The sequence below is a fragment of the Diorhabda carinulata genome, chromosome 11 (genome assembly GCF_026250575.1).
Source record: "Diorhabda carinulata isolate Delta chromosome 11, icDioCari1.1, whole genome shotgun sequence".
NCBI lineage: Eukaryota > Metazoa > Arthropoda > Insecta > Coleoptera > Chrysomelidae > Diorhabda > Diorhabda carinulata.
Window position 1 is genome coordinate 8,169,238 of NC_079470.1, and position 821,483 is coordinate 8,990,720.

General features: G+C 31.6%; 18 protein-coding genes, 1 long non-coding RNA gene and 6 other non-coding genes across 53 annotated transcripts; 11 read left to right on the forward strand and 14 right to left on the reverse strand.

Moving 5' to 3' along the window:
• Window positions 1-40,880: 40,880 nt before the first annotated feature.
• Trnal-caa (transfer RNA leucine (anticodon CAA)) lies at window positions 40,881-40,999 on the reverse strand. The gene is made up of 2 exons: window positions 40,962-40,999; window positions 40,881-40,925 (listed from the first exon to the last, which is right to left on the reverse strand). It is a non-coding gene; the product is annotated as a tRNA-Leu (tRNA).
• An 18,267-nt stretch (window positions 41,000-59,266) lies between these two features.
• On the reverse strand, window positions 59,267-69,530 carry LOC130899644 (barH-like 2 homeobox protein). Its single transcript, XM_057809721.1, has 3 exons — window positions 69,301-69,530; window positions 63,484-63,826; window positions 59,267-63,416 (listed from the first exon to the last, which is right to left on the reverse strand). The coding sequence occupies exons 1-3, from the start codon at window positions 69,371-69,373 to the stop codon at window positions 63,182-63,184; spliced, it is 651 nt and encodes a 216-aa protein (XP_057665704.1). The 5' UTR covers window positions 69,374-69,530; the 3' UTR covers window positions 59,267-63,181.
• Window positions 69,531-75,930: 6,400 nt separating this feature from the next.
• Window positions 75,931-104,970, forward strand: LOC130899636 (neurexin-4). 2 transcript variants are annotated; one of them, XM_057809706.1, is made up of 20 exons: window positions 75,931-76,207; window positions 76,497-76,601; window positions 83,618-83,814; window positions 90,625-90,766; window positions 91,173-91,376; window positions 91,500-91,666; window positions 92,551-92,727; window positions 92,805-92,966; window positions 93,046-93,343; window positions 93,513-93,673; window positions 93,763-93,990; window positions 94,130-94,240; window positions 95,959-96,172; window positions 96,757-97,014; window positions 97,135-97,419; window positions 97,484-97,801; window positions 97,916-98,157; window positions 98,230-98,398; window positions 98,455-98,592; window positions 100,245-104,970. In XM_057809706.1, exons 1-20 carry the CDS (start codon window positions 76,150-76,152, stop codon window positions 100,433-100,435), a joined length of 3,825 nt encoding a protein of 1,274 aa, XP_057665689.1. In that variant the 5' UTR covers window positions 75,931-76,149; the 3' UTR covers window positions 100,436-104,970. The 2 variants fall into 2 exon arrangements, with proteins under 2 accessions (XP_057665689.1, XP_057665691.1); XM_057809708.1 differs by lacking the exon at window positions 100,245-104,970 and having other exon boundaries at window positions 98,455-98,690.
• Window positions 104,971-106,146: 1,176 nt separating this feature from the next.
• Window positions 106,147-110,496, reverse strand: LOC130899643 (thiamin pyrophosphokinase 1). Its single transcript, XM_057809719.1, has 4 exons — window positions 109,990-110,496; window positions 109,529-109,782; window positions 108,626-108,890; window positions 106,147-108,084 (listed from the first exon to the last, which is right to left on the reverse strand). The coding sequence occupies exons 1-4, from the start codon at window positions 110,135-110,137 to the stop codon at window positions 107,960-107,962; spliced, it is 792 nt and encodes a 263-aa protein (XP_057665702.1). The 5' UTR covers window positions 110,138-110,496; the 3' UTR covers window positions 106,147-107,959.
• A 1,755-nt stretch (window positions 110,497-112,251) lies between these two features.
• On the reverse strand, window positions 112,252-146,382 carry LOC130899639 (aminopeptidase N). Of its 2 annotated transcripts, none has more exons than XM_057809713.1 (15): window positions 146,167-146,382; window positions 127,034-127,091; window positions 126,339-126,607; window positions 123,135-123,362; window positions 122,854-123,006; window positions 122,633-122,754; window positions 121,768-121,963; window positions 120,187-120,337; window positions 119,922-120,130; window positions 118,574-118,757; window positions 117,281-117,482; window positions 116,032-116,309; window positions 114,653-114,852; window positions 112,839-113,153; window positions 112,252-112,756 (listed from the first exon to the last, which is right to left on the reverse strand). In XM_057809713.1, exons 2-15 carry the CDS (start codon window positions 127,076-127,078, stop codon window positions 112,456-112,458), a joined length of 2,853 nt encoding a protein of 950 aa, XP_057665696.1. In that variant the 5' UTR covers window positions 127,079-127,091; window positions 146,167-146,382; the 3' UTR covers window positions 112,252-112,455. The 2 variants fall into 2 exon arrangements, with proteins under 2 accessions (XP_057665696.1, XP_057665697.1); XM_057809714.1 differs by having other exon boundaries at window positions 146,206-146,308.
• On the forward strand, window positions 129,910-143,248 carry LOC130899638 (uncharacterized). Its single transcript, XM_057809712.1, has 2 exons — window positions 129,910-134,235; window positions 137,340-143,248. Exons 1-2 carry the CDS (start codon window positions 134,128-134,130, stop codon window positions 140,721-140,723), a joined length of 3,492 nt encoding a protein of 1,163 aa, XP_057665695.1. The 5' UTR covers window positions 129,910-134,127; the 3' UTR covers window positions 140,724-143,248.
• A 5,464-nt stretch (window positions 146,383-151,846) lies between the features above and the next one.
• LOC130899645 (aminopeptidase N-like) lies at window positions 151,847-186,008 on the forward strand. 4 transcript variants are annotated; one of them, XM_057809725.1, is made up of 15 exons: window positions 151,987-152,233; window positions 164,732-164,784; window positions 166,268-166,467; window positions 175,170-175,445; window positions 175,781-176,196; window positions 177,631-177,786; window positions 177,842-178,147; window positions 180,217-180,400; window positions 180,492-180,730; window positions 180,787-181,151; window positions 181,768-181,987; window positions 182,041-182,298; window positions 182,484-182,654; window positions 184,044-184,260; window positions 184,330-186,008. In XM_057809725.1, exons 3-15 carry the CDS (start codon window positions 166,276-166,278, stop codon window positions 184,477-184,479), a joined length of 3,150 nt encoding a protein of 1,049 aa, XP_057665708.1. In that variant the 5' UTR covers window positions 151,987-152,233; window positions 164,732-164,784; window positions 166,268-166,275; the 3' UTR covers window positions 184,480-186,008. The 4 variants fall into 4 exon arrangements, with proteins under 4 accessions (XP_057665707.1, XP_057665708.1, XP_057665706.1 ...); XM_057809723.1 differs by lacking the exon at window positions 151,987-152,233 and adding an exon at window positions 162,731-162,985; XM_057809724.1 differs by lacking the exon at window positions 164,732-164,784 and having other exon boundaries at window positions 151,847-152,233.
• LOC130899646 (uncharacterized) lies at window positions 154,462-158,282 on the reverse strand. The gene is made up of 3 exons (XR_009060048.1): window positions 158,156-158,282; window positions 154,925-155,073; window positions 154,462-154,801 (listed from the first exon to the last, which is right to left on the reverse strand). It is a non-coding gene; the product is annotated as an uncharacterized LOC130899646 (long non-coding RNA).
• Window positions 186,009-187,210: 1,202 nt separating the features above from the next.
• LOC130899647 (coatomer subunit beta) lies at window positions 187,211-194,568 on the forward strand. The gene is made up of 9 exons (XM_057809726.1): window positions 187,211-187,626; window positions 187,857-188,408; window positions 188,470-188,611; window positions 188,680-188,888; window positions 188,970-189,295; window positions 189,764-190,038; window positions 190,124-190,320; window positions 191,962-192,965; window positions 194,372-194,568. The coding sequence occupies exons 1-9, from the start codon at window positions 187,536-187,538 to the stop codon at window positions 194,444-194,446; spliced, it is 2,871 nt and encodes a 956-aa protein (XP_057665709.1). The 5' UTR covers window positions 187,211-187,535; the 3' UTR covers window positions 194,447-194,568.
• Window positions 194,569-196,437: 1,869 nt separating this feature from the next.
• Window positions 196,438-435,801, reverse strand: LOC130899652 (troponin T). Of its 7 annotated transcripts, none has more exons than XM_057809748.1 (12): window positions 218,871-219,135; window positions 210,264-210,312; window positions 209,821-209,853; window positions 207,612-207,638; window positions 204,032-204,233; window positions 203,798-203,971; window positions 201,429-201,647; window positions 201,160-201,252; window positions 198,779-198,859; window positions 197,730-197,808; window positions 196,981-197,205; window positions 196,438-196,679 (listed from the first exon to the last, which is right to left on the reverse strand). In XM_057809748.1, the coding sequence occupies exons 2-11, from the start codon at window positions 210,287-210,289 to the stop codon at window positions 196,994-196,996; spliced, it is 1,146 nt and encodes a 381-aa protein (XP_057665731.1). In that variant the 5' UTR covers window positions 210,290-210,312; window positions 218,871-219,135; the 3' UTR covers window positions 196,438-196,679; window positions 196,981-196,993. The 7 variants fall into 7 exon arrangements, with proteins under 7 accessions (XP_057665731.1, XP_057665729.1, XP_057665733.1 ...); XM_057809746.1 differs by lacking the exon at window positions 197,730-197,808 and adding an exon at window positions 198,494-198,572 and having other exon boundaries at window positions 218,871-219,087; XM_057809750.1 differs by lacking the exons at window positions 197,730-197,808; window positions 207,612-207,638 and adding an exon at window positions 198,494-198,572 and having other exon boundaries at window positions 218,871-219,087.
• On the forward strand, window positions 226,693-235,728 carry LOC130899653 (uncharacterized). Of its 2 annotated transcripts, XM_057809754.1 has the most exons (8): window positions 226,693-226,757; window positions 227,373-227,518; window positions 229,933-230,046; window positions 232,337-232,550; window positions 232,608-232,681; window positions 232,999-233,312; window positions 234,194-234,278; window positions 235,445-235,728. In XM_057809754.1, exons 2-8 carry the CDS (start codon window positions 227,378-227,380, stop codon window positions 235,601-235,603), a joined length of 1,101 nt encoding a protein of 366 aa, XP_057665737.1. In that variant the 5' UTR covers window positions 226,693-226,757; window positions 227,373-227,377; the 3' UTR covers window positions 235,604-235,728. The 2 variants fall into 2 exon arrangements, with proteins under 2 accessions (XP_057665737.1, XP_057665738.1); XM_057809755.1 differs by lacking the exons at window positions 226,693-226,757; window positions 227,373-227,518; window positions 229,933-230,046 and adding an exon at window positions 231,758-232,109.
• Window positions 237,216-367,995, reverse strand: LOC130899650 (muscarinic acetylcholine receptor M2). Of its 7 annotated transcripts, none has more exons than XM_057809739.1 (10): window positions 367,766-367,995; window positions 287,646-287,801; window positions 250,306-250,715; window positions 249,170-249,369; window positions 244,894-245,098; window positions 243,988-244,270; window positions 243,569-243,896; window positions 243,202-243,288; window positions 242,808-242,943; window positions 237,222-242,753 (listed from the first exon to the last, which is right to left on the reverse strand). In XM_057809739.1, the coding sequence occupies exons 2-10, from the start codon at window positions 287,744-287,746 to the stop codon at window positions 242,383-242,385; spliced, it is 2,121 nt and encodes a 706-aa protein (XP_057665722.1). In that variant the 5' UTR covers window positions 287,747-287,801; window positions 367,766-367,995; the 3' UTR covers window positions 237,222-242,382. The 7 variants fall into 7 exon arrangements, with proteins under 7 accessions (XP_057665716.1, XP_057665722.1, XP_057665721.1 ...); XM_057809738.1 differs by having other exon boundaries at window positions 243,569-243,899; XM_057809736.1 differs by having other exon boundaries at window positions 237,222-242,943.
• Window positions 388,013-389,485, reverse strand: LOC130899656 (peptidyl-prolyl cis-trans isomerase-like 3). The gene is made up of 4 exons (XM_057809759.1): window positions 389,332-389,485; window positions 389,037-389,273; window positions 388,854-388,972; window positions 388,013-388,157 (listed from the first exon to the last, which is right to left on the reverse strand). The coding sequence occupies exons 1-4, from the start codon at window positions 389,332-389,334 to the stop codon at window positions 388,031-388,033; spliced, it is 486 nt and encodes a 161-aa protein (XP_057665742.1). The 5' UTR covers window positions 389,335-389,485; the 3' UTR covers window positions 388,013-388,030.
• Window positions 390,765-408,074, forward strand: LOC130899648 (uncharacterized). Of its 5 annotated transcripts, none has more exons than XM_057809728.1 (17): window positions 390,765-391,075; window positions 391,483-391,648; window positions 393,226-393,312; window positions 393,508-393,671; window positions 394,114-394,651; window positions 394,750-394,905; window positions 395,929-396,242; window positions 397,805-398,005; window positions 398,063-398,290; window positions 399,876-400,461; window positions 402,790-403,036; window positions 403,219-403,411; window positions 404,057-404,217; window positions 404,511-404,619; window positions 404,679-404,855; window positions 405,518-405,738; window positions 407,206-408,074. In XM_057809728.1, exons 1-17 carry the CDS (start codon window positions 390,928-390,930, stop codon window positions 407,530-407,532), a joined length of 4,023 nt encoding a protein of 1,340 aa, XP_057665711.1. In that variant the 5' UTR covers window positions 390,765-390,927; the 3' UTR covers window positions 407,533-408,074. The 5 variants fall into 5 exon arrangements, with proteins under 5 accessions (XP_057665711.1, XP_057665712.1, XP_057665710.1 ...); XM_057809729.1 differs by having other exon boundaries at window positions 390,773-391,075; window positions 402,835-403,036; XM_057809727.1 differs by having other exon boundaries at window positions 390,773-391,075; window positions 394,144-394,651.
• On the forward strand, window positions 419,456-680,034 carry LOC130899651 (chondroitin sulfate N-acetylgalactosaminyltransferase 2). Of its 6 annotated transcripts, XM_057809742.1 has the most exons (9): window positions 419,456-419,727; window positions 519,690-519,764; window positions 549,406-549,468; window positions 570,383-570,621; window positions 639,068-639,244; window positions 657,581-657,911; window positions 661,389-662,111; window positions 665,233-665,380; window positions 671,836-680,034. In XM_057809742.1, the coding sequence occupies exons 3-9, from the start codon at window positions 549,434-549,436 to the stop codon at window positions 672,046-672,048; spliced, it is 1,866 nt and encodes a 621-aa protein (XP_057665725.1). In that variant the 5' UTR covers window positions 419,456-419,727; window positions 519,690-519,764; window positions 549,406-549,433; the 3' UTR covers window positions 672,049-680,034. The 6 variants fall into 6 exon arrangements, with proteins under 6 accessions (XP_057665725.1, XP_057665727.1, XP_057665726.1 ...); XM_057809744.1 differs by lacking the exon at window positions 519,690-519,764 and having other exon boundaries at window positions 419,478-419,727; XM_057809743.1 differs by lacking the exons at window positions 419,456-419,727; window positions 519,690-519,764 and adding an exon at window positions 453,325-453,330.
• Window positions 609,239-611,772, reverse strand: LOC130899654 (uncharacterized). The gene is made up of 4 exons (XM_057809756.1): window positions 611,602-611,772; window positions 609,993-610,230; window positions 609,698-609,936; window positions 609,239-609,488 (listed from the first exon to the last, which is right to left on the reverse strand). The coding sequence occupies exons 1-4, from the start codon at window positions 611,647-611,649 to the stop codon at window positions 609,300-609,302; spliced, it is 714 nt and encodes a 237-aa protein (XP_057665739.1). The 5' UTR covers window positions 611,650-611,772; the 3' UTR covers window positions 609,239-609,299.
• LOC130899655 (uncharacterized) lies at window positions 613,744-624,771 on the reverse strand. Its single transcript, XM_057809758.1, has 4 exons — window positions 624,590-624,771; window positions 619,985-620,159; window positions 618,580-618,857; window positions 613,744-614,021 (listed from the first exon to the last, which is right to left on the reverse strand). The coding sequence occupies exons 1-4, from the start codon at window positions 624,629-624,631 to the stop codon at window positions 613,833-613,835; spliced, it is 684 nt and encodes a 227-aa protein (XP_057665741.1). The 5' UTR covers window positions 624,632-624,771; the 3' UTR covers window positions 613,744-613,832.
• Window positions 631,049-631,120, forward strand: Trnag-ucc (transfer RNA glycine (anticodon UCC)). Its single transcript has one exon. It is a non-coding gene; the product is annotated as a tRNA-Gly (tRNA).
• On the reverse strand, window positions 633,244-633,315 carry Trnag-ucc (transfer RNA glycine (anticodon UCC)). The gene has a single exon. It is a non-coding gene; the product is annotated as a tRNA-Gly (tRNA).
• Window positions 636,948-637,019, reverse strand: Trnag-ucc (transfer RNA glycine (anticodon UCC)). The gene has a single exon. It is a non-coding gene; the product is annotated as a tRNA-Gly (tRNA).
• A 3,222-nt stretch (window positions 680,035-683,256) lies between the features above and the next one.
• Window positions 683,257-713,043, reverse strand: LOC130899519 (eukaryotic translation initiation factor 4B). Of its 2 annotated transcripts, none has more exons than XM_057809516.1 (4): window positions 712,794-713,043; window positions 705,257-705,615; window positions 702,800-703,135; window positions 683,257-684,975 (listed from the first exon to the last, which is right to left on the reverse strand). In XM_057809516.1, exons 1-4 carry the CDS (start codon window positions 712,812-712,814, stop codon window positions 684,813-684,815), a joined length of 879 nt encoding a protein of 292 aa, XP_057665499.1. In that variant the 5' UTR covers window positions 712,815-713,043; the 3' UTR covers window positions 683,257-684,812. The 2 variants fall into 2 exon arrangements, with proteins under 2 accessions (XP_057665499.1, XP_057665498.1); XM_057809515.1 differs by having other exon boundaries at window positions 705,209-705,615.
• LOC130899520 (uncharacterized) lies at window positions 698,948-700,214 on the reverse strand. Its single transcript, XM_057809517.1, has 2 exons — window positions 699,924-700,214; window positions 698,948-699,641 (listed from the first exon to the last, which is right to left on the reverse strand). Exons 1-2 carry the CDS (start codon window positions 700,147-700,149, stop codon window positions 699,007-699,009), a joined length of 861 nt encoding a protein of 286 aa, XP_057665500.1. The 5' UTR covers window positions 700,150-700,214; the 3' UTR covers window positions 698,948-699,006.
• A 21,103-nt stretch (window positions 713,044-734,146) lies between the features above and the next one.
• Trnag-ucc (transfer RNA glycine (anticodon UCC)) lies at window positions 734,147-734,218 on the forward strand. The gene has a single exon. It is a non-coding gene; the product is annotated as a tRNA-Gly (tRNA).
• A 19,653-nt stretch (window positions 734,219-753,871) lies between these two features.
• Trnag-ucc (transfer RNA glycine (anticodon UCC)) lies at window positions 753,872-753,943 on the forward strand. Its single transcript has one exon. It is a non-coding gene; the product is annotated as a tRNA-Gly (tRNA).
• A 64,943-nt stretch (window positions 753,944-818,886) lies between these two features.
• LOC130899521 (myosin regulatory light chain sqh) lies at window positions 818,887-820,394 on the forward strand. The gene is made up of 3 exons (XM_057809518.1): window positions 818,887-819,094; window positions 819,357-819,550; window positions 819,660-820,394. The coding sequence occupies exons 2-3, from the start codon at window positions 819,361-819,363 to the stop codon at window positions 819,992-819,994; spliced, it is 525 nt and encodes a 174-aa protein (XP_057665501.1). The 5' UTR covers window positions 818,887-819,094; window positions 819,357-819,360; the 3' UTR covers window positions 819,995-820,394.
• The last annotated feature ends 1,089 nt before the right edge of the window (window positions 820,395-821,483 follow it).

Below are 821,483 nucleotides of genomic sequence, written 5' to 3' on the forward strand. Positions count from 1 at the left end.
GAGCACTCTATTAAAATGATCCACAAACATAGTCGAGTTAGTTCAGACGCTGGACCCAATAATAGCCCTAATGTGTGGAGCAGGCTATATCCTGATCATGATGCTCCAAATGTTTGCTTTTCATAGGTGATTTCAGACGTGGTAACAAAAAAGAGTGAGGAGATATGCCTATACTGTTCAGGGACAGAGAAATCACTGCCACCTCTGCTTTAACCAGGTATTCAGATATAATAAAGGCAGCGAGGGTCGGAGCGTCATCTTGATGCAACCTCCAGTGGTCAGAGATGTCTCTCCGGACGCATTGAACACTGTGTATTATTTACTTGAGGGTTTCCAGATAAATAAAACTCGTAATTAATCAATCCGCGCATTTCAAAATGGGCAATAAACGTGGATTTCATCATCACGGTTTTCTTTGAGCAAAGGGACACTGGACTGTGCTACTCCGAGGATTGCCGAGGATACGTTTTCGGAGCATAATATATTCAAATACTTTTGTATGGTCAAGTTGTATATCCTGAGATTTTCTTGGTACATTTCAACGAGGTGGAAATTTTGGTCTACAGTGGAACCTTTTAATGCAAATTTGCCGCTAGCCGATATGGCGATATCATAAACTTGAATTTTCGAGGTAACAAATCGGCCAATCAAAAGAACACTTCGTCGTCGATATGAGCGCAACAGTTCCTTCACATCCATCACATTGTCACCTGTGGTGGTTGTGCTACCAAAATACTTACTGATCTTGTTTTTAAGCTGACTCGATCATAGAAATAATGTTTGTTCCAAAGAGAACTGCATTTTCAATTGTATAAGGTCAAAAGCAAATCTTACGGATCGTAATCAATATCCGGATATTTGGAGCACATTGATGCACGATGTGCTTTCTACCTGACGTTACAACCAACAGTTTCAACTGGTTCAATTGCGGTACGACGTCGGTTGAATGAAAATAAAGTCACTTACATTACTTTTAGAACACCCTACGTATATAAAGACCTCTAGTACGCAAATATACAGGATATGAATAAACCCTTTTACCAAACTTATCTACTAGATATGATTCTAACCTAATTTACCTCACATCGCTAGCGCGATTTAGAGATGACACTATCAAATCAATTTTCAAAATATTCCGCTATAAACAGACTTCAATCAAGATACAATTATAAGACTAGTTTTAAATTGTTACTATATTAGTCCAGTCATTTTAGGCATTTTAAACCCCAATCTGCGGAACAATACTTTGTGAACTGAATTTTTATATACCCTTTACGACGGTAAAGGGTATATAACACGTTATTTTAGCTGTTTTATGCGTGATATATACACACAAATACTTGATCAACCTACATTAATTTTTGAAAAAACTGGTTGATCCAGAACAGCCAACAATTACTTTGTTACCACTAGCACCCGATGATCTAGTGAACGCTATCTTTTGTAATTGTTCGAAAGGTTGTGGCGGCATATGTGGATGCAAAAAAATTTGATAGAAGTGTTAAAAAGTTTGTGATCATTGCCGTGGCCAGTCATCATTAAATTCAGGGCCCACAAATGATGGAAATGACGAAGTTGTAGATGTAAATCTAGAAATGAGTCCACTCGACGTTTTGTCAGCAATTATTACTGATTGAGAAACTGGAGGTATCGGTAATGAATAAAAAAATAATATACTATTATTTTTTTGTATTTCACTTAATTTCAATAAAAAATTATTTATTCTTGAATAAAAAAAACCTTTTATTGAATATGATGGATTATGCCTATGGGGGAAACCATGTAAAAAAACGTCTACCTCGTAGGTGATGACGAATTTTCGTGACTTTTGAGCTTTATAAATTTTCTAGCCGGCGTTTTATCAATGTCGATTTTTCACATCTTCATTACAACATCGTAATGAAGGTGTATATAAAAATTCAAATCACTAGGAATTTTTCCGCAGATGAAACCTATAATTACTGGACTATATAAACAGAATTATTTATTTCTATTACGAACGAGTAAATTTGGGTAAATTCGCCTACTAAATCTTAGTCTGACAACATTTTTGAAAAGTAACCTCATATTCGCTCAACGACATGTTTTAAAAATAATCATATCAAAAGTTTTTACTAACTTATTTTTTATTTTTTTAAAAAACGATTGTCTAACTAATTCTGCTTAAAGATAAGTTTGAAGATGAAGTGATCAGCTGATCAACTACATTTATTAGAATGTCTAGGTGCTCTAAAATGATTTTCCATAAAGCAATTTTTTAATTTTCGCAATAGGGAAAAGGGAGGTGAATAATGAGGATGTCAATAACTATTTTAGCACAGATCTTGAAGACCTATCGCTTTGTGGTAAATTTTGGAATCAACATGGTATGTCTGCTGAATTTTCACAAACAAAAGAAAAAAATATTACGGTGCAATCATATCAGGGTTACTTAAGTTACGGTTTAAATTTGCAAGGGAATAGAATCTCCAAATATAATAAACGTAGTTTCATTCTAAATGAGATATAAAAATATTTCCAATTTGATTGAGCTAAAATTATTATTCGGATGCTGAATAAAATATATGAGGTTCACGCCACTGACTTTTACTGTTGTATCTTTGATAGAATAGAAAAAAAAATGTTATTTATTACCTCAAACACGACACATTTTTGAATACATTCTAACATTCCATGATAAAAGATGGTAGCTACTTGACCAAGCTATATAAGACGTTTATTATTTAGTTTTATCTTGAATTACCAGTTATTCACTTTCTTTGCTAGTAACAAGTTCCGTAAATATTATGGTTGTCCTGTGATACAACAGTTAACTACGTGAAACTTTCGAAATATTTTTATATTAAGAAAATACGTGTGGTGCTACAGTTTATCGATTAAAAATCAAAGGACGGGAAATAACGTATTTTGAGCTTTATTTCATTATCAGATAGCTTGTAAAATGATTATCTTTGAATGGATGACTGTGGAATTATTTTTGTAATAATCCCCAATTCTTAGTTCTAAATGGACATGCGTCCAATACCAAAAAGAGATCGATGTAGCTCGTGAAAATGATCTTATTTTATTGTACTTCTAATCGCACTATTTACACAAATTCCAGCTTCTATATGTTGCGTTTATAAAACCTTCAAGTCTCTATTACCAAGATGAAGTGTGATAACGATTGCAATCAACCGAAAACTGCATTAAAAGATTTCGAGAAAACGGGTATTCAGTCAAGAAACGATGATGACTCCTTATCCAGTTGATGCGTTTGAACCTCAAGCTTCTCCAGCAATCGACCAGCCTAACTCAACCCTAAGTCACGATAAAAATTAGACCTTATTCTGAAAACAATAATCGACCTAAATATTCGTATGTCTGACTCTCATAGTGCTTCGATAAAAAAACGCCTAGCAGTCCCAGTATTCCGATACTTTCTCTTGAAATTAGTATCAAAACTAAAGATTACCGAGTAGAAAATAATAGGTAAAACTGTTATTCCTTATAAAAAGAACTGACCAAAGCAATAAAGAGAACGAATCATGTTAAGGAAGCAAACAACCAAAGCTAAAAAGAATCTGTCTGATTAGGAACAGAATAAAGAATAGAGGAATCTGAAGAAGAGGATGAAGCATTATGTCTGTAGTGAATTGATCAATATTCAACTTGATCTGAAAGTTATGATTATTGTTTTAACTATAAATACTGAACTCACAACTCTTGTATAGGGGTAGACAATGACGATGAGCTCTGTCAGCCCGATGATAGCAAGTGAAGAGGTGGTGTGCGAGAAGCGCACGTGCATCGAGCGCACAGGCTCATTTAGAAAACATTTCTTGCATCTAGCGCACACCACGACCTGTGTCGAATCCGAAATATCGTTCGACGAGCGCACAAGAAAATTTGATCTGCCAAAGTGAGTCCCAGAGATGGGCAAACATCTTTTGAACTTTTGAATAATTATTATCATAATAATCGAAAAACCATTTTCCAAAATGAGCAAATGTTCAATATTATATAAAATATTGAACAAAAAGTAATAGAAAAAATTATTTTTTCTAAGAATGAGTGCATTTTTGGTATTAGATTCAAAATAATTAAAATCTTATTCACGGTAATAAACATTTCAAGCTAAATACAGGAATTGAAGATACCGTCTTTAAACCTGCAAATGTGCGCTCGATGCATCTTCCTATATAAGCAGTGCGCTCGAACCATGCTCGATGCGCGCATTCAGTGAAGGACTGTTTTTTAAGGACAATACTAAAACAAACAATGATGTGTCTTCATTAGTTGCCACATCTTTTTGAGAATCAAATTTATTGATATAGTTTAAACTAATATTTTATGTTTATTACGATAATTTGGTTGTTCTATTTTTTTCTTTCTTATATAATTTATGTAAATAGTGATTTTTGAATTTTATATTTAGGAGGCAACGGGGCTTAAAAAATGTGGTAGATACCACAGAAGGTAAAGAAGAATTTTTCCTAGGATGCTTCTATGAATCTAATCAGTCAGATTAAAAAATTTTAAAACCGAAATAGATGTTTTGCAAGAAAAATTAACTGTTGCTTACAAATTAAATATATAAATATAAAGTGGATACAAATTACAAACTGAATCAAGAGTAAAAAAATTCGTTCATTCTGAATCCATTAGTTATAAGATTGTGAATCAATATCACACGCCAGTAGCTTTGACGCCACACAAAAAAACCGACTTCACTCGATGTGACGCCTATTACAACTGACGACGTTCTGCCGGCGATTATTGATGCAATAATGCATAAAAGATCTAAGGTAGAATGTGAATGCACTCCCTAAGAAAGCAGTATCGGTGTTGCCGGATTATCAACAAAAAATAAAACATTAAGACATACAGTTAAGCCGCGAGATTGATAGGAATACAGACGCGCAGATGAAAATTTTTGGAGCGTATTTATATAAAAAAAAAATGTCTAGTACATCGTGAATCTAAAGCAAGTATTTTCGTGGCACAGAGCATTCAGTAAAGGTGGCAGTTACCGAAAACTTTAAAGTCACCGTTATCAACGACTATCTGAGACATAGCTGACGCTCTTATTATCTCTTATAAATCAACTTAACAATGTAGCTGAGGATACTCATTTATCAAACGCTTCGGTATTCGTGACAAGACGCGAGTTTGTAAATATGAGGCTGCATCTAGCAATATACCAAAAGGCGCTCCAAAAATGAGCAGAAACCTAAAAACAAATTCAAATGGTTGATAAGGATTATCACCGTATGGAGGCTTCTAAGAGAAGCAATTCGTCGGTAACGCTTTCATTGGGTAGACAAGTCATGGATTATTTCCCACGATAGTGTCCCGTCACTTTTCAACTTGATTGTGACTGATTTTTTTGGCCAAATACGAAACAAGAGACATAGCTTTTAACCGTTTTCGCTAGTTTTGGCTCACTGTGATTTTTCTTCGAGGAACGCATCATTGAAGCCACAAGTAATTCGTTAAAGGTACTGAAGACTATCACAATCGAGACTTACAACATGTGTATGAAAAATTTAATTAATCGTTGTTATGCTTGTATTAGCCTATTTTGAAGGTTCTAATAAAGATATTATTTTGGTCAGTCCGTAACCATAACTTAACGTTGGTATGGGAATATACAGAAAATATGAGATTAATTTATTTCTGTGTAGGTGTTAAAAACCTGAGAAAGTTGGAGAACGTATTTCTATTATCCTTCATTAAGAAGTATTTTATTACCTAAATCTCAAGTTTATATCTCTTCATGGGATTAGTGTATTTCGAAGAAAATAGAAGATATGGCAGCGCTGTGAAATAATCGCAGAGAAATTTCATGCCTTTTCGTCCATGCTGAAGCACATGGTGCGTAGTATGGGACGATTTCATCGGCGCGGTCATTCTCCGATTTGTTCGAGTTTGTATAGGTCGTTGACACTTTTTCTTGGGGACTCCGTCTATTATATGATGCTATCTGATTAATAATACGCTTAAAAAGTAAAAGTGATTTTTTCTCTGATTATGTACAAACAAAATTGTTTGAATTGGGTTTGTGTAGATGAATATCTGAGTTTCGAACTATCGATTACTTATTTTAGTTTTATTCTTACACTGATAAAAATGTTTTGATAATATATTAATACTCAATTTTTAAATGCAATTGGCTGGAAAACGGTACTAATTAATATAAATCCCTTTAGATAATCTACAGTGGTTATTACCTTCATAATTCTTGTCAGCTGCTTTACCAAAATAGAGCTGTTGATATAGTTTAATCCCGTTCATTATTATCTCATTTTTTATAGATAAAGCATTTTTGTCAAAAATAACTAGGAGCCAATATGAATTTTGCACCAGAAATACCCTTTTTGTTCAAACGTGATGTTACAAAAAAAACCATGCCAGTGATATAATCCAATAATGAACATCTAGCAGTTCCAGTTTTCCTATGCTTTCTCCAGACGGTTATTTTTACCAGTATCGAAAGTAAAGACCACCGTTAAAGCGTCTCTTCATATACTTATAAAAAACTGACTAAAGCAATAAAGAGAACGAATCATGTTAAGGAAGCAACCAACCAAAGCTAGAAGGAATCTATCTGGTGAGGAACCGAAAAAAAGAATAGAGGAATCTGAAGAAGAGGAAGAAGCATTATGTCTGTAGTGAAATGATCAATATTAAATCTGAAAGTTTAATTAGTATTTTAACCGTGGCTCAAAACTCTTTTGCAGGGGTAGACAGTGATGATGATGGGTCTGTACTGATCCCTGAATTCTCTCAGCCCGATAATAGCGAGTAAAAGACTGTTTTTTATGACAATACTAAAACAAAAAATGATGTTTTCATATTTATTTCTTCCGTGAATTTGATTTGAAATAATTTAGTAAATCATTAAACTTTTTTCAAGTATATCATGATTTATCCCCTGTAAATAAATGTTAGTTCCACTATTCCACCCTGATGTTAAACGGTTATTCTCACAGTGTCTTTATAAAAAAAACTGTCTAAAGCAATGGAGAAAACGAATGATAGAGGGGATACAAAAAAGCCATAATATTTGAAATATATTCTTTTCGCTTAGATGCAAACAATTGTCGTACTGCATTTTAATTAGATATCTTATTGGATTGAAATTTTTTACCAAACAACTATTTCGCTATGGATCTGAAAAATGGTAATCTGAAGGTAAAAGATGCGGACTAAATGCTGGATGTGGTAGAAGTTCAATACCACCAATCCTATGCAGCGTCGCTTCCGTAGTATATGGTTTAGCATTGTATTGTTGTAAGAGAATCTTCGGTTAACTAAATTTGGATATTTCTCCGATAAAGTCTCATACGTTCGCATCAGCTGTCCACTATATACCTCGGCATTGATAGATCAATCATCTGCAATTGTTTCGAAATAGACTGAAACTTCATAATTCTACCAAACACAAAAGATTTTCCGCTCGAATCGGCAAGATCTTTATCTAATCACTGATTTTCTATGTTCGAATTGTTGTTCACAAACATTTATTCACCGTTTCGCTTGAATCTTGGTTAATTCGGTGGCACTATTCCAAAACTTTTATAGATCTTAGCTAATGATTTTAAATAGTGATGCATGATATCTCTAGAATACCCAAGGAAGTCCAATAATCGGCGATTACTGGTACCAAGTTGGTTATCTTCTGCTTGCTTTTTTACCTTGAAATCCCTATTTAACATATTTTCCGTCACGGCTATTTCGAACTATTGTTTCCAATAAAATAACAAAACGTAACAATAAACGATTTTCATATTTATCGCACTCCATACTATTTATTATGCGAGTATGAAAGTACTGCGTTGTCAATAAAAAAAAAGAAATAATGATGAAAAGAAAATGAAACAATTATACTCTTTATAGACTTAGAGACTGGTCTTAAAAAGTTAACAAGTAGGATTCGCAAATGAAAACCATCATTACTTGTGAGAAACCCCTGTATGTATTTATTGAAGATCAAATTACCTGGAAGCCAATATGATTTATGTTTATGTGAAAAATTCTTATTCAGAAAACTTAACGATACAATGGAAAACCACGCCAGTGATGTAATTCCATAATAACAAACATTTTCACGTTTCCATTTATGTAATTGCCAAATATTACCAAAATTGGTTTTAAAATTTTACAATTACTTGACGATGAATAGTTAATTTGACTAGTGTGAATCAGACCGTGTCTTTGGAAAGCGATAAAGATGATTATTTTTGGCCATAAAATTAGTTTAGAAGTTCAATTAGCCCGATTTTTCATTGGCCAATTATAATGTCTTTAACCGTCAATAACAAAACATATGAATTAATAAAAGATATGAAAATAACAAATCGACTTAGGTATTCTTACCCACGGACTGTTCGCAATATGCTTACACTGGACATGAAAATAGTTTTTCTTATGCAACAACTATATTGGCGATAGCGGTAGTACATTCATTCTTCTTTTTCTCATTCCTATTACGAAAGAAGAAAAGGAAAAAGAAGCGGCGGTTTGAGATTAGCTTTTACCTTAAGGTGTGTCCTGTTCTCTCATTCCGTTCCACTATCGACTCCTTTAGAATACCTTCCTACCATGCTGCTGTCCTACTGCTCATTTTATCTGAAACTTATCTAGTTTTATCTAGTTGAAAAAGATAGATCAGGTGGATGGTGCACGATAGCGCCTACGGTTTCGTCATGCTTCGTTTTGTTTTTATAAAAAAATATTTGTAATGAATATTCCAAATTTTATTACAATGAATAACTATGAATAAGTAGATAAGTAGAGCTGAGTAACAAAATGGAAAACAATGTTATTTCAATTTGTCATTTTAGCTATTTAGGAACATATGTCAGTGACAACATACCTTCTTGGAAGTAGGTTAATGTGCTAAATTTTCTTAATAAACCCCAATACTGTCCCAAAAGCTCGACAAATCTGTCCAATCTTCTCGGCTTGTGCCAGTAGGATCAGACGTGTAGCTTTGTTACGAATATCCTGTCTTCCAGTCCCTTTTAAGTATTTCTCATTTAAATTTAGGAGTATAACTATAGCTGATTTCTTTAAAAATATTTGATTTTTTCGATTCTATTATTTATACACCAATTGTAAAATGTTTTACTTAATTTATTGTGCAAAATTATTGGAAAGCGTCATTGGCTTTGGTGTAAAACAAAAAATGCCTTTCTCATTTAAAAAATCCCGTTCACTGTAAATCAAACAAAATAAGCGGTCTCAAGAAAATATTTTACTAAGAAAGAAAAGTCAAAAAATATAGTATAGTTTTGTAATTTGGAGCGAATGTTTCACTGTAGTATTCAAACATTTTATTTTAAAAACTTTTTGTAGTTAATCTTTATGGATAAATTCAAATAAGATGGTTTCGTCGCTCTAACTGGAACGATTTTAGAAAAGATCCTTGTTACTTTTCAAAAAGAAACTTTTTCATACATTTTGAACATTCCTTTGTTCACGTATTGTGGCACAGTAGGCACTTTATTTATTCTAACATTTGAAGAAATTAATTTGTTACTCCATTCGAGAAATTCAATAAAAACTTGTTAATTTGTAGTGATTTTATTTTTTATATTCGCTGGTGAATTTTTCTTTACTTTTTACTATTGTGCCCAAAAAAATTATTTATATATAGTTATTTTTATGGATTTCCTTTTGTTTTAAGCAAATTTTATATAATAGTTTCCGTGTATTTAAAAAAAATAAAGTCAGTTTTTTTCTGTATGTTAGAGCATAAGCTTCTTTTTATTCAAATCTTTTCTTTTTACTCGATCCTTCTTTAGTAATTTCCATTTATGTTCCCGTTCCTTTCCTCATTTTCATTTTTTTTAATTGCAAACCTAAACTGGATTCCCAAACGTTGGAGTTATATTGGTTCATTTTATTTTTTCCTGCAGTTCTACAACTGCCTGGTTGGGAGCTAAACCAAGGATTAAGCCGATACACCACAAAAAAACCAACCATTACATTTCCAACCTTTGGGAATCCAGCTGAGGGCTACAAATATAAAAAAAATGAAAATGAGAAACGGGAACATTGATGGAAATTACTAAAGAAGGAACGAGTAAAAAGAACAGATTTGAATAAAAAGGAGCTTATGCTCTAACATATATAAAAACCGAATTTATATATTTTTTAAATATATCCAAAAAGGAAACTGTACTACTCTATTCGTTCTGATACTCAAATAAATATAAAATATAAATTTACACGGAAAGTACTACACAAAAGATAACCGGAATTTTTGTGAAAACAATAATAAAATAAAGCAAAGAAAAACTTTCCAGTGAATATAAAGAATAGAATCACCACAAATATACTATGATTTAAGGTGTAGATAGGTAGAGGAAGAATTAGATTACATTCCGAGGTTTTATTGAATTTTTCGATTAAAGTGGAAGGTCCATAATAAATTAATTTCTTCAAAAACTCGAATGTTAGAATAAATAAATCAGAAGGCATATTCAAAATGTTTGCCGATGGCATGTTACAATGGCTTGGACGACCTTTACAAATTCTTGTTGTTAGCGTATCTGTAACAATTATAACCAGCTTTGGATATTCAGATATTCAATCAGTAGAGGTTTGAAAAAAGAAATATCGAACTATTGTAATGGCCCTCGTGTTCCAAGAGCATTTGATGCATTTTAGAAGATAAAAAGAATTTAGTGCCGTTTTATAATTGTAGATGTGACTTGGGCCTATTATTATGAGTATGACACAAAACAAGAGGCTTAGGAGTGGTGCTAGCCTTGTACGTCGGCTGTAAAGCGAGCAAGAGTCTAGATACCTGAAAACATCATTTTTTCTGGATACAAAAAAATTATCTCCTTCTCACATAGCTCATAATCAAAGTTCAAACATTTTGATCATACACACTATTTGCCAGACATGGCTCCTTCCAACTGCTGACTTTTCTCAAATTTCATCTTTATGCGTGCGATTTCCATCGAACGAAGGGGAATAATAGCAATGAAAGCGTATTTCTAGAATCCCGACAAATTTTCATATTATCTATGATGATACTCTACTTTTTGAAAAAATAAAACATGAAATACGGATGGGTGAATAAATATTGATATTCTCTGATTACTCGACAAAATTTTAATCTAAATTTTGAGGTAATCAATTCCTTAAACCCTTTTCAAATTTGACTAACTCAAAACCGATGTATTTTTTGATCATTATATACTATTTTGATAAAAAAATGCACTTCAGCCACAATAATTCACCAAAATAATCACTATAATTTCGACGTGAGAATGCTGTTTACTCTAATATATACTTTTGATGCTTTATGTAAGGCTTTTTTCAGTTGACACTTAATATATATCACATTTTCAGGATAAATTGTACTTTAAAGCTAATTTAATTTATATACTTGAGGTATTGAAAGAAGAAAACTGGAAAATTAAATTTTTTATGATGTAAATTCAATTAAGGGAAAATGGTTGTAAAAAAAATTTGTGGATTTCGTAAATTTTTAGTATAAGATATAACTTTATTCAACAAAATAAAAGTAAAGGTCTTCAAGAAACAAGTTTTCTTCTACATTTAACATTCATGAATAAAAGCGAACGTTGTCTCATCAGCAACAGCAAAAACAAACTTTATTTCAACATTTTCCCATATTTTTCCATAGAAGAATTGAATTCAAACAACTAAAGAAATTACACTGCAAATTCCCCTGTGCTTAATATTAATTAATATGTCCTATAGCGAAAATATTCTCAGCCATAATAAACACTCCTAGACAAGATAAATTGCAAATGAACTCCTGAAAGATTAGACTAGCATTTTTCACAAAGAAAATAAGCAGGAGCCCAATCTCTTACCCGTGGCTATATCTAAGAGACTTCAACATAAAAATTAAGTTTTTGAAGCTTATAAACGCGGCTGCATCTAAGCGAACTATGAGATGGGTTTGCAAGCACGCCCATCGCCTATCACAACCAAGTGGCCATTGACCGGGCATGCAAACATGCCCTAAGATATCGTATCGTCGATTATGACTTAAGTTATAAAAGGTACTATTCTATAATTTACGAAAATCAGTAAAATTAATTGTATAACGGTATATAATCTAAACTAACAGTGATAAACTGTTTTTGGAGCTTACTCATATTTTCCTTGAATTATGAAAGTCCGTTAAGTAAAATAGTTTTATTCATTACATTATATTCAATCAATTTGTATAATTATATTTAACATTTGATTTTTTTTAAAAATTCATGACAATATCAGCTTGGATAGCGTTGAAAACGTTCTGTCTTTATAAATGCACTATTAAGGCATTTTTCCATCACTTAACGACGTTCCATGAAATTTGAATATTACATTTATCGAAGCAATTGAAAATATCGATGACATTACGATAACAACAGACTCCAAAAGCGGATCCAATTAAAGAGAAGCAGGATTTACAAAATTTTGAAAAAGAAATACAAAAAAGTCGTAATTTTCACATGAGATATCGCTATCAGTTCTAAAAGAATGACGAATTGATAGTATCTATCAAACAAAAATGGAGAAGCATTGGAAGTTTGCGATACTATTTTTTAAAAATATAAAGGTTCTCTTTTAGTGGACAAAGTGGAATAGAACTTATAGAGATGTTTCTGCTGCCGTTTCGTTTTTATCTTCGTTTTTTGATGACTAAACTTGCATTAATTTACAAGACACACTGGAGCTCATACAAATTTAGTCACCTATGTCGACATCAAAGGTGGAACGCTGTTTCTCAATGTGAAAAAAGATTAAAACTTTTTTGAGAGAATGGATGAAAGGAGAAAAATTGTCTCCTTTTTCCCAAAAATATTGTCGCCTTTCGGTAAAAGACCCATAGCCCCTGTGGACTAGACATGACGATAACAAAAAAATACGCACATATTGAATCTTGAATCAGTTTTTGGGCACTTAAACTAAAAGTTACGGGCTGCCACTGAGCAGCATAAATAGACATCATTTGAAAAGAAGATAATAAATGAGATAGAGAAGAAGAGAACCCAGATAATGTAAATGTAATGTAAAAATGGACGAGGTAAAAGACATATACACCGAATTGATGGAAAAAATGAAGTGAATAATATATATCTTAAAATAATGAAGAGATAAATGGAGGGATCTTGAAAGAAAGAGGAATTTAAGTCGAAAAATAAGCTATCGATGTAGAAACAATGTGGCCTGTATTTCGAAATTTACGACCCTGGGCAGTGATAATGAATTGATGACATACTCTTCTTGGCCACCTCGTTGAAAGGACTTTGATCGGGTTAAACCAATCATGATCTGAATGTTCGGAAACTATCCTGATGGAATTATTCGAGTTATAGTCATATGTTATGATCCTTGCTACGGGTTGTTTCTTTTGTATATGGTTTTTTGAACTTTGAAAGTTACTTACTCCCCGTAAATGGCTGTCTACTATTAATTTTCATGAGCAGCGTCATTAATAGGTTACTGAGGTTTGATGTTTTCATAATTACGGCATTTCAGCACAAAAATAGCTGAGTAGTATTAAACTTAATAACAATTAGAATTAGAATCTATTATACAACTAAATAAAAACGTGGAAGAATTGAAAAAAGTTGTTACAAATCTGTAATTCATATAAATCATATTTTAAATTTTCTCCTAAAATTGAACGCGACGTTCGGAAACTGTGATCTATACCTCGTTCTAGGTTAAGATTCGCAATCAGCTGATAGGCGATTTACCTTAACCCAGGTTGGGTTTTCCAAAGTCCTGGTATCATATATTTCTGCCATATTAAAAATAAGTTTAGTGTTGCTTTATATTCATGTAGTGACGTTTTTGAAGCATAATTTGACTCATCTAATAGTTCTAATGATATATTTTTGATCATTCTACAAACGACAAAATTTTAAAAATCCCAATTGTTACCCGGCGCAATAGTAAATTCATATACGAGTGTGATTTGATAAGTATTTAGCTTAAAATGGAAAAACGAAAATTTTGAGAAAGTAATGATTCATTTTGTTATACAGTATTTTTATAGTTCAATACACCAAACGCAGCGATGGTACAATTTCTTCAACCCATCTGAAAAATACGTACGCCAAAAAGACCTATGAGGCGGCTGCAACTTTCTCATTCGACTCAAATCTCTGCCTGGAGACTAACTTTATCAATTTGAAACAAAAGAACTCATACGGAGACAAAACATGTGTTATCATATTAATGGAGCATTTTTTGGGTCGTTTATTTTCTAATCCACCAACAAATCGGTCAACAATTCGGAATAGTACAAACGAGTGACTGTTTTGCCTCTCTCCAATTAATCGATTGGTGGCCATTACATTTCCGGCAGATAGGACACTCTTTGCCTCCTTTGAAGCACGTCCGCCGGTTGGAGCTCACTTTTTCTATTGTTCCTTAGTCTCTGGTGTGTAACAGCAGATCCATATGAAATAATGGAAACCGTCCAAGAGAAAGTTTACCATGTAGTCCTAAAATTAAATTGAATAACAGTGCACACTACGTTGGAAAAATACTTTATTCATTATGCACATAGAAGATAATATTTGGACACCTTTACATTAATTCATATGTCGTACGCAATGTTAAAATCGTTCTATGATGATAATATACTAACTTTGAAGACTGGTTGGAAGGGGAGCTGGACACTTGGAACCGGAAATGAGTAAGTTAAAAGTTAAGTTAAATTGAATAACAGTGCACACTACGTTGGAAAAATACTTTATTCATTATGCACATAGAAAATAATATTTGGACACCTTTACATTAATTCATATGTCGTACGCAATGTTAAAATCGTTCTATGATGATAATATACTAACTTTGAAGACTGGTTGGAAGGGGAGCTGGACACTTGGAACCGGAAATGAGTAAGTTAAAAGTTAAGTTAAATTGAATAACAGTGCACACTACGTTGGAAAAATACTTTATTCATTATGCACATAGAAAATAATATTTGGACACCTTTACATTAATTCATATGTCGTACGCAATGTTAAAATCGTTCTATGATGATAATATACTAACTTTGAAGACTGGTTGGAAGGGGAGCTGGACACTTGGAACCGGAAATGAGTAAGTTAAAAGTTAAGTTAAATTGAATAACAGTGCACACTACGTTGGAAAAATACTTTATTCATTATGCACATAGAAAATAATATTTGGACACCTTTACATTAATTCATATGTCGTACGCAATGTTAAAATCGTTCTATGATGATAATATACTAACTTTGAAGACTGGTTGGAAGGGGAGCTGGACACTTGGAACCGGAAATGAGTAAGTTAAAAGTTAAGTTAAATTGAATAACAGTGCACACTACGTTGGAAAAATACTTTATTCATTATGCACATAGAAAATAATATTTGGACACCTTTACATTAATTCATATGTCGTACGCAATGTTAAAATCGTTCTATGATGATAATATACTAACTTTGAAGACTGGTTGGAAGGGGAGCTGGACACTTGGAACCGGAAATGAGTAAGTTAAAAGTTAAGTTAAATTGAATAACAGTGCACACTACGTTGGAAAAATACTTTATTCATTATGCACATAGAAAATAATATTTGGACACCTTTACATTAATTCATATGTCGTACGCAATGTTAAAATCGTTCTATGATGATAATATACTAACTTTGAAGACTGGTTGGAAGGGGAGCTGGACACTTGGAACCGGAAATGAGTAAGTTAAAAGTTAAGTTAAAAAAATGGACTAAATTATCATTATAATATTATAATTATAACTAGTGTTAAAAGAATGAAATAAGTGCAAAGATTCATCACGATAATTTTTTGAAATATTGAAATTGAATGTATTTGTATAAATATTACAATTGTAACAAATTGCTTAAGCTCTGTTATGAGGCATATAAATAATCTTACTTGGGCTAAATAATCAGAAAGTATAGACTATAAAACCTTGAATATGAAACGCTTGTGAAGAAGCGACTACAAGATAAAATGAGAAATTATAAAAATTGTACAACTATGCGGGTACCTATGCATGCAGGAAAATGCATTATACATAACTCTATATGCATTTTATTTTCATGATAAATTCTTGAAATAAAAAACTAGAAGGAAGTAAGTATTCCTGTTAAAACTGAAATATAGAAATTGAAGCTTAAACTGAAGAATGCTAAAGCATAGTAAATACAGAAAAATCATTTATATTACGAGAGGGTATATCAATAAATATGAGACATTTTGTGTTTCTCTTCATTAACATTCAACAACATATGTCAAAATAAACAAGCTATGTTATTTAGTTTGTGTTTGACAGTCATTCATAGCGAACTACCAAGAAGAGAGATTAGAATAATGTGGCATCCACAATCACTCAAACTAGGGCTAAGCTTGAAATATATTCTAGGATAGGATGGTTTAGTCTAGTTGTGCCCGTACAAGCAGAGAAGGTACCCAACTTTCTGAACGCCCAGTTGAGGTCTCTACACCCGAAACAATTGAATTTATTCACGAAATGATGTTGGCCTGTCGGTGATTGAACATCTCAGACATTGTGAAGTCATAGGGACAGTGACATAGCGTAGTGGGAGAGGCAACATTACTTCATTTCGTATTTTTGACGTACCTATTATTGGGACTGATTGAAACAAGCACGGAGTTTTGGTATTATTGTGAAAGAAAATTACCTTCCATTGAGTAGGTAGTTGTATAATTAATTTTCACTTTGAACACCCTGTCGGTAGTGGTAGTAGTAAAAAATGTATTGAGTGGAAGTTTTTGGGATAAATCTGATAAAAATTAATTTTTGCAGTTTCAGAAACGTTAGTTTGGGATAATACGGGTACCCTCTATCTAGAGTGGTCGTGGTTTGAAGCCCATTAATTAATCCTTTATATTTCACGATTTGAAAACTCAGTTAAATAACTAACCAACCTTCGACTATCTGCATGCATAATTTGGTTGATTTTGGTCACTGTTTCCGGAGTTGAAACAGTCACAGGCCGACCTGGGAGCTGGTCATCTTCAGTACTCTCTCGGTCCGCACTAAAGCGCGCACGCGATAGAAATTTGTCTTCATAGTCCTCTGGCAACAATTTATAGCACTTATAGCTAATTTTCAATTTGAAGAGCTAACTTTTTTACCTAACTTAGGATTATTATATAAACATGTTAGTTTAAGGTTTTCGAAGTTAGGTTTACCGTAGCTTCGATTATGTTAGGCTTACTTAAGTTTATGTTATGTTATTCAATTGGCCGATATCTCTGTGAAAAAAAATATTTTCTATAAAATATGTTTATAATCAAGAAGAACTACCGTGCCGTATAATTTATAAATAAAAAAGTCGAACCGGAAGTCATTCAATTCAATTATTGGTAAAAGCAGAAGTACTAATTTCCGACTTTTGCAACCTTGAAAACTCCAAGCGTGTTTTTATTATAATTATAAACAAATCTAGAAGTATTTCCAAAAATAACAATTTAAATAAAAAATTTCAATGAATTTTTACCGTATTTTTTATGCGCGCACGTGGCAACACAGGCAAATACCAGAGAAATGCAAGTTGCATAATATAAATAAAGCAAAGCAAGCCACTCGATGCAAATTTTATCTGTGATCTACAGGTTAAACTCTTCTTGAATCCCAGATGTGGTGGATGAACTGATTTTATTTATAAATAGATACAAAGTTGCGTTCAAAGATTCTTATAACAAAAGGGAACTATTGGATTGTTTATATAGAGTACCTAAAATCGATAATAAATAGTTTAATAACAAAACTTTGTTTTAACTGATTCCATTTATGTAAAATGGCTTCTAAAATATGTATTGTGATAATTTATAAAGAATTGAATAAATAATTGTATAAATTTTGGAACATTTTACTTCATAAACAATTCATATTTAATATAGAAATGATAAATTTTAATATTCACAGCAAATCAACTTTTAAACTTAAAATCTCACGATTCGATCCAGGTCAATATCTTATAAATTAGTAATTGTGTGATGTACTCTTAGATAATTTCTGTATTGAAAAGTTCGAATTTAAAAAAGAAACAGCCTTTGGTTTAAAGTAGAGCTATCTTTGTTCCACTGTGCGGTGATTGATGAAATAAGATAAGGGAGTAGAGAAATATAACGGAGAAAGGAGTACGATACAAAAAATTAAAGGAACACTTGACAGATAAAGCTCTACCGTAAATTTCTTTGTATCTCATTCTGATATTGGAGCGCGAATTTTATTAAAAGTACAGTCTAGTATTACTTTGTCTATGGGAATACCACTCTCTATCACTCTGTATTATATTGGATCGCCATGACGTCGAAGTTTTGAGTGGAGGTAACCTCAAGGAGGGAAAATCTTTGTAGTGCGAAAAAAAAGTGGTGAACTTTCTTTCCAATGGTACAATTCCATTTTTATGCGGCTCTATCTATCTTTAATATTAATTCTATGGAAAATATACTTTTATTTTTTTATTTTCAACCCAAAAAAATTTAGTCTTATTTTTCAACTGTTTCTAACCTTCTTTGTTACACTGTCAGAAAAGTAGGTATTTCATAAAAATACTCAATTCTGTTACCTTATTTTTTATTACATTTATTCATTAACAAAAATTTAAGTCGATCACATATTTAATACATAAAGTATTTTCACTGGCCTTTTAGCTAAGACCATATTTTCGCTCCAATTATAGATTTTAATTTTTAAAATGTTTTTTTTCTTTAGCTGTCATATTCTATAATAACTAGTAGGTATCAAATAAATTATTATTATAATAATAACATTATTAATATAATAAATTATTATTATATCAAATTATTATTAAATCTAAAAAAGAGCATAGAATCGACAATGTATCTGATCAGGGAGAAGTATTCTTAATTGTTTTAAGTAAATCAAGTCTACATACTTGTAAATAAACTTTTAAATGCGAGGATAGTGCCAGACATACTTAGGCTGACCTAGAGATGGCGGCAGTTGCTTGAAAAATACCGCTGTATTAGAAAGTACTCAATCTATACAGCATATGTTTCAAGTTTGAAGACGCCACGTTGTTTAGTATTTGTTTGGCAAGCATCAATAGCGAACGTTTTCAGAGAATTTGTAAAAATAGAAAAAATTGGTCGTCGTTTATTTGAAAGGCGTTAGCGCAACCAAAATAAAGGCTAAACTAGATTCTGCTCTGGGTGAGACTGCTCCTTTGTTATCAATAGTAAAATATTGGGTAGCAGAGTTTGAACGAAGCCGTTTGACCTGCAAAGACCAGCATCGCAGTGGTCGACCAAATGAGGTGACGACTTGTTGAAAAAAATCCAGAATGTGGTGCTGGATGATCGTAGACTGAAGTGCGCGGGCTAGCAGACATAGTTGGCATTTCAAAAAGTGCGGTACGTCGCATATTTATTGAAAATTTGAACACGAGAAACTGTGCGCACAAAAATAGCGTCGTGAAGATGTTTCCACAGTAATAAATCAGAATTTTTGCGTCGTTTTAATACCATGGATGAAACGTGGGTCCTTAACTTTATACCCGAAATAAAAGAACAATCAAAACAATGGACGAAAAAGGGAAAACCGGCTCCAACGAAAACAAAGACCATTCCATCTGCAGGCAAGGCCATGGCGTCCATTTTTTGGGATTCGTGTAGGATAATTTTCATTGAAAAAGTAAAAACTGTCAACGGCGAGTATTATGCGAACTTATTGCAACGTTTGAGTGACGAAATTAAGTGAAAACGGCAGCATTTGGCTAAGAAGAAAGTATTCTTTTATGATGACAATATACCAGCTTACACATCTGTTACCGCAATGGCCAAAATTAATCAATTAAAGCTTGAATTGCTATCTCTTGCACCTTATTTCCGAGATTTAGCTCACTCTGATTATCTTCTGTTCCCAGACTCGAATAAATGGCTCGGTAGTGGTGATGTTAATGGCTATTTTGAGGAGCTTAATGATTCTTATAATAAAAAGGGTTTGGAGTTGAAAGAAGATTCTATTGAAAAATAAATATATTCATATATTCAAAAGACTTTTGTTTTCTTTAATGGGCCAGGTACTTCTGGGACCATATTTGGAGATTAACTATACTGTGTTTCATAGGAGATTACTAAATAATCAATTATCGGAAGAACATCATAAAAAATATGTAGAACAATCTGTATTATTTCTGCCACATGAATTCACCAACCAATTACTTATTATAGTGATCCCTTATGATCAACGTATTGAGACTTGAGATTATGGATGAATGAAATTTGGAATTAAAGAATCTATGTTCCTAAATATATATACACTTTTTTTTTTAATTTTATATTTCAAATAATAACTATATCGCTAGGAATAATAATGTTTACAGAATGGTACCACCATAACTGTGCTTGATAAACATTTTTATCGCAGTAACTGACCTCGGCAATGAAGGATTGAAGGTCCCATTGGCTAATAAAAAAACATAAAAAGAAAAAATCGACGAGGTCGATTCGCTAGTATTTTAAGGCCACTTCCTATGTGTAATTCATAGTTGTTGACGTTTCTAGTCATTAGCATTCAAAGGAAAATAATATAGATGATAACTAGGTGATTAGAAAACACCTGAATGAGCTGATTTGTATAATTAAAATTACTTCTTGATATTGATTTGAATCAATAAAACTGAAAAAAATAAAATTGATGGATTCACATAACAATATCTTTAACAGTGATTGATTCAAATAAAATTTCATCGAACTGAGTCTTAAGAAATATAATTTAAATATTAACACATTCACCATAAAAAAAGTTTTCTGTTTACGTGAACCAATCAGACAAATGTGCGACCATAAAATGGACGTTACGTACCTGCTACCCTTTAATTACACCCTCAAATTGGACTCTAGAAAAATGATTAACATTATCATCCAATTTTACGTGTACCCATGTAATACCACTATTTCACTGAGGCCCCCATATTTAGATAAATTTTTCAAATTTGACGCCACATTTTGTCAAATTTATGGTTACTTTTTTCTGGCATTTGTACATATTAACTTAAATTTATGAATATTCATAATATTTCCTAGTCTACATTTGTTTTTCAACATGAGAGCTTATTGCATCGTTTTAAAAATTAGTAGTTCGTGATTCCTGAAATCTCATTCCATTACCTGCTATACTTTATTTCAGAAGGGTATAGAGTAATAAAATCTCATTAGGTATGGAAAGGGACCACAGAGTGACCCAACGAATACTTAAGCCACTTTCATAGTTTGGCATTGATGTCATTGTAAATTTTTCTTTATCAAGGGCAGGTGTACCACCCGAGTTGGGATCAATAAATCGGTTTAGCATATTGTTATCCATTCACAAACACTGAAAAATATTGTGCCAAAGGCGTGCCGGTAGGATACTCGTAAAAAGGAAAAAATTTTATTCTAACAAAATAAAAATTAGGCATTATGTACATAGTATTAGTTACACTTATTTTTTATTGAACATTATACAAAAAATACAGTATACAGGAAATAAATTATAAAAAATCATAATATTCTTCGTCATCTGAGGAACTGTCATCTTCCCTTGACGTTATAATTAACGGGTCGACGGTCCGATCGATCAAGTAGTCAAGATCCCACGTTTTCTCCTTTTCTTTAATGACATGCTGGACTGCTTTTCGCCAGTTCTCTGGTGTCATCTCCTTAATGGCTTGATCAAACAGTAGCTTAACGTCTTGCTATAGCTAATAGTTCTTTTTTTATCAAAATATCTTCAAATTCAATATTTTTGGTGGTTAACCAGTCAATAATTTCTTGTTTTCTCCAAGATGAAGTTGGAGTCTTCTCTATTCATCGAGAATGATAACTTGCGTTATCCATAACAACTACCGAATCAGCTGGAAGATATCTTATCATTTCACCAAAATAATCTTCAAAAACATCCGAATCCATGTCCTCGTGGTAATTTCCCGTATAGTATGACTGAAAGGTTAGCAAACCTTCTTTTAAAAATTTCTTCTGCTCTGTTCTGTACTGCTTCAAACTTCTTATTTTCGTCGCCAGAAAACAATTTCATCGCTTTCCAGTAAAAATGCTTTACGGTTATGCTTTTACCAGGCAAAATCCATATTTCTCAAAGTGGTCCATAAAATTTTCTTAGTAATCAACGAAATACTGTCATCCTGGCCAAGCTCCATTAAAATCTTATCTAGGGTGGTTATTTCTTTTTCTAAATAAAAAGAGTGAACTTGTCTTTTGGTGTCTTCATCAAGGACTTTTACTGGTCTGCCTGGACTTTTCTTGGGAGGTTCCACTTTGCCTGCTATCTTTCTCCCCCGCAATAATTTAAAAACGAAGGATTTTCCAACTCCAGTCATTCGGGAGCATCGGTCGACAGTTTCTTGTACAGTTTTATAAAAATTTTGAAAAAAAAAATATATATATATTTTTCAACGTAATCTCCTTCGAGCTCCATACACTTTTCCCAGTGATGTTCAATAAGTTCGATACCCTTTTTATAATGAGTCGTCAAGCCATTAATTGCCGACATCAACTCTTCAATGTTGGGAAATCTTTGACCACCGAGCCATATTTTCAAGTCTGGGTATAAAAAATATCCGAGGGGCTAAATCTAGCGAATAAAGTGCATGAGGTAGCGATTCAAACTTTAATCCATTAATTTTGGTCATTGCAGTAGCGGATGTGTGAGATGGTGCATTGAGTTGATGAAACAACACTTTCTTTTTAGCCAAAATTGGTCGTTTTTGCTTGATTTCTTCGCTCAAACGTTGCAATAAGTTCGCATAATACTCGCCGTTAATAGTTTTTCCTTTTTCAAGATAGTCCATGAAAATTATCCCACGCGCATCCAAAAAAACCGATGCTATGACTTTGCCTGCAGATGGAGCAGGTTCTCCCTTTTTAGTCCATTGATTTGATTGTTCTTTTGTTTCGGGTGTGAAAATATGAATCCACGTTTCAACCATGGTTATGGAACGGCGCAAAAATTCGGCTATATTTCTGTGAAACATTGCCAAAGAATCGATGGAAACATCTTCACGAGCAAATGCGGCACTCAGATTGCGAACAGCTCTCTCATGTTCAAAATTTCAGTTAATATGCGATGTACCGCATTTTGAAATGCCTACTACTATGTCTGCTAGCTCGCGCACTTCAGTCGACGATCATCCAGTACCACTTTGTGGATTTTCTTCAACATTTTTGGAGTCTTCACCTCATTAGGTCGACCACTGCGATGCTGGTTGGTAATGTTGTTATGTTGGTAATGGAGGAGCAGTCTCATCCAGAGTAGAATCGAGTTCAGCTTTTATTTTGGTTGGGCTAACACCTTTCAAATAAAAGTATTGTATCACATAACGATGACCAGTTTTTTCCATGTTTACAAATTAACTGAAAACGTTCACTATTGATGGCTGCCAAACAAATAAAACGACGTGGCATTTTCAATCTTGAAATGGATTGTGTACTTTCTAATATAGTATTATTTTTAAAGCAACTACCGCCATCCCTAGGTTAGGCCAGGTACCTCTGAGACCATCCTCATAAGTTGGATGTGACCTGTATGTTTATCTACGATATTTTCAAGTTGTTAGAGGAGATGAAAGAATCTTTTTGTTTTCAATAGTTTTGCAAAACGATCATTCACAATAAGAGGTTTTTTACATACATATCTGTGAACAAGAATGAGTGTTGGAGTTCGAAATGTATACAAAAATATTGAAAAGGATTCGATCCTATCCATAAACTTTCCGTAAATGGTGAATTCGGTTTTTGTAAATCCTTCGGTAAAGTGGTAAGCATTTTTCACTAAATAAAAAATATCATTTTTCATATTTGAAATAAAATAACAATTTAATAGATATAGGTTCTAGTAGATTTCAAGGAAGTGATAGAATTCCTACCAAGAAGAAGAAGAAGAAGATAAATCACCCATTATAAAGGTCAATGAAATCTTAATGTTTACAGATGGCTCGTTAACAAAAAGTGGTACAGAAGCCGGTGTGTTTTAAAAGAGTCATACAGACTAAAAACTAGATTTATATCCTTTAAGCAGAAATCTATGTTATAGAGAAAGCTGTGGGTAGTGGCGAATCAAACAAAAATACTTACCCATATAACTAGGTAGTCTTAGAAACAATATCATCAAAAATGACGAAATCAAAAGTAGTGATAAGCAGTCGCAAGGCACTCTTCTGGATACGTGACAGTAAAGTAAGCCTCTACTGGGTACCTGGCACTATGAAGTGGAAGGGAACTCTAAGACAGATGGACTTGCTAAACGTGGGATGAGACGAGAAAATGACGAAGAGAAAGTAGCAGTGTTTCTACCAATGGAATTGTTAAAAGATGCTATTGACTCTGGAACCAAAGCCAAACATCAGAATATATGGTCAAACAGAAATTATTGCAAAATATCTAGAACGATTTGACCAAGAGACAGTTGATCAAGTTGTTGACATTAGTTATACTCCGCCTAAGTGTTCAAGGTGGACACCAGAATGTGGAATATGGAGATTCTCATCGATGTGCCAGTTGAGCCTCTTATCATAAATGTTGACGGAAGCTCAATGTCATCTGATGGAATGAAAGAAAAAGTGTTTATTGAAGTAGAAAATGAAAATTCTATCTAACGTTTCAATACACATATTATCTTTCCATTTCTGTATTCGGCGTTAGCAGTAAGAGGCTATATTTAATCATTGAAAAAAATAAAAATTCGAATATTATTAATATCTGATTTTTAAATGTTTGTGTTCCATATTTTGGCCGATCATTTCATATCTATTTCAAACTTCACGTTCACATGTATATTTTTATAATAATAATTGTGCATAATCATTTTAATTTAAATTATTAATCTGCTGTATGAAACCTCAAATTATTTCTTAAGTGTGCGGAGTGCGGTCCTGTTACATGCTCGGCTTTGGCGTTTTCAACCCTGATCACGTGCACAATGTGTGAATATGTTTTGGTTTACTATTATTTTTCGATAAATAGACTTCAATTTCTTTTTTTATCGGAAGTAATTTATTTATTCCTATTAAATCACGGATTATTTTTCCTATAGAGAAAAGTAGTCGATAATTTTTTAACTATCAATTAATCTGTTTGGGTATGCCTCAGAAAAATAACATTTAATTCTTCCGGGTATCTCAATGAACAATTCTGATTAATTTTCGAAGACCTTCAGGTGAGGATTTGAGTAGATGTTGTAAATAACATATGATGAGAATATATTTCTTTTAATAGAAATGTGTTAACTTCAATCAGTAAATTGTGTTTTCGTGTTATAAATCAATGTATATCAAATCCAACCAGCAAAAGTACAAATTAAAAATGATGTTGATTTGTTTGCGTTTATTATATAATAATACAAATTGTATATTATCGCTTCTGTGACATGTTACAACAATACTCACTTTTCATCTAACTCAATGATAAAATGGTTAATGTTGTTTTGTGTATTAAGACTCTGATAAACATTTTTATATAAAGGATATTGAAATTAAAAAATATTCCATGTCTATCTAAGAAATCTTGTGTTACTTGGAAGTAAGCAAAAATGATTTGTCATAAAATAAACACCAAGAAAGCCCCACATCAATCATTCTATCGACCTTAAAGAGCTAGAATAATTTTAGAATCTTTCCCTTTTATTCATATCTCCTTTCTTTCATTTTCTCATCATTTTCTACTTTTCTAGTAGTTCCTTCATCAATTGTTTTTATTGTTTGAATAATTTCGATTTAAACGATATGGCACCAGGTTCTCCCTTTGCAACATTCATTTATATCATCAATAGAGAAATTTACAGATATTGAAAATTTTAAAATACATGACTTCATTAAAAGAAGAATTTGCAGATAGTAGTCAGGATTTTGATGAACATGGTTACATGTTTTCCTTTTTAAAAAAACTTTCGCATAGATGGAAATTCAAAATTTTGGATTCAACATATAAAATTTAGGCATTTGGAGTGATGGAAGATAAAATTTGTAGAACTATGGAGAGTTTGCTTTCCCCATTCGAATTATCCTATATGTGAGAGCAAGTATTCCTCATATGAAAATTATTTTGAGTCCATATCAAAGCCAGCTAACAACATAAAATTCAGATGCTTGTGTAATACGAGGATTGTTACTCAAGTTTTCACATATGGCAACACTTATTTAAATATGTCAAATTTGACATTGCCATAAAAAATTTTGACATTTTTAAGGGTGAACGTACGTAACATGTTATACGAGTGTTATTTGAAATGTTTACATATACTTGAACATTCATCTTGGTGCGATGATTTTCTATAACTTTCGACGTGAATTTAACCAACAGCAGTATGCCGATCAACTCGCTTCGACTTCTTTTCGATGCTGTATGTGAACTGATATTACAGGAAACGATTGGTCAAAAAAATCAAAAAAGTATCGTCTCGATTGGGGCAAAGAAATTCTGAATGGTTCCTTAGCAATTTGCTTGCCATAAGTGTTCAAAAATATCAGGGAAACCAATACCACAAGGCGAATCATTCTCCACCACTACAATGCAAGCTCTAACACATCAGTTTAAACAAAAATGTTTTTGAACAGTGAAAACATCGAATTAATGGGTCATCCGTCGTACAGTCCTTGTTTGACAGCCAATGATTTCGTCTTATTTCCGCAAATCTAACATAAATTGCGAGGTCAACGTTTTTCTATGCCTGATGAAGCAGTTGATAGGTTCAAACCACATGTTTTGGAGGTACCTCAATCGAAATGAAAAAATGCTACGACAATGGGTTCAAACGCATGCAAAAGTGTATTCATCTTAATGAGGAGTCTTTTGAAAAACAATAAAGCCATATCCAATTATTAATATTATTTGTTTTTATTTGTCTATATCAAAATTTAAGTAGCGTAACTAGAGTAACTAGACATAAATCAGAAACAGAATAGCTTTCGAAAGAAACACAAGGATAAGGATCATATTAAAAACGTTCCCAATATAAACAAAATATTGCCTTATATAAATACATATATTTAGTTTAACAATATATGTTAGGTTTTCTTTTAAATAAAATTTTATAAAAATATTGTTAATAATTGGTTGTCGACCCTTGATCTAAACAAACATTCTAAAAGTGATGTTACTATTAAAAGTAAATGTGGACTAAGTTGACGTGCGCCAAATGCAATTTTTTTTTATATTCAACGACATGTTTTTTTCATTTACTTAGTGAATACGTTTCCTTCTTTTTTGTTCAACTTCTACCCTAATCTTTGCGAGCAATCTACTAGTATTATTTTTTAAAAAAACTATACCAACAGAAGTGCATTATTATTTGAAGTACAGTCGAAAAAAGTTAGCTGTCTTTAATCTGGAGTCTGTATTGAACACTAAAATGTACCCCAATTATTTGATTGTATAAATAATATTTTTGTCTATATCAAATCTTGTTACGATCGCCCAGGAATTTTGGTTGAAATAAAATAAAATGAATTTCCAACAATATATATGAAAATAACTGAGAAACTGTTTTATAATAATAATGAATAAAATAATTAAAAAACCATCTGTAAATAATAGCTTATAAGGAAAATCTCATTTTTGGTGTATATTAAACAGAAAAATTTTTGTTTTTATATTAAACGATATTAAATAAAAAACTGCATCTAACATAAAGTTATTTAATGCCAAAGATAGGCAAAAGTTTATTGATTTTGACAGAAAAGCTGTTAGTTATAATTAATAAATTTATATTTCATTTTAGTCTAGTCATTTTAGGCTAAATTGATTTTTGGCATCCTAAAACTATTTTTTGCAAATATCTCGTTTTTTTATGAGTTTTACGCTATTGTATTTGTTATCAAAATTGTAGAGAATTCAATTCTTTGCTACTTTTGTTTTCCACATTTTTTAAAAGTTGAACTGTTTTCGAGATAGAGGGCGTAGGGTGTACGGTCAGAGAATAATTTGAGGTCAACTGGTAGTCCCGATCAAAAACTCGTAATTTTAAGACTAAATGTATAATTATCATTTTTTATTAACTTTTAGATTGAATTCTTCATTCAATTACATAAGTGTCAATTTATTTAATAACATTTACCTGGCCATGTAATTAAGAAATTGTTGAGGAAAATACTTTATTATTTATTTATTATTATCAAAATTGATAAAAACGTCGAAAACAAATTCTAATTTAAATTCTCTTCTTCTCCGTCTTCTTTTTCTTCATCTTCATCATCGTCGTCGTTATCCCTCTGTTGCAGAATTTCAAATACCTCTTCATTACCCTCTTCAACGACATTTGTCGCCAAGTCATTCATGATTTCTGGGTCAAAGGTTCTATCATCATTAATATCGATCTGATATGGTACAGCATTGAAACAAGCTTGTCTATTACATTGGCCGCAAGCTAAAGAGTAATTCATCTGGAGCAGATGGTCAAATAGCCATTGTCCAACCCCATCCCTGGGGTTACAGATCATGCCCTAACCAAGTTTGAATTTGCTAATAAACGCGATTGAAATGTTGGTGAACTGCTCCTCCCGTTGGTAGAATATCTGATAGCTGCACAGGTTTATTCGATTTTGTTGACTTGATGTATAGTGCATGTCAGAGATGATCGATAATATCCACAGATTTCGGAGCATTATAAACTACTAATGATGTTTAAATTCCACTCTCAAATAATTTCTGAACGGAATAGTTTTCTTCTTCAAATGCTGCAGCAGGTTAATCCAAATTAGTCAGTTTCTCAAATGTTCTTAAAAACGTTTTCTTTCCAGAAGTTCTGTCACATCCACTTAATGCGTACAGAAACAAAATGTGTCGTTCGGAACGAGGATATTTATCAAAACTTTTGAAGTTTATTTGAATTTTTACATTTGGTTCGCCAACTTGTTTATTAGATAATATAGGCCCAATTAGAATCACAAGTAAATCTATATCTTTACCTATTGTAACTACTGCTATTAGAATTATTAGAAAAGAAGATTGAATTTAATGAAAGTTTAAGCTAATAAAAAATGATAATTATATATTTAATAATCAATCTTAATATAAAGAGTATTTAATCGGAACTACCAATTAACTTCAGATAATTTTCTGACCGCGCGCTTTGCGTCCTCTATTTCGACAACAGTTCAAGATATAAAAAATTTTACTTACAAAAGTTGTGCAGAATTGAAGCTTCTACAATATTGATAATTGAAACAAATAGCTTGAATCACATAGAAAACGAGATATTCGCAAAAAATGTAAAAATAATCGATTTTTGTGATCGGACTTTAAAACTTGAGACCATTCAATTATATGTGAATTTTGAGAATAGTTCTAGGATGTCAAAATACAAATTTTTACGTGGTAATATACTGGGTATGTCGATTTTCCGAGGTTAACCCCCTATAATGACTGGACTATTTATATAGTATATATTTAAAAAAAAAGTAATATCAAAATATTATAAAAATACTCAATTATACAAATGAAAGAATAAGGAATATGATATCTTTGCTTACCTCATAACCCAATCTCGCTAGACATCACATAAGTAAACACTCCACAATATCACAAGTTCACTCACATATTATCCCACATAGATTTTGCTGAATAAAACTTTCCCCGAATATCACGGCCACCTTCGTAACATTCAGAAAACATACTCATACAATTTGATAGGAAAGTTGTGAGGGGATCGAACGCGCCAGAAAAGAGCACTGAACTTTTTTACGCAAAACGTGAATGGGAAAGGAAGAAGGACAAGAGGAAAGAAAACGAGGAAACAAAAATCGTCGGGAAATCCGATTTTCCGTATCGCGCGTCGGAGACAACCTTCAGTTCTGCGTAGATGTTTATATTGGAAAAAGCTGTGCGTAAAATGAAGAGAGTTCATTGCCATTTATCACAGATTTATCTGAATGGAAATAGCAAACGCCGTGAAGTGATATGTCAATATTAAAAATATAATTAGCCAGTTTATCTATTTTTTACTGTTTCCAGCAAATTACAATTACCCATTTGTGGTATCATCTATAGAAAACACCAGAAAAGTAGGTAGGTAGGAGTAAAACCAGTTACTTCAATAATCTACAGTGTTTGGGACAGGTAAAGATACTCCTGGGAAATTTTAACCAGGGAAGATATGTTAAATGTGTCCACCTAGGCAAGAAAAATTTACGATACTAAAAGGGCTGGTATTCTTAACTCTCTCCTCTCACAAGTGAGCGATTACCAACGGGAGTGATTTGATGTTTTATCAAAATAGTTTCTAGTTCTGTACTTGTGATGTCAAACGCAAAGATTTTTATTCTAACCTAAAACCATTATTTAATAGTAACAGTATAGAAATAAAGCTTGAAATAGAGAGTGAAATAAAGCAGCATGAGTTCAATGCATTCAATTATCCCAAGTCATGAGAAATTTTCTACTTACTTTTTCCAATATCATTTAACTGGAATTGTTTGGGAAAATTTTATGGATGCATCCATTATTTCCTGTCTATTGATAACTCAATAATTTTGTGAATGCATCGACTCGCTGATGACAATAATTACATACATCTTTCTGGTAACTACAGGTTCGTCCACATATATTCTTATTGCCTCAAAATATATCTGAAAATTTCTTCAGTTAGCTGAAATATTTTTTTTAATTGGTCATGACTGAGTTGTATTAGAGGGTCTCTTAAAACAAATCAATAGGGCTGTGCAACAATTTCTTCAGCTTCTTCCAGCAGTCCAATATACAGAAAATCATTACTACAATCCTTTATATATGACTGCAAATTATAAGTGATTTATATACAATTATAATTTTTGAAACACTGTTTCAATAAAAATGATAGGTTATAATTGTCTATTTACATGTGAATGCGAGTGAAATAAAGCACTCCTCTTTGGAGGTAGGGCTCTTATTGCGAGAATCGAGACAATAATGAATTTCGATCCCTTCGCATTCGACTACATCGATATCACTCCAGGCGAGGACCTGAGAATGTCGGTCTAGGAGTCTTGTCGGGGCATCGCCCCACCTGAAGTTACTAGGCTAGCTCAACCCAACGTTTTCTCGAAGTGTAAGAGTCTACGAAGCCCCAGAGAATTACATCTTGGAGCGCATGAAATCGAAGACAAATAACCTAGACTTTTTAAAAGGAGTATGATTAGAAGATCAGCTGTAAACACTGATCCTCAGCGCAAGAATAGGGGATAGAATAGATCCTTTGGATCGTATGGATATGGACTGCTACTCCTCCTATTTTCCACAATAAAAGGAAACTTCAATCATTCAGGATTTTCTATTTGCTTTCTTTAAAACGAGAAACCAATTTTTATTCTGTTTGTTCAATTATCAAAATAGTATAGAAGCGCTAGTTTTTTTATTTTTTTTTTAGAAATTAATTTCGATTTCGTTCCTTGGAAATAATAGAAATCATTTCTGATTGTTCTGAAACAGTTAAAATTGATTTTTTACCAGAATTGAAATCCATTTGTATGCCATACAAGCGTTGAAACGCTTTTCTTTGCTTTTGGAGTCAAAAAGCAGTCAATAGAATCGTGCATAATCGTAGTCTTTCAGATGTTTTGCTACTTTCTAGCGTAAAGTAACTATAAGATTTAACCGAAAGAGAAATTACAGAAACAGTTCACACATCTAAAAACAAAATTTGAAAGAAAATCAGATTTTACGTGTTGTAGTATAAATATTTGAAATTTCTAACTAAATTTTCCCATTATATTCTAAAAAATTTCTGCATACCTTAAAAATATGTTTTTTACCAGATAGATATAGTTAGCAAATGATCGATTCAATGGTTATCGGCCTGGTAGTTATGTGCGTGGGAAAATTAAAAACTTTTTACATCCGAGAAAATTTCCCGGCGTGGCAAGGCCCACGTAAGATCGCAAGTGTTATCGTGGAAACGTGGAAAACAGCTGAGTGACTGCTGCTGCGGACTTCAACCTCGCGGGGTGAATGACTGAACTCTACGAGAGATGAGGTAGAGAATGCGGCGTTGACAAATCTATACACATATAGAGATTTCCAAGACTTTATTATTTTCTATGAAATTAAAAGTCATAATATGACTCGTAATATTATAATTATTGACAGAGGAGGCAGTGCATAATCTTTACTATTTATATGAACGAAAGAAAAATGCTAGGACTTCACAGTGGCCTTGTCATATTTTGATAAACAATTGCTGGGAAACGACTTTCAGTTCTACCAGTTGAATAATGCGCCTACCTTTCAAAAAACGCTGTTGTAGTTTAAACTACTTGGTCTCCGAAAAATATGAGGTAAAAACCAGTAAAAGAATTTTTACTGTCATATAAACTTTAACTCAGCTAGCAAACTGACTGAACAAAATTATCATGAATCAGCACTGAAGAGTGAACAACATGAAGTAGTTCAAACATTCATTTGAAATAAGTATACTTTTGCAGAAAACCTGAAATTTTTACCACGAGCTACTAATGATTATTGATACTATGATCGAGTATATACAATATATAATATTCTCGTATCAGTGTTTGTTGCCAAATCCTCCGAAAGGACTTGACCGACTGTTGTGAAAATTTTTGTATATATTTGATAGGTTAAGAGGCGGTCTTAAGCTCCTAAGCGATAAAACTGGCCCACCTCAAAATATTTATTTTCATTTGTTTGTTATTTTACTATGATTTAGAATACAAACATATATACAACCCTTCATTTTTAGCCTTCTACCACCAACCTCTACATGTAATAGCGATTTTAGCTTTGTTTCTTTTCACCTACAGATTAGCAATGAGGTTGCAAGAAAAATTTTTATGTATAGTTTTTAATCTCAATAATCTTAAGATGGTGCACATGAAAACACTCGCAAAATACTTTATCAACCACATATTTCACAAATACAATACAAAAATCTTGATTGGCTGGCAGAAATAGGAGGTATTTCCAAGATACAATAGTTGTTACCAGGAAATTCGGTCTAATACAAATATATCGATACAGTTTGCGATGTCAACAAAGATGTACGAGGATGTATTGATATCTAGTTAGCATAGACTACGAACGAGTTCATCATATAGTTCACGTCACTTTGGACATGAGAAAAATTACTGCAAAATGGATCCTCAAATGTTTGAATGTTGACCAAAAGCGTGTAAGGGTAGAAGCATCGCGTTCGATCTGTGTTCGATTTGAAAACGATGTAGACTTCTTAAGCCGAATTGTTACTATGGATGAGACTTGGGTACATTTCTACGATCCGGAAACAAAGCAACAATCGATGGAATGGCGACACTCTGGTTCTCCAATGCCTAAAAAGTCTCGTGTCCAAAAAACTGCTGGAAAAGTTCTTGCTTCAGATTTTTGGGATTGCCATGGAGTAATTATGATTTATTTTTGGATAAAGGTAGAAAAATAGATTACTATTCTGTATGTTTTGTTTTTGCAGGACAACGCATCTGCACACAAATGTTGCCATGCAAAAAATTCGTGATTTAGGTAATGAAAGCTGTGGAGGTCTGGTTTGCAGAGCAGGAAGAAACATTTTTTTTGATAGGGTAGAGACGTTGCAGGTTCGCTGTAATAAATCCAATTAAGAGGAGAATATGTTGAGGAATAAAATATTTTGACATTGAAATTCATTCATTGGATTTACCAGCAAGCCACCGCGTTATTTTGCTTTATTATTTTAACCGACCCCTCCTGTTCAATGGCATACGAATAAAAATTGGTGAAAAACATTGTCGAAATCAGCATTTTGAATGGTAAGTTCCAAGCCGAAAATGTATTGCTTCCACGATTCCCTACAACTCTCACATTTTGCCAAATGAATTGATAAACGTCCAATTTCCAATTAGATTGGTATTCGGTATGACAGTTAATACGTCGCAAAGACAAACTAGGTTTATTTATGGTATAGATTTGAGTACACCATGGCTTTCCCATGTAAAACTACGAGGGTCATCTGAAAAGTTTCCGAACTCAATCTGAACGACAACGCCAATGCAAATCAGAGATAAGACACTGTTTACAGGGACTCTGCACCATCAGTTACAACCGTAAAAGTTTGGACACCTGAATTACAGCCTAGCCATATCAGCTATCGGGGCCGCTAAAAACTGCGATAACCAACGAAATCAGCGAATTATGCATGCCTAAGCTATTCTTCGCTCGTTGCTTAATATGGACATAAAATAAACAATTCCAAGACCTAATTGACACAAATTGAACAATATCAACCGAGATTACTATTATATTCCTGGAAACAGTCAAAACAGTAAAATACCAAGTGCGAAATTGCTCTATATAGGCAAAGACTGTTTCATCGGCCGTAAAAGTGAAGGCGACAGTTTTGGGATAGTCATGGAATTGTGTTGAACGACTATTTTCCTTTATAAAAGGTAAATAATAGCATAAGAATATTACACATAATTGCTTGATAAAGTAAAGATAGAAATTGCTTAAATACAACCGCATTTGAAGAAAAGGGGAGTGCTTTTCCATCAAAACAACGTATCTTATAACACTTTGGTTATTGCTTTGAGAGAATTGAGAGGATTCACTATTTGCCATTCGAATTGGTTGATTAACTATTATATTAACCAGATCGCGACTTTTCTCGTTTCCCAGCCTCAAAGTTCTATTAGCGGATTATATATTGCACACGTAAACACCTAATTTGATTAGAAATATGGCAATTATTATTTGGAAAAAGGCTTGTATTGGAAAATAAAAATGGTAATGGAGAAAAATTCTTTCTATGTTATTATTAAACTACAATTATCAATTCGCTCAATCAAGTTAATACGGTTGATCAACAAACCGTTTCCTAAAATTTAAATAGAAGATATTGATTTTTTTTTCGACGAACAATGACCTTGTCTTTTTTGGAAGTATCAATAAATTTGTGATGTGATGCAAGGGCAATACCTGCTTATTATTTATTTCAACTTGTTTAACGGAATAATTAAAGATCGATTAAATAATCAAGATCGAAAATATCTCGACACGTTGCGATCTTGACCATTTTTAACGATAAATTGGGTCAATGTTAAATTCGTATTCAACAATTATTTTCAGTGGGTTCGAAATAAGAGATACGAGAGTGTTATGTATGTGTACGAGCCATGACGATTGCTGAGATTCTCAATGTCTTTTTCTTCATAAAATTCTCCCAATGAATTATACAAATAGTGATAAAATTGAAATAAATCAAATAAAAACAATATTATACGTGCCAGGTCTCAGTGAAAAGGCCTCTAAAACATGATATTTGTGAATTTATTTGAAAGCAAGTTGAAATTTAATTCGTAATATATAATATTTTTGGTTTTTTCAATAGTCCAGGCACAAACGGTGAAAATAGGTATTATCTCTCAATTTTTTGAATGAATAAATATTCCTTGATGAAAATTAGAATTTTTTTCAACAAATTAACCCTTAGACAGTAAAATATAGCATATCGCAATTGATAGAAAATTATTATATATAAATTGCTCCTAGTTCTCCAAATATCCTGTTTTTTGGTCCATATAATTTTTTTAACAATTTAACCTTGCCGTCTCAAATTGGAGACAAGCAGTCAAATAATAATGAATTTAGAATGGTCTTCCAATGATTGAAACATTTTGGCGTAATATAAAGAAAAAGATCATATAAAATCTCACAAGATTTTCTTTTTCAAGATGTTAACTTCTCAAATGTATCTCATTTGAGACCATTATAATGATATATTAGGATATTAAAAGGTCCATGAAGGTGAAAACGGTTTTAATAGTTTTAGAGAAGAAAACTCGATGAAATTCATACTGTTTGAAACCAAGAATTCCTATCTAAACGATAACAACATCTAATTATGAATAATAAATATAATTTCGTACTCGAGGAAGTTATTAAACATTATATTAATATTCTATAACCATACAGTAAGTCTGAAGCTCATCTATTCGTGGAAAAATTGAATTAATAAGCGGTCATTGATGTATTGTACTAAAGCAATAGGTATCTAAAGAAACTTTGTTATATTAGTTACAGTTAGGAAATATTATTGCGCGTCTTCAGTATATTTGTTTACTTGATTTACTTAATACATACAAAGAACGATAGAAAAATATTTATACCTCTCCTAAAATTAATATACGAATTAAAAAAAAAAACACTAGCTAAATGTACACGTAAAAAACAAAGCCAATTATGATTCTACGCTTGAATGTTGTGCTATTAGACCGTCGTTATCATCCTTAACCGAGCTGTTTACATGGAGCGCTAAGAGAAGGATGTCTTTGTAAAGGTTCTTAAAAGCACACCGAATAACTTAGGCCTTGCCGTTACCAAACTCTCGTTACAAGTAGGAAATAATAGAAAACAACTAGTTTTCAGTGAATTGCTGTGAATAATGCTCAGGTGTATAGTGTTAAGAAGTGCTCCATTTGGGAGTTTTTAATTTATGAAGATTTGCACTTTCCGGGGCGGTTTTTTATTTATCATTTACAAGAATTTCCTGAAATTTTGGCCAAAACTTTTCCTTGATTAGAAAAGATAATCTCTAAAAGGATTCTAAGCGACAAAGCCTAAAAAATTCCAAAAATATTGATTTTAAAGGAAAAAGTTTTTCAAATAAAAAATTGAGCTCATAAAAAGTTCTACAAAAAAGTTTTATATATTTATAATCTCCAAGTGTGTAAGCGAATGGTAGCGAACATTAGATATATGGGTGATTCCGTTCTAACTGTGATTTTTTGTATTCAAAATTTCAAGATTTTAAAATTTAACTTTTCTAACTTTTTTATGCATATTATTCATCTATTTTACTGTAAAAATAAAACTCTAAGAGGAATTTACTACAACTTCAAAGTATCACGAGCAAGACACAAATGTCGGATTTTGAGTTCCACGGTACTGACTCATTTATCCACGGTACTGACATGGTAACTTAAGATATTAAACAACAAGTGCATCAATTTTCCTCAGTTTGATCATAAACATTAGAATTTATAAGGTAATTAGTTTAAATCATTTGTTACGACAAAAAAAATTAATAATTTATCGGTAAATTCTAGGAATGGACATGACACGGTACTGACATTCAAGTGATGTAGTATAAGTTTTCTTTAAGTGGCAAGTTATATTGTATAAAAATAATGTTTAAATATCTTAAGAATTATTCAATTAACACAAAATTTTTATTAATTGATTATTAATTAATGACTAGTACAAAAAAACAATACAGGACATTGAATATCACAGTTAGAACGGAATCACCCATATCCCCTTTAGTCAAGGTTCGCGTCAAAAATGTATTCAACCTTTTTTTAGCTTCATTTTTGTTTGAAACTTTTTGCTCTTAAATAAATATTATCGGAAATAGTGAAATTGTTATAATTCTGAAGGAGGCTGCTGGCAAAACGCAGTTTTGTCGGTAAAAATCTTTTTCTCTAATCAAAGATAAGTTTGGCAAAATTTTCAGCTATTCGGGTGATTAATCTTTTCGGAACTACACCTTTGTGAATATTTGTAAATAGGTATAAATATTATATAGATAAATAAAAATGACTTCGTTCCTTTTACGTTGTTGAATATTTCGAAATTTTATTTCCATTTTTTGTTTCTTTTCTTTGAGCCACTCAAATATCGCTATCGTTGTCTTGAAAATGAATATTTGGAGCTATGTCAGGCTTTTATAAGAAGAAATATACGATTGATCTACGTTGATGATGCTTTCCATACTGTTAGGAGCAAGCCTGCTATATGAATCTTGGAGCCGGTCCTGTCCAATTGCAGGCGGTTTATTTACTTTGTTTTTTTTTTTGAATAATTTCTAGGAAGGTCTATTCATTTGTTTTGCTTCTTAATTTTCTAGAAGTTTTGAGATTTCCTTTGGGATTTATATATATATATATATATATATATATATATATATATATATATATATATATACAATACGATTTGAAAATTTAATGCATTATTACAAATTAGTATTAACTTTTTTTCCGTAAAAAATTTTGTGAATTATAATTTTTGTGTGGGTTTAAATGTAGCATTGAGGTTGTCTTAGATAGTTATTTTGCTGTCACATATCCTTGGATTGTCACTTAAATTCAGTCGTCAAACATTTGAATTTTTCATGCCAACCGAATAAACTAGTGTAAAGTTTCATAATAAAAATAAACTTGTCAGTGCATTTACATTCGGATATTTTTTTGTATAGAACCTATTTTTCAATTTGATCAGCTCCTTCTTTTTCTTGTAATTCCTTAGGTTTACATTTCTTAAAAATATTTGTTGATCAAATTCTCTGTGTCAGATCTTTTTGTTTGTGCTGTACTGATGAGCCTTTTCGACAGATATATTATCAATAGTTACAAATAAAATTCGTTTTATCAACAAAAAGAAAATAACTGTGAATAATACGAATGAATTTTATTTCAAAAATTAACAATCAAGGAAATGACGTTCATAAAATAAAATCAGTTAATTATAAACATAAACAACAAAACTTGAGAAAAATTTATTATAATTTAATTAATTAATGTTTTAGTCATAGCTTGTGTTAAATGTCTAAGGTATGTAGACTGAATATGTAATATTGTTTATCTCAGTCACATTATGCGACATTAATTTCAAAATTTTGAAAAAATAATTCTAGCATATATTTTTAATTCTTGTTTTATTTATTTCGTACCATATTTTTAAATAATTTTAATTATAATTCTGTGCTCTAGTGAAATTCAAATAAAAAATCAACTAACAAACTCAAGTTTCAATAAACAAAAATACTCATATGGTTGAAAAAAACAAATGAATTTAAATAAATCAGTTTAAATTATGTAAACTGTCCGACTCTACCAATAAAAAAATTTTTAAATGGATTTGTAACCACAAGATTATATAGCTATTCCGGAATAACAATGAAATATTTCTACAAGTTGCTCCGGGACTTGATGCAAAAAATTCGGGAGTGAGTAGATGACGTGAAAATAATGCTGTGACATAAAAAATTTTCGCATTTGACCCGTTTTTATTTAACTCTACAAAATTAATTGTTTAGATTTATGTAGATTTTAGATCGTTCTATATACCAAGGAAACCGATCGCTATAAAGAGACATTTTGAAAAAAAATTATCATAAATTGTTATTATTTATTGAAAAACAAAAAAACTATTGAAGTTTACGGAGGATATTTCTTTGAACTTGAAAGATCATTCCAAGATTCTGCCTTATAGCGTCACAAGGAAAGTTTATTCTATCGATCATTTCGTTCCCTGTACTTACCGGTGTACCAAGATTTTAAGATATCCCCCAAAAAATTAATCCATTGTATTTAATTCAGGGGAACGTGGTAGCCATGCAAATGGACCTCCCTGACCAATCCGCCTATCAGGAAAAATGTTATTAAGATAATTTCTTACATCATTTAGGAAGTGGGAAATCATTTTGGAGAAATTCTTACTATCGCTGATCAGGTTATTATCAAAAATTTGGACCTACTAAGTTATTACCTACTATTGCTGAGCACACAGTAACACAAAATCGATGTTGATTCTTTGTTTGAATTGTACCGTGAGGATTTTCATCTGCCCATATATGTAAATTAGTAAATTATCAGAATTAATAAAACCGTATCGTGTGGAACCAGCTTCATCAGCAAAGAGTACTTTTCCAACAAATGTATTATCATCTCGTTGTTTATCTAAAAACCAACTAGTGTAGTCTTGTTGGATAATCCTCCATCCTGCATTGCATGCATTTTGTGGATGTGAAAGAGGTTAAGAAGTTACTATTGGAGAATCCTGGTGTTTTAATATCTCCTGGAAGTATTTTCAATAAATAATAACAATTTATGATAATTTTCTTCAGAATGTCTCTTTATGGAGAACGGTTTCCTTCTTATGTACAACGACCTAAAAACCTACATAAACAAAGAGTACCTTTTCCGTTGTACAGGTTACCCCTGTTACAGAATGTTAACCATTGGGCATGAGCCGCCCCTGACCTTCAGAGAGTAGTGTAGAATTATTTATTCCGCCGAATTCACTACATAGACATACGTAATTATGCATTAAAAATGCATAATGTTCAATTGTATAATTTAGAAAATATACTTAGGTAAATTATAAGTTCTGATTTTTCCTCTTTAGAGAAACTCGTATGAGAAGTTTTTATGTCGCAGCATTATTTTCATGTCATCTTCTCACAAACGAATTTTTTGCATCAAATCCCGGAAGAACCATATCCCTTACACAGGGTGGTACCATGGAACTAACAGAACTACTAAACGGTACTTGCGACGTTGACGCAAGTCATTGTCGAAATATCGGCCGTTGTTACCTTCGTTCATATAAACAACTCCACATGAATCAGTTGCAATCAAAAGTGACATGAGTATAATTGTATCACAGTTACTCAAATACAAATTTTGACAAAAACCTTGGTTCGCTTTCTATTGATTTCACAACGAAAATTTTATGAAATTGTTAAAAGAAGTAAGGCAGCTGGTCAAGAATAAAGAAGAGTTTCAAAAGAAACATTCACGTATCTGCATTTAGGGATTAAAATTAGAGTGATTGAATCTTAATCGTTGGAAAACGGAAGTATATATTCTACATGCTCCCAATTTCTTTCTGTAAATTACCCCCTTCCCAATTATACGTTTTATAAATCTGGAAATCGTTTTTTTACTTTCCTGGTAAATGGAAGTATTTGCATCAATTGCATCCTTTCAAAACGTCGATATATTCCTATACACTCTTGCAACGCGTGTCTTGTTTTCAACGAAGAAATCTCTGAATTTATAATGCTTTACCTAAAAATTCCTCTTCCCTACTCATCGAATGTCTTGATCAAACTGTTCTATTCGGTTTGATTAATATAAAAGTGTATCAAATTTTATTTATTAATATAATCTTCAAAAATTTTTTGAGAAAAAAGCCTGTCAGAAGTGGGATTCGAACCCACGCCCACAGAGTGGACCAGAACGCTCGTATAACCTGTGTTCAACAGGCAAGGTGAACCTTGAGTCTGGCCCCTTAGACCGCTCGGCCATCCTGACATATTAGTTAAGTGCGATAATAGTTAATAGAAATTGTTCATAGCAATAATATTTTTGAAAAATGTCCAAATCTCCAAATATGAGTGGAAATAACTATATGATAGTTTTTGTACAATGATGCGACTTGAAAATAAGGTTAATAATAATAATAATATAATATAAAATATTTTTTTATATGAGCATTTTTTATTCTTAAACATAATTAAAACATTTTTACTTCTATCTCTATTACAACTTAGCTTAAACAATAGGGAGATCAAATTTTCGTTTTAGTTACATTACTTGTTTACTACATAAATCCACGTCATTAATTTCTTACTTTTAATTGACAAAATTATGAGTTCTTATAATTTTTTCTTATCCTGAAAGTTTCTCGTAGTCATTCTGGTAGAAATTAAAAAGAATCAGTTATTAAATTTACTTTGGTTAATTTATTACTACTACTACCGACATCTATGCATATACGGTCAAATTAGATTTGGATCAGGCTATTTTTGTTACAGGTTTCTACTAAGCATATTTTAGAATAAATAAGAGAGGACGCTTCATGTCGTTGAGAAAAGGCAATTTTTTTTATTTTAAACAATGGTAACCACGTATGCCCCTTGAATTACGTCTTTTTCAAAATGATACAATTCAGTTTTATGCCTGACGGAAAAGTGGAGAAGAAGCTTCATCAAAATTTGTTACGTGAATGAAGACCAGTTCCAAATTCTTAGTAATAAGATTCTGTTGTATTAGATACATATAAAATGATGATAAAATATAACTAGCTCGAGCTCCTTCTAAGGATACAGGATCAAAACCCCAAAAAGTACACTCATAGAGCACTTCTACGTTTGATCCAATTGAAGGACAGGTCTAACAACTTTTGTTAAAAACATAAGGGGATTGATCAATTACACCGCAATATAATGACAAGCTACACAAGCTATATTAATCAAATTCTATCACAATACCTTCAGAAGACTTCGGATGAGGATTTAAATAAAATACGTCAAGTAAACACGACGCATCCTACCTACCACCTAATTTTTTACAAAATCCCAATGGAACAAAGAATTATCTACAAGGAGCCTTCCCATTATATATTAAAAGACTCGACGCACAACTTCGAACTGCCCTTCCCTTCTGAAGTACGTGTGGTGAGACTCAATTTGAGCGAATCTTCAAACTACAAAAGAGAGCTGTTAGATATTCACTCGGACTACACAGCAGGTCTCACTGTAGGCACTTTTTTAAGAAAACATTAATAATTCTGACTCTTCCTTCCTAATTCATCTTTGAATCCGTTTGCCTAAATCGTAAGCACGCTTCTCCAATTTCAGAAAGGTCGTTGCACGGCTATTCGCTTAGGAACGCGGAGCACGACCTTTACCTTCATACTCCACGTTCAAAATTAGTTAAGGGCTCAATATTTTACGATGTAAAAAATGCATAATCACTTGCCAATTGAAATCGAATCAACATCATCGTTTCCCGGAATAATTTGAGGGCATAATTACTGTAAAGTGCCTTCTACTTTGTAAACGACTATTCTAATAATATTATTTAATTACAGGCATGCTACATACTGGTTTAATTTTTGTTATGGATTTACATACTAATTATTATCTATTATTATGCTACTCAATGTGGTTTTTTTCTGTATATTGAAATTTTATTTTATTTGTATCTTTATTTAGTTAGTTTTATGTTTGTTTTTTAGTTTTTACAAGGTTTTTTCTACAAATTATAACAATTTTTTGGCAATAAACATTTCTCTCTCTCTTTCTTTGCTAACGCCGATGTGCAGTCTTTATTTATATGTGAGCAATAATACTCTCAAAATAAATACTACCTTGATATGCTCAATTTGTTATAAACTAGTACCGAAAACCCTTGAACGTATAGTGTGTCCAAGAAATTATTAACAACGTCAACAATCGCACTGTCAACATTCCATGTAAATGACATTTAACAATAGCATGCACCTGATGAGATCTCATACCATACACCTAACCAGTCTCGTTATTTAATAGCCAGACCTCGTATACATTACTTAAAAATTACATTGTAGTCATTCAGTACTGGTTCACTACATTATGCTTAATCCAATATTTTATACAAAACCACTGGCCCTCTTGAACGTAATGTATACCAAGGAACAATATTATTATTATTATTATTATTATTATTATTATTATTTTCCACTTAGTGCTTATGCTAAGATTGCTTTGGTCTTGTAACACCGAGTGCACATCAACCCAGTGTTGCTCCTATGATAGGTATAACTTTCGTTTTAAGATTCCACAATCTCTTTCTTTCGATTTGCAGTTGCTTATATTTCAGTAACTTCTCTACTTCTTTTTGTGTTATACTGTAGTCGGATAGGGTCGCTACGTTTATCAATAGGTATTGTCTTCTTTTCTTATCCTTTATTATTAGGTCTAGTATTATGTCTTTGTAAATATGCTCGTTTAGCTAAGATACCCTGGTACAATATGACGAATCGCTTCGCTAAATGACAGAGTCTCCATTTTTGGTCTGTGTTAGTTTCCATTATTTCAGCTTCAGTTTCGGCCTTGAGGTTTGCATATATGAACCATGCCCATGGCTGCTTTTGGTTTACTGCTTCTTTTTCAAATTATTTTGCAATTAGTCCATGCAGCGATTTGGACCTCCTTGTTTGTTCCTTTCCGATTTTATTGTCTGTTTTAATTTCTTTACTATTTTTGTTTCTGGTTCTGCCGGATCATCTTCTTCTATTAGTTCTTCGTGTATCTTGTCTTCTTCATTTATGGTCATTTAGTTTTGCTTACGGTACACTATTCCCATATATATATATATATGTCATGTTGTTTCAATTTCAATTAATTGGCGAATCCTTTGTTGTCGATTTTATAGGTTGTTTCAAAGCTAACTATTACTCTACTTCCTTCTTTTCTCTCAATTATTATTAATAATATTAAAAAATCAGTCGACGAATCCGGTTTCTGGGCTCTAGAATCTGGGGATTTCACATATCTTGTTTTGTTAAGCAAATTTTATTGAGGGCAAAATTTGTCGCGATTTTAATTGATTAATCTTCTGATTTCACATACCAAATTCTGCAACAATAAGTAATTTTATAAATTATTGTTTTCTCTTTTAGTCTTGTTATTATTAATTGAAAATGAATTTATCATGACGTATTTCTACACCATGTTGTTTTTCCGTAAATACTCCATTTAACCCAATTTTTTTATTATGATGGTGCGTAGATACTCAAATGATCGCCATAACAAAACAACTGATAATAATCCAGTTCCTATAACCCTGAATATCCAAAACAAACAGAGTCATCATCCTCGAAAACAAATAATTACAAGTTTCCAACCACCTAAATTAGTTGATGCAGTCCGTTTATAAAAGATTTTATACTGAAATTGCAGACACTTAGGGGTTGTTGTTGTTTGAAAAGCAGCCTTATTTCCTACACAATTGCTGCGCTGATTGGCTCTAATTTGTCACAGAGTCGCTTCTTTACATCAATTTGCACGGATTATCAGTTTACAGTATCGGACTTACTTTTCCTAAAATTCTTAAATCATATCTTCAGGATGTAGAAAGATGGATAGATGTCGAGTTAAACATTTCAAATTTTCTCGTTTTTGTACATTTATGTTTTTCTTTTCGTCTTTTGTTCTTTAACTCAAAGTGTAAGTACTCAAATTGTTTTGGGTACTTTCGAGGATATGAAAAGAATAAGAAGAAATCTTTCATGCTTCTATTAAAACCAACAATTATTAAAACCAAATGATCTATAATCAGGACGATGCATATATAATCTTTATAGATACATTATGACCGAAATAAAAAATATATAGGAAGTATTACATCCAAGTTCTTATTTTAGCTTGTTTGTACTGAATACACTGTTCACACCACCACTACACCAACACAATTACACTGTCTGGCTCGCGTTTCGATAACCAAGTTATCGTCTTCAGAGACTGTGACGGGAGTTTACCTGACTGTAGGTAAACAACAGTGTATTTAGTATAAATATCGCCAACGATAACAGAAATTTCAATTTGGTTAGCTTGTTTGTGCTTATTTCACTTTTTGAATAACCTACCTATTAGAATCGAAATCGATTAGTATTAAAAAACAGCATCGAGGGTAATCCAGGGTGACATGGCAGGTCGTTTAAGATGGCCAGTTAAAAAAATCGCACATAGTGCAGTTTGTTGTGCCGAAAAAAATTAAAAGGCAAGTATTTTATTGGTTTTATGTTAAACCTCACTTAAAAATTGTTAGCACATGTTAGTTTCAACGTTGTGAACGTGATTTCATAATCGATTTTGTATTAATTTTATTTTGTATTAATTTACTAGGTGCTACATTTGGCTTTAAAAATGAAAGAAAACTCTGTCGTCATATACAGAAAATGTAGCCTGTGGGATTTCCCTTAACCAGGAGCGTTCTGCGGACAATCGTGTTTGAATTTGCATAGTAATTAAATTATGAAATTAAAAATTATGAAATTCGTAAATCGGAGGGAATATCTATAGCTCGCTTAAAAGGTATGGATCGAAATGATGTAGGATCATATTTCAACATTTTGAAGACCGTTTTGAAGGATAACGAATTGTTTATTAGGCCTTCCAACATCTTTAATATGGATTAAACTGGTCTCCAACTGAACAATCGTCCTAGAGTAGTTCTAGTGAAGATAGGAATAAAGCCGTAGCCACAATAACGTCGACGGAAAAGGGAGAAACTGTGACAGTGATAGCCTACTGCAGTGCCGAAGGAGTAGTTTCACCTCCCGCTTGCATCATAAAGGGCAAAAATAAAAAAAATTGACATAAAAATCGGCCTACATAACTGCGGATATCTTTACAGCTTGGCTTAAAGACCATTTTATTCTTCGAAAACCAACCTGTAAGGTCCTACTGATTGTTGTTGGACATGCATCGCATTGATCGGTTCTAGTTATTGAGTTACCCAAAGCAAATAATATTATTCTTTTTCGTTTACCAAGTCATACTACTCATTTTCTCCAACCCTTAGATAGAGCTTTTTTCAAATCCTTAAAATCGTATTTTTATGAACAATGTCTTGATTGGTTTAACATTTATCCAGGTCGAAGAATTATCCTTTCATATCCTATCACAATTTAGCACTCTTTTGTCTGTATCTTGGGGAAAATCTACGTCTTAAAGAAATGTTTCTTCTGGGTTCAGCTCTTCTGGAATATATCCATATAGCTCATCCATTATTTATCATTATGATTGAGTATCGGTAACTATGAAGAATAAAATAAAGGACCTTACCTAAGGTTTCTAATAAAAGTCAAGTCGCAGAACCATTGGGTCATGATTTGAAGTCACCCCAACCAGGAACCTCAAAATCTGTTACAGATCACGACACTATCGAAACTCCTTCTTACTTTCTTTGTGAATTAAGTCAAATCACGGAAATGTGGAAAAAAAGCAAAGAAAAAGACTGAAGACAAGGAAAATCAAAGCAAGGGAAAAAAGAAAAGGAAGAAGATATAATATAGCCCTCTTCTATTACTTGCTTTGCAAAACTTGTAAATAAAAAACGTAAAAAAGTCTCGCAACTAGTTTAGATTAGATAGATTAGCTAATTACGTAATAACAGAAGGTCCCTTAAGTAGGGACTCAATGAATCAACTTAATTAAATAGTCTCGAGTCGAAATTTATCCAATTATGAAAGTCGGTGAAAAATTGTAGGCAGTGACAGGTAGATATAAATTTAAAAAGTCACTTTGTAATAATTCATTGTTTTGAATTATTTTTCGTTCAAATTTATTAATAAGCTATTTCTTGACTGAAGCATTAATATTTTTAGATTTAGGTCAAGAAAATATTGTATCAGAAAATTCATATCTTTGAATGTGGAAACGAAAATCTGCTGTCGAAATGTTCTGTCAGATAATACAATCAGATTTGTGTAAGGAGGCACGTGCCACATAACAAACCCAATCGTTCGACTATTGAAAAGCAATCAAACGTCGTCAATGCTCTAATGGCCCTCCAATGGAGATCCCTGCGGACCACCTCTTATTCTTCTATCCAAGATGCATGGTCTCACTTTAATGGCCTTGTGTCCGACATCCACTTGACATCATATTGGTCTCCCGCAGTGTTTCATTTTGTTTATTTCTCATTATTCTTTGGTAATAGGGAGAATAAATTTTTATATAGCGATGAGTGTTGGAATATTGTCGTTATATCAATGTTATAAAACTTTCAAAATAAATTAGAACGTCAGCATAAAAAGTATCGTGTGATAATAAATCTATCCCATTTGGTTATATAAAAATAAAGGTATACAATTGGAAAAAAGCATTTTCACGTTTTGCTTGAAATAATAATAGATAGAGCGATTCATAAGGAAAATTTTGATATATAATAAGTTAAGGTGTCGTGGGAATTAGTGAAAATAAAACACACAACAATAAACTATATCTGTGATGCTTCTGCTGTTATGTTTATACGTGAATAAGTTGGAAAGCATTGAACGGATTTTCACGCAGTTTTGCTGGTAGATGAAGTGATTCATAAGAAAGATTTTGATTTATGATAAATTAGAGTTTCGTGGGAATTATTGAAAATAAACACACAATAATAAACATACATCTATGCTGCTTCTGCTGTTTTATTTATACTTGAATAAGTTGAAAACCATTGAACGGATTTTCACGCAGTTCTCACCAATAGATGAAGTGATTCATGAAGAAGATTGGATTTATAATAATCAGAGTTTAATGGGAATTAGTGAACATAAACACACAATAATAAACTAGATATATGCTGCTTCTGCTCTTTTGTATATTCGTGAATAACTCAAACGGATTTTCATGCAGTTTTCACCAGTAGATACTATATTATGCATATGGAACCATTTCTGGAAATTCTCTTTCCTTTTATTTGATACTGTTTCACGGATGTCGTTATAAATGTTATAATCAAATGTTGGTCATTTGAAATTTCATGGTTTTACTTCTTTCATCGAATTGATTTCTCCTTAATCTATTTTCTAAATATTAAGATGTCTGTCCTACGTAAATATCATCACAATTGTGTTATTCATAATTTTTTTCAATGGGATAGTATGATATAAATTTTTGTTCAAAAAACTCCAGTACTAGGTAGGTTTTTGATACCATTCTATTTTTAAGTTGTTCTCAATAGTATGCAGAGTTTATCATAACATCGATTATAAAATAAATAACTGTACTTGATTCCAATTATTTTACCAGGTGGCTCGATTAGATTTTTTTTGTACGTCCCTAGATAATTGGAGTTTAATCATAGTCGACGTGGGAAGGTAACTATATAATGGTAACCATAGAATTTTGAATTCTGAATAGTTCATATACGTCCTGTGCTGAAGGATATTTGGTAAATACATTTGCACCGTTATGTATACTATAAGAAGAAATTTTGTGTTTTACACTCCAGCTTTTCATTTCAAAACATTCATGAAGAGAATCATGCTATACTATTCAACAATTCAAGGGAAGAAAAGGAAATATTGTTGATTTGTATCTTTTTTGTTTATTGAGAACAAAAAAGACCAAATTTAGATTTATTTTCAACTAGGACGGTCTGTCGGAGAGGCTGGTTTTGTTTGGAATAAATTTATAGGTTTACTGTATCGATGTATCGATAGCCTGGACCATCTTATATATTTAGGATATCGTTGTACTCATAATACTCCCCACAGAGAGGATCCACAGGGATTTATAATCAATATCTGTTGATTATATAAATATAACAATAACTAGCACGGTAAGAAAGTTATGACGTTCCACAATGTTTCTAATAAAACTTATCTTATAGAAAGTTTATCGTCTTTTCCATTAATTTCCTCGGCTTCCGTGCTGAAATGACGGATTGTTGGAGAAAGAAAAATATGAATCAATGTACACTACTCTAAAGCTGAAATCCGGTAATAAAATCTGCGTATTATATCTTAATTGAAGATCAGTTCATTAAGTGTACGGCGAATAAAGGCGTCTGCATTACAGAATCAAGTTTTGTTGTAGAAATCTTCTCTTATTTCATGCATAAACTCAATTAGATATGTCCTGTTTTCGTACACAACATTAATGGTCCTCATGTGAAAATTCTAATGGGTTGTGAGGAATTGTTGACAATTTAAGGCTTCCAAGCATCAGAGCTATTTATTAACAAAGCCAGGAATATATTTTGAATTTACAAAAAGTACACATACTTGTGAATTTGTAGAAGTGAGTTTAGATTTAATCAAATTTCATAGCAATACGTGAGTGAGCAGAATGATATATACATATATACAAGCCTATACATTCTATTGATCCTATATTTTTTGAGGGTGGTCTGCCCACATTTTACTCTATTGAATTACAGCTTATCACATATTTTTGCAGCTTCGACTATTGTTCTCCATTTTTCACAGTCGTGCATCTGTTTGTTCCAGTCACATACTCCCAGATTTTACATATCTTGCACAATCTGATCTTCCCATCTACCAGGCAATCTTTTCTCACTCGGTCTCCATTTTGTGATTTTCGTTGTACCCTGCCGTTTCTCCATTCTTTTAATGTGCCTGTACTAGTGTCTTTTTGCTGTAATTGTATTTGCCATATCCTCATTTTCTAATATATACTTAATTTCATAGTTCATAAGTCATTATTTCCAACTTTTAATGGTGAGCAGAATGATACTTTTTTTAACTAATGCTCAAAAGCCTGTATGATAGCCGCTCATTACTACTGCTCCATCATAACTTTGTGCATTCAATTTGATAGATGAATTTTGTATCAAAGGATCTCTATAACAGTTACAATTATTTTACAAAGTGTGTCTGCATCACACATTTCAGGAAGTGAATAGTTCTAGAAAGTTTCATTTGACTCAATATCGCGAACAAATTCAAAACTAACTTCTTTGAAATTTTGCCATAATATCTGTAATTTCATCCACCATGATCCCCCGTTCCAAAAAGTATTACTAATTTGCTTAATTTTTTGTTTGTGATAGACGTCAAGCACGCACTGATACAAATCGTGCTGTATTTCTTTGGAGGTTTCTTTAGTTCCATTAGTTGAATCTAATTTAGCCTTAAAATTATATATATAAGCCCTAGAAATATTCTAAGATTATCTTGTACATCAAGTCTGCGCATAGACAATTCCAATACCCCCCAAAATTTGATTCAATTCACAATTTTGGACAATATAATTCTATTCTTCAGCATATTTTTATTAGGTTTTTGTATGTTTAACTAATAAACAGATTATTATTGATATTATTGGTCAATCCTAATAATGCATATTCCATCCAATGAAGAAGATTTTGTGTCTTTTTATCTTCAAACTTAAGTGCTCTATTTCCCTATTTTCGTTCAGCTTTATTGCCACCAAAAAGTGCTCAAGCAAGGAAAACAATAAAATGCTTTTTTTGGTTATAATAACAATAAAAATAATTTTTTTATATTCATTTTGAGTAAATTAAAAATAAAGTTTTGTCTAAAATTTTTTTATGGAAATTTTCCCCCTACTTACAACAGTTTTGTCTATAATATTTTTTCCGTATAATGCACAAATTTTTGAGAATTGACGAATTTTACTAACTTCCGGTGTTAATAACTTTTGACCAACTGAACATTTTTTAAAATTGAAAAATCGTATTTGTTCTTTGAGCCTTACTCTACAAATTGGTATACTTCGATATTAGTGCAGGTCTGGCGTTTAGCATTTTTCGCGATTGACAATTAAGCGCTTTCTCAACGCTGCAGCGTGTGGCGGCATGCCTCGAACAACGCGCGCCGATAGCTGGCGGTTCTGTTCTGGCGCGCAATTTATGTAGCCAATTTACTATCTGTATTAAAAAACAAATCAACAACAAAACTTTGACATTAACATTAAAAATATCATTCCATTATATAAGCTCTCCCATTACACGACCAAATAAATTACAATCTGAATGATTGTAACTGAACGCATTTAAACTAAATGTGATAATTTTTTTCATAAAATGAACTACTAGTGTCATATCTATTTTCAATAACTTTTAGTTGTTACATTACAAGTTGATTTTATTGTTATTACTTTATAAATTCTTTAAGCCAATCGAGAAAATTAAATGGAAACGTTTGTTGTTCGATTTATATTAGTGATTAATATGAAGTAATGAAAATTCGATATCAACTTTAGTAAATGAAAACATAGAAGTGTGTGCGAAGACCTGTAATACTGACTATGATATAAAATTACGATGTAGATTAAATATTTATTCAAAAAGATTAATTATTAAGAAAAATTCGAAAAATATATTCTTTCCCATGATTTTTAAGGCAGATAGTAAGTTAACGACATAAAATGCGCGCTAGAACAGAGCCACCTGCGTTCAGCGCGCGGTGATCTAGGCATGTCACCACGAGCTACAACATTGAGAAAGCGCTTAATTGTCAATCGCAATAAGTGCCAAAAGCCGAACTTGCACTAATATCGAAGTATACCAATTTGTAAGTAAGGCTCAAAGATCAAATAAGATTTTGCAATTTTAAAAAATGTTCAGTTGGTCAAAAGTTATTAGCATCGATTTTTCGACTTTCAAAAATTTACATATACGGAAAAATTACAAGAGACCTTAAAATGGGCTATATTTGCACAAAAAAAATTGTCCGCTCCGAAAAAACCATTTGTTCACAATTTGTTTAAGCAATTGCGATTTGAACAAAACGTACCAGTTTTTAGCAAAAACGCCGAACAAATTTGGATTCAGCAGTTCAAAATACATAAGAATACCACTGTTTTATCCTTGGCCCCATGATTGCACACGGAAGCATTGACCGTTCCCGGACTATACTGGTCCACATTTTGTTTTTTTTTTTGGTTGAATCTTTTCTTCTCATGAATATTTACAAAATCTCTTGGTATTTATATATAAAGTCAACAAACAAATTGTTCTCACATAATTCTAAATAATTGATTTAATAGAGTTATATTGTACATAAAATCATTCCAGGTTTTCAGCTTTTACTTCCCAATTTCAGAATTTCCATATAAAAGCACAACTGAAAATTTCCATCATAAGCTAGCAAATCGTGAATCTCTCCAATTTACATTTACATCGAGGAGAATTCGTGCCTTTTCACCAACAGATTCAAAATAAACATAATTGAAAGGTTTTTCTATTTCCCAGGGTATTTTCACGGGGGTTAAAGTTAGAGTTAGAGGGAAGTGGAAGCGGGGAGATTTATATACCAATCAGTAGCCATTATGCGGTCTCAGTGGGGGGCCAATAACGAGCCAGTACTTCAATGATATGATAATTGGTCGCTAACTCGGAGAATGCAACGGTTCAGAGGGTGAAATTTTACAGAAAATAATACAGTAGCGTATGAATTAAGTACAATTTAACAGTACAGGAAATTGAACAATTTTATTTTAATATAAAGAACCTACTAATATTATTTTAATTTATTATTAAATGAAATTTAGGTTAACTGTATATATTCAAGCTTAGTATTCTAATTGAACAATATTTCGTACATTCTTATATATTTAAAAAGCCAAACGCTCATAATAAGTGATAAAATATTCCTATTGGCAGAAACAAGAGGGTAAACCCTTTTACACTCAAGTGCTGCCTGCCTTATGGAGATGTCTGTGTATAATGATCTTGAAGGTGTGGTCCACGTAGTAGCTCATTTCACAGGCTTGCACTTCAATGAGTCCTGAAAATTAAAGTTTTGTGCGTCTGCAGGCGAACTCGGTGTTGATAAGCCACGTCTGCCTGCCGAGTAGGTCTTGCAAAAACTAGTGTGCCCACGACTCTATTTTTTTTCATATGTACAACCAATAGATAAAAAGTGTAGGTGCTAAATAATTGAAAACAATATTTTTAGATATTTTTCTCACAATATGCAAGTTTCACAAAAAACACGTGGCTAGTTTTTATATGATAAGAATTGTGTATGAAGTAAGATTAGGTTAAGTTAAGTTATGAATATAAGTATAATATCTAACCTATCATAATCGGTCAAAAAATAATAACCTCAGTCTTATTTCCACATCCAAAGAATCCTACTTTAACTTTTGATTAGAAATACATTTTTTTTTTCATTAATTAATGCCAAAAAGTAATCGATATCCTATACTTATATGAAAACTTCGCTGCACTTCTGTTTTGTTTAGCAAATTTTGGTTTCATTACTTCACGCTATAATGGGTTCAAGTCTTATAAATCTTTCAAAGGGATCCATAAAAATTTTAATATCTATAGATGACCTCTTTCAATTTGTATGGATGCGAATATAGTTTCTTCATAATACGGCTTTCCTTATTTTTTATATTCCTGCTATTTTTGATTCACTTGTTTTGTGACTTTTGAGAAGATTTTATTCAGGAATATCCATGTCAATGGAGAAACAACAATACTTTCTACATTTCTACATATAAGAATTAATAGAGGCGTCTCTAAGGAAAAATATGTAGTGTTACTTCAGCCAAATTTCTATTCGAATGTTATAATAAAAACAGTGTGGGGATTAGGACATGTGCTGTCGTATTCCAAAATACATAATATAGGTACATTTTCATTCACGACAACTTCATCAATAAAACAATAATTCCTAGAGCCGGCGAGCCTGGTTAGCGAACCAGCGCAGCTGAGTTTATCTACGCCGGCGTTTCGACTTCCTAGGATCAAACCTTGCGACATGACACACGTACACCGTTAGTCTATAGTCACAACAAAATACGTTTTTCTACATCACGACGGTGTAAAAAAACTCGTTGGGCATGCTTTACGACGGACCTAACGAAATAATTTAACGAGGGGAAAAACTTTCATCATCAAAGTTCGCGGAAAAGAAAAAAGCGTAACGATCGACCAACTGAAATCGGCTTATATGCTAAACAAGACTTCACCAGACGACAATGGCGTGACTATCCACCTACGAAATCGACAGGTACCAGCAGCAGCTCAAAATCCGGAACAGTAAACCGTCGATAACCAAACATAACCGATGGATTTTCCTGCAGAGGACGACCTACTAGTATGGCCTACGCGAACATCCTCCTGAACAGAAAAATGTGAAACGATTACTTCTTAAACAGCCGTCCAAAATTGTGATAGATAGTAATAGGAGCGGTTTTTATATAGAAGAAATATACCCTAAAATAAGTTACCGAAAGATGAAAGAGGGTATTTCGTTGAACGTACAATCAAAGAGATTATAAAACATCTAGAATTTACTGTTGAAAGTTAAAAATGTGCCATCCAGAAGCTAAATTTGCCAGAAATCATGAAACGTGAATTCATAATAGAAATTATTTACGTTCTCGGTCAATAATTTTTTTAGTAAATATATTTATCAAGTAATCATTACATTCAGCAGTAGTCAACCAACATAGCAATTTAACCCGTAAAAAAATTAATAACTTGGATTGAGTTACCAAAGTCTGTGATGTAGATCTCAATGTGGAACGTATATTGACTGAGTGTAGACAATATGAAGTCATAACAAAGAAGTACGATATTTTAGTGAATGAAGCGGAGACTCTATGGTGAAAAATTTTCAGTAAATATGCATCTCGCTTTATTCTACGGCAATGGAATTGCCGGAAGGTTCAGAGAGATCATAACATAATAGCAGAGATTCAGAGAGAACTGAAAATTATAGCAACTTGCAAAGGCACGTTCAGAATAACATGAATGGCAAATTGCTTCATTTACATGCTAATGGGCGCCCTTATAACAACTTCAAATTTCAAATTTTAGAGTTTGACATTGCACAGTCACGGCTCTAAGCGTCTTTGAATAAATTGAATATTTTTGAAATTTGCATACATTTTTAGCATCATTTTCGTAAAGATTTCATTGATAAATAGAATGTTGTTTGTTATTTTTTTTCTCTAGGTTGCACAAATGCAAATGTCCATACATAAGTGTTTGTTCAAAAAAATACGTTTTATATAATGGTTATTGCCCACGCAACTTTTTACGTAAACATTGAAAAACTAAAAAAAAGTTTGTCGCGTTCTTAGAAACCGATTTGTGAAAAGTAATGATAAAATATGGGGATGAAAACCGTGGTGAATATGTAAAAATAATAATAACACTTTTGATAGAAGAGAGAAATGTTTGAGTTAATATAAGAAAAAGCAAAAACACAACATTAGAACGATTCACCGAAGAAAAATAGTGAAGCAAAACATATTCACGCATTGTGCACGTGATCATAGTTGAAAACGCCAAAGCCGAGCATGTAACAGGACCGCACTTAAGAAATCATTTGCGGTTTCATACAGCAGATTAATAATATAAATTATAAAATTGTTTTTTGCCATTTCATTTAATAATGTTTTAGTTATATTTATTTTTATGCTCTTTAACAATTTTTAAACTCTGCTTTCCTCGTTGCCATTGTTTGAATTTCCTCAAATTTCTTCGTGTGATACGAAGCATTGACTAATACGACAAAACAATTCTCTTCAAGCTTCGGTAGAGTTTTCGAAAGCCAAGAGTCTCTGTCCATTTCCACTTGATAGTCTCCACGTTTTTTCGATTCAAATATCCATGAAGCATCTGGCAGAAAACCATCTTCTTTACCGATGTGACAAATTATTAGTCTCTGTCCCTTTCCCAAAATTAAATTTTCCCTTTAAAACCAGGTACGTATACAACCAAACATAAAATGTGCTATTAATTGAAATATCTTGAATTGTAATGAATATGCAATAACAAATTAATTACTTTATAAACAACCTTTTATTTGAATGAAATATTAGAGGACTCAAAATAAGGCTTGAAAAATGGAAGAAGCTCAGAGAAATTATAAATAAAGATAAGGAAATTCATTTATGTTTTATAATTTTGGAGATAGTTTTTGATCAAATAAGAAGAGAAGATATATTGATATAAGTAGATGTTAATCATAATGAACTTCTTAGATTTGATTACACACATACATACAGTCAGGTGTCACTGAATAAAAACTTGTAAAATAGTTTTATGAAATATTACCTACCTTATGAACTTTTTAATTCGGTTTATCCAAGAATGCTTGTCTTGAGTTCACCTAAATATTATTCTTGTATGCCTAGCGTTTACCTAGGCTTGATCCAGGTAGTACATTTTTCTTTTTTAGAAATTTCTTAATTTTTCTTAGTACTTTCGCCTACGCACAATTATTTCTGATTTTTCTAATAATAAACTGTTAACTACTCTTAGAACTTTATCCACTGAAGGTAACTCATTTTGGAAGAAAAAATTGTGCACAATTCTTCTGATGGCGCTCCTGTGGAAATCATGAATTGAATGGTTAATTTTTTTCTTGATGAATACCTTTTTGGGTCGGACACTGAATGATTAGCTCTGTACTCACTACCGATTTGGTGGAAACTTCAGAAATACTCCCGAAATATTTGCCGTTTTGGAAATAACGTCATCAACAGTCTTGTTATCAATTGTATCCGTGTTAGATATGCTTAAAAAAATGCAACAGACAACAATCTCACTGCAGTACAATAATACGATGCCACATGCCGTCCCTAATCTAGCGACTTTTGCAGCAATGCGGCACAGGCCCCTCCTACGTGACTTTTTATCTTTGTTATTGTATGGTACCTCTGATGTGGACCAATAACGATGCCGCGCCCCATTTCGCCCAAGATGCTCACGTGATGATAATGCACTGATCATTGTTTTGGTATTTATTTTTCTTCGATAAATTATTACTATTGCTTCTATTTTACCACTTTTCCTTCCACGTATCGGGTCCTCCCTTGTATTTAGCGGCCTCTCGATAATTTGAAACCCCTCTCAACGTAACTGCTAATGTTTCTCTTAATGGAATTGCATCTCAATATTGTTTCCTTCATGTCTATTTTACAGTCGATTCTATTGATAAAGTATGCAAAATTCGAACTTCTTTTGAAGTTTTTAAAACTTATATCACGTTCAATGACTTCTTGTTGTAACCTACTCTTTCGAGGTCTCTTCTTATTATAATTTTGTTATCTATTTCCGTGTGCATGTCTGCGAAACATTGTAATTCATATTTAAAAAATTGAACTCCCGTTTTTAAGATAACCAATCGATCATCCCCATTGCTTCACTTTAGTCCTAATAGATGTTTTCTCCTTTTTATGTATAAAATAGTAGGTCCAGTCCATGTAACTGTATAGTCTAAATTTGAACTTTATTTTTGCTAATCATATTATATACCCTTGATATTGACTAAATTACTAAGTTATTTTAAAAATTAATAATGCTTCGATTTACTAAATCGAATTTTAGCCCCTGTAGTATCTCGAAAAAAGATCGACATTTTCGCATACATTATTTGCCAAGTTCCATCTAACTTCTGCCGCTATATTTCATTTTCTATGAAAAGAAAAGTCGAGTAAAAGCGGACTAAGCAACAAAAATATCCATATCATTAAATTTTTCCGGTATGTTTCAACTAACACAACGTTAAAATTTTAAAGGTTTTCCTTTCAAAATCTGGAAAAACTGCATAGCAGAACCCTCGACGAACAAAAGCTTAGAAATGCTTTCCAATTAAATGTATTTTAGCATCATTAATGTCGAGTTTGCTTCCATTTACCGAGATTTCTCAAAACGAATGTAATAGAAAGAGATATCTATATAGGGTGCATTATTTACGCTACTAGAAGTAACTAACCTCATTGTCGAGAAGAAATTGGGATTTATTCTACAATACAATATAAATGCAAATAATAAGTTTAGAGGCGATTTATTTGGAAAATTATGATGTAAACTTATGTTTAAATATTTTTCCAACGATATCCTATGAAATTTAATGATCCCAGAAGTACCTGGCCCAACTAAGAAATATTTATTTTTCCTTCTTGCTCCTTATATAACTTCGATACACTTTGTGTAATAAAAATCGTCAAGCTCTTTAAAATAGCCGTTAACTGCCGACATCACCTCTTCGTTGCTGGAAAATCTTTTACCACCAAGCTATTTTTTCAAGTCTGGAAACATAATGTAATCCGAGGAGCTAAATCTGGCGAATAGGGTGCAAAAGGTAGGAATTCAAACTTTCTTCTAAGCCAAATGCGGCCGCTTGATTTTTGTGTTCAAAAGTAACAATAAATTCACGTAGTGCTCTTTTTTTCCTTTTTCAAGATAGACAATGAAAATTATTCCACGCGCATCTCAAAAAACCGACTACATAACCTTGTCTGCAGATGTGTTGTGTTAGGTGTGAAGTGATGGACACACATTTCATACATGGCTTTTTTGCTGTGAAATATTGCCAAAAACTCGATGGAAACATCTTCACGACGCTGTTTTTGTTCTATTGCGAGCAAACGCAGCACCCATCTTGCACACAGCTTTCTCATCTAGAAATTTTCAATTAATATGCGATGTAAAGCACTTTTTGAAATTGCTACAGTATATTGCCTGGTAGCTCGCGCACTTTCAGTCGACGATCATCCAGTTCCGCTTTGTGGATTTTCTTCAACATTTCTGGAGTCTTCCCCTCATTTGGTCGACCACTGCGATGCTGGTCTCCGCAGTTCGTATGGCCTTTGCTACTCAATATTTTAATGTTGTTATGTTGGTTATGAAGAAGCAGTCTCACCCAGAGTAGAATCTAATGCAGCTTTCATATTGGTCGTGCTAACGCCTTTCAAATAAAATTATTGTATCACAAAACGATAACCAGTTTTTTCCATGCTTACAAATTCACTGAAAACTTTCACTATTGATGGCTTACAAACAAATACTAAACAACGTAGCGTCTTCAAATTTGAAACATATGCTATATAGATTATATACTTTCTAATACAGTGATATTTTTCAAGCAGCTACCGCCATCTCTAGGTCAGGTACTTCTGGGACCATCCTCAGTAGAGTGCGCTCGCGAAAATCTTTATGCACGCGTTAGTGATAAGTGTCAAGAAACTTTACATGAAATTTCAGCTTACTGCTTCGATCCGTTTTATTATGGAAGATCTCGAACGACAACTCAGTCAATTTGTTTTAAAAAATGTCTCAAATTGAAATTGGCCTGTTATAAAGTTTATGACTAAAGAAGCATTAACACCAACACTGATCAAAACCAAAATGAAAGCTGTTTTCGGTTACTTCAGAACAATATTTCTAGTTAGGTGACTAGGTAAGGAGCTTCATATATCAAATACATAAATAATTGTTTTAAAGTTTCTGAATACGAGAATCAAATGTTGAAATGATAGACAATGATAGATTTTGCAAATGAACTTCGACAAAAAAAACAAATTGTTATTTCATTATTTTTATTAAAAAGTATTTACAAGGATAACAGGTACATATCTTGCTACAAATCTATACAAATAATCTATAATTACGTACATGGTCGGTCAGAAATACCGTCCTCGAGTGGGAACGAAATTTTGATTGTACAAGACCACGGGACGCAATTTTTTACTTCTGTTCAAGCAATAAACATATTAGTACAGTGCTGTATTTATCTTGTGATATAGTTAAAAAGTAAACTGTTTTATTTTAACTAATATGACATGTCCAGCCAAATACCAGAAGGGCAAGCATATGCGACATTGGGTGCTTTGTTAGTTTCGAAAAGTAGTAACCGAACAGTTGCACGTTTTTGAGCCCACCAAAAGCCAACCAATCCAACATATGCAAGGTATTGCTACAACGTCACCATACAGAACCGTTTTTTGATGTTGATCATTGTAAATGGAAAATGGATTTTACATAATAATCCAAAACGGATTGTATCTCTCAAAAGCCGGGCTTACATTCCAAAAAGGCGCTTCATGTGTTTGGTGAAGTATACACAGAATTTTTCATTTTGAAGTACTGAAACCTGGCATATCTTTATCGAGTGAAACAATATTCAATAGAAAGTGAAAAGTCGTTGATCACACTGAAAAAGACGAACCCTGGAAAAAATTAATAAATTGAATTGTGAGGTACTGCTTCACTCCCGATATTCCAAACTCGGATTTTTATCGATTCTGACCGCTACAGCTTTTTATAAAAGGCAAAAAATTTGAAAATTCGGATGATATCAAAAATCCATCTTGAGATATTTTTCTCAAAAATCAATTGATTTTGATTGTTCCGACTTTGAAACTTTGTACTCTAGATGGCAAAATGTTGTTTATAAGGAAGGTGATTAGATTATTCAAGCAGAATAACAAATTGTTAAGAATTTATTGGCTTGAAACTAATTAAAGAAAGTGACATTACTCTCTGGATCCCTTTTGTATGGAGGAATAAGAAGAAAGAAGATTAAAGCTGACATGGTCGTTGCCGATAGAGGTCTATCACGGAGAATAATAATAAATACATTCACTACTGAGAAAGTTGTGGAAACAATGCAAAAAATTATAAGCAAAAAAAGTAACGGGAAACACGGGAAGAACAAATTTTATTAGAGAAAAACAAAAACTTATATTTATAATATAAAAAACATAAGTTATTAAAGGCTACTATCCTAACTATAACAAGTTAAAAAATTGTTAAGGATACAAACTAACAACTTGTCAATATATACTTATATTTTAAAAAAACTGAGAAATATCCTTAGAAAATCTAGCTAATTAAGAAATAAGGAAGAAAATGATATAAACTAACATAAAATCAAAAATTTGGATACAATATAACTTGAATTTAATAGTATGGCAATAAAATAAATACCATATAGTGTGTTCCAGCCCGATTGTTATTAAAAATAAACGTTTACTGGTTTAATTTTCAAAGTAACAACCTTATAATGATCATATTAGGCTACCTAAAACCATAATTCGTGAATATTGAAATCAGTAAAATAACCTGCCGGAATACCATGTAAGTTGATACTAGTGAAAGCCACACTAACGAAGACAATAGCTTATGTAAATACGGTTATGGTCTAGCACTCATACTATTCAATATAGTAATAGAATTCATCATAAAAAAATTGAAACTAATTATAGATATATACCAATACAACAGGGAGATTACCACCAAAGGTTAAAGACATTTAAAAAGAACTGCACCATGAAGGTGAGAAGTTGGGGCTAAGAGACGTAGGATAAATGTATTAACACAACCCTGTACAATATAAATTGAAAATCTGTAAGGAGTAACAGATTTCACTTATCGGATTGTACAGATTACCAAGGATGAAAATGAAAACACAGAGATCAGAAGAAGAATCATCCATGCACATATTTAGATATAAACAATAAAGTCAAAATATACAAGAGCATTATATGACTTATAATAACGGTTGTGAAACGTGGCACAAAAATAGCAGCACCTTTAAAAAACAGATATAGAGGGAAATATACAGTCCTACATGTGAAAATGCAGCATAGAGATTAAGATATAATCATGAGTTATATCAAAAATACAAGGATATACCTATCGGAGTTTATCAGAGTACAGAGATTGCGATGGGCTTACCATAGAGTATGAATAGAAAACCCGAGAAAGCCGAGGAGAGTACTTTAATTTTGAAGAGCGTAGGACAATTGGAAGACCTCGGAAAGCTGACAGGTAGAAGTCGCAATCAGTCTTTTAAAGATACGTAATTGCAAGGGGGCATATTTGTATATGAATAACTGGGGAGAAAAACTAGTCCCGCAGTCCCGCAGTAAGTTGTAGCACAACGGAAGAAGACGAAGCTGCTCTGTGATATTCAAATGGACATTCATGATTGTCAGATAGATCCAATCTACCAGAGTAAAATTTTTGGATTTTTTATTTCTGAAGAACGTACTTTCTGTAAACGTTATCACCGTTTAGAAGTGCTTTTTGTTCTTGAGCAAATTAAAAACGAGAAATCGAATGGCGAGCACTTCACTGGAATCGAGCATGAGACTTTGCTTTACTGAACTTACAGTGGACATACACTGTTTTCATGAAAGCATTGATAATCACTGTAATGATCAGGGGTGGCTAATAATCATAATTATAATAATCTTAACTGATACAACATGTTCTATCACCTATAATTTCTTAATGAAAAACTTGAAAGGAAACGCCAGCGTTAACTAAAGTCGATTAGTTGAATAATCCACCTATCTTCGAATTGACACTGTTGTAGTATTATTATTCATCTGGGATACACAAACGGTCCCTGCGCGCTCTTTCAATGACCTTTATTACCCTGGGCTAGGACCCGAGTAAAATCTTTTTTCCACAATATTCCGAAATGTCCAGGATTTGAGATGAGTAACAAAGTACTGAATAGAGTTTGTGTGATTTTATGCAGCATGGAAATTTAACTTGATAAATATTAAGAGATATTAAAAAAAATTAAAAACGGCCATTACTAAATATTACGATAAAAAATAAGTGAGTAACTACAAATTTTCAGAAGAATAAGTGTACCTACATTGTCAAAAAATATTAATTATATTTGTGGGGCATTTGAATGGGTTCTCTACGGATATGATGAGAGCCATATTTCCATTAATCCATATTTCTCAATCTTATGAATTTTTCGGCTGAATTAGATTTAAATCTGTGCAAGTCCTGAAGTATATTTTAATTTAATGAACAATCTGTCAACATGGTTAAGTTACTGGACGTGTTAAATATGAAGCAAGTATACTTGATGACTGATTTTGTTCGTGTGTGGCAACCATACCGACTATCATTTCAGCATCTGTACAAAGTAAGTTATCTGTAAACATTGCACAACACCACAAAACCGATCCGCTACTGACATCGATTCCTCGACTGTAAAATGAAGTAGTATACCAAACCAGTAACATTGAAGCTCTTTTAATATAATACTCAATGAGTATCTTTGATTGAAATATGTTATACGGTTCCATTCTGACTGCTCATTTTGTTATACTAAAGTTTGATTAGCCCCCTGGTAACTAAAAGTTCGATAACCCTGATATAGTCTCAATAAATAGACTTTTTCTATTTCACAATCTGAAAAAAATATCTTCATAACAATTTTCGATATTATAAAAAATGAAGGTACTTTTCTTCTTTGATTAACAAAATCATATACGACTGAATTCTGATGGTTCCAAATTAGGTTTTGCACTAAGTAATATTATTAAAAAAAGAGTTTCCCATAAGCGACTAAGTAAAAACAGAACAAAATTTTCAATATTCTAAACAGAAGCTACCCTCAAACTAACTACAGTTTTGCTGTACCTCAGAAACAAATAACTTTGTGGTTCTAAACAATTGAAGTATCTACAGTTGACACCCATGTACATAGGTGACATTATGAAAAATAGCTGCAGCTGCAGTGCTCAGAAAACTACAAGGTGATTGAGTTGTATATCTTGGAATGCCTGTAGGAGGACAACATCTAGGAGATTCTCCATTATCTTTACGGATTGCAGCAGTATTGAGAAGCTCTTTTTCTACGGAAGCTTGGTGTCGGAGTTGTTCTAATCTCAACTGATTTTGTCTTTTCCACTTTGTCCTATGAATTTGTACTGTATTTTTATCTCATTATATATAATTAACAATTTAAATAATTCATACTTTACCTTCTATTCTGATACCATGTTTTCACTTGGGTCTCACTCAAATTCAGAGTATCTGCAACGTCACTTCTATCAGCTACAGAGAGATACTTCTGACACCGAAACTTCCTCTCTAAATACGCTAACTGAGCATGTGTAAAAGCCGTTCTTCTTCTCCTTGGTTTTCTACCTTTGGAACTTTCAGCTGCTCCTGTTTGAGTAACATCGCTTTCGCTCAGGAAATAGATTCCTTTTGAAGGTAAGGCCTCGTTGGTAGATGTTGAAGAAGGGGGCGTTTCGACCTCGATATCTATATCGGCATCATGAGACAATGTCTCGGAATCTTGATCAGAGTCGTGCGGGTGATCTGATAATGAAAGGAATAAAATCAAATTGGAGTTATAATAATGAAAAACATAAATTGGAGATGAGAATTAATACACTTGTATTTTGTTCAACTTTATTTAAAATAACTACATTTCATACTAACGAAGTTTGGGTAGATAATCGTACAAATGACGATTTTTTAAGATGTCGCTGTAACTTTAAACCCTCTGGCGTAGTCCACCAAACACAAAACACATAAAAGAATAAGTCATCTGAATCAACCAGACTTTTATCACTTCAAAACAAAAACATAGCGATGAGCATCAGCCTAAGGCCATTCAATCTCTTGAACACAAAGCGGTGGTTCATTCATTAAAGCGAGAGGTAAACTGCTCAAAAACGCATTGAGTCTCTAATTGGAGAATCTCAGCTCGCAAATCAGGAGTTGAGGAACAGGGATATAGTGAAGAGTTGACTGCTGGCTTAATTATGACTTTAGGGGAGAGAATCATCTTGGTAAAGTTCATAATATGAAAAATTTTATTCTCACAAATTTCCAAAAACTTGTATATACCGGTTGTTTGAAAAGCTCCGTTTTTCGTTAAGAGCTACACGATTTTATAATTTGATAATGGTATGATTATTCAATAATTACTTGTTCTAATGATACATTATAGACTTAAACTTTGTGAGAGACTGAAAGACTGATATTTCTAATGTTGACATCGATTCAAAACGGATTGTTAAACATTGTGAAAATTGTTAATTGGATCACTCTAAATATCGAAACTTTATTGAGATATTTAGCATTTAATGTATTAATTAATTATTTTTATCTATTTTCATCGATTCGTATATTAATTATTCAACTTCTTTTGAGTTATGAACAACATTTATTACTACCTTAAACCAAAAAATAGGAGTGAGAGTACTGGAATTGACACCCAGATCAATAGGATGACACCATTAGTAGGATCCTGAATACCTGAGTAAAAATCCCAAAAACAGGTTTTTTGCGATTTTATGTTCGTTTAAGATATCACTATTTAAAAAGTTGAAATCTTCATAATACAAGGTATGCCCTGAAAGTCATGCGTCGAGGCCTGGATTTGATGAACGAAATGATACAACTTGTCAATATTCTTCGAAATACAACCATCTTACACCAATTCGCGACCACGTAGTTACGGATCTAATGCTGTCCAGGGTCTCCAAATGTTATACTTTCAGCGATCTCTTGAGCCGAGGACGAAAAAGTTGAGGGACAATTTATCCAACATTCATTTTAAGAATTTAGCCACTTTTCCCATCGTATATTCATTTTGCCATGTTTACGAGTGTCCTGAGCGGTCTTCGTCTCTTAGAGAAAATTTTAGAGATAGATAGAGTGGTATATGAATGAAATTGTACTATTGGACGAGAGAGAAAGAGTATCGGTTTACCACTCTGTATCTCTCTCTACTCGTCAATGAATTCAAAACTTGTTATTCTTCTGTTTTATCATTCCTACCACAGAAACCTCGATATCATTTCAATCCAATCAGAATAGAGTAGAGAGAAATAGAAAGGGATATGCCGATGTTCTTTCTCTCTCGTTCGGACCCACTTGAACTAGCTCCCACTCCAATCTCTCTATATCTTTATTATTTTCTCCATGAATGAATAATATTGGCGATAGTTGAAAATGATAAAAGCGGTGTGAGTTGAAAGAGGAAAAGAAATATATAATACTTCTGCTTCCTCTTGCACGCGTTCTCCTATGTTCTTCATTTTCACCCTAGGTTCAAATAAATTATCTCAATAGTGACTCCTCACATGTTTCTGGTATCAAACACGAATCCTCAAATGCTGGTGATTCAACGTTTTTGCAAAAATATTTAGCATTATATCTCTTTTTACATTTGAAGTAATTTCAATGGTAGTAATTTTCTAGTTTCATGCGGACAAAACTGCACTCACAAATCACGAAAGAAATGAAATTGATAGAGTCAGTCAAGTTAACGAAGAAAGCCAAATGGACAAAGAAATTAACATATAAAATGAAAACCAAGTTCTTGGAGCAAACGAGGATGAGAAAATAAATGAAATTTAATTCGAAATCACGAACATACTCTGTTAAAGATCCTAAGTCATGATCTTCAAAGACCGAAGAAGAACAGTTGATCTTCAGTCCTTAAAGATGATAACTTGGTTATTGAAACGCGCGTCAGCCAGTGTAATTGTGAGTGTTGGTGTAGTGGTGGTGTAATAGTGTATTCAGTATGAATATCACCAATGGTTCCAGAAATTACAACTTAATAGTACCGTAAATGTTCTAGTTGCTAATGCTGTCCTAATGGCTGACAATATATCGCAATTATAAGAGACCAACAATATCAAATAGTTATTTTAGATGTAGGATCTTTTTCAAGCTTCTACAATACCTTTGATCTAACTGCATTCCCTAAATTATCTATACAAAAAAACGGGAACAGTGTTTAATGTCAAGGCAGGAGTGTATTCGCTGATCCAATGTGAAACGTGTGTCAGATATAGAAGCTTTGAAAACTTTGCCTACCCCGAAACTTAGAGAAGGTCAACCTTAATTGATTTTTGGTATTGTCACCTTTAGAGACGTCAGCTTCAGGGGAAAGTCATATTTCAGGCATTTTAAACATAAAAAACGGTTTAATTGGTTGACAATCATTGTTAATATTTGGGTTCCTTTTTTTATTAGTATGGATACTCTGAATATGACATGCGGAAAGCATTAGAAACAGTTCGTAGTGGCATTTGGGTATCAACCGTCGAAAAAATGTACATGGTACCAAGGACAACCTTATTGTACAAACATATAGGAAATTATCCAGTAAAACCTAAAATGTTATAAAAGTAGAATTTCCTTTTGGATAGTGTGCAATTATTCAAGTAACAAAAAAGCTAAATCCTTTTCAAAATGACTGACCCGAGAGGAATTAGTTCGAAAATTTTCTACAAAGGCATATTGAAATTACCATGAGGACTATTTTACTTATTCGACTGGTTCGAGGAAGTCAAAGTATTTTTGAAAAGCGGAGGACTTTTTGATATTGTTAATGATGGCACAAGAGCCTATAATATGGATAAGTCAACTTTCCTTTTATGTTCTAAAGAGGACAAAGTTACAGTCCACAGAGGGCAAAAATACTTTTATAATTTTAGTCTGTGAAAAGTAATGCGTGATAGCGCTAATGGTGATGCTGCTGGAATGCAAACACCTCGATGGCCATCTTTTCATATGATTTAAAGATTTATAATTACGTTATTGGAGAATACGACGAAAATTTTTAGAAAGGTGTATATCAGTGCAATGAGTAAAAGGAAAACGTTTCGAAACGGTCAAATCTCACTGATAGAGTGTGGTATAAACTTGAAGAAAATGTTATAGATATTATCAGTAAACTAAAGAATGTGGGCCCTCGAGGCTTTTACTCTGTATTTGTTAAACTTAACCCTCCAGGCCTAAGACAATCCAAAATATTCCTAACCATATAGGCTAAGAAGTCTAAAGAGCTCTTCCTTATAACCAGAAATGACATAAAACTGGTGGTCGTTCTTTTGATAAGTCATTACCCCGTCAAATACCATATTGAGACGGAGGCCATGACAGAGGACGACAATAGCAGATTCTGTTAGCAAGCCATGTAAATAGCAGAGCATCTTCTTTGCGAATGTCCTACCTATTTCGCTCAAAGATGAAATGTAGAGTTTTCTACAAAATATCTCTTAAGTACCGGTGCAGAGTGGCTGTAAATCCACAACAACTACCCAAACAATCTACCTTTTTTTGAGAATATATTTTTTGTTTTCGATATTTCCGGTTACTTATCTAAATATATATTTTTATTCTTCATAATTTTATTTTTAAAATACACCTTGAACACTTTTTTTACCCTGGAATATTAAATCTTCGTCGGTTCGACTACTTGTGCCGAACAATTTATAGTATAACCTTTGTGGGTAAATTTAGAAAATTCAGGCTATAGCAGCGCTTTCCCCAACTCAGTGCCCTTTGAACCAAGTAGGAGCAAGGACCGTTGAACTCTAAGGATTTTAACCAGGTAAGTCTAAATAAAACTTACATCGTCTGTTCGACGAAGCTTTAGTATTACAAGTAAAATGTGTTCGTCATTTTGACGAACAGATTGGCTTGAAACTCAGGAAGTCGCTGAAATAATCGAGCAAATTGAAATCGGAGAGGAAAAAAAAACAAGATTCTGTGAAGAAGAGAAAGCGAAAGTCTCCGAGAACATCACAAGTACAAGAGAGAGGTTCAAATAAATATATGCTTCAATCAGGTCTTGAAAAAATAGAGGGTAAAAACGGAAAGAAATGGAATGGAAGTCTAGCTTGGTGAAATCTGGAAAAACGCGAGTATTGATATTGTCCATATAAGACAAGCCCCTCAAACTGGACACAGTGACGACATCCTGGAAAACTATTTTTTATCAATTCATTTATGGAAGTAGCTCTTCGTTTCTCCAATATAGAGATATTAATTCAGCAGAATTAAATTCATATATTATTTACTGCCATAATTTTTATAAAAATAAGCGGAAAGGAAAGCCATTGACAAGGATTGATTATGTGTAAATTGTCGGACAAACTGACTGATGTTTGGTCGAGAAAAAGAAAGGATCTACCTGGACAACACCGAAGTGTCAAGGATAGGATTGACACAGCAATTGGAACTACAACTTCAGTTCTTCGGGTAGCACCTGCAGCAGTAACACAAGAGAATAAACGACGCATATACTCTAAATGCGACTACAAACTCCGAAGAATGACAAAAACTTCTTGTAGGAGTTGTTTCTTAGGAGAACATCAAGTGATATTGTGTAAAAATTGTTTCGAAGAAAGAAAGTAAATGTGAATTGAAAAAGATATTGACTTTCATATAATTTTTGTGTTTTCTAAGCCATTTTTATTTGAATTTTTTATGTAACAGTTTGTGTAAGCATTTATTTACATATTTACTTTTGTAATATTCGGCACAAAATGTGCATGTTTTTAATATTCCATCAATAAAAATGTTAAATGGATAATTATTTGTTCTTCTTGTTTCCTTCACAACTCTCTTAATTGATTTTTAAATACTGTTAGTCACAATGACGAAGGTTTAGTAATAAGGTACCTAAATTGAGGTTTAGTACTCCAGGGTTAAATTACCTATATTGCTGGAACCTCAGCTATTGGGACATTTACGTTAGCAAATGAATTTTAGTTCAGTCCATAGAATTTATAATTGCCCAACTATGTTATTACTGAATACATAATAAAAAAATCTTTCAAATGAGATATTACAAGAAACGAGAATCTTCTAAATCGTAAAAAATATCAAAAATTGTTCAAAATTATTATTATTTTCAATTGAATGTCATTGTAATAAATCTTAATATTTTAACAGGTTACCATCAAATAAAACTTTTTACAGTAATTTGAAAATGTAGCTTTTACGTCAGTTATACAATAAATTGTATTAAAACCATCACTTACTTCCATTTGTATTCACATTGTTTATAACATCTCCTAGTAAGTCTTTTATTAAGAAGGATTTGTGCTCCTGCATTTCAAAATTAAAATAATTCACATACCAACTAATCACAGCTTAACCGAAAACCAAACTTCAAACCAATCGGATTTTAATCTATTATATCTATATATTTCTTTGAGATAAACGGTTCTCTAAAGATAACTGATGACATTAAACATAAATCAGGAAAGTTAAAGATATAAGTTGTCGAAACCGCAGCATCCCTTGCATAGTTCAACCCTCTTTTCCGTAAACTCCTCCTACTTTGTTATTAAGCGCCACCCACACACGCTTCATAAAAGGGCATTGGGATATACGTATAAAGTAATTTCTTTTGACATCCGAAAATTGCCGAAAAATGGTTTGTAAAAACAGATTACTTTGATTTTGTAATCACTTATCTTTTGAGCTATTCTAGAATAAATCAGTCTTAAATTGGGGTCGTGCGAAACCATGACTATCCTTTGGATTACTAAGCCAGAAATTTGGCAGTCTAGCCGGTTTCATAGTCCTTGATTTGTTATTTTCTATTTATTTCTACTAAACTGTTTATATCCTTCAACGAACGAGATATTTGATTTATTTATAAAGGGACAAGCCACATGTTACGTTAATCAGTTATTCCTTATATTTCTTTATATAACCTTCATCATAACCTTAACCTCGAGAAAAACCCAAAACGAATAGAATGTTGAGATACGTTTTTATTAGAAGAACATATTTTCAATAAATATTTGTAATAGTTTATTAGGAAAAAGTTAATCTTTTTTTTCTAATTTTTATGTTCCGTTTCCAATCTCTTTATTAATATTGAAAAATAAACGCGATTTTGACATGCAAGCTAATTTTAAATATCACATCAAATAATTTCAAATTTAGAAGTGTAGCAATCAACTTATCACTTTTGCGTCTTGGTATTTTGGTGTAAAAATTGTTTGCGGTTTTTTGTTCCGCAATTTTTTGGACACTGGCCTCATTTCCGTATTCTAAATATGATATCAATTTAAGCCATAAAGAACATAATACATTATCCAAATATTTCAATAAACTATAATCTAAAAGTATCTCATATTATATATCAAGTACCTTGTAATGTTCGTATATATAATGTTTACATGGGACCGACATTTCAGTTTTTAGAATATAGATTAATAGGTCATAAATACGATAGAAAAAATAAAACCGCAATAACAAACTATGATATATCAAAAAAAGCCGTGAGCAGCAGAGCTCCATCAAGAAAGTCGAATTTTTTCTACTGAATACCGGTGGTCACGAACCCTCTTGTTCAATTCCAATTGACAACAAAGAAAAAATTGTCATAATGACAAGAAATTTCGAAAATGGGAAGTAAAAAAAATCACCCTGGCAACGATCATACTCGTATTATTCATTAAATAGGAGGCGGTCCAGTTCAACAATTACAACGATCAAAATGATTTCGGGCGTTTTGTGCTAGAAGAACTGAAGAAGAAAACTTTGAACTTGAGAAAGACAATTCTTCAACATCACCCCTACTTGCATGCGAAGTTCGAACCCTCTAGTTAAACTTTTTCTGGACAAAAAATAAGAAAATATAACAAAAATGACCATAAAATGGAGAGGGGTGGAGATAGAAAGTTTCGACCTTAGACAGGAAATCATCTCGCAACTAATTGAATCTACATGTGAAATTTCATTTTTCAGTCGCTTTTCGTTTGACCTGCAGAGGTGAGTAAAGGTCAAAAACCACTTTTTTTGCACTGCGATCCCTCGAAATATTCATTTGTTTTCAACCAAACTCTAATAACATCAATCCGCCGCCAAAAAAGCCATGTATGTTAATTTTGAACCAAATCGGACCCATAGCAATTGCTCGGGAGACGAAAATAAGAATTGTAGCAGCTTAAACAGATATATATATATAGACATTCGAAAAACCATCATAATCGTGTTCAGGAGGTCTCAAAACATGGGAAAAATGATGTGCCCCCCATTTTTCTTCTAGTCATGCCTATCGTAATAATCTAATTTTTCTTTGAAAAATTCGACTAAAAAACATACATTCAGTTATAAAAATTCAAAAATTCTTAAAACGGAATCAAATACAAAAAAAAGAGAGTTTTCAGAAATGTTCAAATATCCTATATATTTGAACAAGAACATAAGAAAACTGTCAATTATAAAAAAGACATAAACTTAAATTCATAGTTCTATTTTATTTTTTTGTTTTGTTTTCCGTCTTCTTATTGTCATAAACTTTAATGAACTTTTTTTATCCATGAGTTCAAGTGTGTGTGGTGTGTTCTCTGGTGCTAATACAGAGGAAGAAGAAACTAAAGTTGGGTATAGTTGAGTCTTCAAATATGAAATAAATTAGTGGGACTCACATGCTTAACGAAATATTGAAGTATTTTAAATACCCTTGTTCTACTATGATTTCAAAGTAGACTTAAGTGAATGACGGAGTCCTCAAAGGTTACAACGCTCATTTAGTGATGAAAGTCCTTGACGAGTAACCGTGATTCGCTGGTACGGAAAGTTTTAGAGAGAACGAATATCGCTTACTGGTAAGGCACGTGTGGTTCAGTTACTTTCGGAAACATTGATAGAGTGAAGATCCAAAATGCAACTATAAAGCGATTGAGACAACTATTGGTGTTAGATCCGCAAACGGTAAATTCAATTTGACATGATCATTTTCATATGAAGAAAATTGTTTTATAGTTGTAGAATCGCGCGGAAAACATTAGAAAAGTTAAATAATGGACATCATATTTTTTTAAAATAGTAACAGAAGATGAAACAAACATACCATTTTATGATAGTCCTACCCGAAACTAATGTAACACTCATTGAACTTCCACGCTTTTTGCTTGATTTAGCCACGTGTGATTTATGATTATTCTTTAACCTAAAGAAACATTTACGTAGTCGACGTTTCACGACGCACGATGAGATAAATGAAGCAATTCATCATTTTTTAGAACATTTCTAAAAATGATTGGCTTCAAGCTTTTAAGTGGTAGAAGCTTCGGTCACAAAAGTGCATTGATGTAGCTGGTGATTATTTGAAGTATAACTAAAACCATTTTGTTTAAAAGACTCGTTGCTTTCTTGTCTCTTGTCTTCAGGCAACAATATCAAATGTTCAAATGTTCAAAATCTTTGCTGTATCTAGGTACATATCAGGTCACATCAGCTGATTGCTCGGAGCCATTTTGTATTACTAACTTTCTCCTCTTCTATGGTCAATACAACCTTCTTTGGGCTCGTGATTTTTGTTGTTGGCATTCAATTACTCACTAAAGAGAGAAGGTTAGGGGCCTACATAACGTAATAGCAGAAGTCTTGCATATTATCAAACATTTCATCATATACAATATTTGTCACGCTACATATCGAGCGTTCTTATAAGATAAACGAATGAAAAGGTTTCCACATAAGTTTCTTTATATTTCAAATTAAATTACAAATTCTGGTTACTTCTTTTATTATATTGACTTGTATTGATATTTTACCTGAATCTTTTAGGATACAGCGTTAATAATATAGAGGTCGACATAAGTCAGGCAAAGCTCTTGAAAAGTCGAAACTTGATAACGCTGTCAAAAAAGATTAAAATGAAGCATTCTTGTGCTTCAGACAGTTGTGTCTGTATCATGATAACACGTGCTCGTCGAGTAGACGAGTTTTTAGAATGAATAACCGATACAAGCTCACGCTTTTTTGTTACGTCGTATTGGCGTACAAACGAAGATTACAAAACTATGTTTGCCGAACTTCAACAACAGTTTCCGAACTCACCGCTTACACAGTGTGGACGATAAATTCTTAAAAACGGGCTTTGTTGCCGACGCGCCGCATTCTGGACAACCGGTATCTGTAACAACTAACGAAAATATGGAAACGGTGGCGCTAGTGTTATTTGAGCAGCCGAACCCATTTGCAGTATAACTATCTCGAACAAGCTCTCAGTCCACGTCTCCTCCACGCACTTCACGAGGATGATGTCGATCATAGATTGGAATTTTGCGAGTGCTACCTCAGATGCAATCAGGATGATCTGCAATTCTAGCAATCCATTTTATGGTCGGATGAATAAAACTTTAAGCTGAACGGTATATCTGCGTGTTCTGGAATGACCAGAATCATCATGTCTTCTTTGAAGAAGAATTAAACCTGTCTGGGGTGTGTTTTGTGTGTGTGGGCAGATATCTCGCGAGAGTTCTCGTGGGTCCATACTTTTTGGGAGTCACGTGATGGGACAAAGTTATCTGGAAATGCTCGAAGATTTACTAAGGCAATGGTCAACGATCCAACAACTCGCAAACATCCGTCATTTCATGCAGGATGGAGCATGCGTTATGTGTGCGAGAGTACCTTAATGGTTATGTTGGAAAATGGATAGGCAGACGAAGATACGTTGAATGGCCCGCACGGTGGTTCCTTCCTGTGGGGCTTTTTTAAGGACCGCGATTTTGCAAGAGGACCACGCGACCTTCTCGTCCGTCGAATAAAATTTAAGAATTTGAAACTCGAAAAACGATGTCGTAATTGCATTGATCAAGATGGGGATCAAACACTCACAGTAACCCTTTTTCGAATCCTTTTAATTTCTTTCAATAAATTCATTTTGACGCTGCATTTTTTTCTCTCAATACAAATTTGTTGCCTGACTTATGCCGACCTCTGTAGTTTTAGAAAGTACTTAAAACTATTTTAACCGATTCAAATATTTATACAGTCGAACTCCGATAATTCGAACACCGATAATTCGAATTCCTCGTTAATTCGAACTTTTGCGTCGGTCCCTTGACATTCCTATTACTAACACATGTAAAAAAACCTCGATAATTCGAACTTTTGAAGTTCGAATTATCAAAAAAATTCGTATTTTCTGTGTTAATTACCGAAAAATTCGAATTTTTGGCGTTAAAATAATTGAAAAGTTCGAATTTTTGATGTTCGAATAATTGAAAAATTCGAATTTTTCTTGTATAAATTATGTATGTACAAAGGTATTAAAAAATTCGAACTGTTAGTGTTGAAAAAAATTGAAAAATTCGAATCTTCAGATTCTAGGTAAGACGACGATATTTTGTCGAATCACTCGATTTGCTTCAAAGGAAAAAATCGTCAGCATGAAGCAATCTAGCATAGCTGATTTCTTTACAAAAAAATAAATATATGTATTTTTTTTTATTTTAAGATAAATAATCGGTCCTTTTTAGGACCAAAAATTGTTCAAACGTATACAAATTATTATTTTAAATAAATAAATAAATAAATAAACATGTTATATACCCATAACATATTTATTTATTTATAAAATGGAAAGATGCATCGAAATGCATACATATATGTATGTAAATGTGCACAACTCCGATAATTCGAACACCTCGATAATTCGAACTTTTGCTACGGTCCCTTGCAGTTCGAATTATTGGAGTTCGACTGTATAATAAGAAGTATGTATTTTCCTAAATTAACTATTTTCGATAAGTACAAAAATTCGTTGTGAATAGAAGTTGAATTTTTGCAATAAATCGATCTTAAAATGTTTGTAATTTGATGTGATAAGTTTTTTATGATTTTTCTCCTATTGATTGGATGTAAATAAAAATGCATATTTTGTGAAAAATTATTTTAATTTATATATTTTCCAAACAATTTATATACGTTTTGCTCAATATAGGGATAAATTAATATTTCTTTTGGCAATGTATTCAACTAATTCAGATATCCAAAATTGACCATCTGCATTCTGAGATTATCCCTAGGCACGTGTCAATCACATACAAATTAAGGGATAATTGGCCAAAACTAACCCTCCTACACTTACATATCCCACTAATTTGCACAGATACATTGTAACGTACCCTTAGACGATTGTAAATACAGATGTAAATAAGTTGATGAATAGGCGTAGGGTCCTAAGGACCTTTCAATTCAAACAGAAATTGACTGGAAGCGAAACTAATGAATAAATCAGTAATATAAAGATCGAAAAAAGTGATGGGTATAGTTTATGGTTCATGAATATGTTCCACCATTATTAAGGAATTAAATAATTTTTTTGTGTGTGAATCCTTCATTTGATTAAAAGAATCAGTCATAGAAAATAAGTTTTTTAACATAAAAAAAGAGTCTTTACAATTCAAATACTTTTTTAATTACATTTTTACGCCGTAGATTAACATTTTCTCAAAATCATTACATATTATATAGGTATGTGGTTGATCTGTGTGTGTATCCTCAATTCATGTAATGTATATTGTATAATTAGTAGGATTTCCCGAGAAAAAAAATTAATAATTTTAGTTGAAATAAAGAATATAAATGCAGGAAGGAATTCGTAGAGAAATAAGAGTAATAGCAATTAAAATAATATAAATAAAATTCAAAACTGCATGTTATGCTACTATCGTTATTTAATTATTATAAAATACGTCTTTTGATGAAAATATGAATCATTTAATGTGTGTTGCCACCTACAGCGGTGGCAACACGTAATACACTTAGCTGAAATTAGTGTGGCCTATACATCAATTGAATCTAGTTTAATGTTAAAATAACATCTCAATTTTTTTCATATCAAAACTAAACTTTACGTTCACATAAAATGAAGATGTTATTTGAAGAAATCATTAAACGGCTTTGTTAATTTCAATTTGGTCTAAACAAAAAGTATGTTGACATTAGTCATGTTGACAGAAGTTGTGTCATAAACGCAGGATTTGATGACAATAAATATCAAACATGGTGAATTCTGTTAGTTGATGGACAGGTCTTTAAAGAATCCGCTGTTTAGAAAGTGATATGAATCGGAGATGGTGCTCCTAAATATTTGTTTATTTTCGTTAATTTATGCAAAATTAGTTTTAGCAGGTAAGAATACTCAATATCTTTTCTTAATAAGTTGTATCAAAAATTTCATGGTTTAAACAACCCCGCCTAGTTAAAGAGCATAACTTAATAGAAAGTTTAAAATAGAAACTTTTATGTTAATATAAAATGAAACACAGCTAACCCATATTCCTATTCCTATTCCTATAACCTATTCAGACATTAATTCTTTTTTTTATGTAATGAACGTTTAAGATTGTGATATAGACAAACCTTAAATATGACTCATGATTTAATTGTTATTAATTAATAATTTTATGATTTGTTTCAGAATACTACAGTGATTATGAATGTAATATACCTTTATTCACAAGGGCTGTAGTGACTGCAACATCATCTATGAATGAGAGGGGCCCAAAAAATGCAGTTTTATATGGTGAGTCACTAAATTTGTGGTTTGTTAATTAGGTTTAGATTGTTGTGTTATGAATTATTTGTGGATTGAATTAAAGCTGAAAAGTGTAACTGTAGTAATTGAATTTGCCATATATGTTAACAAACTTAACTTGCTTAAGACTGCAGCTGTGTGTACTAATTTAATTGGGAATTTAAATATTTAGATGTTTTCATATAAGAAAAGTACAAAAAAGCTTCAGGTAAGATATGCTTTAGTCATAAGTATCAAATGTTGCATGCCAATATATTTATTTTAAAACGAAAGTTTGGTTTGTCAGTGTTTTTACTTATCTATATGTATTTCTATACAAGTAAAATTAACTGTCGTATATACAATATATTTCCTTTTCATACAGGTGTCAACTGAAAGATCAAGATAAGTGAATAAACATTTTTTAGTGCAAAAACATTTTTCTTCTTAAAATGAGTAACAAAAGTGTTCGTTGGGCTTTTAATATATCTAAGTGGAACCCTACTATATCAGAAATTCGACTAGCTTCTTCATGTATACAAAATGATCAAAAAGATCGCTTGAATAAATTTGTTTTTAAAAAAGATTTGAAATACTCACTAATTGGTGATTTAATGTTAAGAAAATATGTAACGGAGGCTTCTAATCAAAGCTATAATTCAATAAAATTTATACGCGATAATAAAGGAAAACCTCTGCTTGAAACCAACGTGGCCAATTTATGTTTTAATATATCTCATCATGGAAATTACACTGTGTGTGTGGGTGAGAGTGCAGAACATTTGCTATTGGGGGTTGATGTCATGAAGTTTGAATATTCTGGTGGGAAATCTCTTGGAGAGTTTTTTAGAATAATGAATAGACAATTTTCTGCGGAAGAATGGGTTAATATAAGGTGTGCAGGAGGGGAAAGGGAACAGATTATGATGTTTTGTAGGTGAGTACTGTCTCAAACCCGAAATACTCATTCTACCTTTATTCAGATGAATTAAAGCAAAATGGTTTGTGCCAAAATAAAGATTGATTCAAAAAAGTTAAAACTTGATGGGCTATAATTAATAATAGTAACCCTCAATCTAAAACTTCTTAAATAGCCCAAGAATCTTATTAATCTAAAAGAAATCCCATAAAATAATCATCACTGCAATTTTTCATAATTTTGCATTATAAATTTTGTTCTATGATTTATTGAAAATACTCATGGTAACTTCAATGGACAATTATTAGGAGTTTTAATCTTAAATTTGAATCTTGTATTCTTTTGAAATACATCATCAGTTCAGTGACTATCAAATTTCACCATCAATTTATTCTCAAGTTTTTTTGGGGGACTACTTTTATTGTCATTTTTAGGCATTGGGCTCTAAAAGAAAGCTATGTTAAAGCCATCGGGGTTGGAATATCAGTAAATCTCCAAGAAATAAGTTTCAGAATAAACACAGAACACCTCCTTGAAAACAAAGTAGTAAATAATACTGAGCTGTATGTAAAAGGAGAAAAAATGAATTGGAGTTTTCAAGAAACTTTATTGGATGAGAACCACTGTGTTTCTGTGGCTTCAAATAAACCTGAACATGTAGTAGATGATGGAACTTTCAAATTTATTACATTTGAAGAACTGGTTAAGAATTGCATTCCACTTGGTGATGTTGATGAAGCTTTTTGTGAGGGTTATTTCAAAAAACTTGACAAATAATGGTGATTAAAGGGAATCTATAGCTAAATAAGCGTGTGTGAATTTTGAATAAAATACTTTGATCTTTTTCTTTTTTTCTTTTTCCTTGCAATCAATCAAATATATCAACAAAAAAATTAAATGATTTATAATTAACTTAAATAGGAATTGTTACGTACATAGTAAGTTTTAGTGATCATATGTCGTGTTTAGTTTAAAAGAGCATCATTTCTATTTTTTTTTTTACAAAAATTAATGCTTTGACGAGGAAAGGATAACTGAAACAAATTTGTTTTTCCAAAATGATGCTTTGAAATTATTAGATTTTTCAAAAAATGCACAAAATATATGGTAATGGGAAGCAAACAGTACTCTCCTAGAAATTAGCCAAGCCTTTGAGACGATCTCAAATTCAATATACAAAATTGAAAAGCATTTCCTTTTCACTAACCTAAAATTGTTAAAATTGTATGTGAGAACTATTTTTACAAGTGAAAATCAGATTGTAAATGACTTTCACCTACGAAAAGAATAAGGAATAATCCACATCATATACTAATACTGAAGTTGTAAAAAATATGTATTCCATTTAAGCTGTCATAAAACCTATTGAAGTTATGGCATTCAACTTTAAAATTTTAAGCAAGATAAATTTTCTGTTGGGATTTTTATTTGATATTCAATTAATGACATTAGGAGAGTTTCTTCAATATCATCATAATAAAACAAATAATTGCAAAATGTGACTATCAAAACATCAAGAAGTATTGTACTGCGGGAATTGGTAATTAGTTTACCAATTGTTGGTTTTTTTTTTTTGTATAAAAGAAAAGCGCCAGGTACTTTTTATGCATAGTTCTAGAGAACGGATTTTCCGTTTCCGAAGGCTTCATGATGGCTATCTAGGATCAAGTGATAAATACGAATAACTACAGGAAAAATGTTATTAAGGAACCGACAAATGGAGAAAGTGCCAACAAACATCAGAGACCATTCAACATATAACATCTGCTTGTAGTATGTTAGCTAATACTGAGTATCTATACCTGCATAACCAAATGTGCAACATCATCCACCAGAAACTGGCCAACAAGTTCGGTCTTCTCAATACGTATACACGGTATTACAAGTGCCAGCCGCAAATGGCAATTTTAGACTCTACTATGATAGGTCCGTTATCACCGATAGACATCTGACAAATAATAAACCTGACATCGTGGTGGTTAATAGAAGAGTCAATTCAATCCTTGTCGAAATCACCAAACTGGGATTACCAAAAAACCAATAAACAGAAGGCTGTAATATTGAATGCTTGCCACACAGTGGCCAGTTCATTATGTGAACCTAATCCTTTTGATACTTTGTATCCGGGATAGGTAAATAATACCGGCTCTAAGCTGAGTAGTGCATAAGTCTGTCGCATAATAATAATAATTATCGTTATGAGGTGTAAAAACCGTTAGGATTTATACCTCAATACTGCTGGAATGTTAAGAGCGAGAAATTCCTAAAGACCCGAAATATATACTACAAATTATAGGCGCATGATTGAATCTACATTATTATAATCTCTTGGATATTTTGCGTTCACTTGACATAAACAGCGTTACAGCTCCTAAACTATAATTAAAAACCTATGTGTTATACACAAAAAAGTTTCAAATAAAAATGATGGCAAAAATGATTATCTATAGAAATTATCTCGACTATTTTTATCTACGATGTGCGGTATGCGAAATATTCGAAAAAAACTTGTATGACAGCTTAAAATTACGATATTTTGTATGTACGAAAAACTGGAGATGAAGTTTTTGTTATGCGCTTAAAGGAAGTTGAATCTTTCAATAATTTGAAACTTCATATTGTTAAGTTAATGTTACAAATTTCATTTTATTCAATCCACAAAGATATTAGATCACCATATTAAATTGTGTATGTTTGCTATAAGCAGTTTAAATGCCTCTATGTCGTTGTACCACCCAGTAGTGTGACACTGTATTTTAAATGTGCACGAAACATTTTTGTGTTTATTTATTTTCCAGGCCCTATCAGGAATTAGTAATCTGGAAGAATTCCACCACAACAAAGTTTATAACAAAATAAAATATTAAGAAGATAATTGACTGTGTAGAAAAGATTTTTCATTTTGGTGGAAATTTTTGGGGTTACTGACAATTCCTGGGAAGGTACTTATTTATAGATTTGCATGATTTTCTGTAGTATATCTTATGCTGTATCAATATTAAGTTTGATCAATACCAAAAGAAAAAATAAAGAAATCCTTCGTTAAAGATGTTATTGAAAAAAATGAAACCGTTATATTCGAAAAAACTAAAATATAATCTAAAAATTTGTGTATACATAAACAAAATACAGTGTTACTTCATTCAGTGTTATTAGGCTCCATGATATACATATGAAAAGTTGCTTGGCAACATTGCATTTCCAAAGGTAACTGAACTACAACAATATAGGTTATCTGATCCTACCACTCATCGCATATCCTGAATGGATTATCGATGGGTGGTTATACTCTGAAATATAATACATAGCTAAGCATCGACATTTTAAGGGGTGCCCTTTTAAATATGTATCACTTTATTTAATACAAAAATGTGTTTAAAGATTTATAAAAGAGTAAATATAGCTGTAGGAGGTTAAATCAAAATTAGGGCTGATAAAGGATATTTTTCACATAAATGGATAACATTATTCGGCTAATTTTTTTTATAATGCAGTTTAATTAAAATATGAATATATATCTAAATAATATAGAGTATACTATTGCATTTTTAAGCTTTGGGGAACTGTCATTTATGAGTTTCTTTGAGGATGGTTCCAGAGGTACCTGGCCTGACCTAGAGTGGAGGTAGAAGCTTGAAAATTACCGCAAGATTTTACTCTGGTTGAGACTGTTCCTTCGATGGATAGCAAAGTTTGAACGAGGCCGTACGACCTGCGGAGACCAGCATCGCAGAGGTCAACCAAATGAGATGACTCCACAAATTTTGAAGAAAATTTACAAAGCGTTACTGGATGATTGTCTACTGACATTGCGGGAGCTAGCAGGCATTTCAAAAAGTGCAGTACATCGCATATTAATTGAAAATTTTTACATAAGAAACCTATGCGCAATATGGGTCCGCGTTATCGCACAATGGAACAAAAACAGCGTCGTGAAAATGTAAATATGGATGAAACGTGAGTCCATCACTTCACACTTGAGCAACAGAACAATGAAAACAATGGACTGTAAAGTGAGAAACGACTCCAAAGAAGGCAAACACCATTACATCTGCAAGCAAGGTCATGGCGTCAGTTTTTTGTGATGCGTGTTGGATAATTTTCATTCACTATCTTGAATAAGAAAAAACTATCAACGGCGAATATTATGCTAACTTATTGCAACGTTTTAGCGAAGTAATCAAGCGAAAACGGCCTCATTTGAATAAGAAAAAAGTGTTGTTTCATCAAGACAATGCACCAGCCCACAAATCCGTTATTGCATTGGCCAAAAATAATGAATTAAAGCTTCAATTGCTATCTCATACATCCTATTCCCTAGATTTAGCCACCTCGGATTATTTTCTGTTCCAAGACTTGAAAAAATGGCTCTGTGGTCAAAAATTTTCCAACAATGAAGAATTGATGTTGGTAGTTAACAGCTATTTTCAGAAGCTTGACGATTTTTATAATACAAATGGTATTGAACTTGTGTGTAAGAAGCTAAAAGGAGATTACGTTGAAATATATATATATATTTTTTCCAAAAATTTTGTGTTCTCTTTTTTGGGCCATGTACTTCTGGGACCACCTTCGATTGTGTATTTATAGAATCCTGAGCAACAAAAATTTTAGATTCAACCTCTTATTTCTAAGGAGAAGTTCTGTAGGTTAAGAATAGAAAATAACTGAAACTACTAACTCAAAGGCATTATTTAACTTTGTAACATTTGCCAAATTTTATTACTAGACAAATAGAAATCAACTTATATGGAAATAGTATAGTCAGTTTGTTTTTAGAGCCATTTTTATATTTTTTATGCGATTAGAATTATTATTTACTCATTTACGAAAACCATTTCAAAAATGGTAAATGAACTTTTCAGCTATCTGCATTTGATAAAGAAGTGAGAAATTAAAAAATAATTGGTTATATATGTATATTCCTGAGATGCGGTAGTTACGGAGCCGTAATTATCTTGCAGCAAAATTGCAAACTATTTTACTATATATACAATTAAACTACCAACTTTAATTGATGAATACTATACATTTGCACTACTGTCAAAAAGTTTGGAAGCACAAAATAAAATGAATTTATTTTTATTGATATCGCAATAAACAAAAAGTTGAAAAATATTAAAATTTAATTTTTCCTTTTATTATTTTCTCCTATTACATTAATTCATTTTTAAAAATATTTTGATTTTTCAATCACTTAATGATTGTCTCAAATAATTTCATCTATTCCTTCTTTTTGGAAATATTTTCCTGTTGCTACGACCTCCAAATCATGACATTACGATCATGTTTCCTGGTAACCACTCCCAAAGCAGAATGTTCTTGGTCTTTCTGCGACAGACCCAAAATACCTTAAAAACTTTCTGCAGGAATTATATTATTGTTTGTGCATTATTTGTGGATTTTCATCGTTTCCCCGAATTTTAAAGGTATTTAAAAGTAATATTTACCTAGCATAAAACAAATACTTGAAGTATGGTCTTAGCCTACATAGGAGTTGGAATGTAACAAAACATTTTAAATAGATTAAGTTAGATTATGACGCAAACTATGAAAAACATGGCACCATATACATTGCTTGCTCTAGTAGCACTGCCCTTCTTCCTCAATTTGTTTTTATTATTCGGTTTCCTGCAGTATATTAAATATATTCTGCAAGTAAGCTTATATTGTCGTTGTTTTCTTAATAACACGCGAAATTTCGTTTTTTCGAGCTGCAACTTAATTTTACATAGGATCAATCTTTCTACAGCCTCTTCCTCGTTCTGCGACCACGTCGCACTTTCGCTCGTTCTGCTTTGGGGTAACCACTACATGTGCCTTTCTCCTTCAACCACGCTTCACTTCAGTTAACAAAGAGTTTTTCCTTCTATTTGTTATGAATATTGTCTCAACCGACATTTTTCCATCTAAATTTTTCCGGTTACTTGTTTTTAGAGCATATTTCAAATATAAAACTCAATTTTATTGCCAATTTTTATCGTATATGGTACACAATGGTTTTGTTAATAAGCATGTAAGCAATAAGCCCGAATTTTCAAACTTTCGGATGGTAGTGTGAACGTTAATACATAAAAAAACATCATAAAACGTTTTAAAAATAAAGGTGGCAATGCCTGGAGTGCCCAGGAAAGTGACTTTGATCAATACCTCGTCTTTGACTTGGGACAAGTGATGAACATAACCAGGATATGGACACAAGGAAGACCACATAGCAACGAATATGTTATGGAATATCGAATCAGTTATGGATCCAACGGTTTAGATTATGCCGATTACAAGGAACCAGGGGGAGATACTATGGTAATAATAAAAATTCAAAACAAAATAGTTATGAATACAATAGGCTAAAATTGAAGAACTGATTTTTTTGGAATCTAATAATATCAGTGTTGTCGTTTATTCTTATGGGAACATTTCTTATTTTTCCTTAAGCACTGAAAATTTACGAAGAATATCCATTCTGTCCGTTATATAGTATGATCATAATCATAACGTAACTTGCTAATATTTCTATTTCTGTTAAACAAAAAAAAAACAATGTTGATTCAAAGCTTTTCTCAAATAAGTCTACTAGAAGTATACAAGTACCGCTACCCCAAAATAGTTATTGTATAAAAAATATATAATAATATTTCTTCAAACTGTACACCATTTGTATCTTTCCAATTTTTCAAAATCTGTAATTACAAATATAAGGTTATTAAGAAATTATTTCTGCCAAAAAAGTAGAAGGTATTTCTATCATTAACTGTGTTTAAATGAATTATTTCTTATTTTTATTAGGAACAGGTGTTCATTTCAATCAGGCACTAAAATCTTTATGTTGTTCTCATGAAAAATCAATGGCTAAAATGTATATCATTGTAGACACAAACATTCTATTCGAAGTGGTAATCAATGACTACCAATCATGCGTCAATAAAGATCTTCCTTAAGCTCAAAATGTATCTCTCTGATTTGAAGTTAGCGCAACGAGTTTGATTGGGGATTTTTGCTCAGGAATGTTTGAATAGAAACCTGACTTACATTTAGATTCTCTCCAATATCCAAGCGGACTTGAAGGCTATTGAATGCACGTCCAACAACTATAAAAGCAGTAGCTAACAAAAACAAAATGACCCTAATGTGGCTACTAGGCCACCCGGGTATACCATGCAAAGGGCAAGTATAAATCCCTGTACCACAGCCCTACTGTGATCTCATGAATGTCACATGTACAACAAACTGAATGGATGGCTGAAGGATCAGATTGAGTCTTACTGTACAACATTCCAAGCCTAGGAGATCCAAAAGATTCATAACTACATCAGCTAAGAAGTCTGAGGTACTTCTTAAGATGTTCAAAAATGACTTTCAATTGGTGGGCTGTCAAATACTACCTTAAAAGGATAGGCATGGTAGGGGAATGCAAATACGGAGATTGCGATTAAATTATATAGATAGTAGAGGATCTACTTTACGAATGTCTTGCCCATTTCAGCAAAAGGCTTAGGTACGTCGCAGAATTTATGCTAATACATTAAAAAGTAGGTCAAAAAACCTCCAGAAAAAGAGATTCCTTTTGGGAGGAGGCTACGTATATATAGTTAGAACCAGCGTCGGATTTAGAACGGATCTATGGGGACTGAAGCCACAAGCTCCGAGCAGGTAGGGGCCCTGCAGAGTGACTATCTCGATCATTTATTTTGAAAACAATATTGGATTTATTTTCAAGACCACAACTAAATCGAGAAAAAAGTTTTTTAAATAGAAACTTTATATAATTGATGATGAAATAAGATTTTAATTTATTTTGACGTATAATTTATTTTTATTTAAATTTAATATATTACATTTAAGTAATTATATATTTTTACATTAAGCTGCTTTTGATTTCCTTCGGTAGGCCCCGGATCGATTTTAGCTCCAGGCCCACTACTTTTTAATCCAACGCTGGTTAGAACAATGAGATGCGGAGTGAGTTGCACACAAAATACTTTTTTGGAATCAACTGCAGAGCGGCTTTAAAGCTAAAACGATTTCTTAAACAATCTACTTATTTAATGTCACCAAATCGCAACCAAATTACAGAAACAGCAGTTCGGAGAATTGTAAGGCATTTTGAAGAAGTTTTCGAGTAATAGTGTACCCTGTATACTTCTTATCGATTTATGTAATTGGCCTGAATTATTTGAGAAAACATTTGTTCGACATTTTCATTGTAAACTTTTTAGAAATCGAAATATTTTATATATTGCTGCTTATTCAAATCTTGATAAATTAATAAAAGATTATAATTTACAAAAAGATCGTTCTTTGAATACAGCCTATATGTATCTGTATAAAAAATCATATATATAAAAGCGTTTTTCACCTATTGACAAACTAACTTTTCATCCAAGATGCAATGGAAAATTTATTATTATTTAATATACTGTTACGGTTTTTCAGTGCCTACTATCTTTAATGTAAATTTTTGTTTATAACATTTTATGCATGACCTTTCTGCATTAACACAATATCTTTAGCTTTTGACCTGCATGTATTAATAAGTAAATTTTGGGTTAGTTAGATCACGGTATATTGAAGTTAATCATATTTGAAATAAATTTATTATATTCTGTTTATGTAATTTAATGTCAGCCCTTATACTTTTCACAATTTGCAAAGCATTGTGTAGCTATTATTTAATATTTTCTTCAATTTAATCAGAGAAATAAATAAATAATTTATTAAAGTAAGCTATCATAAAAATTGATGCATATTATCAGTAACATATTCGTCTTCTATATTAATACCAACAAGACCACAATCAACTGTGCGTTTTAAATAATTTCGAATAAAATAATATCAGTTAGTTCGTCATATTTTAAATGATTTAATATATCATAATTTCTATATTAATAAAAAACCTTACGAATATCATAGGTTCATAAAAAGTTTCATAAATATACAAAGTTTCAGTTTGATTAAGATTTGATATCTAGTTAATTCGATAAGTTCATAAGACTTACCTAGCAGTTGATAGTTGGATACATGCCCGTAAGACTTTGATAAATTGGCATTATTCATAATTTAGATTCTGCCTCTGGTTTTGCCTATATTATTACTAAGAAACCGTTCTTCTCATATTTACCCCATCTAATTCAAGACACATGTGATAACACATTTCTCCTACTTTTTTAAATTTTCATTTTACTTTGAAAACAATTTTACAATTTTACAATGAAAACGATTGCCTTGCAGACACTGCTTCTATATCTTCATAAAAGAATATCTAAATCTGTATAGGGTTCAAATCTAACATGTGGCATGAAGATAGGGACGAAAATAATAGGGCTCTACCTAACTCAAAATAACACCATTCAACATTCAACGATTCTCCACATATGAAATGGTCATAATAAGAAATTGAAGATTAACTAAACATGTTTAACATATGATCAACCCCTTCATCTGAATATCCAATATTGCAATAAACAACTCCATGTCAAATATCCACTGCCCACTGTTAGCTGTCGAAAGACGTCATTTTGATCTGAATCCACGGTCTTACATATAGATCTGGAAACTAGGGTAGTGGGGTGGGTTCATTTAACGGGCGCTAAATTATCTCACTCCATGGCCGCCAGGTAGGCGTTGTAATCAAGAGTTTGTGTCAAATTGTGTTAATCTAATAATAATATTGGGTTGACGACAAAGTAATTTCGGTTTTGTAGTATAAAATAAAACAGTTTTCCTTAACAAAGAATAGTTTTTAATCAATTTTATACTCTCCGTTTTGCTCAATGACCTTTTGCCATCTTCCTTTCAGCTTGATAATTATGCGGTCATGAAATTTCTAGTCCTTATCAGCTAAAATCTGAACCAGGTGAGATTAAGGGTCATTGTCATTTTTGAAAGTTTTACCATTCAAATAATTCTGAAATTTTGGAATGCCAGATCAGGGCCATATGGGAGATTTGGCATCACTTCCTAGCGAAGCTCCAATAGTTTCCCACGAGTTGTCAAAGATATGCGAGACCTTGCATTATCATGGTGGAACACTAAACCTTTCCGATTTGACAATTCTGGCCGTTTTTCTTTGATGGCTTCATCCAGTTTTATCAATTGTTTACAGTAAACATCAGAATTCATCGTTTTGTTCTTTGGAAGTAGCTCAAAAAACACAACACTTTCCTAATTCCACCAAACTAATAGCAAGAGGTTTTTTCAGCTTTCGATGTAGTTTGTGCCCGTTCATCGTGTTTGCTCCATGATCGTTTTCGAACTATGTTACTGTACAAGACCCATTTTTCATCACCAGTGAAGATTCTTTTCCAGAGAGCCTCGGTTTCTTTCCATTTAAGATGCATATTGCAAAAGTTGATTCTTTGTGTTGAATTATTTTTTTTCAATTGTTGCGTGCCATACATGTAGCCTATTCGCAACCTGTTATATGACGCTTCAATTATGACTTTGATTTGGTCATCATCAACTTCAGTTGGCCGACGAAAACGTTGCTCATCTTTGAGGGAAAGATCTCCAGAACGGAATTTTGTATACCAATTCTGATTGGTTTCCAGACCTGTATATAAGAGCGTGTGTAAAACCCAACCTGAGAGGCATAGTGAAATGTGAAAGGACTAAATAAACCGAGTTGTGCGTTTTGTGCACAGCTATAGAATAAATTGAACATCTAATGTTAACCTTCAAGTTACTAACATTTATATCATACAATGTATTTTTTATTGCTGTACCCCGTATGATGTAAATTTCATCAAAACTCAGACTGTTAAATGTATATGGACATGGTGTCAAACATAAGGTGACCCAAATACTTTTCTCCAAACCTGTAAGAGTTATCAAAAAACTTCAATTCCAAAAGTTCTTTTTATTTAAAGGAATTTTTAGATTATTGACTTTTGGTTTATACAGGGTGTCCTAATTCTTCAGTTTCGACATCAACTTCGGAATATTAAATTAAACACCCTATATTTTATTGTGTTTTTTGATTTAGTGGTAAAAACAAAGGTAACTTTCATAAGACCTATTTGATTTTTGCACGGTTTAGGAAAAATTTAAGGATATTTGAATTTTTATTGAAAAGTCATCATATTTGGAAAATTCCGCAAAATAAAAATGAAGCTAACTGGCATCATTTACAAAATGATTTTTAAACACAAAACTTACATTGATTGAATTTTCGTGATTTTCTAGATTAGAATCATACTGGGTGTATTTTTTCACTGTATTAGTTTAGAATTTAGTAAATAACAAAATCTCATTTTTTTAATGGCACACCCTGTATATTATAACTTTAATAGAACGGTCAAAAAATAAGAATCATTTCATACATACATGTCCTATACCTGTATATAATGGTTGTGGAATTATTTTTTTGTATGTAACACACTGAGTGTTTAGTTTTTTTCAAAAATGCAATTCTTATTGAGTTACATTATTTTCAATATAGAACGAAAAAAATGGTTAAAAGTCAAATAATACCACAACCATCATACCTATATAGGTATAAATCATAAATGTATGAAATGATTCTTATTTTTTGCGCGTTCTATTAAAGGTATAATATACAGGGTGTGCCATTTAAAAATAAATGAAATTCTGTTTACAAAATTCGAAACTCATACAGTAAAAAAACAACCAGTATGATTCTAGACTCGAAAATCATGAAAATTCAATAAACCTAAGTTTTGTGTTTAAAAATTTATTTTGAAAATGATGCCTCATTTTTATTTTGGGAAATTTTCCAAATATAATGATTCTTCAGTAAATTTCAAATAGCCTTAAATATTTCCTAAACCGTGCGGAAATCAAATAGGTCGGTCTTATGAAAGTTACCACTAAATCAAAAAACACAATAAAATTGTAAAGTTGATGTCGATACTGAAGATTGGAAAACCCTGTTAAACTTTTTAAATTAAACTTTTTTGATAACTCTTACAGGTTTGGAGAAACGTATATGGCTGGCTCACTTTATGTTTGACAACCTGTACGTTAGTGAATCAAAAATCATAAAATGAATCTTTACAATAATTGTGCCAAAATATGCTACAACAACTGAACTTGTTTTTAGATAAAATTGATATTGTTTAGCTGAAAATTTTTCATGTATCATTTAAAGCTCCCCATTTTCCTACTACTTTCAAATACTGAAAATGTTGGGAACATACGTTTTTTCTATGACATGCATCAATTTTTATAACAGAAATTGTCTTCATTATGATTAATTTATTTTTTGGTATGACCATTGTATTGTTTTCAATTTTTTCCAAGTAATTAAACTCAAAACAATCAATTATAACCGTAACTCTAACACTTTTCTCTCCCTTCTTTGGATTTTTGGAAAAAGGTGGATCGGCTTGGAGTCCAAAACACAGTACTTATTTTGAAAAATTAACCCTCGATTTGGGATACAGACACGACATCAGATCCATAGCTACTCAAGGACGTGGCGAATCGCACGAATTTGTCACTGAGTATATTATTGAGTATTCAGATGATGGCGAAGGTTGGAAGACTTTCCATGATTCTGAGGGAGAGACTGAGGTGGATATTAACAAAAATTTTTTTCTGGCGATATGATTATTCAATGCAGTTAGTGTAATGTGATTTTTTTAATTTTTACAAAAATAGAACATCGTTTACATAATATCTTCCCATTACCTTATCTGCTTTGGATGGTCATTACTATTTTCTTGCTTTCATTTTTTATCATTATTTTAACTTTACTTTTTCCTGTAAATAACACCGTTTTGTACCAATGATAAAGTTATAAATTTTGAAGTGTTTCTACAACGGTTTTTTTATAAGAAAAAATAATAAAAATAATTCATAAAATACTTTCCATATATTTAATTAAAACTAAAATAGCTTGTTTTTTTATAATTAAGGTATATTATTTCTAGTTCTCATAAACCTTGAATCTAGAAAAAAAAGGCTAGTTTTATCTATGGGAAAGAGATTTTAAAATTTTTCAATAAACTTCGGTAGTTGATATAGATAATTACATTTTCAAAAATTATAATTTTATATAACCGGCACTAATCATTCTTTTTATTTATCATAATGTTTATGTACAAATATTTTTGTTATTTGTGTGCACCAAGCAAACACCACAGTATGTTTTAGATGTTCCAAGGTAACGTGGATGGTGAAACGGTTCACAAAAATGAATTTGAAGTACCGATAATTGCCCAATGGATTAGAATAAACCCCACCAGATGGAGGGACAGAATATCTCTTAGGGTCGAATTATTTGGCTGTGAATATGGTAGGTTATTAATTGTTGAACCATCTTCTGATTAAAATTTTAAGAATTTGTATTATATATTTTTTTATCATAGCTGTTCATAACTGGTGTGAAAAAGTTATCTAGAAAAATTCCACTGTAAATCTAGTTTCTTTTTAGACCTAGATGAGTATCAATGTCATATTTCTTTTTTACGAAATTCTGTTTTTCGAGGTGTAATTCTCCCTTATATATAAGGTGTATATTTTTTTTTCGTCATCTTGAACAACAATTTCGTAGTATGTAAAAAAGTGAAAGTTTTTTTTTGGCCCACCCTACTCTCAGTACATTCAACTAATCGAAAAATCCAACTTAAAACATATGTAATTAGGAAATTATTTTTTATATATAATTTTTAATTATTTATTTGTATTTTGTTCAATTTCAGAGGCTGAAAACATGTATTTCAATGGTAGTTCGTTAGTAAAATATGATTTATTCAGGGAACAAGTATCGGCTCTTAAAGAAAGCATTAAATTCCGATTTAAAACTACCTCACCAAATGGTGTCCTTTTATATAGTAGAGGAACTCAAGGAGATTACATAGCCCTACAACTTAGAGATAATAGAATGCTGTTAAATATCGATTTAGGTAAGTAATTTCTCATATCAAGCCATTATGAATGGGTTAAGTTGTATATAATAAACTAATAAAGTAGAATTTTTACTTGAACTTAAAAATAAGTTAATTATTTAAAACAACAAATCTCTTTAGGTTCTGGTGTTGTTACAAGCCTCTCAGTTGGCAGTTTATTGGATGATAATATTTGGCACGATGTGGTGATTTCAAGGAATAGAAGAGACATTTTATTTTCTGTCGATAGAGTGGTTGTAAACACAAAGATTAAAGGAGAGTTTCAAAGGTTAAATCTCAATAGAGGGGTAAGTATATTTGAAAAATGACAGTAGCCTAGGGAATTCAAGAAGTTTCTTGGTTATCTGCTAGAGCATAGAAGAAAAAACAAAATCTTTGTATGTATGGATGGATGTTGGGGTATCGTATACAACGCGACCCAAAGCTTCTATTGTGTCCCCCTTTCTTGCTTCGATACTAGGGAACTCTTTACAGATGATTTGTAAATGTCATTCCTTTTAGATAGTGGGATTGTTGTAGCTACCAAATATCTTCGTCTTCTATTTCATAAGCTCCCAGGTGTAGTGCCCTGTAGTTTTTAACATTTGGAGAGAATGTAGATATTTCCCTTCAGTCTGGTGTGTCCCGGAATCCGTTGTAAGATAACTTTATTTTTTTCGTCTAGCTCGTTATTAAGCAATCTCAAACAAGTTTGGATTTTATGATATTGGAGCCTAGAGCTCTAATGACTGCTTGGCTATCGGACAGGATGATGATCTCCAGTTTGTGATAGTACCCCTCTAGATTGAATTGGACACATTTTTCAATTTCATAAATTTCTGATTGAAAATGCTTGGTGTGTTGCCTAGGCTTTTAGGCTGTTTGGTTCTGGGCCCATATACTCTTCCTATTCCAGTTCTGTCTGCTGCTTTAGATCCGTACATACACCATTTAATGGCATTTCTGTTCATTTCTTGTATTGTACTTATTTCTACAGCTTAGTATTAAGGTAATTTTTTGCTCAAAGCTAAACTCTATTCATTATTCTACGGCAAGTCCCAGGTTTGGTCTTATTTAGGGACTGTTTTGGCCCTGGTTGCACATAAACAATCCAGTCTTTGTACCTTTGAGATATTGTTCCTCGAGGTATTTAGTTGTACCACAAACTAATATATTATGATACAAATTTTAGTTTTACATTGGTGGAGTCCCTAATGTGCAAGAAGGTCTAGTAGTTATACAAAATTACACAGGGTGCATGGAGAACTTACACTTGAATTCAACAAATATCTTCAAAGAAGTTAAAGAAGCCTACAGTTATGGTGAAAGTTTTAAGTACGAAAAAATTAATGTTCTGTACAATTGTCCAGTGAGTATATGTTTAAATTGGAATCGAGTCTTATTAATTAATAGAACGAATGTTATATATATTTTTTCATATTTTAGGAGCCACAAATTGTTCCAGTAACTTTTAAAACACCACACTCTTTTGCGAAATTGAAAGGTTACGAAGGAATGTCTTCTATGAATTCTTCTTTTGCCTTTAGAACATATGAAGATAATGGACTTATGCTCTATCATTCTTTCTCTACAAGTGGCTATGTAGCTGTAAGTGAATATTTTGAAAATTTAATGAAATGTTTAAAGTAATTCTTCGGTTACTGTATGATGGATTTTTTCTTCTTAGATATATTTAGATGCTGGTAAATTGAAGGTAGAACTAGTATCACCGAATAATCCCAAGGTGATATTCGACAATTATGCCGAACAGTTTAATGATGGCAGATGGCATACTGTGGTTCTCACCATATCAACCAATAAAATTGTATTTAGCGTAGATTATAGACCAATGATTACAACCCGTGTTCTAAGAATTGTCACAGGAGGATTGTATTTTATAGCTGGTGGAGTTAGTGCTGCGTTAGGATATACTAATTATATTTTCCCAGGTTTTGTGGGATGTATGAGAAATATAAGAATAGATGGTAAGTACATTAATACAATATTTGAATGTTTTTTAACAATTTCTATGTAAACTTTAGGAAGAAGAAAAGTTTGTAAATTTAAAGTATCTAGTATATTTTGAATCATATATTTTCAATTACATTGATTATAATAAAATCGTCATAATTTTTTTCCTGATTCATAATATAGGTAATAGTAAACTTCCCACCGATTGGACTCAAGAAGAATATTGTTGTGGAGAAGAAGTGGTATTTGATTCCTGTCACATGACGGACAGATGTAACCCAAATCCATGTCAACACGGTGGAATTTGTAAGCAAAATTCCATGGAATTCTTCTGTATTTGCAAGGTAAGACTTTAAAGATTATTAGTTACTGTAAAATAAGTACTTTCAATATTCTACAAGATGAAAATAATAAAATTTTTTTTGTATTCTAGGATACAGGTTACGGGGGAGCAGTCTGCCACAGTTCTATCAATTCTCTTTCATGTGTAGCTTACAAAAACGTACAATCGGTAGGTCAACGTGCTGAAATAAAAATTGATGTCGATGGTAGTGGACCGTTAGCTCCTTTTCCAGTTACGTGCGAATTTTATGCAGATGGTCGGGTTGGTACTGTTCTACATCATAGTAATGAAGAAACAACACCTGTTGATGGATTTCAGGTAATACTTGATTACATTTAACAGTATTGGAATCAAGCAGCTTAATATTACTATTGTTTTATATCTTTTAAATAACATTATTACTAAACACTTGTATATTCTCAAACTGATCACATATATATTTATATATAACTAATAGGAACCAGGAAGTTTTATACAAGACATTCATTATGAGGCAAATGATGACCAAATAGCAGCCTTGATAAACAGAAGTATATCGTGTCGACAACATATTCAGTATGCTTGCAAGGTAAGACAAAATCGACAATAGTCTAAGGTCAGTGATTTTTTGCGTAAAGGAAATAATCTTTGCACGATTTTCTAAGCATTGCTGAATGAAAGCTTCTTCGACCAAATAATTAACAAGAGAATATAATTGGAGAGAAACTTTAATCTACCCACCAATTATATTTATTATTATATTTAATCCAGATCTCACTTCATATTTCAAAACCGATTTTAGCCGAAAAATGTTTACAAAGAGAAATAAACCTCTAGAATAATTTTGGATCGTCTTGTAAAAATATTTTTTTTATTAATGCATCTAAAGGTTCTTGATTTTAGGTGTCTTCTGTTTCAAAATTAGTTTTTTTTTATTGTTTTGAAAAGAAAGATAAATTTGATAAAGACATAAAGAAAAGTCGAAACGTCAAGATTTATCTTTCTTTTAAAAACTATAAAAAAACTAATTTTGAAACAGAAGAGACCTAAAATCAAGAACATTTAGATGCATTAATATATCAAAAGGTCTAAGAAATAAGAAATTGAAGAATTTTAGTTTTTTTATTAATTATATTAACTTCTTCTAATGTTCTACCTCCTTAAGTTTTCTTCCTCAATTTTTTCTGTTCAGAGCTACCCCCTTCCAATTGTGTACATTTAGAAGACTGATTGCTTTTTCTGCCAACTCTTCCGAGGTCTTCCAATTGGACTCTGCAGGCGAACTCGGTGTTCATGAGCCACGTCTGCCTGTTGTGTAGGTCTTGCAGATACTGCTCTAGATGAGATTATATTGAACTCGGAAGAGCATCTGCCGTGGTAATATTGGTGAAATAAAAACAGATCAGGGACCTCTCTTCTATGCCCTATCACCTAAAAGGCGAATTGATCACTAACTTGGGAACCGAGCTCCGAATCTGCGACCAAACTCCAAAGAGTCTGGGCCATTTAGAGGATTAGAAGCTGTTGTTGAGTATATAGATTTTTGGTCTTTAAGGGGGCTCCAAGTTTTCATAAAGCTGTCGTAGCTAATTCGGCCACGTGGCTATGCCAGAACATGTTGCTTCCAACTGCGAATTCGCTGTTATAGTGATATTTTATGTCCAGGCAGGACCAAATCCTGCCTGGATTGCCAGCTTTTTTTGTATCAACAGCAGCCTGGATCTTTACTGCATGAAACGCAATCACATTGCTTCCACTACATTCCAGATTGTTTTCAATATTGGTATTGTTGGTGGTGATTGGTTTATTGCGGCGGTTAATTTGTACGACGACATCAGTGTGCTATCGTCGTTAAAGCTATAGATCGGATTTGCAGTTTTTTCGAGTACATCTTTGATGTACAGTAGAAAGAGAGTAAGTGACAAGAAGCATGTCAAAAGCTTTCGGCATGTCCAGTACGATTGCTCGCGATTGCCCATATTTCTCTATGTTGGTTACATAGACTATGTGACACCCGGTTGATCTATGGTTACGATATCTCATCGAATTAAAATTTTAACTAAACTAAATCTAAAAACCTACTTAAAAATCTTTGTATTTACACCTAAAAAAAATTAAATTCCAAAAACAAAAATAACTATCCTTTTTATTTAATGGGACTTGCTTTTCACCAATCGACCGTTCTTCTTCTGTATCCTATTTAAAATTTCTTACTTTTATTAATTCAATTATTTCATTTCCTAATAAAAGTTTTTTTGATTAAAAAACTGTTAGGTAAGGTGATAATAACTTTTTTTTATTCATTAGGGTGCTCGTTTAATGAATTCACCATCTGAAGAAAACGCTTTCTCGCCTTTCTCTTGGTGGGTATCCAGACAGAATCAGAAAATGGATTACTGGGGAGGCGGTTTACCAGGTTCTAGAAAATGCGAATGTGGTATTTTAAGTACTTGTTCGGATGCGACCAAATGGTGTAATTGTGACACTGAAATGAATTTCGATGTTTGGCAAGTTGATGCAGGTACAAACTTTATTCCAACTTTTCTTGTATACTAATATTATCCAAAACTCTCATGATTTTCGCACAGGTTTTTAATGAATTAATTAATTCTGATGAATAAATAGTTTTTATGACCTATACTAAATAATGGAGCCACCTGTTACACAGATAGCTTCGGGATGTATGGCTTGGCCTAAGATTACCCCATAATAATCTTTCTCGTTTGAGATATATACTACTGTCTTCCAAGCCGAAGTATTCACTGTGAATTTCTAGGCTTCTGCTGGAGTGCGCTCCTCTTATTGGGATCGGCAAATCCACCAATGAGCCCAGAGCCCATTCTTAGTGTTGTCAAAGTTGTTACTATCACGTCTTTTAACGATTTGTTTGCAAGACAGCCTCTGCGGAGATGGATAGAGGCAGGTAAGGCAGAAATAGAAGGGGCTGTCTGCGTCTCTTACCAAACAATAACTAATATAGGAAGGAGTTGTGATGATTAAAGTTATAGTAAAATAGGAGAATATTTTGATGATTAAAGTTGCAGTAATATAGGAGAATTTTTTGATAAATTGGTTGAGAAATTTCTATGTATTATCTATTTTTAGGTGATTTGACAGATAAAGATACACTGCCCGTTAAACAATTACGGTTCGGAGATACAGGTAGCGCCTTAGATGAGAAACAAGGTCGTTACACTTTAGGTCCATTAATTTGTGAAGGCGATGATCTATTTAGCAACGTTGTCACATTCCGAGTAGCTGACGCAACTATTAACCTACCCACGTTTGACATGGGCCACAGTGGGGATATTTACTTTGAATTTAGGACTGCTTCCGCAAATGCTGTACTTTTCCATTCCACAGGTATAATATAATATTTTCAATACCAACTGATATGATTTTTTCAACACTGGGCTACAATTTATTTAGACTATTGTTTTATGTTTTATCAGTTAATTATTGCCTAATTCTGTTTGATTTTAGGTCCAACGGATTATATAAAACTCAGTATAGTTGGAGGAAACCAATTACAATTCCAATATCAAGCTGGATCTGGCCCAATAGCTGTTATAAGAGAAGTTTCTTACAGATTAAATGACGACGAATGGCATTCGGTGTCAGTAGAACGTAATAGAAAGGAAGCGATGCTTGTAATAGACGGTGCTCTTAAGGCGGAAGTTAGAGAACCGCCGGGACCTGTAAGAGCACTACATTTGACTTCTGAACTTGTTATTGGTGCTTCTACTGATTATAGAGATGGATTCACAGGTAAATTCTATTTTTTTTAAACATGTTTGTTGACGTTTCTATTCATTAATTTAACTTTTATTAGGTTGTATTCGTGCACTTTTGATCAACGGTCTCCACATTGATCTTGGTCAATATGCTAGAATGGGTCTTTATGGTATAGTCGAAGGTTGTATGGGCAAATGCTTGAGTAGTCCTTGCTTGAACAACGGTACGTGTCACGAAAAATATGATAGTTATGTATGTGATTGCCGTTGGACTGCATTTAAAGGACCGATTTGTGCTGATGAAATTGGTGTTAATATGAGACAGAGTTCTATGATTAAGTACGATTTTGAAGGATCATTCAGAAGCACAATTGCAGAACATATCAGAGTTGGATTTACTACTACTAATCCCAAAGGTAAAGTTATCATTTTTACCATAAACCAATTGAATTGAAACATTAAAACATTTTTAATGATTTGTAATACAACAAAGACCTTCCTAATTTTTAATGTTGGGCTTTGTATTATAGGTTTTCTTTTGGGCTTAAAGTCAAATATAACCGGCGAATATATGACAATAATGGTATCTAATTCTGGACATTTACGAATAATCTTTGATTTTGGTTTTGAACGGCAAGAAGTAATTTATCCAGATAAACATTTTGGCTTAGGCCAATATCACGATTTAACAGTTTCCAGAAAAAATGGAGGAGCTACACTGGTTATGCAAGTTGATGGATATGAACCGAAAGAATTCCATTTTAACATAAAGGTAAATTATAGATTTCACAAATATATAATACCAAGAAAGATATTTCATTTAAATATTATTTATTTCTTGTAGGCTTCTGCAGATGCTCAGTTTAACAATATCCAATATTTATACATTGGGAAAAACGAATCAATAACAGAAGGATTCATCGGTTGTATTTCTAGGGTGGAGTTTGATGATATTTTCCCGTTAAAATTATTATTCCAACAACAAGGCCCTGGAAATGTTAGATCTTTAGGAAGTATGAAATTTATATACATTCACTATTTTCACTACTGAGATTTATTGTAATTGTAGCTAATTTAACTGAAGATTTTTGTGGTGTGGAACCCATAACTCATCCGCCTGATATCATACAAACAAGACCACCCCCGATTTTAGATGAAGATAAATTGAGGAGAGCATATAATCAAGTGGATTCTGCTGTTTTGGGAAGTAAGTGTTCGATTGTTTCATTAATTGTAAATATGGTAATCGCATTGTATTTTGCCAATTGAAAAGGAGTTATTGTGTAATAAAATGAATGTAAAAAGTTTATATCTTTATTATGACAACCATCAATAGGCAAGTGAACTAGGGTACAACTCTTTTATCAAAATTCATTTATCAAGATAGTCTATACTATTTTGATGACTAGGATACTATCCTTCCAACCCTTTTCTCATGTTTCTGTACTATTTTTGTAGAATTATTTTTAATTATCTTTAAATTAGACTTCTATGTCATTTTTTTGTAAACAGCATACACATGTGCGCGTGAGAAAACCCGTCCCTCCAAGCATCCCCCGAATAAATCCATGGATGGGTTTGAAGAACATTCCACCAACCCCCTGTCATTTCGACAGGTCCTCATCCTCATTCATGTCACTCTTTCTCCCCTCAGTTCTATGGGAGATTATAGGAAATCTTTTTGTTAAGAGTTAGCCTGTTGGCTATACACTCTTAGATTCTTTTATGGACGTCTTGTGGGTTGACTCGGAAAATCTATGTTCTAACTTAACCTATTGATCCAGTTGTCTTCTCGGCTTTCCGTGTTTCCTGTAATCCTTTCTGCTGTACCTGATGAGTTCCCTTAATTCCTCGTTGGGATGAGTTGCCTGGTCTTTGAATAGCTTTTCTGCTCTGTCGTACATGATTTCCAATACTTTTTGCGGCGCTGTTTTTTCGTATATTTATTCGCTTCTTGTTGTCCAGTAGACATTTAGTGCTTGTTTCAGCGTTATGTTATGTTGGACGTGTTTTTTCCTGTTTGATTTGCATGTTTGTCCCCATTCCACTGAGGCGTATGTCATAATCGGTATTTTTATACTTCTAATAAAACTGAATTTTGTTTCCGTCTTTAGCATGCTTTTTCTACCGATTAATCCGTGTAGTCTTAATCTCGCCTGTCTCACTTTGTTTTTTATGTGTTCGTTGAAAGTGAGATCATGATCCAACGTTACGCCTAGGTATTTGGCCTTTTTTGTTCTTTCTTTTCTTGTAGAGAACGGCTTGGCTTTTCTCGCAGTTAATTTTTTTTCGCTGTCATGATCGTCTGCGCATTGCCATGTAGCGTTGTGGTTGTTCTGGAAGATCCATAACAAGTTATCGCGGTTGAAAACGGCCGCCGGACGTTCTCGGTCGTGACAAATACACTGTATGTACTTACTTTACTGTCTCTAGACGTTCAATTCTTCATTCTTGTGGGTACAAATTAAACACAACAACTTCAGATTTTTATTTTACAAACATTTCTCTATAAAATGTATCACTACATGTCAACAATGATAAATCGGCTTTTTTGGATTCAGTTTCTTCTTCCTACCGATTAAACTTTTTTTACACTGTATGAACATATGAAATTTTGAAATAGATTTGAATACATATAATGATTTATATTACTTACATGTTGCATTGAGACATCAAATTAAAATTATTCCATCACTTGTTTTTGTAATTTTGAAACTAACGATAACCTTACGACCACTATTAAAATTTATATTGTCTACTCATCATATATTTAGCAGTATTATACAGCGTATTATCAAAAATTTCGTTATCAGTTTTTGGGTATAAACCACCAAATGAATATTTTTGTTTTTTCTTCAGGTGTTTTGGCATTAATCTTCATAGCTCTTGTAATCCTTCTGATAGTAATCGGTAGGTATTTGCACAGACACAAAGGAGAGTATTTAACACAAGAGGACGCGGGTGCTGATACTGCATTAGATCCCGATACTGCGGTAGTACACGGTACCACCGGCCATCACGTTCAGAAGAAGAAAGAATGGTTTATTTAGTACTATTAGTTGTTCATCTGAAGTTGTTTTTTTTTAAATTGAAAATTGGCCTAAATAGTACAAGTACTGCTGTAATATAATTATTGTATTAATTTTAAGTGTACAATCAAGTACTGCGATTTTACTAAAAAATTGAAATACCTTTATTTTCAAAATAGTTAATTGAGACAATTAGATATTTCAAAATAAATTTTGTAATGTTAAATTCGGTATTTTAGTAAAATACTGTACTGGATATTAACAAAAATTTATTTTTTCACGACGTAGGTTATCGTCAATAACAAAGATAAATTCTGTCATAAACTACATGAAATGTAATCAAACACAGCTTGTTAATTATTTCAAAAAAAAAGGTAAGATATGAATAACATTCCACTAAGTTGACGTGATAACGAGAACTATTGTTAAAACCAGATTTTTTATGCACACAAAGAAATAATCGATTCTAATGTCATATTTGATATTATTGTCCTTCCTAGTATGTCATTTCGAATGATTTTGTGGATTGAGTACTCAAAATAAAACTGCCCAAGAGTTTTTTTTAATACCAACGTTTTGATCTTTATCAAGGTTAAAAATATATTGTACATTACAACTCAAACGTTGATGAAGATAAACAAGTAAACAAAAAATTGTGAAATTACAAGTAAAACAATCATCAGTTAGTGTAAGAATATAAATATCTATACATATATAAATATATTTAAGGAACATAAACAAATAAGAACATTGTTGTTTAAAACAGTGTCTTCTCCGTCCTCCTCTTTCTCTCCTACTTCCTGATTATCTTTTTTCATCTGTTCATAATTTTTTCATCAGAAAGAACCTGATTACCACGTACAGAGATCCAAGCATTCGCCGCCATGTAGACGGCGTCTTTTAAATTCAATTTTTTGTAACTGCTTAGCACAGACTCTTCACCATTCTCCATATCTAGAAGCAGCATTTGAGGCAATTAATTTCAGTAGAAACGTTTAAATTTTTCTATCACACTCTGGTCCATTGGTTGTAGGACTGACGTCTCCTTTGGCGGAAGAAACAACACATTGAACTTGAACCTAACCATCTGAGCTCAAAACAACATCTGATAGGTGAGTTGGTGCATTATCTATGAGTAACAGCACTTTACCGGTTAAATCTGTTTTTTTGGTGTTTTTCACATGTGGGATAAAAACGTTCGCAAACCAGTCACCAAAAATCTCTGTTCCCACCCAGGAATTTTCTTGATTTTGTATACAACGGGCTTGCTTATGCCATCTAGGCTGCTTTGCTTTCCCAATAATAAACAGTGGGAGTCTGTGATCGCCAGTAGAGTAAGCGTAAACCATAGCTGTAATGCGGTCTTTGTACCCAGGCGTTGCAGTTTCCTTTTGGAAACAAGGGACTTGGTTGGCAGCTTTTTCTAGTTGAGACCTGTTGCGCTCGCATTGTAAATTTTCTGTGGTTCAAAACCAACAGCTTTGCAAAATTCATTAAATGTCTTCTTAAAATTTTCGTCAGATACTACACCAGCTAACAGTCTTTCACGTTGTATGTCTAGCTTCGAGAATTGTGATTTTATTATTATCAGTATAGAATTCAGAGCTATTTAGACATTGGACCATGTGTGTAAGCCTTTTTATTGTCTCTAATTTATGTCTTCAAGGATGGTTCGTAAAAAAAAGTCTTGGACAGTTTTATTTTGAGTCTTCAACTCGCAACACCATTCAAAAACAATTTTAATCCTAATATGTGCATATAGACCATAAAAGGGCTCAAAGTGGTGGGTAGGCATTGCGAATTTACTGATAGCATACTTATAATTTTTGCATAGAACTTTTTATTTAAAAATTGAAGTATTCAAGGAAATTAATTTTTCTATGCTGTAGTAAACATTTTTTTATATACATATATTATCGCCTCAAGGAAATTTGTCAAAAATAAAAAAAAAAAAAATATTTTTAATAATATACTCTAAATTCTGAACCTATCTTGCATTTTCATATTTTTTATTTGAATTAACTTCTCGACAACTGAGATCATTGACATGTACTAGAATCATTAATTTACAATTTAAATAAGACACCTAAAAGTTAATATTAACATCAAGTTATATCTCATTAATATCTGTCAAATAATTGTGTGGCGTGTGACTGGAATATTTAAAATTTCTTTTAATTTGTAAGTATATGCATGATTGTGAGTGGTATTTTGCAGTACTGACATTTGGAAGTGTCACAAACCCTCATTATATATCCACACTCAGTCGAGTAGTGCCCAATATGAAGCCTGCAATAACTGTGTCTCATAGGAAGTAGATCATTGAGTTTCATCTAATTTAAAGTTGCAATTTATCCATCAGTTGTCAATGGAATATCTTATACTAATTGTCAGGTCCTATCAGTCACAGAAAGATGGCTGTTGAAATATTTTTTGCAGGTGGATCCCCATGTTTATTCTCAGATATTCCAGTGTAAGACGGTATCTATATTAACGTAGTTGTAACACCACAGCTTGCAAGACTGTCTGTGATGTCATGAATATCCTGGATATTAGCATGTACGTGATATATTTGTCTCGAGTTTACTGATGAAAGATCTTTATCATTCTATATTAAGCTTTTGACAAAGCGCCATCTACTTGAAAACAAAATGATATATTTTTATCTCAGTGAAATATGAAATTCGCTCAGATTCTTTTTGTAAAATATTTAGTTTTTGTTTTGACATGGAAATTAAAGTAAGAAAGTCAAAGTCAAAAAAAATTGTGGGCTTAGTTTAAATAGGACACCCTAAACTTCTAATCACCTTCGTTCTATTTCAATTAGCTCATAATTTTGTTTAAAACATGTTTTTATACAACTTTTTAAAATAAATTACATGTGGTAATAATATCAATAGAACTCCAGTGAAACTGAAAAGTGGTAATTTTATTTTTCTAATTTTGAGATAAAACTAAAAAAAAAGTTTATATATGGACATCTGTATTAAGTCGATATCTAACACTGATTTTTTGACAAGTTTCTGTGAAAAGTTTCACTTTTTATGCATGCAATTATTATAGAGTGTATTTTAACTAAATTTTTTATTTTTAATCTATTCAAGGTAAATTTTTTATTTTATTGTTTTTAGATTACATTGTGCTTTTCACATCATTCTAGTTATACAATGAGATTAGTTTATAATAAAGCCTTAATCATTTTAGATAGCTAGTACTGAGAAAGGCTTGTTGGATATCATTATATTATAGAATCTCTGTAAACATGACGCAACTTTGTTCAATTATTACTTAAAACGCGATTGAGAATTTTTTACTTTTATATTTCATTTTTTGTAGGTTTTTTTACAGAAAACAAATATGGTAATTGCCTTTATCATGCAAGGTATTCTAGCAAAGCATCCATCCATTTTACTTGACATGAATATCCATTAATATCAGTGATATTTTTAGAGTAAATATAGTTTATGAAATAATAATTTCAATCGTTAAACATTTGATAATCATTCAAATCATAGGATCTGCTGTTGGTACACAGTCATTTCTATCTTAATAATTAGCCTTTCCACAGATGTTTATCCACACTATCATCTTTTTTATCATATAATTCTTTATAAGAAATATAATATCTAAGCTAATCATATGATTAAGTTAAAAGTACATCAAAAGCTTTATACTACACAATAATAAAAAAATGTAGTATTTGTTTGGAATCCGATTAATATATAAAGAAAAGGTAATAAAATGACATTCAGTTGTATCAAAGAATCTGCTGCTAGTAAAATTACCAAATAAGCATATACCTAGTGCAATAACATTCTTTTAACTAACACCAATACTACCAACTAAAAATCTTTATAAAACTTAAAACCGAATCTTCTCCATTATACACGTAGCGTTATTGAAAGGCAACTAGTCTGTTGTAATAAAAAAAAATAGTTTAGTAAGTGACCCGTTGATGAAACTGGTCTACACTCGGTGATATTACTTAAGTATGAATCCAACAATGGACCGTCAAGTCTAGTGCTAGATTCAAGAACTCTATGATTTTTATGTGTGCACTAGTCTCGGGATTGACGAGATTATAAGTATGGTTCACCATGTAACCTAACCCAATAAATACTGTTTTTTATGATCTCCACTCGTCTAATGATATAATAGTTGTCTAAAGACGAATATACTCCTTTATAATGGACAACTGAGCAGCAGCACTTTCTGCGACGGCATTTACATTACATATAAATCCTAAATGCAACTACATTTATTTAAACGCAAATAGAATACCTTGTAAACTTACTTTCTAGTATTATTTTCCGTCCATTTTAAGTTTTATTTATTTTTTTATATATTTTTTTATGAAATTAATCGTCTAGTTGTAATTTGTGAATGTTCAGTTCTTGTAAGAAAAGTGCCTTCGGCATTTAGTTTGATGTAACTAAGAAATAAAGGTTTTGCTACATTTATATTTTGACCTCCATTTTAGTATATGATAAACAATTTAGATATTCATGTATAATATAAACTTTTTTACAAATAAAGTGTTATTGTAAAGTTGAAAATGTTTTTTTTAATATTTATGCTCTTATGAAACCATTAGTGATATTCATACTGAATACTCAAAGAGGTAAACTGCTATTTTGCAGGGGGCTGAAGATAAAGTAAATGTAACTACATTATCTTCAGGTGCCATCTCCATTTAATGAAGGTTGGCGACAATTTGGGCATATTTATTTCGGTCCTGAATGGTGCGAATTAAAGATGATGTATTCATACCAGTCCAATCGCGTATGTTTTTTAACCATGAATGTTGTCTGCGACCAGGTCCACGTTTCCCTTCTATTATTAATTTCAGTATATCATACTTGTTATGGGATATGTGGCCCAATTAAGCGGTTTTTTCTTTCCTTTCCTATACGTCTAAGCACTTCAGCGTTAGGTATATGTTGAATCTATGATAGTCTACAGAAGATCCACATTTCAAAAGCCTCGAGTCTGTTCATGGTGTCGATGTTTCTGCTCCATACAAGAGATCTGAATGCACGTACGCCTTTACAAAACGTTATTTAAGTTTAAGTTCCAGGTTGCGTTACATAATAGATTTTTTATCTTTGGGCTGGAGTTGTCTACATTATACAAAGTATTAAAGCGTTAACAAATATCATACAATTGAAGACGTAGTAGTTGTATTAGGTCATCCTTGTAAATGAATATAATTTACAGGTTTCAAACTTATTATATTTGTATAAAATTTATATTCTTAGAAAAAATTTCTTACGCGTTTTGGGGGGGCCAAAGCCCGAAATCCCTCTCTCGTAGATCTGCCACTGCTGGCTAACCACATATTTTAACTATGGAACCACATCAAATTCTTAGAATGTAATAAAGAATTGATAAATATCTCAATTCAACCAAAAGTGGTCATTTTAGAATTGATTTAATATAGTCTCATGATATTCTTGCATGTTAGAGCAAAACTACTTTTGATTATAGTTAAAATTATCTAAAATTTGCGCAAAATTATCAACCCCCTAATCCCAAGGCTCTCGTAATAGTACTGGTCAAAATACGAAGAATGAGACCATATAATTTTTACATCAAACAATAGTTAATGTCGTTCAAATAGCTAGATTTACTTGCAACGTGGGAGGAGGAAGTTAAATAATTTTTTAGTGGAAAATTTTAGATACGAATTATGGAAATTATTCTTAATTATTCAACACTTCAAATAAAATAAATTTTCATGAACAAAGGTTTTATTTATAAATTTATAATTAAAAATCTAACCATAACTAATCACAGATTTTTTTAAGATACTTTATGCACCTACCAATATGAACAAAAACGTCAACAACAAAATTTTCATACTCTTATATTTACCTTGACCAGATTTTATAATATAGTTCGCAAAAATGTGTTGATAAAGAATCTATTTACTGATTTATAATAAAGTAAAGAGCATGCCAACTAGGAAGAAGTTGCAGAGAATACGAAACCATAGTGGAAAAAGCTTTGGAGCAAGAGAAATAAGTAAAGTAACAACTAATAATAATATTTATAGGAATAAATTGAAAAATATGAATATGATTATATTAGTTTCGAAAGATTATATTTAATTATCAAACACTCCAAATAACAGAAATTTCCAAGGATAAAGGTTTTATTTAAAAATTTATAATTAAAATATCTCACCATAACTAATCACAGATTTTTTAAGGTATTTCATGCACCTACCATTAGGAACAAAAATGTCTAAACAACAAAATTTTCATACTATTATATTTACCTTGACTAGATTTTATAATATTGTTTGCAGAAATGGATTAATGAAGAATCTATTTACTGATTCATGATAAAGTAAAGCAAACGCCAACTACGAAGAAGTTGCAGAGAATACAAAACATGAGTGGAAAAAAGCTTGGAAGCAAGGGAAATAATATTGAACACGTTTAATTACCTCGAAACTAATAAAGGACACTTTTTTATCAGTCAAGAATTTTGGTGTGACATATGGAGCAAGAGTACTACAGCACCATACAACATCCACCCATCTACTTCTCACCTGCTCCTTAACTTTTTAAGTATGAGATAATTACGAATTTCTGTGTCCTTAGGAGGTTTATTCCTCTTTCGTCTTGTTTTGCTATCTTCATGTATTTGGTTTATTTCTAGACCGATTTTTCCTGCTCCTGTTTCCAATTTGTTGATTGCCTTTATTAGTTCTTCTCTTGTATTAGATAGTGGAAATTATGTCTATAGATCATTCCATATCGCAAGCAAATTTGAAGCTTGCAAATATATGAAAAATAGCCCTATGGTAGATGTGCATAAGTTCTTTATAGATACATAAGTTTGAGATAACTAGAGCATGTTCTGTTAGCTATTAATTGGAAAAGGTGTTGAAGTACCGCCCAATGACCAATGCATATCATCAAAAACTAAAGGCATATTTTTATTCCCAATTTTATTGTTCCAAGTAGATATGAAACAACATTATTGTGCTCAATAACAAAAACCACGAAGAATCTACTAATAAGAAACTTATTTATCTTTCTAAAACTATATAAACTAAACATTTTTTCAGAAGTGATGGTTTCGATATGTAAATCATGCAGATTTGCCCAAAGCCAAGGAGTAAAAGAAATTTGGTTGTGAATATTTTGTCAAGGCCACTTGAAGAAGTTAATAAATATATTTTTACAATTCTTTAGTAGGAATGTTAAAATGTGTTCTTATATAACAAACTATCAAAATATCAACTTAAGATCTCCTGTCAAAAAATATGAAAAATAGTTTTGAAAGTTAGTTACTATTACAATAAATTTGTAAATTTTTGTAAAATAGGAATGAAATTTTTATTGTGTAATTAGTTACCGATTCTACAAAGATCATTTTCATTTAACTAAAAATTATATAGAATATCTCTCTACATAAATATACCATAATTTTTTCTAATTGTCATATTCTCTTTGGCATTTGTCTACAAAAGTCTTCTTATTAACCAGTATATACTATTACACATAAAAATATGCTAAATAAAAGTACTTTGTGCTATAATAGAGATTCTATACTCATAGACCATATTAACGGAGAATTGTTTTTAATAGATATTGTTGTAGAACCACCATATGTATTTGAAGTACTAATTAAACCACCAAATTCAAGAGCCGTGTTGTCTAAAATAAAATCAGTATTAATAAAACATACAAAATTTACTTCTTTAAGAGGACTACCTCTTTTATTCGCTACTAGAGGCACTGTCGCAGGGTGAGGTCTTAGAAATCAGTTATCAGTAAAGGATTTTAACTCAAACATTTGAATTCAGGGGCCTAGTACCAGATATAAGGGTAAAAAATGACGTATAATTAAATATTTTTTCTCGTTTTCGTTATTATAATTCCACATGAAACTTTTTGTTCACAATTTTTTGTGTTACAAATTCACACTAATGTAAAAGGTACAACTTTGTCTTCCCGTTCATAAGTATTTTGGGTAGATCATGTACAGCAAGTGAAGAAACAGGATATTTTAGCTGCTGCTTATAGTTTATCAGTTGCAAAATATACTATTTCAATTACTGACAAACTGACCAAAATTTTGTATAATTATTGTAATAGATATAGACATATCACAAAATAAAGATGATTATAATATTTTTTTCAAATTCCACTCTCATTCTATCAATTTGTATTATATAAAAATATTATCCATTCTTACCTAGGTTCCATTTTAACCCTGTTGTGGTAACGATACTGGGTGTTCCAATTGGTAAAAGAGCACACCAATCTTCACTATTTATTAAATCTTGAGGTAAATGTATTTCATGAATTCCTTCATCTAATAACCAGCTTAAAGATGAAGATGCTATTTGGAAAATATCAACATCATTCCAAAAATATTTGGCTTTGTATAGTACATTAAGATTTGCCATTACTTGATCTAATCTACCACAAGTATCAGCAAGCACATAGATTGTATCCAACTGAAATAATTTATTTATTTCTTTTTCAAATACATTCTATTGCTACTACTCAAGAGACTGCTCAAATGTTTTAGAAACAGTTGTTTTTAATTCCAAAATTTATATAATAATCAAACAAGTGAAATTGGTATACATTTTTTTATATTCTTGAGCAAAGCAATATATTAGTAAGGAAATCCATAACTTTTTAATTCTTAGACCTTCTAATATGTTTTTCGTGATAATTTTTATTTATTTTTAGTTTCTTTTCTATGAAAATCAGTTGAAAATAATATGTAAAGAATTTTACATATTCTAAAATCAAGAAAAATTATCACAAAAAGACCCAGAACTGAACCCAGATCCTATGTTGGTAAGAAAAAGTGAACAAGACTAATATTCCTTGTGTATTAATGTAACAATTTTCCAATTAAATTAGATGGAAATATATATGATGACAATAATTAACTAATATGGGACAAACATACTATTTTTTAATTCCCGTTTAACAAATAACTCAAAAGTTTGACTTAGTTTAGGAATGTATTCATCTTGTATCTATATTAGTAATATTATATACTTACAAATACTCTATTATTATACTCTCAAAATTTGTGAGATTGTTTCTGTAATTTTATTTATCATTTATTTCTAATTACCTTCATTGAGTGTGCACTGCAGTAGGTCAATAGCTCTTTCAAAGCCTTCAAAAAATCTATTTCATTTTGATCTGGAGTAGTAACTATTTCTGTTGTTTTTATCTGTTTAAAATAGTCCAATACCACTGGATTTATTGAATCCATATCTCCAGTGATTAGGTCTGGATGTGGTATGTCTTTGAACTCTTCTTTATTCATTGTCAACCATGTTAACCACCTTTCTGTTCCACCGTCTACTGTAACTCTAACTTTAGCTGATAAATATATTAAATATTAGATATTCTATAGATTGCTGGAAATAAAACTAAGACTAAGTATGTTAAAAGAAATACAAATATTCTATCTGTAATTTCCTAACTGATTTGTCATAGAATTCCATCCAATCTAATAACTTTTCAGGACATTATTAGTAAAGTGAATGAATGTTTATAGTTCATAATAGTTTAAAATAATCACCTTACCTTGTTTCCATAATCTAACCACAAAACTTGGGTTAAAGCTAAAGTTAATTGGTGTATTTAATATAAGAATAGCATAGTTATTCGCCTTCGATTCTGAAAAAAGGTTCGCACATGGAGCCCAATTTTTAAGTTTTGGTTCAAAACTCATTCCTCTGAACAGCTGTGAGTATAACTAAATTACTCAAATTTGAGACAACTCAAGAAATCAAACTTTATTGCTTGATAATTAGACGTTTCGTAGCAGTGTTTCTATTAGACAATTAAAACTAATGTATTCTTATCTCAATAAATCAGAGTCGCATTTTTAAAATTGTAAAATTTTTATTTATAAGAGACCTTACGCCATAGAAGTTGTATACACGTTAATGTAAACATAACCACAGAACATAGGGTATGCTTCGTGACATACTCTAAGAAGAAATAGAAACTTAGTTGTTATTCCAGGGTGCATTCCATTAAGCGTTCACAGCGTCTGAATTACTCTTTTAGGCGTTCCACATAGCGACTACGATCGTTGTGGTCGCGGATAGGAAGTAAAGGTTTTGTGCCAGAAGGTATTTTTTTACAGAACTTATCAAATAAAATACGGAAAAATCAGAAATCACTCAACACATAAACGATCGTTAACGTAGTAAAAACTTTATTTAGAAAGTGATCCCTAACCTGTGAGTGACGTCAACATTTCCGTAGTCTATTGACATTGAACATACCTATCATAATTGGTCTAAGGTTGATTCACATATATTTAATACTAGTATTACATATATGAATCATAACATATGACTACGAACCGATAATTTGATGTTGAGCATTGAATATTTCAAAACTCTTCTCATTTAGAACACACATCAGGAAAGCGTTTTGACAATTGACATTGAACATACCTTTCATCTGTGGTTTAAGGTTGATTCATATTCACATATATTTTATACTAGTATTAGACATTTGAGTCTTAATATATGACTACGATGATTCGGCTTAGTTTCCGAACATTCAGATTATGATGTTAATGGGGTCCTAGGTATATGCTATGATCCTTTCTACCCTGGTAGACCGGTAGGTAAATGCGATCAGCTGAAGGGTTGTATTCTTTGTCTACGGTTTTTTGAACCTTAAAAGTTATATATTCCCCTTAAATGGATGTCTACAATTAGTTTTAAACTTTAGTGCAAAATTATACAACTAAATAAGTGTCATGGAAGAATTAACGCACAAAAATTAATACTTAAACATCAAAAGTTCTTGTAGAACTGGAATGTTTTAACTTTGAAATTTCCAACGCAAATTGAACGTGACGATCAGAAACCGCAATCAGACCTGCTAGAAATATAAGTTTTCCGAGAATTTAAATCTGTACCTGGTGAAACTGCAGGCATATTATCAAGTCATTTGATAACAGTCATCAAGGAAATTAAACTTGAAAAGAAAGTAGTGGGATTTTGTAGGAACAAGTGATAATTGCAATACAAACTTTGGTGGATTGATTCCGAACAACAATGCACGTTATCCGGATGACTCTCCGAATTTTCAGCTCATGATCACGTTAAGCCGTATAAAGAATTCTATCACATGGTTATGACCTGATTACTTTGTTCAGTTTCTGATATAGAAATAGGGGGAGCAGCATGAAATTGTACTATTGGGAGAGATCATTGATTTACAAATCTTTATCTCTCCCAACTCGTTATTAAAATTAAAGCTCATTATACTCCTTTGCCATATAGGGTCATTCGTATATTAATCACACGTTAACGGTTAAATATATTTTTTAATGTAACAATGCGTCAAATAGCAACGGGGGACGAAAGTTTCGTGGAATCACATTTTAAAATTTGAAATACTGGAACGCGAAATTTAGACGCGAATAAATAACTATAAAAAATCTACGAAAAGCCCAATCCCACCACCCGAATCTTCGACGTCACGGCGATCCAATCAGAATAGAGTAAAAAGAGTTATAGAGTGGTATTATGTTGTACTTTCTCTATTAGCAGTTCGGGCTCCATACCTCTCTCCCTTTATATTTTCAAAATTAAATCAATTCTATGGTTTCCGAACGACAGTGACCTTGATATGAACTACTTTCCGGAAAGGTCATGATCGGAATACTACAATAGTAGTGAACCTATAGGCTTAGGATCAAAATGTTTCACGCTGGATATGATCGGTGTAAGGTTGTGAACCTATTTTTTGTAAACATTTCGTTCTGTTACGTTTACATTTCCTACGGTTACCGCTTGTTGTGGCAAATAATGAAACAAGTTATTAAAATAATTTTTCTTTACTTCTATTGAATCCCATAATAATTACATTTGATTATAAATAAATTGAATTTTTCAAATATATACACTATTATTAATCAATTCTATATTGATGACTTATAAAAAACTAACTAATAAATAACGAAGGAAAATGTTCCGAAAAAATCGTGTGACATTGAATGTGGTATATTTGTTGATCTTAATTTTAAAATACATTTGTAGAATTGTTATCCTTATTAAAGTTTAACGTTTTTTGTGTGTCATTAACTCCATTAACTTTCATATAATTATCCAACCAAGTTTCAATGACAGGCAAATTCTCATTACTCCATTTTGTTTCTTCCTTAATGTTCTTTAATGCTCTTTCCACAACAAAATCTGCCGTACCAAATTCACTTTGTTTTTCAACATAAAGCTCAGAAACCATATCTAAGCCTTTTTGTGTTTTAAAAACTGTTGTAGCAGAAGTTACGAGGCTGTTCCATAGTTGAGGCTTCTCCTCGAATCTAAAATTTCCCAAGACATGAAGACACATTACAAATTTTGTTGTGATAATGTGAACATACATATTTTTAAATACTACCTCACCTTACTTTAATAGCATCCCAATGTTTTCTCAAAAAGTTGAACAAATTAGTGTATCCATTGGCTCCTCCAGTTAACATACTAAAGATCAAATACATGTCATTATCTGTAAAGTTGCCATTTTTTTCCAAAATCGTTATGTTGAGTAAACGTTCAATTTTTCGAGCATCATTAGGGCAACCAGCTAATGTTTTCAATAAGTAGGTACGTTCACTTGGTATTCTTGTTGAAGGGAACTTGATCACTCTTTCTAATCCAAATTCCCATTCCTCCATTGTTCCCCATTTAAAAACAGGACAAATATATTGATTCGCAACCCTAAAATTAGATATTTACTATTTTTTGTATTGAAATTTCAATTGTTCCATTCAAAATCTATAAACTTTATGATTAACTATATAATGCAACAGGAAGCTCAAGAATATTTCTATCCCAGGGGATCTATAATGAAGTAGAAAACATGAAATGTTAAGGTCTCACGGATTTAGAACATCGAAGCCTTTCTAAAGAAGTGTGAAGAAGTATTAGAAGTTCATGAAAACTTAAGTTCAGTTGGAAGGAGACTAGGCTAGATAAATGTTTTTCTGTGTGGAAAACCGATTTATCTTCAATAGTCAGGAAAATATATTGGATATCTTGGAAAATTTGAGCCTCAGATTTGGTGTCTTCTGGTATCATATCCCAAAAAAGGTATTCATTTCTTATTTCTTAGACCTTTTGATATTTTTATGTTTCTAAATCGCCAGGTAAAAATTTTATGTTTCGACCTGATGTCGTTTTTATTAAAATATGACTTGTCAGTGACAATTAATCAATAGATCACCTACATCATGAATACCAAAATAAAATCCAAATACAAATCTGTTTTAACACAAAAAAATATTTTTCCTTAGTTTTCACATTATGTAGCAGCCACCAATTAAAACTTTACTTAAATTGTTTACGTGTTTTTTATTCTTCATTGACAACTTTCTCGTTCTTATGAATGTGAACCATTTTTAAAAATTCTCTTTTTCGTTCATTAGATTGCGTTACAAGAATTGCATTTATGTATTTTTGATATTTCGTGGTTCGTTAATGCAGTTTTATTTTTTTATCGTATTGATCTTTTAGTCTATTTTCTAAATACTGAGATGTATGCCTTACGTAGACAGGGCAGCGTCACAATAAGTACAAGGGACTTGATATACAATATTACTTCTTTTGTTTTTGGGAGTTTTACATTTTAGTCTTTGCTTTTTGAATAGCTAAGCATCTAAGTTCAGGATCTGATTGTTGGTTAGATCTATCAGCGAAACTTATTATCACCAGTTTTTTGTGGCATAAGACCAAGTTGTTGTTTGTGAATTGTGAGGTTTTTTATGATATGAATTGAATTTATCATTTATGTTTTCAATTTGATTTTTGATCATCTACCAAACGGAAAAAGTTATACAGATATAGAACTATCAATTAAAGATAAAGCAAGAGTGTGTTTTTAGACTTTCAACCAAATATGTGACGTAGAATAATTTCAAGAATGGAATAACATAGATTTAAATTGATTTCAAAGCATTAACGTTTTGATTGAGTCGATTGAATGAACAAATTGGCCCATATTGAATTTTCTCAGGGAAAAATTTTTTAATAAATGAATTTGAATTGAATTGCATTGAAAATTATTGAGTAAGGTAGTACCAACATAAAATTATATATTAAAAAAATTAGGTATATATTAAAAATGATCTAATAAGGAAGCAGCGAGCGTGAATAACACAAATAAACCACGTACAATGAAAAGCTATATCCCTAATTCATTCTAATAGAATAATACTTACGGATTTCCTTCATCTGGATCTGCAGATTCCATCCATACTTTAAATGCAGCTTGTGCTTCATCAATACAAGGCTTGTAGCCAGCTCGACATAAAAACACTTTTGACGAACTTCTTAAATGAGATTTGTCTTCAGCTTCTTCTTCCTGGGTTTCGTTTCCTAATTCTTTGTACAAAGGTGTTAGAAGCAACTTTACGTAAGTCTACAATAGTTGGAATTATAAATGTTATCTTTTGCCAGTTACGCTTCCTAACATTTCTTATTATTAAAAACAGATATTCTAGAAAGTTAGTTATTATATGAGCATTTTAAATTGTATAGCACATTAGAACATATTTTGAAAACTTTTCTTTATGTAGCTTGCAAGACATTTGTATATGTATAACTTTAGCATAAGAGAGATTGAAATGGTCCAAGAAAAAAAAACAGATTGGAGAAGGAAATGCTGCAAAGAAAGTTTACTTATATCTTGTTTTTCATTAGAATTGACCAAATCATATTATACTAATACTATTATGTCTTCACTTAGCAATAGATATTCTGGAGAAAAAAATTATTTGGATGGCCATCAATCCTGGACTTACCCTAATCGTTATGTCTATTTACCCTTATGGGTGTAATATGTGGGGTTGAGTTTTTTTCCATCTTTTTCGGGTCTTTTATTTGAAGTAGTACTGCATGTAGCTTATTTCCTCTGTTCTCAGTTGATTTGTTGATTTCGTTCATCCAGGTCTTTCTTGGTCTCCCTCTATATCTTGCTCTTATTATTCTGACTCCTAATATTCTTCTTGTAATCCTCCCCTTTATCCTGTTTATCTTAATTGATTTTCTCCCATGTATTGCTTTGTAGGTTTTGTATTTAATATCTGTTTGTATGTTTCGTTTCTGATGTGATGTAATCAGGTCTTGGTTTAAATTTTTCGGAGAAATCTCCTTTCCGTTGTGTATATATTTTTTTGTGTCACCCGGTCGTTATCCATACTTCGGTGACATTTGTACTCTTATTTCTAATTTTCCTTTTATCATTGAGCCGATGTATTTGAAGAGTTCTATTTGCCGTATTTGTCTATTTCTTTTTTTATGTCGTGTGTCTTTATTTCTGTGTTTACGATCATCGTCTTGTTTTTATCTATCTTTGTATTCATACTGCATTTTTTGAGTGTTTGGTTGTACAGTTTGAGATATTGGTTTCGGGTTTTTGAGTGCCCTACTTTATAGCTTTTCAAACTGGTTTTAATCTCTTTTATATAATATAAAAGGAATATTATTAGTGATCACTTATAAATATCAACAAATATTAGTATACTTAATTTGATTCATATATTAGTTCTGAAGTTTATCTATGATAAATGAAGGAAAGTTAAACAGATATTTTACTCACTTGAAATTTTTTATGTGCTGATGTGCTATCGATGTGTCTTCCAATATGATCTATAAAAGTAAAAACAGGGTCCCATACTAAATATTCTCGTTCGTTTTTTAAGAATAACGTCATATTTAAAGCTGTAGCAAAATTAAGTTCACCGGCATATGCTAGATTCCAAGCATCGTGTAAAAGTTTTGCTCTAGTGTATACGGGAATTTTTTGGCGATTTTCAGAACACAGAAAATCGGCTAACATGTTCCAATTTTTCTCATCGTAATTTACAGGGAAGGGCCCTATAAAATTACAACAAAATATAATTAACTCCACTTAAAACACATTCTATTATGAATTTCAATGATCATTGACAACGATTTTAATGATGATGACCTATGTCTCTAATGACGATTTCTATGAACTTGAGGTGAGAATTTAGGGTAAGATGAAGCTTTAATTCGAGTCAAATAACTTAATTTACAACTCTGTAAAAACTATTTATGAATGAAAAAAATAATTAATTAAATTTTAATTATCCGATAAGCGTACGCGACGAATGTCGAACTATTAAAAACCCAGTACCCGTGTACAAGCTGCTTTAAATAGTAAATGTTATCGTTTATAAAAACTATAATTAATTATAAAAATTGTATTTTAGAGTTACATCAATATAAACTAGTAATTTGTTAATGTAACTTTAAGTATCCAAGGGATAGTTGACTATATAGTTAACAGATCATAACGGTTCCCATGAGGAGTGATCAGTGTACACCTGGCTTAAGTAATAAATCTTTCCGAATACAATAAAAACTATGGATTTTGGTGGTCAAGGGACATTTATGATCCAGTCACATTAATAAAAGACAAAAATTAGGTAAGCCGAGACGATACGTTAATGGAGGGTAAAATAAGGGACACTTTGTATTACTTAACTATATGATTAACAGACAAATGGTTCCCATCAGGAGTAGTGAAATAATTTAGGCGTAATTCACTGAGGAAGTCATCCGTAGATACAACAAAGTCTTAAGCTACGTTAGATTTCCCTAATTAAAAGTAACTTCTGCTGTTTCCTTATCCGTTTTAGAATTTGATAAGAAAAAATCAACATTAACTGACCCGAAAGTGTTATTTTTTTCACGAATTTAAAAAAAGTAGAAATATGGATTCCATGGAAAATATGCACGAAATGTGATAAATAATGAAATCATGCTGCTTAAAATAAGTACAAAAAAGAAGATTCATTTATTTACAAATCAAAAGCACTTACCAATCTCTTCTGGGTTCACAATTATAAAATAATCTTTTCCGGGTAAATCTTTTAGTTGGATATCTCTTTCTCTTTTCATCCACGTTATGGGAGTCGAATTTCTGAAATCTAAATGATTTTGGGTAACTAAAATAATTGGAATCCACCATAAAAATTTTTCTTGGTCCGGAACATCATGAGGTCGCTCTCTCAAGTAGACTTTCTACAAAATTATATGAATAAATAGATTTTTCAACTATACATATATATGGTGAAATCGATTTTCAAATTTCATCTCACTACTTAAGTTGAAACTATGTGGCAAACTTTTTTATTTTTGGTTTTACTAAAACATTTCTGATAAAGCGTTCTGCGTAATATAAAGCCTAAAATGCAACAATCAAATATCAAGCCTAGTCTTATACAAAATACGAATTTTACTCAATAGTAGAGTGAACGGAAGAATTATATTGAGTTCCTTTGAATAAAAGATTATTTCAATGTAACTACAACTGTTTAGTATGAAAATTCAGATTCAGAAATTATCTACTCATCTTACTAATTATTCTACCTTGACGTAACATGATGTTCGACAATATGTAGTTCAATTAGAAATGTTTGATTGTGTTTTAATACCTCCTGTCAGTATTTTCAATAAATAATTACAATGTCTTCGTTGGCATGTAAACCGATCTAAAAATCTACATATCTCCATATATTTTATCGAGATAAACAAAGAGTACCTTTTTGTTTGAAAATGGATTGAAAAATTCATTTTTGCTATCTTTAGATTGTACAGGTTGTCCATGTAAAAGTTACGTATTGTTAACCGTAGGGCACGAGCCGCCCCTGGGCATCAGATAGTAGCGTAGAATGATTTATTCTGTCAAACACTCTACATGGACATACGTAATCATCCATTGAGAATTCATAATGTTCGAATATATAATTTAGAAAATATACTTGAATATATTAAATATGAGTTCTGATTAGCAGCTTTAAAGGCATATAACTCAGAAAAGAGGGGTCGTATAAGAATTTTTTTTCATGTCACATCATTATTTTCACGTCATCTATTCACTCCCGAATTTTTTTGTTTCGGAACATTTTGTAGATGATCATAAACGCGAATCATATAACAGTACTTATTCGATTATCCAATATTTAATATTTTAGCGCTATGCTCATATCTTTTCTTCTAAATTTCTACATTTTTTGTTGTTATTTGTTATGATATTTGACAAGTATATAATAATTATTACTTCATTAGATCTGTAAACTTTTATTTTAATTGTAAATCTAACCTAATCTGACCTGACTTAAATTAGCAGTGTTATCTTCATAATTTCTGGTCACTGATACAACTGGCAATCTGTCTTTTGTTATCCAAGAAGCTGCTATTTCATTTATTGTTATTGGTTGAGGAAGTTTTTCATCGAATCTTGCTTGTTCAGTCAAACTCAACCAAACATCATCCCCAAAAAATGTTTTGTACTGTCTGTAACCCAATAAAAATACTAAAATGAAATTATACATAAGCAAGGAAAATATTTCAAGTATCAACTTATCGAAAAAGCTCGCAATAGACAATAAAAGCTGAATCTAAAAGACTACAGATATAATATGAAAGAAATTTGAAACAAGTATCTATCTAGAGTTGTCAGATGCAAAGATCAAAATATTGGTGCAAAATTCGAAAATTTCAAGGTTATTGTCGAGACAAATAAATATTCATTGTTAATATTAAAAAGCACAAAACTTGATATTAACGGTTTTTATGATTTATATCGTGCCTGATAGAAATGTATGTGACGCCCGATCTCATTGAAAATACCTGCCTCACACGTCTTGCGCGAAATTACCCCACAGGTGAATAAAATGTGACTAGATTCTTGAGCTTGAACAAAAAGTACAACACGAGGAACAAAAAATTGAAACGAATGTCAACTCGAAAGATTGAAAAATTGGATTGTATGGGGTTAATGAAAATAGAACGCCCTGTTCTTTGTGGAAGTCTCAATTTTATATTTCTGTATTATTACAAAACTTCACAAAAAAAAATGTATGTGCTATCCAGTGTGGGAAAATATTTCCAAATTTAGGAATGTCTGTGCATGCATATCAACTTTATTTCAATCCACCGGTTTAAATTTCAATACATAAATTATAATAAAATTAACTGGACTCCTACTCTAATTATTAGAATCGAAATAAAGTAGTGTCATGACAAGATCGGAGATGTTTACGTCGAAAACTACTGGGAATGATGTATGGAAATATATGACATTAGAAAGGTCTTCTGACTGTCAATCAAAAAACTATTCCACTTAAACAGACACAAAAAAATGCCTGGAAATTAGTCTTTTACGTGGAAATGGTTATCTAAGACGTAATCATGGACAAATCGTGTCTTTCATACATGAAGAGTGAAGCAGCTATTTCTATAGATACGAGATTCAAACAGATGGATAAGCCTGTTTGCCGAGTGTCGTTGAAAGATTCAAGCCAAGATAAGCATATCCAAGGATATCGGCCTATAAAGAGGCGTATGTGCGCAACAGTGGAACTGCAGTGTTTTAAATTTGTTTTAATTGTTCTATAGAACACAAATTTTTAATTCATATAATCCAAATAAATATTTTTAAAAAATGTTTAAAATTACCTGTCCATCATAAATCTCTGCATTCCATGGACGAATGTAGTTTCTCCCAGAGTATAGTTGAGCATCCTGAAAATCAATTCTGTTTTTGATGATGAAGAATCTTGCTTGATAGCCGAACTTTTTCCATATGGATATCTCTTACTAAATTCGTAATAATTGGAATACAACATTGTCATTGGCCAATTGTAGAAAGTGTCGCATTCATGCATCTAAACTTTCAAAATTATTTTTTTAAAAAACTGAAGAACAAAGAAGTATAATTTACCTTTAAACTAGTATGAGCAGCGACGTATAGTACTAAAGCATTATTAATGTGAGCATCACTCCACCAGAAAGGAGTAGCTAGAGCTCCTAACCATTGATATACTAACTCATGTATTATTTGCCACGAGCATCTACTCCCTAATTCACTTTCTCTAAAAATTAAGCAATAATGTTATATAATCTCATTTAACCTTGTATTGCATAATCGATAGAGGCAGTTATGATATAAAACTTTTGTTAATTGAATTACAGTTGCATAATGCGACGGGGACAAAACCGTACGTCTGATGGCACCGGTTCTAAGTTAATGAATTGATATTTACGAAATTGTTAATAGAGTTATAATCAGTGATACAGTCATGGTTTGATAAAGTTTTAAGTGTTGATTAATTAACTAGTAACGAGTGATTTTTTTTGCTGGTATCTTTTTGGAAACACTGTTTTTGACAGATCACGCGTGAATCGTGTCTTGTGTCATTATCAAACTTGTTCAGTTTAGTCTATAATTTAATCATGAATCGACTTACGGACGAACAACGCTTGTAAATTATTGAATTTTACTATCAAAATAAATGCTCGGTTTAGAGAACTGGATTACGCAGTTCTTCCAATTTATGAGCAGTTTGGTCGGCTTACTGAGGGAACTATTCGGAAGGTTTTGACTAAATTTCGAACTCAGTTTACACTGTGGATATTATACTATTAACACGCAAACGTACAGTGAGGACCGAAGAAAATATTGCGGCTGTATCCGCCAGTGTTACCGATGACCGTGAAATGTCGATTTGCCGCCGTTCGCAGCAAGTAGGCCTCTGTTACTCCACTACGTGGAAAATTTTGTAAAAGGATTTGAGGTTATAAGATACGGCTGGTGCAAGAATTGAAGCCACACGATTTCCCACGGCGTCTAACATTTGGTAAATGGGCGCTGGCAAATTTGGAGGGAGATCCAATTTTTGTCGAAAAATTGTGTTCAGCGACGGAGCTCATTTCTGGTTGAATGGATACGTCAACAAGCAAAATAGCCCCCCTTGGAGTGAAGACCAATCATAAGCATTGCAAGAGCTACCAATGCATCCCGAAAAAGTCACTGTTTGGTGTGGATTACGGGCCGGTGGCATCATCGGGCCGTTCTTCTTCAATAGCGACGATAGCCGGAACGTTGGCCGCCCTCGGTGAACAGTTCATCACACGTTTGAGGCCCATCAATTGGCCGCCTATATTGTGTAAATTAACGCATTTGGACTATTTCTTTTGAGGCCATGTTAATGTCTACAGGGATAAACCAGCAACGATTCACGCAATTCAAAACTAATATTGAAGCATTTACTCGTGAAATATCGGCCTATATGTTGGAGAGATTGTGACAAAATTGGACCTTGCGCATAAGCGAAGCCGCGGTCAACATTTGCATGAAAGAATCTTCAAACATTTAATTATACTGATCGTTCTATCGAATCCAATGAAGATTTTATCAATTTTTTCAAATTTTTTGTGGTTTTTTTCAAAATCAAATCCAAAACTTCTTAAAAAATCACTGATTACAACATTTTTACAAAACTTATAATATTGATATACTTACTTAAATAAGAGTACTCCCCAACTATCGGCTGGTCTAGTGGATTGGTAATTTGGTAGCGCAAAAATATCCAATTTTGGTAGTGGATACGGTGTTTGCCAAAATTCCTCCAAAACCTTTATAGCATCTATCACTTTTGCAGAGATATTCTGAATAGCGTTTATAAAATCTGGTCTTGCCCATATAGTAAGACGAAAATCTAAAGAAAACAATATATTTAACTTTTCAAATTTTATTTTGAATACAGTTATCGTCTTCAGAGATTGAAGACGATAACTTGGTCGTCGAAACGCGCGCTAGACAGTGTAATCGTGAGTGTAGGTGTAGTGGTAGTGTAAAACGTATGCTCAGTACTTAAATTATGTGCATGCAACCGTATTCTGACAGTTTGACTAGAAATAAGCCTTCCAGTAGCTTTCTCAAAGAAGCTGTTAATTCTTGACGAGGTGTATGTTCTGTTTCTTCTTGCAGTCAAGCTCGACTTATCAATACTTTTAGTCCAATCCGGCCAAAAAAGTGTAAGCTGTGGATTTATTCAATACAGGACCGATTTGTATGAAAATTTGGATTTAGGTTCTACTTATACTCTATTTGAAAATTTACCCTAAGCGAAAATCGGTAATTAACTAATTATAAGCAAATTTTGTTCTATAAAGTTTTTTCTGAAAGTGAATGCTTTTCGACTTATTCGCGATTGAAATTGTCGGTATATAACATTAGCTGTAAATTTATATTCATGCATCTACTCGTATTCACTGTAATATTTTTAGGAATATTTTTAGTTCCAAATTTTAGAAGAATCAAAAATATCCACTTCAACTGCTGTTTAGTGTATTGATTTACATCGAAGTAAAAACTCAATATCTACCTTTATCTGCTGTTACATTGAAAGTGATGTTGCTAAATTCTGAAACTACTATTCCTATGGAAAAAGTAGCCATTACAGGCGATTTCTTAAAAGTATCCCAATACCAATCCCTCAAACTCTCACTAAAAACATATACATATAAAATATTGGTGAAATGAAGTTATTAGAATTAGTACCTAATTTAACATTTTTCGCTTAACTACAAATGCATTTATACTCACTGGGGTACAGTAGATTCTAATGGCATATTAGAAACAGCAATCATTTTCTTATGTCTCGCCACTGATATTATTATTGGTACTTTAAAAGCTGGTTCATCGTAACAAGGGAAAACGCTCCTAGCCATATTGGGTCTCATGTGGGTGGAAACAAACCTACCACAATAGATTCAAAATTTATATTATATCGGAGACGAATTATAGCTCAAATAATAGTATATCATACAGACGTTATTATGGGTTCAACTATTTATAATTATATTCAGTCTGCTTTTGGTACGTACCATTTTGTTTCTTTTGTCATCGGATCAACATAACTGCTCCTGAATAAACCTTCCGAGGAATCATTGAAAAGTTTACCGGTAAATTGAAGATATACTTCCAACAAAGCTCCTGATTTAATGGGACTCTGTAATACTATGTTATAGAGAGGTTTGTTTCTTACTCTTTCAGCTGATTCTATAACTACAGGTACTGGACCTAAATCTCTTTCAAGCGGATCGCTTAGATTTCTGAAAGAAATTATGAGAAAGTACCTATAGATTTAATATTATAACATTTCTATCGAAATAACTAGATAACTAACAATATCAAAATTATTACCAACTATTCAATCAGTCCTTTTGATTTCAAGAAAAAATGTTTGTGGTTCTAAAAGTCAGCGATTTTCAACCTGTGGTATATATACCACTGGTTTTAGCACCACGTAAAATAAAATAGACAAAAAAACTCGAAAAAATCAATAAATACATTGAGAAAACGGAAATACAGAAGATTAGGCAACATTGGGAACCTTGCAGAATGCCTTCCAAGCAGCACTGGATACACTTTTTGCAATTTAGGAGATCTCATATCGCAAGGAATGATTTATTTGTTATTTGTACGGTACTTTTATTGCAGTATTTGCTTCATTTGGTAAGTGATTATTCAGAAATATCTTTACGTTAGTCATGCGCTCCTTTTATAAAAAATATGGATAAATGGTTAAAAAGACCCGTAGACGATATAGAAGAGCCTTCTGTTCAAGTGTACAAGTGATTCGCCATTTACTTCAAGCAAGATAATAAAATTTGATTATAACCTAATTTGTGAAAAACGTTAAACAATTACCCGGCGTTAGGATTCCAATCAGTGGGAACTTACAGATTTGCCCCCTCTACTGACCTCTGATATTTTTTAACTTAACTTAACTTAATTTTAGAAGAATAATGGTGTTTATTTTAAGTCAATAGGATTAGTATTAACAAACTTAAAGTTCAGAAGTCTGGATTTGTTTTATACCGCTCGAGATCCTTTCCAAATAAGTATTACGTTATCAGCGTCGATTGAGGTCGGCCTGTTTGACAAAATGCTACAGGCTAGAGTGACTAGTCGCTATTTTGACGACAAAGAGTTGATTGGCGAGATAAAATGTTGATCCATTGATCGAAGCAGTGCTGGAAGTTTTCTTTGGTGAGTGCCTTTAGGAGCTCTGCCGTTTTTTTCTTTACCGCTTCCATCGACTCAAATCGGTCAATTCGGTCAAGATTCAGATTTTTTGGTACCAACTTCGCACAGACTTTTGTCTTCTTTATCGGCGTTTACAGCCTTGGCAATCATCCGGATGGTCATTCGACGATCTGCAACCACAATTTGGTTGATTTTGGTCACTGTTTCCGGAGTTGAATAAGTCATAAAGCGACCCGGCGCTGGTCATCTTCAGTGCTTTCTCAGATGAAGCCGCAATTGCTGAAGCGCCAGCTTAATTAGAAGTATAAAACCTTAGAAATCCACTAGATCCTATTTAAAAGAGAGAAGTGGAGCTTAAAAAGATAACAGGGAATAGCAACCTTTTCTTCAAGTAACAAGCATGTTGTAAAAGCTTCATTTTTTGGCCAGCTTAAGAATAGCCTCATACTATTCTGTTATTTATGTTCTTAGTTTTGTTTCTAATCTTCTTTTCGTGATTTCATGCTTAATAATTCTGATCATTACTTTATACCAGCATCAATTATTTATCCATAATTTTCGAATACAAATATTTTGAAAACGGTACGGTAATAGTTTTACCAAGAGTTGAATTGTCAGGAATTGACGGTATCCATTAAGAATGTGAACAAAAGCTCATTGAAGGAGTGCGAACATATAGTATATTTATGATGCAAGTGACGCAAAATATACACTGACTCTATGAGCAAACATGGAATTATATTGTCTGCATACGAGAGTATCTCTGGATCTGCCAAAATTCTTCTCCTGCACATCTCATTCTCCAGAACATCTCATGCACGCAAACTCATCGTCTATTATTTCTTGATCTTCTACCTTCATCGTCAAGTACAATAGCAATAATAGAAACTGATCACGAATTGTACCTAGAACGAAAAGCGGAAGATACCAACACATAAATAGCTAAGTATCTGCTAGCTTTCACCAAGATTTTGAACTTGAGTAATATAATTTTTTAAGAAAGGTCTTATGTTTCACTGTAGTCCTTTTGTAATGATTTGTAATTAATTTTTGTAGTTTCTATTCAAAGAATCACTAAACCAAACAATCGTTCCTGTTTTGTAAGAAGTTTTTGATAATTCTTAACTCGCGATGCCACTTTGAGTAAATGGCAATGGGCGACGGCTAATCACGCCCATTCCTTACTACACCAGTCACCAGTGCAGATCTATATATGTGCATATTAGGGTGTCATATACACTGCGACGTGAAGGATCTATTGTGTCCTTCCTTCCTTGCTGCGATATTGAGAAACCCAGTGCTTACTACTGATTTGTTAATCACTCTCCTTTTAGAGAATGTGATTGCTGAAACTGCCATTTCATATTCTCAACAAAATCTGCACGACAAATTATCTGCCAAGTCTAGCGTTTTCAGGTGTTGTTGTATTCGTAGGTTGTTCTTATTTATGTTGATACATCCAGCAGATCTCTGATTATAGTTTCGCAGAAGAGTGTTTGCCTGTCTCAGTCCCTGTAGGCCGTCCCAATAATTGGTTTTGCTCCGATCTACCTTCTTCTCCAAGTGCAAACCTAGTGAAGGGGATTGTGATTGTTATCAATAATTTGACTCTGATTATTATTAGAACAGACTAAATAAAAATAGTGGTAGCATATCAACAAGCCAAAGCTGTAAGAAGTGTGCCTATGAATTACTTGCTAGCTTTACTGCACTCCTAAAAATACGATGGCCACAAACGGCGAACGAAAGACTCATGTAGGCATAGCCTCATGGGCGACATAAAAAATAAAGACAATGATGTGTATTTGGAAAACAAAATGATATTCGATAGACAAGACAAGGTGTGGAAATCTAGATTGTATAGAAAAGCCGAAAAAATGGATGGACTATATCATAGAGCCAGCGGGTTGTGAATAGTATAATTTTATATTCAAAAGTTAATTTTGGAACTATTTTTTTTCGAACTCGATTACAACATGAATCGATTCTGAAATGATTACTAAAATATCTAATATTTAACGATATATTTTTAGACTCACGCTTGTTTTAGTTCCTCATCCGATGGTATCAATTGGGTGATATTGCAGTGCAATATAACTAAATCCGGATGGGCGTGTAAGACTATCTCGTGGGTCTTATGTTGTATGGTTACATTTATTTTGACTTTTCCTTCGAAGTAGCCATCGTTAGGAAACGGTTGTAAGAGCAGATGGTAGCCGGATGGAGAGGTATCGTGTGGTAGTCTCTCTTGAGATATCAATCCGTGGGCTGCTATTAAGTCTATACTTCTTTTCTCTCTACCATTGATCTAAAATATAATGAAAAGGTGAGAGAGAACCAGTTTGTTGTGATGAGAAAGATAAATTACAAAGGGTTACTACTGAAAGTACTAGTCAAAAGTTAAATTTTTGAATAAAAATTGTGTTAAGATCAAAAACTAAAAACTAGATTCTGGACTGATTATAAATGCATAAATAGTGACCTAAGCCCTTGAAATAATCATTTATGTTTACAATTCTTCCTATAACTTTCGTCATATATTTATATGTTTCTAATTTGTTATTATGTACGTAAAAATTTCATACGTTAAAAAGTAATTGAAATGTCAATTTTGCGCAAAGTGTTTCAAACTAAAGACGTTATGCAATATAACCGCTTTAATATCTCAGTGTTTTTTTCACAAGTTAACATTAAGTTATTAATTTTTATACTTTGACCATGCATTGATACTTACTAAAGGTATTGATGCTAATAGTAATGTAACGTACAGCCTCCACATAATTAAGAAGTATCTGGAAGATATGAAACTAATTATATGCACATTCTGGATCAGAAATATTATCGGATATTTTGAAACATAAAAAAACAAAACAAGTTATTTTTACAAGATCCTAGGTTCACCGAGACAAGAGGACACCCCCGACACGGTAAATCCGCATTTCATAAGCGGATTACAACTATTCTTGCCGAGGAAGGTTGGAAAAGATTTATCTAAACACACACAGACATTAAAACGTCCAGAACAAGAAGCCAAGAATGTATAGCCAACAGGCTCATCTCTTAAAAAAAAAGATATCTCAGAATTTCCTAAAGAACTCAGGGGAGAGGACGGAGCCTACGCGCTACAAACCAAAACCACCCTTTTCCATACAAGAGGAGTGGTACCATTCAATTCATAATAAAAGAACACGAACGAAATCCATAAAAAATTTAATTCGAAATATTATAATTAGTTACTTCTACTTATTTCTATTCAATTTTATTCAATGCGAACAAATCTTTCGAAAGTTTTAGCCCACGTTCTTTTTCTTAGGAATATTTTCGAGTCCAAGGTCGTGAATTTGTTGTCCATATGCCCGGTCGTGATCTTTGAAACATATATCTTTATTGACTTTCATGTTTTCATAATTCATGAGGATTAAAGAAAATGATAAGTTCATGAAATATAAAAAAACATTCGAAACAAAGAAACTGGAATTTATGGGGACAAAATTTCAAAAAAAGTACGAGCTAAAAGGAAAAATTGGCATGAACCCACAGGTAATCATTTATATATAAACTATAAACCTAGTTAATTTCTGTGGACGTATGTTTTTCAGTATATTAAAATTTAAAGTTACATTTTCAAAATAAAGACGATTCATTAATTTTGGTTCGTAAAAATAGTTGTGGTTTTATTTTAAAGAAAAGGCATTTTCCATGGACGGTTTAATGAAATATCTTAGGTGGAAATTTTTAATTAAAAGAAGCTGACGGCGGACAATGGTAATAGAACCTAAGAAGAACAGCTTAACAAAAAAAATATGGGGAAATTCGAAATTTCAGATATTAGTCCTACGTCCACCAAACGCATTAGTTTGCCCAATTGTGCATCCGTATCTTGATGACAACGAATATTGGTAGCATTTCGAGCGAATCCATATATGTGCTTTTGCAATTTATCATCTCAGCTTGATATTGGCAAGGATAGACATACGGATCGTGAAAAGCTGACGTGACATACTTTAAGACTGAGCAATAAGAGATAAGACTATTGCTAATGATTCCAAAGATGATTATTTGTACATTTTTTTATTATTTCTACAATTATTATTATTATTAAAACATTGAAAATATATTTTATGTCGTATATTTTTACCTAAATTGTGACTAATTAATACTTTTCAAGGTAAATTTCAAATTATTTATCGACCCGTAAAGCCCGAGTATAAATTTCAGTTGATTTCAGTGAGGCCATTAGAGTTAGAGTAGGTATATCTATCTATCTAATTCTACTTTTGGTACAATATTGATTCACGCACTATCTGGTTCTAAATAAACACGCTGTGATTTATATATTATTCATAGGAAACCACTTAATTGGATGACAAATATATGACATAACTAGGTTGGTTGTTCTTCTAAGTACACATTCTCTCTAATGGTATGTTAATGTTAAATTATCTATTTAATCAATTATGTAAATAGACAGCGAAGTAGATTAAAATAGAAGGTATAAGAATGTTAATAACTGGAAAGGGGACTAAAGTAGTCCCATTATATAAATAAATAACAATTCAAAAATCAAGCATACTGATTGAATTCAATTTTGAAAACTAGAACTAAGAAATTAAATAGTTTTTCTTACAAGGGTATATTGTTAATTATTCAATTTCTAAAACAGATTATAAAATCTTTTTTTCTTCATTTCAAACACTGAAAACTATGTGTTTATATAGAATAATAAAACGAAATAATTTATCAAGGAATTTAATCAAATACAATGAAGGCCCCCCTTTTTCACGTACCACAGTAGTATGCTTTCAACCAAGTTGCTTAATAAATATAATAAGATATCTGTCCAAAGTTCTGGAAGATATATTCTTGAATGGTATCTGGCCGCGTATATTGACTACCTTTGATACCTATACACCTGCTCTTTTTACCATCCACTACAAGCAACTCAATGCAGCGTCGAAACAATTTCCTCCTCGACCATAATTTTTAATATGTTCGTGACTTGGATTTTTCTATTTATACTTGTCATTAATAGAATATAATGAAGTAAATTGTGACACTTGACTGTTATTTTGTTGCTTTCTTCTATTTCTTTCTGATCTACATCGCCTATTAACTTGCGCATGAAATAACAGCGGCGCCTATATTCAAAGGCGCTAACAATAATTGAGACTCCAGGAACGGAATACCTTAGTCAGGCTGATGATGCAAAGATGTCAATTGATGACTCCATATACCTATTCGTCTATTTTCTGATAATAATCTATAACGAGGTTCATCTGTGGAGCTTCTGATCCCTCAACCGCTATTTTTGTTTGCCTATACATACTCAATAGTCACCTGAACCTAAAATTAATATCACAGATTCTTCTCCCAATTATTGAAATGAATATAAAAATGTCTAGCATTCAATAATCTGCAGGTATTAAAATTTTAACGTGCCGTAATTTCCAGGTAACAATCATCATTTGCATTTTTTTATTCTGAGTCTATTTTTTTCTTAGCTTTATTAAAATTAACAAAACTCATCAAAAATTTTGTGAAACCGTTCAATATTTATATACAAAAAAAAAATTGCGATTCTAAATTCAGACTACTTATCACTGATCTAGAAATCATTAAAATTTTTCCCAAAAAGTAGTAACAAAATATATTCTTTTTTCTGGATGGGTATATCTTTATTTCTTCATTTCGTGGGATTGGACGTAATGCGAAATTGTAAACAATAACCTAGCAATTACAAGTAGTCAGTTACCGATTAGTCAGAAATATTGTTTTAGTCTAACATGTAAATATGTATAGAATGATACCATATGATGTAAGTCACTAATTTAAGCGAGATAAGATCTTGTTTGTTAGCTTAAAAGATCTTAAAAACTGTACAGTATGTTTTTTCATTAGAGATGATAGGAAGTTGTTATTCACATTGTTTTGATTATATTATTCATATTATTATTCCACAAATCAAAACTAAATATTTCAATAAAATAGAAAAACTGATTTAACAAATCGGCAAATAGCCAGTTTCTATAAAATACTTTTGTAGTATGTAGTACTTTATACTCTGCTTAATCTGTGTTATGAAAACAACGTTTTGAATTAGAACTATAACAATACTTATTGCACCAAATAATAAGATAATACATGTGACACATCATGGATGGAAGAAGATCACACTGGTCAAGAAAGTTAATATTGAGATAAGTAATTTTGTGAAAAGAGGCGATGAATATTATTTGGTACGGATAAAAAGGTTAGAGCAATTCAGTGTATAGACTATATTGGAAAATGAAAATGGATATAGAAAAAAATGTCTGGTTACGTCGGAAACTTTCCAGAAAATCCCTCGTATATTGTTCAGTTGATAAGAATTGGATTAACATGATAGTTTTTGGTGTTGGTTAAATTTAGTTGTTTATCATCTTTTGTAGTATTATGGATTGCGATCATTAACAAGTAACGTTTCAGCAAGTATCTTCGCACAATATTAAATTTAACAGCTCAGCAAGTGGTTTTGACAATAATTCCTTTTATATGTTAATATTCCGATATTATGTACAGAATTTATTTGAAATTACAGCGGCAATTGTACTTAGGGTATAAAAATGAATTAACAGAGTGAAGTTCCGAAAACAGAAATTCACCGATTGGCCTCAAATTTTTACCAGATACTTTATCTGATAGAGTCTATCGTACACTAGATTATTGTACCTAAAAGGATTTTTGGCATCTCGTAAGGAAAGGGAATGTAAAAATTTTCCTATCCTAACCTAATCTAACCTAACCACGTAGAGTACTTTGACGATTTGAAGCTAATAGGTAGGTTCCGGTTTTTGGAAATCCAGCCAAAATACAAATTGACACTTTAAATAAATATTAAGTTTGTTGATTTCAGAACACCACAGTTCTCAATTAATTAATGTAAGTGATTTTTATTATTGTTATACTTTTATACAAATCCATTGAATCCATAACACCTAGAATGAAAAGTCATGGGAAGGGTATCTCCATCTTACCAAGCTGGGTAGCCTATATCTGCGATGATAATTCTTATGCTGATCTCAATCACATTTTCTTTTAATGCATCAATCACATTAATAAAATAGACAATTTATTACAATCTCTACCTTTAAACTTCACACACCTTTTAAGCTGAGATAATCGACATCCTTTAGATTTATAAGTAAATTTTATCAAAAACATTGAAATTAATATTTAGGTAAAATCATGTGGCTGATGGACTTGCTTCCAAGCAATTTTCTTTCACACACACACATACTTTTATACATATTTTGACATTATACTGTAACCACATTTTCAATCCCCGATGATAATTACATAAGTATTCGAAGGCTCAGATTATAAATATACTTTGGTGTTTGATTGCCACAACTAAAATATTCATAAACTAGTTGGCAATTCATATACAGATCTTCTTCTTCCTTTGGTTCTTTGCTACTTCTGTCCATTTAATCCTTGCTTGACTTTTTGTAGCTGTAGCTTTTTCTTTGTTCACCCTTTTTTTCTTTCACCTCTCTCTCTCTCTCTCCTCCCTTCAATACAATTCTCATAATTCTCTGCTGTGGTAATCTTGCTGTGTGTTCTAACCATCATTAGTTCCTATTACTTTGTAACCTTTCAGATTCCTCTTTCCAGTTCAATTTCTTCAAGGTTTGTATATCTACTATATACTATACTATGATACTCCTAGAAGTCCTAGATAATCAAATTGATCTTCAACGTTACAAGTTGTTATTTAATTTGTATTGTTGCTATCAACTGGGTTTTCAAAGCAGGTTTCCACGCATTTATTTATTTGTGAGCCAAACCTTTTTGTTTTATCCACAAATTTACTAAAAACCTTTTCTATTTGTCTGTTGGACTTTGTTATTGAGACAGATGAAGCGCCTGTTGATTGTATGTTACTTTGTCTTAATAGTATTACTAATATAATTAATATTTAATAGGTTCGTAGAGAGAAGATTGCCTTGCCTGAGTTTTTGGTTCACTAACTTTATTCGATAAATAGTGTACCATTAAAATTCAGGCCAATTGATGAATTTGTGAAAGATGCTTATTATCTTTATTTCAAAATTAAAAATCGAAAACTTTGAAACATATTTTGTATTCAAACAATATTATATAAGCTATAATACTAGTTCCTATTAGTGTTGATGGATAGTGATTTCGAACCATAAACATCAGATCAAAACCGGCCCCAACTGTTTTCTCCAGTCGAACTGAATGATTTAGTAAGAGATGTGGGACCTCCAAAATATCTTTTTGAATTACTGGCGTCTAAATTGAAGCCAAAAACTCTGTTCCAGATACACCTTGTCTTAATATATAAATTATGATAGAGATTATGAGGCTGAATTTTTGAAATATTCTTCTTCAAACGGTTCCGTTGTGCACGGCCAAGCAAATGTAGGTAAAGTTACTCGCCTACGAGCTCCAAAAAACACTTCGTTCTTCCTTTCACATAATGGCAATGCTTCTATTGCGGTCGGTCATTCAATTAAGATCATGGAAAACTATGCAAATTTAGAGGAATTACTTCTAAGAATACAATGTGAAGTGTGGGGAGATCTAAATATTCTATGTTCTCTCTTGGTCAGTAGGTTGAATTTACAAAATTTTAATGATTTTTGAATGAGTGGGATAATAGGAACCTAAACAACATTGGATACGAAGAGACAAACAGCAAATTTAACACCTGGAAGCAAATTTATATTTTGTGAAAGTTTTATTGTCTCAATTCCATCAATCCACATGTGAAACAATGTGTAAAATATTTCAGGTACTATCAGAGGTAATCTTTTTAGGGCTGCAGATAAAGAGCTTGTGAAAGAAATAGAATTTGCAAATGTGATAGAAAATATGGAGAACAATGTATGGAGTGCTTTCAAAGCAGTTCAACATACATTCATTGGAAATTATTAAGATTATTAAAATTATTATCCAAATTGAAAATGTGTTGAAAAAATTCAGGAGTCGTCGTTGTAATATCATAAAAATTCAATTTTCACATTCCCAGTTGGACTATTTTGCAGAAAATCTTGGTGATGGGCGTGAAGAGCAAGATGGAAGATTTTACCAAGACATTTAAGAAATGGAAATAAGGGCACTGGGACACAAAAAATATTACAATTACAGTTGAAAATTAGCGAGACAGATTCTTTCAGCTGAATATGATAAAAAAATAACTAAAAAAAGGTTTTCTTCCACAAAGAAATAACTTTTTTTTATATTTTGGGATTTTATTGTTTTGAAAGGTAACCTTAAGTGGTATGAAAAAAATTTGTAATAAGGATAAGGATAATCGTTAGAAAACAGTTGAAATTTGAATCAACTTACAGACCTGGGTTATGCTCATGTAACAAAATAATCATTTAATTTTCCAATCAAAATGGTTTGCTTTCATATTTTCGTGAAAATGCAATTAGAATGAATCTAATTAATTTGGTAAGACGAATTATACAATTATGACGTATAAAAGTATCAATATAAAAGTTAAAAGGAGTAGTTTTCTTCCAAATGGAGAAAAAGTACTACATATTTTTTGAAATTTTGTGTTTTTTGTTTGATTTCTGTAGGCAGGTAGGTTTGCCCCTTCCTTTCTACGCTCCTGTTATTGAATATTGGAAACAATAATGTGTCTGATAGTATCACACTTTCCATTATCATCCCACCATTTTCACCTCTGATATATTGTGTAATTACAAATTTTTAAGTACACATAAAAAACTCTAATTTAACTGTATAAACAAACGACAAACGACAAACAAATGGTATTTGTCGCGATTCCATGTTGAAATAGTAGAATTTAAGATGTGTGTTTTGCGACAAGGTTTCACTGAAAGATATGTATTAATAAAACTTGTGATTTTAGTTAGTTTTTGCTTAAAATATGGATATTGTGATGACGATAATAGTAAGGTAAGCTACCATATAGATAAAGCATAAATAATTTACAATATATGTATGTATTTAAATATCGAATCATTATTCTTGTTAATTTCGTAATATTGCTTAATTAGTACGGTAATACGTGATAAATCCCTTGTTAAAAATAAAAATATATATTCACGTCAATTTATGAGTCAATTAAAACTTGCTAATAACAAAAATAGAAAATTGGTTAGAAAAGGCAAAGTATAGAATGGTATAGATTTTGTTTGGAGTCTCAAACTGTGTTTAGGAGTCTAACAATTCATAAAAATAGGCTCAGAAGGTGAGTCTGGGTGACTGTAAGGGTATATACAAAGTATAAGAGTCCATTAATCATCATAATAAAGTAATTAAGTTTCCTTAGTAGTGTATGAATAAATATTTATCCATTATTGTTTGTTTTTTTATCTGTTTAGATGTAATTCTCTAATAAAATGTTCACTAGCTTCAAATCAAACTACTTACTTTTGTATACTTTCTCTTTTTTCATAATTATAAATGATTCGATAAAAAAAATGTCAAATAATATCGCATTCTATACTGTATATCTGTTATTCTATAACATATTCTTAAATTATAGAACAGATTTCTTGCAAAAATTATCATTTGTGAGGCTTGGATATCTCACTGGTCTTTAACGTGGCTTAAAATAATTTCGTTGGAATGTAAAAAAAGTCACTTTTCCTTGTAAATTTTTACTTCCAAACAATTTCTAGACTCTTTCTGAAAACCACACTTCATTCAATCAAGATCGTAATAGAGAACATTTGGAAAGAGGTATTTTTAAAAAATAATTCTCGTTTCATATATATATATATAATCCACATAAAAAAGCCATACTGTGCATAGCTTTATTTAATTATTTTTTGGGTTTAAAGAACTTATAGGACCCTTTGTAAAATCCATTGTATTACACAAGGTCGGAAGGTTTCTTCACTCTTCTCTTTTTGTACTGTTGATTGAAAACTTAAAGCATCATAACTTTATAGTCTATTCTACATTCCTGCTTTTGAGTATAACGCTTAATTTTTTTCGTAGCAGCTACTACGTCGAGGTTTCCATGCAAATTTGCATTTCGAATGTAGTAATGAGCATCCTCAATAGTAAGAAGTACAGTTTTCTCTTTCGGTCGGTTGATTGAGTAGCTGAAGCAGCGATACGACCCAAGCACTCAACAGTACTGTTTAGTAAATGTTTAGTTGTAAATGTATAGCGTTTTTAAACATCTAATTCAATAATTAATCATATTCTTTATCATATGAATCTCTGAAAATCCTAGGTTTTGATTAGCCATTTTTGTTGATTTGAATTTTGTTCCAATTTTTATTTTTATGTTTCTAGCAATAAAGACGCAGATAATAATGGTAATATCGCAGGTAAAAATAGAAAATTGGTAAATCTAATTAAATTTAAGAAAAATGATCATTTTTCAGATGAATTTATGTGACGATGTGGGGACAAATGTTTTAAAATTAGTTTTTTTTATAATTTTTGAAAGATTGATAAAAAAATGAAGTTTCGACTTAACTTCTTTATCAAAATATAAATAAATAAATACTGACGTTAAGTCGAAACTTCAATTTTTTATCAATCTCTCTAAAATTATAAAAAAAAACTAATTTTGAAACTAATTTATAGCATGTGTTGCAGCATCGATAATTGTTCTGTATTTCTTTTGTTCTACATTTGTCTTTATTTTCGTGACAGTCCTTTCTCGCTCATTCGCTATTTTATAAATTTTCTTATCCCCTACTTATCCGCATTTTCAAATTTTTCATTTACCATATCATCATTTTCTAGTATATTCTCAATGTCATAGTTTTTAAGTCTTCGATACTCATTATTTCCAAATTTCAATTTTCTATTTCCGTCTATCTTTAGTTGGTCCAAATCCATTCCTTATGTTAGTAAGGTAGTTTTCGAGTCCATCACCTTGCCTTACCACAGATTTTGTTTCCAACTCTTAGGATGGTCCGTTTTTATCATTATTCTTCCTCTAGTATTTTACAAAGTAACTTTTACTGATACTTATAACTTTTGTGGTACTTTCAGTTATTCCATGTTCTTGTCCTTCTTTTCACATTGTCGAATGCTTGTTTGCAGTCTATAAATCGATCAGATGTGCATACCAATATTGTGCTCATAGTATTTTTCGATCATTTGGTTTATAATATCAATAGTATTTATTCATTGTTGGTTGTCCTTGTTGGAAGCCTTTTTTTTGCTACTCTTCTATTTGTGGTCCCACTAACTTTTTCTTCGATCTATTATCGTTGTTAGTATATTATATACGATGCTAAGTAAACTGAATTCTATATAATTGGACCTTGAACTATCTTCTCGTATTTTATTAGGTTATTCATTATTCTGTCCGACCCTTTTGCTTTGTTTCGTTGTGCTCCAATTTGTTGATTGTATTATCACATTCCCTCTCTGCCTTCATCGCTTATATCATCTTCATGCTTCACTTTATTTTTACGTAAAGAAATTTTTGAATTAATCTTTTTCTTTAATATTGGTTGTAGTTCGTTTCTTTAGATATTGACATAATTTCAAATTATGTTCATTATCATTTTCCAAGGTGTCCATACTATCATCAAGCCGTTTTATTCTCATTGTTTTTATTTCTTTTTTTTTTCATAGTTTTTAGTCATTTTAACCTAACTACTTTTTAATTTTTGTTATACATTACTATTCAAACCATTAATTTTCTTATAGTATCTTTTATACCAACACTTTCTGCTGAAGTTATTACGCGTTTCTTAATATTTTTCCATTGTTCGTCAATATTGTCTTTGCTCTTTTGTGGATGCTTTTCTATTTTTCTTTATCTATTCTATTCTATACATTTGTCCTCATTCCTGAATTTTATCGTTTTTTCTCTATTGACCATTGACCATATATATATACCCATATATATATATATATATATATATATATATATATATATATATATATATATATATATATATATATATATATATACCCATGGGCGAATTACGGACCCTCAGACCAGTAGCTTTGTAAGAATGTCATCTACCTATTACCCTTTAAACACAAATAACTGTGATCAATTTTTTTGGTTGTTTCAGCGTTGCCCGAGGGAAATAACTATAGTCAACAATTCAACTCAAGTATATTGGAATTCAAAAGGAATTGATAATGAAATCGTCTTATCTTCCCCACCTTGTACGGACAAATATGGAAATTTAGTAACAAGAGTTTGCACCAATAATACGTGGATTCCCGCAAATTCCACTAATCTTTGTTCAAAGCTCACACGGTATGGAAAACGATGTCCTGTTCAATTTTCAGAAACGTCTGATAGTTGCATTTTTTTCGCCGCTGCTCAACCATGGGGTAATATATGTAGCTTTGAAGCATTAACCGAAGATTCCAACAATGTACCGTTGAAAAACGAACTACTTTGGCTGCCATACAAGAGATTACACGAATACGGACCTTTTGAATCACTAACTTTTGGAGAAAATTTTGGTATTCCTATTAAGAAACCTATAAAGGGAGCTTTAACTGATGTAGATTTTTTTAATAAGAATTGTTTGGTAGTGAATACGTCGTCAGAAGAATACTACCCTGAATTTTGTGACCGATATCATCGATACGTTTGCCAGTTTTCTAAAGAAGAAGTTTACGCTAGGTGCCCCCATGATTGCGTTAGTGTGGATATACTTTCGGACGCATGTTACTGCAAGCAGAAACAAACTTGTTCCGAATTGGCAAAAGTAAACACTATGTATGATTTCACAATGTTGTCGGACTTAGCCGATGATGATGAATCTATAGTTGGAACTATCACTTATCCAGATTTACCATTTTATGAATTCAATCAATCTCTTAGTGAACATTCTTGGTATTATACAAAGAAAAATTTGTCTTATTCTCTTTGTATTACTCAACATCCGAAACAAAATTCTGTTGAAGAAGCTCAGTTGACACTGAATTTTGACGACAAAGAAAGGAAATTGTATTTGACTATATACTCGCCTGAAGGTCTTTTCGAAAACGCAAACGAAAAAACAATTTATTGTTTTACTAATGCAGCTCCTTATACTATTAAAACGAGAAAAGATGTCGAACAAATAATCGAAAATAGAGAAAATGTTCGATCGTACAACGTATACGAGGTTGATTTAGAAGATAAAATTGGTATTTATTATTGCGAAGTTTTCAAAAGTACATATTATGTAGACGATAAAATCAAATCGAATCCTGTATTGGCCTATAAAACTAAATCTGGTACCGAATTTTCGGCACGATTAAAAATCAGTAATGTATGTCAGTTATTTAACTGCAACCAAACGAATTTAATCGATTTTAAAAGAATTTTGAACAAATCTCTGAATTTTTTCAAAGAAGAAACAAGAGTTATGGATATTTACAATTTCGATTTGAAATCTGTAGATATATTAATTCATATATCAAATGAAGACACAAACGATGCTCTAGAAGATTTCAAATATATCAAAGATAACCTAGAAAGTAGAGAGGACATAAATGTTATATATATAAGAAATAGTGAATATTGTTTACCTGAAACTTTACATAATTTAAGTTGGCCGTTAACGCCAATAAGTCAAAGTGCGGTATCTGACCAAAATTGTCTACAACCAAATGGTTTACCTGTTATACGAATATGTAGAGGTGATTTTTTAACAGGTGCTGAATGGGGAGATGTTATAGGAGAATGTTCTAGCGATGTGGAATTACCAGAGAGTACTAAATATATTTATTCCGCGTTACAACAAAATTTAACTACAGAAACTGTTAACAACGTTACTAATGTTATAGAAAACGATCCTAATTTACCAGTTCTCTCAATATATTACGCCTCAAAATTTTTGAATAAGATTTTTGACGATATCAACAGCAATATATTAGTAGACACTACTAACAACGAAAACAATTCAGTGGACAGTACCATGAAGATAATTGACAATTTGTTGAATGTAAATAGGGAACTTTTGGCGTCTTCACAAGATCTTTTAAACGTCACCGACGATTTAATAGATGTAGTAGAAAATATATTGATTGAAACAACATCAAATTTAACTACGTTTCTACTCCAGGAACAAAATGTTATTGTACATGTCACTAATCCAATTTCAAGTGATATTTACGGCGTGGTAATTTACCAGGAACAAGGTAAAGAACCAATCGTGGCTGATCTTCACAGTAATAGTTCTTTGTACGATCTTGGTCCTAACGCACTTTTCGCTTTATTAATACCCGAAGAAATTTTAAATCATAAAAACAGTTCTAATATAACAATTATTACTACGATTTATTTCAAAGATGCTTTTTTTGAAAGTAACCATACAACAAGGCCCTCAGGTCCTGTTGTGAGTGTCACTATTCCAGAATTTGGTGGGTACCTACCGAGTAGTATACCTATAATGTTCAAAGAATCTAATTATAGTGAAATACCAGAATGTGGATTTTGGGATTATGGGAAGAAAACAGTTAGAAAAAAAGGGCATTGGTCTACATCCGGAGGAGTTTATATGGGAGAATTTGATATAGAAAATCATTATCATATTTGTATGTATTCACATTTAACTCATTTATCTATGTTGAGAATAACCATGGAAAAATTCTTGAGTAGTACGGATGATGTTATTTTAGATGTTATAGCTATAATAGGAGATATAATGACTTTGATAGGTATAACAGGAATCTTTTTAACAGCATTTCTTTTTAAAATATGGAGAAGGAAGCAGGGTACGATAATTTTACTAAATCTATCAATATCGATCCTTTTAGAAACGTTCATTATGCAAATAAGTGATTCAAAGTTCTTTGTAACAGTACACAGTTGTACAATTTTGGGTATCTTACTGCATTACTTTGTAATAAGCAAATTTTGTTGGATGTTGGTATATTCTTTTTTACAGTACATGAGATTTGTGAAGGTTTTAACTATACTACCAGAAAACATAGTACTGAAATCAATCATTTTTGGCTGGGGATTCGCTATTTTACCGGTAGGCATTGTTAATATTATCAATTCAACAACGTATACAAAAAGAAAATACAACTACTGTTACCCAGTGGGAGCTAATTTATATTACGGGGTATTATTGCCAGTGAGTATAATAGTATTTGTTAATACTTTCGTATTTTTTGCTGTAATGAGAAGAATCACATCGAACACCGTTGAATCTCACGGAAGTAAAGAAAATATTCAAAAACTACAAATACAATTAGCTTGCCTTTTATTTTTTGTACTAGGTGTTCCTTGGATGTTTTGGGTGTTTGCTAATTTCATTTATATACAATGGTTGAAATTAACTTTGATTTATTTATTTGCTGTAACTTCGAACATACAAGGTTTCATACTCTTCTTGTTCTACGTTATTTTAAATAACGAAACCAAAGCTGCCTGGGCGAAATATTTTCGTAAAAATAGGCCCAAATCGTTTTCTAGTAGCATCAAAACGTCTAGTAAATCGAACTAGTATCTTACGTTTTTAAAAAATGTACTAATTGTTTCTTTTATTGTCTCTTTAAATTGATTGTATTTCCGTATCTGCCTAAATTAGGAACATAATAAAACCGTGTTAGTTTAGCATTTTCGAAATCGTAGAATGAATTAATTTATCGAGGTTTTCTAGACGACATAAATCGATACTTCCGATTTTACTAATGATTGGTTTTTGAACTGGGGAACTAAATGAAATGTTTTGTTTAGGAGGGCCTATATTTAGGCGATTTAGGCAAGATAAGACATGCAGTAAGAAAAAAGTGAAAAATAATTGTTGTTCACCTTTTTATTTATTTATATTCGATTTGTGTATTCTCTCTTGATGTTGTTAAGAAAACTGAGGAACGAATCCATTTTCCGGTTAGGTTAGATGAGTTAATTTTACTTAAGCTTAGGTTAGGTTGACTAAATTAACCGATAACACAGAAAAATGTTTTTATATGAAATGCGATATGTTTTGTAATCGAGAGGAACTGCTGTTTCGAGTAATTCATAAATCCAGTTAAAAATGCCGAACTGGAAGTCAACTAACCGGAAGTACTAATTTCCAACATCTGGGACATCGATAAATGAAATCTGTGACCTCTTAATGCCGTCAAATTTTCATTATCATTTTGAACTGATACAAAAGTACTTCTTTCAATTTTTTCTTAATGTACTGAATTTTTTTACTTGTCGGTCTTATTCTTGTAATTTATAAATTGCAGGGCCTGCTTTACTTTAACTATCTTTATAAGCCCTTGAATTGTTTTAATTCTTATGAAATATCGTGGGTTTACAACTAATACTGACCATGTGAAAAACTAGCTTTTTAAAAAATAACACGACCAAGTTGACCAAATCTACCGATGCTGCATATAATACTCTACGAGTTTATTGTAGAGATATATCGCCCAGTTGATTAGTTTTTGTTGTATGACTACGATATACAAATAAAAATTTACAAATAACAATTGATTGAATTATTATATATATTGTAATACATTATTATTGTTCAAAATTTCTGTAACTAAATTTCAGTGTATTTTTCGCAGATCAAAAAAAGATCTATTGGATCTAATGGAATCTCCTCAATTTCCTTTGAAAGTCATTTGATATTTTAGTAACCATAAAAGCTTCTCGGAAATTATCTATATAACAACAAAATAAATACTTATAAACAAAGAAAAACTTGTTCAAAATAAACGCAGGAAACCGCATTAATGAAAACGATTTTTGTAGATTGAGTTTTAAATTTGATAATTCCACGAACGTGAAGGTAGAAAACTTTAATAAATATCGACCCAATATTTAGTGAAATCAGGCTTTTGATTGCAGTTATTGCGAGCTCTACAGAATATATCTACTCTTTTATCACAACCCAGAAGCAACAGTTTTGGAATCTGGTTATTAGGGTCGGCAGAAATTAGGCCCTTTTCTACTTTAACGAAGTCTGTTTGTTGAGATTTTGTTTTTGTTCTGTTTATATATCTGCTTTATAGATTAGGATCACAAATGATGTCGTTTTTCTCCATCTCCATCCAATAGCAAAATCATATTTTTTCCAACCCAACTATAGGTACACGGCTTTGGTTCCAAACCATTAAAAGTTGATCATAAGGCAAATTGAAAGCTGAATCTCTATTTAACAATTCTAATTTATAGTATTAACTATTTTTGATACGGCATATTTAAAAGTATGAGCTAGAAATGAACATATGTTTGAATTGTCTTTTGTACTGCTTGCAATCTGTTCCACGCATTAGGGTGCAATCGTAGTTGCTCATTATGCCTTCATCCCAAAATTATTGGTTTACTCGGAGAAGCCTCTCTGCTCGTTCATCGCTCAAGTGTTGGCAAGAAAATTGATGTTTTGAACATTCGAGCTAAAATCTTGTTGTAATTTTTTAAACATTTCAAACTTTGCTTCAGCTATTAGTTTTCGAATATCAAGCCCAACAAATATTGCTTCTTTGATTTTTGTGTATAATCAAATACTACAGAAATGGTCTTCCAAAAAAATTCTTAATAAGACTAAATATAATGGGAGATTGGGATATCATAGTTTCATGCGTTAATTTTTCCATAATTCAGCTGTATAATATATTTTAGATGTTTAATAATTGATAATCATGAGTTATTAGCGACTACTAACACGGATAGCGAAATCAAAAAGTTATTTTTATTTCGAGAAACTAAACAATGAAAAAATCCAGTCAGTTTCGGAGCTACAAATTGTGCAATTTAAGAAATTACTTCCACCGATTGGGAAAATATATTCCGGAGTATAAGCTAAATGTAAAGTTGACAAATCTGCATACTTTTCTTAATGTTCACTTATTGCTTGTAGAAAAATCTCATTGTGTTTGAAATATAGTTCAAAACATATGTTCAAATAATTAATATGGTACCATAGTTTTTTTGACAGTATTTGTTATTTTGGTTATTATGCCTATTATGTACCAAATAAATCATTTTATATGATAAATACGCAAATAAATTATTAAAGCCTCGTATAAATAGTTATTTCATACACCTTTTTCGATAAGTTATATCTGATAGGATAAACTAAATGAAATAATCCACTTTTCAAATAATCTGGTTGGCTTTTAGCAGAAAGATAGATACCAGTGATTTTCGTAAAAACAATATAAAATAATTACCCACGCTTTCATCTTTTAGTTAAAATGTGGCAGTGGCATCGTAAAGGGGTTATTTTCTTATTAATAATTTTTTAAATAGATAAAAATGTGAATTTCTTTGTGTGCGTGTTTATTTTGGAATCATTTATAGTAAAAATAGATCCATTTTGATACTAAAATAGCATCCACGAGAAACCTATTGACGTAAAATTTCGCCTAATTTCTAATTTTTGAGGATAATACATTATTGACGTCTTGATTAATAATTTCACCAATAGAAGACGCTACTAATTTATTGAAAAAATTCAAACGTTGAAAAAATTAATTATATCAATACCAATGCCACGATTTGAATTTTTATTGACTGTTGAATAATATTATTTCAATCAACTATAATTTTAATCAGCCTCTTGTCTAATGAGCTTTCAAATGTAAAATAGCCTGAATAGCTTCATAGTTCATAAACGGAGCTTACAATCGTATTGTAGGTAGATCAAATCTCATTAGAGATGTCAAAAAGTCAATACATTTTTAAAAGAACTATTTTTTCACAATTGGTAAAAAAATTCCGCGTGCCGTACCCGATTTAAAACGTGAAATATATATAAGTTGGTATAGTTCCTTTTTAAAATAATTCCACATTACAGTGAACGTTACAATAATGAAATCTCTACGTCACCGGTAATTTTGAAAATTTCAAAAGAAAAATCTATTAATTTATCACATGAAAAAGCAAAGAAACTCTAAAATCTAACTTATATGGCTTTTATAGAACCGAGAAATATCACTGAAATAACTTCATTTCCAAAAAAAAAAACGATCTTTTCGTCTAGCTTACAAAAGTTTCCGTAAACTATAAATCTTCGTCGAAAATATAATCAATTAAGGAGGACTTAAGCTTAAATTAAAAAATGATATAAATATAGACGAATATTCGAAACTGCGTGCATCTCTCAAACTAAAAGCAGATAGCTATAAACCGAATAAATCCAAAACATTTTTTTTAGAAGAAATAAATGAATCATCGCAGAAGTTCCACATCATATTTACCTCCCAACAACTACATATTACATAAGAATTTTTGATGAAGAAGAATTATTGAATTTTGCGCTGCACTAAAAGATTTTTTCAAAAGTTGCATCGATCATGGTCAAAATGGGTGCTTGTCGTAGTAACGAAATGCACTGGGAAGACATTCAAGATCTTGAACCAGCACTCCTGAATACCATACGTAACACTCCAACTAAAACTGTTAGACAATTTATTTTGATTGGTACAAATAAGTATACTGATCTTCATCCAACTAATGCAATAACGCCACAATTTTTCTTGAATTGTTATTTGAGAAAATTGGTATTAACAAATTTGGATATATGATAAAACAAATCAAAGTTATTGAATGCAAATCTATACACCGACCAGAGCATTCGTAGGTTTGCTGCTACCTTGCTGGTAAGCTCCATGAAAGCTGGCAGAGCAAGAGGCTACGTGGCTATGACGAATCTATGATGAATAGAATGAATACGGCAGATAAAATACTTCAGTCGGCGGAGAAGAATTTAAAAATTCTTAATAATATCCAGCAAAAATCATAAAATACTCATACTTGTCAATGTTGATCAAGAGCCAACACCATCATGATTAATTTTCCGTCGACTTTGATAAAAATAATAATTTCCATTGAATCTTATATTACCAAGTCATAAATACCTGTTTATAATAGATAATACCGATACTGACAGTAGTGATGATTTTAATAATACTCTGCCAATGATATTGAAACAAGCTGCAAAATTAACTTCAAATTTGTTACCAGAAATTTTAAGAAAACAGTTTCAATTGGCTTACGGAAAATTTATGGAATGGCCAAGAAGTATAAAAATTAATGAGGTTCCCACGCGAAATGTGGCGAAACAAGATATATATTTGATAGTTTCAAATATAACGAATATAAAGGTATCCTTCTTCATATGTGTTATCAATCAAGATCCAAAGAAATTCGAGTTACAAGTTAGCTTCTTTAACATGAGCTCTTATGGATGAAATAGTTAAATTACAAATTTAATCAGAATTCCCCGATGTATGAGTTTAAATTTCTTCAATTTCTTAGACTTAACTTCAAATGACAATAGCATTTTCTTATTTGCCATGAAAAACGATGAGTCAATAATTTCTGAAACCTTATCATTTTTTAAATCAGATATTGTTATTCAAATTGTACCCAAATTTTGAATACACTGACATGTCATTAACCTTAGGAGAGTGTTTAGGAAACTCTAGTGCAGCTGGTTTGATACAATAAAATGAGCGACTGTTTATTTTCAATAAAATGTGAACGTTTAATTTAGAAGCTTTTATGCATTGTTTAAATTCATAATTTATTAATTTAAGTATAAATATGTGTGGAATAAAAATGAATAAATGTTTATTTCAATATGACCAGTTTGGTAGACGCGGGAGCCTCCTTAAATTTTTTTCCGAAAGTGTTCTCTTGGTGTAATTTGATTAATTTTGAAAAGAACTTTTTATATATAATATACAAAACATTTATTCATTACTGCCTCGTTATTTCTACTTTCTGGAAAAAAATCAATTAATGTAAAAAGTATAATTAATAAAATTAGTTTTAATTTCAATTAATGTTCTCCAAAATCATGAAATTATTTTAAAGTGCTTAAATGATTAGGTTTAAGTTTATTTCAAAAGTTTGTTGTTCAAATTTATGTTCCAAATCTAGTTATATTCTGATGACATGTTCTCATGAGTCGATATATTCTTATATTCTAGTGTACTTACAAATAAAAATTTTAACAAAAACAAAATGTTTCACTTAACCTTGTCTCATATTATGAATTAACAAATGCACTAGCAAATTTTTATTCTTCAGTATCTAAACACACATTAGAGTTGGTTCATATATTCAAATGAATCCTTTGTCGTTAACTATTAGCTAATTTAGTTGAGAAGAGTTTGTACTCAGGCACTACTCAATTCGACTAGTGTTAATTTTATAAATGCAAGAATAATTTAGACGATAAATTACCTTCTACAATATGTTTCAGATGGACAAAGACGATTTGCTGGCTTTATTTCAACTACTATGAATTTCTACGAGATTGAAAAACCTGAGATGAAGGTTCATTTTAATAACGTTAGCAACATATATAAGAGACTAACGTTAATAAGAAATCAGTTGGCTTTGCAACCAAACAAAAACTTCTTGGTAATCTTTGGACGATTGCATTTGGCTCAAGTTACAAGTCAACTAAGATGTTAAAACTAAATTATGACGAAATAGTCTACACCTGCACAACCATGGTCTATATATTACTGAACCAAGCCTCAGTAAGTAAAATAAAGCTTCTCATATTCATTCATTAATCATAATTTCACCAGCCCGTTGTGAACATCGACTTTCTCGAGCTTTTTATTTTTTTTTAAAAAGCTTTATGAACGATCTAACTATTCCAAAAAAGTCTCAAGAAAATTACAGTCGAACATATAAAACAAAGGTAAAGGCAAATCAAAGAATATCAAAATGTTTCTAGACCAACGTAGGACTAAAACAGGGAGATCCTCTATCCACCACGCTGTTCAATATAGTATTAGAATGGATATTATGTGAAATCGGTTTCAACAGAACAGGGATACTAATAAACTTGCAGAGTCTTCGTAGAAATGGCAGAGTCAATGAAAATAAATTGAAGCATCAAATAGCAATGATCAGTTTGTCAAAACAACTGAATGAAGGAAAGGCAATGAGCTTTGCACAAGTTCAAAGTTATGTATATATTGGGGTGGTTATTAAGGACGACGGTAACGAGGAAGATATTCTGGAAGTGAAGACGACGAGGCGAAGTAAACAATTGAGAGCATGATTCCAAAAAATCTCCAGAAAGGCGAGGCTACATCTATACAAAACAATAATAAGACCAACAGGGAGCTAAGGAGGCGAAACGTGAATTCTTAACACAGCAGAAGAAGAGATCCTAGAAATATGGGAAAGAAATGTTACTACGCGGTAGAAAAGGGGAGATTTATGGCTGAGGAGAACAAATAATGAAATAAAGAATCTATTTGGAGAAGCAGAACACAGCAAAATAAAAATATCCAAAAGAATAGTGTCTCGGTCACATACAGAGAATGCCAGATTTTAGAACAACAAAAAAAATGATAGATATAGAAGAAGGAGGAACAAGAAACAAAGGAAGACCAAGAAGGAAGAAGGAAAAATAGGAAGGAGTAGAAGGGAATCACTTCCATGCTATGAGCCTAAAGCATCTGCGTGGAATACCTATATATATATATAATACCGAAAAAAGGCAACGTGAGTGTTGTCGAGAATAGAAGAAATGGTCCCAAGAAGAATACGGGGTTGACGCAAGACCAATAATCGCTTAAAGAAATATTTGTTATAGTTTGGAGACGATTTTTGACGAGAACAAAATTTTGAGTGTGGAGAACAAATAGTGAGTCGAATTGAACTACATCCTTGATTTTTGCGTCTGACACATGACCATTATTCAGTTGAAGTCAACAAGAAAATTAGCTTAACTAATAAATTAGCCGCTACCGGTTTTTAACTTATTATATTCGAATCTATATATGCACGTTTTAATTCATATGAAGAATGACGAAGGTGATGAATAAATTGATCTGTTTTTTCATAAATAATTTGTCATACTAATATCATCTTTCACTGACATGATGTTTTATTTCATTTTAAACAATTAATCTTCAAATATCTGATGAAGAAACCAATAAACAGCCCAGGGCTTGTTTCTGAACTTGTTGAATTTTTTGTTAGTTATACACGGCTTAGACCAGCTTTTGCATATTGATATAAGCTTTCACTAATTATTAAATTCACTAAAACTCAACAAAATATGTCAAATATTCTAAAATGTCTTGAAATATACCAAAAGATGAGAAACTGACAAGGCCTATGGCTTTTTAGATTTCATTTCTGCATTTTTTCTTTTATTTGATATTCCCACTCTGATTGTCCAAATTAAGTTCTCTCATCACCTTCATCTAACTTTATATTGTCATAAATACATTTTTTTGTTTTCCAATCTACTCTATCTAATTCAATCTATACTGGTCAATTCCTGGTCGCTAGAAATATAATATTAGAAATTCTTAATGAAACTGATGAGCGCCCATGAACAAGCGTAAAAAAATGTTATCAAAACCCTAAAAGATATTAACCACAATTCCATGAGTTGAGTTTTCAAAGAACCACAATTATACCATCACTATACCAAATGTATCCAAGCTCTTTTACCTCAACATTTTCCACAAAAAGTTTTATTTTGAATGAATTACAGACGAATACATATTATTCTATTGCACTTAGGTTAGAATTATAGGAGACATCAGCCTTAGATATTGAACACTCGTAAGGGATCTTGAACTACTTGAGGATACATAAATATGTGTTCCAGGACTTGATGCAAAAAATTCGAAAGGAAGTAGATGACGTTTCTGTGTTATAGGCCTTGAAAATTGCGAAATCAGAACTTATATTGAAATATATTTTTTAAATTATAGATCCGAAGATTATGAATTTTTAATTGATGCTTACGTATGTCCATGTAGTGTTTTTGACTGAATAAATAATTCTACAATACTATATGAAGGCCAGGCTCATGCCCAATGGTTAACAATCCATAACTCTTACAGAAATATTTCAATCGATTTCTATTTGTTCAGCACGAAAAAATTTATGGTATAGGAGATATTTAGATTTTTAGATCAAATACTAACAGGAGATATTACGAGTGAAACACAATCAATTATTCCTAATTGAATAATATATTTACGAACGAGTTCATAAAAAATTGTACGGTGAAGGAAACAGCTATTCTTTTCTTAGCTAATGACGATACCGCACTGGTTGCTGAGAATGAAGACGATACAACAATTTAATTGCACAGTTGGAAAAAATTGTGTTCAACAGTTATTCCGGCGCAGGTGGGAGTGAAGTTTCAACGGGTTATGATGTATTGTTTACCAACTTCCAACCCCAGTCTGTAGAGTCTAGTTGATAACCAAGCCGCACTTGAACTGAATATACCCGAAGAAGATGTTGATGAACAGCAATTGAGGTTAGAGGAAAATAAGCCAATTGAACTTATTTTTTACTTTTAGTATTTTTAACGAAACATATATATCGATACTTATCTTAGCAGGTAGTTCCAGTAAGCATATTAGTCCGGGAGCCAGCGACCGTTTTTGATGACCAAAACCACAAAAGCTGAAAACTTGTCCTAAGCTTTATTTGGTATCACTATTGAACGAATGGACCTCCAGCTCGCGGACTCCCGGGGGGTGTAGCAGCGGCAGCCTCCCAACATGCAAAAGCTGAAGCTTTGTTAACATTCACAATATGTTACAAAGTAAAGAAAAAACGTATCCAGCCGAATGTAGAGTGGGGGATTATGCCCTAGCTTTTCACGTAAAGCAGTGAAAAATGCGCACTGAGTAATCTTATACCGCAGAAGCTGAAATTTGGTAATAACTTGAACGAAAAAAATCATCCAGCTTCATATTTAGTGGGGAAAAGTGTCCAGCCGATGCAATTAAAGACGCTGCGCATCGGCATTCGCTCGGGCGCGTTGTTTCTTTGAATGCATCAGCTGGACACTTTTCCCCCACTAAATAGAAAGCTGGATATTTTTTTCAATTAACTCATTTACTTAACTATTATATTACAGAATTTCAGCTCTTGTGGTATAATATATCTATACTTTTCTCATTAAACACAGCGCGCCCATGTAGTTATTACACTGTCTCACAAGTTTTTGAATCTAAAGGCTATTAATAAATATTTACACATTTGAATATACATAATAAACCGTACAATACATAACATAAACAATATGTAGACATCAAAATAAGAAAAGTGAATATTTACATAAAAGTGCAAATAGTCTATTAATAATATATAGATAGACACTTTGTATAATACGGAGCCACGATCTAGTAGTAATTGCCGTTTTATGATATACCAAATTTGATTTCGATACCTACATTTCGAAATTTCTAGAGACGAACCAACTGCTGTGCGGAAATTTCGGCCTTCTCTTTACTCTAACAGCCCGGCATAAAATGCGTACAGCAGAGCAGCTACTAACCGGTCCGGTCCCCTCTCCTACTCAAATGTTGCATTTTTGGACGCGCAATATTTTGCGAAACGACGACATCTTCCGTTTACCGACAAATAACATCGACGGATCAGCTCTGCCTCCCTGCAAAATTGTGCAACTCAATTTTTTGGCTGGGAAGAGAAAGACACGAAATTGTATCGTGTATTGTATCTTATTTTATTCCACTCTTAATTAGCAGTCTAGGCTAAAAATGATGATGTCGTAAGTATTTTTGGTTATAGAAAGAGATTCGACATTAAGAAATGTTCTTGATCGAACAGAAGAAGAGAGGGTTAATAATTCCACTTTCTTGCAGGAGTGATGTCTAAAGGGATAAGGAAATGTTGTTATAGAGGAGACCCCTCATAATTTTCTTATGGTATTCATTTTAACCTATTTGAGGTAAAATTCCTTTTTAATTTCATGTGACATGTTATTTTCAATAGAGAAACTCTAAAGTGTATATATGAAACATTCATTGTGATAATCACAGAAATGGAAAATGTACAAAACAGTCCGTGGGAGTAAATAAATTTAGCACCATGGCAAAAGATATAGCGAGATTTTTGCAATCACCGATTTCAGTTTTATATACAGGCCACTGTTTTCGAGGATCATTTCCGACTATTTCAATTAATGCAGGAGCAGATGTTTCAAGCCTAAAACGCCATGAGGGTCATTAATCCTGATATGTGTTGAAGCGAAACTTCCCTAAATTTTCAAATCTAGCTGTTAATTACAATGTTAAGTGAAATATGAAAATAAGTTAAGGTAATACGTAATTTAATTCCGTTTCTAGTTTTGAATGTAATAGGAAGAATTGAGATGAGAAAGTACCAATCGAATCATCTTGATCAAAGAAGAAAGGATAAGAAGAAGTACTCAAAGAATGTGTGATACCTCAATGCCTAGAACATTTGAATGTGTGCAATAATAAGATGAGACTAGACTACGTTCATGCATTTGTTTTATTCGTTGTACAATAAATAATTGTTCTGAAACTTTAAATGTTACCTAATTATGGATCCAAGAACAAACACAGCTCAATTCTCGATTCAAATTTTCAGACAAAAGTAAAATATCTCAAATTATCGACATTTAGAAAAAAGCTTTTCAATGTGCTTGTTATTATTCTGAAGTAATTATCCTGTATAACCAGTAGAACTTCCTTTGAAAATAATTGCGCATATTCAACTTATTTTGGTTAGAACGATGTGACAAAATATGTATAGTTTGTCACACTTAACTGCTTTCCATGGTGATTGTTAATTATCGAAACCCTGTCAGCAATCAAAACTACAAATTAAAATATCAACCAATTATTTATCGTGAAATAGTCGACCAGTATGTGTACCTGATCTAATAGTTAGAGACTCTCAAGGATTTTTTTTCAATGCGTTGGTTCTTATATAACATTTATATGCTAAGCTGGTATCGCATCATTCTATACTGAATCCATATTTCATTATTGTTGATCTACCACTGGTGTGTGTGTTAGTAAATGTTAGATAGCACTTAACTTTGATCAAATACTCAACAATAGTGGTCTTTCAAAAAGTTGTTGTTTCTTGGTATAAAAACATTGAACGGTTCGTTGAATGTTATTTGCGGTTTATTGTAAATTGAAATTTATCGAAGTGGGGATTTTATCGAGTGATATTTTATTTTTTTTAAACTCAATCATGTGGTGATTATGTTTGTGTAGATAACAGGTACCTAGTTTTTTTGTCTATTTACGTATATCATTTTTTCAGCACGAATTTTTGGCCACTATCATTAGAATTGATGAAAAATTAATCTACTGAAATCTTAAATTTTTTCTATTATTCGTATAGATTTTAAGATAGTTGTAATTGTAATCAACAAATCATATCCATATTTTCATTTTCAAAATTAATCTGGCATCAGAACAAATATGTTTTCAAAATTTTTCGAAACAATAATTGGTTTATTAAAATTTTATGAAAAAAAAAGGTTTTTAATAGAAAAAGTTTCTAAAATTTTGCTTTCCAATTTAGTGTTAACACTGGACACAACAATTTTTCTTATTCCTTCCTTTTCTTCTTTCACCTTCTTCTATCACTAATTTTGCATGTCTAGTTTTTGGCATCCTCTTATTATTTCTCCAAAATCCTTCATTTGTTTTTATTCACTCAAAAATTCTTCTCAACACCTGTCTTTTCCATAAAACCCATGTTACTATTGTTCGATATATGCTGATCCAGATAACTCCTGTGACCTTATTAACTTACTTAAAAATTCCACGATTAACTTACTCTCGCTATTCTCTTATTTATTTCAGTCTGTCTAGTTTACAGAATGCTCTTTTCATTGCATCATTTGCTCTAGATTCCAGACTAAAATTTTCTGTTTATGCAATTATTTGCTGTTTATGGTGATTAATGAACCCCATTTTTCGTATCTTACTGTATCGTACATTTTGTTTCCAACAGTAAACTAAAAGCTACTGTACAAGTGGGATATCGTCTTTAAGCCCTTTGGAACCCTAAATTTCTATGATACTTTACGAGTATCCTAATATTTCGCTCATAGCTTTTTCCAATTATCATCTTCAGGTGAATATCTGACCCATCTTCCTTTCTTGAAACCTCCTTCCACATTTTTTTTTTCGGTACTCGTTTAATCTGTTTCTCACAACTCTAGTCAAATCTTTTCACATAACACATCCAGAATAATTTCCACACTCACTTTCATCTTCGTTGTTGTATATTGGATTATTGAATTATTCCACTTCTAACGCATTTGTTTTTTCCGTATTATTGTACCAATTTATATCTGCATATATTCCTCGCCGTTTTTAACTGGAATCTTATTCTCTCCTGCACTATTATAGTTTTCAAATTTTCTATCTGTCCTAAGATTTCTTTTTCTGTTGGTTTCTCCACTAGATCCACATTTTCTATTTCCCTCCCTATATATTTCTTCCTGTTCCAGTTCTTCATCCTGTCCTAACAACACATCTTCGTAGTTTCTTTTTAGTTTATTAGGCAAGAATATTTGATATGATTTTTCGGATTTCTGTGTATTTTCTCTTGGTTTCTTTAATTGATAAATTATTAAACACTGATCATCTAAATCCATTAGTTTTTTTTTTAATAAATAGTGAAGCTTCCTGTCCAACGAATACCATTGACGCAGTTTGTTTTGAGAATGGAATCGAGTCTGATAAATGGTCAGTCCTTGGACCAAACAAAAGATCTTAGTAAAAATGCGATAAGGTTGATTGGACACATTCTTCATTCGATTAATTATATTTAGGAGATCTAATTTCTTTTAAAAGTAGGGTGCTACAAAGTTTTATAGTAAGAGATGTACATATGTGAGGCATTATTGTCATGATAATGATAATTTAGGTTATATTAAGGAAACTATGTCACTCAGTAAACTATCGGAAATGTCGTATCAGAATTTGACTAATATTAGTAAAGAAAGGTTATTGAATATTTGATTGCTAGCTTCATTAAAGTACGAAGATTCGCATCAATAAACCCTGGAAAATATTCATCCGGATGCGCTTTTGGTCCAAGGTGAAAATACTCAGTCTAGTCTATATTGATCCGATAAATCTATTTTGGCGTTAATCCATCGTGAGAAATCAACTTTTTTGATCTAGCTCATTCATTAGTGTGGTTTATTGCATTCACTAAAGTGAGTCAGGAGCCATCCATTGACGGTATTCTGAGAGTATTTATGGTGGGAGATTTTCTGGCCATTTTCTCCACAATTTTCTCTTTTCTAGTGACTGGTTCAATAAATTAGTTACTAAATAACTGTTGTGGCCATTGGATCGATTCTTGGATCTTGTGGAATAGTTCTTTATTAAATCTTTGATTAGTAGTATGCTCAAATTGTTATGAATTGTGTATGTGTGTGTATATGAAACAGAGAGAGAGAGAAATGTTTTATTTGTTAAAATTGTTACAATTTAGAGACAAATGTATAAAAACTAAAAAAACAAACATAAAAACAACTAAATAAAGATACAAACAAAATAAAACATTCTAAAATTAAACCAGTATGCAGCATGTCGTGAATTAAATATTATTATTAGAATAAAAGTCGTTTACAGTGTAGAAGGCACTTTCCAGTAAATATGCCCTCAAATTATTATGGAATACGGGAAAGGATGATATAGATTTTATTTCAATTGGCAAGTGATTGTGCATTTTGTTACATTGTAAAATATTGAGCCTTTAACTAATTCTGAACATGGAGTAGGTGCTCCACGTTCCTAAGTGGATAGCCGTGCGACGACCATTCTGAAATTAGAGAAGGAAGAGTCAGAAGTCCCAGTAGTGAGCCCTGCTGTTTATTCCGAGTAAATATTTAACAGCTCTCTTTTGTAGTCAAATTGAGTAAAATTTAGTTGGTTAGTAACGTACCTGGGGCTCTACTTAACATACGGAGTGTTTTGGATTGAAATGTTTGGAGAATCTTCGTATTTGATGGCTTACTGCAGCCCCATAGTTAAATTCTTTACGACAAAATTATCTTTGTATACGAGCAATTTATTTTCGAGTCTTATACGATTCTAGAACAGAAAGTAAGCGTATAAACTCGCTGAAATTTTAGAGAGATTCTCTCACCTCATGCACAAATTTATAACTAAACTTATATGAGATTGCAAATATTTCAAACTATCCTCTTATAAAATCGTCATTGTGATAAGTGCCAGAGGTGTATAGAGATATTGACATACATTTTCATACAAACCAGTGAAAATATGATGGTATGATATAAATATAAAAACTGAGAAGAGATAGCCTCGTATTACAATGTATAATTTCCAAATTTAGTGACCAAACAACAAATTAAACTTAATTAATTGTTAAATAAGTTGTCTTGTTGGAATAGTTTACTAGAAATGTTATCGTCAATTAGCTTGAAATTGGGTAAGCGTCCTTCAAAAAATTATAATTCAAGACTCGCGCGAATTTGAATTATATTGCGTGTATATAGATACAATAAAACTTATTTACATTTTAATCACTACTCGTCGAGGTATAAAAACTTTATACAAATCATAAGGCACTATTTAAATTTTCCAAACAATAACTATAAAAAAGCTCGTTACAACTAATGAAGTGTCTATATCAAGAGTTAGATTTCTCCAAATGTCTTTCTCAGCAAACACTTATTGATTAAAGTAATATCTTTTTATCGAGGTTGTATATTTCAAAATTGAACATTCATCTACAAACTAAAATTATAAAATTAAAATAAAATGAAGTTTTAATAAGGTTTCGTGCACCTAAGTTTTGACGTTATTGAGATGTTCCATTTTTTGTCGAAATGAATAGCATGAGTTTAAACTTGATTAACCCATTTAATTTTGACAAGTCAAGTTAATCACGTTATCGTGATGTTTGATGTTCCATTATCTTATGATAGAGTGTTCAAAATATTGTACATCAGTACTTCAAATAGAGTCCCTTATATATTATCAACGAATTGACGAGCTTACTCATTTTTCTATTATACGAGGATGGTTTCAGAGTCCCCATTTTACCTATAGATGGCGGTAGCTGCTTGAAAATAACACTGTATTAGAAAGTAGATGCCACGTTCTTTAGTATTTGTTTTGCAGACATCAATAGTGAACGTTTCCAGTGAATTTGTAAACATGGAAAAATTGGTCTTCGTATGATGCAATACTTTGAAAGTCATTAGTGTCTAACCAATATAAAAGTTGAACTATATTCTACTCTGAGTGAGACTTTTTCTTCGTTATCAATAATAAAATATTGGACAGCAAAGTTTTAACGAGGCCGTACTACCTGCGAAGACCAGCATCGTAGTAGTCGACCAAATGAGGTGACGACACCATCAAGTTTCTGGCATTATTTCATAGAAAAAAAAAGCCGAATTTTTGCGCCGTTCCATAACCATGGATGAAACGTGGGTCCATCACATCACCGAAACAAAAGAATAATCAAAACAATTAACTGAAAAGGGAGAACCGGCTCCAAAGAAGGCAAAGACCGTTTCATCTCCAGGAAAGGTCAAGGTATCGCTTATTGGTTGCGCCTGTGATAATTTTTATTGACTATCTTAAAGGAAAAACTATCAACGGCGAGTATTATGCGAATTTATTGCAAGGTTTGATCAAATCAACAAAAACCACCGCATTTGGCTTAGAAGAAAGTGATTTATTAAGACAATACACCAGTTCACACATCCGTTATTGCAATGGCCAAAATAAATTAAAATTTGAATTGCTACTTCATGCACCCTATTTGATAGATTTTGCCCCCTTGGATGATTTTCCGTTCCCAGACTTGGCTATTTTGAGGAGTTTGACGATTCTTATTATAACAAGGGTATCGAGCTTATTGAAAATCGCTGGTAAAAGTGTTTGGGGCTAAAAGGAGATTACATTGAAAAATGAATATATTTTTTGTGTTTTCTTTGTTGGATCAAGTACTTCTATGATCATCCTCATAACTCATAAATATTCCCAATACCTATCTATAGCCTTTCTGAAGTCATCACACTTTATTAAAATTAATATATTCTTCTCAATAGTATTTTTCTCAAAACACAAAAACCAAAAACCAGAAACATTGGCTCTTAAAAGAGAAATAAAAGAGCGGAAATTATCATCAAACGTTTCAAATGAAATAGAAAGAAATCCTGTTCTTTCTTTCCGAATCGATTACTGCTTTACCAAGGATTGTACTTTGAAGTTTTTTTAAGGCCTGAATTAAGATAGCGGTAACACTTTGCGTTAGACAACTTCATATCACGTTTGAAATGTTCTGCAAACAAATGTGACCGCTACACAACCGTCATTATCTATCTTTCATTATGAGTTTCGTCATCAAATTCTAAATACACTGTACAATACGATATAAATCACATTCGTCAAATAAGCTCTTAAGATACAGTTGCAATAATCATTTTGTTGAAGGAAGCTACCAGCGAATTTTAATAATATTATTTTTACGACGCATATATCACTCAGAGAAACAAACACTTCGGGTAATATTGCACTGTATATTGCAGTTTGTAAATTACAATAATTCATTATAAACGGTACGTGCAAAAATGGATGTAGATAGTTCAAAATTGTTTACAGAAGTCCCTGTATATGCCGTTGTGAATAGCATCCGTTTTTTTAATCTATAATTCTATAATCAAACTGGGTCGTTGAGTATTATTATCGTCTTAATATCTGCTCTTCACTATCGTTTTTTTGACAAACTGTGGATCGAATTTTCCTGCTTGTTTGGTGAGGTGTTTAGGTAGAAATCCTTGGGGTTTTTTGATAAATAAGATGAAGCCCTATTGGGTTGCATTATCAATTTAAATTCAAATATATTTGAATAAAACAAGTTATTTATTGAAATAATATCACTGATTTTCTATTCATATTTATTGTGATGATATCATAGAATTCGAATTAGCAATAAATAATAAACATTTTGATGTTTTTAATGTTAAAAACCACACTCATTAAAACACATCAAGCTGTCTCTAAACATTTTCAGTCGTAATAATACTATATACGCAGTTTGTTTTCATAATGAAACTTTTTTTACTAAGTGACACTGTCCAATAATAAATTAATTGAATATAAAACAAAATATTCTACTTCATGCAAATATACTTACTTAAGATATATCAGACACTTTTCAAAATAAGAACATGATTTCATTAGAGTTGATTATAGAACCTAACCATTCAATGTTCTAATATAAAAAAACAAAAGATTATATTTTGTGTATATCACTAAAGGACATTTTCAGTTGAAATCAGATCACGTGGTTAAATTGGGTCATGTAACTCGAGCTAATGAGTGATTTCCCTACAAATCATGTTATCACTAACCGTTAATTTATTACAAGAGATATTTTCAATAAATATTAACACTTGTATGTCAATTGCTTGTGTTACAATTATTTATATTTCTTCCACAATAATCCTTATATTGAACTGGACAGAGGATGTTGAATTAGGTATCGTTTATTTGTTTAAACAATCAACATAATTATCTATAATTGAATATTCTTTTACATTACTATCTCTAATCGTTTGCGTGTGTTATGCTATTTTTTGTTGACTTACTGTTATGTGTTAATAAAACTTCTTTGTAATTTGTTCCTATTCTGAAATTATATCAATATTGTTGTTGATCTACACTCAAAGCCGTCAGTATAAGATAGTTTTGTTCGCGGATCAAATTCCAAATCGAAAAAATGCTTATGAACCTGTGATTGATATAGATTCGACAGTTGATACCGGAATTTGATTTTCTACACGGCGTGGAAAACGTTTGATTTCTTTGATTCAAAACTTTACTTACTGATGTATAGTGGGTCCAGCACAGTTAAAAAAATTGATTATAATAAGGCAAAGCAGTTAACAAAATTGAGGTTAATGAAATTATAGCATCAGTTAATACTATATTATTCCAAGTTACTACCGGAAGTATAAGACGTATTAGAAGTTGGTGGATGTTGTATGTATGTGATTAGAGTGCCATGTACACTACGTCCCAAAAGGTCTATTATGTCTCTTTTACTTGCTGTGGCCCTGGGAATCCTCAGCTTACAGCTGATTTATTAATCCCACTCCTTTTAGAAAGTTCAGAATGTAGGATAGCTCTAGCTGCCAGAGATCATCTTCTATTTCATACTCTCCCAGGTGTAATGCTCCGGAGTCTTTCACACTTCGAGAAAATATGGATATAAGTTTCGTCCTCCTCACAACAGTATTTGCACAAGACATCGTAGAATATTCTTTCTTTCGATGGTACATACAGATCTTACCTGGTTATAGTTTTCCAGAAGTATCTTTGCCTCTCTGCCTGTCTCAATTCCTGTAAATTATTCCAGTAACTGATTTCACTATTTACTTTCTTTTCTCTATTATTCTATAGCTGAAGCGATTTTAGCCATTTACTTTGCCTCCACTCAAGTGCTTTCCTGAAGCCAGGGGACGATAATTATTTTTGACTTCTTTTGTTTGCTTAATAAGAAACTCAATTTTGCCATACGGGGATGGTCCCAGAATTACCTGGCCCAACAAAGAAAACACAAAATTTTTGGAAAAAATATATTTATTTTCCAACGTAATCTCCTTCTAGCTCTATACACTTTTTTCAGCGATGATCAATAAGTTTATATAAAAGTTTATAAAAAGAATTGTCAAGCTCCTCAAAATAGTCATTAACTGCCGACATCACCTGTTCATTATTTGAAAAAATTTTTGACCGAGCCATTTTTTTAAGACTGGGAACAGAAAATCATACGAGGGGGTTAAATCTAGCGTATGAGATGCATGATGTAGCAATTCAAACTTTAATTCATTAATTTTGGCTGTGTGAGCTGGTGCATTTTATTGATGGAACAACACTTTCTTCTTAGCCAAATGCGGCCGTTTTTGTTTGATTTCTTCGCTCAAACGTTGCAATCAGTTCACATAATACTTACCATCGATAGTTTTTCCTTTTTCAAGATAGTGAATTAGAATTATCCCATGTGCATCCCAAAAAACAGACGACATGACCTTGTCTGCAGATGGAACGATCTATGCCTTCTTTGGAGCCGGTCCTCCCTATTCAGTCCATTGTTTTGATTGATTTTTATTTCGGGTGTGAAGTGATGGTTAGGTTAGGTTATGGAATGGCGCAAACCTAACATAACCATGCTCATATTGTTAAATATTCTTGATTTTCGGTGTATTTTGAGAATTTAGATAACCCCTGTATGTATAACTAAATTCTTACTCACTTAGTAATCGAAGTAAAATTCTTAACATGCTTTTGCTAAATCATCATTGGCAATTAGTTTGGAATTTGGTATTTTTAAATATGCTAATACCTGATAGCAACAAATTAATTGTGTAAAAAATGTACAGAGTCGGTTTCATTAATATCTTATGACTTTTATTTAATTATTAGTATTGTGAAAATATTCTTTGACTTATAAAACTGGGTACGTCAAAAATATTCCAATACATTCGAATTCAAGAAGAAAAATGAATATGATAAAAAATAGTTAGCAAACTTTCAACGTGGCAACTTTAACCAAAATTAATTACAAATATGTTTTAGTATACTCATGTTTATACTGAACATATTTACAAACCAAATCAAAAGATTATGTAGAGATGAATTATGAAAACAAAATTATACGATAATTTAGATGAAGAAAAAAATTATAAGCTTAGCTTAATCCTGACGCTTTTCAGGTGTATGCCTTGTTACAGTTGAGTCATTGGGTGGACTCATTTTCCACAGCTATTTCTATTCTGTCTTATTCGGTGTCTTTTGTTTTATTACCTTCCATATCATACATCTTTTTCTGTCATTTTTATTTCTTCTGTCCAGCTCCACCTTGGTCTTACTTTATTGTTTTTGTATGTTCGTGCTTCTCACATCTTCGTTATTAATCTTTCTTCGTCCTGTTTTCTCTTATAATGATATTCCTCATTTTGTCGTATCATGTTTCATTTTCCATTTATTTAGATACGTACTTCATATTTTGCTTTTATGTTTCCGTGTAAGAGTTTATGTTTTTGATCTGAGTAATAATATGGATACGGCTACATCTATTATATATTTCTATTTTTATTTATTTTGGCGGATACTTTTTGGCTAATCTTAATTGCGTTTATCTCTTGTTTCAGTCTTTTATGTTGTGTTAATTTCATGCCAATAATATTTACAATTTCTGACTCTATTTTTGATGTATTTAGTTTTAACTTATGAGTCTTCTCCCTTCGTTTTACTATCATCTTGAGTTCTCTCATCTTCTGTCATTATTACTATGTCATCTGCATATAGCATGCCCGAAATTTTTATGTCTTCCATTTTCCAGTTGCTTTAACACTAAAGAAATTGATAAAAGGCTTATTATACATTCTTGCTTCACTCCTTTTGTTGCTTCGAACATATTTGATACCTCTTACCTAACTCTGACTAATTTTTTCTGTTTATATAAGGCTCTGACTGCGTCTATTAGTTTTTTCTATTAGTGTGTATTCTAGAATTTTTCATATTTCATTTCTATTGAGTCTGTCGAATGCTTTTTCGAGATCTATAGAACATAGGTGTATCCAAAAGAAACTTAAATTTCACATAAATAAGTTTGTATATGGTTTTAATAATTATATGAAGTTGTGGAAAATGATGTATTTTCTATTTTTTCATTTTGATTAAGAGATTTTGTTTTATTTTTTTTTTGTTTTTCATTTGTTTGGTTGACAATAATCTACTATGAAGCCACACGATTTCTGCTGCTGACCTTGATGCGTCTATTTCAGTTCTGAAGAGATCTATATTCCTTATTTCTTCCATTCAGAGTCACTCTAGAGTTCCTGACTGAGAATTCTTCTTTACGAAGTGCTGTTAGACTTTACATAAACTATTTATAACTGGTACTAGGTTAATTAACTTGTATCCAATCATCGGAATCAAGGAAAAAATAAAAAAGTTAGAAACACTTTATTTTTATAATTTATACTTTTTATAGCAGTACTGGCCTCCTACGTATTTTTTAGTACAAAAGCTCGGTTTTGATACTTGTCAAGCTAGCTCTTCGAAATTTTCTAATACATAAACTCAGCTCTCAAGTGCTGTTCCTTCATCTGCTGTATAGTTCGTATAGATCCATGTGACTATTTTTTGTTTTTATAGCTGAAGAAATGGCTCGGTTCGGCTCGCTATGGCTAAAATTCATGAATTGATTTTCCACCCAGTGAATTTACCAGATCTGGCCCACAGTGACTTGTTAAATTTTCCCGTTATCACACGCGCCATTTGTAGAGGAACTATTTGGACGGTTACAGTATTGCTGGAAAAAGTGTATTAACTTAAAAGAAGTTATACTTGAAAGTAAAAGAATTATGGAAAAAGAGGTATTGTTCCTTTGTTAGGTCGGAAACTTCTCAGACAATCCTCGTATTTATGAAAACAACTAAAATTGTAAATTGTTATTCTACCATGTTTTTATTGTACATATTATGAGAAAATTAGTTCTATTAATTAACAGCTTTTCTTCCAATTCCTGTACTCATAGAATTATGAATTATAAAACCTGGATTAGAAAAATTCAAGAAATGTTTCCGTATCAATTGTTTGTTTCTACTAGGTATGCATATTTTTAATGTGAACTAGTTTTATTGCGAAATGTTTACATAATTTCAATTCTACTTGATTATTAAAATATTATTTTCAACGGCATTCACTCTTAATTCTTAATACTAACCTGTTATTAGCCTTGTTTACAATCATCAACCACAGGTAGTTTCGACTAAATTCGCCATGAGGCATTCGTTACATGCATCTATACACAACAAGGTTATTCTAGTGTTTGAATTTATCAGAATATTGTTATTATTGTTAACAAAATAAATTAGTGATGTAAACTTAAACAATTGCTTTTTAAATGTCTAATAAGAATAGTTATTTTGATTGTTAATGTTGTTAAAAATTACTTGTAAGTATTTATTTACTTTTACTTTCAGTTTCATATTTTTTTACACTTGTTAGTTTTTTAAATAGCATATATTTAAAATCCAGAACCGATAATTATTTCTTATTGAATTTAATTTGTCATTTTGTAACTTTTTTAAAAGTCTGCAATTAAATATTGAATTATTTATTATAGAATTATTTCTAACTAATTTCTTGAATATTATTATGATATAGTGAATAATTTTACTACAATCGAAAGTCAAATTCAATTTATATTCGACATTCTTCATCGGGAAAAGACGGTCGCTACTTTTAGCCCCCTTCGAATGGCAGGTTGAATTTTTTAAATGGGAAAAGTATACGCTTGCGATACATCGTTGCGTTGGAAAGATTTCATTCTCTACTCAGAAATATTTTTATTTTAAAGTATATTACAGAAATTCGAATACAATAAAATAAAATCATATGACTCGCTACAATGAAAAATGTGAAACACTGAAAATAACTATGAACGTCAATGTGGATGGTAAAAACTTCTACTTAATTTCAATGGTAAAACTAATTGTTTTGTTATTATAAATATGTTCTTATTTCATTGAATAAACAATCTGGTTTATTTATTTTAATGAATAACGAAGTTTATTATGGATATCCAGCATAACGACCTTAAATCAGCCAAAATAATAGATTAACTAGCACGTGAATATTAAAAAATATCTGTAGACATTTTGTGTTATGCAATATACGTAAAAGACACAATTGTTAATTATTAAAGATTACATTGAAATTTATAGAAGAAATAAAAAATGCCGTTATTATTACATACGCGTATATCTACCATTTACAAAGCTTGTCTTTTTTATTGAACTCTGTTTTAAAGATTTTATTAATTAAATGTTTGTTTTTGGATTTTTCATGATTATTTTATCGTGTCGATGACTTTTTAATCTATATTCTAAATATTGAAAAATCTGCCCTAGATAAACAGCATGTCTCAATTAATTTATTATTAATTAAAAATTAAAAAGAATCCACATATATAATTTGGTGTTATAAATTTTTGACTACTAACATATTTTGATAATGAATTATGACATTAGTGACTTATATTTTCATATTTATTTAAATTGTAAAACTGTACTAAATACACTGTTTACACCACCACTACACCTACACTCACGATTACATTGTGTGACGCGCGTTTCGATAACCAAGTTATCGTCTTCAGATTTGACGCGTGGTGTAAACAGTGAATTCATTATGAATACCAACAACGGTTTCAGAAATTTCAACTGGGTGTTTTACATTTTAATGTTTATGATCTATTTTGCTTATCAATTCTTTATAAAATGTATTTATATCTGTGCCTCAACACAATTTTTGATTGCCCAATGCCAGAATCTGATAGTTGTATTAGCCATACTAATAATCACTAATCTCTTTTTAAAGGTAGGATGGTATAGATTGAATATCGTAGGACCAACTTAATTTCTGATACCAACCTTTTTCATAGTGTTATTGATTCTATACAGTGTGACATAAAGAAATTTTATTATTCTGTTCAATCTCTATCGTGAAAAATTTTTAAGATACTAATTGAATATTTTGCTTCTTGTATTTTCAATTTCATTTTTCGGTTCAGCAGTAATGCAATCATTTACTTAATGTTAAATTTTCTTCAGATAGTTTTTCCGAGATTTTCCATTTCTAATCGTTTTATAAGAATTGATATTACATTGATCAATTTCTTTATAAATTTCTTCTTCAGATTTGAAGTACGCTGCAGTGAATATTAGTTCTATAGCTTCAATACATTTTAAAGTAAGTCTATATGTTTTTGAATTTCGTTCACTGCACTTGAATGAACGAATACATATTCACAAGAAATATTTCGTACTTAGATTTAGATATTTTGTAAAATTTTTGAAATAAGTATACTAAATTCATGTAATTGGGTAGCCCAAAACATTTCATAAGGTATGACATAATGGATTTATAATCGTTTATCATTTGCAAATGAAATAAAAAGTTTGATGATACGATTTTGTAGGGCCCTGTTTAATGTAATAATACTGGTAAATACTATTTTTGTCACACGAACGTTGTGATGATTTTTATTTGTTTTGAGGTACGCTCATTAAAAAAAGTATTATTTTGTTTCAGTCACGTCCAGTTTTTTGTGACAGTTATATATTCTTTTCTGACCTTATTTACTTTATTTAGTTTGAATAACTTAATTTAAGCGACTCTACATCGATTGCATTTATCTAAGTTAAGTTTGTTATATTGTAAATATGCCGCAAAAGTGTTCTAATATCCTGGACAGTTTTTATTTGTGTGGAGAATTAACTTCTACAGCGTCGAAAATTTACGCCATTGATTGAAAGGTGCTATTTAGACTATTTTTTTTCCTGTGCGCCACCTAGATAAATCCTGAGTTCCACATATATGTTGTGTAACGTGTGTGAGACTCCTATTAGGTTGGGCTAAACAAAAATCTAGACATTTGCCTTTTGGTATACCAATGATTTGGACGGAACCAAAAGATCATGTAAGTGATTGTTATTTTTATTTGGTTCAAACAAAAGGCGTCACAATCAGACCAAACACACTGTCTAGTACCCAAAAATTATCAATTTTTTCCACTAATATATTATTATTTGGTGGTCATACTACATTCAAAATTTGGTATGAGTTTTCGTGTGACACAAAAAAGTTTAAGTTGACCAGTGTTATAAGTCTTATCAGTTCACTATATCGTTATTCAATCTTCTATTTTCAGTGTTATATACTGTTTTTGTTCCTTAATTTAATTATAATTTGGGATAATATTGCAAGAATAAGATCTGATTTTATTTCTAGTTTTGTTATTTAGATTAATGGTGTCATATTTCCTACCAAAATGAAGCTTATCATATACGCTTACTTTGCTTGGTTTCTGAAGTCTTAACAATTTTTATACTGAATATTTACACAGATGAAGCATTTTTGTTTATTATTCAAGACAGTCTAATTAAGAAAATTGAGATATACAATCAGTCGATGCAATAATCTTTAGCACTACTAAGAGAAAATAGGTCAAAACAAATTTTTCACCTGTACTAATTTTCAATCAGAAGAAGCTTAAAATAAAAACAATTTAGTAACAAAAACACATAAAAAGGAAATAAACAAATAAGAAATTAAAGAAATTTATTGTATTATCTTTATCGTAAATTCAACAATATGATAATTCTAGACATTTCAAATTCAGATAAAAGACTTTTCTTGAATATATTTAATGCAAATACATATCTTGTTTCAGGTTAGGACATGGGTCGAGGTAGTTACCACTCCAACAGAGCGGAGTTTCTTTCTGACGAAGCCATCCTTAAGTACAGCAGAAATGGCGGTTGTTTTGTCACAACTAAAAAGGCCATTGGTTTTGTGGTTTTTGCTTTAATATCACTATTGATAGTCATTTTGATAATGTATTATTATGGACCGACAAAAACGAACGAAACGGTAAGTTATCAGTTTTATTTTACTTTAAAGTGTTTTATCAACGTTTATTGATTTATATGATAGTTATTCAACTGCTTTTGAGTTGTCTATAGTATCTATAAATAAGCCAAAATAATTATAATATAATATACTGTACAAGTCAATTGACCAAAGGAAAACACTTCATTATCAATACCAAAAGGAGTAATGTCACTTGTATAATGTGTCAGTCAATAACTATTAAACTCAAATAGTTTTGTAGGAACATTTCAAATGCATATTTTGAGATTAAAATGTTCTAACAAGCCAACGAGGACGGTCCCAAAAGTACATGGCCTATCAAAGAAAAAAAAAATTTATTTTTCAATGTAATTTCCTTGTAGCATCATTCACTTTTCCCATGTTCAATAAGTTCGATATCCTTTTATAAAAAAATAATCGTCAAGCTTCTCAAAATAGCCATTAACTGCCGACATCACCTCTTTATTGTTGTAAAATCTTTGACCGAACCATTTATTCAAGACTGGGATCATAAAATATCCGAGAGGGCTAAATCTGGCGAATAGGGTGCATGAGGTAGCAATTTAAACTTTAATTAATAACACTTTCTTCTTAGCCAAATGCGTCCGTTTTTGCTTGATATTTTCATTTCCATTCCTTTTTCAAGATAGTCAATGGAAACGCGCATCACAAAAATCAACGCCACGACCTTGCCTTCTTTGGAAGCGGTTCTCCCTTTCCAATCCATTGTTTTGATTGTCCTTTTGTTTCGGGTGTGAAGTGATGAGTATGGAACGGTGCAAAAATTCGGCTTTATTTCTGACAAACAACATTCCTGGAGTCGTCACCTCATTTATTTAGCCACTGTGATGCTGTTCTTTGCAGGTCTGGTTTAAACTCTGCTACCCAATATTTTACTGTTGATAACGAAGAAGCAACCAAATTAGATTCCAGTTCAGCTCCTATATTGGATGGGCTACTGCCTTTGAGATAAGTATCGTATCACATAACGATGACCAATTTTCCCATGCTTACAAATTCACTGAAAACATTCACTATTGATGGTTGCCGAACAAATACTAAACAACGTGATGTCTTCAAACTTGAAACATATGCTGTATAGATTGTGTACTTTCTAATACAGTGATAATTTTCAAGCAGCTACCATCATCTCCAGACCAGGCCAGGTACTTCTGGGACCATATTCGTACTCAAAGGTCCAAGAAGTATAACAGTGTACTGCATCAATTTGTGATATCATTTTAATAACTGAACAATGGTGAGTTTTTAAAAAAAGAAAATTCTGAATACATTAACAACAACAATATTCAGATGTTAGGATTTTGCTATAAAAGAAATCAACAGTATGAAATCGCACACAAAAAAAAGTTTCTAACACGGTTGATGGAAAATGGGAATAGTGATAAGCCAACTGTGATTGTGTTAAAAAACACTTTATTTGATAGAGAAAGAAAAAAACACTTAAGAAGGTGTTTCAATAGATTGTAGATTATTTGGAGCTTCGTTTTGGCTTTTCGGCTATTCTGTACCTATACCTAGAAGATATTTTGTACACGACTCTAAATATCATTATTCTGCTTCCAAAATACCTACAATACCCAAAATTCCTCCCAAAAACCGACCTCTAGTTTGAAGTCGTTTTTGGTGATCACGAGAAGTTCCTTAGACTTCTTAGTTGAATGGTTATAAATCTTTTGGATTCAGGTGTTTCAATCAATAAATTATTTCAAAATTCTTCAATAAAATACTTTGAAGAATCATCATCGATTATTATAGACAATGCTCCGTATAAAAACATTTATATAATATATCTAACAGTTCTTTGAAACAGGCGAATTGTAATCCAAATTCTAATGATTGGTAAATAATTACAATGCGAATGGCCTACATAATTCAAAAAATGATTTTTAAAAAATGTTAATACCTTCCAAATAATGAATATTTCTATAGTTAAAAAAATTTTTTAAAGGAAAAATTAGCCCCTCAATTGCAATCAAATGTCTTTTATATTTGGGGAGAAATTATTGTGTAAGTAACAAGACAGACAATTATCTGCAAAGACTTATTTAATGTATTTTGGTGTTGTAATCAGAGATCAAAACAGAAAGTCCGCTCCTCATCTGTGCTGTGTAAACTGTCTTTGGTGTCATTGATTCAGTGGATGAAAGGAAAGAAAATAAGTATGCGCTTTGGATTTTCAATGATATAGCGAGAAACCACCATCAATATTAATGAATACTTTTTTTTGTACCCAAAAAAGAAAACTTTGTAATCTGCAGTAATATCAGTTTCTCACAATACATTAATTGCCAACGCTAAGATATTATTTTGGGAAGTAATAGTGATAATAAAGGTACTTCGAGAAGCAGTTTACCTCGCCTGGTTTCAGTTCTGGCGAGTCACAATTGATTGTGTGAAAAAATTTGATTATTTAGTGCGTGATTTGAGGTTGTCAGAGTAACAGTCAGAACTTGATTTCCTTCTTGAAGAGTGGAGCTTACCAAAAAACGAAAACTACAAGTTTTCGAAAAAGAAACGTTACGTTCCAGACATTTTACAATATGGAAAATTATGTGGTGTTATTTGCCTGCACAAACTGTCGATGGTCGCAAGGCAAGAAGTCGATATCAAACATTCTCCTTATGAATGGTGCTCGTTCATAGATTTATAAGGATGTAGTTTGATTTGTGATGATTTAAAAGTAGAGTTATCGTAGTTTTAGTAGAACTTCAGGGAGGGTTTACGAAATATTGCTGTTATCTTGATATGTGGAACAAACATATAGAGGATGAGCACTATGGAAGGCAAATTTTTACAGAAAAGTCCTAATTTCACTCAGACTTCTTGTAGACTCAAAAAATATCATTTTGACTTAGCTTCGAATTAAATTTGAAATGATGGAAACCTTTGTTAAGGTTATGACTAAAGAGAATGGAGGATTTGAATTTTAAATACAAGTTAAGTTAAGCCACAAATTGGGCAATATTGATTTTAGAGGAAAACTTACCAACCTGAAATTCGTGAGGGGAGTGTGCATCAATATAGATGCAAACTATGAACAGCTAGTTATAAGCAATTTATTTTCTCCATTAACATTTATCAATTTATGCTAAGGATAGTTTAACCAAGAAATCAGAACAATGGAAATTAGGCTCAATGGGAATCAGCAATGATGGATATTTACTAAACCATCATAAATGTAAAGAATAAAATAAATATTTCAAATTGTTTATGTGGTTATTTTTAATTCAATATCAATTTTACAAATAATGGAGATAGACAACGTTAAAAAAATTGTAAATTCATTTTTCAAAAAAATATTAAACGTAACTTTATAATTAGAATCCCATAAACGAATTTCCTATGAGATATATGTCCATTTCAGAAAATGGTAATAATTTATGAAGTGTGCCCATTTATATAGTTTCTTTTTTCTTTTGAAAATGCTCCCGAAGAAAAGCGAAACGTTGAGTTATGTGTAATAAATTTAAAAATGTGAAATTTAATCGATGTTTGATTATATCATTTCATCCAAATAACCTATGAGCCCAAGAAATTAAGGAATGAAAAATTAATATTATAGTCAACTGGTTGGAGAAATTTAGTGAATTTATTCATATTTTTATAAACATTAATACAGGGCACAGTGCCAGTGAGTTGATGTAAAAGCTTGTGGTAAAGACACACATAGAATTTATTAACAGAAAACAAGATCATGAGAATGATTACGTTTGAAATCAAATCGCGTAGTGCGGTTGTATAATGAATAAAATCTGTTCTAATGCATCACCTAAATGTCAATGGAAATAGCTACATTCACCCAATGAGGTACCACACTTCGTATTTTTCATTATCTTTAATAATGGAGTATGATGTTTTAACTTTTTTGGTTAATTAACATAGTCGTAGATTTATCTTCACCTACATATTTTGTGATTTGTTAACTAACACATTTATATAGGAATGCTTTTTCTCTTATTAAAATTACTCTCATATCTTTTTGTTCCATTTTTTAAATTATTCTACAGCTTTTGTATACACTAGATATATTTTTAATACAATAAATAAAGAAAATATGCGTAATATAATGCCAAATTTTAACTGTGCACTTCAAACTTTTCAAAGAAAATTTTATAATTTATAACTTTTGAAATTACACAAATATTCAAGTCACACACAAACACAAATTCTTACATATGATTCTGATTAATAAAAAAAGAAAATGACAAGATTCATCAGGATTTATATTACGAGGTATATCCATAATGTTTTTCGTTTCTATCACCGGCAGCACTGCAGTTCCGAATATGCGCTGCAGTTACTCCATCTCAAGTAGAAGAAATGTACGCCATTGCCAGATCGCTGCTGCCTACTACTTTTTTATGATGTCAGACTTAATTGAAAATTAAGTCCTCATTAGTGTAATTATATCTGTGATTCGTTTTCAAAAATGAATCGGCAAATCTGCGACAAAATGCTTTTGAGTGATTCAATGATCAAAAGATAGGATATACAGTTCAATGAAAAACGTGATCAAGTGCACGATGAAGAACGATGTAGACGCCCGTCTTCGGTAACTGATGAACTGGTCCACGCAATTAAAGAAAAGTTGAGCAGAGGCGTAAGTTTACAATTAGTGCTTTTGCTAAAGAATTTCTGCAAATCTCACAATCACTAATTCATGAAATTGTTACTAAAACACTGAAATTTCGAATACGCTGCTCTCGTTTATCTCAGCTTTAATTTTTGATTTATGATGATCTTCTTCCTCGGATAGTCACTGTGGATTTCTTACAACGCCACAGAAACTAAATGACAATCAATGGAATGGAGGCATATTTTGTCGCCAACGATGACTGTCAGATGGTGTTTTTTTTTAAACCCCACATCATACTATAAACGTGACAAACAAACTTCTACAGGAATCTGGCCAGAATGTGTTTGATCATCCTTCATACAAGCCGTTGACCACATACGCAGCAACCTTTTATAAAGAATGACCTACTTGTGCCGCGCTATAGCATGTGACTACAAAATTTCGAAAGCGATGTAGAAATATAGTTTAATATTTGTAGATTTTTGTACAACAAATATTTTTTCTGTAATTGTACACGTTTTCTTCATATAACCAAACGGAACTTACTTTGTGGATATACCTAGTAATTTTCTGTATGACATATCTACATAAATATTTTTATATGTTTATTAAAAGTGTCTACGTATTTATTCTATGAAACTACCTGTTTAGTAATTATGCCATAATTAATTCTAATAGTATTTTGCGTATAATTAAGTGAGCTGCTAATTAAGTTTCCCCAATAACACATAACCAAACTTATATGACATCAATTACGTCTAAAATGGTTTTTATCGGAAAATTATAATTATGAGGTACAGAAAAATTGAGCATGCACATCTTTCAAATTCTTCATTTGATAGTAATTAGTTGTAAGTATCGATTTATATAGAATAATAAAGCATTATTGTGGACTAGATACTTAGATACTTAGATACTTAGACACTTAGATACTTAGACACTTAGATACTTAGATACTTAGATACTTAGACACTTAGATACTTAGATACTTAGATACTTAGATACTTAGATATTTTAGATACTTAGATACTTAGATACTTAGATACTTAGATACTTAGATACTTTAGATACTTAGATACTTAGATACTTAGATACTTAGATACTTAGACACTTAGATACTTAGACACTTAGATACTTAGATACTTAGATACTTAGATAATTAGACACTTAGATACTTAGACACTTAGATACTTAGATACTTGATACTTGATACTTAGATACTTAGATACTTAGATACTTAGACACTTAGATACTTAGATACTTAGATACTTAGATACTTAGATACTTAGACACTTAGATACTTAGATACTTAGATACTTGCCGAACTGTCTAGTTCTTTAGAACGATTTGAAGTGAGTAGCAATATACTACATTAGATTTTAGTATGGAAGTTTAAGTATTTTAAGTAATATGGAAGTTGTTTTCAACTTTAAAAACTGGTATAACTACGTAGGCATGATGAAAACGTGTCGAGGAATAGGTATATATTCTCAATTTTATCAAATTTTGTTGGGCACTATAAAAGAGATACCTGCAATAATTGTAGCTTATTTCTTGGACTTCTTACAAATATTGCAGAACCGTCACTGAGAAGAGGTACGATTAGAGTTAATATTATCTTTTTGGTGAGTTTCTTTTCTGATATACAACAACTTCAAAACGATCTGCATGTTCACTGGACTCGAACCTCATCACAAACCAGTGCAAACAGCTCAAACGAAATATACAGGGCTATCATGGTATCAGATTCCAACCTGGTTGGTCTGGATCGTTCTTCGAACAGTTATTGGAAGCGTTCAAATGATATTTTCTGCGCAATTTCCAGCTATGAATGGTTCTTGTAACAGTACTACTATTTTATCAGTCAAGTCTTTCAGATCGAATAACTACACTAACTAAATTAAAATATTTGGTAGAAAACGAATTTCGATGATAAATTTTAAAAAAATAATATTTCTTTAATATTATAAAATAATAGGCTATTCCAAGTTTATTTATGTATAAACATGTATGTTCTCACCATTAACATATAAATAATGCAAAAAATACGATACAGAGCTGGTTTTAATAAAAAAAAAACACATAATGTTGATGATGGTATTGAATAAGTGGGTCAATACGTAAATACATTAGTCTAAATTTTGATTCCAAATAACTTCACCCAAGCGTATACTAAACTAATTTTTAAATGTACAAAATCGATAAATAAATTCTTGACTAAAACATTAAACTTATAACAGAAAATTTGGGTATCCGGATCGATAATTTGGCAGCTTCTTTTTAGAATAAAAATTTGGATTTGTGCTTGCCCTCTGCTTTCTCAAATATATAATGAAACCTTATTCAACTTGCGTGTACCTAGAGTGGAATTAACACAAGTACTTCCGACTTACGTTCAAATATCCCAAGAAGCCTCTTCAGAACTGAAGGATCCTCTGGGCGTTGTTGGCTTGATAGCAAGGCTCTTCCAATAGATCATATCCTAGGTAAACTACCACGGGTGTTAATAAGATCTTGACAGTTGCTGACCAGACCGAGAAGTCTTAGATATTGCATACCAATGAAAATCTCCAGCTTCCAAACAAATGTAGGCGGGATTCTCAATAGGTGGTTGGATTTAAAAATCATGTTAAATTATATAGACTCGATTGAATGCTTCCATAAGGGCTTCTGACATCTACAGCTACTCGACGCGCTAAACGTTGCCCGTCGGGCGGAGGTGACATAATTTGAAAACAGTATATTAAAAACATGCATAGTACATTCTTAATTAATATTCTATTATTTCTTCATTTATTGATTATCCGGCCCTGGATTGGTTCGTATGTTAATTTTTCACATGATGTAACAACTATTTTTTTAGTTATATAATCAAACTCAAATACCGTGACTTTTGGTTCAAGTCATTCAAGTATTGCAATAAACCATTATGAGATTCAATTGTTAAACTTGTATGAATCATTTTTCCGAATAATTTTCAGACATTTTAGAATTATCTAGTATAATAATAGAACTGTTTATAATTTAATTAACACGATTACGTGGAAGCCCTAATTATACATATTTCTATGCACAAAAACTATCCTGTACAGGTGTTCGCAGTATGTTTTTTCATCTTTTTCTTATCTGGCATTTTCCTTCATGAATTCGCCGCTCTGGTCCTCCAAAATTCCCTTTGAATGCATACCTACTCTCAGGTCTACAATACAACTATCATCGCAATTCCAATGTTTGTTTTCCATCTTAGAATTAGTCGTCCTCTTCTCGCTGTAGGCTCTTCCTATATTCGTTATGACCACCTGTCTTCTAGTAATTTTTGTACATGGTCATACCATTGCAGCTCTCTGTTTTCTTGTTATATACTTACATAATCCTAAGCTTCCTTGTGGTGTGGAGCTGTGTTACAGTACAGTCACTTCTCCAAAGTATCTTCCAATCTTCTCTATTCATTACTTTCCTTCTCATCCCAGTCCATTTCATTTCTTTTTTCTTCCGCTATCTTAACTTACTCATTCCATGTTTTTTTGGTCTTACTTTTTGTCTCTATTTTGCTCTTCTTTCTTGGTGTAGTATCTAATAATTTTATCTTCTACTATTCTTGTATCCTGTCCAAATCAAGTTAACTCAGCTTCCTTTATTTTAATATCTATCAGTTTGGTTCCTAGATTTTCCGTGTATGTATTATTGTTGTCTTTGTGTTATGGTTCATATTTCTCTGACAAAGGTGATCGTAGAATCGACCACTCTTTGCCAGGAAGGTAACCAAAGAGTTTTCTTGCTACTCATTTTTTCTTTGTAATTTTATTCTTGAATCTCTCTTCCATCTACTATTATTTTTGATCCAAGTATGTGAAGCTGTTCACCTTCATCAGTTTTGTTCTGTTATCACTGTTTTTTTCTTCATTATATCAGTCTATTAAGTCATTGCTTTTAGCACGTCCACTTTTATGAAGTTTTTTTAGTGCTTTTGTAGCTGAATTAATCTAATCATTTTTCTCTGTGATATTTTGAAAGCAGTTTAAACATGCAATATATTTAAAAGAATGACTATTCATTTTAATATTTACAATGCAAACGAATTATCCATTTTGCTTTTTTGTTACAGATAATCAAAGAATCAAATGACATTGAAAAATTAATTAATGACACCATAAACGAAGAAAAAAGTAAAGAGACTATTAGGTTACCGAAATCCTTATATCCCCAGTTTTATAGACTGTGGATACATCCCATTTTAGATGAAAACAGCGATAGAAATTTCACGTTTTCCGGTCGAGTTATAATCGAAATTAACTGCGTTGAAGATACAAACAAAATCATACTTCACATGGATGATCTCGATATCAGTGAATCTGATATTCAAGTCTATACAACAAGACAGGTGAAAATTTGTTTATTTTTGAAAGGTTGTCATTTTAATTTCACATTTTTGAATTGATTTAAATCAAATATACTTTCATTGTTTCACATTTGTAGCCATCGAGCAATTTGACATAATATTAACGTTCTAAAGTTAAAGTTAAAGTAAAATGTTTGGATTCTATTCATATTTACAATTTGTTCACTAAAGTTTACATTGTATGGGTTATTTTTTTTATATTAATATTATAATTAATGTTTAATTCCTTGACATGTAAGTGTGTAAAACTTGATGTTATTGCTCAAATTCAGTGATAAAATAAACCACTATTTATATAGTATTACTCATTGTTATAGGTAGAAATAACCACAGAATCGCAAATTTCAAACAATCCTCCAAATCACAACGTTTCTCGGAGAGAAGTCGACGACGTAGAAACCGTCGAAGAAACATTAACAACAACAGAAATTATACAAACCACGATATTAGAAGAAACAGAATCTCTTCTCCCATCGACTACACTTCCACCAGATCCAACAACCAATTCAACTGAACCATCAACAGAAAAAATCACTTACAGAACTGAAAATATTCCATTACATATAATAACAGTTGAAAAAGATGATGTAAATTTTAAACTCAAGATACATTTAGCTCAAGTGATGGAAAATGGTAAAACATATATGGTCGAAATTAAATTCAGTGGACAAATTCTAGAGAATTTGATTGGGTTGTATAAAACTAGTTATGTAGATACAGAAGGAAATATAAGGTGATTAATTCAATTATCGGTGTAAATGAAAGTGTTTATCATTATATAGATTATTTATAATAATCCATAAAGCTTAAGAGGGAAATATAATGATGGTATTTTTAAACTGGTTGGGTACAATTCTTCAATATTTGGCTTCTGCTTCGGTAATACGGATTGTCCTACTAACAATCTGATAATCTACGACTGTTAATTTGTTATGATAGTGCTACAGAAGACATAACATAACATAATTTTAATGCTATTTATTCTAACATAATCTTGTGAAATATAAATATAAGACAAATAAGCAGAGAAGAGTGATAAAACTGCTAGAAATCGAAAGGTTTATACTGTGATATTTACTAAGCCCTTTTTTATTTCTCTTAAGAAAAATAGATCTCCACGTGTTTGGTTCCGGTTTTTTGCCCATCTGTTAACAGATATTCAACTCAAGCTCTCCAACCTTGTATACGTTCTCACCCATCTCACCAGATTCCTAGTTGTTCTCTAATATCCTGACTCTCATTATATTTCTGAAGTTCACTTCCTTAATTGTTGTTAGTTTTTTTTATTTCATTCGTCCCCATTATTCACTTTGTTGTTGATGCTTCAACTTATTTTTATTGCTCATATGAAAATCAGTTTTACACATGCTTTGTTAATTCACATTTTCCTTTGTGTCCTTATCCTTCTGTTTTTTCATAATATTTCTGTCATATATCTGCTGCCTTAAGCTCTTATCGTTTGTGTTTGTGTTTCCTCTATTAAATTCTTCACTCTTGATATCCAAAGAAGTTGAATTTCATTATTTATGGAATTATGTTGCTGTCTACAGTAAGTTTCCATCCACAACCATTGATTGAGCCTTCTTGGTTGAGTTGTTCATATTATATTCGTCTTTATCGTACTTAGTAGGTGTTGTAGATTATCTTTATCCTTTACCACTAGTTCTTCTTTAGATTATTAGATTCTTCTCTCAATCGTACTTTAACAAAGGTTTTAGTGAGATCAAATATTTCTTCTATTAATTAACGTATTAAGAGTATCGCGTCCATCGTCGATATGTTCTGTATTAACCCATGTTGTTCTTCGGACGTGTGTTTTTAGCACATTTCTTATTTTAGAGAAGGGTCTGAAGTTGCCATTGTGCCAAAGGCAGATGTAAGCATTTCAGCAGTCCAAAACTTGCGAATCAAAAACAAATTGTGCCGTGGCACATGATTTTGATGAAGAAAAAAGTGGTTGACCAATTTTTCAGGACTTAATATATAGGGAAATTAGTCAATAGTTTTACATTAAGAGTTCTTGTTCCATGATCAAATTGTTATTATTTGTCTCAAAACATGAGATATATTAATTGAATTGAATGCACCGAAATACATTGCTGCTATAAAACTTTATTCCCTGTATTACTTTAATAGTATTCTGTTTTGTATAAATTTCAATTTTTAGATGGTTAGCTACGACACATCTACAACCAATATATGCAAGACGAGTTTTTCCATGTTTTGACGAACCGTACTTCAAAGCACCATTTGCAATTAGTGTTGCTAGAAGAACTAATCTGACTGTTTTGTCCAATATGCCGTTACAACAAACGGAACCAATGTAAGCGTATGGAAATTATTATATACTTCAACAATTTGATATATATATTTTTTAGGGAAGATCCAGGTTGGGTCTGGGATCATTTCCAAAAAACTCCTCCGATGTCTACCTACCTAGTGGCTTTTACCATAAGCGACATGAAGAGTATATCAGCTAACGTGACGGTAGGCCCCCCAGTAAAGATTTGGGCTATTAAGAGTGATTTGACTCAAGCTCAATACGCCCTTGATGTTACTATGGAGCTTTTACCATTTTTGGAGACATTTTTCGATATGAAGTATCCATTACCAAAACTGGATATGCTAGCTGTACCTAATTTCGGAAAAGCTGCAATGGAGAATTGGGGTATTATTTCATTCAGGTGAATTTTTATATAACATTTAAAAAAAGTATAATATTAGAAAGGGATAAATTATATCATATTGCTGAGAAATCTAAGCATTTATAATCTTAATAGATATTGTTTATTATGAATAATTATTTATAGGAAAAATAATGAAACTAATATAGTCAACAATAGCCACTTAAACTTATTTATAACTGCACATATTTAAACAATGTATGTATTCAGCCTGTTTAGTTGAAAAAATATATATATAATTATCGTTTGAAATAACGATGATTAGCAATTTTAATTCTATACCTGAGTCGGAAAGGAAACTACTACAATTAAAGTTGTTACGTTTTTGGAATGTTATTAACAATAACGCTCTTAATAATATGTTTTATCTATTTAGTGCGTCCATAAAGTAGCATTTATTATTACTAGGGGACGTGAATGAAACACAGGTTTTTGAATAAAATAGTTATTTATATGCTTAGATCGCGAAATACCTTTTTAATCTAACGAAAAAACAGTTATCGCCGATGCCGCTGGCGGCCGAGGCAAGATAATCTTGAGGACGTTAAAAAGTTTCGCGGCCATGGCATACACACTATTTTTCGTGCAATCGTTGAAATTATTGAAATATATAATTGTATATAAATATATTATTGCTCTATCAGCAGTTCAATTCATTTAACAATGTCACCGTATGCTGTGGAAATGATATGTTTCAATATGAACAAAATATTTTAACAGTTCTTGACAAAACGAAAAATGTCTGATACTGGAAGCGATATTTCAGTACCTTCCACTCTCCTAAATTCGGCGCTTTCCGTTTTAATACCCGAAAAATCTAAACGGCAGTACGAAAAATGTTACGGCATGTTTAAAGGTTGGTGTGATAAACAGAATGTTAAGACGATGTCCGAAAACATTGTTTTGGCTTATTTGATGCAGAAATCAAATGTTGTGAATAGTTCAACTTCATGGAGCATTTATTCCATGCGGAAGTGCATGCTGAACATACAAGACAATATCTACATCGAGCAGTTTCCAAAATTAGTACCATTTCTGAAAAGAAAATCAGTAGGTTATTGAGCAAAAAAGTCCAAAGTGTTACATGTGAGCAAATTGATACATTCCTGAGAGAAGCTAAAGATGAAAAACACTTTTTGTTGAAGGTAAGTGCTAAGAGATATCATTTACATTTTTTTTATTTATAGTATTGATTGAAGGTAGTTAGAATAATGGGAATATCTGGTGCCTTGCGATGTGATGAGTTAGTAAAAATGGTCATTGAAGATATTCAGGAAGAGAATGTTGTATTAATAGTAACTATTCCTGATACCAAGACGGATAAGAAGCGTGTTTTCACTGTTACTAATTTTAATTTCGTAAAAATGTATCTCTTCGACCAAAACATTGGGAAAATTCCTAGTATGATTGCCAAGTTTCTCAGATTATCAAATCCTGGAATATACACGGGTCACTGTTTTTGGAGAAGTTCTGTCACGCTGCTTGCCAATAATGGGGCAGATATGTCAATTCTTAAACGTCACGGTGTCCACGACAATAGCGGAAGGATATATAGAAGAATCTATCGAAAATAAGAAGCAAATTTTCTACTCATTTTCTAGCGATATAGTATCTGGTTTGAATGTAGGCAGTAACCATTATTCAGAAACACTAGATGTAGATGTAGCCTCAACTTCTGGAGTAAATATAAATAATAATACAAACTGTACAATTAATGTTAATATTCATCTTAAATAATATAAGTACTTATGTATTTGTTAGTATTCAATAAAAAATAAAATTAAATTTCGCGGACTGTGCTGAGAACGCGAAATAATGAATTCGCGTTAAATTGCAGGAAAAATTATTCGGCGAATTTTCCTTTAAGCTTTATACCCTTTGTCCAAAGCTCCTCAATTTTTTTTATCCTTTCCAAAACAGTATTAGTCATGTCAATCAAAATCAGTACGAGGGTTTTCTCAAAAGTTTGCGACGAACCATAAATTTTTATACTTCTGCAGCTTAAACGGACGCTAGTCATTCTTGTTGGCGTTCCGTTCATAATATTATTTATTGTATTTATTTTTTAGAAAATCATCACTTTTATTTGACCCCGATTCTACAAGTATCAAAACAAGAAGTTACATTTTAGCAAAAATAGCACATGAATTAGTTCATCAATGGTTCGGAAATCTTGTAACTATGGAATGGTGGTCCGATTTATGGTTAAATGAAGGGCTAGCGACATTTATAGCTGAAATAGCAATAACAACAGTAAGTAATAAACATTGAAAAAATATTTGGTTTTAGTCTCCAAACTTAAAAACTGTTTTTGTAAACTATATATTAAATAAATTTATTGTAGTTAAGACCTAAATGGCACGCTTATAGCAGCGTGAAAGTGAGAGATACGTACAATACTTTAAACTATGATAGTTTAAAATCTGCAAGAAGTATACAAAGTGAAATTCTAACTAACGCACAAATTGAACAAACATTCGACAGTATAGTTTATAGAAAAGGTAGTAGTGTCTTGAAGATGTTAAACTCGACTTTGTCTTACGAAATATTCCAAAAAGGCTTGCAGGAATTTGTGAAAAAATAGTGAGTAATACTAGAAAAAATAATGAAATTGCCCTAACTCATAATTTATTTTCAAGTGCTTACAAAGCTGTAACTCAAGATCATCTTTGGTCGCTTTATACAACGTCAGCTCAAAATAAGAGTCTCATTCCTTCTACAGTCACCGTTAAAGATCTTATGAATTCATGGTCCATGCAAAGCGGATATCCGTACGTTACCATTACAAGAGATTACGCAACAGGTATTGCTAAAATTAATCAAACAAAAATGACAGAAAACACCAATACTACATCCGATGCTCTCTGGTATATTCCAATAACCTACATCACGACGACAAATAGTAATGTTGAAATCATTTGGCTAGAAAATGTTAGAGAAACAACTCTAAATATGACCGGAATCAGTAATGGATCATGGATCTTATTGAATATAGATGAAACAGGTAACAATATGATATTGTGTAATTTCTGCAGAGCTTTCTTTATTATGATATCATTGAATCAGTCTAAAAGTACTACCCTTAGCTACCCTTATCCCTTATCCTAATGTTAAAACCCGCTAAGAACATTTCTTTTACCTTCGGGAAGAGCCAGAATTCATATAGTACTAAATCTGGTAAGTATGGCGGACGTGAGCAGACAGGAGAACTTTTAACGGGCAATACGAAATTCAGCAGCTCCCAACTTGATCTGTTAACTATTCTTCCCATAATCGGAAATTCTAATGCGTTAGATCTGAGTACTCAAATTAAAACCAAATCTTACTTTCCCGGCTGGAGACTCTTCCTAGGGAAGTAGTATTGGACCTCAGTTAAAGTAAATACTAATAACTGGTATTTAGATGGGGTGAACAAATAATATTAAATTGGATACCACCAGCTTTCTAACGAACAACTTTAAAAGTGAAAAAAAAAATGTAAATAAGCCTGAAATACCTTATATATATCAACTGTGTATCCAAAAGAGTACAACGAATAAAAGCAGTTATAAATTGATACCTTTTTTGCTCGTAGGAGCCTCTTATATGAAACACGAAATTCAAACATCTTGTTTTTATAGGATTTTACAGAGTAAACTATGACACTCATAACTGGAAACTACTCATCTACCAGCTAAGGACGGGTCGCATTCAAATTCCAGTAACTACAAGAGGACAACTTATCGACGACTCTTTCGCATTAGCAGAATCAGGAATTATAAATTACACTATAGCTTTCGACCTTGTTAAGTATCTTTACATTACTGAGCCAAATTACATACCATGGTACAGTGCTTTGAGGTGAACATCTTTATTTATGTTACTTATTTGCATTTTTATTATCACAATTTTAGAAATATGGAAGAGCTGAGAACAATCATTAGTAATTATGAATACTCTGGAATGTACGATAGTTTTCTTTTGAAACTCGTGAAACCTATGTATAATGAACTGGGAACAGAGACCAGAGTCTACGACACACAAAATGAGAAACTTCTGAGACTACATATTGTTACATCAGCTTGTAAACTCAGATATGGAAAATGCATAATGTGGGCACGAACTAAATTTTATGATTGGATTCAAATGAAAGACCCTGATTCAGAAAATCCGTAAGTAATTTTGACTATTTCAGTTATGATTTCATAAGACAGACTTTCATACTACTTGTTCAGATATTCTTTATCGGTCTTAAAGACACAATTTGAACAATTAACAATAGAATAAATGACTGATGCAAAAAAATGTTATACCAACGTGTATAGAATTTTATATAAAAATTTCCGTTTTTTTATAGAATAAAAGTAGACTATCGATATATAGCTCAATGTACAGCAATAAAATCAGGTGGGCCTTTCGAATGGGACTTTTTATGGAACAGAACACGTAATCCTGCCATAGCCCCTGTTGATTTACAAACTGCTTATCAAAGTTTAGGATGCACTTACGACCCTTGGCTTATCAACAGGTATGTAAAATATTTTATTTGAAAACTCTTACTACCCAAAGTATATTTATAAACTGTTTCTCCTACTCATTTCGGGAGTGAGTCAGTCAGACAGCAAAAAAATTTGCCATACGACTCTTCATTTCTGATTTACAGGCCTTTAAAGTTGTGAAATCAGAACTTAAATTTGAGTATATTTCCTAAATTACATCAATTGTAATTATTTATTGAAAATACGTATTAAAAAACTATCAAACATATCTATTTGAACTGTATACTGTCGAACATAGTGTTACTTACGTAAGGGAAAAATTGAAATGTAGAAAAGTTTAGTTGGTTAGGCTACGATAAAAATGGAAAAAAAATATATAATAAATGTTCGAAGTGTGCACCTTGCAGTTCTACACACCACCATTTTCGGAGCCTACGGAGGATATTTTTTTGAACTTGCAAGACTCTGGAAGTATGCAAGATGCACACTTCGAACATTTATTATAGTTTTTTTGTTTTTATTTGATAAGTTATAGGCTAAACAACTAAATTTTTCTACATATTAATTGTTTCTTCATGTAAGTAGTACGATGTTCGACAGTATGCAGTTCAATTATAAATATTCTTGAATACCTGTATTTTCAATAAATAATTACAATTTATGATAATAATTGTCTTCAGTATGTCTCTTTATGGCGAACGGTTTTCTTGGCAAGTTCAACGATCTAAAAATCTATATATCTCCCAAACCATAAATTTTAAGGAGTTAAACAAAGAGTACCTTTTGGTTAAAGAATCGTTTGAAAAATTCACTTTTGATACCTTGAGATTGTAGAATTATTTATTCCATCACACACTCTACATGGTCATACGTAATCACCCATTAAAAATTCATAATGTTGGTATGTATAATGTAGAAACTACACTTAAATATAAGTTCTGATTTCGCAAATTTAAATGCCTATAACTCAAGTCTCGGAGCACCCTGTACATCAGTTCAAATATCAATAAAAATATAAGAATCGATGTTATAATATCAAAAAAATTCTTGAATCCGTTTGTATATTCCGTTTTCAAATGTTCATAATAACCATTTTTTAGTTTTAAATTATCCTGAGCGTATTCTTACGATTCTTTATTACTTTTTACATATACAAAAGCAAAAACTTCATTCTAGTTATGATACGAGGGTGAGATTCATTAACTTTCATCACTATATAATTGAGATCCCTTTGCCGCTGAAGTTTTTATGTACCAATAATATAGCTGCCTAATTTCATGTTTAGTTTATTAGTTAGAAGAAACGAATTGAAGTCATAAACGACAAAAATCACTTTTTACTGAAGGCATTATTCCTGTGTGAAAAATCATAATGACATATTTTCCTAAAAATAATTTTCCAACTATTCTAAAATTCAGATATTTGGAATACTCATTGAGTGGGAATATTAGCTTGGAATTCATCCCTTATGTGTGGCAGTCCATAAACCATCCTGTGGGGATAAGAACTGGTTTCCAATTTTTAAGATTGAATTGGGATAGAATTTATAAAAGTTATGAGGAAGTCTACTTAGTTTTTAATACTATTTTCCATGATTTTCTTGGTCAGTTTTCCACCGAAGCTGATTTGGAAGACGTAAGTGCTATTATTTCATTCTACTCAAACTGACAGGAAAAATTAAGAAAATTCGTTTATTTTTTTCAGCTAACAACGTTTTACAAAATCCATCAAACTGATTTGAAAACTGTATCAGGAGTTCTTCAGAGCACAGTTGACCGTATAAAAGTTAGAATAAATTGGAAGACGAAACATTTGGAGTCTGTAGTAAATTGGTTGAAGAAAAATATTTATTGAGATTTTCACATATTTTAAAATTCTACTAGCCTCTGAGCATAAAGTCGACTCGAAACCAAAGTTATATTATTAGCAATAAATATAGATATACAGCATCATACTGAAAATAATTTTAAACTTTTCTTATCTCACTTTATAAATTCGTTATTTATATTAAATTTATTGTTAAATTATCTTATTAAAAAAATAAATACCCAAGTGAATGCGATACCGATCTAATTCAAAATATTATTTAATCGATACTATATTTTGCTGACAATCTACAGAAAATACTTTGTTGAAAGTTGTGCATTCCTCCCTACTGCTAGTTCGTTGGGATATTAAATATTTCATGTCGTCAGAAAAGTGTGGAAACTGTACTTTTCGTACTTACACAAGTTACTTATCATACCTACTTTTCGCACTAGCTGCACAATATACTATCAAATCTTTAGTTGACACCAATAATGCAGACTGCAAGACCTGAGAAGTCTGAAGCATAATTGCAACTTTAACATTAGTGCTGGCAATTGGCCATATAAATGATTAATTTTGATATAGGAATACGATCCCTTACGTAGCCTAGTTGCTGAGATATAGGGTGCGTAAAATTTTAAATGAAAATAAAAAATTTGGCGTAAACATGAACGCCTTTAAATTTTTTTTAATATAATAATAATATTTAATAAACTAATAAAAATATGATAGGTGCCTACTAGATTATAATTTAGAAATATTGAGTCGTATTCAATTTACTGCAGACTTTTGTTTAGAGGCAATTTTCAACAACACCGTTCATTTTAGCTCCATAAAAAGTAATTAGTTTATTAACTAAAAAGAATCAGACAATTTAAAAAAGAATTTGCTCCAGTGGCGTAAAAAATAGGGGGAAAAAAGTGACAACTAACCCAGACAGCGCGCCACTGATTAAATGTTTCCAAAGTTTGTTAATGTCAAAATATTTTGAACACCCTACATATCAGCAACTAGGCCTCGTAATGCTTCGTATTCCTATATCAAAATGAATCGTTTTTAGAGATCTCTGTGTGGTAGAGCATTATTTGTGCATGTTTGGTAATTGAAAGTCTTGGAGTATAAATGTGAATAATTAAAGTTTTTTAGATGACATTTTCATTCTGTTTCATAAAATATAGGTACAATGAATTGATCCTGGCAATATTTTCTCAATCTAAATGTATTATTTCATGTATATTCTTATATTCCCATGTATATAATAAAAATATTGTAAATAACCCCTCCATCCACACAACACAATTGTTCTATTTTGAATATATCAGTGGAGGAAGATGGTATAATGTAATAAAATACTCTTTACAATTCAAAACACTTATACCACTATAAACGCCTACGTGATGATATATTTTTAAGCAAGTAATAAGAACATATTTTGATCATTCAATTTGGGATATTATTCAGTTTATTATTACTTAATATTGTTGTAACACTGATGTAAATACGTATTTATTATTGTTTAAGCTTTGTGTTTTGTTTTAAATATAAATTTTCAACAATATAATCCATTATTTACCTCCTTATTTATTTAATTTGACAATGGTCGCATTCAGCGGATGAAACTGTTGTGAAATCCTAGCGGAATCGTTCACTGACGCATACGCTACAAATTCAACACGTTCTAGAGCAGACTCCATGTTTTGGATCGCGGTATATTCGAGATGAAAGTTTTTCGTGTTCTGATTAATGGAAAATTATTTTTGATGACTCCATTCAAAATATCTGTTTAAGCTACCCGAAATTTAAAAAAAATCATCGGGATACGATGAAAACTCGCTGAATTATAATCATTTTTTATGCAGCAACGCAAAAAACGGGCTTCTATTTTTTTTAATTCATTTACTGCGCCGATTATAAATTGATTTTGATCAATTTTTTTTATATAAAACCGCTCTTAGTTGAGACTCCAAAAACCTAATATAAAATTTTCATTCGCGCACGTTATTAAGTTTTTCAGATGAGTTATCCGGTACTTTCGATCACTTCTTACGAGGGTTTTCCGGTTTGCAAAACTTCTTGCGTTATTACACCGCTCTTATTTGAGGTGCAAATCCCACATTACAAAAGGTTTCACGTGCGCACCTTATGAGGTTTTTCACCCAATTTTTCCGTTCGGGAAAACCGACTGGCATTTTCATATCCGACCTGTGCTGTTCTCAAGAAGTGACTCAAAATATACAGGATTATATCTTGTAATCATGATTATAAAATCAGTTTTTTATATACCATTGTATCTACCATGTACAAACAGAAACATTTTTTAAACACGCCAACATCTCACTGTTGACAGTCCTAAGTTTGCTAAAGTGTGAAGGAAAATTTTTTGTTTGTGGATATAGTTATAAAATATCAAAAAAAAATAAAAATTATAATAATTATATTGTGTTCCATCTACCTATATCTTATATAAACCATTTAATTGTGAAATTTAGGTGGTCGGACCTGGTTGTCACATAAATTGTAAATGAAACCAAAATATTTTACAAAATACTTCATTTAAAATCAATTTTGATTCTTGTGATAACACTGCAATACAATGTTTCCCCATATTATGTACGTAGCTGGTAGCAACTGCTGCTTTATGTATTAGCACTCATTATTCAATACACAAATAGTACACTGAACATCAAAATTCAAAATACAAACTAAACGATGTGACGTTTGGCATTTTCATGACGCATTCGTTCTGGAAGAGCGCTGGATGCGGAATTGAGCCCGACAGCACGATTGTCATATAAGTATTACACATATGATAATTTCATCGTTGCTCTATGTATTCAGATCATATATGTAATATTACTAAGTATTACATATATGATTCAGATAGTTATCCATAAAACTTAATCCCTTTCGGTGTAGTAAGCAAAACACATCTAATCTAAAAACGTCAAAATTGTCATAACGTCAACAAATTGACACGTAATAAGTGTGTGAGTTGACGTTGTTTTTTTTTAAAAACCCAAAATAAAATAGAAAGATCTCGATATAATTTATCCTATCTCAAATTTTATCATAATATTTCGACTAGTCGTTTTTAAAGTAAAATGACATCAGTAGAACAGCCTTGTTACACTATCATTAATTTACCAACAGATTATGAGCCTTACAATGAAATGCAGCTCAAGACGGACTTAGGTATGCATAGATTTACTTATTTGATCAATATTATAAAACATAAACAGTTCTTTTTATATCCAAAGTATAAAGTTTACTTCTTAGAATATATCAATGTATGATTGATACATATTACATAGATGTTATAAGTATTTTCTTCAATTTTACGTTAAATATACTTTCCATTAATTATTGTGTTATATGTAACTGTAACTTTGCACATTGCACAGATAGTGTTTTTTGCTTTATAGAAAAAGGAGAAGTGAAGGTAAAGATACGGGCCCTTGAAAAGATTATTCATATGATCCTAGCTGGCGATAGACTACCAAATGGATTTCTTATGACCATAATTAGAAATGTTTTGCCACTTCAGGATCATTTAGCTAAAAAGTTGTTGCTGATATTTTGGGAAATAGTTCCAAAAACTTCACCAGATGGGAAATTGCTGCAAGAGATGATTTTGGTATGTGATGCTTATAGAAAAGATCTACAGCATCCTAATGAATTTCTAAGAGGCTCAACTTTGAGATTTTTATGCAAATTGAAAGAACCGGAACTTCTAGAACCTCTCATGCCAAGTATTAGATCATGTTTAGAACACAGGCACAGTTATGTAAGAAGAAATGCAGTCCTGGCCATTTTTACGATTTATAGAAATTTCGAATTCTTAATACCAGATGCTCCAGAGTTGATTTCTAATTATTTAGATGGAGAAAATGATATGTCATGTAAAAGAAATGCTTTTTTGATGCTTCTTCATGCTGACCAAAAACGGGCATTATCTTACTTGGCTTCATGTTTAGGTAACATATATTATTATATTATTATTTAATTTTTAACTAATAAATTTATTTTTGTTTTTAGATCAGGTTACTTCATTCGGAGACATTCTTCAGTTAGTAATTGTTGAACTTATTTACAAAGTATGTCATTCCAATCCTTCTGAGAGATCAAGATTTATAAGATGTATCTACAATTTGTTAAATTCGAGCAGTCCAGCAGTCAGGTATATATTCAAATGGAATAAGAATTTATTTCATGGTACTATTGGAAATACTTTAATTTTTTTGATAGATATGAAGCAGCTGGAACTTTGGTAACCCTTTCTAATGCACCCACCGCAGTTAAAGCTGCAGCAAGTTGTTACATTGAATTGATCATCAAAGAAAGTGACAATAATGTTAAACTTATTGTACTGGATAGATTAATTGCACTTAAAGAACATCCAAACCATGAGAGGATATTACAAGATCTGGTTATGGACATTCTTAGAGTCTTAGCTGGTAAGGTTATTATATATTATTATTAGATATAAAAAAAACATATCTTTGTTAATATTTTAAAATAATTCAATGCACTTTTAGCACCTGATCTTGAAGTTCGAAAGAAAACATTGAACTTAGCATTGGAGCTTGTATCATCAAGAAACATAGAAGAAATGGTATTAGTTCTTACTAAAGAAGTATCAAAAACTGTTGATAATGAGCATGAAGATACTGGAAAGTACAGGCAGTTATTGGTTCGAACTTTACATACTTGTTGCATCAAATTCCCAATTGTTGCCAGAAGTGTTATACCTGTATTAATGGAATTTTTATCTGATAATAATGAGTTGGTAGCCACTGATGTTTTGTTGTTCTTGAGGGAAGCTATACAGAAATATAATGACCTGCAACCTTTGATCCTTGAAGTAAGTGACAAAATAATTGTTGCATAATTACATTTATAAATTTAATTACCTATATACACCTTCAAATTATTAAGGCATATATAATAATTATTTTTTGGAAACTTTAATAGCAATTGTTATATTAGTCAATTAATATCCCACTGCCATCTTAATTTAGCAGAACATATATAGGACAACTCATATAATAGAGATTTCTCAAAATTGAGATCAGTTCTATATAAAAGAACTCGCAGCTTTATGTTGTTCTAGAACAAACCTAGATCAACATTCAAAAATTTATTTAGTAAATACAAAGTGTGGTGTCAACTTCATGGGGGTTCTTCTTTCTCCCCTTCATAAATAGAACTAAAAACAAAAATGATTAATAATTTTATTAGAATCTATTTTTTTCTGTAATACAAAAACTAGTTATAAAAGTTTTTTTATATACTTCTATCCCAATACAATGACTGGAATTTTAATTTGTAGACACTGATAAAAAGTTTTAAAGATATAAAATTAGTTAAAGTCCACCGAGCAGCCTTATGGATTTTGGGTGAATATGCACATCATATTCATGATCTTCAAAGTATTGTCGAGGAAATAGAAAGATTACTTGGCGAAGGGTCTCTAGTAGAAGCTGAACAAAAATTGATATCTGGAGAAGAAGAAGAGGAAACTACTCCTGTTGTTCAAAAAGGAGCTACCACTCTAGTAACTTCAGATGGAACATATGCTACTCAATCGGCTTTTAACACCATAAGGTATTTGTTTACTGAAACAAAAATTTGATGACTGTAACTAATGTTATCAATATTTTATTTTATATGATTCTAATAAATCTTTTAGTAAATCTATGAAAGAAAAGAGACCCACTTTAAGGCAATATCTCATGGATGGTGATTTCTTCATATCCGCTTCATTGGCCTCAACTTTAACAAAAATTTCTTTAAGATATGATAATGTAGCATCACCAGCAGAAAGTAGTGCTTTCAATGCTAAAATTATGCTTATTATGGCAGGGATTTTACATTTGGGAAAATCTGGTAAGTTTCATTCAACAGATATATGATTTCATCATACATACATCATCTTACATACATACATCACACAATTTGGGAGATAAACAACAATGTTTAAACTATACTAAATTTATTATACTTTAAATTCTACATCATTTATTCACAATTGTTGGGTTGACAACGTGATGCAAAAGTGTGAAGAGATTTTTTTTATTTTTCATCTTTTTACCAGAAGATCTGAGAAATAATTTTGCAAATATTAAAAATGGGGTAAATAAAATACTCTTAAAATAAAATAGTTAAGAAAACTTGTGAAAAGTGTTTATTTTTGCAATTGCAGGTATTAAAAGGTTATCAAGTGTCAAGCTAATAGCAATTAAGGACTTACAACAAAATAAATTACGGCTTGTGCTCAAATTCTTAAAACATAATGTGAAAACCATAATTTACCAACCTCTGATGTATTGGACTTGATGACACCTTTATCATTGTGTATAACTAAAATGGAAAAAATAGGGGAATTATGTACCAGGATATAAATCAAAAGTATGATAAATTAGAAAACCTAGTACAATAAGTAGATGAGAAAGAAGGAAAAAACAAGATGTTACAGGATAAAATGATGAAACAAGTAAAAAGGATTTAAAAGCTAGAGATACAGATACAAACACTGAAACCGAGATTATTACCCAAGACAAAATAATAAGAATATTAGAATAGATGTTAGTTAGCTTGAATAAAACTGAATTGGAAGATGTTAGGACAATTAGAAAGTATATAGGGAAAGAAACCAGATTTTGTTGAAGTTAGTGAAATTTACAAAAAAAATTCTACGAAATACAAAATATTTAAATGGAACTGATATTTGGGTTGAGGAGGAATATTCTAAGGAAATCTTGGAAGAAAGAATATAATACTGCCAAATCTGTTTGACTTTTATAACTCATATTGGATTCGCAACATTTGGTCTTATACTTCTGGAATTTCTTCATTATTTTTTTATATTTCAATTAATTGTTAAGAAAACTTCAATCACTATATAAAACTTCGGATTTTTCTCTTTTTGTTCACTTCTCCTAACTCCCCGTTTGGTTTTCTGGTTAAATAAAGATAATACTTGGAACACTAAAAATATCAATGGAAAAGAAATAGAGCTGAAGAATGCGAACAGAAACAAAGTAAAAAGGATTAGGAAAAATCAAACCGAACAATGGACATAAAAATACTTCGTAGTGATGTACAAGGGGCAGTTGCAGGTGTGCTTTGTTTAATATACATCTAGTGTTGTACCATATGGGTCAGTGAAGATGATATTAAAATGACAAGAATGACTTGATAAAAACAATAGAAGATGCAAAAGAAAAAATATATCTAGTAGGGGAAGATGAGGAAAATAAGTCGAAAAATTTGAGGGAATAATTGTAAATTTGGAGAAATTTGATAAAGGCCACAATAGGTCAAAAGTCAATATTTTTAACTGTTATATGTTTATTTGTAAAAGATCTAAAATCAAGACAATTTAATTAACAAAACCGTATAAAAAGTCTATAAGTAAGAAACTGAAGAAATATATTCATATTTGCAGTTGTTTCCAAAATTTCTTGTTTCAATTGAAGAACAGTTTCCAGTTTATATGTTGCTCTCACATACCATTTACTGTTTCAGGTTTGCCAACAAAAGCGATAACAAATGATGATAAAGACCACATTCTCTTCTGCTTGCGAGTTTTATCAGAACGTACGCCAATTGTCGTGGATATTTTTGAAAACTTATGTAGATCGGCGTTGCAGAATATGTTAGCTGCTAAAGAAACTGAGGAGGCCACCAACCAAAAAAGTAAAGAAAAAAAGAAACACACTGTGCAAACAGACGACGCTATTAGTTTCGTGCAATTAGAAACTGATAAAACTGGAGAACTCGGTGAAAACGTCTTTGAAATGTCTCTGTCGCAAGCACTAGTTGGAGGTCGACCAGCAGGTGGTGAATCAGTATTAAATTCTTGCAAATTAGATAAAATCACACAATTAACAGGATTTTCTGATCCTGTATATGCGGAGGCTTATGTTCATGTGAATCAGTATGATATCATCCTTGATGTATTAATTGTTAATCAAACTAATGATACTTTACAAAATTGCACTTTAGAATTGGCAACGCTCGGAGATTTAAAATTGGTGGAAAAACCTCAACCAGTTGTATTAGCACCTAAAGATTTTTGCAACATAAAAGCAAACGTCAAAGTAGCATCTACTGAAAATGGTATAATATTCGGTAATATCGTATATGATGTAACAGGAGCGGCATCCGACAGGAACGTTGTAGTATTAAACGATATTCACATAGATATTATGGATTATATAGTGCCGGCTAGTTGTACCGACACCGATTTTATGAGAATGTGGGCGGAATTCGAATGGGAAAATAAGGTTACCGTTAATACGCCTCTCACGGATTTATCTGAATATTTAGATCATTTACTGAAAAGTACAAACATGAAATGTTTAACTCCGGAGAAAGCTCTAAGTGGTCAATGCGGCTTTATGGCAGCCAATATGTATGCCAGATCTATTTTTGGTGAAGATGCTTTGGCTAATTTAAGTATAGAGAAGTCTTTTAGCAAACCAGATGCACCAGTGAGTGGTCATATTAGAATCAGGGCAAAGAGTCAGGTAAGTGTTATAACTTATTTAAGTTTACGGCTGGTTTCATACTACACTTAAAGGTAGCTTTAAATTTAAAGTTACTTGTAAATTAAGTTGAGCATTTCATAATTGCCATTTAGCCTAAATGTTCTTTTAATTTGAACTTTAAGGTTAAGTCTGAAATGTTTCACTTTAGCAGATTAGCTTTAGCGGCAAACGTCAAATGCCAACTTAGGTTATCTTTATGTTTGAATTCTAAGCTGGCCGAGGTATCTTTTGAAAAATAAAAGGTTTACGGCCCAACGGCTAGATATCTTCTACATTAATTTGGAGCTGAAGCTCGTCCGAAGACGAAAAATATATCGTCATCGAAAAAATTATTTGGAAACATGCGACGACATGAATTTTTTCGTAAGATTTCGAATAATTAAGTCCACATTTACAGCAATATTGAGACAAATTTGGGAAGAGTCGTCATTTTTTAAGATATTATACTTTTCATATTTTTAGTTCACTATAATTTGGAAGCGAAAGTTTTCTATTTGAATAACAGTTGATGAACACATTGTTTTGTAAAAGAATTTATTTTAGTATTTCTTAAAAGTAAAGATAAGGGTTTTTGAGTTACAATTCATAAAATCAGGTATAATTTTAAATATATAACATACAGGCCCAAAGTATTAAATTATTGTAAGTAGTTGGTTCTTTCTGCTCCTTAATATTGTAAAGACATACTTCCAAAGCTCTAGATTAAATATAAGTCAATCTTTTAATTATTAACATCTTTAATTATTTTCAAAGAACACCCTTACCTAATCCAGATTCTTTTTTATCATTAATAGCTTTGTTGTTTGATTGATAGCTGCTATAAATTTTTGAAATATAAAAACTAAGAAAAAATGAATTTTTTATGTTAAAACAGATTTGTATTTTGATTTCATATTTATTTTGACATTCATAATGTAGGTGATATTGATTGATATAATTATGCAAATTGACAGAAGTAGGTCGAAATGTCAATTTTAAAATGTTATTACAAGTTTTTTTATTTCAAAGCTATTGTTTGTCATGGTTTCTCAAATTTGTCGCTGTTTTTATTTCAGTACTATTGTGAGGCAGGTAATTTCGCTATAGACATGAATATTACCATGCCAATAAATTTCTCCATTTCTGGTTTAGTTATGTTATGATTTTAAATTAGATTGATTTGTATCAGATTCTGCAAGCAATGACGTTAGACTATGGACAATAAAAAATATTTTCGTATTGCCAACATAACAATTAAAATGTCCACCATACGTATAGTTATTGCTTGTGCAACATAACATAAAAAAATATTAATACTGGTGAACCATATATGGGTTTATATGCGGTAGAAAGTTATTTTAGGTAACTTATAAATATGCTAATTACAGTTCTTTTGTTTGTTTCAGGGTATGGCCTTAAGTTTAGGAGACAAAATCAATATGACACAAAAAGGTACACAAACAAAAGTTGTAGCAGCATAAGTAGAAAAAGAAGAGAATCCTTTTTACTATTATTTTTCATTGCTTCTGTATTTATATTCAACTTCAGTTTATCAATTATTATATTGTAGTTATATAAAAATAAAATATTTTGCACATGTGCAGTTGGCGTTTCATTGTAATTGTATTAATAGACTACAAAGTTAGAAGACTGTTTGGTTCAGTTCTAAGACACGCAGTACACTGTTAAAAACGACGTATTCCATTTTTGCATGAAATAATTAACATTCTAGTTGATTTTCATTGTATATTGATAGTTCATTTTCAAATGATGAAGCATTTATAAAACATTTTTCATTTGCATCTGAATGTCAATAAGTAGCAATGAATCTCACAAAGGTTTGCCTTCATAATGCTATAGTATTCTTTTACAGGTCTATTATTCAAATCAAATTAATAAGTAAGAGGAGACATAATATACTATAGTCAAATAATTTTTAGTTAGTTTCGTGTTTCCATCTATTCAAGTTGGCAAGTTATTTTCCTATACATACTGAATCAATACCAATACATTTGTATGGAATTCTATTAGGAATACAAAATTTGAAAACTTATATTTCGCAAAATGAGAATAAAAGCGAACTGATTCGAAATTTGAAAAAATTGAGTTGTATACATTATGGATTTAAACATTAATATTTCACCAACTACAAATTCAAAAACCGACTTATTCTCACTACAAAAGGCTCCGAGTCATCTGCCTCCTTTGTCACATGTTTTTAGTACTAAAATTCCTGTTGCTAGAAATTTTCTGAAAGTTTTACTATAGGTCACTATATAGTGATAAATTGACTCATCATGACCGTGAGCACTATCAGAAAAAAGTTCATGAGTGTGGTAGTGACCCGTTTGAGCTGCGGTACGAAAATAGGACCACTGGCCACGCGTTACTTAATTAGACAGACTGGAGTACCTAGCTTTAGACCAAACAAGCTATGAAGAATCACAAGAGTTTAAAAGCTCAGAATTTCCTCACCTCTAACCATGTATATCGTCCTGGTGTGAAAGTGCTGTCAGGGGAACGTCTGATAGAGCTCGGCAAGGTTTGTATTCCACTTTTTGTGCATGTGGCACCATAGTGTTCTGGAATAAAGATTTCATTATGATCATATTTTGTCTTAATGTCCGAATAACTTCTTCTCACTTTTCATTGCATAAATCATTTTATGTGAGTCCCTATATATTTCCATTCGATGAAACAATATACAACTGAATAGTGTTTCTTTCTTTCCACTTGATTTCAATTTCCCTGCTGAAATTTAAGTCTTGCGCCCCTGGAAGTAATTGAGGATTTTTGAGATATTTAGATATCATACTAATAAATTCAGGGTCTCAGAACATCTTTGGCATTTCGATATTTCCGGTCTCTCATAATGTTTTGTTCAGTCTCATTATTTCCCGTGCGAAAACTCCATAACTTTCTATTGTATTCATGTCGAACGTTTTTCTCTTTCTTTCCATCAATCTAGGTTTTGAAATTTACCGTAATGTAATAGAAGTTAATATATATGAGCCGTTCAATTTTTGATAGAAATTATAAGCAATCCACGACTTATTTTTTAGTCTATCAAGGTATTTATCAACCATGTGAATATAGAATTACTCGGAGTTCACCATCTTTCAGTAATTGAAAGTATGGTGCTATGCTCATCCTAGTTTTTTACGAAAACGCATCAACAATATGACCGACGCCCAGTTGTGGTATTTGACCGCTAGATGGCGATCGCGTCACAAGTGCAAAAAATATAGCCCGCATGACTGAACCCCAAGAATTATGAGCTTCTAATTTTGTGCTAGTCAAAATTTCATACATGTATTGCACCAATTGAAAATGTTTTGTCCATTTATTTGGTGATTTTTTAAAATAAATTACTAGATTATGGTGTTATATTCAAAGAACACTTTGTAGGAAGTATTCACAGAACATCTGAAATGAATTTCTGGTGGGCAAATCAAATAAATAGATATCGTGGTTAATTATTCAAATGGTTTATTTTTGGCTTAAACCTAACATACAAATAAAACACCATTATAATATAACCTTGCTTTAAGATTACATATACAACTTTTTATATAATAAATATAAATAAACATTTTAAACAACTTGGAACAAAAAATAAAACAAAATTTGAAATGTTATGTATGTTGAAGTAACTGGTTTTTATTTCTTATATGAGAATCTGATGTTACATTATATTATTTTCCTACATAAATTCTGAAACAAAAAAATGATCATTAGTTTTTGATGATAGTTCACTTCCATCATTTAGTAAATATTTCAAGAACCTTGAGGGTACTGTTATTTTTCAATGATTATTATATACACAAGCTCAAGTTGATAGAAGTAAATTATCCCGAAGAAGAAGTATTCACATCTTTATTTTTCCTCACAGAAAACATGTATACATATGATCTGATTCTGACTCAATCTATTAGGAGACTCTACAACTCTACAACTACATTAACTAGGTGATGTAATAGATCTTTGTACTTGAAAATTATACGCAACTACTTACTTTATTTTGGCACTTATTCTTCCTCTTCTTCCTCATCGTCCTCCTCTTCTTCATCAACTTCTACTTCCTCTTCTTCCTCCTCTTCTTCTGGTTCTGGTTCAATTACAGGTTCTTTAAGATCGTCATCATCATCAGCAGCTTGTTTACCTTCTTCTTCACCTTCAGGTGAATCTGGGTCTCCAGCTTTTTTGCCTGGTCTTTCACCGAACCATTTGGGAAGTTTTGCTAAATAAAAAAAAGGTCAATTAATTTTTACCCTATGGTGTAGTGTGAAAAATATTTTTATTACTTAATTAGTGGGGTGTAAAAAATTAGTTAAAACGAGAAAGGTGCTTAGGGATGTTTTTATGATGATGTTATTTGTTTGTAATAAATGTATTTATATATAATCAGTTGCGGTTTGTTCAAAATTATATGCATAGAAGTTCTATGGTCAAAGTAAGATTTTCTAATAGTAAAATAACAATCAAAGGTTTGTGGTTAATTTGATTGTAAATATTCGACTTATAATAATAATATTAGAAACATGACAGCAAGTGGAACTTTAGAAAATCATATTGTTTTGTTTTTCAATCATATGATTTTAGTTTCATCATATGATTCGAATGATTATTGTGTATGTATAAAATTGGCCCGTTGATACTTTTTAAATATATATTTTTAAAATTTCAGTTAGTAAAGGACATGCAAAAGCCTATAACATGCAAATACTCTCAAGTAATTTTTAAACAGGTATTAAAGCAAATTACTTTTTTGTCTGCCGTCAAATTGTCCATATTTTTCTTTCCAGCTCTTTTCATTAAATTCTTTAATGATTTCTTCAAAACCCTGTTAAAACAAACAAAAACACATTCAAACAAAACAACAATACTTAACGAAAAATCAGAAATATAGTGATTTCAACAAATATTTATCCTCCTGATTCTAGTTATCTAAAGTATAGATTTTAGGCGTGTGTTTGTGAGAATTTCTTTTATAAAATTAATATTTAAGTAGCAAATGTGTATAAAAACAAATTTCATTTATCTCAGATTCTAGTTAGGGAGGTTTTTTTGATGATATTTAGGTAAACTTGGTGTTTATGGAACTCAAGTATTTTTAATATGTCTTCACGACTGCCGACTTGTCTGAAAGTCATAATAATAAAGGAATGTTGAAAATTTTATAACTTTCATGTTACATAATTTTATTTAAATTACCAAGAATGATTAATTTTAACTGTATACATCTAAAAGAACATATTGATAACTTGCAATGCTAAAAATACTATACTTTACTCCTTTTTATCTATGGCTGATGCATTTACTCCTTTTGTGTATCAGAAGGATATTATTAGTTTGTTTTAGATATATTTTTAAACATTTTTTTGATGTTAATACCTCATTCATCACAATATTTCAAGATGAAATAACAAAAAATGAAATTTAAAAAATAGGACGAGGGACAACAGTACATTAATTGACATTACTCCAAACTTTCAATATGGACTGTGGACATTTTCAAAAAAACGTACCACGCGGTCTGTTCATAAATTCTTCAATTTTGTTCTTCCAAACTTTTTCCAAGAAATCCAAATAGAGCATATCAAAGCCCTAGCAAAACGTATAATTGTATTCAAAATAATATTATTTATTAACATTTGTGTAATAAGTGAAGTCTAAAATTCGCCTTTAGAAAAATATATCAAACTGTTCTTGTTTTGTGACTATAGTGTCAATTTAAATTGTTGTTGTTGGTTGAATTTTAGTTGTATTGATAATTTTTTTGTTGATATTGAATATCTAATAAATATACTTACACCTTCAAATAGATGTTTCTTATCACTGTATGACCTGGTGTCAACACGACGTTCATATTTGGACGCTACTTGAATTTTAGGCTGAAATTAAAAATCATGATTATCACTATGATAAAAGTTCATGTATTCATGTAAACAAATAGTATACTCGTATATATTGTAATGAAATACGGAATTCTTTTATAATAATGGTAAATAAACATGATGTAGTCGAAACGAAAAGTCGAAACTATCAAAAAAAAATACTTTTGAAACAGAAGAGACCTAAAATCAAGAACTTTTAGATGCGTTAAAAACATAATATAGAGAAGAAATTAGGAGAGTTTACTCTCAGTGTTTTGCAAAAAACACATCGTAAAAGTACATAATAAAAAATTGACAATCGTTGAAAAAGACTATAGGAGGCGGAAAAAAGAAGGCTGCAGTTAGATAACAAAAGTAAATAAGAAACTTTGACGTATAAGTGGTCACTGAATAATCCTAACGGAGCGTTACGGGAGTAAGTGAATAAAGAAAAATCCGAAAGTGTATATGGTGATTGAAAGATTCTAAGCGGTTAATTAAATAAAAATAAAACATCCTGAAGTGTGCCTAAGATCCAGTACGAGTTGTCACAGATAAACAGATTTCTGAGCGCATAGTGAAAAACATATTGGACTGAACTTTTAGATCGTCATAATAATTAACATAGTTTGACTAGGCATAGATAGGATATAAATATTTAAAACTTAATTTGCATATTTGTCAAAATTTAATTATATTTTTCAACATCTGTCATAAATGACAGAACTCGAATAACGACAATTTATAATAAATTTCTTTGACTTAGAATCAATACAAATGTTCAGGCTAATTAATCAAAATTTTATGATAGTTTTACACATTATTATAAAATCCAGGGAGAGAAAGTGTTCTTCATGTATAATTCCAAGTATCGCAAACGTAGGTGAATATTTTAGATTTTTCTTTTTATTTGTATCGTGTTCGATATCGTCACAATTGGCGCCCAACGTTTTTTCAATTAATAGACGCCTTCGTCGTCGTCGAACATAATAATATATTTTTATGAAATTTTTGGTATTTAATTGAAGTAAGTTGGGTTACTCTCATGTATTCTTTTTCATTTAGTACAATCAGTAATTAGAATCACAATATTCTGTAAGTTGATCTGATGACAAGAGAGCTACCTACCCTTCCACTAATGAGCCAGTTGACCATTTCTTTTGAGGTTTTCTACTGTTGTTTGGTTCACATAGTGGTTGAATAGTTTATTTGGGCTATTTTCTGTTCTATTGTTATGCTTGGAATTTAGATGACTGTTATTTACTTGTTAATGTGGGGCTTATTAGAAACTATGATCGGATCAGCCCGATAACGATCTATCAAACAGAAGTAATTGGCCCGTAATCATATGATAACATATTTTTTACTCTAGAATATTGTTACGAACTCCTTCACTGGTATAGATTATGTTAATATAATCTAAAGATTGGGGGATTTCGCCGGGTACATTATGTTTTTTCCTATTCGGCGGAAATTCTTTGTATTGTTTTTATAAGCTGTTTACATTATGTTGTAATTGTTTTTGTAGATACAATTTTTAGAAAGGCTTTTTTTACGACATTCTAGAATCCAAATAATAAAGTAAACACATCAGAATAGGAAAAACTAATCTGTGTATTTAAATACATTAGATAAGTGTTTTTTTTTTTAAATTTTAAATTGGGCACCACAAGGAAGAAGAAAGAGAGGAAGACCAAGATTAAACTGGAGAGAAGGTATCGAGAAGGATATTCGAGAGAGAGGATTGGAAGAAGATCTGTGGGAAGATCGAGAAAAATGGAAACTGGGAATCGGAAGACGGTGAAGAACGTTTTAACCCGATTAATATAAAAAAAAGATAAGTGTTCACTAGTATGTGTTAGTGGATAGTGAATAATTTAGTGTGTAAATCAATTCCGTAAGTGAAATACACCGTTTGTATAAATAAGAGCATTGCGATATCGTATTTAAGGGTCATCGTTTTTTGTATTCCTTCAACTTTGAAAGTTATTACTTTCCTTTCTATGAGCAGCGTAATTGACAGGTTAAAGAGCCTTGGGATTTTTGTACTTTTTTTTGAAATGATCATAGTTATTGAGAAGCCCTGATGATTACCATATAAATGTCATGTGTAATTTTCGTTTCATCTTGGGGCTTATTATTTGACATAACAACATTGTAAGGTTGCGACAAACAACTTGGGACATCCTGTATATCTTTATCTGCTTCTTCTCCACACGAACAACGTAATTCCACCAGTAATTACAGTAACGAAAAATACAATAATGATTGTAGAAATGGAATAAAACGATCTAATGTAGAAAATGTTTCATACTTACTGGGTACTTGCCGGTAAGGGCTTCAGGGTCTAGACCCTTCTTCAAAGCTTTGTGTCTCAATTGTTGTTTTTGTCTTTCTTTTAATTCTTTAAGCTGAAATGGAATAATTCTTAGATGAATATATTAATTTACTTGTATTACCTGCATTGACTTATTAGTTCAATGTCCAATTTTTTATTTATATTTTAGTTCATCCATTTCTTATAATGTGATACAATAAAATATTACAATTTTATTACACCCATCGTTTAATAATGAATTATACTTACATCATAATCTTGACGTTTCTGCCTTTCTTCCAAGTCATATTTCTCAGTTTCCAATTTAACGATGCAATCCCAAAGCTCTTGTGCCTTTTCACGGAGTTTGTCTACGCTAAGACCGTCGAGAACTAAGGGTTTGATGCGGATAGATAAGGAGATTTTCTTTTCTTCTTCCAATTGTTCCTTAGTCTTGTTCCTTTCAAGTTGAGCGGCAGAGAGGTTAGACTAAAACAGAGAACATTTATTGAAATAATATCATTGTAACATTGGTTTTTTTTTCGATACTTATTAGTTACCACTTATTAGTGTGAGTTAAATCAAGCAAAATACGATTTTAAGAAAAGTGGAAGGGCCAATCACTTATTGCAGCCATTCCGAGAAAAAATGGAAAAGGAAATCATTAATTCTACTGGTCTATTGTGGTGTATTAGATAATCCATGATGAGCTGTTTTGTAGTACAGTCTTTAAAATTTTATATCATATTTTAGCAATGACAAAATAAAGCTGTTGATATTTATATTTTTTACATTTTCTTTAACTGACGGGCTCGAAATAACTAGAAACTATAGTAGTTCGAACTACCATAATTTTTGCTTATAAATATTCCCAGTATCTTCTAGCTTTTGCATGAAATTTTCAATAATTATAGTTTTTTTTTTATATTTATACTTTTGCTTCTTTTTGAGTAAATTTTTGAAATAATTTCCTACATTTTTCTTCCGTTCCTTCTATAATTCGACAAAATCAGCAAAAAAAATTTTAAAATTCAAACAGTATCATGGATGAACTCTATATTAAATATTTTATTAAGTATACGTATTCAAAAAAATCGGTTGATGTTTTGATAAATTACGTAATAATCCAATAATATTTTCTGTACCTAGTTAGGGTGATATGAGGTAAATGGTTGTCGAGTCAAATGAAAATAGAACCCCACCCACAATATGAACAGTATTCGAGGCCACACTACACTTTAAATACGGTTTTTTCTGTAATCAACAATAACATTTTAAAGATCATGTGTTTTTTGTCTATCTCAACCTAATAGATCATAAAATCAAGATCTATGTTAATAATCTATATGATTAATGAATATGGTAACGTTGCTTTCCCTTTCAGGTGATTTATATTTCATGACCAGAGCAGTTCAATGAAATTCGTGTTCCAATATTAGAAGGAAATCCAAAACAAGTTAGACATAGTTATCCTTATCAAATTTTAGAAATGTTCCTTCTAAATTCTTGTATCCTATCCATTTATCGACTCCCTTATATATTTTCACCATTTAACGCAAAATGGAATACATACAGCTCTGACTTAGACTAGAGGCAGTTTTCTGAAGTTTTAACAACTTTTGAATAAAGAAAGTATATGAATGTAGTATAGTATTCCTAAATCTATGTCTGTGACCTTTAGAACTGCTAATTCGTTCCGAATCGTTACGCGCAACTTCCTAAGCATGTTGGCGAGTAAATCTCGACCACTACGTGGAAACTTCGGCTCGCACGTGTGTCGCACGAGTCGATATACTAGGTACGCCAGTTTAGCTAGCAACTCAGAGCGAGTACACGTTTTAAAGGAAATAGAGCTGCAACATTTTGATATTGAATTGTTTATAGGCAAAGTAGAGAAAAGACTGGCGAAATGGGATTTGGAATCACCACAGAATTTTGGAACGCAGAGCTCGGAAAGAATTCAATGCAATATTTTCTGATAAAGATGAATCCTAATAGAAAAAGAAAGATATTGATGAGTTATTATATTTATTGATTAGTAACAAACCAATAAAATTAGATCATTTTGTCCTGAATCTGTCATCAAATTCTCGCTCGTTGGTACACTTTTTCTGGACCCAATGTACGTACAAAATTTGCCCAAATAGTACGATTTCTTTGGAATTATATTCGATTCAAATGTATCCGTCGTAGATCGTAAATCGGTCATATCGTTATAATCTGTTTATATAAATAGAAATTCTGCTTTAATTCATTTAGGAGTGATTTATAATGATGTACCCCGAATTTAAATTAATTTAAAAACTCAACTAAATTATGATTTTGAAAACAATTGGAGGATGAATTATTTTTAGTTGATGCAATGCGAAACGTAATACTAATTCTAGGAGCAACTGGTAAATACATAAAATACATAGAAAACGTAACAAAAGGAGTTAAACATAACAAATGGACTGCCACAAAATAATATAATAAGATGAATTAAACACTTTATTTAACAACCGCTACTAACTAAATAAAATCAAAATCATTGAGCTAAATATTGCCATCGTATATAAAGTAGGCAATTACCTATCATACGTTTAACCCCTCTATTACTCTTTACTTCTATAAATAGTGTAAAGAACTTTATTGCTTACTGCGGCATCCCTTTTGGTAATGGTAAAGTTGGGTCCTTTGTTTTTGTTTTGGTCTTTAAGAGCCTGCATCATAGCTTGACGTTTCTTCTCGGCTTCCTCAAGACGTTGTCTCTTTTCTTCAATGTCTCTCTGTTTCTTTTCTTCAATTTCACGGATGCGGCGCTCTTCTTCAGCCTGTAAACAAATATTGGAATATAAAAAAATGCATTCGAGATTTCGTTGCGTATTTATTACCTTCTTGCGTTCCGCCATTTTCCTTTCTTCATCTGCACGTGTAATCTTACGTTTAGCTTGTTTTTCCTTAAGTTTTTTTAAGTCTTCCTCTTCCTTAGCACGTTGCTTACGCCATTCTGCAATATATTCGCGAAGTTGTTCATCAAGATCTGATCTTTTTTGGTCTTGACGCTTGATGAATTCTGGATCTCCCGCACCTTCTCTATATGAATGAAATATAGGAATTAAAATATTGTAAGCCTTTAGTAACACGATCAACTGTCTTTATTTTTATCAAATTTTGAGAAAATATTTCTCCTGTTTATTATATCTAATATCTGTAGTAAGTTCTGTTTTTAAGATATGTATAAAGTTCGTTTCAATAACTCCAATAGATGACTCTATTAGTGATATTTGAGCGCCATAAATTAGTGTTGTGACCATTGTTAGTTTTTTATTGTTGTGTTTGTTAGTCATAATTTGTGGACTGTACTTGAGAATTATTATGAAAATTTGTATAAAAACTTAAATAAAAGTAATAATTCTGCCGGTATGTCTTGAAAATGTTAGGATTGATAGCGATGACGATAAATGATTCCTTGCTGTTGCTGTTGGCATACAAAACAGGTCGGATTTTAAATTTGAAACAGTTATTGTGAAGAAGTACGGAGAAAGTGAATATCATCTAATTGGAAAATTTATTCTACTACTTTACAAATCGAAAATTGTAATAGATTCGTAGAAAAAAGCTCTTTAAGAAATTTCTGATGATAAATGGACAGAATTTTCAAGCACATTGACAAAACAAAGAAAAATATTTAGTGCCAACAAGGAGTAATTCATGGAATGTATCCACACGACTGATAAGCTAGTGGATGAAAAGTATCAAAAGAAATAAAATTTTATTTACACAATTAAAATATTTTGCAATGAAAATGCTTATAGATTCTTTTGGAGTCAGCCAAACCAAGGAAATATAAAATTGTGCATAGTAGAGAAGATCATTTTCTTGGTCAAAGTAGCAACCTACGGAGAGCCTAAGAAACACGGGTACATTACAATAAGTGAAGATCAGCTTATGAATATGCACAACAATTATCAGAATGAAATATGAAATATGAATATGAAATTCGTTTGATGTGGAAAATGAAGACAATCACATTATTTTGTAACCCAAAAAGCCCCAAAGTAGGTTTTCTATTTTATAATAGACTCTGTGCTGGTTGAACAAGAAACGCAGAAATTCGTAGTAGTAATTACTTTCGCTGTATTGTATTATTTCATTGTAAAGTAAGCAATGATAACTTGAAGCTCAAATATCTTTTTGTGAACTAGAAATTCGTAAATTCCTTCGCGCTTATCTATTTATTTTTTTTTTCAACATTAAATCTTTAGTTGATCGTGCTACAAGCAAAGAATATATTTCACCTTTTTGGAAATAGTATAAATTTAAATTGCGGTATTGATTTATTGGGGAAATATATTCCAAATTTTCGAAAATCCTTTAGCATGTTTCTTAAATTCTGAAAATGTATTTTTTTACTCACGTTTTTAAACAAAAACGATTATTCTGAATAATTACGTAAACGTAAGCGAACTCATACATTTTTCCAAAAAAAAAAAAAGAAGCAATTATCGTTCGCTTCGTAAAATGTATTAGTAAAAACAAAATGCTGTGACCAAAAATTTTTTGTTAAAATATTTGTAGTTCGTTGAAGCTTTTTGCCATGTAAAAAACTGAAAAACTTTAATGCAGGCTCGTATATGGGTAGCTGGAAATGCGTATAATGCATACGTATAACATTTCGTACATATATTTATTTAATGTATCATAAATCCCGTTATTCATTCTTTTATTATTGTACCGAGAAGTGTTTGAAATCTGCTTTAAAGATATACATACCACTATTGGGATCTTATAACAAGAGATACGTTAACTGAGATTAGAAATTTCAGCAAGTGGAAACTAGTACATTTGTGTTATAAACATGGAATTGTATAGCAACACCCACACGGTGAATCATAGATAAACAATTAGATTGTGAATCATACAAAACGACAGATTGATTGAAGTAACTCGGTAGACATAGGAACATCAACAAGTGTAGATTTCAATAAGGTCTCTAAGTGAAATTTGTAAAGAGAAACCTTGCTTCACCATTAACCTTTCATTGAGCATAAGAAATAGAATGAATTCATTAGAAAAGTCACCTGTACAGCGATTAAACATTGTTTTGTAAGATATCAGCAAACAATACTGACAATTATGAAAATTTCTTTAACATCATATTTATTCTGCATGAAGAAAGTCGATGAAAGATCTTATAACCTCTTGAGAGATTAGCCTTAACCAAAATTTGGTGGTTAATCGTCAGTAACATTAGTGTCAACATTGGTAATAGTTTCGGTCCTCATGACTGCATTTACAAGATCAAAACAAGAACGATTGAGTCATAATACACCATTAAGACTTCTAGTCTTCACTCCACATTACGTGATTGGAGCTCGGATTTCAGAATATATGGAAATCCGCTTGTCAATTAATCATTATACCAGTCTTCAACTTACACCTTCAACTGAAATATAAATCTTCGCTTTGAGAGTCATTCCAAATGATAGCTTAAGATCCGCCTAAGATATTTTGGGCACGTTCAGTTCATTTACGAGATTTGTTACTTTATTTTTTGTGAATGGTATTTGGGATATTCATTATTCGATTTGTACTTCGTTTTTTTTCTCAAGTGCTATTTTGGCCACTTACTTTCTATCACAATTCATTTTAATATCATATTTTGCTGTTTTCAATGTTATAATCAAGGAAGATTGTCATTTTCCCATTAAAAATGAAAGTTGGATTTTAAAATTGGAGACTACGAGTTTCTGCACATACACCAATGAAACTTGTTCGTCTAGAGCTAAGAAATATCAATTTAGGATGATATGAAAATGATATATGTTGTGTGAAACTGAAAACTTTCAAGCTGTTCATTGGATGTTGGGAATTACAAAGTAATTGTATTTCTACAGAATTGTGATTTTAATGTACAGGTAGACATCTTTATAATTTTAACCAGTTCATTACCTGGATTGCACCAGTGTGTTCAAATTTCAAATTTGAGTAGTTCCCAATAGTCATATTTTGATTGATATAAAGTTTGATTAGTTCAAGTTTCATAATTAGTCCAAAAATTGTGATGTAGAATGTTTGAGTAAAACTTGAATCTAGAGGAGTTGACTTCAAAAAGCAAAAATAAAACTATTACATATCATTTGCAACATTAGATTTGTCATACTATAATTTGATAGTCCGTAGAAGAATATTCACAGAATTGCCAAAAAGTTGTAGAAGGGACTTTTAATCAAATCAACTATTTAAATGAACTTTCCACAAAAGCTTATTTTTGATATATGAACAAATGTATAACAACTGTCTGTCTACTTTTTTTCAAAATAAATACTGTGTAGAGAATTTAAAAACATATTAAATATCTTAGAAAGTTTTTATATATTTTTTATTTTTTGATATGTACGAAAATATTATGCTTCTGGATCGGCTTGAAAGCTGAGAAGCTACGAACATTAATTTCTACAAAAAACTTACTCGACTTTGGTGGTAGTGGTGGTAGTCCTATTGCGAACGTCACAAGGGGTCAGGGTGGGGTTGGCGTTGGAAAAAAAAGGAAAAAATGAAAAAATATCGAACAATATTGAAAAATTCGATACAAAAAACATATATTTAGGTGAGAACAGAAAACACTAAAACTACAGTTAAAAATAATTAAAAAAAAAAAACAAAATAATGAACAAATTATACTACTCTACTAATTTTTACTGAACACATACGATTCTACCAGGTGTATCTTATTTGAAGTACTAGACGAAAAACTTACGTTTTTCTGTAAAATAAAAAGAAAACACAAACTATTAAAACAAGACTAAGTGACTACAAATTTGTGCAGTTCTACAATAATACTTGTCTTATAAAGTTTTCATTTCAACCATACTTTTTGCAAGAATTTCTTTTCTATAATTCCAGGGAGATTTTTATTATAAATTAGTGTAATTTTATGTCTACTATTTCTATTTGGAACAAAGTATGAGACTATGAGATAACGCGTTCTGAAAATTTCATTCTGATTATCACAAAGTTTTAAGCATTTTTCTTCTCATCTTCACTCCAAGTACTTTCCTATAAGTATCTTATTTATTTTCTTCAGATTGTTGCAATAATTTTTGAGAAGTCTGTTTGGTCGTTTTAATTCTGATTACTCTAGTATTTGGTTATTCGCTATTCAATAAGCTCACTCCTTTTCCCTCTAGCTTACCAAATATTTTTTCAGCCCTTTTTTATCATTAATAGATTTTTGGTTTTAAAATATATAAACCTTTTCCAAACATTTTTTTTTTCAAATATTCCATAGAATAATTTGAAACATATTTCCATCAAAATCAAATTTAATATCTAGAAAAAATTGAGCATATAGATATTCTTTATGAATTTTTAGTTATTCATGAGTCAAGTATTATAGCAAAATTATGAGTGAAAAGATTGGAAGGAGTCTTGTATTTGTATTTTACACTCGAGTTCTTCGAATAGTGTGGAGATGCCTGTGGATCTTGATCTTGAACTTCTGTTGGTTGTAGTGCTCGGGAAAGACGTGCATTGGTAGCTGATTCCACAGGCTTGTACTTCTCCAAAGCAATGGGTCCCGATAAATTGAAATTCTGAGCGTCTGCAGGCGGACTCGGTGTCCATGAGCCTCGTCTGCCTGTCGTGTAGCTCGGAAGAGCATTTGCCGTAGTAGTATCGGTAAAATAGAGTCAGTATGTCAGTAAAGTCGACATTCCTGTTCCGCAAAACATGACCAAGTCGATTTGGTATTTAAGGAAGCTATACTTTACTAACAAGGCAATTTATCCAAGAGAAATCCAAAAGATAACAGTTATGCGAATTTTAAGCTTACATGGCCTTCAAAATTTACACAAAGGCTCAGAAAACTCTAAAAATTAACTTGGTTGCATTGTTTTGAAATAAAATTATACTGTTATAATGCTCTACGAGTTTATAGTAAAGACATATCAGCTGATATTCTTTAAAAATTTTTCACCAGTATATTCCAGAGGGTTGTCAATACAAGTGAAAAATATAAACAGCCTTTTGAGGTTATGCTCAGCTAACGTGGACTTCCAACGGTGAAAGTGATTCGGACTTGAATTCCAATAGTTCAGTTTTGATAACATTATAGTCAAGTGTGTCTTCTTTTTTTATATAAGAGGAAGTAACCAAGTCATATTTTTTCGGAAAGTAAAAATAATTAAGGTTTCTGAGCATATTAATTTGAAACGATTTTGTTTTCTATATTTATGAAGAAAAAGGCGTTTATGAAGGAATAGTGTCTGTGTCTAAACTTTAATCTTAACTTGTGGGAAATCCTAATTTTTGACTTAGTCAACGATATTAAAGTGGTCAATTCAGATATTTTGATGAAGATTTCAGGTCAGATAAAGTTATTATAACTCTATACTTTGTTCCTCAACAGAAATAAAAATATACACAGGAATTCGTGGATTTCGTTGTCGTATAATTTTTTAAACAATTATTTCTTACTTAGAACTGCACTTTTAGTTTAAACAAATATAGGTATCTACAATTTTTACACATCAAAATATTAGACTACTATTTCGAATTATTATTATAAATACGGGTAGCTTACAAAAAGTCGACAGTTATGTCTATCTTTGTTTAGGCATCCCGTAAAGTAACTACTAATATTTTTCTGTTTATTGTTAAAGTGTTTATAGCTACTTACGTTTCAACGACTTCCTCCTCCTCCTCCTCTTCGCTGAAAATATCGAGATAAAACATTGAAGACAAGAACAAAAGATTTTTCGCTGCTGTTAGCAACAAAGCTCAAGGGACTCAAAAATAAAAACCTTTTATATGACATGTCGTGAATATTTGTTGTTTCCACAATTTGGTTCAAATAGAGGTTTAAATCTGATCTTGGTTGTTGATAAATGTGGATAAAGTTACTTGTAAAAACTTGAAAGATTCGAAATTCATCTAAAAATATAATGGTTACTCAAATTAAATAGAATATTATCGTTTTAATGATAATATTTAAAAAATATATCACATGTCATATAAAAAGTATATAATACAAATTTAACCAAAACAAATAGGAAATAGGGAGTTATTGCTTCAAGCTCCTATGGCGTTTTCGTTAACTTTCAACAAGTTTTATGTACTTACGAGTAAACTTCTTCTTCGTCAGACATGGTTAAGGAGATTTAAAAAAACTCTGGAACAAAAATTATTAATTAAGAACTGGGAGCTTCGAGAAAAACTACTAGTTGTTCGTATGGTAAACTCGTCAAATAACAAATCGGGGTAGCATAAAAATAAATTGTTCTAGAAAGCTTTTAAAATCTTGGATCCTAGCTAACAATAAGATATATTTTTAGCTTCACTTATGCCTAATTATATTGTCTGGCCAACATTCTATTGTGGTCATTAATTAACGTTAGATTGTATAAAGGACAATTCTAACTAATACTTACGAATGAATTTTTAATAAAATCAATATTATCACCAACCAATAAATTTATTAAATTCCTTATATAAATTGTGTCGAAAAATATATTGGTCAATCTAAATGGTGAATCAATAAACGCGCAATGCATCTCAAATTAGTGATAGAAAATTATATCCTGACAGATTTTCACTTACTGAACGCCATTTATGGATAATAAATCTACCAAAGTATTGATAACAGAAAATATCCACAAAAAACGTTTGTTTTTAGAAACAACATATATTGCTGAATATTAATTATCAATGTGTTACATTTTGACAACAAATTATAATAAAATCAACGTCATTCGTAACAACCTAACCTAATTCAATCCATGCAAATTTTCAAATTTAAAAGCCATAGCATATCGACAAAGATTAACAGACTTAATATTTATGTCTTTTGTCATTTTGATGTTACTGGCTTTATATATATAAGACAGTTTGCTGCAAGCCTATGAAAATATTTTCTCAATTATTTCACTAACAATTATTAATATAGTAATCATATAATTATTTATGAGTCATTGAATTTTTTAGTGAAGTGTTTAACTAATTTTCATTAAAGTAAAATCAAAATGTCTTCTGCGGCGATAGTAAGATTTGGTTATGCGTCACAAGAACGCTTCAAAATGACTTATAATATGTATTACACACCGCATCAAATAATGAGATAGATTCTCATGTTTGAATTCTTGTTGCTTTCAGTTTTCTTTCAACGCCCACCTCTTGATATTGTTCGTCGTGAGCGTTATCTTCTTAGCCGGAAAGAGTATTTCATGTGAACACTCAGTGGAATACACCAAATAAGTCAATTTGGAAAATGCGTTTGAAACATTCCTACGCATGTACTCCTTTGAGTGCTCAAGTTATGCAATTGGAAAGCAACAACAGTAGATTGCGACTCTCTATATCAACAACTGAGATCCGTTCCTTTTCTTACAATTATATTCTTCTTTTAGTTTTGACAGTACCCAACAAATATTAGTCCCTAAGCTTCTATACTCAATGAAATTGAGGCGAGGATTAATTTTGTATTTTATTTCAATATTAAAAAAACAATTTCGAAAACCAAGGACAAGTTACATGAATATGTCCACCATTGAGACAAGCTTGCTATCACTAGCGATATTTTTAGTCTCAACAACACATTTATTTGGTTTTATAACGGCAAAATTTGGATTTTGTTTTCGTATTGGTATATAAAATAATAATAATAACTTTCACCTTTCTATTATCAACAGATATTTTCTTTTGCAGCTTTCTACCAACAACATTATTTGCAACATGCGGTTTGAACATTGCTTACGCATGAGCTCAATTGAGTGCTCAAGTTGTACAATTGGAAAGAAACAGAAGAAGAATACGTTTCTCTATACTAACAAGTGACATCCATTCTATAGTTTTTTATTACAATTATATTCTTCTTTTATTTTTGAAACCAAAAATAGACAATACCTAGCACGTATTGGTCTCTAGAACCACATGCCACTTCAATAATCAATAAAATTGAGGCAAGGACTAGCTTTGTACTTTATTTTAGAATTAAAAAAAAAATTACAGAAACCAAGGAAAAGTCTACCTCTAAGACAAAGTTGCAATCTTTTTAGTCTCAAGAACATATTTATTTGGTTTTATAACTGAAAAATTTGTATTTTGTTTTCCAGCTAAAGGAAATAACTTCCACGTTCCTAGTGCCAACAGATATTTTCTTTAGCAGTTTTTCACCAACGAAATTATTTTTAACAAGGTAAATCTTTCCGTGTCGTGTTGAATAGAAGGTAATCTCGGTTGACAGCATAAATAAATATCTGTAATTAGTAGTAGGTACACGTCAGGACGATCTTGTGTTTATTTGTACGCTTGTGGTGAACTTACATAAATATTTTTAGCCACTGAACTGAAAATAGCTAATTAAAAATTCACGTGTTAAATAATTTTGTTTCCAACATTCTCTTTTCAGATACAAACCAGATAAAAATTTGAACAATGATGTGAAAGTGACTTAAAAATGAATATATTTTAAAGTTTCTGTTGACGAAAATAAGTGAAATAAATTTGAGTTTGGACGAGGCAAAATGAGCAACGTGGGTGCCCCAAAAGATAGTTGAGACCCTAAGGCCTCAACCAAAGCTCGGTGTAAAGGTTGAATAGATTTTCGTGCAGAGCATTGTAATCAGTTGGAATCTTATAACACTATGGATGGTCATTGACAATGAGAGTTCTCAAAACCTAGAAGATAATGAGCTAGCTCTTAAACAATTTATTGAACTGTATGAAGTTTTACATATCGCGTATATGTCAACTAAATGATAAGAAACTCATTATACTTCAATAAGAATTGCGATTATGCTTATTGGAGCTGGTGAATTTACAGCTGAAAATTTCAAATCCTTAAACCTTATACCGGAGGCCAGATATCTTATGGTTACAACCAATCGTTCATGTACGGATAAACAATTATTTCATTCATCCATTTATAAATAATTTTTGTAATCATCTGTTTCATTACCACTAATTTCTTCGATTAAAGTGACATATGAATACATCTTTTCTACCAATCCTTCGTCCAACATCGATATTTTGTCAGCCAAAATACAAGCAAGAATAGCTAGATAAAGAGCAAGACTACTAAAATAAGATCCTTCGCAGTCATGATATTAACCTTGATCTGTGTATGAGGATGGCACGATGAAATGTCTTTCTTATGCTGTTATACGGTGCAGAGGCATGGGGGCTTACAGAAAAGACACAGATAACTTGTGTCGTTAGAGTTACAGTCACCGAAGTTCTTGAATGCATGAACAAAGCTAGTACTTTGGTCATGTTACGCGCAACCTTGCAAATACGATCTTCTTCACTTGGTTCTCCAAGGTAAAATAATGAGTAAAAGAATCGTGGTTGAAAAATCTTCGTTAATAGTTCGGGAAATCAATAACTGAGCTATTTCGCGTAGCAGTAAATACATCAATAATAGTCAATATTATAGCTAATATAGGAGCCAAAGAGCCAGCACGCGAAGAAGAATAATGAACACCTTCAAGGCTAAAATTCAAGCCAGTTATGCGTTAGAAATTCGAAATCATTTCATCTCTTTATGACCAAAGCAATTTATGGATGAAAATACATTCCTGTTGCCTAAATCGCGTTTCTTTTATATGGGTTGTTCAAATGAAAGATTTGATTCCAGTCCCATGGTGACTTTCAAATTAAAAGTAAAATTGTTTATTGATATCAACGATCAGAAAATTGAAACCTAATAAACGGTTTCTTAGGCTCACTTACCAATTATAACACCATAGATAGTTTATCAGTTAGACAAACGGTTGTTGGTATTATTCATTTCGATACTAATAATTATTTTATTTTTCATATTTTTATCATTCACCTATTATTTATTGCTGGAATAATATTCAACTAACCATATCTTACTGTAAATACCATTACAATATAAAATGTAGTGACAAGTTTCGTGAAATATTTTTTAGAATATATTTCGGCGGTTTCAATGCATTGAAAATTGTTATTTTTGGAATCGGTGTTGAGAATAACAGACGCACGGTTGATCCAAGAATAAACCGAAACTGAGGACGTTGCCAAATACAGTCCGGTTAGACGTGACTGGTGTGTGTGGTGTAATTTTCATTTATAGCTTTTCTAAAGTTATGTGTACGAGAACAGTATATGCAACAACCTCCCACATCCATCCGTAACATTTTATTGCAAAAAATAATTTTTTATAAAGAAAATTTTTTGTCAAAGTATTTGCATTTATACAGATTTGATACTTATACATCACTACATCACGTACTAATTAGAGTATTTAACGTTTTTTAAGACAAATCTATATTTGATATAATCACTTTTGTTTATTGAAATAGCTTGTGGTAGATTTTTGCAATTTCTTAGCTCTGCAAATATACTTCATATTTGTTGTCAATGTTACCAATATAAAGTTAACTGGTAAGTATTTAAAGAAAAATCGTCTTTATTCTGTAATTGATGACCCTTTCTGACCAGCCATTTTCAAATTTTCACTTAACTGAGGAGGCTTCAAGTTCACTTTTACTTCAACTAAACTCAAATTAATTATTGAATTATCTGCCACTGACAATGACAGTGAAATTAGACAGAGACAGATATAAATCATTAGTAGACAAATTATGATCCATATTCGATTAAAAATTATACACGGTTTTACCTTTATGGTTCTTTCAAATGAAGATTCATGGGCGTCAGCTGGTAGTTGACAGAAATAAGTTAGTTTACGTTTTAAAATTAATTTCAACTCTATTCGTTCAATCTTTCTCACAATTCCACTCAAAAACTATTCTATTTGTGTGCAAATATGTTAATACAATAAAAGAGTCGCCGGAAAGTATTATTAATTCACTGTTTTGTACGTGAAGTATTTGATCTTTACTATCCCTAAGTGCAGTATAAGAGGTGATTTCAAATATGAAAACTTCAATGATATTCAGTCATTTATAAGATTGTTATTTATTTGAAGTGTAACTTTTAGATCAAATCATAAAATGTTCTTAACACAAACATTTTATCAAAATTATAAGTACTCAAAATTCAGAGGCGATACCTATATAATGATGACCATATAAATCCCTCATTGGTTCCGCATTCAGCTTTTCAAACATATTTCTGATAAAAAATTGTTTATTATGATTGTAATATGGTTATATTTGGATTTATGTGGGCTCTCTTTGATGCCCAAGCATTACTAAAGCCATTTAAAGGAGGAAAGGAGCTAGAAGCACGACATACGGTATCCGCATACTATATCCACCGAAAAGCCTGAAATATGTATTTACAACAATTTTTGGAAATACTAATGGGGCGGTGCTAATGAGTAATAGATATGGACACCTTAGAGGTCAAGGTTCACATCACTTTGAGTTCAGTTGTTACGTTACTGCAGCCTATTTTAATATATTGGGACCACAAATATGGGCATATTTATCTATTGTGATTAATAGCTAAACCTTTTGGAAGAATATTTATTTATTAAATGATCAATATAACCTCGTATTTTGGTTCAAGTTTTATCAATTCTTACTCGCTCTATAAAATGTATAAATTTTTATTCTGTATAAACTGTACAATTAATTTGCACAGCTTGTACAAATTTTTTTAGGAAAAAAAATCAAGTATAACCTATACTGTTTTGCACTATATTTACTTATACGAGTATAATAAACTGAAGGAAGGACAAGCATGTTTTTCAACTGGATACTGTATTATCCTATATTAAGGAGAGTCCAATATGAGCATTTTAAAAACTAATTTTCAATCAAAGTAGATCTAAAATTAAAACAATTTAGTAGCAAAAGAAATTAAAGAAACAGAAACAATTCGTTTTAAAGTATTCCTAAAAATTAGAATCTATTATATTGCGGTTAAGCCATTACAACTTTTTATAATGGAAGCTAATTGTCAGGATTTTTTTACTTAATACCTTCAGCCATAAGTAATTATGATTCCACACTATATAGCATCGAATTCTAAGTGACAACTAAATTTGATTTTTTTGGGAACATTTAATTCAATGTAATTTCGAATATTTCGACTTATTTGTTTGACTAGTTTATAAAAGGGATTATTATTAACAGTATAAAGAGTGGTATTCAATTTGAATATTTGTTTCGTTTTTTTTATCAATATAACATTTTTTGTAAGTGCCTCATATCTTTCAAACTATTCATATTGGTTAAATTTTTTTAATTCTCATTTTTACTTCATTTTATGGAATTGTCAGAACTATCTTCTCTAATTGTTCGTTTGTAAGTTGGCGCGATTTGGGTTTACCAAAGTGATTCCTACAGTAAAAGAATTGGAAAATCAAAAGCTTGGAATAGAATATGCAATATTTAGTCAAAACAACTAACCGACTTTATTAAAAACTGGAAAAGTTTCTTCAAGATAATGATCAGTTTATGATATAGGGAATGTCATGGACAATGGGATAGAAGCAGAAGTTACAACGCTTGTTCTTATACATTAATTATGTTATTGACTAAATTTTGTAGTCGAGATAATAACCAAAAATCCTTGTATCGAAATGTTGATGATATCGCAGGTAGCAAGAGTCAATTACAAAGGTTGAGTCTGTTAACAATGGTTTATTTGTATTGTTTCAATTTTTGTGTGCTTTGTGTCTCTGTTATTTTTGGAAGTATCTGAAATAAGGCATTATTATTAGCTAGAGAGCTGAAGCTTTAATCATAATTATTATAAGATAGTTCATAAATTTTTTATACTTAGTATAAAGATATGGTTGATTTGATATAGGTTTTAATCAATTCAAATAGGTAAGGTAGATATCAGAGTCTCGAGGGCACAAAAAGGTTAAAGAACTTTTGAAAAGAGTTCTAAGTAGTATTCGAAATCAAATAAAAAAAATAAGCCCTAGGGTTGTCCACAAATGACTATTTGGAAAACAATTCCAGAATATAGCAGATAAAATCTTTATATTTAAAGAGATACAGTTGAGACTAGTGTCTAATATAACCTAATAATTTAAAAGTAATTAATGAAAAATTCATCTGCAAGATACGTATAATAGATTAGAAAATTTTTGAATTTTCGTATGAGAAAATACAAAGAGTTACATGTGCTTAATAAAGAATGGCTCAATGTTTCGAGTAGACAAAAACGTTAAAGAACTTTTGAAAAGAGTTCTAAGTATTATTCGGAATCAAATAAAAAAAGTAAGTCTTAGGGTTGTCTACAATTGACTATTTGGAAAACAATTCCAGAATATAGCAGATAAAATCTTTATACTCAAAGAGAGACAGTTGAGACCAGTGTCTGATATGACCTAATAAATAAAAGTAATCAATAAAAAATTCATCTACAAGATATGTATAATAGATTAGGGAATTTTTTGAGTTATTTTATGAGAAAATACAAAGAGCTACATGTGCTTTATAAAGATTGGCTCAATGTAAGATATACTGTTCTGTGCTAGATTGTTTTCGTCAAAAATGATGTAATTCAACACATTATTTACAATGAGATATATGTTAAATTCATACATTATTTTTAGAAGTATCAAATTTCAATAAAATATCCACAATATTAATATCATTCTTTTTGAGAATAACAAAAATAAAGATTCTTATTGATTAAGCAATCTGGAACTGCTGCCTTAAGTTCTATAATTAGACAAAGCTATACGCTAAAATCGGCAATACAATGAGAAAAAATATTTCACATTTACAGGATTTATAAATAAAATTCTGTAATTTCGGTGCCAGGATTACGTAAGGATATATGGTTATTCTCTCTAAATAAATATTAAAGCTTAAATTTTCAACCTGTATAGATTCAGGTCAGATATAAGTGGGGTTAGATGTTTTCAGGAAAATTAATGGATAGATTTGACTTTTTGAATAATACTGAATTTACTCACATCATTTGTCAGCGTCTATTATATTTAATTGGAACACTATTTTCATAAATTAATTAATGAATTTTGATAGATAGATAATGAAAGCTACGCAAAGTTTGGAATAAATTTAATAGAAGAAGCATTACGATTTACGTCTTACGTACTCAACAGTAACATTTTGGATTTTTTTTATAGTAGAGGTAATGTTACTGCTCATATACCACTTAATCTACGGGGTTTTAATATATAATTTATAAACGTACAAATAATTCTCGTTGTATTTGAAAATTGAGTGAATATAATATTATACAAGGAGTAGAAGGAACAAGTATAGTATTGAATTACACTTAACTTTGTTATCCGCCGGTTGAGTTCGTATCTAACAAAGAATTTGCAATTAATTCACTGGTTAATTTCACAGTAATCTCGAAACATACCTCTTAGGAAACCTTGTTGGAGATATATGGTGAAAATGTATGTTTCAACCCAGTGGAAACCTATTTAATAATTCCCATATTAGGCGCTTCCTAACTGTTGTCAGTTAATATTAACATGTACGAATAAAAGATTTTATAATATGGTGAAAAGAATGTGGATTAATTGAGTTCACTGATTTTTCAAACGTTTGAACATGAGATAAAAATAGATTAGTTGCGTTTATTATTAGAACATCAGAATTTGAAAAGCGTTATTTATATTTAGATATAGTTTTATATCATCTATGGTTAGATCCGCTTACAACTATAAACGTTCGAAGTGACAATGATCACTGGTTCACCTAAAAGCACATTTAGCACAAAAATTGGAGTAACTTATAATAAAAACATTTTTGTAGTGTGAATTAAAAGTGGTTTGAACGGTTTAAAGGTTTCGCTACTTACTTTTGATGACAAAGAGGTCCAGGAGCACCACACAACTCAGGGAGTCCGCAGTGACTGTCTATTTTCTAGCTCGGATTCCCAGTGAAAAGCTAAATATGCGCGCGCATACTCCTACATCGACATTTTCTGGCAACGATTTTTATTTAGAAAATACTAGTTTTACGTTTCTAAATAGTTTATATCTACTTTTGCAGATATATTGTGCGAGAGAAAAGTATACGAGAATTGTGAAGCTTGAGACGATGTAATTAAATCATATATGTATGGGTGGACTTTTAAATTGTACAAGGCGTCTCAAATTGTTACGTTAGACAATGTAACACTTCATTAGATTCTACTTCAAGCATCAGTTTTAATTAAAATGTTTTGACACTTTTGGTGTATAGATAGATTGGAAATTGACGGTCGATTAAATGGAGGAGTGAAATTAGGGCATAATGAGTCGATAGTATACAAAATCATTATACTGAAAATGTAAATAACAATAATTTTAATAACTTTGTGTTGATAATTAACAATTACCATTAGAAGAATGTGAAACAAATCACACATACGTAGAGGAGTAAATGCAATATCACCTTGAACTTTGAGAGACAATTTTCAAAAATTTGAAACCGCTGATGGAATAATTTGATTGTTAGCTACGAGCAGTAGTAGTATAGACCAAGAAAATAAGTCTTCATATGTGATTTCTACGTAACTTCTTGCATTTTCATATAAGTTACTTTGAAGTATCCGAAATAGGTACGTCGGATATTTTTTTGCGTATGGGTGAAAAGAATTGATAGAAAAGTATTTCATATTTTGAAAAAACAGTGATACTAAGAAACGTCTAAAGAAAGCTGTAGATCTTTTAATTTTATACAAAAATAATCCTCTGACGTTTTTCGTATTTATTCCTATTTACAGAGCTAGTGTGAAAAGTTATTGGTTTAAAGAAATGTAGATAATTTTATATTTTCGTGATCCCCTCGTTTTTTGTCTTTAAAAAATCGAAAAATCATGCGCTTTCAATGAATTTTTTTAAAATCTTCGTTTTTACGGCGGATTTACGAAAAAAAAATATGGAAAAAAAAACTGAAAACTTATATTGTTTCAGGGCTTTAATTGTTTATGAAAATGCACTCATCCACGTATAATTGTTGATAACTTTTTTTCAAATAATCAAATGAACTTGTTATATTTTTTTTCGTAATCTACACAAAAAATGAACAAATTGAAAAAAAATCTATACATAAATGTTGATTTATTATGTTTTTACAATTAAAAATAATAACAGTTTCTCTTAAAATTGACCTTTTCTCACATATAATCGTTTGCAAAAATGGTATCTTACAAGGTTGACTGTTAAAGATAATTGGGAGTGGGGCGAGGGGGGATGCTTGATACGCAGACCAAATGTGAACAATTGTTCTGAATTTTTAGCACACCCCCCCTAACCTAACCTAACCAATATAAGTTTTAATTTTTTTTATTCCCATATTTTTTCATAAATCCGTCGTAAAAACGAAGATTTAAAAAAAAATCATCGAAACCGGCCGATTTTTCGATTTTCTAGAGCCAAAAAACGAGAGGAGCGCGAAAGTATAAAATGTATATCCGGACGGTGTTTGCAGTCTGCATTATAGACGTTTGGCATTTGCGGTGATTGTTGAAGGCATGGATTATCAACAAAGTTTTGTTTAAAATTTGTCTATGGTGATGATTCACTAACTTTAGAGATTGTTAACCACCAATATGAGCGATTCAAGAGTGCAAATGAATCAATTAGAGACCAGGAACGGCCGAGATACAATAATTTAGTTATTTATCATACCTCGTATTCTTGGATAATTGTACAATTGTAAGAATTGAGATTAATAGAAATACTAATGGTTAAACTCATTGGAAAACGACTTAATGATTCAACTAATTTCATTTTATTCTATATTCCATCAGGTACCTTCACGCGTTTGTAGTTTCATTTGAAAATTTCTAGTTTTAACTTATATTGACCTCCATTCTTGAGTGTACTGAAAAAAATTCAACATTATCACCGTCAACCGGCCACCAAAGTGACACATAGACGCTACATCAAAATTCACTATTAATAGTACAGTGGTAAAAAATTTTCAGTTATTTTTAAGCGCATCGACAAAACTAGCGCAGAGAAATGGCTGAATTGTATATTTATCTACTATCATTGTTATTGCATATTTGCCTTAATTTAAGCAATTTACGATTCATTTATGTATACTACTTATATAAGAAGTTCTCGTTAAATTTTGTGCATGTATAAAAGAGCATTGAGGGGAATCAAACGGACATTAAGGCTGGATCCACACTATAAGGTCGATTACAGTTCGTTTGCGATCCGATCTCGGTCTGGTGAAATCCAATCACATTTATAATAGACAATTCGACTTCGTTCACGATTTAGTTTTGAACCGTCAATAATCGAAGTCGGATGTATAAGTATTTGATATCATTCATGCTTCCAAATGTTCTTGGTTTTAGGTCTCTTCTGTTATAAAATTAGTTTTTCTTAATAATTTTTTATCAATCTCTCAAAAATTATTAAACAAAACTAATTTGAAAACAGAAGAAATTTTTATGTGATATTATTAAAAAATCTAAAATCCTAAAATTAATTTGACAAACAATTCCATTGCTATTTAATATAATATTAATAGGGGATATGTACAAAATAGAAAAAATATGCTAGATATTATTACTGGGTGATGATAGGTTTGTTATGGAAACGGTTAAAGGAAGGAATATTAATTAAGTTCGGTTTGGTAGACGCTGGAGAGTAAGTTACAAACAAAAATATGGATGTAAAGGTAATCCCTTTACCAGTATTTTGAAAAAGGTCGCAAACAATTTAACTTAACCAAAATAATGATCAGTGGGTGATCAGCACGTGAGCATCCTGGAAGAAACACCTCGTGGCATGGTTATTGGTCCAAATCAGTTGCACCATAATATAATAAAAATAAAAAGCGACGTGGGAAAGGCGTGTTTGGCATGGAGACAGATGATGAAGTTGGCATTAGGTTTACTCCGCCTAAGAAGAGAGTTAAAAAGCTTCATTTAACACTAGCAAATGATTGTGAATATTTATAAAAATGAAATGCAAGAAAATTATGACAAGTTTGTGACGTAATTTCCAAAATAACAAATATTTGGGGAGTGGGAGCTGATCATTCAGTGGCCGACCCAAAAAAGTATCCAAGAAGAAAAAAAATTAAAACAATTCAATTGTTGATTTCGACAGGAGCTCCATCAGAAGAATTGTGTACAATTTTCTCTTTCAAAATGAGATACCTACAGTGGATAAAGTTCTGGGAGTAGTTGACGAATATAAGCACTTGCCGGATTTTAAAAGATCATATTTTATAATTTATTAAAAGAATTTCGATACAAAAAACAAAGAAGGAACAGTTTATTATTAGAAAAAGCAAAAATAATTGTGCGGAGGCGAGAATACCTTGGAAAAATTGAGAAATTTCGTGAGGAATACAAAAATTACTACCTATCTAAAATGAATATACTAAGGATAAGGTTTGGATAGACTCTTCCATACAATCCACAAGGCAAGCATTCTTGCTATAAATAATCATTAAAAAAATTCGAATATTATTAATGCCTTGTTTTAAAATAAATATGTACCATATTTTGGCCGTTCACTTTATATCTATGTCAATCTTCACGGTAACATTGTATATTTCTGTAATATTAATGGTGCATAATTATTTATAATTCATATTATTAATCTGCGAATTATTTCTTAAGTGCGGAGTGCGGCTCTGTTACATGTTTTGCTTTGGCTTTTTCAACCCTGATGACGTGTACTATGCTTGAATATGTTTTGGTTTACTATTTTTCTTCGATAACTAGAGTTTAATTGAGAATAAATGAACGAATTCCTGCGATAAATTTCAATCTCTGAATATTGGAACGGGTAATAGCATAAAATGTCTGCCAAGACAGTTTTGAAAGCGTTATAATTTGTTTATTTAATATAATCAATCTTGATTGGTTCTAATATTGTTTTTATTATCTTGATTTCCATTATTGTTAACTTCACTTCCTCTCTTTTTGTCATTATAATTGTTTCTGCGTTAATATTTTTGTTTTATTTTTATATATTTCAACCCCACTTTTTCTCTGTCTAATTTTTCTTTCACACATACTTTCTATTGTTTTTTTTTGTGATTAGGGCTCTGCTTATGCGTTTACTCAACTTCCGTTGCTTCTTAATTGTTTCTCAAATTTCAATTACATTTCTCATTATATATTCAAGCGATAGAATAAATAAAAGTTTGCAGATAGTTATAATCATTCATATAATAATAAAAAATAACAAAAACGTAACTATAACATTTATTTTTCATTAACTTTCAAACTATGAACAATATAAACTGAAATATCATGGTTTAGACCTGTGTGGATAAAAAGCAGTTCATCTCAATTTGATTAAAATTACTAGTCCTATTGGAAGTAGTTAAATAACAAAGCTGTACTCACACTTTTCTCACAAAACCTCAAAATTTATGGGAAAAACTCAATTAACCAAGTTGTTGGACAGTTGGTATGGGAAAAGCGTTCCTACGTTGCGATGCCGACAAGACAATATTCATTTTATTTCTCGTTCTAGACACTATCTATACTGCGCATGTTTCATGCGCGTAAAAGATGCGCAGAACTAATTGAAGCGCTTAGAGGAGGGAGAGAACGTTTGTTTCACTGAGTCGGAACACCTTTCACTTATAGGAACTGTATATATAGAACTATTACATATATGGTTAAAATAAGATAAAAAACTGAATATTTAAAATAAAAAATCAAAGAGTGTTCAGGACACAAATAGTTTTCATCAAATTTTGTAAAAAAATAATGTAATGTGATAATTTCTTTTTGAAAACGGCAGTTAAGTGATAGTCGATAGAAATCGGTAGTGAAATCGCTTTTTAGTGTCTAGGCACTGAAGTAACTGAACTGTCACCCGCTCCATGTTTGACAGCAGTCAATCAGCTTTTTAAAATTACGATATGAAAAGAAATAAGAATTTCATAATTTAAAGAAATAATCACATTATTCATTTGTGTAAGTAAACGCCGCATTCATAACGTATTCTACTCGCCTCGATAACAAATATTTTCGCAAGTATTTTTAAATCTGGTCAATTTCTGAAAAAAGTCTCGTTTTCTGATTCGGCAACTAATCTTCAGCTTGATGAAAAAAAGTATGACGTTAGTGCCTTGATACATATATAGATGGAAATAAAAATACCAAAAACTGAGTTACTTGAATTTTGCACATAAATTTTTAGGTTAGGTAAAAAAAATTGTGAAAGTTGTGGCTCTTTTTATCACTTACACATTTGCTACTCAACTTTCTTCCATAGGACTTGTAGTTTTACAGCAAATCGACATAAATCCCTTTTCACTACTCGATCAGATACTCTTGACTTATGTTTTCATCGATTTTTCTTAGATTCTCTTCCTCTTCCAACTTTAGCTTCTTGAGCATTTCTATAAGTTCCTTCTTCTCAAGGAATATTTTCTCTGTGTAATAAAACCGTCTGTTACAACGGCAAACAGGTCCACATTTTTGGGAACGGCAATGAGGACATGGATAGAAGCATCCAGGGCAATCAACCTCCAAACAATCGCACGGATCTAGTCCAGTACTAATGAATACTCCATTTCCCGTAAATAGACTATTCTTTGATTTTTTATGTTTTTTCTCATACATATCCATTTCAATAAATATCTGCGAATTGTTAATAAACTTGTAAAGATGATTTACTATTATTTGAATATTGACATTGACGTTTATACAGAATGTTTTGATGGCAATTGCTATCAAAGTAATCATTGAAATATTGATTGGAGATGATGTAATTATGACAGTTCACCAGGGATAGTAACGATATATTTTTTTCTTTTGAAATTATTCTTTTACATTTAAACATAAACATTAATTAATCTTTTATTCTATAATAATTCATGTCATTTGATGTTACTTTGATAATTGAATCCAAATAAATATATGTCTTTTTTTGTACGTCGCCCATGTTGACACCTCTAATTTCTTTTTGTGATTTAATTACAATATGATCTTTCAACGCCTACACGGAACGAACAAAGTGTCAAGTGTCATTGTGAGTCCGCCATCTTTAGTCCATTTTAAATATATAACGAAATAATAAATTATTTAAGAGTGAGAATTGATTGAAAAAAGTATATAAATCAAAAACTTCGTCTATAATATCCGTGTGAATTTTCGTAGGTAGATTTTCAAATGGTTATAAATGTAATAAAGGAAGATTGAACAGTAAACTCCGTATATAAAGTTTATCTATGATCTTACGTCACACTTTTCTCACCAGTAACCTACACAATCCAATTTGGTGACTCAAAAGTTGAGGATAGCATTTTACTACAATAGGTATTTTTCTGTGTTATTGGATACTTATTCTAATCATTTGGTGATTTCTTAAAACTCAGTTGGATGCAAATTCATCTATTGGAACAAGAAATCTCCCAACAGTCTTTGAGAGACAAACATATGATTCAATTCATGTAAAGTTGTGACCGCCATATTACTACCATGTTTCCAGACAGTTAAATATCCAAAAGCTCTTCCTGTGACCCAGCTAAATATTCTCATTTACTTTTTTTTGGCATCGATTAATACTTTTGAGATAAATTAAGTGATACAATTTCAAAATAAGAAATTTTTTTCTTGGGTTTTGATGAAAGTGTTAACAAAATCACCCAGTAAGATAAATTCGATATCGGCCTCAGATTTTGGAATCACAAAAGCCTAAAAAGGCTGATGATTTAGTGGAAGCTTTGGAAAAATGTAGAAGAAAATTGATTTCACCTATTTCAGTGATGGACCAAATGTTGAAAATTACACTTTCTAATAAATTAGCTTAAAGCTGACAAGAATATTTAGATATTAACATTGATAACAGGGTTATTTATCAAAATAAATGAAATTGTACAATTAATATCATTCATTCTCTTTTTCTTAATCAAATATTGGAAGATATGTGAAAATATTTAAATATTGGATATAATTAAAATCTTGTTATTATCCGATTCCTCATAATTGGAAATGTCTTAACAACATTTAAATTATATTTATTAATAAGTGTACCAATAAAGTAATTAATTTAAATGTAATAAACCGGAATTTTCGTTAGTTCGAAAGTGTCCTGATGATTCCGTCCTGGACTTTTTTTTTTTGAAAAACCCTATATATAATCCCTCGGAAAATCTTAATATATCAGTGTGCCGTTTGTGAATAACTAGCATTAATAATTATTATAGAGGAGGGTATTTCATAATTTTGTACTCCAAGTATAATGATGATAATCATTAAATTTTTATTGGAACAGAATCTAGCTCTAAATAGTCACCAAATGGTGATAGGAATTCATTTTACGTCCACTTTGTCAGACGTAGACAACGGAAGGTGTAAAGTTATTCAACCGAGAACAGACAGTTGAATTTAGATTAAATTGAGTCTCATATATTAGAACGTACTAACGATATTCTTAAAAGATTAGCATGCAAAAATTATTGATTCAACCCACTTTATACTGTCGTATATCACATATTTTCTCAGATAAATTTATATATATCCTTTTGCATATTGGATGTCATCACGAAAGTTAAACCAATAGGACAAAATGTAAGGGGGTCGTGGGAGTAATAGTGCACCTCATTTGTTATTATCCCTGGTAGTGTCTGACACCGATAGAACGTATTATTAGGTTACTGAAACTGAAGGAATTTTTGCCATTTTGAATAGATCGTTGTACAGTATTAGTTCATTGATAAAGTTCAACACCTTTACGATTTGTTTGGGTGTGAATAGATATACAGTAGGGTACGTAGATCATATTTAAGATAATATTTGTTATAAAATTAAATAATTCTTTTGATGCTGAAGTTTAGCTTCTTATCAGTTATTATTCTTCTATTATTTTACAAATCAAATCAAAATTGAACGATATTATACAGTGTGGATCATGTGCTACCTATTAAATTTGACTACCTATCAATATTCCATATTAAATTAAAATTTGCAGATGTTGCCAGCTGAAATGATGATATTTGTGCTAAGTATTGAAGAAATACGAGGTTTGGCAATTAACACTTTAGTCTTTGATTCGAATCTCTGACGGCATTTTCGTCTCAGTTGTTTGGATATTCTTGATCCAATCAAAACACGTTTCTGTTGCAATATTTGAATTTCTGAAAGAGAAAGAATAACAAGGTAGTAGATTCGACAAAGAGGGTGGCTATGGTAGCACTGGAATCTTTTTGGATGCTAAAATCTGAGTCATATTTCACTTTATATTTGCTCATGTGAGCTTTGGTTGTTCTTAGATCATTTTTGTTAAAATATTTCTCTCTGAAGTCGAAATTGAATACTTTCTAAACATAACTGTATAGAAATTTATTCATTATTTTTCTGCGTATTTCGCCAATTATTTTTTAGTTATCATGATGGTAAATGAATCAGTACAGACAAGTAGAAAGATGGAACAGAAAGCATTTGAAGAACGTATCATCAAAGAAGGATTAGATTTATGGAAAAAACAGAAGGAATTTGAATTAAGAAGAAAGATACAAGAACAAAAAGAGGTATAAATAATGACGACCAAATATCAGTTAAAAGTAATACTCAATTCAATGTGTCCCTTACTAGAATATAAATCAGTGAAATCATTTGAAGTAGGTGTTGATTTCTTAATATTCGCAAAATTTGTAAATCTTTATAATGAGTGTTCTTTAGTGCCATTTTTTTTCGTACATTGACACTCAAATACTGCTAAAACTAAATGGAATAAAATCTGTTTCAAGCTGCTTGAAAAACTTTCATTAATCATTTAGAATTTTTTCATTAGTACGAAGGTTTCGAAAGCATCGTTTAAAGATAACGAATTATCAAATCATCTGAATATCTTTCAGGTTTAACAACGGTTGTTTCACTATATATTGGATAAATCAGAATAATCAATGATTTCGTTGTTTGCGAATTGAGCAGATTATTTAGCTTTGTCTCAATTACAAATAGATAATCATTTTTTGTGTATGAACTGAGCAGTTGAATAATTAGTCGTTTAATATAAAAAGAAAGCGAATGAAACAAACAGGTTGTCGTTTACAATATTGTAGTCTCGTAATGAAAATTTGTAATTGAAATGATTAGAATAGAAATTCTCGGTATAATCGGCTCCTGATAAGTGCTCGGTGGGTTAGGTCTTCTAAATATTACTATGTCAAAAATATTCTGTATGCACTCAATCGGATTTATATTCGGTAAGTTTACTGGCCAAAGTATTTTGTGCGAAGTGTTCGACTATAATCGTCCAAAAAAATCAAATTTTTCCTACGCATTTCTTTAATAGATGGACTAGTTCTTGGCGACGTCTGTGGTATATAAATTGTACTTAAAATGTCTCATTTCCTTTATGGTCTACGCTGTACGTCTTCGTCCTCTCCGTACATTTAAATGTCTCGTTAATACAATCAATTACTTACTAGTAAAAAAGATATTCTCTGCTCTACTCTGCGGAATATGCTTACTTATGTTGCTTCTAGCCTACTAAGTGGGCAGCTATGTAGTTTCTAGTGATGTGGTACAGCAAATCTTCGATGCAGTATACGTCTTGTTGTGTTGTATGTTCTTGGTTGTCTATTTTACGAGTGGAATTAATAATAATTCAATGATGAATATATTTATTAAATCACAATAACTGATGCCAATAATAACAAATGTCCACTACACTACTCGCTCTGACTCTTTGATGATGGTCTCGACGAAGTTCTAAGCGCAAGTTCGTGATCGTGCAATATCGTAAGGAGCTCAGTCTCTTAGACTGACAGCTACTGTTGCATCGTGCAATCTTGCTTATTATAACACAACTAAGCAAACTGACCTGAGCCGAGTAGTATAGTCTTCGTATTCGGACTTCGTCTCATTCCAAGTCCTTTGATTCGGGCATCAAACCGACAAGCCATATGTTTAAGTGTGGTGAATAAATCGGAGAGAGTTAGATCAGGTTAAAATGGAGGTTGAGAATAATGTTAACAGTAGAGTATCAATGAGCAGGTGTATTGTCTAGATGGAAAAAAGGTTGGCACCCAATTGTATAAGCAAAATCAAAATAATATTGACCAGTTATCATTATTTCTTTTTCAAAATAATTGAAAAAGATTAATTTTTAGAAATCACAAAAAACTGTGGCTGTGATAGTGATAAAACGGATGTAGCTTGAAACCACGTTCCTTGGGCGAAGATCATTGTTTTGACTGTATATTCGTTATTTGGTTATAATTGTGAAACAAAGCCTTAAAGTTCTTCAACTGATTTTTCAATTATTCTGCACACTTTGCGAGTCTGTACTTTTGCTCTCCAATTGCATGTTCCAACCAACTACATCCAACCATTTTTTGTTTGGTCTTCCTCTTCTTCTTGTACCTCCTACTCTATTATCAATGGCCTTTTCTGCAAATTGGTTTATCGGCATCCTTTTAGTACTCCTAATAATCTTAAACTTTGAGCTATTATGTATCTATCATCTACTGTCACATATTGACGGAAAATTTTCTTGTTATCTAAGAGATATCCAAGCCTTAAATTGAATTTTTAATGTGGGCGATATTTTGATCAGTATTAACGAAACACAGCACCCACCTTGCAGATAGCTTTTTCATGTGTAATCTTTCATCAAAATTCTGATTAGGAATCATATTGAGAAATATTAACGGGTCGATTTTCTACGAATATATGCAAATGGGGGCTTTTAAAACTACTGTTTGTTTAAAAATAAAAATTTATTCTGTAGTATATTGAAATATTGATAAGTAAATAAATGAATTCAATCCACCTACTACAGTTATACATATATATTTAGGTTTTATAAATTTATTGTTGTTAACCGTTCTATTTGAACCCATGACTTAGTGATTTATTGAAATAAAGGAGTAAACTACTCTAGAAATAAATCTTATGTAACTATAATTAGAGTTTAAGAAAAAACAAAAAATTTTAGATCCGTAATATGATGGATACTTACTGGCCGTGGGGTAAAGGTACTGATGCTAGACCGAGAGGTTTAAGAAATATTAGACTAGATGAATTATTTCCGAATAAAGAATATATGAATGTAAGTAATCCTAATTAATCAACGCATTTTGACACAATCATAGTGAAAAATAAGTGATATCGTTTTTTGTGTGAAAATAATTTGCTGTAGATAATTTGTTAAATTGAAATTTAATACCTTTTTTGTAATGTTTCCACAATTATTTTATATTTTCTACTTGTATTAGCGATTAGATTTTGTCTAGATTTATTAATATAAGAATTTTTAGAATCAGTATTTGGGAGAAAAGTTATGCTCACTAAATGACATTTTTTCAAACAAAACTCTATTAGGTAGCTGAGTAAGTGCAAATCACTCGGTGATAACTTTGAATGGTGGGTGGTATGTGTGTTCCGATCCAAAAGATTTGATCAGATTTTGGGTGAACATGGCTCGCGTTCTCACGTAGCAACAAAACTCCAGACGTCAAGAGACCACATCGTTTATTCAGTTTTGCAAGATTAAGTTTTGTTAGAGTAGCGCCGTGAACAGCTGCTTATTGTTACCTCTTGCAGCATAAACTCGACCAACAATATCTTGCCTGTTGAAATTGTATGCGTGACCTTAAGAGGGTGATTGCATTCCATTGAGTGACGTTTATTTTCTTAGGTATTATGAGAAATCCATTCTGCACTTTGTGCTCCGCAGCCTGGAATCTCAATGTGCAAACAATTTGCGAAATTACATTTCGGGAACCATTCTTTGTAATTTTTCTACTCACTCGGAAATTCAAATGTTAAATTGAGAATTGTGAATCGCTGATCTTCAGGAATCTTCGGTATTGACCAAATCATCTATGACCACCGATGGTCGATGTGATTCATCAATCATCAAGTCGTCCTTGAAATAGGTCATTTACTTACAGATTTTACCACTATTTTAGTCAAACACGTCGCTTATTTGTCTGTGAATTTCTACTGCTGAAGCGAGCTGATCGATTGCTTTAAACATTTTGAAATAGCTCATACGATATTGAATTAGCTACGAATATTTGGAACTTTTTTGAAGCTAAAAACAGCATCAGTACCCAATTGATGGCGAAGTCTGGGCACAGTTAGCTCACCTTTTTCAAAGTCTATCAAATAGTCTCTCGAATAGTTCACCACTGCTGACTATCGGAGTCTTACTGATGAAACTTTCATCACCCGTAATAATACTATCAAGCTGGGTGGGATCACTTTCTGCTTGTTGCAAACAGTCTTCTGCGAACAAATGTTTTATTTTATCGAAAAGTTTTCAAATTTGCAATGAAATAAAATTTTAAGTTAAAGTCTCACTGACAGTTTTGTGCGCTATCATTCGAACTGTACGTTAGATCTTCTTCTCTTCTACTAGAATATCTTCTGCTATCGAATTCGCGATCTTTCATTCTAACTCCTTGATTTTCTTATCCATTATCATTTTGCTGTCGATATCCGATTTGAAAGACAACATTTTGTTTGCGACGTCGGTTTTCGATGATAAAATTTCGGCAGAAATGTCGCTCTTCGTGATCGAAACCTTCTCGTCGATATTAGCCGTAATATCGTTCGCAATAGTCGAAATATCGTCCTTCATGGTGGAAATCTTGTCGTCAATATTGGTCGAAATATCATTCTTTCGGAGTTGAAATATTTTCGTCCATATCGGCCTAAATATCATTTTTCATCGTTGAAATATCGTCCTTCATGTTCGATATATTGACATAAATATTGTTTTTGAGTCGAAATTGTCGTGATCAAGATGGAGGACTCGTTTTTGAATATATAAGTTTCTGGATCAAATCCGTCACTTGCCAGTGCCACTTTCATTCTTTCTATCAATTCATTCTTCCCACCGGACGTTTCTAACTCGCGATTCTCCATTTCGGCTTTCAGTTACGTCACTTTCCGGTTACTTAGTCTCTTGGCCATGTTTATGTCACTATTTAAATCCCACTTCTGAGACCAAGGTAACGTTTTTTGTGTCTCTCACGCTCATACAATCGTTACCAAACACTTTTAATACTTTATCGTCGCCCAGTTTTGCACAAAATTAATTGCCTAGCCGTACTGGAGATGTATAATGTATGTATAAAACATGTAGCTGAGAGAGAACTAATAATGGTACGTAACTGAAAAAAATATACATGAATCAAGCAGATCTACCAAATCACGTAACAGAAATTTTGTCATTCCAGGATAACCACAAGCGCTGCAAAAATCTTCAGTTATATTCATAAACATAACTAGGAATTTCGAAAAATTTCAATTTTTTGACACACTTTTGACACTTTCTATTTATTATCGTTCTAAACCACCGTACAAATTTGAAAATGTGAAATCAATTTAAGGCAAAACGTTATGTTGGTGGAAGTTCAGATATTAATAGACCAATTGGAGGCGGGGGTGCACCGATTTTTAGTAACGGAAAGAAAATTACAAGAACATGCGAAGATCCAGTTCTTAGATTTCAATTCGGAAGTAAAGATCTCAGGAGATGCGTAGATAATACTCTTAGATATAAAACTAACAAAGAACAGCAGCAAGAATATAAGAAAGAATTAGGTAAGACTCACATACAATAACTTAATCTACTGAATAAGAATGGGAATTTATTCGCAGATAAATTAGTAGCAGAGAAAAAGCAAAAAGAAAAACAGGAGAAAACCGATGATATACGTTTTCACCAGGAACAAGTAAGTGGGATACTAAAGGAAGAGATAGATATTGTGTATGTAAAACATTTTTTAAAGTTTTTAAAAGCTTCTCCTTGGGGAAGACCTGGACCTGGTGGAAAGCTTTGGAGAAAACCTAATAGAATAGGTCAACAATTTTTGAAATCAATGGTATGCTACACTTTTTGTGTAGCTCCATTTATAATTTGAAACAATTTTGAATAGATTTCATAAATTTATTTTTCCGCATTAATTTTAATATATATTTAATCCTAATTTTTTTGTTTTGTGAAATTTTTTAAGCAAACAGAATCGGTAAAATGACATTTATTTTTTAGGGTTGGTCTGATGAAACTACACTGAAAAATCTTGGAAAGGAATCCACGAAACCCAATTTCAAAAAAATAAATGGCAATAAACCGAATTACATTTGTAATATAACATCTTGCAAACCTTCTTTGAGGTTGGATCCCATAGCATATCCTAGAAGAAATTTCATTCCTGTTGGAAGAAACAGAAAACTCTCTCCCTTATCTGAAAATAAGGACGAAGGTGTAGAGTTGGTAACACTGTTAGCAAAAGACAGAAATTATCCACCAAAAATTCCATTGTGTAGTTCGGATATTACTTCAGAGAAGAAAATGGGCAATATGTAATAATTTTTTTGTTAATAATTATAAAATCGGTCAATAAGTCACAGGTTTGATGGAGAGAGGTCATCACAGTTTTATATGTTTTTCTTGAAGTAACATCTTTCAAATGACATCTGTCAAATTTTGGACTACAATTTTAGACTAGTTACTTTGGCTGATTTTATACTCCCGTAGATACAGTTCACGACACCAAAAAATCGAACAGCGTTTTTGATGCTGTTACGGATTCAGAATGGTTTGTTGTTAAGGATTGGATTGGAGTCGTTGATGGTTCAAAAGAAAGAAAACTATTAACAGTGTCTATTACTGTACCTTACCGTTTGAAGTAGTGAGGAACGACTTAAAAAATTTTCTATCCTCACGACAATAAGGGTCAAATTGATTGAACTGAATTCGAAATTGCTTTTTCACCTTCTATATTCGCCAGATCTGGCTCCATAGTGATTCCTTGCCTTTGAATAACGCTGCAAATATCAATCAAATAGGGAATTTATCTTTGAAATGGAAGCCAAATATAAATCGTTGCAGAAAACTGATCTAGAAAAATTGAATGAGAGTTAGATTGATTGCATCACTCTCAAGGAAGACACGAATGTAGGAAGTAGTGATTGGGTTCAAAATTTTGTTAGATTTAGACATTTTTAAAGATTAATGTTGTAGAATTATTCATCTCTGCAGTACTTATTGATCGATCTGTTGACAAAGAATTAATTTTTAAGACAGATTAAACAATTTTGTAGATATAATCTGAAATTAACAAGTCATACACATAAAATAATACGTTCCAGGAAATAGAAATTTTCTCCTTGATCTACCGTACTTATTTCTATACTCTCAATTCATCTTCTAATTATAAATCACGTTATATATATTTTTGTAGGAACCCAGGTATATGGAGTAGGGAAGGGTCTGCCTATTTGAAAGTTTTGGCAGAGCAAATGATGTACAAAAAACAAAAGATGCAGGTAATATTATTTATTAATCTAAAAGCAAATGGTGGTATTAAGATTATGTACTTATTGAATCTTTTGATCTTTATTTTTTATATTCTTTGCGTTGACAATACCGTTGCTCTCATTTATAATGAATCAAACGAAAAACAACTAATCATGTTTTAAGTATGTAAGTAAGCAGTATGCATGAATCCAGGCCAGACTTGGACTATTACGCAAATGATGAAAAGTAACTCATTGGGGTGTTAATCAGCAGAAACTTATGAATTGAGACCAACGATACTAAAGCCAACTTGAAGTGAATGTTCTACAAAACGCTATCTTGAAATTTAGCAAGAAATTGCAGCCATTATGGAATGGGAGTATGTATGTTCAGGGTGTGGAAAATGCTTCATCAGCTTTGAAACATCACCTCTTACTTGATCTATTTTGCTTTTATTTTTTTAACTATTGATATTTTATTACAAGTTTAACATACCTAATAATAACATACCTATAAAAATCTCTATTCGACCGTTGACACAAATCAATTTATATTATGTGTTTTTATCCAGCATACATGGTCAATATGAATGTTTTGACACTTCCCAAAAATGAATAATTACGAAGAAAAATACAAATATTTCTATGCCAGTTCATAGGGTGATTGAGAGACAATTGCACCGACGTTGTTATAGAGTCCCTTAGCGATATGAAGACCCTAAGTAGTGTATTTTGTTTGCTTAAGAACACTTATTCTGCTTCTGAGTTATATTTGAAGGTGTAAAAGCAGCACACCTCTTTTTACTATCCATAAGCGCAATAACGTCAATTAAATACCTTTGTCACTTAAAAAAAATGTTTTTTTATTTTCAAAATATTAATTATCAAAATTCGATTATGTTTAGGTTAGATTTATCTTTAGTAAATAGTTGCTTGTTTGAAATGCAATTATGTCAGATCTCTAAATTCTACATTAGAGGCTTATTACGTAAGTGAAATGCCGTTGTTTAGCGGATGCCAAAAATATTCAGTTCATTTAAGCTAGTGTAACTAGTACTAGTATGAATAATTCCTTCATTGGTTGCACAATATTAATCAGGTATATTGATAATACAAAAAATACCATCAATACTTGCGTTTCCATAACCAAACTACACCTTTAGATACCAAGGGTTAACCAGTTTATTATTTCTTAGGAAATGAAAAACAAGGAATATGAAATTTGTAAGAAACACTTCTCAACTTGGACTGGATTTTGGGGTAGACCTGGAAATGGAGCACCACTACCAGAGATCAGGAAACAATGTTTGGACAATATGCTTTATCCAAAAATGACACCTATACCTGTCCACTGATAGTAATAAACGATGCTAGGAATATTTTGAAAACAACAATAAACTGATTACAGCATTTTGATTTGATGCATGCTCACAATACATTATATATAATATGTTAGAAATATATCAATTCGCAAGCTTAATTTGTGTTTTTATTAGGGAGCACTAACTCTCAATGTTAAGTGTGTTTTGTATAATTTCAATCCTATTTTCATATCATATATTTTCAAACACCACCCCTTATATACCCACCTATGGTGTATATTTTCGATAGCCAAGTCTCTGGGGTTAACGGGACTGAAGCTTGACATCTAGTATAAGGAAGAGGTAGTAAACAGGAAGTATAAATGTGTACGAGGGTTGCTATTTCAGTTTTGAGATAAACAAATGAAAAAAAAATATTTATAAATGGATATAATTTTACGGTTTTTGAAAATATTCTCCCTTGTATGCGTTTGAACCAATTGTCGAAGCCCTTTTTCCATTCCGATTGAAGTACTTCCAAGATTTGAACGCATCAAACGCTTCTTCAGATATAGGAAAACGTTAATCCTACAATTTATTTTTGATCTGGGGAATAAGGAGAAATCATTAGGCGAAAAACAAGGACTCTAAGGCAGATAACTCATCAATTCCATGTTTCGCCTGTTCAAAAACTTTTTTGTTTGATTTGATTTGTGAGAACTCGCATTATCGTGATGGAGAATGATTCGACATTTGCGATTGGATTCTCTGATATTTGGCAAAAAATGCTTGTTATAGACGTCTTTTGAAGTACCGCTATTGAATTTTTCCAGTATTTCTTTGCGACAATCGACACGAGCTTTTTTAAGCGATTGTTAATCTATGCAGTATTCAACGCGAAAAAAACTTTTTGACAGTATGCCTCAAACTCATAGTATGTCACATGATCTTGCCATATCAGTTCTCTTACAGCATCGATGTTTTCTGCTGATTTTGGGCGATCTTCACGAAATTGATCCTGTAGCGGAGTGCGACCACGATTGAATTCGGAAAATCAGCGAAGCACGGTAACTTGGGATGGTGTTTCATACCAAAAGTCAAAGCTGTTGGTTTAATTTACATTGAAAATAATAGAAAATCATCGCACGAGAATATTCGTGATTTAGTTCCATTTTTTGACCAAGAGGAATGTTTCAAGTATCTGTAAACAAAGCAAGCACTCGTATGAAAACACGTTTTGATACATGATGCTGCACACAGTGTTCACACCACCATTACACCAACACTCCCAATTATACTGTCTGACGCGCTTTTCGATAACCAAGTTAGCATCTTCAGAGACTGAAGGTAAACTGTGTCTGAAAACGATAACTTGGTTATCGAAACGCGCGTCAGACAGTGTAATTGTGAGCGTGGGTATAGTGATGGTGTAAACAGTATATGCAGTATGGATATCACTAACGGTTCCAGAAATTCCAACATAGATAAAACTTCATGATAACAATGTCAGAATTTAAGTAGCACCCCTCATAGAAGGAAAATAAATTTGAGTTATCGCATTCGTTCAGTTCTACTCATATAAATAGATCAATCAATCAATCATAATACATCACAGCAACAAACAAAACACTGGGTGACCGGAGGAAGATTTAGAATAAAAAGAAGATATGAAAAATCATTTTTATTTTTAATTTATTTACATAAGTCGACGTTATCGTGCTTTAGGGCTCAAATACAGCAGGCTAACATCACTTTTTTGTAAACTAAATGGTTCTTATAATCTAATTTACAGTTTACACTTATTATACAATACAAATATACATACAATTCTTATATAAATCAATCGTGAGTATCAATTGTTTGGAAAAAGATAATTTCTAGTTGAAAGCACGAAGCATTTTGAATATTTTAGAGGATAACAAAAATAAATCAAAATAATGCGATTTAACGCTCATCCACCTTGTCCACACAAAGAATAGACGACAATGTATCAGTGATTATGTAAATGTCATTAGATAAAAAGTTTTCAGCATACTATATTAAATTGTATTAATAGAAAGGTGTAAAAATGTCTGTACAAAATTTGAAAATTTGTGAAGAAGTTCACAATTGTGTAGTTTAGTTAAAACGAAAGTATAAATTTACCTTAAGATTATTTAAAACATGTAAACACTTGTTATGATAAGTTGTATTCGTTTGTACTTCTCTGAAACTGATTTTCTGAAAGAGTTTGTAGTAACAGCTGATAAATATCTATTTATATACATTGAACAAAAGGGTGGTTGCTTAAATAAAATTTTTGCGTTGCCCTCTAAAGCTTGTTTTGAATGAATAACAGAGAGTACAAGGATTTGATAAAAAAGATGAAGGACAGAAACAATTCCTCATTCAAATCTTAGATGATTATAGAAGAGAAGTCATTGACAACACGAAAGAAAGTGAGGTTTTGAGTGAAAAGATCTAAATATTAAAATAACATTTGTTCTAACGTAATTTCAAAATAAAAACATCAATTTGAATATATTTGTTTTTTTAATCTAATAGACTGAATCAACTGGGAAAATTTTTTAATTTAGATTTTTGTTTATTGTTATTTTAATCAAATATTGTTGTTTTTATTGATTTCAGTGGTCAACTTTTTTATATTTGGTATAAAATTATATTTTCCCCGATAAATTCCCATAAAAAATGATTATACCGAAAAACTAAGTTAGATTTTGTAGAGGTACGTGTTGTTTTGAAGTAAAAAAAATTCCCAGTGTTTTTTTTTATTTAAAAAGGAGCTTTTTGGAAGGCGTCAAAACAACCAACCTTTTAAACAAGCTTCATTTGTTTTAAGAGTTGGGGTAGTAAAAACAGTACATTAAATCGTTATAATACGGTTTGAGTTAATCTATTCTTTCACATTCGTAGAAATACCATAACCATTGTATTGAGAAAATGATAAGAAAAAATTATTAACTGTTGAATCTATTTTTGAGACAAAATACTATTAAATATTTTATATGAGTGGATGTTGAAATGATAATTAATTCAAAATGCTTCCTAGAATTACTTCTTCATAAAAAACCGCCATAATTTCAAAATTTATATCACTTATTGATATAAGTTTCTAATTCGGAATTATCTATTATTGTCTGCTTACTATTACTAATTTTATTGATTTATTCTTCACTAACTATATTTTTTCTTATAATTATCGCCGTTTTATCAAGAAAATTGCAGTGCTTGGGTTTTGATATCGATAAAAAATATTGCATATATATTCAACTTGACTACAAAATTTAACATATTTCTTTTCAGGCAGTGCTTTTGTTTTTTATAACTTACCAAAATTTATATGAAAATAAAAGCATTTTTCATAGTTAAACACAGCCTCACAAATTATCTTAAACTGGGTTTAAACAGAAATAAAAATAACAGAAAATCAAAAATTAGAGTTTACTTTAATGGGGCTTTCATATATGACTGGAAAGCAGCATAGCTCAAGAAGAAGATAATAAACTTTTATCTTTTTAGTTTGTTGTGAAAATGCATTCCGCGACTAGCTTTGATGTCTTAGCTCTAATAGATTTTTCTCATACATTCCATACAAAATCACTTGTCCGTGGTTGAAAACTAAAGTTGCTTTTGTAGATGTAACCTAAAAAAGTTTATTTTCTTGATGTTTTTTGGTATTATTTGAGTATTTTTGGAAAAGGTCAGCATGTAAAAATTTCCCTATTAAATACTACTTCGTATTTAGGTTCAGAAAAATATCGGGACAAAGTGACATTTAAATTTGCACGCACAAAATTTGATTAAGTGGAGCTTATACCTTAGATTATGTTATTTCTTTGTGTTAACTCCATGTTATTTTCATTTTCTCTTCTCTTTTTTTTCTGAACTCACCTTTACCGTCCTATTTATATGAAGATTTTTATAATCACAATCACTAGTTGACATTTCTTAACTGACAATATGCATTATTTATTGTCTGATCGAACCTTAACATGCAAATTTTACTTACACCCCCTATCCAATTAAAGGAAAGTAGAAACATGATGTGTAAATGACCATTCAAAACCTATATAATATAAATTCTTGACAAACATTTGTTAAAAGAAAAATCATCTATACCACTCATTGCACCGTTGAGATAGGTAGTAGATTTCTGTAAAAAATTAAGAAGTAGCGAAATAATGTGTGACAAAAAACTAAAAGGAAAGTGATACTAGTTTCAGAAATTTAAAATCACTGATACAGATTCATTTTTTGTAAAAAGATTATTACTATTCAGTAAATTAGTAACTTTTGTGTTATTTAGAAAAGTTTGCATACGATAAAATGAACTACTGTTAATTTCTCGTTCTCGTTCCAATAATAGCAACAACTTATAACACTCCCATTTTAAAGAATTCATTGCTAGAATTAGGGATGACGTTGACTCAGAAAGACATGTTTCACCAAACTCTATTCTTCTATCATAATCATTCTAAATCAAAGTTCCATTTGAAATGAAACGAAAACATTGACGATTAATCTAAAGTCTATTTATCGATGAAAAATGGTAAATCAAAACAATGATCAGTGCGTTATCAGCACGTGAACATCCCAGATAAACTCATTGCGGCAATGTTGTTTGTCCAGATCAGTGGCACCACAATATACCACAAGGTATATTGAGGCAAGCGCCTTAAGATCAAGTGTAGTACAGAGACGGCCTCGTATTATTGTATTGCAATGAGATTGTTTATATGTGTCTGGTGCTTAATTTTCTTAAATATGACACGGAGACAGATGACAAAGTTGTTGACATCATGTATACTCCGCCTGAGCTAGCGAAAACAAATGATTGTGAATATTTATAAAAATGAAATGCAAGAAAATGATTCTGCACAATTTTTTCCTGCAAAATGAGTTATCTACCAGTGAATAAAGTTCTAAGAGTTGTTAAAGAAGCCAAGGACTTTATTTATTGAATGAAATGGGATTTTAAACCAAAAAACAAGAAAGGAACAGATTATTACCAGAAAAAGCAGAAATAATTGTGTGAAACCGATAATACCTTAGAATAATTAACAAATTTCGTGAAAACAATAGAAAAATTTACTACCTGGATGAAACTGGGTAAACGCTGGACATACTAAGGATAAGTTTTGGGTGGAATCCACCACACAATCCTCACTGCAGTCTTGGTGTTAGCAATAAGATGCTATGTATGTGTGTTTTGGTTGTTCACTTTATATATATCCCAAACTGCACGTTTACATTGTATATTTTTTTAATAATAATAATTGTGCTCAATTATTTATAATATATGTTATTAGATAGTCTGCTGTATGAAATCGCAAATTATTTCTTAAGTGCGGAGTGCGGTCCTGTTACATGCTCGGCTTTGGCGTTTTTAACTTTGATCACTTGCATTATGCATGATTATGTTTTGATTTACTATTTTTTTTTTCAATAAATAGACTTTAATATACACCGATAACATATTGAAAAAAAAAGTTTTAGTTATTTATATAACAATAGACTCGGAAAGAGCTAATGTCGACAATAATCTCTCTTTTTGTTAATGTGAGTAGATTATCAACAAACGGCAGTTGTTTAATAAATAAAATCTCTACTTATGTTTTGACTGAATTAATTCAAATTGACCGTAGGTTGAAAACTGTCATACTAGAAATTTTTAATACTGTTTTTTCTGTTTACTATGTCTTTCGATCTATTAAATTTATTCTAATCTACAGATTCTATGTATATTTATATTGTCAGTCAGCTCACGAAAATCCTTTATATCCTAAAAATAGTGTTTTGTTTGAATTTCATTCGAAATGAAATAAATAAAAACTAATTTTTTAATCAAGTGTAAATCGGCTACTGACATGTCATCCACCGTTATCTGTGCGACTGAAATTTATATGATTTTTTCTATTATCCAAACAATCACTCCACAAATTATTAAGCGACCACAACAAGTTTTTGTATTGTTTTGTTTTTACATAATCAAAATTTTGTATCCCTCCGTCTACCTTGGATGTGCCTGCAGAACCATCGATTATATAAACTATCCATAAAATCGATTAGCCTGAAATTACCATTAAAAATACAACGCCATCTTTAGGACTATTTCTCACCTTCGCTTATAGTAGTACAAAAAGGGCAGGACCGGCGTGACCCTAAATGATAGGTGCGAATATATTTGTCAGAATCAGTTTTTTCAACCATATCTACAGAGTGATACTGTGCACACATTTTTTGTTTCTAATATAATACGTCATAAGAGCTACTATAATTTATTTATCATACATAAAGTGGAAGGACGAGAAAATTTTTAAAAGCTCAGTTACTTCATTTCGTGTTTTATACATTTCTTGATCATTTCTATTGTCAATTATGTAGTATTTCATTAACATAATATATTTGAATATATGCAATATTTTTCAATTAGGTACTAGGCTATATCCAACCATACAAGTGAGTTACAGCCAATTTTTTATACAAATATATAGATGGTTATTGATATGGCACTCTAGTACCTTGTTCTATTTCTATAAACTCACTATTTTCTATTTATCTATTTAATAACAAACTTTAGAGTTGATTTTACAGAAAAAATATATTGGAATCGACAAGGAAAAGAAGGACCTCATTAAATATTTTTTATTATTGAAGCTGAATCCATTTTTATATGTATTAGCTACAAATAAATGGATATGTATATCATTGAGTGAAACTAAACTTTTATGATATGTTTTATTTTCTGTTTTGTATTTGGAATTGTTTATATTACATTTAATTTCTTGGGAATATTTGTTTGGAAGGAACAACTCTAAAGTTGTTATATTTATCTAAGTTAAATGGAAGTCCCCCTTTAAAATCCTTGTAAAAGTTTTTTTAAACTGCTGATTAGCTAAAGCATAACAAAATGGATTTAGAGGACTGTTGGCGTAGCACAAAAAATATGAAAACATGTAAATGTGACTGTTGATACAAGGGGGATCTGTGCAAAACCCTTCCACCAACGCAAATATGTGATACGGCGTCCAGCAAACAACAAATGCTCCCAGAATAAAGGATATAGTTCTCAGAGCCTTTCTAGCTCGATTTTCGGATTTAGACTTCTGTCTTCCGAAGCCTAGAGGGCCGATAGTTTTCTTTTTGGCCTTCAGTTTCTTTCCTATCGATTTAACAAATACCCTCTTAGGATTATCTATGGATTCTGAACAAAATTTAGGTTTATTATTGTAGGACGTGTTGAAAGGACCGTTTTTACCTGTTTGACTAATAGCTGAAATTCCCCCCAATGGTGAGCTTTCCTCAGTCTCTCCTGCACGCTCCTCCTCATTGACTACTGATGTTATTGGCCGATCAGCGGTAATCGTTACTTCCGTCTGAAGTTTCTGCTCGCCCTGTACAAGACGAGGAGAGCTAGTATTACTCATAGGAGGAGGGTTTTCTAATGTAGGGGAAGGTACAACTATAGAACTTTCGTCCATGAAACGTAAATCAGCACCATCTAAGCCAAGCAACAAATCATAAGTGGATTTGGTTTTTAATAAACTATTAGAGGACTTTTTACTATCTACAGAGGGCTGCAAAGTACTGTCGCAACTTTTACTATTTACAATTGTAACAGGGCAGTCAGGTTGAGAGGGCTTTGCACTTACTGTGTAGTTTTTTGATTTTGATGAATCGACTAAAGGTTCATGTTCGGTGATCTGAAGGAAGGTGGGCTTCTCTGGTTTGGGCTGGTGCTAAAAAAATGGAAGAAATAAATATGAAAACTATATTAAATACACTAGAATAGTTGTTCAATTTTTGTTTGAAGAAGCAACCGGTAAAAAGAAAAACTAGCAAAAAAGTCCAACTTTTTCAGCGGAGTAAATTGTTAAAATAACTAACTTGTTATAAGAGTTGATAGAGTTGTTGATAAAGAGATAGGAATTTTTATATGATATTTGCCTTATTTATAAATCAGTAACAATTCATTTTATATCACTCTATTAATGATTCTCTTGTTGTTGGAGTACTTACAATGTTTTCATGATGTCGACCCATCGTTTTAGCAGGAGATATATCCCCATTGATTCTGGTATGAGTGAAAACATGCAACGGTGCACTGGATTGCATAATCAACCCAACTACCGACGTTCTCTTCTTCGAAGCCAAATGTTTCTCCTTTTCCTTACATTTCTCCTTTTCTTGTACTGGAGCTGTGCTGTCTTCGTCAGATTCGAAGGCAGGACTACTCGATCTTTCTGATTTGTCAGCGTTTTCTTGTACCGGTTTACCTTTAGGTGGACAAAGATTCTTCTTTTCGTAAGAAGTTGCTGTAGTTGTGGTTGTTGTAGTCGTAGTTGCACTACTTCATACAATTAAATTATTATATGATTATAATTCGAAAACAGACAAGAATTTTGGATCTTCTTGTGTATATGTATGTTGATAATTACCTAGTGGTAGTGCTTGAATTGGAATCAGCTGATCCTCCAGCTTGGTAGGATTCTAAAACAGTCAAAGTATTTTTGTCCTGGTTTTCTTTGACAACGGAAGCATTGTTAATAGGAAGAGGCTTATCAACATTTTCCGAGTTACTTTGAGTTTTGGAAAGACCTATTCCTGCTGCTCGTCCCGCCATACCACTCATTGCACCTGCGCTTAATGCCACCATAGACTGCATTTTCCGTTGCTTCGCTTCGCTTTTTTTCTGCATATCAAAAGCCGTTTTGTAAATACCTGGAAATTTTATTTTTGTTATTTAAACAAAGAATTCCAGAAAAAACTGTGGAATTAATATTTTTATGATATTGTTAGAGCACATTTTTAGAATTGAATTCATATATTTATATGTGTAGCCTTGAAGAGAAATTTTTGACATACATCTCCACAATTGTAGCAAACAGATAGACAACATCCAAATAGTAACAATGATACTTCAATGATTATAGAAATGTCTCATTAAGCGTACTATGCAGATTGGATTTTATGCTACTTCTTTTAGTTTCCAAACCTGAAAAAGTCACTTGTAGAAAGTTGAGACGAATGAGGTCATAGCCTTCATGGAAGTCTACTTTGCAGACCCAAAGAAACGTATTTTTCAGACAGGTAACAGAAGTTGGTCCATCGCTGACTATCAAAATAAAAGGAAATGTAATGAAAAATCAATGTTTTTTTTCTGAAATTTTCATTTCTCCTATAGACTAAATACTTATTTGATTGCCCTCCTAAGTGAGTTATGCTGTTTATAAGACTTCCATTTTCAGTGACAAATAATAATAATTTGAAGAAATATTCGATTACCAAAGAAAGGTGAAAACAGTGTTTAAAACAGTTGATATGAAACTTTTTTATGATCTTACCTCCATACAGAATGAATAAAACAATGAGCGTAGTCCAATAGTAGCTGATAATTAAAGCGGTATTGAAAACCGGTTCCTTTAAAAATTGCACCGCACATTCTCCTGGTTGTAGATCTCTATATCCAGTAAAATATTCCCAACCAAAAATACTTATGAAGAATAATAAAGCTGGTATGATCCAGGTTATGGTGACCATCCATATCACCTAAATAAATAACGTAAATAATTTTATTTAACATGTATTTCCAGGGCCAGATTTAAGAGTATGGAGACCTTGAGGCAACATAGGAACGGATTTCTCCTCACGTAGTTGTCCACATAAAACGAACACGTAAACTGGAACAGTTTTTTTATGATCATTTGCGATTTTGATATTTTACTGATTGCCTGATTGAGGTGAATGATTATAAATGAATCAATTTTTTTTATTCAAGGAAAATATGATTCTTTAGGGTCTTCGAGTACATAAGTGCTGCAGCTTTGCAGAATTCGTGATTTATCCGAAGAAGTTCACTGCATTTAGTCCATCGCAACTCGTAATACACACCGCGGGTAAGGTCCCAAGCCTAGTTGTTTGGAAAATATAGAATTAAAAAGCCAAAACCATTGCCGATTATTATTATAGAAAAGAATGTTAAAAGTAGGGGAAAAAGCTACACACGAAAACTTACTTAAGATATTTATGCTAAATAAAATGGATACATTTGTAGTTGTTGCCAAGAATTGCATTATATTGTTCTCCCTGTTTACTGATAAAATTTGGACGGGAATAGAGGTCAGTGATCTAGAGTACAAGTCATTTGTATAATTGCATGGAATCAACCAATTTATAACCAATAAGATACTACTTATTGGTTTAATATACAGGGGCATAATGAAAACGTGTCGTTGCATTGGGGTATATTGTCAACATTTATTAAATTTTGTAGAGCTTTTGAATTAGTTGGATGCGATTTTAAGTCCATAAGCATATCTAAACAATCTTTTAACAAGGTTGATGATATTTTTGCCTGGCACCCGTTTCATCCTCATTTCAGTACGGAAATTTGACAAAGAGGAAAAAATTCTTTTGAAAACAATTCAGAATAGTTAAAATTTTTTACCATGAGCCGCCACTGCACGAAGTTTGTAATACATGCCAAGCTGACACAGCGAAAAAAATGTGGAAAGAAATTTGTTCACTGGTGTTTGAATTTTCTCCCAAATCACCATTTTGGAGCCCCTCCCGTAAATCCGGTCATGAACATTTCGAACCAATTTGAATAGTTGAATGGAAATTGCTATTAAAAATTTTTGAGAATTCAAATGTTCAATATTTGAACTATTTTATTATTGATATAAATTGAAGAAATAAAAGTTATTTTACTTTGTGCTGTGTAGTAAACCTACAACATGTTTTATTTAACGGGAGTGTTTTATTGTCGTAACCAAAGAGGGTGGCTGAACTTGAGGAAACTGATGGAAAAAAGTGAGTCGAAAACCACTCCTTAAACATACAATGAGAAAGTTGATGAGTAATTTGTTTGAAATCAGGACTTAAGTGGGTTTTATAATTTCATTATTAACCAAAGTGGTATAAATATAGTTCTTCGCTGAGAAATTTCCAACTTGAAGCAAGGTAGAAATGCGAAAAAATAACATTTCATGGACTGAAAAATTAAAATAAAAGCAAAATATTAAATACACTCTTTTATAAGAAGGTACAAAGTTTTTAGGAACAAACTTTGGAATATCAAACATAATACGAGTGTTATTCAGAATATAACAAAGTTTCGGAAATAGAAAATACGAAGTTAAGATCATTTATAGTGCATAATTATTGTAGTAAGCGGTCAAGAATCCACATAGAGTCTCACTTAATGCTATTCTTGTAAAAGCCCATCAGGCACCTTGGCTTGAACATCTTTTGGTAAACTGTAAGGTGTGTCCATGTGTTTCAACCTTGCACGTGTGAATCGTGGGTAATCACCGATGACTGGATCAGCAGTTTCTTGATCCACCAACGGCATTCCGAATCGTCCGTGATGCATATAGTATGGAGATGGCGTCTTAGATGACAATGTCCGGTTGAAAGACCAGTTATCAGTTGTACCTACTGCTTGACTAGTAAGACAAGCAGTAGGTCCCTCTATGTGTGTCTTACCTTGTCTTATGCCAGATATTTCTATCTGTCTTGAGAGCATACTTCTCGGCGACGTGATTGCTCCATTTTTGTTTACACCAAGAATGGACTGTAAGCCCAAGTAAAAGGAATTCTTTAATATTAACAATGTCATAGATAATAAACCATCCCAAAATGGAATAATCTAGAATCTCAATTTCCACATACATTTTGCAGTAGTGTTTCAGCAGTCATTCGTCAAATGTTGGATTCCAAGTGGTAAAGTGTTCCTGTTTTATCTGCGTAATTTTACATTTCGTGAAATCAATCGTTGGTTAAATTTCCTGTGGTAAATTAATCGATTCGTGCAATATGTGGTAACATGTGCAACATTAACGTCTTCCAACTGAAACAGTCCCTGTTATCCGTCTCTTAAGAAACTATCACAAGAAAAAAATGTTCATTCATTAATCTGACCGAGGGATTCAAATTGCTATTTTCCATATAGTTATCAAATAATTGAACTTTACATAGAACAAGGTTCGAAATTTCTTCGTCAAAAATTACCATTGCTTTCCATCTTAGTTCGCAATTCCAGTCTAAATTTATAAAACAAAAATGAAAATCACCTAGTGAAATATCTGGACTAAAAGACGGAGGTAAAGCTATTTATTTGAAGGAGGTAAACCATTCGTGAGTCATTATACACTGCAAATGAATAATTCCGTCGAAATTAATTTGGATGAGTTGGAGGCCATTGATAATAATGAGTTTTAAACGCTAGCTAAGTTCGCACACTGAAAACTATGTCTCTAATATACAGAGTGTTCCGGGACTTAATGTAAAACATACATTTGGGAGTGAATAGATGACGGGAAAATGATGCTGTGGCATAAAAAACTTTCTCATACGACTGCTCGTTTCTGAGTTATAGGCCTTACGAAATGAGAACTTACATTTAAGTATATTTTCTAAATTATACATTGGAATATTATGGGCGGTTCATGTCCAATGATTGACAATCCGTAACTTTTACAGGGATAACCTATACAATCGTTGATCGTTTTTGATCGTTGTACATGCCAAGGAAACCGTTCACCAAAAAGAGACATTCTGAATAAAATTATCATAAATTGTAATTATTGTAATGAGAAATTGGGCTTCAGCTGGCTCATTGTATGGATCTCTCTTAAGTATTTCTGTGTAAGATAGGAAAAAAGAAACAGACGCAAAAGTCTTACAAAATATTTGCTTTTTGAGGATATCAAAAAGTAGTGCAAATAAACATCAACGCCTATTTTCGAGAGAACTTTTGAAGTGCTTCTTTTTGTTTTCAATTTGTTGTTTCTGTGTGTTAAGCATAGTTTTAAGACTGCAATATGAGTATTTATTTCATTGATATAAAGGCAGAGAACCTTGAGATTGAGAAACAAAAAAATGTGGAAAAATAGATCTTTTAAGTTTCAGTAATTCAGTTGAATTTCCAAAAATTACAAATATGAATATAACCTAACCTAACGAAAAGTTACCATACGTACCAATACCTGAACGCATATAGTTTAATGCTTCTCAGTATTACAGTGCAAGATTTGTCAGTGATTCTAGAAATTAGAAAGCGGACCACATTATTTAAGCTCTTTTTATTTTGTAATTGAGAACTCTAGAAACTATTGAAAATTTATTTCTTACATTTTATAGCGTAGCAAAGGACCATCTCAAATTAATTCCCATTGTACCAAAATAACTGATTTCGAGATTAACTTGACATAGTGTTGAAATTGCCTATTAAGAAAAAACAAACGCATTCGTTGAAGATAAGAGTTTTGCTCAATCACGATAAACGCCATTCTTGCAGGAAAATTAGCCGAACTGCGCTATGATTTTTTGCCTTCTTCGCCATATTCACCTGATCTGATTTTCTCAAATTACTTTCTGTTCTCAAACTTAAAATAATGGTAGGTAATAAGCTATTGAGGATTGGAATCTCTCTGGACTAAGTGTGTAGAGTTAAAAGAAATTAAGGATGGAGAGAAATATTATTCTTTCAACTAATTAAATTTTCATTGTACACTCCCGTCGAACCTCCTTCGGAAAATAGTTTTTAGGAATCCAATACATTTTTACTTTTCTCAACAACATGCTGTTGAAATATAATTATACTATTTTTATACTAACCCTTTGTTTAGTTCTCCAACTTCTATATTTCGCAGCTATTTTCACAGAACAAAATCTGTCAATTGTAATGAGAAGTACTGTATATTGAGACACTAGACAGACGGTATAATCTACCGATAGCCAAAGATCGCATAATAATGGACCGAGGTTCCAATAACCCATGAGAACGTACACTGTATAGAAAGGCATTGACACGGTACCTAAAATGGAAAGAATAAGAATACTTAGTGGAAACACTGTCATGTTACATTTAATTCTTTTCTTATTAATTTTCTTATTCATTTAAATTTATATATTTTGATAATTTATTTAAAATCCACTGTGAAATAAAATTTCTGTTTCTGTATTAGAACATTCTTAAACGACTTTTGGTAACCTTTTGTAATGGGTTGGTACCTCTAAATAACAGTTTCATTTTGACAGCTGGACTGGACGATGCATTATTCGGTCATGTGTGGGGTGGTGTGAGGTTATTTCAATTTCAATATATTATTGACAATAAATTATGAGTTCTTAGAAAAAGTGAATAAAGTAAAAAAATATGGACAAAACATACAAATCTAGAGTGACGAATTTTCAATTCTGGGGTTGTAAATTGAGGTTCTTCACCCGCTTACAGGATTTGTTTTTTTCTTGTGAAGCAAGCAAACTTTTAAATTCAAATAATATTTCCAAAGTCAACTGTCAAACATGAATCAGTGCTACCAACCGACCAATTTCTCCATTTTTCTATAAATAATGTGAATATTCCTAAACAGAAACAAAAGTATAAAACACTCGTAACAGAAGGCCATTACAGAATTCGTCCCTTAGAACTAACTCTTGCTGGATTGACACACTTTCTGTTACTTAAATTTTAATAAACTATTTTAACATGGATCTTAGTACAATTGGTCCTCAAGAATAATTCAGATAATACTGCTGGAGACGAGACACGAGGAAAATGAATCCTGTTACTATTTTAACTATTTATCACTCTCCTTTTCTCTTCTAAATATAAATTCAAGCCCACGCACATATATGAGTATGTAACACCTTCTCCAGCATTCCATTCATTTAAGCCCCTTCTCTCATTATCTCTAATAAACGCAGTTTCCGTACACGTTGAGAACGTATCCAAATTAAAATCAACTTACCAATTAACATATCTGTAGCTGCTAAGGAAGCTATGAAATAATTGCTGGGCTGACGGATGTTCCTGTCGACGATGAAAGCCAATAAAACTAATATATTTCCAGCTACCGTTAGTATAATACAAATTCCCAAACTAATTGCGATTAATATAGTTTGCCATAAATTGAATGGTGCTAGAACGGGAGTTAATATATTGTCGAAGTTTCCAGTACCGGTACCATTATAATCTGTAGTACTATTTTGTAATTTGTATTTACCACCACTCCAGTCGGTGTTGCTAAATAGGTTGAGCGGGTCGTCTGTATCCCAAGGGATGTTTTGGGATACATTAAACGACTCGTAGCATTCAGTGAGAGTTAGGACGCCGCTGTAGATTGTTTTGCAGATTTTGTCCCGCTGTTTTTGACGTTTCCTGAAACAACGAATATACAGAGATCATGGTTGGTTTATAAATAGGATACAGATATATTTCATGAACCACCAGATATCTGCGTAACGTTAGAATTTGGATGTGTAGTAATTAAGAATCAAGTATTCACAATTAAATAATCAATAGAGAAAAACTGAACAAAAGATATATATCTTTCCTACACCTACAAAAAGCTTTTGACAATGTAAAACAAACAGTTCTGGATAGTCTGAGCAAGAAAAATGTACTTTAAATACTGATAAAGACAACAATAAGGGTTATGTAAAGAGAAGCAACTTAAAATTTCATAATAAAAGTTGGACTAAGTTAGAAATGTGTAGTAAGCCCTCTGTAGTTTATAATAATTATGGATGTTATAATTGAAGAAACAAGAAAATAATAGATAAAAGTAAGAAGTGAATATTGAATATTGAACCCAATAGAATTGCCGCAAGACGGTTTTGCTGATGACTTCATAAATTGTACATCTACCGAAAAGGATTTAATAAATAAGATGAAATATGGAAAATATAACTACAGAAGAGAATTGGGGAAATTAATGTTTGGGAATCAAAAGTAGCATACATAGAAAAAGGGAAATAAATAGATGAGTATTGCGATAGAAAAGGGATGATTGAATATTAAGGAGCGATAATGCAGAGCAAGATGACTGTATACCGGCCAAAATCAACATATGGAAGTGATAGCATCAAACAGAAAACAAACAATGGAGATGAAGTACTTAAAGAGAGGGATTAGGGCAGAATTAGAAACAAGTAGCAAGGGAAGGAATAGAGTATTGAATCAATAGCTGAAACGGTAGAAAACAACCAGCTAAAATGATTGGGACACATGTCTATAATGGTCAAATAAGAGACACACGATCAATAACAAACGGAATAGAAGTAGACCCATATAAAGGACTCTTTCACAAGGAAAAATACTTTCATTACCAAACTGTGAGAAGATACTCACGTTCTATTCACCTTATGAAGTGAGGTTCACATGAAAGGAGCCACATTATGTATTTTCATGTTGTTTGCTCATATTTTACTATGAATTGAGTGATGTGTCGCCAGAAGACAGTTTGACAGTTTTGGTTAGGTACACCGTCAAATTCTTTGTGAAAGAATCGTTGGACCTATATATGATTTTTAATTATGAACTAACTCTCGCTGCTAAACAAGCTCGAATATATATATCAGAAAGGAATGTCTAGAATTCTAGAAAGTAAACAAACAATCTAACAAATGAATAAAAACCTTTGCTAGAAATCACATGAAAAAACAATATAAGCAAATCGATGCTACGATAAAAACATAACATCAAACGAATTCCCCGAACCGGCGTATTCGCCAATGTTTAGACTTCTATTATAACTGATCAAGACTGGCTTCTCGGTCCATGTCGTGGTCGAGCTCGTAACATTAATATCAATATGTGAACTGAGATATTTGAAAACTGAGAGGTGTTTAGTGCAGCAAATTATTGTAGATTTATTTATGATGCTATGAATCTGGAAGCTATCTATACCGTTGCGTCTTCTAGGCATATATTATTCAAAAAATTACAAAATGTCTTGTCATACAGGGACTCATGGGAAAAAATAGCATTTAGTATGAGCCGAAATAATATTAGCGCTTCGTATAAATTTCTCCATAGAGGCCCTCGTTTCCGAATTATAGGTCTCTAGAATATTGATTTAGTTTTTCATTTATAGTTCCCATACTGCTCATTTGATCTTGATAACATTTTCAGCATGTTTATGATGTATATGAATGGTGCAAAGATTGCCTTGAATCCAGGGACGAAGTACTCGTAAAGGTTATTGATTCAAATTGATTTGCAAATTTAATGAAAAATAATTTAACAATTCGAGAATTAAAAATAAAAAGACTGGCGCTCCTGACTTTTTCCCATTATTCCCTACACACTCCGTGAAAATAATCTACATGGTTAAATTACTGCATTGGTTGGTATATACTATTTATAAATTGAATTTACGATTATCATTTTAGCCACGATATAACAAAATGTATCAAAACTATTGTGGAGGTGAGTATAGTTGCATATTTTTTTGACGTAGGTACGCCAATGTAAAAATTTTCGACAAAGCTGCCAACATGAACATCTTTACAATCGGAAGTAATAAAACGTTTGATTGAGTCGCTTCCTATAGAGAAACGGAAAAACGATAAACCCCAAAATAGAAAAAAATCAATGAGCATTACAGGTTAGATTCAGATTTTGTTTTGGTTTTGTGTGACACACTTCATTGCAGGAAAGGTAGAAGGTGAATTGAAGTACGTGTATTTGATTATACGAGGGTTACTTTGAATCATTAAACAAAAGCTGTGGGCTCATATTTATTTTATATTTGAGGATATTCTATTCACATGGATTTAATAATTGGGTCCGGAGACTATTGAAACGTGTGTGATTTTTGGATATATTTATGTGGAGTTTTAAATTTTATATTGAATAAAGAAAAATCTATATCAAAGAATGATTCCAAATCACTAAGTAAACACCAATGTCTTATGAGCAAAACAAAATATTGATAATCAGACACTGCTTTAGATATATATGTTCTTTTGTCTTTTGTCCTGCTAAGCATATGAATAGAATAGAGAATTCAAAAAATAAACATATCAAGCATAGTAAAGAATTTTCTAGAAAATAACAAGCTATAAAACATATTCGGAAATATTATACAAAATATTCCCAAAAACTAATTTGAATGTCAAATTGCAGCCTTTAGATGAATTTCATAACGAATTAGAAAATCACAATGAGGAATATTCAAACATAATAACCACACAGAATAAATATCAAGGCTAATAAAATCGCTATTGAAAACTACAACTACATTCTATCCTTATAAATTTGCGTAAATGGTTTTTTTAACAGTTATAAATGATGAACGAGACAATTTGAGGATAACAATTTTTCGATCATTGTTACCATTGTTCAAGAAGACAAGGGAACTTTATTCCTAAGTCAAAGTGAACGAACCGACATATCTGACTAGTATGAATATATGAAAATAGATTATGATAACTATAGATCGTTTTCTAAAATTCCCACGGTACATTATTATTCTGGAAAACGTATTCTACTCTGTAATCTATTGATCTAGATGATAAATTACCTGTATAACAAATTTCACCTAAATCTGTTTAGCAGTTTTCACGTGATTCTTCAATAAACATCCAAATTTTCCATTTTCTTTGAGATAAACGAGCCCAAAAACTATTCGACTTGCTATGTTTATGTTTCCATAACAAACAGCCATGATTGAAAATTTTGTCCCACATAATTTTCCACAACATATACGCGTGAAAAGGAGACCCTAAAATTGACTAAAAGTCCCCTTCTCTTCACAATCCCACTTAGAAACAAACAAACGAGCCGAGTGTATAATCAATTGAAGCCTAAACAATGGAGAAGCGACAGGTAATGTCAGTTGAGAAGATAACGATGATGGTGGTTGTTTGTTTCGTCGTTAATACCCGTTTATCCCGCATCTGATACTATGTATGTTTGTGTACTGTGCGAGAGGATGTGTAAGAATAATACTTCATACAGTTTACACACGATGATGAAACAGAAGACTTTCCCTGATGAATTGTCTGATTATTATCTTTGTTTCTTGAAGGACTGAAATTTTGTGTTTATTTGTTTGAAAGAAAGGTAGTTGTTTGAATAAACGAATAAATATTCGAAAACGTAATTTGTTCCTAAACATACAGTATAAAATAATGATAATAATAATGGTAACTACAAGAAAAATGTTGTTAAGGATACGAACACTCAATGCGACAAACGCAGAAGGTGCCAACAAATATCAGAGACCAATCAACCATTCAACCATATAACACCGGTATAACCTAGTTTACAACATCATCCACCAGAAACTGGCCCACAAGTTCCGACTTCTCAAAACTTATATATCGTATTACAAGTACCAGCCACAGAAGGTGCTCGAAAATGAAAATTTTGGACTACGACTACGATAGTTAGAAGTCTTGTCGACGTAGTTATACCGAACACTCATAACGTTCTCAACAAACACCAGGAGAAACTGGCCAAATACGCGGATTTCGCAATTGAAATTAAAGGTTGTAATATTGACACTTTTCATACTTTGTATCCAGGATGGTTAAGATCTAAGCTGAATAGTGCATAAGTATTTTCCATAATAATAAATCTAAATCATACATTGTGGGTCACCCCTTGTGTGGAATCACCCCTTTCTTCATCAAAGCACCTTTATAAACTTAGTTTTCATAATTTAAAAGCTTGAACCCAGTCAACTTTTAGATTGCTCTAAAAAAATTGATGAATTTCTTGATCTATCTGATCGTCCGTTGTGAAACGTCGACCAAGTAAATGTTACTTTGGGTTGAAGATTAACTAGAAATTATTTATCACCCATAATCGCCCAAAGATATCCGTCTTTTTTAAATTCGCTACTGAACTACAGTTGCTTTTAAAGACTTGAAATCATGGTAGATCATACGATGGTGATATCTTTGAATACATTTTTGCGGGATCTGACTTCTCTGATTTCATGGCAGCTCAAAATATACAGATGGCGCTCGTAGTTATAAATACTTCTCCGCCGTTTACTGGTCTGTCTAATCTTTAATATATTGTTTTTTGGTTGTTGTTTTTTGAACTAAATATAAGTAGATAAGCATAGTTCATAGTCACTAATAAAATAATTTCATTATCTCATTTTGATTGCTGTTGATCCGTGATAAATATAAATTTTGTTGGTAATTTCTCAATACTTGGTAATTTGCCAACATTTCGCTAGTAATTATTCTGAATTGTTATGGAATTTTGTAGCTCTATACGTAGTTTTTATTCCATGTAATAGTTCAACTAGGTTTTGTTCATACTGGCAATACTAACTGCTTCTGTCTATCACTGACATTTCCAGTGTTTTTTTGAGTATAACCTCAACTACAACAACATTTTTTTGGTTAATGTTGCAGTTGAAGATTACTATTATTAAACAAGTAAAAAAGGAGAGCCGAGAGACGTATTTTTTAACATTAGCAATTAGTAAATATTAAGAAAAATCTTTTATACGTTTCCATGAAAAATGAAACAAGAGAAATATCAATATTTTTATTTATTTAATACTTGTATTTTGTATTTCTTGACAACTATCATGATAATTGCTTTATGAAATGAAAAATGACATGAATTGACGTCCATTGCAGTAATTGACATCTATTGTCATTTGATGTTGATCGATGTCTTAAGATGTCTATTGACATCAATTCATGTAGATTCACGTCAATTCATATCATTTGAGGTTGTTTGGCTAATGGGATCACATTTTGGTCATTTTGATTAATTTTTTCTTGATAATGTCCAAAATTTCTTTTGTTTCTGTACATCTACAGTTATACAGGAAATAAACAGACAAGACGCTAGTAATTTTTTAGAAGAAAATTGCTCTGAAAAGTGACTCCTGGTCACATTCTTATTAATTATTTCATATAGCTATAAAGCTATGGTTATAATGATTGAACAAGATCTAGGCATTATTATGTCAACAATAAGGTACATGATTACCGATCGATCCCGCACAATCTGTACAAAGCATTTTGAACCAAATATTGGCAAGTCTGGAAGTCGAGATAATGGATCATCCATCATTTAGTCCTGATTTGACATAATTTAATATTGTTCCCATTCAAAAACAAACTATGCGGTTAATAATTTTCAATACCCGGATAAGCTGTTTTAAAGTTGAAAAGCATATTTTGGACATCTTCAATCAGAATGGAAAGCTGCTATGAAAATTGGTTTAAAGGTATCGAAAAGTATATTAAACTTGATGGAGAATTTTCTAAAAAGTAATAAAATAAATTCTAGTTGATAATAATTGAAAACCGCGTTGTTAGCAATGACTTGAAAGTAAAAAATGATTCTTGTCATAAACATATAATAACTGATGAGAAAATTGATGTCACTATTATAAACGTGTGGGGTGCTTTTCATGACATTTTTCATAGATTTGAGTTAGATTTCCAGTCTTATATTTGTCCGAATGATGCTCTCGATTACTGGAAATTGAAAATGTAGGTAGCCCTTGACAAGTTAACAAACACCCAGACATGTTATGCCAGAAACTACGTACATCTACCTTATTTAGTTTGATTGATGTGTTAAAGTCGAGGGACAATAAGCAAGATGAGAAAAGCCACGGTTGTCAAGGACTTATAATCTCTCTATTTAGTAACCACACTCATATGCTTTGCAAAATAGTGAAAATTAGGTATTTATTTTAGATTTTGTTTGTTAAGGCCGCTTGACATGACGCAAGACAACGTGCAATGGAATGCAAGACGCAATATTTCTCGATGAAAAGTATACGTAGGCGAAGATCAGCTGATTGTTTCATGCAAGATTTCCCACTTGCAAATGTTTCTTCATCTATTATCAAATGTAATTTTGTATGTTTTCTCGACTAATTCTATAGCTGAACTCCCTTATTCTATCTGGCTAGGGCTTGGCCTACCATCGCCTAGGTGCTCTTTTCTGTCACAAATATCAAATAAAATTTGAGGTTAGGTGATTGTTTACTTTTTCTTATGGAATTTTCATTAATGGCCATCAAGATGTAATGAGAAGAGACTGGCGTAATGTTAAGCAGCGAGTAATATTTTTCTATGCAATATTTTGATCTTCCAAGAAATTGCATGCAATGTTTTGCACGTTGTCTTGCCTCATGTGTCAAGCGGCCTTTAGTTTGAGTGCCTAAGAGCCTAGATCATACACCAGAACTAAAAACTAATAAAAGTTAACGTTACAAACAAAGAAGTTATTCGACGAATAATGTATGACTTTTTTAAAAGACACTTCGGTGTGTTTCAATTATCAATTTCCACTTTTTCACTACCTCTAATGACTATTATTTACTATTATTATCGCTAAATATTTGGTTGAATTGAATGTTAAGCTCATATGAATAAGCTGAAACTGAAATTTAATTCGAGAATCACATACTCTCTGGAATACGTGTCTAATCACCTTATCTCCCAGAAGGTACAACTTTAGCCAAACCCCGCAGACAAAAATTAAACATGTAACAGAGAACGCGTACTAACTGCCGCTCTTTTACACGATAACAAACTCGGATTCAGCATAACTATGAAAATAAACATCTAGTTATCGTTTAAAATTTAACTTTGAACAATTCTCGGTGGAATAGTAATTATTGTATCAATTAAATCCGTAATTCTCGTTAATACTTTCCATATAGGATAACAATTAAATTCTACCCACTCTGGAATTAATATTGTATGAATATTTGTGAAAGTATACTCATTATAACTTTTAATACACTACCTTTACATGCTTCCTGACTTGAATGCAAAATATTTCTCAACAGGAATTAGGACAGGCGAGCGCAAAGTAAAACTGCTCTGAAACACCCACTAAAGTTGTTGTAAACAATAAGTTGAGTTGCTACGGAAACTCATTGTTGTACTGTCTCAAGTTTTAGATTTATCTTTGTGGTATGACGGAAGCAAATGAGTAACGATCAAATAATTATTTGGATAATTTATTCGGTACATGATAACCAAGAAATTGAACATAATGTTATATTTGGAAATTTTTGCAGCTCACAAAGTTGTCTGTGGTTTTCTATTCATTTCTGGAAGATGCACGTCATAGATAATGATGTCACGTTTGAACGTTGCCAGAATTTGAAAGTAGTTGGACATCGAAGAAAACTAAATCAATGGTTAGGTCGCATGCAGTGGACGAAACCGTTGTGCAATTAGCGAAATCTTTCGGTGACACATATGCTACGAACCCAATAAGTCCTGGAGTGGACGCCATGTTTCGGAACGCTTTTAATTTGTGTTAGGTAGCGGTAGCGGAACTGAAACGTGAGAAAAGTGAAGAAAATTCTATTCTGTAATAAAACGTTAAGTTGTAGCCTCCTTACAAGAATTAAAATGAATAAAAAAACAAAAAGCAACCAATTTAGCTTCTGTATAAAAATACAGATAACAATTGGCATAAATAAAAAACGATTTACCAGCGAACGATCAACACGTTCCCGATCACTACTACTATCGGTAGTGATGAGCGATGAATATTTGAGGTATTGATATAACAAGAATATCCCACATTTTATGAACAAACTTCATCGGATACAAAGGATTCATAATTGAAAAATGTTATATATAATAATATCCCTTAAAGATATAGTATTATTAATCCATTATTTTCTTACTCAAAATAGTGATTTAGTTATGCACTGGAAGTATTATTCAGTTGTTCTGTTCAGAAAATTATTACCTACTAAATCTAGCAGAAACTTCATTTTGGAAAATAAAACAGTTTTATAAGCAAATTTGAACAGAGAATATGAAATCAATGACAATTTCACAACGTCTTGAATGTGTATAACCTTTACTGAAATATATACAGAGTTCGGTAGTAAAATGGAAACTCTAAAGGTTTACGTTTTTCCCGTAGAAGAAAATACCAAGGGTCCCAGCTTGGCGCTGGCTTGGCCTTCATATGTAGAGCTGCAGTTTTTCCCATTTTTGGTGGATGTCTGGAATGATAACGATAAGTTATTCTTTATTGATAATACTGGGCCATGTTCAATTGCCAAGACTGGACTATGTTTGATTCTCAGGACTGGGCCATCTACTAGTTGATTTACATGGATGACATAATAACAACAAGGGTTACTTGGGAACTTATCATGAAAAATAACCCTCAAGCTCGAATTGACCTATCACGTATCGAATAAGTATACCTGGCGATGGGGCTATGATCGAAAATATTCCAATCACGTGGTATGTAACCGAAAGCTTGAGTCCCCATTGAAAGGCAATAGCTGGGCTTTCTGGTCCTGGCTCAAGCTTGGGTGATATTTGTTACGACCAAGACTGACTAGGTGAAGCAGTATTGATCCAAGCTTAGATGACCATTAGCATGGCCAAGGCTGTTTTAATCATTCTGGAACGAAGCTTTGGTAATAATTGGTATAGCCAAGGTTGGGTCAATTAGTCTTTTTCAAAGCTTAGATGATCATTAGCATGGCCAAGGCTGAGTTAATCATGCTGAACCGAAGCTTCGGTAATAATTGGTATAGCCAAGGCTGGGTAAATTCGTCTTTTTCAAAGCTTAGCCTGGCCAAGGCTGTGTTAATTAGTCTTGTCCTAAGCTTTGGTAATCACTGATATGGATAAGGTTAAGTCAGAAAAAATCAGTATCGTTATGTCTGGTAATCAGGCATTATTATGATTAGTAGCATGACAACCTAGCGTCAGCCAAGGCTTTCCTCTGGGTGACAGTTGTTCAGTTCATAACTTTTAAAACTACTACATCAAGGTTCCAATAAAAAAAGTTCTTTTACTGAGTTTAGATTATTAATTCTCTAAAAAATTCTCACTCAGATGAATCTACCAATTTTAATAAACTTCCAACACTATGGTGAATAATAATAGGCTTGGTATAAATCGTTGCTTAACTACTTTTTCATACCTTTTACATAATTCTGAGATATTTTTCTTACTCCGTTCATTACTTCTATTTCTTTGAATCCTAGAATTTTACATACATCATTTTTTTTTTATTCTGTTGAATGATTTTTCAAGGTGTAACTCTCTGTTTTCGTTCATTGTTTTTCCAGCTGTGTGCCTAGTTGTGAAGTTTGCATCTGTTGTTCATCCGTTTGCTCTTAATCTTTATTGGAAATCTTCTATGGTTTTTTCTAGTTCATCTTTCAGTTTTGCATTTCTCGCATATATTTTTTTCTTCGTGATTTTTGATGATTCTTTTATTCATTTCTGTCGATTCTACTATCTTGTTAGTTGGTTTATTTGTGGGGTGCTATAGTTTTTGTATTTATTTCATTATTTCATGTTTTGTTGTTTGGGATATTACTACGTACTCTTACTTGTCCTCAAGTCTTTTCATTCTCCGCCTCTTTTATCTACTCTCCTTCCAAAATATCGCTGAAATATTGTTTCCATTTTCCCATGACATCATCTTCATTTGTTGTTATATGTTCTTTTAAGTGTTTTTTTCACATTTCCTGTCTGCAAAAAATAGTTTTCGATTTTTCTTAAAGACATTCTCATCTTCTCTCCAAATTCTCACCATGACTGTTTTTGTCCTTTAACTAATCTTTTAATTTCTGTCTTTTCTGTTGGTACTGTAGTCAGGTATTTTTTCAACTTTTTTCTTTTTAATTTCATTTGTTCTCTTGTGTAGCATTATTTATGTATATTATTATATTCCAAAATTTAATCAGCATATCTTCCACTGTGACTTTGATTATCCTTTTGAATTCGTAATTTTTCTAATTCTAATTTTTTCATTTACTGTTTTCCTTATTTTAATTATTGTAACACAAATACTGTATGAATGTAACATTATGTACAAATCAGAAGTTTTGACTAAAAAGTATTATTTGTAACCCGTTGCGGTTGAAAAAATATTATACATCTACTACAGAATACGTAAATTTGTAATGTCTCAATTCTCCTCAATTAAATTAAGTTAAAAGTTAAAAAAGTAATAATAAGTTATCCAGAAACATTTCAGATTTCCAACATTTATTAAACTTCTCAAGATATTATAAAGTATATCTACAGAAAGCCTGGTCAAAGGAAACACCCTGACGACTTCAAGGATATTATTAGATAAGCAGCTTTAACATCGGACACACGCAAAAAAGTTTATTTCTGTTGTTCTATATTATTAGCTTCTTATTTAGGGGTGGTGGATAGTATGGTTTCTTCCTTCTACCGGCAAATACCGTAGTTGATATCCATAATCGGGTTTAGTTACAAATTTTGAGTTGTGTTTACTGTTTACCAGACATATAAATGTTCTTGATCTACCGAATGTAGAGTAAATACTGAATCTGTGTCGTATCAATAAATCTGTCACAGCTTATCTACGAGTGATCCCAGAAGTACCTGTTCCAACAAAAAAAAAACACAAAAATTTTGGAAAAAGATATATTTTTTGTTCAACGTAATTTCCTTTTAGTACCACACACTTTCCCAGAGATGTTCAATACCCAATACAAGTTCGATACACTTTTAATAATAAGATTCGTCAAACTCCTCAAAATTTCCATTAACTATTGACGTCGCCTCTTCTTTGTTCGAAAATCTTTAACCACCGATCCATTTTTGCAAGTTTGGGATCAGAAAATAACCGAGGAGGCTAAATCTGACGAATAGGGGGCATGAAGTAGCAATTCAAATTTTAATTCATTAATTTTTGCCATTGCAATAACGGATGTGTGAGTTGGTGCATTGTCTTGATACAACACTTTATTTTTAGCCAAATGCGGCAATTTTTGCAAGATTTCTTGTCTCAAATACGCAATATTCGACGTTGATAGTTTTTCTTTTTCAAAATAGTCAATGAAAATTATCCCATGCGCAGATTAAAAAACGGTACAATGTAAGCTATACACCAAGGATACTATTATTATTAGGAAATGTCTTAAAGTAAGTTGTAGTATTAGTTAAATACAAAAAAGATAAAAACAAACATTTTATACACAATTCGAAAGCTTGCAACTTTACAAGGCAGCAACTAATTCCCTCGCAAAATTTATTACTATTTGTTACAACAGGTACAGCATTTCGAGAAACTGTATACAGCAAACATACTCAATGCCTATCATACTAAAGAGAATCTTTTATTTGAAACGTAATACTGTTGGCCACACACCTGGATCATCTTGGGAAATCCTAATATTTGGTCTCGGCGGAAACGATTATGTTTGTGGTGGGATGTCAATTTTACCCTTGTACATTCCAAGTCTGTAGCTATGATTTGTGTTGAATTTCTATCTCATATCTCCTCCTTTCTTTTTTTTTCTTGTAAGTTTTTGATAACTAGATAATTGCAGTAATTTTTTAAATTTTAGTTAAGCAATTAGAATTAGGGATCTTTATGATAATTACGTACATGTAGATTAAGCATCAAATACATATTCCTATACTTACGGAGAGCTGCCGAAATATCCGGCAATAACATTCGGTAGCTCTCAGATCATTCTTAGTTGCTTTTTTCTTTTTTCGATAAATATGAAACAAAAATAGAAATATCCGGATATGATATTGTCCATCACTCTCAAATATTGTAAGTGGAGATCAACCTGGATCTTGATATTAACTATAAATGAAGTCCAGTTTGAGAAACATAAGTTCTCCTTTCTCCTTCGGTTTATCAAATTTTATCTCATAATTATCTTAATAAACGCTTTCGAACATTTTCAAACCTTCCAAAATACACAGCAGAATTAACTCGCTTCAAATGACATACAGCAGTTTGTTTTTAGTGATACATAAGAATACACGTATATTTGTTCACCGATATTGCCGCTCTAATTACCGTGGCACGTGGAGGTTCACAGTAGCGTGAGTAGCGAATTGCTGGAACAAGACCGAAAAGAGAATACATTTGTGAACTTGAATCCTATGGGTATATGTGTATTGACTTTAATTTTCCATTTTTTTCGTCTCGATAGATATCAAATTAATTGAGGTGAATCCGAAACAGATTGTAGTTCATTTTCCCAGATTCTGAGTTTATATACTATATTATCCGCCATGCCTGTAGCTCTAAAAGTTTATCCATCAACTCCGGAATTCTGGTAGATGATGGTATTAGGAAATGATCAAATATTCATATTTTACGTCTCGGCATATATTTGTGATTGTTCGGACGTATCCACACACCACGCTTCGTTTAACTTACTCTGTTAGTTTTTCTATTTATTTGTTTGTTTGCTTATTTAGATAGAATCTTCCAATCAAATCGTGGATGTGAAATTCTCTCTCATAATATTAAAAACACTTTCTTGATTTCCGATTACATTATTTTGTTTGCGTTGCTTCCCTATTTTTTTGAGACTGAATTTGCAATATCGTGACATAATTTCGATACATAAACACCTCATCTCAAACCTTAATGTTGAACGTACTGTCATATGATTATATTGTAGTTGTCAAGAGTTACTTGAAACATTTATCTTCATAAAAAAATGGAATTGAATCGCGGACATTTTCGTGTGATGATTTTCTATGATTTTCTATGATTTTCTATGATTTTCTATGATTTTCTATGATTTTCTATGATTTTCTATGATTTTCTATGATTTTCTATGATTTTCTATGATTTTCTATGATTTTCTATGATTTTCTATGATTTTCTATGGTTTTCTATGATTTTCTATGCTTTTCTATGCTTTTCTATGATTTTCTATGATTTTCTATGATTTTCTATGATTTTCTATGATTTTCTATGATTTTCTATGATTTTCTATGATTTTCTATGGTTTTCTATGATTTTCTATGATTTTCTATGGTTTTCTATGATTTTCTATGATTTTCTATGATTTTCTATGGTTTTCTATGATTTTCTATGATTTTCTATGATTTTCTATGGTTTTCTATGGTTTTCTATGATTTTCTATGATTTTCTATGACTTTCGACGTGGATTAAACTAACAGCAGTGTACCGATCAACTTGTTTCAACTTTTGGTGATGGAGCACCATCTGTAGGTACTAAGATTCGCTGTTTTTGCAAGATCGTGTGACATAACATGAGATTTATACATAATTGTTCATCACTCCCACTTGCATACATTCAATACCGCATAATTTGACGAATGCTCAAAAAAAGCTCGATTGATGTGTAGAAATGTTAACAATAATCGAAAAATGCCGGATTTTTTTCAAAAGTTTGCTGAATCACGAAAGTCAGCCAAGGTAGATATCGTGTACATTCAGTTCAACAAGTAGAAGTAGGTATCAGTATAGATTAGTGAAAATTTTTGGAATTATAATAATAATCATCAAGAAATTTTTTAACAATGTGAATTATGTTAATGAAGTATTAAAATGAAAAAATATTTGGAAATTTTTTAAGGTGGGTAAACAATAGAATAAACCGAAGAAGAATTACGTAAAATTTATCCCGAAGTCCTATGGAATGATTTGTAAATAGATCTCTACTTTTAAAAGTGACTGTTTGAACTTGGATGATGCGAGACGTTCGGAAGCTCAATCATGGCTCAATCTTTTCATCCCTACAAGTCAAAAAGGAACCATATAATGGAAACACCCTCGTGGTTCAATAATAAATGCAGTTTCAATCATTCTAAAATCAAATTAAAATAATTGAATTGAATTTCCATAAAAAATATCACATATTACCAAGCTGCAGTGCAATTAACACATACTAAAAATCCCTCACTGCTGGTCTGCTCGTCTTCCGCATTAGAAGAAGAAATTTCGCTGTTTCATGTTTCAGAATGTTGAGACTCTAATCTTGTTGCTTCTATATAAGGAGCCTCCAGCAACAAAATAACTTTAGTATACACATTTGATTACTTGCGGGTTGGCCAAAGTCTCCAACAAGAAATTAGTGGGTCTGAAGTTATTAGTAGTCTGTTCAGCAAATATTGATTTCCTTTTGCACGAGAAGTTTTTCTGGTATGCATCTCCCTAAATTTTTTTAAGTCTTTATTTCTTGATTCTTGAGCTTCCTCAGACAACTGGTCTATAAGGAGAATAGCGTCTTTGACTATTATAGCTCCAGGAAGTAATAATTTATGCAGGATAGCTGGCATGTAACACCATGGATGTAATTTTTCTGTTTCCAAAGCGTAGTCCTCAAATGCTTACACATTCATTGTATAACCATAAGATAATGTGTGTAATATAACAGAAAATCGCTTGATGAGCTCTTCATCTATGCCCGTAATCTCACTAGAGAAAGAGATGAGTCATCAAAACAACATCGAGCTGTATTGTCGTCATTATTGGTTCTACTCCTACCACTCTTAGCTACATCGACGCGCAATCCCATTCGTTCTCTCAACACTTTAAGGTCAAATCTGTCCGAAATGTGCAGGAAGCATACAAAGAACCTTATCCGTGTTGGTTTGTCAATCCAAATTTCAAATTTTGCTGGGTTACTGATTTCTCTAATAATATTTAGATGTCATTCATATCTTTAGGACTGGCCTTACATATGTAGCATATTTGCAAAGAAGAAGTTTCCCTAATAGCATAACAAACTGCCATTTATCATTGTCATTACGCAATTATAGGTAACTGCAATAATTTCATTACCTAGCAAATTGGTAGTAGGTTCAAGTTTCGAAATTTCATCTTCCACGTATGTTGTTTTCCTGACCAAAAATAATTTTATTTTTCCTAGGTTAATCCACATAGAGTTGTAATGGAACTAAAGACGTTAAAAACATATCGTCTTCACCAAGACCAGCCTCGACAAACATTTTTTTCGGAGACTGAATATACCCTTCAGATAGGAATTTGGTTTATAAAAAGACCGGTTGATTAAGTTGGTTCTGCAAATTATGCCTCTTAACTAAGTTTCGGATTTCCCATTTATTGTTAATAAATTTTTGTTTTATCATCTTTATTTTTTTATCGCTCCTCGTATATAAACATGATTAGTTGTGTAATCATAACTATATATTATAGTTGCAATCATCGCACTACGGATACGTCACTTTCTATTCACTTGATTTATTATTTATTGTTTTCAAATTAGGTATTGAAACTGGAAAATATGTAGAAATATTCATCATTAATTTTTTTATTACTTGTAAAATAATTCGAGACACTGATATTTACACTAGGAAAATTATTGTTTTGAGAGAATTAGGAGATCAGTGTCTTGTTAACTTTGAACTGTTTTTCATTATAGTTCTTACGAGACAGTTTTATCATGGTTTAACTTCAACAACAGGATCTTTTTTCACTTTGAGATAGTATAAAACTAATTAAATTCTTCACAATTTCTTTGAAGTCAACTTTTTTTCACAGAGGAAAATACTTTGAGTTGTAGGAACAATGTAAAAGACGAGAATCAAGTGAATCATTTTTCAATATGTATTTTCATGATAACTTCGACACAAAATACATATACAAGGTCTGCTGAAGATAAGACATTTTTTCTCATATTCTGAATAAATTGGAAATTAACTGAAGTTCATGTTGATGTTTTGACAGTTTTCATCAATTTTCCGGTTACTAAAATGATTTATTCGAGGAAATGGAAACTTATATTGGCATACATGAAATAATGACTACCTACAAATATTTTGCCCGATATACGTCCAAACGTCCATTTGTTTCTTTAAAAATAAATTAGAAAAATAATACGATTCAAAAATCTATATTCAAATTGACATATTGAGTTTATTGATTCTTAAGAACAACCTGTAACCTGCTGAAGTTAATATTTAATCCAACCATTGAATTCAGTTATTTTCAAAGGTTTCATCCTATTAATTTTAATATTATAAATTTAATATTTTATTTCATATTTGTTTCTCTATAATATTTCTAAATTTCTTTAATTTTCCTCTTTCAAGACCGTATGTTTTTGTTGCCAAATCTTTTTTTATTATATATATATATATATATATATATATATATATATATATATATATCAAGTAATGAATGTGATGCTGTTTACATTGGACAAGCATCTCAATATTTAGAAAATAGATTACAAATTCATCAACTCCAAAAAAAACCTCTATCAACAAACCGTGAAATATCTAAAACATATAAATTCAAATATAAAAGTAAAAAAAAATTTTAATTGGAATCAAAAACAAGAAAATATGAATTTTTGAAAATTGTTTATCTACATTTATCTATTTGAGTAAACTTTATAGTTCTATTCTTGTAATGCAGCTACGAATTATTTAATATAGTTATTTTTAAAATATGATGACCAAGGAAAAATTATAAATTGTGTTTAACAAAGATTTTTTTTAATACTTATGTTGTATGATATATTGATATTACATTATAGAACAAAATGCAGTAGTTTCTAAAGGCCAAAGAAAGTAAGAAAATACCGTGAAGGTTTCACACGAGAATTTTTCCGGAAACAGACTATGGAAGATTTTTTAAATGATTTTTCATAATATTAGATACTCACTAGTCTAAAAAAAAGAAACTAAGTCCTATCCTCAACATGTAGTAAATATTCCAAAATAACCATAAACATCTTTATTAAAATTGAATTTCTTAACTCTCTCATTTTTTATATATTTATAAAAATATTTACATCAATCAAAGAAAGTGCCAATGAAGTATTATGTTCCCAAAGTATCTTTAATCTATGTTTATACTAGATCCGACAAACATTGGGCAACTTTTGAAGAAATTTCACTTGAGTACTTTGCATTCTTTGATTCATAAATTAGCTCTACATAAAAATGTAGAATAGTCATCGATAAATAAATGTGAGTAGCCTTTGCATACATGATGCATTTTTTAAGTCGATTAACATACCATCTGATTTATCAAGTTAACTTTTCATCAGCTTAAGTAGATTTATTCGATATATTTAAGAGATTTAAGGGGGCTTAACATCAAGTATTCCAGTAGTATTTCTGTGTTCTGAATCCTTTATTTTGTTTTTTAACCAAGATATTCCATTTTATTAGAGGTAAATAAAATAATTGTAATAACTCCAATATATCCTATAAACTACATTTCGCATACTCTTGTAGCTAAAGTCAACGGACATTTTTACTGTCTTGTATAATTAAATAAATTTTTATCGATTCCTCGACGAACTCATTGTCTATCTCCCTCGACTCTACATTATTACTGGCTAATCATGAAAAAATGTTCGCTACATTTCTTCCTGAAAACCTCCAGACTCTTTTTATTCTCAGTACAACTGCTGATGCAGAAATTGGCTTTTAAAAAATGTTTGCGAACCCTCGACAAATGGACCTACTTCAGGATACAATTTGAATTTTAAAAGCTCATTAAATGCAAATTTTCTTAGTTCAACTATACTGTCGAGTAGCTATAATAACAGAAATATTCGGATCATTTTTTATTCTTTTCCATCACAGGGTCATGATCTAAATTGAAATTTGTTACTAGACTGAAGGGAAGTTTTGAATTTTAAAAATATTGATACCGTGTAATTAGAGAAAACTATGGATTCCACAAGAATTTTAAGTTTCTAATCGTAATTTCTTCAGCTAATTATTGATATATTAATGTTTCTACATCGTCTGATGGAAAATTAGTTTTCTAAAGACAAATAAAATTTTAACGTTTCGACATTGTATCAAAGATCAAACTTTTTTGTATTTAAAAAGCTAATTTTCAATCAAAAGACATCTAAATTCAAGACGATTTAGAAATATAAATATATTAAAAGAAATTAAAGAAATTATCGATATATTCATCAATACATACAAAGTAAACTCAAAATTTGACTCAGTTTTATACTTAATCGGATTCTTATTCACATTGAGATTCGAGCTATGACTGACCCTGAATTTATTGAATTGGTTTGAAATTTTGGAAATGTGTCGTATCAATTTGACATTTTACAATTCAGGGCTGATATAAATTATATTTATATGTATATACCTATAAAAATTTGACGTTTCGACCTGTTGCAGTCTTTCGATATGTTTATGTTTCTGATTTGGTATCTTTCTTAGAATTAGAACGCAGAATATATTTCCGAAACATTGAATTTAGAAATTATTTAAGAGGTGAATAGAAGGAATCGTTTATTTGGGTATATTTTACACACCTCATTTACCATCCAAATCAGCGACTAAGCTAGATTTCCACCTGACCAATGATTCGCAGTTGGAAGTGAGGATGGTGCCAGTTAGCATTCGTTGGGGAATGCTTAACTACATGAACCAAATAGCGACGCTCTTCGTCACTCGTCGTCAGTTCGAGTCTCAAATCTGGTCCCTTTCAGAGCAGATCTTTTTCTGACCTTCCAAGGAAATCTGAGCAGACCCGTTAACGCAAGAGCTTTTGGTCGGGAGTACGATTTTCGCACAGACTTTTGTCATGTGTAATTCCCCGTGTTAAACTTTTCTAACTGACGATCTGTACGCACAATTCGGTTGATTTTGGTCACTGTTTTCGTTTAGTTTAGTTTTCAGAACTATTTTTGACGTATGGTTTTTGTTTCAGGTGAAAAGCCTCACAAATGTACAGTGTGCGGAAAAGCATTTAGTCAATCATCGAACCTAATAACCCATTCCCGAAAGCACACCGGCTTCAAACCGTTCGCTTGCGACCTCTGCGGACGAGCATTCCAACGAATGATGAGTCGTAATAACGTGGAAACTAGTCATTGGTTACAAACTCCTCCTTGCAGCTGCGAGCCATTGGGGATGTTAATATCGAGAAAAATGTCGATTGATATCAAGCTCTTCAGAGGAAATGTAATTCAATATTCGTCGAGGCATTAGCCAGAAAAGTAGTTTCCTCCTCTGAAGAAAATATTTTCGAAATATTAAATTGCGAAATTATTTCACAGATGAATAGTAGAAATCATTTATTATGATATATTTGTAGTTGAAAAATGTTGCGTGATGTGTAATAAGGTCAGAGCATAGTGTTAATTCAGATAAAAACGCGTATTTTGCAGAGATGGTCAATTAAACAGATAGTAAACTATCATGTTTCCATTAAAGATAAATTTTAATTGTATAAAAGTATTCAACACTAATGTAAAAGGGAAGAAACTTTTGTTATTGGTAAATAAGGTCGTAAAAGTCGATATTTTGAAAATATTTGTCTACAAGTTTCAAAAAAAAAAAACTATTATCTTGAAAGTATTTGGAAAGTTGAATCACAAACAAAATCATTCTATTTTAACTTGTTTAACCACTTATAGAACTTTTTATCCTTCAATAAACATGTATTATTAATAAATTTTGTTTTGAATACGAAGCATTTCCTCTGAAAAGGAAATTAATGAATTTTATGTATCACCACCTCTTCAATCAAACTGTTGGATTTGTTTATGACTAATTAATCACTTAAATTATGAAGATTTAACTCAATCTGCGAATTTAAATTACTTAGCTTTGTTATTCCGGCACTTCCTTAATAATTCCATCAGATAATTATCTGATTTTGATTACATCTATTAGCGATTAATAGTTAATTGCAAAATATGGAGAGCCGATGTACAAGCATTAATTGGCTTTTATTGGCTTTGGGCTCGTTTGCCGATAGATCGCCGGATTATCTGGAAGCGTTGATAGATGCCATTTATTTAGTATGATTCAATTAAAATTGAAAAGAGACGAATATATTCGGATGGAGCATGAGTCAATCTGAGGATTAGTTTTGCTGCATAAAATAAAAAAAAATAGATTGCGCAAAGAACAAGCTAGTTTTACGTTGATATTAAAGAAGCATTTGATAAAAGGGTTCGTAACTAAGAATCAAATAATATCCACCTATCCTGCTAGTACATTTTTGATAAAAGATCGTTCATTCAGAGTCAAATGAGAAAATGAGTTTGCATGTTCTGTACTAACTCATGGTCGTGGTTGCCAAAAAGATTAGCCAACTCGTGACAGAAGATTATGCAGCTAGGGATTTCAATTATGGAGTGAAAAACAAAAATAAAATATATATTCACAGGGTATTTCAGTAAAAAATATTTTCATTTAAACAACATTTTGTATCTGTGAGAGACCTGTTTCACGAATTCATATTCTGGTATTTTATTGGACTAACCTAACCTAACCTAACCAATTGCATAATGTGTTAAATTGAATTTTACAAATCACGGTTTCCGCAAATTTTTCTATTGTATATTGTTTAGTACCCACCTAATGTTGAAATGCAATTTAATGGATTTAGAAATTCTAGGTTTCAATTTTTGGATTTTCCAGCTTTACGAAGTGGATTAGGTACTGAATTCCACCAAATATGTTTACGTGAAATATCCCCGTCCCTTATCTCAACGGATTAAATGTCGTCACGAGTTGTAACGCACCCCTGTAACTATTAAATATTTGTGACATCCCTGTTACCAAAAATCTGTAACTAGCCACATTCGCAAGCGACACTGCACTGTAATTCCAGTTGCTGAAGAAGAAATTAAAGATGTGGTCAACAGTCTTCAAAATTCAGTGAAGAAAATAGATGGACTGGACTGGACTAATAAATGGTGTATTCAAATTAACAAAGGAAAATCTACCCATATCAATTTTATTTACCTAAAGCACACGTTTACCAATTATCAAACTAAAAAGTAAATAATAATTCTGGGCAGAAGCATACTAATTAGAAAATTAATGTCACTATTATAAAAACGATGGGTGCTTTCTATTTTTAAACTAACTTTGCGTTTTGTAATCGATAGATCTGTGTCAGTCCCGTGTTTGTCCGAATGATATTTTCGGTAACTGAATTCTTTCCTTCGGTCGTTCTTGTTTCGTCTCTTCTCTCAATCTTGTACAAAGGATCCTAAAGAGTCACTCTTTATACAAAAAGTCAAAGAACAATAATGAAGTTCATGAATAACTACTCCAGAATCCCATAAACAATGAAGTATTGGATGTTCTCAAACCATTGGGATTAGAGTAATATAAACTCCAGTTCAGGTAGCCAAAATAGTGAAGTGCGAATTACCTCTAAATCTTGAAGGGAACATTTAAGATCTGTTAACCATATATTAAGTCATACAATGTGTCCCTTTTTTATTCTCCATTAACGATGGTCTCGGATTACCTTATTTCTTTCTTATATTAATGTGACTGTGAAAAATCATAAATCTGCCTATGTACTCCTACTAACTATTGGATTTGTTAAGATTTATTGAAAACTGACCATTCCCTGATGGGAATCAACGTCTTACTCAGGCAATTCCATAAGTCCTTTAGACACTTGAAGTTCCATTAATTTGTCGAGTTAATTTACCCCTATTTTGTATTGATGTGACTCTAACTATATGAATAGTGTGTTCTTAATGGCTTTCATATCCAACGAGAAAATTAAACAGTAAATTATTGAATAGATTAGGTTAAAATTAAAATATAGATTGAGTTCAAGGATAAGTTTTATTTCAAAATATCAAAGAAACGCAAGACAAGAAAGAAATCAAGTTTAAAACACACCATTTATTTTCTTCCTAACTAGAATCCCATTAACAATTTTGTATTCTATTAAAGCTATAAGAATGTTTAGAGCCTTCAATAAATGTGTTCTCAGAGCAGTTATTGAGCTAAAACGAGCATATATTTGTACATCGTTTTCGTTATATAGCCAGCTCTATAGAATACATTTATGTAACACTTCTAAAGTCGTTTATAAAAGCTTTATACAGCAAAAAGAATATTATATAAAGTCTACAAATACAGTTATGATATTGTTATATAATCGTTAACAGGATTATAAAATATGGAAACAAAGCATTCTAAAAAGTATGAATAAATCTATAAAATAAAATATTTTGTGAAAGAAACTTCCGTCGCGTTTTGTATCAAATTTTTGATTAGCTGAAATTGTGTACAGCTTTTCGAGGCTCAAAATTTCGAGGTAAATAATATATTTTGAGCAAAAAAAATTTTAAGAAGCACGATCTGACTGCAGATATCGAGAGCCGTTATTTTCGCAAAATTCCGGGAGTTACGCGAATTCGTAGCAAACCTATGATTTTTCTTAGGTTTATTTGAAATGCGTAGTGATTATTGTTGTGTTTTAAAGCAGAAAATTCTTTAAAAAGCATAATAAATTCAGAGCTGATACGTCTGTAATTTCTCATAATAGGACTGTTCGAATAGGTATATTATAATATATAAAATTTTTTTTATTCATTCTTATACAAAATATTAACAAAGAAAACAGAAATTATTAATCAGAAAACATTACATATTGGCAGAAATATTTTTTTATATGAAATTCAGATTTACATTACATCATATTTTGACATGGGAATAACAAAACTGAAAATGTCAAAATTATGTACAACATCAGTAATATTATAAATAGAACATTTTTAATCCAGATAGACTGAATATTTATAGCAAGGAAGGAAAAAACAAAATTATTACTACATAATATTTTTGCAATTTATGCAGTTCCACATATCTTCATTAGGTTAGGTTGTTTTTTCGAAAACTGATTGAGCTAATCCTTTCTACCCTGGTAGAACAGTTGATAAATGCGATCATCTGAGTGGTTGTTTCATTTGTCTATGGTTTTTTGAACTGTGAAATTTTTTTATTCCCCTTAAATGGCCGTTTACTATCAATTCCCGTGAGAGGCATCATTGATAGATTACTGAGGTTTACTTTTATACTTTTCGGCATGTAAAAATAGTGGTACATTGTTTTTAAATGCCCAATAAAAAGACAGAATCTATTACACAACTGAATAAATATCATGGAAGAATTAACGCACAAAAAAGTAATAAATATCAAAATTTCTTGTAGAACTGAAATGTTTTAACTTTGAAATATCTACTGAAAATTGGAAGCGATATTCGGTAACTTTTTTTCAAACTGATTTTCCCCGGACTAAACCTACAAAATCATGATTTACCTTCATAGTTCTTGGTTGTTCGCCGGATATCGGAAGCTTGCACGGCATTTGTTATTTTATTTCAAGGTCATGTTTAACAATAAGGGCACGTTTTCACGAAATCTTATAATAATAAAACGTTATACGCATTGAATGTTCAATGTTAGTAGGTTAAACAGATGATTTTAACAATTTATGTTCTATAGAATAAAAGGAATCAATAAAAGATAAATGTAAATATTGTTGTTATTACTTTTTGATGATTTAATGAAATCAGTTTCTTTGCTTTGATAATAATTTCAGCATGTAAATTTTGATGTAAATGGAAAAGTGTATCATATACTGGGTAGTTACAATATATTAAAAACTCATTGTAATATAACATGAATTAACTAATCTCCTTGTAAGTACTACCCTTGATTGAATTATCCCAACGTCGCGTGTCTGGAAGGCTTCATTTGTAATGGCTTTCATTTGCTTTGCCATGACCTTGTCAAAGTCAAGACGAGTTAGAAGTTACATGGTGCTTATGAATAATACGGATGTAAATGTAAACGTCTTCTCTTCGTTGGTATGAGCTCAAACGTTATTAAAAGGTCAACCTGGCAGCAGCTACTCAATTATTCATTGTCATCAGGACATCCATACATTTTTCTTGTACTAAAAACTATCTTTTTGATGGTGTAGGATAATTCTCCACCTTGAAACGTATATATCTGTTTACCGGAAAATGTGTAGGTGGAAATCAATTCACGTGAAACTTATTTTATTATTCCAGTCGATATGCTATTACCTGACGGAGAGGCATTTCAAAACACGTCGGTAGTATTAACGAGCATGAGTTCAACAAAAAACTGGATATCCTAAGTCATAAAATTCCAAACGATGTTGACAAATCAAAATAAAAGTTTCAACTGTCACTGATTTCTCTTTATTTACAATTGTATGGATATTTGCAGTATTTTGAATTCGTATTTCTTAATAACACTCTACGAGGATGGTCCCTGTTCCATAAAAGACAACACAAAAATTTTGGAAAAAAATATATTTATTTTTCAACGTAATCACCTTTTCGCTCCATACACTTTTCCCAGCGTTGTTCAATTAATTAGATACCCTCAAAATATCCATCAACTGCTGAGATCACCTCTTCATTGTTGAGAAATCTTTGACCACCGAGCCATTTTTCAAGTCTAGAAACAGAAAATAGTCCGAGTAGGCTAAAACTGGCGAATAGGGTGCGTGAGGTAGAAATTCAAATTTTAATTCATTGATTTTGGCCGTGGAAATAACGATGTATGAGCTGGTTCATTGTCTTGATGAATTAACACTTTCTTCTTAACCGAATGCGGCCGTTTTTGCTTGATTCAAATGTTGCAATAAGTTCACATAATAGTTGCCATGGGTAGTTCTTTCCTTTTCAATATAGTCAATGAAAATTATTGCAAGCACAGAGCAGAATCTACTTCAGCTTTTATATTTGTTGTGCTGAATCTTATCAAATAAAAGTATTGTTTCACATAATGATGACCAATTATTATTATTTACTGAAAACGTTCACTATTGATGGCTGCCAAATATTAAACAAAGTGTCGTCTTCAAACTTGAAACATATGCTGTGTCGATTGTGTACTTTCTAATATTGTGGTATTTTTCAAACAACTATCGCCATCTTTATGTCAGATCAGATACTTCTGGGACCATCCTCGTACCAGTCTAATAGACCGTGGCAAAATATGATAATAAACTTCCACTTTTTGGGTACAATACTTATTGTACAATACTTATTGTATAAGTCGGAATATTTTTTATGATTACAGTGATATAATGTGTAAAATGTGAATAAATAGCAACTAGGCATCCCGATTTTCCTGCATCAATACTTCTAATTGCATTTATGCCTCTAGTAAAGTATTCCAAAATAATAAAGTCTAATTAACTTGAAGTGAACACTAAAGGAAAGTGATTGAAAGCGCAAATAAAATCTTAAGTCAGGTGATTTGGTTAACAACATTATCCACCACATACTTTCAGAAAATGAGTGGAAAAAGCCTAACTCTCAATCGGGTTAATAAGCTATAAATTTGCTGAAATACTTTAAACTGAAAAAAAGGCTTTGAAAGACATTTTTAACCCAATTCATATTTCGTACAGATATTAGCAGTTGCCCTTAAAATTTCAACAAGAATTGTTTAAATATGTAAGCAGAGTCCAAGTCAAAGCTTAACTCAACTATTTTTATGGAGAATCTGTATTTTGGTAAAACATGATTTGTGTAAACATACAATCAAATGAAAATTATGTCCTAACTTAAATCTATAACTACTAAAAGGTTAAAATTTGTACACTGTGTTTCTAGTATCAATTCCACACGATTTTCATTTAGCCCTAACCTTTAAAAGACACATGTATAAATTTTACAGTTGTCACACTATTTATTTGTAAGTTATAGAATTTTGAGCAAAGCAATTTTTGTTAGCTTGGAAAAATGTATGGAAAATAATTTCGTGTGTTAACAAAGCATCGCAACAAAGTACTATTGAAGGAAAGGCCCCAGGAAAATCAATCAACCAGTGGTTTGCTGAGGCGAAATGAGCACAGAGGATACTGTGCGTAGCAGATGGCCCAAAGAGATTGATATCGATCAAAACATCAGCAAAGTCCACAAAGTTTTGTATAAACGTAAAGTGGAGTTGCTTGGAATAACTGAGAATTTAAAGATATCAAAGAATCGTGCTGGACATATCGGCAACAACGAATTGATGAATCTGAACAATGTTTTGAACTGTTCAGTCTTAATAAACCCGAGTTTTTACAATTGATATGTGATACTGGATGGAACATGGATCTATACTGATGAACTGACTTCAAAGCGTGATAAGACACAAAAGTCGAATGGCAAAGTTATGGCATTAGTATATTGGGATGAGCATGGTATAATATTCTATCTTAAAAAGAGAAGGACAAAATCGCACAAAACGGCCCCATTTGAAGGAATTGAAAGTACGGTTTCATTAAGACAATGCACCGTATCAAAAATCTAAGTGTGCTTGAATTACATCGGCATTCACCGCTTTCTCTAGCGGTACCCATCGACTTTTTCCTGTTCTAAGGCTTAAAGAGGATACTCGCAGGACAGATATTTTGCGCCGATGAACAGGGGATCACCAAAACTGAAGACTAAATTGAGGTTAAAGACAAATCGGTATCGAAAAATGGTACGTCCGCTCTAATCGTTGTATCACACACTCGAAGGTGATTCTTGAGAAAACATATGGTAGTTTACAAACATGTTAGCCCTCCTGTTAGTTGCTTTTGTAATAATAAAATAGAAAATACCTTCAAAATACAGATAAATGATCAATCAAAGATAGTAAGTGTGTTATTTACTTCGAATTATAAATATCCGAATTGACTCGTTTTTGAATGATCGATAAACATCAAAATTTGATGGACCGATAAGTTGGCGTATTATAAATTGATGTCAATTTAGTAGCTGTAGAAATAAAATTATTGTGTGTTGAGAGGCTTACGTCGAGTTACAATGGAAATTATAATCAATTATTTCTCTAGAGGAATTTGTTACGATTATATCATAAATGAATTAAAGATCTTGAAATCCACCTAAAGCCGTAGTGATTATTAATATATTCGTAATTTCTGTTGGCTAATTTTATCATAAGAAAAAAAAATGAAAACCAACGCGTGGCATCGTTGTTGTAATATTTCTGGCACGATACATTTAAAAGCTTTGTATAGATTAAGGCGCTTCTCTATTTTCTCTATTTATTGATTAAGGTCTGTGAAGTGGGAAGCTTCGTTCCATGCTTCGTTCGGAACATACCAAAAATAAACATGAGTATTCAATAAATGAGGAGAAGAGATGTGAAATTATATGAGAATTAAATTGTACATAAATAATTCACAAACGGATCATAAGAGATCATGAGAATATAAGGATATATTCTGATATAGAGAATATATAGACAAGCAGTATATTTGACGTAACTTCATTCTTGATAGCTTCACATGGAAATATTAATACTAAAACTAGCCTGCTCAGGTTCCTTTCTTTAACTTGTAAAAGATAAATAGTACTTCTTTAGTGAAAACAGCGAACTTAGTGAATAATATTCCCTTTTAACTTCATCATTATTATGTACAATCGAAATTACCCTAGATAAATTTCTGAATTGAGTTTGGCGCTACGTAATCATAGTTTATTAGACTTTCATCCTTTATACAATAATGAATCAGACATTCGAGCCAATATGGAATCATTTTACTATAAGAACGGTTACTCCTAATATAATTAATCTGATCAATTTTAACCCAAACTGAAAAGCGCGTGAATCGAGTCACTAACATTTTTTTGCTTTAGTATTTCTAATGAAATTACGGCTTAAAAATTATTAAATATCTCACATAAATGCTTTTAGAAGTATTTTTTTATCGTAAAAACGAGAATTTAAATGGCCCAAAGTATTCAGTCAAGGTCGTGGTCATCAAAAACTTGCTTCATACGTATCACCTATCCCTAGGTTGTACTTAAAAATCGTTACCTCGCCGTCCGAGAGATAGTAGAAGCTCTAAATGTTTCTTATGAATCCATTCAACATGTTTTGGTTAATGATTTGGCATCAATCGTGTCAATCGAAAGACTTGAATCTTTTGCAAGAACAACGTGAAATAGAGTTCGCAAAAGAGATGCTACGTAGTTGAGAACTCTATATTTGTCAAATGCATCATTACTGGTGGGTACTCCAAAAATGAGCCGAAGCCGAAAAAGCCACGTCGAATTCGGTCGAAAATCAAGGTGACGTCCATAGTTTTCTTCGATTACCGTGGTGTGGTTTGACATGACAATCCGTTCCAGAGTCGGTAGTACTGCATCCATATGGAGCAATTTGTCGTGTATGACCGAATTTGTAAAGACAATTTATAGATTTTCTATGACGATAATGCTCCGATATATTCCAGTAGGTTTGTGACTGATTTTTGGCCAAACACGGTATACTCGGCCACCATTTATACCAGATTTAGCTCCCTGCGTGTATTTCTTCTCTTCGAAAATTCGCTTCAGGGTGTAATGAAAAAAGATTGGATTAAGCATCTGCATATTTGTTCAAAATGAGATTATTATGAAGTAGACAATGAAGATTTTAATAAAAACATTATTTTTTTGTAAGTCCGGGACAAATCTGTTCAGATGATAGTTGAAAAAATAATATCCAATTAACGTAATTTTGTAAAAATTACAGCTAAATCCGTGATTCACCCATATTATAAAGAAGACAATAAGAGACAATTATACGATGTCGTCCATTAAAAGGCTTTCGAATATGTACAAACATGCATTCTCTCCTGCATCGTTGATATTGAATCTAGGCACTCAGGGATTTTAGTTCAGATGCGATGCATGCATGTATGTCATATTGTGTTAAATGCCGAGACCGTGAAACGCTTATCCATGTTTCTGGAAAACCTAATCCGGCACTAGAAATATTAACTAGAATTAGTTTAGTTAGATAACGAAAGTAATTTTTCCTAACTATAATGTTAGTAATTGTGGTTAAAAATACACTGGAAATAATATTTGGATACAAAACGATGACTTACAATACAAAAATGTCTATTAATTGGTTTGAAATCGTTTTCCACTAAGTCAGTCGGCAATCTTTGAACAGAGGAGTGACTAAGTGCCACTAGAAAAAAATTTATATTTTTATACGAAAAAATGAGATATCAAATTTATAATCAAATGATCCACAACAGCACAGACTTTATTGTTTTCAATGCAATCATTGTCCTTGTGTTAGCTTTTCTATTTATGATTCATGTCTATATCTCTATTTAAAATCAATATGATGAAGTTCAAAATCTTGAATTCTTATCCGTGTGAAAAGAAAATCATTAGACGGAATGCCAGTAGAATTCATAAAGTTTGGTTTTATTAAAAAGGAGACCATGTGACGGGTTTATCAAAATCTTGACCTCTTTCTCCAAATTCGTTTTCCATTATTATATGAAGCATTATTAAAAATAGGAGAGTTTGATGAATATGTTTTAAGAATTGGAATGTATTTATATGTATAGTAGGTAATATCACCAATAATCTGTTTTCATGTAAAAAAACAACAGGAACCTACAAATTTACAAGATTTTGAATTAGTAGAACTTGAGGTTTAATTCGTCGAGATGATTTGCATCATTAGTCAATCTACAAATTTTCAGGAGAGCAAATAACTGTGCTTTTTTATTTATCGTGATCACAATACACATATTTTTTCTGAAAATTTATAAACATAGATCGATTTCAAGATTTTCCTATCAGTTACCTAGAGGTGCATCTTTCGATTCTCTATCGAATGACATTATGAAATTAAGAAATTAATAAAATATATTTTGGACTTATACTGTATTAGAACTCAAGCGACGATTATTTTGTTTAAGAAGCCCTGGTTTCCTTGCAACACAAATGATTTAATTTCTTCAGCAATGACCAGAAATATAGTTGACAACTTTTACAACAATATCCATCACGGATCGAGATCTTCGCGCAGAACTTCCTTAAAACGTTAAGAAAATTTGGAAGTAATCAAGAAATGTGTGCAGAGATAAGAGATACGAGTACAACTCCCTTATGTGTTCAGATCATAACTACGCAATAATCTCATCTGAGTCTAGTCCCTGTTTGTCACAATGTTTACACAATTCTGATGTACATCTATCCTTGTCGTTCCTCTGAATAATAGGAGACATATCAGTACTTGATACACACGGTTATTGTTAAAATATCGTGCAACAATTGACAACTGGGAAATGACATTACGATACCTATCCAACGAAAAACCGTTACTTTGATCTGTTGTTTCTGAATATTTTCTGTCATATCATTAACTTGACTTTCAATAGTTCGCGTATATGATGGTATAGTCGTAATGCAGTTAGCAAATCAGCATAGTATACAAATCAACAAATATCACACCTAGATTTCGAAAACTTTGTTGCCATGATATTATTGGCCAATAAAACGATATTCGAATTCTTAGATTAATTTTAAAGATATCCTTATATTCTTTACAACTCTCAAAGCAAGTGAGGTTAGGTTTTAATCCGCATATGCCATTGAAGTTACAATAAATGATGGTCCAGGATGTTCAGAATCATACGTGGCTATATTTAAAGCAAAGAAATACTTACAAATCAATCCATAGGACAGAGACAAGATAATATTTCACGTACCTTTTCTTCAGTTTTGTTCATCTGTCTTTCCACATCAAAAATAATTTCTGTCGATCGTTCTAGAGAAATCAATTAATGTTGAAATAGGGAGTATCTATTTGCCAACCACATTTACTGTGGTAATATCAGAATATCTCTATTGAAAATTTTTCTTTCAGTAAAAAATGCCGCAAGAGAAAAAAGTTCAGAAAATTTGTGAGAATTAGCAAAGTGTGAACGGCTATTGAATCTTGAGGTAATGAATTCTTAAGAAAATTGTGGTAATATGGAGGTATTTTTTCTTTCCAGTATTCTGAAAAATGTGTTTAGCTCAATCAGTGCGTATTCAAATGAAATACATATCAAAATTTCATTTTATGAATCAACAGATTCCAGAAAGAAAGAATTTTATTCAAACCCTTGAATTGCAGAGTTTCAAATCACTCTGATAATGAATTTTTACGTAATAACTTCTTTATTCTTCATTAACTTTTAAAAGAATTAATGAAATTGGTAAATAATTTAGTTATTTTTCATCACCGGCAACAAAATGAAAAGTTCAAATTCCAATAAATGTGAGATTGAGTGCATAATACCCTAATACGTATAAAAGTCAGTTGATTTAGCAGAAATTGAGAAAACAAATTGAGAAATGTTTTTCGAACGTCTGCAAAAAATTGAAATTTAGTTTGAATAAATATCAATTAGCAGATCCTTAGGAAGTCAAATACTGAAAAAGAAATTGATATAAAAAATAACTGAGAAACGTAATAAAAATGATTCGAAATATTAAAATCTGAACCACTTATACTTGCCATCGGTAAAAAGAAAATTATTGTCAAATTATTTTCAGGAATATGAAATTAGGATAAAACTTCATAAGTTACCAAGAAATAAAAGTAGTCATATATTTGTATATATTCTAGATAATTTTTTAGACAAGACAAACATCTTAGTATCCAGAAAATAGATCAAATGCATTAACGTATCATGAAACAAGAAAAGACATAAATTTAAATATAAAGTCAGAAATCCTTGAAACATATTCAAAAACTATGATTTACCAAAATTACAATTTTAATTTGACAATTGAGTACAGAAGATCTTCGTATGATTAAAATGTCTTTTTGGTATTCATATATGAGGGTTGTTTGAAAAGTTTACGTATATGATAACGTTATCGTCGAAGAGAAATCCCTCTCCTGCAAGTGAAACTTTGAGGGTAGCAAAACAGGAAATAGTTTCTGGTTGCTAGATTTTGTGAATATAGAGGGTGATCAGCCAATTCGAAGTGATATTCCTGAATTTTATCTATGGCGGTCAGGGAAGTATAAGAAGGTGCTTTGTCCAGATGGAAAAACTTTTTTCTCTTCAAATGCTGTCACTTTGTTGCGATATCTTTCATCACCTTATCAAGCAATGATGTGTAATACTCTCTTGTTATTGTTCACACTTTTTGGAAGATAGTCGATGATCACAATCCTGTGACTATTCCAAAAAACGGCTACTATTACTTATTGGGCCCTCTTTACTTTCTTCGGAACCAGTTTGGCCTTTGCAATCCACTGTCTTGGCTGTTTTTCTTTCAGGAGTGTAGTTGTGGATCCAAAAGTTTAAATGGTTTTGCTTAAACTGTGTCAACAGCTCAGGAAATGTTCATTTGAATAAACTTCTGGTCCAAAGCTAGTAATCACGACACCAAAAGCGCGAATAGCTTACAAATGGATCATTCTACAATCAATATGAGGTAGTTTTGTTCATTTGATATATCGATAGTCTCTTACTCGTATATTATGTCTCTAACCTTAATCCGACTACCATCCAGTACCATTTTGTGTACTTTTTTCATGGTATCGCTAGTTGTCGCAAATGTTGGCCGTCCTAAATGTTCGTCGTCAGTCAAGTCAGTTTGAATTCAGTTGCATAAATTTTATGACTTACGAATGATAGTGTCTAACTTCTCTTCTATTTGCGTAGACTTATTGCCATTCCAGAACAAATATTTAGTGGCAGATCGATCCTCTATTTTTTCCATAGCGCCTAGAACGGTTGAAACTTTAGTGAGAAAAGATATGCGTGAATATACATATTCCTCAAATTATATTGATAAGTATCGACATCTTCAGGTTGGGGTCGGAAACTTTTCAGACCACCCTGGTATGAGTTGAAAATTCGATGAAGGCAGAAAAAATGTCGAAACGATAAAACTGTTTATATAATCCATGCTTGGAACAGTGGTGTCATTTGAATAAAATATTTAGGATATAATGGGCAAAGTCCGGATCATTATTATCATTACCATCACTCTACGTTTATCTGAGAGATACCTGAAACGAGGAAAGCAGAAATATTCATGAAAATGATTTCGTTTTCATGTCAAACCCAGTGGAAAATCGTCTGGCACCCTTCGAAGCAACGGGAAATTATCTGTATTCTATTTTCAGGCTATATAGCGGTAGCGTTGTGGTTACGACTCGTTTCATACGTCCTAGTCGCAATCCGACATTGCTACAGAATATGCGGTTTCTGCAGCCGGAATATACTGGGTAAGGTAGAGCTAGATTACATCAACATTAGATCTATTATGTTTACGAAAAATGGATAGATTTGAGTTATTGCAATGAAGTAAACAGTGATTATGAAGATGGGTTAAGTTGTTAAAAGTTGTTTTATTGCTTTCCTTAAAAAATAACTAGATAATATTTATTGATGGAAATAAAGTATATTCGCAAATTGTAAAAACCGTGATAGGACTGGGTCCCGAAGTAATCATACTTACCACTTTCAAGCCTTTCAAGCAGAAATACTTGTTATTTAGGGGTGAGGTGAGTTGAACTCTATAAAAACTGCTAACAAAGCAATAAGCTCCTATGTCATCAGCTCAAAACTGATCTTGAAGTACCAATTAAAACTAATAGGCTAGGTAAAAGTCTTTTTGGCTTGGGGTTCTCGTTCATTCGGAAGTTGAGGGTAATGAGGAAGTCAATACAGTTCCCAAGAAAGTAGCATAGAATCATTTCACTGGTCTGGAGATTTTCAGATAGGGAAGTGCATGTAAAAGAAAGAATTTCAGAAAAAGGAATAATGCTATACCTTTTTACTGACTTTTTAAAAGGACAATGTTGTCTAAGGAAACACCTGGTGAATGTGGATCGAACAGAAATTGGCGAGACCATATTTTGTGAGAAGAGCAAAAATCGACCTCACCTGGAACAGAATGGTTTGTTATCACAAACCAAAGCAGAAAATGTTCAAGTTTTAAGAGTTTTACTGGGGAGATTGTGGTATCCTACCAGCGAAAATATTAGAGTTCATAAGGAATGTAACAAGAGAAAGAGGTGTAAATGACAAAATCAGCTCTGAAGATAGGATACAACGAACATGAAGGTCGTAATCTAATATTACTTCTTATATCAACCACATTATACAAAGTTATCATATTTATGACAGATCTATTATCACTTGATATGTATAACGAAACTTAAAGTAAAGTAGCAAAAAATGTAGAGAGCTACCACCAAATGAAAATAAATTGGAAAGAAACCCCGGAGAAGCAATCAATCATACAGCAAGTTTTGAATTCATTTCTTTATAAATATGAAATCTATTATTCTATTGTGGTTTATTGGAGAATTATTTATAGTATATAGCTATCATGGATTTTAGAAATTTAGAAATAAATCTCTTTCAATAAAAACATTTTAATTTCTTTTAGCCCTAAATAAAAACGGTAGCTTTTAATAAAGAGCTTATAGGTAGAAGAACATTGTAGACACATCGTTTATGCAATAAATGATGAAACATATCAAATTAAATAAAGGAAAAAATCAATCGGAAACGCTGCGATCTCATATTTTATTCAGTAAATCTGAGATTCAGGAGAGCAAGTGTGGAACTAATATAAGAGAAATCCGCGTTAGGCGGACAGCAAACACGGCCTCCGCTTGATGAGGGACATATCCTTTGGTCCTTTTTCCCCTTTAGTCCATTCACCATCAATACAGTGACAGAGAAAAACGTCTTTCTCTTCAGAAAATTGTTTGCTCAAAGTAAACATTTTGTACGTTGTGTGTAGAACTTTTTCAGAGGTTTATTTTTGTGGCTTTTCTCTTCTTTCGGTTAATTCTGAAGTATTTGTTTATATACATTTAAGGAATTGTTCTATGTAAGTTTAATTCAAAAGATTTTTCTTTTGTGTAACTTTGTAGAAACACCATAACTTTTGTTGGAGACTTCTAGGTATGTTTATCTTTATTTAATGGCTGAATGGATCCTCAAATTTCTAGTATTTGATTACACTATAGATTTATATACTAGTACATCCTTTTAATTTGGAGCCAATGTTATGGTATCTTTACTAATTTAGCAAAAATTTTGTGAATATCTTTCATGACAGCGTTCGAGGAATTTCTTAATTTCCGCTCAGTCTGAAATTATGGGTGAATTCGAGTTTACGTTTATCTTACTGTTGTTTTGGAAACTGTGTTTCCGTAGAGTTTCGTAAGTTTACCGCCATTACTTTGCAAATTTGTTTGATATTAACTTTTGGTAACTTAATTGAAGTGATGAAGAAAATTTTGGCTGATTCTTAGTGTGATTTTACTACATAAAACGAAAAAGTATTGAGGAATCGATTGGATGTATTTTAATTCAATTAAACCAAAAGTTTTTTTAAGAGACCTCATTTAAAATGCGTGAATTATTTAAATAATGAATTTTTTACCGTACAATTGCTCTTTAAGGATGATATAAATAATAGATGCTAATGATGCAGATGTTGAAAAGTATATAGTATAGTACAGAAATATAAAAGAAACAACAAGTTAAAATTTATTTTCATGGAAAGCAAAATTATTAGTTGTAATGTGTAAAAAAATAGTAAAAGAGTACATCTGATCAAATTTGACCAGGGATTAAAAAAAAGTCAAATTTTTACTACCGTAAAAATTTAAAATTTTCAATACACTTGAAATAGATCTTGGCTGGAATAGTCTCCAGTACCTTAATTTTTTTTGATTCAATGAATTCATAGCGCATTACCAAAACGTATCTTAGAGTTTCCAAAAGAGGAAAAAGTCGAATGGAACTAAATATGATAATTGCGATGGTTGAACTATGAATATCGTGTTTGTCTTGCTACTAGTAATAATTAAAATAGTAAATAGTTTCTAGGCTACCATAGAAACATGGAAAAAGCTTCTGTTTTATGGAATTTGATTTTCTTCTTTAAAATAGTTACCTTCATTGGCGCGAAATTTCTGTCTAGCGAGCCATCTCTTGGGGTTAACAAACAAGAAAAAGTCTGCTTTTCGCGAATTCTCTCTCCAAATTCTACATAATAGTCATTGTTTATGGTTTTCCCTTTTTAAGATAATCGATGAATATTATACAAGGCACATTGCAAAATGATACGATAAACTTGCCAGTCGACTTTTGCGTCTTGGACGTTTTTGAGTCACTTCATCATGTATAGTCCACTCGGTGGTCTATAGATTGGATTTCAGGGTCTCAAGTGTATTAATGAAAACATTTGAGTTTATCACGATTGAACAGCTTCCAATACTGCTAAGAATCATAAATAAGTTATTGTTTTTGATAGAATGTGAGTATTCACCTGGAAGACAACTTTCTCATACTCAAATATTCATTTGGTTTATACAAATTGCTAGCTCAGAAACTAATAGTAGCACAATTATCAAATTTATGCAAGCTACATTTGAAGGTTTGGACTAAGTAAAAATTTTCGACGGACTTCACGACTTCCACTTAATGCTTCTTTCCACTTAATAAATCAGATTTCTCAAAATTGGTAATTTCATTAGAAATACAGAAATTCAAACTCAATAATGGCGTACAAACTTCATACGATCAAAAAAGAAGTTGTACCAATTTACAGATTTGATTTACGAGTACAGTTAATATGTACCACATTGTTCAAAGCATTGTGATTAGCTGCTTTATTTACTTAGAATAAAATCGATAAACAAAGCAATTAAATAAAGTTTTAGAAATCAAATGAATATCAACTAAGGAGGTAATTGTGGTCTTTGAGAGAACACGGATATGCAAATTCACAAAAAAAGTTATTTTGATACTATATTTAGTTTTTCAAACAAATTATTTTGATGTTCTAATCCAAACTTTGAACATAATGCAGGGCAGAGTAGAGGGAAAGAAAAGGATCGACAGGAAGAAGAAATCCTGGCTTCGCAACATAAGAGAATGGGCAAATGTCAGCGTAGGAGAATTGTTTCATGTTGCATGGGACAGAGACGCATTCAATGAGAAGACGGCATGAAAAGAAGAAGAATCCAAACTTACCATTGAGCAAAAAATTCTGGTCCGAGAGTATAAATTGGTGTAGTACGATTAGTTTCCAAAGTACTGAGTAAAGAGAACTCTGTAGTGGTGTGATTTTCCATCTTGGTTCACCTGTAGCCGGTGATCGGAATGTAGTCATTGCTTCTTTCTCTCGGTCTGCAAAAAAATTGCTCAATATACTATAATTTCAACAATTTTTTATTGAAAATATGTTCAGGATGTCTGGGGATATTATAATCGAAGCCTAATTTTTGTTATTCATTATAATCCATTATAATTTCACTACTTTATTAATACTAATGTTTGTAAGAAATTTTCAACGAAATTAAAACCTTACAATGATACAAATTGTTAGTATAATGATAATTAAAAATTAAAAAGGAATGATCAAGTGAAATGGGTTTTTTAAAATATAGTATTATAAATAATATCTATACTTATATTGATGTTTGTAAAATAGTTGCTGCCTCTTAATATATGGCAACACTGAAGTAAAAATGTTAGATTCCAAAAAAAAAAAAAACATTTCCGTGTGATGATTTTCGAAATCAATCATGATCGGAAGAATTACGTGTGTAAACTTATATTGCAAGATCGTCATGTGACATACCGTGAGATTGAGACATACTTGGGCATTAGTTCCACTTGGATACATCCAATATTGCATTAACATTTAGCTGTATAATGTATATATCAACTAACTAACTGTCAAAACATTGAATTGATGGGTTATCTGCCAAAGTACACCTCAAATAATGCAGGTTATCTTCTTTTGTCTTTCAAGTATTTAAATCTGCTCTGGCACATCTGCCAAAAAAGTCATAACGTTTAAAACAGTGTACTCCAGATGAACTGTTGAGTGATGATTGCAATGTCCTGTTTGTTTGGGTGCTCAACTGGGACCAGCGAAAACACCAGTGGTATCAAATGCTATTTTTGGTGTAGCTCTACTACACAGGTATGAAATCGAGCAAGTTACTGGTTTTTCGATCACAAAAAGTCATCTACAAAGTCATCTTTATGCTATAGGTATCACGGATAATGTGGTATCCAAACGGAGCATATAAAGGGAAACCCTGGCATAGAAATTTGTTATGTATGTAATATAGTGTAGCATACGTAAATAAATAAAAATGGGTGACATATGAAAAAATTCAACCAAGAACTCATGTCTTCCGCTCTCCTGCCTCTAACCGGAAATAAATTTAAATGAGTTTTCTGTATCTCTTCACTATCTCTAGTATATTTAGAGATACATTTATTACACCTGATAGCGTGTGGAATCGTACATTTTGTGACAAACTGTCTCCGGAAACGTTAAGGCATGACCCTGAATCCCTGTCCCTATCTCTGACCAACCTTGCATGAAAATATCCTTGCAGATATACGAGGCCACGTTTCTGAGTTACTTCAAGATGAATATTGACATAATAGTGTAATATTTAAAACATAAAGGAATATATTGGAAAATTGATTTTTTAAAAACATGAAATGAAGGAACTGTACAAACGTTGGAATAATTTGTAAGAATGACTCTCTTTGATCAGTCGAACCAATATTTCCAGTATACACCATATAATTATTAAATATTTCGTCATTTTCTATTTAATCTTCAGTAATAAATTCTTATCCTTATGTAAGGACGTAGACATCTTTTATCTGTCTGGTGCTTTACTTAATAAAGGTAATTTTGAACTACCGTTGAACATATATGTTATAAATTTATACAAGACATAGGTAGTAGAATGGATGTGGTAGTAGAAGCAATAGATGTTAAAAAAATATAGGGTGGGCCGTACATTTTTGTACTTTTTCAACCGTTTTAGTGTAGAAACCTTGCGTGGGAAAGAGTTGGGTATATTCTCATGCAATTCCCAGCATTTTCGGAATTTATTTACGATGGATTGGATAATGGGAGAATAGCTCGAATTCTGTATACATCATTTTTACAAAAATTAATTAATTTCGATATTATTAGAATTACACTATATTAATCAGTGTAGAAGTATGAATGTTATTAAATCAAAGGTTAAAAACTTGGAAACAATCGGTAATAAGATCAATAAAAAGCAAGCAGCGCAGCTATAGAGCAGAAGAAGCGAAGAGACCGTGGCCTAAGTACACAAGTCTGCTCGTGACCATCCAAGGTTTTCTAAGCTCAAGCGTTCAGTTGTTTTGGCGATACCTTGAATAACTATGCTCCGGGTATTGAACCGCATACTTCAAGATAAGATTAGTGCCAAAATTTAGAGAAAATGATTTAATGAAAAATTTTACAATAGACTGAACCCTAAATTAGAACACCCAAGATCTTTCTATTATCTAAAAGTGATTTGGCTGGTAATATATTTAAAATTTAATAACTGTGTGAAACTGTGTGTTTACTTTGAGACTTACAATGGAATATGGGTGCAACTAGCTGGCGCAATCTGTCAAAGATCTCAACAGTGTTTACTAATGGTTAAAGAAATACTCCCAAACAATTATCATGGCCTTCCCGCAACCCAGACTTATCACCAGCTGATTTTTTATGGGGTTCTCTTAAAAATCTACATGAAAAAAACAAGAATAATCCTCTTGCTGATGAGAAATATTCGTTAAGAAAAAGGTATGTGTAGAAGAATTTTAGAAAATTTAGGACAGCTTTCAGGAATACCATCCACGAGATGGTATTCACTTTATTAATTGCCAGAGTTTTATCAATTTATCCATACAACATCACAGATAATATTTACAATGACATAGTTTTTTAAATAGCCCATCGTAACACCATAAATCTGCAGAGGGTATTTTATTCCTCTGTGCAGGTTTGGAATAATAAAAGGGTTAAAAAAAAGGAAAGTATATATTTATTTGATCCTAAACTGATAATGATTTGTGTGTGCGGTGCAGTCCAGTCGTCCACACTATCAAAAATTAGCCGTACTACTCATTCTTATTGTACTAATAGTAAGTATCGTCATCGAACTACCAGATGGGTAAGACTTACTAACTTACATATTCACATACATTGGTTAGGTTAATACAAAATGATTTTCAGTGATTCTACTACTTGTATTCTTGTTAAAAAACAAAAAAAATATTTGAACAATTGTTTTTCAGTCTAAATGGAAGAAGATGTTTTCTTTTTTTTTCACGAAAAATTCAAAAGTACAAAAAGGTATAGCTCAACATGTATTTAGATTTGTTACAAATACTTTATCAGATCAGACGTTTTGTTGAACAATCTGAAAATTCAATTATAAAAGCAAAATAATTCACATTTGCATATTTTAAATTTGTAAAGGTGTACTATTCAAATCGATATAATTACTTATTAGTTTGAAAAGAAGATGAATAAATAAAAACGCTAGAATTGTGTCGATGATTTGGCATTTCGGTTTGATTTTTCACTATTTTATTCGTAGAGGCAAGCAGATGATTTTCGTATTTATTTAGAATTAAAATAAATCTGTAGTTTACTTGTAATTTTATTGTATTCTGTGATCAAAACCTTTTCATTGTACCTGGGTGTAGCCCACCTCTACTTTTACTTCCTATTTTCCCATCTCCATCATCGATTGAATCGGGAGTAAGTGAAGGGTGTTTGCTTAATCAAGTATATATCAAATTTTGAATATTACGAAATTTTCAATCAATAAAGTTATCCACACAATTTAAGAGGTTGAGCAGTTAGTTTTTCAATACATCACTACACTATATAATGATTTTTCCATCTCTTTTCGTTTATTTCTGAGAGGTGTTACATTAAAAATTGATTTTTCATGATAAATTGATTCAATCCCCAATTTTTTTGGCATTAGAGATGTGTTCCAAACGTAAGCTACTGGATTATCTTCTTCTTTCTATATTATGGTTTCAAAAAAATTATTACTGATAATACAAATACTTCAATTTCAGATTAAACGAAATCTAAGGAGTTGCATGTACACTGGAATCTAACAAAATTCCTTGTGTCTCCTATTATAATAGCTAGACATTTGCACTGAAATCTTCATAGAGTTTTAAACCTTTGGTGAATGCTATTATTCAAGACGGCTTCAGATAAGTGGATTTTCCGCTCTAGAAGTGGGTCGTTGCGAATACTTGGACACACGTGATTGTTGTTTCGGTAAATTTAGAAATTGTAATCCGGTCTTTTTGTTCAATTTTCCAATATTGTCAATGCAAGAATGCGAAGGCACTACTTAAGTCGATGTATTTTTAATACTGTCGATATAGTTTCCGAGGAGCAGATACGAATGCGTGAGATAGGAAGTAGAAAGCTCGACTGAGATTTTCTATTTTTTAAGGTCTGTTTTTAAGTAATCACCCTTTGAAACGACAATCGTCCTGATCCGATGTATACCTTTAGTAAATAGTTCAGGTAATCTTTCCCTAGTTCATTTAGTAACTCGAGATATTTTATGAGCAACTTGTATTTGTGAGTTGACAGTCTCATGTCTTCTGAACTATCCGAATACGATTTATATGTTTCGTCTCTAAAAGTTCTTGTCTAAATTGAATCAAGCACAACTTTCAATGACTATAACTTTCGCATAGAATGTGCTTGTTTCGGAATATGTGGTTCTTGACGATATATTACTAACGCCTCCTATCAGCATACCATATCATGGTATGTTTTCTGAGGAAGATGTGCTCTTCCATTTCTTTGTATCACTCGCAGTACTTGTTTCAAGTAAATATATACTTAGATTCGTTAGTCATGTAATGCAATTCAGGGTAATGTTCTATTGCTCAGATGTTTCCCTGTTACCTGATGTTTGAGATTTCTCTACCAAGCAATACCTTTATACATTATCTTTGTCCTTTTTATCGTGGTGCTCATCCAAGGGACTATGGGCTCTCTTCTCTCACCTTCCATAATTTTGTACATAATTTTGCGGTTATACTCAAATATTTGTTTTGGAATAATTCCTTTGTAGATGATGTACATTTGTATCCAGTTAGATTGAAACCATGGAGTCTGCTTAACTTAGTTACATAATAACAACTACAAAATGTCTATTAAATTTAGTGAACCTTTGATACCATAAATTTGAAATAGCACCAAGTGGTAAGAACTTACATAATTTTTTATCATCTTCATTTCGTGAGATATAAATTTTCTAATATTTCTATCAAAGTATTAATGTAATATATAACCTATAACTTTTCTTGTACTATACACGACTATCCTCTAGTTTATAGATTAGTGCAATAGTTAACATCTTACCTAAATCGATTTAGTGAAACCACTGACAGCTAGTAGATATTTTAACTCTACACGGAATACGTACAATCCCTTTGTATGTGGTATTTCTCAACCGACAACTACCCATTTTCCAGTTTTAGTCGATTATCTTTTTCCTATTCTGTTCTCATCTCTTCGACTTTGTGGAATAGTGAAATCAACATAAGGATTTCTTCGTATTGAAGGATAGATTTATCAGACAATTACAGTAGACGGACCAGTTTAAGGATATACAAAGAAAATAGCTTACAAAAATACATAAAAGTAAAAAAAGCACTTTTGTTCTATATCATTTCAGGAATTTCCTGATTACAATGGGGTCATTGAACGAATTTTTTGTACATTCATATACAGATTGAGTTATAAGTATGGAACATTACAATTATCTCACAAACGGCTAGCACATTTTTATCTCTAATAATTTATTTCCTAAGCGAAATCACTCAACAAGATTTAGTTTGCGAAAAAGTTTAATTAATATTTTGCTGCGAAAGACGTTACCAAATCGGGGCGAAAAATATGTGAAAACAATTTTTGTAGATCCACGCCAGATATTTTGAGATACGATAAAACTCTAAGTCTATGTATTTTAATAATGAAAGCATTCAAAACTTTAAAGACAGTGATCTATCCTAATGCTCTCAAAAAATTAATTAACTGTTCCATTTATCTCATCTTGAGTGATATATCGACCACGTAAATGTTTTTTTAGATTGAAAAATAACCAGAAATCACTCTTGGCCAAATCAGGCAAATAGGAGGGTTTTGCAATGATTCCAGCAGTAACTAAAGAGTAGGACTTACTAACTCGTGTCTCATCACAAATGGTTATCGGCCTTTTTTTAAATTCGCTTTACCAAATGAATTCAAGACATTTAAACCATCTGTCATTCGAACATACTACAAGGATAGTGATATTTGTAAATGCAGTGTTTTCAATTCTAGTTTCTCTAGTAGTTAGCATCTCATGCTATAGAGAGTGACCTTCGTAAATTGTTCAATGGAATAATTCCACATTCAATATCAATAATTATGAACAATATAATAATCAAATTCAATCTTAAATAATACTACACTTAAGTTGGTGAACTTATTTCCAAAGTGAGTGTTTTCAATTGCTTCTCAATTCAAAAATTTTATTGTAAGAAAATAGATAAAATTCGGCTGTAACAAGATGGAGGCCCGCAACTATATGTGTCTGGTATAAGGAAATAACTAAAGAATGTATTCCTAAAAGAGTTAGAAGGTGTAGGTTCAATTCATGGCCATGTGATTTGTTTGAACCAGAGCTTGTATGTCCAAAATATTCACACATAACATACACAAATACACATCTACCCAGTATTATGGTTCATCTTCCACATTTTTTTGAATATATAAAATTAGTTAGAGTGTATATTTATTGTTTATGATATCCAGTAAATTTCCGAAATTTTTAAAGGAAATACCAGACTTATTTGATGATTATCAAAAATAACAGTCCAGTGTGTATCTCTCACTCCAAATAATGTCATGGGTTACACTTAAATAAAAAGGGATTTTTTCGAATTGTAAATATTTTTGATGGTGAACAGAACTTGATCGATACGAAGACAAATCGAATGTGACATCTAGAATAAACCAAAGTTATTTAATACTAAACCGAAGAGAAACTCACTTGATATCTCTATAAATTTTTCGTGAGATACGAAACAGTTGATATGTTGAAAAGCCACAGGCCACAAAAAGCAATTCCAACTGATTTCGATATTCAAGTGAATGGTTATTTTTCGTCTAAACTACACAAGGTAATGGAAAATGGAAGAAAAAATGTCACGGAATGTTTACTGTATAAAGTTTGCTGTTTTGCATAGTATTTTCCATTTTTAAATTTGGTCGGAGAGCTTAAACAAATTCTTATAGATATATTGATATATACCTAGAAGTTTGTATTCTTTCGAATTGGGAAAAAGTTGCTGAGAGAAACTGCTGGGAATTCATACTCTTCGTTAAAAGGTGAATTCAATTATAGTGAAACAAAAAATATTATAACATTAATAGTACCAAAAAATTTCGATTCCGATAATATTACTTAGCGACTGAAGTTTTACATATGGACTACTTGGGGAAGCTGGCTCAATAAAATAGTTATAACTTTTGTGTCGCTTCTTAAATTCCATTCAGTATCATTTGAAAGGAAATTCAATAGTCAAAAAGATATTTTATCAAATTTTCTTCGTACAATCCCTAGGGGACGTTATTTCAACAATTGACAGTTTTCCTTTCTTGGAATTCACTCGTTCAATTGCATATGTTTAGGGAATAATAATTTTTTACCTATAAACAATAAAATTTACACACTTTAAGGTTAGTGGCTATAAGAACATATAAACGTAATTTGGTTCTGATGCATTTCAAGTTTCAACCTTGCACTTTATAAAATGAAACCATTATACCAAAGAAGATCTCAAAATTAAAAGCAGCTCCGATTTAAACTTCCAGAAATTCCAGAATCAGAATTTACGGAACAATAATGAGGAAAATTGGAGAAAAGCAATGAATCAGAATCTGTATAAATACCAAAAAATAACATGATTTCTAACAGTACAAAGTGATTGGGTCGTAAAACTGATATCTGAAGGTATATTTCCAAAAACAGGGCGAAAGAGGAAAAAAGAAGGGGGAAAACACATAAGTTATAGTTAAAAGCAGTACTGGAAGATATCAAAGACATTGAATCGGATAGCAATGGAAAAGTAGATGATGTTATCCCAGAGAAGAATAGTGAAAGCAGTATAAGCAAGATGAAAGGAAGTCTCCTCCACTTGTTTGATTCAAAGGAGAAAAGAATACAAAAAGGATGAATCCAAGTACAGTATTCACAAAAATATTATTACTTATTACAGCTTTTTCAGCATATCAGCAAAAGAGAACTATGTATCATGAAATGTATCAAAATCAACATGGTTAAAAACTGATTTGAAGGCTTTTCAGCAACTATGATATGGAACTTAGATAATATTTGAGGGCAATAAAGTTGGTATCAGAAATTTTGATATCTTTTATAATACATACTGGAATATTCAATTTGATAAGACTCGTAATCTCCTTGGAATCAATAAGATTATTAAAAAGTTTGTATTCAAATTCAACATCATTCATTTGACGTTTATCTTCAAGGCAAATCAAATTCAAATTCCGCCAAACTGAAACGATATTATTAAGAAATACTTTTTTTGTACTAATTTATGAATTCATTTGCAGTCAAGTCTGAAAGTAATGACCGCAATGAACGTAAAGTTTGAAAGTCAATGACAAATTCTGATTATAAAGTCCAACGTCTCATTAGCTTTTTTGATATATAATTGATGCGTTGGGCGATAAAAGTTTTTATTTTTATCTCTGTAATATCTATTCAATTGAGTGATTTCCAAAAAAATACTGGAAATGAACTATGCATATTTAAATCCGAAATAAGCAACATGTCATAAGCAATTATAAAATTATCCGCATTTTTTGTATTTACAAAACATTCAGATATATCATTGATTTATATATTAAATAAAGGCTTTATCAAAGGCCATTCCGAAGTTAGTATATAACGCAGCTAGTTGAAATCCTTTAGAAATATATCATCCTCATAAATAATGTGCTTATCATGTGTAATTAAAAATAAATGACTCGAATAATTTGGAGATAATAGACAGTTTAGATATTGGACGATAATTTCTCACCAAATATTCACTACCGGATTAAAACATAGGGAACGATTAAGGCCGTTTTTTCATGTACTAGGGAAAAAACCTTCTGATATTGATTTAATAAATAATAAGTACAATGATGCGGCTATTTCGTTTACGTACGTTTTAGATAAGATATAAGCTTCATTGTCATTAGAAAATTTTATAATTCCAATCACAAAGCGACACAAGACATTAAATAATATAAAATAAAAATTTGGCTTGATAATAATTGTAAGAAAATATGAATATCCCACTTTATACTGAATTGCATTATGCCAGTCTATGGGAGATTGCAGAATTCTGCTACAGAAAATAAGGTCTTTCAAGCAGAAATGCCTCGGTCAATCTCCAGAACTTATTGAATGTATTTACAATTGGACAGGTAGCTGAGTGAATAATTTTTTGGCATTGAAGATGATGGAATTTTTTATCGGGTCATAGGTGTGTATTGTTGAGTAAATGATAAAATTTTTTTTAGGAGGGTAACTATTAATGGGTCTCTCATTGTAGTTGTGAAAGTGTTTGCGAATTAAACAAACGGATTTCAACATAAAAAGAGCGGGGAGAGTCGAAATTTTGTATTTTTCAAAATAGAATTCGCAATGAGTTTTACTACTTGAACCATAAATGTAACAAAGACCTCCACAAATCATAGCGAAGATACGATTCGAACAATGAGTTATAAGTTGTTAAAGCAGTTCAAGAATAGAGCCTTTCAGACACAAATTCAATGGAAAAACAAGAAGAAGAAGATAATTTTTCCCCAAGGTTTCTACATGTACAGACTAAAGGTACCGTCAATATATAGACTAAGAAACTTAATCGAATTTTAGAGTAATATTTAGTCATTTTCGAGTTTAAGTGGTTTCAAAATCCTTTGTAGGATAAAACTACATGTTCAAATAGAGCCTGTTTGCACGTCGGACCAGGGTTTAAGAGTAGCGAGATCTTTGCTAATGATAGAATGTAAAGCTTGTATATCTATACCATTCCAGGTTACACTGGTGTCAATCCGCAAATAGAGTGAATTCGTAAATTTGTGACATCACTATTGAATATAAAATTGGACCTAAAACTGAGCCATTGCCAACTGGTAAATCAATCGAAACTTTACCATTAGCTCCTACCAATAGTTTTCTACATCCAATGTACCTGGTATGCCATAATATTCTAGTTTGTTAATCAGAATTTCATGATAAACACCGAAGTCGTAGAAAATTTATTATCAAGTGAAATATACATTTCATTAAGAACATCAAGGACAGAAGCTAATTAGTAAAGCTTTCAAAATTTTATGTTTAAAAGTTTAGTCTTTCAATAATCTTCGATAGGATTGGTAATAGTGCAATAGGACGATAGTTACTAGTGTTATTTGTCTCGCCACCCTTGTGCAGGAGAACAATTATAGCTATTTTTGACAACTAAGGAAAATCCCTTTTCAATGGATTCGTTAATTAGAGAGCATAAAAAGTTAATCATCACTTTTGGCAAATTTAAAAATAACTGGTAACCCATCTATGCCTCAGGAAGTATTGTTTTGTAAGCTGAGTATGCTTTGCTCTAGCACAAATCTATCTACAGTTCTAAGAGAAAAATTATAATTTTTCGATACAATACAATTATATAATTGAGTATGTGAACTTTTTAATATACAAGAGTGATCTCATATTCTTGGATAAAGTACGTGTTCCTTTCGTAGTCCATGATTTGAAATAATTAGTTTTACGAGGGCGAAAAGGAAATGCTGTATTGAAGCACCTGATAGTTTTATCGAGGAAGTCCGAAAATTTAGAGTCAATATCAATCCAATCATTTGCTAAATATGAGATGAAATTTGATGAATTTTTCTTTAGAGAAAATCCTCACCAACTGAGTGTTTTTCTTAAGAGATTTACAAGGTATTACAAATTCGGCGAAAACTGCTTTATGTTCTAAGAGACCTTTAATTAATGGAGTTAGAATTTTATCTACACCAGCTGGTTAAACCGGAAGGTATTGGATTTTATCGACAATTTGGTTTAAGGGGATATGATATATAATTGATAGTATTATTTAAAGTAGTATTGCTGGTGCTTGGATTAGGAGAGCTGAAGACAGAACTGGACTTATTTTAGAATTTCACGTTTTGTGTGGGAGCTAAAAATAATATCGATTATAATAATTTTCAAAAACTAACCTGGATCACGTTAATTTGGAAACTGATCAAGTTAATCGGTTCGTCATCGTATGAAGATTCTTTTTACTCCGGTAGACCAGTGATTGAATACGATCAGCTGTTAGGTTGCTTTATTTGTCCATGATTTTTTGAACATTAATAAATTAATTCACACAAGCAGCGTAATTGATAGATTACTCAAGACTATGGTTCATTTCAGCATAAAAATAGCTTATTGGCATTAAAATTTAGTGCAAAATCACTGAGAAGGTAAATCGTTCTGCACAATAACAATAATAATAACAATAACAATATCAGAGAAGAATAAACGCAAAAAGAAGTGATGAAAATCAAAAGTTCTTGTAGAACTGGAATGTTTTAAATTTGAAATTTTCACCAAAAAACACAACGTTGGGAAACTGTGATCTTAATCTCCTTCTGAGCTAGGTTTCCGATGATAGGTGATCTACTTGAACCAGGGTTATAGTTTTCGAAAACCCTATTGGTCATTTGTCTCATACTCCTCTGTGGATCCGCGTCGATATAACCTAAAACATTTATGCATGTTTCTCTCCAACGATCCTCCAAATAACCAAAATTCACTCTTAGTATGTATTACTCTCCACTATTTCTGTAAGGTAAGTATTTTCAGATTCAAATATACAAATTTTTTCGTACAACTCTTTCTCGTGAATGAAACTCCATATACTTCGATATTATATGATATGTTGTTATGTATCCAAGAGCTGGTCACTCATTATTGTTTGCTGTTTCTAATAATCCACTCATAGAGATATTATTATGCTGTATATTCTACCATCAATTCTCCGTTTGCCAGCTAACCCGACGTTAGATTTCCATCAATACCGCAACGCACTCACGTACTCTGTACACTCACGTTCAAAAAACCAAAACAGAAGCACTATTGGGTTTCATTTCAAAGTCTAAATAACACGCGAGATTTTTAATATTCGATAAATGCCACGATAAACGACGGAATATGTTGCCCTAACAATGCTCATTATTTCTGTAAACACTGCTCACTAGAGTGGAGTATGATTATTTTGATTTCAATTAATAAGTTTATCTATTACGTTGAAAATAATTTGGTAGTTACGAGTTTTTCATTTCAATTTAAAATAATTGATGCCGTTACCATCAATTTAAGAAATATTTGATATTTTCATAAAAGTATTCTAAGAAGTAATCAATCAATGATATTATTAGAAATAATAGGTGAGACTCCTATTTTGAACATGAGACCTGCAATTAATCGTGATACGTATTTCACAAAGGCAATTAGTGATTGTTGTCAAGTTTAGAAAATCTTGGTGATTGGAAAGATGCAGTTAAGTTGCAACTTCTTAACTTTTCCGGGAAACATAGAAAACCTTTTCAATCAATGTAGAAATTGAACTTTTCCTTCTATTATAAACTTTTAACATGCATTGATATGTACAGGAATTGCTACAATATCAAACAAAATGATGGGGAGTGTTGTTGTATCAATTTGTAATACTCAATTATAAAAATTGTGAGTTTCATTGAAACTTCATTGCAACAATTTGAATTTGATTTTAGGTCTTTTCTGATTTTAAATTCATTTTTTTTATAATTTTTGAAAGACAGATAAGATATTTATAAGCCGACACTTTTTTCTTCGAATTTTTTTTCTTCACTTTTCGTTTTTCTCCTTATTACACTTATAGAAAAAAGTTTTTTGCTGTAATATAAAGCTGAATAGCATATTATAGTAGAATGGCCTATTTAAATATGAAAATTGCCAGGAAAAGCTATAACACTCGCATTTAAAAAACCTTATACAGAACGCAAATGAAAATGAAGAAAATAAATAATTAATTCATTAATTAGCTCTTCGTGTCTTGTATCCATTCGTTACCAAAAAATACCCTCCTTTGTCTTGACGAAAGACTATTCTCAGATATGTCTGGCAATACCATTGGAACTGCAAAAGACCTATTTCTTCTCATTCTTTTTAACTACTGAAGCTATCGCTCACTCATCACACATGAGGAGCCCAATTTTTGTCTTAATCTCCGATTGAAATACCAAAACACACGATATAAATCTTTTCACATTTTCAAAAAATGGTCTGGTTTGTCAATTCACCATAAATTCTCCACAAGTCAGCTTGTCAGAAGAAATTTTGCAGCTGTGGCATGTTCAACTTTCAATTTTTGTAGTTGAACATTTTCTCAATTACTAGATACCATTCACATTAGAACGCAAATATAAATTATTAATATAAGAAAATAAATAATCAACTCTATAGAATCTTTCTACTATTGAGAAGTGGTACGTACGTATTTCATACATCTACTAACTTTCACATTTTATTCTTGTAATCTATTATTCTTCTTTTTTCTTTTGCATTTAGAGTCGCATAGAGAGATCATAATAGTTGATTGTTATCTGTTCATAAATTAAAACATCAAAAGTTATTTACTATTTCGTTTAGTTTAACATATTTCTGATCGTGAAACTTTTGACCTTAACTGAGATCGATGAAAAAAACAAGTAAATTGAAAGGTGGATTGAAAGCATTTACTAAAAATTTCCTTTAAGTGATAACTAGTTAAGTACTTTGCTGATGGTGTTTGTATTCGCGAACGGCTTCCAGGATATTATCTGTAAATTATCTAAATATTGCAGAAACCACCAACTTTCGTTTTGTAATTAAAAGTTTTCCACTGCTCGAGCTTTCAATTTGAAGTTAATATTTCGATTCCTTCGTTCGATCACTGTTTTTTTTAATTACCGTTATCGTAAGACTCAAAATGATATAATAGTAAATTTTATAGCAAGTGAGAAAAATTATATATTTTTTCCAATTTTCATTATACCATGTGTCGTACCAACAGTTTCCAAAATAGCAACAGGGATAATAATATTATATACCACTCATGAGGAGAAACAAATGTGAAGTATATCGTCGACGAAACCAATGAATTAGAATCGATCACGTGACTTAAATAATAAATAAAAACACAAGAAGACCTGAAGTTAATAGACTCCCAAAGAGGCTGGAACGACTATGCCGACCCCTCCATGTGACCTTGCATTTAAAAATACTTAATACAGGTATACATATCGCCTAACAAACCGCAATAAAACGATAATTCGTCCACACCTGACTGACCGATACCTAACCCAGGAAATTCCCAGTAATCTCCTTAATGTTCCTTCCCGATATACCTGACTGGGGAAAACCAATACCTTCTACCTATATGGTATTGTTGACATATTATAGTAAGTTCAAGTTATCAAACTTTGTTTATTGTACTACCTCTCCACTACGCTCGACACTAAGACCAGCACCTATAACTAATGACTCCGATTAGATGTCAGCGACGCAACATGACTGATGATAGAATTGACAGAATCTCAAGAAGAAAGATATGATAAATATTTCCTTTTTTATTATCATATTGAGGTTTAGTTTTCACGTAATATAAAAAGTGACACAAGTGAATTCTTCGCAAGTGATTGTTGTACAAGAAATCAACAAACATGGAGAAGATTATCTTATTTCTTTGAGTGTTTCCTCCAAAATTCTCTCCATTTCTATCGATCTATTCTTTATGGTAATGTCATGATGGTTATTTCCTCTATTCTCAGAAGCTTTGTTGATTTAGTTCATCCAGATCTTCCATTACTTCTGTCTCTTATTATTCTAGCTTCGAATATTAGTTCCTAGTAATTCGTTTCCTACTCATTATTCACATATATCCGAACAACTTAAGATGATCTATGTATACAGATTTTTCGTCTCATGATCAGATCTTGTTCTCAATTTTTAGGAAAAATCTCAGATCCATTGTTTTTCGGCTGTTTTCCAAACTTCAGAACAATATTTTAGCTATTGGTTATCTCTCTAAGAGATTACCAGTCTTTGTTCAAAATTTCTCATCTTTCTTTTCTACCTTTTAATAAAGCTTGCAACTTAAGTGGACTGCGTCACCACGGATGTTAGTTTTCAATTGTATTGGAAATGCTGACATTCTTTCTCGTATGCCAAACATGTGTTTCCACTTCGCCCGCCTGTATTGGGAATGTTTGAAAAGACTCGACTTGTTAATTTGTTGGAAACTTGAATCACTTGCCTCTCAAGGGTTTCAATGGCAAAGAAGACAACACAAATTTTCCACTTCAACATTGTAGTAATTCGTTCTAGTTAAATTACTGTCTTCATTTTATTTATTTTTTATGTTTGTTTCTTGGAACTACAGACGGGGCAACTGGTTACCAACTAGTCTGCAACCTGTTGGCAACCGGTTCGAACAAGCTTGACTTGTTGTTTTGTTGGCAAATCACCTGCCTTTCAAGGGTTTCAATTGACGAAGGTTATTTTGTTTTCAGTCTGATCACGACAACGACAAAATTACTGTCTTCATTTCATTTATTTTCTGATGTTTGTTTCTTGGAACTACATTTGTTATTTTTTAAAAAAAAAAACAAGAACTAGATGGTAAACTCTATTACACTCAAGTAGTACAAGTGGAGCCTGCCGTGTAAAGATATGCCTGTTTATATTGACCTTGAACTTCTGTAGGTTGTAGCGTTCGAGAAAGACATGCTTCCACAGGCTTGTATTTCTCCAGAAGTCTTGATGTTCATGAAGCACTTCTGCCTGTCGAATACGTCTTTCGAATACTAGTCTAGGTGGGATTATGTTGGACAGCATCTGCTGTGGTTGTATCGATAAAACAGAGTCAGGCAGCGACCTTCCTCATATGCTTTATGCTGTCCTCTGGTCAACTTTGGATTGTCTATAAGTCGAATTGCTGTCTTCTGTGGTGAGTTGAGCATCTTCAGGGGACTAAGCTCCAAATGTGGCAGCAAAGGACGAATATGATAGTTTGTATATTTGCAAAAGAAGTTTGGACTGTATTGATTGGTTCGACGTAGGGTAATTTATTAATTTTATAGTTGAACTTGAAAAAGGGATGTGGAATAGTTCCTGACACATTGTTAAAATGAGGAAAAGATATACATGAATCAATTGACAGTTCTTCATCTAAAAGAAACTGAAAACTTATTTATACAATAATGATTTTATGTTATATGAAATAACTCTTTTACTTCACTTTTTGTTTCATATCTTATATGTTACAGTTATCTAAGATTAGTTTAAGAATAAGATTTAGTTTTATATATTTATGTAGTTTTGATTTGATGAAATATTCCACCACGTAAAAACTATCGTAGAGATAGTTTCTGTGGTTATTTATGTGTTTTTTGAAGTGAATATGTTTCAACTCAATGTAATTATATCATATATTCTTCTGTCAATAAACAATATATATATATTGAAAAAAGTGAACTTGAGTCAATTTTGAGTTTATTTTCTTCTAAGTTGCTGAAAACAAAAAGCAATGTTTATCACAGTTATATGTGTACCAGCATACCTCTCTTATTTTAATGACGTTCCAAAAAATTCAATCCTTAGCACTCAATTTTCGTTCAAAACTTTTTTCTTACGACGATTATAATAAATAATTCATTACAAATAAATCCGCGCCCTTGTGCATGGAAAGTGAGCGAGGAAAAAAGATCATGTTGTAACAAAAACGTTTCGAGGCTCAAATATATTCGACCGTAGAAATAACTTAATTTTGAAACGTGGTTAGATACTCATATTAGGTATTAAATCTTTATTAGCGTTGGGAATACGATTATCGACAGCCGAATACATCCACTACATGTATATTGATTAGTGTAACATTATACTGACAGCCTTTGACCATACGATAAAGCCATCATTCAGTGAATATTGATAGAAGACTATGTAAATTTGGTGCTACCAATAAACTGTTGTATCCACGATGTAGTTGACTCTTAATTAGTATAGCTTCCTCAGAATGCTTAATAAGATAAACAGTTATGGATGAAGGACTGCATGATTTAAAAAACCCTCATCGACATTTTAAAGATGAGTTTAAGATTAATGTTTGAGTCGTTCTTATCGATCATTATTTGATTGGTGTACAAATTCATAGACTACTATTGACTTTTTTCTAACATGTCTTTGATCATTAGACTTTTCCTTAAATATAAATTGAATTATCCATGGTAGGGAAATGAAGTTTTTTATATCAACTGACAGAAAAAAACCTGAAATTTTAATGTTAGGTGACCCCTAATTAACCTCTCATAATGGTTCTATTCTATAATTTAATCAACAGATTCATACAATGCACCAAATTTGTTATTTTTAAATTGAAGTTGCAGAGAAATTAATTTTTTTCGAAATTCTGAGCCCACAATCTACATATTTGAGCCCCGGTTCTTGTGCGTGACATCCTGTATTTTTGTGGAGTAGTTTCCGTCGTCGCTTTGTTGAAAACACCAGAAGCAAAAATCTCTCGTATAAAATTATGCTTATTTTCACAGAAAAAGAATTACGTTTCACAATTTCTCAACAATTCGAGGTCTGGCTATTAAATAACTGGACTGGTTACCAAAAAGGTTTTTATTGTAAAAATTATTCTACATTTAAATGCTCCCCTTCAATATACTCCCCTCCCCTTGCCATACACCTTTTCATACTTTTTTTTAATTGATCGAAGCAGTGATGGAAATCTTCTTTGGTGAGTACCTTTAGGAGCTCTGCCGTTTTTTGCTTTGCCTCTTCCATCGACTCAAATTGAATCCCTTTCAAGGCAGAACTTTTTCTAACGTTTCAAGGAAATCTCAGCAGACCCGTTGATTGACTTTTGTCATGTGTAATACCTCTTGTAAAATTTTTCTAACCGTTTCTTTATCGGCGTTTACAGTCTCGACAATCATCCGGATGCTCATTCGACGATGTGCGCGCACAATTTGGTTGATTTTGGTCACTGTTTCCGGAGTTGAAACAGTCACAGGGCGACCTGGGCGCTGATCATCTTCAGTACTCTCTCGGTTCTCACTAAAGCGCTTATACCACTCAAAAACACGCGCACGAGATAGAGAATTGTCCCCATAGACCACTTACAACAATTCATAGCACTCACACAATTTTTTTAACGAGAAATTTGAAATTGATACATTGCTCTTGTTGTCTCGCTACTTCACAAATACTATAATAGTGACGGAAACGTGTTTTAGAACGTGCATAGACGAGATATCAATATACCCAACAAATTACTCGTGTTTAATCCCCCCTTCTAGGGCGCCCTCTAGGCGCGCAGACTCGTTATTTAATAGCCAGACCTCGTATTTTTAACGATACTCAGAGTCAAAAAAAATTTACTTTGACTCTAATGTCGAAATTTCAGGTCGTAAGCATAAAAAAAAGTATATATGACATGCTTTTGTATTTAGGAGACCGATAGAATGATTTTTTTCAAAACATCGTTTGAATTTTTAATTGAAAATGAAACCATTCAAACAAATGCTTAATATTTCAATTGAGCTTTAGTTACAAAGAAGAGGAAATCAATTAACTTTTCATTTTATGTTACTAAGTACTTTCACTCAATAACATTATGTTTTCATCGTTTTGGCATTGATAACGTTGTTAAAAGCTCATAATATCTTGATCAAAACGTTCTCCTGTTTTTTCTGAATACTGTGAATGTAATCCTGCAGCCCGCGGTATCATTTCCTCAACTAACTTTTCGCCGTGTTTAACTTTGTTATTTCTTAAAAATCCAGAAACTACTTCTTTGAAATGACTCTAACTCGAACTTTTATTACAATTCAACAATGTTGTGAAAATTGCAGAACTACAAAAACCAAAGCTTCAACTTTCACTTCTAATAAATAATTAACTGTATTAAGTATCCAGAAGCTTTTAAATGTACACAGGTAGCATAAACGTTTTGTTCGCTTCAACAATCGGCTCAAACTTTACGATTTGTTTCCGATACAACGTTTTCTTCTTACAGGCCACGACTGTTGAATACCGTGCTTAGTATCCGCTCTGCTATCCCTTGAGCACAGATAAATCGGATCCTTTTTATAACCGCTTAAGTGCCATGTCATTAAAAATTCCACTATTTTCAAATCTCCAATCAGCTGTCAATTGTATTCGCTATACTCCACAAATTCAAGCACGATTTTAACACTATAATCATTTTCTTTCAGATATACCTACCAAATGAGTGATTGACAAAGATGAGGATTTACTTCCTTTTTGTGATAAAACAGCTTTTTGTAATCAATGTGAATAAATAAACGTTATTGGCTAGGACCACTGGATATGCTAATTTCTTCGAAACTGCCTTTCATTTTATTTCAATGTCCATATTCTTGAACATTGAGATTGTTCCTTGTCTAGTCTGCTTTCTCTGTTTTCATCCTAAAAGCTCTGCTTCATATTTGGCAGAATTTAAACCTCTAACCAAGTCATTCAAATCTTCTATAGTAGTAAAATGGTGTCTTGCTGTAGATACACACCTCATAAAAAATTATTTTTACCAAAATTAAGCGATGAGCTACTTTTATACAAAAATTTTTTGAATGGCTTTGGTGTTGGAAATGTACAAGTGCTGCAAAAGAAAATCCAAGGTTAGCATTTTCGATAGGTTTTGTATTTTTATCTTTAGGTGTTCTACTCTGATTCACAATGCAACACTAATAGTCATTGATTTGGTATTTTGGTTAAGTTGGAATTTCTGGAACCGTTGGTGATATTCATAATGAGATAAACTTGGTTATCGAAACGCGCGTCAGACAGTGTATGTGAGTGTTGGTGTAGTAGTGGTGTAAACAGTGTGTTCATTTTGGTGTTTAGGCTCTTCCAACAACATGTAGAGTCTATGGCGGGTCTCGATGCTGAACAAGTCAATCAAAATATTCTTCGTAAGCTTCAAAGAGAACGTGAGATTTTATAGCAGACTGCAAATTTGTATATTCGATCTTACGCTTTACTTTTGTTAAATATACTTCAGTTTTTGTCACACAAAAATTATCAATCAATCAAGAACAACAAATAAATTATGGATAGATTATTGAAACGTTTGAATTATTATGAGAACCACCACCTTTGTGTGGACAGAAGTAGGGGAAAGTAGTCATAATTCGCAAGTGGGGTACATTAGTACATACAATATAACAGAAGAACTAAATGCCACACAAATACACCTTTGCTTGTGTGGATAGATATGCCGGCCACCACATTGACATTAAATTGTCGCGCTAGTCGCACCAAGATGTATCATCTGACAAGACAGAACGTATTTTCGCGTGCTGTGAATAAATTATTTATCTAAGTTTAGTTCGTAATTGTAAGTAGAAGTGCCATGTTTTGACAAAATGGTGAATTATTATGTTCAAATTGTTTATTTTGAGTTTTACTCAATTTCTCAAACTAATTTAGAATTTGTATATAGTTGTATTTTGAGTTTATGCAAAGGAAAGGGATGCATTCGAACAGTTAGACAAGGGGCACATTCACACGCGCACGGTTGCTCCCCTAAGATTATTTTTTATGAAATAAAATGCACAATAACATAGTTTTTTATTTATAACGTATTCCGATTCGAACAAAATGAAATATTTTTGTTAAGTCAATCTGATAATTAAAATTTTATTGCAGAATCATGGTGCGAAAATTTTAAAAAAAGATACGCGGATAAGTAGATGAAGAGTCCATGAGTTTAGCAATTGATACTGTAATATGTGTTGTCGTATAGAAAAACCGTTGAAATACAACATCAAAACCTCAAAGTTAGAGAGCAGAGTCAAGAAATTTAAAGATGGCTCTAACGCCGATTGACCCTCACGAACTTTTCATTCTAAAGTCACAGTCTACAAGTCTTCTTGAAAAAAGAGGCACGCTGTCAAACGTGTATTACTTAGTGACAGATGCAATTTGTTGATTCACAATTGTTCACCAACCATGATATTGTATTTAATATGCTGGTCGCCCTGTGTATATTTCATTTTGCGAAATCATTCATGATTCACATTACATATTAAAAACCTTTCAAAGCTACACAGTAATACGTCACTGTTCATAATAAATGAAATTATTGAAATTTGGTATCTGGCGAAACCAATCGATCATATTTGATTTTATATTTCGAGATTTATTCTCTATTTTAGACAAAAAATATGCCTCATAATTCAATGTTCTATTTCAATAGACTGAAGTTTCCAAAATATGAAATATATTCGCGTAATTTCATATTCAACAAGACTATTCAAATTTATTATTAGACACTTACGTACATAATATTCCTTTGAAGTAGTAACTCTCAAATCGATTTCACAACTGAACTTTATCCATCAATGTTATCATTAAGAATACACTAGAAACACCATCAAAGTTTACGTATATGAATAATAAATTCAGTCGATAATCAAAAATAAAACTACTAATATTTCTTTCCAACTTAACTTTTGTAACAGGAGGTCATTTTTTATGATAAATCAATAGGTTCAAGTACGTTTTGAGTCGTGCAAGAACAAGTCTGTTAGTAGGTAGAAACTATTTTATGGGGAACATAATTTGTGATAACATTCGAATTGCATGAGTTATTTCAGCTTTGCCTAATGATTATTAAATAAACATAAAAATCCGTGAGTAGGAGGGGCGTTGAGAGGTACATTTTGACATTAGTATTCAAACGGCACTCTACTACCCACTAAATTTTTCAAAACAATGGTAATCATTCAATAAGCTTGGACTTAAAAATAATGGCAACTAAAAACCATATTTTACATTTTTTTCTTAAGTTAACATATTTTAATCGACAGTTATAAAATTTTTACCTTAATTTCAATAGTTTATTAGAAATTCTTAAAGTGATTATATGTCGTTGAGTATAATGCTAGGTTCAAATGAAAGAAATTTTGAATGGGGTGAGTTTATAATCATCGCATCATTTTATATAAGCAATTTAGCATAACAAAGCTTTTATTTTAAAGAGGTTCCTTACAATGGTGATTTAGATTCAAATTTGGAGCTCCTTAGGCGAAATAATACCATGCGTGAAACACGACTCTATCATTAGATACACTCTTCTGAGTGGACAAATTCAATGAAAACTGCTCATATCGAGAAAACTTAACTGTAACCCATGCAAAGTTGTAACCGCTGTAATTTGTGATACACACGGCAGCTGTTTGGAAAGGAAGAAAAATTGCAAGTGACAAATACTGTATATTATTGAGCCGATTTGAAGAAATAGTCTATAAACAGAAAATCTTTTCCATTAAAAGAACTGAGTCGATAAAAATGATGGCCTTCGCATTGCTTACAAACAAACCATATTATTCAAATTATTCAGTTCCCAGAGATTGTTTCCAAACCTAAAAAAATATCCAAGGAGATAAATATCTTTCAATGAGGAATTTATCGTTGAATCACAAGCTTATTTTAAGATCCAAGGAAATTATTCTATGAAATGGCATTGACATAATGGAAAATCGTTACACTGATTATATCATTGGTGAAGATGTATTATGCGAAATTTGTTTGAAAAACGTGTTTTTTGGTCATTAGACCAGTGATTTATCGATCAATGTTCAGTTGTGTGATAACAGTTTCGAAATGGAGTGTCCAATATAAAGAATTTAACGCTTACTTGGTATACCGGATGAGAATAATAAAAAATTACGTATTTTTAGAGTCTATTGAGGTGAAATTCAATATTACAACTCATATGCTTCTTTAAGCACTTGATGAGAAATAACCTATTTTTGAGAGTGTCTCAAGAGATTGGAACCTATCATAAATGCTTTGTATAGCAGAGACGAGCCGATATAAGTAGTATTAAGCCGGTAACACACGATGCGTCCAATGATTCCAGCGGCTGGCATGTCATTCGACGAATCTTTCGCTTTTAACGTTTGCACTGGAACATTGAGCATGGAGAGTCGGTTCTTTGATCTGCGTTAAAGGGGTAACCACACAGTTCTTGTTCCCTTACTGTTCATCACTTTTTTGCCACGTTTTCACTACTTTAGATAAGTATAAGAAAGGTTCCAGCTTTCTTCGAATGTGCAGCCATATATCGGAACACAAATGTTCGCGCAAACGTTGGACGTATCGTGTAGTACAGGCTTTGGCTCTATCGCTCGATGTTACTGTGATAGATATCAGAAAATTCTGAAATAAATCAGTAATAGACCATGTGAATTGAAAACATTGTACGGTCCGAAAGCTGAATAAATTTTGACGATTGGGAATTCATCCAAAACTAAACCAAAATACCAATGATTTTCGACATCAAGGAGACGTGTTTTGGGATTTTGAATCTGAATAAACAGTTAGGGTATAAAAACCGTGTAAAATTGTTGATGACTTAAGCTATTCGAGTTTCTTTAAGGATTATTTCAAAAATAAATATTAATATTTTTATTTTAAGTTTGTACAAAGAAGCACAAAAAATAAGAAATTAGTAAAAATCTTAATTAATCAGAATATATAATTAGTGTAATTATAAGACGAAACCATCTGTATACAGTCAACCTATTGAGTATATATATTCGATTTCCGCTGATTGTACTAATAGAATCATATAGAAAATGAACCAGTTATTATTAATGATATGAAATTGATCGAGGCCTATTCCAATGTTGACTAACACGATCTATCTAGTAAAATTAGCTTACCCTAATCCAAGGTAATTCATATATAACCTGATTAATGATGCAAAATCAATCAATGGACAACCCGTAAATAACGACCCTCCCACTTGTTCTCACCACCCTCTTATAGTAGCTGTTGGCACCTGCCGCCTAATGTCTATTAAAATGATTATTTTTTTTTAAAACCTTTTTAATATCGTTTCTCTCGTTCTTCTTAATAATTAAAATGTCTTTCAATGTCTTTCAATAGTAACGTGAGTGAACTTTGTGAGTAAATCACTTGCAATAATATTATTGGATGTGACATAAAATATGAGAGTTTTGAAGATGTCTATCATTCTTTATCTTTTAGTCCTTCTCTCATTATTTTTGTTCTCAAACTCTTCAAAGAAACAATTCTAATTGATATTCCAATCGAACCACAAACGGGACACTGTTTTCTTCAATTACCAAATTGGCAAATGTACAAAACAGCCCGTGGGGATGCATAAATTTCGCAACATGGAAATATATATAGCGAAATGTTTGCAATTACCAAATCCGGTCTTATATATAGACCACGGATTTCGAAGGTTGCGATTATCGTATTTAATGTAGGAGCAAATCTCTTAACTTTGAAAAGTCATGGCGGTTGTGAATCCAGCGATGAAGCTGAATCCTATATTGCTAATTCGATGGCTAACAAAATGAAAATATCAAAAAGTGTATATACGCGTAACTACCTACTACTAATTGCTTAAACTGTTAATTACATTATTAACACGCATGCGTTTTTTAAATATACCTCAATACAAGTTTTGTATCTGAAAGAAACACTATTAATCACTCTAGTTCAAATGAATAATTCTATTCATTTGTAAGTAAGTATTCTTGGTATTGTTCGTTGTTTTATAATTTTAGAACCTAGAGTGGAAAATTGGAACAATTTAGTATAAAATTAGCTTTAAGCACTTCTAGATAAAGAATCAGTTTCTGTGTGAAGAAACTTAAAATTGAAATTCAAACCATTAGATTTAAGTAAGATACAAGAAATGCAAGGATAAGTATTAAAGATAAGTTGATCTATATACAATAAATATAAAGTGAAACTGAAAACCTGAACGTGAATACAGAAATACATGTCGTGCTCTGTACTCGAACATTCAGTGTCATTAATGTTTCAACCACCTGGACAACAAAATTTCGAATTTTAATTTGAAATCATCACAGAGCTTGACAAGGTGTAGCTGCTCCGAAATCTAGCACATCACTCAATAAGTCGTGTGACGAACTAAGAAACACACATTTTTAGCCAAAAATCGATCTTTCTTATAACCTTCTTCAAGATCAATACAATCATTACTGCTCTTAAAAGAGATTAAATTGATGAATAAAAATGGTATTTGGCTTTTCGATGCCATGTTTCTAGAAGGATTTGTCTTTTGCCCCAAAATAGGCTCTAGTCTCAGCAATTGCTTCTTCATTTCAGCTGAATTTCTTACCAGCGAGCATTTTTTTAAAGATAAGCGAATAGCTAGTAGTAACTGGGGACCAGATCTGGACTATACGGTGGATGAGGAAGCAAGTCGTAGTGTAATTCTTTCAATTTAACCATCGTTACCATCGACTTGTGAATCGATGCATTGTCTTGGTGGTTTTTTTGATATTTTTCTACATGTGGTATTCGCTATTGAGATTGTCTCTCCCTTTTGGAGATAGTCGATGAACAATATGCCATGCGCATCTCAATAAACCTTCCCTGCTGATTGATGGGCATTTGGTTGCTTTGCACGTGGTTTACCGGCTGCAGTTCACTCAGATGATGAACGTTATTATTCCGGAGTAAAGTTATGGATATCCATTGCCACATATCGATTCAAAATTCAAAAAATCTGATTCTTTTCGTGTAAACATAACCAAATAGTGCTCTATATCATCAAGTTTTTGATCGACTATGACTAAACGCGACAGTAACTTTGAAAATAGCTTTCTCATAATCAAATATTCATGCACTGCCTTCTGATAACTTCACGGTCTCAGCTATCTCACAGAATTTCAATTTACGATTAAATAGAATCAATTCGTGGACATTTTTGATGTTTTTATGGAGTAACCACCTCAATTGGACGACCAGAGCGTTCACTATCATCGGTTTCTGTACGACTATGTTTAAATTCAGCAAACACTTTTGAAGCCATTGCTGAGCTAGTACATTATATTTTTTTCATAATTAAGCAACGAAATTGTTTTGAATCCTTTGTCTTGAAACTTATAAAAGTAGCTTCACTTAAATGGCTGTCACTTATTATTGACTGATCAAAATGTCATGAAATTTTACGCATAATCTTTTGAAAGCTGGTACTTCATAAACGTCATATGGATTTAACAATGGCAGATCCATCTGTGTGTCAGTTATACGATTTATAAGACCAAGATTCTGATTATTCATTTAATTTTTAATCTTCGGAATTTGCAAGTAAATATATGGGTAGTATGGGTAGTCGCCCCACCGCGTCCTAATTTAACTCCGCTACTGGTAACTCACATAAAAAGGCTAATTTGTATTTTTAGATCGAATTTCTTAGACATAATTTTTTTTCTATAATTGCGGTTATCTCTAACAATCTAGTTAAACTAAATATTGATTTTGGAAGAATGCGCCGGATTATTTTAATCGATTAATCATATTCCAGTTAATCCTTTTTCCTAATCCTTGAGCCTATTTAAATATTTGATTTCCAGCAGAACGCAAATAAGTGTATTTTACCCTAGCGCGGTCGTATCTGAGATCATATCGAGTAATTATATATTAAGTGAAAGCTCGAATTCAACTCTTACAATAAAAAAGAGAAGTTGAATATAATTGAGCCCTTTTTGTCGGAATTACGAAATTTTTGTTGTTGTTGTTTCTCGTGGCACCGAAGTTTTTTCATTCTTAGAGTTGAATATCATGTAGCTTCCACAAACGATTGCTAAAAATTTCAAATTTGAGTTAGTGCTCACAAACGATATAATGTTGTTGATTAGTTAAACAAATTGACCCAAAAAAGCTTCTCGTTTAATAATAATATAATTCTATATTCTATATAATTCTAATTTTCCAAAGTTCCAATTCCACTATTTTTACTTCCTCAATTTTACATTATATACACAAAAGACCACCATTCTCAATATCCTAGTAATCATATCTATTGAGAAGGAGCTACTACTCGACTTTCTTCTGTTGAATCTATCACATATAGATTGATGCACAAATTACGAAAGTGCAGAGGATAGCAGCACTGTTAACCTCCGGAGTACAAGCAGCACTAGAAGCAATACTGTAGCTTATAGAATTGTTTATAAAAGGGGTAACCTCAATAGGTGTAACCCCCAAATGTGTAACTTCAAAAGGTGCTCTACAGTTGAAAGTGAACAACATTTGAAGACAAAAGGACATATGCATAAAGGTAAAAGGATCTGATGTATTTCTAAACGAAAATGAACGTCCAGAAGTCGTAGAGACTGAAAACTGGATTTATCAAAAAGAAATTTGCACAGTAATTCTGTTAAATTGATGAAAGAAAGTCGTGAATCAAACAGAAATACATCGATATACACATCTACACAAAAGACTATTGGTATGATTACTGGATTTCCTATGTACTGGAACTCCAGATATGGAGAGTAACAATGAACAACTAGCAGTGATCTGTCTGATAAAATGCTGGCAGACGGTACAGTAGATTGCATCGAAGAAATAGCAGAAAAAGTAGGAAACTTCCATTTGAGTTGTAAATGTTTGAAAATCAGCAATAAAAAAGAAAAATATGGAAAGTTGGTTAGGCAGTTAACAAGTTGCAAATGTATGCAAAATAAGTAATAATACAATGCGCCTTTGAGTGAACCATTTAGGTCGAGATTGCCCGTATCATCGAACAAACCTACTAGCAGTTTTGATATGGCGACAACAAAACTGCAAGAACACATCCTAACAGAATTGAATTAATTCTAAACAAAAGTATCAACTTTTAAAATCGTATTTATTTATTCCCCATTTCGCAAAGACATCGGTCAGAAATCATCACAAAAGCAGCAATTCGGTGTTCTTCTATGATTATTATATCTTATGAAAATATTTAAATTATTATACGTTTCAATAGAGTAGAGTAACTTCGAAGAACTGTCATGATGAATTGTCATGAACACATAACACAAACATCTCTTTTAATTATTTGATTTAAACTTTGTTGGCACTACAGAGTATTAATTAAATTTTAACAAACTCGGAATAGTTAGTTACCTCTTCGTTGACTTTGTACTATTTAAATATTGCTAAATTCGGTTTTGTCTAATGAATAATTCATTCGGTTTGATATATGATACAAATCATGACAAACTCGGATGGTTTCAAAATTCAATATTCATAAACTATATTAGTTTTAATGATAAAATCTAATTTGTTATAATCAAATTTTGGTATGCTAGTATTCAATTCAGAACATAATACATTTTATGATATACAAAAGCGGACATATTTACTATGTATCAATCAATTATGCAATGCGACTTTCAACATTATTCATATAACAAAATACCGATATTTTTTAGAAAAGTATTTTACAATTATTTCCAGCCAAACGATAACTTTGTTTTCAGTTTTTCTCTAAGTGGTTGATGTACAAGCCATTCATGTATTATTTGGTAGTAATATCCATCTTGTTTTTGAGCTTCTATATATAAGAGGTTCTTAGAAAGTGAAGAAAATGTTGTATAGACGCACGCGAACGACATATGATTTTTTGTTGTTAAAAATCAATTAGTTTTAATAACAATGACGTTTAGACCTATTTTGGTATTTACCAATTTAATAACAAAAACATATGAAAGGGCCCGGGGCATAAAAAATTGAAGAAAATTACGTATATTTTGGTGTTTGTTTAAGTTGCTTCTTATTGTCCATCACAACGGAAACAATCCCACGCTGCCCGTTGTTTCGGTTTCAAGATCTTTCGCTATTTCTTCTTATTTTTGTTTGACCCATTTTACCAGTGCCTCGCTGCCACTGTTCTCTTCTAGCCTCCTCCAACTATTTGTTCCTTATTCTTTCTCATCTCTTCTTTCCATCTTTTCTATCTTTTAGTACTTGTTTTACCCATGTATCTACTGAGATTCACTCTATATGTCCCATCATCATTTCTGTGCTTCAATTATATGGGTTATACTTGGATGCTTATACAGTTCGATAGTTCAATATTTTTGATATCATTTCTGCAATTAGCTACCTTTTGTCTTTCTTTCTCATATTTTCTTTCCTTCATCGTCATCATTTGTTGTTGTAATGACACTTTTTCTATTCTATAACCAATTTCTTCACAATTATCTAGGATCGATTTTCCAATTTCTCTTATTTTAATGTATTCTCTAACCTTCTCTTTCAGTAACTCAACTACGCTTTGATGTTCTATATCGTCCGCATATGCTGGGCATTGATGTTTACTTCAATAAATTAAGCCTCGGGTTTTTATACATATAATTTTTTGAACTACACAGAAGAGGATTGTTAATGATGGGTCTCGTTATTTGAGACCTTTCTCTATGTTAAATTCAATTCAATTCAATTCAAAGTTTCTTCAAATCGTCATTTCCACTTGTTTCCTCAATTTATCTGGTGTACTCAACTTTCTCATTACCTTATACATTTTTTTCTTACTGATTTCATAGACCCTTCTGTAATCTATAAATAGCATAAAAAGCATAAGCATGAAGACTGGTCAATTGTCGATGTATCTGTTTCAAAGCTTTCTTAGTCTTTTCCTATATTCTCTTTGTGGTATTTGTCTAATATATTTTCAAGTATATTTACCAGGGCTTTATGTTACTAATTGTGCTTGGACTAATATTTGGAATATTCTTCTTGTTGCTAATAGTTTCTTAAACGTAACCAGTTGCCTCAGTCATATTCTGTATAATATCTAGGATCATCCAATTAACATAGTGTCAATATGCAAGGATCTGCTCCAAATTTTTGATAACAACTTTTTGATTGGTATACTCATTATTTTGGGGACATAAAAATAAATACGGCTACAACTAACGTTAGCTCACACTGTCCAATAAGCTTCCTCCCACCTTTTTCGAAAGCCAAAAGTACCTTAAAAGGTCTAGGTCATCAAAGCAGAACTTCTACTTGAATAGTACATAAGTAATCCCTGTATCTATCTCTAACTGTTTTGAAGTTATCAAAATCCTAATAGAAATGTTTCATAAAGCTGCTAGTATCAATTCTTGACAGATTTGCTAAATATGATAAACGGAATCGTTGTCAACCTGTTATTTTAGTTGAAATTTTGTCTAGCTTAGCTAGATGATTCCAGTTTTCTTTGTTTTGTAAGCAAAAATATCCCGAAGATTTCATACTACAGGTAAAAACGAAGCAAAAGAAGACAATGGTATCAACTACGGTATTATGACTAATAGTTGAAAAATGCCAGATAAACAGGTGGAAGTTAATCCAGTGCTATTAGGATTCTTAGAAAAAACAAATATCATCCATCCATATTCATCATTTATTTTGTTATAAACTTTAGTTTATAAACTCTTGATCTTTTTTGGCAGAGGAAGAAGACTTTTCTAAATTTTTGTTATACACAAATTTACATAAAAACGTTGTAGTAATTAGCCGACTATTATGACCAATGGAGAATAAACGTGTTTAAAAGGATTTGCTCACTAGATTTGACTCACACTGCTTAAGAATTCTTCAAATAAATTATTTCCACTTGCAAACTGTAGGATTCTCAGTTTGATACCATCGGAACTAAAATTATTGGTAAGGTTTTTGTTAAAATTATGGCGAACGCGCATCTATGATACGCCAAATTACAAATGAAATATACAATTATTTCATATGCGGTTTCAAAATATTTTTAATGTAGAAATAATGTGGTTAGGGCTTTAACTTATTGAGTTGTATTTATATTAGTACAAAAATATTGTGGTCAATAGTTTTGATCAAAATAAAAAAGTACTTTCTATATTCAAATGCTTGGACTAACTAGAAATATGAACTAGAGAATATAATTTCGTTTTTCAATTGAAAAATGTCAAATTCAATTCATTTCGAGCAATGTGAAAAGTTCATAGACAGATTTTTAACAAGCTTTCATTAGTTTCTCCTGTATGTTCGTAGGTTTGTAACTGAGCCTCTAATTTGTTCTACTTTGGGGGATTACACTTAATTTAAACTTTGCACCCTTGTCAAGATTGATGGTAAAGTAACAATTCGATTTAAATATCTGTTTATCCTGATATGATTCGTCAGGATTCTCAAAATTCTTTTTGTATCCTTTGCATAAGAGTGAGAAATAAGTAGAAAAGTTTAAAGTACAGTTTAAAAAAAGTAAAAAAAAACACGCTTTTGGCGATAATAGAATTGAAAAGAAAGAAAAAATTTATGTCACTATTATGAAAGCGTGAAGTGCTTTGCATAACATTTTTAACTATTTCTTTGTTACGGAAAGAAACTAGTGAGAATTATAGCAAAAAACAGCGATCCTGATATTCGATATGACAATTTCCAACGAATTAGTTAAATGGAGAAGTGTAGAATGAAGAAATAAAGAGACCTACTTAGTCAATCATTTTCAGTAATCGAAAAAATAATTCGAAGAAATCAGATTCAGTTACAATACGAAAAGTTAGTTTCAAAATGTTTTAACAAGCATACCACGCTTCATGTACTCGTAGGATAATCAATTATATATTATAACTAGGACAATTATAATATTGAGGTACCTATGTGTACGATATCACTGACTGTATTTACTAAATTGACTTTAAATGTGCTCAATGTATATGAATGGCGTCAATAAACCATCTTCTAGCTAACATAATAGTGACATTTTTATCGTATCAGTAAGTTTATTCCTATGACAAGGATCAATTCTCACTTTTTCATTTGATAATTGCTAAATGTGTATGTTTTGATTTTTGTTTTATTTTACACTACAATTTGTTATCATTATAAGTTCTAGCTACTGGATCTACTCAAGAATGAGCTGTTTTGAGGATTCTTAAAATATATGCGTCATTACTAGTATCAATTATGAACTCCTAAGGATTTGTACTATAATTTGTGAGTAATTTTCTAAAATCTGTACAAAATATTCACAAATCATCTATACGTAGTTACTAAATTTAAATATTGTATGTAGAAGTACAGCTTCATCCATTTCCTATTTCAAATTATATATTCAACCTAGTTGTCCCATGTAATTTTTCCGGTTCATCAAATGGCCTAAAAAACCAAAAAAACTCTAGAAGAGAAATTGGCTTGACTTGTCTTTCATTATAATATAAAAAGACAACAGAGCCGATAGAAATATGTGCTACTGGAGACTTTAGAATTGTTGTGTCTATTCTCAAAAAGCTTTGAATATTTAAAGCATCGTCTTGGACTGATCTTGACTGATAACTGCAGTATCAGAACAGATACGAGGATGACTTCAGAAGTATCTGGCCCAACAAAGAAAAAATACAAATTTTGGATAAAAAAATATTTATATTTCAACGTAATCTCCTTTTAGCTCCATTTCCCAGCTCTTTTTCCGATCGATGTTCAATAAGTTCGATTTCCTTATGTTTAAGAATTGTCTAGCTGCCGACATCACCTCTTCATTGCTGCAAATATATGACCACTTAGCCCTTTTCAAAGTTAGAAAATTATCCGAATGGGCTAAATCTGGCGAATAAAGTGCTTGGGGTAACAATTCAAACTTCGATTCATTAATTTTGGCCATTACAATAATGGATGTGTGAGCTGGTGCATTTTCTTGATGAAACAACAATTTCTTCTTAGCCAAATGCGAACTTTTTTGCTTGATTTCTTCGCTGAACCGTTCAATAATTTCGCGTAATATTGGTTGATGATAGTTTTTCCTTTTCCAAGATAGTCAATGGAAATTATCTCACGCGCATACCAAAAAACGTCTCCATGACCTTGCCTTCAGATGGAACAGTCTTTGCCTTATTTGGAGCTGGTTGTCCGTTTTCAGTCCATCCACGTTCCATCCATAGTTATGAAACAGCAGTTTTTTTCTGAGTAACATTGCCAAACACTCGATGGAAACATCTTCACGACGCTGTTTTTGTTCCATTGTGAGCAAACGCGACACCCATCTTGTGCATAACTTTCTCATGTCCAAGTTTTCAGTTAATATGTGATATCCCATACTTTTTGGGATAGCCTACTATGTCTGCTAGCTCGCGCACTTTTAGTCGACGATCATCCGCTTTGTGTATTTTCTTCAACATTTCTGAGTTGTCACCTCATTTGGTCGATCACTGCGATGCTGGTCTTCGCAGATCGTACGGCTTCGTTTAAACTCTGCTACCCAATATTTCACTGTTGATAACGAAGGAGCAGTTTTACTTAGATTAGAATCTTGACTAACTTTTATATTGGTTGGGCTTAAGCCTTTCAAATAAAAGTATTGTTTTACATAAAGATACTTCTACTCCTCGTACATCAATACAAGTACAAGAAAAATTTTCTCTACTTTAAACTTTATAGACTTCTTGGTTTAAAATCAGAATCCATTTCTTATGGGAGTTATAATTTTCAAATATTTCTCCATACTCAATATATAAAGTTACTTTTATTCTAATGAAGAAGGATATTGATAATAGGCCATTTTTAATATCATGGATCGCTGTTATAGCTTTGGAGAGGAGGCCAGGCTCACAAAGTTCACTATGGATCTCAAAACAAAACTAAGAGAAAAATATATTGATTTTACGGCTGCTATCTTTATAATGTGATAAACTGAAAATATAATAAACGATAAGTAAAACAATACCTCATACATTTATTTATCAGGTTCTTGAATAGTACAGATCTTTCTTCGAAAAAATTTTTCAGGCTTTCCATTTTCTTAGTCCAAAAAAGAATGAATTTGTTTTGAAACATTTCATTTTGGAATACTTCTCCTTACTCCAGGAATGAAGACACCTCTTTATATCAAAAAACCGAAATATTGATGGGCCATTCCTGATACCATTCATTACTACCATTGAAAGTAACTTTCAAATTAACTACCAATCTTAAAAGAAAGAAGAGAAGAAAATATATCGTTTTCACGGCTGCTATCGCCCTATTGAGATTAACCAGAAGTATAAGCGATAAGAAAGACCTTATGTATTTATTCTTCCTGAGTTCCTGAAGAGATCTTCTTCGTGCTTATTTTACATGAAGGAAAAAGAAAGAAACGGATATTTCAATAGTTCTACATTAATAGTTTTTGACTTGTACATTTTCTTTTAATGACTACAATACATATTTCTATTCCTAATTTTTGTATAGAATCCCAACCATTATAGCGCACATTCTAAAGCCACAAATTATTTTATAAAAAAATAAAACTATGAAAAGTACAATTTAACTTACAGGGTACATATTTACTTTATTTTTTTCCATATTTTTATCATCTTAATTCCATTACAACTCATCAGAGTTTGGAAGTGTTTTATTTGTAGTCCGCTATTGACAAGTATTTTAATATAAAACCTATGGTTCCAATTAGAATTTCTTTGTTTGGTAATTATATTTAATTGGCATGAAAAGTGGAATTTTCTGTACGAGGTATATTATAACAGTTTAATCAATAAGTGCCTATCAGAGACGTCAATCTAAATCTAAAGTGGTGAAATTATTGAAAAACTGTCAGAAGCAATCGACTTATTTCTTCTACGCCTATTCAATAGAATAGTCCAGTGTACAGAATCAAATATTCATACGTCAATTTTGAATTACGCAATTTTTCTTTTAGTATTTTGTATAAATTTTCAATGTGAAGATATGTCGGGTAATTCGAAATTACTGGATCGTACCATTTTTAAATGACTAGAGCCTGATTTGGTAATTTTCATCAAATAACAATACATATAAAGACGAAAATGAAATATTTTGTGATTTTTACTAATGAGATTCGTTTATTTGATATGAATCTCTAAACATAAATATGAAATTATATGAATAATGTTTATTCATTGTGACGCTGCAGTTGTTTCGGGATTATCGATTTTCTCTATGTGAAATAAAAAATTTATTGCTTACTGTAACATCTTGTTATAGTGACTTCAGAAATATCCTTCCAATGTTTGATATAAAATTCATTGTTTTCTTTTCCTTGACGTTACTTGATTTTATTTACGTGGAATTTCAAACAGCTATTCACTTTCAAAAGTTTTCGAATGAAACCACTACTAGGATCTCCAGTATTCTACGCTAAGTACTAATGAAGTTTTTAATAGCTATGCTCTTGTAATATTTCATCAAAAATAGCACAGGAAAAGTATCTATGAGTGAAATAATATATCACATTTTCTAATTGTATCTTAATCACGAGTGTATAATAACTCACTGAGTGAATAATAACTCATTATACTTTATCCACAACTACTAAATATTTTTGTTGAAGTATTTTTGTTGGAAAATTTTGTTACTGCATAAGAAACAATATATATATATATATATAACAAATATTTCATACAATATATTATAATAATTAACACAAAAATCCATGTATTCAGCTTAAAAATATTACGTTTCTAATCTTAGAAAATAGTTAAGTTAATTGATAGTTAATCTTAGTTAATAATAATACTTTTGGTTAAATTGAAAATGAAATTTTGTTGTCCGTATAGATTTTATTCTGAAAGAGTCGTTTATGTAGTTTTCTGCAACGGTAGTAGACTTCCAACCAACGAGTCTTTTAAGGGCAGTAATATCGACGCCAGCACCAACCAGTGATGTTGTAGAAGATCTGCGGAATCTATGCCCGGAATATTCTTCTGGACTCGCTAATTTCAGTAAAGCAGCTATCAGCATCTATCAGCAGTAATTAATGATTTATTAATCACTACCGTGAGTAGTGGGTATTATTACTGTCGAGAAAGCAGACGTGTAATGGGTACATTATACAACAGTAGTGGATAAAAATAAAAAAAAAATGAATAAAAAGATTTTCCCCGATGAAGTAGTGATCAGATCACATATTTTAATAAAAATCATCTTCAAACTACGCTCGTTTCGAGCAAATCCAGCAAAGCTTAATCCATTTTTCCATAAAATTGTTCTCCTAGCATGGAAATTATTTCAATTGGCTCATGAAGCAATGCTAGAAGATTTTTTAGATTCGAAAAACAGGAAGAAGTCACAATGTGCCAAATCAGGCGAATGATACAATTATTTGTATCAAGATGTCGAGTTAATGTCCAAAACATGAGGTGAAAACCGTTAAACTAAGAGTTGATGAAAATCTTATTTTAGAACAGAGCTGTTAGGGATAGCGTGAGGGTGAAGGACGTTTTGAAGCATGTTCTTTCGAATGAAGTATAAAACATCTCAAAATTCGCAAATGTAAATAAAATATTCGCAACGATTTCTATACGAGGATGGTCCCAGAAATACCAGGCCTCACCTAGAGATGGCGGTAGTTGCTGGTAATATATCGCTGTATTGGAAAATACATAATCCACACAGCATATGTTTCAAGTTTGAAGACGCCATCAATAGAGAACGCTTTTAGTGAATTTATAAACAAAATGTGTCATCGTTATGTGATATGATACTTTTATTTTAATGTTATGAGACCAACCCATCTAAACGAGGCCGTAGGATCTGCGAAGACCAGCATCACATAGGTCGACTAAATGGGGTGACGAATCCAGAAAATTCACGAAATGGTACTGGATGATCGAGCTAGCAGACATAGTAGGCATTTCAAGAAGTGTGGTACATCTCAAAATAACTGAAAATTTGAACATGAGAAAGCTATGTGCTTGCTTACAATGGAACAAAAACAGCTCCGTGAAGATACTTCCATCAAGTGTTTTACAGAAATAAAGCCGAATTTTTGCACCCTTTCATAACCATGTATGGATCGTGGGTGTATCACTTTACATCCGAAACAAACGAGCAAACAAAACAACTCTACAGAAAGCAAAAACCGTTCCATATGCAGGCAAAATCATGATGTCAGTTTTCTGGAATGTGCGTGGAATAATTTTCATGGACTATCTTGGAAACGGAAAAACTATCAACGGCGAGTATTATGCCAGCTTATTGCAATGTTTGATCGAAAACATTTGACTTAGAAGAAAGTTTGAATTGCTACCTCATGAACCCTATTCGCCAGATATAGCCCACTCGGATCAGTTTCTGTTCCCAGACTTGAAAAAATGACTCGGTGGTGAAAGATTTTCCAGCAATGAAGATTTGATGTCAATTGATGGCTATTTTGAGGAGTTTGATTATTCTTATCATAAAAAGGGTATCGAACTTATTGAACATTGCTGAAAATAGTGTATGGAGCTAAGATTTTTGTGTTTTCTTTGTTGGGCCATATACTTCTGGGATAAACCTCGTGGATGCTTCCTCTCTTTACAAGTAGATTAGTTTGGCAGCAAAATAAATGAATGAGTTTACTCCACTTCCTTTATACATTTCAAATGCAACAGTTTTGTCTGGAAAAATATTCTAAAAACATTTATTTCCTATATAAGTTAATTCGTTATTTTGAAAAATAAATTACCTGCCATTAGGGGTTTTATTTATTTCATCTATAAAAGGCAGTCTTCTGAATTGAAATATATGGAAAAACTTCTTGAAATAATAGCAAGTGTATATATAGTAAACCACACAATAAATACGTCGAATGTTTTGTTGTGGCATGAAAATATACGGTTCAGTTACATCCAATCAACAATAAATTAACCTTTTTTTCTTTCTAATTTGAGTGTATCATGAATATGAAGCTCCATACAATGATATTTTAAGCTTAGTTTTTTTTCCATTTTGTGCTCGTCTGTTGCAATTAGTCTATAGAAATGATTGATTGCCGTAAAATGAAGTACTATACACTGAAGGTTTAAATATATACACAGGTGTATGCTAAAAGTAATCACCAACTACTTCAATACCTCACTTCTTTAATCGAAGCTTCTATAACTTAAAAGCTTGAACCCAATCGTTTTTTAGAAAGTTGATGAATTGCTTCATCTATCTCATCCATCGTAGGGGAAACATCGACCACGTTAATACTGAGAAATAACCAGAAATTAAATATAAACAAACCAGGAGAATAAATTGTATTTTCAATAATGGTTCAATAGTTGCATTATTTCCACGTAAAAATTCAACTCTCTGTCACAAATCCATATTTATTTTGCTCTGCCAAGAATCATATTAGTGTCCCTTCTTTTCTTTTCACTCAAAACCTCGCGATTCGTGGCTCTTCCAAGATTCATACGGATGAGATTGATTACGAAAGTCTAAAAAAATAATTTGTTGTTACGAAAAGAGATAAAATACCCTGTGCACAGTTTGACATCTAAATACAAAAAGATGTAGTTTGAATACGAATCGATACATTTTTGACATATTCGTACGAGATAGTTTTTACCAACGAGTAGATAAATAGATGGAAAGGGAAAGGAGAGAATTTGTGGTGATCTGCATCATCTACAAACGAAATTTTATCTGTAGCTTAACAATAAAATCAAAGGACTTTCTCACCTGAATAATTATTCTTTGGCTTTGGTTAAAAGTAATGAGATTTTTCAAATCATTATATTGATAATTTTTGACAGACTCAAGTTGAGATCGGAGATTTTCCAGAATACACTCGTAGATACTGGAGTTATAACTCTCCTAAAACGCCATGACGGCTGGCATCAACTACTATGACTGAGAAATACGTTGAATATTTCAAAAATAATGAGACATATATTGGAAATAAAATATAAAGTGTGAGTTTTATGTATGGAGCAGAAAAAAAATAAACTTTGTTATTTCAAATAGATTACTCTATATATATTGTGTTTCTAAAAATCCTTAAAAAATTATTTTTCATGTAATATTCTCCATACCTAAATGCCATAATTTCGGAGGTATAGCTACATTTACAGTATCTCCACCTTAGATGGCTAAGATTGAATAAACTCGTTTAATTTAAATATTTCTTAATAATTTATGTGCTAATACAAATCTCGTAACAAGCTCTAGTGTCAGTAAGTAGTATAGTATAGTCAGTAAGTTTAACAAAACTGGTGCAGTAAAATATTTGAGAATCATGGTACAGAAAATCTACAATAACTGAAGACAAATCTTTAAATGGTTGTCATGTTAGAAGTAGATCTACAATTGTGAAGAAGAATTGAAGACAAGAATTTTCGAAAACATACGGTAAAGGCGCTTACATCAGATGCTCAAAATGTTGTTCATTCACTTCAATACAACAAGCCATGGGAATTTTAAAACTTTGCAATACATTTTGCAACATCCCTGACTGCTCAATTCTTTTTATGTGGTAAGATATGTTTATAAGGGATGTTTTTTAAATGACCCCATAAGAAATAGTCCGATTCATGTCGGGTGATCGCGGGTGCCATTCGATAAAACCACGCGACCAGTATCTACAATTATGTCGATTCTCGTTTCCATTAATAAAAAAAGGAGCCTCATCGCAAAACATAACATTTCTTAAAAAATTTGGATCGTTTGGATTTTTCCATCATTAAGTCAGCAAACTCTTCAGGTCTATCAAAATCGTCATCAGACAACTCTTGAACTAACGTCTCTTTGTATAGATGGAATTTATTATCACGTGAAAGTTTCATTACGGCTGCTTGCGAAATATCAAGTTCCCTGCATATTTGTCTAGTAGTCAAGTGTGTATCGTCTTCTAACGGGACAGAACCATCTAAAGATTTGATTCAGTGGATGCAGTTTTTCTGCGCCCTTATTTGGAAAAATTTTACTGAACCAGCTCCGTTAAACTTTTTTACTAATTTACTCATAGTAGATTTTGTTATGGGATTTCGATCAGGATATAAATTATCAAATATATTACATGTTTTAAACCTCTTCTACGCCTATCACCATATCCTAATATCATTAAAATATCAATTCGTTCTTTGTCAAATAAACGATTCATTGTGACTTTCAATAAACTTTAACAATAATAATTTATTAAAACGTCAAATTTGTTATTGTAGAAGTCATAGCAATCTAAATGTATTATTTTAACTTTGATGGAGACAGTAAATGTAGCTATAACCCCGAAATTATGGCATTTAGGTATAGGAAACATCAGATGAAAAATAAAAAGTATTTCTTAAGGATTTCGAAAAGCGAAAAATATACCTATTTGAAACAACAAATTTCATTATTTTTCCGGGAAAAGGAAAGATCTAACAGCAATGTAAATACCACTATAATACCGGCCGTATCAAAAGACCCTTGACATGAATCATAAAAAGACCCAATAATCTAATGTTCAGTCCCACATATTTAGTTTACTACTAGGTCAAACTTAACAATCAATTTAATTGATAAACAAGATGTGTAATTAGAACTAAAATTTCCATAGCGTTTTTATAGTTAATTATCAAAATTTATGAATAAACTACTTTTTATTTAAATTTATTTTAAAGTAACAGATACATCATATAATAATATAGGTACAACTTGATAGATGCCAATTTGATCGGCCTGTGATATACTATTTCTCACGTTATTTCTGATTTTCTCGTAATTATATCAAATAAAAAACGTACTTCAAATTATTGTTCTCAATTTTCTTGTACTATAAAATGTAAGGACCAAGTTGAAGGATATAAACCCGAGTAGTTGGTAGCAGTGGTATATGAAACATTCGAGTTGAGTCTAGTAAAGATGAATATAAAAGCGTTTTACAGAACCGATGCTTCGAACAATGGAACAAATCAGATAAAATTCCTTTATATGAGGAAATGCATAGAGAAACTCTTTTTTTAGTCTCTGCAGATAAAAATAGAAAAGCTGCAGATGTATACTCAAGTAAGAATGCCCAATTTCGTTACTTTAATATTGATGCTTGCAATAAAAGAAAGGGTATATATAGAATTTATGAAATACCCTCAAATGTAGACAAAAAATTTATACAGATCTGAACTGGTGGAACATCATTTGTTGAATACTATTTTTAATACAAAATCTGCAACTTCAACCCAATTACTAAATTAAGTTGGAATTTCCTGAACCGATGGCGATATTCATACTAAATGCACTGTTTACACTAACCACTACACCAACACTCACAATTAGACTGTCTGACACGCGTTTCGATAACCAAGTTATCGTCTTCAGAGACTGGAAGTAAACTGTTTAACTTCGGCCTCTGAAGACGATAACTTGGTTATCGAAATGCGCGTCAGACAGTCTAATTGTAAGTGTTGGTGTAATGGTGGTGTATTCTTTACCAATTACTAAATATTGATCTCCATATAACAATTATTATAACCTCACCCACTTTTCAATATAGTAGATTTTCAAATTTTATATTGCAATTGGATTTTTCTGATTTAAAAATATTTCTAATGCAATTTTGCGATGGGACCTCGTGCGCCAACAGAATTGGTTAATAATAGATCATTTGCAAAAAAATTCACGATATATACATCCAGTAAGAAATTGCCTATCAACGAATTTATTGATGAAGTTTCGCGGAAACCACAATTAGAATAAAAAAGATGCATATGCATACTTTGGGATATTGCTCCAATTTTCAAATATATATCGAGAAATCAACACAACTATTTTCAACAGTTAGTGAAAAAATCGTGTATAAGATAATAAGAAAGTAAATGCAGTAGAAACACTTTGTTAGCCTAGAACTTATCAAATAAAAACAAACAAAACTATAATAAATGTTCAAAGTGGGCACCTTGTACTTCTACACACTTACAGAGTCTACGGAGGATATTTTTTTTTAAATTGGACGAGCATTCCAAGAATCTACCTTAAAGCGTCATAATGGAAGTTTATTATATCCATCATTTCATTCTTTGTGTATTTCGTATTGCATATACTAAGGTTGTAACTTATCCCCCAAAACAAAAAATTAATCCATTGTATTTAATTAAATATAAAATCAACCTATACCATCGAAACCGACATTGGAAAAGTATTGGTCCTCATTGTGGTCAACTCCCAAAATCTACAAGAGAAATACCAACTGGATAGTAGCCGAAGAGATGCGATTAAATATTACTCCGATGCAGTTTGATGATTTCACACTGATAGAAAAATACTGACGTAATCCAAAATACTAACAACTGGAAAGCACAGGGAGTTGATAATATCCAAAACTTCTGGTATAAGAATTTCCCCAGCGTACACAGGGAATTAGCGAAGCAATTTTCTGACCTCCTACATAACCCAGAAGATATTCCAACGTTTTTAGCACTGAGTTCCACTTATTTGCTTCCAAATGGCTCCCAGAGGGATGACCCCACTCAGTACAAACCTATCACGTGCCTACCCACTTTATATCAAATAGTTACAGCTTGTGTCACTAACAGAATTTATAAGCTCGTCGAGGAAAATAACATTTTAGCAGAGGAACAGAAAGGTTCCAGACGAGATCATCAAGTATGCAAAAAACAGCTTATCATGGACTCTGTGATACTTCGGCAAGCACAGAAAGATCACCGGAAATTACACACTGCTTTCGTAGACTATAAGAAAGCATTTGATAGTGTACCTCATTCCTGGCTTGTGGAGGTCTTTCGGATTTACAAAGTTCACCCAACTATTGTTAGCTTCCTTTCAACAACGATGAGGAAATGGTGAACGAATCTACATCTTCAAATCGGTCCAAATTCCCTCAATACTAACTAAATACCCATCCGTAAGGAAATTTACCAGGGCGACTCCCTGAGTCCTTTGTGGTTCTGCCATGCAATGAATCCGATATCTACCATGCTCTACAAAGTACGGATTCAACATTAAAGCGAACAGAGACACCAACTGTACCATCAATATCAAGCTATACGCAACAAATAAGCATCAAATCAATCATCTTCTCGGTATAACACAAGACTCTACATATCGAGAAAGGTATTATCATGTGCAACTTCCCAACGGAGATATCGTACGGGCAATGGAAAACGGAAAAACCTACAAATACCTAGGATTTCAACAGGCTAAGCTGCTGGACCACAATCAGGCAGAAGCTAGAATCCAGGATCAATACATCAAAAGAGTGAAGTCACTTATGCAATCCGGACTAAATGTAGGCAACTTAGTCCAGGCAATCAAGACCTATGCCATACCTGTTTTAACGTACTCTTTTGGAATCCTGAAGTAGACGGAAACAACCACCACCCGAAGTCGTCCACTATTAGATCAACATTACCCCGAAAAGAGGGTGGAAGAGGCTTGATCGACCTTATCAACCTGCACTCTCGACAGGTAATTCTTTCATATTAAATCGGAAGTCTTAACTCTGCACCGGATTATATCCAAAGCAGATAAGTATTATTCACCTTTCAACCTCGCATCTCCAGAATCGGACTTAAATATAGTATTGGACACCGAAAATGGAACAGTAGTCACGAAAGGCACTACTGAAAGCTTCATGATTGCTATCCAGGATCGAGTTATTAACATAAATAACTACAAGAAAAATATTATTAAGGATCCGAACACTCAATCTGATAAATGCATGCAGAAAGTGCCAACAAACATCAGAGACCATCCAACATATAACATCTACTTGTAGTGTGTTAATTAATACCGACTATCTACACCGGCATAACCAAGTGTACAACATCATCCACCAGAAAATGGCCAACAAGTTCGGCTCTATGCTGAGTAGTGCATAAGCCTTTCCCATAATCATAATAATACCGCCTTGAGTTAGCCATATTATAAATAATTTTTGTATTGCACTTTTCGAATTTAAAAATATTTAATTATCCACAAAACAAAGTCCATTGCCATATCACACAGAGCTTTTATATCATCATTACAAAATTCATAAGTTCATATCGCGCTTTTTGCATAATGTCTTGTAATAAGAGATGATATAAACAAAAATTGTACTTGAAGAAATAAATAACCAAGTCTAATAGTCTTATTGATATAATCAGATCAGTAGCCTGTATCAAAATATTGACACAGGTTCCTTCTTAACCCGCATAAAAGTGTATCAAACCCGAATGCCACTAGGTAAATAAAATTAGAAAGTAATTGTTCCTTCGGCGTTAGTCCCATCAGAATGTAATCACGAGTCCAAATCCAAATTTAACCCAACTTTCAACCCCTCGTCTCGTAATTCTCCTTTCGAGAAGATAATTCCCAACAGATAAGTTTGATATTAGTAACAGGCAACATAGGGGCGCACAGAGTGCTAAAAAAGGACTGAACGTCAGTTTCGGATCATTTCCAACTGATTGTTATGTCAAATACATAATCTTGAAATTTGTAGCAATTCATAACATTTTTATTGGACAATAAATTCAAGAAAATATTTTCTGCGTTACTGTCTCTCAAATTTAGACATCATTATCATTATCTTTTAGCTTTTTAGCGAACAAATATCAATTCAATTCTATTCACTTGTTTCTAACCAAAATTTTCAAACTCTGTATTAACTAACAAATAACTATAAATTCTATTCTTCAATTGCTCACACCTTCCCTCAAAAATATAAATGTTCCTTCGACCTCCACGCTAACTTTATTATCTCCTTGAATAAAAAAATATTCTAATTCTTATTGTGAAGTGTTTGAATTGTCGTAATTTGGAGAATTCTTCATGGTTTCAAACATGAAATATAGTGCCCTATGTACTGATTTCTTTTATTCCATTCGCTTGTGAAGTAATTTCACAATGGAATTAAAATGACAGCTCCCCATTGGGAAGGATCATAAAGATCATCCAACCAAATTCAACGAGCAAAGTATTTTAAACTCATATTATACAATGTTAGAGCCCTGACGCGATGGTAGTACTAACTTTTAATATGGAAGATGATCTACGATAATGAGAACATAATTAGCCTCATAAACTATACACATAATTGTCTGAAGTCTGCTGGGAATTGGTCTGTATGTTCAAGCGCGTACTCACTGACATCATGTATCACTTAAACACAGATTAACAATTCAATTCAAAGCCTAATTTCAGAAAACAGTTAGCTACTCCAAGGAATAGAAGGTAGTTTAGGAGATCCTCAAAGCTAGCAACTTCTACCACATATGAATGTAGTTAATTCCAAAACAAATGAAATGAAGAATACTTTTTTATCAATCACAGTGGTAAACCTGTGTGTTTATTGTGCAATGGAACAATTTCTTTTTTAAAAGAATACAAAATGAAGCTGCATTACTTCGGTAAGATTGTTGCTCAACATGATTTACTCATGGACCAGTTGAAAAAATATAAAATTGAAAAACCAATTACCGATTACAAAGAAATAGCAACAAATGGTCTATTCACAAAAATCGAGTGTTATTGAAGCTAGTTTTATAATTTTTGAGGAACACTTTGTTAAAAATTGCCTAATGGACGTTTTGTGTCCGCAAAAAAAGTAGGCGTTCGAGAAATTGGGCTTGTAGCTATGACTGTTGTTCGACACAAAGATGTTATGACTGTTGATGAAGAAGTGACGAAGGAATTAGTAGCTTTACGGCCGCTAAAAGGGCCATTACTGTAGAAGCTTTTTTGCCAAGTTGTAGAATACTTTTGATTAAAGAATGTTATGGTTAAAGAATTTTATGGTTAAAGTATTTATAGTTAAAGAATGTTATGGTTAAAGAATGTTGTGGATGGATAAAGAATGTTATGAATTAATTGTATCTGTAGTAGATTCAATTAATTTAATTGAATCCCGCAGTCTTAACCATTATTATTTTAGAGTATTTTTTGATTAACTCTATTGAGAACACGATGATATGACATATTATTGCGAAGTAAGATGGATAAGCCAAGGTAAAATGCTGAAAATAATTATTTTAAAAAACAAATATATGAGAAGGAAAGAGAAAACATTGCCGCAAATTCGTGATCCAGCTTGGCTTTGTGACTTTGCGTTCCTAGTAGTCATTACAGGACACTTGAACAATCTGAATTTGAAGATTAAAATACGAGTGCAATTGATAGATCAGCTGTAAAGTCATAGCTTTTCAAAATAAAGCTTTCATGTAGAAATCAATTTTTTTTTATACTTCAACATTATTCAGTCAACAAAATATTGAAAACGGTCATAATAATGAAGAATTGAAATTACTGTTAAAGCAATTTTCCACTTTCAATATATGGATTGACAATTCAAATGAATTTTGCATTCAGTAATGCAAAATAACTGCGAGAGATTGAAGAGGCTCTCGGTGTATTAAGGCCATATAGGGATTAAAGAATTATGCATGCGCCAGCTTTATGCGCGTTGAATGTCGTGATGACTTTGGGCCAAAGTATATTCGAATGAAGATTTTCTGGGCTTTATTGACGCTGTTTAAGCAAAAATAGTTGTATTTTGCGTCTATATAGATGGAAATAAGATTCATTCCTGGAATTCTCTATTAAATATAAAAAACAATCAATACAGTGGATTGCAAAGAGCTAACCTACTTCGAAAAAGGCAAAGGATTCATAGGATTGTGTTCATCGACTATCTTGAAAAAGGTAAACCTATAACAGGAAATAATTATGCATAATTATTTGATAATATATAGGCAGAAATTGCAAATAAAAGACCGCATTTGAAGAAAAAGGAAGTGCTTGACCATTAGGACAAAGCATTCAGTAATTGACATAGCTAAAATTCACGGAATGTACTTCGAATTGGTTGACCACTTTCTGTTTCCAACCGATCTGGTGCCTAGTGATTTTTATATATAGCTTTTACTAGTAGATGCGCAATGTAGTGTTGTCGATTGAGAAAAAATGTGTTAAATCGAAATTTTTCAAAGTCAAGTTTTCAAAATGAATCAAATATTGTCACTGTTTAATTCATGTAGTAGTCGTACCATCACCTACCAGAAATTACCTACTTCTGCCTTCTGCATTGCAGTGTGATTGCTCATTTCCTATTGCGGCAGATGCATCGAAATTTCCGCGAAATACCGAAGACTTGACACAATTTCCGCTATTTTGTAAACATTGGTTAAATAGGGAAGAGAAGGATATTAGAAATTTGATGGCTTCGTTACTTTCAAATTATTGTTAACATTATAGATTCTCTTCCATTACTAATTGATCCAGCGAAGGAATAATTGAATCAAAGACTTGAAATTGAAATATTTATTCAAATTCATAACGCCGTTTTGGTTATACCACAACAATAGATTGTTCTGTTGATATTTTCGAAACATTTATGATGATTAGTTGGTTGACTGAAAGTTTTAGGAGCTAAAAATTCATGAAAAACAGATATTTCAGTTCGTTTATGCATTTTCGTGTTTGATTCCTAGATTTCTATCTTCAGTATTTCTTTCCCATAGTCTAGTCTCTAGTCTAACAAACTAAAAAAATTAAATAAGTCATATATGTTAAGGGTACATTTGAAATTAAGTTTTAGTGGAGAGATATTTTTTAATATTACATCCAGTTTTTGGTTTGTAGGAGTTGGATGTTGAATTCCTTTGAAAGTACATCAACTTCTGTTTGATTACATCGAAGATTGAGATTTCTTCATTCTTTATCATGTATTATTAATCCCTTTCTTCTCTTGGGGCTGTGATGATGTTTTTCAATCAAAGAAGACTATTAATAATAAAAAAATGAATGAATGTTTCAATTTTGAGTAGGATTTGAGGTATTCAATTACTTCATAATTCAAATCGAAACATGTGGCACCTTCCTAATTCCCGAACAAACAAACCATCTATAAGACAAAGTAAATAAACGTTATTATTCATAAGAACCATTTCATTTCAGTGCATCGTACAAAAACTTTCAAGAAAACTGTGGAAAAACAAAAACCATTATTTGTTTATTTCAAAAAAACTTCATTTCGTAGCTTGGCGATTCAGATATTCATTTTAATTTTCATACAATAAAAAGTAGAAACCAAGTTCATTGTTGGTTACCAATGACCAAATTGAGTTTGATAAATAAAGTCAAAAAATTAAAAAACAAACAAAAAAAAATAAATGAAGATACAAATAAAATGAAATTTCAATATACAGTAGAAAACCACAATGAATAACAAAATTATAGATAATTGTAAAGATTAGTTCCATACCAAAAATTAAACCAGTATGAAGCATGCCCGGAATTTAATATTATTATTAGAATATATGTCGTTTACAGAGTAGAAGTCACTTTCTAGTAAATATATCCTCATATTATTGCAAAATGCGGAAAAAGATGATATCGAGTTGATTCCAATTGGCAAGTGATTGTGCGTTTTTTTGCATTGTGAAATATTGAGTCCTCAACTAATTCTGAATATGGAGTAGGAAGGCAAAGGTCGTGCTCCGCGTTCCTAAATGGATACCCATGCAACAATCTTTCTGAAATTTGAGAAGCGTGCTTATGAAGTAGGCAAACGGATTAAAGATGAATAAGGAAGGAAGAGTCAGCTGTTAAGTCCGAGTAAATATCTATCAATCTCCTCTTTTGTAGTTTGAAGATTCGCTCACATTGAGTCGCACCACACGAACCCCAGAAAGAAAGGGCAAATCGGAGATGCGACTCAATAAGTGCATTATAAACTGTTAAGGAGGTGGATGAGTTCAGTTGTTTGGAAACTGACCGCAGTGCAAAACAGAAGCAACTTAATTTTTTAGATAAGGCTGCATTATGTAACTCTTATTTCAAGGAATTGTCCAATAATGGTACTAATAACCCATATTACTATAGAAAATATTTTCCCCCAAGGAAAATTAATTTTTTAAATATAATTTCATCATAGTTTCTATAAATAAAACTATTCTTCTGAGAGCCTGAGCTTTGTCAATGAAAAGTGTGGATGGAAATATTATTAATAATGACCCATTTTTTTCCCATTTCCCTCCAGCTTAATTCAATATAAGTGGAAATATCTACTACTTTGCACTGGATCATTATTTATGAATTTTCTCTCAAAAAAACTCAGTTGGAAAATCAAATGGAAGTTGACGGTTTTTAATGATGCCTATTGCATTCTTCCGCCTTTAATCTGCAGATAACATCTTTTGTATATCCATTTCCTTTTTTTAGATATAGTTAACATACTTGATATCTTTCTGTATTCTGCTTCACTGCCTCTAATTGCACTCCTAATATTTTCAATTCACTTTATAAAGCATTTCTTTGAAAGAACATTATCGTGGCTGCCACTTCACCTAAAAATAACTATACAAAGAAATTGAAACTTTTGTGGTTTCAGAAGATATATTATACTCCAATCAATTTTCAAAAGGAAACTCAAGAATCAATTACAATGGATGCGACAAAATCTACTGAATCGAACCGAATTATACGTCTGTCATTCTTGAAGTTGAGTACGCCGATAACAGCGACTTTTTTTAGACCAAATAGAATGAATGCTGGATTGTATTAAATTCTAATCTTCAAATTTTGGATTATATCTGATTCAGCTCAATGTTTTACATGGGGGAGAGCTTATACAGAGATTGTGTCTGCCTATCAGCCTTAATAATAAGTTGTAGAAACAAAACAATATTATATTTGCAATAGGCACAAAAAATTGGGTCAAGGAAAAATAATTTTTAAGGGGACAGATCAAATGATTGATATTGATAATCAACTAACATTTAACGAATCAAAAATTTTTGTCCTTTTATTTTATAAGGGTGAAATGGAAAATGTGGAAATGAATTGTTGATGACATTCAACAACCAAGCGATGTATAGGAAGTTCAGCAACTAATTTTCGTAGCTTGTCTCCATATTGTTGCTCAAAAAGCCACACACGACTCTCACGTTATTGTTACAAAAATGTAATTAAAACTAATTCATAATCTTCGAAACATGGATTTTTTAAGGAGGAAAACACAAAGCAATCTCAATTTTTTTTTGTAGGAAGTGAAATGAAAGCTTTAAGACAATTCTGTGAAAGGTTTGCTTATGAACAAATCAAAAGAATAACTGTTGATGAAAGTACATGCTGGAACAAAATTATGTATATTCGTAATAAGCACAATAAACTGCTGCTGGAAAAAATAAGTTTTGGGTCGAAGGATCAAATGTTCAAGGACTATATTTCATTGGAGAGTTGAGTTGCTTTCTAAGCAGAAATCAAACAATACACCACAGTAATATTCCAAATTGTTGCATCGTACGCAAACACTTTTCTACATAGTACATAACTAGCTCACTGATATATACCAAGAAGTTGGTTCAATTCTATTATGTTAATCGATTGTAAAGTTTGGCGAAAGCGCTTCTATATTTCTTATTATGGTTTTTCATGTATACACACCATCGTAATCTTTTTGATTCAACTATATTCACGTTATCCTCATCTTTTAATATATTCCCAATTACATGATTCATAAATCCTCAAATATTCATTATTTCTATTTTTACTGGTCCAATCATTTCACTAATTATTCTTCTCTTATATATCCTTGGTTATTCTTTGTCCATATTAGTTCCTTCTCATAGTTTATTTCCTATATGTAACATCGAGTTTCATCGTAATCTTGAAGAATCTTAATTTGGTTACTCGGCTGATTGTCATTACGATTTTGTACTTAATATATACGCTATATCCGACGTAAATTCTTTATCCTATCTCGACTTCACTATTTCTGATTTGTGGATTTCGTTTTTTCTTTTAATCAATTAAATCTATCTTTCCTTGATTTATTCTAAATCGTTTTGACTGTTTTTATGAAGAAAATTTCTAAGAAGACCTCTTAGTGATATAGATGTGAAAATGGCTAAGAGATCTGAAACTGAAAATTGAAGAATTTCTATGCGAAAACGAGGATCCCACCTCAAACTCGTTGATTTTTGGTAATAGACAAGAAGATTTCGACTATGAAGAACGATATGTCAATCATGAAAAACGATAAAATATCTTCCTTTGACATCTTATGCCATACTTCAGAGAGACAATTTTTTTTATGATAAATTGGTATAATTTCATGAAATTTTTATATTTTATTCATATATCTACTGCTGTTATTCACAAGAATATATTTTTCTATTATGAGCGTTATGAAACTCTTCTTCGAAATTCTAATTATTTTAATATTCATACCGTAACATCTGTTTGTAAATGTCTCGCAATTCTTGTATTTTCCAACACCAGATTCTCCATATCTTAAGAAATTCTATGGATAACTCATTTTTCAGTCTCTCGCTGATATTGCGAAATTTCCAATTTCAACTCACAAAAACTCGTTTTATATAAACGATCGAACCAAGACGACGAGTCCTTAAACTATTTTCGAGCCAGAAAATTGTCCCCGTAAAATTGATAAGGGCCTATCTGCGAGGTATTAAAATACATTAACATGAATGGGGTGAATCAGTTTCTCAAATGTGTTCATAACCACGTGGACCCCAAGAGATATTTGTCAGAAAGATACGTTGAAAAGTGAAAAAACGTAGATAAAAGAGTACACAGAATGGGCCACACAAAAAAGGCTGACCCGATAATATCGATTATATTCGTTATTTTTCTCACTCTAACATAAAGTTAAATAGCAGGATATATTAGAATTAACTTATCTCAATACAAAAATGGGCAAAAAAGCGGTAACATACAAGGTTTTTATGCTTCGTTAAAAAACCACACACATGTTTTTAACATTGTATTGTATACTGTATTGATAATTCACTAACATGTGAGGAATCAAAAATATTTGTCCTCTTTTTTCATAAGGGTCATATCTTCGTTCTCCAAAAACCAGCAGTAATCGCTCATCATGGGTGGATCCCATCTCTCTTGGTACCGATTTTCCATGTTCTATTATTTTGAAGCAGCCTTTCACCTTTCTATTGATGATAAATGGAAATTGAGAGGAATATGAAAGTTAATTAACTAACTGTTCGTAGCTTGTATCATTATGTTGCCCAAAAAAACCCTTACGACACTCACGAAAGAAATCCAACCTCTAAGTTCTCTCATGGAAAGCTTTTCTGTGAAATAAATATCATTCAGCAACTTTCTAATTTGTAGCCCAATAATGTGGTTATGGAAAGAAAAACAAGATTGAGAAAAATTATATTGAACTTAATTATTTCAACAATAATGAGGGAGAACTTAATTTGAAATTCCAACTTTCTGGAAGCCTGGAAAATATTACCTCTCATAAAAAATATAATCTTAGAATAGAAATGAAATTTGTTAAAGGTGTTTCAATAAGCTACATTTGAAGAAAAATTTCAGAAGAGCGACATTTACTCAATACATGTGGTGAACTAAACTTTTCGCCGTTTAAAAAACTAGTCTCTATTCTAATAACATATCAGAGATATTCGAAAAATGGTATACGATTTCCATAAAACAGAAAACTGTTTGTTTTGTTTTACAAAAATAGAACTGAAACTATTTTATAATCTTAGAAATATGGATTTTCTATAAAGGAGGACACAAAACAATTGAAATTTTTGATTGAAGGAAGTGAAATGAGAGTTTTGAGACAATTCCATGAAAGGTTTGCTTATGAATAAGTCAAAAGAACAACTAATGATAATAGTTCATACTGGACCTTAGAGGGGATTCATTCCAAATGCTTGGTTGATATTTAAGCCAGGTACCAAAATAGAATATCATCATATGATGGATTTAGGGAATTACGGCAAATGACTACAAGAAAAACTGATAGAAAAATGTATCTGCTTACTCCATTGTAGATGAAATGATTTTATGTTTAACAGAAATATGTATATAAAAGTTTTCTTCTAACCTGGCGGTCTGGACCGTTCTTGGAACGGTTATGGAAGCGTTTAAATGATATTTTCTGCGCAATCTCTAGCTATACATGGTTCTTGAAATAGTACTTGCTATCAAACAAGTATCAAAATGACCGTTCAGGACACAAACAATACCTAAGTCGATTGGAACACAAAACAGAATCGATCGTATAACGGTACTGCCCGGCTGTAATCTCGTAATCTCTATTGCTCAGAATCGTCGCCGTACCAAGGGTGGTTTTTTGATGGGTTGGAACGAACCCAAAGCATCAGTTTGATAATCTTATACGTGAGTATGGTAAACCTTGTTGTTAAAGTAAAAAATCCAACCAGTCATTATGAATTTAGAGAACGATTCGGACGACAGTGAATTTGAGTTGTCTGGATTTTGGTCGTTGATCCTTTCTACCCTGATAGACCATGATAAGCTGAGTGGTTGTTCCGTTTGTTAATAGTTTTTTGAACTTTTTTCATTTCAACATAAAATTGCTTATTGGTAATAAGATTGGTGCAAAATCTGGGTAATAACAATTATCAAACAACTAGCGAGACCAATTAAATTAATTTATATTGAGGACTTAATTTTCAGCAAGCTTAAAATCATTTTAAAACCACTATTTGTTCCTAAAAATGTGTAATCTGAGTTTGCACCAACCCAGGTGGTGGGCTTAACTTTTACTAGCCAAAAAACCGCTAAAATATTGCACTATTTCAAGTTTTTTGCTTGTAACTGGTGCGTCTGATGGAAAATGTCATTCTATTTAAAAATACAGAGAACTAAATCTGCGTCAATTGACAAAAAAAGTTGTATTTCAGTGCAAACTTACACTTTGCGTCTTTTCAAGACCACATATTAAAAAAACACAGAATGATGCAAATAAAAAGTTGATTATACTTGAAATAAAGTATTATAATGTCGTATTCTGTTGTTTCCGATATTATACGGCGTGTTCAAACTCTACAAACATGAATTACCCGAAATTTTTAATTAGCTATTACATGAGTCAACTACTGAAAAATAAAGGGGAATAATTAGCTATTACATGATGAGGCCTCAACTACTGGAAAAGAAAGGGGAATAGAAACATGAATTAAGAGAAGCAAGGAAAGATGAGAAGCATCTTCTACTTCAAGGTCTTGCTTCAGTTGGGATTCACGCAGTAAAATATAAGAAGGAGGAAAGATATGATGAAAAAAACACCAAGAGGCGTCGAGAGACTTTTGATTTAAAAAAATTTGTCATATGTGGGGAGGACACATCACAGGAATTTGTAGAAGTAAAAGCTTCTAAATAGGCGAGTTACCGTATAGTATAGTATAGGTACTTGGTACCTGTATATAGTATAGGTACATATATAGGTACTTGAAAGAATTCGTTTTGAAGTTGATCTGGTTACGGTAGAGACCAGGTACCACAGATTCTGCAGTATCAATTTCCTGGAAAAAGATGCAATATCCATATTGTCAGTTAGCCGACCACTATATTTGCACAAAGATGGAAGAAAATGAAGACCAATGCCAATTTACTTTGTCATGAATGGAAGACTTCGAAAACTTTGTCCCAACTCATAAATTCCTGATGGAAAATCTGGAAACAAAACTCGCATACTGAAAGCCGCAGCTGTCATTTGCCGCGGGTCAGTGATTTAACCCTTTGATATTTACCTCAAAGTAGACGAATTTCTGAAGGACTATCACTACGTGGAATGTTGGAAACCCAGATTATACGGATGTAGGACCCAATAGATGTTTTAAAATGATTTCCAGCTTGATGGAAAAATTTTTCGACTTATTTTTAATGGCCTATAGAATCTATCATACAAATGAATAAATATCATGGAAGAATTAACGCACAAAAAAGTAATATGCGACGAAAGTTATTGTAGATCCAGTTTTAAATATGAAAATTGAACGCGATGTTTGGAAACTGTGAATAAAATTTCGTTCTGGCTTAAGATCCACAATCAGCTGACCTGATCAAAGATCGTAATTTCCTAAAACCCTTTCAATATTTCTATACTCTTTATATGAAAATAGTTATTCATAATTCATCCTAGTTAGCAAATATTATATTTTTTTCTACAAACCATTTCATCATTTGCTCTTTAGGCAATATCTAATAAAAATTAGCGTAAATCCAAAAACACATACGTCGTCACTTATTTATGTTATCGATCAATTGGTTTTGTTGCTTCTTTTTTTGTCAGAATAATATGTAAACTCCTCCAGCTGGGCCTTACATTGCACTGTTTATTTTCAGTAATCATGTAAAATCTGGAGATAATAAAACATAAAACCACGTAAAGATGTTGAGTTAAAATTTTAATCAGTCCTGTTATGAATATTCCTAGCGGAAAACACAGTGTTTACAGTACGAAGACAATTTATATCCGTTCTCGAGACCTGGGTATGGAATAATACTCTTAACTGGTTATTGTGGTTGCATATGATCGTGTTTCTTGTTACGGGAATTTTGCGGCGACGTATTTTGGTGAACAAGTTAAATAAAGCAGACGTTTTGAATTTCAAATTAATGCATCTTCATTAAAATTATAATATAAATTCTATCAGCATTTTCTCATTTGATAGGGAATTTTATTTTACTCTATGAACGCGTTCCTTTCACTTATTAGAAACATTGTGAGCATCATTTCAAACTGTCAATTCAAAATGTAATAAAATTAATAACTTTTCTTTTATATATGATGAGAGACTATGATATAATCAAGTATATATGACATATATACATTTTTTCGATACGAAGCTGTATTATCAGTATTATTACAAAAGAAAGAGGAGTCGAGCAAATTTGATGTACCTTTTAGAGTTTTTTATTTTCAAATTGGTTTGCTATTAAATCCTGTTTTTAGTTTTTTAATCTATTATTTATTAATATAGAGGGTGTTTTATAAATAAAATCGGTTTTCAATGTTCACTTTGTTTATTAAACAATCATACAAATAGGAAGCCTTGATATTAGAAATATATCCCTTCGTATTCTATGACTTCAACCCAACGTTAAGAAAGATCTTCAAGACCTTGGTAAAACCATTTCACCATGGATCTGAATAAATCTGGATAAAATAATCCGCAAGATCCGAACTAAGTGCTGTATGTGGTAGGAGTTCAATACCACCAGGTTCCTGGACCTTATTCCACGTAACTTTCGTGGTTTAACATTGTCTTTCGGTTTAAATAGTTTCAATATTCGTTATTGAGTGAATTTGGATTTTGATTTAACATTATATTTCACATGGAAAAACAATTGTGTTCCAGTGAATTATTTGCAACTGGTTATATATTTTTAAATATAAAATATGAACATTCATCATCTACTATAACTGGGTACTCCATAAATGATAGATAAAATTAAAATTGGCGATCGTCAAATGAAAATTTGTGGCGGATATGGAATAATTTGATTAAAAAATTACTTATGAAATATTTTTTGCCGGTGAGTGCCGCGATTGTTTAATACTAATCAAAAGCTAGCTTGTTTTAAAATTATATCATCATTAGATATAATTTACCTGATTTTACCCTGATATGTGACGATAGGTGAAATTTGTATATATCATTATATCACAGGTTCAAAACTTTCGTCGAAACAATGAATAATATTATGGCCATGGGATTTAAAAGGCTCAATATTTAGCAATTATTGAGAAAAGGGAAAACCAGTAAGTAACAAATATTGAGCCTGGGACGTTTTGATGACGAGCTTAAGTTTTAGTCACAACAAACGCCTTTTATTATTGCAGAAAAATGTATAGAACTGCGTTACGATTTGGCGAATGAATACTTTTTTCCTCCCTCGTGTAGATACAAAAATTGGGACATTTCCCTCCTCTTGAGAAAGTATCAATTCTCTGTATCACAGAAAAAGTTTTCTTTTATATATTGTTGTAATAATAATTGTGCATAATTATTCATAATTCATATCCTTAATGCGGTCCTATTACATGCTTTGCTTTGGCGTTTTCAACCCTGATCACTGTGCACTATGCGTGAATATGTTTTGGTTCACTATTTTTTGTTTTTTTTTTTTCGATAAATAGACTTTAACACCGAATACATAAATCGATAGTATGTATATTGAAACAATAAAATTAAATCTTCATTTTTTCCACATTTTGGTTTGAGCCTCGAACATTTCAAAAAGATACTCCCGAAATATTTGCCATTTTGGAAATAACGTCATCAACAGTCTTGTCATCAATTTCTTGCATTCCATTTTTATAAGTATTCACAATGATTTGTTTTTATCTAGCGTTAAAATGAAGCTTTTTAGTTCTCTTCTTCATCATACGTGTTCGTGTCAGAAATATTTAAGGAAATTATAACACAGACAAACAATCTTACTGCAGTATGATAATGCGATGCCGTCCCTTTACTACATCTGATCTAACGGCGTCTCCATCGATGTGGGGCTCACCCCTCCCACGCGTATATTTATTTGTGGTATATTATGGAGTACTGATTTGAACCCATAATGATGCCGTGCCGCGTTTCGCCCGGAATGTTCACGTGCTGATCACGCACTGATCATTTTTTTGGTTTGCTATTTTTCTATGACTAATAGACTTTAGTTTCCTATGTTTTTCTATTTGGTTATGGAATTTCGTTTCAGAAAATCCAATTCGTATGCGGAAAATATTCTACGCCTCTGACGATTGTGATTTTGATACCACTGTGAAATTTTGATATCGATTAATCTTAATTGGACCAATTAGACTTTTTTATTTGTGGACATGGAATAATAATGGTATTGGTAGTACGCGGAAAACTGATGATGATAATATCGATAAAAAAAGACGGAAACGTGAAACGTGCCTCTGCATCAGTTATTAGGCGGTAAGATATATTTTATTGAAGGGAGAAAACAAGGTCTTTCCACTAAACGAAAATGTATTTTAAAAAGGTGAGTGCTCATTAGGAGCTAGTGTTAGTCCGAGAAAATGAGTCCTCAAATGAAAATTCTCGACCTATTAATATAAGTTGATAGTTCGAAGCAAAGTTATGAATACATTGTATCACATGATTTAAAATTTATATAGGGTGTTCAGAAAATGGTGCCGAATTTCGCTATCTAAAAACTTCGAAAACTTAATTTCTTCATATAGCAACACCCATTTTTCTCTTTACCATTGGATTCTACGCTTTCAATTAAGGGGACTTCGTTAGAAAATTCATATATCTCAAATTAGCGGTTTTTGTAGAAACTTGAAAAAACTGAAATCTTCATGGTTTTCATGGAAGTTGTCCGCCTTCTGCATTTGTTACCCAATTCATGGGCCACATCTTGTACCCACTTTGATCTTGAGATAAGTACATTATCATAATTGTAAATCACATACAGTCCAAACAATAATATTCAGAATTTTATTGACTTCTTTTGTGCTTTATAACAGAATAGGATTAATATCAACTTCATATCCAAATCAAGCTTCTTTTCATTAGAATTTCCATTTATTAATATTTACATGCACAGCAGAGTATTTAATTCTAACTCCAACCGAAATTTTAAAACTGAATTAATTGCTGGTAGGGACAGCATTGTAAATAAGTAAAGGCAAAATTAAGAAAAGATAAGACTCTTAACTTTAAATCTAACCAGGGTTTGACATCAAGAATACTCAGATGGTGAATCACACTGAGGAACAAAATTTGTAATTTGTCGTTCCACATGAATTAAACTTTTACTTTGATTCATTATTGTTAGTGAAAATAACTGACAAGATATTTTTCATCAATGTAATTGAAATATTTCAAACAATAATAACCGATACACGTGAAAAAGTTTTATTATTATAATTATATTATAAATTTAAGATTTAGGATTTCCTGGCAAATTTAGCTCCTGAATAGTAGTGATAACGTCCAATAGTAATCGGCCAACATCCTTGGGTTCCATTTGCTCTGATAATAGGTTTATGAAAACTTTCCCGGGGCTCATCATTCACAGCTCCAAAATCTCAGATAGAAAATCCAATATCTAAGAGATTTATCTTAAGTGACAATTTAATGATGATTAGCAAACAAACATTCTCTAACAAAATCTTTGTACTTCTCACTCTTATGGTTAAAAAACTTGTATCAAAGTTTTTAAAACATATTTATGCTCGTTTCTCCAGATCGTTAAATTTTCCTTCACATACTGGATCTTTTATCAACTTTTTTTATTCAATATACAATGAAAATACCCTCGTTTATCAAAGCGTCTATTAGTTTATGGCATTTTACTACCACGTAGTTTGGTTATTCGTTCATTGGCAAGAATTGATCCGCTCACTCCACGTAAAGAATCACCTTTTTTTGGTGATTTCTGATTCAATACTCCATAAAAACCTTAAAATAATTTTTTATGGAAACTCATATCATTCATATCTTTTGAAACACATTTTGTGTAACACATAATAGCCTGAATTTAACATCGTACCGATATCATCTTCGAACGTCAAACGACATTTCTATCTCACCCATTTAGACACCTCCACCATTTACGAATTTATTCCTAAACTTTCTAGAATCTTTAAGGAACATAATATTAAGATAGCATACAGTCAAACCCTCTCAGTGTATTTTTACTAAAATAAAAGATAAAACACCAATCAATAAATTGACAAATATAATGTATGTTAGGCATACCTTGTTAAATTGAGACGTTGGTCAGTCAAAGAGGTCAATCTCCAATTAGATAACCTCCCACAAAAGCAAATTATATTCTGACAGGTGCTCATTAGCAACACATGTTTACCATCAAGGACATAATATGAATTATTAATCTGTTTTCAGGACTGAGAAAACTACAACACACTTCTACTTTTAGAAACAAAATATATTGCACAAAATGATCAATGCATTAATAAGAAAACTTATTCAAATAACCTTGACGTGTAATCTATGCATATCTTTAATATTTCGAAAAAACAGATTCTATAAAATAAATTCAACGTCATTGACAATCTTCATAATCGAACAAATGAAAACTTATTCTATAGTAACCAGAATCAATACGCTTAATATTTCTAACAAGCGTCAATTTGAATGGAGCAATTCTTAACTAATTGATGTAAGTAATTGTCATTATTGTTTTAGTTTTAAACATTTAAACATATTTTTATATTGTACTTGATCATAATTTTAGTCCCAGATGATGAATACATAAGTATTCGAAAGCTGGGAATATATCAGAGTTAGTACACCTTGGTGTTTTGGTGTTTATTTTTGCCACAATCCCATTACCATAATCTAGCTGGCAAAGAAAGACTTTTGAAAAAGACTGAAATAAGTTGAAATTTTTATCTTTCTTTTAAAAAATTATTGAAATAAAACAGAAGAGACCTAAAATCAAGTAAATTTAGAAGAATAATCATATATAATATCGTTCACATGCAAATACTTTATTAGTTATTATTGATTAGGCAGCAATATTGATACCAAAATAAAAGTACTATTTCCTACTTTTTCAATGATTATTGAAGTAAATTGAATCAATCACAAAGTTTCTTTAATGAATTTTCAGAGTTGATTTTATCCGGGGTAGTCTGTTTAAATTCACAGTATAACAACCACAACATACGATAAAATCGATGCACATAAATCTTATATATGAAATAATCGTAAACACATTAGTTCTACGAATGGACATTTGATATAAAACGAATTAGAGAGATATCGTTGACATTGTACAATAATTACTTGTGTATTTAGAGCACAATTTTTTTCTACGCGCATTACTCGCACTTTCAATAATTAAAACATTTACTTATATTATCTTAGCTACTTTGTTATTTTACCTGTCAAATAATTTGTTGAATGTTAGATAACTGTTACAATTATTTATTGCAATTTTTTATTCAGAAGAAATTTCTTCCATTACTGAAGATTGAAAATTGGAATGAACAACAGATGTTTATCACTAAAAGCGTATTCTATATATGCTTCTGCGACACTTGAACTCCTCCAGCCTCCATATCGTTTTAATTGGATCAAATTAGCGTCTAAATTATGTAAAAGAGTATCTGGTGTTCGCTTGAAGAAATGACCAGTGAAGAATTCAGGGTTTTTTAATTTAAGAAATTATGAAGCAATATCCACGGGAATTTTGGGAATAGGCTTCATCCCAACAAGGACAACATCCTTCTACATTTTTCAAATAAAATTAACGTTAGGTCGAATTCAATGGCAGTAAGTTACAATATCTCGTATAGTTCGACAATTATGCATCAAGTCTTTATCCTAAATAGCGTCTTCAACCATTTTAATAGTTCGCTTCGTCGTCACTCTCCAGCAATTCCAAAAATTAAAATATTGAGGGATGTTTAAAATGCAGTGTAACAAAGTTTTGCCTCTAAGCTCGTTGTACTCAGATCTGAAAGAGCTTTCTTAACTCTTGGGAGGCATTGAGAATGCAATGCAACAATTTTTGGCATCCAAGCCCAAAAAATGATGTTATTAAGGTTTAAAAGAGTTTGCTGAACATTGGCATATGTTGAGAATACAGTGCAAGAATGTTTTGCACCCAAGCCCAAAGAATGGTTTTACCAAGATATAAAAGAGCTTGATGAACGTTGGGAGATGTTGAGAATGCAAAGCAACAATGTTTCGCATCTAAATCTGAAAAAATGGTTTCACCAAGATCTAAAAAACCTTGCTGAGCGTTGAATATTGAGGCTTTCTTTATGTATAATTATTCAATAAACAGAATAAAGTAACATAAATTTCTACAATTTCATTTGAATGTAGTAGCTAGTCATTTCAGGTGTGATTGTATAGGAATTTAACTTTATTGGAAATAACTGTCAAGAATCTAGTTTTCGGAATAGAATTTGAAAGGATCGTCCTAACTACTACTACTTAAAATATTGTATTAAGAATATTGTATTAAGTTTTTATAGAGAAGAAAAAATAATGGATATTAAATTCTAACATTGTTTTCTAATATAATGTGGCATCTTAGCATACCGACCTTTTTCTCATAAACATTGTTGTTGAATGTACACTTATAATTTGAATACACTGTTGTGAATATAAATTAAGCTACTCAGCTTTCTTTTTTGCGTGAAAAACAATAGAAAATTAAATGAAACAATTCGTGACTTTGAATTTGAAGATGTGTATTAAGCGGCATTAACTGTAGCAAAAAATCTGGAAAAACGATAGAACAAAAGATAAGTTTCATTATTAATTACACATGGAGGATTTGTACGAACATCGTATACAATACTGACTCAAACAAAACAGTTTGTTCAACTGTATAACACAGAGTTGTACTGACTGAAATTTTAGTTTTAATTAAAAAAATGCTTGAATGTTGTCTCGCTAAAGTTTTAAGTTCAATTTTTGTGTATAAAATTTACCCATCACATATTTATTAGGTTCTAAAATTGTGTTTATTACAATATTTATAGTACAAATGAAAGCGGAGAAGCAGTGATGGGAGTACCCTGGTAAAGGCAGGGGAAATATATACTTTCCCTCTAAATGGGTATAAAGTACTAAAATAGTATTGAAAGGTAAATATGTGACTCAGGAATATACTGAAACTGAAAGGGTTTCAGGTAACTGTTCGATAAAATTTCTTTGTTTATGTTTAGATAAAATTCTGGAAACAGTACAGCGAGAAACAACACACTGGACACATCGACAATTTGTGATAAATTCTTGTAACATAAGCATATTATTCTTATAGTGTACACCTAGTATTTCAATTCTTCCGTGCAAGTTATGTACAGTTTTCATGGTATACACACTAGATACTGATTGTCATTATAACAATACATATTTGACGCTTTGTTAAAAAAGCATTAAATTTTCACTTACAAGTAGAAAAAATTAATGAAGCACACTTCATTTAAAATGCACTAAGTATAATAAAGTATAAAGATTTGATTTCTTACACCTTTTGATATGTTCATATTTCTAAATCGTCTTGATTTGAGGTCTGTTCTGAGTTAAAATTAGTTTTATTTTGAAGACAGATAAAAATTTGATTGTTCTGTTGACGTCTTTTCAAAATATGACTTGACACTGACAATTTGCGTATTTATATTAATCAATAGAACACAATAGAATTCAAATAAAATCAAAATAGAAATCTGTTTCAACTAAATTTATTTTTTCTTATTTCTTAGTTCTTACGTCTCAGAAATATTTAGCAACTATCAGTCCAATTCTTCGTATTGTATTAAAATTTACAAAATAGAGCTATAAATTTTACTTAAATTATTTAGGCCTTTCGACTTTATGTTTTTCTGATATTTCGTGATTCGTTGATACAGTTTTATTTTTTTTTATCGTATTGATGACTCTTTAGTCTATTTTCCGAATACTGAAATGTCTGCCCTATGTAGGCAGCGTCGCAATCATTACAAGGTACATGATATATAATATTAATTCTTTTGTTTTTGGATGTTTTATATTTCAGTTTACTGAAATATTTAGATAATGTATTATGTCCCTGATAGCTGCTACATATTTTTGAGATATAGAAGGGAAGTAAAAATTAATTTTTCAAGTTAAGACAAATTTCTATTTTGATTTTCATCAATTGAAAAATGGACGCTGCTAAACCTGCCTCCTCCCCAGCTGATAGTGAGAAAATAGGCATTTAGCATGCCCACAGACTAATACAGACGTAAAAATTGATGCCACGGAATCTAAAAAGGATTCCAAAAAGATAAAGCTAGAAATCAATGACATAACAATGAACCAAATGGATAGCATGATTGACACAAATATCCCATTTGAATAATTCACTATTTTTCATGCAGAGCTATGAGCAATAAACATATATGCACATCAATATTTGAACAGAAACCTCGCTAGACAGCACATTTACATTTTCTCCTATAGCTTTGAAGGCCTTTTGAGTGCACTCTTTTATGGCTACCAGGCCTCCAGGGTACATCACGCAATGAGAGAGCAAACAACGACTCCATATTTTGGGCCAGAGCTCTAATGTGGCCTCATGAGATGTCTCATCAACAACTAGCTAAATGGATGGCAAAAGTAGCTAAAGTAAATTTGATCATGTAAGAACTAATACTGTTGAGTGAAGTTTAAATTTATTGTCATGGATACTAACGTTCAAGGTGGTGAATTAAAAAAAATACAATATGGTTGTAATGTGAGAATACAATAACACAAAGCGAGGGAATTTCGAATATCATCCCATTGATCCTGATCTAGTTATACCTGTAACACCCGATCCAACATTCTGTTTCATATGAAAATTTATTCACGTGATATTATTCTATATTTAAAGAGTTTTTCACTGAATCATGTATTATTATGAAGAGCGAGAGATTATGAATAATTCATATCAATAGGTTGGTTAAAAATTAGTATAAATTTTATTAGAGTTTCATATAAAGAAAGGAGTAAAGTCAAAATCCTCGAAGGATCTATGTGTAATTCGAAAAAATTTTTTAGAATTTTATTGGGTCTAAAATAATTACAATTTTTAGAAAGAGCGAATCGTATACACTCTAATTCTAATGTTCTCCAAATGTTTCATGCAATCAGTCCAATTTTCCTTCTATTATGGATCGAATATAGTGTAGATTCAAAATAGATTAGCTATTGTTCCAATGTGCCATTCAAGTTTGAGGGCCTACCGTGTATTTTCTGCTGGCCAATTCAGTGTCACTATCATTTGTTTTGGAATTTCTTTGACTCCTTTTGTTACAGAATTCAATTAAATACGTGAATAGAAAACTACACACGTAATGAGGACGACGAGACGTGAAGAGTATTTTAATTCCTTATAACAGTTTACGTAAATTTTTAAAAGTATTGTATTAATGAAATGGAATTGAGGGTTTCTCACGTACTGTTTATTCTGGAGTCGATATGCTACTGAAAGTATCAACGAATTACTAAGAATCAAAATTTTCCGCACAATCGATGTACTATTTTTATATTTTAAAACAGTAAGAGTGAGATTTTTTATGTTTCTTTGTAACAATTCCTTATTTAAACCTCTCCTCACACAGTATACTCATGATTAGTTTACATAATGCTGATATGAGAGCTTTAATCCTGAGTTGACGCTATTGAAACCAGTAGATTCTCAGCATGAGCTCGTTCAATCCAATTCCACAATCTTCCCCAGCCTTTTTTCCAGTCTTGACAATAGATTTGAAACCACAGAAATACGTTGCGGATAATACTTAAATGGGATACATGGCAAATTGTGGTCTACCAGCTTCTCTGTATTAATATTTGTAAGACTATTGTACGTCTTTTGAGTGGTAGCTTTTTTTCAGGGATGGCTTAACAGAAGAATCCTCTTTCGCTTATTACATTATAATATTCAAAATGATCATAATAAACAAACTTTTACAATACAAAATTATTTTTTCTGTAACTAATTGAAGTTATATACAAGATGTCGCAAATACACTACGCGGGTTCCTACTTCAGTTTTGAGATAGACAAATAAAAACAAATATTTATAATTGGATATGGCTTCATTATTTTTCAAAATATTCTCCATTAAGATAAATACACTTTTGTGTACGTTTGAACCAATTGTCGACGCATTTTTTCCATTCCGATTGAGGTATCTCCAAAACATGTGATTGATACGCATCAACCACTTCTGCAGGAGCAGAAAAACGTTGATCTCGTAGTTTATTTTTGGTCTGCGGGAATAAGAAGAAAACATTGGATACCATACAAGAGCAGTAAAGCAGATGACCCATCAAATCGATGTTTTGATCAAAAAACGTTTTTGTTTCAATGTAAGAGCTCGAACATTTCTGCCAAACAAATGCTGTTGTACCATTCAGAATTGATCAATCTACATTGCCCTAATGGAACGGTGATGACATGTCCAGTTATTCCGAAAATACAGGGAACCATTTGATTCGAAGTGTTTCGTGTGCGAACAACTTTTGATGGAATTTGCTCGTCTTTGAAGACCCATAAATTTTCTATGCAAGTGGAACTAATGACCAAGTATGTCTCAATCTCACGGTATGTCATATGTGATCACGCAATATCAGTTTATGCACCGATCGATGTTTTCTGGTCCATTTTAAATGAACTTCACGAAATTTATCCTGTAGTGAAGTGCGACCACGATTGAATTCGAAAAATCAGCGGAACACAGATGGTGCTTCATTACGAAAAGTCGGAGCGAGTTTATCAGCACTATGCTGTTGGTTTAATCTACATCAAAAGAGATAGGAAATTATCGCACGAAAATGTTCGCGATTTGATTCCATTTTTTGACCAAGATGAATGTTTCAACTTTAATGCTTTCGAAGTGGTCTGATATTATCATTACTATGTGAATAAAACATTTATTCTCATGAATTTAGAGAAATTAAATTTAAATTTCAAAACATAACAGCCTTCGTCCATTTCTAGAATGTTTCTTAGGATCTAATACGAGAGTATCCTGGATCTCAACCATTTTCCTGGCTGATTTAACTATATAGCAGATGTTCAATTTTAAATTAAATTTATTTTAAACAATTTGTAAATTGTTCGAATTCGTTCATAATAATTTTACCATATCAATAATTCTGTGAAGCTTATTTCTCCTCCTGAATGATGGTAATTTGAGACTTGAAATTTGAAGCTTTATATAAAGATTTCCACGATAACTGCATGGATAATTTGAAAAAAATTAATATTGTATCTACTTTCTTGTTGCAATATTATGCAAAAAGTGCATGTGTTATTCTTGCATAAAATTCATATTTCACAGTTTTTATATTATTTCCGTAGTTTCTCTCAACGGACAATAATAAGTATTTTATGAAGATATAACACCCATCTCACTCCATCATTATTCAAATTAAACCTCCACATTGTATCTAACACCATTGTATTCTACAATATAATTATTTTGTGAGCCGGTCCTGATTCCAAGTGATATATTACACATTCCAAGAGATTCTCTGCTCAGTTCTAAGCTTTCTCCTTAGGCACAATAAAATGTGAAATCAACAGTTTACTGAATATTGAAGTTAACAATTTGAAAAGTTTCATAGTTAATTCAAGGTTTTCGTCTCTCTGGCTAACAGGGATTTGTTTTTTCTCGCTATTTTGTATGGGTAAACACTTCAATTTAAAATATTGCTGAATAACTAAATTTACGTGTAAATATTTGTGACTTTAATGTAATAATTCAAGTTAAATAAATTAAATGTATATGAATATTACATTATTATTATCGTCAACGAAAAAAAGGTTTAAGTGTTTTACAATGTTTCAACAAAACATACCTTTTAGAAGGTTTGGCATCTTCGTCAAATCTGCATTGATTTCGTCAGCTTTCGTGCTAAACTGATGGATTGTTGTAACATTTAACACACAATAAAAATATGAATTTGACTTTAGCAAAGTCTTTACTTTAATATTTTACTTTTATTGTCTTCAAAGAAAATAAGCAATTTTCAGAAATGCTAAAAATAACTTAGCAACTCTCCCAGTAACTTAATCATGTTGAGAGTAATCTTCGTTACAATGTTACAATTTATTTCTTATCAATCTTATCTTTCGGATCGTAAATTTCGCAATTACTTTGTCATTAAAATTATCTATTTCGGATATGAACTTTTTCTCAATGGATAGCATGGAAAGAAGTGTTAAACGATCTTCTGTCAGTGAATTTATAAGAAACTTTATGAATCGAGTTAGCGTTGAGAAACATCTTTTCGCCTCTGATAATATCATGGAAGCTGTTACCAGAATTTCTGATAATATTCAGTTTCATTTTAGAACCGACATTCAATGCTTCCAATTATTAATTCAATAAATAACGGTCAGTTTTCTAAGATTTAATAAAACATGAGAAAATCACATGCATTTTTAAAATTATAATTTTAAACACATCGTTGAGACATTTTTGGGCTTTTATTTTTTTGCAAGAAAAAGATAATCACTCTATTTTCACTATAACTATGTTAATTTTTCTGCAAAAGACTTCTCATTTTAAATAGTTTCTAACTTTTCAAGAGATTTTTATTTGTTTTAATTGTTCTTGTGATCTTTAGAATATTATTTTCTTCAATTAACCGATTTCCCGTTATCTAATCTTGAACTTTTCAACTGTGAATTCAAATTTTTCTTTAAAGTAGAAAAACTCGATGAATATTGTAGCTATAAAAATTTTTAGAAAACCAAACTATTAGCTTACTCATATATTTCAATTTTTTCTTGGTAATTTTTTCCATAAGTGTATAGATCTTCCTTTATTATTGAAAATAGGTTCAAAAAGGCATTTTTTACGAACCAGGCAGGTTTAATCGTTAACCCATTAAGTACCATGAGTTTTTCCCTACTGCAGATTCGTTTTGTTGATTTTTCTGTCTACGTTGTATCGTTCGCACTGTTAATTTGTTCCTCAATTCTAGAGATAGAAATCTAAACTTGAATTCCTGAATTCTGTGTTTTTAAACAAAAAGAGTGAGAGCAGTGGACTAAAATCAGCCTGAGTTACTAAACTCTTCGTTGTAATTTATTTTTGAAGTTATGTTCGAACATATTTCTGATTTTAACATGATAGGGTGAAAATTTGTTATGTTCTTGTTGTTCTGACTCTGATATGTCATCAATATGTCCCTCCGTATATTTATACGATTTTTTTAATTAATCCACATTTGGGGATCGTGATACATATCATGTTATTCTCTTCTTAGTTGAATACGTTTCTCACAGGAATGGCCTATTGTGAATGTCTGTCTGTAAGAGACCTTGAACCAATATTAAATGATCTTTTTAGGATAATGATGACGTCAATACCAATAATATAGTTGAATTACCACCAAAAGATGTAGATGAAGTCACAGATTGTGAGGATTTTCACGAAAATCTATTGGAAGCTTAATATCCCACAGAAGTTTCTGAGACACTGAAAATTCACAGTATTCATGCAGAAAATACTGACGATGATGGTCCGAGTATTTCGAGTTACCAGCCAATTAGAAAAAAAATGTTGCCTAGGGCAAAGACATCTCGTAATCTTGAAATACATAATGTCCATTCAGAACATGATTCTGGTGAGAATTCGAATACATCCACTCCTTGTCAAAGTAAGAAAAGGAAGTCAACAATCCCTGATAATACTGAAACACAACCAGCTAGGAATACAAAAAAGGATAGAGAAAAGGTAGTTTCTAAATGGGGAAAAAATAGATCCATCATTTTCTCACACAGCAATATAAAAATGGAAATTAAGGAAAAATGCCTCATGAAATTTTTGAATTATTTTTTGACGACGTAATTTTGGATTACGTCTTTAGTGAAAGTTCAAAGTTTGCTGCTCAAAATAACAACCATCAATTTTTTCGTAACCACCAACTGTTTGAAAAAATTGGGTATTCCTAATGACCAAAGAGACAAAGATTCGTCCGTTGATTGAACATCTAAATAAGAAATTCATGACCTTTGGAGTGTTCAACCAGGACCTAAGTATTGATGAGCAAATGGTAAGATACTTCGGACGCCACTACCTCAAACAATTCATAAGAAGAAAACCTATAAGATCCGGGTTCAAAATGTAGGCTCTATGTTGTTCAGTTAGTGGTTATTCTTACCATTTTGAGGTTTATGAAGGAAAAAGAACGAGAAAACCTGAAGTATCATATGGACTAGTAGGAGACGTTGTAATAAGGTTGTTTTCAAAAGTTGAAAATCCTCAACTAAATAGCTTTTATTTTGACAACTTCTTTACAAGTTTTTCATTGGTCCAGCAACGTCTAGAAATGAAGATACGCGCAAAAGGCACATGTAGATTTGATAGAATAAAGTCTGAGTAATACATGAAAAAAAAGTAGGTTTGACACCAAAAATAAAGTCTTAGGGGTAATATGGAAAGACAATAATTGTGTAACAATGCTTTCCAACCATGAAAGCATATTACCTCTTTCAAAAGCTTATAGATGGCCCAATAAACATAATGAAAGCAATAATTCTAAAAAAACTACACAATGAAATAAAATTACTAAACCCGAAAAAAGGGGTAGTTATACTAACATACATTTACAACGCAATCCTAAGACTTGAATACTGGCCAAAATCATATAAAGCTGCACAAATCATATTGATTGGTGAACTAGGCAAAGACCAAATCAGCGTGTCATCTTACCGTCCAATAAGCCTGCTACCAAGAATAGCTGAAGACCTACCTTTACAGGAATGGATCCAATTCCACCGACTCACGCAAAAAATAAACAAAGTCCTGGAGAACACAAAATACTGCTCTGTTGTTTTCCTCAATATCGGACAGGCTTTTGACAGAGTGTGGCATAAAGGACTGCTATACGAAATTGAAAGAACTCTTCGCGCAAACTACTACCTACTTCTGAAATCTTACCTAATCAACAGAACCTTCCAAATAAAAGTGAACGAGGAAAAGACCGAACTTTTAACTATAGCAGTAGGGGTTCCAAGGGGTAGCGTACCACAACTTAGCATACTGTAGACATCAGATGTAACAGAGACACAGTATACAACGACATGAACTTTTGCTGACGACACTTCTTCTAACCAAGAACCACAAATAGCAACAAAAAATGTTCAGCTTCATCCAAGAATGGCTACAAAAAGGAGAGTTTAAGTAAATGAGACCAAATCAACAAATGTAAAATTCGTTCTACGTAAGGATACATGTTCTCCAGTCAAGTAAATAATACAGATAGTGCTAAATACGAAGGAATCCACCTGGACAAAAAACTTAACTGGAAACATCACATCATAAAAGAAGAAAACTTGATATAAAAACATTAGTTGATATAGAAAAAATCCAAAGTCTCACTTGAAAACAAATTCCTTATATACAAGTCTGTCATCAAGCCTATATGAACATATGGAATTGAGATGTGGGGTTGCGCTTCCAAATCTAATATAAATAAGTAGATGCTATGGTATGTATCAAACCACGTGGACCTGCGAGTGCCCACTGTACAGAAAGTTATGCAATAAAGGATCATCAAACATCACAAAACTATAAAAACCCACCCAATTCCACTACTAGACGAATTGTTAAGACCAAGCAACGCGAAAAGAGTGAAAAAAGTTGGCGAATAGACCTAGTACTAGGTATAAGAGGTTACATCACTAGATCATCAAGACATTATAGATGTTAGATTATATAACACTAGCGAGTAAATTAACCCAAAAATGTAAATTAATATTAGGATTGTTAATAAAAATTTGTTGTCCGAAAGAATTGCTAGCCAAAAACAGGGTTGATGACTGTACTATTTTCAAAAAATACATAATATACATCGATCCAAATTTTATATCAAATAATTTTATGTGAAATTTCATGTTTTATGATGTGAAACACGATAGAAACAAATTCAATTATTTAAACAGAAAAGAACGCTTCAGTAACAAAACAATTTGGATACTTCTTGTATATTCGTCATATTCTATTCAGATGTTGTATTTGGCGTGAGTGAATGTTTTACTAGTAAATGTATTTTTCCAATAATCCAATTTGTGTTGTCGATACGAGTATTCTTGGTAGTCGAAAGCCGTCTCTGAGAAATATGTAATAACTCTTGAAAATTGAGGAGAGGTGAGAAAGAACGTGAATTAAAGATAATCACAAATAGGATACGAAATTGAGAGAAGATGAGATGTATGCTATGGTTCGATAGATTTCATATCAGAAATTCAGATTTGCAAAAATAATTTGAATTGGAAATAAGGCAATACTAACGGTGTGTATTTAACTCAACGAAGCCTATTCAGATAAAATTATTGGCATTTATTTGAGGGAAAAAGAGCCTATTTAGCATACAAGAAAGTAGATTAATCAAAAGGGATGTGATGGATAAATGGGATGAATAATAATTGCAATCCAAAAATGTCTTCAGGAAGATTTCAAATTGAGTAATTTTTTTCTAATTGAGACATATTTACATATTCAGTATAATGAAATAAGGTTGAATGAAGCAAGCATGCCACTCACGTCAAAACCGAAGCATCCCTTTACTCTAAGTTGTAATTTCTGGAACCGTTGACGATATTCATACTGAACACACTGTTTACACTACCACTACACCAACACTCTCAATTACACTGCCTGACGCGCGTTTCGATAATCAAGTTATCGTCTTCAGAGTCTGAAGGTAAACTCAGTTTACACAGTGTAATTTTCCACGTCAATATGACCGGAATTTTGAGGGTGTAAAACAACTTGGAAGATTTACATCGGTTGAGAGAGGAAAAATATTAACTTTCAGGAACCAATCCCAGAGTTCAAAAAAAACAACCCAGTTTATTATGAGCTCCTTCCGGGTACTAATTCTCATCCTATTCTTCTTCTACTCGATGGGCTATAAATATATGCCGCGAGAAATCGAATTGGGTAAACAATCCCATCTCACACCAGAAATAGACTACAACCGCTAGATGTAGTCGTACCTATTTGAACCATTTACTATATATATTTCCAAAGAAATGGACAAATATATGAGGATTCGGCTAGCTGGAAGAAGCTTATTAGAAGTCTACTATGAGTCCTTCTACTCAAGCGTAGATGAGAATTGTCTTACCCTGTTACAAAAAAGACTAATTATTTCGAAAAGAGCAATAGAGCTAAGATACAAAAAAACCAACTCTATCGTAGCAGATTCTGAATAAGCTGGACCTAGATATTTCAATGAAAAACTACCTTCGATATCACCTATAGTTAGCAGCTAGTGGAGGTCAGCAAATAAAAAAGGCAGTGGTAAATGACAGATAAATGGCGACGGCTGTAAACCAAAAAAGCCACAATTGTAAATAATGAGGAAGAAACTTTTTTTCAATAGATTTTATATAGAAAGACTGGATACATTTCAATGTATGTTTACAATAGACACGAAAAGATTAAAGACGAAGATTATATTATTACAGAATTTTTTATTTTCCTCTCCTATTGAAGAGAAATCAGTTTGAGGAACATATATTTGATATTCTTTGATTAAAATCAGTGTGAGAAATATTTTAGTCTTCTTTGGTAAGTTATGTCAACAAAAAACACTATATTTTTATGTTAAATGTGGAGTTGGACCTACCAATTCAAAATTATTCATTTTTCTGTTTTATGATCTCCAACTCACATATTTTTTAAAATTGTTGTTGAAGTTGACAATATTATTATAATTAATAAGCGATGAACGTGATGATATTCCTCCTCTCTTAACAATAAAGGAAGTGAGACCAAAATTCAAAACATGTTTAGTGCTTTCATAAACTAAATAAACCCAAGATTTCATGAATAAATTACGTGTTCCCTTCAATCTGTTCGACGAATATGAATACTTTAAGTTGACATCATCCTGCGACTAATCTATTTTTTCCAGAAACAAGCCTAATCCCAGAGCTTACAAGAAGGTTCATTATTGGTTGTTTTTGCTTCAATAGAATAAAAAAAACTATGAATTATGATATGAAATAGAAAGTTTCAGTTTTTTAATAGTGATTTCAATGTGTTGAACTGGAAGTTTTATCCCAAAATTGAATGGTTCAAAGGACTTTTTACAAATAAATATTCAATTTTGACAGCGTTATGTTCAAATTTTAAAAATGACAAGAAAAATTAAGCTTTTATCAACAGCATTAATATAAATAAATTTTTAATGTATAAAAATTGCAATGCAAGACGATATTGGAGACAATATGGAGAACTGGGAAAACATTATCCATAGATCAAGCAGGTAACGGCTAAGAGAAGCCTTCTACGTTTTACACAGATTTGCCATGAAAATATTCGAAGAATAAGTGCTGTTGAATTAATGTAAATTTAAAGAAATTATAACCATACACGTAAAGATTGGTAAATACTAAAATAAGACATTGATCAATGTAGTTCTATAATTCATAATACAAAGAAATTTTAAACAAAAATGCAAGACAATTCAGTTAATACCAATGATATTTCAATGTTGTTCAATTTTTGAAAAACCTAGGAAAAAGTGTAGGAACAAAAACATTTCCCAATGTGTCTTTATTTGGGCACTACCATTGCCTTCAATATTCCCCTATACGCCTCTGCTAAGGCTAAGGTAATTTTTGGGGACACCTTGTATATCTTCCAATATACAAGAACACAGTCTTTTCGGAAAAAACTCTATGATGATTAGAAATACAATTGAACTTTATTTTCATCACGCTAATTTCGTAAAGTTTCTTTGAAACGTGTATACTGAGAGACGCTACAAAGAAATTTTTTATGATACTTGCTTGGCTGTAGCCACGCATATATTTTACGTGAGCTTTTTGCATTCGGAGATCTTCACAAGATTTTGTATCTTTGATATCTAAATAACACCACCCTCGAGAATATTAACTATTTCCTTTGTTGGCGTAGGTTGATTCTTCAACAATTCGTTTGTTGGCGTCCTATGTCGTGCGCAAGCGATTTTAAGTTGTCGGTTTTTTCACGGAATGTCACTGCTGTAGAAAGTTATCATAACTTGCTCGCCCGAGCTACTTAACTCATAACTTCTTCTGACTATCATGAAGCGAACCGAACGATAGTCAAACATTTATGTATTGAACTAATTGCCGTCAAGCGGAAACTATCTCTCAAAATGGGTCCTTAGGCCGCCATTCTCCAGCTACAACGGAATTTTAAAATTCGGCGAATTCGTGCGGCGCCTTTGTTTGGTTTTTTACGAATGGCGGATGCGCCTTTGATGAATTTTTTATTTCAGACGGTTTATTATAATATTTCGTTTAAATAATTTCTAGAAAAGTCTGTTTATCTATTTCTTGTGTTTCTTTTTGTTCTAGAGCTTTGTAGAATTCTATAAGTGGTATATAAATAAGTTTATGTAGTGCAGTAAGTTAGTTTTAAATGAATAGTCTTTACGAAAAGAACGAATTAGTAAAAGTAATAGCAGAAATTGTTTAAGTGATATTTATAAATAAATTATTATAAGTTAAATGTATTGTAGTATAGTGTGAAAATAAATTAAGAATATAAGAGACAGTGTTTATTAATTCACCCCACAAATATAAAGAGTGTAAATAAATACATAAAATGTTACATTCAAGTTATTGCACCGACTTGATTTTCTTAGTTTCAACAGAAATTTGTATTCAATTATCTGTAACAATACTAATAATACGTGCAACTCGTTCATTATCCATTATCATACTCTGATTAACCGCATTCACACTATTATGACATGCGTAAGTCGTCGCTGAATTGTAGAGCTCTGTGCTCGTTTGGCCGACTAAAGGCCGTAACAGACCTATCATGTATTCTTCCGATCAGACTACGATTATACAGTTGGACGGGTATCTGAGAGGAAAATTATACTAAAGTTTGAACAGCGTAGTTCATACCATTCACTCCGATCGTGCAGTCTATTCGTTTAATGGCTACAGGACCTACAGGACACCTGTCGGTTCGAATCTGTTATAATATTTTCGAGTTTTTTCAGTGTTTTCTCTACTAAATTAGCAATAATGTCGGGTATAAAACCGGAAGACGTTATTGAAGAAGTGAGGAAGTATTCAGACAAACGAGCAGTACCGAAATGCCAACTACAAAGATATGATCTGGAAAAAAGTTGCAGAAGGAATTAAATGTCAAAGGTACACTACAAATTAAAATATTAGCCTTACTCTGCGTTTTCTTCTGTTTTCCATGAAATGTTTCTGGTTTTCTTCATTTTCCTCTTCTAAATAAAGTTGGAGCATGCCTGAATAGTAGTTGCTACAATTTTTGACCATTTGCGCACAAAACCTTCCGCCATTTTAATTGGATCAAGATGGTCTAGAGTGGCGAAGGTATCGAGCTGGAGATATGTGCTCAACCCTTCTGATCTTGCACCGATCCGTTCTTAAGAACGGATAGGAGTGGTGTATGACAAGTGTGTCCTGGCCTTAACGCTGAACAACAATCGGTAGCCAATATATGACGCCAACTAGTGACTTATTTTATAGTCAGCCTTAGTTTGACCTCATGCTATTAGACAGTCTTGTTATAATCTAATTTTGGTAAAAGTCATAATGTGATATTATTTATTGTACTAAAATACAGTTACCAAAAAAAATAAGTTTTATTTTTTTCGTTTGCTAATATTAGTAATGTGAAATGTTAACTATTAGAATAAGGTTTAGGTGATAAATAACTTAAATTTATCAATGCGGTTGGCCTATCTGTACCCACGAAGTGGAAATCCAAACTCGGGGATCGCTTTTGTGCGATATTAAACTAGCTCGAAGTTGATTGATAATTTTTCACTACAGAAATGGAAAGTTAACTTATAAGGGTCCATTAACTTGACTACTATCAATTTATAATTAGGAATCTCACTGGAAATACGAGAAGTATAGTTTTGATTCATAAGAGTAGAAATTAATTAACTTCATTATCTGTTCTACCAGTTCAGTAATAAACATCACGGGATAATGGATGTAAATAAGAACTTATTTTATAGTGAATTATTGACTTTGAAACTCGAATTCATGAATACTGGTAATTTACAAACAGATGAGTTGAATTTTATTGAAAGTTCATGCCATTGATTTAAAAGTGAGTTTTTCAAAACTAGGATTGTTTACGTTTGTAGTAGTGTATATAATCATTATCGTTTTTGGTTGAAAATCTATTATATCCAATAATTTATGATATTTCTTTGAAAATATCACTTCTATGAGGTAGGTAGGTTTATTAGAAAAGATTTTTTTGAATCATTCTTCCTTCAACCATTCCCTAGTTTACGTTGATCAGACGGATTCTTTTTAGAATAATGAATATTGTCAAATAATATGTTTCACGCAAGGATATTTTTTTGAAAGAATATTTGGTTACAAGCTAACAAATATGTTATCATTTCAACTGCAAATTATAATTTGAAGCGTCTCCATTCAGTTAACATAATATGAAAATATATCAACAGTTTGGTTATCTCAATTACTCAGATTAAATGTAGAATATATCTTTTAGCAGATTATTTTTGAAATGTCTATCTAAATGGCCTCCTCACCTAAATATTGTAGAGAAAAACAAAATTTTTTAAAATATCTTGAGGGTCTTAACTGCTTTAACTAATCTAGAGCTTATGGAGGATGGTGCACACTGAACAGTCTCCTTCCTTAAAAATTCTAGAGTAAAACTAATCTTTTTAAAAAACCTATCTGAAAGATCTTTTTCAAATAAGCAATACATTCATATTCAAGTCGTTGCTTGCTGGTATGTTTGCAGGATATAGATGTAAGCAATTTTATTTGAGCCGAGCTTGTGGAGGATGTTGCAAACTGAGCAGTCTCCTACTCTAAAGCCGTACTAAGAAAATTCTCATTTTGGTTTCATTGACAAGAAGAATGGTCATATTTCCCACTCGAGAATTCAAGGTAGCTTGGTATCTTTAGTCTCTTATTGGATATTTTTTCCGAATCATTTGATTAAGCTTCCAGTGAGATTGTATTCATCATGTTCCTTGAGTACAGTATTTAATTTTTAGGGACTGTTTCTAAATTCACTTCGTCAAGCTAGGTTTACCAAAAAGAAACCACAATATTAATTATTGTTTGCTGTTACCATTTTACTATAAAGTGAGGTGTGTAATTTGTGACAGCAGACATTCTGAAAGATTTGGTTAGGTAGACCATCCTATTCTTTGTGAAAGAGTTCTTGGGTATGAACTTCTATATTATCCATTCATTTGGCGGCTGCATAAGTTTCACAAACTTATTGTTAAGGTATAGTAAAAACAATTGGCACAAGTATGATAAGCCACCCCACAACAATCATCATGAAATTCTATACATATACTATTGATATTACGAGTAATCGATTTATCATATCTATTTACTTCAGGAGGTACCGGAAGTGGCCTTTATCTCATGAAGGCTTACAGATATTGAGGCATGGATAACTTTTTTCGATAGATCTCATTAAGATATGTGTAAAAAGTCGTGATGATTGACGCATGCGCAGAAAAGTTTCTGTGGAAAAAGTATGCAAATGCATTATTTTCACGAAAAATTAATCAATAGTATATGTATAATTTCATGATGATCGTCGTGGGATGGCTTATCATACTCTTACAAAAAAATTTTATACATACTTCAAGACGAAAATGCATATTAAACTATCAACAGGAGGTAACGCATCATTTTTATATGCAAATAGCTATTTTACCGATAAACGTGTTAAATAATATTAATCTTGACATTTTAAAAATGATTTTTGGTCCTACTAGATCTAATTCTGTCTTTAATTAGTCGGGAAACAATTAATTTACTTCGACACATTGCAGATGAAGCGGAGAAACGGTAGATAATAAATTATTGTCGATCTGGTTACGAAATTAATACAGAATTTGTGATAAATCACAGAAAAAAAATGCTTACACATAAATACGCATAAATACGTTCAATTACTACGTATGTTATCATCGATTGAAACATTTTCTCTCAAGTTTATTCATGAATATTTAGAGGCAATGGAATGACTTTCACAAAACCAACTGAGTTATTTCCTAGCTGTTAGGTTCCAATTCTGTTGAAATTCACTATTAAAAATAAATCATAGTTGAAAAAACTAAAAAAACACGCTTTAGCAACAATCAAACTAAAAAGTGAGAAATAAATAGCAATTTAAATCCAACTTTGCGTTTTGTAACCAATAGATCTTAGTCTGATTTCCAGTTTGGGAACTGTCCGAATGATAGGATTTCCCTTTCCATTTTTGGCTTTATTTTTCCATTGCTTTAATAAGCTCGAAAATAGCACTATACGGCTCTATTCGCAGTGTTTTTAAACTGTATATTATTGTTTACTTTTTATTTCAATTTGCTATTTCAATCCCAATAATATGTACGGATAAGTTATACAGATGGTTGCATCTCGATTTTTTTTTAGTTCTGGGACTCCACGCTTGCGTATAACATCCACTAGTCATATATTTTTTACTCTCATGCAAAAGATATAGAAAGAAATTTATGAATCCTAACGAATCTAATCGGTATAATCGAATAATTTAATTGAATTATTGCATTTTCGTCAGTCTTTGAAAAGTGTGTAAAGTTTAAACTAAATGTGATCGTTCGACAAAATAGCGGTCAAAAAGTCAGTTACAAACATAAAAGTGAAACTATTAAAAGCGTGTTAATAACATTCAATCATTACTTTTCATATTTTAGAAGTCTCTAAAAAACAGTTATATAATGTAGATTAAATGAAAACAATAAAAAAAATTCCATCACGTGAGATTTGTAGAAATCTTCAAACATGCTGTCCTGGTACAAATATAATATGAAAAGAATTATTATTATCGATTGTTAATTTAGTTTTTAGTAGTTGATAAGTAAATAATTTTGTAGCATCAGTCATCTCCCTGGCCTTGAAGGCTCAGTTTAGTCCGGGACTAGTCGTATTGTGAGCATTTTGCCAGAACAGTCGATTGGTTGACACTCGAACGTGACAAAATTATTTTTCTTCATTAATAAGAAATTCTTTGAAATTCATTTCAAACAGTACACTGGTTGATTCATACCAACATTCCTGTTACTTTGGTACTTTTATTACGCAACAGAATAATCCATTCAAAAATTCTGCTAAAGCTGCTTGGAAAAATTGCGCTAGTGGTTTAATGGAAAAAACTTGGATGGATGGAATCACTGAATCGCTGTAATGACTGTTACTTTTGCTGTACCAATATAAAAGAATTCAATTGAAAAAAGAAGAAAGAAATTCAGTGTCCTCTAGGTGAGCCTGCAATTAACCCCATACCTCAAGATCCTTCAGTTGCCGTATTTGTACCTCCTAGAGATGTTCTGGAACTGATACTACTGATACATTATCTAAATAAATAACATATGAAGATTTCTTTATCGATAATTTCGAGCCATGACTATTTACACAACAATTTGGTGTGTGAATTAGATTAGTATATTATAAAGATATAAACAAGATAATGAAAATTGTTTAAAATCCTCTCAGTGGAGACTTTCCATTGACTAGTCGAATAGAAACCTGAAAGCGGTACTTTTACACAATGGAAATAAAATGTTTCTGTAGGTCTTTCTGTAAATCTAGTAGAGAGTTACGAAAATTCAGTTCTGGTTCTTGAAAAGATCTGATACCAAAATCACAGATGGGTTGTAAGAATATATGATCTATATAAGCAAGTATTTCTTATATCTATGTGATAAATTGCCCTTACTCACATAAGCCAAACTTAAAGAATAGAATTTATTGGTCCAAACATTCTCAACTGACGAAATTAACTTTAAAGAGAAGGAAGCATGAGTTTACTTTAAAAAAAGTTTTTGAAAATTTTCTGGGCAAATGAGAAAATTTCAGTCTACGTTCATTTCATAGAAAAAATGATAGAAAATTTCAGGAAATTGGGATTCAGAGAATTTTATCGGAAAATTTCGGGTATTTCAGTGAAAAAAAATTGGAGAGATCTAGAGGCTATTGTAGAACATTATAAAGGGAGTTGAAATAATTGAAGGATATTACTGGATGTTGGAGATTAGAGGATTGAACGACAGCGAAATTTTTCAAAAAGAAGCTTCGGTAATGAGCGAACAAAGTATTACACAGATTTTTTTTGGATCTGTGTTATATTAAGTCTTAACATCTGAAGCGCTGTAAAAAATCCAATGGCATATCAAATTCAGCGCATCAAAATTACTTAATACCTTAGAAACAATTTTAAAAAGGTCAAATTTGCATACCCATGTCATTATTTTTCATTAAATTGAAAAAACCGCTTCAATGGTTCATATTTGGTATAAAAGTTTTAGTCCGGTTCATACAGTCAATTTGGTATCAACTTTATATATTGTTATGCGAAAAAATAATACGAAATTTGTTTACTTACATCATGTCGCACGATTTTCATAGTTTCCAAAGTTTTCGCAAAAATTGACGAGTCCATCCTCAGTACATGAAAGCCGGAATTCCCGCGCAAAAACTTGGAAACTTCATAATGACGACACAGTCAGTATTACCGTTAAACCAAAGCATACATGATTGGCCAGAAAGAGCGGTTGGAGCGGTGTCGGACAACAAGTGAATAACGACGCGGTGCTATTCCACAGTTACAGAAACGACGCTTATAGCGGCGTCGCGAGAAGAACATGGGAATATGCATGCGCAATGTATCTCTTTTCAGCATAATATTTTCAAATTTTATGAGTGGAAGTTGATTATTAATTTTAATTATAGAATATAGAGGAGGTTCTAAATATTATCATATAAAAAGTGGTATAAACTATAACAAATATGAGGGCACTTTAGACGAAAAGTGGCTTTTCAATGTAAAAGTTACTTCACTATTAAAAAAATATTTCATATAACATACAACATAATATCGTTGGTCAAATGCCTATTTTTTGTCTGAAATCACCTTCCAATCATACACTTTTTAGGTTAGGGATGAGAAAGAAGATAGAAAGAACCAGATCATGATATGGTAAATAAGGCAATAATTCGTAGCACAGCTCTCATAATTCTTCTATGACAACAGCAAATAAACAGCCAGACGTGATAGATCAAAATAAATTCTTTTCCTAATCATAATATTCACTTGGATTAACGTTTGAAAATGATATAGTTTTTAAAGAGAACAGGTTTTTGATAAGAATTACCAATCACGGCACCCATCTAGAGATAGATTTTTTATATGTATATGCAGAATATTGTATACCTTGAATAACTTGACAATCGGTCTGTTACGTTTTTTCCTCAAATACTTGGTTTATTCCATTAAGGAATGATTGTAACATAGCGTTTACTTCTGTTTTTTAGCCTCTTTCAGGAAGTAATTAATTTGTTGCCAACCTTTCACCCCAATCGAAAAATAAGAAAGTATCAGTCTCGAGCTCAAAACATCCTTTTCTAGAGTATTTTCTATTTATTCGAGACACAATTAATAGAATAGATTTCGGTCTAGCTCTTAGCTTTTCTATGTGTTAGAGCATAATATACTTTTATCCAGATCTCGAGTTACTGAATTTATAGTAAATCAATTATATTAAATATATTTATGGAAGAGAAATAATGAACCAAAACAATGATCAGTTCATGATCATCAAGTGAACATCTCGGGCGAAACGGAGCGCGGCATCGTTATTGGTTCATATCAGAGGCACCATAATATACCACAAAAGCCGCTATATCAGGTGTGACACTTGGACGGCATTAGGTATAGTATTATCGTACTGCAGTGAGATTGTTTATTTTTGTCTGTTCTGTAATTTTTTTAAGCATGTCTGACACGGATATGGCTGATGGAATTGTTGACATTAGTTATACTCCGCCAAAGAAAAGAGATGAAAAACAAATGATTGTGATTATTTATAAAAATAAAATGCAAGAAAATTATGACAAGACTGTTGAAGACTTTATTATCAGAACGGCAACTATCTTCTTCAAGATTTAAACCAAAAAGCAGAATGTAAACAGTCTCATTTATGTGCAAGTTGAGCCTCTCATAAATGTTGACAACAGAGGAATGCTCAATCTCATTTGATTGAGAATAAGAAATAGCTAATCATTTATTGGCCGACCCAAGGAAACCTTAGAAAACACTACTGAAGTTTGAAGAGAATTGTGTTGTCGTATTAGACAATGCTTCGTATCGATTTTGATGAAACGATTAAGGCAAAGCTTTTAGAGCTTGAAAATAAGTATACTCAAACATTATTGATGAAATGGCCAAAAACAAACTAAGATACCGCCCTACCATTGTGAACTCAATCCCATTGAGTTGATATGGGCAGATGTGAAATATGTTGCATAAATGGAACGATTGTATTCAACGTGTCCAGAAAAAGGTTGAAACAAAAATGTGGAATATAGTCATTGTCATTGATTTGCAAGTTGTGCCCCTTATTATAAACGTTGACGATAGTGGAAGCTCAATGCCATGTTATGGGGAATTAGAAAGTGTGTTTGTTGAGGTAAAAAATTAAGATTCCGTTTTATTGTTTCAATACACATATTTTTAAATTTTTAAATGAATGTGTTCCATATTTTGGCTGTTCACTGTGTACATATTTCAAACTTCACGTTTACATTGTATATTTTTGTAATAATAATTGTGCATGATAATTCATAATTTATATTATTAAACTGCTGTATGAGACGGCAAATCATTTCTCAAGTGCGGTCCTGATACATGCTCGGCTTTGCTGTTTTCAACTCTGATCACGTGCATTATGCGTGAATATGTTTTGATTACTATTTTTCTTCGTTAAATAGAGTATAGTAAGCAACAACCAATATTTTACCATAAATTTCGTTTAAACGCAAAAGTCAGCTAAGTTAGCTTTGGTTTCAATATTAATCAACGAGAAGAGGTAAAAATATCAGTGTAGATTAGTGAAAATGAAATTTTTATGATACAGAATTATCAATGTAAAAGGCATATTTATTTCATGTTTATTTGTTAAAAAAATAATAGTCCATGTTGCATTAAAAGGAATTAGGAAGATAAAGTAAATTTAAACTTTGAATTCACTCGTCTATTAAATGATATTAAACGGACATGAGAAAAGTTTGTGTGCTGTATTCAAGTCTTTTCAATCTATTTCAATTTGTTCGTAATTCTATCATTTTGGCTGTTGCAGAGCTTTTATCTATTTTATGGCTATTTCCAAGTATTAAAAAGATATTAAAAATCTAACCAGCGACCATGAAGAATAATATCACGAACAAGTCCGAGACATAGGCCGTGTCTGGTTATAATGGAATTCTAAAATTTGGTGAAATCGCTGCACGTTTAATATAGTTTTTATAAACAGCGGCTAGTTATTTATATTGTTTTGTTTTAGAACTTGTGACTTTTTAAGAAAGTCTTTTCATTTATTTGTTTTCTTTGTTGATTTTCTAGAATTTTTGAAAGCTTTTGGGTGTATAAGCGAGTTTGTTTAGCAGAGATACTTTAGATTAAAATAAATAGTCATCGTGAACGGAACGGTGAATTGAAATAAATTATAAAACTCAATTAAGTATTAGTGAATGACTAATTATTGCAAGTTAAGTCTAGTGTTAGAGTTTAAATAAATTAAATAAGTAAGAGACAGTGCTTATGGATTCACCCCACCGATAGAAATTATATAAATAAATAAGAAAAATATTACAATATCATCACAAATATACTAAATTTTACTTTTAAGTACCTCTGATAGGCAAATATAGAGGCCGTTTTAAAATCTAGACTCATAATTTATTGAACTTTTTTAATTAAGTGTGAGGACGACAACAAATATTTTTTTAATTTTAATCCGTCCCATATTATCCGCTTTTAAAAGTAATAATATATAGATGGATGTTGCTGAACGTCAGATTTCTTAATTAAACAATGGCACATTAAGTGAAATTATCCTACCAAGTCCCTATAGGTTTTGTTATATTTTCAGAAGCGATCAATTAGGTGTTTGCGGCTATTGTCGTGGGCGGTTGTTTCCTTCGTATCATCTATCCATTGAACAATGACTGAAATTCTTGTTTGATGTTTGATTGTTGCTACGGAGTTGAAATTTGAGAAATAGGGAGGGTTTACTGACGTATAATATGGTTATATATAAACTAGTGAAATTTAGAAAGTGAATATTAGTCGAGCAGAAGAGATAACGGACTTTATACAATTTGAAAATACTATAGATTTATAAGAGACAAGACCTGTTGTGGTATTTGTCTTATGAAGAGAAGAAAAGAAAGCCATAGAATATCCAAAAAAATACTCAGGAAGATTATTAGGGCAAGACAAAATGGATGAATAAGGAACTGAGAGAGATAATTGAAGGATAAGAAATCTATAATATCCCAGAGGCTTAAATGATATGAACACGAAGAGAAACGGTAGCTGGAGTCTGTAATGAGAGAAGTAAAAAAAAGAAACCAATAAGGTGTGAAGATCAAGTAGAAGAAAAAGCAGCCTAACGCAATGACATTCATTTCACATTTCTTAGTATTGTCTTCCATGTATCCACATTTGAAATTAGTTGCTAACCACAATATTTATTTGAAACGTTATTCAAACTTATTAAATAACGCTGCTTATTATTTATTGGTATGCATTTATTAATTATATTATTAATTCAACCGTCTTATACAGAGTGAGTTTTATGTATGGAACGCCTCAATTATCTCGGAAGTAGCTTGTACGATTTTTATGAATTTTTGTGCGCAATAGTTTTGTGATATGGCGGTATTATGATGGTATCTACATTGTTGTCAGATCTTTCCTTTTTTTCGGAAAAATAATGAACTTTGTTATGCAAATAAAATCATAAGAGATGAATAAATCATTGTTGCACCGAGTTTATAAACTATTAGTTAGGGTATTCTTGCAGAATTTACTAAGACGGAGAATTGTCAAATATTTGAGTATCGACAATGTCACAAAATGAAGCAAGCGGAAATTTACTGTGCGAGATTAACATAATAAAGCATCTAGTAAGGGCTTACTCTTCCGTTAAGAACAATAAAAGACAAATGATGTCGACATATTAAAATGATAAATGAATACAAAGTAGAATGTAAAAAATGTAAATTTGATTTGAAAGCGTAATGAAAATGACACAATTAAAAAATGTGATTACCTCTTGCAGATTGATTTGATGTGTTTCGTGTACGCCCCAAATTACAATAAATTTGCATCAAATCTTAAATTATTACGCGTTCTAAAATAGGTTTCATTAATAATGGAAAAATTCCACGTGACAAGGTTGAAACCAATTACTACCATAAAAAATACGTATAATACTTCAATAAACTTGAATCAGAACGCAATTGTGTAGTTAATAACATCTTTCAGCTACAATTGATTGCTTTTACTATTCATTGTTGTAAAAATATCTAGCTTCATTTTTTAAAAGATATATTGTATAATAGAAGCAAACACAAAGAAAACAGATTAAGTACTTACTCAAAGAAAATAAAATAAATGTACACTTTGGTGTAAAAAATTCTATTCTAAATTTCCCATTAATTATTAGATTTAAAACTTGTTTTATGATTTATATAAATCGTAAAAGTATAATTGTGTAAGGTTTAGCCAACTTTTGCGGAAACTGCCTGTTGCGTCGACTGATTCTGACTGACTCCTTTCAATTATCTAGCAATCGAGTTTTCACTCATTTTTTTCTAAACTCAACTTATATGAATAATTCAATCAAAGGAAGAACACAGCTTCATAAATGTTGATATTTTTAATAAAATCAACTTTAAACGTGAAATCTGTGTTTTTACATTATCGAACAGGATAGATATCAATCTAATGGATTTGAGACTGCTGTTATAACTTATCGTAAATCTCCTTCGAAATATAAATTACCTAACTTAAGCTCTGTACAAACAGCAGACATATGTGCTATCCCACAAACTTTGGTTATCATTTAATGATCAAACCTACAAAAAACTGTAATTATAACAAACTCCTTAAATACCTTCAGTTCTTAAAAAAAATCTTTACAAACAACCCTCTCAAACTACAAATCAAGATTTAATTGCATTTACTTTAAAACAACAACTTAGATATTAGATTTTTGTGGTTTCCCTCTCATCAAGGAATACAAGGGAATGAAGATACTGACAAACTCGCAAGAGACCCTACGGTATGTAGTGATGTACTACATATAATAAATAGTGCGGTTTATAGTGACGTGAAAGCATATAGTCCGGTCAATTTAGACATAAAAATACTGGTCAAATAACAAAAATTCCCGGAAAAGCAAATATTCCTGAAATTATATGCACCAATAAGCCACTTGGCACTTAAGACAAGTATAAAAACCTCAAAATGACTCAGATGTCCTCATAATTGAAAGAAAGGCGCGCAGACTCGTTATTTAATAGCCAGACCTCGTATACTTTTAGAATGTACATTATACACATCGCAAAATCAACAATGTAATTTTCTACTTGAAAAGAATTGCGACGTGGATTATATCTGTTGTATACATCTTTAATTAATAAGTTGTGATTATATTACCAAATTCATCTCAAACAACCAACTTAGTTGATGCGAGAAACTTGAGAAAAATTCAATTTTTAATTTTAGCAAAATATTAATATTATCAATTACTTACAGCTTATTATAATATGAAATAGTAGGTTAAAAAATTCTATGTAATCATCATCACATTATCACAATTGTATCGGTTTGTCATACAAAATTTACTTGAAATTGAAATTCCCACATATTCTCTTCAATTAGGAGACGAATCATGAAGTTCCATCAAGCTTTTAGGTTGAACACATATACATTAAACTAGCTATCAGGATCCCCGTTTCCCAAGATTGGATTAGCATCTACCACATGAGAGCTTATTCGATTACATTTACAAAAATATCTCAAGAACTTTCATATTCTTCAGATAATTCATAATAGTTTATACTGTAGTATAACAAACTAAAAATAAAATTACAATATTGGTGCAAAAAAAATTAATATTGTAAACTCATGTTATTTGTACGTCTTTAATTTTTGTCGTGTGGTTTACATTTTTTAAATTTAAAAATTAGTATCTAGTACTAAATTTAGGACAACCAGTATACGGTCTTGATGATACGCTATTGCTACGTGCCTACTTAAACTTTAATAGATCATTTGAGAGGTAAAAATACCGAATGAATTCCTATTTTGAGTGAATAGTCTGGCCTGAGGCCACAAAGGACAGCAATTAGTAGAAGTTGTGCGCTTGGAACATGGACGAGGAGGTTTCTATGTCCCGCCCTAGACTCGTATTCAAGCCCTTTGATACACAACAAACACTACGGCGGACTGAGTGAAATTTGCCCGACTTACTGGGTATTATGCGAGAAAAAGTCGGTCACAGCTATAGTGAAAGGCAAAAGATTTGATCGTTATGTTTTTTTTTTTTATTTGAAGAGGAAGAAATCGAAAGTTTTTTTTTCTCCGTAAGATTGTGCATTGTCTACATTTTACTATCTCACTTAGTTCTGAAAGTTATACAGTTTGGATCCAATTTAAATAAGTTGCCTATTTCAGACTATTTATTGAAATAATTGTATTTAATTTGAGGAATTCACTTCTAGTTAGGGTTAAGTATGTTGACACGAACTCTTAAAATAAAAATTTAGATTTGGAGATCTTTTTCTTATTTACAACCTTTCAGTTCTACTATTGCTTTTGTATCTTTTAATACAAGATATGACTATATTCTGGGGTTGATGCATAATGTGATAAAGTAGTAACTAGTGGTATGACTGATTTTAAAGTGTGAAGGAGTCAGTTAAGGATGAGGAAATGTTAAGGTATTCATCGATCTTGGAAAAAAATGGGAACGAAATTAAAGTTGACAAAATTTAATTCATAATATGTTGTTAACAAAGTGTCAGATGTGGTAAAAAAATTTTTCTAGACGTCATACACAATCACTTCTGATTAACATCTTCATTCAGCAGAGATTTTCATCGTATTGATATTTCTCATAAAATCAAAATAATCACATTATTTTATAATATATCTCTCTATTAAAAGTTTTTTCTATATAAAAACATAATTCATTATAATTTCCAGATCTATTAAAATTTCTAGAATCAGAATTACATCCTTCTTGACAGGTAATTGGATGTTATAACTGCGCATCGATTCCTGGAACCTTAACGGCGGCGGCTGTAAACGCCCGCGTAGAAAACTTGTGTAAGTGCACCCACTGCGCTGGTTAAAGTCTTTAACATATGATTTACAAATAACATGAATGAATTACAAACGTGTTCCGAGTCTTTTGAAACTGGAAGTTGGGTCCACGGCTACAACCTTAATCTCAAATCGCTTTAAATAAGATTGTCAATACCATAGTGATAGTTTCCTTTGTGTGCGCCTTCCAACGGTAGGAACTCTGATTTTCAAATTCAATTTGAAGGTTGTAGAACGATTGCTAGACGATGTGCACAGGCAGATATACAAAAACTGCTCGACTTACTTTTTTCATCATAACAATGCGATGTCCACGATTTCTTGATTTTTCAGTTTTTGTGACCTAAATTTTCTTGTTTTCCCACATTCTTTTTCACTATAGATCACCATTCGAGACGTTGAGAAGGACACGGCAATATAGATTTTTATTTCGGATGAAATATCGCTGAGATACTTGCAGTCGTAGATTGAATTGACTCATTTTCACTATCATCCGAACTTTTCTAAATTAATAATACCTGGTTGGAATTTCTGGAACTGTTGGTGTTATTCATTCTGAACACACTGTTTACACCAACAGTCAAAATTACTCTGTCTGACGCGCGTTTCGATAACCAAGTTATCGTCTTCAGTCAAACATAATAACATTATAAGCTTCTGTCTGTATTTCTGGTTAGGAATATGCACCTTCTATTCTAATAACATCATTACACCCTTTAAACTCAAACTAAACCAATTTTTTGACATCCTCTAATTTATTAGTTACATTCAATTGACTTATGTCGCTCCTAACGGTAACACATATAAGTTCTATCAGATCTAAATCTAGATGATACAGGGATAAACCATGGTTATTATTTCATAAAAGTAATCCTTCATAAATTTATTATTGAGTAATTCAATTACTTCGTATAATCCAAATCTTAAGCTGTTAGAATTGAATGTACTTTTTTTCTGTTACCTATTCAATCATTTTATCTTTCACTGAATAGCTAGCTGGTAGCGAATCAACCTGCTCTGAATGATGTAGCAGGTAGATTTGGTATGAGTTTCTCATACCATATATTAGCAGTAATATATTTTGGTACCTGACTTAAATACTGAACAAATTATTTACACTACCACTAAACCAACACTCGCAACTACAATGCCTGACGGGCGTTTCGGTAACCAAATTATCGTCTTTAGAGACTGAACGTAAAACAGAAAATAGAACCTATCAACTTACCTGTTTTGTACTAAATTTTCCCACCAATACTCCCTTTTCTACCGCGAAAATTAATTCCATAGGGAGCACCTCCTTGGCGGGAATGTTATCCCTTGACTGCTAAACTATAGAATGAGCTATAAGGCATTGGCCTTTTGTCATTATTCAATCTGTACTTTTAGCAATTTCAATGCTTTTGAATTCATCCAACAATTTATTGGATACACTTTCTTAACAATTTCATCTTATTAATATTTATGTCATGATTCTGACTGGTAGCGTGATCGGTAATACCCGATTTCTCGGCCCGTTCATATATTAAATATGTGCTCTTTAAACCGGGCAATAACGGATCTCTTAGTCTTCCCAATACTCTCCCCCCGTCACAATAACCACAGCTAATTTCATATATACCACTCTTTTCCAAATGTGGTATTTCAATCTTAGGATTACCTACCAAGGAGGTGTTCCCTCTGGAATTAATTTTTATAGGTAAAAGTTTATTGGTTGAAAAATGTAGTATAAAAAAGGTAAGTCAAATTAATAAGTTTTAATCTACTTTCAGTATCGGAAGTCGATAATTTCGAGTGTTGGTTTAGAGGTAATGTAAGCAGTGTGTTCAGTATGCATATCACCAACGGTTCCAGAAATTTCAACTTACCTGACTTAAATATTAAACAAGAATTAGAAATAAAACTTGTTACAGATGCTTCATTTTACTGTTAATGAATTATAATTGAACATGTTGAGTATTATTTCTCTTGTTGTTCTACAATAACCGCACGCTTTTTTTACTTATACACACTATAAGTATAAATACGAGCAGAGTACGCCGAAATTCAGGATCTGTACTATTTTTTCCGTAGTTGGCGTGTGCCGTAAATAAATATGAAAAATAGAAAACTCTTTCTCACACAAACCTTGCAATATAAATTTCCTCGAAGTCTCGCCTTTAATTTTTCTCATCCATCAGATTATGTCGAGAAGAACATTAATATTGAAGTTTAAAATGAGCGGCGCTATCGAATTTCTGTATTAAAAATTTCAACAGTATTTACACTGCATAAGTTTTGTTGGAAACTAGAAATGGGATAAACTAGTAATGGAAACCAATCTGTTAAATTATTTTAAGTATATCCCATAGAAAGTTATACAAAACTACAAAATTGTATTATTTGAATGAAGTATTAAGTTTCCGACAGAACGTCTCCAATTTTTATACGAAATATTTTTAAAAAGTTGTGAATATTCACTGAAAAAATTTATCTTCCTACTTTAAACAGTGCAAGCCTAAAGTAAGGGACAAATTCATACTCAATTGTGAATCCAGTTGAAATATGAAACAATAACGAGGGATGTTAACTTGTATTACTTTGAAGTATTAGTATCTCCTATTAGGAGACAGTTCACTTAAAGGACATAATTCAATTCTTCTGTTATTGATTCACGTTCACTTCAATAGGATACTTGGTTGACAATTGACAATTTAAAACTTAACACTCAATTTCTTAAAAATCCTGGCTGTGTGAGGACTTGCATTGTCATGCATAAAGGTAAATTCGTCTCCAATGTAGTCGACGTAAGGTACCACATGATTTCCCAAAATCTCCTAAATATATCAATCAGCAGTTAAACCTCTTCTATAAACTCGGTCACCTTTACGAATGAGCACAGGGTCGGTTCGGACTACCATAGAAATTGCTCCCCAGATCATGCAGGAACCACCTTCATAAGCACTCCGCTCTTCAAAGTAGCAATCTGCAAATCGCTCTCTGAGTCTTTGGAAAATTTTCCTTCTCCTATCTCTACCATGGAGGCATATTCTGGTCTCATCTAAGAGCAGAAGAGATCCACATTTTTCCAACGTCTAATTCACATAATCCTATGCAAAACGTAGGCGTGCTTGCCGATGAGCTGGAGAAAGTTCTGAACCAATCGCCCAAGGTGTTTTAGGGATCAGATTATTTTCCTGCAGTCCCTCTTTGCAGTTCGCGGAGCTATCGTGGCACTTGAACGGCATTAAAGTGACGATTTTGTTAATGTTGTTGACACAATAAAGCCTTGTACCTGTTCCAGGTTGCCTATGAAAGGATGAAGCTTATGAAAAATTGGACATTCATTTTTCTTCACCGCATACATCCTTTTTCTAATGAAATTTATAAGGAGATTGGTCAACCCTTAAGAAATCCTAGTCAAGGCAGATTATGTAAGTTAAAGACCGTTTTTAAGGGTTTCTGTTTTGAGACAGAGGATCGAGACAGGAAGTTGTTACAGACGAATTACTGTTTGCCAACATCTACCTGAAACCCATCCAAGCGCGACTTTAGTATATTATAGAGTAAGGTTAGGTATTGCTATAGTTTACATCGATTGGGCTGATTAAGATTGGGAAAGAGCTCTTGGGACAGATGGAAGCACATTTTTTCCCTACCATTCAGACCCACATACCCAATGTAATTCCCAAAACACCAGATTATTTGGTCAAGGGTCAGTTATGTTTCGTAAGGACATAGTTATTGCTTAACAGAAGATAGATACATAAGAGAGATCCTGCAAGAAGATTTGATTATACCATTTGGTCGTTACATTGGCGATAATTTTTTGTTCCAGCATGATAATACTAGAAAACATGTTGCTCAGATTGTGCAAAATTGAATCTATGGATTAACCAGCTAATATTTTTAAGTGGGTCAGAGCGACCCACTTAAAAATGTTTGTGACATAATCCACCGCCATTTTGAAGAACTTCGTAGCCCTCTTACAACTTTGAATGAGCTTCCTGGGGATATTGTCTAAATAACGACTGAATCGTATAAAAACTAGAATAGAATTAAGCTTTAATGATAATGTAGTAATTAAAACATAAAATCATTTGATCGACATTATGAAATAAAAAATATTTTTCAAAATATAGTGGTAGTAGTGCATTAATTTTGAGTGCTAATGTATTTCACCCAAATAACTAACCTCTAGAAGGTCGCAATAATTATTCAATGTACACCTATATTCAAGGTAGTGACTTTCCTCAATCATATCTTTTCTATATATTCCTTCAGAAACAAATCCTCTATAAAAGTAAAAAAAAACTAATAATCTCTTTTTTCAATTCTACTTCCATTTTTCGATAAACGTTTGTTCGTCTGACCATCCGGTATAACGTAAATATGTATCTCATTAGTAAAGCGATGTATATAAACCATTTTACAAGATTCATTATGGTCCTTTTGTGGACTACAGTCAAGATAGTAAGATCGTTGTTAGCAATGCCTCAATAAAGGAGACATATCAACTCAATAAAGGGAGCCGATCGCTTCAAAACTATATCAGGACATCAGAGTAAAGAACACGCATCGCTGAAGACTGAGAACGATCAACTTTAAAAATCAGGGGCGTTCAAAGATTTGATGTATATTGAATTATATTAAATAATCAAACAATCGAATACAGGTGAGTCGAAATACGGATTATATTTGGACGGTAATGCGAAGCTCTATGTATCATCGTCATAGAATCAATATAAGCATAGATTAGAATTATAAACAGAATAGCTGTTTAATTGAGAATGAAAGTGGTATAATAAAGTTTTTATTGTTACTTTCCTATGTGCGCAATTTTTATCTTGAATGCATCTCAAGAGACCTGCTGTCTTAAGTTATTACTAATTAGCTAATCTAACAACATCTCATACATATTATTATAGTAAATAAGATGGTTTAGTGCGACTTCAAACTCGCGCTGACTGAGTTGCGAGAATTGGTTTTTTTTTACATTTTTTGTTTTCTATGGTATTGTAGTTTCATGCGATGGCCAATTCAATCTATTTTATTCAAACATACAAGATTTTTAATATTAATGTGTTGACTATAAAATGTTTTTAGATTAGCTAATTACTTAACAACTTGAGACAGAAGATCCCTTGGGGATTGAATAGATCAGCCGACTTGGTATTACATGGATCTCACAACTTTTTACGGTAGAAGAACTGAGTTGGTTGTTTTCACAATTTTGTTTTTGATGTCATCACATTTCTTTTTGTAGATAGACCTCCTTTTTTCCTTACCAGTATTCTCTATTTTTTAAATACCAATAACGAATTCTGTTAAAACCCACTTTTACTAATTCTTGATCATTAACTACAGATTTTCTCAAAGCCCACTCCCTGTCTCTATGGGTTTTCCTCGGAGGCTTTGATGTTGAAGTCTGGACGGTAAATGCTTCTTAGTCAATTGTGTTCATAAATTGAGAATTCCTGCGCTTTAACACTTCCAAAGTCGATATTAATTAGATGTAACCCGCCAAGACTTGCCAAGTGTCACGCAAACTTGACCGGATATGAATACTGCAGAAGCGATATCCATCACCGCATTATTGGGACTTAGACCCTGACTTTTGTGTATAGTTATAGCACATGCTATATTTATAGGAAACAGGTCGCGATAGACATAAGCTCTATTGATAATTTCAAACTTAGTTTTGGCCGGACTAAGCTCGTAAACATGTTCTTTATTAAATGTAATGTACATTTTCCGGATCAACCTTTTCTTTTTGCACTATACCAATAGAACCATTAACATTCAATCATTCATTTTATTTCTTTAAATATCGTATCATATGGGATTACAGAGTTATTTATGCAAATGATGTATCTAGAAAACTGGACTGAGCGGCCGTGCCGCTATTTTTGCTTGACTTTGCGGTGACACTGCAGTGCCCCCAGATAGAATAACCAACAAAACAAGAAATTCTGACCAATACAAAAAAATAGAGTAAGAGCGGCAATAAACTCGAGCGATATTTTACCAAGAAGAGAAGTCATTCTCATAAATGAACAGTGGTGTTAGTCATGGTGAAGAAATTGAACCTTTGCCGTTCAATGAAAGTACAGATGAAGGCAAAATCAATGGAGATTAGAATAATGAATTGAAATTTAATTTCATATCTTAACTACAATGTGTTTGACTCAGAACTTTTATCAGTTTTTGTAGTAAAATAAAAATAGTTGTATTGTCATTAATCATAACACATACTTGGGATGGAAGCGGCTTTTAAAAATATAATTTTGGTATCAGATTTCTGATTTATCTGTGAAAAAAAGAAGCATTGATATGCATTTTTGTATCTATTTACCATGGATTTTGAAAAAATATCATTTAGATACCATTAAAAATCTCTGAAAAGGATAAATATAACCCCTTGTAATCTCAGGTTTCACCACACTTTATTCAATTCTGAACCTTTGCCTGTTACAAACTTTCTAATATAAATCACACTAACTTCATTTAATATTTCGGCTTGAAATGCTACATGCTCAATTACTTCTGATAAAATCTATTAGAAAATCCACTAATTAACGAGTCAATAAGTAGTAATTAACAATAGGATCTAGCACAAAGACATTATACTAAACCCGGAGAAGATAAAAGTTTTTCTTTTATATTATTTGTTGTAGTTTCACAATCTATTGATAATCTGCTCTATACTAAAAATTCTTGATGTGCATTGAAAAAAATTAGTGTTTTATTGAAAAAGTTGTTCATTAGGAAGAATTACATAGGAAAATTCCATTTCAAAATTTCAAGGAACGTCAGTGGGGCAGTTCAAATTATACTACATTTATAAATGCTGCAGGGTAATAGCAATTCGATAGCTTTGGAAAACCAATGGAGAATAAACCATCTAATTTATATTGAAAAATTATATATTATATCATGAACATATTTCTAGGTGGGTTAGTTAGCCACGACCTGTATTTGAATGACTTTATAGTCGTTTGAATAAGTATTATTTCGTATGATTTGTAATTTAATTATTTCATGCAAACATCAATCTACCGAAATTTTATTTTAATAATTGAGAGTTAAACTTATATTAACCCACAGATAAACTGAAATGTAAACGAAGCACGGATTCTGGGTAAACTATTCACTTAACATAAATGTTAATTATATTATTTGACCCACGATTCTTTAATCAACTTATCATCATCAACGTTTTTAGAAGTAAGAATTTTCGTATGCGAATAATTTAAGATAATAAAACATGAACTCCATGCGTTAATAATTCGATTTCTGTAACAACTTAAAGAAAAAAATTACTGAATTAAGACGACGCCCTTGGCTTTTGAATTGTTGTATTTCATGCTGAATCAACGCCGCGATCACTTGGAAAGATAGTATAGAGAGCTAAACATTTTTATGGAGTACCCTAGGGGCCCGCCATATGTCCAACGACTTGGACAGGGAAAGTGTGATTGTATTTTTAGCCCAAGGGGCTTTTTCTCATTTTCATTTCATCTCTCCAGATTATTTGTCGTCTCGTCTAGCTTTCAATTTGTTACTCCATTTTCTACTTGGGCAAACATCGGATAATATTCACATATAGAATTCGCATAAGTATGAATGAATAAATAAAATAATTATTTTAAGTTGAAATATGAAATAGTTAATTAAGTAACGTGAGTGAAAGTGATAAAACAAAAAAGGTAACTAAATATATGTATTGTAAAAAACAAAACTTAGCCATTTGGTATTGTTATAATGATATAGTTTCAATTTTTTCCCAAATCTTCCATTACCAACTTCTTACTTCATACGTACCAACCTTTTGGCATCTATCAACCCGATCATGATTTTAACATGATCATGTTCCATAGAGCTGATATTGAAGATTGAAGTGGAGTTGTATTATTGATAAATGTTTAATAATCATCATCTTATTAGGTATACAACTGAATAAGGTTTATAAGCACAAAAACTTAATTTATAATGCGCGAAACAAAAGTAAAAAAGATTCTTGTAAATTTCTGTTATAATCTCGTTCTAGGTTAGAATCACAGATATTAAGATGGATCGTGACAATGTTATTTGTTCTAACCAAATAAACTACGGGAGTATTGACGTCACAAACCGCCATTGCTGCGCAGGTCAGGGATCACTATCCAAACAAAGTTTTTATGTATTTTCTTTGATAAATTTTGTAAAAAAATACCTTGTGGCACAAAACATATTACCATCTTATACAACAGTGAACTAATCAAACACTTTTTAAATAACTTACAAACTTTGTTTGGAAGGTAATAATATGACGGCCATGACGTCACGATTCGATTGTCTATTACCGTCGACTGGGGGTTTGAATTTGAACTATTAATATGACATCCTTCATAAAATACTGACAAATTTTTATTTTATGAATGGCGCGTAATTTAAATCATTTGAAGATCATTCATATTGCTACCTCAGAAATAATCAACTTTCAAATTTATATTTCTCAAATTGGCATATGCGCTAGATATGATATCACAAAAGATGAAATCTTGAGAATTATTAAAAAAAAATTGGAAATTTATTAGTTGTAATCATATTAGGATAAAAATATTGAAGTTGTTGTAGGAGTATTTATTTCCTTCAATTCAAGTGAAATCTAGATAATAATAATGCTCTACTTACCCCCTTATTAAAAATCTACCCTGTGCCAAAGGGTGATTTTTATTTTTTACGGGTGAAAACTACCGCTTATCATAAAAAATGTCATTTTATCGTGTATGTGTCGATTTTATCATGTATTTGATTGAAATACAGTTTAAATGAATTATTCGTAGATCTGTTGATATTCTCAAGCAAGTTTATGATTAATTGAACTCATGCAACCCCTCCAAAGACCATCCTCTGAGGGTAGTAATATTGAAAGCTTTTTTCAAGAATCTTTTTATAATCTCGATTTTCATAAAAATTTTAATTCAAGCTCTACTTACCCTCTTCTACGAAATCATCCCTGTGCCGTACCGGGCTTGTTATATTTTGGGGGGTGTAAACTAACCCTTATTGCAGAAAAATTTAAGATCTCAGATTGATTACAAGTTTTAGGTGAAATGAAGTTTAAACGTATCATTAATAAAGCTATTGATATTATCAAACACGTTTATGATCAATCGGATTCATGCAACCCCTCCTAATCTCAATGACTCTTTTATAATTAAGAAATTATTGAAATGTATATTTATATGGAATTGAGAATATTTCGTCAGTATTTTTAAGAAGTGTTGCTTTTTAAATATTTCAACCCTTATGAAACCCACCTTCAATGAACAAAAATTTCAAAATTGCAGTTAAAATTTTTTATTTGGAAAATAATATGAAAAACAATTTTGAATAATTACATTTCATCATCACTAATATCTTTTTCCTCTTCTCTTTCGTGCCAGATGTTGCTCGATTGTACACTCCACGTTTTTCTTTTTCCAATGCTCCAAAATTCGTGTCCCGAAATTTTGAAAAAAAAAACAGTTGGTTTTTCGACAACAACTCGCTCCATTTTCAAGTCAGAGACTTTTTTAAATAAGAATTTTGTAGTGGAATTCAAGTACTTCAACATCATATCAATTAAATCTTTTTTCAACTCCCTGTTTCGAAAGGAGTTGCATACGCCACCTTTGGTACGCAAATGCAAACTTTGAACTAATATATCTCCTCCAATTTTTATGATACATAGATTAAAAAAGCTCAAAATTCTTGGCAAGAAAAATCTTACAATTAATATTTGAAAAATTTTCTCATGACACGAATAGTTTTTGATTTATTCAAGGAATTAATGTTCAATTAAATCAATTAATTTTTTCTAAAATAAGCATTCAAAACCGGTCAAATCACATGAATCATATCAATAATACATAAAGTTCATTGCAAGTTAATTACGATTAATTTCAATTAGGGTGGTAATGGCTGTTATAATTATTACATTTTTTTCAAAAATAAAAAGAAGAAACCTTATTTTTGTTATGAATCAGTCAACTCTTAGACAAAAAACTTTTGACAGTACTCGTTTTATACATTTTTCTATGAGCTTTGAAAAAGATCTCCTAAGTTTTTTCCAAAAATTTCATAAATTTCAAGTTATTTGAGGTTAAAGGTTTTCAATTTCGGAGTTCTCCAAAAATCAGCCATCCTTCAACGAGCTATAACTCAGTTATTATTGAATTTACAGAGGTCCTTAAAAAACGAATTTCTTAGTTTTTATTATTAGCTACATTTTTGTTCTGAATAATTTTGCCGATAAAATGAAAACTTTTTGAGTTAATAAAAATTAGCAGCTTCAATCATTAATAACTCTAAAACTACCAACTTAAGAAAAAAACTTTGTACAGTAAGAGTTGCTTAGAATTAATCAAACTATCTACCTACGAAATTATTTTAATAAAATTAATTTTCATCTCCAAGAAGGGGGGCTTCCACCCCCAGGGTAAAAGCACCCTTCAGCACAGGGTAGATTTTGAGGAAGATTATAAATACTACCTTCATCCAATTTTCAAAAAAATCGATCTTGATTATCAAAATTCTACGGGAAAACGGGGCTTGTACCTGGCCTACAAGTTTAAAGCACTGTTGGAAATTTGGTGTGTGGCGAGTGTTGCCAATACGTAATCTGCGAATGACAGCAATATTTCGTCTGGATAAATCCAACTTAACGGATTTAGTAATTGTTGGTAGAATGTCAAGTAGAACCGAAATAACTTGATTCCAATGACTTTGCCAGGTGCTACGATTTAGATTTCTCATGTATGCTTTTACATCTCCAGAAATTTGGAGGTTAGTCATGGAGGTGAGAGAGGCAATTGGTTTTTTCGTTACCTATAATACCAACAGTAACCCATATAAAAGATATGAAAGTATTTTGATTTCTCGAAAGTTCATTTACGTCATGAATATCTTGGCCTGCAAAAGGATGTCTGGTGTATGCATATTTTATGGAATTTATGGCAGATAAGGAGTATATTGCTATGTATGAATTTGTATGCTGTTGCTCTTGTTTACACGCTTATAATATTGCAAGTACCTAGTTCCCCTGTGTGAACACTACAGAAAGAGGAGATTTTATACGATCTGATGTGTTTTTTTTTAGTGATGTTACTGAGCATTTAACTCCAGCTTCGTTCTTTGAGACATCAGTCTAGAGGACCATGTTGCAGCAGTTCAAAAAAGGCTGACCATGAAACATATGCACACTATGCTGTTCTATTCTCATGTTATTATTGATAAACATATTGCATCTTCGCAACTGGAGCCACTTTTTTCAAATCGCAACCTCATTATATTTAATAAGTATGAATAATTTATGCTGAACACACACACAACACTCACAATTACACTTTCTGACGCGCGTTTCGATTACTAAGTTATAGTCTTCAGAGACTGAACTGCTAAACTAAATTCCAGCTTAGTAACAAAGAATATATGCTCACAATTATCCTTCATCTCAATTGAATGGTTTTGTTTCTGAATGTTCTTGATTTTAGGTCTCTTCTGTTTCAAAATTAGTTTTTTTTAATAATTTTTAAAAGATAGATAGAAATTGACGTTTCGACTTATCTTTGAAATAGAAGAGACCTAAAATAAAGAACAGTCAGAAACCATAAACATATCAAAAGGTCTAAGAAATAAGAAATTGAATGGTTTTTATACAAGTTTGAAAAACTAGGATTAGAGATATCTAAAAGAAAGATTTTGGAATTTGGAGGGTCATCAACAAAGTATCAACTATCAATATTTAATATTTTATGGACAATTTGATATGATTATTACAAGAGTATATGAAAGTTTTCCTCCGCAGAATCTGGATACAGTTTTTTTGTTTTAAGCTCACCTGTGCAACTACCTTGTCGGCTGTTTAATATAAAGTAGGATAATTTTCACTGCTTTCTTGAAATATAGTATTTTGTTTCCAGAGTGAATATTACGTCTTTTGTTTTATGCTACTATTTTCATAATCCAAAGCTGACCCACAAATATAATAATTGCTTGCCAAACATTCATTGAAGGCATAATGATAAACCATAATTTTGAAAAATTGAATACATGTTCAATAAGGAATCCAATATTTGAAGAACAAAAACTAAAACACGTATATTCTTAGGCTATTCAGTTGTTTTTCAAATCCAATGAGAGATTTTTTGTACCTACATATGATAATTGTAGATACATACTTTTCAGATGTTTAACCATTTCACTGAGATATCCTCTTATAGCCCAGTGAAGTTCTACTGGCGTGCTTTGCTCCACTTTAGTATGTCTAAGCAAATGTTCCATACTTGTGCTTCGCCCCTAAAGTCAGGTGCAAGATTTTCAACATTTCACTGCTGCCATCAGTTAAACTAGATCCATAAACGCATTTTAATAGAATTCAAAAAATTATGGATTAGATAATACTAGCAGTGGAAAGGTTAATTGAAGTATAGAGAATTTTGAAAAGAAAAACTCAGATTATACTTTATTTCAACCTGCTAAAGGATTGGCATGTATTGTAACACCATTTATTCTTACATCATTAAGAGGTCTGTAATTTTTTGGATTGACCTGAAGTTTTTCTAGTTCATCCAAAGTTTCGAATCCATCTATCACCCTAAAAATATTAAATTAATAATAAATATCTTATAAAATGATATTTGGTTATTAAATTGTCTTGATTTTTTATCTCTTCTGATTGAAAATTAATTTTTGAAAAACTAAACAGATTTGAAATCAAGAATTTATCATCAGAAACATAAGAAGGTCTAAGAAGTAAAACATTTAAGTAATTTACAAAGTGGTATTTTACTAAAAAACAATATTGTCTATAAGTGTTAAATCATCAAGTGAAATAAACAATGTTCTAGATTCTAGAATTTTTAACACAGAAGAAATTGATGGCAAGACATACCTGAAAACTTCATTATATAACTGAAAATATTAGATCTACTAAAAGTAAATAGAATTTCAAAGTAATTTTTATTTAATACTTCAATATTTTATATCCTTGTGAAACTATTAGCTAATTAGAAATAGCTGAAAACAATCTACTAAGGGGTAGACAATATGTCTATATATTTTTTCATTATGAATCATCTTAATTTTAGATCTCTTTTAATAGAAAATCAGTTCAAAATAACAGATAAAAATATAAATATATATTGATAAAGACGTAAATGGGCCAAAACTCTTTTTCTATAAAAATAGAGCTGAAATCAAGATGATTCATCGGAAAAACATAGAAAGATCTAAGTAAGAAGTTGAAATAAAATTATGTATATAATAATAGTAATATAATACATCAACTTACTTTCCAAATATAGTATACTTAAGATCTAAATGTGGTTGTGCTGCATATGTAATAAAAAACTGACTTCCATTTGTATTTGGTCCATTACTTGCCATAGATACAGTACCTCTGGCTCCGTGCTATAGGTAGATTGTAATAGAATTAGTTATTATTATTAAATTTAATAGAAATGTATGAACTAACTTTCAATTGCTCTTTGAATTCGTCCTCAAATTTTTTACCCCATATTGAACTTCCCCCTTTGCCTGTACCTGTAGGATCACCCGTTTGTACTATAAATCCTTTAATATTTCTATGGAACAAACAACCGTTGTAATAATCACTTGCACAGAGTGCTAGGAAGTTTTCACAGGCTTTCGGACACGATTCACAAAATAGTTCGATTTTAATGTTTCCTAAATCAGTGTGCATTGTAATGGACTAAAACAAACAGAATAAAGATTATTATCAATGAAGCATTTTATTACACATATATTACCATTCTTGATATTCTAACAAATGTGTATAGTGTTTATCAAACTGATATTTTGTAAACACAAAATTTAAGGTTATAAAGTAATGAACCGTTCAGATTACTTTCTTCTTCTTTGATTGTACTAACATGGAACTATAACAATTATTTAGTTAGTTTGGCTGGGCTTTTTTGGACTATGATATAGATCATTTACGTTGTTTAAAAGAATTGACCATAGATAACCATGGGAGGAAATTAGTTACTCTGACGGATAAAAAAAAATGCAAATTCAAACCGATCAGCCCGAAAGCTGTTCGCATTCGCCCAATATATTAATAAATTTATCATAGAATGTGGCTCAATTTTTGAACGACAGTAAAATTAACCAAGATTACTTTCCAAACATTCAGATCAAAATTCTTTCCATTTTCAGTGGAAATTAAAAAAAAACAACTTACAAAACCTTCTGATTTCAAATCTGTGCAGTTTTTCTATGGGTATATATCTTTATTCAGTTGCGAATTTAATGGAGTTGTTCATGAATTAACCATATAAGGAGAATTTATGATTTTTAGAAGTTCAAATAAACGATTCGTCATTGGGTAAAACTAGTCATAGTTTCCAAGGAACCCTTAAATAGATGAAAGGCATCCCCAGCTGATATAGTTGTTCGCATTCAGCGGACAAAACCGTTGTAAAACTGTTGCGAAGCCCTAGTGGAATCATTCACTGACGCATACGCTAAAAACTCAACGCGTTCTGGAGCGGACGCCCTGTTTCGAAGCGCTTTTAGTTTGTGCTAGGTAACGGTAGCGGAGCTGAAACGAGAAAAGTGAACAAAAACTGAGACAGCACAGTACAAAAAATTTGTTAAATAAACTAAGTTCTAAGATTAAACGTTAAGTTGTAACCTTCTTAGAAGAAAATTATTGAATTCACAGAGGATGAGGAAAATGAGTTGGACCTCCATGACTTATTCGAATAATCTTGTTTTGAATTATAATGTCCGTTTTCATATACAAAGTGAGTAAATGCTGGATACACATCGCAATTTAAAGAAAAAACGAAACCCAGTACCACCACGTAATGAACACTTGTTAATAAACATTTGATAAAAATAATTTCGTTTGAATGCATTAAAAAACAACCAATATAGTTTCTATGTAAAAAATACACTTATAAAGAATTAATAATATACAAAAATCAAAAACGACTTGCCAGCGAGCGTTCAACACGTCACGGATCACTAACGCTACCGTTAGGTAGCAGTAGCGCTAAACACTATGTCCTCTGGATGCGACCTTTAGCTTAAAGCATTGTATAAAGAATATTCTTTATACAATGCTTAAAGTAAACGTTGATGTGCCCCCTTCCTCCAAATCTACTAGACTTAGACGTGTAAAAAAGTCTAAGCCTTCTACTCAAACTTTAAAGGCCACTTTATAGTAATAAATGTTGGCAATCTTGTAACATGTGTTTGGTATACCTGTCTAATATTTTACAAATTTTTATTTACGGTTCTCTGAAACATCTTATTTTACCATCATTTCAATGTATTCAATTAGATTGACTTAAAATAATTGAGATACTAATGTGTATGCCTCCTTACACTTATTGTTTATGCGAAACAGATTTCTACATAATAACCTCAAAATGAAGGTTTGGAATAAAACTAACAGAAGAAAAGTGGACATTTCAGCAAATAATTTAAAAATTACTGTTCCCAATTTTAGGACATCCAAAACGAACAATCAAGCTGAAAATTTAGGTAGTAATTTTCTTATTAGGAAACTTTATGATACAAAAGTGTATGAAATTCAAAATACCTCTTAAAAAAATTATTTAGATATCAAAATATTTACTGTTGACTTATTATGAGTAACTAATCAAATTAAGATGATATATCAAAACAAATCACAAATATTTTACCTCAAATAGTGGAAATATATGTTTAAACAAAAGGAAATGTGAAGTATACAAAAAACAATATAGCTAAGGTTGAGTAACTAAGTAGTTCATCTAAATCAATTAATAATTCCTTTAAAATGAAAATAAACAACGTTGTTAGTGATTTATATATATTCATGGTAGGAGCAACAGAACTTTGGTATTCAATTTTTATTTGAAGATTATATTATAACCTGATAAGTACATATCAATATGTTCACTTTGTAGAATTACAAGACGAACATCTGGATTTTGAACCTGATGATGATCTCACAGGCAATGATTCTGAAGAAGAACAAAACCATTTTTCAAACAGTTATAATAATGAAAGCTTTACTGAAAGCAATTCAATTACAGAAGAATTTGAAACCTTTTCAACAGTTTCTCAAAAAGAGTACGTATTTTACTTTTTTTGAAAAAATATGAAACATGGCAGTTGGGGATAGAAAATCTTTGTATGGTTGAAACAGATTTTACATCGTAGATCTTTCTATATGTTTTTGTTATTGAATCATCTTGATTTTGTGTCTATTATGATTGAAAATTAGTTTTAAAAACAAGTAATCAATTCACCTTTCAACCTATTTCAGTCTTCATAAAAATTTCACTTGACATTGACAACTTTCATAATTATATTAATTAAAACAAAGATCACTTACCACATGAATATCAAAATCTGATAAAGATGAAATCTGATCTTGAATGTAGATGCTCAGCTGTTTAAAAAGCAAAAAATTATAAATAACAATGCAAGAAAAGCATTAACAGATACTATATCAATTAAGGAACAATACAGAAATTAAACATCAAAATGTGAGACACTTTTCCTTACCTCATATACAAGGACTGAATATAATGTTGGTATAAGTCGTAAAGGGCATAATCCATTGTTGAAATATTTCACTAAACTAAAATCTGAAACACCCAAAAATATGATTGTTACAATGTTTACATTGGACAAACATCTCAGTATTTAGAAAATAGATTAAAAGCATATTGATATGATAAAAAAATGGCACTCGCCAACACTTATGTATGTGTTTCCTACCTTTTAATTGGTCCTTGTGCTATAGGGTGGTGTAAATAAATGAATGAATAATATCAATAAATCAACGAGAGTACCAGTCTGTTAATACTGCTCAACGAATAACACAATTGAAATAAAATGTTCAAAAACAAAATACTATAATTCTTGTTATTTAAATAAAAGGTAGAGAAGATCATCATTATCAGCATCTCACAAATGCAGATTATAAATAGGTATATGAGTAAGACTGGCAGCTAGTTTCCTATATTCAGTTAATCTTTGGTATTAAAAACTTGATCTTTGCCATGAATTTAATCCATTAACAATTTTTCCTTGTTCTAGAGGAAACATTGTGGAATGTTCTATCTCTTTTCACTCATGATATTTTCCATGAAATTTTTCTCAATGGGTAATTCTTGGTAAATGGAAGTTTTAAAGCAGTGGTTAGGGGTATAACATTTCCACAGACAGACTAATCTGAAGACCACTGCTTTTTGCTCCATGCTAATATTTTCTTATGAATGTGAAATAAAAAAAGATTTTGATCAAATTTATTTAAGTCTACTTTGTGACACAACATATTCTCTATTGTACCTATAGTCGATGTAACATGCCAATCTATGATGAGAGCTAGAAATATCAAATATATACTCTAAATTTGAATTTTAAGAGTTTTTATTTAAATCTTATATGAATTCACAGAAATATCACAATTCGCCTGACATAGATGCAAACATTCCTTGTTCACTTCACTAATTGGCACAAACTCAGTTGTATTTACCTTAAATAAATTTTGAAGTTAAAACTAGTGAGTGTCGGCTATATGTGGAATGTTTGGCTCTAGTGCTCTTACTTTATATATCAATAGGTCTAAGAATCAAGGAATCAAATAATACTGTCAAATCCAATCAACAGGCCACTTATTTAATCTTTTGAATTTCCAGAAATTCAGTACACTACCCTACAAATAGAAATAATGACCATATTAGCATTACTACTAAAACATCAACATTTGAATACTCACATCGAGGGTAAGTATTTGTGTGAATTATTGCCTTCAAATTATCATTGGATAGTTCTGGTTTCACAATTCATAATAATCAGAAAAAATTGGAAAAGGGGAATTCAATGACGTAACTAAAAAGCTGGGGTTAAATATAATCATTTATTTTGCATTCTATTAATCTCAGAGTTATATAAAGAAAAACTGTTTTGATTGATTGAAGGGATCTGCTTCAGTACCATACCTATCCCAATAGATCAGAAGATAGTAGAAAAAAAGAATATTTGCAGGTGATTCCACCACTAATCTCTGAACAAGTTATGATAGACAGTTCAAGTGATAGTGACACCAGCAGTGATAGTTTTGAACATGATGATATGGGTGAAGGTAATTAATATATGCAAAGATACACAGTTATTAAATTAGATACATACCTATTACCAACTAAACTATTTTATCTATTTTATTTTTCAATTTCTTATCATTAGGAGCATCTATTAATTATGTGAGCCATTTTTTGATCAGTTTAGATTCCCTCCCATATATGAGATTAGAGAGATTTGCCTGAATCCCCTTCCCTTACTTTAGATTGACGCTAAAATTATTATAAACTAATTGTTTTTTTATTATTTAGAAAATTGATTCTATTGAACCCCTCCTTTTTTATTCTGAGCACACATAATTAATAGATTACCATAAACTTTGAATTCACGATATCAACATTTTAGTATTAAAAATAATAGTAACAGAAAAATCAGATGTAAGTTCACTTAATCATTTTCTATAAAATTATTTAAACTATAGCTTATATTTTCCTTCTTTTTTTTAGTTGATGATAATGTGAATTGTTCTCCAACAGATACTGATGAAGGAAATGAATATTGGGAATCGAATGAAAATGGAGCAAAAGAAAATTGTGAAGAACAAATTGACAATAAAGATATCTTGAACCATGATGATGAATATTCTGAAACATCAGTAACCTATGAAGAAGAGGATGTAGCTCAGAAACCATTTTTTTGTGATAAAAGTTTATGTACATCTGGCTTTAATATAATAATAAAAACTAATATAAATTCCAAAAAGCTAGTTTTACAAAGAGATTCTTGGAAAAAGATGAGAAGACACTATAAAGCTATTGATAAAAGGTGGAAACTTCGACCCAATCCTTATCATCACGTTAGATTGTTTTTAGAAGATATTGGATACGTTCCATTATTGTATAGACTCAAGGACAGTATTAATTTCAATAGCAGTGAAACGATGAATGTAGATTCATCTTCATCTATGTCTAGTTGTGATACTTTTATTTCAAAACAGTCTCAGAAAAAGAAGATATGTGAACAAATTGGAAAATGTGAATCACAGTAAGATAATTATATAGTACATCAAATTTCACTATACACAATAATATACTAATTTAATAATATATAAAGTTCATTGATTAAACTGTTTTTATTTCCAGGATATCCTCATTTAAAGTACCATTGCCTCCTACAAAGAGGCCTCCTACGAGACCTAAGAGGTCAGATAGTGTTTCCTCTAATGAAACCATATTGAGTCATATAGATGATAGATCAGTACAAGAATGTAGAGAAGATGATGTTATATCAATTTCAGCGTAAGTATTTCAACAACAATTTTGTTCCTACTTGTAAAAATTGATTGTTTGATATGTGTTGAATTATTTTTCTATTACTGGTTGGTATGTATCAATAAAAAAGTTGCTGATCAAAGATCAAGATATCATAGTCGTGTTTGCCCAAAAAGACTTTATGTCAATACCAAATGAAAAAGGATCAAAAATACAAAAGGATCAAAAATACCTGTCACATCTACACCAAACAAATCTGAACTCCCTTTGGTACCACTAGATATAACTGTGGACGGTACTCCCAATGTTTCTAAAACCTCTGATCTAAAAGCTAATGGAAACTATCAGGACTTGAATACTTTTAAGGCAGCAGAAATTGAACGCGACGCTATTGATGATACAAAATTAACAATTCAAGCTACTAAAGAGAAAAATATATGGAGTGGACAATGTAGTCGGAAAGTTTATAATATCTCCTAACGCGCTATTTTACAAGTGAAGTTTAAAATTCGAATGTCAGTTTAAACCACAGTTATCGATTTTTTCACGTTTTATAGGTAGTGTTTACCGAAAAACTTCCAGCAGTCTGGAGGTAGTTTAAACTTTATTTATTATTCTGCTCATTATGTCCCTCGCCAACTCTTCCCAATCTTTATCCTATTTGGTCCAAGTCATTGCATCGTTTTTTTGGGGAATTCGATTATTTGTATTTATTCAAGAAGTTGACTACTTTATCGTAAGAAAAGTGGCAAGATCTTTTTTAGTTTATGTTCATCTTTTTAAATACAAGTTCAACTGTGGCCTGTAAAATAAAAAAACTTTATTTATTCTTGGTTCAAACTAGAATTTAATCCATAGTTTAAACTTTCGTTTCATCTTCATTTTTACCTGAAGTTGTAAAATTGCTCTTTAGTCAAGATTTGTACTGAGCTATATATATAGGGCTCAAAAATACATATAGATAGAGTACAAAATACATAATTATTGTGAAATGTAACTTATTCATGAATGTTTTATCTGAATATTCAATTTGTGCTTTTTTATTTATAGTTCTTCTATCAGCTACTTGGAACTAGAGGAGGAAGTCAAAGAAGAACAATTTTCCGACTATCAAAGCCTTATCAACGACAATGAGTCGGTTACCACCAGTTTCTCTGGAGGATATTGGTTATCTTCTAAGTTACAAAATACTTCACCTCCTTCGCTTGTTTCCTTAAATTTTATACCTCCCCAAAACTCACCCTCAAATTCCAAAGCTTTAGCCATGTCTTCACAATCCATTCCTTCCTTATTCACAAATATAATTAAATGCCCGCTTTTAGAATCTGAAACTAATATTAGGAAAAATTCAGCTGTTCCACCAGGTAAGTCTGCATTATTGTGTAATGAGAACTAAAATTTAAAAAAAATCAACAACACTGTTCAAAAAGTAGCGAATTCTATTGTGTTTGATTAAGGTTGAGAAAAAATTTGAAAATTCTATTAAATTCAATCTTGAAATGCTCAAATTGATCCTAACCACTAATAGTTTTCTAGAATCTCACAATTTCATCAAATTATTGATCAATTACTTAAAATTTTTACCCATCCTTTCTAAATATGATTATATTGAGTTTTGTTCATGCTATTGTTGTAAAGCAAGAAATAAATGCATAGAAGATATTCAAACAATTAGTCTTCTACTGGATAGAAGATATAAGAATCAGAAGTAAACATCGATGATATCTGATGATCTAAAAGGTCATAGTAAGAGACTATCTCTTCTAATCTGATAGTGTAGGAATTTTTTGTCTTTAATCATGACTAGTATAGAAACCTATAAACAAAAAACAATAAATTGAACTTTGTAGATACTTTTATTTTTTAATATTATAAGTCATACTTATTTGATTTAGCAACCTAAAAATAAATGCTAAAATTGTCATCTGTGTGTCAGTAATATTTTTCAACTATAACAAATTTATAAAGTAAATAATTTGTTATTAAACTCATTCAGAGGATGCAACCTACACAAATATTCAACAATAAATTATAATTCACCACCTTATATAATTTAAAATAACACATCCAAGCATATTTATGTATAAATAAATTTTTTATCTCCTCTAATACAAATAATGCATTAGAGATTCATATAGTTAGCAGTTACCAAAAGAAAACGATATATACAAGGTGTTTCTAAATTAAGTGGTGAAATTAAGATGGGTCTTTCCTTTAACCAAATTTCCTCAGCCCACAACTTTTGGAGGTATCACCCTTAAAAGGTGCTGACTAAAATTGAGTTTTTTTTTAAATTTCAGTAATGCTAGAAACGTGAAATTTTGTAAATTGCGTGCACTGGTAAAGGACTAACCACAGTTATTTTTTTGATATTCCTGTTATGGGAGTGAATTTAGCAAAACTTATATACATATGAAAACTTTTTTCAAGTTGAAGTTTGATGATATAAAATTATAACTTAAAATCCTTGTTATATTTAAAAATATTTTATATTCTTAATTTTTTTCCAAAATCAATAGCTACAGAGAAAAAAATGAACATCATAGTTTGTAATTTTTTTAATAAATAGAGTGGAAAATAGTAAAGATGTAATATAATTCATAATACGTGTCATGGATTGCCTTGCAGGTTCAAAGATTAGAGGTGTATTTCTAATGGTGTCAAATCAAATCAAAAACTCAATTTTAGTTACCAATGGGTGGGGCCAAGGAAATTTTGTTATAGGAAAGACCCCTCTTAATTTCATACGATGTTAATTTATCATAGTTTGTTATATTTGTGAAGAAGTAAAATGTCTTGAAACATTTATATTTAAACAAAAAACTGCTACATTTTACTTGAACACTAAAATTTTAAATTAAGAATATTTATCTCGAATCTACTAATAGAACTATTTATTTTTCATTGTTAAATAATTAATTTCCAGTGGGACCGAATCGTATAAATTTTATGGAAGTTCCTAGATTTTTTTCTGGAATATGTTACCATCATTATTTTAATGGACGATGCGTTAAAGTTAACTGTACATTACCACATTTTATAAAGGACAGTTTATTTTTCAATAAATGTAAGGATCTTGAATCATCAGAAGAAGTGCGAAGTTTATTCAATTACGTTACTAATTTTGGTAAGTTAATTCTTATTAGTTCATCTTTTGATATAATAAATGGACTATTATTTCTAGATAGGCTTTTTGAAGATATTTATGCAGTATTTTTAAAAGCTTTTGGACATTTCAAAATGAGAATCGATCTTATTAATTGCATCCATCTTTTTTTAAAGAAAGAAAATATAGCATTCAAGAACGCTATGGAAACTATAATTGAATCGTTACAAAATACTGGATTAACTTTTTTACAGACCGTTGAAAACATTTTATTCAATATTGAATTTTTACAATGTCCCATTCTGAGTAAGTTCAGTGGATTACAAACAATAAAATTAATTCTAATTCAATACCTTCAACCCATTTAAAAATGCATAGTTATAATGAGAATGGGGGTGCTCAAATAATTAATTATTTGGAATAACTTTTATTAAGGGAATATTCTGGTCTAGAAACTTTTATTTTAGGCATTTTTGAAACTAACGTAAAAAAAATGAAAACAAGATTTACTGTCTATTTTTTCATATAATGCTTATTGACTTTATAAGAATATAAAAAAATGGGGAAAAACAGAATTTAAATAAATTGCAGGTCGCTAAAGTGGTGGCTACATGATTCCAGCCCTTATAGTGATCTGGAACGAGAAAACTTGACCTTATCAAAATAATATGAATTCTATTGACCTCGAATTTTTTTAAAATACTCCAAATTGAATTTTTTTAAAATCCAGTACAGACACGATAGAGAGATATATAAAAAAGATTTCCATCAAATTCCAAAGGAATCGATTGGGTAGAACTTGAGATATCATTACCTAACCTAAACACTTCAAAGTTTCGAGAAAAACGCGTTCAAAGTTTGAGAAACAATTTCAGTAGAGTCACATTGACCCATACTTTTCGTCACAAAATCTACTGTATTTCCGAAAAGAATGCGAATTATTAAAAATCCGTTTAAGAACATATTATTAAGTATTTTGTATTTATAATTTTTAAACCCTTGTAAATCATCCCTAATTTCGGAAAAAATTGAAAAAAATATGAAGTCTACAAGGGGTACGACCCCACTAAGGACAAGGTTCATGGTCTTTTGTTCCTAACAAATTGGTGGTATGAATTAAACATCTACCATACTCACCAGATCTCAATTCTATAGACTTTTTCCTGATTGTTTTCCATTCAAAAGGAGCCTTCTTTTAATGGCATGATCTCAGTAATGCATAGTTACAGAAGGACAATAAGTGGCATTACTGTTGTAGGACTAGTCTTCTCACGTTATTGTCAGAAGTTGTATATTCGTTAGTATTTTCGCGTAGTATAGTGTTCCCATGGTTGAATATCTTATACACGTTTCATTTCATAATTGTATTTGATATCCAGTTACCCCTTATGAAGCATAGTGGAGCCAATGATAAAGTTTAAGGATATTAATGGCAATTGAAAACAGAAAAGTTTTGTGTAGATAACTAGTAAACTAAACAAGGAATACCCAATTGATAGAATCTATTTTAGGGTTGTATAAATGTCTAAACTGCAAGAAACTTTAAATAACAAAAAGGTGCATCAATTTGTTATTTCGTTAGTCTGATCTTTATTTATTTGGGTTAAAATTGATACCAGGGTGAAAAGTATATCTATATGTGAATATTTGTGACTATTAGAAAGAACAAGTGCAACCAATTAGATAAATGAAGCTGAAGTATAACTTCTTGTTCTTATATGGCATGTTTTATTTATTTTGCATATGATTTTCAAAATTACATCAAATTCTATCTCATTCCAGTCAATTTTGGACTTTGGTTTTGTTTTGGTAGAAGGTATTCATTTTGTTTTTTCATATCATTTTATATGATCACTGTATGATTAAATAATTTTTTTATTTTTGGACATAGCCAACACGCTACTGGACATTTTAACCACTAGGTCTAATATAAGAGATAACTGGGAAGTAATAAAACGAATTTGCAAAGGAACTCAATTCATTGCCCCCGAATTTTTCGAAAGAATACTCTGTAAACTACTGATAATAGAAGTTCCAAACAACCGAGACTTATCAATGGACATATACAACACAGTCGTTAAAAAAGAAATAACTAATTTAACATTAGTAGAACCTCGTTTACTGAGAGCTATAAAAACGACAGTGGAATTAGAGGAGAAATCAATAGACAATTTCATCGATGAGAATTTGTCCATAGAAAGAGAAAAATATGAAAGATCTCAACACAATGATTGTGAAACTTCTCCTTTCGATTATGATCAAAACAGTTTATCTGATGCTGATGACAGGCTCAATTATGTCGCTCCCAGTTATTCGTCAAGAAAATCTAATTGTGAAAAAAGTAATTCCCCTGTTTCTATCTGTACAAGAAGATCGAGCAGTGATTTGGATAGTGTTGGTAATAATTCAGATGTATATTCACTCCAAGGTGTAAAAAATTATCAATATGTACCCCAAGCTGTTACTAAATGTCGTGAGTAAGTACTGCCACTTTATTATCACTTAATAAGTCAGTTTTTTATAGCTATAGTCCTAAGTAATGTTATAGGTGTGGAACCAAGAAATTTTTTAAGCAGTAAACCCTGTACATTATTTCTCGTTATATTACAGTCTTAGGAAAGTGATAAAAAATATTTTTTGTATAAACAAGTATACAAGAACGTTTTCCACCACAATCATTACACTAGTTACAATATTGTTACAATTCAGTAACTATCACTTCATTTTATATTTTACTTATTACTGTCCGGAATGTTATATTCGCCGCTTAATTTCAATATTCATTTAATTGTTGTACTGTGAGCTCCTTCTTCATCTTAAACAACGCTCTATAACATTGTAGAACTTTCTGTGCCTAGTTACAGATAGCTTCTTCTATTAGCAATAGTTCAATGGTAATAATAGATGGAACTACTTACCATCTTTTATAATATCTACTACATCAAATTATAATCGGACCATTGGACAATATGAAAGATTTAGACGAACAAAATTCTGAAACTTGTCCATATTTAAGTTTTGGGCTCCCAGGTGGTGGAAAAACCGATGAAAAAATCTTTTTGACAGGATTGGCCAGAGCATAGTGGTCAAAAAACAAATTTATTTATTCAAACTGTAGATTGTAAGATTTAATAATCAATGTGTATTAAATAGAATTTGAATCAACAAATAATTCATATAAATTCTTTACTCGTATCGAATATGATGGTCCATATTGATCTAATACCTCTGGCTCTGATAAGGCGTCATTTGGTTTCCCAATACGTAAGATTGATAAGGATAATTATTCATTCGGACTAGTGTACTTTAGTAAATATAGAACATCTGAATACAACGATATTTTTTTGAGAGTTTTCCATAGTGAAGCAAAAATAGGGTGCGATAAAACTAACATTGTCAACAAATCGCTATTTGTAGCTATTCATGAAATTTTTTTCATATACCGTTCCTGAAACGTTGAAAATCTTTGTATCTGGATTCCTGAGTCTCTTCATTCAAGTGTCCAATTGGAACACATTGATTTTCAATAATCTGAATCGAGCCAACTTCCATCCACATTTTCAAACACCTAATTTGCACATCTTATGATTGTTAATTTAAGCGAGTGGCTTTGGCGGCTTCTTTTTTTTGGGAAACTTAACCACTTTCTTACTAAATTTTCCTTCTCATGATTCGGAGTGTTTTAAAAAAATTATGTAGCACTCAAAACGCAGAACAAATGCACACACTGTGTGACGTTGTAAGATAGCGTGCGGCTGTGTACCAGTCACAATATCAAACACTTATGTTACTATTACAGAATTAAAAAATTGATTGTCATTTTGTTGACATACCTTGAGTAATTTTAGTACAAGTATTTTGATTAGTATATCTACGTTTCAAGTTTTAGATTGTTTACTTGAACTTTCTATTCAATTTTTTATTAATATTCTTGATAACAGTTATTAACCCGTTTTGTCACTTTATGAATACATTGTATGAAATACACTAAGTACGGTTTTAGAATTTCAAAAAAAAAACTATTTTTGTACATAGTCACAACTTTGAGAAACTTATCATAGCTCTGGGCATGTGCTGAAATTAATCCGTTACAGAATTCAACTGCACAAGATTTTCTTTTATTGTTTTATTGTGTGCCCCTACTGAATGGGCAATAATTTTGTTTCGTGATTGATGTTATGGATCATTTAGGGTTCAGTAATGAATCACCGTGTATGTTATAGGCGCCCAGAGATATCGAAACTGCCCCCATTTACTCATCTTTATGCTGTTCTCCAAGCAATTTTGGCACTTATTCGCACACTAATTGTAGTAGCTTAGATTTAGCTTGACAATTTCAAACTTCAAAAAAACTGAACGAAACCTCGGTTATTATGAAACTTGGGTTTACAGCAACTTTAATCAGCAGTTGGTCAGTTACATTGCTCAAACATCCAATATTATTTTCATTGTCAACGTAAGTCTGGTTAATTTTTTACTAAATGTGGCATTTCCGGAAGGAACTATCAATTAAACGATCTACGTGGAAGTATTTTCATTATAATGGCTGGACACAAAACGCTAAAACATAAGTGATTAGAATAATCATCATAATATTATAGAATGAAAAGATCATCTCCTGTATTGATGCTGCCACATAAAATGCGACATTTCTATCCTAATTTTAAGTTCGATAATTATGTTGTATTTAGTCAGTGAACCTTGGAAGGTTTGAAAAACCTTTTTCAAAATTGTAAATCACGAAATGGTGATAAATGTGTTATCACACATGATTGAAATTGGGCTTTCACAACTTTTCGTTTTAGTTCTATGAGTATATCAAGTATATCATGTCCGACTCCAAATTGTAGCTCTTCAAAGGTTAAAACTTCTCAACGTTATTCTCCTGTGGAGAACAGTGTGATAACACACAGTACTGCTGATATTACTGCTTTAGCGACTTCAGATTATTATGGATACCCAGATCAACCAATTATTGGAAAATTCAAATTTAACGAAGGATTTATTTTTGATCAGTCATTACATCATCTTTTACCATCAAGTTGTCACCAAGTGAGTGTATTCAAATTATTATATAAATAAGTAAAATAGCAAATAACAGCAAACAATTGTTCCAATACAACTCAATTTCTACAGTAACCTCCTTATTTTAGTTATCAATTCAACTTTTTGACTAGTTTAAAAATAATTGACATTATTTGTTCCATAATAAAAATTTTCTTATTATTCTTTAGGTAAGCATGAGTGAAAGCCATATTATTGAATTGAATAAATTCATTTTGAATGGTAATGGAAGTGGATTTTTAAGGATATTAGATTTATATAAAAGTCCTACTACTATACAGCATTTTGTTACTATGTGTGTAGCCGACATAAAGTCCTGTAAGCATCCATGTAACCAATTTTTAGACCTATTGGAAAATATAGGTAAATTACTGTCATATGTAAAACTGTTTTTTTTTATATAATAAAATATTTATTATTTTGAGTTTTATGTACTTTTTGACATTGAATGATTCATAATTTTTAACTAGACTTCCGAAATTGTTCAGAACTTTCAAAAAATGTGTGTATGTGTTGAAAAATTAATTAGAACTATTTTAATATCAGAACTAATATTTTTGTTGGAATGAAAAAAATAGGTTGCGAAAATTATTGAGGTGTTTCCTAGATCATGAAAATAGTGAAAATTTGTTGAAATTATTTATTATTCGACAAAGTTTTTAGTTACAAAAAAATTTATATTTTTTAAAATAGTATTATTAATTGTATGCGTCATAACACTTTTATTAAATAACATATTTAAATATAAAGATATATTTTCCTTATCTTCTTATCTTTTCTTCATTTTGTATTACTTTACTAAGAGAATTTAGGATAGAGTGAAGAACTTTTTATTTAATTTATTATTATATTTATTATCATTTGATAGGACTCTACTTAAAATGTGTTTTGTTTTACTTTGAAACTATCAAATAATAAATTGAAATTCATTAATCACTTACTGATTTTTATTCCAATCACTATTTTTCAATGTTATATTCACTATGCATAAACTTTCTTCGTTTTTAGGATGTATAGAGCCAAATTTTAGGACAAACAATTTGTTAAAAGGGATATTTGAAGTAATCGCTTTCAATATGTTGTTAGTTTTTGAAAGGAAATGTCAATATGAGGATGCAAGGAGATTTGTTGAAGTCTTCAATGATTGGGACAGTTTGATATCTTCGAAGGTTAGTTCAATCTACCTTCCCTTGTTTTCCTTATATAAAGTGTCTCAATATTGACGCCTATCCTATTCTAATATGAATACTATAATGAACAAGTAAATTTATATTATAAATAGTTATAAAAATAAAGTAATAAGCTTTTGAGTATTGTATATGAAAAAGAAATTATTGAATTTGAAAATAACGAGATTTTGTTTTAAATTGAAATTTGAAATCATACTATATTGAAGATTTAATTGAAATTATTTTTTATTATTCACATATATTTATTATCTTTGAATACACGTTAATTATAGCAATTTGGATTGAGAAAGTTAACTCCTATGGGACGCTATATATTACTTGCCAAACTACTCACAAAATCCAAGGCGTTTTACTATGCTTATGAAATTTTGCAGTCACCTGGTAAGAATAATTTATCAAAAAAATTTTTAGCGTATTAATTTTATTCGTTTTCTTTTCAGATCTGAATTTGTTAGATTCTCCTAAAAATTGGCCACTTTTCAGAATTGATAACATAGATTTAGAATCACGAAACGCGGTGCTTGTTGACTTTTTTAAAGAAGCTTATAAATCCAATATTGAAGTAGTATGTGATATGTTCAGAAAAATTTTCCAGTTTAAAAATATATACCAATTTGGTAAGAAATATTGTCGTAATACCTACTAATATTTTACCTACATTTACATGAAAAATAGATCAATTGTGCATATAGAATTTTATGGATGAAGAATATTTGGTTGAAGCTGAAAATATATCTTACTTTAATCTTGTTGGAAATTACCTACTCATGCAAATGGTATTAATTAATTCAACGGGAAATGATTTTAGAGAATAGTGTGACCAATTAAATCTGTATTCGTATCAAAATTAATATTTTTCCTTTTCCAATTTATCTTTATTAATGTTTACAAGTATCTCTAGAAAAATATAAACACAAATGTAAACCAGAGATATAACCTCTTTTGTATACATTATCTCATCACTTCTGATGGGAACCATTAGGATCTGTTAATCATATAGTTAAGTGATTCAAAGTGTCCCTAGGACACTTGAAGTTCCATTAAAGTAGAAAATCACTTATTTTTAATTATAGCTTTTGAATACGATAGGATTTACCAAAGTAGTGAATTGAGTCATTTAAATTTTGTATGTTAACCAACCAACATGATCAGACGGTTGTTGGTTAGAAATTAAGAAATAAAATTTTGGTTATTAAGTAACAAAGTAGGTTTAATACGAAGTATATGGTCAACCATCATTGGTTAGCCCAAAGATACATTATATTACTTTTTGTTTTAGATGCTTACAGTTATTTCAATCCGATGCTGGAACATCTCATAAATCATGAAAAAAGTCTGTTGCTTAAATATTTCTACTCTAATATAGATATTTTTTACAATAAAATGGAAAGAAATATATTTCGAGCGTTTACAATTTTTATGGAGGGTAATCTTACTTTAGAACATAGGTTAAGATTATATGAATATGGTTGTAAGAAAGGAATATATGTACAATTTACGGTAAGATATCAATTTCAATTTTATAGAAACGCTTTTGATGCTCCTGATTTACCTACTATATTATATTAGTTTATTGAGGGCTATAATAGATCATAGCTGGCCTAGTAAGGGGTCAATAACTGTTGCGTACAGAGGCCGTCTGATAGGCCCGTCGTACTGTACTTAAAACTACCAAATGCCGATATCCTTTGCAAAACTTATTAGACAAATTGACTTGAACCTTTCAACGTCACTAGGCCTTATCCATACATCAGTAGCATTCCGGATTCTCCTAAATGCATGGAGATAGCGTCTTAAACGACCGTATCCGAAGACTAGTGACTACTCAAATTTCACGTCTGTCTAAGTGGAGTAATTGGTTGGTAAGACAGGAAAAATGTCTAATGTTATGAGCTTCCATCCATCTCTGCAGAGGTTGTCTTTTGACAAAAAGCTGAATTTAAAAAGAGCCGAACCTTGGAGTCCTCATTCAAAAGCATAAACGTAGAGCACAAGTCGTTATGGCATTTATAGCAGAGCAGATTAAGATTACTGTTGTTCTATTTCACGTGCAAATTCCATCCAACCGAATACTTCGGCTCGGAATATAGTAGCATGCTCCTCGAGCAAAAAAGATTCATTTTCATTGGGGTCTATTTCATCTTAAAGACACCAAGTGGTTCAATTAATTAGTATTGTAGACTTAGAATCGCACTTCTACTGTTCTCTGTTAGTGATGTGTGCCTCCAAACTCTTATTATCAACAATGGCAGGCGCTGTAGGCTATAATTACCACTATTATAATCACCTGTTTAAATCATTGTAAAAATGTTTTCAGACACATTTAAGTTTGAACCACAAATATTTTACCTTAAGCTGCATATTTATCTGAACAGCTTATCAACACATACTATTAACAAATAAATTGTAGCTATAATAAGAATATTGAAAAAAGTCTTGTCACGTGCTAGTAATTACTCAATACGAGGGTGGGTTATAAATCTTGGCAACTTAATCTTTTATAAATATGTGAATGGATCACAAACGTATATGTGTCGTGTGAAAGATCTGCAGACACAGTGTGTATGTAGAACAATAGATGATTCTCGTAGTAGTGCAGCAAGGGCTGTGAAATTGGTTAGATAGACCACCCACCATACTCTCTCAAAATTTGGCCCTGTGATTTTATTGACAAAATTGTAGATACGGGCGGTTTTCGTTGGCAGTACCAGAGCTTTACTTTAAATGTTTGTAGACAATTTTGTCATGTCTTTAAGTGTACCGTGTCATTGTTTTGCATCGTAAAAGCCATATTGCTCCATATACAAATGGGTTACAATATTTCAGTGCTATTAACTATACACCCTTATGTATTGTGTCTTTTCGTCTGTTTATGTTACATTTTACAACCGGACTGATACATTCAAAAAACAAAAATAGTTGCCGTTACTAACCACAAAAATAATCTATAAAAAAATTCTTTTTTAGGGTAGAGAACAGACAATAGTACTGAGGACAAATATGCCTAACAATGAAATAAAATTGATACTCCAATATTATTTCAAGGCTATGTCTCGTCTTGCATATTATGAGGTTAATCATGATCTCAATATAGAAATCAGGCTACCGGATGGTATCGTGGATTCACCTAAAATATTGCACAGGTGTATTAGGAGTATTAATGAATTGAATATGTCTGTTAAAGAAATTGTGCACGATTATTTTCTATTGCAAGTTATCAGTCCTGATAAACAAATAAATACAATGCTACAAGTACCTAAAGACGAACTTAGAAAAATAATAAGAACAATTTAGTTAAATTGAATTGAAACAAAGAAGTTTTTTTTGTTATTAGTAATAATACGAACCTGCAATTTTTTTATGTGAATACTTTATTACTTTATATTGAATTACATTTTATATTTTTTCATGAAAGAATTAATTTCTAAATATTGATAACATAAAAATATGTAAAAATTTTAAAACATTCGACGCAAAACTGTTATTCGAGAATTACATTTTCATTTATAAGACACACGTGTTGTGACCCTTAAAATACAATAGACAAAATTGCCGGCTTGTATTATATGTTAATTTTTATATGAAGTGAATCATTTTTTCTGTTTATTGTAAATATTTTCATGGAAGTTCTGGAATAATCTCTTAAGTTTTATTGAAAAAAGATCTTAAATTTCAAGGAGACATTTAAATTTGGTTGTTTTAATATTTCATAATGTTATTTATGATTATAATTAGATAAAGTTTATTATTAGATATGTATCTTCTATGGACGACCGCATGAACTTATTAATCTGTATTATAGCTGAGTAAATACAATTATTTTTGTTTGTTTCTTATGTCGAATAATTATTTTTATACAAATAACTGATTTTAAGATTGAGGCTACGAAGATGATCTGAAACAGAAAAGTCTGAAGATATTTCATCGATAAAGTGAAGAACAATACTGCCACTGTTAACTGAATATGATGGTTAGGTTTAGGATTCTTAAATAAAATTTATTGAGATGATCTAGTGACGATTCTTAAATATGATTTGTTTTTAATTTTTTTCTGTTTCATAGAATTTCACCCAATGTTATATTCCATGTTTTTCTTTTTATTTTTTTACTCATATTTTTGCTATATCAATTCTTTTAACTTGTCTATTATTGTACAAACCATAATCCTTCTCTAATTTCCAAATTTCTCATATAATTTGAGATTTGCGGAGTACAATGTACAGAAGTATACACGGGAAATATACAAGCTGCTTTAAAATCAATAACTGACTATATTATATAGTCAGAAGTGGTTTTGGACTGAACAAATTTATAGAACTGGTGGTTCTTAAAATTTGAACAAAGTAGTGCTTAAATTCACTAAGGTAGATTTAAGTACGTTAACTTACAGTGTAAATATTAAGGTATTTGCACAAGATAAGAAAGCAAAAGGAAACTTCAGAAAGCATTTTCGGAGGTAGTGTAGATGGGGTAAGGACACACAGCTAAAAGAAAGTTCCTCCAAGAAAATTTTTATATACATGTAAATTTGTGGTTTTACCAAAAGATTCTTTATATTGATGCAACAGTAGTAAGATCCTCAACCTAACAATATTAAAGGAAAATCAATAAGGTCCAAGTGACTTGGAAAAATATGGACAAGTGTAAGAGAGGTGCTATTTCTTCAAACACATGTTCTCAGATAGTATGTATGTAAGGAAATACTAAATGTTCAACAACTTGAGGAATAGGCTTTGAAAAAACTTTCAAGGACGTGTAAATTTGTGGAGTCACCAAAAGATCTCTTTTATATCAATGTAAGAATAGGTAGATTCAACAAAGTATGAAAAAAATGAATCAGTTCCACTTGACTTAAAGTGATTAGGAAAAGTATAAACTGAGTATATAGTTCTATTAGAATATTTGCACAAGATAGATAAGACAGATTTTTATTGATTTTAATTATAATAATATAATTTTAATTATAATAAAATTGTGATTGGAAGCTAGTTATATTCTTCTTTTTCGCCGTCTTCCTATTGTCGCTCAAAAATGTTCAATTCTCGATCATCATTCTCATTATCGGTCTCCAAATCCTCCAAAATTTCTGGTTCTTATGTGCTTTTTTCATCGGAAGTACTTGGATATAGTGGAACATTGAGGCCACAAGCTAAATAACATACTAGCCCTGATCCATCCACATCCACAGCAGAAACTACAACCATTTTTGGAATTGCAAAATGCTATGTTTAGTAGTTTCGGCTGGTGATGGAGGTAATAACATTCTTTTATGTGCTCTAGGATTTCATTTTCAAGCATCTAGCTCCATTCTTGAGGTTCTACGTTCTTTCCTAACCACGTTTGAAACTGGTAGTAAATATGATTTATATGTTGATGAGCTGCACTTGTTGGTGGAAGTGTTGACAATATTGTACAGGTTTATTTAATTTCTTTAACTTGAGGAATTGCACGTAGCGGAAATTGTCAATGTTGTACTCAGATATTGGAGCCAACAAGATGCGCAATCCATTTTCAAATAATGTTTGTTTTTTTGTTGGAATATTTCTTGTAAATAGCGCAGTCGTGTAAAAATAAAATGTGTTTTTTAGTTAAATATAAATAATTGATAATTAGTACATACATAATACTGGGCATTGTTAAATAATTATATATTTTCTAAATATACTGTATACAACGTACTGATAACCGTAACTCACGCTTGACTTACGCGGTGTACTCTTCGCGATTTACGTCAAAACTGTTGATCGTATGAAAAAAAAGTTGTAGAAAATTTTATACTCTACAACTTTCATTTTAGGTACAAATCTCTTTAAATTAATAAGAACCGAGATATTCGCGAACAACCGATTTTTATGACCTTTGACCTTTAAGACGCGGACACGATAGTATTTGTGACTTTTTAGACAAAATTTAGTACGACAAAACCAAGGTTTATACCAATTTACAGCTTATTATCTTTCATTCCGAGATGGACCCCTCTATGACCGGGCTAATAATTCAGCTTATTCTAGACTCTAATTATTCGAAATCCGCCTACGGAATTTGAGTTAAGAATATTTAGTAATAAGTAAACAATTTATGCCATTGTATATGGCTGTCATTAGTAATATTCTATGAATATATACATCGAGAAAATATAACTCTTGATAGATGTAAATAGTATATTTTTTATTTTCATTTGAGGAAGATGAGGACATGATAGGACACATGTTGATAAGCATTATATTAATGTTGATTGAGTTACATTTTATATTCTATGCTATATTTTTTAATAAAGTTGGAATCCTTAAACAGAGTTTTATTTTATTGTTTGTAATAAGATTATGAATTATTATAGTAATCAGTTAAAGAATAGAAAATGATTTTATCCTGGTTAGTATCATTTCTAAGAAAGAACTATTGCATTTCATCAAATGGTTCACAATATAATAAATTTATTCAGAACTTGACATTTCAAGTTTATGAAGCATATACAGTGAACGTTTAAATTGTGGAAATTATTTTTGGATCGAAGTTCTGAGAAATTTGATTATGAATTAATTATCTGGTTACTGGAAGTTTGAAGCAACTACCATTTCTAATTAATACATGTATTAAAAAATATAAATATCGACGATATAGTGGATTTCCTTCAAGTATACTATCTTAGTAAACGTGCTAAAGTATGAATCCAGTTATATATATGTTTCCCAAAAGTCTTCTAGTTTTTATTTTTAAAACAATTATGCTGCAAACCGTCTAAAGTCTGCAAGGGTAACATTCAAAAATGAAAGATGATAGTTTCCAGCTGAAATTGCAATATTTTGGTTAATAGGACGTGGAGTATTACTTTGGTTTAGAAGTAGTTGAAAGATTTTTTCTGTTTTATTACAAATAGTTCTGAAATCGGATAAATACATCCGTGGAGATCTAGAAGATGGAATAATATGACTAACTAACCGAAGAGCTGAAAAATTAATTGTTTTTCTAGAACAGTCCAAATTCTCACTATGTACTATGGGTGTCATTAAAATCTTCGTCAAGATTTTTGGATATACGTAGAATACACTAGTGTTTTGGGATAATGATGAGTTTAATACCACTCTTAGTTCCATTTTGAAAATTGCTTAGTACGGTGTGTTGGTTTTTGAAGCGAAAGTTCATTCAATGAAAGAGTACAGGAAGATGTTTATATAGAACGAATGTGGTCTGAAAGAAATCAGAGCTTATAATATACAATCAAATATATCTCTTGTATGTGTGGAAGGGCTCATGCGCACGAGGTATTCCTTGACAGGCCCCAGTTCTACGTAAGATGTTTTATTGTGCAGATATACTTATCAACAGGCAATAAAGCCTTTTTTATTACGAGTGATTTGTTTGATTAACCACGTACGTATAGAAGGTAATAAATTATATAATACACCAATAGAAGTTAATTTAAAAAATCTGTTAATTGTGTGAAAAATATAAAGTATATAAATTTAATTGGTGCTTTATTATATATAAGCTCGGCTACGAGGCCTGATATAAGTTTTAGTGTTAATTTTTTGAGTATATTTCAAAAATGTTATAATGGAAGAGCTCATGCGCATGAGTCGTGGATTGACAGGCCCTAGTTCTATGTAAGATGTTCTATTGTATAGGTGTTTTCTTATTGTTCTTATTAACAGGCAATAAACCCTAATACGAGTAATTTGTTTGATTAACCAAGTACCTTTACACAATTAAGTAGCTGATATAAGCTCGAGAGAAATGGTAGTAAGAGACTAAACCGTTTTGTAAGTAAAAGTAACTACTGGAATTGGGAGTAGAGGTAGAATTAGTCACGTTGAGATTATTCTTCTTTATTTCGTTATTTCTCGAGACAAAATGAAATATTCTTAGAAATGGAGCGTTGTACTGCTTTGGTTCATTATTGTTAACTGGACTGCTTACAGAATATTAGCAAAAGCAATATGTTAATTCCAAGAAATCGAACAATATTTATATAATATACAAGAGATGAAAAAAATTGAAATGGTAAGACTTTCAACTCAACAAAAAATGAAGATCAGTCAACTCCAAATGGCGTAAAGAGCATAAAATACAGAAAGATATTCATAGGGAATATGACCAGTGCTTTACTATTATTTTAACTATCAACTTGACGTCACAAAATATTGAGTTTATACAAGATTGCGTGTTGAATACCTACTTTGTTTTTAAAAAAAAAATGTTGGTTATGAATGGGTAAGTTGCTTTTTTATTTAAACAAATTTAAAATAACACTATGACTGTCATTTCAATCAATATATTGTAAAGAAAATAATACAAATGTTATAATTAAATTAATTCAATTAAAATGAATCAACTTACTAGCATAAAGAAATATAATTGGAAATAAAATGATAAATAACAACGTGAAAACCCAAACAGGGTTGGAAGCAAATAGATGCAACATTGGTAATTTCCAAATCTAATTTTCAGATTTGAATTGTCAAATAAATTTTAATCATGTACAGAGCCTGAGCAACGTGCAACTATGTCCAGAATTTTGAAATTTGTAGATGATATAGTTTGGACATTTAATGAAAAGTACCCTTTCCTATTTCTGAAATTCTGTGCCTTGGTCTACCAATAAAGTTTCAGATTAAATACAAATTAATTGGGAAGGAGACAGCACATAACAGATTGTCAGAAATCTTCCAATATTCTTATACTGAATATTTTATTGAAAATATCATGTGACTTTTCAATTAGTTCTTAATATTCACAATACAGTTTTTTTCTTTATTCTGAGTCTTGCATGAAAATAGTCATCCCACTTCTCGAAATTATCGACTCTTCTCCTTACTACAAAGCGCGTTCGTTCGTGTTAAAGGAATTCAATACGATCAATGTCATCACTATCCAATAAATAGTAAACGAAATCCATGATATCAAGATAAAAATCTCATTGGTTGATGAACTACAGTTTAAATAGATTTTTACTATTTTATGTCTATGTGAAAAATAGACAGCCAATCGAGTCTACAGATAAAGTTCCAGTTGGGTTTTTTTTAATATTTTTTATCCACTAATTTATAAACTAACCGATAAAGTAACTTTGGTTGGGTATTCATCAGTCAATTAATGATTTTATCTATTTCATATTTCACTTTTATTTTGATACCATCGACTTTGTGGATTACGTATTGGATAGTGATGAGGATATTGATATTGGAGAATTTCTTTAACACGAACCAAGCCCCTATGTAGAAAGGGAAGGGTCGATAATTTTGTTGTTCCATCTGTTTTTTTATTTTCTGCTATATTCTTGTTGACTAGTAAGAGTAAATTCCTTTTGTCGAAAGAAGAAGATTGCTATCTCATTCTTTTAGATTAGTATTTTCTATTTTTTCGGAGTTAATCTCATACACAAAAATCAGATAAGATCATTTTATACGTAAACCAAATATAATTCACAAAACATAATATTTAGTTCTGATGAGAGCCCTCAAATTTCTATTCTATGACTGTATAGGCTATAATTCAGTTAACTGACTTATCTGCCAATTGGAACTATTTCGGAATTTAATCAAGTGATGATGAAAGTTATTCAGTTGTTTATAAAACCCTTTAGAGTGTGGAGACGGTCAGGGTAGCGATTTGCTCAATATACCATTCGTGAATCACGGTCTTTTGAAAGGAGATCAGTTATGGTTTGGTGTGGAATTAATTTCCCCACCCGGACTGAACTGATTTTCATCAATAATGGGGCTCTGACCGCTAGGAGGTACATCGAGGAAGTCCTTCTAGAGGCTGTGATCCAATTTGCTCCATTTATAGGTAAGCAATTCATTTTAATGCAGGATAATGCTCGTCCACATACCGCCAGAATTGTTACCGATACTTGGAGCAAGTGAAAATCACAGTTCTGGGCTGGCATGCACGATATCCCGATATGAATCTCATAAAGCATTTGTGGGATAATTTAGGGAGGCGTGTTAGACATCGCCATCCTCATCCTAATGACTTAAATCCGCTCAAAATTGCTGTTCGAGAAGAATGGGATGCTATGACGTCCAGAATTTAATTTCTTCGATGCTTGACAGGGTTAGAGCCTCGCCATAGCAGAGGGAGTAATACCCGCTATTATAATTACATAAATTTTTAGGATACCTAATAAAAATGAAGAATAACGTTTTCTATGAAATGTGTTAATTTATCGTTTTCATTTTTTTGTAAATAATCAATAAAAATTATTCACTTTTGGCAAATTTTGTTTAAATAACCTATAAATTAACCGATTTTTAGTGTCCGTTTTTTTGTTGTTGAGTTTATATAGTAATTGAGAAACTGGCCCTGATTAGATCCTGTAATAGTAACCAACATATATTCTTCGATGCCGTCTTTGTAGCGATATTATGTTGCCATTTTTAAATGTCCGGGTTCCAAAAATAGAAGAGGCGGATAGATATTTTATGATTACATCGTGTTAAAGGCTTATTTATGTTGAAAAAAACTTTAATTTTGTATACTACTGAGCTGAATTTGTTTAGAATTCGCGAGACTTATCTACACTTTCTATATGACATCAAAGCAGTGTATAGGATATTCCATCATTGTACTCCACTGCTATATGAAACCAGAAAAAATAGTATGAAACCCAGTGTGTAATAAAAGTACGGAATTGAAATTACTCTAATATATCAGAACACAAAGTTAATTAAATTAGTAAATAACAAAAACTTTCCAGTAAAAATACATCAAATGATATTAAAAAGCAGCTCTAGCTACAAAGCAATTTGGTTGCAAAAGTTGTTTGGAAACACCATTTTACTGCAAATTTAACGAGCGCATCTGTACATAAAAAAATAATCATAGGGTGAATAAATCTTGGAAGTGTTTCTTTATGTTCGGTAGCTTCATGCATTTTAAGTTTATTCTCTGTGGCAACTCACAAAATTAATCAAAGATATAGTTTTGGATATATTAGGTTAAGAACAGGAATGAAACTGTGGAGACTAATTGCAATGGTTATCAATGAATCAAAAGCAAGAATGCACAATCATTAACGAAGTGAGACAAAGTAACTCACTATTTGCAACACTATTTAATCTATTTCTAAATGTGGATCGAGAAAATATGAATACAGCGGTGTTTAGATGCTAAAGAAACTGACAACAGAGAGAAAAGGAATGAGGTTTAAAATACAAAAAAGCTATAGAATAAGGCAAGCAATTCAAAAAAGGAACTAAAACAGGAAATTATGAATTAAATAAAGTTTGAAATTTCAAATACTTATCTATGATGTAATAATGATTAATAGTAATGAAGAAAAACGATCAGAAATAGGAGAAAACATATTAGCAACTAATGGAGCCTAGCATACAAATGGAAAGTTGTTAAAAAGCAAAATACTTACTAGACAAACCAAAATGAGCATTTACGAAACAATCGTAAGACCGCTACTAATTTACGGTACAGAAAACTTGACAAGAGAAAAAGAGGAATAAAGAAAAAAATAAAATAAGAACAATATCAGGCATGGTCAAGATTGATTAGAATAAGAGAGGTAGAGTTTGAGTTAAGAATTAAAAAAATAACTGTAAGAGGCAATTATGTTCCCCCAAGATTTATTTGGGCATCCTCTTTTCCTCTTTTTTGATTTGATTTTGATTCTTATTCTATCTCGTTTGATGATACCTCTGACTCCCAGAAAATTTATGTTTAACGCATGTTAAAGTTCAATTGTCTCCATGATTCTTTTAGTAACCTCTGCTTATCTTGATTTCCATTTCTTTGTATATATATTTGAAACTCTTCATTTGCTCCAACTGTGTTTCATTCTTGATTTTGAGGTTTTTTCTTTTTCAATTTCAATGCCTTTTTTCATTTTAATAAAATATGTTTCAATTCCTTTTCATTTTTAACGAACAATACTAAATCATTGGCAAAAGCACATTTAGATATTCCAACTATTTCCATATTTTTGTATCCTATACTGTATCTGTTTCACTTTTGTTTTCACTTCTTTCAATACATCATCCATTATCATTATGAATACCACCGGACTCAGTACTCCCCTTGTCTTCTTCTTTTGTCGTGAAATCCTCGGATTGGTCATTATTTTTCCTCACTTGGTTTTTTGTTGTTTCATATATACATTTGATATTGTTTCTCAATTTAAATCCAACTCTTCTTTTTTGTAAAATTTTCTTTATTTAATTTTTTTGGGTGTTGTCAAATGTCAGCTTAACCGATTTTCATGAAATTTTGTGTGCATATCTATTTTTCATCCCCCTAAATGTTAAGAGTAGTTAACCCCTAATTTTTTTATTGTTATTTCTTAGATAAAATTTTTTGTATATATTTTTTTATGATATACCATCAAAAAATACATACAACTCTAAATTTTCAACCCTGTATGATCATCACCTATTTTTTATTTGTTAATTATAAACTTTAAATTTTTATTATCGATCGTAGCAGTGACTGTTGTACGTATCATTTTGATTTTTCTGTGTGTTCTTATGTTAATTTTACTGTCATCGTTTCATTAAGTTCCAGTGCAATAATTATTTATTAATAACTAAAAAGACAGTTTTTACTCTCATGTAAATAAACACTTGTCGTGAGCTCCTCTAAAAACGGCCATTATCGTATCTGTACATATTGTACTTAACATTGCTTGCAAATAGTTTTAAATCAAAACAGAAACGTGTACGTGTTTAATAAATATACGTGTTTTATTATTGTGAAAGGTCAGTCAAATAATAGGCAAACTAATACAATATTAAGTTACATGTACAGTCAGCAATGCCAGCAAGACCTTAAGAGACCAATTTGAGTTACCGAAGGCAAAAGAACAATGCAGATGTGCGTATGAGCAAGGTACAGTTATGTCATTCATAATCACAAGAGGCACAAGAAGGACGAGACAATTAGAACGAAGAGAAACGCGCAAATTCATAGTAAACAGACGTAGAGGAATTGGCCAACAAGGCCAACAAGTTCTTCGAGCATTTACATCAGATATATTTCTTCGACTAGCATTCCAATATGAGCCTCTTGTAGAATATTAGGGTAATTTCAAAGTGGTTATTAGACAATTAGATAAGTCAGTTATTTTTATTGAACTAGAAAAATATTTCGTAGATATAATTTATATGGCAGAACAACGTTTGCCGGGTTAGCTAGTCTGATTATAAATATTTCCATCAATTGAAAAATATTATTACCTTTTAGGTTAATCCTGTACTTAGTTTTATCTACCGTTAATTTTTATCATTCAAAAACACGGGAATACTAGATTTCTAGTAGACTCTATTTAGAAGAAGGGTTAAATAGACTTCACAAAGTTGGATTAAACTTTCACATGCATGTTGAGCGTTCTAACAAATTGAAAGTAATGACTTCAATTAGATGACAATTAAATAATCTTAGCAATCGAAAAAACTAATTCTATTATGATCCATAAAACAACTTTTTTGATGAATTATCGTATGTTTTGTATTTATCCGAATCATACTTCTCCTTCTCCTTCAACTATTTTCCTTTCTTAGTTCTCCATATTTATTTCAAAGCGTTGTAAACGACGAATGGTAGAAATTCATTATTTCGGTTACTGAAAATATATCTGGAAAATCGAGAAACATGTGAAAATTTGAATTATGAATTGACATTCTTCAACGTGAAAATACGATTCCTACCTTCAACAATGACAGACACAACCCTCAATTTTCTAAATGTTCTAAAAGTATAGACTATAAATATGTTACACTCGTATATAATAATATAATGAAAATGTAAAACGCTAGTCATGGATTAGATTTTCAAACACGAACATCTTGGCAGGATCGACCTAGTTGCAAGCGTCATTTGTTTTTCATTTATTTAAATCAAAAGGTTCCGTTTTGTACATAAAAGCACTTCACATATAAATAAACTTAATAATGTAAGATTGGAGGGTGAATATTGCATTAAGGTACTGCCGCAAATTACGTATGTAACGTAGTACTCCTTGCTGAAACCATATCGCATTCACTGGAACTTAAGGGTTTCTTGGAGAAGGATATAAGCTTGCTAAAGCTAGAATGACCTAATATTGTAGTTGTTTCAAATGATGGTCGCTATTTGAATTGTCCTCAATGGAAAAGTTTTCCAACAATCCCTACTGAAACATTAACCTTCGGCTTGTGATCTTCTCTTATCCAGTAACGATTTTCCGTTAATAGTGGTAGAATTTTGCCTACTAGCATCATTAATAAGAGAATAATAGCAATATAACGTCTTCTAATTGGATAATATGTCCATCAATCGTTCACAAAAATAAATTCTCCTGAGTAAGTATCATTTTATAGAGATGCATTCTATTTCAATATTTTTTCTATTGATGTTTGGCTAACATTTGATGTAGTGGATACCTGTAGACATGTGGGTTTTAGTCAAACGTATGCATTTCATATCAGTGTATTGGCAGCTGCTTTTTTATCTGTTTTATATAACTAAATATGGAAAACTGCTTCTTCATTTTACTAATTGTTTCATGAGATATAGGCGGTAAATCAGCAAATTACTTCCTGTTGTCTTCGGGCTTTATCTCCATAACCAATCATTTGTAAAACTGTTATTTTAAGCTCTTCCTTTTATCTAACCTTTTTTCAGAATTGTTAACGAATTTCAGACAACAATTATAATACTGATCAAAACAGTTTGCTGAGGCATTTCGAACAAATTAATGTTGCTAAGAAAATTATTGAATACCAACTATGTATATTTTAACAAATTTCAGTGCTTGAATTTATTTTATTCCATTTGAATTTCTGTAACCTTTCTTAACATAGAATGAAGAGATTTTTAAGATGATATATCACAAATTTATAGTTTAAAAAATTGTATCTGTCTTTCGAAGGAAGTTTCGCAGTTTCCGGTTGAAGAATGTTAATTTTTAATTCAAATTTGACGTAATTGGGGATTTTTCATAAATATGTACAGTAACCGAAATCATAAGTTTATTTCAATCTATTTATTTAATTTCAATTTAACTTATTCACACATTAACTTCGGGGCTTGTGATCTTCCAAATCTAAACTATTAAATAATACCGTTGAATTATATAATAATTATTGAATCACATTAGATAACAAATACAGTAACGGTAACATTCTTTCACAAAAAAATATCCAAAAACATAAAATCTTTTCGGCAGCGCAGAATCTCGTAATCCGGACATCGCAAAATCTACCTTCCACAACGAATACTCCTAGTCTGTAGTCAGTTCAAAACGACGCCTGACAACGCGCGCGTCTCTTTTAAGGCGTCCTAACTCGGCAGGATACGATAATATATACCTGAAATTCTCTATTCAACTCATTATAAGTTATTCGAACTTTTTAAGTATAATGTGACATGAGTTGAGTCATTTGAATACGTTCGTGCTTAAAATCTTAAAAAAAAAACATTCATGAACTTAAAAATGTAGGTTAGGATGTTGCAGCTAGCCACCCGGCAAATTGATCTTTGGCATTGGCTTGTGTAATCGAGGTAATATTGTTTTTTGTGACCTTGGTCACGGTTTAATTAACTTGTTTCTATGTTTCATTTTAAAATGAACTCCGATGCCGTTCCTGTTCTTATCGGAAAGGAAACAAATGGCTTTGTTATTGTTACAACATGTGGTTAACTTATTTGTGTGAAGTTCAATATTATCAAGAATATAAAATTATCCTTATATTTATAGGAAATAAGAAATAATAATTTATCACGGCAATAGTTTCAAAATAAAGTCAAATAACATTAACCAAATAAAATAATAATGAAATTGAATGAACAAATTCATCGTTTTAAGAACCGAATTTATGTGAAATTGGTGGAGAATACAAGTTTATAAATGTCTATGCTCTGATTTAAAAACAGTGTTTACCAACGTGTGGCTCACGCCACACAGGGGGGCTATTTAGTTTTTAAGGGGGCCAATAAAACAAAAATATTAACTGGGTGTTTGGCGTCAAGTACACGTCCATTCAATAGACAACAGGCTCCGCGGAAAACCTCAGACTTCTCGCTGTTGTAGTATTTCACTTACAGTTGATTTTAATCTGAAATGAAAGTCTATAAAAACTGTTGTAAATGCTCATTCACTGATTAAATATTGCTTAAATACAATTAGTAAGTACTTGATTTTATTTCTTCATCTTTGTAAAGTTAAATATATTGAATCAAGGAACAAATAAAACTCAAAAGCGAAGATAATTGGTTTCGTTACTTGATTTCAATCATTTGAAAGAAAGATTATCTGATTTAAGACAAATTGATTTATAAACAAGAATCAGGGACCAAGAACTTGCAGAATTTAAAATGATTAGTCAGTTGAAACTTTATTCAATATTCAATTGTGTCTCTTCTGTTTTGCAATGTGATCAGTTTCCAAAGAACTGAACTTATCCACTCTCTTAACAGTTTATTATGCCCTTATTGAGTCGCATCTTCGGTATGCCCTTTCCTTCTGGGGTACGTGTGATGCGACTCAATTTGAGCGAATCTTCAAACTACAAAAGAGTGCTGTTAGATATTTACTCCGACTAAATAGAACGGCTCATTGCTTGGACTTCTTTGAAAGATTAAAAATTCTGACTCTTTCTACCGCATTCATCTTTTAATCCGTTTGCCTAATTCGCACGCTTCTTCAATTTCAGAAAGATCGTTGCACGGCTATCTACAATAAAAAAATACACAATCGCTTATCAATTGCAATCAAATCGATATCATCTTTTCTCGCAAATAATAATTTTTAATTCCGAGCATGCTGGTTTAATTTTGCAATGGACTTATATTATAATTATTACCTTTAATTTCTTATTTCTTATACCTTTTGATATTGTTTATATTTCTAGATGCTCTTGATTTTAAGTCTCTTCTGTTTCAAAATTAGTTTTTTTTAATAATTTATATATATATATATATATATATATATATATATATATATATATATATATATATATATATATAAAATGAGCGGTTTTTTATTGGGAACGTGGCAAGGAAACACCAAAGTGGACTAACTTCAATATATTTTCTGAGCTTTCGAATACTTATGTATTATGAAATTTCTATTGAATGCTATGAATACTGAATTTCGAATTCTGTGAATTAAAAAAATTCTTACAAGCTTTAATAATATCAAAATTCACCGGAGATCTTAATTAATTTTTTCCCAGACGATGAATATATAAGTATTCGAGAGCTCGGAAAATATATTGAAGACTTAAAAAAAAAGCTCGAAACGTCAATTTATTTCTATCTTAAAAATTATTAAAAAAATAATTTTGAATTAGAAGGGACCTAAAATTAAGAACATCTAGAAACATAAACTAATAACTACCTATTACTATTACATTTAATTTTGTTAATCATTGTGGTTTTCTTCTATATATTGAAATTTTATTTTATTTGTATCTTTATTCAGTTATTTAGTTATATCAAGTTCTAGCTGAACGTGGATTTAGTGCTGTAAATGATTTACTGGTCAAAAAAAGAAATATAACATAACGTGAGAACTTGAGATTGAAGCTAACCAAATTGGAACCTAATATGAAATCTCTATGTAGCAAGCATCAAGCATAGTGATCTCAATAAATTAAAATAATAAATGAATATAGAGAAATTCCTATTAAAATTATTTGGAATCTGAACTAACGAAAGGAACTAACGAAATATTAAATGAAATAGGTATCCAATTTTTTATTTTGGAAATTTTCTGTCTTCACAACCACAATTTTTTTATCAACTTCCCAGTGTATTATAATACATATATACATCTCAAACATTGTAATTTTTTACTTTTTACTTCTTAAACCTTTTAAAAAATATTTCATGATGATTCATTTTGATTTTAGGTCTCTTTTCACAGAAAATTAGTTTGAAATAACAGTTAAAAAGTTGACGTCTGTCTTCATCAAAATATAACTTAACATTGACAATTTGCGTAACTATACTCAAATAGTTTAGGTCTTTTTTATCTTTGGAAGCTTTCTCGTTACTATGTATGTAAAATTTATGCTATTTGTTATTTTAAAAGAAATTCTACGAAAAGAGATCTAAAATCAAAACAAAGCATCACGATTTATATAACAATTCCAAAAACAGGACATGTGGAGGAGACATCCTATGGTGTACCCCTTTTAAAGTTTGTGTAATCTTAGCACTAAATAATTAATCCAATGGAACTTTTCGTTTCAACTTCGGAATTCAAGCGATTTATTGATTATACTTTTTGCGAACGCATTTGGACGCACTTTTAGTTTTTCTGTACATGCTCCTCAACTTGTGGGCCAGTTATTTTCTTTTGGAGAATATGTGTTTTTCTTGTGGATTTCTTTACCGTGAAGTTATACAGGAAAGAATGTTTTCTTATGTATTGTAAATTTTATATGTTTTGATTTGTTCTAGTTTATTTTTACCCTCGATTTTCTCATTCATTATAGTATTTTGCAAGGGTTTCTGAGGCTATTTTAGAATTCTTGTCAGATGCAAGGTTGTCAAGTCATCAGCGAATGTGAGAATGGTAACATTTGTGTCTGTAGGCAGGTCGGCTGTAAATATTAAATTTAGTCACCGTGGATTGGTTGAATGCTTGAGTAGTAGATGGAAGCATCTATGACTGATTTATGATTTTAGAGTAATTTGTTTTAGCTGGTATTAGTTTAGGCCTTTCCATGTATTTTTATCTCTTTATCTCCACTAAAATCCTGGTGAAATCTAAAAAATAATATCTGTGTGAAAAAGGGTCGTGTCGAGCAAAGCACGATGATTAAATATTTACGATTAAAAGTATACTCTCAACGCAAATTCACGAAAATTTTGTGGATACATTAGCGGAATCTGTAGTATCATATGGCCTAGTGAAAAGGATCTACCACACTTGGATATATTATATCCTGCATTGCTGTTAATACATGATTCCTAATATATCGCGGTTTACACACATGAATACAAATAATAACCTACCTCGCAGTTTTTGAAATGATATCATGGATCCCTTGCACCAGGATATTAACTATTCATTTGCATCCTTAAGCTTCGAGGAACCATTGATCTGAACTTTCGACTTTCACAATCGGAGTCCGATGAATAATCATCACTACTATTTTCTTAAAAATGCCTATTCCATGAACATTAGTGAGAAGATGACATCGTTCAAATGGTTGAATCAGTTTCAAGTTCAAGTTAAATTCTCAAGATACAAGTCAATCAAGGAATGTCCTTTCTATTGAAATTATGTAAGCCATAAATTTAGAACTAACATATTTTTGGTATCGAGTGTTACATAATATGATTAATTTTTCTTTGATTGACAGCCCAGTTTAAGATAAAATTATACAAATTAAAGTGGCAACGCGTTTTATTACAAAATAACCAAGAAGAGAATTTGAATTTCAAAATAGACATACCATAAATATTACGAAACAATAATTAAAACCAAATAAATTGAGTTTTTGGCAGTAGTAATTATGAATACATCTAGTTTATCCTTAATTTTTGTATTTGTTAAGTAACATTATTTAGTAATTAGTGCACTTGAGTATTAATCTTATCTGTATCTACTGCAGACATGTCGAGAGAAGTAATAAAAGAATTCTATCACGATCTTATAATCTTCGTGAAAACCGTTTTCAGGTAAGACCAAGTGGTGACATGATTGGTCCTTTGGGATTGAGCATGCGAATGGTATGAGGAGATCGATTAACTACTTTTATAATGGAAGAATTGAAGGTAGTGATTAATACTTTCTTTGACCTAACTCTCAGGTGACTATTCACCTGGGAATCATCAATGAAAACACTCAGACAAGTTATCAAAAATCAAATAGATTTTATCCTCATTAACAAACCAATACAGTAGCATTTGAAGAAACATATATAGAAGCAAGCATGAAGAGCTGAACAATGCTTAAAAGATTAACAAATTAAACAAAAATGCCAAAAATGTATAAACTGCAAAATTCCAGTTAATGAATAGATACCTTCACAGAACAGTCGAAAGAAAGCAACGGATGATAGATGAAATATAGGAAATGATGGAGAGAAGTTGAAAAACAAATAATATATAAGCAAACAAATGAAGATATGAAATTCGAAATCCGAAAAGCAAACGTTCAATGGTTCGAAACGGAGGGGGGTAAAGAGAATTTCATATGATTATACTCCGATTAAAGCAGTGCAAGCATCTAACTATATCATTTAATCATTTAGCATGCCAGCTTTCCCACTTTTTCCTTTTTAATTGAATTCCATTTCTTTAGGAATTGGAAAAATCCAATTAAATATCTATTGTTCTTTCCATCTGAGTTCCAATTGTATATACTTTAACTGAGGCAAAATACCACTTCTTGAAGAAGAGTATTCAGTCTGGTATTTCAATCCTATAGAGTTTGTTAGGACTGTAAATACCAGATCAACCGAAATGACCTTACTCGTTTATAAGACGTAATTCGAATCATTACTTTCCCATAAAATTTAAATATATAAAAAACCAAATGCATAGCGTAAAGATACAGACATTCCATTCGAAATGGTAATCAATGACCGCCAAATATGGGTCAAACAAAATATTTCACAAGCTTAAAATGTATCTTTGTAGCGAACAAATGCTTCGAAGTTAGCGGAAAGAGCTGTATTGGGTATTTTTGAATCAAAATCCCTTCATACCATCTGGAAAAGCAATTACTATGTTAAAGTCAGAATTGTTAGCAACAAAAACATTTGCTCATGAGTGTGTGAATAGAAACTAGGTAGACAGCACTTACATTCTCCCCGTTAGCCAAGCCGTCTTGAAAGTAATCGAGAGCGTATCCAAGCTAGCGAACAAACCAACTCTGAAAGCCTAACAAAGTGACCCTAATGGAGGATATTCCAGGCAATGAGAGAGAGAATTTAAGGATTCATAACCATATCATCTGAGAATTCTGAGGAACGGCATTAAATTGATAATTGGGAGGTTACTGCCATGTCACACACCATTTAAAGACGATTTGGCAGAAGACGACAACTATAGATTTTGTGAGCAAGCCATAGAGATAACAGTGCATCTAGTCTGCAAATATCCTACCCATTTCAGTAGAAGGTTTGGGTACCTTGAAGCAGTGTTAATATAATGAGAAGTAGCTTCTTCGGGAGGAGTCTACGTATTTTGACGGCAGAACAATGAGGTGCTGTGTTACGCATAAAATATCTTTTTTTATATAGGTGCAGAGAGACTCGAAAGCCAAAAGGACTACCCAAACAATCCACAATATCAAACAAATGTGGGTGATGTATGTGTGTGATAGTATATTTGAATAATTAAGATCCCGTTGCTCCGAATTTCAGTTATAGTACGCACATTTTAAGTATGTGCTGTAGAAGTACCAAATATTTCTGGGACTGGATTCATCTTATCTCACATCATTATATTATTCAATTTATAAAAAAGTTTATATCATTTTTATATCTCGTTCATATCAACCCAATTAAATCTACTTCAAGAATTTGTAAATTTCAAATGACCTCTATTATTTTAATTCCATTCCAATAACTTTCGTTGTGATATTACACAATATATCAAATTTTAATGATACCCATCAATATTTATTTCATCGTGTGAAGATTCTGTTCACGTTTTTGAAATTTACATAATTGATGACTGTATTTTTATCGGATGTTTTGGATTTGTCGGAATTGCTAAAACAAGTTTTTGATTCCATGTATAAACATAAAATATATTTTTAGGATGAAACATTATTTTTAGCAGCTTACGTTTCCATTTGTTTAATTCGAAGTTATTCCTAATAGTGTTAAACTTCATGACGTATATCTACGTTAGTAAAATTACTATGTATAGGTATATTTCAATGGCATAAAAAGCTGTTTTTAAACAGAAAAGATTTATTACATTAAAGTAGTTTATGTATAAATATAAACAAACAAAATTTGAATATGCAATTTGTTCGCTACTTCACTATCATTATAATCAGAACTGAAAATGAATTAGTGTCGAAAAATATTTCTCATTAGGAGCTTCGTTTGTGAAATTATTACATCAGTTACATATTTATCTTATTGCCGTTGAAGAAACGAATGTGATTTTAAATATTTATACTTTATATTTATTCCATTATTGATGTGCAACTTAAAATGGATTATATTCGCTGTGAAAAAGACATTTTATGTGAACGACGACTCAATATTCTTACTATTACACAAACCTCGACATTTTCTGTATATGGGTGATTCCGTTCTAACTGTGATTTTTTGTATTCAAAATTTCAAGATTTTAAAATTTAACTTTTCTAACTTTTTTATGCATATTATTCATCTATTTTACTGTAAAAATAAAACTCTAAGAGGAATTTACTACAACTTCAAAGTATCACGAGCAAGACACAAATGTCGGATTTTGAGTTCCACGGTACTGACTCATTTATCCACAGTACTGACATGGTAACTTAAGATATTAAACAACAAGTGCATCAATTTTCCTCAGTTTGATCATAAACATTAGAATTTATAAGGTAATTAGTTTAAATCATTTGTTACGACAAAAAAAATTAATAATTTATCGGTAAATTCTAGGAATGGACATGACACGGTACTGACATGGTAACTTAAGATATTAAACAACAAGTGCATCAATTTTCCTCAGTTTGATCATAAACATTAGAATTTATAAGGTAATTAGTTTAAATCATTTGTTACGACAAAAAAAATTAATAATTTATCGGTAAATTCTAGGAATGGACATGACACGGTACTGACATTCAAGTGATGTAGTATAAGTTTTCTTTAAGTGGCAAGTTATATTGTATAAAAATAATGTTTAAATATCTTAAGAATTATTCAATTAACACAAAATTTTTATTAATTGATTATTAATTAATGACTAGTACAAAAAAACAATACAGGACATTGAATATCACAGTTATAATGGAATCACCCATATACCCTTATTTTGTTTTTGAATTTTCTGGGTAATAAATTCTGTATAGCATAAATCACACAGGGCGAAATTGGTCGCGAGTAAAATTTAAAGCTAGTGAGTGAGTTAGAACACGCTTGGCGAGTGTTTACTACAATAGGCTTACCAAATCGCTTACTCACCATATTATTTTATTGTTGAAACGTGTTTATTTCGTTCTCTAAATTAGATATGTTGGTTAACAATAATTATATAATATCTAAAAATTCACATTCCCAATTTTCACTATTGCAATGCAATTCCGAAAAACAATTATATAAATATTAAGCTAAAAGATGTTTTATTTGGAAAAGTGTGTTAGCAATCGGAACGAGTTCTTAAGAAATAAATGAAAGTTAATTGAAATCCAAAATCAAAAATTTGAAAGATGTATTACATCAGGAAATTAGGAAATAGAACGAAGTAAAAAATTTCCATCCTCATTTTTGCGGATCATACTTTCAACTATTTGTGATAAATCATTGAATTGTTCTTCGCTGATTCTCATAACATTCCTGAAATCCACAGAATTTTCATCTTCTAATTGCCTGAGTAAAATATCCTATGATTCTTATACGTCCTGTTTGGAAACCCAGTCCCTAGTTCTTATCCTTACTGACAATTCCTGCTTGGACGATTCCAGCCATATTGCCCAACGAAAAAGTCAGCTTTCAAATAAATAATATTTATAAAATTAATATGTCTGCATACAGAAAAATCATAAATCATAATTGTTTGTGAATTATGAGATATCGGCCCGTTTTCGGTAAAATTCCTTCACCCTGAGGCTTCACTAAATTATAGCGGCTCGTTATTATACACATAGCCACTCCGTTAGGGAATTCATAAAGAGGGTTCAGTGGCAACTATACTTGTCAACAAGGGTAATCTCGCTAAATGTATTTATGCTTGTGGTAATATTCGCTACTTGTCTTATTTCTGGAACTGTACATGATAATTCATCTTCACTATCTCAATTCATATTTTTCAGCACATATGTACAATAATAAAATATCAAATTATTTGGAAACGTCATATTTATATAATAATGGAGTGTTTCCTTTCGGCTTGTACAAATGTACAGAGCCCCCTCTATATCCTGTTGTGAATCACTCCAAGAATCTTTTCCGATTTATTATTGTGAGTTATTAAAACTCATGTTATTTCTTTAAGCTCAAAAGCAGTTGAATAATCAACTTATGAATTAATAGTAATAGATATACTTTTTCATCAACTTAAATTAGATTTTATTAAGAGTTTGCGATCAGTTTATAGTATATAAATTGTTAAAGATATTACACTTTACTTGTTGACGTTTACGTGAATTACCACATCCTAACTTAATCAAAATTTATATATTTAATTGAAACATACTCTGTATAGTATCTCCATATTATAAAATACTTAATCATAGATTTTAAATTTTTGAACGAAACAAAATTTATGTCTTTACAATTTATGCAGATAAACCCTTGATTCAGATTGGAATTCTAAAAAGCGCAATTGGGATTAACTACTTAATTGAGTTCCCAAAACCGAGGATGCGGTTAATAAAACAGAGAAATACTATTTACTTCAAGTTCAACGTCAATGATTTTAGATTCTATTCCAGTAATTAAAACTGATTTATAGTAACGGAAATTCAGTTTGATATTCTGTTCATTTTATCATCCCCAAACTAATGAAGTTTAATTGTGAAGTATGCAATACAGAAACTGATAGAATTGTTACGCTGCTTGATATTATATCTGGAGTTTACAAGACGAGGAAGATAACATTCGTCAGCAGAGGTCTTTTTAAAATTAAGCTTTTCCAAGATCGATAAACGTACTAAATTTAAATTATATAACGATATCACCACAACATGAAGACAAATTAGCAGCTTCCAGTGCTGTTTCCGTTTTATATACAAGAGTGTAAAATTGTTTGATGTACTCTAAATCATCTTCGCTACTTCGTAAATCAGCTATTCACTACCTTCACACAACATATTACATGTTCCTTTTTTCTTGCCTTATCGCTTTTTCTCGTCTGCATCTACCATTGTGAAACTTTTATTTAGGACGGGGACCTAATAATAAGAGGAACAGCATTCGTTATCTGCATATCTTTTGAGACATTATCAGTTCAGTGCCATGTGTGATATCGACGTGGCTTGTTCTGTTTTTCTGTAGGGCTAATTTCTTCTTGTTACAGCTAAAACTGTATTAATGTTGAAGAGAGCTCACAAAGATGTTGATGTATGATTAACTTAAGTATACGAGTAGTTTACACAGTCATCACTGTGGATGTCAATCAACTGCTTGAATATTTCATTTGGAAGAACACGCAATAGACCAATTTTTGGCAGATAAAAGCCTGGTTTTTCACCATGACAAGGAACGTGCACACACAGCTATCTTCATTTAACATATTGTGGCATGATTACTCTGCCCCATGCACTTAACTCGCCTGACCTTGCATCATGTGACTTTTCCTACATGCACACTAATTATATGGCATTAAAGAGGCCAATTAAATAGCGAGGAAGAAGCCATTAGCCATTTCTACAGATTTGTACAAAAATGTTGCCAACAGTGGAAAATTCGGGGGGATTTATTCATTATTTATAATAGAATTTATTGTAAGGTTTTTCATATTTATTTACATTTTCTCTATTCGTAGGGTGAATTAATAAACACTGTCTTTTAAATTCTTAATTTATTCACACACTATACACTATTTATAATAATTCACTTATAAATATCACTTGAATAATTTTTGCGATTACTTCACTAATTGGTTCTATTTATTTAAAACTAAAGTATTTACCCAAATCATTTATATACCGAAATAAAGTTCTACAAAGTTTTAGAACAAAAAGAAGCAAAAGAAATGAATAAATAGACTGTACTAGAAATTATTTCAAAAGAAATACTTACTGTGAATACTTTGCCTGCTACTAACATAATTATATACAAATAAACATGAAACGAGTTCCTTCATTTATAAAAAATGTGAAAGATGCCGCCGGAAAAACGCAGCGTGAATTCGACGAATTTTTAAAAATCCATAGTAGCTGGACATGGCTGGCCTAGGGAACCATTTTGCCAACTTGTTCGTAACAGTATATTGAGGGGGAAAATGTTATTTTATTATGATTATTTCAATAAAATAACGATGCACGGGGATAATTTTAACCATGATTTATCTTCAAGTTACTATAAACTTTGTAAATAATTCTCTTATATTAACGAAAACACAATATTTCTAAGAGTTTCCTCATTGTTTTTTCAAATAGTTACCTTATTTAATCATGCACCGCTAAGATCTGATTATAAGTGCCTTGGAACATTCAACCGATTCAAATTCTTTTTCAGGATATAGTTTTAAAGTATTCGTCACGTTTCATTAGGGGCGTGTTTGAGTCGTGGAAATAGAGAAAAGTCTGGAAGATTGAAATAAGGTGACTATGGTGGAGGTTCAATTACATCATCCCTATTTTTACTAGTAATTGCTTGGCAACGATGAAGGTGTGAGGGTGGAGATTACGAATTTAAAACCATGAGCCTTGTTGTGCGTAAGGGGGCCGTAGACATGGAAACAGGTCAATAATGCAGCTCACGACTATAACTATCAAAGAAGGTAAAGAGTGATTTATGTGGTGCTATATTTTTTCTACATTCCATGCTTTACATTTTCGTTTCAATATCGTATTTCAAAAAACAGAACTCATACTCAGTGACAATAAATATTTTGCCGTCTCATCCGTCGTTCTCAAAAAAATCCCGTGAAACTGCAAAACATTCTAAGTAAGTAAGTGGGAAGAGATACACAACCAATTTCATTAATATTGAATTATCTTCATGAGCTCACAATAGCATCATCAGCATGATCGTTCTCAGTTTCTCAGTTCTCAAGGATCAACGAGCTAAGCAAATACTTTGTGAAACAAGCTTAACGGAACACAAGCGAAGCTCAACTAAGCGACAATGGGAGACAAGAAAGTTAACGTCTGCTGCTTTTTGTTGCCAGATCTATATTATCGGACGTTGTATTTTGCATATGAGACTTGTGGTTTCAATTTCTAAATAAACATTGTAGGATTAATTGTTATGAAACTATTTTCATATCAACTGAATGCGATTATTAAAATTGACAGCTCTTTTTCACATTTCATGAAATGCACAAATATTTCGAACAGGTTATTTGTTATCATTATCAATAATTCTCGCAATTTGCAATAATCTGCTTCGTTATTTTGATATTGCTTCGTTATAACAACAAATTATAATTGAATTATTGCTTTTTGAATGGAAGAGACTTGGAATAATGGATATTATATTATATTGCTGTTACGTGAACAGTTTTACACAATCACATTATGTAATATATTAATTATTAGACAACGTACAACATCAATCAATTATACAATGTCAGAATAAATGTCTATTTATTAACAAATGAAATTATTCTGAATATTTTATACCATTCAAACTTTTACTATTACATTTGATGGATACTACTTATTGGTATCACTAAATATTTAAGAATTCGCTGGAATGGCAAAATAAATTTTTGTTATCAATTAAATTAAACTGGAAGTTTCTGCCAATCAAACAAGTTGTGATTGGATCCTATTAATTCAGCAAAGTTACATTCTCAGTAATACAAGGCTTGTTCCAAGCAGATAATGCGGCGTGCAGGTTTGTTGTACAGAGGACGAGTCCTGAGGAACTCCAGAGCACCTGGAGTATATGGAGTAGAAGATGAAGATCTCTAGCAATTAAAGCCATCACACATTCTAGACTTTTCAGAAGGAGTGGGATCAGCTGTAAACACAGGGTTTTCAAGTATCGCAATTATGAAAACATAACACCAATTGAGATTTAACGTAAATAAAATTAGGGATTTTGAGTAACGAATTTTTTTTAATTAATAATTCAATTGCAAATTTACAATCTACTCAAAAAAATACAGAGTAATAGATAAATGATATTGTTTCTTGCTAAATGACTTGAAGCGGGCACCATCCACTGAGGGGTCTCCGTAGATCACTCTATGAGGCCAGCGTCTTTTCAGTCTTCTCTGTTCCATTGGATCAGTGTAAAGCGTGGACATTAGTGGATTTTGATGGTTTTCGTTGCGGTTTTTGTTTCTTATCGCTGATGTCTGAATAACTGTCTGTGTGTAATGTTTGGTTAATAAATATAAAAAAGTGGTTAGCTGGTACAACACATTGTTGCGCTGTAGTGACCAGGCTATATTATTCCCTGTTGTTGGTCATTTGGCTGATAAACAAGTTCACCCAATTACAGGAATACGTAGAAAACCCGTAGCACTGAAAAGTGGTCCTGTTTTTCGCTATCCTATTTATCTTCCTTGAACTCCTTTATTTGTGATAGTGCGTCCCAAATATTCCATTTATTTCAATTTTTCTATTCTATAGCTCATATTTCTATTACAATTTATAGCATTATCGGTTTTTTAAATGAAAGAAAGAAAGAAAATGTGATACATTGATATTAAGTACAGTTCACAATAAATACCACAAAATAACTGTGTTTCAATAAACTTTGTGTATAAGGAATGTTCAACAAAAGTTGAAGTTACATAACCGAAGATTCTATTTGTGGATATATTTCTCATTGAAAACGAAAAGATTTAATACCACGAATCTTGTTGTGCTCGTAGACTTTTCACGAAACATATCAACTTGTAGTGAGGAATTTTTCACGTGGAATGCCTTCTCTATCAATAAAATAATGCGTCATTTTTCTATTCCTATCTTTTTTCCAATATTCCATGCTTTACAGTTTCAAACACCATACTGAGGAATATTGATTTCTATGAATGAGCCCACAACGGCATCATATGGGTTTCTCGCCCTGAAAAAAAAGACATACATGATCGTTCTTAGTAAAAAATCAACGAACTAAATAAACACTTTGCGAAACAAGTTTTACATGGAACACAAGCGAAGCTCAAATAAGAGACATTGGGAGACAAGAAAGTTAACATCTGCTGCATATTGTTGCCAGATCGGTTGTTCTGACCTCATTCATCGAACTTTATTATGATTCACAATAAATACTACAAAATAACTGTGTTTCCATAAACTTTGAGTATAAGGAACGTTCAACAAAACTCGAAGTTACATTACCGAGGATATTATCTGTAGATATCTTTCTTTGTGATTGTAATTTTAGTAGTTTCGTCTGGGGTTTGTGGTCAGTCAGGCAGTCAAGCTGTTATTTAGTTAGGACAAGACCTTTTGTATATATAAATTGAGTATGATTGTTGTCTACGCCATAGCGGATATTACATCAATATACAAGAAAGGAGATAACAAGAAGTATGACAACTATCGTGGCATTAGTGTAACTGACGCAATAGGAACTTTGTGCGGTGAGGTAGTGAAACATAAAATTGAAAAAATACAATAGAAATCGAATAACAGAACGGATTTCGTGCGTGACGCTCATATATTGATAATACATTCGTTTTATAGCAAATACTAAAAAAAAGTGAAACCAGGAGCCAATTCGCTTACCTCGTATTTGTTGATATTGAAAAGATCTACGACACGGTACCGTCGAAAACGCTGTTTTATATATTGCCGAACTGTGACCTCAACAATGTTTATGTTCGAGATATTCAGAACATATACAAAAAGTCAAAAGGTGTAGTCAACCTACGAAGTATCATATCGAAACCATTCTTGACAGAGGATAAGTGCCAAACAACTTTTTCCGTAAGCGACAAAGTTGTTATAGTTTTTGACGAGGACATTGAAGATTATATGCCGAGAATATGCAAAATGGGGTTTCAATGTGAATATATATATAGGGTTAGGCGATGTAGACCATTCAAATACCTAGTAAGCATAATTTTGGAATATGTAACAAACAAAGATATAAGAAATAGAATGCAATAAGGATAGAAGCTTCACAAATTCTGAACTTATTGCTTTGGTCAGAAACAATTAACCCAAACACAAAAATGACTATATACAAAGTCATAATACATTTCAACATATGGATGCGAGCTCTGGCATCTAATGGATAGACAGGAGAAAACAATAGAGTCTATGGAAATGGACTATCTAAGAAGATTGTGCAAGATATCCAGAACAGAGCGTATACGAAAATAAGGTATACGACGAATAACAGGTCGAGTATACACGATTTCAGAGAGAAAACAGACTGAACAACTGCTCTGGTGAAGATATGTGAAGAAGTGAATGGGTATATCAACAGCAGAATAGAAGAAGACGAGGAAGACCCTCAAAGACCAGGGGGTAAGGGATTGAACAAACCATGAAAGACAGAGCTATCTAGGAAAAAGATTGAATAGATACAGAAAGAAAGTATGGCGTACGAAATGCGGGATGAGACACAGGAAGCTATAGAACTCCCGCTTTCCGATTCTGTATTCGGTGTGGAGTTTGTTATACCACTCTGATGAGACGTAATAACGTCGAAACTAGTCAGTGGTAATAACCCTCCCTTTGCAATTGCGAGCCATTAGGTCGATGGACATCACGTTTTTCATAGGGGATGTAATTCAATTTTTGGCGCAGCATTAGCCAGGAAAGTCGTAGTTGCCTCCTTTGAAGAAATGGAAACAATAATTTCAAATCATGAAAATTCGAAATTATATCAGAAGTACAAATATATTATAACATATATATATTTAACATATTAGAGTAAGATGTTAAAGATTTAGTAATATAGTAAAATTATTTTTATAAACGTTCCCCATCTATATTTAATTACTACATTGTATATTTTATTTCTTGAAATACGATCTTACACATGTTTTGGAAAGTTTGCTTATTTTAAACGCAGAGCAGCTATTTTCTTAAGGAGTACTGAAATTTACGCCTACGTTCATATAAAATTATATTATTTTCGAACGAACGAACACAACGATCTACAAAACTACATGTGATATATTCATATACATTGTATAATACCTATTTCTAGTACGTATACGTTGAGTATATCTGCATCGTTGACATGCAGTATAAAGACCCGAATAAAATATCGTTTGGTCGACGTTTAGGTATGATACTGAATGTCTTTAAAACGATACAAAATGTTTTCTGCGTTGATTTAACAATCCAATAAAGTTTAAAAAGGGACTGAAGGAAAGACCGAACACAAATTAATGAAATGAGAAGAATTCGAGATTTCTAATAAAAATGCTGATGTAGCTTGGAGTCTACCGAAAAAAGACCATTAAATTTATCTTGGTCATTAGATGTAGTAGTTTATTGATAATTAAAAGGGTATTCGAGTGGAAAATAAATTATTTCCCGTAACCTATTTTAGAGAGAAATAAAGTTTAATTAGAACATCCCTTAAATTTTGTATATCGAAACTACTGAAAGAAATACCGTCGTTTTACTAAGATGACTCAAAATCGAGTGCAATTCTTCATTATCGATGATTTGATTACCAAGAAGTTTTGTGGAACAGCATCACTAGCAAATAAAGTCAATAATGCACAGAACGATAAATTTGGATACCATTAAAGCCATTATTGTTTTAATACACAGCGAATTAAGTTCTTACTATAGAACAAGAACACAAGGACACACCGATTATTGATACATCGCTCTAAATTGTTGAGTATGTTTTTGTTTCAACATTGTTTTTTCCTGGTTTTTTGAAAAAAAATTGATGTTGATGAAGTTGATCAAGTATTGGTGTGAACGTATTTTTATCATTAGAAAAATTGTGCAAGAGCAGAAGGCAGATAAAATAACGTGTTCAATATTCAAGAAATAATTTTCAACTGAACTAAACACAGTCCGACAAAACCAAGTATAAAGGGACGGGTTTCGCTACAATGAGAAGAAGTTTAGAGAAGTTATAGTAGATTCCACTAAGTTCCTAAGCTTCTATAGATTTATTAAGATAAGTATAGTAGTGTAGAGAAGACAATACCATATGTCAGTACATTCTAGTCGCTTCCTTAGCGTTCCATTCCAAAAACAGAAAATGCTACAGATATTTTTTGTAGATAATTTTACTAGGAACAATTTTTATAATAACCTCTATTGACCTCTGAGCAATATATCGCGAGATATTTTTGTGACCTTTTGACTCTTTTAACCCGCACGATGTCGTTACTAGGAATTTTTCGGCAGATTGGGGTTTAGAATGCCCAAAATGACTGTACTATTATATATTCACAATATACTTGTTCAGTTCTCTCATAATCATTATTTATTATTTAAATCCTTCTCAGAGACCAATTGTACCAAATTTTTACACTAAATATTTTATTTTTAATGTGGTTCTCCCAGAGAAGTTCCAATTAACTATTTCTATAGAAGGATTTTGGTTGGAAGGAATTGTTTTTGTTTCACATCTTTCTAATAAAGTCATCGAGTACGTCGATGATTGAATTAATCGCAGATCTTTATTTATTAATCTTAGTTAACGACTATGATTTGTTAAGACAAGCAATGGCAAATTTGAACCCGTCTTGGTTTGTCAGTCGCTTTTTGTGAGATTGTGTCTATCGTTAAAAATAGATCTTTAAAATTTGAAAAGTTCAAAACAAGAAATGGTTGATACGTTGTTCGATCTTAAAACTAGAAATGTTCTCAGTTATCGATACAACGTAAATGCAGTACTTTGTAGAGGATTTAGTGAAATAATTCAACTTTTTCTTTTGTCACCCTCTGTACAACCTGATTTCATATAACGTCTTATTTTTCAGGGATGTTTTAGTTCGTTGCACATGTTCTTCACAAATGGCTCTATTGCATTTTAGGAATTATTCTGGTAACAACTATTCGAGAATTGTCATAAAACAATCGAGACTTCCAACACATGAAGTATCCTTAATCAAAATTGAAATACTTGGCAGAGTTTAGAATTATAATATCCTCTAGTACATGTCTATAAAATATGCTCCAACTGGGACATTCTGTATAGTAAATTATTTTGCCGTTTATTAATAATATTACGTAGCTCTGTCTCGAGGTCGCTGTTATTTGATATTATCTTTTCTCTTAAATATTATATCATGGAATTCTTTCGATTTGTATTATTACCAATTAAAATTTCAATACTTTTTCTTACGTGGTAGGGAAATATTTTTATGAAAACTTCAAGATGATTTAGGAGCTCTGAAAATTTAGTAAAGTTGGTTATAATTATTATTTCTGAGTTAAAAAATTATATTTGAGACGATAACAATAATTTTTTCTACGTTCGTTATCATATTCACGTTTTTTTCTTCTATTCGTATTCTTAAAAAATGTAATTTCTGAATTGGTCAAAAAGCATGAAAAAAAGTACCGTAGTAGTTAATTGTTTCACGCTTTTTAACGTAATTATAGAATTGTTTTATAAAAATAGTGGGATGTGAACGCTTCCTTTCTCATGTCAATTCGTTTCTTAGATAAACAGTCACACTTTTATTTCTTGATATTCGTTCAAGAAAATTCGTTTAGTGTCTAATTGAGAGGAGTGTAGTATTATTATTAGTGATGGAGAATAATAGTGAAGAAAGTTTAAGCTGCACACCAGAAGATGTTGAATCGGCAACTACAGCGACTGTGAATCTTCTTCCTGAGAAATACAGGAAAGAGTATTTAAAGGAATATAATTCTTTTATGGAGTGGCGATCTAAAAAAGGCATAAACAGCTTCACAGAAAGAGAGTTACTAACTTACTTTGGAACTAAATCCAATATGTGGAAGTCTTCAATATTTTGGTCGACTTATTCAAAACTGAGAGGCACCTTATTGGTAAATAACGACGTAGACATTAGTAAATACACGAAACTTATTGCACATTTCAAAAATAAATCAGTTGGCTATAGACTCAAAAAATATAGAACATTTGCCCGTGAAGATATTAAGTTTCTGTTGCAAGATCCAGACGATCATTATCTCATGCATAAGGTATGACAGCAACAAATTTCAATGTAAGCCTAGAACATCTTTCAGGTTGCTTTAATAATTGGAATCGTAGGAACTCTGCGGAGGGAGGATTTATATAGCAGTACTCTACTCAGCAGTAGGGTTTTGAGGACGTCCTTGAGGAATGCCAAACATAATTGAAGATGAACGACTGTCGTTTCTTTCATCAGTCTGTGTTTCAGTAGAGCCGCAAGGAATTCGCACCCTGCACGAACAAAAATCATTAATGTATCGCTTCAGGACACATCCACGCATCTGGACCCCCACCGACAACGAACGTTTAAGCATTGTGGTTGATGAGGATTTTTAAAAATAGCATCCAGTTCGATCCGTAATCTCCTTCCTTTTTTCCTTTCTACAAATGCAGTAGGGGTGGTTTTATAACGGAACATAGCATTCCTGATCTTCTCAGCCAGTGACAGCTTTTTTACAAACATCGCTTTCAATTTTTCCTTTATTGTTTGGAACCTTCGTTCTGCTAAGCCGTTGGTGGCTGGGTGTCCAGATGAAATGAATTATTGTGAAATTCTGTAAATTGAAATTCGGAGCTCACAAATATCGTTGCATTATCCGAAACAATAATATTGGAGTATCTACAGAGAAAATATCGTCTAGTAACTTGATAGCATAACCAGAGCTTGGGGTATCCTTCAGTATCATCATTCAAACCATTTGGATTTTGCATTTATACAAGTTGGAAAGTTGTTACCCTCAAATATAATCCAAATGGTATTCGTTCCCAGTTAGCACCAGGATATCCCGGGGATGGACGACAACTTAGGGAGGATTCTTTGCATAGTACAGTCAGCACAGCATTTGACTAGGTGTTCAATAGCACCCTCAATCCCTTCCCAATAAACATAACGCACATCAAGATGAAATATTGATGACGTCATAACTTTATTAAATTTTACTTTCTACTTTTTTGACTAATATCAAATAACGAGAAATAAAATAAACTGTTTGATGTCCATACCTCTTCATAATTTATTAGTTTTTCTATGAATTTGTTATATAATGAGAACAAAGTTTAGAATATTTCGAAATTCAGAAAGTTGAGACGGACTATAAAAAAATATAAATTACTTCTAAAAGGGCGTCTCTACTAATTCTACATTTCTAGATAGTTACCAAACAAATTGCGGCGCATTTCATTGCGGTGAACAAGCTTTGGAATTCCTTCGTTTTGTGATTCTACCACCTGCGATTTCTGCTACACAGTGACAGCAATAAAGGGCGGTTAAGAGGAAATCTCCAATTGGAATAAATTGATGTCAAGTATTACCATGGAGAAACAAAAATTTGTAAGTTAAGTTTCCTCGAAAATTGTTTTCAATTGCTTTTTTAAGGTTGCACAAAGTTTAATAGTAACGAGTTTATTGTGATACCATGTTATAGAAGTTTAAGTAGAAATTTTACTCAAAAGGAAGAATTTTTCTTGGTGATTGGTTTTCAAACTTTTTTTTATAGTTTTTACATCTAGTAATACATTCCCATTTCTGTTCAACGTATCTTGTCTCCTTTCAATCCCTTTTATATTGTCTATAAACAATTTTGGGCATAATTTGGAGTAGTCTAGTTTATATTCATATTTCTTATAAGAAAGTCGGTGAAATCGGAATATTAAACAAAAAATCAGTTAGTGCAAAAACTGTATTATAGATCATTTTAAATTCGAGTTCTATATTTGATTATAGTAAAAATAGACTGGATGCCGACTAAGAGATCGCGCCCACAAATGTCAAAATATACTTGATCAGTGCGCGACTATGGGCGTCAAATGGAAACTTTCATCACTTTCTAAATAATACATAGAAAGCTAAGTATTGGATATTAATTTGAGATAATATATTGAATCAACTCTAACGCAACTATCTGTAGTAAATCAATAATTTTAACTCTGTAAAACCCCAGCTATTTCGCTTCTACCATTCCTTTATTAATTATAGTAGGGGTAGTATATAATACAGAACACATAAATGTCAATGACATTGAGAACCAATCGTGCAGATATTGTACCTTCCAACAGTCAGCTGCTATTTATAGACATCCAGAAATTTGAAACTCTGGGGATTTCCTGAACACTAAAATGATGGTGTTCATTCTATCCAAAAACTTATTGTTTGATTATTAAATCCGAATATTAGTTTATATAATATAATAAATAATGCAAATCGATTGAGAAATTCATTTTCGCTAACTTTATATTGTACAGGTTGTCCCTGTAAAAGTTACGGACTGTTAACCATTGGGCGTGAGGCACCCCTGGCCTTCATATAGTAGTGTAGAATTATTTCTTCCATTAACCAAACCACACATAGACTTATGTTCGAATGTATATTTTAGTAAATATACTTAAATATAAGTTCTGATTTCGCAACTTTAAGAGCCTATAACTCAGAAACATGGGGTCGTATGAGAATTTTTTTCAAGCCATAACATTATTTTTACGTTATCTACTCCCTTCAAGTCCCGGAAGTCTCGGAACACCCTGTATAAGGCATTAATGATTGTTTTAAGTTCGTAATGAGAGGTGGTACGATTTTTATTTGAAAGCTTATAAAAATAAAGAATCGTATTCACTGTATCTTTAACAATCGGCAATAGGGATTAATGTTTTTTTTGTTTTTTTTTTCGGTGGCTTCGTCTAACAGTGAAGATAGTTGTGGGTTGTTTTCTTCCTTCAACTGTTGCATGATTCTTGCCTAAGCCTAACACTTAATTAAAGATTTCAGTGAAAAATAAGAATGAACTATTTACATATAAGTTTTGTACGCCCTGTCTTCAAAGTATCTCGTATGTTACTGGTTTGTAGCGCTTAAAGCGATTGTTTATGGTTGGCGTGAAAAAAAGTTAAAAGCGTTAAATGCTATAACGTTAACTTTATTTCACGCTTTCTATAAACTAACATAGTTTGTTAGTGCAATTCATCCACATTATTGACAAAAAAATATCAAGTTACCTTGGATTTTGACATGTCAGTACATGAACTGAATTAACTTTAATAACATTAAATTTGTTGCCAGAAAAATCCAAAGAAAACTATCTAAAAAAATATAACACATTTTATGAAATGGCGGAACCAGAATAATAATAAGGAGCTTGATTAAAATATCCCAAATATCTATTTGAATTTCATTCTTTTGTATAGGGCTGTAGAAAAAATAATCTATGCAACATGTGCCTTTTTCACACTCATGGAATTGCCGCCATCAACTTTTTCTATTCGTGAAAAAAGTGCCACTTTATACAACCAAGATTCTTATATCAAACAAATATATGGACTGCTACTACTCCTAGTCTCCCTAGAAAAAATTGTGATGTGGCGAAATATCTAATATAACTAAAATATCAACCAGTGGGGATTTTCGATTCATTCTCTTTAAAACCTCTATTCAATTTTTCAAAAAACAATATTTTCTTATTGCTTTTTTATGAATTGATAATCAATTTCATCATATGAATAGAAATTATTCCTAATTATTCGACAAGAACTGAAATTGTTTACCATTTTCGAACCATAAAAGCATCGAAAATGCTTTCTTTGGAATTATCAGAAGCACCCAAGGGAATATGATGCTCCTCAATATTCATCACTTCAGCTGATCTATACAACATGTACGTACATACACCACTCGTAACAGCAGATCACAAACAAATCCCAGCGACGTGAGAATTGGAAATCCAAACTCGGTGTCCACTTAGACTACGTAAATTTTGGCATTATAGATTGGCCAAATGGAAGTATCTAAAGGATTTCCTTCTTATGTTTTCTGGAATAATGTTTGCTGTAATTCCAATGACCCTTCAGTATATCAAGTATACCAAGTCTTGAATTTGAACTCGCTTTAATATTGTGAAATTTTGCCTTTTGCTTTTTAGTGAAGAAGATCTTCTCAATTCTATAAGGCGACATACAGCGCTGTCTATGAATAACATCATATAAAAATCCAATTTATAACATCTTTCGCTTTGAATGCGTCAGTTAAATAAATTAAATTCACCTTTTACATCGCTAGAAATTTCATTGATGATTCTCTATCATTGAACAGCATAATTTTGGTCACAATACAAACGGAATTACTGTTCAAGGAATTGATATCCCATCCAAATTAGAATATCGGTTAATAAGTATTTATTCACTTGAGACTTTATAGTATATATGAAAATTAACAGCCTACTTCGTTTCGTTTGCGTGGTCAAAGGATTTTTAATTAAAACTGTATAAGTAAAATCAATCCTAAACAAATAGTATATATTATTAGACAAGTGAACAAGGGTCAATATCAGGGTTAGACGTATGCTTTTCTGTAAAAAACGTGTTCTAAGGTAAGTACCTTCGAAATGCAAATCAAAATTTGGTTGCGATATTACGGGTTAGGTTAGGTAAGGTTAACAGGGTGATCTCCACTTTTCAGCTGAGATCCATTCGGAGGCCTTAGGCCCATTGTGATGCCCTTGCTGACTTTTCAGTCAGCACCATTTCACTCCCCTTCTCTATCTCTTCTGTTACCAGGTCCTTGCCCCCTTCCCAAGCTTTTCCAGTTTGTCATGAAGTGATTCAGGTCTTTAACAGGACGGCTGCTTCTCCCAGACATTCCAATGTTTAACTCCCCATGCATTGTAGTCGTTTCGATACCAATGCTGTGCAGTGACACATTAGTTGCTCCATTGTTTCTTCCTCTTCACTGCATTCTGCATAGAGATTGTCTCATACCCATTTTTCTGAGTCTAGAGCCTACTGTGCAGTGACCGGTAATCACTGCTACGACTCTTCGGATCGAGGCTTTTCCATAGCCTAGCAGTTCTGTCGTCTTCCTCTTCTGTAGCACCGACCACAAGGAGCGTTTGATGACACAGATATTTCTATTATTCCATATCTTGCCGTGCTCTCCCTCTAATATTCTCTCTATCGTGTCCCTCAGCAATTTGATCGGTGGTAGTGGCAAGCCCGCCGCTTCGTCTGCGCTCCTCGTCGTTCCCAATTTGGCTCGTTTGTCTGCCATTTGAATCACTTCTACATTGCTGTGTCCAGGTATCCAGAGTCTAACCTTTCGGTCACGAATCCATGACAGGGCTTCGCGACAGCTCACCACTCACCTAGACCTCACTGCCGTTACGGGTTTACTCGCAAACAAAAATCGAAATGAAGAAAAGAATGTAATTTAATTTGACAACATAGAACTGTTCAAAAACACAGCGTTTTGGCTTACGAAAATAATCTCTCATAGGATCTGTACTATATCCATTCATATTCAAATTTCTTACCAACCGATCTATGTTCAGAATGAGTTAAGAAAATTTTTTTTACAAAAATTTAACTATTCAATTCAACTATTTAACTATTCAGCTCCTTCTTTTGTTTTATATCACAATATATTATTACCTAACCGTAAAGCCTCAACTTTTCCGATTTATAAAAGATTTAATCGATTCCACAAAATTAGATTGAGTTCTGGTAGACGATGTTTGAGATGTTGGGACCGTTTTTCGCAGTTTTTCGATTTATATTTAATAGGTATTCTCAACTTAATAGAATGAAGAAGTTTGGAATAGTTATGTAAATGTGTTGATCAAAAACGAACGCCGTTCGGCTGTTACGTAATTTTTTGTACGGTCTATAAATCAGAAAACAATATATGAATGCCCGATGGATGAATTAACTATATTGATAATAATCAAAAGTGATTTATCGGTTTTAGAAAAAGTGCCGAACCGAATCTAAAGTTAAAATATTTGTGTACAAGTCGGGTTTATTATAAATGTTGTTATTTAAAAGTCTGTGGCTTTTTTTGTGCTGGCGTTATTTTACAGTTCCTTGACTTCAAGCTTTGCTCCGTTCAAATGAAACGAAACATACCCAGATAATTAACAATTAGTTGGTGCTATTATTGTATCAAATAATAGTGAGCATCTTCAGAGAAAAGTTGATAAACTCGTATCAAACAACTTGTCAAAAGTTGAGGATATTGATTACATTCTTGATTTTAGAAGCGAGTACAAAAAAATTCAGTGGCATTCTTCAATATGTTACGCAGGGTGTTCTGGGACTTAATGCGAAAAATTCGGGAGTGCGTAGATGACGTGAAAATAATGCTTCTGAGTTATATGCCTGTAAAGTTGCGAAATCAGAGCTTATATTAATTTCTAAATGGTGTAATAAATTATCTTAATAATATTTTCCTAATAGGTGGATTAGTCGGAGAGGTCTATTTGCATGACCACCACGTTTTTCTGAAATAAATACATTGGAACACAAGGAACGAAATTAGTAAATATACATTGATAATTTCCGATTTCGTAACTTTAAGAACCTATAAGTCAGAAACGACTGATAGTATGAAATAATTGAGTTTTAAATATTATTATATTGAATTTTAAATAAACAAGGATGGATAGGATATGAAATGAGGTAATTTTAGAGAAGCTCTAATAGGAACCAATAGAAAAGGAGTAATTAAAAGATGTTTAAACTGGTACGGACACATGAAGAGAGGAACACAACAAAGCCTGATAAGAAGAGCGACAGCAAAAAGATATAGATAACTGAAATCGTAATACTCTAAAGCTCGAGTTCCAAAGAAGTAAAATATGAAGAATAAAATTGAATAAAGTGCTAATATGGAATGATAAAATAAGAAAAAATATCCAGAAATTCAATAAATATGAATGATTGAGTAACAGCTACTGAGTAGTGGCTTATGAAAATAACAAAATAGTAATAAAGTTGTATAATATCTAGAACAGAGTTCTCTTGTCTATAAACGTATTTCTCACCATTTTAAGTACCATTCAGCCGAAAATTGTTATTTAAACGGTTATTATCAATTATTAACTAGTTGTGCTACTTATTTCATCTATCGTATTCCTCTGATCAGGCCCCCAGCGACTTTTTTTTGTTTTCGAACCTTAAAGATTTTAAACACTTATATATTCTGAAGACTGAAAAAGGTTGAAGCATCGCTGGAAAAAATGTATAGCCTTGAAAAGAAACTATGCTGGAAACTAAACTGATTATGGAAAAAATTGTTTCTTTGTACGGTTGGAAACAACTGTCATAATTTTATTTATTGACGAATGGATAATTCAACTGAATTTATTAATGTCAATCGACCAAGATTAGGCCATGTGCAAATGGGAAATTGATTATCATGTGATCAAGTGTGGATAAGATGAAGACAACTACAACAACAGAATGTCTATGAATATTGTTATCTCACTAATACCTGTCTTTTCACAATCCAGAAGGAAATATTCGATTATTCTCTGCATTGATTACAATTTGGTTTATTCTTTTACAAGATAGTCACTACCAATCTGCTCTTAACAGTCTGCTATTGATCTGTTTCGGCTTTGAATTGATACATGAACATAACTAACATATTCTATAAATTAACAGATTCAACAATACCGATAATTTGAATGTATCCAATCGTTAAATTCTCAATAAAGTCTTTATCAGAATCCGAGTTCAGTCGCACATGAAATTGATGTTGCGTTTCACCCTCTCGTTAAACTGAAACAAATTTTGGTATTTATCCAATACCCCGTTAAATTGGTAAGTATCTAGAAAAGGAGACGTAGAATGTCTGAAATACTCGTTCTACATAAATTACTTCAAGTTCCTTCGTTTACCCAAGAGTCTAGTACACCATCGATAATTGATAAGTTCTTTTCTCTTTCTCTTATCTTTTGTGACTGTCTTGCTTAGATTCCTGTGCTTTTTCCTTTCTTGCTGACAGAATTTCTTGGCAAATTTCACAGGGAATGCTCTTTCAATTTTCTAAATCATTCACACACGTGTAGACGCAGAGATTTTTTCACGAAATTGGATTGCATGATGTGAATTAGTTAGTGGAAATTGTAGATTGAATTAATAAGGGAAAATCAAGTTTAAATCTAGCTATGCATGAGAGATTTGTTATATTAGATGATAAATGTGATTATAGATTTGACTTTTCCAAATCGATGGATTCTAATAATAACAAATCGTTAAAAAAGTTTTTCAAAAAGAACTATCTTCTAGAAGTACATTATTGAATTTCAAATCATTCTTTTATTGTTTACCAAAATTATATGGCATCTTTGTGAGAATTACCATGGGGTTTCATGTTTGAACACCACTCACAAAGTATTTTCAGTGATTATAGTGAATCCTATGCTGAAAAAACAATAAGCAACCACCAGAACTGGTACGATACCGAACGACTGATTAGTTTTTTACTATCTGGAAAGGAACTTAAGAATCAGCAAGGGATAAAGAAAAGGTGGTATTAGTCTTTTGAACTTTCGTTTGGAACATAAGGAATTCGCAATCTGTTCACCACCAGTATGACTTTGCGAATATTGACATTAAGAAGATAATTTATTTGATTCTAGTCGATTTGTAACTTTTTAGACGGCGTACTTCACCTATCGTAACTTACTCGCGACTATATTTTAAATTCATTTAATCCTGTCTTCATATCTATAACAGAATAGTTCATATAGTCTTCATTTTTATCTTCATTTTTAATAGTGGGAATTTGTGGATTTCTTTCTATGATAGAATCAGGCATGACCAAGAAGCATTGACAATTATTTTGAAAATCTTATTTTGAATTCTTTGTACTTTCTTTCTGGTTTAGATTGAGAGGCAGATCCCTATAACTGAATGTGGGTATCTATCTAAATAAGCTATATAATAGTATCATATACTCCGAGGACTATTGTGATTTCTACCAATTACCCAGTAAATCTCGTGAAATCTAAATCCCAGTTGCTTTCACGTTGAATAAATGTGTTTTCCACGTTAGTCTTTTGTCTAGATCTTGTTATATGCCCAAAGATTTTACAGTATTCTGTGAGCTGGAAATTATTTAGTATAAATATGTATAAATGTGTGTGAATCTAATATGTTGACCTTTCAATTCCATGGCTTCCACTTCCCATTTCTTCAGTTATGCTTCTATTTTTTCAAATGATTTTGAAGATTTTTTGTAACTGTTTCTGAGTTGTGGTGATACGCTGGTATTGCTGTGTTATCTTTGGTGAAGACTGCAATTTGCTTTTCGGTTGACAAGTGTGAGGTGAACAGCAGGTCCAGTACCGAAACCAATACGCTCTCTTGAGTTACTCCTAACTCATTTTGTTGTATATGAAATTTTCATTTTTGCATTCATTGACGATGCTGACTGACGTCAAGAACAGAAAAGTGCCTAATTGAAATCTGTAGGGATTTAGAAGAGTAGTTTCGGGTTTTCAGACTTGTAATTTACAAGGATGAAGATAAATATATTGTAAGAACAGCAACAGATGGTTTTGAGAAGGCGAGTCTAAGTATCGTGGCTCAATCATTCAATGATACTTATGAGGCCGAAATTTTTTTGGAGAATATTACTTCGAAAAATGTCTGGACCAATATAAAACCTCAACAGTAAATTATGAAAACCAATGTTCTATGGAGCGAATGATTGAAGATAGAGCAACAAGGGAGATCTATAGACGAAGAGGGAAAAAATAGAGATTAAACACCCTAAAAACGGTGAGTAGATGAGGTGGAACAAAACATGAATAGATTGGAAATTGAAAATTGGAAAAAAGACTAAGGATCTGTAATGTGGGCAAGTGGATCCGCGTGATGAAGAAGATCAAGAAACTTTATATAGAGTAGAGCCGAGAAGTAAGTCAGTATATTGCCTTTTTTAGATCAGATTTAAAGTTCTTCAACTAAATCCAATTCATTCAATTTGAGCTAGACTATGAATGGAAAAATCTTTTGATTTGTAAGGCTAAGAAATTTTATTATTGAATTGAAGTAATTAATATATAAGGTTTTACTTGACATTGCTTTCATTTGAAGCCATACTGTATATTATAAATTATTTATGCGTTGAATAGCTCCCAAAATCAATAGGGTTCGTTCAACTAATATATGAGAATTAATGTTAAACTCAAAATTGTTCTAGCGCTCATATTATTTGACCAGTAGAGTCAACATATATCTGTGAATGCTCTCTGTATGGATTGAGATTAACCTCATACGCCATGTTACTGTTTAATCGAAATTAATACCTAATATTTAATTTTCCCTACATTTATAATTTCAGTGTGCAATTCTTGTTTATCAAATATGCTCTTACAACTGGAGTACACTTTATATTCAATAGCTATTTTGAACTTAAAGTCACTATTTCACGTGTATTAATGCTGTAATACATGATGACTCCCTTCGGTCATCGATATCGTGTGATTAATTTAACTTTATACTCTTCTGTTCACTTTCTTTCGTTGGTTGTGGATGAATAATTAATTAAAAAACAAAAAACAATAGCAATATAATTCCATTATATCTCCTCGGTCATTTTCTTTGCCAGTCTTAATTACGAAACAGTCCGAACCATCCTAGTTCTATGGATCTTATGATTCTGCTAATTTCTTCTTCATCATATAGGTTGCTTTATTTCGTGGTTTGCCCTTCTTCTCCATATGTCTTCCAGCGTTTTCCCTCCTAATATCCTAAATAATTTCCTCTCCCATATATCTAGTTTGTTCCACTGCGCTTTATTCAGTATCTGTTTTGACATAATAATATAAAATTATTCAAATTTGAAAACATTGCACAATTGTAACCCGGACAGAGATACAATCCATTATGTGTAATTTAACTCACCCCCGGTGCGAACCATTAAGATCTGTTAGTCATTTAGTTGAAGGATACAATAACGTTCCTTATTTTCACCCTCCATTAACGGATCCTCTCGGATTACCAAATTTTTCTCTTATATTAATGTGACTGTGAAGAATTGTAAATTTAGCTACTTCTCGTAAATTCAAAGTTTATTGTATTCATTGAGATTTATGGTACACGATCTTTATGGGGACCCACATCATAGATAATTGATTCTGGGTGTCTCTTGGACACTTGAGGTATCAAATTACGTACTTTATTTTGTATAGATGTAACCATACTTATAGATAATTATAAACTTTTATATAATAGTAGTAGTAGTAGTAGATTTTTCAGTATTCAAGACCGGTAGTAATCAGATAGATGTCTTAATATTCTGACGTTCCTTCGATTCGTCGGATTATTGAAACTTCATGCAACTACTTATTCTATTATTTGATAAATAGCTTATTCCAAAGTAGTTTTGATGTTTTAATACAACGAATATGGTCAACCATCATTGGTTAGCCCGAACACACATTACAGTATCTATGATTCAATTGCATAACGTACTGTCGGTCTGATGACTGTCTGATATAGATGTAGCTCAGTTTTTTGGGAAATGCTCTTGAAGATTAGTATCTTTCATTTAATTTTAGTATCAATAAGAAGTAAGAAATAATTGATCAGAAATTAATTTCATTTCATGAAAAACACTAGAGAGCCAAAATTTAACTTGTGATTGTAACAAGTATGTAGATATTTATTATTCCATCTAGGCATCAGAAACAAATTACATTGGAACAATCACCAAAACTCACGGCAAAAACTGATATGTATTTTAACATTTTAAGTAATGGTGTGAACAGAGTATTCCTTTTGTTACACAAAAGTGCGGTTTTGGATAATATTGTTACGAATAAGTTCAGAAATGTCTCCCTAGGCCGGCCCTGTCCAGCTACTATGAAATTTTGAAAATTCGGCAAATCCGCGTGGCGCTTTTCGGGTGACGTATTTAACATTTTTTATAAGTAGCGGAACTTGTTTGATGTTTATTTGTATAGAATTTTTTTAGTTGCAGGCGGTTTATTCACAGTATTTCTTCTAAATAATTTCTAGGAAAATCTATTCATTTATTTCTTTTTGTTCTAGAATTTTATAGAGTTTAATCAGGTATATAAACGATTAAACGCAGTTTTAAATAAAGAGTCGTTGTAAACAGAACGAATTACTGGAAGTAATGGCAGAAATTATTTAAGTGATTTGTATAAGTAAATTATTGTGAGTTAAGTGTATTCTATTGTGTAATAAATTAAGAACTTACGAGACAATGTTCATTGATTGACCCCACGAATAGAAAGAGTATAAAAAAGTACGAGAAACGTTAAAATATGTATATGAAAGTCAATGGTAAGAAACTTCATGAAAAATTCGATCTCTGAGCTGATAGACTCTATAAAAATAGTAGAGATCTATCCAGATTTAGAGGACCAAAACAGATCTGATAAGTTGGGAACATTCTCTTGGATTAATTATATTGTTTATGTGAAATTCATACATTGGTAAGATCCGTCTCAACATGAAAAACAGCTACACGAGAAATATGGAATGTAACACGATCTAAAAGTAATTTTAGGAGACTTTCTTTATTCCAAGGAAGCTCCTAACCCTTAACCGTGAAATATCTCTTTTGAAAGTTATTACATAAAGTATTGTTATATTTAATTAACATGTGAGTTTCCTCCATTAATAAATACAGATGATTCAAATCTCAAGAGTATCCTGATTGTGTAATAATTATTCCAAAAACTGAATAATCATAAACCTGTTGAAATGCTCTTACATAATGATTAGAGCTCTTTATCACTGGGAAGTTAGTTTTACAGATAAAATCTATTTTACAATTGTGCAATAAATTATGACCGAAGATAATGCAGCGTTCCGTTTTCCATAGCTTTCGTTGTATGCCGTAGCAAGACTAATTTTCCACTATACCACAGGGAGCCCGTAGGCGCAGACGATGTAGACACGGAATTTAAATAGTGGCGTAGAAACTTTATAAGATAATATAAATGCTTATTCGATAAAAAATTAGATTTTCACGGTATTATTTCTCAACAATTATTAATATCATTTATCATAACACTATATTATAAAAATCAAATTTTGAACATGCTTTACTATCAATCGATCAGGTAAATGTTGTTTTTAGAAAATTTTTTTAACTTTCACTAATCTGCACTGATATTCTCCTCTACTTGCTGATTAAACGAATGAATTTAAAGCTTTATAGCTGAATTACTTTTATGATTAAACATGATTAACTTTTGGAAAAATCCAGATTTGTTTGTTGTTTATTAGAAACTAAATTTTTGACCCAAGAATGTTAGAATTGACAGCAAAAACTGCCAATAATAGGAATGAGAAACTTGAGTATATGCTTTTGACGAAAAGAAAGTTATAAGAGTAAAATAGATTCATAATATATGAGTGTCATTGCGAAAAGATTAATTCCAAGCCTCAAAAGTATGTATTTGTTTACAAAATATTCGTTTTCAAGAGCTTATTTCAATTAATTATCGTGGCTGACACAAGCTATTTTAATCAAAATAGAATATTAGAATAAAAAAATACATGAAATTCAAAACAAAATGCTTTCAAAAAATTGCGCATCTACGCATCTAAGTGAGGAAAACATGTAATAATACGATATTAAATATCCCGAAACTGGACACAGTCACAGGGCTTTAGATCGGGACAGTAAAGTGGGTTGTCAAAAACTCTTCACTTGATCTACTACACCAGATGAGAGCATACCTCTTTTATATAATTGTTGCTACGCGTTTTATGAAATTGTATGTTGTATGAAATTTTTCTATACAATCGGATAGCTTCGAAAACGCCTTAGATATTTGATGACTACAAAATGGATGCAAACTAACTAATTTAGAGAATCAATCTAACCTTTCAAAGTTTCATAAGACTCTGTATTGGGGCATAATATCCTATTGTCAAACTATTCACTTCAATTCTCAGGTGTTCTAAAGACTGGGATACCTCGTGTTGTTTCTTTTCTCAAATTACTTTTTCGTATTAATTTGTTTGTCGAATATTTACATTTCTATCATGCTCAATATTCAATACCAAACGAAACGTTTATAGTTTCCAAGTTTTTTAGTTGAATGAATTTTCTTTGCATTCTTTTTCTGATACTCCCAATGTTTTCTTTTTGAAATGATCATGCTGTGAAAAACTGATTGACATAGGATCTTCCTCTTCCAATTTCGATCTTCACGACATATATCAATTGTTATTTATATGGTATGTACTGGTTTTTCTTTATACTCTACAATTTATTGACTAACTTTGCGTTACGCTTCCAGATTTCGTAAAATGAAGTTCGACTCTACAAAACTTATTTAGATTTAATATGTCGAGCACATGATATCTATTTTCTACGTATCTTTTTTTTAGAATTTTTCATAGATCCTCACATGGTTGTACGAATTTCGAAACGCATTTTCACGTAGATATATACGATTTGAACGAGAAACTGTCTAATTTTTATTATTTATCAGCATGAATGATTTTCTGTTTCATATAATGCACATTGTTAATTTATTACAACGTACCATATGACATTTGAGCACTGAGCCTCTAAGCAATTGGAATTAGGTGGAGAGACCTAGTCTAAGCAGAGTTTCATTTAATGAAATGAAGTTGGCCTTGCTGAATATACTCCATTTATAGAAATCAGTGGAAAAAATTAGTTAGTAACATAAAATGTTATATAAATTAAAACCCCGTTACTTAAGTGCAATTGCAGATCTAGTTAAGAACCAATTTGAGCTGTACCTGTACCAAGAATTTTCCTGTGATACTAACATTGTACCGGTATTATTTTAAGTAAGTTACTATTTGTGTAACACTAGTTAAAAAAATCATCAGCAAACAACTAAATTGCAAATTCCTATAAAAAGAATGAATATTAATAAGATTTGTCGGATTGCAATGTGGAATGAATTAGAAGATGAAGACGAAAAATTATAAATTAATCACGATACATGAACATAATAGTAATTTCAGAGTGTAATATCCATGCTTGCACTAAATGAATCAGTTGAGATCAGATCAGCTCAGTTTAGTGTCACCAATAAGTTGAGACAAATAGTAGATGTTTTTATCTATCAATAAGTAAACACTTTTAGAAAATGAACCAACGTTATAGTCATTTAGCAACAAATTATCCTAATATGGGTAGTATTACTTATATGGTGGAATACGAGTATTTCTATGGTAATTTCAATTCCTCAGAATTTCATTTTTATTCCATAAAATTTCAAAATCCCATTCCCAGTTCTATTACACAGAAACGATTTCGTAATAGTATAAATTAAATTTCTTTTCTTTTTCTGAAATCTCATCATTATATTTGACTTACGTGTTTATTTTTTGGTCGCAGGACATGCAGGCTGCAGTCATTGTTATCACTATCGCATTGGATGGTTGAGGCTATACATTTCACACCCAGTAGCTTTAATGTGTGAAACATATAGTCGTTCAGGGGGACTAATTCAAAGGCAAGGTAGACTACGGTGTAGGTGGGAATAGGTCTCTTTAGTTGATTAACAGGGGACACGAAACTAACCAGATATAGTTTCAACTTGCAATTTTTCTAATGAATTTAAATAGAATGCTGAAGACAGAAGAAGTTGAATGGACGTAGAATATCTATTATTTCATACATTTCTTCACTGTGCTGGATATACCTATTACATAAAAAAAGTCATACGGTTACAACTATGCCACAAGTTGCAATCTACTTTATTTATTCCATAAAGTGATTAATAAATTGATATTCGCTGTTGTATTTTCATTCACACAATGGTACTATAAATCGAATTAGCACAAACCGTACTATATTATACTCGTTTATGTTGAAAGACAGATTGAATATGATTGTTTAGCTTGGAATAATGTAATCATTTTGTAATCAAGAGCGATTATGCGTGTTTTGAGTATATTAAACATCACATTACACTTGAAAGGATAAATTAGAGAACTATTTTCATTGGTAGAGGTTGGTGCTACAATTAACATTATTAAGTATTATCAAGCGATTTTATCTGAAACTGTACATACTAAAACAACACCTAGATGTAAATTGGAGTTTCTGGAACCATTCATGATGTTCATACTGAACACACTACTACACTCGAAATTGCACTGTATGATGTGCGCTCCCATTACCAAGTATTATCGTCAGTAACACCTAGATGGAGAATGTTAAATGATTCCATTTTCCGTTTCATTTCAAATGTGATTAGAAATATTTTTTGCGAGTTGAAATTACTATATCAGTGCAACTAATATTAACATGTTAATAATTGTGTGCCAAACAAGGCAAAAAAAATCCCTGTCACTTTCACGGTAATCTGATTAAAGCTGATGTTTCTCCACATTCTTTATTCTCTCTAAAAAATAAAATTTTTAAGGTTATAAGGGTATTTTGGGGGGTTTTAACGACGAGCATTTCTTCAAAATTGGAAAAAAATATTGTCTTAGTTCTACATCCTGACAAAAGTGTACCCTTGTAATGTCCTGTAATGTTTTCTTTCCCACATACGGCTATTTCCTTAGCCCATCTCTTTACATTAACCTAATGACTTGGCATAATATTCGACCATGTTTAACCTTACTCCTACCTTTTCAGTATTTCATATTCTTTGTTAGATTTGGATAAATTATGACATAAAATTAAAAACTATTCATGGAAACAAAGCCTTATAGTCTATGAGCACAGATTATATACTAAAGATGTCTCATTAAGACGGAGAAACGAAATTATGAGAAAGTTGCAAAAAGTAGCTGATTTAGAGGGATGGCATAGCAAAATGCACACAAGATTATCGGTTAAAAACAGTCATAGAATCCCATTTTACGACTGTATAGTGAGGGAACGCTGAACATAACCGATTTAAATGTCCAAGATTACGCATCGTTTCGAGAGAAATCGAAAGAGTGATATATCTGTAGTATTTAGAAGTGATGAACAAATTGTATGCATGTAGCGAACGAATTCAACTGCCTTGTGCACTATTTGATGGAAAATGTAGTTGGTACACCAGTTATCATATCAATAAGTTTCACAATGCTGAGACTAGCAAGTAAATGGATATTGTTTAGCACTTTCTATAATAAAAATATATAATACCTCTACATTTTCTCTATTTTAATTATTTCGGTTCAATTGGTTCCGAGACACATCAGTATAGGGAATAGAATAGCAGACAAACACATTCTCTTTAAGTGGGAGACACTACGGAAGAGCATAACACCTGGAATGTATTAAATAGTTAATGAAGATCTTTGACAGCTACACCCATTCCACATGCTGAACTTTCTAAAAGGGGTGAGTTTATCAGATCAACAATGAGTATCCCTCAGTGGAACAGTGAGAAAAAAGGATACAATATATCATTTACAGCATAGCAGTGAAGGATCTAGATTAAATCATCAATTTATTCTAAAAACCACTCAAGAATACAGGCAGTCAGTGACTTGAATGCGTATAGTGATTTATTTAAGTTATTCAAGGCCTGATTATCATAAAATTTTTTTAATTTTCCCTTATGCAATCCACTAGTAATAAACATCTACGCCAATGTTCTTATCTATAGGTATTAATCTGTTGATAGTTATTTGGGGAAATCAAGAACATTATATTGATTTATAGCCTCCAAATCATGTATTCAATGAAAATTGAAATCGGGTAGTTCCATTTGGAGTATTGTGGTATGTTGCGTGTTAAGATCCTTATGTAGATAGTCTCTAGTGGGTTAGTTTGGAAAAACATACGTGTTTGTTGGATGGGTGAATTTAATTATGGAAACATATACCTACACGTCCGAAATGATGTCTGTTATTTTTTTTTTGGTAGTGTATCAAACCAGGCAAATTGAGATGGAATATTTGGAAAATGTGATATAGGGAAGGAAGATAATTAATTTTGAATAATAATTTATCCCTGTATTTTATGAGAAAAAGTCTTGAATACTTGAATGTCACTATGTACCTGATTGCGGCACAGATCGAGACATATTACTAATTGTAATTGAATGTGTATTATTTTGTTCACTAATTATCACATTCGAGTATTTAGATTCTTCAAAATGTCTGTCTTGTTTTTTACACAATTTTTAGATTTCCTATATATGTGGCAACAGTGTTATTTCACAAACATTAGGGGAATAGTTTAAATTTTTCTCTATACGAGGATAGATATATTTATTTTTCAATGTAATATCCTTTTAACTTCATATACTTTCCCAGCTATGTTCAATAAGTTCGATACCCTTTTTATAATAAGAATCGTCAAACTACTCAAAATAGCCATTAAACTACCGACATCACCTCTTCATCGAAACATTTTTTTCAGTCTGGGAAAGGAAAATAATCCGAGGGGGCTATTTCTGGCGAATAGGGTACATGAAGACACAATTAAAACTTTAACCCATTAATTCTGGCAATTGGAATAACGGATGTGTGATGCTTTGATAAAGCAACACTTGCTACTTAGCCAAATGCGGCCTTTTTTGCTTAATTTATTCGCTCAAACGTTGTAATAAGTTCGCATAATATTTGCCGTTGATAGCACTTTCAGTCGATCATCATCCAGTGGATTTTCTTCAAAATTTCTGGAGTCACCTCATTTGTTCGACCACTGCGAAGTTTTTTTTTTCTCAGGTCGTACGGCCTCGTTCAAACTTTACTATTCAATTTTGTTGACAACGAAGGAGAAGTCTCCCTCAGATTGGATTCTAGTTCAGCTTTTATATTGGTTGGGCTAAACCTTTTATATAGATGTGTTGTATATAATAATGACCAATTTTGCGAAAAAATCAGGAAAATCAATCGCAGAAGACGAATCATTCTCCACCAAGACTATACGAGCTCTCACCCATCAGTTCAAACAACATCATTTTCGAACAGTCAAAACATCGAATAAATGTGTCAATCGCCGTACAGTCCTTCTTTGGCATCAAAAAATTTTTTCTAATTCCCGCAGATCAAAAATAAATTGTGAGGTTAACGTTTTTCTACACCTGAATGGAGAATATTTTGAAGAGAAATAAAGCCATATCTAATCATAAATATTTAATTGTCTATCTCCAAACGTAAGTAGCAACATTCGGAAGATATAATAAATAATACAAATTGGTTTCATTAACTTTTCATCGTAATTAATGCACAAAGAGGATAATGTTGATGTAGAGGAAACCAGAAATTGTTATATTTTATAATCAATAGAAAGTGATGTAGACGTAGTTAACCACAAGTTTTCATTTTATAATGTTACCAGAAATATCAATGGACTTTGGTTACCTTTTATGATATTTTCAATTTGGTAGCAATGTATTATTTACATGGACAACAAGCCCAATGGAGAGTGTGATAAATGTCGACGATTATTCCAGAAAGTTTGAGACTTTCACAAACTTTGTAGAAACAGATTGTGCATGAATTTACATGTCCTCCCATTTCTGTACACAATTTCCTTTATTTATGTATATTTTTTATAGTTATTTGTTCATTAAGAAATAGTTTTTTATTATACTGTTGTGTATATTCAAATTTACGTAAATTTTGAATCGAATGAAATGTGACGAAATTATATTTTTTAAGTCAATTAACAATTATATAAAGAAGCAATATCTGCAGATTTTATATTAATTTATTCATAAAAAACATTCAAAATAAATGAATTTGCATAAAAATACCTTGTAAAGAAATAAAAATAATAACAACACAATGACCAATTTAAATGTGTTACTCACAGGCCGCACCCATATGTGAATGTCATGGTCGTCCATCTGTGGAACGGATCCTTCTGCGTTTCCTGTTATTATATCCAAGAGACACTTTCCGAGTTAGTGCAAATTATGTTGTGTTTACTCTTTTTTTTGTATGAAGCTCAAGGGAAAAGTGAATTGAAGAATAATTTTATTTATATAGACAAAATGACTAAGTTCATAAAATTCGTATTATAATAGTTTAAAAAAATAGTTGTCGAGTGATTTTTGGTAGAGAAAGTGTTTCTTTCTCAACTTTCCGACATTCACGGCTGAGTTGCCGAATTTATTAATGAGAAGGTACTGACAAAAAGGTCGGAAACAAAGCGTACTCCTCAAGAATACAGGCGTGACTGTAAATTAGAATAAAAAAGTATCAATGATAAGCATGATTGTCACCTATAAAGGGTTAATTTTATGGAAAGTTCTGACGTAACTGCCGACTAAAATCTTTTTTTGTCGGAAATTATGTTATAAATGAACTTGATCAAAATTTTAGCCTTTAATAGTCAACGTCCTATCCCAAAGTATAAATGTCTCTTCATTTGTATGTTCTAAACACCAAAGTAATCGAAAAAAATTTGGCCCAATCAAAATGAAATAGAAGAACAAGGTACTGAGTAGTTGTTTAAGCCAACCGTCGTTTGAAAAAGTTTAAAAAAAGGAACTTCACGATTCAATCCAGTTGTAAATCGATACTACAAGTGCTTCTTTTGAAAGAATAACTGCAGTAGTATTACAAAACCGCAGTTTCATATACGAGTACAATCATTCTCACCATCATTAAATTCTAGATATATCAGAAATCTTAATCCACTTTTTTTCCACATTTTTTTAACGGCACTCGATTTTTCGTGTTTTTTTGTGCCAACATCCTTTTGTAGCATGTGTCAACACTTTATTATTGTTTTTTGTTTATTCTAGTTATTCATATATAAAAGCGTCCAGTGTTGCAATGAATCTTTATGTAACAACTGAATAAATAGGGTTATGAAATAGAGAGTTGACTTTACCTTGGATAATACGCTCTTGATAATCCAGTTTGAGAGGAATTTAAATACCAAAATATGATACAAACTCGAATAATGTTCATATTATCCTATATGGATGGAAATCAATGAACTAATTATTTAGGAACGGAGTTGTTAATAACTTCGATCGACATTTACATGACAGGGAAATTGACCGCGGTTTAATTAGAGTTGTGTATATGTTTTAGTTGGCGGAAAGGAGTTATAGAGCAATGCTGAAATCAATCAGGCGTTTTGGGAAAACATAACACATCGAACAAAACCTCGCAGGATTATCCATTTGTTTTTTCTTTGTTCTAAAATCTGATTGTCGCTTTTGAAACCGTTACTAGCAATTTGACTAATTCGACCAATTGTTGCGATTAGTCTAATGATGGGTTACAAATGAATTAGAGTGTTTGGTTTTAAGCCAATTTTGTAATTAATAGGGATATTCAAAAAATTCAACACCAATATTGTGGAAATGACTTCATAACCAATTGTACTAAGATTGATCTAACAATAGTGAATATAATTAAAAACGATCATTTCATGTCTATTTATGATTATTATCACGTCAAAGGTGTCAGTAAAAATAATCAAAATGGAATTTTATCAAAATCACATTTTCCTTCTATTCTAGAGAAAACTATTACTCAACATCCCTTCGCAATTATTTCAGAAATATTGAAACGGTCAACAGAAGTTAATTGAACAAATCTCAAAAAACGTTTATATAAACTGCTTAAAAATGTATCGAAAACTAAAAGTTATATTACAATTACATTATTTAAATAATTTTTGTTCTCTTGATGTTAACACTTTTTAAACATGTGGCAGGTAAATTGTCAACGTTGTGATATCACAATTACACTAGTGATTACAATTAAACGGTAGATTGTCAATCGATTTCATTCAATGGAGTCGTCGTGAAATTGTTGTAGCTCGTTATAAAAAATTTTAGGTATTTATAAAAAAATTGTGGAAGCCCTGTCGTCTTTGTTAAATTTCGAATGATTTTATCGACTTCGTGCTGAAATGATGGATTGCTGAAACCATTAACACACAACAAAAAAATGAATCACTGACTACGTTTTTAAGTATTTACTAAGGACTTTACTACTTTACTTTTTACATAAAGAGCATTTTCAATGTTTCAATTTCCAGGAATACCAAAAACAAACTTAAACAGGTTTAACACTTCCAGTAACTTGACCATGTTGAGTTATTTTTTATTAAACTAAGGTAAGCTACAGAGCTCACTTAGAGTGGCATCTAATTAAGTCTAAGTCGTTTTAATCATGTGTACCAAGAGTTAATTCAAAATTTAATTGAGTCGTAATATCGGTTAATCCTTATATCCCATTTTGTCCTCAAACTCTAGTACTTTAAATCGATGATTCCCATTTTCCGTCCAACCTTTATGGCCACTAAAAAGGAAGTAAGAGTATGAGAAAAAAGTAAAATATTCTTTTTTCGGTTGCATCCACAAATTTTGGCCTCTTCAACAGTTCTTTACATAATATTTGATAATGGCCTACTTTTGGTTTCTAATTTTATATTTTCCTGGTATGAATATTGACAAAATCTCTTGATATATAAAGATAGAACATTTCTTTACTACACGAAATCACACAAATTTTATTATAGTATATTGTTATTCAGGTATTTACTCGGACACGACCTACTGACTATAACTGAATGTAGTGAACTTCCATTTAAATCACGCCACACTGTTTCAGACTGCAATCTCAATATTTCATATTCAAGAATTTTCCACGGGTCTGAATAAATGGTAATCTTGTAAGAAAACCTGGATATTTCTGAGATTATACCTCGTAAATTCGAATCAACTGTCCACTATATATTTCGGCATTTACAGCTCGACCACCTGCAACACTAAACTTCCATAATTCCACCAGAAACACTTTCCGCTCGTATCGACCTCTCTTTGCGATAGGCTTTGGTAATTCCCCTTTTTACTACCACTCATTTTCCATGTTCGAGATATTTAGATAAATTCTTTCCTCATCGCTAGTGAAAATGACAGGGCAAGATGTTTACATAGCTCTAGACCACGTTTCGTTTGAATCTGGGTTAGTTCGTGTGACACTATTCTGGTACTAGGTTGTTATTTACTACTTGTAACCTCAATATTCTGCGCAGGTGGATGACTTGCAGACGAAAGATCTTCAGGCGAAAAATTTGAGAAAACTGCAAGGTATTGAGATTTTTTTTTGATTAAGTAATAGAAGATGTGATATTAGTTCAAATTATTGTTATTTGAATGATATAATTTTTCTGAGAGTTTTGTAGCACTCCTGCTCTTATGCCTCTGTGCCACAATATATTCTCAAAGTTCTCATTATTCATCAGTCTCATATAGTTCAAAATTACATTCTGTTAAAGAGCATTTCCACTTAGATTACAAAGAGTTATACGAGCAACATAATTCTCAAACTTTGCTTTGAAAAATTTTTTCATCTTAGCCATTATTTCGCAAGAGTTATTTCACATAGTAATGGAATTGCTATTATCAAGAAATTATATATTAAAACAATTCATAAAGTTACCGAAATTTCACAACTTGTTAATACTAATTACAATTCAGTTCCAGCTGAAACAATGGCAGCACAGGGAGGGGTAAAATGGATTCAGGTAAGCGAAGTTGAATTACAACTCTAAACTTCATAATCACTAAAGTTTCGTTATATTATATGGACTACTTAAGTTCAATAATCCCCATATGAAACATAGATCACCTTGGATAAGGGAGTCATCTTACAGTTAAATGTTATTGAAATTCACTACTTTGAGTCGTTTATTCGGGAATTTATGAATATTTGACTGAAATTGAAAACTGATATTTTGTGATCACCATCAGCAATGGTTAGGTAACCACTTAAATATTGTATTTGCAAACGAACGAACACTTGAAAACAAACCAAAATAACTGTATTTGTTTACTTTCATCCATTTATCCATTTAGACCCGTGATTCCCAAAGTGGTTCAAGTGGACCGCCAGGAGTTCACCGGAGACTCGACGAGGGTTTACGATATTTGATAAAAGAACAGAATGATTGAACTTGTTGTTCCTCCTTTATTTTTATTGATATCAAAATATTGTTGAAAAGCTTCTATCGAATTTACGGAAATACAGAGTGAGTTTTATGTATGGAATGCCTCAATTATCTCGGAAACGGCTTGTACGATTTTTATAAATTTTTGTGTACAAGTATCTTGTACCTTTTGCCGGAAAAATAATAAACTTTCTATTTCAAATGAATCACCATGTATATTTTTTTCTTTACGAAATCCTTAAGAAATACTTATTATTTTTCATATGATGTTTCCTATACCTAAATGCCATAATTTCGGAGTTATAGCTACATTTGCATTATCTCCGCAGAAGTTAAAATAATACATTTAGGTGGATATGACTTCTACAATAAGAAATTTGATGTTCCAATAAATCATTATTGTTGGAGTTTATTGAAAGAAACAATGGATCTTTCATATTTTAATGATATTACGATATGGTGATAGGCGTAGAAGTCAATAAGAAACGTGTAATATCATTAATAATTTATATCCTAACCGAAATCCCATAACAAAATCTACTGTCAGTAAATTAGTGAAAAACTTTAACGAAACTGGTTTAGTAAAAGATGTATCCAAATCAGAACGAGAGAAAAGCTGCATAAACTGAAAACAAATCTTTAGATGTTTGCGTCCCGTTTGAAGACTATCCACACTTGAGTAATAGACAAATATCTAGGGAACTTGATATTTTGTGAGCATTCGTAATAAAAATTTTACGTGATAATTATTTCCATCCATACAAAGTAATTTTGGTTCAAAAGTTGTAAGATAACGATTTTAATTGACGTGAAGAGTTTGCAGACCTATTGATGGAAACATGTTACAATCAAAACGATCCATATTTTTTAAGTAATGCCATGTTTTGCGATAAGGCCACTTTTTTATTAATGGAAACGTAAATGGGCATGATTGTAGATACTGGTCACCTAACAATCCTCGTTGGATGCGTGAATCCCACACCCAAAATCCCGAAAAACTGAATGTATGAGCTGGAATAATAGGCGACAGAATAATTGGTTCGTTTTTCATTGAGAGTACGTATTTACGTTTATTTACGTTCCGGCGTATTTAGATTTATTGGAAAATACTATTATATCTGTGTTGACTCGGATATTTCCAAATCAAAGTAAGTATTTTCAATTACATTAAAAAAAAATTCATTATTAGAAATTTTCAGATAACAAGATGTGGCCCCACCTTACTATGATGATTTGGAAGGCATGGTTTCATTGAATAGCCCCCACATGAATCCTTTGGAATATTTTCTGTGGGCCACTTAAAAAACTTCGTTTATAAAACGAAACCTGCCAATAACCAGGAATTAAAAGATGGGATGTCAGTCAAGGATGTTTCAAAGTTTTAAAAATCGCATGGCTTGTATTGAAGTGAATGGACAACATTTTGAGCACTGTAATCGCCTTCACTGTATGTTTCCTAAAATTCGTAATTTTTCTGCTTCACTTCTTCTTCTAACATAACACAATAATTCAAAGATTTGTCTTCAGTTGCTCTGCTCAATGATTTGAATAAATGTTTTACTGGACTGGTTTCGTTAAACTTTTTACTAATTTACTGACAGTGGCGAAAGTGACATTTGCGGTTATTGCTTAAAAAACTCAAGCCAAATATTGATAATTTGTTGTCAATCCATCAAGTATATCCCTCTCATTAAAATTATATTGTAGAATTACGACTGTTATCACAATAATAATTAATAGTGTAATACTTCACTGCTATACTCCAATTTACTATACTCATATCTATAACACAAGATAATATACTATATTTCATTTTACCACCCCGAATAGGAAGTTTTCTAAATAAAATTTGTGAAAAATGATTGGTTTTTGTGCTGTGAGTCACTGTATATTTAAAAAAAGTTGGATGGAGTCACTTTTTCAATAAGCCAACTTTGCTTTTTGATTTGCACTCACAGCACAATCAATTGAAATTTGATTGAAAATTTGTTTAGCAGTCAATTCTAACTTTTTTTTTCAAAATTGTTAATTCTTCTTAGAAACTCAGCCCCAACGCAAGTTTCTATAGATAGATCTAATCACATTTTCTCGAGATTTGAAAATTGGTAGCAAGATTTTGAGAAGGGTCTATAAAATAAAATAGTTTGGTAAATAATGATTCATACAATTGTACACGAAGTAATATATAGGGTGAGTTTCCAGTTTGACAAATAAATTCCGTATTATGGAGACAGAAACAAAAAAAACGAAAGAGTTTACAATATACTTAGTGTATTAGAAATTGGAGGTTGCTTTCATTCTACCTTCTCTTAATACTGTTACGAACAAGCTCGCGAAATGGATCCTTAGACCGGCCCTGTCCAGTTACGATGGAATTTTTAAATTTGGCGAATTCACGTGGTAGATGCGATGAACTTTTTATCATAGAAGGCGGTTTATTTACAGTATTTCTTTCCAATAATTTCTAGTAGAGTCTATTTATTTCTTTTGTATCATTTTGTTCTGGAACTTTGGAATATTTTATTTAGATATATAAATGATTTGCGTGAAAGCAGTTAGTCAGGTTTAAATAAATAGTCGTAGTGAATAGAACGAATTAGTAAAAGTAAATTATTATAAGTTTAGTGTAATTATAGTGTGTACATAAATTAAGAACGTAGGGGACAATGCTTATTAATTCACCCCACGAATAGAAAGAGTGTAAATAAGTACGAAAAACGTTACAATACACTTTGTATTATAATCAAATTCAAATAGTTATAAATTCCTATGATTATTCAAATCCACCTTCTGCTAATTCCAATTTTATCACAATAATTGGAGGTTATACGAAGCTTATATTGTGGAAGTAGATTTAGAAACTCTACTAGTTTAGTTACTATTATTATTTCGTGATATGAAAGCTAATTGGAAGTTTTCATAATAATGTTAATAGGATTAAAAATAACGACCAACAAATATAGATTAGTTTTTATGCTATGATATTTTTGTACTGATTAGTATGTTAAATAAACGTGTTCTATTATTAGTACGTTGAATAATGTTTTCAAAGCAATGAACGAAATTAACATGAAACAAACAAATCAGTGAACACAGGATGACTAAACAAAATCTTTAGTATCATGTGAATCAATATTTGGCAGTTAAGCACCGATATGATATAAATATGTAATACAATTTTTTGTGAATTAGAATCTATTTATTACATTTTCATTACTCCTAACTAAACTTTTACGCAAATCATCTAAAGTTGTCATGTGCGACGTCCGCACACCTCAAAAATATCTAGTAGGGGAAAACCTGGGGACTTACCCAGGTAGGAAAACTGAACAATCTTTGAAAAATATATCAAAATTAGCGCGAACGAAACGTCAATTGGTCATTAGTTTCATGCTAGTGGTCAATCACTATATTCCATCATAGCTGTTTTGTTTCGCAATGAGGATTATTGTGATGGTGCTCCTCTTTATTGATGTACGTATTGTAATTTACCATAATTTTATTATTATTATAAATGTAGTCTGTCTTTCCTTTACGTGCGGTAGTTTTTCAAAGACATAAGCTCAATTTGATTAGACTAGGTGCAAAGGATGCTCATTGGATTGTATTACCGTTTGTAGAAACTATTCACATGATGTCCTTTCAATACAACTTTTTGAAAATACATGCGAACGAAAAGAATACAAAAAATCTATTTTTGATTGGAGCATGTGTTTTTAATATTTTCCAAGTGACATTCTGTAACTGAAATATAAATAGATGCACCAACCAAATAAAAAAAGCTTATAACAAGTTTAAGTACTTGCTATTTAATTATCATTCTCTATGAACAGAGTTGTATAGTGTCCTCGTTCATATTTTGGAATAATAGTATGTCTAGTGTCATCACAGACTTGAACGTATCGATAGCTTATTGACCTACATATTGAAATTAATTGTTGATATAGTGGATCAAGGATTTCTTCACGCCTTTTCAGCTGTAGTATATGAAGTTATATCCAATCTTGATTTTAGAAACCTCATCATTCATCAAAATATTCTTATAACACACTTTCATATCTTCTATTGAATGAAAATAAGCTAATTGCTTTGTGGTTGAAAATTTTGGAGAAGAGAAACATATCCACATCAGGTTTATAGGGTTGTTATACATTCTCTTTTAGTTTACAGAATGAAATCGTGTCTTTTGGATGCAATAAAGACAAAAGTAACTAAATTGACCTACCTAGCTTTTTATAAGCGACCTTCTGTAGTGTTGCTTCAAAATGTATCTAAACAGAGTAGCATTAACCATATGCTACTTTCTTGCAATTCATAATAATTATTTCTCTTCGCGACACGGAACGTGACAACGGCAATTCTACTTGAGATAGTTCTTCGACATTTCTGTTGTCATATCAGAATTGTTACAATTTTTATCGCAATTTGTGAATCAAAAGAAATTTCATTACTGAAGACTGGAAATTCCGTTGAACATTCGATGAAGATTGACACGATGAACTCGAAATCTTCTGGGCTATATCAATGTTGTTCATAATAGTATCTGCCGAAAATCCATTTGCGACACTTCTGATTTCATATCGATTTAATTGTATCAAATTAGTGCTTGATTCCTTGAAACAGTAGCTCATGTTGGCCTGAAGCAGTCACCAGTGAATTTAGGGTTTGATAAATTTAGATATGTAGCAAAATTTTTGCGATAGAATTCATTCCAACGATTTGATTAAGACAAATTCTTGTACATAGTTGAGAAAAAATTGGAGGGAAGTTGAATTTAGTGGCCGTAAGTGTCATTGTTTTTAGTACTACGACAGATAATATATAAAGTCAGTGCTAGATATTTTAATTGCAGCTTATTTTCATCTTTAAATTTGGAATTTTCACAATAAGCAACGAGTCTTTATCCTCAACATCTTCTAGAGTCTACATGTTTATCTCCAGTTATTCTAAAATTAGAACATTTTTTCAGCAGATAATATTTATGTTTTCTTGAGTTCAAATTTTACATTTTTCGGCTCTGCAGCCATCATCCTGCTGTTTTAAATATGCAAAAAGTTTCACATATTCGTATGTATATATATTGTAGTTTTTAACATTGAGTTAACAGACCAAAGTGTAAGTGGCTTCATTGACTTTGTTTTTTCTGATAAATACATTAGTAAGATAGTTTCAAAATGTTTCGTCATAGTTTTCTCATTGTAACATGTTTTAGATAGGCGGTATGATTTCTCATATAAACTTGCTGATATTTGTGGAATTGAATTTAAAGTTGCCGATTGGTCTGCTTCAGAAATATCAGGAAGAGTGCTGGAATAATTGTCATTTTCACTATCCCTCTTCATTAACAAAAAAATTATAATATCTTATTGATCACAAATTATATTAAAAAAATTAAGACATTACTTTTTGTGGGAATTTCTGGTTCATTATCTATTAAAGTACCTACTTCAATGTAGGTATTAGAATGTTTTTCTGTTTATGACGTTGAAAAGATCTTCTGAAGTGTTTAACCTCTCCATTTCTTTATCTCGAAGTGAAGGCGTGCCTGAGATATCAATAATAACAATTATCAAAACTATCAACAAAGCTGATTAAATCGTTAAAAAATTATATATAACGGTTATTATACGGTAAGTTGACGATCAATCGTCGTGGTTAAATAAGCAAGTGAAAAAAATTCTTTTTTCTAGTACCGTGAGTGAACTACGTACTTTAGACCCACTTTGAGTGCCTAAAATTTTACATACTAAGTGGTTAGATTACAAGGATCACATGCAAGAGGTCCCAGGTTCGAGTCGCAATCATTCTTTATTCTTCTACTGTAGTAAAACTCATTTTTGGGTAGCTCTTATGCAAAGAGAAGGGTTGACTAATTTAATAACTGCACAACGTGCACCTTTAATATTAGTATTGTTAATGATTGAATTGGATAATTGTTTTGTTAATTTCTTCTAATTTTGATTAAAATGTTCAAAATATTATTAAATATGTGATATATTTTATAGGGAATCAATAAAAGCGTTAAAATTTCTTCCAACGAAAAAATAAACCTATTTTGCGTAAGTAAAGCGTGAAGAAACATATTTTACTCACTAGTGCGTAAAGAAAATTACTATTAAATAGTATTTTGATAAAATTTCCTCTAGTGGAAAAAATATTGTATGTAAAGGCCTATTTTCGACTCTTGTGATTGTCAATAATCACAGTCGTCGAAAAAAGGCTACTTTATATACATGAATTACTGTTTTTACTTCGCCAGAGCGTGAAGTAATAATCATTCCATTTAATTATAGTGATTATTCATTTCACGCTCGACTCTAGAAAAAACTTTTTGGTAAGTACGGAGACACTCAAATATATTTAATATATAAAGGCTTATTCAAAAGACAACCGCAACTTATATCATATGGTTATTCAGGAAGAGATGAGTGATCTTGAGATTTAGAATTTCAGAAAATACCTAAAATCAATAAATGAATAAACTAGATCCTTCTAAAAGTTTTTTTCGCATAATCAATTTTTAATAACTATCCATTTATGTGAATAAAATTCCACAAAATTGTGTTGTTGTTTTTCTGTTGTTAGTTTTGATTGAACAATTGAGATTTTATTTCGGACTTCTCTTGCTTTGAGAACAAAGGATCAAATCCAATAAACTTGATAAAAATGTAATTTCCACCTGTAGTTTTTCTTCGCATTCCCCTAGTCATCGATCGTCCTCCGAACATCGAAACGTGACTCGTGCCTCCGTCGTATTTCTCATGCTTCATACCTAATACCTGTCAGTGCGATTGTGGTCCGACCCTTTCCACCTAACCATTTTCAGTGCATTCGACTTCATACCTAGTGCACAACTATGCATACCGTAACGAGATATGCATGAATGCATATGTAGGTTTAGTATCCTGCATACGTATATACCACAATGAGTTTGAAAGATATTATTTATTCATTGTATGACCAATGACGAAAATAAATTGATTATATTTCACGTATTTCATTTTCTTTTTCCAATATAAATAATTATGAGGAAATGTCTGTGTTGAAATATAACTTTTTTCCATTTTTATTAAAAAAAGAACCGCGTCAACAACGAAAGGTTATTGGGGGCTGGACAATGTGAGTAAAGTGTTAATCTAAGTTTAAAAAAAAATTTAATTTGTACAGGTTAGTCAATTTTAGAAACTTAATCATTTTATCATTGTTGACATAGTACAGCGCATTTTTCATTTCACGTGGAAGTTCACTTTCTAGTCGTTTCTGATGGTAGAGTGGACATTCGACAATTATATGTTCTACTGATAAAGGAGTATCACAGGCGAAGCACAGTTTTTATTGCCATTTCTTCAATACTCAGGTACTCATAGGTTAACTTGATGTGTCTTATTCTCATGCGATGCTGTATCCCTTGATCCCGTCGTCTTCGTGATATTTTCCTTTTTGGTAGTAGATTTGGGTTGATACGTTAGAGTTTATTGTCTTCAAGTTTTTCCCATTTTTTTGCCATATTTCCGTCGAATGTTGTTTGATACAGCTTCGAATGTCGGAATGTGGAATTTCAGGAGGTTCGTTTTCTATTCTGTTGATACTGCAGACATCTTTAGCTTCCTAATCGGCTTTCTCATTTCCTTTTATACCCGCGTGGGATGGAATCCACATCAACTCGACTTGTTTGTACATATTGTGGAGTGCTTCAAGGTCGGTTTTTTTATTTGGCATGTTTCGTCGACGAAAGCTGCGCCTACTGCTTCCATTTGAGATTTTTGATACATCTGTGTATATTTGGTAGTGGCTTTTATACTTGTTTATGATCTCTTGAAAAATTTGTAGAATCAGGGATAACGGAGTACTGGATTTAGGGTACAGTAGAAGATTTGTATTATATTTGGGAATTTTTATGGTCCAGGGAGGAGGATAGTTAACATTGTTTGAAATAATTTTCAGAAGTGAAATTTAAATCTATAATTGCTTTGCTAAATAATGCGGGTAGATTTGATTTTTGGTCAAAAATTGAATGAAAATGATCGGAAAAGTTATATGAATAAGTGAGATTATTAGGATTGTTTCCGGTTTTAGCTTTGTATTGTAGACTCAGTTTGTACCCTCTAATTGTAAGAGGGGGCTCGTTAGTTTCGACATAGAGGCTTTCCACTCGTCTGGTTCTGTAAGCTCCAAGTACAAGTTTTAATACAGTGTTTTGTATGACTTCCAGTTGCTTCAATAGGCAACCTTTGGCTGAAGAGTACACCATAGAACCATAATTTAGCTTGCTTCGAATTTGTGTTCTATAGGCAGTTAGTAATTGTGTGGTATCGGCTCCCCTATTGCTCATGTTCATGTTTGGCATGCAGGATTTTGAGTTGTTGAATGTGACTGTTCCACGTAAGTTTTGGAACGAGAATCATTTCCAGGAATCTGTGTTCTCTTACGTACTGCAAATTATCTTTGTATAATGTCAAATTGGGCAGGTTTATTTGGTTTTTTAATGAAAAAGGATTTTATTTACCTGAAAATCTTTGTTCAAGCAACTACAAAAGCAAAATCAATAGGGAGAAGGTATGCTGAAAGTTCATAATAATAAGAAGCATATAATAAAAAATAATTGAATCTATTGAATGAATCCATATTAAAAATCAAAACAAAAAGTCTAGGTTACTTTCCAAATATTAACATGATATTGATTAGTATTAGAAACAATTACTCTTCGTTCTATTTACATTGATAATTGATTGTCCGATATTGACTAACACTATACGATTGAATCTACGATTTGAGGTTATGTCCAATTTGGTAAGCAATTCAGAAGAAATTTCTTGCGAATTGTTCTCCAACTTATAATAAATTTTCAACATTAGGTTTATTGCTTTAAGATTGATTATGAATTAAAAACCCACAATGTCGTGAATTTCTGATTAATGGAGCGTTCATTATAAATAATACTGAATACAGAACAATACACCAATTTTTCCTACCACGGATATAGTTCTTATTCGTGATATAAAGTTATTATTCTGCACTATCATTAAGAGGAATTCAGATTTGATGACTGTTATTGAGCTAAATTTGAATACAGAATAGCGAGATACATTTTCTGATAAAGAATCCGAATAATTTGAAATAGCGTGATGCTCATATTTGGTACAGCTAGTGTACATCATGTGAATTTGAATGCATTGATTTTAATGGGTTACGTTGTTATCAGGAAAACTTCTTATTAAAGTATAATGGTCTATAATTCGATTCTGAATAATTCCATGAAACATTTCTACTCATTCGAAAACTTTCCATTTCTAGTTGTTAACCATCTAAATTAATAGTGAGATAATGAAATAGGTAACAACTTGATTAGGAAAGTGCCAAGCGCACTCTTCAAATCTATTTCGAAATAATTTTCCGCTTTTATTTATTAAATCAGGAATAAAACATTCTTGAGCAACTACTAGATACCTTTCAAAATAAATATGTACGAAAGAAAAGGAAGTTGCTATTGATGCAATTCAATTGGTAACATCTGCTTTTGACTGAAGAGTATTATTACACTGTCACAAGTTTTGTTGCAGGTAAGTAAGAATTTTTTGGGGCAGTCAAATAATTGCAGATGAGATTCCACCTTAACCTCAATTTTATCATATGAAAACATAATGACGTAATGTATGATTACCACAGACATTTTCTCACGTGCTCTATCACTTTGGAAAGTTGATTTCTTTTTCACATTTATCTCTTAATTTTTTTTTTCAAAACATTTCATTAGTTTTCATTCATCATAAATACAGGCTGTTTCAAAAAAAGGTGATCCCGTCTCAATGATACATAGAAAACTGAAACATTTTTCACGATTTTACCACAACTACTGACAACATTATATTGAAATTTTATACGAAGATGTTTTAGAGGCTGATACATCCAATGAATTTGTTTTTATATCTGACTATCATAGAATGCGCTAATTACACGGTTCATACTAAGTAGTATCGAACATAACTCATTCAATATTAGATTTATTAAGCAAAATTTCAAGGGAACTCAAATATCATTTAATTTTACACCAAAAAGATACTCCAGATAAAACTCGATACTATATATCGTTTTTGGAATATTTTGATTTGAAAATTCTTAAGTAATAACCGATACTGGTATGAAGTAATGATAAATGTTTTAAATAAACAAGGTTATTATTATGAAATATAATTTAATTAGAGTAGGTGTTCAAAATGTCCTCCGCTTATACGAATACACAAGTTTATCCTGTTTTTTAAATAATCCATCAATCTTCTAAACGGTTGGTAGTTAGTTATGAGGTCATTAAAGTGAAGTTTAATTCTGTCTTTCAATTCCTGATGTAGCATAAGCTTTTCCTTTAAGAAGAGATCAATCTGTGTAATTGTCCGAGAGCTTCTGCACCTCTACCAATCCATCTATTTGGAATATGGTTAATCAACTTATTACGATACCTTCTATCAAAGTGCGGTGGAGATCTTCGCTCGTTTAGAGTTAAATCTTGTAATATCTCTAATTGGTAGATCGTCTGTGCATCTATTGCACTTCAAGTATCCTCCAAGTACTTGAAGAAGACGTATTTGTTTGACTTACCATATTCCTTACGCTAATTGTTTTTATTATGGAGCAACTAAATTTTAAATCATATTTTGTTCTTGTTGCTGTTGGCCTACCCTTCATAATTTTAAAATCAAAATATTCCGAAAACGATACACAGTATCGAGTTTTATCAAGAGTACATTTTTGGTGTAAAATTGAATGATGCTTAAGTTCACTTGAAATTTTGCTCAATAAATCTAATATTGAAAAAGTTATATTCAATACTACTTGATACGAATCGTGTAACTAGCTAGCGTCCTCTATAAGAGTCAGATAAAAAAACAAATTCATCAAATCAAATCAGCTACCAAAAAACATATTTTTATCAAATTTCAATACAATGTTGCCAGTAGTTGCGGCAAAATCGTAAAAAAAAGTGTATAATTTTTTTTCTTCGACGCCCTTTATCGTATCTTATTTTATCTTGAATACGGGGGACGTTACGAAGTAAAAGAATATACCAAATGTTTGAGGGTTTATCATGAAATTTGGCTCCTACCTTATCCAAGTCCTCATTATTTTAGTCCATCTCCACAATCTGATCTTCAAATCCCTCATTTCATGTAACATATCCACTAGTAAGTACATAATCTCTCGAATCAGAAATGGGACATAAGGAAATCTCTAATCATTTAGTTGAGGTGAAAACATTATCTGGTTATGGGTTTACCGTGTTGATATTGAGATGTAATTAAAAAGGAGATATTGAATATGTTCTAACTTAGTGCAACGTTAACAATCTCAATAATTAAAAATTTTTAGTTTAGGCTAGAAAACTTAAGATGTTCAGATAAAAAGATTGTAAATTATATGGTTTGAACAAATGATACATTCATAATATAATTTTTGCATATTATAATCATGATATTAATATAATAATATTATTGTTGTAGACATTTTTTGGGTTACAAGAAACTGTTAGCTAGGAAATGTGAGGAAAACCATAATTTAAGTGAAAATAATATAATGAAATTGTTATTATATAGAAATATAGATAAAATGATTATAAGATTTTTTTTTGTTTACACATTTTGAAAATATTAAATGGTCACTGCCTAAATTGAACTCACTTATATTTTTGATTTCAATTGAACTCTTACTTTCATGACTATTAATAATTTAAAGATGCAGTCTGCTGCAATCAACAGAGGAAGGAATTTTGATGGAGAAAAAATTATGAGAAGCCGACATAACGGAAGTCAAAGTTTGCTAGGTCCTGACAGAATAATACTATTAGGGATCCATTAATGATTATTGAGATTTTGATTTCAATCTCTTGCCTTACTTCCCACACGATGTTTCGTTGTTTACTCTAAGCGCAACTGCCATTTTCTTCCATATCCAGCAATTAGGTTGAAAGAATCATAACGTCTTTTCATCGCTACTTGCAAAGTCCAGTTATCGGGCTACCTCAGGCGCCAGTTTTTTTTCGTTGTATGTTCCACTTATTACGGGCGTCAGTGAAGAAATGAAATACCCCAGGAGAAACTATAGTGATAACGACAACTCCGAAGACATTAAAGCATATTTTCCTCATTGTTCTGGATTGGTAACTTGCATATTTGCAGCTTTAGTTTCTTACCAGACTTTCCAGATTCAGATTATAAATTTATAAATTCGATTCGATTCGAATCATTCAAAAACTTAACTTGTTTTGTTTTTTCAGTACCTAGCTCATGTCTTTCGCCATCTCGAACTTCTAATGATTTTGCTACAAAATCTTTTCTCCAGAATTTATAGTTTTTGAAGGCCCTGTGTGGTTAAGTATGAATTTTTTATATAAATAAGCACTATTCCAAGTTTTCCTGTGGACAATCGTTTAGTTTTTTCATAATTTTTTGCAAGTATAGTTTGTCTGAAAGTAGGTCTATCTTTTCCTTGTTTTCTGATTTATCGGAAAAGTAATCACAAAGTTAAGCTTGGGCGAAAATAACATGACGTTCCTAAGAATTTAAAGCGTGAGAAAAATATTAAAAATGGAATTCTAAAATTTGTTGATATTGTCCATAAAAATAAATCTTACACTCCAAGTTCGAGTGCTCTAAGCTGTGCTTGCAAGCTGCGTCGCAAGCTGTAGCGTAATTTATTAGAGAATTCAGAAAAATGATTGTGGGTAGACTTAATATTCCGTCTCAGAAAACACTGATCTAAGGTTCATGTTTCTACCTCATTTCCATGGACTACGTAAAATTTATCTCTAAATATATATATTTTCAAAAAATACAAACTTTATGTTGGAAGTGAAAACTTGCAATAAAGTTATGAGAGAATATGAATTCTAGAGGAACAATGAAATATGTTTAAGCCAATATTTTATATGACCTTCTGACTACTAAAAACACTAATACATTTCGAACAAAAACACATTCACAACTTCTAATGGTTTCCGGAGAAATGAAAGCAGCGAACGCCTTTTAGAAAATGGGAAAGTGTTTCATATTGCTGAAACTATATCGATTTATCACGGAGTAGAGAATTATATTATGCGGGAAGCATTTATCTCACTGACTGTCTCTAATGAGGAATTTCATCTATCTACTACCTACAGTTGATAATAGAATCTGTGACAAGAAATATTGAGAAAATATACCTCAAAACAATGCTGTTCAATTAAATAAGATCCAAACTCCATTAGAAATTGCAGAGATGCCATCAAATGGTACATGAATTGCTTCATAACAGAGCTGGAATAAAAGTGTATGGACCCAGAACACTCTGAAATCTTGGAAAATAAATCAATTGTTTTCCAAGCAAAAATATATGTAATGTTATTAGTTGAACTTGGAGAAGAAATATCAAAAAGGAAGGATTATCATCTTGTCCGATGGCTAAACAACCATTAGAGTTCTAAACTCCACAATTATGAGTTTGGAAATGTCTTGAGTTGAATGAGCTACACAAAAAGAATAAAATTACTGGGTTCCGAGATGCACTGGTGTGAAGAAGACTTGTAGAACCTGTAACTTTGTCGGTTACAATATAATAGGGATAATACTAGAAAACCAGGTTTACATGGGAGAAAATTGAGTCACTAAAATAATTTACAGGGATTGAGACAGGCAAAGATACTCCTGGGAATCTATACCCAAAGAAAATTGAATGTATTAAACTAAGTAAAAAGAATCACAAATATTAAGCATTGCGCTCCAGCCTAGTAACTCATAAAGGATACCATTAACTCCAGCACTATATCAGAAAGGTCGTTGCACTGCTATCCACTTAGGAACGCAGAGTATAGCCTTTACCTATCTATTCTACGTTCAGAATTAGTTAAACGCTCAATATATTACAATGCAAAAAAGTGCACAATCACTTGCCAATTGAAATCAAATCGATATCATCTTTTCCCACATTCCGCAATAATTTGAAAGCATATTTACTGGAAAGTGCCTTCTACTCTGTAAAGGACTTCTACTCTAATAATAATATTAAATTCCATTCTGCATACTTATTTGATTTTGCTATGGACTAATTATTACCTATTACTATTATCTATAATTTTGTTACTTATTGTGGTGTTCCTCTGTATATTGAAATTTTCTTGTATTCGTATCTTCATTTGGTTATTTTCATGTTTTTTTTTCGTTTTTACAAGATTTTGTCTAGAGATTGTAATAATTTTTTGACAATAAAGCATTTCTCTCTCTCTCTCCCTCTCTCTATCAGTTACAAGTACGTACCCCTGATGTAGTAGAAGAAGAAGTCGTTGCAATGGAAAAAAACATTTATTTCTTATGTTTTTCATAAAGAATGATATCCCAACTTATAAGATGAATTTTAAGCTTTGAAATTTCTTTCTTTTGAAACAATTACCCATTTGCATGTAGTTTACCGAAGCAAGTATCACAATATTCCAAAGCTTCGCTTCTTCGTCCTTCTTCTTGACAATCTCTTCTCTTGCCTTTTCGCAATATATGCAGTCTTTCATCCAGTCGGGTTAATAGACTAATCTCTTGACGAATTTCAAATGGAACAGTGATTTTTCGTTCTTGCTTTTTCTTACAAATTTATGCAATCCAGACTCACATCTTAAATCACTTAAGAACATTTTTGAGATTTGAGAGATGTTCGTAGTAAACAGTATGATGATGCGTATTAATCCGCGCGATCAACACCACCCAATGAGTGTAGATAACAACAATTTTTGACTTTTCTACATTTTGTTGTCCACCTCCTCTCATCAATCTTGTTTTTGTAATGAGTCCAGCGCTATCACTGGTGCTTAACAGCGTAACTACCTTTTTATATTTCTAGGTCAATACCATCGTTCCTTCCTTTTTATAAGCGATCTTTCGCATTTTTACCGAATTTGGGTTTGTTAATGGGATCAGGTATGATCTTATGAATAATTTTTATTGTACACAGTTTTCGAAGCAGCCAAAACGTATTTGTGTATGCCTCATTTTGTAGACCTATTCGGTTTGTAGATTATAAAACTAATTCTACTTTTGAATTTTATTATTTTAATATTAGTGAAGTTACTGACCCGTTGAATCCGTATTCTGATGTCTAGTTTTCAATTCTCCATTTTTTTTTTCTAACTATTATTTTGTCGCCAAGCAACGCAAAATCAAGATCATCTCCCACATCCCACAAATCCGGCGACAGCGGAGTGCAAAGTTAATAAGAGTCTTGTCGGAACATTGCTGCATCAATGTTGTAGAGGATGCAACGTGCAAATTCTATTACGTGGAGGACAATACCTCTCTAAAGATTGTTTTGTCTTTAGCAATAAACAAAATAAAACTTTTGTGTCGTAATGTTTATGAGATCTACTTATAATACATCATTTTGAAGCTCCAACTATTACTATGAACGAATCAGAGTATCTAATCCTCCAAAGTCCAAATTCCTTCCTTATCTTCTAATTTAAAAAACAATTGTACTACTACTCTCGCAGTTTTTTAGTTGAGGACACCATTTCTTAACTTAGATTAGATTTTGAAGGCTACTCTCGTAAGAGGACGCTCATTAATGCGATATGGAAATGTAGTTGTCGTACTATAATAGTTTGAATTTGATTATTTTGATGTTAAAAATATTCTGTTACAAAAATGATAAACCATATATTCGAAAATTTTTAAATTGAAATCAATAGAATCAAAAGGATATTGGACAGTTTGATTGGCTAGACTTACCTTTTTTTAGTTACTCTGGTCTGATACCTCACCATCCTCTCGTCATATGATGGATGATTGTTAAATTTAATATATTCAGAAATTATTTTTAATGCTATCATCATTCTTATTACCAATAAAATTTTCCATCATCTCTTTAATATAAAAATGATTCTATTTCTATATATATAGAAGTGAGTATACGCGATCACAGTTTACAGTATACGAGGTATGATAAAGGAACACGATGAACGAATACATTTTTTCAATTCCTGGGTAGTTAGTTTCTTGAATATCTTTTTGATTATCCACCTTATTAACTAGATTTGGACGGGGCTCTCACAGAAAATAGAAAAAAACACAATTTCTGATATTGTGTATGTAAAAAACCCTTCTAGAAATGCTTCTGGTTATGAATGCAACGATGGGATACGTTCTTTTATAGACAAGGATAATACTATTAAGAAAAAATCACTTTTCGGATGTGACCAACAGAATTTTATTTATCACTCGTTTGTATACAGAATTAAATTCATAATAAAATTGTTTGGGACGATTTTTTGTTTTATTTACCGCAACACACTGAAAAAATTGAACTTCAACTATTCTGTGTATGGAAATTCAGTGGTGTCAATTAAGGAAGCAAGGCATATTTTCTATAGGGAGAAGAATTTAATTGTTTTCAATTTCCGTTGTTAGTGACAAGGTATATTAATATTTTCGTATTTTTCCAGTATTCAGATTCATTCTATTCAATATAATCTAGTTCAATTGGTAACAAATGTATCTACTGTAATCTCAAACTCATCTATATGTAAACAATGGAAAATAGCTTGGAAATCAATCGGGATTAGTAAATTTCGCGATAACACATTTACTGTTGTTATAAATGTATTTATAGAGGAAACTCATGATTTTTCCTTGCAATGTTAACTTTGTTATCGAAATAAGCCATCGGTTGAAAATTAGCATATCTTATTCTTCCTGTCACGCGAACAATTCAACATATAATAGTCTGCAGAGGTGTAAATTATTCAGTAAATTGTTAAATCTAAAATTATAATATTTAAGGATCACTAAAAATACCCACATTATTATTTTTAGCTATAATACAGGTTCTATGAGCCCTAAAATGCAATAAAATATAATGAATTTGGTATTAATAACAAATTAATGAGTTTTTGTTATCATTTTTTTGATAAATTGTCAGTTTATAGTTCGATATTGCCTCTACAACTACAATCATAGGAAGAACTTTGTAACCAATAATATCAGTTTTTTTTCGTAGAGAAGTAATAATGAGTTGGAAATGATAATTCGCTAAGTTACTATGATGATCAAAGATTGAGCTATGGAAGGGCTTATATCCACGATGGCTATCATCAAAAATTTGAAACGCAGAAAAAATAATGTTATGTTATTACTAATTTACTAAGTTTAGTGCCGATATACCAATATAAAATGACGCCTTTCGCTAATATCTAATCAAGGATGATCTTTTTTGCGAAACAACCATACCTTTACTGAAATAAAAGCATTTCGTAGCAGATGATTTCTGAAATTCCGCGGTCTAAGTGTACGCGTGGGGTATGTTTCTGAGAAACAAAATGTTCTGAGCCTATTAAGAAAGCTTGATCCTTGAGCTTCGTACTCCATTTTCAAGCTATCAGTGAAGAAAATAGCAGCGAGCCTCGTGGGAACGCAACTTCTGAATTTGCTCATTGCTGTCGACTTGTTATCGTGATAGAACATAATTTGGGAGACATAGCATCTGTGGCCATGGACATCTTACACTCTTCTAGAATGTTTAGATACTTATGTAGATCATCAGGCTTCATGTACTGTTCCTTGTATACTTTTGTTGCCCACTTTACTGCTCCACTTTCTATAAACGCCTTCAAAGGATGCATATCTAGGATGATTTGTAGTGCTACCGTAGATCTCAAGCTGTTGGATAATCTCAACTAAGGAATACTGCGGAAGAGTTTCAACTAATTGGTTTAAATATCAGAAGCAAATCTCAATCTTTTCAATTGAAATCGTGTGGGATTAGAAGTTGATAGAGCTGATGGCGTGAATAATCGGAAAGAAAACAACGACTTTTGTGAGAAGTTCAACTTTTTTATTAAAAATTGTACATGTAACCGTATTTCTTGGAAGTCATACTCGTCTGGTACTAAGAATAAAAAGGACCATGAAAAGATACAGTTATTTCACGACCGAAAAGCCAAACTTATAAGAAAAAGTGTTCTTAGAAGTAAAAAAGTCTTCCAATATCTACAGACAAAAATAAGTTTCTGTTTATATGCTCTGTTTTTCTCTTGTTTAGTAACATAAATCTATTTTATGAATAATGGATAGTAACTACCCCGATTTCTTTAAAATTCCAAGAAATCAATGATAAATACTCGATAAAAGTTTTTGTAAATAAAATTAAAGCCTGTAACATAATACAGTAACGACTATCAATCGATTTTACTATACCATTTCAATTTCTACAAGATTGCCTGAGTGCATTACAGAAACCTCTTATACTCTAACAATGAACAACCTTTTATTGTATAAAATCACTTAATCACTTCTTTCCGCAACGACCCTCTTGTCCTGATTTAATACACATTTCGAAGTAATATGAATGCGAGTCGTAAAAGGAGCCACTAGTGCGGAGTTCTAACAGTAACTCCAGCTTTTCTCAAACACTAAATCATCATTTATTATATCCTTATTGATTTCTAATTATTTTTGCTCTTACATCTGAAAGCTTTCTAGGTAAATTGAATATAAATTTATCGAAGGAAAGGCATATTTCACGTATTGTAACGTTAAAGTCATCCTTTCAGAAAAGGGATAGCATTTTCTGATCATTTGTCAAATTTTAACGATTTGAAATTTTGTAGCAAACTTGGTTTATTCCAGGTAGATATTTCTGCTTGTTATATTTCTCGATTTTGCTCACACTATTACTATTACAGATTGTTTTTACCGCTGATATATCAATCCCACTCCTTTCAGAATCCCATGACTATCCCAAAAACGGTCACCATCACTTTTCCGGCCGATGAAACCGTCTCTACTTTTTTCTTTCTGTATTGATCGTTTCCGTATTTCAAAAATGTTAAAGTATACCCATTCAATGTACAGTTATGAATAGATATAATAATCCAGTGCACTTTGCCTTAATACTAAGATCTGGGAAATGTTCATTCGAATGCACTTTTGATCCAAAGTGAGCAAATGAAACATCCAACGCGTGGATAGTTTATGCATGCATAATTATTTAGGTAGTATATATGAAATGATTTCTTTGGATATTTAGAAAGTCTATTTTGCCTCTCTAAAGTTGTAATTTCCTTGCGACGTCCAGCGATCGCTGCCCGCCTTCGTGACAGCCATATACTTTGGTTGAAACGTCTACAATCTAGTTTTCACAGTCCATACGAGAGGAAACCAATGAATTTTATAATTCCAGGAGCCAAGAAGGATTTTATAGAATACCAATCAAAACCCATTTAGATTTTGTCAAAGAAAAGTTTCGTGGTTTCTTCAGGTTACGGCCAGCCGTAAAGGTCATATTCTTTGGTTGAAACGTCAACGTCTGAATTTTGGTAGTCGTATTTTTGAAACTGATGTGAAAACAAAGATCCAAAAATTATATAAGCAAGATTTTAGTGCATTGCTTTTGTTAGAAGATAATGAGGATGGTGATAATATGAGGTTATCACTGTCCGTACGAGAGGAAACCAATGAATTATATAAATCCAGGAGCCAAGAAGGATTTTATAAAATACTAATCAAAACCCATTTGAATTCTGATGAAGAAGTTTCGTCGTTTCCTCAGGCTCGATAGGAAATCGCAATTTCTCCAGAGAAAAAATTGGCATTTACTTTAAGGCGAGAAAAAATGTTTATTGAATTATTAGGAGTTAAGGTCTAAGCAAGACAGAGTATAGGGAAGTATTCGAAAAAAATATTCTGATGATTGAGCAGTGGTAATGACATGTGACGAGTCAATAGAAAATGTACCATAATTTTCAGGAAATAGAGAAATATTTCGTTCATCAATGAATGTCGTTAGTGGCGCTGTTTGAGGTGCAGACGTCTCAGAAGATACTTGAAGATGTTGTCAATATCTGTATTTTAGCTTGTGATATCATTTTTTCATTGAAAAAGCAATGCTCCTATTGAAAAAATCTGTATCATCTTCCTCTTCCTTCTGATAGGTCAACTGCTTCAGATGGTGTGGTAATTCCATTCTTTTTGAATGACTACTGGGAGACGAGCCTTGCGAGCATGGTGTGCATGATGAACAATTGGAATTTTCAGAATTCAAATTCACCCCTCTTCTATTTACTGTCGTTAATTCGGGTTTTAGGCTGTGACTCAATTTCTTTTGGGGTTCCGAGATTTGAATCATCATAGATTGAATATAGTGAATCATGTGTTACTTCATTTTGGCTCTTTCATCTTGTTTTGCATTCTTTAGCTAGGTAAAAAACCATATAATTATTTTTTGTGTCAGAATTTTGACTACAGGGGAAACTTTCAGCTCACTTCGGCTTGTTTTTCGTATTTCACTTAGCTACATTTTCATTATTATCTGGAAAACACTAGAAATAATGTTTCAACATTTATTTCCTAAATTTTCACCGAATGAAATGATATGTAATCTATATGAAGGAAATGGTAATGGAATTATACGATAAGTGGAACTTTCCAAATATTGTGACAGAAGTTGATGGTAAACATATCAGAATTATTGCCCTAAATAAAGTGGATAATTATTATTCAATTACAATGATTATTTTGTCTGTAAAATCTGATAGGAGAAACACTATTTATAATTATCGATTATGCAGGGCTCCACGAAAATCTATTCGTTGTTCTGTGTCAGATTTTTCAAATATTTCACACAGTAATAGCGATAAGGACAAAATTTTGCTGGTTATGGTAACTTGTTGCCTACACAATCTACCGAGAGATGTATTTTTGGAAATATATAATTGACCATTCCATCAATATGATCCAAATCTTCGGATGTCAAATTAATTGGAGGAGGAGGATTTTAAAATGCAATTGGTTTGAAAGTAAGCGAAATGTTCACCAATTTTTTTTTAATGAAAAAGGTGCTCTAAACTGGCAGAATGATCGTGTTTTAAGACTGTATAGTAACTGATATTATTTCACTCTGATTTTAGGAGTGTATTATTTGAACTAAATATTACTAATAATATAAACTGATCTGACTCCAAGTTTTTTCACGTATTTAATAATTCTTGTTTTCATGATCGAAGCCACGCAGTTGATCTGTTAATAATTCGTCATCGATATGCGAAATTTTTGTAGACACTTTTCTACACTACTCTCAAAATATTAATGCGCGTTCATTTGTGAGCTTCTCGTCTTTTTTTTTGGCAGTCGAGACGCTGCTGTCGACGGCTGGCCGTAGCGTCTCCGAGACTAGCCGCGTCAACGAAACTGTTTCCATTGAAAAGCATTGTACAAGTGCTCGACGGCTGCACGTCAGGGCGGGCCGCAACCGCTAGACGTCGCAATAAAATCACACCTTTAAGATACGTTTAAAATTCAGTTGCTCAAAATTTTTTGGTCGTAACTGAATTTTTTCCATTTTCAGATATATCTTCACAATGTGAAGTGCTGCACTTTTAGTGCATATCTCTCAACGCATGCGTAAATATTGATAAGTGTTGACATCTACAGGTTGAGGCTAGAAACTTTTTAAATAAAGCAAGACCTATCATTGTTAATCATAAATGAAATCTAATTCTCTTCATACTTCTTTATATCATGAATTATTCTTGATGAAATGAAATTAAATCAAGAGTAATAAATATTTTAGTTGCGTTTCTGAGTAATACATTTTTAATTTGGCATCTACCGGCCACTGTATAATTTGAAATTGAAGATAACTCGAAAAATCATTAAAATCAGAAATTGACATTTTCATCATAAACTTCAAATATTCATCTAAAACTGAGATATTTGTTTATGAAACATAAAACTTTATAGCATTTTATTTTAGAAATACTTTTCCATCTTTTAACAGCGTTGCCTTTATAATTTGCCGCAGTAAGAGAAGCAATACTATATTTCCTTTGCACGTTGCCATTAATATCAATCATCGATTGTGTTTCTAACATAGTTATAAACACGATTTTTCGTCAATCTTTGTTAAATACTTGTAATCAGCATATTTATTTTGTTTGAATTCATTTAGAATCATCGATTCATATAAGATCCTATTGTAGAAGTTTTATATTAAACGGAAATATTTCCTCAAATTTCTTGAATGAAAATGAAATAACAGGACATTGTCTGCAGACACGAGTGAAAAGATACCGCTGCAATAAGCACTGCTGTTTCCGTAAACAGCTAATAAGAGAGCTTCTCTTTCATTTTCTAAAATGAAAATGTCTCATTTGAAGGTTTCCTATTTACCGGTACAACGAAACTCCATTCCATTGTACACTTAAAGCATCTTTTTCTATTCCACAACCTCAGCGTGCTTGGATCTCGTGGAATAAAGCACGTTTTTGTAAGAAAGATTTGGCTAATTAAATAACAACTAGAATGGGCTACAAAAGTAAATATCATATGATAGATGGTAATAATTTCAGATTTATATATTATTTCGATATTTGAGAGTTGTTGTAGAACAATGTTTATCACATAATAGATACTCGTAACTAAGGAAATATTGATAGTTCTTACTCTTGTCAGTTGAATAATATTGATAATTCGATGGAGGTAGGTGATGTGAGGTAGCTATTGACAGGGAGAGAAGTATAAAGTGGAGACAACTAAATCGATCACAGCACTCGATGTGGGCAAATTATCGTCAAATCGTGCTTTTAATATAAATATGGTAAGTTGTTATGTTTTCGAGTGCAAATATACAGGCAGAGACAGTAAGTGTAAATCTTATATATTTTCAGTACTAAGTCAAACAGCCATTAGAGCTCTAAACTCCAATATCACAAAACCCAAACTTGTTTGGGATTGTCTAGAAAATTTAAGCGAACTGGCGAAGGGAAATGAAATAACTGATAAGATCGCGAAAGCGAGGACAGACAAGTCCTCCATGGGACTCGAAACCTTCTATGGTATCAGCTACAAAGCAATGAAAAGCACTGGTAAAGAAGGTAGATAGGAGCAAAAACAAAATGTATCAACCTAAGTAAGAAGAATCTACGAATACTAGCAGGAGCTCTATAGAGACACATCAAATAGTTGAAGGCGTTAGCCATAGCAAATAATGCGTCGTGCAGGTTTTGTTTCACATAGGACGAAACCTCTATCCACATTCTCTCGTACTGTGAAAAGGAACTCCAGAGCACTACACACGGCAGCGTATGAAATAGAAGACGAAGAAATCTGGCAATTGAAGCCATCCCAAATTCTATATTTTTTGAGAGGAATAGGATTAATGGATCAGCAGTAAATACCACAGAACTCTCCAGTATCGCAGCAAGAAACGGGGACACAATAGATCCTTTTGGTCGCACTGTATTCCAGACCTCAAATACATACATGAACCAGGAAATTGAACTAAAACCGTATCATAAACGCAAGACAGAAGGACATATATGAAAAACGCCAATACCTAAAGAATTACTAACTAAAGTCATCAGAAATTCAATAATAATTCATCAGTGTTTTGCAAGATATATGTAGGTTTAATGAAAGAATATTTCCGTTTTGAAATGGACAAACTAGACAAATCATGAGTTTATTATAAACTGCAGTTTTGCATTCTTTACAGTTATGGAACTTTCATAGTCCACGGAGAATAATTCTTTGAACTTGAAAAAGCATTCCAAAATTCTGCCTTATATGTAAATAGACCTCCCCGACCAATCCACCTATTTGGAAAAATGTTATTAAGATGATTTTTACATCATTTAGGAAGTAGGGAAGGGCACAATAATGCATGAACCACATGTGAAAAATTCTAAGTATCACTCACAATTCAGGTTATTAAAAAAAATATGGACCTACCCAATAATTACTCACTATTCCTACCACCACATTAACACAAAATAAATGTTGATTCTTTGTTTGAGTTGTACCGGGAGAATTTTCATCTGTTCATAAATGTAAATTTTGGAAATTTATGGAATCGCCTCGTGTGAAACCAGCTTCATCAGTAAACAGTGCTTTACCAACAAATATATTATCAATTCGTTGTTAATCAGTAAACAGTGCTTTTTCAACAAATGTATTGCTTGCTGGATAATCCTCTACTTCTAATATTTAGTACAAATGTTTATTTTTTCATCCATTAAATCTTCAAGGAATATTTGGTTGAGTTTTAATAGTTTCGGTGAGTATTTTCAATAAATAATTACAATTTATGATAATTTTCTTTAGAATGTCTCTTTATGGCGAATGGTTTCCTTGGCATGTATAACGATCTAAAAATCTACATATGTCCTCACAAAGAGTAACTTTTAGACAAAAATCGAGTGGAAAATTCATTTTTGCTCTCTTTAGATTGTACAGGTTGCCTCTGTGAAAATTACGGATTGTTAATCATTGGGCATGAGTCGCCCCTTGCCTTCATTTAGTAGTTCATAATGTTCGAATGTATAATTCAGAAAATATATTTATATAATATAGAAGTATCTCAAAGTTTCCTACCACACTCCTCTTGGAGAGTAATTTCTAAGAATTAATACGTATAATATATGTTTTAAAACCATTGATATAAAGTGTAAAGTCGCTACCAACAAATATAACGAAGTATCACATCATAACCCCCATTTTATACTCTTTAAGGTTTAATTTTCCGAAATCCCTACTTACGTCATTCAAGGAACATTTGTGCTATTCACGGATGATTTTTGCCGAATTTATTGGAAAGAGAAAGTAATTATAGAATGGCGGAATCGATTTTCAGTAAGCCATTGATGGTCTGTATACCTCGCAAGCGAAAACAGCGTGACTATACAGTTAAATTAGAATCAATCATAGCTTACTTAATAAATTGATGGATAAATTGAAATTGAAGGACTTCCTATACACAACCTTGCCTTTAGGGTGTGAAATTACCAAAAATCCTAATAGAGGTGTTCATTATTTTAGCCTTTATACTTAAATAAATGGGAAGAGCTCAACTTCAAAATTAACGGATTTTCATACAAATTTCCGTATCCTATGGATATTTTCACTAGAAGATTACCTTCTAAAAGAACCTCATTTCCAAATTTCACGATTGTTCCTTTAACGGTTTGATGGTTGTCGATTAAAAATAAGATACAGTGTTTCAAAAAATGAGTAGCGTTTTAATACATAAAACAATTATTTATGACAATAAAAAAGAAATGGAACATTGTAACTCCGATGGTAGAAGAGATATCATTCTCCCTGGAAACTCGTAATACAATTTTCCTCGCAAACAAAGGAGGATAAAAAGAAAAGCTAAACCTCCTTGTATTTTTCGTTATTTCCCATTCCGTTGACACTGTTTTCCGTTCGTGATTCCATCGTATTAACCCAAATAAAAAAACTTTAATGAACCTACATTCGCCTAGACATTATTGATGTTTCCAAAAACAGAGAACATACGAGGAACGATTGTACTCCAACAAAGACTTGACGTGACAAAAGGATGAACGTGATTGAATTGTCGGAAAAGTTGGGGCAAAGAATCTAAATAATGAGCACTAACGAATTTTGATATTCCGTTTTCTCTATGCCTTCCTCATCTAACTAAAAATCAATACTGATATTGAATACATTTTAACAGATTGCGAAATACTTAAAAATAATAATAAATGTTGTAGTTTCACTGTGAAAATGCTCTGTGTAATGACGTACCCAATAGGGAGTCCTTTAGAAGTATTCTCTTGCTGTGAAAGTCAGGATATGAGCGGTATTTGGAATTTGGCGTTGAAATATTACAGCAATTACATAATTTCACTTTTATGTTGTTAGTTTGATATATTAAAGCTATAAGAACGAACTCTACTGCTTATAGGATAGCAAGACGATCAACTACTTTCATTTTTATTATTTTGATTTTGATGATTGATGGAATTAACGTTATCGAAACAGTTTTCATCAATTGTTTACCCTTATTTACTATCATTCATTTCATCAAATCGTTATAGGTATATTTAATGGTTTGGTTTTTATTTTCTCTTCAATTTATTAATATACAGTTAAATGGTATAAGTCATTATACACTATCCAAATATGTCACTAAACCAAAATCTAAAATACCAAAAAACAGAAGTAATATTATTTGTTACTATATAATTGTATTAATTGTGACGCTGTCTACATATGGCAGACATCTCAGTATTTACAAAATAGACTAAAAGATTATCAATACGGCAAAAAAATAAAACGAACCACGAAATATCAAAAAACATAAATTCAATTATAAAGAGTAAGCAAGTCTTGGAACGAAATCTAAGAAACAAAAAAGAGAATTTTTAAGAACGAAAAAGCTATAATTGATAAAAAACCTAAATAATTTGAATAAAATCTATAGCTTGATTTTGTAAATTCTAATGTAACTACAAATAATATATTTGGGACTGCTACATATTTTTGAGCTGAAAAACTAAGGAAAAAATAAATATCTATTTTGATTTCATTTTTATTTTGATATTCATGATGTAGGTGATCTATTGGTTAATATTAATAAGCAAATTGTCAATGTCAATATTTTGATAAAGACTAAAAGTAGACGAAACGTCAAAATTTTTATTTTTCTCTCAAAAATTATTGAAAAAAAAGATTTATAATAGAACAGGTCTAATATCAAGATAATTTGAAAACATGAATTGAATATTTATTAGATCTATAGTCATTGTGAGCATTAAATGCCTAAAAAATTGCCAAGTGTCAAAAAATGGTAATAACTTTATTTACTTTGACGAGTATGTGATCATGATTGGCAAAATCTCTGGAAATTACAAATTTAAAAACAAATTACAGATTTCAATAACGAAACTTCAACAAAAAGCAGAAAACAATATTCATTAAATATATTTAGTGTTGTGTTGTATTTTCATCAGAAACATTTCAATATCATGATAATAATTATACCAGCTACTCAAATCTCACCTCATTCTAGAAATCAATATTGCTTTGTAAAACTGGCAAATAGTTTCTAATTTTAGACACTCCCAGGTATATTAATCAGGGCTTTTATCGATCATAACATTCTGAATCTATGTGGAAATATGTCTTATCCTAAGTTGACTGTTAGGGTACCTGTTAATATTTTTGATTTATAGATTTCTGTAGTTATAATTTGTTAGAATTAACTTCGATTGGTTTAAACCTTTGGAATTTTTGTAATTTAATATTCAATTGTTACCTACCTCATAATTTAGGTAACAAATAGAGAGTTAGAGTACTGAAAAAAACTGATGCCATGCACAGAGTACTTTACAGTTATGTGAAGGGAAAAAATACAAAAGTAATGCAATACAATATCGTTATCGTCTTCACGTAAAAAAATATTCAGAATGCTGAGGATGTTAACGTAATAGACCAAGAGCCAGTGACTAATTTCAGGTAGTCATTTTTAAGGAGGGTGAGAAATGAGATTTATTTTCGAAAGAGTTTCGAACATTTCTTCAAACGGACTTATTCAAGTGTCCATTCTTCGTATATTTTTCATCAAATTCTTTTTTTCAGTTAACTTCGTTCCTTGTTTGTTTGTGAGCAAACCCAATTCTCGCGAATTTTGATATACATAACAGTTCAAATCCATTCCAAACTTGAAACTTATTTAAAATGGATGTTCGTTCTTTTTGTTTCTTTATTATATTCTGATTACAAAAATTCACTTCAGTCACAATAATTAATTAAAGTAAGTATCATAACTTCCATATGAACATTAATATATTTTCTACAAATACATACTTTTCAGGATCGACATCAATCTTTTTATTTCGATACTATACAATATATATTGATTTTAGAAAACAATAAAAGACAATTTAATTTTTTTTAATGACGTATTGAATTTTTTTATGATGTTATTTCTTTATTATGTGTATGTGGATTCAGTTAGAGATGATTCTGAGGAAAATAATGGGAATATCAGATAGCTGATTTTCAATTTTGAAAAATAAATATTAAAAGCGGAACTTTCTCATAATAAATATTATAGCCACTCGTTTCATATGCAGAATCACCAAACAAAATTCTATTCTCGATAAAAATGCGATATTGGAATTTTGGAATTGATATTCGAATGGTTTGAAATACCGTATCAAATTTAATAAGTGATGGTTCGTTTTTTTTAATATCATGCTCGCTCTCCGTCAAGCACAGGAGCCTCGTAAAACTAAACATATATCTGAATATTTGGATTTCTTCGGAACAAAACTCTAATAACCTTCTACGTCAATATTGGATCGTGAAATCAAATCTTGTTCATTTTTCCCGATTTCCTTATTATCAATCGTTTTTCATGCCAATCACAGTACTGTCTACATATGAATTTGGTTATGAAAAAAACCAAGCGTTTTTTAAAAGTTTCTTCTCAGCATGCCAATGAAATATTTCTGAAAAATATCAAATAATAATATTGACTATCGAATTAAACTGAACTTATTTTTCACACTATCAACTTTATCAACATTCACAATTACACTGTGAGAATAGCGTTTCAATAACCAAGTTATCGTCTCAGAGACTGCAACTTATACACTACAACTTATAAAGTGCACTGAATTATTCATATTAAATTAACTAAGAAGTTACAGCGGGAAAAACTACAGACGAGAAATTTGATATTTATTTCTTATCTAAGTAACTACAGAGTGGGTTATACATAGGTAAAGTTTATAGATAGATATTTTAAAATAAAATGTACTCATAGAATGGAAAATAATGGCCAGTTACTTATTTTAAATACCTTAGTAATCAAAAATAGCAATAGGTTAATACTTGATGGATAACGTTGTGTTAATTTTCCACTTATCATTGAAAGATATAATGAAGACAGGATTTAATGGTTACGATAAGAAAATTAGGGGTAAGTTGTTTACCCGACATAGGCTTAGAAAAATTTTTTTGGAACCAAAACGAAAAACAGGAGTACCTTACAGGTACAGGATTTTTACAGTACCTTTTAATTATGTTTATTAAAATTAGTCTATAAATGCAGCCTATACATTAAAACAATTTTTGGTTAATTTCAAAGATAAAGTACTAGATTTCAAACAGGGTAGTATCTTCGAAATTAGCTCTAATGTTTGTATTAAGAACTATTTTGAGAAAACTAAGAGGTCTCTCAATGTCCAATTTGGGGAGCGCATGAATCATTTAATATATGGAAGGAGGTGACAATGGGATATTGGCGTGACGCTGTCAATCGAGCTTACTCCTCACTTTCTTTCGCTAGAATCACTGTGTGCAGTGTACCTATGTCCGGATAGAAATTGTGTGAGATAATACCTCTCAATGGTGGTTTTCTTTCGAAGGTTGCAGGCGTGGTATAAATCGTTTTTTCCATTTTTAGTTTTAATGTCACTCTCAGGAATTTTGCCATTCTTCTCTCGTGCGACTTATCTCCTCTTTTGCTATTCTCACTCTGATTACCTTTGCTTTTCTCGGGTATATTGCCCTTTCTACCAAAGCAACAAGTTTCACCGGAATAACTACCGCAATCACCATTATGGTTGGCTCCAAGACTGCCGCTCTTCACTGCACCTCTTGCTCGCCGCCGGTCTACTAACGTTGGCTATCATCCTGCTTAGTCCGCCAACACTCGTTACTAATTTGCTTTCAGAAATTCATATTACTATCGATAGTTTTTCCGACGTTCATCTCACACACACACACACACACATAGGAACAATATTATTGATCCTGACTTCCGTAACATTAAAACATCTGTCTTGTTTAGGGTCATGATCTTCTATCCGCATCATTTGATGCAGCCAGCAATAATTGCCGCTACATCCTACTAATAACGACCTTTCGGGCGTCCGTTGTCGCAGTCGATGGTCGTATGCGATGTTCTAAATATCTGGTCTGTATTGAACCCTGAGCCGTTCTGCTGTTACTTCCATTCTGTGCTGTCCCTCCTTGGTGTCATACACCAGAATTCGATTCCTCAAGTTACAATTAAGTAATGGAATATTTTAAAGAATAACTGTATGCCTATTCTCTACAGCCCTCTCTATAATTCATTAATTGAGGAATGAATTTGAAATTTTCCGTTTTCATGTTGGAAATATTTTCATGGGAATAGGTTTAGAGCAGAGAAATTTTAGTATAAATAGGTAGTTTAAGCTAATAAGATTTAGTTCAGCTTCAATCTCTTCTTCTTCTTCTTCCTCTTTCAATAGGACTAGGTCCTGTTCAATCCTGTACGTGTTTGGCCCTCTTTGGTGGTCTGCCTACGGGTGAGCGTGCGTTCGGTCTCTGAGTTTAAGCCCACTTTGCCCATTTCTCTTCTGGCACTCTTTTTACGGTATCCTTCCAGAATGTTTTTCGTGCCCTGACCCATCTCACCACATCCTGTACGCCCAATTCTTCACTCCTTATTCGGTCCCTGAGAGTGACTCCCTTGATGGTTCGCAGTATTTTCATCATTGTGATCCTCATTATTCTTTTTGTTGTTGATGTCTCGACTATAGTTTCTGAGGCATATGTGAGAATAGGACTCTTTTATAGCCTTGTCTTTACCTGGTGTCTTAATCCATTACCTATTAAAAATTTCACGTTTATTTGGCTTCTTCCTCATTTTTTACTTCATCTCAAGAACGCATTTTTCGTAGAACGTCCAAAGTGTAGATGTACTTTCCTATAGTCTAAAAAACTAAAAATGAAATCAGTGCATTATCGGTAAATAAAAATATTCGTGGGGAAGCGTCAGCGAAATAGATATCTCAACTACAAGAGCTAGCTCTGTTTACGTTTTTATAATATTTTTTTGTTTTATTAGTGAAGTATGACTCGTTGAATATTTTATTTTTTCGTTGGTAGAAAGAATAACATAAATACTTAGATTGAGATACGCTTGTTCATTTTAATTTCATTTTCATTCCTGTAAATTCTCCACAAAACTCGATCTTTCAGATTTAACGATCGAATTGCCTTCAAAGATATATTCGAAAAGGTTGTTTTTCTACATGCTTATGCTTTTCACGTAATTTTTCCAGTTTCGACAGATGTTATTTCATTATTTCATCCATGAAATTGTGCCTTCTGTAATCTTTGTTCCGTTTCTGCTCGAATGATAATTTTATTGAAACAGATAACACAGAATAAACTAACTTTGTGAATGTTATTGTTACCCCAGTAAATTCAAGATGTCTCATAATGAACAGTGAAGTTGTTTGGTTTGTCGCTTGTTGTAGTTTTATTTATTTTTCGCATTATTACGTCTGTTGAAGTACATATCCAATAGAGATATAAATTCAATATACAATGGTATCATGATTCGTAGCAATTTTGACTATAATTTGATCAACTGTATGCTTATTTAGATCCTTATGAAGCCTATTGTTTCGAGTGTAGAAGGATTCATCCACAATTTACAGTATTATAAAAGAATGTGCACCAATCCAATTGAAAACTGGATATAATTTCTTGGACTAATCGAATTTGATCGTAACTGGAGGATTTAAAAAGCGCGCAAAATCAGCAATTTTTTTTCACTAAATTGGTACAACCTTTTGTCGATTTTCGTCTAAAGTTTGAGCGACGTACCTCTATTGGTGTGTGTAAGTTGTCTACTTACGATGCGAAATGTTTGTTTGGAGAGTTTGACCACAAAAAATGAAGTTGAGTAACGAATTTGCTTGAAATTTTGTGTTTCTCATAGTATTATAGATACAAAATTGTTAGAAGTGTTTTGAGAAATCTACTTATTTGCAAGCGTAAGTATTTGAGCGAAGGTCGCGAAGTTGTCGAAAATTTGCCTGATGCGAGTCGTCTATTCACCTTTTGTTAACTACAATAACATCTAAAAAATGGAGGGAATTGTGTCGAAACTTACCTAAAGACCTGAACTCTGTTTTCGTTTATTCTTTTGGTAGTCATTATTTGGAAATTCAAGAAAAAACACCCCGTTTCTAAATGGAAGAGTACTTAAATATCATAACTGTCAATTTTAAAAGTTGAGCGTCGCCGAAGCCCTACTTCGATTATTCTCCTCGAATCCGTAGAATGAAATTATACTTTCAAAACGGTATTTTTCAACGAATGTATTTCTATCAATTCCGAATCTCCGTAATGCGCATTTTGATATTATTATATGGGAAGTTGAGATATAGTATCATCATGATGCTTTAGCATACCATAAATTGAGTTCTAGATTTTTATAATATTTAGAATATGAGAAAAATACGTTACCAATTTCAATAACACGAAATTAGAGAATTCCTAGCTAGCTATTTTCTATTTTCCACTTATTTTAATACTTTTTTGGTAGAAAAATTTTAATATTATTCGCGTTTTTTCTAATAGAAAATACTGTTTGAAAAGTCTATATGAAAATGACAATCGTCAAATTGATATTTTGAGTAGCCGCAGAATTAGTTCTGAAAATGCGGAAACAACATGGAATTGGCAAAAACAAAGAAATTTATGAATTATCTACATTTTAGGGAACAATTGAGAGAATAATTCAATATTGTGTAACTAATAAGATGAGCTTGAAGGAAACGTCTTAGTTATACGTTTTCTTCACGTCAATTGTGGCGTGAATATATTTATATCTATACATGTTTTTGAATTTCCTAAATGTTTGAAGTTGTTAAATATACTTGCAATGAATATTTTCATTTTTCAACATACATTTTTCTCAGCTAAGATGACAACAACTTGTAATTTCGTTATATGAAAAAAATCAATTACATAATAGTGACGGGCCACAATTTTAAGGATTACCTTCTCAAATTGAAAATTCATACCACACCAATAAAGAGTTGACAAATAAGGCCAATTATTATTTATATTTTGCGTTAGAAATATCGGAAAAATATGTTTTATTTTTAAGAAAATTTGGTTTTATTGCAATGTTCTCATTTTTATTTTTTTATTCATTAAAAATCACTCAAAATTATTACACATTTCTTATTATTGCGTTAAAATGATTGAAAAGAAGTTAAACAATAGCAATATTAATTTAAATAAAAAATATTTTCAGAAATCAGGGTGGTGCGTTAATTTTTACCACGAGTGTATATTTTCTTGTTATTCTTTATTCTAACCAAATCCGATCATCAACCCTCACGAAAAAAAATAAAACCGGAAACTAGAATCCGAACGAAATCCCGAAGGGTCTGTCATGTCCATCGATATTTATTTGAAAGAACGAAGCTGACAACAAAAGACTTGTTTAGAGATAGAGCGAGGCGAAAGGAAAACAAAGCAACAAATTAAGATATTTTCGAGCCTTTCTGGATTTATATTTTCTCCGATTGGAAATTTAGAAGACAAATAGTTATTTGCCCCCGATTTAAAAGTTTCACTTATATACAAGCTTTTCAACTATAAGCGATGGGTGATTTATAATGAAAAGAAAACAAATTTTGATCTAAACCACAACCATTCTTTTTTTCTATTTTAAGTCTATTCTAATTGAAAATTCGTATTTGGAATGGGTTATATATAATTTATTTTGTGTTATAATAACCAAAAAAAATATTTACTGTGATTAGAACAGATCTTTATTTTAATATTTAAATTGTACGTGATCTATTGTGATAATGTAATTTGTAAAGGCAACTTAACAAAATGCAATACAACGTGCAATGCAATGCGAGAAGCAATATTTCTTGATCAAAAGCATGTGCAAATGAGTTTTTAAAATGTTTCTTCATCCATTCTCAACTAATTTTTCTATGTTTTCATGTCTAACCCTCTAGCTAATCGGTCCATCTGTCCAAAAGCAAGGCAGACATAATTATTGCTAGTGATGCAATGACCACTTTTATCTCGTCTATTTTGATTAGCTTTGTTATATTCAATTTTAAATTGCCCACAAAATATTAAATAAAATTTGAGTTTAGGAGGGAACCATGATGTAGTGGAAAGTGACTGACATGTCGAATGACGTGAAATATTGATCTATAAAATATTTCGATCTTGCAAAGAATTGCATGTCTGTTATCTTGCATGTCAAGCGGCCTTAAAGACCGACATTGTTGGATACGTCGATTTTTTACTTAATTTACAAGCTAATTTGCAATCAAAAGAAAGACAATGATATGAACAAAAACATTTAAAATGGTGTAAAAATATTTATTCATAATTCTCAAATAAATCAACCTTCTACATTATTTTTGTTATGAAATATTGGTTCATAGAATAATGAAGTTTAGCTCAATTAATAATTTTTATTGAGGCTCGTTATGTTTGTTATACTGCGAAAGTGTTCCAATAACTCGGATAATTTTTATTATGTGTATGAAGAATAAACTTACGAAAACTTACGCCATTAATTGAAAAGTGCTATTAGACTATTTTCGTTTTCTTGGGTTCCACAATTATATGGTGTAACGTGTGTTAGACTCCTATTAGGTTGGGCTAAACCAGAATCCAGACATTTGTCTTTTGGTATACCAATGATTTGGACGGAACCAAAAGATCATGTAAGTGATTTTTATTTTTATTTGATTCGAACAAAAGGCGTCACAACCAAGTACAAACACACTGTTCAGTACCCAAACTTCGACCAGACCTATTCTACATAGTACCTAACTTCCTGTGCCAGAGCCAAAGGAAATATTTATTGGTTCACAAATACGGGAACTAATGAAGGAAATCTGGAAAGAGTCGCCTGGAAATGTTATCCAAAATTTACTAGGGAAACACTAAGCGGAAAATTACAAAGACTTAATCAAAGAGCTTCTAATTTAATAGCTTTGAGTTTTCGGATGAGAAAAAAAGCTTGAATTTCTTTGACCAGTGTAGTTTATTAGATCGAGCTGTCCAACTATCAGATCCTCAATTTAGAAGCTTATCTTTTCAAAAAGGAAAAACTGCAATAAAAAAAGTTATCCTGAAAAAATGATGAATTATATATTTAAGAAAAAGTAGATATCAAAATCAGTGAAGAGACAAAATAGAAATTAAAAATATTCTAATAAATATCGAGATATTCCACTAAACTAAAATTCAAAACACCCAAAACCAGAGGAAGTGATACAATATATTGAGTACCTTGTAATCATTGTGCCGCTCAGTACAAAAAATAGATTAAAAATCCAGGAGAGATGGAATATCCAGAAATTTTAATAGAAAAACTAGCAAATTCTTGAAACGGAATCGAATACAAGTCATGTTTAGTCATGTTACAAGCCAGACATGTTTTGATAAAGATTGATAAAGACTGAAATAGGTGGAAACATCAGTTTATTGCCTGTTATAAAAACTAATTTTCATTCAGAAGAGACCAGAAATCAAGACAATTTAGCAACAAGTAGATATAAATATCTTTGAAGTTCCTTATTCAGTTTTAGTATAATACTGAAATCGTAACTTTAATAAACAAAAAATTTTTTACCCTGCACTAAATAGTTCGTCTTCATTAATATCTTCAATATTCGGATCTCGTCTAGAAATTGTGCTCGCTCATGAATATGTAATTTTTTTGTACGTTTCCCCATCGCATCGATTCGAACGAAATCTTCCGCAACAAAAATTAAATCAGTCGCCGCCTCAATTCTGCGATCGTTTTTCTTATAAATTGGAGTTGCTTATGTCGATGGCTATTGAAATTCACGCTCTATGACTTTTTCTCCCCTTTATTCGCTGGAAAATATGGAAATTTTCAAGCGTGTCCAGTGTAATTAGTAAGCTGAAGCAATCGATGAATTCATCGTAAAACAAATTGTTAAAAGCGGACATCACGGTTTACATTGTGTTTCCATCTGGCTCGAAATACATTATTAACTTTTTAAAAGAAGGAACAATAAAAATGACATCTACATTTATTGACTATATATATTTTTTAATTATTATTTTAAAATATTGACAAGCAATTTGGTGAATGTTGAAAATATAAGATTTGAATTATTATTTTCGAAAAAGAAATATTCAATTCATATATTAGTAGTAAGACCTAAGCTTTTCAAAAACAAGTTTCTTCCCGTTTTTATCAGAGAATAAATATATAAAAGCGTGTTACGTTGTGATACCAAGAGGAAAAAGAAGATGCTTAATGTTCTTAATTATATCATCAGAATTGTTTTCCTTTAATTTTACTATTTTTAATTTACTATTTTTTCAAATCGTTGCTATTTGTGGACATCGCTTTCATTAGCAATCTTTTCCTGTTGTTTTAATTTCGACTTCTCTAAACGTCGTCTTCTTTATGTGTTCTTTTGTGTTCATGTTCTTCCCACAGTCCATTTCTCTAGAGGTCCATTGTAGATGGTAAGGGCTTCAGTACACGTGCTCACCATAACAAACGAAACGAAATTTTTTTCCAAAATTTACTTGAGTTGCATAATCACGCCAACCAAGGTACTCGTCATCGAATCAAACGAGACCAAACTCGATAGGGTTGCGTCGTTTATTCAATTACTGAGTTCCAATGGCCATCTACTCCAACATCTTGACCTACTTATCATCTAGAAACTCGTTAAGACGAATCAAATGAGCCCAATTTCGATTGGTATGCGACGTTTTTCAATTACGGAGTTTCTATGCCCATCTTTTTCATCATCAGATCTGCTCGATGTCACAATAATATTGCATTGCCATCCGATTTATACCTACTTGCAAAATTTCAGCTCAATCGGAGACCGGAAAGTGGATCAAATTCAACTGACAAGATCTGATTATACACAGCGGGACAGGAAAATAAAAAATCACTGAGTGCGTCAAAATCGTTGAGGTGAGAAATTTCCTTCGAATGCAACTGGTTTTGACTTAATATAAAGGCGAGTTTTGAAATGAAACAAGAATCACAGATGAAGTTTTGGAAAGAAAGAGAAACAAGGAAATTCCACACCATTCTACAAGAACTAATGCGTTCCAAAGAAAACCCGAAGAACAAATAGTAGAAAAAGAAACAGCAGATATGAAGAAAACGAACGATATTTCTCAGGATCTGATGGAGAATATCAAACAAATTATTGAAAACCAGAAAAATACCTAAAACATGGAGAAACTCAAAAGAAAATAGCGTATTGAAAAAGGGAATAAGGGAACTGTATAGATACCTATGTGGGTTATAAGTTTTCAAAATGAATATCTTGGATTAGATCATTTGTTCTGGCGGAATCATTAAGAAATGTCTGGAGTTAGTTTTTTGTAAACTGTTACGGAATACATTGCTTTTATTGGTACTGTAATGTTGGGAAGATTGAAGTTATATGCGAAAAAGATTGATGGAGAAAAGTTTAAAGTAATCTCTGGTTATTGTTCCTTGTGTCTAAAGAGTTTGAATGATTTTGTTGATAGGATAGAAATAATCGTTTTCTTGGTATGGATAGGTTTCGTTTATATGGGAACGAGAAATCCAAATAAGAGATTCCTCATATTCCAAGTTATACATTGGAAATTTTATCTTTGACATTTCTGTTCGAATGAAGGGATGAAAGTTGTAAAAATGATTAGTATAATATTATATGACAAACTTCAATTTGAGTGATGATATGACAAAATTGAAGACAAATATATATAAAATAGAAAAAATGTTATTCAAATATCTCGCGTTAGTTCCAATATTAATATAAGTCATATAATTTCTCCTGTTACCACTTCTGTTACATGTATACGCAGGTAGACATTTTGGCCCACTTATCAAGTCCTACAATTTATCGTTTTGAGAAACATAGGAAAGATATTTATTCATTAGACAGACTTCAAGACGTCTTTGATTACCTCTTCTAGAATCATGTACTCACAAGAATTTGTAGTGAGCCCATCACAAAATACAATTGAATTAAATAAAATATTTGATAGTTTTAATATTCATAAGAATACTTGGATCGTCCTTCAAATTAAAACAAGTTTTCGGAACTTTCTACTTTGAATTGAAACTATTTTTGAGTCAATATCCGAACTTTTTGAATGCTTCATTTATCACTGAAAAGATGGACAACTTGTAATCGAAACTCTTTTGTTCTTTGTGCAAGCGTTTTAGGATTAAAGTCAATCAGTGACCTTTAATCAACGCTTGGTCATTAGTGTCAATATAATCCTTTTTTAACAGAAAATTCAGAAAAAGGTACACAGAAATCTCATGCGTAGTAGCCGAATGAGCGCACATGCGAAACGAGTGGCAATCAGAAAATTAAATCACTCTTTTTTGTTGTTCACTATTCTGCCAGAAGTTGGCGTTACCTTGTAAAATTATTAGAGCTGAATATAAATGTAGATTGCAAATATTTGTTGTAATAAGGAATAACGTTATATATCACATATGATCACGGATGTCTGTCTTAATAACGAGTCGCAGCAATGGACAAATACAGAAATTTCGTTCCCCGCGAAGCTCATTAGTATAGTACGCTGATGGCTTGAAAATCGAAATGGACAAGTAGGGACAGGAGGAATATATGGCACAGGTACCAAGCTTGCTATCTCAATGCGATCAGAAACTTACATAGACTATCTTCATATACACAGCTCATGACGCAAAACTAGCGCAAAGCAAAGAATTTAATCCTATCATATAGCAGAGCAGCTCTCCAAGCACTCGTATAAAAGTGAGTAATATGGAAATGCACCTAAACTTTATGCTGTATTCCATGTATAATTTATTAGACCTTATTATGAGTAAATGAAAAATTTACCCTCTTGTTATATATTCATAGGATTTTTTACTTCACCGAACTAGAAACAATAACTCCAAAATAAATCATTTATATGCTGAAGTGATATTTTAATGTAAACTGTGAGGTTTTTAATTTTCTTAGAGTATTCATTCTGCCTATTTCGTCAATTTTGTATCTAAAATATTTTTCAATGGGATACACTACGACTCAAAGGATATATTGTGTTCTCCTTTATTCCTGCGATATTTCAGAACCCAGTGTTTACAGCTGTACCATCAATCCCACTCCTTCTAAAAAGTCTAGAATGTGGGATGGCTTTAATTGCCAGATAGAGGTTTCCTCCTCTGTGCAACAAAATCTGCTTACCGCAGTATCTGCTAGGTCTAGCGTCATCAGGTGTTTGTTAAGGCGACAGTGCCCCGATAGAACTCCTGTTAGTATTCGTAGATTGTTCTTACTAAGATTGATACATTTAGCAGGTCTACACTTGTTATAGTTTCCCAGAAGAGACCTGTCTCAGTCCCTCTAGTTTGTCCCAATAATTGGTTTTGCTCTTATCTACCTTCTGTAGCTGATTCTAGATCCCATGAAGTGCTTGTATGTCCCCGCTATAGCGAGCTTAGCAGCTATTTCATTTTCCTTTGTCCCGGAGTCCCCTGTAAGGTAATTTTATTCTTCTTGTCTCGTTGAATTTTTATAGGCAATCTCTATTTTTTGGATTTTATCATATAGATACTATAACTGTAATGGCTACTTGACTATTTGCAACAGTTCCTCTCTAGATTGAACAGAATATATTTTTCAATTGCATAGATTTCTGCTTGAAAAATGCTAGTTATATTACCCAGGTTTTCAGAGTATTTGACTCTGGACCCGTACACTTCTATTCCAGTTCCGTCTGCTGTTTTTGATCAATCCGTTTACCATTTAATGGCATATCTGTTCATTTCTTGTATAGTGTTTTGATCCTACTTGTTTCTAGAGTTTATTGTTGAGGTTTTTCTCAAAGCTAAACTTTTCTGATGCAACGTCCTGAGGCATGCCTCAAGGCTGGTTATTATTTTCTTTGATGATTCCGTCTCTGAGCATTCTAAGTTATGTTTTCCACGCTTTCCAGTACTATGTGGAGAGGTGGGAGATTTAGGATCACGAGTGCATATGTTGGGCAAGATTTCATGGCCCCAGTTGCACATAAGCAAGCTAGTCTTCGTACCTTAGAGAGATTGTTATGATGGTATTCAGACTGGTTCTGGTAGCCCCAAATCTTTATAATGAATCTAATTAAATTCATTTTCTGGAATTTGGTCTCCATAAAATCCAATTTTGCCAATGCAATTGATGAAGTGATTAGAATGTAGGAAATATTCATAATTTAGGTACGTTACTTTCTAAAATGGATGAGTCTGTCTTGAGAAAATTCAATTAAAGTATTTGAGATTCAGATTCATATTTCTTCGATCTAAAATAATTTAGAAATTTTAGCATTTGGTAGTCGGTTTCATAATACATTTACAGGAAGCTTTAAAATTAGTTTCGATTAAATTAAGCTGCGCATTTCATAATTTCCATTTACCGTAAACGTTCTTCTAATTTGAATTTTGAGGTAAAGTCGGAAATTTTTCACTTCAGTTTTGAAAAATCAATGGTTGTTGGCGCAATTGCTAGATGTCGTGCTACATTAAGTTCGAGCTCAAGCTCATCCGAAGCGAAAAATGTTATTTTCTGAAGACGAAAAATAAATCCACATAGAACAAACTATTTGGAAACATACAAAGACTAGGAGATTTTTTGATTTTGAATAACTTAGCTCAAATTTACGGTATTTTTAAATCATATTGGGGATGGAATAGAATTATCTACAAATAAGTAAGACACAATTCACGGTATTATTAAATCATATTGGGGATGAAATAGAATTATCTACAAATAATAAGACACCAAATATTATTCCCACAAATAATAAATTGTTATCTTATTTTACTATGTTGATAACTGTTGTATATTTTGTGACTTGTCGCAAAGGCTTCTGCAATTCTAATAGTGCGGAAAGTATGTGAAGTAGTAGCACGATTATGCCCGACCTGTATCCAAATGCCCCACACATACAATTCATTTTTTTCGTTTTCTAACGACACATATTGGAAAGGGAAAGGGAATTGTCCGAAATACCTATCAGAAACATTAAAAATACAGCCAAGCTTGTCTACCTTCTTTTAACTTTTTAATGGAGCCTTTACACTATACAACTTTTCTTTTTCTACCTAAAAAAACTTATATTCCGTCGAGAAATTGAATAATCAAGTTCAAATTGATTATAATAAATATGAAAAACACTGATTTTAGGTAGTATACTTCATTTAAAAATTTTCCTCTCTAGCCTATCCCCGTCCACCCCAAGATAGAAGCGTCGCGCTATAAAGACTTGGAGCCCGGACAACAAGAGAACCACGACTATAGAAATTAGTCTTGGTTTCCAGACCTGTTTATAAGACCATGCTTATGACCAATGAACGCATTGATTTTTCCTTAGCATCAAATTCAAATATGAACAGATGGCTCTAACACGTGTGAAAGTCTCCCTGTTTTCCCCTGCCAATAGTTATTCATGTTTCTGTGAAATGAATCAAATATTCGTCCAACAAAAATCAACTTTTCTACAGGAATACAAAAATTTATAATGGAAAACATATTCCTACGCAATTGTTCTTTTTGTCCGTTATGTTATTAATATCATTGAACAAATAAATCGTCTATTGCGATTTGATGTCACAAACCGGCTGTTGCATCTGTGAATTTTTTTTGTTTGTGTATGAATCGGTCTATAACAGCAAGTGTTGTGAGATTAATTTTTGATTTATGAACGTTCAAAAAACAACATAAATAATGTCTTGAATGATTTGCGGCGTAGCACTGATTGAAAGGTTGTGTAATAAACGCGGTGGAATAGCAGTTCACGAAAGTCATCATGGTCTGATGCGTCGATATCGATGTTTTATTTCATTTTGTTTGTCCACTTTTTCCAATCCTTTTCAAGCGGAAAATTTGACAAAGAACCTTTCGACTGGAATTTAGGAGTCAATAAGAAAAGGAAGTCGGAAGGGCCATATGCATTTATATTAAGTTTTTCCTGAACGGAGGGTCTTTCTGTATTTTTTTCGTTAGAAAACGTAAATGATGGTTATTCGACCAATAAGTGCTAAACTGGACTCTTATGTCCATAATATCAATATAAAAAGGGTTACACTCCAAAGGTATTTGATTTATATTAAAAAATAGAATACACGAAGGTAAAATACATTGAAAAGCTGCTTTAACGTTAGCAAGAATGTATACTAGAGCTATGCAATGATAATAGGTTATATAACGATTATATGTTCTTAAACAGCAAGATTGTTTAAACTTTAATCCTTCAAATCCTTTACAGTCATGATCTGCAAATAAGGATGACCCGCTCACACAAAATATGTCAAATGTTTGGAAATGTTTGAGATGTTGGCTTATTACCGTATTTTAAAAGTAAGCTGAGTCCATAGAGTCACAAACGTCTTGTTTTCGTCTTCAGAGATCAGTGGACCAATGCTCAGTTTTCAATGGAAAGCTGAGCTTTAGCTCAATGATTTCGCTATTCACTTATTTCCCAAAAATATCATATATTTTTGAGTTGACCTCTTGTTTTTTCTAAACTGCCATGTGTAGCTCAAAATCTAGAATCGGCACGGTGATATGAATAATGCTAGTCCAATATACTTGAATAAGTTCAAAAAACAGCCGATTAGTAAGGAAATTCCAAAAAATTGGGGCAATTGATGAAATTTTCAAATATTTTATCATGAATTTCAATTGTTAATATATTTCTCATAATTAAAGGGAAACTTCATTAAGCATTGCGCATTCATCAATATAGCTTCTAATTTGAGTCAAACATCTTCGGGAAATGTTAAATTGATAGAGAATGTATACAACTATGGATTGTTCAATTAGAAATATAGAAATTGTAGATAGAAGAATTGATTTATTGAATATAATTAAATGAAACCACATTAGACTTTTTTATGATTATGACATCTATAAATTTAGATTTTTGCTGAAATTACATTTTTCTATAATTTGATGTTGATTGAATCAGAATAGAAACTCAGAATATTTTCGGTTTATGTACACATGTCACAAATTCAGGAATGAAACGAATGCTATAAAACCTCTGCAATAAATCTTCCAATGTGTTGGCAAAATAAGTATTTGAATTAATTTATTATTTGAAAAAAGTCCATTTCATGTACATACATGTACATACATACGTACTGGAAAGATACTGTATTTTAAATCATTTCCTTATTTTTATAAATTAGGTAATTGTTATTATTTTGGAAGTATGTTGGAAAAATAATAGGTATTTTTATAACAAGAGTGTAAAGTATCCTTTTTTCGACGAATGTGAATACTGCCAATCAAATGAGTCGAAAAAAGGCATTAACATATGAATTGCATACAATATTGTTTTTACTACCGAAAATACAGTTTGATGGTAATTTGCTTCATTAAATACACATTTAATCCAGATTAGAACAAATTAATGAAACAACAGACGAATTAGTGTTATTAAATTTTTCAAATCTTCTCTTCGGCGTGTATGAATGCCAGCTAAAATAATTACCTATATCTATATAAATAGAAAAATTTAAAGAAAGCGCGACTTGAACCTAGGACCTCTCACATGTGAGCCTCGTACTTTAGTCACTATACTATGGAGACCTTAAGGAGGCATTTTTTTTACTTACTACTCCTTAAAGTATGCTTCTTTACGCATTAGAGCGTATTAGAAATTGTGTTTATAGTACGTACTTTACGCACGGTAGTAGTATGTTTATCTACTACAATCACATGACTTATCGATTACTAAGAGAACATTGAAAACCAATGACAGTTGTTTTGTTATCAATTGACTAATATTAATAATTCCCTGGAATAATTTTATGTATTGGTCATATCAAAGTCTGGAAACAAATGGCGATGCTATCGTGTAGGGTCTTAGGAACGACGCCAGTTGCTGACATAATAACTGGGACTATTTCCACATTTTCGCTGTTCCTTATCTGCTTAATCTCAATTGCGAGATCCGCGTGTTTGGTCAGTTTCTCCTGGTGTTTGTTGAGAACGTTATGAGTGTTCGGTTTAGCTATATCGACAAGAAGGACTGAATTGAGTCTCAAATTGTCATTTTCGAGCACCTTCTGCGGCTGGTACTTATAATACGGTGTATACGTATTGAAAATACAGAACTTGTTGGCCAGTTTCTGGTGGATTATTTTGCACACTTGGTTAGGCCGGTGTAGATAGTCGGTATTAATTAACACACTACAAGCAGATGTTATATGTTGGATGGTCTCTGATGTTTGTTGGCACTTTTTGCATTTGTCAGATTGAGTGTTCGGATCCTTAATAATATTTTTATTGTAGTTATTCGTATCAATAATTTGATCCTGGATAGCCATCATGAAGCTTCTTTGTCAACATGCGGTTGGTTGAGGCCATGATGATGTCTACCGTATAGTGCCAATGCTCCAGCTTCTAGGTGTCCAATACTATATTTAACTCAGATTCTGGCGATGCGAGGTTGAGAGGTGAATAATTCTTATCCGTTTTGGATATAATCCGGTGCAGAGTTGAGATTTCCGATTTAATATTAAAGAATTCACGTAGTTCCATTCCCTGTCGAGAGCCTCTTCCATCCTCCTTTAGGGGTAATGTTGTTCTAATAGTGGATGACTTCAGGTGGTGATTGTTGTTCTTCGTCATCATTGTTCGTACCAAAATCTGAATACCCTCTAGCTCTATTTCCGTCCACTTCAGGATTCCAAAATAATACGTTGTAACAGGTATGGCATAGGTGTTGATTGCCTGGACTAAGTTGCCTCCATTTAATTCGGTTTTCATAAGTGACTTCAATCAGTAAGCATTGTGTGAATTGAAAATTTATTGTCGCGTAGATAGACCCCTTGATAAAACGGATACATTTGAAAAAATTGGGACTGAGGGCTTTCGTTCTTGTAACGTTTCACAAAAATACAGTGTTATCAGTTGTAAGATGTTGTTTTGAAAGTTAAATGAGTACTGAGCTATTGGCCTTGGTATGAAACAAACAACAATTTGCTGATCATGTTTTGCGGTTTCCAGTTTTTTATCTATCCCAGAGACTGGATCACCTTTTTTGAAACACCCTGTATATTGAAATGATAATATCCAGAAATAGTTACAAAAACCGAATATTTTTATAATTATTCATAAATGTTTGATGAAAATAATGTGAATATGTCTATAGCAGTCGAAATTATATAATGTCAATTTTAACAGTTTATTTCAATAATTCATATGCTATTTTACTTTCCAGTATAACAATGCCGCTATTATAATGAAACGTACGTTAATATAATGAATTCACTTGCAATTCCACTGAAGGCTTTATAGTCCGGAAGCGGTCAAGGATAAAACAGTGGTATTTTGAACCGCTGAATCCAAATATGCCCGGCGTTTTTGCGAAAAACTGATACGTTTTAATTAAATCTCAATTGCTTAAACAAATTATGAACAAATGGTTTTTTGGTTCGGAAAATTTTTTTTATGCGAATATGGCTCATTTTAAGAAGATAAGGTCTCCTATGATTTTTCTTATAATGCAAATTTAAAAATTTTTGTTTTTCAATAACTTTTAACCTACTGAATATTTTTTAAAAATTGAAAAATCGTACTTGTGTGAACCTTACTCTACAATTTGGTATACTTCGATATTAGTGAAGGTCCGGCATTTGGCACTTATTGCGATTGACAATTAAGCGCTTCCTCAACGTTGCAGCGCGAGGCGACAAGCCTCGATCAACGCTCGCCGAACACAAGTGGCTCTGTTTTTGGCATTTGGCACATTATGTTGCTAATTCACTATTCGCCTTAAGAAAAAGATCAAGAACAAAACTTTGGCATTAACTTCAAGATAATTCCATTACATAAGCACCTAATTACACGACCAAATAAATTACAACCTGAATTATTGTACCTGAACGCATTTAAACGAAATGTAAGAGCTTTCTTCATAAACTGAAGTACTAGTGTCATAGTGTACAATGTTTATAATTTTCAGTTTCTGTGTTTCATACTCTATTTTATTGAATCTTTAATTCAGTCATTTTAGGTATCTGAGAGGAATGTATAAATCGTAGTATAGAATTGGCTGAACGTTACCTCACTGAAGTTTCTTAAAAAAAAATACCGTATGTGATATTTTTGACTAGCTCCCTTATTAGGTTACATATACTTAGAGCTTTCTACGTAACATATCAACAAGTTAATTGTTTATATAACAGCATATCAAAGTTGAATCCCCTTTTGTATGGTTATGAAGTTCAGCATGATTTATAATTCCAAAGAGAATACATAAATTATTGCTTCCTATCGATGAATTCGTACCAAGCTGTCGCTAAAAAGCTTGCATTTTCGAAAAATTTTGCTGTTACCTCAGAGCTGGCACTAAATGTGATTCATTTTGCTTTTGTCATTTAATCAAAACAAAAATAACGTGTAAAAACAGTTCGGCTCGCGGTGATCGAGGCATATAGCCACGTGCTGCAACGTTGAGAAAGCGGTTAATTGTCAAAGTGTCAAACGCAGGACCTGCACTAATATCGTAAATATACCAATTGATAGAGTGAGGTTCAAGGAAGAAGTACGGTTTTTCAATTTTAAGAAATGTTCAGTTGGTCAAAAGTTATTGACATTGAAAGTGAAAGAAAATGACAAGAGACCTTATCTTCTTAAAATGGTCCATTTTTGCATAAAAAAATTGTCCGAACTGAAAGAACCATTTGTTCATAATTTGTTTAAGCAATTGCGATATAAACAAAACGTATCAGTTTTTAGCAAAAACGACAGACATATTTCGATTCTGCGGCTCAAATAACATAAGAATACAATTTTTTCATCCTTCGCCCTATGATTGCATACGGCAGCATTGACCGCTACCTGTCTATTAAAAGCTTGTACAATAGGAATCTTGTGATATATTAAATAGAGCATATACTATTTTTTAAATGCTCGCGATTTTATGAAACTTTTCTTTGGATGGAAATTTGCGTTTGCTTAAATAACTCAGTTCTGCTTATTAGACAGATGACTGAAAAACTTGAGATTAGATTCTCTAATTTTTTGATTAGTGGTTACAATTTAAAAATTTAATGTAATTGTTATTTATCAAATTAATTCTAAAATATTCAAATAAAATGGATAGGTGAGAAAACTGAAAATATGACAAAACTGTACTTACAAATTGTAATTGTAGGAACAACTATCTTATATAACGGCACTGTTGATTTTGTTAAATGGCAATTCTGTAGCTGTAGCTTTTGTATTTATATTAAGGAACTGAATACTTATTCTCTTTATATATGATTTTCATAATACAGTTTTCCATTCTTAAAGTTCATATGCGAGGAAAATATATTACCTTTTTAAAATATATATTACTGCATTTTTTTCTGTTTTTACGTAAAAGCTGACTTTGCAAAACTAAATATTTCATTCGTATAGAGCATTTCGTATGAGCATTCTAGATTTAACTACTTTGAATACGACCTAACGAGAAGTCTTATTTCATGTTTTGAAAAATACTAGCGTAGAGTTCGAGATATTCAATACTATGTGGACGTAATCATTTAGGCACTTTCCGAATTATGTCCGTTCTAACCCAACGCGTTCTACATTGATATATATAGTGTTTAAACGAGAGCGTATCCATTCCCAAAAATTCAAAATTTAAGAAAAAAATTATTATTAATAGGGATTTGTTTCCATATGAAACAAGCAAGCACCAAATCATTGATTGAAATAAAACGATGTATATTGATAATTTTTGTTTTGCAATAATGAAAATATTTTCAGATGTTACATAATGTGTTGAAAGGGAAAAAAGAAGAAGAACTAAAAACTTGCTTCTAATAAGTTGTATCCTACCGAAAAACTACAAAGGTTCATAAAAAACGAAATCCTTCTGATGTTTATTCAAGAATACTAGCGAGATACGGGAAGAAGCCAAACCATGGTAAAACAATTTGACAAAAGAAAAATAATTAATGTAAGGGAAGCCGCCACGCAAGGGCAGAAGAACCAATGGTTTTGAGAGGCATGCAGCGATCTGATAGCTCATGGACCGATAAGAGCAAGAGATACAACTGTGAATCCCCAATTGCTAGTCACGAGACTGCGGGACGACGCAATAGGAAAAACAGCAGAATGAGAAACATAAAATGGAAAAAATTTTATTCTAAAAATGTTTAAAATAATTAAGAAAAAAAGATGGGAGAGTGGTTAGCTAGTTAACTAATTTTTCAAATCGTGGAAAATGAAGATTAACACATTGGGCCCAAAGCGCATCAGTTAACGAGCAATTTAGATCAAGATTATCCGTACAAATTTAACCTACTTATGTTGAATCGGGTACAACTTTTAATACTATCTTAATATTTGTTTTGAATTTTGGTCTTTTTGTTAATATATGCCCCAAGAATGTAGTCGAATTCCGTAACTTTTATGAATTACATGTGCGCTAGTCTTTTTGAAGAACAAAATCAAAGGGAAAGAATGAAACGATTGCTGAGTAATTTTTCCAGTTAACTCAAAGCATTTGAAACATTTACATGAACGTCCTGCACATCTGGGGTCTTTTCCCGATCCCTCGGTACGTGTGTTGAAAAAGCGTATTTTCGCGAATCGACAAGTTCAAGGAACTCCAATACGGCGTAAAACTACGGCAACTTTTATTTACTCTACAACGTACTAGGACAGTAATTACACTTATTTAATTTTTCAAATACTACGAGCTTCATATGTAATAACTAATTTAAATAAATATTTATTATGCTATTAAACATTAAGCTTGCAGTTTACCTATATTTTCATTTACAGCGAACATTTTGTTAACTTGCAAATTTCATTATTCCAAAGAAAGTTTAGGTACCAACGGTAGTTTTCAATTCATTGTTATTAGTTTGTTTTCGTGATTTTCCATGTTTTAATTGAGTTTTCGTTGGATTATATCTGTATTCTGTTTCTGTCTATTTTGTTTTTGATTGTTACGAATCAGATTTCTTGGTTACTATTTAGAATCAGTAGAACTTATAAGATTTTTCCCGTTTCTTCATTGAGTTGATTATCGAAGTTCCCAACAGCTATTTATATTTAATTATTATCGGTTGATAATATTCCTTAAGATATATAGTTCTTCCAATATCAATTGCAGATTATAAAAACTTATCAAAAAAACCCTTGCCGACAATTTTGTTTAATCTACCATAAGTGTAGATACCTACCTCAGTTTATAAATTTATTATTTTTATAAATATTTTTAAAAATATTTATCTTATGCGAGAAACTATCCAATCATTATAATCTGAACGGCATTATACGCCGTTTTTTAGACAGATGCACTTTATTGTGGCCCTACTTGGAACTTAGAAAAAAATCATTATTATACCTCGCTGACTTGCTACGACTTTATCTTAAATTATAAAACTTGAATAGATGAGTAAAATGTACCTGTAAGGAAGATGGTGTAAACAGGGTATCAGACGTGAACTGAGCGTCTTTTGTATCACATTCGTTTTTTTGTTAAAATAGAAATTTCAAAGCAAAAACCATGGAGGAAAAAAACATTACAAAAAAAAGTCTGAACTAGAGTCATCATTTGATTGAATTATGTGAATTATTGTGAAGAGGGTGATACCAAATACTCATCTTCTTCTTTGATAACATGTTCAACACAGTTTTTCTAAAGCTCTTGGCGGTCTGCTGCTAGAACTTTCTTTACGAGTAATTCTGATTTTACGTTTGCTCCTATAGGGTTGAATTTGCAATAGTAAGGTAGTCTGAGAAAGTATGACTCTCTTCTTGCACAGCTTGTCAATACAATAATTTTTTTATAACTTTAGACCTCTAATAACAGTAAGCAATTCTTTGTTTGTTGAGGCTTTTCTATGATCGCTGACAGGAATATTTTTTTAGACATAAATGTTGAAATTTGAGCTTTGTTATTACTCCTATTTGGTATCTTAAGGAGTTGCCGCGACTAGTAGGATGCGTTGTCCATAATGATTACTGACTATCTTCATGATAATCAGCTGCACAGTTTTTAATTCTTTGGACAGATATTAATAAAGAATTAGAAACGAAACCGTCTTTGCTTCCAGCGTATACTATTGTAATGCGTTTCCCTTTAGAACATTTCAAATTCAAACAGATAGTTTTACTTTTATAAACCCAACTGAAATTTACTACATCGTGACTGTGAAACTATGTTTCATCTAGATAAATTATGTGTCTATTAGAACTTCGGTAGTCTTTTGTATGGCGCAAATAATCGTATCGCCTTCGAACGATCTTTGACGATTCGGTTATTGCCACCCGTTTATTCAGTTTTTTGTGTTTAGAACCACATACTGACAAAACTTAACGCAATGTTTCTAAGCTGTTATAATTTTATTCTGGATAATTTGCTACCTTTTGCTGTATTACTTCTAATGTCGCAACCCTGTTCTCCTTATATAAACTATAAATTGTCCTATATAAAATGAATAAATATAAATCTTGAGTAGCGCTGTCAACTGATTTCAGTTTTCCTTTACATGTTTTTCGGTTCTGTGAATGATCCACAGCAACCTCTTTCGTGACTACTCGAGAAATGGAAAATTTATTTACTCTAGTTAATTCTGCAATTCTTATTATGATTGCATTAATAAATTACTGAATATTTTCTTTTTTTAAACATTCGAATATATTGAAAATAACTTGCTGTGTTTGTTTATCTAAATCTTTATTATTAAATTCATACCTGTGTTTATTCTCACTACACTGTGCAATTTCATTGTCTTCATTCAGCCATGGTCTAAAGAGAGCCATATTTCTATTTATTTAAAGAAATTTATGAATTAAATTATTCTTACCAAGGCACGCCAATAATTATCGCAGACTTTCTGGCAGGAATATTTCGAAGAAATTATGTACATACAGCTTCGGCCAATAGAAATGCATCTATGTTTACGATTCGATGTTTTCATTGGTGAACAACGGAGATGATGAGTCCACGCGGCCTGACGGTTTGTTAGATGAAATATTCATTGATCCTAGCATAACTGTCTTCTGCACTTGATATTGATAAGAACTAAACTTCATAAGTTTATTCGGCTAATTGATTTTTCTCCTTTTGTAGGTTTTTTTATTTTCCATACTTTTTCATCGATTGATATTTTTTTTCGTACATTTTTAATAGTTCAGCTTGGTTTTATTGGATTATTCGAGTTATCATTTGATTCAAATTATTGGCTGCTTTTAGAAGATCATTTTTTTTCGGACACATTTAATATGCTTCACATTCACGTCGATTGATTGTAACATGTAAGTTTCTGCAATTCTACTTTTTTCTGTTATTTACATTTTCCTGATTTTCATCACGCCACTTTTCATCTTCATGCTTCCTAATCTCAGCTTTATTGCTTTAAATCTAATGATCTTACCTACTTTATTATCCTCATAGAAATCTGAGGTATAAATAAATAAACTAATGGATAACAAAATCATATCTTATGCGAATTGAGAAGCTTTTTTTGTTGATATCATTCTAATTATCTGTTCAAAACACATTTTTATCGATGAGTTCTGTTGTAGGGTTAAGGATCTAGTCCTGCTTTCACTTCAACATAAAAGAAATTCTACAAAAAATCCTTTTAACAATTCACAATTCATCGAGCTTGAGTTTCTGGAAATCTAGAAGCTACTTTTATAGGAAGTTCATAACTAGCAGCTGATGCCTGAGCTTTCCACTGGTAATAAACAAAAGCTACAAGTTCTATTTCCCTTCTTGCGTATCTTTTGTTAAATGTCTTCAATTGAAGTACCACTTCTTTGAGCGTCCAACTCCTTCCTGCAAGTTGCTTTTATCTACCTTGAGGAACGACTCAGTATCCTGGTCTCATAGTGGTAGTGACAAAAAACTCACAAAATATTTTGACGTGAAATATATTTGCATATAATTATTTTTCATCCATTGATTTACTTTCCGTTATCGTTACTTATTTGAAATTCAGTGTGGAAAATCGCTTAAAATTTACCCGTGAGCTCGATTTATAATGTGGTTATGTGAATATAACTTTATTTCAGTATTTCGAGCTGTAAATATTTCCCTTTCGCTACCTTTAAAATCCCAAACATATCTAGAGAAATACCATAAATTATGTGACACTAAATCCAAACGAGTCTTCCTGTCCTGGAGTTAGTACGGACGGAGACCTTCAGAAATGTAGAAGAAAAAAAGCCGTAAATCACACAAGAAATAAACTATCGCACGGGTGCAGTTGCCCGTAAATCAGATGCCGTCCAATTCGTCTATTTATCTGGTAAAGTGTTTTCAGAGGAAAGAAAATTCTGTCAGTTCCCGGTCCCGATAGTGCCACTGATGACAAGATTTAGAGAACAACGACTGTGTTATCGAATAGTTACAAGTCTGAGAAACTCGAGGGAATAGATCACCTAATTGATGATAATATGGAGTATGTCTAATATTCATATGTACAGGGTGTTTCAAAAAAAGGGATCCCTTCTCTATGATAGATAGAAAACTGAAAAGCATTTGGGGTTTGCTCAGTGAAAAAATTTCGTAACGCCATCAGTAGCCAAGATAAAAGGCGTTGAAGACAATACACATTTTTTACGAATTTGCTGCTACCACTGACAACATTGTATTGCAAAATTTCAAGTAAACTTAGACATCGTTTAATTTTAAACCAAAATGTTACACTTGATAAAACTTTGTATCGTAATCGGAATATTTTGATTTAAATAAGCATGATTTGAATAACCTATGCTGGTATAAAGTGTTGATGAAGTTATTAATTATTATTATTGATTAGTAAGCATTATGCGAATTGAGAATTTTTGTTTTGTTTAGTAACTAACTCAATTGGGCGACCAGAACGTTCACTATCATCGTTGTCTGTACGACCATGATAAATTCAGCAAATCAATAATAAATGGTTCTTTCCGTATAACACTTTTGAAGCCATTGCTGAGTTTGTACAGAAAATAACAAAAATAGCTTCACTTAAATGGCTGTCATTTCACTGACTTATCGAAATGTCATGAAATTTTACACATAATCTTTTCAAGATTGGTACTTCATAAATGTTATATGGATTTGACAATATCAGCGCCATCTATGTATCAGTCACACGACTTATATGTTATAATATTTTCACATGTTTATACATACAATGAGAAATGGGCTTTGAGGATTGAAGCTGAACAACCTGAAGAATTTATAATATCTCAACAGAGTATTTATAATGAATATTGTCTTTTTTAAGATAAATTCTTAAGTTTTTTTCTAATTAGTATCAAGGGTGGATTTTTTAAGCGTTAATTTGTTGGAACAAATTATAATTTGCACTTCACCGAAATATGCAGAGATAGTTAACGTGTACTATCTAATATTTATTTCATTCATTCACTTTAACCATTGGAAACTGGAGTAAACCAGATAAATATTCGTCTAAAATTATTATTTCGATTTCTCTTTTGCCTGAAACAGATGTGGATCCTCGCTCTACATTGACGAAAATAATTCAAATTTTCTAAGCGAGAATGTGAAATTTCTAAATAATAATCTATTTCATTATTGAATCCACGACCAGCCTGCGAATAAGTTTTCTCCTTTAAAGTTGTTTTGGTCGTTTTCAAGGAACACCTGAGCGCTCGTTTCTACTAAAAGGGAATATTATCCTACCACAAAGATTTTCTTGGTGTGATATTCTCGAAACGTAACTCTAGCAACAAAACTTCAAAGATTCTTTTGTAGATACGTCGAGAAAACGTTTCTAGAGGTTTCATATCAAAGTTATAATAGAAGTAGTTCTTAATGTTTTTAAAAGAAAATACGATGAACATTAAAAGTTTTGTTGTTCATTGTTTTTGTCATTGAATGTCGTTAATTAATAACATTATAATTAAATTTCTGATAATAATGATTGAAATCAAATGAAAATAATGTTGATAATAATTGCTGATTTAGTTAGAGGCATCACGAAAAGTTATTCAATACTTGGCTTTGTTTTAGGAAGAATCGGAGACTAGAAGTTGAGAACAGATTGATCCATTATCACTGGTAGAGGATAGAAAATTAAGCATTTTAATTTGAATAATACACTGATGTACTTGAGCCATTCAAAGTTTTCTTTTTTGTTGAGTTGTTATGGATTTTATCAAATGGTGTTGATATTCCTGGGAAACTCAGCTTCATAACTATTTCTGTCTTAAACAAAAAATGAACAGAAGTTATTCATTCCATGACCAAAAAAACTTCACGCATTTACTGTTTTGTTGAATCATCCAATTTGTATAAAATTTCCCATTCTGAAAGTTTCTCCTTGTCGTTACGTCTATTTAACTTTCTTCAGAGTTTTCTTCTGAAGTTGTGTATGACTGCTTCCATTTCCTTTGTTTAACTTTTGAATTCTTGTGATATATTTACACGAGGAGATTCATTCTTGTCGTGTTCCACTTAAATAAATCTTTTCTTTTTGGCACTGGAATCTAGCGGAGGATTTAAATTATCAAAAGTATGTCGTGATGTATTGATATTACTTATAAATTAAGCACAATAAATACAAAACTTCACATGAACGTGCCCAACATATTTATGGAAAAAGTTTTTATGCGATCTGAATTTTAAATAGCAGCGCATTTTTACTTGCAATCAGATTAGAAATGGAGGAGAATAATTAAACTTCTCAAAGGAAGAATTTATCCAGGAGAAAAAAACGAGTTTCCACAGTTTATATAATAGAAATAAGAGCTGTGAATTATCAAGATAAGACATTGTTCTGAATTAGTTTTATCAGTAGTAATTATGAGAAACAGTCTTCAAATTTGGAATACACAACATTTTATTCGCATTTAACTATATAACCATATCAATTAACATATTTTGAAATATCATATACCCAAACAAATTCTTCATCAAGTACCTTCAACTGGATATTTCAATCTATGCAGACTTCAATAAGTCATCATTAGAAATGCTATCAGACTGGACATCTAAACATTTTTGACTATATTTAACGATCTTTCATTGAAGTTATTTCATAGTTGTTTACCGTCTATTTCTTTTACGGTACTTTCTTCATCATGTAACTGCAGCTTGATATCTAAATCCATGCAGGCTTTAATAAAATTATCATTAGAAATGTTATCACACTAGACACAAGCTTAATCTTCTATTTACCGGAAATTATTTGATCCAGAACTGCAAAATAGGAAGAAGGAAATTTGAAGCTCTATCATCACTGCCTCCGTAATTGAATAAACGAGCTTTTTTACTGAGCTTCAAGATGGGTAATTCAATATATATACACAAGGTCTCTCTAGTGATTTACATTCTTTACTTCATTTTCTCAATTTTGTATAACTAACAAAACAAGATATGGCCGGTGGAAAGACTTCTGTAATTCATATATGAGCTTCATCCATATTTATAATCGCACTTTTGCTTCTTCTAAAATCTTTAAGTGATTTCATGACAGCCATTCTTTAAAATCTTAAAGAATGGCTGTCATTGAAAGTTTTCTGTTGGTTGTGTTGTTTTTCTTCAACGAGAGTCCCTTTATTCAACCGATTCTCAACCTATTTTGCATGTTTGTGAAACATTCACAAATACAACAAATAAATAACTGTCTTAATCATTTTAGTTGCACGGAATTGCAAAGAAAACTTTTATGATTATTTTTGGTTTTTAACTTCGAAAACATTGAAATCAAACGTTTAAAGAAAAAACTCATAGACATTATATTTAACTCGCTAATGGTTTTATGTTATTTGCTAGAATAGTAAATCATAATCATCTCGATGAAAACAAAAAAAAAAATGATGAAGTTGATAGTTGAAATGATTTTACATGATGAATTTCTGTTATTCGTTCTGATAATACAAAAATCCAAAATAATAGCCTGGAAAAGTCTGGAAATGGAACTTCAAGTAAATATCCGCTATTTGATTTCATTGTATTCTCACGGGATTCCCTTCCTCTTTCGGAAAATAAAGCGAAAATATAAGTCGGTATTATAGCTCTCCCTTGGATATGTAGGGCTTTTTTCTGACTTTTTTTATTTTTGTTTCGTTGTTGGTTGCAAAGTAACAGTAATCTTTCTTGAAATTTGTTAGGTTTTAGTGGATTGCCCTACGAGGGCTCTACAAAAAATTACATTTCTGACATTGAAATATGTTGTCATATACTATAATCAAATTAAATGACGATTGAATCAATCATTTTCTCAGTTTACAGGAAAATACGCATCATGTGATTAGAAACAAATATAACTGCTTATACTAATCTTAAAACCGATGTTCATTCATGGAACTGATGAAGTATTCCAGAAAGAAACTAAGTAAACGATTTTATGAATTTATAAGAAGTATACTGAGAAAGGAAAAGATGTCGAAATACTGAAAAAATATTAACAAATTGTTAGAATACAATAAAAAAAGATTGAAAATAGTGCCAAAGAGGAAATACTCTCCTAAATGTAGCCTCTAAAATAATGTCAACTATAATAAAGAGATGCTAGACAAGTAGGGCAAAACAAATTGTAGAATGAAACGAGCGTGGCTTTAAAGTAAGATATAATCTTAAAATATGTCATCCACATAATTATACAGATAGTAGAAATAACACATGAAGAACAGATCAGTATTGAAATGCTATTGGTAGATTTCCAACCAACCTTTGACTTAATCAATAGGGAAAACATGATGAAGACTCTAAAGCAAGTGTACCAACTGATGTGAAGCTTAAAAATTTCCAATTAATAAAGGAGTAAGCTGATAACACTATTAAATTAATCGCTATAGCACGTACTAAGAAATATAAATTAAGGACGCAGTCCTAATTACAAAAAAAACAATGGACAGTATGTTAAAGAAACTGATAACAGAGGAAGAATAAAGGGGGTTGAAAATATATGAATATACGAGACTTGTCCATATAATAAAATTCCCAACGAAATTTCACAATGAAAACCATAATTATTGAATAATACATGTTTGGGAAGCTAAGAATTCCATCTATTTTTCGAAAAAATTGTCGTTTATATTTTTTGATACGATGTTCTTTATGCTTGAGTAGTAGAAGTTTGCCGCCGCGCTGCGAAAATACTTGAAAGAGATCTCTCTAAATGATGTGAATACAGGACTTTTTAGCATCAGGGATCATTTTGCTGAGGTCCAGAAACGTCCAGCAACACTCTTCGATATTTCAGCATTATTTACCACTTTCGCAATTATCTCGTCCGAAAACGATTGCCGACAAGAACGTTGTTGGTCATGGTCATGCACCATTTGCGTATATGCAAAGTCTTAAACTTTTCCACTTACACCTCACACAGTGGAGAATCAATCTCCACCGAAGGAACATATTTTGTCCACAAAAGCCTTATTTTTCACGGCTACCCAGACAAGAATGAACATTATAAACAGCTTACCAGGGCAGGAATCGGCGAAAACAGAGCCAAGCTATCCTCCTAACAGCGGTCCTGGCGTCTGCAGTTCCTGGGAATCTTATTTTATGGACAACCCTCGTTGAGGGTTGAGAGTATTACTAATTTTAAAAAGTACGTAATACCAAAGGAATAATGATTAAAAGTATTGGAGAAAGAAAACCAAAAATAAAAGAAAAAATATTAGCAGCTAATAAAGCATATAATACAAATAAGTAAAAAGAAAATTACTAAATAAGACGACTAGAGTGAATAATTGTAATGTACAGTGCAGAAACCATAACAATAACAAAAAGAGACGGCAAATTTATGGGAACGGAAAGAAAGATATTAAGAAGATTATCACCAATTAGAACTGATAGAAATGAATACCGATAACGTATAAAGAGCTTGAAGAAGAAGATTGAGCTGAATGAATAAAAACACAGTAGCTTTTCTCAATGCTACAAAGTTATCCAGGAGGAGGTCGAATAATGAGAAAGTCCAGATGACTTGAATAGAATGATAATCAAGCGATGGAATGAATTGATCAAAGATAGAACTACTTGGAGAATAAATAGTCACATAATGGAATTAAGAGACAAATAGAATTAATCAATTCTTTTAAAGGAACCATAATATATTGTTTACAGTGCCACATGTAATTTCTTTAATACAGTGTGGGCAGTGCATCAAACACTCTAAAATATGTTTACGATATTAACCCATTTGATGCACAATTTGACACATTAAGAGCCTCAACATTGATCAGGTATTCGAAAAAGTGTGTGAATTTTCTTGAGTAATAAGTTCTCATTTGCGTTATATTAACTAATCGTCACATTTTAAGAAATGTAAAATAATTCGTAGTTCGACTCTAAATCATGAACAGCAAAACATTTTGAATTATTATGCACTTAAGGAAAATGTATTTTCTACAAACTGAAATAACTTTCAATATAAAGCAGATAATTAGTTATCAATTTGCTTTTTTTCAGAGTAAATTGATGAGATGGACATGACAGAGTAAAGAATCATATCAATTTTCAAAATCTGGCTTCCATATTGTCAAGGTAAGTGTTTAAATAGAACTAAGACATAGACGACCGTCAAACATTTCTTTGCATTCAACATGTCAGCTTATCTCAGTACTCCAATACTTGGATTGGGATTCGATGGATATAACTTATGGTTATTGTTAAATGAGATTCATTCAAAGCAAAATTTAAGCTTATGCAAAATCATCAAGTGAAAGTGTCAACGGTCAACATTGAAGTGGCTAGAGTCACATTTAAGGAAGTTTAAGTTGTCTACTCCAGAGCATCCCGAAAGTGTTTTACAGTACGGAACTGTCACTTTCACAACATAGAACCCTCAAACCGCAACTTTCGGTATGTAAATGAATACAGAACGAACAACTTTTAGACGACGTCATAGTCGTATTTTTATATATTCAGCTTGACGTGCAATTTACGTAAATACATAGTAAAATAAATACTAGGCAACTTTTTCAGCATGTTTAAGGAATAATATGTCATTGTTAAGTTACCAAAATGCTAAGTTTTTCTTCCTTTATACAGTTAAATGTTTGCACTTTGAAATTGAAGCTATAAAGGTCGATCCACACATATCCATGACGTGACGTGACGTGACGTACCGTGACCTTAAGTGGAAAAAAATTATTGGATGATGAAATCTTAGTAAACTAAAGGGGGAAATACGGTGCGTGTTCAAACATGAACGGCAACGTGACAACTTGGAGTCCTTCATATTATAAAGAACTGGTCGTTTCCGAACCAACTCGATAAGAAGCTCGTCGTTCATATTAAAAATATGAGGTACACACAGAAAATATTGAAAGATACTGCCATAAGATACCAAAATACGAAAAACACTTCACAAAAAACTGATCTAAGCCAAAAGTCACCTATATGAATCAATTTAAAGGAACATTCGGCTAAGTGTAGAAAATGTAAAGTAAACTATACAAAAATATGGGGTGAAGAATAATAAAGAAATATTCTGTACAGACATACAACGTTGAATAACAACTAAAACAAGATGATGAACTGTTAAGATTTTAAAAGAATAGATATGTGACAAAATCACAAGAAAATTTAAAAAGTATAAAGTGAATATAATGACTAGACTTGATAAGCAAGTATACCCATTAGGTATATGTCAAAGATTATCATTATCATAAAAACTGTGGAAAACTAGTCGTTAGATTCATATTATTCTTATTCCCCCGATTCATTTTATTGTTTTTTCTGAATGAAAGTGAATTGTCCAATAGCGGTTCATTACATGACATTTGGTAAATCAATATTGGAGCAGTACTAGTAGCTTTGAGAGTTAGTACATGCTAAAGAAGAAGAGAATCCAAATGTAGGCGCACTCGACACTACCCCTCTTCCACAGTCGTACAAAATTGTGTTTTTTGGTGCAGGTGTCTCCGAACCACACAGGAATTTGAACATACTTATTTGAATATATAATTCTCTCAATCCGATAGCAAAATATTTTAACTTGTAATACACTTTATGTATGTATATTTAAAAAAAAAGGTTGTTGAGCTTGAACTAATTTATTATAAGGTTAACTCATCAAGGAATCAAAGTGATATTGAAGCTTGCTTGCTACTCGTATTATCCAAATATAAATTGAAACAACCCATATTGCTTTAAAATGATACGTACCTTAGAATCCCTTCTCTTAACGTATGCGGTTAAGTTTTAAAGTGGAAATTGACAAAGGGTTAAATTAACTATGAAGTACTTCTATTGATTCACCTCCTTTATTCTTCCGATAGTTCTATACGCCTTGGGGAAACACTTTATTTCGTTTGTCTTTGTCGTTCAGTTTGACCTCTATAAACCAGTGGAGTTGTCTTCTTCTATTAAAACACTTTTTATTCTATTCGTTGCATAAGACAAGAGAATATTTGCAGAGTTGGATAGAGATCATTAGTTTCGTTATTTAAAAAAAGAAACGAAATATCAATTCTTAGGCTAACTACATTCTTAGAAATAATCGTACAATCACCGGAAGGCTCAATAGCATTTAGACTTTTTTAACAATCGAATTTCGTATACGTTACATCAAAATACATTCTGAATCTGCCTAAATGTGTATTATTTACTATGATATTAAATGGTATTTTTTCCCCTTATATTGTAAACAACACATTTTGACACTGTCTTGAAAGATGTGAGTAGCAGTTACCAAAAAGGTATCGATTGCCCTTGGATTATAATAATTTCCGGTAGCAGTCTTTGTTTGTTAGCAAGTATTGATACGTTGTTTCATACCTTTTCCTTTATTTTCTTAGCAACAACTTCAATATATTGTTGGCCTCAGGCCTGTAGTTTCCAACTTGTCATCCTTGAGATTTTGATGTCCATGAATCCATCCATCTTTTTGGAGATCGTCATGTCTCTGGTTTACCGTCTCGTGCGATCTTTGTTAATCTTTCTCCGGTCATCCTACCCACGTGTTCGTTCCAAGCTCTTCTACGTTTACGTCTTCATCTGACTATGTCTTCCACCTCACATTCGTGTCTTATGTCTGTGTTTCTCTTTCTGTCTCTTAGTGTGTATCCGCATATGTTTCTGAGTATTTTCATTTCTTTTGTTCGAATGATGTTATCTTTTTCTTTTTAGTTCTTTTGTATATATTTTAACTTTTGCCCTTTTGTTCATACTAGTATTATTCCAGATAATGTCCCAGGGTCCGCCTGAAATTCGGCTGACTTTGTTTGCTTGTCCTTTTACTTCATTTATTATGTTCTGGTCTGTGCTGATTTGTGTGCCTAGGTAGTCAAAAGACATTATTCAAATCAATAATTTAAATTTCTCTCAATTTTTGCTAATAAACTGTCAGCTTGACGTTTTTGATAAAATAACAACGCTTATGATACCTTAGAAACCCGTCAAAGCTTCTTATCCAAGAATAAATTCTTTATGAAGATAAAAATGTTTTCAATACATCACGAGATGTAAGTATATATAGTATTTCCCAACCTTTTTTTTAACCTTTATAGTATGAATAACTATAATAGTAGTAACTAGGGTTTGTTACATATTGTGGAGTGAAGCTATAGCTTTTTTGTGGTCATTTTCATATTTATATAAGTTCATTCTACTATAGTATGCCATTTAACTTCATTTTACAGCAAGAAAATATTTTCTGTCTTCTATGTGTAATATTCCATCCCAACATCCTATGTTCCTTACCAATTAGAATCATCTGATATCTTAGTTATTACCAATCCAACAGATTCGAACAAAATTATCATTGGAACGTTTACCTTCGTTCCAACAGAATTACTATTCCATTGTTCTCGTCTGATAATTCCAAACCGATTAATCATCGAAAGTCATGTGGAAACCGTCTCGAACCGTCTCCTTGTAATTTTGAATTGACACAAACCCGAAACGAACCCTTATCTCTTTGTTCGACAGTTTGCTTCGAGAGAATGCTTAATATAGAAGTTACAAATAATGCCACATACTTTTTTTTTCGATAAATACTTTACATAGATTAAATTATTCACAATATGATTATATTTGGTGATGTTTCAATGATAATATTACGATATTCTGATATTATACCGAAAATAATATTGATTCTTACAATATTTATACTTTCTGTTTAGGTTTCTATTTAATTTTAATTAGATTTCCCTATTTTACCTCAATTTTCTCCATCATTTTAGAATCATTAAATATATCGAATCAATACCCCCTGATATTGGCCAATTAATTAATTTACTGGACTATTTACTTGCTTAGATAATATTATTAACAATGGGCATATCGCTTTTTTATTGTATAAGATTTATATAGTCTTCAGTTTAGTGGTTTTTAAATTCATTGTTTCATAATATTTCAGTTGAAAATTGTTACTTCAGCTTCTCGTAATTTATTTATTTATTTTCTATATCGAATAGATTCTCTGTCGAAAGACTGATCTAAAAATAAAGATAATAATGATATAAATAATGAAATATAGGTTAGATAATAGAATTAGTAAGAAGAACTTAGTAGTTTAATAATTTCTTCTGAAAACAAACAGCTTAAGAACATTGAGCAATCGTTTACAAAGAATATACATTTGGAATATTTTAGCAGACTTAGCACTAAATATAAAGCAACTTCTTTATGAACTTGAGAAAGTCATTGCTACATTTTTTATATCGCCAAGCTGTAATTTATATACAGGGTATTGTTTTCGCCCTTCATCGTCAACTTGTATAAATATTATAGATGCTGTAGTGTTTAGAAGTGAACTAAACGCCATGATGGCTAGCGATTAATTATTGTTGCTGGAGGATACGTTGATGATTTTGAAAGGAATAAGACGGATACTGCAAATGGAATATATAGCTCTATAACACCTCAACCTTTTTACATCAATCATATATAAGCGATAATCACAGAAAGAAACAATCTTGCTCAATGAATTCTACCATATTAGTTTTACATTCAAATTTTCGAGTTGATTTTATGATACAAGAGCAAACTTGGAGAGGACTTTGTTTCTCATATATTTGTTGAAATTAGTTAAACTTATTACAACAAACTGTGACTTCAGAGAGAATTTATTAATTGAGTTTTGAATTATTCACAAACTTGAAAATTTTTTTACCCATCTACTGTATTGGGTGGTGAATTTGAGACAATCGAGTTTATTTCAATTATTTTGGTACTAGATAAAAAAATATGTATGAATCTGTGACATAACCTCAAAACTGCATTTATTTTAAGTTTTTTCTTCAAGTAATAAGATGGCTCACCTCTCCCGTGACTTTAGTAGAGTTCCACTATAATAATCCGGGAGAGATTGAGACGGACAAGAAAGAATCGAACATTTGGTTTGATGAAAATAAGTAATTCAATTATGCTCACTGCATATATCTAAATTATGCAAATTAACTATATATATGAAAAAAAAAACATGAATTAACGGCTAAATGGACCTCAATAGCATTCTGTCCCTTGACTTAGACCATCCTGCAATTCGGACATCATCAATGACATTGTCCAATCATCTCCTTTTTAGCTTCCCTTTCCATAGTATTCTCAACTTTAAAATTCAGAGCTTTGTTGACAATCGGGAGTCTTCCATACGTTGAATATGTCCAAACCATTGTATTTTTCCATGACAAGAACACTTATCTCAAAGTTATATGGAATTCTCCATATTTTTTCTTATCCTCCAATAAAATTTCCCGATGACTTCTCTTTCCAATCTTCTATTTTTAGGTGCTACTTTTTCAGTATCCACCACCTTATGAGACTACTGGATGAATAAAAGTTGTAGATTTGCATTTTTACAGTACGGTCTAGAAGTTTGTTCAACGGACTCAAATTTTATAGTAGCTACTAAACTAGCTTATATCTGTTTCTCAATGAATGTTGAGCGGTTTGCATTGTTGTCTATAAGATTTCCAAGATACAAGGTCTGGAAGTTTTATTTTCTGGAGTTTATTTTAATCGGTTATGAGTCGACCGCTCTAGCTTTCCCTTCTTCTTGTAACAACTCTATCGTAATCATAGATAAAATATTATTAAACTTACAGTAATGGTCCTAAACCACTTGGTGAGTACGTAACTTACGATCTGCATTATCGTTCGTTGAATAACATACCATTATTCAAGATAACTATCACGTATATAATGTGATGGAAACTAAAAAATGATTCAATGGGTGTTTGTTAATGATGAACTACTATCAGAAATAAACCGCTCATTTGATCAAAATTATTGTTTGTATAATTACTTAATTTCCGCTTCTTCCCACGATTTATTAGAATTATTAAAAACCTTATAATAATACTAGTACTACGACCTACCAACTTATTTTTCAATTCTCAAAACAAAATTATTCTTTATTTTAAATTTATTCCATTTATTTTATTTTGTGATTATTCAAATGCACTGCTTGAGCTTTTGAATCTTCTCATGATATTCCTATCTTTATTTTACACAATAAGAATAATCATTATTTATATTTAATTCAATCTGCATAACGAATAGCCTTCAAACGTACCGTTTAATTTATTGATAATACTAAATTAAACACAAACTCCAACCAATCTTTTTGTGATTAATTGGTGAAATAAATTAATTCTGACATACTCAATGTGCTAAATAACTCTACTAAACCAGAAATGTAATAAGTAGACATAGTTTATGGATGTCACATGAGATATATATGATATTTCTGTATTCTCTATTCAGGAAACTAATTTTGATCTGAAGAATATCTCTTTGTTAACTAGGATGTATAAATCGGGAGGTTATTTCCTATACGTTTAATCATTTAATTGAGAAATACGATGAATGATTCTTTATAGCAACGTTAAATCACGCTGCCGCAACAGTTTCTCATTTGTATATGCACATAAATATATAAACTTCTTTGATTTCTTAGACCTTTTGATGGTGATATTTATACTCCTAAATATTCTTGATTTTAGGTCTCTTTTGTTTTAAAATTATTTTTTTTAATAATTTTTGAAAGACAGAAAAAAATTGTCGTTTCGTCTTAAGTAAGTCTTTATCAAAATATATAAATAAGAATGATTATCAATTTTTTATATTTTTTCTGTATAACATTTAAGTATACAGAGTGTTCCGGGTATTAATAAAAAAAATTTGTAGTGAGTAAATGACCTGAAAATAATGCTGTGACATAAAAAAATTCTCATACGACCCCTCGTTTCTGAGCTATAGCCTTCTAAAGTTGCATATTTAAAATTACAAACGAACTAATTTCTTAATGTTACTTTGTTGTCAATATTTTCAAAACCTGTCATCAATAATTATCAAATCATATTGAGAAATACAAAATGGTAGAATTCACTTGAATGAGTAAGCCGACATACAAATGATATTTGGTTCGGCTTCTGGTAACTCATCAGAAGCCTGAAGGTTGTGTATTGAATGTTTTCAGTGTAGAATTATACCCAATGGTAGAACTTTTGTTAAAGCTAATCGCATCGTTTGTTTTCATAAATTAAGTGAACAAAGTTCCATTATTTAAAAAAAAAATTATATTTTAAGAAGTGTCCTACCAAAAAAAGTGGGTAGGGAAGATCAACAATGAACAAACGTATCAACGATAACTATTCATAGGATTCTCCAGGAGCAGCTTCATTACCCCTTTCACATCCAGAAAGTGGATTATAAGTACTGTTTAGTAATGAAGCTGGTTTCACACGAGACGGTTTTATTGATTCCCATAATTTACATTTATATCCAGATGAAAATCCTCACGTTAAAATTCAAACAAAGAATCAACATCGACTATGGGTTAGTGGGATAATATGTGGGCAGGAATAGGGAGTAATAATTTATAGACCTATTATTTTGATAATAGTCAGCAATACTAAGAATTTTTCCAAAATGATTTCCCAGCCATGTTATGTGATATTCGTCTAAACATTCGCAGGGACATGTGGTTCATGCACGATGGAGCCCACTTATTAAATTATGCAAAAAATCATCTGAATAACATTTTTCCTAATAAGTGGATGTGTCAGGGAGGTCCATTTGCATGGCCACCACGTTCCCCTGAATTTAATACAATGAATTCTTTTTGTAGGGGATATCTTGAAATCTTGGTACACCGGTAAGCACGGGGAACGAAATGATCGATATAATAAACTTCCACTATAAGGCAGAATCTTAAGATGTTCTTGGAAGAAATGACAGAATTTGATAAATAATATTTCAAATCAAATGCCTTTTGTTAATTTTTTTTTCAATTACCTAATAGATGTTTTGAATATAATCCTTATTTTGTTATGATACAATCAGTAGTATAACATCCAGGAAACTATCTTGTTCAATCGACATTCATATCGGTTGATAATTCATATAAAATCAAGTAAAACTGATGTTTTCTTAAGAAAGTACTTTTTAACAAAAGATAAATGAGACACGCATTTGTCAGGATATTGAATAGGCAACTAAAAATCTAAGCGTGAAATAAAAGCAGCATGGCACTTAATAACTAACGTCAATTTTTTCCTTTCAATCAGCAAAGACCCAAAACAAGACAATTTATAAACAAAAAAATATGAAAGCGTCTAATAAATAAAAAACTAAAGAAATAATCAACTAATTGACATGTCAAAAAATACTTATTTCGTGCCACAGGTCACCGATTTAGCATTTTCCTAGTTTGATATTGTCCTGATATTTAAAAGTATTGAAATATAATATTAAAAGATAATTACATTTATGTAATATAATATTTAAATGCATTCTTTATCGAACCTCATGAAACACTCCATTATTATAGAAAGTGAAAGAAATATCACGAACTATTAATCACCAACGGTATAATATTGAGTAAGAGAGAAGGAGAAAGGTTAACAAACTAAATTGTATGTGTTGCAGACTCATAAATGATCAGCTTTTAATTAAAGGGCCTTCCCATGGGAAACATAAATTGAAAGTTTTATGTATGTATGTAAACATGAAAAACAATGGAATTCGCAACACCACTCAAAATTAATATCTAGTAAAAAAATACATTACGTATTTATTGTTCCATTAATTCTCTGTGAAGTCTCATCAGTAATATTATTTTTCTTGGTAAAGATTGACTTATGGATATATGAAAGCTGCAAAAAGAAAGCACCGCTTGTAATCGTTGTAATCGTCATAATAAGTTAACAAGTCTAGTTACAAAGTGTTCCTATCACAAAGTTTAAGCAAATTTCCTTTAATTAATTTTCTCGAGGTAAACAGTCGTAACTACAAAATTCTCGATTTTGGGGTTATTGATGTAACTGCATTATCGAGGTGAATATTCTTGAGTGGATAGTTGTCGTATCTGCATAGTCATAGCCAATAAGAATTTAATGTATCTGTTATGATATGATAGAGGTATACTCAAGTAACTTGATATACAACTATATACCCCTATTAAATACTGATAGTGAATGAGAGTGTGTTAAGACAGTTGAGACCCCTGAGAAAAAAGGCAACATTGTGAAAAGCTGACATGTGTCCAGAAGGTAACAGTTATAGGAGGTATTGCTACCACTTTTCTTGTTTACATGTTTTATGGTGTGTCTGTTTTGTTTTACAAATTGATATTTGTAACAAAACAGCTAAGTTATTGTTTTTAAAATGAGTGAAAGAGCCACTGCGTAATGTGGGATGAAAACTTGGGTGCTCGTGGTGGTTGTTGAATAGTATCGTGCTTTTTTAAATGGGCACAAGAAAATTTATCTGCTGAAATAGTGGAGCTGACAGTTTGGTCAGATAATTGCGCAGGTCAAAATCGAAATTTTATGATAGTGCCAGCTTACGTCTGGATTTTGAGAACAATGCCTACGTTAAAAGTGATTACTCCCAAATATTCATTAAAAGGGCATATTCATATGAAAGTCGATGGAGTTCATTCCGTGATTGGGAGGGCCAAGAAGCTGGTAGGTCAGACACAAATGAAGGTGTCATGGGACTGGCAACAGTTCGTTCGCCAGTGCCGATTCGAAGATTTGATAAAGGTGTATGACATGACCCTCAAAAACTTCATCGTCACTTTATGAACAAAACAAAGCACCTCTTAAAAACAATAAATCTAACACCAACAGAGAGAAGTTTTCAACAAATGAAGCAGTAGAATTGTTACTTACATCATCTGAACCAAACAAGCTTTTCTATAAAACCAACTTCCAAGAAGAATATAAAATTGTGGAACTAGAACCTAATCGGCGGAGGAAAGAGTCCAACCAAGTGTGGCCTACAGAACTACCAGTTATGAATGCAAAGTCTAGGCCTATCAATAAAAATAAATTTGAGGATTAAAAAAAACTGCTGAGGATATAACAGATTAACAGCAATCTACATCTAACCGAACTAATTTATTCGGACGACCTATCAATATTCACTAGTAGAACAGAACACCTACCAAACAGAATAGAGAAGGGTTGTAATGGAATGAAGAAAAATTGGCTGCAGACAAACATACAGAAGACAGAAATAATGGAAATATCAAAAAAATATACGCATATATATGGAAAAGAAGAAATATCTAGGGACAATAGTAAGACCAGATGGAAGAATCGACGAAAATGTAAGAAATGGGGTAAATTTAATAATATCTAAATATACAGCCCTCTACAGAATATTTTTCAACAAAAAATAAATGAAACGTACAAAAACAAGAATCTACTAATTAGCAATACAACAAATCCTGATCTATGGTTGTAAATCCTGGATACTAACCAACGAATTGAAACAGAAAATAACAACGTGTGATATGAAAATACTGGGCGGACGTGAATATACTAGATAAGGAAGGAAGATAAGGAACGGTGCAATTAGACGAGAATTAGAAGAAGTGAGTGCAGTGTAAACAACAAGAGATGGTTTGGACAGATAGTAAGAATGAAGGAGGACCAATAAGTTTAAGGTGATATGAGAAACCGAAGCAAACAAAAAGATGCTGATTGAAGGTCTTTCTTCTCTAATAAATGTGTGCGGCCCCACGTGTACAGTAATGTCCCATTTGAAACAGTCAGACTGAGTAAAGTCTGAGGGATACATCCGCAGCTGCATTATTCTCTGTCATCGACCAGTTGCTTGATTAACAACTTAGCAGGTTACAGAAAACCTCAGAAAATCTGATGCCTATGAAGAAATCGTCGAAGAACTCATAATCGATGATATTTTTTTAAGAGTTATGACAAAATATGAAGTAATATTATATATGTGGTTTCTTGTAATGATTGTGGCTCTAACAAAAATCCACTACTTTAAAAAACCTCGAAGATAAAAGGAAACATATATTTAATTATCAAAATCTTTAGAACTGTCAATTTTAGGAATCCTTGGTGTATATAAAAGAAGTCTATCTATGTAAGAGAGCACTTGAACAATTAGGGCAAAAATTCATAATTCTGTCATAGGTAATCTATTACGAGTAATTCATAGATTCGAATTGTGAATGACCACAGAGATTATTTGACATTTGATTAGAATTAAAATCTAACAATTAGAATATCCATTGAATTCTCTTTTCGAAGTAAAAGTAATGAGAATCATTTTTAAATAATCAATACACAAACCAGGTAATATTTCTCCATTTTATCTTGATTGCTGGAATATGATTATTTCAAATGGTCCCTACTATGGGAAATGAATATTCACAAGTTCTTGAGCTGTTCAATACAAGTCGTTCTAATATGAGCAAACGTTTGGCCAAGCATGATGTTTTATGGAATTTAACATTATCATTCAATCAGATTATTGTCTTATGAAAATGAACTCTAATTAATTGAAATATGAGAGGAAATCAAAGACAAGTAACATTTCTAGTTCGAATTTAATGATCTTCTGATAGAAAATATAACTAAATGGAAATAGAAAATCACAATTCGAAATTGACATCATTAATTAACGCTACAAGCTCACAGTATAGATCCACTATGTCATCGATGGGCTAGAGCCATATTTTTCAAAGTGTTCAAAGCCACGTATGCTCTTCTGATTTCTCATTTTATACGAGGGCCGTTTTCTATCAACCTCCGATCGCTACGTGCAGTTACTACGCGGGAAAAACAAAGCGGGCATGCGCTGTATGCGATTGCGAAGCTCTCGCACTATACACTCTACAGGGCGAAGGCCATAGTGCTGCAGTCGTGTTTATGGGGAAAACTTCATGAGTGAAGGTGTTGTCTGTGAATGGTGTCGAAAGTTTAAAGATGGCCGTAATGATGTGCATGATGAAGGGGGCTAAGGACACAAATCTTTCGTTCCAGATGACTTGGATCAACGACTTGACAAAATGATTAAAGAAAACCGTACGGAATTTCCAGAAGTTTCAAGGTCTGTTTTGTACTCTACTTAAAGTCATTGGCGGCAACTTTCTTTGAAGGGTATTGAAAAGCTTGTCCACAGATATGACAAATGTCTTAATCTCTTCGGTGATTATGTCCAATGTGTACCAATCTTTTGGTAATAAAATTATTGTTTTATATGAACTTATCTTATCTTTTATTTATAGCTTATATGAGGTTTAAAAAAACGGCTCTCGTACTTACAAGAAACATTTCGCCTTTACAATGCAATATTATTAGATAAAAACCGTTCCATTTTCAAATCGAATTATACAATCTTATTGAGATACATGGTACATATACCTTGTATATAGGATCTACATGAAGCATATGTGACCTTACTTACGCTCATTTCATATGCTGAGTTTCCCACGAATACAAGAACTTGTTCAAGAGTAACGCCAAAACTTGAAAATGCGGCTTTCTCTAAATACAAGACATCACATATATCTTGGAAGTAGTTGCGTTATCGTATAGTTTCCAAACAACAGAAAACAACTTTACACTTTGTTTCGTGATGAACAAGTTTATTTTGAAATTCACTTGTATTTTGCTTGGTGAAAGTTTGACGTAATACCACCTCCAAGATGATATAAAATTAATTTGATTGATAATGGAACTAAAAACAATAATTTGTTGTTAAGAACGGAATCTCCCGTGTTCTCTATTCTATTCATGATTAATTTTAGATCATATCGCCTTGAGGTATAAGCGACAGATCAGTTTACTTGTATTATATTTGTTTGAATGTAAATATTCTTGTTACGAGGTTGTTCTAATTCCATTGTTGTATCTTTATCATATTTGTATTCGATTTCTCTACATCAGATGAATTCAAAATTCTGCCCACTTCTTACTTTTGATATTGAACTATCAATAAAATTATTTTGTGTATGTTCGAAGACTGGTTGAGAGCTTTTTAGGATCTTGTTCATATTTTTCTTTCGGAAATAATACATAGTTCAAATAGAAATTGATTTTAGTAAATTATGGCTCATCTCGGTGAAACACAACACTCATAAATATTTAGTGAATGCGAAGATTAAACCAGAACTCCGTAAAAGATATGCATTTTCCTCTATAAAAAATTCCCAGAAATGATGATGGGTCATCTCATCAACTTAGATTAAATCGAAAGAGAAATAACATGAAATGAATCAGGCGTTTTGAAATGAAATATATTGGATATCTGATTAACACAAATGTAGATCTCATTGTTATTACATATATTTAAAAAAAAATACCTCACAGCCTAGGGTGTTCTCAAATTCGAGAGTAGATGACGTAAAAATAATGCTGTGCCATAGAAATACTCATACTCATACAACACTCGTTTCTAAGTTATAGGCCCATAAAGTTGCGAAATCAGAACTCATATTCAAGTATATTTTCTAAATTATACATTCGAACATTATAAATGTTTAATGGATGATTATGTATGTCCATGTAGTATGTTTTACGAAATAAATAATTCTGCTACTATCTGAAGGCCAGGGGCGCCTCATGCCCAATGGTTAACAATCTGTAACTTTTACATGGACAACCTGAACAAGCTAAAGATAGCAAAAATTACTTTTTCAATCGATTTTTTAACAAAAAGGCACTCTCTTGATTCGATAAAATGTATGGTTGAGGATATATGTAGATTTTTAGATCGTTGTACATGGAAACTGTTCGCCACAAAGAGACATTCTGAACAAAATTATCATAAATTGTAATTATTTATTGAAAACACTTGTATTGAAACAGAAACAAAAATTTCTGTTTGAACTACTTACTGTCAAAAATCGTGTTAAGGAAAAAATTGATATGTAGAAAATTTAGTTGGTTAGCCTACAACTTATCAAATGATACCAAAAAAACTATAATAAATGGTCGAAGTGAGAGCTTCGAAAAGCATTTCAAGATTCTGACTTATGGCGTCACAATGGAAGTTTATTCTATCGATCATTTCGTTACTTGTATTGCATATTCTGGTGTTGAATATACCAAGCTTTTAAGATATCTTGAAAAAAATGAATTAGGTCAGGGAAAAGTGGTGTCCATGCAGTGTGATCTCCCCGATTAATGAACCTATTATGAAAAATGTTATTAAATTGATTTTTTAGATGTTTTTGGAAGTGATGAGAGGCTAAATCGTGCATGAATACATGTTTCTGCGAATATTTAGAGGAATATCACATAACGTGGGTGGAAAATCAATTTGGAGAAATTGTAATTATCATTACCTGACCATTCAGGCTATTATCAAGATAATATGGACCTATATTACCCAATATTCCTGCTCACAAATTAACACATAATCGATTTTGATTCTTAGTTTGAATTATGGGTGATTCCATTATAACTGTGATATTCAATGTCCTGTATTGTTTTTTTGTACTAGTCATTAATTAATAATCAATTAATAAAAATTTTGTGTTAATTGAATAATTCTTAAGATATTTAAACATTATTTTTATACAATATAACTTGCCACTTAAAGAAAACTTATACTACATCACTTGAATGTCAGTACCGTGTCATGTCCATTCCTAGAATTTACCGATAAATTATTAATTTTTTTTGTCGTAACAAATGATTTGAACTAATTACCTTATATATTCTAATGTTTATGATCAAACTGAGGAAAATTGATGCACTTGTTGTTTAATATCTTAAGTTACCATGTCAGTACCGTGGATAAATGAGTCAGTACCGTGGAACTCAAAATCCGACATTTGTGTCTTGCTCGTGATACTTTGAAGTTGTAGTAAATTCCTCTTAGAGTTTTATTTTTACAGTAAAATAGATGAATAATATGCATAAAAAAGTTAGAAAAGTTAAATTTTAAAATCTTGAAATTTTGAATACAAAAAATCACAGTTAGAACGGAATCACCCTTATACTGTTAAGATTTTCATCTACCCATGAATATAAATGATGAGACTTAATAAAACCGTCTCGTGTAGAACTTACTTCATCAGTAAATATCTAAATATACTCCGTAGACTCCGGAAGTTTGTAGAAGTGCAAGGTGCCGACTGAGGATCATGTAATAAAAATATATACTAAGGAATTTTTTTGTAACTGGACTATAAAAAACATAATTCAAAATGGGAAAGCGTTTTACAAATACTTCGAATAATATATATTGCACCGGCCAACTCAATTCGATAGCCAGCTAATCATTGGTACAACTTTTGCCGGTGTAGGCGTACGGACATTGTGTTCCGACGTCAGGTCTTTCCATCCAAAGTCGGAACGCCGCGGTATCCAATTGCTTTGTGTATATCGAATGAATCAGCTAGAATAATGGTCACTGCCTGAGAAAGTGCTTAAAGTTGAATTTATAAACTTTTACGCTCGCGCTCGTGTTGTCGTCCTCGTTCGCGTTCAACTTAAATTCAACAGATTACGAAGTGTGATTTATAAACACAAACATCCGTGCTCGTGTTTCAACGCCTAGCTAACGTGAAATCGAACGTAACGTCAACGATAGCATCATCACGAGCGTGAACGTCAGAATTTATAAATCCATCTTAATACTAAATGCTGCTGTAGAAAGGATAAAAAGTATCAATGATATTTATTAAAAATAATCATTCTTTGGCATAGTACATAATATCAACTGCAAAATATCTTTTCCGGTTATTAACTTCGTTATTCCATTCATTCATTTTTTACAAAGGTTTGAAAAATGTTATTTCGGGCCCACAAACCATTTTAAAATTTCCACTTTTTCATTTTACTGATAAAGAAGCTGTTTTATCTCTCTTTTAGTCGTCCTTGTCCTTTAACAAATGGATGGATCCTTAACCGCACTAGTCCCTGATGCCTGAATTCTAAGCTCCTGAGCTCTGAGCCCTTCATTTGAAAAATGTCAGAGAAGCGTCGACATCACAAGTGAATACTTTATTCTCCACTCATTCTCTCCCTAAAAAGGAGTGATAAATGGATGGAGTTTACTCTTAATTAATATTTTGATACATTATGTTGAGTTCTCGAAGTGAAAGGATGTTATTAAATGGCGAATTTTTTTAACCACAAGTCTCAGATTATTCTGCGGTCAAATCGTATTGTAAAAAGTCGTAATTTCTTCATTGAAAGTGTACCGGGTGGGCCACTAAGACCGGCCGTCTGTCGTAGCTCAGGAACGGATTATATTACAGCTTCAGGGATAGAAAATTATAACAAAAGTTAGGTTAGGTTAGACCCCGAGATCTTTTATTCCTTCCCACAAATAAAAATCTAAGAAAGTTGGGTTTGAACAAGATGCGTTCCTCAAAAAATTTGAATATTATCGAAAAAATCTAAAAATAATTTCCAGGTGTTTCTGGAGGTCACTTTTGTTATATTTTTTTGCCTAAAGCTGTATTATAATCCGATCCTGAGATATGACCGACAGCCTTCTTAGTTGCCCACCCCATATGTTTCCAAATTGCTGTGAAACATATTTATGTTCATGTTCATCCACCACCTGGAGGGCGAATAGTATACACATGTACAACTCTTAAGTTAAGAAAATCGCTTGTGCAGGGACGGAGAGGAATCGTTGCATGACTTGAAGTAGCAATTATTGCTGAAGAAGGGAGCGATAGTAAAAAGTAACTACAATAATCTTTGTTTCAATCAAGAAACAAATTGCTTTTTTAAAAAAACAACAAGTAAATTTTCTAAGAAACTCTATTATGAAATAGAAGTTTAGTGACCCACAACGTAACAGGTCAATTAGTGTGGTACATACTTCTGTCTTAGTTGGTTTTGGGTTTTCCAAGAACTTTTCGAATAGAATGAAAGGTGGACTTTTTCAATAATTTCTTCAAAAACTGAAAAGTGATTATGAAACACAAGTGATTACTGAACTATAATACTTGACAAAGAACGTAACAAGTTTCTTGGAGGTTTGGGTGAAAATACTATTACGTATCAAGGTTTGGTGTTTTACGTGATTAGACAGAATCGAGATATTTCCCATAGGTATGTAAGACATTACTCGCGGAGGGAGGATCTAGCTTTACAGTCACTTGCTTCTTCTGTCTCAATTTTGATTCTTCCTCCTTTTATTATCTTTAGTACCAACATTCCTCAACATATAAACGTGCAAACGTACTCGGTGCGATCCAGACAGCCTCCGTTGATATTATAACCTTCAACATGTTTTCAGGCGTCACTAACACTCCTATTATAGCTTCCCAGATGTGTTCAAGCAATCTGATGCGAAGGCTTACGAAGAATTGTGGTGTGTGTTTGTGAACGTGTGAGGGATCTTGCGGGTCTGTTTCGTATTACGTTTGATAAAAATTGAACTAATATATAGAAAGTTGAGTGAAGCTGCAGCTGAATGATTTACTATCGTCAAGCATTTTATTCACGAAGCAGTTTGTAGGGTTCACAATATAAGTGATGGAGGCCAATGATATAATAGTGTCTCATTATGTGAAGAGGACCTGAAACGAACTTGAAAATAAATATAGGGAAGCTCGTAATGATAGATATGAAGATGATAATAATCAAATAGATTCGAAGGCTCGGAATTCATAAGAAAACATCGATGTAAATTACCACAAGAAACGTAAACATTTAATAATTACGTGATTACATAGCTCCTCTATGTTTTTATTGTATATAACTATTTCAAAATATTTCTCGGTATTTGGTATTTTATTAGGCACTAATTAAGCGATAAAGTTCGCAAGAGCGTTGGAAAAAATGTGACACGAAGCTGGGCTACGGAATTAGGAAAACCAAACTATGGAATGCTTATTCTGTAGCATTTTCGGATGAAATATTTTATGTTGTGGGCGACGAGATGAAAGTTACAAAAAACGGATTAGATAAAAGCTCTAATATGGATTTCCCACATATATGAAACTCAGGAAAAGGGGTTAATTTATAATTGAAACAGAACAGAGCTGGGTTAGTGAAAATTGTTGGGAATAAACAGCTATAATAATCATCATAAGTTATATTGACATCAATTACCATCGGGTGGACTTCTTGTATTTACTTGAGGGTTAAATTCATTAGATTTTACTGTCTAGAACTGAATGAGTAGTTTAGTCTGAGTCACATTATATTCTATAGCTTCTTGTTGAGAATACTCGGAAACATCTACAATTTTTTTGGAATTGTTCCATTATATTGTTTGGAGCAAAAAAAGAAAAAGAATGTAACAACATACATTGATTTTTCGATTTACACCACGTCCAGTCAAAAAGTTACACCAAATGAAAAATTTCAATTCAAAATTAATGGGTGATCCACTCCAAAAATTCCTTGTTTACTAGTTTTTAACATGGCAAGTCATCGTGGATTTTCCAGTAAGAAGAGATTGATTACCGACTTTATTTCAATATTTGATAAACACATTTGAACTTCAATAATATGATTAATTTGAACACAATATGTGAGTGGTTTCTGTATTTTTAAAAATTCATAAACATCGGAATCAACTCATCAATATCTGAGTCCTTTCAGAGGAATTTCTGTATTTATTGACTTTGATTTTTTTAATAACGTTTGTAGGATAGAATCACAAATAAAATTAAAATAGAAATCTATGTTTTCCCTATTTTCCCATCTCCAAAATGTGTAGCAGTCATCAATTAAATTATTTGTAGTTGTATTAGAACTTTTGAAATAGAGCTATGAACTTATTTAAATTATTCAGGTCTTTTTTTTCTTTCTTATGAATATGAACCATTTCTAAAACTTATCTTTTCCGTGTATTAAATTCCGTTCCAAGAAGTTTTAATCTTTTTAATTGAATTTATATATAAGTAGTTGAAACGTCAATCTTCTTATAAGATTATTAAAAAAACTTTATAACAGAAGAGACCTAAAATCAAGACGTTTCAAAAACATGAACATATTAAAGATCTAAGAAACAAAAAATTGAAGAAATAATAATGCTCCTCATCAATTTCTACTTTAAAAAGTTGATACAATTAAATTAAACGACACAGTTTTGGGTAGATCTGAAGCATTTATGATAATTGTAACTCAACTTTATAGGAATCACTGAAAATAGATATATCACTGAGCGGAACAGAATATATCAAAATGCGAATATTTTTAATATTTGATCTATATTGACCACAAAAGCAAACAAAACCCTTAAATCGATATGTATACTTGAAGCTATTGTTTAAAGAATGCTTAAAGAATTCTCGAATTTGATATCTCGAAAAGTTTAAAGACACCGTATATTATAGTTCTTGGAACTGCTCATGTTCTGCAAAGTTATAAGTCAGTAAGCGGTCAATGCTGCCGTGTGCATTCATAGGGCCAAAGATAAAACAGTGGTATGCTTATGAGCCGCTGAATCCAAATATACCCGGCGTTTCTGCGAAAAATGTTTGTTCAAATCGCAATTGTTTAAACAAATGGTTTTTTCGGTTCGGACAATTTTTTTATGCAAATATGGCCCATTTTAAGAAGATAAACTGTTTTATCCTTGGCCCTATTATTGCACATAGCAGCATTGACCGCTCCCGGACTTTATTTTGTTATGTCAAAGTTGAAAATATATTTGAGTCATTTTTTATATTTGATAATTCAGTGATTTTGAGTAGCTTTTATTAATGGTTCGTAATCATTTAGAAAATAATTGACGACACTATTGTATTATTTATCTCAAAAACGCAATTGATTTATATGAATGACAATGTTATAGTTTCTATTTGTGAGTAGTATTTTGTATTTTCTTTGGGTGTTCTGAGTAGATTTTGTATCATTCTATAACTCGAATTTCAGGAGCCGTTTTCATTCTTATTGCAAATAAACTTTTATTTATTTCAAACGACTTTTATTCGAAAAAAGCTGCTTCGTTAATTATAGAACGAAACTTTCTCTAATTTTAAGGAATGTGGTGTGCAACGTTTCTACCTTCACTTCCAAGCAATGTTACAGCTTGTTCTCTATCTTTACGTAATATTTAAGATGCAATTTAACGACATTCTATTAAAATTCTTTATTGTTGTCTAGAAGATATTGAGGTAGAGTAGCAAAAATATTGGGTTTTGAAGTATCTGATCATATGGAAGTTTGTATATTTTGTTGGAAACAGTTTGTTTTCAAAGAGACTTAGACCATCCTCCAGTATTTGGGTTATGAAAGAATCTTAAATGTCCTCTAACAAATGCATGTGAATATCATGAATCAAATTTCCATCAATAACAAGGCTCCGAATATGTAATCGCCAAGAAAACCTAACCAAACTTTTAGTTTGGTGCCTGATTAGCTAGCTGATGACGGGCCTATCAAAAGACCAATGTGCGCAATGGTTCTTGACTACCCACGAGCCGATTATGAACTATATTACCATCACTCAATTTTCTTAGTTGAAAAACTGAAAACAACAATTATTGAGGACTAGGACATGTTTCACTCCATCTATAACATAAAAACTTGAATCTTTTCAACTATAATACTCAGAATTAAAAATTTAAATAATCCCAATTCCGTTTTTTACAAAAGAAAATAATTTGGTCTTACTTAATTTATTTATACACTTACTCTGGATACACTAAACTACCCGCTATTCATTGATAGTATCATTAAATATTCACTTACTGATATAATTTATTTTAATTTTACCACTTCTTACTAATTCTATCCATTCACAATGCCAATTCTTTACTAATTTCTCGCTATTAAACAACCAACTATTTAAATGAAATGAGTTCTCGATAACTCGGTTCTAGAATTAAAAAAAAAAAACAAAAAGGCCATCTTAAAAATTGATTTTACAAAAACAACTAGAGGACTGGCTTCACGATCTACGTCAGTAGACGAGTTCGTAAGGTTTGTAAGTAAGTATAGGTAGTTCCAAAATGATTTATTAACTAATTTCAGATTCTTAAAATGTGAGTCGTATGAAACTACGATAGAAATTCAGCTCTCTTCAGAATAAAATAACTTATTTTGGTATTAATCGAATTTATAATATTTGTGAGTGTAGATTTTAGTTGAGTCACCCGATATTCATATTCGATTCATCAATAATATTACTATTTGTTTTTCACTTTTCCGTAAGAGACTATGGAAAATATTGATGGCAATTTCATTCCAATTCCAATTAGATAAAATTTATACAATTTCGTTAAGATATGAAACGAATCATTTTATATATCAAATATCCCAGGGAAGATTAAGCAGAATCTCCTTGTTTCAAGAGAAACCGCCAGAAGTGATTTTATTAAATTTCAGCGAATTTAAAAGTTCACGGGAAAGAAAATGAAAAGAGAGATGGAAGATAAATTTTGATTAAATCTCCTAGTATCCAGGCTAATATTTGAAATAATTTTGCACCCGTACTCTAGCATTAAAATTTTTGCATGATAACGTTTAATGTTTATGGTAAGTAATTTATTTTTTCATTCGTACTGAGCATTATTTTATTCATTACACAAAGGATATGATGAAATTATATTGAACATATTGAGAATATAAGTTTTCAACCGAAAGAAAGTGGCTTTTGTTTTTGTATCTATCGATATCAAAATCATCATTCCATTTAGTGAGTAATTATGTATATAAAATGTTTTCGTGAAGTAATTTACTTTCAACAGAAAATGTATTGTTTTCAAACTTCCTTTTGGTCATTTCAATCTCGATATTAAAGTGAGATTAACAAGAGTTTTTAATAAGAATATTTGTGTTGGGTGTTGAGATTAGGAGCAGTATCTCGTGGCAATGTCACAAATACTGCTCGCACGATACTTTTGCCGATATTATGACGACAAATGCTCTTCTGACCTATCGAACATAATCGCACTTAGATCAGTGTGCAGTGTTCTCTCAACAAGCAGACGTGTTTTATGAACACTACAACATACAGATCAAGATGAATATCCACAGGCTTCACCATACGGCAAGCACCACTCGATCTAATCGGGTGTAATAGAAATTACCCTCTTATACTTGCTTTCTGTTGAAAGTGCGTATATTACAGTATATTATCATTATTTTAAAAAGAATTAACACAATTCTTTTGAATTATATGAATGAATGTATGTATTGAGAATGTGACAAACTTAAACAACAAAGTGTACTTATGTTAATATACTCCGAGCTTTCGAATATTCATGTATTCATTTGGGCAATAATTAGTTAAGATCCGGAAGTTTTCAATTGTCTAGTTTTTTGTAAAAACATAAAATTAATGGATTTCAGAATTTAATATTCAAATTGACTTATTAATTAATCGTTTAATTCTATCAATCGTCAATTTGAATACATTGATTTTATGTTTTTATAAGAAACCACATAATTCAAAGCCGCCGGATATTATCTAATTAGTTCCCAGATGATGAATACATAAGTATTCGAAAGCTCGGAATATATTGAGATGAGTACACTTTAGTGTTTAACTTTGCCACATTCCTAATACGAAAACGCTCATAATCTAGCTGGCAGAGATTCCATCTCGAATACTGAACTTAGTTAACCTAAACCAAAAACCATTATAGTCAAAAATTCAGCTGGACATGTCTCCAAGTTTGGTCTCCTCTGGGGCTTATACTATAACGAAGTCCTAATTCTTATCATGCGCGTATATAAGAAAAGAAAATATCTTGCATTTGTTTTTCAGTAACTCCCTATTATATATACGTTTCTAAGCTAAATATCGATATTTGTATAAACTTGAGACTTTGAAATGAAGTGAAACTCGATTTTTAAAATATCCAGTTTCTTGCAAAACAGAATATTTAGAGGCATAGGTCGTTGGAGCTAAACAATCTTAAATATTACCTCGTATTGGCATTGAGGTAACTTGTTCTTTATCTAAAATCTTCTAGAAATAGCAAACAACGCAAAATACAATTTCCAGACTCAATCAGAAGATGTCTACACTTATAAGTGTATGATTTGAGAGATTCTAACTGAAATTTCAGCCATTTCGGATGCTTAAAAAGAAAAAGAAAATGATTACCATGGCTTGAGCTCACTTGAGCACACTTCTATTGAACAGTTGTTTTTAGGGAAAAGAAAATTTCGAAAACCTACCTTTATGTGGTGTAATTTAATTCCTGACTGAAATAACTGCTCTACATAATCTGATAAGCTACGTAAACTGGGATATGTCATGAGTATAATACCAACATCAGGCCTCTTAATGTGGAAAATTAATATGTTAAACATAATTAAAATATGATTTACGTTAGGAAAATTCCAATTATCAAAGCGTCTTAGGTTTGAACTAATTGTAGCCCAGCTAATTCATATCATCAGTCGCATTAAACTTTAATTTGTACGAAATTAATATTTATATTGAGGCTTATACCAACGAGTAAACAGGTATAAAGCTAACTAGAAAGATTCACTCGAGTGAGATTAAGTACGATAATATGCCAAAATGCCTTGTAAGTTTCGAATTTGGTGTACTATGGTATGTCGTGCCATAAAGTTGGTTGCCCTCGAAATTTAATTATATTAATAGAAATTTTCCGCTTTGTCTTGTTATTCTACGATGTTGAGAAGTTATTAGTTTACATTCAAAACAGTTGTTCCTAACTATGTTAAGTAGACCAATTATGTGGTTCTTCTGCAGTTATAGTAAATTGCAATTATAATGCGAATCCGGTTTGTTCAGATGATAAGGAAATAATTTAGTTTGTATTATTGCTTCGATAAATATTCTAATAAATGTGGTTATATTACCTATTATTTCAAATGTAGACATTTAAAGTTAGTAATGACTTTTAGAGAAATATAATTTAATGACGAATCTAATTTTACTGAAAATGGGAATATAACATGCACAATTGCCATTACGAAGGAAAAATTCAACATATAAATTCATTTAAACAGATTTTTTATTGATAATTATTCTGTATTCTTCGTGAAGCTTGGAACTTTTGGTCAGATGATAGAGAGAGCTGGTTCTTGAGTGTGATCTAGAAAACTGAATATATTATGAATAAATGAATTTTGATATCAAAGAAGCTTTGCTGGATCCTATATTTGCTAACTACATACTAGTTTCTTTTTAGAGTTCTATCTCCCTTCTCATTGTATTGTCAAAACTATTTTAATCATGCTGCTTAAATATCTAAAATTCATTATAGTATGTTCTGATTCCATTTCATCAGTTTTGATTTAGGGAAAGCCACTTTACTATAAATTTTAGTCCAACGAAGTAAAAATATCATAAAAATGGCGCTAAAAGAAAACAATCTGTATATAATATAATAATAATTCTTGAGGTGGTGCATGTGCCGATGGCATTTGGTTGAAACATAAAATGTACTATACACCTATACAGTTCTCTGAAATATTAGAATCCTACATCTCACACAGACACATCAGAATTAAATAAGAGGAAGTCTACTCTCTTCTAAGGAGAACTAAAGCAAGAGAACCACAGGGGAGTGTTTTGATACGACATCTATATCTCTTGTACCTTAATGATTTGCCTAAATTAAAAAAGGATACTCCAATTAACTTTGCTGACGATACAGCCATATTAGCTGTGGGAAATAGCCATGAAGAAGTAGCAGAAAATATACAGGTATCAATGAATAAAATAGACAAATGTATAAGAAAGTGGATAATTGAAGCAAAAGAATTTATACATATGAACTATACCAATAGAATAAAACAACAGATACATATATACAATTTACAGGAAAATACAACTCTTGATGCTAAGCTATCGTGGAAAGCTCATATTAAAAAGAAATGGCAAAAACTTCCTGTACACAACAAGATTATACTTTGTAAAACATACTCTCATACCAATCTGGTCGTATGGTATTCAACTACGGGGTTGTGCTATTCAAAGTACTCTACAAATCATTCAAAGATTATAGATTATAGTGGAATTTTTCAGTCATGAGCTACGACTCCATCATCATATCAATGTTAAGTGAATCAAGTTCCTTGAACGAAGAAAAAGAAGACTTAAAAGGATTGAACCTTTTGAGTTGGTAAAGTGAGTTTGTAACAAAAAAATAAATGTGTGTCTTGAGATGTATGTTAATTAGTGAACCAAATGTATCAGAACTAAGGTTACCTACCTTAGCTAGTTACATAGTAGTAATTTGAGTTAGCTTTAAATTGCTGATATATTCTAAGATCAAATTGTAATATCAACACAATGTCGGGCAAGGGTAATTGTGACTTATTGACACATACAAATAGAATACTTGTAAAGCAAATCACAAATATTACAAAACTTCCAATATGTTGCTATTAAAAATGAAGAAAAAGCAGTCATTATAATGAATTTCTAATAATTTTTTCCGAATCCAATAAAAGTTTAAGTTTTCTTAACATTGGTTTCTGTTGACACATCACGATGAAACTCAAACAGTTTAATAACGATGAAAATATAGAGTAAAAATATTTACGCGCATAATAAAGTGAAACTGATCATTTCGTTTTCTTTTCCTAATGCTATACTACGATTTATCGGGTGTCAGATGAAATGCAATGTTCTGAATGGATTAAAGTGTTCCACTGAAATTATTCGATTAACTACTTATTTAAAAATCGAATACCCTATTAGAAACATTCCCAACTGCAAATCCTGTACCCATACGTTCTTAATGAGAATTAGTTATCCGGTCTGGTAAATAGGTTAATGGAAATTCTCGACTTACCGGAATATTTCAGCATAAATAATTCGATTTAAGTGACACTACAACTATCAAGATGCAGCTCTATGCTCGCTATACGGTAGCAATGAATATGAAACTAATAGCTGTTTACATACCAACAAGAGGAAATTTACACATTTGTTTGATATTGGAAAAATAACCGCTAATATAATGAAGCAATATATTCAAAGCGAAAATTCCATCCTATTTCCATAAACAAGTTGCGAAGTGAATTGATAATAATATTACATTATGATAATTCATGAAATTTTATGTTAACTTAATATGATAATTGATTGATAATTTTGGGTTTGGGTTTTCAAACAGCAGCTTTACAACGGAAAAAGTTTAAGGCAATATGGATCATATGATTATAATATTTCTCAATTTGTATACATTATTCAATTCTTACTGTGTCATATTCGAACATTATCACTCCTTCTCCACTTTTTTCGTTTATTTATTTATTATTCATATATTATTTTATTCGTTTCTGCTTTCGTATTTTTTCTTGTTTGTTGTTCTACTTCTTCAATCTTCACCTACATTGTATCACTCATTCTTCTCGAATCTTATACGGAGTATTCCGGGACTCATACGATCCTTCGTTTCTGAGTTATAGGCATTTGAAGTTGCGAAATCGGAATTTATATTTAAGTATACTTTCTAAATTATACATTGGAACATTATGAATTTTCAATTGATGATTACGTATGTCCATGTAGTGTCTGACGGAATAAATAATTCTACACTACTATATGAAGGCCGGGGGCGGCTCTTCCCCAACGGTACAATCTAAAGATATCTAAAATGGATATTTCAATCGATTTTTTAACAAAAAGATATTTTTTGTTCAACTCGATAAAATTTGTTTAAAGAGATATGTAGATTTTTAGATTGTTATACGTATCAAGGAAACCGTTCGCCATAAAGAGACATTCTTCAGAAAATTATCATAAATTGTTTAATTATTTATTGAAAATACTTACAAGAGGTATTGAAATACAAACATTTCTAATTGAACTGCATACTGTCTAAAATCGTATACTTAAATAAGAAAAAAATTGAAATTTGGAAAAAGTTAGTTCGTTAGCCTATAACTTATCAAATAAAAACAGAAATAAAACTATAATAAATGTTCGAAGTCTGCACTTTGAACTTCTACATACTTACGGAGTCTACGGAGTATTTTTAAATGTCTACTGATGAAGTTGTTTACATTTTTGGGCAGATGAAAATTCTTATGGTACAATTCAAACAAAAAATCAACATCGATAATTAAAATTTCCCCAAAATTATTTTCTACTTATATTATGTGGTATTCGTCTAAACATTCATAGGTACATGTGGTTCATGTACGATGGAGTCTCACCCACTTCCAAAACGATGTAAAAAATCATCTCAATAAAAGTTTTCCTTATAGTTGGATTGGTCGGGGAGGTGTCCATTTGCATATCTTTAGTTTGTACAGGTTGTTCTTGAAAAAGTTACGGACAGAAGACCCTTGGGCATGAGCCACCCCCGGTCGTTAGATAGTATCATACGACAATCATACGACGTGGAAATACGTAATCATCCATCAAAAATTCATAATTTTCGAATAAATAATGTAGAAAATATACTCAAATATGAATTCTGATTTCGTAGCTCTTTTTACATTAAGTTTTTGCGATATTTGACAAATTCATTCTCACTATGATAATTTATTGTGGAAAATATTCCCTCGCTTTCTAATTGAAAATTTACTTTCATTTTCTTCAGCTTAAGACGTAATATTTTTGTACAAATTTATTTTCTATATTTCAGTAAGTATGTTTAAAACGAGTTAGCACTGGGGATATCGATTTTGCGTAATATAATTCATCAATATTGATTTGAAACCAAGAAACATATTTTCCATATTATTTGTTGCTGAAGGAATCGCCATAAACGAATTACGCAAAGACTTTAAAACATTTTTTAGTGCAAGTATTTAAGATGGAGTCGGAAATTTCCTTAAACTTGCTTTCAACATGGAACAAGCTTGCCAGGATGTTGGTACACGCCCTAATCGGAGCTTTTGCGACTATGGCGACATTCCTAATTGATATTTATGTCGCTTATTTCAAAAGCTAATTCTCCTACAGCAGGCTCTCCGTATTTTGCATATTTTGTGAAGGGAATTACGATGATTGTGAGAATATCTGTTTGTCTTAATTTGCAGTAAATGCATATAAATCGTCGCAAAAAGTACCCAAACGTGAATGCGAAGCGTCTGGCAGTAATAAACTACTCGTAATTCATTAATATAAAGATATTTTCCAATGGTTTCCAATTATAAGCAAATATCTTCCATATAATCAAGGTGGCAATATCTGTTTTCATTTTTACTTTCAATTAGTAGGATTTTCATGCCATATTAATCGGTTACGTTATTTCCCACAACAGTTGATCATAGATCATCTGGTTCTGATTTTTTTCTCACTTTTCTCTAAGTTTCATGTTAATTGATTCAAAAATAATATTTCCCTGATAATTTAATTCCTCATCATACCTATTCATTGCTCAATTTTTTTATTAATTATTGTTTTGTACATGACTTCTTTGTGCAATTGAAATCCTTCAAAAAGAATAGCTTCAATAGAGTACAGCTCGAAATACACAGTAAAACTGACGTTTCCTATTATGATTGTGAATCGTGTTAAGTACAAAGGAAAAAGTCTTTATGGTGGAGTATTATTTTCTCTCTTACATATTAGGACGACGTAATGCTGTAATTTTATCATCAAATAATTCAATCAAAAAGAAACTTGGCACGTCTTGGGATAATTACGAATAAAAATAACAATGAACGTGTTTTTGATCAGAGTTTAGAAAATCCGAAAGTCATCTAGATAAGGACATCTTGTAGAAGAAAAAATTATGAGGAGTCATACAATTCAGCGTTGTATTATAATAGACAATAATATTTCAATACAATATCGGAACTTTTCAAAAATTAATTCATACCTAAAATTAACCTTGATCATCAAGAGAGGAAATGATTGAAGGTTTTATAGAATAACTGATTCAAGTTTCAATTTAAAAATCTTCAACAACCTTTGTTAGAGTGGCAATTTGAGCTATTTGCTATTTGCCTTTGATTTGAACTATTAGATACATCCAATATATGAATATATTGTTGATTATCGCTTTATTGCTTCAAATCTACCTCGCAAGCATTTATTGAGCATCACTTCTTTCGCTTTAGTTTTGTTTATGAAATTTCTTTTCCACTATATATACCTAATTGGGAGTATAATAAACCAGAGCTCTAAGTTAATGTCTGATGTGCAGTTTTAAAACACGAAGTCACTGGTTCGTTTTATATCAACAGTGTTCTCGATGCTTTTCATTTCCTCCGTGAAATTCCAAGGAGTAGGCAGATTGAGGCCTTGGAATAAACCAAGAAAAGGGATTATTCGTAGGCAGATTGAGACAACGGAATCGGGTCACTTTTTACCAATAACCACCCTATTCCCACCCTTCTCTTAATAATGGCTCCAAAGCGGAATTTTCAAAATTCCAACGCAGCTCAATCCGTGAAACCATTCTTGATTTGCGTCAAATCTGTCGTTTTACATTTTAAAATCTTTCCAGCAGATCATCAATTTCTTCAGGATTATTTTCGAAGCAGATTCATTCCATAATTATCTTTCCTCATTCTCCACATTTTACAGATACATACTATGGAGGTATGGCTAGATGACGTTTTTAAAATATTAACAGAAACTATCAATGAATTGGGCTGTTATTGGAACCTTCTTCGCATATCTGTCTCAAATCTTATCCAGGAACAAGACGAGAACTAGGAACATCTTTATTGAATCCGCTTTGTATCAATAATATTTACTTATATGGAATAATTTTCGTATTTTTATTTATTTGAAATGATTAAGAGTTTAGTACTGTTTATTTCGGGCGAAAGTTCAGTTGTATTCAGACTGTAATGTAATCCTATAATTCCTAGCTGGAAACTTTTTCGGGAATTCATAGGCCTTAGTAAGAGTATAGAGAACTGATATTAAGAACAATAGATTCCAAATTGGACGCAACTTTTATAAATAAACATCAGAATCACATTAATTGTGTGAAATAATCTCTAAATTGGATCTACCAAATTGATATAAATTATTGAAATCGATAAAAATCAGATGCAGCTAACACTTACACATGCATTTTTATATATAACAACTAATTTATTATTAGTTTTTTCCATCAAAACTATTATATCTTTTTATTTTTCAGGAGGATTCACTCTGGTTCAAAATCATCTATGACAGATGATCTTATCACAGGAACTCCCAATAGGTGAGTGAAATTTCATTTTCTGAGCTTTGCTTCTTACGTCTTTCTGCTGCATTACCAGACCTATGGTGTACATGTTCAGCTTGCACGTAACATAAGCCGTCAGTAGTTTACGTGTTGAAGAAAACTCGAAGTCGCACAAAATCTGTAATAATATTTTGAAAAAAACGAAAGAGTTCGGAACGTCAATTCTAACCCATTTTTTCAAACTAATTTTCTATCAAAAAAGATCTGGAATCAAGACGAGTTATCGTTTTCTTTAAATATGGTGTGTCAATTTTGTAAGTACAGGAAGTGTTCTCGTGATAATCAAAACAACAATATTCATTCAGTTACATACATTGTGATACTGATAGCCACAAGCGTTAGTTTCAATTGAATGCCTAACATTTTCTCTCTTACGTACACTGTTTCCCTGATAAATGGAACGACTCTTGAGAGTTGAGAAAGACTAATTTCTAACCTAATTTAAGTTCTCGAAAATCAAGGAAATTTTCCGAAAAACTTTTTTTTACTACGTGGAGCGAAGTGGGGTAACTATGAAAAAAAAACGAATTAGGAAAAAATAAACATCTAGGTCTATATATCAATTTTTGAAATCAGTTCCCAGCTATAATTCTCAATACTTACATTTGTTTTATTACTTAGCTAAAACCCCTTATAATTGCGCATTTTTAAATACGTTATTGTCCGAAGGCTGCCTGTACTTAATAACTGGTAAATGATCGATCCGCATGAGTTTTCCCTGTTTTTTATTATTTCACTATCATCCGGAATGTGCTCTTGACGAACTATTCGTTTTGTCCTTTTCTATTTATAAAAATCCATTGTTTTAAGGTCTAGGGATCTAGCTAATGTATCAAAGTCAATTTTCCAAAACATGTTTCACCAAACTGATTATTCAGTAATCTTTTTTGTAGAATGAGCAAGGCAGTAGTTATGTTGGAAGAAATGAGTCTGTAAGATATTTGAATGAAGTTCGTCCAATAAATCCCGGTAGAATCCATTAGTAAGTATGCTAGTTCAATCTTCTTTCAATAAAGAAACCATGGTCGTATGAAATTTTGAATTACTGCCTTTTTGCTTTAATTACATGATGGAGATTGTGTGAGAAAATTGACAGTGAAATCGCCTTACTTCGTCATCTTCTAAAATGTGACAAATGTCGACTTACTACGGATAAATTTTACTTATGTTATCAATCACGCTTCTATTATGAGTGCATCTATTGAATTTAAAGCAGTTCCTGCATCAGTTCTATGATAAGCTTTTTCCAATGGATATTCATGTTGTGTTAGATCGTTATAAGTGAAGTTGAAATTTAGGTTAGGGAGGTTAGTTGGTTGTTAATGCCGTTGAATTTTCATAGAATTTGTTTTTTCAAAATCTAAAATATATGCATAAATCCCACTAAGGTTATTTAAATCAGTTTTCAAATCAGTTTTTTTTCAAAAATAAACGTTTTTTCTAGTTTTTTTCAGTTGTCAAAACTTTGGCAGATTCATAATTCATATTGTGTCCCTCGTGATAGACATGAGTCGCTTATGAATACCTATCAGGATATAATCTGCTATCACTCTTGTGAGAAGTTATCCGACTGATTAGTGACCTTTTCGACTGACCAATATGTCACAATTTAAACAAGGTATTTCATATATTATTTTAGGCAATTATTTATTGATTGGTGTTATATTTTTTACTTTAGTAAAAATATTAACTGATTTTATATATGGTAAAGGTGTAAGAATTAATGGAAAAGAAATGTTCGAAATGACGTTTGAAAATGATGTTATACATTTATACATATTACTTATATTGTATTTGATTGTATTGTAATATAGCTGGAAAAGACTTTTTCACCATTTCCAATCCAGTGTCCTCTAGTTCATGAAATGCTCTTTCCATTTCGTTCTTTGTTCAGGTTATTAAAACTAAATCGTCTGCATATGCAATTTTTTGCTGTTTATGATGATAGATGAGCCCTGTTGATTGTATCTTGCTATCTCGTGAAATTTTTCCCAACACCAGATTTAAAGCTACTGTCGATATCAAATTTCCTTGTTTCAGTACCATTTAAATTCTAAATTTCTCTAATACAATTCCATCACTCGCTACTCTACCGTGTTAGGTATCTAAAGTCATATTAACTAGCTTCACAATTTTGTTGAGATTCCTAGTAGATTGAAGGCAGATTTTTTTCCATCTCCTGTGTCATACGCCTACTTAATATCGATAAATACGATATGAAGGCCCAAACTTCGCTCATAGCTTTTATCCACGATCCACTATCGACCTAAGGGTAGCTATCTGATCTGTTGTTCCTCTTTTCCTATTTTCGTGAAACCTTGATATTATTACACTATCCTCTCTTGGTACTTCATATCCAGAAGTGATATCCGTGTATAATTATCACATCAATATTCCATCTTTCAGCCATTGGTTCATCATTCCAAATATTCCGTATTTTTCTGCATATTCTTTCCCGTGTATCTTTTCTGTGATGGCTCATTTCAACACATTAATATTGTTATGGATAGACATGATATTGTTAGTTGGATTCTAATTATTGAAATAAACATAAAAAGTTGTAGTTGATTCTAAACAATTTATCTCAATAACTTTTTGTTGCATTTGCTACACAAAATGCTTTGTGAAAACTTCCAAATTTTCAATTTTTTCGAAACCAAAATTATTCTTCAATCTAGCAGGGCTGGACTTGAAAAAAATTGTAACCACAACATTTTATCTCTTAGAAGACTCGTTTTATTTATTCGGGGACACAGTTTATATTCACAAATTCGACCTTCTAATAATGATACACATTTTATAATTAGCATATATGCGTAGAATAATCTTGATATTCTGACCTTCTACGACTATTCTGCACCCAAAATAACATTGCAATATCCATTTCACTCCAAGTTTCCAATACGCGTTCATTTAACTTGGGACTTCGCCTCTGTTATTTGCTGTATTTGACAAGCCAAAAGAAAAACCATGGAATACAATAAGAAAAATGTCGCAAGCAGCGTCTGGTTTTCCTTGACGTCTTTATTAAACTTTTTGATCCGGCAATAAAAGAAAACCAATATTTTTCTCTACCTATATTATGTATATATAGAAATATGGGTATATAGTGATGATAAGCAACAAAGAACGGTAACACAATATTGAATATCGTTCCTGCGTCGGTTTTGTGTGATATTCGAAGAATTAGATTCTTAGAAAGATGAGAAATATTTTTCTAGAAAAAGCAAAGCTCTATTATATGGACTAAAAATATCCCCGATAGACTCGATAGTTAGAACTTCTGGTCCATGGGCAGAAAATGAATGAAAATAGACTCTATGTCCGAGGATTGTCCCAAAAGTACCTGGCCCAACAAAGAAAACACAAAAATTTTGGAAAAAAATATAATTATTCTTCAACGTTATCTGCTTTTAGCTCCATACACTTTTCCCAGCGATGTTCAATAATTTAGATTTTCTTTTTATATAAAGAAGTTACGCTCTCAAAATAGTGATTAACTGCCGACATCACCTGTTCTAAATTCTAAATTAATTGTGCAATTTTTTCAAGTCTGGGACAGAAAATAATCAGAGGGGGCTAAATCTAGCAAATAAGATGCATGAGATAGCAATTCAAACTCCAATTCATTAATTTTGGCAATTGCAATAACGGATGTGTGATAACTTTTTCTTCTTAAACAAATGCTGCCTTTTTGCTTGATTTCTTCGCTCAAACGTTGTAATAAGTTGTAATAAGCATAATAATCGTTGATAGTTTTTCCTTTTCTAAGATAGTCAATGAAACTTATTTCACGCTCATTTCAAAAAAACGGCACATGACCTTGCCTGCAGATGGAACGGACTTTGTCTTCTTTGGAGTCGGTTCTCCCTTTACAGTCCATTGTTTTGATTTCTCTTTTGTTTCTGGTGTGAAGTGATGGACCCACGCTTTATACATGGTTATGAAACGGTACAAAAATTCGGATTTATTTCTATGTTTTTATTCCATTGTTAACCCATCTTGCGCAAGCTTGAGCACTCTCAGTCGCCTATCATCCTGTACCACTTTGTGGATTTTCTGCAACATTTCGGGGGTCATCACCTCATTTGGTCAACCAATGCGATGCTGGTCTTCGCATTTCCTACGGCCTCATTTACCCAGTTGATAATGGAAGTGCAGCCTCATCCAGAGTAGAATCTAGTTCAGCTTTTATATTTGTTGGGCTGAAGCCTTTCAAATCAAAGTATTGGATCACATAACGATGACCAATTCTTTCCATGTTTATAAATTCACTGAAAACGTGGCGTCTTCAAACTAGAAAGATATGCTGTATAGATTGTGTATTTTCTAGTACAGTTGTGTTTTTAAGCAACTACCGTTAGTTCTAGGTAAAGCCAGGTAATTCTGGGACCATCCTCGTAGTAGGAATGCATATAATGAACAAGACACAGCGACCAAGACAAAAAGGGGACGACCACGTCGAGAAGAGAAGGTTCTGTAGGGAAGGTTAGAAAATTCAAACAATTGGCATAATGAAAGAGATAAAGTGAAGTTCTTTAAGTCATAACCCATAGAAAAGAATATTGTGATCCGATTGTAATAAAATAAAAATATTTCACTGTAGCATAAATTTATCCAGCAGCGATTAACAATTTTAGTAACAACATGAATATCTTGTACCAAGGCAACACAACGATCCAAATGTATTTCCCTCAACTGATTAATAATGAAATCAGCATCGACTTGCAGAACTCGCTCTTATTTCGTTTTCTCTAGGAAGATTTTCTGTGACCGGCATACATTTTCTAGTCCATAGACATTCGAATAGATTATTTTATTATTCTGAACTGGTTGTATGAAATTGGTAATGATTTAAACGATATTTAAAATGCTGCTATGAAAATAGAGATGTCAAATAATTTATTTCCTTCCCGGTGATTACATTCACTTAAATATAGAGTTAGGTTACTAAATTTGCACATTTCGGACTACTTATACACAAAAAAAACCAGTACGAAATTGATTCTATATGATTTACCAAGGGACTCTATTTTGAAACACTGAAATATAATATACATCACAAGCTATTAACCGTAACATCGTTATCGTAAAATTCTCAAGCGAATGTTTCATCTAATGATATTTGTTTACAAATTTGTCTTGATTCATTGCTTTATCTATTCCAACATTGTTACAACAGAAGTTTTCCACAATTTTAGATAACAATGCAACTTGGTTCATATCGGTTCAGTTAGGTGGTTGCCGAGTTTTTTTGTAGTAAGAAAATTCCATCGAATCGCAGATAGACTAAGGATTATCAGTATAGGATATTCATTTATACCAGGAAACTAACTGATGGAGACTGGAAACTGGGCATCCTAGCGCAATTGATGCAGGGGAAGATCGGTACGCTGCACATTGTACATCGGAACTAAACCATAACAGTCCCAGCTCTCCGAAGTCATATTAGAAAAACGTATGATCCAGTACCATAATTCGGAGACTTTCTGGAACCAATCTGCAGCTTGGGAGATCTTTGATAAGGCTCAGGCTACTTTCTAGAGAGGGCCAATGTAACAAGCAAGACTATCTTTTGTTAGAGAAGTCGTTTTTGATAATATTTTAGAGTGGTATATCCATATATATATATGGATGTATATGGCGCTGAATATATATATATTCAGCGCCTTATTTTTCTGTTAGTACCCTCTAAATTGTCCATCCTTGTTGTATTATCCTTGATAAAGTCGTTGTATATAAACTTTCCTCCACTTTCTATTGTGTAGCGCCTCTCACTTTCCTACTGGACTCTATATATTCCTAATTCATCATTGTGAGCGAAATTTTTGTGAACTATATTGAAAAGTCAAGTAAAATTGTACAAAAAGTAATCAGAACAGCCTTATTAGCTAAATCAACACTCTTCAAGGTCATTAATCGAAAGAATAATAGTAACTCAGAAGGGGGTCAACGAATTTTAACGTTGCATGTATGATGAAAATGATTGAATGATAGTTAAATGAAAAATTATTTGTTTAAACGTTTTATTCGCCGTTTCGTCTAACGATATGTACTACCCAATCCAAGTACCACATCCATAGTTGTATTTATATAATTGTTTTCAACATAGACCAGTTATCGTTTTATCTATCTGCTTTGATGTGAGAGACTATTCAAACTTCTCTATTGCGGCTGATCAAAAGTTTTTCTTGTTTACTTTCTGGTTTAGCTACGCAATTGTCCGTCGATAGTCTTGAATATGGCCTATTGTAAGCCTGTAATAATGGTTTATTAAACACGATTTTTAAGTCTGCTCAGGACTTTTCACAATGCATTTCATCTCCCGTTCCTAATAATGTCGGAACAAAGCAGTTGATTTTAATCTGAAAGTAAACAAAATTTCATTGGTTAATATTTTTCCTATAGATCTCATATTATGAGTGACGTGCAATAAATTCAGTTCAAAGTAGTACCACAAAAATTATTCCAGCGAATGAAGTTATTTATAAGAGGCACGACAATCCTTATAATGGTTTCTGGTAGTGATATTCTGAGATTCAAAATGATGAATTCGAGTGAATCTTCAGTAACATAAAATTCTTTTTCATTACCTAGTCAGGACTAAATCTGCTTAGGATGTTTATTTTTGATAGGTGGTGTAGAAGTATTCAAATGACTTTTATTCTAAAATTATGATGCGTTCTCATTAATCTAAATCCAGAACGTCAATCAATGTCGTTATCATCTCCGAATAATTTCATTTCTGTACAAAATAAACTTTAGGTCATTCACAATGTGCTAGCTTTACAAATTGAGTGAAAAATATTGATGGCATTATTAACTACTAGAATAGGTCGTTTTTACCTAGATTGTTGAGATTAATTCGTCATTCTGTAAAAAGACCTTGTTTGGTGATGACTTCAAAAAATGTATCAGTCTATTTATTGTCAAGATTTTTTGGGTTACACTCACGTTTCTGGACTAAATTTTTGTTTTCGTCCTTTACATTTGAATGTAACTTACCAATAAATGCGAGAGATTATAATGCGTAGCTTGCGAGACAAATATAGATTTTTTAAACGTCCATACGTTTTTTTCTCTATATACTATATACTTCACTTTCAATAGTATCTTATCAAATTAGGCTTCTGGAAAAAATCTATCAGCATGAAAGGAACAAAAACTGGTGCTATGCTGCCTTTCCAAATACTAGACACAATCGTGTACTTAACGTAAAATCACAATTTATACCAGTCAGGCTTCTACCAAATTTCCAAGTTTTTGGTTCAGCAATAGAAGTGAGTCTCATTTTAGAATCTGGAAGAGTCAGACTTTGCGTTAAGTGAAAAGGATTAGATTTTTATCGCTTTAATACCCTTTCAAAAATAAATTTCTTTCTTTCTCGTCATAACAAGCATGTAGACAATCTAGTCTTAGAAACAGACTGCTAACAAATAACAAAATAACTGTGGAAGAATGTATAAATAAAAAAAATTAGGTTGTAAGAAGAATCGAAGCACTTTCGGCACGAACAATGCATCAACAAACCAACAAGATATGCACAGTTACATCCAGCATAGTCACTATAGACTATAAACTCAAGTTTGAGCACGCACACATCTTTATAAAATAAATGTAGTAGAATCAAAATTGTGCGACAGCTGTATCCATAATGTAATAAATATATGGAGCATACAGAAGAAATGTATGAGAATAATAATCGATATTTCAACTCCAATTAACATACTAAGCTTTCTATATTTTCAAAAATTAATAGAGAGTGCAAGTTGATATGATAATATAGTCAGACTGTGTTAAATGGAAAGGATCATATTTTTATTGCTTAAACGCACTTTGGAGAATAAATTTATTTCTTTCTGTTTCATGTTGCGAAACAGTTGCAATGTGGAAATTGACATAGATATAATGAGGATGTTTATGTTTTCCAATTGGAAAGAACCATGCCTTAACTTTAGTTCTAAATGAACAAAAGTATTCTCACCTTTTATTAAGTTGGAGAAAAGATATTTTCATAGATATCTAGCTCGTATGTTGTAAATTTCTCCATAGATGATCAGAATATCGACGTGAGTGAAACGTCAAAGTGTTGGAAAATTTTGCAAATAACTGTATGGCGGAGTTTTGATTTTGATTGTTTGAAAACAAAGACTAATTATAGACTTTTTAGCTGAATGTTATTAAAGAAGCAATAATTTAAAAAAAAAATTAAAATCAAATATTGTAAGTTAGGTATACTTTATATCAAACTATCCAAGTTTCGGAAATAAGAAGCAAGTATGCAATACAATGTTTTCCGATTGGAAAAAACCATGCCATAACTTTAATTTTAGAAGTTTTAGAAGTATTTTATTACCTGTTATTAGGTAGAAGGAATGATATTTATTAGATTTCTAGCACGTCTGTTGTTAGTTTCTACATAGATGATCAGCAAATCGATGTGATTGGAACGGAAAATTTTGCCGTATGGCGTAGTTTTGATTTCGAATGGACAAAAAATAATTATAGACTTTTTAAGAAGAAGTGTATTGAAGAAAAACCTTCGAAATGAAAAGTTCAGTTTGACAGAAAAGAAAGCAAAATATGGTTCTGTATTGTATGTCTAGTGAACTACATTACAAAAATATCTATCCATGTTTTGGAAATAAGAAACACGTATGCAATACATACAAAGTACATTTTTGAAAATAATAAAAAGTATTTCGATGATATAAATCACATTCCTTTGAAAATATTTGTCTTCTTTCGGGAGGTTCCTTGTCTAAGTTTCTGGTCAATTCCTTTCTGGCTTGTAGGTTTCGTGATAATAGATTTTCCATAATATACTAAAGCATAGAATACAGTTGCTATCGCTTAATATCACATTGTACATTGTATGTAGATGATTTTTTATCTATTACATCCACACCACCTTTAGTTTTATTGTAAAAAGTGATTATATGTGGTTTTCACTCTCTGCTTTGGACTTTTGACCACGCAGGCGCCTGTGGCAACAAAGTTTGGAAGTCCGAATTTAATTAAACTCTCTACACGGTTTTTAGAAGCCAAAACACTGGTAGGTAGACTAATTTCATTATTACCGACTGTTTCCACAGGTATCTAGCGACATTCTTCCAGTAATATTTGAATAATTCATACCATATCTTGGTAAAATTAGTATCAAAATAACATCGGTTGGTTTGCGATAATGTTTCCCCGTTTAGTTTTTATGTTATTAGGAAAACATCGCTTGTACCATATAGTTTCATCTTCACCTATGCTGGAATGTTTCTTTTCTTCCATACTACTTACTTCTTTCAAAATTTCAGTTCTATCCAAAAGCCATTGTGATTCTGGGAACATACTTGCTTTCCTATCCAATTGGTGCTCTATCTTCTTTTACCTCGTCCCTCAACTTTTTCAAGTACCCTATAAACAAAAAATTATAAAATATTAAACTGAAGTCAAAACAAATAGCTATTGGCATAAAATGTTTCTAAAAGTTCTCTGTTATATAGTGGTTAAAACATCATGGGACATCCAGTACATACATGGAATTACTGCAAAAAATATATTGATAATATGTTCGTGATGTTAATTTTTATAAAGCTAGTTCCACTTTTGTATTCCGAGTTTTTCATTCATTATTAAAAGTAATGAATGCATTTGATAATGTTAGATTTCCAATAAAATTCGTTGACAAGTTGTCAATGCAGCTTTTATCATGTATACATATTATTTTGTGACTGTTCAATAATAATAAATTCCGCTTAATGCTCCAATAATGGTGATTCCAAACAAATACTGTATTTTGAATTATTTTGAAACAAAGCATTTTAATTTATAAAACCAGAATATTGGAATGTATTGTACCGTTAATGGAAGTGATAAGTTTCTATCAAAATAAATCTATTTATATCTAGAATGTGAATAATTATCAATAACACAAAAATTTCTTATATTCAAAGGCTAAAAGCTAACATAGGGGAAATAGGGGCAGTTCACTCAATTGAGGAATAGAATTTCATTCTTTCGGTATTCCATTTCAATTCATCACAATTTCCTTCAGGTATTTCTTCAAAATATTGATGAAGACATTCTTTCCAAACCAAATTTCTCATATAAAATTCATTCTAGGACAGGGAATTGCTCTTGCCTTTAAGTGTAACGTTATAATGCAGAATATGAATTAAAAGAATTCTTTTAGAGCTTTGCAGTACGCTTAGATTCCTTGACAATTTTTTTTCTTTATATAGTTTTTCCTGCGACTAGTCGCTTTGTGTGACAAATTATCATTCCAAACTTCATCTCTGGATACTTTCACCTTTGGTCGTACTAAAATGACTCTCAGAAACTTTTATGAAGAATTGCTTGTTATCCTAGGAACGATAATTACTTCGTGTTAGATAAAATTGAGGAAGCAGTTAAAAAGACTTTTTGAAAATTATGGCACAATGCTGACAGAGAAAATTTTGTCGATTTGCATGTCGAGGAATTTGGTTTGAAGTTTTTCGAAAAAAAAAACATAAATGTGCTTCATCAAAATATGACATAACAGTTTTTTCATCTCAAAAATATGTACCAGCTATCATTAAAATTATTCGTAGTTGTATTGAAATTTACAAAACAGTACTATAAATTTCACTTAAATTATTTAGATCTTTTTTATCTTGAGAGTTTTATCGTTATTATGAATGTGAGCCATTTCTAAAATTCATTTTTACCTGTATTTGATTCCGTTTCAAGAATTTTTGAATCTTTTTAATATAATTTATGTATTTTTGATATTTCGTGGTTCGTTAATGCAGTTTTTCATCGTATCAATGATCTCACAGTCTATTCTCTAGATACTGAGATATCTGTCCTATGTAGATAGCGTCAGAATCAGTACAAGGTGATGTTGCCTAGCTCAGAGTTTTCTTCCAGGAAGTACCCAGTTCAGAATTCGGTTTAACTAGCATATCTTGACATTCATTGGGCATGAAAGTGCCATTGCAGTGCTATGTTTTCTAGTTTACTGATTTCTTTCTGGCGCATTTACATGCTGTAAGCGATGAACAAAGCTAGATGTACCATCAGGACATATGCTTAATGAAGAAAAGCTATCAAAGGGAAAGGTGTCCAGAAATACAAGTAGATTATTGTTGGAGACGTAATAAAGAATCTCCAGAATTCAAGTAATAACGAAAATCAAAAATATTATTCTACAAAGTGAGTTTTATGTCTGGAATGCCTCAATTATCTCGGCAACGGCTTGTATGATTTTTATAAATTTTGGTGTACAAGGGTCTAGTGCCGACATTATGATGGTATTCACAATGTTATCACATCTTTTTTTTTCCGGAGAAATAATTAACTTTGTTATTTCCAATTGATCACCCTGGTTGTTGGTTATAGAGTTGTCAGATGACGATTTTGATAGACGTGAAGGGTTTGCAGACCTAATGATGGTAAAATTTTACAATTAGAACGATCCAAATTTGTAATGTTATGTTTTGCGGTGTAGCCAAAACTGAATATATGGACTGGAATAATAGGCGACAAACTAATTGGTTTCTTTTTTTAGTTTTAAAAATCGCATGGCTTGTTTTATTGAACTAAATGGACAACATTTTGAGCATCTGCTGTGATCGTCTTCACTTTTTGTTTTCGAAATTTCGTAATTTTTCTACTTCACAAATGTGGATCTACAAATAATCTACAAACATTTTAAGATTTGTCTTCAGTTGTTGTAGTTTTCTCCACCTTAATTGAATGAGTATTCAATCGTAACCATCTAAATGTACAATATTAATGGTAACTTTGGTGGAGATACTGTGAATGTAGCTATAAATCCGAAATTATGTCATTTAGGTATAGAGAAAGAATATCACATAAAAAATAATCAGTATTCCTTAACGATTTCAAAAAACACAAAATATATAGGGTGATATATTTGAAATAACAAAGTTCTAGTTTTTTCTAAAAAAAAAAGATCTAACAATGTAGATACTATCAAAATACCAGCCGTATCACAAGACCCTTGGGCACAAACATTTACAAAAATCGCAAAAGACGTTTCCAAGATAATTGAGACGTTCCACACATAAAACTCACTCTGTATATTAAGCAATCATACCTCAAAATATAGCTTTTTTAAAAATATATGTTTTGATGAAGGAAACCTGATGTGCTGTTTTTTTTTCATTCACACATTATTGTTTGGCGGCCCTGATACATTCAAAATTTGATATGTTTGCGTGGGATACAAAAAGCAAAGATTTTCCTAACTAAAGTATTTTAAATTGAAAAGTAATGAATTCAAATGATCACTTCCACCAATTATTATTGTTTTTCAGATAAGGTGAAATTGAAATACATTAATTTGATGTCTCTCCAAAATATACGGTACTAATGTTATCACGAACCAAACTCCTCATCTTTTTATAAGAAAAGATTGATCGCCAAATATTTGCAACCATTCATTAAGTTTTTTAATTCAAATTCTCACCATATTTGGGAATTTAAGTTATATAAATCTCAACAGTTTTTTCTCGCCTACTCACAATAATAATTATAAGGAATGTAATACATATCAATGCAGAACGTAATAAAAAATTTAATTCGTCTCCTAAAGGCGTATGAAAATGAGACAGAAAAAAATCAAGAGAAATGAAGAAAGAAATTTCAATTCAGATGTGTACAGCCCTCTAGTCACAGAATAAATATAATTTTCGAGAAGTTTCGAATCAAAAGTTTTTTTTCTCCTTGCTTAAGCTGCATTTGAAATTATTCAATTAGTTCTTTATTGTGTCATTAGATATTTCCCAAATAAAAGTTTGAATTGACGACTCGAATGCGAAATATAGCGAACGTAAAGATCAAAGTGAAAATTCTTTGTAATGAAATCTAATTTAATTCAATAGCAGTTAAGATCTTTTTGAATACAAAAAAATTTGTCGTTATTACCAAATGTCGCTAGAGAAAATTTTCTCAACCAGTGCGGTGTCTTTATTAGGGGGCGATGTAACTCTACTAGAAGAGAAATAGATAAAAACTAGTTAACAAAATTAGTTTTTAAAAATACCATTTTATATACGTGAGCTACGCTATAAACGGTAAATAAATGTGGAAATCTTTCTAAAATAGTGACAGGTCATGGAACATACAACGAACACAACACCAACGGCTATAAAGCAAGGGTTTGTTAACAGGTTAAGGTTTTCTCTCGTACTACAGGATTAATGAAAGTAGTTAGCAGGTATACATTACAAAAAGTTTACCTGCAGTTCTTAAGACATTCAATATTGCAGGTTGAAGTTGCATCACTACAAGAAAAAATTGAAACAATTACTGAAACTCCACCTTATACACCTGATCTGTATGATTTCTAGTTATTTTTTAACCTAAAGAAGCATTACTGTGGACAATTTACGAGATAGATGAGCAGTTTAACAATTTTTTAAGAGCATCTCCTAAAACGTCTGAATTCAATTTCATAAGTTCTGTAGCCTTCGGTACAAATGTGCATTGATGTAGATAGTGAAATTAATAATAAATTGAACAGTCCCAAGAAGTCCGATTTCTGTTCATCTTCAATTCTTGTTTTAAAATTAGGATTTCAAAAATAATATACGTAATGTCATCCCAAAGCTTTTAAACTCAATCATAATCCCTCTAGTCTCCTATATTCTTCTTTCCACATTATTCCTTATAGTACCAGTATGTTAATTTTATATTTTTCCTTTGTTTTGGTATGGAATCTATTTTTCCTGTTCAGAGCATCGTTTTTACATTCCATTTTTCCTCATATTTTCTTCCATTTCTGTTTTATCCTTATCATTTTCTTCTCCATTGGTGCGTCTTGGTTTTTTGTTTTGGTCTCATCACCCTTTCAAGTATTACTCCATTATCTCAATTATATTTCGTTTTTGACTTGATTTTGCGCGCTGTATGGTAAATCTATTGCATACGCCCCCTTTCCATGAGCATCGTAAACTAGTAACACTAATTTTCCAGTTCGCAGCGAATATTATCATCAATCAGAAGTTAATTTTCTAATAAATTAATTTAATTGCTTTGACGTACCCGTTTCGCTCATTGTTTGGTGAATAGATAGTGTAGAATGGAGTAGGTGGGTGAATGTATTCTATATTTTATGGAGATGAATTATCATTGTTCTCTATTCTATTTATTCTCTAGTTAGTAAAAATTAACATTTTTAAGAGTTGCAAAAAAACATCAAAGAAGTATTTTACATATATATATATATATATATATATATACAAAATTCCTAAGTAAAAAATTTATTATTGGCAGTAATTAATATTTGCCAAGTTAGTATCTCTTGATAATAATATTATTTTCTAAATCATTCCAAAGTTTGCATGAAACAAACCTAGTTCTGTAATAGGTCTCGACCAAACTTATTGACTAAGATTTCCTCAAAATACTATCAACACGGCTTCGAGACAAATTGAGTTTCGATGAAAACTATTGTTATTGGAAAATACGACTTACCGATTGTTTACAATATAGATTTAGTGGAGTTTGGAAGGAGTGTTTTGTCCCGAGTACAATTATTTTGAAATGTTCCAATTGTGTCTAAACGTAGTTTTAAATCGATACCAAATCTTACAATGTTTGTAGCGAGAGTCACATGAGACAAAAGTGATTTATGTTTGCAAATTATGCACCTACAGGATAATCTTAAAAATTAGTCGGTTTATAAGTTTGTTTATTGGCATGTACTTAGTGGTTTTTATCAGTAATATTTTGTTTTTTTGTATACTGGGTATTACAGTTTTTAATTACAAAACAGTGGGGTGAATTGATACGCCATTTGTATAAACTGACCTAACGTAATTTATTTATACACTTATATTCAACTATTTCCTTATCACTAAACTATTCAATATCACTTACTACTGAACTCTTATTATCTAATTTATTTAAATTGATCGTTCTATTTACTTTTTATGATACTAATAACATCAAATTATTTACTGACTTCGACTGATAGAGACTCGTTTAATATACACTATATCTATACTAGAATCTTAATTTTTCTGGAAATTTTTAATTAGTCGTGAACAAACAAAACTGGGCGTAAAAAATACAAAGAAATAGAGGCCACAAAAAACGTAATATAAATAGACAATCAACATCTATATCAGTGGATGAGTTAGTAAAAATATGACAATACAGAAAGGAGAGGGAAATTGGTGTTCCACTTCCGTCATTTTCTTCTTTCTGTAAAGCAGACAGAAGTATATGACTTCTTTAAAGAGTTTGGTTCCAGAAGTACCTGGCTCAATAAAAAAACACAAGAATTTGAAAAAAATATATTTATTTTTCATCTTCTTTTAACTAGCCATTAACTGTCGACGTCACCTCTTCATTGTTAGAAAATCTTTGACCACTGAACCTTTTTTTTCAAATTTGGTAACAGTAAATAATCCGAGTAGGCTAAATCTGGCGAATATGGTGCATGAGGTAGCAATTCAAACTTATTAATTTTAGCAATTGCAATAATGGATGTGTGAGCTGGTGCATTTTCTTGATAAAACAACACTTTCTTCTCAGTCGAATACGGCCGTTTTCGCTTGATTTCTCGTTGCAATAAGTTGGCATGATACCCGCAATTGATATTTTTTTCCTTTTCCAAGATAGTCAATGGAAAGTTTCCCACGCGCATCCTAAAAAACTGACCTTTCCTGCAGATAAAACTGTATTTTCCTTCTTAGGAGCCGGTTCTCCCTTTTCAGACCATTGTTGGTGTTCTCTTGTTCCGGACGTTTCATCCATGGTTATGAAACGGCGCAAAAATTCGGATTTTTCTGTGGTACGTTGCCAAACACTCGATGAAAACATCTTCACGACACTATTTTTGTTCCATTGTGAGTAAACGCGGCAACGATCTTACGTTCAGCTTCGTCATGTCCAAATTTTCAGTTAATATGCAATGTCTCGCACTTTTTGAAATTCCTACTATGTATGCTAGCTCGTGCACTTCCAGTCGACGATCATACAATACCGTTTTGTGGATTTCCTTCATCATTTCTGGAGTCGTCGTTGACGACTCAGATACTGATCTTCGCAGGTCCTACGGCCTCGTTTGAACTCTGCTACCCAATGGCTCATTATATATATAATACAATAACAGAGGAGCAGTCCCATCCACAGTAGTATCTAGTTGAGCTTTTATATTGGTTGGGCCAACGCCTTTTATATAAAAGTTCTCTACCACATAACGGTGAACAATTATTCCATGTTTACAAATCCACTGAAAATGTTCACTATTGATGGCAGTCAACAAATCCTAAGCAACGTGTTTTCTTCAGACTTGAAGCGTATGCAGTATACTTTCTAATACAGAGGTATTTTTCAAGCAACTAGTGCCATCTCTGGATCCAACAATCCATTCATTTGTTGCATTATCTGTTTCTTCTTCGTTTTTCCTCCAATTGTTGATTTTTTGGATGGAGCTTCCACGTACCTCTGTTCTTTCATAACTTGTTCTACACTAGAGTTAATGTTAATTCCATATTTTTCCTTGTAGTAGATTATAGTTTCCATCTTTTTTTTAATGGCGTAGGAACCAATTGAAGTATTGTGAATTTTCTTTGCTGCAGCTATGATTTTTTGTTTTAACTCCACTAATCTATTAATCCTTACATTATTTTATTTTACAAATCTTTTTCTTCACGTAATTCCTCATATATCCAAATTTTTCGCTTCTCACCATTCCTCTAACGAATTGTAATTGAAGGTTAACGTCTTATTTCTGTTCATTGTTCCAGTCGGTACTATCAGACTTCTCTTGAAGATATGGTGTATTCCAATTCTCCAACATAAACGTAATGGCTCTTCTTCTACGATTCAAATAAAACTACGAGAACAAATTCCGATTTATTCCAAAATATAAAACGCTATAGTAAACCTTTTTTAGTTTATACTGATGGTAGACTTAACCTTTGTATCTCGATCGAGCAAAGACAAAGAGAAATATTTCAGTAATTCATATTTAGTAATCTTGAAAGTCCTCCAAATAAATCGTGTTGATGAATGATATCCTTATTAACCGCCGTAGCCAGAATGAAGTCATTATTGTGATATCAACAACTTATAGAAAATTAATGTCCATAAGGCTCCTGTTCAAGTAAATTATCTTAATCCACGAGATTAATAATCATGGCGTCGTTTCCGACAACTGGGGAAATTAATCCTTGATTGAGGACCTAATCCTGTCCCTCAAGTGGCAAGGTCGACAAGGAGGAGGACCTTCCGACTAATGTAATTACCTAGCTATATTGAATAGCCCCAAGCAACTCCGCATTCTGCTACTGAATTGAAGAGTTTTGTGGTAGATCGTATATAATTCAAGAAGTAAGTTGACCATATTAATGGAAATAAGAAGCATGCTAGTCCTTCATCTGTTTATATTGTAAGTACCAAAGGGTGAATTAGAATTTTAGATGTTCAGTCAATACGACAATGAGATAAAAATTAACTATTAAGAAATTGTTTATTCTGAGAATGTTGATCAAGTTATCAGAACTAACTTTAAAACCCGAAAAATTCCAGGAGTCCCACGTATATACGTAGAGAGGATAAAATTATAGTGCCACACAATTTCTAAATAATGACAGCAAGAAACAAGCATCACTAAGGGCATTTTTTGCATAAATAAATTTTTATATCTTTTTAAGGACAGATTACTATTCTTTTGAAACTGACATTAACCATAAAGTATTTTCAAGCCTTTTCAATGATTTTGATGAATTTCTTTTCAAAAATATCAGAAGTACAGTGATATAAATTCAGAACCTGATTTTATTGATTGGGCAATGGGACTAAAGGCCACTTGACATTATGCAATACAACGTGCAATGCAATATTTCTTGATCAAAAGCATGCGCAGATGGAGTTAAGCTGATTGTTTCATGCTAGCAAATTTTCATTTTTAAACCGCACACAAATATTAAATAGAATGCAATACTTATCTATGCAATATATTGGTCTCGCAATAAATTGCATGCAATTTCTAGCACGTTGTCCTTCAATATGTCAAGCGGTCTCAAAGGAAATTGTTTCACGCATCTTATTCATAATAATGAAAAAACTATAAATGATGTACTTAAAAGCGGTGGTAATAAATTGAATGTAAACATTTAAAATGCTGCTACAGCGGTCCAAAGTTGACCGGGTTCGTCAATGCTCATGACAACCCAGTCAAAACCACATATTTACCTTACTTCCATGTTTTTTTTATTGTGAACCTATTTTCGAGAATTTTTTTCCAATACTCACAATTTTACTTTTTTCCCCGCCACCTATGAGTTTGTAGGCGCGTTTTTTACGTGGTATAACCAGTAAGCCTATTCCACAGACAACTCGCTGATGAGGTAATCTTTGACATAATTATGTTATCAATATTCTATTCTACTCTTCTTCGATGGTCCAGACTGTGGCTCAGAATCTAATTCAACGTCGAATATAAAAGTTTGGGGAATGACAGGAGTTGGTATCATCGTTGGCAATTTTTGTCCGAATCCATTTTCTTTCATTAGAGACACACTGTGGAGTATCTGAGGACTGCTTTCCTGCAATCGCACAATTTCCTTTACATCTGCAGAAAATTAATTTCATAAGATCGGGGGGTGCTGGAGGCCTCGAAGTTTCTATGCTTTTTCCAGCTCCAATATACAGGATTATAGTATTTTCTAAGCCATGATTGTACCTTGGATACTGTGAAAATGGGCTGCATCTTGTGTTGGTGGAAACGATGATAAACTGAATGAATTTCTTAATACTTTATTGGAGAATCGTTTTTATCTCATAATATCATATAGAGAATCGTCTTTGCTGACACCGTATAAAGCAACGAAAAAACGTTGGCCAATAAAACTAAGCAAAGGTGGATCTACTTTCTCATTCAAGAATAGCTCTGTACCACCAGCTAACTCAGAATTTTTACGAATTTTAGTTTTCCTTTTTAACGGACGCTAAAGTTATATCTTGAAAAAGCATAGAGAAACAGTAAATTTTCCGCTATGAAATCTCCATACACAAACACTGGAGAGATGTACAACCTTTTGAAGGTTTTGAAAACAAAATATTTCACTTTTTCCTCTCTGATGTCGCGAACAACACAAGGAAGTCGTGCAGTAAGTGCAGTAAATGACTGCATCTGCATCTGATATAGCCTGGTCAACACAAAAACCTATGTCAGAGTATTTTTCAATAGGTCTATGAAATTAGAGTTGTTTTTCCATTACTAAGAGATTTTTTTTGCGATATTGTTGGTACAGTACTTTTGTCACATTCAGTTTCTGTAGATTGCTGCTTCTTCGTGCGACGCAATCATTCACACGACTTTGTTTCTGCCATATCAGGATTTTCGGAGTAGCTATTAAATATAATACTTGCAGATAGTTCATAGACTCCTTGTACATAACGAACATACTTCTCACGAGTGTTCAATGATAAATTCCAATCCAAACCACTTTATGTTACAAAAAGTCACCATCGATAACAAATGAACTCTGGGAATATTACTCGTATTAATCTATTGTTCTAATGGTATGAAAATAAAATACAATTAAAACATAAAAGTAGGGTAAACATGTTGTTTCAACCGGGTTATCATAAGCATTGACGAACCCAGTCAACTTTGGAGCGTTGTAACAGCATTTTAATTTAATGAAATTTAGAAAAATCATAAGGGAAAATAGAGATCCTCTACAAAGTTGTACTGACATAATTTTTTCGTGAAATCAATAAAAAAAAGTTATTTCGAAAAAAAGAAAATTTCTGATGATATTTCTCCACTTTTTTGCTTATAATTTTGTAAACTTTGGATTTATGACTAAAAGTCACTGAAACATAATTGTAGACAAAGAGATTTGTAACAAAATATGTCTTCACAAATATTTTTTAAGATCGATAGTTTCCAAAATATCGTAAAAAACGTGTTTTCACTCCTTATTCCAATACGGTGGCCGGTGGACAAGGGCGGCAACCCCACAAACTTGGGGTTAAGTTTTTATTGACCCCCCTACATATCTTCCAAAAATTGTTCAGTTTGGCCCTCAAATTCTAACATTTCAAGGGACTGTATATAGTCTAGTACCGGGAAATTATGTTGCTTTCTTACGGGTATAGTGGGAGTACATCTAATCCCAATGTATTACATTTTCCTATTATACACCTTGTTTTACATTGTTGCGTTGCAGAATAACGTTTATTCTGTTTAAAATATCCGGATACACAATAAAGCTTTGTATTATGTTCGTTCGATAAGAGTTGGAGAGATGATCAGAACTTGGAAATAATGAATGTCTAATGTTTAGTTGTAAAATTAAAAAGCATACAATGCTGTATCTGCTTCTTTGGTATTTGGTTCAGTTCACTACAAATTACAAACAAGTAATTCGAAGTGCACACTGAACAGACATATAACGATCAAATATCGACAAGAAAAGGAACGACATTTTTTTTTGTTCTCTCCATATACTATTTTCAATAAATTAAATGAACTTGGACTAGTGTTTCCACCAGAGATTTTTGGAGTGCCAAATAACCATTTAGATGCTAGACGACTCTCAATTGTCTTCGCGATATTGAAATGAACGTTCCTTATTACCGGCAGAGTTCGCAAGTCGTTGTATTATTTACACTGAAAATATATTCATAGAAAAATTAGATATAATTGATGTAAATTTCAATTGGAATTTCGAGGGAACAGTAAACTGTTTAATATTTGCAAAATCCCTTATAAAATTATCAAAATAATACCTAAATAATTTTAATTGAATTTAATTCTGTATCCTGTTTCAAATTAATGATTTTTTGTTGCTCTATACCTTTTGAACTTGAAATCTGGCTTATTAATATAATCTTGTTGACGATATTTCCTTTTGTTTTCCAGGAAACGGCGTACCTTCTCAGCCGCCATGATCCGGCTGTTGGGTACACGACTTTTCACTCGTCTTTTGTTATTAGTGTGCTCTCTAAGCTTACTCAGTTTGCTGTTTCTAAGCCGATGTGGATTCCACGGACTTGATGCGACTTCCAATTCCGGGAACACCGCGAACTCTGCAAATTCCGCATTGGATCCTCAGGATCCTGCTGAAGTCCAACCCGAAATTCAAGCCGCTTTTCTCGACGGTAAGTTATTAATTTTTATGATAGGTATGTATTTCGGCATCACAGAGGATTTACGGTCATGAAAGTTTGTTTTATAGTCAGATATAAACCTGGAAGTAATAACTTTCAGCAATGAAATTTGTTATTTCTTATATTTATATATCATTTCTAAAATATACAATCTTGTGAAAATCCTTGAATCATAATATTTTATTTTCTAAAATTACTATTTACATTTATGCTGGTTTCAATGTTCATGGACTACGAATATGTTTGTAAATAATATTTATACATAAATACATAAAATTTCGTTCCTACTGTGAGAATATCTTAAGGACTGATTCTATTTCCATCTCCCAATCCATTTATTTTGGAAACAGGACAACCATATAATCTAATCGATGTTTTACCTTCCATATGTCAAACAATATTGTGTTTTCGAGAAATTGGGTTTCCCAAATTTTCCAAATTCTCTCTAATAACGTCTCGTATCTATAGTCTAAAATACATAGACTTCATCATAAGAGGCTATTTTTCTAGAGGTTTCTGCTATCTCCAAAGCTCTACTCCTTCAAGATAACTAAGCCTTTTTTTCAGACTTTCTTCTCTTCAGACTCAGTCGATATGGACATAATTTTTTTGGATTGTCTTAAGACTAGACTATTTTTCACTAAGACTCTATCTGATCTTTTAGTTTTCCATCCAGTTTGTTATTGATGAACAGTGGAGCCTTGATCCAAAATATGTAGTCATTGCCCCTTTTTTGATAAGGTTATCTGCTTGATATACTCTGATGGGCTGGTATCCAAATTAAAGTTACTTTGCTTCTGTTATTTTAAAGTGTGTTTACATTCTCATGCTAACTAAGACATCCACTCAATAATCTTCAGTGTCTTAAAGGCCGTTTGGTTATCAGAGGGGATCTAAATATGCTTTATAGAGAGAATTCTATTCAAATTTGTTCATTGCTGGCGTTTCTACTTGGAAAATATATAAAATATTTCTGTGTCCATCATGCAATGCATTTGGTGATGCTCAAAATATGTGACATTTATTGTTTCATTAAATGTATGCTCACGCTAATAGATCATTGAATCTATTATGTATAGTTTTGATTTCCCAATTTTTTCCGAACTTTACACAATACCATCTCTCATCAAAAAGTATCGTGTATTTTTTAAAAATAAAAGGAGATGCACAAGTATATTCTGGACATTATGTGTAAAGTTACCTTAACTGTAGAATTTTAATGGTTATAACCAAAGAACACAGTTCTAGCAAGGCGAATCGAAATTTTTCCTGGAAACTTGGTCTCCAGGAGATGTGACATAATTTGGCCTCCACGTAGTCCCGACTTACAACCTACGATCTACGATCTACGTCAGCAAACCGACTTCCCTGGCACAAGTAAAAGAATATATCCGTCACAAAACGACAGTCATTATGGTAAATACCTCTCGACCCGTCATAGACAATTTTAGTTTTCGATCATAAGACAGATATGAGTATATTTTTACTTTTCTCAAAATAGTTTTTTCAATGTGAACTTCCATTTGAGACAACTTGTATATAATAATTTTGTGCCTTCTGCTTTGAGCAGAAATAGATTAGAGTTGTAATTGGAACTCATTCACTTTGCAGATAATAAGTCTGTGGACATAAATGATAGACGTCAAGGATATAGCATCAAATTGTCAGTTGAAGTTCACTAATGAAGTTATTCCTAACGGAATTTCAACCTTAATCGAGACTATGATCTCATTTTGAGGTCGTCTCCTCATCAGGAAATGCATTCCAACTTTACAACCAAGTTGTGTAATCCAAAAGGATATACCTATAGTATGTTGCCTTATACTATAAGGCCAATAGCGATAAATGACTGACACAAAAAGTTATTGATTTAACTAAAGATTGTTTCAATGATGGCAGGAATGTGAAAACATGTGAGAACCATCCTATGGTAGCGATCACTTTATGCAGAAATCGAAAATCGTATTCTTCCACAAACAACAGTAGCAACAAAAAATAGGAAAAATTTGACACAAATACGTTACAAATAAAACAGTTTGGAACATAACAGTAAGAATTATACATACAAAAAACTTCTAGACGGAAAACTGAAAACTTTTAATTATAATTTAAGCCCCTGTGATGGATGCGGCCTATACCTGGAAACAAATTACTAGTGAGCCATGTGAAACACGGATGATCGTTCGTCTATGAGAGAGTAATGTAATAATTAATGTTACGGCCTTTGAATGGAAAAATATCGAAAAAAAAGTACATATAAGTACTTTGTTTCTGGGTAAACACTATAACTTTCAGATAGTGGCAGTTGTCGGGTTAAGAAACAATAAATTCTGGAATCAAAATCATATGAACTAGGTAAACTCCTTTCTATTCACTTGAGTACGAAGAGAAGCCCCTATTCAAGACCCGAATCTGTTAGAACCACAATTTCAAATTAATAGTTCTGAAAGAATCTTCTATCCAAAAGCTACAGCTGAATTAATGATATCAGAAATAAAATTTTGTTGAAATATACAGGAAAAACATTCGAATGTATCAGTGGGATATCAGTTTATATCTCTACCGTTCTTTATTGATTGTTACTCATGAGCTATTTTTCGAATTTTGGCGAAGGTGCAACTCGATTCGCCAATTTCAAGGAATAAATTTTGATCAATGCAATAATGTCATACGAACCAAATATTTCCAGTAACAGTATAAATTAATGGAAAATTCAAGCTTATAAATTCCCAGGGAAATATTAGGGGAAACATAAAATCAACTGAATGTTTTTCAAATTGGTGACTCAACTCCAATTGAGTAAAAACACCAAAAATACTACCGTTTAACAAAACAAAACAAAATTGAGGAAAATTTAGCAAAGAACACAACTTTTCGCTTACAAGATGAGCAACTGTAGAGCTGAATCGATCAGGAATTTAACCACTACCGAATCAAATGATTATGACTAATGGGAAACAACAAAAATACTAGATAGATCGTAATCAACAAATTATCCGATTTTATTCCTAGAGGATGGGAAAACATAAACCAACGTAATGCTGATATGGTTGCTGCGCACTTAGAACAAGTCTTTAAACTCAACTCTTCAGATAACAATTTTAGCATTGAAGCTGAAGTCAAATATTGTCTACAGTCTACAACTGGAATTTTAGATACAAAAATCAAAATAGCAGCTGAACTCCAAAAAATCTTTCGGATGACTCAAAATGTTTCAAAATACTGGAGTAAATACTGAATGAGAGTAAGAGGTATCACACAAATGTAGAAAGCAGATTATTTGGTAGTCCAAATCACACTAATAATTAAACAAGGAAAAGTCTACTGACAAGGCAGCATCTAAAAAACCGATTCGTCTCATTGTGATTTTATTCTGTACATTGAAATTTTATTTCATTTGTGTCTTTATTTAGTTATTTTTATGTTTGTTTTTTAGTTTTTACAAGTTTCTGTCTACAAATTGTAACAAATATTTGACAATAGAGCATTTTTCTTCCTCTCTATTACCTGTATTGTTAAAACTACTAGGAAAGTTACTCGTAGAGAAGTCAGAAATGGTTGCAAATGCCAGACGACTGTCCTAGATAATAAAAACTCACTGAGAAGTCAAAACCTTACAGAGCAATTAGTTTATTACCCGATAAATTGGAACTACTATAAACATTACTAATACAGAGAACCGAAACGATCCTAGAAATCAGTTAACTAATACCTAATAATAACTTTGGATTTAGAGCGCAGCATGCCCCAATGAAACAAGTTCATTAAATTACAAAATAGTCTATAAGTCTTTTGACCTGACACGACGAACTACTATTATAATTAATTCAGAGGGTAGTGTACTTTGCCCGATCCTCTATCTTATGTATACAGCTGATGTTCTCACGCATAAGATCGTCATTATAGCATTGCTTCCCAAGTGATACAGAAAGCTATTTCCTCGTGGCTAGAAACTGAGAGTTGAAGTGATTGAAATTAAATCCGTTCATGTTAACTACAGCCAATAGAAAAGATTGAACTGTGGTATGGTACGGGAATCCTCTACAGTAATAGATCATCTGGACCAACTACCAACCTCATACTAATCAAGAGAAAGCAAAGCAGCCTAAAATTTAGTGAACTATAATGGTAAATGTGTCGGATATCCTAAGTAATACTCAACAACAAGCTGCAACTATACAAAATTATACTGGAACCCATCTGGAGTTGTTTAACAGCATCCAATTGTGATTCTGTAATTTTTTAGAGCTCTAGTTAGTTCTCTATGGTATGTATTTAATAATATTATTGTGCACGATTTTAAAATGAAGTTAGTTGATTAAGAAATGTCTCACTTATCCTAGAAATACAATCACCCAACGTATTAGATCAATAATATTTCCAGTGAGTTATTCAAAGAACTAGGCTTTTCAATTGCCTATTGATATACTGTTTTTAGATAATTGATCATACCTAGCTTCTATTGCGAGTATATTCACAATATTCTACGATTTCTATTTTCCATCTAATATGATTATTTTATCAATCAGTAAATGTATTCTGGCTAATTTATTCGAACGAGGAAGTCTATTTCTCATATGTATGACTTGTTATACTTTAAATATTCACGTGTATCGTGACTGGGGAAGTTTCTAGAAACAAAAACGAAAAACACTGTCAGTTCAGGCATTTGCGGTTTGTCAAACAGATCACGCATTTCGACACAGTAATTAAATTGTTGTGGCCCGCGTTCTATCCGACACTTCTCTCGAATACCAAAACCACAACCACTATTACTATCGAAATCAGTAGATAATATAGAAACACTTTGCAGGAGTAATAAATTTGATATTCAACAAAAGAGATTCGCTGCTATATTTGCCAATGTCTGTTTTTAGAAAAGTTAAGTTTCATTTCATTCACGATTTCGGGAATAAGAAATGTACGTACCAAGCGGAAATAAATTCTAGTCGTTCAATCTAGACCACAAAAGCTCAGATTGTTTCTTAGACAAATTCAAATCACGTACTAAATCGTTTCAATTACTTCGTAACATTAAATACCACTCTCTTGAAACTAGGAACAGAATTCTGACTTTCTGCTCTGATTCGGAGGCTTGGGCACAGACAGTTCTGCACTATGTAGGATTGGTCTGATAGCTGAGGACTAGTTTGGGTACTGGACAGTCTGTTTGGACTTGATTATGACGCCTTCTGTTCGAATCAAACAAAAATACTAATCACTTACCTGATCTTTTGGGCACGTCCAAATCATTGGTATACCAAAAGACAAATGTCTAGATTTTTGTTTAGCCCAACCTAATAGGAGTCTCAAACATATAAATGGAACCCAGGATTTATCTAGGTGGCGCACCGGAAACCGAAAATAGACTAAATGGCACGTTTCAATTAATAGCGAGAATTGTCGATGTAATTATTAATTCTACACGCACATACCAAAAAGTGTATGGGTTATATAAATACTTTTGCGACATATTTACAATATAAAAAACGTAACGTAGTTAAATGTAATCGTTATACAGTCGCCTAAATCAAATTATTGAAACAAAAACACGTAATTGAGGTCAGAAAAGAATATATAGCTGTCACAAAAAAAGTGGATGTGACTGAAACAAAATAATAATTTTTTTTTTGATGAGGGTATAACAAAAACACAGAGTTCATGTGACAAAAACAGTGTTTACCAGTGTAATTAGTAATGGAAGTCCAACAAATATAGTGTTTTCAGTGAACTAACTTTCCAGAAATCAAATACCAGCCAATTAAGTCATTGAATTTTTATTGACAGATGCAAAAGGAGAAGTTACCCTATTTTATTCTCTCAATTGTGCTATGTCAATATACCTGAAAAAATAAAATGGTTTTAATGAGCTGGAAATGATAGAACGAAACAATATGCAATATACTACTATTTTCTATGGAAATCTGATTATTTGTTTATACAAGTGACATGAAATTGACTGTTCTATTTCATCTAATTGGAAATATGTGTAGCTTACGGTTTATTCAGGCCTGAGGTTATAATATGAATCTGACAAATATGTCGATAATATAAATTGAGTTCTTCTCTGAGCTCTTGGATTAACACATTTATAATAAAAAAAACTGAATACGGGAGGGAAAATGGAGAGAAATCGATTCAATATACAACCTGTCAAATGAAACTTTTCCTTGAGTTATTGAAAAAATATCCATTTGTTTCGTGTGTTTATGCTATTCGACTTCAGATAAAGGGTGAATTTGACAGCACGTTACTACTTTTAGATGGATTGTTGATTTTAATATCTTTATCTTTATTTCCAAAACTCTTTTACAGACATTTTTCAATGCTCGGTATGAAAAAAATGCAAAATATTGCTATATAAATAAATTGGATTTGTAACATGGAGTCAAAGAGATATTTCTCATATTGAAATATTTAAAATTTGGAACGATCAACAGAAAATTGTTGTTTGTACTGAAAAGCTCGCACTCTATTCTCAAATTTAGTATTTAAAACTTGTGATATCTGTATTTCTCCCATATTCAAGTAAACGAAAAATTTATTGAGATTCGAATAATTTTTTCAAACGTCAACCCATTAAAAGCCTATACAATAAAGTTTTTTGATAACATCGACATCAATTTGATAAATAATTGGGTACCCATACAAAAAAAAACGCCTAAATGGAATAGAATGTGATATGGAAATATTATGGGAAACATGCGATGAACTAATGCATTCAATGAATTTCTTCCAAATGTAATTTCATATTTTCCAATAATTACCTAGTTATTGAATACTATTCGTATGCAAAAATCATCCTTATCAATCAACCTATATTCGAACAAAAAATGTTTTTATTAAATTCTGATAATGGAACAATCCTTTCAACAGATGACGAATCCAGTTAAGTAAGTTTTCTTTTATCTACTAACTTTTATCTACTGTTACACATCTTCATCGTCATATATTTTTTTCTTATCCAAAGCTCACATTATGATTTTATTTCTATGTATGTTTGTTTTCCACTTAACATATAATGTATTCCTATCTTGTGAATTTTTGCTAATACTCTTATGAAATCATAAACTCGTGTAGCCTTATGAGAAAAATTCATTAAATTTTGGCATTAGATATAGATACGCATGACTAAGGGTAGTAGTACTTGGAACTCGATTCGAGAGCTTAACAGCTCAACAGGCCTTATGGGCCCAAGGCTTGGAGTCGCTATACTGCTCTTCTCCGTCTATTTTTGGTCATGGCTGCTTCACGCCAGTTCTTTCTAAATTTTCATGCTTCCATCCATGTTTTCCATAGACGCCCTATTTTTCTTTTCGCTCCTTCACCCAACTGTCTTCGTCCATTCTGGTTATATGCCCCATCTAACAGAGTCTTTTTGCTCTGACCACATATCCCATCTCAACTTGACCATACTTTGATCTCTGCGTTCGATCTTCTCCAGTCGTTTTGCTCTCACACTCCTCCGAAAATCCTCCTTAGTACCTTTCTCTTTCTAATGTTTATTTTATCACTTTTTATTTTGTTCATGATTCTACACTCACTGCCATACAGCACCGTTGGTTGTATAACTGTCTTGTGAATGCGTAACTGGCGGCTCCTAAAATATCTTTTGATCTTAATAGTCCTCGTAGGACTCCAAACGTTTTTTCCGTCTCGCCAGTCTTTTGTCGATTTTCCTTGTACACCTTCTTTGTTTGTCACTGTCATTTCCAGGTGTTTAAACTCCTAAACTTTATCAAATCTATACTTCTTGTTTTGCTCTGTCGTCACATTCAATTGGTTGCGGCTGTTCAGATTCCTTCCTATCTCCATATATTTGGTATTTTCTTCATCAATGCGCAGTCCATATTCTTTTGCTTCCTTTTCAAAGAATGGGAACATTTTTTCTAGATCTTTATTAGTTCCACACATCATCCGCGTAGGCAAGTGTTTGTGTCATGTCATTACTTTTCAGGATCGTTTCTAATACAATATTAAACAGCACTGTCGATAGTGGGTATCCTTGCTTCAAACCTCTTTTTGTTCCAAACTTTTCCGTTAGGCTTTCTCCGACAGCTACTCCATTCTTGGTTTTATTCAGAGTCATTTTTACCAAATGTAGTATTTTCTTAGGTATTTCAAGTGCAACTAACGCCTGGAATAAAAGTTTTCTACTTGTTAAACCAAACGCCTGCTTGAAATCTACAAAGAGGAGCTTCATGTTTAATCCTTGGTCATAGCTATTGTTCTGGATTGTTTTCAGACTGAAAATTTGATCACTAGTTGACCTTTCGTTTTTAAAGTTCACTTGTTCGGCCAAGTATTTGCCTAATCCATTTTTTATAATTTTAGTGAAAATTAGTGAATAGTGTATTAATAATATAAATTCAGTGGTTATTACAGTGTTTAGTGAAATGTGTAAATGTATGAAAAACAGAAAAGTATGCCGTGATTGTAAGTTTATACCAACAAACATTATTTCACAATAATTCTAGTGAAATATTTTTTTCACTTTTTGTATTATCTCTCCTCACTTTCGTGTATAACTTTTGAACTCATTGCGTGTAAAGATTTCCAGGATTCCATGAAGTGTTCTTAATATTTAGTGAAGATTAACGCATATTTTAGCATCCCTATCCTTATTTATGAACTTCAACTGCTTCTTTATTTATAGAATACCTAATCATATTCGTACATTACAACAAATATTCACTCTGTCAACTTGTAGTACGTAAATTTGATCTTTTTCTAATAACATTTATTTGATAATCATGAATATTCAGAATCATTCAACCAGTTTGTTTTGAGAAAATTCACCCTGTTTTTGAAGGAATCAATTTTCTATGGAAGACAAGTGTTTTCAAGATGATTGAGATCAATAACAAGCATAAGCATTGGAAATCACTTAATCACACCACTTAATCTTTGAAGGATAAAATTGGAATTGTTAAAATAACTTAGCAGTATGAAGGGGCAGATAGGTATTGTAACTTTTTGTCAAATAAAATAAAATACAAGATGTTATTCTTCATAATATAAGACGATATTATCATCAATATTGAATGATGTCAAGGTACATAAACACAAACTAAGACTTTTTAATATTCATTCTTTCGTGTGAAATTTGTTGACGGAACAACACTGGTACGACCCTAGAAGCATATGAATTCGATAAAAATAACAATTGTTATTTTAGATATTCAAACTTATCATAATATAGAAACAAATAAAGTGGCAACGAAACGTCAATAGGATTCACTTACCTAGATTAAATTCGAAGTCTCTATTAGCGATATAAGAAGGGAAAAAAGGTTTACTGGTATCTGTGATGTTCTGAGAGACATGTTCTTTTTCTCAATGGCACTGCTATGTACATACATAATTTACTGCCTTATATAAAAAATTCAGTCCAACAAGATAGTGCAACGTGACATTCAAGCAAATCCGAAACATCATGATTATTTAAAATAGACATTTCTAGTAATCAATCCTCTATCGACACTATATTCGGATCTTACTTTCGAGGAAGGGGACAGTATGTTAATTCGTTCATTGGTAACAAATAATGCGATTCCAAGGCCTCTATCTACCCAATCCTAGGATTTTCACCGAGGAAATTATAAGGCATCGAGAACACTCATTACACTAATACAATCACTGCAGGTCTTGAGCTAACTGCTACAGATAGTATTGAAATGTAATAAAACAATTACGTACATCTTCGACCATCTTAGTTGATATAGAAGCACTTCTCTTATTATTAGAAATTATGTGATTTATTTTTAGCGTATTTGATATTTTCGGAAATATTAAAAGTCATTTGGTGCTAAATCGGGTATGATTACGGCAAGTATGGATAGAAAAAAATACTTTCAGCGGCTAAAACTCACAAATCAAAAGCAATTTATGATACAACGCTTTGTGATAATGAAACCATACCATTTGCCAGGTATGTTTCTTGACAAAGAGATTGTAATTTCCTTACTAAGCTTTATAATATTATATCGCCTATGTGAACGAATATTTATGTCCAGTTTTGGCTCATTCCCATTTCTTTTTTAGACTGAAAAGGAAATAGTTACAGCTACTCACACTGGATAAATCTTAAATTTTTTCCCGTAGAGTGGTCAGTAATATCGAATAGTAATTTCCAGTTATTTTTCTACCCTTATCTAAAAAATCAATCATGATCACTGCATGGCAATCCCAAAAAACTGAAGCAAGAACTTTTCCAGCAGATTTTTGGACACGAAACTTCTTAGGACTTGGAGAACCAGAGTGTTTCCATTCTTTCGATTTTTGTTTTGTTTCTGGATCGTAGAAATGTACCCAAGTTTCACCCATAGTAACAATTCGGTTAAGTAGTCTACATTGTTCTCAAATCGAGCACAGATCGAACGCGATGCTTCTACCCTTGCACGTTTTTGGTCAACATTCAAACATTTGGGGATCAATTTGGCAGCAATTTTTCTCATGGCCAAATTGACGTGAACTATAAGATGAACGCATTGGTATGAAATATTCAGTGCTTCAGATCAGATCCGTTTTAGCCCAATTCGACGGTCTGATAAAATCATGTCATGAACTGCATCGATATTTTCGTAGACTGACACAGAAACTGACCTTGGATTGGATTGTTCGTTGCTAACTGTATATCAATACATCCTCGTATTGTTTTTTGTTGCTGTTTTTCACGAGTAACTAAATAGATTACATAGGCCGTCTCTGCAACCAAACACCCCCTTTAAAATTAGGAAACAGCCTTTAGCACACAGGGCGCTTCCCTCTACCATTTCTCATTAACTACTCTGCTAAAATTAAGTCTCCTCAGAACTCTGTTTTAATTATACATAGCTTGGTGTAAAAGACAGAATCTCGAGATGTCGACAACATCTAAGTGCTGGAAATTATTAGTTAAAAGGGCAAATTAAAGGCAGGAAGTGACTTGAGCTACAAACAAAAGAGTAAAGAGATGTCGCGTTCAACACTGTTTCCGTAATAGCACAATGTTACATGATATATTGAAGATGATATTCACGCAGAAATGACAATTTTGGTAGCAGAACAGATCTTGTTGAAGAAGCTTCTGGACAATCACGATTGAATGAATATTTTGAGTTTTCGTAAATTAGATAAATATTGAAAGATACAATATCTCCTTCACTTAATTAAATATCAAATCATATCTTTCATATTCCTTTCCTATGACCGCTTCTGAATTTGATTTATTTCTTCAAATTTCCAAAATTCTGTAATATAGTCGACTGATAATTGTAGCTTTATTTCTGTAGCATTAATTTTCGAAATATCTTTTGAATACATACATTATTTGGTTACAGATATAATTGAATTTGAATTTGAATTATATTTATTCTGTAAACCAAAGTATTCAAATTCAAAGCAAAACTCTAATTTATTTGAATAATTTATTATGAAAGTGTTGCTCCGAAAGCTGTTTTTTTCGACACAAGTGTACCAAAACCATCATCACTGCTGGAGTATCTTCATCCTCCTCTCCTTTCAGAATTTTCCAATCCACATTTAATTTCCTTAAACTCATCTATAAATTTAAGCGTTGAGTAGATTTTGAAGTAGAGCTAGAAAAAAACTAACTTCAAATTTTCTCAAATTAAATGTCTGTTTTGAGTGATATTTCGAAATATCAATTACAAATTCATGTATTATACCCAGGATTAATCAATATTTTTTAATTGAATGTTATATTTGATATGTATTCGAGCTATCCATTTACTGATAATCACTGCATGTGATTACATTATTAAAATAATGAAGCTTCGTCTGTATATTTGTATGAATATATAGAATTTGATGATTAAATACTTCAAATTATAATTGCTATAGGCAGTATCTATTTGTCTAGTTAATTCCAATCGAATTGATATAATGCAATATCTATGTATAAATATTTATGCACCAAGTTCCACAATTTCTTTTATCTACGATCACCAGTAAAATCGTGAAATCACATATTACGCTTACCTCCAAAAGCATGAGAAAAGTAACAGTGCTTTTCAAATGGGATAATTATTATTATTTATCAAGTTACCTCAGATAATTTTGTGTTCTGTCCAAGGTTCTGTAATTGTGAAAATTTTGGCACTAAGAAGTGTGAAACGTCATTGTCATTTTGCAAAATATTTTTCTAGATTTTTATTGATAAAACACTGATTCTTAAGCTCAATAAACATGGAAGAAGAATATGATCGCATTCCTCCTGAAATTGTAGAAATCTCGTGCAATGTAACTCGAAACCTGCTTCAAGAACAGTAAAGAGAAATTTACGTGATGTCATATGAAGATTTTTTTCATTAATGTAACAAAGAAAATCAAAAATTATACGGAAAATGTTCTTATTAGTTATTTTTCGGAAAAGTCAATCCAATATCAATGGAAACCATCAACGTTATGGTCCTATTAGTAAATGTTGGAAACTACCATAAATTTAAATTCAAATATTGATATAAGTACATTCCATAAATTTGTTTCTTTCGGAGAGCTATAAACCAAGTTTCTTAGATATTTACAAGAAATATGTGTATTTGCCACCTTCAGAAGTAAATAATGAACGTTCTTTTCCATCTATCGCAAGAATAAATGTATTAAACTACCTGTTTAAATTTACCCAACCTCAAGGACTACACAGGTCACTGTTTCAGGCGATATCTGCTTCTCTACTTGCCGATTATATTCGAGAATAGGTATATCAAAAATTCTCATAACAATAAAGAGCTAAAACCCAGCATTTTCCCCCTTTTTTTGTTAAACAGTCGAAAGCCAACATAGATAATGTTGGTGATATCGTCTCATCTTATTTCTTCTAAATTTTTTCACCATATTGACATGAATGAAAAAGATTATATATATATATATATATATATATATATATATATATATATATATATATATATATATATATATATATAATGTACTTGATTTTAGGTCTCTTCTGTTTTAAAATTAGTTTTTTTTTTGATAGTTTGTGAAAGAAAGATAAATTTTGACGTTTCGACTTTTCTTTTAGTCTTTATCAAAATATGTTATTGACGACACTGACAATTTGCTTATTTATATTGATCTATAGATGACTTTCATTATGAATATCAAAATAAGGATAAAATCAACTTAGAACTTTGTTCCAATAAGAAAAATTAATTTTTCCTTGGTTCCTACATCTCAAATATATAGCGGTAATCAATTAAATTTATTCGAATTTACAAAATAGAGATATAAATTTTACTTAAATTACTTAGATCTTTTTTAAGTTTCAAAATTACTCTCAATTTTTTCGTTTCATCTTAAAACAAAAGTAATAAGTTTCAGAAATTCGGATATGTTAACGTTTTTTTTTCATCGCTCATGGATTTTATGATATACTACATATTATGACAACATCGTTAATGATTGTCAACTTTATTGGAAAAATAAACCAATAAAATATTTTCTCACAGATTTTCCTCATTATGTTTCTGGTTTTTGAATGTGATGTATTCTGTACAAAATTTGTGGTGTTATGTGGAGTAAATCCAATGTGGTCGTATTTATCAATTTCCGTAGCTACGGGGGAGTGTTACTGATAATTTTAACGCTGTCACAATCTATATTGATTATTATGAACACTTATACTTCTCTGAATAATCAATTAAACAACAAACGACTGTTTGTCACAAGTGTTTATGTTTATATTAAACTGTGTATTTACGAAAATTACTGGGCCGTATCATAGTAAAATTATGTGAAAACGGAAGAGGTAGATTCACACTTTCGCTATTGATATAAATATGAACTATTCTTAAGAAAGCGTAAAATTTAAAGCAATAAGAAATAAAATGCTTTTAGTGAAAAATTACATGTCGCGCTAAAGTTCATTCCTTGGACGACTGAAATTTTAGAATGTGACCAAATAAATGCAGAAATTGTAATTTAAAATTCAAAAGCTGAAGATAAAAAGCATTATATAGATGAAAACGGAAATTTCCGGACTTTTCTCGGATATAGAACATGAAACTGTAATTCCAAGAAATATTTGCATATTTTTTCAATTCCAGATTTGAGATCGACTGAGTGAGATTTCAACTGCATAACGACATTCTTGATTTCCATTACTAAGACACGAAATCGCTATTAGTGTACAATTTTGAATTTTTATCTGGAAGTTTTGTTATTATAAAAATATGTAAGTATAAAAATATTATGAAAGGGGATATTAGAAATGTAGATGAAGTGTAGAAAAAATACATTGTCCTTCATTGATACGTCCAATATAATTCCAAACTGGAATTGTCAGCAGATTCGTTTCCAGGTTACATAACTACCAGCAGCATAGATATTAAATATATTTACTCTTCGGTTTCTTTATGTATAATAATTATGATCTACTCGATTTGACATACACTGATCAAAGTGTCACGAAATATCTACCCAATATTATCAAGAATCACAGTACTGAAATTTGGTGAATGATAAATTCAGATTATTCCAAATCATTTGGATTGGATCAAAGATGGGTGTAATGACAAACGAGTAGACCGAATTAATTGCAAATTATTTCGAAGCGTTTTCATTATTTGACAAAATTATTTTTCTAGTGATATATTTTAAGAGAGATAAATACTAGAAATTTTTGGAAAGAATATGGTAAACTATCCAATGACGATGATCATGAAAAACTATACATAGAATATTGACGATACGAGAAATCGATTTATCACATCTATTTTATGCGATAACATTTACTTCTTCTCACTTACTTACAGGAAGGCTAACAGATATCGAACCATGGATAGATAACTTTGTTCGATAGATCTCATCAAGATCTATCTGTGTGTGAAAAGTCATGACCTAACCTAACCTTCTTCTTCTTCTTCCTGCTGTGTATAGACATCATTGCCTGTTTTTCTTCACATCATTGCCTCTGCTCAGTCACCTAGGAGGTTGTCACTCCATCCTTTCCTAGGTCTTCCAAGGCATCTTTGTCCTGCTGGTGATTTGTCCCTTGATATTTTCACAATTCATTCATTCTTCCGTCATGCGGTCAATGTGCTCATTCCATTTTATCTTTATATCCAGTACCCAGTCATTGATGTTAACTATCCCGCATGTTCGTCTTATGTTTTCACTTCTTTCTCTATCCATTAGTGTTCTTCCTGCTATTCTTCGAACTATTTTCATTTCTGTAGTCTCCAATATCCGTTTCGTTTTAGAGGTCTTAGGTCGGGTCTCTGCTGCATAGGATAATATAGGTCTGATTGCGGTCTTGTATATGCGGGCTTTTGCTTAAGTTCGAATGTATTTATTTCGCCAGATTATGTCATTTAGATATGCTGCTGCTCTGGAGGCTCTTGTAGCTTGGTTTCTTACTTCAGTCTCCAGGTCCCCGTGTCCAGATATTTCGATTCCCAGATATTTAAATTTCATTTCCTGGTGTATTATTTTGTTATCCACCACAAGCTTATATCTGATCGGTGTCTTGGAAGTAACCATTGATTTTGTCCTCGTTCTCCGCCAACAGTACTGCATCGTCTGCATAGCACAGGATTTTGACCTCTTTATTTCCCATTTTGTATCCTCTTAGTTTGCGTACTTGTTTTATGATTTCATCCATCACTATGTTAAATAGGAGCGGGCTGAGAGAGTCCCCTTGCCTAATGTCCCTATTTACAGGTATCTGTTCAGTTATTAACCTAACCTAACCTCACAATAATTACTAGATTTTAATTTTATCTATTGACTTTTCGTGTCTCGTATCATCAATAGTCTATAGTTTTTCAAGATGATCGTCGTTGGGTAGCTTATCACACTTGTGCCAGTTTTTTTAAATGTATAAATGCTATATTTTTGTCAGTTTTCGTTCTATTTTTGCGTATTTTCTTGAATATTAGGCAATCATCAAACCAATTTTCTATCATATCATGATAATATCATCACCAATAGTAACCCCTCAACTACACACATCTTTATTTCCTGCATTTCTGATGTTATCAACACAACCAAGTTTCGACTAAATCTATTGAAGTTTTGTTTGTCATTCCCCACTTCTATTTTAATAAAATACCTTTGCTTACATTCAAAATATTTGAAGAGATTTCATTAAAACATAAATAAAATTACAATTCCTAATTAGAATAAATATCGGCTGGGGCCCAGCATGTAGTAGTTTTTTTTGAGTTTTGATAATTTTTTATTCAGTTCTCAAATCTATTGTATCTAATATTAAAAGATGATATTTGGAAAAAATCTACCTAACTCTTAAGATTTGAAATAATTATCATATGTAGATTAGGTTTTCGATTAGTTCCAGCTGAACCCGAATAAAATTGCAATTTGTGATTAGAATGAATATGAGCTGGTGCTCAGCATGTACTTGTCTTTTTTGTGTTTTGAAAATTTTTTGCGAGTTGTCTTGAGAATCCTATGCAGTTCTTAAATCCATTGGATCCAAAGATTAAGAAACACTGTTACAACAGTTTTTGGCAACAGAAATGTGAATTATACTACAAGACCAGTTATTGTAAAGTACCTGAAAGGAAATCAGTACATTCATTATAATCAGTACATATTGAAAACACAAGTATTAATTCAATAAAAAAATATAAGGTTGGTTACTTATCACTTTCGCTTTTTACTGATAGAGAGCCTTGCTTTATTGTTTGAATAACTTACGTAACTTTAGAAGCAAGTAGAGCTTGATTTCTAATAAAGCTGTTATTTGTTGCTTAATTTTAAACTGAGTGCAGAAACGAACATTTTTGACATATTTTACTCAGTTATTTCCGTGAAGAAAAGAAATATGTGTAGCTTATGTTACTGCGCACGTGTCAGAATTGATATAAAAAATTCCGTTCTGAAGATTTTTCCTTCAAAGATGAGCAACGTTCTGGTTGGCCAGAAGTTAATGATGACCCAATCAAAATCATAATTGAAGAGGATCATCATATAATTGTTCGAGAGACTACGAAGAGGCTAGATGTGTCGCACACAACAATTGAAAAACCTTTAAAACATCTTGCGCTAGTTAAGAAGCTTGATATTTGGGTACTTTACGAATTGACAGAAATTCATTCAACACAAAGAATCAACATTTGCGATATGCATCTTAAACGAAATGAAATCGACCCTTTTTTCAAAAGAATCATCACTGGTGGTGAAAAATGGGTCCTTTACAGTAACATAGTTCGAAAACGATCATGGATCCAACACGATGAACCAGCACAAACCACATCTAAAGAGTTTAATTTCACGACCGGATAATGAGGAAACGCTGACAACCGATTTAAATATCTGAGACCACAGTGGCGTTTCGAGAGAAATCAGAGCAGTGATATATCTGTGGTATAGCATAGTCACAGCGCCCTGCTAAATTCTTACAATTTTGTGTAACCCGGTCTAAGAAACCATTGCGTGACTATATTACGGTTAACCCTTGCTATCTAAGAAGATGCAAGGAATGTGCTAGAATTATTGATACTTGCTGGTGCTATTTTAGATGCAAAAGCTCCAACAACACTATTTTCAAAAATTTTCTCTTGGGAATGCTTTCCATCCTTCTGTTTTAATGATAGAATATCTACGCTGAAATTGTCTATGATAGTAGAAATTCGTCCAGTTGACTTGAGTATCCATTGCATTTCTCTATTCTATTGGATCTTAAAACCAAGATACCCTTTTTTATTGGTATAGTGAGAATCTTATAGTTTATCTGCATGTTTGAATGATATTTCATAATGCAATTTCCACCAAATCCACAATCAATTTGAACTCAATAGCCGATCTTTAGCTAATTATAAGGTAGTACCAGAATTATCTCTCCTTTCAATTTTTTATGCCTATATATTTACAGTATATTTTTTCAACTTCGTCATCGTTAACATCTATTATTTATATTATTGTTAAATATTATATTCAAACACATAAAATGAAAAATATTCCCATGAATGCTCTATATTTCCGTATAAATGTATCATTATTACATTTTCTCCTTACACTTATCAACAACTATTTAGAGTCAAAGTCGGATGCTATAAATTTATTGATAACGTCCAAAGTAACTCAAACTCACTGTAACAAAATTTAATTAAAATTCTAGTTCTCGAAAATTTGTGAGGACACTTCCATTTAACGTTTTCAAATGTTTCAATTTATGCCCTCTCTGACTATTCTGGCTATGGCGAAAAGAATGATTCACTGCATTGAGACTCGATTTTTTTTGTTTTTTTTTATGGAACGCAGTATATCTTCGAAAGTCGCGGACTGCGGATTTGTGATATATTTTCATGAAAAAAAAACTTTTTGGAATTGTTATGAACCCAAATCCATTTAATCTGTAATGAAAATTTTGATAGGCATTGGTATGAGAGTGTAACTTTGTAATAGGGCTTTTTTCAAGTTATCAAACGTTGCTAATAATAAAATATGTAATTATACGATTCGCTTCATTTTTTTCAAATCTAATTCATTTAAAATATTCAAGTACGTATGTTTTTATTCTTTATCTTAGGATATAATAACTAAACTGAATATATTTATTTTCTTATCCCTCATTTAATTACTTTGTTCAATCTACAAAATGGAGTAGAGTGCAACTGTTGGTTTCAACATCTGTAAAATGATGAGTTGACACGATCTGTCTATTCTCTACTATTTTTGGTTATTTCTTTCTATGTACGGCTTATCTATTCACATCTATTTTCCAATTGTTCTTCTCCATGTTCGTCTAGATATTTCTGGTTATATTTGTTGCTCGTGTCCGTGGTGTATGACTTGTCACTTATCCATTCTCTTCTTGGCTTGGAAACTGTTACGTGTAATTCCTTACCTCGAGTTTATGATCTATAGGTTACTTATCCTGCTTAACTGGAATTTCTGGAACCGTGAGTGATATTCATACTGAATACACTATTTACACCACCACTACACCAAAACTCACGATTACACTGTCTGATATGAGCGCTTCCATAACCAAGTTATCGTCTTCAGAAGTAAAGTGTCTACCTTTAGTATCGTGGACATGGCTTCGGTTTTTTGGGATGCGCGTGGAATAATTTTCATTGACTATCTTTAAAAAAAAACTGTCAAAGTACTATGCGAACTTATTGCAACGTTTGAGCGAAAAAATCAAGCAAAAACGACCGCATTTGGCTAAGGAGAAAGATAATGCACCAGCTTACATATCAGTTATTACAATGGCCAAATTTAATGTATTTCTACCTAATGAACCCTATTCACCATATTTAGCTCCCTCGGATCAGTTTCTGCTCCCATACTTGAAATAATGGATCGGTGGTCAAAGATTTTCCAACAATGGAAAGGTGATATCGGCAGTCAATGGATATTTTGAGGAGATTGACAAATTTTCTTATAAAAAGGGTATCGAAGTTATTGTATATCCCTGCGAAAAGTGTATGGAGCCGAAAGAAGATTCCGTTGAAAAATAAATATATTATTTTAAAAAATTTTTGTGTTGTCTTCGTTGGGCCAAGTACTTCTTAGACCATCCTCGTATATATCAAGTACAAAAAAATAGCCAATGCTAATTTCAAATTTCATTTCATTTCCAATTGCTTTGTTAATTTGTTTATCCATATATATGATTTCGTTGCATCTTCCAATCACTATTGGCCGATGAAAACAATAATTAAAATGGTGCACATTTTGAAAATCTCTTCTTCAATCATTTTCAGAATTACTTCGTTCTCTCTCTCTTTAAAACTCTTTAATCCAAATGATACACCACAATTCATAGGAATGATATTAATCAAACGCAAAGGACACACAATCCTCACGGAAATTGGATGTGAATCAATTTTGGAGATGTAATTCAACTCCATAAATACGCAGATTTCCAACTGGGGTTATTGAATCAAACCTTTATGCCTACTTCAATATTTAGTTTGGCTTCGGTTGTTTCTATAGTTCTTGTATTATACTGTGTTTTTTAAAATTGATACAAAAATATAATTTTAGTTCTTGAAGTAGGATAACGAAATTGCAATATCTATTTATATAGTAGAATTTGATATGATTCTCCTTCTAAATAGATAGAGGAAGCTAACGAAAAAATTCGACGTGATTCTATTGACTGTAGTGCGTTTCTATCAACAATTAACAAAAAATTATTTCTATTGAAAAACTCTAAATTTCAGAATATTTTTGAGGTTAACTGGTTAATAATCTCAAGCTGATTCTCATGACAATAATATTGTTTTAATCATATATACTATAAGGGATTTTGTATGCTCAAAATTATATATTATAAGAAAGTGCTTTGGATGTCAATATGATGTCATTTTACAGATAGATTCTTGCCACAAGAGGTTTCAAAGGTATGATATTCATTGATTATTTGGATTGAGGGATAAAGTGTTAATATTTGCTAAATATAAAAAAACAATGAAGAATAGAATTTGTTCCATTATATGGCAATGCGCCTGCAAACTATTGTTGATGAAAAATCGGCCAACTAGGATTTTTCGCTTCATTTATCTGATGTGGCTCCTTTCAATTACTTTTTGTTAGCTTCTCTTAAAAAACAGATAAAAATTTGACGCGTCGACTTCGTCGACTAGATCACCTACATCATGAATATCAAAATAAGAATAAAATTTGTTGTAACAAGAAAAATCATTTTTCACTTAGTTTTCACTTCTCAAATCTGCTCTACATAGGACGGACATCTCAGTATTTATAAAATAGACTAAAAGGTCATCAATGCGATAAAAAACTAAAACTGCAGCAACAAACCACAAAATATTAAAAAAAACTTGAATTCAATATAAAGATTCAAAAATTTTTGGTACGGAATCTAATACACGAAAAAGAGGATTTTTAGAAATGGTTCACATTCATACGAACAAAAAAGGTACAAATGATAAAAGAGACTCAAATAATTTAACTTTTAAATTTTTAGCTCTGTTTTGTAAATCATAACACAACTTTGAATAATTCAATTGATGACTACTGCATATTTTTGAAATGAAAAAATAAATTTCTATTTTGATATCCATGATGTAGGTGATCTATTAATTAATATAAATACGCAAATTCATTAATTAATTGATTACTACCAATATCATATTTTAATAAAGACTAAAAGAAGTCGGAATGTCAAATTTTAAATCAGACGAGACCTAAAATCGAAAACAGATAAAAAAACAAATTAGGGTAGTCACGGCTGACTAGTTGAAAACAAAATAAACAGCCAATGTAGGGTTTGGTTTGAGTTAAACTTTTTTTTACTATGACACTACTTACAATTTGTTTAATTTCTTTATCAAGGCTACAAAAAATTAATTCAGTTTAGTTGTTACAGTTATTTTTAGAAATTACTAGCTTTATCAAACAACTCAAGAGAAACCAGTGCTGTCGATTCCATTTCAAGTTACTTAATGCAAATAATTATCATATATAAACAAAATTTCTCTTAACTTACAACATACACATTTTTCCATCATATATCATTTTTATTCAATATAAGAAACAATCCCGCCACTTCAACCGAATCATAATATCGAAAAAATAATATACCTGAACAATTACATAATAAAAATAAAAACTTCAAAAATGAGAAAGAATCAGTGAGAGCAATGGGGGAGAGAGCAAATGTGGCAAATTTTATCCTTCCCTTAGGATCCAAAATTTCCCACAAGAAGAAAAAAACTGATAATTACTCAATGACTTAACCACATCAAATTTTATACAATTATTAAAAAATATAGTCTTTCGCAATGAAACAAAAAAACAACAGTTGGCATTAATAATGTTGGCAAAAATGTTCCTTAAGAACAAAAAACAAATTACTCAAAAACAACCAATCCGGTAAGACAAACTAGTTTCAAAAAGAAATTAGAGAAATAGAGTACACATAAAATCTTACAAAATAAATCCAAATAAAACCAAAATTGATGTTTTTCACTTTTACATCGAACTCAACTAGTAGTAAGTTTTACCTTAATTTCTAAAAATAACTAATAACTGAACTGTATTATTTTTAAATTTCGAAATATTGGCATAATAAAAAAGAGTATAACTTAAACAAAACCCTACTTTACTTGTTTGTCTGTGAAAATAAGTGTTTTATATATTTCTTATTTTCTAGACCTTCCAAATATGTTTATGTTTCAGGTCTGTTCTTTTTTAAAACTAGTTTTTTTTTATTTTTGGAAGAGATAAAAATTTGACGTTTCGTCCACTTCTTTATTATAAAAAAATTAAGAAAGAAGAAGATTGGAATTTTAAAAATTCTCGATGTTTCGGCTTCCACTTCGGAGCCATTATCAAGAGATAGATGGGGTAAGAAGTGATTCGATTCCGTAGTCTCAATCTGTCTTCTCCACGCAACGAATCACCCTTTTCTCCTGATTGATTCCAAGGCCTCAATCTGCCTACTCCTTCCAATTTTACCGAGGAAATAAAAAGCTGCAACAAAAAAATTTGAAATGAACAAAATAGAAAATAAAAATAATATGCTTACCATCAAGAAACAATACACTCACTGCTGGTCTTGAGCTAACATCGATTGCCGTTTGCCGGTTAAGCTTTATGTCAATTGTGGTTATCACGGGATGCAATACTGGTGATTTGTGTCTTCAATCCGTTAAAACACATTTAACGACTATTTATGAAGAGAAACCTATTTATAATAGTACATTACTCACTAGGGAGAAAAGTAGAACATGCCCTACTTTTGTCCCTTCTCCGGTGGTGCGTATACTATTTTTTCTCTCGTCAGTATGAATAGTTCGTCCGTGACGTATTCTAATTCACTATCACTACAGTCGTAATTCATTTTATTAATTTCAATTCTGTATTTCTTCGTGATAATAACTGTCATCGAGAGTGAATATTTCGATAACCAATCTTTCGATTCTTTGCATATGTACAGAAGTCTAACCAGTTTTTATTCCTGATAAAGTTGTGAGCGGATGTCCAACACTCAAACTTTGATCGTTATTATCTCAAGCTGCTTAAACTTAACTCGGTAGTATTAAAAGAAGGTATAGTTAACAAAAGTTAGATAACTATTAACGAAGCTAACTAGCCCCTATAGAGTTACTATAATCTACTTCACTGTTCTGTATAGGGCTGGCTATAGGATGATCGGTTTCCATGTTTGTGAGTTTGTGTTATGTAAACTGCTACGGATTAACAACACGGTAAAGCCGGTTGCGATAATGAACCGTAATGGTGGGAAGGGTATAGAGGAGAATGTTTATCAGTTGTATCATATGATGCAGGTAAATAATCTACTGTATGCTGATCTATGATGAACAATAACATCTCGATTGGCACCAAAATAGTAGTATCGATTGTGAAACTATGACTTGTGAAAATTTAACTTCATATTTGTGAACTTTTTAAGAGTCTAAAATCCATTACTGATGAATTTAGTGAACTCCCCGAGGTATGTCCACAATAAAGATCTTCACCGGCAATATAAAAAGTCAAAGAACGGATGTAAAAGGTTGCTGTAGGTCATAACATCAAACAATGAAATGTTTGAACTTCTAGATAATCAATCAGCAGGCTCATATCGACCAAGCCTTTTGAACTTGTGTGGATAGTTATAACTAACTTTTATATTCATTAGCCACAATATTGAAATACCTCTATTTATTGATATCAACTGTAAACAGAGAATTTGCTACTTACAAAGCCAAAAGTATAACGTAGTATACAATAATATTATGGATTGACAGTCAATGCCAAAAACCACTTTCTTTTCTGAATAAATGTATATTTTGCTAAATTAAACAAAAGGCTATTTGCTAAGAAGCTTCTTGGATATTTACCATAATATCTATTTGGTAGCGTCCTTTAAATGGAGACCATCTTCTTAAAGACCCAATACTTTCACTACAGATCACTTCTTCTAACCAAAGAAAGATATCAAAAACGAAATTTGGAAATATTTCATTAGTGTTTTACACAGATTGTACTAATCATGGAACCTACCGAACGAAAGAGCTACATTCCATGAAAATTGAAAATATATACATACACCTAGCATAAAGTTGCTGCTATAGGAAAACAATGTTTTTAAAACTAACAAATCCTGAACGTTCCAAGGTTAAGTTATTTCTACGAACAAACTAGAGAGGTAGAAATCATTCGCAGTTGCATCAACAACATAAATAACACGTTAGAACGAGGGAGAAATATTGTGTAAGTGCTTAAAAAATTTACTGTATCATATACAGTGTGATTTGCTCATACAATAATATACACCTAATATTCAAAAAGAATAATAATAATTCTTGAAACAAGATCAAAAAATAATTTGTGATATCTGGATATTATTTCCTCCACTTAATATATGTAATTTATGGATGGTCTACACGTTTTGCTAGTTATTACTAGTTCCAAACTTTTTCCATTATTATACATCCATTGTTTACAGTTATAGAACAGGTCTGATTCCATTATAGATATTTGTCACTAGTTTTATAAAAGACATGTATCACTTAAGAGTTTTCACTTGATGGTGGCAATCCGATTTGATCCGTTTCTAAATTTTTCTTTATCGTTACTACAAAGCTAGTAAACTATTTCAGTTCGATAAATTAATAATAATTGTTGCCATAAAAAGGTTTCCTGATACTTGGAACTCGAATTATCGACTAATTTTATCTAGAACTGTGTTGTATGTATCTGTTTTATCTAATCTATTCAGTATTTATGAAGTTATTGAGCAAAATTTGGGATTAAACGAGAAAGAAAAGATTGAAAAGCACAAAGAGAATATGGGAACCAATTGAAGTAGATCTTGCTTTAGCTGAAGCTATGAAGATGGATCAGTATCTAGATATTTTGGGAATATTTGGAAATTATGTTGCTTTGAATCTTCGATTCATACATTATGAACATCTCTAGAGAAGGCTGCAAAGAAGCAGGAAAAGAGCTATTCCAGAAATTTCATAATTATTTCAAAAATAATAATCCGGCGAACTAGAGATGGAGACATATCCTTTTCATGGTTTCGTATTTCACTTTTTACTTGCCGGTATAAAAGCCACGCGTTTGCCATTGTGAGATTTAATAGATGGTGGAATACACGTATTTGCGACATTCAACTTCGCACTAAGATCTTACAGTATCCCATGATAATACCAACCAAATCAACACCACCCATGTATTCATTATATTCACTAACTACTTTGGATAGATCAATGTGGACATGTCTCCTATTTTTTATCATAATGTCGAACGTGTTTCTTGGGCATTCCGCCCACGAAATTCGACACCATCGTGACTTTATTGTCTTTCTAAGCGACATTTGAAATTTCAATACTATCAACAAAGGCTTAAAGTCGGAGCTATCACCTCCTCATCATCAAAATCCATTCCATTTTCACTGTCTTCACCATTAAGAAGAAATTTTATTCTCATGAACGTCATGAAGACATCCTAAAAAATGTTATTCTGTATTAGCTATACCATGAATACAAATACAAAAAATACCCAACATACTATCAAAAATGTAATTTTAGTCACCTAATTATTTAACTGAAAACTGCGTCAAGCTGGTCCAACAAACTATTTTTTCATAAATGAAAGAAACTATCTATTATATACTAGTAACGCTATCTCTGTATCATTTATTATTTCGTTAGTACGGTATGTAACTGAAATGGTACAATGAGTTAAAGCGAAAAAAAGTTCGTACGGATTCTGTACGATTATTTTCATTTTGTTACAAAAATGTCACAAGGGTATACAAAGGTTTAACTTTATAATATATTGCGTCAGATTGTAAACTTACTTTTTAAGACAACAGACGTTAAACTCATACATATATTTAAAAAGAATGAAAATATTGCAAAAAACACGATATATTGATTATAAACTACGATAGATATCTTCGATTATTATAAGCAATGTTGAATACTCAATATAATTTTTCAAAATCATAAATTTCGCTCGAAACATTTATGAAATAAAGCAAATGTACCCTATTACCATAAAACCTTATAGTGGTTATTATTTATCTTGATTTTCTGTTTCTTCATTATAATTAACACTAATTGCTATATTTCGCCGACCTATTCAGGTATTATCCTTGTTATTGTTTTAAACTGATCCATTAATCATAAGCAGGCTTTATTAAATGAAGCCCACTGTATTAACCTGCTTGGATCAGAACCCATAAAATAACGTAGACCGACTAAAAACATTCACAGATTGCTTAGCTAATTAGTAGCTTGTTAAAACGTTGCTCATATTGCGCAGTTGATTATATTTTTCGTCATAATATGAATAAGTGATAGTCACATATTCTTTGGATTCATGTTTAAGTTTTTAGATCATCTGAGGCTGAGATTTAATACTTCAATAGATTTCTTGATAAAATAGATTGAATAAAATGTCCAATATCTAATTGCGCTAATCAACACTACTCGTATAGTCACAAAGTAAAAAATTTGATAACGTTTCAGTACTGGAATTGATCATTTTCAATTTTTGCGTCAACTCCTAGTGAAAAAACTTGATTAAAAGTTTTAATGGTATTATCGATGTTTTTATTTTCGTTATATATTTTCTATTCCGTTAATTAATTAGTTTAGACCAGCAATCAATGTTTTGTAAAGTAACTCTTACTTAAAACTTACATCACCACCAACCACTAGAAGTGTTTGGAATTTCTGGATTTTCCGTTGGTGTTGATCATATTAAACTAATCACTATAACCACCACGCCAATATTGACAATTCACAGTCTCGTGTTTGAATAACGAAGTTATACTCTTCAGAGATCGAAGGTGATTCTGGTTGCGTAGAACAAAGTAATTGTGTGAGTGTTATTGTGATGGTAGTAGTGAACGGCGAGCTCAATAGATGAGAGCTGTAGTCACTCAACCTTCTCCAGATAAGTTTCCCAATCCTTATGTTCAACATATAGTTGTTTTCACTACTTTTATTCATGTGCAGTTTTCGTGGACCAATAGAATAAAACAAGGAAGATGCCGAAAATTTTGAAAGCCGAAATTATATTTTCACAATTAAAACAATTCACGTGATGTTGAAAATGCGAAAGAGTGTAGAAACTATAAGCATCTCATAGTGGTCTCAATTTTAAATGTGAAAAATATTTCGAGACAACTTAGGAAGAGTATTTGCTGTTGCTCAATCGCAGTTTAGGTTTTTGTAACGCACCATCAAAAGGATTGAACAACTCATGACTATTTCTATGACAATTTTGGAGAGAAAAAACGGCAAAGAAAATAGTTCTTTTGTAATGGGACAGTGCAAAGATGCAGTTTCCAAGGCAAAACTTATTTTATTATATAGTTCCGAATATGTTTCCAAACCTGAAGAAATGTCTCAAAGAATGAAACCTCACAAGAAAGTATCAATTTTGAAAACTTTCAAAAATTAATAGAAAAATTTGAGGAAGACTGTGTATCGATTTATACGAATAATTATTCTTCGTTGACCGATTCTTGGATTTATTGACCATACATCATGTTGTAAAATATACTCGTGAAACGACCAGTTAGCGAAGACATGGTGTACAGGAGGTTGGTAATATACACTGTTAGGTTCCGCCCCTCAATTTTAAACCTCAACTACGGAGATGTCAATTATGAGATATTTTGTTGAGACTGATTTTATATGAAAATTTTATAATTTCAAATGTTTATTTCAGAAAAATTCGTACTCGTAGTGAAAATTGATATCATTTTATTACTTTACCTGTATAGTTCTGTTTGTAACTGACTTTTTGACCTTGATTTTGCCCTACTTTGAGCTACATATTGGTTACAATACGCCAAACGTCACAATACACCCACACTTTTATAATAGTGACATTAATTTTCTTATCAGTAATTTTATTCTTATACTTTTACTTTTTAATTTGATTATTGCTAAAACCAAGTTTTTTCTTATAATTTATTTTTGTAATTTCTACTGCTCTTGAAACAAAATTAAAATTTTTGATAGACCTAAATCGAACGTTTCCTGGAAAAATATGTGGCTTTGAAGTTCTTTCGATAAAACGGAATCAAATTGAACAAATGGGGACTGATAAATGCTTTTTGATGGAATTTTTCAATAGGATATTATATAGGAGATTTCTAAAGAATCTCTGTGGGCTTTTAAAAGAAATTCAGCGTAAACTACAAAATATAACAAAATATTTTGTTTGTAACAGAAATTTCTAGCCTTTACTATAGCTTGGTAAAATTAGAGTATTTTCTAAATTTTCAACATTCTATTTTTAAAGACAGATTGCTTTATATTTATTCATTTTGTTTTAAGATAGGTTTGCGCAGTAAAAAATTTTCGTAACCACATTCGTATTCAAGATAGAGCGTTGGTTAAAAAAAATATACTCATTTTGTACGATTTTGTCAAAACTACTGGCAACATTGTGATGAAATTTCATACGAATATGTTTTGGTTTGGCTACTACATCCTACGAACTTGTTTTTATAGGTTCGTTCCAACCCATAAAAAAAGCCCTTGGTACGGTGACGATTCTGTGCAATAGAGATTACGTGTTCCAATCGGGCGGTTCCCATTACACAAACGATTCTGTTTTGTGTTCCAATCGACTTAGGTATAGTTTGTGAACCGTTTCCGGGACGGTCTTTTCGATACTTGGTTGATAGCAAGTACTGTTACAAGAACCGTGCATAGGAGCAAAAAATATCATTCAAACGCTTCCAATAACCGTTCCAAGGACTGTCCCTACTAGCAGGTTTGAACAAACCTAATTTATGACTCTCATAAAGAACGCTAGTTACACCGTTCGTACAAAGTAGTATGCCACATACCTTTTTCAAAGTTATATTTATATAAGGGTAATCTAAACTGTTTTGCTAATCTTTACTTTACATCATAAAATCATAGTTAACTCATGAAAAATCGTAATCCACTACTATTGATATCTATTATTATCGAAAATCAGCATATTTATGGATAGATGATCGGTTATGGCATTGATGAATATTTTATATCTATCACCTCAAGCTTATGAAAAGAACTATAAAAAATGTAATAGAAAAATCTGCATATAAGCGATATGCCAGGTTATTTCAATTTATCAGACATCTCAAATGAATCTTCTCTGACATGAATGGAATGAATGACTGATGGCGTGTTTTTTAGCGGATTTTCATCGCATGTATTCTGAGAATTTCCAATTCCGAAAACTTTTCAATGTTTATCCGACCGAAGTCATCAATACTGAAGCCAATACTGAAGAGAGATTATTAAAAATCTTCGGAACAGCATATGCAACTGTATTTCGATAATTTTATTTTAAACAACTGAAAATGGTAGGATTGAGAGTAGGTTTGAGGTCGACGATAGAAAAAAGTTCTGTTTAAAGACACTACAACGCATTAACCCCTAATCTACTCTAACGAGCTTTCCACTAATCGTTTTTCCAACATTTTATGATATTCAAATTATAGCTAAAACAGTCATTAATAAATTGATATGGCAATGGATTTGAAAACTGGATTAGCTTGTGATGTTTGAAGTAATATTTAACGAGTCAATATACCATATCGGTAGGATAAAAAGTCTTTAGGGAATTATAGAATTAGTATAATGTTTTTCAATATTTCTTTACTATTTTTATAAAATGGTTTTCATTTGGTTTCAAAATAAGCTTCTACATTAGCAATTATTTTCTCATTTGATTGATATTTATTTATTTGGTGCTCCATTTTCAGGTTTGAAAACAGATAGTAGTTAGTGGGCCTGAATCTGGATAATACTCTACTAAATAATGGTTGATTTCATCAGAAAATAGTTATTATAATACCTTCGAAGCCCTTGCATTAGCAGCGTTACGTCCATTGAGTAGAACAAATCAATAATTGTTTATTTCTAACGCCTAAATGGATCCAGAAGAAGGAATCAAGATAAGAATTGAATTGGCTCTGAAGGCATTTGTCAAGTAATCCTCATTTTTTGTAAACAAAAATCTAAACCTCCACGTCAGAATAGGATTCATGGAATGTTATGTGGAGTGGAAACTTGAACCTTGAAAGCTTAAATGTTCAAAAACCTTGAGGCATTTGAAATGTGCCTCTATGTACGCATCCTGAAGATTCTCTGGATTGACAGAATCACCAACGACGAAGTACTAAGACGCATTGGTCGCAAAAGAAAGCTGTTAACAATTATTCATGTGAGCTTTTTTGGTTTTGGATTATTTGGTATTAGCCATGGTTGGCTCGTGTACTTCTTTTGGTGGTCGTTTTGAGAAGAAACAACTTCCAATACCCGTAATAACGCTATCAAGCAACGTAATATCACTTTCTTTCTGTTCCAAACAGTCTTTCGATATTCGATGCTTTTCCGAAATTTTTGCACAGAGTTTTCTCATCGCGAAATTTTGTCAAAAACTGAAGATTTAGCGGTTTGAAATGCTGAAAGGTATAATCAGTTCAATATTAACCAATAGATTGACGTATTTCATCAAGAGGACACACAATTTTACTTCGACTGGAATTTATAATTAACTTTTTTGTTTTAATAGGATTCGAGCCACTTTAAAATCACAAGCTATTCGAATGGGAAAAAATATTACGGAACACTGGGTTTTTATTAATCCTAATAAGCAGCTTAAATCGTAATCGGATACAACATCCATTTCCACCACCCAACATATACAGTTCATCGGGAACGCCATAAATAATGCAAAAAATTATTCCGCTGACAAATACTGGTTATTAACCATAATACTATCCCAACATCAGTTTTTTGTATGATTTATTTTAATATTTGGGGCAACAAATATAGTATAGTACACATTTTCCATTCATCTATTAATTATAAAAAGTAATGAATGACCAAATTTAATGTTGGGATAATAAAAAGAATCATTCAACAATTTCACTGTGAATTTGGTATTGGAATATTAATTAACTTCAAAACCAGGTATGTTCTATACGTATAATTGCGAAAACTACACATTCTTCAAAATTTATTCCCATATTCAACGAAATATGATAAAGTCAAAAAGTCGTTGCACTTTCAGCGCGAGAGACTATAGCGCATTTTTTACCATTAGCAATCGGTAACAAAATCTTAATTTAAAAAACGATGCTTCCATAAAAAAAGTTTCAATTTTGTAAACACTTATGGAAAGGTATTAGAAAAATCAAACGAACTGAGAAATAACTGGTTAAAAGAAGTGAAGGATGACCAAACTAGAGTAGGAGTTGTAAACTGGCAGGAAAAGACAGGAAATAGGAAGTTATGGTGGGGAATATTAAAAAAGGTGTAGATATGTACTAAATATAATTCAGATGATATTGAGTTTGAATTGAGCGATTTTGAGACTACCAAAAATATTGTTCTTCATATAGCAGGAATTGTAGTAAAATACCTCTCTATTGCCATCAGTGAACTAACAACTTGTTTTCTAATGAAATCAACTGAACTTATTTTAAAATTAAGGATACAGTTAATTTGATTCATCCTTCTATATATGTTGTAAAAATATTCTGCATCGGACTTTTTGCAAATTCACAATTGGTTAACTTTTGTGAGACAAAAAAAAGTTATATGGGGATATGGGATAATGAACTTTGAAAATTTTATTTACTTAAATATTTTGAATGTAGAATATGTTTTGATCTATCGAAATAATAGAATAGAATAGGATCAATATAATTTTAATTTACAATAAATCTATTAGAATTGCTACGATTTCATATTTTTACAGAAAAAAATCTGTCTTTGATAGAAAAATAGTGCTGATACCCCTTAATAGACTTCAGGCTTCACTTGTACGCGCCTACAAGCTCTCTTATGACGCTCCGTTCCTTTTATATTCCAAAACTATCAGATTTTTTGACAGTTCGTGAGCTTCTTCGTAATTTGTACAGGCTTCGATTCAACTCGCTATGTATGTTTGTTCGCTTGTTATTTTGCAGCTCAAATATACAACAATATAGGTATCAAATGAAATGGCCTGGTTAATTAAAAAAATAAACTCTCACACATACTGAAAAACATTGTAGCTGATAATAAAAAATGAAAAATAAATCAAGAAAGAAGCTTTAATTGTGATCAGTTGACATTCAATTTTCATTTGGTTATTTTCAATACATTGAACAAAGTTTTTCTTCGTGCAATTAATTAATTTCCAATATTGAATAAACTTGTTAGTGTTTTATTCAAGATCTATGTTTTGCAATAGTTGAAATAGACGCAGCTGAAATATATGCAGCTTGCGTAATTGCTGATATAAAAACTCATTAGCCATTTATTTTTATCAAACCTTGTATATATTTCTATTTCGCGAATAGACACAATTATAAAATAACATATATGGTTGAGTTATGTGATAGAAGCACATTAATTATTATAATTCAGCGTGTTGCGTTCGCTACTCGACATAAATCTCCTCTAATCCACTCTACTCACATCCATATCCACGTCTTCCATATAATTTATCATCTAAATCAAGTGCTCAAATGATCTAATGAGCGTTGTGACAAATAATGCCTAATTTGCACTAGCCTCGTAATTTAGTCAAGTTTAGAGTATTTAATAGTTTTCAACAAAAATCAATTGCACCACGGACGAATATAGTGTTTTCAAAAATAAACTGGACTGTAATGGAGTGAATTATTTTTATCACTAAATCCCGGTATATTTATTATAGTTTACAAATCCAAGTATGCAGAAAGATGCATCTGCTTGTTGTTTCATAATATGCCGACTTTCATTTCACAAGCATTAAAACTAAAGATATTTAGACGTGAAAATATACACGTTGTTTGTTCACATTTCATTCACAAAGCACATCCTTATTATAGATTAAAAACTTCACTGAAACTGCAAGTTTTAACGGGTAATGAGTCAGTGAAAACTCACGCCATCGACTGAAGTACTAGTCTAGTACGAACTATAATAGTTAACAACTGAACTTCTAGAGTTTGGAGAATTGTTTTGAATAAGCCTTACGAGGGCCTCCGACCTAAGAAATAAGGCATTTCTTAGGTCTTCTTCTTCAAGCATAAATTTCAACCCTTTCAAATAATAATTGCCATATTTTTCCTCAATATAGGTGTTTAGTATACGATAATGTCATACAATTATGATAAAAATATCTCTTCTGCAAGTGAAACTTCAAGGTTAGGAACAGAAACATCTCAGTGTCACTCAGAACTGGTGAATACTGTGGATGGCTAACCAATTCGATGTGCAGTCCGTGAATTTTATCCATTACGACAACCGAATTGTGAAAAGGTTCGCTGTTGATGTAAAAACACTTTTTGTTTTCCAATTGTGGTCACTTTATGAAATTTCTCTTTTTAGTTCCAGAAGTGTATCTACTGTCATGAATCAAAGCAAAAAATTTGACTCATTTTACTTAACACGCGTCAATGAAGCCCGGGAAATGTCTATGCTATGCGTTTGAGTCCAAAGTGATCAAGCGCGACACCCATTGCGAAAAGCTTTCACATACATGATTTTTCAGTCAAAATATGACAAATGCGTTCTTTTGATAAGTTGATAGCCTCTTCTATCTCTCTAACCTCAATTCGATGGTCGTCCAATGGCATTTGGTGGAGTTTTTTGATGAAATCGCTGGTTGTCGCAGTAGGCATATTGCTTTTCAAAAATAAATAGTTAATGAAAGTTCTAAGTTTTTAACTTTCAGAAAAATATTCACAATGCGTCTCAATGTATGTGCATATTTTTCAACCCAAATTGATAAGAGCTGGCATCTTCAGGTTGGTTAGGTTAGGTTAGTTTATTTTCTAGATAACTTCACGCTCACTATACACATATCTTTCTGAAGTTTGTTCTGAATCCAAGTAAATGGAACTATCATGTGAAATAGCACCAATTTTGAAAATCAGCCTGGCATTTTAGATTCATATTTATAGTCAATAAACGGGTTCTTCTTGTCGATATTATTATTCATTGAAGTTAGAAAACAGCAACAAAGTGTTTGAATAAAATTCTTCCTCACACTAATTATCGATGTGATTCAAATACATGCCATTATTATTTTTGCCATGTTTTGGTTAGTTCTATTATTCCATCAATAAAAAGTAGAGTGGAGATAATCGGATGGTCTAATATCCGGAGAACATAGTAAGTACGTTGAAACATGCCAACCAAGTTCAGTTAATTTTTGGCGAGTCATCTGAGAAGATTTGTGTGGCCCGGTGATGTCGTAGTAGAACTGGAGGCTTGTGAGTACACGACGAAAGTGGCTTGGGAGTATGAAGAAACTAAAAGCACTACCTGAAATTAACAAAGTATTGTGGCTTCCAGATTTTGTAATCATATCGGCTGGGGAGCCTGAGAAACTTTTCGAGTTGTCCAGAAACAACATTAAACTGATACTTTTGCGTACCATACAATCTAATACACAGCATCACATTTAATGTGTAGTAGCCATTAAGATAAGCAAAAATAAACTTAGCCGTTAGTTAGAAACATATAAATTCCATAAGATACCAAAGACCACTCAAGTTCTTTATGTTTCTTGTAAAAATTTTAATTAATAATCTTCCTCAAATAACGAATAATTTCTAAAATTGCTCACTTATTTTTATATAGTTTTCATGATCAATCGTCTAGAGTCTAGATTTTAGATAGAAAATTCAAACCAAAAACAGGTGAAAAAGTGACGTTTCGACCTGTTTCAGTCTGTTTTGACCATAAAAAATTATTATTCCTCAGTTGGTACATTTCAAAAATATGTAGTAACCATCAAATTATTCATAATTTGAATCACATTAAATTAAAATAGAATTATAAATTCTACTCAAATTGTTAAGGTCTTTTGTACTTAATACCGTTTTAAGAATTTTTGTACTCTTATAATTGGTTTGTTGTAATTAAAATTATTTTTGATGTTGTTTAGAGGTCAAACCGTGAATTTCCACCTATTTTTTTGAAATATAGAAATAAAGAAAACGAAGTATACGAATCCTAAAATAAGTCTCTACTTGAATATCAATCTGAACAATATTTGTTTCGAAAAATGTATATAGATTTATCAATCCAATTATCTGAATATCGATTTGTTTTTTTTCCAAAACGTGTTCCAGGTCACGCTCGTCTTAAAACTCATGTTGCTATTCTGTTATCATCGGTGTGGTCGATCGGTGTCGAAGAGCACGAAGCCCGACCTCATAACAAGAATTTTCAACATAGCTAGCGACAAAAAAATGTCGCTTGGAAAAATTTATTTGAGCGGGGAAACGTTTAATGGGAAAACCGGTTCGGCTCGGTGTTTAGGAGTTGGTATACAGACAGATTATGCATAGGAATGTCGGGATTACGCACGCGGTATGAAATACAGATTTCCTCTCCTTCGGATATAATTCAGTGGAGTTGTAAAAACTTAGCATTGAATTTTTTATTGGATTTTTCATTAAACACTTTGATGATTTATTGAGAACGATCTAATTTCAAGAATTAATAATTTTTGTTGAAGAGGGAGAAAAAAATTGTTTATGAATAGTATCGATTTCAGATTAAGAAATCTGGAAGACGTCAGTTTATAATAATTTTTCAGAAACCAAAGTATTTAATACCTGTTTCTTCAGTATTTCTTTTACTGTTTTTGAATGTAGCGACGGCATTTTAATCTTATTATAGAACATTTAGGTCAATTCTATTATAGCCGTTAAACATAAAAAAAGATCAAAAAACACACAAAAACCCAGTAAATATATACAACTCCAACCTAATCTCAATGACCAAGAAAACATTCTAATTCCATCGTGATGTGATATGCGAGGTGTGTCAAATTTGAGCCGACAATTCAGCATACTGGTGTATATGAATCGTGTGCTACTTCTTTCCATTATTTTGCTTTTCATAAACAAGTGAAGAAGACCATACTTTACAGAGCTGCGCATCGCAGGACCAAAGTGTCGATTCAACTTATGTTTAAAATACCGCGATACACCCACATCTCACACGCTTTCAAAACATAATGTTCAAGATTATGACCGCAAAAGATTGTTTTGAGTTTAATTCTGCTCTCACTTTGGCTATTCTTGCTCATATCTCCACGGTAGGAACCTATTTATTGTTTATTAAGGTTCCCAGGTCTTTTCTATTTGATCTATTTGTATGTTTCTAGTCGTGAAGTCTCCTTCTGATACATTTTGCTGTTCAGTTGTTACAATATATGTAGCCTTCATTGTATGGAATTTTAGTCCGAAATTATGGGAGACTATAGCAGAACGGTTCATGAGCCTTTATACTTTTTCAATTGAGCTCACTGTTCAAAGGTATTATCAGCGTAGCATACATTGTTAACATGTTTCTCGTTAATCAAAACACCATCATCAGCTTCCTCTAGAACTCCACGAGATATTTCTTTAGAGTACGAATTTAGAGAGCATTGGAAGCAAAAACTATTGTCCCACTCTTTGAACCTCAGGGAAACTTTGGTGATCTAAGCGAATGCTTGTGATCTGCGATTAGCAATAATCTTATCATGTCTCACACTATCGAACGTCATGGTTTCCATTCTACTTTGGAAACTAATTTAAGTGTTTCCAATTCCTTTTACAAGTTTTTTAAAGTAATAACTTATTCTCATAAGGGATGAACACAAAAAGAGAAAATAAAACTAATGTTTCCGATAATACTTCGACATAACTTAGATATTCAATCTGTTATGATTTTGCAAGAAATCTAACATATTTTCGAATAAATTATAAAACAAAGGTACGTACATAAAATTGAAATCGCGAGAGCTATTCATATAACAAAAGTTGCACTGTACAAAGAGAAGATTCACAAATAATATATTTCTCAAATAAGTCGCTTTATTAGAAATTCGTGAAACTAAGCTTTGTTATGTTTATCATTGTTCAGTTGCTCTTTGCGGTTTTCCCTTGTATCAATGTATACGAATGAACAAACAAAAAGGTTGATGAGCGGCTACAGGCGCTGGTAAAAAACACGACGCGCTTGCGCTATGTGATTTTCATCTTAAACTGATCGACCCAATAAATATTTTTAAAATAGAAGCAAAAAATTAGTCAATCAATTGTCATTTGCTCCAAAAGTTAACTTCCTAAAAAGATTTTATTTTCTATTTGTAGGTCGGTAATAATCTAGATATATTTTCCAGTTTTACCAATAAACCATGAAATAAAGTTTTTGAAAAGCCTTTAAATAGAAAATTAAATTAGAATATTCTTGCATGTAAGATTTTTTAGAATATTCCTTTTTCAATTTATGTAGCCTGAATTTAAGCTCATAACTTAGTAACTGTTTGTGATTCAATTATTGATTCAAAAAGAAAAGGACAACACTTCTGTTTCTAATTTCATATCATGTTCTTTCTCAAAATGTTCCTTCAGGTTCCATAAACTTCTGCTGTAGAGAAGACAATTTCTTGAAAGATGATCCGCTGGAACTGGTGGAGCAGGTGCCGATGTACAGTAATTTGATGAGTATTTAGGTACTTCCTAATAATGAATCGTTTATTGGCATGCACTGCACTCAAATAATTTTTCTCGTTTTTTTTCCAGATGGCTATGTGATCCAAACTTTTGTTTGGACGTTTCTCCCGGACATGTTGCCTCAAAGTTGTATTTGATCAAAATTATCGCCTCAAATGCAGCATTTTTTATGTATATGAATCACAATTAAAACAAGAAAAATGTTTTTGACGATTTTGGTGCAGGTGAAAAATTGCAATTACTACTAACAACCGGAAGTCAGGAAGTCAGGAAATGCTCTTATGACCTCCTCTATTCCGCGTCTCAAAGTCTATCTTGGTCTGTCTCTTCTCCTTGGTCATAATGAGAACCATCCAATAAAAATTGTTGGATGCATTTGAAAACATCAAAATTACTAGATATTATTGTAGCTTAAATAGGGACAAAGGGAAAATTCCTTACAGCCCATTCTATAGTTTAGTAATCAAATAATGAAGATTTATTGGTGAAAAAATTTAGTATAAAACACGTACGTCAAGTTTTTAGATTTTAATTTACCTTCAGTCTCTGAAAACGATAACAGAGACAGTCTAATTGTGAGTGTTGGTGTAGTGGTAGTCTAAACAGTGTATTAAGTATGAATATCGCCAACGATTCCAGATATTCCAAATTAATTAATAATAGACAATTGCGAATCTTAGTTCCTGACAAATGTGAATACAGAATGTAAGGTCTAGATATGAAATTCTCCAATAAAATCTGAATAATACGAGAGACGTTATGAGAAGTAAAACAATCAAGGAAGACCTTGGGATAAAATCTAAACATATATTATTAAAAATAATCACTCGAAATAGTCTCAATAGCCATATGTGAAATAAAAGTCTGACAAAATAAGTTGCAGAAATAGGAGCAGAAAGTTACTTTTTATAATACTGTTTTCCGTGTTCACTCAATAATTCGACAGAAATTTAAAAAATTCCACTTTCTTAGACTGATAATTTTGAGATGTCACGAAACTAGAGAAGTTTGAGCTTACCTAGCATCCTTGACTAGTTGACTTTTCATCACGGAAGATCAATTAGATGAAGCTTCTATGACAAAAGTGCATTGACGTACTGGATCTTGATAATTAATTTACTAAAAATACTCAGATTACCATATCAGATTATACGGCGTCAACTATGTATTTTTATACATATATAATAAAACTCAAAGTACTTAATTGTTAATTTATTAAAATACATTCATACATCGGTCACAATAAATCTTAGTCAAATTAAGCAGCAGCGCATGTAGCTACAGCTTCTAAAGCGGCACCACCGTTGGTATAGAAAGAGTCTTCGTTTTGTTTGTAACAATCAGCCAAGGCTTTTATGTAGACTTCGATAGAGCTGAGTAAAGGACCAACGTCTTTTGAAATTGCATCGGGAATTTCAGCAACGACTTGAAGCAAATCAAGAACAACCTAAAATAATACTCTTAATTGGTACAAATATTTTAAATCGTCTGTCAAATCTTTAATGTATTTTTATGGCATATTTGTATATATTTATATCAAGAGTTGCAAATAATTATCAAATTATCAAGCTCATTAAATTTTTTTATCGTGATTATTTCAATATTTTTGTAGTTTTGTTTTCAAAAAATTAATGAAATACGCTTTGAATAACTCACTTGAATAAGGCAAGCAATGTCATCATCACCGCAACTGTTAATTTGGTCAGCAGCCTTTTTAGCATCAGCTTGAACACCAGTAAGATCCTTAACTATCGGCTTTATAGTGTTGAGCATGTCAACGAAATGAGAACCAGCGCAAGAACTAGTTGCGTCGAAAAAGTCAACAGCTACAGAGATGATTTTTTCGTCATTATTTTCAACACATGTTGCCAATTTTTGTCCTGTTGGGGAGCTTTCTGTAAAAAAATGCGGCTTAGTACACTTTTATTTTGATATCGAGAACTGTACTTACTTGCGGCGATACTATCGAAGGCTGGTTTTAAGCGACGAACAATGTTCACAAGAAATTCTTTGGTGACGTCAACAACTTTGCTGTGAAAGCCGTCATAGTCAGTACCCAATTGGTCAATGAACTTATTAACGTCTGTAATGAGGTTGTCAAGAAAGTTTTCGACAAATTTCACCAATAGCTTAAGTAAATCAGTAATAGAACCAATCTGGTTGATTGGTTTTTGTGGTACAGCGATTGTCTGAAATGAGAACAAATTGTATAATCGTGAAAAATCTGGATAATAAAAAACCAGTGTTACTATTTCTTATCAAGGATATTTCTATTTTAATACAGTATACAGAAACGAATGCTGACAATTTTCCAAAATAAGTCAGCAATAATTTCGAAATAAACAAATGCCAAATACACAACATATGAACAACATATATTCTTTCCAATTTTGTACAATATCAAGATAAAATCATATCATTAATACTTCTTTAATGATAGGATTCTGAATTCTGAGTGACTTAGTTCCTCGAGGAATGGTTCTGGTAGACAGTATCTTTAGAAGCATAGCTTCTAGCAAGTATATTAGTCCGTAATGTTATTTTTTCTGATGCTAATATCGTAATAAACTTAAAAATTGTACAGTCCATACAAAACTTCAACTGATGCTTCCAATTTAAAATCAGTAGAAATTAAGGGTATTGGATTCAGGCATTGATACATTTCCAAACCAATGAACAGTTTGATGAATGTTTCTACTCTGCATTAGTGCAATTTAAGAATCGACATTTCATTTTTAATGAAGGAATTTTCGATTTTCGATTATACATCGTTACTCTCTACTATAAGAATGGTTTAAGCAGTTATAATCTATAAATAAAATTGTTTCATTCCTCAATTTTTGGAAGAAGTTTATTGATACAATCGAAACAAATCACAAATATTTCAAGACCTGTGCTGCAAGTCAATCACTGCAATTTAGTCAACAAATTTCCTTAAATTCCCCACAAAAAAGTTCGTTTTCAACCTCCTTTGTACTAATATGATGGCGTCATTATGATGTTCATAATCTTTCTCATTGCATCGTCAAATTGGTTGTATTCTATTGCATTTATTTTTATTAAAAACTTTTTTTGACGGAAAGTTAGTTCCAGAATGAAATTCTTGATATTATTATTATGTCGAGGGTGTTTATATTATTTCTACTGTCACAACTTAGACTTTTGACTACATCTTCAACAAAAGGCGGAACTATTCTAGTTGGTTATGACAGTCTTAATTAACTACATTTCTATTCATAACTAAGAATACGAGGAATTTTATGAATGGGTTTTCCAAATATTCGCCGTACTAAGAGCTTCAACAAACGTAACAGATGTAGCGTTGGTATGCAAAATTTTTCTTTTCTATTTTTCGTTTAAGATACATCCATATTTTTCTGTGCATAAATTCTCCAAGAATCAGTAGTAGTAACACCAGATAGCTTAAATTGCGCTAGTTAATCTTTATCTCTAGTGGTGCAAAATCTTTATTGAAAATCTGATAAATACTTGAATAATTAAGAATCAAACATTTTGACAACAATCAGACAATTACTATAAATTTAACTTGTAGTACTTACAGAAACCAAACAGAAGGAAAGGAAGATTAAACTGAATTTGCCTGCCATTTTGAATCGTTTCAGTAACAGTTGAGACTATAAACAAACGATAGAAGTTGAATTTCCAGTATTTATACTCATCTGATCAATTGGTTTCGACAGTGTGCTGCGTATGTTGATGTTGTAGATTAGTTACAATCTCGAGTGGTTAATCTTCAAGTACCATATACTCATGAACGCATTATATCTTATGTAAAAGAGATGCAAATCCTTAACAATTATACAATCATGTGAAAAAAAACTGAAAAAACATACTAAATGCAATATTTGTGATATATGAGATTTGTCTAAAAAGTTATTATTATTAGTGAAGTGGTTTAACAGCGTGATGCCCCCAAAAAGGCAAACATAGTTTTATCGGCCTTAAAAGAGATATTTTTTGAGATTTCATGGGATTGTGTTCATCGATTATTTTTCAAAAGGCGGAATGAAAGCAGAAAGTGTCGCAATTGAGAAAGAGAAAGTACTTTTCCAATACGAGTTTCTCCCACTTCAGTGATCGAGCGGCTGAAATGAAATTGTTTAACCGCCTACAGTTTTCGTCAGATCTAGTCCCCAGCGATTGTTTTGTGTTTCATAACTTCAAAATTTCACTTGTTAGAAGATGATATTTAACATATGAGGACATTATTGCATATAAACGTCTATTTTGAGTGGAAAGTCAATTATTTTTTTTGGGGTGTTGAACAAGTTATGAACTTATGTATGGACTTTAGAGGACAGAGAAAGTATTTGGAGATAGGAATTTAAGCTGCGGCGGCTAGACCAGATTGATCATACTCAACATCTGGTTATGCAGCAATTTTGTCGTTATTGTCTTGGACTAGTAGACATAGAAATCAATTATCAAGTTGTAATAATGAATTATTCAAGAAAGTTCCTTATTTAACATCACTATTACCGAAGACCCATTCACTTTCCGATTCAGAATAGTCGTACAAATTAATGTTGCTATTATCTGTTTTGGCGTTTATGAAAGGGTCTGCATTGAAAAACTCTTTTTTAATGTTTTACCGTTCTGCAGCTGAAAATCATAAAAAAGTTACCAAGACTTCACACAAAGTATGTCGATATAGGACGAAATACAAATGATAATATAAATAATGGAAAAAGCACATGGGTAACAAATATAGAATTGCTCTTTATTGATTTTCGATAGACCTTTGATTCAATCGAAAAAGAACACCTATTGACAGCACCAAAAGAACAAGAATGGACACAAAACTATGAAGATTAATTAAGATTAGTATGTGCGAAACAAGGGTCAGAATACTGGCGACTCCCTATCGGCAACACTATTCAACTTAATATTAAAATACGAGTATGAATTTATAGAAGTAGAAAATTTTAAGTATCACGGAGCTACGATCAATAATAGAGAGAAGAGGAGTATTGTCGTTAAAGAAATAGAACCTTCCATACTAATAGGAAATTACTGGAAAGTGGAGGAGTTGGTTTCAAGTTATATAATATATATATTCTTAATATTCACGTCTTCTGTGTTTTAGTCAGCAATATACACAATATTCTACGAAGAAATAATAATAAAATTGTGGTGGTAGTCATTAACAATTCAATTGAATTCAACATAAACTGTTACAAATTTTTAACTTGTAACCAATGTTTGATAATATTCATAATAGTTTCAATATCATTATATCAGTCAAAAAATTATATTCTAACTAGATCTAGATGTGATGTAAATATTAGCGCAATTTGAAGAAGATTAATCCAATTTACCAAGTATTACGTATTGAAAAATATATATAATATCGAATAAATGCATATATGATTGAGAAACATTTAGTTTCCCTAAGCAGCGAGAATGGAACTAACTTAAAGAGATTTTATAATATGTTGAACTATTTATTATTATTTGTAAACAGCACAAACTTTATAGTTGAAGTTTTACAGTTTTAGAAGTGATTCCATTGACCTACTCGCATTACAGATTTCAATCCTATTGTTTATGCTAGGAAAGAAATTGTGAATTTTAATAATTTCGCAAAATATTTTATGGTACACTCTAGAATGCGAACAAACTTTTAATTTATTCAAATTTTTGTCACTAAACTCATTAGGAAATGAAAATGCGACAACATACTTCATAAAATATTTTAATTTTAAGGTACAAATTTGATACTCGTCACAAAACATTAAAAATATAAGCTATAATTGAAAACAATTTCAGTTCAGGTCAAATAGCTACAACTGTTGTTTGAAGTTTCTTTGGCAATACAGTTGAATATTTGTTCTGTTGCGTCCAAAGTAGCAGCATTAACTTTCTTCAATCCATCAATAGCACAACTATTTATGGCTATAATTGTTTCCAAAACAAGAGCTTGAATTTTCGCTGCCAGAGAAAATACTTTCGAAGGTAGCTGAAAAAAAATTAAGAGATACATGACAAAAATCCTTGCTCGCAAGAAAGTTTTCGTCTCATCTATCATGTACAATATTCATGTTTGTTTTAACAGTTTTAACTAGTTATTTGAGGTGAGAATTTACGTCGAGGTAGCTTTTTATATTCTTAATAATTATAATTGATTGGGAGAATACAAACTGCTGTTTTTTCTAGACATTTACATCTACTGTGATAATAAAGATTATGTGAGGGACAAATATCCCCCAACCGCCTCTTGTTTTTAAATGCTGTTGGTACTAGAGAAGCAGTTTTCTCATTGTTGGTCCTGATACGAAGATGCAGAGACGTAAATTGCAACGTATATGCATGTTTAATAGACTAAGAAAAGGCATTCGATACAATGACACATGGAAAGATGATGGAAATACTTTCGAAAACAGGAATTAACACTGAGGACATGGGAATAATTGGAAACCTCTACTGGAACCAATCCACAAACCTTACAATAGATGGAGAGTACATAGATAATGTGAAAATAAAGAGAGTCCGTCAAGGCTACATATTATCTCCAGTAATCTTCAGCTTGTAGTAAGAGCGGATATTCAGCGAAGCCCTATAGGAGACAAAAAAAAGTTATACTGCTAAATGAATAGGTACTGAACAAAATCGGATATGCATATGCTGACAATATAGAAGATGTACAAATCCTGATGGATAGTATGATCCATCACAGTCAGCAATACGGCCTCAAATCTATGTCAAATAGGCAAAATTCATAATTATAAGTAGAAGTGTAGCCATCTGTATGTCAATCAAGCTTCAATAGAAAGAATCAAACAATATAAATACCGGATGAGTGTCTTCCTCAGAAGTTACAATCTCTCTCTTGAAATGAACATAAAAATGCTACGTTTTTTTCTTTATTCCATGTCCATGTTTACGAACGGGTATTTCTCAAGTAGTATTTATGTACTCATATTCTGTTACGACTATTTGGAAATTAATTTGGTGAAAGACTTGGAGAACTAAAGTTGACGGGCAGTAGCACTTTAGATAAATTCGTGATCTTATGGTATAAAATATGGTTGAACGTGATAGATAGTTTTAGGATACAGAATTAATGTGTCTTTTGATAACACCTTGTACAATTTGAGCTGGATCAATAATTCAAATCCAACTTGGTGGAACAACTTCTATTACACAAAATTGTTATCAATTTTCCAAATCAATAATCAATTTTGTAAAATGTGTTATATCAAATGTTTATATTTCAAGTGTTTTTCAAAATATCAGTTGATAACCAAACGAAATAAATTAAAATGTTATTACTAAAATTTTCCTCTGTGTTACTGTGTCAACAGAGTTTATGAACAAAATTTATTATAAATATACAAGTGGTTTTGATTATACAAAAATTCTATTTTTACCTATTTCGATATAAAAAGTGTGAATTATTCTATTTTTTAATATTACGTAACTTTTTCAAGCAATTCAATGGCAATGATAGAAGAGTCTTTACATTCCAATTGTAAATACGAAAGAGAGAATAACAATAAATCAGGAGTTGAATAATCTTCATAAATACTCAAATGTGATATGCTTTATTGTCCAGTCAAAATAGAGATTTGACAAGGCAAAATTAACATAGAGCTGAAAATTGACAGAGACATTGAATACATCATTATAAATGAAATGTCAAAAGTCCCCTTCGATCCTACTTCTGCAAAAAATTTTATATAAGGTCAAAAGTACAAAACTAAGGTTTTTTTCATTTTTCTCGAAATCAGTAAGCATTATCGTGAAAGTAGGTCAGACAAACGTTGTAGATCATACAATTATGTACTTGGCGCATTTTTTTTAACGTGGTTTCCCTACTAGGTATACTCGACGATCTATTGTAATAAAGAAAGTTCGATCAGATCGTATCCTATTAATTGAAAGAATAGTAACACTGCTAATGATTGAAGTGGAATAGTTTGTTTTTTTCTACATGTCATTATATAAGATGATTGTCTAATTCTACTTCGACAATTATTTCTTCGTCTTCATTCTCTTCCTCTTGCAGAATTTCTGTTCGCTGTTCTAAGAAAAGGGATGCATCAATAGTCTCTTCATCAATATCATAAATATCTTCATCTGTTGTATTTGTTTCAATATTGGAGCAAGTCTGACCCTGACAATTGGTGCATACTGGCGAACAAAATAATTCCACTTTTTGACAGCCACAATTTTTACTACAATCCGTCTTGCATTTAAAAGAAATACTATTGAGTAGTTTTTCTGGAGCAGGCGAGAGTAAAGTTTGAATTGGCTCCAAATAATTATCTGTTAATTTCCAACCCCATTCTTCTGGGTCCAGCTCATTGCCTAGCCACACTTGAACTTGATAATATACAAGATACAAGTGTTGAAAGGCAGAAGCAGATGTTGGAGAGAGACAAGACAACTGTACTTTTTTATTGTTCCATGCAAATTTTACAAACTTTAAATATCCATATATGTCTATGGAATCAATTTTTTTTTGGAGCGCCATATATTGCAAGAAGAAAACGAATTCCATTTGTAACGATGTCGTGTGGAGAAGAGTCAATCTTTGTAAATACTTCTGCGCAATGAATTGAATCATTACGATTCTCAAACAATGTATATACTGATGTTTTACATCTTTTAAAAATTGCTGATGTAGTATCGCAACCAGTTATTGCATGTAAAAATAAGAGCTTGACATTTCGGGTATGCAGTCAGACTTTCTGATGAGTATATCGTTGATGTTACTTAAGGTTACCGACGAAGGGAATTTGGGACTAACAGTCGTATATTTTAAAATATTCATTTAATGTATATAAGTTTTACTGTGTAAGTAACACAAACCAATAGTTTCTTATTTTCATTTATATTTAACGTCCGGTGACTATACCGGCTGCATTTTGGTGCATATTATGTAAAATATGAATTTTCTAATAATTAAAACCGCAATATCTCACGAATGGTGAGTAGAAAGAGAAAAAGTGACTGGACCATTTTTCTAGAGAATTGTATGATCTACAACTTTTGCCTGAGCTAATTTCACGATAATACTTACTGTTTTCGATAAAAATTGTTAAACCTTAATTTTGTACTTTTGGCCTTGAATAAATTTTTTTGCAGAAGTAGGATCGAAGGGGACTTTTGACATTTCATTTATAATGATGTATTTAACGTCTCTGTCAATTTTCAACTCTATGCGAATTTTGGCTAAGTTATGATTTATTTTTGTCTATTTCGACTGGATTATTATAAGAGCGTACGATATAGATAGGGCATACGAGATCTGGCTATCAAATAGCGAGGTGGGGTAAAAAAAGAGTAGAGTAGAGTAGAGTATCTAGTTATCTTGTCTATGCACGTCCCAAAACACGTTTCCGTCACTATTATAGTATTTGTGCAGTAATGGTTTGAAACGAACGTGTTTTTTCTTCGTGCCGAAAACCATGTGTGACGGAAAACAGGAGCAACGTATCTATCTCAAATTTCTCGTTAAATTGAAAAAATCTCCGACTGAGTGCTATAAATTCTCTATCTCGTGCGCCTGTTTTTGAATGATTTAAGCGCTTAATGAGGGCCGAAAATCCCTATTTGTCACGTTTGGCAACGGCCCGAGTTGTGGACCACGCACCTGCCCATAACGCGGTATCTGTGAAGCAGTGTTGGGCCAATATCTAAGGTCTGCAGTGCTCGAACACCCGCTGTACTCACCAGATTCGGCACCGTAAACCCGATTTGAGTCAATGGGAGCGGTAAAGTAAAAAACGACAGAGCTCCTAAAGGCCCTCACCAAAAAGACTTTCAGCACTGCTTAGATCAATGGAAAAAACATATGGAAAGGTGTGTGGTGAGGGGAGGAAAGTATATTGAAAGGGAGCATTCGAATGTAGAATAATTTTTATAATAAAACCCATTCAATGCGGCATTGTTTGGAGATTAAGGGACGATATGGAGAGAGCATTTCGTAGTATCATACAGGAGCAATTTTTTATTTTTAATAATCAAGCAATGAAAAACGATTCTTTGCCTTTAAAGCAATACGAACTGTTGATTTTTCTCTTTAGACAAATTATGGAAGACAACACCAACTTTTCCAATCCGCTGCAAAAATTCCTCGACGTCCAACATATGTTGGTTTAAGATTTCCTCTATAGTCCGGCATAGATTTGCTTCAACCTCTGTCCTTAACACATCATTGGTATTCCTGATCTTCTGGTATTATCCCAAATTACAAAAAATAATCTAGCATTTTATAATGTAGGAGTGAAAAGTCACGATAAACTAGAAATGCCTTGGAGACAACTTCGAAGTATACAATGAGCTGACTAATGACAACTAATATCGACATGCACAGAAGTTACATTCCAGTTCCGTTAGAAATTTAGGAGAATTTTAATACATATGTATATCAAAAAATTTATTTTGGCATGTTTCTGGAATTGCTTGGCATAACACAAACAAATAAAATAGAATTTCTGAATTTTCCAAAATATACAAAATTGTAGCAGTCCATGAAACCGTATAATTTGAAAGTATATTATTCATATTACCTGTCCAGTTTCGTTAATAGTGTCCAAAACAATTTGCCACCTACAACTATCATTCAATCCACATTTTTTTATGTTATTCCAAATCACGGTTGCAAAACTTACGAATACTTGAACGTCATTATAACTTGTTGACATAACATTTACATATTGGGCTTGTATAACTGTAGCACATCGTTTTATCTGTGAATTAATTTCATTTGCCTGGATTTCCGATAGTTTTTTTTTTGTTATACACTTTTGGATAATTTCTTGATTCGTATAATTATTTGCTGCAATTCCTACAATATAGATTTAAATTTATTTACAACTTTGTGCCTAGAAACTACAATTAGTTATTCAGATAAATGAAGTTAGATACAGATAATAAACATGAGGTGAGAATGAACTAATTTTGAAAAAAATTAGGGTAAAAAAAACTAATCGATGAAGTAGAAAGAGAAATTGTCGTAGTTTTCACCTTTACACATACTTTCAGAATAGCTTGGTCGATTTCCTTTCTACAGCTTTTGCGTGATAGGTAGCAGTTGAAAATTTGTGAGTTTCTTTAGGTTTCCTAGCTTCTTTTGAATAAACCTATAGCTACCGATTTCAATAATTACAATATAAAGGAAAGGTTTGGTATATTGGACCATTTCTTAAGTTGGACCGCCATCAAAACAGCTGAGTAGTTTATTGATTTTATAATTGGAAATACTGAACGACAAACAACTAACTTCACTACACATCAGCCAAGATTCCTAAAGCAACATTAAATAGGTAGAAGTTATTCACAAGAGCCGTGTTGTAATTAATAAAGAAAACCAACGTAATTTGATAGCAAATTTCAAAATGTTCTACTTCAGCACATATTATTTTTGGAGGAACATATGTTTGGGTTAACTATCACAGATGTTACCAAATTGCCAAGGAATAAGGACAAGATTATCCTTCGACGGCATTAGGTAACTTCTTTGAATCAAACTAAAGGATTTAACAGCTCAAAAAAGCTCCATTGCAATTAAATGAACCGATCAAGCAGATGATGAAAAAAATAAATAGGTAAAGTAAATACAACACAGAAAACTTAATGATAAAGCAGCACGTAATGAGAAAAAGATAAGAATTAACGGAGAAGAATCGACTGAAGAAAATCTTGCGATTCAGAAGAATATAAAAATATCTAAAATAAATGCTGTAACACTTCAATTTCAATATCCACCTATTTCTTTTTATTATCAAAATCTCACTCAGATGGGGTTATTAGATGATTCTGAGGACTCGGCGCTTTTTTTCACAAGAAAACTCACTACATTAGGTGAGGAGCATTGTCTAATGGTATTATAATCTTATCAATTTGTATATGAAATTGATTATTTCTTTTGGAAAGAAACATTCACTATTTATAATCAAAATTGAGATTATTCACCTGTTAAGCGTTCATTCACGTAATTAACTTTATCATTAACTGTATTGAAGTGCGTATTCAGCAACTTATTGGTCGAATTCTGAAAATGCGTGTCCAAATGTGACAGACCTTTCAGTATATCAGTAGGACTAAACTTATCCGCTTCTAGTAACTTCGCAACACACTTAGAAGAACTCTAAAACAAAAAATAAGAGCTCATGAATTCTGAAAATCCAAGCAGTGACGAGATTATTAGTTATGTTTGGTGTTTTTGAAAATTGAAGAAAGAAATTGAACTACAATAGTAATTAACTCAATCATACCACCACAAATCGAGAGTTTGTCATAGTTTTTGAAGTTTAATATTCCTTTTTACAGTTAAAAGTCATTTTGACTTGACATGAAGTTTTTCAAATGACCATGATAGTAGATGTGACATTTTATAATCTAAATAATTCTATTTTATGTGGCATATTTGAAAAAGAACTGAATGAATATGCAGCGTAGGATTCATTTTTCAGTCATTCAAGGATTTGTACTAGTCGAATCCAAAATAGCAGGTGAAAGCTATAGAAAAAAACCAAGAAAAACATAGATTGAAACTGTGAAAGCAGTAGCTGAGACAAAAGAGGATAAATAGGAAGGAAAAAAGATCAAACGGACCAAATGGACCAAAAGTATGCTACAATTCCAATCAAAGAGCCCTACACCTCATGATTATCTGGTTTAGAATTGAATATTCAAATAGATTTGCAGTAATATTTTGTAGTGTGTAACCAGTTTTTGAAAATACAAAATTGATGAGGTTGAAAAGAGTGAGTGTTATAAAAAAATATAGGAACTAAATGGATGCAGTGCCTCCTAACGTGGATTTTCTTTAATAGCAATATCAAAATTTTGATTATCATTTCTATAGGGTCTGTGGAATGATGAAATTTTCAAAATATTGGATATTTATTTTTCACGAATTGAAAGAAAAATCAAGTTAAAAAATGTTATGGAATTATACTTGAATAACCTTATATATTATCATATTATGGCAAACCAGCAAAGATATTCGACAAAATGATATGTTACTATTATTTCTAATGGATTAATATATGTTAGCTACTTTACCTACGGTTTATTTGAATGAGATATACAAGGCTGAAATGTTATGGTTAAGACGTTAAAGCAAAAACCTAAAAGTAAGATACTCATATCTATTCAGAAAAAAATCAACCTGCCCTACCATTCATAAGACGAAATAGATGATACTTTTTCAGACTTTCACAACGTTCACTGCTTTATTTCATAGCCAATTTAATAGCTGATAGCTGTTTTTCTGTTAAATTTGGATCAACATTTCATCATGCAAAAAACAACACCAGATCAACGCTTGTGAATTGTTGAAATTTCTCATCTAAATAATTGTTCAATCAATCAAGGATTGTATCTTTTTATTCAAGATGTAACGACCTTGGTATAGAGCTTTTAAGATACATCTCTCGTAGGAGCTGAAGCCAAAAAACAATCATATGCACTGCCAATCTAGCGAATGGAATGGGCAGAATCTCCAATTGATATTGATATTCAATTTCCGCTCAAAATATTTTTCCCCAACGGAGCTCATTTGGTTAGATTGGTATGTAACCAGCAAAATTGTAGCTTTTGGATTGAAGATAATCAACACCATTCCATCCACAAAAAACTACTTAGTGGGCTGGCCGAGTCATTGGTCCAAATTTATTCAAAATTCCAAATCATTAATCTTGCTGACATGTGATTCCTGCATTAGGGAGCCATATGCTTCACAAAGTGAGCTATTATTGTTCAACTTTTGATAAAAGAATAAGTTTATGTAATGATCCAATTAAATGGCTATTTGTCTACGTCGATAAATCAGAGACAATGGAATACCTCAAAATCAACATTCAAAAAGTTATAGGTAAAAAGTGACTGCATATGCTTTTGTATTTATACAAATATATATTCAAATATCAATATCTCTGAACTTTATATCAAGAAAAGCCCCATTTAATGATTACTTATGTAACTGCAAAAAACACCTCTCATTATAAATAAATTAGATGGGCAATTTAGCATAAATGTGCATCAAAGTAAAACAAGTAATCTTCGATAAAAATGAATGGTTGAGCCGAATTTGTAGGAAATAGAGTGGTGTTTGAAACAATATTGTTTAGAGAAACACAATATAATACGTTATTTGTAATTAACTTATTTGTTCCCTAACCCTGATATCTCTAAAAACGACTAGTCTCAATTAGTTAGTCCGACTCCGCATTTCGCAAAATCTGTTCGTATCTTGATCCAGTATTTCCGAAGGGAAAAGTTAGAATGACTATAGAAATTGCCCGATCTCAATCCTTTTGACTTCTTTTTGTAGGGATACTTGAAAAGCAATGTTTACAAGAAAAATCTAAGAAATATTTAGGAGATAAAAATACAAATCATAAAGAAGAGTTGATTAATGTCTACCCAAATTACGAGGAAATTGTTAACAAAACAAAGTTAGTAAATTTTCAGAACATATAATGAAAAACTAAAATTCAATTCGGAATAATTCCAATTAAAAGCAGAATCTTCCGTAAAAAAGATAATATTAATCCAAATTAATATGAGTGAATACACACCTGAAGAAAAGAAATGCTTCTCAGTTGGTGTCAGTGAACTGACCCAATGGGCTTATTTTTTTGCTAGTCGTCATCGTACTAAAGATTATTCTGTGGACCGATGATGTCTAATCTAGTTAACCTCCCTGCCGTCTGCCGAGGGAAGGTTAACTTGACGACGCCAAAAACCGTTTTTGATATTTTGGTTTCGTCAAACGAATTTATAATACATATTGGCCGCAATTATTTGAGAATTTGCTTTTCTCTTCAAATTGGGCACAAGCATTGCATTTAAATGGTCCAGTACGTGCAAAAGGGTTAAGTCCATTTTAGAATTTCCCCACTTAACAATCAAATTGTCACCTATGAACCGTGGGCGTCACGTCGGAAACACGTGTTTAAAATGAGTTTATAGATCTTTATTCATTTATACAAGAATATAGAATGGGTTTTTCAACAATTCAACAAATCATTCTGTAATATGATGAAGTTTTCAATAAATTAGAGCGTCGATATCACAAATCAACAACCACGTATAATAAATCGATAATACCAGCTGTGTTTGAACTGTAATTGGAGGATAACGTTAGTGTTTACATCGAGAAACTCTAACAACTTATAGACAGTTTGATAAATAAAATCATATTTGTGAACGAAGACGTCGATTGCAGCTGTAGACGCCAAACTTGATCAATGCGGAATAAACTTAATTGAAATTTCTAATGTAAATATTAGTACCAATGCTGATAGGTTGCAAAACTATCGAATTAAAGATCAATTTCTGGAAACAGAACAACGCAATGATATGAACATAGTCCGAGCCAAATTAGGTGAATAATAACACTTACCTGGCAATATAATTCCGTAATTGTTGAGGAAAATACTTAAATTATATTTTAGTTCTAATCTTATTTATACTAATGACTTTCTATATTAATAAAGAAGAGAAAGAATAATTTTTAATTTATGTTTTCATTGAACATATGATTTTGTAGATTGTCAAAATTAATAAGAATCTCGAGAACAAGTTTCTATTCTCGTCTTCTTCATCTTCTTCGTCTTTTTCTTCTTTTTCTCCATCATCGTTGTCATCGTTCCTCTGCAGCAGAATTTCAAGCTCCTTTTCAATATCGTCTTCAACGACAATTGTCATTCATGATTTCTGGTATCATCATTAATATCGGTCTTATATGGTAAGGCATTGATATAAGCTTGTCCACTAATTTGCTGCAAGAGCACTGTAACTCCGTTTTCCTGCATCAACATTTTAAGCCGCAACCATTTCTGTAGCTACAGAATATTGTATTGAACATGATAGGTTCCAAGAATTCGTTACTAATTTTCCAACCATTTCTGTGGTTCTAAATCATTCCCTAACCAAATTTGAACTTGATAATAAACGCTATAAATGTTGGTGAGCTGCTCCACTCGTTGGTGGAGATAACTGCACAGGTTTATTCAATTTTGTTGACTCGACGTTTAATGTATAACGGAGATGATCTATCTATACTATAGACAGATTTGGGAGCATTATAAACTGTTAATAAGGTTCACATTCCACTCTTATATAATCTCTGAACTGTTTTTTTCTTCAAATACTGCAGCAAGTTTGCGAATTTTAAATAAGATATACTTAATTGTTTTTCAATTACCGAAAGATATTATGAGTGTTATTGAATCGATAAATTCTAGAATCTAACTTAACATAAAATTTTGAAGAGCAGTACTTGGAATTTGCGAGTTTACAGTATAATTTCAATTGACATATCGATTGCATTCAGTTTTAAAATAAACTATAAACGCTATTTACATTTATTTTGAACATGAATCATTCGTTAAATCAAAAATGACTACACGACACCATTATCAATCGTATAGTCTTCCATTTTGTTAACGATCAACGCTCTTGTCAAAATGACAATCTTCCATGGGTAAATATTTCAATTATTCCAATTCCATCTTCAGATGAAGAATATATATGATTATACTATTTTACTTGAGAAGTGCACCTTACCTGCCAACACACAACCACTAAAAAGCTTACTAATAACTTCATTGTTGTTAATAATTTCACGCTGCTTGAATTTATATACTTTCATAAATTTTGTTATTATGCAGTGGATTGTGTGGATTTTAATTTATATGTTTTGAAACTCTGAAATACCTGACTAGATATTACAGTTCTTCACAAAATTTTGTTTGCAAAAGATTATTATTAGTTCATTGTATCACATTGGAAGTGTTTATTATAAACTAGAATGAATTTACATTAAACAACTTTATGATTTTTAAATACAAACAATTGTATAATTGCGAGGATTTCCATGTATTCGTAATAAAGTTTTATTACTAAAAATCCAACTTTCTAATTATATTTCCTTGAATAAGATAAAACTGACTGAATTTTATTGTATCTAATATAAAATTATAGAATAAAAATATTTACTCACTTACCTAATCCACTTATGCTTTGTAAACTCTAAAATAAGATATCTTGTTCCCTTCTATTATTGTTTTTTAAGGTAGAATGTGGAAATTAGAACGTATTATTTCATAATTCATCAAGTACATCAACATTTTCATCATGATCTTTATTAATCAAATCAAACTCCTCATTAAAACATGCTGTAGTCGAGAAGTGCAGTCAAACCACTGCTTAAGACCATACCACTATATCTAATTGTATTTTTTCTTTAAACATGAGTGAGCACACGACTGTGATGCGATATATATTAATAAATTGTGTGATTGTAGTCGTTTACGTAATTGATAGTTTGCTTTTAGGTTCCTTTATTCCCTCAAACTAACGTTTCCCAACTTCTACTATCCTTTATGTTTTTTTCTAATTATTTTGTCCCTAGCTTCATTATATCTACCCTTTGTTTCTTGTTACCATCTCTTCTATTTAAAATTTCCATTGTTATCTTGCTAGGTAGTTTGTCTATTCATTATAAAGTTAGAAACTCTTTAAAGAGTGTTGTTCTTTGTCTGCACAATGAGACTGGAGCACAACTGGAGCTTGATGTCAAGAGGGAGCTTTATAGGAAAATTTACCGAAAAATACAGTGATGTCTGCTATATTCCATCCTGTTTCTTGACATCTCAAACTATACAGAGTTCAATAGTGTCTATCTATTATGGTTTTCTCTATTTACACTTTTATCGGTGATTTTTGTAGTTCATTATTTTTCAAAAGAAGTATTTTACGATCACAAATTTCGTGGAATTTAATTTAGGTATTTGAATATCTATAATGTGTAATCATCGCAATTGCTAATATTATAGAAATCAATCCAAAATGCCTCAACTTGATTCCTTTTCAACCCCATTATATTATAGTATGATTAAACTAAAATCTACATCGCAATCTCAACTGTCTTCTTATTAATCTATTGTCTTACTCATGAGTATACATATAGCATTTATTGATAATAATTATTTCCCTTTCACCACTCGTTTAAAATTAAAAAATGTCCAAATGTACAGATATAGTAAGGAATAATAGTAAAGATGTACATAAATCAACAAACAATCAACAACAAACAAGAAAATCATGTTAAGGCATCAAGAAAACAAAATATAGCAATGTGTGGTGAGATCTAGGATGAGGCAGAATAATAGGTGTGGACACCTCCACCCAATTAATCCTTGCATATGTGCAAAACCCCAAATTGAAATTATAATATTTCGTGTAAACAACAACCTCTGCAACCTTTTTTAAACATTTTGTATTCTGCAATACTTTTGATAATACATGAATATTTAGTTTAAAATCTTCAATGATAAAGACTGGATATTGAAAAAAAAAGTGGAAAAAGATTGTTTGAACATTTAAGTTTGACAATATTTCTTACTACAGTGATTTGACAGAGACAGTGTGGCCACATGAGATTGGCCGCCATAGTTTAATCCTCCGCTACAAAATAATTCATTTTCGTATTTTTCTCTTAGTTAAAAATACTATTGAGTCCTTGAAAAGTTTTGATTAAGTATTTAAGAATATGAGCTACGATTTTATTAGCGTTATTATGAAAAGTACAAATGCTATATTAGAAGAGTTTAGGTTAACACTCTTATGTGGCCACACTGTTTCTATGAAGCTACTGTATTTCTTCCAAAACATCAACGTCCTCTATTAATCTCTTCGGAAACTGGAAAGACTCATACATCATTTTATTGTTGAAGGAATTGATTGTTTGTAGCTATTGAAAGATATTTGTTAATTGACCAACATTGTATGTATATAGTTAATTGTGAAAATCGGCTAACAATATGTCTACTCTGTAAGAATTTTATAATTATCTCCAACATAACCTGATTTCAATCTTAAAATATAATCATTTACACCGTCGGTAGTAAAGGTTGAAATCAGTGGTTGCAATTAATATTCAAAATAAAATGTAGAAATAATTCTGGAAGGCTTCTTAGTAATTGTTGATTTATATGAAATCCTCAGTTTTTAAACATGAAATAACAACGACAGCTTCTGTAGGAGTACTTCCTGATTTATTAATCATGAAAAAAAATTTATTTCCTCAAGCTTTCCTGAAATGTGCACTGCATTTCTGTTACTTTCACCCAATACTGTGACTACGGCTAGTGCCGAGCGATCATTTTTAAAACTGAAATTGTTAAAAACTTATTTAAGAAATGCTATCTATTCAACATTCCATAGCCCGAAATTTGAACTTTGATGATGTTATTAACACTTTTGATGTACATAGAGCCCGAAAAAAGGAATTTTAATGATAAACATTTTTTATTAAAACAAAAATTGTCGTTTGAGTACGCTCTTTAAACTAATAATTGCCAGAAAATCAATAATTAAAGTAGCGTTGTATAAGCCTCCTTTATGTAGTGATTTTTTAGAAAATAAAGAAAACTTTATCTTTGATTGAGCTTCTTTTTATTACAAGGGAAAGGGACCCATCCGATTAATGTGCAGAAATGTAGATACATGTCTTATAGAAGCGAGGTTGAGACACACGAAAAAGTCGCTGGGGGTACAGAGTACACAGTGGCTAACTGCTCTTTCGATTTCTATTTTAACAAATATCTTCTTTATATGATTATCAAACAGAAACTAGACGTCAAAGATGGCTGATATTTAGTGAGAATCTCTCAACATATTTCGCAACTTACGTTACTTATTGTAGAATCTTTAGGTTGCGGTCTGAAACTTTTCATACAACCCTGTCTCCAATTTCTCCATTAAAACAAAAGTTCTAATTAGAAATAAAGTATTTCAATGCAAAATTTATTTTGTATTTATATCATTTATTGATTGCTATCTTGATTTTTTCCAGTATCTTGAAGATAATAAACGTATTGATAAAAGAATGAAAGTCAAAACCAAGAAACTTCTTTCTATTTTATCAAGAAAAATATCTCTCTATGAAAATAGTTCTGAAAGTAACGGAGAAACGAATGTCTCCACCATAGATCATCATTCTTTGAAACTAACTTCCAAACTATCACAGAACTGCGATAACTGCCCTATCGGTCTCCATCAATTACTTGCACTCAACTATCTGATATTATAAGATGTAAAAAATCATTATCGTTACTGTCTTACTCAGGTTCATAGACATTAACAGATTTACAAATTAATGGTAAATTCACTTTATTTGCGGATGACACCAGTGTAACCTGAAGTTATTCAGATATGCAAGCTCCACATTCTACCATGGACAAAGATCTCGTTAATATTAAGTCCTAGTCTATCTTAACAATGAGAAAACTTTATTTTTATCCTACAAAGGAGTTTTACAAGTTTCTTGGTCTACATATTGACGGTGACCTTTGGCGGGAAAGCTATCCTCTGCTTATTTTGCTATCAAATATGTGTCTAAACAGCTTGATTCTCATACTGCTTTAACAACTTACTACTTGTTCCTACCTTCAGAATTAAAAGTGGCTGATACATTTACGGAGATTGGCAAAGGCATTTCTGCTTGAATGACCTCATTATTCTGTGGCAGAATTCTACCATCTACCATCTACCGTGGAGTGGCATAATTCAATATTTAGTATGGAGGAAGATATTGATATTGTGTTATAATAATTAATACAAATTGTTATTTTATATAATATAATAAAAAATTATGTCACTTTGTCCAAAAAATTTTGAAATATTCTTGTAACAATGAAGCTTATCTCTCTCTCTCTCTCTTACTGTCTAATAGATTTCTCTGAAGTAATTTTTGACAGGTAAATCAACTTAAAGAGCAATTTAATATTCGGAATAGTAACAATTGAAGGTAATAGAAAAGCAGACTTTGAAAACAGTAAAGCGTTATTGTATGTAAATTTAACACTTCAATCACTTTGATAATAATATTTTTTATATCAAAACAATTGACATTACATAATTCTATGTTTATCCAATAAATTGGAATTATTTACTAAGAATTCAGAGTTTCATAGTTTATTTATTGTCCAATTGAAACTATGACTTTTGTTATAGAAAGTCTGTTACTTTGATAAGGGTTCAATTGATACTTCTTGAGGAGATTGCTTATTTGATTTTATGTGGTCCAAACAAAATGAAGTTTGAAATGCAGTTTTCAGTATATTTTCGAAACTACCTAAACCGAACACATCCAAATAAATGAATAGGTAGAGATGACGACGGTAATGTGGCCATCACGTTCTCCAGATTTAATTCTAGAAACTTTTTGTACGGGGACATATTATAACCATAGTTCCAAAGCCACCTGTTGTTCGAAGTGTTGGAGAAGCTCTGCAAAGAATTCATTTTACTTTTCTTTGTTGTATAAGTCTCTGTATGTGTGTGAGAGGAGTCTTTAAGCAGTTTTCGTAATAAATTTATTATTTATGTTCAGAAACCGAATATTTATATATAATTTGATATAAATGTCGGTCTAATAAATACAATGATTGTAGATATAAAAATTATTCTAATTAATCAATGTTACGCAAATACAATACTTTAATAGATGCTGAATGAGAGTTTTCAGTGGTATTATACTGTTTTTGGTCTTTTGCTATCTTTCCCGATTATTCCAAAGTTCAAAGTTTTAAAATTTCCATTATAACAGTAGATGGCTTAATTCACCTCTTAGCTTCATTCTTCTGTCTCTTGAATTAACTTAACGTTTGCCCTACTACTTGTATACTTGCCGTTTTTATTATCTTCTATCTTCTTATGACTTGTAATTGCCTTCTGGATAATTCCATTTCTGATAGTATTGCCAATACTTCTCTTCTAACGACCGTGTCAAAGGCTGATTCCAAATAAATGCAAACTAGGAACCTATGCCAAACTTTAATATTTTTTTCTCTGTATGTAGGTATCATTATTTAGTGATATAATTACATCGTGTTTACAGATGGTATAATACGTATTATTATCAACAAAAATGATAGTCACCCTCATCTAAATCTTTGAGGGTGGAAAAATCGTCAATTCATTAATCAAAGTGACTGTCAAATGCTCAGATGTCGATTTCAACTCCGTCATTAATACTGATGATTTTCTTTATTATTTGTTGGAAAGTCAGTTGTTTGAAAGGAATATGGTAATAATTCTTGTTGACAGTATATCTTAGGACGCTAGGACGTGAATAATTATTTCTTTATTGACCGGTCAAATTACACAATAAACAGTGAGTATTTAATGAGTTTGGTTCTGTTCTGCTTTTTATACCTCATGCGGTGGTGGGCGAATTCACATAATAAATTGGTACCACATCAAGGAAAAGTCCTCTAAAAAACCACAATTTTCTCAGTACTGAGAGAAAAATAGTTTTAATGATAAAAATTTTTCGAAATCGGTACATAGTCACGAAGATCTTTTCGGTGAGGAATTCAACGTAACTTGTGGGAATATTGAATCCAAAAATCCTTCTCTTTTAAGATATTGTTATTGATTTTAATATGATTTTGGAAATAAAGTTTTCTACTTTAAAACACATTTTAACCTTGACAATATATTTTAATATTTCCTAAAATAAAGAAAAAAAGGTTTTCGAGCTACACGTCATATAACCAGGAATAGGTACTTTAGTTCTCTCCGAGTATTAACTTTGTAAGGACATACTACAACCTAATCAAAACTCTAAGTAAAATGAAATATTCTTCTTATTGAAAGTCAGATATTGAAACAAATTCATGGAATGTACCAGATTCCAAATCATATTCTTATGAAACTCAATTTCAATATGTCAGTAGATTTGTCATAATCCGGGTCACTTTTTTTGAACACCCTATATGATACTTTTATAATAATATATCTGGTATATAAAATAAGTGGTTATTTCATAAGCGACACAATTAACTAGTTATTTGTAAATTTGATTAACCCACTATTGTTCATTTTTATCAGACTCGTTATCCGATGAATAGTCGCAGTCTAGAAGGTGAATGTACTTTCTCAGTTGTTAAAATAACGATGATGTACAACTGGGTCATTGGGGTTCTCTTCACGATATCATTACTTTTCTTATTTCGAGCGATGGTGGTGTAATGGTCAGCATAGTTGCCTTCCAAGCAGTTGATCCGGGTTCGATTCCCGGCCATCGCAATTTTTTATTAATTAATATTGTAAGCTAGGAAATATTCTCGTTCAGAAAGTAAAATCTATTCGATTTCAACTTTACTTAGATTGTAATTTTTGAAGAGATATTTTTCAACGAGCATATAATGGTAGTTATTTTGCAAAGACAAAAAGTTTTATCACTGGTTACAGGAAAGTATGTAAGGTAATAAAACTCATTCCAAGTAGAGCACTATTTTTTTTTTCACGACTAGGCATTTAACTTTCAAATTTTCTTCCAGATGAATATTGGCAATTCTAACTAGAGTGAAGAGCCGGTACTGCACGATGCATACAACATTCGCATTCCAACGTATGTCTGCACATTGGAAGGAGGGTTGGATGCAGTGCTGCAACTAGAAGATACGTCGAACGTTTGTGACAATATTCACCTTTCAACGTTGTCCGAACATTGGAGGAAGGCTGGCACCTAAAAAAATGAAGACGTGGCAATAAAGTGATGAACAGCATACAGCTTTCTATTAAGATAGACTGGATCGTACCGGCAATTTTGGTCTTTCATACCAAACACGCATTGGTCCCTCCTTTGACACGGGCAAAAAAAAACAACTTTCCATGGACAACGTTCCAATGCCAACGTTAGAAGCAAAACATTCTTCGAATGGCATGCTCACGACCACCCGATAACTCCAATCATACCAGCTTCCAACGTTGGAAGCATTGTACGCGTCATGTGGTATCGGCTTAAATAAATTTTCTTAATTATATTCATCAATTCATCAATTGTTTCTTCTCTATTTTTTGACAAAAATGCATTTGTTTTCCTTTAACAAAAATAATTGAAATCACCTAATGTGATTCATTTTTTATGGGGGTCGCCGTGGTGTAGTAGGACGATACCCTACTAACCAAGTCGACCTAGTTTTCCACTTGACCCCGGACAACATATAAACATTGGAAATCTGACATGCCCGATAAGACAATGGACAAACCACCCACAGTAGGTCCATACTATCTATAGTAAATAGAGACTACAACATAGGTAGACTTAGGAAAAGGCGGTTACGTGTCATAATAGACATGGCACAAAATTTAATGTTAAAAATCAGATATCTACAATTGCCTACATACGTCGACGTTAAAATACTTCGTCAAATTTTTGGTCCATTCTATGACAAATGGAGATCACAACACAGGTAGAAGTGTAAAAGGTCGTCTACGTCCAATACTGGACAAACAGCACAAGAATATGAGAATTTGATGTTCAAATCAAATATGAGAGAGAGAGAGAGAGATTCTCAATTTTGGACGCTTAGTTTTTATTTAAAAATAGTATAAATGAGTCTTTGTGAAGATTTGTCTGAGAATACTAATAATGAGCATTGGCCTGTCATTAAATATTTGTTTTTGAAACGCATAAACCCTACAGAACTGAAAGAGGAGTTACAGACTGTATACTGGGACACTTTACACAAACTGCGAACCAGCATATCATCCAAAATGTTCATCAATCAGGACGACTGTTATATTAATAGAACGCATTTTCCATATACTGACTGAAGATTTGTGCATGCGTAAGATACCTGGGCGTTGTCTGTTTCGTTTGCTCACTTTTGACCAAAAGCGCATTGGAACAAACAATTCTTGGCCTCATTGTTTGTAGTTGAAACTTGGATCCACCACTACATTACTGTAACGAAAAAACAGTTACGAAACAGCTCCAAAAATCTGCAAAGACGTTTTCATTAGCTATGACGACAATAAGAGTGAAGATAGAAGTTACAAGAAAGTGATAGCATTTTAAAATTTCACTTTTAAGAGAGAGAGATTTTCATTAGAAGACGACGCAAATATATTTGCCTATTTCGAATAAAGAGCTGGCAATTTTCAAGCACCGTTTGACTAGTTATAAATAAATATAAATATTTTGCCTCATTGTTAAATGAGGCTTCACAAAGAAGTTTTTTATTTTGAGATCATAATAATCATAGACAAAATGAAACATATAAGTGAAGTGGATCCTAAGTCTAGAATTTATAATCTGATAATGCAATCAAATTATGTTATAGAGATATGTATATAAGAATTATGCTCCGGAAAAAAACATAGTATCTAGTATATGTATCATAAATTAAAAATTAAAAAATAAGTGCGATGGCCGGGAATCGAACCCGGATCAACTGCTTGGAAGGCAACTATGCTGACCATTACACCACCATCGCCCATGTAAAAATTTGAACATAGATAAAATTGGAAACATTGGAGCTTTATATAGATACTAGTTTTTACTCGTGGCTTCGCTCACATTGAAGCCATTAAATAAGGAAAAGAGATCATTACAATAGTATTGAATCATTTTGCTTAAAAATTGCCTCGACTCATCTGTAACACTTAACAATTAAGTTTTTAAAATCTCTTCTGGTTCACCAAGTAATGGATGAAAAACTTTACCACTGGAACGGCACATTCTAACAGTTTCATCTTTCCATTTGGAAGCATCGCAATGGTAATATTTTTTAATCATTGATCCAATAACAATCAAAGAATGATTATTATATTAAGTTAAAGGATCATATTGAAACCTAGTACCATTAAATATCGACCAATCCTCACGCATGAAATTTGTCTATCGCTCTGCTGTCTGCAGTGTAGCTTGTCTTTCTGAACTGAAGAGGAGTTTCAGTTGCTCTCAAAAAACTTTGTCGCTCTGCTTGCTGTTGTCTTCTCATCTCAGCAAGATTTTTTATTTCGTGTAACTTACCAGAACAGAGTAAGAATAAAAACCATTGAGTAAGATCTAAAATAATTAATAGCACGTAACCACAAAAATGACACGTAATCTCAAAAATTCAAATTGTTCTAAACTGTATATATAATGACAGAAAGAAATAACAATAAATAAAGCAAAATTCCAAACAGCTGAAACTATAGCCAATTGGATTAGATATTGACGTGACCGTTGGTAATATACAGAGTGTACTGGTATCACAGGATTGGAACTTCATTACTGGAATGTTAAATGGCGTTAAAGAAGCTAGATTTTGAGATTTTTGGCAAAAAATTGTTTTATATCTCGTAAAAAATATCCTATATTATTTCTAATACCTGCAAGAATATGTGTACAAAGTTTCAGGATGATGGGATAAGTAGTTTTCGCGTGAAACCGTAACGAATAAACTTACATCCACATTTATAATATTAGTAAGGATAAATTAACGTTTCGACCTATTCTGGTCTTTATTAAAATATATTTTGGTATTGTTTCTTGGAACTAGTTCTCTTTGATTAAAACACGAATATTTATGAAGAAAAAACTAACTTTGGTGAAAAAACTTTTTCTCACCATGAATGAAGTGGACTGTAAACATTAAATCTACCATTATAATATGGACTGAAGCGTAGTTCCATTACAGAAAATAACATTTCACTAGAAATTCTCATTATGTGAAAAAACCTCTATGCAAATCAGTTGAAAATTTATTCTAACAGCTGCACAATTTCGCAGTTTAGAAACTTCCAATACTCCTTTATTTGTAATTCGTTTGCGAGTCTCGAGATTCGACCTACCCACTTGTTTTCGAATTGATCTATAATTTTCATTACCTTATCATTAAATTTTATTTATATATCTCCATGTATTATCACGATTCCCCATCAATCATTATAATCATTCGCATTTTTAAAAAATTATTGATAAAAGTAATAATGATGGAATGGTCACCAAACGATATACTGGCACAGTGAAAATTGAATTAGATAATGAGATGATTAGGGATATGGATGAAAGATTACGGACTCCACTTCGCCACGCAAAAAAACTGAACTGACGTTTCTCACGACGGAACGAATACAAACGAGACTGAGAATCGGAACAGACGTGACTGAGTCCAGATACGAAGTAAAGTAGTTGGGGATGACCTTTGATATGAAGATGTCTTTCTGGTCCCATATACGGAAGGCGGCCTCGATCACAGAATACTTGAGCCGCTTAAAAGCAAACATTAATGGAAGTAAATGACGACGACTGACTTGATGGTACAGAGACAAAGTGAGCTAAAGATTTCCAGCTCCTACCGGACTGTCTCTGCATAAGTGGTCATAGTAATAGCGGACGTGATTCCCGTGGACCTCTTAGCTTTCGATCATAAGAAGGTATACAGAAGCCGCAACTATCGAAATAGTTAGAAAAATACAGACGGCAACAACGGTGGTCAGAAGAAAACTCAAGCGAATGGACGCGATGACTAATAAAAAACCTTAGACCTTGTACTGAAAAGAAACTCTACGGGGATGTGAAATGTTACATTATCATTTCCTGGGACTTCCGACATCATCTTCAAAAAATGAAGGAAGTACAGGCACCTGAATGTAAATACTGTGGACAAGGCCCAGATTTTACCAGAGATCATAACTTCTAATGATATCGTTCAGGTGATGCTACGCAAGATATGGTCGGTACCTACACCGAGACAATTCTGAGACAAAAGAATGCAGGTGGCTCTATGCTATGATAATGTAATGGACAACTAACGAACAGAACAATTATTCACGGACACATCCCTGCACTGGAAGCAATATCGCCATGATTTCTGGTTGGTAGGAGATGAAAGAAGATTACGATTAAGTGAGTAGGCTACGGAAGTCACACGTATCCATCAGCGCTTCTGGTGGAATCGATTACTTGGACTCCGCATCTACTTGTGAAAAATAATGATGGAATAAAGTTAACTGTCTGCCAACAATGGTCGATAGTGAGACTATTTTATAATATAATTTATAAAACCTATATAATCTATTCACAATACATTCATTTTGTGTAAAAATAAAAGGAATTGCTTCTAAATTCGTGTTTTTTGGACTTATTTTATTTACTATAACAGTTTCATTATTTAAGAAGGTAGTTTTCGATAACGCAGTAATTATGAGTGATCAAATAGTAAATTAATTCACTAGTGTTTATTTAATCAACGGAATAACTTTTCAGAACTTTCAAAAATAGTCGAATAGTTTCAATATATCTTAAATAGCAGCACTGGTTATGGATAAGTTGAAGAATAATGTAAACTGGTTGAACTTTGAGATCAGAAGGGTATTACATATGTTGTGAAATGTTTTCATGTTTCTAAGATACGATAAGATGGAGTTAGCCGTATAAGCGGACGACGTATGAGTAGTGGCCTAACTAATAGGTTCGATTCTGATGCACACAAGGTTAAAATGAATTAGATTGCATGATACTTACTAGTTTTATATCAAGAGTAATTCTGATTTATAGCCCGTTAATAAATTATTAATATATTTTCAAAGAACTTTAAAGATATATTTCAAATGTGTATTATTTTTTGAAATATACGTTTAAGAGTTTCCCTTTTATGTATTAATAACGGATCTTTAGAGTTTATAAGACAAAATACCGCCTCTGAGGCGTCATTACCTTGATAAAATCTTTATCCTTTTAAAGGACAATTTCCTTGTTTATTGCCTCTTTGTCACGACATATGTCAACTCTTATCAGCTTCTCTTTCGGTCCTAGCAGGACTCCCGACTCCTATTCTGCCCGCTTACATTGGGGTTATCTACAGGTTCGTAATTCACTGGCTTATCTCGTAGTAGGGTTTTTTATTTCTGCAGAATTTCAACTTTTTTTTAATGAGTATCAGAAGGGCAAGTATTTAAGGTTAAAAAGAAAGGTATATAGAAAATGATAAGTTATCCTGAAATGTGGCAAAGTTTATGAAATATCTCTGTCTATTTAGATAACTACTTCATAATAGTATAAAAGTAATTTTCGAAATGGTTTAAATTTGTAATTTACGAAAAAATAAATAAAATTTTATAATAACAATAAAAAACCTGCGATGGCCGGGAATCGAACCCGGATCAACTGCTTGGAAGGCAACTATGCTGACCATTACACCACCATCGCACATTAAAATTACATTATCAAACATATAGATTCCATTACATATTTTTATATATTTATATGTGAAAATGTATTTAGAATTTGTAAATAAATATAATTGAATAAGTTTGAAATGTAATCGTCGAAATGTGTTTATATTCGTTACTAAAATCGTTATCTTTTACCTGAATCTAATAGTTGAAAATATAATTGTACAGATTAGGTAATTTCCATGAATGAATAAAATAATATCAGAATGATAATACTGATCAGTATTTCATTTCATGATTTTATAGAAAACCTATAATTTTATTTATAGTATATATGTCATGATTATTTAGGTTATCAACAAAATTTATCACCTCATTTTTTGAAAAAGATTATTTAAAATTATTTTTTAATATGGAGTATGTTTCAATTTTTTGTTGTTAAGATTCTAATATTGGTAAAAGGTCCAAATGAGGGAGTTTTGATATCGAATTTCATTATTTCGTGGTTAAGAGAAGCATTTGATGTTTTCTTTACTGATAAATGTGCGTAAAAAAATTTATAAAAGAGAGTTCCTATTGGAAGAATTAAGCAGATAATAAATTTTGGTTGAAATTATTAAACACGTCCCTACTAATAAAAATTTACTTTGCTTCACAACTGCTGCAATACGGAATATTGTATTTCTAATGAAATATTGTGACAGTCTATATACAAGGTGTTCTGAGACTTGATGCTAAAAATTCGGGAGTAGATGACGTGAAAATAATGCTGTGACATAAAAAAATTATTCATACGACCCCTAGTTTTGTTATAGGCATTTAAAGCTGAGAGATCGGTAATCAGAATTTTATAAATTATACATTTGAACATTATGAATTTTTAATGGACGATATGACGGAATAAATAATTCTACTCTGTTATCTGAATGCCAGGGGCGGCACATGCCCAATGGTTAACAATTCGTAACATTTACAATCTAAAAATAACAAAAAAGTTAATTTTTGCTTAGCTCGATTAAATGTATGGTTTTAGACGATACGTAGATTTTAGGACGTTGTACATTCTAAAGAAGCCATCATAAAAAACATTCTGAAAAAAATTATCATAAATTGTAATTACTGTTGTTAGTAATTGTAATGTTTACTGTTGAAGCTGGTTTCCACTAGACGGTTTTTATAATTCCAATAAATTACGTTTAGGGGCAGCACGGAACGATTAAAATAAAGAATCAACATCGATTTTGTGTTAATGTTCATTCGCGATGGAGCTCCTACGCTCTTCCTAAATTTTGTAAAAATTCATCTTAATAGCATTTTTTCTTATAGATGGATAGGTGGAGGTTCATTTGCATGGCCATCACGCTTTCCTAAATTGAATACAATGGATTTATTTTTTGGAGGATATAGTAAAAGCTTGGTATATGCAACACTGGTAAACACAAGGAACGAATTTATCGATAGAATAAACTTCCATTGTGACATTATAAGGCAGAATCTTGGAATGCTGTTACAAGTCCAAATAATACCCTACGCAGGCTCCGGAAGTGTGTAGTAGTGCAAGGTGGTGCCCAATTCGAATATGTATTATGGTTTCTTTTTATTTGATAAGTTGTAGACTAACCAACTAGTCCAATTAGAAATGTTTGATTGCGTTTTAACACCTTCTGGGAGCGTTTTCAATAAGTAATCACAATTCATGATAATTTCTCCTTATTTTTCCTTGTTACGAACGGTTTCCTTGGCATGTGCAACGATCTAATAAATTTTATCGAGCTAAACGAAGAGTACTTTTTCTTAAAAATTCGATTGAGAAACTCATTTTTGCTATCTTTAGATTGTACATGTTGTTCCTGTAAAAGTTCGAATATATAATTTAGAAAATATACTTAAATATAAGTTCTGATTTCGCAACTTCAAATGCCAATATCTCAGAAACGAGGGGTTACATCAGAAAATTTTCATATGTCATAGCATAATTTTCACGTCATCTACTCACTCCTGAATTTTTTATATAGCTGAAAATCCGTACATCTGTGTACCAAAAATGTTAAAAATGTAATATAAATATATTTCTTGTTCCAGGTGCGACTATAATCGGTGGCGCTTCCCAATACATAAGCAGTATTCAGTCTCAACAAGATAATAGCAACACTTTACAACAACTTTTACAGCAAAGAGAAGAAGAAACGAGACAAGAAATTGAAAGACTTACGGCTGAAATAAGGGCATTGAAGCTGCAGCTTTTGCAATACACTAACGGTATGTTATATAAATTCAAATGATCTTCGTGAATAATGAATGATAGTGATAAGAATAAATCAATTGTTCCCCTATCAATTAAACGGTTTCCAAGGCTGGAGAATATATTCAAATATACTTCGTGACCTCTTTGGAATGTTTCTATTTACTTTTCATCGTTTGCTTCCATATTTCTTCATTTTTAGTCTGGTGTAACGAACGTAAAGAAGTTGGTCTGTGACTTGGTTCATTTGATCAGATCTTCTTATAGGCGATCGGCCTCTAGTTCTTTTTCCCACTTCTCTCATATATTTATAAGCTTGTTTATGTCCTCTAATCATCTAGCTACGTGTTCAAAATATTGCAATATTCTGTTCATTCAAGGAAAAGAATAAAAATGGCTGAGAAAATTGAATCCTCGTAGAAATAATAAAATAGTGTGGAGAACGTTTTCTAACTACTACTAACGTGTAAATATTCATTACACTGCGAGTAATTGTTAGATTAAAAACCTTTTTTTGGATGCCTTTGTTCTCTCATATTTCTATAATTATCACGATATTTATCCAACGTAAATATCTTTCTATTTGACGCTACTGATTGTTTACCATTCTAAGCGTACCTTAATACAACTTATCCTAAAATCTTTTTCCGAACCTTTCCACATTTTACCGAAATGATTGATATTGATTTGCTAAAAAAGCCGAACGTTTTCTTTATTGCTGAGAATTCGCAAAAGAGTTGTGAGTTGATAGAGAGTCGTTTATAATGGAAAAGAAAGTTCTGACAATAGTTATGTCTCGGTTTGTTAAGGTAGAGAAATGTACGCCTGATTGCTCGTTATCGGTATATACAGACGTAAAAATAAGTCTGAAGACGAACAATGGGAATGGCAATTGAAGAAATTCATTAGATTTGGATTTATTTTGTGTTATATTCTACTTATTTTCAAGCGAATACAATGATTCAACAAAGTACATTAATTAATTTAGTATCCTTCTCGGAGTAAACAAAAAATAGATTTCTGTTTATTTAAGTTGATGAAATGAAATAAAAATTGAAGGAATTAGTTTTTGTTTGTTATAGGTCGAGATCTCAACGTTTCTTATAACATTCAATTAATTGAGAAGAATAAAATTATTGATTTTTATTCTTCACATGAAAGTATTGTTATTTTATCCATATATAGACGGCCTACATAAAATTCTCGGATAAATAAAAAACCAAAGTGCTACGCCTAGTAACTTGTTGACACTATTAATTCTCTTCGCTTCACTCTCTTTTGGTCAATATCTCTGTGTTTTTTGATATCGCAGGAAGTTTTAATAATAAATAGTCTGGAGCACGATAAATATGAACGACGTGTATAGTTTTTGGAACCAAAATACGTGAAAATGAAAGAAAGACACAATTAATGAGCTAACGGCATATCCTTGGTTTGTTTCAACAGTGGATATTTAACATTTGAAGATCATTCGTATTCACGTCTTCCACCTGCGTGCGATATTGAGGTTACAAAGGAAACAGTAGAAAACCAGGGTAGTACCAGCACTCGCCGATAATCGGACTTCCTTCGATACCAAACATCTCCATTTAAAATAATTAAATGAGATATATAATAGTTGTCGATTAATGCCACACGACTTAATCCAGATTCAAGCGAAATGTCCAGAGGTTACGTAACCAATGTAAACAACTGTTACTTGCGATGAAAAATAGATTTATCTCAACAAACCGAACATGGAAAATCAGTAATTGTCAGTTGGAATTATGAAGATTTGGTGTTCTCCGAAATCATTCCACTTGGTGGTTCTGAGCTCCTACTATATCCAGCACATGCTGGTAGGTATTCTTCTTAGGAATAAATAAACTCATATGTTTCTCACCAAGAAAAAGAACTAAACCACGCCCTTTTGGTCCATCAAAGTCATCAATAGTTAGTACAAGGATATGAAGAAATGGTTTAATTTTGAGTAAAATCTTTGTCAATACGACGATCCAGCTTTTTAGCAACTTTAATAAGATTCTTAAATGGGCATGTCTATAAAATTACAGATTTTGGAGTAGAGAAAACCATAAATCGAAGCACCAAAAACCTTCACATTCTCCAAATGTGACGATTTAGGCGGCAAAATCATTTTGTCAAGCATACAACACGAGTACACACGTAATTTGAGAAATGTTCCGAACCAAATATTCCATGGACTCTCCGCAAACCAGATCAATCTACAGCTGATTTCTCTTTATGGGATTTTCTAAGGCTCGACTCTACTTAAATAAATTAAAAACAATGCTCCAAATACTTCAAGAATAGGGTAACATACCTGGCGCTATGAATCGAAGTTTTAGGAATGCCAGTAGCAAGAGACTTGAACTATATTATTTCCAAAATAAAAAATTTTCCATTTTATGTCGTTTATTTTATATACACATCTGTTTGATTAAAATATCTTTTATTTATTTAAGATATATAAATTGATAATATAATTTATTTGTTTTTCGGAAGATATCTTGCCCTAAAGAAGATATCTTCTTTACTAAACGACAAGACTTGTTAGAAACTTTTGTACTAATTTGTACTAAAATTGATTGACACTTTCGACGTACTCTATAAAGATTATTTAACAAGTGACTTCGAAAATTAAAACTGAAATAATATTAAAGCAACTCGAAAGTTCTAGAATTACATTTTTTTGTTATTTTCAGTCAAACAAAAGCACGAATTTTAATGTACTTCATCATTCATATGTGAATTATTCTTCATTTTTGCTTTTAGCTGACTATTATGAAAACACTCAGGTGAAATTATATGCAAACTGAACCGTACTTCATTACAAACCCACTCCACATGTTTTTCCGATTCATACATACCTCTTTTTTTGTTTGGAAAAAATGTAACTGAACTAACACGATTGATACAGCATATTTTTCATCCTTTACAAGCGAAATATTGTTAATGCCATGGAGCATTCACAAAATCCATTACCAGGTGGTGGTGGAAAAATAGAGATTCATCGGAAATGTCAAAAAGGGAAAACTCGAGGAGAACGAGACAAGCTTCGATGCACATCATAATGGCAGACGCTGTCGCATATAGTTTATATTTCCGTAGAATTCAACTTTATATTTCCCGAATTTCCTCATACCTAGATCCAGTGGCAGCTGCAACAAACTCCGTCATGAAATTTTGTAAAACTAATCACAGAAAAAATCGTTAAAAACTTGTAAACACTCTTTAAAATTCAATTATTGTTCATCAATTTTCCAAAACTAAATTTTGTCATTTGCAGACCCTCTATTTGCAATTGGAAATAGATATAAATTTAATGACTTAGAAGTTGCTATGTAGACTTAGATGAAAATATAAGGAATAATTATAATAATATAAATTCAATAATAAATTCATTAATAAATGGATATTTATGGTATATTTCATTCAGATTTATTATTTTCTGACATGAACATCTCCTTCCAATTTCCTAAAAAATATCATCAATACATTAGTTTCAGTGTTTGGAGGTACGTTTGGATTATATCAGAATAAAGTTGTTGGTCTACTCACTTAAAGACCTGTTCCAAGTAGCATTTTATTGGTTGCTTGTATCTCTTTTAATTATAGTTACTGGACCACCTTAACTGTTGGTTTGCTATGGTGAATTATACATGTTAACAAACCACTGAAAATGGAATTTGATGTTTAAAAAAATATGAAAATAATTACATGACATTGAATGTATACGCCTATGCATGAACAGTCAGATCATTGCGATGTGATTCAAAGTGGGAACGACAGAGTAAATTTGACATCGTTACGTTGGTTTTACTTTACCACGGTGACAATGTGACACCTAAAGAAGAGATATTATAGATGCAAAGGTATATATTATAAATTTCCATAATATTCTGGAGTGTAATTGAATGCTTAAAAATGTTTTTGTGAAGGTAATGCTAAGCTTCATACATGATTATTAATATACTGTTCTCCCATGGCGTTTTTAAAAATGTGGTTTTCTAAATGTTTGGAATAGTTTAATAAACGATATACAAATAATAAATAAGACAATACCGAGAAAATAGAAAACAAAAGATAAGGAGATAGATAAGAAAAATCATCTACTGGTGCAATCTACAGAGGTTGGGACATATAAAGAAACTTCTGGATACCTATAACCAAAGAAGATCTATTGAATGTATCAACCTTAGTAGATGAAGATCTTTGACAGCTAGAGCCATCCCACATCCTGAACTTTTTGAAAGGAGTGAAATTAATTTGTCTAAAAATAGTTACAGAACATATAAGGACAATGGAAACAAGAAAATCAAGTCCGCATCTGTTAATTTTTGCACTACAAAACTCCATATATATGTAAAAAGAATATCCCAAAAAAATTCTGCAAACTTCTAGAACATAAAGAAACAAAACAAATAAATAAATAGACCTTCCTTGAAATTATTCAAAAGAAACAATGTAAATAAACCGCTTGCTATAAAAAAACATTAGATCGAACGAATTCCTCGACAATATTATAGCCAATCTAAATGAAAATTAGTCTTTTAAAATCGTGTGAAATTAATTCTTGCATCAATTACCACCCTTAGAGAATGCTGTTGAAAATAATAATAATATATGTTATTTATTGCTGTTCAAAAGAAAATGCCAGTAATTTAGCTCGATAAAACAGTATACGACCATATAGATCTTCTTGATAAATCTTTTATTGAGAATATTTTAACTTCATATTCTAAGTAAGTATTCATCAATCTTCCAGTTGTCGGAAATATGTCGTGAAGGGAAACTTTGAAGACATTCATTTTTTACAGTTACAGCTCGCTTTAATGTTTCATGTATTCTGATACAGTGATTTTCATGCAGAAATGAATTATTAGAACCTAAGTTGGTGACATTACGTTCGGTCATTAATAGCAATGTGATTAGAATCTGAGTTATAATGGCATAAGTTTCTCCTGGGTTTTTAAATGAGTTTTTTAACAAGCAAAAACATGAACAAAAATTGGCTATATAATCGGATCTTTATCTCGACACCCTTGAGGTAAATAGTTAATGTTTTATAAAAAATTACTCTAGAGGTAAAAAGAAATGTCCTATATTTTGTTATTTGGTTGAAGATAACATGGAATCAAATCAAATGTTGCATTGCAAAATTGCCGTTGACTAAAAACTATCGTCAACGGAAAATCAGTAAGATTCAACAATGGTAATAGTACAGAGTCATTTCTGTTGTTTGCTTTTGTTTCCAGTATGGAAAAATGTTAAAAATGATCATAACCACTCTCTGATCAGCTGAACATTGAAAAAAATGACATTATCCACTGAATGGTATTTAAACCATTGTTAACACATGCTATACACACACTTTTCATAGACAAATATTTATACAAAAGTTGTTTTGATACATTTAGTCAGTTGACGATTGACAGATTTGATTTTATAGACTTTCTAAATAATTTATAATAGGTCCTTTTTTTCTTTAGGACATTCAGATTATGTAACCACTATCAAATTTATAAAATCAGTCTATTATGATAGATTTTACATTTAAAAAATGTGTTACAAAAAAGTTATTTTTAAATCTTGAAATATTGTTTGTCTAATTATTATGTGTAGGATTTGACACAAAAAATGCTGTGATATGGAAAAATCATACGACCCCTCGTTTCTGAGTTATAGGTCTCAATGTTACGAAATCAGAATTTTAGAAAAAATTATAAAATATTAGTCCTGTTTTTGCAGCTTTAAAGTCATATAACTCAAAAACAATGAGTCGTATGAGAAAATTTATTTTATATCAAAGCATTATTTTCAAATTACTACTCATTTTTGCATCAAGTGCCACGTTCAAAAACTGACAAGGAACGAAGTTGTGTCATTAGAGGTGAGGTTGAAGAAGGATTAAATTTGATTGATATATACGGTAAATACACGAAATTACATCCCAGTCATATTCCAAATAAAAGTTTTTTCATCAATTGCCGAAATGAAAAGTGTCATAAAACTCATTTTATGTGGAAACATTATGTGGAAACATTATTTTCACATTGCTACTCATTCCTGAATTTTTTGCATTAAGTCCCGGAACACCCTGTATATGTGAAAGAACACAATATTAAGAGTTTGAACTTGTATTTATCCAATTTGTTTTACCGTATTCTCTTGTCATATTTTATCGGCTTTCCAAATTTTGCTGCAATAAAAAGGAAAGACAGCATATATTTAGAAAACTTAAGAATTTGAAAAATATCAAGGGAAACGGAAAGAGGTGAAATTTTTGTGCCTGTCTATATTAGATTGTCATTTTCTAGCTCATCGTATATTTCGAGGTCCTGTCAAAGGTATTTTAATGTTAATGTGACTTTTTTACTCCTGTGGTGCTCTTTAAGTCAATTATTTTATTCTTTTATATCTCTATCTATGTATACACCCTGTACACTAACTGTTAATTATTTATAACCAGGTCACCTATGTTTTGGTGATATTGCAATTTAGTGTCTACGTAGGTAAACTATATCGTGGTTATGATATGTCATTATGATTATGTGTTATCATTAATTATAAAAAGGTAATTCCAAACTATTAAGACAATACAAAAAAGGTGACGTTCAATCGCTGTTCAATTTCATTACATGGCGATCCTGCCAGGATGAGGATTACATGAGCCGTTTTTTACAATAAGACAAAAGAGGTGAAATGGTGAGCCAAAAATCAGAAGAGTATATCCAGCATTTTATGTTATTTAAGTTTCGCAAGGGGTTAGTAACCGAGCAGTTGCAACTGAAAACAAAATGTCAATAAATGATGTTCGGATCCGGTGATATTTATCTTTCAGAATCTTATGGATCAGGATCAACAACAACATCAGACAACGTATCAGAAAATCGAGAAACACCTTTAACCAAAATTTTCCGACCATTCTAAGATGAATCGTATTGTGACACCATACAGAACCGTTCTTGATAACTGGAGATGAAAATGGTTGTTATACGATAATCCAAAACGCAAAAGGATCTCCAAACTACCGCGTCTGAATGTATATATACACGAAATTCTTGTGCAGTGCAAAAACCCGGAACAATCATTATTGCAAATCTTTATCATGAGCAATCTTCAATCGACAAAAATATCCAGCTATCTTCAACAGACATTATACGATATTGTCCGCCCTGTGTGAAAACAAAAAAAAAAAAGAAAACGAAGACAAATTTAATAAATTGGGGTGGGTTTCATCCACCATACTGGTCCGTTATTTCCATTTTCTTAGATCGCTACAAATTTATTATTATATTTCTGATATTGAAAATTTTCATACTGAATATCAAAATGTTGTTGATAACTAATAACATTATTAATGTTAAATGTATGTGAAATTGTTAGAAATTAGTACGGTTAAATTTAATTTAAAAAAGCGATATTTCTTTCCGTTCCCCCTTTGTATTTTTCTCAATCCATATTCTAAATTAGTCGAGAGATTTGTTCGAAACTTCAAATATACCCCTGTAGGCAAAGATAAAGAGAAATGAATTTAAAATCACGTTGTACGTTAAAGAACGTTTCAACCCATCTAAATGACCTATGGCTAAAATTGCAATGATAATAAACATGATGAAAATGGTGTATGGCCACAGTACAAATTCACGTTGAGTATTTCGTTAGATATCTTACACAAATGTGAATAAAATAACTGACAGTTTAATACCACTCTGTACTAATACAAATTCATATTATGTGTAGCTAACTCACTAATCAATTGTAAAAAAATATAAAGCAAGCTCTAATACGTTGATCCGTTTGATAAAAATAAATTGCGAACTTATTATGGAATGAACGTTCTCCCAAAGTCTTTGGGATGTATGAGTATATAATTGGTCCTTTCAGAAGCAGCTGCGAAGCTCATTCATAATTGATTCAAAATATTACGCCCAACACCACACTCCAACACTAGATATAATTGGTTGAAACGGTTTTCGAGAAGGTTTTAGCCATTAAATATCCTGTTTTCTTACACTCCATACTAATGTTTGAATTATAAATTATCTCTTATCGATACATTTCGTACTTCAATGTTTACGATCCTCAAAAAGTATGTCAAATATCAAATTAATCCGCTTTGATTGCTTGAAAGGTAAGGTAGATAAAAAGAATAATCAGATAATCAATCAAATTACTTTTTTTGAAGATAGTCAAAAAAATATATCAAATTACAAATTAATTCAACATTTTGCTTGCTCGAAATTGGAGTCCAAATATTCACAGGGAAGGGAACAGAACGAATTACTTAATGAGTGTGTAATTTCAAGTCCATATGACTTTTCGAAGTGGGTAAAAACCACTCATAGATTTTGTTAAATAGATACATAAACGAAGCTAATAAAACCGTGTAGGAAATTCCTGGTTATTGGAGCTTCACATTTAACGACTTCAATCGTTTCTACCCCAATTTCCCCCATAACTTCGCTATGTCAAAACTACGCAGCGCTTAAAATATGACTCAAAATTCGATGGTGTAGATATTGGTTTTGTACAGTGTGATAAATTACTAAAGGCGGAAACTTTCTTTATAGATCGCAATAAAATTTCACAGCCAGCCACATTTACTTCGTCCAAGGATGAAGGAGGCAGCAGGAGACGAGCTCTTTTTTGATTTATCGTTAGTAACTATCGCGAACACTTTCAGATAAATTTTAAAAGGGTTAGAAGAAATTAAGGAATAAATCTTGAATGTTTTTATTAATTTTCAAAAATTATATTTATTGTTATGATACGCACGCGGGCCGTTTAGGCACATAGCATGGAAGTGATTTGATTTCTTTCCACTATTTCCTATTTTTTGCTTTCGTTCTATAGTCCTAAATTCCTCTCTCTCTCTCTCTCTCTTGGGTCTTCCATCACCACTGCATACCATCTTCTCCTTGGTCTTCCTCTTTTTCTTGTTCCTCCTTGTCCTATGTCTATTATTTTTGCTGCTCTAGAATCGGGCATTCTCTGTATGTGATCCAGTCACTCTATTATTTTGAATCTTATCATTTTACTTAGTTCTGCTTCGTCAAATAGATTCCTTATTTCATTATTTGCTCTCCTCAGTCATAAATCTTCCTCCTTTTTACCGCCTAGTATCCTTCTAATTATTTTTCTTCCTCATACATCCGTAGCTCACTGTTGGTCTTTTTATTGATTTGTATAGATGTAGCTTTTCCTTTCTAGATTTTTTTAACTTCTCCTCATCATCCTCGCTTCTAGATTTTATCCCTGGTCACCGTCGTCATTGATAACTTCCCAGCACATTGCTTCTTCTTTGTTCAGTTGTATTGATAAACTTCTCATTGCTGTTTTCCTTTGTGGTGTTGTTACTATCATGAACTTCGATTTATCTTCGTTGACTCGTAGATTCACTGTCTCTACCATTTCTATGAAGGCTCTGCAAATTTCCTAAATCTCGTTTTCCGATGTTGAAAGGATTACTACATCGTCTGCGTATGCCATTAGTAGTCTTGTAATTAGTGTTCCTGTGCAGTTGAAACCGATTTCACGTACTATCCATTCTAATACTATATTGAACAGCGTAGTGGATAAAGTTATGTTGGTCTATAAACACTTTGATATTCTTTGATTTGCCTTTACCTTCGTTTTTGTATGTTCAAATGTCCTTTTGGTAAGGCTTTTTTGAAATACTAAGATCGTTCATAATGCTGTACAAATGGTTTTTATTGACATTATCGTAAGCTTTTTGGAAATTTATGAAGAGTGAATAAATTGGCAGATCGTATTCATACCCCATTCTTTGCATTTCTTTAGAGTGAAAATGCGGTATATGACTGATCTTCCAGGTCTAAGCCCGCATTGGTAGTCTCCCAACAAGCTCTCTCCATTAACTCTCAATCTTCTCTCTATGGTTTTAGTCAAAATTTTGTTTCTTTTTCCTTTCTTGTGTATTGGTGCCATTATTGCCATTTTCCACTTTCTGGTATTATCTCTTGTTGCCATATACTACTTATTAAATGATATATTCTCGTATTCAGCGCAGTTCCACCATACTTGATTATTTCTGGCTCTATTTTGTCCTCTTTTAGGCATTTGCCTTTTTTAGCCTCTGAAATATTTTTGTATTTCCTCCTTTGTTGGGGGCGATATATTTTAAGACGATCAAGTTGTTTTGGGGACACAACTTTTGAAGCTATGAAAAATACATTAATTCAAAAGAATTTCATTCAAAATCATGATTCAATTCATAATATCTTCACCTTAATTATGTACAAAAAATATCTTTTATTGATATTAAGTTTCCTTTTGTGAAAAATATAGTAATAATACACATTTTTAGAATTCTTTCATATTTTTCAATAAATTTCAATTCATTCAAAAATGCCGCGCAATTGGAGTCTGATTAATACATTCACATTATGCCGCTAAATGATACTCGAGTAATAACAAATATCAGAGGATTCTTACAAATCTAGAAATCCTTAAAATATCCACGTCAATATATGTTATGCTGTTATGCTTATGTTTTTTGTTATACTGGGTGTCCCATGAACAGTTAAAAATATCTGTATACGGCAAAATACTTTTAGTAAAATCATGAAAATTTCCATGTTTTGGTTTTCGGACACGATCTTTCCAACAAAAATATTTTCAAAGATTGGACGACTTCCGATTCTACTGGAAGTCGACTGTAACTTTGTTATTTAGAATAGAACACCCTATATATTAATACATTTTTAAAAACTCCGTTGAATTTTAGTACACTTTTGTTTGAGAACTTTTTCCGAAAAATGCATACTTTTTCAGTTATTAATTTTTTTGTAAAAAATTTCACCGTTGCAGACCGTTATAATTTATTTTTTTACAAGGACACCCTCAAAGATATGAAAATGTTTTGTATTCGGCTGCTTTTAGAAAAGCCAGACATATTTGAATCTATGTTGAATATTTTTTCATTATATACAGGATGTGTATAAAAAGTTTAATTTAATAAATATCAAGTTTCTTTTATTTTTTTAAATAGAACCACCCGGTTTTTTTCTATTTTAATGCATTCAAGGGTGAAAAATAAGGCAAATTCATGTATATTTTCATATACCCAAACCTTACCGTTATCGAGATATTAAATTTTTTCTGTAAATTTTTAAAGATGCAGGTGTGGTCTAAATTTCATTTAGTCGTTATCAAATTGAGGACGAGCCATTTTAACGATTCTCAAAAGTATTGACTAATGACAGTTAAATGAGTGTCATTTATTACAAAACTGAAACTTTTTAAAAAACACAATAATAATATAAAATCTCGAATATCTCGGAAATGACTAAAAGTTGAAATAGGTTTAGTAAATACAATTTGATTTGACTTTACAAACCTTAAAAAGATAAAAAAAATACTATTTATTTCTTAGTGCTTGTATCAACGGGTCAAAATAAAATATAGACCACAACTGCATCTCTAAAAAATTACAGAAAAATTTAAAATCTGGATAACGGGTAAGGCTTGGGTATAGGAAAGTATACATGAATTTGCGTTATTTTTCACCCCTGAATGCATTGAAATAGAAAAAACCGGGCGCTTCTATTTAAAAAAATAAAGAAATTTGATTTATGAAGTTAAATTATGAACACTTTTTATACACACACTGTCTAAAATGAAACATTTCTCAACATAGATTCAAATATGTCTGAACTTGCTAAAAGCAACCGAACAGAAACTATTTTCATATCTTTGAGGGTACCCTTGTAAAAAAATAATTTATATGGGTCTGCAATGGTAAAATTCTTTGCAAAAAAATTGATAACTCAAAAAGTACGCATTTTTTAAAAAAAGTTTTTAGACAAGACAAAAGTATAATAATATTTCACTTAGATTTCAAAAATATATTAATATACAGGGTGTTTTCATCTAAAATACCAAAGTTACAGTCGACTTCCGGTAGAAATTTTCATGATTATACTATAAGTATTTTGCCATATACAGATAGTTTTAACTCGTCGTAGGACACCCTGTATATGTTGTCAATTTGTGAAAGTTCCAAACGTGAAGTGTGAACTAAAAACTGGCATGTGATTGGAGATTTCAAAATGGTGGGATTTCCTAGCTTTATTTGTGGTAGATATCCTAAACATGTTCTTTCACCAGATTCATGCGCAGTTTTAAATTGTGTGTTCGTGGTGCTAATAAAACCTGTTCAGGATTCGAAATCCTGTGTTTATGGAGCACCGATTTCTAATTCCGAACGTGTTCTGACTACCATGTCCAATGTTTGGACATGGGTAAGGTTTTTTAATCAGGCAAATGTGCATTCATCCTTTTTGTGATACCTACCACGAAATAACGTCTAGCTTATATGGTTTTCTACGTGATTGTATTTAAAAAACGTGGTAGTTGACTATACTCATAGATATCAAGAATAAACATTCGGCCAGTTAATTATATACATTTTATTCGCCTAGCTAGAGCTAGAGGAATGTATGTTCAGAACATATTTTAAACAAAGCATGCACATTTGACATACTCAGAATACATTCGGAATGTGTCCAAATTATATATCGCGAACGAAGCTGATGGCCCTAAAAAAAGGAATATACAAATTATCCGTGTTATTTGTGGATATAGGATGGCATGCGAAGCACTATATTCAACGGTCATAGCTCGTAAGAATCGAACTTTCTGTCGGAAAACAAAACGTGAAATTTGACCTATTTGTTGAGGCGGAAAAGTGTTGATGCCATCTCTGTGCATTAAGTTAGGGTTGATGATACAATTTGTTAGAAAGCTGGACGAAACTTTTGGATACTTGAAAAAGTTTTTTCCGAAGTTATTAGGAACAGAAGTTGAAGCTGGGGTTTTTTTGTTGGTCCGCAAATTAGACAGATTTTCACCGATGAAAAATTTTCAACGTTGCTGATGTGCTAGGAAATTTTAGAGCTATTGGCTGCAAGATGTCATTATAAGTGAATATGCTGCATTTTCATCTATATACATTAAGAAAAGACATGGAAGTGTGATCAAAAGAATAAGAAGAGCGTTTACAGCAGTTCATTACGATTTTCGAACGAAATCCAATTCGATAAAAACATGATTGGAACGTAAAAAAAATAAATCGTGAACTTTTAAATTATTTATCACTTTTTTGTAAGATGTTTGATAGATAAATTCAATGAAAACATTCAACATATTTAGTATTTATCTGATTGGATGTGTCTTTAATTGAAAATTGAAACCACAGATTTCAAAAAATATCGTTCAGCTGGTATCTTTAATACTGAGGCAAATTTTTCTTTGTTATATATTCAGTTTTTCGTCTTATTACGCCCGAAAATATAGAAATTAATTCTTTAAAGCCAACGTTAAATTTTATGCTAGCCCGTGCTAATTTCATAATTCAAATACAATTGTTCTTTTTACTGAAACTATGTGGATTTTTTTACATGTAAATTCTAGCACAAAAACATTTTTCCATAGTTCTCGAATGTTCTAGATTTTACAAAACAAAGGGTTATTTTTTTTCTAAAACCTAGCACGAACAATACAAATAATTATCTCACAAATCGCCTTTACAACAATCATGTCGATTCCAGCAGCACTGCCAACAGCAGAAAAACGGAGTAACGAGCTAGAAAACAAACACGGAGTGAGAAATTCTCCGTTTTTCATCTGGAATTAAGTGACCAAGCTCAATTTATAACACCTTTTAATGACCCCATGTCATTGCACTCCCTCTATTCCTCCACATTTTTCTCCTACATTCTCTTTCCGGCTAATTCTTTTGTTACGACTGCTCTCGCACAAATTTTAATTAAAACTGGATGTTTTGTTGTTCATTATAAACCGTACACTATATAATGGAACAGCATGAAAAGAATTATCAATATAAAGTGAATAAAATAGAATGTTGTAAAAGGTGTAACCCTCAAATTATTATTTAGTTTTAGGGTTCAGTTCCTTGTTACAATGAATAGAGCATATGTAAGCAATGTAATTTTAATTCGGCTAGAATAAATGAAAACAGTACAGGTTTACCTTTCTCTCATTGTTTTCTACATGGATTTTGAGGTGCAAATATTTGTTGAATTCATCAAAAGGTATTAATTATGTACACTAGATAATTTGTAATCAGTAGTACCAGGTTTTCAAGAAACTGAATTAAAATAATGAAGGTAATAACTTATAAACAGAACGGTAAATAAAACTAAACTAGTGCTATAGTTATTTAGTTTTCAGTTAGAGCTATTAAACAATGAAAGTCATTGAAGTAAAATAATTATTCCGATAAAATTATGAATAAAACATTTAAAAAAGGATGAACGAATTTTAAAATCAATTAACAAACAAAACAGATTATAAACATCAAAATGTAGTAAAGGACGTAAAATATAATATTCCACTAGAGTATAATCACTAATGTATTGAAGAAATAATATTACGTTTGAGCATCCTTGTAATAATTGTATTGTATGGATAGGACAGACATCTCAATCTTTATAAAACAGACCAAGAAGTCATAACTGCGTTCACAAACTATGAAATATGTAAAGAAATATATATTTAATCGGAATAAATGGATAATAGAAGATATTTGGAACAGGCAAATAAAGAAAAAAAGAATTGTTAAAATACTCAATATATAGAGAAATGAGGAATCTATCAATGGTGAGAGACTTAAATAATTTGTAATCTTATAAACTTCGAATTCAAAACTGACAATTCTGATATTTATATGGTACCTCAGTTTGAGCTTAAACACTAGTTATCTAGCCCATAGTATGTGAATTTTGTGAAGACAAGGTCAAATAATCGTTTTAGTTACTTATTTTGTCAATATCAATTATATCTCTTCCTAATCAGCAATCAGCTTTCAGGATTTAATATATAATATTTTTTGTTTGACACATTTTTGTAGTCAACTATTTTTATGTTATGTTTAATCATTGATTTAGTTTTATACATGCTATATCTTTGAAATAATTAGTTATGCAAATTATATATATATATATATATATATATATATATATATATATATATATATATATATATATATATATATATATATATATATATGTTAATAATCTAACCTTTCTGATAATGAATTAGATATTCTCTTATAAGCATAAAGTTTCCAAATTACGTTCATATATACGTTTGATACAAAGGCAGGATGAAATGAAAGTTCCCAAACCTTCTTTATGCTCTTCCCTAAGTTCTCTCAGAGGCAGGTAAATTTTTTAATTAAAAAAAAAAATCTCATACCCATTTACTAAAGTGAAAATATATGTGGAATAAAAGGAATACTTTCAAATAGATGGGAAATGTCTGATTTATCTCTAAACCACTATATTTGTTTTTTTTTTTGTTTTCGAATAATACGGCTTTGCTTACGTGGTAAACCCCGGTCATGTAAACTTCTCCTAATGAGTCTCTTGGCAAAGCTGAAGAGAGAAACCACCGAATCAAGCTACTTCCGCCTTGTTGGTTTAACCAACTTAATTGGATTTAAAAGTCTCGTTTGTCCAAATAAGGAAAATGAGCTTTACAAAGCTTCAGCTTTCTGCTTGTTTTCCTCGTTATAGCTATTTTCTAAAATCGTGTCTACCTAAGACTAGTCTTACATTCAACCCTTACATTATATTGATACAAAAACAAACTTAAAAATGACTGCTAGAGTACAACAATAATAATAACAACAGATAGTTGTACCGTATAACAATTTCGATATGAAGTTCTCTAACCTGCTATCAACAGTTAGTGAACTTGTAACTCAATCTGAAACAAAATGAAAAAAAAATTGTTTTATATACTACAAACAATAGAGATTGTAATAAATTTCATTCGTTTGTAGCTCTAGTTTTTCATGAAATATAATAATTTCCGAAAATCTTGATTATCGATGCACTCAGCGTCGTTTGTATATGATTGTATCACTAAAAAATTTTTATTGCAGTTTTTTTATTTTAGAAAGAGTCACAATTCTGTAAAGAGGGGCCTAAATGTTTGATTATTGAACAGTATAAAGCCACTTTGGCCCTTCTCTGCAAGATAATACGTTATACACTTACGTGCATAGAAATCGGCTCACTGTAATCTATTGACTTCAACTATATATTTTTTTAATTATTTATAAGATTCAAAAACAAGAAATATGCTGTTGCAAAGACAAAACAGATTTAAAGTGAGTAAAAATTTATCAGCAAGGCTTAGCGTTTATATGCATAGTATTAAATAAAGAAATGTAACGTGTTTATAACGAATTTGTCAAATATTAAAATTATTGCGTTTGCAACACAAATTTGCATATTACTCGTTTCTTTAATCTCAATAGTGTTCAACTGTATTAGTTTATTTATTGCATTAATCAAAAATAGACGGTGAATCTTCGTTAAAGTTATTGATTTTCAATATCACGGACATTTATCATTTTCCGACCAAAAGCTTCTGGGGAAGACGTCTTAAAATACTTCAAATAATGTGTACCTAGACTGTAAGGTTGGCAACGCCGCTTTTGTTATCATCTATCACAAACTTCAACAATTTCCACCCAATGACAGAGATTTAGTGCAGATTTCGCTGTGTTTAGCGTGCGCAGGAATCGTACACATATCATGCTCAGCACGGCATTCAATGAGCACTAGCAGGGCATTATGGTATAACGGCCGCCCATATGTTTAGAGCTCTTCACCCAACGCGATTTTCAGCCAAAATCTGACATCACTTGGGTAGAAACGCGTTTGGATGCTCAAACTGAAATTTAACGTCATAGCCGGGGAGCTCTTAACACTGAAAGTCCCGTCATAGCGGAATCAAAAAATTTTTATTTAAATAAATAGAAAGTATAGGAATAAATTAAGCTCGGTATGCGTGGTTTCCTATTGCCGAGACAATGTAAAAAAAATTACTAATTTTTTTTTTAATGTTTTCGACAGCAAATTTATTGGCTTTTAGAAAAAAATCACGCAAACCACTTTTTTGCCAGAAGGGTCTGGCATACCTAATTAAAGTGTGTGATGAGGGCTAAAATTACTCCTTCATGGCGGAAACTTTTCTTTTATTTTATTTATTTTTATGTAATTATTAAAAATATTTGAAAACGCGCACTCAAAAATTGCCGGAAAAATCCCGCATACCACCTTGAAGTGCATAGCATCTACTCCAAAATGTACGATGGTCAATAAATTTATTTTGGACTAAATGATTACATTAATAATAATTATGTTTTTTGTAGAATTATTCTTGTTGATCAATGTTTTTTTTTTCATACATGATATAGTTCAGTACAGAATACTGTTTTAGAGGTGATTCTCAAGAGCTGGAATAGTTGCAATAGTTTCATGGAGAATAGACTACATATGTATATATTAATGCATCTAAATGTCCTTGATTTTAGGTCTCTTCTGTTTTAAAATTAGTTTTTTTTTTGGATAATTTTAAAAAGAAAGATAAATTTTGACGTTTCGACTTTTCTTTAAGTTTTTTGTATTGTAGTTACAATTAATTCAATGTGTTGTTGTTTGTGGTGAAACATTTATATATCTATGTCGAATTTTCTTATTTCCTTAACGTAATTGCAAAATGGAGTGTTTTATTCGCAATACATCTACTAAAGAGATTATTCCGTTTGCCTAGAAAGAAAATCTTTTAAAAAATGTCAAAATATGCAACGTTTCGGTCGAATGAAAAACTTAAAATATGCGGATTTATTGTTTCAATTATTTAAAATAGAAATTCTCCTATTATTCATTGAATCATATTATTTCTCATATTCTTTAGAATCTAAGCAGAGAAAATGACATCTTATTACACAAAAAGCATTTACTCCAAAATGAATGTATTGACCATCGTACATTTCGGAGTAGATGCTAATATAGTTTATTCATTTCAAGATGGTATGCGGGATTTTTCTGGCAGTTTTTGAGCGCGCATACCAAAATAATTACATAAAAATAAATAAAATAAAATAAAAAGAAAAGTTTCCGGCATGATCGAGAAAATTTTAGCCCTCATCACACACTTCAAATAGGTATGCCAGACCCTTCCAGCAAAAAAAAGGTTTCCGTGAATTTTTTCTAAAAGCCCATAAAATTTACTGTCGAATACATTAAAAAATTCAATATCCGCAATGATGGTAAAACATATTTTCAATTTTTTGTGTTCATTTTGACAGCTCCTGCCAGCTTACGACGGACATTGTTCTCATTATTGTACCTATTGTAAATAGCACCACAAACACCCCATGCAACATTTTAGTATTATTTCATTACTTGCAGGTATATATAAGACTATGTTTTAAAACAATTGTTGGTATATATCTTTCAGTAGCTTGCCAAATGTACAAATACTAATAAAAGTTTTTTACATTGTTGCAGGTGGTACTAATAGTTTACAAGCACCTCGACACTCAAGCTCTTCCATCAATTTGAACTATTCCACGAATCCCACAATCACAAATGCAGAATGTTCGAATTATATCAGAAAACAAATAATGCAAGCGGAAATATTTCGCGGTACGCCACTGAACAACGAATACGAACTCATTCCTTACAATCATTTTACATATAGTAGAGTATATCCCATAGATTTAGGGCTAGGAAAAAGAGTTGTTGAGAAACCAATTGGTTATAAAAGGAAAGATCTACTGGAAGCTTTAATGAAAGGCTTGGAAATTTTAAATAAAAATGTGACTGAAAAAATAGCTAGGTATGTATTTAATATTAACACTATTAGATTATTCCCTTTCATTTATAACCTTTCTAAAGCTAATTCCCGACTAGAAATTTTTGTGAGGACGCGATAAGGACCTTATCAGTTAATTCAGCTGCCTGGTAAGGTATAGGTCAGGATAACCAGATAAGGACCTGATGAGGATGTAACGCAGATTAGTGATGCGGTCCTGATCATGTTTACCTTATATGGTACTAATCAGGATTACTTCACATGGTCATCATCAGGATTGCTTTGGTCTACTCTTATCACGATTACCTAACATATTCCTGATTATATTTTCTTTTTGGTTTTTATGGAAATAAGAAGTTCACACAAACAAAAGTTATTAATAAGATTAATCATAGAAACTTATATCTACTATAAATTTTGTTTTAAAAATTGATAAAAGCACTTTGATAACATTTTTAGATAAACCAAAAAAAAAATACAAAACATAAAGACTATTTTTTCTCAAAACATCAAATTATAAATAATTTTAAAAATCATAAAACAGGAATTTTGTTAATGCATCACTTGTTTCTTCGACAAACCCTTTCTTGATCACTACACTTGAATAATTTTTTTGCTTAGTTCAATTTTTAATTTGATGTAGAATCAGTAATTTATACTATAATATACAAAATTTTAATGTAAAGGACAAATTTTCTTTACTTGTATCAACCACCACTTAAAGAACTAAAACAACTGCACTTTTCCCCTCTCTGAAGACACGAGCTGTTATTATAAATATGAGCGACAAGTCTAAGCAAGTCACACTATGCTCATTTGATATATCCAAAGCAATAGCTTAGTCACTAACATACATCCATATCGTATAATCTTGAGATAATAAGAAAAGTATTATTTTTTAATCACTTCACCTAAATGTTTCTTTATTTCAATCTTACCACATTTCCAATACATTTGCATTACATGAATAAGTAATCAGGGTGTTCCGGGACTTTATTCCTTTGAAGTCACGAAATCAGAACTTTAAGTTTATTTTCTAAATTTTACATTTGAACGTAATGAATATTTTCAATGGATGATTACGTATGTATGCTAACAATCCGTAACATTTACAGAGACAACCTGTACCATCTAAATACAGAAAAAATGAGTTTTTCAAAATTCATTGTTTAACTCGATAAAATTTATGGTTTAGGAGAGAACTAGATTTTTAGATCATTCTACATGCCAAAGAAGCCTTTCGGTGACATTCTAAAGAAAATTATCATAAATTGTAATTATTTATTAAAAATACGTACAGGAGATATGGAAACATAATCAAACATTTCTAATTGAACTGCATACTGTCGGAAAAAATTGGAATGTAGAAAAATTTGGTTGGTTAGCCTACAATCTATCAAATAGAAACAAACAAAAACTATAATAAATCTTCGAAATTGGCTCCTTGTACATCTAGACATTTCCGAACTCTACGGTGGATATTTCTTTCAACTTGGAAGAACAGGATGTTATGTGATATTCCTATAAACATTTGCTGAGACATGTAGTTTATGCCTGATGGAGCCCCTCCCCACATCCTAACTAATGCATGGCCACCATATTTTCCTGATTTAAATATAATGGATTAATTTTTTTTTGGAGATCTTAAAAGCTTGGTATATGCAACACCGATAACCACAAGTAAATAAACCTCCATTGTGACGGAAGTGTGTAGAAGTGCAAAGTGTCCACTTCGAACATTCATTATAGTTTTAGTTTGGTTTTTATTTGATAAGTTGTGGGCTAACTAACTAAATTTTCCTGCATTTCTATTTTTTCCTTATGTAAGTAACACAGTTGAACAGTTTGCAGTTCAATCCAAAATGTTTGATTTTGTTTCAATACCTTCTTTAAGCATTTTCAATAAATAATTACAATTAATGATAATTTTCTTCAGAATGTCTCTTTATGGCGAACGGTTTCCTTGGCATGTTCAACGATATAAAAATCTACATATCTCCTGAACTATAAATTTCATAGAGTTAAACAAAGAGTGCCGTTTTGTTATAAAATTAATTTTTGCTATCTTTGAATTGTACAGGTTGTCCCTGTAAAAGTTACCTATTGTTAATTATTGAGTATGAGCCACCGCTGGCCTTCAGATAGTAGTAAAACACACTATATGGACATACGTAATGATACATTAAAAATTCATAATGTTCGAAAGTATAATTTAGAACATATGAGTTATAATTTTGAAACTTTAAATGCCTATAATAATAATGAGAAACTTTTTGCATTAAATCCCACCTTGAATAATTGATTTAAAACGCACTTATAAGGTTTTTCTGGATATAAACCTATGAGAGATAACGTTTTTCAGATCTGAACGCTTCCAATATAAACATTGATGAAATAATAGAAGCGATATATTATATATTATGATGTTAAGTTAAATTTATATTCACGCAAAGATTCAGATCTGGTTTAGATTGATAGCAACTTGTCTTTGTATCATTGACGAGCTATCTCTCTTGGAATAGTTTACACTTTAGTTTGGTATCCAATTCCAGAGCCAAATGAATAAGCAATTTCCAAAAGTAAACTAAGACTACTGTATTGAAATACATAGAAGGTTCCAATTAGATCATTTAAAATGAATGATTTTAGAATAGAAATATTCGGGAACAATGAACTTATCCAAATTTCTTGAAAAAAAAAATCATTTACTTTCAATAGAGTCAACCAAATGTGATCCTAGTCTGGAGCTCGTCAGGATAACCTGATAAGAAATATTATTTATTCTACTAAGGAATCTTGAGAGATTCCTCACATGAACATGATCAGGAAAGACTAAAGAAAAATTAATTTATTTTCTAACAGACCAACCTAATGTGATCCTAGTGTGAACCTCTTCAGGATAACCTGATAGATAACCTTTTCAATTAGGTGATCCTGAAAGTTTCCTTATGTGGACATGAACAGGGAAACCTGATGGAAAATTAATTTATTTTAAATCCTGATGCACTTCTAGCGTGTACCTCGTCATGCTTATCCTAATAAGGTTAACCTTATTTTGACCTGATAAGATCTTTATGATGTTTCAAGGAAATGAGAAAAAAATTCTAGTGGGCTGTTTGATTTATTGACATTTAGTTTTACGAAAGATAATCCAACAATTTGAAAGTAACGAATGAAAACACTATGATATATTATTTTCACCAAGGGGCATCGGTTGCTTTGTGGTCTGGGAGCACAGACAAGAAACTCTGACCAAAATAGAATCAGAGGTGAGAAGCGAACCATAAAAGAACAAATAATTCTTCTCTGATTCCATAGACGTTTCATAAAAAGTTTTTTAGCGTAAATGGAAATTATTCGACAAAAACTTGTAATACGTTATATTCTGTCATAAGTTTTAAGGTTCTGTTTCGTAAATCATTAATTACTGACTGACACCAATTAAAAATTTGATTATAATGACTAACATTAAAATAATAAATTATTTCTCTTTTTTTGTAGATATACTTTGGATGACTTTTTGGAGGGTCTCTACAGGGTGGAACCGACTACAGGAACTCAATACGAATTGTATTTTAGGACTAAAATATCGGGTTTTACAAAAGTGATAATAATGCGACCGTTCGCTCCTCTTCAAATGATTAAAACCGTAGGACTTCTTGGACCGAAAGAAAAAGAATTGATCCATATAATTTTACCACTTTCCGGACGGACTGCAACATTCCAAAGCTTCATGGATAAATTTGTAAAGATAGGTCTTAAGAACGATAGAAAAGTGCATTTAACGGTCATATATTTTGGAGAAGAAGGTCTTTCAGAAGCAAGATCTATTATGTCGAGAGTTTTATTAACAAAAAACAGCGGTGGGAATCCCAATAATCTTCGACTATTAGCTCTAAACGAAACTTTTTCCAGAGGTAAAGGACTACGTGTAGGAGCAGAACGTACTTGGGATTTAGACAAGAACAAAGACTCAAACAAAGACGTTCTGCTGTTTATGTGCGATGTAGATGTAGTGTTTAGTGCCAGATTTCTGGATAGGTGTAGATGGAACACTGAACCTGGTAAAAAGGTTTATTATCCGGTTGTGTTCAGTTTATATAATCCACATGTAGTGTATACATTGCAAGGGAGGGATGTCCCTCCTGAAAATGATCAACTAGTCATTTCGAGAGATACAGGGTTTTGGAGAGATTTTGGATATGGAATGACATGTCAATACAGGTAATATATCTTTCTACAAATTTCATTCATATTTTACTAGTAGTAAAAATAACTATTTAGGTAAAAAGGCCAAAACGGGTACATGCCAAGATACGTCAATTTTCCGTTAGTCTACATTGAGTACAATAAACTAACACTCTTTTCACGAGTTGTATAAAATATCATTTCTACGTTCAAAACCAAACAGTGGTTGTATTTAAAGATTTTTTAATGAATTTCAACAAAACTAACTCGAGGATAAATAGTTTTCAATGAAAAATTCGGTTTGTTTTTGGAAAAGACAGTTTTTAATGATAAATGAGTTTGTTCAGGAAAAAGACAATTCCCAAAGACAAATTAATTAGATCAGTTAGATTTGAAAATGATAGTTTCTATAGACAAATGTCCGTTTATTTCTGGAAAAGACCGTTACCAAAGTCAAATGTTGACTTCTTTTCGAAAAACACTGTTTCCATAGACAAATAGAAGCTTCTGTTATATAGTTTCTAAATACGAATATGGGTTTGTTTTTAACAAAGACAGTTTTCAAAGAAAAATGGCGGTTTGTTTATAAAAAAGAAAGTTTCAAAATCAAATATCGATTAACTTTTCAAAAAGACAATTTCAAAAGAAAAATTACGATTTTTTAAGCTAGTTTCTAAAGACAATTGTGGGTTTAGTTCTGGAAAAGACCGTTACCAAAGTTAAATGTTGACTTCTTTTCGAAAAACACTGTTTCCATAGACAAATAGAAGCCTCTGAAAAGATATGGGATTGTTTTTGAAAAAGACAGTTTTCGAAGAAACATTGCGGTTTGTTTATAAACAAAAGTGTTTCCAAATCAAATCTCGGCTTACTTTTGAAACACAATTTCAAAGGAAAAGTACGATTTTTAAATAGAAACGACGTTTTGTTTTTAAAAAATACAGTTACCGAAATACCAAATATCAGTTTGATTCGAAAAAGTTACGGTTTTCCCAGTTTATAAAGACAACTGTCAGTTTGTTTTCGAACACGGCGGTTTTCTGAAACAAAAAGGATTTTGAATAAGATAATTTCCAAAGTCAAATAACGGTATGTTTTCTCTTTTGGAAAATTAATATCGAATATATAAATGGAATCATCCCAAAGTGATCTCGGCTCCGGTCCACTTTACGGAGAGAATAAATTCAGTCTATGAATTATGATTTTTAACCCACCCATTTCAATTGAATAAATTCTAAATCTGGAAAACAATTTGATGATTTTCATCAAATTTAACCTTGAAGTTTGAAGATTTACATTCTTATCTATTGAAGTTTCTATCGGTAATGTTGTCAAGATTATTTTTTATTATATTCACTCATATGATCAATAAAATCAATTGGTAGAATTTTCTACACGAGTGCTTATAATAGTAGTATTGGAGGAATTTGAAAACCCAACTTTTCATATGACCAAGATCATTTTTTATCTAAAAATTCGAGAAGAAGAACCTTACCAATATATTTTGATGAATTATTACATATTTTTATTCATCCAATGTCAAGTATGACACCTGTCACATATGTTTTGTAGATTTACAACTTGCTCTAAATTGAGAAATTCTCATTTCTGCAGATGATGTTACTTAATATTCAGAATAAGTCTACACATGAGTTTGTGCAGCAATTTCTGTAGATCCTCCTCATCCGCGGCGACAACGCAGATGACTTCTATTGCCCTATCGAATTTTGTTTACCTGCAATTTTGTGGATATTTTCTCAATGACCAAGGATTGAGATAAGATCTGTTTTAGAATTGTCTATTATCTAGTAATCTAATCAAATTTTTTATAAAGCAAGCTTATTAGGTCTGCCAATAGTATTTAAAAAATATTTGCTTTGTTTGTTTCAAACAGACCAGAACCAACAACAATTTGACATTTTTCTATGAGAATTAATAGAATTTTCACTCGGTAAATATGGCTATGCTAATTTTTCCATTCGCTATACACAGAGAATAATATTTTATGCATGCTGCAATAGGAAAAGTTATTTATGTTTCTGCATTCAACCAACCAATCAAATCGGAAAATGTTACTTTTATATCCACCACATTGATCGGATCGTTCCAATGCGGGAAATATTCTGATTGTATACTTTTTACAATTACCATAAACGATGAACAAATAAAACAATGCAATACTGTTACACACTTGATTTCGGGGGAAAAGCTCATGATGCAAATTTGAAATAAACGTTTATGAAGTTAAAAATAAATTGGTTTGAAAATAATTGAAATATCCTATCGACTCATAAAAAATATGTACTTAAATCATGATGACTAATAATAAGCTTCGATTGTAGTTTGAAGCTTTTTCAGTATTCTTGACAGTACTCTAGGAATAGTATTATGAATGTTAATTTCTGAGATATTCTTCTATTCGCATCTCTTGAATACCTATTCAAATTTGTATGAGCTATCATCGATGTAAATAAAGCCATTGTATTCAAATATGAGATGAATGGTATTAATAGGAACCTTGATGTCTTCTCTCCGGTTTAAAAGCGAAGCTGAATCTTCGGATTTCCGTCGTATAAATTTGACGCCACACTAGCTCGTGCTCGAAATATTCAACAAAGACAAGGAAAGTTCGTAATTTGCTATTATGATCACTAAGATCATACTATGTCCAAATATATCGAGGTATATTGTATAATAGTATGATAATTATCTCAAACTGTGCATTACCGATGAGAAAATATGACAGGATGGAAATGCAATTATGAAAATATTAAATTACACTGGATTTCTCCATTTTTTCAAAACAACCAACTCCTAAACAAATATGTAAATATAAGTTTAGTTCCAAAATATAATAGAGATGTTCCTTTGATGATTTTACTCCCACATTTGCCAAAAATGTAATAGAAACTGTCAATATCGTTGTTACATCTAGGAGTGGATATTGTACTCATCACATATAAAGGAAATGTGATGTGAAATTAGTTTAACAGCAAACAAAACATAATTAGAAATATAGAATAATCATTTTTAGAAATGTTCGTAACTACGTAACATTATAGAAAAAAATCAATTAAATAGACTCGACTATAAAACCCGAAGAAATGATAAAAGAATGACAAGTAATTTATAATGAATTATAATTTTTCTTTTGCAGATCTGATTTTCTTAAGGTTCGTGGTTTCGATGAAGACATCGTTGGATGGGGTGGAGAAGATGTTATGTTGTATAGGAAGTACGTGAGAAGTAATATGAAAGTTATAAGAGCGACAGATCCAGGAATTTTCCACATTTGGCATCCAAAGGTAGGAAGAGTTTTGAAATTTATTGATTTCTTTCTTCCTAGTCACAGTTGAAATGAATTATATAAGAAGAAATTCATATAGGTACTTCACATGTTATGTAATTAGCTCTATAGCAAGTTTTTCTTTGGTTTATCTACTTCTGTAACCCCTAGTTTTCTCAGTGTAGTCTGTTCTATCGATTGGTGAGGTCTGTGGCAAGAGAAAATGTTGATATTCAATTTAGGAATTCTCAGATAAATTTTTACATATAAATGGAACTACAACATCTTTTTCACTTGCAACTTTTTGGTTTATCATCTTCCTTGATTCCTTTCCATTCTTATTTTGAATTCAATCAACTGCTCGGATGTCTCTTGAATGAATTTTTATGCAGCATTCTAATTACGTAGTTTATATTTTGAGAATAATCATAACAAAATAATTACTCTAATGTTAATAAGTTTGGTATTATAGAAATTGAACTATTATCCTAAAATCTATGTATAGTTTAGGAATCGTTAAAATGTAGTACAAAAGATTTAAAATAATTGATTAATAATTGAAGAAAGAAGACATGACAAACCTCGTTCACACTCAAACTCTACCCTATTCTCAGAATAAAAACGTGTGTCTTCATAGAAAGTAAGTATAGCAGAAAATATTTTTGTTGTGTCAAATTTTCATAGCAATCTTTGCGTGAAATGGAATAAAATCCAAATTTTTTCTCCGGTTATGAGAAAAGTTTTCACGAGAAAACCATATACTTTGTTTCATTTTCACGCTCCTCGTTGTTTATTCAATGACTATAGTAATAGCCCAGGACAAAAATGGAGAAAAATTATGTGCACTTCAGAAGTTGACGGAAATAATAAATTCTTTGATTTTATTCGAACAAATTTTTAGTCACCAAGTGTTTATGTGTAATACATTATTACTTTTATGTGTTCCGATCCGCGATTTGTTCGCTCGTCTATCGTTTCATATATTAATGGGCAGTTAAAATTTCTTTTTTTCTTTTTGGAGGAATATCGGCAAAACAAAGTAACCGTACAAAATGGCAATATCGATACCAATTCATACAAACTTGATAAAGCATCAATAAACATTTATTGCTTCGAAACCACAAATTTACTTAACTCCCATTCACTTTCCTAAATATTAGTAAGGCTCGAAAACAGCATCTTCAACTGTTCATGATTTACTAGTTTTATTTTGTTTATTCATAATAACATAATTTTCTCTTATATCAGTAAATTACAGTAATTGCTAGACTTTTGTTAAATAAAAATGGTCAGAAACAATCAAAATTAATTTACTATACTCAATTTTCTCTTCCAATAAGTTTTATTTAGAAATTGAACTCTGAATATATCGAATTTTGGTATTTTAAGGAGCTATAGATGTCATTTAGCAACCAGAAAATTCATTACTCTATTCCACTTCTTCCTCTTATTCATCGATATCATCATTTTCTTCATTGTGTGATATATTATCTTTATCAAAATGAATTTTATTGTGCTCCATAACATCATCTTTGCTTTTAAAACTGTCACTAAATAATTTAGATCCTTTTTTTAAGAATTTTTTTCATTGATAATGTAATCGCTTTCCTTAACAATAGTTTATCATAAAGTGTAAAATATTTGTTGTCGGACTGATAATTCAATTTTGAGTAAAACATCTTGAGATGGCATTTAAGAGATCTTCCAAATTCTTCGCTACTGAGAAAATGTAGCGATGAGAATAAATGGATATCCTGGACGAGTTTTCTGGGTAAGGCAGTAATTCCCACCAAAATTCATAATTTTTTCCAGGTTCCTTTTGCACAGTGCGGTCTCGCATTGTCGTGTTATTCATAACAGCGCCTCTTTGGAATGAAGCCCATACGGTTCTGTATGGTTCCGCTGAAGCAATATATTACATGTGATCGATCGGTTTTCTTCGGACTAATTATGGCGAACCCAAACACCTGCTCTGCTTATTTCTCTAATCAGCTGTAAATATTCCTGAAAACCACACCACCTCTGCTCTTAGTATTCAATTGTTCAATATTGTTGGTCATCCTGATCGATCGATGTAATTAGATAGATATAATGTTTTGTTCGCATCTGTCTGCCTTATTATCCAAAAAACTTGCACCCCAAATTTCAAAAAACTTCAATATTTCAGTATTTAGAGGTATAAGTCACATAAATCGTTGAAATGTCTTTGACACGAAATATATATGCGCAGAACCAACATTATTCGTACATTTCAATCCTTCTATATTTGAAACTGTGAATCACAGACTGTAAGCCTGCTGAAAAAATACCAATCGAAATATAAAGAAAGGAATTAGTCTTTGTTGCTGTCACTCAGTGCCTTCAATAATTCAAGATTTGTGTGTTTATTTCGAGTTGTTTAGATAATTCATGGTAATTATTGAACAAAGAGTACCTTTAATATCTGTGTGCTGTCTTTTTTGTAAGATTGATCTATATTTAGTTCGTTACCCTGGGAGTTTGCAGACTAATTCTTAGGGAGCAAGCTTTTCATTGTAATTTTTAGTCATTTATTTTAGTTGATTTGTCGAATAAGTTGTGTGTATGAGTGTTATCAATGCTTTGTGGTCCAATAAATTGTCAGAATATAATTATTGAGCAAAAGTTCCTCGAAGTCGGTCATTCGAAAATGGAGGCTGATTCAAGTATCCGACGAGCTCTAAAGAATGAAGATATAATTGACTATCCAGAAGTTAGAACGTTTCAATTTCTTCAAAAGCATTCGTCATGATCACGGTGTGGTCACACTCAACAAGAAAGATTACTGCCAGAAAGTTCGAAGATGTGCATTGTTTGATAACATCACTGCTTAAAGATTATCAAACCTCTCATGATAATTTACCCCACGATTAATATTAATAACTTTTTTTATGTTTCTATTATATGTCATAACCTGGTTATTTACTTTAATTCCCATTACCTGTTCTATAATTACGATTACCTCTAAATAAAAAAGGACGAAGGGTCTATATTTTGTTTTCCTAAGAGATTTGCTGATTGTTTCATTTTATGTTCGTTTATTTAAATTATTATCTCAAAAATTTTCCAAAACTCCTCCATTGATAGATACAATTTATGTGAAAACAACCTGCTAAGCAACAAAATAGCGTAGAAAACATCAGAATTGGTAACAATTGAAAATTTTGTTTTGTTTTTAAGCACGATTTTATTAGCTTGACCTGTATGTGGATTTGTTTTTGAGCTTTAGAGCTTGTTTGCTATTCTAAATATAAAAAAAATCAACTAAAGCTTTGCTAAACCAGAACAAAAAAGCATGAAGTAGTTTTAAAATGAATTGATTTTTGTTTTGGTGAATATTGATCACATTTCAATCTAGCACTTCTGACGAATCCACAGAAGAAAAACAAAATATAAAAGTTTATTTAAGAAGTTATAATGAAAAAACTGAAGTTTGGGTCAATGTTGATTCGGCTTTAGTCAACCGAAGATTGATTTTCAAAACTTTGTAACACAAAAAGTAGTCAGATGAGAAGAAATATACGGAATGAACGAAAAAACGGTTGATAATTTTATAACGTAAACTCATGAGCTTCCCCACCGTTTCAGGCACAATATATTATTTTCGAAATATGCTAATATTGTCTACACGATTGATTTTTTTCACACAATATATTGAAATTGTAATGAGGTATTGAATATACTATGCATAAATTATTATTGTTCACACAGATATGCAAATATCCTTACAATCCCTGCCTGTGTAATAAGAATATAATACGAATGTGTAGTTCTTTTGAAAGCGGTCGGCTATTAGACTGGTAACCATCGGTTGACCACGTGCTATCATTAGTTTCATTAACAAAAATGCCAAAAATGTTTAACGACAAATTGTAGTGATGATAAGGCAAGAATATCATTTTTTATGAACTTAAATTTAACTTGAAGTCTTGGTAGATACTAGATAGAATTATTAGTACGTTAAGAGCTCCGTTTAGATTATTTGGAAGACAATTGTATATAAATTGAAATATGGCGTAGAATCTCTTATGTATCAAAAGTTTTTTGAGCCACCAATGATTTCCACCGAAATTAAACATTGCTGAATTGTAGAAGAGAATAAAAATAGCGTACCACGAATACGTTTAAATTGTAATAATGAATTATTCTTTCCTAAAACTCAACTAAACTTTTCGAATTACCATTATATTTAGTTTAAATGACCCCTGATTTGATTATGCCTTAAGAAAACCCAATTTTGATAACATCTTAGATTATTCTAGATTTCATTAACAATAACAAATATTACGAGCATAGGACTTGGAAGAAGTTGATAGAACGAAAGAGGGAAAGGTAAAAACAAAAATGGAAGATATATCTATATACAAAAACCTAAGAAGATTGTAAGGAACACAAGAACCAAAATTTCGAAGTCAGGAAAATAGTTACTGCAAAAAACAAAAATTACGAGCAGAGTTTAAAGAAAAAAATTAGAATGCTTATGAGGGAAATTATTTTTTGAAGCAATGTGAAATTGAATTAAACGTCAAGTGACAAATTTATGATGTGAAAAATAGGGATGGACAAATTATAACGAAAGAAAAAGAAATCATGGTAAGAGAAAAATATTTGAAACAATTGTTGGAAGGAGCAAAAGTAGCACGCAAAGAAGAAGTGGAAAGAGAAAGAAAGAAACGTTTTAATGTTAAAAAATTGTTACAATTTGTAGACAAAACCTTGTAGTAACAAATACAAATAGAACAATAGGGAAGAGATTAAAAATATGGGAATAGTAATAATACCAGTACAGGACTGCTGATAGTATGACTTGATAATAGATTGCCTAAAAAGTATAATGGATGAAGAAAAACAGAAAGAACAGAAGAAGAACTGAAGAACAGAAGTGATACCAGAAGATTGATAAACTGGAAAAAGTCTAAAAATAGTGATTGCAAAAGCATTTGAACAAACACTTAATACAGCTTCAGACCAAATAGGGAGGTAATGGACGCGAACTCTATAATAAAAAAATTATCGGAGAAAACTTTAGGAGAATCAGGAGAGATGCACCTTCGTTTCATAAACCTCAAGAAGGGTTTTAATAAGAGAGACGGCAGCTACACAAGGAGAATCTTAAAAACAGAAAAGTGGACGAAACAACGTTGAACGGAATCAAAAGAGCATATAAGAATACAACGATTGCTCTGAGAAAAAGACACGATATATCAAAAACATTGAGGATAACGCAAGGACTAGAATCGTGGCATTAATTCAGTTTGTCGATCCAGATTTTTGTAATGCTTTGAAACTAATCAGTATATACAGAACTTAGGAATATATGATGTAAGCTTAAAGAGAAAGAGGAAGATGAATAAGAGGAAAATAAAGTCAATAGTTATAAGTAACGAGAGAAAAGTGAAAAAGAAATAACAAAATAAAATAAAGCTGCTATAAGTGAATAGCTTTGAAAACCTAGATTCAAAAATGAGGGTATAGAACAGGGGTGGTAGAATTTTTTCTAAATTATCAAAAAACGAAATTGGACAGAATTAATAGAGAAAGAAATAATACATAAGAGGAACAATCAAGACTTGAAAATACTAAAATCGAAGAAGCTCATTGTGGATGGTTTGTGCATGTTGTAAGAATGGGGGGAAACGAAACCAAACGGTTAAAAGAATAAACAAAGTATAACAATAAAAAAGAAAGATAAGGAAAGACGAAATTCTTCATTATAAGATAAGAGAGAAATAGTTAAAAGTTTTATAAATATTATCAGTTTTCCTTCATCATCAATTCGAGCTATAAGTTGTTCTATCTATTTTCATTAAAATCTACTGGACTATAATTTGTTCGCAGTATTAAAGTATCAGGATTCACTTTTAGGGTGGATCAAAACAGGAAGAGGTACATACATCGATTATAAAATATTTATAGACGTGAACAGGAGAGAAATGATAATATGCCGGATAAACTCAACAAAAATATCTTTAAGGGTGTTTTTTATCGAAAATCTTTTGTTATGATATATATAGGATAGAAAAAATCGTGATACAAGCTCATATTTATTATTATTATATCGAAAAAAATTGCATGCGTTTGAAATTTATATTGTGAGGAAAATATGAGGTAAATATAGAAAGTTTGAGAAGTAATATACAAATACGAAGTCATTTTCAATTTTCTTCTATGTAATTATACAATAAACCTTTTTTAATCTGTTTTTGTTCTCACCTTTTTTAAATAATATAGGAAGCTAGAGCTAGTCTCAACTTTTATCTATCACAAAATTTTGTAATTATTAGGGTATTAATAGAGAAAGAAATTCGTTCTTTACATCAAAATCATAATATAATTTATGAAAATTTCCATATACACAATTTTCACATTCTGAATGTAAAGTTAGTACGTTTCAAATTTCTATGTTAAATTTCTTGTACAAAGTACGAAATTCTAAAATTTTACCTTTGATTACAGGTTTGTTCGGGAACTCCAGGAGGTCAGAAGCTGTCAGCAGATCAATACAGAGCTTGTATTAGATCAAGAGCCCTAAACGAGGCTTCTCATGCTCAACTGGGATTCTTAGCATTCAGAGATGATATTGCTGCTAATAGTAGTCCATCAAAATACAACCCCCATCAAATAAAGAGTCTCAAAACTCCCTCAAAGAGGCTGAAAATCCAAACATAGATTAAAAAGTATGTTTGAATTGAATTGTTTCGTTTTAGCTCGATCACGTAGAACATCTTATGATATGATGTTCCTTTAAGAATGAAATCATCATTTTAGAATTCCTGACTCTAGTTTTCAATGAGATTCGTAGATAGTGAATATTTTGATATGCCGCATTTACTTCATTGATGGATTTAACACCTAGAATATATAATCAAAAATATTAACTGATCATAATTGTCTTACAAATTCGTGCACGTGGAGGACATGCTTTATATGAAATAGACAGTACTTTGGTGACTTATTACAAATGTCCTAGTGGAACAACGCATTTATGAAACTGGCTTTATAACAATATCATCAAATTGACTGAATGGTAGTACAAAAAATCCCAATAACATCTTAACCAAAAACATGATTTTTTATTAAATGCTAGATGCTTATACAAACCTAAGACCTAAAAATATTATATTTCTCACGCTTCCAGGTGTAATACTTTGGAGTTCCGTGTTGTCTCACACTTCGAGAGATTGTAGAAGAAAATTTCGTCCTCCAAGTAGCTGGTTACATCTTCTACAAATCCTACCATTTTCATGCGTCCATTGAGGTGAGATTATAACGACAAGACTCCTGTTTGTACCCTAAATTGTACTATTAGTCTAGGAAATAAAGCTCACATACAATGAAATTTATAAATCTTGCTCATTAATTTTATCTTCATCGATGTCGTCTTCGTCCTCTTCAATTACTGGTAGACTATTATTGCAGTCTTCACCGAAAAAAGGGCATTTTTCGATTTGAGTATAAAAAACATATAACGTATTTTACCTGAATATATTATGTAGATTCGAGTTTTTCGAAAAAAAAAGTTTGGTATTATAAACAAATCTCCTTCATTTTTGGTGATAGAAAGTTTTTTCGAACATAATTTTGTAGGGCTTTTTAAGAGCTTCAAGATTATGTGAATGAAATTCCTTAATATTCCTCAATTTTTTGATTGAGTTGAGTTTAAAGAGCTCGAATAGAGTGGTGTTCGTTCGTAAATAGAGGTTTTTAACGGCTATATCTCGCCAAATATTCACTGTGTACTAAATCTACAAACAGGAAAATTTTAGTAATTAAAAAAAATACGCATTTCAAATTAGTCAAACTTCTTGTGTGTATTTATAATACATATATAAAGAGAATTACAGATGGGTGAAGATGTATTTTTATTGAAGGGGGTACTGAGAGGGTTGTTATTACTGATTTTTTCGTAGAACGTTTAGTTGGAACCGGCCTTATTTTCGCACAATTTTTATGTAAGGTCTTTGGTGTAAGGACTTTCTTGTAAGCTCGAATTAAATACTTTGAAAAATATTCTATGAATTTTTCGTAAAAAGTTTTCTTGTTATTTGGCGTCGAATCTTTCAAATGATGCATTTAATGAAAATAACTAACCAATAACATGCCGTATCTAGGTTCGTGTTAGTCGTAGGAAAAATATAAAAAAGGATTTTGTTCATTTTTTCAAAAGCTGCAATTTTGCTGTGCAGTTTTTTTGATAAAAAGCAAATTTTTCGAGCTATCCACAAAAAAAACTTGTAAAGAACATTTTCTCTCGGAATAATTTTTCCATCGATTCCTGTATGTAAGTAAGGAAAAAATTTCCTCCTCCGAGAAGGGATGGCAACAACCGCCAAGACTTTAACGTATTGAGGCATGATATAGAAAATGATCCTTGGGCTATTCCCTACCTTGTGTGGAAATTTCAAGTAAATCCAGGCAGGATGAAGAAATTGCGAATCAAAATGCTTCATTTCCTGGACTAAATGGATACACAATTTGGTAATGGATATTCATAGTATTGTTGAACCTAATGTACTAAAATAGATCACAAGTGCAAATTCTCATTTACGAGTAAATGCGTGTATCAAAATTCATTTTTCGAAAACAATTTAACATAATCATAATGATATGACGGTTCTTTCAAATAATTCTTTTTAAATAAGAGTTACATAAAACAAAACATTGGGTATGGCAAATTTAATGAATATTTCTAATTCAATATCGATTTTTTCGTTATTTCTAGCTAAAAATAAAAAAGCCAAAATACTTTTCAAGTCATAAGATTGTGTTCTACGAGATCTGGTTCACTTTTTTCATATTATTAGTCCTATTGCGATGTATGGAAAGGTGCTTACCTAATAGTGTTAGAAACGTATAGAGCATTTCAAACGAAATATTTATATTTTTCAAAGTATATTATAAAACATTCAATGAGTCGCAGATATGAGAAAGCAAGTCTTCAACAAGAGCATTTTCTTCCGAAGCAATTATCATTTCTTCCAAAAACTTCCAAACTAGATTGTACTCGTAATAATGTGATTGAAAAATATGAATATTTCTTTAGAGAAAATTTATTACTATTACCATATCAATTAATATTTTGTTATAATTCGGCTCTAACCACACAACTTCAATTTAACACTTTCTTTAAATAAGCACTAATAACCATGATACGGGTCTTAGATATTGTATCCAAGCCAAGCTTATTCGCCCATGAAAAATGGTCAAGACTCTTCCCCAGATATTCGCCCACAGTTGAAACATATATAACTGGTACTCAGATTGTTCACTATAAGTCAATTCTTCAAGTAAACAGAAAGTGCTGTTTATGATGAAAAAAGTTCCAGCACTAATTTATTTATTGTAAAAAGTGATAAAATTTAAGTATTCAATTGAAGACAACGAATACAGAGCAGTCAAAAATTATAAACTACGCAAACATACAAGGTGTTTCGGGACTTGATACAAAATATACAAGTAAATGACGTGAAAAGAATGCTGTGACATAGAAAGAATTTTCTCATACAACCCCTTCATTATACAGGTTGTCATGTAAAAGTTACGGATTGTTAATCATAGGGCATAAGCCACACCTGGTCTTTAGATAGTAGTATAACAGCATTATTTTCACGTCATCTACTCAACCCCGAATTTTTGGCATCGTTCCGGGACACCCTGCATAATGGATTAAAAACCTCACCCATTTTTTTAATGTTATACAACTGGATGTGAACCACGTTAAATCCGAACACTTCCAATATAAACACTGATGAAATAATAGAAGCGATTTATTATAATATTGTGATACATTCAGAAAGTTATATTCACGCAAAGATTTAGACCTGGTTTAGAGTGCTGGAATATCAGTATATGAAAGAAATGAGAAACAAAATTTTTAATAGGAAAACCAGTATGTTTGCCGCCTTCAACTGTAATTTAAGTTGTAGACTTGTTGATGTAGTGGTGTAGGTATTGGTGGCTAAGTATATCTTCTCCCGTCCTCCAACCTTGCAAGTGCAAAGCTGCCGAAACAAATTGAGAAAAGACACGGTATTATTGCTGGGAACTACAAAAAAGGATAAAAAACGCATGCTTCAACATAATATGTTAAAACTAATTATATTTTTCCAATATAATCGGATATAAATCTGTTTCATTCTATTTATTTAATTTGCTCAAATAATTTTTTGACGAAAACTATATTTAAAGATTGTGGGAAAGCAATTTAGTGGGCATAACATATAAAAATCGAAGGTAAAGTGATATTAGAAAATTTACCATCGAAAATAAAAAATAGATTCATCCCAAGTTTATTAGTATGCGTTGTAGTAAAGGAAGAAGTTTTGATATCGAGAGTGAGATTTTATTGAATTTTTCGGCTTGAAGCAGGAGATCGACAACAAATTAATTTCCTTAAGATCTTGGAGTGGCTATAACACCGAAGCGACTAATGCGCCACAATAATTAATTAACGAAATGGGAGAAACATATGCCGAAAAACAGGCCGATCTGCAGCGGTGTTTTAAAAAACATTTCAGTCAGAAATGTTACATGTTAATATCCAGAAAATTACAGAAAAGTTCATAAAAGAAAATAGAATCACTGAATTTTTGGTTTGTTTCCGATTTCATATAACCTGAGAATATTGATATTTGCCTGATTTTTCCTTAATCACTTGTTAAGTTCACATATTCATATTTGGACTAATTTATTTTCAAAGATATATCGTTAAAATAGTTTATTAATGATTTTATTATCATATTTTTCTGTTCAATATTTTCTATTTATTTTCCTGTTTTATTTCGTGAAAAAATTTGAAATATAAAATTTAAAAATACACAGTTATGAACTCTGGTGGATAACTATCCTTCTTATATTCAGTAGGACTACCCAGGTAAGAGCAAAATAGTAGCTTACAATAATTGACAGAAATCTTTATACAACTATAAGATTTTTCGGAAACTATGATCTGAGGACAGGTAGAACATCAGCTGATTAAGGATCCTAACCTGGAACCAGTTTACGAACGTCGGGTTCAATTGTTGAAAATTTTAAATTTAAAACATGTTCTAAAACGTCAGAATTTTATTACTTTTTTATGCGTGATATTTGTTTAGTTTCATAATAATATTATAAATTAACAACGCTTTCTTAACTCACAAGGAATTTGCACCAAAATTTAGTATTAATAAGCTATTTTTAAGTTGAAATGCTGAAAGTATAATAACCGTAAAGCTTTACCAGTGTAGAAAAGATCATATCATATGATTATCACTCGTTTAATTCCGGGTTAGTTTCCGAAAACTCAGATCATGATCGAGTTAACCCGATCATAGTTTCCGAAAAGTTCTATTGCCTTTCCACGTTGTTAACCGCGTAGCCAAAGCATAAAACACAGTGGTTGTGGCCACCAGATTTAATTAGTATATGTCTGGCTACATTGCATGTTGTTTGATAAAAAAAATTAAAAATATATTAATCGATTTTTTTTTAACTATTACACCCTTGTGCGAAGTGTTCTATATTATTTGAAACACTATGTACCCAGTAGTTACTAAATTACTGAACTATTTGTGATTTTTACCTAGCCGAAATTCCAAGAACGTGATTTTAATTGTTATGTTTTGTTATTTATATCGACAGTTTAATTATTTATTGTTGAATTATTATGAAAAGATATTGCCCGTAAAAAATATTCACATACTTTTTCCCATTACCCGGCTATCTACAATAGAATAATGAGTGATCTGTTTCTCAAGTAGCGAATATGAGATTCAAATAAAAAATAATAGATAATATTACGAATGCAGTATCTTTCCTATGATAAAAATGTTGGATAGAACGACATCGAAACTCGATTTGAATAAGAAAAAACAATTTTTAGTGAAAATATTTTAGTCAAATGCTTATATTTATACTCAACTTCTAGAAGATAATTTACAAAGCTCGATCAATAAGAATATATCAATTAATTTTACAAAAAGAAAAAAATATTTTGTTATCCTTTTTCATATGAATGATAACAATTTTTCTTGAAAAATACTTAAAAAATATTAATAATATGTTTAGCGACCCCGTAATTTATTACATTCTTGTATATGACTGGGCATCGTCGCATCGTCGAAAGTAGGTAGTGTCATTTTGACAGCCTATGGATGGTGGTACAAATCAGTCAGGCTTCTGTGCATCACATTTCACACATTTTCTATATTATTTTAATGTTTTGAGAAGATTCTTTAGCAATATGTGGACTTGAATTAGGTTAGTGTGAGGTTAAGCCGCTTAAGACTTTCCAGATCTTTTTTGTGGAGAGGATCAATTCTCACTTCTTATAACCACTTTGATCTGGGTCTTCCCTGCGACTTTGCGTGATCTCCGCAGATGTCTTAGCTATCTCATTCTTCGTGTTTTTACTCATTCAACTTTATCTCCTTCTCTCATAAGTCTCAAGTTGTCTCTATTAATTTTATAATTTTTTGCTATTTTATCATGTAAGTACTATACGATGCCTTCAACGTTTACGCCAAAATTAGTGTTCCAATTTACAGCTGAACATTGGAAAGAAGGAAGGATTCAGTGCTGCAAAGTGTACCTTCCAATGTTGGCTGAACCTTCGACGAAGGCTGGAACATTACCTAAACTTACCTAAAGAAAAGAAAACGTGGCAAAAAAGTGATGGCAACAGATCTATTTTTTTAATTAACTGGAGGATACCGTATTTCATACAAAATACGTTTCTTTCATACGTAAGATGACAAGAAGTGTGTGTAGTTGTACTGTTGGTTCCAACTTTGTTCCAATGTTGGGTACTTTCCAAGGCCAATGTTCCAATGCCAACGCTGGAAGAAAAACATTCGTCGAATGACCTGCTAACTTTGACCACAAAATGCTTCCAATTCTTCCAATGCTTCACCGCACATTAGATCTTATGGCGATTTCTCAGTTTCTAGTTTCTTGACGCTCGGTGATATTCTCTTTAGTTCCTGTTTTTCATGTTCATCCACCTTCTTTTGCATACACAAAAATCACCCTCATTGCGAACGTCATCAATCTAGATATTTTATTACAAAACTAGAAGGATTCCCAATCAGTAATAATATCTGTACTATCTGTTTTCGTAAAGACTTCTCGTCAAAAAAATTTGATCCTGCCATATAGAAATGTAAATAAATAATAATATAATAACAAATAAAGATTTATATTGTTCTTTCTGAGTATAACACATCTAATGTGACTAAGTATCCTCTAAAATATACTCTTGGTATTTTCTAAGTAATTTTGAACGCTCAAAATTGTTCGAAAATTTATAATGAAACAGTATATTTCTGTTAATTCACTCAATGATCGAGCTCTGGAAAATGAATATATTTATTGCCATTATTTTATAGCGAAAAATATCTTTTCGTGTTTAAATCCAAATGCAATGACAATGTGTTTCATAAGTAAGTTTAGTTTGAGAGAATGATGAAATATTTTTGTATGTTTTCTCTATCTTAAATAAAGACGGCCACGATGGAAATACCAACACTAATAAGAACGAAATGCGTTATTTTTCTACCGAATCAATGACGCCTTTTAGATTACATAAATATCAGAAAAATTTTCAGTTTATATTCTTTGAATCCAATATACCTAAGATAATTTCCATTTACATATCTCCAAATAAGACTTTTGGACGGTAGTAGTAATTTTTTGGCATATTTATGCGTACTAGTTATACTCAAAAAATACGGTGAGTTTTTTGTTGCAAATGAAGTGGGTAACATAGCCAGCAAACAGATCATCCCAGCATTTAATTCAAAAATGGAAGCATTATTTGAAGGCTTGTATCGGAATGTCTTTTGTCTACTTGAGCCCCCCCCCCATATCATAAATGGTATCACATTCTTTCTCTTTTAGCACATATGAATGTTTTAGGAGAGAGCCAGAAGTCACGTAGTAGTAATTCGGGTGTGTAAAGTGGGTATAGACGCACAGGAAGACTTATTTCAATGAAGGAGAAACCGGTTGTTTAATTTTTCAGATCTATTCCTCTTCATATGGTTGCATAAGCATTCCAGTGACCAAACAAACAATTTTGTCCACTTTTTGAACTTTAACTTCAAGCCAAAGGACGTAATAGCCTTCAAGGACTCACTTCTAATTTTAAATCACGTATTCTCCTTGTAAAACGGTTTCAATAGAAGAGCTCTAGCATTTCGTGAGCTACTTTGGTACTTCACTTCAACAAGATACGTAAACACAATCTAACTAAAACGGCTATAACAGCCGAATTAATTGGTTTTTTCTCGAATACTAAATGATAAATGTCACTGGAAATCATCTCATATTCATCTCAACTTATACAACGAGCTCATTATTTATATACTTACAACTGTAATTTACAATTTTTTTCCAGATATTTGTTCAGCATAACGTGAACGTTAGTATAAAACACAGATATATTTTTTGAATTCAAAGGGTTTGTTTGCTGAATCATAATTTGCAAAATTCACGCAACAAATTTTAGTTTGAAGCAAACAAACATTTGAAAGATATTTTTCGCTAATTAACGAATGTATAAAATTGTTGAATAAATATGTAGATTGTGTGAGAGATTATTATATCACTACATAATCACAATGAAACTAGATAAAATGTAAGATGATTTTGTAAAATAAATTGTATAAATATACAGCTCTCTGATTCAATACTCCTATCATAAAAATATACCAGAGAAAGTTAAAATATTCAACTACGACTTCACGATTGATTTTGATATGTAGAGACAAGATAAGACTTATTCCTAATCTTATAATTTTTTACATTTTTTCAACTTATAACGCATTTTATCACATAGGAAGTAGCAGATTGATAATTTTAAGGATGAAAGTCCATGTACTCGTAGAAGCCTCCAAATCGGTCATTTTTTAATAATATTTTCAACGGTGATAAAATCATTTGATTGTTTTAAAATTTTAACACAACTTTTGTGTTAAAAAAAATATTTTTTATTTTTAATTCAAAATGTCGGCTCAGTATGATTTCTTGTAAGCTGTTTCTGACGCGAGGTCCCAAACTGCTCCTGATGTCACTCATTTAACAATTGATCTGAAACTCAAAAATGAAAGTTTTTCTTCTTTAAGACATATAAATGGAAAGGATGAACCTATTAAATTAGAAAAAAAAAGTTTAAAATGAAATATAAAATAAGCCTTAAAAGAGTCAGAGTTTAGTACTAATTTGTTCACATTTTTGACCCCAAAAAAGTATTTTATCCACGCGAAATATATCAAATTTTAGGTTTATCCTTCCGATATTACGTACAAGGTGTTAATTCTAAAATATAAAATGGATTAAAATGTAATAAAATTAACATTTTTATTGATACGAGTAACTTAATGTATATTTTTTTGGTATTTTGGTTTGTTAATCAAGTTTTTTAACGTATTTGTTGGGATTATGGATTTGATAATGGTGTATTTATTGAAAAAAAAAAAAATAATTGGAGTTTCGGAGGTGTCCCCTTACAATGCTTAGGATCGGAGAGAACTGACTACCTACTACTTAGACTTCATATACTTGGGTTTGTATTATCGATTGTATATTTAAACTTAAACATGTATATTATGACCTTTAGCTCGAAAACCTTTTTTTTTTTCTTTATTTTAGGAAATTCCAAAATATATTCTCTAGTACGGTTAAAAATATGTTCAACAGATGTTTGAAAATAGAAAACTTTACTTCCGATATTAATATAAAAGTATAATATCTTAAAAGAGAGGGATTTTTGCTTTCATATTCCCACAGTATTATTGATTACTTAATCTACTTTTTAACTGAGATGTACGTTCGGTGTACACGGCATGCATTATAATTATTTTCACTTCTTTGGTTAAACACTTCTCAAATATTTTGAGAGTATAACAGGTCCCTCGCAACTACCTATTGTAATTCCATCTTTTTGAAATAATTCAACAGTTTGAGAAAGCCGTACTATAAGTATTTCATATTTTGATAAGATTTGTTCCATTTATTAATAGATTGCAATATATTTTTTGAAGGTGATTATTTTTTCTTACAATATTTTGGATAGCTGTATAAAATCAGACAATTGGCTTGTTTGAGAGATGGCATCAATGGAGATGGCATTTGTTTCGTTTTTGATACAAAAATAATCCAAAATTAACCATTGGCATCATTAATTAGTATTCTATATTAACAATGTATATAAATATATCACCATTGATCTTGGAAATGGTTTTTGTTGTGAAACATCTTCAAAATTACATCCATTATTCATGAAAAGTGAAGGAGTGATGGAGAGTGCCTGTGGATCCGTCCACATTTCCCGATGAATATTCTCACTGAAACTGAGACATCACTTATTCAAAGTAATCCTTTTTAACCTTTTGAATTTTTAATTCTGCAGAGGTAAATGTTGATACAAGGAGCTCGAATTTTTCTTACATTTATGAGAAAAAGGCTATTGGTAAAGTGGTTGATTGTCAAATTTTGTAGACCTTCGAATAGAAATACTCAGCATTTAACAGTTATAAAAATTTAAACAAAAAAATTTAGTCTCCTAGAAATTTTTTCAGTAATTTTAATAAATACTCCAGAAGCCTGTGTGAGCACTGAATGAAAAATTATGTTGACGTAGAACGTCTTAAGAGATCATTGAAAAAAATAATGTCTCTTTCCAAGAGTTACCATAGCAAATATTTGCAAAATCAACAAATATTATCCATACAAAGTTTGTTCATATGTAAGAAATGGAGAATAATAGACGGTTTGATATTTACTTATTGATACAAGGGAAATTTCAACTGATTAGCCAAAATTCACGACAGTAATCTTCATAATTCGCCACCATTAGTCAATCAAAATAGACATTCCATATGTACTGAACGTTATATTTTTTGAAATGAAGTCTATTATTTTTAAAGACAAATATAGTAGCCTATTAGGAAATTACTGAAAATGAATTTAAAATATCATTAAATGTTTGATGGTGAACTAAACGAAGCTTAAGTAATCTTGAACAAACAACAAAATCAAAGTAGATGTCACGTTAATAGGCAAAATTGGTGAACGAAAACTCCTCACTTAATGAAAGGAGAAGACAGCCAATAACTTTAAAAAGTTGATGTGTAGGCATGGATTACTTTAAAGAATATTCTCTTTATCATTGAATTATTATTCCGAACTGCTTTAAAATGATTTCATCGCTACATTGGTAACTTTATATCCTTACCCAGGAAACCTTCAAGTTCCTGTATACGCGATATGGTTCTAGTAAGATAGACTAACACCACAACTGTGTCTCGCCAGATTTTTCACGTCGCATACAAGAATTGTCAAAAAAGGTAAATTTCAAACAAGACTATGCTTGTGAATTATTATAAGTATATTTTCTAAATTATAATAATTCACAAGCATAGTCTTGTCTGAAATTTATCTTTTTTGACAATTCTTGTATGCGACGTGAAAAATCTAATATCAGATAGATGTAGTTTAAGGTTCAGTTCCTGCAGCACTTTTTATAAATACTGAAATTTTTACATACGTAATAATATAATAATTGAATAGAAATGATTTCCTCTCAATTGGACATACTGTATATACAAGTTAATAAAAATAAAGCATATTATCCCAGGATTGATTTCAACTGTTGTTTTTAGGCCCTAAAATATTAAGATTAAGTCCAATGTGACTTAGTGATATGATATAACTACATCGACTCTATTTCCGTAACTCTGATAACCGGAAAATCAATCGGCTTATTGTAGATACCCAATTTCCTCTTCCCATTTTGTCGAAAATAGGCAAGAAATGAGTTCGGTTTCTGAGGACATGTACCTCGGCTGCAACTAGTAACGTTAAAAAGGGATAATAATAGGAAATAAATTACACATATTCGTCTAAAAATTTCTATTTTTATTCTGGAAGGGTACAAAATCAACTATCTAATAATAATATAAGGGATTATTTTTACAAAAAGGCAGTAATGCGAGTGGTTTATCTGTTGAATATCCTAGAACGCATAGATATATTCATAAATAACTTTTCTGAAAACTACACAATATATTTTGTTCTATAAATAGTTATATTTACAACAAAAATTTGTTACATTTCACAAAAAATTAAATTGAATTTATAAAAAACAAATAGTTTTCCCTACTTCTCCTTTATTTACGAGGCATATCCAGAAAATAAGTTTTCTGTTATCTTTCCATTAACTTATCAGTCATATAGCGTTGGAACTGTGGACAGATCTTATTATTTACCTTGACGGCTATGAATTTAGATCGCTGATAAAGTTCTTTACAAAAAGCATTGCGAAAATTAGGTCTGTGTACCGAAAATCATGAGAAAGTAGATAGTAGGTTACTGATATCAACATTTTTTGAAATTCTTCAAATTATCCATGAAGAAGAGTCCATCGGGCAATCATCTCTTGTCAAAAATAATCTTGTTGAGATTATGAGGCATCGCGTGTTGGAAAACCATTACGACTACGAAACTTAGCAGCCATTTTCTGCAGATATCACAATTCTTGTTGCATGATATTGTCACGAAGCAACTTGTGTTCAACAACTAAATGGGAGCCGAATCATCTAAATATAAAAATTAACAGTTACGTGCAGCACTGATATTTCTGAATTGGACTTCTGATTTCAACTCGGAACCCAAGCAGCAGCTAATTCATTGGCGGTATAGTGGATCTCCGGTCAGATCTAAATGCAAACAGACGTTGTGGGTACGGAAGAGTATTCTGCCTATTGAGTTTCGTACACGATTCTGTAAATATAAATTGTGACGCCCAATTCATAACAACAAACGTGGAGTGCTTAATACAAATATTGTTCCCTTTCGTGACAGTGCTAGTCCATATAAAGCTCGACGCACAACAGCTATTTTGACGGAATTTGACTGGGAACTGTTCAATCATTAACTATACAGCGCTGATCATGTCCCTTACGATTATCACGGTTTATTGGACCTCAAGAAATTCCTATTATCCGGTGAGCCTTTTGACACCTTCGAAGACGTCTGTTACACGCTCAGGAATACTCATACTTTTTGTACTGAAAGTAGTTTTATAAAACTAAAAAAATGAATTACTTGATATTTGCTGTTACTGATATTCAAAAAGTAGGGATGGCTAGAGATTTTAAATAATAACTATTCTTCGCTGAAAAAGTGCATGATGAAATGTTGTTGTACTTGAATTTATTAAGTATTATCTATCAATTGATGAAAATGCCGATATACAAGCAATAATTCTTCATAGGGTATTAATGAGACGTAATTCAAAGTTAATATTCATATAAAAAGAATTCTGACTTTTATAATAAGAATAATTAAGAAATAATTTATATTTGCAATGGAATGAAAATATTCTGTTTACTTTATGTAATTTCACACTTCGTTTATTTATATATTAAGTTAATTAATGAATATCTAAACAATTATCCCGAATTCTCTTGTGGAGATTGTGTGCGTGGGTCTTCAGTTGGTGGCTTCAAGGTTGTAGATGATGGTCTACCATACAGATAACTTGTGGGTCTATAAGTATCATTGTAAGGATCTCTATTGTAAGGATCTTTACCGGTTGGTCGGTAATTTGGGTACCTGAAAAACAAAGTAAAATCAATTATAAGAGGATAGATTGAATAAAATATAGAAGAAATCAACAAACAGACAAAAATGACAGAATAATAATGATAAAAAGAAAGAAAAATCAGTGATTGGCACTCAGAGGTGGAGTGACCCTTCATCGAGCTTAGTTTAATTTAGAACTTCATTCCAATCTAGTGGGATTATATGAACTTTTTCTTCACCAATAATGAAATGAACCTTCACGATACCTTTAACATTCCCCAATGAGTCTAGCTATACGTATAATGAAGTTATCAATATTCTCCTGGAGTATATCATTCCATTTTTCCTTAATCTCAAGAACCTTGAGAGTTTAGTCTGAAGGTACAAAATAAGCTAATGAAAGCATTTTTTGAAAGTAAAATTATTTCTATCAATAACTTGAAAAAGGAAATTAATTTTTAACACCACCTTACTTCTAATATATTAATGAGAGATCAAAAATGGAAGAAGATAAGAAAAGTGGAAAAAACCCAAACAATATTTGAATGGACTAGAAATGGAGACAAATTTCCCACCATTAGTTGAAGCGTTAGAAGTTCTTTCAGACACCAAAGAAGATAAGGAATAATGAATCATGGCAGCTCTACTAGAAGTCCATGTATTCTTTATTCTAAAGACAGTAATCAACAACAAGGCAACTCACTGAAGAAGCAAATAAAATTGATTTTATTGAAAGATTCATTTACAATTATAAATTTGGATGAACCTTGGAACTTTATCCTGGATTCTTCCTTCATCCAACACAGTGGTAAAATATGTGGCAAGCATTGTAGAAATTACAACCATCACAATAAATACAGTTCAAGGTTATCAAAGAACACATGTGCACGTGTTCTACAAACTTTTTACTCCCATATAAAAAAACTAATAAAATTCGGTCCTACCATCATTTTATCGATTGTTTCTTCATAAAAAATGATCAATTATTTTGGAGGCAGAGCTGCAAATCGCAAGACGATGATTATGCGTAACGTGTGTATTCAACCAAGTACCGCCAAAGGAGGACAGTGAAAGGATACTGCCAAGACTATGAATTAACAATTAAGGTTCTCATTGTTCTAGGTATGTCACATAATTTACTTTCTGGACAAAATTATTAAGGAGAGACTTCTGTGGAAGTTTTAAAACCGACTAAGGCAAGGGAAACGCCGACGATAATTAAGTAACAGGTTTATTATCACACAGAAAATTATTCATGTGCACTGATAAACATAGAAATAATGATAAGGACGATTGAAATGAAGACTGTTAGAGAAATATACGGAGTGAACCTTAGAAATTAAATGAGAAATCAGGATATTAGAGAACTAGAAACATCAAAAATATGGTATGACTGCTGGAGTTAAGAGCGTTTCATTAGAAGTTAGATATTAGACATTAAAAAGTACATGGAGCTGTTAATAGAAAAAGTAGAAGGAAAAACACTAATAAATAGAAACGTTTGAAACGACTGTATTAAATTCTATAAACTGATATTGGATTAGGCCGATTCGCCCAGTAGGACACAAAAATAATAGAATGATAATCAATAGCATTCAAATTTCCTATTAAATCAATCTCACCTTACTATAACAAAATCATTTGGTTTCATAAATAGAAACAAATAAATTATTATTGTTATATATATTCAACGCATCAAAAGTTCGATGAGAATATTTTTTCCGTTGATTCGAATGAATTTACAATTTTGTTCCGGCCACTGATTGTCATAACAAAAAAACATATCGCCCATTCCAATTAAGCGTACCTTTAAAAAAACGTAATTTATTAGGCAATAATTACTCCATAGCATTGTTCGGATATAATATCCTGCAACATGATAAAAGAAAATATAGATAAAAACACAAACAATGGTTCGTCTCCATGTTAAACGTGAAACATTTTTGTAATCGTATGAAATGACCGGAAAGTCATTAGCACACCAAAATGTTGTTACCAGGTCAGTCTTGGGTGCGACCAGTTTATTCCAAGGAAATTATATTATGTAATTTTCTGGAAAATTTAGTAACCATATGTTATTATCCACATTAAAATTTCGTGTAAATTTCTAACCCGTTTGGTGATGAACGTTCTTTATCAAAATCTGTGTTTGATGCGAATTTTCACGTGAAACAAATAACAGTGTTTGAATATCCACCCTTTTCACCTGATTTGGCCATGTGTAATTTCTGGTTATTTTTTAACGTAAAGAAACATTACCGTTGTTTCACGTCAAGATTAGACAGATAAAGCAATTAATCAATTTATAATGTATTTCTGGGACGTTTTCTTTTCAACAGGGAAGTGGCATGTTTCTAAATCAGGTTAATGAGATTATTTTGGAAAGAGTAAGGTCTTTTAGGTACTGAAAACTCGTATATCAGAAGCATCTTTGAGGTAGGCTCGTTGTAACGATAAAGTAGACGATCGAATAGTAAAAACACCTATTTGTACGAATACGTTTGTCCATTTTTGATACAAAATCAAATGTTTTTGAAGCTGAAGTGCCTCCAATTTGAAAATATTTTTCAACGATTGTTCTGCTTCCAACATTAGCATTGGAAGGTTGACCTTGGAAAGTCAGTGTTTTCGACCCGCGTCAAAGGAGTACCTAACATTGGAACAAATTTGGAACCAACAATTGTTGTACAACTACAGACACGTGCTGTCCTCTTGCGCGTGAATGCTACGTGTTTTGTATGAAAAACTAAAGTTACTAGTCACTATTGCATGCTGTTCACAATTTATTGCAACGTTTACTTTTCTTTAGTAAGTTTATGTAACCAGTCTTCGTCCAATGTTCAGTCAACGTTAGAAAGTGAATATTGGCGTAAACATTGGACGCATCGTGTAGTCCCAGCTGTAATCCAATAGACACGATAAACATGTTACTTTTTATCACAACACAGTGTATAAGAAATATTAATTGAAACAAAAGCAGCGTGAATAATCAAAACTCTTTCGGTATATACAATAATTTTCGTATTAAACCTTGTATATCCTGGCTGAATTTTTTGATGTTATAACGTAATTCTTTTACTATACAAGTATGAGTAAGATGAATGTTTCTCGTATATTATCAATGTTATACTGTTGTGATTGACCGAATGACAAAAAAACCTACCGGTGATATATAAATATGGATCGTAGTTGTAAAAGCTTTACCTATTCCGTACAATAAGTTGATTATGATAAATTCAGGATTCAGCGAGCATGGAATAGTATGGTGCAGCGAATCGGATTCGCTCAATCAGGAAATGGACTGAACATTTTCAACGAAAGGAAATTACTAGGGGAAACGACATTGAAATATTTATAGCGTTATGGATTGAAATAAATGAAATAATCCGGTCATTTGTTACTTGTTGCGACTGTTTGCTATTGACCTAAACATTAAAGCAACTAGTAAAATACATTTATTAATGAACAGTGCAGTAGCTGAAAATGAATTAAAAAACGAGTAAACTTATTATATAAATATTCCAAAAACCACTTGACATGAAATTGCATGCAATTTCTTGCAAGACCAAAAAAATATTAAGGGCGCTTGACATGATGCAATAAAATATTAGAAGCATGCGTAGATGAAGTGCAGCTGATTGTTTCATGCAAGATCTCGTAATTGCTACATTATCGGTTTTGTATTGTTTATATTGCGCGCAATCTGCAATTCTAGCGAAAAATCAAAAGAAACTTTTGACTTAACAACAAACTTGTCCATAGGCTTCAAAAGCAAAGCCAGTGATCTTTTGTTACAAAATTTCCAACAATATTTGAGGTTAGGAATTTTTTTACTTTTACCAATGGAATTTTTGTTAGTGGCAGCCATGATGGAATCGCAAAAGATTTGAATAATGTCAAGAGACGTGCAATATTCATTTATGCAAAATTTTACAATTTATTGAACGTTATCTTGCATCATGTAAAACGGACTTTACATAGACGAAAATGGTACGTCGTTTGACATTGCATCATGGTTACTACTAATCGAAATTCCCTGAGTAAAAGTAAACAAGTTTCTAACCTTAAATTTTATTTAATATGTTGTGCGCATTTTTAAAATGAAAATAACAAACGTAATAAAAGGAAACAAAAAATTGGTCAGTGCACCACTGGCAATAATTATATCTGGTGCTGCCTTGCTTTTGGAATTGACAGTTTAGCTAGAGAACTAGACGAGAAAATATTGAAAAAAAAGTTGAGAATGGACGAAGAAACATTTGAAAACTTTCTAAGTAAAATTAAACAAAATATTAGCTGATTAGAAACTCATTTTCCTCTTGCAAAGTGCGAAATCTTGCATGAAACAATTAGCTGAACTTCATATGCCCATGCTTTTGATCAGGAAATATTACGTTTTCCATAGTATTGTATGTTGTCTTGCTTCATGTCAAGCGGCCTTAAGCAATAGAATAGATGAGGATTATAAATATCGAAACTGATTTGAAGTGTTTCCAGAGTAAACTTTGGCTATTCTACCGTTACAATTATGGGATAACTTTCATCACTTTTTATTTAGGAATATTTGATATCGATATTTTCGGTTCTATTTCTATTAAACTTTGTAAAGACTAGAACATAACGTTAAACACCGAGCAGAATGGTTCCTATTCCTAAGGGAATCCTACTAGGTTTGCGGTGTTGTTTTTCTCTCCGATATGAACAAAATAATAAATGTTCAGTGAAAAGTCCCAGTTCAATGTTCAATGTGGATATCAATTATACCAAAATTCAAACTCAAGCTGTTTTTCCTAGAATTCATACATTTATGGAAAGAAAATATAAACCAGTCGTCTTTAGTGACTGAGAGTGCTGAAGGGTCATATTAATAATGTGAAAATGTGAAACTAGCTGGAATTAACGTAAATTGCTGCCCAGTTCAGGTAATCTACCCTCCCATGATCGGGAGTGAAGGTTTGCTGCTAAGAAATCAAGAAAAGTCATGAACAATCGAATAGAACGACATAAACGCTTCACAGTGCTTCAAATTATCGAGGATCTTGGTGTCAATTATGGGAGAGTCCACTCAGTCATTAGAAAACAGACTTTAGAAATATCTCTGGGGCTGGTATTTCACGTATCTGAATGGTTATCAAGAAATCGCTCGCACGCGTATTTCTTAATTACCTCCAAATCTTTCTTAGATGTTTTTCTACTTCAAATTTACGTTTATGACAAGACCTGGGTGGATGAGTACACTCCCGAATCAAAATCTTCCATGAAGTGAAGAAAGAAAAGCAAATATAACTTCGTGAAATCCAAAACTCGATTATCTGCGGGGAAAGTGTTGGATACAGTTTTTCGAAACAGTCCATCAACATAACCGATTAGTGCGATCTATCTGGAGTTAAGCTCGAGAATAGATGCATAAAACGAGATTCCGTTCGCGAGGTGGTGCTTCTACACATCAACATCAGAGCCCATATAGAAAGAGGTAAAAGTGAACTGGAAAACACATGATCGTCCATTTTGAGCTTTTCAAAGAAGTACTCGGAGGCAAGTGATTTAAAAATGCAAACATTATTGTGTAACTATTTAACTACCAGTTTAACTTCAGTTGTTGAAATTGTACTCTTGTAAAATGAATTTTGTCAATACATAACGCTCGTTTATATTGGATTAAACATCCAATTATCATTTCAATAAAAGATTTGCATTTGGTATTATACTGATAATATTTCAAAATCCTAAATAGTATGGAAGGATGTTGTAGCAATCTCGACGAACTATTTGCTTAACGTTTAAATACTGAATCCACTATTTTCCTCAATATTTCTGTAGTAAAAAAGTGGCATCACCACCTTTGGGTATGCGCTATTCGAGAAATGTGAACTATTGATATATCAATTGGCTTCCTACGCTCTCAGGAAGAGAGATTAAAATGGAACAAATGACGTCAATTAGGTTTCTGGAGCCTTACGAGAATATTAGAGTTGATGTATTTTCAAGGAGTAAGTATCCTTTCAAATATGTTAAATGAAAATCCGGATTATTGCTGATAAAAATAACGTTTCTCTGTTATTTAAAAGCACATTCAAGCTCAAAATGGTGTCAAACCTCCGAATTCTTTAATGCAGTTCCGATTCTCCAGAAAATTTAGAATTACCCTCCATATCATGATCTACATGATCGCAAGGTGTACAAATTGTTTTTAAGGGGTGAAAACCACCTCTAATCGAAAAATACCAAAATTATAAGTATATCATCTCTCTCAAATGTACCTACAGGCAACTTAGCATCCTACAAAAAACCAGTTTTAAGGTAATTATCAGGGATAGAAGCTTATGTATGTAAGGGGTTGAGACCTTCCACATTTTATTAATAAAGGGTCAAAGAGCTGTGGATAACCAATCCTCGCAATATAGTGACAGATTAATTTGGTTATAACTCCGTCAATTTTTACGCTACAAAAAAATAAAAACAGCAAAATAATGGTGATTAAAAATGCTTTCATTTGACTGTTTATGTGTTTCTGTATCTCTTATAGTATATTTTAAGCTTTAACTATTTCACATCATAACTCACTGAAATTTCAGTACAAACGACTTTTATCAGTAGTCATTTGAAAGGTCACAATAAACCATTTATAATTTCAGATAACAATAAAGTAAAAAGTGCAGACGATAATACAGATAAACTAATTTGGAAATATTTATGTACAGATGACCATTTAGATTTTTCACAGGAGGTTTTCTATTCTTTGGTGTCTATCTACATATGTGATTGTTATGGGGCTCCTCGAAGACCACGTTGATTCCATTAGGCTGGATCCACAAAGGTTGAAAAATAATAAAAATCTGAAAACTGCCATGGACGAAAATCTGGATATATACTATCGCAATCATGAAAATAGCGCAAACCTTCCGGTCCATCGAAATTAAAACGTTTACCGTTGGTATCGTTGTTCTGTTTGCTTTTCGCCGTTTGATGTACTTGAAGGAGAAGGAAAAATAACACAAACAAAAAAGATATTCATTAGTAAAAACGAAAAAACTCAGAAACTCGGAGTTTATAATATTACTCAACTGATGTTTCTCCAGCTTTGAATAGTCATCAATTAAGCATATAACGTGACGAAAAATCTATAGTTCGATTTTATAATCACCGAAGACTGTAGGAGTGTGAAGAAATATCTATAATTCATGATTTTTTTGAAAATAATTACTGAATTTGCATTTCAGCAGATTAATAGAGAACTTATAATTACTCTGCAGCTATTTTAACCTTCCACACTTTTACTTTGTAACCACCAAAGAATAAATTAAACAAAGACCGAAATACTGTCGGGATAATCCTTGAATTGGTTAAAAATGCAAACTATCCGCCTCATATATTCATGAATCGTCTGGTTCTTCTATTAAAAATCGACTTTAAATTCCTAGCTAGGACGGGAGGAAATAGGACGCTCCTGCCTGTAAATTAGGCGACCAAAATGGAACTACATTGTTATAGAAAATTCATAAGCGCCGTTAGGAAATTTACAGAAATTTATGGTAGAATGGAAATCTTGCTTCTAATCTTTATTTAAATTTAACTTAATAAAATAGGAGCGAATGAAATTTTATCAATATAAATGAAATGTTGTTCTATGTACTGATAATTATAATTAACGCAAAAAATAAATTAGAAAGTGTTGTATACTGGAGCTCAAGAACAAATTCAAATCACTATACAACATATCGCCGGATAGATGTATCGAAAGAGAAAGAAATTCTCGATTCTCATTTTTATTCTATGAGGTATAGATCTGCTAGATACAAGTCTATTTCTGATATAATTTGAATTTTGAAACCTCAAGTATGTAGAGTAATCTCTTATTCCATTTACTATTGAGATATTACAGTTGTTACATAATCTAGTATCAGCGTTTATGACAAGAGGACCTCTATTATCATTATTTATTCCAAATAGGACAATTTCTCGGTTCTCAATATGGTACCCTTGGACTATTGAGACTTTTAATCAGCTTTTTTAATCAGATTATCATCTGCAAACTGGCCAAAGCCACTCGTCTTATGATACACTTGGACTTTTCAGATATAGTTTTGAGGGTTTGGGGAGTTATGAGGTTTCATGCTTTCAATCAGTTTGCTTTGGATTATAATTGTGTCAAATTTCAGAACAATTGGAGCACTTCAGGTGTAGTTTTGACCGCGTTTGAGTAAGTTTTGGGGTTTCGTGCCCATTGTTTTGATCAGTCTGCTTCAAACTATTGTTGTGTCAAGTTTAAAAAAATTGGCCGAATCTCAGTTTCCATAGGGGTTGAGCAGCCTAATACCCAACTAGTTAAAAACGTCAATTTTTTATCTGTTTTGAAAGCAAATTTTGAATCAAAAGAGACCTAAAATCATTACAGTTTACACCAAAAACTATAACTTCCATTATAATATATTTTGCTTATGAATACTGGCTTAACAATAATTAGTGATAATTGAACAAGTGTAAATAAAATGTTAAGTTCCTACAGCTGCACATTTTTCAATACGTTTTTGTAATTGTCCAGAACCTGCTTGTACTTGGTATCTAGTAATTGATCAAACTGCTGCTGTTCTATTGATGATCTATTTCCTTCCTCTTCCAATACAAAAAAAATCCATAATATTGAGGTCTGGGGATCTAACAGTCCAGTATGTCACACTCTCCCAAACTGATTATTTAACCAACCAGTAAGTACTCGTACTCCTTTGTGTAGAATGAGCAGGATAGCCATTACATTGAGTATGTCAAACATTTAGACAAAATCAATAAACATTTGCAGAATCAGTGAGAAAGTATGCAGATTCGAAGTTTCTTCAATGAAGAAAGGTCCACTTCCTAAAGACAATCGGAACTGCATTCGCCTCGCTGTGTCTTCTGAAATCTGTTAATTTTCAACTTTGTACAGATGAATTCTTTTTGCTTTATAAATTACCTGTAAATTGGTTTCGTTTATGTAATTGATCTTTTGGTATCTGCATCTATTGAATTTAAAGCAACTGAAGTCCTGTACTTTACATTTTACTCTTTTGTATCTTTATAGAATGAATATTCAATGTTGCAAGAAATCTCTTTATCAAACTCTAAGCAGAATTTTTGTTTTGTATACTATTCACTAAACAAATCAATAACGTAGTTATCTATTTTTCGGTAATACCATAACACTGATTCACCTAATCATATATTATTTTGGATTTTCATAAAAGGATCTTTAAATGTTGATTCTTAACAATTTTTTTGAAAATACCTAATATCCAATTTTTGAAAACTATGATTATGATAGAAATTAGTTTTTAACCAAGAATGACTGATATCTAAGAAATTGATATTTAAATCGAGAATTTTTATATTTTAGAACAGTCGTTGCACCTATCCCAGTACATGTACAACGTGTAGATTATAAGCCTTGGGACGTTATTAGTTAACATAAATCTCTCTTTAGTCCTTTGTCCCGCAGGGACATGGTAACCTTAACTTGTACAGAGCAAATTGGCGTGCCAAATTTTATATTTTATATTGTCCGATCCGGGTTTGAAATATATATAGGTTTCCAGGTAGAGCACAATTTCTTTCGACTACGACTGCCACGGGATACGGTAGTCCCATAGGTTAAAAGTTCAATTACCATCTCTAAGGATCCATAAAGTTACTATTTACTCCACGCTAGTCTTAAGGGATTTTTATTGTGACGACATGAATTAGCATTAAACCTTAACTTGCACTAAAAACATTGGAGATGAGTTCAAAATGAAGAATAAGCAAAAATTTCTATGGGAAATTATGTATTTAATAATACATTACTTATAATGGTTGTTATTAGGAGAGAAAATATAATAAAGGATGAGTGAAGCAATCATTATAGTTTTTTCTCCTTGTTGTGGTTATTTAATACACGAAACCTTCATTTACACCCCTTCTGGCATGGATACAGTTAGTAGTGATTTCTAATATAAACTCGTTTAAAATAAGCCAAATTCGAGTTCTGATACGGTCGTACTTAAATGAGTTTTTCTTATAACAAATCTATTTACTTTGAATGAATTTGTGCATCAATTTTTTTGTTTATTTGTGCCTTGAAATCATTCACCTAGAATTTGTTATCCTGATGATATGCTGTACATCATTGGCACTTTCATTTGTTGGAAAAGGACAAAATGTGGATTTAAAATCACTTAAAAGAAATTGAATTTGAATGTGAGTGAGAAAAATAAGCAATTACAATACCTCGACAAACTACTAGCTCTAGAAATATTTAATTTAGCTTAGTAATTGATGAGCTAAGTTTAACCTTTCAAGAAACGATATTATTCACTAAATCGTTACTTAAATACTCAATTTCTACTTGGTCGGTTAATTCAACCGTTTCCTTATAACAATTTTCTCAACAATATACTCAGTTTAACCTAAAAGGTCCTCTAAAAGTTTTGTACTTTACCCACGCCAATGATTGGATTAACTCGGGTCGGTGTATAAGGGCTTTTCTAGTGATATATTGTTTTGCGGTGCAATTTCAAGAACCGATGGCTTATTTATAATTTAGAAGGACCACCTACTACAGTGTCACGCCGACAGCTATCCCTTTAATTATTCAAGGACAAAGCATTGTTTTCACACAACTTACAAAAAAGCTATGACCACTATTGATCACGAATTATTTGAAAATATTAAGGTATATAGAGACAAAAAAGTAATCAAATTTTTATGTTCAAAGAAAAGAAAAAATATTTTATGTTTTGTTAGAGTTTCTTTTCTCCTAATTCTGATTATTGTTTGTGAAATTCTATGTATCCCGACCAACAAAGTGAAAATATAAACCTTTGTTCTTACCAATAGTACAAACATTTTGAGATACCTCTTCTAGTAGACGTATATCCCAAATATTATTGAGCACTGCTCTTACCTATCTATAACTTTATTACACATGAAAGTAAATGAAAATGTTTTATACGAAAGTTGCAAGGAATAATATAGTTTATTCTTTCAAAATGGTAGACAGCATACCTAATGCAAATAATTCATTGTTTCCAAAGTATATTATTTGACAGTTATTTTTCTTTAATTCTGAAAATAAATGTTTGTCTGATTACGGAGATCAAAAGTTTTTGAAAAAAAAATACGGAATAATAAAAAAAGCCAACATGCTTTCATATACAGAATTCGTATGGTTTTCTAAAGTTTTGATGAACTCTCATAATGGCATAATTTTGATTCAGTTCATAAATTAATCATTTCAACACTGATTGAAGTAATCGTTTCCCATCATAAAAGCTCCAATAAGTGTGTTCAGCAGTGTTAAATCAAAATCACCATGTTACTGAAATTCCAAATCTCCGTGGAAGGTAACCCACTGCCGAGCAAGCTGTGTTGACAAAAAAATATGGACCCCACAGGTTTTTTTATAAGTGTTTTAATTTTAATGTATTTCAGTTTTTTCGATTTTTCTTTCATCTAATATCTCTGTTAGATATTTCTGTTGTGGAGAGAATGGTCCACATTGTGAAACTGAATAAATTGGAAATGGAAATACTTTCAAGCGTTTCCGCGTTTGGTCTGCTGGTAGAAATGTATGTGGTATACACGGCTATTTTCACGTGATTACTGCGTTTTCTAAATTTCTATGAATATAATTCATATCAAATAACGCTGAACAAAATGTCAAGTTCTGGATTCCCATTACCTAAGACGCTACGATTCTTTCCAGAAAAAACTCCATATATTCGCACCTTGCAGCTCTCCTCTTTTTAATGTTGTTTAGATAGCATTTTCCTGGTAGTACATGTTTAATAAATAAAATTATTGAATGTTGAATACTAACCAACGGGGTTCGTTTTTGGGTAAAATATCTCGAGATATTTTTCGCCTCGTAACAAGTTTTGAAACCTTCGGAATAAATGAATTTCGAAGGGTGCGATATTAGGAGAGTGTGGTAGGTGAAGCAGAACCTTCTACTCCAATTTACTAATTTTCTTCTGGAGTAGTGCAAGTATTGCAGGATAACGCTTTTTCTGCTGATAAGTTAAAACTTTTAGATCAAAGAATAGTTCACTCGAACGAATGGTTTGTCTAGGTTTCAATGTATACTTCATCAAACAAAAGCGCCTTTTTGCTATGTAAACCCGATTTCGCAGTTATTCGTGATGACTCACGAGCCTCAGCCATTTCCTTTTCGGTTGTGGATTATCATATTCGTCTCCAGTGATCAAGCGATCAGAAAACGGTTCTGTATGGTTCTTTTTCTTTTAGTACAGATTATAGATAACCTGCTCATTTATTGCAGCAAATGTTCTTGGACGGCTGACGAACATGAATTAAGGGTATCTTAGATTTCCTTGATTATCTGCCAAGGATTCGCTTGTTCTTCTACCCGTAGTATGTCGTTTGTTGTCTTTTTGATCCGATAGTTGCTAGAGAAATCAAAATTACCAAATCTGAACTTACATAACTATCTGTTTGACATTCACAAACGTCTCATGCACTTGGATAAACTCACAGACTCAAATAGCATAAGATAAGGTATTTGACGGGACATTTCACTCCAATTTGCAAGAAAGTATAATATCCAATTATTTAGAAACCAAAAAATTAACAATAACCACAGCAAAGTTCCTTTATACTGATCTATGAAGGTCCCTGAAAACTTAATTCGAAGTTTTGTTTGTAATCATAACCACTTAAAAGTTTAGCTTATAATATGAATGGTGTATGGAATTCAAAAACAATGAAACAATGTACCATATCTTAAATTACTGGTATAAATACTTAGTTCAACTATTTGGATCTTAAAAGATTGGTGCCTATTAACATTTTAAACGACGGACATATAATTGGAATAGAGAAGGAAGAACAATGGAAATTATCATAACAAGCCCTAACAGTCTAGAACAAAGATTTCCAATTATAAAAACAGACGATATGGCATGAGTCTCCTTCATGTCACTGTTATATATAAAGATATCGCCTTAAAATTAGTGGGTCTTCTCTATTATCAAAAATTCCCAGAAGTCCCAGAAGTACCTGGCCTGACCTAAAGACGGCGGTAGTTGCTTAAAAAATAAAATATACACAATACACAAAAAATACACAATCTATACAGCATATATTTCAAGTTTGAAGACGTTATGATGTTTATTATTTATTTGGCAGCGATCCATAATGAAAGTTTTTAGTGAATTTGTAAGCATGGAAAAATTGGTCGTCGTTAAGTGATACAATACTTTTATTTGAAAGGCTTTAGCCCAACCAATATGAAAGTTGAACCAAATTGAATTTGAATTAAACTAAATTCTAATCCACAAAGTGGTACTGGATGATCGTCGATTGAAGTGCTCGAGCTAGCAGACATAGTAGGTATTTCAAAAAGTGCGCATATAAACTGGGAATTTGGACATGAGAAAGCTGTGTGCAACATAAGTGCCGCGTTTGCTCACAATGGAACAAAAACAGTATCTTGAACATGTTTCCATCGAGTGTTTGACAATTTTTCACGGAAATAAAGCCAAATTTTTGTCTTTTCTTTGTTGGGCCAGGTACTTCTGGGACCGTTCTCGTATGTAATATATAATGGTATGAAAATTTATTCAACAACTTGGCTAGAGTAAGCAGTAGCTCAAAAAGAACTGTTGTACTAAAGCATACATTCATAATTTAATATCTAGGGTTCATTTAGAGTATTATCACTTATTATATTATCCTTATGAATTCAACAAGTCTTATTTGTATTGGCCAAAGACTTTATTTGAGACTATTTTATAAATAGTTTAGATGTACTAAATTTTGGAACTTTCATATATTTTTGACGAAACTTTTAATTGAAAAGGTATCTAAATAGAACGAAGAGGTCGTCTTAAATACCTTTTAGGTTGTAGACTAGTAAATTATAAGCAAATATATGTTTTGAAAATATCCCATATAATGATACAATATCTTACTATAAATATATTTAATTAAATCGAAATTCTTAAAACAAAAACGACGTAGTGAAAAACAATCCAAAACACAAATTATTTAATCTATGCATAGCAATATATTTAAGTTAATTAAGTGATATTAAGGGAGAATAATAATATCGCTTTGTATGATAGATTTTACTATTTCGACATTTTCTTCATTAGAGCTCGCCTGTTTTTCAATAGTACTGTTAGAGCTGCTGTCGAATCTGTTAACATCCGATTTAACACAGCTAGAAAATGTTGTACCAGCTTTATTTTTGTTAGCAGCTGAATCAGAATTAACAGGAACGTTTTCCACTGAAGTATTACTTGAGTTACTTGGTTCCGTAAGTATTCTGGTAGTTTGAGTTGCTACACACTCGCTTCTACATATACAATTATTTGTTCTAACTAAGCCTTCAGTACTTATTGAAGTACCTTCTAGCATTCCAACGCTTTCTTTAACCGATTTAGAAGCATTAGAAACATTTCGAGAAGTCGTTACTGCTCTTTTACAGCTACCATGCATTATTGGCTGAATTTTAAGATCTAAAACTTCATCTTTTCTACAACTAGAACTTTCATTATTCACAGAAAGAGGCTGACTCCGTTCATAGGGACACCTTCTGTAATTCGGCTGCTTTTGAATGTATATTGCCTTACACTTCCTAGCATACAGTAGTTTGTCAACTGCATAGAAAAAATTGTTCTTGCAGAGACACAAAACTGTGTGTATTGTTGCAGGATGGGTCTCTAAAAATGATAAGATTTGGTAAAGAAGTTGTTTTTCCATTAGGTTATTGAAACCGACGGAAGATATATTATACAGTTTAGTTTATTTTGAAAAAATAGACAATGCAGCTCGTGTACATTATTCAAACTCCATAACCACTGCGCTCTATCTGGAGAAGAACTACACCTCCAAACTGTATAATCAACAATATAAACCGCTGCCCTACTAAGTAGTATTCCTACATATTTGAATGGAATTTATCTTGATTATAAACTATGAAATATTTAATAGAATGAAGTTACCTGGAAATAACTGCATCAACCGCAAAAAATAAAAAAATTGTGTAGAGGATTGTTGTATTGATGGGAAAGATTTGTCATTACTTGAGCAGCTTGTGGATGGTTCCTGATTGATTTTGCTCGTGGTATTTGGATAGGGTTGTACGCTATTCCAAGGACAAGAAATCGGTTGCTTACAATATATTTGTTGACACTTTCCTTGTCCTGAATTATCATTCAGTGGTTCCATTCGAATTATGAGATGCTAATCACTGTTTTCCGTTGACACATGGAACAACAATTTTTTGACATAACTATAATAGAGTGAAACAAATAATAGGACACAAGACTGGATCATAACTTTCGGATACGTATACTACAACAAAATAGACGAATACAGTGTGAAATGTTTGACTTATTCTTGATATTTATATCAACTCATAATAATATACAATAATCTGGGAAGAATATGAATTAAACTGAAGACATTGTTTTTTCGAAATCATTCATTAAAGTTGGATTCACATAATAATCGTGTTTATTAATAGTAATAACATAGCTATAGTAACATTGTGAGAACAATTGCGTTCTAACCATGGAACTATATTTTCGATTTTATTATTCAACTTAATCACTCTATTGATAGTAGCTATAGTAATCTACGTGTAGAAAGAAAATGTCCAATTATGTAGATAGATATTTTTAACGAAGCTCTACTTCCAACTATGGAGTAAAAAAGAATTGGTATTCATTCCAAATACATACAGTACAATTAGTAAAAATAATAACTTTTTTGTATTGTTCGTTTATTTTATCAATTTTATTGGTTTCAGGCTCCCAATATGCTTTTTTATTTTTAATTGTACCGTCTGATTTCTGTAAAAATCTAGTTCCTCAAAAAAATAATACAGATATAACTTTGACTAATTCCTTTCCTCGTTAGTCAGCGACTCATATTATTTTTTTTTTAGATCAAATATCACCGCATTATTTCATTCAAATATTCATTATTTTATTTTACACGAAACAAAAAACGATATATGTTCTACCCATCAAATCCCTCCATTGACCTTTTGCCTTATAAATACCAATTTTTTTTAATTTTACATTTTGAATTATCATATATGACTTATTATTGATCTTCAGTGATCAAGCAAAATGTGTAGAAACGACAATGATTCTAGATACCCCAGTGAACAAAATAAATTAGAAATTACTCACACATAAATAAATGAAATCATAGATGATAGATTCTGTATTCATTAAAGGAGTATAATAACACTAATTGGTTCAAGGATGGATTGGAAACTTTGAGATAACTCAATTAACATTGTTTGTTTCTAATCTATTTATATGAAAATATATTATTTTCGTCAAAAGACACTTGAAAGATCTCAAATTTATATATAATCATTTTACGTAGAATAAACCAATTACAGACTTGAGTTTGACCCTCTCATAACTCTTCAAAAACTTTGTAAACAAATTATGTGTTAGAGAAGTCAGAACCGAACGCAGAAGGATTGGAAAATCAAGATCAACAATGAAGTAATTTTATAACAAGACATTTTCAGTATCAGGGGTGATAACTTTATTACTACAATAAAGAACCCATAGAGTATTTAAAAACAAATATTCTCGGTTATAAAGATTCTTAGAGGCTTTAATTGTCTGTAGGTACCATGTTAGTATTGATTGTTTATTTCACAATTACAATAATTTCCTTAGTTAATACTCGATTATTATTTGGTATAAGGTTAATTACGACATAGATTACAAGCAGCAGCCTTTGAAAATTATATATTGTAGAGAAATTTTTCGAACAACCAGCGCTTTATAGATCTTATCATCACAAGAGACATAATTTGGTTTCACGGTTTGGTTACCACAAGAAAAAAATTGGTTTGGAATACAATTTAAGTTGACCCATGTACCGATAGAGTGCCATCGTCCTGCATGATATGCCCCATACTGCCAAAGCAAAGCAGAAATAATTTAGGTGGAAAATATGGAGTCACCTGGACCGTAGCTCAGTTTGTATTTCTTTTGTCTGACATTGTCTTGATAGAAATGATAACTATGTGGTAAATACGACGTATGCCTCTTGTACTTTCAATTTTGTGTTTGTAAATGGGTCTTAAATTCACCTGCTAGTTTTTCCTAACACTTCTCATAGATATATAGTGAGAACGTGACAATATTTTCGAGTTAATTATATTATAAATCATTCTATATAAATATTGTCATATTGTCATTCCATTTAATAATTTTCTTTTCTTTTTGTTTACAAAAGTTCAAAAGGCAACGAAATATTTCTGTCGCTTTTATCGATCAAATTGACTTTATTTTTGTCTACTAGCTTCACAGTTAAGGCAGTTCAGAGTATTTTAATAATTAGAATTAAAACATGGCTCTTCAAACAGTTCTAATTAGCGAGTTGTTGAAATTCTCCCTGCCTTTTGAATTCTAGAATTTTCTCTCTGACATATCGCAGACAGAACGGTCTTTCACGTTTATATATCAATTCAGTGAGTCAAAAGAGATTCACAAAACTCCATAATCACTTACATAATAATTATTAACACTATACTGAATGATAAATGTTTATGAAATGACTTTTAATACTTTTTAATTAATTTTCTATCCACGTTATAATTAGAAATATTTCTTTCAAACTCAGTATTTAGTTATTTTGACTTGACCACTAATCAAAATTATACAAGGATGTCTCGTATATTCGTAAATTCGGTTTATGGTTTAACCAAAGTCGAATATTCAAGCTTTTTTGTATAATTGTTTCATAAACAGAGTGAAAATCGGAACCTGAAATTATTTATGAGACATCCCTTATAGAAAAAATGCCGTCTTGTGAATAGAATAAGCTCAATATAAAAACTCACCTATCTCTGTTATAATAATCATCTCTATCGGAGCCGCTGTTTCCATAATTCCATCTATTGGCGTAACCTGAAGTACCATAATCAGGTCGTCCATATCGATAGCTGTCATCGGATGATCTGTACGGATCATATCTATAATCGTATCCTCTGTTATCATATCCTATACCTCGATCTGAATTATATCGGTCGCCATCATATCTGTCGTATCTGTCATTATAACGATCATATCGGTCGTAGGAGTTATATCGATCGTAATCATAAGGGTCGTAGTACCGGTCTCTGTCGTATCGATCTCTACCTCTGTAGTATCGATCTCTATCGGAATACCTGTCATATCTTAGAAATGAAAATAATCGATTATTAAGAAATACCCTAAGAAATTGGTGTTATCATTTAGTTTTTCGGTGAGTGTATATGTTGTGATTGTAACCACCTTTTGAAGTTACTCAAAAAGCCCTTCCTCGCAATGGAATGCTTTAAAATAGGTTCAATTTTAGAAATAAACGACACAACGGAATATTTAACGCATATGAACATTCTGAAAACTCAGAAATAACTTCATAATAATTTTCTGCTTTCTGTAGAAAGAAAACTTCGAACGAACACTACGCAGGTATTCTTAAATACTAGGTATTCAATATAAAATGAATGAATGACTCCTATTATAAAAAAGAAGCGGTAAAACGATTTACTTCTAGAGAAAAATTATTTTTAAGATTGTAATCGGCAAATAGACCTATTTAAACATAAAGTTTTTGAGGATCCAAGAAATAAAAGGACAACCCAATACTACAAGCACTTCCAGAGAAGAAAAATCCGGTTCTGCAGCAACTGAACTTATCGGCAAGATTATGAGAAATTACGACCAATACTCTGCCTGTTGGTGATTTATCCCTTGTGATACGCACTAGTCTTTTGCTTGTCATTATGCTAATATCACTATTCCATTCTTGTTTTCCTTTTAGTACCTAGTCAATTATATTGTCTACCTTCACGTATTTCTTATTTTTTCATTTCTTTATCTCTCTAAAAGTGTTTTCTCTGCTATTATCCTTTTATTTCCGTTGTCTCTAGTAGTCTTTTTGTCTTAATTGTGTCGGGTCTTGTCTCTGCTGTATATGTCATTATAGGTCTAATTGTTGTTTATATATTCTGCATTTTGTTTCTTTTGTAAGATGTTTATTTTTCCAAATAGTGCTGTTGAGGCATCCTACTACTCCATTTGTTTTGACCACCTGCTGTCGCACCTTATTCTCGACAGCTCTATAACTCGTTATGTCTATTCCTAAATATGTAAATTTTAATACCTGTTGTATTACATGACCATCAATTTCTATTTTGCAGCGTATAGGTTCATTGGACGTTGTCATGCATTTTGTTTTCTCAGTTGAAATTATCATATTGTACTGTTTACCTACTGAGTTGAAAATGTGTACTAGTCTCTGGAGATCGTCCTCGGATTCAGCGAATAGTACGGCATCATCCGCCTAGTAAAGTATTTTAAGTTGTTTGTTACCCATTTGGTAACCTTTGCCCCGTTGTACTTTTTTTATAACTTCGTCCATTATTATATTGAACAAAATGGGGCTTAATGCTTAATCTTGTCTGATGCCGCTATTTATAGGTGCAGCATTTGTCAACTTGTTATTAATTCAGGCTTGGACTTGGTTATGGGAATAGATGTTCTCGATGGTCTGAACTATATTTATCGGGATGTTTCTATTATATAGTAGGTGTATAACATCTTCAAGTAGAATGAGGTCAAACAGATTTGTTATATTCTATGGATATCAACACACGACCTTCCGGATTTAAAGCGTTGTTGTTCTTCCGACAAAGATGCGTGAAAAATTACAATTACACAAAAAAGATGTGTTGAATGTCTACTGACGGGCTCACATGCCGTTACAATGAAACATCCCAATGACTAGTTGGAATTTTAAAAAACAAAGTCATCATTCATGGTGAATTTGAAAGGCCGTATTAAATAAAACATCATGTTCTTCAAAACCTCATAGGGCATAGAAAACCCTACCGTTGTATTTAAATGGTTAACATCGAACAAAGAATTTCAACACAAGTATCCAGTGCATTTAATATAGAAGATGTTAAGCCAAAAACTGATAGGAATTTGGTACCAAAATTGTTCAATATATATCAAACAAAAGTACATAAACATGTTCAGGTGAGATGAATTTGAGATTTACATCAATAAGTTGAGCTGTCATAATTTTTCGCACATTACTTCTTATTATCGTGAAATAATCAATTTTCGAAGCGATATCATAACTGGTTATACAGATAAATTTTTAAAAAATACTTCTTATCAATTATATCCAGAAAAAAAGATGTTAGTCAAATAAGGCTATTGTAAAATCACTGTCAAAAATATCTGTACTTGAAATTTACCTGTCATAATACCGATCCCTGTCATAATACCTATCCCTATCGTAGTACCTATCTCTATCGTCGTATCTGTCATAATCCCTGCCTCTGATGTCATCATAATTATACCTCGGTCTGTCATAAGTAGGTTGATATGAGTAGCTTGGATAACCGGAGAAGCAGCTAATACATCTCTTTCCTGGAGGAGAGTTGTTAATGTCTCGATCCGTTGAATCTTCCGGCTTCAAGTTTTTGTCCGTATTGTCGCTGGCATATCTCGGATATTTTATTTCTCTAGCCAAGCGAATTGGTGTTGAAAATGGAGATCTTCCTTCAGACGTTTTTGTTAATTCCGGCATGAGAACATCGCTGAGAGTAGAAAATGTATTGTGGAAATTGAGCAGTATTATGAAAATACTAAATTCAATAGTCTGAAAAAACAAAAAAAGTACTTAAAGATTTAAACCTATCAGGCGTTGGGTCAACACGCTTTATAAATTTAATGAATAAATAATGAAGAATCTGTTGCGTAGAAACTTTTATGATCAATAATATTATACGAGGGCTGGTACTTAAGTTTGAAATATGGCAACACTGATGTGCTATTTGAGTTGTTTACAGATATTTTAAGCATTCTTAGTAAAAAATGGAATTAAATCTCGAACATTTTCGTGCGATAACTTTCGAAGTGGATTAATCCAATAGCAGTGTGCCGATCAACTCGCTTCGACTTTTGGTGATGAAGCAGCATCTCCAGCCACCGTATTTCGCTGGATTTCCGGATTTCCAAATTCAATGGTGATTGCACTTTGCTACAGGATGAATTACGTGAAAGTCGTCCAAAATCGGCTTTTCTACCAGGAAACATCGATTATATTGCAAGATTATTATATAATACTTGGCATTACTTCCACTCGCATACATTCAATATTGCATGAACATTTGTCTGTCAAAAAATTTGTTCGCGTTGTATAATTTGACAATCACACAAAAAAACCGTCGATTTGTGCAATCAAATCATGGATCTATGCACAATTACAACAACAAATCCAATTAAATTTTTTGGCGCACGAAGGACCTCGAAGTAAATGGTCATCATTCCATTAGAGCAACGTAGAACGGTCAATTCAATTGGTACATCATTTTTTGTAATCTAAAAAATCAGGGAAACCAATCGCAGAAAACGAATCTCCACCACAATAATGCAAACTCCCCCACATCAGTTCAAACAAAAATGTTTTTTCACAGTCAAAACATCAAACTGATGGGTCATCCGCCGTACAGTCCTTGTTTGGCACCCAATGATTTTGTCTCATTCCCAAAGATCCAAAATACATTGCGAGGTCAACGTTTTTCTGCACCTGTAGGAGCGGTTGATGCGTTCAAATCACATGCTTTGGAGTTATCCAGGCAAAAGTGTATTTATCTCAATGCAGAATATTTTTAAAAACAATGGAGCCAAATTCAGAAAACTACATTATGTCATCCTGTTTCATTCGACTTTTCACCCAATAGCAAAAACTATTGCATTTAATCATGATAATAGTTGAACTTAGGCAAAACCAGAGCAAAATAACTATCGTTTAACTGTGTTGTTAATTAATCTCTCCGTTAATTGCAGCATTCATTTGGTTTATATTACATTCACTTTTGAATGTAATTTAATTGAATTTTCAATGAAAGAGGGCAGAAATATTCAATATTCTCTTTATTTGTTTTCATCTCCGGGATTTCATTATGATTATGTTATCAAGAAGAGCAATTTTCCATAAAAATGCTTATCTTCGATTTTATTGTGTACGTTTTCGAACTAAAAAGGTAAATTATACTTAATATTCAATCTAGTGCCTATAAGGTGCAAAGTGTATTTGTAATCGTAGAGAGGATGCAGTATACATGACGTGATAACTAAATTACGATGACACATCTATAAGACGGATGTAACTACTCAAAAACGAAACCGATACTGCCGAAATTAGATAGATCTCATTAAGGTCAATAAAACTAGAGTACATTGGCATGTTTGCTAGGTTATACATTTTTAATTTGAGCGTCATGCTTTGTTTAATAGAAACTGATGGAACTAGAGATGGCATAATTGCATCTGTAAGCACCACAAGCCTTAAGCAGTAAGCTATAACTGCAGTTATGTCAGTGAATAAATAGTGGTACATATGATTTGCCATCGAAATATAAAGCTGTCCAAGGAGTGAGTTTAGAGTTTGAACGGTTTCAACGTATCTGTTTTTTGTACCACGAGCAGCTGTTGGATGGAAATCGCTTGGATTGAGGTATGTATAACATTGGGAAAGTTAGACATATAACGAAGAAGATCGAATATGGAACTATCGGACCATTAACGCAACACTCGGTATTAAATTGACAACAGTGAATTCTATTTTACATGATCGTCTTCACATAAAATGCTACACGATTTTTGAAAGAGCGTTAGAAATAATCAATAATAGTGGACAATGTATTCTTAAACTATATATAGTCCCTATTCTTCTTCTATCGAAGGTTGATAAAGTTTATTAGTTGAATTTAACGTTATATGGATTACCACAAAACATATCCAATAAAAAGTTCGACTTGCAAGTAAATTTCGGCAACAAAAAGTTAGTTCTGCCACTTACCAATTGTAACGCTAACGTAATAAAAATGTGTTTTCACAATGTGTGTTCTGAGTGGAAAGAATTTTCTAAAATTCAATGCTCAACATCAAATTATGTGAAAATCATTTTCGTGAAAGTGATTTTACGAATTTCAATAGAAAACCAAAAGTCGGGTTTTTGACTGAAGCTGGAACTAGTAAGAACAATTTAATAGATAGTGAAGTGATAATGTGTCAATTTCACTGGCATACTATGGTCAAATTATCAAAATTGAGAAACAGTTTGAAGAATAACAAAGAGCAGTTGAAAACTTTGAAGAAGATGTGTAAAATATTTGAGAGTATAGAAAAAATTTAAATAATGTAACGAAAGAATTAATTAATTCACATACATAGAGAAGGTGCAGCAAAAAGATTGCCGATAGAGGATAAAACGTTTGCTCTTTCCATGTACAAAAGAAGTCTCTACAACCTTCCATTTCATTTTTGACATATGTTGGTGGACAGACTTAAACCTCTTAACGTACTATATTCGTATATATTCATTAAAAAACTTTCACGTTCTGCCATGTACCTTCGAGGGCACAATGTCGTTTCCACTGCACAACAACTAAGTTTGCATGTCTTCTTAGGGTATGTTACGTGTGGATTACGTTAAATTATACCGGAAACGTGACTGCATTAGTTATAGATCTAATATTGATAGATTTTCGATAATTTCCAATAATAAAAATTAAAAGCTCTATTATATAATGTCATGGAACGATTGATAAATGGGTGATTCCGTTCTAACTGTGTATTCAAAATTTCAAGATTTTAAAATTTAACTTTTCTAACTTTTTTATGCATATTATTCATCTATTTTACTGTAAAAATAAAACTCTAAGAGGAATTTACTACAACTTCAAAGTATCACGAGCAAGACACAAATGTCGGATTTTGAGTTCCACGGTACTGACTCATTTATCCACGGTACTGACATGGTAACTTAAGATATTAAACAACAAGTGCATCAATTTTCCTCAGTTTGATCATAAACATTAGAATTTATAAGGTAATTAGTTTAAATCATTTGTTACGACAAAAAAAATTAATAATTTATCGGTAAATTCTAGGAATGGACATGACACGGTACTGACATGGTAACTTAAGATATTAAACAACAAGTGCATCAATTTTCCTCAGTTTGATCATAAACATTAGAATTTATAAGGTAATTAGTTTAAATCATTTGTTACGACAAAAAAAATTAATAATTTATCGGTAAATTCTAGGAATGGACATGACACGGTACTGACATTCAAGTGATGTAGTATAAGTTTTCTTTAAGTGGCAAGTTATATTGTATAAAAATAATGTTTAAATATCTTAAGAATTATTCAATTAACACAAAATTTTTATTAATTGATTATTAATTAATGACTAGTACAAAAAAACAATACAGGACATTGAATATCACAGTTATAATGGAATCACCCAAATACGTTATTAACTGGATCTTGAAGATAACTTAAATTATACCCTCGGTAGTTTCAATAACTGGAATAATAAATATTAATGAAGAATATCAATCACAAATTTTATCGAGAAAACAATTCAGAACGTTTCAGAACGTTAATATGCAGTTTTATTCGCTGGTCAGTTTTGTTTTATTTTGTTACACAACTTTTAGTACAGTATTGAAGCTCCCCGTAGACTCTGATTGAGTATTAGTAGAATTATAAAAGCAAACAACATCTAGTTTAGTGGAAATCAGACTATTTGCTATATTTTAGTTCTCATCCAGCCAGTTTTTCAATATATTATATAATATAATAAACAATATTTTAAAAATTCATTGGAGAATCCTGCTAACTTTGAAACCATCTCTGATTCGGGGCTAGTATGAACTAATTACTAGGCGCCCTATTTTCTCAGTATGTAGAACTGGTAACCGCCACTGATTGGCTTACAACAAGTTCTTACAGTTTCATAAACTGTCTGAAAATACATACCAATAGTCAAAATTATATAAGTACCTAGAAAGCTTTTGCTCTGTAATTTTTTTATTATTTTCATAGTTTCTAGGCCACTTGTCAGATAAAGCTGTCAAACGTTCTGTATCTTAAATGTTTATCTCTAGAGAGTTACCGAAATGTAACCCATTTATTTTACAGGCTGATTCCACCCCTAATTTCTATAGTTTAATTTTATTTCCGATATTAGTTAGTATTGCAAAAATTTCAACATTGTGTAGCACCCAAAATATTGAACCACGTGCGGCTACTGTCATATAAAACCATGTTCTTCTTTCGTTGCCATGGCTGTCTTCAAGCGTGAGCTGGCTCTGTGTAATACTTTCATAAAATTATGGAAAACTTAAATATGTGATTACAATTTGGAAATAAAGAATTACAGAATTATCCTTTAATTCAATTTATTTCTACCTGTATTTATATCTATTTGCAGCCATTAAAATATACGATTAACACTATTCAGTTTCCATATTATCAATGATTGGCCTAACTATAAAGTAAATGATACGTATCAGTGGATTCCATGCAAAATCAGGTTCCATCATCAGGTCCGATATAAATTATGTTCCGCTTCATAATTTTTCAACATATTATTCGTGCCCCGGTTTTTAATTTGAATAAAATTATGAGATTATAATTTCGGCAGTTGAAGGTTATCAACATTTGATCAGCAACGTATGGAAATTAACCGCGAGTTGTTGATCACAAAAATATAACGAATTTCAATTAGTTCCATTTTCAATTGGGCCGAATCGATTTTCTCTAATGAATTTGTTAAGTTTAATTGACATAAAATTTAACAATATTGACAACGAAAATAATGAATGTACTTTGGATACAGTTAGGTTTGTATCTATGGATAATCAGAAGAAGAAAATACTTATTACATGTTAGTTCATCTTCAAAGCATTTACTGGGAGGATCTCAAAAAAGTTTTTAGGAAGAAATGAGGAAGAAGGGAGGGAAGAAAGAGGATAAAATAAAATTGAATAGAACAACAGATTTTAAAGCATGAATCGACTGAATCCCCTGACAAATAATGGAGATAATAAAAACGTGAGAGCAAAGGTTAAAATAGGCTGGAGAAGATCGGAAAAAAGTAGGATAGAGCTGAGGAAGTCTTAGTTTAGTTCTGTTCATACTAGTCATGGATAGGATGAGAAAGCAAAAAAATAGAAGACCAATAAACTGGAGACAATAATTGATTATAGAAACCTAAATAGAAACCTACATCTAAAAAATGATATAGCAATAGCAGCGAATACATTTAAGAAAATGGAAAAAAAGTAGATATATGAATGAAGACAATAGAAGATCTGGAAATGGACACGACAAATAATAGATAAAATAACCACATCTGAATAGCTGGAGTAAGAAAAACCAATTGAATATTCTATACACTTAATAAGTTTATTCGGGATAAAGAAACAAGTATACAAGTAGATAAAATTACCTACTCTACGCAGATATAAAACAACTAAGGAAAATATCAGAAAAAACTAGGAGGGACAGCATAAGAAATGTGGTGATTCCAAATAAGCTCAAGCAAGAACTAATGAGAAACAAAACAAATAGTTGGAAGATATTCAAACTAATATGCACATATAAAGAGAAGAGCTCCACGAAGTCTGATAAAAAAAGATACAGAAGTGCAAAGGCATAACAAAAGAAGTGAATAAAGACCCAAGAAATCTTGAATAAATCAAGTAGCACATGAAGAAAGAAGAAATGGAAAAACAATAAAACATATGGATCAAGTAGCAAATGAACTGAAAGAGTTGAAAAATGATTAAAAGAAAAATAAAAATTAGAACGCTTGGAAGTGCATTAGGAGTCCAACAGAAGAAATGGAATCTTGTCAAATTTTAACTTGTTTCAATTTATTTATACAACACCATTAATGAGCAGCGCAGAGTTTAATAAAACCCTACATCAATAAAATAATTAATGGTATGATTAATAAAATCTACATATTTTTGGAAAATATCTGAAGAAGAATTGGAGATCATTACTAAATGCATGTATAGATTCGTTTAATTCTAAATAAAGTTTTGTAATCAAATTTATTATGATTTGGATGAGTGTGTCGAATGGATGAAAAGAAAAAGAATTAAGCTAAAGGAAATCAGATAATGTACTACAAGTGGTACTGCTATTTATTGAGAAAAGATTAATAAATTAGTTCGACTAATGACTACTCTACTAAATATTATAACTCAAATTAGCTATACTTATACATATGAATTTTGGCGCTCAACGATTTAAAACAAAAATGCAGTGACGGTGGATTGGTTTGGTTATCGATTAGTCGCAGGTTCAAATCTGACTGGTATGTACACAAAATTGAACTTTTCGATTGAATAATAGTATTTTTCATTAAATTCACTCTATTTTAAAAATTTCATACCGATTTTATGTGAAATAAATCATTTGTGTGACATTTCAGTCAACCAATGCGGTTTCAAATAGAAAAACTCTATCATTTTTAGTCTTGAAAAATCTTTTATGAACAATATCCCGTTTAAATGAAAGTTTTTTAAATAATAGACGCTGACGACGACGAAGTTAAAAAAGTATATTGTCTACGTATGGATACAAATATGATCATAACGGAACTATTATGGTATAATAAAGCTAAAAAATCCGCTATTGAGTAAAGTTAAAGTTCATTATCTTGGATACTAACATAAAATGTGACGAAGTAAAAATTATTGAAATATCTTTGTAAAGTGTGGAGAGTAAAGTGTGAATGAACATAACAATATCATCAAATCTTTGGATGAGTCATGTAAAAAAAATAACTTCACTATATATAAATTTATAGTCATATTCTCCAAAATTCTCGAGCAATGCTTTCTCTATATTTAAAAAATTTCAATTTTACAAACAATGTAGTGTGATCCTTTTATTTTGATATTCCCTCAAATTAGGTATACATCTTTAATATACATCTTTAATATATTAAAATTTACATACTCACTTTTAAGTATTTAATTGACATATTATCGTCGTGAGATCAATGGATAAGAAAATACACATAAATCACAAACACTATGATGAAGACTCAAAAATAAAAATATTACTGAAAAGTACTTGGGACCCCTCGACGAGTCGAACTACCAAAACCAAGTGACTAATAACCTGTTCATATATGGTGAAATATACTGAATTGGACATCCATGGAAGGTGTATTGTATGAGGGTTATACAGCGTGTTTCCGCTGCCGAAGACATGACAGGTCATTGAATACCATACGGTGACGCCATAGTATTTTCGTTGGTAACCTTGGAATGAAAATTATTTGTTAGGAATAGGCTAAACGAAAAAAAATGTTATTTACGAATACATCCACACATAACCTATAATTATTCGTGAAAAAGTAGAAGTATACGGAGAGAAAAATAAAATCAAGAACTATTCTTTACATTTCTCAACTTCATTATTCAACTAGTATGGAATAAAAGATATTTGTATTTATTTGGTGATTCACACGAAATATTCAGAATTTCGTTCTATTACTTTGAACATTTCCCCAAAATTTAATTTCAAAATAAACTTTTCTAAGAAAAAAACAGAGTAACTGAATGAATTGGATCAGAGACCGACGTTTCTATGTAAACCACACACTCTAACTTAGTGTCCACCTCACTACTCGCAAAGTTGATAGAAGTTAACCAATTAAGACAGAAATTAGAAAAAAACGTGACTATACTAATCAATTCACTTCAGTTTGTTTCTCTTGAATTCGTATCTTGGTTAGAGATTAAAGGTTATATTTAGGAAAGCAGAAGATTAAAATAAGGCAATGTTCTTTACTGACAATTTTCGAATTCCCCAGATCAGGGAAATAAAAAGAAAAAGTGCACATTGCTACAGCTGTTCCTTCAACGTCCATGTTAACAAGTACACGGCATCTGAGATATTGAGCTCCTCGCGGGGTTGCATCAGTGTGTCGATATGTGTCGAGTTAATTGCTGTTGCATTTTGCAAATATTGCTTAATAACTGCATATGTTCATGTGCACCGCCAATTTCAATACCTCTTCTTGAAAAAAAAAGAAATTAATTCTTTTCTGTCGTTATTTTAATGATTCTTTTTGAATTTCTCCAATCCCAGCATCAGTCGCGATATCTTCCTTCACTGCACATCAGAATATTAGATGTGATTGGTCAATCAATAGCCCCCTCTCACCGCTGCAATCCGTACAACGTTCAAAGTTTATACTAGTTCGTGTGCACATGAAATCAGTGCACTTGCAGCTTCGAATATAATGATTGGTATAGAAACGGAATGTTAATAATATAACAGAAACTTGGGTACAATGTTTGAAAATATAGAAAAAAATATAGAGAGAAGAGAAGAGTTCTGTTTTTGAAATCGAATATATTCATCAATAATGCAAAATTCATGAATATAAACGTTTTTTGGGAACAGGAAGCTACTAAAAATCCACCTGGTTATGCGGGTGTCATGTGGGCTTTATATGTTTGTCATTTAGAAACCTCGGAAAGGACAAAATATGGCGTTAGAGATTTAAAACTAATAAAAACTTTTCTTAAAAGTACAATTGGCAAAAATAGGTTAAATTGCAATGTTATCTATCGAGAAAAAAAATTTAATGAGTGGGTTAATGATAAATTTATTTCTAAAAAAAATGACACATCTCCCTAAGATGTGTTTGGTTTCATGTAACAGTTAGGAGATGAATAATTCCATCACATTATATTATTCAATATACAAATACTTATTAAAACCGCTTTAATTTCACTAATACTGGAATTTTTTAAAATAATATTGTTTAATGTGGTCTCTGCTTGAACGGCATCTCAATCGATATCCAATCAACTGATACATTTTGACGCTGCCTTTGTTTCGATATTCAAATTTATTACGTGTCCTGCTGTTGAAAATACAGGCAGTTATGTAGCTAGATCTGTTGTACGGGTTTTGTTGACAAAAAAACCTAAAATCTAAAGTTACACTCTAAAAATATGCGTTCAGATTGCGAACGTTCACTAAGAAAAATGAGGTGGACGTACCAGCATTGTGACTAATAAACGAATTGCTGAAATTGATAGAAAAAATCAAGGAAAGCACCTGTTCACTATAGCCGAATTTTCCGCAAGTTTCACGGACTTGTTTGTAATAAAGCTAAATTTATGGTTCGATATCAATATCATCTCGAATTGACACAATTCGACACAATAACGTACCTTTATTAACAAGTAGAAAATTTTACAATATATGATATTCACAAACTTGTTTAGTTTTTTTATAAACGGGTGGTAGGTACAAGGAAAGAACGAACCTGTTGAATAGTTTTGTTATAACTAAAATTTTGCTGCTAAATAGAATGGACAAATGAACAAATGTTGTATAGAAATAGTGAAAACGGTAATCAATATTTCCACAAACTATATGCTTCATCTGATATTGAATTGCAATTAATATAACATGTATACCGATAGTTCTCGTTTTATTTCATATTATTATTAATAAAAATGACATACTTAATTTATAAACTAAAAGCTGAATTTCGTTAGTAAATTTCATTACAAATTTTATTCTAGATATTTCCTGTACGTGTTAACATTATTATAGTAATAATAATCTACTTTTATCACGCTTAATTCAGTGAAAAGCATTGAGGTTAATAATTTCAATGTATGTATATAATGCTTTTACCATTATAATAATGCGGTTTAAATAACTCAACAAACAGTTAATATGACTCATTCTCGATAAATGCGATTCATTTTCCGTATACAACTGAACTTTTTTTCAAACATCCCTTATAAGTACAATGTCTTTTTCATGACAATAAGAATTTGGTATGACTTATGGTTATTATAACTCATGATATATGACATAGAGAAGATGTATCCATTCATACCGCTTCTAAATATTAATGATAACATGTTATTTATTGTTTACAACGCAAGAATAAAAGCAATTAGCCTCAAGGGTGAAAAAAGGGGAATCGAAGTAAACCGAAGTAATGTTTTAAACAGTGCCAAGCGGATGTTTAGAAGAAGCATCAGGAATTTCAGTTGGTGGGGAAAGTAATGAGCTTCGAGTCCAGTACTGTGCGTTTTGCAGATCACATTGACATGTCACATACAAAAGAACTTACACAACATTAAAGTCTGTGGAGTAGGTGAACTGGATCATATCACTTGTATCTCCATATGCTGATGGGTAACAAGATCTGCAGCTAAATGATTTTGGTGAACTCTCAGATGGTTCTAGTAGCCATTCGGTAATTAGGCATATTCTTTAATAATTTTTAGAATTTTGAGACTCTGTGATGTACTGCGGAGCATTAGAATTAAACTGAATCTTTTTAATGTTCGTGTTAATATAGGCTTAATTATTTTTTTTGTATACACGCACCTCGTTTATGACAGAAAATTTGAATGAACAGCTCATTAGCCAGAACATTTGTATTTCTTTATCAGCTCTAACATCAATCCTGTATCTCAAAATCTGGAGCTGATAAAAAAATCTTGCGTCGTTTTTTATATAAGCTCATTGAAAATATTTCCAAAAATATATTTTGACCTATATGTTTAGCTTATTTTATGAAAAAATCTTAACTTAAGAGGCTTATTAAATCTCCAAGGGAATTGAATAACTAGTCGGCTTTAGTAGTGATTGAATGTTGGCGACGGGGGTATAATCAGCGGCAATGATAGACTTTAGTCCGGCTTCTCAACAGTAACGGAGTTGACTCTATAGATGTAGAAAATGTAATTGAGTGTAAAGTGGGTTAATATCTTTGAGGATCATTCCATTTTATAGATTGTGAAGAAGTGAAGTTTATTCAAGACTTCTTTTTCTCTCGACACAAGATATTTCTTTGAAATATTCTGATGAATGATGAATATAATTAGTGCTGATGATTATATATTATCACGATAAAAGCTCATACAATATAACCTATTATGTAACCTAACAAATACTAAATTGATGCATTACTGTCTAGTTTAGCACCAAACAACTTCAAACACAATAAGCAAATTATTGCTTTGTAATTAGAACCTACGTGAAATTTTGAGTTGTTATTGTATCTTGATATTCATTGTCATTATCATGTGAAAGTACTCGAATACTATCCTGCCTTTCTAATATTAACTGAGGTTACAGGAGATTATGAGAGTTTGGGAGAATGATAGAGGTTGCATTTACGTATTCTAATTGGATTAAATGAATCCTTGGAAGCCTCGAACATGCTGATGGAATTCAGTCATATAGAGTTCACAACCTACTTACTGATTACTTCAACCCACTTTACATCTGGCTTAAATTATATTTATTTGATTCCATCTACATATTTACTAATGCAGAGTAAAGTAACAGGGTTGCCTGAAAAGTTTCCGACCTTGACCTGAAGATGTAGACACTTACCAATATAAGTGGGCCACTTTGAATGCTTGGTTTCTATTTGATAGTCGTATAAGTGAATTATTTTTTATATTTTTTTGAAATGTTATACACTGTGGACAGATACTAGACTATCATTTACGACAATGAAATTTTAGATAGCTGAATTCAAACATGATCGTATCATCAACAATTGAAAATTGGTCAAAATTGTTTCGCTCAGGATGAAAATCATCAGATGACCCACTTGCTGGATGTCCTGTGACAGAAAACATTAAATTAGTAGAAGGAATTCTTCTAAGTGATTAGCGCCTGAAAATGACAGATTTAGCAAATGGAGAGAAAGTATATCGAAAAATGATCACATTTTCTTTTATTTATGACCTTACTTCCTATCTTAAGTTAAGAATTCATGAATTGCACTACGCATAAGAAGGTATCGGCATATCATAACAACGCATATACTGACCAAAGAATTACGCATGCACTTTTGATGCTATAAAAGCATACCTATTGCATCAATTCTTAACTGTAAATGAAACCTGGATCCATCACTAAGCTCCTGAATGTAAGAAGTAGTCAAGACAGTGGAATTCAACGTCCAGTTCATATTATTCTAGCCTAGCGAGTTAATCCATTCCAGTGCTGGACTGGATCATATCGTCCACATTATTCCAGTCATTTAAAAGCTGTACGATCGTTAATAATATAGTGACAATGCATTGAGGAAAGAATTGAAGAAGTTGTTTTAAAACAATAGTAACTGTTAGAAGACTTCTTCTCATAGTTGTAGTGGAAGAAGAACTAAATAAGCAGACTTGGGTGCATACTCTCGCAGGTATTTTGCAAAGTGGATTGGTACTTTTTGCTCATAAAATTCCGAAGTGATATCTCACTAATATCCATGTTGTCTCTAAAACGAAACTAACTGAAGATTTTGGTTTTCATTTCACTTCATTATTGGAAATTGCCTATAGAATTCCACAAAAAAACCAAATACAGGAGAACTGTTAAACGTATCAGCCGAATTTAGTGGCACTCGAATGGGTAAACTGGAATGAAAGATAGGTCATCATTCCAGTCAACTAAACTGGATTCACCATGGGAATAGTACAATCCAGTGTCAGGTCACATTATACTAGTAGTAGTATTCAAACTCTGGACTGGAACAATGTGAGCTAAGCTGAGACAGAATAGTGATGGCGACCGTTTTTCGTGGCATGAGATTGTGTTAATTGACTAAAAAATATTGCGCATCATTATTTGATTGCACAATTGAAGAAAAAGAAAGTGCTTTTCCATCAGGACAACGAACTTTCCTATAATTCGATAATCGCCTCAGCTAAAATTCATACTTGCACGTCGAATTGGTTTACTACCCACCGTATTTATCATATGTGGCCATCCGTGGCTTTTCCTGCTTCCTAATTACTTGCAGGAGAGAAATGCATACTTAAACGCCTATTTTGAAGATAAATACCGCAACTATTGTTTGTAAAAGATATTGGAGCATCACTGAAAAAAAATTAATAGATTTAAAAGTAAACTATCTAGTTTCTTTATTGGGTCGGAAACTTTTCAGACAGCCCTCGTATTCATATTTGAAATTTCTCATAGAAACTTTTCCAAAGTGACAAGAGATTCAAGAAACATCGAAGATTTGGATCAATTTTGTAAAATATTGTGAACTTGTATATGAAAAAGGCATTTACTTTTCATAATCAAACTCCAGCAGTGCTTAATTTATTGAAAAAATGGTGTTGTGATGTTTATTAGAAAAGATCTTGTAATAAGATAACATGTTAGAAGACAAAATAATTATGTAAAATATCGTTGGAATAAAAACTGATATAATTTCAACGTGACACAATAATTATAATGTAATTATACATAGGAAGAAAAAAAATACTTTTTTATGGTAGAACGTAATTTGTCAATTGAAAATCAAGTTAACTGAACCTAACAAATGTTAATGAACTTCTTGTATTAGACCTTGATTGTTTTTATTCGCTCAATAATAACCCATACAAAAATGAACACATTTTTTACAGGATATGAGAGAAATCGAAACCGTGAATCAAAATATATAAATATGATAGCAAAATATATATATTTTATTTACCGTGCAAATAATAATATTCCAATTATTAAAACCGTATCTCCATCGCATCCACATACGTCTCAAATATATTAGTACCAGGAAAGTGCATTTACGCTATCTCTATATGAGATGACTCAATCATGCAATTCGCCATTTGGAATAAGACCATAACAAACTAAATGTCTTAGCTTGATTTAGTTGAATTTTAATTCCAAAGATAGCGTCATATCTTTGACATACCGTGTCATTAATTTGAAAACGCCAACTGCCATTGGAGATTTGTGGTCAAAAATGATGGTTGATGATCGCATCTATCACGAGCATCAACCATCTTGGGTACGTTCGCTGAATCATCAAATTTTTCATCCGTCATACGTGTCAACTATCTATAATCTCACATCCATCTTCATCCGTGTTGTGGGTCATCTATCCTATATCCTTTAAACAAAAAATATCTCGAATATTCGAATATTGAGATTGATATGTTTTCAAATTGAATCCCTGTGTGAACTAATCAGTTGATAGCTTTTAGTAGGTTCTCTCTAAACCCACAATTTTGTTGACATTTCATTTCTTCATAATTTGATAAAAAGTTCAAACTCAGCTCAATCGATATTTTCATTCTTATATTGTTTAGAGAAACAAAATTTTCCCACGCAACGTTTTTCACAGGTCAACAACATACAATATTCAATGATGCATAAATTCTCACATGTAATTATCTCAACAATATGAAATTATTGAATGGTCCATTCGAGAGATATAGGGTGATAGAAGAAGTATTTTTTCTCCAAATTCAGCTACAGCACTTTGCTTTTGTACGAGTGTTGATCAGAAAAATTGTCGCAGCCTCAGCAACTACGTATTGTGTGGTTAAATTTTATTCTCCATATGATGGTATAATATCTCAAACAGCTGGTCGACGTGGAAAGGTAGAAACATTTCTCACATTGTACAAGACGATTGAAATCGTGAGTGCAAGAAGTGATTCGATTTTTATGCACCAAAAATGTGTCGGCATCCGATTAAAAATACCAAAATAGCAGGAAATGATGTTCTTCATAGAATTGAGTGGTATTGCTGTTGGTTTTTATATAAATTTTAATATTTCCTTGAAAATAATTCAATAAAAATACCTAGAGATTAATTCAAATCATGTAATGAATTATTGGATTGAAAAATACTCGTATACTTTTCGACTGCGCCATGAAAATCCCTCATTATATTTCAACCCATCTAAGTATTATTAACCCAACCTTTCGAGATTCATTTCCTCTTATTTTCCTATACATTTTCGTTGTGTACACAAGTGTTAACTTATGTTTTGTATGTATGGGTCTTGGCACATTTCGCTGCGCCGCGTTACTCGCGGCGTGAAAATTTAAAACAGAAAAGCTGCCGTAAGTCGTAACTCATTTTCAGTTCATTAGGAAAATGGTTTCTCGTTTATTTTAGAACAAAGGACATTAAGGGGCGTCGCAGTCGGGTGTTAAGTCCCGGCATAGATACCAACGCCAGTGATTATCATAAAAGACAAACATATTTCCTTACTAGCGAAAGGAGATTTTCTATATTGGAAAAAGTTAGTTGCTGAATAAAAATTTATATAATTCGAACGTAAGCAAAGGGTTACAGATTTTCATTCGAAGAAAACAATTTTTTGATGTTTTTTTGGAGTTCTGGAGAGCCTGAAATTTGGAAAACAGCCTGGAACTTTATCTCTACGTCCTGGAATTTAATTTTATGTCATGAAATTTCGAATTCTCTATTTAAATTATTGAGATTTATTTTCCGACCACAAAATGTTTTTTATTTTCTTATTTCTATTCACTGATATTTTAGCCTACATTTCTCATTCAAGAAATTACTTTTTGGGAATATAAGTTAATTTACTGCCAGTTCTTACTCTTAAAACGTCTGATAAATATAATCAGTTCGTACTTTTTTTGTGTGGGGTTCAAGAATCGACAACGTCGATTCTAGAGTTACGACCTTCTATACTTTGCTTATTGCACAGCACTCTTTGCAACCGGTAAATTTACTCCAAAGTTTGCAGCGCCGCCCGTTTGGTTTCTCCGTACTTTCCTTTCAGGTGAACAAAAGAAGGTTGGAAGGCGATCGCTACAATCTATCGAAATTAGAGCAACTATTGTACTGCTGATTTCAATCTGAGAGGTTGAAAAGCGAATGGATAAAATCTATATATCTAAGGGTGAAAAAGTAGTTGAGCCACGCATATTTTTGAACTTATGAGGGTTACGAAGTACAAAGTAACATTTTTTGCCATAATAATTTCTATTTTTTAACAAAATCTCCTATTAAGACTCTTAAGTCTTAAGTCCAAATAATACTTGTCGTCTTTCTCCTCAAGAAACAGAAAAAAGTCGCTGGTAGCCAGATGTGGTAAATACGGTAAATTGTCAATCAATTCGAAGTGAATTTCAATCACGGCGATCACCGAAGTTTGCACTTTCTTATACTTAAAATCCCGCCACTTGTTTACATTTACTTCCTATCCTTTATGAGCAATGACGCGTAAGACTCATACTCAAACTCATACGAATTCAGCTATCCCAAATTTTACGGTCGTAACTGATAATGGAAATTCTCCGTACTCGGTATATAAGTCGTCTTCAATTGGCTGAGGTGTATCGGCCTGCAAAAACAAATATTCAATTCTTACTATTTACATGAAATTTTGACTACGCCTCACTCATACGATCGTTAAGCTGAAACTGAGCATCCAAAATTGCTGAAATTCTAGTGAGAATATCTAAACTTATGCACAAATATATTTCTCAACTTACGAGGATATATTGGAAAATTCTCAGCCTACTATAGAACCAAACAAAATTTCAATGTCAAAATATTTTATTACTCAACATATTCTCCTCTTAATTGGATGCATTTATTACACCGAACCTGTAACGTCTCTAGACCTTCAAAAAAAAATGTTTCTTCTTGCTCCGCAAACCAGACCTTCACAACTTTTATTTTCTCCTCGTTGGAAGAAAATTTTCGAGTTTCTAAACTATCTAGTGAATAAGTGGAGTGCTCTAGTAATTCAAGCCCTAAATCACGAATTTTTTGCATGGCAACATGAGATTTGTGTACGGGGACGTTGTCCTGCAAAAACAAAACACCTTACAATAGCTTTCCGCGTCTTTTCTCTTTAATTTTTTCCCGTAGAGTGATCTGTAATGTCGAATAGTAATCTGCAGTTATTGTTCTACCCCCGTCCAAAAAATCAATCATGGTTACTCCATGGCAATCCCAAAAAACTGATGCAAGAACTTTTCCAGCAGATTTTTGGCCACGAAACTTCTTAGGTCTTGGAGAACCAGAGTGTCGCCATTCCATCGATTGTTGCTTTGTTTTTGGATCGTAGAAATGTACCCAAGTCTCTCATCCATAGTAACATTTCGCTTTAAGAAAAGTGTGCCTCTAATTGATTTTCTGGGACGTGGTGCCACAAAAACTTTAGGGGAAACTGTCACACGAATTCTCTTCAGTTTATCTCTTTCCGATATATTACCAGTAAAATGTAGGATTTAGAATGAAATCTTAGTTCTATTTCTCAAAATCTAGTGGAGTTAGTAGCTTGTATTCTACTTTGAAAAAATGAAAATCTACAAGTACTCTTACAGAAGTCCTGTCCTGTCTTCATTATAATTGAATATTGTATCTTTAATCAGTAGTCCAATAAATAAAGAGATACATGGAGAGTCCCTAATTAGAGCCATAAAAGCTACTACCCAAACTTACAGAATATTCATCCTCCAAGTAAGTTAACATTGTAAATGTGCATGATGGGAACATAAATACTGGTGTTTTCCAGAAATTTACGTACTCAATTTCGGCTACAATATTTAATTAAGCTTCGGAAAGTGAAAGTTAATCATGAATAGCAGAAAAACATTTGAAAATTTATGAAAAGGGTTCGTTAAAAGCTGGGTGTGAATATGAGTTAATTTTGATTTATATTTGGTAATTATATTACTGTTCTTTTCTTATCACGTGCAGAAAGTTTTGTTATTCTAAAATTTTATCAAATACTCAACATACACATTATAACACAAATTACAAACGTGCATTTAATGTGAAAATAGTTGTAAACTGTAGATAGAACTGCTACGTAAGCTCTAGAAAAGAAATTATTGGACATAAACAAATTATTTAAATAACCCGAAGCCACTCCTTTCTGATTTTTTCATATTCTTCTTATTCGTTAATTTATTTAATGTATATATTAATAATAAGCAATGTTGACTTTCATGAAATTTTCCGTATTTTGTATCATCTCCGTAGAATAAACGTAATTATTAAACGCTTATCCTCGCAGCACTATTTATTGAATGGTTGATTACCCTAATTCATACCCTCCACCACACCATTCGCCTTCCTCAATGAATACTAAGATTCTCAAACTGCTCCAGAATTCACAGAATTTACAGATTCTAGGAACGACCAGCACAGCATTTGGAAAGTCTTTCTGTAACTAGCTTCTGTTTCATTAGCGTCACAATTAAAGACAAAGGGCGCAAGCAATCTAATTAAATCAAACAATTAGTATCCTTGGAATGTTAAAATTTGTAAGATGTAATTGATTATTACAATTTGAAAGTTGAATCACGATGTAACACAACAGTGATTTATGATACAGTGAAGTATCAATTGTTATATTTGGGTGATTCCGTTCTAACTGTGATTTTTTGTATTCAAAATTTCAAGATTTTAAAATTTAACTTTTCTAACTTTTTTATGCATATTATTCATCTATTTTACTGTAAAAATAAAACTCTAAGAGGAATTTACTACAACTTCAAAGTATCACGAGCAAGACACAAATGTCGGATTTTGAGTTCCACGGTACTGACTCATTTATCCACGGTACTGACATGGTAACTTAAGATATTAAACAACAAGTGCATCAATTTTCCTCAGTTTGATCATAAACATTAGAATTTATAAGGTAATTAGTTTAAATCATTTGTTACGACAAAAAAAATTAATAATTTATCGGTAAATTCTAGGAATGGACATGACACGGTACTGACATGGTAACTTAAGATATTAAACAACAAGTGCATCAATTTTCCTCAGTTTGATCATAAACATTAGAATTTATAAGGTAATTAGTTTAAATCATTTGTTACGACAAAAAAAATTAATAATTTATCGGTAAATTCTAGGAATGGACATGACACGGTACTGACATTCAAGTGATGTAGTATAAGTTTTCTTTAAGTGGCAAGTTATATTGTATAAAAATAATGTTTAAATATCTTAAGAATTATTCAATTAACACAAAATTTTTATTAATTGATTATTAATTAATGACTAGTACAAAAAAACAATACAGGACATTGAATATCACAGTTAGAACGGAATCACCCATTTACTGTTTCATTATATCATAATAGTATTTTCAAATATCACTTTGACCAAATTCAAAGAATAATTTCTTTATTGCTTCAAATGGAGCATCCTGTATATTTTCAATGTATTGAATAGCACTATTATTTTTTCTATAGGACGTAGCTAAAGGTTTCTTCTGCCTTTCTATAACTGTTTAGAAATTATAAGCACTGCATTAAAAAGATTCTCATTAGCAATGTTTCATCAAGGCGCCCTTACCTATTTTGGAGAAAATATACTTGAATTGCTAATTAATCAGTATAATTAGTGTCCCGAAATTAATTTTATTTCCGCAAAATAACAAAGAATTAGTAACTCAGTTCATTGAATATCAAAACAGTTGAACGAACAAAAATAAATAAGGTAATTGAACGCGATTATCTGTAACACATAGTGTAGCTCTCAAAAAATATTGTAACAACTTTTGAAATGTTAGATATAACTGCAGGAAACACGTTCCTAATTTCATTTTCATAGGATTAGGAGCAGTCAGTCAGAACTAGACACAATATTTTTCTTCCATAAGAAGCAAATCCATCAAAGTTATATCTGGAGATCTGGGTGGCCAAATGATTATTGGAAATGCTCCGATACGCCAACCAACAACAGCCAAATCTTTGCTCTGAGATTTAAAGGAATGTGTTGCAAGAGATCCCGAAACGTCTTCTAAAAATTTTTAGGAATTTTACTTAAAGTGAAAGAAGACAAACCTATTACATTATTTTCCACAATCTCACCAAACATTTCTATATAGCATGAAATCTTAAAAATATCTTTTGTTACATTAAGCAAATCTGATGTACATGTACATTTGAAATAATAAAGTAATTGATGCTTGCATTTATCCAAAAATTTTCATTGGGACTGTTTAGAAATAAAATGATTGAAGATATAAGAAGGTAGGACATATCTAACAACAGAATGGAGTTACGTGTTATTACGATTATAAATTAGAACAAAAACTGCTAATTTCTTTCAAAATATATTATTTACAAATGAATCCATGTTTATATACATCTTAAATATAACCTTGAGGACCAATTGAAAAGAATTGGAGATTATTTAAAACTACATCCTCTGTCGGTAAATTTATAACAACCATATTCTGTGATTAATGCCACTTTGACAAAGTTAAGAAAATAACGAAGTTTATTGAGTTCAAGGGTATGACGATACCAAGCCATATACTTCTTAAAAATTGAAGGAATTCTTTCGACAGCTCAGGTGAAAGATCTATAATAACCCCCCAACTAGCCGAAATTTAGCGTCTGTGACTATTTCCTGTTATCAAGGATCAAGAAGCACATATCCAGTACACCGTTTACATGAGTTAGTGATAAATGGACATGTTGAATAGGTTAGTTATAATTATCTCGAAAAGTATGTCATTTGACTACTTTTGTATTTTGGGTTAATTGTTAATAAATATTTATTTGTTTAACTTGTAATTCTTTCATCACCACACGTATCATAGAACATATCGACTATTTTAGATTTTGTACTTATCAAAGCCAAATAGTAAACCAAAATAATCATTAGTCCGTGATCAACACGTGAGCATCACGTGTTTATTGTCGTTCTCTCTCTCTCTCTCTCTATATATATATATATATATATATATATATATATATATATATATATATATATATATATATATATTCTAAACTTCTACAATGTATATTTTTGTAATAATTGTGCATAATTACTCATAATTTATATTATCAAATTGCAATTATTTTTTAAATGCAGTCCTGTTACGTGCTCCGCTTTGGCGTTTTCATCCCTGCGTGCACTATGCGTGAATATGTTTTGGTTTACTATTTTTCTTCGATAAATAGACTTTAAGTGGTAGAGTATGATGTATGGACTAGAGCTGTGATGTAATCTCATTACAAAAGGAATATAATATAATTATATCGACACTTTAATCACGTATTACATATAAAAACCGACAGCAGACAGCAATATACAACATTGACAAAAAATACGTTCTAAATTCGATAAATATCGTGAATATTCGAATCGTAAATCGTTAGGGATAGATAATATCCCTAATCAAGACGTCTATGTCTGCAGCCCCAATAAGACTAAGTTGACTATTTACTTAATTACATTATACACATAAATGTAGATTTTGCTGGTATTCGTGTTTTGTTTCTTGCCGCAGGAGTTGGTTGAGAAAGGGTGAGGGAGCCCTCTTTCATTAAGACACTAATGATTATTGTTGGCCTGCTACTATAAGCAACTATTCGAAGTTTCTCGCATATGGAAAATAGTTGGTGTTAGAGATGTTTTGTTTATTGCCTGAAAATGGGCCTGCTGAATAGTTGAAAGTTAATGAATATCAGAGATAGATATTTCAAAAATACTTTCAAACAAAACGAAAACCGTTTCTTCATTATTTATTACTAAAAAGTCTAACCATTTAACAATGATATTTTCGACACTTAGAATTTCTTAGTTTACTAGATCATATTCGGAATATGCTTGTATCAAAAAAAAGAACGGTTAATTAATTAATTAGTTAATTCAGTTATGTCATAAATTTTTTCGAATGATAATCTTTTTTGTCACATTTAACTGCAACTTATTTTAACTACCATTTTTTTATTAAAAATTTTAAATTGTTTTTTAGACGACGCCATCTGAAAGTTGTTTACATACCGAAAGTTGCGTTTTGAGTGTTCCATGTAGTGAAAGTGACAGTTCCGTACTGCAAAACACTTTCGGGACTCTAGCCACTTCAATGTTGACAGTTGACAATTGTACTTCGATGAATTTGCATACTTTTCTTTCACCAAAAATACGAATCAATCAACAAATTCTATCGAAGACACAAACACATCTACAAATTGTATCGAAATCACAAACACATCTACAGATAATTCATCAACATTTAGTAGAGATATACATATTCCATCTGCATCAAATCCAATATATATTAATAATAGTCCTGGAGGTAGAGCCAACATTACTTTTTTGCAAATACTTAATAAATTAATATTGACATTGTAAATATCATTAAGTACATTATATTACTTAATAAATGAAATGTTTATAATTCTCTATTATTTATTTTCTTTCCTGAGTGTAATTGAAAAAGTTTTGGATCTTATGCGTCGTCTAAAAAATGTTGTGTACGCCGCGGCTGAAATACTACTTTTTTGGACTTGTCTGTTGCTCGCCTCGCTTCGCTCATCTCGCAATTTTCAGACTCGTACAACAAAGTAGCACTTTTAGTCCTTGGCACACGAATAACTATATTTCGTTCTTCGCTATTACTACAACACTTATTTTTTTATTATTCCTCAGTAGCTTATGTTGGTCTAACAGCTATATTACTTCGACGTTCTCGTGGTTGTAAAGCCGTTCTTCATGCTTCTTTGTATGTATGTTCACACAGACATAAGCTCTTTTTTGTATTTCATCAACTTTCATTCTAATTGATAGTAGCGTTCAGTTTTCCATATACAAAATTCACTTTTTCAGTTTTCTTCTTGCTGTGTTCTTTCCATCGTAGCTTAGCATCCTAGTTCATACCTAATGATTGTAGACATGTGAGACTTCTTGGAGCATTCCAAAGAACATTAACAATACTCATCAACACTTTTTTTTCTAATATTTGTATGATTTCAATATCGCTTCAATTGACTAGCCGTAAAGTTCTTTGCCGTATGTTCTCACAGACTTAAGCTCCTGTTTGTATTTAATCAACTTTCATTCTAATTGATAGTAGCGTTTCTAATTATTAGTCAATTCAATTTTCCATATACAAGATTCAGTTTTCTTCTTGATGTGCTCTTTCCATCGTAGCTTAGCATCCTAGTTCACACATAATGATTGTATGCATTTAGAACTTCTTGGATCATTCCATTGATTTCTTGTTCAGTTTCAACAACTGCAGGTATATTTGTTTCTTCTAGCTTCTCTAGTTTGTTACGTTGCTGGTATATCAGAGGTTTATAGGATCTACTGCAGTGGACAAAGAGCACCACCTTTTGGATCACCAGCCTTTATCGCTCTTGAATCTGAATATTGATCTTTGCATCCAGTACGAAGAATTTTGTCACCAAGCTAGCAATTCAGCAGGTACCTGTATTATTCAGGCAGAAGTTGTTTAAACTGGTCGTGATGCCAGGCTTTATTGCTGGGCTACGTTCAAGAACAGAACTGTAATGTCGGCAGAGACGGTTGCACGGAAAGTTGGGTAACCGCTGTTCGACTTCGACATTATTGTGTTTCGTGAGATCACCCCTAATCTTATATATTAAAAAAATTGATGATTTCCATTCCGAGTCCGTTCAGGCGTTCGACCCAACCGATTTGCTTAATTTTTTTTTTTTCAATGAAAGGTATTGATGCACAGATCAGCCATCAACCATCGGATTTCATCTAATTTTCACCATTCTCAAGTTATACTCAAATTCAAATGTGATTTCCCCCTGTACATTACTTATGGGAGCTTTTTACATACACACGTTCTATCCTCAATATCTCAGGTTCTATTCAAGATAGAGACTTCGTTTTGGTTTAAGAACACTCGCTGAAACACCTTCTTTCTTTTGAGTTTTTGAACACTTAAATTGGTTGAGTTGGAGAGGAGCTAGGCGCAGACATTCAATGTGGAGTTATGGATTTTTGTAGGTTTTTGGCAATTTTTCTACATTCAAAGATCTATATCTCAGGTTCTAATATAGCTACTGAGTTCGTTCTTTTCTATTATAATGATTTCTGATACTTATTTAATGGATTCGATGCGAGCGAAGCCGCGAGTAAAAGCTAGTAAATATAATGAGAATTGAAAAAAAAGTTTTGCCCTTTTCTGTAATTATCTATTTAATTGATAACATCAAAGAATTTTTTCAATAATATCATCTTTTAAAATTTTCTTGTGAAATAATTTCATGAGAAAGCGATTATTCCGATATTTCCTGTATTTTTCCAACTTTGTAAGAAACTGAAGCTATGAACTACCAAAGAAGTTCTTGTGGCATCAAGAAACTCCACTTCCACTTACTTTGATAATTTCCATTTGGAAAGTTGAGCACTTTCATCTCTATATAAATCTTTTATGGAAACTTTTTTAACTTTTGATCCTTCTCATAAAATTCTAATGTTTTTACACTTCATTTGGTTCCTGATGTTACGGTGAATAAGGTACACCCTATCCAATTTTGTCGATGTGCTGAAATGGTTCGAAATATCAGAGGGAAATGACGTATACCGTATACTCTCTTTAGTTAAGACATTCCATGTAAACTGCTCAACAATTGAATGATAAATTCATAATATATTTATTTCAAAGTTAATCAGTTTGTAATATAGAAGCCTTTGAAAGAGTGGAAAAATTATAGTAGAATAATACTGGGTAAGGAGGAGTGTTTTCGTGTAAGAAGAATGTAATGATACTGATAACTCACATTTCAAATTTTAATTATAAAACGACAAATAATGGAAAGATGCAATAAATTCTGATACATGTTCACATATAAGTTAATGTTAATGTCTCTGCGTCCTCGAGGGTGGACTCTTGTAACTCTCTGGCGTACAGTTTTGACCAAAATTTATCTGTATTAAACATGCCCCCGGTCTTGTTCTGGCTTAACTTTCAATTCGAAGAGGGCAAAGTCTTCACACTGCACGGGTAACTTCACTACCTGCTGTTCTGACAGAAGTGGCGCAATGAATACCATTCCTGCAGGTAGGTGGTGCGTGATTGTTCTTTATTAAAACTAGTTGTCAAACATCAAGGCCTCCGTGGGACTTCTTCCATTTATGTTCATGTTGTAATTCGTTGATATATTCTAGACTCCAGCTTGTCCAAAAGTGCTCATATAATTTTTGTATTCGTTGATGCTGACTCAGTCGACCTTCTTTGACATTAGTAATTGGAAATTCTGGTACTGTTTCCATTGGTCTTCCAATTACAAAATGAGAGAGCGGAAGATAGGTCAAATTATTAGAATCAGTGGTTGAAGGAGTAAGAGGTCGTAAATTTAGCAAGGAGAATATAATAAAAATTAAAAAAAAAACAATTTACGGGCCCTCTGAAGTCGATAAGGGAAAAAGGGTGAGTTTTAAGGGTGAAACAACGGTTTATTTCGATTTCCGACAAAACTACAACGCCTATAAAAAAATAGACAGCAAAATTGTAGGTAATGAAAGTTCTACAACTTTCGTATTGACATTTTTTTCACATAACCTCAAAATTTATGTGAAAATTGAAATAATCCAGTTTTTATTTTTATCTTTTATAAAAACCAATTTTTGCACGAAATTTGGTGAAACCTCACCTTTTATGTCCCAAATAGACTGCAATTTATGTGATTTGAAATATCAAGTTTTTTACCTTATTGACCTTTTGAAAAACTTTCAATCGAAAGCTCCTCTCTCAAAATACCAGCTTTTTTGATAAGTTTTTTATTAATTGAAATCTCTACTTTCTAATGAAAAATTTTACCATTAAAGTGGTAATTTTTACTGAAAAGGCAAAAAATGTTTTTAATCTTGTAAGTTTTCACCAAATTTTATATAAAAAAATATTTTGAGGTTATTTGAAAAAGTATCAATAAAAAAGGCCACCAAGCTCTTCGCATAATTGTCGCAGTATGTGGGTTAACATTGTCTTGTTGTAAAGGCCCTCTTACTCTGAAAGTTCATGGCTTAAGTGTTGAAGTGTTGAAGTCACACTAAGACCGCAAAGATAGATTTGACGATGCTGTGGATATTGTTGGTCTCGAAGGAAATTAGGTTACTGTGAATTACGTAAAACCTGTAAAACTATAAATCTTGTATCTTACATTCAACAGTTGAACGGATTGCTTGCGAAAATTCAACTACATTATTCTTGAAAATACATCCTTTACTTAGCCGTATATCAGATCCTGAATTATACATACCCACATCCATACATAAGTAGAAATTAAAAAATGCTTAGTAGACAAAGTTTGTCTCGTCTCAGTAAGAGAGAATATAAAAATTTTGAATAGGGTGATAAATTTTTTCTGGCACCAAATTGCTGACTATAGAGGACTTCGCTTCTCTACTCATTTCCCTATCATGAGTTTGTCGGATTCAGCAAAAAAAACAAAATAAAAAGCATCAATCGTGAGGTAATAATTCTTTCTTTCATCCGTGTGGCTATGGGCTACTAGAATTCACTGTTTTTATTGAATTTCCAAGAAATAATGAACGTATAAACCAAAAATAAAGGAAGGAACCTTCTCAGAATATAAATGACCCTGTATTAACGGTCCATTAAATCACATGCTCCACGAGAAACATTGATTTAAAGCGTGTCCTTATTACGTGTCTTAACCCTACATCAATACAAATCCTTGAATTGTGGATGTGAATGTAAAAAATAGCAGAGAAAAATACTTCTTTCCAGGACCTCAATAAAATAGTCTAGAAGTGTCGCAGTTTCATTTGGAGCTTCTATATTTACTTGACATTTTCACCTTCCATGCTTTTCACCGTTGAATTAGAGTGTCGTATTGGAACGAAACGAAAGGTAACATACAAGGGCGAAACGGAATATTTGAGCAGAGAAATGTAAAAATTTATATTTGTAAGGATATGGTTTATCCTTGCTTTGATTTATAGTTATGTGCATGTATATTATTAATATGTCGAAGTAGATGTTAGAAAACTATTCGGAACCAGTTTTCTGAGACTATATGAGACGAAGTCATAGTGATTTATTGATTATGAACGTATTATTTCTATTAGTATTTATCGGATTTTGACTTCGACATCTCGGCCTATCGATTTTTTCCCACATGTGTGATTTTTGAAGGTAGGTAATGTTCAACAAGAAATACCAAGAAACTGTTTTAAAAATTGGTTTAATGCTTGAAAATATTGTTTATAAACTATTGAAAAAATATATCTGATACTAAATTCTGAACAGTCGCCCCTTTTGGATTAAACTTATTTTAAAATAGCAGCTTTTCAAAAACTGCTTGCAACTGGAATCATTTCGATTTTGTTGTCTTTACTTTAGTTTTAAGGTATAAAATTTCCTCAATTTTTTCGCACGAGCAAGTGCCCTATCAGGTCATCAGAAAAATTACGTCGTTTTCTTATCTTCCCTGGACTAAACTATGATCCTGATCCTATGTCAGATACCTTTCATCAGTTAGATGGCTCATGACATTTGGATGCGCGGAAGCAAAAAGGCGTCGTTATTATACATTTTGCAAATTTAAATTTTTCAGATCCTTTCACATCTCATATTTTTATATGATTTTCTTGATATATCTTTTTGATTTATGTACCTTTTAATAAAAAATTAGTTTCAAAAAACAGGGACAACCTATTTCGGTCTTTATCAAACCATGACAAATTATCAAGAATATACAATTTTCAACTTGTCTTACGTAAAAATGGTAGTAAGTAGGAGCTTTAATTGTAACAGAAATATAGTTTCATAGTGTTAAATAATTATTTTCAATCAATATATTCTTTAATTTTAGTCAATTCTGACAAAGTCGATTTTGTATCAGAGTGTCCAATTTCTAGCTACTTTCATCTCTGTTCCACAATCCATATCTTTCCCTCTTCTACTTCTGATAGACAGTAGATGATTTTACGTGTTATAAGTTCTTCCTTTCATAATAGACCTAACGCATGTTCCTTCTTCGATATCATTCCTCATTCTGACTCTAGATTGTAACTCCACTTTCGTGGTCGACCGTGTTCCAATTGGAGATTTATCCCTTGCTATTATTACCTAGTCTATTGTCTGTCATTCGATTTATAAGTTGGCGCCATTGTTTTTTACGCTGTAATACCCATTCGTTAATATTATCTACGTCACATAATCGTATGATATATTCATTTCTGTGATCTCCAAGAGTTGGTTCTGAAGAATAGGTCATTATAATTGTAATTGTCGCTATGTAAATTCGTTCCTTTGTTTTTTGTGTAGGAATTTGTTCAGCCACACTACTTTCTGAAGACATCCCGCGACCTTATTTACTCAGGCTACTTATCCTCTGACCACGTCTTCTATGTCTCCATAACTGGTTACGTTAATTCCACTTGTATTTCATTCTCTTTTGAATTATTTGACCTTCTAATTCTAATTTGCATCTAATGGGCTATTTTGATGTGATGCATATAGTTTTTTCACTTGAGTCAGTCATATTTTACTGCTTTCCTGTGAGAAGATATTTAATGAACTTCAAAGATCATCTTCTTTTTCAGCACGTGATATTCATTTTTAAAACATTCTTAAGAAATAATTCTATTGAAAATTTGTAAAAAATAAGATAGGTGACTATTGAGAAGAGAACAAAATTATAACGAATATCTACCTCGAAATTTTTTTATTTTCTATATAAAAATAATTGTTACCTGACGATTATTATAATATAAAGTTCTAATAGTTTTAGTTTTCTAATAACTGTTAAAATTATTTAATATGTGCGATGGTGGTGTAATGGTCAGCATAGTTGCCTTCCAAGCAGTTGATCCGGGTTCGATTCCCGGCCATCGCATCGAAATTTTTTATCACAATTTCAATTATCCCCATTTTTAATTATTTTTTCATTTTATTTTTAGTATTTTTTTATAACCGAAGAGTTCGAGGTTAAAAAATTATAGCTAATTTACACATTTTACTCTAGGACTTGAACCAGCAACCATTTGACTCCTTGTTTCGACCTAACCACGCGATCATCAAGACATTTTTGCTATGAATAAATGAGAGAAAAAATATGTATATGAAATTTGATGAATATGTTCTTCGTTTCTGGTTGAGTCATATATTAGAGAAATTTTTATCATAAAAATTAAGTAAATCGGTGCAAACTGAATTATTTTGCCTATTTTCTTTTATTGAATCATTTATTGTTATCAAAAGTGAGGAATTATGCAGAATTTCAAGTCAAATATTTGATTAAAAGTTGATTTTAATATTCCATCTAAACAGAAAAAGAAACAACAAATTAACGGAGTAAGTTAAGCGACGGCAAAAACAATGAAACATGTTAAGAATTTTGATAAGATTGTCGACTCTTTAGAAATAAGTAGAAATAATGTAACGATAAACCTAAAACAACATTCTCTTTGAAATTTTAATAAAATGATTTTCATGAAAAAGAAAACATATAATAATCAATTGAATATGCATTATTACATTACTATTGTTACAATTATTGCACAACCGAAATACTTTTTTATCCTAATATTAGTACATGTAAAACATTCACTTGGAACATGTTGAAACAGGTGTCATGGTTGATATATTTCTACATTCTGAGCATAGGCGTAGATAGATCTACACAGACAACAATAATAAAGAATTACAGAATTACATCAAGTTTCGAATATACTATATTATCTCGTTCTGGAATATCAGAAGATTACAGCTATGTGGTAACCTTGCATTTATTAACTTAAAAGGTTAGAATCCTCTGTTAACCCAGAATATTCGTTAATGTTGGTCCGACCTTCAGCTAGATGAAGAGGAAATATCGTTAGCTTCGTCATTAAACCTTGCCACCTAACATTGTTCAGTAGACTAGCGATATCCAGAGATATAGTTGGACAAACTTTATAGTCTTCCAATAGATTTTCAAGTAACATTAAGTAGCGTGATTGTCTCTGGGCTTAAATGTTACAGTGGTGAGATCTATCATAGCTTTGCTAGATAATCTTGCATCACGTCTCCACTAATCTAATCAAGTCAAAAACTTGACAAATATTTCTTGTATTATTATTTTTCTCCTTCCTATATTGTGAACAACGCTTTTTGATACTGTTTTGAAGGACGTAACAAATTACCAAGAAGGTATAAATTTCCCGTAACAACATATTGTAAGTCAACCCACTAACAACCACCCCAAACATAGAAAATACTTCAAATTTTCAATGATTAATAAAAGTTGTGTAATATCTAGTGATTGAAAATTATTTCACAAAATTTTGATAAATGTCTTCTCGTCCTTCCTGAATTCATGAGAAATATTCTGACTCCATAATTTCTGAATCTCTAAGCTTTCTTGAAAATCTACAGTAGACTTTTGGCTCCGTTACATGATATAAAGTTTCATTTGCATCTGCCTTTTTATTGTCGACGTTCTCTTCTACTTGATTTCCAGCAATAATTGCAGATTTTCATCTGCCATGTCGGTTGAAAGCTGATAAATAAACTCCTAAGTGGTTGATGTTCTAAGGAAGTGCCAAGTCCAGTCCACTCTTTAAAGTTTTCAAAGTTCCGAAATTTAGCAAGTTCAATTCGAATTGAATTTTTCCTGACAAATTGGCTAGAGTACTTTCCATAGTGATCAATATGAAGTCGACTATTTTGGAATAACAAACTTTCTCGTCGTCACTTTTTGTCACTATACATTTACGTCCAATTCCATTTTTGTATTCATATTCATGTCTTAATTCGACATTGTCCTTGCTCCAGCAATTCCCATTATCATCACAAACTTCATCACATAGATTTTTTGGGCTTATATCTGTCGCTTCTTCTTTTGCTAGAAGCTTACCATATTTGAAGATATCTATGTTTTCCACTAAAAAATTGTAGATTTCAACGTGGAATATTCACACCATAAGATTGATGGCGACTTTGATAAAGCAGATTTTTTGTGAAAGTACACGAAAAGCACGGTTTTCGAAACTTCAGTATAACCATTTATCGGCACCATTTCTTGTACTGTATTCTTGTATTGATACATGGTTTCATACCTCATCATTGAATTTTCTGGAAGAAGCCATAGAAATCGGTCAATTTGAATGATTTCTTCGATTACGAAAAATTAATCACTGAATAGGACTTCCTTCTCCATCATTTTTTTCTTTTGTTTCCTGCTTTTTTGATAAATTTGCTATTTTAAATCCATCTTTAATATGTACAGATGTGTTAATGGCTGCATCTCGTTTTTAGGACTTCTGTTTTAGCTCTGTCTTTCTTACTATTATGCAAACAAAAAGAAATTAATCTATTCAGTATATCGAATTAATGCATTTTCATCAGTCTTTGACAAGTTTGCAAAGTTCAAATTGATGCATATCGCTGAGTAGAGTAAAATCGATGTTGAAAAGTTAAAGGTACATATAGATGAAATTAATAAACGCGTGTACTTCACAGGATGTAAGTATATTTACTAGTTGCAAACTTTATTGCTAGCTCTCGCTATCGCTCAAGCACGTCTAATAACTCACATTCCTTTTAGTGTGAATAACTACTATTTAGATAACAAACTTTTTCCATATCAACCATTACCATAATCCTATATGCAGTTGCTTCATATTTATTATCTACTTAAGTTTGTTTCGGAAATGGTTGAAAGATATTTTCAGCATCCTCTTTGATATTTCATGCCCAAGTGCCGTTTTCTTTTCGTACAATAGGAATATTTAGCATTGGCCTATTCATCCCTTTGGCTGCGCTTCAAAGAAAGTAATCACCGCATTCATCGTCTGTTAGTTCCACTCAGATATTTGTTGACATACCCATTTTTAATCTTAATAATTTCTCTTTTTAGTTTTTATATAAGTCTATTCAACTTAGTTTTTGCAGTTCGTGTCTTACTTTCGTAGCATAAAAGTTTTAACCATTTTCTAATTTTATTAATATTTTAGAAACGCGATCACAATTAACCTTGAATAACTTATATCCCTAATACATTTTCGCAAATCCAATTTTCATAACCGCAATAAAGTAATGACAATCTAGCGGGATACCCGCTTTTAATATTTTATCACCATCATCCATCAATGCATCAATCTTCTTTCAGCGATTACGTAATCTATATCATTAATGTCGAGAAAATAATTTTATGAATATTTTAAACAGACAAGAGACTTTACTCTATAAACTATTAATCTCTTTATGGAAAACAACATGAAATGTACTTATAATGAGAATAATATTTATGAAATTACACAAATGTATTCGTCAGAATTTTATACAATAATTCACAGTACTGAAGATATATTAAGGTCATGTCAATATCCAATCCAATTGACCATAGTTTCAGTTGTTTGGAATTTTTTTTAATCATTATTATTTTTTTCTGTTATTATATATATAATATAGAACTATTTCCATTTTTGAGGTTGAGTGTCATTTCTGTGGTTACATACTATTCAATTTAGATCTTATTCTTGAGTTTCAGTTCTCACTCTGTTCTTTAAAAGGAAGCAAAAGCCCCGTGCAGCAAAAGTTGTACGATATAAAGAATCAGTTCACGCAAATTTGAGAAGACAACAGCAAGCAGAGCGACAAAGTAGTTTGAGATCAGCTAAAACTCCTCTTTAGGTACGAGTTCGTTCAGAAAGATAAGCTATGGTGCAGGCAGCTAGAAGAGCGATAGAAACGCCAGAAATGCAGATCATGCGCCGTCGAAATTTCATTTCTAAAGAATGGTTAGTACTGAATGGTACTAGGTTTCCTTCAATGTAATATCATTTTCATCCTTTGATTGTTATTTGTTCATTGAATAAAAAATGTCACTATTGCGATGCTTTCAAATGGAAAGATGAAACTGTTAGAATGTGCTGTTCCAGTGGTAGAGTTTCACTTCCATTACTTGGTGACCAGAAGAGCCTTTAAAAACTCTATTGTTAAGTTTTACAGATGAGTCAAAGTAATTTTTAAGCAAAATAAATTAGAATTCTTACTTTCAATCATATTGATTCATTTCTATTGTAATGACCTTTTTTCCTTATTTAATGGCTTCAATGCGAGGTCTGGCTATTAAATAACGAGACTGTAAACCTAGAGGGTGCCCTAGACGAGTGGCGTAAAAAACAAGTAGTGCGTTGAGTATCTAGTTATCTTGTCTATGCACGTCCCAAAACACGTTTCCGTTACTAATATAGTATTTGTGCAGTAGCGGTTTGAAACGAACGTGTTTTTTTCGAGTGTCGAAAACTATGTGTAACGAAAAACATCAATCTCAAATTTCTCGTTAAATTGAAAAAAACTGAATACTATAAATTGTTTAACAGCGCCCAGGTCGCCCTGTGACTGTTTCAACTCCGGAAACAGTGACCAAAATCAACCAAATTGTGCGTGCAGATCATCGAAAGAGCATCCGGATGATTACCGAGGCTGTAAACGCCGATAAAGAAATGGTTAGAAAAATTTCACACATGACAAAAGTCTGTGCGAAGTTGATGCCAAAAAATCTGACTCCTGATCAAAAGCTCTTGCGTCAAAGGGTCTGCTCAGGTTAGAAAAAGATCTGCTTTGAAAGGGACCCGATTTGAGTCGATGAAAGCGGTAAAGCAAAAAACGTTTGTGGAAAGTTTATGGAAAGGTGTGAGGCGAGGGCTGGGTAGTATATTGGGGGAAGCATTCTAATAATATTCTAATTCTAATAAAACCCTAACCAGTCTCGTTATTTAATAGCCAGACCTCGTATTCTGTTTCGTCGTATCATGTCCAGACGCAGAATTAGCTCCAAAGATGTACGATACTAGTCGTGTTAATATATGATTTTTTCGGGTTAGGCTAATCGGAGGTAAGCTCAAAGTTGGGATCATCAGCAGATTGATTACATTCATATTCACATTTTCAATATATCATTATATACCCCGAATTTAAGGGTTACGCTAGCTTCACGAAGTAGCTTTATTCTTCTATTATCCACTATTGTTTGATTATGGAAACATTCTTTTCATATATTCGGTGCTTATTGTTTGGATATGCAACTTGATATTGCGCTTCTCCCTTGGATATTTCTTTTATTACGTTCCCAATTTAACAAAATTCTTTCAAAGAATATTAATAAAAAATGTGTTCATTGCCGGTGTATTACCTGGTCTGGGCGCTCGTTTTTTCTGAAACCAATGCTTGTGTGCTTTACTTTCTTTGCAGGTATTTTATTGCATTGGAGAAAAAGATGTATGAATGGTTACATACCCAAGGAATTAGATTCTAAGATAAGTAATTTCATCTCAATTCAGACGAATAAATACCGTATATGGACGCACATATTATAGGTCGAGTTATCTGTATTCCCTTTATGATCACTGGTTTATCGTACTTCGCCCTTCGAAGAGCCTCCTTAATATTCACTGACTTCTTATTTATCAATTGGTCCTAACTCTTTTCTAATTATTGAGATTGTAAAAGCATCCATAACTCCAATAATTTCCAAATTACTTCTATATTTCTCCTTTGAACTCCTCAGCTGAGAATTCTAATAAAATAATAATCTAAAGGTATTAACACCCAGGATGAATCCACTGAGCCCGGGTAAAACCATTCAAGCTACTGATTTTTCATATAAGTTCTAGATCTAAGAATGTCATTAAGCAGAAACAACCAATCATCAAATTTCATCTGTAGCTGTGTTGATCACTACTGAAAACAGGCCTCCTTTGGTGCACTCAATTTTTCGCCATCTTTGCTGGTGCCTATTACAGTTACTCTTAAATCTCCAATTGATGTCGTCAGTTATTACTGTCTCCTATTTTCTTAGGTCCTCATCCCAACATTAGTGGAAAACAGATAATTTTTCAAGTGATTTCTTTAGGTACGCCAGTGTACAAATAACACACTAGTCGTCACGGGAAACAGTTTCAAAAGCCGTAACATATCCGGTACATATTGTGTGAAATGACGAAAACAAAGAAAAGTTACCAAATTATCATTCATTTTTTTCAAGAATTGGATTCAGAACATAGCCATGGCCCAGCTAGTTGAACCCTGAAGAAAATGATAAAAAGTCTATTGTAATTTTCTCAATAAGTTGACCCAAATAATAAAAGAGGCTCGGGCATTGTTTGATCTGTATTACCCAATGTATTTCTACAAAAATGATACAAAAAATCAACTTAACCACAAAAATTTTATGTGAGATGTATTTTTTTAATAATATTCTCCAGTGTTGCCTGTGGTGAGAAATTTCAAAAGCTCCTAGTTTTGTCGTCAAATTTCTATTGATTTTATCGGGTTCTATATGGATGGTTCCATATGATGAAGTATTATTACTTCACATCCTTACTATACTTCATTACTTTATGTTTATTGTGTTTGAAGATAATTTGAAATGTTTCAATGATGATGTTTCACTTTTAGTTTTCAATTCTTTGCTTGATTCCGATTAAATTGTCCGGAAGAAGTTAATAGAATGTCGCGAGTATTATTAAAATTAACTTTGGTTCCAGGTATAAAAAAATATTTTTGTGCATATAAAATCTGGCTAGTAGATATAATCACGACAAGAGTGATGAATAAAATTCGTCTTAGTGGTATTCACTCATCCGTTGAGTTGATTTTTAAACTAAAATAGACTGAGACAGTTAAAAAGAAGTTTGGTAGTTACCCAACCAAACGAAACAAACAACTTTCGACAGTCAAACAAAAGAAAAGACATGCATATTTAACTCAACTTCTTGGCATGCAAAGAGGAACTTAAACTTACTGAGAGAATTTCCCGCCTATCGTTGTAGAATGCATGCAGTAAGTGACAACTTATTCCAACTTTAAGTTTATAGTCAAACTTACAGTCCGCTACTATCCTCGAAATTAATAGTAGTAGTAATAGATAATAAAACTGCAAAATTATCCTTTGAATAATATAAATATATTCTGGAGAAGTCATATCTACCAAATATAAAATTCATATTTGAATTACTTGAATCGATGTCGTTTGAAAATCAAAAATTCTGTTTTATATGAATACTATTTCCCAAAAAAAAATTTATCAAATAAATCATTGGGGTTGTTCATGAATACAATTCTTATTTAGTTTCAAAACTGCGCTAAAAATGATTGAAAAAGAGGAAAAGTTTAAAAGAAAATAGCCTACTTTCACAAACAAAAATTGCTGTATGTATTATTTATTTAAAAAAAAAAAATGTGCTCTCCTTTCTTTCTTTGTACGAAACCGTAGAATATTTCCTCCGACCGAAATCCAATTGTATGAGAAAGTTTAAGCTGTGTGTTTGAATAGAGGTTATCTAAGGCGGAAACTTTGAGAAATAACTCCAAGAGTTTCACCCGAAAAGGTCAAAGGAACTTCATTTACTCAAATAACTGACATATGCTATGAATTAGTTTTTTTGTAATTTCACACATTTCAAACAAATATTTTCATAAATATTCATTTTTGAGTTTTTGTTGCCCATTCAATGACAATAAAAAAAACCTACTAAGCCATGCCGCCTTCTCTAACATAAAATAAACTACTAGTGACAGGTATGTGATGATTTAGATGTTGTCGCTTTCATGCTGTTCATCTTCATTGTCGACCAGTTACATTTTGGTTCATAACCTTATCATTTTAAGCTTACGTTTTTCAATCAATAAATTTCAACAGTGAAATTTAGAAATATCATAGTTGACTCTCGGTATGCATTAACAAGATTGAGGTCACATTTCGTAATCACCTCGACGCCAGATTAGCTGGGACTTGTAGCCTTGCCTCACATCTTTTCGATTTTTTGGATAACATGTTTTGTAGTGGAATGAATTTGTAGTTGTGTCGACACAACACGAAGTACAACACGAGGTAGAACACAGTAGGAACATTTAAAAAATTTTCTTAGAAAAGCCATGTTACCTATTTTAATAATCTGGTCAAAATCAATCGGGACGACTGCTAATTGTGGAACGTTTATCCATGCAGCTAACGTGAACATTTGGTGGTAACCAGCCACAAATGAACCAAAGACGTGCGAAAATAAGTAAGAGTTTATGCTTTTTGTTATTTACATGAACTTCTCTTCTTTGTTAACATATCCTCTATGAGAAAATACTTTGTGTAAAATAACATTTCATTGGTAAACAGTATTTTGGAAATAATCACTGTTTGGTTACTGATAGTGAGATTTCAAGAGCCTCAATATCTCTGGGGATTACCGGAAATTAATATTGAAATGCTATTCAAAGCATTCCAGATTTCTGTTGGCTCAACCAATAATCCATTTTATGCAATTTTCCTAACTTAATGTAGATATAAGTAAACGTAAGTATAAATCTTTTTTTTAATTTTGCTCTACATAGTTCCGAATATAGGAAGGTGAGGAGTTGGCTATACCACTGGCGATCAATTCTTCATACCAAAAAGTTATGAAATTATAAAAAACTGTATTGATTATTGTCATTTCCACTACTACCACCCTTCTGTAGGAGAATACGAATAATATAATAAAAGCAAAAAAGTAGTTAGAAGTCGTGTGACTAACTAAGAAAAACACACTTTTTTTTTCAAAAATTGATTTTATTCATCAACGTAATCACCTTCAAGAGCAATTCAATCCAACGCTTCTCTATCTTCTCCGAGTGTTTGTAGAAAGATTTGTGTTTTGCCCTAAAATAGGCTTAAGTTTCAGCAATTACTTCTTCATTTGAGTTGAATTTCTGAGCAGCGAGCATTTTTAACAATATTCCATGCGCATTCTAAAATAATGAGGCCATAACCTTCCCAGCTGACTGTTGTGCCTTTGGACGCTTCGGACGTGGTTCACCGGCTGTAGTTCACTCAGAATGATCGTTTTGATTCCGAAGTGAAGTGATGTATCCATGTTTCATTCATTCTCACATATCGGCACAAAAAATCTGATTTATTACCTGTTACTATGGTCAAATTCATCTCTGAATCATGAAACCATTGTTGCTTTTGATCGACTGTGAATAAACGCTTTCTCATGGTCAAATTTCATGCATAATTGTGAAAACAATGCCTTCGAATCTTTTCACGGCCTCAGTTATCTCACATCATTTCAATTAACGATTAGATATAAAAAATTTGTGCATTTTTTTGATGTTTTTTGGACTGACCACCTCAAGTTGATGATCAGAACGTTCACCATCATCGATGTCTGTACGACCACGACAAATTCAGCAAACTAATAACAGATAGTTTTTTTCGATAGATCAGAATTTGGATAACATGTTTGAAGCCATTTGCTGAGCTTGTACAGTATTCTTTTTCAAAAAGAAGCAATGATAAATTAACACACGAGATTGTTTTGCATCCACTATTTTGAAAAGAACAAAAGTAGCTTCACTTAAACGGCTGTCATTTTACTGAATTATCGAAATGTCATGAAATTTTACACATAATCTTTTGAAGGTTGGGACTTCCCAAACGTCATATGGATTTGACAATAGCATCGCCATCTGTGGGTCAGTCACATGATTTATTGAGTTATGTAATATAACAACAGCTGAAGCATTTCAACAGATTTACGCACATCAATTGTATTATGTCTTACCAAATATTTGTATAATTGTTTAAATTCACTTCACTTCCATACTACATTTTATTCTAGATAGTGCGTACATATATATGTACATTTATAAGTCGACAAACTTAACAAAGAGCTTGAAAAAAGCGGAGCTAATTTTGGAAGGCCTTTATCCACAGGCAGATCGACATTTTTCTCCTCGCAAATTAATTTTAGGAATTTTAAAAAAGTTTCTAAATAAAAAGAGAACTTTAATACTCTGTATTCAGAACATCAACAACTCTCTTTCATTACTGTAGATTTCAAACGGATCTGAGCGAGACCGAGAAACACATTTTCTGAGATTAATGATTTGTTTACTGCTTGTCTAGGACTTCCACTTGAGGATATTTATCCTTATATACGTCTTTACGTTCAAAGGAATAAATAATTTCATAAATAAATTTATATGAAAAGAGCACTTTGAGATGAATAGGCTTATACATTTTCCCTCTGATCAAGAAACTGTTCCCACTAAAAATGCATTTTTATTGCGGAAAAACCTCTTTCCTCTTATTTCCTCCTCGAGAATTTTCTTATTTTTATGAGGATTTTCTTTGAGAATAACGTGAGTGATGCTTCGACAAGATTCGATTACGAATATTCGAATGATTTTAAACGTGTTCTCTCAATATTCTGTTTAAAACTATACTAGAGTTATGTGGAGATTGAAACTTCATGATTCTAGAACAACGTTAGAAAATTATAAAAAAATTGAATTTGTAGGTCCCACTACACTGCTATAATATTCTAGATACTCATATCATAACCTAATAAAAAGTTGATTGAAAATTTAAAACAACGTTCTTATGCCGTCTGAAAAGAAATTTTTTTACAAATTACAGATAATAATAATAAAAATAACTAAATAAAGATACAAATACAATAAAATTTCAATATACAGAAGGAAACCACAATGAGTAACAAAATTATAGTAATGAGTGATAATTAGTATATAATTTCATAGGCACTTTCCACTAAATATGCCCTCAAATTATCGCAGAATGCGGGAAAAGATTATATCGATTTGATTTCAATTGGCAAGTGATTGTGCATTTTTTGCATTGTAAAATATTGAGCACTTAACGAATAAGGAAGAAAGTGTCATATTTTTTAATCTTTTAATGAAATCCCTGCTCTTTAGTCCGAGTAAATATCTAACAGCCCTGCAAATAGATTCATTTTACCACTGATGTCAAGATAGCGATGTCAGTTATGAACAGAAGAAATAAAATAGGGCCTAGTACTGAACCTTGAGGCCCTCCATATTCTATTAGCTTACAAGAAGACATCGTTGTATCAACCCTTACAAGCTGACTTAAGTGAGGTATGACTTAAACCATACGAGAAGTGCTCCCATGAAGTGACAGTACAAACGTTTCTTTTCATACCGTAACTGAAATGTTTTGAAAGGACATCATTTTGGAACTCTGGTAGATATTCCAAAGACTGTGACCGAACAGCTAGGCGATAAAAGCTGGAGACTCCCGCCACTGCTACCAAGAGTAAGAAGAAACTCAATATGAGCACAAGGGGTCTCCTTTGAAGGGGATAAAGTTGTTGGGACATTAAAATGAGTCGAAAATAGATCTGTCAATTTACTTATCATGATGTGGTGTTCTTGGAAATCTTATAAGAACAACAAATAACCATATTTGTGAAACTTAACCAGTAACATTTCAATTGAATTTGAAGTTGTAAACAAATGAATGAACGGCCACTGTATTATAAGGAAAACATTTTCTACTTCCAACACAGTAAGTAGGAGTCTTTTGCATTTTTTTCTTTACGTTAACACGAGATATATGTTTAGAACTAATTCTATCTAGACACCTCCATTTCCATTAAATTCAATTAATTTCTATTCGCCTGCAAAAAAATAATTTCACAATAAACGATAATAGCATACAATGAAGCTTTTTGTCAACAATGCTGTCAGTATCTGCTGTCAATTCATATATACTCGTGTTGTTAATAAATTTAAATTTAAATTCTAGTAAACAATAATACTCAAGCAGGCGTCAATAACGAAGCTGACTGCTAACTTCTACATACAATGCGCAATAGGTCATTTCGGGATGACATTAAAACGAACCACCTTGAGGGACAAATATTGCGTTATTTACTTGCATATTTCTTACCTGATATTTTGGTTTGGATAGGAGATTCATTACTTAATAATACAGCATCATCTGTCGACAATATATATATGGTGAATTCAATTTATTGTACTAACGTCTTAAAAAGAATGAATTATTTTTTTGGTGTCATCTAATTTACGCCATTGATTTGTTTGTGCCGCTTTCTATTTTGTATTTAAACTTTTTACAACTCGTCCTGCGTAGCATTGAACAGATGTACAAAGGGGATTTTGATGTAAAATAAACGATCTGATCGTTTACGCGAACGTTAAAAAGTAATTAATTCATTAGCGTCAAGAACCATTCCAAATGTTCCAATTTCTGAGGAGAGAGTAATTGAAAAATTCTGGAAATGGCAGCGTACATTCTATAAGGCGCGTTGTCTGTATTTTCCAGCATTTCGAGGATGGTTAACAGGACTGGATTAAGAATTGTAGGTTACACAGATAAATGTGTTGGATAATAATGAATGAATTGAATACATATGCTCAAGGGAAACTATTACCTAGACATTGTGTACATTTTTGGTCTAGTTATAAGTGCAGTTGCCTCAGAAACAGAATTAAAAGATTGATATAATTATGCGAGGTACTGGTAAAATATAGAAACATGAAAGTTCATAATTTAATAACCAACCAGACCGACAACATATATCGAATTAGATTTTCCTGTGGAACGGGGAAGTGTTCGACTTCCTAGTAGTAGACCCGCAACTGAAGAAGAATTTTATCTAAGCTGGTCTTATGTAATCTTCTTTTTGAATGCTAGTCTTGAAGTCTACTAGAGTTTCAAACATTTTTACTTGAATATATCGAGCTTTTAGTTCTCCATAAAAGGTACCTTCAGGCTGAAGAATAATCCGAAATCACAACTGTCTACTGTGCTGTGTGTGACGATACATTATAGTGATGCAGCATTTTGTGTGCGTAACTTTCTTGACTAACCGTCCTGTTTACCACTAAGTGGTAAACAGAACCTACCAGCACGTGTTTCATCACCAAGAGATATTTGCTCTCGTCCGCTGTAGTCGTGAAGTTCATTTCCTCATGAAGCAATTTCATCACTAGACTTTGTTCTTCACTAAAATCGTCCTTGAAATCATAGTAGATCTGTGATAGCAGTGACTGAACTGCATTCAGATCTTACTACTCAAATTTTACCAGATCTGACTCCTGCAGTTCCGTGGCATCTCAAAATGACAGATATACTGGAGTTTAATAATAGTGCAATTCAGTGGCATATCATTCCGAAGGATAGAAATAAGATTTTTTTTAATTATCTAATGTTTCTGGAATTTTATGCCCAAGGCACGGTACTAACTTTTATTGTACCACACCCCTATTCATTTTTTCGCGTTTCCTAAAATTTTAATGTTTCCTATCATTTCCATGTATGGAAAAAATTGTAATCAAAGACAAAGGTCGCGATTTTCAGCAAAACGTTAAGTTTTATCAAAAAACTACCTCAAATAAAAATTGTAGATCAGAAAATTATCAATTAGAACCATATAAATACTTTCTTTTCTACGAGCCAGTATTTCTGAGATTTAATTATTAAAAAAGTAGTGGTTTTTTAACGTGGTTTCCCCAGTAGGCCTATTTCTCGGGTCTGTTTTGATGGTTAAGCTCAAACTATTGCAAAATAGCAGAAATTAAAAAAATAAATTTAAAAAAAGTTGTGAAATTCAATCGTAGGTATCGTAACTTTGGAATTTTCCTTCTTATTGTTCTTAGGAATCAAACGGATCCTCCACTGTTTGTTATTCAATAATTAGAGCAAGACCGGACTTGACAAGATTTTTTGCAACCACATTTAGCACTGCTTTCCTTTTTGCAGTTGCAAAAAAATTATCTGCTCTTTCAATACTTGCATTAATTAATATCATCATCCCACGTGCAACAGTAACAACTTCAGTTCATCACTAAAACAATTTTTTGATATTTTTTTTACAAAACTCAAAACGATATAGGTTAGGATAAACACGTGTTTCCAATACCAATTGGCTCTCAACACTAACAGTATTTCATTTATTACAGCAGGTATATAACCCTAGCAACAAGAGACAAATGTTGTCTCTAGGTTAAAATAGCGTATAAATTAAGGGACTGGGTTTCATTTTACTTGATATTCTTATAGTTATAATTTATGTATATTTTATATTTTAAGTGTTTAAGTTACGACGATTAGAAATTTTTGAATTGTTATATCGGTGGCTCGTACAAAAAAAGTATTTTTCTACTGTTTGTCAAAAATATGTTTTTGATAAAACTCACCGTTTTGCTGATAACCGCGAAAAACTAATTTTTTTGACCTTTGACCATAAATAAAATCTTTTCTTTACACAGAAATGATGGGGAACTTTCTTGTTTTATTTTCAATTATATTTTGAACAATTTTACTACTTTTCAGCTTGGTGGGAATTAATGAAGCTTCACTCTTATTTTTTGGTATAATTTGACCGGGCTATAAATATATATAATTGAATATTTTACCAAGTTGAATGCAGAATTCTCAACTTCTACGAATTTATTATTTAGACAAAATAAAAAAGTGAATGGTAACCATGCAACTGGTCAATAAAAATCGAGTCTTGAAACGACTATGTGGAATGTTGAAATACAAACTCTCGGAAAACATTTCTACCACGAAATGTTTCTATAGCTACCGACTCTGGTTGCATTGAAATAATTTAAAGAACGCTCTGAAATGAGAAATAATTAAACGAGAAAAAGTTGAACGACGTTAAATTAATGATTCGGTACGAAAAGTAAAACGATTAGGTCACTAGAATGAATTATACAATTGTATAAGTTCTGAAAAATATTTGTTACCGTGGATTAAGTTCAATTTAATTTGGATTGGAGTTTGCAAGCGAATTTGCTTTTGAGGTTCAACATGTTTACAAATACGAGTATGTAATTGATGATTTGGAAATTTCTCTGACGCCCAAGAAACACTAGGATTCGTTTTAATTAATGGGAAAGTCGTAAAAATTGATTATAAAAGAATATGGAATCAAATACGATCTAACAGATTCAACGGTTTAAAAATAGTTTTATATACGAGTGGGTTTGTTATTTGGAACGCCTCATTTTTCTCGGGCTTGTTTGATTTTTATGAATTTTCGTGTACAAGGGTCTTGTGATACGGCCGGTATTATCGTGGTATTTACATTGTTTCTTTTTCTGGAAAAATAATGAACTTTGTTTCTTCAAAAGGATCATCCTCTATATTTTTTATGTTAAAATAATAAATTATTATTGTTGAAATTTGTTGAAAGTCACAATGGATCGTTTATCTGAAAAAAAAAACAAATTGATATTTTAATGATAGTAGGATGAGGAGATGGGCATAGAAGTTAACAAAAAACGTATAATATCTTTAATAATTTATATCCTAACCGGAATCCTATAAAAAAATCTACTGTCAGCAAATTAGTAAAAAAGTTTAACGAAACTGGCAACTAGACAAATATCCAGGGAGCTTGATATTTCACAAACATCCGCAATGAAAATTTTACGTGATAATAAATTCCATCCATACAAAATAACATTGGTTCAATAGTTGTCAAATGACGTGCAAACTCTCATTCCAATTTTATGAACTTCATTCAATATAGAAAACGATTCAACACAAAGACCTCCATCGTAGCTCGAATATAATAAAATAAACGAAAAATTGAATTACTCAGTAATATTACCACTTCATACAATTTTCCAAACATCATCATCAGAAGTATCTAATTTGTTTTTTAATTATAATATAATCATTGTTCAAAATTCTGTGTTTAGTTGTATCCATCATTGCTACATTCGATATTTATTGAACAAAACTTTTTTATGATAAAATAATAATGCTAAGTACCATATTCAAATAATTTACTACTCTTCAGTCACCGTTCTTCTCATATTCGATTTTTCCTTTTTTGAACGTAATATATAGCATTCCTTCATACTAATGAAGTGACTACATCTATTGGTTTGTAGCAATTGCTCCAGGTGTGCAAGTTCAAATGTTACATTGTGTGGCGCCGCTTAAGCAACCACCATTGGGGTTCAGATAGTAAATCATTGTACAAAGCTCTCATCAGATCTCGAATAAATTATGGATCCATTGTTTACGCATCTGCCAGCAAATCCGTACTGAGAACATTAGACGCTGTACACAATTCAGAAATAAGATTATCCCTAAGAGCCTATAGAACGTGCCCAGTTGAAAGCCTGCACAGCGAATCCGGTCAACCTTCTCTATCCTTGAGAAGACAATACCTCAGCCTGTCTTACGTTGTGAACATTATATCGAACGAAAATAATCCTGTATATCAAAACTTTCACGCTCATCGATTCCAAACCATATATCAGAACAAACTACGAACTCCGGCACCTTTCTATCAAAAAATCAATAGATACAAACATGAACTAAAAATTACCTTTCCACAAGTGTACCCTATAAATAAATCTAATATACCACCTTGGTTGATCTACATTCCTCAAATTGATACAAATTTTAGCGAAGTCGAAACTCCTTCTTAAATCAAACTCAATAACTTTATACAAATATTATCCGATTATCAAGGCATTTTCTCCTGCATATTTCTTATTCTGGGGTTCACTTTTGGTAATTAAATAACTATGGGTAAACTGTGGCCTATTCGTAACCTAGTTAATTCAACTCGGAGTGATCTTTTGCTGAATAACTGCGACCGATTCCACATCGCGTAGTTTCGATTTCGATGTTTATCACTTGTTTCGCCACAGATTCTCCACTTTTGATTTAAGTAGTGATTTTATATTATTTTAAACTACCGTTTGCATTTCACACGCGGTTTCAACAATCACTGCTTGTCGAGCATTGTAGTCAACTTTTTCATTTCCTCGTAGGCCAGTATGAAAAGGAGCCCCAAGTATTTCCACACAATTATTTGTTGTAACTGTGATAATTGAACTTAAATTTGGAGTACTATTGGGTGTATGGGATAAAATTGACTGATTATATGGATTGAGTTAAGAGAGTTTGTGATTATGTGGGATCTGAATTTGCCAAATTTTACGCTTTCTTAAAACTCGTATTAGGAATTTTGTTTAATATTATGCGTTAACCACTTTTAAAATAATGCTGCGGTAATATCTTCATGATAACAGCACAGAATTGAGGAATATTATTAACAGATATAAGTAATGTATTCAAAAACCATCTTCACTGCTAATTTAACGAAAAATTATTCGTTTTCTTCTTGGGCAAGATCTATTTGAGACACAGTCCCTCAGAACCCAGCCATTTATGAATACGTCATGTGTATCAAACCCGGTTTCGTCCAAATAGACGAAATTCTATTTCAATTTTGATATGTCTCAATAGTTGGCTTTATAAAAGTGATAATCTATTCGACGAATATTTGGTCGCGTCATCGTTTTCGATTAACTTTCCTTCAATAACATCCCCCAATTGTACACCGCTAGAAATAGTGGAATATGAAATTGAAATTAATTGTTCAGTTTTGACATTTTCTCATTCAGCAGTTAGATGTTTTATTTACTGCAAATAATGGAGCTGCTTCTTTGAAATAATCAGTCGAATATTTTGATCTAAACCCGCTCAACAGCATGTATTTGTGACATTTTGATTGCTTGCCGAGGTTAAAAATTGATAAAATCCTCTATTCTATTCTTTGAAGAACGCCCCGGTGTATCAAATTTGCGGTCGTCATTTTTTGATACTTTTCAATCTTTCAATTAACAATAGATGAAGTATAATGGTCAAATTGCGCTAGATTATTACTTTATAAAACGTGATTTCCGGAAACACATGAAATGAGCTGTTCCTATTCAATATCAAATACGATTTACTTAATAGTATATTTGTGTGCCGTTTGTAGTTAATAACAATTTCTAACTATAGTTTATAATCAGTTGACTAAATACTTACCAGAGTCAGTGCAAACCATGTTCAAAATCAATTAATGTTTGAAATTAGCTGAATTTATCTATTGAATCGACAAAGTTTAGACCGCCAAAGTAAATCTCTTAGAGATCTGCTAAGACCATATGGGACTATCGAAAGTTGAGGCTAGAGAACGATCTCGCTTTAATCCCAAAATCCAATTTATTGCTATTCTGTTGCAATAACAAAGCCGAAACTGGTCTCAAATCCGCTAAGATTATATTGAATCAAAATATGTACCTATTTGTATAAATCTATTATATAGAAAGTAAATTTCTTCCATTTCATAGTTTGTGAGGGAGAATTTTTGAGGAAAATATAAAAATAGAGAACCAACAAAAAATTGCGAGTACAACTTTTTAATTACATGTAATTTCAAGCAAGTGGCAAACAGAGAGAAGTGAGTGAAATTCAATATGTAAATTCTATTGTTTTAAAAAAAATGAAAATATGCTAAAAAGATGTTGAAGATTCAAAATTATTTACGTCATTAATACGATCAGTATATCTTTTTGTCGACCTCTAAGTATAACGAAAGAGGTACCTCTGGTAACAACTGGTATTTGCTGTTGTCGAATTTATTAATCACGAAATTCGAAAGGTTTCACTGTTATGTGAATATTGTTGTTTATAATAGTGATAGCGATATCCTCAGGAGTTGACTCTTAGGCCCACACCAAACGAATCCGAATCAATCTGGATCACCCCGAATCAAGTTGAATCTGATTCGACATCTCCACTCTTTCACACCAGCTGAATCGACCAGAATCTTTAAAAATCCTTTCATCTTCTTTTTGTTTTCCTTCTTTTAGTTGTTTTTGAGCTATCATTATGGACGCAGTTGTTTTAAATGCAATAGTGTTTCGTAGGAGGCAACTGCGGAAACAGAAAACAAGAAAAGTGTGGATACATCACATAAATAGGAAATAATAACTCCACGTCCATCTCGTATGGTTGTTGATTCAAGACTGACCGGACGAGGAATCTGACAGGTTGAATCAAGTGCGACCTCAAATCAAACCTGATTGAACCAGATTCGTCCGGTCTGAAGGCGGGAGAAGAGTCCCTTCACATTTAAACGGAGCGCTCGAAGCCGAATCTTGGTCAATCAGATTCAACTTGATTCGGAGTGATTCTGATTGATTCAGATTCGTTTGGTGTGAAAGGGCCCTTAAAGATCTCATATACGGTCAAATTATTTTTAAAATCTTCATCAAGGAAATTGTTTGTCAAATTTTCTAAAAGTGTGCTTGCTTTTTCGACCCATTTGTCAAACAATTAAACTGTTTGATGGACATTCTGATCGGTGTATTTGACAAACTTGCTTGATAGTGTGCAACAATAATTTAAAACCTCAGTTATCATTATGGAATCACGGACAATACAACTGCGAAGATTGTGAATAAGAAAACTGAAAAAAAGAATTTATTTTGCTATATATCTTCGTTTATACCATGCAGCGCATATTAAAATCGAAGAAGTACAATTGTCTCACTGCAACACCTCTAAAGAAAAAGTTGAATAACTTAATATTCAAGCATGAAAATTATGAAGTTATAAAAGATTATTGCTGGATCTGGTACTGGATGAACTGTATGTACCTTCATTATGATGTTAAGTACAATGAGTTAAATTTCTGTTGAGTTGAAGTACAAGTAGAGAAAGAATGTTAATGAATTTTGTTTCATGGTCTATACGCAGGTAGTTCGCGTAGTTATTTGGTTCTGTGTACACTATTTCTTGCAGTGAATAGATATAGTAACACATGAATTATAAATATATTGAACTTACAGCTTTTTTGAGAAATATGCATTTCGATGTAATCATGTATCTTATTTTAATAAATCCTTTTTTTATTTTTCATCAAGTGCGATGGTGGTGTAATGGTCAGCATAGTTGCCTTCCAAGCAGTTGATCCGGGTTCGATTCCCGGCCATCGCAACTTTTTTTATTTTTTTACAAAATTAATTATTTATTAGTAATCGTTTTATGAATAAATGGCGTGTACAATCAAACTCACCTAATAAATTCTTTTACGTTTTATCTCATTTTTGTTTGTTTGATGTGCATAAAATAATTCTTATCGATTTACTTAGCATAATATATCGCTTGTACTTTTAACTAATTAAGTTTTTCGAATCATTCTCTATTTTCTTCCCATAATTAGTCTATTTCTACTCCTCGCAATCTTCCTGGACTGGCCTCTAACTGTTTCTACTTTATTATCTTTTCCTTCACCATTACACGAAGTTACTTCATATTTTCCATCTTTCCACTAGTTAGATTGATGTATATCCGCCTTGTTTCAATTCTCCACTGTTTGATTCTCCACCTATGTACTGGTTTTCTCGATTCTATCAAAAAATTGGTCTCCATCTCTCTTCCAAAATTCTTATTATGTTAATTAAAAAATAATGAACATCTATATATACTTTTATTCTTGTTAGTTTTAGTGAAATTTTTTTTTCTCTATTTCCACTTTCTTGTATCTAATTTTCTATTGTTATTTCTTTAGCGCCCACTTTACGTTTTCTTGCTCAATTCTCATGTCTTCCATTCATTTCTTTGTCGTCTTCTGCTGTGATTTCATCTTTATTATTATAATCAATAGCTGCTCTAACTTTTTGTTCCTCAATTTTTGGAGATTTTACTAATTTCCAAATTTTTTATTTTATCATTTTAGTTATGTTAAAACCTACTCCTCCTCCTCCTCCACTCTAATCCTAATCTCCCGTATGTTTAAGAAATGAAGGTGATTTGTTTTTTTTTTTAATTTTTCCCTTCACCTGATTCCTATTTTTATTTGATTTTAATGATATTATTTCTTATTCATTACTTACAGAATAATTCTGATTTTGCAGCCTATTTTCGACATCACCCTTGTGGTTGTTATTATAGATTATTTTTCGTACTCACATTGTAAAAAAATTTGAATGTTTCCATTACTAATTGATATTGGCATCTACAAAATTTTACTTGCAAATTAGTCGCCAAATTAAGTAATTAACTCAGAAAATTGTGAATAATTAATTCTGACATGCCGAGGAGGGGTTGCAAAGAAACCCGAAATTTCAAATTTAGATCTTAAATGACTATGGACGGACTAAACAAAGCGCGATAAAGTTCCTTCGGGGGTTGTGAAACTTTCGGAAGTTTATAATATACAATTTGAAATAATAACGACTTTAATTTTAATTAAAATTTTTTAATAGATGTTCGGAGGCACAGGATTAACTTTTAATTCAACGCCTCTACATTTCATAAAAATCGTAACTTTGTTTGCACTAAAGCTTCGTACAATGTCAAATGAGAGTGAGTGAACCACCCTTATTTCTGATTAGTTAAATTATGAAGTTTTCTAAAGCCTGGATTAAAAATTACAAAACAACGAAGCTATTCGTGACATTACGTTCTTGTAAATAGGCTAACGTGGAATTTGTAACATAATTGATTTCTCTTCATCTTCTCCTACGTTTATTTGTATTTCAATTTATTTCCATTTCTATACAAATTATAGTTAATTTGCATTCCATATTTTCAATTATTAATATATATATATTCTGGGGACGTTTCTAATAATATCAGATTTTCAAATGTTATCTCGATATTTTCAATAGCCCTAAGTCATGTCCTTATGCTTTCAATTATTTATCTCCAACAATATCGAATTGGACGAGCATCGTTAACGTTGCCGACGCCTGGTATTAGCCATCGGCTCGTTGGCGTCTCATCGGTGGCTAATAAGCCGTATTGCCTTCGAATTTTGACGCTATTAAAAACCTTATGCCGTTGGATGTAGCTGGTAGCCTTCAGCTTGCCGCATTTAAATGTCCCTGTTGACTTGCCAACGCCACAGCACAGGAAGGGATTTAGTTCGATACTCAAAATGAGTAAACAAAAATTGTTATTGGCTTCCAATGTGCTCTAATAGTTTTTTTAGAGATTATGGTTATTATGATATGAAAGGAAACTTCATTAATCATTTATTATATACGAGGGTTGCTACTTAAGTTTTGAGATATTGCAACACTGATGCGAATATGTCAAATCTGTCATAACAATCATAAATTTGACATTTTCAATGGTGAACGTACTCAGAACGTGATGTTATACGAGTACTATTTGAGTACTTCACAGATACTTAGTCATCTTGGTCAAAAAAATATAAATCATTTCGTGCAATATTTTCTATGACTTTCGATGTGAATTTAACAGCAGTATGCCGATCAACTCGCTTCGCTTTCTGTTGATGAAGCTCCAACTCGAGCCGCCGTGCTTTCCTAATTCATCCTAATCGTAGTCGCACTTCGCTACAGCAGGATTTCCAGGGATGTCCAGAAAACATCGATGCTGTGCGTAAACTGATATTGCAAGATTGTCATGCGATACCTCATAATTAGACAATCGCGCAAATCGTCGATTTGTATAAAAAAAATTATGAATAAATTCAATTGCGGTGCTTCGAAAGACGTCTATAAGATCATAACAGGCGGCGATTCATGGATCTATACATATGAACCCAAAACTAAACAAAATCGACTGTTAAAATATTTCAAGAGGAGTCAAATCCAATAAATATTGTCGCCACCGTTCCATTAGAGTAACGTAGAACGGTCAGGGAAATTAATCGCAGAAGACGAATCATTCTCCATCAGGACAATGCGAGCTCTCGTACGTCAATAAGTCAACGTTTAAATATACACTGGAAGAAGCGGTTGATGTGTTCAAATCAGATGTTCTGGAGGTACTTCAATCAATCAATCAATAGAGCCCTATCCAATTATAAATATTTATTTACATTTGTTTATCTCAAAACTTGAGTAGCAACCCTCGTATGTAGGTATTAACGTTTCTCGTCAATTTTCTCGACGTAAAATTCAGTGAAATTGAAATTAAATCTTTCTAATTATGCGAACGATTTATCTCTTAAAGAAAATACTCACATTTAATTAATCAAGCTGAATTGAATGAATTGCGATTATCAAGAACTTAATAGGAACTAGAATTTTGATTTTTTCAACAATGAATCTAAACTATAATTAAACAGAATAACGCAAAAACAGTAAGCAGTAAATAGAGCAATGAATCAATATGTGCGTTAATGAAATTAATGTATAAGTATGATGAACATCAGAGGAATATGTACAGCGACTATAAAGTCATGGGTTTGTTATTGGGTTTACAAAGTGTAATTACTAAATACTCTTGTTTCTTAGAGATATTTCATCTCTGCAGCTTGCTGTGCACCTTAATTAATGAGAGTCTGTATTTTAAGCCTCTCAGCAATCTCTTTGTCCAAGGCATTTAAATACGCTCCTCGTTTTCATCTTCTATTTCTAAGTTTATTGTTTGTTATTTACCAGATTTATATGAGTTCTATTAGATATATTATTAATTTACACAATACGGTCCATATGTATGGAATAAATTCAATTTTAGCGTTATTATGTACTATTCGAGAAAAACCTGAAAGAAGTCGATTTTTATTCTTGAATTAACAATTTACAATATGAAAATAGCATTCCCCCCAGCATTTTGTTAATTTCTTTCGTTATCATAACTTTTAAATCAGTAATATTGTATTGTCTATTAAAGTATACTTCAGAAATAGTCAGGTATTTTCGTATATGTTCTGCTAAACATCAGGAAAAAATCTTTGAAGATCCTAAAATAATAGTCAAAAAGGTATTTAAAGTTACTAAAAGATGTCAGTATGATATTTGGATTAAATTTTATAACGGCTCATTAGTCCAAAACTCAAATAATAGACTTTTTAATTATAATTTGTTGTGTTGGTAAAACAAGAACTCAAAAAAAGGGTGACATTTTCAATAATAAATACCCTGGTCAACACGTTTCGCAGTCTGCAGTTAGTAAAATTGGAAAAAAAATTCCGTAATACTGGGTGTGTAAAAAATATTGAAAAACCAGGTAGAATTGTTCAATTTAATGATGAAAAAAAGTTAGATGTACTCCTAGATATAGAGGAAAATCCGCATAAAACAACTGGAGAATATGCCGCCGACAATGATGTAAGTAAATCATCTTTTTTGAGAGTTTTACATAAAGAAAAATACCACCCCTAACCTAACCAAAGTTCGATTGGTTCAGGAGTTAAATAATGATGATCCTGATGGCGGCAAGAGCTCTGTGAATTGATGTGACAGAATGAACGCAGATTTACGATTCATAAGCAAAATAGTTTTTCCTGATAAAGTTTCATTTAAACGGAATGGTCAACAAATAGAACTGTAGATACTGTAGCAGAGAAAAAGCCTCACTGGATGTGTGAGGTTTCACACACAATATCCAAAAAAAGTGAATGTTTGTGCTGGTATCATTAACAATAAAACTATTGGCCCTAATTTTTCTGAGGGCACAGTAAATGGTGAAGTTAAACTAGATTTTTTGATTCACTTCCTAATCATCCAAATGAAATATATCGATCTATTTACTACCAACAAGACGGAGCTCCACTACACTTTCCACGTACAGTTAGAGATTATTTAAAAAAAGTTTTTCCCAATAGGTGGATTGGAAGACGTGGAACGATCGAATAGCCGGTTAGATCCCCCTATTTGACTCCTCTCGATTACTTCTTAAGAAGTTATTTAAAATCCAAAGTATATTTTTATAGACCAAACAATATTAATGATTTGAAAGTTAGGATAACTGGGATAATCAAAAAAACCCTTGAGTTCATACAAAATCGCCCCTGTTATTGTGGTGAAGTGAATGATTATTAACTTCATTCTACGTAAAGTTTTGTGACAGAAAAATCATTAAAATTGTACATCTTAAAAATTAATTTTCTGTTATTATTGCATCAAATTTGAAAAATTTCATATTGCTAAACAGATGATTGAGCTCCTTTTTTTTATTTCAAATTGTAGAAGGGGTGCCTATAATTCAGAGGGAGTACTGGAAGGGAATAATATTTTCTTACTATACATTGTCAATTTAAAAATAAAAATTGACATATTATATAATAAAGCTAAAATTGAATTTACTCCATACATATAGACCGCATTCATTCTTAAAAAAATTTATTGGTAAATTAATCCTTTGACCCTGGATACATCACTGGTGAATTTTTCTAAATTCCTTCCTGAACGATAGCAATAGAAAGCACATGTTCACACTCTGACTGGCAGAAGAAGAACCGGCGAGAGTATTTCTATAGCGAAAACGTGATGCGCTTATCAAATCTTCTTGTTCCATGACTTTACCAGATAAGCATGTCTCGTAGGATACGTTGTCGATACTCTCCTTCATCCTGATAACTACCAATAGGACTATATCCTATATCCTCGCACAATTGTGTCCGAAACACAATGCCAAAAACTTCTGATTCAGAATGGCTTTCGATTGTAATAAATAGAAAGCCGAAGTAGCCGTTTGTAAATGCGTTATCAGTTTATTTCAAACGTTTGTATCTTATCTAATAGAATTTGTTTATTATCAACACTATTCCTGATCATCTATTAGATGTTTTCTGAATGATCGCCGAAAGAAAGTATCATAATACTATACTTTCTTGAAAATAAGAAACCTCAGCCGCTTATCGATTTTTTAGAAAATATAAAGAGAAAAGTTTTATAATCACAAGCTTTCCCAACTTCTTTGAAATGTTCTGTTGCGAAAATATACATTCAGTAATAAAGATATACTCCAAAATGATATATCGAAATTCGTCGACGAGTTTTTTGAACCCATTTTCGAAAGTTGACTAAAACGGCTGAATGTAAGTGATAATTTTAGTGTGAGATAAGGCAACTGAAGCTGTATCAAGGTTATGTTTTGTTAGAATTTATACCAAAAATTCATCTTTGGTGGTACTAAACAAAAGATTTTTATTGTTGAAATTTCTTTGGCGCATTAGGTTACTCCAATACATACTTACTGTATTAACATTTTCTTCTGGCTACAGTTTCAACTTAATCAATAACGAAAAAATATAAATTTTTCGTTCGTCTTATGAATGTGTCATTGAACAGTAAAGCATTTCGTACCTAGAAGATAAGAATTTTAATTTCAGTGGCTGTATTCAAATCTACTTTAGCGACATTAAAATTTAGAATAGAAGTCGAGTTCATCCATAACTATGTTACGATAAAAGTAATAAATTGGGTGATTATAAAAATTACCGGTGATTATACATACATTATACATCACCCCCGAATTTGGTAAATATGATAAATTATTTCATATTTATCAAATTTACCGGTTAGTTTTAAAAAATCCTCAGCTCATAATGGGGAATATGATAAAAGTCCCTAACTTCACGAACATTCGTTCAGTTTGCGCAACTATTTGGTAACATTCACATTATTTCAAAAGTATTTCTAATTTCGTTGTGTGTAGACATTTTTCCGCTAGCCTCTCGTAAAAATAAAACATTGAATAATGGCTACTAAGGAAGCACACAGTGATTAGGTTAGGTTAGGTTAGGTTAGGTTATGTTAGGTTAGGTTAGGATAAGTTAGGTTAGGTTAGATTAGGTTAGGTTAGGTGTTAACTACTCAAAAAAACTTTACCCTATTCTAATGGCCTAATAAGCAGGGTTCGTTAATTTAAATCAGATATTAAATCTGATCAGTGTTGAAAATTATGTTAAACTTACAAAAGGCGTAGCTTCTATCAAGAAACGTTCTTCAATTATAATTGATGATGCTGTTTAAGATCTGTATCACTTTTACATATATAAAGTAATGAATAACCATATATTTGGAGACTTGGTAAAAAAATCTAATTCAATTAAAAAAATCTGATTCAAATCAAAAAATCACGAACCCTGCTAATAATATTTATTAGATTTCCCATTACGAATTGAGGATTTTATAAACTAACTGGTAAATTTGATGAAATAATTTATCATATTTACCAAATTCAGTGGTGATTATATACGAGCAGTGGTAATTTTATATAATCATCGATTTATTATTTTTACTGTAACACCTAAACTAAAAAAAGAAGGATCTCAACAACGACATTATTTAGTTCAGTGCTGAAACTTTTTATTAAAATTAAAGCGATGAGACTTGGAAACAAGATTTCAATGTCAGAAAAACAACGTGGGTTCAAACCAAACAGAACAGATCTACGGTGGATGCAAAGTTTATTGTCGATGTTGATTACAGAACGGGAAATCGATCATAAAAAATGTTGTATTCTGTTGGTAAAGAAATACTAAAGACAGCTAAAGATGACTGTCAGCGCTCACCATATAGGATGAAGGCGACGGCAGCATCTCAACTGAGAAGACTCAATCAATTGTCATAGCCAAAAATCAGATCTACTTTAGTAAACTAGCTGTAAAAATGATTTAATAGAGAAAACATGAATCAGGCGATAAAAACATCAAGGTTCAACGAACATTGGAGAGAAATATTAAAAAAAAAGAAAATCATGAGTAATAAAGCAGAAAGAGAATCAGACATGCATCAGACCTATTCTCAGAAAGAATAATGAAAACCTTAAGAAAAATTAAAGGAATAAGCATCAGATATAGAACAGAAGTCAGGATATTAGAACGAAGTTGGACAAATCATATGAAAAAATGTCCAGATGGGCAAAACCCAAAAAAACAAACACGCGGAGATCACTAGGCATTAAAAATATAGTGAGTGAGTTAAAACTCGGCGTCTCAAACAGAGCTGAAGGGGAGACCAAAAATTCAAAAGACATGGTCCTATATATAAAAAAGAAGGAGACAATTCGCTCTCTTATTAATGTTCTGTATTCCTTACAAGTTGTTGATGAATGTACAGAAGGCCTACTGGTACTTAAAATTTGTTTTGCATCGCACATGATATACGATCTTACAGCTTCTTCAGCGATGCGGCGCTCGCTACTCCCAGGTGGTTTTTTATTTGTGGTATAATATGACGCCACTAATTTGGACTAATAACGATACCGCGCCGCGTTTCACCTGTGATGTTCACATACTGATCACGCACTAATCATTATTTAGGTTTACTATATTTCTTCGATAAATAGACTTTAATATGAAATAGTTTTCAAATGAACTAAAGCTTATAAAATCTAAATAGCAGATAGAGTTAGATTGGTGAATATATTTTGTCAAATTCTGTTTAAATTCCCGGTACTTTGCCTATAATACTTCTTTCCAAATTGAACCAGTTATCTAGTGCCATTTGAATCCTTCGAATTTTTTAAAACAATTTATAATCACAATTAAAGAAACAGGATACGAACTACAATTTTTGGAGGTAACTTCTTCCCATTAAAAAAAATCTAAGAATGTAATATAATTTTTTTACGACTTTCTACATGGTAAAATGAGATTTGTCGACAAAGAACTACTAAATTAATTCGTTTTCGTGTCATAAATTTTCTGCTCCGATAAATTCAAAAAGTTTATCTCCGAGCTTGCAGGTGGCCGTGTAACAAACAGAGCTCGAGAGGTGAGTTTATTGCCGCCTCCTTTCGCCCCTCATTTCTATCGCTCTGGTGTGTTACCTTATAAAATTCAACGGTAGGGTAGTAATTAACGTTGTGTCCGATGCAGAACAATTCCATTCATTAATTTCTCCAGCCTTGCATCTTCTTTTGTTCTTGAAGTATATTAAGAGAGTCGAGTATCATTTTTATTGAACCATGAATTTCAATATAATCTTCAATTGCAGGGGATAGACTGAAATACTTCAGAATGTACGCCAACAAATAAATCAACACCAGAACAGGGATGCCGTTTGTCATCTTCCCTGTTTCAAATATTAGTATATTGCTAATGAATTTTGCTTAGGCCAAGAAACCGATTATTGACAACATATTTTATTGGAAAGCCTGCTCCAAGTGATAGAAATCAATAAGACACATAAAGATCTTGGTACTTAACTAATTGATATAACAAATCTACTGGCACAAGATAATAATAAATATTCTTTGAAGTGATGTAAGCTGCTATTATTTCAATTACTATCAGGTTTACAAGTTCAAAAGTCGACTAGGCATATACAGGATGTACCTTTACTCCAAAATATGCTTTTAGTATAGTTCAATTAAGCATGTAATATTCAGAGTGCTTCTCAAAGTATATTCTTTCAAAACTAAAATTGTTTTTCTGCCATCAATTTAGTTTAATTATACAAAACGATAGCCGTTATTACGAAGATGTTCAACATCAAATATGATTCTGAAACAATACCATCAGAATGCTCCTTACACTTCCTAAGAAACCGGGTACTAAGAAATGCGAAGAATACCCTACACTTAGTCGTAGGATATTCTGTCAAGTAATCTACAAAAGAATTTACAAATTATATATTTCGGGTTTATGAATCCTGGCTTAAGAATCTTAGAATCTGATTAAATAAAATCTTCCATTAAATCTTTCACATTTCTGCTAACAGACTGAGGATTGCCATGATGATCGACAACATTCATTACCGTTAGGCACTACAAGAAGAAGAAGAAATCAGCATACTTGTTCACACAATCTGCAAATATTTATTAACAAAAGTTCTCTAAATCTGCGACAGACTCATTTCTTACAACACGGCCGCTGCTCTACTAAGAGATTTGGGAGAATGAGTGTGCCATGTTGGCCTTCAACATGTCCAGATCTTACAATAATGCATTTTTCATATAAAGAAGAGTAAAACAGAATAATTCTTGCAGCTCAATACTTTTATTCAGTCATCATTAATTAATGTAGTGTAGTAGTGTGAATTTTTTATTTCACTAAAAATTGGAAATGATGTTTAACAACAGATTCCGAAATTTTGTACATGCGCCTAGATGTTAATTCCAACAAACTCTTCCCAACAATTGTTTCTCTTGTTTGCCACATAAAAAACACTTTACAAATTTATAGCTTTTTCAGAAAATTGGAATCGAGAATTTTCTGTTGTATACAAAATTATTTCACTCATTTGGTTACACATTGTATATTATTCTTGTTTACACCATAGAATAATATGTGTTTTTCAGTTCGAACAGTTAGTAACAGTAAAAATTATTTAAGAACTGATATATTATATCGACAAACTGACTCAAACTGACTCTCGAAACTTTCAAACAATCAACTTGAATTAATGGTTTTTTAAAAAAACATTAGAAAGGCCTAAAGCGATTACCTACTAAAAAGTGAAGTAGCAATTTTAATGTAAATTCCATTCCTTCTCCATCTTTATGTTAATGTAACAAAAAATAACGACCCCACATCTGGATATAACGATGCTAAGAGTCTTGCCCTCTGACCTAAAAATGTAGTTTTCGACGTCATACATAGTGTCCCAATTAAATAGAGCTGCCAAAACTTGTTAATATCATGTTGTAAAGAATATATACTCGATGGAGAAACCAAAAAACATATAATTTTGAGAAGAAAAATGAAAGTTGAACAGAAATCATACCATGACATTGTATACTGATACCTTCAAAACCACAATAAAAATGAGGGGATAAACCATATCAATAAGAACCCGTCTTCAAACCTTCCAGACGAAAGTTCCTGAAAGGGGGGAGTGATCAGGATTCGTTAGAAAAAAGAAACACTGACAAAAAACATTAAATGGACTAAAGACAGAAAATGATGTTCTCCTAATCTGGACACCAGTGGCACTTGAGCGGTAAACGAAAAAGCAAAGAATCTGTCAAAAAAGGAGTCCAAAATCCTTTCACCGTACTTAAACTTAAAACTAGAGGTGAAGAAAATAGGAAATCATAGCCAGCACTCGAATGGGCGTCTTAATCTTAGACCTTAAAAGATATTCCTCGGAAACTACGACTGTGGAAGATCAAATAAATAGATCGATCTAAGAAGAAACCACCTACGCATCAGTGTCCCGAATATATCTTCAAATATATTGACTCGTTAGTCTGTTATTAGTTATTTTTCGACATAATCACTGAAGAGATTGAGACATTTGTCATATCTGTGGATAAGCTTTTCAAAACCCCTCAAAGAAAGTTGCCGCTAATGTAGCCTAACCGTTCAGTATCAATAGAGTACAAAACAGACCTCGAACTTCTGAAAATTCCTTAGAAAAAGCAGAAATGGTAAATCTGCGGTTTTCTTTAATCATTCTGTCAACTCGATGAACCAGGTCATCCGAAACGACAGATTTGCGTCCTTGTCCGTCTTCCATGTCCGATGACCAGGACGTTCATCGTCTTCTAAGCCAAAATCACAACTTTTAAATCGTGTAAACCACTTTTGGTACGTTTGCTCAGCTAGAGCATGTTCACCATAAACTTCCAGCAAAATACGATGACTTTCGGCAGCATTTTTCTTCATATCAAAGTAATGATGAAGAACTCCCCGCAAAAACACTTTTTCAGGAACAAAGTTCGACATATTTGAGTGAAAAAAAATTATTGTTGTTAACGCTTCAAATGAATGACATATACTGAAAAGACGTACAATAACAGTAGCTTTCCAACGCAGGTTCAGAATATTGGAAGGATGTATTATTATGCAAGATCTCTTATCAAACCGCACGAATTAAGTATCATAATATTGTAATAAAGTGTGGATGGTTCAATTGAAGCGATGGTTTCATGTATTATTTTTCTCATTCGAATGAATATCATAAGATTGGGTATAGTTGTGATTTTGAACATCAAAATTTTAATTAAGACTCGTATGAATTTAAAATTCCTCCTCAACAAAATATTAATTCAATAAAGTCAGACACCCCGTACACTTTCATTCGTAATAAAGTATTCTAAGGGGGTATCAGAAAGGAGCGTTAGAGAGTCAAGTATCTTGTCGAGAACGACCTAACAAATGACTCTGTCGTAGATTTTCTCGTTTCCAGTGCCCTCTGTCGACATGTTACTAGCTTATAAGGAGTCTCTAACGACAAATGTATGTGCATAGATTATTATGACTGGTGGGGATTCTCATAATACGCCAAGGAACAATATAACAAACTTTATCATTTTTCTATGAAATTCATAGAAGAGAAATCGCTTTAATTTATTAACAAACTTAACTGTTCGATACCGTTTATTTTAATTCACAATTGAAGTGACTCACACATGGCACACTAGCAAACATTTATCTTTATGAGTTGCTGCATTTTTTTCCTACAAGATTTTTTTTTCAGTCAGTATAAATATCGCAAATACTCTGAATACTCCATTCAAATGCCTTTGTTACGGTGTGCCATATATTCCCCATTCAAAAATAGGGGTTTAAGGAAGTTGAAGGGAGAGGGTTGACAAATGACAAATATTTGTATGATAAAATGTATGCTCCTTTAAAGAAAAATCGATGTGTTCCAGCAAATCCTTGGAATCTAATTTACCACATATCAGGATACCATTTATCTAAAATGTATATCAAACAAAATGTATTTTTTTAAGTATATACTTACATATTTTAGTGAGAACTATCTGTAGGCATTCTAAATCCAACAGAATATATTATTTGTTAACAAAAATTGATAATAACATTCTTAGTCACAAAAAAATTATTGTTCTATCTTACTACTTAAAAATTTCATAAATCAAAAACAAATTCTTGAACTTCGTTAATATATTCACATTTAACGGTATGCTAATCTATTTGTGTATATATAATCGATTTTCTTTTGAATACTTTCATATTAATTCACTTAATAGTTCCAATCAATCAATTAAATTTCAGTACTTTCTGATAGATGTCATATTAGTAGTTGAGTTTCCTACCCCCAGTGGATAAAAATACCATTGTCGTAAACCATCTGAATACAGAACGAGTTTTATGTATGGAACGCCTCAATTATCTCGAAAACAGCTTGTACGAATTTTATATATTTTTGTGCGTAACGATCCAGATACCACCATAATACGGCCACGGAATATATATTGTTGTCAGATCTTTCTTATTTCCGATAAATTAGGAACTGTTATTTCAAATGGATCAACCTATATATTTTATGTTTTTAGAAATCCTTAAGAAATACTGATTATTTTTCATGTAATATTCTCTATACATAAATGCGATAATTTCGGAGTTATAGCTACAGTATGTCCATCAAAGTTATAATAAATATTATACATTTAGATGGCTACGATTGAATAAACTCGTAACAAATCTTTAAATGTTCGTGTAATGCTAGAACTAGGTCCACATTTGTGAAGTAGAAAAATTGCGAATTTTAGAAAACATACAGTAAAGGCGACTATAGCAGACGCTCAAAATGTTGTCCATTCACTTCAATACAACAAGCCATGGGATTTTTAAAACTTTGCAATACATTTTGCAACATCTCTGACTGATCAATTCTTCTCTGTGGTAATCCTATCTTTTAATTTCTGAATATTGGCAGGTTTTGTTTTATATTTTTGAAGTGACTCCACAGGAAATAGTCCAAAGGATTCATGCCGGGTGATCGCGGGGGTCATTCGATAAAACCACGCCTTCCAATCCATCTTCTGGAAGCACATTATTTACGTATTGTCTCACCACACATGGATAGTGAGGTAAGACACCATCTTGTTGTAGCCAAATATTTTCATTTGGGATATTTTTATTGTCTAAAAGTATCTTATAATGAAGTTTTTTTGAAATGTACTTTGTATGGATGAAATTTATTATCACGTGAAATTTTCATTACAGATGTTTGCGAAACATCAAGTTTCCTAGATAATTGCCTAGTTCTCAAGTGTGGATAGTCTTCTAACATGACACAAACATCTAAAGATTTGATTTCAGATGATGCAGTTTTTCTGTGCCCGAATTTAGATAAATCTTTTACTGAACCAGTTTCGTTAAACTTTTTTACTAATTTATTGACAGTAGATCTTATTATAGGATTTCGGTTAGGATATAAATCATTATATAAGTTATTAGATAGATATTACAAGTTTCTTGTTGACTTCCATGCCTATCACCATATCCCAATATCATTTATTAATACTAAATACTAATAATAAATAATTATGGCATTTAGGTATAGGGAACATTAAAAAAAAGGATTTCGAAAAGCGAAAAAGAAATATACAAGATAATCTATTTGAAATAACTATGTTTATTATTTCCGGAAAAAGGATAGATTTGACAACAATGTAAATACGTCAATAATACCGGCCGTATCACAAGACCCTTGTTCACAAAAATTTTTAAAAATCGTAGAAGCCGTTTCCGAGATAATTGAGCATTCCAAACATAAAACTCACTCTATATATGTGATCTCTGATGCGCGATCTTATTTAGTCCTCGCTACCAAACCCATGGTGGGGAAAAGGGGACATGTTCTTCTGCGCCATCGGCTTAAAGGTAAAACGAACAAGAATTACGATTTTTGTGTATTAACTGATGCTTATCTATTGCATTATTTTTGTCCCTCAAAATACGTATCGTTTAACGAAATAATTTTATAAAGACAACTTTTTTGCTGCTAGAGAAAGAAAGAGATCCGTTAGTTAAAATTTGGTACGATAAGGAGGATTTTTGTAAGGAGGGGGGTTTTTTGCAGTAGGCTCTGATATAGGAATAGCTCCTCTATAGGGCTAGGGTTGTGATTGTTGCATTGGGTTGTGTTTGTCTAAAATTTTGTGTGTTTATTTGTTTATTTTAAATTTAGGAGGGCGGGCGGATACTGCTGCGGCTGCATTATTCAGTATCGTCCGCCATTTGGCTGGAGAACCGATTCACCAGGTTGCACGCAAACCGCAGAAAACCTGCAACTTTTTTGTCGCTCTTCATGAAGCAAATTTTCATTTTCTGCATAATGGTCAAACTGTATGCGATTAGTGCAATTCGTTGGCAAATTAGAAGTGATTTGGCAACATTGACAACTGGACGTTAAGCAATCTTAACCCTTCTCAAATAAACAAATATATTCTATGAAATAACTGCATCGTTACCGATTTTAACCCTAAAATTACAAGCCGATGGTGTACTTTAGGCATACGATGCTTTACATAAAGTTATATTTAAATTTTACGTAGATTCCAAAAATTTAATAAAACCATAGCATTACGTTCAAAATAACGAAGTTTGGGTCCACTTCCGGTTTAACCGGATGTTTCAGAGAACTGAAATAATTTTAGCTTAAACGAGCATTTCGGAAAACCCATGCAAGAAAATTTTTAGAGCACTAGTCAAAGTACTTTCCCATATACATATCGATTCAGCTCGTTGTGAAGGACCCTGTACTCTCTTCAATATAATGAACTTTACGAAGTATGAAAATATTTACTGACGATTCCACTAAAACAGGTTAACGGTTTCCTTTTATGGTCATAAATTAGTTAAAAATGTTTTACATGTAATATGTTTAGGATAAGTTATCGGAAATGTATTATTTAGCGTTTAAAATGTTCAAAAAATTGTAGGTTTAGGCTTATAAGTACAGTAACACACTTACAACACTTTATTCTCGTCAAGCTTCGGATATTTTTTAGAAGTATTTGTAAGTTTTATTGATAAATAGTAAAATATAATCGTCTGTAGTTACTTTACATCCCTCAATCATCCTATGATAAAAGGAAAACCAGACACTATATTCACCGAACATCGCTTTAAAAAACTGACTTGGGTTTTGAGTTCTAAAATTTATGTTCCAGAACATTTGTTGGTATTAGCCAAAAACGAGTAGTAATCTGTAAATGCGAGGTATAGCTGGCGCCCAGGGAATCTCTATCTCCAGCCCTTTAGCCGTACTTAGCACGGGCCTGGTCGCTATTTATTTTTACTAGTTGTTCACCGTGTAGTCTAAGATTCCACCGCTTGATCTTGCAGGTATCTGTTTTTTTGATGAAATTAATTTTAAAGTAATTTTGAGGATGTATGGAATGGATTAAGGATAGGTTGCCTTGTAAAAATTAGCCGCAATTAATATACCAATACGACTTGCAGTTACATGTTTTTTTAGTCAATCTTACAACATTTGTAAGAAAATTATGTCACAAATCAAAATAAAAATGGTTGCCAGCTCTCAGTCTAACGCAGCATTAGGGTTACCAGTTGCAAACAGGTATATTGTTGTTAATTAACTGCATTCGCCGTTTTTTTTTTAATTCTTATGCAAAAATAGAATTTTACGAGTATATACATTGAACATGAAAATCCAAATTTTTTCATAAATTGTAAGTGGCAAAATGCAACTCAGCCAAATTATATCACCTTCAATCCAGAAGACTACGGTTGGTCTGTGATTGAAGAAAATTTAAAACCAACGTGGTTCATTGGCGATCCAGTACCAATAACTGTGGAAGACATCTTGTTAGTATAGTAAGAATTGGCTTTAGACGTTCAGCAACAAAATATAGAAGAAAGTACACATATAGACAATAGCTCTTATGATTCCGATGATGTTGATAGTGACACAGACGATGAAGAAGAAAACTAAAAGATGTATTTAATTATAAGATTTGCATTTAGAATAAGTCTAATGTCCGACAAATAACTTGTAAACCAAATGGATTTTTTCTTTTTCAATAAAAAAAATATTGTTAAAATTAATAATGAGAACAAATCTAAGTATCCATGAACATAGAAAAACTCAATTTTGATTTTGATTTGTGACATCATTTTCTTACAAATGCTGTAAGATTAACTAACAAAACATATAACTGCAAGTCATATTAGTACATATATTAATTGGTATATTAATTGCGGCTAATTTTTACAAGGCAACCTATCCTTAATCCATTCCATACATCCTCAAGATTCCTTTAAAATTAAATGCATCAAAAAAACAGATACCTGCAGGATCAAGCGATGGGATCCTGTACTATTAGAAAAATAAAAAACATCAAAGTATTTTAAACACCACTTGAGTCACAGTTTACCGTTAAAACCAATCCAAAACATAATCTTAAATTTATTTCGAGTGAAAGATAAACTTTTTGTTATCGAACGATAGTCAACATCATCTGTATGAAAAAAGCGATTGTGTCCATTATACTGATTTATTGTAATCATTGATTTATTCGTTGGAAGAATCATATAGCGAGAATATATTTGACATTGTGAGGAAAATCATTTACTCACAATACCCACATTGTGTATGTTATAGAAAGACTTTTCCATTTCGAATATAGATGTTTTTGGAGACCGACAAGGTGATAGAAAGCTGTTTAGTGTCCTTTCAAATATATATAAAAACTTTTTATTGCATCGATGGGAAAAAATAGAAAATTCTTTGGGACGTGTGATAAACAATCGACAATTTCACACGTCCTAATACTAGCATTTTTGCAGTTTCGTTAAAAATAATGAGAAAAGTGATAATACTTGCAAGTTGTTACGAAAAAGTTGTAAAAATGGATTTTTTTCAAACAGATATACAGTATGGTGCAAATGAAAGGAATAAACTCGATTTTCGTAAGCCGGCGACTTTGAAAAAAAAATCCTTAAACCCGTCAATTTCCATTTTTAGCCCATTGTCATATCTATGACCCTGATGACGTTATCACTAAAATTTTTAAATGGAAATGTTTTAATACATTATCTGGAAGGACTTTCAGATATCTATTCAGCCATATCAATATGTTTGGGTAACTGATATTTCTGTTTAGTCAAAAAATCAACCAAATTTTATTATTACAAAAAATTGCATTATCCATTAAATATAACGAAACCTGGATTGTGTGCTCAAATTGTTTACCTTCAGCTAAAATACAATGACACGCCGCTGACTTTTCTCGAACCTTCTCTATAACTTCCGGAATTATTTGTGCAACCTCAATACGAATTCTTTCTTTGAGTTGAATCATATTTTGTGACCTACAAAAATCAATCAAGAGGAAATGAATCAGGTGACCTAGGTGACCATTCTCTTGTTCATCTTCGACTTATCCACCAATTTGGAAAGATATTGTTCAACTAGTTGCGCACCAAGACAGAATAATGTGGAGGCGCACCATCTTCGGCTGTCATAAATCATTTCTGTTTGGAAACAATCAATTCAATGAGGGGAGCAAGAAGTTGTAAATAAATTCCAAATATAGAGCACCTGACAAGATTTCTTCAAAAAAATATGGTTCAATATCAATTATCCATTATCTATTATTCCTGTCCAATCATTAACTTTCTCTTGGTATTGAATGCGGTAGTCTTGCATCCAGTGTAGATTTTTGGTAGCCCAGTATCGATAAATTTAACGACTGTAGAGTAGAAATGTGGCCTCATCAGTATACCTGTCTTAAAAACATCGGATTTCTGTTATTTTGTTCCATCATAATTTACAAAATTCAATTCTTCCTTAGCTTTCTCAGAGCTGTTGAATGGTCCATGTCATTAGCTGATGCTTCTTGCCGTGAAATGGTATTGGTATCATCTTAAAAGCCTAACAGAACGCCTAGTTATTTGTTTTCAGATATTGTTTTTTACTGTCTTCAGGGAGGTCTTTGATATGATTCGTTGCTCTGAATTTCTTCTCAATTTAGCTTTCAGTGGATTGTGAAATTAGTTCTCGGTTGAGGTATTTATTATTAAATAACGTACATACTTCTTTCTGCGACTTTTTGAATACGACTACTACAATAATAGTAAAAAAGTGGGCAAATAAGATATTTCATTACGAGTGATGACTGGGACAAAATTTATTTTTGGCTGTCAATGAATAAATCATACCAATACCTAAGATATTTTATTAAGAAGCCTGTTAAAATTTCATCAATAATATATTGATATGGCTGAATAGGTGTTTGAAAGACCTTCGGAATAATGTTATACCCCTCATTTTGATTTAAAAATTTTAGCGATTACGCAGAGATGACGTCAAGGTATCCTTGCGAATAGCTTGATTAAAAATAAAAATCAACGGGTTTCTGTATATCGAGTGCGAAACGAGTAACGGAGATAAATGTTTGGGCTTGGTGAGCTTCAAAATTGCGCTTTAAACACAAACTAACAAATAAATAATTTGTGGCATGTTGATACTTGACACTTGGTAAAAAACTCGCCAATGTTTGTTCCATTTCGTGTAAAGCACAAGCCCATGCTTAATAAATTGGAAAGCGACTGATAAAACAACTGAGTCATTATTATTGTTTGGTTATTAATTTTTATAAATTCATCGGTTTCGATAAAAATTTTTGTACGAAATTTGAACTCATGACAAAAACGTTGAATGATGTGATAAGAATTCATATTTTGCACCTCGAAACCGACATTAATCTCTAAAAGAAGTAAATAGTAGACTTGAGATTAACATATTTATTTGAGTATTCAGAACGTAAAGTAACGGATTGCCGCTAGATAAAGAATGTTGCAATCTTTTGAAAATGACAATTTTATTTAAGTTCGAAAAACGGCTGGAGCTTCGAAAACGGGTTTTATCATAAAAATTATTCTAAATTCGAATGCTCTTCCTAATATACATCTCCCCTCTCCACACACCTTTCCATACGTTTTTTCAATTGACCGAAGCTGTGCTGGAAGTTTTCTTTGGTGGAGGCTCTTAGGAGCTTTGCCGTTTTTTGCTTTACCTTTTCCATCGAATCAAATCAGATTCCTTTCAAAGCAGATTTTATCTTCGGAAACGTATTTTGGGGCGTGCATAAACAAGATATCCAATGCACTGCTCGTTTTTTACCCCACAAGTCTAGGCGCACAGTCTTGTTATTTAATACCCAGACCTTGTATATATATTTTTCGTGGGTTCGAAACTATAAAAGAATTATCAATTTTTTTTATCCCGTTTCCTTGAAAGATGCCAAAAATTCTTTTAGGTACAATAATCTAGTGTGTGATAGAATATCTTGTAAAAATTTCAGGCAAATTGGTGGGTTTTTATAGTCACGCTTTTATTTTTTTAGAGTACAATAATTTTCATAATTATTTATAGCAACTTTTGATGCAAAAGAAATTATTCCATGAGTAGAGATTAAAAAATCGGTAGACCAAAAGATATACATAGACACAATGAACCGAAAATCTTCTGGACTACAAATAGTTCTGCACAACCATCTGCGATACTTGAGCGGTTCCAGCCTACACTTTTTTTTAATTCGATCAAATTGGTTAATGAATTAGTTAAGAATAGCTGAAGCAATAACCAGTGTATAACTCAAATTACGTGTCTTATAACATAATCTAGAGCTCGATCGAATATTGGAAAAGCCATCGCTCTATCTTATACTTCCGTCAGTTATAAATTATAAACTATAGAAGTATAGAATTGAGAAAATACGTGCTCTTATGAACCCGTATGTTGTCTATATAATAATTTAATTTTTGACTGAAAGTTTTTATGAAGTCTGGGTTCCGAATAGGATAGTGTAGGGTTAATTTTAACAGAAAATTAAAATTTGTTAATAGCTTCGAACTTTCAAACTCTTTGAAACTCCATTTAAAACTATTTGGAGAGTGCGGTAGAAGTCTCTTTTATATTTTATTATGTTCTGCAGTCGTCTATTCCACGCTCCAACGACTTGGAAAAAATGTTCACTATATAAGAAAATAGAAGCCGCCTTAGGCTGTTTTCCGAATTTACTACTCAAGAAATCTTTATTACATCAAATAATGCTTACGAGGGCGAGGAAAGTAATTATCAATTTATAATTAATTAAAACAGGGGTTGCTTGCGTATATTTTCTTACCATTTGGACTTTCCTTGTATAATTTAAAGCAGATTCAAATCCAAGAAAATTTAAGAAGTGATGGAAGTAAATTAAATCGGTTTTTAAATAATAAACTAATACGCATCAGATACAGTTTGGAGTTTATTATTCAAGGATTCCCATTTATGGTTCTGATTCTTATCCAATCCCAATAGAAACCGATCTTGTCAGTGTTTAGCATTAGTAAAATCAATTAGATCAATCTACATTCCCTAAATTTTCTTTTTCACTGATAATTCTACAGTTTCCTTTATGCTGACTAACAGCAAAACTATTCTGGATAAAACTCAATTCATAAGCAATGATTTCTTTCTCTTCTGATTCAGATGAAGACCCCTGGTTTACTACTTACTATTTTTTCATTTGTACCCAAATTAATGCGCAATTAAAATGGTAGTTCATTTTCAAGAGATTGTTAATTTTGAAGGGATCAACGGGCACAATGTTTGAAGGAGTTATCAACTTTGGAAAACTCGATCTACACAACTAAGTATATGATACATATTTTTCTGAATATCTGAATGAAGAAAAATTATCAAGAGTCCCAAGTTGGAGCATTATTGATCAATGTACTTTAAAAAGCATTTGTAATACTATTAATGACAAAACATATCGATAAGATTCCAAAGTCTGCATATATGAATTTACTAACATACATTACGGCTATAACTTTGCTAGATTTTTGTATTGTTGTTCTAGTTTGGTCGATGGAACGCTCTAGAGTTGTTAGCCAACAAAGAATGTCATCTTTAACTAACCTCAATACTCAGGAGGATGGCTAATGTTCATTACTCTATTTCGTTCAAGAATTAACTGAAGCCTGTTATGGTCCAAATTTTTGAAACATTTATTCATATTCGCCAATTTGTGAGTGACGTTTGAAATTCGGCATTTCTCTTAATCACTTCTTATCATAAAGAACTTGATAAATAGCTTGCTTGAAATTCTACACTATATTATGACCCACGAGCACACTAAACCGATATAAAGGAATCTAAAGCGATCCAAAAAAGTTGCATATAAATGCCAACCCTAAGGCACTTCAACTCTTAGTCAATGCAGCAACTAAAGAGAACGTTTATTCTGGTATAAGCGTAACAATATAAAATGTAGTTTACTTTCATTGATTCATCCAAGTAATCCATTGTATATAATATATTTTGTTATAAATTCAAAATAGAAAATCTTGTATAGCGCAAGTATGGAATAAAAATTATTGAAATTGTTAATGATAATTATGATGCTTTTATGACCAACAGGAGATTCCAGAATTAATCATTCACTATACGTCTAAGAAGAATAATATATAGTCCGTTTTATTATGAAATCTTTGAAATTGAAATTCACTGTCCCTTACAAGACTGATATAAATCAACAAACGCAATTTTCCTGTCCTGTTGATTTAGCACCCCTTTTTGATTATTACGCCCAACTACCTGCAATTTCCTTCCGTTCTTCCCTACAACCAAGCCCTATTTCCTCTCCATAATTTCCTAAATCAAATAACATCTACTTATAACCACCACCCTTTGTCCGCATGTAAATAATCTCTTTTCTCTGAAGTTATTTCTCACAGTAGGAATGCCTCATCGTATCGCACCCCAATCCCTTATAAAGAACCGTCAAACAACACCTGAAGTTTGTTTCTGACATTCCCCTACGTTATTGGGATATTCTCACGGTTTCTTATTATAAAGAGATGACGCCCTATATTTTTACTATTGTATTTTGGATATGCGTTTTTATATTATTCTATGGATAGTAATGAGCGGGAGAGCCATTAACCTTTGAATATCAGATTTAAAATGTAACCATAACAATTTTGATTATAATTTTAGAAATATCGCTTAACGAAGTAAATTCTCACCTATCGATTTTTAGTTGAATAACACTAAAGCTTTAAAAGTGTGAAAACCATGTAAGAATCTTATAACTGACGCGACGGCTTGTAATTTTACATGAATACAAAGTAGAGTAATTCTTCTTCCTCTTAAGCTCCCTATTACGAAGTATATCTTAGGATAAAAATAACAGTTTTGGAATGTACTATGAGGTGATTTAGTTTTTACAGGAGCAATTACTCACATTCTGATTTTAATATTTATATGTGCGTCTCTTGATCTAAATATGTGCAGGAGAGCATCGTTTACCTCATTTGATTCTTCGTCTGATATCCGTGTTTTCGTTGCCATCGTTGGTAAGACGTACACCCAGGTATGTGAAATATGTTACTCGTTTCAGATTATCATCTCCTATTATAACGTTCTGGAGCATTCTGGAGCATACTCTCATCTTTTCTACGTTGACTGCTCTGCCTCATAAGCTTTATCGTTTATTCTATATTTATGCCATACCCAATATATTGATGTCATCTGCGTATGCTGCTATATGTGATGATATACAACTAACGATGTTTTGGGGATGTTTCGTATGAAGCATTAAATATCTGGATTGAATAACATGAGTGCTCAACCTACCCTGCTTAAGGCCTTTATTCATCTCAAATTAACTAGTCAGCTGATTCTGCATGCGTGCATATGCAATTGGCTTCGTCATTAGGGCTTATCAAGTTTCCTGGTATTCCGAACTCGTTCGTGTCCATGAAGTCATAGGCTTACCTAAAATCGACAAATTTTTGGTGAATATCTATCGTATTCACACGCTCTTCTTAAGGTTTTTGGCGTTATCTATTTGGTCAATAGTGGATCTACCTGGCCTGAAACCTGTTTGGTCAGAATATAATAAAGCATTAGAAGATCTATAATAACATAGGATTGGGAAACATGGGTCTAAACACAAAAAATGGCAGACTACAAATTTATCTTTGAAAGGAAGATGTTGACAAAAATATATGGTTCAAACTGTGAAAATGGAGCATGGAGATCATGGAAATGAGTTATATTAAAAATATAAGGAACAACAGATCTAAGAATTTATCTTAGTAAAGAAACTGCGATGGATATGCCATTTAATTTGAATGGATGAACAGAGAAAGCAGAAGTCTTTGAGCTCAATTGAATAGGTATCAGGAAGACATCGCAGAAGACGCAATCAGTCTTCTCAAGTAATGTTATTAAGAGGGCCTATCTTGACAGGAATACCTTGGGAATATCGCGCAGCTGGCTGCAGCGCCTTAGAAGAATGAGAATTACTTACGTTGCACCAATTTTGAGTTGCATAGCTTTAACCCTCATGTGTTGATACAACCATTTTTAAGTTTGAACCTGTTCCAGCTTGGAACCGTATTTTTTTACATAGCTCGTAAATCTAAATTTAATAATATGTTTTGACAATATGATACAGTGGGTTCTGAGATTCTAAGCAAACTAACTTGAAGACTTTGGTAAAAAATACATTTGACTCCTGTTGCAAAAATTATGAAAGTGCCTAAGTTAGGCCTAACAACTTGTGTACTATGAACGTATCAGTTAACAAAAGTATCAATATCTAAAGTAAAAGATATCATACTGAAACCTTTTCTTAAACGAAAAAATGTGTAGACAAATTTTAAAACGAATAATATTCGAGGAATAATAGAAAGATACAAGTCATTTTATTCATCTATATTCAAAATAATCATCACCTACATCAATGCACTTTTGGCACCATCTTGAAGTGAGTTTTGTAATGCTCTAATAACAATTGATGAATCGTTTTATCTATCTCTTCTTCCGTCACAATAAGTCGACCACTTGAAATTTTTGTCAGATTATAGAATGATTAAAATAGCATAAGGTCAAACCATCCGAATAGGACGGATGTTCGACGACATTAACCCTGTAAATACACCTGTAATAAAATATTTCATCGTCTGTTAGTATTTTAGAAAAAATACGGTGATAACCATTATTTAACATTTCCTATGACATTCTTAATATTTCTGATAACTGACAAATAATATGCTGATTTGTCTGAATACACTGTTCACACCACCACTACACCAACTGAAGGTAAACTGCCAGTCTCTGAAGACGATAACTTGGTTATCGAAACGCGCGTCAGACAGTGCAATTTTGAATGGTGGTGTAAACAATATATTCAGTATGAATATCGCTAACGGTTCCAGAAAATTTAACTCAGTTAATGCTGATTTGTTGACACGGCCGAAGTTTTTAAAGAAATAATGAACCAGCAGATTACAGCCGAAATGCGTTATGATTCATTGCTTCATCCATCATATTCACCTGATTTGGTACTCTCCGATAACTTCTGTTCTCAAACTTAATAAAATGGTTCAATACAAGTCAATTTAAGCGAAATGGAGTGTTAAGGATCAATGCTCATTTTGAGATCCTTCTAAAAGATTATTTTGTTAATAGTTTGACAAAATTGGAATCTAGCTGAGTATTCATGTTAATATTTCTGCTCAGTTTATTTCTCATTCTTTTCCATAAATTACCATTTGCTCATTGGCTTTCTATTCATAGGTCTCTTTTTTCATAGGTCTTGAAGTGAATTTATAAACATGACTTTTAAAAGTGTCTTTTTCCTGTTTCCTAATCTCAAAGTTTGGATCATTGCTTTAAAAAATGTATAGATTTATTTATTATGTCGTAAACTAGACGGCCCTCCTAGATTAGTTGAATCTGTTGTTTGAAAGTTCTTATTGTAAAATTTATGCAAAACAAATAAATAGTTCCCAAATATAAATTGGTCGAAGTATTTTGAAAACTTATAAGAAATTTGATTCCATTTAACTTTTATTTCATATCTTCGATATCTCCAGAAATGATCAATAAATTATAACTTCCGCTTCAAGTTGTCTTATTGTAGAGAAATACACCGCCACTACGTTCATCACTTTGTTCTTTGTATTTTCTCAGTAGTTTTACAATCTCTACTTCGCTTAGTTGTTTGTTTGTGAGTGAATCCACAATCTCAAGATAGAATTTTTACTTGAATTTTCAGTTATTGAAACCCCTCAAACTCTTTTCATTACTTAAAACTCGAATTGTGGATGTATTCTTCGTTCCTGATATTCTATTTTAATTAAAAAAGCTCACTTTAACGATCATATTTATTGCTTTTACTTTTAAGGCTTGTTAAGAAGTATTTAATAGTTATTATTGTTACGAACAAGCTCCTGAAATATATCCTTAGGCGGGCCTTGTGCAGCTACAATGGAATTTTAAATTTTGCGAATTCGCGCGGTGCCTTTCATCTGTTCTTTATAAATAGAAGGCGGTTTATTCTCAGCATTTCTTTCAAATAATTTCTAGAAAAGTTTATCTACTCATTTCTTTTGTTTCTTATTGTTTTAGAACTTTGTAGAACTTCATTTAGGTATATAAATAATTTATGTAAACACAGTTAGTTTTAAATAAATAGTAGTAATGGAAAGAACGAATTAGTGAAAGTAATCACAGAAATTGTGTGTAAATAAATAAAGGACGTAAGAGACAGTGTAAATAAATATATTATTAATGTTGAGAATTTTACTTTGATGCGAATTTAACTTATTTCACTGTCGTCTTGAAGAATAAAGAAATGAAAGATCATGAATAGTGACAAGTTTCACAATGCATTTAGATTCCAATTCCTGATTCATTAATTACGCTATACAAAGGTTTCCAAATTGCGTTTACTACCTAGTTCACTGCCTATAAATCATTCTCTTTCTTTTTGACGATTGTTTTCAATTTGAATACACCTTTGAAGAAACAGCAGCTGTTCGGTTTCATTTTCAGTAACACGTGCCAAACGTTCAAAGGAATTGGAAAATAATAAGACCCCAAACTTAAGAATTCGATGTTTATTCCAAAAGGGCTTTCGGTCTTTGTAGATTCATATTCATAGCTATTACAAACAGACGTTACTATTGGTCTTAATTGTGTTACTTAAGTTCTATCATTGATAAATTTAAAGATATAGTTTGTTCCAAGACATTTCGCTTTGACTTACCACCTGCAAACTACTAGAAGCTGTAAAATGCAAAAAGTAAAGTGTACAAACCAGGGTCGTATTTTAAAAATTAATTCACTTACTCTTTCTGTTACATATATGTGATTCAATATTCTGATTAATGGTAAAATAAACTTTGTCTTGTAGTTAATTAATCATTTTTTTGAATATAATCAAGCGAAAGTATCTTGTTCTGTCAGCTCCATGACGAAACATACTCCTTTCACTTCCACAAGGTAAATTAAATTTAAGGAAACAGGTAGAAATCGCATAACACACAAAATAATACGTCTCACTCTGTTAATGTTTCCAAAAGTAACTAACTAATGAGGAACTTACTTTTCTTATGTGTCGTGCGATTTCTACCTGTTTCCTTAGGTTAAATCTACATTGTGGAAGATAAAGGAATATGCTTCCTCATGGAGCTGACAGATTTCCAACCGTTTCAAATAACTGAAGATTCTCATGAAACGTTGTGGGGATATTGACTAAAAAGATATATCTAGATAAACCAAGATCCAAGAAGTGAATGTTAATTGATCTTACTTAACCTAATTAGTATACTAAGAAGTACCTATTTCAACTAGTCGCATGCTGTGTTAAAAAAGGCTCAATAAAAAACTCAAGAGTCCATGAAAATTATTTTAACAGATTATTTTCAAGAACAAGTAAGTTCAGATCTGTTCTGGATTTTTTCACTAATTATTCCTTTGTTTACTGAATCTCCATGAAAATTCTTATTTCATCACAAAAATTGTTACTGGAGATGGAAGTTGTGTCTATGGCTATGACTTTGAGATGAAAACTCAGATTTTTTGATGAAAAACTAGGAGCTCACATTGTCCTAAAACGGCTTGTTGATTGTGAAGGAATAGCGCATCAAAGTTCGCTCCAAGAGGCCCTACTATAAACTACCAGAAGATTTTCGAAACGATATTCCAAGTAAAAAAGATGAAAAATGAGAAAGTCTATTTATTCATTATCATGACAACGCATCGTGACATTAATTTCTTATGATGTGCCAGTTTTTTGCTGCTAAAAGTCTTGTTGTAACATAATTCCTGGAATTTAAAGAACATGAAAACGCCATTATGAGATAATCCTTAAAGAAGTGCAGCTAATGCTAGCCAGAGGTACTTTAAAAGCAATTGATTAAAATTTTATACTATCCACTTCAAGTATATTACGGACGTGATAAAATCCTGAGAATTATCATGCTGATGTTATGGATATTTGAATTACGATATGGATAATAAAAGAAGATATGATAGCCCATCAAAGTAAATTGAGCTCACGATAACTTTAACCACCTAAGTCCTATGCAATTAGTACTATTGTCCAATTCTAAAATGTAACTGTCATTTGAAATACAAATACAAAATATTTGATTATCTTCTTCCTTTTAAGTTAATAAACTTCCATTTTTCCACCAATATTTAACTCATTTATAGCAATTCCAACGTCAACGTTTCATAAAATGTACCAAATATATGTTAGTTCTTGAGTTATTATTGATGACATACGTATCAAAATTCTGTACAGAATCGTTGACTTCTTTAAATCCTTAAATTAACTTCAAGTATTGTCCTTTATCTATTTTACACATAGTTAGTTTAAACTTAATCAAATATTTATGATCGTTTCTCTAAATATTCCTTTTAATATGTCATTCAACCAATCACCAGAACTAATATATGTACGGTTTTTAGACTGTTCGGTGATCGTCGGTTATGTCTTGGTCTTGATGTTTCGCAGCTTCTGAAATAATGTCAAAAGCTCAGCACAAAGTCCCACAACTCAAAAACCGTAAATATGTTTATGTTGACCAAGAAATTTTCCAGAACTAAGTAGTAGCATCGTACTTCTTCTATTTTTTAAAAACTTCTCATTATGTTTTTGTATCCCACGTTGTTCCAAACTATGAAAAATTATTTATAGTTTGAAATGAACCCATAATAAAATTACATGCCAGCATAGCTATCATAATTTGCTGGTAAACCCTAAGAGACGTCCCTGAATAAAGGGCAGCTGCCGCTTTATCCTCTACGAGAAAGAAAACCATTCTTCTTTCGATCTTTTCTGTCTGTTGCGATTATTTCTTGACAAGTGAAGTGTATCTTCGGGATTAAAGCATGGATTGTGGGGCTCGAGCCGCATTTCATTGTGTAATGTACTGTATGCAGACCCGCCACAGGGGACACTTTCCATATAAAGACATGCAAATGATTGAAGTGACATAAAACGTTTGACTGAGAATGGAATTTAAAAAGTCGTATTTTCTCATTTTACGCCGTACGTTATTTAAGTATTAATGTTTCAATAATAGAGCATTTAAAACAAAATGTTTTATCCAAAATTCATTTAGGATTACAAAAATTTTATACGCTGACCGAAAAATGACATTGACTGTTGAGCTCCACAATCGTTAAAAATTTTTTCACGATTATACATATCTACTTCTACTCTGCATAACTGTGCGGTCTTGTCATAGGGGGAGTATTGTAAACAATTTAAATTGATATAAAACTTCCGACAAACGTAGCGCCCCTATCAATTAATAAGAAAATCATGATCGCCTGAGAATTTTTGATGATGCCCACATAATTTTTTCTCCCTAATCAACTAGCTACAAAACGTCAATTGCGTGCGTGTTGCCATTTAAGTACTTTTAATCCTGAATAAATGGGAAACAACGAACGTATCCAAATATATTCCTCAGGGGCTCTGACTTTTTTTATTTGTGAGTCGATCAATTATTCGGTCTACTTCTCATAGAAAGGAAGAAGAAATTGTGTATATCTTTTCATTTGCCTTATTTCTGATTTATCATACTCATACTACATAACTAATTTCTCAATTATGATTTTAACAACATAGCTCTCACTTAGAACTATAGCAAAACCAATACATCAGTGTAGTCCTTTCCTTAGGAGATTCCGTAAATGTCTTTTTGCACCTTCATTTTTTTGGTTTCATTTGTCATCTTTCTATTTTGTCCTCTTCCCTTGTCATACTCATTGTCCCTGCAGTATAACTAAGTATAAGCAGTATAATAATCCCACGTAGAACTATAGGAAAACGAATATCTCAAACAATGGAAGAGAAAAAATTTTTGATTTTGTTCAATATTTATAAAATTGAACTTCGCTGCTCTTTTTGTAGTCCTGCAGTATAAGTTATTATGGGCCTTATTGTTGTTCTATATATACTAAATTTTTTATATTGCTTTCTCTGCTCACCAAAATTTTTTTTTCGAATTAAGTGCTCCTTTCATCCTTCTTATTTATTTCAGGGATGATTATATATTATACAAAAACAAATTTAATAACTTTATTGAAATTATCTCTTGGATTTCCATAAAAAAACATAGAGTGAACATTCAACAGCTTGTTTATTGGACAAATTTTCAGCAGTAGAGTTTGGTACGAAAAAAGTGTATGGATATTTTATGCAATGTAGTAATGTGGTTGAATATTGGTAATTAAATCAAGATCCGTTTATTTAGTTCAACACTAATGGAAACAATGGATAAGAAAAAAAGCAGCAGGCTTATGGTTTGAAATAACGAACGTAATGGAAAATATGCGTAAAAATCTACTCAATAAAAGAAAAAGTGGAAAGAACAATTTGAGTGAATCTTCAAACTAGAAAAGAGGGGATTGATAGATGTTTACTCGGAATTAACAGCTGACTCTTCCTTCCTTATTTATCTTTGAATCCGTTTGCCTAATTCGTAAGCAAGCTTCTTCAATTTTAGAAAAATGGTTGTACGACCTTAACCTACCTACTTCACGTTAATAATTAGTTAAAGGCTCAATATTTTACAATGCAAAAAAATGCGCAATCACTTACCAATTGCCATCAAATCGATATCAACATTCTCCGCATTTCGAAATAATTTGAGAGCTTAATATTTAATGCCGGGTATGCTGCATACTGGTTTTATTTTGCAATGGACTCATATACTAATTATTTCCTATTACTATTACTTATAATTTAGTTATTCATTGAGGTTTTCTTCCGTATATTCAAATTTTATTTTGTTTATATCTTTATTTAGTTATGTTTACGTTTGTGTTTTAGTTTTTACAAGCGTTTTTCTATTCAAATTGTAACAATTTTTTGACAATAGAGCATTTCTCTCTACTGTTTCCAATAAAGGATCTATTGAAGCTTGATTATTTCCATTAAACCGCTCAATGCCTTCCCATCATTCCCAAAGAGTTCGACCTGAACTACATGCGATTTTACCTAGCTACAAAAAATATTAAGAATTATTGGAAACTTAACTTCTATCTGAATAAATTATAACAAATAAATTTTTCCACTAATTATCCAATTATTCATTTGTTTGGCCACATCTGTTACAATGCCTTTATAGGAAATATACATCCTCTTTGAACTACGCCACTCTAAAACTAATTGGATCTTCATGTCCTAATAGCATTCTGTTGTTATATTTTAATGCTCTCAACAGCCTTAGCAGTAGGTTGGAGGGTGCCAGAAAACCAGAGAAGCGGGTTTATTGTTTTTGAAAGTGTATAGTCACGTGCCACTTTTGATTAACGCAAATAATGAGAAAACCAGTAAAATCAACTATCTGTTTTCACCATCATGTACTGAATTTATGGATAGTCTCTTAAATAACTTTAACAATGGATAAATAAATTACAAATTAGAAATTATGAACAAAATAATGGAGAGAGAATAAGATGTTCTAGTTTTTTGTTACTTACATTAAAACTATAAATATTGAAGAAAAGGACGGAAAAATTCTCATAAAAGAGTTAATTTACAGAAATTTTATTTCTATTATTTATAATTTTCATTTAACGCTAAAAATAGGGTTATCAGCGGCAGTTTTAACAAAGACACGACACTGAAATATGGCGACAATAATAAAATTCTTTCACGCATTAAATAAAACTAAATACAAAATTTGCAATCAGGCATAGTTAGTTTAGTTGTAGAAACAACGTTAGATAAAGCTGTACCCAAATAACAGAAGGTTTAGTTCTTCCAATAACAATTGCAGAAGACAGTTATGCGAGGAACAGTCAATATTTCATAAATATGCATGTCACTCATACCAAATTAAGAAATGAAAAATAATGTTTACTTCCCGTATAAAATTCGGTAAACATCTATCAAACCGTCAATCTACGTGGACTCATCATATGCACTGTTCACCAATGAAAATATCGAATCGTAAACATAAATGCATTTTTATTGGCCAAAACTGTCAGAAGGTGTATGCACACAATTTCTTCGAAATATTCCTGGCGTTCTTCAGACCATGGGCGAATGAAAATAATGAAATTGCACAGTGTAGTGAAAATGAAGATTTATGAATTTAATATCAAAGATTTTGATATGAAACACAGCAAGTTAGTTTAAATATAGTTTAAAGTTAAAAACAGGAAAATATTCAGCAATCTGATAATGCAATTATAATAAGAATTGCAGAATTAACTAGAGTAAATAAATTCTCCATTTATCGAGAAGTCACGAAAGAGGTTGCTGTGGATCATTCACAGAACCGAAACATGTAGAGAAACACTGAAATCACTACTCAAGATTTTATCCGTAGGACAATTTATAGTTTTTATAAGTAGAACAGGGCTGCTACATTAGAAGTAATACAGCAAAAGGTAGCAGATTATCCAGAATACAATTGTACCCGTTTAGAAACATTGCGTCAAGTTTTTTCAACATGTGGTTTTAAACACAAAAAACTGAATAAACAGATGGCGATAACGGAATCGTCAAGGATAGTTCGACAAGAATATTTGGGTCAGATAAAAGACTACCAAATTTTTAATAGACAAATAATTTATCTAGATGAAACATGGTTTGACAGTCACGATGTAGTAAATTTCGGGTGGGTTGACAATATTCAAAATTGCTGCTTAAATGGGTCATGTTCTAAAGAAAAACGCTTTATAATATTACACGCTGGAAGCAAAGACGGTTTCGTGCCTAATGCTTTCGTAATATCTGCTAAAAATACTAAAAACTCTGCAGCTCATTATAATGAAGATATAACAGCAGAATTATTTGAAAAGTGGTTTAATGAACAGCTTTTACCTAACATTTCGCCACAGTCAGTATTCGTTATGGACAACGCATCCAATCACTCGCGGCAACTCCTTAAGATATCAAATAGTAGTAGTAACAAAGCTCAAATTTTAGCATTTATCTGTGGAAAAAATATTCCAGGAGTCAGCGATCGTAAAAAAGTCCCAGCAAACAAAGAATTGCTCACTGTTATTAGTTCAGACGATTCTGACCATGATTATTTATAAAAATACTTTGGAATTAAAATGTTTTTTTTATTTTGTTTTATGGTTTTTGCCTTGAAATTTGTTTTCCAGAAAAAAAACAATTGAGGTATAAAAAGGACTCTGCTCACATCTGGTACCCTGTTTAAACCAAACGCCCTTACAGGCAGGTGCATTTTACTCGTCTATTTACGTTTCATAATTTAATATTCAATTGTAGCAAGTTAACAAGGTATAATAATGGTTTTTTTCCAGTTCCAAGTAGGACTACAATTAAGTGCATCTGTCTAAATATAATAAAGGCGTATAATGCAGTCCAATTTATAATGATTCGATTGCCTTTAAATTTATAAAATGAGGTACCTACGCCTTTGGTAATTTTTATATAGAATGCGTGATATTGTAAGGAAATAATGTTTGAAAATTCATAAACTAGTTCAATAAAATTTTATATAATAAACTCGTGTTGCTCATTACCTGAAAAGATCATGGAATAAAAGTTTATAGTAATTTTTCATTCTGTTGATTATATTTTTAAGTCAGAGATTTCACGAATAATCAAAGAAATGAAGATGAAAAAATTGTTTACAACTGTTTGAAAAAACACAAACAACACCTAATAGAAAAAAACTTTTTTTTAATTATTGTAAGCATGAAAATTAACAATCAAATTTTTTCAAATCATTATTTTCAATGCAAAATAAATTTATTAACTATCATATTTCTCTATTGAACGAGCCGTTGTTCACAATTTACATCTCTATTCTTCAAATTGTTGACTAAACTAAATAGATTAGGTATGATTGGTAATTTTTTCGATTGTAACTTTTCGTTTGCATATAGGTATGAACATGTCAAATATTTTCAGACTGTTCTGGCTATATTCGAAGATATTCGAGAAAATTAGATTGGCTATCAAACTAGATGGGAAATTCACAGAAGTGATTATTATGCTCTATATAAAATAAAGAGATGTGGCATGTGAATGTAATTTTAAATCTTTCAATCTATTATTTCTATTGTTAAATAAATAAAATCCCATATATGACAATATTTAGGTTTATAAATTCTCTTCTCAATTTGTTCAATTTATACTCTACATTATTCAAATTTATATATTGTTTTCCAATCTCTACATTTACCTGAATTGCGAAAAATCATAAGTATCATGTCTATTGAAATATTTTGCTATATTCTCATTCTCATCTTATTTATTTTAGTTTTATGAGATTGGAATTATAAATCGTTCCATACTTTTATTTAGGCAGATCTCGCAATCTTAATAAATAAATACTTTCATCAGTTTCATTTTTAGTTTTCCATTTAATGTTCACTCAATTTTCTAGTCCCATTTTCTCTTTTATTTGAATATACTGAATTATATCTTAGATTACATTAGAACAACGTTGCCAGACTATGAAAATGGTATTAATATTATGGAAATGTAAAATAATATTAGAGCAGTTGAATCTAGTTTAAGATTATCAGTTGTGATTATACTCAAAATTTGGATTTGAATCAAATAAGAAAACATCTTATCGCGATGTATAAACCCCATCAACGAAGTCTCTACATGCAAGGATCAGATAAAGTGAAAGATACAACAAAATGGCCAACGGTCCTTGTAACGGACGACCCAATTGTATAGCGTATTACTTCTCACGGGTTCGGCAAGTTTTCCTTTTTTGTATCCCTCGTCTCTTTATGTGATACTTGAACATTTATCTAAAAAACTGGTTCAATTTCACAAGATGTTCATTACCAATTGTATGTAGGCCCGGTAACTGTAAACATTATTTTTTTCCACAAATAAAACCCTATACATCAAATATAGTTTAATAAATTTACAGTAAATAGGATTTTAGGATTTTGTTTATTTCAAAATAACCCCTTCACAGAAACTAACCAAGACAGATAAAGTTTGATTTGAGGTTTAAAGACGCTCTTAATTTAGCTGGCAAAGATTTTGTTCCAATTCATATATATATTTTACTAGTGAAAATACCGAAGATCTAAACTTGACTAGTAAAAAGTTGTGAATAAAAATTCCTAATCTTTCAATGTATTCGTTCACATTCTACACTAAGCTTCAAAAGTATAGAGAAAAAAATTTTTATTTGTGTCCTTAAACACATGTGTTCTATTGACATAAAAACAATCATACGACAATGGTCCCAGAAGTACCTGGCCTGACCTAGAGATAGCGGTAGTTGCTTAAAAAATAAAATATACACAATATACAAAAAATACACAATCTATACAGCAAATATTTTAAGTTTTAGGTCGTTATTATTTGTTTGGCAGCTATCAATTGGTCATCGTTATGTGATACAATACTTTTATTTGAAAGGCCTTGACCCAACCAATATAAAAGCTGAACTAGATTCTACTCTAGGTGAAGCTGCTTCTTCGTTATCAACAGTAAAATACTGGGTAGCAAAGTTTAAATCATGCCGTCATCATCATCATCATCATCATCTATCAGCCATCTTCCATCCACTGCTGGATATAGGCCTCCTCTAGTTTAAACCATCTATCTCTATCTTGAGCTGTATGTATCCAAATTCCTCCAATTTTCTTTACATCGTCACTCCATCTTGTTGGCGGCCTGCCTCTACTTCTCTTATCCATTCTTGGCCTCCACTCCAATATTATATATAATATAATAAATAATGCCGTACGACCTGCCAAAATCAGCATCGCAATGGTCGATCAAATAAGGTGACAGCTCCAGAAATGTTGATGAAAATCCACAAAACGGTACTGGATGATCATCCACTGAAAATGCGCTAACTAGCAGACATAGTAGGCATATGAAAAAGTGTCGTACATCGCTTATTACCTGAAAATTTGGACATGAGAAAGCTGAGCATAAGATGGGTGCTGAGTTTGCTCACAATGGAACAAAAATAAAGGCGAATTTTTGCAACGTTTGAGCGAATAATTCAAGCAAAAATGGCGATGTTGTTTCTTCAAAAAAATTCACCAGCTCACACATCCGTTATGGCAATGACCAAAATTAATGAATTAAAACTTAAATTGCTTCCTCTTACGCACCCCTATTCTCCCTTCGGATTGTTTATTTTCCCAGACTTCAATAAATGGTTTGGAGGTCAATGATTTTCCAACAATGAAGAGATGATGTTGACAGTTAATGGCTATTTTGAGGAGCTTGACGATTCTTATTTTGAAAATTTATTGAACCTCGCTGGGGAAAGTGTATGGTAAATATATTTTTGTCCAAAATTTTTATGTTTTCGTTGTTGGGCCAGATACTTCAGGGACGTTTCTGGGATAATGATATATAATGAAAGAAAATTATAATCTTTCAACTTAACACTTGACTTTGTTAATTCAACCTAAATGGAAATATTATAAACAAAGTACTTATAGTTTGATAACTTTTATGACGTAATCTTGTTTTGTATGAATGTAAAAACGGTTCCATTAAGAGAAACAATTTTACGACATTATTTAAACATTTTTTCAGTTTAAAACTTAAGTCTAAGGAAATCGTTAAGTTAGTTGAAAAATTGACTTAAATGAAAAATACCAACTCACTTAACAGCCTAATAAAATTGTGAATAATGGTGGTATAGTTTTTTTAGTAAATTTCCTACTTTTTGAGAATCTTTATTAAGAATTCAAAAATATTTATACGAGTTTTGAGCGAAAAATCAAACACTACTTTTTGAAGTTGTTCAATTATTTATAGCTTTTGAAGTTCTTTATGCGCTAATTAACTTTTGACTCTAAATGATATAGTGATAATTCGAAATCGAATAAATTGAGCTACATGATTTTACTAATAGTATGTGGAATAAATATTAATTTTGTTGTTCTACGTTTTATGTAGCCATAACATCAATTTTTTTGATGTAATGCAAAAACTGAAACAAATAATCTTTTTATTGATTTTTTTCCTTAAATTGAAAATCGTATCAGGTAAAGTGATTTAAAATTCATGGGACTCTTAGAGTCAAAAAATTTACGAGGAATAAAATCTTAAATTCCTGCTCTAAGTTTATGAGGTCATAAACAAAAATATTCTACCCGAGTAAGGCTTGTAAAAGAATTGTCTTTTATTATTGATAGAGGAAATTATAAAATATTACCGACCTCCAAACAATAAGCGTAAAATAATATTATATCGTATCATGAACATGACATTAAAAACATAATTGCCAATTAGTTTTGAAGTTTTCTCTACAATATCGTCAAGCTCCCACATTTCTTGGAAATTACGTATTCCAAATCTCTCCGCAAATATTTTTGATAATAGTTGCAATAAAAGTTGACGAAAATTATCAAGTTTGAATTTTGTATTGTACCGAGCCTCTTATCCTTTCATTTGTGACCAAATAAGCTCGAAATATTCCAGTTCGCAGTTATATGTAAAAGAATCCTTTCCCATTTCATCAATAGTGTGATTTTTAAATGTACGAGTACAACAAGTAATATCGCTTTCTTAAAAAAATTAAACAAATAAATTACTGATAACTGTTTATTTTCAATCATTAAAAATATCAGCTTCATTATCAACAACATTTTTTAATCTACTATTCAAATACAAGCCGATCAAAATCAAATAGTGTAATATCTCGAGATGGGATTTTCAATCGATGAAAATGCGGGCAGTAGGTGACACCAAATCATTTAATTTTTCACAAGGCTCGTCCTGTATTGTCGCCTTTTCTGTTGAAAATCACCGGATACTTTTCGAGGTTGGCTCAATAGACCCAGTTGCTCTCAATAAAGATCTGCATTAACAGTTTGTCAACGTTTCAACACTCAACATAAAAAATTCCATGTATTTTCCACCGAACGCACTAAAGCTCCTTACTGGGATGTAAACCCGACTTCGTGCCACTGTCTTTCGCGATTTGGATTATTATATAGGATCGATTTTTTGTCTCCAGTGACCAAGCGATCAGAAAATAATGTATGATGCCGTTGAAGCAATACGTTGTATGTAATGGATCCTGCTCAGCTAATTGCTTTTTATTCTTGGATGGTCGTTCCTCGTCTGACAATTACTTCCACTTCTGTCCTTAGCATGTAGTTGTCTAATGTTGTTGGTCTTCCTGGTGCATAAAAGACAGAGAGATAAATTTAGAGAACCATCTTTGATATTAAGGAACATCTGTTTACATTTACGGAACATTTACGGAACTCAAAAGGCATTCAATGCCGAATATACCCTACTATTCAATTATTAGAATCACATAACTTTAAAATGAGTTCAATACGAGCTAGACGTGCACAAAGAGCTGACAAAATAAAATATCTACACGCTCGGAAACAACGCTCTGTCCATATATTGTCTGGCCAAAAGTAAAATTTTTTGTTTATATTCATTTAAAACGAATTTTATTCACTGGTTTTCGGTTATCATGGATAAAAATTTGGAATTGAGATTAAATCTAGCACTTGTTATGAATACTTCTCAAAATCACCAGTATTTGTAGTAACATTTGATGAACTTTGATACAAATTCAAGCGTAACTAAGATGGAATTTCTAGAACTGTGATATTCATACTAAATACACTGTTTACAGTACCATCACACCAAAAACTACACTGTCTGACGCAGGTTTCGATAACCAAGTTATCATCTTCAGGGATTGATAGTTTACTTTCAGTCTCTGAAGATGATAACTTGCTTATCGAAACGGGCGTCAAACAGTGTAAATGTGGTGTAGACAGTGTATTCAGTAGAAATTCAAGTGAACAACCAAGTAAATTAATACCTTGATATCCTTGAATAAACGCAAAATCGTCTTAGTTTTAGTGCTACAAACATTTTTTCATCTTCTGAAATATCCTTCAGGTTTTTCTCCATTTTCGGGAAACAATTAGGTCATCACAATTGTTTCAAATAAAGAATGTTCTTTCAGAAATTTCCGTGTATAATTAGGGGAGGTTGGGGAATTTTTTATTAATTTACCATTTGTGATTTTGGGTTATGGGAGGATAGAGTTAATGCTCTTGGATTTGTGAGTTCGTGGAGCTGAAATCGCCAAATCGAAATTCGAACTTCAAATACATATATCAAAGCTCTGGTATGTTAGATGATTATTCTAAAATTGGATTTCCTATAAATTCGTCCTTTATATATATATATATAAATATTACATAAAATATCATCGATTTCTATTGAATTTTATGAAATTTCATGAAATTGAGCTCACATGTACTGTAGTTTTAGGTATATACAATGCTATTTAGAGTAGCCGCGGCAAATTCGACAGGTAATTCTATTCCAAGTACTAATTCAATATTAATGGAGTACATCATTAACCTCAAATTAAATCCTTTGCTAGTTTCCAACATGAGAATTTAATGAAACACCGATGGGAATGTAATATAGTTACAAAACCATATCTGATATTATAAACGTGTTTCTATGAACCTAGTTATGAACTAAAATATGAAACTGAAAAGAAACCACTAGCATTTCATTGTATATCGCTGATATTATTGAATAGAGCATTGAATAATTGAATCAATTCAAATATTAGGAAAACAAAAAACCGTTCACTTTTCCGAAAATAATAACATACAGGCCATACATCTTTGCACCTTTGTATTCACTCTGTAGTAGCATGTATGCAGCAATATGGTACCACCTGTCATATCCAACTAAAGCTAAAGAAATTTTCCCAAACAAATTGATCTCTGGCAAAGGAGATATTCCGTAGTTTCCCTATAGTCCAGACCTATCATCAGCTGATTTTTCTATAAAGTTTTCTTGAAATTTATAAACCAAGACCACTACTTCAATTGAATGAGAAACTTCGTTGTGAAATGGGAGCATACCCGATGTTAAGCTTTGAAATGTTTTAGAAAATCCTTATAAATACCCAATGGTCTTCCTGTTACCTTTATAATGTCGAACTCTTACTGACTGAACTCCCCCCCCCCTGGGCTCTTACGCACTTTGTAGCGGAATCCTCTCTCGCATTTCATCTGTTTTTATGTATTTCTACCTATCCAGCCCTTTTTCTCTTTCCTTATTCTCAATTATAGCCTAATGGCTCATTTTGCCATCCGTGTTTGTTTCTTGTCTCTTCATCTGTCAATATTTCTTAAAACATCAGTGACCTGATGGTGCTTTATTCAGGTAGTAACGACTTTTCCGTGTATTATTTTCCGTCAGGCTTCTATATCTGAAGTGAGTTGCCTAGTCCATCTCCAACACTTTCTAGTTTATCACTTTTCCCTTCATCTTTGCTTTAATTGCTCCTTTATGTTCTCCCAGAAGTTCTATCAGATGTATGCCTGGTTTGACTCCAACGGCTTCAGTTGAGATAGTTTTATATTCGCTGGTGATGCAGATTTAATTTTATTTTAATTATTTAATTTCAATTTATTCATGTCTTGCATCACACTTTACTAGTAGCATATAGGATTTTGCTTGCTTTGTGCCCTCCGACTTTTGGCATCAGTTTAGTTAGAGTATACACGGTATCTCCAGCTTTCTTCATTGTTATATCAACTTATTCTTAGCATTCCATTTTTCTGTCTGACTATACTTATTAGTATGTAATTGCTTCACCTAAGTTAATCCTTTTGGTTAGGAGTACTACTCCTGTCTTTTTCGGTACTAATTTCCATTGTTCTATTAACTTGGTGGAACCTTTCATCCGACTCGTCTCCTGATAAATGGGAATGGGAAAATGAATGATGAAATTAGACAGCTGAGCGATTTCAAGGAATCTAAGAGTTTATCAACTAGCAAGCTTTTCTAGAAAATTGATATCGCCCAACAGCTTTCTAATTTGTGGCCCCAGAAAAATTCCCCTTCTCTAGCTTAACGTTACCCTACTGGTGAAAAACTTAGGTATTTGAATTATTCATCAATTCATAGCCATAAAGTTTTTCATTAATCCAAATTCAATGTGAAGCGAAGACAAATGTACAAGGGTACTGATTTTAGTTACTTATTCTGAAATAGTAACAGTAAATGACGGTGTTGGACGTTCATCATCATTCTTATTCATATAGTCACTTTTAAAAGCAGAGAACCACAAAGCATTCCATGGTATAAAGAAGTGTTAGAATAATATTTCCCTAATTTCTCTTTAGTTTCTTCCATTATTTTCCCACGTACAAAATATTTACTCAATAACCAAAACAGTTTTTTTATATCAGTGTTAAAAGTCACACTTTCATCAAATCGTCCTCGTATATGTATATTAGAAGGCTATAATATATTAGTACATGTAATACAACCAATATGAAGATAAGATAAACTGTCAACGTTAATATATTTTGAAAATAAACAGAAATTTATTCGCAAAAGTCAGTAGGGGTAGACATTTATACATCATACTTAGGATTTAATATTTCCTCTTTGAGTTAAATAAACACCTTCAGCGTTATTCGAGGAAATTGAACATTTCCCTTTAATTCTAATAACGACAATTACAATCACATCACTCAAGGTAAAGAGACATCAAAGTAATAAAACTACAATCTAACAAATGTAGTCTTGAAGGTATTTACAAGGATCATTAGTTCAACAAGAGGTTGACAATAGAAGTAATTCAAATCAACCCATCAATAGCATCAATAGTAATTTTCTGATGGTCTATTTTTGATACTTACATAATATTTACTTAAAGGAGAGTTAGTTTTTTATCAGAATTGAATAATTAGACTCAAAATGGGACCGCACTGATGGTAGTTTAAGACAAATAAAACTGTGTGCAAAATATGCCAAAAAGAGTTCAGATAAAAACGAGAAAGCAACAAGCAATCTTTATAAGATTACACACTTGCCTTCTATTAAAACTCACTCAAAGTGATTCGTTCCAAATTGCACTCGATTAAAAACATATTTTTATTTATTGCTCAAAATATAGAAATCGAAGAAAATCCAAACAATTGCCAAGAAGTAATCGAGGGAGTAAAAAGTTTTTTTATACTCAATTCATAAAAGCCCATTGACGAATTTTCTACCTTTGATTTATTTTTTTCAGAGAATTAAATCATGCTATAGAGAAGGAAATATCCATATATAAAATGGTCGTGTTAAAAAAATGGTTCTAAAAATTTTTGATCTAGTATTTTTTCAAACGTGATTTGAATTTTTAGATACGTTTAATCAGCAGAAACTACGCGAATATTGGGAATTATGTATATCCAATCCAAAACCAAGGGGGGTGTTAATTGTTCAATCTTCTTAAAGGAGGACACAAGAAGAATAATTCTAGTGTGTATTTTACAATGTAGAACCAAAATGTAAGAACTACAATGTAGAAGTCGTCCTAAACTACTATGAGATTTAACTTGCAAGCAACAAAACTGCCAAAAAAAAAATGGAGTAAGTTGATTTTATATGAAGAAATGATTAAGTAAACTTTTTTCAAAAAACTACACTCTATTTAAAATACACCAAAAAAAGACATTTTTGACATAAGTTTTAGTACAATTGGTCTCTAAAAATAAATCAAATGATAGATAGTAATAATGACAAAGGAAAGAAATATATTGTGAACATATAGAAATAGAATTTAAGCGAAAGCTGGAGATATTACTTTCTAATAATTACCTGAAAATTCCGCTATTGAATAAAGTTAAAATTATCAAAAAATAGTTGAAGACTAAATTGATACATTAATACAATGAAGTGTGGGGATTATTGTGGTACGAAACACTACAAGGAACAATAAACAGTTCTGGAAATCAAAACAAAAATAATTAAATGAAAATATATATTATTTTATATGAACATTTCAAGCAGCGAATGATTTATCAATAAGCAACTTTCTTATTCTCAGAATATCACAGACTATTTACTAATTTTGAACTTTTAGCATTCATTAAGCGTTCCTGAAAAACCTAATTTTCAGATTCACACCGTTGTTACTTATCACAAAATACTTAATTGTAAAAAGAGTGAAAACACCAATTAAACTAGGATAAGAAATTTAATATTAAAGAGTGAAGCTTTATGGTAGAAATTTAATAAATAAGCGAGAAAAAAACTTATATAGTAGTGAATTCCAATAGACACAAAGAAGGGTAACATTCTAATCGCAAAATGGAAATTTTCTAAATATATTATCCACCCGGTGTTCAGTGTCTCACACCTTGAAATCCGGTATATATCCCCGATATGCATAAAAAAATCTGCTTACACTTAAATTGCCGCCAATTTACCCCCTCAAGTTTCTCACCAAACCTGCTGTACCATGAGAAATCAAAAGAAATCTGCCCTTTGCTCCAATTGCATAAGAAGAGACCGTTTACCTCACTCTTACATATGACATCAGTACCGGCCTAGCCTACGCAATAAAGATCAAAATGTTTTTGACTGAATGACAAAAATCAACTTGAAAAAAACTAAAAGGCCAAAATTAAATAATGTTTAAATCTAAATTGTGCAATTTTGGCCTAATAAATGAAAATAATCCAAATAAACTCACTATTCTCAACTAAGAGTAAATCAATATATTTATTTCAACTTATCTTTTGAAACAAATTTGAATTCATTCTGATTTGTTACTGTCCTTCGGTGTTTGTAGTGTCTGTCATGAAACATTGGTCTTAAACAACACATGTTGAGAATAAAAACAAAGAAACTAACACATTGTTAAAATATATATATTGTAGTCACTTTATAGGATTTTTATAAGCGCTATAAGCAATTCAAAAGTGAAAACTCCTCAGTTGTTAGTGGAAAAGTTATTCGATTTCAAAAACAGATCAAAATGTGCACCCTTGTTTGTGCAAACAGATGACTCGTGTACTGAATGTATGCATGAGGATGTGAGGTAGATAAAACTTCTTCATAATGAAACGTACTGTATCACATTCACGAGTCTTTGATCCCTAGAAGTCCGTAAATTTGCTGACACACTAGATTTTGCACCATGCTACTTTTGGCTCTAAGGAAAAGGCTAAAATAAAACGTTTTGAATATGATAAGACCACTTCGGAAAAGCCATTGCGAAAGAATCCTTCATGTTAAAGGAGTCAACGTTGTGATAAGTGTATTGCTACAAAGAGGGTGGTACTTTAAAGTATCTGTTTACTTTGTTTTTCATAGAATGATTCAATGTACAATTTTTTCGCTCATCTTATATTTGAATATTAACAGCATATATACAAAAATTAGTTTAGATAAACTGGAAAAGTTACTTCGTTGATTGTACTTAATAAAATTGAGAAGATATGGAGACCGAGACCAGACGAGCTCAGTTCAATTCATAGTTAAACTAAAGAGGAGAATATAGAATAATGCTTGGAGATACTAAAAGAGTGTGGGTGAATAATTTCTAGCATTTCTAAAAAGGGGGCTCCAATTAGAAAAGTATAGTAATCAAATTTGAGAAATATCACAGGAAAATCTTGAGAAGAAATGAAAACTTTATCTCATAATAGACAATAGGATATTCAAAACATGATAATACATGTGGAAACATAGAGAGCATAGAAAAAAGGAAAATTTCAAAAGAGAGAACAGATTCTTATATTTTAAACTTCTGTAGACCCATCTTTTCAATTAATTTATATAATTTCTGAGATAATTTTCGAACATTTATACCTCTAATGAGTTAGAACGCCATTTCTACGTTACTTCCTCACATTTTCTTATCTATAATGTTATTGATGTCCGAAATCGGTTCAATTACTCTTATTGGTACTAAAATTTTAACATTTATGTCACTCTAGAAAACTATTGCTACTGGGGCCGCTCAAATTCAAGTTGATTTTTGGCCTCACCAACAAGTTGTCTCCATAATTTTCTATCCTCAGCCATGTCTACTTCTCCATCAAGTCTCCTTACATCTTTATCCACTTGGTCATTCCATCTTGCTCTTGGTCTTCCCAGTGGGCGCGTCATATCTGGTTGATCTCTCCACACTCTTCTTATTGTTGTCTCTTCATCCTTTCTTCTTACATGACCTTCTTTTCCAGGCTATCATAAGCATTCCTAAAGTCAATAAATATTATATATAAATATCTATCATAATCCCAATACTTTAAGGCCAGCTCTTTCTTAACATATATTTAGTCAGCAGTTGATTCCCCATTCATAAATCCTGCGGGGTTCTCACCGATTACTTCATCTCCATATTTTCTTAATCTATTCTAGTTTATTCCCTTTTTTATAACTATCACTGCTTCCTTCCATTCTTTGGGTATAATTTCCAGGTTTCAGACCTTAACTATTATTTTATGGAGGAACTTCAAATTGGTCTCCCACCCTACTTTATTAATTCCACTGGTATCCCATCTTCTTCGGCAGCTTTTCCATTCTTCATCCTCTTAATTACATTTTCAATTTTTTCCATAGTTCTAGAGGAATATGCATGTGAAATACACATGTTTTCAATAAATATATTAATTACGATTGAAGCTACACGTGGTTGATTTGTCTAGCTCAATATGATGTACAAATCAACTGCATTAATATGCTTCATAATATATTTTATAATTGTATTGGGTTCGGTCCTGTGCTTGCCCTTAACCGAGGGGACACAGTGTGAGAAATTCTTCAATGAGGGTGCCTCTGCCCATTTAATACAATAAATAGTGGCTGTATATTATAGAGAATTCCAGAAGTGGGGTATCCACCCGACAAATATAAATACGGGAAACTTTTTCAAAAAGTCATTCCAAGTTACGACTACGACTGAATTTTGACTATTAGACACAGAGGGTCTGTTTGAGAGCTTTAATGTTCAGTTGATTTTTTATTTTTGTTATTAAATCGTTGAGTTTTTGTTAAGTTTATATTATGCAGTATGTGCTGAGAAATATGGTTGCTGAAGATCCAAATATTCGGAGGCGAGTTGAGTAAGTATATTTATTTGAAACTTTATTTTAAATTAATTCAATAATTACTCTTGAGATATGTTTTTATATATACGTGTCCACAAATATTCACAATTAACTTGTAGTAACTAATATAATTTGATTTTTAATATTTAATCTTGAAACAAACAGCAAATAAATAAGTTTTGGTGGCAGTGTTGGAAGATTTGGGGTATTCCCCTTGTTCCATAACATCATCTTCTTTAATCTATTAAGATTTTTGTTTTTTGTTATATGTGTTCTTCCCCGTTTCATATATGGTTTCATTTATATTTCGCAATGTCATTCGTAAATTTTCATAGAAAAATCATTGGTTTGTAAATTCTGTTTTCCCCATGTTAATACATTATCAAATAATATTTCATCTGCCTTTGTTTGGGAAATATAACATGCCAATCTAACTTTTCTCGTATTTTTTTTGTGACTTGAAAGTCATTTCTGTTATATAGTAATTCCATCTAAAACAAATTGATTGGTCCTTCCGCCACTTCAGTCCTATAATATTTAAAGAGTAATATTCAAATTTCAAACTCACTATCAGAGACTAATAGATTGATAGATATAGATATCAATGTGACTGCTGGTCCAAAGTCAAACATACACTAATCACATCAGCCGCTACGTTACCACAAACCCTTGTAGTTGAAAGCTGCAAACAACTCAGTCTTTTCCAGATAAGCTGCCTTATCTTATCTCTAACAAATATGAGTCTGTTGTTATTTGTTATCATATTTTTTTGTATTCGTTAATATGACTACGAAATGAATTCCAATATAGTTCCTTTCCTCTCTTTTTAACGTGCTTAGGAATAGTTTATGTCATTCAATTATCTTTATTATTCTTGATATTTCCCTCAGTTTCTCACTTTAATTCTAATGAAAAGCTAGTGTTGTCCAGTTTTATATTAATTTTTCTTCCATCAGAGTACCAGTAACTTCGAATTCCATTTCCTGTTAAATACTTAGCTTTCCTGTTCTCATTTATTTCTAGCCGCTTGGCACTAGCCAAAAAACAAGTAAAACTGACCTCAAACTTTCTAGTTATCTGTTAAATTAGCTGAGCTGAACTATTTCCTTAAAACAATGGTTGGTGCTGAATCGGTAAGTCGGGAGGTAAATATGTCAATTCCTCTGATGTTTATATGTAAAAGAAACGCGACTCTAGTCTCCAGACGAGAACATACATTAATTAACATTAACATAGACATTAGAGCTTGTAGGAATTCAGGTTATTTCAGAGGCAGTAAGTGATTATCATTATAAACGCTAAAAATATCATATTTTCCGAAAAAATAAATGGTCACACGTCGAATTTATTTCCATTTGGAAAAAAAATCGGAATCAACATTGAAATATTGTAAACAAAAAATCCTAAACCGTATTTATATTCTTCCTCTGTCGATTCTGAAAAAGATTGGCCTATCAAGTTCATACCGCCATCATTCTAACGTACCCGAAACCCACTCAGCCATGTCTGTATTTGCATAGTTTTAAAGATGATAGATTTTCTTAATATAAACTCGATTTCTCTGTTTATTGCACCCATTTAATATATTAAATGGAAGAAATAAGAAAAATTACATTATATAAAAATGTATAAACATTCTTTTCTTCCATTACGTCAGCTCTCCGTCCTTGAAAGAAAACCGAGAATATTTGAATGAACCTTCATTGTACGCTATTATCATTTTTTATGAAACATTTTTTCCTAGTCCAAAAAAAATTCATTAAATTTAGTGGGAAAGAAAGATATCTACGTAAAATTAATTGTAAAAAGATGATATATGTGAAGTATCAAATGTGAAATATTTTTTAATTGATTATTATCGTGCCTAAGCATTTCAAATCAAAATAGACAATGAGGAACAAAAAATAAACCCACAATCAAAGTGAAGGAAATTATGTGAAAAGATAATGAAGAATATATTCATTCATACTACTTAAGTATTGCAAAGTAATCTTGTGTTTTGCTTCAACAATATACTTATTGCTGTCACCAACCCAACACTGGAAAAATAACTTTTAAAAAAAGGAAAGATTCAACAGTTAATTTTCACCCTTTTTGTGTATGAAGATTGATAAATATAAATATAATTTGCCACTACTGTCACATTCCATTTTCCTAATCAATATACTCGACAAATGTTTTTCAAATTTGTATAAGATACTCTACAAAGTGAAGACGAATTGCCAAATTGAATGTTTATTAATAAAAATGGTAAATATTTTATTTCTTTACAGTTATACCAAGGAGAGATACTTGCCTCCGTAGAAACTACCCCATCAGCCTCCTTTGAAAGTTACCATGATGTTAAGTTTACGTTTTTGGATATATTTTATGAATATTATGACTGATTACATCCCGATTGGAGATTCAAAAATTTAAGCCACCGTTATCTATTGGACGTCAAAAAAAGCAGTTGAAGTTGAGGTATGACCGTTAAAATTAGGAGTTGTTGAGATTAAAGAAGTTGTTGCTTGTTATGTTGATGTTTTCGTCGTTAATATACCCCAAGTTTGAAGTTTTGGGAAATTGTTCACGTTAAGTTTTACGTTACAGTTAATGTTATGCGTAAGCCGTTATTACGAAATGTTAAAAATTGTTATTAAAATAACTGTTGTATGGAACCATATTAAGAGTTACAGTTCTTCACAATCGTTTTTAAAATGGATTCGAACTACACAACTATAAAGTTGCAGTTGAGAAACTGAATAATTTCAAAATTATCAATTGTTAAGTTTCAATTTGTTATCTGTTGGAATTGGCGAACATAACCAGACAGAAATGTTAATTTGTTTAATCTGTCCTTCAAAATGTCAATGTATAATCAACTAAAAAATTCTTTACTCGTTAAAAGTTGATTGTTACTCGTTATATATTAGTTAAAATTGTTAATTGTTCTCCTCAATATATTTGAGTAGGAGCAATAATGTATTATATGAGCGATATTCTCATTCGTAGGATTAGATCTACACCGATACAAATTGGTTTAACATTAACGTAAAATATATGTTAATATCGCTCAAGAGTTGTAACTCTAAAATTGAGTTCATTCTGCACCTGCACACAAAGAATATTATTTTCAATGAAAAATCTCCACGAAACATCAGACTACCATTCAGTGAAGGAAGTTTATAGAGAAAATATATTATAAAATGCAAAAATCTATCAATAGCCCTCTGTGTCAATTGTTTTCCGATCCCTGTATGGTAGTGAATGGAGTAAGAAGAAACCAGTAAATCTAAGAGGGAATTTTTCTCAAAAAGTATCAAATACGTCCAGTTTTTTTTTCAAAATATGGAATATTTCATTTAAATATGTCTACAATTTTTTGAAACGCAATAAAAATGAAGAATGAAACGTGAAACTTATTCTCGTTTGATAATAATTCCCAATCACTTCGTTATTCTTTTTTGTTTTTCTTTCAATATTTCTTGATTTTGTGCTCGAAATCATGATTTTAATGTGAATTCCGAATTACTTTCAATTATTTTTCAAGAATTTCGGTTTTATTCACTTACGTTCATATCTATTTAGAAATTAGTGTTACATTCGGCCAATTATTTACAAATTTTTTTACCAATTGTGTATTTTCTTTTTTTCTATTTGAGCAAATATTGTGCCTGATCCCATGTCATCATATTCATTTTCACATTCGTGGAGACCTTTATTCTATTAAAAAATTTGTTCTTCAAGGTATGAAAACATATGTTTGATCGATTCTTTCATTTATTTCTATTTCTTGTCTTCCTTCTTCATCTAATACTACTCCTAGACATTTATTATCGTGAACTTATTCTTATATTCAGTTTGTTGTTTGTAGAATTATTCTGTTTTTTCTTTATCGATATTTATACTATATTTTTACAATGTTGTATTTCATTTTTTTGTAATTATTTCATATATGACTTTGCTCATTTCAAAATCAGTTAAATCCTTCGTCAAGTTATTTTATTTGTTTCTTTCTGTTTTTATTTTTGAGCATATATATTTATACACCAATTATTGTCTTCGTTTCTATCTAATTTTCTTTCAATTCTATTTTCAAGGCATATTTTATATACAATTACTTTTCCCTCCTCATTATTTTCTATTATCAATTTTTCATTTATATAAAGTTCTTTCCCGCAATTTTCATGTTTTTATTTACAGTTTTTATTTTGTAAAAATCTACGCTTTTCATATTTTAGTCATTTTTGATTTGTTATAAAATATCAGAACAAAATCAAATTGGAAGTTACAAAATAATATATAAAAAAAAATTTAGTTTTCTATCCACAAAATGAAGGTTTCTTGTATAAACAATAATTTAATATTTTTATTGTTGGTACCTTTGAAAGATGACATTCACGTCTATTGGTATAATTATGAACAATTTTTTGAGACCGTTCGGAAACATTTTCCACATAATTTATCGTCTATCTAATGCTAGTTTAATCAAAAATCCATTAATAGGAATCATACCACGCATTTATAAAATATAAACGAAGAAGTCTCTTTAGTATATTTTATACAAAGAATCTGACAAACTCCTTAAATATTATTAATATTAATCATCCACCCTTGAATAATAACTAGCTGTATCCAGATTCCAGTGTTTCTCAATTATATAAAATAAAATTAATGATTTAGTTCATAATAATTGTCGGTCTTAAAAAATATTGTTCTGGCTTTCACAAACTAGTATTTTGTAGGTCTATCTTTCAGGATACGCTTCCCTCGACCTATCAAACACTATTTTCCAATATTACGAAAATTACTATGAATATGATTGAATTTTATAAATCATAAGTCCACATTATGATTCACACTTTATGGTTTTCTCAATTTTTATGAGCTTGAGTTTTCTTTTCGAATTTGCTACCAGAAATATCTTGCTTTATAATATTTATTCATTTATTATTTTTTAGTTTGATCAATTTTTTTCTACCTCTAATTTTAGTTGCAGACTTTTTATTCTTATTCTGCATGTACCTCTTGAATGTTTCATTCTATATGGAAGTTATTTTCTCCTTCATCATTGAATTTATTTTCCACTATCATTTTTTACATTTTCTGTATCATCACGAGTTTTTTTATTTTCGAATTTTATTGCAAATCTGTTTAGCTCTATTAAATTAATTTATTTCACTCATTATTCCCTAGTTTTATCATGTTTTTTTCATCTTTATTTTGATCTGCAGTCTTTTTATTTTTATTATTATATTTCATTTTGCACTCACCTTTCTAACGTTCCTTCTCACATGCCACTTTTCATTTTCTCTATTAGTTTATATTTCTTTTTATTTTCTGAATTTCAGTCCAAAACGGTCTTGCTTCTAAATAATAATTCATTTTATTCATTACTTTTTAGTTTAACCATCCTTTTTATTATTCTGGTATCATTAATTTTGAATGTACTTTTCTAATTTTTCCTTTCACATTGGAGTTATATCTAATTTGGTTTATCTCAATTTTAGCTTTTTATTTTCATTATTATCATTTTTTTTATTTTGCATGCACCTTTTTAGCTTTCTATTTGACATTGAACTTTTTTTCTATAACTAATTTTTTATTTTTGTCTAAACTTGATTTTTTTTTGTTTTTTTCGAATTCAGTGCAAAAATGTTGTTAATTCATTTGACTCAATTGACTATTTTTTGTATTACCATAATTTCTTTGTCTCTGTTTTGAGTTACGTTTTTTTCTATTTTTATTATTTTATTATCTATTATTTATAATCTGTTTTCCATTAACTGTATTTGACCGATTATTATTTTATTTTTTTACCTCCTTACACAACTATTTTGCTTCATAATATTATTTCATCTCTCTCTTATTAGTTTTTTTTTAGTTTTATTTTTTAATCTTTCATAACTTTTATCTTATTGTCTCATGCACAATTTAGTTTTCTTTTCTTCATCGCCTCGACTCAATTTTTTTTCTAGACATTTAAATTTTATTCCAAAACTTTCGGCCTTCAGAAGAATAACAAAGTTTATCCATTATTTATTGGTTTTCTAATCTTTCCTTTACCTTTATTTTTTAACTTTAAATTTTTACATTAAATTTACATTTTATTCCTTTCAAACTTATAATCGATGGTTTTTATTGCTTTCATCATCACTTTTCGGATCTAAATAAGTTAAGTATATAATAGGTGTCCGGAAAAGTTCAAAAATCGAGAAATATATAAAGTTAGGATACAAAACTACAATCTTTTTCAATTTGACTGTTCTGATAATTGATAAAAAATAAAAAATCATGTCTACATTATGTTGTGTGTAAAAAAGAAAATACCAATAAAAAATAATTATAATTGTAGGTATTTATTTGAAAGTACAGACTCATATTTTATAAAATATATCTTCATCCAATTGCATTTTCAAATACATCCTCATTCTGACTGCATGTTTTAGTAGTATCTTGTTAAAAATAAATTTTTCATCACTCTCTTACATAAAAAAATAAATCTCTACAATAGCGGTTTCACGGAGGCAATTATAAACTCTTCTTTTTTTAATTTTGTTTAAAAAGCTTATCGGAGAAGCTAGATCAGATGAATATGGTGGATGAAAAAAATGCAACAAAAGTAAATTCATGGGCAAACGCATTGAGGTGATGCTAGAAAGTCTTTTCAACATCAAATTCGATTTCAAAAAATTGTAGCCATGACACCATTGTCACAAAACGGTTTTTAGTTTCTTGGGAGTACGTTCATTGTATGAACTTCTCGTTTGCACTATAGTTTTGTTTCTGTTTCATAATAGTGTACCCAACTTTCTTCAACTATGACTTGTCGACCAATAAATTCACTTATATTTGAGAATATCAAAATATTCTTTTTACATGCGAACAGGCTTTTGATCAGCAAGGAAAATAACTTTGTCTACTATTTTACTTATTTTGTTGAAATCCGCCTCCAACCGTATCTTTAAAACATCATATTCCTCTTCGTATTTCTCTTCTGATTTTATCACAAATTTTATATCTTTAGCCAGATCCTCTTATTTTTGATTTCGAAATTTCAAAAACGCCCAAAGCTGCGTTACAGCTTTTTGTTCATGAATTGTCAAAATTCGTAATAACCAGGAAGTCACAAAGACAAGTATCTGTTACCGTAACTAAGTCAGTCATTGATTTTAGTATAAAATAAGCAAAAATGTGTAATGCTTCATTAATTAAACCTAATATAACTTTATTGGACTTGTATTAAGTATCACTCTTAATGATCCACTTGGAAGCTGCCAATTTTCACATATTTTTTGTTAAGGTATAGTAGAGAAACCCATATACATACATCAAGGGGGAAATTTGTTTCCTCACAAGTATGTCAAATTATCCACGAGAGTTTGAAGTATTGAAGTATGTAACTATAAAAAGCATAGCGAAATCGTTACCAAACTTTGACGTCTCTCTTTCTACAAATCGCTCTCTTTCAAACGATATTGCAAAAAAATTTTTCGACACACCATCGTGTTATCCTGTTTTATATTTATTACTACTTTTATCGCAAACAATCGATATGTGAGTTTTATTACAGTAGTTATATAACAAAAATGTTCTGATGCGACAGTAAAATTTATTTGATTTGAAAATATAACAGAATTTTATTAAAAAATCATGAATCATCCAGTTTTCAACATTTTATAAGATGTAAAATAATAGAAAAGTTTTGACAACTTTATTTTGTTTGAATCAATACACAAACATCTCTTCGAATTCCGTAACCAATTTCATTTTTTTGTATTTATTTGTTTTTTCCAGTTGGTTATTTCGAAACAAATACATAACGAAATTGCTTTTTCGCATCACTTATTGTTCAACACACTATATCAACTAATTTTATTTTTGTCCTATTCTTTTCGTGTCTTTATTAATTAAAAAAAAACTTTATGGATTCTGTGAATTATTTCAGTTAATTGTTTCCTTAGCAAGAGATAATTTAATGATAAAACTTCAGGATACAATAAAACTAAAAATCTTTTTGATGCTTATTTCAATTCAATTTTTAATATCGATATCTTATCTAGAATCGACAGTAACTGAAGATATTTTCTATAAGAAGAAAATTTCATATTCCATTGGCATAATGGTGGAAAATTAACGACAATTCTTCACAGTTTACATTACTAGACTAAAGTATCTTGATCGTAACCTAAAAATTGTTTTATTACTTTGTGCTAATTAAAATGAAATCAAAATATTGTCTATAAAGCCAGTTTCACAAGAGACCGATAGTCACTGGTGTATGTCGACTACAACTCTTGTTTTCACATGTTTGCGTATGGTCAGTCATCAACATGTCGTTGAGAGACGAAGATTAAAACCAAATTTAAAAGATGATTTTCAAGAGAATATCGACGCAAATTTTTTATGTATTTTCAAATGTCTATGGCTTAATTTGATGAGCTATACGAGATCTGGCTATTGAACAACGAGACTGGTTATAAAAAACAGTTTTATTATAAAAATTATTCTACATTCGAATGCTCCCCTTCAATATACTCTCCTCCCCTTGCCACGCACCTTTCCATACGTTTTTTCCTTTGATCGAAGCAGTGCTGGAACTCTTCTTTGGTGAATGCCTTCAGGAGCTCTGCCGTTTTTTGCTTTATCGCTTCCATCGACTCAAATCGAGTCCCTTTCAAAACAGAATTTATCTTCGGAAACAAAAAGAAAGTCGGGTAAAATCCACGAGCTGTTCTTCCACAACTCGGGCCGTTTTTTACAAACTCGTTCTCGCAGTGTTGCAAAAACTGACAAATTATGAGTCTGGTTGGCCGTCTGACCCTTTGGAACCCATAAAGTCATCACGATACCGCTAATATCGAAAAAAACGATCAACATTGCCTTGAATTTTGATTTGCTCTCTCGGCCCTCACTAAAGCGCTTACACCACTCAAAAACACGCGCACGAGATGGAGAATTGTCCTCATACGCCTCTTGCAACAATTTATAGCACTAAGTCGGAGCTTTTTTTCAATTTAACGAGAAATTTGAGATTGATACGCTGCTCCTATTTTTCGTCATACATGCTTTTTGGCACGAGAAAAAAACACGTTCGTTTCAAACCGCTACTGCACAAATACTATAACAGTGACGGAAACGTGTTTTTGGACGTGCGTAGACAAGATATCTAGATACCCAACGCACTACTCGTTATTTAATAGCCAGACCTCGTATTGTACTATGTCAAAGCTTCAGTCAAAGGAAAGATTAAATTTTTAGTTTTTGAAACTACATCCAACATTGAGTATCTGTTTTATTTACCAAATACCTTCCAGCTTAATGAATGGTGAAACGCTCTATTAGGCTTGAAACAATGGTCGCGACGAATCATTATTCTTTGTGAAACTGGCCTAACGCACAATATTATCGATATTTATACAAAAATTAATGAAAAACTGCAATAATTTAAGTAATGAACCATTCTAGTTAAAAAATAACATAGAAGCATCTTTCAACGTAAAATATGTTTCATATCTACGCCACTTTTAACTGGGTTAATATTCAGGACAATGGATTTTGAATTTTTAAATAAAGACGCCAAAAATAACTAATAAATCAAATTTTACTGCAGCATTCTTTACAGTTCATTTGATGAGCAAATAACTTTGACGTTAAAGAAGTTAGATTACACCATATTTAAAAAAAAAAGGTGAACGATTACGACGAAAAGATATTTGCTAATGAACGTGTACATAAGAATTAGAATAAATATAATTATTGGAAAATATTACTTACTTATATTGCGTAGTTCAATTTTGTGAATTATTTCGAAATAAAATTGAAAATCTGTTAATATATAAAAACATTAGAATTGAAGCAATCAAAATACCCATGATATCAATTATTATCTATTCCTCTATTTAGCTTTCCTTTTTTTTTTTTTTTCAAAAATCATTTTGGCACTTTTCGGTACTTCAACAATTGAAATACGTAGCAAATGTGTAAGTTACATTGTGTCGTGCCACGTAACTCTTTGTTTCTGATCACTTAAGTTTTATTATATTGTTTAATACCACCTCAGCTCGAAGGACCAGGAAGTGTATTTATAGGTGATAGTAAATAGTTCAGAATATTATGCAAGCAGATAAAACATTTTACCTCAATAATTAACAAAGAAAATAAAAGTCTGAATGGCGAGAATTTTATGTAAGTTATGGATTTATAGATTAAATCATATCTCAAATAAGTTTAGAATGGTGAAAAAGTCTTTATTATTGTTGGCTTGATGTTATTATCGACCCTATTTTAATTGCAGTATCATAACCAACGCACAATTCCTCGTGATAGATACATATATAACCGACTGTTCTACAGAAATCCACTATAACTCCATACATAAGCTGCTATAACCCTTCGGCTTGTTGGAAAACTATCGAAAAATTTCAAGAATACTTTTCCGACATATTTGTTCAATCGTATATCAGGCAATTACCCATGTATCTATTGATTACTAATATCAAATTCAAAAAATTTTAATTCTCATTAATGGGATGTCATAGTTCCACATCAACTTAGTACATCCGCGTATCCGTTTGTATTGAAATTCTAATTTGCAATTACATTAAATTTTATAGCCACTGCATGTACTAGCTAAAAAATACTCTTGATATAAGCACTTTCTTCTTTTTTCTAACGACAAAATTAATATATAATTCTTATTTCTTTTTTCTCAATATTTGAATAAAACTTTTGAGTGTTTCACTAAAAGAGCACAAACTATGATTAAAATAGCCATGAATCATAAAAAACATTACTTATGATTTCATTTCTAGTTTGTTTATCACAATAGTAGATAGGTTACCTAAAATTATGAAAATCCTTGTAATAAAAAAAGTAAAACTATAAGATAAAGATACGGTTTGCATCCAATGAATACTTCTTGACGTCAATTTTGCCGTCTATAATGGAAATTTTATGATAATTTTGGGAATTATTTCTCGTAGATATCATTTTGTGAATGCTGGAACTAAAGATATAAATTGTTTTGCAGATGAACTCAATATTTTAGTGTTTACACTCAATAAAAATATGATTTTGAGTTTCAGAAATATGGTTTTGTTTTGTTTTTACTTTAATTTCATTTTTTTAGTTTATTCTTTATCATTCACAAAAATGTTTTCCGTTATTCGTCAATTTAACTTCACGTTTTCTTTTATTTAGATTTTTAAATTTGTTTAACCATTCTTATTTCTTTTTTTTTTTCATTTTATTTCTGTTTAATTTTTTCGAAAAGAACCCCCCAAAAAAATTAAAAAAAAAATAGAGTCTTCATTTTCAATTTAGTTACAATTCATCTACATTTTTTTATTTCATATTATTATTTTTTTTGTTGAAGGTGTTTATTTTAATTTTATTTTGATTTTAATAACATTTTTTTAATTTTCAATTATTATTTTTTTTTGTTTTTTTTAGATTTTCACATCAAAATTAAATATATAGAATTCATTATCAGTTCAGTTTCTTTTCAATCCAAAATCACAATCAACGATTTATATTACATATTTGTATTATTTCACTGATTTTTTTTAAATATTTTGTGTTTTATCACTTTTATAATCACGTTTGTTTCTGTGTTTAGAGTTTTTGTGTGTTTTTTTCTATAAGAACCCCCTCATAAAAAAATTAAAAAAAAAATAATGTTCTAGTTTAGCTTATTTTTTCACATACAATAGTATTTGAAATGAAATAAGTTATAATAAATCTAGAAATTTAATGCCATGAGGGTTATTTTGTTTTTTCTTGCGTTTTTTTTATTTCTGTCTATTAATATGTGTGCATTTAGTTTATAACTTTAGTTTTAAGATTAGTTTTAAGTTGGTATTCGTGTGCCTTCTCATTATAATATTTTCATCGGGTTAGTACATGTTTCCATCTACCAATAGTACTAAATAATATATCATAGTTAGCAATAGAAATAAATGGGATATATTTTCTATAGATAATACTTTTATATGATTTATATACAGAATATCTACAGAATTGTATCTCTTTTTACCATAAAAATTTCAATGAATTATAGAAAAACATAAAAATCCCTTCAAAAATTCGGATTCAAACATTTTGAAAATTTTCTCCAAAAATGTTTTCATTTTAATTGATTTCGCATTACAATTTCTTTTGTAGCATTCCATTTTACTGTAAAATTGCCGGACGTAATTTTCTGAAAAATCAGAGATTCCCGGAAAACGGGTATTGATTTTCCGGAAAATGAATCCAGATGCTAATTAAATTTTTCCACATGTGACCAGCGTACTACAAATTCTTTTAAAATAATATAATACAAAACGTTCGGCTTTTTTTTATATACTTCTGATAAATTTCATTTTTATAATGAGTTTATTTGAAACTATAAAAAATAAAAAATAAGTGTGAAAGTGTTTCAGCTTCAATAAAATTATGTGTTTTCAAAATATAATTCCTTTCAAAATTTTTGATAATTACCAATCACACCAAAACTCACTAAAAGTTCCTACTTCCATATTTTCGAAATAATTCTATAGCTTCAGTCCAATAACATTCCGTAATTTCCAACAGTACCAGTTTTTTTCAACTACAAAGTACCTTCGGGTAGATTATTTCACTTCTGATATTTGTATATTTATTTCTCCAAATTGTAATCCTCAAGTATCATTACTCAATGATGTGTACCTTAAGCATTTACTTCTTCCTTCAGATTCATAATGTTTTAATTAAACATCACTTATATACGAGGTTTGGCTATTAAATAACTGGACTTGTTACGAAAAAGGGTTTTATTATATTTCTGTTGATCGAAATAGTGCTGGTAGTCTTCTTTAGTGATTGCCTTTAGGAGCTCTACCGTTTTTTGCTCTACCGCTTCCATCGACTCCCAAATCGAGTACCTTTCAAATCAGATTTTATCTTCGGAAACAAAAACAGTCGCACGGTGCCAGATCTGGTGAGTACGGCGGGTGTTCGAGCACTGATATGCGCTGGTTGGCCAAATACTGCTTCACAGATAGCGCGTTTTGGGCAGGTACATTGTCCTAGTGCAAAATCGGGCCATTTTTCACGAAATCTTTCTGGCAGTGTTGACAAAACTAACAAATAGTAAGTTTGGTTGACAGTCTAACCCTCTCGAACCCATTCACTCAAAAACACGTGCACGAGATAGAGAATTGTCCTCATAGGCCTCTTGCAACAATTTATAGGACTCAGTAGGATTTTTTTTCAATTTAACGAGCAATTTGAGATTGATAGTTGCTCCTGTTTTTCGTCACACACATGGTTTTCGGCACGAGAAATAAACACGTACGTTTCAAATATAATAATAGTGACGGAAACGTGTTTTGGGACGTGCATAGACAAGATATCTAGATACCCAAAGCATTACTCGTTATTTACCCCACCCGTCTAGGGCACCCTCTAGGTTTACAGTCTCGTTATTTAATGACCACACCTCGTATTCTGACCAAAAACCAAAAATTCGTATCATCTTATCCCTGTACTGGTAAGAATTTTGTTACTTCTAAGGATATTTCATATTAAATCATTTTTATATTTGTTGGAACAATACAGAAGGTTAAGCTCGTCGTTTTTATTAGTGCATAGGATATTAATTTTCTTTTCTTGTCTCCTACCCTGATACACTTCATTTGTAATTCCATCATCATTCCGTTCTCTACTCCATCAATGATGAGAGCTTATCAATCTCTCTAATTATATCGTCATTTTTTTATTTCTTTTATAGGAATGGTTAAATTTTCAAATTAACCTTTTCATCATTATGTATTTATATGATGTGTTAAGAAATTGATTTTGTGGACAAAAAAGTTTTGTAAAATATCTTTCTCATTTTTGGATGTTTTCTCCTAATACTTTTTCTTATGTTTTTTTGTTGACCCTGTTCTTTCAAGTTTTATAATCACCACATGTTATAACACTGGTTCTTTTTCACTTGGGAGAAAATCTTATATTCTTATTTGAGCCAAAGCTTTATATTTGATTTGGTATGCAGAGAATATATTATATATAATGACAATGACTAATATAAGTAATGTAACGTTTTTTGTATTTATTTACACACTATATATTATTTATAATAATTCACTTATAAAATCACTTTACTAATTCTTTCTATTCACTACATCTATTTATTTAAAATTAAAGTAACTGCGCTTACACAACTTATATATCCTAAATAGAATTCTACAAACATATTCTGGAACAAAAAAACACATCAAATAAATGAATAGACTTATTTAAAACAAAAACTGTAAATAAATCGCCTGCTACACTAAAATGTTCTTAAAGGAAACATCAAAGGCGCGTCCGCTATTTATAAAAAGTAGATGAATTTAAAAATTCCATTATAGCTAGACAGGGCCGGTCTAAGGACCCATTTCGCGAACTTATAATAATTCAAATTCATTATTTTTAGTCATTAAATTATATATTTCTCAAAGGTAAATATTTTAATAGAGCTACAATGAAAACTTTGGCAGTTTCAATTAACATAAATCTTAAAAATAAGAAATTAAACTATAAAAAACTTTATTTCTTGCAATAAAAAACTTAATTGTGTTGCATACTATGATATTTTGAATTAAGTTTATTATTATTGGTTAATATGAAAAATGTACAAATCGCATTTTTTTGTTTTATATACTTTTCTATAACGTAAGAACCACTTGATGAGTACAACTTCCTATAATCCACAATAGTTTACCTACAAACACGAATTCCAGGTTAAGAAATATTCAAATTATGAAACTGTATAATAATAATTGGTTCTTACATTACTGTTATTTGAATAATAGCAAATTTTGTTTCATACTGTTTATACAATTTTATAATCATCTTGATAATACTTCAACATTATTTTAAAAGTTTTATCACTAATAATAAACAATGTTTTTATATATAATAGTAGTTAAGAGGTTGTAATTGAACTTACATATCTTAGATATTGAATAAAAAGTATGTTAAAACCGTTAAATATATACTTTGAAAATTTACTTGTAATTCAAACTATCAATCTAAAATAAATGAAATTTTTAAATTTACACCACAACGAATAGCTTAAGAATACCTAAGCAGTATGAAATAAAATGAAAGTATTCATTGGAATTTTTCTCCTTCTTTTATTAAATAATTCGCGTTTGTAGTTTCTTTTCAATGTATGCTTTTTTTTCTCTTCAACTGCTCTTTCCGACTTTTCCAATAATTTTTGTTAAGTTTATTTTTTTGTTAATTTGTTTAATTTTTCCGTTCTGTAAATAATATTGTACATATTGAGGTGTGTCAATAAATATTATTGAAATAAGACTGACTTTTGATTTTATCATTTCCAACAATAAAGCAATCAAAATTATATTTGCGAAAAAATATAACACACCCAGTAACTAACCACTACATAAGCACTATCCATTCCTAAACATCGACAAACTGAAAAAAATTGAGCATATAAAACTCATACATGAAATACAAAAATAATAAAAACTGATAATAAATTAAAACAATATCAAGTTTACCATAATTACAATCTGCGGAAAAAGGACTTAGGAACAATTATTTATGCAAAAAAAGCTCAAAACTCTCCAATATTTGCAAGAATAACTGCTTATAACAATGTTTTTAAGGCAGAAATAGAGGGAAGTGAAAAACCTGTGTATAGGAAACTGAAGAAACTATTGAGAAATGAAATGAAATAATAAAAAACACTTACATTATTTATTTGTATTCTATTATGATTATTGTTATCTGTTTAGAGGTCAGAAATAAATGTTCAAAAAAAATAATACAAGAGCTATGCATAATGAATAAAAAGAAATTAGTTTCTACTTAATGAAACTATTAGAAATGATCACCTAGATAAAATGTGTAGCCTGAAGGAAGCTGATATTATTGCCCTTATCATATATCCATCGTTTTATGCACTAATATGAACATTTAGGTATAAAGAATTTAATAAGTCTGCGTATATTTAATGAGAACCTGGCTTCTCATTAAAAAAAAAAGTTTATTCATGTGGTTTTAAAACCTTAATTCGACTTTCGCATAAATATGTATTTTTTATATCAATTGTAAAAGTATGTTCATCGTATATATACCAACCACTTATGCATATTAATGTGGATTAAATCAGAAGTAAAGCTTGGTTTATGCAGCCAAAATTAAACATTACCATTAAACTAACAAGTTAAATTACTAGTTAAAAGACACTGAAATGCTACTTGTAATTTATACAGATAATTAACAGTAAATTTAAATTAAAATTAAATGAAGAGTTCATCAATTTTGTGAGGTTATAAGCACAGAATACGTTAGGTTAACCTATATTGGTGGTATTGTTTTGTTTACAACATCCTTGTTCTTCGGTTATGGAAATATACTTCGCGTTATTGCGCCGATTTCAGTCGTGGTGTTTTAATTTTAAGACTGATATCAAAAAAAAAAAGGAAAAGCAATGACTGAAAGTCAGTAATGTTCTTTAGACGATGTCCACGATTCCACATTTGTATGACAAAAAGGATCCATACAAGGAATTTCATAAACCAAGCTTGAGTAATCAATAATAAATAATATAAGTATCAGCTGTAAGTACACCACATTGAGTCAAATTTGAAGTCGATACCGATGTCACAAATATTCCTTCCTTACCGAAATAATGTCTTTGTTTGCTTAAAAACGATGTTTCTTTAACATATAAATGAATTAGATATCGGCCATATGTATACTATCCTTTATACTAAAACACATTTCTGAAATCATCTTCGAAATCCAAAAGTTCATTATCAACTATAGCCAATGGTTTCGAAATTCCCTCAATTTAGAAAAAGTTCACATTGAAACTCTAACTTTATAAATACAGATAATAATTAAAACACCGTTTAACCATTTACAATTTGGAACTATCATCATTAATCCAGTAATAAATACGTAAGGTAATTGAGATAATGATGATAATTTACAGAAATTATTTATTTTTTGACTCATTGGTATTTTAAATTCAGCAATCATAGTACCATCTATACGCCAAATGCTAAAATGCTATCAGCCAATTAATTATAGCATTCCTATATATTTCACAGTAACATACTATATTGATAATGAGAACAATACTGATTAAATTATTATTCTAAGAATTGAGCATTTATAAATGATAAAAATTTATTATAACATGTCTCAATCTGAATTATTTATTAAATGTTCGCAAATAATTGCCTGACTAAAACACTTTCATAATTTTCTTCAATACTGAATTTCTAACCATCTATCGACCGTTTAAGTAAATAAAGCATGATGATTAATCTCGTTGCATAGATACGCAAAATTTTATGTTAATCATAGTATATAAGTGTATAATTGTAATTTGATATGCAAAAAATGAATGAATAAATGATGAATTCTGCCTTAGTTTATTTTAAACCATACATATTTCTAAACTAATAAGTTGGGAAGTTCCGTAAAACTCCAGGAGCTGCAGCGGAGCAAATAAATCGTGTTATTTGAACTTTTTCAAACAGCAAATATCGAAGTAATTTGTGATATATAAACAAAGATATAAAAAAACCAAGAAACAATTTTGAAAAAACCTTAAAGAGCGACCCTAATACATATTTCGCAGTGTACCTATAGAAAATGACTAAAGTAGATTCTAATTTCACTGGAATTTCAACTGATATATACATATAGACTGACACGTACATAAGGATAAATAATCAGGCCATTCTGTTTAATCACACCTTATAAGGAAAATGAAAACATTCATCGCTTTTACCATATGCGATAACTATTGCTCAACGGAGATCAAAATAAACAGATTCCATTACTGATCCAAAATGGATTTTTTTAGTCTAAAAGTGGTTAAGAATAGTTTTCGAAGTAATAATTTGAAAATTCTTGATCTGTCAACAGCAACATTAAAAGAATATTAATTAAATATTTTAAAATCAACTATTGCACTATCCTCATTAAACAGCTGGACAAAATGTGGAAGTGGCTACACTGACAATGATACGGATTATTTAATAAATAACAATAGCAAGAAATTTCACCATAATTGTTCAATACTTATCTTTAAATTGAAAATTAATAATTGCTAATGACAATTATTCTCAAATTTATTAAGTCGTTAGTCAGTATAGTTATCAATTATACTGTCTTCTAATTTGTACCTTGGAAATTGGATACTACATAAGGGTATAAGTGATCAAACAATCATTAAATTAAAAGAATTATTGTTTATTTTCACAACTTAGTACAATGAAATTTGATCGAATAAAAACTTTCTTCAATATAACCTTATATGCTCATATTATTAAAGAATATATGGCTGACAATCATATCGTAATATTTAAGATTGCAGTAAAATATACACCCCACAAAAATTATCGCATCACTGGTATTTTAGGATATTTTCAATACTTAATTTTAGTTTTTTGGGACAATCTGTATTTGTATCAACTTAATAGATATTTCTGGTTTATATCATAGGCAAAAAAATATCACAATTTCTTACAAATTTTTTTGGAAGCAAAAATGCTCAAGTAAATCATTTCTGTCTTGGAGAATACATTGAGATCGAGATCTTTCTAAGCAAATTGTTTTATTGTATAGTGAAAATTTAAATTTATTTTGTTAATAATGGATGTGCCTCTACGTTTAACAAGACATGTGACGAATGAAGAAGCCGCTAGAATCATCGCGCTCATACAAGATGGCCGCAGTCAAAGATACGTCGCCGGGGTAATTGGAGTTCAACAAAGCACCATATCCAGAGTTGCTATTCGCTACCAAGAAACAGGGCAGCTAACCAGAAGACCCGGACAATACCGCGGAAGGGTAACTTCCGTAGTAGATGATCATTATTTGAGGTTAACGGCGTTAAGAATTAGGCATACCACCGCTCGAAGGTTGCAAACAGATGTTGGCTGCTTGTAATGTTCGAATAAGCCTACAAACAGTTTGGAATAGGCTGAGAGAAGCATGTATACGAGCCAGAGTGCCAGCTAGAGGTCCACGTCTTACCAGAGAGCATCGAGTAGCAAGATTGGAATTGGCTGGTTTTAGTTTAAGCACCGTTCATTGTTTTATATGGATGTTTTGTACAATTTTATTGATATTTTCTGTGTTTTGGTAAATCAAACTTTTTGTCCTCTGTAGATTAAACTGATATAAAATAAATATTGCAAAAGGCGTTCTATTGGTGTTTTAATTCGTAATAATAATAAAATTCGAAAAAGAGGCGACACATTTAAAATATTTAAAAAATAATGAGTGATGTGGGATGTGTATTTATACTTCCAAAAAATTATGAAATATAATAATTCTGTATAGTCGATGAATATACACAGCTGAAAAGCAGTGCTGGCAACATGCGGGTTTCTCAATACTTTTACTTTCAACAATTTGATGTCAATGTTTTTACAACAATTAACAACTATACAGTCCTGCAACGTTGGAACTGACTCACCTGGGTGTTTTTTAGCTTTTATTTAATTACTATTTTTAAGTTAGGAGTTACAATATATAAACCATAAAACACAATTACAAAAAGTGTTCTGATTATTTGAATAAACTAATAACCACTTTATTGGTAAGTTGATAATTATATTTTTCCGTTGTAGGGCGTTGACCATTCAAAATAAATTTTTGTCATCAATCATCTAATTAGTAAATATTGCAATTAGTACTATCGTTAAAAGTGACCAGTCATCTTTCAATTATTGTGTAAAAGTAGATTTTCTAACCTTAAACTATTATCAAATCTTATTCTAAGAGTTGAAATTCTAAATTATCTTGTAAATTCTAAGTGTAGTTCTAAATTCTCAAGTATATATTAATATTTCTTTTTACAGAAAAATGTCTTCGCGAAAAACAGTAAGTCGTCGTGGAACTAGCAAAAAACGTGCTCAAAGAGCAACATCCAATGTATTTGCTATGTTTGATCAGGCACAAATTGCTGAATTCAAGGAAGCTTTTAATATGATTGATCAAAATCATGATGGCTTTGTTGATAAAGAGGATTTACATGATATGTTGGCTTCTTTAGGTAATTGTTTGTTGTACAAATATGATCACAATATAACACTCCAAAATTCTCAATTTGTTATTAAATTATTTAACAACTGTTTATTTTATTGTTTATATTTATTTCTCAGGCAAAAATCCTACCGATGATTATCTTGATGGTATGATGAATGAAGCTCCAGGTCCAATTAACTTCACAATGTTTCTGACACTATTTGGAGAACGTCTACAAGGTACTGATCCAGAAGACGTAATCAAAAATGCTTTTGGCTGTTTCGACGAAGACAATAATGGTGTAATAAATGAAGAACGTCTTAGAGAACTCTTAACTTCAATGGGAGATAGATTCACAGATGATGAAGTTGATGAAATGTATAGAGAAGCTCCAATTAAGAATGGTTTGTTTGATTATGTTGAATTCACACGTATATTGAAACATGGTGCCAAAGATAAGGATGAGCAGTAAAAATATAATCAATCGATTGAAAATTCCTAAATATATAGGATGTATTTATAAGTTATGTATATTCTACATCCTGTTACTTCTTTCAATTTTTGTTGCATTTAGTGTTGAATTTCAATTTTTTGTCATAGGAGATGCGCTTCATAAAATTAAACTCAATTTGACTGAAATTAAGTATTTTTATTAATCTGTATTTGCTTATTTGTACATTAGATGACAATTTATGGGATCTGTATATCACTATTATGGCTATATTTACTTAATATACAAATAAATTTGATTTTTTTATATATTTTTTCTGAACTATTTTCAGTGGCATTTTATTTATTTCAGGAATTTGTTGTATATTAAATATAAAGTTTTGTATGTTTTTATTTAATTCATTAAATACACTATAACATTTTCCAATTTATTTAATACACAGAGTGACTCATGTAAGAACTTACACAGCAGAGGCATATAGGGAAGCTCAAAATATAAAGAATACAGGAAAGTCACATCAATACCAACTTGCATCTCTGAAGAGTTATAGAGCCTTAAAATGGGGTTCAAAATGTCGAATATTTTAATTTCATAATACAGTGCAACTTCAATATAACAAATCGGAAGGGAATAATTAAATATCTGTTATATCGAGTAATTTGTTAAATTCAGGTTTGTTACGTTGATGTTAGGTTATCTGAAATTTATCATAAAGAGGTGAAAAAATAGTTTCATTCACCTGAACACCATGTACTGTCTTTGTTAGAGCGAACAACTACTAATAATTTATCAAATAACTGTATGTATTTTCTAGTTAAAAACAGTTAGATAAGTGACTAGATCCCAAATTTTGTGCGATCATCCTTTTGGCTTGTGAATCATCTGAAAATGCATTTTAAAGCTTTGGAGGCAAGAACTTCATTTTTATAATATTTGGACTGGGAATTTCTTGTGCAATACAATTATTGTTAACCATGAGAATTTTTTTTGTTTCTTTTTTCATCTCTATAAAGACTTTCAAGTGAATTACTAAGTCATACCAGCTTTATGTTATATGGTGGTAGTTTATCGACATTTTTAGAACATTGCGGTTTTTGATATTTTCTGATAATGACTGGCTTAAGATTGTCAGTCCAAAAATAATTTGTTCTTAGCAATACTGTTAAGCGAAATTTGATGTTTTTTCTATCACATTTATGCCTCTGATCGATAATATTTTGTTACGTAAACATTTATAGAAAGTCCAATTTCATCGGTTTCAAAGATGTTTTACGGATCGCATTCGGCGGTCAGCTCTGCAAGTTTGTCTATAGTTTTTCATCACCACCATCATTTTTACCACAAAAATTTCGAGAAAAATCTAATTCTGTTTTTGTTTAACAATAGTAACTAGCACCATTATATTACTTTCCATCCAACAAGAATACTTGCGTTTTTCAAAAAATATTTATATAAGAAAATATAAATATATATATAAGAAAATGATTCTCATTGGTTTTCAGTTGCGACG

Bases quoted from the DNA above. Each gene is read 5' to 3' on its own strand.
- LOC130899654 (XM_057809756.1), bottom strand. From the start codon at position 611,649: ATGGCAGGCAAATTCAGTTTAATCTTCCTTTCCTTCTGTTTGGTTTCT. The intron at 610,231-611,601 runs GTAAGTACTACA...TTCTCATTTCAG, and splicing joins TTTCCTTCTGTTTGGTTTCT to ACAATCGCTGTACCACAAAA. The intron at 609,937-609,992 runs GTAAGTACAGTT...ATTTTTTTACAG, and splicing joins CTTCGATAGTATCGCCGCAA to AAAGCTCCCCAACAGGACAA.
- LOC130899644 (XM_057809721.1), bottom strand. From the start codon at position 69,373: ATGCAGGAGCACAAATCCTTCTTAATAAAAGACTTACTAGGAGATGTT. The intron at 63,827-69,300 runs GTAAGTGATGGT...TTTCATTATCAG, and splicing joins CAATGTGAATACAAATGGAA to ATCACCCGCACGACTCTGAT. The intron at 63,417-63,483 runs GTAAAGTATGAA...ACAAATTCATAG, and splicing joins ACATGGTATCAGAATAGAAG to GACAAAGTGGAAAAGACAAA.
- LOC130899643 (XM_057809719.1), bottom strand. From the start codon at position 110,137: ATGAGTTTTGAACCAAAACTTAAAAATTGGGCTCCATGTGCGAACCTT. The intron at 108,891-109,528 runs GTAATTAGAAAT...AAATTATTTCAG, and splicing joins GCAGTGCACACTCAATGAAG to TTGGATACAATCTATGTGCT. The intron at 108,085-108,625 runs GTAAGAATGGAT...ATTTTATTTTAG, and splicing joins AGGGTTAAAATGGAACCTAG to ACAACACGGCTCTTGAATTT.
- LOC130899636 (XM_057809706.1), top strand. From the start codon at position 76,150: ATGGTGCTCCTAAATATTTGTTTATTTTCGTTAATTTATGCAAAATTA. The intron at 76,208-76,496 runs GTAAGAATACTC...GATTTGTTTCAG, and splicing joins TGCAAAATTAGTTTTAGCAG to AATACTACAGTGATTATGAA. The intron at 83,815-90,624 runs GTAATAATAAAA...AGTATGTTTTAG, and splicing joins AACCAGGGGGAGATACTATG to ATGTTCCAAGGTAACGTGGA.
- LOC130899521 (XM_057809518.1), top strand. From the start codon at position 819,361: ATGTCTTCGCGAAAAACAGTAAGTCGTCGTGGAACTAGCAAAAAACGT. The intron at 819,551-819,659 runs GTAATTGTTTGT...TTTATTTCTCAG, and splicing joins TGATATGTTGGCTTCTTTAG to GCAAAAATCCTACCGATGAT.
- LOC130899645 (XM_057809724.1), top strand. From the start codon at position 166,276: ATGGGTCGAGGTAGTTACCACTCCAACAGAGCGGAGTTTCTTTCTGAC. The intron at 166,468-175,169 runs GTAAGTTATCAG...TTTTTGTTACAG, and splicing joins CGACAAAAACGAACGAAACG to ATAATCAAAGAATCAAATGA. The intron at 180,401-180,491 runs GTAAGTAATAAA...AATTTATTGTAG, and splicing joins CTGAAATAGCAATAACAACA to TTAAGACCTAAATGGCACGC.
- LOC130899655 (XM_057809758.1), bottom strand. From the start codon at position 624,631: ATGAAGTTATTAGTAAGCTTTTTAGTGGTTGTGTGTTGGCAG. The intron at 618,858-619,984 runs GTGAATAATCTC...TCTATATTGTAG, and splicing joins CGTGAATGAACGCTTAACAG to GAATTGCAGCAAATAATTAT. The intron at 614,022-618,579 runs GTAATATGAATA...ATTTTTTTTCAG, and splicing joins CTATTAACGAAACTGGACAG to CTACCTTCGAAAGTATTTTC.
- LOC130899651 (XM_057809740.1), top strand. From the start codon at position 566,856: ATGGAAATAAGAAGCATGCTAGTCCTTCATCTGTTTATATT. The intron at 657,912-661,388 runs GTATGTATTTAA...CTTTTTTTGTAG, and splicing joins GTGACTGAAAAAATAGCTAG to ATATACTTTGGATGACTTTT. The intron at 665,381-671,835 runs GTAGGAAGAGTT...CTTTGATTACAG, and splicing joins TCCACATTTGGCATCCAAAG to GTTTGTTCGGGAACTCCAGG.
- LOC130899650 (XM_057809732.1), bottom strand. From the start codon at position 287,746: ATGGAAAATCACACCACTACAGAGTTCTCTTTACTCAGTACTTTGGAA. The intron at 244,271-244,893 runs GTAAGATCATAA...TAAAATTTCCAG, and splicing joins TTTATTCATTCTGTATGGAG to GTATTTACAAAACGGCTTTT. The intron at 243,900-243,987 runs GTAATTATCAAC...AATTGTATGAAG, and splicing joins AATTCAAGCACTACCACTAG to TAGTGCAACTACGACTACAA.
- LOC130899638 (XM_057809712.1), top strand. From the start codon at position 134,128: ATGTGTGTTTTGCGACAAGGTTTCACTGAAAGATATGTATTAATAAAA. The intron at 134,236-137,339 runs GTAAGCTACCAT...TGGTTGTTTCAG, and splicing joins GTGATGACGATAATAGTAAG to CGTTGCCCGAGGGAAATAAC.
- LOC130899639 (XM_057809713.1), bottom strand. From the start codon at position 127,078: ATGTGGAGGCTGTACGTTACATTACTATTAGCATCAATACCTTTA. The intron at 126,608-127,033 runs GTAAGTATCAAT...ATTATATTTTAG, and splicing joins TATTAGCATCAATACCTTTA to ATCAATGGTAGAGAGAAAAG. The intron at 112,757-112,838 runs GTGAGGTAGTAT...GGGAAATTTTAG, and splicing joins TGGGATGCTATTAAAGTAAG to ATTCGAGGAGAAGCCTCAAC.
- LOC130899648 (XM_057809728.1), top strand. From the start codon at position 390,928: ATGCGAAACAGATTTCTACATAATAACCTCAAAATGAAGGTTTGGAAT. The intron at 403,412-404,056 runs GTAAATTACTGT...CTTCGTTTTTAG, and splicing joins AGACCTATTGGAAAATATAG to GATGTATAGAGCCAAATTTT. The intron at 405,739-407,205 runs GTAAGATATCAA...ATTCTTTTTTAG, and splicing joins GAATATATGTACAATTTACG to GGTAGAGAACAGACAATAGT.
- LOC130899647 (XM_057809726.1), top strand. From the start codon at position 187,536: ATGACATCAGTAGAACAGCCTTGTTACACTATCATTAATTTACCAACA. The intron at 187,627-187,856 runs GTATGCATAGAT...TTTGCTTTATAG, and splicing joins GCAGCTCAAGACGGACTTAG to AAAAAGGAGAAGTGAAGGTA. The intron at 188,889-188,969 runs GTAAGGTTATTA...ATGCACTTTTAG, and splicing joins CATTCTTAGAGTCTTAGCTG to CACCTGATCTTGAAGTTCGA.
- LOC130899653 (XM_057809754.1), top strand. From the start codon at position 227,378: ATGATGGTAAATGAATCAGTACAGACAAGTAGAAAGATGGAACAGAAA. The intron at 232,682-232,998 runs GTAAGTGGGATA...TTTATTTTTTAG, and splicing joins TACGTTTTCACCAGGAACAA to GGTTGGTCTGATGAAACTAC. The intron at 233,313-234,193 runs GTAATAATTTTT...ATATTTTTGTAG, and splicing joins GAGAAGAAAATGGGCAATAT to GAACCCAGGTATATGGAGTA.
- LOC130899520 (XM_057809517.1), bottom strand. From the start codon at position 700,149: ATGGAACCACTGAATGATAATTCAGGACAAGGAAAGTGTCAACAAATA. The intron at 699,642-699,923 runs GTAACTTCATTC...TATCATTTTTAG, and splicing joins GTTGATGCAGTTATTTCCAG to AGACCCATCCTGCAACAATA.
- LOC130899519 (XM_057809515.1), bottom strand. From the start codon at position 712,814: ATGTCAATTAAATACTTAAAA. The intron at 703,136-705,208 runs GTAAATTTCAAG...TTCATTTCTAAG, and splicing joins AGGGATCGGTATTATGACAG to ATATGACAGGTATTCCGATA. The intron at 684,976-702,799 runs GTGAGTTTTTAT...TTTGTTTTTCAG, and splicing joins GATTATTATAACAGAGATAG to GTACCCAAATTACCGACCAA.
- LOC130899656 (XM_057809759.1), bottom strand. The intron at 388,973-389,036 runs GTTAGTTCATAC...ATCTACCTATAG, and splicing joins AATTCAAAGAGCAATTGAAA to CACGGAGCCAGAGGTACTGT. The intron at 388,158-388,853 runs GTAAGTTGATGT...TAATATTTTTAG, and splicing joins AAGTATACTATATTTGGAAA to GGTGATAGATGGATTCGAAA.
- LOC130899652 (XM_057809748.1), bottom strand. From the start codon at position 210,289: ATGTCTGACGAAGAAGAAGTTTACTC. The intron at 203,972-204,031 runs GTAATAAATACG...ATTTGTTTACAG, and splicing joins AAATGGCGGAACGCAAGAAG to GCTGAAGAAGAGCGCCGCAT. The intron at 197,809-198,778 runs GTAAGTATATTT...TTGTTTTAACAG, and splicing joins AGAAACATCTATTTGAAGGT to GGTTTTGAAGAAATCATTAA.